General features: G+C 39.9%; 7 protein-coding genes and 2 non-coding genes across 19 annotated transcripts; 4 read left to right on the plus strand and 5 right to left on the minus strand.

Moving 5' to 3' along the window:
• Nucleotides 1-25,013: 25,013 nt before the first annotated feature.
• PLCH1 (phospholipase C eta 1) lies at nt 25,014-210,659 on the minus strand. The gene is made up of 24 exons (XM_088793945.1): nt 210,378-210,659; nt 192,929-193,047; nt 105,122-105,268; nt 102,925-103,168; nt 98,940-99,069; nt 95,429-95,599; nt 87,685-87,778; nt 85,175-85,378; nt 76,224-76,344; nt 71,948-72,119; nt 69,363-69,470; nt 58,240-58,401; nt 52,679-52,750; nt 49,778-49,869; nt 47,779-47,876; nt 44,598-44,777; nt 44,399-44,506; nt 43,122-43,246; nt 35,296-35,380; nt 33,274-33,420; nt 32,943-33,022; nt 31,374-31,433; nt 30,579-30,933; nt 25,014-28,178 (listed from the first exon to the last, which is right to left on the minus strand). The coding sequence occupies exons 2-24, from the start codon at nt 193,005-193,007 to the stop codon at nt 26,095-26,097; spliced, it is 5,118 nt and encodes a 1,705-aa protein (XP_088650071.1). The 5' UTR covers nt 193,008-193,047; nt 210,378-210,659; the 3' UTR covers nt 25,014-26,094.
• A 26,919-nt stretch (nt 210,660-237,578) lies between these two features.
• On the minus strand, nt 237,579-247,692 carry MISO1 (mitochondrial inner membrane subdomain organizer 1). 4 transcript variants are annotated; one of them, XM_074326795.2, is made up of 5 exons: nt 247,318-247,692; nt 245,050-245,109; nt 241,569-241,716; nt 240,785-240,945; nt 237,579-238,559 (listed from the first exon to the last, which is right to left on the minus strand). In XM_074326795.2, the coding sequence occupies exons 1-5, from the start codon at nt 247,648-247,650 to the stop codon at nt 238,176-238,178; spliced, it is 1,086 nt and encodes a 361-aa protein (XP_074182896.2). In that variant the 5' UTR covers nt 247,651-247,692; the 3' UTR covers nt 237,579-238,175. The 4 variants fall into 4 exon arrangements, with proteins under 4 accessions (XP_074182896.2, XP_074182908.2, XP_074182914.2 ...); XM_074326807.2 differs by lacking the exon at nt 247,318-247,692 and adding an exon at nt 247,289-247,307; XM_074326813.2 differs by lacking the exon at nt 247,318-247,692 and adding an exon at nt 246,978-247,266.
• Nucleotides 247,693-255,254: 7,562 nt separating this feature from the next.
• On the minus strand, nt 255,255-280,026 carry SLC33A1 (solute carrier family 33 member 1). Of its 2 annotated transcripts, XM_019731975.3 has the most exons (6): nt 278,634-280,026; nt 265,163-265,353; nt 261,956-262,140; nt 261,571-261,688; nt 259,313-259,528; nt 255,255-258,624 (listed from the first exon to the last, which is right to left on the minus strand). In XM_019731975.3, the coding sequence occupies exons 1-6, from the start codon at nt 279,400-279,402 to the stop codon at nt 258,457-258,459; spliced, it is 1,647 nt and encodes a 548-aa protein (XP_019587534.2). In that variant the 5' UTR covers nt 279,403-280,026; the 3' UTR covers nt 255,255-258,456. The 2 variants fall into 2 exon arrangements, with proteins under 2 accessions (XP_019587534.2, XP_074182888.1); XM_074326787.2 differs by lacking the exons at nt 261,571-261,688; nt 265,163-265,353 and having other exon boundaries at nt 278,634-279,954.
• LOC141568047 (U6 spliceosomal RNA) lies at nt 256,723-256,834 on the minus strand. The gene has a single exon (XR_012491063.2). It is a non-coding gene; the product is annotated as a U6 spliceosomal RNA (small nuclear RNA).
• A 17,407-nt stretch (nt 280,027-297,433) lies between the features above and the next one.
• On the plus strand, nt 297,434-355,642 carry GMPS (guanosine monophosphate synthase). Of its 2 annotated transcripts, none has more exons than XM_088794457.1 (16): nt 297,434-297,567; nt 314,623-314,804; nt 318,505-318,619; nt 322,217-322,314; nt 325,910-326,013; nt 337,069-337,262; nt 337,503-337,668; nt 339,912-340,063; nt 340,577-340,750; nt 342,062-342,167; nt 344,102-344,217; nt 346,515-346,640; nt 348,680-348,795; nt 351,770-351,900; nt 354,255-354,427; nt 355,520-355,642. In XM_088794457.1, the coding sequence occupies exons 1-16, from the start codon at nt 297,541-297,543 to the stop codon at nt 355,619-355,621; spliced, it is 2,082 nt and encodes a 693-aa protein (XP_088650583.1). In that variant the 5' UTR covers nt 297,434-297,540; the 3' UTR covers nt 355,622-355,642. The 2 variants fall into 2 exon arrangements, with proteins under 2 accessions (XP_088650583.1, XP_088650582.1); XM_088794456.1 differs by lacking the exon at nt 297,434-297,567 and adding an exon at nt 307,947-308,012.
• Nucleotides 306,323-306,429, plus strand: LOC141568031 (U6 spliceosomal RNA). The gene has a single exon (XR_012491047.2). It is a non-coding gene; the product is annotated as a U6 spliceosomal RNA (small nuclear RNA).
• A 100,141-nt stretch (nt 355,643-455,783) lies between the features above and the next one.
• KCNAB1 (potassium voltage-gated channel subfamily A regulatory beta subunit 1) lies at nt 455,784-823,738 on the plus strand. 3 transcript variants are annotated; one of them, XM_019731967.3, is made up of 14 exons: nt 455,784-456,123; nt 716,598-716,641; nt 744,083-744,120; nt 748,346-748,425; nt 750,736-750,780; nt 754,494-754,538; nt 756,585-756,628; nt 765,329-765,415; nt 798,505-798,590; nt 799,953-800,073; nt 801,145-801,239; nt 808,345-808,465; nt 814,029-814,117; nt 821,887-822,120. In XM_019731967.3, the coding sequence occupies exons 1-14, from the start codon at nt 455,837-455,839 to the stop codon at nt 821,974-821,976; spliced, it is 1,272 nt and encodes a 423-aa protein (XP_019587526.1). In that variant the 5' UTR covers nt 455,784-455,836; the 3' UTR covers nt 821,977-822,120. The 3 variants fall into 3 exon arrangements, with proteins under 3 accessions (XP_019587526.1, XP_019587527.1, XP_019587528.1); XM_019731968.3 differs by lacking the exon at nt 455,784-456,123 and adding an exon at nt 478,021-478,327 and having other exon boundaries at nt 821,887-823,738; XM_019731969.3 differs by lacking the exon at nt 455,784-456,123 and adding an exon at nt 588,527-589,572 and having other exon boundaries at nt 821,887-823,738.
• A 3,020-nt stretch (nt 823,739-826,758) lies between these two features.
• On the minus strand, nt 826,759-839,292 carry SSR3 (signal sequence receptor subunit 3). Its single transcript, XM_019731972.3, has 5 exons — nt 839,058-839,292; nt 837,708-837,834; nt 833,146-833,244; nt 828,851-828,982; nt 826,759-827,835 (listed from the first exon to the last, which is right to left on the minus strand). Exons 1-5 carry the CDS (start codon nt 839,188-839,190, stop codon nt 827,769-827,771), a joined length of 558 nt encoding a protein of 185 aa, XP_019587531.1. The 5' UTR covers nt 839,191-839,292; the 3' UTR covers nt 826,759-827,768.
• Nucleotides 839,293-848,501: 9,209 nt separating this feature from the next.
• On the plus strand, nt 848,502-964,653 carry TIPARP (TCDD inducible poly(ADP-ribose) polymerase). 4 transcript variants are annotated; one of them, XM_019731964.3, is made up of 8 exons: nt 848,502-848,872; nt 881,959-882,152; nt 891,604-891,673; nt 938,945-939,902; nt 954,603-954,771; nt 956,115-956,275; nt 961,613-961,891; nt 962,582-964,653. In XM_019731964.3, the coding sequence occupies exons 4-8, from the start codon at nt 938,986-938,988 to the stop codon at nt 963,027-963,029; spliced, it is 1,974 nt and encodes a 657-aa protein (XP_019587523.1). In that variant the 5' UTR covers nt 848,502-848,872; nt 881,959-882,152; nt 891,604-891,673; nt 938,945-938,985; the 3' UTR covers nt 963,030-964,653. The 4 variants fall into 4 exon arrangements, with proteins under 4 accessions (XP_019587523.1, XP_019587519.1, XP_019587525.1 ...); XM_019731960.3 differs by lacking the exons at nt 848,502-848,872; nt 881,959-882,152; nt 891,604-891,673 and adding an exon at nt 935,638-935,903; XM_019731966.3 differs by lacking the exons at nt 848,502-848,872; nt 881,959-882,152; nt 891,604-891,673 and adding an exon at nt 935,642-935,764.
• The last annotated feature ends 40,793 nt before the right edge of the window (nt 964,654-1,005,446 follow it).

Consider the following 1,005,446-nt stretch of genomic DNA (forward strand, 5'->3'; position numbering starts at 1 on the left):
TCTTAGCTGTAAGGAGACTGAAAGAAGTTTTGAGGAATTTGATTTTCCAGAGGCTGGGTGCTTTCGTATTCCAAGTGTTTTGAGTACTTAAGCTTTTATATAAGTTGATTTTTCATATGTTTGATATGATGGATGGCATACTTCTTGTTTTCAGGCAAATGCTTCTCTAATTATAAATGTTATTAGCATTACTGTTTTTAGTGAAATAAATGACCTTATAGATAAGATAGTATTTCATACTATGTAAGTACATAGAATCTAGATAGTCTGAGTATTGTTATAGTATACCAGAAAGATAAAAAATATGTTAGGGGTGGTTAAATTGATACCTAAGAATACCGTTTAAGATGGGCTTTGGGTGCATGCAACAGATGGTGTATATCCTGAAAATAATAGGAATTAGTCTAGAAAGCCACCTGCTGCTATAGACAAGACATGGTGGAATGGGAAAAAACATAATATACATCGTCGTGATGGTTAATCTTATGTGTCAACTTGGCTAGACAATGGTAACCAGATACTTGATCATATACTACTGGATGTTGCTATGAAGGTATATTTCAAATGAGACTAACATTTAAATCGTTAGAGTTTGAGTAAAGCAGATTACTCTCCATAATGTGGGTGAGCCTCTTCCAATCAGTTGAAGGCCTTAAAAAAAAAAAAAAATGACCTCCCTCAAGGAAAAGGGTATTCTGAGGAAATTCTGCCAGCCTTTGAACCCAAGCTGCAACATCAACTCTTCCCTGGGTCTCCAGCCTGTCAGCCTACCCTACAGATTTTGGACTTGTCAGCCTTCACAATTGTGTGAGTCAGTCCCTTAGGATAAATCAATCTCTCTCTCTCTCTCTCTCTCTCTCTCTCTCTCTCTCTCTCTCTCTCTCTCTCTCCTCTCTCTCCTCTCTCTCCTCTCTCTCCTCCACCTGCTACCCTGCTCTCTATATTTCCATGCCTATTTCAAATTTAATGCTCAGAGAAAATCATCTCAGCCCAGCCAAAATAAAATTAAAGGGCAATTCGTTCAACGATACTAATAAACCAGAGACACTGTCATAGAAAAGTTAAATACTCTAATGATTTTTCCCTGCTTTTGGTAAAAATTCATCTTCAGAGAAAAAAGATGAACTACGGGCTTTGCAAAGTTGAAGTGCTTCATCTTATTTCTCCAAGGTGACGTGACTTATACCATTTCATCAGTTCATGTGAGGTTTCAAAATGTGAGGTTTCAAAATGAAATATGATTGCTTAAAGGTAAAAACCAAGGACACCACAATGAAAAGTCATAACATTCAACATTTTCATCCCTCTAGTTTGCATTTTCCATCCTTCAGGCTTGCCAAAATGAGACTCTCATAAACCACGTGTTTAGATGTGGAACTCTCTGCATCAGTTTCACTGTGTATGGAAGAGGGTCAGTGGGGGAAACCTCAAATATTTTCTTTGATCTCCCTGATCCTGTTTCTTAGGAATACCCAGAGTCTAAATCTTTTTTTCTCCAGAATCATAATCCCAACACTAAGAAGGAAAATGGTAAATTTGCTTACTCCAAAGTGGCATGGATCCCCAAAACATTACCCCTAATTGATTGGATTTTTCAGATTTCTTGCACAGACAATATAGAACTTTACGTAAAGTTTTTGTTCCTCCCCCTTTTTTTTTCCTGGATAAGTAAGTCATGATTTAGTTTAGATGTAACTTCTAAGCGTCTCTCCTCCCTCTAAGATGGGTGCTTCTCCTTTCTGCTCACACAGAAAGCTCTGCACAATGACTCAAGTATCTGAAAGCCAAGATTTGAACACTAATTTTTTTCATTCATTAATATTTTTGCATCTTTTTTTTCTTATATTTATTTTTTAAGTGTGTTCTTCCAGGACCCATCAGCTCCAAGTCAAGTAGTTGTTTCAATCCAGTTGTGGAGGGTGCAGCTCACACTGGCCCATGCGGGGATGGAACCCACAACCCTGGTGTTAAGTAGCATCGCGCTCCAACCAACTAAGTTAACCAGCCGCCCCTCATTCATTAACATTTTTCTCTCTTTCATTATTCTTATTTCAGTGCTCTCTCTGTGCTGTTTAATCCCTTTGTGGGTCTGCTTCTAAAACCAACACTAGCTCTTCACCACCAGCATTAGGGTTTCTGCTGTAACCAGAGAACCTGGATGGAGATGGGCAGAGAGCTAAAGACTTTTTAGTATACTCTAGAGCTATAGTAAGGACACTTAGACAAAAACAAAAAACAAATTAAGCCCCCAAAACACCTATGTCTTTCTGGGACATAGTGAGAATGGTGAGAAAGAGCTTATATAAACTAAGAGAAGAAAGACTGGAACATTGCATGGGAATTAACAGATATTTTCAGCTTGGAACACTCCTAAATGTTTATTAGAAGAAACTGAAAACCAAGACTCTTCTATGCTTTTAAAAATGTAACACTGGCACAACCAAGTATCATGTCAACTCTTCCAGAAGAGGAGACTTTACAACATATGGACATTTATAAACCTGAGACATGAGAGAATATAAACCCTGTATTTTGGGGTAATGCATATTTTGAATAGAAATAGGTTCACTGCATGTGAATAAACATGAGGAGGCAGCTACAGACTGTTCCACATTTATTAAAGTAATTATTCCCCCTTAAGGAAAATATTTTATAATTGTAATGAGGCAGTGAGGAGAGATCAAGCAAATTAAAATATCTTCAAGTATAACCGATGGCCTGGGGACCCCAGAGAAGGAAGCCGTATGTTAAGAAACTATCCAGCGTGGCAACCCTTAGGAAATAATTTCAGGAACAGGGGTTTTCTGGCCTTTTTAACTGTTCTAACAAGGGCTTCTGCATATCATGTGATGTTGTTACCAACTCAGCACCTAACCTATAAAAATGTAGCAGATTCTAAGGAGAAACTAGATTTTATCCTTAAGACTAGAGGTAGAGTTGGCAAAGAGGTTGAGAAATGGTGAGAAATGCCTACATGGAGAAAAATATGAATAAATATAATTCTCTTGTCATTGGCTCATCGAGAACTAAAAATAATTTTCCCTCTCATAGTTTCCTGTTAGTGGGCTGCATAGCCCCTGGAATACTAATATTAATCATCTCCTCAGATTATATATTTAAAAAAATAACTGATTTGTTTCAAAATTCCTCAGAAATTTTTCTGAGTTTCATAGCTCTCAGATATTATCTACTGCATTTTTTACTTTCTGCCACAAAACAAAAGCCTGCTAAGCATTAACTGAGAAATAAGAAAAGCTCCTTCATGCATTCTTAACACAGTATTGCTACTAAGTATAACTTTGCAGGATCAGTAGATTCAGAGACTCTTACAAATCCAAAAGAATGGCGATGTCTTCACTTACATAAGTGGTCAGTGTTTACATTAAGAAAGAAGAAAAATTACTGAGAACCAGTCTAATAAATATGTTCATAAGCAGAGCATAAAATGAACAAGCAAATGAAACTGTGATCTCCTTATCAAACGGAGGCAAGAATGGCTAGACTTACTTAGACCTTTTCCTATGATGGTAAAATCTCTGAGAAGTAACATTTTCAAATGATTTTTTTTTTTTTTCTTGTTACCATTGTTGACTATGGGAGATTCTGAAAAGTGCAGTCACAGAAAAAAGCTAAATGGCACAATATCAACTCCATCATCTGAAGCCATTTGGATTTCAATTTTCAGTAAAGGTTATTTCATCCAACCATACCCCTACCCCCACCATACCAGACCTGGTACTATCACCTCCAGCTCTTTCTTTGCTCTTTGATGCAATGAAATTTGTTGTTTCCAGAATAGTTTGCGTGACTAAGAAGAAAGGGATTGGATACAATATTATAATTTACAAACCTCACTTGGCAAAATATGTGCATATAAATCAACATTTCTGGTGAAAAACCCCAAATCCTTTTAGTCTCCCACTGAATTCACTCAGTGTTCCACGTATGAATACATTCAGAGAAATAATACCTTGTGAAAGTGCTTCAGTTGATAAAGATGGCTTCAAAATAATTCAACAAGACAATCCCAGATTTAACCTCATTTGAGTCTTCAGGTTAAGACATACGTATTGTCCTAAACTGCCAAGGGGAAGGCCTAAGGGAGAAAAGCCTCTAGCTCCTAGTCATATAAGTAATGCTATTCTACTCAAAAAAAGAATTCTGTACACACACACACACACACACACACACACACACACTCATATACATCCTAGGAGACAGTCTGGTATCATGAACAGAACGTGGACAGGGCTTTGGAAGAAGGCGGAACCAAATTGGAATCCATGGGCAAACCACTCTTGACCTTGGCCAAACTGTTTAATCTCATTGAGCTTCGTATCCTTCATTTGGAAAATGGAGGTCATACTATCTACCTCCTGGATCTCTGCGAACCTGGCACATAGTAGGCTCACATTCAGTGGTGTTGTCACACCTTGCATCCTTCTCATTCCCCAGCTATAACAGGCTAGCAAGGAAAAATAAAAGAACTATAACTCAAGTAACAGTTTTTAAATTATATCAGGTCTTTCAAGCTGTGTGACATCTGCCTAGGTGAAAAAGTCACAGGTTTCTGAAACCCTAGTGTTATTGGCGTCTCATGGAAAGGGAGGGGTAGTAATGTCTAGATCTAAATTGTCTTACTGCTACCCCGTCAGACACATAGAGTCCAAAAGAATATATTAAACAGTATATTTCCTTAGATTTGACTTCTTACTGGGGTAAGATCTTAGTTCTTAACTCGTAACAGAACTAAGTTAAGAACTAGCTACCACATAGCTACCACCTTAGAGACAACAGAGAAAGCTTCTCTCCTACTCCAGCTTTAGCTTCCCCAAGGTTCCTTGGACAGTCAAGAGGTTTCTCTTTGATTTTGTGCCTTTAGAATATTCTCTTCTTGTGTGCAACTAATCATGCCTTCATGCCACCAAATGCCATCGAGGTGGTTCTTGGGCAGAGCATTCTGGAAGGTAGAAGAGAGGAGGACCAGAGGACAAACCTCATTTGTAGATGTCCTCATTTCAGCTGCGATAGCTTCCCAGTGATAAGCACTTTCACACTGTCTGGAAATCCTGTGGGCATCTCCAATGTGTTCTTACGTGTTTTCCCACCAATGAGAAAAGGAGAAGGAGAAAATGGGCCCATCCTGCTCTGCCACCCTCCGTGGAAACTTCTGAGTTCTCACAAAGGCCAGTATCCTTCCTAAACCCCAGCTGGGGATGAAAACGTGCTGAGGTCTCTCCATTCATACTTTGCCTACACTGTTCAGTCTGCAGAACGTATTGTAGTTAGTCTCCCAGGGCCAACAGAGGGATTATATAGTCTATTCCTATGTTTGGTGCTGTTTTTGTTTCCAGAATAAAAGACTAAATGGGATTTTTTTTTTGCTCGGTCCAGTTCCATTTGCTTTAGACTTCGTGAGTTTCTTTCCAACTTATTATAATCACCTTAAGTTTTAGCTTTTAATGGTATTGCAACCTTTTTTTCTTTTGCTGTTGTCAAAAGCAACTTAACTGGAAGCTATTAGACAATTGTCGTTTGAAACAGGAGTCTCTATTGCTATCTCTACCACTATTTAACTGTTATTAAAGTCCCAGATAATGTGTATGATTCTAAAATACATAGTAACAGGTTATTTAGTGTTGTCCATTTACCTGTCTCGAGTAGGAGAAATTGGTTCTTTGAAAAATATGCCAAGTTTAGTTTGTTTCTCAGGAGGGAAATTTTTTACAATCAAGCCCTAGTTTCCTACTCATTTGTAGTCTACTATTTTGATTATGAGTTCTGAAAATCTCCATATAGTAGAAAGTTCTTTTAAATTGCTCTGAATTATCAAACAAGAGCTATCATTTCTCATCTGATCAGCTAAGCAGACTTGTTCCCAGGAGGTTTTTGGATATTGGATCTCAGGAAATACTCAATTTTCTCAAGAGTTGGAGGTTGTGATTGAATACAACTCTGCCATTAGCAATTGTGAGTCAGAGTTCCACACTGTGGGAATTGTGCAAGTTGTGTTTCAACAGCTTGGAGATCTGGGGCAAATATTTGACACTTCTATACTTTGACATTGAGAATATCGTTGCCATATGTGGCAGACACAAGGTATTCTGTTGACTTTGAACCCAACAGCCACTCCCCTACCTCTTCTTCAAAGTTAGCACAGCCTGCCTCTCAGGAGAGGGGCTGGAAATGTCAGGTGCTTATTTTATCATCCTCCCTTGCATCTAGGGGGTCATGTGACCCAGTTCTGACTAGTGAGGTATAATGAGAAGTCTGTTTTGAGGAAAGATTTTCTTCTCAGATTAAGAGAGGGTGAGGGGTTTGGGAGAGTATGAGGCCCCACTCCACCTGATAAAAGAGGCAAAGAGACCCCACCTCACTCTTCCTGCTTTTGGATATTGATATGAGAGGATGTGACAATTGGAGCTGCTATAGTTATCTTGTGACAAAAATATGTCCCTGACACGTCAAGGAAGCCAGATTGGAAAGACCGGAAGCCCTTGAGTCTTCAGTAATTGCTGAGCCACTAAAATAACCCTGGAATTACCTACCTCCAGATTTTCTATTGGAAAGAACAAATGAGTACCCTTGGGGATACTTATTACTTCTGGTTGACGATGTCCTTTTCTTCTCTAGCTCTGAACACGCAGGAGCACAGTATTTCCCTACCATCAGAGCATGGCTCTATGACTGGAAATGAAATGAGACAGGAAGTGTCATGTGCCATGTCCAGTGACTCCCTATCGGCCTTCCCTGCAGTGGTAATCATGAGAGCATGTGCTGCCTCCCTTCCCCACTCCCAATAAAACCTCCCTGGGATCAGCTCCCAAATAAACCACTTGCTCTTAAACCCTTGTCTCAGAGTCAGACTGTGGAGGAACACGGACCACGATACTATCCCTGCCCAAGTGGACCCAATGTTTTGGGAACTGTCAATCAAGGTACATTACATATTCTGTCTTTGATAGTTGGACTTTGAATGGAATTACACACACCTTCAGGGAGGTCGAGGCTCTTCAAAGAATCTACTCAGTCCTTCTTTATGGATTCCGGCAGCCCCTCTGACACCTATCTTTTTTGAGCCAGATTCCTTAGTTGTTCCCCCGCCCCCTAGTTCTATGAATTACCCTATATACTTTCAATAAATTCATTTTGGAATGAGATAGCTAAAATGGCTTTCTATAACTTGCAAAGAAACCGGTGAATGTAGATGATATGTTAAGTCTTTTTCCGATATGAAGATTTTGTGATAAAAATGAATGCATTATAAAAAGTATAAAAGCACTAAATGCCATATATTTATTATTCATAAAATAAAATCAATGGAAGTCACTTTAAAATGTTAATGTTTTCATGTTTCTTCACATTTTACTTGAAATGTAATCTCTAGCTGATGAGACTATCTAACACTTCAATACAATTCCCACAAAGAGTTATTGATCTGGAAGAGTAAACTAAGTTTGTGGTGGTGGGGGGGAGGGGTCATTGTGGTTGCTGTTTTTTTGTTTGCTTTTATCTGGGGTGGCTGTTAAGTTCCTATTATCTAGTGCAGAATCTTTAACTAAACTGTAAAACGTTCTTAAGAGATTTCTATGTGAAGAAATCCATAATGCTATAATCATAGAGAAACTTTGTTTATTGATACTAATGTTATATATATATTACTAATGTTATATATATATATATATATATATATGTAATGTTATATATAACTAATGTTATATAACTAAACATGAGAATTCATGAGCAAAGCCATTTAAATATGATTTAAAGAGAAGCTCCTAATACTCAAATCCAGGACAAGTTGAGACACAAAATAAGTAATGAGAGTAATGGATGATAACCCAGAATATAAAATACATGTGCTCATGAGTCCATACTGGTATAAATAATTGAATAAAAAAAACGAGAGTGGAATTCCAATTAATAAATGCAGAAGGAATGATAGCAATAGAGGATCATCATTTGGTAACCTTACAGCCATAACTACTCCAGTCAAGAATCATTAATAGATGCTAAAATTAGCAGGTGAAAGTGTGATGAGAAACAGAATATTTAGTCTCGAATATCTCCCACTAAGAAGTTTACCAAATACAAAGAGGAAAATAATGTTACAGTGGAAAAACTTGGAAGACTCTGCTTTATCCAAGTGAGGCATGTCATGAGTAATGAGATAAAATGGCCTCATGTGCATCCGGATTTGATGTGCTGAAAGGTGTGATGGTAAATCATATGTTTCAACTTGACTGGCCCATGAAATGCCCAGATATTTGGTTAAGTATTATTTATGGGTATGTCTGTGAGGGTGTTTCTGAATGAGATTAATATTTGAATTGGTAGACTGAGTAAAGTTGATTGCCCTCCCCAACATGGGTGGGCATCATCCAATCTGTTAAAAGGCCTGAGTAGAATAAACAGGCTGAGTAAGAAAGAATTCTTTCTCTGCCTACTGTGTTCCAGCTGGGACATCAATCTTCTCCTGCCTTAGGGCTCAAACTTTGACTGAAACTATCTTATTGGCCCTCCTGTGTCTGGACTTCTCAGCCTCTATAATCACATAAGCCAATTCATAACACACACACACAGTATTGGTTTCATTTCTCTGGAGAACCCTGGCTAATACAAATATTTTGGTACTGAGAGTGACAGAATTATAAGGAAGAGTTTTTTTAATTGATTCTGTGCTCTCTGGAATTGGCTCTCTAATGATTAGATTTAAAGATCCCTGTTTCCAGTAGTAGAGATGGCACTGACAGTCCTGGCATGATCTGGTGATACAGATACCCAAATTTTCTGCACTGAATACTCCTAATCAACCAGTTATAAGAAGCAAGGAGCTGGGTGACTGTGTTTATGATCCTTTTAAACACTTTTGGAAATTTAACAAATATAATGAAGTTGGCTGGTTGTTCCTAATGTTGCTGGACAAAGAGTGAAAAAACAGGATGAGCTCAGGGATTCAAATTCCCAGCCCAAGCACCACATAAGAGACCTGAAAACTTCTATATGCGCCGTGAAAGACCCTAGCTGCACGGCTGAGATGGCTGAAAATCAAAAGCAGAATCTCATCCTGTGATTAACTGAATTACAATGTAAGTTGAACTCCCAGCCTCACAGAATATCTACTGTTTAAGTGAAGACATTGATTGGGAAAGAATGGGATACTGTAAGTTAGCATGGGGATATGTGGGAAGACCCTGTTGAAGCTGGGGACACTGAGCCCCTAAATTCTGATGAATCTTCTTTTTTGGCAGTGAAAGAAGCTGCCCCACACCCAGTGGAAGCAGTACTGCATCAGGTATGTGTGATTGTTGCCAACAACTCATAACCTAAATTTAATCATGACAAAACATCAGACATATCAAAACAGAGGGACATTTCATGAAATAACTAGCCAGTACCCTTCAAAAAGGTGTCAAGGCCATGAAAGACAAAAGCTCGGGAATTTTCACAGATTGGAGGAGCCCAAGAAGACATGTCGACTAATTGCAATGTGGGATCCTAAATTGGAATCTGGTCCAGAAAAGGTCATTAGTGGGATAATTGATAAAATTTGAATAAAGACTATAGATTAGTTAATAGTGCTGTGTCAATACTAACTTTCTGTTTCTGATAATTGTGCTGTGGTTACATAAGAGGTTGAAGTTTGGGTAAGCTGGGTGAAGGGTATGCAGGAATTTTTGTGCTATTGTTTCACCTGTTTTATAAGTCTTAAGTTAGTTCAAAACAAGAAGTTCAGAAATGAAAAAATAAGTTCAAAACATTATTTAAACTAAACTACACAAACATGCACTGAAATAGCAACTGGAGGTGGGGGATACACTGAAGGAGTAAATGTGAAAATATTCAGAATATGGATTATGCCCTCTGAAATTGTACTGTGTTCACAGCAAGCTGTGGTCTCACTGTGAAAAGCAAAATGGAAATAAGAAACTAGATGTGGAAAAAAGATCACACAAAAACCTGAAGAACAATAAAAAATGACTTGTTCAATGCATAAATGTCCAAGAAACTCAGAGTACAGAACAGATTGAAGAAAGGTTGGAAGTATTAAGAAAAAATGTGACTGGAAACAAGTGAAGAATTTTGACATATATGAGTGACTTCCTTCCTCTACTAATTTCTGATAATAAAATATAAATATGTATTTCCCTAGTTAAACATAGATATGCTATTTCTTCTAATAAGTATGTATGTGTTTATAAATTATAAATAGAAATTTTTAACTATCTCTGTAAGTAGGAAGGGTGGATACAGGGAATAGTGCATAAGTCAGAAAATTCTGTGAAAACATTGGGATTGTACTCCAGAGAAAAAGAAACTGATGGGCCCAGCGGTGACACAATAATAGACAGACGTCGCAATAGTACGCCATACGATAATAATAATGTTATCGTATAACAGCAACAATTTGAGCATTTATTATATGCCAACCACTAGTAATTAAGGGCTTCTGATATTAATTAATATTTACTATTATTCTCATTTTACATGTGATGGTAAAATATAAGTAGCAAAAATGGGGTTTGACTATAAGCAGTTTGGCCCAGAGGTGAGCTTTTAAGCACAAGCCTACACTGCTTTGAATTTACAAGAAAAGACGTGACTAACCAGCCCAACTTTCCCTTCTCCTGGGAGAGGAAGCTTCTAATTTATAATAACACTATCATGCCTTAATGCAATCGGTACATCGAAATAGGACCTTCCTGTCACCAGGAGGTGATGGACTAGCGCATGGGGGGCAAGGTGAGGAGCTGCAGGGAAGGGAAATGCTGAGAAGCAACAGACCACAGGATGTAGGACACAGAGAACCCACACCCACCACCCTGTCACTGAGGCTGACTGTAGCTCCCCTAGAGGCAAGGACTCTCAAAGGGACTAGAGTGGACTACTACTGCCATACAGACTTTGCCTTGTTCCCAAGATAGTCTCCCACATGTGGAATAATTAGAAAATGGTCTTCCAAGTAGAATTTGATTTGAACTGGCAGAGTCAAACCTTATCACAGGAACCATTTGGCACCAAATTGGCAGCTAGGAGGAGAATCAGCAGATAAACGAGGACAAATGCTCCTAAGTGTGAATTTAGATTTGAAAAACAACCTGCGTCAGTTCATATATGCTGTGTTTAGAAAATATGGATACCAACCGTCAGGACTCACTGAGGTTAATTGAGTTGGAAAAATAACATGATGAAACCATTTGAGAAATATTTGTTCTGGAAACCGAATTTGCAAATGAATTATAGAGTAGGATCAACTCAAAAGCCTACAGAAGCCAAGGAGGTAATGAATTATAATGGAGTAAAACAGGCAGAGCTGGTTTCTTTAGAAGAGGGTTCATTTCCTTATTAAAACCCATACACTATTATTTACTTCCACAAAGAAATACGCTATCTCCTATTTTGTTTCTCAACACATGGCTCTTTCAGGCTGTCTTTTGTTTTCCTGGCTTTGATGGAGAGAATTATGCACAGAGAAATAGTTCTCTCCTGCGGACATTCAATGATGCAAGCATGATGATAAATGAGGACTGACAAGCCCTAGTAATCAAGGAGACAAGAGGAAGTTGATGGGAGGATGGAAGGCTGGAGAGCGCACGCCCCCTGATGAGTGCAGGCTCTGCGTGCCAGCAACTGGTTTGCACCACACAGAATGTGGACCCAGTGTTGTCAGACCTGCCAATTGTTCAAGAAAAGCGGACAATCTACATTTTTATGTGAAATAGCTTTGAGACAGGTTAGTCAGTATGACATCAGGCAGTTAGGAATTCCCTGGTAGACTGAGCAGAAACTGAACTGACCATATCTTCCAAGCCCCAAGATAACCTGCTCCTGCAGGGCAAAAACCTTAATCATACTCTGCAGCAACTGGAACATTTCAAACATCTCCCTTAGGCTGGAGCAACAGAGTGGATCTGATAAACACCATACTGGTGGGCACCATCATTCCAATATTCCCATCCCGGGTAGAAATAAAAATATAAAAGTAAGAGCCTTTTGCCTTAGCTAGTGGGCTTCCCAGTGTCAGATACACCCTCCCATTCAGGAGCTGTAAACTTTTCTCCTGCTTTTCATAAACTATCTTTCTTTACAACGCTTTGCCTCTCTCTGGTCCATGTGTCCATTCTTCGGCTTCACGGGACACGATCCCTGCTTATCCCCAAAATTGCCGGTAATCCTACATCAGCTTGACCTTCCACTATTTACTTAAAACGTTTTAATTCATAGGCAGACCTCTTCTTAAAACCTTTTACTCCTATTTGTTTCTCCCATGACACTCTCCCATGTTTCTTCCTTCTTACTGCTTCTCATCTCCTTTTCTGGATCTTCCTTTCTGCTCTCACTATATCCTCTACCTGGTCCCATGACTTTAAGCTGAGAACCCCTCCTGGGGAGGCAGGACAAGGTGAGACAGCACTGAGCTGAGGCCCCAAGCCCCTGGCATATACTCCATTATCCCATTGGATTTAAACTACAAAACATATATTCAAAGATAAGACTATTAAGAATTCCAAAAGGGGGCCACAGGCATTAAACCCCAAGCACGGGCACTTCTGAGCATGGGGCCCTAAGCTACTAGTTGCATGCTGACAAAGCGGGTCCTGCCTCCAAGAAATTGTCTCTGACCAGCCCGTCACCAGACTGAGCTAGCTGCCCCTTTCTGTGCTCCCTGCTTACCCCATATTGCACTTACCACATTATGTGACTACTATCTATTTCTGTGTATGTTTCACAAAGCATACTGTAGACTTCATAAGGTCAAGGAATTTGGCTAAATAGTTTTTTCTTTTTGATTTCTAGATCTCAGGATTGAAACTGCTTCTCAGTGGGCCTTTGGGAAGGTGTTAAATAACCTCACAAATATACTAACTGGCTGAACTGGACCCCACTTATACACTGTTGCTGCTCGGCCCTACCAGCACCACCATAATGACAGCTGTCGCCCTCGCCTCCCAGCCAGAGCAGCCCCAGCAGTGGGTCACACCTGACCCACAGTATTACAACCCAACACCTATGGCCACTGTCACCACCACTGACTGGGGAGTCCTCATGCACAGCTCTGACTGACAACAGATCACCATGTCTGAACACTTGCCAGACAGGACCCATGGAGGCTCTGGCTTCCTCGGGATAGCTGGGAAAGGCTGGGTAACACAGCTGGAAAGATGGAAAAGTGAACACCACAAGGAAGCAGATTTCAATAATGAAAGACAGGTGATAGACAGATGTCAGCAGATATTTGTCTGTCATTCCTTCTCCTACTGGATTGTTCTGAAATGCAGTCATTTCATTTGGCCTCTCTGGAAATGTCTCACAAGACTGGGCAACCAGCTATGTTAGTTCTGAAGCCATGATCAGCTTGGTAACTCCTTGACACTTCTCTCCCTCCTTCCTTGCCTTTCTTTCCATTTCCCCTTACTCTTGCTTTCCTGAGATTGGATGTCAATAAAACATTAGCACAAAAGCTATCCCCTCAGACTGTCTTCTCTAAAAAAGCCAGCCTGTAGGAATTGGTAGTGGAAGTGGAGTAGTGATAACGGCGCACATGCTGTGGTATCAGAATCACTAATGTTCGTAGTTGTGGTTGATTGGGACAACGTGGAGGTTGAGGATAAGCCTGGGGATGTCACGTTGCCACTGCAATTGATCAATATGAGGGTAATGATAATTGTAGGACTATGGCTGTGGTTGGCTACTGATGATGGTATTGAATCCTTGTTAGGTTCGGGCAGCTAATTGTCATTTTAAGTCACCATGTGAAAGCCATAGGTGACTCTACGGCAGGTGGTAAGACCAGATCATAAATACATCAAGCAAGAACCAGAGAAACATCAATAGGGTGTTAGATCAGATGACTGAGACTTAAGACTGAACAGGAGAGAATTCACTAAAATGGACAAGTTATCTGTAATATGGAATTTAATGTCTAGCAAGTCTTAATAATGTCCCAATAAAATGTAACATCTATCAGTCCTAAGTTATCTGGGATGCCTCCTGTAATGCAGGGTCTCAGCTTCCCCTCCTCACATAAGAACACAGGATACGGTGAAGGCAAAAAGGAACCACAACAGAGCCATAGGTAGCAGAGTCATACCACTATATTCTCGATGGTGGCTGGTCGAGACACAAACACAAACACGCACCAGTACCCCAATGAGGGGTCTTCCTGCACCCCAGTCTTGCTGGAGGCCGGGGGAGACACAGGAAGTAGAATCAACACGATCCACAATGTAATCCACTTGCTAACCGCACTTATTAGCAACAATCAGTGCTTCCTAACGTAGACACAGCAGTTATTTAGTGACTAATGGCTCACTGGTTACAACTGATGGCCAACTAGTCACAGCTGACGGCCGTCTACTACCCGAGCCAGCACCTTTCCACGTGAGGCCGAGAGCCTGGAAACTGCTCTCTGGGACTCCGCCCTTACACCTCCTTAAAGACTGGATTCTCACCTGCTCAGTAAGTTGAGGTGGATTTGTTGGAATTTACTTGGCAGAATAATGACAAGGAAGGGGGTGTCGCGTCCAGTGCAACACGGGCAGTGAGGTAACAAGAAGGGGAGGCGTTAAGTTTTTAAGAAAGAAAGAAACAGAGATTTAATGCAGTTAAATCATGGAGGCCAAGAGGTCTCACAGCCTGGCAAGAGACTGGAGCCCCGAATCGGGCCAACTGGTGGCTTTTATTGATAAACATACAAGGAAGTAGCATTGATTTTCCACGGTCTGTGAGTCTCATACATCATATCAGAAAACTGAGTCAAACCAATCACCATTGTCTGCAAACAGCCGGAATAGAAAGTCCCATGATGTCTGTCGTGCAGGGAGGCCTGCGGGGTCTCTGCTCCCGCTCCCCACATAAGAACGCAGGATATGGTGAGGCCAAAAAGGAACACCCACGGAGACATAGGTAGGGGAGTCATACCACTACACTCTCACTGGTGGCTGGGTTGTAGAAACAAGAAACAGGAGCCACACAATTCTCAACCCTCACTGTGCCGCTTGCAGGCTCAGCCACCGTCTTCTTGCTAGCCCCCATTCTTTGCTAGCGTAGCCACAGCAGTTATATTGGTGGCCAATGGCTCACTGGTTACAGCTGACAGCCAACTAGCCACAGCTGATGGCCATGCAATCACAGTTGATGGCCATTTACTACCTGAGCCAGCACCTGTCTATGTGAGGCCGAGAGCCTGGAAACTACTTTCTGGGGCTCTGCCCCCACAATGTCTTAACAATTACGATATGTGCCTCCCCAGGAAAAAATTCTTTATGCTGAAACTAACTGATGAATAAGGAGGGAGAGCTGATGTAATCACTTCACTGACTCACTTCCCAAGCAGGTTGTGGGAAGGAATGTAGCCACATAGCCAGAAGCTCTCCTATGCCGGGGGACGGTAGGGGCTGTGCCCACCTCTATTGACACTGTGAGTTCTACTGGTGGTCCCCACATGGTTCCACCTGGCTTGAGTTGTCCCCCCTCCCCCCATGGGGAATCTTACTCGTTGTTGGCTGACAAACCACCTTTTGGGGGGCAAACAGAGAGACATAAAGCATAAGCATAAAGATGAAGCAAGGTCCCAAGAAGGCACAGTCTCGCAGACTCTTCTTTCCTTAGGGAAAGGCACGAGGGGACAGTCGGTTAGGCTGCTGTGTGACAACAAGGGGGTCAAAAGGCTCAGGAAAAAGATAATATAAGAAGATATGCAAATCCACCACCTGAGTACATTCTCCAGGAGGGACCAGGGGAGAATCCCTTCACTAGTTGTTACTCCTTACCCTTCCTCCAAGTTCTATAAGTAAATAACCTTTTAAAATAAAATATTGCAGCACTCTTGCAAACAAACAAACAAAAAGAACGAACGAACGAAATATACTAATGAATGGGTACTAACATCATTGAGAAACTGTTAGCTGTCCTCTTCAGGCCAAGGTTGACGTGGAAGATCCTGGTAGAGCACCGGGCTTCTTAATATCAATTTAAATATTGGGATTCTGGAAAAGCAGAGGCCAGGTGGATATAATTACCATGCTGAGCAGCGTGGATAGAATAGCAATCAAGGTGCCTTGGCCCAAAATGCCAAGTGATCCATTATTACAGCTAATTGATGCTGGCTTTCCCAGAGATAGCATTGACAGACAACCATCTAAAGCAGTGGTTGTCAACGTGTGGTCCTGAGATCAGCAGCTTTAGCATCACTCAGGAACTTGTTTGAAATGAAAATTCTCAAGCCCCACCCCAGACCTACTAAGACAGAAATTCTGGGGATGTGGGCCAGCAATCTGTTTTAACCAGCTCTCTAGGTGCTGGATGCTACAATTTGAGAACCTTGGAACTAGGCTTTGGCTTCATTTGCACAACCAAAATGAATTGAAAACTGATGAGTGTAAGGCTGATGTTAGATATTACGATACAAAATTGCAGTTTCCAGTTACTATATCTAAGTCACTTCACAGATCCAGATGGACTGAAGGGAAATCCGTGTCCCCACGATGACACTAAAAGTATGGCAAATATTTCTCTAACTCTTCGTCAAATTTGCCAGAGTGATGGTGCACTGGAGAAAAGGGAATGCCCAGACTTCCTGAGAATGGTTAGAATGAGGTCACAGCTGACACTGAGATCAAGGAATGCAAAACACCACCATGGTTCTCCAGGTGAAATGGAGCCTTATAGGTACCAGACTGTAGATAGTATTTGGGCTCAAGTCCATCTCACAATAGATTCAATACCTCCAAGGACTCACTCTGTTGCTATGTCTCTAGTCTCTGGATGGCTAATGGAATAGACATAATTAGAAGTTGGCCTTTGGTTTCCTGACCAATGAATTAAAGAACATTATGATAAAAAGGTGCAATGTATCTTCCCTCCAGTCCAAGATAGTAAATCAGAGGCAATATTAGCTCCCAGCAGGCATTGCAGAAACTTGGACCAACAAACACTTAAAAGCTTCAGGGAAGGTGATTCCCACAATATACCGAGTCATTTCACCTATCTGGCCTCTGCAAAACATCACATGGGTCATGGTGGGTTCCAGTGGACTATCACAAACGTAAAGTAGTATTTCCAAATAGTTCCTGTGCTTAAATATTAATTTTATTGGAGTGTCTGTCACCTCATTTGAGCTTGTTTTATTGAATGCTTTATTCTCGATTCTCGTCAATAGAGAGGATCAAAAGCAGCTCCCCTTTGTATTGCAAGGGCAGCAGTAAATCTTCACTCTCTTCCCCGAGGTCTGTGTTATTTTTCCCGCTGTCTATCACGGTCTGTTCTATAGTGATCGCAATCGTCTTGATATTCCACAGTGCAGCACGATAGCCTTCTATGCTGATTAGCATTTTATTAATTGGACCTAACAAGGAGAATGGGTCAAATAATTGGAATGCCCTCATAAAACATGTATGTGTCAGAGGGTCGGGGGTTAAGTCCTTGATCATCAAGGGGACTGTAACATCAGTAAAATTTTTAAGGATCCACTGGACTGGAACGTGAAGGGACACATCCCCTGAAGTAAAGCCCGGGAGTCTGATTATGGTACACCAAGAAACTGTGCAGTTGGAGCTGCCCATCATGAGATTGGTGTTAACACAAACTCCCAGAGAAAGATCTGGAGGCTTAGAAACAAATGATTGTATTAAGGAAATGATATAAGAAAAGACTCAAGTAGTCCAGAAGATGCAAAACATATGACTTGTTGACCTCCACCTCCATATCACCTGACCCTTTTGTACTGTTGCTACTCCCGCAGCTCACATCTATGGCTTCATGGGCCTATAACCAACTGATGGAGAAGGAAAAATCTTGAACCTAATTCAAAGACAGTTTGGTATGCTATACTGGGTTCTATAGAAATGAATCACTGTCACAGTACAGTCCTTCTTGGGGATGACCCTGAAAATATAGCCATAGCTACAGAATGTTCTCAACAACCAGGTAAATAGGATGACCTATTTTCTGGGTGTCAGGCAACTTCTCTCTTTGGTCAATCCACTGCTTACACAATGGGCTAATGAACAAAGTGGCCATGGTAGCAGGTTCAAATCCTATACATGGATCCAGAAGCAGGGGTCCTTACAACCTCCTTCCTTGAGGAAGTAGAGAAAGCATCTTGTGCTTATACAAGATTCAGGATATTAGAACAGGATGCGAGTAAATCTGATTGGTAGAGGGACGTAGTATAGGAAACCCAGTTTATGGATCACCCTAAACCCATTATTCCCCGTCTACCTTTGTTCCCACTAGGCAGCAACCACTATATATTTCACTATATATATCACTAAAGGCCTATATATTTCAGTTTCTTTTACCCAGTATATCATGTTCACTTTTCAACCAAAAATTACACGGCATACTAAAAGTCAAAAAATATTGTTTAAAGAGACATGAACTAGCAAGAGTCAGATAGATATGGCATGAATGTCGTCCGAATTATCAAAACAGGAATTTGAAAAAATATGATTAATATGCTAAGAGCTTTAATGGAAAAAGTAGACCACATGCAAAAACAGAACACGTAAGAAGAGATATGAAAATTCTAAGAAAGGATCAAAAAGAAATACTAAAAATTTTAAAAAGGCCTTTAATGGGGCCATCAGAAGACTGGACTCAACTGAGGAAATAATCTCTGAGCTTAGATAGAAACTTCCAATAGTAAGTTCCAAAACTGAAAAGCAAAGAGAACAAAAAATGAAAAAAGCACAGAATATTCAAGAACTGTAGGACAACTATAAAAGATGTAACACATATATAATAGAAATACCAGGAGGAAAAGAAACAGAAGAAATATTTGAAACAAAAATGACTGAGAATTTTCCCTAAATTAAATGTCCGACACCAGATCCAGGAAGCCCAGAGAACATCAAGGATAAATGCCAATAAAAACCAACCAGCAGCAACAAGACCCAGCAACAAGAACAAAAGAAAATCCTTGGCACTGGCATTCAAACTTCAAAAACCAAAGATAAAGGAAAAGTCTTGAAAGAAGCAGGGGCGTGGGTAGGCAACTCATCTATAGAAGTGCAAAGATAAGAATTACTTCCCAGAAACCACATAAGCCAAAACGGAGAATGAAAGTGTTAAGCAAGCAAACAAACAAAAAACACTACCGACCTAAAATTCTTACTCTGTGAAATTATCCTTCAAAAGTGAAGGAGAAACAGATTTTCCCAAGTGAAAATTGATGGTTCACCACCCAGAGTCAGTTCTCTTTCCATCACCATATATTTGATACCCTTTGCCCTCATCTACCATCCCCTGCCCCCTTTACCCTCTGGTAATCACTAAACTATTGTCTGTGTCTATGAGTTTTGGTTCTTCATTTGTTTTTCTTATTCTTTTGTTGTTTTCAGTTTCATATACCACATATCAGTGAAATCATATGATTCTCTACTTTTTCTGTGTGACTTATTTTGCTTAGCATCATACTCTCAAGATCCATCACGTTGTCACAAATGGCACTAATTATGTATATATACCACTTAAATCTATCTAACTTTGTAAACAACTGTCATACCAATAAACTTGAATAAAAAAAATTGATGAAATTTCTTATCAATAGACGTTAAATTCTTCAGAAAGAAGAAAAATGATATAGGTCAGAAATTCAGAACTACATAAAGAAAAGAGAGTATCAGAAATGAATAACTGAAAGCAATATAAAAACTTCTTTTTCTTATTCTTAATTCATCTAAGAGATAACAGTTTGTCAAAATAATACTAGCAATGTTTTCAATTACGTATGCTTGTGTATATATGTGTACATGTATACATACGTATATGTGCTTATGTATGCTTATATATAAGTGAAATGAATAACAGCAGTAGAAGGGATGAGAAGGTAGAATTAAAATTGTTTTGCTTTTATACAGTCCTCATACTACCTGTGAAGTGGCCTAGTGTTATCTGAAAGTGGACTTGAATTAAGTGTAAATGTATATTGCAAACTCTAGGGCAACCACTAAAACTAAATTATGTTCAAACAGAGCAGACTCAAAGCAAGGAAACTTATCAGGAACAAAGATGGACATTGCAAAATGATAAAGGAGTTGATACAATGTTATGTCCAAGAAGACATAACAATCCTTAATGTTTATGCACCTAACAACAGTGTCAAAATACACAAGGCAAAAACTGAAATAGATGAATACACCATTGGAGTTGGGAATATTAACATGCCTCTATCAGTAATGATAGCTCTAATAGGAACAAAATCAGTAAGGACATAGTTAGACACAACACGATGAATTAACTGGATATAACTGACATTTATTGATTACTTCGTCTAACCACAGATTCCACACTCTACCCAAGCTCACATGGTCACTCACCAAGATAGACCACACTCTGAGCCATAGAACACACCCAAATAAACTTAAAAGAATATATACCATACGATGTCTGTTCTCAAATCACAATGGAATTAAACTAGAAATCAATAACAGAGACAACTAGAAAATCCCAGTACTTGGAGGTTAAACACCACACTTCTAAATAACCTATGGATCAAAGAAGAAATCTATATTCAGTTAAGAAACTGAATAATTAATAACCTTCCAAGACAGAAAGAACCAGACCCAGATGGGTTCACTGGTGAGTTCTACCAAAGATTTAAGAAAAAAAAATTATACCAATATTCTACAATGTCTTCCAGAAGATAGAAGTAGAGAACACTTCATAGTTTATCCTATGAAGCCAGTCTCACCTTAATACCAAACCAAAGACATTATTAGAAAGCAACAGGCTAATACCTCTCATGAATATTTATGTAAAATACTCGACAAAATATTCGCAAATCAAATCCAACACTGTTTAAGAAGAATTGTACACTATGACCATTTGGAATTTATCCCAGGTATGTGATCCTTGTTCAACATTCAAAAACCAAGTAATGTAATCCATCACATCAACAGGCCATAGAAGAAAAATCACATGGTCATATTAATAGATGCAGAAAAAGCATTGTCAAAATCCAGCACCATTCATGACAAAACCTCTCAGGAAAGTAGGAATACAGAAAAACATCTTCAACTTGATAAAGAACATTTCCAAAAAAAAGAAAAAAGAAAGAAAAAGAAAAAGAAGAAAAAAAAAAGCTTACATCACTCAAAGCTTTCCTGCTAAGATCAGGAATTAGGCAAGGATGCCCACTCTCGCCACTGCTTTTCAATATTGTACTGGAAGTGCTAGCTAATGCAGTAAGACAAGGAAATAATAAAAAGAATAAAAGTTACTCAGATTGGCAAGAAAAAACATAAAACTAGCTTTGTTTGCAGATAACATAGCTGTCTATGTAGGAAATTTAAAAGAAATGAAAAGGAAAAAGAAAAACTCTCCTGGGACTAAAGTGATTATAGCAGGGTTGCAGGATACAAGGTTAACAAACAGAAGTCAATTGCTTTCCTTATACCAGGAACTTACATGTGGAATTTGAAATTAAAAACACACAATCATTTACATTAGCACCCCCCCAAAACAGAAATACTTAGGTATAAATCTAACAAAATATGTATGAGATCTATATGAAGAAAACAAAATCATGATGAAAGATATCTAAGAAGAATGAAATAAATGGAGAACTATTATAAGTCCATGGATAGACTCAATACTGTCAAGATGTCAGTTCTTCCCAACTTCATCTATAGATTCAACACAATCTCAATCAAAATCCCAGCAATTTATTTTGTGGTCACTGACAGATTGATTCTAAAGTTTATACAAAGATCAAAAGACCCAGAATTGCCAACCCAATAGAGAGGATGTGGAGCCACAGAACTCTCATTCATCGCTGGTGGGAATGAAAAATGGTACAGCCGCTCTGCAAGAAACCATTGGCAGGTTTCTTAGAACACAGCATACTCGTACCATATAATCCAGTTATTGTGCTGCTTGTATTTACCCAAATGAGCTGAAAACATGTCTATGCACAAATCTGCACATGGATATTTACAGCAGTTTTATTCATAATTACCAAAACTTGGAAGCAACCAAGGTGTCCTGCAGTAGGTGAGTGAATAAACTATGGTACATCCAGACAATAGAATATTATTCAGCACCAAAATGAGCTATCATGCAGTGAAAAGACGTGAAGGAAATTTAAATGCATATTATTAAGTGAAGAAGGCCAATATGAAAAGGCTGTATAATTCAAGAATAAGACTTTAAGGAAAAGGCAAAACTAGGAAATCAGTAAAAATATCAGTGGTTTCCAGGGGTTTGGGGGTGGGGAGTAAAGATGAATAGGCAGAGCACAAAGGATTTTTAGGGCAGTAAAACTATTCTGTATGACACTACAATGGTGGAAACAGTATATATTCATCAAAACCCACAGGACATATAACACCGAGAGTGAACCATAACGTAAACTATGGACTTTGGGTGATAATAATGTCGGTAAGTTCATCAGTTGTAATAAATGTATCCACTATAGTGGGTGATGTGGACAGTGGAAAAGTTGTGTATGTGGGTGGCGAGGGGGGTTTCAGGGACAGAGGTAGTATATGCAAAATCTTTGTACCTCCTGCTCAATTTTGCTGTAAACATAAAACTGCTCTAAAAAATAAAGTTTATTAATTTTTTTAAAGGGGGCTATTTATGGATGTCATATATATATAGTAATGTTTCTAATTCTCTTTTCTTCTATTTTCAACTACGATATGTAATATGTTCTAATTGTTTAGACATTTGGAACACCAACACATTATATCTCAGCATCTCTACCAGCTGTTGGCAGCCAAAAGACAAGTCCCTATTGTCATAATCTAAGCACCCAGCTAAGTGCCTAGCCCAGAGTGGATGCTAACTAAATGTTTATTGCAGTCTCCAGGGAAGGCAATGGTGTATAGGGGAAACAGGACCAAAGGAGGAGTTCAATTAACATTGCTTGGCTATTTCCTAGCCCCCATGACCTTGGGCAAATCACAGGTTCAGAGGTTCATTTTCGAAATTATGAAATGGAGATAACCTCATCTTTTCACAAAATTGTTGTAAGGACCAAAGGTGATGCACTAGATATAAAAGATTTTAAGTTGCAGAATGCTTTACAAAAATCAGCTACTGTTGCTCATGGTTCAATGACTAAATAGATACTAAGTTAAAGGGAAGAGAAAGGGATGGGCTGGATAGAAACAGAGAAATGAGAGAATTAAAGGAAACAAAGATAAACTCAGTCATCACCATACAAACTACTTGGCACAAGAGTCTGTGCCTCTTCCTCCTTCCACGCACACAACAAACAGACATCAGACAAACGTTTTCTCTCACATTTTGCCCAAGTTCCCTTAGTCATCAATTTATCAAGTGTTTCCTGAATGCAAACAGGTACCAAGCCTTGAGTCTGGGAAAGGGCACAAGGTATAATTACTGCCTTCAAAGAGGTCAAACTCTAGTGGAGGAGACAGACACGTGAACAGATTGATACAATGGAGTGGAATTGGAGGCCCCCAAATGGAATTGGGTAATTCTTGAAGGATTCGATACAATCAGGGAAAAAGAGATCAAAATCAGAGAAAGCTCCCTAGAGGAAAGGATCTTCCAGGATACATCTTGGAAAAGGTAGTTGGCAGAGAAGGAGAGAGCATTCTAAGACAGAGAAGACCAGGTTGTAGAAACAGACAAGGGCATCAAATCAAAGAGACCTTGTATGCAAGGCTCTGAAATCTTATTCCATGAGGGATGAGGAGCCACTAAAGGCTTTTAAATGGGAAAGATGGCTTGACCAGATTTATGTTAAGAAGCTTTACTCTGTCCTCTGTGGATATCGCTACTGCTGCAGGCAACTCTCTCAGTCACCTGTTGCTGCTCAGCCTTGCAATATTCCATCCAGTCTCTAAAAGGAGTCAAATTAGAAAACTATGAAACCACTGGTCCACAGGGCTTGCTCTACTCAGACTTTGCAGAGACTGGGGCCTTCCTGGACTCTCTAAAGTTCTCAAAAGTTTAAAAAAAAAAAAGCCCTGTTAGTTAATTTCTTACTTGAGATCTCACTTGCTACATGATTTCCTTATGACTGAATGAGTTCCTGATCCTTTCTCCCAACAAGTGGAAGAAACCCTGATTGGGGAGTCTAATCTGAGCACTGAAAGTTTGTGGTAGAATTTAAGATTTATTGCCTCCGTTTCCTTATTATACAATCTCCAAATCGTAATTATGAAGTTGCTTTCTCTTCTCAAGTCCTATCAGTAGAATACTGAATGTATGAGTGACAGACACACATGGGCACCTGGGGGTTTGGTCTGATAACACATCACTTGGCACCAATCATTTATGTTACTACTAAATCACTTTGAGACAGGGTTGACACCCAAATGTAAACTCATGGATTTCTACAATACAGATTTTGTCAACGTGCAGAAGGCAGCTAAGCTCTATTCCTTTGGAAATGAATTTCAACAACTTTACATTACGTCAATCTCTTTTAAGACAAGTATACTTTAAAAACAAGCCAAGGTCTAAGGATAAAACTTTGTGGGTTCAGAACTCGCAAGAAACAAAAATGTCTTGGGTTCACTAAGGGGATGAAAATGGGTAACTCTCCCTTTCACCATTACATTCCTACCCCAAACAGCATCCCAGGGCTTGTCCAAAGACAGAAGACCCTCATCATGGGGGGAAGTTCAGAGGTGGGGACTGAGGGTAACCAGGGTCTGACTGTATTCCTCCCCCCTCTCCCCCCACACAACAAAGCTTCAGGTGGTCTGATATGCCAAACATACCACCTTACCTGCCTTTCCCTGTTCCCCCTCCCCTCCAGGGCAAGATTTGGGAAGGAATATTTTTAAACTGGCAATATCAACACCAAACGCAAAGAAACTCATATTTGATTTCTTTTCAAGTCACCTTACAAATTTGTCTTTATAGCATAATGAAAACATTCAGAGACATAAATTGTTGCTTAAAACTGTCCCCTGTAGAACTTACCTCTTCCGCGGCGAAGAGATGAAAAGGAAAAATATTTCCGAGCCCTCTGCATTCCTTACTCAATAGTCATCATATGAACTTCAATTGAAAAACAATTCACCAAGTGTTTAAAAATCTGTTTTAATTATATTTTCATGAATTCCAAGAACATCATTGCAGTCAATGTTACAAAAAGCAGAGGGCCATCACAACATGCGATAAAAAAAATGGATTCACCGTGAAAATAATGTGTGTTGGTGCTAAAATATAGTTACTTGTCTCCCTGAAGGAAAAAAGTTTCTTCTAATTGCCTATTCACCTGGATTTTATTATAAGAAAGGTATTGTTGGGGTTTTTTTCTTGAAAGTTTGAGGGGAAATTTTCGATTTCTGCTATTGTTAGTGTTAGTGTCTGATGAAAATCCCTCATTCTGAAAGCCGTTATTTGCAGTCTATAAATTAATCAGAAAATGCGAAAGTACAACAAATAGCTTGGCAACTGTGCTGTGTTACATAGAAAGCCATTAGCAAAAATATGTAACAAAATTTATGTAAAACAAACAATTTTCTGTCCTTATATACAGAAGTTTGCTTTATTCCTCCCACCCTCACAGCTTACTCTAAAAAGGAGAGGGTCTGGGGGAAGCAGCTACTAATCTCCTTTGAACTCCCATTCTGGATGGGGTAAAGAAATCTTAAAAGGTAATCACTTAAATCTTCTTTTAACTGAGTTATAAAAATGCATTGGGACTTCTCAACAAAGGGAAAAAGAGGAAAGATGATCATGGCTTTAAAATAAAGAATTCATCCCTTTGTCCTTTGCAAAGTTATCTTAATTAACTCACGAGTTAGAGAGTAAAAATACCTACGTGTGTGGCTGTGATCTGAGGACACAGAGTAAAGGACATGTAGGTGAAGCATACGGATGTTATACCCCAGGCTGCTGAGAAGTTTCACACGTAGGACATGCACACATTTCATACCGGGAGAGTTCACAGGGAAGAAAGATCCTAGGTACGTGGGAAATGGGACCCGAATCTATATACAAATGCATAAACAGGAAGAACACATGGAGTCCAAGGGAGCCCAAAATACAAGTTTAAAAATACATTTTCAAATCATTTCAAAGCCAAGGACCATTTTTACTGAAAACTCTGACAATTCTACAGACTACATTGTAAACATGGGAAATGCAGCTTTACGGAATTCACAGTCTCAGAAGAAAGTAAATTTCTGGTTTGTCCTCACTGCTTGGCTCTGTCTGCAAAGCAGAGTGATCCGGACAGAACCGGTCGGCGTGGCCCGCGCGCAGGGCTGTGCACGCGCCCTCGGGGATGCCGCGGCCCTCCACGCCGCCGCCCGTGGCGTCCCTCAGGTAGCCCGCGATGTAGGAGCCAGTGGAGTGGCGGTTCCCCACGGGCGGGGGCCCGGAGGCTTTGTTTCGAAGAATCACGCCTCCCACATTGCTGGGGTTCACACCTTTCTGCTTGTTGGCTTCCTGCTTTTCCCTGGCACGACTGGCAATGTTGCGCACTCTGCTCTGACTTCTGGATGACAACTTCCTGACCAATGCCCTGGGGAACGGATTGGCATCCTGCTTTGCATACAGCATTTGGCAGCCATCTTCCTGGTCAAAGGACACGAGCTTCCGCAGCTGCTCAGTCAGGGCATCTATCGGCTCTATGGACTTTGTCTTTATAGGTACAGCCTTCCTGTCTCTGATGCCAGTTGTAACGAAACTCTTACTAATACACTGGTACTTGCTTTCAAAATTGCAGGCGATGTCCTCTGATGTTAAGTCTCCCAGACTTTTGGATTTGCAAGGACTGGGCAGTTTCAGAGCAGGCAGAGGAGGGTGCCGGGACGGGTTGGATGCAGGGGCATGCAACTCTTGAGCACCAGATGGGGGCTCGCAGGTCTGGTTCATTTTTGCATCTGAATTTGAGAAGTGCTTATGCATAAAACCAGCACCCTGATAGGTTAGACAAGAAATACTTTGATTTTTGACACCTTGGATATTGTTGACTATTTCAGACACAGAAGGGTGGAGAGTCTCTTTACAGTAACCATTTCTCAAGCCTCTTTGAAAATGTTGCACCACACCCTGACTGTACTTCAGCTTTAAAGGAGAAGCGAAGTGACTTGTGTCTTCTCTCCTGTAGTCACACGTTGTTATGGACAGATTTTCTGAGTCTCCATCCATTTCCACGAGACTGCTCTCCCCAGAATTTAAACAAACAGTGGGATCAGCTATGACATCTCCCAGTGTCAAGTCAGCGGAAGAGGCAGGGCTGCGGTTCCTCAGTATTTCCCAGTCTTTCCCTTTGGTGGGACTTTTTGATAACGGGTAGTGAGACGTATTAGAGGAAAGAGGCAGGTTACTTTCCATGGCCCCTGTCTTGGCCTTACCAGAAAGGTCATCATCTGGTTTGGTTTTAGAGACAGTAAGAGTGCAGGCGGTCTCACAAATGACTGTGTGCGTTGAGCGTTCAGAGGCCTCAGGACTAGAGAATGCAATTGGCTCAGGAGACGAGCAGAGTAAGGATGACTTGGGGTTTCCCTTGGAAAAGCCATGCTTGGAGGGCATTTTTAGGTTCATAGTGGGTGAGAGAGGATGGCCTGACATCACACTGGTGCTGTGAAGATGAGAAACAACTGTGAGGTTCGCCTGATCGCTGGTATCACCAACCTGGCCAATCAGTGCTGAGATGGAACTACCCGCCTCATTCTCGTTCGTTAAAGTGACATTGTCAATAAGATGAGAAATTTCACTCTCCTGCAGAATCGCTGTAGACTGTAACTCAGGTACGTCAGAACAGAGTATAGAGACGTCTGACAAAGAAAAGGAGGTTGCAGGTCTGCCCTTACCCCAATTGCCTTCCAAGCTCTTAATCTCCAGGTTGCTTTGAGAAAAGATGCTTCCAGACAATGTGCTTTTTCCTTCCGCAAAGCCGCCAGCATTGCCATTTTCCTTGGTTTGCACACCACACAGATCTTGTGTTGGGTTAACTGCAGGATTAAGAGCCAAATGCTTTGGGGAGAGGGATTTGTTGGGGCCGTGGTCTTCCTGGCAGTCACCTGACATATTTGATTTGGTTCTCCCACCTGTAGGACCTGGCACGTCCACCTGTTCTGTGATTGACATGTTAGCAGTAGAAATAGCAGAGTGCCCTTGGCTGATGTCTTTGTTGAGGAGCGCGCTGGAGGAAGAGGATAACTTTTTGTTGAAATTTGGAAAATGTTGGTCTTTTATACTTGCCTTCCCTTTTCTGCTGCCATCCTTAACGTCTGCTGAATGAAACAAACAACATTTTAGGTGACATGTAGCACTTTATGTAAGAGCTGCGAACACTCATGTTTGTCTTCAGACAGACAAATGGAAAATGTAAATCTGTTACATCGTGACAAAATATAATCATGGATTGCATAGATTTGCAACAAAGTGTCTGTGTGATGAATAAATGGTAAAATATATTCAGAGGAATTTCACTGAAGCTTCCCTTTGAAAATCTATTACATCAGTTAAGGATGTAATATTCATTACCAAAAAAATGTCAATGAGTTACCATACTTTTACAGTGAGGATTACCTTAAGTTGTTTCCTATTCAGATTTGTACTACACAGAAGCATGCCAATAAAAACAGAACAAGACAGCTCTGTTAAACAAAGTATTGTGGTACCTGTAAGCAAGATACTATAAGCTTTCAAAGTTAAGCATGTATTAATAAAAAACACAAGTCATATCATTTAAAAAAAACATTTTAGCAAAAGATCTAATATAATTAATTTCTAAAACAAATTGGAAAGTGCAATAAATGTATTAAAATATCAATATCTGTTGAATTTAAACGTAAAAATCAAGAATTGGTCATAAATTCAATGCCACTGCTAATAGCTAGTTTTCTGTTAACCATATTTTTGTTTTTAATACATACATTTCATGTCACATTCTCCCCTTAAAAGGGGCAGTAAAATATTAAGCACAGTAAGGAAAACTATAAAAACACACAATTCACAGTAAGTTGGATGTATCCCATCCTGTTTAGTATAATGCTAAGACAATACTAAGTGTTCAAGCACTCTAGATCACATTATTTAATAATGTTTAAAAGCTTTTAATCATGATATACAAGAAGAATTTGTTTATTATTTTCCTAATTAAAAATTTCATCTTCAACGTTTGATAAACCCAAAAATTATAAGGAAAAAAAATTAAATATCCTTTCATGTTCCACTCAGAGAAAGCCATTGCAAGCTTTTGTAGAGAAACAGAACTATGTATAGAATTTTGTATTTAGCATTTTCTTCACTTACTATTGTTTTCTACATTATAATTTGAATCATTCCATGCCTATGTATTGCTCCATATTTACCACAGGTTTTTATCTATCTATCTACCTGAATGACTAACTTATATTAATTGTTTTTTAATGGGAGGAAAGAAACATCACCTCAATATTGCTTCCTAACTCACCTTGCTGAATTAACATCTTAATTTTGGCATTAATAGATTTATTACTGATTTCTATTAAATACGGCTTTATTTCCCCCCAAATGGAGCTTTGAAATAAACTTTAAAGCACACATTTCATCTCTTCTGACATTGCTCTTAGCAAAATTTGAAACTTTTAAACTCCCTTTTTCTCCTTCAAAGAGGTCATTCAAAAATCAGTTTGTCTCCCTAAAAAAGCTTACAATAAAAATCAATACAAATAAGATGGTTTTTGTGAGAGAGTAGATCATTGAAATTAGATTGTATGATAAAAGGAGAATTTTGCTAAAGGAAAAAGGTATCGCATTCTACTTGTCTGGGATGCTTCTGATTTAATTCAAACATATTTGTTGCAGAGACATCGAATAGACACAGTTGTAGTGTTTCAATCATTTAAAATAAGTCAGGAGAAGGAGTCACCGACCGAAGTCAAGAGCTCTTTGGGACACTGTAAAGCAGGCATCGCTCTTTACCAAGTTCTTGATATGAGTGAAGCATTACGCTCAAATTAGGGGGAAAGATGGGTAATGCCTGGTCCCTAGGCTTGAGGAGCCTGTAACTGGAAGGAGGGATAGACGTGTTTCCTTCCCTGCCAACATCCAGGCATCAGGGAAATGAGGCCACAGGAAAACATGGCCTGAGCTACCTCTCGAAGAAGCAAAGATTTCTCAAGTGAAGACAGTGGCTTGCTTTTAACATCTGCCCTTTCCTCTTTCTCCATAAACATTTCCAATTATGGAAATGTATTATAAACATTTCCAATCACGGAAATGTATTATATGGCAGGGAGAGAAACACAACTATATACAACTTAAAAAAAAAAATCAACATAATTCTATTTGAGTTCAGAACACTCAGTAAATATGGGACCCACATAGAAAACCATGATGTCTGCTCATATTTTGCAGGTTTCACCTCCCTCTCTCATACCTAGGCTCTATGCCATCAGACCTGATGGTTCCTCTTATCCCTCACTGTCAACTTCACCTGTAATTTTAAGGCCTTAGGAACTAGGAAACAGCTCTTCTACCCCCCTGCCCTCTCCCAAAGTTTAAAATCTGGTCTAAAAGATAACGTTAAAATTATTATTATTTTTTTAGTATATTTTATACTGACTACAAAATGTCAACCTCGTCATAATGATAATCAGAGATCAAAATGCAGGGGTTTATCTTTAGAGAAACTTAACGTATCTTACCCAGAGAGTTTTCTTTGCCTTCGGTGTCTCTTCCTGTTTCGGATATAGGCAGTGACAAAGCCCCGAAAAAACTTTTGTCAACAGGCATAGAGATTGGGCGCACTTGCAGACTCCGTGTGGTCCTCCTCAGGACACCGTCTTGATCTCTGGCAGGCTCAGACACAGAATCCTTTATCTCTACCATTTCCTGGAGGCCCATTTTGTTCTTCTTTCTGCCTTTGGCTGGAGCGCTAGCTGTGCGCCGCAGAATTCTATCTCCAATTGATCGCTTCCGAACATAATGGGAACTGTTTTCTGAAGAACTGTGCCTGGGATTCTTGTTGAACAGTCCCTTCAGACCTTGGAGCTGTCTGTTCTGAAGATACAAGAGGACCAACCACACGTCAAACGAATGCCACTGTGGCAACAATTTGCCTTTTAAATGACAGCTCCATGAAAAATGGATACAAAATGAAATTTTACAGCCATTGGTAGTATAGACTCAGACCAAGAAAACAGCAGCTCACAGCATGTTTGCACAGTGCCATGCACGTCTTCTCAACCTTACTGTGTGGGGAAGGCAGCCTTCCATTTGCATAACCAAGCTTTCCCAGAAGTTTCCTACCCAGAGATGATAAGGTGGTAGGAAATGTTTCTGCAGTTAATAGACTGCTAAGAACTCCAGTCGCCCTAAAGCAACAGATGCACATTTCGAAGTGGTAAGCAGGAAAATGGAGTGACATGAGAAAGCATGCTGCCAGAACCATTTGAAAAGAAATATGCCAGTGAGAAGAAAGCACCATGCTGAGAAACTACCTTTGTAGCTCCTAGAAAGTGCAATATAGTATAACTGGGGTTGAGTATTAAAGGGCTCCACTGCAAGGGAAAAAACAAAACACAATTGGGGTTCCTTCAAGAAGGTCGCACACAAGTCAAAACAAAATTGAAAAATGCATATGCTTCTGTAAACCCTTTCTTCCAGTTTGCAGGGGTTTTTCACCACAGGTTCATTCATTGTTCAGCTCACCACCGCCACATTACGGCTTGGGAATCTCAACCCAAACAGACTTTGAAAGTGATAAACAATATGACTTATAAGTGGACACTTATTCAGGAGAGAGAAGTCCTATGGCACACTTTCTTTTTCATATTTGTATTTCTGGCTCACGTTTTAAACAAAATCTGAATTTTATTGTGTCCCTCAAGCATGATAAATGCTAAGAAATGACTTAGTCAACCTGGGATTCCTAGAATTCAAGAATCATTCTTTGATCATTCACATTTGTATGTATTTAGGCTGAAGAAAGGGTCTCAACAAGCAGCACAAACAGAAACTCAGGACTAAACATAGAAAGTTGTGAAATAAAACTTCATCATTCTTAGAAATTAGGATCCCTAGTGTCCCCCGACCCAGACTGATGTCAGATAAACATGTACCCCTAATTTAGGCTCAATTGGTCCATTGCTTAGCAATTAGCTTGTAGTCATAATAATATTAATATTAGCCAACATTTTTGAGCATTTACTACGGGCCAGGCAGATGTCTAAGGATAACACATATTTATTAATGAGGTAGGTACTATGTTACCCTCATTTTACAGATGAAGAAGCTGAGGCACAGAAATGGTAAATGCTTCTGAAGGAGAAGCCCCAGGCTAGAACAGAATTTCGGCAAAAGAGCACTGAACATTCCTGGGCTTTATTCAATGCTCTTACAGTCCCTCTAAATCACATCTGGTCCAAAAAATTCATTCCAGTGGACAAGTCCCCAGTTACTTGGCATCACCAGAGGACAGCCTATTGATTTATAAACCTCAAGTGAGTTCTAGAATGATGAGAGCAGCATCAGGTGGAATACATTTTCGTGGTCTCTTTTAAGTCTTTTTGTGGTGGATGGCTTGGAATTCATTCATGAGTTTTAGGTTTTCAGTTAAATACAATGGCATCAAATGAATGCATCCTGCTTAGCACTGGCTGGAATCACAGCTTGGTTAGTACAAGTAATTCATCAAACATCTGTGACACTACATTTCCCACTGCAGCCAGCTGGGACTTTTTAAGAAGCAAAATTCAATTTTCAACTATATCTTCACTGTTTTAGCCAAGCAGATAATCATCTAAGAGAATCGTAGTTTTCTCATAAGCCCAGAAAGGCCCCCCAGGGTGGAAGGAATGAGGACACACCCCTAAGGACTAGAAGGAGCACAGGTGGATTGGGACCTGAGGGCAGGAGAGCACACTGGGCTCAATGGGCTTCCCCATAGTTTCCTAATAAAGAACAGCTCATCAAGATGTGCTCTCCTTTGATGCAATTCGTCAGTAAATAACTTTGTTCAGGACCATATGATGGCTGCCTGTGGCTTTAAGCCATAGAATCTTTCTCACCTTTCCGTAGATTTCATTGATTGTTATGTGGACAAATATGGACGCTTCTGTCAGTCCTTCCAAATAGACATGCCGGTAGCCTGATAAAAGGGGAGAAAGTCGTTTTCTTTCAGTTGAACTTGCATTTGGCTTTCCCATGGATGCTAGTGAATTAAGTATCTGACTTTACCACAGTTCTTTACATTTCACAATGCCTGTTAACACTCACATTATCATTTAACACATTTTATATATCATGTTATATATTGTGTATATCGTATATGTTATATATTAAATCTTCCAAAGAAAATGGAATGGTCAGTCTAGAGAGAAACGGCCAACCCATACCTACCAGGCACTAAGCTGCTGAAGGTCACAGTTCTTTGCCCAACAAAGTCTCGTCCAATAGGATCATGATCCCACACGAGGAACCGAACCAAAGCTATTTCTGGCATGTGTACTGTAAATGTCAGGGTTTCTTCCCACACAGGGTTAAATCCTCAGAAAAATAGGAAAAGAAACATCAGAAAAGCAAAGGGTTGCCTCAAAACGAATTGGCCATAACATTTGCAAAGCAGACAGTGACAATTGCTTACAATTTTATGAAACTGATGCAGACGACCAAGCCATTCCAGGATGCCTTACTGAAATAAAGCCTTGGAATTTACCCAATTGCTAGAAAATAATTGCTAAGAAACTTGCCTGTAAATGATTACATCAATGCTAATAATCTTTGATGCCAAATTGCATTGTAGAGAATGTTCTTTTAGACAATATTCAGGATGCTTCAATACCGTCACAAAGCATCTATAGAAGCGATCTAAGAATGTTTTAGCAAAAATCATAAAGAATGATTCCCACCCCATCCCATCAACAGAATTATGCTTCTCGCCCACCGAAGACTGTGCTGCTGTAATAAGCACCAGCAACCATTTTATAAGGTTCTGTACTGATTTCAATGCTACCATATATCATCCTACTTAATTCTTATAGCAATCCTCTAAGGGTAGCAGAGCAGGTTTTGGTTTTGTTTTTATCCAATTAAGAAAAAAATGCATATTACTGACTTTCAAAAATACATTAGCTTTTAAAAATTACACAATACATGCTCATTTTTTAAAAAAGTAGGAAACATAAGTATTTGTAACTCATTTTAGTTGACAAAATTGATGTTCAAAGAAAATAATGAGCTTAGGATCATATAATTAATGACAATGCCTAATTAGACTATGCATTATTGATTTCCAATGGCATTTCATGAAGCAAAACCTTAATACATGAAAGATGATATATTTTCATAGCTACTGAAAATAAACAGAAAGGTACATAATTCAATTCAAATTCTAAAACCAAAATATATTTATTTGCTGGTAAAACTCTCTCAGGTAAAAAATTATTTAAACTGATAAAAACTTAAGTATTCTATAAGTTTTTCCTTTTAAAACTGAAAATAAGTTTTATTAAATATATGCACTCAGGGAGCATCAGCATTTAACCCTGATAAACTCCTCAGCTAATGAAATAATTACAGACTGAAAATCATTGAAATGCCCCTCCTGAGCAAAAGAAGAAATTATTTTTTTGTTGACTTAGTGATAACCTCTCAATTGCTTCTAAGAAAAAAATAAATCTATTGACACTGGTAGGAAAATGCAATAAAGGACGTTGATTGTCTTTAAGCATGTTATTTTCTAAGTAACTGGTTTGTGCCACTCTCAGACCCCCAAATTCCTTTCCGTAAACTAGCATTTAGAAAAACTCCTCTTAAGGTCTGTCTATGAATCTCTAATTTCTCAAACATTTTGAGAATTGTGGTTTAGATTTATTTTAGAGTATTAATGGCCAGAGAATGAGAGAAATAGGTATGCAATAATGTTTGTCAAATGTGTGAACAAACGCAAAGTTAAAAGATTACCAAGAAAAAGACATGAAGTCTGGGTAAAGAAAGTTTTCCTTACATCATGGCCCAAACACAAGAATGCTCTAGCCCAAGCATATTGCACTTAGCTTTAGTGTTTTACATGCTCCAGGAAAAACGAGAAATCACCCAGACGTAGGCTTCACAAATGAAAACTTTGAGGCAACTCATGTAATGAAAACACAATATAAAAATATAAAATTTCATTCATTCTTTTCACTAGAAAAAAATTTTGCTTCAAAAGCAAAAGCCTTGAGAGACGATGTCCATCAAAACATTCCACGCATCAATCTCGCATTTACTTAGTTTTCTGTGTTCAAGAGCTCTGAACATAAGCTCAGATGGCAGTTGCGGACTTAAAGGGTTTCTCTTCTATGTAGACACATTTTTCTTTTCCAGTGAAAATTCTCTTTCTAAAGCATACCAGTTAAAAGTGAGCACAGATCATCGTCTTACCATTGTCATCCACCACACGGGTTTGATCTTTACAACAATCTACTGGCAATCCAATAATTTCAACTTCAACGAAAGGATCAATGATCTATATATAAATAAAGAAAGGGTGTTATCACAACTAATACACTTCTGCACATGTGTTCATTAATATAAGAATATTGGCCAAAATGTTCACATTTCAACAGCAACTCATTTTACTAGGTGCTTATTAAAAAAGAGAAACTCTATCAGGTACAACAAATTCAGACTATGAGACTGAAATAAAAGATTAAATATCTGTTTGCCAGTATCTACTAATGCTACACAAACTTTACCCAGTGACCTACAACTTCAGTTCAGGGTATGTACCCAACAAAAATGAAGAGTTTTGTCCATACACAAATGCTCAGAGCAGCTATATTCTTAATAGTCACACAGTGAAAACACCTAAATGTCTATCATGAATAGGATGGAGAAATTGCAAAGTATTCATTAATTAATACTATACAACAATGAAAAAGAACAAAGTTTTGCCACATAGACATAGCATTGAGTAAATGAGACATAAAAGAGTAAATACTGCAGAAGTCCATTTACATAAAGTTTGAGCAGACAAAATTAATCTATTATGATAGAGGATGGTGCTTGATGGGGAGGCAGTATTAACTGGCAGGTTAGACAGAAGCTTTCTAAGGGTTCTGTCTTTAAATTGGGTTATATAATAATTAATCAAGCTATCCACATTTCATTTGTGAATGTTAATGCAGTTAAACCAATTGTATATTACAATGTAAATTTTAAAATATTAAAAAATAGAACAATTATATAGATCTATATAGATATAGATATATAGATATCTGGTCAAGATGGCAGAGTAGGTAAATGCTTTGCTTACTTCCTCTCACAACTTCCTCAAAATAACAACTAAACTACAGAACAACCAACATTGAGAATTGCCTGAAGTCTAGATGAACTGAAGTCTTACAACTAAGAATATACAGAAGAACCCAGCTTGAGACTCGTAGGAAGGGCCGAGATGCAAAACATGCTGGTCCCACACCTGTGAGTGATCATCACAGGAGCGAGAGGTCCCAGCCCCATACCTGGATCGCTAGCCCAGGGTTCCAGTGCCAGGGAGAGAAGTCCCCATAACTTCTGGATGTCAAAATCAGCGGAGATTGTGGCTGTGTGAGCCAGCAGGTGGCTGAAATCCTAAACACTCCTCTTAAAGAAGACACACACAGACTTACTCCCTCAGCTCTCTCTGAGCTGCTGCGCTGGGGCAGCAGCTCAAAAGGCACCAGAGACATTCGGGGAGAAACTGAATTGTCTGGCTTCTAGGCAAGGGCTGAAGGGTCAGCTTTCTCTAGGAAGAGATGGCGGAAGACATTATTTCTTTGTTGAGCCGTTCCAACTTCTGGCATGCAGACACAGGCAGCCACCATATCTGAGTCTCCATCAAACTGGCTAACACCTTTTGTTTGCCATGGCCTGGTGATTCTGAGATCCCAAGCACCACCCAACTTTCGGACACACCCAAACTACTTCCAGTGGCTTTCCCATACAATCACCCTGCCTTGGCTCATGATGAAGATTTCCCAGAAATTGCTCAAGGGTCACAAAAACCAAACAAGCAGCATCTGGCTTCAGTGTGTCCTATACCTCTGGCTGAGCAACTCTAAGCCCAGCACTAGTGACAAACTGGCCTTGTTTTGCAGCTTGGCCTCTCGGGGCACCTCCAAGCACAGCACGGGCAGAATTGTGGCTCATGCCAGGTGGACTTTGGCAGGGCATAGGCTGTGGCTGAATGTGGCCTGCAGTGCGCCCCCACCCCGGAGGCCCTCGTGCTGGTACACCCAGTTGTCAGCTTCAGACTGAGCCAGAGCATCACACTGCTGCCTCCAGGATGATACACCCAAAGGGCAGAATGGGCACGCACCAGAGCCCCACTAAAGCGAATCCTGTTCTGTAGGGTCAGCCCCTGCACCACAGCTCCTCCACTGTAGTCATGGCTAGTCCTTACAACCAATGAGCCCAAAGGTCAATCCCTCCAATTGACCGGCAGAAAGCAACCAAGCTCAACTACAACAGGAGGGCACACACAACCCACACAAGGGAAACACCTGGAAAACCTGGCTCTGGTGACCAGGAAGGTTGTGCCACTGGGCTCCACAGGATACCCACTAAATAAGACCACTCTACTAAGACTGGGAGACATAGCAGCCCTACCTAATACATAGAAAAAACACAGGGGGGCAGCCAAAATAGAGAGACAAAGAAACATGTCCCAAATGAAAGAACAGAACAAAGCTCCAGGAAAAGAACTAAACAAAATGGAGATAAGCAATCTACCAGATGCAGAATTCAAAACACTGGTAATAATATTAATAATAATGATCTCAGGGAGAACTTCAACAAAGAGACTAAAAATGGAGATAGAAAACATAAAACAGAAATAAAGACTACAATAACTGAAATGAAGAATACATTACAGAGAACCAACAGTAGATTAGATGAAGCAGAAGATCAAATCAGTGATTTAGAAGATAAGATAGCAGAAAATAATCAGAACAACAAAAAGAAAAAGAATCCAAGAAAAAAAAAATGAGGAGAGTTTAAGGGGCCTCTGGGACAACATCAAGTGTACAAAATTCACATCTTAGGGGTACCAAGAGGGGAAAAGAGACACTAAGGAATTGAAAGCCTATTTGAAGAAATAATGACAGAAAACTTCCCTAACCTGGCAAAGGAAATGGATATAAAGCCCCAGAAGTGCAGAGTCCCAAACAAGATGAACTCAAAGAAGCCCCCACTAAGACACATCATAACTAAAATGCCAAAGGTTAAAGACAAAGAAAGGATCTTAAAAGCAGCAAGAGAAAAACAGAGAAAAAAGGGAACTTCCAATAGACATCACCTGATTACTCAACAGACATTTTGTGAACAAAATATTCAAAGTGATGAAAATCAAAGACCTACAACCAAGATTGTTCTACCCAGCAAAGCTATCATTTAGAATTCAAGGACAGATAAAAAGCTTCCCAAACAAAAAAATGATACAGGAGTTCATTGCCACCAAACCAGTATTCAAGGGATGTTAGAATATATATAAATATTTGTTGATAGATATGTAGTTATTGCCATTTTATTATATGTGTATATTTTATTATATATATGTTCATACACACACACACACACACACACACACACACACACACACATATATATATATATATATATATATATATATATATATATATAAAATGGCAATAACTACATATCTATCAACAATTACTTTCAATGTAAATGGACTAAATGCTCCAAACAAAAGACAGAGGATGGCTGAATGGACAAGAAAACAAGACCCATACATATGCTGCTTACAAGACACTCACTTCATATCAAAAGATACACACAGACTGAAAGTAAAGGGATAGAAAAAGACATTTCATGAAAATGGAAACAAAAAACAAAACCAAAAAAAAAAAAAAAAAAAAGCTGGGGTAGCAATACTTATACACGATACTATAGACTTTAAACCAAAAGCTATAACACGAGACAAAGAAGGACCTAGTAATCCCACTTCTGGGTATTCATCCGAAGAAACACAAAACACTACTTCAAAGGGATGTACTCATCCATGTTCATTGCAGCATTATTTACAATAGCCAAGAAGGCAAACTGGGTGTCCTGGAAAGGATGAAAGGATAAAGAAGAGGTGGTATATATATACAATGGAATATTACTCAGCCCTAAAATAAGAATGAAATCTTGCCATCTGCGACAATATGGAGGTACCTAGAGGGTGTTGTTCTAAGTGTAGTAAGTCAGACAGAGAAACACAAATGCCATATGATTTCACCTATAAGTGGAATCTAAGCAAAACAAACAAAGGAAACAGAAACAAAGTCATAGATACAGAGAACGTTTTGATGGTTGCCAAATGGGAGGGGTATTGGGGGAATAGGTGAAAAAGGTGAAGGGATTAAGAAGTACAAATTGGTTGTTACACAGTAGTCCTAGGGATGTAGGGTATAGCATAAGGAATATAGTCAGTAATATCGTAATGACTATGTATGGTCAGATGGATACTAGATTAATTGGGGTGATAGATGGGAGGGGGTTTGGGGGTAGGGTGGAAAAGGTGAAGCGATTAAGAAATACAAGTTGGTGGTGATGGAAGGAGAACTGACTCTGGGTGATGAACACACAATGGGATTTATAGATGATGTAATACAGAATTGTACACCTGATATCTATGTAATTTTACTAACAATTGTCACCCCAATAAATTTAATGGGAACAAAAGAAATACAAGTTGGTAGTTACCAAATAGCCATGCGGATGTAAAGTAAAGCATAGGGAATATGGTAATAACTATGTATAGTGCCAGGTGGGTACTAGACTAGTCAGGGGGATCACTTCCAAAATTATATAAATGTCTAATCAGTATTCTGCACACCTGAAGTTAGTTAAAATAATACTGAATATCAACTGTAATTGAAAAATTCAAAAAGGGAGGTAAAAGGTGAAGGGAAATAAGAGGTCCAAATTTTCAGTTATAAAACAAATAGGCCATGGGAATGTAATACACAGCATGGGGAATATAGTCAAGAATAGTGTGACAGCATAGTATGGTGTCAGATGGTTGATGGATTTATCATGGTGATCACTTCTTTAAGTATGTGAACACTGAATAACTACAGTGTACCCCTGAATCTAATATAATACTGTATGGTAGCTATATATTAGTAAAAATCTTTTTTTAATAAAATAAATAAAAGGATTAAAAAGTAATCAAAAGAAAAAATATGAATGTTTCGTCTTCCTCACACTTTCTGCCCATCACCCCTCCTCTGGGGGAAGAGATCCTGCTTTATTGGACATCTGTAATCTCTCCTTTGTGGTGCAAGTTCTGGATAATGAGCAATGAAGGACTAAAACTCTAAAAAAAAAAAAAAGAAAAGAAAAGAAAAAACACAGAAAGGAGAGAGTTATGAAGTGTCAGAAAACATATTTTTAGGATCATGGAGAGTAAAGAGAGTATAGAGCTTTGTGGGGGACTTCAGGGGATAAGAGCTAGTGGTATGATGGAAGGACATGGTAAGACAATCAAGTGGAGGGAGGGAGGAAGATAGATAGATAGATTGATTGATAGATAGATATAAAATAAATCATAGTTAAAATTCAGTCATTTTCAATTATTTATCTTCTGCTAAAAGTTCTTACTTTAAATAGAACCCTGTGGTACAACTGGACCAATGGGGATCTTGGGTTTTGCGGCAGCTAATGAATATGATTTCTGTTTTTAAGGAAGTCAAGACCACCAGCTTTAAAAGCAACTTCCTGTTTCAAAGTTTCATTCTTGTGTTGGCCTTCAGCAAGTTCAGTGTCTATGCTTCAGATTCCTCATCTGTGAACGTGAGATATCAGTGTGTGCTTCGTGGTACTATAACCCAGGTGAGATACTAGAATAATAGAATCAGATAGTGGCAGCAAGACTGGAGAGAGATTGGGAGGTAGAACACCTAAGAGAAGGTAATAATTAGGTGTAAGGAGGAAAGGGGGGAAAAAGGCGAAAATTAAAGAAGACAATTTTCAGATTGGGAACAAGAAAAATTGTGATTTCATTCTCAGAAATATGGATAATGTGAGACATCATGCACTGAGATTTCAGGGAGCCTGGATGGGAAGAAAAAACTCTACCTTTATTTACATTAGCCTCTGACTAAAGAACAGCACAGGAATGTTAGTACTGCAATTTTGTACCTGATAGAAATCATAGATGTTTTCATGTCATGTTACAGTTGTTACAGAAATCTCCCTGTATCACCAATACTCATCACAGACTATGTATTGATTACAAAGGTAAAGAGATACCCATACAATGAAAAACATCTGGAAGAACCCCTTATCCATGTAACAGTATCATTACTGTTTTTGGATAAATGACATCATGTGGCCCCTGATGTGACATGGAGAAGGACACACATTGCACAAGTAATAGTCCAGCCAAATATATTTATTCTAATTCTATTCATGAAGAAAAAATCAGGTAAATCCAAATTGCAGGACATTCTGGAAATAACTGGCTTGAACCTTTTTTTTTTAATGTCAATATCATGAAAATAAAACAAAAACGCTGGAGAACTGTTCTGGATATTTAAAGACCAAAGAGAAATGACAACTAAAACAATGTATGATCCTTGATTGGATCCTGAATTCAAAAAGAAAAGGAAAAAAAAGAAGAAGATATAAGGACAATTTTGGGACAATTGGGGAAAATCAAATATAAATTTTATACTGGATAACATACAATTGGTATATTAAATGTCATGAGTGTCATGATTATATTTGGTTTTACAGGAGAATGTCCTTCTTTGTTCTTAAGAGATAAACGCTGACATATTTATGGCCAAGGGTCATTATGTTAACAATTTACTATCAAATGACTCTGCAAAGAAAAGCAAATGCATAAATATGTATATATGTATGTGAGTATATATAACTAAATTTTGACATTTGCTGTGTCTCTTTCATGTGTATATGTATGTGTGTGCACATATAAACACAAATATATATGCAAATATACATATACACACATATACAAAAAAAGAAAGAAAATGTCACAAAATTTAATAATTTAATTGGTGAATCTAGGTGTTGGAGATATGGTGTTCATTTTACTATTCTTTCAACTTTTCCGAGGTTTAAAATATTTCAGAATAAAAAGTTTGGGAGAAAATTCAGAAAGTATATTCTTTTGCATAGACAATAAAGGAAGAAAGAAGAAGCGGTAAGGATAAACTTTCTGATACTGCAAAAACAAGTATTCTTGTTGTTAAGAGGAGAACAGAATGGAAGCAGGGTGACCAGTCAGCTGGGAAGCTACTGCAGCAGAACTGACAAGAGATGATGGTGGCTTGGCTTAGCCTGGAGGCCATAGAGATAGAAGAAATGGTCCCATCTGAAGTTCCTGCTTTCTGTGGAGTAGGCTATGGTGCCATCTGTTAAAAATTAGAAAGAAAGTGATGAGAACAACTGTTTGGGGAGACAGAAGGTTGGAAACAGCCACTGTAGAGAGTAGGACAGTGGGCTGATACGGTGCAACTGGGATGGCAGCTCGGCACTGTGGGTCAGTTGAGAGTTGAGACAAAGGGTTTATGGTGGTGCCACGCTGCAGAGCTAGAAGATCCGGAAGTGATGGTTTGATGGGTGGGAGTGGCAACGAGTCTGAAGAAACAGGCCACTTCTGAGAGGAAGGACACGAACAATGGAGAAGCTGAGAGGTAGGGAGAAACTTGAAGCCAAGAAGGCCACGACCAGGTGTCACAAGAGTGATGGAATAAAAGCTCTGGAAAGATCGGAGTCTGTGGTCACAGAGGAAGCCATTTTAAAATCATGCGACAGAGGTGCAGCAAGTGAGGACAAGAGTCAGCATGTGGCCAGGAACAGGTGGCTGCCATGCAGCAGAGATGAGGGTCTGAGCAGATAAAGAATGTGGATGGAGAGTTAAGACATATCCTTATGCAGTGTCTGTATTAATAAAACTGTTTTTTGCACCTCAATGTTAGCATTGCCCATGTCAATCTTAAATAATGAATTGAATTACACGTACTCATGCCTCCCACATAGACGATGCACTGCAATCCAGAAGGAAGTGTGTGTGCTTTGCCAATAAGCTGGTTAATATCTGGTGAGCTGACGTCAGTGCTCATTTATGAATGTGCGCACGCACACACACACACACACACACACACACACACACACACAGCTGACATTTTGGATGAAATGTGTAAACACAAAAAATTATCACATAATTAACCGTTAGGTCATACATGGCTTACCTCTCCTCGGTCTCCAAACATGGAGTCTGGAGGTTTGGGGAGTTGTTGTCCACTGATAACCTTCAAGATGAGCTGCTTTTTGGGGTTGGCAGGAAGTGGATCACCAGAGAAAGGGTTGAAAGTACCTAAGCCAAGTAAAGTAGGTGTAAAAATCTAAGGTTAGTAGCATGGGAAAACACACACATACATACATATACAGCTTAAGTTTGTAGAACACAGAAACAACAAATGCTGAGTTACCACAGTGTTTGTTAGAGCAAAGAAATTATCACATAACTATCAGTGTGGCTTCTGCCCGAAGCCAATGCCAGCTGGCATTTCCATTACTATGGTTTTTCTTAGAATCCATGCTCCGAAAGTCAGGGGAAGGAGCCAATTTAAAGCAAGAGTCTGCAATTGCAATTATCAGTCCTGGCATGGGGGAGGAGGAGCATTTTACGTGAATGCCGCTTGTACAGAGAAGAGGAGCAGGTATGTCAGATGCAAATAATTTTCTAACCTAAACTATCTCAGGCAGAGAGTGACTATAGCAAGCAGAAAGAAGATCTGAAATTAAGTAAATAGCAGAGCAAGAAAACATGCATAGCATAAAATCTTGAAAACACGTCTGTCAATACATTTTTACCTTAACTGTCAAAAATCCAATTTGGGATTTTTTTTTTTTTTTAAAGGAGGGCACAGCTCACAGTGGGCCATGCGCGGATTGAACCGGCAACCTTGGTGCAGCTTACCTGCACCATGCTCTGACCAACTCACCTAACCTGCCACCCCAATTTGGCAAATTTTAAAAGAATTTTAATGAGCAAAACCAAAAAAATTTGTTGTTTTGATACAACACTACATTATCTTTCCTTTTTTATTAGCACTTTTGTAGTTGGACCATATTGACTAAAGGCTTGATAAAATTGTTTCAGGTGGTATTTTTATTTTGCCAACATGTTTCTGACTCATACCCCCTAAGAGAGTTTATGAAAAATATGGCTCAGACCTTAGAACACTGTCCAATTTATAAGTAATGCCCAGTGAATATCATGCTAGGGCACTGGATTTCAGATGACAAGCCATTGCTACCTAAGTCCCTCTTCACATGCATAACCTCAGGGGAGAACATTCTAAATATTATAGTGTGACAAGAGTTTTAATTTATATTCCAACACCTTAAACTATCTTTAAAAAAAAAAGTCATGTTGCAAAACACTGCAGAATCACACTTTCCAGAGAGTTCCTTCAATATAGGTCATCTGCATTCAGATATATGACTAGGAAATAACACACACCTTTGCACATTTGCTGAGGTTTGAGGACATAGCCACAATTGCCATTTGTCTTGAATTTGGCTCGATTTAATTGCATCATTCGCCCTTCAGACTGGTAGTTCAGTGCCACTGTACAAGTTCAAAGTTTGAAAGAATTAGGCAAAATGTTAGCATAGACTCAAGACATACAGAGAACCACTCCTACCCGAGGCATACACACCTAGCTGGCAACCTGCGTTCCAGTAGGGCAGAGGGTTGAAATTACTGGAATCAATGCGGTAGGCGGAGGGGTAAATCCTCGTGAGTTGCTTTTGGTTATAAATCATGAACTGCTCTGATTTCTGCTGAACCACCTGATGTGCTCTTGTTTCACTGAATGATAACACATTTCCTGTGGTTCCTGGCAGTTTTTAACAAAGAAGAAAAGAAAACTGAGTACAGTAAGGAAAACACTACTCACAAAAGAACTTACAATATGTCAGTTTATACCCGTAGTAAAAGGCAGAGCAAAAGAGAAAATCCAACCAGAGAAGATGCAGCCCCTGACCAAGAACGACCCATATAATTCTATTCTTGGGACTCTTTTGCCATTTTGAGGCCAAATCAGAACTATGCTAAGATAACTTTCTATTTCAGGGTCCCATGTTTCCCAAGAGTTCAACCATCTCACTAATTCATGTCTATCTGGCTAGTATGAACAGGGCAAGTAGCAAAATTATTTTTCAGGTGCATAATTCAAATAGAATTTCTTTACTGAAGATATAGACAGTCATGAATAAATAAAAGTATCTACTGTGTTTCCCTGAAAATAAGACCAGGTCTTATAGTAATTTTTGCTCCAAAAGATGCATTAGGGCTTATGTTCAGAGGATGTCAGTCTGAAAAAGTCGTGCTAGGGCTTGTTTTCTGGTTAAGTCTTATTTTCGGGGAAACGTGGTATGTGACTTCGACATGAAAACGGAGACATTCATTGAAGGTATTCACCTAAAAAGCTCACATGTGAAACACGTTATTAACTAATAGCATTCAGGGTCCAAGAACAAAGACCAATTCCGAAAAAGAAAAATTTATTTTTAAAGTTAATTTGAATAGAATTATGGAACCAGTCAAAACCTGTTTAGGAAAAAGGGATAATAATAAAGAGTTCAAAAGAGCACTATACAGAAAAGTTTCAGAAACCAAAACAATCATCCACCTACCCAGGTTTATAAACAATGGAAAAAATAAAGGGAGGTAAGAGAACAAGAAGTCTATACTAAAATTTCTGTTTGGATCATCATCTGGAGGGGTCGACGCAGGGCCAAGGAAGCTGCAAGTTTGGGGGCCATGATACAGTAAACCCCCAAATATTCAACATCAATACCCTTTTCTCCCAATCTCTTCTTTTGCATTGTGTCTACAATAACCCCACCACTTTCACCCCTTCACCAAAGATCCATTCCCCACCCCCAAACAACCACCCGTATGTCTTCTGGACCTGCTGGAAGAGGTCAGTCTAGACAAAGATCCAAACTTGCCCAGAGCATCATTTCCATTCCAATGTGCACTGTGACAAGCTGAGTGTGTCTGAACCCAGACTGAGGGACTCGGCCCATGCAACCGAGGAGTAGAAGCATGGGCTAGCTGGGCCAACTGTCCTGAATTACATCCAGACTGTGCATGTTTATTAGAGCACACAGTCTCCCAGGGCCCCTGTTGTCCTCGGGGATGTACAGCCTTAGATATTAAATGCTGGCCAAATGTCTAACAATTATACTCTAGAGCTGGAACTTGGAACAGTCATAAATACAAGTGGGAGGCAAAGAAATTAGAGAATTCTTTTTTAATTTGATGATTTGCTTCATGTAAGTTCTTTCCTTATATATTTTATTGACATAGCTTATTAATGTAGCTTACATATCTCAAGTATACTAATAACAATCCTTTTTGAAGATTTTGATCAGGAATACTTTGAACATAACAAGAGAAAACACACAGTCTTTTTGACAAGCCACATTCAAATGGAGTAGCAATGTAATCGGTACCACTGTTTGTTCTGTCGCTCCATGTAAATATGCATCCCACATCACATTAAGATGACCTTGTTAATTAGGTACATATCAATTAATATATTAATAGACTAGAGTTGCTTTACATTAGGATAAGCCATGTATTCATTATCTATTGTTAATTTTAAGGCTAAAAAATACCCTACAAAAGACACACACACACAGCGGAAGTTCAAAAGCTAAGTAGTACTCAATTTTTCCATTAAGCTAATAGGATTATGATTTCCTAACATATTTATTAGAAAATATATTTCTCTAATCCAAATATACCTTCAACTCCATTTAACTACTCCCTGAGTTCATTTTCTAGTTGTAAGCAATTATTCTAAGAATGTGTTGTTCACTTGCTGACACTTCTATAGTTTATCATGCTCTCACATGTGAAATTAATTTAAAATTTTTATAGTTGTCACCATTTGAAGAAGAAATCAACATCAAAGGGAAGAAAATCTGCAGATAGAAAAAGATACACTTGTGAACGAGGGGGTGAAAAAGACCTGAGGAAAAATCCTGGAGGCTTGTGAGGACATAAGACTCACACCACAATGTTATTTTCCTTTCACTAAGACTTGCTGAGAAAATGGGAGATTGATTTACATTTAACTTTTACTAAAATTGACAGTAGATAGAAAGCCACATAACTATAATTTCTATAAACATTCACTAACTGAACAACATTTAAAAATGAGCAGGGAAGAGGATAAAGGGAAAAACAGCAACTAGCAGGAAAGCTCAGGGTAAGAAGAGTTGTGAGTAGAATTTCTCAACTCAATATATGGCAACTGATGGGTGAAAATCAGTGAAAAAGCCAACACTTCTGAAATTTCTACTCTTTTTGTTAAATTTCAATCTGTGGATTTAATTATTTTCATCAAAGTCAAAATTTCCAAAGAGAAAATATGGGGCATTCCAAGGTATTATTTAAGCCAATGCATTTCTTCTTTCTTCTGGTTACTCACACTGGTAATGGCAATCTGTTACCTGACCATCAAACCAGGTCAGGTCTCCATAGTTCAAGCTGTGGGGAAGAACTTGCTCTGATCTATTTTTCTTTTTTACAAAATGAAGTCCTCCTCTGCCCTGTAGGAAATTTCCAAAAATATTTCTGTTTTGGAATTGGTGTTGTTTTTTGGACCCCGAATGCTATTAGTTAATCGGGCAATTATAATAACCAATAGAGCCCTCCTTGGGAGCTAAAAGCATTCTACTGACAGTCAGCTTCCTGGCAACTCAAGTTGGATTGTACCCAGTCCCAGAAATGTGTGCTGATGATCTGATTAACAAGAGATTAATTAACAATTGACAAAGAGGGTCAAGAATGTTTATCCAGAAGCAAAAACAGTCAGTCCTTACCATCATCCACAATGTCCTGGGCTGCCACAGAGTTTGTATACACCACCAAATCTGAGAGCTCTCGGCAGAGCTTCATGGTTTTCCTTCGGCGACCCAGTCTGTGAAATACACACCCAGAACTCATGACATTTTAGAGCTGGAAGAAGTTTGCGCTTCTGTTTACTCCTACCTGCTCCTAATACGGCCAGGAGTAAAACCCAAGTGTGGTTCCTAGTTTGGCACTCTTTCCACCACAGCACCCTACTCACGAGGTTTTATTCACCTCTCAGCCAGAATCACCATCTATTCCTCATGTATTTGTGAGCTCTACTGTGAAGGGCTTCATTCCTGGCTAGGGAGTAACAATAGATGTCACCGGGGATCTGCTCCACTTTGGCTAAATGAGAACCTAACCTAAAGGATCAGAAACATTACCTTGCGGGTCACAAGAGTTATATATCTAAAGGGAAATACATCAAAACTTCCATAGTGATTCTCTTTTAGAGGTGTAATTACAAGTGATTTTTATTTTCTTCTTTATGTTTTTTTTTTCTATACAGGATTCTTCAACTTACTTAAAACAAACATCCCTTACTTTGTTCTCTCTCTCCCATATAAACCACTCCTAGGATCTCCTCTACAACTTTACAAATTTTACCACTACTCTTTACACAGTAGAGTCCTCCACGGACTATTACATTCTCCTCACATCCACACTTTTCTCCTCTTTGGGGACATCTAACAATCAAAATATCTAATCCTCAACAAAGAAGATACAACAAATGGCCAGGAAGAACATGAAAAGATGCTCAACATCACTAGTCACTAGGAAAATGCAAATCAAAACGACAATGAGATACCACTTTACACATACTAGGATGGCGATAACCAAAAAGGCAGGCAAGAACGTGTGTTGGCAAGGATGAGAGAAATTGGACCCCTCTTACATTGCTGGGGAATATAAAATGGTACAAATGCTGTGCCAAAATTGTTTGGCAGTTCTTCAAAATGTTAAACAGAGCTACCATAAGACCCCATGATTCCACTTCTAAGTATATACCCAAGAGAAATAAAAACATATATCCACATAAAATCTTATACATGAATGTTCATAACAGCATTCTTATACCAGCCAAAAACTAAAATCAACCTAAATGTCTTTCAACTAACGGATAAAATGCAGTATACACACACAACCAAATATTAAACTTAATTGAACATTACATGCCATCCATTCCTACAGGACCTCCACGCTTCTAATGTCATTTAATTTCAGTCTTTCAATAAAGGCATAGGGAGATGGGGTGGGGTTGTGTACATGCATGGACACTTGTGTACACGTGCATGTGTGTGTTCATCTATGATATAATTTACATCCCTTTGTGAGACTTACTGTATACATAACCTGCCAGAAAATCCTACATCAGATCATGTGTCACAATTTGGGTTCTAAAACCATGGTCATTTTACTCATCCCAAATTCTATTGGCAATGACAAAGAAAACAAACAGCAGCTGATATTTTTCAGCACTGCGTTAATTGGGGGAGGGCTTATCAAGGTAAGCCATTTAAATCCTTTAATCCTTACAATCACCCTAAGTAATAGATTCAAGTGAGGAGCCTAACCTGCCCATGTTCAAGTTAGAGGAACAAACGTTTGAAGCCGGGCTGATTTCAGATCCTTGGTGCTTAACTGTGCTTATCATCTGTCTTCAGTTTTAGTCTCCTGTTAGTGGGAGAGCCCTCTGTACTAGTAGGTCACGTGTCCACCCTCTCTTTTCTCTGCAGACACCTTCTATTTGACAACTGCTACAGCTAGCATTGCAGAGCTCCCTGTGCACAGGGAAAGTGTAAGTCCCCCATGCGTATTATCGTCTCTTACCCGTTGATCTTCACAGATCCCACTGCAATGAGCACTTTATCTCCCAACTGTCTAGACCCATGTAACTAAAACAGCCAAGCCAATGGGGATGGAGAGGCTCAGGGATTCTGAGCGAGAATCATGGAGATGCCTTCTTACCTGTAGAGCGGGCTGATCTCCTTGCCAGGATTCTGCTGTGCATCCTCCTCATCGTCAGTACTGTAGGATTTACACCGCGATTTTGTGGTTTTCTGCCAGGAAAATCACAGTAAGCTTAACAAACTCACTGCATCAGGTATATCTAACACACACACACACACACACACACACACACACACACACACACGGAAAATAGCTCAGAGGGGGAAAAAATGATTAAATATTGCAACTTGCCTCACCATTAATAAGAAGCATATCTATGGCCTAATTATAAGATTAAAGCAAAACTGAGGATTTTATGTTTAAACTGACTTCTACACCACATAAAATATAGGTTTTAGAAAGACCTTATTAGTCATGCATCGAAGGTCTCTCTATGAGGAATAGGGTCAAAGTTGTAACATCTATTTAAATAATTATAAGGAATAAAATGTCCTCTTTATAGGAAGGTCACTATTCTAATTGACTTGTAAGAGGCAGATTTGATTTAAAAAGTATTGTTACTTTTTTTAATGAATAACTACCTTTCCTGCTTTTGATCAGTATGCACTGAAATGACCTCTATATCAAACTGCTCTTTTCAGGTTTTGACCCTTTCTAATTTCTAGCAGCAGAATGAAAACTGTTACCCATAGGATTCAGGCTTAAAGGCTGTAGGACTAATCTGGTGTCTTCTGGGCAGCTTAGCTCCTAGACATAAAACCTTTTTGGAATAATGAGGTTTCATTCCCCACCACATCGGAGATAACCCCAATATTTGGCAACACATACGCTCAACAATACCAGTGAAGGGGAGGGACCCCAGTAATTGCAGAAAACCTTGCCACTAAAAATACAGCTTCCATAAACAAAGGAGAGACCTTCAGACAGAGTACCCTGAACATCTGGAGAATGTAGCTTAAAAAAAGGAAAGGGATTCCATCCCTGCATTACCGCAAGACCGTGTTACCTTACAGATTTTCTCACACTCAACAAATAAAAACCAAACCACATTGTTGGCATACACACACTCACCTCTATTGTACTCACAGCAAGGCGCCAATTTAGTCTGAAATGTTCTCAGGTGTTATTTATGCCTCACAAACCTCAATGTGTGTGGTGTGGAAACCCCAGCATCTAACGACCTCATGTTCCAGCTTGGCTTCTCACCAAGCTGGTAAGCAGGCTACCTCTCTAGCTTCCTATTGTGTCTTTTAAAGGGTAGGACAACAACATCTATTTTAAAGGACTATTATTGTTGTGATGATTAAATGAGATGGCATGGAATGTCATTCGGTGAGCTACATGATATTAACTTTCAATTTAAAATATGATTCATATTTATTAAAATAATCTATAAATACTCCTGTGGACATTCATTCTTATGACTTGAGGCATAACAATTCTAATTCTATAGTAGCTAAAGTACAGCCTGAAAGGTTTACTTTGGAAAATAATTTTAACTTAACTCAGTGGGTGTAATCCAGAAATGAAACATTCTCTAATTCTACATATAATTAGTAATTTGAAGTGTTACAAGAGCAAATCTGTCTTTTTAAAGTTCATTTATTAACATAAATGCAAAAAAAAAAAAGAAATGAATCACCAATGGCAGATATTTGGATAAATAATGTCATATTTTCTTTACATAGAGTTTTGACACATCTTATCATGGTTAACGTACCATATAATCAATTTTTCATCTTACTTTTTTACTGAATGTTTTGCATGTTGAGCTATTTCGAGTGATCATCTTTTAGTGGCTGCATAACTGTCCATTATGTGAATGAATTACGGCTCACTTAAGCAGTCTTTACGGGTGAACGTTTTGGTTACTGTCAGTTTTTTATTATGACTACGTTTCGAGCCTTTTAATAAATTATGCTATTAATGGGGCAGGAAATTCCAGATACAACATTCCTTAAAGTACAAGTAATGGCCTTACAAAAAACTCACACATAAAATTCACCATCCGATAACTGATTGCTTATAAAACATGTTTTACCTTTTAACTGAAGAGTAACATGCATTTTGAAAAGTACGACAATGACAAGTGCATACACAGCGTGATGACTTTCCACAGACGAAACCACCCAATTGAGGAGATGGAATATTATCTGCCCCCAAAAACCTGATTCTCCCATTCAGTAATCACCTTCTCCCCAAAGGATTATTTTTTGGGGGTGGGGGCTCTTTTTGAACTTCACATAAAAGGAATCAAACTGTATATACTCTCTTGGGTCTAGCTTCTTTTCCTCAGACTATATTATTGTGTGTAATCATAATTTTGTCAATTTCATTGCTAATAAATATTCCCTTATGTGAATATACCACCATCTTTATTCATTCTGTTGTTGAAGGACATTTAAGCTATTGCCTGTTTGTACTATTACAAATGTATGTTCTCATTATGAGGGCACGAGAATTCCAGTTGCTCAACATCCTCACTAACACTTGGAAGTGTCAGTCTTTCTGCGTTTGCTCTTGTGGTAGGTACGTACGGAATCTCATTGTCATTTTAATTTGCATTTCACAAAGGTCTCATATGGGTTAGAACCTTTTCCATATTAGCCACTAGGTTTTCTTCTTTTGTGAAGTACCATTTCACTCTATTATCCTTTTTTTTTTTCAATTTAGGATATCTGTCTTTTATTGATTTGTAGGGATCATTATATATTCAGGATACAAGTCCTTTGTTGGATATATGTATTGAAAATGTACTTTCCCAGTGTGCTACTTATTTTTCATCATTTTGATCAATAGAAATTCCTCAATTTCAAAGTAGTTTAATTATCAACTTTTCCTGTTCTGGAGTCCTATTTAAGAAATCTTCAGTTATTCCGAGGTTATTGTGATACTCTCCTGTTACTTTCCAGATGTAATTTAAATTAATTTCACACATTTATTACTGTTAATTCATACCTTATGTTTTCCGAAATTGGTCATGAGGGATCGCCCATGTGATTTCTTTCCACTCTCCTTCACATCTGAATGCTGAGTAAATAAAGCACAACAAAACTATTTTTCTTCTTTGCTTTTGTTTTTCTTTTTTTTCCTTAGCTCTGGTAGAGTGACAGGGGCCCCTCTCTCCCTCTGCCTCTAGGTGGGAAGCAAGAGGGCCTGCTCACTTCCTCCTGGTCCACCCCTCCAGTACCTCAAAGGTGGCTGAGTCTGCCTCAATTGAGGGGTACACTAACATGGCGAAGCCCGGGCACCAGCTAGAAGACGGAAACTGCCAACAGCTTCCCACAGCTGCGCTCAAGTGCCTCTCAGCAACACCCCGCTTTGCAGGCCTGTCCACTGCCTGCTCACAAGGCTCTCCACAGCGCAGATGTGTTTCTTTAGCAGTGAATGGGAATAAAATCATCTTCAGTAAAAAGCACATTTAATTTTGAAAAACGGCCAGAAGTCATTAAGAGCTAATTCTATTGAATAAAAACAGTAACCACATTGATAAAAATACTGTTATTTGGGAATTTAAAAGATTAAAATTCAATAAAGCTCAAGTATATTTATGAGGTAGGTAATAACACTTTTTATTTAAGTAAACCATAGGAAAAGCTTACTTGTTCATGGAAATAATATGGTAAGCATTGGAAAGAAGTATGACAGCCTCCGAATTTTTCCTCATGTGGGTGCATTTGCTAGCCGAGAGCTCTCCTTGCTTAAGCCTATCTCTCATTAGGGAACAGAAAGGCCACCATGTGAAAGGGGTTTAGATGCTTATTCAATTATCACCCCTAAAAACAGATACTAGGTGTTTCAGTACTAATGACATGGTTTAAGGAGAGACCAGCAGGCCACACTCTCCCAGGACTCCCAGCTAAACTGAGAAGAACCAGAAATAACCACATAAATGGAATAAATGTGGGTAAGTAGTAATACCACTTAAAATCAAAAAGCCAGGGAGGGCACCTACATATATCCATAGAGACTAATCAAAGATGCAATTCGGGGTGGAGAGTGGGGAAGACTGAGAATTGGTTGGGGTAAGGGATAGTTCAGAAAATACTAGAAGGGGAGAGGAGTTACAGGGTAATTTCAGTTGACTGTTTATATATGACTGCCTTTGTAGATCTATTAAAGCTGATCATTAATTTGAAGACCCTGGAATTAAGAAGTTAGTCAGATGTTTTTATAGAAGTAACACTGTTCTCCAGGTTTGGAGAACCAGTTCTACCACCAAGTAGCTATATGTCCCTTCTTGGTAAACCCCTTCTCTTGACCTCAGTTTTCTTATCTGTGAAATGGGGGAGGACTGGACCAATTAACTTCTGAGCTCCTTTCTACTTCTAATAGCCCATCTATTGGTAGGGAGATCATGTCATTTATTGTTCCAACAGGGGAGTGAAATGGGCTACTTTTAATAATTACACTGGGATAATACATACAAAGCAGAGCTGCCCCATGCAAGTTGAGGACTATGGTCATCCTATTTAGTAGGCACATACTATGTCCCAAGGATTATGCTACATAGATTCTCATTTGATATGTACAACCATCCTTGGTGATAAGTATGATTCAAATCCCAAATTTACAAATGAAAAACCTGAAATATAATGAAGTTAAATTATATGCCCAAAGTTACAAAGCTAGTTGGTGAGCAAACAGGGATTCTGTGTAGCTCTAAATCTCCTTGCTGGCTTATCCTCCCTTCCTCTCCCCACCCTCTCTTTATATAGAAGGGCACTATAAAATCTCCCTCCAACTTGAGCATCAGCACCATGTCTTTCGTGGAATTCATGAATCACACACTGTGCTAGGAACCTGGCATATACCGGGGGTGCCAAAAAAATGTATACACATTTTAAGAGATGTTATCTATATATTCCTTTTTGAAGTTGAATTGAATTACAGTAGCAATGTGTAGTATGACGTTTGCTCAAAAGATGGTGTTAATCAAATGAATGGCAGCATCACCATGCGACAGGCAGGACAGTCAAAGAAAATGGCGGAAGTACAGGTGTCGTTTGAGGAGCGCAAGACCATTTTGAAGTAGTATTTGAAATTCCGAGAACATTGTGGAAGTACAACAATGGAGGCATGAGTATGCACCAGAACCTCCAACACGCCTAACAACTGCACGCATCCGTGGTAAGTTTGAGACGCATGGCACTGGATGTGATGTGCACAAGGGAAGATCCAGGAGGCCTCGCTCAGCAACAAGTCCTGCTGCTTCTGCTGTGGTGTTGGAACAGTTCATACGCTCGCCACAGAAGTCTACCAAACAGTGTTCCCCATAACCAGAAGTGTCTGGGTGCTGATGGTAACCACTTTGATCACCTCTTGCAATTGCAGAAGTCAAATGCGACTTGTAGTCATCTTTTGTAATCGGGATATATTGAGTATTACAATTTTAATCGTTTTTTCCTTTCTTAAATAAAATGTGTATAAATTTTTTGGCACCCCGATATATACAGGGTGACAGCAAACAAGAGAAATGCAGACTCTGTCCCCATAGGGCTTGCAGTCTACCAGTGGAGACAAATGATGACAACACACTGTAGTAGGAGTCCGATGGGGAAAGTTAAGAGCACTGTGCGATGGCACAGGGAGGCCATCTCCCCAGACGGGAGGATCAAGAAAGACTTTCAAGGGGATGTGATTCAACAGCTGAAGTGGAAAGATGAGTAGATACTATCTATGTGAAATGAGGAAGAGGAAGTGTGCCGTGGCCAAAGAAACAATAAACTCAAAGGCCTATTGCTAAGAACACAATAAAGTGGGGTGTGCATGCATGAACTTGTACATATGTGCACTGATGGACAAGTCAGAGCTAGGGCCAGAATATGGAGAAAGGATCTTTTGAGCTACATCTTAAAATTTGAACTTTGTCCTCCCAACTATGAAGAGCCTTTGAATGGTTTAAAATAGGAGAATGACATGATCAGATGCACATTTCTGAAATATGACTATGGTAGTAGTGTAAATGAGAAACTGGATGGGGCAGGACAGTAAGAAACCTGGAAAAGTCCAGTTTGGGGATAATTATGGCTAGCCAGACAGCCACCGCTGATATGTAAAGAAAGGAGTAGATTCAAGAACTCTAAAGAACGCAGGCATCTTTGTGTCTACTAAGTTCTTCCAGGTTGAAGGATGAGAACTTGATTTTTATTTTATTTCAGGGCTCGCCAGGGAAAAGACAGCACAAATAGAACACAGTACGGCATTGCTGAATGATGACCCAGGAAGAAGGAAGCCAGAGGGACGTGTGCCCTGAACCACACAGCAAATTCTCACCCTTGGATCTAAATATGCATATGTATCTGACACAGAGGTACTTGTCTCTGTGGTAACTTGTCTTAGCTTGCCCATTGAATCAAAACCATATTGTAAGACTAATACTACAGCAGTGTTAAAAACCTCAGCACTGTACAGCTCGGTTTTTTAAAGTCACAGGCTCCACTTACTATATACAAGTCTAATGCATTCTTGTAGTCATCCGGATTTAAGGGAAAGTGAAAAATAAGAAGGGGGCTGAGCTTTGCTCCACTACATCTCTGAAAGTTGTGGTTCCTTACCATCTTACTTGATGGAGAAATTATCATTAGGAACTCTTCCATGAATAGCAAAAGAAAGAGGGACTTAATTTATTTCTTCCAAAATCTCTAAGACTTACTATTGCCCACACAATTGGAATGATCTAGGATGGAGAAAAGACTTCTCCAAAAGCATAAGGGAAAGTGATTGGCGCAGATTAGCCAATGAGAGTTCACTAAGCACAAGCAGCTGAAATGAAGCTGGGCTAACCAAATTTGATTTTACAGACACTTGTGTAGTTGTAAATAAGTGGCTGAAGGGAGAGGGAGGGGAGAAAGAAGCTTACTGCTATTTACGTGTATATAAATTTTTAAGAACATCCAAAATTGTATGATAAACTATAAGGACAATAATCCTGTGATTGGTATTTTGGTTGCCTCCCCAATATTCCATTTGATCTCCCATAACACTCAGTTCCAGAGGCGTTGACCTTGGCAGTTCCAGGGGCTAAGTTTTGACACTTAAACCCTGAAGGTCACTCTGCAAATCAACTTGCTATTTACCTAGCCCAAAATTTTTCTTCATTATCTAAGCCATTTTGAATTAGGTTTCCTATGTTTGGAAACTAAATAGACCTGAGGAACAGCCTAGTTCTTAAATAGCTAAATTTCTGTAGAGCCTAGAGAGTAACCAGTAATGCTAAGTGGTCGCTTAGATCCAAGGATGGTCACCCCATGTGATCTTCCTTCTGCCTGTGGAGCCCTAAGCACTGAAGGACAGGTGGTGACAGCAGGGAAGGCTGCTATCACTTGAGGCAATGATTGCATAGAGCTCCTCTGGGCCAGAAAATAATGCCCTCAATGCCCTGCAATGATGCCATCAATAAACCCACTGTCCCTTTTCCTAGCCCACTTAGGATATTTTTTATTAGGAAGCAGCGTAAGAGTCTCAACCAGAGTGCAAAGCATTTATTCATTCAACAATTACTGATGAAGATCTTGCTAAATTCTTAGCACTAGACAAGCCAGAACACAATAACAGTTATCAAGAATAACATGGTTCCTGTCTTCATGGAATCTATAGCCTAGTTAGGTAGTTAGACTTTGAACAAGTAATTGCACATGTGTTTCACGCTTCACAAAAGAGAAGATATAACAGGCTACTGAAGGCAATAAAAAGGAGATAGCTGACCTAACCCACAGGTCAAGGTAGCACTGATTTAGAACATCACACTGGAGCTGGAATTTAAAAGACTAAGTAGGACTTAGCTGGAACAGATGTAGAAATGGAGTGTTCCAGGCAAAGGAACCATAATGTAAGGAAGACCATGCATATAGACAATTGTGGCAGGTGTGACAATTGTGGAAGGCAGTGTCACAGGGAAAATGAGGAGATCTGAGACTGGAGAGGCAGGCAAGGATGCAATGATGCACGTCCTTGAAAGGCTGATTAAAGAGTTTATAATTTATCCCAAGCAAAATGGGAAGCCAGCAAAGAATTTTGAGCAGTACAGTGATGTGATCAGATCTGCATTTTTAAAGAATCCTGCTGATTTCAGAGTGGAGATCAGACTGAAGAAGGGCAAGAGAAGTCTAGGCGAGAGTTGACATTGGCCTAGATAGGGACACGGCCTTAGAGGAGAAGAGAAGTGGACAGATGGGAGATTCATTCAGGGAGTGTCCCCACGGGGCATGGAGGCTGACGGAATGTGGAGAGGTGGGGGTGCAGTGCATGGTGGGCTCAAGCCTCCGCTCACTTAAGACACACGCATGGGGAGGATGAGTCCAGGGGCGCTGGGCTTTCTCCTGCTGTTCTCACCCCCACTGATCAGACGTGAACCATTTTTCACATCATTTTACAATAGATTTTCATTTCTCAGGCATTAGGAGGACAGAAATGGAAGAAACTGGAGAAGCATTTCACAAATGACACGTGATCAGAAACAAAGTATGACATGCTTTCTCTTTCCTGTCAAAGGACAAGTACAAGAGGGAATCATGTACCTGCTTCAGGTGTACATTTAAGCCTTCGTGCGTGGCCTTCAGCAGTGCCCTCACCGTGAAACTATCAGGGTCTTCTTTGTCCCGAATTTGAGATTCTTTTAACAGTGACTCCAGTTTTTTCTTTATGAAAGATTCCACCTGATGTTCAGTGGTCCCATTATTCTGCAAAGAATTAAGCAATGGAAATTATTTCCCTTCAGAAAACACAGAATTAAAACACACCCTTCACTCATGCCAACATTGTCTTTATAATTTGATCCTCTCTTGGTTAACTATAATAAGTTAAGCTCATTGCACAATCTCGGTCCTTTCCCCCGCCACACGCACATCAATCCCATAAATAATGATTACTACGACTGCATTCCACCCTCAGGAACATTATAAAATCTGATTGTCATTTCTACTTCACAGATGCAGAATCCGAGGCTTAGAGAAATTAAATACGTTGTTCAAGGTTACAAAGCTAGCAAAGTAATTGATGCAGGATTCAAACTAAGGGCTGGAAAGCCCTTCCCACTATGCCACTTTATGTTTTCAATAGAGGGAAGGCCAGAGAGGGTTTCTGGAGACCAAGTTTCCTATGTCCACACAGGTAAGTTTGAGCAAAAATCTGCTATTTAAAACATATCCACTTCCTTCACCGAGGGGAAAAGAATGCCATGGAAATCTCTGCATGGTAATTAAGACTTCGACAGCGATGGGCTTTCCTGTCATCCATAGATCTAGCCAAGGTTTTACATTCAGAAAGCATGTTCTGTAAACACAGCAATAGATTTGTGTTCCTAGAGCAGAAGTTCATAGAGGAGGGTAGTGGTGGATAAAGCTGGAAACACACTTTGGAACCAGGTGGTGGAGGCGCTTGAAAGAGCTTTGGGGTCACTGAGAGTCTCTAGGTAGACAAGTGCCTGAATAGTATTTTAGAAATATTATTAACAGGGAAGCATGTGCCGAAAGAGGAAAGGCCTACAGATGAAAAGCCAGACGCATGGCTTCTCTATAGAAGCACAAAGAGCCTAGGCCAATGTGCTGACATGGGATTTAATAAAGAAGAAAACGAGTTTGAGAGCAAAATTCATTTTGCATATAACAAACACGTAGTGAGCTGCTGTGTGCCAGGGGGGAAACGTTAATAAGACACAACCCCAGTCACAGAATCCTTGGTGTCATGGAGACACACAGCCACATCAATGGGTAATTATACAACGGGGCAACTGCAGAGACAGATGTAAGGGATATGGTGGGCACACAGAGGAGGGGCAGCCCTCCCAGCCCTGGGAAGGTAGGAGACTTCCAGGAAAGAGGACACCTGAGCCAAGCCATAAAAGATGAGGGTATTACCGGTAGTTTCCTAAGGCTGCTGTAACAAACAGCCACAAACTTGGTCTCTTAAGACAAAAGAAATTTATTCTCTTACAGTTCTAAAGGCCAGAAGTATGAAATCAAGGTGTCAGCAGGACTACACCACCGCCCAAAGGCTCTAGGGAAAGGTCCTTCCTTGCTTCCTTCACTTTATGGTAGCTCCCAGCACTGCGTGGCTTGTGGCAGAATAACTCCAGTCTCCCTGGGTTTCCACATGGCCTTCTCCTGTGTGTCCCCCCTCTGACTATGTCACCTCCTCCTATGAGGACACTTGTTGCCAGATTTTTAAGGCTCACCCAGTCAATCCAGGATGATCTCATCTCCAGATCTTTAATTACATCCGCAAAGACCCTTTTCCAAATAAGGTCACATTCACAGGTACCAGGGGAGTATGGGTTGGACAAATCTTTCAGTGGCAACAAACCAACCTACTACAATGAGTAAGAGTTGATAATCTGGCAAAGGGTAGGGTTACAGCATTGCAACATGAGCAAAAGCATGAAGAAAACAAATTATCAAGAACAAGTAACCATATGAACATGGAGAAAAAAAAGCACAGGGAAATCTAGAAAAAGCAACTAAGACTATATTGTGCTAAGGCTCATAAAGCACTATCATATAAAGATATAATGACACTTCACTGGACCTGCCCAACACCCTTTAAAGTCACACTAGGGTTAGACAAATCTCACTCGTAATGATACAGAGGCAGAAAGATTCAACAAAGATTCAATAACTTGTCCAAATATACATGCCTATGAAGTGGCTGACTTGGGACTTGAACCTACGACTTCTGATACAAAATTCTGTGCCTACTTCACCATACAATGCTACAGCCATCTCTTTTGTACTGCTACAGAAAAAGATAAATTCTTGGGCCAAGCAGGCTCATATTTTACACACCATTATTTCTATATGACACCTGGGAACTAGATGGCCACAATCCCTCTGTGGAAAATAGTAGGTTTCACAGAAGGTCAGAAGGAAATCCAAAAATGGACTCCAGGTCTAGAACGCCCAGTGCATTTGATCAAATGACCAGGAGCCTGGCAGGGAGCACATTTGTTGGAAGGACACAAAGAGAAAACGTGTCAGAGCACTTAGTGTGCCCAGGTCACACAGATTATCCCACACGCACATCAGTTTTCTTCCGTGCCTAAGGGCACATGGAGTCAGAGACAGTGAGGAGATGAACTGTGGCCCTTATGTCCAGATACTGTCAGTGTCGGCACAGCAAGGCTAAACATACAAAGCCGGGCCAACTGGTGCTGGTGAAATATGAATGTTTAATACAAAGGCTATAATTATTCACTTCACAGCCTCTAAACACGGGGAGTTATTGCCGAAGGAATGACATTTCTGCCTCGTGATCTTTTTCTTCCCTGTGATTTACAGCACAAGGATATTAGCAGCCACAGAGAAACAAACAAACGTGTGGCTGAGGTTTCATTAATATATTAGCATTCAGTCCTGGAACCCAATAGCACTACTGAAAGAAAGTTGAGACAGGCACTTGACCTCACCACCTGTCAGCCACCGTGCAGCTGCAGGAGGGACCACAGCTGAAAGCCATGGGCATCTTGCTCTTTTGTTCCCTGAGCCAGTGGGAGAGGAGGGGGCCCGGGGGAATGGCAGCCCTTTAATATCGTCCAGAGTAGTTTCCACCAGAGAAGTCATCACCGTGCCCAATTCCCTTTTCTGTGAGGTACACATGATCTAGGAATACCTACTACAAATAAATAAATAAAACACACAAATACATTTTTGTTTTGTAATCAGGGGGAAATGAAAGGATTACTGGAAAAGCAGAGGGTTGCCCAGAACCATGGCCACCACTCCAGGCTGGGGAGCAGCAGGAAAGGGGTGGGCCTGGGATGGGGGGGCCTAACCCATAAAGGGGGATCAGCTCAGATGGGTGCTCTACCTGCCTGCACACTGGAATCACCAGGGGTGGGGTCCAAAATCCCAGGCCACACCCAGCCCGTTTACACATGAATCTCTGCGCTGGGATTGGCCTTTGGGAATTTTGAAAGTGCCTGTCATTCCAATGTGCAGCCAAAGTTGAGAACCTTTACTTTACACAAACAAACAGATAAGTAAAACACAGGAATAGCTCACCCTCCCCAAATGTCTTTTTTCTGCCCAGGCCAGAGTCCGGAGTAGGAAGGATAATATACCAGGGGTGTCAAAAAATGTATACACATGACTTGTGTTCATCTTTTGTTATTAGTATATATTATTACAATTTTAATACAACTTTTTTTCCTTTCTTAAAATGTGTATAGATTTGTTGGCACCCTCTGCATGTTAGCTGCGCTTTATGAGCACAGTAGAGCTTTCCAAACCCATCACCTGAAGGTCTTGGGCTGAAGAGTGCTCAGCCATTACTCCAGTCCTCTTTCTCTCTTGCCTGCTCCTTTTCCTCCCTTAAAACACCTTCCCCTGTTCAAGGGCCAGCTCGGGACTTACATTAGGGATAGTCATGCTGCTTCTGCTATTCTTGTTACTGATGAAATTGAACATTTATTGAGCACAAATCATGTGCCAGGTATTATTCTGAGTTCTTTATAGGGTATGAACTGTCTTAGCTCTCATGATAACCTTTTTCCTTTTTTTTTAAAGTTAAATAATTATTTCATTCTCTTACAACATAAAGAGTTAAACTTATGCAACCATGCAGAAGATGAGAATGACTTGTGTTTCCAGCTGGGAGAAATCACTTATTCTTATAATAATAGAGCCTATTGGTTTGATTGGTTCTCAGTAAGAATCAGACAGAATTTAGAATCTTTATTTTTTTCTGTTTGTCTCAAGATGCTTTCAAATAGCAACAGCTCTTTTACTTAAATAGTAGCGATCCTCAAGAAGATCAAGAGAGAATTTGGACATCAGGATTCTCAAGACTATATTGCTTGTGTCGCGGTGTGCTTGTGCAATGTCATGAGAGAGACCTAGGACTGTAGATCGGCCCCTTCTCCAGGTCAGATGACAGTTTTGGCCAGGAGAGGACAATACTACTACAGGTCAAAGCCAGTGGGGACAGCCCCTTCTCAGGAGTTTGAACGCAACTTATGAAGGTGGCAGTCAGGCAGAGAGAAAGCCGCAATAACATTGTGAAGTGTTAGTATGATGTCCATTTAGAGAAAGAGGATAAAGAAACTCCGGTATAGAGAGGTCGGTGAGCTCTTCAAGGTCACAAAGTTAGCAAGTGGCAAAGCCAGCTTTGAACCCAGGCAGTCTGGTTCCACAGATGGTGTGTTTAATGAATGCTGCAGTCTCTCTCTGTACCATTCTGGGTAGGCCAGCCCACCTTGAGCTCTCTTTCCTCTGAATTCACATTCTACCTACTCAATACCATATGATATAACAGTTTAAGCTTGTAAGTCATCATTGGCTTCCAGTGTAATTGTGTTTCTACAGCTAGATGAAGTTTCCCAAATGACACAAATTGGAGGGGTCATACACAATTATTATCACCCCTGAAATCAAGCATGGTCCATGTATTTTTCCTTATCTGAATTAATTACATTGACGAGAAAGATTATGGTAGTTCTTGGGATCTTCCTGTGACCCTAACTTATGTAATATGAAACGAGATTTTTTTACCAAAAAAAAAATTTAAAAAAAAAAATTAAGATTTCCTTAATTAAATCAAACTCTAATAAATTATATAGTTAACTCTAGAAAGTTCATGTAGCCATGGTCTTGAACAAGTCACTTCATCCTTCAAACCCCATCTTCCTAATCTGTAATATAATGGAGGTGATGGTTTCCACCCTATCCCCACAGTTATGGGAATAAAATGAAATACTGTAATTAAGTAAAGTGTTAGCATACTGCTGGTGCTGAGAGCTGAATAAATGTTAGGCATTTAAATGCTGGTTTAGCTAAGGTATGAAAAAATAACAGTACGATGTCAGAAAAGTAGCAAAAGGTAATGTTTCTTTAGAGCTGTTAAGCATACATTTTAAAATCTTATTAGAGCAAACATTCTTTTTAGACCTTAAGAAAAATACAGTCCAAAATGAATGTAAGTCTGGGTATGTGCATCTGTACATACATGTGGGTTTATACATGGCACTGTACATTCATGTTTTGAAGTTCCCTACTGCTTCAATGAAAGAAGAAATAAAAAGGAGAGAAAAGTTATAATCTGTGTCAAAAATAAACAAAATCACTGCAGATCATAAATGTAGCTGAGCTCCACATTCAAAGCAGGTAGAGGTAGCCAAGGATTCATATTTTATGGTGTAATAGAAATAAAAGGTGCTCCACATACTGTGGGAGATTCGAGGTGGTCTCATGATATGACACCAAGGTGGTGGGGTAGTGTCCTTGCTTTTAACAGGAAGCATTGGAATGTCATTGTGTAGAAGATATAAAATTTAATACAAAAAGAGTAAAAACACCAAATTGTCAGTTTGCTTGATGGTTAGATCAGTGATGTCTTCAGTATCTCCAGGGGCAGAGAGACCCAAATCATCAATAAAAGATCTGGTTAGGAATGTGGGGCATGGGTGGGAGGTGCTCAGAGTTCAGGTGGAAGCAATCCTAAAACTACTAGATAAGAAGGGTAAATACAAAAAGGAAGAGAATGGAAGGGAAAAAGCATTCCATTCAAAATTGAACCTTCAATCTCAAATTGTAAAACCTATGAGGAAAAATAATGCCAAGACTGAGTGACCAAAACATCAATGCATGGAATGGGAATTCACTCTTTCGCTTTAAAACTAGTATTTTAGATGCACAAAGATATGACAAAATAGCCCCATTAAAAAAAAACAAAGAAAGGTAGAAAGAAAGAAAAGCTAAGAAGACAAATAATGAAGTAAGAACAAGTGTCGATGAAAAAGAACCAAGATTAAATTTTGTAAATAAAGAGTATGGTATTAAAATTAAAAGAACAATCGCTGAAATAAACTCTTGACCAGACACAAAGAGATAATTAATGAACTGAAAAATAACACTGTAAATGGTACCCAGAAGTCAGCACTGCGATAAATAAAATATTAAAGAATAATTAAGAGATACAGATAACACACTGGGAGATTCCCACCTAATCTAATAGGACTTCCAGAAAAAGAAGACTGAAGAAGTGGCATAGAAACAATATTCAAAGAAAAAAAATGGCTAAGGATTTTCTAGAATGGAAGAAAATATGAGCTCTCTAATATGAGTGTTAAGAAAACTAAATATATCCACTCCTAGTCAGCTAATAGTGAAAGTACAGAACAAAGACAGAAAGACAGATTACCAACAAGGGAAGAAAACTTTGACTGATAGATTCTCTTCAGCAATTGTAGCTCCCAGAAGAGCATAACTTTGAAATACAAGGGAAAATATATATATACATATGTATATAGAGTCATGTGCCGAATAACAATGGGGACAAATTTTGAAAATGTGTTAGGTGATTTTGTCATTGTGTAAACATCACAGAGTGTACTCACACAAATCTAGATGGTGGAACCTACTATACCCTTGGGTTATACAGTATAGTCTATTGCCCCTAGGTTACAAGCCTGTATAGCATCTTACTGTACAAAAGGACATGAGATTAAGTCAAGCACAAGAGAAAAAGAGACAATCAAGAGCTGCAGTAAATAGGAGGTGTATGAGGCTGCTGCCCGCATAACACACAGCATACTCTTTTACAATAAACTTTTTTTCGTAAGTAGAAAGAGTACACTCTAAAATAATGACAAAAAGTATAGCACATATATAAACCAGGCACATATTCATTCATTGTCCTTGTCAAGTATTACGTGCTGTACTTAATGGTATGTGCTATACTTTTATAAGACGGGCACTACATTAGGTTTTTATACACCAGCATCGCCACAAACACATGAGTAATGCATTGTACTCTGATGTTACTACGACTACATCACTAGGTGATAGAAAATTTTCAGCTCCATTGTAATCTTATGGGATCACCTTCGTATATACAGTCCATGGGTGACAGAAACATCGTTATGTGGTACATGACTGTAACATATACACTATGCTAGACCTTAAATGTTCATCACCTTAACTGTTTGGCAGGGTGGCAAAAGTGTATCAGGTACTAGAAACTACTGGAATCTCCCAGGGATTTTCCAGGTCATCTGTGCACTCCCCACCCCTTGTTGCCAGGATGCAACAGCACGCCCAATATGTGGGTGAACACTTTCAGTAGCAAAACCTCACAACTTCATGAGGTAACTCATCCCTTCTGTGGGTGCTGACAACTCTTAAACCAACAAGAGCCATAATCCTTCTTAAAATGGTTCAAATCATAAAACAAATCACTTAGGAGAGAAGATGAATTTGTGGTGAAGGGAGTGGGAAAAGAGGAAAACAATGAATATTTAGTGTGAGATATACATACACATTGAATAATAGTTTTAGGGTATTAGTATAATAAAGTTGTTACATGCTACTGTACTAGGGCTCATTTAAAAATTGTTAGAAGGAATGAGCTTCAAATAGGAGAGAGAGCAAGCTGATATTTGTGCCAAAGAGACTGGCTAAACAGATTCAGAAAGCGCAAGAAAAAAGATTCTGAATACTCAGAAGAGGAAATAATCAGTGAAGTTGAAATATGGGGGTGGAAAGTCTGTAAGTTATGCTGACATTAGAAGACCCCATAAAGATAAATAATCGTAAGTTGGTTTCACTGAGTCAAATCTGTTAGATAATTGTACTGTGGTTGAAAAGGAAATTGTCCCCTGTGTCTTTGAGCTGTATGATTCCTGGGTCACTGAACACACAAGCTTTACCCTGTGGCTGATACATCATGGGCCAGATTTTCTCTATGGCTGACGCCACAAAATAGTATGAGGCAGAAGCCTGAGGGATTCAATGAACTCAACAACAAGAAAGCATTTATTACACGTGTAAAAAACTTTCAGGGTGGTTGGAATCCCTTAGTTAGAAATAACAGTAGACTAGAAAGAGTAAGAAAACATGTGTGAGGGTCCTGTCTCCCACTTTACTTCTAACAGGGCAATGCTGGGCGAGCCACAAATCCTGCTTCTGACCTTTGCAATTACTATTCCCTGTGCCTGAACATTCTTCCCCAGATCCCAGCAGGGCTAACTCTTCACTTCTTCCAGGTCTTTGCTCACATGTTAACTTCTCTGCGAGAACTTTTCTGGCTGGCCATCCCATATGAAACTCCAATAGACCCTTCACATACACACACTTTCTACACATCTTCCCTCTTTTTTCTCCTTTAGTACTTATCACTGTCTAGTACATTACAGATGTTATTTATTTACGTCTTGTCTGTCCTCCCCTTCTCCCATTAATATACAAACTCCATGAAGGCAAGGATTTTTCTCTGTGCTGTTTACTGATAGATGCCCGACACCTACGACGTGATGGCCACATCTCCAATAGGAGATGCTGAATAAAAATTTGTTGACTGTGCCATGAATCTTCCATAAGCCTCATGAGTTAGTATTCCTGTATTCATACATGCTAAACTAAAAATCTTTATTTATTGCAATAATTCAGATATAGCTTATAAATTTAATCACATCCTGTTGCGTTAAAACTGAGGTTAAGCACTTCGTCTAAGGTAATTATTGGTTTCGCGTAAGGATACACAGTACGTTCTCTTTTGCACAAATATGATCAAGCATTAGGTTTAGAGCAGGCAATTTACATCTGACACTCAAATAATGCATTTGAGCCCTCTGCTGACAATAAGACTATAAATGACTGATTACAGGATAACACTTTGGCTTCCTAAATACAGCGTGCCCTTTTCTTAGAAAAGCTCAAAAATAGAGGAAAAAGATTTGAAAAAAATAGAGTGAAAACTTTATAGATTTCCACTGGAATGTTGATTTCTCTATGTATGTTCTCTCCGAAAATCTAAAAGACACGTGTAAAATTTCACAATTAAGGTGCTCTCCACTTTCACTTTGGCCCAAATCAAAGAATCAAAATGAAATATCATGACTATCTTTATGGAACCATGTTCAAAACTATCTACTTGTTTGGGTTCCTAGAAACCAACAAAGAGACTTTGAGGATGAAAAGAACTCAGTTGGATATTTTCACAGTGAAATTACTGATTTGTTTCTATAAAACTATAGCTAATTCTACTTTATAATGATAGACATTTAACTTCGAAAGTTAGAAGATTCAGTAACATTAGAGAAAAAATTATAATTAAGTGGGTGGATTTGGAAAACAGAACAACTTGGGTTTTACTCAGAGCAATACATGACTACATAGTGATAGTAGTTAAATTTCCACCACTCATTTTCACTAAAAATAGCATCTCCTAAACACATAACTTAGTCAAACCTCTCTGTTCCCTGTTTTCAAATGATAGGCTACTCTGAGGCTAGCAACCAAGAGATATGGGAAACAAGATGGAAAGGTAATGAAAATCAGAAACAAAAATCTGGTTTATAAAATAAAGCTGAGAAATGTGAGCTAAATTACCCATAATTGCAAGTATTTAATTAAAAAAAAATAGTAAATTCGTAGAAGAGAAAAGAAACTATTTAAAATATTAACTGTCTTTTCACTTATGTAAATCTGTTGAGATTAATTTTCTAAAACTATAGCCCTATTAGTTAGTGGTAGTTAATTGAGCTAAGATAAATTATTAAAGGAAAGAGATTAATACAGATGGTAATTTTTCTTTTTCATTTCAAGCTGAATCTTCTCCACTTCATCCCTTTTAAAGTGCATTAAAGCCAACAACGAAGTGTCTGTCTACTGAGACTTCAGCTGTCGCTATGCTCTTGCCCCCTTTGAAAATGATGCCAGCCCCTTTTGGTACCTACAGGAAAGTAGCACAGTTACCATAATCTAGAAGAGAGCAGATTGTTTTTAACAATGTTATCATTGAAATCTGGACAATGATGTAAATTTAAAGAATTTATACATTTTTTTCTGTTTTTTAGATCACAGAATAATAGTTCTGATATTTAGAGGAATACCCGTTTTCTACATAAATAAAATTGTAAACCCTGTAACAAACTAACATGAGCAAATCTTAATTTCAGATTGTCATGGGATCCTGGTGATCACCTGAGTTGTAGAAGGTGGGGGTGGGGAGTAGGAGGTCAAGAAATCCTAGCCACCCATGGTGGGTCAGAGGGGGTATCTCTTTAAGCCTTACATCTTTCCTAGGCTTTCATTTCCCTTGGACTACCTGGTTAAATGGAACTTTTCTAGAACGGCAGCTCCTTGATCTAGGGTAGGGGTCTGAAGTACCATGCAGATAACAAATTATTCTAGGCCGTTTGATGTAAGATGTGGCAAATTAAAGAGTAAGGAAGAATTCCACATCTGAAAGAGCTTGGAAATCCTCTGGCCCAAGGTACATTTTCTTAGGGTGGGTGTGGGCATCCTGGACAGGTAGACCCACATGCAGTGGTGTCTGTGAGCCAGCCTTGACAGGCAGTACAGTGGGGCTACTAGCGGGAGGAGGGAGACAATGCTAAAGCCAGAGTATTTCCAAGACAGTGATATTTCTAACCATAATTTGAGTTTTGCCCAAGTTGCAATAGGAGGGGATTTGTCCCTGGAAAAAGGGTCAGATGGGTTAATCACTAACATTCCTTCCAGCTCAAAGACACAAGACTCCTTGTTTCATTCAATAAGCATTTGAGTGTCTGTGTGGTGGCACACAAAGCAACTTTCAACAGATATCCTTTTTACACTAGAGCCACCATATTTGTAAGGATTCCAACCTGGCAGCAATTTTTTACCACAGCACATTGAGGGTAAAAATTAGGACCAAGCCTGTAACTTACATAATGGAGCTTGAACTTGCACTCATCTTCAATTTCATCTGCACTGTCTTCATCAGAAACTTCCCCTTCCTCTGCATCATCTCCAAGGTGATAAGGCAATTTCTTACCCTGAAATGGAACATTATTTAAAAATGAAAATAAACTCACAATAGCCAAAGGTGGAAGCAACCCAAGTGTCCACCGAAAGATGAATAAACAAAATGTGGTGTATGCATATGACAGCATATTATTGAGCCATAAAAAGCAAGGAAATTGTGACACATGCTTCAGCATGGATAAACCTTCAGGACATTATGCTAAGTGAAATAACCTAGTCACAAAAAAGACAAATACTGTATGGTTTCACCTATATGAGGTACCCAGAGTAGTCAAATTCATAAAAACCAAAAGTAGAACAGCGGTTACCATGGCTGTGAGGAGGGGAGAATAGGGAATTGACAATGAGTATGGAGTTAGTTTCACAAGATGAAGAGTTCTGGGGATTGGTTACATGGCAATGTGAATGTACTTAACACTGCTGGCCATAGATCTGGGGAATCTTAAAGTCTGAAGAACGTTACTCCTGCAAATGGACCTCAGTTGCCTTGAAATCTCCTAGTTAACTTGCTGCCACTCCTTCCAGTGCTGCCTCCGAGCTACTGGCCCCGACTCATCCTGGTGCCCATCAGCCCAAGGACAATCCATGTCAAATGACCAAGTCCAGTTATGTGAAAGGGATTCAATTAGTTCATATCAATATCTACCTTAAATTCCACCGTCCAAAATGGAAAGATTTCAGTCAAATAGATTTATTCTGAATTTAACCTTCAACTGCTGGCTAAAGACAATTCGGGAAACACGGAAACATTTACACGGAAACATGATAAAGGTAACAGCTTTCTAGCCCAGCAATCAGTATTCACAAGAGTGTATTTTAGCAAAACTTCAAGGAAATTGACTGTTCTCTCTTGCATTATTTGGAGCTTTTATTCAAAATGCTTTCACACATACAAATGCCCAACAAAACCCCTTTGATGGATTCAGTCCATAATTTTCATTTAACTAATGAAAAAACAGGTTTTGACCAATTCCAGAGATGACTACATCTATCCCATTTACTGCCCCCTCGTCTTCATGCCTCGCTATGAAATGAAATGGTTTCTTTGACTTTTCTGTGCCTATGTGACATTTGAATTTTCATACACATCTCTTTCAGGTAAAAATATAACCCAATTTGAGTGTTGATACTGCTCTTCCTTAGGTTTTTAGTCTCAAAACAATATAACTATCCAAGATACTTTTAGTCCAAACACACAAAATTAACTGAAATTAAGTCAAATTACAAAGTCAGTGATCTGAAGTCTTTCTGTCTATTCCTTGCATTAATAATATTCATTGCAGGTAGTAAGTTACCCCTCCCCTCCAGAAAATCTGTTGATAAAATGTCAGGCTAGGGGCCGGCCCGGTGGCTCAGGCGGTTAGAGCTCTGTGCTCCTAACTCCGAAGGCTGCCGGTTCGATTCCCACATGGGCCAGTGGGCTCTCAACCACAAGGTTGCCAGTTCAATTCCTCGAGTCCCGCAAGGGATGGTGGGCTCTGCCCCCTGCAACTAAGATTGAACACGGCACCTTGAGCTGAGCTGCCTCCCGGATGGCTCAGTTGGTTGGAGCGCGGGCTCTCAACCACAAGGTTGTCAGTTCAATTCCTCGACTCCCGCAAGGGATGGTGGGCAGCGCCCCCTGCAACTAAAATTGAACACGGCACCTTGAGCTGAGCTGCCGCTGAGCTCCCGGATGGCTCAGTTGGTTGGCGCCTGTTCTCTCAACCACATGGTTGCCGGTTCGACTCCCGCAAGGGATGGTGGGCTGTGCCCCCTGCAACTAGCAACGGCAACTGGACCTGGAGCTGAGCTGCGCCCTCCACAACTAAGACTGAAAGAACAACAACTTGAAGCTGAACAGAACCCCCCACAACTAAGATGGAAAGGACAACAATTTGACCATTGTTCCCCAATAAAGTCCTGTTCCCCTTCCCCAATAAATAAAATCTTTAAAAAAAAAAAAAAAAAAAATGTCAGGCTAGTCACTGACTTCTCCTTTGCATACATGCAAGCCCTGTGGGGCCTTATGTCTGCACCTAAGCTTCTCTTTGAAGAGGGCTCTTCTCACTTACATAACCCAGGCTGATGAACCGTGAAGACTTTTTTTCTTTGACAGTTATTGGAGCTTGAAATGGGAGAGAAGAATATGAAAGAAACGCTTTCAGATATGGACACCGGAGCCTTCTCCTCCCCTGTACCCCACACTCCTATACACATAATTCTCCAGTGTGAACTATTACAGACTTAAATAGTAAACATTTGGCTTACAGTACTGACGTTCTCCCTTCATAAAAACAAGTCCTAGAATATGTGATCAGTCAATAACGAGCTGTTTCTGAAGGTATGACGATAAATAAATTGGAGCAAGTTTCCAACACAAATCTAGACAACCCTTCATATGTGGACTCCATTTATTACTCTCTTGATAAACCAGTTTCCAGTCCTTAAGGAAGGGAGGGCTTAGTTGACCATCAATGCCTTTTATCGTGTTCCCTCGGGTAATTACCTTCACGAGGATTTTGCCTTTCAAACTTTGAGGGCTTGGAAGCTGCTTGGTCTCTCCCGTGTCTATAGATGACAGGTCCAGCTTGTCCTGGAATATTCCCTTCAGATACTGAGCAATCTTCCTTTGCTGTTGGACACTGCAGTGATTTTCAATAGACAGTATAACTGGGAACCTGCAAGAACAGCACCACGATTTAAAGGTGTCGAGTACAGGCAACTCACAGGGAGTTTTGGAAATCATTCTGTATTCATTATGTTATTGCAATCATAGACAGTACTTGTAAAAGTGGTGATGCTTAAAATGCTTCAAAGTGAGAAAAATAGCATATGCATTAAAAAAAAAGAACAACAACAAAAATACCCTCTTCTGAGCAAATATACTTTGCCAGGCGTAATGGCTGAACAATACACCAATTCACATGGGATGACTTAGTTTGCTATTTCGTACCACAGAAAACAAATGGGACATACGTCTTTTTTAAAAAAGAGAAAATTTTATGAGCAATAAGAAGCCTAAAGAAACAAAACTCATAATGTAACTTTGTCTTATTTTTATTCAAAAGTCTAGAAACATCTAAGAGACCACTGAATACTATTAAATGCAGATATTTACTTGAAAATATACAATCAGCCCTAACTTGGAAATTACTATTAAGTATAAAATACCATAATGGAATTTTTTGTTTCATAGCATCTTATATCAGGCCTTTTAAAATCATTTGTATAGAATTATATATTAGTCTTTTGTTTCAAAGAAAAGAAAAAAAGTCAAGTATTCACTCTCCACCAGCACTCAGATTTTTGCGTAGAGAATGCGAGACCTGCGTAATGCGATCACCAAAGACAGCCTGAGGAGGCGGTGGCCAAGCCAGAAAAGGAACCAGGACTGACGACATGATGTTACGCCTCTTCTGACTTTGTTTTTTCCTCAGAATGAGAAATTACTTCAAATTCAGGTTTATTTTTATTTGTTTTCTAGTTTTCCATCAATATTTTCCAAAGTAATAGGCAATATATTTTCTTCCAGAGTTACAAATCAATATTTAAAATGCCTAAAATATCATGGAGGAAATAAAATTTATTTCTGGGCTTGTATAACATGCATAAGCTCCACAATACAGGCTGTGACCTCCTAAAATTATATTCTGTCCTCATTCGTAAAACCTGACGCCAGAAGTAATATAAGAGATGAAACTTCGTGACTGACGTTGGTTTAGTTATCTGACTATAATCTGTTTGCACTTATGTCTTCACATGGGCTTTATCCAGAAAGAGAAAAACAACATCAAACTAGCAACGCTTAGTTGTCTATGCAATCATATCAGGGAGTTCTAACGATGACTTTTTAAATTATTGATCTGCTTATGAAAAATCTATTAGTGTCGAATGTGCTTAGTGTAAAGCGGTGCGTCTCAACAGGGGATGGGCCAACTGTGCTCCACACTCCACCCTCCCACCTCAACCCCTGTCACAAAGGGACATTCGTCAATGCCTGAAGACATTTTGGTGGTCACAATATGGGGGCCGCTACTGGCACTTAGTAGGTAGAAGTTGGGGACACTCCTAACCATCCTACATGCACAAGGCAGTTCCCCACAACCAAGAGTTACCTGACTCAAAACGTCAGTAGTGCCAAGGTTGAAAATTCCTGGTGTAAAGATGCAACTGAAGTTTCAGAAAGAACAGAAAAAGACTTAATGTTTAAAATGTGTTAAAGCAGTTGATTAACTGTTTTAATTTGAAATGCTTTTCTCCTAAGGATTCCCAAACTTGAAAGTAAGGGCTATCAAGTCACCAGAGGCTCCTCAGACGTACATAGGGAGTAGGTCTTCTCAGCACTTTACTTCACGTATTGGGAAAGACAGGGCAAAATCAATCCTTCAACTTGGCTGAGACTAGTAGCAATCAGGGTAGCAAAGGTACATCAGAAATCAGTACTTGCCATTCTTCCACATACAAGACATCATAAACTCAACCTGCTATGCAGCGAGTGTCTCTCATTAGAGGAGCATTTTAACCTCATGGTTTATTAATGACAAGACGAAATATTAAAAATTTCAAAGGCTGCTAACTTTTATAAGGTTAATTTCATGCAGCTGTAATTTTAATTTGCTTCCTTTGTTTCAAAAATCATTTCCTGACTGTCTGGTATATTGCAGGCACACGCTCTGCAATAAAGAATGAATAAGACATAGCCCCATATCTTCAATGAGTTCCTGGTCTAAAAAACTTAAAGGAAGGCAAGTAACCAACAATTGTCATAGAGACCTATACGATATGATAGAAATATGCTCAGGGTGCTAGGAACAGAATAAAGGAGGCTTTAAATCAACTGGTGGTATCAGTAAGTTTGCCAAAGGAACAATGCTTAAGTAGTCTTGTAGGATAAGCAAGAATCAGGCAAGTGGCAGAACAGAGAAGGGTGTTCCAGGCAGAGAGAAGAGCATATGCGAGGGTAGTGAGCTGTGAAAAATCTGGGATCACTGGGAAATCTGAAAGACAGTCAATGAAGGCAGAAGCCAAAGTGTGTGTGGAGCAATAGTGGGATAAGACACTGGAAGAGAAAGAAGAAGCCAGGCCCCAGAAGGCAGGGAAGATATGACTGAGAACCACAGGGAGCTTCTGAAGGACTTAAAAACAAGACTTACAATACCATGCTTATATTTTCAGAAAGAAATATCACGCCGGTGTGGAGGATGAACCAAAGGGAAGGTGAAAATGAAGAGAAGGCAACTGAGTCAAAAGATAGTTTAGGGTAGAACTGACAAGAATTGGCTGAATCTAGAATGCCTCCCAGGTTCGGGCTGAAGCCACTAGTACGCAGTGCTACACCCAACTATTTTTGAAAACTGAAAAATAAAAAGCAGAGCAAGAGGTGATTTGGCAGAACGAGATGATGGTGAGTTCAGTTTGGGATATAAGCTCCATGATGGCAGGAGTCTTATTTTTTGTTCAGTGTTGTGGCTCCCTGCACCTATAACAGTACGCCTGGCTTAGAGTAGGCACCATCAAATATCTGAATAAATAATCATATTTGTAGATTTTGAGGTTCCTATGAGATACTCCGATGAGTTTTTACGAAGAATTTTTCTAGATGGCTCTGAAACTTAAGGGAAATGATCTGGACATATAATTAGACAAGTAACCAAAAAAGGGTAGACCAAATAGGAAATAATGACTATTTACGGAGTGAGGAAATGGAATAGAAGATCACAGGCCACAAAATGAGAGTGAAGCAATGACAGCAATGGAGGAGAGAATGTTATAATGGAAACAAAAAAGAAGAGCAAGTATTGGGGAGAAAATAGTCAACATTATCAAATACCAAGTAACATAAGGAGTCAAGTAACATAAGGATGCTAGACACTTTAGCATATATAGGACATCCAGCAAGTTTGGAAACCTAGATATTATTTTCCTGTATGGTAATATATGAGGTAGGATCAGAAAATATGGTGAATGTTTAACTAAAATAAAATTTGTTATAGTAAAAGACAAATTACCGTTAATCCCCCTCAATTACTCCCCCTTGCTTCAAACATGTTTATCCCATCTTTCTTGCCACTTTCTGAAAGAGTTCTGGAAGTCCTCTTTTGTGAGTGTCTTTATTTCATCTTCCATCATAACTACGCTCCATGTCACACATCACTTCTGGAGTGGCAATTTCTGTCAAATAGAAAGATTACGGTGTGTCCTCATCCGCCTTATTCACCAGGTCTGGCACCGTGTAACTTCTGGCTCTTCCCCAAAGTCAAAGTGATTCAGGACATCAAGACAGCCATGATAGCGCAACTAAAGACACTCACGAAAGAGGACTTCCAGAACTGCTTCAGAAAGTAGCAAGAATGATGGGATAGTGTGTTAGAAGCGAGGGAGAGTATTTTGAGGGGGGTTAACAGCAATGTGTCTTACTGTAATAATTTTTTTTATTTACACATTCACTGTATTTTTTTATCACACCTCATAATATCAATAAACTACTGTATAGTAAACTGTGTTTTCAGACTATAGATACTCTGTGCACCTTGGGCTTAGAAATTTTCAGGTCACTCTTTGCAAGACCATGCTTTGTGGAGGCAACATCTAGAGAAGGAATACATGAAGCACAAGAAATTATGTACATGGAGTCCATATTATTTGTTCACAATGTTTTGTTGAGAAGGAAGGAGAGAACTAGGGTAGGAGAAAGGAGATGCTGTGTGCTTTTGTAGCCATGTTACTTCAGGCAAGGCTCTGGGTGCTGGGTTAGCTTAGCTTCCAGGTGTTGCTATACTTACTCGTTCTTCACAAAGGCGTGCTTGTTGATGGTCTCCACAACATCTCTGAAGAGAATTTTTGAAGTGAGAGTGTAACCGTGGTGTACGACCGGCTCTCCATCTGGGCCATCCCAACAGTCAACTGCCAAAAACAGAACTTCACATCAACAACCCAAAGTTTCTGGTGTTTAGTATTTCTGGAAACATCAGACAAGTATTATTTTGTTATTTGAGATTATATCTATTATAATCATGATAAAGAAGTCAAACAGAGAAATGGGTATTCTGGCATATTTATCAGAGTAAGGACTCAGAAGATTATAAATAATTTGGGGATTTTTGTGCTTCAAGTTAACAAAGATGTCATACTCACAAGCAGCTTAGCATTTACCAAGCACTCTCATTAGTAAGTGTTCTAAATCCAATCAAGTGTGCCAAGGACAGTGATATTTCTTAACAGGTTGTTTCTTTAGTTTCACTTTTTCTTCAGTTTACTACATCCTTTTAATAGTCACAGTGACCCTCTTAAATCAGTAACAAGGTTTTTCACTATTGTTCACTTAAACTCATGAGGTTTCCCTTCGATTTATTTCCACTTTATTAATTCTACAGTAGTTATAAAATAACATTGACTTCCTAAGTTCAAATCTTCAAGCCATGTCAAGATTGATGTGCATATGGGCAAATGACTGAATCACTTCAAGTCTTGCTTTCCCCATCTATAAAAGGAAGATAATAATAGCACTTTCATCATAAGTTTGAGTGATAATTCACTACATGTAAAGTTGCTTAAAGCACTGCATGGCACATAGTAACTGATATTGTTATTGATGATATTGATATTCATATGTGTGTAGACAACTTCATTGGCTCCCAGCTAGAGAAAGACACCTACTTCTTCACCATTCTCCCTGACTTACGAGTTTGCCTTCTCTTGTTTTACACTCTGCCATCACTTCTCAAAATACTGCTTTCACCACGTTACTCCTTTGCTCAAAAGCCTAACTGATGCATAACATAGCATCCAACACATAGCAAGCACTTAGTAGATATATGCTAAATTTATTAATAAATGTCCTACAGCAGCTCCTGCTTGCTAAACTCCAAGGTGCTAGAGCCTGGCTAGCCATTCACTCAACCCGTTTTCTCTTTCACTCTGGCACACAGCTGGGCTACACTGGCCAGGCTTCTCCCGCAGTAGGACGGGCCATTGGGATGTGGGCAGAAATGATGTGCACCACTTCCATCCAGGTCTGTCTACAAAACCTTCCCTACCATCCTCCATGTTTGCTCTTCTGCTGTGACTTTAGAAGTCATGTGTTGAAAATGGCACAGCCACCAGATGGAATGAGCCTGGACCCCAGATCACTGTTGGAAAGATTCATCCATTAGGAACAACTATTTTGAACATCACATAAGCAAGAAATAAACTTTAGTTGTTTTAAGGCATGCGATATTAGGTTTGACTGCTAAAGGAACTAGTATTGCATTAATTAATATCTTAGCTCCTGTATGACAAGTCAACCTTATTTTCTCCTACACCCAAACTCACAGGCTTGTTCTCTCAATTAGGGAAGTTTCCTCAAGTACAATACTACCTTATGCCTTAGTTTCTTTCATTGAAGGTCAACTGAAATGCCCCCTTTCTCTTTCACTTTGCTTGTCTAAGTCCCAATCCAGGCTTAGGTAGGCCCTCCCCACAGAACCTTCCAGGTCTCGTGACACTGTCTTTCCTTATGGTAAGATGTCACAAACTCAAATACCAACAAGAGCGCAGCAGGTAACATAACTGAGAGCATCAGGCCAACAGCAAATGTGTGTCTCCGTGAGATAACTACTTCACACTGTCAGTCAATCATTGCTGAGTAGGAATAAGAACTCTGGTTGCCAGATCTGAGGAAAACCAAAAATCTAGATCTTCTTATAATGAATTTCCCCAATGTGTAGTTACTGGAAATTAATCCACTTTTAAGAGTACAATATGGGCCAAACATAAATAATTCTGTAGACTGGGTTTGGCTAATGGCATACCAATTAAAACTCTGCCTTTTAATCAGGGCCACACAATTCGGGACCACATCTATTCTCTGTTTTAGTAGCACCTTTCCTATATGTGTGTTTTGTATATTACTTCAAGAGATAGTATCTCTATTTCCTTCTAAAACTTTCGAATTGTTCACCACAACCATAATGTGGTTTGAAATTATGTGTCAACTTGGCTGGGCTATGATGCCAAGTTTTGGGGTCAAATACCAGTCTAGGTATTGCTGTAAAGATATTTAATAATAACAAGAAGAAGAGAATCCAGTAAAGCTGATTCCATAATATAAAGGATGGGTCTCACCCAATCAGTTAAAGGCCTCTAACAGCAAAGACTGATGTTTCCTAAAAAAATGTTTTATGTTATATATGTATCTCCTCTATCTCTATCTCTATCTCTATCTCTATCTCTATCTCTATCTCTATCTCTATCTCTATCTAATAGTAGAGGTAGGTAGGTAGGTAGATAGACAGATCTCCTATTAGTTCTGCTCCCTAATATTGTTACCTCTTTAATCAATTAAGCATTAGCTATTTAAATAGCCTTAGGGGGAAAATTAGAGAAGGTAAAAGGAGAAAGCAGTTTCAAGGTTAATACCATAGGAATACTGGACACAAAGTTTAAGAATAAAGATGCTGTTGAGAAAACCAAAGGTTTTGGTCTACTATTATGCAGTGTCATACTGTTCCTTTGGGCCTGCAAATGAGGTCAAATATATCAAAGACATCTTCTCAAAAGAAAGGCTCTGTCTATCCTTTGACATACACTTGACATTCTTTGTCTGGATGTAGGTGTGGAAAGAATAAACAGATGTTTTAAAAATATATACTGTTAACAATTTATACCCTAATCCAAACCCATCTTGCAGGAGAAAGGACAAAAGAGGGTTCCTCATAAATGAGCTAATCTTTCCCCAAAAATGTAAAGTAGACAAGGCAATGCCACATCTGACCTAATTATCATAAACACAAAAAATAGTGCTTAAAACTACACTGGTCATAAAAGAAGGTACTTTTTGCTAATGTTTATAACACAGGCAGAATATCCATAGTCAAGGATGGTTCTTCTAATGTTTGCTTTTTAGGTCTGATTTCATAGCTTGTCTGCTACATGAAGATAACAACATTCCCAGATAGTGCTGGCATCCTAACAGGTAGCAGTGACATTTCTTATAAGATCTCACGCTGTAATGAGAATGTTGGCAAGGTCAAAATCCTCTAACCAATCCTTCTAGCCACAAAACAGCCAGGGCCCATTTCTCAATCAGGTCATAACAGTAGAGGCCCCCAAAAGCACCCTGACAGAGTTGGTCAGTTCTGAAGGCAGGCTGAGCAGCTAACATGACAGCTTTTCATAACGTAACTTAAAAACATCCCACTCTGTTAGCACAACCTTTTCGTTACAACAGGAAAGGCTGTAAACAATTATAACAGCAATGCAACATCGTCACTTCCATCATGAGAGTGAAAATCCCCTGGACAGAACATCCATATTTATTAAGTAACTCAGGCTGAAAATGAAGAGAATAAAAGGTCATGTAAAAAAATGGTATCGATTTGATTTTCTGAGAAGCCCACATCACCAAACAAGACGTACTCGTCTTCCTCAAGACACCGTACATCTCCTGACCTAGGACATTACTGCAGCTGAACCAATGCAAATGGAAAACACAACATTATCAAAACAGAAGCCTGAAAGTGGAGAGACACTTCGGGTCCCAACGCCATGAAGAAACTGTCTACAATCACTACTCTTCATCTCTAAGTGTTCTATTCAGAAAAATATCGGGGGTACCTGAATTTTCAATTCATGACCTGCTACATTCTATAAATCAGGTTCTTTAAATCCTAGCTGCAGGTGTTGGAGAATTAAAAACTTCCTCTGGACCCAAGGTAGATAAAGGACCACTGAGCATATACACATTGGTGTCTTCCAGGCCCAAGCTTCAAATGTGAACTAAGGTCTTCAAATTGCACGGCTGACAGAAATTGTTAGAACACAAAAGATCACGCCATCGCATTTTAAGTCTTCAGGAACATCTAAATATTTAGATGTCAGGCCTACTCATAAGACAACCAAATTCCTCCACGTAAAGCCAACTTGCCCTCTGTGTTGTACACTTTGCTTTCTCTAGCTTTCCTTACATGACCTGATGTCCCTCATTTGATCCCCCGTAGGGCCAGTCATGCCTTTCAATGCTTGTTCCTCCAAAAAACACACAGACTTCCTGGAAAATAGTGCAGTGGGGGTAGTCAGACAACTGCCCAGCTTCCAAACCTCCCAGCTATGGGAACTTGAGCCACTGAACTCCACTCCAAGTTGGGGTGTTTTCTAAATAAAATTATTCCATCTCCCTTAGTGTTGTAAGAATTCAAGGACAATGTGTTGAAAACACTTCATCAGAAACTAGCACACAAACGGGGCTGAAATCATGGAAGTCCGCCTGTTCCTTCCTACAGTATTTGCAAAGCCAAGGTGACAACCGCAATTTCAAACAGTAAATAGATCAAGCATAAACCTGACCAAGTCTCCCAGATAAATAGACTTCTTCTCCTCAACAAAAACCTTGCAAAACTCGTAGCTTGACTTGCAATGTCCAGGCATAGATTATTCCAATAGTAAGAACTTCAAGCCAAATAATAAAGGAGGGATTTGCTGATAGAAGCTGGTGAGGGTGATAGTTGAGCAATTCCATGTCCTTTAAAATCACACCCCAGCTGTGCATGTTCTCAGTTTGTGTCACTATCTAAAGCAGGTAACCTTTTAGACAAGGAGGGCAAAGTAGCGTCTTTCTATTGTAGGACTTTGGTGACTGGCAGACAAGAAGAAAAGTAGGTAACACAAAAGCCTCATGTTCAATATCATCTACTACACACAATTCCTAAAAGCTCTCATGTTAAAATTAAAAGACCCCTGAAAAATCTAAGACTAAAAATCATGTGTGCCTTACTATAAATTCTCTTAATCAGATAACTTACTAATATTCCTCCTTAATATCCCAAACAGAGCTGGAGGATTAAAGTTTTGACTCAATATAAGGAGTTGATGATGGGAACACGGTTAAGCTTGGGTTGGATACTGATTTTGGACAGCGAAACCAAAAAAGAGCAAATTGGGTACCTGAAGGACATGGAAAGCAAAAGAACTAGAGTACAGGACACAGAAGTAACACAGTTGCACAATTGCCTAGAGTTGACTTCACTTCTTGGAGTCACTAAAAGTTACTTTCCATATTTGGCCTCCACAAAAATGTCACCATCTAAAATGATAGGCAACTATCACTATGAATCCTATGACAGGGTGCGCCCTGGGTATCTCTATGCATGGCAGACATGTAAAACCTGTGGAGTGTTGAGTGAACAAAGGCTTGAATAATGCCTGAGAGCAGAATGTCATCTCAAGACCTTTAAGTGCTCGAAGCTTTTTTAGTTAATATTTTATAAGCATCTTCATTACTTAGTTGCTTCAGCTACACAATTGTCACTCACTGTTGTCAATAGGTGTTCTCTGCATCCACAGCAAAAATGCCATGTCTTAGAGCATTAATTTCCAGAGTTCTACACTGGTAGTGATCTCAATGGTTCTGTATGCAGACTGTTATGAGAGTCCACCTTTAAAATAAGTTAATTTACTTTTATAACATTATTACTACTATTACCACTACTGTTGCCATAATATTACATCTTATACTTCTGTAGCAGAAAAAATTCAAGCCAGAAAAAATCTGGCAAAGAAAGGTCCATCCAGTTGTTGGTTTTACCTTACCAGCTGACTGCTTTATTTATTTCTCTGTATTATTCCATTCCACCACTTCAAGAACAGCCCATGATCCACTGGGAATCCCAGTATACCCCCATCAAAAAGCAATTCCGCTTTGGGCTCCATTCCATCATAAACAAACTCCCTTTATATCAGACTCTTTTTGGAACTCTCCCTCAACCTCCTTCTCTCCGTTACCAGCTGACCTTGGAGGATGCTGCTTCCTTTCTCCACAGATGCTTCTTTGTATAAATCACAGAACCAGGAGGCATTCTCTAGGCCTTCATTGCTACTTTTCAACAACTGTTCTTCTATACTCATAAAAAATCCTCCACACTTTATCCAACACATCTTTCTGGCATGTTCCAATTGACTTTTCTATAGCATTCTTTTTGTACTTAAATATCTGGTGTATAGTTTTTAATCTCCAGCTTTCCATGTTTAAGTTTTTTAACTTTTAATCTCCCTGTTGGCTTCCTTTGTGAGTTAAACGTCCATGTGGGTAATCCACTCAATCTCTTAGCCTCGACCTCCATAATGCCAACAATCCTTTACTCCACCCAACATCAATCGTGCTCACCCATGACATGCCCTGGATGTAGGCAGCACCTGTAACTACATCCAAAATCACACCTTATAATAATAACACACTGTTCTTGCTTTTTAAATGTGTGATGACAACTTTCTCCATATTTCCATTTCTTTGAGTCTTCTAGTCTCTTAACCTCATTTTGTGGCTCCTTATTCACTTCACTTCTTTTCCTAGAACCATGGACGTACTGTCAATTCCTTAAGAGCTCTCACCAATACCTTGAAGACATTTTATATGACCTAGAGGCTTGAATCAATTCTATAATCTGTCTTCACTGCTTCTATAACTAATCTGTTGGAGATGGGTGGGAGGAGTCTAAGCATAGGATTTTGTATCACAAAAATACTTTGTTTAAAACTTTTTATTGGGGAACAGTGTGTTTTTCCAGGATCCATCAGTCGCCCTTCAATCTAGTTGTAGAGGGTGCAGCTCAGCTCCAAGTCCAGTTGCCGTTTTCAATCTTTAGCTGCAGGGGGCGCAGCCCACCATCCCATACGGGAATTGAACCGGCAACCTTGTTAGGAGCTCACGCTCTAATCAACTGAGCCATCTGGCCGCCCAAAGACTATGTTTTTTTGACTGTTTGGAAATTAGCTAAGCATTCCCCAATTTATCTAGTCAACTCCTTTCCCATTACCTGATGAATTATTTTAAAAGTTTGCTGATCTTCATAAGCCCCCAAGCCAACCTTTACCCACTTTGCACTTACTGAATGATATTTTCTCCTACTTCTCTGAGAAAAGAGAGCCTATCAGGCATGAACACTTTCAAAATCTCTTGTCCCCTCATCCCATCTAAAAACAAGCATGTATCCTCATTTCCCCCCCTTCCCAAATCTCAAATCTTCCCAACCTGTATCATCAAATTCTTCTTCTAATATATAAAAATGCTGAGACAATAAAGAATATAGTCAATAATACGGCAGCAAATATGTAAAGTGCCAGGCGGATACTAGATTAACTGGGGGGAATTACTGCATAACTTATGTAAACGTGTAACCACTATGCTGTACACCTTAAACTAATATAAAATCATATTGAATGTCAACTGTAACTGAAAAACACAAATAAAAATTTTAAAGAAAAATAAATAAAAATATGTGGGCGTGCTAAATAAATAAATATAAGTAAATAAAAATGCTGAGACACTAACCCATAGCAGATTAGCTATCCCACTTTCCTACTAACATGTCACCAAAATTATATAGCAAAGGACACCAATAACCTCCACTGTCAAAAACAGATTGGATAGTTAGTCTTTACCTTATTTTACTTTTCTGTTGCGTGGGCATTTTTGACCATTCCCTTCTGATACTTTCAACCCCTAGGTCCAAGCGACCACTGTGTGACAGTTTGGCCCATTGGTTCCCCTTGCTCTTCCTACCTTCTAAATGTTGGATCAATCATATCCCCAGGCCTCGTTCTCTTCTCCACTCCTCTCTATAGGTGATATCAGACACTTTGGAGATTTAAACTACCATGTACAAAGCTCAGAATTATGGACTATATCTTGCCTGGGTCCTTCCACTGAATTCAGATATCATTATCAACTGATGAATAAAAATGTCCACATATATGTTACAAAGTCAACAGATGGAAAACTGAACTCATTAACGGTCTTCTTCTTCGCTTCCCAATAGTATGTGGCGGCACTGCTCATTCCTTCCAGCTCCCTCTCTCATTCCTTGCATCCTTTACTTCACTTACCACGTCGTGTTGAGCTTACTTCTTTAATATCTGTTTAATCGTCTCACTTAGTCCAAGCTTTTATAATCTTTCCTTTGAATCACTGCATTAGCCTTCCATTCTCCTTGCTCTAAATTCCTCTCCCCTCCCCCTCCAAACACCTATTTAAAATAAAAATTTCCTCCTACACTGCTGCCCAAGTTATCTTTCTAAACTGCAAGTGTGATCATATCACTATAGTATTGAAACCCTTCATTGGACCCCTGTTCCCAAAAGCTAAAGTTGAAATTCCTCACTACAGCACTCAAAACCCTTATGACTGACCTAATTCTACCTTCCCAGCCCACCTGATTTGTCATAGCATTTTACTTCACAACTTACTGTTGGTACCACTTCTCTACCACATATATGATTCAACTGGTAGAATTCTCACACTGTACTACTGTTAAACTTTCCACCCTTCAACTAGACTGTGAGCTCTTTGAAGACAGAAACCATGTCTTACATCTGTGTCCTTATCACCAGGCACCTAATAGAAATTTAATACATGTCCGCTGACTGACAGACCATGAAGTATTGGGAAAACAAATAGCTATCCTGAACTATTTTTGCTACCACTTAATCAAACTACCTTTCTAGGAAAACTTTCATTTTCATCACAATTTTTCAGCCACCAAAGGAGTACTTCCCAACGGCAAACACATAGTTCTCTCCCTCCTGACTGAACAGTAACCCTCTTTGGCAGAGGACTGAGTTAAGAATGACTCTACAATGAGCAGAGAAATGGTTCTGATTAGTGTGAGCGCATGTTAGGTCCCCATTATTTGTACTGGACTTGACTCACCGACTGAAGGTCATGTTCACCAACTAAGCAGAGCTCAGACAAAGCACATACCTTCCACGCAGCGACAGCCCTCTTGGAGCACCCGAGCATACATGTCCACTTTGGACTGAGAAAGGAGCTGGTCCCCAGTCAGGTAGGTGTTGTGAGAGGAAGCGATGTAGTAGTTGCACAGGGGCTGGTCCATGTCCTGGTACACTTCATGGTGCAGTGGGTTAAAGATGTCACAGGCAGGACTACGCATGAAGTTCGTGAAGCCTTTGGAAGAGAGAGTGAAGTACTGTAGCTTTAAAGTGTATGTACTTATTTGACTGTAACAGGGACAAAAAAACATCAGAGTATATTCAGAGTGATTATGTTACCATAATTTGCCATGTATATAATGCGCAATTTTTTGCCCAAATTTGTGAGGGAAAAATAAGGATGAGCATTATACATGGGTAGTACTAATTCTGTATCTATATAAATGTTTTTAATTGTTTTATTTATGCTTTTAAGTTAAAAGTGTAACTCTAGAAGTCAATAACGATATCCGTATACAAAATACCAACATGGAATATGATAATCGGTTTTATTGAATTTACGACAAACTTGCAATGATGATGAAGAGTTCTTGGCCTTCTATGATGCATAAATATCATAAATTTGTTACCAGTACATGAAATTTCTTATACCTTGTATCTGTTCCTGTGTTTTATAATTATTTGTTACATAAAATTTCTTGTACCATAATATGTTTTTAAAAATGCTAAAATTCCTTTATAATACAAAAAAAACAAGTACCTAAATGTAAACAAAAATTTGAATTAAAAAATTAAAACAAAAGATATTTTTTCCCCCTGAAAGTTTGGGTCAAAAACATGGATGCACATTATACACGGCAAAATCCATGTTTTTGACCCAAACTTCGTTCCTGTCAGAGCAGCCTTGGTAGAGAACATTGGGATCATGAGAGACGTGCTTTAGGTCAAAAAGACAGTGTCAAAAGCTTAAATAGGATTTGGGGGAGTAGCAGTTTAAACATAACCTAGAGAAAAACAGACTTTTTAAGAATTTTGATTAAAGAAGAGAGCTTTCTGCAAAGCCATTCAGTAACTACTGAGCTCAAGTTATAATCATGCAGTGTGACCTAATCAGTGACTGATGCAGTATTAAAGTATTAGTCATTCTAAGTGGTACAATGATCAATCAACAATTTGATAGGTTGAGTTGAATTGAAAAAATAATATTGTTTGTCATAGCTGAAGTAGCAGTTAAAAAGTTAGGCATGGCCAGAATTCAGGGTGTGATTATTTGAGCATGAAATTGGCTTGGGAAGATGCTAATGGCTCACGCATTTTATAAATGTGAAATAGTGCTTAAAGGTTATGTAGAAAACCCTGTCAGGTTTTCTATAGTTTTTCAAAACATAATGGCTGGATAGAAGAGGCATTCACTAATATATGAATAAATGCATGAATGGCCCACAAGTACCTAAGTGGCAAGGTTATTAGGGTAAATGGTTTCAAGTCTTCAAGAATCGTGTGGTACAACTGTATCTGTAAATACCCTCTGAGACTCCAGAGAATTTCTTCTTGCCCCTCTTTGTGGCTATAACTTAGAAACTGTGTTTAAGTCCATCTTTCAGGGCTGCAACCCATTTCTTAGTTTAAAAAAAAAAAGGTCCAAAATAGTTTATTTTCTCTGGCTGTTTTAAAATGGTTTTTGATAAATTTTAAATTATTCCTCTTTATTTTAATTACCTTCTGTCCCAGGAAGTAAATACATGATAGCAAAACCCCCGTGTCCACACTGAGCCTGGGAGCAGGGGGGAGAGGACATCAACAATCAAAAATGATGAGGTAAACCATGGCTTTGGATGCTCTTGAGGGCACTAAGGTGCCGCAGTGGTCTTTCATTAAGAATAGTTGTTCTGCCTGCAAGATTCTCCTCTTAAGTAGAAGCCTGCCATTTATTTCCCTACCTAAAATTTAGCCATATGTGTAGCTATATTCATATTGCATTATTTCTATGTAAGATCCCAGGACCTAGATTTTGAATATACAACTGTGGGCAAATTACTTAATTTCATTGAACCTCACTTTCCTCAATCATAAAATGAGACTGTTGTATTAAAGAAATCTGTTGTTTCAACAAACCTGTCCACTGCTACCAACAAGCTAAAACTAGTTAGTTGCCAACATTTTTTTAAGACACATGTTTACTGTCAAGTCACTAGTTTCATAGATTACTTATCTTATGACCGAATTTCCATTCATAAAATTATCAGGTTGAAGCTATTTACAAAATTAGCCCTTTGAGAAAAGTACAAATATTTCTTGGTATCTTTCATACACAGTGGCATCAAGTTGGCTTGCTAGGAGTTGAAAATATATATCATCATTGCAAAAGTAAGAGAAGGGACAATATCACGGAACCTGCTTTGTAGGAAAATATGTGTGTGGGGGGGGTGGTATTTGAATCATCAGTAATTTCACAAATAGCTGTCCTCCTAAAAATTTTGCAGAATATAACTTAGTGAACCAAACTAAAGAATGAGTCATTAAGAATATTTGTTATTTTACCTTCTATTCCAAGAACATTTTTTGCCTTATTTTCTTCTGAAACTTCAAATTTCCTTATGATGTCAAGACAGTAATCTGTTGTCACATTACTCATCTAAAAAAAAAGAACATTAGTACAATACCTGAAGTTTCATGAGATGTTTCTCTACACTAAAAAAAGCCTACTGATTTTTTAAAGCACTCTTGATATACCACAAAGCGATTAAGTAAACAGTGTTTGAGGTTACAAGTGTCACAACCACTATATCTTTGGAAAATGATTGTGATCAATCTTCCTTGCATCTTGCAGATTTAATCAGTGAAAACAGCCCTTCAACTACTAGACAAATGTTCTCCAGGAAACAATGATATTAATAAATAAAATCAATAATCAATATAAATGCATTGCCAAAAATCCACTCAGTATGAGCTAGTAGCTTCTGCAAAATTAGTGTTTTCTACACAAACACTGAAGTTTGCTCATAACGCATACATCCTAAAAGAAAATGATTCCTTACCAGAACAGGATGTTCTAGGTAAATTCACCTGTGCATGTGTGTAACTACAGGTCCTTCCACTGAATCATGACAGCAGTCTGCCTTGCTGATTCAGAGACAAAAACGTTAGCAAGAAAAATAACAGAAAGCTAGGTGAGGCAACTAGCGTAACAGAGAGCGAGCTGGACTGCTGGTGTTCAAATCCGCTGGCTCGTATTACTGACAGTGTGATCTTAAATGAGTCACTTACTTCTCTGGGGCTACCTTCTAAGGTAGCTGTGAGGATTAAATGAATTGGTATTTATAAGAACAAAGTGTGGCACCAAAAGGCAGGGCATGCTATTGCTATTGAGTCAGTTTCAAGGTTGCTACATGAACATCACGTACTTAGCGTCAGTGGGAAAAGTAAACTCTTCAGGAATCATTTCTTTAACTAAACAAAGAATGTGATATTTTGATCAAAAAACCCATTGAGCCCCACAGTTTAACAGTGACATTTAAAAATACTAATGCATAGTGATAGAGGAAGCTCATTTTGTGAGCTAGGATTTTATATTTCAATGATACTTCTCAAAGATCCTGTTATCTCTTCGGTTCAACACTTATGTTTTAATAAAATCTAATTTTTCTAAACAGTCTGTTTAATAGCATTTAAGCTTTTCGCAGCGGGGGGGAAACCTGTTATGCAGCTATTTTTTGCCTGTCTGAAAGAGCACAGAATGCTTGTTCATTCTCCCCCATTCGTGCCCCCACCAAGACTAGCTGCATAATGGCTAAATCCTTTGAGTAAAAGTTATAATTCTTACTTTATTCAGAGGCCTGCCTTACCAGATACCACCTGAAAATACCGTAAATAAATGAAACTATGCTACCTGTGAGGAACTCTGCTGACCTTGTCAGGCTTTGAGCAGCTCATTAATTTGTCCACTATAAGCTAGAGAGATTTATCACATGCAATCCAAAATATAAACAATTTCTCACAAAATACAAAGGACCAAATTGATAAAAATTATATGTGCCATGGGAAGACTGAGTTTACACTGCAATTATTTGGTTTATGAGGCCATTTGTTTAGACATGCAGGAGCCGTGAACTAGACTCGGGCTGTCTACCAGGAGCCCACGTGATCTAAACAAACAAACAAACAGCAAGAAACTGTCACTCTGGGATGGAACTAATTGTAGATGAGTGAGGACACGTTACTAGTTCAAGATACAAAGCAGAATGTGCTAACAAAAAGTATCCTATTAGAAAAGTATTCATTAAATTAGTGAAAACATTAGTAGGTATTCTAGGAAGTAACCAATTTTCTGGGTAAAAGAATTAATGGGAAATAATCCACTTCCTACACAAAATTCAAGTATTGAGGATTAACTCAGTAAAATACAGTAAAAGTTGGTAATAAAGAGATTGAAATATGAGTCAATCAGTTCCTATCCTTCCCCCATCCCTGTTCTCGTTGAATTAACCTCCCAATAGTAAAATTCTACATTTTACACAACTGAATTTTTTAGACCTCACTTAAAAAGTTATATCGGGGTTTTACTGTATGAATGAAGCTTCAATATAAGTTAATGTTCTTTATTGCTCCCCCCCAGCCCCCCGCCATGTTTTGCTTCCAAGTTGACCTAGCTGGTAAGGTGAAATAGAAACACTTATTCCCTATTTCCCATGGAGTTCATTTGAGTTTTGTTTGCTGCCAATATCCGAGCCACCTGCTGTCTCCAACACTGATGATTATTCTTACTATACAAGGCAATTGGCTTGCATAGGAAAATTTGATTTATTTTACATTAAATAATGAGGTTGTTACATTATTTATGATTCTTTACATTACATAATGTGGTCTGATGCCATTCTGATTCCAGTCCTTTTCAGGAGACCTGTTTTTGTTCACTGATTTGATTAGTTTCTGTTTCTCCTCTCTCTTTCTGCAAGCTTTTAGGGTTTCACTTTATCCTGGGCATCGCAAAATTTCACTATGACTTGTCTCTGCGTGGCTCTTCCTACATTCACTGCATTTGGCACGCAGTGACCACTGCCTATCTAGGGATTCCTATCTTTCAGTGTTAATCTTTCTTGTACTATTTATTTGATAATTTCCTCCTTTTTCTTCTTATATTTTTCTGTAACTCCTGCTACTCTAGAAGATAGTGGACCTTCTAGATCAATCTACTAATTTCCTTATCTTTCCTTTCTATTTTCCATTTCTTTGTTGTTTGTTCTACTTTCTAGGCAGTTTTCTCAACTTTATGTGCTTTTCTCCTAGCACCTTGCTCTTGTTTCATGGCTGCAATGTTTTCTACCATTGTGATGTATTGATGCCAGTTTTAAAAATTGCCTTCTGCCTGCCTTGCCTCTACTTCCTCCAATTTTCTTGATTCTATTTGTTTGCTTTGGCCTCTGCTTCTTACGCTAGAGCTTTTCCTCAAACATGTGGCAAGCCTTGGCTATTTAAAACCCATTTTTAAAACTGGCTATTTAAAAACATATTTAAAACTAAAGCAACAAAAAAATTGGCAGGAAGTTCTGTATTCCTGAACAGAGCTTACTGACTCGTGGGCTTCACTGTGGAATTCTCTGGCTAACTATTTTATTAGGAGACTTCTGATATAAATATCTTTAGGGAATTTTTTCCTTGGGTTGCTGTGTTAATTTCCTAGGGCTGCTGTAACAAATTTCCACAAACTTAGTTTAAAACAACAGGAACTTTCTCTCTCTCCAAATAAAGAAGAAAAAGGGGCAACTGGTAGAACCACCACAAAGGGATAATGTATAGATCTATGTTAGGTAAACTGAGCTACAATCAGAAGCCCCTCTAGCATGGAATCAGAAAAGCTCTGAAAAATCCCCTGGAATTAACCATCTCCATACATATATCTATGAAAGCACTGTATAAATAGAAATCTGCTTTTCACATATCCATGGATATAGCCTTCGCTCTTAATTAATAGAAGGCTTTTCAAACTATAAGGGTGCTTTAATATTCCTGTCCTCTCTTCTTCTCTCCTCAATCCGTAAGGAACCAAAAGTTAAAAAAGAGGGTAGAGGATTACTAAGAAAGGCTGTGATGGGAGATGAGGGAATTCAATCAAATGATCACTCCTGAACCAAAAATCTGAAAAGGATTGAACACAAAACACATTCCACCCCAGTGCCAAGAAATGGACAGGAACTCTGGAGCAGATATAGGTTGTTTTTTGCCCAGAGGGGACCAAGGGATGGGGTGGGGGTAAAACTAAAAACTTCAAACTGCCCTAGTACTTTGGAACCACAATCTGACGGATGTCTGTGATATTTATCTGTGAATTCAAGAGAAACCTCAGCCAGCTGGCTTCTGGCTTAACTGGCACTTCTTCATGGACATAAAAAAGTGAAAATTTTCCTTCACACATCAACATTTTAAGGATCAAACAGCCCTTGGGTCTGTCAAAGGCATAAATTCAATTTTCAGAGAGCTTCGGTGAAATTGACCCATGTGGGCCAATGTTTGATTTCACATAATCCTTGACAGCATATATGGCCTGCAGTGATATTTCATTTCTCAACTGAGTAAGTCTGTAAAAGTTGAATACTCTGGTGTCTATACCAATCTTATGCCATCAGAAATGAATGAATTACATACTGCCATATGGATAGTCAAATTGGCACAGATTTATTCCACTGTGGAAATCCCATTTTAAAATTCAAATCCTCATCACATTCTTGACTGTTAACTTTCTTGCTATACATTTAGATCATGTCCAATTTTTCTCTATCTTAAATAATGCTGAATGCATAATCTTGTGACTTTTTACTATACACATTTCCTTGGGATAAATTTCTAGAATAAAATGGTTTGGTGAAAACTTAATAAATTATATAACATTTGGTAAATAAAACTGTCCTATAGAAAGATTATACCATTCTACAACTTCACCAGAAGCATCAGAAATGGACACCATGTTTAGTAGTAACTTTTTTTAACCTTTATTGATTTGATGAGCAAAAAATGTTCTCTTGGCTTTGTTTCACATTTTTTAAATTACTAATGAAATGTGAACATTTTTCATAGGTTTATTGATGTTTTTGAAATTTTTTTACATGTTTCAAATGTTTTTCCCTTTTTTTTATTTATTTGGTATTCACTTTTCTCCCTCAATAGCCTAGGAGAGCACTACTCATATTAAAGAAATTCACAATTTCTCTCATTTGTGTGTTGCAAATATTTTCCTAGTTTGTACTTAAGACAAATTTTATGGTGTTTGCTATATTGGACCACATATAAACTTAAAATTTCAGGACACTAATATTTTCCTTTACAGTTCATGTCTCTTAATGAATCATAATTTTTAAAAATGTCTTTCAGGTTATGCCCATATGTAGTTTGAAGCTAATTTAGAAAATTAAACTGGATTCAGGTAATCATCTACCAGGGGCAGATGTCACAGAATGCTGGCTTCTGCCTTACCCAACAAAAATGGACTAGTGGAATGTCAATATCACCAAAAGAAGGGAAGACACATATGACCATTAACAAGTGATAGCAGCCACTATTGCTATTCGAATGGACTGGGTTCATTCCACTAGCCCACATGAATTTGAAATCAGCAGCTTTAAACATTTTTATTTTAATTTCTCACATTGCTGTGCTTCTGGATATCTCTGTCCAAGGGCTTTCACATTCACCACTACAATCAATCTTCAATTTGACATTACGAGATAGTTAAGGTAGATCTCAGCTCCCTTTTGTACAGATGAGGAAACGAAGGATCAGAAACAGTATTGATTGATCTGTGCAAGATTCTCCAATCAATAAAACATACAGGGAGTGTGTGGAATGTAGGTCTTCTGTGCTCCTGCTCTACTGTTCTTTCCACATACCATGAAGAGGTCTTCAGAAGGAGAACGGAGAAGCACATAATTGCAGGAAACAGAGGAGCTGAGATATAAAAAGGGCACATTCTCTGGGCAAGAAACAAATTCTTCTCTTACCTCTTTCCCATTTTCTGCCTGTCTCATACCTAACTTAATTAATGGAAAATCTCTGTCTTTGCCAAATTATCAAACTCATCAAAACAACTGATTTTGATAAAAAAACATTTTGCTAACAGTGTCTGGCTTAATCCTTAGGAAAGCAACAACAAAATTTATAAAATCTGAATGTTATTCCTAAAATGTATGTGATTGTGGTAACGGGGTAAAGTTAATTATTACCAGGTCTAGTGTTTTTCGTTGTTGTCTTTTTCTGACACCAACCAACTCTCCGATTCTCTGACACTAACTGGGTGCCCTAACTACCCGGAGTTAGAATTACACCCCACGGATTACGGGCTCAATTGTACAGACTGCCTCTACATCAGACACCAGCCACAAAAGAAGTGTTCAGTCTATCCCCTTTTCTCCTGAACTACTATAAATTTGGCCATTCTGTCAAAGAAAATCCAGAAATGGACAGTAGTTAAAGCAATACAACCAGATTTGAATCACTAACTATGTACTGTAAAAGGGGAGGGGGGGGAAGAGAACTCAGTATACAACTGGTTCGATTCCAAATACAGGAAGGACCAGTGGAGATTTATAGCCAAGGAACAGAGTAGGGGAGTCAGAGGAACAAACATCAGGAATAAGAATGATTCTGGCTAAAGGATTCTAACTGATCTTAAGAGAATTCTTGCTGAAGGCAGGCCAGAGCAATTGGATAGGACCTGGGGGATAGACAGGTAGAGAATGGGGAATTTTATCAGATATCAAAGGTGATCTGATGGGGGTTCTGGTTAAACTGACTTAGCAGGATTCTTGCTTCAACTAGACTCTTGAGAACAAGGCCCAAGGATGCGGCCTGGTTGAAAAAGGGCTCAGAAGAACCTGCCTAAAATTTATTCAAAGTCTTTAACAGCTCTCATGACTCATTTTCCATAATTTGCTAGACTGACTCGTAGAATTCAGACAAGTGCTTCACTTACTATTAGTGGTTTATTATAAAGTATACAACTCAGAAATAGCCAAATGGAAGAGATGCATGGGGCAAGGTAGGAGAGGTGTTGTTTGGAGCTTCGTTGCCCTCTCAAAGCACAACCGTTTCTCACCATGTCTATGTGTTTACCAACCAGGAAGCTGGCCAAACCCCACGGTTTAGGGGTTTTTCTAGAGGTTTCATCACATAGGCAGGATTGATGAAATTATTCCTGCCATTTGTGACAACATGTTTAAAACCTAGAGGAAATTATGCTAAGTGAAACGGCAGACACAGAAAGATAAACACTGCATGATCTCACTTACATGTGGAAGTGAAAAAGTCAAAATCATAAAAGCAGAGAGTAGAACGTTGGTTGCCAGGGACTGGGGGGTAAAAGGATTGGGGGGGGGGGAGAATGTGGGTCAAAAGGTACAAAGTTTCAATTATGGGAAATAAATAAGTTCTGCAGATCTAATGCACAGCATAGAGACTATAGTTGTTAATACTCTATTATATGCTTGAAATTTGCTAAGAGTTGATCTTAAGTGCTCTCACCACAAAAAATAAAAAATAAAAAACTATGTGAGGAGATAGATGTGTTCATTGACTTGAACAATGGTAATCATTTCACAATGTACACATATATCGAAACCTCATCTTATATACTTTAAATATATACAATTTTTATTCATCAAGTATACCGCAATAAAGCTAAAGAAAAAAAACAAAAAAAGTTTTCATTGATTCTTCTACTTTAGTGAGAAATAGAGTCTAAGGTAACATTAAAAAAGCAATAGGAGAAGCCTCACCACATCAACCATAATTCAGCCTACATAGTATTAAAATTAAAAGGTCTTCTCTTAAATATATTTAGGGACTTTCTTTGCTAATCAGGACTTAATTTACTCAGCCTTTTCATACTCGTATGATCAAATGCCAATTTCCCATCAGAACTATCAATGAATTATTATGTTGTTAGTTAAGAATTACATCATAGTTAATAAATACCAAGCTATATTACTAGTATAAAGAAAACATTACCATTGTATTTAAAATGAAACACATGAGTTACCATTCAACTTTGTGGGAAAATATGCATATCTATACTCAGCATATTTAAGGTTAAAAATTCTATGTGTTCAATTTATCACTCCCTTTTTTTAAAAGCTGCTGGAAACACATTTTAAATAACTCATAGATAAGACTTTTGTGGAATTACGATATTTACACCTATACCCTAAATTTAAAGAATATCTACATCTAACCCCAAGAGAAGCCCATGTATCTTTCACAAGTATTTTTAGGTAAACATTCAATAGTCTAATAATACCTTTTGCTCCACCTTCAAAAACTGAGCCAATTCTTCCACAGTTAGGTACTCTTTCTTGTCACTGTAGCTCAAGAGCAACAAATAAAGGTCCCGTCTCAATGACATCATTTTGTAAAAAACACAGAACTCTTCAAATGTTAAAGTTCCCTGATTCTCATCTGTATCAGCTTCCTGAAAGAGAAATAGAAAAAATAAAGCAGTGTGAGAGTGTGAAATAGGAAATTCGGTACTGGGAAATAATATTTACTATAAAAAGGCTAGTATACATTTCACAAATGGTAAACAAACATTCCTTTCAAGTACACATGGATCAATTTTAAAATTGACTACATATTAGGCCAAAAGCAAAGTTGTAAATTATGAAGAATCAGCCTTATAAAAACTAATTTCTCTGATCACCATAAATTTATAAATCAACAAAAGAGCTTTAAAAAAACTGTCTGGAAACAACATAGTACATTTCTAAGTAGGAAATGAAACATAGAAGTGAACACACACACTACATATTGAAACTTGTGTGATGAAGTTACAACAGTAATTAGAGGAAATTTGAAGTTTTCAATTTATTAGAAAGCAAGGTAGATTAAAAACAGATAAGCTAATAATTCAACTCAAAAACCTAGAAAACGTTTAAGCCAAAGAAAATAGAAGGAAATAAATTATAAACAGAAGCAAAAGCAATGAAATAGAAAACAAATGGTTATAACATCAAAGTTGAGCAATTAAACCAAAAGCTGGTCTTTTGAAGAAATTAATGAAAAAGAGAAAGCTTGAACAAGACTAATCATGAACAAAAAAAGGGAAGATATATTTAACACACAATAAAAATATCTGTGTCTCATCAGCTTCTGAACTGCATTTCAATCAAATGTAATTTTTACCTACAAAAAAAAACAAATCTCTCTTAATTCTGCATAGCTAGCTTAGTGTTCTCACAACCATCACCATCATTGACACCTCCCTGCGTTCCCTCCACAGATGTCTGAAAAATCCATCTGGACTAATTTGTAGCTGAAATTATTTGTTTCTAGTAATTATTGGGCAAGAATCTTTCACCATGTATCTTCCTTCTAATTGGCTGAATTTACCATAAAATCATAAAACTGTTGGAAATATATAATGAGCAACCAATCCATTTACATGATCTTCTTCCTTCTAAATGTACACAACTGTAACTAAACAAAAACTGACAGGGCAACAATGGCATTTTGAAATATATGTTTGTGAAGTATATGTAGCTATTACATGGTTTTAAACATATATTTGAAAGTCAAAGTGCACATAAAAATACATCTTTTTAAAGTTTGCTAACTTTGGGTCAATTATGAACAAACACTTCAACCAATATTTAAACCATACATAGTTTCTTCGTGAGGCTGATTGCTGTCGCCTTCTGTCATTTGAAAGGTAGCGATAGATTGGTCTACAGAGTATCAACAGTTTTAGTGTTTGAGGCCCTTGGTTGTAGAGTCTTTGCATCCTCAGAAACTAGGGCTAGTGTTCATATTTCTGTCATAACTTTGTTTCAAAATATCTAACCCTGGATGAAACATAGTTTTAAAATACCTAACAGAGATGAGACCTTTTTCAAGACTTCCTTGTAAATACCTAAACAATTAAGAATAGTAATACTCTGAAGTTTAAATCATAGCATCAAAGACTTCGAAAGAAGCTACCCATACCTTAAAATATTACTTAAAAGTCAGGTGAATCATGCACTGCAACAAAAAGGCAAAGAAAATTCTAGGAAGGATTTAATGACTTTACCAGCAATTCAGTCAAAAGAGAGAATGTTCCTGAAATAATACTAACATCCTCGGCCCCATATCCCCACCTCGACCACTTACAGAACTTGCTAGAAGCACGGCCTGTGGTAGAAATGTTCTACATACAGCAGGCCCAACTTCTCCACTCACTTCTGGCTTGATAAGTCTGTAAATCTAAGGTCACAGAAAGAGACTCTTAGCATTTCTTTAAATAGGACACTAAAGGATTTACTTTGAACTCATAAGGCACTTCACATAAACATTTCCTGGTTCACCCTCTAAAATATTTGGGTGAACCAAAGGTCACCCAAGATCAAAGGTGTCTGAAGGGAAAAATACAGAAGCAAAAATAGTTCAGTATCTTATGTTTCTTCTTATCTTTCTTCCAAAAGTACCCAGAAAATCATTATTTTTGTAGGTATAAACTTTGCGCTCCTCTTTAAGCTTGGCCTCTCTGCTTTAATCAGCAGCTACCCCTTCAGATACCTGAACGCCTCCTGTGGAAAGGCTCAGATGGGAGGTAAGGCTCAAAACAGGACAAAAGTAAGATGTCACAGGGAATGTCAAGAACATGTTAAACATTCTCATTTAGTTTGAAGACAATTCACTCTATCTGTGTCAATGCATTTCCCCTCCTAAGACCCTCACTCCATCTCTGAGGTTTGTCTACAGCATATCTCATTCCTTCATCTTCTTTCCTTTCCCTCATGTAGTCTTCCGGTATTAGGACCAACTTCCCCACAGTGCAAACCATCTCCAGCCAAGAGCTTCCAAGGACAGGACCACTGTAAGAGGTCACAGAGGGAAGATAGCCTCCATCTTCCATTCCTTGTTGCAACTCACTCCTCATGCTTTTTCTGCCTTACCACTACACTACCAGAAGCAAGTGGTCAGAAAACAAAGGAAGCACAAAACATTAAATATCACAAAGTATCACCCCCTATACTTATTTTTACATGTATAAAATACCACCTACCTACCCACTTAGAAAACCATTGCAAAAACATGGATTATGCATTCGACTTACCTCCAAATAATAGCCTTTCCTAAATTAATGTTCTAGTAATGACTAATAATCTAACATTGTCTTTGCACCAACTTAAACTTAAGAGAGCTGACTTCTGCACCTAGACGCAGGACTAAGTGTAGTCAAAGGTCGGTGCCACAGAATGAGTCTGGGCCCAAGGATTTTCCTCAAGCCCCCACCTACAAGGAAACAGCATCTCACCTAACACCAACAAGCAGTTGAGTGAACTTCTGGAGAGCTCCCTAAAAGGTAGCAGTGATACAGCACTTCTAAGATTTGAGGATTCTAAATCTTAAACTCCTCTGAAATGAAATAGAGGGCTCTTCAGGATTTCGACAAGTGCTATTTGTTCATGTTATTCTTTATTCTGACAAAGAATAAAGACTTTATATGATTAGAAAGTATCAGCCTCTCTAAGAGAGTTGATCACATTTCCTCCACCATTTGTCAGGTAAAGTGCTTATAATTACTCTCTGAAAAGAGCAACAACAAAAAAAAGCATTTTAGGAAGTGAAATTGTCAATGCATGTTAAGTTTAGAAAGTTTTTTTATTTCCTCAATGAAACAAAATGTCTCTGTTCGTCAAAGAAAAATAAAGCAATACAAAGCAGGTAATATTAACTTCCAACAAAACAAAATTGCCTTTTGAAATACCTAAGTACACTGATAACCTCTAATGCATATTTTACATAAGGCCAACTCAATTGTGAAAACATACCTGAAACATTTGTCTGACTTTTCTTCGGGGTAGATTGACATTTAGTTTATGCATCAATTGGTGTATCTCTTCAATATTCAATAAGCCGTCACCATTCTTATCAGCTTCCTCAAAGGTCTGCTTCACCCACATACAGAGATGTCAAGAAAAACACTTATGTTTTCACGAAATAAAAACTGCTGTCTCACAGTATACACTCAAAGGCATTTATCATTAACATTGAACTTCTGAAGAAAAAGTCTTTTGGTGAGTTAACAGTGACAACAACAAAAGAAATGGGGGAAGCAGGGGCACATCCCTTTACTGTGAAATGAGTCAAACCATATTATTCTGAGCGGTTCTTCAACTCCAACATTGTTATCCAATCTGTTAAAGCATTTCTATGATGCGATGAAACACCAAATTTAGGCCTTATCGTCTCTCGGTATAACCTTTCCTCTAGTATCTTTTTACCTTTACAATACCCCACACTATACAATCTTTCCAATCCCCTTTTCTCATTCCCACTCTTACACTTAGAAATTTAGACTAGTTCAATTTCCTCATTGTCCACCTGAGGACATAAACTAGAGAAGAGGGAGAAATTTGGTAAGGGTTAGTAAGGGACCCAGGTCTCAAACCCAGATCTCATGCAACCTGCTCTAGCACACTCTTCTCCGTCCCAGAAGGTCCGTCTCTATACTATGTTTGATGGTTCTTGCCTAATAGCCCGAAACTTGTAAGTCAAGGGCAGTAAAATGAACTACAAACCTAACATGCTAGAGGTTGCCCTCAAAGCTCACATATAACACTAAGTGACTGAGGCTATTAAGATGAGTTTAGAGACAAAGGATTTACATCATGTGAAATGAGATTTTAAAAGACCCTCCGGAGGATGAGTATTGCACTGTTTTACATAGTAGAAAAGCAGAATAAATGGTAACAAACAGATGAGCTGAAAATTCCAAGTTTTAGCAGAGCTTTTTTTTTTTAATGGGTGCTTCATAGTTGTTGGGAGGCAAATTACAAAAGGCAGGTTTTGTGTGAATACTAAGAGAACCAAACTGAGTTTTAAAATTTGAAGGGTAATGAAGAGGGAAGAACTGAAGGTGATGGAAAGAAATCAGAGAATCAAAGCAAGCAAAAGGCATAGGTTTAAAATTGAGAAATGGGAGAATGGGAGTAGATCAAAGGAAAGAGTGAGTGGATAATATTGCTTATCAAGCAAGTGACACCAAACTGATTTTCATTTTAAGTCAAAATATTAACGAACCTCCCAGTGACAATAGAGCACATTTACATTTCTTAGGTGATTCAAACGATGATTGTAGGAGGTTGTACCTTAGAAAGTCAAAGCAACCAAAAAGTTCAAGTCTTATTTCTTCTAAAGTTAAACAGAGGTGACTGTCAGATTGCAAATACCTCGTTTCATATTTTGTTCCCTTTACAGCTTTTGAAAATAACCAGTGCAGTTCTTTCAAGTTCAATTTCTCCTCATAGAGTTCAGGCAGGACCTGACCTCATTGCATGTGATACCTGGAAGATAAAGGGTGACCCAGGACTAGGGGAAAATTAGCTACAGAATCAAAAGAGTGGAACATTTGGGCCAATTCCTAAGTAACTGAACCTCATTTGTGTTCGGGGCACACAGTGCTCCGTTTCTTTTGACTGTGGACATTGCTCTGTGCCTCTCAAAATATTTAGCCGGAGTTCAAAGACGTGATGACAGCCAATGACGGACACATGTCCATCCTTTTATTCTATACTTCTTTACCAAAGCCTCTCAAAGAGTTCTCCAGAGAAGAGGCAGGGACAAGCAAACCCTAAGTGTGACTATTCTGCAGAGACAAACCCTTTAGGGTAGGCCTGTCTGCAACGCCTCCGCACCAGCTCACAAGTTGGCCTTGGCCATTGGTTTAGGGGATGTAGGGCTGGCAAGCCAGAAGCAAAGGTAGAATCAGGCCAAGAAATATACACTAGTTCTGATTCTATGAGGACCTGGCCCTGGGACATGGATCACTTATGTCACTTCTTAATGTCAGTGAGCACAACTAGATGACCTTGAAGTCCCTTTTCAACTCTAAGATTCTGTGAAAGGAAAACTGTTCTCTCCTAGTAACAGTCTACATGGTAGAAGATACAACTGCAGGTTGAAGTATTCGGCTATCTGAAAGGTACTTGTTTGTTCCTCCTAATTAACACATGAGTGCCTGAGGAAGGCCCGGATTAGTGACTCATAGCCACACACATCACAACAGACTGAATGCAGACGCAAAATGAGAATCCATAAGAGCGACATTAAAGAGACTTGCAAAAGAGTAAAGCAATATTACTCTTCTCACTAATTTATTTTGCTTGACAAAATATAACTATTCTTCATAAAATGTTACATTAACGTAACAGTTTATTATAATTTTCAATGAATTAATGAATATTTTTCAAGTTCTCAAATTTCTAATATGAGAAATATCTATAGCAAGAACCTACATAAACAAAAACTCTTTGCACTCTGCAGAAGGTTCTTGAGATCAAAGTCCAATTATGTGAATTAATTACTCTTGTTAGGAATGGGCCTGCAATAGCAATTTTGGCCAACGATGACAAGTAGTCTTTTGGAAGCCTCCTGGGCAGTTTTTCTTTGCTCTTGAGAAAAGATTTATCAGAAGGAACTTGCTCCCTCTGGGCAGGGCTGTGTTTGGATCTGAGGCCTGACGCTGCTACAGCTCTTTTACCAAAGAGCAGCCCGCTGAAGGAACAAACCAACACACTGGGAATGGCAGAACCTGGGTCTCTGTGATATGGTTGAGCCACTGATTAATGATTCTGAATTAATTGCCCCATCTCAGGTCTCTTGTTCATGACAAATTAATATTCTTTATTGTTTAAGGCACTGTTAGTTGCATCAGAAAGCATTCTTACTAATTCAGTGCTTTTGTTGGTTTGTTTTTTACCAAATGATAGGAGTTAAGAAGCAAACAAATAGAATAAAGCACAGAAAGTTATTTGCCATGTTGGAGTTTAGTTCATTTATGAATCCCAGTTGCATTGATCTGCATGCTGAGAATACTGATGAAAACATCATGGCTCATCAGTTCAGACGTTCATCCTGTCAGAATCCTTTTATGGGCTGAACATTTCCACTCTGCTCCAATAGCACCCCAGGTGAGGGGTACAGCTAGAGCAGCACAAATTTATCACCACTCTGGGGGGAAAAAAAAATTAGGGCTCACATTCCAATGACAGCAAGGCAGTACTGCTTCCTACATGGATGAGGGCACATGTATTTTAAGGCCATTCAAAACATGCAGAAGGAAACCAAAGCAGTCTAATACCCTTACTTTACAGGTAAGCAAACTGAGGCCAGAAACGCCATGTCATATGCCCAGCTCCATCCCAGCAGGAGAGGTGCCCTTCAGACAAAACATATTAATCATTTATCTTGTCAGCACTGCAGGATCACAAAAATGGGTTTAATCAAGAATGAGACAGCCTCCAGCATTTCAAGCAATTTAGAGAAGATAAATGTTATTAAGTAAAAAATAACTTCCCCTTGAATATCAATCAGGTCAGTTTCCAAACTATAAGTTAAAAAAAAAGAGAGGGAAAGTAGGAAGGTGCTAAGTGCCTGGTACATAATTGGAAGTCAAAAAGTATTTGTGAAACTAAACTAACCAGAACAAAGCAGGATTTTCTCTAATATGAAGTGATGCTTTCCCTGTCGCCTCACCTCTCTTAGGAAATGGTATTTGAAGAGCTCTCGGATTGTGGCGCTAAATTCAGTCTCTTCAGAAGAAGTCTGTACCTGAGTTCATACAAGCCTGTGTCTATATGTTTCATGCATTCATTTACTTAGTGTGAAAGTGAGGAGGGGACAGAGGAGGCTAGGGGTAAGGAAAGAAATTAAGGGAAAAAATGAAGCATAGTCTGATCCACACTTACATACACACCACCGCCGCCACCACACCACACTACACACTGAGCTCCTAAACAGTTTTAGGAAGGATATTGGTCATGGGTCCTCTGCCGTTTGGCGAGGGAATCTTCATCACTGATGCCGGCCATCAGGTACTTGAGGCCTGTGATCCAGGTGCGGGCCTCCTCAGGGTTGGAGGTGATGAGGTCCAGGGATTCCATGTGGTTACCATGGTAGATGGTAAAGCAACAGCTGGGGTCAAAGCTCCCCTCAGCCTGTCTGTGGAATATTTCAGACTGCCGACCCTCGGTGACTTTGTAAATGGAGTCAATAAGGACTGGGAGGAAAATAAAATACATGGCAGATGAAATTACGTTTACAGACTCAGAAAAAAGAAGAGCAAAGTTGTTTTAAATGTTTAAAAATAAAGAAGAACAAATTCATTGTCTATGAGTTGTGGCTGTAGGTCCAAATGTGAAATACAAGCCCTATCAGTTCCTGCTAGGAACCTTCTCTACATAAGACTTCACCTTCCTGGGCAGTCTGCACAATGCCCTCCCGAGCACTGAGTGAGCATGGGCTGAAATTTATGATGAAATGATAGACATGCCCACCAGGGCAAGAAGTCTGGTAGAAAAGGGAGCTAATGAATATGTTAAATGTATAGTTTACATATTTAGGCAAGGGAAACATACAAAGACCTACACAGCCAACTCTGGTGTTTTATAATATACATGAGAAGATGGTTAGAAAATTGAAAAGAAAACAAATTTAGTGGCAAATGGCTAGCACAGTGAAAAGTGATTGGCATTAACAGTGAAAATGCTATCATGGAGAAGGCAGAGCAGGGCTTAGCGAGGCGGAGAGGAACTAGACGGCATTCCAGGGGAAGAGGCAGAAAGACAGAAACATGAGGCCCACTGCGGGGATGCTGGATAGGCAATTTATGCGGGCCTGGAAAGCTCAAGAGGGAGAGTTAACAGGAGATAAAGCTGGAAGGGTAGGGAGAGGCTAGATTACAGAGAGTCTAGAATAATAGACCGGAGATCAGCATTATTTAGGTAGTAGAGCAGCACTGAAGGTTTGGATCAGAGAAGCACTGGTGGGGATAATTACTTTAGGCTAAAACAATGTTTTGTCTCTGCTTGCTTGTTTTTAAGCATGAATCAGAAGTGTCGCATATCCCATTGATGGCCCCCACACACCATCCACTTCTCCTCTCTGCCTAAATGGCACAGTCCTGATTTTCTTCTGGTATCAGCTCAGTCCCCACAGGACACACAGGTAACGGAGGCTACGCCCAGGTCCAGAGCAAATTCTGGTAGGTCTCAGCCATTGTGGCAGCCCTGTTCCTATGTGTCATCATTGATTTAGGTATGTAAACGCAATCCAGCCCTAACCAAGGAGACCTGGGGCAATCTGCTGTGAGGGAAGGGTCTGGAAAGGGGTTCTTCCCCCCCAAAAAAAAAACAAAGTACCAGAAAAGAAGGTCCCTTTTTGCCTCCACTGTCATATCAAGTTGTGAGGCCCAGAATAGCGGAAGTCATGTTGTTGCCACCTTGATTACAATGCCAGAGCGTCAGGGACAGAACAGAACCAAGAGCACTCGGGAATACAGAACTAGAGACAGTGTCCCATGCCTGGGGGCTGCCAGTCTCTGAGTTTCTTGTTATGTCAGATAATAAATTTGTTTATCATGTAAGTTTAATTTGGTCAAGGTCTTCTGTTACTTGAAGAGGAAAGCATCTTAACGGATGAAAGTAGAAGAAACTAGCCAAATGGAGACTGGTTAGATTTCACCACCATAAAGGTAAAGAGACCCTGGAGAAGGAGGTTCCTGTGAAAACAGGATGGTAGGAGCATGAGACAGACATTACAGGGAACTCCACACGGAGTTGGTGCTATGCGTTGAAGGTGTGGGAGAAAGGCTTTATCTACAGGTCAGATCGAAGTTATTTACTTTAAAATGCATTGGATTTATGAGATCCCTAAACTTTTATAGGAAAATGAAAAAAAACCCATACCCCAACTAGAAAAGAAAAATGTCACGTCTCTACCTAACACAAGGGAAATATTAATATTTATAGCCTTCATGGAGAAGATTTTTATCAAATTAAATTCCCCAAAGAATTAAAAAGGCAAAAAATGGTCACTAATTATTCTGTCTATCCACGTCCTTTCACAACTGACCCCAGAATTTGCAAACATTTGGAAGTTCCACAGAACCCAACCAATATAACCCATGTGTGACTATGTCAGGCCAAGCAAAGAATTCAAAGGGTGGTCTCACTTTTTGCCTTCTCACTCTTCCTAGAGGGTCTCCATCGGAGGCGAGTCCGGTGCTCATCCAGGTAGAAGAGCCGGACGAGCCCTTTGGTCCCACGCTTCAGTTTGATCATCTGTGTCCCAGACTGCATTACACTCATGCATCTTTCAACTGCAAAAGAGATTGGAGCACATTCAGCTCTCGCACAATGCACATGAGTACTGGTGTTCAGAAACCTTACGGTCAAGTAAAACCTCTGATTCATCGCAAAAGACTCGCAGGAACAGAACACAAATTTGCTGCAGGTCCTCTGGAAAGAGTTGTTAAGGAATTGATTCATCAGGCTTGAGGCAGGAAAAAGCCCCACCAACTGAAATAAAGTTCTACTTCCAGGTAAATAATGCATTTCTGTTGCACAGAGCCATCTTTTGTTCTAACTGGCAACACAATGTTTTCTGGTATGAAACTAATGATCATTTGATACTTAGATTCATGTTCATAAAACAAGGTCTCGAACTTCCTGTTTGATCTTATGAGTGTTTACATAGCCAGCTGTAAAAGAAAAAAAAATCTTACGATAATGCTTTAAAATGCAATCAACAGAGACTAATTGGCAAAATGTTTCAACAATATTGAAGTTGGATGATGGTTACATATTTGTGTATGTTTACATAAACAAATTACATTTTTGGGTATGTTTGAAAATAGCTAGATAAAAATAAATTTTAATATCAAAAATATCAAGTTTCACAACTGAACATAAACTTTTTTTTTCACTTTCCAGCATCAATTCCCTCCTCCATTTTCTGCCAAAAGCATTCTGATTATTCTTTAGGTAATTCATCTTTCCCTACATTTTCAGTCACGTGGGTCATTTAAAATTTATCTACCCTTCAGTTCTAGGGTATCCTATCAACTGAAGTTACAGTAATTCGTTCAGAAATGGGCATGTGACTGAATCCAAGCCAATGAGATATTCACTGGGACTCCTGAAAAAATGGATTTTGTGAACTCCTTCTGTACCTAAACTTTGCAGCCCAAAGCTTCCAGCTGCCATCTTGGGTTCATGAAGAGTAAGTCTGCTTGAAATGGAATCAAAAGCAGAGCTGATAAATAGGAATGAAGAATCCTTGTCATGCTGTTTGAGCCCTACATCAACCTCCTCATGCAACTAGAGATATATCCCTGAACTATTTAGATTTTACTCAAATGGTTTCAATTTGAGTTTTCTGTTACTTGCAACCTTGAGAGTTTTAACCAATATATTCAACGATATTTATATCTGAGCTTAAGTGGACTAATTAACCTGTCAAGTTCCCATTCTACATTTAGGATTTTCTGAGGCTTAAACTGAAAGTTACTAAGCTCCAGAGATAGCATCTAGTGATAGCACCTCTGAAGAAAATGCCTTGGTTGAACTAAAAGGAAGGTTTATTCTGGGGCGGCTGGATGGCTCAGTTGGTTAGAGCATGAGCTCTTTTTTTTTTTAACTTTTTTTTTTTTTAAAGATTTTATTGGGGAAGGGGAACAGAACTTTATTGGAAACAGTGTGTATTTTTCCAGGATTTTTTCCAAGTTGTCCTTTCAATCTTAGTTGTGGAGAGCGCAGCTCAGCTCCAGGTCCAGTTGCCGTTGTTGCTAGTTGTAGGGGGCGCAGCCCACCATCCCTTGCGGGAAATCGAACTGGCAACCGTGTGGTTGAGAGGATGCGCTCCAACCAACTGAGCCATCTGGAAGCTCAGTGGCAGCTCAGCTCAAGGTGCCATGTTCAATCATTAGTTGCAGGGGGTGCTGCCCACCATCCCTTGCGGGAAATTGAAAGCGGCAACTTTGTGGTTGAGAGCCCACTGGCCCATGTGGGAATCGAACCGGCAGCCCTCAGAGTTAGGAGCACAGAGCTCCAACCCCCTGAGCCACCGGGCCGGCCCCGAGCACGAGCTCTTAACAACAAGGTTGCAGGTTCAATTCCCACATGGGATGGTGGGCTGTGCCCCCTGCAACTAAGATTGAAAACAGCGAGTGGACCTAGAGCTGAGCTGTGCCCTCCACAACTAGATTGAAGGACAATGACTTGACTTGGAGCTGATGGGCCCTGGGAGAAAAAACACACTCTTCCCCAATATTCCCCAATAAATAAAAAAATTAAGACTAAATAAATAAATAAATAAATAAAAGGAAGGTTTATCCTAAAAGAAGACGACCTCGTGTATAATGAAGGAAAATAAGGATCTAGACAGAAAACATGTGTTGATGAATCAAACTGCTAGGATTTTCCATCTGGAGAATTAACTTGATGAATAAATGCAGGTAATATCCAAATCACTTATTGTCCAAGTCAAAGCTATCATTTAAATTCTCTCTGCTTTGAGATGAACCTTGGTGGAAGAGACCATCTATTGGTGTTACCGTTTTCCCCATCACTGGTAACTGGAAATACTCTTTTCCCCTCCATGTGCCTTTGGTGGCCTATCAATCATCCCAACTAAGAAACGGACACCTGACTTAAGCTCAGAGCAAATCTGTGTCCCTTCCTGGAGCACCGATGCTGAGCAGAGCACTAACTGAAAACAGAACTGAGCCATTTCAATAGCCAAGACTCAAGAGACACTCCTTGCTGGCCATCCCAAGATGCCACAGTTGTCAGTTATTCTTCCTGAGGCTGACAAATTACTCTGTTTTTTCCCTTGATTCTGCAACTTATGCCATACTCTTCAAAAAGCTCTTTATTAGCCAGAAACAGCTTTCATTTCATCAACAAATACAGAGGCATATATAGAGCACTGGAAACATCTGGCTCTGAGTACCTACCTTATCAAGCTGTTAGAATCAGATCAAAGAAACACAGTAAATAAACTTCAACAATGGTAGACTTCAGCTTTTTTTGGCTAAGTATCTTGTCTTTACTAGGAAAGATAATTTGATCCCAAAGCTTAACATTGTATGTGCAGGATACTCATTAAAGGTTACCATCTTTCACTGTCTTCCATGAAGACTCTTTTCTTTCCCCCCAAAATCAAGGGAGAGATGTGTAAAATTAGATATGGTTTTCAGATTTGATATTGTAAGGAAGGTGAAGCATAGCTTGCCCTTACTCATTTTATCTGACATATTAAATACCCAAAGTAACAAAAATACTGCTTAGGAAAATAAACGCACAAACTTAAAATGTTTACTTTGAAGCACAGAACAAAATTTGAGACTTGGTTTCACACAAATTTCACACAAAATTTGGTTTCACACATGTTCATAAATTTACCCACCACTGAGCACCGTTCATTTAGGGAATGGAAGCCACGGATTGGAATTCTTGACAGTCACAGTGACCATCTCACACGAGTAATTAGAGGGAGAACAGAAAAGAGTGTGTCAGTGTACCAAGATAAAATCATCAAGTCAGACTAACCAAGCAAACCTCACAGAACAATCTATTAGAACTTCAATAAACACATGTTCACAGAGCAAGTCTTTGTTCCAGGCATAGGGCTGTATAATGAAGTAAAGCAGAGAACAAAGATACTCTGTCTTTGGCTGAAAGAGGTTGAATTTTAAGAGAATGAAACACCTAAAAAGATAATTTGTTAATGGTAGTATAGAGCTGTGCTTAAGAATACCAAGTCTGGATCCAGAGAGTCTGGGGTAGAACTCTAGATCTGCTACTTACTGGCTGTATGACCTTGGGCAAGTTATTTAATCTCTCTGTGCCTCCATTTCCTTATCCATAAAATGGGGATATTATTTACCTCTTGAATTGTTGTTAATTGAATGAGTTAATTCAAGTAGAGTGCTAAAAACAGTATCTGGCATATCAAAAACACTATACATGGTGGCTATTACTATAGTTTTATTATTAAAATACTTTTAAAAATAAATGCCAAGTCAGAAGTACAGAGTGAAATACTATGGGAGTTCATAGGAAAAAGAGAAGAGAGTGGGCTGCAATAAGAAGTGTGATAATAAAACAGCATCAGTGAAGACTTGGGGACAGGTGAGAGTACAGGCATGATCAGAAGGTAGGGAAGGATGGACCTCCAGCCATTGAAGAGTGACTCAAAGGGAACAGCATACGAGTCTGACAATTAAGTTCACGAATTTGTTGCAACGCTGTTGCTAACCTGTTTTGATACCAGAGGGATTATTCATTATGAATTTGCACCAACTGGACAGTTAACCAAGTTTACTATTTAGAAGTGCTTAAAAGGCTGCGTGAAAAAGTCAGACGACCTGAACTTTCCACCAACAATTCATGGTTCTTGCATCACGACAATGCACCAGCTCACAAGGCACTGTCTGTGAGGGAGTTTTTAGCCAGTAAACAAATAACTATATTGGAACACCCTCCCTATTCACCTGATCTGGCCCCCAATGGCTTCTTTCTTTACCTGAAGATAAAGGAAATATTGAAAGGAAGACATTTTGATGACATTCAGGACATCAAGGGTAATACGATTACAGCTCTGATGGCCATTCCAGAGAAAAGAGTTCCAAAATTGCTTTGAAGGGTGGACTAGGGGCTGGCATCAGTGCATAGCTTTCCAAGGGAAGTAGCTTTCCATAGATCTCCAAAGGTGACCATAGTGATATTCAGCAATGAAGTATGTAGCACTTTTTCTAGGATGTTCATGAACTTAATTGTCCAAGCTCGTCTATGATTCCATGGGCCAGATAAGACTAAGCTGTAGAGATTTAGGGCTGCTGATAAAAGATTTTAATCCACTGGCAATGAGAGATTCAGTAGCTATTTCTGAGCAAAGGAGTGACAGGATAAAAGATATAATTCAGGAAGATGTCTCTGGGAAGAGAGAACATAAATTTTTTAAACCAGAGTAAAGAGCTGAATGAACTGTACCATCACAGATCTAAAGCAAGGACTATAAATCTGTAGACCGCCCACACATCTGACAGGGTCCTCTGCTTTATTCACACTGTCCATTCTTCCCCTTTCCTTTTCATAGTCCCATTTCTTTCCCCTGAAATGGAATTGCTATGGCTATAATATTTCCACAATTTAAGAGGAAAGGCAGTGACATAAAAGTGTAATCATAGTGGCTGCACCAATCTGCAATCCCACCAACAGTGCACGAGGGATCCCTTTTCTCCACATCCTCAGCACTTGTTGCTTGTTGATTTATTTGTGATAGCCATTCTGACAGGAGGTGATATCTCATTGTGGTTTTTATTTGTATTTCTTTAATTATTAGTGAGGTTGAGCATTTTTTCATATGTCTGTTGGCCATCTGTATGTCCTCTTTAGAGAAATGTGTCTTCCGGTCCTCTGCTCATTTTTTAATTGGGTTGCTTTTTTTTTTGGTATTGAGTTGAATGTGTTTTTTAGAAGTCCAATGCGCTATCCATTGCACGACGGAGCCTGAATGTGTTTTTTATAAATTTTGGATATTAATCCCTTATTAGATGTATTATTGGCAAATATCTTCTCCCATACAGTAGGATGCCTTTTTGTTTTATTGATGGTTTCCTTTGCTGTGAAAAACCTTTTTCGTTTGATGTAATCCCATATGTTTATTTTTTCTTTTGCTTCCCCTGCCCAAGGGGATGTATCAGTAAAAATATTACTAAGGATAATGTCTGCAACACAGGAGGTGGAGTATGGAATAGGGAATAGAGTAAATGGAATTGTAACAGCAATAGGAGATGTCAGAGGGACAGTAGACAGGGAGGGGGGTTATCACTTTGTGAGGGGTGTAAATGTCTAACTATTACAGTGTTTCATACACCTGAAACTAATAAAAAGTTTTTAAAAATTGTAATCAGTTGTTTGAGCTAATAAACACCACCTGCCACTTAGCAAACACCATCCAGAGAAACCCAAACATTTTAGAAAGTGGGATCCAATCCCTTAGAGATGGAGTATGTTTACACAATACATTAAATATTCGCTAGCTTCAGGTTTATGCCACCAGTTCAGCCATGGACTAAGATTCCAGCACCACCCACTGCCGTGGACGAGCACATAGGATCAACACGTACTTGACAAGAGCTAGGCTGTGAAACAATATGCTGCTTAAATTGTTTATGTAGGTGCTTTATGCCTTCTCCATGATGCTCCCCAGTTATATCAAAAAGCCATTCAGTTAGAGTGAAATTGAAAAATCAAGTCCAATGGAGTCCTGAGAGTCATCTAGCCCACTTCTCCCTTCTTCAAACCTGATAGTAAACAGTCCATTGAAATGTAAAGCTAACCTGAGAAGGAGCACCCTCACTCATTCTTTGTAACTCATCCCAGTAGGTAATGATCAGCGATGGAGACAAAATATTCTTCCAGTGTCCTCTAAATCACTTAAGTGTCAGCATGTGAGTAAGCCAATTTCTTCATGCTCTGCCTTTAGCAGAGATAGATAACAGTCATTCTCCAGCTATGCTGGATCGGTAGATTCCACAAAACAGGACGAAAAACAAGGCAATAAAGCAAGAGTTCCAGAGGCAGGTAAACAAGGAAAGAGTTCCAGGGGCTTAGAATGATATAACCTCTTCACACACATTTCCCGCGTGGGAAGATATCTGGGGAAAGTTACAAATTCAGACAGCTACCACCATGGGCACAATCCCTTTGATCTTATATCATTCTCCCTATGGTAGCCTTAATATTTTTAGAAAAGAAGTTTATTTGGATACAATGCAGCAACATTCAAGAATATTAAGAGAGAAATGCCCATCGACTCATCACATAAAACACACACTCCTTTTTATGTATTGTGCTCCAGATCTCAGTATGGACACAGATTTGACACACTGGTTGCAATCATGATATTTAAGCCATTTGGCCCTCTGCTTATTGCATTTGTATTATAAACAGCTTTCCATGTTTCTACAGTTTTAATAATTATCATTTTAATGTCTGCCTAACAGCAGAGCATAAATATTTAAAGAGCAGAACAAATGAGTAGAGGAGTATCTTCTAATTTTATTACATAATTAGAGTTTTAAAACTCTTAACAGAGTCTCATCTGTAAAATGAAAGGTGTAACAAAGTGGTCTGTAAAGTCATTTAAAATTCAACTTTTTTTATTTATTAAATTTAGTGGGGTGACAATAGTTACTAAAATTATATAGGTTTGAAGTGTACAATGCTGTAACACTACATATTGCATTGTGAGTTCACCACCCAGAGTCAGTTCTCCATCACCATGTATCTACCCCTTTTACTCTCTGCCACTCCCATGTCCACTACCTTCTGGTAACCACTAAACTGTTGTCTGTGTCTATGAGTTTTTGTTACTTTCTTAGTTTGTCTTGTTCATTTGTTGTTTTCAGTTTTCTATCCCACATATGAGTGAAGTCTTACCGTTCTTGACTTTTTCTGTCTGACTTATTTCACTGAGCATGATCATCTCAAGATTGTCACAAATGGCAGTATTTCATCTTTTCTTATGGCCAAGTAACATTCCATTGTGTATAAGTACCAACTCTTTTGAAAGGATTAAATCAACTGTTTCTGTCACATTCAATGTGAAATAAGTAAATTTCCTTAGAGGTTATCAGTTCATTAAATCCCTAAAGCAGAAAATGTGGTAAAAAAAAAAAAAATACACATCTGCTATGAAGTATTTTAATACAAAATATATATCATTCGCGGGGAGATTCCCAACATTTCCACTCTGTATATATGATATCTAAGAGGGTTTAATTCTTTCAACCATGTTTGAATCAGAGATAATCCCATTCTGTTAGGAATATCATCCATGCCACCTGATGCTGATTTTTATAACAGCTTTATTGAGGGATACTTTACATATATTAAAATTCCCTTGTTTTAAATGAACAGTGCAATGACATTAGTATGTGTAGGGTTGTGTGATGATCTAATTTTAGCACATTTGCATCACCCCAAGAAGAAACCGCATGTCCATTTGCAGTCATTCCCCATTTTCACCCACAGCCGTAGACAATGAATAACCTACTTTTTGTCTCTAGGGATGAGCCTTTTCTAGGTATTTCATATAAATAAAAATCATACATTATACAGTCTTATGTGTCTGGGTTTCTTTCACACCACATGTTTTTGAGGTTCATATGATGACTGTGTTCACTTGCTTTTTTGTCTTCTCCCCCCCCCCCCCCCCCCCCGCACATCACATTAAATTCTTCCATTTCCACTTAGGGTAAAAATGATCCTACATAAGATACTGGCTGAATAAAATAATATATACATACATACAATGAACTCTATGTAACTAAAAGATAATAAAGAAGATCTCTATGACCTGAAAGCCATGTAACTTTATTAACAATTGTCACCCCGATAAACTTTAATTTTAAAAAAATAAGATCTCTATGAACTAATATGGAATAACTTTCAAGAGTTATTAATAAAATTAGAGCTATAAGTGAAAAAAGCAAAGTGCAAATAAGCACATACTATATGTTAGGCTGCCTTTTATGTAAGAAAATGATGGGAAGTTTTATAAATATACAAATAATCTGTTTATGATTACAAACAGAAACCCAAGAAGGATAACCCAGAAAACAATGAAAATGTTATCTATAGGGTTGGGAGAGAATCTAGTGGAAAGAATACGGAAGGGAGTGACCTCTGTCAGTATACAGGTGCAAAATTAAAACTCAATCAATAAAAATGAGAAGGAAGGGAAACAAACACAGAAAGTAAACAGAAGTATGCACAAGCACGTATACATGTATAAGTATTTGTGTATGTATATTTACATGCTTGTGTGTGTGTGTGTGTGTGTGTGTGTGTGTATAACTGCATGTTTCCTGCATATTGCTCTATTCTTTAAAAGGCCAAGAACCAAAATCATCTCCAATAGTAATAAGGACACCTGGTGCCCTGCTCATTCTCTGCTCTAAAGGTCACCTTGAGATAGTTTCTCACAGATACGGTCACGACCATGCCTGTGTAAGGCCATACAAAAATATCACTTGCGCTCTTTTGTGAACCCGTCTATTCTTGAACACTGATCACCAAACTGTGCTTTAGCCGGCAAAGCAAAAGCCACATCATCTGCAAAAGAATCTTTTCAGCAGAGAAGTACATGAAAAAAAAGTGAATTGATTTCTTCCATCTTCCGCGGATTAGAGTAAATCTGAGTAATGACTGAAAGAGATTAGCTTCTGGAAACAACTGGGAAAGAAGAGGCAAATAATGCAGGTAACATTTTTCTCAAAGGAAGAAAAGGAAGTCTTCCTAAGTCACCAGAGAAGAAGTAAAATGTATGTTTAATTCTCAGCACAAACCAAAACATATTAGGGACCTGGAACACAGGAAGTGAGTACTGAGACATCTTGTTGCTAGGCAATGAGCTGGATGAGAGTCAGTCCACAGGTTCGAGGCCAGGAGGGGGAGCAAAAAGAGTTCTGGGTCCAGCTCTGTCACCAGCTGGCTTTGTGAACTTCAGCAGGTCACTCAGTATCACTGAATAGCCCACTTTCTTCCACCTAAACATGCATTTTCCTCTAAGTTCTATGAGTCTCTAAAACAGCTGATCTAGCTTTCATAAATGTTATTTTATCTTTCGAGAAGACAAAATTCCAGATTGTCCAAAAGCCTTTTAGAATAACTTTAAAGAAAAAAAAATACTGATTAATATCTAGATATCTTACTACAGACATGGACCTGTAAAATCATCTCTATATAAAATATAATTGCTCTTCACAGGAAATGGCTTTACTTGAAAAGCTTTTCCTTACCAGCAGCCTGGCTTTGAAGTCAAATAATATGGGCATATAAATAAATGTGCTTACAAACAACAATGGAATGCTCCACTCTTTTTAAGTCATGATTCTTTCCAGTGAAAGCCAAACGATCTAGAGTTCGCTGATTTTCTATTTCATTGCTTAAATCACTCCTGTACAGAAGATAAGACTACTCGAAAGGCCTTAGAAACTAATTGGTTAGCAGTACCATTTTGGAATTTGTTTGGAAACCTATATGCATATGTCAATATGCTTGCAACACTGATGAATATACCTGGGGAATTTAGGTCAAAGAAATGGTGAAAGGAATTAATCAGTAATTTTTAAAATGTAAGAGCCTCTTTTTTTTCTTTTACTAAAGCCTTCCACATAATACTTTCTTTTTTAATGAGACCTATGTTATGTTCAACAATTGTTTCTGTTCCATAATTGTTAGCCCTAGGAAATAAATGAAATACAAATAAGAATTCATAACAATATACTTTTGCTGGTTTTATTATTGTTATTCCATTGGGGAGGGAGATATGAATTAATTTTAAATTCAAATTTAGTCTCATCTATTATAATATGTAAAGTTTTTTCTACTTCAATATAAGATCAGAAATTCCACAATATAGTTTGTTTTAAAAAACATATTTAACATAAAACAAACAACACAAATCAAAAACAGACTCATAGAAACAGAACAAACTAATGGTTGCCAGAGAGGCAGAGGTGGGGGATGGGTGGAAAAGGTAACAGGGAATAGGGGGTACAGACTTCCAGTTATAAAATAAATAAGCCACAGTGGTGTAGTGTACAGCACAGGGAATATAGCCAATAATATCATAATAACTTTGCACAGTGACAGATGGTTACTAGACAGAGTAGTGATTACATCGTATGGTCTATAAATGTCAAATCACTATGTTGTACACCTGAAACTAATCTAATATTGTATGTCAACTATACTTTAATAAAATAAAAATATTTTTAAATAATAAAATTCATGTCGTGTGTGTGTATTTTAAAAGACCACAGACCCGGTTCCATCATTTATTCAGTGATATGACATTTAAGGCAAAAGTTCTCAAGTCACACTAATACTGGCCTTTATCTATCGAGAACATTGCCACCCAACAAGGTTCTTTCATGGTTCTCCATCCTGGCTGTATGTTAAAATCACTTGGGGATCTTTTCAAAGATGTTTACCTCGAAGCCCCACCACAGAGCAATTAAATCAGCACCTCTTAGGGTGGGGTCGGATTAGACAACATTTGTTTTGTTTGTTGGTTTGTTTGTTTACTCTTCCCAGGGAATCCAACTGTGCATCCAGAGTTAAGACTGTTGACATATACAATGTGACTTATTCCTCTAAAGATCTCTGTGAAGTTGGTAAAATAATTAATTTCCTCTCATCGTAGAGCTGACAAAACAGACTCCTCAGAGAGGTAAAGAACTTGGCTGAGGTCATAAAGCTGGTAAACGGCAGAGCCAGGTTAGAAAGTAGGTGCCCTGAATCCCAGGGCAATTCTCTCCATTTCACCACTTGTAATGTCTGCCTTCAGATCCTGTCTATAGAGGCCAGAACTAAATGATCACTGGTTAAGTATTCTGAACAGCCTTGACTCCAATTTTCTGATCTATAAAAATAAAGAATCACATTTGATGGTTCCTAGGACCCTTTATACCTAATACTAGAAGTCTATAATATATTAGGTCTAGCTTTTGGAAGTTTTATGTATCACAGTGATCATAAGGGGTGGGGTGCAAAAATTAAGGACAATAAGGAATTGGGGGAGGGAGGCAGGTAGGGGCACAGATCAAGTGAATTCCAGAGAAGATGGAATTTGAGCCTGACCCTTGAAGATCATAATAAGAGCACTTGATTCAATTTTTTAAATTGTTCTTATTCTAGGTCTATGTACATCGTTTTCTCCTCACAGAGTGTATAAATGGCAGCAATGATGATTTTAAACAAATTACAAATACTCGGTTCCCCACATTAAAAAATTATGCCTTAACATTTATTCTTACTAACTAGGAAGCCAGTTTCACTTATTGCTCACTCCTAATTTTCTTGGTTGTTTCTTGGGTAACAAGGGCAATTTGATTCGGCCATATGAGTCAGGCTTACCCTTCCCTAAAGCCGGGAAAATCTTTTCTCTTAGTTCTATAAGAACTGTCATATCAGAGGACAAAAGTACTTCTACTGGGCATGTTAAAAAGAATAGCAACTTTACCAGACCACACTAATTTCAAAGTGCTAGCTTATTATTTGGTTGATGGTTGGGTCAAAATGGAAGTGTACCTGGCTGTTAAGAGGTAGAAGTTGAATATAGTCCTTGGATAAATCTAACTTATCCTGAGGCAGCAAATGGTCCCCAATCTCGGCTTACTTTAAAATAGACTCCTAGACCACATCTTCAGATACCCTTGTTTCTTCAGCAGCTGCATTTTAAAAGCCCTCCCAAGTAATTTTGAGGCATATTTAAGTTTGGAAACCATAGCTGAGCACCATTACACTTTACCTGCTTAGTATGTGGTCAGTGGGAGCCAACCAGTTTCCCAGGCACAGCATTGGACCTTAACTCAGTCACTTAAACAAAAGAAGACCTACCACTAAGTGGCATATTAGGACATTAGCACAAGGTCTCCCTCCTACTGATAAAATATGAAATACCCCAGTTAAAGCAAGGGTTAAAAGATACAAATGCTGATGTTCAAATAATCATTACCGATTGTTTCTCCATAACCTCTTGTCCCCTTGGAGGCTGCTGAATACCTCCTGACTTCAAATCTGTTCTAACATAACTGCTAAATAGAACAGAGGTGCTTTCTTAGTTTTGAGTCCTAATGACCAATCGGCCTTTTTTATCTGATCGCACCCACACTGCATCCAGAGTCACCTCTTTGAAAAGCAAGGCACCTGCCTACCTCGACAGGGTACTTACACAGGATGCTACACACACTAACACAGAACAAGCATTTGTTGAGGTTGTTATCATCTCATTCATTTCCCAAAGTCGCTGTGCCCACTTTCTACCTACCTCCTGCATTTAATTGCGTTTTAAAAGAGAAAGTCTATTCTGTACTGCAACAAATTCATGTGCCCCAGCAGTTCCCAGTTCTTACACTTGAACCCTTATTTCCTTCACCAACTATTGGTTTATGAAGTTGATCCTTTTTTGTCAAAAAAAGAGAGAGAGAAAGAAAAGCCAAGAAAGCTTAACTGATTTCCTGCAAACTGTCCTAATTTTGTCCAAACAGGTTCTACTTCTACGTACCTTTAAAGCTGTCCATCTAAGAGTCGAAAGAAAATAGAGGAAGAGATCATATTTTCTCTAGAAAATAAAAAAGTGCCTCTCCCCCACAGGTCTTTGTTGTTCTCAAGCCTGAAGGTCTCCCAGGGGCTGAAGCTTTCAGAGACCACCTGCTGAGGTGAAGCAGACCTGGCACCTTCCAGCTATAGCCAGTTGGAAATCAAGTTGTGTGGCATTTAAAAAGCAGGCACCTTATTTATGTAGCAGGTGTTTTTGTGGAAAAAAGAATCCATGCTAAAAAACAAAAATAGAGCTCCATGTGGTAAGGAAAATGCCTGGGAGAATCCCCTCAGGTTTATTTTTCAAAAATCGTTTGTCCTCATCCAAATCCTGGTTCTAATATCATAACCTTCCCTTTTCAAAAAAAATTTACTACCACATCAACATCACTAAGCAACTGAACATTCATCACAGCTTATTTGTGGCGTTTTGATTGGAATTGCTATGCCAAATCACTGCACTAGATCTTAAAATCATTTTTTCATTAAAGTAGAAACATCTAAAAATGGAAGATAAAAAGCAGAAAATTCCTTTTAAGCAAAGTTTGCATATATAATCACAGCAGATGTGCTGTAAAGTTTTCTAAATAGTCAAATAGTCAATCACAGAAAAAAGGCCAGCATTAAACCATAACTATCTGGATACAAGATTTCTTGAGTCTCTCTGCACTCAGGAATAATTATACTAACCGACGCACGTGCCCATGTACACAAATATTCACACACTTCTTCAGCAGTACAGGGCATCCACTGTAAAAAGAAACAGAGCTGAGGCCTGCACGTGATTACCCTATGATTGCTGGGGTATTTCAAGTACATCATGGGAAGCATACAGAAATTGATAAGGAACAGAAAAAATATTATGGAGGGCAGGGGGAGAGTTAGGGATGGATTGAGAGAGTAGAAAATATTAAACACAACAGTAGCAGGAACAAGAAGGGGCAACTGGAAGTAAAACTTGTGATACTGAAGAAGAGAGCCAGCAAGGAGTTGTCGTCCAGGACAGAAAGTAGGAGGTGATGGAAAGGTGACAAACATCTGACAGCCATAAAATATCAGAAACACAGGACACTGGGAGAGTCATACATGACACTAGTAGGTCAGCGAAATGCAGGACATATATTTCAGCACCATAGTCTACACAATTTTAAACACATACGCAATGCCATATAACTAAATCTGTCCTCCTAGAATCTTTTCCAGAGTAAGGATTTCATACTTCCTATATTGAAGGCAAAGGAAAGAAGTCCTAATGGAAATGAATTATAATTTTAAATATATATATATATATATATATATGGACCATAAACAAAATTCAAAATAAGCAACAGACTAGGAGAAAATCTTCACAAAGATATAGATCAGATAAAGGATTAATATCCAGGCTATAAATGGTTCCAGCAAGTAAATAAGAAAAAGAACAAATAACCCAATTAAAAATAGGCAAAAGGATATGAACGGACAATTCACAGAAGAAATGAAGAAAAAAAAACATATAGAAGAAAACGCTTAATCAACTCATGGTTAAAAGCTTAAAGTCAGAATAAAATATCACCTGATAAACACAAATTCTAATGTTAAAAAAAGACATTGTGGATGAAATTAAAGAACTGATAATAAGATTACAAATTGGGTGACATTATTTCAATCACTTTAGCAATATTTTTCTAAATTTAAAATAACCATGCATTTTGAGCATGCAATCATAATGCCAGGGATTTATCCTGTATGGATACTGGCTCAATGAAACAAGGAGGTAGAGATAGAAATACATAGCTGAATACCTGCCACCTTGTTTGTGACTGTTTAAAAAAAACTAGAAATAATATAAATATCCATGAGGCCTAATCAAATAAATGATGGCTTAACCATAACATGAAATATTATGTTGTCATTAAAAAGAACATCATAGATCTCAATTTACCAAAATGGAAAGCTGCCTAAGATACATCAAGTGAATAAAAAAGATACAAAACAATATTTATAGCATAATTTTGAGTTTTTTAATATATATACATTAATGGAAATGTTGTGGAACTTGTGGGAAGGGAACGGTACTTACAGAGAAAGAGACTAGGGTACTTAAAGTCCCACGTAGAAAGCTTCTATATTGCTAAGGAATTTTCTTGTCTTTGCCATGAGCAAGTACTATTTTGAAAAATCTTTTTAAAAATATAAATGGAGATGTTATATTTACTATAAAATTACTCATAATTTGCAAGAGTAAGCAAAAAGAAAATATTTCCACACCTTTGAAACTCTGCCAACGGCAAACATGATGCAACAAAAGGGAAGCCGAAAGGCCTGCATTCAAATCCTGGATTCACTGCTTCGTCACAATGTCACCGGCCTACTTAGCTGACTCTGAGCCAGTCTCCTCACATGTTAAACACAAGAATCATGGTGAAGACTCAATGAGATAAAGTGTAAAAAATGTCTTGCTCAGTGCTCAACACACATTAGACTTTCAACAAACAGTTTCTTTCCTTCTTCCTGAGTAGCAGCTCAAGGTATTGTCACCAGATTCTGAATCATCAAAAATTCTACGGCAGGACAATAAAATGGCTTCCAAATGTTGAAGGAACTTGAGTTTCTATGCCACCCTGAGCGATGTGGCCTAATCCTAGGGTATGAATTCCAGTCCACAAACAGACGACTTCAAATGTAAATTACCAGCACCATCCTCCATCTTCAGTTTCAGGCTCGTATGTACAACTGCCAGATGACACAGCTGGGATATCTAATAAGAATCATAAATATCACACAAATCCTAAATCTGCTCCTCCCCCAGCCTCTCCATCTCAGTAAATGAACTCACCATCCCCTAATCAGTTAAGCCCCAAACCAAGAAGTCATCATTGTTTCCTTTCTCCATCCTTCACGAAGCCTTGATTCTTCATCTAAAGCACAGCCCAAATCCACCATTTCTCCCCATCCGTACGGTGACCCCACCATCATCTCTCTCCTGGGTGTCTGAGCATTCCAGCTGGCCTCCCTGATTCCCCCCACAAATGATTTTCCATGTCACGGCTAATATACTTTTTAAAGGTCAATTAGACTTTTCAAAACAAACCAACAGCCTCCCACAGGAAGTATCCTAAATTTCTCACTATAGGTCTACGTGATCTCACTCTAGCCTGTTTTTCCTGCTCCTCTTTCTGGTAAGTCCCTGGGCTCCATGCAGTTCCCCAGTACACTTTGCACTCACTGTTTTTTCTCCTTAGAATGCTTCCCTTACCCCCGCCCCGATTTCTACATGGCTGACTCCTTGAATTCAGGTTTAAGTAACCCAGAGAGGTAGGTCCTAATCACCCAATCTAAAGAGGCCTCCTAGTTGCCTAATATTAATAGCTATTTACTTCTTTTTCTCTGTCACAGACCACTAAAACGTAAGTCCTATGAGGACAGAAGTGTTTTTATTCAGCCATAATTTCCTGTGCCTCGAATAGTACCTGGCACAGACTAGTGATCCATACATTTGCATTCGTTGGATTAATGAATTTGTAGTTGCAGATGAACAGATCAAAAAGAGATGCCCAATACTTGTCTGCTGCCATGAAAAAAAAAAAAAAATTAGAGTATTTTATGAATTAAAGCTCGGGACTGATTTGCGTTTATCTCAGGAATAGTGATTCTTTAGTATTCAAAACTAAGAGTTGACTAAGAATCAATACAAATGGTGAAAAAATATAAATGGCAATCAATGTGTCACTTCTGCTGATAATGAAGAACAGGGTTTGAAACTGTTTTATTAGACCTGTCGGAGTATAGTAGAGTCACCCAGCTGCCTGGAGAACTTATCCAATCAAAATATTTTATTTTCCCAGAACTCCAAGTTCAATATAGGTCAACTTCCTAAAGAAGGTCTTTGGACTGTCCCTGAGATTTCCCCATGTTATAGATGAGGCAGCGTTATTATAGGCCTTTTCTGTTTTTCTGGTGCTTCACCCACTCTTTTGATAGCTGCCATCTGCTTTTGTTTTCTTCTGACTCCTGCACTGTAGTGACTCACAAAAAGGTGACGCCCTAACATTACATTTGTATATTGTACAAATATACAATATACAAGGGAAGAGGAGAAAAGACTAGAAGGCTTTATACCAAAATGTCAACTATAGTTGTTTCTAGATTACAGGGTCACAGGTGGTTCATATTTTTCTTTATTCTCTTCTTTGATTTTCTTTTTATTTTTTTTGCATTTAACGCATACATTTAAAATAAAATTTTAAAAAAACTTGTTTTTATCTCTCTAATATGCTTTTGGCCCATATAGAAAAAGAATTTTAAAAATTTTTTGAAATTCAAAAGACAAATGCTTTAATATGATAGAGGAAATCTTTAGAATTTAAAATATTCTTTATCACTTCCCACAAAAACTTCTTCTAATTATTAATTTGTACGGGAAGAATATCTGTCTTGTATCTTAAAGTTATTTATCTAACCCTAGAATTCTGATCCAAATGTATTATTAAAAATTACACTGGTCCATATTTGCCTGACTTAGAGTCAGGGCAAATCATAGTATAGGAAACAATTCCAGTAATTTTGGTAAATTCACAAAAGCACAGTAGTAGATCTAGAATAGATACCCAACAAACAAGAAATTTCAAGCCTTAATATTGGGATGGAACTCTTGCATATACGTGATTGTACCAGCCCCCTACAGTGCTAGGGTTGGTGCCAAATTCAGGGTATGCTGTGGGTAAACATGATGCATGTATTTAAAGCACTAGGACTTCAATTCAAAAGAAAACACTCTGGCAAAAGTACAAGTCAACACTGAGGACATGCACAGCCTTCCCAGGATGCCTGTTCTCTGTGCCCTACTCCACAACATTCAGTACAGGATGAACACATACAAGGTCTGACAATTATGTTCGCGAACTCATCCTAGAAAAAGTGATACATACCTTGAATACCACTATGATCACTTCAAAGTACTCCCCTTGGGAAGCTATGCACCTGACGCCAGCACCTAGTCCACACCTCAAAGCAATTTTAGAACTCTTTCTGAAATGGCCATCAGAGCTGTCATCATATTACCCTTGATGTCCTGAATGTCATCAAAATGTCTTTCTTTCAATATTTCCTTTATCTTCAGGTAAAGAAAGAAGTCACTGGGTGCCAGATCAGGCGAGTAGGGAGGGTGTTCCAATGCAGTTATTTGTTTACTGGCTAAAAACTCCCTCACAGACAGTGCTTTGTGAGCTGGTGCACTGTCGTGATGCAAGGGCCATGAATTGCTGGCAAAAAGTTCAGGTCGTCCAACTTTTTCATGCAGCCTTTTCAGCACTTCCAAGTAGCAAACTTGGTTAACTGTTTGTCCAGTTGGTACAAATTCATAAAGAATAATCCCTGCAACAAGTTTGCAAACTTAATTGTCAACCTCGTAGGCTCTCATCATTTTATCTCCCTATCATCATTTAATTTCCCTCTTTGTTTAATCTGTACACAGAACACACCATATGAAAAAAATGGGCCAGTCTCAGAGGAAGGAATGAAAACAGGTGGAAGAAATACCAATAACAAGATATGCAGATGACACCATCTTAGTGGCAGAACGTAGCAATGATTTGAAACAACTTATGATGAAAGTGAGGAAAGTGCCGAAGCAAGACTATACCTGAACATCAAGAAGACAAAAATCATGACTACAAAATAAATACTCAACTTTAACATAAACAATGAACACGTTGAAACTGTTAAAGATTTTCCTTACTTTGGTTCAGTCATCAGTTCAAAGGGAAACCACAGCCAAGAACTCAAAAGAAGACTGAGACTTGGAAGTGTAGCAATGGAGGAATTAGGAAAGATCACCAGGAGCAAAGATGTGTCATTAGAGACCAAGGCTAAGCTCATGCACACCCTCATATTCCCAATTATGTACAGATGCAAAAGTTGGACAGTGAATAAAGTTAATAGGTAAAAAATGATTCACTTGAAATACGGTGTTAGATGAGAACTCTGTGGATACCTGGACTACCAGCAAGATGAACAAGTGGGTCCTAGAGCAAATGAAGCCTGCAACATCCCAGGAGGCAAAAATGACAAAACTAAAGCTGTCCTACTTCAGGCACATCATGAGAAGCCAGGGTTCTTTAGAAAAGACAATGCTGGGGAAAATAGAAGGCAGCAGGAAAAGAGGAAGACCAAATATGAGATGGATTGACTCCATAAAAGAAGCCATAGGCAGGAGTCCACAGGAGCTAAGCAGGGCTGCTGAGGGCAGGACACTGTGGACATCACTCATTCTTAGGGTCACCAGGAGTCAGAGCTGACTCAACAGCACGTAACACACAGATGCCCTCCTCCCATAAGGCTGCTTCCCTAAAGACCTATTCACAGGACAATTATGTCCCAGTCTGCACGCTATTTTAAATTTTTGCAACTGATTCAGCACTCCAGTTGCTGGTAAGTACTGTAATCAGAAATTCTTTTCTTGTAGCAGAACAAGGGCCATTCCATCATCACAGTTTATTCCCACAATCCTGATCTGAAAGATAAGAAAGCACCTACGAGGCCCACATCTTCTTGCAATCTCAGAAAACATTTGCAACACTGTGGAAGCAGTGTGATTCTAATGATAGGAGAAACCCTTGATGAATAATGCAAAAGCATCTGTCATCATTTAGCAAAAAATTACCACTATTGGCCATTTAAACAAGTCCATCCTAGGTGAACAAGTGACCAAAAGGACTCTGTTTTGAAGTATTCAACTCAGGAATGTAAAAATAAACAAGGTTCATTTAACTGAAATTATATTTCCAACCAATGTACCATTCCTTCTGTCCTTGAAATGTGGGGATCCAAGGTTAAATCCCTCTGGCCAGCTTGACTCATCTAAAGTAGTAGTTTCACAGTGACCATCAGATCTGTCAGATGGTGGATATCAGCAAATGGTACTTATTGTGTTGGAAACGCTATTCTCAGTGGCAGAAATATTCCAGCTACCAAAAAGCTATAAGTGGAACCCCCATTAACCCAGGTAAATTTGTAATCAGAAAGTGCCCTATACAACCCATTAGCACACAGTGCTTCCTATATCTCTATCACCACAAAAAGCCATGTCTTCTTTAAATCAATTACGATGCTTTAATCCAGAATTTGGAACTATTCAGACAACTGAATCAAGTGTCTATTACCTTCTAGAGCCTTCATCATATCCATGAACAAATCAGCCTATCACTGGAGCAGTTTATCACTGAAGATTAAATATTTTCCTGTCTAAAATGCATTTTTTTAAAAGATTTTATTGGGGAAGGGGAACAAGACTTTATTGGGGAACAGTGTGTACTTCCAGGACTTGTTTTTCAAGTCAAGTTGTTGTCCTTTCAATCTTAGTTGTGGAGGGCGCAGCTCAGCTCCAGGTCCAATTGTCGTTGCTAGTTGCAGGGGGCACAGCCCACCATTCCTTGCAGCAGTTGAACTGGCAACCTTGTAATTGGGAGGACGCACTCCAACCAGCTGAACCATCCGGCAGCTCAGCGGCAGCTCAGCGGCAGCTCAGCGGCAGCTCAGCTCAAGGTGGTGCCATGTTCAATCTTAGTTGCAGGGGCGCTGCCCACCATCCCTTGCGGGACTCAAGAAATTGAACTGGCAACCTTGTGGTTGAGAGCCCACTGGCCCATGTGGGAATACAAACTGGCAGCCTTTGGAGTTAGGAGCATGGAGCTCTAACCGCCTGAGCCACCAGGCCGGCCCCTAAAATGCAGTTTTTAAAATACAATTTTCTGCCTTTATCTTCCGTACTCTGAGATGGTTAGGCCTAAGTCAATTAACTCTGTCTCTATAAAGCCATGCCCACGTAGACACTTTGTAGTGCTCAATTACAAAAGAATTTTAAGGGCGCTGCTTAAAGGAGGATCTTACCCAACAACAACAACAAAACAAAAAATCCCAGTGCAGTTTAATTAAAATGGAAGTGGGGGGTGGGGGAGAGAGGGAAAGAGAGAGTGTGAAAGAGTCTTAAAAATTTTATTTGATTCATGAGTCTTTCATTGGTGAACTAAAGAGGACAGTCTTCACATGATCTCTCATATTAATATTATGGATGTTCATGGTTCAGGGCAATCACATTAGGGAAGTAATTCCCATTGGGATTTTTGATAATAATAAAAAGCTCATTTCCAACTTGCCAGATTCCTAGGCTGACCTAGCCATATCACCGTTAGACACACATACATCAAAATTCTTTCCTGGAAAAAAAAAATCACTTTCACTTCTAATTTTGCTAACAATGGCAACGGGCTACCATAAATATTTCTATACTCAGCATTTTCCCCTCCTTGAGTGTGAAGAACTCCTAAGTATCTCCCTTGGGACAGTAGTCAGTTCTACTGGTGGGGCTGGAGAGAAGAAGGGGCAGGAAATCTGGAAGAACTTGAAAAGGGTCACCCTGGAGGGTAAAGAGTGGTCTAAAGCTCCCAATGGTAGAGGTACAAAGAGTTGCCTACTGTTCAGATGCCCACCTTCTCAAATATATCTATATTCCAAAAATGTAAATGCCCTAGGAGGCTATATATTTTAAATCTCATATTCTTACTTGTTTTATTTATTGTCTGTCTCTCTCACTAGAATATAAATTCCACGAGGTTAAAAATTTTCATCTGTTTTTATTCCTGCTATATACCTGCCAGTGAACACTCAATAAATAAACACTTGATGAATAAATCAAAAGATAAATTATAATAGAAGACTCCATGCTGATGCATTCTTGATTCCACCTTTTTTATTATTTATTTAAGGTAAACATACATTTAGAGGGTTTAGGCTAAAAGCCATGTCTTCTCCAAATTCTTTTGAGTTGGTCTAACAGTATCAATAACGAAGCCTAAAGCAGACCTATAACTCTACTTACTGATTATCGCCCTAGGGTAAATAAGAACACTTGCATTTCAAGATCGATTTAATTTAACTGTTAGCAAATTTCATGTATCCTTCCGAAACTAATTTCTTGGAATCCAAAGATCTCAGGTTAATAGGATGTTTACAACCAAAAGAGGGATGTACAGTAAATCAGAGGCTGGCCATTATCACTCCAACGAAGAAACACAGTGTGTTGTGCTAATATGGTGCCCTGCCCTGTAAGCAGACGAAATGCAGTGCTCAATTGCGCCACCTACTGATGACTGGCGAAAAAGCACCATCCAAGGTAGTAGCCCTGAACAAGATGAGATGCTTTCCCCTCAACTCCCAATCACAAGGCTAGTAGTGGCATCATCCCTCTCGTTTTCCCATAAGGCTCACAGTGGTGAGAAGCAGGTCACTAGGACCAACAGTGGGCAGCGGGGGCGTTGCTGAGCATTTGCAGGGAAATGAGAACTAAGTGAAGACTAAAAAGATCCACCCTATAAGAGGGGGCCAGAGGGAGGCTCATTGTCCAAGATGCAGAGCTGAAGTGTGGCTCTGGGCTCCAGAACGGAGGCTGAAGAAAACTGCTCCCAACAGCTTTTAGATCCGCTGCTGAAGTAAGCAGAGCCCAGGAGATATGAGGAAGTAGACAAAACTCCTCTACCAAACACTGAACCAAACCTCATGTCCCAGGCGAAAGAAAATCACAGAATAGGGGGGGGAGGGGGGGGGAAGGGCGGCACAGAGAGTTGTTCAGGGACCAACTATGTCTGTAGTGTATCTCTTTAAATGTAGAGTGGAGTGTTGGATGCCTGGCTGATTCTTATACTATTCTCTGTACTTGTCTGTACAGTTGAAATATTCCATATGGAGAGAATATAGTTCAATGATAAGAGCATGAACTATGGTAGCTGTGGACCTCTGGCAAGTTAATAACTTCTCTGTACTCACTTCCATCAACTGTAACAGAGCATGATAATAGCATCTGCTTCACTCAGGATTAAATGAATTAATACAAGAAAAATGCTTGCAACAATACCTGATACATAATAATGTCAGACTCATAAAGTACCGTTTATGTAATATTTTAAAATTAAGATTTTCCAGCTCTATTGCCAGCTTAACTGACATGGCCCCACTTGGCTTCCATCTCCTTTTTCCTTCCCATCCACTTCTCAAACACTCCAACTCCCAAAATGCTTAGTAATCTTTCTTTTTACACCAGTAAGTATTTCTTAAGCCCTGCAGCTTCTATTTTCCTCCATCTGGGTATCTCAGTAAACTTTAAAAGCTAGGAGAAGAGTGCCAGGGGGTGAAAAAAGAATGTTTGACCCTTCAGGCAGAGCTTCCAAATACTATAGCCTGCTGAGATAATTATACACGAGCACTTAGTGCACTTTCAACACTCAAAACAAAAGATTCAGATTTGATTTTTAACCTGTCCTACCCCAAAGGTTAGAAATGCCCTATATCTCAAAACAAAAGCAGTCTATAGCTGCAGTACGCCTTGCTTTTTTGTTTTTGTTTGTTTTGTTTTGTTTTGTTTTTTTGTTTTTTGATATGTACTGCTGCTTAAATATTTGGTTTGCGAAGCAAATCCTACAAAGATCCATTTGTTCTTTGTAGGCTTTTTGCCTGCAAGTCTAGGAGCTGCCACCTGATGGAAAGTCATGCCTTGAGGTAGAACACTGCAGGGGAAATTGCTTTTTACACATCTGATCAATTACTGCTTTTCCTTAAAAATTGAACTCATTAGAATACATGCATTGAACGACTCCCAAATTACTGTTTAGATGTGTTAGGCTGCAAGTAAGAGAAAGACCAACTACAAACTGCTTAAATAATAAAGAGGGTTTTTTATTTCCCATAAGCAGTTTGAAAGGTAGTAACATGCTTAGTTTATTTAGCAGTTCAAGAATTCATTAGAAGTCCAAGTTTCTTCCTAAACCAATAGCTTGCCAGATAACTGCAGCAGCTCCAGGCATCATATCCTAGTGTCATTCCAGTTGTTTTTCTTTTTAAAGGAAAAGAAAACTTTCTCAGTAGTGCCCTCATTTCCCTCACATCTCATTGGCCAGAATCGGGGTCACGTGTCTCTATTACACCAACCACTCAGAGGAACTTGGAGTACCCAATCTGATCAAGATTCCCCCGGACAAAGCAGATGCACAGACTCCCCTTGGATAGGATTCACCTGATTGAGGCACAGTTAGAAAAAAGGAAGTTGTTGTTAGGCAACAATATCAATATAACAAGTGCAAATCAAGACACAATTCCAGGAAAGTTTTTAAATGGGAGCTTCTAGGTATGATTTAACTTTTTCAACTTCAACTAAATAATTAGATTTGGTATCTCAAAGTGTAATCCCAGGCCCCATGCCAGTTGTAGTGGATGCAAAATAAGTATAGAAACTGAAAAAGAAAATAGGAACATTTATTACATTGGACAGATTAACTTGATAGTTAAATCTAATAAAAATTTGGGGCTTATCTTTTATTATGTGTTGGTTTTTATTAGTAATTGATTTTTTTTATGGTATTGTACAAAACTATCAGTCCGTGACAACCTGAAAATTGGGGAAAAAAGAAACATTTACCAGTGATAGATTGTCCTAAGTGATTTGTCTAACTTTAGTTTAATAGGTTATCCATAGAACAACTTAAATTTTACCTTTAATTGTCATAACAAAACCAAGTAACTTTTTCTTCCAACATAATTAAGGTCTAGGACTTTTTGAGCTAACTGTGTGGTCTGAATTTTGTAAAATATACTTGAATGTAAAAAACTAAAACGGTAGAGGACTCATGAGCCTTAGGTCAGAGGTCCATTAACTGGTGGACCTCTGACCTCGTCCAGTCCAGAAGAGACGAGACCTTCAATTTTGGCCAACCAACCCCTGGATACAACATGATATAAAAAGAGAGTAGGGGAAAGCTGTGTATGAATTTGACCAGGCCAACGTTACTGGAAAAGCCTGTTGGGACCTGATCCAACACAAGATGAGAAAAGTCATTAAGATGAGCAAAATGTCACTGTCATTAAGGACTAGATTCAAAGTTAATATTACTTTTTCCTTCAAACAGGAATATCACCTGCATTCAATTAGCACTGTAGTCTTCTGCTATGGAAATCCGTTTCGTAGCGTCAGCTTGACGTCCAGCAGCCCTGGCAAACCCCAAGGCAGCTCCAGGGACCCGCGCCAAACAGCAGAGCCTTAAATCTGGCCATTGCTTCACTCTCTATGGGCCTGGGGACCCGAGTTAAGACCCCACGCTCCATGAGATGCCTCGTTTACGGGGAGTTTGAAACAAAGCAGAAAACCTGATTCCTGCTCTCACGGCACCTACAGTGTCCATCCCAGTGGAGAACGTGTGGAAGATGCACAGTACAGGTCTCATGAGGCACCAAAATAGCGAGATAAGGCTGTGGATAGGCGGGCAGTAAGATGCTAAAGATTAAAGGTTGCTTCAAGAATGGGCAGTGACTTAAGCATTCCCATCAGAGTGACCCTCACGACTCTTGCTGAGAAGTTGGGGCCACGGACTGTTTTCTCCATCGGTTAAGAGCAAGGAAGCCTGTAGTCCAAACGTTCTTGGAAGGCTGCTTGGGGCTTCGAGGGGAGAGCCTGGCTGAGAATGAGGCCAGGACCTAGGATGCACAGCCAAGACCTGGAGAGCTGGGACCTGAGCACATCCCTGAGGCCTGGATAAAGGTTCGCCTGCAGCCACACCTATTCCTGAGCTGCTCAGTTGTCTGTACTAAGGTCCCCTTTTTTTCCTTAAAATCAGTTTTGTTTAGGGTTTTGTTACCTGCCAGCCAATACATCCTCATAGATATGCAAAACAAAAAAGAATATGTGTTTTGTAAACAGTCCCACATCTTATCACATGTATTTTCTCAAACAGAAATCATACTAATTAACTCTTACACCTCTCCATAAAGGACAGGACAGACCTATAGTTAATATTGAAGACAGGAGATTACCTTTGCCATCATTAGCATACATCAATAACACATTTGCATAACCAAAGAACCCTTCACCTCCTTGCGTATGTTTATTCAGTGGATTCAAAGTAATTTCAAATCACCAACTGCAGAGATAACATTCCGTCTCAAAATGTATTCAAATTGGGCTCTTTACAGGGCTTTTATGAAATTAACATACCATCGTCTCAGGAAAAGCTCCCCTGACATCCCTGAGCCGCTAACCAGGGCACAGAGGAGACAAGGGGCTCCGCAGTTAAGAATTCTAAACTGGTTCTCAAATTGAAGCTTGACAGTCAAGATCATTCTGAGTTTTAGCCCATCTCTGATGGAAGTTGTTAGTGGGTTCTGCTTTCTGCTCCTTACTTATATACCATCGGTTATCACGGCACAGCTCTTTTTTTTCTCTCTCTTTTTTCTTTTCTTTTAGGGATTCAACTTAAAGAACACAAGCTCCATTACGCTCCCTCCCTCACTATTGTAGAATGTGGTTTCAAATATTTACCAAATAGGTTCACCTACAGGTCTCTGTGTAGGGGTCTCCCAGTTTTCATCCACTATCACCCTAAGAAATACTCTAGTGGTATAATCCCTTCAATAGCTCTCATTATTGAACTTTACAAATACAATGCTGTACCTCCAACCTTGCACAGGTCCTCTACCGCTACCAGTTCCCACAAAGAGTTCAGGGTAAGCCTGACAGAAAAGAGAGGCAAAACTCCATTTCTGCTGGACTCTGCTACCTATGCTTTGGACATGCTGAACAGCTGACTTCACCATCAAAACTCATCCTTCTTTTCCTGTAGCAGCCGGCTGTGACTTCGTTTTGAACGTAGGCTATGATTTTTCTGACTTTTCTCTGTGTATGCGACTGTTTACTTGTGAAGTCTTAAACTTTGAGCCACCTCCAACTCCAGAAATGAATGGGCATGCTGCCACGTTTATAAGCTTGAAGCCTTCAGCTTCCCAGATAGAACCAAATCTATCTCTTGTTATTTAATTAATGCCAAACTCATAATGTGGTGCAACATTGCTGTTGGAAAATTTCTTCTTTTCCAACATGTCTATTCTCCCGCACATAACTAGAATGAGTAAAACTTCTGACTAAATCATAGGCATCTGTACAGGCAAATGATTAAAGGGTTTCGCTGCCTGCCATAATATTAGAACAAGATCTGGGGGGAAACAGTAATGAATGAAGGATTATAACCCTGGACAAGCAAGTAAATGCAGCTTAAACATGTAACATTATATTCCTCAAAAAATAAAATAAACTTTAAACTACATATGATTACATTCCATACATGTCTATAGTATAGCACCTTAAAGAATTCTGATAATAAAATTTTTAAACAAATGAATGAATGGAAAAATCCACAAGATATACACTTGGTCGGACAGGTAAATACTTGGTTGCATTAAGCTTCTCATAAATAAACCAGGTAGATGGCAATCAGTCCTTAGTATCAAAGACAAAAGCCCAAGTCTATTTGAAGATATCTGAGAGTAACTGGGAGGAAGAGGTGTACAGAGACCAAAGGCTGAAAATCTGAAAGAGTTCTCCGTGTTTTCGTCTGGTAACATGCAAAACACTTCCACCTTAAAAATGGCAGCCTGCTTTCATAGCCAGTATTACCCATGGGACCATCCCCCAGGCTCAAGGGAACGCTGCAGAGTCCATCAGATTCACATTCCCAGGAATCTGCAATAGGGCCTGAGAAACTAGTCTCCATCACTGCTGATCACTTACAGGAAAGTGATCTAAACCGGGGAGTTGTGGAGTAGTCATTTCCGAGCACACGAAAGCAGAGAGAGACAGTGTTCAGGGAAAGAGATGAAGCAGATGGCAGGGAGCGCCAAGGAGACCAGAGGTGGGCATGAGGGTTGTCTGTGCTCCTAGCTCGTCACTTGTGAAGCCTGGCCATCCTTGGTCCCTCGACATGATCATGTCTAAGATGTCTGGGTAATAAAATGATGGGGGGAATAAAAATAAGAACTGCAGGGGAAGGATGCATAACAGCTTGGACTTCCTTTGAGGGTCGTGGGAGCCACTGAAAGATTTTAAGCAGAGAGTGACCCTTGATCAGGAATCACCTTTACAAACACCACCCTGGCTGAGAGCTGGCATAGAGCAAGACCGTAATGAGGAGACTTTTGTGGTGATACAACAGCCCCTGGTCCCAGGGAAGTATCTGTTCCTCATGTTCAATGCTGCCTGCTGGCATAATTTAAACAGATGGGCTGTTTCTCTTCAAAAGGGCATGTTTTATGTAAGATCTCTAAACATTACATGGAAACTCATTTTTTGTCACCCCAGCACAATAAATTATTGGACCGTTCATCCAAAATCTCCATGATTGTGTAATTAAATCATTAGGACTAGAGATTAAGTCTCCGGGAGCTCCCATTCTTTATCTAGAGGCCGTATTTCAGAATCGCCTGGGGAGAATATCACTCTACAGCTCTTTTAGTGCGGTCTCTAACATTTCTTCCTAAATGTCTCAAAGAAAATTTCCACAAATAAACTCATAAAGTAACACCTGGTAGCAGATACTTTGCTAATTTCACAAAATGTTTCTAAATCCCCTAAGAGTTGGAGCTCTCCAGGCTTCTAAATATAACTGAATATTAAGCTGGCTCAAGAGAGGGAGAGTGCAAGTTAGGTATTGAAATGCGACCATCCCAGCTCTGCATTTAGAATGAACTTAGCTTTCTACAGCTAATTCCGGCTCTACAGCAGGTGCAGTGCCTGGAGTACATTTTTAAAACTGCTATTTCAATCTAAAAATAAACTACAAAAACAAACACCTTTTAGAGTATTTCACTGACCCTGACATTTATCATTTTTATAACATCAAAATCTTTAGAATTCAACTCAGTGTTTCCTATAACTTGTCTTTATAAATCTTTTCTTAGACTTAAATGGTCATAAATATTATAGTGCCTTGTATTTCCATCTGTATAATAAACCCCAAAATTCCCTAGCTATGCTTGATCCATTTTCTAGTCAAAATAGGGGGAGGGAGCCCTCATCAAAACAAGTTTCGAGTACCTAAGTCCTGCCAATTGAAAATTCACACTAACCCCTCAAAAAAACCTAACTGCTCTCCTGGCAGAAAAGTTATTAAACACAAGGCGAGAAGTTAATCCTGTTTAGATCAGCCAAAAAGCTTAGTGAAACCCCTAATTGCAAGACTCACCAGCTGCTGAAGAGTGACATATGAAAAAAATAGATCAAGTGCAAATTTTTCCAGTTACAAGAAAAGCAAAAGCATCAATACAATAATAAAAAGAACAGTTGAAGTTTATTGAACACCTAATATGCCCTCACAATGCACTATTCACAGTGCTTGGCATGTTTAGAGTCATGTAGCAATCCTATGAGTAGTGCTAGTATTATCTCTATATTACAGCTGAGGCATAAATAAGCTAAGTCACTTCCCCAGGTCACAGAACGAAGAAATAGTGAACAGGTTTCCAGCATCCACACTGAACTACTTCCCAAGACCCAGATGTTACTTTGGATTAAAAAAAATCAATACCTTCTTTGGCACAATGAAAGCAAAAAGCAAAAACCAAAACAATTTTTTTTTTTACTCAGTAAACTGTACTCTTCTGTGTTGCCTCCAGCATCACTTTCATTGAAAGAAACCGAAGGGGCTCCACTTGGCAGAAATTTCTAAGCTCTCTACCAATAGCCAATTTTAAAAAGACAAATGAATAAATAAATGGCATCCTCAAGACTTCTATAGTGAAGTGATATTCAGGAGAACAGTCCTGTGGCACCCAGAGGTTAACTGCATTTTATAATCAAGGATCACAGGAATCTCCCCTAAAACCAGGAGAGACGTCCGTGCACCAGGGGGCAGAGGACCAGCAGGTCCAGGGCTCTTTGTGGGACACAAGCCCAGGCTCTTCAAGCAGTACTCATACATACTGACCTCCATCAAACACACTAGCGACAACTACACAGCAGACAACAGACCAGAATGTCAACAAATCATCCAACTATGTTCAGTTGGATTTTCCCAATTAATATTATTGCACCTTTTAGAACAAGTGTTCCTTTGTTCATGATCTACATTCAAGTGGAAACAGACACAAAAAATTTTTTTTTCATGGAATATCCCTCCACGAAGTTAGACTGGTCTACAGTTTGTGTAGTGGGTGTTGCAGGAACCTCCATTAACCATATTTTTACTACCTAACCTTGATTTTGCTCACCAAATTTTGTTTTATGACAATATAGTTTAACAATCACTGATCTAAAAGCCCTTTTAATGAACTATTTGTTCTAATTAACTGTTTTCCATGCTCACCTATCTAGTAGAGAATTTTGCCTTTTCCCTCATCTCTTCAGAACTTTAAATTAATGGGTAGGCTATTGAAATAAGCAGGAATTGGAACTAAATGTAGAACTAAGACCAAACTTCCTATTTTCTGGTTCAGGGAGATAAGGCCTTAGGCAAACAAGCAACAACAACAACAACAACCAAAAAAAAAAAAGCGCTATGATAATTAGCTAATCCAATTACAAAATACACAGCAGAATGCGCGCATACTCTCTGTCCATTTTAGATAATGTCAGGCACTTAACTGGACAGTAGCAGAAAAATCACATGGAGAGCTGTTCATATACAGGAACTTAATCTATATTATTTGAATTTCTATAGGCATATAAGGAAAACAAATTCTCCTGGTAAAGTGATTCTCTAACACTGGGACCCTAGATATCATCTCATCCAGGGAAATATTAGGTTGGTGCAAAAGTAACTGCGGTGTAAAAGGTTAAAAACAATTGTAAAAACCCAATTACTTTTGTACCAACCTAATATATATTTTGGCTTAATTTTGTTTTGTGTTTTCGTAAAAATAATGGCCCATTTTATCAGAAACACACATTTGCAGGTTCTGTTTCTTATTGAAAACAAGGTGGGGTTAGTAGTCCACTTTTAAAGTGGCCCACTCGTGTGGTTCTCAAGTTGTTGCTGGTGGGAAACCTCAGTTCCTCTTGATGTGGTCATTTCCACATGGCTGCTTGAGTTTCCTTATGATTGGGTGATTGGGTGATCCCGAGTGGAATGATCCGAGAAACCAAATTGGAAGCCACAAGGCCCTTTATGATCTATCTTTGGACATTACAGTGCCACTTATTGTCACTCTGTAGACTGCCTGATTCAATATGGGGGGAGACTATACACGAAGCAAAAGAACATGAGATTTTTTTAAAACCTCTGGCAGATACTGCTCATTATTTATACAAGTAACTGGGTCCATGTGTCTCACTTAAAAATATTTCCCAGTCTCCTTTGCACATACGAGTGGCCATGTGACTAAATTATGGCCAAGGTGATATAAGTGCAAGTTCATGAATTAATTTCTCTGAAAAGTATTTCAAAAGAGGACTGATTCAGTGAACAGGTACTCTGTTGTTCTTAATCCTTCCTGCTGTCTGAATGTAGATTTGATGGCTAGAACTATAGCTGCCGTCTTATCATCACAAGGGTTCCTTGAACAAGGAACCTAGCTCTTTTCCTTATACCCCTGTCCTTCTCCCTTACACTACACAGTTTAATAATTACAAAAGTCCTGACAATGACAGAACAGAAAGCTAGAAACCTAAAACCCAGAAGGGCACAGAGTTGCCACACCAGTCCTGGACTGCCTATCCTTAGGATTTTTACATGTAGAAAAATGAAATATTATTTTGTTTAGGCACTGTTATTTGTATTTCGTGTTATATATATACTTGAACTTCATGCTGAAACCATACCTGTGGAAACCAACCTCCAAGAGAGCCCACCTGCCAAGTGGTCAGACAGCCTTGACTCCTGATATTGATGTGTTTGCATAGTCTCCCCGCATATTGAATCAGGCAGTCTACAGAGGATAGCATAAGTGCAATGTCCAAAGAGAGATCATAAAGGGCTTGCGGCTTCCAATTTGGTTTCTCGGATCATTCCACGCTGGGGTCAACCAATCACCACGTCATAAGGAGACTCAAGCAGCCCTGTGGAAATGACCACATCAAGAGGAACAGGTTTCCCACCAGCAACAACTTGAGAACCACACGAGTGAGCCACCTTGAAAATGGATCCTCTAACCCCGGTCACACCATCAAATGACTGCAGTCTCAGCTAATATCTGACTGCATACTCATAAGACACCCCAAGCCAGAGCCACCCAGCCAAGAAATTCTTGAATTCCTGACTCAGAGAAACTGTGAAAGGTAATAAATGGTTATTCATTTGGAGGTAATTTGTTATCAGCAATCGATAATAAAATGTCTGTGTGTCTGATGGCATTCATCCTCTAGAATGCCCTGGCATTATAATGTACCGCCCTTGAAATTAATATTGAACTGCTCAAAATTATTCGATTCTGCATTACCATTTCATTAGACCAGCGAACATGCTGCTGGTAGCACATAAGCTCCATGAGAGCAGAACTCATGCTAGTTTTGCTCATCATTGTATTTCCTCAATATTTACAACAGAACTTGGCATGGTGCACATGCTCAGTAAGTATTTGCTGAATAAATAAATAAATATATGAGTGAAGAATGAAGGAATAAGTGGCAGTCAGGTAATAAGGTCTATTAAATTGAGTGATTTTTCTTTTCTTTGTTTGTTGGCCAGTCCCACCTGACCATCGATTGGCATGTTGTTTATCAGAGAGCCTGCCTAATCCCTGATTGTCATCAGGCCCAGAAAAGAAAATTAACTTAAAGTCACCATCCTGAATTGGTTTCCATTGCTGGATTATAAGCTTTTTGTTTTGAATTTCAAAGAAAAACCAGAGTCATTGAAACGAAGAGTCAATGATATTAACAGATAGGCGTAATCACAGAAGCAGCACTTTGTAACACAGAAGGGGACAAACACAAAGCTACAGTAAGATGAAGGGACACGGGAGGTGGGGTTACATGGTCCCACTCTCTATTTGTGATCTCTGGGGCCCAGAGCTCTTTAGTCCCCAATCTGAGACTCACTTGAAATGAATTTAACAAATCTAAAAGTACTAATTCCAAAGAGTATACTAAAAGAAACAATGTTTTGAAGGAGAAAGAGGAGGAAAAGAATTTCCAAGAAAGGAAATACAAATTTTGAGTTTATGCTAAATCATGTTTAGTTTATTCTTATTTTACATCTCCAGTTATTAATACTATCTCGGGATCAAAACAAAGGAAGATGGTCACTTCTAAAATTCACCTCTTCTGTTGTTAGGACAGGCTGCACTTTTCAAATCAAACCCAAGCCAGTGTGAAGGCAGCAACATTCGGCCAGGAAACTCCTATAAAAGTTCCTGTCTGAATAAATATTGGCAAACAAGGGGATCACTTTTTCTCACTGAGGTGCAGGTATTTCAACAGTATCTAGCCCTCGACTCTAAAAGAAAGTGATAAAATAAGAATGCTTTTTATTGACATAGGACTTCATAATTTTCAAAGCCCCTTCTCCTACATAATCTCACCTATTTCCCACAATAACCCTAAAGGCAGAACAGGAAGGAAATACTGAGATATCTTCCCTAAAACTCCAAATCCTTATGTCTGACATCTCCATCCAGATATTCCAGTACCTCAGATACTTCAAACTCAACTAATATAAAACCAAATTCTCCACTGTCCCCACTGTTTTAAGGGTAGCTGGGATTTGTTTTAAAATCCCAGTATGTATGTAAGAATAGACCCGCATATGACTGTCATGAAGGAATAAGTTCTGTATACTCTCAGTTTTCCAGAAACAGGAAGCACTGCCACGCAGGGGGGTGGGCCACACAAGGAGGAAAAGCAAAGCACCAGGAAGTAGAGGGATGAGGTGTGGGTGGGGGTGAACGGCAGGCAAGAGCCTTTATGGTGGTGTCTGGAGGGAGGATCCGGTGAGACAGAGTGAGCAGGCTTAGGGTTGACCAGTTTAAGTCATTTTAGCAGGCTCTGCAGCTTAGGTGCTGTCCCTAGTTGTCTGGTATCTACCTAGTTGTCTGGTATCTAGCATTTGGGTGATTAGGGTAGATGAATAGTGACCTATATATGAAAGACTGATAAAGGAGGTAGTTGGGGGTAAGGAATCTGGATGGGTTAGTTTTTATATGTGAAAATTGCAATCACACGTGAGTTGTTTATCTATCTGTAGGATTCAGGTAAATCTGGGAGGGGCAGTCCCCAGGCTAAGGCCCCAATGTGAAAGCATCAGAATACAGAAAATAGAAAGAAATGGTTCATGTACCTGCCTACATGTTGTCCCTCCTCCTGGTTTCAGTGCCATGAATCGGTGGCATCACCGACCACCTACTGGCCCAAGCCAGGCACCTTGTCACTACGGACACCTCCATTCTCCTACACCACCCCCCACCCCCCACCACCCCCGATTCTCCCTCCTGGATATCTCCCCTCTGTCCCCTCACAGCTCAGTCTTTACACCGTAACCTTTTAAATGACATCCTAAAAGCTAGCTAGTGTCACGGTCCTACCTCACCCTCTTCCATTCTCAGCACTGACAATAGTGAGCTTCAAAATGTGCAACGCTAACTGCCTAACTCCCGCTAACCGCCTAACTCCCGTGCTCAAATCCTTTGAATACTTTTATCTTTAAAAAGTGAAATGGTACCCCCAACTTCATAACAAGAGTCCCACAAAATCCTTGAGCAAAACTGGCCTTCTAAGAATAGTCCCCTTTTTATCCTGACACTCCTTCAAAAGACCTAGAAGGTAAAGTCACCACAATTTGGAAAACAAAGGTCTAAGTAGAGAGCCTAAACCTAGTCTTTCCTGGAACAGCCCTCTAACCAGCCAGCCTCATTTCCCACATGCCAGACTCCTGCCCCCAGCTCATGCACTTGACACTCCACTAACTCAGAAAAGTCCATAATACATCGTGACTCTGATAGTCTTTGACATGCTTTTGCTGGGCTGGCTTTTGATAAAACAGCTCAATGGAGTACAGAGGACATTACAATATATATCTGTGGTGGTTTAAAGTATATCCACAAATTCTTTGACACTCCTGTCACTGAGGGATCAAATCCAATCCCCACCACTTGGATAAAGGCTGGCCTTAGTGACTCATAACTAACAAACAGAATTCATCACCAGAACAAATACTGATAGAATACAGAGCCAAGACTGGTAGCAGCTGTGCAAAATTAACCATCACCTTCATTCTTGATTTCCAACTCTCTTCCCAGAGAGTGAAATAATTTTATATAAATGCAGTATCATGCAGGGCCGACGCCATTTGCTTTTCGTATTCAGCAGGCTGAGGATGCAAACGCTTAGCTAATAAAAAATGCATGTATTCTTCACCTCAGAGTCAATAAGGAAAATGACTGTGCTCTTCCATCCAGCATAACAACAAGCATTTGTGCTCTAAACAATTGAAATAATTCCCTACATACATTTTAACAGTCCCAGGATGAAAAGATGCTGACTGCTTCATTCAAAAGTACTTTAATAAGGATGTTCTGGGGACAGTGCAATCACACCAAGGCACATATCCCAAACCTCTTTCCCCCAAACTTGCAGAATCATTTAAATAGATCAAAAGACACAATTAAGAAGAAATTGCATTTTCTTTGTAGATCAACAAAAGCAGACAATTTAGGAGATCAGAGAGGAAAAAAAGAGGAGTCCAAAGGCTCCTGGTAAAGCAATGGCCCGATGGTCTTTGATATGGAAAAGGTCAGGGGTGACTAACACTTAAATTTGTCCCACAAACACTTAAATCTATCCTGCATCCTCCCTCTAAAACTCAACGAGAACTTCAAAAATCATTTTGAAAGAGAAATACCATTAAAAATATTAAAACCCCTGAGGTAAGAGAAAAGGAGAACCATCTGTCTGAAGATAAAAGAGCGTGAACGTTAATTCTCTTCTTACTCAACACGTAATGTTAAGCATCTTTGAAATATCTATTGTAGCGCTAAGAATTTCTGAGCCTATGGCAAAGCTAGATTTTTAAATCCTGGGCACTTAACCTGTTTTCCTTTCTTTCCTTGGTATTGACTGTGCCCACTAAATGTAGTAGAGGGATTTTGGCAGGGTTCGGGAAGGAACAATTTGGGTCTTCAACCTGCTGAGTTTACCAGAAGGCAGGAAAAGAAGAATTGGTACATGTTTTCAAATTGAAAGCTCCAAAGAATTAAAAATTTGACGCTTGGATAAGTTGAGAGAAAAGGCATCATGCAATCAGTAATATTGTCATCTTCAAATACTCCAGCACTAGGAGTAGCAAAACTGTATCGACAGAGTCATAGCTCAGGAATTTAAATTCTTCCCCAACTGCAGGGGGCAAAGGCAGTAGTACTGGAGAGTTACTGATGCCCAGCTTCAACCTTCTTACATTCATCCAATCACATTCAAAACAAAGAAACAAACAAAAACAGGCAGAAGAACCAGCAACACAAGATGTTGGTGGCCTGGAAAGGGAAAAGAAGTCGTAAACAGGAGCTATGGGCTGGGTGGACCATTTATAGCCCAGGTATGTTTACCGGCCTCCGGTCTGAGTCTTCCCTGCAAAACAGGCTCCTTCTATGCAAAGGCCACAGTTCCCCCGTGAATATCCAGCTTCCGGCAGGGAGAAAGGCCGATTTCATTTAAATTTGCTGAAGGGCCACAACTATTTTATATAGTCATCTATTCTCTCTTTCAGTAAAGAAAACAGTGAGTGTCTTCTGGGACAAGGTGTGTTTTTAGGTGCTAAGGATACAGTCATGAAGGTGACAAACAAGTGCCTGTCCTCAGTAAGCAGGACTGGTCGACAATAAACAACAAATTAGACAACAAAGCACTTCGTACTATTTGACGTAAGTGCGATGAAAAGAGAAGTATAGAGACAGAAAGCAAATGACAGAGAGCCTGATGCATCCTGGGCTGTCAGGAAAGGCTTCTCTGTGGAAGGGGCTGTTAGTCTGAGCTCAGCCCGAGCAGTCAGCCAGGGAGAAGGCAGGGGAGCAGTCCCTTCCAAGGGACCAACACATGCAGGGCGCTGTGACAGTGTGGTGAGAGGGGAGGACCTCTTAGCCGTACTAAGGATCTTGATTTCCAGCCCAAGAGCAACAGAAATCCACTGAAGGCTGTTGAGCAGGGATGAGGTTGGCCTTTTGTAAGGGTCAGCCTGGCTGTGGCTTGGAGGATAGTTGAGAAGGACAAGAGTGGGGCTGTCTCCTAAGTGCATAAGGAGGGACTTAGACAAGGGTAGAGCAGAGATGTGTGGGCTTATAACCTGGGGTCCTCTTCAACTAGAAGTCTTCAAATAGCTCTTCAACACTGATGTAGAGACATGTCTGAAACTGCTTGAGGAATGTGAGGCAAAGAAACGTCTCCCCCATTGAGCTAGGTAATACTGTTGTTTGGGCCCCAAAATACCCTGAACAACCAAAAAAAGCATGCCACTCAGCAGACCTTGTCCTTCCAAGGAGCCCTGGGGACCATCTGACAATCACATACCCCTCAGGCAGAGGCAGGTTGGTGTGCAGGTTGTGCAGACCACAAGTTGCATGGTGCACACGCTACGCTCCAGTTCAGAGCAGCTTTTTTGGAGGATGAGGAGACAGGGCTCTTACGTCTCTACCCCGTAATGACTTCCAACCCGTTTTCTCCATTTCATATTTCTAGTCATTTTAGCACTCCCATATCACAGAACTCCCTGATGAGCTACCCAACTGACCCATCTTTAATCCAGCTCTGATTTAGCAAGGATGACTGTAGTGGGAATAATGGGAAAGAGAACAATTCCAACGTCTATTAAAAAGTAGAATTCATGAGACTCAGAAAGTGTGTCACTAGGGAGTCATGGGAGAGGAGAATGTAACACTTTTGCAACTTTCTGTGGTGTTCCTCAAAAGGTTCCTTATTAGCCCAAAAAAAAAAGCCCCCTGTCGTAAAAATATATACAGAGAAGCCCTTTGTAGCTTGTATCATTTTACTTTCATTATATAATATCTGACTATCATAAAAGTGCCATGAGACGTGACAGATACAATTCTTGCTTCAAATATCATACAATTAGTACACAGCTGGGGGGAAACCCAGATCAAGAACTTCTGAATCCAAATCCATGCTCTTGCTACTAAAACACATTGCCCTAAGTGATAGAATAATAGTGCCACAAACAAGCACTCAGTGGGTTCCTATTATCTTGGAGAGCCTGTCAGAGGAGATAACCACTGGCAGACCAGGCAGGGGCTGTTGCTATGGCCAGGGAGCTGGAGTCATCTCAAATCAAATGTTATTAGAGAACCTGGAATTAGCCGTAAGTCGCCAAACTGGAATATTTCTTTTAAACTGCAGGAAAAAATGGCAAAATACACTATGAACAAAGTCAGAAATTAAAAGAAAGTAGGTGAATATATTTGCAACATATGAGACAAACATTGTATGTGCCTCATATTCAATGAGCTAGTACAAGTGAATAAGAAAACACATACCAATATACAAATGATTACAGGACATAGACAATATTACAGAGGAGGAAATCACCCGTAAACATGAAAAGATGCTCAACAATGCTAATGATTCCAGAAATGCAGATTAAAACAATAGTCATTGCTGGCTGGATTTAAAAGGCTGACGTTACCCAGTGTTGGCTAGAATGTGGGTCTGATATTGTCATTTATAATAAAATATATATATATTTGGACTTCCTTCCTGTTCCTGGAACACAGCTCCTAAAAATCCTTAGAATTCCCTAAGTGTTGAGAGTGATCAGGGTGTCTTTTGTACTATTAATGAGGTGCTGAATTTTGGATAGTCCCTTGGTAAACAAAGCATGGGAACTGGTTGCCAGTGGAGCACGCGCCCCCTCCCCCCCACCTGCACCTCCAGAGCAGAGAGAGGGGCTGGAAATTGAGTTGAATCACCAATAGCCATGATTTAATCAACCTAAGTAATGGAGCCTTCATAAAAATCCAGAAGGACAGGGCTCAGAGAGCTTCTGGGCTGGTGAACACTTGGGAGATTTGGAGAGAATGGTGCACTTAAAGAGAGCATGGAAACTCCTCACTCTTTCCCCACACCTTCCCCTATGCATCTCTTCCAGCTGGCTGTTTCTGAGTGATAATGTTCTATAATACAGAGCTAACCTGGTAAGTAAATATTTTCCTGAGTTCTGTGGACACTCGAATAAATTAATTGAACCCAAGGAAGCGGTCATTGGAACCTGTGACTTAGAGCTGCTTTTGGACTTGTGATTGGCATCTTAATCTAGGGACTGTCTTAGGGGACTGAGTCCTTAACATGTGGCATCTGATGTCACCAGGTAGGTAGTGTTAGAACTGAGTTGCATTGTAGGACACCCAGCTGGTGTCAGAGAGTTGCTCGGCAGTGTGGGTGGAAAAACCACAGGTCGGAATTAGAATTGTAGTGGGTAAACAGGCAATCTCATAGACTGGGGAAATTTAGCAACACCTATCAAAATTTTCCCATTCTTCAAGACTACAGCTTCAAGTCTTAGAGTTTACAGGCTGCACAAGGGTACAAAGGCATACGTGTACATATGTAAATGAATGTCTGTTACAGCATTATTGCTAAGAGTGAAAAACTTAAACATTCATCAATAAGGAAGTTTTAATGTGAAAAAAACCTCTGGAACAAAATGTCCTTCAGAAAGTAAATTAAAATGTAGAGTAAACATACTCTATTCTTATTCACTTGACTTCTGGACTGCTTCCTGTTTCAATATGAAATTACTTTCCAGCTGACCTCAAATGAAACATTAATATAAGAAATGCCTTCTTTCTTCCACTTTTAGTGATAGATTAGCTGTTCCAATTACCTTCGCTGAAGTGCAAATTCTAAATCAATTCTCAGAAACAATCAATTTAGGATCAACTGAAAGAAAACATGGATGTCTCTTGGCCTCCATTTTTTCAAGTCCTAACTTCCTAAGCTTTCCTCCCTCCGGGAATCTTTAAAAATATGTAAGTTATGCCTCATGCAGGTAACCATGCAGAACAAGCTTATTATTTGACTTTCTCAGCGAACATAAGGATCAAATCATTCTAAACAATCAGGGGACAGAGCAAAGTCCAAGGTGAATGGCAGCATTTATTTGACTTTACATCTAACCCTACTTCTAATTTTTCCAAGCATTCCAGGAGATTTTTGGCAATGGGAGCCAGTCAACTTCAATCAGTCATGTTTCGCTGGGTCCTTCAAATAGTATAATATTTCAACTAAAAATCACCACATTAAACTTCTTAAATCTGATCAATTTATAGCTTGCTGATAATCTACATTTGCACTGCATCCTTTATATAAGGCATGCAAAGAAGCCAGCATGGCATACGTGGCCAGACTGAGATTATTATCCACCAGAGTTCCACTAAGTCAGTAGGACAAATCCACATTCAGTTACAGGAGGCCAGAATTCCCTCTCAGGTTAATAAAGGGAGACTTCTGTTTTGTTTTTTGTTTGACACACTGTTGAACATTATTCAGATTTTCTGAGCCCACTTTGAACATAGCATTACATTTTCAAGATCATTTCTTCACCAAACATGTAGTAGTAAATATCATCTACCATTTATAGAGTGCTTACTATATGCAGGAAGATCTTTAAGTGCTTTATCTCATTTACTTGTCCTCCTCGCTGTTGCTTGCAGACCACTGCTCCCCCCTCACACCTAAAAACAAAGCACATACCTCCACTTATAGCACTTGCTACCTCGCTTCACTGCAGCTGTATACCACCCTCTCATTCATTGATGATTCCTGCAGTAAGCTCCACTTCTACTGCTGCCATCATTCCTCGCGACAAATTGTCTTAATATAGGATAATACACTCAACACTCTGGGATTCTTGTTCCTGGGCCTCCTCACTTCCAATAATCATGTCCCCCACCCCTGCAGCTTCCCATTTCAATGGTCCCACCCTAGACCTCAAATTATATGATTACCGCTAACTGTACAATTCCTAAAATCTCTACTCCAAGCTTTCTACTAGATACCACCACTGGTTTGGTTTCATTTTCTCTCCTTTCCTCTGGTATCCCAATTATTTGACCCCCTTGGAAATTCCAAATCATTGCCCCCCCCTTTTTTTTTTAATTTTACAGTCCATATGCCTTCCCCATGGTGCTCTTCACCCAACATTTGTTCTATAACCTTACATACACATGCATTTCCTTCACTCTTCTCTCCACTAATCAGGTTAGTTCCTATTTTCCATCTCCTCTGTGCCTGCACTCAGTGGACTAGAACAAAATACAGGAACAAGACTGATTTTTACATGTATGTCCTCAGCTTTCAAATAGGCCCTCATTTCCCTTGTCGGTCATTCCATCACACTCCAAAACTATTTCTGCAAAATTTTGTCTTAAAATCTCCAATACTCTTGCCATTCTCAGCCAATAACTTTGCTTCTAATTTTACCAATAGGAGAAAAAGGTAGAGAAGTTCCTCATTCCACCTACCATTTTTATCTTTACCTATCCCCACATACTCTCTTTCCAATCAATTAGTTTTCTCTCTATTAGAGCCTTCATAATGGTCTTCAAATATGCTATAAAAAGTTCCTTAAAACAATTCCACTCTTTGACCCATCTCTCTAGTGCCCACCCCATGCTTCTACATATCTTTAGAGAAAAACTCCTCAGAAACATTTATCTGTCTCTTGTCAATTCTTTCCCTCTGGCTTTCTCTTTAATCCATTCCAACTGAGCTTTTGTTGCCACCTCTCCACTGAAACTATGATGATCAGGCATGCCTATGACCTCCATGATGTCAAATGGCCATTTTTCAGTATTCATTGTACTCAACGCCTCAATGGTATTTGACCAAGCTGATCACAACCTTCTCCTTGAAAGGCTTTCCTCTCATGGGTCCAGAGACACCATGTTCCCCCTGGTGTTTCTCATACCATACTGGCCAGTCCTCTTTGGTTTCCTCTTCTGGATGACCCTCCTTCTCCTGAGCTCTAAATGGGAGAAACCCAGAACTCAGTCTGTGACCCTCTTCTTTCACTCATTCTTTAGTGATCTTAACAAGTACCATGATTTCAAATATGCTGATGATTCCAAAATGGATATCTATAAAGCTACAACCTCTCCCCTGAGAATCACACTTTCAAACTATCATCATCTCCACCTAAACGTCTAACAGATATCTCATCCTTAACATGTCCGAAGACTTCTTCACACACACACACACACACACACACACACACACACAACCACCACCACCACACAAAAAACTGCTCTTCAATAATCAAGCCTCTCCGTCTCAGAAAATCCCATTTATCCTGGCTAGTTCTCTTGCACATCCCACATCCAACCTATCAGGAAACCCCATCATGTCAACCCTTCAAGCATATTCTAAAAATCTCCCCAGTTACCACCCCAGTCCAGGCCACCATCATCTCATGCAACAACATCATAACTAATCTCCTTTCTCTTAACCCATAATAAGTCCATCATCTGTGGTGCAACCTAAAATGTCTCCCTAAAGATGACTATATCACTTTCCTCTTAACATCCTCTAATGGTTTCCAATTACCCACCAAGAAAAATATAAATCCCATAACCTGACCCCTAGCTGTTGTCACGCAGCAGCCTAACCATCTGTCCCCTCGTACCTGCCCCTAAAGAAAGAAGAGTCTGTGAGACGGATCCTTTCAGGGACTTTGCTCCACCTTTGTGCTTACACCTTATGTCTCCCTGTTTAGCCCCAAAAGATGACTGGATAGTCAATGACGGGTAAGATTCCCCCCGGGGGTGGGGGGGAGGGGACGACCTAAGCCAGGCACAGTCGCATAGGGACCACCTGGAGAACTCACGGGGTCGATAGAGGTGGGCACAGCCCCCCACCTTCCCCCTGTCTAAGGAGAGCTTCTGCCTTTGTGGCTGTATTCCTTCCCACAACCTGCTTGGTTCAATGATGTGATAACATCAGTTCTCCTTCTATTCTTATCAATAAGTTTCAGTATAAAGGTTTTGTCCCTGGGGAGGCACATAACACAATTATTAAGACATCATGGGACTTTCGATTCCAGCTGCTTGCAGGCAAGGGTGATTGGTTTGAATCAGTTTTCTGGTATGATGCATGAGACTCACAGACCGTGGTAAAAACAATGCTACTTCCTTGTGTGTACATCAATAAAAGCCATAAGGTGGCCCAATTCGGGGCTCTGAGTCTCTTGAGGCTGTGAGACCCTTGGCCCCTAGTGCATAATTTTCTTGACTTCTGTTTCTTTCTTAACCCTTCGCCACCCCTTCTCATTCCCTCACTGCCCGTGTTACGCTGGACGCAACAACACCTAGCTACTTCTCTGACTCTACACCCTATTATTCTTTCTATCTTCAATTTTGCTTCCACTGCCCTGACCTTCTCACTATTCATGAAATGCATCATTCTTGACACTGTCACATGGACTCTGCACTCATTACCTATTCCTGGAATGCACTTTCTTTAGTTCTGTTATGTCTCGCTCCCTCATGTTATTCAGGTTTCTCTTATAAAAGTCTTCTTAGGTCAGCTATCACCTGCATGGAAAAGAGAAGGAGGTAGTGGGAGCCTAGAGGTGGTGGAAAGCAGACAGAAATCTGTCCCCCAAAAAAGACACCTCCTAAAAACCTAGTAAACTGAAGAAAGCAGAAAGGAAACATAGTTTTTTGTTTTGTTTTGTTTTGTTTTGTTCAAACAGTAAGATTACTAAACAAATGTTTAAATGTAGATTCTTTGAGGGTGAAAAAAATAAAAATTTTAAAAAAACAGACAAAAAAAATAAAAAGTAAAAATAAAAATAAAACACAGACCACTACTTGAAAACCTACTCAAGGAAAAAAAGGGGTGGGGGGGGGGAGAGAAGCATAAATAAACAAAATACCAAACTGCAAAGGGGAAAGAATACTGAAACAGAGAATATGCTTAAAATGCCAAGACAGTATTTCACCAACTCTAGGCAAAAAATTTTGAAAAAGTAAAGGGTATAATTTCCTAAAAAATACATTTTCTCTAATTTGACCTCAAAATACAGATAGTGAACTTAAACATCAATTTTGTTTAAAGAAATAGAGAAGATTATTCCTCCAAATAAAAACTACCCCATAAGGCAGCACCAGACCCACGTGGTTTTATGGGGGGAGTTCTACCAAGCCTTCAAAGAATTGATAATCCCTATGCTACTTAAACGGTTCCAGAGTACAGAAAAGACAGCATTAACTACCAAATTCTTTTTATCAAGCAGATATGATACTAATACCTAAACTTGATGTCATAAAGACATATACACAAAAATAGCTACAAACAAACCTCACTTGTGAATATTGATGTAAAGATCACATATAAAAATGCGTAATATAAAATAATATAACAATGCATTAACAAGTGGGATTTTTCCAGGAATGCAAGGAAAACTTCATTTTCAGGCACTCTATTAATGTAATTCACCGTTTTAACAAATGTAAAGAGAGAAATCATAGATTATCTTTAAAGATACTAAAAGGGCCTTCAAGGCCTTCAACAGAATTCATTGCCATTTCTGATTAAAAACAAAAACTCAATAAAATGTAAATTAATTGGTGTGTGTGTGTGTGTGTGTGTGTGTGTGTCCCTCAGCCATAAAGTCAGCATTTTATTTAATGGGGAAACATTAGAGTCATTCAACTAAGGTCTGGAATAAAGCAAGGATGCCCACTATTTCTATTTAACATTGTATCAGAGTGGGCATTAGCCAGTGCAATCAGACCAAAAAAAAAAAAAAAAAAAAAAAATCAACCAAAGACATGAAAAGTAGAAAGGAAATAAAATTATATTTGTTTGTAGATTATGCAACAGTATTCCTATAAAACCCAAGGTAATCAAAGATAAAAATTAAAAGAATTTAGTAAGTCAGAAAGTTATAAAATTAACATATGACATAAAATGGTCTTCATAAAATAATAGAGTAGCCAGTTAGAAGATACAATAGGAAAGGAAATCCCATAAACCAAAACAAACAAACAAACAAACAAAAAATAGTTTTTAATGTCTATGCAGCTACACAAGTTGAGCTTAAAGTATTAGGAAAAATAAATGTGTAAGAATAACTCAGAAAAGAATTTCTGCTTCTAAGATGGAGTAACCCATCTTAAAAAAAAAAAAAAAAAACGGAACAAAATATATGAAACAATCATTTTCAAAACTTTGGATAGCGGTATAGGAGAGGAAAAATCCTTTTTTTCTCTTACACTTCTAAGTTCTCCACTGGGACCCCAGTAACAAAAGGCAGATTAACAAGAGAAAAACATAGAAATTTATTTAATATAAGTTTTAAGTGACACAGGAAACTTCATAAGGAAATGCAAACCCAAAGAAACATAAGTGTTCTTATACCACATTTGACCAATAGTGCAAAGTCGTGAAAAGTTATGATAGAATAAAGAGTACGAGGTAAGTGTAGTAAACTGGAGAAAACAGCAAAGCCAATTTGTTCAGATTCTTCTTTGAGTCCTTCACTTTTAGAGATAACAATGCCCTTTTCCTCCAGTTACATGCGCATCTGGAAGGTCAGGAAGTTCTTCTCAGGGAACACTCCCAAACTCATTCTGAAAGGCCAGCATTACCCTGATACCAAATCTAGGTAAGAACACTATAAGGGAAAAAAAATACAGACGAATATCCCTGATAAATATAGATGCAAAATTTCTCAACAAAATCTCAGCAAACCTTATTCAACAATACATTAAAAGTATCATATATAATACTATGATCAAGTGAAATTTATCCCTGGGGTGCAAAAATGGTTCAACATCCACCAAGTGATACACCACAATATAATGAAAGATAAAAATTATATGATCATCTCAATAGATGCAGAAAAAGCTTGTGACAAAATACAACATCCTTTCACAATAAAAACTCTCAACCAACTGGATATACAATGAACATATCTCAACATAATAAAGGCTATATACCATGTTTCCCCAAAAATAAGACCGGGTCTTATATTAAGGTTTGCTCCAAAAGACGCATTAGGGCTTATGTTCAGGGGATGTCATCCTGAAAAAATCATGCTAGGGCTTGTTTTCTGGTTAGGTCTTATTTTCGGGGAAACACGGTATGACAAACCACAGCAACATTATACTCAATGGTAAATGGTTGCAATCTTTTCCTCTAAGATCAGGAACAAGACAGGGTGTCCACCCTCACCATTCCAATTCAACACAGTACTAGAAGTCCTAGCCAGAGCAATCAGGCATGAAAAAGAAATAAAAAGCATCCAAATCAGAAAGGAATTTGTAGATATGATCTTTATATAAGAAATTTGAAAGACTCCACCAAAAAACTGTTAGAAATAAAAAAAAAATCAATTAATTAAAGTTGCAGGGTACAAACTCAACATAATCAGTTGTGCTTCTGCACACAAACAACAAAACATTGGAAAACGAAAATGTTTTTAAATCTCATTCACAATAGCATCAAAAACAATAAAATATTCAGGAATAAATTTAACCAAGTAGTTGAAAGACCTGAAATGTTTAAGAAATGTTAATGAAAGAAATTGAAGACACAAAAAAATGGAAAGATATCTCAATTTAATGGATTGGAAGAATTTATATTGTTAAAATGACCTTACTACTTAAAACTATTTATAGATTCAATGCAACAACCCTTATCAAAATTCCAATGGCAATTTTCCAGATATAGAAAAACATGTCTAAAACTTGTATGAAGCCATGAAAGACCATAATTAGCCAAAGCAATACTGAAAAAGAACAAAGCTGGAGGTATCGTACATCATGATTTCAAATTATATTGCAAAACTATAGTAATCAAAACAGTATATTACAGGTATAAAAATAGACACATAGAACAATGGAATAGAATCAAGAGCCCAGAAATAAACTCTCACACATATGGTCAACTAATATTTAACAAGGGAGGCAAGAATACTTAATGGGTAAAGGATAGTCTCTTCAATAAATGGTGCTGGAAAACTGGATAACCACATCCAGAAAAATGGAAGTGGACCCCTATCTTATACCACTCACAAAAATTAACTCAAAATGGATTAAAATGTTAAACATAAGAACTGAATCCATAAAACTTCTAGAATAAAACATAGGATATAAAACTCTTTGACATGGGTCTTGGTAATAATTTCTTGGATATGACACCAAAAGCACAAGTAACAAAAGGAGAAGAAAAAAAGTGGGATTACATCAAGTACATTAAACTAAAAGCTTCTGCACATCAAAAGAAAAACAAAATGAAAAGGCAACCTATGGAATGGGAAAATGTTTGCAAATCATATATGATAAGGGGTTAATTTCCAAAATACATAAAGAACTCATACAACTCAATAGCAAAACAAACAATCTGATTTAAAAATGGGCAAAGGAACTAAATAGATTTTTCAAATAAGACATACAAATGACCAACAAGTACATGAAAGGTGCTCAACTTCTCTAATCATCAGGGAAATGAAAAATCAAAATCAAAATTTTAATCTCACACCTGTTAAAATGGCTATCATCAAAAAGTTAAGAGATAAGTGTTGGCAAGGATGTGGAAAAAAAGTAAACCCTTGTGCACTATTGGTGGGAACGTAAATTGATACCACTGTTATGGAAAACAGTATGTAGGTTTCTCTAAAAATAGAACTACCACTTGATCCAGCAATTCTACATCTGGGAATATACCCAAAAGAAATGAAAACAGAATCTATAAGAGATATCTGCATTCCCAGGTTTACTACAGCATTATTCACAGTAGAAAAGACATGGCAACAACCTATGAGATGTAACTGACACACACACACACAGAGGATATTATTTAACCATGAGAAAAAAGGAAATCTTCCTATTTGCAACAGCGTAGAAGAAACTTAGCATTATGCTAAGCAAAATAAGTGAGACAGAGAAAGATAAATACTGTATGGTGTCACTTATATGTGGAATCTAAAAAAGCCGAACTCATAGAAACAGAGTGGAATGGTGGTTACCAGGGCCGGGAGGGTGCGGAAATGGGAGATATTAGTTAAAGGGTACAAACTTCCATTTATAAGATGAATAAATTCTGAGGCTCTAATGTTCACCATGGTGGTTATAGTTAACAACACTGTATTGTATACTTGGAAGTTGCTAAGATCTTAAATCTTAAACGTTCTCACCATAAAAAAAAAAAAAAAAAAAAACACGTAATTATGTGAGATGAGGGAGGTGTCACCAAGGTGGTAATAATTTTGCAATATATAAGTGTATCAAAGCAACACACTGTACCCCTTAAACTTACACAATGTTATATGTCAATAACATGTCAACAAAGCTGGGGGTGAGGGAAGGAGTCTTCTTAGGTTTTATGACCTGCTTCAGGGGAAGGTCAGAAAGTCCTTCCTGCACATGCCATTTCTCCAATTTCTTCAGCTTAAAATATTCAGTATGCTGGGGAGCCATACTTTAGGGTAGCCTGTCGTGAACGGCATCACAGGCAATGCAGAACAGTGCTCCCTGAGAGATGGGAATCAAATGAAGTGAGCCCTGTGATTGCCCCAGCTTACAGCCTGGAGAGATTTTCCTGACTTTAGTGCAGAGAAGAGGAGCCCTGGAACAGCCCCCTGGTGTCTCTGAGTTGAGAAGACAAAGCTGGGCGTCCAGGGAAACCCTGGCCACTAGACTTCACAGGAAAGTTTACTGGAGAGAAGAGAAGTGCATAAGGAGAGCCTTCTGGGGGCTTGTAAAGGTCTCCTCTGGGGGCAGCCTGGTGGCTCAGGCGGTTAGAGCTCCATGCTCCTAACTCCGAAGGCTGCCATTTCAATTCCCACATGGGCCAGTGGGCTCTCAACCACAAGGTTGCCAGTTCAATTCCTCGAGTCCTGCAAGGGATGGTGGGCTGTGCCCCCTACAACTAGAAAACAGCAACTGGACCTGGAGCTGAGCTGCGCCCTCCACAACTAAGATTGAAAGGACAACAACTTGTCTTGGAAAAAAGGCCTGGAAATACACACTGTTCCCCAATAAAGTCCTGTTCCCCTTCCCCAATAAAATCTTTTAAAAAAAAAAAGTCTCCTCTGGTCTTCAGCTGAGAGCTGATTAGCACACGTATATGAAAGCTACCTGAGGTCAGAAAGGAACCATCCTAAAGGATTAGTGGAAACAATTGTTGGAGCTCAGTTTCACTTTATAATAATAATATCGGCAGGGTTCAGAAAACCCCCAAAATATGGTGCCTTAGCATACTGAATATTTTAAGCTGAAGGAAGTTGAGAGACACAGGCACAGGGAGAACTCTCCGATCCCCCCACTCTCCCCTGAAGCACCTCTTGTGAGAGGGAGCCTCCCTTTAAGGAACACCCTTATCTCTGAAGACAGAGGGACACCAAGAGAAATCCAAATGGATGGGCTTTGCTCAGTTTCCCCCAGTTTACTACCCTGAGCTCATACCATTTTGTTATAACATGTTATTCCACCCTTCATCAAACCTAATATAAAACACTTAGGCTTAACTGTTTCTGCAGGTCGTCATTTCCTTCTGAAGGCTCCTATGTCATGTAAAACTTATATTAAATAAATTTGTATGATTGTTTTCTTGTTACCCTGTCTTTTGTCAGACTAATGTACAGGGCCCCAGCCAGAGAATGGAGGTCACAGAAAATAGAAATTTTCCTCCTCTGTATTATTTCAAAGGTATTTATGAATTATGAAATCTGAAACCACACTTTTGAGAAAAAGGTAAGATATTGCCAATCATATATCATTTATTTACTCCTTAAGCTTTATCAGTACAGTACAAAATAATTCATTTAGTAAAGAACATTCTTCAAAAAATAAAATTTGCTTTTAAAGAAGTTTGTTTAGTTAATCTCTATTCATTTTTGATGCAACTACTTCAGTCTGTCTTGATCCAGTGATTAAATAATCCTACCTAGACGTATGCCTTTCATATTTGGAAAGAAATAGTCACACATTTAATTGAGCTTTCTCCTTGGCTGCCTGCCAAAAACAATCACAGTTCAGTATTACCACTTCTCCTTCAGAAGTAATTTAGAAGTTAATCTTACTTAGAAACATAATTACCCAGCAGACCACCGAACAAACTTATCTACTTGTCATGCGTTAAAGCTCAAAGAAGCAGTACCACACTCACAAACGCAGAACCCAAGCTGTCTCTCTAGCTACCCCCTCACCACCGTTTGGAGATAAGCGAAGCCCATCATGACCCTTCTTTGGAGATAAGCGAAGCCCACTACGACTCTTCAGTCACTGGGAACCAAGCCTTCCCAGCTTTGTTGAAGCACCAAGAAACAACGCAGCTGAAGACCGTGTGGGACGTTGGGCACAAGTCAATTAAGTTCCTAGTCTGTCCTAGTGTTATTCCTAGGATAAGGGATGATACTGCTACAAGAAAGGACCCTCCCTGATCTCAAAACTGCAGAATGTTCCTTTACTGCTCTTGACCACCTGCGAGGGGTGAGATGTTCACTCACTCCTAATCTTCTCCAAACATCAGTCAATTATTCGAGAAAAGGACCTTCTGCTTCATTTGGCACTAGTATATTGTGCCTACTACTATGTAATTTCTCTTACTGAACATGGAATTCATTTCTATCTTCAAACTCATCTTCAAACTCAACACCCATGAGTGAGGGAGCCCAGTGTCTCCTAGAGTGGATGGATCTTTTGAAAAGGCACCCATACCTGGATGATAAAGGTGCTGCCCACTCAGTATAGTGGTCCTCAGTTTCTTCGAAGGCTAAGCACAGTTGAAATCCATACTTTTCCTAAAACAGCAGATCCATGGCCATCTGAACACACTGTCTTTGGGGAAACTATACTTTTTTTCAGAAGTCAACAGCCTCTTTTACCAACCTAGTCTCTCTCCAAACTGACTCTCAGAGCAAATTCTGAAATTCTTAAGAATGCTGCAGAAACTAAAGGCATTTGAAATGGAGACTGCAGCAGCAGACCGACTCCAAGGCTATTTCCACAGTAAGGACTGTTCAGTAGTGAACGGCACTTGGATTCCCGCTGTGTGCTCAGCACTGTTCTAAAGAGTGTAGGGACTTAACAAAGGAATACAGCACTGTTTCCCTCCCTGAGAAATATAGACTCCATCCTAATATTAGAAGTGATTTAACTACAGCTGCACCTGAACCTTAGCTAAATGATTTCAACTACTGTAAGAGTGGGGGGAAGGAGAGGAAAGTACTAAAATAATTCTTCTACCCATTTATCTGTATTAGTCTCTTGAGTTTTGCCTCATCTTTTGTGCATTTGGATCTTACATTATTGAAAGAAAATCAACATCCTTTTAAAAAAAAAAGAAAGAAAGAAAATCCCTTGTTGGAAAATAAATTGACAATTTTCCTTTTCCTACTATGTACCTTAGAATGAGTGACTGCCCCAGGGTGACTTCTTGGGTAATTGAATTTCATATGAGATTTACCAAATAACAAAGGTCTGATGTGCTCTGCAGAACATCCCATACAACCCAAATTCCTACCTGCCTGCAGCTTTCAAACATGATGCCACGTGGAGAACTGGCATATTGAAGAATAGGGTAGGACTGTCCCCTTAGTGAATCTGCAGAATCTATAGGGAAAGCCTAACAACTGCCCCGAGTGGGAGCTGTCACCCTCTACCCATATCCTGGCTGCAGTGTCCATCATCTGTATAGTTCATGGAAAGGCCTTGAAGATACTGCTTGAGCAAACTTATGATGGAATCATTGACTAGAATTAAAAGAGCTATCGCCATGCTCGAAAATCAATTTTTCTTTTATCGCAAGCCTGAGACTAGCAAAATAAGAAGCCAGAGAGAACAGAGAATGCATTGCAAATAAGTACTCCCAGCCCCAATGAGAACACTGAATCATTCATTGATCTTTGCTTTCTACACAGGTACGCTTATTTCTTTCACTTTTTTTACAATTAAAAAGGGTATTAAATCTGTGGTTCCAATTGCAAAACTCCCAATAATTTATCAATAAATAATATTTGCGCACCAACGCCACGTAGGGCACTGTTGTAGACTCTAGGGATGCCAACTGGAATGAGTCTCTGTTCTGCAAACTTGTTACAGTAACATACCCTCATATTGTCTTTTTTTTATTAGTTTCAGGTGTACAAAACAACATACTGATTAGGCATCACACCCCTCACAAAATGATAACCTCCCTGACATCGTATATAGCTGTTACAATACCATTGGCGATATTCCCTATGCTGTACTTTATATCCCGTGACTATACTTATATATATCTACATGTAATTATTCTCATATTTCCAGTGACTACATTCTACAAAGGTTTTCTATGGATATACCTTGTGGTTTTGCACTTTTTAAAAATCTAACTGCTCAAAACAAAAATACAAAAGAGAAAGCTGCAAAAATGTATCTGCTAAACATAGCTGTAAAAACACCTCTTATAACAGGTGATTTAGTCAAGTTAGACAGTGCCTTGGTTAGATTTGGGTAACTAAGACAATGCATGAAGAAGTAATTCTTGATCCAGTTCTATCATTAACGCACTGCTGAAACCTTTTGCTCTCTCCCCCGCCCTTTCCTCTTCTGGCCCATTCCCCCACTTTCCATAAGCAGCCAGGTATTCAACCTACTGATTACCCCAGTTGAAGACACTGCTGCTCCAAATAGTAATGTTTTTTTAAAATAATCTCCCAACAAAGTTCTCTCTCTCTCAAAGGTAAGAGGGGATCTGCCCATTCCTTTTGCATCTTCTCCCCCTAAGCTGCATGTGCCTCAAGCAAGGACTATGGCTTATTTATCCTGCTCCCCTTGACACCTAGTCCAATGTGTGATGCATAACAGCTACAAGGCAGTGGATAGAGGGGAAGTTTGTGGAGCTGACATCTATCATCTAGCTTAATATTTCCACATGCTAAATGCTGAATTTGTCCTGATTGGCTGATATAAACTCTTACTTGCCTCATTAGAGGAAAAGAGTTACTATCAAGTTGGCACTGCCTTTGATAAGGCTGTGATGTCTTCAAACTAGCAAAAGTCAGGCTGCGTAACAAGCAGAAGCTAAAATTAAGGCGACAGGCACTTGTAATGTCAAAGCATTCCTCAATCAACTGTCCTTTACTCTTTTACTCTCTGCAATAATCATTCACTTCATATTCAAAATGAGTTGAATAGTGATGCATCGTAAACATTTTGATGACTGTTACCAATTACAGTGATGAGAAGGGGGCATTTGCTTATGTTCAGAAAAAAACAGTAGAGGGGATTCAGCTGGGACTGAACTCAGGGAGCCTGACTACCTTGACTATTTGGCTATTCAAAGAACGCAAAAGACCCTAGGGTGCTCATCCACTATAGTGCTGAGGCATCTTTGCTACTGAAATTGCTTCCCAGCTGCCTAATTTCTGAACTACCGGGCTCCAAAAATTTTTTCAGCCCCTCAGCAGATTCTCTGAGCATCTGCTACATCTCAGACACTGTCCTAAATGTCAAATGAATAAGATCTCAGGTATTCACAGTCCATTCCAAAAGTTGGTAAACTTTTTCTGAAAAAAGCCAGATAGTAAATGTTTTAGGATTTGTGGGCCATATAGTCTCTGTGACAATCACTCAACTTTGAATATAGTACAAAAACAACCTTAGAAAATGTATAAACTATTGAACATGAGTGTTCCGATAAAGCTTTATTTACAAAGACAGGCAGCTGGCCAGGTTTGGCCCGCAGGATGTAAGTTTGCCAATTCCTGGTATAATCCATGAGTCAGGTACATATTTTTTTTAAATGCAAAACACTGAGATCTATGTTAATGAAAGCTTCCCACTGTGTTTGTGTAACATTTTAGAAATAATAAAGCTATTTCATGTACAATGACTCAACATTTAATCCTTATACCAACCCTTTGTAGTGGATAGGTCTTATTTTCCTAATTCTATAAGTGAGAAAAGTAAAGCTCAAATAAATTAAAGAACTTTCAGTAATCCCACAGTTGGGGGTAGAAGTAAGATTTCAGCTTCTGCCTAAAAAGCAGAGATTAGCATGTGTTCACAAAAAGTCACTTCCTCTTCCTCCAGGGCACACACCAGACTACACTTCCCAGACTCCTTTGCAGCTAGGTATGACCATGTGTTTGGGTTCTGGCCAGTAGAATTTAGTCCTTGCCCCTTAAAAGTTCCTCATAAAAATTTCCTACACATGATTCTCTATTTTCTTTACCCCTTTCAGTTGGCTGTAAAGGAGACACCCCTAGAGTAGATAACCTGGTGAGTCACATGTTGCCAACAGCAGAACCACAAGATAGAAGGAGACTGAGCCCCTGAATCAACACACCTAGAAAAAAGCCACCCAACCAAGAACACCTGCATTACACTGTGAAAGCAGCAAGAAACTTGTATTAATCCTTAGATACAGAGCTTTATCTGTGACAGCAGCTAACGTTCCCTTAATCAATACAGTCTCTGTCCAGGTCCAGTGTTGTTTGTATTCAGTTATAGCAGAGATGTAAAGGATGAATTTACCAGGCTGATGAGGCAGAAGAGATGATATATCAGATAGGGGGAGGGGTGCCTTCAAGAAACAAACTATTCTAAATTGTTAGATAGTAAGCTGGCAAAGCAGTGGGAGGAGCCGCAGTAAAGATGAGCATGGGGAAAGAACTTGTGTAACAACACTGAATAAAAAGGACTTGGAGAGAACAAGAGGCAGCAATTAGACCTGCCATTAGCACACCCAACCAGAGGAAGACGAGGTTGGAGGCAGTGAGACCACCTCAAGCGTCTCAGGATAGGACTGGCATAAACAGAACTGAGCTGTGAGCAAGCAAAAGATAGTTCCTTATGTAACCTGATTTTTAAATAGATTTGGGGTTTTTTCTGATTATACATGTAACTACGAAAGTCGGACAATTAAGTTTGGGAACTTTCCACCATGTAAGTGCACGGGAGGAAGTTCGCGAACTTAATTGTCTGACTATGCCAGTTACAAATGTATGCAGCAGTAAAAAGAAAATAAACTATACAGGATACCATAGTCAAAGATAACCAGTATCACTATTTTGAGGCATAAACTCCTGAGCTTATTTTACCTTTTTTATATGCACATACATTTAGGCATTAAGGAATGTGGTAGTTTCCACTGACTGTACCCATGGACCCCTTCTCCTGTCAATTGTCAATCAACATAGATTTTCACATCCTTGTGACTAGCTGCCTTGTTCCCATGATATAAACGTGTTATCATTTTTTTAAAAGGAGTTATCTACTAGTGTTGATACCTACATTTTAGGTTGTTATCCTTTTCTTGCTATTACAAAAAAAAAAAAAGCATTACTGCAATAAACATTCTTATTGCTATGCCTTGGTGCAAATATGCAAGTACTTTTACAGGACTGGTTTCTGGAAGTAAAGCTGCTGAGCCAAAGCTGCTGTCAAACTGCCCTCCAGAAACACTAATTCAGATTCCCACTAACCATGTATAAAATTGCCCGTTTTTCCACACCTCTGCTGACACTGAATATCTTTTTTTTAATCCTTTGCCAATTAAGTAAGGGGGGGGTGGGGGGGAAGCTATCTCTATTTTTAATTTTTTATAACAGTTAAACAATTTTTCAATTTTTTAGTCCTCTTCCTTATATATTTTTTAAAACATCCTCTCTGTTCCGTGGAAGATCCTAAACACATAACATTTAGACGTTATCTTTAGTAAGATGACAGTGTCCTTAGTTTATTCAATTGGTCTAAATGACTAGAAGCAGAGTGACACGGATCGAAAGACTTAGAAGAAGTCTTTTTGGAAGAAGTCAGCATAAATGATCAAATATTAATTCTTTTTAAGGGATACTGAGTAATGTGGGTGGGCTGTGATTATCAGAATCGAGTAGGTAATCTGTTTCTGCTTTTATGTAGTAGTCGAAATAAAAGCTATCTTGTTAATTAAAATCAGCTAAGGATTTAACTCACTGCTTCCTTAGATTTTTCTTTCCACACCTTCATCATTTGTTTGACTTATTTTGGGTTTGGTTCTATAGTAGCTACCATATTTCCTCGAAAATAAGACCTAGCCGGACAATCAGCTGTAATGTGTCTTTTGGAGCAAAAATTAATATAAGACCTAGTCTTACTTTACTGTAATATAAGATCCAATCTTATATAACATAACATAACATAATATAATACCGGGTCTTATATTAATTTTTACTCCAAAAGATGCATTAGAGCTGATTGTCTGGCTAGGTCTTATTTTGGGGGAAACACGGTAGGTAAAAGGGTAAGTACATGAGGATCAAAGGAAAAATACAAATAGAAAACTGCGATAGGTTGTCTAGTCTGCAAGAAAAGAAGGGATGGAACACAGAAGAGGTGCATGAGGAAGATACTAAAATGAGCAGGCATGTATTATTAAGGGGAAGGTGTAACATTTACTGAATGCCTATGTACCAAGCACTGGGCAAGACTTGTTATGCACACCAGCTCATTTACTCCTCACAACTCTTCGAAATGCACAGAATCCACGTTTTCTTTAATGAGGAACATGAGTGCCAGAGAAATTGGCCTAGGTGATTGCCTAAAAGCTAAGCTGCTGTTAGAACTTTTGTCTTTGCTCCTATTTTATTCCACATCCCGTATTCATCCCCACTGTGCCAAAACAGTGGAGAAATCCTGGATAAGAACTTCCCTGCCACCAGGGTCACTTTTCTCTCAGTTTGGGATGCAAAAAAAAACAAAGAAATCATAATGTAAAAACACAGAATGGGTTACAAGAGAGAATGGGGGAGGTCCCAGAAACATGAATAAAAGAACAAGATGGTAAATTATGTTTTGAGTAAATACGAAATTAAAGAAATTGAAGAAAGGAGTGTAAACTTAGAATCGTGCCCAGAAGACAAGAATAAATGAATATAGTGTAACTAAGTAGCACAATAAAACAATTGCATGAAAAACACCACACATATTAGGCAAATGAAGAAATTACAAAAGAAGGAAAAGACAAATAATACCTAGAACCCACAGAACGATAAAGCTGGATGGTTTAACCAAGAAATATACCCAGTCACTTAATTTTGACCTGTCCCTAAAGGAATCCGTTTTCTATTCTCCTAATATCCGTTATCATATGCCAATTTTCCCACCACCTTTTCTAAATGCAGTGACTGAATGTTCTCTTCAAATAAGGGTCGTAACCACCCAGTGATTGCAAGGGGAATGTTAGCCAGGGCCTCGTAACACTATTTTCACTTAGAGCCAACAATTTTAGAACTTTCATCAGTTTGCTGCTTTCATCAGTTTGTTGCTCTCCGCGTCCTCAGGGCTTCTGCCAGGACTGCCAATATTTGTGTTGCTTTGTTTTTGTTCTTATTGATACTTATCTGAACTTAGAATAAGAAAAGCCATGGAAAGCTTCTTAGAAAAATCCCTTAGCCCAACACAAAGGGTAGGCAACTGCTCCAAAGTCTTACAGCTAAAGCCTGTCAGAGCCAGAGTAATACCAACCATTGATTCTTATCTTCATGGACTTGTGTGTGGCTTTATAAATAAAACGTATTCTAAATTTTATTTCTACAATAAAAAAAGGAAAGGAGAAACTAGGGCAAGGAAGCATAAAAAACAAAAAGGAAGAGATTGTGGAGGAGAAATCACAACCAACAGAAGAGTGAGTGATCAGAGTAGGAAAAGTAAAAATACAAATGTAAAAATGAAACAGATTCATTCTTCATTTAATTCTTCCTTTGCTCATTTCTCTATATTTTGCTTCCATTCATGACTTCTTGGGGGGGGGGGGGGGGAGGAATAAATTTGAGACAAGAAACAAGTAAGTAAATAGTAAGAGAATATGAAATAAAGTTCAGAATGACTATGCACCATGATCAAATAAGAAGAAGGCTGGCCAGCCAAATTCTTTAAAATGAAAATTAAGTGGTAAATAAGAAATTTGAGACATGATCTCTCTTCCTCCCCACCTCCACCACCAAAATTTATATATTCCTATTTATTATGTTCTCACGCCTGCCTTCACTCATTTTCCTAGTTGATTTTCTGATCTTTTCATTTTTCAAAACATTAATGAGAACCTGAGAAAATACATGTATGTGTGTGTGTGTGTGTGTGTGTGTGTGTGTGTGTGTGTATAAGCATAAAGTATAAAATAATCTTAAAACCTCAATATCAGGAGAATGCTCACTATAGAAGAGGCATTTAGGTACTAAGTCCAGCTTAGTAACTAAATAATAATAACTAAATAAATAATAGCTGAGGTCCTATCTCATGTTCATACTGGGGCTCAACAAATAGAAACCGGAAGGTGGGGTTATGGAATGGTCCATGCAATTGATATTTTTCATTCTCCTTGTTCATCACAAAAACGTAGTCTCCTATGAGACCTTCACTATTGATGTGACTCCTATCTGTATATGTGTGCACACACATATACACACGTGCACTCACTCCTGGAAGGATGCAAATGCACATGCCAAAATATCCACCACGATTATATCTGAGGAATGAGAAAGGCAAGGAGAAACTCCATTTAGTTATATACATCAATAGCCCTTGATTTTTTTAAAAAAACAATCATCAGTATGACTTTGGACATTCAAAATGAAACAAAGGAAAAGGACAGATGATGATGGATGAACTTACAGAGGAGGGAATAATGTGCCAAGAGGAATTGTAAAAAGACAGTAACACAATTGTCCTTCAGAGCTTTTATCTCATCTTCCTTTCTCCTGATTTCATATCTACATTTAGTGGGAGGGGGTGGGAGTGGGGGTGTCTCAGATGTCCCGCTTGTATATTCTCTCAAGTTGTATCTTTTCATACCCCCCCTGTAAAAACAGACGATACTGATGTCGATTTTAAAGAAAAGCAAGAAGCTACAGGTCACTGAGTTAGACAAAAACCTTATGTTACACACATCAACAACCATGACTTATTCTTTAAACAGATCAATAGAAACAATCATTCACCTTCAAAGAGACAGCTGAAGTAACTCTAGCTCACGCGGTAGCTTCTGTTTTGTTGACAAGTAATTAGAGATAGTAACGGATCATTTGTCAAAAACTCAATGACGAGGGTTCATGCCTTTGATTTCTCAAGTAGATTGCAGGACACTTTATCTTTTATTGTTGAATTAATTCTTCACGGCACTTTTTTTCCCCTAATATACCACTCTTATTTCCTATAATATCACTTGTTTTTTCTAAAATACCACTACTTTTTCTTAAAATACCAATTTTCTATCACCCTTTCACAGCAAAGCTTACCATCTTTTCCCCTTCTTCATTAAATGCAGCCCCATCTCTTCAGGATATCAAAAGCCTCAGGTGATCTGGTCCCACTATAACCATTCTTACTCCACCGCTTTCCTACAGCAAATCCTGAGTAACCTACCACACCACTCTTCTCTCTGTCTCTCAGGAATTACTCAACTGCAGATCAACTTACTCAAGGAAACTTCAGGCCAACCTGTGGGCTGGGAAAAGGAATATGCAGAAAGTAGAAGAAGTTAAACTGAGATGTCCTTATAGAGATGATAATTTTTTATGAAGAAGGCTGTGAATTGTTTCCTGCCTATACATCTTACCATCCCCAAGAAAGTAACAATATCACCAAGACAGGGAACATGACTACAAGTCCAGGGTCCAAAGCTTGCCAATAGGATGCAAACGTCAGCTCTACCACTTACAGTATGACCTAGGCAATTTATTTATCTTTCCCTGTGTCTCTAATTCCTCATTCCCAAGATGGAGGTAACAACTATACATGCCTTGTTCAGTTATGATGACGATTGCTAGTTGTCAAAATTATTATCAGGCACTCATTTTTTTCTAATGAATTTGATGCCATCATCTGCTATAGAAATCTCCAGAATCTGTCCTTTTTCTCAGGCATCATTTTCTGAAGCAGTATCCTAAATTACAATTAACTTAGGCGATTACTTAGCTCTACTGAACATTTACATAGTCACAATGACATGATTTTATGTTGTCATAGTACGTAAACTTTGCTAATTGATATTTATCTTTTAAAATCAACCTATGATTGAAACTTGGAAGGAGTAATTATGAGTACAGAAAAATGGGGAAATTATTATATATGATAGAAGTTAAGACTAATAGTGAGAGAAAGGGTTAATAAAAGGGAACGCTAACTAAGGTCACTAGATAACTTCTATTTGGCAGACCAGGAAACAAGTGTAAGTGAATTGCTGACGTCACAAAAGTAACCAATAAAGTAACTGAAAGAGATGTGGGGGTGGCGGTGTGAGCTAATTCCTCATCTACCATAGAATAAAATCAATAGAGAATATCAAAAATTGAAAAACCACAGGTAGTAATATAAGTACATCATTTAGAGATATGAAAGTAACAGTGAAACCCTACAAAAAGGATAGTAAGAGTTAAAGGTAGTTTATTTAAGAAAGAGGTGAAGAGGGCTAAGAGAGGGAACCATACTTTCTGTACTAGTTTTTCTATAATACTGTGTTTAAAATTTTCAATTGTTTTTAAAAATAAGAAAAGGTAACTGGAAAAAACCAATTCACAATACCAACTAAAACCATACAAATAAACCTACATAAAGAAAACGCTAAATCTTTACTGACATAAAAGAAGACGTAAAATATGGTGAATCCTCCTATGTTCCTGAAAAGAAGGACTCAATGTCTTAGATGAAGAAATGGCCACTGACCTTCCTACTCTAATGTTATATTTGGACTGACTATGAAAGCAACATGACAACACGCAAATCAATGTCCTGTAACCTAAAAAAGGTTGATTTGGGGTTCTCTGAGCTTCCTAGGGAAATGACTTTTTGTTCTCTGTAAAAAAAGGACAGAGATACTAACGATTAGGCACAATCCTGTCTAATGGACAAGAGGTCACAAACTTAATAAGAGAAGAAATATTAAATTTCCTATCAGGCAACTATATACTTGTAGCTGATTTATCCCAAAGATGAGATAGTGACTGGATAAAAAAACGTGTGCAGGGGAAGAATAAGTGTGAATTCTAGGGCAGTTTTGACCAGGAGCAAAGGACACTAATGAGAGCGTGCAAGTCCAGTGTTTTCTCAGGAAAGATCTAAGCTAAGAAACTTGAGTTGAGACCATGGTACGTATTCTCACCATGTCCTGCATCAATCAGCCTTCTGGTCTCCCTCACTCGAGCCTCATGACTCCCCTCAGTCTCTCAACTGTGGTCAAAAAGATCGTTCTGAAATTCAAATCAAATTAATCTCTCCCCAGCTTAAAACCTTCTGCTGTTTACAAATAATGTCCAAATTTCTTCACCTGGATTGTGAGGTCTTTATTATAACACCTGGCCCTTGCCTACCTGTTCATCTTCAGTCTTTGCTTATCTACCTGATATAATCCTTCTTATTCATCAAGTCTCGGTTCAAATGGCACCTCCAGAAATCCTTGGCTGACTTCTCCATGCTCAAGGTACCACTGGAAGTCTCGTCTATGACAGGGCCACCTTAATCAGCGATACGAGCATGTCTTTGCACTATCCCATGAATTACTGAAAAGGAGGTTAATACTTTTATTCATCTTTATGTCCACAATGAGCATCTTGTAGGTGTATAAAGCATTCAATATATCCTTGACTGTATCAATTATGAGCAGTTAAAGATCATAAGAAACTCTCAATTTTCCCCTCCCTAAAAATGGCTTTGTACACAGAATTCAGATGGCATGACAAGAGAAATCACAAATATCTAAATGTTTAGCATTTCCTAAGAGCAAAAGCCTGCATGATTGAAAAGAGCAGGTTTAGCCATCATTGGTCTGGGAACTGGAAGGCTTGATTCTGCCACACACACGTATTTCATGCCTTTGAGAAAATCATGCCGTCTACATTTTTTTCTCCTTTAAAATAGAGTGAGATTGCTGTGCTTTCTCCCTGCTCTAGAAATCGAGGACTCGCTGCTACATTGACATCAGCCCTTCCACGAAGCACTCAGACACAGCACGCACACTGCTAGGATGTAGGTTATACTGAGCCAAGGGCGAAATTAGTAGCAGATGCTACCAAGTTTCTGTGTCAAAGCGCTTTTGTATTTGCACTCCGGAACAAATACCATTTCTTTTCAATTAAGTAGATGAAATGTGCACGATCCTTATTTCTATGATTACACTATTTTACACCTCTGTGGCTCTTTTCCATCCGTCTTCTAAATAAATGCCATCCCTGGCACTACACCAGGGATTCTTGTAACAACCTTGTGAAGTAAGCAAGAAACTAGTTATTGCCTCTTGTTAAAAAGGAAGTTGGGGTTCATAGACATAAGATTATGAAAGCACTTGCTTTACATGCCTAAAGCTTGCTCTGACCTCTGTTTTTCTGTGGCAGTTCAAGTCTCTTCCAGATTTAGGATTGACTGTTTTAAGAATCACTAAGACGACTTCTAACTGGGAGGCTTAATACATTATACTAAAATTTTGAGGCTAATAATAATAATAATAATCTCCTAAGTATATGCATAAACACTAAATGCAGGAGGAGACATGAGTCTTATACTTAATGTACAGTTTTAAAATTAAGGATATACCCTCAAACTCAGGTTTCTTCTCTTTAGTCTTCCTGGTTGTGAATGAACATTTTTCAACTTTGTATGCCCATCAATCGAAACCACTTCCTCTAACATTACTGTCTAATAACAACTCAGATTTCATGAGAATTCAGAATCTATTAATTTTACATACTCTGAAATGATCTGTATAATTTCAGATGTTCCACTTACAACTGATCTGGAATTCAGAAGAAAGATTTATTTTAAAATTGTCTTGCTACCCACTAAGATGATTTTAATACCAAGATGGACAGTCAGTAAAGGAAATTTTTCACACAGCAAAATAAACCACGAAAATAAATAATTGAAACTCTATTAAAGAAAATATAAAATATATACCACTTTTTTAAACAAATCTCTAGTAAGACCTTCTGTATGTGAAGACATCTACCTTGAAACAAGACGCCTTTCATTTGTCAACTTTAAAAGCTTACATGACATACAGTCACTCAAATTTCCATAATGGTTAAAAATTAAAGCTTAGTTTTAATTGTAATCTTAGAGATTACTTTATATGGTGAAATAGAAGTCATTTTCATCAGTACTTTCATGACGTGCAAGGCAAGACAATCCTGATAGTATGCTATGCAATACAGTTTACTCCCACATTCAGCATACAAAAGAGTTTCTGAACATGTTAAAAGACAAAACTCTAAATGGAAAATCCTTCCAACAAACTGCGCATCAAGTAAACCAAATTCTACCCTATTTCTGTATAAAAGGTCCCTCCAAGGCTTAGAAAACTCAGTTATACCTGGGAAGTTTCAACCATGGTCTAACTTATATTTTGAATAAAAAGCAAGCATGGATGCTGGTCCTGTGAACATGACACATGGAAGTGGATGCCACGAACGAGCAACAATCTCAAGACAGGCTCTCAGATCCAGCCTTGATGGGATCAAGTTACCTTTGAGCAGATAGATGCACATGAATAATCTGAAATGACATAACCATTTCAGTCTGAAGATAAGTTTAGAAGACATTTCTTGACGTATCATTTATTCTCTCTGAGCAGGCAGCAACCTTTCTTATAATTCAAAAACAATCTCCAAATATTTTAAATTTCTGATCTCCTAACTCATACTTTAAAATGTTTCTCTCACGCTACTGGAGCTCACAGATAGGCTCTGAAAACATGACACATGTTCTGCCTCCATTTTATCTATGCTGAATACTATGCCATTTCATTTTAGAAAGCTAATTAGAAACATACAATATATAATTATAAAAATAATTATAATTATTAAACATGACTCTCTATGACACAAATTGGGAATCATTCTGTCCAGATTCTTGTGAAAAGTTTAAAATAAAGCTTTATCCATCGTTATTCAAACTGAATAAGACTTGACAATGTTTAAATTAAAACCCACTGTTTATGTGTCAGACAAAATTTTTAAGCATGTCTGTATCCTTGACTTGAAACTAAGAATGCAAATGGTTTTCTCATTGACCGCTTTATTATAACACACTTCCAACTCATCAGCATGCAAATTTTACCATTATAAAAGTACACATTTGCAAGAAAAAAGAAAAACTCTTTTGCCTAGTCAAAAATACTTAGCTACCTTTTCATCTCATATTGAAATATAATATGCTCAAATATGTTGTCAAGAGTCAGAGAAATCTTTAACTTAACTAAACATGACATAAAATAAGAAATGTATACCATCTTTTACTAGAACTATTACACTTACCTTAAAATTAGCAGTGTGACTCTTACCTTTTTCTGGACTTAAGTTTTTATACACTTCAAGGTCTGCCATTAAATTTAATATTGTTACACATTATTGGCAAAAGCAGTAAAATTTCTCTCTAAAGGCAAAGCCTTTTCCTGATACACATCTCAAAAAAGGAAAAGGAAAAAAAAGCAAAGAAATCCTTAGCAGCCCCAAGAACTTGGCTCATGCTACCCTGCATAGCATGATGACATCTTCAAAATTCAGGCTTTATAGTGTGAAGAAAATAAATCCATGAGCTATGATTAAAGAACTTTGTCCCAAAGTGGGGAAAAAAAAGCACAGCCAGATAAGAACACTGGAAGCATCTGCTCAGGGCTGCCGCTATTGTGGGAATGCAGGCGCTGTGGCTACTTTGGGTATGAGATATGCATGCTTAGTGCCGCGCTTAAAGCCCTCGAGGCTTTGTGCACATTTAATGTCTGGGAAGTGTAGGTCTTTAACCATTAACGACACCCTCCTCACCTACAGAGACCATTGAGAAAGCACTGATTTTGCCCTGGTAGTGACGCAGGCTGAATGCAGAAAATGAACATGCACACACACAGAGACACACATAAGCACACGCACACAGACACACACACGCTCTGAAGCAAACATCACTCCATGTGAGGCAAAAGCAATCAATTAAAAAATAAGCCACACGTGGGCCTCTACACCGTACACTATGTTTGTATCAGTCATGGTAAACACGTATTTACTGGCAGTGTGGAAGCTTCTCCTTGATTTTCGTCCTTACTCCACACACAAACAGCAATGATCACAGAAAAGACGAATGTTTCCAACTTAGAATGAATTAGGTCACAGTTTCAAAACAACTGGGCAGTGAGAGATCCTTCTCAGGTAAAAATCACACCCCCTTCCCAGGGGCTAGGGAAATAGCAGGAATGGGTCTGAAAAAGCCAGTTTTCAGTGAATGAACCAGTATATTACTAGAGGGCAATTTTCCCTAAAGTACATAGCAGTATTATTTGCATGCTTTAATCAACTTCTTTGTAGAGAGAGTAGACACACAGACAGGTAGATATTGCACAAGCAGTTTACTGTAGTCTCGCATTACCAGTTGTAACCAGGTCTCTGCATCCTAACATTAACTCCGTTACTCCCAGAATTCTCTTTCTGATATCAGCCTCTCCTGCCATTTTCTTCTCCCCGGCTTCAGCTGTGGCCTGAGACTTTCAGCCTTTGCCATTCGGTACAAGTCAGTGTCAACCCCTTTACTCCATCCCCATCAAGACCACCCAGCCCAGATTGCTAACCTACCCCACTCCTCCAGGGTGCCAAGCTCTACCCTAGTTCCCATTTACTTCTTTCCCAATTCGCAAACCCCACTATGTACTCTTAATTACTCTTGAGAAATTTGAATTTCAAAGGTGTATGTGTGTGGGTGCGCATAATTAGAATATCCTTCTTGCAAGATCGTATCTGACACATATATAGACACGACTCCACAAAACAGCAGATTAGAGTTTAGGGGCCCCTCTGTCTGGGTTCAAATCTTGACTCTGCCACCAACCAGCTGTGTGAACTTGCGCAGGTTCCTTAAATTCTCTGCTTCTTGGTTTCCTTATTTGTATAATAAGCATAATAGTACCCACTACAACGTGGTATGGAAAGTATTCATTTAATACACAAAATGCTTAGAATCACAATTATTTTATATTATGATTATTACACTATTGTTATCAGTCTTGAAATTCTTTACATTGATCCAGAAAAGCAGTAGACTTCATTGGTTTAATCTGAACTCACCAGGACTTTGAAAACCGCATGGCACCCCAACGCTTGAAATTTCAAGACATATAATTAAAATGATTAACAGTCCCAGATAATCTTATACAAAAAGACAGTGGTGTTCCCATAACACAAAATTGGTGCCAAATGATGGATTTCTACTTCCTTTGGCTTCCAGAACCAAAGCTACCTGAAAAGCAAAAGGCATATTTGGGCCAATTTGCCACTCAATCCAGAAAACAGATGGAGGTCAAAGTGTTCCCAAGGAAGGCTTAGAAAACGCCCCTTCCCGTTTCCTCCCTAAGACCCCCGGCCACAGTCTTGTGAGGCCTACACAGGGAGGCCCAGGAGAGGGGGAGGGAGCCACCGGCTCCTCACCCTGCTCTTCCACAAGGAGTCTTCTTCTCCCCACAAGTTCTTCCTCCTTCTCCCCCTCTGGCCTTCAGAGCTCCCAGGCTCCTCCCTGGAAGGGCTGGTGTCCAGATCAGATATGGAGCCCAACACCACAGGGATGAGCAGGGCCTCAGGTTAATCCAGAATGGTTCTGGGACTTCTTTGTGAGCCAAGCCAAGTAGCCAAGGTGAGCACTCAACGGCTCTGCAGGGCAGGTGGGCAAGCTTTTAAACGCAAGCACGACCCGTGAGTATGCGTTTAACCACCAAGGAACACTCACGGATTTTTGAGCGCCTAGAAACATCTACCCCTTACTAAATATTCAATTCCTCAGCAGCAGCAAATAACCTTTGGTACAGCCCATGGGAAAGAGTCATAAAATGTTAACACCTATTCTAAGGTCAGCAGGGGCACTAGATGAATAACACATCACCCTTGGTTACTCCCCAGTACTCTCCCATCAGAAAGTCATGGACAAGGTCAAATCTAGGCCAACAGCCTTCTGGGGGCAGTGGTATATCCCCTGACAGGTCACCAACAACCGTACAGCTTTAAAATCTTTTAACTTCTTACCTGAAACCCTCATTTGAAAAGGTCGGGTTTTTCCAGATTAGTTCTAGCCCAATAGTTGGCATATAGTAGCTATCATATAAACCTTCAATAGCTGTCTCCATCTTTAATCATTAGACCTAATATGGAAATACCTTTCACCAATCAGGTGAAAGAGAAAAGTGTCTGAGTTCAGCTTCTGAATTTACAATGACTGAAGGACTTTAAACTCCACGTGACATCATTTTTCTCATTTTTCACACCTGAGTTCTACTTCTGATTTCTTAAAGAAACATCACAGAGTAAGAAGTCAAAGTACAGGCTTCAAAACTCAAATGGAGCAAAAATGCTGTCCCAGCTTTCTCTTTACTCACTGTGTGATCTTGGGGAAATTACAGGTAGGTGGCCAGATAAAACTGGACGGCCTAGTTAAATTTGAATTTCAAATAAACAACAAAAAAATTTTTAGCATAAGTATGTCCCATGCAATATTTCCTGTATTTTCATTTGTTAAATCTGACAACCCCACTGAGGGGGCCTCTCTAAGCCTAAATATTCACATCTGGGAACTGTAGCAGCCACCTCGTAAAGTATTCTGAAGAATAAATGAGCTGCCAACCCCAGTGGCAGAACAAATAAGTATCCAATAGCTAGATGTGAAGTGCATAGCTACTCCAATGACTGGTTTGATATAACTTCATTCAATCAAGTTTTATGCTGAAGAGTTTCTATACTACACTCTCCCTATACCTCAACCTAACCAGTTGCATAACTCTGAAACAAGACCAACTCAGGGCAAAAGCATGGCCCTGAGACTCCAAAATCCAATCAGAAAACCTACTGACACAAACCTACCATAAGTAATGATAAGGGGTGGATTTCACAGAAACTTTCACACACTGCTCGTAAATTTTAACAATTTTTGAGAGTATAAATTGTAACAAACTTAATGAAAAGTCATCAGGCAAGATGCAGCAAGATTTGTAAAAATGTTTGCCCTTATTTTAGTCAATAATCATTACTGCTAAACAGCTATCATCAAGCAATCATCAGAAATATAGAAATCTATATACAAGAATGTATCCTTTGTATTAGTTATAACAATTAATATCTGCCGGCAATCTAAATGCCTATCAACAAGGAAATGTTTAAATAAAATATACATTCATATTTTGGAATACTATCGACGCATGAACAATGTTTTTTAGACATTGCAATTACCTGTGGACAGTTTGACGTACTATGTGAAATAAAAAAGAAACAAACTAAATATACAATGTGAAATATATGTGCATAGAAACAGGCTAAAGACATAAAAAAATATATGAAAAAGATTAACAATGGCTATCTCTAGGTGCTTTTATTTTCTTCTTAAATTTAACTATATATATATTTTTTAAACGAGCATTTCTTTTACTCACAAAGAAAATAACATTATTTTTCAAGGGTGTAGCCAGTCTTAACACCCAACTAGGGAGATACTACCCCTATCCGTGGTGTATTGTAACAACGGAAAACCAACTTTGAGAATTACTAACATTTACGATGCACTCCCTATGTTTCAGACACCGCTCCTACCATTGTACATGCCGTATTTAATTCTTACAATGCCCCTATGAGTGCATTAGGTATCATTCTTTCTCTAGATTCAGGATGTGGAAACTGTGGAGGAGAGAAGTTAAATTAGCAGTTCATTTCCCTGAGCTGGCACAGCAAATAAGTGACAACCTGGGCTTTGAATCTCCAGTCTGGCTCCAGGGCCACTGCTCTTCACCAAATAGGGTTGTACAGAGATCTTAAATATGTGACTTACAACCTGCAATACACTTTTTCATCTAAAACCCTCATAGAACAACAAATAGGGCTACTACAGCTTAATTCCTTTTAGGAAATTTTACTGTGCACTCAACTGTTCAGGAAACTCCAAATCCTCAATATAAGTCACACAGCAAAATCACTAATGTAACTACACAAACACATGAAAGCCCAACAAGACTCCTACGTGTACATACAAACACAAAGAACTAGATGCTGGCAAAGTCCCAAGTGGATGCTCCAGGGAGATGTTGCCAGGATGAGCAAGCATGTTTGTGTCCATACAACAGAGGGGACCCATCCCTGAGGCACGGGCCTGTCTGAGACCCCTGCTGAGTCCCGAGCTATTCCAGTTCCTTCTTCAGATACGAGGCACCACCTTCACCCAAGCCCTCTGACCACCCCAGGCCATCTGTACTCAGCTAGGTGTCCTCAGCAGTATCTGACTCTGAGGTGGGGGCAGCACCACCCACAACTCGGCCTGTGCGGATCACAAAGACTCAGTAGCGAACCCAAGAGTTAGAGACGTTAGCCTCTGAGCAACTACTAAGAACCTACGGGATAGCACCAGAAATCTGCCCTCAGTTTTTATCTACAATGGACTCAACTCACTAAATTAAAGCTGCTACAGTCATTGCACATTTGGAGTTAAACAGATTAAAAACAGTAGGGATCATATATTAATTCAAGCAAGCCCAGCACAGAATGGTCTGTTCATCAACAACACTTTTAAGGAAATCGCTATTATATGAAGTTCAGAAACTCCTGTCAGTACTAAGAAAACTGCTAGAACTTTTGCATTAACCCCTGAGGAACAAAACAGAACACGACCACGAGCTCATTTTCAAAAGGAAAGTGAAGGGGCTCCATAAACCAAGGTGCATACGATGTACATGCTCAATAGCAGGAACAATGATACTCTCGCCACTCCTGCGTGGTGCTTTACATTCTTCCCCTTAGAAAGTCCTTCCAGGAACAGGTGTCTCCACGACTCTGACAACTCTATGAAGGGGGCAGAGGCATCATGAGCATCCTGGGGAGGGAGCTGAGCCTCAGCGACTCTCCATGACTTGCCCAAGATCCCAAAGCTAACACGTGGGGAAAACACCACCTGAAACTGGGCTTCCTCATCCCATGCAGTGCCCTCTCCCCGTACCATGCATACGTGCTTACCATAGTTTTTGCCAGCAAGAATTAATTGCTAGACAACAGACTATAACCAAAAACTTAAATTACGAACTAGCATACTACAAGAATTTCAGCTGAATACAGAGGAGGACATGAGGGGTCCAAGTTTCCATTCAATGCATGCTAAACTAATGCTGAGAATGGAAGAACTGGAGTTTTATTTAGACAGCAGACTTACCTACCGTAGCTGTTTTTCCATCATTGGAAAGATATAACTACATATTGTAATGATATAGAACATGTCCTATCGATCACACATGCCTGTCAAATCACTTTGGACTTCCCTTACGTTAAAAACCCGACATGCATTTTTAAGCATCTGAATCCCAAAACAAACTATTACCTGTATTTAACATTGCTATGTTCCACAGGACAGAGATGAGACACCCTTTAGCCCAACTGTCTCTTTGAAATGATGCCTCCTTGATGATTTATTCACCTCCCCTTCAAGATCTTGGCTTTAAAATAAAAATCTTTCATTCTTTTTTGGAAAAATTTGACTATTTATCCTTTGTGTCACTTGACATTTTATGGGTGAGCATGAAAATGTACAGGCACGTCACCGTCAGTATGATGAAGATGTCAGTATAAGGCAAAGTAAAACCCTTGGTAGGCTCAGAATTTGATTTCAGCTTGAGCTGTCCACGAAAGCCACTGAGACCTCCCAGGCAAGATTTTATTCACAGTCCCTCTGAGAAATCCAGGAGCTTGAAGCCTGCGGACACATGTGAACAGTACTTCAGCTGCTTCTGGTAGAAACTGGGAAATGTGAAATGCAATTGACATTTGGGTTTCATGAACTCAGATCCAGATATAAATAAAGGTACCCAGACTTTGTGAATCAGCCTCCAGTGTTTGGATACCTACCATCACTTCTGATCAGTGTTAATTATAACATTCACAGAGGGGAATTAACTGGAGATAGGGAGGCACATGGGACTCTCTAATGCTTGTTGACAGTGACATATATTAAAACAAATATCTACTCTGAGGGCTGAAGATTTAATTAAACTCTCGAAACTTCAGTAGTGACAGATTCAGAACCCCCTCCCCCATAGCACTCAGAAGGCACTTTTACACTTGAACAGAAGCCCCCTTACCTCCTCCTTTGGGGAGAGGAATTAGACAGCTGGGGTGGAAAAGTCCAGAATAACCCTGAAGTGCTTATTCTCTCCAGCACTCCAGTTGAAAGAGGACTGTTGGCTAATATAAGAACCATGCTTGCGCATACCTGACAGTGCCGTAGAGAACATTTTTCCATGCCTAAACCTGACATCTCTGGGTCTCATACGAGGTAAATGGTATCTACCTAGGCATGGCTTGGCTTATAGTCAGTCTACTAGGGATTACAATATGTGCATTCATATGGGAGCACATGTGGCCACCATAATGCAAACCCCTTATCTGGTAGTACTAAACCCCAGAACACTACTCATACAGATGGGTCCCTTCAGGAATGTAGACACAAAGGTAACCATAAGGGAGTGAGGGAAAGGGCAGAGGAGATTCTAGATGATTAAACAACCTCTGCCCTAAACAAAACTTTTCTTCTATCAAAACAGTCTAAATTCCTAACCTACATTGCTCTACAGAAATGAAAAATCACCTCCTTTGTCTCTTTCTTGCTGAAGTAGTAAGTGGTTGTTCTCCACAACTTCAACAGTGCGTTTTTTAACACATATAAATACTTTAGCAATGTCTCTTCTCCAAGTCAAATAATTTCATGTCTTCAACCTTTCTTCTTATATTATTTTTCTCAGCAACAATCTTGATGGGTTAGTTTTTTGTTCTGCCTAAAAGACATCTTAACAGGTAGATGGGCCATAGCAACAGGGAGAACCACAATGTAAACTCCTTGAGAGGGGGAACGATGAATGTCTTGTTCACCAATGTATTCCCAGGAATACATGAGGACAGTAGTAAGTGCCAAGAAGGTCTGAGAGCAGGAAGACCCACCCGAACAGAGAAACTCAGCTTCCAGATAATTCTCCAATTCCCAGGAAGACACTGAGAATAAAGCAGGCCCAAGACCCCCAAGGATGACAGAGGGACTCCAAAAGCATGAAGAAAACCAGTTGCTGGACTCGTGATATAGCGTACAGGTGAATGCGGGAATGACCATGGGCAGCCTTTTCTCTATACGCAGGGAGAAGATCAAGATGGAAATAACTCATGGGAAGTTCCCATGAGATGAAAATTATCAACGTATTCAAGTTTTCCAAATGGCATTCTGGTTAACACTTTATCCCAGGAGTTTAAGATGAGAGAGAGAGAGAGAGAGAGAGAGAGAGAGAGAGAGAGAGAGAGAGAGAGAGAGAGCGCGAGCCTGTGGTACCAAGAAAGTGGTATCCCTTAGGAGAAAAGGAGAAAAGACAAGTCAGTTCCAAATCTAGAGATAATTAAGCACAGTGGCAGAGAGCTGGGGGCACAGAGTAGTTAAAAGCAACATGACAGACATCAGACATGGAATCAAAATTCAAAGCTTGATTTCACCAGGTAGCTCAGCAACCTGAGCCAAGTTCATTTAAATCCCTCTAAGCCTCAGTTTCCCCATCTACAACAATATCTACAAAAAACAGATTGGAAACTTCCTAGCCCAGTACCTAAGTACTCTAAGCATGACAAGCTGCATAACTTCCAGGTCCAGTGCAAAATGAAAACATGGGGGTTTTTCATTCCCCCCAAAATAAAGAATTTCATGATCACAACAGCAAGCATTAAACCACGCACAGGCCCCTTCAAAGGCCTGCACGGGCCACACCCACGAAGCCGGCTCGAATTCTATGAACTTGGCAGGTTTTGTGAAGTCTTAACATTTTCACCATCTTTGTTTCTTTCTTCCAGGTCTGTTTCCCTATAGATCTCAGTTGAAAACAAAACAATCTTTAAAAAATAAAGGACCTTAAAAAGCAAATTAAAGGGCCCCATCAATGTTAAATGTACTTAAGTTGATGATAACTGTGCCGTGGTTACATAAGAGAATGTCCTCATTCTTAGAAAACACACACTGAGGTATTTAGGGACAAAGGACCATGAGGTGTGCAACTTATTCACAAATTATTCAGAAAAAATAAGTATGTGTGTGTGTAGAAGGAGGGAGGAAACGAGAGAGGGAAGGAAGGAAAAAGGGAAGGAGGGAGGGAGGGAGAGAGGGAGGGAGAAAAGAAGAGAGAGAGAGAGAGAGAGAGAGAGAGAGAGAGAGAGAGAGAGAGAGAGAGAGAGATTGATTGTGAGAGTACATGGCAATGAAATGGGGTAAAGCCTAAAAGTAAATAAATCTGGGTAAAGAATATCGGATGGTTCTTTGTTGCATTCTTATTCTTGCAACTCTTCTGTGAGGATAAAATTATTTCCCAAGATAAAGCTCATATAACATAAAGGTCCCATGTGAGTTTGGGAGGGAAATAAAGAGAGGAAGCGGTAACAGCAAAGAGAAGCAAGGTCAGTCGCTCTATATAGAGAGGGGCCGTTTCTACTTTGTTAATTGCTAAACCCCCAGCTCAGAACCTCAGTTAACGAATATTTAAGGCAACATCCTGTGTTCAAACCTGCCTGGGGAATAAGGACCTGAGGCTGGGACAAATGATCCATAGTTATGCCAGTGCTTGGGAATCCGTGAGCTGCCTCTGTTGAGAATGACAGCAAGGAATCTCGTGAACATGGGTACACAATGTGGCATGGTATCTACCACACACTGCCCAGGCCTTGGTTCTCACCACTTACTAATAGTTCTGTCACACCCACCTGAGACCCACCATTTCACTCCCCCCGCCAGGCCTCAGAATCCTCAGTGACAGAACGTGGGAGGTTACTAATTCATTCACCAAGTATTTATTGGGCATCTCCCATAGACGAGACCTTCACATCACGTGCTCTGTTCCCAAGAGCTTTCATTCTAGAAGGGATCTCACAAATTGACTGCATTAAATAATTTCTTGAGCTCTTTTTCAGCCCTGAAAATTCTACACAAAAACTCTGGGGCTTTTTACTTCAAAACTAAGCGTGAATATGACAGCATAACCACGCTCTAAAGGACTTGTAGCAAATGCATACCCTCTTAAAGGTGAAAATCTATTTGAGATGCCTTGTTTCTTAAATTAAGAAAAGAATCTGTCCACAGAGGCAGTGAAATGCTTTAGAGCATATATAACTAAGCCTTCTGCCAATAATCAAGTTGATTTTAACTGCCAAAATGCTTATGCCTTGACAAGTTATACAAATAGCAAGAATTTTAAAGATCTAACAAAGCTCTCTAGAAAAAAACACTATAAAAGATAGAAACACTTTTTAAAGCAATAAATTTTTCAGTGAGAAATAACTTTGAAGTAGAGATTAATGATTAATGTTAAAATGAAAACATCACAAGTATTTTAATTTGCTGCTTCATTAGCCCTCCTCATTCGTAGGCAATGAGCATAAAAATAGTTATAAAGGCTAATCTTTGATAGAGACCTTGGAGAAAAAAGGAAAGAATTGCTCCTTCATGAATACTAAAGATGACAAAATAGGAAACCAATAACATTTTATCACTTCATACAAATTAATCCAATTTAGAAATAATTTAGTACTATGATTTATGCAGAACTTATCTAGCCAAGAAAAATTATTATATTACTAGTATCAGAAATATGGTACCTACGGTGACCAGATATTAAACATCTGCATTGATTTATATAATTTAGGAGAAATGGCAAAGGGTAAGGGGTAAAATATATAATTAGAGATCAAAATCAGAAGTACATGAGAATATTGTTTCCCAGATGGGTTCTCAAGAGCTACAATAGACATATATCTATGAAAGATGGTCTCAAACACAGGCTTCAAGCTGAGATATTGAGACTAAGTATTTGTCCTTGAAAACAGCCATCTTCCGGACATAATTCACAAAGATCTAGACACTCTATTAACTATTTTCTGGCAGCTGTAACGAGGGATCACTTTAAAGAGTTAACTTCTACAACTGAAGGCCCTTCATCTGTGATTTTATAGAGCGGCAGCTTTACAAGCTTTAATCCCTAGAAATGAAAAACGTTCTACATGTACTTTGAAGTCATGGACTCAACACTTTACGAGATAGTAAAACTACCACTTGATCGAAATGCTACATGAATTATATCACTCTATTTGTATAGTTCAGCACCTGGCTCCCCACAAAGACTTCATAATCATTTATTAGCTATAAGCTGTCTAAAAAGTCAACTGGATCTCACCAGGTAAGAAAGCCCCTTCTCCCAGAGCTCTGCTGCCCTCAGTGATGGGGTAACCAGCGCCAAAGCTGGGGGAGCTCAGCCCTCTCGCTGCTCTGCATCAATACTCACCTGCCCAATATACGGAGGCTTTGAAACCCTTTCATGCAAAATTCCTTTTATGTCACAATATTCCAATGCTCTAAAGATCTAACCATTTCCAATAATCAGAAAATGCAGAGATTTGCAAGATTGATCCCACAGAAAATCCACTCAGCGTTTCCTAATATTTGGCTCAGATCATAAGGGCCAGTTGCACTGGAATGGCAGAATGTTGGCTTTTAAAATTAACCCTGCCACTAGCTGGATGACATGAATATGTACCACTTACCTTCTCATCTATAAAAGGAGAGTGGTTTTGTTCGGCGGTTTATAATGTTTAGAAGGGGCAAAGAGTAACAGATTACTTTGAAATATGATGAAAGCTAAGGACTCTGTTCATAGGAGGTGGTGTATTTGCATCTATACATAGTGTCTAACACAATGTTTTCAGAGATTTCACAAATGGCCTGAAGCCCAGTTATGAGTTCTTTTCGAATTCCTCAATCAGATGGCTTCTCAGGACCTTTCTAGTTCCGATCCGCCATGCAACATTGCAGACCAGGGTATTACTTATATTCTTAACTATGTCTTTTTATGTTTTAGACATAGGAGCTTCAAAATCTTAAGTCCATTCTACAAAGACAACTCCCTGGCATTTGTAGCCCTCATGTCGCCTACTTGGGAATCTGAGCACTGGCACATTAATTGGGGTCATTAGCTGTGCCCCTCACACACAAGTTTCCACCCTCTAAATGCACTGGTGGGTAGGAAACAGTTCTTCTCTTGCCCCTCACTCTATCCCTCTTCCACCCACACCTTGGAGAATAGGGACTAATCCCTCACTCAGAGAACTCACACCCAAGCCCTTTGTGTCTCTCAGAGCAGTGCTGCTCACACGTGACAGTGTACACAGATCACCTGGGGATCTTGTTAAAATGCAGATTCCAACTCTGTTCTTCCTGGGTGGGGCTGTGAGTCTGCATTTCTAGCAAGCTCCGAGGGACCGCTGGAGTACATACCAGCTCTCGGCCTCCCTAGCCCATTTCCCTAAGCCCCACTTCTCAGCCTGAGGGCAACTCATCATGATAGCGCTGTGGCAGTATCTCTGTGGCATCCTCTAATGACCTTGAAAGGGTCTTGAAGCTCTTTTAAAACCTTCAAACCCACTCCTGACCCTGGATTTTAAAGTCTGACAAAACTGGTTTGAACACCATAATCTAACAATGTGATTTGTGGCAAATTGTGGATCTGAGTTTTATTTGTAACACTGTCTTGTTGAAAGACTTACAAGGAATAATTGTGGTAAAGCAACCAGCATTGCCAATTCTAATGACAATCTTGATTCACCATCAACCCTAACATTTCCTGATGGTGCCTCAAGAGTATTTGAATGTAGAAGCCACCGAGTCCTCTTGAGAAGGTCTAAATTTAGTTATCTTAACATCAGCCTCAAATTCCTTTGTGTCTCTCATAAGGCTCTGTGTTCAAAGAAGGAGGTATCATGCAAAGCAAGAGTGATCTGAGAAGACATTTCTCCTTCACAACTCTGAAACTTCTAGGAGTAACACAAGGACCCTGGGCATCAGTTTTCTCACACATAGAGTGAAGGAGGTAGGACAGAGGTCTACAAGGGCTGACAAAGTTTGCTTTCCACGAAAAAACTTTGTGTGCTTCTCTAAGTCTCTAGATACCCCTTCATTTTCCGAGGTGGATAGACAAACAATTCTAATGATACTCAAGGTTACATCTGATGTACTCCAAGTACTGTTCTCCAAATTTCTGTTTTTCATATTGTGGACGAAGAAAGGGGTTCTGTGAAAAGTAACCTCACAGGGTGAGCTGCTCATAAATTCCTAACTGGGCAGGTCACGGTGGGTATTCACGCCCCAGGCATAGAGTATAACTTCCTTTGTAAAAGGTTTATCTTTGCTGTAAACAAGCTCTGCCCATTGTTTCTGTGCGTCTAGGTTAACACACCTTTGAAAGAAGCCATAACCACCCCCTAGAGAGCACATAAACTTGTGAGCTCTCCTGCAATCCAATTCCCAGCTTGCTTTCTCCCACCTCCATGTAATTTTCCTTATGTTCGCTCCTTAATTTCAAATGCATAAAAGACGCTGCAAAACCATTATTCTCCGTACCATTTGAGATCTTGCTCCCTGACAGATGTTGTCAGTTTGGCTCAAATAAACTCTCATAAAATTTTTCTATAGGTTTGGACGTTTCTTACGTTGACCCTATTTATTTCCATATCCATTCTTTAAGCTATCCTGTTGTGAACTGTGTTGTCCTCATTCTGGATTAACGAAAACAAGGCACTAGTAACACAGTCTTCCGTTACCTGTCGTTAAGGACCTTCCCAGAGTACTACTGTTTACCAGCAGGAGGCCATAGAGAACACGGGGAAGTCAGTGAATGCTCAAAGCTATACTGTCTTTAGATCATGTAACAGATATATTGGCTGTAAAGACAAATCACATTTTACGGGCACTAAGAAAGAATGACATTCAAAGGAATATGAAATAAACGTTAGGAAAGAAAAACTAACCACATGAAGGTAAACATATCACTTGCCCCAACACTACTCTGCAAAAAAAAAAAAAAAAAAATCACAATTTTCATGTGTCTCTTTTGCCCATAATTACATACCGTATTAAATCAGTCAACTCATAACCTGATTTCGTTTATTAATCGGATCAATATTTCAGTCAATCAACAACTTTAGCCACGTGATTCTCACGCCTCCCATTGCATCAAAATCACCTGAAGATAAATATATGTATATCTTTATATACACATGTATAAAGATATAGAGATAAGGAATGAATGAGTGGATGGATAGAGCCAGGTCCCATCCCCCGGAGAGGATTTAACTGGGCTGTGGAGAGAGCAGCCATCTGTATTTTGAAGCACTCCAGCAAATGCTAATGTACAGCCAGAGCTGAGCATCACTAGCCTTTAGCTTTTAAATCATTTTAAGAAGTACAGAGTTAAAACACATACTGAGATTATAGATTCATTTCTTTTCCTGCTTATTTAGTCTTTTTGGGACTCTCCAACTTGTCACCTTATGTCTGGGATCTTCAGCCCACCACAATCACCAGGAGAGTTCTAAACATTCCTCCAGTGCCCGACTACACCCCAGACCAATTAAATCAGAACCTCTGAGTTGGGACCCATGCAACAGTGTGTGTGTGTGTGTGTGTGTGTGTGTGTGTGTGTGTGTGTGTGTGTCCAAGTGATTCCAATGTGCAGCCACAGCTGGGAACCACTGGATTAAAAAGTTAATTAATTACAAGTCTTCACAACTGGAAATGATAAGCTTTGCCAGATGAAAAGCACAATACCTTGAAATTCTGATATTGGTATAATTTCAAAGAATGGTTACCTGTGGATATGCATTGATGTTCAATTTCAAGTTGGCAAGGAGTAAAAATAAGATACTAAATAATAAAGGACACTGTTCACTCCTTTTACTTGGGCAAAGTCACTGTCTTATACATTTAAATACAAGAAATTCTGAGAACACTGTTGTATGTCAGTCACATATTTTGACCAAAAGATGAACATGGGCAAAACAAAACTGAACAAAAAATGTCCACAGATTCTACATTTATCCTATCCAAGTAGGTGCTACCTCGGAGTAACTTTGGTACCTAGAAGTCAGGATTGTACTCATATTGCTTGAGATTCTTAGATAAAAGGCCTAGATGCTGACCATTTTCTTATTTGTAAATTTGTAATGAAAGTGTACCTTCTTAACTTTTAAAGAAGCCCTATGCTGTTTGATTATTCTCTTCATGTACCCCCAGGCCTCTTTTCCTCCTCTGTTACTGAGAAAACTGGTGCTTTTGTTTTTTAAGATATAGTTTATGTTCTCTGGGGTAAAAATTAAACCATAGACAACAATTCTGTGAGTGGAGATTTTCAAATACAAGCAGCAGGAATTTTAATAGTCTGCAACACGCTGCAATTAAACAGCTTTTACTAATATTGTTTTTTTAATGAGTAAAACTTCCATTTTCAGAGTTGAACCAAATAAACATACTAGTATATATAACCAACATGAAAATTTCAGAAAGTATTAAATGAATTCAAAATGTCTAAAAAAATTCTTTTAAAGAAATGGGTTTGTCCTTTTCCATTTTGAGACATTATATATTTGTCATAATCTTTTCTAAAGCACACTAGGATTCTCAGCGAAGTGGCCTTTCCTTCTCAATCTCAGGAAGGAGTGGTTTATGGGTATTCTTTTGTTCAAAGCAAAAGTGTGAGTACAGAAAAGAAGAGGGTTTGCAGCCAGAGAAGTGATGCATTTCACAGCACAAAGATTAAAAGCCAAACCTAACAGAGAGTGCAAAAATAATTAAACAGTAAGTGGTTCTTATTTCCCCTATTAAATAAAATGAGTAAATTCATTCAGCAACACTTTATTAAGCACCTGTTGTATGCAATGCATTCTACTATGTACTGGAGATAGAAATCAGAACACTCTCTGTCTCCTGGAACTTAGGAGGGGGAGGGACAGAAATTAAATTGGTTATCACGAAATTAATTGCAATAATGCAAGGAGACAGCAACGCAGGGTGATAGGAGAGCATAAAACCGGGGCCTAACCTGTCTGGGAAGGGACCTTTACTTGGATCTGAAGGATGAGTTGATAAGTGAAGAAGGGGTAAGTTTGGTGGGCAAGGAACAAAAAGGTCATTGTAGCTGGGGTGCAAAGAGGCTGGGGAAGGGTGAGAGAGGGCGGGCGAGGCAGCAGGATACAAATGGGAAAGTGGGCGTTCTGCTCCAGACATGTTGAGTCTGAAGACCTGGAAGGCATCAGTGGACCCGTTAGGTAAGAGGATGGACATTTAGGAATGAAGCCCAGAGGGGTGGTCTAAACCAGGGACATCCTGTTGAGAGTTATCAGCACGTAGACAGGAGCTGAAGCTGTGGGTGTGGGTGAAACACACAGTAGGCTATGGGCTTTAAATAAAAATATCTAGGAGTAAATATCCCTTTGAAATCAACAGTCTGCACTTGTAATAACCCCAGACATACTTCCTGAAAGAAATGAGCCCTAAGAAAATATAAACTATCACAAGTCTATTGGGATGAGTTTTCGTTTACACAGTATAAAGGAACAAACTGGAATATTCCGTCTTTGTTGTGATAGATGGGAGATAGGAGGTTTTCTGATTACAAATGCAAACACTAATAATTATTACTGTAGTCCACGAAAGAAATCTGAATCTTTTGTATAACTAATTAATTATGTTGCCTTGGAAGGACTCTAAACCTACTCGTGGAAAGACATTTCATCCTCCCATCAATTTCTGTGCATACATTAGACACAGAGCAGGAAAAGACAATTGAGAAAATGAGAGCGCAGAGGAAAATTAATTATAATTATGGGAATGCAGTTTAAAGAACAACGGCTTAAATTTGTAACACAGGTCTGTTAGAAAATAATTCTCATAAGTAACCGCTTAAAACGTGAGAAGTCTGCAAATCTGAATGTTTATTAGACATATTTCTTCTTTCTAATTGAGTAATTAGAAAATTGGTATTCCTAAGCATAAAGGAATAAAACCATCAAGGGCCTTTCTACTTGCTGGAGACTCCATGGTTTTAAGAGAAAGAATTTGAGAGTCTAACAGGAAAAGCCAGCCAAAAATATCTCCCTTACTGCAATAGGCTTGTGTCAGACACCAACTAAAGCTCAAGTTTCAAAGACTGAACATTGGTACTTCTCATCCATGTGGGCTTCCCAGGTACCCAGATCTTCAATTTGCCATTTTGCTCTGCATCAGTACAGAGCAAGAATGACCTCGACATAGAAAGCACGACATACACAGCAAAAACACCCCATCAAATTCGATTCCCATTGGGGAAAAGAGGCTGAGACATCTTAACACGGATTTTTATAAACCTAGATCATCGCTTAGTTCTGATCAATTCAGCTATACAACCTTGCAAGAAGCAACCCCAACGAAGAAAACCAACACCAGTACCTTTGGGGAAATGAAGTCACTCTAAGCCAAAATGTGAATGGACAGGGACCAGCCTGGATGGGTCCACGGAGAATTGTCATTGGTGGGGGAGTGTGGGATTCCATCCATTCAAAATCACATTACCTGAACCCTATTATGTGTACAACCGAGGTGTCTGGAGCAGCAGAAATGGCCTCACCCCAGAGACAAGCAAAGGGGAAGAGCTACAAAAGGATTCAGGGATCTTTTTAAGGCAAATGCATACGGGAGCAGCCCCCGTAACAGTGTAAGAAGAGACTGTGTCGATGGGCCTGGGAAGAGGACGAGGACACCTTCATACTCCATCCTATCCATTCTCCACAGCCCACAGCAGTCTGTATAACTCCATAGAAAGAAACATGGCAGATAAGAGATAGGGCAGGGACCAGACAGCTGCCCAGGGCCCTCAGGCCAAGGGAAGCCATAGCTGGGCCAGGTGGAATGGACAGTGGGTGGGGCTCAAGGGAGAGAGTGGGTTCCCTCTGAAGAGTGCTTGTGACAGAGAAGGCCAAGGTGGAATTAAATGTCTGTAGAAGATGGAACCAGAGGTCATTTTGATCACCTCACCACCACTGACAAAAAACAGGTGCCAGGGTGTAGGTCAAAGAACTTTGCTTCCCCCATCTCTTCCCTGTACCAAAATCTGAGAAGCTAGGCCTTGAATTTCTCTTTAAAGGGAAGAAGTGTAACAGAGCAAGATGAACACCGTCCCTCAATCCACAAGAGTCATGTCAGGCCTGTGCTGCGGGAGGGGAGGAGATGGGATTTAAATGAGCTTGAGAGGAACATTTTAAACTGGATTAGACCCTCAACAACCAAAACGAGCCAAACAGTAATAGAATCTGCCCAAGATGTTGTAAAGAGTACTTTTTAAAGCATGAATTGAAGAAATATAAAGAATTTCATGTACATACTACACTAAGTTGAGCACGCTCAATAAGACTCGTCACAAATGGAATGCTCATTACGGAGCAAGAACAGAAAAAGAAATGAACTTACAATTTTAAAATACAAATAAACAGCATTTCACTGAGGTGTTCATTGAGAATTTTCTATATATCCAAGAAATGAAGAAAGAGCAGGCGCTTCCCAAAATGTTACAGAATAGGCCTGTTTCATACCAGCTAACATTAAAGGTTATTTCCTTTGTGTTATAACCTAAACGTTAAGTATTCACTTTTGTGAGGCCTAAAAGGCTGGCCCTGATTTATCTCAAACAAGGGAAAAGGAAAAGTACATAAATCAAAGGCGTCAGTTAATTCACAGCAGATTCTCCAATTCTCTGTTTAACAGTGGGGTGAGGCGGGGAGGTAGAGAAGCAAGCATTTCTTGAAATCTTAGCACTTGGGAGTTTACAGGTCATTTGTCCTAATCGCGTGCAGCATTTTGCTGACATGAAAACTTATCGCCTATGGAACAACTCACCCAAAGCAACCCCTGCAAGGTACCCACCCTGGGTCAGGCCTTGCTAAGCCTTCCCTGCCTCTGGCATACTTGCAAGATGTACCTAAACATCACACAACTGAAAGGATACCTGGTGTCAAAGCTTTCTGCCTCATGGCCACTGTTGGGAGGTAGGGAGTCTGGAGGGTGGGGCTAAAGAGAAACCTACTGGGCAAAGCTGCTTCCAGAATTAGTTCTATTATCATTTATCCAATTTAAATAACTCAAGTACATTTTCTCCCTTAAAGCCTATCTTCTTTTTATAATCTTTTCTCTCAACTAGTTTTTGAAATTTTTCCCATGTTCCAATATTCCTCTCCAAGAGACAATACTTTTTATTTTAATGATGCTCATAAAGATCTTGACTATCTTTGCATTAATAGGAACTCTTATGTGCACGGATATTTTCTGAACCTAGGAGAGGATGTTTATATAGTCATTGACTGGAAAAGCTTTGGCTCAGTGAAGAAGTGACAGTTCAACATAAAATCTAGTAAAGCCCTAATCCCCTAAAGAAGGCAGATTGCTGAAGTCAAAACCTCCTAATAAGTGGCCTAAATTAATGAGAACCATAATTCACTTCTGTATAATTTCACTCTCCTTTCATGTTTGCCAGGCAAAATCTGACATTCTTCTTTATTTTTCCAGGTAGGATGGAATTCGAAGGAAAATTTCTCTGCTCTTTTTTTTTTTTGAATACTATAATGACACTTGTCCTGAAAGCTTGCTTTTTAGTCCTAGCTACTGGTCACTCCACGATCACAAGAAACTCATGAGCATCCTTACACACACACACGCACGCACGCACGCACACAGACACACATAGACATACTACATCCTGACACACACACACACCCCTGCCTCTCTCCCTAAAGGGAAACGTAGCTTTTTGCCACTTCAAAGATAACTACAAAATTTGCCATCAAAAGGGAATCTTACCTCTTCTTCATCACCATCTTGGCAGTCTTTCCTTTCCACATCCTGGCCTATCAGACAATGCGGTTCACTGCACACTCATCAATGTTTCTGCTAGAAGGAACTTTGGAATCTGGTAAAAAATCTTCCCTATCTCATTTTAGAGATAGGGAAACTGAGTATCACCCAAGTGACAAAGGCTACCAAGTTAACAGTAAAGCTGGAAACAGAACTCGACTCCAGGATCCCATTCCCGCCTACATTCCTTTCTAAGCTAGCAGTCAAGTTTCTGTCCTCACATCACCGACTGGCCATGAAAAGGAGGCTGGATTAAAAGTAATTCATTTATCAACTAAATTAATTAGTTTCATTATTGTGAGGCAAAGTAAAAGTATATCTAAGGCACTTTTTGAAAAGACATACTACATAAATATTTAATAAGAGAACTAGCCTTAATTTTATCCATAGGTAGTAAGAGACACTCATAATTCAACTCAAAACATTTCTAGTCTAGATTTGAGATGGTCATTCAGAAGCATTCATATGTGAAGAGACAATATGCCCAAAATGGAGTCACTTGGTTTGCTAAGCCCAATGTCAGCAAACCAAGAATTAATACCTAATTTAATTGCAGTTACAACCTTCCTCAGAAATGTAATCTTAACTAGCCAGTCTGGAATTTCTTGGTCAGCACCAATGAGGTAATCCTTCTAACAGACCCTCTTGTCCCTCAAAAGTAGCCAGAAATAATCTTTTCATTTATGAGTTCCTTGTACCACCCTCTCTGTCTTTAAAACCTTTCCCTTTCCATAGCACTCCGGATCTCCTTTCTATTTGCTAGATAGGATGCTGCCTGATTGATGACTTGTACTATAAAGCAAATTAGATCTTTGAAATTTACTCAGTTGAATTTTTATTGAACACCTATAACAACATGATAGCAACAGAAATAAATTTCAATATAATAAGTTGGAATGATACCATAATAACTTATAGGAAAGCAATGAACAATTTTTCCCAGCATCACAATTATAACAGTGCACGAAAACAAAAAGTACCTCCCGAGTATAGTCTATTAAGGAACTCAAATGTTTGGAAAAGCTATGTGCATAAGAAATTGTATATATTAATTGAAAAGACACTGATTATTGGTTTAGAATCTATGCCCCATGTCCAAAAATAACGCTGCAATTTATTGCAACCAAGAGCAACAGCTGAGGGTATAGGTAATTTTCAAATAAAAATACTTTCATGGATGTATTAGCCATTAAAGCAAGGTTCATACTACACAAATCATTCTTTGCCCAAGTTTTTTCTGTATTTCAAACATATCAGGAGAATAAAAGCCAAGTGGAGAAAAACTCCAGCGATTGGCTTCTTTGATAGGTATATGATCCCTTGGGATTCAATGGATCCCCTAAAAATCTGGACAAAGGACAGACAAGTGGGAAATACAAAAATAACTTTTCATAATCCCTAACGTGGTTCCCTCTCATCACTGAACAAGTCAACCCAACCAGATGATTTCTACTGACCAGCATCCACCATTTCCTAACTTTTCCAGATATTCCATTCCTACATCAGAATCACTATGAAGATGAAATAGATAAAAGACTGGACAGAAACAGATTATTAAGACTGTTTCTCTTTGGATTGTGGGTAATTTTCTAAATTGCTTCCAGTGAGAATCATACCACCTCTATACTCAAAATGAGGCTATGAATATGCTTTATGAACTGTGAAACAGTCTACATGTCACATTTTTACTGTTACTTTTGTTGACCATTTTAGTGCACATAGCCCTCATTTTAATGTAGTTCTTTTCTCCTGGGAATTCTGCTTAACTCTGTATGCAAAAGAGTCTGCCTAGCACCATTTGCTTATTCAAGTCTGTATATTCTACAAGTCAATTATTTTGCAGGGGAATGGTTCTTTTCTGTTTATAATGGAAGAGGTTTTGCTCCTTTTTGTTTTGATTGATTTGGTAATATAAAGACAGTTATTGAGAGACAAAGAGAAGCCAAGCTAGTATGCAAAAAACATCTGCATGCCCATCCTATGTTCCAGAAGCCCCTCCAAATAAATCTGACATGTCTGAGTCAACATGTCCTGTCCCTTTCTTCTCTCAGAAATCCTCTACAGATATTAACACTGGACATCCCTTGACTTAAAATATACCAGGATTCTTCATAACCTTCCTTTACGTTAAATAAGTTCATATCTTAACATTAATTTTCTGTACAGGTAAATAAAATAAAGAGGAAAAGCAGAAGCACCATTCTTTCCTGAATTATATATCCTTTGCCATAAAAATCTAAAATGGTGTTTTACACCATCAGAAGTACTTACAGCTACTGCTTTATTATAAATGAATAGAATCATAATTCTAATTGACTAATCATTTCCATCTTGGGCAGATGTGATATCTCTACATTACTCTTTCACAAAGAGCAATTCTTGAATGTAAGAAGTAACTGGTTCATACTTTAAGTATTCTACTGCCCTCTTGTGTATCTCATGTTAAGTGAAATGGTAGCTCACAAAATACAGTAATTCTAATTCTCAGAAACTCTTCAGCGGAATCTCAGAGATTAGAGCTGGAAAGAACCTCGAAAATCATTGAGAGCAGCACATTCATTTCACAGAGAGGACTGAGATCCTGAAGGGTTATATAACTTGCCCAAGATCACACACTGCTAGTTAATAGCATAGCAAGTATTGTTGAATAGAACTTAAACCTCTCAGAGTGTTCGTTTCTCTACTGAAATGGAGATGACACCCTAGGCAAGAGTGGGATTTTGGAGCTAGACAGAATACAGTTTGAATTTTAGAACACCACTTCACAACCTCCCCCAAACCTCTATCCCCCCATCCATAAAATGGGATGAGTAATAAAGATTGCAAAGGTAATGCAAGGAATCAACATGACAATGACCATCAAGCCCTCAGTATAATTATCTGCAATATAGTAGTTCGCTAAGTGGTAATATAAGCATAAAAATACATAGGAAATGGTTTTTAAGTCGTTACAATCTTTGAGACTTCCAGACAGAGGCATTCTAAACTAATGCATGAAGGGATTTAAATCTGAACTTCTTCAAAACTGGCACAAAATGAAACTTGAAAAATTAGAGCTAGTTTTTCTAACACCTGTGTTTTCTTCGATTACCATACTTATAAGCTTTTTTAATACAAATAAAGTTCTAACAGAAAATACCACACAGCAAACACTCTGTGTAAGAGAGAGATAAAGCAATGAACAACAAGACACTTCGATCAGATCCACAGAAAAAGTACAGCTCAGTACCACAGGGTTCAGTCATAATTCCCATGGCCCCTTTGTCAAAGGCCCCTCCCCCTGCAATGTCCAGAGAGCCACCCTGGAAAGGCGAGGCAGGAATTTTAGTTGGGACCTTGCTACCTCAGCTTGGGCTGGTCATTTCATCTCTGCTTCCCTTTCTTCACCTATAAAATCATCCTCTGCCTAGTGAAGTCCTATAGTGAGGAGATAGAAGGAATGTGAAAAACATCGTAAACTTTAAAGCTCTTTAAAAAAGTAAGGTTAAGTTTGCTACCTTAAACTTAAAGCAACAAAAACATCAATCATTACCAAACTGGGGAAGAAAAACCAAATTTGGAAATTTGCAGGCAGCTTAGATTATAGGATTCTGTCAAACGGCACGTCACTCATGGTGAAATCTCTCTCTTCACGCTACAATTTTGATGGATTGCTCCAAAACTTCTAGCTACACATAAATCTTTGACTCTTCGATAAATTTCACTCCAGGGTGTCCTGATTGCAGGACTGACAAAGCTTATCCCTGACTGTATACCACAAAATAAACACACCAGCAGGGTGAGGGCAATTAGTCTTGGTGTGCCATGAAAATGACTAATACTGATTACTCTCTGATTTGTGGCTGCAGTAATCCACCCTGATAGTGATGGGTAAGTCCTTCGAGCTGCTCTGTTCTGTTTGTATACCTGGCCTAATAGAAGGCACACATTACGCTGGTAATAAGCACTCCCTGATGACTCAATATTAATTGAATAATTACTATGGGTCTAGCATCCCCAAATTTCAAACATCAGAAAGGGGTATTGCTGTAGTTGACAGTGTACTAGAAGAGGAAAGGCACTGACATAAACTAACGTGGAAGGTAGAAAGCGATGGCACCATTATGATTGCTGAGATGGGGCACATTGCTTACAACTAAGCATATGCCCAGACTAAAGGAAGGAAGTTGTTCACTCTGACCTCCAGAATCAGAGCAAATGATTTCAAAATTTAGAGATGGAGGTGGAGATGATGAATGGCATCCAGGGGGGCTTCTTGGTCATTATCCATAAACAGGTTAACTCAGGCTTTTGCTGCAACCCAACAATTACGCCGTATTTGCACCCAGTGTGATGGAATAAAAGTGCTGTCAGAAACAAAATAAAAGATCTAACTACATGAATACAAAACGCAGCTCGCTTACCATGAAACACGCTGTTGTCCACCAGAAAATGCCTGCGGTACTGCACGCAGTTCCTTTTCTTCAAGTTCCAGTAACTCATTGTCAGAAAATTTCTGGCACACCATCAACATCAAATTGGCCTGTCAAGGGAAACAGAATGAGACAAAAATGAAGAAAATGGCAGCTGCACGCTCACACCGGGAGCGTAATACCATTAGTTTACCTGGCATTAGGGGGCAACAGATCCAGCATGCAACTTCTCCTGGCATGGAACTGGAATCTCCCAGACCCTAAGAAATCTAGCACAAGTCTTCGCAAAGGATAGAAAGTCATTTAACAAACTAAAATAGTAGCTTTTTCAAATATCACCTGCTATTTCTAACAAATAGTTACTGTTGTCTACAGGGAAAATGAATCTCACAGGGAACACGTTTCAGGACAGGCTTATGTGCTCCAGGTCTTGGTCATATTCGGCCAGGACCCAAACCAGTAAATGCTGGTGACTTTTCAGGAAACTGCAGTGGCAGGACGGGAGGTGTCCAACAGAAGGGTGGCTCTCACTCCCAGTTCCTGAATTTTGTGTCAGTACCCCTCCGGTAGACCCCAGACCTGTGAAAATTTTAGAAATTACAACAGCATCCACGTAGCCCTGGAGAAGCCAAACAGCAACCAAACTTGCCTCCGTCTTTTGGATTCTTCACAGGTGTCTATTGAGGATGACTAGGGCCTGGGTTGGCCCAGGCTGAACTTATTGGTGTAACTAGAATCGGAAGCAGGCCTCCAGCAGGGTGAACAAGCCCTGCTCCTCCATCAGGCTTGCCCCTCCACAGACAGAGAAACATAACGCTAACGAGAGTGAGGACTTGAAAAGCAGAGATCTGAGCTGATGAATTAAACTCCTCCAAAAGCTGATGTGCATCACCCTGAACAAGGTCCCCTTTGTTCACAGGATTTGGCTACAGCAACTTTTCAGAATTCCAACTTCTTTTCTGGTCACAGAATAAAGCCAGGCAAAACCAAGCAAGGCAGGCATGAAGGAAAACACACAGGTGGGAAACAGTTTGTCATCTGCCTTACTAAACAATCTAGAGTTTTGTAAAGTTGTGCTCCAGGATGAAGTCGGCCGCTTAGTGAAAAAAATTAATTATCAGGGTTTTGTCTATTCATTCATGTAACAATTGGTGAAGCCTCCTAAAGCTTTGCCAGAGCTTCTCCCTGGCTCCCTAAGGCTCATTCTTAACCTTCCCCAGTAGCGATCTAATCTAACCTAACCCCAACTATCCTACCCTTCCTCTGGCTGCAGGCCTCCACTCCCACCTCGTTCTTCTAGCCTCACCCCTCGTAAGTCTGGCTCCTTCTCCTACACCCTCAGGCTAAAGATGAGTCCCACTTCTCTAAGATAAAATCAGTCATGGACCCAATGGTAAAATATGACAGAAAACGGCTGATTATGGAGACAACCCCCACCCCCATCTGCCCTCTCTCCACCCAATACTGCATACAACAAATATCTCTCTTCAAAAAATATTTTTTTAGTATATGAATAATGCAGTTATATATTATCATTAATTAGAAAAAAACTAAAAACTACTGAAATTCAATTTTCTTTTAAATTGAAAGTCGCCTCTTCCCTTATTTCATGTCCCTCTCCTGGAATGACCACTTTTGTTTAAATGTGTATCATTCCAGTTCTTTTCCTATGCATTTACATATATATGTATATATACATACAGACCCAGCAATCCCTCTCCTTGGTGTATACCCAAAAAATCTGAAAACATTTATCTGTAAAGATATATGTGCTCCGATGTTCATTGCAGCTCTATTTACGGTGGCCAAGACATGGAAACCAAAGCATCCTTCGACAGATGGTAGGATAAAAAAGATGTGGTATATATACACAATGGAATACTATTCTGCCATAAGAACAGATGAAATACTGCCATTTGCAACAACATGGATAGAGCCTGAGATTATTATGCTGAGCAAAATAAGTCAGACAGAAAAAGTTGAGAACCATATGATTTCACTGATATGTGGGATATAAAACTGAAAGCAACAAAGAAACAAGACATACAAAGAAACAAAAACTCATAGACACAGACAATAGTTTAGTGGTTACCCAGAGGGTAAGGGGGGTGGGTGTGGTAGAGGGTAAAAGGGATCAAATATATGATAATGGAAGGAGAACTGACTCTGGGTGGTGAACACACAATGTGATATATATATGATGTAATACAGAATTGTACACCTGAAATCTATGTAACTTTACTAGCCATTGTCGCCCCAATCAACTTTAATTTTAAAAAATGCATACACATTTTAAGAAAGGAAAAAACTGTATTAAAATTGTAATACTAAATATATACTAATAGCAAACGATGAATACAAGTCGTGTGTATACATATTTTTGGCATCCCCAGTATATACTGTATATAAACAGAGTGCCAAAAAATATGTATACACATTTTAAGAAAGGAAAACTGTATTAAAATTGCCATAATATATACTAACAACAGAAGATGAATACAAGTCACGTTGGACTTCTGCAATTACAAGAGGTGCTCAAAGCGGTTACCATCAGCGTCCAGACACTTCTGATTAGGGCGAACTACTGCTTGAGCAACGTTGACCAAAGTGTCCACTTGTATACATTTTTTTGACACCCCTCGTACATACATGTATGTAAATTTGAAGACATCTGTATTTTAACAATAACTTTTACCAAGACTTGGAAATAATTTTCCGTAATATCAGTAGTAACTATTTCCTATAAAAAGTGTATTTATGATTTATATTAGAAGTATTTTAAGTTACATGGAATTAAAGAGAACCCCACTGTATTCATGCTCATTTGTCCTTACTAACTTGATCTTACAATTTCTCGTGACATTCTTTATTTTGCACTCTGTTCATTCTCAGTCCAAGGATGAAGTTTAGTGGAATCAGAAGATGAAAGAATAATGTGCGTTTGTAGATAGTTAGTAAAACACACGCACATACCTGACTCTCGTTTGACTTCCTTTTAACTGGATCAAAAAAGAGAGAAGAGGGTATGTGAGAGTATGTGATTCACTGATGCTGCTAGGAAAAACTAGTAATGGGACTGGAAATCAAATTTTCCAAAGTTCTAGCCATGACAGGTGTGGGGACAGAGCCCCAGAAAGTAGTTTACAGGCTCTCGGCCTCACGTGGAGGAGTGCTGGCTCGGGTGGTGGATGGCCATCAGCTGTGGCTGATTGGCCGTCAGCTGTAGCCAGTTAGCCAATTAGCCGCTAATATAACTGCTGCGGCTACGGAGGAGAGTGGAGGAGAGTGAAAGAGAGTCGCTGGTGGGTTGCAGACAAAAGGGACAGCAGGTCGCACGTCCAGTGAACCCAGCCTCCAGTGAGACCGTAGTGGTATGACTCCCCTGCCTATGGCTCAGTGGGTGTTCCTTTTTGGCCTCACCATATCCTGCGTTCTTGTATGGGGAGCGGGAGCAGAGACCCCGCAGGCTTCCCCGCACGACAACAGGCTAGAAGGAAATAAGGTATTATGTAAGATGGTGGTTTTTCAATATATCCTATAAATTCTCGGACATTTCTTCCCTTCAAATGGTGGAAGAATCTAATGTACCTTCCTGTAATTACGGGCTAGACTCAATGACTCATTTCTAACAAAATCAATTGGAATTGATGCCATGAGTCGTCCAAAACTAGGTCATAAAATGGATACAGCTTCTGCCTGGCTCCCTCTCTCAGGATGCTTGCCCTGGGAATCCAGCCACCAACTTGTAAGGGAGCCCAGGTGTGAATGTTCCAGCTGATTGCCACAACTAAGCCCTCAGCCAACAACCAACATCAATCACAGATGTGTATGAATGAACCTGAAGATGATTCTAAGCCCCAGCTTTCAAGTCTTCCAGATGAGGTCCCAGACATAGAGAAGCAGAGACAAGGTATCCCCTCTGTACCCCCATCTATATTTCTGAGCCACAGAAACAGTGACAGATAATAATTATTGTTGTTTTAAGACACTAAGATTGGGGGTAATTTGTTGCATAGCAGTAGGTAACAAATGTAGGTAAGATCCTCAGATACATCCAATGAGGGTGAGACATTCAACTCTTGGAGGACAGAGACAAATCCCAGAGATGTATACAATATTGAGATACTTGAGCACTGGTTCACATCAATGGACCAGGCTTTCCAACTTCTAGATCATTTTGCTCACACTGTAATCACTGCCTTTTTCTTTAAGGGCTGGGTAAAATGCCACTGCCTTCCCAAAATGCCCCCAGGAATCTCTCCCTCCAATTTACCTAAGACTCGCTCATGCACTGAGCTATCATAATCCTATGTATCAGTTATTGAGTACTATAATACTATCTATCTGGAACTGTGATAAGGCTTTACTCAGTGAGTCTCAACCTTGACTACCTACATATTAGAATCAATCACTTAGGAAGCCTTAGAATCCCTATTCCCAGGCCACATCCCTGACCAATTACATCAAATTCTCTGAAGGTAGGACTCAGGCATCGGTGGGTTGGTTTTAAAGCTCCCCAGGTGATTCTAAAGTGCAGCCAAAGCTGAAAAACCACTCTTCACGAACATTATCTCCTAGGAAGAGGAGGTTCAGAGAATGTAAATGGTTGAGCTAAAGCACAAAAGTATATGTAAGTAATGGAACCCTATGGTCTTCAGGTTGTGTACCTCATTATTTTCATCAGGGCTTGCTTATTTACCTCCCCTGGCATCTGTTTGCTGCTACAGGGTAGGAGCAGGCTGTAAGCTGCCTCTGAGGGCCAGGCCTGGGCCAGGCACACACTACAGGCCCCAGTAAACATCAGTAATGCCTTCACTACATGCCCAGACTAAAGGAAGGCAGTCGTTCACTCTGACCTCCAGAATGAGAGCAAATGATTTCAAAATTTAGAGATGGAGATGGAGATGATGAATGGCATTAGCAGGGCTGGGCAGAGGAAGAAAGAGCTGTGCAAAAACCCAATTTTTCATTCAACCAGATTGAGATGAGCCAAGGACCCAGTGCTTACAAGGGGAAGCAACTGAACGGAACCTTAGAATTCAGCTAAGCCAAACCTATCGTGGTGTAGCCAGAAGGAAACGGATGCCCGAAGGATGTGTAACTTGCAAGATAACACTGTTAGCTATTAAATAAAGTGGCAGGAAACCTGCCTCAGCAGTCCCAAAGCAGGGATCTCTTAAATGTTTCATGGTCCTATTTGTGTGAATACAATGGGAGAAAATATCCACCAAAAACACACTTACACTGATTTTTCAAAAAAATAACAATTCAAATTATATTAGCGATGTACTTCCACGGCACCTTGTACTCAATTTGAAGTTATCTGGTCAATATTCAGGTAAAAGCAAGGTGTTTAAAAATTGATTTCTTTAATTTTCTTTTGGAGCTTACAAAATGCTTACTCCACCTCCTAAGAGGTCTATATAACATCAGATTCTACTATTTTGTAGTCGACAATTTTCACTTAATAACTTACTAATACGTTGACACTCTAGTCATAGAGATAAATATACAATAAATTCATTTGGAAAAGAAATTGTAATTAACTCTCTTCAAAGACTGCACACTCCAAGAAACAAAACGAGCTATGTAAGCATTCAGAGGAGATTCGTGCCATCAGATGAACTAAAATATATTTTTAAAGTTTAAATACACATAAGCTCATTTTATAAATGATTAGTAACTCCTAGAATCATTGTACATTTCTAATTTTTGACATTTTTATCTGGAGGTACATGATTAGAATTGCCCACGTCAAATTATATGACAGTCAGTACACTGTAGCAGTAGACCACCACCAACAACAACGAAAATAAAACATTAGAAATTCTAGGATGACGTTGGGCAAGTTTTTTTAACTGGTCCTGAGTTTCAAACTATGACTCTATATTAACTTAGGGTTTTCCCAAGGGAGATGCTGCATTCAAGTCGTTTGTTCTGGTAGTAAAGGATCCCCTCATACTCCTTGAAGGTATTTAAGAATAAAACCTGAAATCTTCATCTTTAAAATTCCCTTAGCTGTTTTTACACATGAAGCAAATCTATGTCACTGCTTTAATGAGTTTTATAAAAGACTACAAATCTGTTCAAGTCACTTAAATGGCTTCATAAAAGACAAATTATTCAAGTTCTTACATAGAAATCAGAATTCTAAAATCAGAACACTAAAGGAAACGAATTAGAAAAATCTCGAAAAGAAAACTTTGTGAGCGGGGAAATATTTATTTATTTACTTACTTATTTATTATTTATTTATTTATTTTTAAGTAGAGGGATTTGTCTACTACATGCTGACTACTCTGTCCACCTCTTTATCTACTGCGAGTACTACCACCACAGCCCATTCTCCTCTGGCACCCCTCTTCCATAAAAACCAACACTTCCACTTCCAATCCTTTACATTCTTGCTTAATAATATGTTGGTAAATCACTTTATGGTTTATACAGTATTTCCACTTATATCTCACATTTTTTAATGACCCTTCCGATAGCCCTATGAGTAATGCATTATTAAGCATGACTTCAAAGAGGCGAATAGGAAATGGTACGTGCAAACCCACGTCTTCTGACTCCAAATCCACAGTCCCCGAGTCCAGGGCTACCTACACTCCTTCCAGCAGTATTTACTGCCTGATACTCTGTTTCCCTCTGGAAAGAGCCGAGAGTCATGTTGCTCATGACAGACAAGACTAATTCTTCCCACCTTGACCATTCAATCCAACTCCACTCTAAGCCAACGAAGGAAAAGAGACAGGAAGATCTGACAAAATGACTAAAATACATAGCTTGTCCCTCCAGCCAGGAGCCCCTGGAGTATACAGATTGGAGGTGATTCAGAGCAAAGGGTCGGTCCTTTGAGTATCAAATAGTGGAAGGTTTCTTTGAAGTGTGAGTAAGCTACCTGGACCAAGTTCAGAAACACCAGGCCAAGTTTTCTAGCCAAACATCATGGTGAAAACTGAGGGACTCAGGTGTTCCCCAAATTGCTAACAGGGAAGAAGGCCATAAGCCACAAATTCAAACATAAGGCATAAACTCACCCTGTTGTTGAAAAAGGAATAACTAGTTCATGGGGTGCAATAAGGCATCAGGGGCAATGGGAAAAGGCCTGTCTGGAAGTCAAGAGGCCAGAGTTGCCAGCCAGTCCTCCCGCTAACCCCACTGTCAGTAAATCTCATCGTTCCCCTGTGCTTCGGCTGCCTCATCTGGGTAACCACTAAAGGGGTGTGGTGAGTGATATGCTGTCTCAGAACTACCAAGCTTAACATTCCACATCACATTAATAGATATTATAGATAACCCCTCCCTAATATCCCAACCCACTCATCTTCAATTATAAAATAGTCCCGAGAAACCAGAGTTAATCCCCATAAGCACTATAGCATTTAACTTATATGAAGAAGTGCTGATTTCCTTCTCGTTAAGCCTTGCTGAGAGACAAAAGACATAATAGGCTCTGACAGTAATATACATAAAACAAAGTGCTTCAAAACAGGAGAGCATAGGGGAAAATTCCCAAAACTAAGTCCCGCACCTCACAAACTCTGACACAATACATTTGGGAATTTCTGTATCCAGGTATCCATCCCTAAAGGTTGAGAATTCAAGCTACAGATAGTTCCAGACTTACGATGGTGTTGATTTACGATTTTCCAATTTCACAATGGTGTACAAGTGATACCCGCACAACCACTCTGTTTTTCACTTTCAGTACAGTAGTCAACAAATTACTCAACACTTTGTTATAAAATAGGCTTTGTTTGTGTTAGATAATTTCACCCAACTGTAAGTGTGCTGAGCACATTTAAGGTAGGCTAGGCTAAACTATGATGTTTGGTAGGTGCGATAAATGCATTTTTGACTTAATATTTTCAACCTACGATGAGTATATCCGGACGTGACACCATCGTAAGTCAAGGAGCATTTGTAAATCCAATTAAAAGATTTCAAATAAAGCTGCTCCTTCTCACATTTCTCCACTAATTTTAAGACAAACAAATGAAGAGAACTACACAGTGCAGAACTGTGGAGAGAGGAGCTCTTCTTCCTCTGGCCCAGGCCCAGGCCTACAGCTTCTAAAGCAGGCAGGCCCAGAAGGCCGGGGCCCCAATCTACTCCCCAGCCGGCAGGTCACTGTCCTCTCCCCCACTTCCCACAGGTTTCTAGGCATTGCTACACTGGTTGTAAAAGCGCTCTGCAAACAGCCTAATTCCATGGCTAGCCCCCTCCCAGCTATGTCCACAAAGGGAAAGAAATAAAAGGGTACTTTGTTCATTTTTTAAAGCTCACAAGATACACCACTAAACCTCAAGTTCCTAGCGTGTGTTTTGTTTGTTTGTTTGTTTGTTTGTTTGTTTACTTATCGGTATCTAGCTTAATACACTGTGGTCACAGATCTAGTCTGTATGATACTTGTTATTCGATAATTGTGAAGACTTGCTTGATGCCATAATTTGAAGTCACTTTTTATAACTGTTCTGTTTGAAAATAATGTATATTCTGCAGTTTTGAGATGTGGTGATCATGATCCCCACATAACAGCTCAAACTTATTAATTGTACTGTTCAAATCTTGTATGTGGTCATTTATCTTTTTCCCACTTTATCAAGAACTGAGAAAGTATATTAAAATCTCATGGGAATATATGTTTCTCATTGTAGTTTTTGCTTACTATATATTGAGGCCATACTATTAGACACATACCATTTTTTTAATATTTGAGTTGCAACTTTTTAACCCACATGACCCTCTTTTTCTCTGAAAACATTTTGGGATCACTTAAAGTCTGTTTTGTCTGATGTCAATATTGCCAGCTTTCGTTTGGGTTTTAATCACCCATTGATTTTATTTTACTTTTAACATTTCTGTATCCTTACATTTCACACACGTCTTTTATAAACAGCATATACCTAAATTTTCATTTCTCATCCACTCTACCAATCTTGGGTGACTTTAGATTTATTTTAATTACTAATACATATGGATTTGTCTCTATATGTTATTTTGTACTGTTTGTCTTGCCTGTTCTACACTTTTCTCAGCTTCTTTGACTTCGAGATTCATTATTTTTCTCATTTCAACTTTCCCCATTAGCTAGAGAGTTATTCATTCTTTTACTAATTTTTAGTGGTTGCCTTAGAAATTTTAACATGCACTTTACTTATAAGTCTAAATTTAATCAGTATCTTTAACTTCCTTCTAAATTATGCAAGAACTTTAGGAGCTATTAACTCCTTTTGCTTCTACAACTTACGCCACTTATTTTATCTAGTTCTCACTTAAGACATGAGTATTATTATTTTATACAATCAACATGTGCTTTAACGTACACATTTTCCCTTTCTTTGCTCTTCATTATATCCTGTTTCTGAAACCTTCCATCTGGAAATGATTTTCTTTTTCTTTAAGTACAGTTTACCATTGAACAAGGTGGAAATTAGAGGCACTGACCTCCATGCAGTTGAAAACCTACTTGTAATTTTTGAGTCTACAGTTGGCCCATCCGTATCTATGGATTCAACAAAGTGCAAATCAAAACCACGGTGGAAATGTGAAAATACTGTTTTCCATCCAGGGTTCACTGAATCCTCAGACGGGAAACCCACAGTTACCACTGCATTTATTGAAAAAAATCCACATGATAAGTGGCCCCACATAATTCAAACCCATTTTAATCAAGGGTCAACTCTATATCCTTTTAGTGAGGATTGCTAGAACAAACTCTCCAGGGTTTTGTAAGTCTGAGAAGTATTTTGTCCTAGCTTTTTTTAAAGATTTTTTTAAATGGAAATAGATTACTAAACTGAGAGTTAATTTCTGTCAGTGCATGAAAGATAATATTCTACTATCTTCTGGCTTCTACTGTTGCACTGTCAGGAATATTTGTTCTGCCTTTGAAGATAAGCTGCCTCTTCTCTCTGACCTTACTAAAGATCTTCTCTTTTCCTTTTGTGTTCTGCATTTTCATCATATTTTGCCTCTGTGTGGATTTCTTTTTGCTTATCCTGATTGGGATTCATATGACTTCGTGAATACATGAAGTGATGCTTTTTCTTGGTCCTTGAAAATTCTGATATGATCTCTTTAAATGATGCCTCTTCCCATTTTCTCTTCTCATTCTGCAACTGTAATTAAACTTATATTGACCCTGAATTATCTATCTTCCACATTGATTAACCTTTCTTTTGAGTTTTTCATTACTTTGGCACTCCACGTTGCCATCTGAAAATTTTCTTCAGATCTGTCATTCCGATGACTATTTCCGTGTTCCACTTGGATTAATCCATTGTTAAATTCATACGTTGATTTATTTTCAATTATTATATTTTTATTTTTTTTAAGTTCCATTTGGTTGTTTTTCAAGTCAGCTTAGTTAGTCTTTACAGTTTCTTGTTCTCAGCTCATATCTTGTGTTTAGTGATATATCGATTTTTTTTTTTTTTTTACTATGAGATGCTCATTTTCCTTCTAATTTTATTGGTGGGGACTCTCCGAAGTCTTTGACAAAAATAGACTCCTCCAGGGCCGGCCCGGTGGCTCAGGCAGTTGGAGCTCCATGCTCCTAATGCCGAAGGCTGCCAGTTCGATTCCCACATGGGTCAGTGGGCTCTGAACCACAAGGTTGCCGGTTTCATTCCTTGACTCCCGCAAGGAATGGTGGGCTCCACCCCCTGCAACTAAGATTGAACACGGCACCTTGAGCTGAGCTGCTGCTGAGCTCCCGGATGGTTCAGTTGGTTGGAGCGTATCCTCTCAACTACAAGGTTGCCAGTTTGACTCCCCATCCAAGGGATGAAGGGCTGTGTCCCCTGCAACTAACAACGGCAACTGGACCTGGAGCTGAGCTGCGCCCTCCATAACTAAGATTGAAAGGACAACAACTTGACTTGGAAAAAACACACTGTTCCCCAATAAAGTCCTGTTCCCCTTCCCAATAAAATATTAAAAAAAAAAAAAATAGACTCCTCCAAAAGAGGGAGAAATTTTGGTTTCTGCTTAGTACCAGGGACACTTCCAATACAGAAACTCGTTAAACCAAATTTTCATCTTGAGGTGTTTCTGTCCACCTAGTTATTACAATCCCAGATGCATAGCTGCATTAGAGCTGGTTTAGGATCACAAATTCTCACGACCAAATAAGTAGGCATCTGCTACGTAGCAAGGTTTTTGACAGGTGATTTTCCTTACAGTCTCCTAGGGTTGGAAAGATTAAATGATATTTTTGTTTTTGTATTTATTCTAATTTCACCCTTACATCGAGGGCGAAGCCTTTTGAAGTCCCAGCTTTACGACTGAAGGATAGACACCCTCTCAGATGTCTTACCTTGTCTCTCCGATGCCCTCAGGCCATGAAAACGGAAGTTCAAGTTAAGCTGGTTTGGTAAATGTTCTCAAGGCAAAAGCCAGCTTCATTGCACAGGAGACACCTCTTCACTTAGATTTTGGCTTAAATACCCATTCCTTTCTTACTGGTTCATTGCATTTAAGAAAATTACCTTTCTATTGTAACCAGCATTTTTAAATTGTTTTAGCAGGAGTGTTGGTAAACTACATTGCTACAAACAAAATGCAACCCTGGCAATTTACATTCAAAGCCATGGAGTCTTGGAGTTTGATAGCCACATCAGGACATGTTACAGCCCAAAAAGTATTAGCTCAGTGATGGCCACTTTGAAATACCTGCTGATATTTTTGGCACTTTCTACGTACAAGGCATCATGGCAAACATTTTACATATATTGTTTTATTTAATCCTTACAATGATCCTATAGGTATAGTGACTACCCCCATTTTACAAACAGAGAAACTAAAGCACAGAGAGGATAAGTAATTACCTAAGGTCCTATCAAGTGACATCACTGGGATTTGAACTCAAACAATTTTACTCTAAAGATCGTATTCTTAACATCTATGTAATTTTTTGCTTCCTAATAAATAATAAATATAAGAGACGGAGTGAGAGCACTGCTAAGGTATGGCAAATTGATCAGTAATAGAATCCAGGCTTTCCAATTTACCATCCCTTCCTATATACTCACGTCAGGATTGGCATATTTCCATCACTTTTTTATATGTCCCTTCTTTTTAAAAGTGAGCACACAATGCAGGCTACGGTGAAAAAAACAACACCCAAAGGAACAACTGTTTGGTAATTCAACTCTCAGCAGACATCAATCTTGAAATCTAGACTTTGATCACATTTGAAGACTCTTTTTCTTGATACACTCTAACAGATTTTTTTTTTACAATTCTAATTTCATCTACTTATGCCTAGATCTAACATTCAAAAAATCATTGATTGACAATAATTATCTCTAAACCAATGATTTTCAAACTTTTTAAATATTAGAAATGGACCTCAAAGTAGCTCTTCACACAATTCCTTCATATATAACAATGTCCAAAATTCAGTCTCAGAAAGGACCCCTTTCAGAGAAGGGCAGATCTCCCAGTTTTCCCCAAGTTCATCTCATCCTCTCTTATGTCCACTATAGTGAGAGAAGGGAGCTTATTACTAGGAATGTGTTGGATTCTCATTTTCACTAGCCTTTCTACCCAGCAATGAGGAGTGCAGCTCCAAGAGATCTGTCTTGAACTGGGCAATTAAACCTCCAGTCAACATCTTCTCTCCTTCCCAACTACACAGCAGAATAAGTAGGGGAAGTAAAATGTTAAGATTTGGAAGGAATGTGAAAGTCAACTAAATGCAAATTATTAAAGAAAAATAAGTTGCTGACTCTGTTCCTCACAAAGCAGTGATCAAAAATCTATTCATTTGCTTCTTCTTCCAAGTCAATCTTTAAATTTACACTGGAAAGAATGAAGTGATATCTTCTAGTCTGAGGCTCTGCTTAAAATGGAACTTTGTAAAGTTACCCATAAGTAAGTAAAAAAAAAAAGCAAATTTCATCTATATCAAGGTACTAATCTTTTACCTATTATATTAGCAAAAATCAAAAAGTTTAATGGCACATTGTGTTGATGAGGGTGGGGAGAAATCGTCAGTTTAATATATTTCTGATAGGAGTAAAATTTTACAAATTCTATTAAGCTCAATTTGGCAATATTTATCAAAATCACAAGTGTACTTACCTTTGACTTAGCATTCCCACTTCCAAAAAATATATCCTATAGCTGTACTTAAACATGTGCAAAATGGTGAATATATAAGGTTATTCACTGTACCATTCTGTTCAAAAAATCAGAAGCAATCTAATGGTCCATCAATCTGGTTCAATTTTAGTATATCCATACAGTGGAAAATATGTAGCATAAAAAAAAAAACAAAACAAAAAAAAACCCAGAATAGCCAACACAATACTGAAGAAGAACAAAGTTGGAAGACTGACATTACCCAACTTCAAGACTTACTCTAAAGCTACGGTAATCAAGAGACTGCGATAGTGGAGAAAGAATAGCTAGATCAATGGAATAGAATAGAAAGCCCAAAAATAATGGAATCAACTGATCTCTGACAAAGGAACAAAGGCAATACCATGGAGCAAAGACAGTCTCTTCAACACATGGTGCTGGAACAACTGGACATCCACATGCAGACCTTACACAAAAATTAACTCAAAATGAATCACAGATCCCTAAGTAAAACACAAAACTATAAAACTTCTAGAAAATAACATAGGAGAAAACCTAAATGACCTTGAGGATGGTGATGACTTTTTAGATGCAACACCAAAAACGCTATCCACGAAAGAAAGAACTGATACACTAGACCTCGTTAAAATTTAAAACTTCTCGTGGTCTACATCACAGAGCAGGTCTTGACCCTGGTCAAGAGAACAATAGGTCTCTACCGTCATGTTAGTGAGATTATCAATAGGTACAAGCAGTCCTGGGCTGTGTCCACCCTCAATAGTGGCAAGAAGAGCCTGGAGATGGAACACAAGGCCTGGATTAGTGACACTGCACTGCTGCAATCCAGGCTGAAGACAGAGGGCTCTGAACTGTGTGACAAAGGGAGCGAAATGCAGAAGCTGGATGCACAAGTCAAGGAGCTGGTGCTGAAGTCGGTGGTGGAAGCTGAGCAGGTGGCACTGGCAAACTCAGGAAAGACACCGACATGGAGAACCAGAGGTTATGTCAGGAAAGCAACAGGAGCTACAAGCCACAATTGATCACATCCTAGGTGCTCTGTAGCCCCTGCCAGGTGTCCGCTGGTGGGTCCAGGGTGCCGCACTTTGGCAGGTGTGTGTGTGGGGGGGGGGGGGGGCGGGGCGGTGAAAATCCAGGCCAGTGAATGCTGGTGTCTGTATTTTGCAAAAAAGCTTTCAAGAAAGAGACGGCAAGCCCTGCCTCAGGCCATACAAGCAGCTTAGTTTTTGTCCCTAAAGAGTTCCTTAAAAAGAAAAAACTTAAATTCCATTAAAAACAAAATATTGCTATGTTTTAAATACAGAAATTTTCAATGTTTGATTGTTTTTGTTTTGTTCTAAAGCCTAGGATATCTTTCAAGCCTGTAAGCCCCTTGTTTTATATCCTTCTAATTTCTGATGTTTGGATATTTTGCAAGTGTGTGTGTTGTGTGTTTTTTTCAAGCGTGTGTGACCAAATGAAAATAAAGCAGAGACTGGGAACATTTGTTTTGTTCTGTTGAAAAAAAAATGTTTAACTTCTGCTTTGTGAAAGACAAGGTCAAGAGAATGAGAAAACAAGGCACAGATGGGGAGAAAATATTTGCAAATAACACATATGATAAAGAACTGTTATCCAAAATATACAAAGAACTTTTAAAACTCAATAATAAGAAAACAAACAACCAATTAAAAACTAGACCAAAGACCTTAAGGTCATCTATCTCATCAAAGAAGATATACAGATGGCAAATAAGCATATGAAAAGATGCTCCACATCCTATGTCATGCGGAAATGGAAATTAAAGTGAGACAGCAGCACTACCTATTAGAATGGCCAAACCAGAACACTGACAGCACTAAGTGTGAAACAACAGGAGCTCTCATTCATTGCTGGTGGGAATGGAAAATGTTAGATACTTCGGAAGACAGTTCAGCTGTTTCTTACAAACTTAACCATACTTTCACCATACAATCCAGCAGTCTTGCTCCTTGATATTTATCAAAGGAGTTGAAAATTTATGTTCACACAAAAACCTGCATGTGGAGGTTTCTAGCAACTGTTTTCATAATTGCCAAATCTTGGAATCAAGATGTCCTTCAGTAAGTGAATGGGTAAGTAAACTTTGGTGCATCCGGATGATGGAATATTATTCAGCGTTAAAAAGAAATGAGCTATCAAGCCATGAAAAGACATGGAGGAAACTTAGATGCATATTATTAAGTGAGAGAAGCCAATCTGGCAAAGCTACACACTGTATGATTCCAACTAGATGACATTCTGGAAAAGGCAAAACTATGGAGACAATAAAAAGATCAATGGTTGCCAGGGACTGAAGGGTGGGGGAGCAACGAGCAGGCAGAACATAGGATTTTTGGAGCTATGAAAAGACTCGGTATGATACCATAATAATGGGTACATTTCATTATTCATGTGTCCAAACCCATAGAATGTGCAGCACCAAGAGTGAACTGTAATGTAACCCATGGACTTTGGGTCGTGTCAATGTAGGTTCATCATTTTAACAAATGGTAACTTTGTAACCATTTGTAACAAATTGTAACTCTGGTGGGGGTTATCATTAATGGGGGAGGTTATGCGTGTGTAGGGGCCAGGCATACATGGGAAATCTCTGTACCTTCCCCTTAATGTTGCTGTGAACCTAAAACTGCTTTTAAAAAATAAAAGAAAATAATTAAGAAGCTCTATATGTTGATATGGAATCATATACAAGATATACTGTTAAAAGAAAAAATACAGAATCATGGGGATGGTGTACCACTATTTGATTTTTAAAAGAAGGAAAAAAGCATCCATGTGTGTTTGCACACGCGCACACTCATGCACGCCTCTGTGTGTGTGTATGTATGTGTGTGTGTGTGTGTGTGTGTTTGTGTATCTTTGAAAAAATATATAAGAGACTAGTAACACTGTTCACTGTTGGTCTATTAGAGAAAGAACTGGATGGCTCAGGGACAGAGGTTGAGAGGCAATACTCACTAAATGACCTTTTAAGCTTTAAAAAAATTTAAGCATTAGATTGTATGATCTATTCAGTTATTATCTTCCAACAAATAAAAAGCAACATAGCAATAAGAAGAAATCTGGGAGGAAAATATATGCTTTTTTATTTACTTTACAAATTTGAGATGAGAAATTTTTAAGCATGTGCTGAGAACTGGTCTCAACTTGAGTTTTTGATTTGGACTGAAACTTGGACACTAAATAATAGATTTCACATTTCTCTTTTGATGAGTGAAAAAGAAGTTGGTACACAGTTTGTGTTTACTCTCTTCTAAGACTGTATTTTAATGACTTACCCAGTAAACAGAAAAATACTCCCAATTCACAACCTATTGAAAACAAGAAAAGCTGTGGTTCAGAATAAAACATTTGAACACAAACTGTTTTTCTTTTTCAATTTGAGAAGAAAAGATTCCTCTGGCATTCACATTCAGACACTGCTCAGGAAAATAAAAGAATAATCACATTACAGAGATTTCTCCATGGGAAAAAAAAAAAACAGTGTGGGAGCAGAAAAAGAAACTTTCTAGACTTTATTATAAACACACTGACAACATAAGATGGGTTTAGTTCCTCAGGAGTGGGGTGAGTCTGATTCCCATTGGCCCACTGAATTTGGCTGCAGCCAATAGCTGATGCTTTGTGAGAGGGAAGAAAAATATGAAAAATCAAAAAAATCTCTGCAGTCCTGTTATGAAAATCCAGGAAAGCTTAAAGAACACTGCTTTTAAAAATGACTGAGAGTGAAAAAAAATTACTAAATGTGAAATTGGGTGAGATTTAAAAAGACAGTAAGAAAGAGAATTGTTTTTGTTTTCTTTAAAATTGCTTCTCAGTTTCCTACTTCCACCACTTAGGCGCCAGGAGGAGGTTACTTATTTATTTCTTCATTATTGAAATACAAGTATTCTCTTTTTTACTTTAATTTTATTTATTAAGTCGAAGGTTCAACATTCAAATGGCACAAAAGGTTATACAACGAATAATTTACCTCTGGTATCAGTCTCCCAGCAATCAACATTGTTAGTTTCTTCTGTACCATTGCAGAAGATAGTCTATATGCATACAAGAAACCCTCCCTTTTTTTCTCTTTTACACAAATGGCTGTATGGAACCAATAGTCTTTAACCTGAAACAAAAATCAAATTGTCTTTACATAATCCTAATTCCTTATATGAACACCTTACTCGTTTGTATAAAGAAACCTTTTTTAAGAAAATAAATTTATCTTCAGTATCACCCAAAGTTAAGAGAGAGCTGTTTGGCAGAAAGACATAGGAGATCTAGAGAACTAAGTTGCACAAGATTACACGGCAAATCAACTCACTTAACTGCTGGTCCAGGATTCTGACCCCTGAAAAAACCACAGAGATCTTCAAAGTTCCCACCAGGGGTATTTTTGCAGAGGTTCCATTAGCACTCCATGGAGACCTGTTCTGAGGTCCAGAGGCCCCTCCAATTAAATGAAGAGGGAGAGAAGAGTGAAGTGGGAAACTGAATTCAAATGTTTGGTTCTTGTGGACTAGCAACAAGGAAATGAAGGCAGATGAAAGAGAAACCATGACTGCCTTAGATCTGTTAATCAGTAACTCATACATGCTAGCATTAAACTAGATCCTTCTGCCTTCCAGTAGCAATTTAACAGGCACCCGACTGGCTGCACAGGCTCATTGAAGTCCCTTGTTCAATTCAGAATCAGCCATTGAGAAAAGAGGCTTGCTAGTGGGATAAGCCACAGAAAAACTCATGAAGAGGAAAACCCAGAGAAGAGAGCCTTCCAGCAGCGAATGAAGCTGAGGCTGAATTCCAAAGTGGAGTCCAGCATGCTTTTAAGTTGTGTGCTGCGCAGCACACTAGGTCCCGCGTTTTCTGGCAATGTTGAGACTCAGTTGTGTGAGTGTGGGCATACCCAAGTCTTCATTTCTTCCTGGAGAAACCAGCTCAAAAACACTGCAAATCTGAAACAAGTTCAGTACAGTCCAATTTCAATTTCCCAACACCACAGCAGAGCAGTGTGAGGAGCGACAAAAGTCCAGTTTCTGGCATAACCTTAGAAATTTTTAGCAACTATCCAAGTGATTTGGGTCTCCAATTTGAAAAACATTACAGGAAGACACGATCTGTTCTATCCAGCAGTAAGTCCCTCAATAGTATTTCAAGAAAAATAAGTGAGCAAAGTTTGTATAAGATAAAACCAATATCTAAGTCTTGGGATGCCAGAAATCACATCAAAATCACGAGGGAGGGGTTCTCTTAGACCCTCCGCAGTTTGACAATTCAGAAGTGATCCGTGGGCCACTTTGATGTGGAAAAGCATCTGTAAAAGAGAACCTAATCACCACTCACTTCCAAACAAATAGCCAACACAGTTTATAAACAAAGTCTTGAATGTTTTTCTGGAACCAGGCCTAAATTTATAACCTCCTAACCTCCATATAGGAAATGCAACTTCTCCACTCACCAAAAAGCTGATCAGAAAACATTTCCACCTGTCTACTTTGGATGGAGTGGTGAATTTTGAAAAAAAACTAACCTCTCCGAGCCTCATCAGTAACATGGGATAAAAATTCCTGCATATCTTGATTGACTTTTAAAGTGACAAAAAGTGAATGCCCAGGCACATGGTGTAATGAATTAATGTTCATTTCCTCCTTTTCTTCCAGAACTCCTTGGTATTTACTGGACAATATCCAGAAAAACTGTTCCCCCTTCTATTAGATCCCCCTTGTATTAAATGCCAGAATCCCTCAGGCCAAAACAGGTGCTAAGAAAGACATTTTGTATTTATAGATGTGTACCACATACGTTCTCATGACACACACATGCTTATAACTAAACATGTAATCAGAAGGTGCCCACTGTCAATTCCACTCAACAAAATCAGATTAAATCATATAACATTGCTGATGTTTAGCCATTTTATACCTACAACTACAGTAATTCCATATGGTTGCAAATACCAAGTCTAGAGCAAGGATTTCATACCTGCCCACCCTAGACTTCCTGGAAACAGGATCCTTAGAAATCAGAACCTTGGCATTTTCATCCCAGTTCTGCCACTGACTTTAAGAAAATCATTTAGCGACTTTGGGCCTTGGTTTGCTGATTTCTATAACAAACACAGTAGATGTGTTTTTCTGCTCTGTAATTTCATGACAGTTTTAAACAGACATGTAGCTTAGTGCATCCAACACTCAAATTTGGTGAGAATGTTTTTAACTTTGCTATAAAAGTTTTCTTAGTTGTCCCTTCACCATCCATCCTGCCCTCTTTTACTTTGAAGCACAGAAGACAGAGACCTTGATGATAATAACATAAAGCTGTGTAAACTTCTTCACGGGGCTCTTCAAATGCACTTCTAATTCGGCACACCCTATCCCAGCAGTACTGGATTTCTCCCTAAACAAAAATGGTCACGGGTGTCAAAGAGATGTGAGTAAGTGTCCACTGAACTGTGTCTAAATGATTTTCCCTGTGAGCAAAGCCAGCCTGGAATAAGCTCCTATGAGCGAGAAGAGAGAACACGCTTCCCAGGCCGAGGAGGCATTGTTCAAAGTAATGAGTTCTGCACCAGTTGGTCCACAATTCACAGCTGAGTCTGATTTTCCTAGACAAAGAGCAATAACCAAACAGGGATGCCCTTCAGCAAGCTTCTCTGAGCTGATAGTTGTTAGTTGACTCATGAGGTGGTGAAGGAGACTCCAGTCTCCCTAACCTTCTATGTCCTAGGAATGACAGGAGAAAACGTTTGTCAACCTTGGTCAATATTAGGCCAGGTTTGTCATGGCTGTAATGGATTTCAATAGTCTAAATTCACTAAAAATGCCTAGAAGTTATTCCAGCTCAAAAGTTAAACAATGTTTAAATGCCCTATTATATTCCTTTTCTCCATCTATCATAATTTTATATCCCCCTTCTGATTTTGCTCAGAGAAATAACAGTCATGATCCTTTAAGCGGGCAGACCAACACTATTCTTAGAAGGGAGCGAAGGAGGTTTATTATGTCCTGCAACATGGAGCCAGAACAAAGGACTACTGAATCACACACCTTATCTTTATCTAAGAAACCTGAGAATTACAGGGTTTCTCTGTTCCTCTCAAACTCAAGAGCTACACTTGCCAAGACTAGGTTTTAGCGCTGAGTCTGTACTACAAAAATATAAGAATATAGGTGCATACAATGCTTTCTACCAAATATAAAGAGAGAAGGACTCTTACCTAAAACACTCAAAAACAACGTTCAGGATTTTTTTCTAATCAAAGTTTAAGCATTTGTTTCTGAATCTAGAAATCTGATTGCTCGGCACTAAATCAACTATTCTTAACAGGACCCTGAAATCCTGAAAAGCATTAGAATTATTTCAGAACTCACAACTCTTAGTTCACTGAGGGCAGCAATCTGGATTTATTTATCTTGTCTTACATATAATTGGTTTTCAATAAATATTTGTTGACTAAATGAATTAATCAAGCAGAAAACATTTAAGTTTTCCCAGTATAGGATGACACCCTAACATAAAGCACCTTTATCATATTCTATTTTTATAAGTTTATCCTTATAATTATGTAGAAGACTAATTCTGAAAAGAATTTAGTTGATGTTGATAATGTGGGAAAATATATCAAACAGAAGCAATGACTTTAACAGTTTTTATGAAGAATTTGGTGCAGCTATAAATCCTGGCTCTGCCCATCAACCTTCACTCCCTTTGTCTCATTCCCACTGCCTCTCCCCAGCCTCCCTCCAAGCACTCCCAGGCTCATTATCCCAGGATCTGCTAAACTGCAGTTTACCTCCTGGAACCAGCAGAAACACATGTCACTGAGAATTAGGGAACTGGAGCCAGTTACAAGCCACCAAATAGGGTCACAAAGTATCTGAACCTGAAAATTAAGAGTTTTTATATTTTTTTTCAATTGTGAGAAAAGGGAAAAAACTTAATGCAACTTTTTTTTTTTTTTAACATTCCACTTAGATGGATTGCATAATGTCTAGGCATTTACTATAATGAATGGGATGGGAGAGATAACTTTAACAGCCTGTTATTTGCTAATCATCTGAAAAGTAATATTATGTTGACTTCATTTGCTGATAGAAGGATATTGTCTGAAAACTTCTACCACCAATAAACGTTTGCTATTCTTGAAGGCAAATTATTTAAAAATAGAATAGAGCAAGACAGTGCTCATATTACTTGATCTAAGGTATTTTTATGCCACTCTTTACTCCAGGAAGAATAACTCTATTTTAACCCTTTACTAGCAGTTACATTAACTCTAACCAATGTTTATTTAATAGCAACTAGGTATAGCAATCACGCTGCCACACATTGATGCAACCTAAGAAAAAGGAGCAAGAAGAAGCTACAGTTCCTTCTACATAACCCTTAAGGGGTATGTGTACTCTTGCCAAATGCTAATCTGTGTGTAAACAAATGGGATTTTGAAAGGGCGATGGAGCTATCAAGACACAATTTTACGAAAAGGAAAAATGACTCTCCTAATAGAAGTCTTGAGAAATCTGACTGGTGGTTTGCTCAAGGCTTCTTGAAACATTCCCTGCAGAAGATTTAGAAGATTAACCCCAGGAATGACCAAAACGACGGAGCAACTGGAAAAACAATCTCCTTGGATAGCCTTTGTGTCTTTTCACTGGCATTTTACTTTGGTCCATTTTGGAGCGCATCTCCTTCTCGTACACATGCCAGGAGGAGATACGGGTGCTGTGGGTTTGTGTTATACGTGCCCCGCTCTCCACCTGCGGAAATGAGGATACGTCTGTCCTCTTACTGCTCAAGGGCAAGCACCTGACTGAATTTTTTTTAAACGCCTCACCAGGAAGTAAATATACTTTATTTGTCTCCACTTTCATGGGCTAGAAAGGAAGGGAGTGTCTCGGTTACTGTATCAATAAGCAATTTCTCACCATTTTTCTCGCGTCTAAGATCAAAATGGTACTGTCGCCGCGCGGGGTGGGGAAATGTCTTCTTTTTCAATTTAGCTGGTTATTGTTTTAATGCTGAACTCCTAAGGTCAAAAATGTGATCACAAACTGACTCCGAGTTACAAACAACAAAGAAAAAGTCCCAGGGAGGAGGAGACAGGGCGGCGCAGACGCTCCACAAGGAACAGGGCTTTGGGGCGCGCGGGGTGGCGTCTCGGACTCGCGGTCCCGTCGCTATGGGAACCCCGCGCAGGCGCAAAGTGCGCGGCCGCAACCTGCTTCCACCTCCCGGCGCCGCTCCGGTGCCCCTCGTTTATTCCAGGAAAAAGCAATGGAGTAAATCCTCCTCGCCCTGGGAGCACCTGGTCTTCTTCGAGAGGGTCCTGAGTGGGGTCACCGAGCGCAGGAAGAACCGTGAAACTCCCCAAGTGTAATAGACACCGCACTCCCCTTGCTGGGAAAAGCGGACCTGCTCTCTCCGCGGCGTCTGGTGATCAGAGATTAGTCCCCGGGACCCCGCGAGGGGCTGAAGCATCCAGCAAGGATGCTTTACCCTCCACCGGGGGAAACCCCACCCACCACCACCACAAGAGACCTGAGAATTAAGTTCTGGCGCAGGCTCACACACCCACATAGATCTGAATTATGGGACCCCCAGACCAGCAGTGGTCCAGTTTTCCGCACAGAGGCTTGTGAGATCCCCACGCACAACATTCACACCATCCTAAAGAGCGTGGCCCGGCTGCGACTGCAGAGAGGAACTCGGGCCACCTGCTCACTTGCACACCTGGACTGGCGGGCCAGTCCTCTTTCTCTTTCTCAGTACCTCCTCGTTTCCCCGAAAGCACCGACCTGCTCTACTTGGAATGTTCAGTAGGTGAAGGAGTCTTCAGAGTCCTCCGCAGAGATGCAACCTCCAAAGTGCTGGGGTTCTGAGTTATTGGCTCCTGTGACTCCAACTCCAAAACCCTGTCGGGGGGCAGAAAAGCCCCTCACCCCCTTTCCCCCCAAGGAACTTCTCCCCAGCAGCCAGCAGAAACCCCCAAGACGGGGTGGGAAGAGCCGGGCGCCTTCGCCACAACCTGCTTTCTCATTCAAATCCTCACGCTCACTCTGCAGCCCCCTCCCTCCCAGCCCCTCAGCTCCCTCAGAAATCTGGAACTGGAGCTCAGGAGAGTGGACTGGAGCTACCGCAGCCTCCAAAGGCCCCCGCCGACTGGATGTAGGGGTCCGAGGGCTGGGCCTAGACCCATAGGCCTGCACCCCTTTGGGTTCCGCAGCAAGCAAGGACCAGAAGCACTGGGAATTAAGTCTTCCCACCCCCACCCCTCAAATTTCCAAGGTTCCCAAACTCAGGGACAGTCCCTTGATAATTAGTTTGGGGCTGTGTCCCAGAAAGCCACGGTGGTGGGAAGGTAAAGGAGTTTGGCGACACGAAGTTGGAGGAGAGGGCAAAGGGAATGAGAACTGTGTACAGCTTACACCAAAGTAAAAAGTGTCAGGACCACATCTTAAAGAACATTCCGAAACGCCCATCTCATTGCCCCTAAGAAAATAGACTCTGTTATGCCATTGTAACCAAGGAGACCTGCTTTGAGTGAAGTACAGCTAAGACTGAGGAAGAGCGAGTGTAGGTAACAAACTGCTTTTATTTTCTCCCCCTTACTCCCGCCATCTCGTCTCTTTTTCCAGATTTCTCTCCTAAGCGTTAACGGGCCAATTATTCAATCAGATCAATTTAGTGGGTGGTAGATTCAGGCGGGCAACGCGCGGTGAGTTAGAGCACCGCCATGGTAAGGAAAGTTTGCGCACAGTAGGTACTCAAACGGTGATGAAACGATGAAATCTATTGAGCGCACCGACGTGGTGAGTGCGCAGGCCGGTGCCGCTGCTGGAACTCTGACTACCGCTGGCCTCGGCAGCCGCGGTGTGATCCGGCGTCGGGATTCCAGGACTTACATTTATCAGCCTTCATTCAACCTGCCCTATTGTTAGTTCAAAGCCTGGCTGGGAGGGACTGCTCCTCACTCACCTTCAATTTAAAATTCTCCACCAATAAGAAGGTCCTCGAAAAGCTGGCAGCATGGGGTTGGCAGGGATTTTCTGGGCTTAGTGACAACATAAACTAAAGTAATTTTCTTTTTCATGCGTGAATTTGCTCAGGAAGTTACAAATGAGTGCCGGAGCTTGAAGAGCCGGGCCTGACTGTGGGTACTCTTTGACTGACAGAGTGCGTGTGTTGGTGAGGTGGGGGGTCGGATAGCACCGTGACCTCTCAGCGCAAGATCTAGGGTTTCACCTTTTCATCCCACTTATCCGATACCATAGAAACAACCCATTTGTATTATTCAATTCAACAGAGGCAATTACAATGTTACAGCAAAGCACCATGGGCAAGAAGAAACTTTATCCTGAAAGCAAACCTAGACTCAAAAAAAATAAAGGAAAAGCCACCAGAATAGTCACTTGAATTTCTTCCTGCCAGGGTAGCAGGAAGAAATCAGTTTGGAAAGACATATAAGGTGTTTTGGCTCCATAGAAAGAAACTTCCCCATATTTCCTTTTTTTTTTTTTTTTTAATATGCTCACACAAATCCCCAATTCATCAGAAATTAAAGAGATAATACTTCTACACCCAAATTGTCTTTTGCTTTGTAGACAAGAGCTTTCTGGAAATTTGTTTGGCTGGTAATCTCCTTGGTGAATAGGAAGGCCAAAAAAAATAAAAACGAGAGAGAGACCAAGACAACCCCACACACAACCAGGGAAGTTATCTCCCTCCACCTCCTGTGTGTATCTTTCTCATCTCTGAAAAACCAACCATAGATGCACATGCTGAAATAAACTCAGACACAAAATTCGTAACAAGAGCACTTGTTTGCTATGCATTCTTTATTTTGACAATTTTAAGGTCTATAATATTGTGAAATTTAATTTTTTTAATTATGCAATATTTCAAACCTACCAAAAACAACCACCCATATAATACTCTTGCTCCCCCTACCCCTTCTTTTTTAAATAAAATATAACAGATAACAGCTAAAACCCTTTCTTCCTCTCTTCTTCACCAAAGGTAACCCATCTGAAGTTGGTGTGAATCATATTTAAGCATGGTCTTAGGACATACGTACATATCCATAAATCTTTTAATGTAGTTTTCCCCCCTGAGTCTTTTTTTAATACCAAGAATCAGAGAAAAATCATTAACTAAAACCAAGAAAATATTGTTGTTACATCGCTAAGGTTTTGGAAGCAGAACAGAACTATTTTTCCCTGCTTGTGACAATCAGGGGGAATAATAACAAAGGGATTAGACAGTGGGTAATAAACAGCCTCTCTAAGTTACACAAGCCTTTCCATGGTTACCAAAAAGTCAATAGAAAAACAAAACAAATAATACCCTCTTACTTCACTGGTTACAGGGGAATTGGAAAAAATGGGGTCTAGGTTTAATACTTCTTTGAGCTATATGTCTTATATGGTAGTGAAGTACATTTTTTAATGGTCTCTTGGTCACAAGAGCTATAATCTTTTAGTAACGATTTACCAAATATAAGGGACTCCTGCTGGTACCTCAATTCAAGATTGAAATCAGCCCAGCTGAAAAGTCTGGGATTGAATCCTCCCTGTTTCTGTACACGGAGGACCTCCATCCGTGCAGTGAGTTACAGAAAGCCCTTTACAGCGGTCCTTTGACCTACCCTCCTCCCAGCAGTAAAAGGGCTGTGAAAGCACCGATTTTTCTTAAATGCCATTGACTGGTGAAAGACATCCTTCCCAACCCCCACTCTCCTCTCACTTCCAGAGCGATGACTCTCATTAATTATACTGGCACAGCACTGCCTGGCCTCCCCTCTAAATAGCTGCCAGATTTCTACATATCACCTCTGCCTTGATACAGAATGTGCACTGACACCAGGATCACAGAAAATCCTGTAAAAGCTTCCTGATACATGGTAAGATGATTGATGCACCTTGTGGTGGGCCTGCTGTGCTGCATATCGTAAGGGGTTTCTTAAAAAACTGCACTAGGAATCTGCATGTTAGAAGCAGATTTTTAGAGCTGTACAAAAATGGTGCTTTGAATTGCAAAACTAACCATATTAAAGATACTCAAATTTAATCAACAATAATCTTTAAGTTATATCCATGAAGAGAGTGAAGATGAATATTATCCCTGTTTCACTGAATACACCAAGAAGTCAAGAGAATGATCAAAGAGCTTAATCATTATCAAGGAGAAGCTATCCCTCTTACAAGACATATTTGTTGAGTACTCACATGTGAGCTTCTTCTATAGGCTGGTGAGGGTGGGGAAAGCATTACCAGGGACAGCTCCAGGCTTCCATCATCTCGGTGCATGATCCCAGAGGAAAGAGAGGACTTCCTGCTTTTTACCTTTGTGAATAAGATTGTAGGAAAGGATTCTAATTGACCTGGTTCAGGTCATGTGTCCATCCATGGATCAATTAGTGTGGTCAGCAACAAGTACAGTATATGTGTAGCCAGTCCCTGATTACACGCCCATCCCCATAGCCAGGGAGGTGGGACAGTATGAGTAGCAGCTGCAAAACTCTCAGAAGGTAACATAGGGAAGATTTGTTCCCCAGAGGAGGGTAGGAAGGGATTCTGGCAGATAAAAAGAGTGGGTATTCCCTACAGTACCCCCACCTGAACTGGCCATCAAAGAAAGACATAAACACCTTTGTAAAGATTCATATGTATATGACAGAGATTTTTTTTTTTTTTTAATGAGAAACCTCCTGAGTACATCAGGAAGAACCAGGGGAGTGGGGGTGGGGGGAGGCTGAATCAGTGCAAGTGCCACCAATCTTTTTTCCCCCCCATCTGGAGAGTTTCATTTTGTTTTGTCTTTTTCACTTTTTATCAGGGAAATTTTCATAGGCGCACGAAAGTAGAATCCTATAATGAAGCCCTATGTCTTAGTAACCAGTTTCAACAATTATTAATATTTTCGCAATCTTTTATCTATTCAGGAATGTGGGAAATTCACTAAAATACTTAAATTCATAAATTAACACATTGTTGCAGTGCTATAATCTTTGTTACTGTAAGAAATATATGCCTCCAAAATAACTACATAAGACCAATACATGTGACGCTCTTAGCAAAATGCCTAGTACAAACTGAGCTTTAAAAATGTCAATTATTTTTAATGTTATTGGCAGCCTATTAAAGATTTTAAATGCTATCAAAATCTACTTATTGAAATGTATTTGGCCTATGGAGAAAAAAAAATGTAAGGCTAATCATCTCACCAATAGACAATAACAGTTTTACATGATCCATTTTTAAATGTGATATTTATATGAAACAAAATCTCAAGCGATTGAGAAAATGCTCCTGAGAATGGCAGTTTTGGCAGCTTATTTTCTATATTACAATAAAACAGGGAGACATATGGAGGGTTACATGAACTCCATTGGTGGTAGGTAGATTAAGGGGGCCAGAGAAAGCAAAGATGGGTGGGAATCTCTGGGATTGGATAAAAAGAAAAATAGAGAGACACATACTTGTTTTACATTGTTGGGTTCTGAGACAGGTTAGTTAGCATGTCGTTAGGTAGATAGGAAGGTCCCTGGTAGAATAAGCAAAAGGCAGCCATATCCTGAAACTCCAGGTTCTGGAATGTCTCCTTCACTCCAGGACAAAGACATGAGAACGCGCTTTGATGTTAATAAATTATCTCATAAATCCCTTTTGGCCAACAAAGGAGCAGATCTGATAGATAGGAATGGGTTATTTCGTTAATCACTTCAGGATGGGCAAACAGGACAAACCTGATAGACGAAATCCATTAGAAGGCTCCAGCCCCCTTCCCCAAGCAGGCAACGGAAGGTATAAAAGTAAGAGCTTTTGCCTCAGTCACTGGGCATCCCCATTCAGGACTCTCTCCTGCTCCGGATCTCTGACCCTTTGCTTTCAATAAACTATCGTCTTTTTAAAACTCTTTGCCTCTCCTGGGTCCGTGTTTCCATTCTAAGGTCTCACGAGACACGATCCCGGCACTAACGCACTCACTCAAAGTCCCCTACATCATTTGGGGACTCACAGAGGAATGTTCCTACATCAGTACAGGATAGTTAATAATTAACATTTGCAGCACATAGAGATGGTGTGTAGGAAACAAGATAAGAATGAGGGGTTCTATGGTCTCGTGCTCTGGCATAGAGGTTGTACCCTGAGTGGTCTGGAAAAGAAGATTACCCTGACATTTCAAAGGCATGTTATCTTAGATGCAAAAAGACAATAGACAGGCTCACTTAAGGTCAAGATTGACCTCTGTCAAGGAAACTACAGGCCTAGAACGTGACTACCTGCCATGACCCGCTTTTAGTTAGGAATTTTTATGTTCAGACCATCCTATGTGGTTACATTTGGTCTCTGAGTTTGTAGGGCCCGCTATGCTGGCCTCCCCTGAGCTTGTCAGGTTTAGAATGTGGACTCCTTTTCGTCAACACTCCCCCCTTTTGGTCATAAATCAATCGTAAGGATGAATTAGTGACCAACCTCTTGGTTGGATAATGTGGTCCCATGGTGCTAGGAAAGCTCATGCCTAAGAAGTCTTAGTGCTGTTATTTGTTTTGCTGAAATGGTGGACCACTGAGGTGTTGCAAGACTTCCTCAGAAGGAAGTCAACGCTGAATTTTTCTCAAAAAAGTTAGACAGGTAAATTGGAGACAGTCAGGTCTCATGGTCGTCATTAAGAAAAGAAAAAAACAAAAAACAACAACAAAAAAACCACTCTGGATCATTTCTAACCTGCACACTGTCATGATCCAAGTTTTGCTGCCCCACTTTTCTGTATTTTGCATCTAGCATCACATTATAGTTTGAAGGCACAACCATTCTCCTCTTCAGTTTTCACAATCTGACCATAAGATGGATTCTATTTACTGGTATTATAATTATTATTATTAGTATTACTACTACTTTAATATGGCCCATCCAATTCCCATTGGAAGCACTCAAGTGTCGTTCATTATTAATCCGATTCCTGCTAGTTGTGCAATTCGGACTGTACCTTTAAAGTTTAATTGGGGCCAAGGCTGTAAAGGCTGTAATAATTACAGCCTTGTGTATATTACAATTACCATCAAAAAATTTCCAGAGGCCAGGAGAACAGTAAGAGTTTCATAAATAAATTTCCTGTGCCTCAGCAGCTGTTACAGAAGGCCATCTATTTTTGTTTTCATAGCCACTTCAGCCTCCATCTGAATTAACATACTTTGTAGTCCTTGTCAGGTTAGGGGGTAAGCATATTCCCATGATTGGGTTCTAGCATGATTTATATGTAAAATTCCTTTCTCAAGATTCCTTTTCCACAAACTTTCTACACCTTCCTTTGTCCTTCTTAGTTTGTCTCTTTTTACTCATTCAGAAAAACCAACTTATTAGGACAAAGTATCTCCTTTTAACTTCTCTCAAAAATACAGACATCCCTTTCCTTCCTTCTGCAATAACATTCCTTCTACACTTCAAAAGAGAAACCATAAAAAGAATATTATTGATAACATGAAAGTTATCTTATACACCTTCAACAATCATTAATAGCTGGGCTACATAAGAAGAAGGTTTAAGAAAAGCCCAAAGAACAAGTATAACTATTATTATGATTAATATGATTAGCAGACAGGTAAAGACAATCAAATAAGTGTTCTTTTTGTTTTTTAATTCAACATCGATTGGTAGGTATACAGGCCCTCTCGAAGTCTTGGGATAGCTGTCTACCTCTGATGTCGGTGGCTTCTCATCCTGGAGGAGTCTTGGACATCCTGGAGGCAGAGGCAAGTGTCAGAGACCAGGGAAGATGTCCATTAGCAGTAGGCTCCTTGCTGTTGTTGTTGTTGAGAAATGTGAACCTTTCAGTTATCAACTTTAACTTTCGCTGCACATGGATTAGTTACTAATACCAGATAAGGTCCCTTCCAATGAGGTTGGAGAGTTTATTTTTTGTTTTTTCGTTATTTTTTTTAAAGATTTTATTGGGGAAGGGGAACAGGACTTTATTGGGGAACAGTGTGTACTTCCAGGCCTTTTTTCCAAGTCCAGTTGTTGTCCTTTCAGTCTTAGTTGTGGAGGGCACAGCTCAATTGCAAGGGGGCGCAGCCCACCATCCCTTGTGGGAGTCGAACTGGCAACCTTGTGGTTGAGAGGACACATTCCAACCAACTGAGCCATCCGGGAGGCAGCTCAGCTCAAGGTGCCATGTTCAATCTTAGTTGCATGGGGCGGAGCCCACCATCCCTTGCGGACTTGAGGAGTTGAACCAGTAACCTTGTGGTTGAGAGCCTACTGGCCCATGTGGGAATCAAACCGGCAGCCTTTGGAGTAAGGAGAATGGAGCTCCAACCACCTGAGCCACCAGGCCAGCCCCTGGAGACTTTTTTTTTTAAAAAAGATTTTATTGGGGAAGGGGAACAGGACTTTATTGGGGAACAGTGTGTACTTCCAGGCCTTTTTTCCAAGTCAAGTTGTTGTCCTTTCAATCTCAGTTGGGGAGGGTGCTGTTCAGCTTCAAGTTGTTGATCTTTCAGTCTTAGTTGGGGAGGGCACAGCTCAGCTCCAGGTCCAGTTGCTGTTGCTAGTTGCAGGGGGTACAGCTCACCATCCCTTGCGGGAGTAGAACCAGCAACCTTGTGGTTGAGAGGATGCGCTCCAACCAACTGAGCCATCTGGGAGCTCAGCAGCAGCTCAGCTCAAGGTGTCGTGTTCAACCTTAGTTGCAGGGGGCGGAACCCACCATCCCTTGCGGGACTCGAGGAGTTGAACTGGCAACCTTGTGGTTGAGAGCCCACTGGCCATGTGGGAATTGAACCGCAGCCTTCAGAGTTAGGAGCATGGAGCTCTAACCGCCTGAGCCACCGGGCCGGCCCTGGAGACTTTTTAATTGATATGTTTTCCAATGGACAAAATCTCCTGGTTGTAAGTCATGATCTTTGAAGTCTTCATCTCCCAGGAGCTCAATGAAGTGAATTAATTACTCATTTTTCAATTTCTTTAAGCTGGTTAATAAGTCCTTGATAATAATGAGGAATGTCTCCTTTTAGTAAGGTTGGTTCATATGTCCCACCATCCAGATGCACAGGATGACCAGTGACTATTTAATGAGGAGAAAATTTATGTTTACCAAAACATGTAGATCTCAGGTTGAGGAGCACCAGAGGGAGAGCTTTTGGCCAAGGGAGCTCAAAAGCTTCTGAATTTTATCTTGGTGAGTTTTAATTGTACCATCGGTACGTTCTGCCAATCCAGAAGACTGGGGCGATAAGCACAATGAAAATGCTGTAGAATAGGCCAGATGTTACAAATGGATTGCATTATTTACCCAGTAAAATGAGTCCCTCAGCCACTACGTAATTCAGAAGGAATTCTCCAATTGAAATTTTTTTTTTTCCAATAATAATTTACCTACTGTTAAGGCTGTTGCTCTCCTGCAAGGGAATGCCTCAACCCAGTGAGAAAATGTATAAGTCATAACTAACATATTTGAATCCTTGAGATGGTGGCATTTGGATAAAATCCAATTATCATACCTCAAATAGACCTAAAGAAAGTAGGAAATGTCCAAAGGACCGATGGAGTGATTTTCTAGGACTATATTTTGGGCAGATATCTGCGATACACTTTATGAGCTACAGTAAGAGGTTTCCAGTAACGCTGTTTACTCAATGAAATCATCTTTTCAGGACTCCAGTGTAGCAGCTCATGGACATGTACAAGTATAGGTAATTGAGCCCAAGAGGTAAGATTGGTTTCTGATTGGGTCCAAACCATATCTCTTAGTCTGGGTCAAAGTTTCCCCCTTTTTGTTGCCATATCCTCTTTTCTTCTTCTGCAGCTGTCCACTTAAACCATAAGACAGAGTCTTTTATTGATTTAATGGAGAGCAAGAAACATTCTCAGGTCTCAATAACTTGGCTGCTTATTGCTGCTTCTCTAGCTGGAGTGTCAACTAAATTATTTCCTTCTGCTTCCATGGTGGCAGCTTTAGAATGTCCTGGAATTTTAATAATTACCCATTGTTTCAGCTGTTGTATGACATCTAATAATTCTCAACCTATTTTCCATTCTTTATGGACTTCTCTGAAGAAGTTAAGAAGCCTCGCTGCTTCCACAACATTCCAATGTTGTGAGCTACACCAAACGCATAGCAACTATCAGTGTAAATATTGGCTATTTGATCTTTAGCCAATTGACAAGCTCAAGTTAGAGCAATGAATTCGGCTTTATGGACAGATCTTATTTCATTCAGGTAAATAGGAACCTTCAATTATGCCCACTATGGAAGTTATTGCATATCCAGCTGAGTAGTATCTCTAGTCATCTTTCATATAAGATCTATCTGTAAACCAAATTAAGTCAGCATTATCGATAGGAGTTTCCTATAAATCATTCCTAGGAACAAGAAGGAACACAATTGTGGATGTCTTCATCCTGCAAAGAAGGTAGCAAAGTTGCTGGGTTAAGACTGTTACATCGAGTTCAAGTAATATTAGACACAGAAAGCAAGAGTACTTCGTAAGAAGCCAGTTGACTGAGAGAAGTGTTGAATGTGATGAGAGTTCAATGGAGATTCAACAGAATGGAGAACATAAATAACGGAGAGCCCATAATGATTTCTTGTTTGTTTGTATAACATGGCTGTAGCAGAGACGGCTGTCACGCAGGGAGGGGGCCCTTTGGCTACTAACTGCTGACTATATTATCCTATAGGTCTATAATGATATCTGTGTTTTTTGAGTTAGAACTCCTAAAGCATTTCCTTTATTTTCGCGTATGAAAAGGAAGAAAGTTTATAATTAAGGTGTCCCAAAGCAGGAACTTTAGATAATACTTCCTCTAGAGCTTCCTCAGCTTGTTTCCCTTTAGGGTTCCATTGAATTTGATCAGGTCGATCTGATTTTAATAAGACATAGAGAACCTGGGCCACTAATGAAAGATTTGGAATGCAATTCTGGCTCAGGAACCCTCCAAGTTGGTGTTTCTTTGTTTGTTTGTTTTTAGAAGAGGAAAGTATAGGATTCCTCTGAGTCTTTCGTAGTTAATTAGCCTATCTTTAGATATTAGATAACCAAGGTAGTTTACTTGGAGTAGACAGAATCGGAGCTTTTCCTTTGAGGCCCTATGTCCCTTTATGGCTAACTATTGTAATAGGTAAATTATGTCCTCTTGGGAGCCTAGTATGTCCTAGAACATAAAAGTAAATCATTTTCATGTTGGATTAGAATGGAATTTCTGGGGAAGTCAACATAATTCACATTAGCCTTCAGTACCTGAGAGCAATAGGTGTGATTCTTCGTAAATCCCTGGGGCATTACAGTCCAGATAAACTCCCGATCTTCCCAGGTGAAAGCAAAGAGGTATTTACTGTAGTTTATATTTTATTTTATTTTTTACAGGAATGATGAAAAAGGTATTACATAAATCTATCATTGAAAAATATTGGCAGTCCACAGGAATAGCTGGTAATAGGGTATATGGATTTGGAACCTGGATTGTCTGGCAATAATTATTTTATTTATATCTATGAGATCCTGTACAAATCTTCATTCTTTCCCATTGGGTTTCTTTACTGGAAAGATAGGAGAATTACAGGGGCTAATACATGGAATTATAAGTCTCCTTTTTAAAGTAATCTTCTATAAAAAGCTTAATTCTAGCTAGCATATCAGGTCTTAAAGAATATTGGTGAATATTAGATAGAGGCAAAGTATTGTAATAGTTACTTTAATAGGAGTAGCTGGCTTTATCTTACCAATATCTGTACTGGAAAGGGCCCAAAGGTGCACTGGAATATCCTGTAACAAATGTTGAGTCTCAAGATTAGTTTCTTCTTGTGGAGGTTCCTTTAAAATCATTACTATCCCAATTCAGTATCTGATTCATTTAGTTCTGAATACATTCCACCCTTCTGGGAAAAGGATATGTGGGCATCATTGGTTTTAAGAAAGTCTCACCCTATTGGGTAAATTGGGGCAGATTCAACTAGTAAAAGTATATGTTGCCCGGTAACATTTGCTAGCTGGAAGACAACAGGTTCTGATTTAAAAACAGACATTGGTTGATTAGATGTCCCTACTGTTTGTACAGAAGCTTAGTCCAAGGGAGAGGGTGACTTAATTGGGTAGGGTTAAGGAGAGATAAAGTAGCCCCAGTATCTACAAGGGCCTTATTGTGTTTCCCCGAAAATGAAACCTAGCCAATCAGCTCTAATGCATCTTTTGGAGCAAAAGTTAAAATAAGACCCAGTCTCATTTTACTATAAGACTGGTTACAATATAATATAATATAATGTAATGTAATGTAATGTAATGTAATGTAATATAAACCAGGTCTTATATTAATTTTTGCTCCAAAAGACGCATTAGAGTTGATTGTCTGCCTAGGTCTTATTTTCAGGGAAACATGGTAGTAGTTTCCCCTTTTACACTAATTTCAACTTCTCCTTCAGTATTAGTAAAGAGAAGAGATGCCCTCTCATAGTCCTTGAAGCAGCCTTACGCTTGCTTCTATTTCTTTTTCTAAATCTCATTTCAGTTTTCCACAATCCTCCTTAAGGTGACCTGGCTTTCTACAATAAAAACAGACTCCTCTTTCCCATTGTCTAAGAGACCTTTGGCAAGGTCTGACCTGATTGCTTAATTGCTAGAGTTGCAAGTTCATGATTTTGGCAGCTTTGTCTTTTTTCCTCTTTTGAGTAGATTTAGATAGTTGATCAGTCAGAATTGCCAGTTCATTAGTACATGTGGTTGGCCATTTTGATTTACGTCGTTTAATCAGAGTTGTGAACTCTTCATCTAGTCCTTCCCAAAATGCTCAATTTAATAAAATTTTGATGATCCTTTAAACTGAGTATTGTTTGAAAGCTTTTTTGAAATGGTCAAAGAAATTAAGCACTGTTTCATCAGACTCTCTTTCACATTGCTGGATCTTGGTCCAGTCTATTTTCCAGAGAAAAATCTCAGGTATGGCTTGGTCAAGCCAGTGGGCTAATTCTCCGCATTTTTCCCAGTGTGTCTCTCTCTATTTTAAAAAGTCGTCTACAGGAGTTTCCCACAGAACCTTATTTAGCCATTCTGTTGCTTTGTTCTTAGAAGCCAGTAAATGTATTAACTGGAATAGGTCAGAACAGCCAGGATCATAGGTTCTACTGTTAAATCAAATTTCTTGTGAACCCATTAGGGTCCTGGAAAGGGTTGGGGAAATCTTTAGGTAGATTCCTTAATTCTGTTAGTCCATGGAAAGTATACAATTGCTGCTTCCATTCTGCCCTTGGAGACCAGCTTTTCTCCAAAGGTTGCTGCCAGAATTTCTTGGTTTTGGGGGGTTTTCTTTTTCCTAATCTATCCTGGTCTGGCTTTCTATTCTGAGTGTCCCTTAGGTCAGTAGGGAGCTGCAGGGGAGGAGGTGAAGAAGAAAGAGACAAGGGAGAGGAGGAAAGGAGAGTAAGTCTACTCAACAAAGCAAAGGGTACAGCGGGACAGTGTAGGAAGAGAGAAAAACGGGGTGTTGGCATTGAGCAGCTTTGGAAACCTTATTTTGTTCAGGGAAAGTCTCTAAAATTTTCTAATTAACTTCCTGGAGAAAAGAAAGTCTCTGTGTTCCATTTCAGAGTCTTCTATTTACCAATTGACATAAGCCCCCCATTCACTCAATTTGATTTTAGATCGGCTTTTCTTTTCTATTGGGCATGCAAAAATTAATTTAGTCATTAAAATAACTCCATTTCAGCCATCTTAAGTTGATCTTCAGCCATCTTCTAGTTAAATTTTCCCATTTCTCTAAGTATTTGCAAGTAAAATCTCCCTATGAATTGTACATCTGCAGGAATATTAATGGGGGCTAGGGACTGGGGGCTTGTTTCCTCGGAGGCATGATTTCCCATGTTAATTTTAGTTTTCTTTTGGGATCTGCAGAGTCTGAACAAATTTCTAGTGATATTGTGTGGTGGATTGAAGTGTGCAGCTCATGAGTTGAGCTCCAAGGGTCTGTTACCTCCCGCGTTGCTCCTACCCTATTATGTATCTCAGTTTCTCTCTCCAGCTATCTAATACAATCATGACTCAGAGAACTAGGTAACCAGGTTTTATGTGCGTGTCCCCAGACAAGTCAATTATTTAATTACAATTGTTTTGGGATTCCCTATGAGGCCCTGCTTGTCTTGAGGGGTACCCTCACAAATCTCCACATAGATTCTTCATCACCTAAGAATACCTGAAATTGGAGCTGGAGGGAGTAAATGCCCCTTCACTTCAGAGCTGAATGAGTTCAGACTCATTTCTCCAGCAAAACGTTTTGTTCAGATTCTCAGTAAACAATTCCAATTGAAAAGCCAAAATTAAAAATCAGCCACCCCTTTTTTTGCCCCCTGTCCCTAAGTTATCTCAACCCTGTCCTTAGCCTGGGTTATCTCAACCCTTATCCTTTAGTGCCACCTCAAGGATTTTTTGTTTTTGTTTTTAACAGCTCAAATAAAGTCAGGGCCTCCTACCTTAAAACAAGGAGGTCTGGTATTCCAAGAAAACTTACCCAAGTTCACTCAATGCAAAGGGGGAGCAGGTGGCACACAATGGGCCCCTGCTGGTACCTAGCACTAGGTCTGGGTCCGTACAGTGGTCCTGGGTGGCCTGTTTTGGAATCCTGCCAATTATGCCAAGTAAATGTCAACATAAGAAACATCCAAACCTATAGAGAATTTTTATGAGTTTGAGCCACCAAACTGACAATTGCTGGGAAAATCTCAATGGATTGAGAAAGTGCTCCAGAGAATGACAGTTTTTCAGTTTATTTCATACATTCGAATAAAAGGAGGAGACATAAGTAGGGTTACATGAAATCCATTGGTGGTAGGTAGATTAAGGGGTCAGAAGAAAGCAAAAGGAGGGAATTCTCTGGGATTGGATAAAAAGTAAAACAGAGACACATACTTCTTTTACATTGGTGGGTACAGGATAGTTAATAATTAACATTTGCAGCACATAGAGATGGTATGTGGGAAACAAGATAACAATGAGGGGTTCTGTGGTCTCCTGCTCTGGTGCAGAAGTTGTATCCTGAGTAATTTTCAAAAAGAAAATTACTCTGACATTTCAGAGGTATGTTATCTTAGATACAAAAAGACAATAGGCAGGTTCACTTAAGGTCAAGATTGACCTTTGTCAAGGAAGCTACAGGCCTAGGACGTGAATACCTGCCATAACCGGCTTTTAATTAGAAATCTGTACATTCAGACCATCCAATGTAGTTAAGTTTAGTCTGAGATTGTAGAGACCAGCCCCCATGCTGGCTTCCCCTACGCTTGTCAGGTTTATTATGTGGACCCTCTCTTTTTCTTCTATACAATTGTTTCCCCTTTTATATGGAAATGTAAAACATCTTACAAGCAAATGTACTTTTTCACCTTACAAATAAGGAGAAAATATAGGTTACATTGTCCAGCTCAAGGGTGAGTTTGGACTAAATATCAAAATTCTAAACTCTATGTTCCCTACTTTGATACATCAGCAAAATAACTCATCCTACGAATGCTGAACAAAGACAAAATAGCAGTGTGTGTCTGCCTAGGTTAAGTTCTTCAATTTAACTAAGTTTTCTTTTCTTATATGCCAATTATAGTTCTCAAGAGATTTTTAGTTTCCAGCACAGAATGAATACTTTTTAAAAGGCAAAAAGTATGCTAATTGAAGTGAACTTTTCCCACTTTCTATTTTTCTCCAACTAGTGTCACTGTTTTTTCTCCTGGGGGTTTGGAAGGAGGCGGGGAATGAAGTATTTTAGAGGAAACAATAGTGTCAGAGGACAGAGGCCCTTTTCCTTCATTCTAAGAGCTTCACAATTCAGCTCTCTGGGTTTTGTTTCCAGAAAGACCTCCCACAGAGCCAATATCTACAACTTTCAAGATGGTCAGAGCCTGTTGGGCAGAACAGACATAAAACTGAAGTACTTTCTTCAGCCCAGGAAATAATATTGAAACTCTGAAATTACATATTTCTATCATGGAGCATACTGGGTTCCCCCTCCCAGACGACCATTAAATATTCCTGCAGAATCCCATAACATAAAAAAAAAAAAGTCTTTATAATCTAATTGCAGACCAGTCATCTATTACAGCAATTATTTTTATAGACATTTAACAAAAATTTAGGCAAGTGAACAAATTGTACTGCGGAGAGAAAACTGAAGAGAGAAATTGGTAGGACAGAATGTAAATTCTAAAGCTTTGAACGCTGGGGGGTTGGAGGTAGAAGGCAATTGACCCCACAAGGAACATTCTATTTCCGTACTATTTGGAATCCTAATGGGGTATGCACTCCTTATTCCTAACACCTGTTTGTTTGTTTGTCTGTTTTAACCAGAAAACAAATGGTTAGGTTTTTCTACACAAACATAGTAAAAGGAAAAAAACTGCATTTTAAAATCCGTACTATTAGTTTTTGTTTCATTTATTTGCATATTTAAACTAAATATATATTTAGGGGGCTTGATTTGTCCAATAGAAATATCATTTTCAAGTTTGACAACTAAAAAAAAAAGTTCTTTCAGACCATTTAAGGCAAATTAATCTTCATGGCATAGGATCATAAGATGTACAGACAAATATAGTTTCCAGTGAGTAAGAAACTGGGCTAAATGCTGTGGAAGGAGCAGAAATTATCCAAAATTTAATAAGGAATGGTTTGAGTTACAGGAGCCCCTATACCTTGGATAGAGGAAAGACAAGTAGATAATTACAATCTGACAAGTGCTAAAATAGAGATGTGTACAGTGTTGTGGAAGGACAGAAGAGGGCGCTATTACTCAATTTTACTGCTAAATTACCTACAAGCTGTGGTTTTTGGGGGTTTTTTTGGACTGTGAGAAGAAACTATTGGAAGTCTAACATGTCAAACTAGTCTCAGTATTCCAATAAAAAGATGTGCTAGGCAAATGAAAAGTGCAGAGGAAAATAGGGCTGGGAAGAGGGCTGGATCACAGGGCCAGAGCCCAGGAGACCACCCGGAAGACTAAAGGAATGCGCGCAGGTTAGTGCTACGCAGCCTGACAGCCAAGGAGGGAGTCTTGGAGTGGAATGGGAGATGCTATTCCTTACCTGAGGTCCCGGAGAGGGTTAACATCCCAGGCTTGGAACCCGTAAGTCTTTGTGATGCAAAGTCAGTAAATCAGACTGAAACCTGGGCAATCTGAATATTTGAAGGATGGGGGCAGAATACAAACAACCTGCAAAGAAACCAGACTGATTTTTGGCAAAAAGGGGTGTCCATGCAGCCAAAACCTGACAATGAAATAAAGAAGCCAACCTACCAGATCTAATGGCCATGCAGCCTATGTCTGTGTCCAAAAAAACTGAATCAGAAGATGGGTCAAGCTGTGTTTTGATAACGAAAACAAAACAGCAAATAGAAGTAATGATTCCAATACGTCCATTTTTTCAAACCTCAATTTCTGTCTGAATTACTTGTTGTCCTCACTTTAGTTATATAAATCTATTTATCGGGTTTCTTCAAAAGACTGTGCTAGAAAATGAGATCTTCTATAGTGACTTGCAGTAACCCACATACGTTTGCATTGCAAGCCAGTATACATATTCAGATATATTTATTTCTAAAATTAACAAAACAACACTTATCTTTCCGATGTGTAATGCACTGTCATATTTTATTCTGTTTCACTCTTTTTTTTAATTGCTGGTGGCGAGAAACCCAAATTGACTTCACATCTCACTAATAGTTCATGGCCTACAGTCAAAAGACATGGCTCTGATATGTCCTTCAAAAATGCAAAAGCAGCAAAGCATTCTGAGCACAATGACAGAACCAAAATTTTGCCACCCTGAAGCTGCTTCTTGGGATTCTGATTTCAAGGTGTTTAATAAGAAAAAAAAGAGGACTTAGAAAGAACCTTGGGCCCTCCCCTCTTTCCTGCCCAAGACATTCCGACTGAAAAACCTGCCTTTGGAGAGGAGGCTGGGCTTAATCACCTTAAGAATCTTCACCCCAGCATTAGTCAGGAAGACTCCAGGCCTGTTAGCTAGACACCCCATATCCCATTGTTTCTGAGTTGCCCAGCAAGAATTTCGCTGCCATGTATGTTCTTCTCTTCCTCAACTATGTGTAAATTACTCATTCTCACTTCTGAAATCTAATACCTCATTCCCCCACACACACACTTTCTCCTTTGTCCCAAAATGTCACATATACCCAATGTTACCTCACTGTCTTTAGAATTTCCATGCTTATGTGAATTCTCCATGTACATGTATTAAAATTTTTATTTTCCTTTTAATGTGTCTCTATTAATTTGATTATTAGCCCAGCTGGAAGAACTGGGAAAGAAAATTATTCATTTCTTTAGCATCCACCACAGAAACAAGTGTGGTCAGTAGGACCCCAACTGCACAACGTCTGCCCAGTGAATTGATAGATCTCAAAGCCGTACAGGATTGAATCTCTGGGACAAAAAGGCCTGCGATTGCTCAGCCATTTGGCCATGAACCCACATCAACAGAAAGGGGTTTCTAAAGGTGTCCATCCCTCACAGGGTAGATTCTCCCCAATGCCTACTTTTGAAGAGGCTATAGAGGATCAGGGCGATCTTCCAGAGAGCAGAATGGTGACACCCAGACTAACCGGCCAAGAAATCCCCACGCTGCTAGGACCGGGAGTCATCATCATTCCTGTCCAGCAGGGTAAGACGTATGCTATGAACTACTGATATCCTATTTTTCCCTCCACATTATATTTTGGGTGCACTGACATTTGGCCTTAGGCTTCCAGATCACGAGGGACTACCTCTGGATTTGACCAAAAGGAATTCTCATCACTTAGGGATCCCAAACTACGGCAAGGACCTACTTCCTATAGGAACCCCACCTTCCTTCTTCCTAAAGAATACTGAACCCTAAGAATACTGAACACCAGTATCTCAATCTAATTCCACTTCATCATAGGCTGCAAAACTTATAAACATCTAGCTAATTAAGGGCATCATCCCATTTTCCATCATCGATACCATTTTTTCTATTTGGAATTTTGATGTAATTTGAATGGAAGTTAAATGAATGAGCTCAATGGCCATCTTGAAATAGAAGTATAGTAGGTTCATTTTTAAGATATTTTTTACTGTTTTACTTTTAAATTTCTGTTCTTAACATTTTAATTTTTAATTTTTCTTTATTTTCTTCCGTCTTTTCATAAATTTGCATTACTTTCTCCCTGTGATTTGCCTTCAATGAAATAGCTGCTTTGATAACGGAATCAGAGAAGCTCCAAACCACGGACTGGGTTCAGGACACACTACCCCAAAATATGGCATCTTGGCATGTTTAAGCTGAAGGAGTTTGAGACAATGGCTGAAGCAGGAAGGTCACTCTGACCTCTTCCTTCCCTTGCCCTTCTTCCCTGAAACAGGTCACAAAACCTTCATGTAAGAGGTGCCCCCCTGCAGCTGGAGAAAAGCAGCATCTTTTTATCTCCGATGCCAAAGGGACGTCAAGAGGAATCCTTACAAGCAGGCCTTGCTGTTTGCCCAGGTACCTACACTTACCGACCCTGTTCCTCCACAGCTGAGCACGCGTCATCAAACCTAGCACACAATACTCGGGTCTAAGTTTCTTTGGGTCTTATTTCCTTAGAGGGTTCTCATGTCACACAAAACTTATATGAGGTAACCTTGTATGCTTTTCTCCTGTTAATCTGTCTTTGTCAGTTTAATTTTCACACCCAGTCCGGGACCTTAACAGGGTTGAGGAAAACTTTTTCCTCCCCACACCACAGACAAGGGCCGGGAAACCATCTCTGTTCCAGCTACCCCAGCGGCAGTGGCTGCTCCTCAATGTATCTGCCACCCCTTTGAATGGGGCTGTAGCAAAAAGGATTCTGTTTGTCCCTGAAACTTCTGAAATGCTGTTTCATGGCTTCTAGAACCATGTTGTCTCTTTAAGAAAAGCCAATGTCTTGAAATCCATTCCATATACAACCACTGGATTTGGAACAGACTGTGTCAAAATATGCCCCTTGACAGCACATGGGGTTGGGTTACCCCAGGGAGAAACTCCTGTCTCAAAGATGCAAACTTCACCTTGGTGAGGAACCAGATGATGCAGGAGAAATTCAGGTGATAAAACTCTGGGCCCAAAACGATCTGCCTGCCTCAGATGCAGTTAATCCTTGTAAGGCAGGTGTTGTAAGTGTACCAGGTTGGTGTGAAGTCCTGACTGGGATCTTTAACACACTCGGAGTTACCAGAGCGCAGGAACAACATGAGAGAGCACAACTGTTGGGATTGATGGCCCTGATATTTCTTCAAGTCAAGTTTCTAAAAGATGGCATTTCAGGTAGCAGGTTCCCCAGACTTTTCCAGTAGTGGGAAAGGTAAGCTAATTTGGGTTTCACATCCAAGAGACATAAGAGGTCTTAGAGGAAGGAGTTAGGCAGAGTTTGTGGAGCAGCAACCATCCCTTCCTTCTCCCGTTCACATAAGGAGGAAGGTTTGACATTAGTACTTTTCCCAGCTTTCTGTAAGACTGAGGGTGCCATATATCCTGTTATCACTCAGTTCGGAAATACTGATTATCTCTTTTCTGACATTTGGACCTGCCAGCACCTTATTTTCCTGAGACAAGGAGAAGAAGCATGACAAAAAGAGGGAAGCAAGAGAGATGCCTGGTGGATAGCCTATATGCCCATCACTTAGTTTAAAATACATGTATTTCCTGTAAGTTGAACTAACACCATGGAAAGTAGCAGGACTGAGGCAGATTTGCTAATACATCGCTCCCCCTACACACACACCCATGAGTGCAGTGCTTAAGTCCAGTCACCTTCCATAAACTCATATATCCTTGCCATCCAAGGTGGTGGGGATCCAGAAGGAAAAGGCTGTGGACTAGACAGCCTTGGGAGTTAAGCAGGTGGAGAGAGACATAGGTAAGAATTTCCCAAGACAGGGGACTATGATAGGGAGCCTCTAGAGAGCCCTCATGGGACAATAATTGTGATCAAATGTGCCAAAGAGTCAGCATTTGGACACCTGTCTCATGGTTGGAACCAACAGAAACATCAATACAACAAACAGAAAGCAAAATGTAAAGAGACTTTGTTTGTCTATTTTCCCTTTCTGGGTGTTGCCAGAATATGCTTTTAGCTGCCAAATCTTAACAGTGCTAGGTCATATGTATGGGCTTCTCCCACGTTTTGTTCACCATTAATTATGATAAAGCTGCTGTTGCTGTCAACATTTCATACGTAAGTATGACTGGAAGATGAAAAATAAAACAAAACCAGAAAAGGAAATGTGAAACTGAAAGAAAATAGATTAAAAAGGGCCATTAAAATCCAATCCTTTAGAAAAACAGTAAGAACTAAATTCATTTGATAGAAATGTATTTTAAAAGGGAACTAAATGTCCAAATACCAAAAGGAAAAAAGGCTAAGGGAGAAAGGTGGTCAGAACCTGTTGTTTGAAGACAGGAGATGGGATTCTTCCTATCCTTCAAGTAGGTATTAATACTGCCCATGGGGAACAAGAACATTCAGCAGATGGTGACTGCACGTGACAGGTGTCCCAGCAATCTTGCCCACCTTGTCCATAAAATTAGAGTTCCCTACTACATCAACAAGGGAAAAGTCAGACCAGGTCATTTAGTCCATAGAAATACCTGGCGAGCCTCACCTTCACACTGCTTAACTGGAAAGACAGTGGCGCCTTGGCAGAGCTGGTAGCGGTCATGAGAACTAATTGCAGTGATAACTATGATGAGATCTGACATCACTGGGAGGCAACTGGAAAAGAGCGAAGCTAGTTTAAATGTACTCTGTTAACGTCTCTGTAAATGAACATAAAAACATCCCCTGAAAACAAAACAAAAAGCTATAGAGGCATTAGACCCAGGGAACAAAAATTAGGATTGTCACATCCTATCCAACCCCAAAGGGGATGAAATAAAATCACACACACAAATTTTTTTGTGGAAAATTTGGGACCTCACTAAAAATTAATGTTGGAAATCCACGTTGTGTTTTAACCAGGAGTCGGGCAGCAGCAGTAAACTTCTCACTCTGTATTACTGATTAGAACAGGAGTTAACCCTTTGGACCAGATGTTGCCTCAGACTTGTCAGTATCACAAGTCATTAAGAAAAACTTCTGTCGACATTGTGGGTGTGAGGAGGTTACTGCCGGTGTTGTAAGAAGCTTTGTGCAGTCAGAATACGGTCAGCAGCAAGTGTGTGTTTACATCCAAGGTTCAAACCAACACAAACTGGCTTTAAAAATAAACAAATGTACTATGTCACACAATGAGAAATTGGGAGGTAAGATCTTTCAAGAACTGGTTACTTTAAGGGTTAGACAAGGCCATAAGGTGCCCTATTCTTTCTGTTCTCTGTGCTGCTGTCCTCAGCACATTGTCTTCTCCTCAGGATTATCGCCCTCATCTAACAGGTGGAAAGGAGACATTCTTTATTACTAGGAGTGGTTGAAGTGAACTAACTTTGCCTGCAGCACTGCCCCAAATTCACAAGCAATTAGTAAGCAACTGGGAGAAAAGAATAGCCTCAGACATGAGGTATAAACAGTTCTTTTATTATAAATAATCAAAGTTGATAAAACTGGAAAAATAAACATGGCTACCCAAAGTAACTAAAACAACACAATGGCCAATAGTTAAACTCTCTTCAAATATTAACACTATATGTATATATCCTTCAATCTGGTAGCTTTTTATAGTTTTTTACCTAAAAGAATACTACATTAATCACAATTTGCTTAAATTAGTCTGCTATTACACTTATAACAATCATCTTTTAAATATTTAAATACCATTAGAATACAACTTTGATCATTTCAGGAAATGTGCATTTCAACTCAACGAAATACAGTGGTACCTCGGTTTCCAAACGTAATCCAAGACTTGTGAAACGTTGAAAAACAGCTGACAGCTAGGCCTCAGGATCTTGCACTCAGCGGAAGCTGTGTGGCATGTTCGACTTCTGAGTTGTGTTTGAAAAACGAAGCATTTACTTCCGGGATTATGGCATTCATAAACCAAAATGTTCGTCAATGGAGACGTTCGAAAACTGAGGTACCACTGTATATTCATATATATTTACATGTTTTACTCTTTTCAGAATAGGTCACCTCCAGACCTCTTGGAATATTTCACCCTTTTCTACGAAAGTGTATGCGACTCATAAGTTCTTTGAACTTCAGTATTAAGTAGTTGTCTTTCCATGCTTCATAAGTACTTCTAAATTTGTCATAACTTTTTTTCAGGTTGAAATTTGATCCAGCTTTTTTAAAATAACTGTCTTTTTTCCATGCTTCTCTCCAGGAATCTTTGACTTTTTCCAAATAACTTTCTTTTTCAGATTCTTCCTTCCATATTCCTTCTCCTTTTTTTAAGGCTGTTAATTCAGCTTTAAGTAAGTTTCTGTGAATTTTCCAATAGATTTTAGAATCATGATTTAACCCTTTAACAAGAACAGTTTTGCCAAGGCCTCTTCTCAAAATTTCTTCATTCAGACTCACACTAAAATATCTACCCTTGAATAAAAAAATAACACAAATCAATTATTTAAGAAAATTGCTAGTATACATCTATTTACTTTAAAATCGGTCATTCAGCAACTTTAGTACTCCAGGAAAAAGCCAAAAATATAAAGCAAGAGGGTCCCCAAGACAGCTAATGCTAAATTCAAGAATTTCATTACTAGAAGAGATCCTTGCTCAGTCAATTGCCTCTTTTATAACATAACACAGAGTTCTCCACAAGCTCATAAGTCTCCTAACCCCAAGTGGCAAAGAAACGGTAAAGTATACATAAAGGGTTTTGGGGGTTGTTTGTTGTTTGGAGGGGGAATGGAGCACACAAGATAGCAAAATGACAGGAGGCCACAACAAAAGGAACAAAAACGTAGACAAATGCAAAATGAACTGAATCATCACTGAACTGTTAAATTAGTTGAGAATTCCAGTGTCATGGAAGGCACTGATATGTAAATGAATTTTTAAGACTTTCCACAAGATAATTAACATAAAAATAGGCCTGTCCTTGAACCTTCATCCTTCAGGAAATTTCATTCATGGGATACCTCACTTCCTAATGAAATCCACTAATTTACAGTATAAAGGAGAGCCTGCTTAGCCATTTCTATAGTCCTTGTGGGATTTTAACCTAACAAGATTAATTTTAACGCAGTACTAATAATTTCATAGCTTCATTAGACAAATAATTTATAGTTAAATTCTAAAAATGTGAAGATTCCAGGTTTACAGTACAAGATAGTTTCTAGGACTAGCTAAAGGAACAAAGTAAACTTTTGCTATTTTAAATGCAGTAACTCTTGGTATATGATGCTAACGAATTAATACAGTTTTAAAAGTTCATCATATTCTTCTCAATCTCTTAAATTTTAAGAGCTCGTTCCCTTAAACCAAAATCAGAAAAATTAAATTCAACCTCACACATTAGTAAAATTCAACAGATGTAAATTACCACAGTATACATATAACATACTTTGGTCACCTCCTAGGAAGCAATATAAGGTAAAATATATAAAGTGAAGTGTGGGTTCAGGACCCAGGAAGAGCTGGGCGTGAATACAGGCTCTTTCACTTGGTTACCCTGAATCCCACGTGTGCATGGGAATACAAACAGTGATTCCACAGGGGGTTTGAAGATAAATAAAATAAACTCCTCAACTGAAAAGAGAAGATAATATTGTAAGGCCTTTGACATCTTTTATTTAATTTTGTATTATCTACTTTTAAATGTAAGACGCTTCAAGCAATCAGTGTTAGATAATTCTTATTTTGAAAGAACTGAATATGACCTGGACACGCAACAATTTATGGATTTCATTAGGCTTTCTATTAATAATTTGAAAAACTTTTAAGAATTAAAAAGATTACAATTCTAATCACATTAATGTAAGGTTATTTTTTTCTTCAGATCATTCTTGTTTGTTACATAATAAGGGACTTTAAAAAATAAGAACTGTTCTTGGGGTGACCAGTTAGCTCAGTTGGTTTGAGTGTGGTGCTAGTAATACCAAGGTTGCCCGTTCGATCCCCGCATGGGCCACTGTGCCCCCCCTTAAAAAAAAAAAAAGAAAAAAAGGAACTGCTCTTAACCCTGTCATAATAACATTTCAACTATTTAATTCTTCTATGTTCTTTTTTCAATAATCACCCACCAAAAATGTTGAGTAAGGTATACCCCAGGTCTCAGGACAGTGACGTGGCAACACCAGTGACACAGATGAAGCTCTGGGCATCCCGTTACACAATGGTTATGGGCAATCATAAAGGTAAGAACACTCTGAGGCAGTGTTTTTAGATGACTGACTACTGATCAGTGTTCAAAGACTGAGCTATATTTACCTTCAGAAAATGTCCTTGCTCTTTGTAGTTTCCAACTGACAAGCATTACTCAACCAGTTGTTTCTAATAACAAGTGTGATATCATATACTCAGGCATAAACAAATGTATAGATTCTCCTTAAATTAGCAATATCCAGAGTCATTAATAATTTTAAGTTTGTTTCCTTTTAATTATTTTCTGTTTTTCTACCATAAACATACATAAAATTTTATAACAAAATTTATATACAAAATACCTGGTTCTCTATACATAATCACTGTAAGTAGCAGTTTAAAAAGACAAAAAATATTCAGTCCCATTATATATTGAAGGTTCTAATTAAAGATATCTTTATGTATAAATAAAAAGAATAAAATATTGCTCATGATTTCTTCATACTACTTACCCTATTCACTAAAAGATAGCAAAAGAGTGTTGAATTCTCCTTTCCAAGAAGTTGAAACCATAGAAGTTGGGAAGGTTTTAGTTCTTTTTGTAACCACGCCTTCCCAGTTTCAGTGAGTTCTACTCCAGCCAGCTTCACCAGCAAAACGCCACATGGCTCTTCTAAAAAGGTTAGGTAGAAAAGAGTTTAGTTTTACTATCACGTTGTGAAAGCAAATTCCAAAAATCCTTTGGCCCCCAAAAAACAACAGATTATGTTCATTTATAAATACCCAGACTCTCTAGATGTAGGTCCATCTATTTCTATATTCAAGATTTCTTTTCAAACAAGTATATAACAGATGGAATAATATCACAAACCAATTTCAGTAACCTCCACAACAGGATATGGGGTTTAACCAATTTACCTTTTTTTTAACCTTCCAGATTTATTTCTACAAATACACACACACACATGCACACAAAGCTATAGATAGGCATTTTAATAATATGGGCTCTTACTACCAATAAAACTGTATGAACTGCTTTTCCACTTAACCTAACAGGTTCTCAGTATTTGTGGAATGAATGCTTAAATGGATGAATGATGCTGAGTGGTTGGGGAAAAAAAGGAGGTTAAGGAGGAAAGGAAATCTGAAGCTAAATTAAATAGTTCTGTGTACGTAAGGCTAAGAGTTTAGAGTTATTAAAATTAAAAAGACAATTCTTTTTTTGCTATTTTAAAAATAACTTCTAATAAAAGAACACTAAAATAGTTAGTCTTATTATTCTTGCACCTTACTTACTTCTCCATGAGGCTATAATAGGTAGAGTGATAGGAATATGTTCAATTTCTAAACCATTCTTGGTTATTCGGCGTAATCGTCCCCGTAATTTAACATTCCTTCTTATAAATTCTACTGGAATATCTGAAGAACTTGTAAATTTTGATGTCTGCCAATTTACAAAGAGAAAAATATATTTCATTATTATTTTCACTTTAAATTAAGCATGTTAAATTATCTAAACATTTAACAAAACACAACCATTGAAAAATTACTTGGTTCTTAATTTTATGTTAATGTTGTAATATAATTTAACCAAAAGTGTTTACAGGACCATTATTTAGAAATCTTTGTTACTATTTTACTATTTCAAGCTACTATATAGAGAACATTAAAGAAACTCCTAATTTCTAAAAAGCTAACAACCTCAAAATGACACAATTCATCAAAAAGCAGCGAGTACAGATCTGTACTTGGCACCACACAAGTCTGGTTAAATAGTCACTATCCTGTTCTATAGATGTACAATCTATTCATGCAGGTACTGTTTGGCGAACCTAAACAAAGCTGAGTCAAATTAAATTAGAACTCTTAATCAACAAGATTTTTTTCCTTATTTTTTTATGTCGTAGGAGAAAAAGGCCCCTCTCACCCAGAAGGCCAACATTAGGAATTTAATTAAAAACCTAATACCTAATGCCCTGAAGTTAGTCAACATTATACCTATGTCTTCAGTATTAACAGTACTACAGGGACGAGCTTCACTCGTAATCATGGCTAGGTAAGAGCTTCACATACGCAGAAGGATGAATTAGTACCCGTCTTCCTAAGACAGTCAAGTTGAGCTAAACATCACACAAAAAAATTCCACACAAGAAAAATATGGTAGCAGACAAATCCAAAACGTGGAACATACAATGGGATAAATAAATGACTTGGTCACTCTAACAAATCAATGGCTTGGGGGAAAATGTAGGGGAAAGGGGTGGACTGTTATAAAACAAATGAGACAAGAACATAAAAACAAATAACAATATCTGGACCATTTGAATACTGCTGAGTAATTATCAATTTTAAAAAGACATCATGGAGGCAATCAAGGAAATTTTAATATGGACTGGGATTAGATGACACTAAGGGATTATTAATTATATTATATTTCATAATGTTATAGGACAAACTGATATTATGAGCCTCTTGATGCAAGGAACTATACACCATCACTTTGTTTACGCTAAATCTAATGAGGAAACAAACACACAAATCCAGATTGCAGGTCATTCTATAAGAAAACTGGCTTGGACTCTTCAAAAATGACAATGTCATGAGAGACAAAAATTTTAAATAGAGGTAAGGTGGGGTCATATTCTAGATTAAAGAAGACCAAAGAGACATGACAACTAAATACAATGCATGGTCCTTGTGGAATTTTCAACTGGGAAAAAGACAGTTCATATTCAGATTTACTTTCTCAAAATATCCTTTTTGAGTACGTAAATCTGAATGTAAACTGTATTTTAGATAACATTACTGCAAAAAATGTTATTAGATGGGATATTAATGTGGTTACGTTAGAAAATATTCTTGTTCTTAAGTACATTATGATTTATGGGGCAAGTTTCATGTCTGCAACTTGCTTTCAAATGGTTTCAGATGGAGAAAGAGAAAGCACAACTGTGGCAAAAAATTAACAACTCATTCATAGAGATACAAAGTAGGTGTTACAAAATTTTTCTGAATTTTTAAGAAATATTGGCGGGGAGGATTTGGGATCTATATTGTCAGCATTAGTTCAATAATGTGGAATATGGGGGGCGGCTGGATGGCTCAGTTGGTGAGAGCACTAGCTCTCAACAAGGTTGCCAGTTCAATTCCTACATGGGATGGTGGGCTGTGCCCCCTGCAACTAAAGATTGACAAGGGCAACTGGACTTGGAGCTGAGCTGTGCCCTCCACAACTAGACTGAAGGACAACGACTTGTAGCTGATGGGTCCTGGAGAAACACACTGTTCCCCAATATTCCCCAATAAAATGTATTAAAAAACGAATGTGGAATATGGGAAATGTAAATAAAAGAGAGAAGAAATCCTAAATCAAAAGATGAAGGGTTTGAGTCACCTGACAAAAGTTGTTTATGAAAAGTGTGTGGGAAAAACAGAGAAATATGGGCTAATGTCCACATAGATGGCTCCCAATGTGGTCTTGTGTCATCACTAAGTGGCACTGATGAACTAACGTCAATGGGAGGGGGTGCTCTAGCAATAAGTCATGAGTCTGACCTGGATCCTCTCCAGTTTAATATGATCACCACTGACTTGAATGAGAACATAAAGATGAAACATCACCATGGTCTGAAGCTTGGAAGGGCATGAATACTGAAAGTCAAAATTGGTATTTAAAAAGATCTTGACACTTAGAATGATAAGCTTAAATGTAAGTCTTCCCCTGTATTACACCCAAAACTAATGAAGGACAGAAGAGTAGTTGTGGGAGATAGGGGGGACAGGGGAGAAAGAGAGACAGGTTTTGTGAACTCAAAATGAAAGTGTGATAAGGTTATCAAAAAACAAACAAACCCCCTCTTCTGCTTTCCTGCTGCCCCCCACCAAATTGATTCATGTATTTTTTAAGGGCTAACAAGAGAAAAGATCCCTCTGCACTATTTTTACCCAAACTCTTAATCAGATCATTTAATAGTTTCACAATTTGGAAACCTTGAAAATACAAATATTACGGGACATATAGATTTTTAAGATAAAGAAAAAAGTAGAACGAAAACACTGAAGTCTCAAAAGTTTCAGTCTAAAGAGGATAAAAGTGCCATGGTGTTGGGGAAAAGGCAACAGTTCAATACAGAGATAATAAATGTAAGAAATAAATATACACAGAAGAAATCTATGCCAGATTGCAACATGACACTAAAATTACATCCTATGGCAAGCATCAGTTATATAAAAAATTACTTGTAAGTCTTGAAATACCAAATGAATTTAATTTCCACAATGGCTATTATTAAACCATTATTGAAAGGGCAAAAACACATGCTGACTGAAAGCATATTTTTTTTACACTGTACATCTTGCTTTATTCATTGAACAACAGATCTTAAAGACTGTTGGAAATAAGAAAGAGCATAAATTATTCAGAGCAAAGGGGCATAATTCAACTATGATCTAAATCTAAAACCACTATAGAAAAGTTTTGAGATATTCCACGTCTGAAATGCAAACCTAGTGATTACACCATTCTAGCAAATTAAATCCTTTTCAGATTCCTTTCTAAGCATGAAGAAAGTGATTATGGAAATAGAGGCTGTGTAATTATTTTCCATAAAATCCGGTGGATGTGTTACTTTTCAACCAAGATCTTAAAACATGTTCATTGTTCTAAAATACTATTTAAATGCTTCTAATGTGATTAACAAAATGATACCCTGCTTGAGATGAAAACTTTCTGAAGTGAGAAAAAATTAACTGTCTACTGCATTATTTTTAAACTTACCAGTCGAACACTTCTTAGAAGCAAGGTTATTCCAGTTATGGCCATTATGGCGCTGATGCTCTTAAGAAAGAGATTTAATGATTAATTCTCACTAATTATTATTCATAATAGTGAAAGTACTAATTAGAAGGGGAAAAAAGACTGTCCTTCTTATATCCAACTGTCCCAATAAGGCACATTCTTCAAATAAATGCCCACTTCATACAAAAAACTTTAACTGCCCACCTACCCATTAATCTTCCCCTTTTCCTCCCAATCTGGCATACACAGTAACTATTCACATAATAATGTATTGTTCTCTACTTATTATATTACCTTAACCATGAGTTCCTTGCATGCATGAATCAGTCTAATACTTTTTGTGCAATGCCCACAGTAAACTCACATAACCCTGAGTCTACAGTGGGAATTTAATTATTTGGCAGAAAACTTTATCACCAAAACCTTAAAATATAGTACCTTGGGAAATACATGTAGGTAAACAGCTGGGAAAAACTTGTTAATGTTTTCATAGCGCTTCATTTAAACTGATCTAAAGGAGTTTAATTTAAAAACCCTGCAACTCCCTCATCAAGCGTGATAATCTGGGGCTGCTGGATGGCTCAGTTGGTTAGAGGGTGAGCTCTCAACAAGGTTGCTGGTTCAATTCCCACATGGGATGGTGGGCTGAGCCCCATGCAACTAAAAACTGAAAACAGCCACTAGACTTGGAGTTGAGCTATGCCCTCCACAACAAGATTGAAGGACAACTGCTTGGAGCTGATGGGCCCTGGAGAAACACACTGTTCCCCAATATTATGCAATTAAAAAAAAAAAAAAAAAAGGTAGCCATAGTCTCTTTAAAAAAAAAAAGCAATAAAAGAGTGATGATCTGACATGTTTCCTTTAATAAATACAACTAGGTATATAAGAAATGAAGTTGAAAACATACACAACGGTACATTCTGTGATGGGTTATTTGATATAATATATCCATGCACTAACTTAAACACGGTTTCCTCTCCCAATCTTGCTGACGTCATTTTTCAATTTGAAATAACCCACGCATCTCTTCGCATCTCTTCCCGCTGACTTGAAAGAACGGAGGCCTTGTCGATTAATATGTATATATCTACCAGCAAACGTTTAGCTAGCACTTACTACGTGGTAGGCATTGCTTCAAGGACCAGAACTGCACTAGGGAGTGAAAACCAAGTCCTAGCCCTTGCGTTGCTTGGATGGCGAGTATGGGCAAGGCTGATGATCTACTCAACTTCCCAGCAGAAGTCAACAAAGTTAATCATTCCTTCTGAAAATACTATCTTAGCTTGGCTTCTAGGACACCTACTTTCCCTCCGCCTCCCTCACGGTTCCTTCTTAATCTTTGCTGACATCCTCCTTTTCACTCCCCAAATTCTAGAGAGTCCCCCAGGTCTCGGTTGGAAACCAGGACTTCTTCAGCTTCTCTGACTCGCTCCAAGATGTCATCCAAACTTTAAAAACTACTTAAGGTTTACGCAGCTCATTCCATTCCCACAGTGTCTGCGCAGTTCTGATCCCCCATCAACACGCGACTCCTATAGCTAGCTGCCCAGAACACCTGTAACTACGTTTTTAAGTCTAATGACCACCTTCAAGTTCACGCATCTCCGTTTAAAGTCTAATAGGCATCTTCAAGTTCACATGTCCAAAAAGTTCTCTAGATTTTCCCAACGCATCGTTTACTCCAACTCTTCCGCTACTTTCACCACCGTCCACCCAGCCGGCAGCCCCCGTTTGATTCCTCTCTTTCTTTGGACCCCACACCCAAACCATCCACACCACCAACGGGGTCTTAGCCACAGTCCTCTCTCGCCCTGTCGCCTAAGATATTCCTCCCTTGCTCGACCTCCAGTGGCCTCTTCACTTAAAGTTTAAAAAACAAAAACCTCCTCTCTCCCCGGACCTACAGGGCCTACGTGCCCGGCCCTCCCCGACGGTCTAATGGCCCCGCCGGCCCCCGGAGCCGGGCTGCGTCGCACTCGCAGGAGCCCAGGGCCCAGCACAGTCCTGTCTGTACGTAATTAGGCAGCGCTGGTGTCCGCGGCCCGCTGCGCCCACCCTCCCGGCGCTGCGAGCCCAGCCGGGCCGCGCGCCCCTGGCCGCCTCGCCCGCGCCCCTATTGCTGTGGCCGCCGGAGCCCGCTGCCCTCCGCCCCTCCAGGTGCCGGCGGGATCCACTGCCCGAGGCCTCCCCTGGGCCCACGCGGCCCTGCGCCCACCACCTGCCCGGCCAGCGGGGCTGCGGTACCCGGACGAGGCGCAGGTGGTCATCCGCCCACTGCGAGATCCGCGCCACCACATTGGGCGCCGCTCCGTCTCGGTCGGCGGGCGGCGAGGCGGGGGCCGCGGGCCGCCCCGCCATGTTCCGGGCTTCCCGCGAGCCCGCGCCGCGCTCCTCGGGCGGGCGACAGGGGGCGCAGTGCTCCTCCCGCGGACCGCGGGGATCGGCGATCCTCCGGCTGTTGGGGCGCCGCGCGGGTTGACAAGAGTCCCCTTCTCCTCCTCCTGGGATTGGCCCCACGACTGTCCATTCGCTCTTTCCATCGCCTGTTGGCGGGCCTCCCAGCGCTTCATGAGACATCCTAATAGTGACCCCTCAATATTTTGCAGGGTTTTCCCGCCGCGTGAGTGATACCTGTGGGACAGGAATGGGACTGAAGGATTCTCGGCCATGCTGGAGGAAATATGATCAGTTTGTGACTGCAATTAACCCAGGCCCAGTGTGGATTCCTCATGTGCCATGCAAGACAGGAAATTGAAGTAATTCATTCCTCCACCTACTTCTAATACAACAAAATGCATATTTCTTATATTTGAATTGTGTTTAAAACTCTCACAGTTGCTTTGTAAGCCTAATAGCAGATGCTCTGAATCTCTGAACTGTTAATTAATAAAAATATAGAGAGCTACTTATTCAAGAATTCAATACATGGATGTTAAGTGAACTCGTGGTAATCATTTTACAATATATACATAACATCAAATCATTATGTTGTACACCTAAAACTAATACATCATGTGTCACTTATATATCAATTTTTTAAAAAAGAAATCAATACAGCTAATATATTTTAAAGCAAAAAAAATGAGATCAAGGACAGTGCAAATGATACAGTAATATTTGTGTAAAAAAGTTGTGTGTGTGTGCGTGAACCATGAAAAGCTGTGTACGAAACTTATAACAGTGATTGCTCCCCGGAAGAGGGGTTGGAGTGAGAATGAGACGGAGGCTTCACTCTGTGCCAGCTCTAACAGAACAATTTTAAATTTTGCAACGATGGAACTGTTTTATATCTGCACTGTCCAAGTTCATAGTTAATAGCCACTTGTGGCTATTGTGTGCCTGAAATATAGCTAGTGCAACTGAAAATAATTTTTTAATTTAATTTTAATTTTTTTTAACTTTTATTTTAAGCTCCAAGTCAAGTAGTTGTTTCAACCTGGTTGTGGACGGTGCAGTTTACAGTGGCCCCTGCGGGAATAGAACCAGCAACCTTGGTGTTATGAGCATCATGCTCTAACCAACTGAGCTAACCGGATGGCCCAAATTTTTAAAAATTTTATTAATTTAAATTTAAATAGTCACTATGGCTAGTGGCTATCACTTATGGCTACCATATGGACAATGCAGGTATATTATTGGATTTTTTTTAAACTTATGTATATATTACCTTTAAAAGTCAACTTAGAGTATATTGTTTTCCTAACACATATTGTGAGCAGTGTCTTCACAAAATGTTTTGCTTCAGTACTGTAGCTAATAAAAAGTAAATAACAATAGCTAACACCTAGGTCTTGCTTACTATGTTCTAAATACTTTTCATATATATTAATTCCCTTGATCCTCAAAGCAACATTATGAGGTAAGCACTATTATTAATTCCAGTTTTAAAGAGGAAATACGTACAGAGTGATTAAGCCAGGAGTCAATGTCACCCAGCCAAGAAGTGGTGAGTTGGGATATTGTGCTGGGATTCAATTCAGCCAGTTGGCTCTGTCTGTGCATGTAACCACAACGCTGCCTCCCGTAAAGGCAATCAGCTAAATCACATAAATCCCTATAAATTTCCAGTGAAATGATGAGAAAAATCCTATTAAAAAGACCGACTACAACCAAAATCCTTAATCAGTATTTCAAATAAAACGTAAGTTCTCTATATTGATAATTTTGAATAGTGTTAATAAATGGGGAAAAGATTTCTTCATGGTCAATTTTATGCCAATTCTGCTTCTTTTGCTTTTCCAATGTCCTCTGTCTTTGACCTCCTTTCTGCTCTTTTTCTCATTGCCCTGCTTAAAGACATCTGTCTGTTCTCCCTACTTTCCATGCCAAAGTCTTTTTTCTACACCCCTAATATCAGCCAACTGGGTGTCTCTAAGTCCTCAGATTTCTCAAAGTGTCTTTCTCAGTAATTCAGCATCATCCCACTAACCATTGATGTGAGTAGTTCCTGCGCCAGGATTCCTGTAGATTAACCAGAGATTTAATATTCTCCTGGGTTAGCCCCACCAACAAACCCTACTCATGGTACTGTTGCTTATGTGAGTAGAGGGGATACACACAAAAAGCCACACTTCAATTCACTGCCCTTCTCTTAATTTCCCACAGTACCATGAACACAAAGACTGTGTCTGTAGTAGACTTATTGGAGGTTTGATATTAACTAGGTGGAGTTAAATTAAAAAAAATAAATAAATAACTGGATGTTAATGTGAATGTTCCCAGAATCCAAAGAAAAAAATTGAATATTTAATGGGGACCCCCTCACAAAAATGGCCCCGTTTTTAGCTTTGGTTTCCAATTTCAAAGTCGACCACTCCATTTTTCTATCACACCCATTGTTATGGACTAAATGTTTGTGTCCCCCGCCACAAATTCATATGTTGAAATTCTAACTCCCAAGGTGATGTTATTTATTATAGAAGGGAGTTTTGGGGAAGGTGGTTAGGTGAGGTCATGAGGGTGGACCCCTATGATGGGATTAATGTCCTTATACAAGAGGAAGAGAAACCAGAGCCCTTTCTCCCCCTACCAGATGAGCACACAGAGGGAAGGTGGCAGTCTGCAAAGCAGGAAGAGGGTTCTCAGCAGGAACCGAATGTGCTGGCATCTTGGTCTTGGACTTCCCAGCATTCAACATTGTGAGGAATAAACATCTGTTGTTTAAACCACCCAGTCTGTGGTAATTTGCTATAGCAACCCAAGATGACGAAAACACCTAAGCACCTCAGGACCAGGAGGTGAGGTCGTAACTTCCTTGGTCCCCAAACTATTACCCCCTCCACCCTTCAGGTCTGTTGGGAATGATCAAGGCTGTCACTCTTTCCTATTCATTGAAGACTTTAACATCTGAGTTCAAGTCTTTCGCTTCATCTCAATTCCTGTCATTATTCTGATCTCTCGGTTGACTGGCTCATGCCCAATGCCTTTTTCCTCTACCCCACTTCAGTCATCCACTCCCACGGTTACACTCTGGATCTTGTCTTCACCGTAAGTGACGACAGCCGCAATCACAGCCCTACCATCCTGCTCTCTCACCACCACCTCCTGTTCTTGTGGTTCACTTGTGAAAATACCCCTCCAGAAATAACTCTGTGAGCTGCTTCACATGACCCACACGCTGAACCATGTGCTGTTCGTCGGCGCCCTCTGGTCCTCAGTTCCCATCTTATCCAGCTTAGACTGTGTGGTTTGGCATTATAATCACCGCCTTGAAAATAGCCTCAACTCCAATGCCCCTCTGCCTCCTTGGCACTTGCCTGGCAAAACCCCAACACTGCATTACACCCACCCTGCACCAAACAGTTGAAGTCCAGTATGGACAGATTTTCGGTTTTTTTCATAAGAGGCCGCAAATCTAGGCTTTTATATGCAATCACTCTGTTTTGAAATTAAAATGAAGTGTTGGCAAAACACTGCACTGGAAATAGAATATGTCTAAGGCAGAGACTAGAGACTTTCAGTCTATTATCTCTGCACTCATGGCGTTCCATTATGCTCCAAGTAATGTCAAAATTCCGTCGGCTCATGTACAAGGTGCTACATAATGGAGGTCGTGGCTCTTTCTCCAAGCTTTTCTTGCCTACTCGCTACTTCATTCATTATGCCTCAAGCACCATGAGCACGCTGACATTCTCTCTGCTCTTCACACATGCCAAGCTCATGCCTGCCTCGGAGTCTTTGCACTCACTATTCCTTCTGCCTAGAATGTGCTGATCCCCTTCCCTTTCACTCTCCCCGCCCCTCTGCCTCCATCAAGTTAGCGCCTTATCCTTTAGAGAGCTCAGTTTAAGTATCATACCCACAAAGAGGTCTTTTCTAACCACTCCGTCTCAAGTAGGTCCTCACCGTACTCGATATAAAATTTAATTTGCAATGTAATGGACTGACAGACAGTCCTTTTTACTCCCTTCCTTGAACCCCCACTAGGCTGTAGGTCAGGGAGCATGTCTCTTTACTGTGTCTGTGATTATGACTCAATATCCAGTGTCAAGCATAGTTCCTGATACACAGGAGAATCTTGTTAAGTATTGGTGGAATGAGAGATATCCTTTCCAATTCTCTAGATGGCAAAATGTCTACTAATCCTCCCTCCTTCTGTTTATGCCTCATAGTTCATGCCTATCACAGTTTCTGCTTCTTTGTAACTTCAGCTTACTCAGTGTAGCAAAAGCCTCTGGGGTCTGCTTCACCTCTACTCATTGTTTCCAGGCCAGTAACAAGGCCAGTCTCAGCATAACCTGAGTGGAGATACACCAAACCCATAAAAGGAAGAAATAACTTATTCATGGAAAAAGTTCAAGCACGCTTTAACATACCAGTAGGGACTAGGAAAACACTTGTGGGGAGTGAATCTTATAAGTGTCAGACTAGGGAAGCAGAACATATGGCTGGTGGGCATTCTGGGAAGGATACCTAGGGCCAATTCTACTACACAAGTGGGATGGTTCCTTAAAGCAATGACACAACGGTAGTCTACAGTAAATGAGGTGGAGGTGCTAGAACAGCTTTGGCAGGATATTGACGAATGGATCAAAAGAAAGATTGGAATTTTAAAAAGGAGTTACTACATAAAACCGGAGAACCCACTATCTGAATATGTTTTCTAAGAGAGCCCACAGGATCTCACCTTCACTAAAGCAATAGGAAGATCCTGTTTACTCTGAAGGCCTTTAAGTGATCTCTCCTTCAATTTCATTTGATTAGAAATCGGCAGTGAAAAAGGTAATCACTAATAAATTCATGCTTAATCAGCAAAAGCTTAGCTTTTGCATACTCTGACTATATACACAGTATGACCCATGTATAAGTCAATCTCTCAGTACAGGCAGTATCTGATCAACAATTTTTTTTTTAAATTAAGGACTAGAAAGAAATGAATTTTTTAAAAATCTGTACTTTTTTTTTACAAGGTATTAACCTAACAAAAATGTTCGAAAGTGTTATTTTGAAATGGTTTCACCATTCTTTTAAAACCCAGAGTTGGTTCTTTCTGTTTTTGTAATATTCATTTCCTGATTTATAGGGTCTGATTTCTTCACATAAAGCTTCCAATTTTTGCCTCAACTTACACCTCACTACTGAAATATTAGTTTTACAATTTCCTCTACCCACAGGCATGGAATTTTTCATTATCACCTTAAATACTTGGATACTACACCCTATTTAGACCAGGAAAAAATATAAGAGACATCTAATCACTTGAAATTGAACTTTTGGTTTTAAGACCCAGATTTTCATTATCACAGTCCTCTCATAATATAACCAAAATATATAAATTAAACAATACGATTTCTAGAAACATCAAACATATCTCTTTAAGTTACATTTATCCACATTGTACTGAAAGTACACACAAAGTTTCTGCAGCAGGGATAGATTTAATTATTAGTTACTTATGATAACCACACTGGTTTCCCACACTCCAGTTCTCACCTGTGTGGTGACCAATGAGAACCAGATCAGTAATAGCTTGATAAGAGCCTGACAAGAGTCTATTCATATACCGTACTGTAGTTGAGGAACGCAAAATAGGAATCTGTGTGGCTGTACAGAACAGCTAGCTATATAGAAGCCCTCCTATCTTCCTCGGAAAGAGAAATCTTATCTCCTTAATGTAAACAAGGTTTCCTTGGGAATGATCCTAAGTTCTTACCCTTTGGAATGTCTTCAGAAGGGAAGATAAGATTTATATCTCCAGATTTACAACCCAGAGATAATTCCATGTTCCCAGGTGTCATTCCCCTTGAAATGTGCATATTGGAGAAGCAAACATCTGTGTGTTCTGGACTGAATTGTCCCTCCAAAATTGATATGTTGAAGTTAAACCCCAACGTGACTGTATTTGGAGATAGGGCTTTCATGGAGGTAATTAAGGTTAAGTGAAGTCACAGAGGTGGGGTCCTAATTCAATAGAACTGTTACTCTTATAAGAGGAAGAGACACCAGGATGTCCTTGCATAGAAAAAGGGTTATGTGAAGATACAGCAAAAAGGTGACAGTCTCCAAACCAAGGAAAGAGACCTCAGGAGATCCCAAACCTGCTGCCACCTTGCTCTTGGAATTCCAGCTTCCAGACTGGGAGAAAATCAACTTCCATTGTTTAAGCCAGCCAGTCTGTAGTATTTTGTTATGGCAGCCCTAGCAAACTAACACACTCTGGATGGTTTCTCACTATCGAGTAGTCACAAATTAACTTCAAAGCTTCTTTTTCAGCACAGGTACCAAGTTTTAATAAAATTGGCTCAGAAAGCTCTAACTGTGAAGAAACAAAATTATTTTCTATATAGTCCCAAACTGTCCTTTAAAGAAATTCTTTGAAATTGTAACTACTGAAGCCAATATACAAATATAAATGTTTCAAAAGAGATTTTGTAATAAAGTTCGCCAGTGAAATTTTTTGTCATCCCAAACTATCCATACATCATCTCTTCTTGAAGGAAAGTGTTATGCCTCCACTTACTCTGCCTTTTGCCCAGGTTACTTGTAGAATATACAATCAATAATTCAGTCTGGCTTCATAAAAAAAGACAAAAAAACAAAGGTTTGGTGGTAAGTGTACATGACTTGAAATTGCTGTATTTGCTTTTCATTATATAATGCCAATCTAGTATAACTTTAACATGAATGATTTGAAGGTAATTTAGGCTAAAAATAAAAATAAAAATATTTCATTAATGGTCTTTTTTAGAAATCAATTGTGAAGCAATTATTTTGAGGTTTATTTAAATAATCCTTTATGTAAAAATCTGGAGAATTTATTTCAAATATCTCCAAATACTTAAACATTGCAAATATCAAGCTTTAATGTACATCTTTTAATAAATTAACCAAATGAACTTTTCATATATTAAAATACTTAAATAATGCTTAGTTATTAAAGCTAATGCTAGATCTTTCAAAAATAATAGTAATAGAAATGATTTTGCACTGTGCATTTTTAATTCAAAACTGTACATGAGAGCAATGATTTCATAAAGACCTCAACAATGATAGCTTTCAACATTCAGTATTTTTTTGTCAATTTTACACAAATTGTTGCCTAGGCAATATCTGAGGATAATAATATAGACACACCAATATAATTTGACAGTGGTAATCTATCAATTTATCAAATAGGCCAAAACAACTTTTCAAAATATCAAATTTTTGTCCCTCATTTTATATTTTCCTAATTTTATATATGCAAAGAATATTTCAAGTTCATTAAGTAATTAAAAGTAAACTTTTCCCCACATTTAAGTTCATTCTGATGAAAATGAGAATAGGCTTTAATATTTACATTTATAATAGTGACTGATTAGTTCTAACTGACTAGGGTACTAAATTTTAGAGACTTATGATAATTCCCTAAGAATTATGCCAGTACCTTAATCATTTCTATAGTGCTATTTAATCATAATTCTTCACACAAAAATGTTAGAAAAAGTTATGTCTATACTGACAGTAAAAACTAGTAAAATGCAGCAACCTTTTTCTCAGTGCATCAAGACTTCGTATAAACTATGCAAATTAATACTGGTGATATTTTCATATAATCACTTTAATTATTCACTTGAAAAAAATTTTGAAAAGATGAACTATGATTAATCATAGAATTTCATTCTGCTACATAAAACTATCTTCTCCTTCAAAATGTCCACTGCCCCATCCTCAATTAAAAAACAAACAAACAAACAAAAAACTTCTTAAAAGCAACCTTTATAATCCAAAAGTCAGATGAAAGTTTTTGTTCACTGAAGGGAGAGGGCACGATTCCAGTACATTAACTATTACACCCTGATACAGGACCTGACTCTACCAAAACAGAATCTCAAAAAGTATTGTTAGCTCTACATGCCCATTCTACCCTGCTAACAATTTACACAGATAAAATGAAGACTCTAATAGCGGTTTTGGCAATGTAGTGTATTGTTCGGTGTAGACTGTTTGTCGCTAGGATTATTTTCCAGGTAATTCTTCAGGATCTGACATCGATGCCCAACACAAGCTTTCCAATGACAATGCATGCATTGTAGAGGCCACTGCCTCTATCTTTTTTCAGATGCTGAGTGTCCTTTTCTCCTGCACATTTTATCCTCCATTACTTATAAAAAATCCACTCTAAAATCCAACCTATAATATTAACATAGGGGCTATGTTATATATGCTAAATATACTCTAAATATAATATATATATATATATATATATATATATATATATATATATACTAAATCGGGAATTAGTATATATTTTCCCACAAAGATAAAATTATTAAGTAAGACTCTATTTAATCTCCTTTTTTCTAACTTTTGACTCTGAAGAGTCAGAGTAATACACAACACAAAATATGCAAAGAACTTTATTACTGGATGTACATAATATGGTGAAAATTGCTAAAGTACTAAAAGGCTTAATTCTGCTGTGATAGCAATTCTGTACTGGGAACTACAGTTTACAAAAAGAAGATTGCGTTTTAATAAGTGGAAATACAGTACCTGATTTGGTATCAAGTAATTGTGAGATCTTTTCTCATTAGTAAAGTGCTTAATGAAGAAACATTCTTCCACAAAATGTCTTTATCTCTTGCCTTATAGCATTATTTTTTTAAATAAAAACTGGTTGCAATACATATATTTTTTTCAATTATGAGGTGTAATCAACAAATATGGATGTTTAAATACAAAATATTAAAGTAAAAGACACATCGCTATTAATCCCCCTCACTTCGAACACACTTATCCCATGTTCTTGCCACTTTCTGAAGCAGCTCTGAAGTCTTCTTTCATGAGTGTCTTTAGTTGTGCTGTCATGGCTGCCTCGATGTCCTGAATCAATTCAAACCATTTATCTTTCATGGTCATTTTGACTTTGGGGACGAGCCCGAAGTCGCAAGGTGCCGGATCTGGTGAATAAGGTGGATGAAGACACACTGTAATGTGTTTATTTGACAGAAATTGCCGTAGCAGAAGTGACATGTGACATGGAGCCTTTCCGTTGTGATCATAAAATACAGTGAATGCTGCTGCCAAGTGCCATCCAATGGAAAGGCAGGATCTTTAATACGGGAAGCGGCGTGTTGAACCTTAGTAACAGTATATGACAAGTTTCAACTTGTTCGGTACAGTCGGTCGGCCGTGAGCTCCGGTTGAGAGAAGGAGTGGTTTTTCTGTTTTTTTATGGAATGCTTCGCAAATTTGCCTGTCATGCTTGCGCCAGGGCCATACTAATCTTCTCTGTATTGTTCCAATTTTTTTTTGGTATGTGTGCTGCCGAAGCAAGCATGAGAGAAGTCGTGGTTTTTTGTTTTGTATTTTTAAATTTTATTGGGGAATGTTGGGGCACAATGTGTTTCTCCAGGGCCCATCAGCTCCAAGTTGTTCTCCTTCAATCTAGTTGTGGAGGGCACAGCTCACTGGCCCATGTGGGAATTGAACTGGCAAGCCTGTTGTTCAGAGCTCACGCTCTAACCAACTGAGCTATCAGGCCGCCCCCAAGAGGGTGTGTTTTAAGTGTGCCATAAATCACTCTCCATCATGACAACGCTCTGTGTCACACATCACTTCTAGAATGGCAATTTCTGTTAAGTAAAAACATTACGGTGTGTCCTCATCCACCTTATTCACCAGATCTGGCATTTTGCAACTTCTGGCTCTTCTCCAAAGTCAAAATGATTCAGGACATCGAGGCAGCCACAAGAGCACAACTAAAGACACTCATGAAAGAGAACTTCCAGAACTGCTTCAGAAAGTGGCAAGAACCCTGGGATAAGTGTGTTTGAAGAGAGGGGGAGTATTCTGAGGGGGATTAATGGCAAAAGGTCTTTTCCTGTAATTTTTTTAAATTTAAACATCAACTGTATTGTTTGATCACACCTTGTATAATTGATATTTAAGCATTATTTTTTAATTACAGTATTACTCACTTAAATTTTACTTAATATGAAAGCTTTACTGTTGTTTTTTCTCAGTAATAAAAAAAACTACTTGAAGAAAAACGTTTAATTTTTATTTTCAGAACTATGCCATGGACATACACATATAACACTAAACTTGATCCCTTCATGAGATGTCTGTGTGCCACGAAGCACTTAGAACAAAAAACATATGGAAGCTTTATGGTAATAGTTAACAGGGAATCAAAATATCTTCCCAAAAAGGGTGGACAGGGGAATCAATAAATTAAAAATCATAGTTCCATTTTATAAAAAATAGTTTGAATAATACCTTATAAATCTTTAATGCTTACAAAAGCAGAAAATACATTTAAAATAGTCTTTTTTAACACAGATTCATTCGTACAATATGGTTGTCACTAGTCTTTATAACACAGATTCATAAGTACAATGTGGTTGTGGTCAGAAAAATAACAACTAAAATGGCATTTCAGTCAGTAGCCTAAATTCTCTTCTCAGCAAATTCTACACAGAATTTAACCAATTTGCAATTCAAAATAAGACTTAACTTCCAACAAGTCAGACTAGTTGTAATTAGTACCTGAATATCAAGCTGTGTTCCATTTAATATATTTTACCAAAATTTTAAATACAGCTCAATGACAGGAATTGACAGCAATACTTGACTGCATGGTTACCATCCATGACTACTGCACTGCAGCTTAAAACTTGCTTTGGTCAGTAAATTAAAAAGATATAAATCAAATAACAAGGCATGAAAAGTTGTTTTAGAATCCACTTCCTAACCTTAAGTAAACTTTAAATACATCAACAAGGCAAGGAAAAATATAATCAATATACAGAGAGGTCTCTATTTTTTAACCATTTGGCATTTTATATTAATAATTTCTGTGTTTAAAATATTTTATACTCCTGTGTGCTGATTTTCACAGTTTTCTGAATTAAAACTAAACTAGAGTTACCTTTCTCAGAATACCCAGTAATGAATGTATTAATTGATCCTTTTGCACTTCCATGAAGAGGGTCCTTCATCCTGTAACTTTTTAAATTTTGGACCAAGAAAGAACCACCAACCAAATCCAATAAACACACAAATAATGGACTCCATATAATAACCATCCAGTGCTGTAACACACGAGCCACCGAGTTTTACGCAAAGCTGTAAAAATAAAATTATAATAAATATTCCACAATTTCAAAATGGAAGCATTCACCAATTTAATGTTTCTAATTCATAATTTAAAAATTAATGAAAATCTATTTTTGTTAAAACATTTCATTTACTTCAATGTTAACGTATCTTAAGCATGTTAACGTATCTTAAGCTCTCTAATGCTACTAATATGATTAAAAGCAACTTTCAGCTTGTGCTGTAAACAATACTCATTTTCAAGATACAGCTTTTTATATCTGGAGATGTGAAGAAACGTTCAATGAATCTACTCCAGAAGTAGGCTATTACTTTGAAATTTATCAACAAACTACTAACCATTTGGTTTTACCTAAAATTGTTACATGAATAGCTAATGAAATTCCCTTTCGCTATCATTATAAAACTTAGCTATGAATAATGCATTTATTAAGCACCTGTTGTGTAGGACAGTGATCCTCAGGTGGAAGAGAGTTTGCCTCTCCCTTGCTGAGCAGCACCTTCAAATGAGCTGCTCTTGATTTGAGTGCATTATAACTGTCAATTTATGACAAGAAAGAAAAAATATATAGCTTTCTAGACAAGAAACTATGAAGAGATATGACTTTTTACAAAGATATAGTACTTCTAGAGGCAAAACGAGGAAATTATTATCTTAATATTAGCTTAATGTTATCTAAAATTACAATATACTTACCTCAACATTATCAGGGGTTCGGCAATTCTGGTTTGATGCTCCTACACACTCTTTCACTGTGAGGGGATCTACTAGCCAAAGAGCTACTGTAGAAGGCCAGTTTCCTCCCAGATTGGACACAGTATTTAAAAGGGTCATATATGTTCCTCCAATAAGTGGATCGCTAACCTTTGCATTGAACGCCATTATGGAAACATACATGCTGTACAATGTAACCTACAAGGAAAATGTAAAACATCTTTAGAATGAGTAGAATTTATAAAGGTATGGTCTGAATTAAGAAAATCAAAATCATAAACTTGAAAATTAATTTTCATGACCCTTATTAACGCAAGTCAACTAACATTTTTTACTGTCTAGGCTTTGAGCCTGATCATGGCAATATAAAGATGACTAAGACACAGTCTCTCTGAGCCCTTCAAGAATTTATTTTAGTCTGGGAAAACATGGAGTAAATAATTATGATGAAATGCAGTAAGTATTGTAAGTGGAAATACACACATTATGCTACTGGGGCCTAAGTAAATGAGAGATTAATTCTACCATAAGTAGGAAGGAATGTTCAAAAGAGAAAATGACAGATGAGGTGGTCTTGAAGGACACATACAGCAATAAGCAAAACCCCACATTTACACTGTACCTAAATGTATCATATACGTTGTATCTATTTATATGTATATGTAATACATGTAAGCATTCAAATATTCAAAGGAACATGAACCTATAATTATATACATATACACAATTTTCGTCTACATATACAGAAGAAAAATAACATTTCAAAATTTATGTGATGAATTGAAGAGAAAAATCTCCTTAAAGGCAAAAGTGCTTAAGAGGCAAGAATTAACCCTCCATTTAGGAAAATGGAAATAAACCATGTTTCCAAAAAAACATTCCTTGGAATACCATTCCAGGGATGTTCCAATATCAAATAAGACTGAGAAACACCGAATTACACAAAATTGAACAGGTCCCTTTCACTGTAGGTCTTCTGAAAGCCTTTAGGATTTCCTTAAGGCAGGGATTTGGGCATGATTTATTCCGTTATATTTCAGTATTTAGAATGATTTTGGGCATAGAATAGGTGTCCATTTAATATTTGTTGAAGGAATAATTTAGATGCTACATAAAGAGGGGTTATGTCATGTATCATTTCTCAAATTTATTTGGCCTTGTACATATTTTCCCACAAAATATCTGGTTGAGTTTCAATGACTGTACTTTGGGAAATTCTCTAGTGAAATTCAAAGCCAAACAAATGATTTTTGGACTACCAAGTCACAGATTTTCTTTTACTTACTCAGACAGTGAAACATTAACTAAACTAAAGCACTTCTTTCAACTTTTCTTTTGAGCCCAGCCTTAACTGAGTATGTGCAAAAAAGAAAATTATATTTGATATCCTAGCCTCAATGAGTTACATACAGTTAGTCTGACATGATCCACTACGCAGTTCTCCTAAATGATGTAATTATATGCAAAAAATTATTGAGATTACCTCGTAGCCATATTTTTGGGTTTCAGCTAAAAACAAACTGAGCAGTTTGTAAATATAACTTTCAAAATATTTAAGCTAGGTTCCATAGAAAAATCCAAAGTGACTCTGAAATACACATTAGCAATAATTGCAGTTGTGTCACAAAGGCTACTGCTGGGGAGGTCTTCCATTTACTTGAATCACTTGCCCCCAGACAAAACCCCATTTTGCAAAGGCAGCTTAGGTGAGGTTAGGGCAAAGTGGGGATCACTTTATGGATTACAAACATATTTAATAAAGAAAGAAAAAGCAGATAAACACACAGCTTCTAAAATCACAAACAGTAACTCATAACTTTAAATACAGACTCTAAACCAAACACCTTATGTCTAACCCAGTAACCATCATTATTTCTCAATACTTTCAGAAAAAAACTATCTGGAACAGAAATAAAAACCCAAGTATAGAGATAGACTAAGGGATACTTAGCAAGTGTTGAAATACTAGCTTTGGAATAAATTCTGAGATGTGAAAAATATTTGTTGAAAGAACAAAAAAAAAAATGACATGAATGAAGAAGGAACTCTCTTTCCACAAACAGAACTCATTAAATCGGAAGTCACAAGATTTAAAGTTCACTGTCAAATAATTTGTTCATTGTCAGATTTGTGCTTAAATCTTATAATTTACTATCATTATTTTAAGGCAACCATAGAAAAATGTCTTCTTTATTTTACAAAGAACAGTTTATTTCTTGAAAACACCATCACAAGCTTACCTGATGCAACGCGTAACTCAGCAGCAGTATAATGTAGTAATATATAGGGAATCCCCCTTGATGCTCTACTTTAGCAGTCCACCAAACCAATAGAGCAAACTCTAATCCAAGCAATAATCTATAGAGAAAGAAAAAAACATGGAACTGACTGCCATTTTAGGTTAAAAAGCAACAGCAAAACAGAAATCTGTGCGTCTACTATATGAAAGATGCCTGTATCTAAAACCTTTTAGGAGGTTAAAAAGAGTGCATATAAATAATACTGAAGTTAAAGATGTTTTTCAAGCCTTTTTCCATATATATTCTACACATAGATATTAGTGATACTGATGAGTGTTCCTCATTTAACCTTTCTTATTTAGTAAGGTTTTATTTCATGTTTTACCTGTAGGGCATGGCTTTGTAAAATACATTTAGTGGCTGGGGACCTGCAGTGTATTTGCTGATAATCAGAGGCAATATTATCTGCAAAGGAACCATTGGAACTGCCAATAAGGCTAAATGTTCTTTGGGTACTCCCTCTTCTACCAATTTCAGTCCTGTTACTGCATCTGCTGCTGAAAAACCAATCTGCAAAATAAAAACAAAAAAATATTTTACTTTGTGACTTATGAAATATTTTTCTCCAAACATATGAAAGTTCTTCAAGAACCTCAATCTCATTATTGACCTATGCCAGTTACAAGTAAGTATCATATTATTATTATATCTGGTACAATGATTAAGTTACAGGAGGTACACTTTGCCCTATGGTCTACTTACAATATTCAGTGAAAATTCAGCATTCTTAGGAACTGTAGGTGGCTCTAATTACAACTAAATTTCCACTTCAAAAAGTTCAATCTCTTATAATAAACAGTGTCCAAATCCAAACTTACTGATGTGTATTTTAAGTTTAAAATAAAAGCCTTTAATTGATTTCAAATAAATCTGTTTAAAATGAAGCATTACTGCCACATATACACATTTTTGATGATTTCTGACTGACCGTAATAAAATTTCCAAGTCATCTAACATTTCAAAAGTAATTCTGAAAAAACATTATATCTGAGAGGTTGAATAAAAGGTGGGGGAAGAAAAAGTACAGCTAGATTAATTCTTAAAAACAATCCAAAAAAGTTGGTTGCTAAAAGTAGTGAGTAAAAGTTTGAGGTGAACTAAAATATTTAGATAGTATCAAAGTATCTCCCCATAAATTAGTTTTTAATTACAAAAGAAAAGTAACTTTACAATGAGTTAACGAAGTAATTAAAGTTAACAGTTAATAGAATAAAGGGACATGATATGTCTCCTGAAGTAATTTCCTTGAACACGTCACAATACTACTTCTGTGATATTTCTCACATAATTGTATAACCTGAACCTAAACATGAAGAAACATCAAACATAAATGAAAGGACATTCTATAGACTAATTGGCCTGTATTATTATTATTATTTTAAAGTTTACTGGAGTGACAATTGTTAATAAAGCCTGTATTCTTTAAAAATATCCAGGTCATGAAGGTCAAAGAAAGGGCTTATGTCAACTAATGCAATGTGTGATCATGGATTGGATCCCTGAAAAATAAAGTTATGAAGGCTATTATTAGGAAAATTAATGCATTTTGGATATGGACTATGATTTGATAATAATATTGTGTCAATTTTAAATTTCCAGATTTTTTATTAAGTTGTGGCTTTGTAGGAGAAATGCACACTTTAGGTATTTATGGATAAAAGGGCATGAAATGTACAAATTACTCTCATATATTTCAGAAGAAATATGTAACAGTGCAAATTTACAGAATAAAGAAAGTGGAACTAAATGTTAACAATTAGAGAACATGGATAAAGATGTATGGGAATTCTTTCATCTATACAGGTAAATTTTCAATTAAGTATGAAACTATCAAATAATTTTTTTTAAAGGAATAAATTCTACATACGTTAACTTCTTGCAAGGGAGCCAAAAAGCAAACATCACCATTAAAAAAATAATAATAATTAAAGGTCAAAGATATTTCACAAGAATTTCACCTATATTTCACCCATCTTCTTTGTAAAAATTAGATATACAAACCAACTTCAACATTTACTGTCATAAAAGTGGTATAGTAGGAGATATCTGTAATACACATATCTAACAAAAACCTCATATCTAGGATACATAAAAAATAAAATTCTACAAATTAAAAAAAAAATTAAGGCAACTCTGCATATTCAAATGGCCATAACCATAGAAAAAGATGCTCAACTTGTTCAATCATCAGGGAAATGAAAATTATAACCATAAAGAGATGCCACTACACACCCACCAGAAGGGCTAAAATTGAAAAAACAATAAATCTGTATTCAAGGCTGTGAAACAATTGAACATTTACACTGCTGGTGGTAGGGAAAACTGAAGCAACCGCTTTGGAAAATTGTTTAGCAGTATATCCTAATGCACTTATTATGACCCAGCAATTCTACACCTAGGTATTTATCTATCAGAAATGTATAACTATGTTCATCCAAAGTAATGAACCTGAATGTCCACAGAAACACTATTCATAATAGTTCAAAAGTAGAAACAACCTATATCTGTTGATAGAACGGATAAATTGTGGCATATTCATACAGCAGGATATTATTATACACAATGAAATGAACAAACTATTGCTATAAATAAAATATAAATTATACAATTATAATGTTGAGTAAAAGAATACAAGAGCCAGACATAAAAATACATATTGGATATTTCATTTATATAAAACTCAAAAGCAGGGAAAACTAATCTCTGGTATTAAAAGTCAGGAGAGGTGTTACTAACACTTTAAAATTTAACCCACCCTATCACTAGAGGAGGAAAAACTCACCATTTCAAAACATGGAGGCTACAATTTTTACTTCAGTGTTGTCAAAAGATAGCTGTAAAGTGTTTATGTAGACAAGTTTAAATATATAATATTTAATATGAAACTCCTGTAACTGATTATAGACTTTAGGAATATTAATTCCAGGACTAGCAATAGCTCACTGTAACAGTATATTTACCTTTCTTCTAGCATATCTTTAAAATGTTTTAGAACTGTAAAATCAGGACATCTTAATACAGAAAATGTACAGAAATAAAAATCACCAAAATCCCAATTTATTTGATGGTATTATTTCCTTCTAACACAAAAAAATTTCAATTCATTTTTAATACACTTATAGTACTCATACATTTCCACATCTTTGTAAATAACATCCTAAGTAAATAATTTTACTACCTCTGATATTAAATGTATACTCATTATAATAGCACACAGCTATTATTTTTTTCAAGGCATTCAGTTCCATGTAAAGCATTTATATCATTCATTAAATACATTTTACACTTACTAGAATTACTTCAAATTGGCATAATTTTTTTCAAGATCCCAAGACATTCAGCTTACTCTGAAATTATATTTGATATCATTATACCTTTTAAAACTTTAATAAACCAAAAATACTGTTTTTTTTTTATTGTTAGGTTCCAATAGTAGTGGAAAGGGATTTATGATATGAAAAGGCAAAAGAAGTGTTGCACGATATTGGTAATTATAACAAAGTGGTAAATTTGCTTTATAAAACATTTTTACCTTTGCAGTCAGAATCAGAAGGCAAAATGTCAGAACTGCTGGCATTTTTATAATTTCAAAAAGCAGTTTGTAGGTATCTGTGATCCCTTGGGTTTCTTCTTTTCCTACTGATACTTCTTTGTTTTCTTTTTTCAGAAGGGCAACTAAAGTTGTTGTTATCAAAAATACAGTTCCCCAGAAAAAAAGGAAATCTGAAATTTAAAATGTTAAAAGCTGTTATTATTGAAATGATCTAATTTCATTGGTTCTACATAATTCTGTATACAACTTTCCCTCAACTAAAATCTGTTTAAAAAAGTTGACACTTCGCATGCCCATCACGTTCACGGCACAGTACGTAGCAGATGAACATGACAGTGCTGTCTCTGTTAAGCACACATTACGTACACAGACCCAAGAGAGAACAGTGATACTTAAGGAAAAAAAAGAAAAAGAAAAAGGCTTACAAACCAAAGTCTATCATGTCGTTTTATTCAAGAAAAGTGCTGGGGTTTGAGGGGAGATGACTTTCCTATCCCATAGGAGCCATCAGTCATATTTCTTAAACATCTAAGCTATTTAGCTCTTTATTAAATTATGACAACTTAGACAACAGATGATCATTTACATTAGATTTTCCAACTTTTATTTTGAAATTCTTTAGTGTTTTAAAACTATTTAAGCCTTCTCTTTTCAATACTGAGATACAGAAGCAATTTCTTCATACTTACAGGTGCACAATGGAGACACATGAAAATTACTATTTGGGTTGGAAAGATAGCTGGGCCATTAACCATTATTTTGAACAAGTTAAGCAAAGGGAGTGAATAATGTTCTGGAAAATTCCGTGTGACAGCTAAAAATAATAATAAAGGCACCATTTATTGAGTGTATATTATGTGCCAAAGTGTGCTAAGCATTTTATATATATCATTTCCTTTACTACAACAACCCAATAGATTAGGTTATTAACTAGTCGCAATCTACAGACAAAGAAACAGGCCCAGAGAGGTTAACAGGTCTGAAGTTACATTGTAAGTCAGCGATAAAATTGTGATTTGATGCCTTATACCATTAATTTCAAAACCTGTATCTCCTTAACCACCCTGAGAAATGCATCTCAATTTGCCTCTACAAAAGTTATTGGAGATTTTCAGTCAACATGGTGGAGTAGGTAACGCTGTACTTGCCTCCTCTCATGACCACTTCAAAATTACAACTACAGAACAACCATCACTGAGAGTCACCTAAAGTCTAGCTGAACAGAAGTTCTACAACTAAAGATATACAGAAGAAGCCACCTCCAGACTGACAGGCGGGGCAGAGATGCGAAATGGGCTGATTCCACACCTGTGTGTGACGGTTAAAAATTGGGAGGGATACCTCGGCTGTGGAGGAGCCAAAGGGTTCCAGCCCCACACCAGGCTCCCAGGGTTTCAGTGCCAGGGAGAGAACTCTCCATAACTTCCGGCTGTGAAAACCAGCTGATTGTGGCTGAGTGAAACAGAGGGCAGAGTGCCCTTTAGGCACTCTGCTTAAAGGGCTCACACACAGATTTGTTCACTGACAGACTCACTAACTCCGAGCTCCACCTCGAGGTGTACCAGAAACATACAGAGAGGAACTGAATTGTCTGGGTTCAGGGTAAGGGCTGGGGGAGCAGCCGTCTCCCAGACAGAAGTACTGGCAGATGCCATTGTTCCTTTGTTGACACCTCCCCTCACCCAGTGTACACATGCAGGTGACGGCCAAATCTGAGTCTCTATCAATCTGGCTAACACGATTTATCCACCCCACCCTGGTGACTCTGTGGCAGACTGGGCAGGCACCAGAGTCCTGCTGAAGTGAATCCTGCTCCCTAGGGTCAGCCTTTGCACAATACCTCCTTCACTATAGTCACAGCCAGTCCTCACAACCAATCAGCCTGAAGGTTAATCCTTCCCACTGAGGTGCAAACAACAACCAAGGCTCAACTACAACAGGAGGACACACACAGTGCCACTGGACCCCACAGGACACCTACTACATAAGGCCACTCTACTAAGATCAGGAGACATAGCAGTTCTACCATATACTGAAACAAAAACAGGGAGCCAGTCAAAATGGGGAGACAAAGAAACATGTCCCAAATAAAATAAGAGAATAAAGTTCCAAAAGCAGAACTAAACAAAATGGAGACAAGCAATCTACCAGATGTAGAGTTCAAAACACTTATAAGCACGTTCAAGGATCTCAGGGAGAACTTCACCAAAGAGAGGAAACATAAAATGGAGAAGATAGAAAACATAAAAAAGAACCAATCAGAAATGAAGCATACAATAACTGAAATAAATACATTAGAGGGAATCAACACTAGATTATATGAAGCAGAGGATCAAATCAGCAGTTTGGAAGATAAGGTAGCAGAAAACACCCCATCAGAATAGCAAAAAGAATCCAAACAACGAGGATAAAGGGCCTGTATGACATCAAGCATACCAACATTCACATCATAGGGGAACCAAAAGGAGGAGAGAGCAAGGAACTGAAAACCTGTTTGAAGAAATAATGATGGAAAACTTCCCTAACCTGGTGAAGGAAATAGACATATGAGGCCAGGAAGCACAGAGAGTCCCAACCAAGATGAATCCAAAGAAGCCCACACCAAGACACATCATAATTAGAATAGCCAAGGTTAAAGACATAAAAAGAATCTTAAGAGCAGCAAGGGAAAAGTAGTTAGTTACCTATAAGGGAAATCCCATAAGACTGTCAGCTGATTTTTCAGCAAGGACCTACAACCAAGATTACTCTATCTAGCAAAGCTATCATTTAGAATTGAAGGACAGATAAAAAGCTTCCCAGGCAACAAAGAGCTAAAGGAGTTCATCACCACCAAACCAGTGTTATAAGAAATATTAACAGGACTTCTTTAAGTGGAAGAAAAAAAGATTAAAAGTATGAATAATTAAATGGCAATTACTACGTATCTATCAACAATTACTTTAAAGGTAAATGGATTAGATGCTCCAAACAAAAGACATAGGATGGCTAAATGGATAAGAAAACAAGACCCTTACGTATGCTGCCTACAACAGACTCATTTCAGATCAAAGACACACACAGACTGAAAGGGATGGAAAAAGATATTTCATGAAAATGGAAACAAACAAACAAAAACAAAACAAAACAAAAACTGGAGTAGCAATACTTATACCAGACAAAATAGACTTTAAAGCAAAGGTTGTAACAAGAGACAAAGAAGGACCCAGTGTTCTCACTTCTGGGAAATTATCCCCATGACTTCAAAGGGACGTGTGCATCCACATGTTCAATGCAGCGTTATTTACAATAGCCAAGATATGGAGGCAGTCTGGCTGTCCATCAATGGATGAATGGATAAAGAAGAGGTGGTACATATATACAATGGAATATTACTCAATGGAATATATACAATGGAATATTTAAAAAAGAATGAAATGTTGCCTTCTGCAACAACATGAATGACCCAGAGGGTATTATGCTCAGTGGAGTAAGTCAGACAGAGAAAAACAAATGGCATACAATTTCACTTATATGTGGAATCTAAAGAACAAAATAATCAAACAAACAAAACAGAAACAAACTCATACATGCAGAGAACATTTTGAGGGTTGCCAGTTGGGAGGGGGGGTTGGGGCGACAAATGAAAAAGGGGAAAGGAATAAGAAATTGGCTGTTACAAAGTACTCATGGGGATGTAGAGTATAACATTAAGGAACAGTCAGCAATATTGTAATAACTATGTATGTGTCAGATGGGTACTAGAGTTATCGGAGTGATCACCTCGTAAGCTATATAAATTTCAAATTGCTATGTTGTACACCTGAAACTAATATATTTTATGTCGACTGTAATTGAAAAACAAAAAAATTATTTAAAAAATTTATTGGATAACTCTGTTCAGTTTTCTCATCTATAAAATAAGAGGAGTTGGCTAGAAAATCCCAGATGCTTTTAGCACTAATATTGTAGAACTGTACTAGTTTTTGTATGTGTTTACTTTTAATTTTATTGCTGTTCTTGTAGCACTGTTCATGGAGCCTAGTCACCTTTTTCAAAAACAAGTACAGCATTCTTCAGTCAGGGCCTCTGCTTTGTATTCAGTCGCGCTCTGCTGCTGTTCTAGCCGACGTTGATCACTACAGCTTGAACCTCACTTATGATGAAGGCAAAAAGCATTACTTGTTTAGACCCATTTTCACCTTAGTACTCACATGCTCCTTTCTTATATGTTATCTCATTGGATTTTCATAGCAAACATGTGAGAGAGGCAAAGCAGGCATTATTAATATAGACATGAGGAAAAGAAGCCCAGAATATTGACATCTTTGCCAAAGGTCAAATTATTAAGAGACAGAACTTAAACCTAAATCTGAATTTGAGTTTCACACTGCCTGCCTAGAGTTTTTTTAAAACATTAATGTTGAAATAAGAATTTACTAGAATTGGCTAATTATTTAGTCTCCACCAGCCTAAACAAAAGCAAGGCTATGCTATTCAAATTATGCAAATTAAAGAAACCAAAACACTTTAGGCATATATGGAAATTTGTATTCTGAGGTGAACTCTTTTCTCCAACATGAGAAACTTATACTTAATTTTAGATATCAGAAGAAAAACACAAAATGTTCTTAAACGCAAAGGTATCCATATACAAGTTATGATTAAAGTTTATCAAAATAACATCATAAAATATAATTTCTAGTTTATATTACATAGTGTTTTTGAATCTGGTTCAAACGAAATGAACAATTTAAGATTATTCTTATAAAAGAGGCTAATGTTCTTTATTTTTGCATTCTTAACTTTATCTGTGAAATGTGACAAATAATGACTTGTTAACAGAATTTCATCTATAATATTCTCCTTCAGAAAGTTTTCGTTCATCATTTGGTTTAAATTAACTGTTGAAGAAAGCCTGAAAAAAACTAAATTGTTATCACCATCACCAGAAATAAATGGTCTCTATATAAATGGTTAAGTGAAAATTAAAAGTTTTCTACTTTAAGCGTTCCAGTTCTCTAAGCAAAAATTTTTAAAATTTGCTTAGTACATCCTCCGAATTTTAATGAAAAAAAATCTTCATCTAGAATTTAAACTCCCTTGTATACTAATACCAGGGAAAAAAGAATAACAAGTTAAACGGGTTTCAGTATTGTTTGCAGATAGGATTATTTGTAATTTCTTTGAGCTTTGAGGATAAAACAAGAGGTCACATGAAAGGATAGAGTGACAATGCGTCATCAGAGCCCCTATTCAAAATCTTTCCATAGCTCACCTGAACAGAAGAGTGAAGCTAAGAGCTCAGAAAGAGAGGCTTAGCCACTGCTAGAAAATATTCTTATCAAGTTTTATGAAGATAATTACCATAAATACTGACCATTAGACTATTGGCCATTGTTTATTAATATTGCTTTGATGTTAGAACATACATTGCCTGATAGACCAATCACTGTAAAGATATTATTACCAAAAATAATCTTACTATTTCATTATTAACATTTTGATTAATTTTGATTTATGTATTTTATCTACAAAAGCATTATGATGTATATGATCAAGGTGTCAAAGCTAATGTTCAAGTTTCATAAACATGATTTTTGAGCAAAGACCTATAATACATACTAAATATTCTGCAGTGGCTACTAGATCTTACCTAGAGCTCCCATGAATGCAAAAATTAAGAGCACGTAACAATTCACCAGTAACTAAGAAGCATAGGGCAGCTGGCACCCAGGTGCCCACTATGCAAGGCAAAACAGGACAGTACAATAAATCTCAGTCATTCTTCAAGACAAGCATTATCATTCCTACTTTATATAAAACGAAACAAGATCACAAGCCAGAAAGTAGCAGAAGTGAAATTCAAACTCAGATCTGATTTTAAAGCAAGAATGTTTTCCACTGTACTACCAAGATGATCAGATACACCTAAAGCAAGTAGGCTCTCTTTCTTATTAACCACATACACCGGAGAGGAAAGATACCTATTTTAGCTCCAACCATGAAGTCTGGAACACAGATACCTGAACATACTTCTTTTAACTGGCTTCTCATATTCTCTCTCCCAACTCCTTTCTCGCCATAAGGTTGGTATGTCAAAGGGTGTACAAACCCATAGGAAAAATAAACACGATGCATCTTTCTTGAGTTCATTTTACTCAATAACTTATAGGGAAACTTTTTTTTAAGCATGTTTTTCCAGGACCCATCAGCTCCAAGCCATGCAGTTGCCTCCATCTAGTTGTGGAGGGCCCATCTCACAGTGATCCATGCGGGGATCAAACAGGCAACCCCGCTGTTAAGAGCACAGCACTCCAACCAACTGAGCCAACAAGCCACCCCTATAGGGAAACATTCTGATGAAAAAAAATGTTATGGAGAAGGCAAAATTTCCAAGAATTCTTAAGACAAAACGGACTTAAAAAAAAAAAAAAGTCAAGCTTTCAAGGCTTTGAACTAGGCCCCCAGAGCCTTTGTGGTGTAGATTCACTCTCTTCCATCATCAGAAGAGATAGAAAAATTAAGAAGTATCGTTTGATACAAGCATCTTGGCTCACACCAGGTTCTCTTTCCCTCTTAACTCTCACACTGTAGAAATTACCTTTGATCATCAGGAGTCAGTGGAAAGAAAACAAACGTTCAGTTTCTGTTCTAAATAACTGTCAGGAGGCCTTCCTTTCACTTTCTGGCTGGTGGCACAGCAGCTCTCTACTTCACAAGTTAAGAACAGGAAGGGACATTAGATACCCATCATCCAGTCCAAAGCTCTCACTTTCACAATGGAGGGAACTGAAATAGAAATATTATGTGTCTGACTTGGGTCACCAGCTGAGTTTTAGCAGAAACAGACCTTTTGTTTATTCCACAAATCTCTCTCTTACACATTTGCTCAAAATATCCATGCTGTTGAAGCACCCTCTCAGGAAATATTGTTTTGACTATACAACATAGTCATGTCTTAATTGGAGGTTAGGTTCTTGAAAGACAGCATGTAATGTAAAAATCAAGTAAATATAAAGCTAATTTTGAAATCTTCCTAATCTTAGTTTTCCTAACCTCTTAGGAAGATGCCATGTTTGAGATCGCATACCTTTTCATTAACTCCAACAATGTTAGGTTTTCCTTCAGGGTAGAAGAGATTGTATCTTCAATCAAGCACCAGATTGAGCAGCTGTCTTGCTATTAACGGCCATGCTGTCCCCAAACACTGGGCTCAGACTCAGCCCAGGATGAAAGACTAAGGCATTCATGACTAATGAATTCAGTGTTGCCACCTCATGCTAACTCTGGTCCTGTATCACTGAATGGATAAAAGTGAGTCACTCTTTTCATTTTTTTAAACTATGTTCTGGCCAGGCACAAAATCTACTTTAATTAAACACATGTATCTCTTCTCTGATGCTATGATAAGAGATTCTTGCATTCAGCTTTTGTACAGCCTATATCCCGACACCCCTAACTCACTTTAAGTTGAATTCAGACTTTTATAAAACATTTGACAATGAACATTCCAAGCTATCTCATGAAGATGCAGAGTACATCAGAATAGCTAAAATGAAAAACAATGATATCATCAAATGCTGGCAAAGATACAGAGAAACTGGATTACTCATATATTGCTGGTAGGGAAGAAAAATGGTATAGCCAATCTGGAAAAAATTTTGGCAGTTCCTTTCAAAACTAAAAATGGACTTACCATAACGAGCATTTGCATTCTTGGGCATTTATCTCAGGGAAACAAAGACTTACTTTCACACAGCAATTGCCAAAAACTGGAAACTACCCAAATCTTCAACAAATGACTCGTGAGATAAACTGTGGTATGTCTAACAAATGGAATACTTCTCAGCGATAAAAAGGAACAAATCATTGCTACATGCAACAACGTGGATGAACCTCAAAGAAATTATGCTGAGTGAAAAGGGCCACTCCCCAAGGATACACACTGCATGATTTCACTTAGGTAACATTTCTGAACTAACATAATTATAAACATGGAAAACAGATTAGTGGCTGCCAGGGGTTAGGATGAAGAAGGAATGGGTATAGCTATAAAGAGGCCACGCAAAGGAGTCTTGTATTTTGATTGTGGTGATGGTAGTTATGCGAGGCTATACATGTGATAAAACTGCATATAGCTACACACATGTACACACATGAATGAGTACATGTATAATTGGTGAAATCTGAATAAACTCTACAGATTGTACCAATGTGGATTTTTTCGCTTTTGATGTTGTACTATAACTATCTAAGATGTTAACAAGAGAGGAGGTTGGGCGAAGGGTGCCTAGGACTTCACTAAATACGAGTATTTCTTTGCAACCTCCTGTGAATCTATATTTTATTATTTTAAAATAAAAAGTTGTTTTAAAACGAATGGGAAATTTAAGAATGCAAAAGTTCTAACACTGAGCCAGGAATATGGTGAGTATATCTGAAATATAATATAAAGATCAAGAAAGAGAAATCTATGTATGTTGAAATCACCTACTCTGTTATTTTAACTGATGACCACTGGACTTCATCCAGCAAAGAGTATGTTCAAAAGTGAGGGGCAAGAATTAAAAAAAAAAAAAAATCTTAGATGACACCAAACCAAGGCATAGAGATGGTGGAAGGTAACTAACATCTTGCTTTTTGAATATGTATCCCATCCTTAAAAATGTTTCAGTATGCACACTCACATATAAATTATGTATTTGTGACCTCCTATACTAACATATCGTATACAATGTAAAATATACACCCCAAATTTAAAAATATGCAATAATGAAAAAAGAATGAAATTAAAAGAACTTGTATAAAATGCCAGATTTGTCCAAAATTTTGTCTAGAAGACTAGGTGAAATCAGAGGTTTCATAGTTTTCATTTTTAATTTTCCAGAAACAACATCTCCTTTTATAAGTAAGTGTATTTTGCTTTCTCAAATAAAATTACAGTTTTCTGGAACACTATAAATGGAAGTAGGAGACTGCTTGTAATTAGTAAGGCTCTGATTCTTTTATTGATAAATTTACATAGTAAAGGTTAATTCAATTGGCCTCTAAGTAAATTTCAATAAAATTAGAAGTGAAATTCAGAATAAGATACATGCCAAATAAAATCAAATAATTTTTTGGTTCACAGTGTATTTTGTAAATTGGCTTTTCTGCACAAAAGCAATTCCACGGTCCTTTACTGGACAAAGAAAGCATATAGAACCATTTCTGCTTTGCTTTGTTTAAAAAAGAAAAATGGCTTTCAGACCTTCCTTCTGGGGTATGGGCTCCAGTTTTTAATACCCAATATCTAATCCCTCTTGAATCTACTAGCCCCAGTATTCCTCCACCTATCTCACTTTACTACCAGGGCCCCAACATTTGAAAGTTAAGTTCAAATTTGCTCCATTTGTCTTACACTGAGATGTAAGATGCACCAGATTTATGATCTTGGTCCATTCAAGGCAAAAAGGGAGCTATATCATGTTTACCCAGAGATTAGCTTTTAAGCAATGGATTAGGTTTTTGTTGTTTTTTTTTTTTTTATATCTTACTTTTTAAATTATTATACAGTAAAATTAAATATTTTTAGTGACAGTTCTATAAATTTTAACACATGTATAAATTTCAAACCACCACAACCACAGTCAAGATTCAGAAGAGTTCCATCACTCCCCAAACCCCCTCAGGCTATCCATTTATAGTTACCTCCTCCTCCCCTAGCAACTACTCTTCCCCATCTCTAGTTTTATTTTTGTTAAGAATGTAAGAGAAAAAAAAAAAAAGAATGTAAGAGAATGTTTCAGGCCTATAGATGCTAAAGAATGCATTATAGCCTATAGAAGAATAACCAGTCTATTCAGAAATGGGTCAGTTAGATCTACCCAAATGCTAAATAGCATTTCTAGTCACATAAGATACATTAATGAGCACTGCTTTAGAAAGCTAGACCAAGAAATGTGTCACTAAGTAAGAATTAATTGTTCCTGCTCTTCCTAGTTCGAAGTATGAATGTCTTAGAAACACATACCACTTTTACTGCTATCAGCAGTTTGATTAGCTTCATACTTCGAACATCAGTTTTGGCAAAGCAACATTTCCTTTTTCTGATTGACTCCTATATATGTATGCCTCTCTCTAAACAAACTGATTCATAAACTCTAATATGTTTAGTTCTCTTCTCCAGTATCAGACTATCTTGCTTCCTGCCCCTAAACCCAAAATTTCCTGCTCTCTATCCCAATTCTTCTATTCATGATTGTTATCACTGGTTCTAGAGAAGAGGGTGCCAACTACCTGTTCACAGGCTGGACCTGGCAGAAAGACATATTTTATATGTCTAATTAGTGTTTTTAAAATTAAGGGGGAAAAAAAAGAAATTTCCAGTTTCTCTTGAATACTCATCCATCCTATCTAGCAATACTGGGATCCTACTGGCACAGACAACACTTACTGGAGCTGAAGCTCCCCATCTTTAGATGAGCCTGGGTTTTTCAGGTCAGCACTGTCCCCTCCAATGCCTACAGTCTTGCACCAACTCATTTGACTCCTTATCCACTTACCCGCTCCATCATTTTGGTTTATAAACCTCCATTATAAATTCCTTTGGAGCGGAGAATTCCCAGCTCTTATTCGACAAATTATAACACTATCACATGGCTAGTAACAAACTGGCCCTCAATGCTGAGTAAATGAATAACATGTGTCACTTAAAAAAACAACAAAAAAACTTTAATCTGTCACTTCTGAGCACCAGATGTTCCAGGAGTGGGCTGATGTTTTATAGACACCAGCAGTCAGAGTGCTACTTTTCTCTGGTAGAAAAGCCCAATTAGCACATATTTTATTATGTTACATTATATATTTATTATATTTAAGGAGTCAGGAAACCTAAGCTGTAGGTGTATCTCTACCTCTAACTAGCTACCTGGCTGCAGTTTCCTCATCTATAAGAATGAAGGAATTGAAATATATGATTTTTCCAAGTCATAAAACTTTATGTTCTCATATCTATGTTCTGCCGGATTACTTTAATCAGTTCTCGCAGCTTAAAAAGTCATCTCTTTTTGCTACTAAAGATCCTTGAAAACCAAATGTGACAAGGACGGAAAAGGCCCACTTCTGAGTTCAGTACTGTCCTGGAGTTCAGTACTGTACCAAAAGGCCAATCTCAGCATAACGAAGGTTTTGTTTCTGAGATTCTATTCTCATCCTATCCTTACTGTTCTATGTACACTACTTAGATTACTGCTTTCTAGATAGCAAAACCTGCTCTTTCTCAGTATTTTCCATCTTCCTGCATCTGTAACACTCAAAGTGTTAATCACAGAACATATTTTAGAAGTTTACAAAATAGTTATGCCTATTTTTAATTTTCTGATTTTCTTAGCATCTGCCTCAATGTTTGGCTCTTCTTTTATTACCTAAGCAATTTTATTTCCTTCATGATTATTTCTGTGCTCTTTAAATTCCTCAGAACCACCGGTTTTTCTTAGTTATACCAAGTTCCAGAAAGTAAAAGGCTATAAAAGTGATATGTGCAGTCATAAGAGGCAAATGAAAATGCAGGAACTCTTCAGCTCTTAACTAAAACGTTTGAACGTAAAACAGCAGTCCCCTACAGATATAAAACGTAAGCTATTTTTACAAATTCCTGGAGAACAAAGTTCAAATTCCACAGAACAGTTATTCAAAATAACAAATCAGTGCAAATAGAACTCCCATGGCACAATTTTGATCTTCCCATTGGGGGACAGTTGTGGCTAAGGGAAGATATAATTATAATGGCTCCTGAATACCATTCTCTGGAATGGTGCTTTATCAATCACTCTCATATCACACTAAGAGAAAGTTCTAATTTACCTTAGTAGTAACTTAGTTTCCATAGCCTCTTAAATCTTGATTTCTCTACTGAGACTTTCCTATGTTAACACATGATCTCATTAGTCCTTCTTGGTGATATATATACTCCCACTACACAATGAAAAGCAAGACACAAAAAAGCAAGGTGCTAATTTGATGCATTCACAAATTATTTCTAGGCAGAGATTTATCCATAGAGCAGGAGTGAGACCCCAGAACATTCAGACAAAAATCTGTCTAGTGCAAAGAATGATCTCTCAACCACTATGGCATCAGACCAACTGATGAAAAGTACTATTATCATTTATCAGTAGTGGCTTACTAGAGGTTTGAGGAGGTAAAGAGGAGGTCCCTTACAGGGTGTCGGGATGTACAGGGGTTGTCTAAGATTTCAGGAGATGAGTAATTCAGTTGTGAATCCTTCCCTCCTCGCAACTTCCCAAATATTATGATACAACGCTTACACTTCCCTCACCACGCACCTATCCTTGACATTTACCCTGTTGGGAATCCCCCATCCAGTACTGGGAAGGTGAGAGAAAGCTTAGCTGTTTAAATTCATCATCAGCACCAAAATGAAGAATTCTGTTACATTCCTGATGTTGGTCATTTTACTTCTGTTTCCTAATTGTTAGGAAAGTTTAAAAAAAAAAAATAATAATAACCCTCAGAAAACTTTCCAAAGCATGCATTTACTTATTCAGAAAAAGTGGAAATTTTGTAGACTGTACATCCAATTTCTTACTGGATAAACTTCAAACTCTTTCTCATAGCAATGAAAGGAAATCTTACTAATTTGGTTACAACCTTTCTTTCAGCACCATTTCCCAAACTCAGTCTCCACAAATTACTGCTTCAGGCACTTGGAACAGCATTGTGCTGTACTTTTTTTTTTTACTGCATTTTCACCCGGTGTTGTGCATTCTGGAATTCCACTTATCTATTTCATGGAATCTTATAATTCAACAAGGTCAAACATTTGCAGTGCGAAGCCTGATTCCCACAAGCAGTGACCCCCGGCAACCCTGAGCTCCCTAAAATGTGCAACTCTCCCATTCCTTGTGGGTTGGACTCTGCTTTATAGCAGGCCCTTAGCACTCTGTCACTTAGTTGACTTATTGTTTGAATGAATTAACCCTATTCCTTTTACAAGAGGGCTAAATGAGGACTCTCGGTATAAGAGTCAAGGCTAGAAATGGGTCAGAAAGCATGGAGCTAGAAATCTCTATCCAAGGAAAGAAAAAAGGAAGATGTGAACCACAGGCGTCAAACTGAATTCCTGCCCTCACACTAGCCAGACTTTTAAAAAATGTGCATCTAGGTATTAGGTAAGTGCCAACAAACAGATCTCTAGACTGAGTTTTGTTTGCCATTCCACAACAACGTTACTGGATGGGCTGCCTCTCCCTGCTCACTGCAAAGTACTGATCAATTATGATTACTCCAATGTAGTCATTCTGGCTGAGGCACATTTTAGTGGAACAGAAAACTTACCTCGGGTCATCTCCCATAAAATGACTTCTACTAAATTAAGTAATGAGCTTTCCTTCAACATCACACACTCTGTCAAAAGGATTCATAAATGTAAAACAAACCTAACAGAATTATAGTTTAAATATACTACCTGAAAGAGTAACGATTCCCCTGGGTTGAGGCTGAAACCGCAAATATTTGTTACAAAAGTCGGCAGATTCAAGGGCTAAAAACAAAACATTGCCCAAAAAGTAGCCCGCTGTTTGGCCCACTGAATTGCAAGTAGAAGCATAACCCACGTTTTCCCGGGATAACATAGTTAACGCCCAACCATCCACAGCGATGTCCTGAGTGGCGGCCAGGAATTCAAACAAAAAGAATGCCACAGTGAGAGCAACTACATCGGGGGTTCTGCCATCAGTATTCCCGAGCAAATGGTCCACCTGAGTGGATAAATATATCATGAACAGTCCCAGTACATACTGTGTAGGGACAAGCCAAGATTTGCGACGACCGAAGTTCTTCAAGTAAACCGCATCAACCAACGGGGCCCAGAGCAATTTGAGGCTGAAGGGCCAAAAGACAAAACTGAAAAAAGCTTGATCTGTATAGCTAATATTTTTGCTCTGCAAAATGAGTGGGATGCTTCCTGCCAGGCCCAGAGGAATGCCCTGAAGCACATAAAGAAAAAGCAACAGCAAAATGCTGCTTAATTCGGCCCGGCAGCTCCGTGGGGGTTTTGAGAAATCACCAGTATCGAGCAGAAGAGCTTCTTTATCCCCTTCTCCGCCCACCAAATCCAGTTGACTGTCATCCCAGTCGCCCGGCGGCAGAAGGCCACTCTTCATATCCAGAGAATGATTGAAAGTCCCTGGTCGTCGTTGCCGACTGTTGTCCTTGTGGGAGATGGTGGGTGACATAGAGACGATACAAGCCCCGTCTGAGCGGGGTCGGGACTGAGTGTTTTGGATCCGTCTAGTTCCCGGTCCAAAGTTGTCGCTCTGGACTAGGGTCTCAATGGTTCGAGGAGGGTGGGCAGGGCGCGGGATGACCAGAGCACTTCTTACTGCGGCCCGGAAAGCTGAAGCCGGGAGCCTGTCCCTTGGCTGGAGGCCCAGGTGATGCCCAGGTAGTTGCCTCTTGGAGCAGCGTAAAGGAGCCTGAAGGAGCTCCCTGGGCAACCGCGCCGGGCTCGGGGCCGGAGGAGGGGGCCGTGGTGCTGCGATGGAAACCGGCTCCTAACTGCGGCCAATCCCAACGGCCAGTCTCCAGACCGACCTCCAGTTGCCGCCGCCGCCACCGGTGCAGCAGACAACACTTTCTCCACGGGACTCCAGCTAGAGCAGGTAACTTCCTGCGTCGCGCCTCAGGAAGTGGTCCTCGTCTCAAATGAGTCCTGTCCCGCCTCTATAGCAAGCCAATCAGGACACGCTCCCGTAGCCGAGTTGACAAACGTCTCTTGGTAGGAACCTGCAACTCTGGAGACCGGGATCTCATAGGAGGATTAACGTGGGCGCACTGAGTGGGCGGGGCGGGGCGCCGCGAGAGCTCCGGCTCTGTGAGCGCATGCGGCGGTCTGGAAAGCGTGGGCCTCTGTCATTGGGCCCGTGGGGCCACGTGAGGGCGGGCTGAGCCAAGCCTGCTCCAGTAGGCGGTACTAATACCGCACCTCGGAAGCTGCAGTGGCCCAGCGAGGGTTCCTCTTTTGGATAGGGAAGGGCAATGCCCAGACTCCAGGCTTATTGTGTGCTGCGCCGCTTTCGTGGGCCAGGCAGAAACCGGGAAGAGAAGGATGCAAGTTTGCAGAATTTCTTATCCGCAGGCAAGGGTGCTCTGTGCCTTAAAAAGGGTAGGAAAATGGCTGGCTAAATGGTGAACGGGGTGCCTTACGGTTCCCATTTATAGAATGAATGAAACTGGTCAGAGGTGTTAGGTTTCTCTGCAGCCCATTTTTCCAGTGTGGTGGAAAGACATGTAGAGGAACTATTTTCCATCCACTATTTTGGGTGGATCGGAAGGATAAAACTTGTCACATCCCTCTATTTTTAAGCTACTGTAAAAGGTCTTGTAAGAACCACATAAAATTTTATTTCATGTCAACTCAATGTATATTCGTTATTGAAATGATAAGAGAAAATAACTTTAGAGAAGCAATAGCATTATTTGTAATATAAATTATCCATTTGAAGTACGGTGTTGGAGGAGAGGTCTACGGATACCTGGATACCTGGACTGCCAGAAAGATGAACAAGTGGGTCTCAGAGCAAATTAAGCCTGAAACATGGCTGGAGGCAAAAATGACAAAACTGAAGCTGTCCTACTTCAGGCACATCATGACAAGGCAAGGTTTTTAAGAAAAGATAATAATGGTGGGAAAAATAGAAGGCATCAGGAAGAGAAGATTGAATATGAGATGGATTGACTCCATAAAAGAGTAGGCATGCGTCTCTAGGAGCTGAGCAGGGCTGTTGAAGAGGAGACATTGTAGACATCACTCATTCCCAGGGTTGCCAGGTGTCGAAGCCAACCCCTGACACGTAATACACTCATAGAAAATACTTTACCTATGAAGTTTTATATGTTATATAATGTATTGTTTTCTAATGGTAACTACATAATAAAAACAAAAAACATATACTTAATAGTTAAACATACCAAACCTGACCTAATTTAAGAGATAAATAGTGTTATTGCTGGCCTTTCCTAAATATGAATGTTGAAATAACAGTTCTCCATCTCAAAATTATTGAGAAAAAAAGGTGGAAGATGGACATTAAAATTTGAATACAAAAAGTTATACATTTATTAAGTGTAACCTAGCGTTTAGACAGGAAACCAAACTATACGAACACTACATTCCAGAAAACTAATTTATGCAATGTTTTAAAAAAGATTTTGCAACTCTTAGGGAATGGTAGTTCTTAGAGAAAGCTCCATTTGTGGGCATCAGAGGTCTATGAACTTGCTGAATTCTCTTTAAGCACATATGCATTGTAAGTTACACACAATAGTTGTTGAAAGTTTAATACGAAGCTATGTAAGTATATACGTGGAAATCATTTCAAGACTAATTTTACAACATAAATTACAAATCCTCATTCACAGTGTCTCCATCCACTGAGATTTAACTTACATATTGCAAAGTAGATTTTTTTTGGTGCTCTTTATCTTACCATTAAGATTTTGCTGTGGTCATGATCAAAATCTATGCCATTTTTATATTGTTAGAAAATTTCTTCCACTATTTTTGAAAAGAGGACATTGCTTGTCCAAAAATTATTGTTGTTGACTTCCAGCTTCTAATATTCTGATGTGAAAGAAATATTCACCTGATTTTTGTTTCTTTTGTGAGCTTATTCTTTCTGTCTGGTGCTCATAAGTTTTTTCCTTAATTTATAGATGTCCCTTTAAAAAGAAATCTTAATCCTTCCTGGGTATGTTCATTATCTATTGCTGGGTTACATATTGCTCCAAAACTTAGCACTTTAACAACAAACATTTTTATCTCAGTTGCCATTGGTTAGGAATTCAGAAATGGCTTAGTTGGATGTTCTCTGGCTCAGTATTCTTTTATGAGGTTGCAGTGAAGATATCAGCTGGGGTGTCAAGTCATCTGAATGCTTGAGTGGAACTGGAAGATCCATTTACAAGATAGCACACTCACATAGCTGTTGGCAGAAGGCTTCAGTTCCTTGCCATGTGAGTCTCTCTGTTCCAATACAGTTATTTGTTTACTGGCTAAAAACTCCCTCACAGACAGTTCCGTGTGAGCTGGTGCATTGTCATGATGCAAGAGCCATGAATTGGCGAAAAGTTCAGATCGTCTAACTTTTTTCACACAGCCTTTTCAGCTCTTCCAAATAGTAAACTTGGTTAACTGTCTAGTTGTACAAATTCATAATGAATAATCCCTCTGATATCAGAAAAGTTTAGCAACATCATTTTGTCTCTTGATTTGGACTGACAGAACTTTTTTGGTTATAGAGAATTGGAAGACTTCCATCGTGCATTTTGACACTTTGTTTCAGGGTCATATTGGTACACCCATGTTTCATCACCAGTGATAACATGGCCCAAAACATCGTCTTGTATCTCCAAAAGGTCTTGGCAAACTTTGACTCTTCTTTGCTTTTGTTCATCAGTGAACTTCTACGGAACCACTTTTGCACACATTTTTCTCATGCCAAGATTTTCAGTTAAGATTTTCCTGTTTATCAATGTTTAGTTGGTCTGCTATGCTTCTCAGTCAGCTGATGATTTTGACGCACAATTCAACGAATTTTTACGATGTTTTAATCAGTTCTGTTCATTACTGGCCACCCTGACCTCTCTTTATCAGTGATGCGTTCTCTCCCCTCCGAAAAATGTTTCATCCATTCATACACTGCCATTTTCTTCATGGCATTATTCCCATTACTTGGACTAACATGTCCCTGATTTCACTTCCACTCTTGCCAACTTTAACAAGAAATTTAATGTTTGTTCATGCTGTAATTCAAGCTCACACATTCTCACCATGGCACACAAAAACACACAACAACAATAATGAATGCCACTCATCAAGACACTACCACATGTCCACACAACACAGCTGTGAGACACTGATATACCAAGGTTATGAAACCTTACTGAGCTGTTTGTACAGTGCTGCCAATGTAAATGCATGGCGCCAAGTTCGCAAACTTAATTGCCAGACCTCACATGTCGCAATTTTTCTAGGATGAGTTCACGAATTCAGTGGTCAGACCTGTATGTAATGTATACTCTACATAAAAATTCTCAAGGCTTTTTAGGGGAGCAATAAAAAACTGAAATTGTTTTCCCTGAACCTGATGTGGCAGTTTTAAATTCTTTATCACTTCTTGCTTTGAGAGGTGTGGCCAGTATCCCTTCCCTTAAATCTAGGCTTTAAGACCGACCAATACAATACAGCTGAGGTGGTGCTGGATTAACTTCCAGGCACAGGTCTTATGAAACTGGTAGTTTCATTTCCTGTCTTTTGAGACAGTCACTCCTAGAACCGAGGCCCATGCACTTAAGGAAAGACTATCTGGAAAGGAACTAAGGCGTGTGAGTCAGTGCTGTCTGAGCTCCCAGTCAATGGCACCAGCCATGTCCACACTATGTTGTAAGTGAAACTGCCAGTTCCACAGTGAGTTCCCCTTGCTGACACCACATGGAGCAGAAACAAGTCTTCACTGTTAAGCCATGCCTAAGTGGCTGTTTTCTCCTCAGAAGACCTACCTCGTGGTAGTCTTCTTGTGAGACAGACTGAGACACTCCTCCAGAAATCTGTGAATGCTCCCCCATCAGGACCTCAGTGTACCTTAGCAAATGTGGAACCGTCACTACTACTATGAAATCAAGACTGACACTGCAGGAACTTCAGCCAGTACTGCCATGAACAGCTGTTCTTTTTGCATAGTCAGTGCCCCTTTCTCGCTTCTGTTAAATATCATTTGCCCTTTCCTTTGGGAAACTGGTCTTCCCTAATTGATGTGTTCTGGTGAAGCTGGTGAAACTGCCAAACACAAAACCCTCCTGGTGGGAGTCATGATCCCTTCTTGCCCTCAATTGCTGCACCCTGTACATTCTCCATCTTCCATTGCCCACACCTGAATAACCATTAGGGTGAACATAGGGTCCATGCTTGGCCTATCAGCGTCCATTGTATGGATTTGTTAAAATTTACCAACTAGTCTCATACTGATAATACTGATGACCATTTAGGTTCTTTCTAGTTTGATGGTTTGTTTTCCCAATACCCTCCCACCCCAATACACACATACATACATATATATTTTAGAAGTGAATTTTCTGGGTAAATATATATATATATTTAAAATGTGATAATATTGCCAAATAGCCCTCCAAAAAGTTTTGTACCAATTAACACTGTTTAACTGATTATTTTCATCTGTTTGCACCTCATCAACCTTTTGTATTTTAAACTTGTCAGTTTACACTAATATGACAAGCACAAAAATGTAATATTATTTTAATTTTAATTTTCAACGGTAAAAGCATATGTTCATGTTTATGACATATATATTTTTAAAAAATTTCTTTTTCCTGTGATTTGAGGCTGAAGCTTTCAAAGATAAGGTATAAATTAGAACAAAGAAGATTACTTGTAACATATTATTGTATTATTGTTATTAATAGTAATGCATTTGGAAGCTTGTGGAATTTTCCTTTATTTTTGGAGTTCACAATTTTCAACAGGATCTATGAAGGTATGAGCATATAACTTTTTCTGTCAATCTTATTCGACATTTATTAGGCCTTTTTGAACAAAGTCCTAAATCTTTCCCAAATTTAGGGAAATTTTCTTCTATAATATATTTGATTTTTCCTTTATTTCTTTCCTCTTCATTGACTCCTCCTGGAAATAGTAAACGTTTAGTTTGTTTACTAGATTTATCTCTTAAATTTTCTCTCATAACTCTCCCTTTTCTTTTTCCTCTATGTTATTGGAAACTCCCAAACTAGATCCCTCAAAAACAACTTGGAATTGTATGGCTAAAATTTGCGTATTTCTCCAGGGGATAGGGGGAGAGAGGGATGAGTAAGTGGAACACAGAGGATGTTTAGGGGAGTAAAACTATTGTGTATGATACTATAATGATTAGAATGGCAGCTACACCTCATTATATATTTGTCCAAACTCATAGCATATACAATACCAAGAGTCAATCCAATTGTAAACTATGAACTTTGGGTGATTATGATGTGTCAATGTAGGTTCATCAGTTGTCACAAATGTACCACTCTGGGAGCGATGTTAACAATGAGGGAGGCTCTGCATGAGTGGAGATGGGGATTATGGGAAATCTCTGTACTTTCTGCTCAGTTGTGCTGTGAACCTAAAACTGCTTTAAAGAAATAAGTCAATTTTTAAAAATCTGTGCATTTCAAAATAGGTAAATTTTATCTCACTTCAAAAAGGACCTGTAAAAAATGATTTGCATGGGGGTTGGGGTGATGATAAGAATGGCAGATTATCAATGACTATTGATGTGTGGTGATATTGGGAGTTCATTATACCATTCTGTTTATCTTGTACATGTTCAAATTCTCTATAATGAAAAATAAGAAGAAAAACAAAACAAACAAACAAAAAATTGGTTAACAGCCATTTTTAGTTCTGCTATTCAGTTTGTTTCAGAAAGCAAAAAACAAAAACAGAGAGAGATACAGAATTTTATTGGAAGGATATTGATGGCCTCCCAGAATCAGTGGAAGGCTGGAAGACCTACTTTGGCAAAAAACACAGAAGCCCGTGCAGCTCAAGGATTGACAGCTGGAGTTACAACTATGGATTTACAGGCAATTTTCCAAGAAACTGCTCCACTGTCAGGCCTGTGATCTTTGAGCTTCAAGATTTTCCCATCTCTGTTACAAAAATTAACACTACCATCTAGTGGCCCCTTCCTAAACCTATTTGTGGTTGCAGATTTCTTGACTGGTTTTCCATTCACTATTATCTAAATTATATCTTCTACAATATATATTCCTCAGAATTTTTAACTGTTTTTTAGGGGGAAGTTAGTCAGGTTTATTGAGGTATAATATATATATATATATATGGTAGAATTTTAGTGTATATTTCTATTAGTTTTGACAAATACAAACCATTTTGACAAATAGTTGTATAACCACCACAACAATTAAGATATGACAGTTTCATCATTCCAAAAAATTCCTCATGTTCCTTTAAAGCCAGACTCTTCTCCCATCCCCTGGACCCCAGCAACCACTGATCTGCTTTTCTCTCCCTGTAGTTTTGCCTTTTCCACCATGTCTTATAAATGAAATCATACACTATCTAGCCTTTTAAGTCTGGCTTCTTTCAGTGAGCATAATACATTAAGATTTACCCATGTTGTCACCTACCTGTATTGATAATTCTCCCCTCTCTACTAAACACATTGGGTTTTGGTTTTTTTTCTGAGTAGTATTTCATCATATGGGTGTACCAACATGTGTTTCTCCATTCACCAATAATATCCATTATTTTGTAAATAATCCAAAGGACATTTGGATTATTTCCAACCTTATTTCCAAACTTGTGTACAGGTTTTTATGTAAACATAAGTTTTCATTAATCTGGACAATGACCTAGGATAGGATTGCTGAGCCTGTGTGTGTATATTTAACTGCATAAGAAATTGCCAAAACATTTTCCAAAGTGATTCTGCCAGTTTGCTCTCCTACCAACAACATTTTTCTCTGTTTATGACATCCCACCTGGTTTTCCAATATTGCCGTATTTTTAAATTTAAAAATTTAATTTTTTTCTCCTGTCATTTTATGAGATTGCAAAAGGTTGGGAAAATGGCACCAAAATATTTTAAGTAGAATATCGTATTTATTAACTAGTTGTACTGCCTAATTTGTGCATTTTATCTTGATTGGGGTATTAGTGTTTTTTGTTTTAATTTATTAAAATATGTTCCATATACTTCAGAGAGTAACATTCCTGTTCTTTTGCTGTAAAAATGTTCCCATCTCATCATGTTCTAATATGTGTGTTTTTAAAAATAACGACAGAGTATATAATGCTTTACTAAATCATTTGACAGCCATGTATTAGATACACACAATGTGCTCGGCACTGCAATATATTCTGAAAATAACTAATATTTTGTATGGTGCTCTATCATTTACAAAGTCATTTCATATATATTATTTAATTCTATATAAACAAGTTAAAAGAAAAGAAACACAATCATCCACAACCAAACATTCTTTTCATGTATATATTGTAGCCAATTAAAAGGCAGAGAGAAATATAAGAGTGAACAATAGAAGGACAGACAAAAGACCATGTGTTTAATTGGCTAGGGGATGGAGAAAGTTGAAGAAAGGGGTAACAAATGTATGCATAAGGGGCTGGGAAGTAAAGAAAGAAAGGACATTCAAAGAATACCGGCACGCACCACATAACGACATTTGGGTCAATGATGGACTGCATATACGACAGCATAAAATTATTATGGAACTGAAAAATTCCTCTCACCTAGTTACATTGTAGCAGTGGTAACATGGTAGGTGCAACGCATTACACAAATACCATTGTGTTATAATTGCCTGCGGTATTCAGTACAGTGACTTGCTGTACAGGTTTGTAGCTCGCAGCTGTAGGGGAACAGAACTGGTCACTCAAAATATGTCTCTTTGGCATAGTGATTATTTTAGGCTGGTTAATTTTAAGAAACAGGACATGGCAGAAGCTCTAAAAACCAAGTTACCTTTTGTAAAAGACACATTTACAAGGGAAATCTCCAGTTGTAAGGGTATCTCCCTTGTTGTACCAGGAAGTGGGAGAGACCTATTCTCTAGAAACTCTTACCAGTGCAAAAGGCAATGACTTAAATCTGCCTAACAATCTTACCCTTGTTTACTGGGCTTTTTTTGGTAACCTCTCATAACTGACTCTTTCCCCTTTCTAACTCCTCTTCTGTCTTCAGCTGATGGTGTTTTTAAGGTGGTGGCTTCATGAGCTAAACTCAGTTTTCCTGGGTTTCTCCCATGTATACAGGAGGTATCCATGTTATTAAACTTTCGGTTTTTTTTCTTGTTAATTTGTCTTTTTCACGGGGATGTCGCAGCCAAGAACCCACAAGGGTAGAGGGAAAATTATTTTTCCTCTCCTACAGGGCAATAGGCTAGACACCATTTTGGGACTGTGGTTTTCTCTTTAATACATATTTGTCCCACCTTGAAATTTCCTTGGGTATCTTTACAATTTGGATTATTTCCAACCTCACATTTTTAAATAGTCTTTTGAGATAGTGATTGACTGGTTACCTATCTTTTCTAAGAAGTTGTTGTTCCCAGAGAAGGAATTTTACTTTGGGTGGCTAACACCACTACTGGAGAAATAAATCTTAGATAAAATAGGAGGAGGTTTGGAAAGGGAAATTTTATGAAGTCTCTCCTTTCAGGAAAAGCATCTAGTTTTGTAACAGTCTCTAAGTAGCATCGGGCCACACTTCTTCTCCAACCCACTTCAGGTTTGTAGTTATCTTGGTTCTATTGAGCCTCTGAAAGTAGAGCTGATTAGTAGGAAGACGTTGAAATTTAAAAACATCAAGCTACTGGTTATGTAGGGATTCAAAATAAGCCACCCAAAGATGTGCCTCAATGCCAAGTGAGTTGTTTTGAGCTAAAGGCAATGGAGACCCTGCAGGCTCAAGAGAAACTTCTGCTGTCTAGAAGAATTTAAATTAGGAGCCTGGCCCACAAGAAGACTTAAAACCAGAGTTGACTGTTCGCTTATCTACATGGTAGGGCAAACTAATAATTATTGAACGTGTGCTGTCCCTGTAATTACCTTCTGAAGCCCCAAGATACATTAACCTCACCCCTAGCCCAGGATGTCTTACAGACCCATTTGCCCTTTCTGACTCTGAACATTCTCATGCATGTGGGGTCTCTGACTGTTTCATGTATGTGGGGCTCCTATACATATGTATGTATTAAACTTGGTTGTTTTCTCTTATTAATCTGTCTCAGATCTATTTGATTATTAGACCAAAAGAATCTTGTGGGTAGAGGAAAGTTTCTTCCTCCCCTACAGTTACAAATTGAGCCCTATACTTATATAAGTATTATGATGCCTATTGCTGGAATACTGACATTATGTGAAGATAAGTGATTTCTAATATATGAAAACAGCTTAAATTCCTAAGTTGAAAAATTCTGTGTAATGTGTTGTTATCATTATTTATACAAGAACAGAAAGCATACTATATTTCAAAACCTGGAGAGTTTCATTTTTTTCACTATCATTATAAGCTATTTTGTGACTTACCATGTTTCATGCTTATGTTTTCTGTTTTTAATACACAAACACTCTAACAGCAGCATTATTCACAATAGCCAAGAGGTGGAAGTAACCCAAATGTCCATTGATATTTGAATGGATAAACAAATTGTGAGATATACATATGAAAAAATAAACACATATCATACATAATAATAATAATATTCTAGCTTATATTTATATAAATAGAACATTATTCAGCCTTAAAAAGGAAGGAAATCCTGTCACATGCGACAACGTGAATGAACTTTGAGCACATTATGATAAGATGCTAAGTGAAATAAGCCAGTCAGAAAAAGACAAATACTGTATGATTTCACTTACATGAGGTGTCTAAAATAGTCACATTCATAGAAACATAAAATGTAATGCTGGTTTCCAGAGGCTGAGAGGAGAGGGATAAAGTGCTACATACCTCACTGCTGAATATCACGATGGTCACCTTCCAAGTACTCCCCTTGGGAAGCTATGCATCAGCACCAACACCTAGTCCACCCTTCAAAGCAATTTTGGAATTCTTTTTCTGGAATGGCCATCAGAGCTGTTGTCATATTACCCTTGATCTCCTGAATGTCATCCAAATGTCCCCTTTCAATATTTCCTTTATCTTCGGGTAAAGAAAGAAGTCATTGGGGGCCAGATCAGGTGAGTAGGGAGGGTGTTCCAATACAGTTACTTGTTTACTGGCTAAAAACTCCCTCACAGACAGTGCTGTGTGAGCTGGTGCATTGTCGTGATATAAGAGCCATGAATTGTTGGTGAAAAGTTCAGGTCGTTTTCGTCTTTTTCACACAGCCTTTTCTGCACTTCCAAATAGTAAACTTGGTGAATTGTCCAGTTGGTACAAAATCATAATGAATAATCCCTCTGATATCAAAAAAGGTTAGCAACATCATTGCAACAAGTTTGCGAACTTAATTTCAGACCTCATGTGTGTGTGTGTGTGTGTGTGTGTGTCTGTGTAATTTCCAATGAATTTATGCCATGAAGTTTGTCAAGGATAACCATTTCAAAAATGCATCAAAATCATAGCACTGCAAACAGATGGAAGAAACAGTGATAACAGGGCCATTGCTCTGCTTTAAATTGTTCCTGGTGATACTTGTGGTTTCAAAGATTGCTTGGCAAAGTATATTTTGAATGTTTAATAAACAATAAAAAGGCTAGAGCTAGTTGGCCTGTTGTGAATCTCAGTCTGTGGTGTACAGGCTGTATCACCTTATGCTAATTAATTTCTCTTCCAGTTTTCTCAATCATAAAAGAGTGACAAGGGGATAATAGTACCACACATCTCATAGGACTGCTCTGAGAAAATGAGTTAATTAATATACGTAAAGAATTTAGAATTTGCTTTGATACATGAAGTGCTATTTTGATCACCAGTTTTAGAAACCTTTCAAAGGTTAAGATACCAAAAGTTATATCCTTCTTTTTCCTAGAAATGAAGGCACAGGATTTGGCTGCATCAGTTCTCACCAGGAGGATGTCAGTTTGGCTCTAAGAGAAGGTGACCCAAATTTGAGACTATAGTTGTGACAGAGATCATAGAAGGGTGATCAATAAAAATATAATAATGAGAATAAATTCGGTGGTCTGCTTTAATAAAACATGATATTAAAAATATGAATGTATCATATATGGAACATGGGTGGTTATTTTTATTACATGGTATCTATTGCTTTATGAAAAGATTAATTGTAAGATTTTTAAATTGTGAGCTTTTATGGCACATTTGATTTTTTAAAATTTTGAAGTGATTTCAAACTTAGAGCAATGTTGCAATAACAGTACAAAGAGCTCCAAGCCAATCCTTATAGCAAAAGGTTTCAATCCAGGAGCCTGTATTCCACTCAATTGTCATGTCTCTTGATTGTCCTTCAATCTAGAACAGTTCCTCAGTCACCCCTTGACTTTCATTTTTTAAGATTACTGTGGCTAATTGTATTTTCCAAGCGTTGCACCACATTTCCAGTTCCACATGCTCTTCTAAAACCCTCTCCTTAAGTCTGGACAGGCCCATGACTCATTCCATGAGTAGAATGAAGAGAAGTATACCTGTATGACTTCCAAGGGTAGATTATAGAGGTCCATACAGTGCTCAGCGCTCTCTCTCTCTCTCTCTCTGTCTGTCTCTCTCTCCTCTCTCTCTCTTCCCTCCCACCCTGAAGTTCTGAGCTAAAATGTAGGAAATACTGTTACCCTGAAGTCATGGTGATGAAGAGACCACGTAGAGTTAGAGATGCCAGATGGGCCACAGCCATTCCAGCCCTCAGCTAGTTCAGTCTCCGAGCTCAGGTGTTAGAGATATGAGTAGGAAAGCCTTCACATGATTCTAGCTCCCAGCCTTTGAGCCACTCCAGCTGAGGTTTACAGGAGACAGGCTCTGGGCCTCAGTAGATGACACATTAGAGCAGAGATGAACTATCCCTGCTGAACCTTGTCCAAATCACAGTAAAATAAAGTGTTCTTCTAAGCCACTAGGTTTCAGGGTGTTTGTTACAAAGCAATAGATAACTGGAACAATTAAAGACCTGTTATTTTGTGGAATGTGCCTCCATGTGGGTTTGCCTGATATTTACTCATGATTAGGTTATACATTTTAGGCAAGACAACCCTAAGTAACACTGTGCTCAGCTCACTGTATCCATCAATGACAGATGATGTTGATTTGTTCCATTACTGTTGATGTTAGCTTCCATCACTTGAGTAAGGAGGTGTCTTCAGTTTTCTCCACTGTAAAGTTACTCTTTTTCCTTGAATAATTAATAATTATTTTATAGGGAGAGACTTTGAGACAACGTAAATAAAACCTGTTCTTGATGCAACTTTCATCCATGAATTTTACCATTCTTTGATGTTTCTTGTTTGAATTTATTATTTCTGTGATGGTTGCAAAGTGATGATTTTTTAAGTCAATTATTTCTTTGACCTTTATTAGTGGACATTCTATTTTAAGGAAGGAGTTTTTCTCCATTTAATTATTCATTTATTTATATAGTCATAGACTAATGGACTCCTAATTTAATCAGTAGATATAGTCTGTTTACCATCGCTATTTATTTTGATATATTGTCCCAGATTTGGCCAGTGAAAGTCCTCTCAAACTGAATCCTGTGTCCCTCTGACATGTCCTCATTGTTCTCTGTGCACTTCCTTACTTTCTGGCACAAAAAGATGTTCCTGGTTATCTTGTCCTTGCCTCAGTCTTAAAATCAGCCATTTCCCCAAGAAGACTTGGTTCCTTTTGCTGGAGAATGGTATTGAGAAACCAGTATCTGACTGTTATGTTTGCTCATTGCTGATGGGATGATATTACTTCCAGGGCTTTCAGTGGATTGAGACAAGTGAACAGGTAAATACAATAGAGGGTGGTGAGTACTTATGGAAGCACAAAAGAGGAAAAGACATCTATCCCAAGACTTCAAAGTTGTGTGGGAGGGAACAGAACTATTCTAGACAGAAGATATTTAGGTGCTAAATACCCAAGACAAGAGAGAACTCTGTGTCATGTTTAAGGAACTAAAGCAATTTAATATGGCTAGGGAGCAGAGCGAGGGGGCAGTGGTAAGAGAACAGGCTACAAGGTAAACAGGGACAGGCCAAATCTCCAAGTACTAAGTGAGCAACATTGGAAGTTTGGAGTTTATCCTGAGAGCAATGGGAAGCCATTAAGAAGGGATATATGATTAATTTTTATTTTAGAGCAGCTGTTTTCAATTTTTTAAGAACTCAGATACCATCCTAAAAGGATTTTGAAAAACTATGTACTTCTTTCATACTTTAATTTGACAGCTAATATTTTTCGTAAAAGTTAATTTTGTTGTTGTTGTTAATGGGAAATTTAAGAGTAAACATTTTGAAAGATGAAATAAGGATGAAAAATGGATTATACCCGAAATAAATATTTCATGATACAATACACACCAAATATGCAAATTTCTATCTGTGGATTTTATCAAATGCTTTTTTTTTTGAAAAATGTGTTAGTTTCTGAAGCCACACATTTACATTTATAAAAATCAGAATCGCTATTCTATGTTGCCTAAGTTGTTCTGAATTCAGGGCACTCTTCACTCTTAACAAAAATGTTTCTGACAGATAAAGGAAAACCTTATAGGTTTAAGATGTTTCAACTAATCATTAAAGGAAGTTTCCAGACTTCCACTTCTGTCATAGATGGAATAACAGGAACTGAATTTACCCTCCTGTCTGAAACATCGCAAAGAACCTCAGACAAAATAAATAAAACCAAGGCTTCAAAATACTGGATATCAAGCATCTCAGTGACCCTGAGAGACAGGAAACAAAAGGGATGGCCCTTCAATTGCCCCGGCCTACTGCCTTGAGAATCTCTAGATTATATACATAAACCTAACCGTATCAATAATCACATTGAATACAATTGGTCTAAGCACTCCAATTAAAAGAGAGAAATTGGCAGATCAGGGAAAAAAAAGCAACACCTAATTATTTGCTGCCTAAAAGAAACACTTTAAACATAAAGACAAACACAGGTTAAAGGGTTGCAAAAGATATATCATGCCAAGAACCTGTCAAGAAATCAGGCATGCTATTTTAATATTGGACAAAGAAATTGTTAGAGTAAAAAATATTACCAGGGATAAAGAATGTCATTTTCATAATGATAAAGCGATCAACAACAATTCTAAACATTTATGACCCTATTAACAGAGCTTCAAAATACATGAAGCAAAAACTGATAGATCAGCAGAAATTGATAAAATCATAATTATAGTTGGAGATTTTAGCACCCCTCTCTCAAGACCTGATAGAATAAATGAACAAAAAATCAGCAGGAATATAATAGTCTTGAACAATGCTATCAACCAACTTAACCTAGTTCCCATTTATAGAACACTCACACAACAGCAGAACATTCACCACGATAAACTATATTCTAAACTATAAAACAAATCTCAAGAAATTTAAAAAGATTGAAGTCAAAAAAAGTATATTCTATGACCACAATGGAATTAAATTAGAAACCAATAACAGAAAGACCTCTGGAAAAATCCTCAAATATTTGGAAACTAAATTACACACTTTTAGCTAACCCATAGGTCAAAGAAAAATTCAAAGGGAAAATTAGACACTATGGAGAATTGAATGAAAATGAAAATTATATATATATGAATTTGTGGGATATCCCTAAAGCAGTACTTAGGGGCAAATTTATAAAGATAAATTCCTATATTGGACAAGAAGAAACGTCTAAAATCAATGACCTCCGATTCCAATTTAAAAAACTAGAAAAAGACCAAATCAAATACAAAGCAAGAAGAAAAAGAGATATAATAAAGATCAAAGTGGAAATCAATGTAATAGAAAGGAGAAAAATAATAGAGAAAATAAATAAAACTAAGAGCTGTTTTTTTTTCTTTTCCAGAGGATCAATAAAATCAGTAAACTTCTGGCCAGTCTCATGAGTGAAAACAGAGAAAACACAAATACTAACATCAGGAATGAGAAAGTTGACATCACTGTAGATTCTAGGTATTAAAAGCATAGTAAGAGAATATTATTGAATAATATTATGCCTATGAATGTCACACTTAGATGAAACTGACAAATTCCTTGAAATACAAAATTTGCCAAAGCTCACTCAAGAAAAAAATAGATAATCTTAAGAGCACTGTATCTATTTTTTAATATGGATTTTGTAGTTAAAAACCATATTACAACAAAAAGTTCAGGTTCACATGGCCTCATTGGTGAATTCTACCAAACATTTAAGGAAGAAATAAAACCAATTCTATACCAACTATTCTAGAAATAATAATTCTACACAAATTCTCAACTTAATTTTTTGAGGCCAGCATTACCCAGATAAGAAAAGCAGCCAAAGACATTACAAGAAAATTACAAACTGATATTCCTCATGAATACAGATACAAAAATTCAAAACCAAAATTTTTGCAAATCCAATCCAATATATACAAAGGAAAATGCATCATGATTACTTTAAGTTTATCCCAAGAATGCAGCGTTGGTTTAACATTCCAAAATCAATCAATGTAATTTACAGCATTAACAAACTGAAAAAATGAAAACCATATGATAATCTCAATACCGTGTTTCCCCCAAAATAAGACCTAGCCAGACCATCAGCTCTAATGCATCTTTTGGAGAAAAAATTAATATAAGACCCGGTCGTATTTTAATATAAGATGGAGTATAACATAATAAAATAAGAGCAGGTATAATATAATATAACACTGGGTCTTATATTAAATTTTGCTCCAAAAGATGCATTAGAGCTGATGGTCCGGCTAGGTCTTATTTTCGGGGAAACAGGGTACAACATAGGGAATATAGTCAATGGTACTGTAACGACCATGTACAGTGTCAGATAGGTAGTAGACTTGTTGGGGTTATCACTTTGTGAGGTATGTAACTGTCTAATTATGTTGTTTGGTACACCTGAAACTAATAATAAAAAAAAGTTATAAAAAAGAAAGAGGGAGGGGCAAATAGAGTCAAAAGTTGCAGAAGAAGAACGTAAGATGTAAGGATCCTGGTACATTCTGATATTCTTAGCCAGAAACATAAGTGACCACTAGGATATATTTAAATTAGGCATTATCTAATATAGATGGGACTTAGCCAATCCTAACTGCCAGCATACTACATTCCATTCTATTCTGGGGGGATGGTGATGCCAGTTGAAGCTCTCCTATTGGTTACTACAGGATAGTCTTTGGATGGTTCACACCAAGAGAACCCAGTATCCATGGCTTTAAAAAGTTCAAGTATCCACTTTTCAGCTCAACATAGGGTAAGTGAAATATTTTCCTTGAGTCAGAGGCCCACCAGAGCCTTGGACCGTTTGTTACCGTAAATATTCTACTATTAAACTGTCTATCCTTTCTCAGATCAGGTACCCCTTACCTCCTATGCAGAGAGCAGAGGCACATGATCTCACTGAGCCTCAGTTTCCTCATTAGTAAACAGTGGATAAGAATATCAATCCTCACTATTTTTATGGGATTGCTTAGGATAAAATTAGTTTTTGGAAGTCAGGGTTGCTCACTTTAGCTCCTCAACTACAGCCTGACACATAGCATGAGCTCACCAAATTTGGCTGTATTACAACTGAATATTTGTCAAAAGGCTGTTAACTGGAAGCCATTCCAAGTGTTTTTAATCTAGTCTCCAGCCCCGATTTAGGCTCTCAGGTGGCAAAATTCAAAGTAATGCCTCATCCTGACGGATGCCAAGGAGTAGCTCGAAGGACTGCAGCCCCTTCTCCATAATCCGAATAGAAACATAGTTTGCTGTGCAAACTGAGCTTCATGACCAGGTTGCTGCTCTCAAACCATTTTCTTTTGGAAATTCTGCATCCGCAGTAGAACTTTAGAGGGACCAGAGATCAAATTTCACTTTGTCATCCCTTGAGACGTCACTACGAAACTGTAAAGCAGCTTTGGCCTCCTCCATGTCCCAAAACTTGAGGCCGCCCCACGGGCTTCAGTACCCCCAGAAACCCAGCTCTGTAAAGCCACCAACTCGGCACCACAAGCCTCTCACAGTGGTCCCAGGCGAGCCCGCAAACAGCAAGTCGGCGGCGGTTGGATTTTCCTCGGGGGCGGGCCTTAACGGCGGGGACGGGGCGGGGCGCCACGGACCCCTCCAGTTAGGGCCGGCTGCCCGGTGCGGGGGAGACACAGGCGGAACCTGGCTGGGCGCCGCGGGCTCCTCCTCCCAGGGGCTGGCCGGACGGAGGCGGGGGCGGGGCTTGGCAGCGGGGGCGAGGCCAGGAGCCGCCGGCTCCTCTTCCCGTAGGCCAGCAGGCAGGAGACTGGGCGGGTTTCTTCTCCCGGGAGCCGGACTGAGCGGCGGGACAGACCTGGAGGCGGGGCCTCGAGCCGAAGGGCCCGCCTCCTGAGGCGGGATCATTGGGCGGCGGCAAGTCGGGGGTGTCCTTGGCTGGGCTGCCTAGCCACACGGGCTCTGGCTCCTCCCAGTGGCCGGCCGGGGCGGAAGCAGGAGGCGGGGGCAGCGTGTGCGCTGCTGGTCTCCTCTCCCGCGGCGCTGGGGCCAGCGCACGGCAGCTATTGCCTGATTCCGCGCTTTGCAGGAGGCCCGCTCCTCTCTGCTCTCGCCCGCTCCTCAACCAGGCCTTTTTTTTAGCCGCGTCCCGTGGCGTGGACCCCGTCGGCCCTCTCCCGTCCCGTCTCATACTTTGGCTGCCGCGGCCCGGGCCCCGATGGCTCTGTGCAACGGAGACTCCAAGGTCAGTGTCTGGCGTGGTGATCCCTGCTTCACCGCCTCGGGAGGGACGCTAGGCTCCGTGGCCCGGGAGCCACCGCTCGTGGCCCTTCCCCGCCCCCTCTCCTCAACCCGTCAGCGCATCTTTGCGGCCCCGGCAGCAGCGAGTCAGAGAGCCACGGGTCGGGGCCTGTGGCATGTTTTCTTTTCGCGAGCGGCAGGTGCCTTTGTTGATTTTGTCTGCGTGCCGGGGTTCCTGCGCCCGCCAAGCTCCCGGCGTCGGGGAAGGCGTCAGCTTCTTGCGGCCGCGCGGCTGGCCCTGGCCTCCCTGCGCCGCTGTGGGGCGCAGAGCGGGCCGAGCGCGGCCCGAGGGTGGGGGGTAGGGAGGCGAGCGGGTTTGTGTGTACGTGGGGAGGGGTCTTCCTCATCCCTCATCCCGTCCCTTCAGGAAGCTGGGGGCCTTTTATGGAGCTCTCGGGGCCCGCCGAAGGCAGGGCAGGGTTGTGGCCTCGCGTACGAGGATCGAGCTGGGCCATCGTATCGTCTTCCCGCCACCCCGTTTCCCGCCTGCCCTCGGTGAGGCCCGCCGGGTTCCCACACGCCGGCCTGAGGGTCCCGCGTGGCTGCGAGCCCGGCCCTCGGCGAGACCGCGAGACTATAGCACTCCCCGTTCCCGGGTCAGGGCTGGTGGCCCAAGGGTCGCTCACTCGGTTCTTCTCCCCTCATCCTTCTCCGAGGGAAGGAGCATTTCCAACCCCGCCCCCATCCCGCTCGCTCCTTATTTTATACGTTCGTTTGCTGTGGGACCGGCTCCCGCCGTGGGGATCCTTCGCCCTGACTCTAGCCTCTGCCATCATGCCGGGCGGCTGGGGAAGTCGGGAGTCACGGGGTGCTGGAAAAGTTGCTAACTTGATGTGCCGAGGCGGGAGGGCACGTTTGGGCCGCTGCGGCACTCCTCATCACCTCCGGCTCACTTTTTGTTTAGCCCTTCTTTCGGCTCGCTTCTGAGTTGAGCACCTTCGCTTTCATTTCTGTCTTACAATTTCGTGGGCCTGGAATTCTTTCCGACCCTCACAAAGTCAGTTTGGTCAGCAGGAGACGGCAGTTTTGAATTGCGATTTACTTGAGCAAGGTGTACCTCCTGTATGCTGTTTAGGGCCTGGCTTTAAGAAATTACTTCATTGCATTTTATTCTGGTGTGTGGAATTTTAAACGTCAGATGGGAATTGGTGTTGTTGTCAGGTCTTATTCAGGCAGTATTCTCTTACAAAGGTGGTGTCTAAGTGTCAGATCTTAGAGGGTCCTCTCCATGAATGATTGCTTAGTATCTAGTAAACATTCAGAAAGTATTTGTTGAGCAAATGCGTAAAGATTGTAAGGTAGTCGATATACTCTTTTTAAACCAAATATGCTGATGGTCAGACTATTTGGAGCTCTTTCTCAGGATTACAGTAGGTGAATGAAGACACTCAAACCTTTAATTTCTGATCTCATTATGTAAACCTGAGTGTACAGCTCTTTCCTGTTAACTTGCACAGTCTTTTTCTTCTTTTTTGAGCATTACAACTCATTGGAAAAATTCAGCTTTGTCTTGATAGAGGAAATGACTTGTTATTTCCTAACTGGTGTTGTTTGTTTGTTTTCGTTCAGTTTGAATTTTAAAGAGGCTCTTGATTATTAGTTTGATATATTTGAGCCTCAGATGAATTGTTGATTACCTTATTTTTATTTCTAGGTCCTTTATATTTTATAGCATAATCAAGAATGTGGTGTTTTGGGTTTTTGTTTTTTTTGGTTTTTTTTTCGTACTAACAATTAGATGAGACTGAATTGGAAGCATTTTCAAGAGGAGCAATACTAGGGAATAACTATTTCATCAAAACTATAATTACTTCTTAGGAAATTTCTTCTAGGGAAAAAAAAAAACACCCTACAATTCAGCCATGATATGTCATTGATTATAGGAACATTTCAAGTAAAGAGGTGTTTAAATGTGGGGAATAAGCATAATAAAGTAGGTGAAATAGGATATTTCTAGGAGTTCCACCTGGAAATCCGAGTAGACATCTATTTTCCATAGCTTACTACAGAACCACCTTTCCCTCTGGAGTAAAATACAGCTACGGGACTCAAGCTCTCTCTGTACATCTGTTATGCCTCTGACTCTAAATTCAAGTTGATTTTGATTCCTATTCTGGTACATTTCAGTTTTTATCAGGATTTTCTAAAATAACATTTTTTTTCTGCATGATAGAGATTTAGGAGACATCTAAAATTTGTAAAAGTATTTCAGCTCTTTTCATTAGTTTTATCCACAGAGTATCATTTTAGAGCTGGAAAGGACCTTCATGTGTTCCAGCTTTCTATACTGAAAAACCATAGCTGGTATTAGAACCTAGTTTTTCTTTTTTTTCAGGCCTGCTTTGGTTAACAATTCAAAGCAGAGATTTTTGTTTCCTTAGTTAATGAGTTGATAAATGTTATTTAGTTAAGATCTTATTTAATATAAATAAGAGCAAAGGTAATCAGCTATTCTTTAAAAAATTTTTATGTCTATTCAGTATTGTGTATGAATAGTATATGTCAAGTATTAGACATAAAAACTTTTTTTCTAGTTCTTTTAAGGCAGGATTGATTATCAGAGTAATGTTCTTTAGATTTTGTTCTATCTTTTCTGGTCTAATGTGCCATAAAACTTTCAGAGGATATTTCCCAAATCTTTAAAACTTCCTAGGTACATAAAATTCTCTGTTACTCCTGGTTGTCCCTGGGAGAACAGAATACTTTTTATCTCTTAGAACTCATGGAGATTTGTGTACATTTAAATCACGCTCACTTGTCTGTAATTTGGAGAACTAGTTTTGGTAATTTTTATCCCCTGAGTCTCATTATGAATGCAAATCTAGGACTCCAGAATTCTGAAATTCTGCTTTGGACGAATTTTGAATGACCAATCTTTAATTAGTTTGGGAAACTTTAAATGAATGAAAATACTTGTAGATATAACATTGTTTTGATATGTTGTTGGTAATAATGGAACTTTCTTATCTGTTTCGCCCCTTCTCACATTTTATGAAAATTTCAAACAAACACGTTAAAAGAAAATTTAGTCAACATCTGTATCTAGATTCTACCATTCACCTCTCAAAAACAATTTTTATAACAGCTTTATTGAAATACAATTCACATACCATAACATTTGCCCATTTAAAGGCCACAGTTCATTGGTGCCTAGGATATTCACAGATTTGTACAACATGGTAATTTTAAAACAGTCTCATCACCTCAAAAAGAAAAACCCCATACCCTCTAGCAGTCAGTCCTCATTTTTCCCCAGCTGTCTTCTGTCTCAACCCTAGGCAACTTCTAATCAGTTTTCTGTCTCTAGATTTGCCTATTTTGGACATTTAAATACAAAATCTTAAAATATGTAGTCTTTTGTGACTGGCTTCTTTTACTTAGTATAATGCTTTCAAAGTTCATCCATCTTGTAGCATGTGTAAGTATCTTATTCCTTTTTATTGCTGAATATATTCCATTGTACGGATAATACCACCTTTTATTTATCCATTCATTAGTTAGTGGACATAGAGTTTTTTACATTTTTTGATATTATGGATAATGTTGCTATAAATATTCCTCTATAAGTTTTTGTGCAACCATACGTTTTCACTTCTCTTGGGTACATACCTATGAGTGGACTTGCTGGGTCATATAATGATTCTTTTGAGGAACTGTCAAAGTGGCTGCAGTATTTTACCTTTCTGTCAGCCCACACACAGTGTATTAGGTTCTAGATTCTCCACATCATTGCCAACACTTGTCTTTTTGATTATAGCCATCATAGTAGATATGAAGTGGTATCTTGTGGTTTTGGTTTGCATTTATCTAATTACTGATGATGTTGAGCATCTTTTCATGTGCTTATTGGCCATTTGTATATTTTCTTTGGAGAAATGTCTATTCAGATCTTTTGCCCATTTTGAAAATGGGTTATTTGTCTTTTTATTTGAGTTGTAAAGTTCTTTATTCTAGTGACAAGTCTCTCATGAGGTAGGATTTACAGACAGCTCCTGCTATTCTGTGGTTTTTTTCATTTAATGGTGTCCTGTGATACATAAAAATTTTTAATGCAGTTGAATTTATTTTTCTTTTGTCACTTGTGTTTTTGGTATCATATCTAAGAAACACTTCCTAATTCAAGATCATGAAGACCTGTGTAATTGCCTGTTGTCTTCTAATAGTTTTAAAGTTTTAGCTCCTATATTTAGGTCTTTGATCCATTTGAGCTAATTTTTGTATATGCTGTAAGGTAAGGTACTGACATCATTCTTTTGTTTTTGGCCATCCAGGTATCCGGTACCATTTTTTTTAAAAAGACTATTCTTTCCTTTTTGAATGTCATTGACACCCTTGTAGGCTATCAATTGACATTTTTTTTTTGTACTCTCAATTCTGTCCTATTCATCTATACATCTATTCTTGTGTCAGTATTACATTATCTTGATTTTGTAGCTTTGGTGGTAAGTTTTGAAATTGGGACTTGTGAATCCTTCAACATTGTTCTCTTTTTTTTTTTTCCAAGTTGGTTTTGGCTATTCTGGGTCCTGTGAATTTCAATGTGATTCTTAGGATAAGCTTATCAATTTCTGCAAAAAAGCCAGCTATGATTTTGATAGCTATTGTGTTGAATCTGTGGATCAATGTGGGCAGTAGTTATTATCTTAACAATATTAAGTTTTCTGACCCATATAGGATGTTTCCCCATTTAAGTTTTTAATTTTTCACCAATGTTACATAGCTTTTCAAGTATAAGTTTTATACTTTCTTAAATTGTTTTCTTCTTTCTGATGCTATTGTAAATGGAATTATCTTAATTACATTTTTGGATTGTTCATTGCAAGTGTATAGAGATACAATTGATTTTTCGTATATTTATCTTGTATCCTGCAACTTTTCTGAACTTGTCTATTTGTCTATTTGTCTAATAGTGTTTTATTGGAACCCTTAGGATTTTCTTTATACAAGATCATGTCATTTGCAAATAGAGATAGTTTTTTTCTTCCTTTCCACTCTGGATGCTTTCTAATTGCCCTAGCTAATATATCTACTACAATTTTGTATAGAAGTGGCAAGGGCAGAAATACTTGTTCCTGATCTTAGAGAGAAAGCATTTAGTCTTTTACCATTAAGTATAATGTTAGCTGTGGGTTTTTTTTTTTTTTTTTTTTTGTAGATGCCCTTTATCAAGTTGAGGGAGTTCACTTCTATTCCTAGTTTATTGAGTGTTTTTATTATGAAAAGTTGTTGGATTTTGACAAATGCTTTTTCTACATATATTCAGATGATCACATGATTTTTGTCCTTTATTGATATATGGTATATTATTAGATCAATTGGTTTTTGCATGTTAAATCAAACTTGCATATCTGGGATAAATATCACTTGGTCATGGTATATAATCCTTTTTTATATGTTGCTGGATTTGATTTCTTAACATTTGTATGGAGTTTTGATCTATATTCATAAGAGATAATGCCTTGCAGTTTTCTTGTGATATTTTTGGTTTTGGTATCAGGATAAGGATGGATATAGAATGAGTTGGGATACCATTCATTTTTTACTATAGTTGCTTTATGTGATTTTGTATGTGTGTGTGTGTGACACCCTAAGTTACATTTTGGGGAACTATTTTTATACTGTTGCATTATTGTAATGAACTGTGAGATGTTGCTTCCGACTCCAACATCTGATTTAGTGAAATAAGGCATAATACGTAGAGCATTAGACAGAGAAGATGATGCTTTTGAAGGTAATTGTTAAACTTTGGGTATAGCTTGAGTTAGTCTGAACATTTTTAAGGATAAAAGTATAAACTTAATTTTTTTTTGGTTTCCGGTGTTAACTTTTAATGGCTGGTGAATTCATCCACTTAAGTGGATTTAACCTGGTAGATTTTTGGTTTTGTGCCTCTTTGATTTGAATAAGTGTTGGCTTTGTTATTGACACCATGGCAGAGCTTGATCATCCAGTATCCCTGAAGGCAGAGGGTAACAGGTGCTAATTGTAGCCTTATCCTTCAGTTTGTGGAGAGAAATGGTACTTTGAAATAGGTCACTAATAGGTGTTTTGTTTTTATTGAGGTAAAATGTACATGTAGTGAAGTGGACAAATCTTTAAGTTTGCGATTTGAGTTTTGACAAATGTATTTACCCACATAACCAATCAAGATACAGGACATTTCCGTCCCTCTCGAGGTTCCCTTGTGCTCCTTGGCCGCCAATCCCTTCGACAACAACCACTGTCTTGCTTTCTATAACCGGACATTAGTTTCGTCTGTTTTTGAATTATGTGAATGGAATTATACAACGATTCTGTCTTCTTTCTCTCTGCATAATGTTTTTGCGATTTATGCATGTTGTTGCCTGTATCAGTAGTTTGTTCATTTTTATTTTTGCATAGTATTCCACCTTATGGATATACTAGAACTTATTTATTCTTTCACCTGTTGATGGCCATTTGGATTGTTTCTAGTTTTTGTGGACATAGGTTTCATTTCTCTTGGATAAATACCTAGGAATGGAATTGCTGAGTCAGAGGATAGCCCCTAATAGGTTTTGGTATTTTCTATTTCCTACAGTTTGGAATATTTAAGCTGTAGTAATAAAGTACTTGATGCCTGCAAGAGATAAACCTTGGTATAGAACAACAAAGTTTAAAAAATTGCATTATAATATCTTATAATAATACAGATCTTTTAAAAAGTTCTGCTTTATTTTAAGGGAAATAGTATGTGGTTTGTGGGTAAACAAGACTATTTTAGATTGGCTTTGTAGACATAAAAACATGTACAGTAGAACTGCAACACTTTATTTGATAGCAACAATCTAAATTTTAAATCCAAAAGTAATTTGACATTAAAGCTGATGAATATAAATAGAATTAGAAGTGCTCTGGATTTAACAAGGTTGGGTTTTTAAAAAATACAACCTTGGTATTGGTACAGTATTTTCATCTAAAGCTATTTTTAGGTATTTTATAAGAAAAGTTCTGTCAGTTTTTGAGGTATCTTATCCCGGGTAGGGTGGCACATCTTGGCTTTACCAGGCCTAGCCCTTTAGAAGTAATTAATAGTGCTTCTAGCTTTTCTTCCCTGATGTCTTTCCTTCATTAGTTACCCCTTAAAAAAGGGTAAGTATGCATTTATATTTTAATCTGTAAAGCTAAAGAATCAATGTAAGTATCTTAAAAATAAGATCACAGAGAGCTAAGCAAGATCATAGCCACGCAGAATCATAACATGCGATTAATTCCAAACCTGCCATGGATGCTTTGGTGTTCCAGTTTTAAAAAACCTTCACCTTAGGTGGTATTAGAAACATTTTCAGAATGACATGATACTAGTTTCTTGCTTGTGAGTTCAGCCTTGCTGAGCTCCAGTACTCTCATCCTTCTCCTGGGACTCCTGTGTTGCCCCGAAAATAAGACCTAACTGGAAAATAAGCCCTAGCATGATTTTTCAGGATTTCATCCCCTGAATATAAGCCCTAATGCATCTTTTGGAGCAAAAATTAACATTAGACCCAGTCTTATTTTCAGGGAAACACGGTAGTAGGCTCATGGTGTTTTCATGATAATGGCAGAAGCACAGGAGGCAAGTGGAACATTAAGATGGCTTAGGCTTGGCACAGTCGCTTCTGCCCTAATTACATTGGCCAAAGAAAGTCTTCTGGTAGAGCCAAATGTTGGGAATGAAGAAATATATTCTGCCTATACCAGGACAAACTGCAAAGTCACGTGACAAAAGGCATGTGTATAGGGAATAATGAAGAATTGGGGCCAATCATGTAATCTGTTACATATGGAAAATTAAAAACATATGCACAAGTAGAGCAAAGAATATAAAGTCCCTATCATCCAGCTCAACAGTTATAAACACGTGGTTTAGTCTTCCTTTATATGTTTACTTGGTGCCTCAAAGTAAGAGGTAACATAATCTTGGTCTCTATTATCATGCATTAGATTAATCAGTGGATTCCGGTGTTGCCAGTTTGTCCATCCATTATCAAGTTTCTCATCAGTCTTTCACCTAATGATTTTAATAGCTGGTGCCTTAGTTCAGTGCTTCTTACAGATAGATCTGCAGTAAAAAAGATTTTAAAATTTTTTTAAAAAATTCAATCCACTGAAGATTATTTTTGTAAAATACAATAAATTGTTAAGACAAGTGAAATTAAAAAATATAAACAAACCAAAAGAGCTCCAAATTTTTATTGTAGATTCAACAGAAATAAAATTACTCTGCCAACTTGTTATACAAGTTTACAATGTATATATAAAATTTATGTACTTTTTCTTAATATAAACTAGTAACAAACTGTTTGCAGATCAGCACTGGTCCTTTTGTGAAGCATAGTAGCTTAGATCCCTTATTTTATTAGGGATTGCAAAACGTTGCTATTCTAATTATATTCTTTCTGGAATTCTCTTATAAAGAACTTTCATTAACTATGTTTACTTGTGGTAGAGTTCATACTGGAAGGCAAAATGCATGCCTTTCCATTAGTTTTACTAATTTTGTTAATAGTTTTTTCAAGTTTTATTAGTTCATTATTATTTGCAACAAAGTGTAGTTGCTGTTACAGTAGAAAGGGCACTTGTTGAAAGGCGACTGGTTTTGTGAAGTATAATAATAGCATCTTGAAAAATGGACCATGTACTAAATACATGTGAAATTGTTACATTCTACTGCTTAAACTTTACAAGAAAAAAACGGTATAGTGATCGCTTTGGCAGCCCGTGTACTAACATTGGAATGCTACGGGGAAGATTAGCGTGGCCCTTGTGCAAGGATGACATGCAAATTTGTGAAGTATTGCATATTTGAAAAAGAAAGAAAAAAATATAGGTCTCCTAAGCTAAAATTACTTTAAAGTATTTTCAGAGTAGTGATTATGAGGCAAAATTGAGTCTGTTGACAAACTCTGTGGTATATTGAGGAATAGAGAGCTCTTTGATGATCTTTCATCTGTGCCTGAAGAATGTCATCTTGAGGTCACCTATTGTATACTGATAGTATGGAGACAGGAGTTGAAGAGAGGTCATGAAGTTGGGGGATCAATCTGTTTTTATTTCTTTGTTTTCTTCTTTACAAAGAAACTGGTCCTTTTTCATGTTAAACTATACACATGTGCACACTTGATGTCGTCTTCAAAAAAGAAAGTAAAGTTCTAATAAGTATAGATTGATTCAGTAAAGGAGGAAAAAGAAATTAGAAACAATGTGGAGATGCTGGTGGATTGGTCCCCTATAATATGTGCAAACAAAGTAGGAGTGAGGAATTCCCACCTACTACCGTGTTTCCCTGAAATAAGACCTAGCCGGACCATCAGCTCTAATGCATCCTTTGGAGCAAAATTAATATAAGACTGGTCTTATTTTACTATAATACAAGACCAGGTCTTTAATGTAATGTAATGTAATAGTATATAATACGTATAATATTATAATATAGTGTAATATAAACTGGGTCTTATATAAATTTTTGTTCCAAATGATGCATTAGAGCTGATGGTCCAGCTAGGTCTTATTTTCGGGGAAACACGGGAGCTTGAAATCTCAGGGAAGTTTTCTCAATGTATGAAGTCATTAACCAAGAGCAGTAAAAGGCTAAGAAAACACTGTATGTCACCAGGGACTTGTATTTCCCAAACCTATTGAACAACTGAAAAAAAACATAGTAATTCATGGAAGGAATTCCAGTAGAAACCCCTAGTGTGCATGTTTAGATTGAAGGAGGTAGAGAAAAATGAACTCCGAGGAATTGAGTGATCAAAATTTTTGTTTGCGATGTTTAGTATCTACGAGTGTATTGAAATAAGACAAATAGAACAAAAATCAGTGATCATAATTTAGGCAGCATGAAACAGTGGATGATTGGTAAGCATTGCTTATACAACTAAATGTATATCCAGTATTGTGTATTATTGCGGGGAGGGGGGTGTCACGACTTACAGATTTTTCTCAGGTATAACACCATTTACTAAAGGCATTTTATACATTTGTTACATAACATGAACAACTGCATAACTGTCACCTGTATTCAATTATTGCACCTGAATTACATATATATGTATTGTAAGAGAATTATTTAGAGACAGTTTTTATAATCATATACCACTTATTCACAGATAAAGGATATCTATGTATCTATATGAAATAAATTAGTTTTGATATTTCTCAACCTTCTTCATGTCCAGTCTTACTTTTCTAAATTACCTTTTGACTTGAGCTGTCCGGGTCTTGCTTTTCCATACATCTTTGCCATCAAGAAGTTTGGTAATTCAGCATTTCTTGAGAGGGCTCAGTTACTTCTGGGATTTTTTTCCAGGCCATTGACAGCTCATTCTGCAAGTTTTGATGCTAGCACTTCCGTGGTCTTACCAGAAGATGTCAATGGAAGTTTTTCAGGTAATAACCAGAACACAGTCCTTCTTCAAATGGTTTTTAAATGTTTGCTGACTGAAATGTGAAGGGGTTGCATTTGTCTGATCATACCACTAGGAAAAACAAGCCACTGCACTCTCCAGGCATCTTATTCAACTGCTCATAGAATACGTAGAGGAATGACAGATGGTGAGTCACATAAAGCTCCAACATGTCTATTTTAGGTGACTTTCACCCAGGTTCACCTTTATTTCTTTCCCTGAACCCTTGGATCATCTTTCTGCTCTAAGGGAAATTTCCTGAGAGACTGGGAATCTCTTTCCCTTAAGGGATTTTATGTCAAACTGTACGTAACTATGACCATGGTGACTGTTGTGTTACTGAGCTGATGGAACATTTAGAATGCAGTGTGGTGTCAGAGATGACTGTCTTCTTTCAGTTGGCGTGTTTGAGATTGATGCATCCGTGCTGGGATTTTTCAGCCAGAGAGGACAGTGTACCACTCTGTGGGACCCTGGAGGATTTAAAGAACAGTTTAGGCCTCGTAAGGGCTTGGACATTATTGGGCTTGGACTTTACTGAACTTTATTATACGGGGAAATCACTGTAGGGTTTTAAGCAGGGAGAGGACTAGAATCAGATTTTTTTCTTTTAAGCACAGACATGTTAACCAAATGACCAGTCAGTATTACCTGTGGTGGAAGAAATTAACATTTGTCCTTGTCATTGGATCACATCAGGAGGAGATATGATAACATCACCAGTGTAAAATTGTTGCAAAAAAATGTTTGTCTGGAATCTAATCATGAGGCAACAAACAAATCCTGGTCCTGGGACATTCTATAAAAAGGTGGTCTGAACTTTAAAAAAAAGTCAATGTCATGAAAGACCATAAAAAGGTGAAGAGGTAAATAGTTGTAAAGGAGACGATGGTTCTGGAATTTTTAAAAAAGCCATCAAGGACATTATATGTAACATTTTGGGGAATTTGCTTGTAGATATTATCAGTGTTAAGTTTCTTGAGCGTAGTAATGAATTGTGATTAGGTAGGAGAATGTTCCTGTTTGTAGGAGGTGCATGCTGAAAAGATTGGGGGGGAATGAAATACCTATAATTTACTTTCCAGTAGTTGGGGAGGGGAAAAGTATATATAGATGAGAATAAGCAAATGTGGCAAAAATATTACTAATTGTTGAATTTGGGTGGAAGACGGTGTTTGTTGTATGACACTTTCAGCTTTTCTGTAGATTTAAAATTTTTCAAAATGAAAAAAAGAGAAGGGTAGACCAAGCTTATGATAAGGACTAGAACTAGAGAATCTTAACTCTTTGATTTAACTGTAGTTATAGGCTCAAATTTCATTCAGTGTTGTACGTCAGATGGTCTCTTACAAAAAACCTGTGAAGTTGACATTTCTAATGTACCTGAGGTGTTGAATAATTTTGTGAAGAAAAGGTACTGTTTTTCCAGAGTTATAGGTGTGGTGAGATTAGATAAGTAAATATGGTCAAACATCCCGTGGTAGCCTTTTGGTAATGAAAGGGTTATTTTGGGTAGTTGAGTATCTCCTATCACTAAAATGTGTGTGTGTGTGTGTGTGTGTGTGTGTGGGGGTGTTTTAAAAGTCTCTTTTAACCCTAAAAATTTTAATTATATTTTGACAATTGAAGGCTTCTAATGTGAAAGGTCTTTATAAGAGGGAACTACTTGAATAAGTTTAATATGATGAAATTCAATTTGCAAAATTGTTTAATGATGAAATTCAATTTCCAAAATCGTTTATATCGTATAATAGTACTTTTCTCAGGCATTATCAGAGCATTTCACTTACATAAGCAAACTTTCTAAAGTAATAAAGCATACACCTTTTTAGTACCAAAATATTAAAAAATAAAATAACTTCGAAGGTGGGTTTCCAAAAATAGGTAGTTGAGTGAATTATAAGTCATATGTACTTTTTATCCAAAATATTCAAAGGTTTTTTTCTTTAAAGCCCAATAATTTTGTTAAGAGTAGTCTTGGGATTGGATATTCTGGGTTCAAAGTCTAACTTTGATGCGTATTCTTTCATGCCTTGTATAATTTTCTTAATATCTTTTAGCTCCTTTAGAAGTAGTGCATTCCGGTTTTGATCTGCTGAATACGCCTTTCTGTCTTGCTCTCTTGTAGAGATGTTACTCTATTCCTCGTTCCCTCATTTTTAACTTCTGTACTTTTTGTTTCTCTTCTATGTGAATTTAATTTTCCTGAATTTTAAGAAGGAATCTTTGTTCATATAATGTATAATTTTATAGCCCTCCCACTTCTGTCAGCGTTAGGGCAGCTTGTTTTCTGAGGATTCCTGGTTCTGATACTTCCCCTCCCCCTCTGTAGTCTGGCTCTTCTGTTTTCCTTCTCCTTTGTCCTACTTAATTTTGATTCTGCTCCCAGAACTTGTTCCTCCTTGGGAGCCCTGTCCTGGAAGGGAGCCCTGGCCTGTTAGCTTTGAAGGTTGATAGGGATTAAACCCCTTCTACCCTCAGGTCTTACCTCAAGTCCCTTGCCATCTGTGCACCACTGACGTAGGCAGCCATCCTCCCCGAGCAGCTGCTGTTCTCCAGTTGGCCCTGCACTCTGTAGCTAGTACCCATTGGCAGTTTTGGAATTCTCCTGTTCTCAAGTTCCTAATGAGTCCAGATTGCTTCCTACACAGATGCGATAATACCGGGGTTTGTGACTGTGGTAGTTTGTTCCCACCAGCTAGTATTTTGACTTTCTTTGGGGGATAACTTGTCATTTAGTTATTTGGTAAATGTCTTGGGTTTTTGGTTTTGCTGTCTGGTTGGTTGTTCAGTGATACGTGTGGGGATTCAGGAAGATCCAAAAATGACACTGTCTCCATCTTCCCAGAATCTGCCCGATTCCTTTGTCTTATTCTTAAATAGGGTGCTGAATACGGTTTAGCCTTTCCCTTAATATTGTTGTCTTGATAGCTTAAAAGATATCTATGAACATCATTTACTTTATTATGATGACTTCAGGTCAGTTGAGATGGATGTTAGCCTTAAACCTTTAGGTTTTTGTCTTTACTTTTTAATAGATTTTATTAGTAGAATAGATTTTTCTGTCCTGTGATGTTGAATTTCATTTGTCTCTACTATTGATGTGACTAATAGCATCTTTTCTCACTAGGGTACTTTTTCTAATCTGCCTAAGGTTTTAAAGTCTAATTATTAAACTTTACAACTCTATGCGAAGTAGGAGTAGGTAGATTCAACGTTTTGAGGGAAAAGAACTTTTGCTTTTATTATTGGTGGCCTTTTTGCTTTCCTCTGAGTTGTTGAAGCTTTGTGCCGAATAGGCAAGTTGATAGCTGAGGTAGAAAGAAGTGAGGCAAGGATTCATTGTTTTCTCAATAACGTGGTATAATGTGATTGAACATTTTAAAAAATTGCTAAGAGAACAGTATAAAATTTTCTTTTAAAATACATTTATTTAAGTAAAAATTTAAAGAAATACAGACCAGTCTTCACAATAGTAAAACAACCATAAAAATGATCATGTAAGCTGAAGCTATACAAACTAATTTTAATCAATGGGAAAATTATGATGGTTTCATGACCTTTAAAATTTTTTGTTAAAACATTAACTCTTACAGTTAATTATAAAAGTATAGAGAAATAAAAATAGTAAAACCACTATTTAGTATACTATAACTTAAAACATTAGAAGCATTGAAACTTGTTTTATTTCTTTGTAAAAAACTTATCAAGAGTAGTTTAAACAGTGCTTCCCTTCTTATCTTTTCTATGCCTTGATGACTTTCAACGTTTTATCCTTTGCACTTTGAATGTCATGAAATATCTCCAATAGTTTCTTTAATTTGAAATATTTTTCTGGAATTACTTCCTCTGGACAGCCTTCTCATTGTGACTTTCCTCACTGATGTTGATAAGTTCTCCTTTGCTAAGTTCCTCTGGTTGTACATCTAGAGGCGTTCAAACCACAGCAGTGGGTTTTTTTGTTTTGTTTTGTTTTCTTTTTTTTGTGGGGGGGAAGGGAAACAGGACTTTATTGGGGAACAGTGTGTACTTACGGGACTTTTCTAAGTCAAGTTGTTGTCCTTTCAGTCTTAGTTGTGGAGGGTGCCGTTCAGCTTCAAGTTGTTGTCCTTTCAGTCTTAGCTGTGGAGGGTGCCGTTCAGCTTCAAGTTGTTGTCCTTTCAGTCTTAGTTGTGGAGGGCGCAGCTCAGCTCCAGGTCCAGTTGCTGTTGCTAGTTGCAGGGGGCGCAGCCCGCCATCCCTTGTGGTTGAGAGGACGCGCTCCAACCAACTGAGCTATCTGGCCACCCTGGAGCTCAGCGGCAGCTCATTGACTTCATTCTAGTTGGAGGGCACAGCTCACCGACCCATGTGGGAATTGAACTGGCAGCCCCGTTGCCCAGAGCTCGCACTGTAACCACCTGAGCCACCTGCCCGCCCCCCATAGCAGTGTTAATCTTGCCACAGTCGGCTCTTTCTTCTGTAACTTCACTTACACTGGAATCGAATTTCATTTCCAGCGTATCACTTTTAATTTCTTTGCTGCACCTTCCTCTTTGTTGGTAAGTTGCTTGTTTGGATTATCCATATGTGCAAAATGTCCTGTGGATTTATCACTGTGAGGCAGCACTGCACTCTTGTCTGTTGTGCAATAACCAGTCGACAACATACTTTGAAAGAAGTGACATGATTGGCCACTAATCATGATCCTCATCTGTTACTTATGTGATGATTTGTGGACTGAAGAATTGGCATCGAAGTTTGTACTTCATGTACTCACAGTTAATATGTGGTAACTGAAGTTATTTACGTGATGATTTGTGCACTGAAGAACTGGCATCGAAGTTTGTACTTCATGTACTCACAGTTAATATGTGGTAACTGAATTTTGAGCCATGTTGGGGACTGGTCTTAACTAAGCCTTGGTATAAACCATGGTAACTGAAATTCGTGCATATCAGAATCATGTAAAGTGAGAACTCTGCCTATAATATTAAAAAAACAGGTTGTACTTGGGTTTGGTAAAAATTGTGAAGGTGATAATGGGACTGAATCTGAGAAATATACACAATGACATAGTGATCTTTCAAAAATACTTTAAGTATTCTTTAGGAAAAAAGTAGATTAAGATTAAGGGATTTTAGATATATTCCTTGAAGGGGGAGTGTGTGTGTACCTTAAGACTGAGGGCAAAGGTCTAAAAGGAGAAAGTTTTAGTATTTCTTGCACTAATATATTCTACAAACTGCTTCTTTCTGTGATTTGATTTTCTACATTGTTCAATATTCATATGATTAAAATCTTCGTATTTGTGATCTGAGTAATTCTTTCTGGCCTGTGGTTGGTCCCTCTTGCAAATCCTCCTCTGTAGTGGTTGTGACTGTTGCTTTTTTTATTACTGCAGCAGAAGTGTTTGTGAGGTCTACTTTTATTTTTTCACACAAATGCAAAGGGAGGAGGGTTGGAAAGGGTTACACAAGTGTCTGAAGGACTGAATTAAGCTTTTTTACATGCAGAGTTTACAACTGGAGGGGGGAAAACTCCAAAAATATGTTTATTGTAAACATTTACAACATACTGAAGAGCATAAAGAAACAAAAACTTAAGATCACCTGTAGTTCCAGCCGTCAAATACAACCTCTGTTAATATTTTGGTGTATATATGTCCATACTGTAGTTTTTATACATGCACAGAAACACTGCAGTTTTACACAAAATATTTTAAAATGGGACCATACGGTATATGCTTCCTTCAAGGATTTTCAGGGTACATACAAATTTTGAAAGGTTTTCTTAAGTATCCAAAGCAGCATAAAGACTAGACTAAAATGAACAGAGTGTACCTCTCACCCAACTTGAATGATTTTAGTACAAAAACAATGTTGTTTTATTCAATGTTTTATTCATTCACCTACTCTTGCATTATTTTGAAGCCAGTACCAGGTAAATATTTCAGCACAAATAGTTAAAAATTTTACGTTTTGCTGAATTGCTTTTCAGAAAACTGTCACCGGTGTATACTTGACAGAAATAGGATTACAAAACCTTTAAAAATTTTTGGTGTTATGGGTGAGATGCATGTATATCATTTTCCTCAGTTAATATGCGGAATCCTAATAAAGTGAATTTGATCAAGCTCCTACCGTGGCAGCAAACTTTACAGTTTCTCATCAGTATCTCCCTCCTTGCAATGCTGTAAGTGTTTGATGGGTAACCATGTAATTTATTGTCCAAATGGGATGCTTTTGAGGTTTGAAGGAGGCACTGTTAATAATAATGACAGTATAACGCATAAAGCAGGACTGTATTTTGGCACAGCTGGGTTGCATGCTTACCATATTATTAAAGAACATGAGATGCATTATACATAAAGTGACTGTATCATGTAGTCAATGCATGGTAGCTTTTATTAAAGTGTTTGTTTATGTATGCCAGTATATGGATATGGACAAAAAAATCTCCCCTTTAAAACAAGTGTTTTGAGTTTGGCAACTCAGAAAGCCCTAATTTAACAGTTTTTGTTTCTTTGTGTTTTTGGAGCTGACAGTGTGACAGCTGTTTTTTTAAAATAGCTCTAATTTTGATAATTAAGATATTTGTATTAATATTTGCAGCTGGAGAATGCTGGAGGAGACCTTAAAGACGGCTGCCACCACTATGAAGGAGCTGTTGTCATTCTGGATGCCGGTGCTCAGTACGGGAAAGTCATAGACCGAAGAGTGAGGGAACTGTTTGTGCAGTCTGAAATCTTCCCCTTGGAAACACCAGCATTTGCTATCAAAGAGCATGGATTCCGGTAGACTTTTCACTTTGGGTTTTTCTGAGGAGATTGAGCTTAGATTGTGGGATATTTCGTTGTTAAATTTGCTTTGGGCACTGCTTTTTTTGTGTGTGTGTGTGTGTGAATATAAGACAACAGAGTGGTTTTACAAGAAATTTCCCATGGTTCTGATTAAAGGAAAAATTTAAGTTTTCCAGTTAAAAATATTACCTTAATTTTAATTGCACAGTTGTAAGAACTTATCATTTGAACATTTTGTGTTTCATGGAATTTCTGGGTCAGACTTAGATATGACTATGAGTATTATGGTTATTCATTCATTTGATCCAAGAACATTTGATCAAATGAATATATATAGTGACTAGAGTACCTAAATGAGAATTCTGTGTACAGTGAGTCTCTTGCTTCCTATCCCAAGAAAGAATTTCTAAAATAAAATTTCTCAAGTCTAATATGGGGCTAATTCCACAGCTTTACTCTTAGAATAGTCAAAAGGACAGCCGCCTTACATATAGTTTCTTCCTTTAACAACTATTTCTGGTTAATGCTATGCCTTTTCTCATGGAATTACTGTTCTTTCTTATTCCGAAGTAAGCAACTGCAGTTTGTATCCTCATTTGGCTCTTAAATGTTAACGCTATGTTTCTTGCAAAACATATTGTTTTTCTTAAAAACATTAATAACTAGTTTTCTAATGGAAAAAATTAACTTTTAAAGACTTCATAGACATGTATACAAGATCCTGTGATTCTTGTTTCTGAAAGTGAATTGGAAGTCAAAATGCAGATTTAACTCTGTCCTAGTCTTACGATACAGATTAAAACAGCTATCTTTTTAAACTGTCGAATTTTAGAGTAAGACAGGACTCTTGAGTTTATCTAATTCACCTGTCTTCATTTGCCAGTGAGAGTGAGAACCAGTTTTCGGGCAATCAAAAAACTTTGTGAGAAATCTGAATGGGTCTCTGTCACATCCAAGGTTCTTCATTCCCCTTATCCAAAACAAACCAACAAAAAATTCCCAGCAAACTAATCGAGATAATTGTTTTAGTGTAGGGTCGACAGATACTTGGCAATAAAAGCCTACTTGTTTTTCTCATCACCGGATCCTAAATAGTTCCTAGATCCTGCTTGTGCCTGTGTAGGACAATGGGAACTGGAGCATCGTGGCTTTTAGTACGTTAGTCCTTCCTGCCGAGATACCTATTTGAGCACTCTTTTTCTCGAATAAATGTTAGTTTTATGACATGAGAGACATCTTAACCTCTCCCTGGTTTTAGAACCTTGATCTGCCTGATAACATAAAATATGTATCTGGAATGCCTTATAGTTTATTAGGCTTTGACTTGCAAGTTAGTTTCAAAATAATAGCAGGATAGAAATAGAAGACTGAAAATGAGTGATTAGCTCTTCTCAAGACTTACTGAGATAAGAATTTTCATAATTGGTTTAAGTACTGCTTGAGTTTTATCCCTGACTAAGACCATTGCCTTTTCAAGTATTAAGAATCTTAGAGCCTTGAGTTGTTTGTCAGATTAATGAGGGGTGCTAGGCAGTCCCATGGTGATTATTATCCTTTATAAAATTATATAAAACATACTGAAATTCTAGAGGTTGTGATTATTATGTGTTACAGAATTTTAGCATTTGCAATTTTAGGCAGCTAGATTGCGTATCTCCCCTTAGGAGTAACCCCACATCCCTTTAGAATTATCTTAAAGATGTTACATTTATCACCTGTTTACGTTGTCTTCAGTTTCTTTTTGCATAAGGTAGGCTAGCAAACATATATCATAATTCATGTTTCCAATACAAAGTTCAAAGAGTGAAGCTTTTGAGATCACTTAAATGATTATTTTATTTGTGTGTGTGTGTGTGTATGTGTGTACACACATACTTTGTTTCCCCAAAAATACCATGTTTCCCTGAAAATAAGACCTAGCCAGACAATCAGCTCTAATGCATCTTTTGGAGCAAAAATTAATATAAGAGCAGGTATATTATATTGTATTTATTATAGTATATTATACCTGGTCTTACAGTAAAATAAGACTGGGTTGTACATTAATTTTTACTCCAAAAGATTCATTAGACCTAATTGTCTGGCTAGGTCTTATTTTCAGGGAAACACGGTGTGTATATATATATATATATATATATATATATATATATATATACACATACATACACATATACATATATATACATACACATATACATATATATACACATATATATGTACACGTACATATGTGCAATTTTAGGGAGCTAGGTTAAAAATATATATATACATATACACATATGTATATATAAGTATATGTGTGTGTGTGTATATATATATGTATATATATATATATATATATATATATATATATATTTTTTTTTTTTTTTTAAGGAGGGCGCAACTCATAGTGGCCCATGCAGGGATTGAACCAGCAACCTTGGTGTCATTAGCGCCACACTCCAACTAACTGAGCTAACTGGCTACTCCATTATTATATATTTTTTAAATGCCCTAGCTTGGCAAGTAATTTTTATGAATTTGATCTTTGTTATGTTATTCTTCTGGATGTATTATAAGCCTAGCATTTATATGTTTATATGTTTTTAAATGGTGGAGAGCTGCTAATTATAAAGTGAATTGTAATCCAGATTTGTTTGTAAGTAGATTTTGGTTAGACTTGAAATACATTTTCCTTTAGAACTATGGCTAAATCAGGATTCCTGCAGCTGAAACCTAAGATGAGGCCAAGGGTATCTTAAATTGAGGATAGGGCTCCAGTGCGCCTGTGTTATGTAGGTGGGCGTGCAGCACACTGGAGAGAGGGTAGTGTGATGGTGCAAGCACGTCTCTGTGGTTCCAGTTATTTGTAGCCATGCGACAGTAAAGGTCCAGTGTGGCCAGATTTTTTCCCTTTTTTCCTAAAGAAAATCCTGACATCTGAATGTTTCTGTAAATTCATAATAATATTAAGATGTCCTAATTTTTTTTGAATGAATGCTGAGGCCAAATTTGATGTATCGGTGGCCAGGTGAGGAACGTAGGCCTCATTTTGCAGCTTCCTTTATACTAACAGCTGGACTCCCAAGTTAACCCACAGAATGCTCTGTAAATTGTAGCCATGTTATAATATCGATTTGTGTTCTGGGAACAGGGCATGTGGGGCAAAAGTGATGTCGGCTCCCTTTTCTGGGTCTCAGGTAAAACTGTTGGGAATTTTGGACAGGTTTTAAAACAGGCAAAGCTAGGTAATTCTTCACACTCTGCCATCTGTTGTAGAGTATTTATTCTGAGTCATTAAGGGCCTTTGGAATACCTTCAGTTGTCCTTTTGTGCCCTGCCTTGCCTTTTTACTCCTTGCCTCCCAGAAAGACCGATGTGTTTTCCATCTCCCTTTAGCATTTTCATTTACTTCCTCCATTGGTGAGGAAACAATAAAAACAAATTCATGCTAAGCTTCATAGCTAGAAACATTGGTATTTATATATTTGGAAGTTTGTGCTTATTAACAAGTGAAGGTTGAATTGATAGACTTCTACACATTACAATAAAGTAGCATAAATATAATTAAGCTGTGTGAGATGATTTTAATTAGCTGTTATAGAATCTGGATATCCTACAATATACTGAAATCATAAATCTCTGAATCTGTAGACTTTGTTTCAAAATCAGCAGTGAGAGACTCTTCACTGACTCTTCTTCCTTAAATCTACAGTGCTATTATCATCTCTGGAGGACCTAATTCTGTGTATGCAGAAGATGCTCCCTGGTTTGACCCAGCAATATTCACTATTGGCAAGCCTGTGCTTGGAATTTGCTACGGCATGCAGGTACATCTGTGAATTTGCCTTCAGAGTTAACTTCATTTTATTCTGTTTGTAACTCCTATTCTATTAGTATTTTCTGTCTTGAGAGTATTTAGGATATTTAGTTGTATGAGATCATTTGCATATTGCAACTCTTTATGAATTGCTACACTAGTATAGTAGAACTGACCTGACTTAGTTTTGGCCACCCACCTTTATATAATTAAAATCCTACTTCGTGTACTATTTTCGACTTTGGTTTTGAGATTCATTGAAGTTATTCATTTTTACTGTTGTTTTTTTTGTTTGTTTGTTTTTGTTTTGTTTTTTGGGAAGGGGAACAGGACTTTATTGGGAAACAGTGTGTACTTCCAGGACTTTTTTTTCCCAAGTCAAGTTGTTGTTGTCCTTTCAATCTTATTGTGGAGGGTGCCGTTCAGCTTCAAGTTGTTGTCCTTTCAGTCTTAGTCGTGGCAGGCGCAGCTCAGCTTCAGGTCCAGTTGCCGTTGCTAGTTGTAGGGGGCGCAGCCCACCATCCCTTGTGGGAGTCGAACCGGCAACCTCGTGGTTGAGAGCCCACTGGCCCATGTGGGAATCGAACCGGCAGCCTTCGGAGTTAGGAGCATGGAGCTCCAACCGTCTGAGCCGCCACCAGGCCGGCCTCATTTTTACTATTGAATTTAGTGTTCTAATATAGCACAAATTAATTGTACGTTCCACTGGTTAGTATTGCTGGTCTTTTCCCAGTTTTTGCTACTGCAAAACTGCCATAAATATTTTTGTATTTGTCTTTTTTTTGTCTTGTACATATACAAACTTTTCTCTAGGGTAACCATAAATTGAAATGCTGAGTCTCAGATTCACTGGGTAATGATATTTCTTCCCAGTTCACGTTCTATAAAAATTCCTCCACTCTGTATCCCTGCCAAGCCTTGACATGGTGAAATGTTTTTTTCTTTTGTATTTTCCTATCTGAAGAGGTGTCAAAAGGATCACATTGTAGTCTTAATGTTCATTTTCCTTATTATTGTAAGATTTGTGTGTTTGTTTGCTATTAGTATCTGCTTTTTTATAAAACCTTGTTCATGATTTTTGCCCATTTTTTCAATTGACTTGTCTTTTTTTAAAAATTGCATTTATACTGGATAGTAAACTTTTGTCAATTAGCTATATTGCAGATACCTTCTAGACTGTGACTTTTCATTCTTTATCATTTCATATGGTCTTTTTTTTTTTTTAAATGTTCTAAGAACATCTTTATTACAAGCATTTGGTTTCTTTATACACTCCCACAAGGTTTTCTCAAATTCTTTTTATTAGCAGAATTTCTTTCTCTGACTTCCTCCCAAATCTAAACCTTACTGTAAAACTTTGGCATATATGACAGGTAGGAGGGGCTGATATGGTTAGGGTGGTAGACCTGGAGAACTACATGGCTTTCTTTGAGGCATTTAGGACTTGGAGGTGATCAGGAATCCATACTGAAAACCATTTCCTTAAGCCAAAATAGAATATTAAAACAAAAATTTAATAAGGAAATTGTTTTATTATACAGAAGGTTATCCCCTCCTTCCACAGACACACAGCTAATGGTTCACCTCCTTGCACTTTCAACCTTAAGTAGCATAGTAAAGAACTAAAAATAACTATGAAAGCCTTATGAACAGGGGACAGCTTGAAACTTTACTGCAAGCCATTGGTTTTCTAAAAAGACTTAAGCTTTATATGGACTTTTAAATTCTGTAGGTTTCCAACAGCTTTGGTTACCTTGATCATTCAGCTGTCCTCTAAGAACTGCAAATTAGGGGAGGAACAGGTGCACAAGGTTCATTGATTATAGAAGCAAATTTCATTCAGCAAATTTGAATGACTGCTCTGGGTCACATGCATGTTAGGCCCCCGGGACTCTGAAGAGACCTGAAGACATGGGGGTTGAGGACATGGTCTATTTTGGTAATCATGCTAGCTTGAACGACTAGAGTAGAGAATGAAGGGGAAGATGAGAGGTGAAGTTAAATAGACAGTGGCCATTCAATGAAAAGTCTTTGTTCAATGTAAGGGACTTGGACTTTATCCTATAGACAAAGGGTCAGGAAACTGTGGCCTCTTGCCACATCTCTCCCACTGCCTGTTTTTTAACGACCTGCAAGCTAAGAATGGTTTTTGTATTTTGAAATGGTTGGAAAAATTTTTTTTTTAATTATATTTTGTGATATGTGAAAATTAAATGAAATTCAGATTTCTGTGTTCATAAATAAAGTTTTATTGGAACACAGCCACATCCATTTAAGTATTATCTACGGATGCTTTTGTGCTACAGTGACAAGAGTTGAATAGTTACTACAGAGACAGAAGGGCCTGCAAAGGCTAAAATACTTTCTGACCCTTTACAGGAAAAAATGACCAATCCCTGCTGGATATGCTAAAGAGCCATTGAAGAATTTAATCATGGATAACACAATCATTTATATTTTAGTAGCTAACATCTGTATAGGCATACCTCGGAGATGCTTTAAGTTTGGTTCTAGACCACTACAGTAAAGCGAATTGTAACCTTTTTGCTGGTGGAGGGTCTTGCCTTCAGTTTGTTTAAAAAAAAAAAGGCAACATCTGTGAAGTGCAGTTAAGTGGAGCGGTGGAGCGTAATAAAACGAGGTATGCCTGTACTGGCTTAGATAAGGGTTAGCAAGTTTCTTTCCTGCTGGACTTAACTGAAACCTTTATTCAGGAAGGTTTGCTGTGAATGTCTCAGGAAAATTGTAGAGGGCAGCATTTGGTGATGGTTCTAAATAATATGCCACTGTGCATTATATGAATGAACGTTTATTTAGCTTCTTGCTTTTCTGTTGGTGTCTGGGTCAGCCTGCATCATGTGTTACTATGCCAGATATCTTATGACACTTGTGGAACAGACACATCAAGATGAATTGTACTGATTATATCAATGCAGATTTAATCTTTTTAAAAATCTGGCATTTATTTGGTGTTGGGGGTTTGGGCATATGTAAATGTAAATAAGAATAGAAGGTTGATTGACAAAAGGAGGGTCAGAATGAAGAGACCATTTGAAATAAGAGTATGTAGGTATTTGGGATTGGAACAAATGAGTTTAATTGAAAGACCAGAGAATGCTTATCCCATCCATCTCCATGGCACAGCCTTCTGTTGGCTTTCAGACTTCCTTTGGGACCAGAGATTGAATAGCTTGGAGGAATTTATACCTGTCTAATTTTAATATCATAGCTCTTGTTGACTACTCTAGCTTTTTTTAAAGTTCATATTACCTTTTACAGTGCTTTTAAATTGTACTCAGGTGAAAGTATTAAATCTCTATTTTTAATAGATGAATTAAAGTACACTAAATGGAAAATCTGCCAGTGTTTAACAGACATTAACCTCAGATCAAATTTCTAATCTAGTTTTGTTTTATAACTACGTCTCTTAATAATTGTGCAATTATATATAACAATACCAAGTTATCCACATTTTTCAAACTTCCTTTTTTTGTGGGCACAAACGTAACATATCCTGAAAATAAGGAATAAAAATTAAATTGGCATAAGAAAATGGGTGATTTTCTTTTGATTTATATTAACATCAATTTATTTTCTCTTTGAACAGATGATGAATAAAGTATTTGGAGGTACTGTGCACAAAAAAAGTGTTCGAGAAGATGGAGTCTTCAGTATTAGTGTGGATAATACATGCTCATTATTCAGGTATTGTAGATATTTTTAGATTACTAAGAATGGTAGATTAACTAATTTAAAGTTTGGATTGTATGCTTCAAAATTGGAGATTCTGTAATTCTCAGATAAAGTTAAGGCCACAGTAGTGGCCAAAGGTGTAATTACAGTATTTGTCTTCCGGTTGAGTGTCAAGACAGCAGAGGGTGGTGGTGATACTAACTTATGACATAATTTAAAAGCACCTCTGCGGTCTTGGACACCTATTTGGGATTGCATATTGTGATGCCAGCGTTTGTAGTTTTCCCTTTGTACTCTTTGGTAGAATGTGATTCTAAACATTTGATGTGATAAATGGATACAGTTTTAAACTGTCCTGCATCTACCAGATGCATTTGTATATCTTTCCCTACCACATTCTTGCTGGGGATTTAGCAAGCTACCTATTTATTGGACTCATGACTTAACATGTGTTGTGTTTCCCTCCTTCTCACTTTCTCTGCATTGAGCATAACTGTACCTGGTGTATTAGGTTTTTAATATGGCGAATGTATTAATTGATTTTATTGCTACGTGATAATAGATTAGGTGCTATAGCTTTAATCTATATAAAATGATGAATGAGCTGTTCACTAGTTTCCTAGAATTATTTATCTTCTGCTTTACTTAAAAAAAAAAAAAAGTCACTGAGTTTTCATTCAGTTTTCTGAAAGACCAGAAAACTTGTTTTAGTCACTTGCTTCCTTTTTGGGGTTTTTCTCTTTTGGGTAAAGCCCATTTTGATGGACTATTAGTTACTTACTTGCTTCTTTTTGACCTGAAGTTCATTTTTATTTTAAAACCACATTTTCATCTAACTGCATTAAATCTGTAAAATGCAAGCTGATGTCAATTAATGAACACATGTAGTTACTTTTTATTATCATTTCTTTTCACTGTGCTAATTATTTTTAACTATAGGTTTGTTTTATTAATATATATCCTTAAAGCCTCCATTCACTTGTACCCAAATTAATTCTTAATGAATGGTTTTCTCCAAATTGTACAGATAGAATTTTTTTTTAATTGAGTATATTTGATGTGTAATATTGTGTAAGTTTAAGGCGTACAGTGTATTACTTTGATACATTTATATATTGTAATACGATTGCTAGTGTAGTAATAGTTTATCACATTATATAATTGTCTACATTCACTATACAGTGCATTAGATCTCTGTGGCCTATTTACTACTCGTTATAAGTTTGTACCCTTAAACACCATCACTCTTACGCTCTCTCCACCCCTCGCTGCCCCAGGCCCCTGGTAACCACCATCTTATTCTATTTTTTACAGGTTTAACTGTTTTAGATTCCACATACGTATAAGGGATATTATACATTACTTTCTTTGTCTGACTTAGCTCTGTCTTGCTTAGCTTACTGTGCTCAGGGTTCATCTATGTTGTTGCAAGTAGGAGGATATCTCCCTTTCTCATGACTGAATAACATTCCATACTGTGTATGTACCACATCATTTTTTATCCATTCATTCATTGATAGGCATTTGGGTTGTTTCCATGTCTTTGCTATTTTGAGTAATGCTGTAATAAATAGAATTGCTGGATCCTATGGTAGATCTAATTTTTATTGTTTTGAAGAACCTCTGTATTGTTTTCCATAGTGGTTGAACCAGTTTACAGACCCCCCAACAATGTGGAAGTAGCCCTTTCACCACATCCCCCCCAGCGCTGGTTATCTCTTGTCTTCTTCATGATAGCCATTCTGACAGGTGTGAGGTGATCTCTCATGGTGATTTGATTTGAATTTCCCTGATAATTAATGATGTTGAGCATCTTTTCATGTGTTTGTTGGTCACTTTGATGTCCTCTTTGAAGAAATGTCTGTTTAGTTTTTCTACCCATTTTTTAAATCAGATTTTTTTTGTTTTTGAATTAACTCAGTTCTTTATATATTTTGGATATTAACTCATATGTCCACAGAAATTTTAAGATCCGTGTTATGAATTAATGTTCATCTGAAATGTAGATACAATTCCAATTTTTACACACAGCTGGCTGTGGCTAGCTCCTCTTTAATATTGAGGAAGAGCAAAAATAAGTAACTCTGTGTTCAAAGATTCTAGTTTTCAAAGGCAAATTAATTAAAAAGCCAAGATTGCTCAAAATAATTTTATACACTGAAGCTACTCATTACTAAAATATGTTAGAAATCCAGTGCTCGTTCCACTTCATAATGAAGAGGTGTTGTCTATATTCACCTACAAAATAACATAGCACCAGGACTCCTAAAGCAGCTCTCAAGACGAGTTACTTGAGAACTGCTTTAGGAGTCCTGGTGGTGTGTTACACCATCAGAGGCTTCAAACGTAAAGATCTGGTTAAGATTTAGAGTTTTTCTGTCTTCCTAGTTCTAAAATTCTGAAACTTAGTTACAGCCTATACTAATTCTAAATAACAGTGATGACAGCAATAACAATCCCAAACATCCTTTGGCTTGAATGTACTATGTCATCTTGCTTTATTTTTAATTTAGTTTTTTATTTCTTAATATTTCAGATTTTCCCATAATGTACAAAATATCTTTTTATGATTGATGTTTAAATCAGGGTCCAGAGAAGGTCCACACATTACATTTGATTAATGTTACTTACATCTCTTTTAATCCATGCTATTAATTTGTGTGGCACGAGAGATAGAGGTCTACGTTGCTACTGGGTGTCATTGTTTCTAGGCCTTTTCAGTGCACAGTTAAGCGTATATATTCTTCCAGAAAGAGAAAACAATCATTAATGTATACTGTTATTTCCAATTAGGTTTTTACTTAACTCCTTTGATTTTTTTTTATTTTTATTTCCATGCTCTGAAGCCGAAAATCTGAATTCCTAATTATATTATTTACTATTCGTTTTAACGTACAATACACACATATCTATACTACACATATAGCTGCCAAATAACAATATTAGTACAATGATTGCTAATATGACTACTGAATAAAGTGTTAGGATCTCTGAAATGCCTTTTGTTCTTAAGATAAATCCCAATAGAGATAAAATGTTGAAATTGTTATAACCTCTTGAAATTATTATTTGTTTGTATTTATTTGTCTCAGTTTTCAGTTTTTATAGATTGTTTTTTGAGATTTAATATTTTTTAATTGGTTTTGTTTATAATGGATAGAATAAATTTAAATTCTAGCAGAGTTGCACTGTTATATGCTTATTTCTGTTTTCTTGATCTACACATATGTAAAACTAGTATTTCTAAAGCAAAAGTATAAACTTTCAGTTATAAGATGAATAAGTTCTGGGGCTCTAACGTACCGGATGGTGACTATAGTTAACAACACTGTATTGTATACTTGAAAGTTGCTAAGAAAGTAGATCTTAAATGTTCTCACCATACATAAAAAATGGTAACTATGTGAAGTGATGGATGTGTTAACTAACCTTATTGTGCTAATCATTTAAAAATATGTATATATTATCGTCATGTTGTGCAGCTTAAACTTACACAATGTTAGATGTCAGTTATATCTCAGCTGGAAAAAAGCAAAGCAAAGGGACCCATTAATCATGTCTGTAATTAAGATATTGATGTGTTGTGTTTTACTTTCTCTATGTTTAGGGGCCTTCAGAAGGAAGAAATTGTTTTACTTACCCATGGAGATAGTGTAGACAAAGTAGCCGATGGATTCAAGGTTGTGGCACGTTCTGGGAACATTGTGGCAGGTGAAAATTCTAAAACTTTTGCAGATTTCATTTTTAAAAATTTATCTGAAGAGTCTAAGACTATGTTTCTGTATACGGTATTGTTTTTGATTTTTCTTATTTTTTTAAAGGTACTGTAAATGTCGTAGAATCAACTATTAATTTGTGAAAGAAATGAAATATTAGGAAGATTATCTGGAAGAGAAGTTACTTGCTGGTTTGCTCTGAAATATTTTAAAAAATGTTTATACTAACACAAGTTTTTCAGACATAAAACACAGTAGTTATAATTTTATAGCTCAGGAAAAATTTGAGAACTCTCCTTCTTTCTAACATGCTCTATTCCTAATTGCCTTTTTAAATGCCTTTCTTAGGTATGCATGGGCAGGTATCTTGGACGTCTGTAAAACACCAGGCTCAGCACTCAGGACATTTCTCTGACATAGGGTTGGCAAACTATGACCTATGGTCAAATGCAGTAGTAACCTGTGTTTGTATGTCCAGGAACTAAGAATGATTTTTACATTAAAGGATTATAATAAAAGAGACTGTCTATATATGTGTGTTTTGCAAAGCCTAAGATTTTTACTGTCTAGCTCTCTGTAGGAAGTTAGCCAGCCCATGCCCTAAAACCATTTTTGTCGTCTACTTTTTTGAGGAAGAGAAATTGATTTTCGGGCTGCTGGTATTTACTTGCTTATTTGAATAATTATAATGTAAATAATCATCAGGAAATCAGTAGAAGAGAAAAGTGGGTTTTATCAATAAAGTTCGTTTTGTTTGAAATGCCATATCTTAATAATAAGTTGAGGAAAAGATTTGTCCTGGATAAACTTAATTGAGTGTATAATCTGCCCCAGTTACTTAACGGACTAATATATTAGCATACGAATGATCCAAGAGTGGTTTTCATATTGAAGTGTTTTTACTTCACATAAAAGATCAATAGTGGTGGATGGCTTATGTATTTTTATTCATTCAACAAATATTTGAGCACTTACTATGTGCCAGGAACAATGCTAGGTGCCAAGGATACAGTAATGAACAAAATGGGCAAAATTTTGAACATTCTAGTTAGGGGAAGATATGGAACAGACAATATACAAACAAATACAGAATATATCAGGTGTCAGTGTTTGTTAAGTACATTGAAATAATAGGAGAAGAGAGGAGTGTTGCAGAATATGTGTGATTAGGGTTGTTAATGTTTTATATCAGATATTCAGGGAAGGTGTTTCTACAAGATGATATTGGACATGAAGGAAGTAAGTGCTGACCCTTCTGGATATTTGAGGGTAAAAGAAAGAGCAGTACAAAGCTTCTGGGATGGGACCGTGTTTGAGGAACAGCAAGCAGACTGCTTGGTTTTGCGAGGAGTAAACGTGGGGAAGAGTGGGAGAAGTTGGGCCAGCGAGGTTGTTGGGGACAGAACACAGGACCTTTGAGGCCGTTAGGAAAACATTCTTTGCTCTTAGTGAGGTGGGGTTTTGAGCCAAGGAGAGACATGATCTAATTTCAGGATTCACCTGGCTGCAGTGAGGAGAAAAGACAGAGTCAGCTGTTGAAGCAGGAGACCAGCTAGGTGACCGTGGTGGTGATCCGGAAGGAAGAGGGAGAACGGTGTGGGCAGAGGGCGCAGGGCTGGGGGGGGTGGGAGTGCCTGCCCTCTCGGAGAGGTTTGGACAGACGTGGTTTGTTACATTTACACTTAAGTATTTCAGTTTTTTGGGGGCGCTAATGTTGATCGTATTGTGTTTTAAATATCAAATTCCACTTGTTCATCAGTGGTATACAGGAAAGCAATGACCTTTTGGTATTAACCTGTATTCTGCAACTCAAGCAGTGATTCTGCTCTAATCATTTAATCAGTTCCAGGAGTTTTTTTGTTGTTGATTCTTTCAGGGTTTTTTTGTATAGGCGATCATGTCATCTGTGAATAAAGACAGTTTTATTTCTCTTTCCCAGTTTGTATACTATTCATTTTCTTGTCTTTTTATATTAGCTAGGACTTTTAGTACCATGTTCAATCGCTACGGAGAGAGGGAGCACCCTTGTCTAGATCCCGATCTTAGTGGGAAACTTGAATTAAGTATGATGTTAGCTGAAGGTTTTAGAAGATAGTCTTTGTCAAGTTGAAGAACTCCCACTCTGTTCTTAGTTTACTGAGTTTTTAGCATGAATGAGTGTTGGACTTTTTCACATACTTTTCTGCATGTATTGATAGGATCGTGTCATTTCTTTTATAGACCTAGGCCTATTCAGATTGTCAATTTCTTGTGTGAGTTTTGATAAATATGTCTTTCAAAGAATTAGTCCACATTATCTAGGTAATAAAATTTGGGACAGAGTTGTTCATAGTATTCCTTTATTTTCTTTCTTTTTTTTTTTAAAGATTTTATTGGGGAAGGGGAACAGGACTTTATTGGGGAACAGTGTGTACTTCCAGGCCTTTTTTCCAAGTCAAGTTGTTGTCCTTTCAGTCTTAATTGTGGAGGGCACAGCTCAGCTCCAGGTCCAGTTGCCATTGCTAGTTGCAGGGGGCACAGCCCACCATCCCTGGAGGGAGTCGAACTGGTAACCTTGTGGTTGAGGACACGCTCCAACCAGCTGAGCCACCTGGGAAGCAGCTCAGCTCAAGGTGCCGTGTTCAATTTTAGTTGCAGGGGGCGCTGCCCACCATCCCTTGCGTGACTCGAGGAGTTGAACCGGCAACCTTGTGGTTGAGAGCCCACTGGCCCATGTGGGAATCGAACCGGCAGCCTTCGGAGTTAGGAGCACGGAGCTCCAACCGCCTGGACCACCAGGCTGGCCCTTTAGTCTTCCTTTATTGTTCCTTTAATGTTCATGGAATCTGTAATGATGCTCCTTCTTTCATTTCTGATATTAGTAATTTGTGTCCTCTCTTCTTTTAGTTAGCCTGACTAGAGACTCATCAATTTTATTGCTCTTTTCAAAGAACTGGGGTTTAGTTTTGTTGGTGTTTTATTTCCCCTATTCATTTCCTGTTTTAAATTTCATTGATTTCTGATTTAATTTTTATCGTTTCTTTTTGTCTGCTTACTTTGGATTTAATTTTCTCCACTTTTTCTTGTTTTTCTGAGGTGGATCTTAGATGATTGATTTTTAAATCTTCTGTTCTAATATGTGCATTCAGCTATAAATTTCCCTCTAAGTTCTGTTTTTGCTGTCTTTTGGAGTTTTCAGACCAATTTCCAATGTGTCTGGGAGTGTGTGTTTGGGGGGTGTTTCCCACACCAGCAGGGTATCCAAGAATTCAACTCAATTCTAATGCCATCCACCTGGACATAACATCAGGCTCTACAGATGAGGGCTCAGTCCCACAAGACTTACCAGTTGCAGGCCTAGTGTGACCGATTGGCTGAGGATTGGAGGTTCCAGTGATCCCTCCTACGACTCCAGATGCCAGTTGTATAATAATTCCAGGTTGTTACCAGTACTTCTGACTGACTGACCTATGAATCAGAGGTTCCTATAACCCCCTCTTGGGGCTCGATTGATTTGCTAGAACAACTCACAGAACTCAGAAACATTTTATTTACTAGATCACCAGTTTCTTATAAAAGGATATAACTCAGGAAGAGCCAGATGGAAGAGATGCATAGGGCACGGTGTGGGGAGAGGACCGGAGCTTTCATGACCTCTCCAGACACGCCACTGTCTCCTAGATCTCCCTGCGTTCACCAGCTTGGAAGCCTTCTGAACCCTGTCCTTTGGGTTTTATGGAGACTTCATTACGTAGGCATGATTAAGTAAATCATTGCCCATTGTGATTGATTCAACCTCCAGCCCCACTCTCCTCCCTGGAGGTCAGGGGGCTGGGACTGAGAGTTTCAACCCTTTAATCACGTGGTTTGCTTCTCTTGTCAGCCAACTCACATCCTTAGGTGCATTCCGCACATTACAGGCACCTTTAAGCTTTCATCAACTTAGGAAATGCCAAGAGTTTTGGAAGCTGTGAGTCAGGAATTGTGGACAAAAACCAAATATATATTTCCTATAAATCACAATATTGCACATTTAAGTTCCGTTCTCTTAGCAAATTTCAATTATCCAATACAGCGCTATCAACTATGTTCACTGTATTATACATTAGATCCTCAGACTTTATTCGTCTTACAACTGAAAGTTTGTACCCTTTCACCAACCTGTTCCTGGTTCCCTTATCCTCCCCCGCAACCCCTGACAATCACTTTCTTTGCCCTCTGTTTCTGAGATCGACATTTTTTTCTTTTTTTAAGGATTGCACATGTGAGCGATGCCATGCAGTGTTTGGCTTGTTTCGCTTAGCTTAATGCCCTCCAGGTTTGTCCATATTGTTGCATGTGACGGGATTTCCTTCTTTTATTTCAGGCTGAATGATATTCGTGTGTGTGTGTGTGTGTGTGTGTGTGTGTGTGTGTAGACAGGTGTACACCACGTTTTCTTTATCCGTTAATCCAGCAGTGGACACTTAGTTTGTTTCTCGGTCTTGGCTATTGTGAATAATGCTGCAGTGAACATATAGATGTCTCTTTGAGATAATGGTTTCATTTCATGTATACCCAAAAGTGGGATTGCTGGATTATATGGTAGTTCTATTTTTAATTTTTTTGTGAAACCTCCATACTGTTTTCCATAGTGGCTATACCAGTTTATATTCCCCCGAACAGTGTAAAAGATTCCCATTTCTCCACATCTTTGCCAGCATTTGTTATCTTGTCTTTTTGATAATAGATACCCTAACCAGTATGAGGCGATACGTCATTGTGGGTTTGATTTGCATTTCCCTGATGATTAGTGATGTTGAGCACTTTTTTATCTACCTGTTGGCTACTTGTAAGTCTTCTTTGGAAAAATGTCTATTCAGGTCCTTTGCCCATTTTTTAATTGGGTTGTTTTTTTGCCTTTGAGTTGTATGAGTTCCTTGTATGTTTTGGATATTAACCTCCTGTTGGATATATGGTTTGCAAACATTTTATCCCATTCCATAGGTTGCCTTTTCTATTGTTGGTTTCCTTTGCTCTGCAGAAGCTTTTTAATTTGATGTAGTTAGTCCTTCTTGTTTGTTTTTGTTGCCTTTGCTTTTGGTATCAAATCCAAAAAAATTATTGCCAAGACAAACGTCACGGAGTTTTTTTTCTATGTTTTCTTCTAGCAGTTCTATGATTTCAGGTTTTACATTCAAGTCTTTAATCCATTTTGAGCTAAATTATATGTATGGTCTAAGATAGGGATCCAGTTTCATGTTTTATGTTTGCATGTGGCCATCCAGTTTTCCCAACATCAGTTATTGAAAAGAATATTCTTTCCCCATTGTATATTCTTGGCTTTGCCGTAAATTAATTGACTCTATATGCATGAGTTTATTTTGGGGCTCTCTGTTCTGTCCCTTTGGTTTGTGTGCCTGTTTTTATGTGAGTGTCATACTGTTTTGATTACTACAGTGCTGTAATATAGTTTGAAATCAAGAAGTGTGATGTCTCTAGCTTTGTTCTTTCTCAAGATTGCTTTGGTTCTTTAGAAATTTTTGTGGTTCCATACAAATTTTAGGATTGTTTTTGCTATTTTTGTGAAAAATGCCTTTAGGATTTTGATAGAGATTGAATTGGATCTATAGATTGCTATGTGTAGAATGGACATTTTAACAATATTAGTTCTTGTAAACCAGGGGTGTCCAAACTTTTTTCAATGTTTTTCACCAAGGGCCATATGCGGTAAAATACACAAACAGCCAGGCCACTCACTCGAGGTGAAATACATATTGCCTCACCTGGTTTATTTAAGTAAACTAAATACGTTTTTGGAATTTGCTGCGGGCCAGCCAATTGAAAATGGATCGCGGGCCGCAGTTTGGACACCCCTGTTCTAAACCATGAACATGGGATATCTTTCCATTTATTTGTGGCTTCTTCAATTTCTTTCATCAGTCTTACAGTTTTCGAAGTACAGATCTTTCATCTCCTTTGTTTAAATTTATTCCTAAGTATTTTATTATTTTGATGATATTATAAATGGGAATGTTCTCTTAATTTTTTCTTATACTTTGTGTATAGAAACACAACTGATTTCTGTATGTTGATTTTTCTATCCAATCTTACTAAAATTGTTTATTAATTGTAACAGTTTTTTGGTGGAGTCTATGGTTTTCTGTATGTACTATCATGTCATCTGCAAGTAAAGACGATCTTACTTCTTTTCTAATTTGGAAAATTTTACTTCTTTTTCCTGTCTGATGGCTATGGCCGAGACTTCCAGTCCTATGCTGAATAAAAGTGACCAGAATAGACATCCTTGTCTTCTTCCTGATCTGAGAAGGAAAGCTTTCAGCTTTTCACCATTGAGTATGTTACCTGTAATCTTGTCGTATATAGCCTTTATTATATTGACATATGTTCCCTCTGTACCCAGTTTGTTGAGAGTTTTTATCATGAATGGATGTTGAATTTTATCTAATGCTTTTTCTATATTTTTTGAGATGAACATATGATTCTTTATCCTTCATTTTGTTAATGTGGTGTGTCTCATTGATTGATTTGCAGATGTTGACGCATCCTTGCATCCCTGGAATAAATCACACTTGATCACAGTGTATGATCCTTTTAATGTATTGTTGAATACAGTTTGTTAATATTTTGTTGAGGATTTTTGCATCTATGTTTATCAGGTATATTGGCCTACAATTTTCTTGTAGTGTCCTTGTCTCGCTTAGATATCAGAGTAATGACCTCGTGGAATGAGTTTGGAAGTGTTCCTACATCTTATATTTTTTTGGAATAGTTAGATAAGGATTAATATTTTTCTTTAACTTTTTGGTAATTTAACTAGTGAAGCCATCTGGTCCTGTACTTTTCTTTGTGGGAGGTTTTGATTATTGATTTGATCCCCTTACTAATAATTGGTCTTTTCAAAATTTCTGTTCTTGGTGCAGCACTGGTAGGTTTTATGATTCTATTAATAGAAATTTATCCATTATAGGTTATCCAATTTGTTGGTGTATAATTGTTTATACTGTATTTCCCCAAAAATAAGACCTAGCTGGACCATCAGCTCTAATACGTCTTTTGGAGCAAAAATTAATATAAGACCTGGTCTTATTTTAGTATAAGATTGGGTCTTTATGTAAGACTAGGTATAATATAATATAAGACCGATAATATAATATAATAATATATTATATAAAGACCCAGTCTTATATTAAGTTTTGCTCCGAAAGATACATTAGAACTGATGGTCCGGCTAGGTCTTATTTTCGGTGAGACACGGTAGTAGTCTCTATGATCCTTTATATTTCTGTGTTATCAGTTGTTATATCTGTTATGTCTCCTTTTTCATTTCTAATTTTGAGTACTCTCTTTTTTTCTTGGTTAAGTCTGGCTAAAGGTTTGTCTATTTTATTTATCTTTTCAAAGATCAATTCTTAGTTTAATTGACCTTTTCTATTTTTTTTTTTAGTCTATTTCATTTTTTCCCCCCTCTGATCTTGTAATTTCCATCCTTTGAGTAACTTCAGCCTTGGTTTGTTCTTTTTCTAGTTCCTTGAAGTGTAAAGTTAGGTTGTTTACTTGAGATCTTTAGTTTTTCTTGATGTAGGTGTTAATTGCTGTAAACTTCTTTCTTAGAATTGCTTTTGCTTCATCCCATAAGTTTTGGTTGGTTTGTTTTTATTTGTATTTGTCTCAAAATTTTTAAAATTTATCTTTTGATTTTTTGACCCATTGGTTTTTCAGGACCATGTTGTTTAATCTCCATGTATTTGTGAATTTTCTAGTTTTCTTCTTGTAAGTGATTTCTAGTTTATCATTGTGGTTGGAAAAGATACTTGATATGATTTTAATCTTTTAATTTATTGTGACTTGTTTTCTGGCCTTACATATGATTATCTTGGAGAGTGTTCCGTGTGCACTTGAGAAGAATGTATATTTCCTCTCAACATTTTAAATATTTCACTCCACTCTCTTCTGCTTCCATGTTTTCTGAGGGGAAGTCGGATGTAATTCTTATTTTCACTCCTCTATAAGTAAGTTGTTTTTTTCCTCTGGCTTCTTTCATGATACTTTCTTTATCTTTGCATTAATGTATTTTGAAAATGATAAGCCTCAGTGTAGTATTTTTGTTATATATCCTGCTCAGTGTTTTCTGAGGTTCCTGGATCTGTGGCATGGTGTCTGAAATTAATTTGGGGAAATTCTCATTTATTGTTGTTTCAAATATTTCTTTTTTTCCTTTCTCTCTTTGATCTTCTGGAATTCCCTTTCTGTGTATTTTACACCTTTTGTACTTGGATATTCTAGTTTTATTTTCAGTGTTTTTTGTCTCCTTGGTTTTCAGTTTTGGCCTTTTTTATTGAGACATCCTCTAGCTCACTCATAGATTATTTTCTTATCTGTGTCCAGTCTACTTATAAGCTCATCAAACTCATTCTTTATTCCTATACAGTGTTTTTGATCTTAGCATTTCTTTTTGGTACCTTTTTAGAATTTCCATTGCTCTGCTTACATTGCCCATCTGTTCTTGCATTCTGTATTTTATCCATTAGAGTTTTTATCTTCTTAATCATAGTTGTTTTAAATTCTTAACCAGATAATTTCAATATCCCTGTGATATCTGAGTCTAATTTTGGTGCTTGCTCTAGCTCTTCAAACTCTTTTGTCTTTTAGTATGCGTTGTAATATTTTTCTTGGTAGCCAGACATGGTGTACTAGGTAAAAGGAATTGCTGTGAACGGGCCTGGCTTGTGATGGTAAGGTACTGGGGACAGGGAGAACATTCTGTAGTCTTATGAGTAGGTCTCAGTCTCTTCGGGAGCCCATGGTCCTGGGTTATGAACTTCACAAGTGCCTGTCACTTCTTCCCCTTGTTATATGGGACAGAATGACTTGAGTGGGCTGGAGTTGGGTATGTCCCTTCTCCCAGGTACTTAAACTCTGTTAAAACCCTAGCAGGTTAGGCTAATTACACAGTTTCTCCTGAGAGTAGACCTTGTTAAGAAGGACAGAATAGTCTGGTGTGTTTCAAAATTGTTCCTTTACCCCCTATCCCTGCTGGAAGCATAAGGGGATTTTGCTCTGATATTCTCTGTGAGAACTTGGTCAAGCTCCTGGATGTAAAATTCGCAGTGGGAGGTCCCCATGCCTGGGTCCTTCTGGAGTTTTTATCTCTTAGATTTGCACATGCTGAGCCTCCAGCAATTCATCAATTGTAGTTCAGGTTTCCCCATTTTTGGTAGTGGTTCCTGTGGAGGTTTGCATTCATGGGTTTCTGCTCTGGTAAGTTGTGATTCTCTGCATTTACCTGTTAGTCTCTCCAAGGACAGTAGTCAGCTTTTTACTTCTTGTTAGGACAGAGTGGTGTCTTCCAGCTACTTACATGCTGAAGTGGAAACCGGAAGTTAGATTGGATTCTGATATGATTTGAAGGGAGAGATAAAGTTGTGTGCATGTGGAGTGGGGATGAGAGAATAGAATTGAATTTTAAACTCCCAAGGCTTTTGGTCTGAGCAACCAGAAGGATGAAGTTTCTATTTATCTGATGGGAAACAAAGCAGGAGTTTGGGTTTGCATATTAAATTCAAGATGTCTTATTAAACATTAAACTGGGGTGGCCTGTTAGCTCAGTTGGTTAGAGGGCGGTGCTCTTAACAACAACGTTGCCGGTTTGATTCCCACATGGGCCACTGTGAGCTGCGCCCTCCACAACTAGATTGGAACAACTACTTGATTTGGAGCTGATGGGTCCTGGAAAAACACACTTAAATAAATAAAAGTTAAAAAAAAATATGTTTAAAAAAAACCCAAAAAACGCTTACCCCTCCTAATAAAAACAATATATAAAAAAACTGACCAGTTGGGTGCTTTAAAAACAAAACAAAAACACATTAAACTGAAGGTATGAGTAGGCAGTTGTATCTATGAGCCGGGACTGGAGAGGAGGAAACTGGGCTAGAGGTACAAATTAGGGAGTGTAGCAACATATGGGTAGAATTTAAGGTCATGAGAGTTTGAGATCACTTAGAATGTATCAAGGAGATTTAAGGGCTGAGAACTGGGTAACTTTCATGCGTAGAGATGGGTAAGATGAGGAAGAGCAACGAAGACGATTCAGAAGGAGCAGACAGTGAAATAAATGAACCGAGAGAGTGATATCCTAGAAGCCAAGTAAAGTAAGTGTGAGGTTCCCTGATACAGTACGACCAGTATGAGTTTGGGAGCCTCCCAGGCCTGCCTTAATTACCTAACTCTCTGAGTTCAGAACCATAAGCAAGGGTAATACATGCACATGTAAAACATCAGTCTAACATGTGCTGCTTAGTAGATAGTAATTGTCAGAAACACATTTAGTCAAGTCAGTGATGTTATATTTGTGGTTAATAGTAGCCAAGAAAGAAACACTTAGAATATTGTAACTGGTCTAATATATGAGGTTCTTCTTATGTAGAAAATTGGTAGCTGCACATTGCATGTGAAAGCCATTTTGGGTCTGAGAATCAAAACTGAGTTATCATTTCATTAACTAGAGAAGACAATTGAAGTAATCTGGGTAGAGAAGTGAGGGTACTGTGAAATAATCTCTGTAGGACTTATTTCACTGTCATGTGCCGTGTTTCCCCGAAAATAAGACCTAGCTGGACAATCAGCTCTAATACGTCTTTTGGGGCAAAAATTAATATAAGACCCAGTATTATGTTATGTTATGTTATGTTATGTTATGTTATGTTATGTTATGTTATGTTATGTTATATTACATTATACCTGGTATTACATCGCATCACATCACACCCAGTCTTATAGTAAAATCAGACCAGGTCTTACGTTAATTTTTGCTCCAACAGATGCATTAGAGCTGATTATCCGGCTTTATTTTCGGGGAAACACGGTAGTTCATTAATTGTTACATAAGACCTTTAAAAAAGATCATGGCTGTATAGTTTTTATTTTTCCTGTCGCTAAAAATCCAACTAATTTGTATTTGTTTTCACATTTTCGGAGGAAGAAATTGTGAGGAATTACTGTGGGTACTAATTAATTGAGTCTTTTCAACATGAAAAAATTTTAATTTGTGATTATTTTCTCTATAAAGGTATAGCAAATGAATCTAAAAAATTATACGGAGCACAGTTCCACCCTGAAGTTGGCCTTACGGAAAATGGGAAAGTAATACTGAAGAACTTCCTCTATGACATAGCGGGGTGCAGTGGGAGCTTTACTGTGCAGAACAGAGAACTTGAGTGTATTCGAGAGATCAAAGAGAGAGTGGGCACATCAAAAGTTTTGGTAAGCAGTTTACATCTGAAAGGCTACAAAATTATGTCAGTAATACTAGAGCTGGCTTCCTCTACACAGCCCTTCAGTGTGGAACGGGTGAGCATGTGCTTTGTGAGTTGCACTGAGAATGCTCTTTCAGTACCATACGTCCCTTTGATACAGTGTTTTTGGGTAACAATTTAAGCTGATAGTTTTTGTTTCCTTTTTGCTTATTGTACTCCATTTGATTACATCCTTTTCATCCTGTAGGTTTTGCTCAGTGGTGGAGTGGATTCAACGGTTTGTACAGCGTTGCTGAATCGTGCTTTGAACCAAGATCAGGTCATAGCTGTGCACATTGATAATGGCTTTATGCGAAAACGAGAAAGCCAGTCGGTAGAAGAGGCCCTCAAAAAGCTTGGAATTCAGGTCAAAGGTATGGATGAGCCCCAGAAAAGTTAATTTGCATGGCGGGACTTGTTTAATCAAATCTAGCCTGAAGTGAGTACATTGCCTTAACCAAGTACAGTTTTCCCAGTAAGTTCATGATTGAAAATATTTTTTATTTTTATATTATAATTACTTCTGGTTCAGGAGAGGATTTTAAATTTTAAAACTGTTGATTATTTCTAATATTGTATATAAATCAATAAGTTACCATATTCCAGCTAGCATTCTGTTCTACTCATTCTGTTTTTTAATTTTTTCTTACACATAATATTTAAGCGTGAGACTATCCAAAGCCTTTCTACAATAGGTACTGATATACAGATTATTTTACAAACAAAGGCTTATACAGAGAAGAGGAATGAAGAGTCTATAGCCACTTTTTTTTTAAGGCCACTAATCAACTTTTTGGGGCTTAACTGCATTTACATTTGTGGAAATCTTTTATACTTTTTTAAAGACTAGGTGTAATAGTTATAGTGAAATTAAGTCAGTAGTTTAATGATGCAGGCGAATATATCAGTGAACTAATTGAATTGATGCCAAAAGGTTGAATATGCAGTGAAGGTGAGTCTATTTCTTTCTCCTTTTGAAACTGCACTAAAATAACAGTGCAGGCCTAACCCAAGTGTAGCATCACAAGGACAAAGAATAGAGGGGTGATAGCAGTCTAATGATTTCAACAAAATGTTAGAATGTGGGAAGCAGATGGAAAATGTGGATTATATCTGATAAACTAATTATATCTGATAAACTAACTTGAAGTTTCATGAACCCTCAATAGCCAAGCCTTTTCTGAAATACTAGGAGGGACCCTAGTAGTATCTTCACATGGTCATACATTTTTATGAAACTTGTGAGTAAGATATTTTAATAATTTGTAGTTAATTAAGTTCACTGGGGTTTTCTACTCTAACTTGCTCTCTGTTGGGTGGTGTTGGACTGGCTGTGGCATTTTGGGCTTACGCGGGGAAAACGTTGTTAGGTGTACATTTAGTTTGGGTTTTAGTGGTACAGGTACATCTTTGAGATGTTGTGGGTTCAGTTCCAGACCTCGATGAAGCGAGTTGCAGTCTTTTTACTGGTGGACGGTCTTGTCTTCCTTCAATTTGTAAAAAACGCAACATTTGTGAAGCGTAACAAAGTGAGATGTAATAAAATGAGGTGTGCCTGTATATATGTGATTTGTAATCAGAAACCTGCATCTGTCCCTGTAACTGACAGTAGAATGGGGGACTGTACAACCTCGGGCTGTGGGTTTAGGGGAGGAAGCCCACAAAGAGCAAGACTTCTGGGGAGGCCTGGGGACTGGAAGCCGTGGCTTTCCTGTTGGGTGTGGTTCTCTGGCTGAGCCCGAAGTGGACTGGTTGAAAATTTGGAAGCAGCTCCTTTTCCTTAACGCAAGAACAATCTGCTGCTAGCTCTGCCTATCAGAAGCCTGGATTTATCCTCCAGTGAGGCTAAACAGGAACATTTGGACTTGGGCATATCAATACCAGGCATTGTTGAGGGTGGAAGTAGATTTTACATGAAAAACAATAGGATTAAGTAAAAGTCTGTGTACTAAATGGTGACTTCCTCCCCCTGACACTTCTTTTGTTCAACTTACCTGAATGCTGATAAGCAGGAGATTGGAGATGCCTTCTCTGGAGTAACTGAAGAGTTTAAGACAAAGGCCTACAGTTTTTACTAGGAGTCCCCCAATGAAATACCAGCTGCCGTATCATCTTATAGTGAAGCCCACTGGTTTTTCAGCCATGTTACCAAATACAGATCTTAGACGGTTTTTGGAATACCTTGCTCTTAAATGTAAATGGACAGTCATGGACTAGAAGATACATGTTAATAAATGTCAGTTTTTAAGAAATTAGTCAATGGACAGTTTGAGAACTTTGATCCCTGTATATGAACCACTGCTTTCAGTTTCCTTGGGGCCATGCTTCTTGCTGTGGCTCTTGCTTGTTGCTCTGGTGGAGCACTAAATAGAGGGCAAGCAATCAGCCTAATTTATGATATCAGCCTAGATCATTAAATGTCAGGATTCACCAAAGGACACTGTTGAATGCCTGTTTCTGGACTCTGTTAATCATGGTTTATTGGTAGTTCTGGAATATTTAGGCAAATTAATGGGCGATCAAAGGATTCATCTAGATTTTTTTCCTGTAGTTTGATTTGTTTGTACAATTTAAAAACTATCTTCTATTTAAAACATGTTTCTCCCCTCTTCCCCAGTGATAAATGCAGCTCATTCTTTCTACAATGGAACAACAACTCTGCCAATATCAGATGAAGACAGAACTCCTCGAAAAAGAATTAGCAAAACGTTAAATATGACTACAAGTCCTGAGGAGAAAAGAAAAATTATTGGGGATACTTTCGTTAAGGTACCTTTTAAATATCCTCAGTGTGTAGTATTTTTTATGTGAATTTTAATATTTGTTTTTTCCTTGTCATTATATCAAATAACCAAATTTGCTGACTAATTTTGATCCTTTTTTTTTTGGCCAAGAGTTTTATTTTATTTTGCAATTATGCTGACCTGTAGGAACTGTGTTAACGTTTTTAGAAAAAAAAAAATGTATACTTATGTTTTCAGGCTATTGTAACTATTTAAGAATAGGTATTTTAAGTTGATATTAGACTTTAGTTCTCTGGGTATTACAATGGCTAGTTTTCAGGCTCTTGAAGGGAATGTTTGGAGACCTTTTTGAATTATGTTAAAACTTGTTCTTTAAAGAACACACGTTCTTAAAGGAGTTTATTTTGGGAGTTGGTGGATTTCATCTGGTTAGTATTGCACAAGGACTTTGAGAAATTTAGCTGAAAGTATAAAATTTTGCTTTTTTAAAAAAAAGATTTATCTTTTAAAAAGGCTGTTTTACTCCTGTTGGTTATAGATTGCCAATGAAGTAATTGGAGAAATGAACCTGAAACCCGAGGAAGTTTTCCTTGCCCAAGGTACTTTACGGCCTGATCTAATTGAAAGTGCATCCCTTGTTGCAAGTGGCAAAGCTGAACTCATCAAAACGCATCACAATGACACAGAGCTCATCAGAAAGTTGAGAGAAGAGGTAAAAACTCTGTGAACTTTCCCATAAAGCTCTTTCCCTCCCTCCCTTAACCATTTGTAAGTGTGCACAGTTGAGTAGTGTTAAGTGTGTTTGCATTGTTGTGAAACAGGTTTCCATAACTTTTCATCTTGCGAACTGAAATTCTCTGTACCCACTGAACAATAGCTACCCTTTTCTCCCTCTCCCCAACCCCTAGTAACCACCATTCTACTTTCTGTTTCTATGAATTTGACTACTTTAGATGCCTTATATTAATGACTAGCTTTGTTCACTTAGCATAAGTCCTTGAGGTTCCTCCATGTTGGCATGTGACAGGATTTCCTTCCTTTCTAAGGCGGAATAATATTCTATTATATGTAAATACACATTTTGTTTACCCATGTATCTGTCGATGGACATTTTGGTTGCTTCCACTTTTGGCTGTTGTGAATTGTGCTGCTATGAACATGGGTTTGCACATATCTCTTGGAGACCCTGCTTTCCATTCTTACGGATATATACCAAGAAGTGGAATTGCTGGATCATATGGTAGTTCTATTTTTAATTTTTTTAGGGACCGTCTTAATGTTTCCATAGCGGTTACACCATAGTACCTTTTCACCAATAAATACACAAGGGTTTCAATTTTTCTGCACCTTGGCAACACTTGATATTTTCTGCTGTTTTCATAATAGCGATTGTAATGGGTGTGAATTATCTGTCTCCATATTTTGGGTATCTTAGTGGATGTGCAGTGGTATCTTATTGTGGTTTTTGATTTGCATTTCCCTAATAGCTACTGATATTGAACATCCTTTCATTTGCTTATTGGCCATTTGTATATCTTTGGAGAAATAGCAATTCAGATCTTCTCATTTTTTAATTGGTTTAATTTTTATTGAATTTTAAGTGTTCTTTATATATTCTAATTACGCGTCCTTTATAAGATACATGATTTGCCTTCTATGGGTTGTCTTTTCACATTCTTGATGGTATCATTTGGCGAGCTTTAATTTTGAAACACTAGTATATTTTAAAATTGCCTTGTATTGTAATGAGAACTAGATCAGAGATGGAGGGTAGGTTTGCTCTGATATATTTATATTTAAAATATTATATTTAAATTATGTTTCAAAGAAAAATAAGATCACTATATTAGTCATCTAATTCCTTATAAGCACATAGAAGGAAATACTTGAAAAGATGAAGTTTTAAAAAATGATTTTTAAATCTAAGGTAAAAGACAGCAGGAAAAGCCAATCATTTGTTACTCTTTGTGTTCCATGTCATTTTGGTTACTGATTTGTATTAATTGGCTTTTTCCCCCTGTAGGGAAAAGTGATAGAACCTCTGAAAGATTTTCATAAAGATGAAGTAAGAATTCTAGGCAGAGAACTTGGACTTCCTGAAGAGTTAGTTTCCAGGCATCCATTTCCAGGTAAAATTAGAATTGAATTCTGTTTGATTTGTCATTAGATCTTCATGTTGAAGAAATATCAATTCAGACAATTTTGAAATAATTTATCTCAGGGAACACGTAACTTGAGAGAAAGGAAAGGGTGGGTAGGGAATGAGAAAATTCTTTGTAGTACCTACTGTATATACTTTATTACTCATTTTCCATTGTATTTATATTTAGTTAGTATACTATTTTTATGAGTCTGGCAGATAATGTTGCCATCAGATGAGAAAACCAAGGCTTAAAGATATTTTATTTACATTGCCACACAATTCTTAGTGTCAGAGCTGGGATTTGTATGTTCTTTCTATGATACCATGTTGTATTCCATGGAAGACGGGGTTAAAACTTGGTTCTCTGAAATCCTTACCCCATGGCTGACTTGTGTGAAAGGATGTACCATTCATTTTCTTTGCACAAAGCTGTGTGCAACTAATTCATGAACAAAGAATACTCAGTTTAGTCATTTGCTGTCATATAGAAGAATAATTAATTAGAGATGATATTTGTTTAAAGTTAGGACTGAGAGTCTTAACCTGTTTTTATTATGAGCTCTTCAGTTTGGGCAAATCTTGTGCCTCAGTTTCTAGCTCTCATCATTAGGTGATGAGTTGAGAGAATGGTCCAATTAAATTAAAAATACAGAAATAGTTCACATTTCTTAAGTTACTAGTACGTGTTAATAAGCACTCTTCTAAATATTTTACACACATTGTCTTATTTGATAGACAATATGTGTATCACAATAGAAACTACTATTATTCTGTTTTACAGATGAGGAAATTCAGGGACAGAGACTAATATGCCAATAGTTAATGCAGATTAGGTTTGGAGCCAGGATTCTAGCCCCAATAATCTTGCCTCAGAGTTTGTGCTCTTAACTATGATATTGCTTCCTAAAAACAGTTTACAGAGGTATAACCTATGTGGTGATTAGCACTGTTTTTATCAATAAACTTCAAATCTTGTAATTTAAGATGATCAGTCCTTAATCTAAGGATTAGACTAATCAAAGGACTGTGTATGAATGCAATGGAGGGAGGCCAAGTGGTCCAGTGTCCTTGGTCATCATTTCAGCTGGACTCACTTGACTGTTTTAAAAGTCTATTTTCTATGTTGGATTTTTTATTATGTAAGATTTTATTGGCAAAAAGGATTTTGCTGCTTTTAAAAACAACTAGGCTTGCTACTTATCTTAAATAAGCTGTTTATTCTAAAGGTAAGGCATGAAACTAAGAAATTAATGGACATGGCTAAGGTTTTGTCTATGAGCAGCCATCTGAAGGGATGCCTCTTCTGTTTTTATACAGTAAAGCAGCAGAATCCATTTTTCTTAGATCCATGCATATCTTGTGTTTTTAATCCATTTAAGTATTTGGTGAAATAGAAACACCACCAGTTCACATCTTTTGGAATTAAACACTCTTTTGTTGTACATTGACTTTTTTTTAAAACAACATACTCTTCTTTCTAAAATTAGATTGGTAGTTGAACCTGGGTTATCAATGATAAGGTAATTTATTATACTGTCCTCTTTACTTCTGTGTATGTTTGAAAATTCCCTTATTAAAAAATGTTAAATAAATTGGCACATATATTGTGAGTTAAAATGTATTGGAAATTTGTGACACTTAATCAAAAATGAAATAGAAATCACTGATATGTAAAGGGAATTAAAACACTCTAAACAATGGATGGGAGGCTAATAGCTACATTTGAAATTAAACAATTTATAAAACTTGCAATGGTGATATGTCAATTATATCTCAATAACACTGGAAAAGAAACTTAAAATGGCAAATGGATTTTAATTTTTGGAAGGACTTTATATTTGGAAATAGCAAAAATTGTATATTAAATTTTTATATTAAATGTAAATTTATACTAAATATCATTGTTACTCTTCCCTTTAGGTCCTGGCCTGGCAATCAGAGTAATATGTGCTGAAGAACCTTATATTTGTAAGGACTTTCCTGAAACCAACAATATTTTGAAAATAGTAGCTGATTTTTCTGCAAGTGTTAAAAAGGTAATAATTTACACTGAATTTGTATATTATGAGAGCTTTAAACAGACACAGCTAATCAGTACAAGAAATTAAATGGATTCTTGTTGTACTCCAGTATTTATAATGAATTTATTAGGGTTTCATTGAAAATTCAGAGTAATTAATCATTGCAATGACTATGAAGACAATATTCTACAGAGACACTTAAATGTGGACTTCTCTTTCCAGACATGCAGTAGATTAGATGCCTGAATCCTTAAAAATGCTAAATATGAAAGGGTATTCTAGCTCCAAATTGAGAATGAATGGAAAAGTCTTCCAGTCCTTCTGTAGATTTGGTGCCTAAATTCATAATCTGTGTGGTCTGAAAAACCACAAGCTAAAAATTCTGAGATTTAATGTGGAGCTTGGTTGGTAGTGCTTCCAGGTGTCAGGAAAGAAGCAGTGTAAATTCTCGTTGGAGTATTTTCAGATAGGCCTCAAAGGATTCCCACAGATACAGTTCCAACTAATACGAGCTCACAGTGAAAAATTACAAAATATGTATAGAAGTAAGGAACCATGAATGAGAGCTAGTGGAAACTAGCAGAACATAACCCTCAAACACTTCAAATACTGAGATTAGCAGATTGACAATATAAAGTACATAGAATTAAAAAGCAATTGACAATAAGAATAAAGTATATGATAAGAGACCATCAAAATAGCTGGGCAACTTTGAAGAAAAATAAAGTTCTAGAAATGAAAATAACTGAAATTAAAATCAGCTAAAAAAAGAATTCGTGTGAACTCAAAGACAGATGTTAAATTATCCAGAAATCTGAACAAAGCATCAAAGAGAAAATACGGATAGAAGAGATTAAGATAGAATGAGAAAGTCAACTTTAACATATGTCCAGAAGGAGATGATAGAAAAAAGTGTTTGAATTCCTCCACACTGGTTAAAGACACTATGCCTAAGATTCAGGAAACATAACACATCTCTGTCAGGATAAAGGAAGGAATTGGACACCTAGTTGGCATACCTAGCAGAACTGCAGACTGCCAAACACAAAGCAGCTGCAGAGAAAAGGTTGATTACCTAGAAGGAAAGACTGCAGAGTGCCAAGAAAAATAATTGGGAACAATAGTGAACAGATAACTTGTCTTCTAAGAATGAGGGCAAAATACTCTTACAGACATTTTCAGATAAAAAGAATTTACTGTTAACACTCCACTACTTAAGGAACTAAGTAATTCAGTGTTTCTCAAACCTAGTTGTGTATTAGAGTCACCTGGGGGAGCTTTTGAAGTATACTATGCTTGGGTACCTTCTCCCTAGAATTTTTTATTTAATCTGTGATGGAACCTGAACATACCAAGTAATTTGAGTATGCAGCTAGGCTTAGGAACCGCTGACTTTAGGAGAAGCAGAAGGATCCCTGGAGAAAGGTCTGAGATGGAAAAAAGAATGGTAAACTGAAAAAATATTAAATGGGTAAAATTGAAGCAAACATAGATTATTTAATAAAAATAGTCTATAATTTTTGGTGTTTATTTAAGAAATATTATGCTATATAGCTAAAATAGCATGTAAACCACAAGGGGATTGATTGGTGTTAAAGCATTTAAAGATGCTAGTATTGTTTGTCAGGAGATCATAGAGATTGAGTCTCTTGTTAAGTATCCACGTTAACACAGGGGAATTCTTAAAAGAATAAAAGTAGAGCGTTTAACTTCAAAACCAGCAAGGGGAAAATAAATGAGCTGAGAGAAATCAGTTCAGAAGAGTGTAAGAAAGGAGAAAGAAACGTAAAAAGTGGGACTACTGAATGAAATGGTAGAATAAAAATCCAACCATATCGTTAACCCACAATTAATTAAAAGTACTAATTAAAACATAAATTGTCAAACTAGATTGAAAAGTAAAACTATAGTCTCTTTACCTAGAGATAGAAGAGGTAAAAGAATGGAAAAATATATACCAGTCAAATAAACCAAAAGAAGTAGGTGGATTGTTTTCAGACAAAATTGACTTTATGGCAAAAAGTTTTATTAGAGATAAGGAGAAGGTTTGACGCATGTGAGGTATATCCCATGCTTGTGACAGAGGATTACATCTAACCTGTATTTGTTATCTTGATGTTTAACTTCTCATAGCCCTAGCTCTCAGGAATAAAATTCTGATATACTGCATAGCACACACAAGTCAAAGAGAAATACCAAATAGGATCTGTTGCTATAAAACAGTAAGAATAGATATGTAAGATAGTAATAGATACCAAAAAAGTGAGTGCCTTATTTCTTGAAATCCTAAAAAATATCTCTGGTTTTCTCAGCCGCATACACTATTACAAAGAGTCAAAGCCTGTACGACAGAAGAGGATCAGGAGAAGCTGATGCAAATTACAAGTCTGCATTCACTGAATGCCTTCTTGCTGCCAATTAAAACTGTAGGTGTGCAGGTGAGTTGTGTGGCATCATTGCCCTGAGACAACATTTTCTCCAGTTCTTTCCACTAATATTGAAATGGGATGACTTAGGAAAATGAAATACGAAAGTATATACACCGATTTTAGAAATGTAAAAAGAAAGTTTTATAGAATGTTTATGGAGTGAATTGGATTTTAGGGACTAAATATTCAGGCTGAGATTTTGTAGTTTTGGAACATCTGTCATCTCTAATCAAAAGTGAAAATTCAAAGAATGATTTGCTATGGGGTTGGCTGGCTGGCTTCTGCCTTGAAGGGTAGGTACCAAGAGATCATGTCCTCATTTATCCTTCTCGGGGTGAAATATTATGGTGGCTTTAGAAGGCTAATTGCAAGATGGCCCCCAGATGAACATGTTATATCATGTAGGTCTTCTTCTTATCTTGTGTATTTCTTAAACTAGTGCTCTGTTTCTTCAACGTGTCCTCTTTCTTTTAGCTGTGATAATGTACAACTAACATGTTGTATTTCTTTATTGTATCTTTCTAATTGTAAAAGCATGTGAGGATAATACAGTTCTCACTTTTCAAACTCTATTTATAATTAGATTATGTTAAGTGCTCCTTTATATGATTCACCAGTGAGTTTCTGGGGGAAAATAGCTTGGGAGAGTAGGTAAGAGGAAGGTTTCTTTTCTGTTATTTAGAGTTTGTAGTTAAATGAAAACTAGAAAAGGTGTCAGTAATTTAGCTCAAAATGGTATGAGTGCCAGTTATTTGGTTAATGTGTTTATAATTGCCTCTTAGAGTAGAATTATGTGTGGAAAGAAATGAACTGTTTTAGATGTTATTTATCTGAAACTTAATAAATGTACTCTTTTCCTAAAATTGTTGGATAGTAACTTTTTTTAAAAAAAATGAAGCTTATTCAGGTTCCACTACTCTTCCCATCAAAATTAAAGTTTGTTTTGTTAGATGTTTAACTTCTAGTGTTCGAGGCCTTTGGAGAGCTTTTGAAGCGCAAGTAAAATTGTAATTCATGGTTAGTATAGCAGTAAAGTTTATTTTCTAAATACCAAAATAAACCATACTTGTAAAAAAAATAAATAAAAATGCAGTACCTTTAAAAATAATTTTCCCTAGTCTTGCTCTCCAGTTGCATTGTATATGTCCTTTATTTTAAAAAGAAAAGGGCATTAGATGCATTGTCACCTTTTTTAAACAGTACATCATTAACTTATCTTTTCACACTATTGCAAGTAGATTATTCTTAACTGCTGCCTTAAATTTCATATATTGTTATACCATGCTTCAATTAATCTTTCCCCTACATATGGACATTTAAACTTTTTTCAGTATTTCACTATTATAGGCATTTCAGCAAGTAATGTTTTATTTCTTTAAGCAGTTATTCATGTGCTTCTGTAAGATCATTTCCTGGATAAAAATCATGTACATTATGAACTTTGATAGATATTATCAAATTAGCATTCTTGTTTTCTCAGTTATTCGTTATTAAGTATTTATCTAATGAATGTTTTAAATTTGCTTTTTAGTTTAATTTGATTTTTTTAAAAAGCAAATTACTTGGATTAAACAGGACAAAGGAAAAGGGAATCAATAGTATTACCAGTTTTATTTACTTTCTAAGCTCATTTTTAAGCAAATTGATAAGTGAACATTTATGAAATTACTTTTTCATCTCCGACTTAAGCATCCTTCGTTCGCCTAATGAACATGGGCTGATCTTATCTGCCAAATTAAGTGTGCGCGCTATCCTCAGTTGGGCAGATACTTGGAATGAAATCCCAGTGGGCCTCTGGCATGTGTTGAATAAATTCTTGAAATTACCATGAAGCTTTTTTTATGCCTGAACTGATATAGGTAGAATTTAATATGAGATTTAAATTTAGGATTTATTTATATCAGAGAAATACCGATATATACTTTTATTTGAACAAGTTTTTGTTAAAAATATACTACTAATGGTGTCACCATGCATGAAATGTTTTCCAATCCATCTTTGACTTCTATAAAACCCTTACAAATTATTGATTGTATTTTTATTTCCAGGGTGACTGTCGTTCCTACAGTTACGTGTGTGGAATCTCCAGTAAAGATGAGCCTGACTGGGAATCTCTTATTTTCCTGGCTAGGCTTATACCTCGCATGTGTCACAACATTAACAGGTGTGTTCTGCAGTGGGAGCAGGGGGTGCGGTGTAATGGAAGGATGTGTTCTTAAAGGTCTTCCCACTGTTGAAAGATATAGGTATGCACTTAGGTCACAGTTTTGTAATCATCTGCTTATTTTAAATTGTTTTGTTTAAAGGAAAAATGGAAGGATTTTTATTTTAGTATAAAATACTAAATGTAGTTTTAAAATGTGTCTTCCAAATTAGCAGCTTACACTAACTTTATGGTAACATGTTCCAAAAGAATTGAAAAAAAAATCTAAGAGTTAGAGAATTATCAATACGGACTTGGTTAATTTAACAATAATCCCAGGGGAAATCAAAGAAAAGAAAGGCATATGCAAGATATTAAAATTACTACATGTATAATTTATTTTGAATTTAGTTTTTCAAATTCACCTTTCCTTTAATTTGCACATTAATTTCTTAGGCTGGCTATATCAACAGCTGATTCATAATCTATGTGTAATGTTCATTTGCATTATGCTATATACAATTCAAAAATCTCAACTTAATTGCTCATTAATATTCTTATTTCACAGTTGTTCATCTTTTCTAGTTTTTTTTTTGTGGGTATTAGGTAGTGAACAACCAAAATAATTATTTGACGTTTGTTTACTTCAATTTGCTGCAGAAATTAGAAACCTGCCCACTGGTGCTCACCTAGCAAGGTGTGTATAGTTCTCTGACTGCCTCCTAGTGTGGCCTTCAAGATAAGGAGTCACAGGGAAGCCATGTTTTTGCTAATGGGAATATGCCCATTAAAAGGCTTACTCAGATGAACCGGAGGCCCACAAAAACAGAAGCATCTTTAATACATTGAACAAAGTGAATTATTAATAACTAATGGTAAATTTGTAATGGAGGTCATTGTTTTGGTTGAAATAAATTATGGTTCATAAGTTATCTTCTGAATAATGCTAATACTTAAATAAACCTTTTACGTCATACAGAATATTCCCTTTCCCTAAGTTTGACTCCACTGTTTTTACTATATAATTAGTATGTTTTTTATTTTACAACATTCTTACAGTTTCATCTCTCTCTCTCGCTGTATTTTTCTTTTGCCAAAAGGCACTCACCCTTGTTTAAAGTTTCTCTCTGTTCTTTTATGTACTGTTATCTCTGCCTGTCTTTTCTTGTCTATCTGTTTTTCTCTCCCTCATTTCCCAGCCCTTCCTCCCTTTCCCCAAAGGAAAAAAAGTCTAAGCAACAAAAAACTACATTTTAAAATATGAACCTAGCAAATCCTTAAAAGAGTCTCGGTGAATTTTACATTTCTTTGCCAAGCTCCTTTTTGGGAATTGGAAATAAATTTAAAAATTGTTTTCCATTTTTGCCAGTTTCCCTCCCCCCTAATTTGCATGATGAAATCTTTGTACAGAGTGGGACTGGTCCAGTTTTTCTGTTCCATGTGGAAGACTGCCTATCCTTGTACATTTTATGACCACTCTTGTTTGTAAGAAATAAGACACAAACAAGTTCATGACATTCTCTTGCCTGGTTGCTTTTTCCTCTAAGGATCTTTCTTGAGCTCTAGGAACTATGATGTGTAGTAAAGTGTGGCTTGCTTTCTGTGGGACAAAAACCTTCTTCCCGATGCAGTATTTTTGGAAGGAGGCAGTGAAGTAGTGGTAGTTTTGATCTGATGCTGTTTTCTTCTGAATGTTTTATTCCAAGTGCATATTAAGGAGAAAGGAAAAACATTATTAGACTTCACCATGGTAGTTGCCCGTGGAGATTTATTTTCTTTGTTAAAGACAGATAGGGCTAAGGGAAAGGGACACTTGCCTGCTGGCTGGAGTGGAGTGGGGCGAGCTGGGTGACGCTCACATCTCTACCCTGATGCCTCTTGTTTTCTGGGTTAGGGTTGTGGAACACATCCTCCAAACCAGTGGTAAGATTCCTCTTGAGTTGTTAGATCTGAATTTCCTCAAGCTAAGTTCCAGACCCTACTTTTATTAACACCTGCTGTACTATATCTTCACATCTTTCAAACATATTTACTTAAAGCAGTAGTGAGTTATTCCTTTGGGAAGGAAATAGTAATAGTAGGACACCAAATTTTGGTGACATTTTTAATAAAGTGGGAATGAGAATCTTTGCGATCAACGTTTTCCAAAGTGAAAAAAAGATTGGTCAAATAACTTTGGGAAATTTAGTGTAGTCTCATCTTGGAGGTTTCTAGTGCATATTAACACATTACAATTTCTGAAGTTTTGTCATAACAACAACCTACTTATTTGTTCAACCCAGTGTTTCCTCAGGCTTATGTGTATTAATATCCTCGGGCTACCATAACAAGTTACCACAAACTACTGGGAGGCTTAAAATAGCAGAGCTGTACAGTTCTGGAGGCTAGAAGTCTGAAATCAAGGTGTTAGCATGGCCATGCTCTCTATGAAGGCTCTAGGGAAGATTGTTTCTTGCCTCTTCCTACTTTCTGGTGTTTGCTTACTTTCTGGTGTTTGCTGGCGGTCCTTGGCTTGTGGAAATATAACTCCAATGACTGTCTTCATTTTCACATGGCCCTCTTCCCTCTGTGTTTTTGTCCCCAAATTTCTCTCTTCTTAGAAAGACACCCAGTCATTGGATTAACTCCCACCCTCATCCATTATGACTATATCTTAACTTGATTACGTCTGCAAAGATCCTATTTTCACCCAGAGATTCCAGATGGGTATGAAGTTTTGGGGACATTCTTCAACCCAGTACATTATATGAAAAGAGGATTGTGATAATCCCGTATGTTTTTGCGCTTTATGAGATACTAGTATTCCAGAGAATACACTTTAAGGAAATTACATAGAACATAGACCATCTATAATTTTATATCTGAACCTACCCATTTGGAGATTTGAAGTGGGTAGGACAGGGATCTAAGAGTAAATGAAAAGAATGTTATTCTATGTTCCTTGCTTCTCATACTAAAGTTAATTTCCCTATAATTTTCACCTCTCCCCTTCTAGAGTTGTCTATATATTTGGCCCACCAGTTAAAGAGCCTCCTACAGATGTTACTCCCACTTTCTTGACAACAGGGGTGCTCAGTACTTTACGCCAAGCTGATTTTGAAGCCCAGAACATTCTCAGAGAGTCTGGTAAGTTGTTCATTTTGTTTATCACTGCATACTGTAACTAGAATTTGGAAGCTTGGCATGATGGGGTTTGATCAAACAATAGGGTGAATGTTTAAATAAAAAAAATGTATTACAATAAAAGACACATTGCCATTAATCCCCATCGCTTTGAACATATCCCATCGTTCTTACCACTTTCTGAAGCAGTTCTGTAAGTCCTTTTTTGTGAGTCTCTAGTTGCGCTGTCGTGGCTGCCTTGATGTCTTGAATCGATTCAAAACATTTACTTTTCATGGTCATTCTGACTTTGAGGAAGAGCCAGAAGTCACACGGTATCAGATCCACCGGTGAATAAGGTGGATGAGGACACACCATAATGTTTTTATTTAATAGAAATTGCTGCATCAGGGGGCCGGCCCGGTGGCTCAGGCGGTTGGAGCTCCATGCTCCTAACACCAAAGGCTGCTGGTTCGATTCCCACATGGGCCAGTGGGCTCTCAACCACAAGGTTGCCGGTTCGATTCCTCGATTCCCTCAAGGGATGGTGGGCTGCGCCCCCTGCAACTAGCAATGGCATCTGGACCTGGAGCTGAGCTGCGCCCTCCACAACTAAGATTGAAAGAACAACAACTTGACTTGGAAAAAGCCCTGGAAGTACACACTATTCCCCAATAAAGTCCTGTTCCCCATCCCCAATTTGAAAAACAAAAAAAGAAATTGCCGCACCAGAAACCATGTATGACACAGATCCTTTCCGTTGTGATCAGCAAATATGCTGCTGCTAGGTGCCATCCAGCTTGAAAAGGCAGGGATCTTCACTACGGGAAACAGGACATTGAACCTTAGTAACAGTGTGTGACAAGTTTCAACTTGTTCGTGCAGTCAGTTGGGTGTGAGCTGAGCTTGAGAGGATGTGTGTTTTAAAGTGTGCTGTAAATCATGGATCACGAACAATGCATTAACATGAAATGGGCAGATGGTTTCATCCTCCATTGTGATAATACTCTGTGTCACACATTGCTTCTGGTATGGCAGTTTCTGTCAAAAACATTATGGTGTGTCCTCATCCACCTTATCAATGGATCTGGCACTGTGTGACTTCTGGCTCTTCCTCAAAGTCAAAATGACCATGAAGGTAAACGTTTTGAATCGATTCAGGACATCGAGGCAGCCATGACAGCGCAACTAAAGATGCATATGAAAGAGGACTTCCAGACCTGCTCCAGAAAGTGGCAAGAACGATGAGATGTGTTTGAAGAGAGGGGGAGGATTTTGAGGGGGATTAATGGCAACGTGTCTTTTACTGTAATATTTATTTTTAAATTTAAACATTCACCATATCTTTTTTTATCACATCTAGTATTATTTCTCAGGAGGATGCAACTTTTAATTTTTAGATGCTTTCATTTTTATTCATTTCTGTGGATAGTTCTAGGATATTGCCTTCCATATAAAATTTATTCACCCTTTGGACATTTGTGGACATGTGCAGAGTTGCAAAATATTTGAGTTGCCTAACTTGCATGTTCCCAGCTGAGGTTCAGTAAGACAGTACTCAGCCTTCTTGTTTCAGTTCTTTTACTGTAAACAAATGTTCTTTTTATAGTCTATTTAGTGCCATATTTCTTGCAGTTTTCTGCTTATGTTGGTGGTTTCACTGTTTAAAATGTCCCCCAAGCGTAGCGCTGAGGTGCCGTCCATGTTTCTAAGCACAGGAAGGCTGTGATCTGTCTTACAGAGAAGATACGCGGGTTAGATAGACTTCATTCAGGCCTGGATTATAGTGCTGTTGGCCGTGAGTTCAATGTTAGTGAATCTACAATAAATATTAAATAAGGTGTCTTTAAAAATACATAAAACAAGGTTATGTACTGATTGGTTGTTGTAAAAGTTGTGATTAGAGGCTTGCAAGAACCTAACTCTATTTCGTCTAGGGGCAGTGGTCCAGTATTTGCTAATTCAGTGTTTGCAGTATAGACCATAACTACCATGAATAACCAGAATAGACTATATACATAAATACATAGATATTAATATATATTTATAGATGTTTATTAATTTAAATATTTGTAAATCTAAATATTTATGTTTATAAATTTAAATATTTGTTTATAAATAAATATGTGTTTGTATTTATAAATATAAATTAAAAACATCATTGTAACATACATTGCAGTCATCAGATTCTGTGACTTGTGTTTGTGATTGAGTTTACTGAAAATAGAGTAGCTGGAAACAATACACGATGACTGTCCTAACTGGTGTGTGTGTGTGTATGTGATTTGAGGAATTGTCTGGGAGGATTTCACTGAGCTGGGTGAGAGTCCTTTTCCATGGGTAGCGACTGGTTCTACATGTTAACTTCCTTTCTCTAGGATATTCTGGGAAAATCAGTCAGATGCCAGTGATTCTGACACCATTGCATTTTGATCGGGACCCACTTCAGAAGCAGCCTTCATGCCAGAGATCTGTGGTTATTCGAACCTTTATTACTAGTGATTTCATGACTGGCATACCTGCCACACCTGGCAATGAGATCCCAGTAGAGGTAACTTACGTGTTGTTTTCTGATGCACACTTTCAGTACCTTTTATAACATGGTGAATGGAATAGGCTATGACCATGTTGATATTTTTGGGGTTGGTTTTCAGTTCATAAGATAGGCTTTTTTTTTTTTAATCTCCATATGATTATTTAATACACTGTAGTAGAAAAATGCCTTAAATTTATTATATCCCTCTAGATGTCTGATTACTATGTGGAGAATAACCAACTCTAATCTATAATTTTACCTTAATTTCACTAACCAATCTCTACTTTATAAATAGTGTTCTTAAAGAAGAAAACCTAGGAATGAAGAAAAGTTTATTAGAAATAAGGATGAAAACTGATGGAATTATGGCCAGAAACCTATGAATTGCTTAATGCTCTGCCTACTAGCAATTCCATTTTTGTTCACCATCTTCCTCTCCTATTATCTCTCCACCAATGTTTTTTCATTTACTATTAAGCAGATATCTCCGATGGAGATATCTGCTTAATAGTAAATGAAAAGCACAGTGAGTCCTGATTAGTTGGACTGCTGCTCTAATGCAAGGCTCTGGTTATAGCTGGATAACTGGGCTGGGAAATGTGTCTTAGAGTTTGTTTTCCCTTCAGCTGAAATTTGCCAAATCTCTGTTCAGTCAATGACCAGGCCTTCTTCTTCTCCTACACACGTGGCGGCAGTTGTTTATTACAGTGCATTATATGCCACCTTGGTAGCCTCAGAGTTGTTATGTTTAAGCCCCAGATAGTTTGTAAAGCATTCGTTTAAACACATAAAATCATGCTTAGATGCCATAGCAATGCCAGATTCCTATAAATATTTCTAAACACTTGTTATGGACCAGTAACAAACATAACTTACAGGCTGGCACCTGTTTGTGGACCGTACTTTGAATAGTACTCAGTTTGTCACTTAAATATAGAGGGAAATAGGTTCACTACATAAAATTAATTAGAGACCATCCCATAAACATCAAGGACCATAATAAAAAAGAGATCACATTTAAATTAAAATTGTAAATGCAAGCCCTCTAGCTCTGTTGGACTGCAGTGGATCCTGGCTCCCCTAATTATAATCTTTGTTTTATAACAGGTGGTGTTAAAGATGGTCACCGAGATTAAGAAGATTCCTGGTATTTCTCGAATTATGTATGACTTAACATCAAAGCCCCCAGGAACTACTGAGTGGGAGTAATAAACTACTTGTTCTATTAAAGTACTGTGTGCAGTTTAAATTGATTAGAAACCATTCCCAGTATTGACGGAGCAGCTACATCACATCTGAGTTCTCTACAGCAAAAATCATGGCCCAAGGGCTGAGTTGGGGATAAAAGGGACTGAAGCGACGGTACGAGTATAATGAAAGCGCCATTGCCTCCTCTCAGACAGACTGACACTGCTTTTGCCTTTGCCTCACTTGTTCTTTATGTCTATAATCACTGTTGCTATTGATGTCTCTGTCAATGAAGATGTATGACGGTGGCTGAGCTTCTGTTCCCTTGCCCGTTTCTAAGAGCTGTTAGAAAATACCTATTATTTACCAGCGTGACTTAGTATGAATACCTCTTGGAGAATCTGAGTCTCCCAGTAATTAACCTTATTCTTCCAAAGGTTGGGGGAAGAGATGAACATTTCAGGTGAAGGTATAGGTGTTCCAGCCACTGTTGCAATGCCTGGCGCTATAATATGTAAGCTTCCTTAAGATGGGAAGCACCAGGAGTTGGTTGAAGTACTTTGGGGTTTTATGATACAGCCCTGGGAGAAACTACGGGTGGTCTTGGTTTTAAATGTTTTCAAATCATGTTCCACATAGATGTCAGGTTGCTCACTGCCAGGCTTTTCATTAGTGAGGCGCTTTATTCCCCCACCTTACACTGCCAGCCCCCACAGCCTTGCGTAGGACATTTCTGTTCTCTCCCTGGAAGAGACTGTCTATGATGTAGCATAAAGTCTGAGCATTTTAATCCCGTTTAACTGGTCAGAGGGGAAACTCGGAGAGCATGAAAACCATCATGCATGCCCACAACTTACAAATGCATGTCTGCAGCTTTTATCAACTAGTAAAGAGGTGTAAAATGAACTCTTAGGTGTACTCTGTAGACAGATTTATTACTCACTGCTCAGAAAACTGGACCAGTCTTGGTCCATGCAGTCTATTGTCAAACCTTGTAATCCTACCAGCTGTAAGACAAGATTCAGGAACTGGTGTAGGACTTGATGCCATTGCCACCAGTTTCTACCAGATTCTTTATAACATTCGTGTAAGCACTATAAAAATAGACAGTATTAGATTTAAATCCTACAACCATTTCCCACTCAGTATTTTAGCTGATGTTAATATTTAAGAACGTTGCCATGTTTTTTTATTTTTCTCTCGTTTTTCAAATTGAGGTATAATTGACATAGAACATTATATTAGTTTCAGGTGTCCATGTTTTTCTAATACCATTTCCATCTCAGGTTGTTGCCTCTTATTTCAAAATTTTGTGTTAATCAGGTGCAAAATTTTGTTTGGGATTCAGTGTTAGAGAAACAATAAAATTATGCATGGCAGATGTTTTCCTTTCATTCCGGCTGGCCCAGAGAACAAGAAAACTGTGTTGCTGGACCATCAGGGAAGTTTCAGTCAGTTGTAACATGTATCCTTACCTGAGACAGGAGTCAAATGATGTTTACAAAACTTGAAGGACTTACTTTCTGTCTGGTTTGGAATCATGTTATTTTAGACCTGGAATAGACAACCTTTAAAAAGTTTACAAACATTTGTCTTTGTGGGAAAAATTCCTTTTATAGCAAAAGTGTCGTATGATTTTGTATTCAAGCAAACAATAGGAATCATGAAAGACTATGTAGTAATAGTATTTTTTCCTAAAGTGTGTTCTGTGGAACATTGCTCACTGAGAATATTCAATGGACAATTGCCTCCATGTGGGAAGGGTTTGGTTGTATAATCTTGGTAAGTGCTCAAAAAAGTGCTTCAAAGCTCTGAGAAAATTTGAAGTTAAAACAATTGGTTAATTTTTTTTAACCTCATGTTTTTCTCATATTCACTAAATCCCTTCTGATATAGACTTTAATATTGGAAAAGTGGTTTCTCCAAAACACACCTTGACATGGTACAGTAAAAAATTAAAATTTCTGATATTCAGAAATTCCCTAATATTTAGTACCCTCTCTTCATTTGCAGAGCACTTTTTGCTTTGTGCCATACAGTATTGCTCTATACCTCTGCACTATTTCATTTGAGCTGCTAAGAATCTGAAATTACAATCCCATTTTATAGTTAAGGAAACAAGCTCAGCTAATAATAGTTACCTAATGAGTTTCAGAATTAAATATGATCCTTGGTAGATTATGACTGCAATCCCATCATTCCCCACCTACCTGGGGCACCTCTCTACCTAATTAAATAGATATTTTCCCCTATTACCTATTAGAAGGAGGACAGCAGAGCAGTGAAAGTATCATTTATGTCTAAAATTGACAAGCCCAAAAGAATTTTTAAAAACCAAATACCCAGCCCCACCTTAATGGTCCCATCTGTGATGGTCAGCTGTGTTAGAATAACATATTAGCCTGGCATTATTTCTTACAGGAGGTCTTTAGATGTATCTGGGAAATAGGTTTACATTGTTTTCCTGTCTTTTGCTGCCTCTGCATCCTGAGAATCATAAAAATTGTTTTTTGAGGTTTTTCTCCTGTGTTTGGGCTTGTCTCCTGATTGCCTGTTTTACCAAATACCTTGAATCAAACCTCTAGAGAATGAAGGCACTCAGATTAGGTAGGTGGGACCATCCATCTTTAGTGCTTTGTCCTGACATTAAAAATCTGTGTGATTTGGTTAAGCCATTTCTGTTTTTTTTTAATCTATATCATGAGGCAATTGGATTAAATTTACAACATTAAATCCAGCCCTAAATTCTTATTTTATAAATGACAAGAAAACTCATAGCAAGAGACATAAGGAGAAATGGAATCTTTTTTTTAAGTTATTTTAATATAAAGTAAAACCCAGTCAAAGGCAAACATCAAAATACATTGTAAAATCAAATATTAATTACCCTTTTTTGAAGTTGTATAGATCAGCAAGGTTTGACTACCTCAGAATCTTTCTTCTCTTGTGACTATGACACTTGGAAAATATCCCTCAGCGTGTACCCAGTGGCAATCTCTCTACTGCGTGTTGTTGGAAAAGTTAACAACATGCTTTGACTTTGGGACTAATGGAAAGTCTCCATAATCAGTTATATATAGCTTATTGGCAGAGCTGGAGCTAGAATGCAGGCTTTCAGCTCTCTCTGTTGAAGAGGTAATGTTCTAAGGCCCATAAGGGCATCACTGAACAGGAAGTTATCAGTGCGAAATTGACCATCAGGGATAAATGTGCTTCCAAAATGTTATTCATCTTACTGACAATGTTAGTGATTAGTTTTTTGGAGATAGTACTACCAGAAATTGCTCTGACATTCTTATGCCCAGTGTTATGCCCCTGTTTCTGTCTTTCCACACTACTTCCCTCCTGTACTCTCCACGTATTTCTCCTCTCTTCCCCTCTCTCCTGAATTATCATTGGAATGTGGTCAGGATACATCTTTGTTATTACCAGTGGATGCTCCTTTCCTTAGCCCAAGTTAACAATGTAATGGGGAACTGAATACAAGTTGGATGTCTCCACCCTTGTCCCTACTGAGGGGGTTTAGCCACACAGGTGATACCCTGGTTAGGGTATCTTTTTTACCACTTTACAGCTTTGACAGTAGTAGTATGGCATCCTTGTCTCATATTCCTGAGCGATTCATTTAATGACAAGTGAAGAGGTTTGGAATCCCCCCAAAGAGTGCCAAATGCCAGCTTCCAGCCCTAATCTTATATATTGAAGAGGCCCAGGTATTCTACCCAACTCGAACCTTTTTGTCAGTGGTTCCCGACCCTGGATACCTATTACTACTACCTGGGGAGTTTATCCGTATAATGCCGAGACCTCACAATCAAATCACCTGAATTTGATGTAATTGTGGTGCCTAAGCATTGACAGTTTTAAATCAGCTGGAATGAATTGTTAATGAAGGATATACCTGGTCTGTCTCCTACGGTTTAAAATCTTGGTCAAACCTGTAGGTGAGAACAGAAGGCATAGGTGCTGTCTTGCTGAGGATCTCAGAGCTAAGTTAGCTCAGAACTACGGACCTTTGGAACTGCTTCTGCCTGTGCGGTGCTGTAGCTCAGACACTCCAAACACCTGTTTGGTAACGTTTAGGGCAGCTGACATGAACATCGCCCCTGTGGAGATTTTTGTAACAACTCACGGGCACCACTGTGTCAACCTCTTTCTTCCTACTCCTTTTGCTTTTTGTCAAAGAGGAGAAATCCACCCCTATGCTGCAGCCATCTCGAAGTCTCATTCTAGCCAGATCGTGAAGCTGAAACTGAGCTATTACTGTGCCCACTCAGAAATCCTGGAGCTGTGTCATTTGGATAATTCTCTAGAGAGCTAGAGGTGACCTACCTGTAACCTGAGTTCCCCAAATAAGAATCTGTGGAGCAGCTCCATCTTAATTTATCTCCCCAGGAGGCTCTTTGTTCACTGGCCAATCCTGGCATCATTTGGTTTCGTTAAGGGCCCTTTGATTAGCAAAATCACGAGACTTGGCGTGGAGTTTGGCTATTTCTTAGATACACTAAGTTCAGTAGCTCCAAAACTCTCTGAGTTGTTCCAGGAAGCCTGACCCTTGAGTGATCGAAGTGGAGTACATACTTTTGGAGAATACAGGTGTTTAAGGTAAGTAATTTTCTGTCTTTGAGTCTATGACCATAGCCACAACCTTAAGATATTAGATGAATGTAACCTTTTGAATATATTTTTTATAAAGAAATATTTTGTTGAATGGAATAAATAGCATAGTTGTGAAATCATGTCATTGTTCATGATATACTGAAATGTCTATTGTATTTCGTGATAATGCAGGCATAAACTAGCTTTGCTAAATTAATGTGAAGTGACGTTAATGCCTTTTGTCCTCAGTGTACTCATAAAGGAGGAAATGATGACTCGCATAATTTGTCATTAAGCTTCAGTGTCCACGAGAAAGAGAAGCGAGAGCAAAGAGGACACACTGTCAGGATGTTGGAAATAAAAAATTGCATCTACTGTCAGGGGTTTTTGGAGAATAAACTTAATGTCTTTTTCTTACATATGTAAGAGGGTGACAGCGTTTTACCCAGAGTAATAACAGTGGACAGTGGACGTAAAATATTGGGTAGCTTTTAATTTAAATGATTAGCTTAAACAGGTGTGTATTTGTGTTTCCAAAATTACACACACACACACACACACTTCTTGCATATTCATTTACATTTGATCAAATCTATTCTCAATTTCTTAAAACAAATTACCTTTATGAATTTGATAGAAATGTTGGCTCCTTTGCATTGTTTGAAATTTTGTTATCAGAGTTGATCCAATGCATCAAAGTAAGTGTTTATATTAGTGAGTTACCAATAGGAAGGTTAGAGGAAATACCCATGTTCAGAAACTGAATTCAGTGATTACTTTTCAGGTCGCTACATTGCTCTGCTAGGCTTCCTTTCACACCAGCGATCTGGTCTGCTCTGCTATGTAGGAAGACTATTTAATTCAACTGTATTTTGAAAAGTTTTCATTGTTTTAACATGGCTCAAAACAAAAATATTACTGAGTTTTTATCTTGAACTCTAAAAAATCATTCTTTTTAAAAAAATGTTAGTATCATCAAAAGCTGTATTTCACATCATAGCCACCATGTTTCCCCGAAAATAAGACCTACCCCGGAAATAAGCCCCAGTTAAGAGCGTCAGCCAGACGGACACATTTAACACGTTATGACGATGTTCCAGAAGAAGATGACATGACAGTGTTTGAATAAATGTAGATTGTTGTACATGAAAAAGTAAGACATCCCCTGAAAATATACCCTAATGTGTCTTTTGGAGCAAAAATTAATATAAGACCCAGTCTTATTTTCGGGGAAACATGGTAAGTAGTGTTTTTTAGACTGTTAGTGAATTAGTCTAATGATTTATATAAGATAATAGAAAAGCAGCTAGGAATTCCGCTTTAAACTCACTGTTACCCAAATACTGTTTCAAATTCTAAATAAATGCTTTTCTCATATTTAAGAATGCTATTCCATATGCAGTTTTATATTACTGTTTTAAGTAATATGTAACCTGCCAACACATTCTTTTAAAAAAAATTAACATAGAGAAAACTTTTAAAAATTTCCACTTAACATGGCTGGCTACATTAAATAGTGAAGAACACAAGAGCCTTTTTGTCAAGATGCCTTTACCTATTTGCATTAGGATGATTTGATACTCGCTCTAAATAAAAAAGTTCCAATGAACTGAAAAAAGTAGTTAAGTGCAAAGAAATTCCATGTATTTATGCTTTTGGAAAACTTCTTTTATAGTGTGGGTTGGTGAGGATGTAATGAGTGGAACTGTTTATAGAAGTTTTTTTTCCTTGTTATATATATTGCTTGCTCATTGTAAAACAAGGGGAAACAGTCATACCATACACCCTTAAAAGAACGTCTTTTTGTTACGTAGACAGCGATGGCCATCTCTTGAATATGCTTTCCGATTTTAGAGATGGGTTTCATTAAGGCAGAGAGGGAGTCGGCACTGTTCACATTCGTTTGGGAATCAATTGAATTTAAAGCTTACTAAAGGAACATAGCCATCTTGAATGTAGTTTCACCTTTGTGTGACTTCTTTGTCCTGCATCTCAGGAGAGAACCATGATAGAAAATGTGAAAATTTTCTCTTTGACAAAGGAATAAGAATCTATCTTGAAATCTTAAGAGTATTAATGACATAGAGAAAGATTCCCAGTTTCGTTGTTAGGTGTAATTTGGGGAATATATATTAGAAATAATATTTGTTCCTAATTCTGTTGATAAAACATCCGCCTGAAATCCAGTAAACTTGGTTTATTTCTGAGTCCACATAGCTGTGCTACCTTGGGCAAGCCACCAATATCCTGGGCAACAGTTAACTTGAATGTAATACAGGCCTGTGGTCAAGTGAAAGAATATACGAAAAATGAATATATTATATAAGAGACTATGCATTATCTGTAAAATGTTAGTGTAAACGTGGTCGTATTTAAAACATGGCAGTGCAGATGAAACAAATGGTGTGGGATTAATGCACTGTGCTCAGTTAGCTGGGACAATTCAGGTAAATGTATGCTCTGCCAGCTCTCCAGATTTTGCAGGTGGGGTAGCGTAACTTTCAGCTACTATACAAGAGCTTATGTATGCATCTGTATGAAACTTATGCCACATGAACTTAATCCTGTGAACAGAGAACAGAACTCACTGTCTCCTGTCTCCTAATCTCCAACCTTGTACTTGAAAAGTACAAAAATTCGGTGTCCAGTTTCTTCTTTGTTCTGATTCCAGCAGTATGTGCAATAATGAAACATTCGTCCTCTTGTTGGGGAAAGAAGTTTGGGATAATAATAGATGTGCTAAATCAGCATGTGAGTAATTGCAGAATGAAATATTCAGGTGATACTTTCCATCAAATGTTAAGAAGTGAGGGAGGACACCACGAGCTCACGAGGTGTTCAAATGCTTTATGTCACCCGTTGGCTTGGAGCTGAGTCTTGGGAGGCAGTGGGCTATGGGGAGGTGCAAAGTGTGGAATATTCCAGGTGGGTGGAGGGCAGGAGCCAGAAGTGAACAACTGACAAGCTCAGGTTGTCAGGGTAGCACCGGAGAGTCATTGCAAAATTATGGAAGGCTGTGATTCAGCCAAGGGATTGAATTGTGTCCAGTTCAGAATGTAGTGGATAAGGCAAAAGTTGGAGAAGCATCGCTCTGGTGACCTAGCCAACCTGCAAGATTGTGGCACCAGCGCTTTCCCCTCGTAAACAAGGTCTCTGATAAGTTATATCTGTCTAGTCAGTCACATAAACTTTCTCCATGCTTTTTATGTGGTTCAAGTGACATGCTACATGTTTGAGAAAAGCCTTTCGTGTGGCTTTGAAGACCCACAGCTTACCTTGCCTGCCATTCTGGCCTAACTGCTTTCTGCAGCCAGGTTGATGGTGTCATGGGGCCCTCTGGCCCCTTGCTGTTTCACTCCGTCCTTTGTCCCTACTGCTCCCCCTTCCTGGAGTTCCAGCCACAGGGCCCTCATGCCCCACTCTGCAAACGTCAGCTTTCAAAACTCAGGCGGGTCTTGATGAAAACGTCCATCCTCGTGTCTGTAGATGGAATATTCCTTTCCAAGCTCCCACTACCTGTTGAGGAATCCATGACTATTTGTATTTATTATTTCTATTTTACGTGTTTATATTTACTCAAAATGCAAACTTTTCGAAGACAGGGTCAATGATTTTTTGTCTTTGCACTCCTAAAGCCTGATTCATACAGTGCAAAATGACATGCTTTTTAAAGAAAACCTGCCAAATGAGCACGGGGCTTCCCTCAAAGGGAAAATGTCCAACAATAGAATTCCGAGTATCAGACACCCGAGTGAGAAAGCTAAGCTCGGGCAGGTGACCTAGCCTGCACCCTTGCTTCCACACTTGAAATCACCAAATAGGAAGCTACTTACATGTTTCCCCCCGTAACAGTCCCGCCTTTTTGTTACAGTCCTAAGCACTGTGCTGTGTGTATAAAAAAAATTTTTTTTTAACTCTGGAAAGACAATCTGGTTCTTTGGCAAATCCGTTTGAATTGTAAATTAAAGTATGAATGCTTGGAGAAGAGTCTACAATTACTGGAGATTTGTTCAGTCTTTTAATGAGGTTGAATGGTAATGGTGCTCCCTGCCTAGGAGGCGGAAAAATCACCAACTTCAAAGGGATGGGTGGTCACTCTACTACAGGGGAGCTGAACAATTTTCGAGGTGCTTACGGTGACACTGGCCAACTGGCATGCAGGGCTCCTTTAAAAAGTTCTCTAGTTTTTCTCAGGACTTCCCATTAGTACTCTTTCTCAAGAAGGTAAAAGGAGAGTTTTAGAAAAGAAGGTGAAGCAATTAAATGTCAGTCAGGGAGGATTTCAGGGTTTTTCAGCTTTTGTTGCAGCAGGGAACACTAGTTCATTACTCAACAAAAGTAGAGAATAATGGTGTTTATCTTACGAGGTTTATTTTTGAGTGCTAGTATGCTGCTGAGGGGCCAGGCAAATGTGAGGCAGCCATAGGCTGCATTATTGTATGTTTAATGATAAAAGAGTGAGAGATGTATTATCCATCATCATATACTTTAAACATCTGCATTTATTTAGTAAGGGGAAGGGACATGGAACTTGACAGTTACTATTCTCCAAGCAAACATGAGTTCCTTTTGGCAATAACCACCAAGTGTGCAGCTGTTCTGTACCTGTCACCGTGCTAGACTCCAGAGAACAAGGCTTGAAGGCTGGGGGGGATTGTGTCATGTTTGATTCCTCGGACTCCCTCACTGTATGTGTAACTGATCTGTGTTTAAATGACTGCTCCTTCTTCCAAGATGCCGCTTCCGTCTGCTCCATTTCATTCCCAGCTGCCAGGCCCTCAGTTGTGTCTGTTTTGTCTTATTACAGTGGCAACCGAGTTTTCTCTGCCCCTGGTTTCTTTCCTCTCCAAGCTAGTATCTCTGTTTAAAAACACAGACCACGGACCCATTGGAAGTTCTGGTCATCTTACTTGTCTGCTCAAAACGCGTCAATAGCATCCTATGTCCATGGGCTACTGCCTAGACTGCTTTTCCTGGCACATAATGAATTTTCCAGCTTCGGCTTCTAAGACACTCTTCCTGCCAGTCCTCCAGCTTTAGACATCCTTCTGCCCATGTGCGTGTGTGTGTGTGTGTGTGTGTGTGTGTGTGTGTGTGTGTGTGAGAGAGAGAGAGAGAGAGAGAGAGAGTCCGTGTGTGTCTGTCCGTCCAGGCTGTGCTTTCTCTACCTAGCCTGGTGTGACCACCAAAGGATATGAAGCCAGTTCACATTTGAAGACCCAGCTCAAGTCACATCGCCTAGAAGCCTCCCTCAGTTCCTTAAAGTCAGAGCGTTTGCTCTCCTCTGCACTTCTGTAGCATATGTGCATTGGTCTTACGGCGTTTATTCCATTCTGCCTTGCATTGCAGTTGTTTGCTTACTTATTTCCAATACTCAATTGTTAACTTTGTGAAGGGAGAGAATGGGTCTTGTTTTGTTGTTCCATCAAGACCCATAGAAGTGTTTAACCCTATAACAGGTGCTCATCAAATGCTTGATCAGTGTTATATTCTATGCTTTATATGTGTTTTTAATTGCTTGCCTTTTGGTCAGCAGACTCTTAGTTTTCATCAGTTAACAGTATCAGTGCCTAGAAGGGGAACTGGCCTCTCATTATCCACACCTGCGGGGCTTCGGTAAGGAAGGTCAAAGGCAGTTTGTACACGACAAGCTGCTCAGCATCAGAGAAGTAACATGGGATAGAGAAGCAGATTTTTTGAGGCTGTTTCTCAAGCTTCACCAGCTGTATAATCTTGAAGCTGCTCGTTCTGAACTTTTCCCCTCACTTACAGTAGGTGAAACTAGTACCTACCTACTAGGATCGTTGTAAGGACTAAGATATTTTTTTTTAGATACAGCATCTGGTGCAATGCTGGCACATACCAGTTTTTGGCAAATGGTAGTCGTGTACACATTCCTGCTCTGCCCACTGCGCTGCTGCTTCAGTAGACTTGTTTTGTATGACCCTGCATGCTCCTAGCTACAACTGACAGAACAGAGTGGCAGACTGTTCATAGACTGGCCAGTGACCCGAGACACAACGGCCAGGCATGAAGGGCGCCTCCTAGATGGAGCTAATTATTACCTCCTGCCTAGGGAGTTTAAACGGGGGGGATTCTGGAGACAGTTATGTAGCGCTTTGGGGATTTAAGGAGGATTAGACTTGAATCCTGAGAGGCTATGTTGGCCCAGTGCAAGGTGAGGTTATGAGTAAGCAGGGGAAGGTGGTCCAGTGAGGATAGAAATGCAGAGAAAGGAGCGGGGAATGGGGGCGGGGGTGGGAGGAGGGAGAGGTAGGAAGAGCAGAGAGGGAGGGAGGGAAGTGGACTCGGTAGGTTCTTAGTAGCTCTTAGTACCCTGTTTCCCCGAAAATAAGACCTAGCTGAACAATCAGCTCTACTGCGTCTTTTGGAGCAAAAATTAATATAAAACCTGGTATTATATTATACCCAGTATTCTATTCTGTTCTATTATTCTATTCTATGAGACCCGGTCTTATATTAAATTTTGCTGTAAAAGATGCATTAGAGCTGATTGTCCGGCTAGGTCTTATTTTCGGCGAAACATGGTAGTTTTCCAGAAGGTGGGAATGGCCCTTGGCGTCTTTCCACAGAAGACAGAAGAGGTGGCACTGTGTGGTATGTGGGCTTTGTTGCTCTTACCTCCTCTTGGGGGCTGTGATGGTCCTGCTGATCGGCCAGCTCACACACAGTGTCTGGAGAGTTGGTGCTTGCTGTGCTTCTCCAGACAGACAGAAACTGAGGAATTGTCTGCAATATGACCTCCAGGCCCACTTGCCGCCAGGACTCTGGGTCTTTTCAGCGCTGGAGAGTCATAATAGGAGAGGTCTTTGTTTTACCTGGGAAGCTCAAATGTGGTCACTTGGGGCATCAAGGTACAGGGCTGGTACATCCCACTCATGACAACGATGATGGATTGGAACTTGGTGTTAGGACCCAAAAGAACCAAAGCAGAAAGCAGAGGTCCACAGATTATGCACTTTACAGTTGGTGTTAAATGATCAAAATGATGCTGCAAGTGTCGAAACTTTGAGTAACAAAGAGAAAAATAATCAGTTCAGTTTTTTAATTTAGGCAGTGAAACTCTGGGCTAATAAAACTCATCCATCCTGGTCTAGTAGTTCAGAAGTAATGATAAGATTTACCTAAGAGTTCCTCTTTTCACAGCAAGGGTTAAGCACTCCCCAAATCTCCAGCTCCCCCACCCTCGCCACTCCACACCCAGATTGGGGCACAACTCTTTAGCAGCTTAGTTTCTGATTCAGCCTGGAAAAGAGTTCCTATTTTAATTGGTTCCTTTGCTTTTTTATTCTTTAGCACTAGAAGTTAGCCTGCCACAATTTGAAACATTTGCAACCAGATGTCTAAAAAAGAAAATTATGTAAAGTCAGTTTTTCTTTTTCTTAAGCAATTATCACTTAACACTCTTCTGGAAGCTTTTGGTTTCTAAGAAAACAAAAACAAAAATAGGGTGTATAAATTGGTGGGTGCAAGTCATATAGTGTAACTTGGTCCAATTATAATTTAAGCTTAAAATGTTTTTTATACCTGTGCATCTCAGCTGTGCAAACCTAATTACTTAAAGCCCCTGCTCCCTGCCTTCTACTTCCTGACTAGCTAGCAAAGTGCTCGTTACCATCTTTGTCATTGGGCAAGAAAGAAGAGAAAGGCACAGAAAAACTAGTTATTTTTTGATAACTGGCCTATAAACTTTAGTGGGGGATGAGATACTATTGCACAGCTGGTTAAAGGTGGAACTGCACGGAGAACTCCAATCCTGGGAGCCCTTCTCTCTACCTCAGACTGTTGTTCAGCCCTGTATCCTACTGGTCAGGGATGGAGCCCCACATTCCCCCTCCCCCGCCCCCCCTTCACCACACACACACACACACACACACACACACACACACACACACACACGCTTGAGAGCAAATGCCTCTTCCCATTAGTCTTGTCTATGTCATGGGGTCCTAAAGTATCATTTGGGGCCTCCCCATCAAGTTTAGTTTAACACTAAGAAACTCATCCTTCTTCCTTGGAAGAAGCAGGACCAAACCAAAATCCTTTGAGCAGAGAGAGAACTACCCCTTGTAAGATCTTTTCCTCTTTCAAGCTAATTTTATCAGGTAATGCAGACTGATTTTTCCATCTTTAGAGGTCTTTTTGAAAAGCAGAATTTAATTTTTTAAATGCTTGAAGAAAAAATGTTTAATGCCTTCAAAAGTTAGTTCATTTAATAATTTATTCAAGCAATATTTAAATGCCCACTCCATCCAGGCTTGAATCATCTCGTGACACTTGAACAGAATTATAACATATTTCTCAGATACTTTGATTTTGCTTCATATTTTAATCTATCTCTAGATATGTATATGGAAAAATTGTAAGGATATTCACTAAAATGTTATTGGTGTGTTAATTCAGGGTAGTGAGATTGGAATGGATTCTAAATTTTACTCCAATTTTGTTTGAATTTTCTAAATTCCCCACAATTAACACATGCTGCTTTCAAAGTAAGAAAAAAATATTCTCCAAAGTAGATACTCCTCTGACCGGAAGGCCTAACAGCACTTTAATTAGACCATACTGTTGCTTAACCATTAGCTGAAAAAAATCCGGAGTAGGGCTTTTAAATGAAATTAATGGATTAAAAGTGGTTTGCAGAGCCTGGGGGAATACGGGAAAGGACAAGTCTTGATAGAAGCAAAATTTTTTGATACTCGACAAAGGAGCACGAGTTCGCTGAAAGCCCAAGAAAAGTGAAAAAACTGCAGCAAAGCTGTTGCCTAACAGGAAACCTCCAGCCCTGTGGTTTGGCCTGATGCCCTCGTTAGACTGGGTCTTTGAAACTAAGAATGCCTAGGGAACCGGGGCTCTTTGTAAGGTGGTATGAGCTCCACGTTATTTAGCTTGCTGAAATGTAAATCCACAACTGGGAACCACACAACTAGGGACCTGGATTAGAGAGGGGAGAACTGTGAACCATCGGCCTGTGCGAGACACGCTCAGGCCATTGCATAGAAGGTAAACAGTGGCTCTTGAAAGTGGCACATGGAGGAATGATTGTGGGGGCTTATATGTAATGACATACTTGACCATCCATTTTATCTTTGGCTAAGTTGTTTCTTGAATTTTAATACTGTATTTCTGTCACTAATTAACATGTGATTAACAGTGGCCCTAACCAGGCAAGTTTATTTAGAAAAATACAAACTGTTTTACAATTGACCCAAATCAACTTAAGTCTGAACAGACTCTTTTTCTGTTCCAAATATTAAATTTTATTGTCAAATAAGAGTTAAAGGGAGGAAGCTTTCACAGTTTCTCAAGATTATGTAAAATTTTCCCAGTTCTTCTTCATTTAGGTTTTGTATTTATGATGAGATTTTAAGTCAAGATTTAAAAATATTTAAAAATATTTTCCTATGTCATAAATTTCAACTGAGCACTCATAATGAACAAGTGCTAAAAACCTTGCAGACGAGTAAAAGGGGTATTAAATAGAACTTGTAGGTCACACCTCACCTCCATCATTCTTTGCAGCAAATTGGGGGAGTGAATGAACCAGTAGTGAAGGGAAGCAGAAGTTGTTGAACCAATTGTAAAGGGGAGATGAAGCATGGCATTAGAAATATGACCTCGGATAAGATACTTAACCTCCTGACAACTCTATGAAGTAGGCGTTATTATTCTCCAGTTTACACACGAGGGACAGGTAGAGTGCAAAGCCCTTGAAAGAGAGCCTGGGCTATATAGAAAGTTCTATATAAGCGTTGGTTAAGAAAATAATACAATAAAAGGAGGACTGAAAAACCAAATTGTGTCTGACCTTGCCTTGTTCTTGTTTGTTAATATTTCAGCCACTGAGAAATCAAAGGTGATTAATGTCAAGTATTTTTCAGATTAATAATTAAATTATCTTCCGTTGCTTCTTGATCACTGGATACTGCACATTCTTGGTAAATAAAATCTTAAAAGAATCCCAAGTTTGGTGACTAGGACTGTAGGAGCAGAGAGGATAAACTATCCCCCCCATCTGACCTCCACCTTGGCTTAATATGGGCTGGCCCATGTATGTAGACAAAAATCAGTATTCTGGGATTTAGGGGATTGAAGTGAGACAGGTTAGTAAGTAAGTATGATCGCTAGGTAGACAGGAGGGTCCCTGGTGGAATAAACAAAAAAGCAGCCATACCCTGAAACTCCAGGCCCTGGAATGTCTCCTTCACTTCAGGACAGGGACATGAGACTACGCCTTGAAGATAATACATAATCTCAAATCCCTTTTGGCCAGACAAAGGAGCAGAGCTCATAGATAGGAATGGGTTATTTTGTTAATCCCTTCAGGATGAGCAAACAGGATAAACCCGATAGATGAATTCTATTAGAAGGCGCCAGCCCCCTTCCCCAAGCAGGCAAGGGAAGGTATAAAAGTAAGAGCTTTTGCCTCAGTCACTGGGCACCCCCATTCAGGACCCCCTCCCGCTTGGGAGCTGCAAACTCTTCTCCTGCCTCTAATAAACTGTCCTCACTTACAACTCTCTGCCTCTTCCTGGTCCGTGTGTCCATTCTTCGGCTTCATGAGACGCGATGCCGGCCCACACCCAGAAACTGTCGGTAGATCCAACATCATTTATATCATTTGGGGACTCACGGAAAAATATTCCTACTTCAGCAGGACCAAGGGTATTCTTATATGAAGTTCAATTTCTGGTTCCCTAAATCTGTAAAGCAATTTTCTCTAGTCCATAGAGCTATTTTTGTTTTTCATTGAAAATTAGGAAAATAGGGGGTCTGAGGAAAGTCTCTCTTCCATATTATAAGGCATTCTTAAACTTGGCAAACGTATCCATGTTTTTGAATGTTGAAAAGCTGACATTTGTTTTAGAAAATGTGTTGATGGGTATATTGTTAATACATTGCCCATTGAGCTTCAGAGAGAAGATTTTATCGGTTTCTTCCTTTCTCTCACTGTTCTTCCCTATTTCTCCCTTTCTGGCCTGTTTATCTTCCCTATGCATGCTGGAGAAATTACACCTATTTTAAAAATAGTTACACATATTTAATGAAGTGTGTTTCTTGGTCCTAATTCTGTTGGGACACTTCACAATTCTCTTTATAAAGGCAAATGATGTACTAAGTTGACTTTAATTACATACCCACCTTAAGTTTAGGTATTGATTCCTAACACATAGATTCTGGACTCCTATAAGGATTATCAAGGTAGAAATGTATTTAATAATACAAGATAGGAAAAAACCTCATTGCCCACCTAGAGAATGATCAAACAACAGGAATTATACAAAATCTAGTATTCATGGAGCTGTTAAAAAGAATGAGGAGCTCTATATGCTGGTATGAAAAACTCATGTATACTCATAGCATAATCATAATTTGAAAAAAAAATACTGTAAATGTATGAAAAATTGTAAATTGGCTGAAGTAGTTGCCTTTAGGGTAGGTTAGTGGAAGGGGGAAATTGGGGTTTCAACGTTTTATTCTCTTCTGGATGGTAGAAAATTTCCAGAGACTAAATCAATATATTATTTCTATTTATGTATTACTATTTTTAAGTCCACACCAGGGATACAGTATTCCTTACCTTCTGCATAGGTGGATGGAATACTGCAAAACTCTGAAGAGAAGTTTGTTTTCCTCTTGAAATCCATTTCCCATTCTCTTCCTGAGCAGTGATCTGTTAGATACTCACTCTTCTCCAGGGTCCATTAGCTTCTGCGGAGCCTCCATTGTGATATTAATACTTCGGGTTTATTGCTGCATTCATTTCCATTAAAATGTATCTGCCTCCATCTCTGTCCTGGAGTTTTCCTCCCTATTAAGTGAAAAATAGGAATCTAGTACCACCATAAAGCTTCCTCAAAGGCCTTTTGGAAGCAGAGTATCAATAATGCATTAAAGAATAGCTGTATATTAGCTGGTAATGCTAAAAAATATGAACTTTTCTCAATCTACTTAAAAATTCCACATAATATGAATGTGCTTCAGGTTGCTCTAGATTGGGGTTTGATGATACTCTAGTTGGCCCAATCCCAAGTACGGGTGTGGGATCCCCTCTTTGCTCCCACACCCGGAACTGTTGAGTGATCCTCTTGAATTTTCTCATGTCTAAAGGCATGACATTGGATGGCTGCATCTTCCTGAGGTAGCCAGGTCGCTGCATATGGGATGAGTCATTTGTTCCTGTGATGACGGGAATATTGGTGGCCAGGTATCTGAACACAGGCCATTCAACCTTTTTACTCCAGGAATGGCAGCAAGATGACCTCAGGGTGTGAGTTGGGGGGCTGAGTCTGGCCCATCAGAGCCTCTAGGGAAGTGGCTCTTACAGCTGCCCATCTATTCTACTCAACCTGGCTCTTCTCCATAGCAGGCTGACTTTCCCATCTTCATCAGGGATAGGATCTGTGGTAGTCAAATCCTAGGATATATGATCCATCCTCACTCTATGACAATTCTTAATTCCCATTAAAAGTTTGATGTCCACCTTACTAGCAATTTACTGTTGTAATTTCCTAAAAAGAGCAGAGTGAGCCATCAACAAATGAATCAACATTTTCTGATATCCTGTTCTTCATTCAATGTGGACACAACTAGAATTGTTCCCGCGAATGAAAATTGGCCAAGTTTTGTCTTACCAAATATTGCATTGCAGGCTCCTCTGTAGGCGCTGAAAACCACTTCCAGTTATCAACAAAAGAGCTAACATTTTCCAGTCCAGTTCCTCACCCAATGTGACCACGACCTGGCTTGTCCCGATTGACTAAAATCGGTCACCGAAGATTTGTACTACAGTTCCACTCTACATCCTTCTGTAGTCTCTTTCATACCCTGTAATTATCATTAGCAGGAGAGCTAACATTTGCTGGGGTCTAGGCTTCACTGATGTGGGCCCCACCTGCCTCCGGATTCAAGCGTTACTGTTATAAAGTAACAACTCCAGGACACAATTCTTGGCCCAGTTAAGACCCTGGTTCTCTACATGCTGAAGAGAACTCTTGTCTTATCCCACAGTCTCTGTCCTTAGATTCCTATCCATTCCATGCTCAGAAATGAACCCACCAGTGTTGACACTTGTCAGCCCAATGTTCCCAGATCTAGCTTGGATTCCAAACTTCCGGATATCCTTCCAAAAGCCCCAGAGGTGATGCTCAGTGGGGGTAAAACTAGGACTCTTGTTAAGCATCCATTGTCTGGCAGCCTCTCCTTTCCTTGTACCCTCTTATCTCATTGCTTTTTGACACTCATCTCTTTCCCTCCCTTTGTCGACATATGTTTAGAAGTGATACCAGACAATCTCTCCAGCTAAAGTGAAGCAAGTGTGGGTGTTGCTGTCCTAAAATTCAACAGAACAGTTCCTCATGTTCTGATCCTAGCCTTAGGAAGAAGTGGCTAGCTTTTTTAAAGTTCTCTTTATTATAAGCAAAGAAAAAACAGACACTCCATCATCTCGCTTAACCCAGCCCACTACCGCTGCGTATGCGATTATCCTACGGCCCTTCCATTCCAGGACGCTGCCTCAGACTCTTGAGAAGCTCTGCCTTCTTAAGGAGAAACTCTAAGATTCTGGAGCATCAGTTCCCCATGCCCTGTCCTAAGGCTGGCAACGCTTTCCTTCTAGGGGGAGAGGAGCTTTTTAACTATACCATGTGTAGTGTCTCATTTTTCATTATGTCTCAATTCCTAGCTCAGCCCTCAGTTTTTTTCCTGCATAGAGAAGACACACCCAGAAATCTCAGATCTTTAAGGTAAATATCTTTTACAGCAGCCAGAGCCAAAACATCTAGGTTAGGGACTGACCATCACATATGTACACACCCAGATTATGAATTTAATTGAAGTTATAATACCTTGCGGCAAAATGTAGTCCATGAATCTCCTTCCCTTTGAAACTGTTCATTGTACTCTGTGGGTCTAGGTCAGCCATGCTGCATCTAGTTCCAACCACCACTATCAGCCCAAATACCACAACGTTTCTTGGTTGGATATGCTGCCTCCCTCTTCCCCACCATTATGTGTTAATTAGAAAGAAATCAATAATCTCTAGCCCTTCAATTTTCCCAATAGGAAATGTGACTAGGAAGCTCACCAGAGATATCAAGACCTGCTCTGCTTCGGTCCCAAAGCCTGTAGTGTTCTTCCTGTCCACAATTCCCTGGCTTTTGAGCAGAGTCTGAGAGCTGCCTGTCAGGGTTTCCAGAGCTTCCGGGCAGGGGCTGCAAGACTTCTTGACAGGGTTTCCCTTTCAGGCAGAGGTTCTAAGACTTCCTGTCAGGGTTTCTAGGCAGAGGCTCCAGGGTTTCTTGTCACAGTTTACAAGGATTTGAGCAGGTGGTGCCAGGGAGAAGAAGCTTATTCATCAGGAAAGTTTTTTTTTTTTTTTTTTTTTTTTTTTTCTGGGCTGCCCTTAAAGTAGCTGCTCTCCTCAGCTAGCTAACTAAGCTTCATTCATTCAGCAAACAGTTAAGGGGACCTACCAAGCACAGTTTTGGTAGTCAATTGAGATGTAGTATCAGTTCACCAACACCTCCCAGAGTCCTCTGGGAGGACTTTTTCCTTGAAAGTTGGTTTTCGAAACACATGCCTGTCTTCAGTTCCAAGGGTGCAGCATTTCTCTAGCTGCCAGGTTCTAGCAGACCCCACAGCTCTGCACTCCACTTTTACCTTCACATGACTGGAGCAACTTCTATGAGTTCCCTGGCAGTGGTCTTAGTCCAGGCTCCTTCAGAGAGTTTATTCAGTCTCTTCTGGACTGGTGTTAGATGAGCAATCATCTTTTAAGTTTTCCTTTAAGCTTTCCTTTTGCTGTTCTCTGAGCCAGGAGAAAAGATTGCCAGATTATTCTTACCTCTAGGGAACTGTAATATCCCCAAAGAGGTGCCCCAGGGTCCATACGGTAGAGCTCAAAAAACCAATTATGGAATCCTGGAATCTACAGTGATCTCCAAAGTGGGAGTCTGGAGGTCATTCAGCCAGTCACCAGCTCTACTTAGCCCCACCCATTAGACCTATTTACTTATTTATTTTATATATTTTTTCAGATCTGCTTACTTTCCACCTCATTTTTTTTACCCTGGGTATAGAATTCCACTGACAGCTACCCATAGTGAGTAGATTTCACTGTAGGAATACACCACAATTTGCTTATCCATTCTCTTGTCGATGGTCCTTTGGGTGTTACTGGTTTTTTTTTGCTATCATGAAAAATGCTGATGGAAAAATAATTGTACATGTTTCCTGTACATATATATAAGAGTTTCTCTTGGGTATATACACACACATGTTTACCTTTACAAGATAACGTCAAGTTATCTTTTAAAATTTCTGTACTAATTTATAGTTCCATATAGGAGCATAGCAGTTTTGATTGATGTACTTCCTTCACAATACGTGATATTGTCAGTCAATTTAGTGGGTATACAATGGTGTCTTGATGTGATTTCACATTTTATTTCCTTGAGAAGATTGAACATCTTTTTATATTCACAATTCTTGCTTCCTCTTCTTTGAAACACTTGGTCACGTCTCTTGTACATTTTTTTACTGTACCTTTAAAAAATTGATTTGTATGAGTTCTTTATTCTTGATGTTGATTCATTGTTAGATATGCTGTGAATATGTCTCCCAGTGTGTGTGGCTTATCTTCTCAGTTTGAAAGTTACCAGTGTTTTGAAAGTTATCAGTGTTTTGTTTCATGGATAGCAGTTTTTTGTATTGTTTACTTGCTTATCCTGAGATCATAGCATATTCTCCCTTTAATCCATTTAGCTGAGGCCTGCAATACATAGTTGACTTGAAGCAATGATTGAGAGCTTATTAGTCTGCTAAGGCTGCCATAACAAAAGACCACAGAATGGGTGGCGTAAACCACAAAATTATTTTCTCACAGTCCTGGAGGCTAGAAGTCTCAGATACAGGTGCCAGCAGATTAGGGGTCTGGTGAGGCCTCTCTTCCTGGCTTGTAGATGGCCATCTTCTTGCGGCGTCCTTGTGGCTTCTTCTCTGTGCACCAGGAAGGAGAGTGAGCGCTGTGTCTTCCTTTTTCCTTTTTTATAAAAGCATGAGTTCTATTAGATTAGGGCCCCAAACTTATGACATCACTTAACCTTTATTATATCCTTATTTGCCCTATCTGCAAATGCAATCACGTTGGGGGTTAGGGCTTCAACATATGACTTTTGGGGGGACACAATTCAGTCTGTAATAGAGGGTATCTTTATCTTTTTCTTGACTTGAAAAGGAACACTTTTGTCGTTAAGAATTATGTTGGCTTCTGGTCTTTAGTAGATGTATTTTATTATGGTAATCACGTTCCCTTTTATGCCTAGTTTGGTAAGAGAGTTTATTTGTTGTTATTGTTATTGGTGGTGGTAAATTGTGATTGCACATTGAATTTATAAAAAGCTTTTTCTACATCTATTGAAATAATTATATGTATAGTTTTTCTCCTATAATCTGTTAACATGATAAACACATTTATAGATTTTATAGGGTTAGGTGACCCTTGCGTTTCTTGTATAAACCCAACTTAGTCAATATGTATTACCATTTTTATGGATTTGTTGTTTTAATAACTGTTTTAGGATTTTTACATGTGTGTTCGTAAGTGAAATTGGCTTGTAACATTCCTCTCTCATATTGTGCTTGTCTGGTTTTGATCTTGAGTTTACCTCAAGGCATAGAATGGATTGGGAAAGTGTATCCTCTTTTTTTTGTTCTCGGGAAGAGGTGTTGCAGTATAGTGGTAAACAGCGTGGATTCCTAAGTTTCCAGATTGTGTGTTGATGGGTCCCACAGTCGTAACGCCCAGGTACTATGAGAATTACAGCACCCCCCACCCCAACAAGTGGGCCTGTGTAACCCAAACTCAAATTCCTTTCCAAAAATCCCTAAATGATAAAGTCTATTAACTTAAAAGCTAGAAAAAATAATGCGCTTATAAGCTTCTCAATAACCAGGTGCCACTTACTGTTGAATATTACTGGTTATGATCCCAGCGTCTTAAATTTTCTCAGTATTTTAACTTTATTCATGAACGTAGAACATTATACATTTTAGAAATGTCAGTGTCAAAATGTAGACATGATCCAGTATCTCTATAAAATAGCCATGGAAATACTTCCTGTTACAAGTATTGTTAAAATACTTATTGTTACAAGTGGATGCCCACAGGATACCCCTTTCTCTCCAGGAAGCCAGATGGGAAGTAAAGAAGAATTGGCAGAGATACGAATAAAAGAAAGAAACCCATACATATTCCTTGTGTATGCCCTATATTTCTATAGCTGTCTAAGAGAAATGAAATGTTTGTTTGTTGGAGGGATGGTCTACAGATCTTCAGGACTAAATAGATGTTGAGGATAATATTGTAAGATATTTTACTAGTGTTTCAGTGCTTCACTTTTACTATGCCCCCGGCTCCTCTACTTTACCTTAGAAGGTGACAGATACAACAAGGGAAAACCCCACTTCTCTGCTGGCAAGAGCAGATGTTGGAGTGTTCAGAGCTGTAATTGGCTATGTTTTTTTTTTCTTTCCAGATTCTTCTATCTCATAATTTTAAATGATGCTCCAAGGAAAGCTGCCCTAGAAAGCTGATATATGAAATACAAAGATTCCAAATGCTGATGTTTCTGCTTTTTTAGATTTATATTTTTATGTTTAGAGCCTCCAGTAATAGAACCCTTGCCATTTCCTCAAGCTCAGAGAGTCTTTCCTCAGACTGTCCAGCCTAAGTCCATCAAAGGCATCCTTCATTCTGTTACGTTTTTGATCTCTAGCATTTCTTGTTGATTCTGTCTTAGAATTTAGAGCTCTCTGCTTACATTGCTCATCTGTTCTTGCATGTTGTCTATTTTTCCCATTAGAGCCCTTAGCGTACTAATCACAGTCGTTTTAAATTCATGGCCTGATAATTGAAACATCCTGCCTCGTTTGGGTCCGGTTCTGATGCTTACTCTTTCTCTTCAGACTGTGTTTTTTTGTGTTTTGGTGTGTCTTGTAATTTTTGTGAAAGCCAGACACGATGTTCTGCATGAACGTTACTCCAGAAATAGGCCGTTAGTGATGTGACTACACTCAAGGGGTTTGCTGCTGGGGATGTTTCATTCAAGAACAAGGAGTGGTTGTTATTAGTTTTTTTTCATTTGCAGCAAATAAAGGAGACAGAGGATTCGCATCCAAAGCTGTCTCCCAGAAGGGAGACTTAGCCATTGCTTCTATATACTATTCTGTTAATTCCATGTTGATTTCTTCGTTGCAGTTGGCTAAACATATCGGGTCAAGCTCACCTGGTCACAGCTGTATCTGCAAAATACTGTACTACATTTTAGCATTTAGCAAGAATAGCATTTAGTAAGAACTGCCCAGATTGAGACCCTTGTCCTATCTAACAGTGTTAGGAAGTGGGGGTAAAAGAAGTGGTCTAGTCCTGTGCTTAAGCTTCAGTCTGTCAGTGAGCCTGTGGCCTTGGGCTGTGAACTTCACATGTGCTTCTCAGTTTTAGGGCTCCCCACCCCCGTGGGTGGGGCAGGATGTCTAGAGTGAGCTAGAATTGGGTATTTTCCTTCCCTCAGGTCAGTTAGACTCTGATAAAACCCCAGTAGATTCGGCCCTGGTATCATAGTTTCTCCGGGGCAGGCCTTGCTAAGAAGGACAGAATGCTCTGGCGTATTTCAAAGTGATTTCTTTTCTCCTCCCCCTGTCGGAAGCACGAGGGGAATTTCCTCTGATATTCACTATGAGAACCTGGTTCAGCTCCAGTAGGTAAAACTCACAGAATTATGGGGGCCCCCAGTGACGGGGCCCCTTGGAGTCTAACTCTTAGTCTTGTCCACACTGAGCCTCCAGCAATTTGTCAGTTACAGCTTAGGTTTTTCCTACCCCTGCACTGCTTCCCAGGGAGGTTTCTATGGCTGGGTTCTGCTTCAGCAAGATGTGATTCTCAGTGTCTGCCTGTCTATCTTTATGATTTCTGGGGTAGCAGTTTGTTCTGTGGCCTCTCTTTTCTGAAGGATCTAAGACTAATTATTGATTTTTCTGTTTGTTCAGCTTTTAACTTGTTAGGACAGAGTGGCAACTTCTAAGCACATTACGTTCCAGACTGGAAACTGGAACTTGGTGCCTCAAAAAAACTCTTAAAATAAAACAAGCTTTTAAAGTTTAACTTTCTCCTAAATTCTCAAAGCACTTTTCAGGTGTATTAAGTGGTGTGCCTTGTAGTCTGGTGAAAAGAGTACTTGGTAGTAGGAGACAGAGGCAACATAATAGTAACTATTTATTAAAAGATAATTTCAAAACAAAACAAAAAAATCACTTAATGCTTTTAAGAGAATTAGGGAGAGAATGTAAAGCACTATAAATAGTGTGGAAGGAAGTGTCTAAAATGCAAGTATTGTAAGTTTATTGTAGTAAATTTTATCTGTCAGCTCAGGATAAGTCATGCTGTGCTAGCAAATGAGCCCTAAGATCTCATGGCTTATGATGACAAAGGCCTGTGTTTCACTCATGCTACATCCATCCCTACGTACATATTCGCTGCAGGTCAGCTGAGGCTTTGCACCATGCAATCTTTATTCTGCAACTCAGGGACATGCCAATCAAAGGAAAAGAGAAGATTTTGTTCAAAAGTGGCACATAGTATGGCTATTCACATTTCTTTGCCCAAAGCCGTCACCTGGCTACTCCTGAGTTCAATAGGGTAGGCCCCAGGAAAGGGTACTACAAGTCACACAGCCAAGCGCGGCATCAGTGTGCTGGAAGATGTAATCTTCCTACAGGAGTAGAGATATTTTGAATATTAATACAATTTGCCATATAGTTTCTACCAAGTTCGCCCCTACTTTATTATGAAGTAGCTATTCAGAATTCTCTTATCCAAGTTATCCCAGGACTGTGATAAGTGCTGTGCAAAGTTTTTATTGGCCATCTCCATAGCTACTTTGAGGTTGAGTTCTTTTACATTCGCTGTTAGAGGATGAGAGGACAAAGGAATTCTTCAGATAAATGCTTTTGTGAGGCGCTCTTGGGCATTTGGTGGGATTGAAGACGCAGTACTTGCCCTCAAAGTATTTATAAAGCTGCCTCTCCAGCAGATCTTTGGTGTAAGCATATGTTCCTAGAATCAGCATTGCGAGACAGATGGTAGAAAAATGACTCCTTGTATATCGCATCAGATTTTGGTTCTTAAGAAGCATGTGGCCACCGCTGTGGCCATCAGGTTGCATTTGTGTGATGATAAGGAAATAATGCCGATTGAGTGATGGTCAGTTATTTCATCTGTCTAGAGATAGGGATAAAATTACTTCACTGGCAGGATTAGGAACAGGTTAAGGATAGGTAAGCTGTATTAAATAAATGGGTAGAGAAAAGCAGTGAAAGCAAAAGCTGTTGTTCTCACAATAACTAGAATACAAAGCATCAAAATTCAGGTCAAAGTATTAAAGGTATATTCTATGACGCAGTGGTCACAAGCTGACAGCTCACAGGATGAGTCTTGGCCATATACAGAGGGTGCCAAAAAAAAAATGTATACACATTTTAAGAAGGAAAACTGTATTAAAATTGTAATACTCAATATATACCAGTAACAAAAGATGAATATAACTGATGTTTGACTTCTGCAATTACAAAAGGTGCTCAAAGCAGTTACCATCAGCATCCAGACACTTCTGATTACGGCGAACTACTGCTTGAGCAACGTTGACCAAAGTGTCCACTTGTATACACTTTTTTGGCACCCTCGAGATGTTTACACCTGGGAAGAGATTGGGATTGGGAATGGGAAATAAAGAGAATTAAAATAAAACCAATTGAGATAGAATATAATAGCCTTGCAGGTGCCACCAATGAGAGCATACTATGAATTGAGGAATGATCAATTCTGTAAACCTAAAGTTACAAAAGACAGCAATAATAAAAAAGAGCTACTATTCCTTCACATTTTGGTCAAAGATAACTCTTTTAATCTTTTTATTTTTTATTTAACTTGTGAAGATGGAATAAATTCTTTGGTGTGGCCAAACTTGAGCAGCTCCGCTGCCAAACACTAATCTGTCAGTTTCCTGTTACCCAGGCACACATTTGTGGTCTTCCTATTTGCTGTTTTCAGTGCATTCACTTATCTCCAGTCCAGAGTTCTCTTATGCATAAAACTGCCAGATGCCCTACTCCACTTTAGCTTAAGTAGAGTTTTTCTAGCAACCAGAGGGAAAATTCCTGCAAATTAAACTACCTCAGTGCTGCTGGATTTGAAGTGGCAGATGGTGGTTGGATTTTATAAGCCTCCTTTGCCCTCTTCCTTCATTTTGGGGCTGTTTTTACATTAATTTTATCTGTGCAGACATGACTAAGGATGTGAAGCAGCCTCCAAGGAACTGCATCAATGATAATCCCAAATACGGGTCTCTGAAGAGTCATAGTGAAGTAGGAATATTTTTCTGTGAGTCCCAAATGATGTTAAATGATGTTGGATCTGCTGACAATTTCTGAGTGTGGGCCGGGATCGCATCTTGTGAAGCTGAAGAATGGACACACGGATCAGGGAGAGGCAAAGAATTGTAAAGGAAGACAGTTTATTAGAGGCAGAAGAAGAGGTTGCAGCTCCCAAGCGGGAAGGGGTCCCGAATGGGGGTGCCCAGTGACTGAGGCAAAAGCTCTTACTCTTATACCTTCCCTTGCCTGCTTGGGGAAGGGGGCTGGAGCCTTCTAATAGAATTCGTCTATTAGGTTTGTCCTGTTTGCCCATCCTGGAGGGATTAAGAACCAACCCATTCCTATCTACCAGATCTGCTTCTTTGTCTGGCCGGAAGGGATTTGAAATAATTTATTAACCTCAAAGCGGATTCTCATGGAGTCCCTGTCCTGAAGTGAAGGAGACATTCCAGAACCTGGAGTTTCAGGATATGGCTGCTTTTTGTTTATTCCACCTGAGACACCCCTGTCCACCTAGCAACATGCTAACTAGCCTGTCTCAATACTGCCTTTCATTTGCAAAGTCAGGGAATCCCCTTCTGGCCTTTACCCTATTCAAGTTTTGCAGCAACTGGGTATTTAGAGAGAACACGCAGGCAGGATGGGGGTGGAGGGCTTGCCAGGGTTCTCAGCCAAGGGCCTCCCAGCAGGCTGGATTGACTGGATTTTTCACTTTCCCTCATCGTTTGTATTTCCTAATACTTTTTACTGTTTCAGTCTTTAAAACTGAGAAAATCAGCCAAATTGTACGAGAACACTGCAGACTTAGTCCCGGGGTCCAAGAATAACTGCTGAAGTCTTCCAACGTGGCTGCATAGCTACCGCTACTGAAATCTCCTGAGCTCACCTTCCAGACCAAGGGGCATCACACAGCGCTGGGACTTTTGTGATTAAAAAAAAAAAAGCGACTCAGTGTCTCTTCTACCTCAGTTTTTTCAATAACTTATGCTTCATGTGAATGTTTCTAGTTTAGGAGTCACTGAAGTGATGTCACAACGCTTAACAGAGCAAAATGTGCCCCTTAGCTTTGAGTCACTCATTGATTCAGTAAGTATTTTTTGAGCCCATGTGTCAGGTATGTGGTTCTGACTCTCACCACCTAACTGTTAGGTGGTCCCTGTCCTTTGGTGATGAGACCTTGTATTGTGGTTTTTGGACTGCTGTGCGCGTGCTACGTGGCTTTTCAAATTGTTAAGTAGGGAGTCGATGTTCTTAAATAGAAGGATTGGCGCCTTATAAGTGACTTAACTTCTCACTCCGTGGTAATCGGTACTGTCAGGTTTTAGGAAACATCCGCTGCTTCTCACGCTGTGCTGGAGTGAGGCGGGGTGTGGTGCGGTGGGTGTGGAATGGGACCGTGCAGCGTATTCCACGGCGGTATAGGATGTGGCTGTACTTAGACTCACTTCATAGCTCAAGCATCAACTTTGCTATTATCTAGCCTTGTGATCTTGGGTAAGTGTTTTAAGGCACATTTCTGTGCCTCCATTTACTTAAAATAATAGGAATGTTTGTGCTTGGAGTTACTGAAAAGAATTCGCTGAGGTACTGCAGGTGCTCAGCGCATAGATGCTGATTAAATGCCAGCCTGTCCTATGGCCCCCAAAGAGGAACACGAAGGGGGTAGAAAGTTCTGCTCAGGAACTAAGAGCCTAGTTAGGAAGATGAGACATAGACTCTACATCAAATCAGTGGAGAACATGCCTCTGAGAAGAAACCTAAATAGCATGAATTAACTCACCCTGTCCCCTCATTACACCAATTCTGGAAATGAAAGATGGACTAGTCTCAAAAAAATGTGTTTATACTTGATGTCCAGAAGCCTTTTTATAAACCAACAACCCTTCTTGAAGAAGTGAAATGCTTAAGTTTTAAATTAATCTCAAACACACACACACACACACACACACACACGTTATAGTGACTTAGGGCTCCATCAGGACGTTCAGCTGAAAGTTGTACAAATGTTTCATCCATCTGGTGACAGCTCATAGAACACGTTATTTCTCATATTTGAAAATATCTATCTAAATAGAAATGTGCTTGAAGATATTCTATTTCATGTATAGGCCCTGAAAAGCCATTTGTTTTGCTATATTTTATATTAAAATAATCAAAAACCTTACTTACATTGCATGTCTTCCTACTTTTTGAGGTGCAGTTATGGCAGTGGAGCCTGAATGTGTGTAAGGTCACACACATTGACAATGCGAGGTCAGTACTAGGTCAGTGCGGGTCTGAACTCTGGCAGGGGCATCTTTTGAAGTGGTTGTTTCAAATACCCGTTGGTCTTATGTCAGCAGGTTCAGTGGAAAAAACAAGAGCTTTGAAACTCATGAGACTTAGATTCTAATCCATATCCCTTGGAATGAGGTGTTGAAAATTTGTTGGGATGGTAGTGGTCATATTTGCATAGGGGACTTGGAAACTTCTGGGACCAAGGATTGCTACTTCTCTCATGTTAACTGCCACTGAAACTTCTCTGATGATTGAAATCATCCCAAATGGTGAGTAGTGTAAGAAAGGCCACTTGTGACCTCCCCAAATGGCACTAACTGAGAAGATGAGCCCCAGCCAGCCACATACCAGTGCCTCAGTTATCTTGGGGAAGGAGATGGTTCTGGACACACCTGTATCTGAAGTTGGAACTTCAAGGATTATGCTTTAGTGGTGAGCTTAACAATGCTTTGGAGGAAGCGTCAATGACCACCTGGGGTGTCTGCTGACTACATCTCACACAGTTGCTGGTGCCACACATAGGGGCCGTATAGCTGCAGGTTCTTTGATCACCTTGTGGGTCGTTGTGCTATTGTGAAGCCAGCCTGGAGGTGGCGCTTGTGAGCTTCGACTCCATTAGTGAAGTTGGGGGTGAGGGGTTATGGAGACGCAAGGCGAAGGGCTGGGAATAAGGTGACTCCAGATGTGGTGACAGTCAGACAAGGGCACCGATGAGGTGTTTAAAGGAGTCAGGGATTGGGAACTGCTAATCACTCCTCCCCTTGGAGAAGCGATGAACAAATTAATCAATAGCAGAGTTGGGACTTGAACGCAGCTCTGAGTCTCTCCAGTCTGACTATCCCTAATGAGTATGTACCGATGGACCTACGGGAAGTATTTGGCTAGCCTTTCCTGGTGCGGGATTGTCCATTGCCCAGGTGTCAGTGGCCGCTGTTCCTGAACCACGCACAGCTCGGTTGGAGTGCTCCTCTAGGAGCTTCTGTACCCCCAGTGGGTTTTTGAAGGGATAAATGTAAACATTTGGCTCTTTCCTCACCGTGTCGGAGTATTCTCAGGGTCGGACAATTCAGAGCTCTACATGGCATTATTCACAATTCCCTGAGTGAACTTGCACAAGTCTAAACCTTAGTGGGTTTTGGGGACAAAAATGCTTCTTTTCCTTGCTTTACAAGTTTGATACTAGATTAGAGTGAGAAAATGCTTTGACAGTGCATTGCGATAAGACTATTTGAAATGGAAGAATACGAAGCATGCAGAGAGAGGTGTTTTTAAGGGTTCCTAGAAAATCAGAATGGAATGTAATATTCCCTTGAAGTAAATAAGATATACCGTATTAAAGCCCACCAAGAAAAGACCATCAGGAACACATTTATTATCGTAAAAAGAAATTAGATTTATTTTTCTTGCTGTAGCAAGAGTGCAAGCACGCCAAAGGAACCAGGAAGAGTGGGAGAAGCTTCTCGTAGGATGTGAGTGGGTGCTGGATGATTCAAGGTGGGTTTAAGGTTGTGGAGGCCAATTGTGGAGCTGGTGTTTCAGGAAACAGCACCAGTTTTGTGATTGTGTAACTTAACAATGCTTATCCATCATATAGTGGGGTGGGCGAACTCCTTGGTAAGGTGAAGGACCAGCAGTCTCTCCTGTTAGACAGAAGAGGGGGATGTTTCATCATTTTTGTGGCTGCACAGTGGCCTCATCTCTGTCTCATTGCAAATATGGTGACGGAGTGGCCTTGTTTCCACACTGTTTCTTATTCTGTGAGTGTGGTTTATATTCAGTTGGGAACACCAAGGCAGTTACCCCTCCCCCACCCATTACCTTCCTGTGATTCCTTTTCCATATAGTCTAGATCTATATTCATAATCTTCATTTTAATATCCATCTTATCCAGATTAAAATGGGAGTGGAAAACGATTAACACTGGTTACTTCTGGAAGTGATACCTGAGGGTTTAGGGAGAAATTGTCACTCTGTTTTACACACATATAGTGTTTACATTTTATGGGTAAATTATTTTTTAAATTAAGTTATGAAAACCAAAAATGAAACCATGTAAGAAATGGCAGGGTGCTGGGATATGTGATTCGGCACTGGGGATGGTCTCGGGGGTCATTTTAGATTTAGTATTTTTTTTGTTGTTGAAGGGAAATTCAAAATTCCCTTTTGGTAAGGGGATAGTTAGGTGTCTTGGATTTGTTTAAAAGATAATTTTGATAAAAAGCTAAACATCATGCTTCTCATACAAATATAAAATGAAAAATTTCAGTAATTTTGATTCATTAATTAATGGGGAACCAGTAAGATGTATAACCAGTTCGAGAGAATTCGAAGAGCAGACACACATATAGACATCCAAGAATGCTGAAATGGATTTGCTCAATAAATGTAAAATTGGCTTTTGGGAGGGAGAAGATTATCAGTTTGCACCTCTTCCTGACAAAACCTGTTGCCATCTATGAATGAGAATCATTTGCATTGCTGTCAGTTATCCACATTTTCAAAGCTGTAAAATAGTTCAAAGACAATGAAAGGCAGACATAACCCAGAAAGATGCGTTGGACCGGATGCCCAGTAGTCTTTTTGGACTAAGTTAAAGTTTTTCACATTTTTTTCCTGCCAGCTCAAAATAACATTTGTTAAAATTTAGGTGTTTCTGCCTGACACCTGTACTAATGATTATGTTCCTTAAAAGAGAAAATTTGTTATAACTTTATTCTAATATTTATATTCTGGGTGATAAGTAACCAACCCAAAATGACTGTTTGTAAAGAAAAGAAAAATTCACTGACTTTAAGATTGACAAGCTTATCAGTGAATTGTTTTAAATTAACTTTTGTTTTCTATTTTATCTTTTGGGACGGGGCAGAAAGCAAAGTATCAATTATAAGATAAAGAGTAAATACAGTTTTAAAACATTCAACTCTATTTTTTTTTAGTTTCAAGTATACAAAATAATGTAATAGTTAGACATTTCACCCCTCACAAAGTGATACCCCTCTCCCCCAAGCTGTTGCCCCTCTGACATCGTATATAGCTGTTACAGTTCCACTGACTCTATTCCCCATGCTGTACTCCACATCCTGTGACTATATGTATATTAAACTGTAGTTGACATACAATATTATTCAGCTTCAGCTTCAGATGTACAGTGCAGTGGTCAAGCATCTACACCATCCATGAAACACTCAACTCTTAATGATAGTTTCTTCCTTTATTGCATTGGGTATGTTTTTCAGATAAAAGTTGATATATTAATACCACTCAGTGAAATAAATTCATGTTCCTATTTTACCTGATCCATTTAACCAGAAGAAGAATTTCTTTCTTCCCTGGATATGAAGATCATCCACTTCTGTTTAGTTCGGTTTTTAAAGTTTTCACGTTGTGTCTCTTTTCCTCTCTCTCTCTCTCTCTCTTCCCCGTAATGGAAGAAAGCTTAAAATGTTTTGATCTAATTGCGACCAGGAGGGGTAAGCTGTGGGATTGGGAGTAGGACTGTAAAGGAGGGGTGAATAGGAGGCCAAGTCATAGAACTCTGCTTATGTCTAACTGATCAGCGGAAAAACAATCAAGAGATTTTACTTCTTCACCTGCTTTTCCCATTCCTTCCTTGTCATTTCTTTGCTATTTTTCAAGTTTCTGCAAGGTATACATGTTGGGTACTATTTGCATTCTATGATGAAAATTAATGGAGTTTTATTTGGGAAAGAAAAATAAAAAATTGGGGAAGGGGAAGAAGAAAAGAAGAAAGGTAGAAGAGGGATTTCATCATTTTTAGAGAGTGTCACTAGCCACTGTTCTCCCACACCAAACCAAACACATTTGTTACCAAACACAACTGAGAAAGGAGACTCAGAATTCCTCCTGATTATGGAAATAAAATGGAAATTTAGAATAAAGTAAGAATGACATGTTGGAAGTAGTATGAGTCAGGTTTTCCCTGTATTTACTTGCTGCACTGGGACACACCCACACCTCCTGGTAGTGGGCGGAAGTGCTATGACTCGGGGAGGGGCAGGAAAGTTTTTATCAAGGATAAAGTTTTATCCTTTGCTTTGGAAGAATGTTTGCCCAAGTTTCAGAAAACCTTTGTTTACTAGTCAGAATATTGTTTCCTCCAATGTAGGTGTGGCAAAACCCAAAATATAGACAGTGTTAATTCTGAAAACAGATGTACCCACCGGGGAATAGCGCTGCCTTTGGTGCTCAGTGCTATCAAGTCTCCTTATTTTGGGTTCCACACATTCTTAATTCCATAGGCATTAGTCGTCTGAGGTTTGTTCTGCAAACCCTTTTTTCACAGAAGGTGAAAATTAATATCATTAATAAGAAGACTCTGGTAGTGTCTGCGGTGGTAGAAATGATTTATAAGAGCAACTATATTTCAGGCATCTTAGAAAGATTATATAGATATTTAGTTAAACACATTTATTATTTAGACTGCCATGTTCTAAGAGGAACATAGAAATACTGCATTCTGGTGCAAGTTATTGAAATTGCAAATCTGGGTTATTTTGACTCTCTTTCTCAACCGTCGTTTGAGTGAATGAACCAATGAACAAAGGAATATCGTAGCCCAATTTGAGATTTAATGTGTATCTCGCTAAATTAGATTAAACATTTTTATACCCCAAATCTCTCCATAGTGGTGGTTTCCAAGATTAGAATTGGTTCAAGGCAGTTGTGTGATAACATTTTGTTATTCAACAAACTTTGATTGAGAGAGCATGACTGTGAGCCAAGTAAATTTATTAGCATGTTTCACTGAACTGCATTTGAACAACCAGGTAAATTATTTTAGCTAGGTTTCAAAGTGCTTCTCGTCCATTCAGAAGTCGCTTTGACACTTAACGTACAGTAATCAGATATTACTGAACACTTGACAGAAAACTACATACTGATGATAGCATTTAATAAAGTATAAAAAAGATATTTTTCAATGCTAATAAAACATATAGTGTTAAGTAGATCATTTAATATGTGAAAATACCTTTTTTGATATATCTTCTGGTTGATTTTAATGTGTATGTATGTGACAGACCCTACATTTTCTAAGATTTTGTCAGGTTGATTTGAACTATGCCCTTTTTCAGAAAACCAGGACCTACTTTCTAAGGTCTTAATGAATTCTACCCAATTCTACCCAGTGTGACATTGGCTTCCAGGGTTAGTCAGGCATCTCAGCAATGACCTTCTGCAAAGGGAGTCTAAAACACTGGAGGAAAAGAAAGTAATGGGTATCTTTGTTTATTTTGTGTTCCTTTTCTGCATATAAAATTCAATAACCTGAATGAGAGACTTCTTTAGTAGCTAAGGGACAAAGAAACACTGTTAATTTCTAATGTTAGTTGGGCACTTCATTTTGTGCCAGTGACTATGTTGAGTGTTACACCTGCTATTTCACAGCCATGCTTAATTCCCATAACACGCTTAGTATTGTCTCTCTTTTTTACATGTGAGGAAACTGAAGTGTACTGTGGGGGCAGAGCCCCAGAAAGTAGTTTCCAGGCTCTCGGCCTCACATAGACAGGTGCTGACTCAGGTAGTAAATGGCCGTCAACTGTGATTGCATGGCCATCAGCTGTGGCTAGTTGGCCGTCAGCTGTAACCAGTGAGCCGTTGGCCACTAATATAACTGCTGTGGCTACGTTAGCAGAAAAATGGGGGGTTAGCAAGAAGATGGTGGCTGAGCTAGCAAGAACGGATTGCAGAGAGGCGGATGCCGCCAGCGAGAATATAGTGGTATGACTCCCCCATCTATGGCTCCGTGGGTGTTCCTTTTTGGCCTCACCATGTCCTGTGTTCTTATGTGGGGAGCGGGACCAGAGACCCGCAGGCTGCCCTGCGTGACAAATGGCACAGCGAACAGGGTGCCCCGCATGACAGTACAATAGTTAAGTGACTTGGCCAGGGTCAAATAGTTAGTCCTGGAGACAGATCCTCACACGTAACCCCTGCTTTTGTAACAAAACTGATATTTTTGAAATAATTTCGAATGTACTTGCCTTTCGGTAATTAGGGCTAGATCATGAGGCTTTTTGTAGCAAGGAAGGGAAAAGATAGTGACCTGTAGAAAAGAAGCTCATGGGATTGGTAAGAAGAAAACTTGACATAAGGAGAATTGCTTCCAGAAAGGAAAGTAAGTAGAAAGTCCCCCTGGCGCTAGAGGAAGAAAGGGGCTGAGAAACTGGAGGGCCAGATAAGAGTTTCTTGACTCTCCATGTCCTCAGAGTTGAACACAGGGTGAGAGTAGTTAAATGTCTAAACAGGTTGGGGGCTGTTAGAGAGTGTCCAGGCTGGGAGACTAAACAATTGAGGGAAGCCCTGTGTTTTTTAGGGCACCTTGTTCAACATGGCGCCGTTTCCATGGGCTCAGTTCAGAAGTGACATTAGGCAGAGATACTTCTGTGGATGGGCCTAAAATAGTGCCCCTATTCTCCATGCTCTGTACAATGGCACACCGGAGAGTCACAAGTACTTGAGATTGTGTGGAAGTGGAGAGGAATATGGAAGCTGAGAGGACTCACTGGAAGAAGCCGGGAGTCATGCAAAGGAGGTCACAGAGTGAAAGGCCTTGTGAGGGAGGTATGATGAGAGGTCTGCAACCCTGTTGGTGGGTACTAACATGATAGCCACAACAGTGATCAAATGGGGGGAGGCCAGCAAGGACCCAGAAGATGGCACATGGACCAGAGGCTTTTCCCCACCTTCTCATGAATTTTCCCTTGAACTAAGCAGAAAGGAGAAATGGTTGTGGAGACTTCATAAGAGGGAAGAAACCACCATAATGAAGAGTCTACATCTGAAATACATTGGGTATTTGCCTTAAGAGAGCACTTAAAATGGAAAGAGATGCTGGTAGCAGTCTTCGGCAGAATCAAGTGTTCCTCCCCGACATTATTCCAGCTCTCCCTCGACGGCCACCAGCAGAAATGGAAAATAAAGTACACATTTGAATCTTTGTAAGTTCTGATTCTGCTATATCACATCAATGTACAACTTAAACATTGGAAGTCTCTTCTGGAAAGTTGAGCAGTAACATAATTCCCTTAAAGACAAACTGACTAGTGAGACCCCTTAGGCACTAGAAATTCCTCGAGTCTTGAGCAGATGTCAGGCAGCAATTTCTGCCTCACTGGAAATCCCCAAAGTGGAGGAGGCTGGGAGAGAGCTGCTGGGAATGCCTCTTATTTGTTGTTCTTAAAGATGGATAAGCAGCTGGGATATGTGTACTCCCAGGGGCCAGTCACTGACTAGAAAATTCATCAAAGTCACTAAGGTCCTTTGTGAACTTGAGAATGTTGCTTACCTTGTCTGAACTCCAGCTTCTTCATGTACAAAGTGGAAATAAACATAAAATAGTATTTGCTGCATATAGTTTTTGTAAGGATTGGTGAATAATGAGAAAAATATACTGTGGAATATAACGCCATTATTGTTATTAATACTTTTATCGTTGCTATTACTGTTCTTATTAATTGGTATATTTTGAACTAATAGTTGGGGGCCTCTGACGTGGATAAATAATCTAAGCACATGCAAAGCTATATGTATGGTTTTATGAAACACCGCATCCTTATTCTCTTAAAATCCAAGCTCTGTAACTTGAGACCTTATTGTATATCATCTCATTTTCTAATTATTTTACTTATTTTTGTTGATTCTCACCATCTAAACGATCATTTCTAGGCAGGCACTGTGTTTTATGGCACACACATGCCCATTCCTGCAGTAGAGGTATAAAAAATGTGAACTGGAGATTAGAAGTACTCATTTTCAGCCAGTTTTAGAAGATGGAAAAGTCCTTGAAAACAATGCTGAACAAATAATACAGGAAAAGCTGCATGCATAGAAATTAGAAATTAAGAAATCAGATCCTATCAAGCTCTTAAAAATTCTAAAATTTTCCTTTTATTTTCTCATTTCTTTCATTGCTTAAGTTTATTGTATTGCCTTTTCTCCTTTATTATCACCAAAACAATTCAACCTTAGGCTCACTGAAGATAAAAAAAAAAAAAGGCTAGCATAAAGAGTACCCATAGCCTATGCACTTTAATAACTTGACAGACAGCCTTCCACGTCACTTTTAATACAATGAAAAGAATGATTAGACCACACCTATTTTGAAAATTATCAGAAGTTATATAACCAATTCCATCATATGGACACTTAGGTTGTTTCCTACTAACCCCTCTTACTGGATATTCAGGTTGTTTCCAAGTAGTCCTTTTTGTTGGCTATTAGGTTATTTCCAACTCATTACTATTATATTACCCATCACTGCTGTAGCAGATTGTCACACATTTAGTGGCTTAAAACAACACAGATTTATTCTCTCACAGTTGTGGAGCTCAGAAATCTGAAACCAGTTTCAGTGGGCTAAAGTCAAGATGTCGGTAGGGCTTGTTCCTTTTGGTGGTTCTGAGCGGAGAATGTATTTCCTTGCCTTTTCCACCTTCTAGGAAGCATTCCAATCTCTGCATTTGTCACATTGCCTCCACTTCAGCATAGTCTCTCCCACTATTTTCCTCCTAGGAGGACAGTTGTGATTGTATCATTGGACCTGCCTGGATAATGTATCTCAAGATGCTTAACTTAATCACACCTACAAAGTCCATTTTCGGGGTCTGGAGATTAAGACATGCACATCTCGAGGGGCCATTATTCAGCCAATAATAACCAGTACAAACAGTATGAGCAGGTAGAATAGTCTGGGAAAATACTAGGAAAAAAAATCCTGAATATTTTATGAAAAGTGATAAAAATATTTAAGGACATATGAATAGTTGTAAAACTGCCCAAATTTCTAATGCTGCCTAAAATAGCAACCAGTGGTGTCCATTTCAACCAAGGCATTTCAACAATTTGAAGTCTTGACCAACCTGTTTTCCATCAAATAACCTAAAGTTCACCACGTAAGTACAAAGAAAGGTAAGTAAGGTAGACTGTGGAGCATTGTGTTATCTCAGATGTGAGTCTCGGAGGAAGTGACAAATATTCTGAGATATGATGGAAAAGGAGGGAATCCGGTGATGGGACACAAGGAAGAAAGCGACTGACACAGGGAATATGGCACATGTGTGAGTGAGAGAAGACCTTGAGATAAAAGAGAGCATTGTGTGTTTAAGGAACCGGAGGCACGTTTATGTGGCTCGTAGTGTGTTTTGAATTGGCAGTGAGAGGGCGGTGCTGCAAAAAGAGGAAGCTGGTTAGTTAACTAGGGGCTGGATCAAGAAGGACCTTGTAAGGTCTGTTGTGTGTATGGGTTTTATCTTCCAGCAGATGCAGAGGACCTGGGTCCTCTCATACATGAACTTAATGTTGCTGATACGGCAAATTGATCTGCAGATTTAACACAATCCCTATCAAAGTGCCAGCAGGTTTTCACCCCCAGAAATTGATGAGTTGATCCTAAAATTCATATAGAAATGGAATGGACCCAGAATTGTTAAAACAATCATAAAAAAGAAAAACAAAGTTGGAGGACTTACATTTCCTAATTTCAAAAATTACTACAAAACTACGGTAATGAATATAAAACACTGCTGGCATAAGGATAGACCTAGAGACCAAGGGGATAAAAATCCTTACATTTATGGTCAATTGATTTTTGACAAGTGTGCTGTAATAATTCAATGGGGAAATAATATTCCCAATAAGTGGTGCAGGAATAGTTGGTTATTTATAATTTAAAAAATAAAAACAGCAACTTAGACCTTACCTTGTATCATACACAAAAATCAACTCAAAATGAATCATAAACCTACAGGTAAGAGTTAAAATTTGAAAATATCTAAAAGAAAACATATAGCTTTCTTTGAGTCATTAACTATTAGGGACATGCAAATCAAGACACCATGAGATACCACTTGATACCCACTAGAATGCCTATAATAAAAAAAGGACTGATAATAACAAGTAGTGGCAAGAATATGGAGGTGTGAGAACTGTCATACATTGCTAGTGGGAGTGTAAAATGGTACACCACTTTAGAAAAGAGTTTGGCACTTTCTCAAAATGTTAAGCGTATTGTCATTGTATGGTTTAGCAATTCTACTTCTAGGAACCTATGCAGAGAATTAAAAACATATGTCCACACAAAGATTTGTGCAAGAATGTTCATGGCAGCACTGCCTGTAACAGCCAAAGCATGGAAACAACCCAAATGTCTATCAGCTGATGAATTGGATAAATAAAATTATACATATATATATTTTATGACTATTATTACAATAAAAAAGAAACATTAAAAAGGAATAAAGTACTGATACATACTAAAACTTGGATGAACCTTGAAAACAGTATGCTAACTGAAGGAAGGTAGTAAAAATGATCTCATATTGTATGATTCCATTTATAAATGTCCAGAATAGGGAAATCTTTAGCAGCAGAAAAGTACATTAGTGGTGGTCCAGGGTTAGGGTGGTGGTGAGGGGTAATGGGAGTGGCTGTTAATAGGTATGGGTTTGTTTTGGGGGTGATGAAATGTCCAAAAATTAGGTTGTGGTGATTGTTACACAACTCCATAAGAATACTAAAACCCATTGATTTGTACATTTTAAATCAGTGAATTTTATAGTGTGTAAATTATATCTTAATGATTTTTAAAAACTGAAGTCTAATACATCCTACAATACATAGCTACACCTTAAAACATTATGCTATGTGAAAGAAGCCAGACACAGAAGACCACATATTGTATGATTCCATTTAAATGAAATGTCTGGAATAGGCAAATCTACAGAGACAGCAAATAGATTAGTGGTTGCCTTGGGCTTGGGGTGAATGAGGAATGGGAAATGAAGTTTCCTTTTTGAGATGATGGAAATGTTTTGAAATTAGATTGTGATGATGGCTACATAAGTATACGCTAAAAACTATTGAATTGTGTGCTCTAAATAGGTGAATTTTATGGTATGTAAATTATATCTCAATAAAACTGTAACTGAAAAAATGGCCTGGGAATTAGCACGGCCAATTTCCTTCAGTGTAGGAATGGAAGGGGGCAGGATTGGAGCAGGCATGCATGTTAAATTTTTCAGGTTAGAGTAAAAGCTGGCCAGGTGTTCTTAAATTTTACTTTTTTTAAAAAAAGATGCTTATTCTCTAAAAGACTGTGATTATAACATTTCAGAACTCTCGTCAATTGCTTACCCTCTTCACAATTTTTGTTACAGCCACAGCGCACTACAGCTATGTAACATGTGATGCATCCATGGAGAAAGGATGCTTCAGGTCCTGCAGTAAGAGTTTGCTGCTTAGCAAGTCAGCTGATTTAGAGATAGGGGATTAATCAGACTGTCAGATTATTTCCCTGAAAAATAGACGCAGCGGAAGAGATAATAGCTGTGGCTTTCTCAGTTCAGCAAGGCAGCTGTTTAAAATGTTTTATGCCTGCGGTGTCTGAGTGTCTCTTTCTTTGGCTGTAATTGAGAGCTTTCTCTAGACACACAGGGGGCTCTTCTGTAACAAGTGGTTAGTACTGATGTGTTAAAAAACAACACACTGCTTCTTACACACCCCATGCTTCTCATCAGTAACTTGCACCTCATATAACAATACACTTATGAAAACTGGTTTATTTTTAGTCTTCCTTTCTTCTCATGATAAAGATGTCCTGTTTGGGGATCAAGTACTATGTTATAATATCACAAAATTCAAAACAGGCAGTAAATTTTTAACTGTTGGAGACATACATTTAAAAAGATAGTGTGTATATATATATATATATATATATATATATATATATATATATATGGCCTGACAATCAAGTTTGCATACTCGTTGCAACGATGTTGCTAACCCTTTTTGGTATCAGAGGGATTATTCATTCTGAATTTGTACCAACTGGACAAACAGTTAACCAAGTTTACTATTTGGAAGTGCTGAAAAGGCTGCATGAAAAAGTTGGACGACTTGAACTTTTTGCCAACAATTCATGGCTCTTACATCACGACAATGCACCAGCTCATATGGCACCGTCTGTGAAGAAGTTTTTAGCCAGTAAATAAGAAACTGTATTGGAAACCCTCCCTACTCACCTGATCTGGCCCCCAATGACTTCTTTCTTTACCCGAAGGTAAAAGAAATATTAAAAGGAAGATATTTTGATGACTTTCAGGACCTCAAGGGCAGTATGACAACAGCTCTGATGGCCATTCCAGAAAAGGTTCCAAAATTGCTTTGAAGAGTGGACTAGGCGCTGGCATTGGTGCATAGCTTCCCACCTTCATAGCTTTGAAGGTGACCATAGTGATATTCAGCAATGAGGTATGTAGCACTTTTTCTAGGATGAGTTCGTGAACTTAAATGGCAGACCTCGTGTATACATATATATCATAAAGTAAAAACAGCAATTTAAAAGCAGCAATTTAGGTGTTCATTTCTTGACTGTTTAGAAGGACAGCTCTGCAGGGGAAATGAGAAAATGAAGTAGATTATAGAGTAACCACTCATCTGATGGTATAGCATGAGTAGTACCTAGGATTCTAAACGGTTATAAAGCTAAGGGAATGCCACAGGGGACTAAAGAAGCCAAGTGATGTCTGACAAGCTCTGCCTGACCAGGAGACTGTCATCCAGCATTAAATTCACTTCAGTTGCTGTTATCCTTGGGCTTTTCAGAAGCACGCAGGGCTGTTCATCCGCAGTTGATCATGGAGTTTGCGCTTTTCCTTGAAACCATACAACAGCCTTTAAATACTCTTTTGTTCTTCGTTAATAAGATGTTTCTTTTTTTTCATAACCTTCAGAGGCTCAGGTGTTTTCCTTTGCTTGAAGGCAGAGAACAAGGACTGAATAGTTATTGTTCCTGGAAGGGAGTCTGACCTTCGCCAGGGCCCTTGGAGAACAGCAAGGATCAAACAAGTGTGGGGGACAGACGCAGACCTACGAGCCTGGGTATGAACACATGGCATTAAATACCCGTGGCTTTTTGCACCAATGTTCATCTGGTGTCTTTTGCCTTGACTGGGGGTTCTTGAACTCAGAGTCCTGTGGAAATGGTAATTAGGTTTAAAGCATTATTGAAGAAACAATCTCACCTTGATAGTTAACCAAACAATTGGCTACTACTGCTGGCTCTGACAGCACGTTATTAAGTTATGATTGAACCAGAACCAGAGCATTACTGACTCCTTCAGACCCACAGACTCCAAAAAAGGCCATGTAGCCCAAAGTGTCCTATTTGGGGATAAGGGGCTGGCAGTCTAAGGAGATGGAGAGCCAGCCAGCCAAGAAGCTGATTTAGGACCCACCTTCCTGGACGTGGTCTGCGTCCTTTCTCTATACCACAAAGAACGTGGGCTTTGGTAGCTGCACATTAGCATGTACCAGCCACGTGAACTCACGTTTCTCCATCTGTAAAGTGAACAAAAGAAAACCAGTCATGCACGGTGTTAGGAGGGTAGGATGAGGTACTGAGCATCCATCACTGCACTTAATGAGAACCCCCTGCGCAGGAGCGCTGAGGTGGTTTTCCTGTTCTCTGCCTCATCTGTGATGAATTTTACCACATTCGGAGGATGTAATCACTGTGGCCCTGGTAAAATGTACTATCATCCCGGAAAATACAGAAGCACTGGATACCAGAAGCCTCTGCACCAATCAGAAGCCTCATCAACACTGAATCTAGTTCTGACATAGAGGAAGAAAAATGTATGTGAAAACAATTCGTAAAATGTAAAATGTGATAAAAATGCTGGGTTTTGTTATCAATGGCACTTAACCTATTTTAATGATTTTTTTTTTTTTTTTTATGGTCCGTAGCATAACTTTTGCCCAGAGGATTAAGACAAATCAGCTTTGGTGATAAACATATCTTCGTGCAAGGGTAGCCCTTGGCAACAAGAAGGGTAATTGCTTAGAAACAGCTACCTTCTGGTAAGGAAGGGAGAGCAAAAAGGAGTGAGGAATAGTTCCAGATAGTTCCGAGAAAGGCCGTGGACTAAACCTTTCCCGCTCAAGGGAGGGGTTCTCAGGCTGTTGGTGGTCTGTCACCCAGAGGGTCATTTTGTTTGGATGAAGCCAGACTCTGAAGCACATCTGGGAAGAGATTCTTCTGGGAATCTGTATTTTTCTTTAAGTCTTTTCGGTTATCATTTTGAAATTCTGAGGGTGGAACCTGTGGAACTAGCCAAACTTTAGAAAACTAAGACGAGTCAGCCATCTGACAGACAGAGATGTCCCTCAATCAGGGGCGAGGAGTGTGTGCCATCTGCTAGCTCACTTGTGAAGGCCTGCTCTGCTGTGGGGAGACTGAGACATGGGGCTGCAATTTCACCTGGGAAGTAGTAATAGGAACCTCTCTTTTGGGATTCTCCAGGGTCAGGTAGAGAGTACACTTAACCAACAATTGTGTATTGGAAATTCTTCAGTGGGAAAGGTGAAGGAAATGACTTTTGTGTGGAAGGGCTGGTGTGACCAAGGTGGCTGGTAATAGTCACGATATTAGGGTGGTAAATATGTAGGGTGTGTGTGCTGGGGGACTGTGGAGTTGGATGTACACGTACAGAGGAGTTGTAAAAAAAGGAGGGGCCATGATTTTTTGCAGTAGCATTTTTTTCTGTTTATAAAAGAAATACAAGACTATTGTAGAACATGGGAAAATATAGAACAATATAAAGAAGAAAATTGAAATCACCCACAATGGACAACCAGCAAATGATTACAAGTACTGTGTGGGTGTTGATTTGGACTGGAAATGAACATGGAAACATGGCAACAGTTGGGTTTTTAAAATAATAGGAAAAGGGGTTTTTGTCTCCTTTTTTTCTTCTTTTGATTTCAGTTTGCAGTAGTTTTCTAGTGCTTTTAATGGAAATGTACAGATAAAAGAGCTATACTATATTGGTAAAGTTTATACATTTAGAACGTAATTGTATGTGCTGCTTTGTTATCTGTCACTTTCATTTTAAGCATATTTGAGCTTTTCCCTTGTGAGTATTTTCTAAAACATGATTTAAATGGTTTCTTTGTACTCCATCATGTGAATACCTCATAATCGATTTTAGAAATTCCCTATAGTGTACATTTAGTTAGTTCCATTTTTTACTCTTATAAATAAAACTGAACGCAATATCCTTATGCATCATGTTTGTATGGATCTGTATTGTGTCACTGAGGTAAATACTATGAAGTAAAATCATGTTATCAAAAGGTATACACATTTTTCATATTCCTGATACATATAATGGGATTGTGTTCTGAAAATATGAACTTATACTCCAAGGGGAGATATTTGAGAACGCCCAAAGAGGGAGACTGGGAGACTGGGAATTCGTGGTGATCTAGGGAAAGAGATTGGGAGATATCCCTGAGAGGGGCCCAGCACGAAAGGCAGGAGGAAAGATTCTCAGGAAAGAACACAGAAATTCTCAGGGATTTGTGTTTGCACCAGTGAGAAAGTCAGCAAAGCAAGCCAAGGGCAACACTTTACCATGAAGAGGAAGGAGGTTAAAGGAAATGATGTCTATGAAAAATGTTCCTTGAACTCTTATGGGCTTTAGAAAACCTTTCTAGGGTAGCTTATTATCCTAGTCCCTGATGAGGAACTTGAGGAACAGAAATTAAATGACTTTCGTACCGTCACACTAGTACAAGAGACAGAACACAGATTCAAAATGGTGTCTTCTCATTGAAACCCCCACTCGACTTTTTATATGCCCCTAACAAAAGAGCTCGGCATGATGCTACTTTTAAAACAATTACTAACAATTGTCACCCCAATAAATTTAAAAAATAAATTAAAAAGAAAAAAACTCTGATGAAGCAGAATGCCCTTTCTCCCCTTTAAGTCAAGAGCAGCTCCCACAAGGGTGGCTGAAGTGAGAATGAGTGAGGCTGATGTACTTAAAAAGGGACAATTTCTATAAAATGCAATGACTCTTGTTTTAAACTCAAACCCCACTGTTATGTCATATGTTATTACTAAGCACAACAAACTTTTATGAGGCTCTTTTCCAAAGGAATGCTCAGCTCCTGATCCAGATCCATAAATTGCAGGTGAGTATGAGGCTCTGTGATTGGCTGAGGCATGGCAATTACGTGGCAAGTGGTGGCAAGCTGAGTCTACTGAGATGCGACACACACTCACTGGAACACTCTATCAAGGTGCCTCATTAAAACACTTAACACTGGTCATTTCCCCCAAATTCACCTTATTAAAATGGCCAGCAGAAAGAAATACTTGGTTCTAGGATTTCTTGCTTTTTTTATGGGCTGAATTGAGCATTGATGGCAAAGAAGAGACAGAAGAAGGACAGACCTGTTGGTTGCTGGGCAAGTTTGATTTGAATGGGTATGTAGACGTCAAAACCCATTTACTTGTTATTGAAGGACTGTTTCTGATTCACGCTAGACCCATCCCAGCAAATGAGTCGATTTTGGAACCAGTGTCAGCAAAATGTGAGGGGTAAGCCATTCCTTTTGTCTTCTTTTTACATCAATCACAGGCGGTGGGGGTGAGGGAGTTTTGGGTGTGGGAGTCAGAGTCTGGAACGGAGTCTTGAGGCCAGCCCTAGCTCTGACAGGATAGGTACTTCCTGTTTCTGGGCCTCCGTTTCTCCAAGGTGGACATTCTAGGATTGCTCAGAAATAAGAAAAGCTTGGTCTCTAGTAGGTTCTTTCCTGCTTCTGTACGTCACAAAGAAAAAGGACAGGTTTTGTATGTTGCAGAACATGGCTCATCAGAGGAAGGCCTGTAGCGGCTGCAGCAGCAGCATCACCGAAGGGCCTGCTGGAAAGGTGGACTCTCAGGCTGCATCCCGCGTCTGCCCAATCAGAATCTGTGTTTCAACAAGACCTCCTGGTGATTCGTGTATACATTAAGGTTTGAGAAGAGGAGATGCAGAATTAGGCACTGCTGCAGCTTTACTGTGAATTGTTATTAGACTATACTCTCCACAAGTGAAAATCCAGTGTGGGAAGGCTGATTTATTTCTGAGCTAATGTTCATAGCAAGATTCCTTCATCGGGAAGGCTTTTGCCCTACTCCCCTAGCCACGAAATTGTCATGTCCAAAAATGGGATCCGTAACTGATAATCTGAATTTGCCAACAATCCATTGTATAAAAGGCAAACATGGGTCAGATTTCTGGTTGTGAAATGTGTGTGTGTGTGTTTGTACACACACATACACACACACACACTCTAGACATGAAAAGATTACCAGATATTAAAGGAAAGGAAAATACTCGTAGCAATCCACTATTTTACTACCGTAACAAAGCAGCTCTTTTCATATTCTTTCCCAGTCCTTTATATAAATGCAACCATAATTTTTGCATAGTTGTGACCATAGCATGGATGTGATTTTATATTGCACATTTTACATTATAGAGTAAGCATTTCTGTGATGCTGCATGGTAATTATTAATGCACACTGTAAAATTTTTAGCAATTTCTTACACAATTAAATCTTTACTGATCAAAACTGTTTTCCTTTGACCATATTTCATGCTTTATATTTGAAATCTCATTAGAGTGATGGATAAATTGTAATGTTTGCAAAAGGAAAGGATTGCAGTTAGTTCCTATTTACCTCTTTCCTGGATCTTCTAATTCCTTTGTGTTCTTACAATGAAGCAAAGGAAAGAGAGATGAGAAAGGCTTTTGTTCACAGTTTCATTATTGTGGGATCAGTTTACTATTTATCACAGAATTTTTCACTTTTTCAATCCCTAAAAATGTAAAATGAAAACTGGAGTTTGTCATATTACAGCACACAAGTATTTTGTAAATGGAATCACTTAATTTGGTCTTCACCCTTCATCAGAACTTCTGACGGTTATCCTCCTAGCAAGGTTAAGTGAAAAAGCCAATGTACACATTTTTAATAAAAACTGACCCCTTTCATTAAAAAATTAATTTGGCACATCTACTGTGGTTGAAAGAGTGGTGAGAAGTAAGTCAGTCCTACTTAAAAAATAATTCACTCTACCAGGGGTATTTTGATATCCCTACCTTGTCCACCTCTTTTTTTTGTTGTTGTTGTTTTTTTTTTGTTTTTTTTAAAAAATATCTATTGGGGTGACATTAGTTAGTAAAGTTACATTGGTTGCAGGTGTACAATTCTGTAATACATCCTCTATATATCACATTGTGTGTTCACCACCCAGAGTCAGTTCTCCTTCCACCACCATATATTTGATCTCCTTTACCCTCATCTACCACACCCATTCTTAATTAGTTTTCAGAGTAGTCTGATGGTTGCTGTATATGTTTTGTCCAGGGATTTTCATTGTAGTCAGTGGGAGAGAGAGGGTAGAGTGTGCTGACTCGACCTCCACTTTAACTCAAAGCCTAAGGAGCCTTTGAAAATATTTCTTCAGCGTGTACTGACTTTCAGGGTTGCTGCTGAGAAGTCTGATGACATTCTGATTCTGGATATTTTGTATGAAGCTTTTTTCAAGTGATCCAGGGCATCTGAAAAGCCAGTTCCCAGCCCAGTAGTCAGCCATTTCTCTAGAGAATCCTATTTCCATTTACTGGAGAATGGAATGTGGGAACCAAGATCTGAGTGCTAGATGTATGTTCATTGGTACTGGGGAAGTTCTGGTAAATTCAGAATAAGAACTCAAGTTATAGTTTAATGTCATAAAGGAGTTCCTTCATTTTAAAAGAAATCCGATATGGATTGTCTGTAATAAAAATGATCTGATATGGTAAATAACAACTCTCTAATTTGTTATTTGAATGTATCACTGTTATAATTTAAATTTGCTCAAAGAGCAACAAATATGTATTAGGATTGCAGAGAAGAGTCTTTAGGAAGGGTCAAGGGACCACCCTTGATCTTCAGGGTGAATGTTGATGGGTTTGTCTATGATAGGATTAAGGTGCCTTGATGCATTGCCCATAAGATGTCAGTAAGTTCAAACCATGGAAAGCAAGACGTCACAGTAGAGAGGGTTAAGAGGCACATTTAAAAATGCTTCATAAATGTATCAAAGTAAAATTTTTTGATTTACTTAAAACCGAAATGATAATGCACTCAAAATTCATTTTTCTCAGTTTATCCCATTAGCAGATTTGATGAGAATATGTATTATATATTTGTAAAACCCTTTTAGTCTTGTGGGGTTTTTTGACATTTCTGAATTCTTGTGCATACATGGGTGGTAGGGAACTATGTGCTACCATCCAATGATGATAAACAGATGGAATTATGGAAAGGTTGTTCTAGAGAATGGTAAGGGACTGGTAACCATTGAATATTTCCTTGCTTGACTCTTTTGAAGAATGGAAAGAAAAAAAATTCCTCTCCCCTATGTACTCAGCAATAAAAATTATCCTGTTGTGAGCTCTGATGTAGGTTTCATGTTGATTGAGAACAGCATTGGGGAGAGGGAGAGGGAGACATCAAAGGGCAAGTGACCTGGAATGGCCCTACTGGTGGATAGTGACCATTATCATCCTTACCTTGGTAGATTGGCTTACTAAAGGCTTTCGGTTATCTGACCTTAATCCCTATGACAGGGATAGGGCAGGAGTAATTTTCCTCCTTTTACAGACCAGGAAACTAATGCTTAGTTAGGATATATAACTTGTCCAAGGTTTGACATTTGACAGAGAAGAAATACAACTTCACATTATCAGACACCATGATTCAGGCTCTTTCTACTATGTGGTGTGGCCTCTCTGGTTTGTGGAGGGTTAGGGACTGGACGGGGCTCTTTGGTTGGGACACATAAATCTAGCATGTGGTGCTGACAATGACCAAGCACACTAAATATATCCCAGTGCAGACTGGTCACCTTCATACCAAAGAAAACATACTCTTCCCCCAGCTCAGGCTGAACAGGTGAAGCAAGATTAAGAAAAATATTATTTTGTCAGGGGATTCCTGTTGATGTCTATAAAATCGTTTTGTAGGTATAGGACCAGGCCCATCCACTGTTGTATCCATGGCTCCTTCTGTACACCCTTGTCCCATGTATTATTCCCTTGGCTTAGAATCTCCTTGTCCCCAATATTTGCCAGGTAAACTCCTACTAATTTTTTAAAACCCATCTCAGATGGCCACTTCCTGGGGAGACCTCCAATTTTCCCAAGGCAGTTGTGAGCCTTTCCCTCACCTACGCCCTCTCAATGCTCTTGCCACAAATGCAACACAGATCACATTGAAGTTTGCTATTAGTACCTATTTATTCATCTGACTTCTCCCCTGGTCTGTGAACGTTGCAAGGCTGGGAGTGGATCTTGTCGCTCTTCATATCTTTAGCACCTGACATATAGGGAAGGGAGTGGGGGTAGTAGGGCAGACTGATACCTCTCAGTGGAAGAAATCTGGGAAGGAAGTCAAAATATCCTTCTTTCCTAGATATGGAGGCATTAGGAAATATTAGTCGCTTTTTACCTTAGTATATATCAGTGCTGTTCAGTAGAAATATATAAGCCACACAGATAATTTAGAATTTTCTAGTAATCAAATTAAAAAATAGAGATGAAATTAAATTTAATGTATTTTATTTAACCCCAAATAATATTTTAACATGTGGCCATTCATTATATAAGAAAAATAATATGAAATTATTATTGAAATAGGTTAATATTTTTGAGCTAAGTCTTTAACTAAGTCTTTAACTCATGATGGTAAACTGAGTCTGGACGTTGATGAGAAGATGGGTCTGCGTGAAGGAGAGCGTACATATAGGCAAGTAATAGAAGATAAAGCTGGGGATGATGGGTGAGAATGATGGTGTCAGAGACAGAAGTGAGCAATTTGGGAGGATAGGGTTAATGGGTATAATTTTAGACATGTTGAATTTGATGCTATCTAGTGTGTATTTTATACTTACAGCCCGTCTCAATTTGGCCAACCACTTTTTAAATTTCAGTTGTCATATGTGGCTAGAATTTGTTATATTAGACTGCTAAGATATAGAGGAAAAGGAAAAAATCCAATCCCATGAATTAGATATGAGTTTTGAGATTATTTTCTTTATGGACCCTGTTTTATAGGCAATCAAATTTTTACAATTGCATTTTTTCTGTGTTTTTTTTTTTTTACCCTTGATTTCTAGTTAGTGTACTATTTGGAGACACTTAAGTTTACTACCATAATAGAATGAGAATAGAAATTGATGAAAATGGAGACATAACTGGGTACTATGATACTCTAAATTGGCAATTAGATGATAATGGTGAGATTGCTGTTGTGAAGCTAGGAGAATATATATTCAAAAACTCTAAGTTTGAAGTGGTGATGAAAGAGAATGCAACAATATTTTTGAATACCGAATCATCAGAGTTAAGTTACCCTGACTTATTATTTTATTTCTATATACACGAGGTCTGACAATTAAGTTAACGAACTCATCCTAGAAAAAGAGCTAATACCACATTGCTGAATATCACTACGGTCACCTTTGAAGTACTCCCCTTGGGAAGCTATGCTCCATGCCAGCGCCTCGTCCATCCACCCTTCAAAGCAATTTTGGAACTCTTTCTGGAATGGCCATCAGAGCTGTCATCATATTACCCTTGATGTCCCAAATGTCATCAAAATGTTTTCCTTTCAGTATTTTCTTTATCTTCAGGTAAAGAAAGAAGTCACTGGGGGCCAGATCAGGTAAGTAGGGAGGGGGTTCCAATAGTTATTTGTTTACTGGCTAAAAACTCCCTCACAGACAGTGCCGTGTGAGCTGGGAGATCTTTCTTTCAATCTCTCTTTTTATCCTTTTCTCTCTCTCTGCTTTCCATGGGTAGCTGAACACATATAACACATAAACTCATACCTACTCACAACAGCACACACACACACACACACACACACAATAGTTCTTCCCTTTCTTTGCCCACCCTTAAGCAGCACTTGCATACATTTTGACAGGATATAAAAATGAAGCCTTATCAGTGTTTGCCACTCTAGGGGCATTTTATTACTTTGACCTAGAGCTGCTCTGTCCAATACAGTACCACCTAGTTACACGTAGCTCTTAAAGTTTAAATGGATTGAAATAAAATAAAATTAAAAATTCAGTTCCTTAGTCACATTAGCCACATTTCAAGTGCTCAATAGCCACGTGAGGCTAGGGGCTACCATACTGGATAGCACAGATGTATAAAACGTCTCTCATTGCAGAAAAGAAGAGCTGCCCTTGGGCTAGACTATAAACCATCTTCTGTGGCCCAGAGTTCACTCCCTCAGTGGGGCCTGAGACTTCACTTTTGTATCCCTAGTGCTAGGCATATAGTAGGTGCTCAATATAGTGTTTTGCACGAAAAAAGAGAAGATGTTACCACTTACATAAACAAAATTTATAGAATGCGCCTACTAAAAATGATGGAAAAAATAGTAACATTTTTTAAAATAGTAAAAGCTATTTTAATGTTCCATTAAGACACAGTAATTTTATTTTTCTCATCCTTTAAAATTAAAATTGGGGTTTTATTTGTATAAAGAAATTGGTTCAAATGTAGCTCAATACAAATTTACTAAGTATGTACTATCACTCCCCCTCTGTGTTAAGCGCTGCAAAAAGACCACTGCTCTCACAGCACTTATGATCTAATTAATTAAATGGGCAAATATTTATTGAGCACAATACTGTATGTGCTAGACACTGTTCTAGGAACTGGGGATACATCAGTGTACAAAACAGAAAAAAATCCGTACCTAATGGACTTAACATTCCAGTGGGAGGAAATAGGCAATAAACAAGATAAATTGATGAACTATATGTTATCTTAAAGCGTGATAATGTTACAGAGGAAAAAATAACGACTGAGATAGAGAGTGCTGGCGGGATTGTCATATCTTAATTTCACATAATGTGGTCAGGAAAGGCTTCACTGGGGAACATTTGAAGGAATACTTAAAAGAAAGTGAATCCATGCATTATCTAGGGGAAGAGCATTTCGAACAGAGAGAACAGCAAGCCCTGAGGCAGGAGCGTACTTAGCATTTTGGAAGAATAGCAAAGAGATCAGTGTGGCTGGAAAGAGTGAGAGAGAGAGAGTAGAGGGAGAGGAGGTAAGAGAGGCAAGAGAGGGTCAGATCATGTGGGGCCTTATTGGCTATTGAAAGAATATAGTTTTTGCACTGAGTGAAAAGGAGAGCCAAGAGAAACTCTTTCCAGAGGAGGGTCATGATTTGATTTAGATCATTCTGTCTGCCACATAGCAAATAGACTAAAGGAGTGGGGTGGGTGGGGGAACAAGAGTAGAACCAGGGAAATCAGTGAGAAGATTAATAAAATAATCCAAAATAATGAAGGTAGCTTGGATCAGGAGACATGTGGTACAGAGGAGTTCGATTCTGGATGTTACAGGTAGAAGTCATGGAGTCTGCTGACATATTGGATTTGCAAGTGTCCTGCATCAAACAATTAATGAACGGTATAAGGCAAATTTAACTCATGATGGTAAACTGAGTCTGGATGTTGGTGAGAAGACGGGCCTGCATGAAGGAGAGGGTACGTATAGACAAGTAATGGAAGACACGGTTGGGGATGATGGATGAGGATGATGGTGTCAGAGACAGAAGTGAGGAATTTGGGAGGAGGAATAGGGTTAATGGGGATAATTTTAGACATGTTGAATTTGAGGTGATGGTGGGAACTCAAAGTCGGGAGGTGTTAGAAGTTTAGAATATAGAATTAGAGGTCAGGTGGGAAAGGTTGGTGTTAGACATCAAGACTTGGGAGTTCTTATATAGAGCTGCTGTTCAAAGACAAGAGAATGAATGAGCTGCTTTATATCAAGGGATAAAAGCAGAGGATCAAGGACCAAACCCAAGAAAATTGCCCACTGTCGTGAGGAAGGTGGAGGAAGTAGAACCAATGAAATAAATAAAAGGACCCAATGGAAGCCCAGTGCATTTCAAGAAGGGGTAGATCAATTGTGCCAGATATTGAAGAGAGATAAAGGAGAACGTGGCTAGAGGAAAAGCTATCAGACATAGTAAGGAACATTTTAGTGAGGTAAGTGATTTGGAAGCTAGATCATGAGTGTTGAGAAAGGATGGGATACAGAGAAATGGAACAAAAAGGCCTCGGCTCATTGTTCACGATGATTTTTTAAAGTAAGGTATGTGGAAAGCACTTTTCAGAAACCTGCATCAGGAGATAGGAAATCCAGTTCATTCTGTGGATGGACACACACACACACACACCTTACAAGTAGCCTATCTATTGTGTAGCAATATGTACTTCAGTAATGTTACATACCATAACTGAGCTCAGTGATTTCTAGTTAAGTATTTTCCATTGTTAACTAATTCAGATTTAACTTAGGAAAATTCTGATTTCCCCAATAAATATAAATGTGATTATTCACTTTCCACAATAAATCTTTGCTTAATGGAAAATACATTTCATCTCCCTTTGAAATAGGAAGTTGTTCATTCACTTTAAGATATAAACTGATTCACAAACACTGCAGTTGTTCGTACTGAGTCTCAAGATGCACACCCATGTAGAATACAAAGAGAGGCCAGGGTTTACCACTAAGTTTTCTAAACTTTTTGTGAGAAAATATTCCAATGTCCTTGTCCACTTTCCCTTTTCCTGTGCCAATTTTCCCTATGGAACAGATCTTTCATCTTTCTTTTCTACTTACCCTTTATAACACATCTTTACTTTTAGACTATGCTGGAATGACCTTGTGGAAAGAAATATTTTTCAGGCTCTCAAGATAATTCTTGGGGTCCCAGACCCCTCAGCCCTCCAAAAGCAGAAACAAATTTGTCCCCTCCCCAGATTCTCATGGGCATGGAGTCTGGTCTGAGTCCCCAAGTTGGAAAGAGAAAACTTTAGGATTAGCTTTGCGTATCTAGAAGCAACCACAAGACTGACTTTTAGCAAAATTCCTCTCTAGGCTGTATATGTTTTTATTCCTTTTTGTCTATTATCCTTGTTCAGCTATCCGAGATTTCCTAATATATCACAAAATGTCCACAGAAATCCAGATGTGAACTCTCTCAGCTTCACAAGTGGTGGCAACAAGGGACTCTGTTACCTGTGCTGTATTTGTCTTTGCTAGCTTCCCCATTCTGGGTGCACCCATCTGTCATCCTGGGACCCAGACAAGAAACCAATATGCTGCTTCCATTGTATCCCGTGTGCTGGTGGACACGTGTCATGGGAACCAGGTAGAAATGGTCATTTTCTTCATTGACATAAAAATGAAATTAGATTAAATATGTTTTGGCAAAGAGATTCTTGGGAGCCTTCTAGCTAAATAGGTGTGAATAACTTATAACAAAAATCGTTATAATCTATTGGATGGTCTGTGCAGTGTGAAAAAACACAATACTGGGTTTCAATGCTAAAGCTGCGATAGTTGGAAAAAAAACCCTGTATTTATGAATTTAAGAGAGGAAAAAATTTTAGTATGTGAAATATGAATAAACAGATTCATAAAAATAGTATTTAAAATTATTTTGATTTATGAAATAGACATTAGTTACAGAAAAAATAGTAAATAATTGGAAAAATAAGTGAATTAGTTTTACTATATTATCTCTAATTTGGAACTATAAGACCAAGACTATTGTCTTAAAGCCATAATTACTCAAAGTTTGTAGGACAGAAGAATCCTGCAATTACTGCCCTATGAACTCTTTACTACAACCTGCTGAATTGCTGCTCTACAGGACCAGAGTTTTTGTTGGGCTGGTTATGCTGAGCCTTATGAAGCATGTTGGAGCCGGTTTATTTTTATCTCTACCTTCTGTTAAAGATAACACAAATTGTACTTGTCTTTTGTCAAAAGTCCCTCAAGAGCAATTCATTTAAAAGAGAATTTTAAAAGTGTAATAATGTCCCCAATTGGAACATAAGCACCATGTAACCTGAACAGTCTCTGCACAGTGACAGCAAGAGAAGTCCAGTCCAGCAGTCAGAGTGATTAAAAGGGAATTCCAGTCTGTGCCTGCATCTTTCAAAGAATATGAAAGAGATCCATTTCATAGTCTACCACAAATTTATCTCAAACAGGTTTTCCTTATGTTGCAATATTCTCCCTTAGAGCCTCTGCCCAGCTGAAAGCCTCAAACATTTCCTCAACCTTAGTCAACATGGTCATTTTTGTTTCTCCTCTTATTCTCAGTCTTTCTGTACCTCTTCTCTCAAATCTACATCTGGAGGGTGGGGAGGGCAAAGCTGATTGGGCAAAGACAAAATTCTCTTCAGTAGGTGAGGATGATACTGAATGGAAGACTGAAAACACTACTGTTTTAATTAACCTAATCCTTGACACAATTCTCTTGATTGTTTCACCTCAGTAGCTTTAATTTTCTCATACATGGGAAATCATCTATGAATTATTCTGGAGTTTATGAGGATGCACACCTCCCTTCTCAACTGGATAACTGGAAGAGAAAGAAAGAGGAATCTTCCTGAACAAAGCCCAGGAGGAAAGGCTGAAACCAAGAAGAGAGACTGAATTTCTGAAATTGAAAATAAGTCTCAACCTGTAATAATAGCTGCATACTGTAAGACCATTTTATCACTGCCTGTTGGGAGATGTTATATATTCTATATATAAAGGGAGCTCAATGAATCCTGCAGGCCTTTGGCTGCTCAGAGCTATGACAGCTGAGGGGGTCAGTTGGATTTCTTTGCAGTCAATCCACTCTTCTTTGTCCATTAGGTCAAAGGGAACAACGTGGTGAAGACTATTGGTCAAACGCACAAAGGAGCGAGTGTGTGCTGAAAGAGGTGGAATTCCTTGCTTATGACGAGGCCCTAGGATTCACGCTTGTCATTTTCTCCATCTTTGGGGTGGTTGGTGGTCTTGGCCGTCGCAATTCTGTATGTGATACACAGGCACACTCCACTTGTGAACGCCAGTGACGGGGAGCTGAGCTTTCTCATGCAGGTTTCTCTCGCCGTCACGCTGCTGTGTTCCATGCTTTTCATTGGCAAGTCATACCACTGGTCCTGCATGGCCCGCCAGGTGGCTCTGGCCTGGGCTTTTCTTGTTGCCTGTCTTACAGTCTTGGAAAGACTATTTCACTGTGTTTAGCCTACAGAATTTCCAAATTCAAAACCCGACTTATATCCATCCACCCCCCTTTATCGGAAAACCATTGTGTTAACCTCTGTTCTAGTCGACATTGGCATATGCACAGCCTACTTAGTATTGAAGTCTCCAAGGGTGTACAAGGACATGGAATGTCAAAATGTAAAGCTCATTCTGGAATGTGAGGAAGGTTCTATAGAATTTTTATGCTATGTATTTGGAATTGGTATCTTCCTGGCCTTGCTATGCTTTTTTATAAGCAGTTTTTAAAAAAATATATATCATGGGTGTCTGATCTAGAAATTTACATTAAACAAAGTTACCTTGTGGGAACCAAAAGATACATCTTATTCTATATTCTGTTAATGCTTCTGTGGAATAGACAGCTTTTCTCTGACTGAGGTAAGAATTACATTTCACAAACTTTCTCTTGCAACAGGACATTTGATAAGAGAATTCATGTTTCAAAGGACTCTGAAACATACAGAAAATATTGAAGAAATTAAGATATGAATAAAACTCAGTTCTTTTTTGAATTCATAATGGGAATAGACAAGTTTCTCCCAGAGGGAAGGCAAGGCCTACCTGCTCCAGAGTTTCCTGGAGAATAAGAAGTAAAATAGTTGAGTTTCAAATATTATTCTGTTTGAAAAATAGAAATGAAGGAAATTAAGATGTCAGCGAAACAGTTATTAGGTTGGTTATATAGTGAATACCTGGATGGCAAAAAAAAGAAGAAGCAAATGTTTACCTAGAGCAGGTAATGCAATATTTTGTAGGATCAATTGAATGATAGATATTTGCCTTTGAATTATCCATAGTTAACTGGAATGCTATAAAAATATTTTCAGCCTTCTTCCAGATATGAATCTTTGAAAATTACCTACATGTATTTATGTGCATATGAATTAAATGTATGGAAAAACAGAATTTGTAGACATGCTGATAAACCAAATACCTATGTGTGTACTCGATTCTAGGAAACCAAAGGGATCAGAAAGAGCTCTTTTTTCAGAAGAACTTAACAATGTTTGTGAATGTCGATTAACCAAACTGGGCAGAGATTCATGCAGGCTTGTGGAAACAGAAAGCATGACAACTAGTTTAGTAGGATAGGTCTGTCAGGAATTTATTGATTGATTTTTAAAGAACGATTATTCCAGACAAGACGAAGGGGATGAGGTTTCTGTAATTTAAATAAGAAGTTTAAACCAAGGTCCAGCAAAACTCCAAGTGAGCTCATTTGTTATAGGACTAATGGCATCCCAGTACTTTCTGGGAAGGCACCCATCTATCTCCCAAAACTCCTACAGTGCTTTCCTCACAGCCCTGGGATTCTTAGAGAAGAGCCAACATTACAACATGAAGAGTGGGGAAATTGCTTCCCTTGTCCCTTCAATGGAATTGACCCAGGGATGAATTTTGGAAAAGAGAGGATAGTTTGTCAAAGTATCACATAATAGGAAAATGAGAATCTGGGTCAATTTCCTACTAACTTTCTTGTTCAGTTATACATACTGCTTGAGTAGTCTCAATGATCCATCTTGGGATTTTAAAAAAGGTGAAATCTGGCTGAAGTCTAATGACTCACTTTACTTTTATATTCAAAATAGTTCAATCTCAGAATAATCCATTTCTTTTCTGAAATTTTGATTAACATATGACATCTAAACAGATAATTAGATGGATTATCTAATATCAAAATCTCCATTATCTCTTTTCATACCACATGACTCAATAATACTGTCTTAATGGACTTGTGTTGTTTGTAATTATTTACTTTTCTGATCAGCAATAGGTTTGGGAAATTAGAGAAAATAAATGTTATTTAAAAACAAAATATCAATTGAACTTGCATGTTTAGCTTTAATGTTTACGTGTACAACTTCACAGTTTTAAGATGTAACTTGTATCTAGTGTGGCCTGAAGTTATCACTTGCTGATTTGGTACATATACATTGTCATAGGAACTGGCTTATGGTCGATAAATGAATAACACGTGATTATTGAAGGGTGATGGTCTAATTTTTAGTATTGATTTACTCTTTATAGTTAATTACTTATCAAGTATTAAAACGTTTATTATAACATTGAAAGATAATTTCTCTTTGGATAAATGTGTCATTTAAAAATGATTTCTAGTGAAAAAAAAATGTTGGGAATCTCTATTGGTACATCTTGCTTTATAAGAGAATCTCGTATAGAACTCACTAGTGACAATCCCTGCTGTGGGTGAGCATTTGCTGATAAACATATGCTGGGCCTTGGGGAGCTGCTCAGATTAATTTCAGGGTGTTGGATCAAAATAATGCAGTTGCTGGCTTGGGGAGTAGCATAAAGACTAATTGCTTGAAAGAAAAAAAATTGCAAACCAGCACTTGATTCGGGGCTGACCTAGACACATGTGAGTTTGAGCTATTTTAGAAAAAGAAATGTTTATCAGGGCTGCTCAAACCACACCATAAGATTAATTCCTTTGGATTAAGGCAATGCAAATTCCTGATAGGAAGTGAAAGTATTATCGAAAAGGGAAAGATATTCTATGTGTCAGATTAGTCTCCTTAAACAAGAGCTCTGATCTCATACCCTCCCTGTTTGTCAGCGCCCAGTGGCTCTCCACTCTCTCTCTGTAGAATGCATTCAACTGTCCTAGCCTGACATTCAACCCCACAAACTGTTTTCCTTCTTTTATGTTCAACATTTGTCACCTGCCACGTTTCTGCTCACATCCTTTTAATACAATCCAACGGGACTTCTGCAACTTCTGGAGCCTACATTCAATTTTCCTGATTTCGTTTGGCTCCGTGATTCCCTTTTGGCTCTAATAGTACTTCAGCCCTCCCTCCCTCCCTCCCTCCCTCCCTCCCTCCCTCCCTCCCTCCCTCCCTCCCTCCCTCCCTCCCTCCTTCCTTCTTTTCTTCCTTCTTTTCTTCCCTGTCTCCCTCTCTCCCTCCCTTCCTTCCTCCCCTCCTTCTACTCACTCATTACTGAAGGTTTGCTGTGCACCAGATTCAGCGTTAGGCATAGAATATGTACAAAGACAAAGCTTTGTGCCCCACTCCCAGGTACTTACCATCACTTGCTTTCTCTCTTCTCCTTTTATGATGAGAATGTTGTTATGCTTGATGTCCCAGAGGTCTCTTAAACTATCCTCATTTCTTTGGAATCTGTTTTCTTTTTGCTGTTCTGATTGGGTGTTTCCTGCTTGTCTTCCAAATCACTGATTCAATCCTCTGCTTCATCTAGTCTGCTGGTGATTCCTTCTAGTGCATTCTTCAATTCAGTTATTGTATTCTTCACGTCTGACTGGTTCTTTTTAAAAAATCATTTCTATGTAATTTTTTATGCTTGCTATCTCTCTGTTGAAGTTCTCACTAAGTTCCTTGAGCATCCTTATAACCATTGTTTTGAACTCTGTATCTGGTAGGTTACTTGCCTCTATTTTGTTTAGTTCTTTTTCTGGAGTTTTCTCCTGTTCTTTCATTTGGGATGTATTTCTTTGTTTCCTCATTTTGGCTGCCTTTCTGTGCTTGTTTCTATGTATTATGTAGATCTGCTATGTCTCCCAGTTGTGGCTGGCTGGCCTTATATAGTAGGTGTCCTGTGGGGCACTGACACAGTTTCCCTAGTCACGTGCTCTGGGTGCTCCAAAGGTACCACGCGTGTGGGTTGTGTGTGCCTTCTTGTTAAAACTGAAACTTGATTGCTATTGGCCTGTCAGTGGTAGGGATTGGCCCTCAGGCTGATTGGCTATGGGGTTTGGCCATGTCCACAGTTTATGGGCTGCTGGGGGGGGGGGCTTACCCCACTGAGTGGGATTTGCGTAGGGGCTCTGGGGCCTGGTGAGACTGCCCTTTAGGTATGCTGCTTGTGGGGCCAATTGGTTGGTGCTCTGCCTTGGTCTGAAGCCAACTTCCAAGTATGTTGATTCTGGGGCCTCTTGGGAGGGACTCTGGTGCAGGCCCTGGTCACCCTTCCCTGTGACCGGCCGGGTCTACCTCTTAGGAGCTACAAAGCAATCCGAAGTTGTTTGCTACCTGTGATACTCCTGGAGGCATGTGGGAGAGGCCAAACTGAGAACTGAGGACTCCCATCAATACCAGGCCTGGGGTAGCTCCAGAAAAAGCCAGGACAACCCAAGGTCTGCTGCCACCTGCTGGCCCCCTTAAGGTTCAGCTGCTGATAGAGCTTCGTGTGGTTCTTGCATTGGGTGAGGCAGGGTCTCAGGGAATCATTAGAGTATTAAGTGTTATAATTACCAGGTTAATGTAAATTCTGGTTTGGTGCCAATGCTGAGCCTGGAGCTACTCAGCAAAAGTCTCAGAGCATACCAATGCTAATTGCCACCCATGCGGGCCTAGGACTCATAGTTTTTCAAAGAAGAATGCAATGTGGGTGGGGCTGGCTGCTTGCAGGAAAGTGTTTCCAGCCTTGAGGGAGTGGAGTGAGATCTCAGAAGAGCTCACCAGGCTAATAAGATTCAGATTTGGCTGTGTGGGGGGAGGGCTCAACATAGGAAAAATGGCGCCCACCTCCTGGCTACAAAGGGAAAATGGCAACTGTCCTCCAGCCCTTGCTTTATTGCTACACACTGCAGTCTGCCCCCCATATGCCTCTGACACCCCTCAAGTTACTGTCCCTCCGCTGGAGCCCAAGGTGAGTGCCTGTGAGTGAGAGAGTCTGTGTGTGGGCTGTTTAAGAGGATGTCTGGGTTTCTCACAGGCTTCCGTCCCACCTGGATGGTTGGAATCACCAATGTTTTTCACAGGCACATGTTGTGGCCTCATTTTCCTGGCACCAGTACTCTGGGCTGGGGAGGCTGGTGTGGGACTGGGGTCTCTTGCTCCTCCAGAGGCAGCGGGAACCTCCATGGCTGAGATATCCCTCTTGGCTCTCAACCATCACACAGAGGTTTGGTGCCAGCCCGTTTTATGTCTCTACCCCTCCTACCAGTCTCAGTGTGGCTTCTTCTTTATATATCCTTAGTTATGAAACTTCTGTTTGACCAGACTTCAGAGGATTCTCCAGCTTGATTGTTCTATAATTTAGTTGTCATCTTAATGTGTTCATGGAAGGATGCAGGCACAGTGTTTATCTCCTTCACCATCTTGGATCCTGGTCCATATCTTTGCAGGCTTAACATCTAGAGTATATCTAGCACTTAATTGGTGCCCAATGATTTTATTTTATAAATGAATGGATGAAGGAATAAAGTTATCAAGGTAGCTAATCACTCATCTAGCAAGGCCCAGGTGTAATGTTTCAATGTAAGTTGAGGAGGCGGGGAGCACAGCATGGGTGCAGGTGGTAGGAAGTGGAAAGAGCCTGCTGCGGAAACAGTACATTTCCAAGATATTAGGGGCTAGTGTGAGAGTAATGGTCACTTCAATGGGGAAACAGAAGGGAGAGCAGACTGAAAGGAAGGAGGTGAGTGGAAATGGGAATGTACAATCTTGAAAAGAATTTTTTTATGGTATTCATTTGATTATTTTCTCATGGTATTTTGTCTTTCTGATGTTCTCATATTTAAAAGAAAAAATGCAATACTTTGCCCCGCCCACCCCCAATTTCCTCCATTTTGAGCTTTCATTGTAAAAAGCAACTCTTTGGAACATCCAAAGGCAGAGTAATGGTTTGTAATTTCCAGGTAGCATTATTAACAATTTATATAAAATATTTTTGTGAAATTCAATCATTTGCGTTTTTAGAGGATTGTTGTACATTTTCCCTGATAGTTTTGGAAAAACAGTTTGGATATAAAAGGCATAATGTGAAAATCCATATAGACAAGATATAGCAGCTAGGGTAGGTTAACTGCTAAACCCAGCAACCTGTTAAACTTAGAGATTTAACAGATTAACATTTAACACACGCCAAGACTAGTGTGGGTATTATTGGTCAGACTGTCTCCTAGGTGGCCCCCTTCTAGGTAGTGACTCAAGAATCTGCTAGGTCACCTGTATTTGCCCCACCTGACGCATTCTCGGCCTTCTCCACTCTGCTCTGTGCCCCCGTATACTGCATCACATAAACTCCCTTGCTCTTCCAGTGGGTTTTGCTAATGAGAGGCACTAGTGGGAGACAGGAGAGTGAGAGGAGAGGTCAAGGTCTTTGCTATTTCAGTCATGATGCAGTCCCCTACCTAAGACCCCTCTCCCATGACTGTAGCTCTCACGAGGTGCCGCATTTGCTGATCTATCCCCTTCTCCTTCCAGACCTGAGTATCAGAACTACTTCCCGTTGTAGTCCCAGGTGCTTCACCATCCTTTGTTAGATCCTCTAACTTTGTCCACTCATTCAATAGTCCTTCTTTAAACTCTCTTCTCTTCTGAGCGTACCAGCTGTTTCCTGCTGGGACCCTGACTCATACAATCTCCCAAGTTCCTTTCATTTTATGGTGCTGCTGTCTTTAGTGCAAGCTGGGAGAATACTTTGCAGGCCCCAGTTCATGGACGAGTATAAATAGACTGGGAAGGTCTAATGGCGGCTAGTCTGGGGACTGGGCCTTAGGAATTCTTGAAACTATTTTTTTTATTAGTTTCAGGTGTACAAAACAATGTACTAGTTAGACATTTATCATTTATGTCCCTCACTCAGTGACAACACCCCTCCCCCACCCACCACCCCTCTGATATCACACACAGCCATTACATTTCCATTGTCCCTGAGGAATTCTTGAAACTATTAAGCCAGAGTACCATTCCAGGAAGAAGCCTCTACTGAAGAGAAAATACTGGGAGTAGAATCCAAACTGGTCAGGACAAGGAAAAGAAGAGCAAAGAAAGAAAGGTTTCAAATCCATATAATCAAAGTTAACCTTACTGATTGAAACCTGTGTCATATGAAACATATGATAGCACTGGACATGAATGAGAACAAGGTTTTAGGTGCTTTAGGATAATGAACATAGTTATTTTTGCTAATGGGGCAAAGCGGTGGCAAAGATAATCTCAAATTACTTAAGATATTACTGCCATATGACTTATTTTATCAATAAACATTCCAGGGCTACTCAGTGTTTGCTGCAAAATGTTGTGCTATGTTGCTACCCGTTTCCCCATCAATACACCATCACTCAGAACACTTTGGGTTGTCTCATGGAAATGCCTGTGGAGTTTCTAACACATGGTTTTGAATCCTCACTTATGAAGGATCTTTACTTTCAGAATGATTAGATTTTTTTTTATTGTTAAACATTGGAAGAAAAATGTAAAAGAAAAACTGCAAGACGGAATAAGAAATGAGGTAAACAAAGTAAAAATGCAATGTTAATTACCACTTTGGAAAACTATTTTCAATATCTACTGAAGCTGATCAAATACATACCCTATGACACAGCAACTGCTCTCCCAGGATATGCTAACTAAACTATGCCTGTGCTTATCCAAACCACGCACTGAGTAATCGTGATTACCCAGGTAGGAAATAGCCCCAATGCCCATCAAAATTAGAATGGATAAATATATTGAGGATGTCCTTACACAATGGGGTCCTGTACATCAGTAAGAATGAAGGGGCTGCTTGTGGGGAGAAGACTATAGTGGGTAAGGTTGAGAGCTGGCACACCAATTTAGAAGTGATTACTGTCATCTAAGCAAGAGATGATGAGGGCTGGGACCAAGCTCAGAGCGCTTCACAATCTGTGGCTAATTGGACCCTGTCACACCAGATTTCCTGACATAATTTAGACATTTGACAGTTGCATACTTGAAGTGCATGTTCAAAGGAAAAGGGAGCACATTATTAGAAAGCTACAATTTAAGCACCTAACATCACTTCCAAAAGTAATCCTATTATTTTGTACTGGCTTTTACTGCCTTTTGAAATTCTGATCAATAAGGAAATCATTTAAGCTGATAAAGCCATCTGCGTAGAAAATGCTTATCTGAGAGTGGTTTGCCAGAGCTCACTAGTAATTGAAAAACATGAATGAAAAATTTCCTGCTTCTTCCCTATTAAAAAGTTTAAATATCTGCAAGGAAACACAGATCTTCTCTCCTTTCTGTCTTTATTGTGTATATTGATTTATAAGTGCTGCTAGAGAAGAGAGCCGTGTTCTAGGTGGTGTCAGGACAACGGGCACGGACGTGGATGAAAATGCTATGCCTGTTCTTGGAGAAAAAAAAAAGACAGGCTAACAGAAATCATCACTCGGCACAAATGACGTGGGAAATAAAAAGACGCAATCTCCTTGAGTCACTTATAGACCTGGATGATATGCAAAGAATTTAGACTTACAGCCTAACCAGCCAATGCCTTTTTTTCTCCTCCCAAAGACACCAAAGTTGATTTCTACTTTTCTTTTTGAAACTTCTCTGTATGGTGCCCCACTTCTTTGGGCTGGAGTACATTGATTTGTAGGTCAAACATAAGGGTTTCTGCAGTGAAGCACAAATTACTTACTACTTTCTTATTAGGTTATTGTTATCACTTGTCTTTGCTATTTTAACTTCAGCTTAAAAGTCAATCTCCTCAGTACCGTGTTTCCCCCAAAATAAGACCGGGTCTTATATTAAGTTTTGCTCCAAAAGACGCATTAGGGCTTATGTTCAGGGGATGTCATCCTGAAACATCATGTGAGGGCTCATTTTCCGGTTAGGTCTTGTTTTCGGGGAGACACGGTATTAAGCAGACTGACAGGGGGCCTTGGCTGGGGAAGAAAAAGACAAGGAATTACTTTGGTGCCCTGGTCTCAGAACTGGTTGGAAACAGCAGAGTGACATGACTAAAAGCAAAGAGTTTAGAATAGCATGATTTGGGATCAACAATACACTTTCTTGCTGTTTAATCCTACGTAAGTTACTTTACTTCTCTAAGCACAAAGCCTGGCATGTAGTAAACATTCAATAACTGTTAGTTAGCATCTTAGTCTGTTTAGCTGCTGTAACAAAACACCACACACTGGGTCTGGGTAGCTTATAAACAAAACATCTGTTCATTACAGTTCTGAGCCTGGGAAGTCCAATATCATGGCATTGGCAGATTTAGTGTCTGGGAAGAGCCTGCTTCACGTGGTGGAAGCGGTCTGTCTGGGATTCCTTTTACAAGGGTGCCAATCCCATTCCTGAGGGCTCTTTCCTGATCACCTCCCAAAGGCCCCACCTCCTAATACCATCACTTTAGGGGTTAAGATTTCAACATACGAATTTTGGGGGGACACAGACATTCAGACCACAGTAGCTAGTTACACTAGTTATCTTAACAGAGTGATTTGAACTGTTAGCTATTATTATTAGCTAGTTGTCTCCTATGTCTGTTTAGTCCTAACCCCAAGGACTAAGCATTTTAAACTCTAGTGGAGGCAATGAACCCTCCTCTAATTCGTGAGATAGTCAGGGACACTTCTCTGCCTCGCAGTTCCTAGAATCAGGAACCTGGGAATTATCAACATATCTATTTTGTTCAGCTCTCACCTCCATCCTTCTTCCAAGCCCTGCATACGGCACAATTATCCATGAATTCCTGTCAATTCCAACCTCAATATTCTGTCAGGTTAGTCTTTTCCTCTTTGTTCACCCAATAAGTAAGATACTTTTGGCTCCAACACTTTTTCCTCTCTTACCCTGCATCTCTCTGCAGCAAGTCCTCTTCCTAAGATGTATATTTAATTTTGTCACTTCCTGACTAAAATCCTTCACCATTCTGTTTTTGTTTCGTTTATCTTTCTCTCCTGACATTCTTTCTTTCCTGACCCGTTGTGGCTTCTCTTCCCTGTAGTTACATTGTTTACAATTCCCTGAATTCATTTCCTCAGAGAAAAAGGTGGCTTCTTTTTCTGGAATCTTCCTTCTCTGTCCCTCATTTGCCAGCTATCTCCCTCCAAGCCTTGAAGATCGAAGTAACATAACTTCTCTGTGGAAGCCTGCTGAGCAAATCTTTCTCCACTAAGCTGGCGTTGGGTACCTTCTCAGTGCTTTGAAGCACTCCATGCCTACTTTGATTACAGCATTTACCATCTTGTGTTGTGATGGCCTTTGGGAGGCAGCACCGGAGGTCCAGCGAGCTCTGTATTGTTCATCTCTGTATTTCTTGTTCCTGGTAAGGGCCTGATACATGATAGGTGCCCCATAAATGCATCCTGAATATCACTATACGGTATCAGGTGGCTGCTGTCCTGGGAAGCTGGTGTTTTGGGTCAGTGTAATCAAGATACAGAGAGAACTATACATAATAAGTTTTGGTTCATTTTTAAAGTTCCGAAGAAGTACTGGCATCGGGTTGTATTTCAGTCCATGGGTATGGCCATATTGAAACTTCCTCACACATGACTCTGCCCTGTAATAAACGCTATACTAACAGGTACTTAAAACAGCATTACAGTATCTGAGATGACTTGCTTCTGGAGAAAACCTTTAACCTATGGACAAAGCCACAATTAGCCATAGTCACCCATAAAGGTCAACATAGAATTGCCCGCCTAGAGCTTTCCATCCATTGGCCCAGGCTACAGCAGCTAAAGCTGGCTGAATATAAGCCTTTACAAGCCACTAAGATCAAAATACCTTGCCTGCCCGTTAAAGCTCAAGGCTGACAACCACATTTCCTGGCCCTACCAAAAGCAGGTCTACATGAATATTTTGCCCTCCTCAATTTAATTGCTTAATTTTTAGTGTGGGAATTTTAAATTCCCAGCCCATGAAATGTTGTAACCATTGAGAATGCACCAAAATAAATTAAATCCTCCTCTTTTTTTTCGATTTATAACAAATTAAGATATAAGTCAAACAGTAGCAAAATGCAATTTTTACTAGAATAAACTCTGAATTGAAGATGTAACTTATTGTGAGTGTCAAGTGGTTTTCCTAAACCTGATCCCAAGAATTAAGTCGATTTAATCACCTAGTCACAAGTAATGTGGGACTAGGACAGGCCTCTCCACACAATGAGGAACTGCCCGTGGGAAAGCAAGGGGAAAGTCCTATGCCCTGTGGACAGTCCATTCCCAAAGAAAATGACAGATAAATTGTCTGAACTCAGCTAGGTCACTCCACTTCCTCTCAGCGATGAGTAAGCAGTGGAGAGGGGCCAAGGGTGTTACACTAGTTGAGTGCCCTCAATATGAAAGGAGTCAGGAGTAGGGAAAAAGCGTTCACACCCAGCTAATGATAGGGGCTCAAATAACTTTTATGATTTAATCAAATAAATGAATATATTAGGAAGCACTACTATTCCACAGCAGTGTTTTGCTTCTTTTGAATTCCTGTAATTGCTTGCTGTACTGGACTACATATGGATAAACATATGGCAATTTTGCAGAACTCAAGAGAAGTTAGGATGAATTATCTATGTGTAGCTTACCATGAACTCTAATGATGTCTGCCATATTTCTTATCTGTATTTTAATGTTATCCAACACAACACAAGCTGAAAAAGTTTCTAAGCCTTCAAGCATGGGAAAAAAGAATAGAGACATTTTTTTCCATGATTTTAAAAATTTTTTGCATTCTTTGTTTTCTACTTTAAAAAAGTGAAATATCCAAAAGAACAAGTTCAGTCAATTTATTTTGAAACTGTAACCTCCTTTCAGATTTCTAATTTAAAGACCAGTAATGGATACATAGCTTTGACCTTCATACATTAATGTTGCATTTTAAGAGCAGGGTAAGATGGGGCCATGTGATGTTTCTCAGATTTAGAAGCCTGATCACTTAATAATGTCACTGTCCCTATCACTATACAGTATCAGGTGGCTGCTGAACTGGAGGCTGATGTTTTGGGTCAGTGTAACCAAGATACGGAGGGAACTGGTGAGGGTAGCTGACCCTTCAGATGGCCTTAGAGCCTATGATGCCAAAATGTGCCAATTGGCAAGTTTATCTACCCAGGGCTCCCAGAGAAAGTACAGGGTAGTGAAAAATAGAGAAGTACCGTGCCTCTGTTTGCCCATTCACGATGAGTAGTCATTTCCCTGGCAGAGTGGGATATAAAATCTGGGCTTGGACTAAGTGATTGATGAATATCCTTTTGGGCAGTTAATGACAAGAATTAGGACTCCATTGGTCAGTTTGAAAAATCACCAGTTACTTGCTCCTTACTTGCTGTGACCCCAGCAGTGAAGTGAATTTGCCAGTGAGGGAAAAGGGAATGGAGAGATGAGGAGAAGCAGTGGAGGAAGGAAGACATGGACCTCCTCTGGGGGGCAATGTTCTAGCCAGGGAAACAGGCTAATACAGTCATTTGGAGAATGTCAAACATCTGGTCAGTAAAAGACACAGTTTAAGGGCATATAAAATACCTTGGTCACACCACTTACCATCCCTGAGAGTTTTATGCTTTCTGTTTCTAAATTTCCTGATCTGGTATATGGGAGACTTCATAGCACCTATTTTATAGAGTAAAGAGAGGATTACATGAGATAATGCTTATAAGGTGCTTACAATGCTGGGCTTTAAAAAACCACGAAATGCTAGACTTGTGCCATTAAACCGTTGCAAAGCAGTGTGCTTGGATCATGTTTTCTCTGGTTCCTGAAGAAACATTTAACGGTATAGCGTTGTTTTTTTTGTGTGTTTGTTTTTTTGTTGTTTTTGTTTTCGTTTTTTTTTAACAGGGTTGATATGAGAGAAACATTTACTTTCCTTGAAACCAGAGTTTTGCATTATCCATTATATGATTCTTCTGTAATCACCTGAATGATAAATCCTTCCAACTCGAAAAGTGAAATGAGTAGAGGATATGAAAAGGAAATTCACAAAAGAAGAAATACAAACAGCTAGTGAATATAGCAAAAAACAAAGATACTCAACATCATTAATAAATGAAAACTGAAATATCAGTGAGGCATTGTTTTCATGTGCCCCATCGTAAGGGTTAAAATGTTAATTCTCAGTATAAAAGGCAGAAATGGGCTTTCTCATACCGTGTAGGTGAGAATTGGTGCAAACTTTCTGGGAAGAGACTTGATGATATGTATTAAATAGTCTAAGATTTCTCCCGGTTCTAACCCAGTAATTCCACTTACAGAAATTTATTTGTAGGAAATAGTTATGCATGTATGAAAGGACTTATCTTCAGCATTGCTTTTATTTGCTGTACCCTCCCCACCAAATCCATAAGCTACAACAATAGGAAGTTTAAATAAATTATGATATAGGAATACAGTGAAATACTATACATACAGCTATTTTAAGGGCTATTTAATGGGGAAATGTTTTCTTGATGTAGTGCTATATAAGAAAAAGTATGGGTGTTCAAGATTTTATTAAAAGTTCGTACTGAAAAATGACAACAGAATAATCATGGTTCTAATTATGTAGGAAAATGTTCATAATATATCATGTAGTTAAGACAGAACATTAAACAACAATATTACAGTACAATTTTAATTTTATATAAAAGTATGTTTCTAGATAATATTAGAACTCCACACATCTGAGGTGAGCAATGACTATTTCTGGATGCTGGGATTATGTATGATTTTAGTTTCACCATTTATGTTTTCCTGTATTTACTGATTTTTCTCTTAAAATTTAGCTTTAATCACAAAAGTAATGACACATATATTCACTGTAATGAAATGTTCAAGCTATACAGACGTATAAAGTGGAAGTCTGCCTTCCATTGCATTTCACGCAAGCGTCCTATTACTGATGCTCTCTAGTTCTAGTTTTAGGGTGTCTTTCCAGAATTTTTTCTGGGGGTTAAGGAACCCCACACTGTATTCTCTGTACTATTCTACAGTTTGCAGGCCACAGACTGGCTGCTTTCAACCATTTTTCCTGGACTCTTCTGGATGCAGTGCTCTGATGAATGTGGGGTTCCTCTGTGAGGCTTTCAGTATCCCCTGGCTATGCCAAGGGACTAGGATCTTCCTGGGAATACCTCCTGACCCTCAGAGCACCTAATATTGTGTCCTTTGCTTCTTTCCTCCTCCTCCTTTTGCACTCAGAAATGTCTCTACCTCCTAAGGTGGGTAGTAATTCTTTTTTTTTTTTTTAAACTCTCAATTTTTTTTTTTTTTTTTTTATTGGGGAAGGGGAACAGGACTTTTTAATTGGGGAACAGTGTGTACTTCCAGGACTTTTATTTTCCAAGTCAAGTTTTTGTCCTTTCAGTTGTAGTTGTGGAGGGCGTAGCTCAGCTCCAGATCTAGTTGCCTTACTAGTTGCAGGGGGCACAGCCCACCATCCCTTGCGGTAGTCGAGCCAGCAACCTTGTGGTTGAGAGGACGTCCTCCAACCAACTGTGCCATCTAGGAGCTCAGCGGCAGCTCAGCTCAAGGTGCCATGTTCAATCTTAGTTGTAGGGGGCGGAGCCCACCATCCCTTGCGGGACTTGAGGAATTGAACTGGCAACCTTGTGGTTGAGAGCCCACTGGCCCATGTGGGAATTGAACTGGCAGTCTTTGGAGTTAGGAGCATGGAGCTCTAACTGCTTGAACCACCAGGCCGGCCCGGGTATTAATTCTTGAGTTTTCTTTACCTTTGGATTTTTGGAAACTTTAAACTCAGCTGGCCAAGTCTTGGTTTATAAGGGAATCTTTAGGATAATGGAATCCATTCTCAATAATCTTGGCTTTCAAGACTCTTTCTCATTTCCGTGATCCTTCCTATCCCCCACCACCTCCTTCCTTGTTTTCTGCTCTGAACTAAAACTTCCTCATTTATAAGTCCTCTGTCTATCACTGAATTCTTCTTTCATTTCGTATTTTTGCTCAAACAACCCTCAGTCTCTAGCAGAATTGGGAGAAGTTCAAATACAAGGAAGAAAAAAAAAAAAAGCACAGTGGCATATTTAAAAATAATACTTATCAAAGCATAGAGTTAAAGAAGGTTATACTGTGCATACAGATTTTTTGTAAGGTGAGGTTTATAGACGTCTAATTTATAGAGAGTAAATCCTTTTTAGGTGGACAGTCAATTAACTTTGTCAGAGGCATACAAAGTTGTATAACCAAGGCCACAACCAAGGTGTAGCACAAATTCATCGCCCCAAACAGGGCCTCCATGTCCCTTTGTCGTCAATCTCTTCCTCTAACCCTCAACCTCTGGCAGCCATTGATGTGATCTATGGTTTTGCCCATACAAGGATGTGATATAAATTACAGTATACTGGGGATTGATTCCTTCTAGTGCATTCTTCATTTCAGTTATTGTATTCTTTACTTCTGACTCCTTTTTACGGTTTCTATGTCCTTCTTTTATGCTTGCTATCTCTCTGGTGAAGTTCTCACTAAATTCCTTGAGCATCCTTATAACCATTGTTTTGAGCTTTGTATCTGGTAGGTTGCTTGCCTCCATTTTGTTTAGTCCTTTTTCTGGAGTTTTCTTCTGTTCTTTCATTTGTGACGTATTTCTTTGCTTCTTCATTTTGGCTGCCTCTCTGTGCTTGTTTCTATGCATTAGGTAGGGCTGCTATGTCTCTCAGTCATGGCGGGTGGCCTCATGTAGTAGGTGCCCTGTGGGGCCCTGGCACAGCCTCCCTGGTCACCTGCTCTGGGTGTTCCAGGAGTACCCTTTGTGTGGATTGTGTTTGCCCTCCTATTATAGTTAAGCCTTGATTGCTATTGCCATGTCAGTGGGTGAGAGTGACCCTCAGGCTGATTGGCTGTGAGGTTCGGCCATGTTCACAGTTTATAGACTGCTGTGCAGGGAGCTTATCCCACTGAGTGGGATTCACTCCGATGGGCTCTGGTGCCTTTTGAGACTGCCCTTTGGATGTGCCACTTGTGGGGCTAATTGGGTGGTGCTCCACTGTGGTCTGAAGCCAATCTCCAAGTATGTTGGTTCTGGGGCCTCTTGCTAGGAGCTCCAGTGCAGGCCCAGGTCACCCACTATCTGTGACTGGCCAGGGACTACTTGGTAGGAGCTACAAAGCAATCCATGGTTGTTTGCTACCTGTGTTAATGCTGGAGGTGTGTGGGAGAGGCCACACTGTGAACTGAGGATGGCTGCCACAAGTACCAGGATGGGGGTAGCTCTGCAAAAAGCCAGGACACACCAAGGCCTGCTGCCACCTGCTGGCTCCTTTATGGTTCAGCCCCTGATAAAGCCTTGTGGAGTACATGAGTTGGGTGAGGCAGGATCTCAGGGAGTCACTAGATTGTGAAGAACTGCAGTCATCAGGTTAATGTAGACTCTGGTTTGGTGCCAATGCTGAGCCTCAGCAAAAGTCTCAGAGTACACCAAGGCCAGCTGCCACCCACCTGGGTCCTGCGGACGCTGAAAGTTTTTTAAGAAAGAGTGCAATGTGGTTAGGCAAATTGGGTGGGGCGGGGTCTCAGGAAGTCAGCAGGGTGGAGCAGCAGAGCTCACCAGGCCAATCAGATTTGGAATTGCCCTGTGGGGGAGGTCTCAACATGTTAAAGATGGTGGCCACCTGCTGGCTACATGGGAGGAGGATCTCATGCAGGGAAAATGGTGACTGTTCTCCAGCTCTTGTTTTGAGGATACATACCTCAGTCTGCCCCTTATATGCCTCCGACACTGAGTTATTGTCTGCTGGAGCCCAAGGTGAGTGTCTGCAAGTGAGAGAGTCTGTGCTTAGGCTGTTTAAGAGTACATCTGGGTTTCCCACAGTCTTCCATCCCACTTGGATGGTTGGAATCTCCAATGTTTTTCACAACCAGATGTTGTGGGAGGTCCTCTTCCTGGCAACAGTACTCTGGGCTTGGAAGGCCGATGTGGGGCTGGGGTCTCATGCTCCTTCAGGGGGAACCTCTATGGCCGAGATATGCTTCTTGGCTCTCAACTGTGACACAGAGGTTTGGGGCCAGCCCATTTTGTGTCTCCACTCCTCCTACCAGTCTTGACATGGCTTCTTCTTTATATCCTTAGTTATAAAACTTCTGTTCAGCCAAACTTCAGATAGTTTTCCAATTTAGTTGTTCTATGATTTAGTTGTAATTTTAATGTGTTCACAGGAGGAAACAGGCACAGTACTTATATATTCCACTATCTTGGATCTTTCTCTAGAGTGTAGTGACATCAGGTAGTGTGAATCCACCAACTTTGTTTCTCCAAAATTATTTTGGCTATTCTAAGTCCTTTGCTTTTCTATATAAATATAAATAGTCAGCTAGTCGATTTGTACAAAAAAAAGGCAGGCTGAAATTTTTTATTGAGATTGCATTGAGTTGATAGATCATATTGGGGAGAATTGATGTTGTAACAATATTGAGTCTGCTCATCTCTGAGCATAGTGCATCTATCCATTTACTTAGATATTTTTTATTTTTCTCATTATTGTTTGCATTTTTAGCATACAAATTGTGCACATTCTTTGTTAGATTTATCTCTACTTACCAGTGAAGTTGAATATATTTTAATATATTTATTGACTATTTGTGTTTCTTTTGAGAGTTGCCTCCATTATTCTTTGTAAAAATTTCCCTCGATGGTTTAGTTTCTCTTATTTGATTTGAATGTACTTCCAAAGAATCCTGGTTGTTAATCTTGTGTATATTGCAACTATTTTCTCCTAGGATGTTGCTCATCTTAATTAATATGGTGGGCTTTGGGAAGTTTTAAATGTTATGGAGTCAAATATGTCAGGCTGTTTTTCTTTTATGATTTCTGAGTTTGTAGTTCAATTAAGAGGGCTTTTCCACCCTAAGGTAATACAATGTTATCTTATAATTTATTCTTATAATTTGTAGTTTTACTTTTGAACATTTAGCGCTTTACTCCATTTGAAAATTTTCTCTCTGTGTATATGTGAAAGATGTAGTTTTATAGTTGTACAAATGGTTAACCAATTGTTCCCCACCCATTTAATTGAATATCTTGTATTTTTCTTCACTGCTTTGAAATGCCATATTTATCTTTTGCTAAATGTTCATATATTGATGAGTGTCTTCCTGGATTCTGACTTTTGTCCCTTTGCCCTAGCTTTCTAAATTTCTGCTAGTACCACATAATTTTTATTTCTAGAGGCTTTCATATATTTTGCTATTGTGTAGAGGATTTGTACTGTGGCAGGTTCTGTGGAGAGGCTCACTCAGCACCCATTCCAATTCCTTTCAAAAGTGGGATGTTTAAAGGCTACATTGCATAGATTCTCTTGCACTTGCAGTTCTGTTGGAAATTTAATATTTAGAAGGAAAAGTGGAATATAGTGTTTTGGAGGCTGCTCTCTGCCATCTGTGCTGGTGAGCACAGAGGAGGGCATATTTTCTTTTCCTAGAGCAATTGTAGCAGAGGTGCCACTGTCTGGCCCCCACTTTGGTGAAAATTGTGACAAATGTGGGGCATTAAGCAGTCAGTAATTCCTTGACTAAGATTGTGACAAATGTGGGCCATTAAGCAGTCAGTAATTTCTTGACTCTGTGAGGAGCAGATGCTCTATTGGTGGCCTAGTTTTGTTTCGAGGCTTTGTGAGGTGTTCCTGGAAACTCAGCCTAGGTTCTCTTTTGTTCACTTTCCCAGAGAATTTGGACAGTACTCAATATCTAAAATGATTCTCCTTGGGTTAATCAGATAGGTTTTGTTTTCTGGAAATGAGCCCTAACACAATACATCTGCCATCATATTTCTTCTTTAGCAGTTGGGATGTATGGGTGGAAGGAGGACTTAATTATTATAATGTGCTTTTTGTCCTTTTTGTCTTCTGTACCAATGTATATGTTACCTATTCTGATGATGACGATGATGATGATAAATAATAATATCCCAAGTCTACAAAATATTTATGAGTGATGCAAATTTTATTGTAAATTTTGTAGGGAAATGGATTAGACTAGTGTTTGCACACCTCTTGGTAAAAATTAGGAAAAATCCTCCATAGAGCCTTCACTTCTCCTCCCAAAGTTCTACTTAGCTGTCATTTTCCAAATTTCTTTCCCAATTCTTTCCCCAGAGGTCTTTCTTACCTTCTGAGCCCCTCACTTTCTTCTCCTCTTCCCACATGTCATTCAATTACATTTATTGCAATATTTAAATACTTTAGAACAAACAAACTCATAGAGATATGTTTCCTTGGAAAAGTAAAAGAAACCACACAGGTATGCACTGTTTTGTGTAGGTGGTGTTTCACAGTAAAAGATTCAGAATTCTAAGCAGTAGGTGGAAAGTGTTCTTCCCAAATTTGCGTAGAAAGACCGAGGCCCACTCACCTTGCCTTGAAATTAAAGGAGACCACGTGATTAACTTCCTCAGGATCTATCTATGTCAGTTATTAAAATATTGTCTTTAAGATTCAAACCTACCCTTGACGCTTTGCTTTGTGATGTTAGGGCTGGGACTGCAAACTGCATGTCTGCTTTGCTTGCTGGTTCTTTGTTAGACTCCGTCAATAGGGGGCGCTAGAGGGAGCCTGGAGATTGGAGGAGGGAAAAGAACTTGCTTCCAGCTTGCCTTCTGATTCTGAAAGTGTCATCTCAACAACGCTTCTTTACCCTGGGAGCAGCAGTTCATTCCCTCAGGAGCAGCTGAGTCCAGTGTGCAGTTTTCTAGCATATGTAAAACCAGCTTTATTACATGTTCCCTCAGCGACATCAGCAACTGCTGGCTGATTTCCCCCAGCGTATTGTTCATTGGTTCACTGTTGTATCTCCAGAATCTAGAAAAATGTTTGGCTATAGAGGGTGCCTAATACATATTTTATGAATAAATAAATTAATTAATTTAGACAGACCAGAAATATGGTAGATTTCAAATGTGAAAAGAAATTCCTCAGCCCCCCCCACCTCCAGATCCAAACACTGTCTCAGGGACTTTGCATTAGTCTTACTAAGTAGGCATTATTTGTTCTATTTTTAGATGAGGAAATTGAGGCTCACAGGCTTAAGTAAATCAACTCATTCAACCAACTTTACTATCTTTATACACAGCAGATTGGGGTTCAAAGTCTGCGTTCCATCTGAGTCCTAAACCTGAGTTCTTTTCCCTCTGCCTTACAACAATTGTGATATTTTGAGGACCAATAGGGAGAGTCATTGACAAAGTATGAATATTTTGATGTTACACATGTATTTCATTAAGAACGTGTAAGTATGAGGAGCAAACATTTATTAGAAATAGCACTATTATAATTTTCATATATCCAACAAAAGCTCATAGAAATTGGGAATAAATGATGCTTTATAAACTTTGTGAGAATGATCAGCAGCATACATTTTGGGGAGTCAGGAGACGTAGATTCTATTTGTGGCTCTGAGGTTAATTAGCTCTATGACCTTGGGTATGTCCCAGTATCTCCCTGTGTTTCACTTTTCTCATCTGCAAGGTGAGGGAGTCAGTCTCTGGGATGTTTGATGCACATACCATTTAGCCTTGTAATTTGGCAGTTCTATATATGATATAAAAATGAACCAACTTACGCCACGCAGACAATGGGAACCATCCAAATGTAAGTCAGGTAATAGATAAGTGAAAGCATAGAGCCACTATTCTCCCATTAAAATGTTTGTATTGCCACACCTGGAAATTTATTCTTACAATTTATGACTTGTGCTCTAAAAAGAAATTGCAAAAACATTAAGTAATGTAACTTTTTTTTCTTTCTTTTTAAAGCTGGCTTGAGGCTAAAATGATTTCTTAAGGTCTGTTTTGTTTAGAAACTGTTTATTCTTCACATTGAAAATTAAATAGAGGATTCTGTTTTCTGTTACTGGCATCATGGAAGGATTTTTTGAGAGGTTTATCCAATTAGGTGAATGAAGTAAGGTCTCATTTATTTGTTCTTGAATTATTTCTAAATGGAAGCACTAGAATATTTTGATTACATTCTCTCCTCTTTGTGGCTTTGTAATTAAGTTATTATTTGGGGAAATTTTCTGATTGGGGGATGCATCAGAAATATTCTTTAAAAATGACTCAACCAATTAAAAAGAATAGTTGCATCACAAATTAAATTCAGTGAAATCTCTATTAGTTGGGTATCTTGGGGACCTTTGACATTCTCAAGGATTTAGCGATCCCTGAAATCTGTGATCACTGTAGTGGGCAGCTAATAAAGATGTGGCCTCCTTTCCCCCAAGGTACCACTTCTATCTTCCACCTCCAAGGGAGACACTGAAAGAGAGAAAGGCAGACTGTCACTGAAAGATTCCTAGACTGGGCCTTGGTGTCCTGAGTTCTAGTTCTACTTGGATGGGGCTTTGCTGTTACTTTGGGCAAGTGACCCTCTTTCTGAGGACCTCATCAGTAAAAGGAAGATTGGAGCAAAATGTCCCTGAGATCCTTTCTGGATTTTCTAGTCTATGACTTTAGAGCTGTATTTTGGGGGCATTCATGGTCCAGAGGAGACTGGATGAGAGGGGCTGGTTGAAAGAATTGCCTCAACAGAGGGCTATTATGAGTAAGGAATGCTTGAAACTAAAAGACCGAGATCCCCCCACAATGGACTTCTCCCAGTGGCTGCATTTGGATTCCCCCTGTTGACAGGCCCGCAGCACAGAGCTACCTTTGGATGGTATCGTGTTGCAGATGGACAAAACTCACGAGGCTGATTCTAACGGGGCCCAGCTAGGTGTTTGCAGGGAAGTCAGGAGAGAGTTATAATCTGGTGCAGGATATTTGACTAATTGGCTTTGTGCAGCTTGTCCTGGGAGGAGCAGAAAAAGAACGAGGTCTCCCAGGAGGAGAAGTGCTATTTGTCCCAGCAGTTATATTTAAAAACCCAAGACCTCCTGGGGCAGAGCCTGACATGAGAAAATGTTATTTGTTTTTTTCTTCACAATCCAGTGTCACATTCTTCTAGGTCAAAGCTGTATCTTTCTTTTCTACCTGATTTTAATGCAGATCATTTCTATTTTAATAACCTCCAAGAATCCTGTCTGTCAAGGAGAGAAAGAAAAACAGGACTACAGAAAAAATTCCTTAGGATACATGTTTTCAATTTACATTTTTATTTGGGTGTTGGTGCAGTAAAACTAAGTGACTAGATAATGGTCCCATTCCTTTCAGACCTTTTAATCTATTTGTTGTATTATGGTTAGTCATGGTGAAGAGTCGGGGGCCTCGAAGCGCCTTCAGAGACAATTTAGTCTGTGGTATGCTGGTAAACTGGCTCTCTGAAAAAAAAAGGTCTGGATTTGTAGCATTTGCTGATTTCTGTGGTATAAATACTCTGACTGAGGCAGTTGCAAGGCATAAGTGTGATGTCACTGAATGTGGAGCTGGGAAGAGATGCGCACAATTGACTCTTGTGGTCTGGAGAGAGCACATCACTGAACATTCTCAATGAATAGAAATGCTGAGGAATGCAGAGAGGATGTGGTGTATTGTTTATTGGAGGATAGCTAAAGGGCTGCTGTGATTTAAGGAGTGGGCAGCTTATAGGGAGAGGACTGCAGGATCTGAATACAATCAAAATGAAAGCTGCAAGACTAAGCAAGCATGAGTTTCTTGGCCTAAATCTGTTTGATATCATCTTAGGCTAGTAGGCAAACGAATGGAACCAAACTGTTCAGAAACTGATGTCAGTACACATAATACATGCATATGTATTTACCGTAGGACGAAAGTGGTGTCCCAATGAGTGGGAAAGGAGGTATACATACTAATTATGTAGTACATATGTTTATAATACATATTTACGAGTATATTTTGTATATGTATCTATAAGTTTATTTATGTTCCCTATATTTATATATAATTATGCAATGTTAATTATAATAATTAATATGACCCATGAGCCTGTTTTCTCTGAGAATAGGAAACTTAATTTGGCTAATTCCATGTAACCCAATCACCTCTCATATAAACTCAGTCTCTTAGGGCTTTTCTTTCCTCTTCATTTCCACCACACTGGGCCCATCTAGCTCGTCTAGGGGGTTAGGCATGGCCTTAGAATGAGTGTGGGTCTCAGGTGTGAATTCCTCCTGTCTGCCGCACCAATGTGTAGCTTGCACTTGTGGTTGCAGAGCGCTGGCTTCTCTGTCCGCAGCATCTGCTCCAGACGTCCATGGTTGAGGAAGCTGTGCTCTGTCCTCTCAGCCATAGCGACTCCTCCACGAGCGGAGTCCTCTCCTTGCTGACTTGGATCGGCCTCACTGTAGCTGGCCCCTGGCTTGGGCTGCAGGCCATCACCCTGCTGCTGGTCGTCCTGGCCCCAGCAGTGCGGGCCTTGGATTCTTTATTACTTTCTGCATGTCTCTCAGGGGCTAACAGAAAGCACCCAAATCTCTGCATCATTCTACTAGGCGCAGGTGGAGGGCGCTATTCTTAAACCCGTGATGCTGCCATTTCTACTCTCTTGTGGCTGTCCCCAGTGGTCCCGGGCACGAAAGACTGAAGCCTTGGAGAGTTGGCCCTTCACAAACTTATCTAAGCTTCCGTCCTGATGCTCTTGTGTTTGGCTCAAAGCTCCTCCCAGTCTAGAGGGGATTCTTATGTCCACTCTTGCCCTTATGAGAGCTCACTCCTGCTTCTCTGCTTTCTGGTTCAGAGTTTAAATTCTGGGCTGCAAATCTTCTTTCCAGGCTTTTACCTCTCGAAATGTGCAGCCCTTGAAAACTTAAAAGGACTTTGTCTTCAAGACTGCTGTTTCTACTTTGGATTTGAAAAGGCTGTTTTTGTACTCAAAGCCAAGAATTTTGCTTGTTTATTTGTGTGGTTTGGGACCCTCCCTTCCTTAGTGCGATAAGCCAATGTAAACTTTAGGTGCTTATAAAAGAATGAAAAGAAAGATCATGTAGGTGAATACAAATGTCTGGTCTTGGGATGAAAAAACAGTTCTATCCTAAATTTAAAAGTAATAGAAATTACAAGAAAAATGCCAGTAGTTTTGATTACATAAAAATTATAAACTTTTTAATGTTAAATGCACACAATACTAGAGGAATAAATAATAGTCTGGGAATCTCTTTATCCAAATATGAGAGATAAATGATTAATAACCTTTACATGTACGAAGTTCATACAAATCAATTAAAAACATTGAGGCACAATTAAAAAAATGAGCAGAGCCAATATATAGAGAATATAAAAGAGGAGATACTAATAACTAATAAAATGAGATACCAAATATATGCAAATTAAAAATTAACGTGTTTAAAATGAGCATACTCAATTCTGCTTAGCATATTCTGAGAAGTGCATTCTCATGTTGCTAAAAGGTGTGAAAATTGATAATTATTTTTCTGGTAGCAAATTAAAATCACGACCTTTCTGATATCAAACTGAAATTTAGACCCTTTGATTTCATAATTCCACTAATAGGAATTTAGAAGTTAAAAAAAATGAATAGATACAAAGGAAAAATCAAACTAGTTGGTCATTATTTATTTTCTTTCATCTTTCAAAATGATCACATGTTGCTTTTATAATTAGAAAGAAAAGTATTGTTAGGATACTTAGGATAAGGGGCCAGTGTACTTTCCTTTGGGTAAACTTTGAAAAGGCTTCTACAAGTGCCATTTTCTTTTCACATCCCATCAATCAGACTATTTGTTTAGTCCCTTATCAGTAAGAGAAGCTTTGTGATTTACAAGCATAAAATAATGTAAAACATAAACAAACAAGTATTTAAAATTCCATGGATGAGAGAGGATTTCCAAAAATGTTAAAAATGGATACCTTTGAGAAGACACATGTCTTTGACATTTTGAAAAACGTTTAACATTTTTAATAAGCTATCAAGTGATGTTAGCTATTTGTCAAATTGAGCAGCATTTGTATTGTGCTTTACCCTTTACGAAGCACATGTTCTGTCATTGTCTCACATCTTTATTAATTCTGTAGCACTTTAGGACAGGAATAATTATGATGTCTCCAATTTACACTACAAAGCCAGCTCAGGGCTCTTAGGTAGTAGAAACATGATTCAAATCTAGATTTTCTCGTGAGAAATCCCAAGCTCACTGCACTGTACTGCACTATTTTCAAATAATCCAATAGAATGCTGACAACAAAACAGAAATGTAAAATAAATTTTTGTTACAAGAGTTTTTAGATTTGCAGTTCCGTTTTAATTTTTGAGAATGTGATACCATCTGGACGTGGTATCCCATTTTAAAAGTGAGACAGTGATTCATGATTTCCTGATGGCTATAAATTGTTTACTAGTTTTATTCTTTCTTCTTCCTAAGATTCTCTGTATCAGACAGAAGACAGATGGCTGAAACATTGTGCCACCAAGGGCTGCTGCATTGTATAACTCCAGGGAACACCATTCACATCACAGTCTATATGAATGGCACTTTCGGGAATTGTGCTGTGCCCAGCCTGTGCAGCTGTATATAGCCCTGGTGACACTGGGATGAATCATGCTTTTCATTGTGGTACCCAGTTCAGCTAGTGTTAGTCCTGAGGATGGTTGACAGGATAGGGGTCTAAATCCTTACACCCTAAATTTTATCCCACGTTCTATGGCCATTGCACCCTCCCTGAGTCCTAGGGGATATATGTAACACAGAAAATACTATAAGAAAACAAATGTTTTGTTATTAGCTAAGCTACAAATCCCTTATCCTAAATCAGTGGTTCTCAATTCTGGGCACATTGGCAATGTCTAGAGATATTTTTGGTTGTGACAAGTGGGTGTCTAGTGCTATTGGTATCTAGTGGGTGGAGTCCAGGGATATAAATCCCAAAGAGCATAGGAAAAGCCCCTCATAAGAAAGAATTGACTGACTCAAAATATCAGTAGTGCAGACCCCTAAAAGTACTCTCTTCTTGATGAGTTAGGCTGGTCCATTTGTAAACCTTGAGCATTTTCGTGGCTCTTTCCTGACTCTTTTCAAGCTTGTAATAGAAGAGGGTAGGGGCTCCTTTCCCCTAAATCCACACCCTGTGGCTTCCTCTTGGGAATTTTCCATTTTCTCTGTGAGAGAGAGAAAGAAAAGTCCTTCCTATGGAGAGTTTTCCTGAGTCATTTACCCAATGCCCTCCCTCTTTTCATATAAGTTTTTGTGTAGCACGTATTGTGAAATATTTCTTAGGGCAGGAGTACATGCATGGCTGGAATCCCCCAGAGTGCAAGAGGGCATGGCCTTGAGTGCCCCCTGGGAGTTCTCACTGCCTCCATCCTGAATCCCTACAAGTGGAGAAGAAGGAATTCATACTCTGAGGGAATGAAGGACCTAGCCCAAAGCAGGCCATTCCCAGAACTTTGAATTTTCTCATTTGATCTTAAAAACACATGTGAGTTTTTATTTTACTCTGTAATAGCCATGTTACTTTTTATAAGATTATTAGATACTTACATGATTTGTTTTTCCATGTCTTTGAATAAAATTGGAACTCCATGCACGTGTTTACCCTGTTGCCTTGCTTATATGGCCACAACACATAGTTTTTCTCTATTGTCCCTCTTCAGGTGGCTTGGAAGATACTCACCCTCTTCCTGCATTAAGGAGAGAATACCTCAATACTTTTGTTTGGACCAGCGCTAGAAATGTTGAACTGGCCCGTGGCATCTAGCAGCATCGTGACACCCAGATTCCTAGGAAGGGGATGTTCAACACACTAGTGGTTACATCATGAGTGAATGACAAAGAGCCTCTGAATATCCTTCAAAAGGAGTGGGATGAAGGGAAGACAGCTATAGTCTTGGGACTTGAGTTACAGTGAGAGTATCAGTGTTTCAGTCAGAAAGCCAGGACTGTGTCTTACTGAGTAAGGTACCTGACTAGTTTCTGCAGAGAACTCCGGGGGAGATGTCCGGAAACTGGCCCTTGGAGGGAGGCAGATGCCCTGAATCGTTGTCAGCCCCCAGCGTGATATGACAAAGTTGGTAGAATGGCTCAAGCAGCATTGAATCTGGTGACATCCACTGGGACCCTGGCCAGATGTCCTTGAACTGACAGAAGGACAAACAATGTGGCCTGCGCTGACATCACCAGGTAATAAAACCGAAATATTTTTAATGGGGGAGGGGAGCTCAGAAACGGAGCCTATGAAGGGTAGAACATACTAATAAAATATTACAAGGGTGCAATATCTCAGAGACAGAGAATTTAGGTGGGTTATGGAGAACTTTTAAGACTCCACCTATAGGAGGTCTGTATGTTTAAGGCCCAAATCCACAGAACCCAGTGCCTTCCTGGGTTGATTTCAAGCAAATCCCTGGGGGAAGAGGGCGTGGTGGTAGAAAATGTAGCAACATTCTTGTCTTCTAGAAGCCATAGGATAAAAAGTTTTCTGATTAGTGGTGAGATTAGGGAATTTCTTTTTTGGTTTGCTAGAGAAGAGGCTGTGGAACATGTTATAATGGACTGATGTGCCGACGCAGGTGAGAGCCACCTGTGGCGGGATCCTCTTAATTGCTTTCCAGCTACAGGACTGGCCTGAGCGTCTTGACATTTCTCTCTGTTTTCACAGTTAATTGGAAGAGGTGGGGATAGAGGGAAACCAAGGCAACAGAGGACTATAAAAGTGTGGGGGATCATAATATGCCACCCAAAATTATGCCCCATGTGGCATATGGGTGTGGGGACAGAGCAAGGAGTACAGTTTCCAGGCTCTCGACCTCACGTAAAAAGGTACTCACTCGGGTAGTCAATGGCCATCAACTGTGATTGGATGGCCATCAGCTGTGGCTAGTTGGACGTCAGCTGTAACCAGTGAGCCATTGGCCACTAATATAACTGCTGTGGCTATGTTAGCAGCAGATGGGGGCTAGCAAGAGGATGGTGGCTGGCAAGTGTGGATTGCAGTTAGCAAGTGGGGTTGGTTGGTTGGCAGAGAAGCGGACGGCGGGTTGCGGGTCATGTGGCTCCTGCTTCCTGTGTCTCCAACCCAGCCGCCAGTGAGACTATAGTGGTATGACTCCCATACCTATGACTCCATGGGTGTTCCTTTTTGGCCTCACCATGTTCTGCGTTCTTATGTGGGGAGCGGGACCAGAGACCCCGCATGACACCCTGCATGACAATGGGTTATTTTGAGCTGAAGACAATTGAGAAACAGTAGATGCCAGAAGTTGTTCTCTGTCCTCCCCAATTATTTGCCTAAAACCAGGCTTAGACTCTTAATCACCAGAACAACTCTGGCGTCTTAATAGCCCAGAGAAAGCACCAAGAGGAAGCTATACAACAAACCCTACTAAATTAACCCTTATCTGCCATTAGTTTCTCCCTCTATATTTATATCCCCCAAGTTAGCTGACCCCAAAAGCCTGAACTCCTTTTCCTTTATCTTGTCACTTCTTTACAAGTATATTGTTCTTTGTTAAGATGCTATATAAGCCCAAGTTCTAAGCATCTCTTTGAGTTACTGATCCCTGAGTGTTCCCCGTGTGTGTGTGCTGCCTGTGCTAATTAAACTCTGTTTTTCTCTTGTTAATCTGTCTTTTCTCACTTTAATTAGCAGGATCCCCAGCCACTGCATCTAGGAGTGTAGAGGCAAAAAGTTTTTCCGCCTCTATAAGTGGAAACCACAGGATGAATGTAGAACTGAGCTCAGGCTTGGCGAATGAGCCTGACCTAGCCTCAAAGAAGCAGGCAGGCCAAATGTTGGCTGTTGACCTGTGGCAGTGGAGAATCTAGAGTCTCTAAGCCTCTAAACTGGAAAAGATGTACAAGGGCCAGAAGGTGGTCAGGAAATGAGCTTGGGGTGTCATGCGAGAACTAACTGGTCCCCTATGGCATACTGCTCTTCTCCCGTGGCCACTCCAAACCCCTCCGCATACAAGCGCTGCTCAGCAGTTCTGCCCTTCCTTCTCGTCTCCAGACCAGTGGGCTAGTGGATTCTATCAGGCAGCCTCTATCCAGGAGAGTAGTGCCCTCACCAGGTAGTTCGATAGAGGGAATTTAATGTGGGAAGTGGCTATGAAGTGTTTGGAAGAACTGTATGGCCAAACAGGAGACAGGAGGCAGCCCAGAGATGAACGATGGCAGGAAGCTACCACCCTTAGGCTCAAGAGGCAAATGGAAAAAGCCCTAAAGCCCAGGAGGCAGGACTGCACGGTGGGAGCTGGAAACAAGATGGGGAGCTGCTTGGTGGGACCTGGGAATACAGAGGGAGGGGTAGTCTGGTGGGAATTGGAATCCGGGAGACGAGGCAGTGCTCCTGGGGATGTTGCCCAAAGCAGAGAGAGGGGAAGAAGTATCCTGGCTTTTCCCTTCTCTCCCAATATCTCTCCCCAACCTGCCTGCAATGCCAGGTTCTCTTTGGCTGAACCCAGATGGAATTCAGTAGGAAGGGAACGTGAGACATGTAGCTTGCAGGTGTCAGCCTGCTGCATCACAGAGCAGAGCAGGGAAAGGGCGGGGGAGGGACGTGAAAGCAAATGGAGAACTGGTCAGCATACAGGTAGTAGATGTTCGTATAGAAGAAGGGTGCTGGGCATGAGTTCTCAGATGCTATGGTGTTTTAAGTTAGTCTGTGCATAGATTCTTACAAGACCTTATAGGGCTAGCCTCTGCACTCTGAGTGTTCTTGGACCTTGATTGCCTAAAGGAAGTTGTGGGAATCTGCAGAATCTTAGACCCAGCTGAGGTGGTGAGCACAGATGTGGTCTGGCCTGAGTGGGTCTTAAAGATGACCAATCCCCGTATCTCTGCTTTGTAAACTAGTGTGTGCGTCACATGAGAAGCAGGAGGTTCGGAGAGGCACTTCTGGTGAGTTCTAGCCAACAGATGCTCAGTAGGATAGGCCTGAGAAATGCTTTGATTTCAGTGAGTTCCCGGGGCCTGAGGAATGGAAGGCAAACTAAAACTGGAAGCTTTAGGCAGGAGCGGGGGATGCAGCTTGTAGATGCAAAATGACGCTGAAGACATTTGTCTATCATTTGGGCAGAATGCTTCTCAAATCTTCTCTTGGACATCTAGTTGGGAAACAACATTTTGATGACATACGTTGGTTGGGCTCATTGCTATTGTTTAAGAAAATGCCTCTATTCAAATCCAGATGACTAGATCTGTTTTCCCAAAAACGTCTACTTGACTTGTGTACAGGAGGTTGGATGGTATTTACAATAAAGTTTAAAAATCTGTGTGGGTCTGCAGGCTTCTTACTTTCTGTAAACATTAAAGAGGAAATAAATTCCAATGTATGTTAAGTTTTAAATCAGTCTGTCCTCATTATAGCAATGGGTGATAGTTAAGTCGTTTGCTCACAGGATGTCAATGTAAAATGGCTTTCCAACAGAACACCAAGCAATTACTTCTGTGTAGAGTAAACTTTCCCATAGTTTTTACAAATGGACAGACTGTTATGTTTAAACACCTATCTTTTTTCTAAATAGGATATGGGCTAGTCTTACATCCTTTAATCAATAATATGCCTTTGAGGCTCGTGGTTATACAGAATGGTGTTTCATTGCACCACGTGTCTAGCCTGAAACAGAGATCATGAAGTCAATTTAGTCACATCAGCATTCAATTTAGTTCCTTTTCACTAAATTCAGTTTGGAAATGAACAAAAAGAGTTTATCGGAAATTATAAATGACTATGAATACATTAAAGGTATAAAACCAGCTAGTCTATGGAAAAGAGCAAAAGAAATTAGTCAAGAATTATATTAAAATATCAATGAAGAGATTAAAAAATTATTATACTTCTCATTTCCTTTCCTCCTTTTTAAGTTTTGTGATTCTTTAATGTCTTTTTAGCTTTAGATGCTCTGGTTTAAAAGAATCACTTTCTATATAGTTTCTTCTGATTTCTTGATGGGTCTTTCTTCAAAGACCCAGTTTAGCCTTTCTCTAAACTTAACCTTCTGTTAAATTTGGCCTCTGAAATCTAATACTGGTCTAGGAAAAATGAAGCTTATAAGAATTGTATAAACTTCACATGTACAGACACTTTTTAAAAAAATCTTTCCTCTGAAAAGCATCCACATCAAGTTTGCAAGAGCAGACAGTAGCAGTCACCCACCTACTAGACCACAAATGAGGCTAGCTTATCACCTTCCTTCTGCATTTCCAAATTCTTCCTTCTCTTTTTATGAACCTGTCTAAGTCATCACTGTCTGCCCATGTCTTAAGCTTCAAACCTTATAATTGGAAACACAGGCTTCACTTTCCCCTCTTTCCATTCAGTCCAATTAGCCACTAAAGCCCAATTCCACCCATGCATTATTTTTCTAAATAAGAACTGTGTTCAAATCACTCTTATGAACAGAAAAGATTTGATCTTCCATACTGTTTACAGAATAAAGATTAAGCTCCTCAACCTGACTTTATAGAATCTCCATGTCTTCATTGCAGCCCACCTTTAGCTTTATGTCTAATTCACCCCTGTATTTATTTTGTGCTCCTGGGAAACCAGGTTTGTAGGGGTTTCCTGATGACATCCAGTGCTAAATCATACCAATTTCTACCATTATTTTACTTTAATTTAAAAAATTATAGAGGAGCACATGGCGAGTTTAGAAAACAGAAAATACAGATGAACAAAATGAAAAATATAAATATCTATAACAAATTCTCAGAGATAATTACTGCCAACATTTGGCTATATTTTCTTTTCAGTCTTTTTTCCATGCATATTTATACATACGTAAATTTATAAAACTGAATTTTACTGTGTATACTATAATGTAATTATTTCAATAAACATAATTTCATGTTTATACTTCCACATCTTGGCTATCAAATGTATGGATGTTTAATTATCTGATCTATTTTGATCACTTAGGTTGTTTTCAATTTTTCCCCCCACAATTTAAAACAATTTTCCTACTGACTTTCTTCTTGGAGGAAACATTTTGTAAAAATTCTTAGTTAATTCTTAGGGTCGTGTGCTTAGACGATTCTGGCATCATTGGTGACTTGATTAGATTGCTGTTTTATAAAGATATATCAGCAACATGGTGCTGGGATTTCAGGTGGGCGGTACTGGAAACACTGAGGCCGGTCAGGAGACAATTATAATTACGTATGAAAGAAATGAAGAGTGATGATGGTAGAAAAGGACAGATGCCCAGATGCTGGACCAGGGCAGGGGCCTAAGGGGCTTCAATGGGTACAACACTGAGACAGGACTTAAAAAAAACAGGACAGAGTATTGAATGACCCAGGAGACTTGAGCAGAGAGCCGAAATTGAGAGCCAGTCATGCTAAAAGAGGTATCAGTGGGATGAGGTGGAGCGGAGAGCTGAAGCCACATGGAATACAACAGGTTGGTCCTGGGAATGCCAAGGAATATCCTAGAATGTGAAAATCAGTGGGTTTTCTAAATAGAACAAGCAAACAACAACAGGAATATCCATAAATAGGCCACAAAGTAAAAATTTCCTCCAACCTGAAAATCTGTAACATACCAGCAAAAGAGATGTCCTGGAGGGAAAAAAGTGCTGAATTGATTTCACAGTAATTTTGATCTGGGTGTGAAAATCTCATTTAGAATGAAATATTCAATCTTCATGGGCAACTCTAGTAGACACTCGACACTTTTACTGGCTTCTTTTTATCTCTAGCAGGAAAGACTACTGTGTACGTGTCCATACCCTTTATTGGGGTAAAGAATAAAAATATGCCATTTATAGATGATGAAAACCACAAGTCGAGTGTTAACATTTGCCAGTTTCCCTCTACTTTTCAGTAAGTGTCATTCACCTCCTTTGGTTTGGGCTGTGTTCTAGTTATGTGATGTCATGTAAACAAAACTTTTCAAAACTTAATGGCTTAAAACAGCAACAATGTTTTGTTTATGAATCTGTAACTTACCCAGAGCTTGCTGGGACAGCTTGTCTCCAATCCATTCAATGTCAACTTTGGTGGCTTGAAGGCAGAAGCATGGAATTATCTGAAAGCTCTCCAGTCGAGTTTCTGATGGGTGATGCTAGGGAGACTCAAGCGGATGGGGGTCCACCTCGTCCCACTGATGCCTCTTTTAGCATGACTGGCTCTCAATTTCGGTTTCTCTACTCAAGTCTCCTGGGTCATTCAATACTCTGTCCTGGAGTGATGGGAGCCCCATGGCCAATTCTCACAATTTCCATGTCATCTCTCTAGTAAAGTGACTTCAGGGTAGCCGGACATATTTCACATATTGGTGGAGGGCTCCCAAGACGTGTATTGAGAAAGAGAGAGAAAGAGAAAGAGAGAGAAAACAAGGAGGGAACTGTATTGCCTTTACTAACCTACCTTGGAAGATAGCAATTTTTGTTGTTGTTGTTGTTGTTGTTGTTGTTGTTGTTGCTTTTTTGCTGCATTCAAGTTAATAGAAATGAATCACTAAAGCCAGCCCATATATATCCAGGGGAGGGGACTTAGACTCCACCTTCTGTGGGAGGAGTGTCTAATAATCTGTTTTTAAACAACCTCAGTCTAAATGAGGGATTATTTGCAGGAGGGGATAAGAGACCTACCATTGTAGCCATAGTTTGGTTATAGACCCTTTATTTTAAGGATTCGTACCAGAGACCGTTTGAGCCCTCCCCACTTCCCAAGTGCTGGTCTCCGTAACTTCTGATGGTCCTAAAGCAACATGGTACAGTGGAAGGAGCAGATGTTAGAGTCTGATTAGTAATCTCCTGGTCTCAGGTGTGCTCCTCACTTGCTGTGGTTGCCTTGTGCCTCAGGCGTCCGACAGTGAGCGAGGGTGGATAGTTTAGACCACAAATAGCATGCTTTTTCCTTTAGTTAAAAACAAACATAAGATTTATGTATGAAGCAATTAACACATTTTATTGAGCTTTCCTTACATAAAAAATGTTATGCTGGGCTCCGAGGAAGCTAACAAAGACTAGCCTCAGGCAGTAGATGCTGATTCTAATTAATAAGTGGGGGCAGCCTGTGCAGACATAGGAACAGCATTATGGTCCTTAGACCTGAGCAAGTGGGGCTCCCTGGGCCATCCACCATTCCTGTCCCCCCTTACCCCTTAGAGTCTCAAGGGCTCCTATGCTTTGAAATACCTTTCTCAAAAGTTTCTATGTGTTTCTGCAGTGCTCAGTTCCAGCCAGGACCCCTACTGCCATCTAAGCAGGGTGCGCTGAGCCTGGGCTGGGTCTGGCATAGGCCCTGGTGTTTGTTATTCCTGTTCAGAGTGCTCTCTGACTCTCTATAGCACCTTCCTATGCAAGGGGTTGACCAGATGGCCAGGAACATCAGGACTCATAACTATGGGGTTGTTCCAGGGCTCTGTGGCAGGACCCTGCTTCTAGAAGGGCATCCTGGTCTGCAGATAGCTTCTATTGGCTAGCACGGTATTTCTCTTATAGGAGGACATGTGGTCAACCAGAATATTGCTGACATGCTGATTCCAAGGCCTGAGATTTTGAATTTTTAAAGAGTTTCCATGTGATGTTGATGCTTCTGGTCAGAGAACCACTGAGCTAGTGTGTCTTATGAGCAAAATCTGTTGGATTCTTTTTAACCCTTTGAGAACTTTTGTTCTTGCATTCTGTCTTATTGGTAAAATGCTTAGCTCAAGAGCAACACAGGTCTAAATTTCCTCATCCAAATACACCCAAATTCCTTATCCTGTTAGACATGATGGTATTGACTCAGTGCCTAACGCGGTGTTGGGCACCTGGTAGATTCTAAAATGGTTGGCTTCCTTACTTCCTTTCTCTCCTCTCCCAAGAGGAGGCCCCAGGAAGAAATTGGGGCCATTTGAGTCATCCTATTTTATTTACTGTGCATGCTATACAGTTCTTGCCAAGGAGATGGCAGGATTTTCTTTCAAATAAAACTGAATTCTGCACAGTCCTCAGAAGAAGGATTTTCCCCGCTCTGTTGCTGTATTGAGCTTCCAAAGGGCTTTTTGCCAGAATGAAATGCTTGACTTTTCAATAACAGCCTCTGGTTTAATAATTAGACATTCCAGCAATAACTGCTTTGGCAGAAGTCAGTTACATTTTATTTTGACAGTGAAGGAATCTTCTGTTTTCTTTTTCTCTTCCTGTGCCATTGTAATAACGGAAGAACCTATTTGGAAGTCTGGAGTTTTTGTAACACGTTTTATGGTTTATGGCCATGATGTGTGTTAAGATTTCCCCCAAAGGTCACAACTAGAAATATTTTATGGTTGACGGATCATGGGAAAGACCAACTCCTATATATCCCCGTCAGTATCTACTTGAGACGTTTTCAAATTAAAGCTATAGCATAGCTCTTCTAAGAGTCTCATTCCATCTTTGCAATAGGGAGTGGGCACTGTGGAATTTAAAGAAGACTAAGAGGCTTTGGGGCAGGGACACCAAGGTATGGACTCCAGCCCAGCCATTAAATTGTCCCTGACAAGTTATTGAAAGCCTGTTATCCTCAATGTCCACATCTGGAAAATGGCGGTGATACACCCACGTTGTGGAATGGTTTGCAGGACGAGGGAAATGTATGTAAATCTCAGAGTGTAGCACATGGTAAGAACTCAACATATTTCAATAACTGTTAGGTCATTTCCCCACTTCCTCCACTGCTTTATAATTAGGCATCGTGGGTGGTCTCTTAGGTCCTCCTGGTGTTTACCTATCTGTAAAGTTACCGGGCTTGGCTAGCTAACTAAACTATGTTTCGTGTCTGCAAAGTCTTTGATTCTGTGATTCTTTATGTTGTTGTTATTTACTTGCAAGTTGCTCTGACATTGGACTGAATTGGCTCCAAGGGGAAAGGTGGAATGACCAAAAGTGGCTGGGTGGCCTGTATGGCCTCCATGGTGAAATGACTTGACCTGGGCTTGAGGAAAGTAGGGGAGCAGAGGCTAGGTAGATATGTCAAGTGGGTCTCAGGATGGATGATAGTTTGAAACTTTCTAGGGGCAAGAAGAATCCAGGGAAGTTTAACAGAAACCCTGCTTGGAGTTCTGAGAGGTCAACCAATTCTAGGGCCACACGAGGCATTTCTATATTGTCCAGGTTATTACCTTTCAACCTTTCATGAAAAGTGGCAAAAACCCAATAAAAACCAGCTGAAGTCCAGTAAAAACCAGCTAAGGGATTTTGTCTCATGAAGGCAGGAAGTCTAAGGGATGGATCCACACCTGGCTGGACCAGGGGCTCAGATGATGCTTCAGGCCTTTTTTTCTCTACATCTTTTAGCTCTTCTTGTTGGTCTTTTTGAATGTTGACCTTTTAGTGTTTCTACCTGCTTCAGATAGACTTTCTCTACCTGACAGCAAAGTTAGACCCTGACAGACCTAGTCTTAAAGCCTTTGGCTTGCAATCCAATAGGAATAGACTCTCTCTCTCTATGTCCATAAGTCAAATTCTGTGCAAGGCCATCTACCTATAAGTGGATCTTGTTCGCTATGGCTCATCCCTTGATGAGCACATGGTAGCATGTAAATGTGTACCACAGTGCTCAAAATACAAAGGCCTGGTGGATGTGGCCACTGATGTGACCAGGGGCCAGGTGGGCGTTGTGATTTATAGTCCAGTGATACCTACGTGGAACGGAGTAATTGCTGTTTACCAATGAAGAAAGATGTGCCAGGCAAAACCAAAGAGATACAACCCATGAGAAGAGGCCTAGTGAGCAGAGGTAAATCCCTGTGTTGGTCTCAACCTCCTGTCCACCCAGAGATGCACTGACCGTGCAGAGACCACCAAGAAACACAGCAGAGTACCCCAGGTCCTGGCCTCCAAGAACTTGATCTTCTTTTTTTCTATCAGCAGCTTCCTTTTTTCAATTTTTTGTTCACAGATTTTACACAGCATTATCCTTCACTGATACTTTTCCAGTGTCAATTTCCTCACCCCCATTGTGCTTCCATCCCACCTGCCTGAAATTCCCCCCAGATCTGGGTCAACCAAACCATTCCCACTTTACGTAGATGGCTGAGCACCCCAGGAGATGATGAAAGGTCTGCACAGGTAAGAGCCATTGTAAACCCATGGCCTACAACCTCAGGCCAGCCCCATTCCTAGGCAGCTCTTTGATCCATGCTCCACAGTGGCCATTTCAAACATTTTCTGCTTGCTGGTTATTTGCTGTTTATCCTGCGGATTGATTTGCCACCTATGTCTTCTCTGTGCCCTGATTGTCTGACCTCTGCAGACGACATCATTTGGCTCCTTGTGCTTTGGTTTCCTGTTAGGTTTGGTCAAGGGAGGCACCAACAGAAGAATCAGAGGGCAAAGGCCAGAGAAGTCAGGTTCTCTATTTCCCTGCTGCCTCGCTGCCTCACTATGGGTCTCACAAGGACTGAGTCCTTTTGTCTAACGTCTCTGTTGGGCAATTCCCCTTTCATGGCTTTAGCTCTCAAGGGCTTGCTTCCCTCCTCTTGTCCACTGTTGCTTGTTGCGGGGTGGCTCACCTTCCTTCTTTGTTTCCTTAACCCACCCCACATTGATTTGACTTACCCTTTATTAATTCTCTTAATGAGTTAAACTCTTTTGAGTGTATTATCTGTTTCCTGCTGGAAAATAACTGAGCACATCCACTCTCCTCACACCCATGGCCTCTCTAATGATTCCTTCATCACCAGAAGTAAAGTGACCCCTTCGTTCTTACAGAGAGAACAGAAGCCACTAGAAGGGAACCTCCTCAACTTCCTTCGGTTAAGCCTATAACCCTCCTGCATCTGTATCTATCCTCTTACCATACTTCTCCTGTTAAAGTAACAGGTTGCTCATCAACATTATGATGAAACAACGTTGAACGAAACAACATTATTCAAGGATCTACTATACTGGGTAGTCACATAAAAAATCCGCTTTTATACTTAGAAAAAAAATTGGGGCAATGTTTCAATGTGCATTTATTACACTTAAAAAAGGCACGTGTGGATGCTTTGACACATTTCAAAAATACTTGGGGTATTAAAATGAAATTAATATCACAATAAATGACAAGATGTTATAATATTGTCTATAGTTGTACTGAGTACTTTCTGTAATCCTCATAGAAACAGATTGTAATATGTATTTTCCTCTTGTGCCAAAGGGGACACTGGGGATCAGATTGGTTAAACAACCTTCCCAGGTCACATAGCTCCTATGCTGCAGAGCTTGGATCCACCCACCTCTGTCTGATGTGCAAGCGTGTCAAACCACTTCTGCTTCTCCAAATGTAAGTGATCTCTTAGGCTCCCTTTTCATTAGCCAACCACTTCCTTCAATAATGTCTTGTTTTACTTTTGCCATTTACTCTCTCATTCATCATATTAGTGGGTATTATTAATGAAACTTCTCCTGACTTGCGGCAATGCGATCATCACATTGGAAAATATCAGTAAGAGTCTTCATCAGCATATTTAGTTGAGTTTAATCTTACACAAAATGGTATTCCTGAGGAATGGGTGGCAAATGGAATCACTCTTTCTACCAGGCAGTGAGGCAGTGGAAATAATGCATTGGGTGAGTGGGCCATTATTTGCTTTTCCAATGTGGGACTGAAGAAATATTTGAGTTCATACCAAACCACACACTAAGAGCCTTGATGTGTTATTTTTATTGTGAGTGATTGAACTGCAGTCAGCCCCTAGGATGAGAACCAAGGCAATGGGCCCTAAACAGGAACGTGACAAAAGTCATCACAGCAGCAACACTCCAAAAAGGGAGGAGTGACTGAAATACTGGACCCCCAAAATAATTTTTATAAACTGGAAGTGCCCTCCAAGTCTATTAATGAGGGGTCTTTCAAGTTTTAAAGAAAGAAGTTTGAATAAATTACAGCAACAAAGGGCAATGGTCGGGACAGACTTACTGTGGGTCAGATATCCCATGTGTTTCTGGTAAGATCACACAGTGTCGTTGATCCTGGTTGCCTGACCATTATCATAACTTGTTGGCCTTTAAAAACAAAACAAAACAAAACAACACAAAAATAATTATGGGCCATCCTGCACACTCTCTACTTTTCCTTTTTGGGACCATGCTCAGTTCTTCTCCTTTCAAGGAGAGGAGATGGAGAAAATGTAGATGACTTCTAAGTCTCTAGATTTGGTAACAGGCTGCTAAAGGTTTGTAGAGGATGATATTATACATATTTTTCTTGATGTTTTCTTGAAGCAATGATTACAGGGATGGCATAGTCTTCAGCACACATTTCATGGATGGATTCAGTGTGTTTTCTTTCTTTCCCAGGCACTTAATATTTTCAGAGAGGGCTCCATGCTTTACCAATAACAATGTTCTAAAATCTATTAAGAATTGCATTTTCTTTCAATGATGATGTTCTAAAATAAATGTGTAGATATTAAAGCAGCAGAAATGCCATAGGAATACAAAGTGACTTAATACTACACAGTGTTAAGTATTTAAACGTTTATAAAGATGACCCATAGTAATTCATGATTAGCAAATTAACAGGAAAGAAGAAACCAACTTTTAACAGGCATGTCAAGAAAAAAAATTTCAACGCTTTAGCAGAGCAAATAGCTCGTGTGCTGTTTATTGCTGTCATAAAGTGAGAGTGACAGAAGTTGACATCTTAGAAAATACTCAGTGCACAGAGAGCTTGTTCCTGGATAGAATCTAGATTATCAGGGCTGCAAAGGACCCTTCACTATGTCTCTGGGTGATGGTTCTTGACTTGGCAATTGGGGAAGGGGTATAGACTGTGAAACAGCATATGGTTTTGAGTTCCCACACCTACTAAATGTGGGACAAGTTATACAACCTTTTGGGCCTGCATTTCCTCATCAAACAATGGAGAATGCAATGAGAATACATGTGAGAATGATTAAAATCTCTAACTACGTGAGTGTTGGTTATTGTGGTAAATATTGTTATTCTGATCAGAAGTAGGGGCCCTCATTGAAAAGGCACTGGTTCAAAGTTCTCCCTGTTGAGCCTTGGAGGTTAGTGTCCTCATGTTCTTCCCACTAAGCTCTGCCCATCGTGGCCGATAATTGTAGCCCTGCCTATTTGCTGATGTGTGTGTTACGCTTACCTGGGACTGGCCTGGTAGGTTCTATCAAGTTCTCAGGGGATGCAGGGGACATTAGAACTAATAAGAGTATCGATAGTCTTAGGATGAGGGTTGAAACAAAATTACATACACAGTTGTGGCCGTCAGGAATACAAAACATCACTCATGCCTCAGCGTCTACTTCACAACACCTTCATTTCCATGGAAAGGGAACAAAAAGTCTGCCACATCAAGATAAATAGTCACTTTTGAAAGTAAAGTCAGTCAGTTTCAGATGATGTCCTCACCTTCCTTCTCCTTTGGATGATCTAAAGTTCTAGGCATCTTACATTTAGTCTTGACCATGGGAGGGGTGTCTGGTCTCTGACCATCCTTGGTCCTCACAGGCCTGCACTTCAGGGCTGCTCATCCCCCTGGCACAAGACTCCATGCCCTCATATCAGGGCCCACATTAGGGTATGTCACAGTTCCTTTGTCTGGAGCCCAGCTTTCATGACTGCTGGCTTCTCTCAGTCATGTGTTTTGATGGGAGGGCCTCCTGCTACAGAAACATTGGGATGCTGGTCTGCATTGGGCTGGGGGTGTGTGGAGGATGATTGCATCTCCTGATTTGGGGGACATCGCAGTAATAAAACTATAGAAAATAGCCCAATAAAAATTCTAGAACTGAATAATACATTATCTGTCATTAAAAAGTTACTGGATGCACTTAGCGGAAGAGAGATGACAAAATGAGCTTCAAGAGAGATCAATAAAATTATCTAATCTGAAGAAGAGAAATAAGAAAGAAAAATATCAACAAAGCCTTGAGGACATGAGGAACAATATCCAAAGGTCTAATATATGTGTTTTTGGAGTCCCAGAAGACAGGAGAGAGTCTAAAAGTCATGGCCAAACCTTTCCCAAAGACAGTAATTTACAGATTCAAGAAGCTCAGCAAACCCTGAATAATATAAGTACAAAGAAAATCTGGGCCCGTCATAGTCAAACTGATCAAAGCCGAAGAGAAAGTGTTGAAAACATCCAGCAAATCCTAACACATTGCATACAAGACAAAACTACTTGACTGATCACCGACTTCTCATCAGAAAGCATGGCGGTCAGAACACAATGAAAAAATACCTTGAAAGCGATGGAAGAGAAACAACCCAGAGAAAATGTCCTTTAAGAATGCAGGTGAAATAAAGCTATTTTTGGATAAAGAGAATTTGTTGCTAGTAGACCTGTAAGAATATTCAGGGAAGTTTGTCAGACTAGAGCAAATGATAATGGATGGAAACGTAAATTCTCAGGAAGAAATCAAGAGCATCAACAAAGATGAATATGTGAGTACATACAAAAGCAATCCTCCGATTACATCTACCCTCACCCAGCAAAGTTCATCTTCTGTATCTTTCCAGACTCAGCAAGTGGCTCAGGCCAAAATCCTTTGGGTCATTCTTAATACCTCTCATTCTTTTCTACTACTTTCCTGGTACCACCCTACCAGGACATTCTGTCCTTTCCACCTTCAAAATATGTACACAGAGTTTGAACACTTTTATTATTGTTATTACCTCACTGTTCATTCCCCTGGACGAAGCCACCATCATCATCCCTTGATTATTGCAGCAGCCTCCAGACTCCCCTCCCCTCTGCTTCCCTTGAATCCTAAAGATTGTTCTACCATAGTGGCTAGAATGATTTTTAAAAAATATATAAACCTGATCACATCACTCCTCTGTCACCACCTTCTAAAAGGTCCTCATCTCAGAGTTGTTGGTGGATAAATCATGAATGTCATTTTTAAATGATACAGCATTGTGATTTTTTAAACACATATCTGAGTAGACACTTAAAGAACTGAATAAGTTTTACTATAATAAGAAGGTCTTCCTTTTTTCCTTAACTTATCTAAATGAACAAGGTTTTTCAGAACATATATCTTTAAAAGTGAAAAAAAAAAAAAAAGGGTGTGGAATTGATACTGAATCTTGTCTCAGTCTACCAATAAATAATACCACTCTATGGATACATGACCTAATTCAGGAAAAAAAATCCCAGCTCAATCCATGTCATTAAGAGATACATTTTCAATAAAATTTTACTTTTTATGGTAAGCAATAATTTTTCAAAATTTAGAAAATCTCATTTTTATCAATTATGTCCAATAATAGTTGTCATGATAACTCAACTCATGAGACATTTTATAACACTTAGAGTCTTATGGACATAGAAAATAAAAATTTAACATTTTATATTCATATTTTTGTTGCAGAATATTATTTTATAGGAAAATCTGTAAAATATTTTCAAGCATACAAATATTCTATATCAGAATAAAATTCTGAGTGTGAAACAGACTGGAAAAACAAGTTCAGGGAGAAAAAGGAAGAATGTAAAATTTCCAACTGCTAAAGAAGAGTGGGTTCATGAATTTTTTAAATGGATGATGATAGATATCAAATAGCTATGGGATTTAAATTCCATTGGATACATTTAAGATAGTGATGTAACAACTTGAATTTTAATGTAACAATACTTACAATAATGCTGAGGTGACATCCTTTGTGATTATTTATGATGAAAGATGATGTATGTTTTAAAATGTTTAAGTTCATGCTTAATTTTTCAATAATTTAAAAGGGAAATGTAAGGTTTGAATTCTAGTGCTGCCATAGTATCTAACCTGGAGACTAAGTATTAGTACTTATTAAATGTTAATATATGCTTGATACTGTTCCAAGTATTTCCACATCTTTTGTTAAATGTTTATAATAAGGGTATGACTAATGTTCTGATTACGACTGATGCCAAATAAATAACCTCAAAACTTAATGATGGTAATAAAGCAACCATTTTATTTAGCTCAGAATTTTATGGGTTAGGAATTTGGGGAGTGCTGGGGGTAGGGGCTATTCTCACTTGGGATGTCTCACGCAGGTATAGTCAGCTGTTGGTGGTGACTGCAGTCATCTAAAGGCTGGGCAGTGCCCTGATGCCCGAGCTGGCTTGCTCACACAGCTGGAGGTTGTCTGGGAACGCATCGGGGGTTACTGATCAAGAGCATCAGGACATGACTTTCCGCCGTGGCAATTTCAAGGCACTCAGCTTCCTTATGTGGCAGCTGGCTTCCCCCAGAATGAATGTTGCAAGGCTGGTGGGGGAAAGCTGCACAGCCTTTCCGACATAGCTTCACTTCCATGATATTTTACTGATCAAAACCATCAGGAATCCCACCCAGCTTCAGAGGAAGGGAAATAGATCACCTGTCAATGAAAGGAGTGTCCAAGAACTTGAAGGCCATGTTTTAAAACTGCCACAAGTAGATAACTATCCCCATAGTGTCGTAGAAGAGGAAACAAAAGCATAGTGGGCTTATGTAATTTGCCTAAGATCGCAGAACAGGTAAGTGATGGAGTTAAGATTCAAGCCCAACAGTTTGACTCCAGAGCAAAGCTCGCAAACACAACAACACTGCCTCCAGGCAACTGTGAAGCCCCTTGGCTGAATGAGCCCCACCTCCCAGTTCCCCTGCAGAGCCCTCTATTGACACAGGTCCTACAATGTCAAACTGGGAGATGGTTTCCAGAGTCTACAGTTTGGGGAGACTGTTGCTATGGATACTATGTTGCCAGAGCTCTTCAATGACTCAAGGAATGGAGGGCAGAGAGAGGAGTTGGAGAAGCTGCAGCAGCTGGTGCTAAAAATTCCTGAGTCCCCACAGCCTCAGGTGAGGCAGACCTGCTATTGGTTGCAGCTGCCTTCTTGCCTTTTGATAAATGTTTCAGGTTGCACATTGCTTGGCAGTCATGGTTATAATCCTAGACTGCCCTGGATACTAATATTAAACAGCTTTCACCTGAATACAAAAGAGTCCGTGTGGTATGATTTTCTGTCCCCTCATTCTTGGCTTTGATTAATTAGCAGCCATAGGCGTCCTCAAAGACATCTACATGCTTTCCAGAAGCACTACCTCTTCAAGAAGAACCTCCTCTTTTCTCCTTTCTCTCTTGCCAGTTTGAGTCTATAAGACCTTACTATACCTCAATGATTTTTAATGTGCGATCTCGCATGAACAGAGAAATTCACAAACCTTCCTGAACTCAATTTTCTTTTTAAGCAAGAGAAAATAAACACATTTAATAATATATATGTGTGGGGACTACACATACCTGAGAGAGAGACCCTACATGCACCGAGATTCAGGGATAGAAAGGGCACATGGGTACATAAGACATTCTGAGCTAGGGAGTAGGTAATGTACTTTGAGGGCTTCAAAGGGTCGTGGCCCTGGACTCTTCATATGCAGCTAATACTGAGGCAGCTGATGCAGGAGGAACTGAGGTTGATTAGGGGGTCACCAAACAACTTTGTGATGGACCCTTAGGTGGGCACAGACATCTTCGTCCCCTGAGCTAGGACAGAGGTCAGATCGGCAGGCATGTGTGGGTCAGTCCCATGTATCTTAACCACAAGGGCCATTAACTGTACTTTCCATTTGTAGAGCTAGTTTTCTGTGCAGTGGGCATTACCTGCCTCGTTCATACCAGCACACACCCAGGCTCTTACCACTTCCTCTCATTCTACTATTTTTTTTTTTTCACTCCAACTTCAGCCTCGGTCTCCTCAATTATGAGATGAGTCTCCGCTTCCATTCATCAGAAGCATTGAGAGGGTCAATTACTGAATCCATTATGGGGGACTTACCAGTTTTCCATTTGGAATGAGAGAATATTTGACATACTAATGTGGTTCACTGACATTCAAAAAGCCTCCCTCTCCCAAAGGATTATAAAATAAATTAAAAATATTATTTTAAGGCTTACACAACATGAATAATCTTCCCTTTGCATCGATATAGTTAAACTTATTTGAGGAAGTCCACATTAAAACTTTTTAAACTCCAAGGGAATCTAAATAAGAATGGCTAATGAGGCATTAGACGTCTTTTTTTTAAATGACTCTAACATGATGCTCAGATATAATTTATCAAATCCTAATGATCTAAGTTTCAGAGTTATCGTTGTGAAATGAAGCAGAGGTCCTTACTTTGCAGAAGAAATAGCACTGCAAAACTTTCGTATTACAAAGTGGTTGGGGGTTGTTTTTAGAATGTCCATGTACCGACATATCACGGGGTGGTGGCCGCCTTAGCTCTACCTCAGGAAAGTTAGAGATAGCCTTTCATCCCCAGCCACAGACCCGGCTCAATTACAGCTTTGTGGCAGGATAAGGTTAAGGGGATTGGGGCGGGGGTGGGCGGGGGTGGGGGAGGGCACGGCAGACGACGGAGGCAGAAGCGGAAAAATCAATTCAAATTACTTTCATTACAGTGACTTAGAGTCTTCTCTGAAAGTCAGACGGGAACCTCCAGGATGCTGTCAGTCCCATCCCGGCCAGTGGGGAATGAGGGCTCAGAAGGGAACACCCCCAAGTTAAAGAAACAATCTGGGCTTTCTGTAGGGAGCAAAGACAAATCTCCCAAGAAAGCCTCAGCAAATGCAGAAAATGGGAAAGACAGCAGCCTCAGCCCCTCTGGGCAAACCCAGCTCAGGGCGCGGCAACTGGCGCTGTTGCGTGAAGTGGAGATGAATTGGTACCTAAAACTCTGCAACCTGTCCAGCGAGCGCAGCGCCGCCTGCACCACCGGCATGCCTCACAGGTAAGCCTCCTCCCGCTCTGCGGGCCTCAGGAAACGCCATTTGAAAGTGCTCCCCACAGTAAATGCTTTGATTTCTTTTCCCGCGCTGCTTGAGATCTTAAGGGCTCTAATTGCCTTTCAGGTGAGTGACTTTAAAATGTGTGTTACCACAAAGAACAGGAACTTGTTGAAAATGGCAACTAATGCTCCCTGGATTGTTATGGATTGTTATTCAGGAAACACCCCACTGTAAGGAGGCAGTAGACACTCAGGAGCTGCCAGGAAGGAGTGTGGCATTAAGATTTGTGTTCAAGTGAAAATCAGAGGCGTTCAAAGATTGCAGGAAAATGCCCCCTTCCAAACAACAACCAAAAGACTGCAATCTTTCTGCACTTCCTTTACCTTGAGAACTTGGGGATGAGGGAGGGAAATGTGTTTGCCTGTTTGAAAAGTGGGCGATTGGGTAGTGTGAACTTGTTGAATAACTTAGTTTGGCAATGGGGGTGCAGAGTAGAGCACATTGACCCCTAATAAGGAGGTCTGAGCCCCTTGACTAAGACACTTTCTTTTTTTTAAAGAGGTCATCTAACATAAATCTCTATAGATTCTCTCTCTCTCTCTCTCTCTCTCTCTCTCTCTCTCTCTCTCTCTCTCTCTCTCTGTTTCTGTCTGTCTCTGCCTCTCTCTCTGTCTCTGTCTCTCTCTCTCTGTCTCTCTCTCTCTCTCTCTCCATCCATCCCTCCCTCCCTCAGTCTTGGCTTCAAATAATACAGAGGAGGAATTATTATTTCACAAATCTCAATGGTATAAGGCAAAATGTACTGAGTAAAAGTGTCTGGAGTCCTGAAATTTAAGAATTCTTATTCCCATAATTGCTATAAAAAATCTCTTAGGAATTAAAGATAATTTTGCAAAGACAAGTATTGTAAATATAAAGCCTAAAATAACTATTTTCATTAAATGGTAATAAAAATCCATTAAAAATGAAAAATGGTTCCAATGAAATGGCTGCAGTATGGAAAACTTCTGTAGAGACTGTGTGGTAGCATAGAAATCCTGAAATTTATCAAAGCATCCCCGTGTACTCTGAGATGCCCCCATTTTTCTATTTCTAATCCCCAAAGGAGACTATAGGAAAACTTATTTAGCAATTGAATTAACTGATGCCTATAGACTAAAAACTTGGACTACAAACTTAAAAATGTCCCAAATTCCATTTTTCCCCTTCCAAGGCAGGAATAAAATAGACAGTTCCAAATCTAAGTCACTATTTAAAAATCAACATTTAAAAGATAGAATGAACTTAAGTTTCTGGAAATGTGTTGTGAAATACATTTACTATTTATGGGCAGAGTGATTTGTCTGAAGCTCTTGTAAGCTGTTATGTCTACATTTAGTGTACATGGAGGAAGGACCCAAGAATGGTATCAAAGAAAACTTGAATGAACTGTCAGTGTTGGGAATGTACTTCATATCTATATATCTTAAAGCTATCATTAAAGAGCTTCTGGGAAAAGAGTTAAGTAGCAAAAGAAAGTCTTGATAATGGTTTCCTTCCATACACATTTTTTAACTTACTCTAGGCCAGAAACTTTCCTCAAAGGAGACTAACACAGGACTATAAAATTCCTGCTCTATTATCTGACATTGGAATAACATTTATTAGGTCAGAGGGGTAATATTAATTAAGGTAACCAGGTTTAGCCAGGAACTTTTGGGAAAAAACAAACCACTACGCTTTTCTGCTTTACCCAAGCAATAACAACTTGCCCTGTAATCAGAATTAATGGTTTCCCTGGTAATCTTGTGATCATGTTATTAATCATTGCTTCGCAATAGCTTTGTGAATCCCTTATTTAATGAACGTGCTAAAGAACAGAGAAAGTCATGTCTTACATTATCAAAGATTCAAAATGTCTCCTTCCCCCTTATTTTTACAAGATGATTGTTTCCGGGAGACTAGTGTGTGCAGTTGGAACTTAGTCCATTTATAAATTAGATTTACTGTAGAGCTCTATGTGTGCCTATCTCAGAAAAAGGCATTTTTTTTTTCTCATTGCCAGCTCCTTTGTTTTTTACACCCCAAAGATGGAACTACCTATGTCAGTTGAGTCCTTGAGGTTGCTCAGAACAGTGACAATGATGATTGGTACAGTCCCTTCAAATTATGAAGAAGGCAATAGAACATGCAATTCCCCAAGCCACCTGTTTTTCTTTCATTTATATATGTTAACTGTGAAGAAGTTACAGAAAGTTTTTCTGGACTTCCAGTTGTCCTTCTTCTAACAGCATGGTCCAAGAGTGATGTCTCCATTACAGACCTGTATGTAGAAGATAAATATGACGAATGTAAAGTATGAACAAATATATCTATCTGTGAAACCGAAACCTTAAATATAGGATAGGATATAAAATGGATTGAAGAGTCCTTGAAGACCTTACACATTTGCTATGGGCAAGAATTCTATGGGTTGTTGGTTAATGGCCATCAACAGGGAATTGCTAGAGTTCTCTAACTCCAATTTCTTTTCTGAGAAAATGGAATGAAAATATTTTACAACAGGTTAATTCTAGTTCATAAGGGATTTGAGGATCGCCTTCGACCCAGATTCAATGATAACCTTTATTTGAAACAAAGGATATCATTAACTGATTGGAAGAAAGCATTAGAAATAGAGAGGGGTCCAGCCATCCTGGAATATTTCACAAATAAAATTTCAGGAAGCAGAGTAGAGATGCACACTGGTCTTGTGGTAAGTGGTTCTGACCCCCTTTCTGGGGCTGTGTCTACATAGGACTATATATTAAACAATCTAATATAATTTGCTTCATACTGATTTATTGGCCATTTTGCAGAGTTGTCTGATTATCCTGCAAGGCTGATATATTTTATATGATGGCTCATTCTTTTGCACAGTGAGGGAGGGTGGTACAGGGGACAGAGTCCTGAAGTTGGAGGCAAAGGATTGGCTTTTAGTTCCTGTGTAACTGGATATGATTTTTAAAAAATTTATTTGTTGTTTTTAAACAACTATTTTTAAGGTTACAAAAGTAACATCTGAACTTGGTAGAAAACTTTAAAAACAAACATATGAAGAGGAAAAGGCAACCACTGCTAATATTTTGCTGTGCTCTTCCCAGCCTTTTTAATTGGAGTCATACTAAATATTGTTTTCAACCTTTTTTCACTAAATATTATTTCAGTCTAGTTTATTATTTCTTTCTAAGGACTACATCTTATGACTATGTTATTGCTTAGCTTTTCTTATTTTGTTTACTATTTACATTATTATAAATAATGTTATAATAAATAGCTTTATACAGATATAAAAAAACATATCTTTGGTTATTTTCTTAGGTTCTATTTCTGGAAGTGGAATTAAAGGGTGAATATCATACATATAATATTACATGTACATATATGCATACATAAATATTTATTCTTTTTAAAATATAGCTAACATACAATATCATATAAGTTTCAGGTGTACATTATAGTTATTCAACATTTATATACCTAAAGAACTGATCACCATGATAAGTCCAGCAACGATCTGACACTGTACAATGTTATCACAGTATTATTGACTATATTTCCTATGCTGCACATTACATCCCCATGATTTGCTTGTTTTACACCTGGAAATTTGAACTTCTTGTTCTCCTTCACCTTTTCCCCTACTTTTAAAATTTTTCAATTACAGTTGACATTCATATTATTTTATATTAATTTCAGGTGAATAGCATAGTGGTTACATATTTATATAATTTATGAAGTGATCCCCCTGACTAGTCTACTACCCACCTGGCACTATACTGTATTATTGACTATATTCCCTTATATGCTTTACTTTGCATCACCATGACTGTTTTGTAACTACCAATTTGTACTTCTTCATCACTTCCCCTTTTTCACCCTGCCCCCTAACCCCCACCCATCTGGCAACCATCAAAATGTTCTCTGTATCTATGAGTTTGTTTCTGCTTTGTTTTTGTTTTTGTTTTTTGTTGTTGTTGTCCTTTGGATTCCACATATAAGTAAAATCACATTGCATCTGTCTTTCTCTGTCTGACATACTTCACTTAGCCCAGTATCCTCTAGGTCCATCCATGCTGCCACAGATGACAAGAACCCATTCCCTTCCATGGCCAAGCAATATTCCATTGTATATATGTGCCACCTTCTCTTTACCCATTCATCCATTGATGGACACCCAGGCTGCCTCCACTTGGCCATTGTAAACAGTGCTACAGTGAACATATGGATGCACACATCCCCTTGAAGTAGCGTTTTGGGTTTCTTCAAATTAATACCCAGTGGGATTACTGGGTCCTTATTTGTCTTTTGTTACAACCTTTGTTTTAAAGTCTTTTTTCTGGTATAAGTATTGCTATCCCAGATTTTTCTTTTTGCTTCAATTTTCATGAAATATCTTTTTCCATCCCTTTACTTTCCATCTATGTGTGTCTTTCCATCTGAAATGAGTCTCTTATAGGCAGCATATGTAAGGGCCTTTTTAAAATCCATTGAGCCACGCTATCTTTTGATTGGAGCATTTAATCCACTTACATTAAAAGTAATTGTTGATAGATCTGTAGTTATTGACATTTTGTTATTCATATTTTTTATTTTCTTTTCATCTAAAGAATTCCCTCAAAGATTCCCTGTAATACAAGTTTGATGGTGATTAACTCCTTTAGCCATTTCATGAGAAGCTCTTTATCTGTCCTTTAATTCTAAATGATAGCTTTGCTGGATAGAATAATCTTGGTTGTAGGTTCTTGCTTCTCATCACTTCAAATGTTTTGTGCCAATCCCTTTTGACCTGCAAATTTTCTGTTGAAAAATTACCTGATGATCTTATGGGAGCTCCCTTGTAGGTAACTAACTGCTTTTCTCTTGCTGCTTTTAAGATTCTTTGTCTTTAAACTTTGGCATTATAATTATGGTGTGTCTTGGTGTGGGCCTCTTTGGGTTCTTGTTTGGGACTCTCTGCACTTGTGTGTATATTTCCTTCTCCAGGTTAGGGAAATTTTCTGTCATTAATTTCTTCAAATATGTTTTCAATTCCTTGCGCTCTCTCTTCTTTCTGGTATCCCTATGATGTGAACATCGGTATGCTTGATGTTTTCCCAGAGGTCCCTTAAAATATCCTCATTTTTTTGGATTCTTTTTGTTTTTGCTGTTCTGATTGGGTGTTTTCTGCTACCGTATCTTCTAAATTGTGGATTCAGTTTTCTGCTTCATCTAATCTACTGTTGATTTCCTCTAATGTATTCTTCATTTCAATTACTGTATTCTTTATTTCTGACTGGTTCTTTTTTATATTTTCTATCTCTACTTTTATGTTTCCTATCATTTTGTTGAAGTTCTCTCTGAAATCACTGAACATCCTTATAACCAGTGTTTTGAACCCTGCTTGTCTCCATTTTGTTTAGTTCTTTTTCTGGGGCTTTGTTCTGTTCTTTCATTTGGGACATGTTTCTTTGTCTCCCCATTTTGGCTACCTCTCTGGGTTTGTTTCTATGTATCAGTAGAGCTGCTATGTCTCCCCGTCTTAGTAGAGTGACCTTATGTAGTAGGTGTCCTATGGGCCTCAGTGGCACAATCTCCCTGGTCACCTGAGCTGGATGCTCCAGGTGTGTCCTTTGTGTGGGTTGTATGTGCCCTTCTGTTGTAGTTGAGCCTTGGTTGCTGTTTGCATGTCAGTGAGAGGGATCGACCTTTGGGCTTATTGGTTGTGAGGACTGGCTGTGACTACAGTGGCGGCGCTGTGCAGGGGCTGACCCTACAGAGCAGGGTTTACTTTAACAGATTTTTGGTGCCTGCCCAGTCTGCTTTTTGCATGTGTTCTTCTCGGAGGTGGCCAAGTGATGCTCTGGCTTGGTCTGAAGCTGATCACTGGGAGTACCAACTCCAGAAACTCCTGGGAGGGGGCCCCGCCACAAGCCAAGTTCAGCTGTATCCTGTGCCCCTCCCAGGATGAGCCACAAACCCATCCACAGATGGCTGTCAACTGCACAGGGCTTGAAGGTGCCTTGAGAGACCAAGCTGCAAACCGAGGCCAGCTGCCACTAGTGCCAGACTTGGGGCTGCTCAGCCAGAGGTATGATATACGCCAAAGCCAGATGCTGCTTGTTTGGGTTTTGTGACCTGTGAGTTTTAGAAAAGTCTATAGCATGAGCCAACACAGGCTGTTTGGATGGAAAAGCCACTGGAAGTGGCTTGGGTGTGCCTGAAAGTTGGGTGCAGCTGGGTCTCAGGACAAATAAATGGTGTTAGCCACATTGATGGAGATTCAGATATGATGGTGCCCGTGCCTGCACACTGGTAGCAGGGAGGGCTCAACAGAAAAACAATGGATTCTGCCAGCACTTTTGTCTGGGAGAAAGCTGCCCCTCTAGCCCTTGCTTTGAAGCCAGACAACTCAGTTCCTCCCTTTATGTCCCTGGAGCCTTTTGAGCTGCTGCCATAACACTGAAGCTCAGAGTGAGTGAATCCATCAGTGAAAAAGTCTATGCGTGGGCCCTTTAAGAGGAGCACCTGGGAGTGCAGCCACCCTCTGGTTCACTCAGCCTCAATCTCCTCTTGTTTTAACAGCCAGAAGTTGTGGGGACTTCCCTCCCAGGCACTGGTACCCTGGGCTGGGGAACGTGGTGTGGGGGTGGGACCCTTCACTCCTCTTGGGGGGCCACTGCAGCTGAGATAACCCTCCAGGTTTTTAATGGTCAAACATGGGTGTGGGATCAGCCCATTCCACATCTCCTCCCTGCCTACCAGTCTTGAGGTGGTTTCTTCTGTATATCCTTAGTTGTAGGGCTTTGGTTCAGCTGGACTTCAGTTTATTCTGAATGATGCTTGTTCTGTAGTTTAGTTGTAATTTTAATGTGGTCATGAGAGGAGGCAAGCACAGTGTTTACCTACTCCACTCCACCATCTTGACCGGAAACCCATATTTATTCTTAATGTAATTGTTTTCTGGAAATATTTTCTCAGTGTACCTTCCCACTGGCAATATTTGAGAATGCCTGTCTCATTGCTTTCTCTATACTACATAGTATTTATGTGGAATCTATAACATTGAGTTTTATTGTTAAATTATTGGGTAAGTTAACTAACTTTTCTGAAGTTAATTTCTGAATCTCAATTTCCTTTATTGCAAAAGAGAACTAAAAGCATCATAAAGGACTGTTACAAAAATTAAATGAAATAATGTACAAGTGGTTTGAAAAGAGTAGTGTGCTTTGCTTTCAAACTGAAATAAGTGTTGAGATGAGATCCCACATTGTACATATTGTATTTAAGGCTTATGAAAATAATTAACGATGAGGTGACTCTTAACTTATCTGGCAAAAATGTGCACTTCACCTAGCACACCACAGCTTAGGGTACAGCTGTCCTCAATTAATATTTATGAGAGATCATTCTGTGTTCTTACAGAGGCTTTTTAGAGATTCATACCATCATCATCCTCTTGGGGAAAGGTGACTTGGGGATAGAATACAAAGAGTTTTTAAATACTATCAGTGTTAACATTCCAAACCATAGCTGACTGAACATATTAGATTGAAATGACTGGGTACATTTAGTAGGACAAATCCACACATGAATGAACCTTTAGCTATACTATTTCAATAGTGATTTCTACCATCTTAAAAAATGTTTCTTTTCTAACTAGAGAGTAGTTACACTGAGCCTCATTTCTACTATTTCCTCTTTGCTATCAAAACTCCCTGGCTTCCTAGAAACCATGTACTTCTACTTGCTGCCAGAGGCTCAGATGTGGTTCTATGTGAGGACCGGAAGTTCTCCAAGGTGAATTTTGGTGCATTCAGTTCCTGTCAGCAGGGAAACAGGTGACCCATGAGCTTAGCAACGTGGCTTGTGATGCAGAGAGAGCTGATGTTGAGAATCAAGCCTAAGGTCTGTGCATGAACATCCAATAAGCATTGTGTGAGCAGCCTCTTTCTACAAGGCCCTGTAGCTGACACAAGATAGATACAGCCTAGGGGAGATGAGACACATGCATAAATAAGAGATGCTATTCAAAAGGTCATAACAAAGAAAGGAGTGAGTGCTCCCAGCTGGAATGATTGGACTTGGAACAAGTGCAGGAAGGACTTGATCAGGAGATGGAGGCTGGGGAAGGCAATCCATGTGGAGGGAAGAATGTGAGCCAAGGCACAGATGTGTGAAAGTATGAAATGGAAATGGAGAGCTGCTTCCGTTCACGAGGCTCCTGTTAGTATCCTGGCAGACGTTCTTTCAGGCTGGAGCAGGAGAATGGGAGGAGAGAAGACCATTTTAGAGGTGTGAGAGTCAGGCAGAGACCAGGCATGGAGGAGAGGCAGAGCGTGTGGGCTGCTCTCAAGAAGAGGTGATGGAGGTGAGAAGAGAGGATGATAGTTGAAATCTGAAGCAAGATTAGTGGAGAATTTTGTAGGAGAAAACTGATATGTAGATTTTGGGGGGGAGAGGGGAGGAGTCCAGTCAAGAGGGAAAGTGTGTAACACAAATAGCAAGGCAAAATTGCAAAAAAGGAAGAAGACAGAGTCAAGGGCACCGAACGCAAGTGTTAGCTTTGGCAAAGAGAAGTGTTGATGGAGACTGGTGATAAAGAACACATCTCTGGAGTCCTGTGGTCTGCAAGCTACATGCCAGCAGCACCACCTACAGCTGGGCGGGCCCCTTGCTTGACAGACAGTTGGCTTGGGGGTTAGGGCCACAGATCCTGGAGCCAGGCTGCTGGGTTCAAGCCTTGGTTCTGCCACTAACCAGTGTGTGACTTAGTTTCTTCTGCTATTAAAGGTGGGTAATGAGAGTACCAGTGCTGTAGAGTTATTATGAGAATTAAATGACTGAAATAAGTAAAGCACCTGGACTAGGGCCTGGCACATGGTGTATTATTATATAAAAGCCCTAAGCATAGTTCTGACACGTGGTCCATGCCCTTGTTATTGTCAGGAGACTGTAATTTGATCTACCAAAATTAGGGATGCCTCCCCTTTCTGGAGTGGATTGACTCTGGTCTGATTCCATCAATGGGTGTAAGAATAGCTCAGAAGACTGCTGTGAGGATTCCATGAAGTGATGTAAAACGTTTGGTGTAGATTGGACACTCAACCAGTCTGGGTCCTCATCTCTTCTCCCCTCCTCTACTGATCTAGAACATAGTGGGCGGCATCAGTAAAATGGTACCGGAAACAGTATAGAGTGATGGAAATGAGGTATAATGGAACAACTAAATTTTTGAGCCAATCTTTTTTCTTAGAAAATACTGTTGATTAGATTATTTTCTTATTAAAGAGAAAGCTCTTCCTTTTCTAAACGATGATACATATTTTTTAAATCAGGCATGCTTTCTTTAAGGTTATAAGCCTTAGAATATTTATGAGAAGTTCCATTGAAGTAGGAGCATCTTTCCAGAGGTGTTAGAATATGAGGCCATTTTTGTGTAGTTTACTATAATTTTGACACGTATTAGAAAGATTGCTTCCTAGATTATTGTTCTGTTGTTTTGAAAGTAAGTGCAAATCTTAGATTATTGAAAGACTGGGTGAGGAGTGAGAGGGTAAACATCAATCAGACAGGAATTAGGTTTCCAGAAAGTTCCCAGCATCCCAGCAGCACCCCTGGGGATAGGTGAGGGGGTGGGGTTGCACTGGTCTCTATGATGATTATGGTGTTTTTTGTTTTGTTTTGTTTTGTTTTGTTTCGTTTTGTTTTTACTTAAAGACCATGAAGCCGTCATTACCCTGTGCAGCTGTGCCCCCAGGGTGGTCAGCTGAAGTAGACATCCCTGAGCAGGCATCCTCACCCCACAGTAGGAGCCAAATACATAGGGGCTTGCTTCCGTCTTTATCCCTGTAACTGCTTTTCAGGATATTTTGGGAAAATTGAGGCAGTTCCCAGTTCTATATTCCTGTTGGTTGGGCCATGTTTGTGTGTGTCCAGTGCCTTCTGAAGGACTATGGACATCTTGAAGGCAGTGTCTGTTTTAGTCTTTAGAGCTGCCCATAGGGTTCTTTCCTAACTGAATGTTAGTGGGTTATATACAGCACAGCAGCTTCGGCTTCTCTTCTCCTGATGTCCTCTGCCTTTCAAGGGCCAGGCTTGTGTAGTGGCAGGAGCATTGCTTGAGGGTTTTGGAGTCACGATTCAAATCCCATTTTGCTCTGTGACCATAATAAGGGTTTCAAGTTCTCTAGAACTCAGTATGTCATCTGTAAAATGAGAAGTCAGTCATGATGATGTCTTGGGCTCTTTCCAGCTGAGCCTCCATGGTATAATAATGTTATAATCCAGACCAAAGGGGCAGAGATTGATTTCCTGAGTACTGACCTTTATTATAGAGATTGTGTGTGTGTGTTATCTCTGCATGATAAAGCAAACGAGTTGAGGCATTATTTTGAAGGTGCAGGGGCAGTAGAAAATTCTCTTTGAGTTTTAGAGTATATTGTTTTAGTAATTGGTTGACCATTGCCAATTATGTTTGATTTTTAAAAAAAAGTTTTCCTTAATAGAAGGAAACACTTATGCAAACACCTTCAATGTGTAATGTCCCTGTTTATGAAATGTTTTCACCTTCATTACCTTAGGTGCCGTCACACAACAGAAAGCACATGCTCTTATCTCCCGCTTTCCTATGGGAGAACAGCCTGATGAAGGTGGCCTACCCAATCAGCGAGGCCTGGACCTCAGGTCTCCTGGCCCCTCATTTGGGGTTCTTTACATGTTTTCAGTGTTTCCCAAATTATGGCACACTGGTTGTTCCTGAGATGATATTGGGATATGGGGGGCATGTAGACATTAAATCTCTTGATGGTCTTATGCTTATTTTCATGAGTATTAGGAAGAAATATATAACTTATACCTTACACCTATGAATTCATAGCTATAATGGCAAAGGACAAGGCTAAGTTTTAAAATTAGTGAGTCAGTTTAAAGGAAAATATTCACTAGTAGATGTGGAACTCAGATCTGACAAAAATCCTGAATGAGGTACACAAAGCACTATTTATTTCATCTCCTTTACATGAACAAGTACCTATAAGGCCTCATGCTATCTGCCCAGGACTTTTGATGTTCATTCCATTTAATTCATATAACATCGCCATGGACTTGTTACATTCCACATCCTTTAGTGACCAAGGAGGTGGCTCTGCTTATTCACTTTCTGTGTAGTACTGATTATTTTTTTCTTATTTACCCATTAAGAGGATAAAATATTCCCTGGGCTGCCTTTCTGTGAATAGGCTCAAGTATCTCCCAGGTTGCCATTTTGAACCTTGGCTTTCTACCCTGTGTCCAAGGTCAGCCTTTCTAGTTTTGTCCCTAAAAATTGAATATTGTGCTTCTCCAGGAGTCTGGCAACATCATGCTGTGACTTTAAAATTTAGCTTTAGTTATAGAGCTTAGTTTCATTCAGTACAACTGAGATGTGTTTAAGACATTTTAGTTTATTAAATTTTTACATTTGCCTTTCCACTTTTTGTGTACTTCTGGTGTTCACCAATAAGAGACAGTGTATGTCTTGCCTCTGGGACTTCATAGACTGGGGGCAGATTAATATAAGCTCTGATGTCAGGACACCTACATCTGAATCCTCCCACCATGGACTATCCACTGGTCACTATCTATGTGACTTTGGACTTCAGTCTCCTTACTTGTGAAATGGGAATAGCAGTATCACACATTCATGAGTTGGGAGAGTTAAATGACATATGGATAGAAGTTGTTAGCACAGTGCTGAGAGCATAGACAGGCCCTTTCAGCACATACTATTATTACCATTCCCCTTTAGAGTGCCATCAGCCTTCATCTATTATTTTACCTCCACACTCTTTCTGTCACTGGATTCCTTCCATGAGCACTCTAAGACTGGAAAAATTCTCCAACCCTACGAGAATGGTCTTGGCATACTGTTGCCCTCCTTTCTTTACTTAGAACCCCTTTCATCTAAGATGTTGATTTATGTCCTCATTTAAAATTATTTCTGATTAATAAGGATCAAATGTATGTCTGACATGTCCTCTCTCCATGTGGAGAGGATACATCCATTGTCTCTAGAACAGAGAGGCCTGGGTTTAAAATCTGGCCCGGTTGCTGGCTACTGTGTGGATTTGAGCAAATCATGGCCATCTGTGATCCTCAATTTCTTCATCTATGTGGTGGAAAATCAAGCATCTGCAGTCTCTATCTTCTAGGATTTTAAAGATTAGATCCAATAGTATATACGAAAATCCTCAGTATGCTACAAGTGCTATGTATGTGTTTGCTATTATAATATTTTTGTCACCTTCTCTCCAGAGATATTGGCTCAAATTTAGTCTAGAGCATGGTTACCACTAATCTGGTTTTCTAGTGAACATGGGAATGGATACAGCCACACTCCTTTCCCAGACCCTGGGAATGTTTCCCAGACCCTGGACATGTTTTCTTGGGTGTATTGCAAAGACTATGACATCTGCCTTTTTTTCCCTAATGTCAGCAACTGTGTATTGAAAATATTATGTTATAGATACCTGGTACTCTCTTTAGATTTTTCATTTTCATCTTTTGCAACCATCCATGGTGTAGTTATTTTTATAATTTCTACTTCATGGGAGGAAACGGAACCTTAGAAAAGATCCTTCCCAAGGTCATACTCAAGTAAGTGATAGAAACAGTACATGAACCTGGATAGTTGGGCGTAGATGTCACCTGTTAGCCCCACAGAATACTTCCTCCCTTAGCTTGGGTTGATTGTAGATTCTAATGAGATGTCACTTCAGTAATTTCACCTTTCACTTTCCATCACAGTTTAAGTGGCCTGTGGGAGTCATTTCTTTCCCCATTTTAGATCCTTGCATTTTGCCCTGCTGGTATCTAGCAAAGGTCCAAGGAATGCTGGGGAGCAGTCAGACCTGGGGGTGGTAGAAGTCACTTCGATGGAGAGCAAAGGGCTGTGTGATAGAGTGGACTGGGAATTTCAATATTTCTTTAGGCTTCTCTCCCATGGAAGTTGTTACCATCAAGAGAGTTATGTAAGAACAGAGGCCCTGGAGACCCCAAGAAGCATCCTCTATTAGATGAATTTAGCGCAATTTCAGATCTTAGGTGTTAAGAGTCTTTGGCCCTCTCTCTCTCAGATGAGCTCTGAGAGGATGGATGCAAAGATCCCACAGCAAAAGCTGTCCCAGCTTTTCTGACTTTAGCTTGTGGTCACTAAATGGCATGTGCTAATGTCCTGCCAGAGGTTTTCACAGTTGTATTATGTGAGTTTGCTCTGTGGAAGGGGAAACAGCGTAGTTCTGAGGAGCACTTGCTCACATTTCTCTGGAGATGATAGTTGAGACAATACTTCCTTTTCCCAACAGCCTCCCTAGCTATGAGAAATGTCACAGGTGTCAGTCTTCCAGTTTTGGAGAAAAATCTCCTTTCCGAGGCAAGAGAAATTGGGGGTTTTGTGTACATTGGTACACACATTGCAACCTAATTGCAAAAATAAACTTGCTAAATATTTCTTCAGTCATCAGGAAATTAAACTGCACTCCAGATAAGATTCCTGGTTCTGGTTCCCAATCCAGGGAGGGCTCCCGAATGCTTATTATGGTTAGGCTGTAAGTAAATGCCCTTTACAAAATAAATTCCATTGATTTTATTAAAGGTAACCCTAGGTTACCTAAGTCCTGAAACCTCAGTGACTTGACACAAGACTGTTTATTTTCTGCTCATTTAAATCCAGTCAAAGGTAGGAAGTTCCAGTGAGGTGGGATCCAGGCTGATGAAAGTTTTGTCATCTTCAACTTTTGTTTTCTAAGGTGGACAGCAGCTGAATATTGACATGGATCCAGCAGACAGGAGAAAAGACTGTGGAGGATCGTGTGGAGGGTGCTTTATAGGCCAGGCCTGCAAGTGGCACCTGTGGGCAGTAGTGATAGTGGCTGGAATTCAGTCACATGACCACACAACTGCTAGGGAGACTGGGAATTGTAGTCCAAATTTGTGCCTAGGAAGAGGGAAAAATAGGCCTGTGAACAGCTGACCAGTCTGTGCTGCAGAGCTGTGGCCCGAGCAGAGTAAAGGAGGTGCTGAGGTAGAGTCTGGCTGTTTTCTGAAACAGAGAGAGGCCAAGGCATTCCTTTACCTTTAATGTTATTCTCTTTCAAAGCCTGACCCACTAATCTGGCCTTAGCCACATGGTGGGTCAATATCTTTTGGATTCTCAGCTTGGAACTCACTTTACTGTTTCACTGAGAAGGCTGATGGACCATCAGAAACCTGCAGAGAGTGATCTGATGTTAGCTTGGCAGGGACTTGGAACACAGCCTTGCTTATGTCAATCCGTCAGCGCTCAGCTCTTGTTTTGAACCTCTCAGAGTTTTTTTGTTTGTTTGTTTTTAATTGCCCGAAGAATCACTTAGGTATGGCTGAGCCTGGAGCCTCCCTGCAGCTCATGTTTTATTCCGCCTCCATTTGGTTGTAAGATGGAGTTGCTGTAGGGCCCCCGGTCATTCTTCCCCATGGAAACAGCCACCGGCTCTGGCATCACAGACACAGGCTGATAGACAGCTCATGAGGCAGGATCAGGCACAGGGACTCAAAGGCCAGACAGTGCTTGTTGAGAGCCAAGAGAGCTCACGAATTCAGTGTTATTTCAGAACTGGCCAGGCGTGCGTTTTTAAGAGGAGCTTCTTAAAATGACAGTAAGCTCATTCAAACAATATCATCATTACACAGGCGTCTCTGTGATTCACCTACAGGATTCTTGAAGACAGAGACGGCAGTCACTGTGTTCCCAGCGGTGGATACAGCATCGTTTTGAATGTAATAGCGTTAAATAAAACTGTGTATCATTAACGGTGTTCTGGCTACTCCTTCTCTGGCTCACTATCCTGACACCAGACATATGCACATTTTTTGTGTGAAATGGTGAGGAGTTGGAGGAAAAATTGGTTAAGAAAATATGGGTTTGTATTCAAGAGACCTTTTTATTACAATAGCTCCCATTTGAAATACTTCACTTAAAAACATGAAAGCCCAAGGTGCATTTGATAGCTTAATCTTTGTATTTAATTTGATTACAGCAGTGAACATTAAGTAGGAAACAAGCTGTCCCAAAGGGCTGTTGAATTATTTAATTACCCCCGAGACTCAGGAGGTGAGAGTATGCATAAACAGTTTCGCAAGTAGCATTGGGAAGATCAGGTCTTTCTGTCCAAGCTCAGTAATTTGAATGACGTGACTACCCAAACACCAGTTGCTTGTCGAACAAAATATTAAATGCTTAAATCTGTTTACAGTGTTTTAGGTTCCAGATGGCCATTTATCCAAAAAAAAGGCCAAGAAGTATTACGTTTAAATGTGTTTGTAAAGTATTTTCAGTTAAATGAATTTCCAATAAAGTCAATATTCAGAATTCAAGGACACTTTTTTGTTATCATATATGTAATATAGAAAGACTTTCTGGGTCACACTAGAAAATTTAACATAAATTCATTCAAGACGTGTAATCATCTATTATGTTTTAGTTCTGGAGATATTGGAATATGTAAGACAGATTTTGCCGTGAATAATCTTGAAGTTTTTTTCAGGGAAGACAAGACTATGATAGTTTTATTGGTGTAATATTAGAAATACGAATGAAGTTCTATGCTAATAGAGATAAAGGAGGAATTAGTTCTGCCAGGACCAGGGGCGACAAGGAAGAGAAGTGTCAGGAAAAAATGCACACGGAAGGCACCATTTGAACTGGAGTTTTACAAGAATGTGCAGAGGTTTGTGGGAATGTGAGCCAGCAAGGAGGCAGGTAGGCGAGGGGCCAGGGAAGAAATGTGTTGTCTGTAGCTCAAGGTCAAAGTTGGAGTTTTCTTAGGCTAGACTCAGCTAAACCACCAAGCTCCTAGTAATGGGAAAATGGTGACATGGGCAAGATAATATTTCTAAATGCAGAAAATATTCACAATTAGGCCTTGTTCACCTGACATTATTAGAGATTGAAAACTGTCACTCAAGCAATATTTACCCCTGAAACTTTCTAATTTAAGTGTCAAGGTTTTATGTTAACTTTTTAAACTTGAAGAAACAACTTGACAACTCTAGTTTATCTTACTAAATGTCAACTACTGTGCTATGTTAAAATGTCCTTGGGGACTATTAAGGCATATAGAACTATTCACCTTGGAATTTAGAGGTCTTGTTTTGCAATTTTATTTTTAAAGTTTGGCTTCTGTATTTTCCCCCCTTCATTACTCTTTCTGTGTCCTCACCTTGCTGTAAATTTTCCTTGCTGCTGTCGGTAGGCCTGCCTCTAATAGTCCATTTCATCTAGGTTGCTGTCTTTACTCTGCTGAAGAATGAGAAACAAGAAAATCCGCCTTGCTTGAATGATGAGTAAATGGTTTATGAATTGAGGTACTCTACCTGGATGTTTGAAACATGGGCCTTGTGATATCTTATTTGTTCATTTGTTTATTCTTGGTTGTGTTCCATCGAGCAAGCCTGCTAAAAAGGTGACCTCTAAAAAATTTCCATTATTACTTTATTTGAACTAACATTTGAATCTGTTTGGGAAAATGCCAAGTGCTGAAATTGCGTCAAGTTGAAGTTTATCTTGGAATAATCCTTAGAGATGTTAGAAAAGCAAACCATGTAGAACACAATTTCTCAAAATGTTGATGGGACACTTGTACTCTAGATTTTATAGTCTTCCCAGCTGAAAAGAATATTCTATCACAAAGTAAGCAGCATGATTTTGTCTTTCCCGGCAGAAATACTTTTTCAATCATATTGTCTTGGAACTTTAGTCAGCGATTAAACATTCACAATTAGTATACATTTAAAAATATTATATATTTCAAGTGGAAGTGTGGTATATTTGGGGATTTAAAATACACAAACTGACGTTAGCTTATATAACTACGTAAAGGTGGCATTGTTTTCCCCATTTTTTTCTGAGGAAGAAACTGAAAACTCAGAGTACTCATATCACCCAGTAGTATATTGTTAGGCAAGGATTCAAACCCCTGTCTGTCTAACCTCTAAGCCCCCACTCCTGGAAGTTTGTACTTTATTCCGGTTTTTACAGTAACTGTTAACGTTGCCAATTTACCTAGAGGTTTTCTTCCTTATTTGTAAAGCAACAGAATTAAGTAACTGATTTCTAAGATTCGTTACAGCTCTAGTTAGAATTCTAGATGTTTTAGATTAATCGTAAATGTCTAGAAAATGATGAAATAGATTGGTTCAGATGGAAAGATCCCAACAAGACCTCAGCAGTGCATTCATCACAAAACTGAAACTATACATTTTCAGGCCTTGCTGTTGTAGCTGAGACTTACTTTACCTGAGGCCACTCTGCGTCCCAGCCTCCCAGCCTTGTCTCTGACAAGTTCCAGTCTCCAGAAGAATAACATGTGGCAGAAGTGGGTGAGACCCATGGCAGAGCACGTGGAGCAGTGACCGTGGACGTGTGGGGTTCTTTGCAACTTTCAAATCTGCTTTCTGAGTAGATGCTTAAGGAGTGATGGAGGGATTTCTTTCCACATAATGAACAAATCAACTTTATCCAAATAATCCTTCACTTCTCTTTAGAAAGGAGAACGTTGTATCTAAAGCCATCCCATCCATTTTGCAGACATGCAACCTATAACATTGAAGCGCCCTAAAATTTGTTGCTTGCTAGGTCTGTCAAGGTCTGCCACATACCGCCATGCCTGCTGTGCCTGCTACACTATGGGCCATCATCCCCACAGACAACAATGTCATGCCCGTGCTTGGAGTTGTGCCATGCAGCAGATATTGGAACAATAACCACCATTTATTGGGCTATTTTTTCTGTGTCAGGTGCATCAAATACCATATTTCCTTTTATCTTCACAACAACCTGAGGTAATACGGTGAGGTGTATTTTCCAGAGGAAGAAATTGGGGCTCAGAAAGTACCCACCGCCATTCCACTAGTGTGCTGTCGGGGTAGAATTTGAACTCAAGTCAAAGCCCATGCTCATTTCACAGCCCATGCTCTTTCCATCATATCCCACCCCCATTCCAACAGAATGCTCCTAAGCCAGGCCAATGCAGACTGGGATAAGGGGGAAACGTGTTCTCAGCATTCTGGAAGATTTACTTCAATGATGACTCAATAGCACGTAACCACAATGCTATCCTGAGCTGAAAGCTTCGATGGCCCAACATACTTAAAAATAAAGCCTCTGTAATAGGACCGAGGCTGCATCTCCCACCTTCCTTCCTCCTCACTTACCTCTTCTCCAAGGCACTCTGTGTCCCCCACAGCCATCTTTCAAGGCAATTCTGGCCATAGAGTGCACTTTCACACATTGGGGTCCCACTGGCCGTTTCCTTTACATTAGCTTTATGCAAAAGGCCACATTTTGGCATCTTTTCAAGAAACAGCAGAGGGTCACACTCAAAGCAGTGAGGGGGCTTTTGCTGCAAATGCCAAAACTGTACTCAAAGATGCTTTCTGGTTAAGGATGTGAGTCAGTGTGGGACGTATGCAGAATGCCAGTGACATAAGGGCCATCCCTGCCCACAAGCCCTTGACAGGCCAAGGAAGAGACCAGTAGATCTGTTCACTCTTAAGTGTGCTTTATTCTTTCTAAAGCAAGGCTATAATATATATGTATTAGAAATATGACAATGACACACTGGGGAGGGTTTTTTATGTTACAGTGCAAGAGTATATAACATACCAGCAACAGCGATAAGGAAAAGAGATAAAAGAAGACTGAGACTGAGGCGGGGTACTGCCTTCGGGATCTGGGGCTGTCTTGATGGGGGCTCTCCATGAGTCCCATGCTGTAATCCCTCACACTGTACATGTGTCCCCTCCCTGTCCTGATGTTACTGTTTTATTCTATTTATAGAGAAATTTTGGTCTAAAAGGAAGTGAAACGGTTTAGCCAGAATAGGGCCAATGAATGACAAGAAGACAGATTTTCCAGATTAGGCTTGTTGCTTGATTGCAAACTTCTGAAAAAACTCCCTCTACTCCTTGCTCCTCTTTCCTTTATGCTGATGTGACTTCCTCAGCTCCACCCCTAAGACTGGGTTTCAGCATCATCTTACTGCTTGCCCCCATCGTAACTCATAGTGCACAGCTTTGTAACCTTTATGGGTCTCTCTTCTCCCCTCCACTGTGAGCTCCTCAAGGGGAAAGGTGATATTTTCTTTACTGTGTTGTGTTGATACGACACACATGCATTTAACTGCAGTGTCAGCATGTACAGCTAGACCCCGAGACAGTTCTGGCAAAGGTGGCAATGACAAGAGGAGAGACCCCTCTGATGGTTCCCAAGGGGGTGGGGACAGATGTATCAGTCAGGTGACTGCTCACCTGTCATAGCATCACCTGCAGAGTGCCAGCAAGCAGACACCTAAACAAGAACAAGGGGGCGATGTTCCCATAAATAATTGGAATAGGAAGACAGGCTCTGATCTGTGGTCTGGTGTCCCTTGTCCAAACTCATTTAGGCAGAACCAGCACTCCTTCACCCCAGCTGTGGAAAAACAGTCCCAGTCTTCAAGCCTCACCAGCTCACGCCTCAGTTTTCAATGGTAGGCCAAGATAATTTTTAGATGACTGTCATGTGTCCATAAATCCATGACACAGTGCTTTCAATAAGTCTCTTCTCTAGCCAAGAAACATTGAAAACTAGGCTATAAATGTGATTGGCATGTTCTAAGAATAATAGCAGCAATCTCTGAGGCCTGGTATCTTAGAGAAATAGCTAGTATTTATTGAATCCACGTTTCACCAGTCAACACAGGAAGGGTCCTTACCTCTAAAGAACATCTAGCTCAAGTCCCTTTTGAGATTCATGGAACACTAGACCTAAAAGAATCCGAGATTACCTAAGCCTGAGCCAATAAAGAAATGAAGGGGACAGAAAGGTCAAGACCTGCCCAAGGTGACACAGTTATGAACACTGAAAAGGTGTACGTAAAGCCTGCTCACCACCCAGAGCTTGGTGAGCTTCTATTTGTGACTTCTGAGTCCCAGGGCCTCTTGTGTCCCCTCAGCAAAATGTGGCTGGAAGCCCTTCTCTCATCAGATCTCCTTGTCACTTTTCTCCACACTCTGTGGACACTTGCATTGCACAAAACTTACAGATTCTGAACACTATGTGATAATTGTCATTCCTGAGACACAGAAAGACTGCAAGGCAGACATTAGCTGCCCCCCCAACACCCCCAGCTGCTCAGAGGCATTTCTTACAGTCTTATGTGTTTAGTTTCAAACTGATCATTTGCATTGCCAGCCAGAAGTGCAAATAATTCCCTCATAAATACACTTTCTACTCCCCACCTGCAAGCTGGGACCTTTTGCGACAGTGATCAACTTTGAGAACGTTATGAAAAGAAACTTCAGTGTCAGACAAATACTGGCTTTCTCTTCCCTCACTCCTCTCCTGGACCTGGCTCCATATCCAGAGGGCAGAAAAAGACTGTGAGGCATCAAATAGGGCTCATGTCTCATTTTTCATGACTGCTTTCCCAGTTCACCTCTGGTTCTTCCTTGGCTATTCCAAATTGACCACCTATGAACATTTGTGTACAGGTTTTCTATGAACATAGTTTTCATTTCTTGGGGGTAGATACCCAAGAGTACAATTACTATGTCATGTGGTAAGTTTGGTGTGTTTAGTTTTAGAAGGACTGCCGTATTTTGGGGGGGAGTGGCAGTAATTTTTTACATTCCCAGCAGCACTTTATGAATGATCCAGTTTCTCTAATCCTTGTCAGCATTTGGTGTTATTGCCATGTTTATTTTAGCTATTCTGATAGGTATCTCGTGGTGGATTTAATTTGCATTTCCCTAATGGCTAATGATGATTAATTTCTTTACATGTGCTTATTTGCCATCTGTATATCCTCTTGAGTGACATATTTGCTCATGTCTTTTGTCTATTTGTTAATTGGATTGTTTGTTTTTATTATTGAGTTTTGAGAGTTCTTTATATGTTCTAGTTTTAACTATTTTGTTGGATATGTGGTTTGCAAATATTTTCTCTCAGTCTGTGATTTGTTTTTTCATCCTCTTTATAGGGTCTTTCACAGAGCAAAAGTTTTGAATGTTTTTGAGATCCAGTTTATACATTTTTTTCCTTTTATGGAGTATGCTTTTGGTTTCAAGTCTAAGAACTCTCCACTTAGCCCGAGGTCCTGAAGACTTTCTCTTAAGTTTTTACTTAGGAGTTTTATAGTTTTACACTGAAGCATGTGATCTATTTTGAGTTAATTTTTGTATAAGCATGAGGTGTAAATCAAGAGTTCATTTGTTTTTGCTTATAGACGTCCAGCTGCTCCGGCACCACTTGTGGAAAAGTCTGTCTTCCTATTGAATTGCTCTTGCACCTTTGCCAAAAATCAGTTGGGCCTGTTGGTGTGGACCCTTTGCTTTTCACAACCACCTCATTGATATTTCCTATCATTTGACAGCAACATCTGAAGAGGAAAAAGGTTAATGGACCTTATGCCCAAGTGAATCATGTCACTAGTAAAATAAATTCTTTGATGATAAATATTTGATCATTTGGAGAGATCTCATTACACAGTCATGAATCAGCCTCAAAGCCGATGGTCCTTATGAGAACAGAACATTTGGCCCATATCCCACCCAAATATTTCCCTTTACCTAAATAGAAAGACATGGGAAAGAGTGCACATATTTTTTTCCCAGAGCCAATACATAGTTGCTTAAGTTGGACTTTGTGAACTTTAAATGGACGAGAAAAATGATTGGCCTTTGTCAGGCTTCTTTTTGCACATTCTTCAGCAGAGACATGCAGCCAGCAGCTCTGCCAGGGACTCAGGAGCCTGCTCGCATACAAACACCACAGGGGACATCTAAGGAAAACAACCTGATCCCTTTTAGGGACACACCAAAGCCAGATAACTCAAGTTAATCATAGCAAGCTACAGCCAGTCTTAGAGCTGAGGACGGTGAAATTAGCTTTGCTTCCCTGGGTTTTTGAAACATGCATCTGTATAAACCTGCCTGTGCAGACATCCCCAGCTCCAAGCTGGGTCTGCCCAAATCCAGTGAATCAGCTCTGAAATGTAGACGGCACATAGCAGTGACCAAGCCTCCGCCTCAGGCAGCCTGCTGGCCTGCTAGGCCCAGCGGAGTGGCAGAACGGAAATATCTGGAGAAGTTTTTACGTGTCCACGGAATTTCATTGCAAGAAACCACCAGGGCAGAGACGGGCATGGCTTACAGGTACTTGTTGGTTGTAACGTCGTCCAACCAGGGTACTGACTAAAGTCAAAGGTTGTTGTTATTAAAGAAATAAGGACTGAAATAGCAAAACAAACACAGATAGGAAAAGGAAAAGGAAACTGAATGCCGTGAGCCCTCTTTTTGGGCTACCTTAGTTTTTTAAGCTTTAAATTGTGTACTTCCTCTCTGCTCAAAAGCTGTCATAAGAGACAGTCCAGCTCACCTGTGGAAGCCCCTCCGCACACGCTGCCAGTGCAAATGTCTTTGACTTTGGGTAGGTAGGTTATTTGTTGGGTCATAATCAAGAATGGAGACTCTGTTCTTCTTAAGGGAATTTATAAATTAAGAGTAGGATTTTTCAGCTGCCTGGGCTTTAGGGCTGTTATTTTCTCCTAAGCCTGAATCATGTGGCCTGTGGGCTAATGGCTAATAAAGTAATTCATGGAACTGAGCTAGTTTTTCTTGAGATGACAACACTTTTTATCAATGTAGCCCGAGATAGATTACTGGTTATTCTCTAAACTTCCAGCACCATCATTTATTCTGTGAAAGATTAACAAAAGGGAGACATTTTTTTCCGAGTGTGGGGTTGAATGTGTAATCTTTGTAAATTGCTCTGAGATGGGAAGCATCATTCTCTTTCAGAGCAATAATTAGTCAAAACTCTATAAGATACGCTTGTGCTTAGCTAAATCAGCCAGCAGTACCTGCACAAGTGCTTCTGTGACAAATGCCTAGTTTTAACATCTGGAAGGCTGAGCGAAAGCTGTTCAGAAGATCAAAGGTGCTGAAAACTGGGGGGAAAACTGTTTGTAAAGATCAATTGTTTTAGCTCAAGTCAAAACTTCTACTTCACAGAATAGATTCTTTTTGCATGGACAAGATGTCCCCACTGATTTCATTTTTCTATAATCCAAAGGTCAGTTTTAATGTAGTAGCTAGTGCCCTAGTTTATCAGCTAATTTGATTAGCAAAGCAATTTGCAATGAGATGGCTTCTCTCTGGAGAACAGTATTTCACACACACTCTTTATGCGATAAAGGGCTCATACAGAAGAGGAATGAACTTTACGAGGTTTATAGGGCGTAAAAACATAGCACAGCCCACCCCATCATGCATTTTAGAAGTGGAGCCTGAGAAAAACCTAGCCACTTTTTCAAGAGAACGTATGGCTTATACACTGGGTCAGAGTTGGAGATGCCTGTGTACCTCACCCACCTTTCCTGAGTCTGTCCTCCACGAGAAGGAGCTTGCTTCTCTCTCTGACTCTCCACATTCTCTCACTGTCTTCTCCGTGCTTTCCCGACCCTCGGTGGTGGAATATAGACCAAGTGAGGGTAGACCGTCTCATTAAAAAAAAAATCTATCTTTGCATCTTTGTCATAGGATGGGTGGTATTACCATGAACTCTTGGATAAGCCTTTGGAGGGCAGGCCTTTTTCAAAAGTCCTGCTTTAAATATCAGTTATACATCTTGTGATGTGTGCCAATGTTCAGATGAAGATACACTCTAGGAAAGTGTTTTTCAGACAGTTATGAGACAAAGGAATACTTTCTTCAAACAGGTAAAAACAAAGGTGTCCTACCCTAGCTGAAGTTGGGGGCCTGTAACCCACTTGCTTAAGGGGCCTGGGACTCCTGATTCCTGAGGCTTCATACTCTCCATGGTTTGAGAGTACAGTTCTGAGGTGACTCTTCATAATGCCTTGGAGAACAGGCTCTGTGACCTTGAGGATACCTGGTCCTGCTCAGAGTGTCTGTGCGACTAGATCACACTCTAGGGAGAAATGGCACTTACGAGATTATTGTTCCCTGGTCAGAACATGAGGGGAAACAAGTGCAGTTAAACTGATCATTGGCCCAGGAAATAGCCGAGGCTTTGCATTATGATGAACTTGCGGCCATCTCTTCCTCGTGTATTCCTCCATCACCCCTCCCCCGACTTGAAGCAGGTCTCCTTTTTCCAAATTTCCATAGTACTCTGGCTATTCTTCTTCAAGGCACTTATTAATTAACTTTAAAATATTCTCCTTTAAACATTAGGGAGGGATTTGGGGGGAAGAGAGTACAGGTTCTTTTGGTTGTTCCACAACTGAGCTTTTGACCTTGACTTCTTGTAAATATAGTTGGGGTAAGAGGTAAGAAGATGACTTTCATATTCTTACTTCTTTTTAAAAACAGATTTTTATTAAAAATATAGCTAACATACAATATTATATGAGTTTCCGGGGTGTAGTTATTCAACATTTATGTACCTAAAGAAGTGATCACCGTGATATGTCCAGCAACCATCTGACACTGTACCATGTTATCACAATATTACTGCCTATATTCCCCATGCTGTGTGTTATATCCCCATGACATATTTGTTTTATACCTGGAAGTTTGGACTACTTATTGCCCTTCACCTTCCCCCCTTTATAATTTTTCAATTATAGCTGACATTCAATATTATTTTATATTAATTACAGGGATACAGCATAATGGTTAGACATCTATATAATTTAAGAAGTGACCCCCCCTGACAAGTCTAGTACCCACCTGGCACTATGCATAGTTATTGCCACATCATTGACTATATTCCTTGTGCTTTACTTTATATCCTCATGATTATTTTGTAACTACCAATTTGTACTTCTTAATCCCTTCAAGTTTTTCACCCTGTCCCCTCAGCCGCCTCTCATCTATCACCCCAACAAATCTCGTACCCATCTGACTACATACAAAGTTATTACAGTATTATTGCCTATATTCCTTATGCTATATACCCTACATCCCCATGACTACTTTGTAACAACCAAGTTGTATTTCTTAATCCCTTTCCCTTTTTTCACCCGCTCTCCCAACCTCCCTCCCATCTGGCGACCATCAAAATGTTCTACGTATCTATGAGTTTGCTTCTGATTTGTTTGTTTATTTTGTTCTTTAAATTCCACATATAAGCAAAATCACATTGCATCTGCCTTTCTCTGTCTGACATACCTCACTCAACACAATACCCTCTGGGCCAATCCATATTGTTATAGATGATGAGATTTCATTCTTTTTTATGGCTGAGTAATATTCCATTGTATATATGTACCACCTCTTCTTTACCCATTCATCCATTTGTGGACACCCAGGTTGCCTCCATATCTTGGCTATTGTAAATAATGCTGTAATGAACATATAAATGCACACGTGCCCACGAAGTAGTGTTTTGGGTTTCTTCAGATAAATACCCTGAAGTGAGGTTACTGGGTCCTTCACTGTCTCTCTTTTTTTTTTCTTTCCTTTTTTAAAAATTAGTTTCAGGTATACAAAACAATGCAATAGTTAGACATTTCACCCCTCACAAAGTGATAACCCCTCTCCCCCAATCTATTGCCCCTCTGATATCATATATATCTATTACAATTCCATTGACTCTATTCCCTATGTTGTACTCCATATCCCGTAACAATATATATATTACATTATGTAATAGTTGACATACAGTATTATTCAGCTTCAGCTTTGGGTGTACAGTGCAGTGGTCAGGCACCTATACTGTCCATGAAGTGCTTTCCCTAATAAGACATGTGCCCATCTGATACCCTACAAAATCTTCACAATATTATTGATTATATTCTCCAAGCTGTCTTTCATAGCCCTGTGGCAATATTGTAGTCACCAATTTGTGCTTTCTGTTGTCTCTTCTTATAGCCTTTGTTTTAAAGTCTTTTGTCTGGTATAAGTATGGCTACTCCAGCTTTTTTTCTTTTTTTGGTTTTCATTTTCATGAAATATCTTTTTCCATCTCTTTACTTTGTGTCTTTGTGTGTGCCTTTAAATCTGAAGTGATTCCCTTATAGGCAGCATATGTAAGAGCTTTGTTTTCTTATCCATTCAGTCCTCCTGTGTCTTTTGAGTGGAGCATTTAATTCATTTACAATGAAAGTAATTGTTGATAGATATGTAGTTTTTACCATTTTATTCATATTTTTTATTTTTCCCCCCATTTTAAAGAAGTCCCTCTAAGATTCTTTGTAAACTGGTTTGGTGGTAATGAACAACGTTAGCTTTTTCTTGTCTGGGAAGCACTTTATTTTGTCCATTGATTTTAAATGATAGCCTTGCTGGGTAGCATATCCTTGGTTGTAGGTCCTTTTTTTCCATCATGTTGAATATTTTGTGCCAGTACCCTCTGGCCTGCAAAGCTTCTGTTGGGAAATCAGCTGAAAATCTTATGGGAGCTCCCTTATAAGTTACTAGTTGCTTTTCTCTTGCTGCTTTTAGGATTCTCTCTTTGCCTTTAACCTTTGCCATTTTAATTATAATGTCTCTTGGTTTGTGTCTGTTTGGGTTCATCTTGTTTGGGACTCTCTGCGCTTTCTGGCCTTGTATGTCTATTTCCTTCACCAGGTTAGGAAAGTTTTCAATCATTATTTCTTGAAATGGGTTCTCAATCCCTTGCTTTCTCTCTTCTCCTTCTGGTACCCCTATGATGAGAATGTTGTACATTTAATGGTGTCCCAGAGGTCTCCTAAACTATCATTTTTTTGGATTCTTTTTCTTTTTGCTGTTCTGATTGGGTGTTTTCTGCTATCTTGTCTTCCAAATTGTTGATTCAGTCCTCTGCTTAATCTAGTCTGCTGGTGATTGCTTTTAGTGCATTCTTCATTTCAGTTATTGTGTTCTTCACTTCCAACTGGTTCTTTTTTATGGTTTGTATTTTTTTTTTTTAAATGCTTGCTATCTCTTTATTAAAGTTCTCATTAAATTTCTTGAGCATCCTTATAACCCTTGTTTTGAACTCCGTCTCTGGTAGGTTGCTTGCATCCATTTTGTTTAGTTCTTTATCTAGAGTTTTCTCCTGTTTCTTTATTTGGGATATATTTTTGTTTCTCCATTTTGGCTGTCTCCATGTGTATGTTTCTATGTATGCAGTAGATCTGCTATGTCTCCCAGTCTTGGTCAGGTGGTCTTATGTAGTAGGTGCCCTGTGGGCACAGTCTCCCTGGTCATCTGCTCTGGGTGCTCCAGTAGTATCTCTTATGTGGGTTGTGTGTGCCCTCCTGTGATAGTTGGGACTTGATTACTATTGTCACATCAGTGGGTGAGATTTACACTCAGGCTGACTAGCTGTGAGGTTTGGCCACACCCACAGCTTACGGGCTGTTGCACGTGGGGGCTTACCCCACTGAGTGGGATTTGCCCCAGCTGGTGCCTGTTGAGACCATCTTTTATGTGTATTCCTTGTGGGTCTAATTGGGCAGTGCTCTGTTGTGGTCTGAAGCTAACCTTCTGGTATGTTGGTTTGGAGGCCTCTTGGGCGGGCCTCTGATGCAGGCCCAAGTTACCTACTTCCTGTGACCAGCTGGGGACTACATGGTAGGAGAAAGAAATCCACAGTTTTTTGCCGCCTGTGCTAACCCTGGAGGCACATGGGAGAGGCCACGCTATGAACCAAGGACAGCTGCCACCAGTACCAGGCCTGGGGTAGCTCTGCAAAAAGCCAGGACACCCCAAGGCCTGCTGCCACCTGCCAGCTCCCTTAACGTTCAGCTGCTGATAAAGCCTCATGCAATATGCTAGTCAGGTGAGGCAGGTTTCAGGGAGTTATTACAGTGTGAAGTGTTGTGGTCACCAGGTTAATGTAGACTCTGGTTTGGTGCTAGTGCTGAGCCTGGGGCTACTCAGCAAAAGTCTCAGAGCACATGAGGCCGATTGCTGCCCACCTGGGTCCTGACGACTTCCATAGTTTTCTCAGAAAGAGTTCAATATGGGTGGGGCTTGTTTCTCATGGAGAAAGTTGGGGGAGGTGAGTGAGGCAGGGTCCCACTGAGTCAGCAGGGTGGAGCCCTGGAGCTCACCATACCAATCAGATTCAGATTTGGCTGTAAGCATAGGGGGAGGCCTCAACATATTAAAGATGGTGGCTGCCTTTGGGTTGCGCAGGAGGAGGACCCTTCACAGAGAAAAGGCCAACTGGCGTTAAAGTCACACACCTCAGTATGATCCCCATATGCCTCTGACACTCCTCTGAGTCACCATCCCTTCGCTGGAGCCCAAGGTGAGTGCCTGCGAACAAGTGAGTCTGTGCGTGGGCCCTTTAAGATGACTCCTGGGTTTTTTGCAGCCTTCCGTGCCACCTGGATAGTTGGAATCCCCACTGTTTTTCACAGTCAGAAGTTGTGGGCACTGCTCCTCCTGGCACCAGTATTCTGGGCTGGGGAGATTCGAGTGGGCTGGGGTTCTTTGCTCCTTTGGGGGGAACCTCATGACAGAGGTATCCCAATTTTCTCCTGCCACATGGAGGTTTGGGACCACCCATTTTGCATCTCTGCCCCTCCTACTGGTCTCGATTTGGCTTCTTCTTTATATCCTTAGTCTGTTCAGACAGACTTCAGGTGGTTCTCCAGGTTGATTGTTCTATAATTTGGTTGTAATGCATTCACAGAAGGAAGCAGGCACAGTGTTTATCTACTCCACCATCTTGGGTCTCCTATACTTATTTCTTTATTTTGATTTCCACCTTCCACCAAGACCATGACTCTGTTAAAAGACCTGGTTCAACCTGTCTGTTCTATTTTCTTCTTTGGATGGGTATGACTTCATGTATGGTAGAAAGAGAATGGGTTTTTAAATAAATCGGACCAAAGTTCAAATCCCAGCTCTTCTGGTTTAAACTGTCTCACACTGGGCCAGCTGTGACATCTACGTGCCTAACACATAGTACACGCTCATTAAATGTAGGTTCTCTCCCTGTTTATTCTGTAGACTGTAAATCATTCCAGGGGCTGGGGATGAAAACCTCCTATAGCTAAAACATAGAAATGGATAAGACAGAACATTTTCGGATGGAAAAGAAAGAATAAAAAATTCTCAGCAATTCATAATCTGTGTAGGTTTCCATGCTGAGCTTTGGAATTCTAAGAGGCCTGGAAGAGCTGGGTAAGCTGTTTTCCCTTCCTAATTTGGTCAGATGCCATTGCAGCCTTCAGCCCAATACCAGCTGCTCAGGTCCTTCGATCATCTGTGAGAGAGCATTATGCTGTGTTTCCATGGAGACTTGGTTATATTTCTAACTAAGGGTGACCAGGGGAGGAAAAAAAACCCAGTAAATATGCAAACACATGTATCAACTGAAAAGAAACTGGAAGACATTGTTTGAACGTGGTGTAAAAAGTGCCAAGTTGCTGTTGTAGATCCTTCTGTTGGCTTAGAATTTTCAGCAAAAATAGAAGTTTTTGTGGGTTTATTTTATTAGTGTTGATAAAATAGTCACCAAAGAGGATTCTTCAGAGGCTGAAAGTTAATTGTCTCTATTACACAGCACTGAGCCAGACAGTAAGCCCGAGCTTGGGTCAAAGTTAAAGTACGCTGAGAAGTAGTTTTATGGACAAAGCACAAAAAAAGCTAGATTGAGTAAGGATGCAGCAAACACCCATCTTTGAAGCAATTTTATAAAACTAACATTAGGCAGGAGGAACGCAAACTGATGTAAAATGATGCTCTAATCCAGGGGTCAGCAAACTTTTCCTGTAAAAGTCCAGATAGTAAATATTTTAGGCCCCTGGGCCATATCCACCTCTGTCATAACTACTGAACTCTACTGTTGCAGGGTGAGAGTAGCCATTGACAATAAGCTAACGAGTAGGCAGCTGTGTTCCAATAAAACTTTATTTATAGACACTGAAATTGGAGTTTCACATAATTTTCTCATACCACAAATCTCCTTCTTTTCTCCTAAACCATTAAAAAATATAAAAGCCAATCTTATCTTGTGGACCATACCCAAACAAGTGGCAGGCTGGATTTGGCCGATAGGCCAAAGTTTGCTCACCGTGGTATAATACACAAAGCCTTCAACAGGTGATTTATTTGTTGGTTTCTGTTTATTCGTTTTTAAACCTTCTTGTGGCCAGAGGTATTTTAGTTGCCCAAATGCATATAATTCAGAAAGATAAAAATAAATATAGGAGAACTAAAAATGAGGTCAAGAAAGATTAAGAGCAGGAAGGGAAGACAGCCCGGGTCAGCACAAGTGCATGCCACGGGCAAGCCATGCCCTTGAACCCTGATTTGGCTCTGTGCTTTCCAGCGGCACCGAATGGTGCAAAGGGAAATGGAGCTCTTTACAACAGTCACGAAGTCCTTGAGGTAGAGACGAACCAGGTGTGCTTAGTAATGGCATCATTCTTCCTGATTGGGGGATCAGAGGGAAGTTTCTCTTATGGTTCTTCTTCTTTGTGTAGTTAAAAAACATCCTCAAAAATATCCTTATAATAAACACAGCAGTGAGGCTCCTAGGGCTCTTTCCTATGAAGCCCCTAATATTAACGTGTCAGTGCATCAAATAATAATTCATCAACAGCAAGTGGGTAGATGGCAGAAGAAATGTTCTGGTTTAATAGAAATCAGATTGATCAGTTTGAGATTATTTATGCTTTTAAAATTCCCCAATAACGATGACACAAATATTGTTATCTTGTATCATGACAGGTCTTGTGCAGGTTCATGGAATGAAATAATTGTTTTTTTGTTTTTAAAAAAAAATATGTTATTTGCCAACCAAAGATAAAATTTTATATAGCCTTGAGCTGAAGTTGGGGAGGGGACCATAAAAAAAGAAAAGAAGAGGCAGGGGGATGTCTCGAAAGTATTGTATGGGGCAGAACTCGCAGATAATCTCCAAATTTTGGTTTAACAGCTGAATAAAATCAAGGCTTAGAGATGTTGTGTGACTGGCCTGGTGGTTGCAAAGCAGGGACTAGCACCCTTGTCTGTTGGGTCCCAGTCCAATGCTTTCCCTAGACTCTCCATATTCCCAGCCCCCCAACCTATTCCATCCCACCCCATACCAACACACACACACACACACACACACCCCACATACCCCCCTCACACACCCTATACACCCCGCACACTGCCTCCTGGGGATGCTGCAGGCCCTGTCACATTCACCATCCTGCTCTGGTCCACTTTTCCAGGCGCTTCTCCCGTTGCTTTGCACACTGACGCTCCACTCCTGCCCCGGAACATTGAGTCTCCCTCATCATTACCTTCCCTAACTAGAATATTCTTTCACATTCCCCTTGCTTAGGCAAATCCAACCCACAGTCTCTTCCTTCTCTCTCACAATGATCTGGATTTTTTTTTTTTTTTTTAGCTCCATATAGAATTTGTATTATTAGTTGTGTGTGTGTATGTGTGTCTTATTCTTAAAATTATGCTGTTGTCACCTTGAAGATAAGGACTAGAGCTTATAATGTTTTGTAATCCTACATGCTTTGCTCTTAGAAAGTGCTCAATGCGTATGTATTGCTTGATTGGGATATATCTATTCAGAAGTTGGGGAACAGAAAGAAAGACACCAAAGAACAAAAAGGAACCTCCCTTTCCCCTTTAACAGTGCCTTAGACACGATGACACTTAGACATTAGACACTTAACCTGGCTGAGCCTTAATTTATTCATCTGTAAAATGGGCATAATACAACTTACTTCACAATAGTGTTGTAAGACTTAAATGAAGTCACATATGTGAAAGTGCTTAGCTCTCTGCCTGCCAGAATGGGAGCCTAACAAACTGAGTGCCCTTCATCCAACCTCCGTCTTAACCAACCCTAGGAATCCATCATTTAATCATCTTTCAGAGGTTGAAAGAAAATGTGTATAATGATGTAGGGAGAGGGGCAGAAAATAAACACCTACAAATTGAATCTTCTACAATTTTAAGCATATCATCCTCCTTTCCTCACTTGCTTTTATAATTTTATTTTTTGCTTTTCCTATCAGAATGTCCCCTTAGGATCTTTTGTATCTTTTCTTTTTACTTTACATATGGCCTTCTATTTAATTAAAATGGCCTCATGAAGTGTTGGAATAAATTACTCTCCAAATGGTGTAATATGAACATAAAATAATCTTTTATCAATCTATGTATATCTAGTGGCTAGCATTATGTCTAAAACAGAAATAACTGAGATAGAATGAAATGAAAAGGGTTAGCACTCCCACTTGTATCTTGCAGTACCTCTCCCATCAGCTCGCCAGTGTCTGACAATTCCTTTGACTAGAGGCAGCAGTTCTTCTGTTAAAATGGAATCTATCAGCAACAGACCAACAAGGAAACAGGACACTGGCCAGGCCTGACCTGAAAACAGAGAAAGTGGGAAGGAAGGTTCTAGACTAGATCCAAGGGAAAGCTTGGGTGTCAGGGACCGGCTTAGTGCTACAGGCTGACTGTGCAGAAATGCAGGAGGGAAGAAACTGAAGAAGAGGGCAGGAAAACTGGAAAGTAACCTCATTCCCTTACCAGCTTTTCTCAAAGATATCTGGGCAGTGTTTGAAAACCTTCATTAACCGATCGAGTTTTCACTGATCTCTAAACAAGAGGCTAAAGATAAGTTGGAACTATTTTTCACTTTGAGAACCTTTTCCTGGGTTCTGTCATTGTGGGGACAGAGTCCCAGAGAGCAGTTTCCAAGCTCTCGGCCTCACGTGGAAAGGCGTTGGCTCAGTTATTAGATGGCCATCAGTTGTAATCAGATGGCCATCCGCTGTGGCTGGGTGGCCATCAGCTGTAACCAGTTAGCCATTAGCCACTAATATAACTTTTGTGGCTAGGCCAGCAGATTGGTTGATTGGCAGAGAAGCAGATGGCAGATTGTGGATTGTGTGGCTCCTGCTTCCTGTGTCTCCAACCCAGCCGCCAGCAGGAATATAGTTGTATGACTCCCCTATCTATGGCTACGTTGGTGTTCCTTTTTGGCCTCACCATGTCCTGCATTCTTGTGCGGGGAGTGGGAGCTGAGTCCCTGCGTGACAGTCATAGTGAGAATGTCGTGTCCTAGCTGGAGGATTTGAAGGCCAGTTTCCTCCCTCTCTCTTTCTCTGATCCTTCGCTTCCTTATCTATAAAATGAAAATAGCAAACCTTTCCTCACAAGATAATATTATTTGTGACTCAACAAATACTCTCCTCCTCATGACCTTTCTGCTTTTCATAAGTTCTGTGATACAGCATAGAAGTTGAAACTTGTTTTTGTTCCTAAATGAAACTCACAATCATCCTTGCAGAATCCCAGCCCCCACAAACCCCTACCTCCAAATCTTTTTTCGATGCATTCCCATGACCTACTTTTTTTGTTGGAACACTTGGCATACTCAGACCTGCTTGAAAAGTAGTTGTGGTCATGACCGTGAAAATCAAAAGCCTAGAAAAAAATGCTTCCTGTGCAGGGGGTTGTATTTTCTACATTAAAAAAAAAAAAAAGTCGACATGATTTATTTTAAACTGGCCTAATTTTGATCAGTTGTGGGCCTGTGCTAATTTGCTCTGAGCTAATTTGCTCTGTGGGTCTCCTGGCATCAACATTTCTGGAGGAATATGGGTGACACCCAGATGGTTCAGGCTCAAAACCTATATGATTACTTGAAACCTGAAACAGCTGCTGGTGAAGGGCCCAGCAGGCTTAGTGAAAGAGGCCTATTCAGAACGGAGTAGAATGTTTTTTCTCCTATTGACTGGAACAGAAGTTCTAAAATAAGTACGTTTTGAAAATGGCAGTTTAGATAGGAAATGCTCTAAACTTTAAGCAAGAGTGAGAGATGAGTGCCACTTGAGTTTGAAATATTATTTTCATTCTGGTTGAAATTTCCGCTTGTGGTTTTCCAGGAGAAAGTTTGCTTTGTTTATGTAGCATAATGAAAACATTGGAAATTCGGGGCATGAAAACAACAGTGGGTTATATGAACCCCCGCTTTCTCATATAGAAATTGTTGATGGCGGTTCCATATGAAAAAAACAGGCGTTTTGAAACCCGTTTTTTTTTTCCTTTTTTTTTCTCTTCTGACTAAAGGAGCCACTACAGGTCAAATAAAACAACAAAAAAACTCTTCCTGAATTTCCCTGCAGTGCCTGTGAGTGCCACTGGGGTGCGCTATTTCACAAAGAAAATGGAGCGCTTCAGTACCCTGAACCCAAGACAGCGGAAATCTTCACCCCGACAATCCTAGACCAGAACTTACAATTTGAATGTATATATATCCCTTGATTGTGAAAATTAAGAAGCATCTCTTTTTATACCAAATGAAAAATTTTCTATAGTGAGAAAAAAGAAGTTATGGCCACCATACTCTCGGGATTCTGAGAAGCCCTGATGCTACAGAAGACATGTTATTATAACCCAACCCAGTTAGATATTTGATAGAGGAAATTTTCTATGTCCTGGAGTTTCTGAGCACAGGGGATTTTGAACCACGCCACAGACCCCTGAGGGTTCCTGGTGGAAACAAGAAAGGTAGATGTCTTCTTAGCTTGGCCTGCCTTCAGAGAACGTTCTGTTAATATCTTTTGCCCCACCTCAGGGGCAGGCACCTTTTCGCACAGTTAAGGTGGAGGAGGGGTAGTGAATCTGGAAATGTGTATTATCAGGAAGGCCTTTGAGAAGGTCGGCTCAGAACCCAAGAATGTTCTTAGAACCATGACCCAGCAGGTCTGGCTCAGCCCCAAGTTAGGAGGTAGATGAATGATGGAGCCCTTTCTCCTCTGTTCATTTTCTCCAGGGTTCATTTTCACTAATCATGGGACACCTCTACACACCTAGCACTTTAGCCTCTCATCCAGTGACCCCTTTGCCTGCCCTTAGTTATCAACTGATACTCCCGAAGATTTCATCTATATATCTTGTGTTTTGTCAACGTTCAGATGAAGATATGTTCTAGGATACTATGTTTCAAACAGTTATGAAGCAGAAGAACACTTTTTTCAAACAGGTGAAAGTAAAGCTGTCCCAGTTGAACTTGGAGGCCTGCGAATGTCTGCAAAATAGTTCATATCCAAAGAAATGAACCTCTAATGGTGGGCGTCCGGGTTGTAGAGGAACTATTTTCAGATAATCTATGTAGTTCTGAAACCAGATGCTTTAAAAAAAAAAAAAACTTTTTATTTGAAAATAATTCCAAACATACAGAAAAGTTGCAAGAAAAATATAAAAACACCTGTAGGCACTTGATCCTTTAACATATTGTTAACATTTTGCCCTATTTGCCTTAAGTTTGCTTATGTTCTTACATGCTTGCTCCCTCCTCCCTGCCCCCCGCCCCAATTTATTTTTCGAAGCCTTTTGAGAATAAGTTATGTATGTCATGGCCCTTTACCCCTCAGTATCTCCTAACAGTAGGGCTATGTTCTTATATACCCCTTAGTACAATGACCAACTTCAGTTAAATTTACACAGTATAGGTATGTGATACTTTTATTCAATCTTCTGTCTGTATTCCAACTTTGTCAGCTGGCTCAGTGATGCTCTTTCCAGCCATTTTCTTGTAGTCCACTAACACTGGATCCAATTTAGGATCACATTGTTTTATTGCTGTCATGTCTTTTTAATTTCCTTCAATGTTGGACAGTTCAGGCTGGAATTTTAGCACAGGGAGGCCAGTGGGAAAAAGGGCTGACTAATAGCAATGTCTGCTTTGAGTTGGGAGGTGGCGCTGTAGTGCTGCGCAATTGCTATGCACGTCCTAAGGTCTCCTGGTTGCTGCTACCAGTTCTGTGTCAAAGACTGCTGTTACCCAACAAGAGCCACCACATTTCCATCCTGAACTTTAGGTCCAAAGCTAAAGTGCATCTCAAGACTTACTGTCCTAACTGACCTACATAGGTAAATTTCAGTCATCTGTGTAGGGTCATCTCCGCACAGCAGTGTGCACTGGGGGTGGGGGTGGGAGGCCCAGCGCGGGCAGGGCTGTTGAGAGTCCCCAGGCACTGACAGGCAGGGTGGGAGGACAGGGAGAGCCAAGCACGCACGTATCTGAGGCTGTCCAGCCCCAAAGTCAGGTACCCATGAAGCTGGGCCAGCGAACCACCCCAGGAGGCTGGAGCAGCAGCCAAAGGGAGAAGCCTATTACCAACCGACTCCAGAGCAGAAGAGTGTGGATTCTGGCAGCAGGTTCCGGTGAGCTCACTGTGAGAGGTGGGAGTAGCTGAGATGCCCCAGCAGCCAGAAAAACATAGATTCTGAGCGGGTTAGATGTAATATTTTTAGACAAAGGAGTTTTGACCCAATTGCCTTTCGTCTATTTTTCCTTCCATGATATTCCTTTTAATTTGCTAAGGCAGAATGAGATAGAAGCTCTGACAGTTGTGGAGTGTGGGTGTAGAATGTGCGGCTCATTAAGTATCTAAGCTCTTGCTTTAGCATTTGAAGGGTCTGTAACAGGTCACTGATTCCCCCTCCTTTTGAAATTTTACAGCACTCTGTAACTCAGCACACAGCGACACTGTAAAAACTGGTTAAGGCTTTAAGAAGGAGCTGTGATTGCTTCCTGAGATTGTATAAGATGGCACATCTATGCATAATTTCTCAAAAGGTTAATCCTCATTGTAACTTCTTTGTAAGATTCATCAAATTAGCACCTCCCTCCTTTACCCCTGTTTTTCCTCCTAGCATTCTTATTTGTTTATTTCTGCATTGTCTGTCTCTCCCCCTGGAGTGTGAACTCCAGGAGGGCAAGGATTTATCTGTATGGTTAATTGCTGAATCCCAGAACCTGATTATCTAGTGTAGAACTCAATAAATATTTGCTGATTAAATGAATTATTAAGCAGGAGTATAACAAATAAGGCTTCGTTGTTCCCTGGCAGACAATCTGTTGAATTATCAGACACAGGGAACTTCACCAGGTTCTCCATCCAGTCTCCCTGCCACTTACTTCCTAATTTTCTCTACAAGATGCATCCAAAGTGTCCTCATCTGTGATAGTTGTACTTGGGGACAGCTTTGTTCTCACAGAAAATAGGTTCTTTTTTTTTTTTTTAATTAAAGTTTGTTGGGGTGAAAATTGTTAGTAAAGTTACATAGATTTCAGGTGTAGCATTCTGTAATACATTATCTGTATCTCACATTGTGTGTTCACCACCCAGAGTCAGTTGTCTTTCCATCACCATTATTAGACCCCGTTTACCCTCTTCTAGAGCCCTCCTCCCCCTTACCCTCTGGTAACCCCTATTGTCTATGTCTAGAAATAGGTTCTTAAATCATGAATTTTAAGGTTCTTTGAAGTTGCCTGTCATATTTATCATAATGTCATAAACCCACTTTATTTTTGTTTCTCCTCTGACATCCATCTTGTTTCACTTTTCATTCACTCATTTACGTCACTCTATTCATGAAGTCTTCATTGAACTTTCCTCCAGAAAGTTCTCTGTGGTGCCACTGTCCAGCCTTATCTTTGATGGGGTTCTGAGTTACAATGACCAGGAGACACTCAGGGCTTTCACTCTGTGCACATTCTTCAGTTCTCCTTGGATGTGGTGCTTACATACCCACATTACGGAGCCATGGGCCTCTCCTTCTCTACCCCTTCCCACTGCAAGCTCTTCCCCTTCATATCCCTTGTCCATCAATCCCATTGCCTAGGCCTCTGTAGTTTACTCTTTTCGTGGTCATTTTCCATTTCCACCTCATTACAAGAGGGGCTTCATCTCACTACATTACCCAGGTGTCATTTCTCAAAAGATGGGAAACAAGTCTAGGGAGTCAGCCCTTCTATTGGGATTCCTGGGTAACCCATCATCCTACATACAATAGAAGATTTTCTCTCTCCTCAGTAATTGTGGATGATTGTGAGTACTGATTAGACCTTCTTGTTCTTGGTGAGGAGCAGAACTTTCCAGGAACGACCTGGCCTACAACAAAGGAACTCTTCAGCTGGTGATTAGCAGCTGCAGGATGGTACCTTGTTGGTATCATTAGATCATTGTGAGACTTGTCATTTGAATCTGGCCCCTTCTCATTTGATTCTACCTCCTGGGTAAGACCCTGATTAGTTTGACTCAGTGTTAGTCTGAATGGGCAATAACAACAGTAGGGTCGCACTTTTCCATTCAGGGGTTCAATTGCTGGAGTGGCCTGGGTGAGTGACAGTAGACAGAGTCCAACTATCTGCTTTGTGCTCCTTCCTCACAACCATTTCCTCTCCAAGGACCTTCCTTTTCTGATTCCATGTTCACCAATTCTTGGTTTCTGGATGTCCTGTATGGGTTAAATATTTTCCCTGTATATCTTAAGCTGTCTTTAAATTATTGGGTAATCTAAAACACATTATCTTAGAAGATGGAGAATCAGGTTCATGCAGCCGTATCTATTAATCCACACTTTATAATTCATTGGTAACACTCTTTATAAAGTTATTTTGCATGACTACTAATCAGTCTTTGCTCTTTTTGGTGCAGTATCTACTTTTCTGTTGAGCCAGTTAGCTTATTTTTTCCCTGACATACAAAGATTTGATTTTTCATTCAAGAGCAATTACTAAGTGATCAACTGTGTTATATACTATTTCAGGTATTCAGAACTCAGCAGTGAACAAAACAGACTGTTCCCTGCTTTCTTGAAGATTTCATTCTAGCTGGGGTAAGGTAGACAATAGATTAACTAAATAAATAGCGTGTGTAACATTTCAGAATGGATAAGTCCTCTGTAGAAACAAAAAGTATGAAAGGAGGATGAATATATATGTCGGGAACAGTTGCGATTTTAAAAAGTATAGCCAGGGAATACCTCACTGAGAAGACGGCATTTGAATAAATACCTGCAGGAGGTGAAAAGGACAATGGGTTTCTGGGGGAAAGAGTACTCCAGACAGAGGGTAATGTGTGTGAAGGCCTAGAGTGAGAGTGTGCAGGGAGACACATCACAGAAGCCAGTCTGACAGAAGAGTGAGTGAATTGGTAGAGTAGCAAGAAATAATGTCAAGAAAGTAAAGGAGAGTACTGTAAGTTCAGAAGGTTCCCAAGACCTCTCTCAGGTTCAGTGATTCAGAAGGAGTCACAAAACTCAGCAAAGCCGTTATACTCACAGTTATAGTTTATTACAGAATAAAGATACAGATGAAAATTCAGTGACAGGAAGAGATGCCAAGGGTAGGATCTGGGAGGACCAGGCAAAGAGCTGCCAGGTGTCTTTTCCCAATGGAGTCACATGAGAAGCACTTTTCTGCCAGCAACAAGGTGTGACAATACACAGAGTGTTGCCAATCAGGGAAGCTTATTGGAGTCTTGGTGTCCCGAGTTTTCATTGGAGATTGGCCACATAGACACACTGACCACCTACATGGTTGACCTTGGTCTCTAGCCCATGTGGAGGTCGAGCTAATTCTGTGTAACCCAAGGTCTTCAGGTAAACAAAGTCACCTCTGTTGGGTAGAACATTCCAAGGGCTTAGAGTTTACCTCACAGGAGCTGGGGGAAAAGCATCAAACCTTTCTTTGGCCAAGATTAATACTTCACTGCACTGAAGTCAAATCATGCAGGTCTTTGTAGGCCATTTAAAAGATGTTGGCTTGTAGTCTGAGGTGGAAAACTTGGGAGAGTATTGAGCAGAAGAATGACATGATTCGATTTATTTTTTTAAACAGGATTTTTTTTTAACAGGATCATCATGGAATGAATAACAGCATCATATCAACAGCTAAACTGGAAAATAGATTCAAAGACTGAAGCAGGGTTACTAATTAGGAAGTTACAGTTATAGTCCAGATAAGAGGTAACAGTAGCTTGAACCAGGGTAGAGATGCTGAGAAATAATGTGATTATGGTTGATTTATAGATAAAAGAGCATTTGCCCATAAATTAAATGTAGTGCATGAGAAGAAGAATAACCAAAGATGACCCCGAGTTTCTTGGCCTAGTCAATTAGGACAGCCGTTGCCCATAAATGAGATGAGAAAGACTGCAGGGGAGAAGATCTGGTGGGAGGAAGAGTAGGCACCTGGATTCTGGACATAGAAGGCCTCAATGACCATTAGACAACAGAGGGAAAATATGAAGTAGACAAGAGTCTGGAGTTCATGGGAGAGGTCTGGGTTGGAGATTTATATTCCTGATATAAAGGTATAAGTCTTAGCATCATCAGTCTGTCACGAGAGTGTAAAGCCATGAGACGAGCAAGTAAGAGTAGACAGAATAGAGAAAAAGCCCAAAGGACACCCCAGGCTCTCCAGTGTTAGAGGTGGGGGAGATGAGGAGGAATCAGAAAGGTAGGAAAAACATGAGAGAGTGTGGTGTCAAGGAGCCATAGGGAAGAGGCAGGAGAGCAACTATGTTAAATACTGCTGACAAGTCAAGTAAGATGAGGACCAAGAGGAGACCCGCTGGATCTAGAAACATGGAGGTCACTGTTAGCAAGAGGAGAGAGAGAGAGAGAGAGAGAGAGAGAGAGAGAGAGAGAGAGAGAGAGAGAGAGAGAGAGAGATATTTTACTTTATACACAGAGATGCACTGGGTAGAAGAAAGCAAAGACCCATGTATGTATGTAGAAACATTTTTAAAGTTAATTCTGAACTCCTAGTTAGCAGAACTCCCCTCCATGGAGCAGCATCTCTGAATTTCCTTCTACCTATGAACATACAGAAACATATTTTTAAAAATCGTAGCTGAAAACTTAAATGGGCCCAATGTCTGACCAGAATATAGCAGGATTTTCCAATAATAATGATGTTTCTAATGCTGGATTATTAAAAACAATACTCATGATGTTATCTATCTTTGCCTCATGAAACAGAACTTCTCTGCATCGTGAGTGAGGTTACCAAGACATTGTGCCCTTAGCCTACCACCTGTTTTTTGGACTTTGGTGCTTCCTTGGTTTTGACATTTAGAGATTTCCCGTTCTAGGACTTAAACTTGCATTTAAGTTTATTTTATATTTTATGCAGCAATTCTATTTGAAGTGTGTGTGTGTGTGATGTTCCACGTCAATTAAATCATTCATATTGACCTGAAGTTCATTTTTTAAATCAAAACAAATAGATATTATACTTAACAGTCAGAATGGACTCAATTACATTAAAAGAGAAGCACAGCAAAAAGAATAGGAGAAAAAAACAACCAAATATTAGCAGTTGTTATTTTAGGTGGTAGGAATGGGGATAATGTTTTTTCCCTTTTTCTATTCCTAATTTTCAAATGTGTGTGTATTATTATAATAGGGAGAAAAATTTTAATTCAAGCTAGATTTTAAGAATTTAAGATATGTACTTTGAAGTTCTTTTTGAGATACCCCGCATCTACAACAAGATTTGGGATTCATGAATCTGATCCGTAGTGAGGTTTACAGATAAAGACTCTTGTTCTGAATTTAACCTGGAGAAAAATTTGGGCCTTTATGTAGATAAGAAATTAAAAATGCATTCTACCAAAATGCTTCTATATGTAACCATAGACCATCTGACTATCATCTATCTATCTAAAAGTAAGAAAACTTCAGAGAAGAGTAGACAAGGCAAAGTTTTTCCTGTCTGCATCTGTGACTTTCTTATTGCTAATGGCGCCACTCTCAGCTTCATATAGTGGGTCTGTGGCAGCTTCAAGCTCTTATCTCATCTTCAAGATGGCTGACAAAAGCTCTCATTCACTTCTAGAAGGAAGAAAGAAAGGAGCTTTCTTCTTCCAGAAGTTCCATCTTCTTATTGATTCCTTGGTTTTGACTTGGTGCCCTGTCCACTACTGGATCACTGACCAGATCTGGGTGATGGGAGAAGCTTCATGCTCAACCCCTCCTAAACCACCTGGCTGAGAATGGAGAGACAGAATACTCTTGCTGTGAGAAGAGGGGAGGTTCACATCTGGAGGGGACAAATGTATCATAAGCTGGTGTGGTAATGAACTCATGGTAATGAGATTTCAGTTTGTCAGTCATCTGGAAATTGGGAATGAGGCTACTCCACCATTAACCAGCTGTGTACTGTCTCCATTTCTTGAGCTTTGGGTCTGGTTCTTAGTTTTCCTCTTGCTCTAAAATCCTCTGACTTTTAATGTGTCAAGGGATATTTTCCTCTATTAGTCTACATCCCCAATAGCTTGTGCTTCTTAATCACATGACTAAAATAAGCAGAAATCTCATTTAACTAAAGGTAAGAAGGGAAACATTGGCTTTAAATGCTATTTAATTTAGCATGGAAAGTAATGCATTTTTAATAAGGAACACATTAAAAACTCATAAAGTGGTTTATTTATAAGGTGGTTAACCTCCCCCCCCATTACCCCAATAACTACAGTTAAGTTCCATCAACTATTCAGTAAGTGCACTTAATACAAATGCCATGTTTCATTTTGCATCTGATTATAATAGTTCTCCCTCCTCACATACTCTGTATGCAAAGAGTAAGTGCATAGAATTTTAGAATCTGTAGGGATAGGGATAATTTAATATCTCCTCCCCACCCCCAGGTAATTTGACAGATACATTTTCTGAGGCCTGAAGAGGTTAAGCAATCTGCTAACAGTAACATAGATGGTTTGCTAAGTTCAAGTTATGAATTGAACCAAAGACTTTTATCTCCCAGTTCACTCTTTGCACAATAGAGTTGTTCAAATCAACAAAGATTGAGCACCAGTTGTGCCCTGGGCGGTATGCCAATCACTGAACTCACAACAAGGAAAGACATGGTTTCTGACTTTAAGCAACTCCAAGAGCCATCCAGTAGGTAAGAGAGCCATGTCAGCCATATAATTAGAGTCTGGTATGATACTGTTTAAAACACTCATATTGTAGTAGAGCAAGTGATGAATGCTCTATTGAGAGTCAGGGATGATTTTGAAGAATTGGCGATTCATACACAGGGTTTTGAAGGACGAATAAAAGTTCTACAATTGGTCCAAGACTAGGAGAGCATTTGATGTAGAGGGAATAGTATGTGTGAAGGCGCAAAGGTGATTTTTGTATAAACAAGTTTGGAGACAGACCTGGATTGAATGCTGGTTCTAAGGCTTACTAAGTGAATGACTTTACACTATTTATCCCTTCTGCACATTCACCTTTTTTTAATCAGAAAAATGGAAATAATACATAGTCCATAGGGTTATAGAGAAGATTAAATAATATTGCAACTATAAAGCACATAGCATAATAGGAACTCAGGAGCAGATAGTTACTCTTCTCCAGCTTCCTTCTTCTTTCGCCTTGCTTCCGTGCAAACCTTCTTGGTGAGGAGAGTACTGGAAAGAAAGGTTAAGAGGCAGGGAAAAAATAGATCATGGGGAAAGCTTGCCATGAAAAATTGTGGCTGGATTCTTAGGTAAGAAGTGAGAAGGTCAAATTTACATCTAAAAAGGGATTTTTGAAAAAGCTGTGCATAGGAAATTGATAGAAAGCTATTTTGATAATCTAGGTGACCAGGTGTCGAGCAGGGCGGCCTGTGGGGTCTCAGCTCCTGCTCCCCACATAAGAACGCAGGACATGGTGAGGCCATAAAGGAACACCCATGGAGCCATAGATAGGAGAGTCATACCACTATATTCTCACTGGCGGCTGGATTGGAGACACAGGAGGCAGGAGCCACACTATCCGCAACCTGCCATCCACTTGTCTCTGCCAAACAATCTCACTTGCTACCAATCCGCTTCCCTGCAATCTGCAATCCACACCCCACCGCTTGCTAGCTCAGCCACCATCTTCTTGCTAGCCCCCATTTGCTGCTAGCATAGCCAAGGCAGTTATATTAGTGGCCAATGGCTCACTGGTTACAGCTGATGGCCATCCAATCACAGTTGATGGCCACTTTCTACCTGAGCCAGCACCTTTCCACGTGAGGGCGATAGCCTGGAAACTACACTCCTGGATCTGTCCCCACAGAGGGCTTGAAGACAGGAGTAGCAGCAGTGGAATGGAAAGGAGAAGAAAGCATGGGTTGAGCTATTTGGGGAGGTTCAATAAGCAGGATACATTCTGCTATAGCTTCATTCACTGCATTTTGGTTTTCATTTCCACACATACATTAGAGACTGTGTAGAGGGAAAACGCTCACTAATTAGGCCCTAAGGTAAGGCACTCTGGCATCAGGAAGGAGACAAAAGGGCAAAACTCTGCAGCAGCTGCTATCGCTTTAGGCTCTTGTGTCTCTAAAGTGCTTCCGCAGAATCACTTAAGTCACCCACATTCTCATTCACATGAAAAGAAACCTCAGAGGGAGCCCCTGCGTTATTAAGTCTTTTCTCCCTCGTCTGACTTTAAAGCAACTCTTTAAACTACTACATTCCTGAGGCAATAATCTCACTGCAATTTATTAACTCAGAGTAAACTTAAATATTTTACTTTTAAGCAGCTCCAGACTTCCCTCTAAGGCTGGCCCATGTCTCTCCTTTAACAGACAGTGAAGGGCCCAGTGGGTGCAGGGCTCGCCGGGGAGGGCTCACCAAATCCCTTGGGTCGGCTGCGTTAGCTCCATGGCCTCCATCACTTACCTTCTACTTCCCTGTAAAAGCCCTGTGGCCTGTTCTACATGTTTGTCTTTCTTGTTTCACATGAGCCCTTTTACTAATGACCAAATTGAAAGATGGAGTAATTTGTATATACACATCCCAACCTCCCCTTCATCCCCCTAGAGGACTGATATCAAGAAAAAGAATATTATCTGATGTCCAACCTCCGAACATGGGTCTAAGCAGAGGGAGGTTTATTCCCCCTGCAACTCCATTTCATGCTGATTTTAGATCTAAGCAGTATTTCAATATTTGTTCATACTTTCTTTTTTAATATAAATAGCAATCTCTACACTTTGAATATGTTTGAATTCTACCCACATATGAGGTTCTGCATGATGTGTGAAAGCTGGCCCATGTAAGAAAAGCATCATAGCTTCACACTTTTCATAAAATGATTGGTCTTTGACTTCATTATCTATTGACACAATTATCTACATTTACTTACACAATGTCTATATATTGGAGCCCAGATGAAAATAAGTGAAGAACTATTGCCAAGGTATTTGTACTTTTATCTTTAAAAAGAACCATGTGCTTTGGCTGCCTGTATTAAAAAAAAAACAAAAACAAATGACTCACATGATTTTCTTAGATCTGACTTGATTGTGAGTTTTTTTGATTTGGATATTGGAAGAATTCATAAAACCTCAGAGCACACATTTAGAACACTGTGCTCAGGACATGTGACTTTCAGCGTGGGGCACAGAGAAGGAGCCTGTGAAAAGCCTGCATCTGAAGTGCTTTCATTACCTGAAATCAAGTGAATTTAAATTTCATTACCTTTAAATCAAGTGAAATAAAGTGATTTTCTAAACATTCCGTGAGGCTAAATTGAATAGATCACAGATTTAGGATATACTACTTATACTGGATGTTTTTAAGCAAGCAAGACAGAGCAAATAATAGCAATAGTACTACACCTGTTTATTTTTGTGCATTAGAGTCTGTTATTTCTTCCAATTTTAGCTCTATCAATTATGCAGCCAACCAACCAAAAACGTTGACCACCTGCTACCTGCAAAGTACTATGCTAGCCACTAATAAGGCTAACGACTCTCAAAACAACACATCCCATCAGCTAGCTGCCTTTAATCTTTTCCCTCCTGGTGGTCTGGAGAGGACTATTATCTTACTTTCATTGTGTGCTCAGCTGAGTCTTCAGCAATTCAGAGTCAGATTGGAGAGCATCACAGATGTTAAGACATGGAGTCTTGCTTAGAAAGGGTAAGGTGGTAGCTAACACCTCTCATAGGTAAGTGATGTCTGTGAAATTCCTTCAGATCATTCCTGCTGGTGACTCAACATGAGGCTATTTGCCAGCCAGCACTGTGACATCTTCAGTAACTATTACCCTTGGGTTAAAAAAAAAAAAAAAAAACCCACCAGAAAGTTTGACCTTGGATTAGCCTGGGAGTCTGCCCACTATGTGGCTCCAAATAAATAAAAACAACTCCTCACCTTCTTCATTTGATGAACTGCTTCACACTGAAACCAAAGGAAGGTAAAAATCCACATTGACATTTGTTTAAGATAAGAGTAAGATCAGAAAAACAAGGAAAACCATTCTACAAATCAATTATGGAATGCATAAAAGTTAGGTGCTCTGACGTTAGCAATGTCTTGCAGAAGAATTACACTTAGGTACTTGAGAAAACTGCCTTTAATTCTGGATGTATATGACAACAGGACTCATGCTGTGTGTGGGGGCAGAGCCCCAGGGAGTAGTTTCCAGGCTCTCGGCCTCACATAGACAGGTGCTGGCTCAGGTAGTAAATGGCCAACTGTGATTGCATGGCCATCAGCTGTGGCTAGTTGGCTGTCAGCTGTAACCAGTGAGCCATTGGCCACAATATAACTGCTGTGGCTACGAGGAGGGAGAGAGAGAGAAGGGGAAGAGAGAAAGATGGGGGCTGGCAAGAAGATGGCGGCTGGGCTGGCAAGCGTGGATGGCGGTTTGCGGACAGTGTGGATCCAGCCTCCAGTGAGAGTATAGTGCCGCCAGAGAGAATATAGTGTATGACTCCCCTACCTATGGCTCCGTGGGTGTTCCTTTTTGGCCTCACCATATCCTGCGTTCTTGTGTGGGGAGCGGGAGCAGAGACCCCGCAGGCCTCCCAGCACGACAAATGGCGCAGCGAGCAGGGTCTCCCGCACGACACATGGCGTAGTCGACAGGATATGGTGCTGGCCAAAGCTCTCCAAAGGACGGTGGAGCAGTTTGTGTGTATGAACACTCAGTCTCAGGAAGACCAGGAGGAGCAGCTGCCGGAGAGCTGGACCCCCGTGGAGGGGTGGGAGGACGTGGACGGTTCTTCCACCAGCACAGGAAAAGCCATGCAGCTGCTGCAGAGCTGGACCCCCGTGGAGGGGTGGGAAGAGGTGGACGGTTCTCCCACCAGCACAGGAAAAGCCATGCAGCTGCTGGAGAGATGGAGCCCCGTGGAGAGGTGGAAAGATGTGGACGGTTCCCCAACCATCACAGGCCGGAGAAAGCGAAGGTCGTTGCAGCCCTGTGGGCCGGGGAAGTTCCTGCTCAGGCAGCCCGGATGCAGGACTTATAGTCCCAGGAGGTAACGCTTGCTGAGTCCTCCGTGGGAGATAAGGGTGAGGTCAAGGTCATCCCTCACCCCCAGGACAGCCCTGGTGAATGACTATGGACTATGGGGAATTGCCTTCCATCCCTAATTTAATGGACCGCTTGACTTTGTTTGGGAACTGTTGTTAGTGGAACTGGGGGATATTTGCTTTTGTGTCTTGACTGGCCGCCATTGAGAATATGTAAGCACCTTGATTGTGAGTCGCTGTTGTTCCAGCAGGGTACCCTGAGAGGCACAGAGAGAGTGGCAGTGCCCTGAGAGCCCTGGCTGAGTCCAGGAAGTCTGGCTGAGCCCTGAAGGTACCCTGGCTGTGCCCAGGAAGTCGGGCTGTTCCCAGAGAGAGTGGCAGTGCCCTGAGAGCCCTGGCTGTGTCCAGGAAGTGTGGCTGTGCCCACAGAGAGTGGCAGTGCCCTGAAAGCCCTGGCTGTGTCCAGGAAGTGTGGCTGTTCCCAGAGAAAGTGGCAGTGCCCTGAGAAATCCTAGCTGTGCCCGGGGAAACTAGTGGTACCCTAAGAAGTCCAGGAAGTCTGGCTGTGCCCAGGAGTACTGGTGGTGCCCTGAGAAACCCTGGCTGTGTCCGGGAAGACAGGTGGTACCCTAAGAAGTCCAGGAAGTCTGGCCGTGCCCAGGAGTACTGGTGGTGCCCTGAGAAACCCTGGCTGTGTCCGGGAAGACAGGTGGTACCCTAAGAAGTCCAGGAAGTCTGGCCGTGCCCAGGAGTACTGGTGGTGCCCTGAGAAACCCTGGCTGTGTCCGGGAAGACAGGTGGTACCCTAAGAAGTCCAGGAAGTCTGGCCGTGCCCAGGAGTACTGGTGGTGCCCTGAGAAACCCTGGCTGTGTCCGGGAAGACAGGTGGTACCCTAAGAAGTCCAGGAAGTCTGGCTGTGCCCAGGAGTACTGGTGGTGCCCTGAGAAACCCTGGCTGCGTCCGGGAAGACAGGTGGTACCCTAAGAAGTCCAGGAAGTCTGGCCGTGCCCAGAAGCACTGGTGGTGCCCTGAGAAACCCTGACTGTGCCCAGAGAGCCTGGCTGTGTCCAGGATATTGCATTCACCCCCAGGCTCCTCGCACAGGTCCCCTCGCGGAAGACGCTTGTCGCGTAGATTGTGAGGCGAGAGCCTGTAGGGGTGGAGTGTGGGGGCAGAGCCCCAGGGAGTAGTTTCCAGGCTCTCGGCCTCACATAGACAGGTGCTGGCTCAGGTAGTAAATGGCCAACTGTGATTGCATGGCCATCAGCTGTGGCTAGTTGGCTGTCAGCTGTAACCAGTGAGCCATTGGCCACAATATAACTGCTGTGGCTACGAGGAGGGAGAGAGAGAGAAGGGGAAGAGAGAAAGATGGGGGCTGGCAAGAAGATGGCGGCTGGGCTGGCAAGCGTGGATGGCGGTTTGCGGACAGTGTGGATCCAGCCTCCAGTGAGAGTATAGTGCCGCCAGAGAGAATGTAGTGTATGACTCCCCTACCTATGGCTCCGTGGGTGTTCCTTTTTGGCCTCACCATATCCTGCGTTCTTGTGTGGGGAGCGGGAGCAGAGACCCCGCAGGCCTCCCAGCACGACAAATGGCGCAGCGAGCAGGGTCTTCCGCACGACACTGTGCTATCCTATATGGTAGCCACATGTGGTTATTTAAATGAAAGTTAATGAACATTAAATGAAATTAAAATGTAGTTCCTCAGTAACATTAGCATATTTCAAGGGCTTGGTACCCGCATGAAGCAAGAGGCTACTGTATTGGATGGTGAAGACAGAGAACATCCCCACCGTCCCATAGCATAGTCCTGCATGAAAAGATCAACTCAAGGCAAGAATCTCAGACCCAACATCCGAAAGGTTGTCTTTGCTCTTATGGATTTTTTTTTCAGGTTTTCAAATGAACAATGGCATTAAAAATAACTCTACATAGTCCCCTTACCTTGAGACAAGTCAGATAATGGGGGCTTTGGTCCACCACCACGCCAACCTCATGGTGTAGGGGTAGGGGAAATCATCACTAAATAACTAATGACTACCTGGCAGTGGGGTTTATTTAGTAACTTACAAATAAAACTCTGTTATGGAGAAGGTGGCAGAATGCAGCTCACCAAAGAGCGTTTTGATGTATGCTATTCTGCACGCCCAGTTATTTTTCAAGTCAACGAGAAGCATTATTTGGCCCTGGTGATTAAATTACCACAATGAGCAGATTCCTGGCACCAGCTGAACCCTGTGATTAGGAGAAGAGAAATATGAATTTTGTCGTTATTCATGTCGGTTAAAATCCAGCCATAACTTTTTGCTGGGTGTAGACATTTAGATGAAGAAGTACTTTTAATTTAACTTTATCTTGTTATTTTATTACCCTTTTGCAGTAATGGCAAACTTTGTACAGAATTATAAATCAAGGCCAAATGTTGCCCGGGTGCCGTGGTACAAAGATTCATTTAGTGTACACACAATCTTATGATCTACAAGGTGATTCATCATTTGTTATCCTGTCTTCCAACTGAGGAGTTGGAGGCTAATGCATACTAATAGACAAAAGTCAGCGCTGGGCGTGGAGCCTGAAGTCTTGCATAATATCCTTCTCAGATCTAAGTGATTCTTAACCCAATGGCTGCAGAAAGAGCTGTCTTTTAGAAACAATTACCTAAATCCAGTGAATTCATCTGGGAAAGTGGTGTAATATAAAGTATGGTTTGCCCTACATCCCCTTGGCTGTTGACAGTTTGCCCAACACTACAGTTTAGATGTGACCAGATAAGAAGGACAGGAAACATAAGATGAGCACCTCAGAAGAGAAGAAAGTATTATGCTTTTCAAAGCGCTTTCACATACAATGCCCCATTCGATCCCATATCTTTCTGTATCCAACCAGGGAAGGGTTTAGTATCACAAATGAGGCAGCTCTCTGGAGAAAAATTGATCACTTTTCTATCTATGTCCCATTCCTCCCCGTATACCTCTGTTTGTAATTATTTGTATGCATGACCACCTCTCTCACCAGACTTGAAGGTACCTGGAGGCGGGGGTGGGGTGACCATGTTGTTACTTATCTTGTTTTCCTGGCATCTAGCATGATGCCTGGTATATGAGTTGTTTATTTGCCCAGAAGAAGAAGGCTGAATGGAACACAAAAGATCTGTAAAGGAGTCATGATGTCTTGTTCAGGGAGAAACACATTATTCTGGGTTTTGTTTCTCAGGGTGCTTGCTCTACCCAAATTCAGGAAGATGTTGTTTAGCATGATCTGGGTCACACTGTCTCCGGTGATGGAGTTAGATCTAGGACTCAGGTCTCTTTCACAACACATTTCCCTCTAAAATGTTCTATTCTTTTTATACCATTGAATAGTTTAAGACATTCCATGTCTCTTTGTAGCTAGCCTAGCAAAAGGGAAAATGAATTTTACCTGAATTCCAAATAGAAATAGATTACAAATGCTTAAGTAGGAAGAATTGAAAAGCTATATTGCTGTTTATACTTTTGTTCCTGAATATGACATCTAAAATGCTTTTGATATGAAAGGAGATCTTAATAAAAGCAAACATGACTACAGCATTATATTGTAAAGTGAACTGTTAGTACAGACTGACGGACGCATCTGCTGCTCACTGGTGGACCTGTGATCCTGTGGTCCTGCGTGTGGCAAGTGGTATGTGCAGGTCGTTGTCTGGTTCTGGACTCAGCCTGGAGATTCAAGAGGACAGACAGCTCAGATGATAGAATAGAAGAGGTTCAAGAGGTAATAGTCTCCATGGTCAGTAGGACTTCGTGTTTCACAGATTAAAACTCTTAACTATCAAAATCTAGTGTCAAGTTTACTGACAAACATCGAAACTGCTTTATAGATCTTTTATGCTGCATTCACCTTTCCTCTTCTGAGCAAATGCTTTGTTATATTTAATGTTTTTACTTATATTTATCTTGAGCATTACTTTTGTAGTTATGGTTTAGTTATCTTTTGCATTTCTGAGCTCTTGTTTTAGTTTTCAAGTGTAAATGATCACTTCTCACTTTTGAATACAGTAGTGCACCCTCTCCTCCAATCCGAGGTTTTGCTTTGCACAGTTTCTTACCAGCAGTCAATGGAGGTCTGAAAATATTGAATGGAAAATTCCAGAAATAAACAATTCATGAGTTTTAAATTGCACACTATTCTGAGTAGTGTGATGAAATCTTGTACCATCCCACTCCGTCCTACTCAGTATGTGAATCATCCCTTTTTCCAGCATGTCCACGCTGTACATACAATACAATAAGGTATTTTGAGAGAGAGAGAGAGGGAGAGAGACCATATTTATATAACTTTTATTACAGTATATTATTATAATTTTCTATATTATTAATTTCATACTGTATCTCATTTATAAATTAAATTTTATTGCATATAAATGTACATATATATGAAATGTACATATATATATGTATATGAAAAAACATAGCACACATAGAGTTCAGTATTATCCGTGGTTTCAGGCATCCACTGGGAATTTTAGAACCTATCTCATGTAGATGAAGGGAGACTACTGTACCACTTTGAATCTTGTTAATGGGGACTTGTTTACTTGTTCTCACAAAGCCTTCCCTCCTCTCTGGATCACAAAGTGGTTCCTTGAAGGTGTGTGAAGGACTCTTAGGTCCTGCTCACATGCAAAGAAAAGCCTATTGTGATGTTGGGAACTGAGGTGTGGGAATCACCCAGTTTCTGGCTGGAGTTTGCCTCCCTCATTTCTTCCCATATACAGATGTTCAGAGAACATTCATATCATAAGAGGGAAACGGCCTTACTTGAAGGAGAGATAATATGCCAAGATAAATTGCAAAGGTAATGAGAAAGTGTAGTATTGCAAATAATATGCTGGGCTTTACTTTAAGTGTAGTGTCAGAATAATTCTCAGTGTTACTACAGAGGACAAAGTAGAGATGAGGTGGCATATATTCCCTTACTTGAATTCCCATGGCCTTTGGAAACCCACACTCAGTTTTTAGAACATACAAAGGCTCTGGAGGTCTTATCCTGTGATGGGCTAGGGGGAGCAGAGGATGCATTTGGCAACAAATAGTAATGTAAGAACCTGTAAAGAAATTGTGTGGGAGAACGAGAGAGGCAGTAACAGAGTAAGATCGGAAAGTAACAGATAATCCCCAAATAAACAATTTTTATATATCATTATTTTATCATACTAGAAAAATTTTAAATGATATGTATATAAGTCATCAATAATATGGTATATTTAAAAATAACCCTAATTAATCATATTCAGTGAGATCCCTCTACCTCTTATGTGATTTTAAAGAGCTTTCAAATCTCATTTCTTAGCTGTTTGCCCATAGTTTCTTTGCTGTTGTGGTAATTACTCTATTGCACAGACACTCCTTTTGACTGAATATGTAATTGAAATTGGTAGAGGGAATATGTGGAGTGAATAAATTGGTCGATAATTTTACAACACTATCCTCTTTGAGCTTCTGTCTTCCTAATAATGTTCTTCTAGAAGATTGAGCTTTTCATGTGACTTCTTAGAAAGACTTTTTCGGATTTCTATGAACCAGTTTGTATTTGCAGTGGTTTAGTGTGGCAGGGCGTTTGGGAATCATCTAGGACATTGGCACTTCCGGTTGCCCTCGATTGTCCCTGCAGGGCAGGGGGCCAGCACTGCCCCAGGCACTGCAGGATCCTACTCTTCAACAGGGCAAAAAGTCCTTGGGATCCAAGGAATGTGCCCATCCAGCTGCTCCCCCTTTCTGGACTACCCTCCCTGCGTACCCAGAATTCCCTGCTGGAGAGCCTGTGCGGCCTTTTCTACAGCTCTCGTCCTTGGAGGGTTTAGATGTGTAGACTGCGTGTCCACCTGTGCTGGAGTCTCTGCAGGGGCTGGTGTGTGAGGCTCTTTGCAGAGACCAAAGGTGTATGGGATGGAAAAGAAGGGGGCTTTCATTCACAAAGATTAGGCATGAGCGTTTTCCTGACCGATACCTACTAAAGGACACTGGCAGCATAATCATTTTTACAAGCAAATCATTTTATGAATTTCTGTAATGCCCTCTAGTAAGTAATAGTACTACTGTTCTAAGCAAGGTTTATTTTCTTTTCTAACAGATAAACTTTCCCTGAAGATAACATCAAAGAAACTTTAGAGATGTTTTGTGCTGTGATAGCACCAATAGAATAAAAACGTATCATTTTCAAAGGTTCTTACTTTAAAGAAAACTCATTGAAATATGTAAGAGCTGGTATGTGTGGGGGAGGGGGAGCAGCCAATTTTAAACCAAATAGGTTTTTAACCAAAAGGAAAAAAGTCAGTGCTGATTGGGATTACTTATGGAATTTTAAGGTGTAAAGTCACGTGGTATGATATATGCAGCAGATAGTCAGGAAAACTGCACTCTAGTTCTAGCACTTCTGTGGAACAGCTGAATTGTTTGGGGCCTGACCATTAGGATCTCAGTTTTGATGTCTATCAAATGAAAGAGGTCGGAAAAGATCCTTCTAAGCTTCCTTCTATATATGCAAGTTCAGGGGTTTTGCACAAGTCATGTTCTCTCACTTAGCTATATGACAAGCTAGTCATCAAATCAAAGACCATCAATTGTAAGATGCACCTTAATTTGTGTACTGTTAAGAAAGAGACACACGGCCTGTCATAATTTTACAAGACTATTGACTGTAAGAAACATTCTCATTTCGAGATGTAAAAATATAAAAACAAAGTATATCTTAAAGTCTCTAATATACAGTGATTCTTATTTTATTTATCGAAACATCTTTCACAGTGTCTTGCAAGTTACCTGTCATATCTAGTCATTCATTTATTTATTCTATAAATAAGTATAAACTCAGTGCCTACTGTATTTCAGGCAATACAACATACATATATTGAAATGTATTGAATAATGGGATTTTAGAAATATATTTGCTTTCCATGGTGTCAGCATGCACATGACGTTAGTGATGCTGATAAGAATTCAGCTCAAGAAAACAGCAAGATGTTCTCTTTTGAGAACAGCACAATCACCAAAAACTTGATTTCTAATGTGGACATTTGCTCCATAGAAATTTGTATTCAGCAATGGAAGGCGGGTAAACAAGAATTCCCAAATCGGATACTTACTAAGCAAGGGACCCTGGTTACGTGTTCCACATTTCTACAAAAACCTTGTAGAAAGAAGCACTTGTTAATTCCATGACTCTGCTGAAGGTGCTTTGTTATCTGTCATTTCTTCTCCAGTAGAAATAGGCAAGGAATGAGTGATTTATGAAACACTTGTATACTCTAAATTGTATATGATATGAAACAATTTTACATGATTTATTATGATGCTACATTATTAAATGGATTTATATACACTTACATCTTTATACTATTCATTCATGTCTTCTGTACCCCAAGACTTAAATAATCCTTTAAAGCAACCTTTTGTAAGGAATACTTCTCTAGTGAACTCACTCTCAGAGTCAGAATCTTGAGGGCACCAGGTAAGTAACAAATAAGGTTCATTCAGCCCTAATAACTTCATCTACAGTGGTTGTACTAGAGGAAGACGGCAAAAGAATTAGCTGAACATGCTCGAGCCCACCCAATATAATGGAAACCATATACACCGATTTCAAGCCTAATTATGTACAATGAACAATGATGTTTTGTTCCTCTTTGGGCAGCAGCTGGCAAAGCCCCTTAGTCAGGGATTAAGTAAGAGAATGGTTTCTGTTCTTGTTCGGTTTGGATTTCCCTTCTCGAGCTGTCCTTGCCACGTGGAATATTTGAATATTTCTGATTGGTCTTTTCTTTCAGTTTCTGTTCAAAGTTTAAGTGCAGGGATCTGATCAGTCACAGTTCTTTTTCCCGCTATTGCTGAAGGCTGCTCCTTCCGAGAATGCCTTTTATCTGGGTTCACAGGGTCCCAGTTTCTTGTTTCTGTTGGACCTGAGCATGGTGTGTTTTCTGATCAGTTAAATCTCTTCTCCAAACTGGGGTAGAAAAGAGGAATTCCACACACTGCCTGTCTGGGAATGAACTGGGGAAAACATGGCTGCTAGGACACTTCCTGAGTCATGGTTAAAAGGTTATTGCAGGTTATCTGCTCAAAGTTTCTGTACTTACCTAATTACATTTTCTTTACTTTTCCATGATCTACACTAGCATAAAATTTTTAAGTTGGTTAAATATGTTGCTTATGGCTATTTCTATCATATCTGAGCATCAGATCATAACCAGAAACTAAATGTGTGCGTGTGTGTGTGCAAACACACACACACATACATCAGTTTCCATTTACATCATTTTGACCTATGACACTCCTTCCAGGAACATCACTGTAAGAGTAAGAATGGTTTATATTGGTTTCTCTCCCCTATAAATGTCATTGAATAGTAGCTTTCCTGAAGAATCCCAATCCATATGACTACATTTTAAATATAAATTTCTCCCCAGTGGTCCTTTGGCTATGGAGAAATTAGCACAGACTATAAGGCAGAGTGCTTGGAAGAATCTCCTTGAGGGAAATGGGATTGCAAGAGGGAAAGAGATTTATACTTTTCATTTAGTGGTAATACTTATTTTATGCAATCTTATATCGTTAGGCCCATTAAAGGACAAGAATGTGAAATATGTCCTCCCTGAAGACAGTTTTTCATGTTTGCATAACATTTTCTGCTTTGAATAAACCAGTCACAAGGAAGAGTCCAATGTGGATGGGCCCTAGTACGGAGGGTTTATTTCAAGGGCTCTTCATTTTCCCTCCCCTCTCCAGAGAGCCAAGATAACACAGAGCCCGCAGGCCGTAAGCACATAACCAACTGTCTTCTCTGAAAGTCGGTTTCTAAAAGTTCCTTTTAAAATCAGTGACAAAAACGCCCAATCTCTTAGTGGGTTCCATTTTGTAAGCTTCCCTCACAAACCGCAGGCTGCTCTGGGATCTTTGTATTTATTCAGTGTGACCAAGCAGAAGGAGATTTCTGGGAGTAGAATGCATTTGAGAATGTGAGTGTGTGCCAGGCAGGAGGTTCTTTAATAAGATATTTTATCACAAACACTTTTGAAATGCATTTCAGCACAACCTGGACACAGTAGACCGGGTTTTGCATTTTTTCGCATAATGCCTGGTACACATAATTTTAATATATCTCTATATATGTGTGTGTGTGTACACACACACATGCACACACACACAAGATTCAAAGAAATTTTGAAAAAAAATCCTTGAACTTGAAACAGGATGAGCATTTGATTCCTAGTGGATTCACACATAAACCAGGCAATTTTCTTGGTATCTGCATTCATCAGAAACTGTTACTAAGCCAGATATCATAAGCAAACACACTCTAATTCCCTTTAGTGGGGTGCGATAGCCGGAGGGACAGTGGAGTTTCATAACAGAATTTTTAAGCATTGCACTGTTACCTAATTCAAATGGCATTTTTAAAAAGGGAATTAAAGATGGTGACATGATTGGTCACTTATACCTAGGCCAGTGGTCAGTGGCAAGTAGTACTAAGGGAAGATAGAGGCCTTTCTAGGTAAACTGAGGCAGTCATAGTGAAGTCCTAGGAAGACAATACAAGGGGACAAGACCTTTAGGCCAAAAGACTGAGGTAGGATCTGGAAAGTCCTCAGGGTGGTATCAGAGGCTGGGAATACTCTTGGCTTCTGGGTTTGACCAGCCATGGAAAGAGCCGAGGGCATCTGATACCTTTCAAGATAGAATAGTTCCAACCTATCTTTGTAGCCTGTGAATGTAAATGTCCTTGCTGAAACGGGGCAGATTCTTTCAGAAACTGGTTTGGGTATTTTATGCACTGCTGGGCTTTAAACATTTTGCTGCTGGAGAAAGACATGTAGGGCTCATCAAAAGCGCCTGACAAGTGTTGTCTAGCAAAGCCTCCTTCTCTGAAGGGAAAGGAAAGCCTGGAAGAAGCTCTGAATGTCAGATGCTTCAGCCCACGCTGTAAACTTCTAAGCGGGATAGGGAACCTGGTAATAAGATCCTGTCACAAAATCTGCTTAGTGGAAGTGGACTCAGCACTTTTCTTACAGCACATCTACCATGTCTTAAGAAGTGTACCCCTGGTTTCATGGTAGCGGCAACAGAACTGTTATTAAGATGGCTGATGAGTTGGCCAAAGTGTTTCTAAGGTGAAAGAATGATGGGGAACATAGTAAGCTATGGGAAGGAGAGGAGAAAAAAAAAGAAAAAAATCATCCCATGGAAGTAGGACTCTTCCTAGTTTTAACCAATTAATTAGCAATGTGGAACACACCAGAAATGGGTGATGAATTATTTGGGTAGCAGGAACAGTTATTTTCCAGCAGTTGGTAACAAAGAAAATGGCATACTCCATTTGGGTTTTACTTCTAGCTCTACCATCACTGTCTCTGTGACTCAGAGTCAAATCTCATAACCTCTCTAGGGTACTCCATTTCTCCATATCTAAATGACAGCCTTAACTCGAAAGTCTCTTCCAGTATTAATGCTATGTGTAACCAAAAAAAGTGCAGTGAGTCATATGCGGTGGTTAATTTTATGTGTCATCTTGACAGAGTCAAGTCATGCCCAGATACTTGGTTAAACATTATTTCTGGATGTGCCTGTGTGTTTCCAGAAGAGTTTAGCATTTGGATTGGTAGACTGAGAAAGCAACTTGCCCTCTTCAAAGTGAGTGGACAACATCCAGTCAGTTGAAGGCTTGAATAGAAAACAAAGGCAGAAAGGAGAATTTGCTCTCTGCCTGACTGCTTGAAACGAGACATCAGTTTCCTCCCATCCTCAGGTGGGACTGTCTTGGGTCTCTGACCTTCAGACTTGGGTTAGAACTATACCACCAGCTCTCCTGGGTCCCCAGCTTTCAGATGACAGATTGTGGAACTTTTCAGCCTCCATAATTACATGAAACAGTACCTTATAATAAATTTCTCTCTCTCTCTCTCTCTCTCTCTCTCTCTCTCTCTCTCTCTTTCTCTTTCTCTCTCCCCGCCCCCCCCTCCAAAAAGTGTATACACATTTTAAGAAAGGAAAAAACTGTATTAAAATTGTAATACTCAATATACACTGATAACAACAGATGAATACAGTCGTGTGTACACATTTTTTTGGCATCCCTAGTATGTATCTCCCTGACCTGTTACTTTTGTTTCTCTGGAGAACCCTGACTAACAACACATTGTCCATCTGGGAATAAAGATATTGCTCAAGTCTAGCCTTCTTATCTCCAATTTCACTGAAAATAATTTTAGGAACGAATTATTTGCTTTATATTATCTTTGCTCCCTTCAAGTAATAATTGATTTTTTGTGCTTCAGTCCCAGGTAGGAATTAGAAACATTACATGGCCAACAGTATGCTGCATGCAGAGCTTATAAGAAAGAGATGCTTTTTGCAGCTAGTTCCTTGGTGAGAATTCAGCAGGAGGAGCTCTTTAGCTGTGCGAACAGCTGTAGAAGAGGTAGTGAGGCAGCAGGATCTATGGTACTCAAGAAAATAAAATTCTCCCAGCCGAAAGTGGCCTGCTTCATAAGAAATGGGATGGGCCCTTCCCCAACATCCTGATAGTTTCAGCATTAGTCAAAGTATCACCATGTTGTATCAGCATATAGTCAGAGGAAACCAGGAACCCACAAGTATGCCAAATCCTTCTTTAGGCCTGTTCCTTAAAGGTGGCTCGCTGCCCCTAAATGTCCCATGTGGGTGAGGTCCAGAAGGGCCAGAAAAGTTGATATTTAGCAAATATGGTTGTTTCCCCTGGCTCTCTGGGTCTCACAGCAGCCCCCACTGAGAGTGGAATGTGGAGTCACCAATGCAGGGCTGTAAAGAAGCAGGGAAGCCACATGCCTTGGCTACCAAGGAGGGGGCATCTGTCGTCAGCGAGTCTCATTTCTAGAAGACGTGCCAGCTTCTAGCGAACTCTGACAGATGCTAGTTGTCTAAGTCAGCCTCAAATCTGTGAGTGGGATCCTTCAGGGCAACCTGGGGCTTCTCGGGCTGTCACATGATTTATTATATTTTTTACTTACCTATTTATTTGTTTGATGGAGGTTACCACTGGGCTTAGAGTGGTCTTGGCCAAATGATCAGCTCTCTCATGAGGGCTCTGAACTGTTGCAGTGGGTTTGGATTTATACCCCTCAGGAGTGTCATTAAAGGAAAACAGGGATGCGCTGGGTGTTTGAGGCCCACCTGTCTGCTATTTTCATGCCCGTTGTCTGTGGAGCTGTCTGCATTCCTCAGCGGTCCTGCTGCCTCCTCCCCATTCTCCCAGCCTGTGCTGCACTTTGGAAGCAATATGATGACTTCAGCTACATTGTGTGTGACGGTGACTTGTTTTGTTTCTCCAGGGCCATTGCACTTGAATAGGGCAAAATCCATTAACACACAAGTGATTTCAGGCAAACATCTAGGAGTACCTGAGGGGCTTTTATAGAGAGAGAGGCTCAGACTGCATTCTTTAAATCACGTGGTGTGAGGGTTCTAACCCCCTATTAAACATGGCTGGTCCTGTTTTACTGAACCCAGACTATTTGTAAAATTACCTGGGAAACAGCCAATGCAAATTTGAACTTATGATTCTTAAATTTGGTGGTGGGGAGTCGATGGATCTTATTGAGAATACGTTAAGAGCTAAGGATCCTCTCCGTGGTTAAATAAATGTATGCACATATATCCACATTTACATACCATTCTAAGAGGGTCACCAGACTTCCTGGAGCTCATCTTGGGATTCCAGGGTTAGAAAAAGTCTGGTATTTGGAGTAAGGAGACATGGATTTGAGGTCCTACGGTGACCTTAGGCAAGTTCTGTGTGTTCTTGTAGACTACATATATCAAAACCTTGGACCTCTCAGCGGGTCTCAATTAGGGACAGTGCTGGAGGCATATTTCACGTCTCACATCTGTCCAGAATATTTCTCATCTGGGGGATGTGCAAATGTTTTGAAAAATATCCCCAGCTAAGCTGATATGCTCCCAATGGGGTTGAGAACCATAAGGCAAGTAGAGCGCTAAGATTACCTCTGGCTCCTGTGTTCTATGACTATGAGTTTTGCTTCAGAAATTCTACTCCACAAAGTTGAGAGGCTACTTCGCCAAGAACTAGTAGAAGAAGACGTGTAGCACAACAGAGGAGGCCAGAAGTCTGCCTTTCCTCCTCTTACAATTCTGTCCATTGTTTCATGGAGGAAAGTGGTAGGAAGGGAGCAGAACCCTTCTAGAATTCTCTTTTCCTTGAAAGCCCATGGAATTGGGAGAGGATTTATCTATTCAATCTTGAGGGGATAGAGAGTCTAATTTATCTTTATTTTTTGAAAACCTATGCACATAGCATACTATAGATGCAAAACAAATGTTTTTTTTTTGTTTGTTTTTTTTTTGTTTTTTTTTTTTACGAAATAAACATGTTTTTGTTAGTTATTTTTTTAACCAAATAATGTGATGAACTCCTGCTGTCCCATTCTGGCTGAGAATCGCCAATATTGTCTAAGGTTTTATTTTACTGAAGTCATTGAAATAGATATTTATTTATTGAAATTCAAGAAATATTTACTAAGCTCTTGTTATGTGCTTGACACAGTAGAGTTTTAAAAATAATGGAGTTTTAAGAAGAGTGTTCATAGCCCTGTGCTAATACCAAAAACCATATGTAGATACTAACTACTGAGAAAAATTAGTCTGTTTATGTTTTTCCTCCCCATTCCAGAAAGGAGGACGTAGATCTCTATAAAATAGAACACATTTTAAAAAATATCCTTTATTACTCCCTGGTTTGGACCACCTGGTGACTGCTCTTGTGGCTTTGTGTTGAAGGAACCAGACAAATACATGTGCTTTAGGTTGAGAAAGCAGCCCATCTGGGTCTCCCTCAGAAAGGATGTGTGGTATAGCTGAGTCAGTTTCACCGAGAGCTTTATCTCTCTGTTCACCATTGCATGAAATAATTCTATAATATAGAGTTCCAGATGCTTAAAGAGGGCAATAACCATAGACACCAAAGGCATCAATAGAATAGATACAATTGATGAGATTACATATTGCTCTAGTTCAAAGTTAGTTTCATTCAGAAGATTAAATTGCTTCAAATACCGGAATGATCCCTTAGAAACTTCATAACTGACTGCATATAATAAAGGACTACTTTTCCCATATGATAATAGTTGTATTTTGGATTTAAATCCTCCTAGTGTGAATAATAATAATAATAAAAATTCCACTATTGGATATTCTCTATGCGATGTGCTCTGCATTAGGCATTTTAATATTGACTTATATTACTTGACATATATTGAACATTTGCTGTTTTAGGTGATCAAGTAATCAGCCTTATTATCTTGGAACGATTATTGTCATTTTCCTCCTTTTATAGTTGAGAGAATTTACGCTTAGAGCGATTAAGTGACATATGAGAGGTCGCTCAGCTGATAAATAGTTGAAAGCTGGGATTCTAATAGAGGTTCTCTAATCCTATTTCTAATTCAATCCTCACAGCAATCCTATAGAGTAGTTATGGACATTTCCATTTTATAGATAAGGAAACGGAATTGGAGAGGTGAATTAGTCTGATAACGTCCTAGAACTAGTAAATGGCAGAGCCAGGCGTGGAATCAGATTAGTATGACTCATAAACCAGTGTCTGTTTCAACACACCACAGTGAGTAGCCGTGGACTTAAAACATGTTACAATATCAAAAGGGAGGTACTTACTATCTCAACTTTCAAAATAATAGACCTTTATGTTGGTTTTACTTAATAACTTTCTTTCCTTGGCTGTTCATTCTCAGAGGAAAATACTTGGTACCTGGAGAATTTCTAGAAAAATGTATGACATTTTTCTTACTATTTATAATGATTCATTTTATTCCTTTCTTTGTTGGTTTTTTTTTTTAATACAGTAATACTTAAATAAAGTATTCTGCAATAGAATTCTTTTTAGTACAATCCAGTATGGACTTTTTGGACACCTACCATTTGCAAGGCTCTGAGTTGGCCACAATGATGATGACAGAGATGAATAAAACATCATTGATTGTGGGGGACAAGGCAGAATCCTAAACACCACACAGGAGAACAAATAAGCAAATAAACAATAACAGAGTGTTATACAGGTCCTAAGGAAATGGAAGAGAATATGTCACATGGAGAAGTTGGAAGCAGAGATGGACCTTGAAGGATGGTGTGCCAGTTTGCTAGGGCGGCACAACAAAGTACCAACAACAGAAAATAACAACAAAAATTTATTTTCTCACAGTTCTGGAGTCTATAAGTCCATGATCGAAGTGTTGGCGGTTTTGGTTTCTTCTAAGGCCTCTCTTCTTGGGTTTCAATAGTCACTTTCTTTTTGTGTCCTTACATAGTCATCCCTCAGTGTGGGTCATAATCTCCTCTTCTTAGAAGGAGATTAATAATATTGGATTAGGGACCACCCAAATGGCCTAATTTTACCTTAATTACTTCTTTAAAGACCTCATCTCCAAATACAGTCACATCTGAGGTACTTGTGTTAAGACTTTAACATACAAATTTTGTGAAGACACAATTCGTCCTATAACAGATGGGTAAACTATCTGTTTAGAAGGAGAGTCAGAGAGACAAGTTTAGATGGGAAAAATACGCAGTATGTTTGGGGGAGTAATTTAGTAATCTCACTTGATGATTCTACTTAGGGGGATCCAAAAGGTCAGGGCAGGGAGTTGGTGCTTATTTGGTGTGCAATGGGGAGCCATTGAAAGTCTCTAGCAATGAAGTGATTTGGTAAAGCTCTACTTGGGGACTATCAGTCAACAGTAATGTGTTGGGTTGGCTAGACAGAATAGAGATGGGAAGCAAGGAGTTCGTCTAAGAAGTTCAGTCAGGAAGAGATAAGAGTATGAATGAGGAAACGAGTCAAGATTGTGGGTACATAAAGAACAACTGAATGAGAGAAATACCATGGAGGTTTAACTCACTGAACATGGTGCCTAGTTAACTTTGGGGGGAGAAATGGAAGGAAGGCTCAAAGATGGCTCCAAGCAAGGATTAATGAGTCAAAGAATGGTCTTGTCATTAACTGAAAGAGGAAAGACAGGGTTTATGTGTATGTGTGTGTGTGTGTGTGTGTGTGTGTGTGTGTGTGCGCGCGTGTGTGTGTATGCTTTGGGGGGGTTTGGAGAGAGGAGATTCTATTTGAGAGTGAAGATGTTAAATTCAATTTAGGACGTATAAAGTTTGATGTTCAATAAAAAGGAATTTGAAAAGATGGATCTAAAATTTAGGAGACTATTTTGAGTAAATAAAAGATTATTAAATTAGGTGAAAGTTTTATTAGGAAAGAGATTGGGGAGATATACACTAAAACATTAATAGTGATTGTATTGGGGGGGGTGGAATTAATGTTAATTTGTATTCCTTCTTTTCACCTTTTTGGTATTTTTCAGAATGTTTACCATGAGCAATATTATTAATTTCGTAAGTGTACTATTGTGAGGTAGGCTCTCCATGATTTTTAAGGCCCATACAAGATGGATTTAAGCTTCCTATTCTATCATTCATGGTAAGTCCAATACTCTCCACAAGGTATTCTCCACTCACCTAAGAATCTAGGAGCTTCTTATTAAATTAGTTTAGTGGTAGATTGTCTAACATCTCACAGGACTACCCCTATTCTGTACCTCATTTACCCAGATATTGAATCAGTATTTTCCTTATTTTGAGGGTTCATTAAAACAAGCTCACATAAGTCCTTTGTTGAGAGCAGAATTTATTGACTATCAGAGGAGATTGGGGGCTTTACATTTCAGATATGCAAATAACATTGATGTAGGGACATCTCTCTTTTGAAAGTGTCCCTCAGCCATTTCTGCCAACTCAGCCTAAGTTCATACCACTCATCTCTACTCCTCTAGGGAACACTTCTCCTCCACCCTTGTCCCTGAAATTCCTCCCATTTTCTTAAGATAATCAGTTTAGTCCTTCTTATATTCTGGCCCCTCTTTCCAGACTTTGCCCAGAATCTCGTCTTTTTTTTTTTACCCAAGTGGCCCAATAAAGTCTCTTCCTAAGACAGCTTCATCCTTAAGAAGATTTTGAGTTTCAGGCTTTAACATGATTTTTGTTTCACTCTGCAGTAATTTAGTTAAAGAATACTTTGAAGGTAACTAAGTATTGGGAGTCATGAGTGAGATGAGACCACCTGAGAAGTGTACACAAGGCTAAAAGAAATGAGGCCGACGAATGCCTACAGTGAGGGGTGGAGAGGGGCAGGGGTAGAGAACTCAGGAGGAGTTAGGAAAGGGCAGCACCAAATTAGGGAGATGAGAGCTTTAAGAAGGGGTAGAAGTTAAATCTCAAGGGATAGAGTTGCAGAGGATGAAGATGGAGACAAAGTCTTTGGGGCCACTGGATTCAGGATGGTGATGCTATTAGACCCAGTATCCCTGTTGGGATTGTTACACCCAACAATCACTGCCTTTATGAATAGGGACACTCCAGAACTCCCGAACTAACCATTGAAAACAGTTGCAGTGTGTTGATTTGTGTGCACCGCCAGAGAACCCCTTAGCATTGAACTTCACTTGGCTGAGCTTGTGCCCTGCTGGTCCAGGGGCCTCACCTGGTCACCAGTCTGGCTTTGTACCCTTCCTGCGTCACTGCTGATTGCCCTGCACAGCCTCAGACACCAGTTCCTCTTACCTTAATTCTGTTTGCCTGGACGTGGGTATTTGTAGTAGAGAACCCGGGTTCCTGACTTTGCCATCTCCTGACTGTGACCTCAAGCAATCATTTTACCTCCCAGACTCAGTTTCCATATCTGTTAAGTGGTAATGAACATCATAGACATGCCACCTGCACTTTTTCAGGGTTCTTATGAGGTTGAAATGAGAAAAAGTATAGGTGTAAATGCTCTATAAAATGCTATTGACCCAGACTTCCTGGGTTTGGCCACCATTTCTGCCCATTACTAAATATGTGACTTTGAGCAAGTTACTTAACTTTGTGCTGAATTTGACACATGAAGGAACTGAGAGGTTCCTTCATGTGTAAAAGAGGGACAATAATTATGCTTACTTCATGGGATTGTTGTGCACTTTAAAAACTTTAGTATATGTAACAAACATAGAACAAATCATAGCACTTAGTAAATGCTATATGTTAGCTATTCTACAAGTGGAAATGTATTTATTTATATGTAGCATGTCTTGTCCTCCAGAGAAATCAAGTCAGTCGAAAGTTTATATAACACAGAGAGATGACTTATATTATAAGCAGGTGAGAAAGATGGTTGTTTCTTCTGCTCTCATGCTCCTGCCTCCTCTTTACAACCACCTCCTATTCTGACTTTGTTTCCTGCCAGTTTGATTCTTCCCCTGCCAGGCCCCGTTGGGATCAGTTTGATGCAGTTTCAAGTGCCTCTTCTACGCAGAGAGAAACTTATATTCTGTCTAGCTCTGCTCTGGTCCCAAGTGTGGTTCATGAGGACGTGGAGAGAGAGATGTTATAGAGCTGCAGGGTGTTTGGAGGCCAAAGAGAAGTTGCCAGTGGAGAAGGAGAGATGGAAGATGCTGGCAGGAGGTGGTGATTGATGGAGTGAGTACCTGGAGGGGGCAGGAGGGAGTGGGTTCAAGAACACGGGTCTCTGAGAACAAAGTTGGCGGGATCTTTTACACAGTCTTCATCAATCAAGTGAAATAAAGCTGTCTACCTTTGCAGGCTGGCGTGACCACAGCATCTCTCAGGGCAGCTCCTCTTTGCCTCCACCTGAAGGTTGTAAGATCAGCTCAAAGCAAAACCAGGAAGTCTGTCGAATTGTCTTTGCTCCCCCCAGTTCACTTCTCCTCTCTCCTTTCCTGTACTGGTCAGGCCATCTTCCCTCATGTCACCTGCCCCGATGTCCCCTGCGCTCACGCCTGATGCACCAGCCTCCATATGCATGGGGTAGGCGCTCTCATGCACAGTATTTAATATTCACCGTGCCCGTATCTCTATTCTTACAGGAGGAAACAAAAATCCCCAAAACCCAGGGAGTGTGAGGGTAAAGCTCAAGGTCACACAGACAGAAAGTGGCAGGGATGTGATGGAGTCCCCGGACTCCTGACTACAGACCTGGAGGTCTTCCTGCCCTCCCTGATGAGTCCCCACCAGTTATCTTCAGTGACCTTCGCTGACACTCCACCCACTTTGGCAAGCCTTTCCCATGGGTCATGTGACTTTCTCAGTCCTCAGAGCTGAGTGCCTTCTGCTGTCCTAGGCTCTGAGATGCTTTATCCCCCTCACGGCCACCTGTCCCACCAGCACGGTAGGCCCGTGCTCCTACCACCTCCACAGCTACCCTCCCACCTCACCATCTCTGATTATCAACAACATCCTGGGCTTCTCTTTCTCCCTTAGGCAGCCAAGCACACAACACCCATTTCCACAACCTCTAGGCTGATAACCTTCTCAATTTCCCTGTCCTTGCAAATCCCAAGTTCTAAATTCCAAGCCGTGGACATATCTAAATACTCGTGTTTTTTTGTATCCACACATTGTAGCAACTGAGCATCATGGGTTAAAAAAAAATCTGTCATCTTGCCAGTCAGTGGGCATCCATTTCCAATGAGCAGCCTCAGTGGGCGTCTCACTGCTACCTGGCGGTCCTTTTCCGTGATGCTGCCAGGTTGATGCCACTTGCTGCTTCCATGTTTCAGCCCACTTTCTTATGCCCAGTTCCCTGACTCCTACTCAATGATTCTGCCTCTTTCTCTGTAAAGAACTTAGCGTGTCCCTCAGTATCCCCCTTAAAATTTCGCCTTTTAATCTACCACATTATCTGTATCGTTTCCTGTCCTACTTCTCTCCCTCCCCCACCCTCAGAGCGTCATCCGGCTCTCCTCCTGCTCCTGTCAACATCCCTCTCCCAGGCCAAGCTGTGGACCACATCCCTCCAGAGCCTGACACCATCTGTTATCTGCTTTTTCCCACGTTCCTTTCCTCTGACTATGCCTCCTCAGAATACAAACCTGTCCAACTCTGTCCCCTTTTAAAAACAAAACCCAACACGCTTCCTTCTGCACTCTACTCCTAGCTGCTGCCCTGTCTCATTTCTACCTGCCTACCTGCTTATATACCGTTTCATTTCCATTCATCCTCCCACCTCCTTGCACTCTAGCTTCCAGCCTCCATCACTCGGGAACACTGCCCTTGACAAGGTGAGGTGTGCCTTCTCTAACAGCCAAAGGAGAGGTTTCAAGCCTTGTTGTTCTTGGCCTTTGAGCTCTCCCTCCCGTGTGTACACCTCTCTTGTCTTTTAGGATATTGCTTTCCTAGCGCATCTCAGTATCTTTGACTCCCTCTTTGTACAATTGAGAAATGCCCTTTACAATCTGGTTATAATTTTTAAATAGTTTTTGGTATATTCTTTCAGACTTTTCCCTATGCTTCTGCTAACTTACATAAACATTTAAAAAATTTGCATTCATGGGATAATATGCTTCACACTGTTCTGAAACTTTCTTTTTAAAAAAGTATTCAACAATGTATGTTCAAAAATGTAAAAAGACACTTTAATGATGTCTCGGTTATAATTACCATTTTGCGTTTTTCTCCTCTATGATACCACGAGGCCCAAACTATTTTCCTGGAAGTGGACTTAGTTTATTATTTTTCTAGTGATTTGGGAGAATATCAGACAGACAGTTGTGACCCACTTCCCTTCAGAGAAATCCTTGCCCCCTAGGGGAGGATGCTTTCTTGTGCACATTAGGAACCGGCCAAGCTTTGGCGGGTAGAGGCCTCTGCCAGGTGTCGCTGAGTTGGCTGAGTCAGACCCTTGGCTCTGGACTTTGCCTTGCCCCAGGACGGGTCCCTCTAACCCCAAATCCCAGGATACACTTCTCTTGCTCTCCCACAGTATTGGTGTGACCTCTGTCCATGTTGAATGAGCATCTTGTTCCTTTATCTGACAGAGTCTCAGCCTCAGCTTCTGACTGGGAACTGTGGCCTTGTAATACTGCTGGGGTAGGAGTGGAACCATTGGAGCTCAGTTGATGGGATCATGGGGCTAAGAAGTAAGAGCTATCTGAGCTCCTGTGTGGTCCAGCTAACCTGTTCCATGATGAGAGTGACCCCCCTAAATCCAAGCAGTCATCTCAGAGACGCAAGCTTTCCTTTATCCCAGAGAGAGAATGTGTGAATAAGCAGCGATCCATCGGCACTGCTAGAGGAAGCAGATGGTGGGTCAGGAGCAAAGGGTTCCCCTCCAAAGGACAGAACACCGTTGTTTTGGTTGGTATGTGCTTTGCCACATCACCATACCCAGTATTTTATTAAGCAAGTGTTGGGGTATGAGGATGCTGAGGCTGGTGCTCGTGTATTCAGAAATTGTGAAAAACTTCTTTCCTCTTCTAATCTGTTGCATTCCCTTTTCTCTATCTTCCTACCATTTAAATTTCTAGCGTACCCATAAAATGAAGGTGTGGCTAAATGGATGCGATCATTAAATTCAGAAAAAGAAAGGCTTGTTGTTTCTAGTGGTTGTTAGTTAAAAATGCACAATGGCACATGCTTTATACTTTTTTAGGGACAAGTTGGGGAACATCTGTCTCCAAAATGTACAGACAGTATAGGACCCTGAGTGGACTAATGGACATATGCTAAGGTCACTTTGTTGGGACGGAGGGTAGGGGAGCCCAGTCATGTTCCTTCACAAAATAAATCGCCAATCAAATGTCTCCCTCAGTCTGATAACAATGCTGGATTGAAGGAGTCTTTTGATAGACATAGGGTTTGACCGAATATTAAACCAAAAGAAATTATTAAAACAATTAAGGGGTGGCCGGTTGGCTCAGTTGGTTAGAGCGCAAACTTTCAACAAGATTGCCGGTTCAATTCCTGCATGGGATGGTGGGCTCTGCTCCCCACAACTAAAGATTGAAAACGGTGACTGGACTTGGAGCTGAGCTGCGCCCTCCACAACTAGATTGAAGGACAATGACTTGGAGCTGATGGGCCCTGGAGAAACACTGTTCCCCAATATTCCCCAATAAAAACAAAATTAAGAAAAAAAACAATAATTTAAAAATGTTATGTATTTCAGGAAAATCCGTACAAATATGAGTATACTAAAGAAGTTCAACTACAATTAGTATCTGAGTTGTGTTGATTCATTAAACAAAAGCTTAGTCCTGGGGTGGTCCATGGAGTTGACAGCTTCACCTTCTCTGCTTGACTGTTGCTGGTTCTCCTGGGCCATTTCTAGAGTATTTGAAAGTCCCTCTTCCTCCTGCCTCCTCCCCTGGGGCCCATCCTTCCCTGATATAGCTGCAGACTACTTCCAACTGCCACCCTGTCCCTTCTTCACTAGAACCCATAGATTATGTTGTTTTCTTTCTGTGTTAAACCTAAAAAGCTTAGCTCTACATATAACATTATTCTTTATTTATAGAAGTTGATGCGTTCCTCATGGCACACAAAAACATAAGCTTCAAAAAGTAGAAAAAAGAACCAATTTTGTCCATTTCTAAATATAGTCAGTTACTTATAAAATACAAACACAAGTTACAGAGAGTAAATAGCTGTTATTTCTTGAACAACTGGGTATCTGCCAGCTTGTTGTTGAGACTTAGGGCAGACCGTTAATGCCCCACCCCCATCCCTAGCCAAGTCTGCTTTATCATCTGCAAAATGGGACAATAACACCGGCCCTACTGATGTCAGAGGGTTGGGTAGCACCGCACAAGGCGATGCCTAGGAAGTAGGAAAGCACGTCAAAAAGGGTTTTTAATCATTAAAACACATGTAGAAAGGTGATATAAAGGCATGCCTCCTCAAACATGCAGGAGCAGAGGCTCATAACTTGTAGATTTCTGCGCTTGCTAGAGATTTGAAGAAGAGACGGATTCACTTGTAGAAATAAATACCAACTGGGAAGATGGCCGAGGAGGCGCCTCAGCGCATCAGATCAAGAACATGCAGAAAAGCCCTCACGACAACAGCCGGTCAAGTGAGGCTGTGCCCTGTCCCACGGCAGCCTTGTAGGACTTCCGTGGTTTCCAAGTGTCAGCACCTTCTGATTTTGTGATCTATCGTCAGGGAACCTAGTCCTTCAATCCTTGCAGAGAAACTGAACTTCCATCTCAGGCTCAGTTTGCTTTACAGACCAGCGGTCCTCTTCCTGCACTGGGGCTTGAGTTTCATTTGAAAATTATTGCATAGAAATGCTTCCTTGGATGGAGCATGATTAGATGCTCTGTCTTCTTTTGTTCTTCAAACTGGCTGCTCCTATCAGGAAAACCTATATGTAAACCCCTGTTTCGTATGAATCCAATTTAGAGACATATAACACAATGATAATAAGTGGAAAAAGGTCTCAGTCAGGTTTACAAAATGTGCCCAGACTCTTATCATTATTGTGGTTTAAGGGATATGATTAAAAAACGACTTTTAAAAAACGTATTTGTCCCACAGATATACACCTAATGAAGAACTACTAGCTTTGGCCACATTTTTTGCATTTTTTGTTCCTCCTGATTTGCATGTGTTTCCCCTGCCTCCTTTAATGCTGTCTCCATGAACAAAGAGAGCCAAAGTCATAATCCCAGGTACTGGGGAAGGCCAGCCTCCCCAGCCAGGCACTGAATTTGTTGTGAAGGAAAAACATTCTGACTTTACACATGTCTTCATCTATAGCAGGCTAATACCTGAAGTTTTACAGTTACAGCTTCATTCCTTTGGAATTTCCCTCATGTCTCCCTTCTTTATCCCCAAACAACCATTGATCCGCTTTCTGTCACTTTAGTTTGAAATTTCTAAAACTTTATGTAAATAGAATCATACTGTGTATACTCTATTTTTTTGGTCTGGCTTCTTTGACTCAGCAAAATTATTTTGAGATTCATCTATGTTGTTGTGTGTAACACAAGTTTATTCTTTTTATTGCTGAATAGTGCTCCTTTGCATGGATATATTGCAATTTGTTTATATGGTCATGTTTTGATGGGTATTTGGATAATTTCAAGTCGTCATTAGAATTCTTATATAAGGATTTGAGGATTTTCTAGAAACCTTCCTGTTATTAATTTCTAATTTAATTCAAGTGGAATTAAAGAACATATATTATATAATTTGAATTTCTAAAACTACTGGAATTTTTTGAAATTATTTTTTAAAAATTAAAAAAATTTTTTTTCAAGTACAGTTGACCTACAATATTATATTAATTTTAGGTGTACACCATAGTGAATAGACATTTATATAACTTAGGAAGTCTTCACCCCTGTAAGTCTAGCACCCATCTGACACCATACATAGTTATTACAATATTATCGACTATATTCCCTATGCTGTACTTTTCATCCCCATGACTATTTCCTAACTACCAATTTGTACATCTTAATCCCTTCACCTTTTTCACCCATTCTCCCACCACTTTCCCTTCTGGGAACCACCAAAATGTTCTCTGCATGAGTTTGTTTCTGTTTTGTTTGTTCACTTATTTTGTTTTTTAGGTTCCACATGTAAGTACAATCGTATGGTATTTGTTTTTCTCTGCCTGACTTATTTCACTTAGCATATTACCCTCTAGGTCCATCCATGTTGTCACAAATGGTAAGATTTCATTCTTTTTTATGGCTGCGTGATATTCCATTATATAGATATATGTATTACCTCTTCTTTATCCATTCATCTATTGATGGACACTTAGGTTGCTTCCATATCTTGGCTAGTGTAAATCACACTGCAATGAACATAGGGGTGCGTATGTCTTTTCTAATTAGTGTTTTGGATTTCTTCAGATAAATACTGAGGAGTAGAATTGCTGGGTGATACGGTAGTTGTACTTTTAACTTTTTGAGGAAACTCCACACTGTTTTGGATAGTGACTACACCAATTTACAATCTGTTGGGGCTATTTTTTATAGTCCAGAATATGATGTTTATTGGTAAATCTTCCTAAAACACTTGAAAAGAATGTGCGTTCTGCTTTTCTTAGGTAGAATTTTCTGTAAATGTCAAGTATGACAAGTTGGTCATTAATATTACTCAAGTCTATATCATAACAAATTTTCTATCTCTTTGTTTCATCAATTATAAAAGAGAGGTATTAAATTCTCCAACAGCAATTGTGGATTTTTCTATTTTTCTTTATAAGTCTATCTGTTTTTGCTTCATGCATTTTTAAGATTTGTTTTATAAATATTTAGGTTTTTTATGTCTTATGATGAATTGATCCATTGTTCAATATGAAATGAGCTTCTACGAACTGAGTAATATTTTTTTGCTTTGAAATCTATTTTGCCTCATATTAATATAGCCAGTCCAGCTGTCTTTAGCATTATGATAGTATATCTTTTCCAATTCTTTTAGTTGTGACTTATTTGTATTTTTAAAGTTTAACCAAATATCTTGTAAGCAGCACACAATTGAGATCTTGCTTTTTAGTCCAATTTGACAATCCCTGCACTTTTAAGTTGAGTTCTTTAAACCAAATTGCATTTAATGCGATTACTAATATGGTTGGATTTAAATGTATCATCGCTGTATTTGTTTTCTATTTGTCTCATGTGTTCTATGTTCCTTTTTACTTCTTTTTGGATTGAGCATCTTTTATGATTCCAATTTTTCTCCTTTTTCGGTTTATTAGCTATAACTCTTTGCTATTTTAGTTGTGGCTTCAGGGTTTTTAGTATATATATTTATTATAGTCAACCTTCAATTCTTTATATACCACTTCACATATAGTGCAAGCACCTTACAAAGTATGCTTATTCCTCACTTCCCAGCCTTTGTACAGTTGTTCTCAGACACTTTACTTCTACATATATTGTAAAACTCGTAATACATTGCTATTATTTTTATTTTAACCAGTTAATTATCTTTAAAAAAGATAAATACTAAGAAAAAAATCTTTATATTTACCTATAAACTACATATGTAGTTGTTTCTGATGCTTGTTATTCTTTTGTGTGGAACTAGGTTTCCTTTGCTATTGTTTATATGCTGAAAGACTTTCTTTACCTTTCCGGGGTCTGGAAGAAGCTGGAGTTGGGTATTTTTCTTCCTCCAGGTCAGTTATGCTCTAATAAAACCCCAAGTAGGTTAGTCTCTGGTAAAATAGTTACTTTCAAGGGCAGACCTCCTTGAACAAAATGCTCTGGCATATTTCACAATGGTTACTTCTCTCTTCCCCTGACTGGAGGGGATTTTTCTCTGATTTCCACTGTGAGAGTTGTGGAGAGCTCCTGGAGGTAAAATTAACAAAAATATGGATGCGCTCATCACAGTGGCCTCTTCCCCTGAGTTTTAAATTCTCAGAGTTGTCCACATTGAGCCTCCAGCATTTTATTAATTACAATTTAGGTTTTCCTACCCCAGCATTGGTTCCCATGGAGGTTTCTATTCTTGGGTTTGTGCTCCAATAAGATGTGATTCTCTGTATAACCTGTCTGTTGCTCCAAATTTGGGGCAGCAGTTTGCCCTGTGACCTCCATTCTCTGAGGCAGCTACAAGGAGTTGTCGATGTTCCGTTGTTCAGCGTTTTACTTCTTGTTAGGATGGAGCGATGACTTCCATGCCGCAGCAGAAACTGGAACTCCTAGGTTGCTTTTTCACTTATTAATTCTCATAGCAATTGTATCACCTGAAAAGTGTTATAATTTTGTCTCCTCCTTTCGAATATTCTTTTTTCCTGGTCATGCTACCTCAGTTAGGACTTTCAGAATAATAATAAATAACAGTGTTAGTGAAGATTATCTTTATCTTACTTTTTGTTTCATGGAGATATCTTTAGTATTTAAGTCTTTTTTACAATGTAAATAATTTTTTGGCATAGATAGTGTTTATATATTATGTATGTTGCTATTTATATATTGTTATTTATGTATTTATAAAGTAGAAATAACGATATACGGCAGTGCCAAAAAATGTATACATATGACTTGTATTCATCTTTTGTTATTGGTATATATTGAGTATTACAATTTTAATACAGTTTTTTTCTTTCTTAAAATGAGTATACATTTTTTGGGCATCCTCTGTATATACATATGTGTATATAAGTTTCTTCAAAACTTAGAAATGAATGTTGAATTCTGAAAAACCTTTCTGAAGAACTAATAACACGTTTTACTTATTGTATTTATATATATTATGAATTACAATAATAGATTGTCAAAATTTGGACCGAATTTGTGGCCAATGATATATTCTTAATTTCAGCAATTTTAGTTTTTATCTGAAAGTACTTTTTTCTAATTAGGAGTCTTTTTAGTAACTACAATGCCTTTTAAAATCTTACTGAAATTATACATGAAAGATTTTTCAAGTTTATGCTCTGTCTTTTAAGTATGTCTCTTCCATAGCAAAACATTTGCTTTGATTCTTCAGATCCTCTTCTTTTAAACCTCTGTGGTTCCTCATATATTTAGTAATTGATTTCTTCTCAGGGGACTCTTTTTTCACTCACTGTTGGGATTGCAGATAGGTCCAAACTGAGCTTATGTGGGTCTTTCTCCAATATGCCAGGTCTGGGCAAATGGTGAAAGGAAGAATTTACAGCAGAAACCAAGATGTCAGTGGCACAGCCACTGTTGTTGGGTTCAACTATAAAGTCCAAACAAGTTTATTTTTTATGATTATTGTTGCATTCATTAGTTCGCGGAGCATCGTCCTCTTTCCCACCTTCACATTTACTGTGTCATTAGGAACCACCTACTCCCAGGTAGTGCAGGACTGAAATTTGCCCTCCTAATGACAGCTGCATGGCCTTTCCTTTTTCCTAGCACCCGCCACTGTAGAAGTTTGGCTCAGGATTCCACCCATTTACTTTCCAGGTGGGCAGTTGCTTTTTAATTCATGACTTGGGGTTTGGTAAATTCTTTTTGAAATCTGCCCTTGCATGTGTTGTATCTTACAGATATTCTCAAAGTAACTGGCATAAGGAAAACACACTCCCCTCTGTCTAGAATTGACATAAATTCTCTACTCTTACCCATTTAGTAGAAATGAGGGCATGCTAGATTGATAACCTTGAAACACATGTCAATTGATTTTTTTATGTTTTTCAACTGTGATAGACAGACAAAAGAGAAAACATTTCAGTGAAATAACCAGTAGGTACAAACCAAATTACATGTTTCTTATATGCCCAAGCAATTGGTAATGACACATTTAATGATTTTTGTAAATCACCTGAAAAGATAATAAAAAAAAGACTTTTTGTTCTTCTCTTTGCCAACTCTGGGGTAGAGAAGGGATTCTTAGAAAGAACATTTTCGAAGAAGACAAAATTCTAAGGCTGATTTCTTTAGCTTAATTTTTGTAGATTGAGTTATATTAAGCTTATATTTGCATTCATTATTCAATTACTCAGATAATTTAAAGAAATTTTTTAAATTGACCTTGGTATGAATTTTTGGTTATTTTCATTTTAGCCAAGGTATTTTGTGGATTGAATTTCACCTGCAGTTATTCCACTTCTTCACTTTGCTTTGCCTGTGTAGATTAAAACGCTGAAATCTTTAACTGTAATAGAAGTTGATGGTGTTAAGAAATATAAAAATGAATTCACATGAAATATATGGGAGTTAATAATAAGAACACTTGGAATGGGATAAAACATCCTGTCAGTACCCAGGTAAACTCAGAGTCATCCACATTTTCTTTCCCCTTATACATTTGTTGTCAAGTCCAATTGATCATCAAGTCCAATTGATTGTAACACCTGCCTTCGTCTCCAACTACCCTCTCCTTCCTCTTCCCTTAGATACCATCTCTTGCTTCTCAATTTAATGGCCCCTGAACAGCTCTCTTAACTTTTAGACTTGGCTCCCCTTGAATATAGCCTATATCCCACCCCGTATACAGCTTGTACTACATTGTCTTTCTAACATATGGATCTGACCTGTCATTTCCCTGGCTAAATGCTTAATGCCTATGAGGATAAGTCCCAGAATCCTTACCATCACATAAAGTGGTTCCAAACATCTTTCCAGCTGGAACTGTCCCCAGGCCCTGTGATCCAGCCACATTGAATGTCCTGTTGCTCCTATTACAACCATAATCTTTCATGCCTCGGTGCATTTGCACATGTTGTTTTATTTCCAGGTTCACTTTCCCCTTCAGTGCATTACCCCATACCATATTACCCTATTCCTCCTTCAAGAACCAGGTAAAATGTCACCCAGCCCATTGGGGGAGTTTGTTAATCCCTTTTTAACTTCTGGAACATTTTTGCATGTGTCTTTATTTTGTGATGGTTGCTTCCCTCTGATCAGAGCAAAGCTTTGCTTTGATATTTTTAGATGTCAATCCTTTTATGTCTTATTTCTTGGCAAAAGGGTAGAAAAAGTGTAATAAAAACAAAAGACACACACAAGGAAAATCTTCAAGAATTTTTGTTGTTCATTGAATTCTCAAGGAGCATATTAAAAGAAGCTTGTAGGACCTGACATGTCTCTAGAAGGGACTGGGAATTAAGAAGTTTAAACAATAAATTTATAAATGTTTTAAGTGATAGAAATATTAAATTTTATTTTTTTAAATAAAGCTTCTCTTTTGTATCAGTTATCTTCTGTTTGATTCTTCAGATCCACTCTCTCCACTTTTCCAACCTGCTCTCTGCCTCAGGAGGTGACCTTCATGGCTTACTGGGGGGCCCTTACCATCTGGTTTGACCAATGGGAAGCCCCAGCAACACAGGAGGAAAGTGAGGTTGGGGTATTGACTCTTTTCTTGTCCTTAGGCTGACAGTAGCCCCTGACCAAAGATTGTAAGTCCTTAGCAGTGAACTCATGACAGCCTTCTCTACATGACTCTCTCCAACTCGATTCTGGCAACCACTCCCTTCTCTCTGCTGCTGCTCACGCTGGCTTACTACAGCGTCCCTTAGGATTCTTCTACACCTGCGCAAATACACCTAGTTTGAATTGACTAATTTGAGTGTGCCATCTGTTTTCTGTTGGGACCTCAAGTGATACATATTTATTTCAGAAATTAAAAAAAAAAATTAAACATGGACAATATAAACCTAATGCATTTTGATGCTGCCACGTGAAACACTATCTTTTAAGACTGGAAAAATAGAGCCCGTGTTAGCTGAGCCAATGTGAAAATGACTGAAAAGACAAACCATGGAAGGAAAATGCTTGGAGGGCCCTCTTAGTTTTATTCAAGCAAGTCTTCCCATCCCACAACCCCAGGCTAACTTTAGGAAAGTTTGACAATCCGAACCATGTCTACTTAGTAAGAAGAGAACGAGAACAAATCAAGCAACTTTATTTGGGTGAAAGAAGGTTAAAACTGATAAAGAAACGCCAAAACTTGTTGGCTTCTTTTGGCCTTGAAAATTGCTCCTTTAGTTCCAAGTTTCTAAAAGAACACAGATCAAGAGTTGTACATCCAAGCGAAGAGGGATAGTGAACTTTGCTGTGGAGGTTTCGTTTTGGTTAGAACATACAGTGGCCTCTAAGATTTGTATCTAATACCAGTTGACACAACATCCAGTATCCTTAGACCCGACTTCCTGAATCCTTGTCTAGTTCTTTGTCAAGCCTGGGAGTGTCCACTTCTGGCCCCCAAGCTTGGGAAGTGGGTTGAGCATCATGATTTCCCATTCCTCAGGGCTGCCTCTGGTCCTAGTTGACCTTTGTAATAGTTCTGTTCTCTGCGCAGTGCTGCGAACTCCTCTCTTTTTCCGCAGCTTTGCTTCTCCTCCTGTGAACGGGGCTGTGCCTCTCGCAGCTTGGCTTTCTCTGAAATGCAGCTGTAGCAGTGTGGAGTTAAAAATAACATCTTGAGAGACTACGAGTGGGGCGGGTGTGGGGAGCAGAAAGCACGTTCATTAAGAGCTTTTAAATTTCCGAATGCCCCTTCTGCGTCCGTAACATGCTTGGTTAAGAACATCCCTGACAGCTCAGAGAGGGAGGAGGTGTTCCTGTGTTGTACTCGGAGTGTGTTATTGGTCTTTGTATTCAGAAGGAGGGCAAGAAGCTTTGCCCATGCTGCTGATGAGCTGAATCCCATGCTGTGAGCAAACAGAACTAAATGTTAATTCTGCGTGAGTCAGCTGTCCGAGGAGCCTGCGTCCTAACCACCTGCCCCGTGACCACAATGGGCACTAATTAGCTAGCACTCTTACTGTTTAGGGACGTGCTATACGTGTATATGCAAGGCAAGCCAAAGGTTCTATAGTGAAACCTGACTATTTATATCAACTGGAAGTGACAACTAGTAAGTCTTAACAAGAAATATCCGCTCTGGCACACTTAGCTCAGCTGTATAGTTTTCAAGAATATACAGTAACACAATGCACAACAGGAAGGTATTCTTCCCGCTCTGCTTCCACGGATAACCATCCACTGTTTCTCACGTATTCAGTGCTCAAAGAGGAATAGAGTCTATGTTTTTTAAACCTTATTTTAAGAAACAGTTAAGTGGAGATGTAAATTTATCTATAATTACATTTAGAGGTGATTAAGTGTCATAATCAAAGTGTATGGTATTAATGGTACACAGAGAAGACATAGTTTAGCTTGGTAGAAAGAAAGGCATGAGCCAGGAAAGGCTTCTGGAAGGAATGTAGAAGTTGAATTGGAGTTGGATTGAGATGGGCATTCTAGGCAGAGCAAATAGCATGTGCAAAGGTACTGTGGCAGGGAACTAGACCATGCTTATGTTAACGGATATCTTGTTTAGGTTTTATTCAGAATGATGGAGCAAACACTGAGGGGCTACTGCATATGTCAGTGCTTATACTAATTAATAAACCAATATCTATATCAATAAACTTTAGCATAAGAGCAGACCCTTTGAGAAAGATTGTACAAATATTTCCTGCATATCAATGATAGATGTTATAGTTTTGATATTTTCAGTTCATGCTGACACTGATGCTTTCTGGAATGTGGGTGGATAGACATTCCATACCAGGTCACATATGCAAATAGAACACAAAAGCTGTGGAAAATTCTATAACAACACGGAGGCATAAGGATGCGTGTTGTGTGGGGAACCGAGAAACATGCTCATTATCGGTGTGTCAACAAGCCTGCTAAATTCACTTCAAAGAGTTTATTCTCTTGTCAAGGTTAAAAACAACCAGCAACTTCATCATGCCATTCATTTCCTAGTAAATCTTACTCAAGAATGGCAGAATGAAAGATAAGCTGAGGCTTAGAGCAGGTGATAGGACTGAAAATGATAGAATTAATTTCACGCCAGTGGACTCTGTATTCCACGTTACAGAAACTTTCTTGAAAAAAGACCTTAAAAACATTATCTTGCTGTTATTTCTTTAAAACGACTAAATCATCAGGAGATTGTGCCGATTTCCCCTTTCCCCCGCAGGACATCTGCAATGGTCTGAACTCATCACGAATGCTCACTAAGCAACTGTCAGGTCATATTGGATTATTGACTCGGAAAGCAATGGCACGCTGAGTCCCCGCTCGCGAGCTGAGGTTTGATGGTCAGGAGGGCAGCTCGCTGACCAGTAATGCCTCTGCTTTCTTTTGCTGTTTTTTAGAATTTGGTCCTGCTCTATGAAGTCAGTTGTTCCTCCAGTTTACTTTGTGTGCGTTTTTATTTTGTCTGGAGCTTGGGATCCAGAACAGAATTCAGGCTAGATTTGAACGTTCACAGATTTGATTTTCAGTTCTCCTACTGTCCTGGATTGTAATGCTCCGTCTCCTCCTTCCCCTATGCAGTGAGCGGGGTTGCGTTTGTAATACAGAAAATTTGGGCAATTCCGTCCAGGTTCTGTGTGTGCTTTCTGGAGGTCAGAGGGCTAGAGGAGAGGAAGGTAGTTTCTCCAGCTTGCACTCAGAAACAAGAGGCTCTAATGCTCAGTATTTATAAGACACTCACATCACTTATTTATCCACTCATAGGAAACACAGTGATTGATCACATTATGTGACAGGCACCATTGCTAGCAATAGCCAGGCACCCCACCCACTACCAAACGGAGTCCAGAGACCGTCCCCAAATCCCAGGAGTAAGTGGCAGCGCTGAGACTGAAAGCTATGTCTCCTGATCCCAGACCCTGTGCTTTTTCTACTCCCCACAGTGCCCCTGTGAGTGGGCTGTGGTCCGGCCCCAGGCAGGTACCTGTATCATCGGGAACTATTGTTCAATCGCCCTTAGTTATATGCTGCCCTTCTGGAAACTTCCCTTCCATTTTCAAGTTCCCTTTATTTGTTTACCTGCTCCTGGAGGACATGAGGTGGAGAATGTGTGGGTGGGTGCCTCAGTTATGATTTTCCATAAGGTTTTACCCAGGAAGCAGGGTTGAACAACTGCAAAGCTGAGATTTCAAAGTTTTTTTAAAAAGAAAAGAAAAAATCCTCTGTGAACGATGGTAATGAAATCTGAGTTGTCAGGCTGTATTTGATGTCAAACAAAGGGAGATCTGAGATGGTCCTCACGGTGAGTGTGGGCAGTTAGGAGAGGGGGTACACTGGGTGCTGAGGAAAATAAGTTTGTTTACTTACCCATGGCCAACAGACTTGCTTACCTCGATGCTTCTCATAATTCTGTGGTAATTACTCAAAGGAAATGAATGACTCCAGGAAAGTCAGGGATATGTTTGTGTCTGTGTGACAATCCCAGATGGTGTCCAAGCACATGTAGATTAGTCGGGAAAAAGAATCAAATTACAGCATCTGAAACTGTACTTTTTAACACTTTATTCTGAGGACTACAAATCAAAGGGGAGAAGGGGGAAAGGAATCACAAAATGAATTGCTGATTAGAAATTGTCTTCAAAGCTTGTTTACTGCCTGATGCTTTCCAGCAAATTATTGCTTTATGATTTTTTTAGTAATTATCTGCAATGATTAATAGTTGGAAGATGCAGATATGCATTATTTTTAGACATATGGTCAATGCAATGGGTTGGATTTCTGGGTAATCAGTGATTGATTCTTCTGGATAGCATCAGAAGGTGCCTTTCAGGCCTAATACAGTTGGCTCAATTCTGAAATCACTCCCTCAGCTTCATAACCTCAGACGCTACGCTAATGTACACATACTGGGTGATCCCTTCAGCACTGTTGTGGAAAAGGCAGTCAGAGGGCAGTTTCTCTTTGCTATCGTGTTATGCCCCCATGAAGATCAAAATAGATGACTCAGTAATAGAAAAATAAGTTAGTTTACTTACCCATGGCCAACAAACTTGCTTACCTCGATGCTTCTCATAATGCTGCAGTAATTACTCAAAGGAAATGAATGACTCCAGGAAACTCAGGGATACGTTTGTATCTGTGTGACAATCCCAGATGGTGTCCAAGCACATGGCAGGCTGCCCAGTGGAGTAGCAGTGGAGACGGAGAAGACTCAGCAAGAGATGTTCACAGGAAGATGCTCCGAGGAGGGGCCGGGCTGGAATCAGAGGGACAGGCTGGGCTCTCAGATTAAAACAGGGAGGGAAATGAGGCCAAACAGAGCTGCTGCTGCAGGTGTCTGCTTTGTCCTGCGGATTCCAGAGATCCAGCAACACTGGTGGGGGCTTCTTTTGGTGGTGAAAGGAACCATCTAAGGGAATGTCACCATCCCCAACCATGTTAGTTCTTGAGATATCTTCCTGGTTTCAAACTCTGGTGGTAACTTATCCCTGTGGATATAGGAAAGGGAGTGATACAAAGAACAGAGGCCACTGCCGTGCCGTGGAAGAGGCAGCTGCATTCTTCACCTGGACCACTCAAGTGTGAGCAGAGGAAAGTGTTCTCTTTTCCAGGGATGGTTTCATTTTACTGACCCCTCTGAAAGACTTGAAAATGAAAGATGGGATGGTAGATTTTTTTTAATGAATAAAATATACAAATCTGTTTCTCCTTCAATTATTCAACCATCAACAGTTAATTATGAAGCCCCTACTATCTTCACGCACGAGGCTAATCTTCAGAGATAGCTATAGTGGTACAGACATTGACTAACTCACTAGTTGGGAGATACAGTGGGCAACAGAATAAGACAAAACGATTGTAAATTTGTTCCCACCACCAGGTGGCAAAGGATGGTACCTGTTACTCATAGAATTTATTGCAAATCCCTTGACCTAATCAGGGAGGGCCTGGAAGCAATGATTGGGCTGATGTCTGAAGAGAGAGCCAAGAAAGAAGGTGAGTACTCCAGCCTGGGGGAACAGTAGGGGTGCAGGCCTGGGATGGAGGGAGGGAATTTGGGGGTGGGGCAAGGCTCTGAAAGAGTGTGTTTCATGGAGAGGGCAAGAGGGAAGGTGATGGGAGGTACCCTGCAGAGGTAGACAAGGGCTAGACCACGGGGCTTTGCAGAGAGCATAGCGTTGTGACTGTATCAGTAGAGCAGTCGGAGAGCCGTGGAAGGCTCTTAAGAAACGGAGCGTGATGTTTCAAAGTCAAAACATCTGACTGGCATTGGAGAATGGATTTAGTGGGGCAAGGCTATCGTCAGTTTTCAAAGCTACTTAGCGACTAAAACCGGTCGGATTTGGAGATGGATTGAGTGTGGGGTAAGGGAGAGGGAGTTCCCCTCCTGCAATCCTGTGCTTATGTTCTCTTAGTGCTTAAATAAAATAGCTTAGAGTCCTATTAGCCTCCTTACCTTTCAGAAGATTCATGTCTAAACTGTTGGAAGATCCTGCCAAGGCTGCTACACCCCCACATCTCTGCACTGTTTCCGGGGGAAACGGGAGATGGTCCACTTCCTCCCTTGCACGCCGGGGCTTGTTGGGGGTCAATTCTTGTCATCGGTGTCATTCACCTTTGTTTTGGGGGAATCTGGTAAGACATAATAACCCACACCCCTTACCAGTTCCCACCCAAGATAAAAAAATGGAAGCCTAATTAAAAATCAAAGTTCCCATACTTCCCGTCATTGCCCCCATTGTTGGAAGATGGAGAGATTTTGTCAGTTGAAAGCTGGTGGCTGCCTGCTGCAGCGATGGGCATGACATCCAGCTAAAGGATTCTGGGCCCAACCGCAAGGCTGACGAGACTCGGGGAACCTGCTGGATTTGAGAATGGCAGCAGGATGGAATGATTTAATAAGCACTCACAGCTTGCTTCATTGAAGCCAAACTCTAATTTCTCAAAAGCTCAGATTCACTCATATCATCCCACTGAATGTGAGAAATAAAGCCTGAAAAATTTTATTCTTGTCACCTGGGGAGTGTGGGGTTGGGATATCTGTACCAAACACATCAGGCTGTGACCCACCATTAGCGGGATCATAATATCCAGTCTTTCAGGGTGTAAAGGCTTCTTTGAGAATGTTTATCCCTCTGTCTCTGGCACTACTCTTTCTTTAAATCCATAAATTTAAATCCATCAGTTAATTGTTTAAGAGGCAATCATAATTATTGTGAGAGTAATGAAGTCATACTTGTTCTCATTTCTGCACACTTCCTCCAGTCTATTACGGGCACTACAATAAGCATATTATTTCATTTTATCTTTATAACAAGTCTGACATAGGGGCTATTAGCCTGGCTTTGAGATGACAAAAGGGAGGCTAAAGAAGTTAGGTAACTTGCAAAATGTAGCTCAAATATTAATTGGCAGAGATGGTGGTTAAACAAAACCTATGTCCTTGACCTTGATACTGAGCAAGGCATAGTCCTGGAAAGCTGGTCTGTGGCCCACACAGCTACTCAATTCAATCAACATTTAATGATCACCGGCGATATGCCAGCTACTGTGTTCAGTATAAGAAACATAAGATGAATAACCTGAGTTTCTTCTTTGATGAGGCTTAAAGTCTGTTGGAAGCTAAACCTCAATGTCCACATAACACAGACATGTTATATTAAGTGCTAAAGTAGAGGTCAGGCAGAGGTCATGGGAGCACTGAGGTGACACAGGTAAATTCTGATGGGGTGTGGGGGTTGGTGGGAAGAAACTGGGAAACGTTTATAAGCGATACTATCTGTTCAGTTGCATCTTGAAAGACCAGCACGTATATGACAAGTGGTGGAAACTGTTGGGGGGACCACTGAGAGGATATGACCACCCTTGACCTGTGATCTGGACGGTGGCGATCAGAGGCTTCTCACTCCTTCCTCTGTCCTTAGAATGTAGGTTCCGCCCACCACTCCCACACTAGGAGCTTTTTCAAGGCTGCAGCCTTGAGAGAATAATATGTTGTTTAGACCATCTGGACTCTGTACGTAACTGAACCTAGTTAAGTCCTCTATATAAACTTTTAAGATTCTAGTGGGTGGGTGCAGAGATATACTCGTATTACAGCTGCCCAAGACAAGTCTCGTATGTAACTTCTCTTGCTTATTAAAACTGCCACCTACGAGTCTGCCTCTTTCTTTGATCTCTCCTTGCTCTCCATGTATTTGCAAACCAGCAGAGACAGAAAAGGCATTCCACATAGACGCAGCAGCTTGACCACTGGCCCTGGGGTGAGAGGGTACATGGTGTGCTTATGCTCAAGGACTAGCCACGGAGATGGCAGCACAGGCCACCAAGGCAGAGGGAAGAGGGGAATCCAGAGAGAGGCCGTGTGGAGGTGAGAATGGTCTGTAGTGCTGGCCAAGGGCTTTCTATGGAATGGGTGTCCACGGAAGATTTTTCAAAAAGAGAAGTGACACGATTGCATTCCTTCTTTGTGTGAGCAAAACACTTATGGTGTGTTTGCTGATGCTCAGTGAGGTACTAGATTGAACTACATAAAAATGCTGACATTTGACCATTTTGACCTACAAAAATGACAATTTCCTATGGTTCAACTTAACACATTTTGAGATTTCGCTTCTGGTTCTGGAAAAGCCTTTGCATATAGTGGGTGGCTATAAATTTGGAATCTCCTGTTCTTTAGAGGTCCTCAGAAGTACCACTGGGGTCTAATGATTATTTTGAGTGTCTTAGGTTAGCCAGTAAGGCAATGAAATAAAATTTTATTTATTTTAGGCTGGAGCTTGGATAACTCAGGATGATAATTCTGGCTATTTGACAGAAATCAGAGGCTCTGCTTGGTTGTTGATGCAATCATAGAAATTTCTACTATCTGTAGGGAAGAAGGTGGATAGGGAATGAAGATTAAGGAAGGTCTTTGATGGTAAGAACTACAGGCTGATGTAGACTGCTACTGAGAGCCAGCATGAGCAGACACGCCATGTTTCTAAGCAACTTTGGGTGTCCTGGGGCTTTTGCTTCCTTTTCGTCATCCGTCAAATGCTTTCTGAGTGTCTAAATGTTTCATGAACAGTTCTAGGCACTGGGCATATGGTTGGATTTAAACCAGATATATTTGTGTATTTGGTTCTTGGACTTGGGGCAAAACTAGAATGAATAACAGATGATTAAAGTATTGTACAGAAACATTATCTAGTGCCCACTTGTGCATGAATGTGGCAGTGTAATCTAAGTGGAGAAAGGGTGGGATGTGAGAGGGTGACATTTGACAAGTGCCTCTTTAGCACCAGACACTGGGTTTTTGTCTAATTATCTCCTTTTCATCTTCCTCACCTTTGGGCAAACTAGGTGTTGTTATCCCCTTTTAACCGATGAGGAAATTGACTGTCAGAGAAATTAAGAAAATCGCTGGGGTTACTACGGTGGGAGGTGGCAGGGTGGGGGTTTAAATACAGATCTGTTTGTCTTCAAAGCCTGAGCTCTTTCCATCAGCGTCCTCAGCACAAAGCTTCGATTGTTCGTGACAAGCCTGCAGGGGCTTATTTTCTTTTCAACCAGAATGGAACCAGAATAGTGTAATCATAACCATTTGTTGACAATGGCAATGCCAGCGGTAGAGATAGGATTGGGTGTCAAGGCCAGGTGGCTGATATTTATCTGCCAAAGACATGGAGACAGTTTTCCAACCCAAGGGAAGGATGCAGCAGCATTCCTGCAAATCAAACAAGTCCCACAAGAATTTCTATGTCAAGAGAAAGTACAAAGATATTGCTTAGAGTTAGCAAGCATAACAATAATTTGGTCCCAATTTTGATGAATTTGTAGAAGTTGCAACCCAGAGGTTGTGCTATTAATTTGGGTGACACGATTATCATTACTTGCCTTCTCTATCCCACATATGTTAACATAACAACAACAAAGTTGATATGGCTTCAAGCTTCATGTCAGATTCTGTTCGGAGATATGCAGTCAGGAAACTGGACTGAGATATGGAAAGAATTCCATTTTCTTCCTTTTAAAAATGTCTGTCTGCAGACTTGAGTAATAAGAACTTGTCCTGATGAATGCATCCATCCTGAAAAGGTTTTTGTTCCTTTTAAACGTCATTGAAATTCCACCATAGTTTGGTGTGAACAGAGAAAACCAGCAACCCTTTCCTTAATTGGGTGCCAGGGATGTAGAGAGTGCAGAGCTGACTTTCTTATTACTTTAAAAAGGCAGGAGTCCCGGAGCTGCTTTGGTATTTGTTATTGACATAAAAAGGGAGCTCATCATTAAATATGCCTGCTCCTCTCTCCAGGGGATGGCCAGTCCCCTTATCTCTGCTCTACAGGGTGGTCTTAATGTCCCATCAGATATGCATTTGTTAGGAACTGTGTACATCCAGTTGCCTAGAACAGGGACTCCAGGGCCCGGTGGTGAAAAGCTTTATCTCCCAAAGTGAACAACTTTCTATGTTTTTGAGGCCAGTCTTTCATCTCAGACTCAGAAAACACCCTGCAGGAGGCCCTGACTGCCCTGCGCTCTTCCACTTCCTGTGTAAGCAACAAGCACCATTCATAGTCCTGTCAGTCTCGATGAATTCTGTGCGTAATGATCAAGAGCGCATTTTGACTTTCGGGCAAATCAAATCATGGTGGACTATGTGACACAGACATAAGGGATAAACATTTATTAAAGGAGAAAAGCCCAGAGCCTGGAGCTGGCAGGTGTTGCGTAAAAATAAAAGCATATAAACAACGAATTCCAACTATAGATAAAAACAGCTACAGGAATGATCAAAGCTTTTGTGTTATCCTGGTCTGTAGTTTTTAATGGTTTTGAAAATCTGCTTGATAACAATGTAGTTAAAAAGAAATTATCCATTCGGTCTTTGCGTGAAGCAGTGTAGGCCGTTAATCCACTGGTCAGTAGCTCGTGCAAGGAAAAGGTCTTTTAAATGCTTTTACAACACGAACCTGTTTTGATTTAGTGCTGAAATGAGTGGCCATTTGCAAGAATATAACTAATTTCAAGGAAAATGGCAAAGGACATTGTTCTCAAAGGTATTTAATAGGCCCTAAAAGTTTGACTTAGAGGGAAAAAAATGGTGCTTGGAGTATATCCATACCAAGCATTCAGTAAAAATGTGACAATTCTGAGAAACTGGAAAAGACTTTCTCTCTGATTTCCGTAAGGATTGTCTTTTATTATGATATTGTTAGCCTAGAATGGGAATTTATACATACCTATATACATATATATGTGTGTATATATCTATATGCGCACACATACATATATACACATACACATACATATGTACATATATAGGTACATATATGTTTTTACATAACACTTAGCATATGTATTTGATTAGACAATAGGTGATGTAGGTAAGATGGGCATTATCATTCAATTTTAGGACAGGAGAAAAATGGGACCCAGAGAGTTAGGACATTTGCTCCCGGTCATGCAGTTAGTATATAAAAACGTTTGAACGTGAACCCTGGTGGCTCCGACACCCAACGATTCTTCTCTCTATGTAAGGGGGCATGGCCCCCGTTAGCAGGCATGTGTAACTTGTTACCTCAAACCCCTTCCAGGCTGCCATCCCATTTTAGAGCTTTTTCAGCACGTTGTGCTTAGGGGGGAACCTCCTTGAACAGAGACTTTTTGTCCAGACACGGCTTTCCCCCTCCAGCCCCTTCTGCCATGTCAATGGTTCAAGGCTGTGAGAGACAGCAAGTCACGAACTGATGTGGGAACCAACTGCACATTTAGCAATGGTCCTAGAGACATGGAAGAGGGGGAAGATAACTGGTAGGACACAGTCTTAAACTTAACTTCTTATTATATAAATTGAAACCAAACCCCAGAAATGTCTTATCTCATGCATGTAATGTCATCTATAATTAAAAAAAAAAAAAAATCATCACGGGTACCAAAGTGGTTTGATTCTACTCTCTGTTCATTCATTTTTCATCCCTCACATCTTTACTGAGCAGCAGCCCTTCGGCAGTCTCTGTGCTGGTGACAAGGCAGACACTGACCCTGCCCTCAGGTATGGCACATGCCTCAGGGGAAAGGGGTAGGACAAAAAGAAGCCAGTGCTGGTTGGCAGGTGGTAGGGAGCTAAAACCTGGAACGTGGTGAATCACAGAAAGCTACACATCTCTTGTCCCCAGACCTATGTGCTTTGAAGACAACAGCAGCATTTGATGGTTTTGCCTCCACCTGACTAGTAGAGGTCCCCAGCCTCTGTGATGTTCTCCTTAAGCATTTCTGGAAGGCCCCCGAATGTGTCTTGTATGTGGTCATAAACAAGCCTACTGTGCCCTCACACAGCCTCTGCTGTTTCTTCCCTCTTCTCGCTAGCTTTCCTCTTTGGGGTTCTCTCCTGTCCCACTGGAAACTAGCACTGACGTGCTTTGCTGTAGGAAGCAGCAGAGGCCTCTCTCCTCTTCATGTTGCCCTTTGTGGGAGGGCTTCCAGTGGCTTTCAGGGTCTGTAGTGAAACAGCTCATTCAGGTTGAGTTCCAGACCTTTCTTCCCCCAGACCCAGACAGGAGTCTGAGTGGGACAGGACAGAGAATAGCCTCAGTGACTTCATTAATGCAGCCAGTGTAATAAGCCCTCAGAATTGTCCTCCCCTTCAGACCATTGCCTTGTTCCTTCCACTTGGACAAATTTTCTGTCCCTGCTCACACTCCTCCTACAGGCTGATCACTTCCTCATGCCATGACTCCTGGGCAGCTCACCTGTGACTTCCAGAGCATGCCTGAATTCAGGCCGACTCTGAGAAGGTGCTGTGCTAGCAGAGTTCAGGGAGAGGACACTGGACTGTGCCCCACAACGTTGCTTCCACTATTGTGTGGGGGGAAGGCTTAGAGAGGGCACCCTGGACACAGTCTCTTTGAGAGAGAAGCTTGACGCCCCATTAAACAGGACCAGGACAATTTATTTTCCTATGGTTAGAGATAAAAGACGTGGCACGATTATGCTGACGGCTCTAATGTCAAGGACAGCACCATGTTCATCCTGAAGTGTAATCACTGGAGGAGCAAAATGATGTAAAATTATTCCCTAATTTGATAGGAAGGTGGGATGAGGGAAGCAGGAAGGCACTGGAAGTCTGAAATAAAGGGGAGTCTAGGGATGGTACAGAAACGAGAGACGACAGATAAAAGCAGAAATGTGGCAAAGACCTTCCAGCTTTGACAGTGGTAATCTCTTGTTTCCTCTTCAGTTGGATGTGGGTAAATACCAGCTGTTCCCAGAGATCCTTGTTTGGGTGGCAGCATATAGCCAACCTACAGACCACCTCCTTATGTAGGGGGAATCTGGTGTCCAAAAATGTGATAGTTGGTGTGATCTAGGAAAACATTCTGTTCTACTTTTAATGCATATTTATTGAGGACTTGCTGATGTTTCAGGCACTGTACTGAACATTCAACTTGCCAAGATAAGATCACAGGCCATTCTCTTATGACATAAAAGAGCATGAGCCAAAGCTTCTTCTAGCACGCTTAGAATTAACACTAACATAGCACATAAACACTAACAGAATTCATAACAAAGTTTGTGCCAATCTAGTAAATATACAAGAATGAACCTGGGGTAAGGAAAAGGGGAAGAAGGTTTTCTTTGCAATTTATCAAAATTTGAATGTAAGTGCTTAATTTTGTAATGTTGGACCTTCTGGAATATTATAATAATTACAAATAAATGCGTCTCAGAGTGGACACTCTTGGGACAGGCTTCATGTCATGGGAAAGCATTCACCTGGTGGTCAGTGGTCCTGCGTCTGGGTTCTTGCTCTGTCACTCACTAGGTGTGTTTCCTTAGACACATAATTGACAATATTCATTCTTCTGATACCTAGTTTCCTCATCTAAAACATTTGAAATTAGGCTCATGTTAAATGAGGTCCCTTCCAGGTTTAAGGTTCTTTATGGTACTGCCATTTAATCATGTTTAGGGCCTTGCGTTCATTTATTCTTTCATTTAATGGCATTTATTGAGCGATCACTATGTGTCATATCCTGTGGCACTGGGTAGGCAGCGTGAGGAGTTCACACGAGAGGGAGAGATAGACAGCAAACAAGTCAACATCCAAATAAACACAGCACAACTTGTGCTATGAAGTAAACAAGTGGGATGATGAGATAAAGAGTAACTGCGGGGAATGGCCCTTCTTATGCAGAAAAGGAAGTCAGAGAAGTCCTTTCTTGATCCAGGTGGTAGATACAGGATGTGTTTGTCCGTGAGAATTACACATGAGTGTGCAAAAAGATTTATTTCCTTTAACAAAAAAAGCTGGGTTAAAATTTTGTGCACATACTTTAGAGAGTCAACCAGTTCTGACCGTCTGTTGGGAAAAACAGCTGTCTCCACCTCCCTTCTGTTTCCCCTTCCCAGGAGAAAACTGCTTTCCACACTTAGACGGATGTGTTGGCATTTCCTTATGTTTATGGTTTGGGGTATTATAGCTTTCTGTCTTCCTCCTGCCCTGGACACAGCATGCCTTCGCCATCTTCATGCTACAGATTTATCTTCAGTTTGGTTAGATCAATGTTCGATACTCATGACCATGCAAACACTAGTCACAGCTGGGCTGTGAGTACTTGTAACCACATAGGACTACTTTTCTTTTCCTGCACAAACTTTTGCTTTTCCTGGAATCGATAATTATCTTTTCCCATGTATGCATCCCTTATTCAACCTCAAATACTCCTCCAGTTGTCAAAATATCCTCTCCAGATATCCATTCCCATCAGGCATGCTCTCAGTTTCACATTCCTAAAGACTGCTGTTCTGAGTGCTTCCGAGCTGGTCCACCTGAGGTCGGCCTCCACACCTGCAGCCCGGCTCCCCTTTACCTCACTCCCCAGTAGGACTGGCTGTCTTAATCTCATGGCTTTCCCATTATTGGTTCAATACCTCATTTTGAAGCTATTGCCATATCTCCCCACAGTTTCCTGAGAAAGACTTCATGGGAGGAAAAGTTATTGAAATTTTACCTGTCCAAATATATCTTTATTCTATCTTCTCACTTTCTTGATAATTAGGTTGTATGGATTTCTAGTTCAGAAATCACTTGCTTTCAGAATTTTGAAGGCCCTGACTTGGTGTCTCTACCTTCCAATTTGCTGTGGAACTGTCCAGAGCTATTTTGATTCTTGATCTTTCGTGTATGTTTTTATTTTCTCTCTGGAAGCTTTTAAGAACTACACCTTAGCCCTAGTGAACTGAAATTTCGTATTGAATGTGCCATGGTGCAAACCTGTTTATGTCCATTGTATTGGGCACTCTGTCTCCCTTACAATCTGTGCACTCGTATTCTTCTTTCCTGGAAAGTTTTCTGAAATTATTTCACTGTTGATTTTCTCCCCTCTGTTTTCTGTTTTCTATTCTTTCTTTTTAGAAGTCCTGTAATTGAAATGTGAGGCCTCCTGAAATATTTGTCTAATATTTTTATTACTTTTTTCCCCCTCTTTAACATCTATTTGTCTTTGGTTTTCTGGAAGATACCCTCAATTTATCTTCAAAATTTTCTAATGGGGTTTTCTTGTCTCCTATTTGCAATTTCTAGAGCCCATTTTTTATTCTCTGACTGTTCCTTTACATAAATAGCATCCTATTCTTTCTTTCAATTTTCTCTTATTCCTCTAAAGATGTTAGAAAGATGTTTAAAAAACTCTTCTCTCTACATAGTTCCCTTTTTCTTCCAAACAGTTGCCCCCACACCCCTTTTTATATTTGTCTCTTTCTTATTAGAGTTTTTCCTTAAGTAGGTGCTAAATTTTTGTTGTCTGTTCAGATTTAAGAGTAGATGACCCAAAAGCCGATTGGAAACTTGGAACATGTGGGTGGGGCTTGTTAACGCCAAGTAGATCACTCCACGGGTGATTTGGCTGGAATTTTTTGTGGGAAAATACCTGCTGTTAGTCACGTTAGGTCTTTCCTCTTGACTGGTCGCACTCTCCAATAAGTGTTTTTCCCAATCTCTTTCTGTGTGAAGGCCTGGGAAAGAGGGCCAGAAGATCTAAGCGTACATTATGAGGTCTTCATTTTCCCTCAATTTTCTGTATGACACCCTTGTCCTTCACTGGGCATGATGCTCCCCTCTGGGGGCCTCATATTTCATCCTTTCTAATGATAAACCTCTGGTCTCTTGCTAGGATTGGGTGAGAGAGAACACAGCTGCCCAGTCGCAGAGAGTAGGGGTGGGACTTCTTAAACAGCTTTGGACTGTGTTCCTTATTTTATACCACCATTCATTCCACTCCCTAAGGGACCCAGTGCCACCATTTTATGAACCATTTAAGATTCTACAGTGTAAATCAGGTTGTTTCTTGGTTTTCCCACATCCAGCTTAGGAGACATCTTTCTCAGAATGGCTGTCAGTTCTCACACTTTCCATTGCTTCCCAGCCTCCAAAATTCATTATTGTGGTTTCCTTTTCTCTTTTCCCTGCCCTTGTAGGTTTATGCCTTTTTGAAAAATCACTTTCCTGTAGATTTAGTGAAGTTTCAGGAGGGAATGAAATTCAATATATGTGTTTTAAGCTGCCATTTTTACCTGTATGCCCCCCTGTGAAAGGCTTCCAGGCATAGCTGTGACAAGAGCTGATTTATGCTTTAAAATGATCGTTTTGCTGCTGTGTGGAGAATGGATTGGAAAAGAGTAAAGTGGGGGCAGCCTGCTGCAGTCTGTACTAGAAATGACAAGGATGGGGCCAGGTAGGGGACAGGAGAGATGGGAAGAAATGCATGGCTCCAAGACATGATTTTTATGTACAAAGAACTTGACTAAGGGTTTAGATGTGAGGAGTGAGGGAGAGAGAGGAATGCAGCTGAGTGAGACAAGTTTTGCTTGATGCAAAATGATGCTATTTCCCAATATGGAGAAAGCTAGGAGAAAACAAAAAATTCATATTAGAGACAAGTAACCAATCACTGTATGGCTACTCAGAGACCGTTGTAGACCTGGACCGCAAAGACTATTGTACAATGAGAAAACAATTTTTATATGGTTTAATTTCCTGGTTGTTTGTTTTCTACAGGTGCTTAAGTAACAGAAGAGTAAAAAGGACTGAATGTGGTGTTGGCATATTGCCAAATGCTGCTCTAAGTAAATGTTCTTGTTTACTGTTTTTCCCAAGGTAATGTTGTGTATTACAATAAGATGTGGGTTTTAATGTAGGAACGAATCCAAGAACTCATATAGTCTAAAGACATTCCTTCCTACTTTAGGAAGCACCCTTATGAGTCCTAAAAAAATCTAAATATGCTTTTGTCATTCTCACGATAGTTTTAAACAGCATTTGACTTGACTTTCTTTTATTTACTTAAGAGCAAAAGAACTTGTTGATTTATCCAACAAATAACCAAGGTTGTGAAAAAATTGATTGAAGTGTCATATTCATTTGCTATTCAAAGTAGGTAATTTGGTAATAATTCTGTAATCTATGAGCGGAGTTATTTTTTAGATATGGATAGTGATATATAAACAATTATACAGACCAACATATTAAAACAACAACAAGACTTCCTTTCATCACCCAAAACTGTTTTCTTTACCTATTTGTCTTATTATAGTGACAATCTTAATGAACTCTTTGATTCAAAGTTCAGTTCAACAAATCACTTAAGGGACTATTTGAATTTTGTCATGTGTTCACTGACTGTGTTATTGGGTACAAACTTATAAAGAAATTACATATTTAAAGCTTTGTTCTGAAGACTTCAGCAGCAAATCTCTCGCTGAAGTCTGGGAAGTTTATGACTGCAATACTCATTTGTAGGTTGTTTCAAAGATGTATTACTTACCAAGGAAAATATTTTTTTCCTACAATTTACTATTAGAGAAGAATTTTTCCCTAAGATGGAACATGAATATGAAAAGCCATTTGCTGAAGAAGGGAGTAAAAAGGAAAGAAAGGAAGTGCTGTGTATCCAGATAGTAGATCATAGCTAAATATTCACTCATGCTATCATACGAAAAATAAAAGGAGGAAAGAAAGCAAGGAAGAAAACGATTTCTAGCTAATAGTCTAGTTATAAATACTAGGTCTCCGCATGTAGAAACCTGTCAATGGTATTACTTCGAAATTAATAGTAAACGAACGTGACCTGCAACTATGAGATTAGATAATTTGCCTCCTAGCCCCACCCCTTGTCCACACTCTCACCCGCACTGGTTAAGTGCAAATGTATATCTGATTTACATGGGTGGTGAGCATATGTAAACAAAGCTAAAAATAGATAAAACTATTCTTAGTTCTGGTAAGTGTTAATTTACCTTTCAAGAAAGAAATACTGAATATTTATTAGTCCTTCCATTTTGGATCTCAAAGTCCAGGGAAGCTAGACCTTTATACTAGCTTTTACTCACCTCTGATTATGATGATTTTATGCAAGGAGGCCAATGAGTTTCTTGTTTCTTATTCTACAAAAATAAACACAACTTTCCTACAGAGCCTGCACTACTCCTAGACCTCACGCTTAGCTAAGAGGGCAGGGTCACGGCCAAGAAATTCTACACCAGTCAACAAACAAAAGCCAATCAACAACATGGGAAGAAGACATACAATTATTTTTCCCATCTCTGTGAGTGTCCCAGGAGGCAGAAATAGAAGGCTGATTTTTCATTTTAAAATGAGACTGTAATGTTTTCCCCAAGTGTACAGGAATTTTAATCTGGAAATATGATTTTTAGAAGTAAAATCTAACAATTACCAAAGTTTTATAAACCATTTGGGGAGACTGAAGGGCAGGTGGTAACACACAAATACTGAAATACCTTAGTCACTATTTTAAATATAAATTCACAATATAAAAGTATTTGATTTTCAGAAAAACACTGAGACTGTAGAGAAAATATTTTCTTTCAATTTTCCTTTTTTTCTGGCTTTCTTTCTTTCTAACTTCTCTTCCTTGAACTAAGAGGCCTCATGGGCTGTTATACCTGGGAGTGTCATCTCTTCTAGAGGCTGGCCCATGCTCTGCAGAGTCTGAAATCTCAAGCTTCAACTTTTACATTCGTTCAAAAAATAATAATAGTTCTGCACAAAAATCTGTCAGGCACAGTTTTAGGCACCATTTTGGGCACGGCGTGAACAAAACAGATAAGTATCTTTGCCCTTGTGGAGCTTACGTGGGTGGCAAAGAGTACAGAAAATAATAACAATATTAATTTAAACATGTAATATATTAGATAGTGGTAAGTGCTAAGGAAGAAAACAACATCAGGGAGGAGGGTATGGGAGACCAGGGGGCTGCAGTGGTAACGGGGCTGTCAGGGAATGTCTTACTGAGAAGACGCCACCTGAAGAAACACCTGAAGGCGACAGAGAGTGAGCTCGCAGAGACCTGGGCAGAGAGAACAGCCAGTACGGAGCCCTAAGCAGGAGGGGAACTGGGGAACTGAAGGGCCAGCAAGGTGGCAGGGGAGGCTGGAAGGAGAAGGCAGGTAGGAGGAAATATCAGAGGGGTGGTAGAGGTGAAATTATGTAGGACCTTTAGGACTTTTGCTTTCCTTCAAGTGGAATGGGAAGGCATGTGTAGGGGGAGTGCCTGGGGATACTGGGTTAAGATTCAATTGAGGACTGGCCAGGGCAAAAGTGGGCAGAGCAGTTGGGAAGCTTCTGTTGGAATCCAGGTAAAGAGTGAGGTGGCCGGGCGGGTGGAGTGCAGTGTAGGTGATGAGGAGGGTTGCACACTGGATATCTGTTGAAGAAAGAGCTGGAAGATCTGCTGATTGAATGGATGTGAGGAATGAGCAAAAGAGAGGCCTTGATAATGACTCTAGGGTTTTAAGCCTGAGATGCTGGAAGGGAAGCATTGTTTCCCTGGGAAAGGAAGACTGTGGGGAAAGTGGAGTTGGAAGTAGAAGTGACAAGTAGGCTCCTGGATATTAAGTCTGGAGTTTAGGGGGGTAAACTGGGCTAGAGAGAGTAATTAGGGATGTGTTGGCTCATAGATGATATTGACAATGCTGAGACTGGGTGGTTCACTGAGACAGTGAGTGTGGACAGAGAAGAGAAGAGTTCAAGGCATGGGACCCAGGTTGAGGAGAGGAGGAGGAACCAGCAAAGGAGAGAGAGAAGGAACAGCCAGTGAGATAGGAGAAAAACCAGGAGAGGAGGGTGTTCTGGAAGCCAGAGGAGGAACGTGTTTGAAGGAGTACAGTGTGATCAACTCTGGCAAAATGTGTACGTATGGTTATAGGGAAGACCCAGTAGAGAAGGGAAAAATTGACACTATAGGAGGGAGAAGGGAGAACTGCTGGAGTGATTTCCTTAAGCACAGAAGAGGAGATGGGAGGTGGAATGTAAGTGGGAGGGGTGGCCTTACCCAGGAGTAGGACAGCTCATCACAGTAACAGGAGAAGGGAGAGGAAACGGGCCCCTATGCGGGAAGTGAGGAGATGTGGCGGCGGGAGACTCCCATGCCTTTTGTTCCTCAGTGAAATCGGAAGTGAGGTCAATAGCCGAGACTAGGGATAGGTTGGGGGTGTCTTGAAGGTTTAAAGAGAGAAGAGAAGCTGGGAAGAGAGGAAGAAGGTAAGGACTAGGGAAGCAGAGTATGATCACTAAAGGCCCCTTGAGTCTGTTTCATGAATTTAAAGTGAGACTAGTCAATATGGTTGTATGGTTTGCTTCAGTCACATGTAGCTGCATGGGTGCAAGTGTGGAGAAGGAGATTTAAACAGAGTTAGTGCTTCTCTTGGAAAGTAGACTCACAATATCCAAACTCATACGAGATGCCAACGTCTACCGGAGTTGGCTAATATATAACGAGACATGTAGCTCTTACGGTCTTTGATCTCCTCTCTTTCTCTTCTTGTGTATCATCAACACTAGATGTTGATATTCTAGTTTTTAATTTCCTCATGTGAATATGTGCCACATCAGCAATGAGTAAGAACAACATTATATTTCAATGTGTCTATCCTCAAGTAACTGGGCTGCCTCTCTAGTTAAGTGGTTCACCCTGACCCACGAGCTGTAAGTGCAAGATTTGAAGTCATGTATTAGAATATCCCATTTGCTGGTGGAAAGTGCAGCTGCTCAATTCGTAAACGCCAGCTTCTCTCTGCTCTGGGTCATGCATGTCAGTTGCCCTCTTTAACCAGGCTGCCCTGCTTGGACCCCACCTGGCTTCCACGTCACTAGACTGAACACCCAGCAGCCTTGCTTTGTTCACACCCGGTGCCCAAACTGTAGCTCTTCATCCCTTCTCATATTTTGTGTCTTGAAGCTTACTCTTTACCTCCTGTCTTTAGTCTCATGTTGCTCTAACAAGCAGTACCTGATGTGGTATCTTAACCTTGGCCTTCCCTTTCATTTAAAAAATGATCTTTCCCTGCCAGCGCAGTCCACATCCAGCTTCCCTGGGTAGCAGCAGCCTTACCCATTGCACGTCAAGCCCTGATGTCAGTGCCCTTGGGGCTGGCCCAAGTGTTTGGCCTTTTGGACAGGTATGCCTGGAGCCTATGGGAAGCAATGAGGCCATGGCAGATGCCTACCAGGGCATATACTAAAGAAATAGGAATGGAAAGTCTTAGACGTCTCCACTTTTGGATGAAAGCTTCCCACGATGTGCAGCTCACCATCAGCTTGGTGGCATGAGGCAGTGGACATGGGGAGGGCGGTTGTTCAGGATCAGGGTTTCTGAAAGGGCGGTCCTTGGATTCTCTATAAGATCGTTGCTTATTAAAAATAGAAACTTCTGGGTCCCAGACTACTGAATCTCTGGCGGTGGGGCCAGGGAGTTGCTTATTTAATTAGTGTCTGAGAGATATATATGCTCTAAAGTTTTAGGACTGCTAGTCTAGAGCAATGGCTCCTAAACCACTCTCTCGGGATGGTTAAAACAGATTTATGAAGTTCATCTCAGTCATGCTCAATTAGACTCTGGGGTGAGGCCTGGGACTCTGTATTAAAATAATAATAATAATGATAATAATAATAATCAATAACAAAACCATCAGGACTTCCCAAGTGATTCTGGTGATCAGCCAGGTTGGAAATATCAAGTGTCCCTTATGCCAAGTCCTTTCCAGCTCATCTGGAAAAGATTCATTGTGCTGGAAAACTTTCTCACTCAGTAAGAAAGCAGCAGCTCTGGGTGCTGGCTGTCATTCAGCTCCTGCAAAGTTCTACTTCTGGGATGCATGGTGATACTGAGGGCCTGCCAGCTTTGCTCCTCTAAAGCTCAGGCACCGAAACCCGGTTGTGTCACCTGCAAGAGGTTTGGAATCACACAGATTCTGAAGCTCCAGCCCAGACGTGTTAAATCATGGTCTCTGGGAGCAGAGTCCAGGAATCCCTATTTTTAAGAAACACCTCAGATGACTATGAGGATGAGGCAATTTTGGGACCCACAAATCTGTGACTCTGACAGGGTGTTCCAAAATGCAGGTGCCATAGCAGCCCTTTTGAGGTACTCCAGGAACTGCCAGTTGATTAAAATGCAAACGTGCCACATTTCCTGAGCACATCTGATACTTTGCATTGCCTCTAACCTGAAATCCTCTCCGTGAAAATATTTTTCAGGCTTCCTACTCTCTTACCTCAGCTCCAAGCACCTGTCTGTTTGTTCCACCATTGCTGCCACTGCTTGTCCTCTCATGTGGCCACTCCAGTGCTCTGTCACTACTGTGTCTGGTTGCTGACACAGACCTGTTTGAAACTAGAATTGTTTATTTTCCAGAATTACATATTCAGTCTGTGATTGTAGGACTCTAGCTTTTATAATAGAGCATGTATAACTTTTTAGTTGTTTTCGTACTAGATTTACTAAACACAGCAAAACTCCTCACCAGTTCCCTAATTGGAGCAAAGACTGAAGTAGGACCTGGTAAAGGGCTGAGTTAGAAGAATATTGTATGGAATTGCATTGCCATTTTCTTCAGTGTAGGTGACGAGCTGGGCAGAGGCTGGGCTGAGCTGTTTGGAAGGAAAACAGGCGGACAACGATTTGTTGTCAGCACAGAGATGTTTGAATAGGAAGTCTAGAAGAGAGAAGCTTGAAAGCAGTTTATTGATTTCAGTCCTTCACTGGGCTAAGCACTTCTTTGGACTACTTCCAAATAATTTATTTTCATACACGGTAGCAAGGCAAGCTTCAGCCTAATGTGTCTGGAATTATCCCAGATTTTAAATTTAAAAAGTGTAAGTAAATGAGGTTTACTAAATGGATCAAAATGGTCATTTTCTCTCTGAATGTATATTTATTGTTATTAAGAAAGAAAATGGGAACTTTCAGAATAGTTGCTTTTTTATTACATGTGTAATTAATGTAAATTGTAGAATAATTAGAAATTGTAAGAGATAAAGAAGAGAATAAAAGTTGCTCATATTTTTACCACTTATTCAGAAAATGACGATATTTTGGGGAACAGACTTTTAACACACACAAAATACACCACACACACACACACACACACACACACACACACATTGCATGTTGTTTTATAACATAAAAACTATGAATTTGGAGATTGGAAATTTTTTGTATCTATCTATGCTGCAATGCTTTACCTATCTCTTCTAAGTGGCTGTTTTCTTCTCATCAGTCAATGTCTCAGATCAAATGTCACCTTCTCAGAGAGGCCTTCTAGGACCACTCAGTGTAAAGCTGTATCCCTTTCTGCGGTTGTTCCAGCCCCATGACCTCCTATGTCACCTTCTCCATAGTTAGTTTACTTATTTCCTGTCTTCTCCACTACAGGGTGAGCACCATCAGAGCCAGAACCCTTTCTGTCTTATTCCACTGTATTCCCATTTCCTGGAACAGAGTAGGGGTTTAATAGATACTTGTAGGATAAATAAGGAAACAACAGCCTGACTGACTGACTGAGTGAAGGAATGAGATTATAGGCCTGGGAGGGTGGAAGCCAGAGGCACAGCTAAGGAAGTGAGCTGAGAATCCACTCTGGGCAAACACATGCTGGATTTCCAAGGTACTTCTGAGCACAGTGGGATCACTTGTTAATAGGTCCAGAAGGGTCTTAAAGGACACTGTGTGGCCCCTAATCAAATGGCAAGTAGCCAGATGTGACAAAAGTTTTTAAATCCCAGGCCCTGATTGAGGGTTTGGTAGAATTTAAATGATTCTACAGTGACTTTAGAACTTTCCGATTCATAACCTCATTTTTTGACAGTTTTGTCTCTTTCAGATTGTTTAGACTGAACATTTGTGGTTACTCATCAATTTTTAGTGGTTGACTCTAGAAAAACATGGGTAATTTTTCCAAATTGCATTGTTTTTTTGTGCCATTGATTCAGCCCACTGGCACAATCTTGCCTGTGATTTAAAATTATGAAAAATGAACAATATGTTGAGATGCAAAATTATGCATGAATGCTCAGGCTATAAACGAGCTAGCTGACAACGGGGTTACTGTGAAAAATATCTACAACCATACTTTGCTTTTATATCACATAAGACTTGACTTGAGGCAGGTAAAAATTAATTAAAGGTTCCTTAAGTTTTAACACTTTTGAGGAAAAACAGAGAACAGGTCATTACTCCCATTGCAGAGATAGTTGATAAACAGGTATTTTAATCAAATGTCAGTTTTGAGAACTCTAATAGACTTGGAGGATTTTACCTAATATTCAGTTTTCTCTAGCAGTCAAAGGTACACACTGTATTGCATGTGAAATATATCATGAACTTATACACACAACAAACAAATATGTAGCCACTCTGCTCCTTTCCTGGGTATTTTGTGCTTGTTGGGGAAATGCTTCTTCTTCTTCTTCTTTTTTTTTTTTTGGCCTTTTCTTTCAAGCTTCATGTAAAGATAAAAAGATGAATTTAAAAGTAGTATTGACTTTAAGGAAACGTAAGTGACTATTAAGGAAATCCATTTTGTTGCTATTGTTATCAGGAGCTTCTTAGTGGTCAGCCAGTCGTGTCCATCCTTAGCAAAACTAAAGTAGTTTAACCCTGTCCCAATCCTCTTCCCTCCCCACTGCTTTCCTCTCCCCCTCACTCAGTTTCCTTCCTGAGCCACGTGACCTCACACCTGCCCATTCTGATGCCTGGCTCTGAGCTGGGGCCTCTGGAATGCTCTCCACAGGCCTGTGCAACCTCAGAGAGGCCTCTCTCAGCACCTTGTCTACGAGTTCCTTCCAACTTGCTCTCAATCGCATCCTACTGTTTATTCCTTTCAAGGTATTTATCAAGCACATGTCTAGCTTTTTATATTTGTTCACTTATCAGTCTCCTCTCTAGGATGTATGTAGGTTTCATAAAAGCAAAGACTATGTCTTGTTCACCTTTCTTTGTATCCGTTGCGCTCCAAACCAGTGAGGACTTCATCTGTCCCCTCGTATTCGGTGTTTCTTTAGAAAGGGGATAAAGATGCCTTTGAAAGGATGGGGGGAAAACAAAGCTTCATGAGCCAGAGGTACTTTTAAACTTCAATAGCTGCCGGAAAATTGTGTTCAGGGAGAGGGGAAAGTAAGTGAGAAACATACACACACATTAATGAGGTCATTTATAGCTTAAGTGAATAATAGCAGACATAGTTCATTGTCTAAAATTATTTTCTATAATAGACATGTTTTATGACTTCACGGTTCTCTAAAATATATTTGTCTGGCCTTGGATTTAACACAAGCCTTGGGGTTAAGGAGTTACAGTCCAGATGAGAAAAGGCAGTTTCAACTGTAAAACATTTTGACATTTCTGAGAGAGCTAGCCTCATTTATCTTTCCTCTTTTTAACTTCTCTCTCTCTTTTCCTTCCTTTCTTTCTTCTCTTCTCTTTCCTTATTTCTTAATTGAATTATATCAAAATAGTACACGCTAATAGTGAAGCTATTAAAACTGATAGTATTATTAAAAAGTCAAATGTTATTACAGGGTTTATGTATCAAAATATGACAATTTCTTGTCCCGACCGCTCCATTGTCCTGACTCCCTCTTCCTAGAAACAACCCCTTTGGACTTTCAGCTCTTCCTCTGGTATTTATGGATTTCCATACTTTTAAATAATATATAAATACTACTCTCTTTGGATTCTTCAATTTGAAACATAATCTATTGAATTTCTAATATGGTACATGAGGACTTCACTCTCTTATATCACCATCCCCTCTGCTTCTCTTCACCTATTCTCATATAATTATATTACACACTTTGGTTAAATATATATTCAGTGTTAACATTATTATGCCTGTGCAAATTTTATTCCCTGAAATTTGTGATATCTCAATTCCCCAGGAAGAGACCCTGAGACAAGGATTCTGCTACGTGTAGTTTATTTGGGAGGCACAGGAAACACCAGTAGGAAAATAGGAAGCGTTTTCCCTAACAGTAATAAAGGGTGCATTGTCAAGGTGTCACCACTACGAATAATTAGAGCTTTATCCAGTGAGGAGCACTCTGGGAAATTGTGTGGAACACACGACTTGTGTCATCCATGGAGGGTGGGAGAGTTGTGGTGTTTATAGGCACCCCCCCGTCAGAAATTTGTTGAAGACGGTTTCCCAAGGATTGTTGATTCCTCAACAATTCTGTTCTGCTGTGTGCAAATGCTGGCAGTTAGAAGCTAGCCAAGAATACCAACTATCTAGTGCATTATGGGTATGTTTTCATACTTTTTTGTTTTTCTTTCTCTGAAATTATTAATTGCTCTTAAAATTTGCTTAGTTTTCTTGATACCTATTACAAATTCTTCCCATGCCTTTCAACAGTTTCTGAACACACTATTCTACAACCTTAATTACATCAGGTCGTCTGTCAGCTCCCATTCTTCCTTTGCAGACATCCCTGGGGGCCTGTATTGTCTCCTATGGACTTCATGCTCTCAGGGTCTTGTACACAGAAGATGACTTCCTGGAACTCCCAGTGCTTCAATCCTGGAAATATGCTTTGCCTACTGAGTTGGATTCCCTGCTTCCTGCTCTGAGAGTGTTTCTCCACCTTGGTTTACTTCTTAGTGAAGCACATTGTTCAAAGCATAGTCAGATTAGAAAACCATCTTCTGAGTCACCTTGCTTCCACCGGGCTGGTTGCCCCCTTGTTTCTGCATTGCTGCCATTCTAGCATCTCCCTTCTTATTGCCAGAGAGAGTCCCTTCAATGCTCTCCTGTTTGGATCTCTTTTGGGGGTATTCTGTTTTCCTTCTTCTTGTATTACTCCTTCATGTTGATGGACTAAATCTTCCAGTGTCTTAGAAAAGGTGCTTGGGATGTTAATATTTTAAACATTGTGCATCTGAAAATGTATTTATTATCCTCTTGATTGATGGATTGGCTGGATAAAGAGTTATATGCTGTGGAGACATATTCACAATTGTGAATATATTTTTCTGTAGTCTTCTACCTTCCAATGTTGCTGTGAAGAAGTATGAAGCAATTCTGATTCATAAACCCTTGTACTTGGCCTGTTGCTGGCATTAATTTTAAACCTCTGGAAGCTTATACATTCTCTTCTTTGGTTCCAATGTTCTGAAATTTTGTGATAAAGTCACTTGGTATGGTCTGATTTGTATCTTTTTTGCTCCATGGGCCAGATCCTTTCAATTTGGAAGCTCATTTCTCAGTGCTGGGAAATGTTCTTAAATTATTTTGTTAATTTTTCCCATACATTTTCTCTGTGCTCTTTTTGGTGCTTCTGTTATTCTGATGATGAACTTCTTGCTCTGGTTCTCTAATCACCTTATATTTTCTCTCCTACTTTCCATCTCTTCTTTCTGAAAAATTTCCTCAAATTTACCCTTCAATCATTCCATTACTTCTTCATATCAAATAACATGTTGTAAGCTTCTAAGAGCTCTTTTTAGTTTGTTGGATGTTTATTTTTTAAAGCATCTTATTAATACTATTTCATGGATGAAATATTTTTTCTCTTAACCTTCCAAATAAACTAGTAATTTCAATTGTTCTTTTTGTATTATATTTTCTTTTCTGTGCATAGTCTCTATTTCCTTCAAGTTACCTTTTTCTGTTTTGATATTGATTTTTGTGTGTGTATATATATATATATATTTGATATTCAAAGCTTTCCGAGATGTTTGATAATCCTCTATATTTTTAAGAGGGAGGAAAAAAACTATGATTGGAAGCTCCAAACATATGGATGGGACTCGTTGACTTTGACCTTTGCTGAGGGATGAGCTATTTGGGCCCTTTGCAGGGAAAACCTCAGAAGCTGAGTATGTTTTGTCACATCGGCATTACTGCTTCTACTTAAGACTGGGAATTACCTTTTCCAGACCCCCCTTTCCTGTGTGATTAGCTTGGGCTAAGAGGGAAACTTGCATAAGATCTGGAAAGTGGAGGTGAAGTAGGAGCTTTTACTTTCAGCGGTCATGCTGCAATGACGCATAGACACAGGCAGTCCGGTGGGCTCCAGCCTCCCATCCCAACCCTGACCCCACTGACTAAGAGTGGCTTCAAGCCGTCAAGTGCTTGACTGCAGTTCCCCCAGAGGCAGTAGATTCCATCAAGCTGCCATGGCTCCCCATTCATTATTCCATTTGGGCGGCCAAACATGCACGCTTTCTGAAAAATCCCCGTATGCCGTATTCATATCCATGCTTAAACTGTTGTGAGTATATTCATTTCCTGTAGCTGCTGTAACCAATGACAACAAATGTAGTGGTTTAAAACAGCACAAATGTATTCTCTTACAGTTCTGGATGTCTGAAGTCTAAAAGTAAGGTGTCTGTTTTAGGAGACTTGAGGGGACTACTCCATTTCCTTGCAGTTCCAATTACGTTCTTTGGCTCTTGGCCCCTTCATCCTCGAAGCACATCACTGCAACCTCTCCTGTTGATCCTCCTGACTCCCCCTTATAAGGACTGCTGTGATGACATTGGGCCAATCCAGATAATCCAGATACTCTCCCATCCCAAGATGCTTAGCTTAATCAAATCTACAAAGTTCCCATTGCCACGTAAGGGAGCATTCTGGGGAGTAGAATGTAGATGTCTTTGGGGCCACTATTTTAGCTACCACAGTGAGTAGTGACTGTTTCTGATCTGATTGCCCTCCTCTAGCCTTCCATTTTCACAACTCCTCCGAGAGTTGTATAAGCTCCAATTCCTAGAGTAAGACCCAGGTCCTGTAATACCTTTAGTGGCTCTGATTTCCTGACTAAACACTGGCTAATACACTCCCAATGTCAATGTCTCTACAAGTATGTATTTCCTTTAGGGCTAGTCAGATTTCCCTGAAATTCTTTTTCTAGTTTCCCAGGGCTTCCAAGGGTTTGGGAATCAAGAAGTTGAAAATGGTCGCAGGGTCTTCATTGGTCCTATCCATCCAATTATTGATTTCTTTCTGCTATTTTTCAGTTTGGTTCTCCCCCACTCACCTGCTGTAGGAGGCCCCAGTACAGAGTCTTCGCCTGACCATCTCCAGAGAACATAGCTGTAGGCTCTGGCCATGGGAAGAGGGAAAAGCAGAATTTCAGGGGCAGATAAAAAAAGAGGGGCTCTATCAAACTTTCTAAAAATCAGTTTTTCAGATCCTGCTTTCATTAGCTTTCACTTCAGGGAGATCTGTTGCTACCAGTTCTCAAAACTTTTGGACATTCTGTGGTTAAATGAGCTTGCTTCTCAACGTTCTTTACTGCTGTCTTAGAATTTGGCTCCTGGAGTCAGCTAAGACAGTTACCTCATGCCCGCCAGCTTGACCGCTTCCAAAATTTTATTAATGTCATCCATTCTTTTTCTTCCTATTTTTGCAGGTTTATATTGAGATCATTCTAGATTCACATATCATTATAAGAAATAATTCAGAGAAATTCCATATACCCTTCACTCAGCTTCCCCTAATTGTAACATCTTGCATAACTATAGTACAGTATCAGAATCCAGAAATAAACATTGATATAATCATCCACTGACCTTGTTCATATTTCACCAATTTTACATGCACTTGTGTGTGTGTGTGTGTGCGCACGCGTGTTTGGTTTTATGCAATTTTGTAATATGTGCTTTATATTTTTTTTGAGGAAAAAAATCTCCTTACTATAGTTTAGTGGAGTTTTGGAGAAAGCAAAATTAGACGCTGTGTCCTATGTACCATCTTTATCCTAATGTTGAATGACAGGAAGAATAACAGAGTATTTTAAGCTGTGAACAAGAGCAGAGTATAGTCAAATGTTATCTTCTTTACAACATGGCTTCTAGACTGACAGGTCAGCTAACAATGCTCTTCATTTAACTGCTGGGTTGTAAACATTCTTTTTTTTTTTTTTTTTTTCTCTCCTTCAGCCTAGAGAAAGGAATTTTGCAGCACAAAACTGAATTAATGCACATTTTAGGGTCATGATATTTTCTCTGTGGTAGGCTTCTTGTCCATACTAAACTATGACTGATAGGTTATCTTAATCTGCAGAGATAAAGAATTAATGCTCCAGGAGACATAAACAGGGAGATGATGGGACTCTGTCTTTGGATTGATAACTGTCCCTGAATCCCCTAAAATCACTTCTAGGAGTTGGGCACTCAAATGATTAAATTGTCTCGATGGGCCACTTGGATTCCGCTTAATGCAGTCATGGAAAAGATGCAGCAGTATGTATTTACTCAAAGTCAGGAAGTAGGAATGGAGACTCTATGAGACAATCAAAACCAGGCAATAATTTCTAACCTAAAAGTCAACATAGGCAGTAAAAGAAACTCAACAATTTATGTTTAGTCATTTACGTATATTGTGCCTTATTACAGATGTATTCAGATGAAGAAAAGGAATACTAATTTTTCCCGTTTTCTTATTTGGCTCTTCTGGGAGGTTGCAGTTCTAAGATAACTATTGTTTCCTGTGTTGTGTTTGATCAGAAACAGGCAGAGGAGGTGATGAATGTGGTAGGCCTTGATAAACAGAAGAGATAACAAGAAACGTTTTTCTTTTACTCTGCAATCTTTTGTTTCAGTCTATACGTGATACTGATTTAGGATTTGAACTGCATTAGTAAAGGATCCTAAATAAAATTATGATGGTTTTAAAAAATTAAGGGAAACTGTGAAAGGATGATTGCTACATTAATTCATTCTTCTTTTTCTTAACCCTGTTTGATAACATTGTAAACTCAAGTTGGGAGGAGCATTTTCACTTATCCATAGATGCATAAGGAACCATTCCAAAATTTAGTAGCTTAAGACAACAACCATTTGTTACTGCTCATGAGACTATGGTTGACCAGGAGAAAAACTAGTGAGATGGACCAAGTCTGGCTGATCTTGGCTGCACTCGGTTATGCGTCTGTGGTCAGCTGGCACGTTGGCTGGGGCTGACTGGTGTAGGATGGCCTTCTTCCACGTGGTTGTTCATCCTTCAGAGAACCAGCCCAGGCTTATTCGCATGGTGGTTGCAGGGTCCGAGATAGTAATGAAAGTGTGCAAAGCCTCATGAGTTCTAGGCTTGGAACTGACACACCACCGCTTCTGTTGCGTTCTGTGGGCCAAAGGACGTCACAAAGCCAATCCATATTCTGGGCTGAAGTGGATGGCTAAGAGAAATACTAACGCAGTAACACGATCAATATTTTACTGTTATATTCTGTACCTAGCAGGTATTTTTTCTCTTATCCTCCTGGCAAATTCTTACTCATCCTTCAAGTCCTAGTTCAAGCACCACTTCCTTGGGGAGACTGCTCTGGCCCTGCCCCAACAGAGTGGACCCTCAGCCCCCTTTGTGTCATCACTAACTGTACTGCTATTGTCTGTGTACAGTTCTCAGTGCCTTGAGGACAGGAACTATTTTCCTAAACATCTTTATATCTACAGTTCCTAGCACAGTATTTTACCCAACAAATATTTTCTGATTAAATGAGGTAATGGCCATTTTTCAGTTCTCTTAGTTCCCCCACCCACGTTGTCATGAAGCTGTCATCTGGAGGAGACTCTTGTATTCCCTATTCATTTCTCTCCCTTAAATATCTTGACAAAAATTGGACTATTTGACCAATTGTAATCAATGGAACAATGCTTGTGTAGTCCTCCATGTTGTGCCACTAGAGTTTTGAGCATTTGTGAAGCTTACTGATGGCAAGGTAGCGTTTCTACTTCAGTTCTTCAGCTGGGGTGGCACCCTTCCATGTGCTTTATGTGGTGCAGTTGCCAGTTCCCAGGTTCTTAGCATTTACAAGCACAGAAATGTTTATGGTCAAATGTTCAGAACTCCGTGGCAGTTGTGCAAGATTCAGCTTTTGAAAGTACTTTTCTTTAACTGGCAATTTAGTGCCATGGGAAGTTGTTATACAGTTGTGGGGGCCTGAAATGGCATTTTCCTATTGTAACAAACCCCTCTGTGTCTCAGCGTTTCCTTCTTATTACATGTTGTTGCTTACAGGCACAAACACTATGGAATGAATACCTATAGTTAAGACTCCCTGGGGCTGAGAGAGATCAAAGATAACACCTAGTTCAACATAGTCTTATTTTATAGAAGTGACAATAGAGGCCCACAGAGGTAAAGTGACACACTCAGAGTTACACAATGACTTTAGGGCTTTAGGACAGGATTTGTGCAGTTGGAATAATTCAGAAATGTCCTAGAGAAATGAGCTGCCCAGCCAAGCGGCTCTTTCCCTTTAATTAAGCCAGGTGAAGGCGCATATGATGAGTCCTCTCTTAGCAGAGATTTCTCCTTTTTAAAAACTCATCATTTCTCATCCAGAGGTCAAATGGGAGGCAGTCCCTCTTTGATTGGACCAGGAATACCTATCTGTGTTACCTATCTGTGGATCAGAGTCATCTGATTAAGTTCAGATTACCAGGCACCTTCCCAGATCTCTTGAATTCCTGAGACAGAAATCTGTATTTTAAGCAAGTGGCCAGGTGATTCTGATGTACTTCTTATGAAGTCTGAGTACAAGTGGATATGATATAATATCAGTCAATATAAGTGCTACAGAGAAAAATAAGTCAGAGAAAGGGATGATAGAAAAATCGCTATTTGGATGGGTAAGTTAGTGGAGATTTCTTTGACCAGAGACCTGGAAAGGTAAGCAGCCAGCCATACAAAGATATATGGTAAGAGGGACTAAGTAAGAGTAAATGCAGAGAACCTGCCTAGGAATGAGCTCTGCAGGTTCAAGCAGAAAGAAGACTTTGCTAAAAATGGTCCAATGATTTCCTATCAATCTTAAAACGAAATCCAAACTCCTTACCGCACTCCATGAGACCTTACATAATCTGGTCCCTGTCCAGTGACAAAGACTAGTCCCATGGTCACACGTGATTGGGGGGGCCAGTACGTGTCGCTGGGAAATGCAGTCTCTAGTTCAGCAGCCATCTCTCAGTGCTGGCTCCATGCTACAGAATGGAGACCACAAACCTTTGGGGGAGTCTGCTTTAGTAACATCTCAGTAAGGTGAGCTGAACATTGACCACAGGATTTGGCAAAGTGAAGATCATTAATGACCTTGATCAAAGCTAGTTGGGTGGAGCCAGGGGCGACTAATCTGGAGTGTTTGGCATCTTTTAGAGGATTTCTACTGTACATGAGTGAATAGCACGATGGCTGCAGGGATGTGGGGTCTGGGAGGTCTTTTTTAAGATTGGAAGTGTCCTAGCATCTTTGGATGCTATCAGGAAGGATGCAATTTGGAGGGAGAAACAGACAATGTAAGAGAGAAGCAAAATCAAAAACTTTGAGAAGGGAGGAAGAGAAGGAACCCAGTGCATCAGGGAAGGGCTGGCCCTAGAAAGCAACTGGAACAGTTCTCCTTTTTAACAAGGAGGAATGCAAGTTCAGAGCTTGTGAGGGGTGGAGTCAGGATCCAAATCATCAAAATTTGCTCAAGGGCAGCTTGTGTTCAAGAAACAGATTTCATTATTTTTCTTCTCCTCTTTCTTTTCCTCCTCCTCCTTCTATCGTATGGTCCTTTGCTCCCACATCCCATAGTTCTAGCTAATGACATTTATTCATTCAACAAACTTTTTGTGTACCAACTCTGCAACTTGTGGTGTTCCCGAGTGTACAGTATGGTATTTAGCATCAATAAAAAGCCATTCTTTATTTTACCCCTGAATAGAGGAGCTGCCAGCATTTCAGGAGAGCTGATGGCTTTTACTATCTGACCACATGCCTTGGTCTGGACCTAGGAGGGTACCCCCTTCCATGAATGGGTGACCTCAGGGGATGATGTAAGAAGGAAATTTCTGCCCTCTTAGCCCCATGAGCCAAAACACCTTACAGACGAATGGGTGACAAATGTCACAGTCAGACCTCTCTCAACACCTGAACCATATTTAGGTTAATGCCTTCGTGTCATTTAACTGGAATGTTTTTTTAAGGACAGGTTATCTTGTTAGAAATTGACAAGTGGTTTTATGAGGAAGCTCTGCTCATTTTAATATTTCCTTTTATCTGTACAAGTTTTTCTTGAGTCTACTTCATTTCACATCATTCTTTGATGCATGACTAAGAAGTCGGAAGGTACCCAGGGGAGATCTTTATGAAAAGCAGAAACTAAAATTAGATATCCAGTTCATTGAAGAGTTTGGATTACTGATGAATAACTTACTAGGCACCAGGTAAAAACCTGATGCTAGGAGACATGGCTAGCAAAGAGAATACTTGAGCATGCTTACAACGTAAGTTGGAATAGCCTTGTGTGAGATACAGGCTTGCAGTATTTCCTGTGATAGAATATGTTCTGTGTTCCAAACAATGAACTTAAAGCAGAGCTCTGCAATGCAAATCACTTGCAAGCAAGTATGCTTAATTGCCTAATTGTCCTCATTACTAATATTTAAGGTAATCAGAAGAAATATATGAAGGATTCTGGGTGGGGTGAAGATAATAAGGTTTGAGCATATTAACACCAGGACTAAAATTAACACAGAGAAATGTACAATAAAAAGTTGGGTGTACTTGCAAGGGGGAAACACGTTAAGTTTTGCATTTCTTGGTGACCAGAGAAAAGTGAGAAACATGATTAATTCTAAGATTCGCAGTGTCCATAAAATGCAAATTATTTGTAAATTGTAAGCTTTAAATCACTTTAAGGGAGGAACTTCTGCTGTTGCCACAGGCTGCGGCAACCTTCCGGGAGACACATGATAATCCATACAGGCCTTGGAGGCCACTCTGGACACTGTCGGGCCCTCCCTGTTTCTTGGCTCACATTTTTCTGTTCTCTTTGGTTTACTGGTGCTCTGTTCTCTACTCTCTTTTTGGTGGCACAACAGCTGACTCTTGGTTTCAGTCTGTGTGGTTCTCGGCTCTCTCCTCAGCACCTACCTGCAGCTGCTGCCTTGTTCTGACTCCCCAACATCACACGGCTTTCTGACTCACTCAGAGCTGAGCTTTTCTCTACCTTCAAAGCCAGGACCATTCCTTACAAGCCTCCAATGGGACAGGTTGCACAAGGGAACAGGTGTCTGCTTTACAACGGAGTCACCTAAATGTTATTCAACCTTTTCCTTATGGATGTATTGGAATAAACTATTCTTAATGAAATTTGAGGCGTTTTCTGATTTCTTTGATGATATTTGTATATGTTTGTAATTTCTGCCTTCCAATGATAAGTGATGATTAAATTTACATGCTGCAAAACAAGAAAGTGTAGGCTGGGTCAGGGTGGTGGCAAGCCCTCTAATTTGCGTTTGTGGTTTGCTATATCTAAGTTAAAGTGATGATATGTTCTGTTCCACCCTTACCTATCTTAGAAGAGGAAGGAAGGAAGGAAGGAAGGAAGGAAGGAAGGAAGGAAGGAAGGAAGGAAGGAAAGAAGGAAAGTTCTAAGAGTATAGCAATTGTATTGACTATTTGGGCACGTATTATGATACTGACAGAAATATGGAAGCATATTCACTCTTGGATAGAGTCGCTGTCAGTGTTCCCAGGACAGCTGATGGCTTTTGCCCATCTGGTCACAGTCCCGTGTCTGCGCTTAGGATGTGTGTCCTCTCCTGACTGGGTGGCCTCAGAGGATATGTATTAAGGGGATTCCCAACCACTCAATGGGTGGATTTATATAAATGGTAAAAAACTCTATTCATATGTTCTAAAATACAAATATGTAGTCAAACAGCAAGAAGGAGCCCCAAATTTCCACAGCTGTGCTCCTTGAGATTAGATATTTTGTGAAATTGACATTTAGGCTGCTAACAATATTTTAAACCTGTCTGCAAAGATTTATAAAATTTGCCTGATCTAATTATATTGTAGATAAAACGCTGCTGAGTGTCTGTCAAAATCCTTGTTAGTCCAAGTTGTGTTGGAGACAGAGAGCTTGCATTTTTTGTGCAGCCCGAAAAAGGAAGCTGTGACTTCCAGTTTCGACTGCTCCAAGTACCCCTGCCCTGCCCACTCTGCTGACAGTTCTAGTTTCCTCATTGCTGGCAAGTTGTTCCTCTTTCCTGGGCTGTGACACCCCCAGGAAATAGAAAGTTCTTACACACTGGACATAGCAGAAGAGAAACACCTGGCTCTTCCAGTGGAGGGTATCTTTGAGCCATACAGCCTAGGACACTCACCTGGGACATGGCTTCAGCATCCTCTATGAGGGGAACGTGGGCCAGAGCAACATACATGTGGGTCTGTCACCTGGCACAAGGCTTAATGTTATTCACACCAGAACTAAATCACTTGGCTGAAAGTGATGTCTTCTCTTTTCCCTTTTATCAGTATATTTTCCCCGTTTTCCTGCTGGTTGGAAAGTAGAGCAGTACTGTGTACAGTTGATAAGCTAACACTTTTATTCTTTTGTTGTTTATTCTTTTGGTGTTGCAAATTCTGCCCAAATCTACAGAAGAAAAGCATGGCGAATGGATTTGTCTTTGACAGCACTCTATTCCAAGCAGCTGATATGCTTTGGTTGAAAGACAGTATTAGTATGGTACGCAATATATTTTCTCTTCTTTCAAAATATGGAGCTACTGAGGCTGTCTTCAAAGTCACTGTTCTCCAGAATTGGCACATAGGTTAGAAGTTCTTCTTGGCTCACTTCAAGTGTATGGGAAAAATACCCAAGGCCCTGTGAAAAGCTGAGTGCGCCCACGATGTATAACTTAAAACACTCCCCATCCTAATCCCCAAAGTACTCAAGAAAGACTCCAGTCTTAGTGTGGAAGCTTGGATGAGCAATATGGTAGGGCACAATAAACAGTTTTCCATACACGTTGTTTTTTGTTTGTTTGTTCGTTTGTTTATTATTATTATTATTAATTTCAGGTGTACAAAACAATGTAATAGACATTTATCATTTATATCTCTCACAAAGTGATAACCCCCTGCCCCTAATCTACTACCCCTCTGACATCACATATAGCTGTTACATTTCCATTGTCTCTATTCCTAATGCTGTACTCCACTTCTTGTGACTATATATATATATATATAATTGTAGTTGACATTCATTATTGTTCAGCTTCAGCTCCAGGTGTACAGTGCAGTGATCAGGCATCTACACCGTCCATGAAGTGGTCTCCCTAATAAGACAAGTGTCCAATGGATACCCTACAAAATCTTTACAACATTGTTGATTATATTCTCCAACCTGACTTTCGTATCCCTGTGGCCATCTTGTGGTTACTGACTGTGCTTTCTAATCCCCTCACCTTCTCCCTTATCCCCACCCTCCCTCCCATCTAGCAACCCTGTTTTTCCTCTATGTCTCTGAGACTGTTTGTGATTAGTTCATTCATTTATTCTTTTCTTTAGATTCCACATGTAAGTGAGATCGTATGGTATTTGTCTTTCTCTGTCTGACTAATTTCACTTAACATAATGTTCTCTAGGTCCATCCATATTGTTGCAAATGGTAAGATTTCATTCTTCTTTATGGCTGTGTAATACTCCATTGTATAAATGTACCACAGTTTCTTAATCCAGTTGTCTACTGATAGGCATTTTGGTTGTCTCATATCTTGGCTATTGTGTATAGGGCTACAATAAACAAAGCATCAATTTTTTTGAATTAGAGTTTTGGATTTCTCTGGATAGACACCTAGGAGTGGAATTGCTGGGCCATAAGGTAGTTCCATTTTCAGTTTTTTGAGATACCTCCATACTGATTTCCATAGTGGCTGCACCAATCTGCAATCCCACCAACAGTGCACAAAGGTTCCTTTTTCTCCACATCCACGCCAGCACTTGTTGTTTGTTGATGTATTGACGATGCCATTCTGACTGGGGTGAGGTGGTATTTCATTATGGTTTTTATTTGCATTTCTCTGATGGTTAGTGAGGTTGAGCATTTTTTCATATGTCTGTTTGCCATCTGTATGTCCTGTTTAGAAAAATGTCTCTTCATGTCCTCTGCCCATTTTTAAATTGGGTTGTTCGTTTTTTTTGAAGTTGAATTGAGTGAGTTTTGTATACATTTTGGATATTAACCCCTTATCGGATATATCATTGACAATATCTTCTCCCATTCAGTAGGATCCCTTTTTGTTTTATTGATGGTTTCCTTTGCTGTGAAAAAACTTTTTAGTTTGACATAATCCCACATGTTTATTTTTTCTCTTACTTCCCTTGCCCAAGGGGATATATCAGTAAAAATCTTACTCTAGGTAATGTCTGTAAATTTTCTTCCTATATTTTCTTCTAGGAGTTTTATGGTTTCAGTTCTTACATTAAAGTCTTTAATCCATTTTTAATTTATTCTTGTTTATGGTGTAAGGAGGTGGTCCAGCTTCATTTTTTTTGCATGTGTCTGTCCAGGTTTCCCAGCACTATTTATTAAATACACGTGGTTTTATAAGCTTTTATGTCCTGCCTACTGGGTTATCTGAGCAAGAAAGCTCACCCACCAGTCATTTCACGTCTGAATTCTGACAAATGAATTGGTGTTCCTTCCTAACACAACCTAAACCCTAAACTAATAAAAATCAAAACTGTGCAGGGAGCAAAACTCATCTCGTGAGGAGCAGCCAAGAGAAGGCCAAATTATCAGATCATATTTTCACCAGGCACTGATGGAGCAGTCATATTTGGCTCAGCTCATAGCATCACTGTAATCAGATACTTGGGTTATTGCACATGCACAGAAGACACATAAAAGGTAGGTTGCTGCACCAGACTTGTATTTACAAAGTCTGGGTTATTTCCATTTAAATTCAAGATCATCAGTTGATTGGTTTGTTTTTATCACATTATCTCACAAAATGGAGGTGCTGGAATGAGATACATAGCCGGTGCTTCTTGCTGGTGTGCGTTGGTAACCATGCCCTCCCATGGGGTCTTCTGGGCTCCATCCATGCTGATGGGCTATTGACCATCTCCAGCATAAGCTCTGTCTCAGTTCTCGCCCTGGGCTTGTGGGGAACAGCAGAGTCAAGTGCTATTAACCAAATGAGCTAGAAGCCAGAACCCACATAGACCACCAAAGATCTCCTCTTTGTGAAGAAGTTCAAGTTTTAGTGGCTTCCAACCCTGGAGACTCTGATGGTTGCCATTCAACAGCCACGTGCCTGTCCTTTTCCTTACTAAAAGGTCCCTGATTTTGATCCTTTTCCTCCAAGCAACCATGTGTGTAAGGGAGGGGCCGTGACTTCCCTGTATCTAAGGGTGATCCTTGATTTGTCTAAGCCATGTCCTCAGCGTGTGGACCCACAGCATCGACCTGGGAACCTGTTAGAAATGCAAATTCTTAGGCCCCACCTGCTGGATCAGAGCTTCTGGGAAAGAAGGCCAGCAATGTGTTTCAACAGGCCTCCTAGGTGAGTCTGATGCCTGTTCAAATTTGAGAACCATTGGTCTAAGCCAACCTTAGAGGCTCACACCCCTGGTCTGTGACACTTTAGGTGTGGCCATGTGATGCAGTCCCAGTCAATGAGATGTGAGGGGAAACTGAGGCTTCTAAAGAAGACACAAAAGACGGATACATGTCCGTTTTCCCTGCCTCTGGACATTGATATGCAGCCAGTGAACTTATGATATTCATGTAACGAGGTGTTTATAAAAAGGTTTAGCAAACAACTGTCATTATTTCTTTGAAAAACGTGAAATATTACAAATACAAGGCCAGCAGAGGCTACAGGTAGTTTATGTGAAGAATTTATTTGGAATATTCTGGCCATGAGACCTTCTTCTGCTGCCTGCCCTCAGAAGGACCACACGTCAGTCGGTCCAGAACAGGACACGCAGATGTCACCTCAAGGTCAGGCACCAGCCATAGGGATGCACCAGTCACGTCATGCAGATCCCTCGCCAATTGCTCTGTTCCCCGAGGGGAGCATTTTCCCAGGGCAGCAGACCATTGGCTCACTCATGCAAGGCAAAGAGGGCCCGCAGACTTGTCCTCGCTGCGGCTCAGTGGCCGCTGCCCAGGTCAAGCGCAGTGTTTGTGGAGCTCAACCACTTCTCTTTAAGGATTGTTTGCAGTTCTTTCCAGGCTTATGGGAAGTCTCAGTGTGGACTCTGCACAAGGGCGTCCCAATATTTGCTATTTAATTACAAAGGCTCACCGCTGAAAATGTGACCTTTCATTTCGCTCTATTTTCTTAACTGAGCCCTGAGGCAGATGAAATATTAGTTGCTGAGAGCTGGGCTGGGGACTTTGGCTTCCTTTCCATTTCAGTTAGAGAGTTAACTTCGCAACGGTCGATCTGGTTTCATACAAACATCTTTTCCTTCCTCCAGTCTTCTTTAACATCAGAATTCAAAAGTGTTTTCTTATTTGGTCTTTGGGGTTAGGTAATAGAGCTTATAAAGGAAGCAAAATGGTTTTTTCTTCTTTTCATTTTTATTACCGATTTCCCTGATAGAAAGGAAATTACAGTGAGTTATTAATGGCAGGACGTGGAGATTAATTAGCAGGCTCCCTCTCTTTCCCCTACTGAATTGACTGTGGGGGTGACACAAGGGCCCCCCTCTCTGTACTCACAGTGATTTATGGAACATTCAGCAGATTCGTTGGAGGGCCTTTTAGCAACGCAGCGTATCTCTCCCAGCACGACTATTTATAGGCTACTTTGTTCCAACAAACCACTTTCATTCTAAGCTCCTTCGTCTGGTTGGTATTGAACTATTTCCATCGTCCATGAGGAGGCTGTGAGCCAGATCTTATTTACACTTTGAAAGCATTAATATCATTTGGGTGAAGTAATTTAACGTGGGGCATTAGGGGTGACTGCAGTTAGGATTTTACTGTCACAGACACAAATTGGACACAAACATGAGGCAGGAAGACAGAGCTGCTATAGAGCATGATGCTCAAAATAAAACCACAAAAATATATGTAACATACGTTGCAACCAGACATGTCTCCCACCAGAGTCCTTACTGCCTCTGAATCAAGTTAAGCAAGCTTTATTTAAGATTCTTCATGATTTGACTCAGTGCATTTTTCCTTCCCCATCTCCCTCTAACATTCCCTTTCACTTTATCATCCAACTGTAACACACTGCCTCTTCTGGTCTATACTTGCCCAACACTTCATGTATCCATGTCTCTGTTCGCACTCAGCCCTGATTTGGGGTACCCTTGTCTTCTTTAACAATGGGCTCCTGTGCCCTCGAACAATGACCTGTTCATTTTTTCAAAGCCCAGAGCAAATATCACCTCCTCTATGCAGCCTTCTCTGATTGTCACACAGTCAGAATGAATCTCTGCTTGGCACGCTCCCCATCCCCAAATTACCTGAGCTTCTTTCTTTTTTTCTGGTGATTTATTTATTTATTTTAATTTTTAAAAATTCCAATTGCAGTGGACATTCAATATTATATTAGTTGCAGGTGTACAGGTTAGATATATAACTTATGAAGTGATCCCACTTGGCACCATACATGGTTATTGTAATATTATTGACTATATTCCGTATGCTTTACTTTACATCTCTGTGACTGTTTGTAATTGCCAATTTGTACTTCTTAATCCATTCGCCTTTTCCACCCAGCTCCTCAACCCCCTCCCCGCTGGCAACCATCAGTTTGTTCTCTCTATGAGTTTGCTCCTGTTTTGTTTGTTCGTTTATTTTGTTTTTTAGATTCCACATATAAGAGAAATCATGGATATTTGTTTTTCTCTGTCTGACTTACCATCCTGAGCATGCATTTCGTTCTGTCCTTTATGGTAGTTATCTATTTTTATGTCTGGCTCTCTTATTAGACTTTAAACGGCTTAAGGGAAATATGGGTCTTGTTTATCTTGAAATTCCTTTTCCCAGCACCTAGAACAGTGCCCGTATGCAGTAAGATGTTCAGTAAATATTTGTTTAATAAATGGAAGAGTAGTGTGATTTCTTTCCCATATTAGACTCTTCCTCGGAAAAGGGAGAAAACAGCAGCCTTAGTTGGACGGCTGAGTTTGAATAATTTCAGTGAAACTGTTTGTCTTTAGGTTTTAGCGGATTAATTTTAAGTTAAAAAATGAAAACTCATTGTAGAAATCTAAAACTGGAAATTGTTTGGAGGGGGATCCGGTCCATGCCCTGAGCCACATTCTATGGAAAACTTGCCCATTTACATCATTACCTAAAAACAGAAGTTTGAAACTCTGGTCTCTTCCTCTTCTTATAAGGACACCAATCCTGTCATGGAGACCCCTCCCTCATGGCCTCATTTAAACCTAATTACCTCCCAAAGGCCCCACCTCCAAATCCCACACCATGGGCAGGTTATGCTTCAACATATGGCTTTGGGGGAGACACAAATATTCAGTCCATAACAATGCCCAACATAAAGAAAGCCTTTGATGGTGTCCAAGTATGAGAGCCATAGTTTACTTGGTGACTGGCTAGTGCAGTTCTTTCTCTTGGGGAATTTAGCTAGGAGGTTTACTGTTAGTCTGTAGCCCCAGGAGCCGTGGAACCAGAGACCTAGTAGCTGAGTCACTATAATACGGTGGGTAAAGCACCAGAGTAGGAAAGAGCAGACATCACCTGCTGAGGGTAGTCACAAGTAGATGGGGCCACTAGAGAATATGGTCTCCCTAGTGACCGTTCAGTTCGTTCTCAAGCAGGTCTTTTCCTTGGAATAGCCTTAGGTGGCTTCAGGCTTAACTATCTACCAGTCCAGAAGAAAGAAGGTTTCTCTTTTCTTAAGTCCCAGGATTGAGTATTCTTGAATTGATTTGGGTCACACGACCATCCCGAGTCAATCATTGTGACCCGGGTGATGGAACTCTCTCTGACTGGCCTGGATCACTTGCTCACACAGGAGCTTGGGAATGGGAGTCTATCCCATTTGAAACGTAGGATGCTCTTATCAGAAGGGAGAATACATCTTGGATGTGCAAAAAGAACAAACTCATTTCACTTTCTTATCACCTGAAAGAGCCCATCGAACACAACTGCCATCCAGAGAAATAAATCCTCTCTTTTCTCTATCATGTACTGACATCTGATCCTGTGACCACAATTTGAGGACTTCCAGTGACAGCAAGCTTCCCAGGTCTCCACAGCCCGCTGTGTTGGTGAGCAGCCCACGTTGTCAGCAGGTACCACTGCCTGTTCTCCTTGGTCCTGCTTCTGTCCTATAAAACAACACTCTGTAATGTCTTCCCTCCTTCACATGACAGCCTTTTGAATTTCAGAAGACAGTTAACAATTATGAATGATTACAGAAAAATTAAAATCAGGCAATCATTTGCTGGAATGAACATATTTTCTCATTTACCTACCTGTAACATTAAATATCTCACGCCTACTCAATTAAAAGAAAAAGCCCCAAGCCAAAAACATTAGGTGTCTAACTATCGTCTCTGCTCTTCCTCCACATGAAAGCTTTTATAACAAACAACCATATTGCTCTGAATAATGCGCCATGCTGTTGAGTGGACGAGCATGCGGGCTAATAAGGATGTGAGCCGTGGAATGGCTAATCCCCCTCTACATGGCGAACACAACAGTGGTTGGTTTATACAGATAATCCAATCTGACTAGCAGGGAAATGGAATGACTGCTTCCAACTGTCTTTTGTATAATGATACCTCACTTGAAAATGTCACTTAAAGAGTTACAAATGGGTGAATTGATCTGTAAATGAACCAGAAACATGTGGGGTATAAGCCAAAGAAAGCTTTTGGGATCTAATGACTCACTGTGCCTCCTGCAGAAGCAAACCATTTTAGCACCCTGGAAGTACCTCCTGTAGCTAGTGCTTTTGCCTGAGGCTCCAAGTGAGAAGATTTTGGTGATAAGAAAATAGGGCCTCAGCCATTACCTTTGAGCACCTTGTCCTGCTCAAACCCCCTCAAGAAGACCTGAGTCACCCTCTGACAGGCGGGGAGACTAATCTAATCGGATAAAGTGAAGCCCCTTAAACCCAGAAGAGTTGGCTTCTGGAGGACATAGAACGTTCTTCCTAGTGGGTCAGCCTGGGAGGTCTGAAACATCCTGCAAATGTCCATCACTGGTCAGAGAGGGAGCTTTTTATTGACTGGCCTCATCTGGTTCTAAAGCCCTAATTCTGCTCAGGGCAGGAAGTTGCCCATAAATTGCTGTATAAGGTAACTCATCCCCTTCCCAAGCAAGAGCTTTGGCTAAAGGTTTAGCTAGTTCAAAGTTCCACCTCCCCATTAGAGCTGGTCTTTATGCCAGTCTTCACGTTCTTGTTACTCTCCTTTGAGTTGTCCCCTGGTACCTGTGTGTCCCACTTGGTTCTTGGGGATTCTGCTCCACCCAGTAACTTCGACTGCAAACCTTGCACTGCCTCAGTGTCCAGCTTTGTGCTCTGTGACCTACTGTGTGCCTGGAGGCCCTAATGGTTCTTGGTGGTTTTGTTGCCCCATTCCACAATGTGGGTGACTCCAGAAGGCTGCCTCAGGCACCACCCTCAGCTATTGCTGTCATCCTCGCATGCCATCCCAGACCCAGTGTTGTGCCCAAAGTGGAACTTCTTTGGGATGCCTCGGACTCTCTCTCAGCCTAGTTAGGGTTTCTAGACTCTTAGCCCAGTGATGGAGGAAGCACAGACTCTTCTGGGAACCCCACAGCAACTAAACTCATCATTCTTCCTGATCCAGCGTGAGTCTTCTCGGAGATTTCCCAGACCTCTGATCTCTGTCTACTTATAGTAAGTTCTATGTTCAGGCCTCCAGTCTTTGCTTCTGACATAGAAGAGGAAGCGTGGGGCTTAAAAAACAAAGAAACAAATACCTTCTTTCAGCAAAATCATGTTTTGTTTTATTTTGTGTGTTTTTTAACAGCTTTATTGAGATATAATTTGTACATCATAAAATTCACCCAAAATAAACGTGTAACTCAATGATTTTAGTAAATATATAGTACAACCATAATCAAAATTCAGTTTTAGAACATTCCCATAACCTCAAAAAATGTCCTCATACCTGTTTGCCGTTAGTCCCTGTTCCCATTCTCAGTCCCAGGAAAGCACTGATCTTGTGTGTCTGTATAAACGTGCCTCTCCAGACCTGTCATACGTAAACATCAAATTATATAACGTATAGCCTTTTTGTCTGGCTTCTTTCACTTAGCATAATGTTTTTGAGGATAATTTATGTTGTTGCATGTTCCATTCTTTTAATTGCTGAACAGAATTGCATAAATATATAAATATAACACATTTTGTTTATCCACTTACCAGTTGACGAACATTTGGATAATTTTCTGGTTTTAGTTATTATGAATAATGCTGTTATGAGAATTCATGTACATGTCTTTATGTAGTCATGTATTTTTATACCTAGAAGTGAAATTCCTTGGGCATATGAGAAATTTGTGCTTTTTAAGAAATGACCCAACTATTTTCCACAGTGGTGTTACCATGTGACATTCTCATCAGCAATGCGTGAGGGTCCCAGTTTCTCCATGTGTTATGTTTTAATGATTAAACCAAAACACTTTTCATTCCCTATAAATCATTACTGGGAATGAAAAGTATTTTGTTTAACATTTTCCGGATTATCCTTTCTTTTTAGAGATCGGTCCACTTTGATCTCATTTGTTGAATTGATCCCCTGACAACTGTATTAAACTGCCCAGTTTCCAAGCTTCCTTTTGGATGTAATGTCACTGCCTGCTCCATGACTTCATCATGAGACCTGTGACTGGAATCCTCTGTTCTCGGAAATCGAGTTCCAACTGAGTCTTGATGCTGAACCCCAGGACATTATGATTCCAAAAACTACCTCTGCTGACGTGGTAGTATAAGCATTTACCAAAAAAGAAGGTTACATTCAAAAACTTGGGGGTACTCTTGATCAGGAAAATGGTAAATTTAATAACAAACCAGCTATTTCGTAAGGTTTTATCACTGCTTTGTTATTCCCGCCACAGCTTGCATGCCTCATAGCTTCCATTCTGCTTGTTTCATTGCCATGCTACTTGCGTCATGGCTACTTCTACCTCCCAAGTAGTCCATGTGCCATGATCTCACCACCTCTGGGGCTGTGTTCCTTCCAGAGAGGCCCTCTGATTTGGTGGTTCTTTCCATTCTCACCATGGGTGTGGTGATGGATGATCCGTTCGTGTGGGATCTCTGTCCCTGAGCCAGTATTGTTCCTGGGCAAAGAGCCTCTGAGTGGGGCATGGGCAAGCCCACCTTCCCTTATTTGACCTATGAGGCTTCTTCTTGTTCTCTTTCTTCTCACCCCATCAAATAAACCACTTTCAGACGAGAGTTGTTCAAACCTGTGCTCTGGGTGACTTTACATCCCTGTACGGTCTTGGGCTGTTTGGTTGTATCTTCAGTTTTGCTCTCTTGTCAGATTAGAAAGCAAGTCCAGTCCACTGTCTTCTCCTCTCCCCATCTTTCTCCCATCCTCCTCCCCTGTAACCCATGCTTTCCCCAAACCGACTGTAGTCATTGAATGGTCTCTCCCAAAAAGATCTGTCAACATCCTAATCCCTATAACCTGTGAATGTGACCTTATTTGAAAAAAGTATCTTTGCACATGAAATGAAGTTATAGATCTTAAGATGAGATTGCCCTGGATGACCCAATGACAAGTGTCCTTATAAGACACCTGGAGGACAAGGACATTTGAAGTTGGAGTCAAACATTGGACTGAAACAGTCACAGGGAATGCTGGGAGCCACCAGAATCTGGAAGAGGCAAGGATTGAATTGTCTCTTAGAGCCTTTGGAGGGGACACAGCCATGTTGACACCTTGATTTCAGATTTCTGGCCTCCAGAACTAAGAAAGAATACATTTCTCTTGTTTAAAGCCACAAGTTTTTGTTTGTTTGTTTAATTTAAAACATAAAGTATGGATTGTTTCTAAACTCTAACTGTTGTTCACTGGATTCCTTCAACTTCCTGTGTCAGAACGTAGCAACTGACACTGAGAAGCCAGATAATCTGTGACTACAGCCCTAGGAAACTAACATATTGACCTTTCCCCAAAACTGACCAACCACTTCCCATGGAGTTCAGTCAGCAGTTTATGTTCAAGTTTTGTGTCTCCCTTCAAATCTTTCTCTACATTTGATTTTAGCTAAAATTCTTTTCCTTTCCTCAGTCCCCTCCTCATTCCTACTACTCCTTTGCCAATATTTCCTAACATCTACACAGAAATACCATATTGCATTTCTCCCTTCTTCTCTCATTTAACCACCATGGAACTCTGTAAAAAAAACAAGTAGGAGGTAGGGGGGAAGGGTGAATGCAGAATACTGGGGACATACCACAATTATTAGCGATGTCTCAGAAATTTCAACATAGTGGTTTGATTTCTACCCAGTTCTGGCACTATCCCAGAGTTTGGTATAAATTCATTTATTCAGGCAACAGGAATTACAAAGTCCCTCTCTGCATAGCCGTGTGATAGACCGAGACATGTCCTTCTCTCCTAAGGAGCTCAGCTCTCATGAATTTGATTGACTATGGACTTATATATGTTCTCTTCCATTTAGTAGAGGTCAGTTCTAGGGAGGGTCAATCAGTCTTGGGTTGACAGAGTAGTCGTCATTACCAAAAATTCCTTTAGTTTTCCATGTTTAATTGTTGCGATCCTTAGTGGACCAGACTACTTCTTGCCTGCCTCCCCAGCAGGAATCCATATCAGATCTAGAGAGAAACAAATAAACAGTGATTTGATTTGCTAAATTCTTCTCTACATCAGTCAGCAAAGCTTACTGGTCACATCCTGGATAATTGCTCCGGATACTTTTTGTTAAAAAGTAAGCTGAGTTGCCTTGGTGATGTTTATCCCACAGTACTGGTGCTGTGAAATAAAAAGAAAAAAGGCATCGGTCTTCCCACCATGACAAGTACACCTACAGGCTCCTCATTCCTTCAAGCATTATTTCTATTTTTCTGGGTATCATTTTTTTTGTTGTTTCATAATGTGAAAGTAAAATGTACTTGCAGCAGAAAATCATATACTATGAAAATAAAGGAAATAAAAATTACCCCTAGTTCCACCACCTACCAGTAACTATGAATAATATTTGTGTATATCAAATATACCCCAAAACCAAATATATTTGGGTATATGTATATCCTTTTGTTTCTCTGCAGAGATAGATAATTTTTGCTTCTGTCAAAATAGGCTCATACTGTACATATTATTTTGTGAATTGTTTTTTTCAGCTCACAGTGCATTGCAAACATTTCCCCATCATCTTTCTATTAGAACTGGCAGTAAGAAGCATCATTCTTCCATTAGCAGATTTTACTTGATGGCTGGCTGATTCCACAGTCTCCTGCTGGTCTTCCTCCATTGAGTCTCTTCTCTTACGCCTCCAGGCCATTCTATTGGCTTCCAGATGGAGCTTCCAAAAATACTGCTTTACACTCCTCACCCTGGACCAAAATCCTTGATGGGCCTTCTTCCTTCAACCTGCAGCTCTCCCAAGGAGGAGAGGCTTCACCCAGACTTTTATTCCAGGCTGTTTGCAATAGACTCCAGTTCACTTGCATCATTTCTAATTACATCCTTTTAAAATAGGGTTCCATCCAAAGTGCTTTGCTTATTATTTCCCAATAGGCCCCTCAACACCCCCCTGCTGCCTCTGCTAAAGCTGCTTCTTCTGCTGGTGTATCTTCCTCCCCTATTCTCTTTCCTTGCCTGGCTCTTCTCTGTCCCTAAAGCTCAGCTCTTTTCTGATACCACCATAGTTTCTCTAACTGCCCTAACCCCCAGGCGTCTCCCCCTCTTCTTATAGAGTGGGTATCAGCTATACCACTTGTCTGACATATAGGGCAGGCAACTGGTCATCAATAAATGTCTGCACGCTCCCCAGCCAGGAAGGGAGCTCCTTGAGGAGGGGCTGAGTCCTCCACTTTTTTGCCTCATCAGGGTAGAGAACTTGTCAACTGAACAAAGAAAAGTGCATACTGACGTGGTGATCAATGCATGGTGATGACAACTAATTGTCTTAAGGATAATGTGAGAAAATGAAAAGACAAATGAAGACATGCAAAATTATAGCTGAGGTAGCTACCTCGAAAAGTTGTCAACTATATAAATTAATAACAACCAGTAAACTATGCATGAAAAATGAAAAACGTGAAAACCAAGAAAATATTAACAAAAATGTTAAACATTGAAAGTCTGGATTAATGCATGACATTTTTTCCTTCTTGCCTCCACATATCACTGTTTCCTCTTAGAATCTGTGTTAAGTTTATAATTTTAAAAAACCTTAAATTTATTTTATTTTACTTACATGAGTAATACATGTATATTGTAAAAACTTCTGACAACACAGTGCTTGAGAGCACAAGGTGAGAACATTATCCTTATATCCTCCAAATGAATTTTGTTTTAAATGTAATGAAAGCCTGCAAAGGGAAAGACTTAAATGAGAAAAACATCTCGTAAGATCTTAGATCTGCTCTTTTTATAACGCCTACCCTTTGAAAATTAAGAGAATAAAGAGATGAGAGAAGACATCTTTTATAAAAATATGATTGATATTATGAGGTAGAGTGACATGTATAATAATGGCTTTCTCACCCTAAGACCAACAAATTTGAATGGAAACAACTAAATTTTAACCCATGAATGTATTTTTGGAAATACCTTCAGGTTGCTTCTTTTTCTCAACCCCGTCGGGCAAGGGTGACTTCAGGTGGAAAGCTCCTCCAGAGTCTGATTCACGTCTCAGTTTTGCAAAGGTGAAAATGAATGTTTATTTGACTCCATCTATAGACTACTCAGTTGAGAGCCCAATTAATTTAGATGTTTAACAAAGGCTGATGTCCCCACCTCCCTTTGCTCTGGAATGAGATAATGGATGTAAAAACCTTTGATACAATACAATGCCTGGCACACAGTGGGTACTCAAAACTCTTTCCCTCTCTTCCTTTCTCCCTCCCTCCCTCTTTCTCTGCCTCCCTTCTTCCCTCCCTTCCTTCCACAGTATTTTAGATTTAAATTGTCATGAAATAAAAGTTTATAAGATACTGTCTTAGAAATCATCACAGTTCATCAATTCCTTGAAGCACATATTTCCCCTTTGCTGAAACTGTGACATAATTGATAGTTGCTGCTGGCTTGGGGTCCCTCAGGATGTGGTAGTTAATGCTGTAAGTGTGTGTCACAACTTTCAGAGGGGGTGTCACCAGCTTGGGAAAAAATCCCAGAGACAATTATTGAGTATGTTTTCTTTCAAAAAAAAAAAAAAAGCCACGTTGCCAACACAAGGGATGACAGTGTGGACAGATGTGGACGTTGATGACTCACAGTAAAACATCCAGAAGCATCAAATTCTGAATGTGAACACATTTTGGGGGTTCTTTAACCAATTTATTCCCCTTATATTTTCATGTATGTACATGAGTGAAAAAAAAGCAAAAAGTATTTGGTTCTGACTTTACTTATAAGAAATTGAATCAATCAAAAGTTGAGGAAGAACTAATGGCATTTCTAAAAAAATAATAGACCATGTGTCCCTGTTTTCTCCCAGCTCTATATCCAGGTTCCAGACCAGTTTATGAGAAATTACCTACCATGAAGAGGTCTGAACAAAATAATATGAATTGTGAATTTCCTATTTTTCCACACCTGCTTCCTACAGTACTGTGGCACCTTGCCTTAAATGTATAAAATGATAGATAAATACTGGAAATCTTGCTGCTATATCTGATGTATCAGAGGTTTCAAATTAAGGAAATATTTGTCAGTGGCTGTGGGTATAGTTTAAATGTTAATTGAAAAGCTTAACTATCCTTAAGAATGTTTTGGTTTTGGACATGTGGCCGGTGATGTAAGAATACTTGTATTGAGCCTGTCCTCAGAGTTTCCTGGGAAAAGGGGTTCTCTGGTGAACCTTTTCTTCCAGGGGAGCAGACGAGTAGATGATAGATTCTTCTATTCAGCAGAGCCTTGAATATTTCCAATTTGACCTCTCAATTTTACTTTCTCTTTTATCCCCAAACCTATGCCTATCTAAATGTGGGCCCGTGCTAATTTTCATGGCTGGTTCAATTTGTCAGAATATGATAAATTGTTCTCCAAACCCACATGTTAAGAATTTCTGATAAATAGCAAACTCTCACCCTAACAATTAATTCCTCTTTTAATCACAAATAATAAGCACATAAAGTGGCTTGCCATCTGCACACATGCATGTTTAAAATTATTTGGGTATCAGCAGCTTCTTTTGTGTTTTGAATGGATCCGATTTTTCCTGGCTGCAAAATTAAATGTTCTGTGGGCCTGGCTGGCTGTGGTTTCCAATGGAATATAAACCGTAAGTTCTAAGTGGACTCAGCAAAAAGCATTTGATTCTGACTTTACTTATAAGAAATCGAATCAATCAGACATTTTCCAGGTAATTGGAAGAAAAAGTTTTTCTTGAGCAATAGGAATAAAGTATTATGAAGTATTGAAAAAGGTTGATAAAAGGCATGCTCAAAAGCTACCAAAAATGGATGATTTAATTGTTCTGAATTTTTCAGACTTTTAATATAGAATTTTCCTTCCTCATAATTAGAATAGGGTTTCTCTTAAATTATATTAATCGAATGGCACTATTCAAAGCCCTTCTCACAAGGAAGTTCTTGCAGTGAGGAGCAGTATGCACAGTGGTTAGGAAGGCAGGCGTGCCCCTCCCCTCCGTCCGCCAACCCTCCATCCCCCCTTCCCCCGTCCCTTGACCAAGGTAAGTCCCAGGTCTGCAGCTTCTTGCCGGTGTCACCTTGGGTAAGTTATTTAACTCCTCTGTGTTACATGTTTCCTCATCTATAGAATGCAATTGATAACATAGCACCCCCTTCATTTGATTTTATGAGGATAAAATGAGTTAATACATGTAAGGTGTTCTTAAGAGTTTCTAGGATATAGGAAGTGCTGTGTAAGTGTTACTGCTATTAGTAATTGCTGAAGTCTCCCGGTGAGCTTGAGTGAGAGGAAATGAAAGACTTCCTCACAGCCCTGCTTTGATAGATTGAGATGGATACTTAGCATTTAGCCCATGTCCGTGCTGTGTGTGGGCTAAGCACTCTATCGTGCAATTCCCACCAACATCCAGGGAAGCATGTTCTTGTACCATTTTTTCCTCACAGGAGGCTGAGGCACAGGAAGGTTGAGAATACTGCTTAGTACACATGGGAAAGAAGGGGTAAAGCTGAGCTGGGATTCACACCCAGCTCTAACTCAGTCCCCACCCTAGAGTCCTTCCATGTTACCGTCAAGACTCTAGGATGACCATGAGAAGATAAGGTGCAAGTTAAAGAGCCTGTGGTCTGTTGCTGACCAGCTCTGTACCATGAGCCAGTGATGACCCTTTGACATTATTTCAAAAGAATTCCAAATATCAGGTAATAATAGAGACCAGCTGAGACCAAGGCAAGAGTTCAGGGTAAGTGGTAATTTGGCTCTGTAATCTTGTAATCTGAAAAAACATCTCATGGAATGTATAAAACAAGAGAGGATCTTGGAAATAAATATGTATCGCCCTCCTATTTCAGGTGAGAGAAAAGAGGCACAGAGAGCTGTAATGACACCTGAGGTCACAGGCAAAGTGACATATCCGGGTTTGGAACCCAGGCCTTTGCCTGCTGGTGCAGGCCTGTCTCTACCACCTCATGACAGTTCTGAGGTTTCTGATTCCGGGTGCCCAATATAAAGCAAGCCCTTAAACGGGCAAATTGGCAAAATAATGAGATTACTAAGAACAAGGAAAAGTACTGGAAGTGCCTTGAAAACCACCACTTTTTTCTTTTTTTAATCAAACATCACCATGTAAAGTCTGTATGCCTTTGTGGAAAGGAGTTGTGTTTGGATCTGGTCTTTGGAGCACATTTGTAGGGTTGGCTTAGGAGGTGTAGAGTGGCCTGATAATGACATTCATCGTGGTCTAATAATGACGTTTAGGAGCACGTTCCTGAGAGAGCTCCATAGTTTCTCTTGACCAAAAATATAAGAATTAAAATAAAAACAAGCAATATCTACATCTGTATTAATTTGTTAAGGCTGCTATAACAAAATACCACAGATTGGGTGGCTGAAACAAGAGAAATTTATTTTTTCAGAATTCTGGAGGCTGGAAGTCCCAGATCAAGGTGTCAGCAGGATTGATTTCTTCCGAGACCCCTCTCCTTAGCTTGCAGACGGCCGTCTTCTGCCTGTGTCCTGGCATGACCTTCCCTCTGTGTGTGGCTTTGTCTTAATCTTCTCTTCTGATAAGGACACCAGTCATTTTACCTCAATGACCTCTTTAAAGAGCCTATTCTCCAATACAGTCACCTTCTGAGCTACTTACCTGGGGATCAGGACTTCTACATATGGATTCGGGGGGCCCATAACAATATCTATGCCTCTATCTATATTTATATCTCTATATACATGTACACGTGTATCTGTATCTGTGCTTATGTCTACATTGATATCTATATCACTTGTGGGTCTTTTGTGAACCTGAAATAATAATAGTGAGAACTCCTCTGAATCCTACTGTGTGACCATGAAAAGACACATATTCCACATCTAATTTCCCAGCTTCATTAGCATGTGGCCTGTTAGCACGAAGTTATTAGGAATGAGCGTCCTCACAGCCAACGATTATCCAATTTCCGGGCTCCTGAGACCTACTGCTCCATTAATGCCGGGCAGGGTGAGCTCAGCTGGGTAAGTCACCAAGCTGCTGGCTGGTAGTCAGAAAGCTCGTGTGGCGACAGATCTGAAAAGGTGCACCGTGGGCAGCAAGGAAGAGGCTTGCACTGTGAGCATTGCTCTGGCCTCGGGTCTTTGATTCTCTCGGAGGCATGTGCTGAAGGCTGGAACACTTGCCTCTACACAAGAGGTGCAGATGTGAATGTGGGGCGATTATTCACTCCTTTTAAGGAGCAAGCTGTGTGAAAGTAGCATGTGCAGGATTTTCTTTCTTTCTTTTTTCTTCTTCTTCTCTTTTTTTTTAAGGAATCAAGTTTATCTAAGAATTTGGCATACTCCCATACTCCTCCCTTCCTCTCTCCTCCTTCCGTTGCTTCCTTATCTCCCTCTCTCAATTATTTATAGAGTGAGGGCCTGCTATGCACAAGGCACTCTGCTTGGTCTTGTGGGGGATGAAAGGGTGACTCAGAGGCACTCTGCTATGCATGTTTTATTCTGATAACCTAGTCCCTCTGCTGGTTATGTTTTCAGGCCTTGCTCTTAGTTCTGACACTTCAGCTAGCAGTGTCCAGACCCCTGGCACCCTCAGCACCCCCCTCCTCCCTGTAGCATTGGCAGCACTCTTACCTCAGGCCTTAGCCACCTTCCACACCTCCTGCGCCTTAGCCACTGACTCCTGACCCCTCTGGCCCTGTCGGGGTGATCGCTGTGTTCCGTCTTGCCTCCCAGGCTGCTTTATTTTTCCCCCTTTTTTGAGCTGTTCCTTCTGATTCCTCCCACTTCTTCCTCTTCTCAATTTGACTCTTTTCCTGATTTGCATTGATCATTTCCGATGAGCCAGCTTAGTGTGAAAAAATAAACATTCTAATGATCTGCTTCCTCTCTGCCCACTGCTATTTATTCCGGGGAACAAAGATATGCTTCAAGAACTCCTGCCTTGGAGCTGAGGGTAAAAAGAAGGCGTCCTAGGTTCATTTGTCCCTTTCTACAACCCTCACCCCGTCCTAACGTTACTTCCCAACCACTGAAAACTAGACAGTTTATTTATATTTTAAAGTAAAGAGTGGGGAGGGCATGGAGGATAAAAGAGGAAATTCCAGAATATGCTTTAAACCTTTTCTGCAGGTTATAAAATGTTAAGATTCATATCTGGAATAGAACTGAAAATAGGCACAGATTGTACTTAAAAATTTTATTTCTACACCTTAATTTGGCTGGGAAGAAGTGGTCAGACCTGCTATTTTTATTTTATTTTATTTTATTTATTACATAGACACAGACAGAGTGTGTGTTCTCCCCACACCCACCAACCTCTGGGATGACAGACTCCCTCCTTTCCTGCTAATCAAATTCATGCCCCAAGCAAAGTCCCTTCGCTCTGTGCGGGCTGCCTGGGCATCCAGGAGCTCCTTGAGGTGCAGCCTTTGTCTAAGTCATCTTTGTACCCCAGCAACAACAAACCCAGGTACCTAATAGGGTCTTAGGAGAAGTATGGGGAATTAATCAATGAGAACTTTCTCCAGCTGTCGGTAATCATTCCCCTGTTAAGCCCTAGTAGACTCAGTGTCTGTATAACTCATTCTAACTAATATGACTCTGATACCGTCAATTAGCCCGTTTACGACAGAATGCTTTGTACTTCTCACCCAGATTGCTCGTTCCTTGAGGAGAGGAACAGTGCTCCATTTTTTTCTGCCACATTTCTCTCTATTGCCTAGTGCAGAGATGGTGCTCATAAATATTCTTGATTTGAGCTCTGTTTCTTTGTTTCTTTTTGCTTGACAGCGGTGTCTGGAAACAGTTAGAAAACTGATTTTGCAGAAGCCACAATTTTAGTGTAAATTCATCGTACAAGGATTCTGGCTTCATGCATTTCAAACGGAGACATAAATTGTTATTGGCCAATTGGTGCTTGGTTTGATTCAACCACGTTTATTGAGCAGTTGCTTTTCACTTGACACTGATCCAGGCAATGTTCCCACCTCACGTCTTGCTGCCCACCACTGATCTGGGGACGGTGCTTGTCCTCACCAGCTGGCCGTAGATGACCAGCAGGCAGTGTACATGCTTCCGGCCACTGGCCTGGACCTTTCCGGATGGTGATGTGGACCTCTGCTCACTTAGTGCAGCCCCTTTTTGGGTGGTGCTGGACTGCTGCCTCCTCGCCCATCGTTGGCCAGCCTTTGGGAGCCAAAATAGAGCCTGCCGCAAGTTAGCTGTCTTGACTCCAAAAAGTCTGCACTGTGGCTTTTCAGGAAACTTCAAACTTATCTGCTTCAGAAATAATATGCAAAGGGTAAATGAACCCTGGCAAGGCTAATAATAGGGACTTTAGGCTGTTTTAGCAAGCCAGCCAGTCACAGAGTAATCACGTGTTAATTCACTGGCATGTTCAGTGGCAGAAACACCCCCACTCCACCCTCCCCCTGTTCCAACTGTTGTGCTGCAGCAGGATTTGGTCTGAGTCTGAGCAGAGTCCCCCTTCATGAGCAGCCCTCCAGCTTCTGCTACAGCAAGGCTGTGTGAAAGTGATCCGTGCCTTCCCGCTGCACACAAAGACAAGGAGCTCTTTAAGGGAACTCGCTGCCTGCTTCTCCTGCAGCTACAAACCCGTGTCCCTGTGGGCTCAGCGACCAAGGCTTTTGCCTGAAAATGAATGGGGAGGGGTCTTGAGGAGCCCCCAGGACCTCCCAGAGAGGGGCAGGGAGGGAGCTTGCAGGCTGAGTGGATGAGGACCACCGGTCCCCGGGGCCGGGCTTGCGTTTAGCTGCTTCGTGGGATGCTCCGCGTGCCAGTTGAGCAGCCTGCCTGAGGTCCAGAGGGTGCTGGCGGCGCATCTTGCGGCATGCCTGCGTGGATTTGAGCCATCGCCCAGAGGCGAGCCCGCATGCAGACACGGCGGATGGGCTTCCTGCAGGGCTGTGTGTAGTCAGCACGAATGATCAGTACTAGGCGTCTGCAAAAGCCTCCCGACTACATGGATTTGGCTGTTTAATCAGCCGAGGTTACTGCCCGGGAAGACTTGCTAGCCTGATCCGCGCTCCAGCTGCTGTGACAACTTCGGGGCTGGCTGTTTACTTCTCTCAGTGCCCGGGGCTCTGTCCTGCACCGCAGCCACTTTCCCGGCTCTGAAGTCTGCCGCGAGGACTCCTCTGACGGCATCCCAGGAAAGGGGGTGCGCCGAGGAGGGGTGACAAGGCGAGCAGAAACCCTCCCAACTGCTCAACCTCTCGTGACTGCCTGTGTTTTGGGGTTCTGAGAGGGACCGTGTGCTGCCCGGGGAAGCAATGCAAGTCTCCATAGCCTGCACAGAGCACAATTTGAAGAGTCGGAATGGTGAGGACCGACTTCTGAGCAAGCAGAGCTCCACCGCCCCCAATGTGGTGAACGCAGCCCGGGCCAAATTCCGCACGGTCGCAATCATCGCACGCAGCCTGGGGACGTTCACCCCTCAGCACCACATTTCTCTCAAAGAGTCCACCGCAAAGCAGACTGGCATGAAATATAGGTATGGATGTACGATTCCCTCTGCCTAGGGTTTTCCGTGTTCTGTATAGGTGCAGTGGAGACAGTTCACCGGTTTTGAAAAGTGACTTACTCATCTGTGGGTTGCTTAATTTAGAATTCTCAGGTGTCTCTAAAATAGCTCTTTAGCAGGGTGGAAAACCCAAGGTGGCTGTGTTGTGTTCTGTGTGTGTGTAGGATTTTTTTATTTTAGTTTTTAATGTGGCCTATTTTGTGCATTCTAAAGTATTAGGAACACCTTAGAAGCTGTATGAATTCCAGTCTGCGGAGAATAATACACTGCTGGAAACTGGTATTGAGATCAGGGTAGTTTTTCAACAGCAAATGTGATTGTCCTATTTTATGGTACAGACTGTAGTTTCTGTGATTACACTATTAAAAATAGTTTCCCATCTAGTACTGCATTCTTATTTATCTTTTGAAAGACCATGGTAACAAATGCAATGCAAGCCTTTGAGGAAGTTTTGTTGCAGGAAGAACCCCCCCCAAATGGCAAATTAGATTGAACACTGACATATTAAAATCTAAATTACTGCTCGAAATAAATGTGGGCCGTGTTGTGAAACATGGAGAAAAAGTCAATTGTTGTAATACAACTATTTTCCTTATAAAATTTTAAGCTCCCTCTCCCTCTATGTTGTTTTCCATAGTTGGAAATCTTCCTGGTAATAGTTGATGCTCTCTTTAACAGGGAATGACTTAAATTTGATAAGTAGAAAATTTCATTATTCAATTATGTGACTCCTGCCTCCTCATTATGTCTGCTTTGTACTAAGCCTTTCTGACTTTATTTCTTTTAAACTATTATGCTTCTAATCTCTAAAAGTGTTTGCAGATGTAGCGGAGAAAAGCTAATGATGCATCTTCCGAAGGCTTTGGTTACTCTAATTTGCATATAGGATTCTGTCAACGATTTACATTTAACTATCCAGCATCTTTCCTAGGAACCAGATTTTAGAATAGAAAGAACTTAATGCAATTAAAACAATGCGCACCTAAGACTGTTTCCCATGTGGGGCTTTTGAAATAAGCATTTAAAACAATTTCTAGAAAACTTGTCCTTGAAAAAGTTTCTTTGCAGAGTTACAGGACAGCTTCTCATTGCAAAAACTCCAAGCACTGTTGTTTTGATGTATTTTTGAGCCATTAAGAAAGAAAGCTGTGAGTGGGGGGTGTCCAAGCATTAAAAACCATAGCTAAAGCTCTTTGCTCCAACCTCAGTACCATGCAAGCAGCCTGACTCCAGCCACCTCTTTGAAGTGTCTGCTGTGTGTCTCTGCTTTTCCCAATATTTTCATGAAGGAGAGTAGGGCCCCACAAGGACAGTTTGCTGACTGAGACTGCAGTATGGAGTGCGTTGGCATCTTCTATTGCTGCTTCTGTGGCACACACCCAACCCCTGCCCTGTGGACGCAGTTCAGGTGCTGAGATGGAGATGAACTGCTCTCTGCCTTCCTTGGCGGGGCCCTAGGAATAGGACACTCAGGGTTAAAGCAGATCACAAAGGTGATTTGGATTGTGGCCTTCGGCACTTTAGCAGCACCATGAACTTTCTTTTTGTAAACCAGAAGAAATAAAAAGTAACACCCTTCATTTATTGTGGCAGAGTTTCATAGTTGCTTGTGGATCATTGTACTGGAAGAATTTGGTCTAATGAAGGCTTTTAGAAGGCAGGAGATTTCCATTAAGGGTTTGCTGGTAACTTACAGCTCAGCTCAGATGGGATGATAATTGTCTCCCCTTGCCAAAAGTTCAGTGGGCAAGATTCACTTGGGCATGTTTCATTACTGGTAACTAAGGACAGCTCTTTTCTACAAAATGTTAGCCATAGGTGGTCTTCTGTATACTTTGAATTCAATTATACAATTTGCTGTTTATGGTGACTGGACAAGATACCTTACCTCCACTCTCCTTCTGATTCTGAACCATTCCATCTATATCAGGCAGGTGGTTTTGTGTTTGTGACTTAAACCCTCTCTTTTTCAAATTCCACTCAGGGTGACCTTTAGGAAAGAGATTATGAGATTATGCCAAGTGTACATTAAGACTCCTTAGTGTTGGAGAGAAAAAGAGAGGCAGAGAGAGGCAGGTGGAGAGAGAGACTAATTATACACTTTATAAAAAATAATAGAAATATTTTTATTAGCTTAATTATCCTTTTCTTTGAAATTGATATCACCAAAATTTAATGTGCATGTATGACTATTAATCAATGATAAATAGCAAAACATAAAAAATAATGCTATAGAGTTGGGGAGGTAATTAGCTTACGTAAATGACCAGGAAAATGCCTGAAGGAACTAGAATAGAAAGTCAGTGGCTGATTGTGTTTAAAATAATAGTCTCATCCTAAAACATGATTTCCATAGGCATAGCTTAATCTGGATCCATGAACCCTATAGGAAATCAAGATCATTATCTTTTTGTGCACTTTTTTTTCTGAAGAGAGTGTTCATAGCTTTCATCAGAATTCGGAGTGTCTACCACTCAAATATTGTTAAAAGCAGTGTTATAGAGTGAAGAAGTATTCAGTTAGTCAACAAATATATACTGAGCATCTATTCTGCACCAGGAACTCTACTAGAACTGGGTACACAAAGATGTAGAACCCAGGCAAGGTTGGGGGCTTACATTCAGGTTGGGGAAACAGACCATGAATAAGAAAACAAACAAATAATAATCTATCGTGAGACATTTTCTTATAAAGGCTATATTTTGGGGGGAGATAGTCATGTCTGGGCCTTCTTGGTTTATCCATTTTGAGGCTGCCATATTGTCCTCAGTTCCAGGATTATGGTTACATCTTGAGGCATGAGTAATTGTGCCCATATCTGCCACCTGTTTTTGCCATCCCAAGGACTTCTTTCAGGTTCCAATTCTGCTGTAAGGTGCTACTTGGCCATTGAGGACGTACTTATAACCCTGGTAAACTAGTAGAATGCCTTCTACTGATATAATGCCTTACGATTTTTAAAGCCCAACTCATATCATAGTCTATGATTACCATTCATAAATCAAAAACTCATGAACTTGGGATTTTAGAAAAAATTAATATATACTTGTGTGAAGCATATAAATTCTGTTAGATCCACACTACCATTGTGCAAGACTTTTGCATAAAATTTGCTGTTGTTTCAAGGCTGAGGATGAGAAAAATCCACTAGGACAATTTGCTACTTAAATGATACTGTCAGCCCAAGAGAACAAGATTTCACTTAACATTTAGCCTGGGGACTATCCTGAATGTAAATAACATAGGACTATTTTGTTCCTTCTAGTTTTTATATTTGTGCTTTTTTAATGCATGAGAATTTATGGTATTTTTACATGTGTTTTTAATCTCAGAGTTCATCACACTGTGTTAGAGTTTGATGTACCATCTTCAACCATATACATGATAAATGTAGATATGATAGATGTAGACACATACATGAACCCTTCATCCTAAGAAAACCAAATCACTTAAAACAGAAGTTAAGTCAGATTTGTTTGGTTGTTTTTGCTTGTTTCGTTGGTCGGGTGTTATTAATCTATTTATTTATTTTTTTAAATAACTTTTTAGAATGGTCCAGCTACTAGTGTTTGACATGATCTCAGAGCTTTTGTCATTCAGAATTGAGCACATTTGTGCTGATAAGCTACGCCCACCCCCATTCTAAAATTGTTACTTTAACTATAGAATAATTTCAATATTGATGAACTCAATTTCATTGCGAAAAATTTTATCTGTAACATATACATCCATGTCAATGTAACCTTGTGCTGTATGGTTACATAAAACAAGCTTTGAAATTCTTAAGAGAATTCTTTACAAGAAGAAATATTGTCTGAGCAATAATCTTTAATTCCACTAAAAACTTCTCTTTTTCCAGTTTTTTTAGGCTAACCGTTATCATTATTGTCATCATTTAAATTTTTTTTGAAATAACTATATATTCTGGAATTCACGCATACACACACACATGCACACATACAGGGAATTTTCATTTACCCTCCATCCAGTTTTTTCCAGTGATAACATCTTGCATAACTCGAGCACAACATCAAAACTGATAAATTGATGTTGATACAATCCACAGAATCTATTCAGACTTTACTAGTTGCGTATATATTCATGTGTGTGTAAGTTTATATGTCTATGCAATTTTATCACATGTAAGAGTTTGTGTAACTACCACCACCGTGAAGAAGCAGAATTGTTCCATTACCACAAGACTCCCTCAAACGACCCCTTAGAGCCACGTCCACGTATTTGCTCCCCAATCCTTAATCTTTGGCAACCACTAATCTGTGATCCATCTCTATAATTCTGTGGTTTCAAGAACATTATATAAATGGAATCATAGGTTTGTTTTTTTAAAATATTTTGGGACTGGCTTTTTTCACTTAGTGTAATTCTCTTGAGGCCCATCCAAATTGTTGCGTGTATCAATAATTCATTTCTTTTTATTGCTGAGTAGTGTTCTATGCTATGGATGTTCCACAGTTGTTGTTTTTTTAACCATTTATCCATTGAAGGACAATCTGTTTGTCGTAATCATTATTTTTAGCATGTAATTGGTGCTGTCAGATTATAACATTATTTCCAAATTCTTTCAATGCCACTCAGTAGCTCAGGAGATAAAATCCAAACTACCTAAATGGTACCTGAGTTCCTTCATGGTCTGGCTTCCATCATGCTTTTCAGTCACTACTCTTTGTTTTCTCATCTTACCTCCAACCTCATGCTTTATGAGAAGTGCCTAATCGAGAGAGGGCTGAAACTTCTTGGGGCTTTTTTGTTGTTATTTTTAATGTCTCTGTGTCATTTTCCATGCTGGTCCTTCTGCTCTGGAATTGTCCTACCCCTCTTGGTCAGTCAGGTGAACTCCTAGGTATGCATCCTCCAAGACGCAACTCTAGCATAATCTTCTCTGTGAAACTTTTCTTGTCTCCATCCCATAGAGCATTAAATATTTTCTCTTAATGCCTTCCCTGCATCTGGTTCTTACTTCTGTTATGCAATCATGGAAATGATTGCTTGCATAGTGTTGCTATTATCTATTTGCATCTGTGTCTTCCCCATTAGTCCATGAGCAGCACGAGGTCTAGATTTTATTCATCTCTGTAAACCAGAGTCTAAACTTGGCACCTGGCACATAATAGCTACTCAATAACTGCTTGAGAAATGACTATACATGTAGGACATTCTGTTAATTGTTGGAGATACAGAGAGTGAGAGTCCTCTCTTGAGTGCTTATAGTTTAATCGGACTAGTTTTCTACACAAAATGGCTGCATATGTTAAGTAAAACAAAGAACGCTTGCTGTAGTTTGAGGAGACCTCATTCACCAAGGGCTGTAGGAGTCAGGGATAAGTTTCATGAGAAAGGTCAGTGGAGCTTGGTATTGAGGAAGGAGAAATACCAAGAAGAGCACAGAGAAGGACAGCCGACTACAGCCGGGGATGCAGCATATCTCAAAGACTGCATGGGGTGGTGAGAAACAATGGAATAGGGCAGAGGGCTCATGCAGGGACGTGGTGAGAGAGCATCTTGTAGAGGTAAAGAGGGGTCAGATTATGGCACCCTGGAGATCAGGGTAAGCAATTTAGACACAAAGTAAACATTAACATTGGTGGAACCATTATGAATTTTTTATCAGGGTCTCTGATTACGAAGTTCTGTTAAGAGAGGCTTAATCTGGAAGTTGGTCCAAATACAAGTTTTAGAGTTGTAAGTTTGAAACAAGAGACTTTGTGTTGAATTCCATAGCACTCTCTATTTTTCTATATAGAAGCAACAGTCCATAGAAAAACTCAGACCAGATGCTTTTCCCATGCATTCCTTTCCCAGCCTTTTTATTAAAGCGCACATCTCATCCACTGTTCTTTACCTCCCACGAATGGTGGGCAGATTTTGAATCAAAGCAATAGAAGTGAAATCAATCTTGTCAGCTGATTACGTAAAAGGCATCAAGTGTGTGTGACTCTGTGTGTGTGTGTGTGTGTGTGTGTGTGTGTGAGTGTGTGTGTGAGCCTCCATACGGGGGAAAAGTGGGAGGAAATAGGTGGGCTGAAGTGGAGGAAGAGGAGAAGAGCCAACTCTGTGGCTGTGTTTCAAATAGAAATATTTGACTTTAGTCCAGAGAAGAGAGCAGCTTGTTATTTAAAATGCCTTTTTTCTGGTAAAGAATACATTTGTCATTCCCACTGACTCCTATGGGTGTGGGCTTTCACTCTCTTCTTCAGAGCAAAATGCTGAGAACGGGGAGGTGGAGAAACCTTCCTGAAAATTAGTTGCTGATTCAATCTCATAGAGTTTATTCCACCTCTGCAAGGCACCAGTCAGAAGTCTGGCATTCATGGGATGGTGAGAAAACGGTAGGAGGAGAGGGAGCCTCCGGAAGTTGCTAGGCACACGTCATTTCATGGCTCTGGAAGTGTGTGTGTGTGTGTGTGTGTGTGTGTGTGTACGCACGCATGTACAAGTGAAGGAATCCATCCAAAGTGTTTTCAGAAACAGCTCGTTTTCTAGCTGCACTCGTCAATAGGGTTGTTACAGATGGAATCCTTAATCTCAAGTCCACTCAATGACCCCCTTTAGAAGTGCACTCATTTTTAGAGATATCCTTTTAGAAAATGTTCTCCAAACATTTCAATTTGTGATAATTTGAGAAATGTTCTGAGAGAAGGAGGGAACAAATCACATTAAATTCAAAAGGAAAATCAGATTAATAAATTTGACTGGTTCTTCAAATTTATTTCACCCAATTTATGGTCCAGCACTAGTATATTGATTAGTATATTGATTCCTGAGTAGTATGAGGTTTGGGTCCAGTGAATCTGATCAAAATATAGAACTCTTGGTTTCTCTGAGTATTCTTCAAAGCTCCTTGTAGGAGAGGAAAAACCTCTTTATGAGAAGAACTGAATTCACTAGCATCAATTCATACTTTTACTGCAAGAATTTCAAAGCCATTCTGATAGTTATTAGACATAATAAAAAATGATTCGATGTTGCAAATTAATCACGTTGTATGCTTAAAAAAACATCATTGTCAACAGTTTTCCACTCTTTTGAGAATTGAGAATAGAGTGATAGAGACTGAGAAATTTAAGGCAAAAGTCTTTCAAATTTCCATTTTACTATTGAGAATGATTAATCCTATGTGGTCACTAGAAATGACTGAGCCATGGAGGTTAGCAGGGAGGAAACTTTAGATGCCATCTAGTTCACTCACATTATTTTATACGAACGGCCAGTTCTTTGCTGAGAGTTTCTCAGGCTGCCGATGGGACGGTTAAGGCCAATTTCAGGTTTCCTGACTCCATGAGTAGGATTCCTTGCACTCCTTTAGTTTCTACCTTGCAACTTCTTGGTTATGTTCCCTTTTTCAACCTAGGAAAGAAGCACAGGGCATGCAATGCTTCTAGAAGGACCAATTCCCTTCTATACATATGCACAGGTTGCAGTTCGAGCTTTTCTCTTTAGAAGAAGCAAAGCCATGACATAGGCACTGAGAGAGCCAGACCAGCTTTCTTCATCTCCTGAAGAGTCGTGAGGACCCCACAGCGTCCCCACAGGAGCCCTCTACTTGCACATGTTCTGAAGCTGGACATAAATTAATTTCCAGATGATCGTGTAATTAGCATCACAATTTGTAAAGAACTGGTGTTTTAGAAAGAGCTGCAAAACTGTGGGCACAAATGACCGGAAAGTGTTACAAGTCAGTCCTGGATAAGAAATGCTCATTGGGGTCTTCAGCGTTGAGCATACTTTACTCTTCTTCATGATTTTAGAGATTACTTTGACATCTTGCTCCTAGAGCTCAGAAGCAAAATACATTTAAAAATCCTCATTGCAGGCTGATTTTCAGTTACTCAGATTGGAAACCAAAACAAAAGCCCAGCAGTGATTTTTTTTTTTTCTTGGAATTGACAGCGAGGGAAGACTCTGAGAGCAGCCTCACAGGCCATCTGGTCCAGCCCTCATGAGAAATCTGTCCTGTTTTTCCAATTTGCACTGTGCAGCAACTACTTGTAAAGGCCCCTGAAGAAATATTGTGTAATTTCCTTTCACGGCAGTCATGAAAAAATTTGGCTCTTCTTTCTAAGAATTGGGACCATTCATTAAGCTCTGAAATCCTCAGAGGAAGCCGTAAGGTGAGGGTTTTTAGAATTCTTGACTGTTGTCTAGACTCTAACAGTCAAGTCAGGTTGGAAAGTGAAGATAGAAGACTGAGGGGTGAGAAAGCAGGGGCACAGCAGTGAGGCAAGGGAGTGACACGCAGAGGATCCCAAGCCCATTCGACATGGGAGGGCACTCCGTCCCATTCATGAAGGATCATGAAAAGGTCAAATTTGGTATATAGGTTTCAATGGTAGTTGAATACGCACATAAAAACTAACAGCTTAAATATGATTAATTTGCCTTTTGATATACTCTTATAGAGAAGTTTTTTTTTTGTGTTTTTTTTTATTTTAATCTATCAGGTGTAAGTATAAAGGCAGCTATACATGACTAGTATTATTAATGAGGAGTTTTCTGTATCGGTAATTACCATCTTCCAGGAGGCTGCCCCTGCAGGGACTCAGCTGCAGGAAATTCCAAGCACCGTGCTCTTCATGATGAGTTTGTATCTACTGGAAAGCCCATTTGGTTTAACAGAACTCTTACGTAAGAAAAGCAGCGAGCTTTTTCCTGAAGAACAGATGCTAATACAGCACCCTCTTTCCCGTCTCTTTGAAATTAGTTTCCACTTGAAACTTAGTTTTTATGTTATTGAGATTTTGTTGTTCGTATATTTGGCCTAAGATCAGAGCAATAAGCTTGTTGTAAAAATCAACTGTGTAAATAAAATGGCTTTAATGAGTGCTATTAGGTTGGTGCAAAAGTAATTGCAGTTTTGCAATTATTTTTAATTTTTTAAACCGCAATTACTTTTGCACCAACCTAATACTTCTCTCTCAGCTCAAGAACCAGCAGCGTATTCCTCTGAGGCATCTGATGAAAAGAAACCTTTTGATTCTCTACAATTCCAGTTCCTACCTCAATATGCATGCACACGTACTTCTGCATTACGGAATCTTTGCATTCGTTGAAAAGACTGGAAATGCTCAGAAGAAATCTTAAGTCTGATTCCAGAGGGTTTTCATCTTGATAGAAAACATATATGATCAGTTTTAATAAAGAGAAAATAAACGAACTACGGTAAAGAGACTCAAATTGAGAGTGGGTGTTGGAAAGTTCATGGTCTAACTTCCCACTCAATAATGGCTTGTCTTTCATTTTCAAGGAAGAAGTTTAAGGTTTCAGTTTCCAAAAGCAATCTCCTGGAAATCAGAAGGGTTGGATCTCTTAGTCTATAGGAGCACAGGATCATTCCTTAAGAGAGAAGCCAAGTGCATACTTGCCTGAGGACTCCAGATTCCACCAGATGTTTCCTGCTGGCTTCAGGACCTTCTGTGGTCCCATTTCAAAAACATGACATGATTTAAAAGAGGATACAAGTATCCTTAAGAAGCAAATCTGCCCATTTCGCACTGTAGTAGTTTCCTATTGCTGATGCAACCAGCTACTACACAGTTTGTGTCTTAAAACAACACAGATTTATGCTGTCACAGTCCAGAAATCAGAAGTCTAAAATCAACATGTCGGCAGGGCAGTGTTTCTTCTGGAGGCTGTTGGGTAGAAATTCATTTTCTTCCCTTATCCTGCTTCTAGAGACCACTTGCATTTCTCAGCTGGTGGCTCCTTCCTCCATCTTCAAAGCACATCTCTCCAACTTCTGCTTTTGTCTTCACATCTCTTTCTCACTTTGGTCCCCTTATAAGGACCCTGTGATAACATTGGGCCCACCTGAATAGTCAAGGATAGTCTCCCCGTCTCAAAATCTTTAACTTGAATACATCTGCAAAGTCCCCTTTACTACGTAGGTAATATTATCCATAAGTTTCACGAATTAGGACATGAATATCTTTCAGGGGCTGTTATATAGCCTACCACACATATCATGCAAATATGTTACAAAAGAGAAGGGAGAGTTAAAGGAATCCCAAAGTATCAAACATTACATCCTCATCCCTTTCTTAGCACCTAAGAAATATTCAGGTGAGGAAAACCACTAAAGCAATAATGAGGTCATTGAAAATGCAGAGCGCTGGGGATTTCTGTGTGTAAGGCCACAGCTTAGGTTTGGAATCAGAATAAAAATTTCTGTTTACAGTGTGTAGTTCCAGTGTGGAAAAGTTTAAACAGTTTTTTCTTGACTTTGGCAATTACTATGTAATGGCAGCTACATAGTGCCTGAATCTGTTCTGTTCCTTAGACCCCTCAATGTAGCACTACTACGAATATCCCTTTTGCTGTTTTCCTTTTTTTTTTTTTTTTTTTTTTTGCTTTTGAGACCTAAATACAAATTAGAAGATTTGGAGGTGCACATTAATACAAATCAATGGATAACCATAAAGATCAAGTTATAATTAAAATTCCTTTGGCTTAACAAGTATACCTACCTCCAACTTTCATGACTAATCAACGAGATACGGAATCACGCTCCTTCCCAGCCCACTTTTCATCCTGGTGTGATGCCCCTGTGAGGCTCTGTGCATATCATATGACAGAACTTTACTCTCCTGCAAAATTCATGCTGTCCCTGCCTTACTAACATTATAGCAGTGATGTGGGGGAGGAAAGAAAGAGTTTCTTGCAGGGATGTAAAATTCTTTTTCCATCTATTAAATACTACTCTCTTGAATCCATTAGGTTGGCCAGTCATTTTATTTTAATCACAAAAAACCTTTTTATTCTTATTCATAAATTTTCAAATGACACAAATTTTCAATTTAAATCTCATGCCGTTTTCCTCTGTGGACTTTTGTCTCACCTACCAATAGAGGAAGCTGATTGTGGCTCTGTTCTTTCCATCTCTTTCTAAAGCCTCACAGTTCCTCTACCACTGCTGCAAATATGGGGTTTCAAAGATCATATTCTTGAAGCCAAATCATTTAAATCTACACCTTCTTTTGGAATGCAAGCAATAAATACCAGATTGCATCAAATTTGGGGAGAAATGTTAATGGCTGTAGATCAAAGTAAGTTAAAAAAGATTCACTGGAACAGAAATCAGGAGAGTCAAGAGTTAAAACTCAACCTTGGCCTATAATTCAATCTCTCATGGACAGATATTGTTTCCTGGAGGCTGTAAGGGATGTAGTTCTTGAGTAAAGGAAATGAGGAAATGACCCCTTTGAGACATAGCTGCCTGTGGACTGTGAAACCACCCTGAACTCTACAGCTGGGGCGCAATGCACGGGCTAGAATGCAGTGGTGGAGGAAGAATTCTAAAATAGGAAAGGAAGGTGTTGTAGAATCCCCCACAGGGCTAGTCAGAGCCACATGCATTTCAATTCAGTGTCACCATCTTTATATAGACAGGACAGTGTATTTAGAGCAACAGGAAACACTAAGTACACTGAGGTCAGGAAGGTGAGGTCAGGAACCCCACCAACCCTTGCTGTCCATCAAACTATAACCAACCAACAGGAACTGTATTCTAACTCAGAGAAGATGTTTTTCTTAGGCCTAATGCAACTTCAACAATGAACGTTGGTTAATGTTGACAGCAGAAGATAAAAACAAACAAATTGAAGTCTGTATGTTAATTCCACTAATGAACTGTGCCTGATTACAGGTCATTGATGGCCACTAATGAAACAAACGTGATGAGTTTAATAAGTTTAGTTCAGTTTCGTTTCTTAGCAGAAAGGCAATACTATTCACATGACAATAACATTGAGCAAAGTATTTGACCGTAATTTAACATTGATTAGTTTTAGGAATGGAAGCATTCATAAAATGCTAGTGTATGCTTTTTCTTGTTGGTTATTCCTATTAAGGAGATTAGCCTGGTCTGTACCTATTTTGAGATGGAAATATCTTGGGGATAGTATTTGACAAAAGACAAATGCTAACTATCAGACTATGTGAATGACATTCTTTGCCCCTAAAACAAATCTTACTTTATGTTATAGCCTATCTAAACATTTAAACCAAGGGACTGAAAGAGCTTAATTAATATTATTTTTGTGCTTGAGAAAAACTCTGAAATGGGGTAGCAAGGAGTGTTATGGCTATTTTCAGTTACAGCAACTGAGGCACAAAATACAACCTAATGACATATTGTGCAGTCCAAAATATCAAACTTTTGGTTTCAATGGTAAGCTCAGACAGCTTCTAGCTTACTTTTCCTTAGAGTGACCAGCAGATGTTTATGCCAGTAGTGAATCAGGACTGAAAGAAACCTAACATTTGCAAATGACGTTTCTGGACCAGGTTCTATTTTCCCTTGTTGGAATGAGGCAGTAGAATGCTCCAGGTGCTCGGTGTCCTTCATCCTTACTTTGCCCAGAAAACCAGGGCAGAGACAGGGTGGTGCAGCATGAGGAGACAAAGAATGTGTGCTCAGGATCAGAGCTAATCCCGAATCCACAGGCTGATGGCAAGTTCATCAGCCACTGTTTAGTTCTGGTACTTCAAGCTATTAGAAATCTGCATCAAGGAGGGGAAAAAGTGCATCTTCAGGTGTGACTAGGTAAATTTACATATAACTCAAGGAGGTACCAGAAGGTGATTTTGGGAGGGCAAATATTTCTCATACATGTTTGATCCAGTAAGGTATGTGGGTGGGTGGGTGTGCGTGTGTGTGTGTGTGTGTGTGTGTGTGTGTGTGTGTGTGTGTTTAAGGTGCAAACACATAACATGGAGTCGTAGTGGTGAATGGCTCTGTGGGTTCATGACATAGTAGCCGAAGGTACTACAGCATTTGTTTACCCAGCTTTGTCTTTACTAGCAAATAACGTCTCTGTGTCCCAGTATCTGTAAGATGGCCCTGGTAATCCTTTATGGGGTTGTTTGGAAGATTGTGTGAGATAGTACAGATTGTTATCCATTATAATTGGTATTACTGTCATTAAAAATGGGACAAGAACAAATGAGGCTCTCTGAGCACATGGTAATATCACTGTGATAGGTCTTTTTTAAACATTTTTTTTTGCTTTAGAATATTCATATTTTAATCATCCCCAGTTCTAGCACAATGTCTGGCATGTTGTAGGTGATCAGTAAAAGTTTGTTGGGTGGATGAATGGATGGTTGAATGGTCCAGTTTTCATAAGCTTCAGGATTATCATAGGATCGTATTACATTATATTACATAACAATCTTGGATTCCAGTCCAGGCTTCGTTCTCTACCAGACTTGTCCTCTTCACATCCATGTTGGGTCTTCTTTGCTTTGGAGTCGGGAATCCTGGCTGCTAGAGAGCCTGAATTATCTTTGCTGTCCCCCATGGTTTCCAATAGATCTACTTACACCCAACCTTGTAATGGAAAAGGATGTAAAGTGGTCCCCCAAATCGCGTGTATTACAACAAGAAAAAAGGAAACAAAAATGGCAAGGTAAAGACAGACATTCGGATGCTTGTAACATTTGTCTTGTTCAGGCACTAATGCGTGTGCCCGTCCTTGAGAACCATCAGCTGGCCCTGCACTGTGTTGTTCCAAAAGAGAAAAGGGCAGCTGTGTGCAGGGTCCTGGAGGAAAATTGTTCAGGGACTGCTTGAGTCTTTGTTTTTTGTTGGTTTTCTGCTAAGAATGTGGGTCTGCGTGAGATGGTAATTCCCGAGTCATCATTTAATCCTTTACCAAAAAGGAGACGAGGAAAGTAAGGTGGTTTATAAAACTATGTTCCTGATGGCGGTAAACAGATTTAGTCATAAAAAGGGAATGCCTGTATGCAAACTATACTTTGGGGACAAATTATTTATATTGATCAATAATATTCACAGGTTTATATTAGTCAATTTAGAAAGTGATGTATTCGTAACAGTTCCAAGACTCCTTCAGTGACTTGGATTTTGAAGAGAACGTGACGTGCAGGTGGAGCTGGTTGAGTCTTCTTACGGCACATCCAGTCGCCCTGTCCTTTTCTCAATAGCTGCAGCAGACTGAGGGTCTGAACGCCCCAGAGTGCAGGTAGCAGGGCCACTCAAGACCCCAAGTCCAGGTCTACTCATTCCAGCCCACAGTGAGCTACATTTTCTTCTGAGATGTGCGAACAGAAAAGCGATCTTCTTATTTGGTTGTTATGGGGACAGGTGTGGTGAGACCATCTAAAGATATGTATTAACATGTATGGTTTCTCCCTGCTTCTTTCCACTTTCTTTTTTTATTCAAGCAAGTAGCTTATGCTTTCTTATTTGCTGAAAATGTGTTTTTTGTTTCCAAAATACTAAGTCCGTTGAAGAGAGTCGGGTTTGAGAGAAAAGGCACTTCCCAGATTCCGCTGAGATTCTGCTGGATGGGCCCCATGAGACTTGCTCTCTGATAGCAGCTAAAGAGCATACTAGGATCTCAGAGGGAATGGCCCTGTGGTATCAGAGAGACTGGTTCCCGAGCCAGGGATGTCCAAGCTGTCCTGAGATCTCTGAAGCTCCCCGAGTGACTTCAGAGTAGCAGAGGCAAGGACCATGTGGTCTGGAACAAGGGCCAGCCGGGATAACACTGGACAGATGACTGACGATGGGAAGCATTTCCTGCTGCCTTGGGAGTGTAAGACCCTGGAACCTTGGCCCAATGCCAACATCAAGGAGAGAGCAAGGAGGGATCCGGTATTGTCTGAAAGTTAAATTTCCTGTCACCTTGGCAGGAAGGGGTCCCTGAGTTGAAATTAAGTTAATTTTATAGTAAAATTTTACCATGCTATAATTCCTGCACACCTGAGTTTGTGGCCTGAGAGTCTCACCTGCTTCTTATGCATTTTGGAAGGTAGACGAGGAGAGCAGGAAGAATAATCCAGGCATCGTTTCAAGATGGGAAAGCAGCCAGCGAAAGGAAAAGGGATAAGGAGGAAGACAAGTGTTTTGTGCTGTAGACGTGAGTCTGAGGCTCAGCCATGCAGAGACTACAGGGATTTGTTTTAAGAACAACGGAAGTTATTTTTATGGAAATAGGGAATATTTTATATTTGAATTTTTTCATCATTTCTTGTTCTGCCTTCACAGAAAAAAGAAATTAATTATTTGATTAAAAAGTTCCTTTTACTGGCATGCTTATTTCTCAAAAGAACGATTAAATGGTCTCCACTTCAGTTTAGAACAAGAGAGAATTTTATTAAAATTGAAGCTGAGTTGGTAGTGCAGAGCCAAGTCCAAAGAGAAAAGGAAGGCCTCGGAGGTTCCTCTGGGGCTGTTACTGCCCCTCTGACGGAGGAGAGCTGAGGCCCAGGAAAGTGCAGATGTATAAATAAGGCAGAGTGACACCTTCTCAGGGAGGCGATCGACTGACTGTGTTATTACTAAAATATCGTGCACTGTTCTAACCATGATATAGCAGGAGTTAGGGGACAAGTGTGTCTCATTATTAAACTATCAGCATTAGAGCTTTTTCATATTTAATTGTGATTATTCAGAATCAGGATTATACAGAATAAAGAGTTCCAAGGAGAGCATCATGCTCGTATAGTATTTGGATTCATAACTATTAAGGCGGATGTGATTTGGAATGGATGGATTTGTTCAACAAACACCCCTTGAGTACCCACTCTGTGCCAGGCACTGTTCTGGATGTTGAGTTTAAAGGAATGAACAAAATACAGTCTTTGCCTTAAAGAAGCTGACATTTTTGAACAAGGAGAAAGAGAAATAAATCAATGTTCAGCATATCAGGAGGTAAAACCTACTGGGAAGATAAGCAAGGCAAGGGTTAGCGAGTAATAGAGGGTATTGTTTAAAGAGGGTGGGCAGGGATGTTTTTTGATAAGTTTTGAACATGACAGACTGGAAGAAGGTGAGAGAGCAAGTGAGCCTTTTGAGTATCTGGGGGAAGATCAATACAGATGGAATAGCAAGTGCAAAGGCCCTGGGGGCTTTTGCTGCATCTGAGAGGAGTTAAGAATTCAGTGAGGTTGGAATGGGTTAGGGAGGGAGAGGGCCAGCCAGAAGCCAGATCTGGAGGGCCTCCTGGACCATGGTGAAGACTTTGGATTTACTTCTGGGTGAGATGGAGCCATTGCAGGATTTTGAGCTGAAGAGTGACAAGATCTGTTGTAGCCTTCGTAAGGATTGCTCAGGTATCTTGGTAAATAATGGACTGTAGGAGTACAAATGCAAGTCAAGAGGCCCATCAGAAAGAAGCTACAGTCATCTTCATGAAAAGGAAGGTAACTTGAACTGGGGATATAGGGGTGGAAGTGGTGAGAAATGGTCAAATCTCAGGTAGACCAGCCCATGATGATACTGACAAGGTCCTATTACGTATAGAGCTTCTGATCTGGGGCTGTTCGTTGTAGTGATTAGACTTGAGCTTGAATCCAGGTCTGTCACGTTCGCTGTCTGGGCTAGCTGTTCATCAGTAAAATATAGATGATGACAGTATCCATCTTATAGGTTGTTAAGAGGATTAACTAAAGGGCTTAGCACAGCACTGATCGTAACATTTCAACATTTTAATTCTGTCATGTTAGTATTCAAAAGTATGTTATGATCAACATCAAGAATTAGTGTGGTCACGTGTCTTTGTTCTAAACAGCTATTATTAAGTGGATGGTATATTTTCAATTGATGGAATGTTGGAATTTAGGAACTACAGGGTATCAACATGAAAAAAATGGAGCACACATATATCCTGAGGATTTATGAGCATGAGCGTTCAGATTTTTACTACAAGTTACTTTTCCCTTTTAGTTAGGGCTCTATTCCTTATTTTCCCTTATTTTGCCCTTTCCAAAGAATAAAGCAAAAAAATCCACCCCCATCTCTCAAATTTCAAAACTGGAAAACAAACATTTTTCCAGAACTGCTAGCAATTTACTTTTTTCTTGCCGTACCTAATTCTCTCTGGCACTATCCTGAGTTGCAAACAATAAATCATTTTTTAAAATAAAAGGCAAAAAAAAAAAATAAAAAAAATAAATAAATAAATAAAAATAAATAAAATAAAAGGCAAGCATTCAATCATATGGGTATGTTACTTCCCTGATACTAGGAAACTGGATTGCAAGCATTCGATCGTATTGACGTTTTATTTCCCTGATACTAGGAATCTGGATTTTAATTCTGGATTGTTTGAGTTTTTGATGAACAGAATTAATCTTGAGTATGATGTGGACACATAGGTAAAATGAGGCTGCTGTCCTCTTTACCCCAGAGGTTGTGGCCCTGTCTTGTTCTATTGGCAGTGGGCAGCCACCACAGATTGCCACCACACAGGCTCATGGTATCTATAGCTCTTATTGTCACCCACTCAAGTCAACAAATCTTTATCTAGTCCTTATGTATTATGGGTATAGCACTCTGGTAGGGTCTGTGCATGAAACAAAAGAAATCCTAAATTCTACTTATTCTTTAAGGAGCATGGCAGCTTGTACCTTATTGGGGTGACAAGATTCACCTTCTAAAATGACTTGAGAACAATGTAAGTAATATAAACGAGATTATTCCGGAGAATTATAACAATATATGAAGTTGAATGTTATAAACCATGGATCCCAACTCATCCAATCCTATGGTCAACATCAGAGAGAGAGGAGATAGCTGACCTCTGATCATAAAAGCAAGGAGCAAGCTGGCAGCCCCCAGTCTTCCTGCTGTCTTGGTGACCAACCTGATTATCAAGTGTCACAAGCCAAAAAATGCAGGGACAGAAGACTGGGGCTCCACCATTCTAGGATCTGGACAGAAAGCTGGGTGCCTAGTGCAATGATCCCCATTGTTCAGGGACACACAGCGGCCAAGTGCAGTGGCCAAATATATCCCACAGGGCTCAGCAAGAGTGGGATTTCAGCAGAATCAGCCCCGGCACCATCACCACCACCCACTCCCCCAAATTAATATAGAGACTGACTGAGGAGAGAATGAGAGGTCTCCTGGTGGAATACTGCAGTGGTCTTCCTCCTTTCACCAACTCCCTACAACAGAATGGGCTATTTCTCCTCCCACCCCAAAGCCAAGAGGGAGACTCCAGAAGCATCACTCATAAGCCTGCCATAACCACCCACTATTCTCAAAATCTGGGATAGCCATGCATGTCATCCTGATAATTATCAAGTCACTGGCAACTGCTGGGGTATGGAGGAAGGGTCCGGGGAGGGATGGCTGTATCAACAAGGGGCAAGGGCATGAAGAATCATAAAGAGGTGTGAAGGCAGGATCCCAGTTGTGCCTGCAGGACCTAGAAATGGAGGCCAAAGAGATGAGGCTGCAGGCTGCAGATCTCTGGTGGTGTAGGGAAGTGCATCAGAGAAGTTGGTAAGAAGTCATCAGCTAAGGGTTGATAAGCTAGCCTCATAAAGAGCCTTACCATCTGAGCACCAAGAAAACAAGGCAGGGCAGCAGTTATGCTGCAGACTTGGAGGACCGGAACTCGCCGCAAGCAGAGCAGCAAGGAGACATCTCTCTCTTTTTCCCATGTTGTCCTGGACCAACACCAGAAGAAGCATGTAAGGAAGATGGGGGAGAGGTATCTGAGAAGCAGAAGACTCCTGCCCTGCTCCACTCTCGTGTGAGGTCAGGGATGGGAAGAGATGAGAGGTGTGCATTAAATATGAGGGGGACATTTTAGAAGGAGCAGGGCTGTATCTTAGAAAGTGTTTTAAGCAAAGTGACTGAAAGGTATGGAATTGAGCCAACATGCCTCAATGGAAGCCATCACAGAGCAGAAAAAGGGGGGAGGTTCAAGGAGTAGAGTTGAAAGCTGTGAGCAAAACAAAAGTGACTGATGTTTATAATCCAACAGGTTAAGGCAATGGTATATTGTGAGAAGGTTGGGAAGGGAAAGGCCAGTTTCTAGCCAATTTTGACTAGAGAGTTATCAAGATGGCTTCAAGGACAAGGTGAGGGCTTGAGTCCTCTTACTGAAGGATAAGTAGTGGCTGAGTGGAGTGGGGAGAACAAGTGAGCCACGTGGAGTGGCAGGGGGCCCAGCCTTGATGGAATACAGCCATAGACAGTGTGACAGGGCTCCACACACACATAGGCGACCTGCACCTGAGGTGCCCCAAGCTCCCAGGTGAGGAATCGGGGTTTGGCCAGAAAGACGGCAAGCACATCCTTCAGTGCTGAGGGATGTGACAGGAAGGGTCTATGAAAGAGGGAAGAGGAAAAGGGCGCTCCTTAAGACGCTATTCCAACCCCTGTGTGGAGGGCAAAGGGATTCAGAAGGACGACTGTTACACCCACGCCTTTACTTAGCTCCATTTATTGATTATAAATAATGCAGTTGTGCACTTGAATCCCTTCCTTTTAAGCATTGTAGGGCTCACTGGGTAGAGAGCTGGGGATGTGAAGCTCTGCAGCCTGGTTTCAGTTATCCACTCAGAGGCCAAGACTCCCTGTCCACACATATAACATCAACTTGGGAACAGCCCACGCATCACACATTTTATCTATGCTACTTACTTTTCTCCTGTTATCTATAATTTTAAACTGTTCTGTGCCCCCTCCCCTCCTTGAAGTGCATTAATAGCTACGGAAACATGATGTTATTAGAACTTGGGCAGAGCTTAGTGACATGTACAACTTGTATTGTTGTGGTTTTCTGTGACAGCTGGCAGGGTGGCTGTCTTCATTGAGTAAAGCTGGTGATAAGTATTGCGACCACATTTATGTAGAATATCACCTCTGGCAGGAGATGTGGATATTACACTTAAAACAGAAAATAGGGCTGTATCTTTACCTTGAAGACAAGTTGCCAGAGGTTTTAAACAGCATGAAAAGTGAACTATGGAGAGTATGAAAAGGAGACTTTTAATATGTTACAAAGCAATCAAATTCCCCTACGTTACGTGTGTACAAAAACCAGTCGTAAAATTGTCAAATATCTCATAATAATCAGCATATGTCTCTCTGTGTGTATTTGAATGGCTCAAACTCTACTGCGAAGAAATAGGATTATTATTGCAAGCGCAGGAGGTGCAGGTTGACTGCTCGTTTGGCCCTCTCCCCATGGTTTGTGGAAATTTCTCTCAGGGAAGAGGGGAGTGTCAGCAGCTGCCTTTTCTGAGAAAAAACAGCCACAAGCCTGGCTCCAGCCAGAATGAACCCTGAAGCCTTCGCTCACTTGGTGAGCATTTCGTACCGGTGTCTGCTGAACCCCCCATCCTATATAGTATCTCTGACTGGATCATTTTTTCTTCACATTTCTATTTCTTTGGAAATATTGATGATCTTTCTCTTCCACAGCATCAGTAGCAAACATCATTAGCTCATTAACTCGCACATTCAACTGAAATTCAGCGGAAGAAGTTGAGCAAATTCTGATTAACAATAGACACAGTATGAAAGGTATGCGTCTTAATTCACTGACGCATTTGCTGGATTCAGTACTAAGATGGACTAGAAAAAATCCAAGCGTTTGGTAGGTACTTCCTCTCTCCCTTATTTTATTGGCTACTCTGGGAGACTGAATGATGGCCTCCAAAGATATCCAAGTTCTAATTCCTGGGGCCTGTGAAAGTTACCTTACATGGCAAAAAGGACTTGGCAGATGTCATTAAGTTAAGGATCTGGAGACGGGAGATTATCCTGGATCATCCGAGTGGGTCTTAAATGTAATCACAAGTATTCTTGCAAGAGAGCAGCAGAGGGATGTGACCACAGACGTGATGACAGAAGCAATGGAGATGTTAAGTTGCTGGCTTTGGAGATGGAGGACGGGGCAGAAAACCAAGGAATGAAAAAGGTATAGAAATCGTAAAAGGGGAGGAAATGGATTCTCTCCCAGGGCCTCTAGGAGAAACCAGCGCTCTCTGTATCTTGACTGTAGCTCAGTGAAACTGACTTGGGACTTCTGACCTCCTGAACTATGAGAGTAAGTTCATGTTGTTTTGAAGACACTAAGTTTGTGGTACTGTTTCCCCGAAAATAAGACCTAGCCACACAATCAGCTCTAATGAGTCTTTTGGAGCAAAAATTAATATAAGACCCAGTATTATATTATATTATATTATATTATATTATATTATATTATATTATATTATATTATAGACCGGGTCTTATATTATAGTAAAATAAGACGAGGTCTTATATTAATTTTTGCTCCAAAAGATGCATAAGACCTAGCTGATTGTCTGGCTAGGTCTTATTTTCAGGGAAACGGTAATTTGTTACAGCAGAAATAGGACATTAATACAGCTACCTACCAAGCTAAAACCAGGAAGATGGAGAGGAAACGTGGAGCATTTGAGTGACCAGAGTGTGGAGTGACATTCTTTTTGAGCATTGCCCGACTGCAGGGATAATAATTTAAGTTCCACCCCCACCCCCTTCTCCATTAGCCTTCCTTTCCCACTTGATCAGGAGCCCCTCTTTCTTACCTCCAGGCATATAACTCACATGCCCCTTACTTTCTGCCACGTATAATTCCAGTTATCTTGTGGGTAAATGTCTTCTTATCTGCCAACTTGATAGTAAACTTCTGGAGAGCAGGGATCCAATCTTGAATTTTTTCTTGATTCATTCATTCAACATTTATTCAATACCTGTTGTATACTTTGCACAATTCTGAGCACTGGAATGGCAGAGTGAGAGGTGGGGGTAAAAAAGCAAAAATGTAAGTAAATTTATATAATATGTGAAGTGCTGTGTCAAGAACATACAGTGAGGAGTTAACATTCATTGGGTTTTTACTATGTATAGGCACATTGCTAAGTGCTTACATTTATTGAATTTAAAACTCTCAATATCCTTCAGCTTTTTGTAGCAACATTTTCTTAGGTAGCTAAAACTTCTTCAGGAATATTGTGAGCTAGAGGCAGGAAACTGGTACATACTTTGTCAACAGGAAAATTGAGTTATTAAACAATGAAATAATATTCCCAGTATCAGAGAATGAGCCAGAAGGACAAGGGAAGGTGAGGTTTATCTCAGTGGTGCAGTATGAGTGCCCATAGTTACCTCCTGATGCGGTGGCCAGCCAGCCTTGTCAGTGGGGGAGGAGGTCACCATCAACCGATCTGTAAGCAGAGTGGGCTGGTGACCAGGGCCCACTCAGGGGCTCTGGCTTTGCCAGACAATGCAACAGTGGTCAAATTACCGGGGTTCTCTGGGGACCCTTCTGGCCACCATTTTCACAGCAGGAAGCACCTTGTTCACTGAGGTGCCCTGAAGTTCCTCAGGACCTGAGGCTTTCTGGATTCAAGCACTGATTCTCGTTCCAAGCCAGTGTCCCAGAATACTGCTAACTATCTATCCATCTCCCAGCTGATGTAAAAGAGTGGAATCCATCTTTTCACTAACCCTTACAGAAGCTTTTTTTTTTTTTTTTTATCTCAACCATGACTAATATGTGTTTTGTATCTCAACTCTAGCATAAATGGGTCCAATTTAAGAAAAAATATTTCTCATTATCTACTATGTGACATAAGGCCATTTCATAAAATATAGCTTCATGTCTATATCGTCACATGCCCTAAAGTTATAGGTATGTCTTATTATACAGAGAATAATCAATGGTGGATGACATTTTCTTACATTTTAAAATGGTTGACTATAAATGTGGGATCCTAACAGTTAGAACATATACAAGTTTGAACTGTGAACAAATAATAATAGATGCCCTAACAAAGGGTTTGTATCATGGGAGAACAATGGTTTTTTAATTTATAGAATGAAAAGACATATGTGCCACATGTGTGAGCACACACACACATATAAAAATATATATATAGGGACAGCTACATTTTAATATTGTTACAAATTGTATAACCCAAGGAAAAATAACTTACATTTACATAACACTCAGATCCTTTTAAGGTCCTTTCACATCTGTTATCTCAATTTTATTCTTACAAGACTCCTGAGGAATAGTGGAGTAAGTGTATTTCTCTCATTTTATAGATGATAAAATCAAGGCACTGAGAAGCCAAGTGGCTTTAGAAAACCATACAGCCCAGCTCAGCAGTGGTAGAGTAAAGCCAACGCCCCTCCTTGAGATCAAGGTCCAGATCCTTTTCTTGACAGAAAACCAACACAATGGGGACTCTGTTACAGGCCATATACTGTATTGGGTAAGAACCTGGGTTTAGATCTCAGTTCAAATCTTGACTCTAGCATTTACTAGCTGTGCTGTCTTGGATAAGTCACATAACATTTCAAAGGCTCGATTTTTGTTTTTCAATCTAGAAATGGGAAATGATAGTGCTATATTATTCAGAGTCCATAAAAGTCAGTGCCCAGGCACAGAGTAGGGTGAAGAAAGATGGAGAGTGAACCCGAAGGGGCAAACAGAGAATAACCTGCAGAAGGACCTCATCATAGGTAGTCGTGAGGAAATACAAGATAAGGCAGGCTCAGCACAGTGCCTTGAACTAGACATAACAAGTTCTCAGTAAATGTTAGTTGTTGAAATTATTTTTATTATTATTCTCATTGATGTTTGGTGTTGTCTTTCAGCTTCAGGGAGGTATTTCTAGAAACTTGACTGAAAAGAACCTATTTTGATCTAGAATCTAGAATAAGTATTCTGCTCAGAGACGGGATAGGTATGTCAGACATTCAGAATATAATTCTAGACACATCTACAGGACTAATTCACAAGATTAAAAGGGAACATTTATATGTACACTTTAACATTGTGTCTGGTGACAGTGTAATTAAGATTGTGTCTGGTGACAGTGTAATTACGATTGTGTCAGGGTTTCCATGTGTCTTGCTATTTTCAAGCTTTTATAACTTGGTTATAAAATTTTGCTCTGGTGGAAACTTGGCTTACTATGCCTCAGCTTTCAGATGAAAATTTTAACAGAGTAAAATGACCTTTTAATTGTCTTTCATTTGAGTAATAGAATATATGTGTGTGCACCGTGGGTGTAGATATGTGTATATCTACCCATTAATACGTGTGGTAATAGCTCTGGAGTTCTGTGTTACTTCTTCCCTGTCTTGATACCATTAACCCTGCTACTTAACAAGGAAATGACTCAAAGATGACTCATCTACAATCCCACCTAAGGAAGAGAGAAAAAAAAAAGAGCAAAAGAACAAGTAAAGAAAGGAGAAATACAAAGAATGTCTAAAGGACAGATGACTTACAATAACCTTGCAAATAATTTTTTAATATCTACCAGCGTACACATTTTTCACAAAGTCTATTCTGACGGAAGCTAAAATACAGAGCCATTGCTCTGTACCCACATGCCTTCTTGGGTTCACTGCAAAGGGAGAACAGTGATGCCGTTAATAAATAACATTGCAGAGCAAACAACGCGCTTTCCAGAATCTTGTTAAAGTGATATGCTAATTTCCATCCTACTGCTGAACGAAAATCTAAGACAGGTAGCTACATATTTCAGATACCTACAGCATCCCTGATTATTTCCAAAGCAAATGTGCATCTCCAGAATGAAAAGCCTGCTGGGAGAGCAGCAACAAAGGGAGGAAAGGGGCAGGACAGAAGCAAAGGAGACCTAAAGGGTGCTGGGTGTACTTTCTTTCTGGAAGGTTCAGTTAAGTGAGAGACAGTGGGGCTAAGAGAGAGAGAGAGGACAGAGCCCATTTCTTTTTGAACATACATCCACAGCTCAACTTACACAATTTGTAGCAGTATTGAAATGTAGATTTTCTTTAAAACTTGAAAATACTCACTTTTCATTTTATGTTGCATATAATTTTAGGATCAGAATAGTTGTTAAAGATGAAGGACTCTGAGAGGTCACTTAGTCCCAACATCACAATGTCAGATGCCTATAGGTGCCAGGTGGGTAAAGTGAGTACCTGGCTAGGCCCTCCCCAAGCTTGCAGCGGAGGGACCCAACACATAGTCTAAATGTACAGCTGCTCTTCAGCTTCTCAGGAATTCTTGCCGTGTTGAAATATGGGCCCCCTATCACCAGATCTTCCAATTTTTCAAGAGAAGCTGGAAATCCTCTAGAATGTCAACTCCAAGAAGGCTTGAATTTTTTACCTGTTATGTGTATAACTGTAAATTCAGTGCTTAGATGCATGTATGGTACGCAGTGAGCACTCCAAAAATATTTGTTGAATGAATGCATGTAGAAAAGCAAGCAAGCAAGCAGTGGTTTTATGTGAATTCTTTTGAATTCTAATGCTGACAAATAGATTTTTATGTTGTTGTGGTTTAATTAAAAGGGGGGAAAATCCACCCCTATGTGGACCGCACAAAACCTATCTCTGGTCTAAGTACAGTTCATCACGGGATGCTACTTTGCCTCCTGGAATCTATCCAAGTTCCCTGTGCTATAGACAAGGAAACTGAGGCCTCCAAATAGTAATGCTTTGTTCAGGGGTCACCCAGATGATTCATGGCAGAGTCAGAATCAGCAAGACAAACAGTAAACAGTCAGTTAGACCAGTAAAACAACCTCCACCTTCTAGTTGCCCATCTAGAGCTTTCTCCTTTTTCATACCTTGCTGCTACTTCGAAAACAAATACAAAATCAACAACAGGCACATCAAAAGATCAAGAAATAAAGTTAGGTTCCTTTCTAAGAGGTCAAAAGATAGCCAAGAACTTTGAAATTAAAAGATAACTTGCAAAGGGGCGATGGAACGTTTGAGAAAGATACAGGCGGGAACCCCTCCCGTAGCTCCTACACAGCCAACCTGGCTGTGTAACAAGCTCTCCTCGCCCACATTTTTTCTGTCAGAACCTGAAGTCCAGGTTATGCTGCAGGAGCAAACAGCCCCCAGATCTCAGCAGCTTCAAGCACAGGGTTTATTTCTCGCTCACACTGCATTTCTTCATGGGTCAGCTGGGTGTTCTCTCTACATTGTGCTTACTTTGGCACCCACACTAACCAGCAACCAGCAGCCACCTCGAGGCCATGGTCCATTGCTATGGCAGACAAATATGGAGAGTGTGGCAAGTGGCACACTGGCTCCTAGAGTTTCTGTCCAGAAATGATGCCTGTCACCTCTGCTTACACGTTATTGGTCCTGTAAGTCACATGACCACACCTAACTTAGATAGAGCAGCAAGAACAACCCTGCCCGTGGCTGGCAGGCAGGGGCTGGAACTGCTGACGAACAGAAGTACAACTTGACTTAGCACAGCGCCGAGCCTGGAGAAAAAGACACGCCCCCACAAAACACCGACTTACGTCCACACGTTTGTTTCTTAAACATAGGCTAGTAAAGGAAAGCTAAACGTTCTACTCGTCAACATATCCTATCGAATATTCTCTCTTGTGGGCTTTTGTGTATTTCAAGTTGTTCCAAGTGCAATCAAGGGCTTTAACCAGATGAAAGGAAACAAAAAGCTTAGAAATGTGGCTTAATTGTTAGTGCCATGTTAATATTCTTGATTTCCAAAGAAATATGTAGTCTGCTTTGGTGAGGTCCAGTTTTAATGTTGATCATAAAGGCTCTCCCTGGCTCCACGAGTGCCCTGGTGCATACACGTGACCAGTATACTCACTCTGGGCAAAGGCAGAGCTAGGCCTGCTCCAGAAAATGAAGTGTGTTCACAGACGCCATGTTGCCGTATTTCTATGTACTCTGAGGAGTCTCCAGGCCATCAGACAGTGGTGGGCATGGAGGGCCAGCGAGACACACTCTGTAAACTGCAGGCTTAGTTGCTGTGTCCCAGCTGCACTGAAAACTGAAAAACAAAGCTTTGGTTTGTTAACAAATGGAGACCAATAGTGTGCCCCTAAGCAGAGCTGATTATTTGCTCTCCCTGATCTAAACTGTAAGCTCCTTGGGGGCAGGACATTTTCCTTAACCAAAAATAAACAAGCAGAAGGCTTATTTATCTCTTTCTTGTAATATTACAAACTTCATAACAACTTTATTATGAACTTGACTTCACATATAAAGTCAATGGCAATTACACTTAAGAGTAACTCATTAAAAAGTTTACATATCATGCTATAGGTATGCGCTATCTGAAATTCCAGAAAGTATTCTCAGAATCTAACATAATCCTAAACACAAAATTTGTTGAGTAAGAGAGTGAATGAATGAATGAATGAATGAATGGTGCAATCCACAGTCTTCTGCCATTGCCTATTGAGAACAATTGAGAGCTCATGAAGAAGAGCTAGAAGGTAGAAGGGCACCCAGCGGGACTGCGTATGGTGACAGCTGGATGCTGGAAGGCAAAGATGAGGAAGGAGCCCCAGGGAGCAGCTGGAAAAGCACCCACTTGTCCCTCTGTCCTTACCGCTCTGGGGCTGCTCTGTAAAAACACCTCCGTGAGGTTTGTCTGGTGGGCTCTGGGAAGCCTAGAGGAAGTTCCCTCTCCCCTTGCTGCCTCATGTCCTTATCTGCCTTTTGCTGCAGACACCCCCAGACTGGAGAGGAGCAGAATAGAGACAGCACAGTGATTGGACAAGGAAGGAAGGGGTGTAGGAACATGGTGGGAGGAACTTTTCCCGGCTCCGTTCCTGTCAACACACCTCTCTCCTGTCCTTCCTTTCAAATTAAATCAAATATTCATTAGAGTGGATATGTCTGTACTAGGTATGATTTGGTTAAGATTGCTGAATCTCCCTGTTCAAGAATGGCTAGTGTTTGCAGAAGCAGGTAATAGAAATGCTATAGTGTGTGAGCAGTTCTCCGCCAGAGAAACAGTTGTGGAGCAAACCGAGAGCCCTTCCTATGTGCAACGTGCATGATGTTGGCTGGCTATATCCTCACACACGCCTCAGAGGTAAATAACCTATTAGCTCCATTTTGCAGATGAGCAAACTGAAACATAGGGAGATTAACAGTCAAAGCCAAAAGCTAGTGAGTATTGATGGTATTTGAACACTGAGAGCCTGGCTTGAGTGCTTTTAGCCACTATACTATATTTCCATCTCTATACCCCTTTTTCCTTGTTTCTCTCTATTTTTACTTTGCAAGTGTGTAAATTTCAGAACAAAGATGTACATGGGCTATTCTGGAAACTCAGATACCTTTTGCACCATTTATAACATTGTTTTTATAGCAAAATGCATTTTGATTTCCACACAACCAGCTTGCAAATAACTTTTGAGCGTCACTCTATTTATAAGATAGATGTATTTTTTTTATTTCATCTTAAATTCCAGGTAGTGAAAACAGCATTTTAAAGAAATCAGAAATTCTGTTTCCAGAAAGTCAAAGTCCTCTGAGTTATCCTAGAATTAAAAATAGTGGAGACGCAACTTATATGCCCATTATGTTCCAAAGTCAGTGGGTAAGGAGAAAACCAAGTGTAAGCAAAATTATCTTTGAAAATCCTTTCAGAAGTCTCCACATGGGAGGTCACTGTACCAGCTCCTAGCCTACTGTTTCCTCCAGTGCTGTTGGATGCCAGGTGAAGTAGTCAGTGTTTAGGGCCATGAACTTCAGGGTCCCTTAAGTCCAGTGAGGTGCTCACTCTGTATCAGTGACAAGGGACCGGGTCCCACCAGGAAATGGAACACTTTCCCACCCTCTGGTCACCCCAGAATAGCCTTTAGATGAAGGAAATCACCAACAAGAATGGCTTGAATTATTTGTCCTCTCCCTTTTCTGACTTAGTGCCTTTTGTTGAATTTGAGTATGTTAAATGAATGTTTGATGTGACTGAGCTCAGACTATATGCACAGGAAGGCAGACCGCTACACATCTGAGAGCTTCAGAATGATCTCACAAGATTCACACAAGCATTCTCATTCTTACTCCTTTACCCAGCACTTTAACAGAACCACAGGTTTTCCAGCTAATTTCTCCTAGAAACACGACATTGAGGAACAATTACCGGATGGCTCAAATGGCTTCTGAGGTCTCTCACTTGCTGAGCCAGCTTTCTTAGCTCATGGAGAGCCGCAGGTGTTTTTTTAAGTTGACATATGTGAGGAGACATTATACTATAAACTGCTTGGATTATGAGATATCAGCTCTCCTGTTATTAACAGGTGATGTCACAGATGTGCCAAGAGGAAGCCCACATTTAAAACTATTTTTCCAAGAGGGTGAATCTGTACCAACCAGTCTCACATTTTCACTGGTCTTGGCTTGGTGCCCAAATCAACATCCCTTGACATTCTGGTGGACTTACCTCCATGGTTTGGCTCCTAAATCCTTCTTAATTTTTCATGATTTGGGACTCGCGTTGGAAATGTGTTCTCTGCCCTCCCCCTCCATATTGCTTATACATATTGGTGACTGGTTGCCAAGAAGCTTCTTTAGGTAAGATGGTAGATATTAAGGACCCATTACGGGAGTGGGTTGAAAGTGCCTTTCAAAGCAGTATAAAATTGAATCACTTCTATTCCATTGGTATTGGGTCTCGGGGTAGAGAAATGACACTCGCATTCATCAAATTTCTCCTCTAACCAGTGTACACAGATTTGTACTTATTTACATCATTACAGCAGAACTTCAAGCCACTTAAAACTGTAAAAATATGTAACAACCGTTTATGTACTTGGTTCATCTTCAGTCTGTCTGTACATTGCCTCCCCCCGCCCCACTTTCTAAATCTATCTTCATCCATTAAAAATAGCTTTAGAGAAGTATTTTTTAAACAAATCCTTTGATCCTGTGTGAGATCTGTGTCATTCTGAAGAAAGGATTTGAGGTGTTTCTTTTGTGTGCTTGCAGGTTAAGTTGCCATGGTAATGGCTTATTGTGAAATATTGGGAGAAGTGCATTAGGAACATTGCATGTGGCAATTCCACATTAGGTTCCTGTTATTAGAGCCTGGGCAAAACTTGACTTTTCTCAGTCCCAAACAATCTTTCCATACTTTTATAATAATAGGAATTTTTGTATTTCTAGCCCAAGGCTGCCTTTTTCCTACTTCATGATGCTTTTAAAAGAACCCAAAAGAGAATCATTATGGAAATTGCTTTGTATCAGGTATGACAGAGAAACAAAGTCTCATGATTTTGACAGCATTTCAAACATGTAGAGAGCACTTTCTTTTTTTTTTTTTTTTTACTCTGCATTATTGCTACAGCTTAAAGTCACGAAACATCACATAGAACAACTGTCAAAAACTGGAACAATTTATTTTGCATTTTTCTGCGTTTGCTCTCATGTCCTCGGGACAACACATAGTTTTATGAAAATATATGAAGAATCGGGTCTGCTTTCAGGGCCTGATCGGACATGTGAGTCAGAATTAATTTAAAAAAAAGAAGCCGTAATCTTGATGCTGCTTTGTCAGCATCTTTTTGAGCTGAATGGATAGACAAGTATTTTCATTTAAGTAATTCAAGTTCATCCTGTCCTTGGCAACAGTTTGTCTCTCTCAAGCTTTTGGGAGGCCAACCTGTATTTTCTAAATTGGTCTATATTGCAATACACTTCAATTAGAAAGCATAATAGATAGGTACAAAGTGATTTCATTAAGACCTTGTTCTATAATTACCATCTATCTCCAGGAAAATGTTGCCCATATGTTTCCCATGAATCAGTGACATTTTAGTGATTTTGATGAACAGGTTTTTCTAAGGATGCCTCAGTTATTCATGCATTTATTCATTCAATAGATAATATTGTGCACCTACTTTGTGTCGATGATGGTAACTCGAGGCCACACACTGACCAGGCTGACAAGAGTTCTCAAGTTCAGAACTGGTTCTATATGGGAGCCAGTGGTCAGAGTTCACCCCTGTTTCCTGGGACTTTGCAGACTTTGGTGCTTTCTCCCAAACCCTCACAGTCAGCCATTTTGCAATGGCTCTTCATCACAATCTCATTCATTCATTCAACTGGCATTTATTGGGCCAGGCTCTCTACCATGCTCAAGAGATATCAAGACACGAGTAGTCCTTCCCTAAGAGGAGCCCAGACACTTCTGGGGTCCTGTCCTTGAGTGTGTGAGCTCCGAGGAGCTTGTTTTCTATTGACCCCACAGCAATCACACTCTGTAAGAGGCTTTCTGCAAACTCACATCTCTTCATTTTCTTCTTTCCCTTTCCTTCTCCAAGCAAGGGTTTATGAAAGTGCAATTCCTAAGATCACGGCACTGAGCTTCATTTGTTGGGTGTGCCCACGAGTACAAGGGACAACAACATTCATTGCTTGAGGTTTTGTTATGTGCTAGATGTGATGTGAAGCATTTTACACACGTCGTCTCATTTCATCCTCACAAAAACTGTACAAGGTAGATGCTACCCTTCTTCCTGTCTCACAAATGAGGAAACTAAGGCTCAGAGTAACCGTTCTGATATCTCTTAGGTAGATAAGTAGAAAAGCTGAGACCTAAATCCAATTTTGTCTGAGTGTAGTGCCCAAGCTCTTAAACTTCGTGGTATAGCCATCCTTACTCTACAGCAAATTATGGGTCTAGTTCTAGTGAGTGTCCATTCTCATCTATAAATTATGATATCCGTGCCACTATTTTTGTTGTACTTTATTGAGAAATATATGTCTCTTACAAGTCTCTTTCAAAATAAATGTGACTCATAGACCCAGGTAGAAGTAGATACTATTATGTAATGCATTTCAGAAAGATTTAGAATTAAAGAAAATAACTTCTCTTGATTTCCTTTGAGTACTTGTTCTACATTTTAAAAAATAAATTTTATACAAAAATGTGATGTTTCTACATTAAGGAATGTAAGGTTTCAGCATAACATGAAAGCCTAAAATGTGTATTGTATATCTTTGGCTCATTCAAGCTTTTCTATCTGTTTTTTTGTTTGTTTGTTTTTGTTTGTTTGTTTGTTTGTTTGTTTTTTAGCAGTTTGACTAAACGTGCCTAGGGATGACTTCCTTTGTATTTACCCTGCTTGGGTTTGCTGATCTTCTTGAATCTGTAAATCAATGTTTTCACCAAATTAAAATTATAATACCAACTACTAAAGTTGGTAAGCCCTGAGCAGAGCCCAATTTTACTAATAACTTTGGCCTAATTAGGTTTATAATTGCACAAAACAAAGACCCCTTTGCTCCTCAAGTAAGGTGGCGTTTACTAAAGGATACTTGTAATGTAATGGACTGTGTGAATGATAAGAGTCTCATGGGACTTCAAGCAAACCCACCATAGAATAGCCAGTTCTCCCCTGACCTGGATACCAGGCAGCTCTAGAAACCTCAGATGCAGGAGTTGGTACATCATCCACCAATAGTGGGTGCTTCCTTGTTAGGCTCACTCAGCTTTTTCTGGGTACCTGCTCCCTTCTCCTACACTTCTGACTTGCTTTCTCATGTCTTCTTTTCTTTCCTGTATTTTATCACCTATCACATTGGATCTGATTAATCATAACTCTCCTTGCCATGACATTTCTATACATCTTTTCAGCTCCAGCGCTACCTGCTAACAACCTCATTTTCTTAGCATCTCCTAGCTAAAATTTCTGAGATAGCATCAGATAGGTCCAGCTTATGACATTATCTCTGTACAGGCGGAATCCTCGACACCATATGTCATAAGACACTGGCAAGTATATAGACACTGAATTGCCTGTAGGGAGGTGACCACTCTAGTCCCAGCAGTTTTCAGTGCACAAGGGTGGTAATAGTGGGGAATGGGAGTCTCATGATAAAAACCATGACTTCTTCAGTGCTTTTTCAGCAAGGTCATGAATGGGAGCTAGAAGCATGGTTAGCAACTTAGTGGCCATGTCTAGTTTATTCTGAACGCTTATTTCTATATGTGAAATTCCAAAGATGCCCCCAGAACACTGCCATGGATAATTGTACAGCTTGGGCTTTCTAATCAGTAGACTTCAAGGTAGACTATGATGTTTTTAACGGATTTTTTTTTTTTTTGGTCTGGATGTTCTACTAGTTGCTGAAAGTGGAATTGTTTATTTCTCCCTTTAATTTTTTAAATTGTTGTTTCATATATTTTGGAACTCTATTATTAGCATGTATATATTCATGATTGCCTGTCTTACTGATTAATTTACCTTTATATCATTATAAAATGTGTCACATTATTTTTGGTAATGCTCTTGTCTTAAAGTCTGTTTTATCTGTAATATTAATACAGCCACTCCAGCCTTCTTCTTACTGTTGGCATGGTGTAATTTTTTCCATCCATTTACTTTCAACCTATCTCTTTATATAAAGTGCATCTCTTGAAGACAGCATGTATTTGGATCTTGCTTTTCTATCCATTCTAACATCCTCTAGCTTTTCATTGGAGTGTTTAGTCTATTAACATTTAATGTAATTGTTGACAACGTTGGATTTATGTTTGGATTATGTTTACAGTTTGTCCTTTCTTTTCTTTTCTTTCTTTCTTTCTTTCTTTCTTTCTTTCTTTCTTTCTTTCTTTCTTTCTTTCTTTCTTTCCTTCCTTCCTTCCTTCCTTCCTTCCTTCCTTCCTTCCTTCCTTCCTTCCTTCTTTCTTTCTTTCTTTTTTTTGTTCTTCCTCACTGTCTTACTTTGGCTTTTTAAAATTGCATTTAAAAATGCATTGTGGTTTATCTATTGCCATTTTAGCTATACCACTTTGCACTAGTTTTAAATGGTTGGTCTAAGGAGTACAACATACATCCTTAAATTTTTGCAGCTTACTTAGAGTTAGTAACACTACATGTAGAATGTAGAAATTTGCAAACTTATAAATTCATTTGTAGCCAGGCACTCCCTTTAGATTACAGATGTTTTAAACCCTCAAGACATTTTCACTTTATAGATTAAACAATATTTTAAAGAAATTAAGAGAAAAAAATCATCTGTTGTATTTACCCACATATTTATCATTTCTAATGTTCTTCACTCCTTCCTGAAGATTTTTTATTTGATATTATTTTCTTTATACCTGCAGACCCTCCTTAGCATTTCTTATACTAAACATCTGCTAGTGATACATTTTCTTAGATTTTTTTTTTCAGTCTAAAAAATGTTTTTATTAGTCTTTGTTTTTGCAGGATATAGAATTCTGGATTGAATTTTTTCCCCCTAGTAATTTGCAGATGTTGTTCATTGGTCTCTGGCCTCTACTGTTTTTACTGAGAAATCAGTTTATTTAAATCATATTATCCTGTCAATAATGCATCATGTGTTTTTAGCTGCATTCAAGTTTTTCTCTATGTCTTTGGTTTTTTAACAGTTTGACTATAATGTGCCTAAAGATGGTTTTCTTTATGTTTATCCTGCTTAAGGTTTGCTGACCTTCTTGGATCTATAAATTAATGTCTTTACTAAATTTGGGGAATTTTTAGTCATTGCTTTTTAAAGTATATTTTCTCTCACATTCAATTACATATATGTTAAACCTTTGAATATTTTCCCCCAAGTCCTTGAAGGTTTGATCATTTCTTAAAATCTTTTTTTCTCTCTAATTTTAATTTGGTAATTTCTATTCATCTAGCTCCAAGTTGATTGCGTTTTACCTACATTATCACCATTCTGATGTTAAGCTCATTCAGTGAATGTGTCCCCATACATTGCATTATTTTATTTGGGAAATTGCATCTTTTAAAAAATATACAGCCTCTATTTATCAGTTGAAATTTCCTTTTATTCATTATAAGCATATTTTCCTTTCTATCCTTGAGCAGAGTTGTAATTGCTGCTTTAAAATCTTTGTCTGCTAATTCCAACATCTAGGACCTCTCAGCATCATTCTCTCTTGGTTGTTTTTTATCTTGAGAATAGGTCATATTTTCCTGTTTCTTTGTATGTTGAATATTTTGGATTATATTCTGGACATTGTAAATGTTGTATTGCAGAGATTCCGCATGCTATTATATTTCTCCAAAGACTTTTTGTTGTTGTTATCACAGGCAATTAACTTAATTGAATTCAAAGTGCAAATTCTGTCTCTTGGGCAGCAACTGCAATCTCATTTCTGACATTTTAGTCTCTCCTTGCCCATTTGGAGTCTGCCTTGTAAATGTTTGGTTCAGAGACCAGCTAAAGATGTGGGCAGAATTAGTACAGAGAATTTATAGTTCCTCTCTCTGGCTCTCTAATTTCTGTGATTTGTTTCTTACTTTCTAGTGGCTGTGCTTGTCCCAAACTCTGCCCTCTAATTCTTTAAGTCAGAAGGACTACAAGTTTTCTATCAGAGTCTTAGCCTTTCCACCTGACATAGACTGAGAACTGCTGTCAGGCCAGTCATGAAAATGGGAAATCCATCCAGTGCCATTCCCTTCTTTCAAGGGTCAGCTCCCCTCTGTCAGGTCTGGGATTTGATTTTAACCTACTTACAAGCTCAAAATGAGCTTGTCAATATTTCATGGGTCATAAACAAGGGCTTTATTACTCATGATACAGCAAGCACTATGTGTATCAACATGCTAGCATTAATTTCTCTTGTCCCCAAGTCTCATATAAATTGGTCCATGGGCCCAGATGGATGCCTGCACACACATGGGTTGTATTATAGGAGAGGAACACTGAGCTTGGGGAATCTGCCTCTTTTACATTAAGCAGTTAACCAGCCTGCTCTTTGTCCCTCAGGGAGACCTTATATAATCCTTCAAGACTATTTACTGCAACTTCAACCCTGAGTAATGGCCCAGGGTATGAGCAGTCAGGTTCTCACATCCTAGGCACACCCAGAAAGAACATCCAGAGACGTATAGCAAATTGTTTCTCTCAACACTCTCCAGAATGTACCTTCTTTTGGTTGTTCTTTGGTACCTTCAGGTAGTTGCTTTTATAGTTTGTCCAGAGTTTATAGTTGTTATCTTCAGGAGGATCATTCTGAAGAGCTTATTTGGCCATTACAGGAAATAGAATTGGCCACTTTACCAGTATAGACCACATTGTGAATGGTTAGGGAAGAGCCCCACCAAAGCATTGATCAGTGACCTAGAGTATATACTGCCTTGTGTGGGACAGCACCCTAACCTTACAGTGGGTGGGTCTTGTTCAGGCATAAAGTTAGTCAACTATGAAAGATCAGGGCCCCGAGGTCCACAGACGTGGCCTTTCTGCCCCTCTTTTTTCACAATCCAGTGAGGGAATCAACACATCTGACACTCTCATCTTAGATTTTGGTTTAATAAACTGAGTTGCTAGGACAGAAAATGTCAAACACCTAAGGTTCTCATAAATTATATTAACAGAATAGCTCTGGGCCTGATAAATAGGGATTTCCGTTGACTCAAGCCAATTCAACAGAAGTGTCAGCTCCTCGAGGAAATCCCAGACCAGAATGCAAAGTATGAGAAGACAGATGGATCTGCCTTATTTGCTGACACCAGCAGATGAAGGCTTGCTATCATCATGGGGCTGTTCACAGGGCAGGCCTCCCAGAGGGCAGCAACTTGGCCTGGCAGCTTTGCTGACCTAAAGGCTCTTTCTACTGCAAAGAAAGTAAAGAAAGCAGCTGGTTCCTGTTGGATTCATCAGTCCTCCCATATTCTTTACTACCTATAAGCATCGGGCTTTCCACTGCTGTGTCGTCCTTACTTTGTTCTTTTGTTTCTTTTTTTGTTTGTTTTGCACTTGCTGTTTCCTCTTTCTGGAATGCTCTCATCCCAGCAATTAGCATGCCTCCCTCCCTGACTTCACTCACTTCTCCACTCAGATATGTCTCCTCCTTAAGGTCCTGTCTGGACACACTCTCTAAAATAGTAATCGCTGTTATTCTCCATCCCTTTACCCCATTTATTTTTCTTCATAGCATTTATTACTATTTAGTATAATATTATATGTTTGTTTGTCTCTCTTCCCCACTGAGCATAAGGCCCTTAAATGCAGAATGTTGTCAGTTCCGTTACTTGATGTATTCCCAGCACCTCGAAGGTGCCTAACACATAGTGGGTGCTCAATAAGTATGTGTAGAATAAATGAATGACTAAGACTTATTAGCATTAAGAGTAGAAAGAACATTTATAATGCCGCAGTTTATAAGTCTGAAAAGCAAAGCAGATAAGAAACAACTGACAAAGAATGTCAACCCATGAACCTCTCTGTCTAAGTAAGGTATAACCCTTTTCAAAATTTAGTCCGCCTAATTAAGCATATTTTTAAAAGATCTGGTAAAGGCAAATGTAAGAGCAATAATAAAATAGCATGTTTCCATGGTATTCAATCCCACTCACATATTCAATCTGAAGGACAGTGGAAGGGTTTTGTGTTAAAATCAGGTGCTTTATTTCCTTCTCACTGGCAGACTTAAAATTAACCTAAATCAGCCCTAAGTTCTCAGGGATGCACATGGCGATACCATATGATCTAAATGCCTTGCCTTTGAGTAGATATAACTAACTCAGAACATGGATTGAAAAGCATTTTCTACTCAATAATGTATTTTTTAAATGCTTTTCTCATAATGAGATAGACCAGGAAGCACTGATTCCTATATGTTAATATTACCATGCTACTTTGAGAAATATGGTTTTCACTAAGATTTGACAAGTTAGAAATACCAGTAATTTATTAAACATGTTTTATATACATATGTGTGCATATATAAATATAATACATATGTGTGTATATGTGTGTGTTGTGTATACTATGTGCAGACATGGTGGTATTGACACAGATGTAGTACTGTGAACTAGACCCTGGGGTTACACAGGCAAATTAGGGCTCCCTCATTGAGCAAGTATTCAGTCTAGTAGGAGAATTGGAAATATAAACAAATAATTGAAAATCTGGGCCATATGGAATCTATAAGAGAACTATTCTGGATAGTCATGAGAGATAGAGAAGATAAAGATCAAAACGTTTTTGGTAAAGGAGGCGAGCATCTCCGGTAGGTGGCTTCCTTCTTTCCCACTTATCTCTCTTGCTTCAAATTTTTGACTCTGTACCATAGCTTTGATGTCTTCCTTTGGTAGCCACCCCACCTTTGGGCTTCTGCATGACTGTTCTTTGCCTGACACTTTCATCTATGTCCTCATGCTGTCTGACTCCTGACTTCACGGGACTGTGTTCCCCATACCTCCCACCACCACCCCACAATCCTTCCCATCCATGCTTTCCCATACCTCATTGGAGAGCTAAATATTTAGATAAGGAAAACCTGGACAAAGAAACAAAGGCACAAAAAAGTATGCAGAGGGAGTTGCCTACAGTTTGGAATGGAACAGTAGGTAGGAAACATAATCTATGGTTATGAGGCTGGGTCGTTGGAGTAGATTATAAAGGGCATGGTACACCGTAAGAAAAGAGTTTGAGCTTTGTTCTGGGGGCAGTGACGAGCTACGGGATGCTTTTGAAGGGGAACTGTAATCCTTGGAGTTTGACTTCAACGAAGATAGAGTTTTCTAAGACAAACTATAATAAGATAAATACTTCTTATGGACATTGATCTTTTATCAATGCAGCCTCAAACTCACTAGATTTCCCAGCTATCATCCCTCATTTTTGCACATATGACTGTTCTGGTTAAGTCTTCTAGGTTATGAAGTTAGTACCCTTATTATTTAGCTGGATCACCTCTATCCAATAGTTATGACATTATTATATTAAATATAACTGCAAGATATAATTATTATTAGAAAAAAAGATATAATTATTATTGAGTTGAGTTTCATCAAGTTAGTCTCGGCCCATTGTTGCAGCCTGTCTGCCCTTCCTAGCTGTGGGCCAGCTACAAGTTCAGTAATCACATCTTCTGTTCTTAACAAAATCATTAACGGAATTGTTGGACAGAATGCACTACAGTATGAAACTGTATTGCACAGTGTTAAAGATCTCCTCCCAGGGAAAAATTGATCTCTAATTCAATAAGCTTTGAGCAAGTTGTTCAACCAGCTCCCAAACCACTGACTCCACACTCCATCTGGTGAGTCTTTGCCTTATTGGAAGAGAGGTGTTTGATATTTATATCATTTCTCTAATCTACCAGTTTAGTATATCTAGATGTCTAGTACTTAAATGTGAAACAAGTCTGCCTTTCTGTATTATCCAAATTTTCTAAAGCGAGTTATTTTCCAGGTGGGAGGTTATGGTGAAGTTTAAACACACTTGATTTTGCTGCACTTTCTTTTTGCTGGTGAGCACCTTGCATCCGGCCAGTCAACTTCAGCTCTCCAATACCTAGAGGGAATTGTGGAACCAGGAACAAAACAACAAAACCATAGAATTCTTGACTTTAAAGATCACAAAAAGGCAGGTGGAAATATTTTAAATGCCTTGCGATCCGACAGAGCTAGTCCCGATCCTCCTACATCTTCCCTTTCTCCCTTTTGTGTGGATACAAAATAAAGATGTTCTGAGCTGGGAAGGGGAAGGAGAAAGTGGGAAGAAAGCAAGTAAGAGAATTAGACGCTGGGGGTGGGGAGCATGTCCCCTGCCTACAGCCATAGGTCACGTCAAGAAGAGGATGGAACTCTACCTTTTGGGGATCAAAGAAGAGAGGGAAAACAGGACCTACAGCTGAGCTGGAGTTCAGTGAGGAAACTGCCTTGCAGCTGGGCCTTAATGGAGAAAGATGGGCTCAACAGGAGAGCTGAGAAGTTTTGCTCCTGGTTGTCATCAGCCATGTGACCACATCTGCCCCAAGCAATGACCATTCTTTTATGACGCCCCTAAGACTATGCCTGATGTAGAGAAAACCTCTGCTGAGTGAACTAGTGTTCGCAGAGTCATCTTCTGTGGTCTCAGCCTTTTTTAGTGGTAGACCGTGGCTCACTTACTTCTGCCCTTCCAGGGAACACCATAAACCTTCTCAAAGTCTCCAGGCCTTTTAGGCTTGGAGCAAAACCCCTGGCATTCCTGCTTCTGGCTTACTATTTGGATGCTCCTCTTTTAGAGTGTGCTTCTTATCTCTTATTGAAGCTGATTTTAAAGAAAAGACCAGGGAGACTGAATCTCCTTCTCCTCTTCCTGAGTACAGCCATCACCATAGCCCAGGAGAGGTTCTTATGGGTGGTAGATGTGGCTCTGGCCCCAGGGCACTTCTGCAGATGGGCTCCTCATGGACTGTCAACACTCAGGCTCTGGAAACCTGCTCCTAGAAGTCTTGAGGTGATTGGCTTTGCTTTGCAAGCAAATATTTCCTAGCCTGTTCTTTAAAAGTATCCTTAGATCCTTTTCTGAACACTGAGCCCCCATGTGTCCCGTAGAGTATCTAGTAATGTGTGGGTGTGGTATGCAGAGGCAGCTAGAGAAGCGTCAAGCTGAGGAGAGCAGAGAAGTGGTCCAGGTCAGCATGATTTTTAAGGTACAATTTAGACAGAGTATTTTCTTTCACTGTTTTGTGGTGTTAAAAGGCTTTTAAAAAATTTTTGAAACCCTGGTGATAGCAGATGGTGGGAAGCATTTTGTCTGCCTGTTTGTTAATGTCCTCATGTGGCAAAATAAAAGTTAGCAAACTTATGTCCATTCCCCAAGTTCTTTTAGAATGTTTGCTTGTACTTGAACTCTAAATATCTGCAAACCCCTAGAAGGTCAAATTTTCCTGGGTCTTGTACTCTGAGCCCCGCTAGGATGAGCCAGACGAGCACTGAAAGAGGGGGAGATCTGCGTCCACATAAAAGTCAGCTGTGACCTGGAAACGCTCTCTTCTCCTGTCAGAATGTGCCTGAGCTCAGGGGTCTAAGGCTGGGATGCGAGAGGACTTCCCTGCAGCCTTTGTCTAATTTGCCACATGTAAAAATGCAGTCTAACTTGGCCTAATCTTGATCAGTTACATCTCTTGACAAATTTCATTTTTTTTCCAAATTTCATTTTTTAAAAAAGCCATAAATAGTATATGGGTTTTGTAATTAAAATGAGATGTTTTTTGTTTTGTTTTGTTGTTTTTAAAGGTTGTTCTGGGCTTCATGTGTTTGGAGTCTTAATTAGATTAGAGATTGTGGGCATTCCTTTATTTGAATGGTATATTTTAAAATATGAAACGCTAATGAAGCTTTATATATATATGAGTAAGAAAAGGTCAAGCTTGCATAAGTAGTTTGATTCCAAGTTTTTCTTGCTTTCACGTAAGGATCCCTCTCCTTCACCAGTTTTCACCAAGTTTAGTCATCCAATTTCTTTTTATTAAGTGGAATCCTTAATATTCTGTCCCACTGTACAGAGGGTGCCAAAAAATGTATATACATTTTAAGAAAGGAAAAAATATTAAAATTGTAATAATGTATACCGATAACAAAAGATGAATACAAGTCACGCCTGAGTTCTACAATTACAAGAGGTGCTCAAAGTGGTTACCAGCAGCGTCCAGACACTTCTGATTATGGCGAACAACGTTGAGCAATGTTGACCAAAGTGTCCAATTGTATACATTTTTTTGGCACCCACATTATTTACCCATATACCTGTGCCTTACATTTAGTGCTGGGAATTGGTTTGTAGTATGATGCTTCGCCCCCTAGTGGATGGGTTAGTTCCAACCAATATTTGTCATAGTCTATTTCTGTAGCAGCACAGCTTTTCCAAAGAATGTAACTGCACCTTCAGTGGAAACGTTTCTACCTGCTAAATGGGGCTGAGGCCTCTGTACTCAGTAATTTCCACCCTCCCTGGAAGTGCAGTGATTTCTGTCTAGTACTCAGACCATGGTCAGACCAAGAGGCTTGATTTTTCTTTCAGAAAATGCAGCCATTGTGCTATAAACCCATTTAGGAAAATTGAAAAGTAATAATGAAATTGTGTTTGATTGTTATGAAAACTTATTTAACCTTAGATGAAGGCAAGTGACTGCACAATACTGCATGTGATTTGTGACTTCCTCTGGGGAGACCAGTTTTGCCCCTAGATTTTATGATTAATTGTTCATTTCTAAGTTCCCATAACCAAGTTTGGTCAGAACCCTAAATATAAAATAGTTTCCAAAAATAACTCGTCTTTTCCTTGGTCCCTTAGCCAACCTTTTGTGGAGTTGGTCTTACCAGTGTAAAGCCTCAAGGAGCCTTGAAACTGGCCTGAAATAAAATAGGAACAGAGTTAAATTCTGTTTGGGTGTGTTCCTATACTCTTATCCGTCTTATGTATCGTTTCTCACTCCTTTTACCCTGCTTTACCCTACTCCTTTTATTTTGGAAAAGGAAATAAATGCACACAGTGAAAAAGTTTTTCAAATAGTTAAAAAGAGTACAGAGTGACAATTAACTCTCCCTCCCTTACCTGTTCTTAGTTCCTCTATCCTGGACTGTTACCAATTTTCTATGTATTTTAGTAGTCTATGCATAAACAAGTATACACAGGTACACAATACACACCTAAATGCATATACCTTTTTTCCTTTAAAAGCACTGACATACTAGATACATTGTTTCTTATCTTGCTTTTTCCCTTTAAAAATGTATCTTGGAAATCAGGTCACATCAGTATGTGACCCCATTCATTTTAGTAGAATATTCGTTGTGTAGCTAGTGTCCCTATCAATGAACATTTAAATTGTTCCTAGTTTTTTTCTGCTCACATACGTATGCACACATAATAGCTGCATTGAATACTGTGATACATATGTGTATATACACATACATATATATGTACATATATATATTCATAGGAAAAATTTCTGGAAGTAAAATTGCATAGTCAAATGAAATGCACATTCAAAATTTTCATGCATACTGCCAAATGACTGTAAAAAGATAGCTTCATAATACATTCCTACTGATAATGTTTGAGAATCCCTGTTTCCCATAACCTAGTAATGAATAGTAATATCAAACTTTTTGATCTTTGGTAATCTGATAGATAAAAAGTGGTATCACAATGAAGTTTTAAGTTGCGTCTCTTCACATATTTAAAATTTACTTGTGTTTCTTTTTTTCTCTCAACTTTCTGTGAACGTGCTCATTTTTCAATTGGGTTGCTGGTCTTTTCATATTGATGTATTAGAACTCTTTATTATTGATTAAGAAAATTATCTTTTTGTCTGTCAGGTGGGAGGCAAATTATATTTTTCCAGAAATGTGTAGTTTTTATGTAGTCAAATATATCAGGCTTTGGCGTTTTTGTCATACTTTGGAAGTCCTTCTAGATCATTTTTTCAATTCCCAAATTTTCTTCTAAACCTTTTAGGTTTCAATGTTTTACATGGAAGTTCTTGATCCCTCTGGAATTTTTCTCTGGTGTAACGAGTATGTCCCTCTCTTTATCTTAGAAGAAAAAGAATATTCCCAATTGTGGCAGCACAGGGCCAGGGAAATAGAGATGCTGAGCCAAGTGGCTGGTTACACCATCAATAAACAGCCTTCACTGCCCCACAGACGCATCAAATGAATGACATATTGATAGAATGATGCTGTGGGCTCCTCAACACCAATGGCCATGAAAGAGCCCTCTCCTCCCTTTGGATCAGAATGGGTTCAGAGTCCCACAGACGTGGGAGCAAAACTCTGCTCTACCCTTGTGAATTGGGAAGCTTCAGATAAGTTATTTTATCTGAGCCTCCGTTTTTGCATCTGTGACAGTGAGGACACCAGTTCCTACACATGGGAGCTGCTGTGAAGGGTAAGAGAGAAAACATGTACAAGGTCGCCCAGGAGTAGCAGTGTACCCAGCATCTAAAAGCTGCCCAGTGAATGTTAATTTAATCCTACTTTTCCTTTGGATTACTTTTTCATTTCACTTTGGCTTTTTCTTCTCTTGTAAATACCAGTAGAAGTCAACCCTAGCCAGAAATCATGGTCCCTAGCTTCCCATTCTGGCCTCCTTCTTCGACCTCAGCCCCTGCAGCCATGTTTTCTGGGACTTGGGGCCCTCCACAGGACACCCATCAGAACTCACTGTGGATCGTGTGTACTCTCACACGAGCTTGGCCTGAACCTGGAATTCTGTCTGGATTCCTCCAACTTCCAGGCTTTCTTATCTCTAAAATCATATACTTTCCTCTTGATCATTTCCTTGACTCCAGCCTTGCCCTCTCCTCCAAATCCATGCTAGAGTCTGCTGCAAAACTTCTAAATTCTGCTTCCAGAAAAAAAAGTCAGTCACATTACTTCCCTACTTAAAGGATAAAACCCCAGTAGCTGTAGATGGCAAAGCTTTCCACAAGCTCAATCCTGCTGTCTCTTCAGATGCTGGTAGATTCCCTGACACATTGTTCTTTTTCTGCACCTCTGTGGCTTTTCCCTGCTGTTCTTTCATCTCATCCCAGAATGCTCTCTACCTTACTCTGCTTTCACCCAGAAAACTCTTCCCTATACCTTGAGACCCTGTTCCAGCTTCCCCCTTCCCTTCTCTGAGAGTTTGCACACCTCTTCCCCTTATCTCCATCATGACTTGCCTTTACTTCTCCCTCCATCCAAGGAGAGTGACTTTGGAACACCACTTTATACACACATTGATTACAACACTTACCATGTGACACCTCCATTATCTTCACACGGCATTAAATTATTCATGTCCATGTCTGGTTTTCCATAGACTGTGAGTTCCTTGCAGTTGAGGATTATAGCTCTATTTACCCCTAGCACACTGCCTAGTATATAGGACAGTCTCAAAATTATTTGTTAAAGGTAAAATATTAATCCATCAATATCCAGACATTTTCTGGGCCTCTCGGGAAGGAATAATTGAGTTAGGATTTCCCAGCTTTAGAACATGTCACTTTCAGCTAACACCAAGATACCTCAAAGAAGCGCTTCTATTTCTGTTTTTCACTGTCAGCATTTTACCTGTTATTTGGTATTTTATAATGTGAGCCTATTATAAAACATTAGCCAATGAATCAGAATTGTACTTAGGTACGAACACAAATGCACTTTTTTTAAAAACAGTATGATCTGTCAGAGTGGAATGTGATAAAGCCCTTTGGGTTTTTTGGTTTTTTTGTTTTTTCCTTTTTGCATTACAATCATAGCTTGACATTCCTTTGGCCAACATTGTGCATCTTACATTTTACTGTGAGACTGACTTGTGGTTATCTGCTTGAGAGTAAAATGTCAGAAACATTGGTTACAACTCAAGGAACCATAATTATTTGTCTAATTTAATTTTTATAATCCAGAACACATTTAAGAGAAACAACACTGCTAACCATGTGCTAATATCTTGGCTGTTATTAAATTAGTTTCATAATCTATGGGGAGCAACAACCAAAATTATTTTAAGCTCTTCTATGGGCTAAAACTCTGGGCAGCAACTGGAAGGGAATTTGGGCCTTAATTCTGATGATCCATGGATTTTTGCATGTTCAGGATGGCACAGATTACGGAAAATTTCGTCGCTGATGTTTATAGTGATGAAAAATCAGGAGACTTTATTTATACATATGTGATCCTGAAATTTCCAGTGATAAACAAGGAGATACTTTTTGGAGATTCTAAGAGAGATTATAGCTCAATCCTCTTCTCTTGGAGATTTTTCTCTCTTTTGAACAAGTGCTCAACCTTGAGGAAGAAATACAAGAAGTGGGAAGGAGGAAAGACACCCACCTGAGCCACCCAGTTAGCTGAACCAGTTGTGGGTTAAATGAGTTGCTACATCACAGCTCAATCATACCCAGGCCTATAGGCAAGTTTGACATGATGATATACAAGGACCACAATTTCAAATCTAAATTTTTTCGTGATAAATGCAGATTACATCGCAGAATTTGTTTATGACCACTGATAGTGTAAAGACTGCCCACAAGAGCCAGTGAGGATGCTATTGCAGTATGACAGAATTGGTAGGCAATTAAAAATCAGAGTCTTAAATTATTATTATTGTCACCATTATAGTCTCATTTTTTTTGCCTTTGCTACCAATCTCAATATATTGAATGTAATTTACATGACGTTTAGATGCACAGAAATTATTCAGATTGTTTACTTCTGCCTTAAGAGATCAAATATCTCCTCTAGAAATAAAGTTTCATTATATATAAGTGAAATAAGTTGGAAATAAATATCTTCTGGGGACACCAAAGTTGGGGAGTTTGGGGGAGAAGTTTCTGTTTTGAAGCATAGGGGCTTTATTACAGCATTTCTTATTGGAGTGAAAAAGCTGAATAAGTTTGACTTGCTTTCACTTTCTTCTCTACTTTCTTCTATTATCTTATCTTTGTCTTACTTCGCCTCATCCTTCTTTTTTCTTATTCCCTCACCCTTCTTTCTGTTTTATTTTCCTAATTCCCATTCTCCTCTCTCCTCCCCAGCAGCCTAGGGGCAGGCACCAGTAGACACCTCCACCACTAATGAAGTCCCCTCAGCACACCTAGTGACGTGTGATGCTCTGTGGCCACTGTGCTATGTCCTATGGCATGTACTTGTGGTGCACACCTGGTCACGGGTACATTTCATCTGACTCTGGGAGCTTCTAGGACAGCAGGGTGGGTGTAGAGCACAGGGTTGGCGTTACACAGATCTGGTTCAACGCTTACCCTTGCTGCTTAGTATTTGTCACCAGTGACCTTAGGTGAGCTACTCAACCTCACATGTGAAAGGGAACACCAATGTCTCCCTCAAATGATCCTTGTGAGAATTAAATACAGTGATAGGTTTGATTACCTAGCATAGCCATGTTGCCTGTGTGATACATACTAGTTTCCTTCCTTTACCCAGGCAGCATGCCACAGGGCAGGATCGGGCACTCCTGGGTCGCCACAACACCATCAAAATCCCACCAGCACTTCTAACACATGCCTTTAAGGTAATTTAGTCGAAGTATAGAGAAACTCCTAGAAGAGGAAGATTAGTCCCAGCAGGGGCGTGATGGAGGCTATGGAGTCAGCTGCGGTTGGAAGGGGCAGCAGGTAGGAGCCCGGCCTGGGTTTGATGTTCAGGGCTATGAACGACCGAGGGGAGCTTGTCTGTACTAAATGATTATGCAGTGTTGCTCAAGAAAGTAAAAGTGTGGGCCTCAATATTCTAGCCCAGGTGTAAGCATGGTGTCTCTATTTTAGCAAATATTTATTAATACTGTGTTCCATAGCCATTCTTTTTTGACATCTTGCAACGTAAGGACTATCTTATTTACTTCTCCTAATGAAGTCTGTAGCAACAGGGATTATTCTAAGTGTAATATGACCTAGTTGGGGACCAAAACAATAGTAACATCACTTTCCTTCCAATTATTAAAGTGCCTACTATGTGCAAATTGTTGATCTTTACAATAACCCAGGTGATTATTACCCCAATTTATAGAAGAGGAGTTGAGGCTCAGAGAAGTGAAGTATCTGCTCAAAGCCTCATAGATCATAAGTGGTAGAGCCATGACTTGACCTTAAGATCTGTGACTCCAGGGCCTGTTCTTGTGGCCTCTCCCCACAGCTTTGCCTACTTCAATCCTGCAAGAGGCCAGCCTGTTTCAGTTACAATAACATGTGTGTCCGTTGTCTCCTGATCCTTTACTCAGGCAGGCAGCAGGGCATGCGCCATGAAATATCCCAAGAACCATTGCAGATTTACCCCATTGTGGGTGCATTCTCTTGCCTTCGCACCCCTGTTCCCTAAGTGGAGGGTAGAAAGCTCACAGCGCCCTCACCCTCCCCCGGGACAATGAGCCTCACGCCTGTCTCGTGACTGCTTGTCCTGCCTCTGTGTGGGCTCCTGGGAAGAGGTGATGCTGAAAGATAGGATACTTTGGCTCATTCCTTGTCTTTTCTTCACCTTGTGAGATGAGGGAAATGCCTCCCAAGTTTCTGTCTCTGTTCTTTCCCCCATGACAGTAATATCTACTAAACTCTGTCTCAAGATTATTATAAACATGAAATATGAGTGTGGAGGTAGAAACAATTTCTGAAGGTAAAGTGCTGTGTATGATCATGCTTTGTATCAGAGGGAAATCAGGGGAGGCATTATTTCTCAAAGTTAGTAACAGAAGCATTTCTGAGGGATCCACAGAACAATCACACGTCATGTTGACTGGATATCAGTGCAATTCTGCAATACCCTGCATTGGGGCCTAGTGGAAAAGTGCATCTTGACCAGCGTTTAGCTCAAGTAAAAGGAAAAATCCCACAGAAACTGACTTCTGGGTAGGCTGACTAATTTAAATCCCTGGAGTTCTTAGCAGTGATTCAGGATTCCTTCAGAAAGAAGAAAAAACTCTTCTATTAAATACCAACCCCCCACAACACTTCTTTCAGAATATGGGGGGCTTTGAACACAACCACAATCTACCACCCCCTACAGAAAGCTCCTTTCCTGAGAGTCCTAGGTACCTCCTTCCTGTTCCCAGTCAGTATGTCCTCCCTGCCACCTCAGACAAGGCTATCTGAAATAAAGAGCCGATGCAGGGGCTTTGCAGGCAGAATTCCCACCTATATCTTCAGAATACCTGAGACCATCTCAACTGATGGGCCAAGTCAGTGAGCAGGAGAAGAGGAGATGGTTTTTATAACTTGGGTGCCTGCCCAGACCTTTCCTGCTATTTCTTTATTGGTCATTTTGCTGCCAAAATAGTGGTTGCATCTTCTCAACATGTAATAGCAGGATGTTTCACTCTTGTTATTGTTGTGTCTTACTGAGAGTATTAGCCTTCCCTAACACCGCCCACCGCTCCCTGTCCCCCAAATTAAGGTCAGTAATAGAGAAAACTTGGTTTTATGAAATGACTATCAATGAAAAGAGACACTCCTTCCTTTATGCAATACACTGGAAAATGTAGCATATTTTTACCTTTAAGCATATTTTTATGATAAATTTAATTATGCAAAATGCACTTCTAAACTCAACAACTACAAGGAATCTGAAATTTTTTTATAATGTAAAGTCACTATCTATTTATAGATATCTATTTATAGATATATATGTTAGTTTCTCTTTGAGTGACATACCTACATTCATGGATAATTCACAGGGTTGAAATCTGGTAGAAAGTTGTCAACTCTCAGTGAAGGAACCTATGAAATAAAAACCAGATCTAGATAATAGGTTAGATTTTTTTTTTTTTTTCAGGCACATAAGCCCCTTAGACTGTTTACCAAGTTTGGCGTGAGTACCAAGCAAAAGCTATAGTGATAAACTCTGTTCTCATTATCTTCACCTACCTTTCTCTAAATTTTTACTGTAATTAAGATCTGCCAGAGAACCCCAGTTCACGTGCTGCCATACCTCCCAATCCTCTTAAGTATGTTGTTCTCACAGCCCAACTGGTCCCTAAGCTTTGTCAGGCTGAGATCGTGGCTGCTCTTCCCTGTGGCCTGTCTTCACTTACCACAGATGCCGCACCTATAGACTGTATGTGATAAAATTTATTTTTTATTCTGCTGCAAAGCAATGTAATTCAGTGGTTCTCAGATGCTTTGATCACAACCATAGAAATACATTTTCCATCGTAGCCCGTGACACACATGCACATGCATATACATGCATACCATAAACCAAAGTTTCATAAAACAAAAGTTATCCTTGTATGTGAGATGGACTCTGAGCCTTGATATTTTCTGTTCTGTTCCATGCCATGCCATTTTGTCGTGGTTAAAAATATGGGATGTGACCTTTAAAATAGATTTCATGGCAAACCAATAGGTCACAATCATCAACTTGAAAGTCACTCCCTAGTGTATGTGGGGAAAGGTTTCTCCCAGGCCCACAGCAAAGCCACCACCCAGCAGCTGCTCCCACTGGAGCATCTGCTGCCCTCGGCTGCTCCAGCAACACCATCTGCAACGCCTGGCTGAAGTCCCCTCAGTAACACCCTGTTCCAACAAACATGAATTTTAAAGAAAGTGTGAATGTGGAAGCGGCCAAATTTCCTTTTACACCTACATTTTCTTTTCTCCACACTGCCAACACCACAGGTAGACTACCTTGCAGGATTGGGAGACCTAAATGGAAATGAAACATTCCATTGGAAAAGTTGATGGCTGCAAGCTGTGTCACCTGTCCTCTTCACCCAGGGGAAAGCACCAAAAGACGTCACGCTCTTCTTGTGGGGGTCTCCTTGTAGACAAACCTCAGTGTCTAGCTGTCCTTCCTCCCCTGTTCTCCACTCTCCTGTTCTCCATTGTATCTCTATACTGTGGACCTTCATCCCTTAAGGTTGCCCTAGAAGCACATCTAAATGCCACCTCCCCTCAGCCCTGTGACACACTCTTCATTTCCCAATTCCGAGTTAGTCAACCTGGCCTGCACACCCCAAGAGCTTTTTCAAAATACCCCTGCCCAGAGCCTCATACCCAGAGATTTCCATGTAACTGGTCTGAGGTGGGGCCTGGGTGTTGGTTTTTGAAAACTCCCAGGTGTTTCTGATGAACAACGAGGGCCGAGCAACACTAGGACTGACTGACGATACTGGGGGACTTCACGGGAGAAGTCTAGGGGTCGGCCTCCAGGTTCAGTTTCCTTCAAGACCTCCCCACACTGAGGTGCACAAGGAGAATTCTTCTTGATCATACGGATGGAAGCTGTAGAATCAGACACTGAGAGAGAATGATCCCCAAAACAAGTCATGGATTGTTAGAGTCGGTGCAGTTTCCATAGACATTAAGGAAGAAAACCCTTACGGGCACATAATCCGCACAGACCTTCATTATTATAAAGAGTTGTGTTAGCCTCCCTACGTCCGCTCCTTACTCTAGCTCTACCTTCTAGGCTGTGAACTTAGATCTTCCTGCATAAAATGGGCTCCAAATACAGAGCTCCCTAGCTGCCACAGCTTTGAAACGTCTTCTTTGAACTTAACCCTGCTCGTGAACCATCTGGGGATTCTTGTGAAAACGCAGGTACTGATTCAGTACACCTGGGGAGGGGTCCAGATTCTGCATTTCTAACAAGCTGCCAGGTGATGACACCCATGGTGCTGGTCCACTCTGTCTACAGGCCTTAGACCAGCCCAGCTTCTGACCACAGATCCCCTACGTGATGGCTATAAGCAGGTGAGGAGCCAGGTGGGAGTTTATGATGATCCCATGCAGTCTACCCAGAGACCATGGGGTCAGAGGGGCGGGTGCAGCCAGCTTTTCTCACTACAGGGAAGCTTCATGCAGCAAATGGGCCTCCCAGGTGAGGGCCCTTTCAGCGTCCTCAGCTCGTGGAAGAAAGGGCAGGGGGCTTGCTGGGACAGCCCCAATTGGCTCTTGCTCTAGCTGAGACCTTCCCTTTTTGGTTCCCCTTGTTTGATTGACTTTGATGTTAGTTCTGATGGCATCAAAAACACTGTGGTTTATTTAGGCATGAGCATTTTCAGGGTAGGAGAAGTTAGTAAGCCCAGGGAACAATCACCAGTGACTCTACAAAAAGGCTACTTATTTATAGTTACACCATAACAGCTAATTTACTTAAGTATATAAATCAAGAAATACTAAGAAGCCAAAGAAAACAAAGAATGTCTAAGTGAAAAAATGTATACTACCTCTTCTTACTGGAGGACGGAGATCTGTTTTGACACGTTCAGCTTCTTCTTGATGTTTTGAACAGTTAATGCCCTGGCTGAGGTATTACATTGTTACTTTCCTGCTCAGTAATTTGTTAGCACCACTGTGCCTTGAGTCCATCTGATCTTTGATAATCAGACAAATATCAGATCTTCCTAGAATGGCCCAAAGGCACCCGTCCAAAACTCCTTTTTATTAGACAGATCTATCATTGTCACTTGAGTGTTAGCTCTTTCTGGTTAACTTCTTAACGGGGTAATTTATTTGAACCACACATAATATTAGAATTGTAAAGAAAAGGACTGTTTCCCTTAATAAAATCAAACTCCACACTCTTAAGTTTGGAAATGGAGGGAAATTCAACTTATACGTAGAAACAGACTGCTCAGCTTCCACACCCTGATCCTTCTCTGTTCTCTACTTCCCTGCCAAGAGCCCCTTTCTCCTTCTGGAAGCTTCCACTAGCTGCCATTGACCACCCCCCTACAGGCAAGTCTTAGATGATGGGTGCTCTTTCTTAACATGCGGGCCTCATATGTAACCATGGGTACCTCCAATTGGCTTAGCAACACAGTTGAGAAGATGGGACTATTTAAACCAGACTTTACTAAAGACCAGGACACTGACTCTCAGTTGGAGGGCCCATTTAATATGAGATAACAGGGTCCTAGTCCTGAAGATTCTGCTTTAATACATCTGGGATGATTCTGGGTGATTCTAGTCTGATCCATGGACTACACTTTGGGAAATACTAGCTTAGAGATTTTTTTAAAAAATCAAGATGAAAGAAATGAACTGAGAGAACAGTGTACAATGAGATAGAATCAGGTTGCAGGTTTATGCTCTGAGACTCCGAGAGCCCATCATGTCCTATCTCCAGGTCTGGCCCTCTGTTCTTCTCTAGTTCTAGACCCAGAGCGTGAGATCCAGTACAGAGAGGCCTGCCTGCTCCCACCTGTCCAAGGTTAGTTGTCCAAGTTCTGAGACCCGACCTCTTCCTTTGATAACTGACAATAAAACCAACCCTCAATTCCTTCAAAGAACTTTACCCTCCCCTGAAGGTATCCCATTATCCCATTGACTCAAAAGGCAATCTCATCTGAATCCAACACGATATGCCTCATACCTGTTCAAGAAAGATATAGAAACATGCAGTGTCAATTAATGGGGGATGGAGGTGTGTCATGGATCATTAAAGGATAAATAAAGCTTACAAGTTCATACAACTATTGAATATTAAACAAAACTTTTTTTTTGGTCTGAATTTTTGATTCTCCCACCTTATTTTTTTGGTCACCTTCAAATACTCTCTACCCTCCATGGTGAAATGGAAAATCCACTTCTTGGGCACCAACTAGCATATGCATGACACCCCAGAAGTATGGCCCCTTCCTCCCAGAGTTCACATTCTAAACATGCTAAACAAACTAAAATCAAATTGTTTCTGGGCATTCTCCTCATAATAAATAATAAGATGCCTAAAATCTTTTCTGGGATGAGAAGTATAAATAAATAAATAGCATAATTTGTTTTATTCACTTGTACTATTTATACTTACTTGCATGCTGTGTTCAGCAGGCACTGAATCGGATTCAGAAGGCTTAGTAATTCTCCTTTTCCTAGTGACAAAAGGGAAAAACTAATTGCTACATTAATAATGTTTGCATGGGGGCTAAAGAAGTGGGTCAATGTTTTAGAAATAAGTGTACCAATTTTAAAATGCATTCTAATTTGGTTCTGGTCCTTAATTCTCTAAGTGTATCATGCAATTGAAAATAAAGACATATTCTATCTTTGTTCAAGTGTAATGTTAACACAAGGAAGAACTCAAGTTCATTGAAACTCACTGGAATTTGAGATTACGCAACTTGAATTGAAAGCAGATTTATGGGTGGGTGGCTTGGTGTCTCCATGGTTAACGCATTACATTATGGCCCACCAAACAAAAATGTTTTCTCTGCCTGTTTCATTTGAGATCCCTGGATTCAGGTAATGGAAATGTGAAGGTTGTATCATTACAGTTTGTTGGAACAAACTGTTAGAAGCAGGGTTGATACGCTGGCCTTCATGCTGGAGCAGGCTTTAGCCATTCAGTTGCTGAATAGTGGGTGCAGCTAGAGGGATAACATAGTCTCTGGGACTGAGGTGCTTGGGGCACTTTGGGGAGGGCTTGAGGTGGAAACTCTTTACCAACTGATTTGGAAGGACAGCTGTCGCGTCCAGCACGACACGAGTGGTGGGAAGCGAGAAGGGCGGCGCAGGGTTAAGACAGTAGCCAAGAATAGAGTGTAAACGGGGCAAAGGGACTCAAGCCTCAAGAACTGAGCCCCAAGCCTCAAAGACTGAGCTCCAAATTGGACCAACACACAGTTTTTATTGGTTAACTTCTAAGGAGGTAAAAGATTGTTAATCTCAAGATCTGTGCGTTATGTAGCCTGCTGGCTGTCTTTCCGAAAGTTCCCATTGTGTTCCAGCTTGTACTTTGCCTTCACACACACGCAGAACTCCAAGGAATCCATTGAAAGGGAGGAACCGATATAATTCCATCGGGCCTCAGTTTCCTGAGGCACTCCCTTGTGAAATCCTGGGAAGAACGCGGGGGAACAAAGGGTTTGGCAGCTGTAAGGCAACAGACAGCGTTGCAATATTCTGCACCAGCCCTAATTTGAACTAGAAACAAACAGAAGAATAATGACCAGTTCCAGCCTGTATATGAAAGAAGTGAAGGGAAAAAGAGAAAAGACAAAGAAAGAAGAGAGAAAGGAAAATAAATCGGTGAGGATGTCTGGGACTGTACCCCTGAACAGCAACCACCGTAGCACTACCTGAATTTAAACAAGCCCAGTTTGGCTGGGCCTCGTTTTTGAAGGGAACAAGTGGGAGGGATGTAATCTTAAATTACGTGAACGTGACGCATTTGCCCTCGCTGAAATGACAGCCATGTGTTTGGGCCTGTCATGGTCTGATACATACATTTTCCATGTTCATGTAGTTCATTATATGGTCTGGAGAAGCTATTCACATAAAGCTCTTACAGCAGATACCAGAAGGGAAATAAAGCAGATCAATGACTGTTTAATCTCCACATTTCATTATTTTTGAACTGGTAGGAGAGAAACGCAGAGGAAATAATAGAATTTGTATCTGCTGATGTATCTGGGGTCCATGACAAGTTATAGTCACACTAAACTCCATGAAGACATAAAAGAGCAGAAACAGCTCTCCAAACAAACAAGGAACAGCTAAAGAGCAGGGGAAAGGCGGAGAGTCTGTGGTTGACCAAGGTTTCAGTTCCCATCATGACATTGTCTTTTAAATGCTTTACAATCAGGAGAACTCATACGAAGTATCGGGTGTTCCCCCCCCAAAAAAAACAGGTATAATAAGTGTCAGGGTTGGTGTGAGAATTAAATGAAATAATACATGTAACTTATCTTATTCATAAGTGGTCATCCAATGCTAGCTATGATAATCATCAAAAATGAAGTAGTCAAATATGAAGGAGTCTCAGTAAATGGCAGAAGGTGATTAATGTTATGAAACATAGTTTTTTCAGTTATAGCCCTTTCATCAATTCAGCAGATGAATTTTTCAGCAGATGATTTTCAGACATTTTGCCCAACTGGTTCTCAGCATGTCATTCTCATAAAACGTATGAGTGATTAGAGTGATAAAATAAACCCAGCTCTCTTACTGAGATAAAGAGACAGAGAGAGGGAGAGACAGACAGAGAGAGAGACAGACAGAGCGAAAGAGAGAGAAAATAATAAGGAAGAGAAGAAGGAGAAGGAGAGGAAGAAGAAGAAGAAGAAGAAGAAGAAGAAGAAGAAGAAGAAGAAGAAGAAGAAGAAGAAGAAGAAGAAGAAGAAGAAGAAGGCTAAATGATATTTCCTTTTCAGTCTATGTGGCATAAGTATTTAAAGAAAAATAATCCTGAAGTAAGAAATATGTATTTTTCAGTTTTACTTATAAAGCGAAAAAAAGTAACACAAATTTTAATAAGGTTAAAAGACGAAAATTTTTTTTGAAGTTTAGCTTCATGTGCCAGGTAAAATGTATGACACAACGTTTCCTTAGGAAACCAGAAAAAAAGAGAAACAGGCAGCCAGCACTGAAATAGTCCTAGAAGAAATAAGATCACAGTGACATCTAACTCAGCTGCAAATGCAGTTTTCCACCCCTGGAACTCAGCCCTGGCAGGTGTGTTAGGGCCCGGTCGCTTGCTGTTTGAGGAGAAGGTCATAGTTCTTGGCCTGAACTCTCTGCAGGCTTCTTAAGACTCTGAGAAGACATATCTGACTGGATTTGTCACCATAAGAACCTGATTCATCAGAAGGAACTAGAGAATCAGTAGAATTGGGCTTGTTTGGTTTCATATTATAAGAAACTCATCCACCAGTTAGCATATTATGTACAGAAATGTGTCCATTCCAGCATTTTATTGCCTCTGTGAAAAGATTAGTCAAAAGAACACTTAAAGAATCTGGAAACTTCCAGACTTTAAGTCCTTTCATAGACTCACTTAACAACTGAGAGAGCTTCTCCATCATTTCTGAGTGGTATTTTTGTTCCAGACACGATTTTCTAGCTCTTCAAAGTTGTGACCTTTAAATTTTTTCACAATTCACATATCTTTGTATACTTTAAACTAACTTGGTGCTTCTGTGAGATTTCCAATTCTCAAAATGTGTGCAGTATGGATCTGACAGGGCAGAGCCAATGAAACCCAAAACAGAAGGATCCGTTGGAAGGAATCTGATTCATTCTTCCTTCTTTTTTTCTTTCTTTTTTTTTTTATTCAGGAAATATATATGGACCATTTATTTATCTACCAAGGACCAGACATTGTTCTAGACACTGGGGATACAAGAACAGGATACACAGGGCCCCAGTCCTTACGGTACAAGCAAATAAGAAGAAATGAACACACTAATAAAAGAATGTAGGGGATTATAAGAGCTACAAAAATAAAAAGAAAAGAAAAGAAAGAAAGAAAAAGAACAGAAACCAGGGGCTGAAATAGAAAGTCACAAGAGGGACCTATTTTATATGATAGAGTGACCAGGGTGGGCTTTTTGAAGCTGTGATATTTAAGCTAAGGTCTAAAAATGAGGAAATAGTAGAGTGGGTGGAAGAGCAACCCAACAGTGGGAACAGCATATGCACAGGCCAAGAGCTGGGAAAGAACTTGGCTTGGGAGAGTGTCTTGGAGGGGTGCAGGAGAAGCAGCACAGCAGACGAGGGGCTATTACAGCGGTCCAGGCAAGAGACAACAGTGATCAGATTTGGGTGGTGGCAGCAGAGATTCAGGGCTGTGGTTAGAGTTGAGATGTACATTGGAGATGAAATTGACATTGCTTGCTGGTGTATTGGGCATGAGAGATTGAGAAACAGGGCTTCTCCCTGCTTTCTGGTTAGAGTCATTGGAAGGATGGTCGTGTCACTTACTGAGTTGAGGAACAGGATTTGGGGGGAAAATGAGTTCCATCTTGGACATCTAAGGTTTGAGAAATCTGTATGCCAAGTAGAACTGTAAGACAGACAGTTATATACCTGTGTCCGAACTCAGAGGAGTGCTCTGACCAGAAGAAATGAGTTGGGGAGGCATCAACTCACATTCAGCATTGTTGCTGAATCCATGGGAACAGATGTGATTTCCTCTGAGGCATGCACCTTGGAAGGAACCTCTTCTGAGGCTTAAAAATTAATATTTATGAAGAGTCCTTCCATTCCCTTGGGCCTTCCAAAGTCTTCCCTAGACTAAGCGAGGCCTCTGACTCTATCATGATGCCGCAACCGGAAGGAGGAATGACTTTTACTAGATGATGCTATCAGCTTATATTAAGTGCTTTCCTCAACCCATTATGAGAAATCATACCAGGAACTCATCCTGGTGTTTACTATAAAGAGGGTTTTGATGATATTGTTATTTATATACCACTGCAAGGCATAAACTGGCATCTGATGAGAAGGAATCCAGACATAAGATGTTTTGTTTTGGCAAGCATAGTGATTTTGAATGTTTTAATTGTGTTATTTATACCAGACAAGCGTGCATTCTGTAAACAGTCACAGTCTCCATCACTCTCTATTGCATACCTGGCTGCTTTTCTCATTTTGGTGACTTGCTGGGCCTAAAGGAGGGAGCATTTGAGTTTGCAGCCCCTGCATGTGCACAGTCTGGTGAAGATGAAGGTGATAATGATGGCAGTGTGGTGAAAATGCTGATGATAATGAGAATGCTTACATGTATTGATCGCTCTATATGTCAGATATTGTTCTGAACACTTTGAATCTACTTACTACTCGTTTAAGCCTCACAATAACACAATGACCCTAAGAGGTAACTGATACTTTCCCCATTTCACAGATGAGGAAACTGAGACACAGGAAGGTAAATAATTGTACTGGGTCATGCAGCTCCTGAACTCTCAAACACGTCATTGTGCTACACTGACTCATAGAAATAGTAATCAGTTCTAGAGGCAACATTGAATTTGTTCTTGTGAGGTTATCTGGGGGCAAGTAGAAGAAAAACAAAAGTAGGAAAGTCTTGAAGGAGTACATTCAGTCATGTTCTAGCCAATGCGGAGCCTGCAACAGAAACTTCCCTTCCTTACTCTGGTCCAGCACCATACTAGATGCCAACCCACTAAAAGTTCATTAAAATTCCACAGGAGGACAAAGCAGTTCCCTGTCTGAACAACTGTTTCACAAGTACCTTCTAATTAGGAAAAGATCATCAGTAGCACTAATTGTCCCTGATCTTCTAGCCCACTACTTTGGCTTCAAATTCTCCAGCTTCTTGTCTTTGCTTTTCTTCTTTAATTTTCATTTCCTACTGAGTTCTTTTCTCCTCTCTGTAATTTCTTTGTCTCCCTAACATATACTGAGCCCTGTCAGTGTTGGCTAAATCAACTTCAAAATTTTCTTCTAGGCTTAAGATGGGGATCATTTGGAATTTGGTCATCTTTTTCAAACTGTTTTCAAAATGCTGAGCTCAATGTTGTTTTACATGTACTAACATTTGGGTGTTAAGAAATCTATTTTTAAAGATTTTTTTATTAAAAATATAGTTAACATACAATATCATATTAGTTTCAGGGGTACACCATAGTTATTCAACATTTATAAACCTAAAGAAGTGATCACCATGATAAGTCCAGCAACCATCTGACACTGTACCACACTATCACAATATTATTGACTATATCCCCCATGCTTACATTACAGCCCCAGGACTTACTTGTTTTATACCTGGAAATTTGGACCTCTTATTCCCCTTCACCTCCCAACACCCTTTTTAATTTTATCAATTACAGTTACATTATTTTATATTAATTTCAGGTGTACAGCATAGTAGTTAGACTGTTATATAATTTAAGAAGTGATCCACTTGACTAGTCTAGTACCCACCTAGCACTATATATAGTTATTACCATATTATTGACTATATATATGGTATAGTCCCAATGCTTTATTTGTATCCCCATGACTATTTTGTAACTGCCAATTTGTACTTCTTAATCCCTTCAACTGTTTCATCCTGCCCCCAACCCCCTCCCATTACCCTGATAAATCTAGTACCCATCTGACACCATAAATAGTTATTACAGTATTATTGACTATATTCCTTATGCTACACCCTACATCCCCATAACTACTTTGTAACAATCAATTTACTTCTTAATCCCTTCCCCTTTTATTTACTCACACTTCCAAGCTGCCTTCCATCTGGCAACCATCAAAATGTTTTCTGTATCTATGAGTTTGTTTTGTTTGTTAATTTTGTTCTTAGATTCCACATATAAGGAAAATACATTGCATCTGTCTTTCTCTGTCTGATATACTCCACTCAGCACGACACCCTTCAGTCCCATCCACACCACTGCAGATGGCAAGAACCCATTCCCTTCTCTGGCCAAGCAATATTCCACTGTATACATGTACCACCTCTTCTTTACCCATTCATCCATCGATGGACACCCAGGCTGCCTCCACGTCTTGGCCATTGTAAACAGTGCTACAATGAACATATGGCTGCACACCTCCCCATGAAGTATTTATAGCATTTGGGGTATCTTCTGCTATTACCCTGAAGTGGGATTACTGGGTCCTTCATTATCTCTTCTTAGCCTTTTTTTTAAAGTCTATATGTCTGATATAAGTTTTACTATCCCAGCTTTTTTTTTTTTTTTTTTCATTTTCATGAAATAATCTGTTTCCATCCCTTTACTCTTTGTATGCGTTTTTTAGTCTGAAGTGAGTCTCTTATAGGCAGCATATGTAAGGGTGTTGTTCTCTTATCTATTCATAACTACTATGTCTTTTGATTGGAGTATTTAATCCATTTACCATTTACATTGAAAGTAATTGTTGATAGATATGTAGCAATTGCTATTTTATTATTCATAATTTTGATCTTTTTTTTTTTCTTTTCTTTATTTCCGTCTTAAAGAAGTCCCTCTGAAATTCCTTGTAGTACTGGTTTGGTGATGATGAACTCCTTTAGCTTTTTCTTATCTGGGAATCTCTTTATCGGTCCTTCAATTTTAAATGATAGCCTTGCTGGGTAGAGTATCTTTGGTTGTAGTAGGTCCTTTCTTTTCATCACGTTGAATTTTTGTGCCAATCCCTTCTGGCTGCAAAGTTTCTGTTGAGAAATCAGCTGACAATCTTATGGGGGCTTCCTTATAAGTTACTAGTTGCCTTTCTCTTGCTGCTTTTAGGATTCTCTCTTTGTCTTTAACTTTGTCATTTTAATTACAATGTGTCTAGATGTGGGCCTGTTTGGGTTCATCCTGTTTGGGACTGTACTTCCTGGGCTTGTATGTCTATTTCCTTTGCCAGGTTAGGAAAGTTTTCAGTCATTATTTCTTCAAATAGGTTCTCATTCTCTTGCTTTCTCGCTTCTCCTTCTGGTACTTCTATGATGCGAATGTTGTTATGTTTGATGTTGTCCCAGAGGCCTCTTAAACGCTCCTCTTTTTTTTTTTTTTTAAATCTTTTTTTCTTTTTGCTGTCCTGATTGGGTGTTTTCTGCTACCTTGTCTTCCAAATTTCTGATTCAATCCTCTGCTTCATATAGTCTGCTGGTGATTGAATCTAGTGCATTCTTCATTTCAGTTATTGTATTCTTCACTTCTGACTCTTTTATTTTATGGTGTCTATGTCCTTTTGTATGCTTTGCTATCTCTTTGTTGAAGTTCTAAGTTCCTTGAGCATCATTATAACCATTGTTTGGAACTCTGTCTCTGGTAGGTTGCTTGACTCTATTTTATTTTTCTGGATTTTTCTCCTATTCTTTCATTTGGGACATATTTATTTGTTTCCTCATTTTGGCTGCCTCTCTGTGTTTGTTTCTATGTATTAGGTAGATCTGCTATGTTTCCCAGTCATGGCCAGGTGGCCTAATGTAGTAGGTGTCCTGTGGGGCCCATTGGCACAGTCTCCCTGGCCACCTGTTCTGGATGCTCCAGGAGACCCTTGACCCTTGTGTGGATTGTGTTTGTCCTCCTGATACAGTTGAGCCTTGATTTCAACTGGCACATCAGTGGATGGGATGGATTCTCAGTCTGATTGGCTGTGGGGTTTGGCCACATGCACAGCTTATGGGCTGTTGTATGAGGGGACTTGTCACATGGAGCAGGATTTGCCCCAGTGGGCTCTGGTGCCTGTTGAGACCACCCTTTGTGTGTGCTGCTTGTGTGGGTAATTGGGTGGTGCTCTGCAGTGGTCTGAAGCCACAAGTATATTTGTTCTGGAGCCTCTTGGGAAGGGCTCTTGTGCAAGCCCAGGTCACCCCCTGCTGTAACCAGCTGGGGACTACCTGATAGGAGCTATAAAGTAATCTGTGGTCATTCTCTGCCTATGCAAAACTTGGAGGCATGTGGGAGAGGCCTCACTGTGAACTAAGGTCAGCTGCCACCAGTACCAGGCCTGGGGTAACTCTGCAAAAAGCCAGGATACCCAAAGGCCTGACTCCACCTGCCAGCTCTCTTCAGATCCAGCCACAGATAAAGCCTCATGCAGTAGGCATGCTGGGTGAGACAGGGTCTCAGGCAGTCACTAGAGTGGGAAGAATTACATTCTCGTTTCCTGCCAGGTTAATGTACATTCTCGTTTGCTGCCAGTGCTGAGCCTGGAGCAACTCAGTAAAAGTCTTAGAGCACACCAAGGTCAGTTGCTGCTCACCTGTGGCCCACCAGACTGGTAGTTTTCCAAGAAAGAGTGCAATGTGGGTGGGGTTGGCTGCTCATGAGAAAGTTCCTTCAGCTGTGCACAAGTTGAGTAGGGCAGGGTTTCAGCTGAGTCAGACGGGATGAATGACAGAGCTCACCAGGCCAATCAGATTCAGATTTGGCCTGTGGAAGGTGGGCTCAACACAGGCAAGATGGCGCCCGTCTGCTGGCTGCATGGAAGGAGGACAGCTTACCTCCTCAGGGAAATGCCAACTGTCCTCCAGTCCTCCCTTAACCACACCTCAGAGTGCCTCCCATATGTCTCTGAGGCCCCCCAAGTCACTGTCCCTCTGCTGGAATACAAGGTAAGTGCCTGTGAGTGGGTCTGCATGGGCCATTAAGAGGATGTCTGGGTTTCCTGCAGCCTTCTGTCCCAGCGGAACTGTCGTAATCCCCACTGTTTTTCACAGCCAGATGTGGGGGCGCCTCTTCCGCCACCAGAAGTCTAAACTGGAGAGCCTCGTGTGGGGGGCTGAGGTCCCTCACTTCTCTGAGGTGAACCTCCATGGCAGAGATAGCCCTCCTGATTCTCAAACACAACAGGGCGGTTTGGGGCCCATTCTTTGTCTCCCCCCCCACCCCACCCCCACCAGTCCTGATGTGGATTCTTTATATTTTTAGTTATAGGACTTCTTTTCGGCTGGACTTAAGATGGTTCTATAATTTAGTTGTAATTTTAATGTGTTCACAGAAGGATGCAGGAGCAGTGTTTATCTACTCCACCATGTTGCCAGGGTCTGGGTGCTTATCTTGTTATTTTTATATTATTGTTACCTGTGCCCGCCATCATTTTATTCTGAAAACCCTTAGCAGACAGTGACCATGCCAGGATAATTAAACTTTGGTTCAGTGCTGAGCACATCTGAGTGCAACTGTTTTTTTTTGTGTTTTTTTTTTAATATTAAGTAAGTGAGATAAAATGCTGAATTGAGCAAACAGATTAGTTACAAGAAGTGATTTTCTTTTCTTATTATTATATTTATTAAATTTATTGGGGTGACATTGGTTAGTAAAATTATATAGGTTTCACGTGTACAATTCTGTAATACATCATCTATATATTGTATTGTGTGTTCACCATCCAGAGTCTATCATCATATATTTGTCCCGTTTTCCCTCTTCTACCACTCCCCTCCCCCCTTACCCTCTGGTAACCACTAAACTGTTGTCTGTATCTATGAGTTTTTGTTTCTTTGTCTGTTTGTCTTGTTCCTTTGTTTCTTTCAGTTTATATGCCATATATGAGTGAAATCACATGGTTCTGGACATTTTTCTGTCTGACTTATTTTGCTTAGCATAATAATCTCAAGATCCACCCATGTTGTCACAAATGGAGTATGTCATCTTTTCTTACAGCAGAATAGTATTCCATTGTGTATATATATCACATTTTCTTTATCCAATCATCTACTGATGGACACTCTGGTTGTTTCCATGTTGTGGCCACCATAAATAATACTGCAATGAACATAGGGGTACATATATCTTTATGATAAATGTTTTCAGATTTTTTTGGTAGATACCCAGGAGAGGGATTCCTGGGTAATATGGTAATTCTATTCTTAATTTTTTGAGGAAGCCCATACTGTTTTCCATGGTGTCTCTACCAATTTACATTCCCATCAGCAGTGTATAAGCGTACCTTTTTCTCCACAGCCTCTCCAACCACTTATTATTGTTTGTCTTGTTGATGATAGTCTTTCATGATGATAGTCAATCACCTAACAGATGTAAGGTGATTTCTCATTGTGGTTTTGATTTGCATTTTCCTAATAGCTAGTGAAGCTGAACATTTTTTCATATATCTGTTGGCTGTTTGTATATCTTTTGGGGAGAAATATTTGTTTAGTTCCTCTGCCCATTCTTTAATTGGATTGTTTTTTTATTGTTGAGTTGTATGAGTTCTTTATGCATTTTGGATATTCGCCCTTTTCAGAGGCGTTGCTTGCAAATATCTTCTCCCATTCTGTTGGTTGCTGCTTTGTTTTGTTGATGGTTTCTTTTGCTGTGCAGAAGCTTTCTAGTTCGATATAGTCCCTTTCATTTATTTTTGCTTTCACTTCCCTTGCCTTTGGGGTCACCTGCATAAAATCCTCTTTGAACCCAAGGTCCATAAGTTTAGTACCTATGCTTTCTTCTATGCAGTTTATTGTTTTAGGTCTTCAGTTTAGGTCTTTGACCCATTATGAGTTAATTTTAGTATATGGTGACAGACAGCAGTCTAGTTTCATTCTTTTGCACGTGGCTTTCCAATTTTCCCAGCACCATTTATTGGAAAGGCTTTGTTTTCTCCATTATATGTTTTAGGCTCCTTTGTTGAAAATTTTCTGCCCAATATATGTGGGTTTACATATGGGTTTTCAATTCTGTTCCATTGGTGTGTGTGTCTATTTTTCTGTCAATACAATGCTGTTTTGATTATTGTCACTTTCTAGTATAAATTGAAGTCAGGGAGTGTGATATCTTCAGCCTTGTTCTCTTTTCTTAGGATTTTTTTTTTTTTTTTTTTTTTTGGCTGTTTGGGGGCTTTTGTAATTCCATACAAATATGATGATTTTTTGTTCCATTTCTTTAAAAAATGCTGTTGGGTTTTGGATGGGGATTGCATTAAATCTGTATATTGCTTTGGTTAATACGGCCATTTTAACTATGTTGATTCTTCCAACCCATGAATACAGAATATCTTTCCATTTCTTTGTGTTTTCTTCAATTTCTTTTAAGAATGTCTTATGGTTTTCAGTATATAGATTCTTTACATCCTTTGTTAAGTTTATTCCTTGGTATTTTATTCTTGTTGTTGCAATTACAAAAGAAATCGTGTTTGTTCTTTTTCATTTCTTTTTCTGAAATTTCATTGTTAGTATATAGGAATGCAATGGATTTTAGTACATTGATTTTTGTAGTCAGCAAGAGTACAAAAGAGTAGCGTCTACTCTCACCCAGCTGGAGTGAGCCAGAAACAGGAACTCAGAAGATGGGACACTGTGTTACAGGTTCTGTGTGAGATATGCATGGGCGCCAAAGAAAATACTGAGTGAATGAATGGAATCAGACAAACAGATTAATAAATGGTGGGATGGGGTAACAACTTATTTTTTAACCACCCAAAATGGAAAGAAAATGAAAACCTGAACTAAGGTGGAAGCTCTTATAAGAAATGTCTCTGAAGTTTTTCAAGAAATCTCAGAGCAGATGCAACAATGCTTCTGTTATTTTCCTAGTTGGCAACACTGAGCTTATCTTGTGAGTTGGGGAAAGTAAGCCAAGAAAGCAAGCAGAACCCTACCAAAAAGAGTCACGGCTAAGCAGACAGCACTGTGATAAAGGAGTTCTACATGACGAGAGTGCATGGGCTTCTCAGGGACAGGCAACAGAGCGGATGGAGACTGGCATGAACAGATGAAGGCTTTCCGTTCTGCTGCAGGGTGTGCTGAGTGTAATCCAGTCTTTCAACATCCACCTGACGTTAATCAAACTCCAGTTTATCTCTAATTTAGCACTTAATATGCTACTACTGTTCACTGCCCCCTGGTTTCCTTTTATTTTTTAATCCTCATTTGGGATTTAACTGGTACTACAAACATCTGGACTCACAGAGAATTTCTTCCAGCCTGTTGAAAGGTGGAGGGCCCTGGAGTAGGGGTTATGGTAGAAGCTCCTCTCACTGCATAACTTCTCTAATCTGTCCTCCTAACACATGGAAGGCTCTGAGGTGGGTAATAGTCTCAGCTTATTGACTGAGCTGTGTGAGACCTGTGACATTCTTTTTTTCTCTGCATCTGCAATTAATTTTATTTAATTTGCCCTTTATTCCAGTGGGCGTGTGAAACAATCTCAGGCTAGTTAGAGCCTCCCCCGTCCTTCTTCTCGGGCTGCGCCTCTGTTCTGAGACTGGTGTGGTGCTAGGGCAAGTGTGGGCTGGGCTGCCTTGGCTCCCATTGAGCCAAGAGTCCCCATCCACTGCAGATCCCGCTCCACCCTGTCTCACCATGGAGGTCTCCTTAACCTGTCTGCTGCTCTCTTCGGGACCCAGGGCACCTCACTGGGGCCCCGAGGAACTCTGTAAGGCTGGCTCAACTCATCTGCCCAGGCTTCCTATCAGCCACTGAAGCTTAAGTCCATGGTGAGACGCAGGGGACCGGGGCTGGAGGACATTGCTGCCTCCCTGGGCCACACTTCTGCCTTTAGACACCCCATCCCCTGCCCTGTCTAGAGTTTCTGCCAATAATGTCTCTCCTGAGGGCTTTTCTTGGGGACCCACATCAATGTCTCTTCCTTCCCTCTTCAGAGATGGTTGTTGTCCACAGGCTGGGAGGGTATGGGCTAGGCCTCATCACAGATTCTTCCAAAGCTGCTCTTTATGCCCAGAGTCCCTTCTCTTCTCCTCTGAAGTTGAATGTCTGCATTCTGTGGTGTCACATTCACTCCGAGACAATGAATACTGCAACTTCTCAAAGGGGATACTCACGGGGATGGGGGGTTGAGGGAACAGAAAATATAAGGAAAAGACATGTCAGTGAATATGTCATACTCTCACATCAACACAGAGTTCACAGTGGAAAAGGAGCTCAGAGTTCTTCCCCACCAAGTCCTCACCGTGGTTTGGACCTTTCTATAGTATCTAACACTTTAGTGACAGGAATGGCACTGGACCCTGGGACAACCCCTTTAGTTGCAGTCTCTTCTTTACCAAGTCTCCCAGCAGCATCCACTGCCCTGAGGGTCACATTCGATGATCTATTTATTTTATGTTCTCTTAATGCTCCTGGCTGCCCAGGCCCCAGGTGAGCAGCCTGGAAAGGAAAAACCCCCACCCACAGCAGAAAGGTTTTGGCCAGTCCTGGGCAGAGAAAGGCCACTGCCCCAAGGGAACCCAGCTGGCCCCTTCCTGCTGTCCGCACTATTCTCCACGAGCTTCTGCCTGGGCTTCCCCACAGGCACCCACGACCGTGGAGTAAGATTGGCTACCAGTCCTCATGCCTGGCTGTGGACGGCCTTTGTGCTGAGGGTCAGGCAGGGCTGCTCAGCCAGGGCAGCACCAATGTGATGCAGCCGTCTTAGATGGAGGTCCGGCATTCCGCACTCACACATTTGACAGGAGCTCCCGAGATGAGTCCAGCGCATACTCCAGGGGAGAACTCTGCTATGAGCAGTTGTTAAGCTGTTCACCAAATGTAAAATTAATTAGAAGTGGAGGTGAAATCTGTCAGTTGAGTGACTATTCTTCAGGCGATCAGCTGTTAATTTTCAGCTTTGTGTCATCTTGAGTTTCTGTTCTTTCACAGATGCTTACCTTTTCCCCTTCCTCTCTCTCTTTCTCTGTCCTATTCTCCTTCTCTTCTAATTCTTTCACTAGATAGATGCCTAACAAACAAGGATGAAATTGAAATACTGCAGCAACTTCGTGGTGGTTTATTTTTTATTTTTAGTACAAATATAAAATAAATTCATATTTATTGCACAAAACTTAGACTTTTATTGATAATTTTATCACGGAGAAAATTGGCATCCATAATCAAAATTCAGTTTGGGAGTATTGCATATAAGGCATATGTTTTTTGATAGTCACCTACAGTCACAGGTGGGGGATCTGATTTTGAAACCTCAGAGCCTCAGTCACTATATTCCCATTTCATTGTTCTAAAATGTTTGAAATTTCACACTACTGAAAGTGTGACCCCAAGTTAGAGATCACTGAGGAAGAAAAACATGGAAAGCTGTCTTAATATACAACTTAGAGAGGGGTTGAATGTGAGCATGAAAACTTTTCATTCTGCAAAACCAGTTTCCACAAGAAACACATCAGGCAAGGCTCAGGTGGTAACCACACACAGACACACACACACACACAAATCAATTATTCTGTCTTCATTTTAAAAATATGGTAATTTATTTAAGAACTAATTTCAAGTTGTTTATATTACTGCTTTGACCATGGCAGGGGCAGGGATCATAGACCCAAGTTGCTGATGGGACATTAGCATCACAGAGGTGCTGGCGTCAGCAGTCAGGCACTCATTAAGCCCAGTCTCTTTGATTTTCACTCACTGCCTCTTCTAAACCCAAGAGGATCCTACTTTTCAAATTTAGAAAGTAAGCAACTCCCATAGCTCCCTTTCTCTTATGCAAATAATACAACAGAATGCAGCACAAGACAAATATGCTATTAACTTGGGGACGTATCATCACTGGTCTCACAAAGTACATGTTAGAGTTCTGAGCACATTTTCTTTACTAGATGCATGAGTTTCTGCAGAACTGTCTTTTACCAACTTAGAAAAGAAGAGCTAAAGAGTAATATTTCTCTGGATTTGCAAGAAATAATGAAATCCTACAGAGACAGGACCAGGTTAGAGGAGGGGGATTGTGGAGTCAGCAGTAAGACCTAAGAAGAATTCCTTTATCTTGTTGGCTCTGTCTTCTCAAGTTACAGCAGTAGGGAGTCTCTTGAACTGCCACTCAACAGGCAGAACATCTTGGGTGTGTTGTGATGTGGTGGGTCTTTTATTTGAGATGAAGTGGAAGAAACAAGCAAAGTCTCTGTGGCCGAAGCCATGAAACGTAAATGTATGTATGAGCATGTAGTCATCTCTCTCTCTCTCTCTCTCTCTCTCTCTCTCTCTCTCTCTCTCTCTCTCTCTCTCTCTCACACACACACACACACACACACACACCCTCACACCCTCACACCCTCATTCTGAAGACTCTGGATTCTGTTACCAGGCTTGAATAAATGCATGCTTCCTCTTAATAAAAAAATGTTGAAAGTTCCCACAGTGAATCCTTTGGCTGGTCTGAAAAGTGGCTCATGCTGCAATGAGGGGGAACTTTCAAGTGGAGACACAGGTAGAAAAGGTAGTCTTAATATGTGAGCTATAGGAGGATATATTAATTATTTCTAATGAGACCCTCGTGAATTCCATTTCTAGTTTTCTGTATGACAGTGTAATGTATCACAAAACTAGCGCCTCTTCTGCCAGTTGAGTGGGCAGTTCAAGGAATTCCCTACACAAAGCTGAAAATTAACATGGAAAGACAAGATAAAGGGTGTAGGACAAGGTTCTGACTATTTTCTATGCAATTTCATTTCTTAAAAAACTCAAAGGTTATTCGGTGCTCAGAAAGCTGTTTAATACTTTTAATTCACAAATTAGAATTAGAGCAGCGCTTTCTAATAGAAATATAATGAAGCTACTTATGTAATTTAAAATTTTCTAAAAAAAAAATTTTCTAGTAGCTACATTAACAAATGTAAAAAGAAGCAAATGAAATTAATTTCATAATATATCTATTTAATCTACCGTATCCATAATATTATCACTTTGATATATGTAGTGGATACAGTAATCACTATATTTATAATATTACCATTTGATATGATATAAAAATTATTAATGAGATTTTTTACATTTTTTTATACTGAATCTTCAAAATCTGGTAAATATTTTAAACTTAAAACACTCAAATTGGATGTTAAGTTTTTATCAGAAATACTGAATCTGTATTTAGTTTTCATAAAATTTACAGCTGAAAAAGTGGGCTCATATTTCCAAGTTGCTCCAGACATACTTAAAATAACTGAATTGAGGTCAATTTTTAAATTCAAATGAATGAAAATGAAATAATATTAAAAATGCAGTGTCTCAGTTGCACCAGCTACATTTCAGGTGAACAACAGCCACGTGTGACAACAGCTACATGTGGCGTGTAGCTACCGAATGACAGCACAGGTTTAGAACAATGAACCTTTTCATGCTTTGAGCCACCACAGGTCTCCCAGGGGATGGATTAATTTTAAAGGATTATAACTTTTGGCAAATAGGCTTGAGAATTTTTCTTGCTTTTCTCTACATCATCCCTTCTCCTAAAACAACAACAAAGACAAAAAAACTTAAGATCATGACATAATTCTGATCGGTCATTTTTGTTCCTCCATCAGCCAGCAGCTGTCCAGAGTGATATAAGTTCCATTTCTCCTATGGGGCCCACATGCTAGGGTGGCGAGGAGAGAGGGAATTGGGCTCTGGGCCCTGCTGAGAGAAGGACAGCAGAGAAGCCAGAGCAGGTGCCCAGAGCAGGAGCCCCGAGGACGCTGAGTCCCCCAACCCCACTGTGTTCTCACCACCCACCAGACCCTTCCCTCTCCCTCTCGTTGACTCCCAGTCACTGCAAGGCAGCTTGCAGGAACTTGGATGTCTGCAAATTGCCTTGGGAGTTCCTTGGGAAAGGCTAGAGGTTTTTCACACACACAGTAGAAAACACACTGCAGATGCCTGTGGAAACACTTACAATGAGTTATCTTCTCGATGGCTTTGTTGTTGTCATCGTTTTTCCATTTTCTTTGAAAGTGAGCTTGAGCTAACCTGACTGTTGGGTCAAACTTCTACCGTGTTTCCCCAAAAATAAGACCAGGTCTTATATTAAGTTTTGCTCCAAAAGACGCAGTAGGGCTTATGTTCAAGGGATGTCATCCTGAAAAATCATGCTAGGGCTTATTTTCCGGTTAGGTCTTATTTTTGGGGAAACACAGTCGCTCCCCCTCTTCCCACCTGTGTGGCCTCAGATGAGAAAACATGGCTCAGTTTCCCCATCGATAAAACAGGGTTTTGATGAGGTAGTATTTTAAATCACCTCTCAGGGAGTCTGGTGGATGAAAAGTCCTCAAGAAAGAATAGAGCTTATAATTATTGTTTTAGACTACGGACTCTTAAAGTTTATCAGCAAAGAACTATGTGACCCCTATGCATAACATATGAGTATTTTAAGGGCAGCACATCTTACAGTGCTCAAAAAAGAAAATGCCTGCTATGATTTGTCCAAAACAGTATTTAATTTTAAATAAACAAATTTTGGGCTTATTTCACATGAACATATCTAGCAGAAGCTCCATGCCAGTTCTGCTCTGAGGAGGATTCGATTATCACCAGCAGACCTCCTTTCAACATTTGATTGTTTGAGTCATTCTGTTGATATGCATTGAAAATGAATGCCCCTCCCACCCCCACAGCAGGAGAAAAATACAAATTCTTCCAGTGGTCACTAATCTTTTTTTTCTTTTTTTCTTTTTATTAATGAACTCACATTTTTTTTTCCTTTTTCTTTGCCTGTTTCTCGTCTCCTCAGCTCCCTCACCAGCACCCCAGGTATCACATGCCTCAGGCTATACCTCACATGGTACATTAGAGGCCAAGCTTCTATGATTCTAAGACAATTTGTAATGACTTTACATCTTGTCTACCCTCTCCCATAACCTGTTGCCATTGGTTTTTAAGCGATTTCAAAGGGTGAAGCCCAGTGAATTAGCAATGATTTCCTTTCAGATCATCAGCTTACACCAGTGGGCTCTTATTGCCTCTGGATTAGAAAGGTCAGTGACCTTCAACCAGGATCCAAGAGGCCAAAAAGGAGCAAGGACGTGTGGAAAATGATGAATGATTTGTTTATGTAACACTAAGGAAATAATCACCGTGGTGTGTGTATATCATTATGTGACTTTATACCATCTGCAAATGATCAGATTAGATGGAAGTTGCACATCACCATGTTATGCAATCCTTAGAGTGTGTCATTAGAGATTCTATTCTTGAGTGACATCCTGAGATGCTTAACAGATATTTAGCTATAATAATCTTTCTATAGATTTGTCATAGTTCGAGAAAAGTGAAAATGGGAATTGTACCTTAGAGGCAATGGTGGTGTGGTAGAAAAAGCACTAGAAAATCCAAGTTTGTATCCTATCCTCCCACGTGCTGGTTGTGACCTTGGACAAGTCCTTTTACCCCTTTGAAGCCTCAGTTTTCTCATCTGTAAATGAGCATCAAAATAACTATACCCTGATGTTTGTGTGAGGATTAAACAAGATAACAAATGTATTCTAGGGCTATTCTTAACCTCAAGTATTTGAGTTATATTAATTTTTAAAATATATATAATTTTATTGAACCACATGAGAAAATGTTCACAATATGTAATTGAATGTAAATAGATTTCCATATTATTCATAAGATAATCTAAATTTTGTAATTAGATATTCACACCATTGTATCAAGCCTTATTTTCTCTCTCAGGCTCTAGATTTGTACATGCAGCTGCCCACTTGGCATCTCTACTTGGATCTCTAAGTTTACATATCCAAAACCAAGCTCCGCATCCTCCCACCCCCACCCAACCTGCCTTTCTTCCAGCTTTCCACATTTCAGTTCATAGCAGCTCATTTCCTCCATCCTTCAGGTCTCAGAAGCCAAAACTTTGCCATCATTCTTGACCCTTCTTTTCCTCTCCTCCCCCAGATCTAATCTGTTAGCAAAATCCTATTGGCTCTTTCTTCAAAATAAACCCAAATTTCAACAATTCCTCACTTCCTCCACTACTACCGTCCAACCCAAGCTTCTGTCTCTCCCCTGGGTTACTGCCACGGCCTCTTACCTGGTCTCCCTACTGCCCACTGCCCTGAAATAGCCTACTTGCAACCCAGCAGCCAGAGGGATCCTTTGACACCCTAAGTCATTTCATGTCACTGCTCTGTGCAGAACCCTCCAATGCCTCCCCGTCCACTCAGAGTCAAAGCCAAAGCCCTTACAATGGTCCAACCAAACCCTTCACGATCTGATACCCATACTTCCTGGCCCTCATCATTCTTCCCACCTCTGCTTACTCTGTTCCTGCCACATGGGCCTCCTGGATTTTCCTCAAACAGACCAAACCCATTGTTACTCCATCGCCTTTGGACTTGCATCTTCCTGCCTGCTCATCCCCAGACATCCACTCGGCTCCCCTTGGACCAATGTCAGGTCTCACCTCAAATGGCACCTTCCCAGTGAGGCCTTCACTAGCTCCCTATCTCATATAGCCACCCCACCCCCACCCTCCACTCCTCCTCCCCCTTTCCTGCTTCGTTTTCCTTTGTGATGCTTATCACCATTTGACATTATTGCGTTTTGCTCTGTGTGTACATGTGAGCATAATATGCAGACATATACAAATATGCACAAATATATGTAATTTATGTGTTTGGTGTCAGCCACTCTCCACTAGCATATAAGCTTCATGAAGGCAGAGAACCTCTGCTTATCACTACTACAGTCCCTCTGCCCAGAACAATGCCTGGCACAGAGAAGGCTCTCAGTAAATATTTTTGGAATATGTAAGTGAATTATTTACCTATATTCATTCAACAAATGTTATTGAGCCCCCATCCTGTGCCATGCATTGTTCTAGGAACTTGAGATATCATAGTAAATAAAATAGTCAAAGGTACTGTTCCCTATCTATCTATCTGTCTATCTACATGTGCATTACATACGAGTGTATCTGTCTATCTATCTGTCTACCTACCTACCTATCTGTCTACCTACCTACCGACCTATCAAAGACTGGGAAGTGTATAGTGATGGGATTATGGGTGATTTTCCATATTTGTGCTCTTCTGTACTTTCTAAATTGGCCTGTGGTTATTGTTGCGATCAGAGATAGCTATGCAGATAGAAAAGAGGAGTGAAGAAACAGGTAAATGCAAAGGGAACTTTAACATCTATCCTGCATTCATGTGAACACAGTCAGACGTCTGATTAGGCATCAAACTGTTATATTCCTGCTGTTACGGAGGTAGGGAAGATGGCCGATTCTCAATTGCCTGACTCTAATCTTTGCTAGTTTATATGACCTTAGCTCTCTCTGTAGCTCAGTTTCCTCATCTAAAATTTGGCGATAAAAATCGTATCTACTTCATAGGTTGATGTGAGGATTGAGTTAATACATAAAAAGTGCGGAGAACAGTGCAGGACATGGAACGAATAATCAATGATAAGCACTATTACTGTTTTCTGTTGGCATTATAGTTATTAATTCTAATCTTTATTACTATTGAATGAAGCGGGGGGAGATTTAGTCTCCACACCATTACATTTAATTATGCATTTACTGGCTCCTATAAAAAATACTATTTAGAATTTTACTCTCACATGCAAATTTGAGTAATTTATTTATAATAAGGTCTTCTGTGGATAAATTCATCAGGAATTAAAGAACAACTCTGAGAATAGGAGCAGTCTTCCCTGAGAGCCCAGCTCCGTTCTCAGAACTGTCTCAGACGTGGTCTGTGGAAGCTGGTTTTCTGGCCATGTGAGTAGGGAGTCAGGATATTGCCATCTGAGGTGCTGCAGAAAGAGCAGTGAAAATGAATTTGTGTAATTGGCACTCCAATGTGAATGCCCGTATGTCTGATGTGAAGTTAATTATATTAATTAGAAAAACAACTGTTTATATTAACTAGAAAAAAATGATTGATTTAACCCCAGATCACATTTTAAATTAGTAACACTCTTGCGGTAAATATATGTAATCCTTTGAAAAACTTATTCAAATGTCATTGTTTGACAAGTGGTTATGCTTTATCAAAATCCAACTGGAAGTTTTTAATACTTTGGGTAGTTATTTATTTGTTCATTTGATTTTGCTTCTTTGTATGTTCGGCCGAATCCAATTACCTTATGACTTGAAAATGTTTTCATTTAGCATTTTATCATAATCATTTACAAATAATCCAATTAAATCTGATGAAGCATATTGTTCAATGCAGGAATAAGACATTTGTGAATTCTATACTTCAGCAGTTGCATTTATTATAGTTAGGGATTTTTAACATTAACTATGTTCTCCAAGAGTGAAGTCTAGAATGCTTGAAGGCAAGACTCCACGACTCCATTTCTGGTTCAACAGCTAAACAGAAATGACACACTACAAGGCCGATGAGGTAGCTTACGCACACTTTGCTTATATAGCTCACATTTGAATACTTCTTACTTTCTCTCTGTTGCACACCGTACACAGTACATCTCAAGGTCTTTCAGTCACTACCAGCTCAACTCTTGTAATTCCAAGAGAGATGCTCGCTCGGGTAGCATGCCAAAGAGGCCGCAGAGTTGTCAGTCTGAAGGAAGTATCAGAGGCTGCCTGCTCCATTCATCTGCCTTCAGGCTAAATTGCACAATTAAGAGTCCAAACTTGCTCAGTCCTCTCGGCTCTCTGAGCAGTTGAGATGTATGTGTGATGAATGAGGCATATTTGAGAGTAGACTGCTTAGTTCGAGTTAAGCTCAGCCCATTTTTCATGTCAGAAATTCTCCCCTCAGACCTTAGCTGAGCCTGAAACCAAGTCCTTTGACGAATATCAAATGACCCTCAGCTCATGGCAACACATATTAGAAACGAATGTGGAGCAGGTGCCCCTCAGCACAGAAATGCGATGCCTTTCTGTGGGTTACAGCTGCGACACAAACATAGCCACCCGAATGGAGAAAGAGGCAATATTCAAAACTCTATTTCATTGAGCGTACCTTTATAATTACTGTCAGGGAAGGGGTCTCGAAGGGGAGGTCATAAGACAGACGATGTCCAGGAAAGAGGTAGAATCAAAGCTAAATATTAAACGCAATCCATTAGTGGTGAAGATGGGATTGTCTGCACCTGAAATCGTTACTTGTGGGACTTGGACCTGAGCTGGGAAAAGAAAGTAGAAATTCAAGGTTTTCCTAGTATTTGTTGTCCCAGAGACAGGAGGCTTGCCCCAAACCTAGGCTGTGTAGTAGAAGCGTTCAGAGCAGAGCTTCGGACTAACATGGCCTGGGAGCGAATCTAGCCTCTGCCGGTTACTTACTGTGTGGTCCCAGTCAGTTTGCTGAACCTCTTGGTTTCCCATTTATAAAACGGGGAAAATGCAGATGACGTAGCAATGGCACCCACCTTATAAGATAGCTGAGAAGCTTAATGAGGGACCATGTATATGGTACCTGGTACATAGATAATGTTAATAGCTGTTAGTTTCTATTCTCCATGTAGAAGACAGATGAGTGCAAGAGGCTCATCCTCCTCCTGATCTAAGGAAAATGCTAATTACCACTAAGCTTCCTGAGCCCTGCAAAATGTTAGCAACATTATTAAGGCATTTTAAACTCCCCCCCCACCGTCTCCCTTTCCAATACACCACCTCTGTCAGCTTTCCCCCCCTTTTCAGGGTTTGTTCTCATGCACCTGTATTTTTCACGATTATAATCATAGTGACTGCACACTTTCCTATTCAGATATTTTCTTTTCATTTTCCTTTAAGTCTGGGCTCCCACTGGGCCATGACTTGTGCTGTTCTGTCTGCTGTGATTTGGGGAGGGCCTTGGACCAGGACAAAGGAAACCGTTTTGTCAGGAAGGGCCTGAGCTTTTTCATCTTGGATTTCCACTCCCCATCTCTCACCATCTTGCAAAGCATTGAGCCCCAGCTTCACCCTTTCCAGCATGAATGAAAATCGACAAGGTCCCAACCTCCGAGTTCACAGTCTCACACAATTCAAATGGATGCAGACCAGGCATAACCCAGGCAAACAAGTCTTGAAATATTGCAGAAATTAAATTGTTTGTGCACGCTGGGAAAGCGTAAGGGGTGAACACGCTTATGGCTTGGTGGGGAGCGCTCAATGTTCAGAAAGGCTGGAACCAGAGGGAAAAATGCTCCTCGTCTCAGCCTTTCTCTTGTCTCTGTATTGAATACTTAGTATTTTGTTCTATACTTGGCCTTCAGACAGAAAAGGTAATGAAGGAAAGTAGAAGTTCTTGGCTCTCGATAGTTGATAATTCTTATTCTAACTGATGCACAAATATCACAGTAGGTGCAATATGTATGCAATATGACATTTTCATGAGTGCTGAAGACGGAAAATAGCAAATATTTATGGTTTACCATCTATCTTTTGAAATTATAGCTATCCCTCCTTGTCTCCCATCATGTTTAAAACAAATGACAGATGAAAAGAGGACAAACTTTGAATAACTGAGCAGAAACTGAAAGTGTAGAGGATGATGCTGGAAAAGGGTGAAGGGAAAAAAATCTGGAACTGTGTACTTAGTCACTAATTTATTGTCTTCTCCTCTGCTGAAATGTGAGCTCCTTAATAATAGGGACGCTGGAGGCTTTGTTCAAGGTTACCTCTGGATCCCTAAACACCTAGGAGAGGGCTGGTCCACAGTAGGTACTCAATAAACACCCATTAAAGCATAAGAAAATAGAGAACAGAATTTCACCCTCTTCAGGTTGTAGCATTAGTAAAGTTAGACATGATGGTCCCCACTGGAATGGCAAGCAGACCCAAGGAGCATTCCAGCTCTTAGCAGCCATGATCTTCTCTAAGGGAAGGAGGGAGAACTCCTACCATTTGAGGGAGAACTCCAACTCAGGAATTGAGATTTCCCAGCATCTTCTTCCTTAAATTAACAGGAGAAACACTCCAGCTTGCATCAAAGACTGCTGCATTGCCACCTGACTCCATGTTTAGAGCTGTAATTTGGAATCATTACCCAGTTAGAAGGGGAACCCAGTATCTCTGCCTCTTTATTTTGTTTTAATAACATTCAAATAGGGAAACTACTTTGCTCAGTGTGACCTCTCATGCAGCATGTAGTGTATCTCATTTTAATGTCTTACTGCATTTAAATTTGAACCACATGGCTCTCAAGAATGGTACTTTGTAGCTACTGAGAATAAGCATATAGTTAGCAGAAGGAAAGGATCTGGTCCCTGGAGCATTGCAGGAAACCTGCAAGAGGAGCAGAGAGTCATGATTGTGTCGTGGCTAATCCAATAACCGGGCAGGTTGACTGGATTTTTGAATTCAAATGGAAAAGTTTCAGAGATTTCTGTATTTCATAAAAGTCTTTGCACGAGTAATTAGTGACTTTAACAATTCCCCTCCCAGTAAGAGGCATCTCAGAATCTTCTGACTACCTTAACACAAGTCCTTTATTTATGGAAGAAGCTGTCTGGATAATATGAAAAACCAATCCTCCCCCTCAAAAAAATAGATAATTCAAAAACTATAACTGGTGCTATTTTAGTGGCTGACAATTTTGAGCAGACTTTTCATTTTCCTTGACAAATGGCCCAGTAGAAATGGCTGTAGCAACAGCATTGCAAAGACACAAGAGATACTAACTGCTTCACCCCTCCTCCTCCCAGCCTCAAACACTGCTGACAGGTAAGCCAGAATGCACAGAACTCGGTGGGAATTCATTTACAAAGCTAGGAGGTCTTTTTTCTTTTTTTTCTCTTTCCTGTTCTTGAAATTGAAAGATCTTTTAGCAAAAACATGAATGAGACAAAGTGTTTGGTGGCAAAGTTTCCCTACAGGGTCTCTTTTCCTACCCCAAATCCCAAGGCTCAACATTCTTTCCTCAAGTCTGCTTTCAAGGTTGTATTCCTGTGTGTGCTTGGCTTTTCGCAGTTTACACCTAGCTCTGATTGTGCCATGAAAAGCTCTAGGACTTGGAATTTTCACGGAAAAGTTGGGGTGGGAGAGGGGTAGTGTTGCCAAATATAGCGAAAAAAACATAATCGCTCAGTTATAAATCATGAATACTTTTTCAGTGTAAGTATCTTCTATGCAATACTCTGGACATACTTATATTAAGAAATGTATGTGTTGTTTGTCTGAAATTCAAATTTAACTGGGCATCCTGTATTTTATTTGGAAACCCTGGGAGAGGGTTTCCTGGGTGGGGAGCTATGCCCTGAAGCCTCAGTGAGTACATCTGTACACACAGAGGCCCTGTGATCCATCCAAAGCCAGCCAGAGTGTCTTCAGATGAGAAACAATTAGACCCTCTGTGATGGTGGTGGTGGTGGTGGTGGTTGTTTGGAGAGGGGTTCATTTTTGCTAGCTTACCTTTATTTGAAATAAGTTTGCCTAGGAAAGCAACACTGTAGAATGGAAAGGGCACCCACTTGGGCGCCCTGGATGTAATTCCAACTCTGACATTTATTCACAGTGTGACCTCAGACTAATTAATGTGCATTTGCTACCAGAGATGATAAATACCTGTTCTGCACACCTCCCAGGATGGAGTGGCAATTAAAAAGGAACATAAAGCCAGTAACACAAAGCCCAGTGTATAAAACCATTGATCAATGTGGCCCCATTTCCCACCAGTAAAGGAAATGGTGGAATTATTAGAGCCCCAAACTTCTTGGTAAAGCATTAGTGGGTAGGTTTTCTTCCTACAGATCTTTCTTGTTTGTTTCTTTATTTAATACAATCATGTGTCACTTAATGATGGGGATATGTTTTGAGGAATGCATTGTGAGGCCATTTCATTGTAGTGCGAGTGTCATAGCGTGCACTTATACAAACCAAGATGGTCTAGCCTACTACACATGTATGGTAGAGCCTATTGCTCCTAGGCTACAAGCCTGTCCAGCATGTTACTGTACTGAATACTCTAGGTGATTGTAATTCATTGTGCTATGACATTGTGACATCGATGACATCACTAGGCACTAGGAATTTTTCAGTTCCATTATATTATGGGACCACCATCATTTGTGTGGTCTATCATTGACCAAAACGTCATTATGCAGTGTATGACTGATGTATAACTTATATGTGGTAAAGGGCACAAATATTCAATGCACAGCGTGATAAGTATTTTCATATGCATATACTCATGGAACACAGGCAGGTCAAGATCTAAAACATTTCCATCTCCCCAAAACATTCCTTCATACTGTTTCCCAGTCAATACCACCTTCCCAGAGGTAACTACTGTTCTGACTTCTATTACCATAAATTAGCTTTCCGTGTTCTCAAAGTTAATGTAAGTGAAATCACGTAGAATGTATCCTTTGGGTCTGGCTTCTCTCACATAATATTGTATGTTTTATTTTTTAAACTTTTAAATTAAATTTATTGGGGTGACATTGATTAATGAAATTATATAGGGTTCAAGTGCACAATTCTATAATATATTATCTTTATATTGCATTGTTGTGTTCACCACCCAAAAAGTCAAATCTCCTTCCATCATCATATATTTGACCCCCTATACCTTCTTCTACCATACCTCTCTTTCTCCTTACCCTCTGGTAACCACTAAAATGTCTGTATCTATGTGTTTTGCTTATTTATTTGTCTTGTTTGCTTATTGCTTTCAGTTTTATATCTCATATATGAGTGAAATCATACGGTTCTTGACGTTGTCTGTCTGACGTATTTCACTTACCATGATAATCTCAAGATCCACCCTTGTTGTCATAAATGGCAGTATTTCATCTTATGGTCAAGTAATATTACATTGTATATATGTACCACACCTTCTTTATCCAGTCATCTATCGAAGGATACTTAGGTAGTTTCCATGTCTTGGCCACTGTGAATAATGCTGCAATGAATATAGGGGTACACATATCTTTACAGATAAATGTTTTCAGACATTTTGAGTAGATATCCAGAAGAGGGATTGCTGTGTTGTATAGTAATTCTAGTCTTAATTTTTTGAGGAACCTCCATACTGTTCCCCATAGCAGCTGCACCAATTTACATTCCCACAAGCAGCATATGAGGGTTCCTTTTTCTCCACATCCTCTCCAACACTTGTTATCACTTGTCTTGTTTGATAATAGCCATTCTAAGAGGTGTGAAGTGGTATCTCATTGTGATTTTGATTTGAATTTTTCTAATAGCTAGTGAAATTGAGCATCATTTCAATATTGTATGTTTAGATTCATCCATATTGTTGTGTGTGTCAATAGTTTGATTTTTTCATTCCAGTATAATATTCCATTATATGAATATACTATGATTTATCCATTTTATTGTTGATGGAGATTAAGTTTTTTTTCCAGTTTTGAGTTATAAATAAAGCCACCTTGAACATTCTTGTACATATCTTTTCATGAGCATATGTATTCATTTCTCTTAGATGTATAGGAGTAGAATAGCTGGGTCATGGCGTATAATATCTGTGTTCTCTCTCCAACTCCAGGAGCATGGCATGCATTGCAAACATGCAAATATATATATTTTAGAGAGAGTGAGGGACGAAGTAAATAAGAAAGGAAAAAAGGAAGGAACTGAGAGCCTCGTTCCGTCAGCAGACTTCACCATACATAAAGGCATGCTTTAAATGCACACTTCACCGTAGAAGCGGATCCTGAATTTAGGAGAACTTCTTTGATACAATTCAGTAAACAGAATCCACAGAAAAGCTTGAGCCTTACACACTTAGTCACATATTAGTGATGCAGTTAATTTAAGTTTAAACAGATGTCATTTAATTTAAGAAAAAAAAATGGTAGTTTCTTCTTACATAAAGTTTATGTTTAAGCCTTCACATTCATTTGTTTTACATCAGTCAAAATATTTTTGTCAATTCTCAAGTTGTTCCAACTGTCACACCATAGCAGATTAACTATTAGACATAAAATACTTCACAGACAAGCCAGGTTTTAAAGGCCAAAATTACTAAATGTCATTCAAATTGTTTCCATTTTGGAAAAAATATATATATATTGAAGTTTATAAAAATAAATTTTTCATAAGTAGGAACAATATAATGCTTTTGCTTTCCACACCCTTGGGCAGTGTGTGCCTCTTACTATAATTTCCCAGTACTGGGCTAAAATTCTCCCTCCTGTGTTAGGACAGAGAGTGCTGCTGCCTTCCTGCACCAGCAAAAGAGGACTTGACCTTCAGCTGGATCACCACCTGCCCTCGTCCTCCTCTGACATTAGTGCTAAACCACACAATTTCGAGCATTCCACTGTTGAAGCTACTCAGGGAAAGGGGCTTATGAGACAAGGTCAGGGAGAAGAAGCAGAGTCCAGCAAAACAAGAGGTCTTTCAAATAAACCTCCAAGAAGTTAAGCATTTGGTTGTAAAGTACAATCATTTGTAAATTGTTGTGAAATAGATAATTCTGCCTAAAAGTATTTTAGCACTGAAATAATAAATAATACCAGAAGCCCAGTGCAAGGATTATAAGATTAAGTACTCAGAAGCCATCTTTATAATGCCATAGAGCATTGAACGGATGAGCGTTCTGGTATGGTATTTGTTCATTCAAAATCCGTCTAGCAGAAACTGCTGTACAGGACTGAACAAGGTCAGTAGAAAGGGAATGCCACGTGATACAAAATGAGCCAAAGGGTTGGTCCTTGACTTCTAGAATTGAGGAAATAAAGCCCTCCCTGAATTGTGCCTCTCCCACTATCCCTTCTCAAAGGGTCAAGGAAGTTAATTAGAGAATAGTATCGGGTGGGGAGGCAGCAGGCTCAGGTTCAAGTCTCAGACTTGCCACTTACAGGACTGTGTCTTTGTTAATATTAACTTCCTGAGCTTTAGTTTCCTTACCTGAAAAGGGTGGGATCAACTGTGGCAACCACCGATCATTATGAGAGAATCTCAACAAATGTTGGTGCCTACACGCTCCCCCACTCCAGCCCTCCCCTATTCTATTTTTCTGCTCAGATACCTGAAGCAGGTCAGTACATGATTTCTTCCCCTCAAGATAGTATAGTCTTGCATGCTGATACTGTTGTTTCACTTCCTGAAACATAATTCTATTTAAAGAAGAATGGGGTACTTCAGATGAGGGTCTACAACAACTTTTGAAAACTTACGGAAATGCAATCTGAAAGGGGGTTTCTCAGGGTAGCGTTTTCCCATATTAAAAACACAAACAAACAGGGAAATTGGGGCTTAAATTAATTGCAATGTTAATCAATTTTAGTAAAATAAACAATTAAATCTGTCTCTCAGCTTTCACAGTATTATGCAGATAATAAATACTCGATATAACCAATAGATGTTGAAATGAATTACAATGGTTAATCTAACTCTGCATGCAACATAAGCAGAGTTCAAGCCCATTTTCTGTGCAAAAATTATCCTTAACAACCAGAAAGCAATGGAACAAAGATGGTGAAAATCTATAAATCTTTGTTCTTCAGAGAATACTGAAAATGGTTTCAAACTGGTTTTAGAGCAGCAAAGTGTTGATAAAACCTTGTGATTCATTTTTCTCATTCATTAAACAAATGTTCATTGACCATCTACCCCAGATCAGGGGCAGTTTAAGATAAATTACTTGCAGCATCCCTGTCTTGGAGGACATCCCTGGTCTCCAGCAAACCAGAGACTTACAGTTATTTATTATCATAATAAAATGTGAAAAAAGAGACTACAGATTGGATACACCACACTGGAGAACACAGAAAAGAGCCAGGGAAGGGAAATTCTTCATAGAGGAAAAAAAATTCTGAATAGTAGGATATTGGGTAGATAAGAGCCTTGGGTAAGTTATTTAACATCTCTATGCCTCAATGGATTCAGCTATAAAATGAGAATAATACTGTTTAACCTCTTAAGATTGTTGTCAGGATTAAATGAGTTAAGATGGTGGTTCTTAAACCTGAGTTTGTATGAGAATCACCTGGAGTTAAGACACACGACATTGCTGTGAGTCCAATTTTCTGATTTAGTAGTAGGGTGAGCCTCTAGAATTTGCCTTTCTAGCAAGCTCTTGGGTGAGGCTGGTGCTAGCAGACAGGGTGCTACAATTTTAGAACCAGAGGCGATACATGTGAGGGGCTCAGAAAAACTCCTGGCACACGACAAACACTCAGTAAGTGTGAGCTACTATTTATGGGCTTTTGAGCTGGGTTTAAAAGCCTGAGTAGGAGTTTGCCAGGTGGAGGACGACACTCCAAGAACAGGGTCTCTCTAATCCAAGGATACTCTAAGCAAAGGAAACAGCATGATGTTTTAGGGATAAATTAGAGATTTGGTGTAGCTGGAATATAGGTTAGGGAGTGCAAAGATGAGACTGTGAAAGGACGTTAGAGAGGAATAGTTTGTGAATGCCTATGAGAGCCACAGAGACTTTAAATCATGACTTGAGCGCCTTGTGTTGTAATTCTTCTCCCTCGGGTCTTATCTCCCTAACAAGACTTTGGCTACTAGAGGGCAGGCGCGAAACCACACTGTGAGCGCTTCATTAATGCTTGTGGGCTGAATGCATATTAGTAGAAAGGGTAAAATTTGGGTCAGTTATAAAGAACAGCAGCTGAGCAGTTAGCAACTTCCTAACTTGAAAAACACAGACAGCCCTGAGCTGCTTAGGCCAAACACAAGATTTCAAGGCAGCTGAGCAGCTGAAAACTGTCTCCTTTCATTATTTTATTCCAACAGAACAGGAAAAATCCACAAAGCAATTTTATCTACTGCAAAATGATTACAGCTGGGTGAAGGAAGAACACCACAAAAGCCTTGGAAATTTCCTGAGAGCCAGGGTATGTGAAATCCAGACAGAATTAATCACCCTTGTTGGGTCCTTAAATGGAGAGCTTAATCTCATTTTTATATATCCGTAAAGAATAATTTGGAGAGGCTGCGAGTAGTGCAAGTCAAAGCCTCTTGGAGTTCAAGGGAGACGTTACTGTTCAAAGAGGAAGAAAAAATGCCAAAGTAAGGTTACAAAAGCTAAACTGCTTTGAAATGTTTATATCCTATAAGTTCACCATTTTAACATAAAATGTAAAGTGTCAAATAATTGTTTTCCTGAAATAATAATTTATGTTTCAAAACACATATTAAGCTTTGGAGATATGTTGACAGGCTGTGTGATGAAGATAAGCGATTTCCATCTTTCCTCTGTCTCTCTGAGACAATTGTATGGCCTCAGTAAGAGGAATGTCAAAGGTCTAAAGAAGAGGCCTGGACCCAATGGCCTTTCTGGCCCAGGCTGTGATAGGCTTTGGCTAGCAAAAACAAAAGGAATTTCACTTACCGCAGGCATTCATCAGAGAAGGGGTTCTTAAGGGATTCTGTCTGATCTGTACAGGACAGACAAGGGACAGTCTCCCTGGCTGTGTATTTCCTGTGTGAAAATAGGGTGGGTCATTAAAGATTCAGAAGAAGGAAGCAGTGAAAAGGAACCAAATGGCCCAAGTCACCCAACCTCTCTGTGCCCCAGTTACTTCATCTATAAAATAGGGGTGATAATTATACCTACCTTCTAGAGTTATTGTGAATATTCGATTGGTTAGGTCTTGAATGTCACCCATCCAATGGGCAGTAATCAGATGCTTACCAGCTGTCGGGGCTTCGGATGGATACTCAATCGCTCTGTGTCTCTGCTTTCTCAACAAATGGAGTAGGATGACTTTATCTCTGAGAACCTTCCTGTTCTTCAGCTTTTTTATTCTGTGACTCTGCTGTGAACATGTTGCCTTAAAGTAGGAAGAGAAATAAAGGGATGGAGCGGAGCCAGAGATGAACTTTTGTCTCCTTGCCTCACTAATTTTGGTCATGAATTCCTGAGCTACTTCAGAGTTTCAACGACACTCGGGGAACGTTTTATTTGTCTTGGAAAATTTCATTTGTTCATGACAGTTTGCACATAGCGAATGTTTGTTTGTCAAACATCATTTTTAGAAGTTACACCAATATTGAGGTTTAATTCTTTGCACGAGATGGGTTCAGTCAAAAAGCCTTATGTAGGAGAAATGCAGCAGAAAAACAACTTTTATGGTCAAATGGAGAGAGAACTTAAAGGCAGGATTCCATCCCGAACATCCTCGGCATCACTGCGTCCTAGCAGCCAGTGTCCCTTTGCCCGTGTCCCTAGAGACAGGTGGCAGAGTGCAGTGGTGAATGGCATGGACTTGGTCCCACTGAGGCAGATATGGGGGCCATGCCCAGCTCTGTCACTTATGGCTGTCTGGTCTTGGCCATGGTACTCAACTTTTCTGAGCCCCACTTTCTTTATATATAAAGTGAGGTATTAACAATACCTACTTCTAAGTTGTTGTAAAGGTTAGATTTTTTTCATGTAGGTCGAGCACTTAATGTGATGTTCAGAGTAAATGTTCAAAAAAAGTGAGCTCTCATGGTAGGCAACATAAAGAAAGTAAAATTATTAAAACAACATCATTCTTGTGATATAAATATGCAAGGACTGTATTCAATATGTAAATCTCCCTCACATCTTCCTTGATAGATCTTTACACTGACATAATTTAGTTTCGTGTTTAAACTATGTCAGTAAAAGCAAAATAATAATGAAGTACGTAATAATGCCTTGAATTGTTCCCTCACAATTTACAAAGCAATTTCTTCTTTTTTTTTAAATTAAATTTATCAGGGTGACATTGGTTAATAACATTATATAAGCTTCAAGGGTATAATTCTAAAATACATCATCTGTGTATTGCATTGTGTGTTCACCACTCAACACTCAAAATCTAGTCTTCTTCCATCACCATATATTTGAGTCCCTTTATCCTCCCCTCATCCCCATTCTCCTCTGGTGATCACCATACTGTTGTCTTTGTCTATGATTTCTTTTGCTTGTTTATTTGTTGACAAAGCAATTTTATATGCATTATCTCCCATATTCAACAAGCTTGAATTTCTTCTAACAAGAAAACTAATTCACAGGGATGGTGAGTGGCAGAGCAGGAAATAGAATGCAGTTTTCTTGACTCTCTGCTCATTGCAGAAGCCACTACCCTTGTTTATAGAGTTTACAAAGCCCATCTACATGCAGCCTCTCATTTCCTGCCTCTCTGTGATGAAAGCTAGACTGGCGTTATTACCTCCATTTGTTAAGTGAGGAAATTGACACTCCAAGAAGTTAAATGACTTTCCGAGTCACAGCCTGGTGAAGGGCAGAGATAAGACCAGAACCTGCTCATTGTCTAGTGGCACAAACAGAAATAAAAATAAGCAAATCAAAACAATCTAATAAATATAATCCCTTTTAAATGAATTGTAAGATGTTGTGGGGTCCCAGAAGCAAAAGAAAATAATTGCGTGTGTGTGTGTGTGTGTGTTACATGTGTTACATGAGAGGGTATATGTTGTTCAGGGAAGATTTCCCAGAAATAGTACTTGAACTGATATTTGAAGAAAAAGTAGGCTGCAAAGTAGGCACTTGGAGGAAAAGTAGGTAGTGGGGAAACCTCGTGCAAAATAATAGAAGCTCAAAATAATTTTGCTGGTAAGGCAGAAAGTTCTGTATGCCTTACATTCTGAGGATGCTTTCATTTATTCTTTTCACAATTCTTTATTCAGCATCTACTATGTGTGGAGCTCTGTAAGCTTGAGGTCCCCATAACCTGGTCTGCAGGGTATCCATAGTTGGAAATACCCAAATGGAACTTGAGCAGCTAGAGGCAATATGTGCGCAAGACCAGAAGGCACTGGAATAGATGAAGTCACGCCCAGGAGGAGAGAGCAGTGAGAGATGGGAGAGCCCTGGACAAGCCCTGGAGTCCAATATTTAAGAAGGGGACAGAAGATGCAAGGTCAACAAAGATTAGAAAGCAAAGGTCAAAGACTGCAGAGGTCAGTCAGGAAAGAGGGGAGAAAAATGAGTGAGGCCAACATTATAACAGTCCACAGAGTTAAAAAAGATGGAGACCAAAAGGCCACCACAGGAAAGGACAGTTGGGAGGTCTCCTCTGGTTTCAGTAAGCACAGTTTTAATGACATGCATGAGAAAGAAGCTAGACAGTTGTTGGTTGAAGAGCAATGAGAAGTAAAGAAGGGAAGCTTCCGAGAGCAGATGAGTTCAGTAAGCTTGGCTGGAAAGGAAAGGAGAAGCTGGAGGTAAGCAAGGGAAATGGGAGGGCTGAGGATACAACTGAGGGAGGGTTTCTTTTTCTTTTTTTTTTTTTAAAGAATATCAGAGACTTGTGGGAAACACAAGACACTGAAGATGAGAGAGGAGATAAGGAGATAGGAGGAGATGTGATCAAGGACATTGATGAATAGAAGGAGGGATACTTTTTCCCCAGATGAGGGCAAGAATCTTTCTTTGTTGCAAATAACAACAGAAGTTAATCACTGGTTTGTAGAATGAAGCAACCCACTTGCACAAATAAGGGAAGTTAATTGGCTCAGAAAAGTCTAAGGATGGAGCTAATTTTAAGAGAAGCTGAATCAGAACCTAATGTCCCTCCGTCTCTTAGCTCTGAATTTTTCTGTTTGGCTTCACCCTCCTCAGGCAGAGAGGCTCTCAGAAGGCATTCTCTTCTCATTTGAATAAAATTCTCAGAATGAATTCTTATTGGCCATATTTAGTCATGTGCCCATTCCTCACCCATGATTCCAATTAGAGAGAAAGAAGAGCTGATTGGCTTGGACAGGGTCACATGTCCATCTCCTGAGATAGAGGTGGGATGACTCCTTGTAAGCCATGCGAGCTGAGAATGAGAGAGTTCTCCAAGAAAACCAGGATGTTGATAGCAGAAAAGTGGGGAAGGATGCGGGGTCAGCTCAAATAAATAAATAAATAAATAATCACATCAGATGTCCACTACCCCTTGTGACCAGAAGATGTGAAAACTTTGGCGGAGGGGACACAGAGAAAGTGCAGGCTGGTGGCCTCTGTTTTGTGCATGAGGGAAGAAGCCTCACTTAAAATGCAAGCCTTGCAGCAGCCTCCACAAATCTCAGCACTCCCACCTACCCACCCCCAACTCCCCTTTTTTCCATTCCTCCACAAGTGAGGGGGAATGAAAGTTGATAAGGTGAATTAAAATAAATGCCTATCATGAGAAGGAAAGAGGTCCCATGCAGAGGTGGAAATACCTGCAGGTGTGGTAGGCGGGAGAGAAGCAAAGATAACTCAAGCCGTATCAATCTGCGAAAATAACTTTTTAAGTTTATTACTTATTGAAAGAAAGGACCAGTAGATTCCAAAAGAACAAGCTAACCTCATAGAAAGCGCTGAGAAAAGCTGGTTTCTTCTCAGTGTGTCTCCTTGTTTTTATAATTTACCTCAACTCTTCTTCAGACAGGAGTGGTTGGTCCCCATAGTGTTGCATGGAGATATGGTCAGTGTAAATCGTCCCAGGCCCATCTCCGGGGAGGTGCTATAGAATGTGCTGGTGGGCAAGGGAGGAATCCTGCCCTTCTGAACAAGAATAATTAATGTGCGTGTGGACAAGCAGGGAGGCTTTAGCCTCAGAGCACACTTCAGAGGTGAAAACACAAATCTGATAGGAGGACAATGAATGTGCTGAAACCACATTGTAGGAATAAACTCAGGGAAGAAGTAAATGCTACAAGCTTTCCAGAATCTGAATGCCCCAGAGCCCAGAAATGGGTCCTGAGAATGTTTGTGTCTGCTAACTAGGGGACCCCTATGGCCCGGGAACAAAGGGCGGAAGGGGTGGGCGTGGGAGCCATTGTTCTGAGAGGCTGCTCCCACCCTTAGAGTCCACACGGAAAGAAGGCAGCCGCCTCCAGCTCAGGGTCTGGAGGAGACTCCTGGCTTCACTTACTCCAGAATTTTGCCCTTTGGATTTGGGCATTGAACTATGGGTATTTGGCTGTTTCCAGAAGACCTGCTCCTTTGGGTTGGTCTGCCGAGCTCCTCTCAGCCCTTCTGGCCAGTTTAAACACTGCCTCCTGCATGAACTCTCACTGGGCATCCATGTTCCAGGGCTCCCTCGCCCCCTCTTCTGAACTCCAGTGGTGCATCATTCATTCAACATTTAAATTGGGTCCTGCTTCACTGTTTCCCCTTCTGTGTGCATTCCCTTCATCTCCCCAGGGGGGCCATAGAGTCCTTGATGGGTTCATTTTGGGGGTCCCTAGAACCCAGCACAGTGCCTGGCAGATAGTTGATGCTCAGAACATGTTTACTGGTTGGATGTTCTCTTGCCTTAAGGTTGCTCCAAGCCCAGGAACCAGGAGGGCCAAGAGCCACGCCAGTCTCACGCAAAGCTAGGAAAAGAGAACCAGGGGCAGGAGGAGGAGGGCCTAGGAGAGGAAGCGGGACATCCCCCTGCCTCAAGCTTTTTGGCAGTTTCTGCTGGAAATCCCCAGAGCTATGGGAGCACGTTTCCTGTGGGATTTCCAGCTAGCCACTCACTAGGAAGGGTTTGGGGGGACTCACTGAGTCATTTGTTTTAACCCTGAGAAAAGCTCCACAGGAGAATTCCATGGAAGTTTGTAAAGGAGATGACCCTCCTGCTGGGAAGTCAAGTTCTTGTCCATTTCTGAGCTGGGTTCTGTAGTCCCCCTGTGAGTTCTCCGAGCTGGCCTCTAGCCATTCATTCATTCATTCATTCATTCATTCAACAAATATTTATTGGGCTTCTATTATATCTGCTAGCTCTGCTCGAGGCACTGGGGATGTAGCAAAAAACAAATCCAACAAAAATCCCTGCACTCATAAGGCTTACATTTTAGTTGAGAGAGAACAGATAATAAAGAAGATGAGGAAAATGTGTACTATGTTAGGTGGTGGCAAGTGCGTAAAACTGAAGGAAGGTGGAAGGGGGCATTGGTGTGGGAACTGGAGATGGGAATTCACGAGAGAGTTCTGAGCAGAGCAGTGATGAGATCTGACTGGTGTTTTAACAATATCCCTCTGACCTCTAAGGAAAGAACAAGGTTAGAGGCAGGGAAACTGTCCAGAGGCTACTGGAATGATTGAGAAGACTGCTGGTGGCAGTGGAGGTGGTGAGAAACAATTGAGTTGTGGATGTCTTTTGAAAACAGAGCAGACAGAATTTGTTTCCTGAGGGTTGGGCGTGCACTGTGAGATGAAAGGAGGAGTCAGGACTGGTACTATCTTAGTCTGTTTGAACTGCTATAGCAAAGCACCACGGACTGGATGGCTTATAAACAACAAAAATTTATTTCTCACAGTCCTGGAGGCCGGAAGTCAAGTTCATGGCACCAGCATGGTCAGGGGAGGGCTCTCCTCTGAGACTCAGACTTCATATTGTGTTCACATGAGGTGGAAGGGGGTAAGAGAGCTCTCTGGGGTTTCTTTTATAAAGCTATTGATTTCAGTAGGGCATTAGAGCACTTGTGAACTAATCACCTCCGGAAGGCCCACCTGCTAATACCATTACATTGAGCACTGGGATTTCAACATATGAATTTGGAGGGGACACAGACGCTCAAACCATAGCAGATGCTGAGGTTTTAGCTTCAGTGCCTGGAAGGATATGGTTGCCCCAAGTCAACTTTCCAGCAGGTTTCCTTTCTATGCCTCATGATGGTAGACATGGGAGTAGCCACTGCAAACACATCAGCTACTGAACGTCACATTGCAGCAAAGTGACTTTCTGCTTCCTGACACCTTCCCATCAGCTGAGGTCTCTAAACAAATGTAGTCCTTCCCTTGTGTCTTCCTCTTTCTCCTCCGTTGCCAGGAAAGAGAACAGAAAACCAAGGCAACCCACATGTGGCAGTTCTGGTTTCTTGGCTGATTTGGATTATAGAGAAATACCATCATCCTTCAGAGTGCCTTGATTTGGTTTGTGAATCATGTATTCTACACATAGCCAATATTCAGCTTTAGAAGTGATATGCATTCATTTTGGTACAGAGCATTCCTTTGGGAAGCCCTGAGTGATATTTGAATCCTTTTTTATTTAGATTTAAGAAAACTAAGGCCTAAGTCTCAAAACAACGCAACTAGTTCACAGAAAAACAGAATTCATTCAGTCTCCCGGTCAAACAAAATTCCAAAGCACTTATATGAAATCATTGCTAAACTGAATGTGGTTAGGGATAGCTATAAATTAAAAAATAAATAAAGTATAGTCTTAAAGAGACTGGAATCTAGGGAGAAAAGTGAAACAACCTCCCCCTTTGCCTTCTTTTTTCCCTTCCTTCTTTACTTTCCTCCTTCCTGGCAGACACATGTATTCAACATCAAATATTGCAGGAACTATGCCAGATGGTAGGGATATAAACAGACAAAATAGATCTGGTCCCTGCTCTTGAGAGGCATAGTCTGCTGAGGGAGACATTGGCCTCCAAGTTAACTTATAATAGGAGATAGAAAAAAAATCAATTCTAGAAGAGAGCCAAGAATGAAAGCCATTAGACCCTAGGAGAAAGGAGTGTTAATTTTGACTTTGGCGACTGGGGAATTTTGTAGTGAGTTGGTGAAACCTGAGCTGGCTGGTTAAAGAATGAAAATTTGGGGGGACGAACATTTTAGACTGAGGGAACAGTGTGAGTTCTACCAAAGGACACGGCAGTTTTTGAGAACAGCCGGCAGCCGACCCTGAGGGGGTTTTAGCGACACTGAGGACAGGAGGACGGGAGCCAAAACTATGTGCTGAAGGGAGTGACGCCTCCAGTGTCCAAGAGAACAAGAGCATTCACTCACTCCTGCAACTGTGGGTGGCGTTTCTCACACGCAGGTGCTCTGACGTGGGTGCCCTCCAAGGGGACACACAGGCAGGGAGAGGCTTGTGGAAGGGCTCGCTCGGAGGCTCCCCAGGGAAGTTTACAGATTGTCTCATCTAACTAAATCAGTGGACACTGAGAATAGAAGGTCATTACCAGCCTGGCCAGAAGCACAAAGTGAGGAAAGAACCTAGTGAGGGAAAGTGGAGCGGCTTCAGCTGGCAGGACACACAGGGGAGTGGCACTGACAGACTCTTTTACCTCATTCCTTCCACGCTCACGCCAATATTCTCTTGCCTCTGGAAAACATGGGGCCTGGATAAAATGGGGAAGGCCCATCCGCTCCTCTGACATGTGAAGAGGTCCCCAAGACCCAAAGAAATGCCCCATTAGCTTTGCACAGATGTTTACTATGTTATTAAAGATCCACTACTCTTTTACCTCGTTCCTTCCATACTCACTGGAAAAAAAAATAAAATAAAATGCAAACTCTTTGAGGAAGCAGTACAGCCAAGTTGAAAGAGCACTGGATCAAGAGTCAAGAGACCTGACCTCATTGGATTCTTCACCTGAGTAGCTGTGTGGCCTTAGGTACAACAGATCCCCTCGTTAGCAGTTTCCCAGCATGATGCCCATTGTGCAATCATGGAGAGTTGTTCAATCTGTCTTAGTCCCAGGTTCCACTCAGATTCACTGAATCAGGATCTCCAAAAGCTAGACTCAGAACCTGTATTTCATAGGGTTTTGGTGGTTTTTGTTTGTTTGTTTGTTTGTTTTGTGGTGCTCATTAGTGCTATTCACCAACTAGTTCCTGTCCAGCTCACTCCTGGGAACCAGGCAGCATTGTTGTGTGTGTGGCCCTCTTGTGGTTGGGTGGGGCTGTGTAACTAGTTCTGGCCACTGAGTTGTGAGTGGAAGAGGCCAGTGTCTGCTTTTGGTGGAGCATTGAATTGTCCGAGTGACGCAGTCCCCTGTTGTCTTTTCCCTCCGGGACTGTGATCAGTCACTTTGGGACCTCTGAGTGACCACGATGAGCAGAGCACCCTGCCTGCCTGCATTGGACATTGAGCCTTTGTTGTTACAATCTTTGTCGTTATAAGCCACTAAAATGGGAAGCTTTTTTGTTAGCACAGCGTAACCTAGCTTAGACCAACGGATAATCATCCTCAGGTGATTCTCACACAGCCAGACTGACAGCAGGCAGGCCTCTGAGAAGCATCGGCTAGATGACCTTTCAGGTGCCTTCCAAACCTAATTTTTTTTTTTCGGTTCTGGAAGCAGGTTATTACCTATTAACCTCTGAGAAGATGCTAACTGGACATCAGGTTAGTAAGTTTCTTCTGAGGTCTTGCTGAGAGCTGCTGCTGCAAAATGAGAAGTGTAGGGAGATCAGAATGGTGAGGCAGGTATCTAGGGTCGGACGTACAGCGGAGCTCTCAGAGAAAGCAGTCCTATGTGGGAGCAAGGGGAAGGCACGCTCCCAAGACTCATCTCACCTTGGGCCTTGGGCCAACTCGGCAGCTGGAATTCCTACCTTTATCATTTCAATTTTTCTTGGCACTAGAAGTTTTTAATGAATGGCTGGATAATCTGCGTTAGGGATTTTCATCGGTAATGATGGTTTCTTAAAATTCTGCTGCCTGGAAACTCTTTTGTGAGTTTGAGGCCTAAGCTCCTTAGCACCACAGTTTGGGTCACCTCCACACATGATTAGGGTGAATAGCCATCCTCGTTGTCCTGGAACTGTCCTGGTTTTAGCACTGAGAGTCCCACATCTGGGAAACCCCACAGTCCTGGGCAAACTGGGACCGTTGGTCACCCTATGAGCCACTTTGTTCCTTTCCAGTAATGTCACTATGAAGACAAACTCACCACCCCACTCCGAGAGTTGGCAAATTTACATTCCAACTTTTTTCCATGTGCTCTAACTCAAGTCAGAAAAAAATAAACCCTCAACAGCTTCTGTTCTACAGAAAGAGGTTTATAGATTTCAATATGCCAGCCAAAAAGAAAAAAAAATATTCTCAGCTTGATTCTTTTGCCAGCTTGATAGGCAGTGACAGAGATGGGTGGTTTCCAGCAAAGTTTTTCGCCTCAGAGCTGGTTTTGAACCTCACAGCTCTGCCACTTGACGGCATCCAGGTTTCCAGACGCTGGCAGAGCTGCCACAGTCTGTCACCATCAGGGCCACTTAGAATTTTCCTGTTCTAACAACTAGACAAGATGTCTTTTGAAGGGCGTTTAGTACTTGGGTGGTTTGTTTTCAAGATAGATGAGCCCCTAGTAAATGTGCTTCAGAAAATATTCAATGTTGGAAAATGGTCTGTATCCTACTTGAAGAGTCTGCTTAGTTACAAGGATAGACACTTTTTGTTCTGTAATTAAATGAATGCAATGACTTTTTGCTGAAAGTGGTAATGAGAAACTGGGTAATGAAGAACTAAATGGAGGCCTGTCGGAAAAATGGCTGAAATCCTGAGCAGTTAAAGCTGGTATGGCATTTGCTTCCCCTCTGGCTTATACAAGGTATTATGAAGTGACTAAGATGATCATATTTAACTTTAAGATAATACCTCTGAAATGAACTATTTGCCCGAATGTCCCTCTACTCTGCAGCCCAACAGAAAAGAAGGGTTTGAGGAAAGGCAGATTGCCTCTGGCTCTATCACCCTCCTCCCTCCTTTCATGCTCAGTAGGCACTGGGTCCCAGACCAAAAGCTGTTGCAGAAACAATTTGCTCCTGGAACAATGCACAAAAGGAAGATAGAGTGCAAAAGGAAAAATCTACTTCCAGGGAGACAGAATTAGGAGGAAATGAAAAAATGAGATGTCAAACACAATGAGTGGAAAGAAAGGCAGGAAAGTGAGGGCATTTCTGGAGGCAAGGATGGCCCAGGATGCCAGGAAATATGGTTTGAGACATGCTGGGAAATGCTTCTTGTTTCATATATTCACTCTGGCAGAGGAACCGCAATACAAGGAGTTTCATTCTTCTTTTAGGTTAAGTTCAGTTCTCGTCAGAAAACTTCCATCATGAAATCTCCCTTGGAATGGGATGACATGTACATGTGAATGAATTTATCACATAGATTTTATTCTGCTAGCAGTAGAACACGGTGCCTGAGGGGTAGGGGCACCTGGGAGGCTGAAATGTACAGGAAGGAAAGTGACGTACAACACACATTATTTGTCCTACTTCAACACGTTCCCCATAGCTGACACCGTGAGAAGGAAAAGAAAACAAAAAAGCCTGAAACTGTGTGTATTGGGCTTTTCTCCTCACCAGTCTCCTCTGGAATGTAACCTCAGTAAGATTTGTGCAAGTAAATCTTACCTTAACGTCTTCAATTTTTGCAAGACTTTGGTTTTTCCTGAGAACACCAAAGTGCCAGTCAGCCTGCCTTTGTGGCTTTCTAAGTCATGGGCTTTGAGGGGTCACCCATGTTTGACAAACATGTGACCAAAGGAAGCTCAGTGATGTGAATTATGAAAAAGATGCTACCGTGGGAATCTTGTCTGGCTCCAAAGGGCCATTTTACTCACTGGGACCGAATGGACACCAGTGCCTGCAAGACCTGTAAGGCTATGGCTCTAGAAAGAAGAACTGATCAGAGAAGGAACAAGTTTGCATTTTCCTTCAGACAAAAGGAGAATCTGGCTGAATGAAGGAAAAAGAAAAACTTCAAAGTTGAAGCCATAGATTTTGCCAAAAAGTAAAAATTGATTATTTTAATGCATTTTTTCAAAAGAGCATGTTTTAAAATTTGATTCAAAATTATGTGAAAAGCCAGATGAGGCACAGCTACCTAATGTGAAGGAAATTAAAGCAAAAATAAATTATAGTAAAGGAAACTTTTATAGAACATTATTTCAGCTAAGATGAGAAAATTAAGTTTAATTTATATAATTTAAAAACTGAACATAGCTCGTAAGTTCTTAAAATTTTTCAGAACGTGAGAATCTTTCAGAAGTTTATTCATTCTCATAAGCAATGATTTCCCTATAGTGACTAGCTAATTTAGTGTAGCTATAAATTAAAGTGAGCACTTTCTATTTTGTGTACTTGTGTTATCTGTAGATTGGATTTGAAATTTTTACATAGTTTTCCAGGTTGTAAAAAAATCATTAAAGATTTTATCAATTCTTTAGGCATCTAACAAGAGACCTAAAGAGATGATATGGGCCTTCCTACTGCTTCCGAGTTTCTAAGCAATGGGTGAAAGATGAATCTTTGAGAATAAGAGTCAGGGCTACAAGGCCCAGCTTCCCTTTCCTGTCAAGTCTCCATCCTTTGCTGACATTGGAGGATCTGAGCTTGATTTATTTTTTTGTTTTTTAAGAGATCTAGTATGCTGCTCTATAATCGCCATGAAATTACGAATTCTTCTTCCTAAACTTGAAAGGGTCTGTGTGTTCCAAGAGATTGGCTGGGGCAGGGCAAATGTGGTCCAGGTTCGGGGTGTGTAAAAAGGTTGAGTCCCAGGGATCCAAAGCTGGACAGACCTGGGTAGGTACTAAAGCAGCCAAGGGCAGGAAAAGCCAAGAGATGAATCTAGGGATTGTCTGAGGCCAAGCGAGGGGAGTTGAGCATGATGATCAAATCCCAGGGAGTGAACTCAGAGCTGAATGAGACAAGAGCCTAAACATTAGGAGCCAAATAGGCTGGGGATGGAGTGGATTCCAAGAGCAACGGGGTGTGATGGGGGTTCAAAATAGCTTCATGTTCTCAGCTGAAAATGGATACTCCCTTCTTTTAATCCAATATATGGTGTTTTTATATTTTTTATTATTTTAAAACATTTTTGATGGCTGCATATATTCCGTCGTATTCCTGTAGCATAAGATTCTTAACCATTTCCCTATCGTTAGATTACAGTGCTTTCTAAGATTCTCATCTTCATACACTTTAAAGTTAAAATTAAAAGGGATATTACTAGATAGACCTGGATTCACCAATTTAAGAAGAAAAATATAGATATTCACTAATAAAAATATAGATATATTTAAGAAGTTGGGGAAATCTGGAAGCCAATAGGGTAATCAGTGTTTTAGGCACCAAACAATTCTGAACCCTGAAAAAGGTAGTTAATGAATAGGCAAAACCTTGGCGAAGTGTGCAAGATACAGGCTTTTTCTTTTTTTTTTTTTTAAATCCAAGTCGTTACAGATGAGAAAAAGTTAGAGATTTTTCTTAGTGAAGAATAATTATAGTTAGGACTAAATTAGATGGTGATGGAGAAGATTTACCTCAGATCTGTTATTGTTTTTTAAAAACTTCCTCTAAATTCAGGTTCTGTTTGTTAAGTTTAAAAACATGTAAGTGCTATTTATAATGAGTTTTGTTTTCCTGGAAAAGGCATAAGTAACTTATGGTCAAAGTGTTGCTCTCTGCCATCTGTGCCTGGGAAAAGTCTAGTCAATTAGGTCTTGAAGCCCAAGGGAGTCATCACCCATCACCTGGGTAATGCTAATGGAACTGTGGGTACGGTACCCAGTGCCTCAACCCTGCAAGCCAGACAGAAAGCATAGGAAGTAGGATCTGGTATCTGGGGTTAGTCTCATCTAAAACAAACAAACAAACAAAAAACAATGACAACAATGAAAAAAAAACTTCTGAAATAAGATTTGACTAAGGTCTTTAACAAAAACCGGGAGTGGAACTGGGTTCAGAATTCCTGGAAGGTTGGAAGGATGTGGAACCTCAGTGCTGGAACCCTGAGAACCTTCCACAGGGCAAAAGGCCCTATGGTTAGGGCAGAGAGCAGTACAGCCTGACTGCCTGCTTCTCCCAGTCTGGTTCTGACATGAAGCCTTAGACATCCTAATAATATTCCAACACTATGTGTTCCAACGCTTCACAACTCTGAGCTGATTCTCTTCAGTCTGTCCTCTTGGGCAGTTCTAGCATGGGCCCCGACCAAGACAGCGTCCCGGCGGTGCAAGGGTGCATTTCGTAATACACATTTGAGCAAATGGCTGTGGAAACAATTATGCCCGTTCACTTTCTTCCCACTAGGACACCAAGCGCATGCCTGCGTATCTCACATCTGTGGGCAGCTCCACTCCCAGTTCCCCTCATCTCCAGCTCCACCTGGCCTGCAAATCTTTAGACAAGCCCTCAAGGGTCGAGGGCTTAGTATCCAAGCTGTTTGCATACCAGCCTCTGGCTTTAACAAGCCTGTTCTTTCACATCAGGGGCTTTTAATGATTAAAGAATCTCAACTCTGCTTGGAAGGTGAGAGAGACTGGGGCTGGTCTGATGGGGGTGTCCCCTGCTTTTGCCCCCCAGTTGTTTAGCTGTGGACTGCAGTTCCACAGCTCCATGTCTAGTCATTCAGATCTGAAGGTATGTGATCTGAGACCACAGGGAAGTAACGGGGGTCTGGTTGTGCTACAGCCTTCTCAGGCAAGGTAGATTTTTGTAAATTCTCCCTGTGCACTCCTCACCTGGCTCAGAAACCTCCCCTGTTCTCTCCTGTATCTGGACACAAGGAAATGCAGTCAGTCAGGCCATCTATAGCTCCAAGGAAAGGGGACAGTCCAACCCTATTGTAGCTTTTCTCTCTGAGCACCTGCTCCAGAAGTCCCTCACTTTGCCATGACCTTGGCTCTTTTTGCTTCCTTGGCCATCCTACCCTCACCCCAGCAAGGAGTCCATTAGAAGGACAGGCAGATCTGAATCTCCCAGCTGCTCCTGCCCCTCCAGCCCCTTCCCTCAGTGCATTCTTATGACAACGTACCCCCTCCCCAGACCCTTTAAATAGGAAGGTACGTATTTATCATAGTGGTTCTCAAAGTGTGGTCCTGGACCTGCAGGACTCATGACTTCTGGGAACTTCTGAGAAAAGTGAATTCTCAGACCCCAGCACAAAACTGCTGAATCAAAAATATGTACTGGGATTGGGACCTGACATTCTGTGTTTAACAAGCCTGCCAGGTCATTTTGATACATGCCAAAGTTTGATTATTTGCATTTCTAATAGTTTCCCAGGTAATGCTGATGCTGATCTGGGGGCCACATGTTGAGAAGCAGTTTATGAGCTTAGGGAAATTATTACTCTCTTCCAGAGTTTGGCAAACTATAGCCGGTGGTCCACATCCAGCCCACTGTCTGTTTTGTAAATAAGGTTTTATTGGAACATAGCCACGCCCACTGATCTACGTATTGTTTATGGTTGCTTTTGTGCTACAAGGGCAGAGTTGAATAGTTGTCACAGAGACTGTATAGCCCTCAAAGCCTAAAATATGTACAGAAAAAGGTTGTTGACCCCTGATCTACACAGACAAATCCTCTTTTGGACCAAATATGTGGCTTCTTGCCAAATGGAATGTAAGCAAAGACAACAACAACAATAACACACCATGAAATGAGCACTTGCAAACCCCTGAAAGCAGTTCTAGTTGAGATCAGAAGTCTCTGGGCTGTTGCTGGCAGGTGCCCCAGGCTACCCGAGGCCTGAGGGCGAGGCCAGCACAGAATTTGCAGGTGCACAGGAATGCTGGGCTGTCAGTTACATATAGAAGAGACTACATTTTAGCAGTCTAAGCATTTCTTAACTTATTAAAAAAAACAACTACAGATTTTTTCAAAGCAGCATGCTATTTGATTATCCTGGACTCAAAAAAAAAAAAAAAAAAAAAGTGGAGAGAGTATTTGAGCTCTTTCCCTTAGCAGCTAAGAAATTCCATTTTTCTTTGTTGGCTCTCCCTACAGTACCAAAAATGCTTTCTCCACACTCCCTAGTTGCAAGCTTTTCCAGAACAAGAGCAATCTGTAAATGTCTAAAGCTGGAGAATGTCATTAGGTCAGACCTCCAATTTAGACGTGTCGTTCAGTCTCTAATACTCATGGGAGATGGAGGTGATGGGGGGGAGGGAAATCGTCTGCCTTAAAAAGAGGATATTTTCACCTTTTCATAAGAAATACAGAAAATGGGAATAGCCATTCTGAAACAGCAATTTCTGAAGGTCAAGAAGACAATGCAGTAGAATGGCAAGAAATAGCTCCTAGAATTCAGCTAGAATTTGAATACCCAGATTGAAATCTCAGTCCTGTAGCTTTCTACTGCTGTGGCCTTGGGCAAGTTACTTAACCTTCACCACTCTGAACCTGTTTCCTCATCTATAAAATAAGGATAATCATATCTAGATCAAAGATAAACTTAAACTTGATATGATAATTTCCTAATGTGGTATGGGATACTCAGTCAATGTTAACCTTCATTTACTCCCCTGGCCTGTTGGTAGAATTTTTCCTTTTATATTTTATGATTTCTTTGTTTTATAATTTCAGAAACTTTAGCAGAACTGAGAAAAAAGAAGCTTTTTAGGGAAGAAATGATGCTGTTTTAAGAGACCTAACAGAACTTCCCTAATTTGAGGAAAGTGTTTCATTTATTCCTCTCTCCTGCGTATGATAGCGGTCTTTGAAATTGCTTAGTCCTGGGTTAACAGCTCTACAAGCCTGCTGGAAAAGAATTTCCAGGCAGAGGACAAGCATCCTAGGCACATCCTAACACCTATGGGGCAGGGGAAGGAATGAGGGGATGAAAGTAAGTGTAAAGATGAAGCTAACAAACAGGGCTCTAGAGCTGCCTCAGGCAGTGACCAACCAAGTTATTTTTATTCTCAGGACACCCTGAGAGTAAAGTAGCTCCAACAGCATTTTCCATTGTCTAAAAGGCATGTGACTTAGATGGGGAATGGGGCAGTGGAGAGTGATGGCACATGGAAAAAGAGAAAGGGCTCTACAAAGTCAATAGTTGTTAACTAATATCTCAGCCTTTGTAGTTGTCAGATGCCCAACAACTTATGGATAATTAAAAGGAGACTCTTTGTGATCTCCAGGAATAAAAACACTTTGTCAATAGGTGTTTTGTTATTAAGGGCTGTGCCCACTATTCTCATAAGGAATAAATTAATTCATTTAGAGGAAAGGATTGAAGTGTTCTTGTTATTCAGCAGGAATTCTCACTCAGGTCACTGCTCATAGTCACCTCCTCAGAGAAGACTTCCCATCCACCATCCCATCCACCCGTCTATAGTGACCTCTCACTCCAGCCACTCACCTACACCTAGCCCACTTCACTGTATCGTTACTTGAAATAATATGGTATAGTTATCTGATTACTTGTTTATTGTCAGGCTCTCCAACCAGAATGAAAAAGGCCTTTGCCTTATTCTTTGCTTTATCCTCAGGGCTTAGAGCAAGTACTCAATACACAAGCATTTGGTGAACGAATTAACTCTCTCCAAAAACAATTTTTAATAAAATTCTAATTAGAATTTGTGTCCCATTGTAAAAAGGGAGGTTTCAAACTGACTCAGTAGTCTCTTGTTTTAGAAAGACTCTCTTTTATTTCTGGGCTCAAGGTTATCATTCATTTGCTTGTGTCTGATCCTGCTGCATTTACTTCTAGGTTTACTCTATTGGTTTAGTCAATACAATATTGAATATTATCATAAGCATGGGCATCTTTTTCTTATTCCCAATCTTAAAGGTAAAGCTTTCAACATTTCAGCAATAAATATGGTATTTGCTCTAAGATTTTTGAGATGCCCTTTGTCAGAGTAGAGAAGTTCCCTTCTATTTCTAGTTTGCTAAGTTTTGTTTTAATTATGTGTGCATAATATAAACAAATAATTTTGCTGTACCTGTTGGAATGATCATAGGATTTTTCTCTTGTTTTATCAAGTGCTAAACCATCCTGACACTCCTGATATGAATTCAACGGGGTCATGATATATGGGTTCTTGCTATATTTTGCTAGACTTAGTTTGCTAATATTTTTTTTAGGATCTTGGTATCTATGTTCAACAATGAGATTGGCCAGTAATTCTTCTTTCTAATAATGTCCTTGTCCAGTGTTGATATTAAGGTCATGTTCCCTCTTTTTCTGTTTTCTGGCATGATGGGTGGGTGTTGTTTCTGCCTGCAGTACTTGATAGAATTCACTAATGAAGCCATTTAGGCCTGGAGTATTCCTGTGCTTCTCAGGTGTTAGGAAAGCAACAGATCCTACCAATCCAGTTTCAGGGCTTGAGAGGATTCAAAGCCTAGCTGCCGTCTCTTCATGGACCAGTGTACTTTCCATTCACCCTTACTTCTGGGTTTAGTTATTCAGGATCCCAAACCAAAGTGTAGAGAGTTTGCCAAGCCCCCTGCCATCATCCAGGCCTCATGTTTTGTCCTCCAGCCCGGAAGGTTGTCCAAAGTGCTGTTCAGCCTGTCAGCCTTTTCTTTGATAATCAGCAGAAACCCCTGGGGATAGAGCAGCTGCCAAGTCCCACCTTACTGCTCTGGGTTTCCGGTTTCTCCCCAATCTTGGTCCCATAATTTTACACTCACCTGTTACCTTTCTATCCCTTCAAATATATGTGCTTTCATTCTGTTCAGCTTTCTTATTCTCTTCAGTTGGATAGCTTTTCTAAATTCCATACTCCACTATGACCAGGCAGTAGTTTGGTGTTTTTCTTCCTCAAACAAAAAAGGAAACTAGAACCTGTACACCCAAGTGAAATCTTTCAAAGCAGTGTCTTGTGGTTGGCCACACACTTATTCCAAATATGCTGCCTTTGCTGAGAAATTATTCATCTCCACGTCAGTATTATCTTCAGGACCAGGTTTGATTGCTACCTTCTTATTCAAATCAATTCAAAAAGTATTCTTCAGTCCCTACTGGTACCAAATACCTCAGGCAAAGTACAAAGAATAAAAAGACAAATAACAGAGGGGTAGTAATCTGCGGAGATGGGTATTTAGACAGACAAATGACAGCATAAGGCAAGTACCTTTACAAAGACAAGAACGAAAGGTATTTATACAGAGAGGACATACTCGGATAGCGCACTGATTCTTTCTAGAAAATATGGTTAATAGGTCACATGTTAGTCTGGATTCTAAGAAAGGAGCAGAAGTTAGCAGTAAAGAAAAGGAGGAATGGTCATTCCAGGGAGAGGGAACAGCACATGAAAAGAGAGAACAGAGATAAGTTGAGAGGCAACATGGCACAGTGGTAAAAAGAGTGACATACCTATGTGAAAATATTGGCTCTGATAGCACTCACCTGGTCAAGTAACTTAACTTTCTAGGCCTCAGTTATCACTTCTGTAAAATAGGATTAATGATATTTTCCACCTTACAAGACCACTTAATTAAATGTGATGTCACTTGTAAAGTGTATTAAACAATATTTAGTACATAACAAGTACTCATAAATTATTGGAGCATATGATATAGGGGAAGGGGATAGTAAGAAATAGGAAGAACAGATTGATTTTCTCATTAATTTTGCTGCCTATAAAAATAAAACTCTCTTGAGAATATTCAGAGAGTTAGGTCAGGGTTAGAAAGACATGGAAAGGAGTTGGAGGGCTATCCCGCCCCAACACACACACACACACACACACACACACACACACACACACACACAAGTTCCAGGATCGGCTTGCAGGAGGCAGAAGTGTGGGAATTAGGGTTTAGACTGTTTTGAAGGAGATGGCACTCATTTGAGTGGACAGACTGAACTTATTTTTTTAAGTTTATTTTAAAATTTTTAACACAATATTTTATTTAACCCGACATATCCAAAATATCCTTTCCACATGTAAATCATATAAAATTACTAAGAATATATATGTTTTTATGCAAGGTCTTTGAAATTTGATATATATTTTATCATTTTGGAGTAGCCACATGTCAAGTGGTCACTAGCCACAGGTGGCTAGTGGCTGTTGTATCGGAGTATGCAGATTTGGGGGATCCTTATTGCCTATTTCCCAATTAACTGACTTAAAACTCTGCTGCTGCTTTACTCTTAAGCTAGAACGATGAAGAAAACGTGCACTTAGGTTGTACATAACATTCTGTAGGCAACTTTACGATACCTTTTCTTCCCATGTGACCAGTCTGGGCTAGCTACGGCAACGGTGAGTGGTGGTGCTCTTAGAGGGCCCTACAGTTACCTCAGAGTAGTTCATCTGCCAAAACTACCTGAAGTTAGTTTTAATAAGACATTGATTGGTGGTCACTTGGCTGTGCTTGTCCCTTAGGTACATCCGTTCCTCAGAGCAACCCCATACCCTGTTTTCCTCCACTTCTGCACCTTCTCTGCCTCATCCTGTCTCCAGGGACACCCCTCTTCTCCACCCCACCCCCCAGGGCTGTTCAAATCCCACCTTCCCGCCAGGTGCCATCTCTTCTGTGGACCCTCCTCTTACCTTCCTCACTGACCCCAGCAACCACACTGCACACCAAAGCCTTTTCATTCCCTCCTGTTTGCTTTTCTGTAATAGTTATTCCAAACCCCTACTTACATCGGCTCCTATGGGGCAAACTTTTTCAGTACAAGGAATACGCTTCCCATCTTTGCCTGACAGAGCACAGGACACTCCCTTCTTAATGACTAGTCATAAATTAAATAGTACCAGCCAATGTGCTACAGAACAAGTGAGGTCTAATTTCTCTCTCCATTCCCTCATTTCTAGGGAGGATTGAAGGGATGTTTGAAAGAAGGTAGCTTGGTCTAGTTAAGGAGTATGTCAGTAATCTGTTCATCTGCACAAATTGGAACCTATCTTAAACTGGTAAACTGCTAAACTGAAAAGTGGTTACCACTGCAGCACCAGGAGGAAAGCGGCACCATAGCCTAGGGAGAGAACACAAGCCCTATAATGGAAGGACGCGGGTTTGAGGGCGACTCCATTCCTCTGTTTCTTCTCTGTAAAGTTAGTTAACCTCTGGAGTATTGATTAGATAGACATCCACGAGACAAAAACAATACCTGCCCTGCCCACATTAAACGAGAATAATGAAAATAGTGGGTTCCAATGAGCTGGTGCTATACCAATGCACAGTTGCTGTTTTACAGAGGCAGGATTTGGCTTATGCTGGGTGAGCAAAACCTGGAAATAAACACTCCATTTTCATTAGCCTCACCATCTCCCTGGAATCTTCTAGAGTGGAGCTCAGCAGTAGTAAGGGAGCTAGAACAAGGCAACTGCTGATTCTGCCCTGTTCTAAAAATGAGCCCTCAGGAGTGAAGTCTATTTTCAAAGGTAGGGACCAGAAGGGGCGGGGGAAGTTGCACTAAGATAGGAACAAAAAGCTTCAGAAGCGTTCTGGCCCTCGGGGGTATCACACGGTGTTTGACTCTGGGCAAAGGAGAGGTGAAGAGAAAGTTCTTCCCCAGCTGAGTTGTGCAAGGGAGGAAGCTGCCTCCACAACCATTTGTCAACTTCTTATCTTTACTGACCGTGGTGAAGACAAGCCTTGTGAGGCTAGAAAGGAAAAAAAGAAGAGGAAGAAGAGGAGGAAGAGGAGGGGGAGGAGGAGAAGGCGGAGGACGAGGAGGACGAGGAGGAGGAGGAAGAATGTTTGAGGTCAAATCACGGAGGAATACGACATGTTTGCCTCATATAAATGCCCTTAAGCTGTTCAGCCACCACATCACCCCTAAGCACCGCACCCCAATCACAGTCTCTACACTAATCCTTGTAACTCCCAATTCATTTCCAGTTTTATAGATTTTTGTTTACCAGCTTTATTCTGTTCTCTTCTTCAAGTCCCAAAAAGAATATAGTCGTTCCGGCTCCAGTGTTCAGTGAAAGTTGGAAATGGTCCAGGATATAAATGAACTCAATAATGATATGTCAATCATCTAGTGTTATTGAAAGCTTCTCCCTGCAAACATCGAAATATTCTTAGATAACCAAAGACGGCAATTTGCGAGCTGTTTTACATGCAAGCTCTTATCCGCATTCTGCCGTTCTATTTCACATAACATTCAGATATAAAGAAGAACTTCCCGAAATTCATCTTCTTAAACTTCTTTGTTCCAATGTTGAAGTAATGGACGTGTGCACTTTAATCCTAAGAGTGTGGTGATCATTCTTTCCAGATACAAATGCTCACCACAGTCCAATTTTCATTTATCAAGAAAAATGCTTTCTTCTTCTCTTTGGGCACTTAATACGTTTTCAGCCACATTATAATTCGCAGTTTCAAAGCCAGATGTTTTGATTTGTGAAGGCCGTGGGTTCCAACCATTTTTGGAAAAGGAAAAATTGCTGGTGTTGCAATTTTTATTGTTTTCTTTCTCTCCTAAGAAAACAATCGCTTGTGAATTTAAGGTAAACATTCCCAAAGCAGAATGTATCTCTCTTTCCACTTTTAAATATGTATGTATATTGCCAATGGTGTGCGTGGATGTCTACAAGAGCAGGCAAGCAGGGGCAGACTGTGAAGAAACCGACGCCTCAAGGACTCGGGAGAAGCGGCCTCCTTCCTTCCTACTTTATACCTTATTACCATATGTGAAACACATTTATTCAATCCTGCCCAAGTTTGATGCCTTTAAAGGGCAGTCAAACCGAACCAAATTATTATTACTTCAAAGGTTAGGGACAAGGTCCTGATCACTAGTAATGAGAAGGTTAAACAATGCAGTGAACCTAGAAGGTTCTGGTGAAACCATCTGGCTAGGTAAACCTTATTTTAGATGACTTTGAAGAGCTGGAGAACATCCCCATTTGTACAGGGCTTGTTTTGTTTTGTTTTATTTTTTCTCTCTCTAAAGAGAGATCGAATTATTCTAATGCATATGTTGGCCCTAGATAATTTTGCATGCAGAGCTAGCCCTAATCTCGCTGTTTGCAGGCAAGTAGAGCTAAATCAGATAGACCTATTTCAACACGTAGACTATGCAGATTCTTAAAAGAAGTTAGAAACTTTCTTTGGCTTAATTTTGTATATAAAAAACATCCCCCACAAAACTCTAAAATTAAAATTCAAAACATAAATATTGAACAGGGCAGCCACTTTCATTCTCCTGTACTTAAAATGCATCTTTTCCACCAGAGCAAGGCAAACATTTCTCACCAAGATTCACTCATGTGTGGCCTCGTTTACCAGAACTCAGTCATAACATCACAATCAACCAGATACAATATTCAATATTTCTTCTTATTCCTCTCTGCTGCCCTGACTCCAAGGCCTCCCACCAATTACAAGAGCAAAAGATGACTGTAGAGGGGTTGAAAGCTTTCTGGCAAATATACAATGTAATAAAACATGTGATTTCTACTGCCCCAAGTTTCCTGGGTAAGCCTTATCTGCCTGGGTGTATATTTGACCGCAATGCTCATTTTCCAACATTTTCAACGACAATTAATTATTCTAAAAGTGGGGGTGGACAGCAGATAGGTAATCCCTCAGGAAGTTTATACGCGCAGCCTTGGGGCTGGCAAGCCTGAGGTCCATGGGGAGCCTATTTTAGTGGCTCTGGCATTCACAGAACCAGTTACTTTGATTCAGATTCTTTTCATCTTAATTAGGACCAGCGACGTAATGACACAATCCAACACATATGGTAGGATTATAAAACATTTGGGGTGACTGCTGGCTGCTGCTCTGGTGGTATTTACTAGTGTATATTGATTTGTAAATGTAACAATATTGGGCTGAAGCGTAGGAATCGCCTCTGTGCCTTGAGGCAGGAGAAGTAATACACTCTGGCTACCAGAAGCCACACTGGGTAATCGGAAGGTAGGAGTCCTTTAACAAAGCCTCTGAAAGCTGCGTGCCGTGGCAGAGTCCGCCAGGGAGAGCTGGAACTCACACTTTAGCACTGCTAGCTGGATCAGTCACTGAAACACTCTGTGAGTCTGAGTTCTCGGAAAAATGGGAGCGATATCAACTCACAGTTGTTATTTATAAGAACTAAATGAAGTAATGTACGTAAAGAGCTGGGCACAGGTGATCTGTAAAGAGAACTAGGAGTACCTGGGTACCTACTAGGCATATTTGAATTTCTTTACTCTGCAAACTTCTGAACTGTCTACACGTTTAGTTCACATTAACTGGAAGAAAGATCTTGGGAACGGTTTCCATGGGAAGCCAAGCTGCCTTTGTGAAGAAATGGAATTATCAAGATTTTTCTATGCCTTTCCCTTCTGCTTTGTAACAACGCTCCCCACCTCCCGGGGAGCTGTAATGGCTTGGCTCCTGAAAGAAGGTGTCTGTCTCCTTTCTATTTCCTTTCATAGGGACATTAAAACTCCTTTCTTCTGGTGTATTAAGCATCCCGTCCAGACAAGAATAATAACGCCAGCCCCCAGAGACCCATCCTCTTACGGAGAAGAGTGATGCTCTTTGTTCCTCATCTTCATTCTACTCACTCTTTTCCCAACATCTGTCCTGAGCTTTAAGAAGCACGGCCACGCTCTTGGTGTGTGTGTGTGTGTGTGTGTGCGCGCGCGTGCGTGCGTGTGTATACGTACCTGGGGAAAAACAAATACTGAATGTATGTTTACGTATGTATGTATTTTCAGCTCCCTAACTAGAATGGAAGCCTTTGAAAACAAGTCCTTTAAGGTATGGCTGGTTTGTACCATAGCAGATACCTCCAAACATCTTTCACTGAGTGCATGGGAAAACCAGGCACTTCCAACAAACAAGTATTCATTTTTAAAATATACGCATGTACTACTATGCTAATATTAATTATAAAATATACCTCAAAAAAGCAGACATTTTAAAAAGGAATTAAAAATGGAAATATGATTACTTCTAATTTTTCTTTCCACACCGCAGTGCGCTCACTGTCTTTTGGGGCACAAGCATCCACTTTGGAGACTGTTGCCCCACCGCGCTGAGGAATGGCTGCTTTTTTTTAAGACCAAGCAGTCACCCTGGCCAGGCAGGACTGAGACGCATGTTCTGGGTTGCTTTTTATTTTCCACCAGTCTCCTGCCTACCATGCTTTCTCTGTTCAATGCCTCCCTCCCCCGTACACATTGACTCGGTAGGTATCTGGGGGGACATTTGGGTGACGGATGTCTTACTTAACTTAGACTCAAGCCTTCCATGATTATTTTCTTGGATGCAAAAGGTGCACCAGCTGCCTGCATTTCCCCCTCTTCTCATAAATACAAGAAGCCCCCAGAGGCTGCTGGTTTGTGAGGATCTCACAGTCTGCCGGGTGTTTCAGTCCTGTTAGGTGTGCTGTATGGAATGGTCACCCACAAAAATTGTGGGAAACATTCTTTGCAGAAACAATCTGGCTTTTCATTTCAGGATGCAGATGGAGGTATGGTAAAGAGGTGGTGGGGAAAGGCTGGGGTACGTGTGACCGTGGAACCTGGGCCATCCTGTGGACTTGCAGGGAGCCCACATATTAGCTCGTTCACCAAACGTGTGCTGGGGCCCTATTAGAGGCTGAGAACTCTGAGATAGAGTTGTCCGCTTCAGGGAGATTTCAGTGTTCCTGGGAAGACAAAATATGGACTGGAGAAGCTAAATTACACTGCAGGCAGCTGGTCATGACAAGAGGCGGCAGTCATCCCCAGGAAGTGCTGTGTATCCTACCCCAGGCCTGTCACACAGCCTGTGAGACCACGACGGCCCAAATGAGATGCCCGCGTGGACTCAAGACGGACACGCACAGGGAACAGGGTACTAAACCCCACCCTTGCCCTGGTGCCACAAGCCATTCAGTAGCCTCTGCCTGGAAAGGGCAGATCACAAAGTAAAATTTAAGAGGAGGGAGAATTTTCCATCACTAAAAGCTGGAACATGAAGAGCATTCCATTGTCAATAAAACAGTCTGCAATCCTTCACTTCAGAAGCCGTGTCATATGACTGCACCACTTTCTCAACCACAACTCTTCCTTTAGGCTCTTGGCCTCCACCATCCAGCTCAGTTACCTGCCCTGACTGTTATCCTCTACCCCCCACAGAGGCCACACCACGTTCCTCGTTCCTCGTGTGCCTACATTGTAAGGGGTGTCTCTTTGTGGTGGCAACAGCTCTAAGCATCCGAGAGTCAAAGTGAATCCATAACTAATTCTTCGCGTGATTCCCAAATGTGAGCTTTTCATTTGTTTTCAATGCCCTCTCAGGAGGAAAATAAGTTAATCTGTCAGTGACATAGAAAGGAAGAACAGCTTACAAAGATTTGATGTTAATGCCAAAACCTGTTTAAATTTCCTGAGGATGTTTCCTGAGTTGGTCTCCCTTCTTTCATCAAGCTCACCAGCAATGTTTGTAGAGTCTGTGAAACTCTGCAGTCTGTGAAGATAACAGCTATTGTACGACAGGTCACTTACAGACCTCTTGTCAATCGAGTACAGCTGCTCTAATTTACAGATACTTTCTTCTTTAGATTACTGAAATCGTCTTCTGGTTGATCTCCCTCGCTCCAATCACTGCCTCCTCCAATCCATCCTCCACACTGCTGTCAGTATCTTTCTGAAATGCAAATTGGATGGTATTTTATCCTTGCTTAAATACTCTGATAGCTCTGTATCACCCACAGGTTACATTTTAGATTCATTAAACATGGCAGTCAAGCCTTTCTCTGGTACCAATCAACCTTCCTAACCCTGTTTCAAGCTCTGTAGGTCTACTTTGGCACACTGCCCATCTGATAACCATACCATGTACCTTCTTGTTTAGATGTGTCTCTACTTAAACCGGTTCCTGTTTGGAACACCTTCCCCAACTTCTTGCCCTGGTGAACACCTCTTCTCTCCCAAGCCTTAGCTCAGATCCTCCTTCCCCCGGGGAAGCTGCTTTCGAACACTAGCAAGCAGAGGTCCCTGCCCACTTCTTTGCTCCCATCCCACCTCCTGCACAGCTCTGTTGTTACTCATCATTGTATTAGACTGATACTTGTCTACTCACTGTCTTCCTTGCCTCTGTGCCCCAGAACCCGACACAGTGATACCCAAGGGCTACGCAAATCCTCCACAAATGACGGAACAGAAGGAACTTACTGATCTCCAAGGTTTCCACATAAGGAAATCTCCTTTCTCATGGGGTGTATATAATTCTTGTTTGTAGGTGGCTCGATCCCCAGGTCTGAATGTGGAGGGCCTCAGACTCTCACCACTTCTCTACAAATATCTTGAATCAAATCATAGGACATTCTGTAAATAAACAGAGAACCTCAAGCTGAAATAGAACACAAAACAAACATTATTAGAAAGAGTCCTTCATTGCTAACTCTCCTTCCCTACCACAGATATTGTTCACATTTTAGTTGTTAGCCCTGCTTTATGCACACATGTATGTACAAAGCAGATAAATCCTGAACCAGCTGCTAATTGGATTTCACCAGCAGTTCTGCATCTGATGTTCCATGATTGGGACAGCCCTCAACATTGAAAATGTACTTAATGAGTCACTGAATTGGGTCTTGATTGTGTTTTTATTTTTCTTTCTATTTTTATATGGAGGCAGTGAAATCTAAGTTAAGGGTGCTTCAGCTAATGGATGCATCTTGACATTGAATGAGGCTACTTTGACCCATCAATGTCCAAGTTCATTCATTTAATCACAGAAAAGCCACCAGGAGGGTCTGAGTCCAGATTTCCATTTTCTTAGTCTAACAATGAGAACCCTCTTCCCCTTCAGCTAACAAGTCCCCGAGTCCCCAGCCACCCAATGAAATCTGCATTTTTTGCAGAACAGCAACAAAGGCGTACAGCCAGGTTTTTGAAATGCTCTTTCCAAAATGAACCAAATTAAATGTAAAGCTCATTCCAAAACATGTTCCTCTCTACATTTGTAAAAGCATGACTGCTTGGCAAGGCTCTATTAAGAGAAAAGGGCAAAGTCTCCCCAAAGATTTTCAACTTTATTTTTTACACTAGTTAGAAAAAAAAGTGTTTGGAAAAGCAAATTGCAGTTTGACTTAAAAACAACAAAAAAAGAAGCGTTGTAGGTGGGAATATGTTAAGAAATGCAATAATCATAGTGTTTCATAATCCCTAGAGACCAATATGAAGTATCTCTCAATATCGAAATAATAGATTTATAAGTTAATCTAAGAGATATGTTTTTCTGTTCACTAAGAGAAAAGAAAAACAAAGTTCACACAAGCTCTCCTCAGAAACATATGCTTTTGGCCCACCAGTGTTTTCACTGAAAATGTTTATTTCAGGGAATTTTTATGTAATTATCATCAAACTGCCCAAGTGAAATAATAGGGTCTCAATTATTGACTCCACATTCCTTCAACACCTGCTATTTTTACGACAAATCTCGAGTATATTTTCTCTCCCTTTGCAGACAGACAAGGCCACGATACATACATAATGACTCAAAATAGGGCTTCCTTAACCAAGTTAGATCGATCGGGAATAGGTAAAATAGCCATAATCAGGTGGCCAGAGGACCACCTGCGAGCCTTCGCTCTCTGCCTTAGGTACTGAGAATGGATTCACTCCTTGGTTCTCAGATCTCACAGTAGCTTCTTGTGGAGTTTTGTAATAAGGATACTTGGGGCTGGGATGCACTGGGCCTTGACGATAGAGGGGATGTGTTCATTGTTCTCTGTACTTCTCCTCTATAGCATTTAACACAATGCGATAATGTAATGATTCATGTAACATTTAATCTCCCTAGCTAGACTTTAAAGACTGTGAGGGCAAGGCCCACGTCTGTTTTTTCTGCTGCCTTGTCAGACTTTGCACACAATGGCTGTTTAACACATATTTGTTGCATAAATTAATGAAGGAGGAGTATCAAAACTATTTTAAAAATAATCTGCTGTTGCACAAAGGAATTTCAGTGGTTTGAACATGACATTTTTTTTCTTTCTATTTTTTTCCTCAACCCTACTTTTCCTGTCCCCTTAGCGCCCCCACCACACACACACACGTTATTTATTACTTTGATAGAAATCACTTTCTAATTTATTTTCTTGGCCTTATTTGAGTGCAGATCTCAATGAACAAAGAGTGAATGAGAACTTCCTTATTCAAAAAATGTTTGCCTTTGCTTTTGTTCAGAATATATCTTAATCCTTTTTTTTTTTCCATAAATGGCTACACAAAACGTTTCAGCAGAGTTCTTAACAGTGTGAGTTATTTGATATTGCTACAAAATCTGTCTATCAGTCTATGGAACCTAAGGCCACTGTTTGCCTTGAGAGCACGGAAATGACAGATTGTCTTTTCCCCACTTGTTTAGGGCGGGTGCAGCAGCTCCTGCAACTATTAACCCCAGGAGTTACCATGGCAATGATTAACATTTGTAAAGAAATGTGTGGCTCTGTGAGCCTTCTCACATACTTTATCTCATTTGACCCTCACAACTAACTGCCTGAAAGCAGGTTAAGGCAGGCATTGCATTTCTGCACATTTCACAGATGGAAACACTGAGGTTGGGGAGGCGACATGACGATCCCATCATCCCAGTGCTGCTGAGGAGTGCAGCCCAGCCTTCAAACTGAGGTCCTGGCTGCTAATTCCAGCCTTTCAACACTATGCTTCCTGTCTTCACTTTCATTTTAAATCTTTTATTATTATTATTATTTATTATTCTTTGGTGGTGAGAGCGGGTGAAGAGTGATCAGAAATGATTTCGTGCAAAGCAATTTGATGACTTTGCTGTTGAGTGTGTCTGCTTGGGAAGAATGAGAAAGGAAGGTATCAGACATAGACGAGATGAATATAAGATTCAGGAGCAAAGCTCAAGAGAGCTCACGGAAGGCCCTGCGCTGTATGTGGGTGTTTTGTTCCGGTCAGAGTCAGGGCCCAGTTTCTGTAGGCCTCGGAGATCTGCTGTAAACTTCAGTCAGGCCTAGAAGCTTCAGCTCCTGGTGACGAATGGTTCATTAACATCGCTACCTGATGGTACCAGCACTAATAACTGAGTCTTAAATTGCAAAATGACAAAATAAAAGTGAACCCTGCTGAGGTTAGAAGCTCATTATACTTACGGGGAAATGGACCCAGTGAGGTGGCTCCTACTCAGCTGCGCAGCCAGGCCGGGACCAGAGCATTTGTTCACCTTGTCCCAACATGGAGAAGTCCCTATTCCATCTTAGGCTTGGCCGAGGCAAGGCAGAGCTACCCTGGAACAGGTCTTCTGTGCCCTCCCGTCTGCAGGCATTCCTATTCCCCATTCCATCTGCAGAGGTCAGCCCCCTGGACGGCCCGTCCCCCGCCCTCCCTGCCTGTCCTCACACAGGCTTGGGCTCATCCTGCTCGTAAAGCTGTCCCCATCCCCTCCCGGCCCATTCCTTTTCTGTGGCTGCTCTTAGCAACTAGTGCGAAGTGGTTCGCGTTTCTCAGTTCAGTACATTTCTTTTTCCCATCATAAAAGCAATTCATGCTTCATACAAGAAACGTTAGAAAATACAAATATACAGAAATTTAAATCTACCAGTATCTTACCTCCTAGAAGGACTACCACTGTTTTCATTTTTAGTGAATTTCCTTCTTGGCTTACTTCTATGCATGTTTAAAGATCATATTGCAACAACTTTCAGATCTGCTTTTTTTCATTTAATATGGTTAAGCGAGCATTTTCTTGTGTTAATAAAATACTCTTTTTAATGTAATTTGAAATCGTTACATAATACTCCATCTTACTGATGAAACAATTTGATTCTCCTCTTAAAATTAGTTTTCTTCCTTTGCCCATTATAAATAATGACTCCATCTATATTTTTGTGCACAAACCTAATTGCAGATATCTGAATCTTTCTTTTCGGTAAATTATTAAAAGTAGAATCATCAGGTCTTGGGATTCTTGATTCCTTATATGAAAATAAAGAGCAGTTTTATGTAAGAGCAGTATTTTGCTGTGGTTGGTGGAGCAGTGCACTCGTATGACACAGAGCAGAGGTACAATAAATGTTTCTTGTATAAATAAATGAACATAATCCTATTAGGAGTATTTGCATTTTAAAAGAGGAAGTTTGCCAACAAATGAATCTTCAATTGGTAGCAATATTTATAATATTGAAGAAATCAAAATTGTAGTGACTGCAAGATTGAAGGCAGGGAGGTTTTCTAAAAAGAAACAAATTAATGTTTTCTTAAAAGTATTAATTCAGTTCATCACTGTGAAGACCCTAGCCTACTACGATCAAAGGAAGGGCTCTTACGACCCTCCCCTGCTCCTTGGTCAGACAGTCAACATGAGCCTGGCATAATGCCAGGGCCCGGGAGACAGATGAATGAGACCTGGTCTCTGTCCTCAAGAAATCCACGAGCTTGAGAGGGGCAGATGAACCAGACAAGGCACAAAGTGACAGGGAAGAGCAGAGTTGAGAGGTAAGCTCGGTGAAAGAAGCAACTAGCTCTTCCTGGGAAGCTTCCTTGGGAAACGGACTCTGGAGCTGGGTCTTGAGTGAGAATATGTGAGAAAAGCATTCCAAGCAGATGCACACGCGAAGAGCCATTCTTCCTGTTTCCCGGGAATCCTAAGTTGCTGATCGCTCTTTCCCCACTCCAGGCAGCACTTTGCCGTGTTGGTCACTCCTACCTTGGTGAGAAGGAGTTGTTCTGGATTTCCTAAGAGCAGAATTTGATACAGAGAAAAGAGACAGAGCCTGAGACCTGGAGAACTTGACACCAGAGGGACAGAGAGAATACCATTAAAAAGCAAAGAAGTGCAGAAAGGAAAAGCAGGGAGCCTGAGACAGGACCACGGAACTGTACCGTTGGGAAACGGGGGTGTGCAAATGGAATATAGTGTGCCCCTAGAGTTGTGCAACAAGGCAACCCTAGGCCCCCAAACCCAAAGACCTCACCAGTGTAGGGAGATGTGACCTTTTCCCAAATGTTGCTCCTTCCACCCTTATCCAGTCTCAGTTCTCTTCTAAACTTCTCCAGCGCAGGTTAATACCCTCTCTGTTTTAAAGCTCTATTTAAATAAAATATCTCTTAGAATACAGTCCTCAGCAATCTGGGGACTATTTCTCTCCACCCTGCCCAGGAAGAGAGCAGGAAGCTGGTTGCCTGCAGCCTTTAAGCCTGGCTTCTGTGTCTCTGTAACTCGTCCTGTGTTGCTCCCACTGACTTGCAGCACACTCACCTCCTTTCTGCTCCTCAGGCCTCGCTCGTCTCTCTGCCTGGAACTTCCTTCCCCAAGATCTTTCCAAGGCTGCTCCTTCCCATCCTGCCGATGTCCCCTCCTCGGGGTGGCTGCCCCCTGACCACTCGGATTTGCCATTATCCAGCTCACGTTTTCAGAGCACCTCTCATTTGTTGAAGCCATTTCTATGCCTCCTTGTTTACTGTGAGTCCCCCCAGCAGAATGTAAGCCTCCTGAGGTCAGGAGCTTCATCCGCTGTGTTCACTGCCACAGCCCTAGAACCTAGAACAGTACCCGTCTCAACAGCCCGTGCTCAATACACATGTACTGGGGGAATCAATAATTCGTTTTGGAGATACGATTTATTCACGTTGATGTCCTTAGCTCCTTGCCCACACAGCTCTAAAGTGTTTGTGAGATTGAATTGTGCCGAAAATAACTCTTGATCCAACCTTCCTTTTCAGGCAAGGCTACCTCAGCTCTTCCAAACTTTTCTTTCTGTTCCCCTTTCCAAGCCCCTGACCCCACACCTCATGCACATGTTGTGAACATGGTCCGTCCCCGCCCGCACCATGGGTCATCCCTTCTCCAATCAGCAGAGCACACAAATGACTTCATTTTCTTTCTCTTTTCAAAAGAGCAAAAAATGGGATGAAATCAGTTCTGTTGCATTTTGAACAGTGTGAGCTGTACATTTCCTTCTGCCTACTTTCTTCCCCTGCTGTTTCTGTCTGAAGGCTGATGGAAAGAGTGAGATGAGTGGCAGTTCACCACCTCCCACTGCTGCCATGCCATCAGTCACAGAGAGACTGTGGAAAGCTACAGTCAGGAGTGGGGGTGGAGAGTGGGGGGAGCGGGCGGGGGGTCCAGAACAGACATCAGGGGAGGGTATGCGTGCCTAGCAAGAGCTGCAGAAACTCATTTTCTTTCAGGTTTAGGCCTCTAAAATATACCCAACCCAGGCAGGGACCCTCCCCCTCCTGTCCCCCTAGGAAATAGCCAACTGTTGGGTCATTTCTGATGGGCAGCCTGTGTGAAGGCAAGGTGGAGCGGGGAAGGAGCACACACTTCCATAGCAGACAGAATTCCACCCCTGGAAGGAGCCACATGTTAGATGGGTGGGACCTTCGCCTGTTGTTACCTAAACTCTCTTGGCCTCCATTTCCTCATGGATCAAATGGGCACAAGAGTGTCTACTTGGAAAGACTGTGTGCCTTTCTGCATGAATTACGTGTGAAAGCACCTGTTAGGATCCTGGCATCTAGGTGGTTTCCAGTTTCTGATGATTACGAATAAAGCTGCTGTATGTGTAGTTGCCTGTAGTTGTTTGTGTGAGCATAAGTTTCAGTTCACTTGGGTAAATAGCTAAGGGTGGAATTGCTGGGTCACATTGTCTGAGTATGTTTATAAGAATCTGTCAAAATGGTTTCTAAAGTGGGCTGTACCATTTTGCATCTCCACCAGCAATGGTTCCATTTGCTTTGCATCTTTGCCAGTACTTAGCATTGCGTTCATTTTCGGTTTTGTTTTTATCTTGCCCATTCTAATAAGTGTGTACTGGTATCTCATTACAGTTTTAATTTGTATTTCCCTGTTGCCTAATGATGTGGAGCATTTTATCATATGGTTCATTTGCCATCCAACTATCTTCTTTGGTCAAGTGTCTATTTAGTACTTTGGCCACCTTTTACTGGATTTTTTGTTCAGGCATTTTTTTTTCCCAATTAGTAGCTTGTCTTCTCATTTTCCTAACAGTATCTTTCACAGAGCAAAAGTTTTACATTTTTATAAAGTCCAATTTTTCAATTTTTTTAATGGATCATCCTTTTGGTACAATATCTAAAAACTCTTGCCAAACCTGAAGTCTTACCGATTATTTTTTCCTTTTGTTTTTTCTAGAAGTTTTGTAGTTTTAAGTTTTACATTTGGGTCTGTGGTACATTTGAGTTAATTTTTGTATAAGATGTGAAGTTTGTATCAAGGGTTATTTTATTATATATAAACAATTGTTCCATTTGTTTCAGCACCATTTGTTGAAGACTATTTTTTTCTCCAGTAAATTATCTTTGTACCTTTGTCAAAAATCAGTGGACTACACTTGTGTGGGGCTATTTCTGGCTTGTCTATTCTGTTCCATACACTGTCTATTCTGTTCCATTTATATGTGCTTCATTCCTTTGCCAATACCACACTGCCTTGATTACTGTACGAGGTGAATGAGATGCCCATGGTTACCAGCAGGTAGTGGAGCTTGAATTCAAACTCGCGTCTGTCTGATAACAGCTTACACTTAGAGTAATTACCGTGTGCCAAGCATTATCTTAAATGCATTAATCCTCACATTTCATACATCCACCCTGTGAGGTAGTCTCTATTATTATCCCCAGTAGCAGATGGGGCACAGAGAGGTTTGGTAACTCTCCCAAGGTTTCACTGATGGGGTAGAGGCACTTCTCCACGATTTGTACTCCACCATTGCACAGTGCTGCCCAGTGTTTTCCAGCAAACAGCAGAGCCTCCTGAGCCAACAAGGGTGGAACAACGCCGTCCTTATCCACAGCAAAGCGATGGCATGAGAGCACCCACTATGGGCATCACTGAACCCCTGCTATGTACCCAGCACTGTGCTAGTGTTGGAAATAGGCAAAGACCCCGTCCCAACAGATCTCAGTCTGGAAGTAGAACCAACCGTGTACACAAGGAGTATAACCTGCACTGTGATATAGGGCACTCTGACGGCAGATGTAAAGGAGATGGACACCACAGAGAAAACAGGCATTAATTTTCTGTTCCTCTGTCAAGGAAAGTGAAAGGCAAACGAATGCGTTATTGTTGAAAGCATTTCCTTTTGATTAAGTGGCTATTTAAATATCAACCTGCCTCCGTCAGGCTCCTGCCTCTCAGCCTGCATCACATTGCTGACTTTGCTTTCTGAAGAGAAAGTAAGAAACACCCCCACAGTGAAAGGGGTTGAAAAGATGTGGAGCATGGAACTCCTACATCAGATGCTGTTTGGTTTGTTTCATTTGCCTTTGAAAACTGCACAGCTCATTACAGTGGAAACTAATCATAGCTCTCATTACAAAGTGGATGTCAGAGAAGGCTTGACCTTTGCTTCAGCAAGTACTCGTAAGATATTTACATAGGAAAGTCGTCATTCTGTCAGGAGGAGAGCTGTGATCCTGGACAAAATCTGGAAAGGGCCAAAGTGTGTTCTCCCTTTGGGGGCTTGCTTCCTTCATCTAATCCCCACCCCACCTTTATTACCCTTTCCATCTCTCTCAGAGTTTTAGTGCTTTATTTCTTGATTGCAACTTCAGGTCCCTCCAAATTGATGTAAGAGAAAGGTCTGGAACTCTTTCACACTAAGGTGTAAATGACTGGTAATCATATATAGCCAGGCCTTTCAAACTGGGCAGTAAAGGGTGCCCAGGGGTACCCAGTAAAGCCATGGGACCAACACAGCACATCTCTAAGATAAGAAACGTGCTTGAAAATTTAAGAAGAAAGCATTATTTTATATTAAAACAGACACAGATATATGAAATGGAATATAAAATGGTTGAAAGAATGAATCACATTAAAGTGAATTGTTATAAAAAGTATTGTGCCTGAGGCAAGCCACTTCTTGCTAAGACCCCAGAGCCTTGAGGCTGGCGAGTCCTCTTCTCTCTCCTGTGCCCCAGAGGGCAAGCACGGCAGCCCCATGCTGTAGGATGACACCCTCGAGGCGCCCGTGGAGAGCTTAGAGGCAAGGACTTATGTCCAAGGAGAGATAACACAAGTAGTGGGCCTGAGTTTGGAATGAAATTCATTGAGGGCCTAAGAAATATTTTTTTAATTTACCAAAATTAGACAAATAAGTAGGGTTACTAAGTGCCAACCCTATTGACTACATTATACACATTTTAAGTAGTAGCAGTGGGGTTTTGCATATTTAATTTTGCTTTCAAATATTTTTCAAGATTGTCTTCCCTCCCATTTGTAAAAGATCCTTGTAAACTCACCTGCTTTGTTGCAGATGGATGCACCATGAGGCATTTTAAAAACAACTTTCATCTTTCATCTGCATCCTTGATCCTTGATGCATAGAGCCCTCTATCAGTCCAGTGAAGCCTACAGACCCCTCAGAAAAATAAGAGCTTTAAATACGGAAAATACACAGGGTTCCACTTAAGTTGAAGTACAGTTCAAAATATTTAAAATCCAAATTCACAACCTCATAAAACACGCACTTCTTTATCAATGTATCAAACAACAACTTCTAGAAACAAGTAGAATACCACAGTTTCCAAGTCGTTATGAGGGTAAATGGTGAGTGCAAATAATTTTTTGAGATCTCTGAAGAAACTGTGATGTGACAGAAATTTTCCTGTGATTTTTATTGGTGGCAAAGTCACAGGAATTGTGAATACTTCTGTGCGTTCTTGCCTACATTCATAATTGAAGGAGATGTGAAATTTCAGTTCAGTTGGTGGAAAACAAAACTGTATTTTTTTCCATTCCCAAGTTCATGAACCCCCAAATTTTATGCCCCTGAGGTAAAGGTTTTAGAGTCTTCTGATTTAAGACTATGAGTTATTGATTTCCCTCTATTCTGATACTTGAAAAAGAAAAAGCAATGTAACTTTTATTTAAGCGACAACTAGACCTGGGCGAGCATTTCTCAACCCCCATCCCACCCCACCCCCACCCCCGCCAAACACCAACGTTGTGTAACCCCATCCACATAGCTTTCTGTCACATCTCCATCTTCCCCTCCTGGTGATTGTGGAAGAACTATCCTAAATACCTCAGACCCACGTGATTTAGCCAATCTTTGCCAACCAAGTACTACTTTCTCCTTTCCCTCCCTTATCTATCTTTATCTCCTGGCTCCTACTTTTCTGATGATTCTAGCAAAATGACTCACAACGTGCATGGAATAGATTCAGGATGGTTGTGATATCTAAACACAAATCCAGAGAGTAGGTGGATCGGAAGTTCAGGGAACTGGGTCTTTTTTTTTTTTAATTTATTAGGGTGACAATTGTTAGTAAAATTACATAGATTTCAGGTGTACAATTCTGTATTACATCATCTATAAATCCCATTGTGTGTTCAGCCAGAGTCAGTTCTCCTTCCATCACCATATATTTGATCCCCCTTACCCTCATCTCCCACCCCCACCCCCCTTACCCTCTGGTAACCACTAAACTATTGTCTGTGTCTATGAGTTTCTGTTTCTCATTTGTTTGTCTTGTTCTTTTGTTATTTTTGGTTTATATACCACATATCAGTGAAATCACATGGTTCTCTGCTTTTCCTGTCTGACTTATTTTGCTCAGCATTACACTCTCAAGATCCATCCATATTGTCACAAATCAGGGAACTGGGTCTTAACAAGGCACAGAGGTGGCTTCCTACCAGCCTCAGTACCTGAACCAGAGCCCCGCCCCCTAGATTCAGTGTTTGAGACACTACTTTTCCTAGGATGTAAGAAAGGCTGAAAGCAGCGAACATTTATTGAAATGTGTTGGGTCTAGTGCTGCATGTACGTTTTGTCAATCTCAGCAACAACCACAAAAAAAGTGGGCTATTAAGATCTCCATTTGTGAATGAGGAAAGAGGCTTAAAAAGGCTAAATAACCCGCCCAAGGTCACACACAGCTAGTAAGCAGCGTTTCTGCACCTCCGCTCTCGTCAGTCCACCAGCCCGACGCCCACCCACAGCACCACTGAAATGACTGGCCACGGAAGTTGCTGTCCATGTCACGTGGCTGAAGAGCCAGGGCATTTGTGCCTCCCGGAATTGGATCTCTCAGCAGCCTGCAGCGCTGCCGGACACTGTCGCCCTGTTGAGACCGTGTCCACCTTCGCCTCTGCGCTGACACTTTCCTGGTGTCCTTCCGCACCTCTACCACTCCTTCCTTCTCTATTTCCTTGGCCAGTGCAGCGTGCTGTCTGCCACCTGTGATGTGGCAGCTCCTGAAGTCGTGGCCCTCTGTTCCAACTGAGCACTGTCTCCTTGGGAAGTTGACCACAGCCCAGGGCACCTGTTACCCTGGATACCCAAAAAACACCTCTCCTCACTCTAAGCTCCAGGGAAAGCTAGGATACCTCATGCATGTTTGCCCATGGGCCCAAAGCTGAGGCAAAACCCTCTGTTTCTCAAATGAACCCTACTCTGGTAAAGGGCAGCGCTCTTCACCCGGCTGCTCAAGTCAGAAACCTGAGAATGGCTCATCACTCCTTCTCTTTCACTCACCTATTCAATCAAACACAAAGCTTATAGATTTTACCTGCTAAGAATATCTAGAATCTTCCCCGTTTTCCTATCTCCACTGAATCTGATTTCAAGGTACCATCATTTCTCATCAGGATTACCAAAGGAGCCTCCTGACTCCTCTCCTTTCCTCCCTTCAATCCATTTCCCCTGCTTAAGTTTCTCAGTAGTTTTCCATTACTCCTTCATATTAAGACCAAAATCGGTAACACACATTAATTGGTGAGGCCCTGCTTGATCTGCCTCCTACAGCATCCCCTCCCCCCGCCCGACTCATCTGCAGTCGCTCTGCACTCTACTCTTCGCTGCCCTGCTCTATTCCAGTTCGTTAATTACCCACGCTTCTTCCACAGTCCAGGCCTTTGCACATGCTGTTCACTCTGCTTAAACTGCTAATCCCGACTCTTTTCATTAAGTTACTCTCTGCTCCTCCTTTGAATTTCAGTTTAAATGCTGCTTCCGTAGAGAAGCTTTTCCTAACCATCCGGACCAGGTCAGCTTCCCCAACATCCCAATTTTATACTTAGGGCATACTGTCCTTTAATTTAAGGCTATAATCAAAAAATGAATTCACTATTTAACGTCTGTTTCCCTTTCTATGATGTACGTTCCATGACATCAGCAACTCTCTGTTACTCAGCCAACAACCCCACACCATAATACATGGCTTGGTATGTAGGTTGATACAACAGTAATACAAGGTTGGAACTCGATGCATCTCTATTGAACTAATTAATTAAGTTTAAGGAAGTCTCTTTTTTGCCATACAGCTCTAGACTTTTCTAAGATGGTACAGATCAATAGGTGATTTTATATGTTCAAAGCAAATGAATAGGAATTTGCATTGTCAGTTGGGATTTACAACTGACAAATGGCTTAAGCTTTTAAATCAAAGAATCTGAAAGAATGCCATCCTACTTTGTTGATACTTCAATGAAAGTTAAGAAGGAAACAAAGTTTCATTGTTCTACTTGTCAATGCTTGTCATCAAAATGCATGGCTAACTAAATTATTTATGTGCCTGGTAGTTTCCAAATGAGTCATTATTCACTTATCAACAGTGGTGAACAATGCCCTCGTCAGATAGCATGATTACCATCTGTGGTTATCGTTATGGCAGTCAAAATGCATGTTCTTGTGCAACCATCAAAGCAGCTGACTGACAAGTGACCATGCCTTCAGCTCTGGATTTTTCAAGAAAGGTTAAATATACATTTCTTTTAAAAAAAAATTCCCATACCTCATATTTGACTAGTAACTTCCAGGTAATTCACCACAGAATAGCAGAGTGTGATTTAGAGGGAAAAAAAAGATGTTCAGATAGAGTGAGACAGCAGATGATGTAATGATCTGACCAAGTCGAACCTAACTTATTTCTGTCAGCCTGACCTGGCCACTGACGCCTCTTCCATTACTTTCAGTCATCCATGTTCTGTCAACCTTTAAATCAGGAATGTTTTCCCACGCAATACACATCTATCTTAGTCAAATGCAAGGGACGTATTTTAGCTAGCTACTCCTCTTTCCCGAGCAGTTTACAACCGTGAATAATGTCTAAAATACATGTACTCAGAAATAAACAATTTAAAACAACCCATTTGGGCTGCTATTCTTCTGCTTTGAGCATCTCTGATTTGTAAAGGAACCGTAACAGTCAGACTGGCTTGTGATGCTGTGCCGAAGTGACGCTTGATTTCAGTTCTCACCACTCCATTATGGCCTTAACATCAAAAAGGGCCTGATGGATGCTCCACAAAACAACACTAGAATTACATTTAATGCCTCTGCCATGGAACTAACCACTGTTCTAAAATAAACTCAGCCGATTATTCACGAAGTAGATAGTCCTTCCTTCGGAAAGAAAGGAATATGGTGATGGAAGGAGAACTGACTCTGGGTGGTGAACACACAATGTGATATATAGATGATGTATTAGAGAATTGTACACCTGAAGCCTATGGAACTTTAGTAACATTTCTCACCCCAATAAACTTTAATTAAAATATATACATATTTCCACATGAGGATGCAAGGTGGCAAAACTGTATTTTATCGTGTTTTAGTAAACAAAATTATGACATAGAGGACAATAAATTAAGTGGAAATTCATGGTAAAAAAAAAAAAAAGAAAAGAAAGAAAGAAATACGACATTTGAGTTCTGAGAAGCTATATCCCTTCTCCAGATAACTCTTTACTGAAGCTTTGATTTAAGATTTAGGATTTCCAAAATTTGACTATCAAAGCCAAATGTCCCATGCCCCCACACTGATGTCATTCATTTCTAATATTAGCAGCAGAGCAGCTCAGGTTCACCTGGGGAAGAAGCGCTTTTATTTTGAGTTAAACAGGAGCAGATACTAAAAATGAACACAGTGAGACTTCCTTCTGGTATATCTGACACAGATAAACTAGGTAGAGCAGTGCAATGAGACTAGTATTTTGAATAAAATGGGAAAGGAATCTAATCTAATTGAAAATTTGATGTGCTTACAGAATTTTTACATTGTCCCAATTGTGCAAACGCTGAGGAATTAAGAAATAAAATGAAAAATCTATAAAGTTGTTTTGTTGTACAATGTCACTCAAGATCATAAAGTGTTCATGAAAATTCCATATGGATGAGATAAAGAAGGTTCCAGAGCATCTGTTATAGCCCAGCATGATGGTATAAACTTGGCCCTTATTTTGTGGTACAGCTACACAAACAAGCTTTGGATGATATATGTTGTATTTATTAGATCAAATGCATCCGGTATTTGGGCTCTTATTACCCAGCCGAGCGTAAATGGATCAGAGTCGCTGGACACTGGCCATGTCTCCTGTTAGTATTGTGCAGACAGAAACATGAGCAGGAGGATGCAGATGTGACATTTAGAAATTGGTGCTGGGATTCCAGTCCCTGAACTGGAGGGAACTAGCTCCTCCTACCTTCTCCATCTGCAAAATGAGAGGCATTGACATGTGTTGAGAGGGATTACCGAGGTAGGAGTCTCATGAATAGTCTCAGCCCTGGACAAGGTCAGGGCAATGGACTTAGAGACCAGATACGGTTCATACACAGAAAAGGCCTCTCACTTTAAAAACAACCACCTGAGATTGGGACTGGGGTTAGGAGATCACTTCATAAATGTCTAACCACTATGCTAATATAAAATAGTATTGAATATCAACTATAATTGAAAATTTAAAAATAAGAAGAAGAAAGAAAATAAATATAAACAGCCATTTGACTATGGTAGCCATTTCATGTAGAGGGTGAAGCTATTTAGAGAAAGAGTTAAAGGAAATAAAAGCTCCAAGGCTCAATGTGGGACCTATTACCACTGTATCAATATTTGTCTTAACCAAACTTTTCTTACAGTGCAAAATCTTCTAAGGCTTTCATTCCAGAAAAGCTGGCCTTGGTGTTTAAACAGCTGTGATAGCAAGATGGGCCATGAGTAGTACTTGCTACTTTGCAGTTTGTTTTTGCTGACAATTCTCAAGTTTATCAAGTGGGGTCTTCCAAACCCATAGCAGAGTGATCATTGCCTTCCTATGTCACTGTCATAAGGAAAATAGGGCAGGTCTCCCCATCTTGGGTGTGGAGATGTTGCTCAGTGACCACCTTGCCCTATTGGAGTTTGTGAGAAAAATGTCTTGCTCTGCATAGTTTTCTGCACCAAGTCCCTCCTCCCTGTTCTCAGAATCACAGAAAGATATTAAAATGACCTGAAAATCCTTACCTGGATCTTCTTCCATGACACCCACATAATTATGCAAATACAAGCGTGAAATAGCATCCGCCTTCCTTTTACACCCAAAGACGTCCACAGAGGCCATATCCTGTTCTATTGTAACGACATGGTTGCCTTACTGTGCCCCTCAGAAAAAGGTGAGAGGGTAGAGCCCTGTGCCTTGTTCCTCTCCTATCCCTGTGACCTGGACATTGCCTGGAACGTGGTCACCTCCCCATACATCTTTACCGATTCATCAGTGTTGGATATCTCTATCTGGAGGACTGTTGTGTACATATACTTGCTTTTTTTGTTTTGGTGTAGTCTCCTTTTATTCTCCCCACTATATAGCTTTTGCCATAGATCAATAGACTTAGACTAAAAGATCTTCTGGCTACACATCCTAGAGTTTTCCGAGAAACTACTAAATGAACAATATTTTATGCAAATTATTTTCATGGGAGAGGTTCGATTTATTTTTATCCTATTGAGTAACGTAGTTCAAAATATTTTCCACACACACCTTTATGCAAGAGCCTCCTTCCAGGTGGATATATCTAATTCATATGGGAAAATCTAGCACTATGCCTGTGAGAGGGTGAGCAGAGTTAGAGATCACAAAAAAGAATTATACCTTGCATTTGTGTACTGAGCAATACTTTTAGCATACATTACCATGTTCTGTCCCCACAACAGTGATGCTGGATGAATGGGATAGGCATTACTATCCCATCCTGCTCAGGATGAAAATGAATGCCGGAGGAAGGAAGTGATTTCTCCAAGGTTATCGAGCTAGTTGCCACAATGGGATAGAAACTTGATGGTCTTTCAACTTTCAACTCTTTGCAATGTGGACTGTGCTATGAAATTCAATGTGTTGCTTAGGTGGCGTTTTATAAACAAGAATAACAACAAGCAGAGAAAAGAAATCAATGCAAAAATGAGAACACTGATTACTAACTCTAAAGAAGCCAAACTGTGGAAGATCAAGGCAAGGCCTGGAGGAGCTGAGCTGTGCAGCATCCGGAAAAGTCTGTGTGTGCTGTTTTGTTTTGGGCGGGAGGGAAATAGTGTTCTCTGAAGAGCATCTGATCAGATAGTAAGAGACCTAATTGTCTACCATGTTTCAATTATTTAAGCTTCACCGCCTCCCGTCGAGCCCCTACAAAATTCTATGAAGCATCCCCTCCCTGAGAATTTGATTCCTTCTCTGACGGCAGTTAGGCAGATGACAGGAAGATGAGTTGGGTCTGGGTCTCCATGGACAGATACCTTACAATGCAGACCACAGCGCCTAGTTCTCGCCCTCTTTAGAGAGTGGAACTGTATTTTCTTTCTCTGATAGACTTTAAGGGTTGAAAAGCAAAGGTGTTGATGAGGAAAAGAAGAACCATTTTAAAAGGATTATTTAACCTTCTTATGTGGCATTTTATAAAAATAATGATATAACTTAGCTTAAATAGCCTAAAGGATTTTGTTATTTTAATAATCCCCATCCACTGGTAATAATACTATGTTGTAGAAGTCAGTTACTAAACTAACAACTATTTATTAAGGGTCCACCGTGTGTCAGGCTCTGTTGATGAATAATGAATGAATAATAATACATGACTGGTTGGTGAATAAGGTACAGACCCTGCCCTCAAGGAACTCACCTTCTAGAAAGAGAGAGAAAGACAACTTGTAAACAAACTAATAAAAACTGTCATTCGGGGCTGCAAATCTGCGTCTGGTGGGGACATTTGTTCTTGCGCTGAGCCTAAGCACATTGGAACATCCTAGCGCCCAAATGGAGATGAGAGAGAAACTCTCCCCCACCCCACAGCCTGTGTCTGGGGCTTTGCGTCTGCCACGACTCTAGTCAAGCACAATGTTATCCAAAGTGAGATATAATATTCATGGTTAAATGTACACAGTTTCAGCTGAGGAAACGCTGACCATGTGTTGCTTTATTTTTATTCTAGGAATCTTGGAAAATCAGGACTCAGAGTTTCTTGCTTGGGTCTTGGTAAGTACTTGGGGTATCATGTAGGGTAAGCTGGGAGGTGGGAGGTTAGGGAGGATACGAAGGAGTGATTGGGGTGCATGGTGACCCGTTCTAAGGTGAGAAAGGATTTCCTGATCAGCGTCGGGCCACTTCTCTTTCCGAGCCTTTCCTGCCCAACGCAGCCCTCTCTCTGTCAGGCCCACGGAGCCACTATGTTCATGATGCCTTATGGGGTCTCATCAAAGAGAAAGAAATCTGATATTAGAGCACAGGCTAGAGGGAGAGGCTCATGTGTTATTCCCTTTAGCAAGTGTGAAGGACCTCATCGGATGCATTTGTTTGCTCACCTCACCTGCGTCACCTGAACTTTTTCCATCCTTATTTTCCCTTTGCCTAATTGCTTGACTTACTTTTCTATATTGTTATGTACTTTAGTTTTATAATCTACTTTAGATACTTTGGGGACAAGGTGATTTTATATTTATATATGTAAGTTGGGAGGAAGGTTTCTTGACCCATGTTGAATGAAAGGGATGATAGTGAATGAATGAGATTGTGACAACGAATTCTGCCTCCTTTCACTGTATTTCAAAGATACTAAGGTTATTGATGGCTAAGTTTTTTCTGACTCTTCCTAATGCTCTAATTTGGGAGGTAAGGGTGGTTTTTGTTCAACGTAAGTCGAAGGGAATGAGACATTTGCTTAATTTACGGCTCTGATCTTGTTACCATTTACTTTTATTTGAAAGGAGATTCACTATCAGGGAATCTCACTATCAGGAGATTCACTAACCTTAGTTTTATGTGAATGTGTTTATGGTAAACAATTATTCACTCTCCATGGAAAGAAACTACCTATAAATATAAATTAAGGAACATAATGATTTAAGAAAACATAAATTTAAAAATATAGTAAAAAACAGTCATTGACCAATTATCTCATAGAGTCAGTATCTATGACAGAAAATAATTTAGTCAAAAGTACATAGAAAACTCAACCAAGGCCCTTAACACCAAAAACATTCAGGTGTCCCTGAAGTGCCACATGTAAATGAGTCTCTAGAGGGTGGACAACAGTTTTTTTTAAACCCCCACATGCGAAAGCTGTAGGTAGTTGGGTGACTTTGAAACAGACGTGATTCAGGAGCAACAAGTCCTGCTTTGCGCTTCAAGCTTTTCTGAGCGCCTGAACACGTACGATAAGACACTGAATGAGAAATAGGAGGAAACAAGGAAGTTTATGGGCTGATTGGCTTCATTCAAAACGGGTAACAAAGCTTGACAGCATGAATAAGAATTCTTTAAGAATTTTTCTGAGCTGCCTCTGTAAGCCAGAGGAGACAAAAAAATTCAGAGAAAGGAATAATAAACCTGCCTTAGATAGTTTGTCAGGCTCTGCAGACCCCAGCTGTGAAATCCAGGGGGCAGGTTTATTGCTGTAGGCTTGGGATGTCAGCGGAGTCACAGCTCATGTTCAACTGAGGTTTCGGAAAGTAAGTATTCAGTGTTCCAAGCAATCACAAGACTGTAGATGTCTTTTATGGAAATGCTCTAAAGTTCATAGCTAAAGCTAATGATTCTGACTCTCTTCTCTGTCAGAGGACAGGCTGGGAGAATTTCTTGCTCTGCCATCTTTCCTTTTGATAAACTAAGAGTATGTGTAAATAGGAGCAGGTAGGTGAAGTAGCTTGAGGATGAACTGAAGAGACAGCTGAAGGAACATAGTTCTGCCAACAAGAGAAAGAGGGGAAAATATTAAGTGGCCAAACCCACTTGTGGGTTGCTGTGATTGGCCTCGTTTATAAATACACTGACCACTACTGGTAAGACCCAAATTCAAAGAAACTTGTGGGAAAGGAGTAAATCCATCCAAAATCCACTAGATGGAGGTAGGATCATCTTCTGAGAGAGGAAGAGTAGAATTTATGTATTCATTCATTCATTCATTCATTCATTCATTCATTCATTCATTCATTCTCAGCAAGCATTTAGGAAGCCAGTCATTGTGCTGGTTACAGGAGATGCCAAGATGAAAGCAGGGACCCTCCTGTCAGATTGCTCCCAGCTGATAGGAGTCAGGCCTGTAAAAATAGACAATGCATTTGGCAATACCATCATGGAGAGTCCTGGGTGAACCAAGCAGCAAGGAAAAGCTCCTGGGGAATTTGGATGCAGGAGTTGAAACTTAAAGGCAGTCATCAAGTGGAGAAGGAGGTGGAAAAAGAGGGCAAAGAACTCAAGACAGAGGGAGCAACACGAACAATAGCTTGGAGCGAGTATTACGGGGCAGGAGGAACTTGGGGAAACATTAGTGTACGTGTAGAATATTGTGAATGCAAGGTGTTCGGGAACCAGAAGAAATGAGTCTGGAAGGAAAGCGAGGCCTGATCGGGAAAGCCCTTGTTTGTCTTTCTAAGGCATTTAGCTCTTGTTCTCTGGTATTCCTCCACGTCCTATGGTCTCCCGGACATCCCCAGGTCTCAGGGAACTCTTGGGGGATGAGGGACAGGCAGGGCTCCACTCTCTCTACTTTCCTCCTTCCATTGCCACAGCATCCTTCAAAGTAACTCCACTTTTTCCTAAATGTAAATATAAAAAATTTTAATGTAAATTTAAATGCACAATTTTAAATGTAAATTACAAATTTTTAAATATAAATTTAATTTTTTAATATGATAGGTAATCAATGACTATTTTTTAGAGCAGTTTTAGGGTCACAGCAAAACTGAGCAGAAAATACAGAAAGCCCTTCCACCACGTACACGCAGCTTCCCCCACTGTCTCCACCCCACAACAGAGTGATCCATTGGTGACAGCCCTGCATCGACACGTCATCATCACCCAAAGACTATAGTTTACATTAGGCATATGTATCTCTTGATGTTTTACATTCTGTGGGTTCAGACAAATGTATAATGGCACGTATCCACCATTATAGTATCAGACAGAGTGGTTTCACTGCCTTACAAATCCTCTGTGCTCTGCCTTTTCGTCTCTTCCTCTCTCCTAATCCTTGGCAACCGCTGATCCTTTTACAATCTCCAAGTTTTGCCTTCTCTATAATGTCATATAGTTGGAATCTGACAGTATGTGGCCTTTTCAGATTGGCTTCTTTCACTGACGGTAGTAATATGCATTTAAGTTTCCTCCATATCTTCTCATGGCTTAGTAGCTCTTTTTAGTGTTTCATATTACATTTTGAAGGGGGGTGAAGGGAAGGCATCCTTCTGCCAAAGAAAAGTTTAAAACTCTGGAGCCATTTAAAAACTTGGATCAGGAGGAGGACATGATCAAACACATTAGGATTGTTTTCCGGGAGCTATTCGAAGGCTAGATTAGAGGGGGGAAGGGTTGAAACTGGAGATTGGGAGATAAATTAGGAGTCAGACAATGAGATGGTGATATCAAAGATGGACAGAAAGGATGTGATTATCTAGGAGGAAGAATAAACAGGACTTGGTGACCTTGGGATGCAGAATGTGAGGTCTCCCTGAGCAGAGGGTGCCTGGATTCCTGGATGGGGCACGTGGGTGGACAAGCTGAAATCTCAGGAGGAAATGCAAGAGAGAGCAATAGAGGCAGGAGGATCTGGAGAAGTGGGAGCGTTTTGGGGGAATGGTGATCAGAGAGCCTGTGAACCTCTGGTTTCAGATACCCAGACGGCATGGGGAGTGCTGGAGAGAACTCTGGGCTGGAAACAACAACCCCGGAACTTCTAGCAATGGTGACCCCAGGGTTGTCATTGAGATCACTGGCAAATACAGAGAACTGAGATATTTGCACAGGTTTAGGACACCCACCTTGTGGGGTTTGCCAGACTGCTTGCTCCCCGAGAGCAAAGACCACCTGTTTTTTCTACACCGTTGTTGCACCTTTAATAGATCATGGTATCGGGCAAGCAGTAGGTGCTCAAAAATATTTAGTGAATGAATGACTGGATAGATGGATCAATTGCTGAGGAATGACAAAAAGTGCACTGGGTAATAGTGAAGATCCTGCAGAAGTCAGAAATCATGAATTGCTGGGCTGCAGCCAGCTCAGTTCTTTGGTTTTCTTCAGCAGCACTTCAATGCAGAAACAGAGAGGGCCTCATGGAGGTGGGAGGTGGGGAGAGGAGAGAGAGAGAGTCCCAGCATCGAGGATTGTCCCCAAAACGAGTCAGGGACCAGGAGGTCTACTGCATATACTGTGCCATGGAGTCTAGGCTGGGTTGGCTCTGGCTTTCTCAGCAGGGCTCTCCTGTAGTTAGAAAGAGACACCTGACTGCGCTCTGAGTTGCTCCACAAAGTTTCACATGAGGAGCAGGAGACCTGCCTGATTCTTGCCATGGAGGCGATACACCGCAGTGGGCAGCTGCTCCTACAGGCGCTTGAAAAGGGCTGACTTTACCCTGCACTGTTTTACACAAACCTCCAGGCTGTAATTCCTAGGTAGTACAAACTGACTCCAGGATTATTAAGTCTCATGTTCTTCTATGCAGCCCTTTCCCACTTCATCTTGAAAAAATGAAGCCCTAAAGGAAAATATGTAACACCTTGAAGAACACGAGTCTCTTCAGAGCCATTTCTTCTCACCACAGAATTATCTGTGGTGCTTTTAAAAATGCAGATAAGCGGTCTCCACCCAGACCTTTGGAATCATAAGCTCCCAAGGCGTCCCAGACTCAAGTGTTTGTAAAAGCCTGCGCCGATGATTTGGTGGCAGTGCAGTGTTGGAACCTGTTGCCCTCACCAGATGGAGAACTGGTATCTGGTGAGCCGGTCGGTGCCAGAGCAATGATTTCTACCTACCAGGTGGCCGCGGCCTCCAGTCCTGGCCGCTGGGGTTTGCCAAGTCATTTCCACCTGAACCGTGGCCTCCAACAGGAAAATCTGCCCAGCTCAGGGCTGGCCTCTGGTTTCTCTGGAGCTGAAGTCCTGAGAAGGTTCCTGGGGCAGGCAAATTGAGCTCAATCCCCTTCCATTCCATGACTGCCACCTTTGTCCATATTGCCTTATGCCCTTCCCTAACCAAGGGAACCTTCTAGAGCAAAAGCAGTGAATCTTAAGAATGGACTGTGTGGGCTTCTTTGTAATGTATTGCATATGTGCAGCAGACACTCCTGGCTCGTCTCCCTCTGCCTTGGATATGCTCTCACTGCACTAAATATTTTGACACTAGGAGAACATGACATGAAATATTTAACACGGATGGTATTATTTTTGTGACACCCTTTGTGACTGTCATCCTTATTGCTGAGGCTAATGCACACCAGTTCCCTCACTTATTATTACAACGACATAACAACAATAGTATTTATAAAGGGCCTCCAAGACTCTGGAGAAACAATTTTAAAAAGTGCAATTTCTTCCCTGAGAAAGTTTATTCATTTTTCTGCATAACAGAGTGCCCTATTTTAAGACCAAAATACTCACAGAATTTAAATGCTGCATGAATATTAAACATATAACATGAGAGTTTGGGCTTGTCACTTTTCCTGGAAAGTCTACCTTGAATAAGCATCATGGTGCACACCCATTAAAAATGAGCAGGCGTTTGTATTTTACAAAATTATTTAAAAATGTTTCTCCCTCATTTCCTACTTTCATGGATAAAAGAATTGCTGATAACCTGGCTGCCCTCTGAATTACCAATGACTGCTGCCCACGCGCCTTGGCCGTCCCTCGTGGAGTCTATTAGGTATAGTGGGAGGCGAGAACAGCAGCCTGATGTGCCACGCATGGTCAGAGCTAGGGCTCAAGGGAAAACTTGAGAAGAGAAAGCAGAGGAGTCTAAAACAACCCCTTGTGTACACAAACACACACACACACACACACACACACACACACACACACACATCTCATTGCCCTCAGTGCAGTTGTAAAGGGACAATTAGCCTTCATTTGCTAACCTGGGATTCAAAAATGACACAAATGGTTGCAAAGCTATTGAGTAGCAGGGGAGAGAGGGTCCTCCCAGAGCCAGATGTGGGCAATTTGCTGAAACGGATAATAATTTATAAACATGGTCTGAGAGTTATGAGAGGGAGAATTAGTCCTTTCAGTCACCACTCCTTTTACAGACGAGAAAAACAGAGTCTGAAAGAAGGGAAGTGGCCAAAGCCAGTGGTAGAGACAGCGGAACCCTTGTATTCCAGCCCCTGGCCCCTCCACCAGCCACCTGGGTCCCCACCACCCCATCTACATCCAGCTTCCAAGTGCTCACAGCCACTGCTGTTATCTGCCACTCTTTGTGTCCTCAGCTTCCTCTTTTAGGGACATAAATGGCTGGACCAGCATGTAAGGCCCCTTCCAGCTCTAATAGCTGTGATGTGCGCAGCAATGAAACTCAGCATGACTCCAGGGTGGCAGCTGGTTAAAAATGCCTTTATTTTAGAACTAGAAAATGTCAGAACCTGAATGACTCCTGGCGTCACTCTCCAGAGTGAGGGAAGACAAAGACCCATCAAAGCTCCACAGATGGAATGGGGGCCAGAATCTGTGTCCTGTGACCCAGGATCAGGTGTGATTTCCCTATGAGATTTCAAAGTAAGGATGCAAGTGAGTGCCCTGACGGAAGCTCCCACCTCCAGGCTTGCCCTTCTGTGCACACTGCCTGTGCTACAGGAAGTCCTGCCATGGGTGGCTAGCTGTACTCAAAGCTGCAGCCTGACTAACACACACTTTGTGTGCATGCGAGCCTGTTCCTGTTGTTTCCCCAAAGTTTGCCCTGAACACTCTATGTTGATAAAGATCACCTTTATAAGATCATTTTTCTAAACCCTAGGCAGCATGAAAACCCGAGGGACAGTTTTACTATTTCAATCAACAGTGCAGTTGAGCTCCTGTAGGAGTGAGGCTACACACGAGGAAATCAGTTGGGGTGCTACCCTCCTGTAAAGCGGGGCTCCACCTCTGGTGTGCTCGTGTTAAAACAGTGCAGGGCTGTGGGGAGACACCTCCGGGAGGGTGGCATAAATGTCTGAGGGGTGCTCTGCTGTGGGTAAGCACACAGAGGAGAAACGTGTGGAGATTATACATATGCCTTAGAGGCCTTAGCTGGACAGAGTTAGGAATAAAATCTCAGTTCTTTTTAGGTTTATCAAGTGTGAATCAATCAGAAGACTTCTTGAGTAAGTGAACAGAAAACCCAGCTCAAGGCAAAGCAAAAACATCAGCTTAAGCAAAAACAGAAATTTCTAGTCTCACGTAGGAGAATTTCTAGGCTCACATGCACTGTGGATGCGTATGGCTGATCCATGGGTCAGACTATGAGCTCTGCAAACCAGCGTTTGGTTCCATTCTCGGGCTGCCCTCAGAATGACAAGAGGGCCACAGTGGCTTCAAGCCTCATATACCCTTGGCTCTGACGGGCTTGTGTATCCATCTTGAACCAATCACTGAAAGATTTCAGTCAATCAAGAACTACTCTTGAAGCTGGAGGACAGTTTAAATCTACCGCAACCACAGAATGCAGATTCCCAAAGGAAAGTTACAGTGCTCTTGCCTAAAGAGCTCTGAGCTCCTGTGCTCTGAGTTAAGATGAAAAGATATCCCTGGGTCCTGAAATCCCTTCCCCCCTAGTTTAGCTTATCAGAGCCTTTTCTGAGTCACTGATAGCCCAGGTTGAAATTAAAGCTCTCCCAGCCTGTTCTAGAGCATGATGCTCGGTTTGGTGGGTCAGCTCATGAGGTCAGTGTCTGATACCTCAGTTTGCCTAATTGAGAAAATTTTCCTCTGCAGGGTAAATATGTAGCTTTGCATTTTTAATATACTCTCTCCTGTACATTTTCCCTATAATCTTGAAGGATCCGTGAGACTGAGGCTCATTTACAAATAGAAGCTTCATCCCAATACCTGGACGATGAAAATATGCAAAGGAGGACCTCCAAGAGAGCAAAGCAGAAAATACCAGCAATGTGCATTTTACATGTGACAATTAATTACAATGAGAGGAGGAAGAGGCTACCTAACATGCAATTATAGAAAATTGGTGATGAGGTAATAAGCAGGAGACAAATTAGAGCTGACAGCGTAACCACAGGGATTACTTCAGGGTGAGGAGAAGGAAACAGGAAGATAGAAGTCCTGGTTTCGCTGTTTGTGGTGACTTGAAACGAGCTTTCTGTGGGACTTTGTCATGTTTCTTCTTAGTCTCGACCGCCCCTGCTGATGGTGCATTCATCTCCCACTCTCTTTCCTTTTCCCCTTACTGAGCAGAAACAGTAGCCCAACCTGGTCAAGCTGTGGGTTTTTGTTTTGTTTTGTTTTTTGTTGTTGTTTTTTTGAGTTATCATCATTTTTATTTATATTTTTATTTATTTAGTTAGTTTTATTAGTTTCAGGTGCACAAAACAATGTAATAGTTAAACATTTATCATTTATATCCCTCACACAGTGACAACCCTCCTCCCTCCATCTATTAACCCCTCTGACATCCCATACAGACATTACATTTCCTCTCTCTATTCCTAATGCTGTACTCCACTTCTTGTAACCATACATACATACATATATATAATATATATGTGTATATATGTATATATATATAATTGTAGTTGACATTGACATTCATTATTGTTCAGCTTCATATAAGTCAGACAGAGAAAAGACAAATACCATATGATCTCACTTATATGCGGAATCTAAAAAAAAGAATAAATGAATGAACTAATCAGAAACAGTCTCAGAGACAGAGAGGAAAAACTGAGGGTTGCGAGACAGGAGGGTGGGTGGGGATCAGGGGGACGATAAGGAGATTAGAAAGCACAGTCAGTAACCACAAGATGGCCACGGGGATACGAAAGTCAATTTGGGGAATGGAATCAAGCTGCTTTTAGCAGTGATATTCCTAACTGCTGGTTGAAGAGAGGAGGCAGGACGGGTCCTGCCACCTGTATCTGGAAGGCACCCTCTGTCTGGCTTCATCACCTGTCACACCATTCCCAGGGTCAATGTTCAGGAGCAGAGCGGCCACCTTCCCATTCAGCACCTTCCCAGGAGGGCTGGTTGGCTGCCCTGGCCCTGCTGGTAGATTTGTGGCCTTAGATTCCACTAGCATCTTCGTTTGTAAGGCCTTAAAGGGCAGAAGCTACAACTGACTCCATTGTCCCTGTAAAGCCTGGAATCTGGCACTCCTCTCATTCATGCATGTGTTTTTGGATTACACAAAAGTATGCCAGATGCTGTGCTGGGGAAAAGATGCACCAGTGCTCCAGCACCTGCCCTCACACAGCCTACATGGGGGTGGCAGGTGTGTGGGGGGGTGTGTGGCAGGGGCATGACCTGATTCCCAGGCTGGACTAGATCCTTGGTCTGTGTGTCCCCAGAGGACACCCGGCATTTGTTTTTTTGGTGATCGTTTCTTTAGCCCGACTTATTTCCTGCTGGATTGTCAGCTCAGCACACATGCCTAGATCAGAGCAGGTGCTTAGTATATTCTCCTTTGTGAAATGAACTAATAAGTCACTGTGTGGCTAGTGCTCTGAGAGAAATACAAGGTGCTAGGAGAACACCAATGAGAACGGCCTAAGATAGAGTTGGGGAGACCGTGGAAGGCTTCCTGGAGGAAGAGAGATCTGAGTTGGGTACAAAAGGACGAGTAAGGTGAAAAATAAACATGTCAAAGAGTAAACAAGTGAAAAAGCAGTTTAACAATGATGTGATAGAGGTAGAGAGACAGACACTGAAGTGAAAAACACAGAAATGGCATGGACCAGGAAGTGACCGGGGAGTGGGGGAAGTTGCTGGAGCAGTGGGATTTTGAAGCATGCATAGGAATCTGTCAGGTCAGCAAGACAAAGAAAACCACAGGCACTTCTTTTGTTGAATTTCCTACAAACCCCTCGCTGAGATCCGGGCTCTCCTGACCAAGAGTAGGAGAAGCCTCCTAAGGCCTGTACGGTAATTGTTGGAGGACTGATCTGTCGCCCCAGTGCACGGGGAGCTCCCTTACCATCATTCGCCACGTTGACCCCCACTATCTGGCATGGTTCTGGGGGATGATGAGAGCTCAGTGAATATTTTGTGAATGAATTGATCAATTTCAGGAAGAGAAGCAAGGAAGTCTAAATCAGCAGGGCCTGGAGAGGGACCTATATGGGAAAGAAAATGATGAGAGAGGACTTTGGAACGATTACAACGAATACTGGAGGCCATGCCATGAAACTTGGAATTTATTGGTTTTGTGATTGGGACTCTGAAGTATTTAACTCCAGGAATCACTTGCCCCAATGCATTTAAAGAAGCTCTGTTCTTTAAGGAAAAGGACAGAGGTAAATGGAAAATGAAGAAATGGCCAAATACAAATCAGACAATATGAACAAAAAGGAAGTGAAGTGGAGTTATAAAATTAAGAAACAAAGTAGGATCAGGCGAAGAAAAGATACAGCGATGAGAGGTGGTAATCGATGGAGTGAGGTCCCTGAGAAGGAGCAGGAAATGAGACCCAGATAATCAATCAGTGGAGAAATGAATCTTGGATGGGAGAAGGGACCCTCTTCCACAGTGACAGAAAGAAAGGAAGAAAAGATGGTGTTGTCTTAGTTTATGTTCCCTTAACTCTGGAACCAGAGGTGAGTGCCCATCCACCAGAGTGAAGGAGGTGGGGTGTTTGCATACCAGAGGGGTCCTCAGGTAGCTGGACACCCACGGGGAAGTGGGCAGGACATTAGTCGTGTCTGCTGTGGGGAGGTTGATAGATTTGGCAGCAGGAAGTGGAGGAGGTTATAGTTTGTTCGGTTTTATGTTCTCTGTGAAGCAGAAGGCATGGTTATCTGCTGACAACGAAGGAAGAGGGGTGGGATCTGAGGTTGAGAAAAGTAGGGCAAGTTTGAAATCTAAACAGTGGAGAAAAAAATGATTAGAAAACAGAGGACTGGCGGGCTCTATGCACAGTTACAGTAGACCAAGAATTTATAATGTATGGGTCTCAGCAGTCTGTGATTTTCTCCAGCACAGCTCAGCATCTTGGTTACAGGTAATGAGCAGCCAGATTGTCACATTCCTCCAGGGGTCGATTTTAGCCAGGCAGGTGCAATGACAGAAGAGTGAAATAATGCAGTTGAGAATAGGGCAAGAGAATCTTCTACACAGTGAACCATGTTACCCAACCTTTCTAACCTTTCTGGTTAAGGAAGGAATTGAAGACAGGGACTAGAGGACAGTGTGTGAGGAAGGCAACAGCACAAGATTAGCAAGAGTGAGAGATGATAGCACTTGAGGGCTAATATTCCAAATACATATATTTGGACTATGAATAAGGCACACCTCCACTCAAGTTTTCTTGTGTGGAAGCTCAGCTTTATTTTTTTTTAATTAAAGTTTATTGGGGTGACAATGATTAGTAAAGTTACATAGGTTTCAAGTGTACAATTCTGTAATACATCATCTATATATCACATTGTTGGCTCTGTTTTTTTTCACGGCAACTTTGTGGTCTTCTGTTTCTACCCCATCAGCATTTTCTACTGTCCATCTCATAGTCATCACCTGTCTTGCATACAATTTTTTTAATTGAGGTTTATACTTGGGAGTTTGCAATATTCAAGGAGTGCCAACTGTATGTAATTTCTATGTCGCTGTAACTTTCAGAAGAGTTTGCATTTTATTCAGATGCCTTGGTGGCGCCTCCGATTGACCCACTGGAGCTGTATGAGGAAGACAGTGGATTGTCAATTACCTCTGCTAAGAGAAGGACATTTTTTCAAATGCATTTATGTTTGTCCTTGGAATGAATTTTGTATTTCTATTTGCATATGGATGCCATAGACACGAAAACCTGTTAGTGGAAAATCAAGGATCACCTAGAGTTAATAAAATGTGTAGGAACAGTATAATGTCCTAGTAGCCCATCTCTGACTAAGCTTCAGTTAAGCTTTTAAATCTCCATATTGAATTAATCACTCTACATGGCACCATGGGAGAAATTCTGCCCTGACCTCATCAAGCTGATGTGTCTCACCTGTACCCTTTTCTATCAGGGTCGGTAGCCCTTATAATATTGTCCCAGAAAACGAGAATGCTGATGCTCTTTTTTATTCCACCTTTCCCCTCCCCCACTAAGCTATTTTTGCTACAGTCATCTACTGCCACTGGGATTTTTGCAGAGGTTTAATAATACCGATAAAATGAAGGGCAAATCACCAAAGAGAGAATCTTGAAAGAATAGTGTGTAATTCTTTATTTGGTCAGAGCTAAAGACCCTGTGAGGCATTACACTGTCCAGTTTGAAGTCAAGGCCTGTTAATCTTTTCTGAACGGTTCTTCAACCTCTGCCCCATACTTAATATCTCTCTTCCCACCACTCCAAGCTTCCCGTCATTCTGGGAGCTTGTAGAGGGATTGAGTCCATTCCAATGACGTTCTGATCACTGCCTAGACCAGTTTTGAACTCTGACTGCCATTACTCTCACATGGGGAGCTTTTAAAAAATACCTGTGCCTGAGCTCTTCCTCAGACACTAACCCAGAATCTCTGGGGTGGGGTAGGGCATCAGATCCCAGGTCAAGGAGCTCGAAAGTCTGCTTCCTGAATCCCCACCTGTGTTACTTCTTATCAGATGGCTGAGTCCACCATGGAGGCTTTGAGCACCTGAGAGATTTTGCAGATTTCTCAGGCAGCATGCAGAAGACAGAGCCAGTGACCAGGGGCATGCCACTTTTAGTGCCCAGTGCAAGAAGCAAGTGCCAGGCGGGGTCTTTGTTTTTCATTTAGCTTTGGTCTCCAATTAAAATTCAGAATTTTGGGTGTTTTAGTCTATTCATTACTCTCCATATGTCACTTCTGAACAATCCATAATAAATCATAGATTTTTCCTGTGCTATGTTAAGATGGGTATACTGTTAGAACTAATGCATTCTAAGTTCTAACTTTGGCAGTCTCTGGAAAAGTCATTTATTTTCCTATAGAATTTCTGCTACTTCACATACATCTCTTTGGAAGACAAGAAGGAAAGTAACATTTAGTGAGGACCTGTTGTGTACTTAGTACTGTACTAGACATACTCGTATGCTATTGAAATCATTAAGAACGTGGACTATGGAGTTAGACTGGCTGGACTCCAACCCTGGCTCAGCCACTCCCCAGCAAATAATCTCAAGTCACAGAGTGGTCGTGAGTTTCAAATGAGATAATGTCTGTAAAGTGTGTAGCACAGGGCCTGGCACAATATATTCTCAAAATTACGTCGGCTGGCATCATCATCATCTCATTTGGTTCTCACAATATTGGAGCAGGTATCATCCATTTTAGAGATGAGCCAAGTCTCAAAGGTGAACCTGTTTATCCACGGACATACTCAAGCTCAGGTGTGTCTGAAAGAAAATGGAAGTGCCTACTCTTCAGGCCTGTTGAAAAATAAGAGAAATAATTTCAGAATGTATTGCCTAGGATCTGAGAGATAGTTGACCTGCAAAACTGAGCTCTGTTCTTGGTATTAGAGGGACAGTGGTGAACAGACGGTCAGATTCCCTGTTTTTGTGGTGAGTAAGCTGAGATTTCCAGCCAAAGTTCAGGAACCGTGAAGCATGGTACATAGCAGATCTCTTAGTGGCATATTCTTTCCTAGTTATCAGACAGTTCTAATCCTTTGCAGTGAGTGGTCCCTAAGGTTCTTGACTAATCACAAAATGGTCAAAGGTGGAGAGTCACCAGGCCAGTGTCTTTGCTCCCTCAGGAGTTCCTTCTGGTAGCATTGTCCCTTGTTTCCTGAAACCAGGGCCCCTGCTGCTAACAGGAGTAACAAAATGCTATCACTGTTTTAAGATGGCAAATGCAAGTGTTATTCTACGATAATGACTCTCTGGATCCATGCCAACCTCCCAGCGATCCTCTGGAATGTTCTCTCACTGTGTATACTGGTGTGGTAACTGGGGGATACCCAGACCACTAACTCGTATAAAGCCACAAATGGATTGATTCAGATTAACATATTTCCAAGCAATGAATTAATGAAAAGAAGATCAGCAGTCAATAAAAGAGTTTATTGAACATTCCTTCTATGCTGATTATTTCTTCTCTGCTGGTCTTAAATTCATTCATTCATAAAACACTTAATAAACTCCTACTATGTACCAGGGCTGTTTTTTTTTTTTTGAATGGTTACCTATTTTTCTTTCTTTTTTTTTTTTTTTTTTGTCATGCGAACACTAAGATCTGCTCTCTTAGCAGATTCAAGTATACAGTATTATTAACTAGAGTCACCATGCTACATATTAGATCCCCAGAAATTATTCATCTTGTAAATGATAGTTTGTACCCTTTAAGTAACATTTCCCCATGTCTCCCACCCCCTCCCCAGTCCCTGGCAACCAATGTTCTACTCTCTAGTTTTAAGAGCGCAATTTTTTTAGATTTGACATATAAGTGAGAGCATACAGTATTTGTCTCTCTCTGTCTGGTTTATTTCATTTAGCATAATGTTCTCCAGGTTTATTCATGTTGTTGCCAATGGCAGGATTTCAGTTTTTTAAAAGCTGAATAATATTTTATCGTATGTATATATACCACAATTTCTTTAATCATTCATCTATCAACGGATACTTAGCTTGTTTTCATATCTTACCTACTGTTAATAATGCTATACCAGGTTTTATATAGACTCTGGGGACACAGAGATTATCCCAAAATGTTAGTGGTTTTGAAAATGTCTCAGGAAGACCTATCTTTCATATTTGAGAACAATCCAAAATATTGTTGATCTAGAAATGTAACTTTTCTATTCCTTGATGTCTTTGGCTACCTAAATTTCTGGATAACTTTCCATACACTATGTTGAAAATGGCATGATGGAAATTTTATTCCATCCCTATAAAATCAGGACTATTTGGTTATAATGCCATCACTTCCAGGCTAAAACCTGGTTGGGAACACCAGTGTTCAGATCAGGCTGCCAGGAGCTGTTCTGGACTTCCCATCTCCCATGCCATAATTAATGTTTCAGTATAATACAAAATATCATTTCAAAGCAGCATGACTCTATGTAGAGTTTTAATTAAATGGGATCTGCTAAGATTAAACATATACCAACATGGTTTTATGATTTAGGATTGCTCCGTTTTCTTCTTTAACATGATAAATTTCTACATATAATTACTGAAAAGGGAAGGTCTCTGACTCTTAGATAGAAATAGAGAGTCAGTTCTTAAATAAAATTTTTAAAAAATCCATGCATATTTCTATGGGAGCTGACAAAATACCTCATCTACTTGACATGGCTATGAATTTTCCATCAGGAAAAGGAAGTTACCATAGAATTTTTTTAAAAAGCTAAAATCATTAACAGTTGGTACCTATTAGTCACAGATAAAATAAATGAACCTTATATGTAAATCCATAAATCTACAGGGAAACATGGGAACTGGGTTAATTTGAACGTAATAGAGTTGGGAACTTTTAAAATCTTTAAGTTTTTACTAACTTACCCTTTATAGAGTTCCTCAGTTTTAATTTCTCTGCATTTCAAAATCTTCTCAGTCAAAAAGTAGGTGAATCATTTTGTATTTCTTCTGAGTTTTTATTAGTGATATTTAAAACTACAAACATCTTGAAGCTCATAGCCCAAGAGGTAGAATTTGAAAGGACTGTTGTAAAATATTTTTTATTCTTTTTTACAGTGTGTTATCCTTGTTTTCACTAAAAGTTTCTTTGCTTCACCATAGAATAAAAATTTATTTTCTGGAATACCTGGTAACCGTATGAGTACACACTGTTTTTTTCATACAGATACAACAGAGTTATTTAAAATTATTACTGTTTGCAGAGAATAACTCACTAAACCATCAGAAAGCATATCCCTGCACAAAGACAAAGATTTGACGTGAACTTTTCAGATATAAAAGAAAATGTAAAGGAAGTAATGTTGACTTTAAAACTTCTTGACATCAGTATTTTTCAGAGAGTTCTAGTCACAGTAACTTACTGTGGAAAAACAAAAGATAAATCCAAAAAAGAAATAAAAACATATTTGAACACATACTATCCAGGCCCTGTGCTAGGAGTTCACTGAAAAAACAACAAAACTTTCAATTTTAATAATAGATCCCATTTTAGAAGATACTGAAAATACTGTATTTGTTTAGAAAAACATAAAATGATATTTAGCCCTAATGTCCCACAATAGGTGTCTAATTTTATTCTAACACTGTGTTATTTCACCTGTTTAATTATTGTGTACATTTCTTATAGGAGTTCTTTCAAAGAACAAAATGAACAAGGCACATTAATGATACATGCTGGTTATAAATGCCCTGGAATCTTCATTGTAAGAAATAATTTTCAACATGTAAATATCAGTACAAGAAACTATGAGGAATTTTTACCAAGAAACTTAGAAAACACAAACACTGCCTCTTTTTCATATTCAAGAAGTAGGAAAAGCTATAATTTGTTAAAACTCTTGTTTATGAATGGATTTCCCCATGAAGTAATAAGGTTTAATAAAAAACCAACTTGCTTCTGATTATAAAAGTAATAATATTCATCTCAATAGTGTGGGCAAAACACTGAGAAGAAAAATGTATCTGAAAATTTGGGGGCCTTATTTTATTTTAAAATTTCCATAACAGGCCCAACATGCTAAATCGATCCAGTCAGGAGTCATACCTACATAAGGAAACTTAAGGTGCTTACGCCACGGATTTAAATTACTATACGAATATATTATTAATTCTAACATCTAAATGTGGGGAGTGGGTCATTGTTTTCTGAGGGAAGATTTAGAGCAGCGAGATTTCATTCCTATGCTGTGCTCACAAAGGAGTGTCTTATAGCACAAAACTGCCTCTTCTAAACTCGTCCCCATCCTTCATCCTGCTTCCGTCACCACTTCCCTGTCTTTAAACTTTACTAATCAGATTAATAGAGAAACAGAACAAAATGGTTCCAGGCAAATTTTCCCTGAAATGAATCTTAAAACAAAAATGGAACTGGTAGTATCCTTTGCACTTTAACTCAAAGAAAGAAGGAAAATATCAAATATTTGTACATTCTCTACAAAAATCACAAGAACCTAATGTCTATCCCAGCCATTCAACCCTCAAAACCTCAAGCCTACACATGGGCATTAAAAGGTGGTCCAGGGTCCAACTGTCCATAGGTTCTTCTGGGAAACCCAGCCAGCCAGCCCTACCCCAGCCTTGACTAACTTAAGACTGGGCTCCCCTCTGCTACTGCCTTGATCACTGGTACACCCTGCCCCAGATTCCTTCAGTGACACCCACCTCATTATTGCTCAGCTCTCAGCCTTGGCTCTGGGGTTCTTATGGTTTTGAGAGCTTACAGCCCAGGATGGCTCTGTGCATGGGGTCTTTTAGGAAGATAAAACCTGTCCTCAAGTGGAGTTGGGAGAAACTGGAAGCCAGGAGGTGACCCAGAGGAGTGAGGGCAAGTGTATGCCATTCTTCATCCATAGATGAGGCGGTTTGGGGGCAGAGATAGGTGTTAAGTTTATTATAAGGCAGGTTCAGTGATGGAGGCATTTGGCAGACGGAGGAGCATGGAAGATTCATGAAAGCGGGATATTGTTACAAGCATTGAGAGCAAACACTAGGCCGTACCATTTGGCTCAAGAGGATGGAGAGGGGTGAGGGAGGTATCATTACCAGAAAGCAGCATGGGGCTGGGAGAGACCATAGCCTTGGAGACCCCACCTCTAACCAGCTGCGGAAAGTCATTTCTCTACCACTCACTTCCTCATCTGTAAAATATGTAGAATTCTTCAGAGCTTGCAGAGTTGCCTGTAAATGGAAATTCTACTTGCACTTCACCTGCCTGAGAGCCCTCTTTGAGTCCACGTGTCCTTTGCCACTTTCTTGTCTAGTTTCATTGTGATTTTCAGCTCTTTATAAAGTGCAGGTGTCTTTATAAAGCACTCCCTAAATCCCCCAGAGTTTGAGTGGTTTTATTGGTTCTTGCAAGGAAAGGTAATCAAAGTAAAAATGAAAAGGCTAAGTTGTTATCACATTCATTACCTCAGGCCAGATGCTCATTAGCAATACACTAGAAGCCAAAAATGAAAGACCAAGTTGCAGCTTGAATCCAAAACTAAGGGCCAGGCTCTGTGGCAAACATCAACAGATGAAGGAAGAATGCTTTGCGCCATTTGTCAAAGCTAGAGCCTTGGGCTGTGTCCCAGGTGCCCAGACTCAGGTCCACACCCAGTTTATCTGTAGTGGCCACAACTGGGTTGCTCAGAACAGCGTTTTGCCTCCCGATCACCTGGGATGCTTGTTACAGATAAAGATTCCTGCAGAATCAGATCTCAGAGTGGGGTTCGTAGAGAGTTCTTGATGCACCCTGAAGCATAGGAGCCATTGATTGGAGATTGAAAATTAATGCTTGCATTGGCAGATGCTGTTAAACACCAAATTTCACTGATTCCTCCTAACAATTCTGTGAACTATCTATTATTACTACCCTCCCTCCCCGTGCTAGTGAGTGGTAGAGTCAGAATTCCAACCCGGGGCTGCCTGATTTCCCCCTATCTGCTCAACCGCTAACTCTACTGCTTCCTGAGCAGAATACCTCCATCCCACGATCCTCAATTGGTAGAGGGTAACAAGGGCAATAAACCAATTCTTCGCCTCTCTCAACTGTCGGTACATCCCAGCCCTATCATCTGAGATTTCCCCTCAGGTCCAGATATCTAAGTGCCTGCTTTCTGTCTGTTTGGTTTGGATCCTGCAACAATATGCACATTAAAGTACCTACCTGTGCAACTTAACCTCTCTTACTGAAAGGACAGCGTTTACTGCACACTATGCTATCAATAAGAGTGGGAAGTTGGTTGGGGGCAGGAAGGGACTTGTTTGGATTTCAATCCCAGCTCCAGCTGCAACACTTACTAGATACTTGAACTTTTGGCGAGTCTCTTAGACCTCTGAAAAATGGGGATGGTAAAAGTTCAGTAAAAGTGTGAGAAAGACAAGTGAAAGTGTAAAGAAAAGGATGAAATACTCATTATCGGTATGGAAAGAGTCTAGAACAGTGGTCCTTAGCCCTGGAATTATCTAAGGATCCTTTTAAAATTCTGATGCCGGGGTCCTGTTCCCACAGATTCTGAGTCAACAGGTCTAGTGAGGAAACAGGTCAGCAGTACCATTGAAAACTCCCCAGGACATTCAGAGGTGCAGCCAGGGTTGAGAGTCACTCGCCCAAGATGGTGAGTGGGAGAAGCAACCCACATACTGCACATACTGTCATGTCAGAGACACTTTCTTACTAGGGCTGGAATGCCCGTGTCTTGAAATGTTTATTTACTGATTGAACAGTTATTCTACACCTACTATGTGCAGGCTCCACTTCAGTGGTTAGAATTGAAAATACAGATTAAAATTGGTCCCTGCCATCAGGACAGTTACCGTCTGATGGGGAAGTCGTTTGTGAAAGTAAATTAACATAGTTTCAATGCAATGTGGTCAGTGTGGTAATAGCAGCTTGTTCAAAGTGTAAAAGAAAAGTAAATGAAATGATTTGTTCTCCCTTCACAGTCCAACCACAGAGTCATGAAATTATAGAAATGAAAGGAGCTTGATGTCCCTAATTTTGTGTATAAGGAAACTAGAAATTAAGGAAAGTAGACACCAAGACTCTCTCGGGGTCACAGAGTTAATGGAACAGAGACCTAAAATATTCACTTCGACTCTCCAGAGGAAGTGTGAAGGGACTGTGTCCAGCAGCCCTGTACTCTGAGGTTGAAGTTCTGGGTCCTGAAGAAAAAGTAGGACTTGGACATAAGGACATGGGAAGGGTTCCATTCTCAGGAGACTCAGCCCACAGCTCAGAGGGGCAGAACTCAGAGGGGTTCTGCCCCGGCCCTGCTCTCAGGGGTGCGTGGTGCCCTCTCCTCCACATCCTCAGCTTATACTCTGTTTCTTGCTTTCCATGCAGTTTGGAGGGATGCTCCTTCCTCCAGCTCCCCCTCTCTCTAGGAGCAATTCTATTCGAATGAGATAGTGACCATGTAACTTTTGCCCAGTACTTTGTCTAAATTCGGTGAGATCTGGGGTTTGAATCGCTAACCTTAAATTCTTCAGTGATATAACAGATTCTAATAAATAACTCTAAACAGCTCTAGATTAAATAGTTCTTGATCACTTGGTCAACCTTGACTACATTAACCTGGAGTTGATATGTGCTCTATGTGCAAAACTTACAGTTGTTTGTGTTGAGTTGGGTCTCTATTCTCCCCTTACTCTGACCTTGATGTGGTTTATTCCTGAAGTCTCACCTTCTGTCACACCCTGCATTCTTTTAATCGGGAAACCCTATTGCCTTGTCTTCAAAACTTATCAAATATTCAAGCACTTTTCACTAACCTCACTACCACCACCTCGGTCCAACCACTGTCATCTCTCCTGGATTAATTATCACACCAGCCTCCTAACTGCTGCTTCAGCCTCAGTCTCGGAGGTGTGACCTCAACACTGCAGCACATGGTCCTTTCAAGGAGTATCAGATGGGGTTCCTTCACTATTCAAAACTCTTCATTGGCCTCTCCAGGGTCCTTTTTGTAATTGACATGACCCTACGTGGTCTGTTCACATGACCCCTTGGACCTCACCTTCTCTTCTCTGGTCATTCTGGCCTCCTCATTGACCTTGAACATTCCAAAGAAGCGCACACCCCTCCTGCTCATGTCCCCCCACCACACCCTGAAACTCTTTCCCTCCAAATAGCTGCATGGTGAGCTCCTTCATTTTCTTTGGGTCTCTGCTCAAAAACTACTTTCTTCATGAAACTTATCTGGCCACCCTATCTAAAATCTTGACTCCCACCTCCTGACATTTCATATACTGTAGCCCAGCCTTATAAAAATGACTCTCTTTAACACCCATCAATAAACATTATGTGTTTTATATGTTACTTATTTATGAAATTAACGTTCATAAATCAAAACTATATATTTAAATTATTTTTCTTATTGTTTTGTCTTTCCCCATAAATCTGCTCCATGAGAAGAAAAATAATTACCAGTTTTGCTCATTATTGTATCCTGATAATTTAAGTACAATGCCCGCCATATGGTAGACTCAATGAATATTTGTTGCATGAAAGAGTAAAGAAAAGTTAGCTGTGGCATAATAAATATTACAATTGCATTTATATATTTCCATCTTGTTAGTTATGAAACAATACATATCCAAACCATAAGCAAGTCAAACTGCAATATAGAAAAAGAAGTCACCAAATCTAGAACCTTAAAATGATTCAAACCCAAATTGAGGGACATTCTACGGCGTACTTGATCAGTACTCTTCAAAAATGTCAAGGTCACCAAAGACAAGGAAAAACTGAAGAACTGTCACAGGTCAGAGGAGACTAAGGAGACATGAACACTAAACGTAATGTTGGGTCCTGCATAGGCTCCTGGGACAGAAGAGAGGACAGTGAGATTCAAAAAGAGGTCTTTAGTTTAGTTACTAGTACTGGACAATGTTAATTTTTTGGTCTTGATAATTGCACTAAGACGATGTACTAGGTTAACAGGCCAGGGAGGTAGCCTACCTGAACACACAGTATTACATCTAACAGTCTAAAACATCTCTTCACACTCTAGGAAGGAAGTCATTTAAATAATAAGTGTGTTTCCTAAATGAATAATAAGCAATTACCAACAAGGTAACTGGGTAACCAAGATAGGGCTGTGTATGTGTGTATGTGTAAAGGCAGTTTTTATGTTTCAGCAATCATTTTTCCATGACCAAGCAGAGGTCTTCAAAGCACCTTGGTACGTGAAGGAGTTTCATCAGAAGACACAATAACAATTCAAAGTTCTCTTTATACTCTCTCTGCTTTTAAAAGGTTAGAAATAACACGTGTCAGATCAGTAAAACTGTCTTCTAAATAACGCCCCGCTAACTTGAGGTTTCACAGTGAATTGTACACTATCCTAGGTCTCAAGAAGGAGTAGTCTCTTTAGAAGCAGAAAAATGATCAAGAAACCTGTCACAGAGGGCTTTTAAGAATCATATTAATTAATAAACCACCTTAGATCTTGGGTGAAGATGGCAGTAGAGAATAAAATCATACAAGCAGAATTTCCCTGTCTGGAAGTCTGCCACTCTGTCCCTTTCCATCAGGAGAGACTGTGTCCTATTTGTAAGTGACAACTCTTCCTCAGGGGTGGCTGTTGGACCCTGCCTTCATTTCACCACCCCCAACCCACCCCCAGAGGCCTTGCTGCCAAGGAGAGGGACTTTCCCAAGCCCTTTTCCGGGATGGGACACAGCTGGGTGGGTACCCAGGGACCAGAAAAAACACATCAATCACCTCAGGACTAGAAGAACTGAAGACAATTGAAGGGCATTCCTTATGTTTCTTTAAACCAAAATAAACATGTTAGTTTGGTGGGGAATTATCCCAGTATTTTGTAGATTAATGACTGTCGAAAAGGCAGTTCAATTCAATTTGACCAACAATTATTGACCATCTACTAAGGACTCACTTCTATTCTAGGGCTGTGGAGATAAGAGATAAATGAAATAAAACACTAACCCTCAGACAGCTTACTCCCTAGTAAAAGATTAAAGTTTGTAAACAAATAACAATAAAACAAATGAGTAGCAAATGTCTAAAAGTTCAATGAGGTAGCCTACCTGAACAAGGAAGCTGAATGTAAGAGTAACAAAAGTCCCAGAAATGGTATCAAGCTCTTTATTTTTACTAAGTTATGGAGTAGACATATATCTATAATATAAATATAATATATATATATAATATATATAACATAGTGATAAAAAATACAATGAATGTTTAAATTTTGAAAAATGTATTACAGTAAAAGACATATTGCCATTAATTCCCCTCAAAATACACCCCCTTTCTTCAAACACACTTATCCCATCATTCTTGCCACTTTCTGAAGCAGTTTTGGAAGTCCTCTTTCGTGAGTGTCTTCAGTTGCACTGTCGTGGCTGCCTCTATGTCCGGAATGGATTTAAAATGTTTACCTTTCATGGTCATTTTGACTTTGGGGAAGAGCCAGAAGTTGCACGGTGCCAGATCCAGTGAATAAGGTAGGTGAGTACACACTGTAATGTTTTATTTGACAGAAATTGCCTTATACCAGAAGCAATCTGTGACATGGAGCATTGTCATGACGGAGGATGATTTACTGCACACTTTAAAACACATCTTTTCTCAACTGTAGCTCACACCTGACTGACTGCCCTGAACAAGTTGAAACTTGTCACACACTGTTACTAAGGTTCCTCACGCCGCTTTTTGTATTAAAGATCCTGCCTTTCTGTCAGATGACACTTGGCAGCAGCATTCACTGTATTTTGTGATCACAAAGGAAAGGCTCTGTGTCACACACCACTTCTGGAATGACAATTTCTGTCAAATAAAAACATGACGGTGTGTCCTCATCTACCTTATTCACCGATCTGGCACCTGTGTGACTTCTGGCTCTTCTCTAAAGTCAAAATGATTCAGGACACAGAGGCAGCCACGACAGTGCAACTGAAGACACTCACAGTAGAGGACTTCCAGAACTGCTTCAGAAAGTGGCAAGAATGATGGGATAAGTGTGTTTGAAGCAAGGAGGAGTATTTTGATGGGGATGAATGGCAATGTGTCTTTTACTGTAATAATTTTTTTTTTCATATAAACATCCACCATACTGTTTGATCACACCTCATACATATGCATATATGATATCCGTGTTCTATTTTATATTAAAATTTTCAAACTAACTGAAAAATAAAAACATTTAATTATTACTATTTTTTTCATAATTCATTGATGCTTTGATTTGGAATCATAAACCTGACATCTTCTGTCGCAAAATGTCAGTCACAGTATTTTTTTCACTGTGATACGAATACAGTATGCAGCTTTAAATACTTAAACTGGAGTCGGTAGGTAGTTTTTTCAGATTTATTTTCAGATTCATATTTCTAAAGATAAAATCTTTCCAACATGGGTAGAATTATTGTAAATGGTTCTTATAAGTACGGTGATCTCCGAGATGTGTGTTCAATCCTGATTTTCAATGTTGTCATATTTAGTCTTCAATATCATTTTGTACTACAGTTTAATAACTTCACATCATAGCCCTTCATTTGTATTGTCAAAAATTAATTAAGAAAGTTAAGTTAAATAATGCTAGCTTGTTTTCATAAAGTTTGAAATTCAGTATTCAATGGCCCAGTTTCGAGGAATAAATTTCAAGCTATCAATTTCATTTCTGGAAACTGTCTGCAATGTAGGAAAGAGGACCAAATTATTCTTTAACAAATGAATTTCCCAAAGACTATTCTGTCAGGATGTAGCGAAGCAAATAAAATATTTATGCAAATACTTGTGAATGTCCCATAAAAAAATATTCAAAAGGTGTAGATGAGTTATAATGTCAGCAAGAAACTTGGAATTTCGAGCCAACCTTGTCTGTTCAGTGGAAATAGGACCGCTCCCTTTGATGCCATGAATAGTTAAAAAAAATCTCCGTCATCACAGCACAAGTAAGCCAGCAAATTCATCAAGCAGACACTGACCTGATTTTGCTCCAAGATATAGCAGAATAGCCGATTCATGATATTAATTACTGAATCCATGGCTCGTCTCATTTTAGCTTTTCAGCCCAAAGCAACTCCTGATGAATGAGAAAATTAATGGATTTATGGACTTAAATGTTTAGTGCCCCGACTACGAAATACTGCTGCCTCGGGATCTGCTGCCCCAGCGTCAGCCCCTCGTTTAGTAACATAACTTGGAACAGGGCATCCTACATCCGGTGGTCGGAGACCTTTCTCATCATGAACTGAGCCATTTCCTGATATTTTGCCTCACAGCACTCCTTGTTCAAAAGTTCTTTGACCCTCCAAAATTCTCAAAACATTCCAAATAAATATGGCTAACAATGTGCTATTATTTATATCTGTGCTCTCTTTTGCTGCAATAGAAAATGTCACCAATAATTTAACTTATCCTGAACGTTCTCAACCATATTTTTAACATGCTAAGCTACAATGTTTTTGGTTATACTAAAATTTGCAAATGTTTATTTATGCTCTGGGCATATCATTTCTGCTGCATTCAAAAGAGATTCTTTTATAAAAGTGTTGTCTGTAAAAACGTTTGATGCCCCGGCCATTTGTTTTCACTTAATAGAGAACTGCATTTCACAGCAGATCACTTATTTTCCTCTCATTCAAGAACAAACCCTGACATTTCACCAGTCCATTAAGCTTCTCAATGCCCATCTTTTCTGTATACCACTCCTGGCTGGTTTTGTTATGGTGACTTAAATTGTAATTTGTTTGTGTGAACAGTCTTTGCTTGGATGCTCTTCACATCCACTATAAAGCACACTCTTATATTTTTCTTGAAATACTCAACTCTGTGTCTCAGGGGATGCATAAGTTCATTTTTCTCTTAATTTTACAATAAGAAAAATAGCAGTAAACATGAGGTGGGAAATAACGATTGCATGTGATTTCAGTGTTGGAAATATAAGGGAAGGCGTCCGGCCTTTGACTAACTGCGGAGGGCAGCGTCCTTCCAACAGACAACATCGCCCCTCGGAGTCAGGGGTGTTGGCACGGTGGGGACACAAGCCCTCTGTTGTTAAGAGACACTGGAAATCAGACATTTTAAAGAAACATCTTCAAATTATTTAAATGTTGGTAGCTTATTCAAAATGTATTAAAACAGCAGGTGGATGAACGTAGTTCGAGCCAGGCACAACAAGTCTGGTGTGAGTGCAGCCCGTGGACTGCCCATCGGCACCCTCTGGGGTTGTAGGTTATAGTAGAATGTAACAGTGAAATAACTTATATCCTACCTTTGAGTTCGTCCCTGGGAACAAAGAAGGGAAAAACATATAATTACATCAACATTCTGTGGAGTATGAAATACAAGTGCCTTAATTAATTTGGAGACATTCTAATGAGGCAACGAGATGCAGTGTCAAGGATACCTTCCTGGAAGCCAAGCGTGTGTGGGGAATCCTGAGTATTTCACTCATTAGGTTGGTTGACGTTAGATTCCTGATCTGGAAATAGGAATAATAAAATTGTCTTGTACATTTTCCAAAAAGATTAGACATGGAAGTATGCAAATTTCTCAGCATACTGTTGGCATTTGGGAGGTGTTCCATAAATGGTAGCAATGACTCTTATTATGGAATACAAAACATAAGTTTCCAACAGTGTTTCTTTGTATGTTCCCACGAATAGCAATTGAGCCCACGCTGCTCTCATTCCGGCCACCTCTCTCTCTGTGTTATGTTTCCTCATTGGCCCAATGGCCCACACCACAGCTTATCAACACACTCTAAAGTTTTCTACCTCCTTGCCTTGCCTATATAATTGAATATCTGTCCCTTCCTTCTTCATTCAGTCACCTCCTTTGCAACTCAACTAAAATGTCACCAATTCCACGAAGTCTTTCCTGAGCGCTACCTCCCTCCAACCTGGGTAGCAAACTCCCTGTCTTACCTCCTGTGTCCACCTCAGGCATAGTGTTGTCAACTATGGGAGGAAGGAATTGGATTAAGCACCTGCTTGTCCCTACCACCTGGGTGCAATGCCTTTGCCTGGCATGCAATTAGGGCTCAAACAGTGGATCAGGGTAGGAAGGAAGGAATGACGTGGCTGTAGAGGGCAGTGGCAAGAGCCCATGCAGGGTCTGCTTCCCTCCTGCTTGACCAAGGCAAATCTGGCTGCTGGTTATGCCTCTCTCCCCTTGCCTTCCCAATCCTCACTCCAGTTCCCTCTACTCCCAGCCCCAGACTAATGGAGATCCCCATTCTGGAATAGCAGATCACAACAGAGAAGGTAGTTAAGTGCAACCTCCTGGGGCTTGAAAGTGGGAGCTGGAAGGAGAGTTGAGAGGGTTCCTTTTGAAAGGTCATAGGGAATACATCCACCAAGAAACTATTAGAGCTGATAAATGAATTTAGTAAAGTAGCAGGATACAAAATTAGTATTCAGAAATCAGTTGCATTTGTATATACCAATAACAAAACATCATAAGGAGAAATTAAGAAAACAACCCCATTTACAATTGCTTCAAAGACTATAAAATACCTGGGAATACAAAACAGAGTCCCTTGTTGGAGACAAAGAAGGGAAGAACCATAACCCAAGGTCTTACCTTCACTTTCAGAACTGGTGGCTTCTTATCTAAGTGAGAGTAAGAATGGGTGTATAGCCAGAGTGGGCATGGTAGCACTGCCCTTTCACACTAATATTCATCGTTCTATATCAGAAGAAAAAGCATTGTGTAAGACAGGGCTGCTCTTAGCATATATGGTGCCTTTCAATGAAGAAAGGGCATCCCTCCCTTCAGGGGGATGCAGATGTTGCTAGACCGCTTAGTGAAAAGACGGGGGTGGGCTGTATTTCAGTGCCCCTCATCCAGGTGCCTTCAGGAACAACCAATTGAAGTGGTCTTGTCATAAGAAAAAGTGTGTCCTCTCATTGTGTACAATATTAGAAAAATGATTATAAGTAACGTGCAAATATTTATTCTTTTCTAGGAACATGGGTGACATTTGGAGGTCAAATTTCAGATGAGGTAAGTTACTTTTTCTTTCCATTATGCTGATCAAAGAAAATACAAAGAGAGCTATATGGTAGAGGTATTCTTCCTGGGATCCTGGCATCTTACACAGATAATGTTTTAATCACAGGAAACGGTCAAGATTGACTCAAAGATTGTTTTCAGTTTTCTTTTGCTTCTTATATTTTTCACATTTGGACTATTAATCCTGAGGCTGTCAATGCATTATATGTGCAGGCTGAATAGATAGAGAAGGAACCAGTTTGGAATTAACAATCACTTTATGAAAATATTTTATTGCTGTTGTTTGCTTTAGCTTCACCTAGAGTGACCAACTGGTCCCAGTTTGCATGGACTTTCACATTTTAGCCTGGGACTTCTCAGTCCTGGGCAAACCAGGACAGTTGGTCACCCGGCTTGGGCAAGTTAATCCAAGTTCCATGAGTCTCAGTTCCTCCTTTGTGAAATGGGTGATAATGTAGACCTTGAAGGTCTGTAGAAAGGATTAAGCATGTCGTGCATATCAGACATTTATATAGCCTTTTGACTAGTAGGTAGTAGACACTCGATAAATGGCAGCTGTAATAATCATATTTACCATAAAATTCCTTTAAATCTTTGTTTACACATTCAGAACAATGCTTACCAAGGTGACATTCTTACCATTGCCCTAAGGGGTATCTACATGGCATAATGAGCTCAGGCTCCAATGCCCTCCAGACCCCCGATCCTTCCTTGCCTGCCTGCAGCACCACTGATGCTATATCTGAATGGACACACTCAGTGGGATGCAGCCCACTTTGCCACTGACTAGATTAACTAACGTTTACATCCCGTATTAACAGTTGCCAGTAAAATGCAGATGATAGCCCCAACTCAGAGGGGTCCTGGTCTAGATGCATAAGATGATGCCTAGAAGGGGCTCAGACCGGTACCCCGCCACAGCAAGCCCTCTGTAAAGGTAGTTCTTACTATCATTCCTAAGCAGAACCCTGGGGGCGCCAGGGGTCTTTTCCACAGCTCCCAACGTCATCCGCATTATTTAATAGATGCTGGAGGAGGAGTCTTATCTGCATATTATTATCTGTCTGAATGCCTGTTCCCAGTATTGGGCACAGGTTACTCTAGAGAGAGTGTCATCACCTGGGGGATTCCTTGAGAAACAGACTCTGAGCTGGAGAGTAGCATGCAGAGCACTGTTAGGAAGTGCTCTCAGGATCAACACAGGGCAGGGAGGGAGGCAGAATTGGGCAGACAGAGAAACTGAGCCATTTGGCCATCTCAACAATGACCTCAGCTGACCCCATGGGGAGCTCTGAAGCTGAAATGGCCTGCAGGGTTGTCCCAAGTTGGGGCAAGAGGACTGAGCATTTATATCCCTTGCCAGTCATTGGATGGAGGCTGCCTTGGGAAGCAGGTCTAAGATTGGGCTTGGCAACTCTCTTTAGCCAAGTGCAATTTCCAGAAAGCGCTGATAGCTGAAGTCCATCTGATGTCAGCATTCCTAGCAGCTATGGGAATAAGTCCTTCAGTTCTGAAGGAGAATCTGGGTGGCCATAACAGAGTCCACTATAGGGCTCTCTGATGGGCATCAGGTAGGGCGTATGGAGGCGGCACAGAGGCAAGCCCACAGGCATCAGAGCAATGACCACAGACTTATATACAAAATAGGTAACAAGTAAGGAAGGAGGTCTAAAGTTAATAATCCACTGTACCCAGTACGTGCATAACCTTCTACTGCCAGGTATGGCGCTTCCCTTTTGCAGCAGAGTGACCAGCTGTAAGCGCGTCACTTTCCCCTTCATCTTTGCTTTCCCCTTTACAGTGTTGGCCACTCTGCTGCAATAAGCCCAGGTTGCCCACGTCAGAGTGTGAAGGGCTGGGCTCTGAAACAAATCCTTTCAAAATTATGGTTCTTAAATCTCAACCACACGTATCTCATGAATGGTTGCAACCGCTCTCAGCTCAGATGCAGACCAGACAAATAGCTAACTGTCCTTCCAGAGAGCACCTGTGACGTCCTCCAGGTCCCTGTGGAGAGAATGCCAGTCACGAGAAGGAAGGGAGACGCAGCAGACCAGTCACACCAGTGGGTGAATTGCTTAAGCTCATAGCAAAAATGAGGGGCAATTGCTACACATTTACCTCCGCAGATTTTCCCACTTTGCCTTCAGATGAGCTCAGCACAAAGCAAGGACAATTATGGGATCCAGGAATGACCACACAGTAATGTGCTGGGTGATGCAATCATCAGTGCAGCCTCAGGAGGTGGTTGGTGATGCCCCCATTACTGGGAGAGTTCCACCATAGATGGAAGAGCCACTTGCCAGGGATATTATCAAAGGGATTCAAACATGAAACTAGATAACACCATGAGATGCCTCCCAAAGAAGATTTGGCTTCAGCAAAAAACCGTGATAGATGTTACTAATATGAATACCGTTTCTAGAAAATGGTGTATTATCATCTTACAAGGCATTTAATTTTCAGAGTTTTATTTACATGTTCTCATCTGTAAGGTAGTTAGGGTTCCTTCAATTGCACGTAACTAGGAACTCAAATTGCCTTAACCCATTAGGAAATAAGTTATTTTGACTTTCACACTAGAAGTGTAGAAGTGGAGCAAGCTTCGGGGTTGACTCAGCCAGTGGCCCCCCACTCCATTTCCCAGTGATTCTCTTGGCCCTGTATTTCTTGTATGCCTTTGTGTATCGACTCCATCCTCAGGTAGTAGGAGAGCTGCAGGAATTCTGGGCCGCAATTAGAATGGGAAGGCCAGGGAAAGGCAAGGGAGGTCAGCTTCCTCTGGGCCTGCAGGCTCCACGGGAGATCTGAACAGAATCATCCTCGTTTTGCAGATGAAGAAACTGAAATACAGAGAGTTCAAATGACTTGCCCAAGTTCATTTATCTAGTAACTGGTACATTCAAGTCCAGAAGTCGATCTTCTGACTTAATTCAGTGATTTTATTATTCTGTGTTGAGGTCTTCAAATTCTATGGTTGGGAAACATCTCAGCAATCATTTCGTCCAACTATCCATCCAGGATTCTCCATCTTATCTTAAAACTTCTTTCTATATACAGTTTATTATGCACATTTCCCAGTAATAATCCACCAGTACATCATGTGACGTACCACAAGAATAATGTACAATACAAGCACAATAATTTCTCAAACACAGGACATTCATAGTGGGAAAGACTATCCTTATCTTAACTTTTAATCTCTACTCAGGATAAATGTCATAATAGTACCAAATTAAAAGCAGTCATAACATTTTTGCTGCTACTTTTCTAAAGGATTTGCAGGATCTCCATTTTGCTAGCCTAACGATTTTCTTGAACAGCCAACTTTAAAAACAAGAAAATAGTTGATCTTGGATACGCTGATGAAGCAACTTTAGCCCACAGTCAAAACCATAATGGAAAAATCAATTTTAATTATTTGTGACGTATATAATTTCTCAGTTGACTAATAAGTCCATCAGCAAAATGAAAATGTCCCCTCTCCACTGTTGTTTATGGCTATTCCTCTATAGCTATCTCTCAGGCTGTTGTTTACAGCTATCCCCACCAACACTCTTCTGTCACACTTGCCACTGGCCTTCAGCAGAACAAAGGAAGGAACAAGGAGCCCGGAGAGCTATTTTCAGGCTGACATTAGGGAGCTGGATCCCTGGTGAGCCAGAGCCTCCCTCCTTCCTTTCCCTGTCGGTTTGGCTGCTGGCCACTGTGATGATGTCTGAGGTTTTGTTGAGATGCGGGTGGCAGGAGTTACAACCGTCACGGCTCTGTCTAACCATGGATTCATTAGTACAGTCTGCTAAGCCTTGAGAAAAAAAGGCACAAACTTTTCAGTCACGAGTCCCCCAGGTACCACAACCTATTGGCTTGGAGAAAGGAGAAGAGAAATGAAGTCGGTCACAGTACAAATTATCCTCTTTGTCAGAGAGTTGTTGTCAAGCCTGATCTTCCAAGCAGAGTGAGAAACAAATCTGTTCACCTCACTGCGCTCCTGACCACTGGCAAGCCCGTAGCACCCAGGTAGATGTCTCAGGGGAAGAATGGTTACCCTATACATGCTGCTTGAAGCTTCTTGTTTCTTTCTTTACTACAACTGAGAAAAGCAAGGGTGCTTAGTGGAATTTCAGTGTTCTCAAAGACCGCTAGAGGATTCAAAGTCACTTCCCATGTTTGGAAAGCATTTGGCTTTTCTGACTGACCTTCGCCTCCTTTGCAGGTTGCTGAGCGGCTCATGACAATCGCCTACGAAAGTGGAGTTAATCTCTTTGATACTGCCGAGGTCTACGCCGCGGGAAAGTAAGTCAGTACCTATTTGTGGCCCTGAAGTGGCATCTGTAGAACCAAGAGACCCTGCCCAAAACATTGCTGACCTGCTGGTGAGAAGGGTCTGCCCCTCCCACACATGTGGATGGCACTGCTTTTCTCCCCCCTCTACCGCCATCACCAGGACTAGGGATATGGACCATCTCCAGCCCCCTCTGCCCACCCAAACCTTCCCACCTCTGGTCCCTGCATGATGAATGGACTGGGAGCAATTGCCATGGTCTACGAAAGGGTAAGAGGTGGCTGGGACCAGACTGGTAGCAGTGGAAAGCAATCAGTGTTAATCAGATATACGAGTGAGCAAATAAATGAACAGATTACAGTGTGGTTGTTCCAAAGCTAGTCTCGTTATTTTATAACGACATCTCATCGTTCCTCAGCCCCCGAGGGAAACTGGGCTGTCCACTCTGCAGGGAAGCAGGGCCTGCTTTTCCTGTTTACAGACTTGTCCCTCCATGTGGCATTATAGGTAGATCACAGATTAAAAGACGGGTCCCCAACGATGCCAAGAAATCTAATATCTTTTAAAAGAGGGCATTTGAGACTCCACTCTGAGGACAGAGAGGGCTACAAAGAGGCCTTACTTCCTGTGCTGTAGAAGTCACATCTTGCTACCACCTTCCCTTTGACCTGAGAGCAGGTATGGGCTCTAGGACAGGGCTCACTCCTACATCAGAACACCTGGGGCATGTGCCCTCAGGGCCAGGCCACAGGATCCACGCGCTCCAGGTCCAGGCACAGCAGCACATTTCAGAACAACTGGAGCACCTGGGCCTCTCACTATGCACATGGAGGCAGCTCCAGGAGCTGAAAGGAACTCAATAGCTGGGCAGCTGCTTGAGCAGCTCTGCAGTTTTCTTACAGGACTGTAACACATAACCACCTGCAGGCCTAATGCCCGCCCCCACCTTCCAGGTGAGAATTACGATCAAACTGCTGGACCTGCTTTAATCAGGTTCACCGTTGCCGAGTTGAAGTGCCTGTCCCTTGAGTGGGTTTCCTCCTTTTCAAGGGCAGGTTGTGTTTAAGGACCATCAAGGAGGTTGAGAGCCCACAACCCTGATATTTTCTGTTGAGTTCAAGGAGAGAAAATACAATTGATAAGGCCTTGCTCCTTTCAACATCCTACCCTTTCTCACTGTTTTCTTCTTTTGTTGAGTCCTGCTCAACACCCAGTTGGGCTCAGGTTGACAAAGGGAGGAGTGATGAGCGAGTCTCACAGTTCTGGTTATGTTCCTGCTGTGAGGGATAATCAGTCCCGGCTCATTTCTGGTTGATTGTCAGTGTGGAACTGAGACAGGTTCCCACCGTGAGATGCAAGGTTGCAAAGGTAACTGTCAGAGAGACAGAGGAGAGGAAGAAGAGAACCCTAACATTCAGTGCATGTCTTTTTGGGGCATGCTCCAGAGCTAAGCACATCATGGCTTATTGCCAGGCTCCTAAATACACTCCAACAAAGACGGAATGTTCAGTGAAGACAAAAACTGATTAGCAATGACTCCCATCTATAGGACACTAATGGACCAAGTGCTAATTCCGTTGATGTCCCCGTTCACAAGTCTCTAGAGGCCAGCTGCTTCTCACAGTTGGTCTTACTGGGAGGGACCTACAAGACAGTTTTAGTCTCCTCCAGCTTGAGTCCCAGCTGAGCTAGGTGGATGGGGAGAGAAAGTGGGGATGCCATCAGTGTACCTTTCCACAACCCAGGCTTTGGGGCAAGAAGGACGTTTTGTCCTGTTTCTATGACAGTCCTTCTCACTGGAACCCAGAGCATTCTCTCCGTGGACCACTACAGCTGTAGCCCTGGCCGCTGGGGCATCTAAACCCACACATGGGTTCTTTTATCCTGCAAGATCTCCTGGGAGTCAGTATTTTCTGTCTAAACAGTTGAGGTCTCATTGTCCTCCCTGGTCCCAAGGGGGAGCCACTGCAAATAGAAGGAATACCTTGACTCCCATCGGGCACTGCCAACCGTGACATTTATATGTGGGATCAGTGGTTTCAAAACACCAAAGTGCCAAAGGACTCCACTGTTTCTTAATATCAGGATCTCAGGTGGTCTCCTGACAGTGTGTCAGGATTTGGCAGGTGTTTCTGGAATGTTCTGGAGCAGGATTCTGCAGGCATGAGCAGAGACAGTGGGAATGGAGAGCCCCTTCTATTTTGAATATTTAGAGAATATTCAAACTGAGAATTCAAACAAGAAATGGTTCTGGTGTTTTGGATTGACTCCCACGTTTCCAGGACACTGTACCCTAAGACATTATCTGTTTCCCCCTGCAGGGCTGAAGTGATTCTGGGGAGCATCATCAAGAAGAAAGGCTGGAGGTAATGCATTCACCATAATCCTTTACTTACCTTTAAAAAGACTTATTATTTGTACCAGAGAAGGGAAAATAAAAATTGTATGACAATTGACAAAAAGGTTCTCCAAAATAAGGTCAACTTTTAGTAAAGAAATGATTTACAGTGTTCTGAAAATACCAGCCAGTTCATTTCTGGTGCTTCAAAAGTTATTGACTAGTCATTAATCACAGTGAATTACCAAGGGGTTGAGCAAAGAAGTGGGGAATGTTCAGGAGGTCTTCGTCCATAAAAGAAAGTGACATTTTCATGGCTTCTGACTGCCATTTATGGTAATTTGGTGAAGGAAGCCAGCTGACAGGAAGTTGATTATGTATACTGTACACACCACTATTAATAACTCTGAAAGCAAAGAAATGATAAAGTAAGAAGCCCTTGAGATAAATACCCCAAAGTTTTCATATCTGCCAGTGTCTCTCTTGTGAACCGGCAGCCCTATTATCTGGGGACTCAAGAAAGCGCTTCATCTGTTATCCTTGATGAGGTCATGTCCCATCCCATCACCTTCTGTAGCCAAAACCAGTGGTATGGATGCCATCACATCTGGGGGGTGGAGAGCAATCCCCCTCTATTCCACATGCATGTTGGCCCCGATAGCTACTTCTTCCCCAACATGAGCACAGAATCAGGCAAAGACCACTGGACAAGTTTGGGGTCCTTTTCTGCTCCAGTGTAATATCTGCTGGTTGCCAAGTAAATAACAGTTCAATAGTATTAGTGAGACAACTGTGCAAAGAGCTCCGTACCCACACAGGTCCAGGTAGCTTGTATAAAATGTAGTCCAGGAAAAATGGACCTTCTCAAAATGTATAGCTCAAGACTGGTTTTATTATGCCTCTGCACTAAGCATTTAATTTCCCTCTGGAAGAGGAAACTAGAAAGGTCACACAGAGCTCTGTGTGTTAGGGCTGCTTAGTCCTCACTCTTAGATAAACGTTTGGTAGGAACTAGGGGCCTTGTGGAAATAGAAAACCAGAAATTTATGGAGATGTCAACAAATAAAATTTGGTGACCTCCTTTCTCCTTCCCACTTCCCTTCCTCCCCAACTCCAGGGGCTGTGAGTGTGTTACAAGAGAACTGTATTCACCTTAACTATGGAAAAATATTCATGTGCCCCCCCAGTCCTCCACCTTGCCTGAGTCACTTTCCTACTCATATGTTGATCCATCCATCATTTCCCAAATAGGGATTGGATCAATTTCATAGGGCTGCTGTGACAAAGGGCCCCAAACTGGAGCTTAAACCAACAAAAATTTATTCTCTCACAGTTCTGGAGGCCAGAAGTCCAGAATCAAGATTTGGACAGGGCCATATTCCCTCTGAAACTCTGGGTAGAATCCTTCCTTGCCTCTTCTGAGCGTCTGGTGGGAGCTTTGGTGTTCCTTGGTGCAGATATAGCACTTCAACCTCTACCTCTGTCATCACATGGTGTTCTCCCCCCATGTGTGTCTGTGTTTTCTTATAAAGACATCAGTCACATTGATATTGGATTAAAGGCTCACCGCTCTCCAATACGACCTCATCTTAATTTGACTAATTCCATCTGCAATGACCCTATTTCCAAATCAGCTCACATTCTGAGGTACTGAGGGGTTAGGACTTTAGCATAAAATTTTGAGGGACACAAGTCAACCTATAACAGAGACCTCAGAGACGAGTCCACTAGGGGTGCAGTGAAATCTGCAGCGAGGTGTAGGCTGACAGAGTACACCTGAGGAAGGAGGGGACGCGTTAGTGCAGTAGCTCTTCTCCCTTCAACACCCAGAGCACATTTAGCCACCACTCTCCATAGTTCACAGAGCCCAAAGAAAGCAGATTAACATGCATCTTTCACTAACTACCTTTCAGTCTTGCAAATAAAAACTCAAGCTATCATCATGCTACAGAGTTTTGATATCAGTTCACAGCTGCCTCCAGAAGACTGGTGAAAAGATAAACCATATCGTCATAGCACGGAGTCGATAAAAGCAGTTTCAACTAGCATACTTGTCTTCTAGTCCCAGTGCCACCACTCACTAGCTGTGCTGTCCAGGACAAGTCACTTCTCTTCTTTGAGTCTCAATTTCCCCACCTGTAAAATGGACGGCCTAGTTGTTCAGGAAGTGTCATGCTGATAACGTGACAGACGGTATGCAAAAGTATTTTGAAGGTGGTGCTGTATCAAAGTAAAACATTCATATTATCATTCTCCACCCACTCCAAATGCCTCCGTGAGGTCAGTGATGATTTGCCAGGTTGCTGTCTACTCTTGCGATTTGAACACAGATGTTAGTGTGCACACCCATGTAAGGCCGGACATTTTACAGAAAGCCCAGCTTTACAAAAATAACTAAGTCTGCGGTGGTGTTTGGCAGGCACAAATGCTCTGAATCATCAAAAGGGCTGCATGCATTTTTCATACTACCCCATCCAGCCTCCGATTGAAGCTCTGCCAATGATTGTTAAAGGAGACCTTGCTACTATACTAGGTCTCATGAGGTTGATAGATCAACCTGGAAAGTGCAGCAGCCCTTCTGGAATGTACAGATGCATATATCTGTAGACTTTTCATTTCAGTGATTCAAATTATTTTCAGGGAATTAACTTCAGTGGGATGGGGTTGCTGACATTTTCTGCAAATTGTTCTTGTTGCAGCCATGTTGTCAGAATTGTCACTGCTGTTCCCCATTGGTTATCATTAATCATACTAGGCTTTTATACCTGAGGGCCCTGAGGCATCGCCGTGACAGCTAATGGAAGTTTAAATGCCTTGTTTCAAATACTCGCCAAGTTTGGTCTTAACTTTTGAATCACAAATGTGTGTTTTTTCCTAGACCAGTTCAATTGAATGACATACCTGGAGCAACTATATTACACTGAGACCTGCCTCCCAATTTTAAATTATATAACTATAATTGTCAAGACATATTTCTTATTCCACAACCATAATGGCATTTTCTGCCTTTGGGTGTGGTTTTGAGAAAGTAATAAGTTTGCTGACAAGATTTCCACATTTTGTTCCCTTAAGCATAAGGTGGTAAAACTTTGAGTTAAGATTATAGGACCGTTTTCCTGAAATGACATTTCCATTTGATAAGACACTCAAAGAAATTGTATTCCTATTTATTGACTGTTATAATTTACTTCATCATTTATATTTCCATGTAGTCAGTTCTTGCCTGGAAATGTGGTGGTGGGAGAGGTAGCAACTCAGAATCACTAGGTCCATGGTCCTTGGAGGGTAGACTTAACCCCAGAAAAGTTTATGTTCAACGTTAAGTTAGATGCTAAGTAAGTGGTAATTGGTGGCTGTTTGTTTGAGCTACTAAAGCAATGCATCCTTTAAGTCCTTTCACGTACCTTTCTCATTTACTTTCTGACCCTCTATGCCTACCGAGTACCTTCCCTTTGCCACCACCACTCACCTGTTTGCTGTCACAGCCCTCCCCCTCCTCCAACCCTCCAAGTAAAGGTCACTTCCATTCAACCTCTTTCTCTGGGGTCTGACTTGAAGTCCCCATTCACCAGTTCCCTTTGTCCTTACATTTCAGTGACATGAATTAACAAATTTATCTCTTTACCAATTTTTTAAAATATAAGCTATAATGAGTTCTTTGTAGTGTTATAATAATAATAATATGACTGTATAATAAGCAGCAATTCATTTAATATTTCTCTCTGTTTGTTCCATATACAGGAGGTCCAGCCTGGTCATAACAACCAAACTGTACTGGGGTGGAAAGTAAGTTAAATTCCTTTTCTTTTCCCTTCTTGACAGTAAACAAGTAGTAGTTCACGCTTTTATCTTTTTAGGGAACCATTTTACATCTAACGTACTAAGATTAATTGGTTTGCAGGGAAAGGTTATTTTTTTCTCACTTGAAGGAAATAGCAGTTAGCCCAGGAGTCAAGTTTAGCAAGATGTCCCCAAAGAAACATAGTGCAAAGCATGTGGTCGTTCATTACTAAGTGATTCGTGGAAATTTTCAAATACCATCCTCATCCTTAGAACCATCTCCAAAATAGAGTTCAAATTTGGGGGGAAGACAATAAGCACATAGCATCACAGAAGAAAAGCTACTCAAATCTGCCCAAACGTGGATATTTCTACAGAATGCAAAGATACAAATATCTCACCTGGCCCAACGTGTATGTCTCTGATCGTTTCTGCAGAGCGCACTGCACATGCTCATCAAAGGAGCGTCCCACTGGAGAGGGACACAGAGCTACTTGTGTCACTCCCTGTCAGGCTTCATGAAAGAGAAGCCCTCTCTCTCGTGTGGGATGCAGAACAAATTTTACAGGGTGAATTAGCCTCTGATGGATCTACTGGTGTTTGAACTGGTGCTTACATTACCCAGCAGGACTTAGAAGTCTGACCTTTTTGACAAACATGTAAGAAAATAGCAAGCTATTCCATGTACCTTTTCAAGGAAATCTCAAAGACTTCCATGGAGTCTTAGAAAAAAACAAACAAACAAACAAATACAAACAACACCTTATTCATCTGCTAATAATTGATAGGGAAGAGTTAAAAATGAAATTAGAATCGGAGGCCAGTTCCTTAAAATGTATATGTGTATACATATGTACACACCTACACACTGGGGGTGACAAAAAAATGTATACATGTAGACATTTTGGTCAACGTTGCTCAAACAGTAGTTTGCCGTAATCAGAAGTGTCTGGACGCTGACAGTAACCACTTTGAGCACCTCTCGTAATTGCAGAAGTCAAATGTGACTTGTATTCATCTTTTGTTATTGGTATATATTGAGTATTACAATTTTAATACAGTTTTCCTTTCTTAAAATGTGTATACATTTTTTGGCACCCTCTGTATTTACTCATATTTTATTGCTGTTTTGAGCCTGTTTATGATGAAGATAGAAAGATGGAATTTAGGTGGTTATTCCTATTGTCGTTTATATAAAAATAAAGCAACATAGTACCTATGAGAAATATAGGCTTACATTGTCTGTGCTCTGATTCCCGGTGCCATTGCCTGGTGTTTTTGCACTGGTACTCAAAACCTTGCCTAGAATTTAGAAATACACAGGAAGTAAAACAATCCACAAGAACCATTATGTAGTAGAGTGTTATGTACACTATTATCTGATATACTTATAAAAGATATAAAATCACGAATGGTAAACTCGTATGTTTTAAAAAGAGGTTGCCAAAGGTACTAATGTTGAAGAAACATTTCATCGATACTTTAAACTCAAGGACACATTTCTTTCTAATAGGCCAGAGCTTGAGAATGGTCTGAAAAGGCAAAAGTCCTGGTTAAAAGTTGCTCTTCTTAGCATATCATTTAAGGAAAAGTTGGTTGATCACATTGTAAAAGGAAATAGTTCATTTCTTTTGAAAGTCAAAGGCACTATCAAATTTGCTTCCTTTCTCAGAAGAGCTAATGACGTCAGCGGCCTGGCAATTTTATAGTTAAGCTCACAAACTTAAGTGAAGCCTTTTTTGAATTTGAGTTTTTGAACTTGCTTGGGATTGGTTAAGAACAAGGTGGGAAGGTTGAGCCATGTGTCAAGTTATATATGGACAGGCTGTGCATGGCTAAATTGTTATTGCTATGGAGTGATGACATTCATGGTTAATTCATCTCCTGCAGTCTCCAAAGAAAAGGGGCTCAGTATGTTGCTCACCAGCCTTTTCTCTTCAGCCTGCACTGGTGCAGAATTTGCAAAGAACAGGGTATGAAATTAGCAATTTGTTCTAGCGTTATTATTCTGTACTTTTCCACTCAAAGTCATTTGCTTCTTTTTCTTCTTAGAGCTGAAACGGAAAGAGGGTTGTCAAGAAAACATATTATTGAAGGTAGGTACTGGTGCTTCCATTTTATTTTCATCTGTGGGCTGCTGATTCCAAAAAGGTATCAACCGAGTAGGTTCAAAACATTTTAGGGGGGTGGAAAATTCTCTGTGAAAAGAATCACAGTCAACTAAGTTTCCTCCTGGGGTTGAGTGTGGGGAGTGTAGTGATAATAGAGGGAAGAATGGAATCTCAGAAAAAAGTCAAAGGTTCTAGAACTCTTCTCATTTACAGCTACGCTGACATTAATAAAACACTTCCATAAGACTTTTTAAAGAGTTTTATTGAGATATAATTTATATACCATAAAAGTTTACCCATTTAAAGTGTACAGTTAATTGGTTCTAAGGGTCATTACAGAGTTGTGCAATCACTATAATTTAATTTTAAAATATTTTCATCACCCCAGAAAGAAAACTTGTACCCACTAGTAGCCATTTCCCATCCCCTCCTCACCCTCTCCCATAGCCCCAAACAAGCACTGATCCACTTTTCCTTCTATAGATTTTCTGGACACTCTGTATAAATAAGAACGTACAGTATGTGATATTTTGTGGTTAGCTTCTTTCACTTGGCATAATGTTCATCCACGTTGTAGCATGTGTCAGTACTTCATTTCTTTTTTTTTTTTTTTTTTGCCAAATAAAATTTCATTGTATGACTCTGCCACATTTCATCTAGTCATCAGGTGATATGCATTTGTGTCGTTTTCACTTTTTGACTATTCTATGAATAATGCTGCTATAGACATTTGTATGCAAGTTTTTGTGTGGACCTATGTTAAGACAACCATACTTTAAAAAAAAAAGAAGTATATATGCATAGGAAAAAACTTGTAGAAAATTACCACTGGGTGATTGATTCATGGTGCCATTGCTTTTGCAATGGTATCAAAATTTTGCATAGCTTAGAAATAAAGAGGAAATATTAGGTTGGTGCAAAAGTAATTGCACTGTTGGGCCAGCCCGGTGGCTCAGGCGGTTAGAGCTCCATGCTCCTAACTCCGAAGGCTGCCGGTTCGATTCCCACATGGGCCAGTGGGCTCTCAACCACAAGGTTGCCAGTTCAGTTTCTCGAGTCCCACAAGGGATAGTGGGCAGCGCCCCCTGCAACTAAGATTGAACATGGCACCTTGAGCTGAGCTGCCGCTGAGCCCCCAGATGGCTCAGTTGGTTGGAGCGCAACCTCTCAACCACAGGTTGCCGGTTCGACTCCCACAGGGGATGGTGGGCTGTGCCCCCTGCAACTAGCAACGGCAATTGGACCTGGAGCTGAGCTGCGCCCTCCACAACTAAGACTGAAAGGACAAAACTTGAAGCTGAACAGCACCGTCCACACCTAAGATTGAAAGGACAACACTTGACTTGGAAAAAAGTCCTGGAAGTACACACTGTTCCCCAATAAAGACCTGTACCCCTTCCCCAATTAAAAAAAAAAATCTTTTAAAAAAAAGTAATTGCAGTTTAAAAGGTTAAAAATAATTACAAAAAATGCAATTACTTTTGCACCAACCTAATAAAATAGTCTGCAAGAACCATTATATTAATAGTAGAGTACTACAACCCTATTTCTCTGTGAGGGTTATGAGAATCGTAAGGAACTTTCATTTATTTATTTCTTGTCTGTATATTACAAAAATTTTACACTTTTGCAGTAAAGGAAACAATGTTAAAAGGGGCTGCCATATGTTTCTAACATCTTTCTACTAGTTCATGAATTAATTCATAAAAATCCAAGATTTTATAACTTTAGATTCATGATTAATCATTGACACAGATGATTTTTCTCCTTTTAAAAACTAATTTCACTTATGAAATGCCAAAGTTACCAAAAAGCATAAAATATATTCTAATCACACCACTCTGAAAATAAAAATGGATAAAGAAGTAAAGTCCTCCCTTTGCTCACCTCATCTCATTCCACAACTTGACAATCTGGTTCCCAACGTTTTCCTACAGTCACACTGACTTATCTACCTACACAGCTTACTTATAAACACAAAAACATATTGTGTTGAACCAATGGACTTAAGCTATAGCTATGAACTTAAACTTTACTTTTTGTCTCAATTAAAATAAATTTAGACACACACACTTACACACATGATTTATGTGTCATTCCTGTTTTTAGTACTTTAAAGAATTATACAAATGACCATCCTTATATAAATGAATTAGAAACTGGAAATGACATTGTTAGGTCAAAAAATAATGGATATTTTCACACAAAATGACTTTCTAAAAAGAATATACCTATCTGATGGGTGAACTGATCTTATTTATTTGCTTTTTTTATACAATTATTTATTAATGGGTTTGAGCTTTTCATAATTATGTGCTTCTTGTTCGGGGAATTAAGTCTTCGTATTCTTAAGCTATTTTTCTTTTGAGTTGTTTGTCCTGATCTTATTAATTTGTAGGCGCTCTTTATATGTTACTGATGTTCACCGTTTGTCAATGACATGAGTTGCAAATGTTTTCTCCTAGGCTGTCATTTCATGGTGAAATTTTTTCTCCGCATGAATCTAATCTAAAATGTAGTATTACTTTTAAAGACATTCTTCCTAGTTTTGGAGTTGGAGCTCCTTATTGATCTATAACGATAATGACTTTGAAATATCTTAGACTTGCACTAGAATAAAAAAATAGTTTTAGTATTCAATCATTTAATTTAAAATGGAGACTTTTGAAGCCAGATCTTGTGTGTACACACACACACACACACACACACACACACTCACACACACTCACACACACTTTTAACAGTAATAATTATATTCATTTACTTCCATAGTCTTTGTTTGAGTTTGGTATTTCTCACAAACTGGTTTTTAATATATTTGTAGGCATTTGGGCTATGAAATCAGACAAACATTTGTTCAAGTTCCAACTCTGTCATGTATGAGCTGGGGGACTTTGTGCAAATGACTTAGCCTCACTAAGCCTCCATTTCTTTGATTATAAAATGGGCCATAAATATTCCTGCCTTATGATGATACTATACATCGATTGAAATTAGATCATTCACATTGAGCACAGTGTCTGTCACATGATAAGCACTTGATACATTTTACTTTTGTCGTCATCATTCTTCGTAGTGCAACTGCTAGTCACCATTCCATGGGTAAGAACACCCTTACTAAGTAAGTAACACCTGAGGCTGCCACAATAAATAACCACATTCTAGCACTACAGAAAGCTTCCAGATTCCTCACCCAAACAAGGTTTCTTCAGGCCTTGGTGTCCAATTTGTCACTGTAAAGTCAAACCCAACCTGCCTCTCAAAAGTGGTACCAATCCTTTCCTAGCCTTTACCCCAGTATTTTCATCTACCACACAGTTTGTCAATAGAAATAAACCCAAGTCAGCTTGTAGTAACAAGTTGAAACAATGGTGTTGCTTCTTTTATTTTCACTCTAATTGATTAAAAAAGATATTTAGAAAATTGTTCACACTGGCAATCAATGAAGAAATAAAATCGAAGAGAAAAAAAATGGAGAAGGTATGTTGCTGTGCTTTCTAACGAATCTCCATTGCTTTAATATTTACCAGTGTGTGCGCATAATTTTAGAGTTCTTTCTTTTTTTAAAGAGAGAATTGAAGTTTTCTTCAATCCTCATACAACTTAATAGAAATACGTTAAATTCTCGCTCCCTTTTAAATAAGTCAGGAGTTCTCTTAGGAACTAATCTCTCAGGATAGATAAACCAGTTCAGCTGAAGTTCAAACTGACCCAGATTCAAACTTCAACACAAAATTCCAAACTTGTGAGATTGAAGAAGAATTAGGATCAGTTATTATTATGTCATTATGTTATTTTTCAGTTCACAGTTTCAGCCAAAGACAAAAACTGTTCATGAGTGCAAGAGAGTCAGCAAAAAGGATATTTCTGGGCAGGCTAAAATTAGGGAATTGAGTGATTTTTGCAGGAAAAAAAGGGCACATGAGATTTCCAGACCCAAAATAAAGCTTGAATGATTTATAAGTCGTTATCCTTGAGCCTCATTGGTACTTGTTCTGTGATGAAGGTGACTTTATTCAACGCGGGATATTCATACACACATTAAATCTGAGAGTTGCTCTTAAAGGATAAGACAGAAGCCCAGTTCATGGAGGGTTCAGGCCACTTGTGTGCTGAGTGACCTTGGCCACCTGCGTTAGTTTATAGAGTGAAAAATGAGTTTGACTTGTACATAATGTAGTTTTGAAGAAAACTCATATGAAAGGCCTTTTCAATGGGCCCAAAGTCCTTGACTTAAGTCCAGATAGGAATAACATTCTCCTTAGATTCACAAGGAGGGGTAGAAATTTCACTAATAGGTTTATTATATCCATTTAGAATCCCTAGGTCCTCTCAGGCTCTGAAGCTCTATTTATTCATTCCGCCATTTTACAAACATTCATTAAGCCCAAATGTGTGCCTCTGTTAAAATTTAGCAGATCAAATTTCCTTAGACTCTAACAGGAAAAACAGAAATGGTTTGGCAAGTCATACTGAAAGAATAAGTAAATTGTGTGCTTTTATAGGGAAAAGCTGTGTCTAAGTCTGTGTTTGCCTTTCAGGTAAACAACAGTTTTGCTATGCGATTCAAAACAAAAACCCACTGTCATTGTTTCAGAAGTAGATAAAAGAAAATCATCTGAGAAAGCTCTGCTTGAAATTTTTTAATGAATAGCAAATGTTAAACCCTCCTATCTGAACTTTTTTAAAAAAAGAGATAAGTGATGATTTTGCAATTGAAGTATAAATTGTTTAACAAATGGATTCAGCACAGGATCCCTTTCTAGTGTTCCATGTTCATAGTAACTAAAATTACCCACCAGGATAACCATGTTTCATAACGGCAGATGCAGTCACATATATTATTCTAATACAGAGCAGTCTTCAAATACATATATATATATATTTATTTCTCGAGTGTATCTTAAATCATGAATGAGAAGTCTGCCAAGAAGATGCTGGAAAATTATGCAGGGAAACCATGTACATTACTTAAGCTAACATTTTTTTTTTCAAGCTAGATAGGAAATCAAATGTGTGGTAGGTGTAAAAGCTGACGATATAGCATCTTTGAGTAGAATCCTTGCAGAATCTCCAAACTACTGATTTCCTGTTTCTACCCCAATAAGCCTGCAACACTGAACACCTGATCCACCTCTATGGCGATCTGCTTAATCTCTGAGTGAGCAGATTTCTTTAGATGCCTGTGAAATAGGCTTAACTTGATTTGAGGTTCACCTTATGAATAATACAGTTCCTGTTCAACTTCAGAACCTAGAAGAAAAACGAAGCTAGATTTCTTTTTTTACTATAGTCACTTGAAAGCTATTTTCTTTGCACAACACAATTTATCATCCTGTGGGCTTTGGAGGAATTGCCAGTTAATTGCTAGACATTCCTCAAGGGCAGGGAGCGTTTCTCATGCTTCTCCTATGTTCACTCCCACAGACCCTGGGTGGGTGCCAAGGGACAGGCTAATGTCAAAAGTGCCTCCAGCAAGTGCAACACTGCACTGGAGCACTTACCACCTTGGGTTATGATTCACTGTCCAGATGCCCCCCCACCCAGCCAAGGCTAATGCATTTTTGTATGTCTAGTTAAACTTAAGACAATACCTGGCCCCAAGTCAGTGCTCAACAAACATTTGCTAAGTGGAGATAGAACATGACAATTTGTTTATTGGAGATAAACCCTAAATGGCTCTCAAGGAGACAGTCACTGAGCATGTCTTTATGTTGCTATGATTTTTTGCTATTTCTCCAAGATTAAAGCATCCAAATAGGAAAAGACAGGATTTGGTTTGCAGTCCCTGGAAAGGTCAAAGCAGAAGGATCACCTAGCTCCCTTTCATCTTTAGACAGATGAGGAAATGAAGGCCCAAAGGAGCTCGGAGACATAGGCGAGGTCATGCAGGCAAGCCTGAATTAGTACCCTGGACCTCACCCTGTGCTGCACCTGCACATAGACCTCTCCCTGAATATGCCAGACTGGACCACCCAGCTGCCAATGGCCCCGTGTGGGTGTTGGATGTGCTGCTCAGACTTATCATGGCTCCCACCATCACCACCAATCTTCTTTTCCCCTGACTTCCTCACCTTACACTCACTTCACTTCCCAGGCCGAACATCTGAACGTCAGCCTTGGTTCCTCTACCTCCACTCTCTATACCCAGCACATCAGCACATCCTCTAATTTCTGCTTATGCAACTCGTCCCAAATTTGAACACCTCTCACCAGCTTGGTGCAACCTTGGCCTGCTGCAGTACCCTCCTTACTGGTCTCCCTCCTGCTTTCTCTCTTGTCCCCAACAGGTCTTCCTCAGCACACCAAGTGATCAATTCAAAATGGAAGTCTATCCCATCAGAGATTTCAGGGAAATATCGTTTTCTCTCCTTAACTCCCATTTCCTTACCTCCCAGTCCCACAACCAATATTTTTCCATCTCACATAGAGTAAAATCCAAAATTCATACCACGGATTACAAGACGGTATGACTGAGATTTTCAAACTGAATGGATAATGTCTCTTAGGGGCACAGTCTCCTTTTACTTCACTGCAAAGACAGAGTAGGGACCAGGTGGATCACTAATATCATTGCTTATAGTCTCACATGGAGACACTTGAGTCTCCGCTTCCCAGAGAAAGAATTGACAGGTGAGGAATGACCAACTACAACGACCTTTATGGCAAGTGCACGCCGTTATTTGGGGGCACACATTATTCCCATGATCAATGACCCTATACCAATAGATGCTCTCAGTCTGCACTGCTGGCTTCTTGGGGGTGAACACCGTGTCCGTACGTCTTTATACCACCAGAGCCCAGCACAGTTTCAGGATCAAATTGGAATCCAGCACATGCTTATGGCGTGAAAGAGGAAATGATTTAAGTGATGACTGATTGGTCACACAGCATGACAAGGGCCAAGTCAGTCGCAGCTTCTTCTCCTACCTGCTCTCAGCCCACACTGAGCTGTTTGAAGCGACATAGAAGGAGAGGGCCATCCTCAGAAAGGAGGACATTGCTTCCAGTGCCAGGCATGGGCCAGAATGTCACTCAGTGCCTCCTTCCAAAACCAGGGGCTCTGGTGAAAATCTCTAGCATTTGCTTTGGCACTTCTCATTCTGAACCTTTCCAGAGGTGCACACCATTATAATTATCCTATCTCTATAGACTGTTGCATTTACAAAGTGCTTGACAATTGATTTTATTTGCTCTCTGGAGCAACAATTCCAAAGGTAGTAAGTACTGTTATGCCCACTGCAGATCAGAAAACTGAGTCACAGAAGAAGGTGAAATAACTCAGGTAGGGTCACACAGCGTGCTGATTTCCAAACTTTCACAATTGTAACACCCTATTACTTGTTTGCTCGGTTATCCTGTCCTCCCTTACCTCCTCCATAAACACAATTGTTTCCGAAAAGTAGCTCATATCATAGTGCTTTTTAAAGTAAATTTAATTTCAAGCTGCCCTTGAGATAGCCTGAGGCTGAAAGTCACTACAGTTTTTTAAGAGCAAGCATTAGACCTTATAACACCTACCTACCCTCATCTCTTCATCAGTGCTCTTTTAAACACGCTTCCACCACAGACAATCCTTTCTCAATGAATGAAAAATATTTCCGGACCTATAGTCAAGCCGTCCATTTTCCTGTCAAAAATATAATTGTGGCTGGCCAATAAACCAGTTTGAAAAATCAAATTTAAATGAGCCAAATTTAAATTTATAAGAGCTTCATTTAACATGCAATTAATTTTATGCCTATAATAAAAAGAGAAAAACCTCGGGTCTTCCTGAAGAAATTAAATTGGCTGATTAGGAAATGCTGTGCCTCATGAAAATGAGGTAGAACTACTCATGAACTGTCATCCTTTTGGTTGTATAATATTATATACAATGCATTCTATTTCAAGGAAATATTAATTTCACTGAAATTAAATAAGTTTTTATAAGTGCTCATGAAAATGTGACCAAATGTTAGGGCTAAAAAAAATGATTATTAGTGCCAGATTTTTTTGAAGCTCTCGCTCTCTCCTTTATATTACCTCTTAGGTCTTTATAGCTTCTAGCATTTTTGTTTCTCCCCAAAAGATTAGAGAACAATAAAAAATGGTAGAGCTCAGCTATATTTAAGGTTCTTCAAACTTTGTTCAAATCAGTAAATTGGAACAAAAGCCTTCATTTGCCAACTCTTTTATTCCCACTATAATAAAACCCATGTATACATAGGGCTGGTAGTCATTTATTTCTGATTTATACCATTTTTCTGTTTTTGTTGTACAATAAATATATCTCCATCCCATTAAGTAATTCAATACCTGACATTAATTTGCATTTTTCAAGAAGAAAGTCTTAGTCTGCTTTTTATTCTAAACTTTGCTTCTGGATATTGCCACCCATGCGTCATTGTGCAAGATTATTACTAAGTATGTGTTTTCCAGTGGGATAGGAGTGCTAAAATCATTGAGAAAATTCTAAGAGTTTTCCTTGTTGAGGTCAAAATCAGCCTTTCATATATTTTTTAAAGGTTTTAAAGATCAGTTAACGCATCATTATAGTCAATGCCTTTTTGAAGTCAATGCCTTTATAATCCAATGCTCTTTTTAAAAAAAGAGAGAGTAAATTCTTAAAGGTAACCATACTTCAGCTATTTCTCATAGTGCCCAGACTAAGACTTTTTTGGTTTTTCCTGCTTCTCTTCTCAGGATTGAAGGGCTCCCTCCAGAGGCTGCAGCTTGAGTATGTGGACGTAGTCTTTGCAAATCGACCGGACAGTAACACCCCCATGGAAGGTGAGTGAAGAAATTTAATAAAAATTGTAAGAGTTATTGATTCTAGCTTCACAATTTATTCCACTCACGGTAGGAAATAAAATACATTCAGACGGATTTGATTGAGTATGAAAAATAAAAACCTTTCCAGTCAATGTCTTTCAGCCTCAATATTTACTCCTTAAGCCAATGCTAAACATCCTACATCTTCGTTATTTTTTAAAGCAGTTGCACGCATTGGAATTGTGCCTCCTGTTGGGTACCGTGCTCACTTTTTCCAGGTTCATTTCACTTCTGTGATTCTATCAACTAAAACAATAAAATTAATTGGAAGGGGAGTTTATAACCCAGCCATCATTATTTTGGAGTGAGTCTGCTGAGGGTCTTCCTATTTTATAATGACCATAAGTCTGATTAGTTTCCAATCTGTGGTAACAAGTGCTAAGTGGTACCGTGAACAGAGATTTTACAGGAGCCACTATTCAAAATGAGACTGTTCCAATTTGGTTTTTGATTCTAAAGGAGCTTCAACATTTTATATCCTTTCTGTTATAACTGCTTGAAGACAATAATTTAAGCATTTTTTTCAGAACATTCTTAAAACCAGGTTTTCTTCAATTTACATTAATTTATGGAAAGGTTGAGAAAGAAGATTGTTTGGGAGGTAAATTACAATATTCTAGTTAATTGAGGTTTGCAGTCATATGGATTATCACTTATCTGGGGTAAAGGAGAATAAAAACATTTGTGAAAAAGGAAAAGGAGAATGTTCTTGCTATTTGAGGTTTATGATATGACATAGATCTACAAATTTTCAAAGAATTAGAATAATCAACATAAAATTACACTGATGGTAAATCTGTCTTTGATGATTCAAAAGGTAGTTCAGGATCTTGTAATAAACCTATAAAAGTTCTATAAAGAGTTATTCTTGCTGTCGGGTTATAGGAGTTGTACAAGTTATAAATGATTGAAGTACATATGAATTTTCCTGTAGCTTGCATTTCTGACCAAAACAATGTTATTTAGTTATTTTCCTTGCCATTTGTCTCTTTTTCAACCACAGAGAAATGTTTAAAATACATATTTATATATGTATAATTTTCTCCTAGAATTTTCTGCTTGCTTGATTCTGAGTAAATTAGGAGTTTACTATTATATAAAGCAATATTAGTGTTGGAAATTCATAATAAATAATTATCCATGGAAATGACATAAAAATGCATACTTTTATCAAAGCAGAAAATGGGTGTTTGGTAAAGCAAAGCATAAACATTTTTTAGTATAAGAAGTGCTTATTGCAAGGATAATATGTCACTCTTTTCACATTAGAACAGAGTACTACAGCTATGTAGTGAGTAAAAGTTACAGATGAAATGCCACTTAGTCGGGGCTGTGAAAGACTGAAATTGCTTCCCATTTTAAGTGCCTAGTGACTATTTTCCTCTCTGGAAAAGTGTCCTAGTGTTCTTTGCAATGACACCATATGCAGGAGAGAAGAACAGCTGGGATTTTTCAGTCTTTTGTTGTTTTCCCACTTTGCCCATCCTATCCCTATCTTTAATCTTAGGGATGTAATGTAGGAGTCTCTCAGACAGTTTTGTAATTTGCATGATGTACCTATAAAAGGAAGAAATTCTCGATTAGGAGCCAAGCTATGTGATGCTGATATGATAATGGTGTCTGTTGTAAGAACACTGATTATGCGTTGAAATTTATTAGACGGGTGCTTCCAGTTGTTAAAAAAAAAAAAAAAAAAAAAAGTAGAACTGTAGCATGGTCCAGCCTCTGCTGGAATCAGAGAACATTCCCATGTTCTCTGATTTCCTTATAGAAAATTCTGCATAGCAGAATAGGAAGCTATTTTATCATGAGCCATTGTCCGGATTCAGAAGTCTAATGAAGAGTGTCAAACAATAGAGAGGAGAGTGGCTCTGGGGCAGTCAGCCACCTTATGCTGCCATGTAGCCTGTTCTTCCCCACCCCCACTCCCACCCGCACCCCCACCAGGGGCAGATCCACTCCGAGCTGGCCCATCAGGCTGAGTTTTATTCCTCTGGGAGGACTTAGCAAGGACACACCACAGGCCATCGCTCACGTAGGACTTGCTCCAGATTAAAATAGCTCCACTGTGATTTCTCCTTAGCTTTCAGAAAATGTGTATCCTCAGACTTCCTATACTATGTTCTATGCTGGGCCTGATGGAAGTGCCAGTTTGAGGCTAGTCTCTGGAAACTCATTCTCTACATTTCGTCTTTTCTACTTCACTGTAAGAGAGAAAAGCACTGATCTGGGCAATAGAGAGAAGAAGAAATGGGAAATAAGAAGAATGTAAGAAATAGACAGGGATTTCCAGGTGACCTTGGGTACATTTGCTCCTCTAAGAATGAAAAAACAAAACAAAAAACAACCGGTGTCCAAGCTATTTCTGGATTCCATGTTGTTATTAAGATTCATTTTTTCAGTGGTTTTGTAAGTCATATGTGTGTGAGACTGAAAGTTGTACATGTACAATGGGGCTACCTTAGGAGGGCTATTTGTTTCTAAAAACAACACAGAAAGTAAATGTTATGTATAATCAAAATTACCCTTGAAAACCCTACAGTAATTTTTTGTTAGTCAATGTTACTCTATAGCCTTTAATTAGTTACTCAATTTCTTCACCAAATATAGTGACAAAGCCATCACTAGATATCACCGAGCCACTTTTTTTTTTTGTAATGGCCAGAAAATTCTTAATATCATTCACATCCTTTTCTCATTTCAGCAACTCACATTGGCAATTTTAGGCTCAATCACATTCATTTCTAATATAAACGATGCAACAGTGGTTGCCAATTACATATTGCCAAATTTTCATGCATTAAATCTACATACATTGGCACTGTACTGTGTGTATATGCTGGGTATCCTGTAGTAGACCCTTAGCCTTTGTAGATCATTTTTACTGGTTTCAACCATTCCCTGACAACTCCATGGAGGCACCACACAAGCTAACTTATAATTTTTCTGAGGCACCTATTTTAAACCCCTAATGAGATTTAATGAAAGAGCATAGCCCAGCTTTCTAAGACACATTTTAAACAACTTTGATTTAAATTTATTAAAATGCCAACCCCATTCATTTAATTTGCACCATGAAAGGATGTTAATTGGGAACATTTCTAAAATAGACCAGGATGAGTTTCATCCAGTTTTGACATATCATATAGCAACCCATTGAGCCAGAAAAAGATGAGCAGTAACACCTTCTTCGTAATATCTTGGCATCATATATCCAATGAGTTGTTGCCTTCCCTTCTTCCTTAGAAAACCAATAGACAAAAAGCGAGTCCTCTGAAAAGGATTCCAAATGTCCCATCAGTGGAGAAAGGGGTGACACTTCATTTGCAGTCTGCAACCCTACGGCCCACAATTCAACATTTTAGAGCTCTGGGAAGATGTTCTGGACAGCAGAGGGGCACTTGTGTACTTTGTCCTCTGTCCTGCTTGTTTTTCTGGTTCACCTCGTAGTAAGTCATTTTTCTTTCACAGCATCTGCTATGCCATCTGTCTCTGCTACAATATCTGGCATCGGTGGCATGTTTTCCAATCCCAGAAAAAATCAGCCCATATTCTGTTTCTTACTTCTCATGCTGCTGTGTTCTTCCCTGTAGTCACTGATAGTTCCTGGTGCTCTGTGATACTAATATTCTTAATTCTCTCATTTCCATAAATCCCCTATGTGTATTTTAAAACCTCTTGAGCTCATTAGAAAGAGAAAATTCACTCCAACGAGTCCTCCTGAATAGGGACAGACTCGGAGCATGTGTGTGTCTGACGACCTGTACTAGGAGTTTTTTTGTTTGGTTTTCTGTCATTCCCAAGTGCCAGGCTCATTTCTCCATCTATTCGCTACTCATTGCTTCAGGGAGGACGTGATCGAGCATGACGGTAGGCAATGAAAGGAGGCTATAAACCTTGTACCACTTGTGAATAACAGAAGAAAGAGGGGACCCATTTTTGTTTACATAGCTTTTTAAAAATGAGGGAAGAAAGCCAATAATTTGTTGATCTGCGAATATGATGATTTTTATATTAATTTAATGTTTAATTTAAAAAAAAACAACACTTGGAATTGAGCCTTCTAACTTTTATTTAGAGCTTTTTGCCAAAACTAGTTAATCTCATAGACTCCTTGAGTCATTAGATATTATTCCTTTCCTAATTACAGTTCAGTTTTTTTTCCTGTTAGCAATTCAATGCAGACATAAAACAACCCAGATGTCTTATTTCAAATAAGAGAGACAAGATCAAAGTTAGTTTCACCTAATTCCATAATATCATCATGTCAAACAACCCATTCCATAGTATTTACTTCTTTCTAAACCATCTTTTTTAGTGTTACCATATGCAATCAGAGATCTATGGATATTCAGGAATCTAGAATATCCAATGACAGTACAGGAAATACAAGAAAGTGGCAAACGTTGCAGCATCCCAATTTTTCTACATTTATTTCACCTCCAGAACACTGTACCTAGATATTTAGCATCCAAAGTAAAGTTTTCAGAACAAAACCTTAATGACCTAAAACCTAGAAATATCACCTAACCACAATGGGTCATCCCTTCTGCATTTATATTTTATTATCCTTCCTGAAAGATAATATCAATCTGTCCCCCAAAAAAACCCATAATAATAGCAGGAAGAAGTCTTCTGCAAATAGTCTATAACAGTGCTGTCCAATAGAAATATTATGCAAGCCACATATGTATTTAAAATTTTCTTTTAGCTACATTTAAAAAGTAAAAAGAAACGGGTGAGATTAATTGTAAAAATATGTATACTTTAATCCAATGTATAAAAAATTATTTCAATATAAAAATTACTAATGAGACTTTTTACTTTCTTTTTTTCATATTAAGTCTTTGAAATCTGTAATATATTTCACACTTATAGCTCATCTTAATTTGGACCAGTCACATTTCAAGTGCTCAATAGCCACATGCAGTTAGTGGCCACTGCATTTGACCATACAAACACTATTTCCAGTCTAACAGAGCACCAGACACAGAGTAGGTGTGCAATAAATATTTATTGGGTGGAAGGATAGCTAGAAGGATGGATGGATGGAAGGATGGATGGATGGATGGATGGATAAGTGTTTGAGCAACTGACTGAATGAAGCTCTAAAGTCAAATAGTTCTAACCTAATTTTTCTCTACTTGAAAACTTATTTGGGTTTCCTAACATCTGTGAACATGCTGGTACTTACTCTGTTTCAGCATATTTCACGGTGATGTTAAGAAGGATGGGACACTGGCAAACAGCCCCAGGACTCTCTTACACCCATGTCTCCTCATCTGCAACAAGGGCAGCATCCAGATGCCGGATCTCTCCCTAGAAATCTGATTGATACTTAAATGAGTAGAAATGAATGGAGGGATGATTTCTTGGCAGTTCAGTTGCCCCTGAGGATTATGATATCAAATTAAAATTATCTAACACATGTCATTTATGTCTCTGGCCAGGAGGTTCCTGAGAGCCTCTGGTATCCATCAGATCAATTTAACCTCCTGGCTTGAGAAGGCTGGGATAGCTGAGTTTTCAATAAATTAATTTGGAGAAAATGATTTTCGTATTCAAGAAGCCAAACCCTACCAAGCCTGATTTCATAAAATTGGAAAAAAGTGTTCCAATTTTATGAAATCGGTTTTATTTTCACTTAAGTGTGAATTTACCAAACATTTTACTACTGCTTTAGACTTATGTTTTATCCTTTTTGGTTAGACCTTCCTTGGACACCCTATGTAAAATCTACCCCGCATACTTTCTATCTCTTGATGTTTTATCCTATACAGAACCACAAGCAAGACATGTCATAAAAGGAGAAATTAATTTCATCCATTCTAAGGAAAAACAGTGGGGATGGTTGGGTTAACTTTGGGTTCTTTTAGTCTCCAGTGTGGCTGTTTAGAAAGAAACCATTTTTTTATTCTTTGCGGGCCTCCTTCTCATTGGGACAATATTTCTGCAAAGTGGGCAAGAGAACATTAGATGGACACATCTTCTAATCCTGGCTTTGCACCCATTAGACTGTATACCAGGGACAAGTTACTATCCTTGCTGAGACTCCATATCTTCACCTGAAAATGGAGGTAACATATAAAGAGACATCTGAATTAGTTAACAATGTAGGTCTACCACCTCACTCAGAGCTGAGGAAGCAAATATAAGCTGCATTTCTAATATGCCTCACATAATGTACCTACATATAAAATTCCATTTTCTCTGGATCTGTACTCAGAGGTAATGATAGAAATCCAAGGCCCTGAAATTATCACGTGATAAAAATCCAAAGAAGGTGGCCAAGTGTAGGGTCAACCAGGGTCTATGGTGAGACCATGGAGGGATCACGGTACAGAGCTGGCGAGGAAATCTTCTAGCCACTTCGTTTTACTAGACACGCACTGTGAATTCTGCCAGCCTCACAAACTACTTGATTCTCTACCCCGTTTCATTTATCCTCCTTATTTGTTTGTGTTCTTACTTTCTTGAGCAGAACTGAGTAATCTAAAGCAACATAGCAAAGGCACATTACAGAGTTTACCACTCTGCCTCAGACTTGCAGTCTTCTAAGGCCATTGAAAAAATTTTCCAGAGTTGACAGAGGGCCCCAAAGTTCTGAACATGGATCACTCTGATACGCATCTATCATTATTTTCTCCTTGGAATTTTGGTCTGAAATCCTCCATTCCCTTTGATATTAATGTCATCATAGATTTTCCAGGGTTAATCTATTCAGTTCAAAAGCGGTCTTGAACCTGTGACATTATTTTCAAATGTGTATCTAGAAAAAAGCTCAGTAATAGGATTTGCTCATTCATTCAACTGATATTCATTGACTATCTACTATGTGCCAAGCACCAGGAGAAGCAGAAGTTAATAAATCAGGCAAACATCCTGCCCTTATAGAAACTGCATTCTTGTGGGGGAGATAGATAATGAGTTGGTAAGAAAATCACATTAGATCGTGATACTAGTATAGAGAAAAAAATAAATCCTAGAAGGGGCATAGGCAGTATGCGGGGTAGAATTTACAGAAGGTGTCCAAAGAAGGTTTAACCGAAAAGGATATAAAGGGAATATCTTGGCCTCCCCCGACATAGGAAGGGCATGACTTTGGAGTCAGATCCGAATTCAAATCACCTTCCTCTTTCTTACTAGCTTTGTGATCTTAGGCAAGTTAATCTCTTATCCTCAGTTTACTTGTCTGTAAGATGCAGGTGATAATATCTACTCTACAGGTTACTATGAGAATGATTTGAGATAATACATACAAAATGCTTAGAATGTTGCTTAGTACCTGGTAATTATTCAAAATGTTTAAGCTATCAATTTTTATTGTTATTGTTTGCATGGTCCTTTTGTAAATTTGTCGTGTGGGAAATGACCCTGATGCAATAGTAGCCTCCAAGTTCACTACCAGGGAATCCTAGAGGTTCCAAAACAGAAAGGCTCACACAACAAATTAAGATGCATGAATCCATGGTTTGTTAAACCAATTTAAAACAAACAGTGAGAAGCAAGGGGATAGGTGGAATTAAATCAATTAGGGTAGACGTAGAGTACAAGTAGGTAGAGGGACCCAACTACCCGAATTTTGGCGCAGGCAGTGTTCACACAATCTCTTCTTTCAGCTGCATGGCCTTCCCTATGGTGGCCTGGTTATAATGGTCAGAGGTGAGGTTTGAGCAAGGAAGCACAGCAGACTGAAGGTGCCTGGGTCAATGGATCACTTGCTGTATTGGAAAGCTCGGGGACAAATCCACCTGGCCATTAGCTGTACATCACTCGTTAGCCTGATGCATAGCTGTGGACAAGAAACGCGGATTTCTTGTGCAGACAACTTTTGAAGCCAGAATGGGGTCACCCACAGGTGGCTGATTTAAGACCTCTTTTGAGTCCTCATGAGTTTCATGCATATTTAGTGTATCTCGAGTGTTTGGTGTTACTCATACGGATGCATTGTGAATATTGTGTCTTTCCATCCTTCCCTCTCTATGCTCAGCACACACAGTCGCTGCTTTGTCTGTGGCTGCCATGACTCAAAGGTTACTAATCCACTTCGTTTTACTAGACACACACTGTGAATTCTGCCAATCTCACAAACTACTTGATTCTCTACCCCGTTTCATTTATCCTCCTTATTTGTTTGTGTTCTTACTTTCTTGAGCAGAACTGAGTAATCTAAAGCAACACAGCTAAGGCACATTACAGAGTTTACCACTCTACCTCAGACTTGCAGTCTTCTAAGACCATTGAAAAAAATTTCCAGAGTTGACAGAGGGCCCCAAAGTTCTGAACATGGATCACTCTGATACGCATCTATCAGGAACAGAGCCCTGGTTAACCCTTTTTCCATCTGGGTTCCACAGAACAAGAGCTTTAGAAAAACTCCCTCTATTAGACATACTGAGAAGTTCAGATTGCCAAGGCTGCAGAAAACATGTGATGGGCTAGCTTTAAAGAAAAGTACATTCCACTTTGTAATCATCTGCTGCTGCATTTTGTGCTTTCTTTGAAAGGCAAAGATTTCCAACCTTATTCCATAAAGTTTTGGTTGGAAGGGAGGATCCTTCCAACATGAGCACATAGACTAGAATATGCTCGTGTTCTATACAGTTTAGTTACATCCTCCATTCTCTTGCCCCCTTTTGTTTCCTTTCTTCACATCTTCAGTCAACAGTGAAGGCAGAAGAGATTCAACCCCTATCATTAGTAAGATACAAAAGGAGAAACAACATGGACCATGTGTCTGGGGGCTTATTGGAACTTCTTGCCCCAAATCTGTGGCCTTCACCAAGCTCAGAAAGGGTGGTTTTTGTTGTTGTTGTTTATTTTTTCAAGTTGTTTTTAGTTAAGAAAAAAAGAAACAGAGAGAGAACGGAGATGGCTTCTGCTCACCCCCAGCTGTCAGGTGGAAACAGAGCTGCTTAGTATTCTGGGGCTGTGGGTTTGTGACTCATGTGAACTTCCTTCTGTGGGAGTTGTCATCTCCCTGAAAGATAGCTGGAGCTGTGACAAGATTTACCTCCGTATTCTGAGGGAATGTTGACTCAATCTCAGGGGAATTCATCTTTATAAATTCCTCATTATGCTGCAGCTGATCTGCAATGACGTGGGTGCAGCTCGAAGACTAACATTATCCAACTTGCCAGCCAGGACAGGTGGGGCTGTGGATTTTAGCAGCCTGTCACTTAGCAGCATCTCACACAAACTCGGGGTTTCCAAGCCTGCTGATTTCATGGGGTGAGCAGAGCCACCTATGCCATCATTAACCTGGAATTCTCAGACTGGGGACGAACAAATACCCATAAGTCTCTCTCTTGTTATCTGCACAAAATGAAGTAACAAGAGAGTAAATGTTTTTGTTAAACCCCTCCTGTATATTTAATATGTGTAGTAAAAAAATAGGGGGTCTGCAATCAGAGGGTGAGGATGTTAGTTTTAGGCATGTAGACTTGGTTGAGTTGCTCAGACTCTGTTGCTCTGTGTTTCATTTGGAAAATTGGAAGAATAAAAATATTACCTTCCCTATTTCCAAGATTGGTATGAAGACATTAAGAGATAATATAAGTAAACATGTTTTATAAACCGTAATGCCCTGTACACATATTTTGAGGTTGATATTGTTGTTACATATGTTTATAATTTGGGGAATAGATATGCACAATAAGATGTAATCATTAAAGTTTCAGCCAGGCACCAAGACACAATTTCATTTCTCTTTGAAATGAAATTTTAAAGAGAGGCACCCAATCTGCATTTGTATACTTGCAAAGGAAATGGGTAAGGGCTGGTTCCATTTCTCTTTCTTTCCCCAGCATTTTATTTTGAAAAATTAAAACCTACAGAAAAGTTGAAAAAATAAACATATAATACTCTTCACCTGATGCACCACATTGTGCTGTATTTTGTCCCTATTTTGTTCTTTCTCGCTTTCTCATTGGAATATTTCACCCGCACTTTCTTGTTTGCTGAGAACGAGGCATTCTTCTATATACCCATAACATAATCATCACACCCGAGAACTCTAACATTAATACATACTATTATCTAGTATACAATCCATATTCAAATTTCCTGTCATGCCCTTTACAGGATTTATTTGAGGTTTTGGGGGGGAGAAGGTGGGTCCATGATTTAATTAAGAATTCCACATTGCTTTTAGTTGTCATGGCCTTTGAATCTCCTTTAGTCTAAAACTGTTCCTTCACCTTTTTTGTTCTTTAATGACATTGACATTTTTTAAAAATCCAAGCCAGTTGCTCTGGAGAAGCTTTCTCAGTCTGGATTTGTCTCATTGTTGTCTTGTGATTAGATTAAGATTAAGCATTTCTGCAAGAAGACTACACAGGTGATGTGGGGTCCTTCTCAGTGTGTCCCTCAGAGGTTCCCATGGGGGTCACTGTGTCCCATTATTGGTCACGTTAAGGTTGATCACTTGGTTAAGATGATGTCTGCCAGCTTTCTCCACCATGATGGTACCTCTTTGACTTGGTAATTAATGAATAACCTAGAATGTGATTCTTTGAGACCCGGTAAATAGTCTGCTGCCCCACAACCTGGTTTTAGCATCCAATGAGGATCCCTGCGCATGTCCATTGTTACAATGGGGGTTGCAACCCTTCTCCATCTGTGAGTGGGCATTCTTCTGTAGAGACGAGCTTTCCCTTTCTTCTCCCCCACTTCACTCTCAGTTCCCTGACTCTGGAGCCCCCTCACTTGCAAGAATATAAAGGTTGAGAGAGAGGAGGAGAGAGGATCTAGTGAGAAGGGTATATCTGGAGGAAACTGTGCTATGAGCCCATCCCACCCCAACTGTGGGAGAAGGCTGTCTCTTCACTCCAGCCCTAGTTGTGGGTGGGGAGTTGGGAGGCTACTCATATTGTTCAAAATGTGACCTTCTCAGTTGGGGAGTATAGTGGCTTGGGAGCTGACTCATGTCTGGCAGATCTAGGGATAGAAAAGTGGGCTGGATCTCTACTTTAGGGGTATAGCAAGGTGAGTGCTTTTCTCCCTGGGGGTGACAGAGAGGGTGTCTGTGGCTATTTCTTGGGTGGGGTCATCTTGGGTCCTGTCCTCTAAGAGAACAACCTCTAGGCGGTCAGGCGCTAGAGCTAAACACCCAAAGCCAGTAGGAAAAGGGACCAGAGAAGAAGCAGAAAGTAGAGGAATGGAGGAGACACCAGCGCTGTCCCATGTCACCCCTTACTGCAGGCTTCTAGTCTAAACAGATCCAGGCTAGGAAAGGGAAAAGAATTTGAGTTTGGAATTTTGACCTGAGATCTATGGAAGCTGTTTATGATTGAAAATGATGTCAGGACTATCTATTACCCAAGAGTGGACAGAAAAGCTGTAGGGCCAGCCTGAGTTTTCATCAGGGCCAAGGGACATTTGTTCGCAGTGAATGTGAAGAGCCAGTGGGAGATTTAAAATTAAAGCTATGTTACAATTACATTATCATGTTCATGCTTGTTCCACATACTAGTTACATATCTTTAAATACCTAATTTTAAATCAATCTGACTTAACTTACACATTAAAAAAAGGAACTCTTCTATTAGTTTCAGAATACAAATTTGCTTACTTTATAAGAAAATAACCTTATGTCCAATATAACTGGAAGTTTAGGAAAAACTTATGTGCTTAAGATTCAGGTCTCCACAAATTATAAAATAAGGTGCTTGGCCACTTATAAAGGTCAAACATAAAAAGGTCAAATACAAAATTTACATATTATATATAGATATTCTTCATACCTTATCACTACTCTTCCCCACAAACCCTCCCCAGGAATCTGAACACTTTTGAAAGTGTCACTTCTACTTTGGGGGGTAATTGCTTGTCAATGTTCAAATACTGTAAAAAGGTTATAAGCCAGAAAACCTCAACCTCTGCAGTTTGGAGTTTATTCATCCTTTCTAAATGTATCCCCGTGTTAGGTTTTGCTTATTTGTTTTAAATTCTGAATGGTGAACTTGTGTTGTGACTAGCTTCAGTGAAGCCAATCATACAATATTAATGAGAATTAAAAGAGATACTTTTAGACAACTTTTTAAAACCTTAAAAGTCAACCCAGAATTTACTTATACAAGAAAATTATTTATTTATTTTTATTTTTTTTTTTTTTTTAAGTGTAAGTGGATAGAAGCAATGGGTACCGGGAAAGAGTAGAAGGCGGGGCGGGGGGGGGGGGGGAAGTTCAGTGTTTTCAATATTCTCCTTTACTGGAGAGAAAAAAAGTGTTGTGTCATTAGCACAGAAACTGGAAGTATATTTGGTAATGGAACAAACTTAATTACCATCTATAAATAAGTGCTTTTATCTAATAAGACAAGAGAAAAAAATAAACTGACTTAAGAACTCACACAAAACTTAACAGAACACGAAAAAAGGAGATACGGAGACCAAAAAGAAAAAATTGGTAGGTACAAAAGGATGAAATTTATTTCTTCCATACATTTACCCTACTCCCTTCCCAAACACAGGTCAAATCTTGCAAACTCCTTTCTCAAAAAAACTACGGAATGCATTTTACACGTTACCTTACAGCACTTAGGCTCAGAGAAGAACATAGTATAGTAAAACTACTCAGGTCTAAATCCTGGCTCCTTCATTTATTTATATTCAACTAATGTTTACTGAGTGCTCATTATACTAGTCATTATTCTTGTTACTTAGAGAACAAAATAGACAAAGATCCCCACTCTTGTGGGACACATTAGTTCTAGCAGGAGAGGTAGGCAATAGACATTAAGAAATTAAATTATATAGAATATTAGAAGATTGGGAGTTATAGCAAAAAGAAAATGTAGAGGAGGGCATGAGGATGGGAATGCTGGGGGAGTCGGGAGTGCTCGCTGAGAAGGGAAGAGCTGAGCAAAGACTAGAAGGCATACAGCGAGCAGGAGGAGGACAGGAAGGCTGTTTCTGGCCCTGAGATGGGAGCAGCCTGTTGTGTTTGAGGAACATCAAGGACATTAATGCGGCTGCAGACAGTAAGGAAGAGTATAGGAGATGAGTGTAGAGAGAATACAGGGACCACATCTTTTTGCGCCATCTGAATTTTGGACAAAGAAGTGACACGATTTAGCTTACCCTGTTTCCCCAAAAATAAGACCTAGTCGGATAATCAGCTCTAATGCGTCTTTTGGAGCAAAAATTAATATAAGACCCAGTTTATATTATATATTATATTATACTGTATATAATATATTTTACTATAATATAAGACCCGGTCTTATATTAATTTTGCTCCAAAAGATGCATTAGAGCTGATTGTCTGGCTAGGTCTTATTTTGGGGGAAACACGGTGCATTTGTAAAGGATCCCTCTGGCTTAGAATCAGAATAAATTATAAAGGGGCAAATGCAAGAGCAGGGAGACATGGTAAGAAATAATTGTAACAATCTAGGTGAGAGACGATGATGGCTCAGATGAGGGTGCTAGCTGTGGAAGTGTAAAAGTGGATCAGTGTGGGTAAATATTAACAGTACAGCCAGCGAAAGTTCCCCATGAGATGGATGTGGGTGTTGGAAAGAGAAGTGAAGACTGACTCCAAGGAATTAGGCTTGAGTCACCTGAAGGATGGAGCTACCATTGACCGATATGGGAAATAACATAGGTGGAATTGGCTTGTAGGAGAGATCAGGAGTCTGCGTTTAGTCATTGTAAGTTTGGGATGTTCATTAGACATCCAAGTAAAGATGTTGATTTGAGTAGGCAGTTGGACACTGAATCTGAAACTCAGGAGACAGAGATTTAAATTTGGGAGTTCTTTGCATGTAAATGGTATTTCAAGCATTGAGAATTGATAAAATTACACAGGGAGTTAAAATAGAAAGAAAAAAAGGACATAGAAAGAAAGGACCAAGGACTGAGCACTGGAGCTCTCCAATATTAGGAGGAGGGAGAGAAGAGCATGGTGCCCAAAGAACAGGTAAAGAGAACACATCATAGAGGAAGACTTGATTGACCACATGAAAGGCTACTGATGGAACAAGTAAGACGAGGGCTGAGAATTGTACGTTGGTATTCACGGTGCAGAGATGATCAATAATTTTGACAAGACCAGTTTTATGAAATAGGGAGTGGGCGAGGGAGTGAAAGCTACGTAATCTCTGAGTGTCAGCTTCCTCAATTGGAAAACAGTGAAGAAACCTCTAGATTTAGGATGATGAAGTAAAATATTTCTGCCCCTTTTTTTAAAAATAAGCAATTTAAAAAATCTCCCAACAAATAACATACAGAGCCAAGAACTGACATAGAAACTCCCTTTCTAATGGAAGTAGCAGACAACTGGAAACCTGGACCAATATATATGAAAGTGGGGAAGGGATGGAGAAATTGTAAATGACTTAGCAGAACTGAAAAGATTTATTAAAAGTGGCCACAAGGGAGAAGCAAGTAAATCTGCACCATACAACTTGAGAAAGGTTATGGCATTACAGACACCAATGTCACAGAAGACGGGTGGGGGCTGTGTGAAGTAAGAACTAGGTACAAGGTAGCGGTTTACAAGACTGTACAGAGCTCTTAAAGCTCCATGTCCCCAGATCTGCAGGCAGGATCCTGCCTTTCTCCTTCAATGAAGAAGACAAGAGGTACATTAACTGGAGAAATTAGTTGAGAAGCTCTAGTCTAAGGGATACCAGTCAGAAGAAGGTGGGACCAGGCTGGAGAAAAAAACAGGATTGTAAAATTTGAGACCCCACGCCTCTCCTCTCACTTCCAGGTCACTAACAGCCAGGTTACTTTCCCCATGCAAAGATAAGGGAATAATTCTCTGGAGAAAATTAACTATCACAGGAAAAAAAAAAAAAACTAACAGATACTGACATTGTAGTGAAAGAAAACCCCAGTGGGAAAAAGTGGCAAGTCTCCTAATTGCTCCCACCGTGAATTGCACTAGTTAACAAGTGCCATCCAAGCACAATTTTAGTGCTTTGCCCTTACATGTAAAGAGAAACGTGACATTCAAAGAAAACCTCCAATATGAAAAAAAATTTAAAAGAGCTCATTAGAAGAAAATAGCAATGAAGAGCGATATAGAAAATTTCAAAGAAATTATAATTAATATTCTTGGTCAGATAAGAGAAGATATTGCATTAATGGAACAAGAACAGGATGAAAAAGAGCAAGAACGACATAGCAGTACAAAAAAAAAAAATATTAGAGATACGTTTTGATGGTTGCCAGATGGGAGGGAGTTGGGAGGATGGGTAAAAAAGTTGAAAGGAAGTACAAATTGGTAGTTACAAAAAGGTCATGGGGATGTAAAATAAAGCATAGATCATATAGTCAATAACATTGTAATAACTATGTACGGTGTCAGATGGGTACTAGATTTGTCGGTGTGATCACTTTATAAGTTATATAAATGTCTAATCACTATGTTGTACACCTGAAACTAACATAATATTGTATGTCAACTGTAACTGAAAAATAGAAAAGAAAAAATATTAGAGATTAAAAATATAATGCTAAAAAAAATTTAAAGTCAATAAAGAAGTTGAACATTAAAGTTGAGGAAATATTCCAAAAGTGAAAAAAAGAGGCATAGACAATAGGAATGAAAAGATGAGAAAATTAAGGTTCTTTTCAGGAAGTCCAACATTAATTCAGCTACAAGATTTCTAGAGAAAGAACAGATAAAAGGGAGGAGAGGTAGTTATCAACAACAACAACAACAAAATACAAGAACATGTCCACATTTGAAGACTATGAGTCTCCAGATTGAAAGTTCCCACCAAGTGCCCAGAACAATGAATGAAGACCCACACAAAGAAACATTATAATGAAATTTGACAACTGAGAATATAAAGAAAAGCATCCTAAAATATTCCAGAGACTTAATAGTGTACACACATGAAGGATCGAGAATAAGGATTGCCCAGAGGTTTTCAACAGCAGAATTGAGACCCAGTATGTTGGAGCAAGTCTTCAGAATTATAAGCAAAAACATGGTGGGAATCTACAGGAATAATAACATGTTAACTTTCCTATCTCCCAAACACAATTCCTCAGAAGCTACTGGAATATGTTCTCTATCAAAATGAGAAAAGAATGCCACAAAAGGATAAGATCCAACTCATTAAATGGGAAGAAGAGAATTTTCAGGATGTTTGGAAAAGAAGTGCCAGAATGACAGCTGTGCAGGAGGGACAGAGAGCAGCCAATGTAGGTTGTGGCAGGATGATGGCGGGCTCTAGATGGGATGTTGTAGTGCGGGGCGGAGGGGAAGGGGGGTGAGGGGGAGACTGCTGAGTTTCTCACAAACTTGACCATGTGGAAAACTGCATTGAGAGACCTTTGCACAAAGTATGGGAAATTCAGCTACAGCTCCATATAAAATTAAGTTAATGAAGCAATTGTCAACTAAAAGAAGATGAAAACGTTATAGAAGAAAGGAAATGTGATCATTATAAACTACGTTGCTCAGCAGTGGACACTAAGTACTCAGTCATTAAAATGAAAACACAGAATATGAATTTAACTCTAAACTGAGACGTGAATATATTGGGGGATAGTGAAGACAGAGGGGTGTATGAGTGGGAGCTAAAACCCTCACTTCCACAGGTCAGCAGGTAATGTCTAAAAAAGCTGGACCAAAAGAGTAATGTATAAATATTATTGAGAAATGTCGAGATTCGTACCAGAACACACACATACAACACACAAATGAGATAAAAATGCCCGTGGTATCGAGTTGTCAGTAGTAAATATGATCTCATGGTTGTTGAAGTCCAGGCACAGTCCTCAGGATTTAGAAATACACAATCAAGGCTAGTTTTTCTACCCCAGAGTCCACCGTCAGAAGCCAACCCATTTCTCACCACATCCCTCCAGAAACATGCCAGCACAAGAGACCTACCTGCCGTTTCTTAATCAAGCTGTGCTGAGCCAGCCTCCTTCCCTCTGTGACTCCAAAGCAGGCTGTGCCAGAGAATCCATTGCAGGATGAAAAGAAACCATAATTTCCATTTATTTTCTATCTTGTTATTTGTAGTTTCTATTTATTGCATATGTCTTATTTTCTATTTTTATACAATCCATTGATATAATTATGGGCATTAAAAGTAGTAAAAATAGTACAAAAGATTCCTATATACCCCTCTCCCAGAGTCCCTCCAGCACTAACATCTTACATAACCATGGTACAATTACTAAAATATGGAAATTAACATTGACACAGCAATGTTATATAATCTATGGATATTATTTATATTTCTCCAATTGTCTCACTCATAGCTTTTTCTGGCCCAGATCCAACTTGTAGTTCATACAGTGCAGTTCATCATCACGGGTCTGGTCTCCTTTAAGCTGGATCAATTCCTCAGTCTGTCTTTGTCTTTCATAATTTTGACACTTTAGAAGACTATTAGCCAGTTATGTTGTAGAATGTTCCTCAGTTAGAGATGTTTGCTACTGATTAAACTCAAGTCAGGTAATTTGGGCAAAGGAGCCATAGAAATGTTGCATCCTCTCAGTGTATCACATCAGGGGGTACATAATGTCCATTTTTCCCATTACTGATGATGTCAACTTTGGCTAATGTGATACCTACCAGGTTTCTCCATTGTAAAGTTACTATTTTTCCTTTAGTACGTATAAAATATAGAGAGAGTATATATACCTAATGAGTATCTTTGGGGGAGGTACTTTTACACTATGCAAATATCCTGTTTCTCATCATACTTTTGCCCACTTAATTTTAGCACTCCTCAATAATTCTTGCCTGAAATTAAGCACTGTAGTATTTGCCAAATGATGATTTTTCTATTTTCATCATTCTTTCTACTTTTTTTAGTTGGCATTCTACTGTAAGGAAGAGCTTTCTCTTCTCCCCTATTTATTTATTTATTCAATTATTGGATTTTTATTAGTTTTAGGTGTACAAAACAATGTAATAGTTAAACATTTATCATTTATATCCCTCACACAGTGATAACCTCCCTCCCCTCATCTACTACCCCTCTGACATCGCATACAGCTGTTACATTTCCGCTGCCTCTATTCCTAATGCTGTACTCCACTTATTGTAAATATATATATATATATATATATATATATATATATATATATATATATATATATATTATAGTTGGCATTCATTATTGTTCAGCTTCAGCTTCAGGTGTACAGTGCAGTGATCAGGCATCTACATCATCCCTGAGGTGGTCTCCCTAATCAGACAAGTGTCCATCGGATACCCTACAAAATCTTACAACATTATTGATTACATTCCCCAAATTGACTTTCATATCCCGGTGGCCATCTTGTGGTTATGGATTGTGCTTTCTAATCCCATCACCTTCCCCCTTATCCCCACCCTCCCTTCCCATCTAGCAACCCTCAGTTTTTCCTCTATGTCTCTGAGACTGTTTCTGATTAGTTCATTCACTTATTCTTTTCTTTAGATGCCACATATAAGTGAGATCATATGGTATTTGTCTTTCTCTGTCTGACTTATTTCACTTAGCATAATGTTCTCTAGGTCCATCCATATTGTTGCAAATGGTCAGATTTCTTTCTTCTTTATGGCTGCATAATACTCCATTGTATAAGTGTACCACAGTTTCTTAATCCAGTCATCTACCAATGGGCATATCAGTTGTTTCCATGTCTTGGCTATTGTGTATAGGGCTACAATAAACATAGGGGTGCATAAATTTTTTCGAATTAGAGTTTTGGATTTTTCCAGATAGATACCTAGGAGTGGAATTGCTGGGTCATAAGGTAGTTCCATTTTCAGATTTTCGAGATACCTCCATACTGTTTTCCATAGTGGCTGCACCAATCTGCAATCCCACCAGTAGTGCACCAGCATTCCCTTTTCTCCACATTCGCGCCAGCATTTGTTGTTTGTTGACTTATTGATGATGGCCATTTTGACTGGGGTGAGGTGGTATCTCATTGTGGTTTTTATTTGCATTTCTCTGATGGTTAGTGAGGTTGAGCATTTTTTCATATGTCTGTTTGCCATCTGTATGTTCTCTTTAGAAAAATGTCTCTTCATGTCCTCTGCCCATTTTTTAATTGGGTTGTTTGTTTTTTTGGAATTGAGTTGAGTGAATTTTGTATAGATTTGGGATATTAACCCCTTATTGGATATATCTTCTCCCATTCAGTAGGATCCCTTTTTGTTTTATTGATGGTTTCCTTTGCTGTGAAAAAACTTTCTAGTTTGATGTAATCCCACGGGTTTATTTTTCTCTTACTTCCCTTGCCCGAGGGGATATATCAGTAAAAATCTTACTCCGAGTAATGTCTGTAGAGTTTCTTCCTATATTTCTTCTAGGAATTTTATGGTTTCAGATCTTACATTTAAGTTTTTAAACCATTTTGAATTTATTCTTGTATATGGTGTAAGGAGGTGGTCCAGCTTCATTTTTTTGTGTGTGTCTGTCCAGGTTTCCCAACACCATTTATTGAATAGACTGTCTTTACCCCACCATAAATTCTTGCTTCCATTGTCATAGATTAAATGACCATATAGGCATGGATTTATTTCTGGGCTCTCTATTCTGTTCCATTGATCTATGTGACAATTATTGAATATTTTTTAATTAATTTATTCAATTATTTATGTCAGTATGAACTAATGGGCTCTGATTTTATCCTATGATTTATAATTCATTATTTATTTTGTTGCTACAATTATCCCCAACATGGATAGAGTATCTTTGGCATGTCTTCCATGTCCTTTACACACGTCTCCATATTTCTTTTTTTCTGCGGACTTTTTTGCTTCCCCAGTTGTTTTTTGCACGAGATGTTCCAAGCTCGCCTATGTATTCCTCAGCCCTGTAATCAGCCATTTCTCCCCGGAGCCCTAGTTTCTTTTAATGAAAAATAGTATTTTGAAGCCAAGATCTAGGAGCCATCATATATATTTTATAACATTATCTTGATAGTACAGTACTTATTTTATATATCAACCAATATACCTTTTTGGAAAAGAAAACTGGAAAGTATAATACAAATTTTTGAAAAGCACTGCTCTTTGTGTAGAAAGCACTGCTCTTTGTTTCCTTAGCCTGGACTATCCCCTAGGAAGCCATCCTGATCTCCTTAGTTGGAATTAAGCACCCCCTCTTTTTTCACCTGTATAGCACGATGCCTCTTCCTCTGTGTAGCACTTACCTTTTCCTGCCTTGCTTTGTAGGCAGTAGTTGACTCCATCATCTAGTTCTGTCCTGTCAACTTCCTGTATTGAAAGGGGTTCACATGTAAAAGCTGCAATGCAATGAGTCCCGAGTAGGGAAGAGAAACTGTCCATGTTGCTATGTCACAAAGACGACCATGCGGACACACACACACACACACACACACACACTCACTCACACATAGCAGCCACCTGTATGAACTGTTTGATCTCAGCAAACAGAAAATGGTTCCTGTTGGTTCCCCAAAGGAGCTCTGTAGCCAGCATTTTGTTCCTGTCATGTAACCTGTCGTGCTCTGTCAGGGCATCCCCGTCCACTTGGCTGGGAACAATTCTGCCTATTTCTAATGAGTGGAAGTGTTCTCTATGAGTAAGAGCAGGCTAGGGCCAGACTGCTTGCTTTCAAACCCCAGCTCCAACACTTACTAGCTGGGTAAGCTTAAATAATTTACTCACCTTCGTTATGCCTCACTTTCCTTACGTACAAAATACGAGTAATAATAGACCTCTGCTATAAGATTGTTGTGAGGACTAAATGATTTAAAATATGTAAAGTGTGCAGAACACGGCCAAGTACATTATGAGCACTAAATGAGTGTAACCTTATTGTTAATATTCCAGAAGACCCTTATTTGTATACAAGAGAGCCTCATAAAATGTGGCATGAAAATGCATCAAAGTTCAGGACATGAAGGATTAGGTTAAACTAGGGTTCTGTGCCTAATTAAAGACCAGTCCCCAAGGGGGACAATTCATTACACCTTTTTAGTCGCTGACTCCTTCTTGCTGCTCTTTGCCTCACAGCCAGGCATGTGTTTCCCCTGAAGCACAAGGAAGTGTGTTGTGTGTGGAAAAGTCAGCTGTGGGAGGGTGAGGGGAGTTGGACAAGCCACAGGGTAAACAGGAGACATTTTCCTTCCGTCAGTTTTACTCAAAGAGTTGTAAAGAAAAATGTTATGATTGTTTTAAAGTAAATGTTTTATTGCTGGGTGGGGTAGAAATCTGCATAAATTTGCATGCTAAAGTCAAAGCTGTCTAATAACATTTGCTTTTGCGGCACTTTAGGGATCATGCAGAAATATTTAAGAAGCACTATCAAACCTTGCTAAATACTTCCTTACGAGAAGATTCTAATGAAGAAAATAAGGGAAAACAGCCCTCTTTGGGTGGGGGATAGAGAAGCACCTCAGAAATGGGAAAGAAAGCCCCAAAGCAAGAGATCAAGGGCTCCAGGTACAAGCAGACTACGTGTGGAACAGTAAAATAGACACGAGGAAAGAACATGGGGCATCCCAGGACAGACCTGGGGACAGGCTGGCGTCCTCTGCATTGGCGCTTGCCGTGGAGTTGCTCAGCTGCCACTGGGCCTGTCTTACATGTTAGCAATACAGAGCAGCAGGTACTTTGTTTTAAAATATTAGCAGAGTTAGTATTTCCTCTTTACCACATAGTTCGCTGTTGAAAAGCCGAGAAAAAACACTCCACCACGTCAAGTTTAAAAGTTGCCTTTGGGTTAGTTACCAGATACCTCACACATACAGATAAGCTTTGCAAAGCCAAAAATGGGTCTGACAGGGGACCGCATTTGCTGTAGGGGGAGAGGTTTTAATATCATTAAGATAGCATCTCCTTTCAGACGTCTCCCATGCTAGGACCAGGAAGTAAGGCCAGCTCTATACTTTTAAAGAAGCAATAAAGACTGCTTCCTGTTACAGCATGAAACTAGATTTGCCAGCAGAAAATCACATTAGGATAAATATTGTTTTTCTCTTATCTGTCCTCTGCTAAGTTGCCTGCTTTAATCTTTCATCCACAACATAGAATTCCTTTTAAAGTAAAGTTAAAAGCCTATCCCAAGAAACTGATACACAGACAGTTGTATAAATAAAAAGCTCCAGACAGGATCACAGACTAAGAAGCTACAAGTCAAGATTCTACATCGGTGTGTCTGACCAATGAAAGTGACATGAACACAATTTAAAAGAGCAAAAATGCAAGGCTTGAGTCAGATATCTACAATGCAATGACAGATGCTCCCAAATATAAAAATAATTGTTCCACTAATAATGGCTATAAATATTTTAGGTGCCATGTAGAACTTGTGTGGTTTGGTTAAATTCATTTTTTAGGATCTCAATGAACATTTGGAAAACTATTCCTTAATGAGTGTTTTGCATGATATGTTTCCTTTTGACATGCCCAAAGATTCATTGCCTCAGCTGATAAAGATATTTTAACCCTCTATGTGCTTCAAATAGCAAAATCAAAAGAGTGCACATGAAATACATAAATCTGGATGAAGACAAAGGGAAGAAGATATTTTACTTCATATTGTTTGAGCATGGGGATAGGTGGGTGAGGCTGGTTTTAGAGGAAACTGCAAATGTGGCTTTGTCGAGTTTTTAATCTCTCTGAGCTTCAATTTCTTCAAATGTAAAATGAAAATGTAACAATTCCACCTCATTGGGCTGTAGCAAAGCTTAAATGCAATCATGTTGGTAAAATGCCCAGCACACAGCCAAGCACACAGTAGGCACACAGTAGAATTCACTGTCTCCCTGCCCCGCTGTTGTTGGTGTGCCCAAACCCCGTCTGAGCACAGCAGGAACTGTTGGTGGTTGGCCTAGCAGTCATCCTTTGTCAGGCATCCAGATTTTCCTGTGGGTAATCACCCTCTCCCCTCACTGCCGACTCACTCAGAGGAAGGCCTCTTCCTCTCCCCTTTCCAGCCTTCAGTTCCAGGATGGGCCTGGGTTGTGTTACGCCAATCATCCCACTTTTTCCCCTTAACCAGAGTCAGTGGTTCATGTGACCAAAACAGCACAGAGTAAATGTCAGCAGTCTTGGAATGCTGAGGCAAAAGGGCCCAGGACAAAGACGGACAAGCAAGCAGGCGTCATGGCCACCTAATGCCACAACGGAATCCAGCCTGGGGATAGCAAAGCACAGGTTTAGAAAATATTGGTCCTTAATGACTCGGAACAACCAATTCTGAAGCATGTATGACCTCTGCATTTCCAGTGACAAAAGCCGATAAATCTCCTTTACAATTTAAGGACTTTCAATTGAGTTTTCAATAACATATTCCATAAAAAAAAAAACACACACACAAAAAAAACCCCTAACACACTAAGAAAACTGCAACCTAATACTAAAGAGGATCACGAAATAAAAAGATAATTCTCAAAGGTAGCCTCTTTAGATCTCTTACATATCATAGCTAAATGAAGGCTATCTATAACTTCTAGCACATCTTCCTATGTGTTGCTGATAGGTTTTATTGTCATATACCAGAATTTCCTTCCACCATCCTTGTTCCCGATATCTAAGAAGGGTTTCACTTAGCTACTCTAAACTTAAATTAGTTCTATCAAATAAATGTACACAGCAAGTTAATGTCCTTGTTTATTTCTGCATACATTTTGTAGATCATTCATTCTAGTACATTCACTGGAAAAAAAATTAGGCTATTCAAAATCAGGTGTTCATGGAATGAATGTCTTCCATGGCAACAAGAGCAGCTGGTCACACCTGGTTTGAGAACTTTCTAGGCCATTGCTATAGACTGAATGTTTGTGTACTCCAGAAATGCCTGTGTGGAAACCTACCCCTCAATGTAATGCTATTAGGAGGTGGGCCTTTGGTAAATGTGTAGGTCGTCACGGTGGAGGCTTCATGGATTCGATTAGTGCCTTTAGTAAAGAGACCCCAGACAATATCCTTGCGCCTCCCCCATGTGAGGGCACAGCAAGAAGCTGTCTATGAACCAGAAACAAAGCTCTCACCAGACACTAAATCTGCCAGTGCTTCATCTTGGATTTCCCAGCCTCCAGGCTGTGAGAAATGAATGTCTGGTATGTATGCCACCTAGAGTATTCTTGTATTTTTGTATATGTTTATGGTATTTTAGTTATAGCAGCCCAAACTAAATAAGACAGCCATATTCTGTAGTAAAGTTTGTGGACTTAATGGACAAGAGCAAAACTTCAAAAATTTTAGAGGGAAAGAGAATCCTTTTTCAAATTTCGATTTTTTCATTCATTTCAGAGAGATATCCCACAACAGGGAAAGACTCATGTTCAAACTACAAAAAATCCTTTTTAAAAGCTTGACCAGTAATATTGTCAAAGGAAACTCCAGGATGTGAATGTAGTTTCCTATAATCCACTGATGATATAACTTTAGCTTCACCAATGAATCTATAAGTCAGGTACCTAGGAAATTTACACTACCCTGGAATTTCAGTTCATTTAGATTTGTTTATTTGTTTAAATGTGTTTATTTGTTGCCTTGCTCCAGACAAAATTTAAGGCAATGGGTTCACGTACTCTCATTTTGATAGTCTCTAAGTCCATTAGAATTCGTTCCACTATTCACAAATCCTATAAAATTTTGCATTATGCGAGAATAGCACTTTATACCCACCAGAATAGAAATCATCACTTTAATTACTACTATTTAGTATTAACTAAACATAGAAATTACAAACTGATAGTTTCAATTCAACAGGTTTTAGCAGGAAATAGTGGGGACCATGTTTAGATTATGTTGAAGGGAGATGTGAGATTTTATGATCCATATTCGATATGATTATTTATTGGGAGTGTCATAAGGCAGTAGTGGGTCTAAGTGAGAAGCTGGAAAGGCCGGATGTAGTGAAAAGAGGATTACACAGAAAAATTGAGGATAGAGTGGTATTGTATGATAAGAAAGCTATGTCATTACTGCAAGTCACTTGGACACGGTCCTCTAAATGTAAAATGAAAGGTCTCTCTCTTGCTAGGATTAAACAGCCCCTGTCTAGTGGAGGAAGAAATAATATGAAAAGTAGGCAGCATCACATAGCCTCCCCCTCCATAGGGGGAGCTGAACGAGGCATAAGCAGGGTCCCCAGAGTAGCCTGTGTCTGTCTCTTCATAAGTCACAGTAAGCTCAGGCTCTACAAGGAATTGTTCTTGTTTGCACATTCTGCAAATGAGGTTTTTAGGTTCTAGAGTTTTATTCAGTTTGAGATAAGATTAAAGATGGCGGTGACGGGAGGCATCACAGGGGGAGGTAAGGAAATGCCACAGAACTCAAACACATCCAATTAAATGGTCTCTCAACCTTAACCTCCACCCATTTATTCTTCCAAGGTGGGGGGTGGACTAAAGATAGCCACACCTTTTTTGCTGGTCCTACATAGATGGTCTAGGACCTCACTTTGGAACTTGGGGATACTTGCCAACTGTTGTTTTTGTTCAAGGACATTGGACTCTGGGTAAAAGTGAGAATAAAACTGTCCCATTTCAAATACCTTTTCTACATATCAGAGTAAGATTCGTTAATCACATCTGGGCAATTTTAAAGGCTCAGTTCAAACTCTCTAGGATCAGGGAAAACTAGAGTGTGGCGGAGCAGAGAGGTTGAAGACCGGATGACCTTTATGGAGGTTCTCTCAGGGTAGCTGCAGGGTGAGAACAGCGTATTGTCCTTGGAGACATAAAGCTCCATATGTATCCTTCCTAGTCTCTTATTCTGAGCTGTTTGGTCCAGAATCATTTTGGCGGGTGCCCTGATCCAGATAGCTGTTCCTTATAAACTATCTTGTGAAGATCACTCTTTTTCTAAGTGTCAACAGGTCAGAAGCAGACATGAGCTGTTTTTTGGCTCTTTTTTTTTCTCCAAAGAGTTATCAGATTTGAGGTCTTTGTTCAAGGAAGCAAAAAGGTAGCTCATATTTCTCAAGTCATTTAAACACATCATGAACTATAGTCATTGGTGTATTAAATACAAAAGGATCGATATAACCACACAGAAGGCATCACATGTTCACAAATACACAATGGAATCAATTAAGTAAATGCCCTGTCATTTTTCTGGCCCCAACCCACCTTCTCCCACCGTGTACTACGCACAAAACCTTCCAAGACAACCAATCACCAAACTTCAAAGCCAGAAGAGCATTATACACTATCTCCCGAGAACTTGCTCATGTGACTATTTTTCTGAGCCTCTGCTTCTTCACAATAAAATGAGGGTTACAATATAACCCACCTAAACAGTTATTATAAAGATTGCCTATGGGCTCAATTAATATCAGCCTGCTCATTTGTGTTGAAGAAACTGAAATCCAGGAAGGTCAAGGAATATGCCCAAGGTAGTGACAAGGATGGGACATAAACCAGTGTCTCCTGAATCCTGGTGTGCTCTGCAAGGCAGATGGAGCCAGACTTTCCTCAGTCAGCAAACCATTAAGGCTACACATGGCGTCACTACATTGTATGGGGATGCGTTTCCATTCCTGTGAGAAAGGACATATCTCTAGACACTCAGCTGAACACTGAGGGAGGGCTCTCCTCAGCCAAGAAGATAAAGGACTAATACAGAACCAACAGGAAACTTCTAAGCCACAAAGAGGCACGATTATAAATCAACACCACCACAAGCTACTGACGTTAAGTAAATAAACAACTCAAGTTAGATAAATAACAAACAGCTGGTTTGGAATAAAAATGGTGTCCAGGTCTAGAGTTATTTTTTATCAGTGTTTACAACAATTCCTCTGATGAAATCAAGTCTCTGTGTTCTACCAGTGCCCCAGTAGTCACGGTGCTCTCCTCTTAAAAAAGAAAGGATCTAAGAGCAGTTAGGTTGAACCACGTGAATGACACTGTCAATAGTCAGACATTTTGACCTCTAAAAATGGCAACTTCATTTGTTTAAGCCTAGTAGTTGTGAATTAACCTATCACATGTTAGTGTTTTAAATTGGCACCTTTGTTTGGGAATCTTGTTCTTTCTTTTTTTATATTATAAAAGTGTGCTAATGCACACTTACAGAAACTTGGAGAATATTGAACAAAATTACATATAGTTCCACTGTATAAGTACAATTATTAGTTTGTATATTCACACTCAGCATTTTGTAAGCATATTTGAAATATTTTTAATTGTTAATAACATTCAAGCTTTTAATTAGGCCTTAAAACAATGAACTCCTAGCCTATATTTCCTCATGCAGAGTAAGAGGAAACTGCATTGGCGTATCTCTAAGGTTTCTTTTGTTCTTATCATTTTCTGTCTTTATGGCCAGATTAACTTGAGTACATTCTATGTGATCAAAACACTCATTTCTGCATATTTGTATGTTTAGTCCTATGGCTTATTGTTCGTGCAGTATAACTATTTGCTTACGAATTTCAAGGTTCTAGGGAACATTCACCCATGAGCCGCGGTTTAATGTGAGCAACCATTTTTTTCATGAGGGCCAGTTTAAAACAAAACATGTTTATTGACAATTACGTTTCACTCAAAAACAGTTTTATTAAGTCCTTTCGCATAAAATGCATATTTGAAAATATAGATGACCTACATTATTGAAAGAAAAATGTCAATCTTTTTTCTTTTTTAAACTAAAATGTTAGAATGTGAGCCTATTTGAGAAGACACAACCAGGGCCGTATCCTGCTTACTTCTTACTCTTTTAGCTTCACAAATTGGTCCGCACATGTTATCTCATGTCAAGCTTTGAAAGGCTTCCACAGGACCAATGCTATCCTCACTTTACAGATGGGGAAATGGAAGACTCAGAGAAGCACAAGAGATGTGCAGCATTTATAGAGGGCCAGTTATGCGCTGAGGACACAGGGAATAAGAGAGTTGTCTGCAGCCTGCGGGCTGAAGAACAGTACTGATCATTTCAGCCTGGAAAGGAGGACACAGGGAGTACACAGAGAAGATTTAACAAAGTTTGCCTGTAGTTTAGACACCGTTTCTCAAGCTTTGAGATTTGAGAGCAGATGAAAATAATACAAAGGCCCAGGTTCATTGAAGTAGGCTGGGGCCTGGACCTCTGCATTTTCATCTAATTTCTCAGGTGATCCTGGTTCATACCAAAATATGTGTGTGTGTGTGTGTGTGTGTGTGTGTGTACGTGTACGTGTATACGCATGCACACACATGCATGTCATATGGACTAAAGCAAATAACTAAATTAAATGTTAATTTATAGCATGAAGCATTCAGATTAGATGAAAGAGCAGAAAGGAAATGTGGGGGGAAGTTTATACCCACTGCAATGGCTTAGGTGGGAATGATATAAAGCAGTGGTTCTCAAACTTCAGTTTTCACCAGAGTGGCTTCCAGGGCCGGTTAAAACAGACGGCTGGGCCCCAGCTACGCCCAGAATTTGTAACTCAGTGGTTCTGAGGTCAGGCCCTAGGAATTGTATTGCCAACAAGTTCCCAGGGCTGCTGATGCTGCTGGTCCATAAGATGGCATTGTTTCACTTTGGGAGCACTGGTGGAGACACGCACAGTGGTTCCAAGCCCTGGCTGCACGCTGGAATCACCAAGGATGAATTCTTAAAGTATTGATGCCGGCCCTCACCCCCAGAGATTCTGATAAACTATTACTTCGGTGGAGCCCGGATAGTATAGTTTTCCAAGCTCCCTGGGTGTTTTAATGTGCACTCAGGTTTGAGACCACCAGTGCTAAGGCTTCCGGGAGAAGCAGGGAAGTCATTCAGTCCTGGGTTGACCGATTTAATTAGTTTGTTTGTCTGGATGTCCTTTCCCAGGGTCAGGTGAATGCAATGCACTAAATGATATTCTTAATGTGCTCTTCCCCATTCAGGATCAATGCTCCGACTAGGATGCTTTTAAAATGTATTTCCACGATACACAAGTAAAACCGATGCATTTAGATTCGGTTGATTTTTTTCTTAACAATGCTGCCCTCTAGTGTTCTTAAATAGTAGAATCATACGAAAACCCACCTCAGACATCAGTATGGCGATTTCCTGTTAGACACCTAAACACTTGGGGAATTTTTCTCTGATATTAAAAAATAATAATATGCATGAAATTTAATTTGTGGCAACATGAATCTCTAACTGTGGCCTCTCAGTTCTCCCACAGTTTCTCCCTGCATTCTGCCCTGCAGAATCCTCCAGAGGATAAGGACTCTTGAATTAAAGCTTTTACTACAAATGAAACTGAAACTAAGAGCCATGGTCCTTTTGCCTTTCTAAATATTTTATTTTAAAATTAATTTTTGATGGGACAATGACAGGGACTATTTGTGATATTATGATCGGTCATGTGGTTCTAAAGACATCCTTTATCTCAGAACTTGGCGAGAAGTACCTTCATCCAATCAAGGCAAGATGAGAAGAAAAGAGAAAGCTAGCTTTGCTCATTTGGTCCATAGGACAACTTTTGTTGTCCTTTGGCTTTTCTTCAAGTTGTAATATTGTGATCAATGAAACTCAACTATAAATCTTTCAATACGATTACCATGATAGATTGTTCTCAAAGATAATGATTGTGTCTATGACAAAGGAAAAAGGACTCCTGGAATTCTCCTTTCCACATTCCACCGTGCTCTTGTCTGCAGAGTCAGAGGCCAGACAAATCAGGGAGCAAGAAATGACCAGCAATTGAAGTGCCTGGGCCATTGTAGTTTCCTGTAGGCTATTCCACACTCTGAACTATTTGTTCTCACCTTTTCCTCACTTCTCACATCCTCCTCGTATTCACTTGACTAATAGTTTATTGAAAATAGAATTCATCAAAAAGGAGCTCCCGTGTCCTCCTGTGATGAGTTCTACAAACATCCTGGGTCCCACCATCTTGATAAAAGTGTCTTTCCTCCCCCACCGGTGCTTTGCGCCTCCCCCATCTCACTTTAACAAGTCTTCTCCCTCCTTTCTTCCCCAACCCCCTAGCCTGTATCATCAGTAACTCCTCTTTCTAGGTCACGTCCAAGGGCATACAGACTTATTCTTGCCTCTTCCATCTTTAAAATAAATCTCTCCTTTGACCCTAAATGCCCCTTCAGCTACTGTCCTATTTCTCTGCCTGGTTCACGTCCAACCATGAACATGGGAAAAGGAAGTCTTTAGCGTCTCCCCAGGTTGTCTCTACGGCTTCCTTTTCCCACGCCCACTCTTCCATTGGCTCCAGCCTGGCCTTGGCCCCACGCACCACTGGCACAGAAACTGCTCATCTTGTGGTCTGCTGGGACCTCCCTGTCCTGTGGCCAAATCCTGTGCACACCATTTTGGGCCCTTCTGACTTCAATGCTCACAGTCTTCCAGTGTGTGAGCTCAGCTCCTTCGCGAAGCATTCTCTGCTCTTGATTCTGAAAGCTTCCTGCCTCTCTGGCTGCTGATGACCCAGACCCTGCAGTGTCTGATCTCCGACCCGTGGGCTGGCTCTTAGGACCTCTTCTCTTCTCTTTTCTCTTTGTAGACTTGCCTTACATAGACTCATTCCCTTCCATGAATTTAAGTACAGCTAATAGACTGGTAACTAATAAATATATCACCTCAAACCCAGGTTGATTACTGTGTCACTTATCCAACCATCTCTACACGACATCTCCCCTTTAGTGTCTCATAGGCACCTCCATTGTTCGCATGTCCAAACAGGAACCCTTGATTCCCTCCACCTCCCAAAACCTGTTCCTCCCTCAGTCTCCCTCATCACTGTAAATGACCGGGTACCTGGGAGATCGCCTTGATTCCTACCTTTCCCTTACGTGCCACATTCAGTCCATCTGCAAATCTTGTGCATTCTATCTCTAAAATATATTTGAATCCATCCATGTCTCTATTCCACAACCCTATTCCAAGCCACGCTCATCTCCTGCCTGGAATACTGCGATACATTCTTAAAGATCTTCCTGCTTCCTCCAGTCCTCCCACTGTGATTCTTCACAGCACAGTCAGAAATAGTGCTCTTCTGAAGAGTAAACTACAGCCTGTCATTCCCTTACCTAAAGAATGTTAATGATTTCCCATTGAACTCTGAATAACAGAAAAATAACATGGTTTGCCCTCTGCCAATTTCATCTTGTACCCTTCCTCCTTCCTTACCAGACTCCAGCCACAAGGGGTTTTTTCTGACTGCTAAAAATCACTAAGCTCTGCCTCAGGGCCTTTGCACATGCTGTTCTAGCATACACTTCCCCTGTTCTTCCCATGGCAGGCTCCTTTTTATTTTTTGATGCCTACACATGACTCCTCAAGGAGACCTTCCTTGACTTAACTAAATAGGTCTTCCCTTTTATTCCCTGTCTCAGCCCCCTGTTTGTTTACTTCATAACATTTCACATTTTATAATTTTTAGACGTACATGTTTGCATCTCCATCTTCTCCACTCAACCTTAACCTCCAGGAGCTTTTTATCTGTTCTACTCACAGATGAACCCAGCAACATGCACAGTGCCTGGCAAATGTTAGGCTTTGAATCATGTGTGTTATATCAGTGAATGAAGGCACAGGAAGACTCAGAACTTCCACTCCACTTTAATTGCTCTTGTCACGGCCTCAGTGACTGCCATGTGGCCAAGCCACGGCCGTGTTCTGTACTCATCTTACTGGACGACAGATTAGAGACAGGGAAGTGTCCTAGGTTCAATGTATTCTCTGTTAACCTCATCAGTGTTTACCAACATGTTTGATTCATCACAGTATTCCCAGCACCCAGTGCAGCAGACACTTAAATACTGTTGATTCAATAAACTCCTTGGCTCCTGAAGGAAACAGGATGTGAAAGGAAATGGAGCTGGTATAACAATGGAGATATCAAACAGAGAGAATGCTTCTGGGGCAGACATTTTAAAATGGCTTTCTGCTTCCAGAAATGTTTATCATTGCCATTTGCATAATAAAAGAAAAATGTTTCGTATAACTTTGTGTATCTCATTTGCTTTAGGAAGGGAGAATGAACTTCCTGGCTTTCATGGCTGAATTAGTTTAGTTTCCTTGTAAGCCAAATTCTACCTCTACTGGGTAGACAATGGTGACTGAAAGCATTCCATGTTCCAAAGAAAGAGTGAGGAGAAAGAAACCAAGTGCAATTTAAAATGGTTTACATAAGCCAAAGCAAGGAAGCGAAGAACCTAACCCTCTGTCTCATTCCAAATCCTCAACTCGACTTTGAGACCAGGATTTGATTCTTCTGAAGGACACGGAACCCACAGGTCTTTGTGGGACACAGAGAAGTCGAGGCTGTGACCCCTGGAAAATGTCAAATTAGCAGGCATCCTGGGTGTTTGGCTGACCTGCTTTGTAGGAGAAATCCAACTGTGACTATGACTTTGCACTCAGTTGAACCTGAGGCTCTCTTACTCTTTGGTTCTGCATCACATCTGGCTGATGCCAAGGGAATGAGCTCAGCTCCACCCCTCTGGGGAAGGCATTCATTGTCCTGTTTAGGAATTGTCACCTCAAGCTGAAAGAGGCTGATGAGCAAACTGGGTGGGACCACGAGCAGGTCCCAGTAAAATTCATTACATGGGTGTCTTCGAATAAAGCTTGGTTCAAAGTGCTCAAGGACAAGTAGTACGGTTGTGGGCTGGGACCCAACGTGGCTTCAGCTGTTTGCTCAGCGTTTAGTAGATTTATCTTTCTGCTAAATACACTGTTGTTCTGTCATCTCTACTAAACAGCCACCCTGTGTGAGCCCTTGCTCTGCAAATCCGACACACAAAGGCAGGCCTCCTACCCTCACTGACCTTCCTTCTACAAAGTCAAAATAGATGCTTTCTCTTACGTCTCCCAGGTTCTGCAAGAGGTGACTCATGTGTTGTTTTGTCAGGCCAGGAACCATGAAGCAATAAAAGTAAAAGAACTTAAGATGGTCATTATGTTTTTAATATTATTTAGTGCTATTGCTGTAAATGGAAATGAAAGTCAATTTACCCAAAAGTACCATTAGCCTCCAAACCATCCATATTTCATGGTAGACTATTATGTTGTCTCCAATGTTAAGTAACTGTATTAATCAAACAAATAATTGCATTAAACTTCTAAGCTTTGGGCAGGAAAAAAAAAAAAAAAGAGAGACAAAGACCACGTAACTTTGAAAAGCCGAGAAACTCTTGAAATGCTGTTTGGTCTTCCGTAGAAATTGTTCGAGCCATGACACACGTGATAAACCAAGGAATGGCGATGTACTGGGGAACCTCACGCTGGAGTGCTATGGAGATCATGGTAATTTCATTTCTATTTTTAAATGGCCATCGAATATCTTATCACAAGCACTGCACTTTATTGCGCTTCACAGATATTGCATTGTTTTTACAAATTAAAGGTTTGCGGCAACCCTGTGTTGAGCAAGTCCAGTGGTGCCAGTTTTCAAACAGCATTTGCTCACTTTGTGTCTCTGTGTCACATTTTGGTAATTCCATGTCACCCTCCACCAGCAAAAGATGACCTCTTCCTGAAGGCTCAGAGGATAGTTAACATTTTTTAGCAATAACGTGTTTTTTAATTAAGGTATGTACACTTATTTTTTTAGCCATAATGGTATTGCACACTGAATAGACTATAGTATAGTGTGAATATAGTGTGAATATAACTTTTATATGCACTGGGAAGCCCCAAATTACCGTGTCTCCCCAAAAATTAGACCTGGCTGTACAATCAGCTCTAATGCATCTTTTGGAGCAAAAATTAATATAAGACCCGATATCATATATCATATCATATCATATCATATCATATCATATCATATCATATCATATTAAAGACCCAGTCTTATGTTATAGTAAAATAAGACCAGATCTTATATTAATTTTTGTTCCAAAAGACACAGTAAAGCTGATTGTCTGGCTAGGTCTTATTTTTGGGGAAACATGGTAGTGTCACTCACGTTATTGTGACACTCACTTTATTGCGGTGGTCTGGAACAAACCTAAAGTCTCCGAAGTGTGCCTCTATTGTTTTTCAGATACGTTTAAACTGCAAGAACTCTCACGATCTCTCCTCATAATCACCATGGCACTCAAATTCTATGAAGCATTCCATCATTACAGAGATGGATATGGGGCCTGGATCTCATCAGCTCACAATACAACAGGGAGGGTGCAGGTCTCTAAAAGGAATAGTGTTTTAGCACGTTCTTGGGTGGCAACAGGATAAATTGAATTTCTCAGCTAATAAGATATATGAACACAAAATTCTAGTTTTCTTTAAAAACACTGTATTAAATAACTATACTGTTTATTACATGCTAATTACAGATCATTTTCTATTAGTCTAAGTTTTATTTCTTTAGAAACCTAAAAGTAGTCAAATCACATTTTTTTATAATAGTCCATAATTCACACTTTGGATAATTTCCTCCGGACTCTACTTAGTCCAAACCCTTCTGAAGACTAAAAAGGATTCTTGCATTTGGTATTGTTTGCTCCGAAGGAAACTGATGGTCATAATTTTGCCTATTATTTGGCATCCTACATGTCTCTTGGTTTGTACTGATTTCACTAAAATGAAAACTTCTCATGCACACAAATCACAGGGCAGCCTTATTTCTCATCAGTATAAACCAGTTGCAATCTTATTTCTCCCTAGGAAGCCTATTCTGTAGCAAGACAATTCAATATGATCCCTCCAGTCTGTGAACAAGCTGAGTACCATCTTTTCCAGAGAGAGAAAGTGGAAGTTCAGCTACCAGAGCTCTACCATAAAATAGGTAATCTTCACAATCAAATTTACTTAATGTTTTTAACAACAGGAGACCAGTGACCTGGAAAAGAAGATTTACTGAAATGCTTTCCTAAATATCCTTCATTAACATAGGGATGTAAGAGCTATACATTCCAGAGACTGTAGAAGAGTCAAATGTGCTTATATGTAGTCTACAAGGCAGATACAGCAGAGTTGCAAATTGTGACCAGCATATAAGCTGTACTCAGCAGGTGTTGAAAAAAAATGCATATAGAATGAAGGGAAGAAACCATGAGTTAAACTCATAGGGTGCTTGCTGGAGCCAAAGCGTGCATCTTTGAGTGGATTATGACTGTCTTTCCAAAAAAGTTATGGATATATACATCTATATCTCCTACTCTGTGCTGGAAACTGAGTCAGACGGGGAATTCAAGAATGACTGACACGTTTGTGGAGGTAGACATGATGATTTCAAAGAGAGGGAAAAATAAATACACAACATATACACAAGAATTTTAGACCTCAGAAACACGAATAAGCCATATTTTCAGGCTTACTTATCAAAACAGTTTCCAGAGATAATTTATTCTCTAAGAAATAGAGGTTCACATGAGCAGAAAAATGCTGGGTGAGGGAAAAAAGGATAAAAAAAATTCAACAACAATAATTATTATTGCTATCATTTACCGTGTGTTTACTGTGCACTAGGCATTGCGTGTCTACTATGTACAAGGCACTATTTAGGCACCGAGTGGACAAGCAAAGAGCTGATTTCTGTGCAAGTAAAAGTGTGGCGTCTCTGAGTGTAAAAAGAAACATGAATGTTGGACATCAGAAAATTATGAATAAGTCACATTTTCAGGGTAGTTAATATGGCCTGCTCTCTGTAACTGACAGTGTGTGTTTAATTGGTTTATAAAAATGAAGCACAATTCGTAAATGCCTAAACTGGAACAGAAAGATAGATGCTGGTATAAACTCTTTTTAGCTGGCCAGCTTTCCCCCATAACAAACCAAGTCCTGCTTAAACACCACCACACTTTTGATCCCAGTTTGCACAAGCAACTTTTAAAGTTTGTTTTTTTCCCTTCTGTAGGAGTTGGAGCAATGACATGGTCTCCACTTGCCTGTGGAATCATCTCAGGAAAATATGGAAATGGGGTGCCTGAAAGCTCCAGGGCTTCTCTGAAGGTATTTTCCTCCAGCTCTAGAAAAGAGTCTAGTGATGGGAGACAGGGATGTGGAGAGGGAGGGAAGATGAAATAAAAGAGCTGAGCAGCAGCCCGTGGCTTCCCGCTCTGGCAGAGCAAGGCCTTAGCCGGGCAGTGTCCCCTGGCAGGCTCCCGGAGCCCTGAGCCCGCCAGAGGTCTCTGCTCCTGGCCAAGCATCAGTCAGCCCTTCATAATCTGCCAGCATGAAAACTTCTCCCCCTCTGGGGACTGGGACAAAATGCCCAATGACCTGGTTGGACAAGTCGGGGCTCAAATCCCTCCATCGTTATGTATTCTTATGTTAAAAAAAGGCATTTCGTTCCTCCTTTGAAACTGACAAAATGTAAAAATCCCTTTTCTATATGAGAGGATCTAATTTTACTTTTCTTGACAAAACAAAATTTAAGCCACAGAAATTTAATCCATATGGGGTTAACCAGTTGTAGCTGAGAGTGCGGTTTGAGGTTGGTTAACATTTTTTACTGTGTGAGGGTGGAGGGTGAGGAGGGAGAGTTGGGGAAACAGAAACACAGCCAAGCCTGTCACGGGGGCTCGAGGCGGGCCATCTCAGAGGTCAACACTGCCTGCTACATCTTGTAGCTTAAAATTCTTCTCTGAAGCATAGGATGTTTAAGATCACTGACATAAAATTACCTCCATTCAGAAAATCTTGATGATTAATTTATTGGAGAGTACTCCAAACATCTCCTTATTAATAGCAACATGTCTGTTTTCTTAAACCTTGAGAGAACGTGTAATAACATTAGAATCACAAATTACTCCGTAATGTTAGGCAGAGAGAATATAGGTATTTTCAAAAGTCAGACAAGCCAAAGGCCCCTAAGAGGAAGCAGAAGTCTGAAAGCCTCTTGCCTCCATCCGCACAAAGTTAGCGGGAGGTCAGCTCAAGTTAGGTCCAAACCACCAACCATTTAATCACTGTGGCTGGGACCAGCGTGAGCTTCCCTAATCAGAACCTTCTCAAGGCCTGTCACTTTCCTTTCTGCCTGTAGCAGTTGACCTATGAGTTTGTCTGTTCTCTAAAATAATGCAACATAAGTTTTGTATTATCACAAATATAATTATTTCTAGTTTTGTATTATCACAAATATAATTATCCTGAAATATTAAATATGGTCTTGCTTCTGAAAACTGAAGATTGTTATGAACCAAGTTTAAATAAGTCAGCAAAGAAAAACTAAAAAGCATTTTTAGGGAAGAAGGTATAAAAGGAGGAAGGCAAAAAGAGAGTGAAGAAGCAAGGGAAGCATTGAAAACCGTAATTTTACTGAGCACCTACTATGTGCCGAGCACCGAGCTCAGTGTTATTATTCATCTCCTTTTATCCTCACAAAGGCAAATGGATACACGTGACTTTTAGACAATTGTAACTAAGCATGTTGCCTTACATTCTTGCAGAGACTTTCTGAAAAACTCACAGTACGTCCCTATATATTGGGTATTTGTTTTTAGACTATCATCATAAGAGGGTAGACCTTTTCCAGATGCAGAAAGTGAGCACAGAGAGGTTAGATACTAATCCAAGAGCATAAACTCATAATAAAGTTGCTATTAGAAACCGGGTCTCGTGGCTCTCAATTTCATCACCCGAGATCCAGGTTTTTAAAGAAGGAAGAAGTAGCTATCCTGTATTTGGAGTGTATGATTGCTTAACCTCCATCACTGTTTGGAAAAAGCTTACAGATAGCTGAAAAACTTTCACAGATGCACTAACAAAAGGAGAAAAAAATGAAAAAAGGAGATACAAAATATTTGAAGGTGGCTAAGCCCAAAAGCGACTCAGAAAATATTTCTGTTTTTGACATTTATAAAGTCAGCTCCATCTATTTTGAAACGTCCTTAACAGTAAATATTAAGGGCTCTCAACAGGTGAAAGGCAGCCAATCATAAAACATACTCTCAAGGCTTCCTGAATCATCAGGGCAACCTTAGGAGCGAATGAGAATGCTAATAGTTAAAAAAAAAAATTTAACATAGAGAGCCAGGCAAGTAGACAAATGAGTTGGCAACTTTCACATCTCCCTAACCTCCCTCCTTACCCGCCCCCCACCAAAAAATAGAATAAATGATTGGTCTTTCACATTGGCTGTTGCAGGTTATACCCGTAAAATAAAGATGCTAATATTTTGTGTCTATTGTAAATATTGAACTGTATCTAAAGGATAAATTAACACAGTGTGAAAAATACCTATCTTTTAGAACTACTTACCCAGGGGCTTTCTGGGAGGCTGCATCTGACCCACTACTGTCACAATGACTTCTAAATCAGTGTCATCAGCTCTGACTTCACTGCTGAGCTAAACACCACTGCTTCTTTTTGCCTAGTACATATCTCCAGGTGGCTGTCCCATGGGCTGTCCATGAAACCTACCTCACTCCCCAGAACCTGCCCTTCCTTCCTGTTAAACAGAGCCTCCACCCATCCACCTGGGCGTCCCCTTGAGAAGCCAAGGCAGTACCTCAGGGCGTCCTCTCCTCCCTCGCTCTTGTCCAATGGGGCAGCCACTCCTCCAGTCCACATCTTGACCCAGCATAGCTCTTGTTCAGATTGCCATCGTTTCTTTCCTGGTTTGCTGCAATAACCTCCTATCTGGACTCTCTTTTCCCCCCTTTCCTCAACAACCCACCACCGTGGCCAATTTATCTTTCTAAAAGAGTAATCATAACCATGCTTAAAATACTTTAATGACTCCCCAGTCATTGTTTAGAGGACAAAACCCAAGCCCCACAGAAAAACATTCAAGGAAATCCCCTTGGGATCTAAGTTGGGCCCATTTTTCCATTCTTTTCTCTCCCCATATCATATTACTTTGTTTTCCACCCAAATGCACTGTACATTTCCCCCCCTCCCAGAAATGCCCTTTTCATCCTGCTGTGGAAACTCTCTTCATTTCTAAAGACAAAGCTTGGTCGTCTTCACCTTTTCACTTTATAAAATTGAGTTCTTTGCATCTTCTTCTGTTAGTTCATGAATGCTTCTTGCAGAGTGTTAGAATTCTTTGGTTGCAAGGAAATGAACTCAATTCAAACTAATTTCGTCCAAGAAGGGGACACATAGACACTCCCTGGGAAGGATGAGTGACAATGGCCTCAGGGGCGACTCCATCCACAGACTTGCATGTTGTCAGGATTTTCTATCTCCCTTATTTCTCTCTGCATGGGGGTGTCATTTTCCTCTACTACTAATGGGTCTTCTCCATGAGGCCAGGAGTGGGAAAGCTGGTGATTGCAGGTTTACATCCTTAAAGCATGTAACCCAAGAGAAAGAGATCTTTTCCCTATCAGCATCAGTCCAGAGAAGACTGGCCAAACCTGGGTCATGTGCCAACCTGTTAGACTAATGACAGTGACCAAAAAGATAAGTTGCTATGATCAGCTCACGCCATGTACCATTGTTGGGTATTTTCCACAGGAGGGCAGTACAAACATGGCTTCTGAGGAAATCATTGAAGGGGGGCACCCCAACTACAAAACACTTCTCAAGTTACCAGACAATGATCTGTGATGACTTCTAGGACGGACACTGAAACTTACTCATGGAACTCATAACAGAGCCTGGCACACAATAGGTACTCAGTAATGTTTGTTAAATGAACGCAGTGAGCCAGAACAGAAGATCAACAAGTCTGATCAAGAGACCAGGTGTGCAGCTTTGAAACAGAAACTTTAAATAGAAATGAAAAGTACAATAAAACTTACGGAAAGCTCTTCCCTGTTGTTAGCGAACTGCCTTATAAAAGAGTCATGAAATATGTAGGCCTCTGTCAAAGGAAACTAGGAAACATGCAACACTAGGTGAATAAAAGTGGGGAAGGGGGTGGAGAAGGGCAGTCCAAGTATTCCAGGGGTTCAAATTAAGAAACTACGGATATTGCACATTATGGTCTGATATCAGAAGGAAATGTTTTAGCTCCAGCATTTTACCTAGAGGTTGCAACCTCACTCGTGAAGACTTGGCTGCTCTTTTGAGCCCCAAACTTTGATGTTTACATTGAAATAGTCAATCTTGGATGCGAAATTATTCCAGACAAGTTCCAGAGATGTAGTGGGACTGATTCTGTCCATAGCTTCCGAGTCGCTGCCTGAGCTCCAATTGCAGGTCATGGGGCCAGGCTCACAGACTATACCTACTCCACTACCATTACCTATAAAATGGGGACACATAAATAATGGTCATGGCATTGGAAGACAGCAAAGAAATAGGCTTTAGGAAAATTTAGAGAATTTTGCGACTTATGTATAAACACGGTAGCCCATTTATCTGTGGAGAAAAGCTCTTTTGATTGTTTTTTACACAAATATTTACTGAGTGTCTAGTTCACGCCGGGCTCTGTGCTGAGTGCTAGGCGTACAGGGATGAATGGGGACAGCCTCGACCCTCAAGGAGTAACTCAGGGACTAGTCTGAGAGACAGATATGTGAAGGGGTGAATTAGGAAACAGTGTGAAATTCACAAGCCCTGTGGACTTGTGAATCATACTGTATGAAGTCATACTGTAGGAAGGAGGGGTGCTCAATCTGAAAAGTGGAAGAGATCTATTTTTACTTGTGGCGCCCTGGTTTCTCAGATTCCTCTCTCGCCGACATATGGGCTGGGCCCCCTCCTCTGTGCCAGCCACTGTCAGGGCAGGAGATATTGAAATGAACAAGAAGCTATCCTTGCCTTCCACTTAGTTAGAAAAAACGATCAACATGTAATCAAACCACTGTAGCAGTGGGGTGAGCAACACAATAAGGTTGGAAGAGGAAATTTCATATTTTGGGGGGAAGGGGAGTCTTTCCAATGACTGTGGCTCACAAGGCAATGTGACAGATGCCTGCAAACCCCCTAGGTCTTCTTGATTCATAGAGTATTACTCACAACCAACAGCTAGTTTTTTATTATTGCACACAACAAAACCCCCAGCCAATCCTCTCTCATAAAATACTGCTTTGCTTTCATAATTAATTAATATTTTAATTAAGCCTCATCTCCTCCTGATGCTAACATTTTCGCACTTGTAAGGCAGTTAAAGCTATTTATTTCCAAAACACTTTTGTTTCCTTTCGCAGGAGGAAAACAATATGAATACTATGCATTTACTGTTTAGAAACTCTAACCTGCTTACGTTTTCCAATGATTAAGGCAGCAATGAGATTGACAGTGTTGAGGGTGGGAAGAGAGGGACTCAATAAAAGACTGTGATGTTTGTTACTTTGAGAAGTCTGCCTTGGTGTGTGTGTGTGCATGCACGTGTGTGCATGTTTAAATATTTTCACACACACATATAACTTGTAACCCAATCCTAAGAGCAACAATGCATTGCACATAAGATTTGAAAAATGGAGTTCCAGAGATTAATAAATAAACCAAACATTCTTTATGTGTGTGGTATATATCGAAATCTTAGGAAGTCTCCTAGTTATAATAAAAATCAATTCTTTAAAAAGCATTTGGCTTTTGGTTTTCAACTTATTTATTTATTTATTTTTAATTTGAATAATATTCAGAGATACTGGTCCCCTGACAGATGTTAGGAAATTACAGTGAGGTCTGCTGTTTTTCCCACTGGTTCAGGGAGTTCAGGGAGTCTCTGACTTACCCAGCCCCCTGGCCAGGGAAGGCTGCTGCGCCCCAGTCACAGCGTTCATTATCATAACTGTCTACCTCAGCATCACTGGCACCAGCTGTCATCTCCAGGCCACCCTCCCTCCTGGGACAGGCTGAGGTTTCCCAGAGCTGAGGCTGGGAAAACTCTTGGTCATGTCCCTAAGCAAAGTCTCCCATAAGGAAGGAGCCAGAGCACACGCCTTGGAGGTCAAGGAGGAGAGCCGCGCCGGGAGACTTGCCCTTTCTCTTTTCCACATCTGCAAAATCATTCCAAAAAATCGTAATAAAACATAATGTGGTTACTCTTTTCTTTGGAAAGATTGTCTTAGAATGATGAAAAAACGACTTTCAAAACAAAAGGCAGCTGCCTATTCAAATCGTGTGGGTGGAGTGACTGTGACAACTGCAGAGTTTGCTGCTGCCTTTGGGAAGATAAAGGAAAGTCTGTGGTGGCAATTATGTCACACATAGCGTAATGGAGAAAGTCCACATTGCCACACAGTGGGATGGTTTTTATTATTTTCACTAACACAGACTAACAAAGTCTTACAAATATTCTTTTCCTTTGGGTGTTTCTGCCTTAGTGCTAGCTTTGTGTGGAAGAGTCTAGTCTTCCCTGTTTCATAGCAAGAACAGAACCTTCTGGAAAGTAGGCCATTGAGAAGTTTTAAAAGATTTAAAAGTCCTTGTATTTAGGAAATTAGGCTCACTTTATAGTCCACAGATCAGAGTCAGTCACTTCTCATAGGTTTTAAAGAATAGTTTCCCATTTTGAGTTTCTTTACCTTTTTAAGTTTCACTATAGAAAAGGTAATACACATTTGGGAAAGTCTTTATCCACTTTTAAATTTTTAAAATGTGCTTGGTACCTATCAGTTATACCATGTCTACTTCTAGCAAGGAGCTGAGAAAGCTAACGATAAAGCCCCATTATAAGAATACAAAACTGGGAGTAAACTGAAGGCAAGAGGGAGAAAGACAGTTATAACAAGAATGTAAAATAATGGCTTTCTTTGAGCAGAAAGCTTGGCACCCAGCTTTCTTGACAAAAAGGAAACATAATAGACTTTGGTGAAATGTAAATGCTTTGGGGTTTTGTTTGTTTGTTTGTTTGTTTGGTTTGTTTTGCTACATTCTAAAATTGGCTATGGCAGTAAGAAACATCATTTCCTCCACTTAGCAAACTGGATATAATTGATTATATGTCAGGATTTTCACATCTTTCATGCATGTTGATGGATTTGAGTGATGAATATTAGTTAAAATTAATGTTTTGAACCAATAAATAAGGAGCGAGACCATGGGAACCATTTCTTTGAATGAAGGCATAAGGTATCCTCATCACCATGAAACACAAAGGTCGGAGTCAAGGAAATGCAGGAATTCACCATGCGGTTCTTGTATTTTATTGAATTAACAGTCTTTGACGTCAAACCCTTACTGGACATTAACATTTAAATCTTCTTATTCCTAGTGCTACCAGTGGTTGAAGGAAAGAATTGTGAGTGAAGAAGGAAGAAAACAGCAAAACAAGTTAAAAGACCTCTCCCCGATTGCTGAGCGTCTGGGCTGCACACTCCCCCAGCTAGCTGTTGGTAAGCCAGTCACGGGGGAGGGGCTCTGCTGGGCACAGAAAATACAGCTTTCAATTGTTGATCCCTAACCCTCTATGAGAAAACATCGTTGTAGGGGCAGCATAAACTCCTGGTGAATACTATCTAAAACGAGGTTTTCAGAGTTCCCCAGAATTTTCTACGTGTCTCACCTCCTTCCCTTTATACTCCTTTATATAAAGGATTTAAACTCCTTTATAACCCAGTTTAAATGAGGACTCGTGAGTGAAAATGCACACATCCTCACCGTGTCGGGGGTGGGAGTACCCTCTGAACTGTGTGGGGATATCCATTTCTTCTGGCTCAGTTTTCCATCCCCGTTGAAGCGTAAGCAGGGTAGGGTGAGAGACTGAGAAGCAGAGCTGTGACAGAGGCCCAAGGCAACTGCCTCAGGGAAAGTCTGTCCTAGAGAAGCAGTGTCCCCCTGAAACTTCCCAGGGGCCATGGAAATTGCTCCTCTAACAACTGTGGAGTCAATGGAAGGTCATGCATGGTCCCTGGTGACAACTGAAAACCACAGGCAACGGCAGGATCCAACAGAAATATAATGTGAACCACATATTTAATTATACATTTTCTAGTGGCCATATTCAAAATGTAAAAAGGAAATACATGAAACTAATTTTAATAAGGGACTTTATTTAACCCCATATAGCCAAAATATTATCATTTTAACATGTAATAAATATTTTAAAAGTTATGGAGACCTTTTACACTCTGTTTTTCATACTAAATATTCAAAATCCAAAATGTATTTGATACCTACAGCACATCTCAACGCAGGCTGAACACCTCTCACGTGTTCAATGACTACATGTGGCTAGTGGCTGGGTGTTGGACAGAAAAGCATGGAAACTTTCAGTTCCCATGCTGGTGGCTATCGGCCAGGCTCTGTGACAAGCACTTCATGCCATTGTCTCGTAGCCTTAGTCATCAAAACAACCCTGAGAGCTATACTATTACAAGCCCTTACTTACAGATATTAATGGAGCATTTGCTATTATCATTTCCACTTTACAAATGAAGAAACTAAAGATAAAAGAGTTCATGTGGTAACTATGGGAAAAATAAAATAGGTGTAAATTCTAGAAAAGAATCCTAAGAATTAAGAAATAGCAGGATTTGAGACAAATCAGATAGTGACTTAATGAGAAAAAAAGCTCAAGACAAGTTTTATGCAAATAAAATAATATGATAGAATATTTGTTAGAATCTTGACCCTTCTGAGGTTGGAAGGCAAGGAAATGGTACTGGCAGTTAATAGTCATGGAAAGATGGAAATGGGAGGTGGTTTGGGGGTAGGAGAGGGGAATACCATTTAACCTAAGTATATGTATGACTACCTTTAATTCTTTGTTCCTGAAAGAAAAAAAAAGAGAATCAAAGACTATATTTAATGTGATTAGTTAGCATCCCTATACCTTTACCGAACACAGTAAAAAGTATTAGTTATTTGCCCATCAGCAAGTTATTTAACCTGCTATCAATTTTCTAATCTGTAAAATGGGTATAATAATACATGTCTTACAAACTTGTTGAGTAAGCAGAGAGTAGGTGCTCTTTGTAGTGGTGGTATCGATGGTGATGAGGCTGCTGATGTTTTTGTAAAGAATTAGACACCTGGGACCTGGAATTCTGTCTCCCCCTGGCATGGCATGTGGTCAGAGTGACAGGCACAAACAGAAACACTTATTCTTGAAATATAGTCATAAATATGGTTTTTAGGTAGTAACGTGAAACTGAGCATTAAATTTAGCTCTGAAAGAGACAGAACATTGTCTTTCTAAAGAGGAAATCTTTACAAGATTTAAACGTTCACTCGATGTTAGATATACATGAAAGATCCTCTTTTCAGAGTTCGAGTTTAAGTTAAAACATGCCTTGTTTCTCCTTTTCCTCCCTCTGTGCCCCCAGCTGTCTATCATGCCTGTCATGCCTTTTTTCTTTTTTTTTTACAAACAAGTAGTTTTGTTTTTAACCACAGACCTCTCAAACCAAGAGGGAAATGATTCCCAGGCATATTACCTTTGATCTGCTAGAAGGGTGTGGGGGAGGGGAAATCCCTCCCTCCCCACCAGTGGGAAACCAACTACTTGAACCCAACCCTGGGCAGGCTCCCACCTCACAGGCCTGCACCTGCCTGCGCAGGAGCCAGCGTTCACACCTGGCCGGCACAGGCACTCCATGTTGCCTGCGTGGTGCCTCTTGGTTAGATGGTAATTATCTGGAATCATCTGCATGTGTGCCAGCCAGTTCTGTCCAGTGGGTTCTCCTACGCCCTGCATCCGAGTGGGAACTTGGCTGTTGCTGATACCAACTAGTTTATGGGCAATACTTTTCCCCATTACCTGCTTTGCTCTCAGAAAATGGCCACTGGTGCCAAAACAGAGTATTTAGTACCAAGCAGGAAATAATGCAGCCAGAGAGAGAGAGAGAGAGACAGAGAGAGAGAGAAGCCGCAGCAGCCACCCTGGATACCTTGGCTTGTTGCTTTTATAGAGCATTATTTTGCCCATGTGGAAAGATTTAGCGATTGCCTTAAAAGGCCTGAGCATGGTAACAGCTTAAGAGTTTTAGTTGACAGCAGGGCCCTGAGAAAATGGGGCAGAAGAAGTGCTTGGGTCCTTTTCACCCATCAATCATTCATGCCTGTGTTTATTCAACAAACGTTTGCTAAGAACCTTAAGTACCCACCATGTACCGGTACTGGGCTGGGTACTGAGCATCCAACTGCAAATCTCACAGCCTGGTGGGCAAAGCAGAAAAGAAACGGGTCATTTTAATACAGGGTTGTAGTAAAATAATTGGGAAGGGCCCAGGGGGTGTAGGAGCTCCCAAACCAGCCTGGGATTCAGGGAAGACCTTTGGGAGAAGGTAGTTCCTGTGGGGAATCTCAAATACTGAGTGGATAATAAGGCAACAGAGGGAGGACGCACAGGGACATTCCAGACCAAGGCGACTGCTTGAGCCAAGGGCTCGAGGAGGAGGAAAACAGCATGATGTTTGCAGATGGAGAGGATTTACAAAGTGTTCCTGAGGCACAAAGTTCAAGGCCAGGAGTAGGAGACATGAAGCTGGAGAGTGGGCTAGAAAGCGAGGTTTGCCAGGGTGAGAAATGAGAGCTTCAGCTTACAGGGCAATGATTACGTAAGGCACACGCTGAGGGACGTTTAGCCAGCAAGTGACATGATCAGATTTGTATCTGGAGAAACTGCTGCTGGATGTGTAAAAGCCGAGCGTGGGGGTGGGGGTGGGTGGGGGTGGGGGTGTGGGTGGGGGTGGGGGTGGGTGGGGGGGTGGGGGGGTGGGGGGGTGGGGGTGGGGTGGGTGGGGGTGGGGGTGGGGGTGGGTGGGGGTGGGGGTGGGGGTGGGGGTGTGGGTGGGGGTGGGGGTGGGGGTGGGGTGTGGGTGGGGGACAATCCAAGGAAGAGGGAGGAGAAGGAGTTGTGCCAGACAGAGATGGTGAGGCCTGAAGGAGGGCAGCAGACAGCGGAACCGGAGCAGCGATTCTCAAGTGTGGGCCCCACATGCACACAATGGAATATTCTTCAGCAGTAAAAAAATGATATACTGATACATGCTATAACATGGATGAACCTCACAAACGGTGCTAAGTGAAAGAAGTCAGACACAGAAGACCCATATTCTATGAGTCTAGTGAGTTGAAATGCCCAGAAACAATAGATCTGCAGGATACAAAGTGATTAGTGGTTTCCTGCAGTTGACCATGGGAAGGGGATTAACCGTAAATGGGCATGAATGAGCTTATTGGGGTGATGGAAATGTTCTAAAACTATTTTAAATGGCTTACATACAGTTTTAGATTTTAACACTCGATACATTTACCAAAAATTATTGAACTGTGCACTTAAAATTGGTAAAATTTTTGGTGTGTACGTGTTACCTCAGTAAAGTTAAAAAAGAAGGAAATAAAACCTGATTTCTGGATCAGCATCAGCATCACAGGGGGAGCTTAGAAATGCAGCTTCTCAGGACCAGCAGGACCTTCTCAGTCCGAAAGTCGGGGGGGGGGGGGGGCACCAATAATCGGTGTTTCACGAGCCCTGCATGCTAACCTTCCTGATGCTCTGATACATGCTAAACTTTGAGAACCACTGGGTTAAAGAAATATTTAGGCAGGGACTCAACTAGACCTGGCAGTGAAAGGTAAATGTGGGGTCAGAATGGGACAGTCCCTAAGTTTAAGGGCCAGGTTTCCAGATGGGGAGACTACGTTGCTGGGGATGCCACCAAATGGGGAATAGAGGCGTGACAGGCTTACATGTAAGTAGCAAGAAGTTTGCAGTGCCTGTGGGACATCTCCCAGGGACACAGAGCAGACACTGCGTCTGTGGGCCTATAGAAACATCGAGTTCCAGGCAGCCTCACGCCAAGCAGTCTACTGCAACCCCAGGGAGACCGCGGCTTCAGACATGTCAGGAAGGGGACTGTGAGGTGAGAAAGAGGCATCAGAGAGTCTAAACTGGCCTTTCAGAAGTTAAGGGGAAAAGGGTGGGACCGTTGCTCGGCAGGTATGAAGGCTCAGAGGAAGCTTATTTTACACTGGAAGACATTTGAGCACATTATGTTGATAGAAAAGACAATGACGATAGTACTGCTAAACAAAACAATTCGGGGAGGGGAGGGGGGGAGAGAGAGAGAGAGAGAGAGAGAGAGAGAGAGAGAGAGAGAGAGAGAGAGAGAGAGAGAGAACATGAATTAAGTCCAAGACAAGACAAAAGGAGATGGATCCAGACAGTTTGGCCTCAGACAGAAACAGCACAAGGCGTCCTCTGAGCCTGGGGGGTGTGGATGTGTCCTTGTGTCCATGGAGAGTGGGGAGTGAAGGAAGACCCCACAGATGGACTTGATGTTTTACATCAAGCCAGAGGCCAGGTCATGTGCTGAGAGCGAGGGTCAGGCACTGATGGAGAATTTAAGGGTAGATGTTGCCAGAGAGGCAGAGGAAGGAGGGGAGTGGGGTTTGAGGGTTAGTGAGCGTGAGATAATCGACACAGGATGAATCTTTTGTTAGGATGCAAGGTCGGTCTGACAAGGGTGGACAGGTAGAAACAAAGGAACCAGGCACGTAGAGTCTACAGGACTCTGTAGCAGGGGAGAGGAAAGTGAGAGCATGAATACAAAGCAAAGGCAGGAGCTGTGGGCCAGCATGGAAACAGGAATCCAGACGTCTGCGGATGAGCAGTGCCAGGTGTTTCCAGGCACAGGAATGTGTTCCCGGGGTGAGGGGCTGGATTCGCTGCCCCGTTGTGCCTCACATAGAAAGCAGTGGCGCCCTAAGGCCACAATTCAAATGCACAGATTTACCAGATCGTCTCCACAACAGGGGTGCTGCTGAGGTTTTCAATCCCCGAGACACGGTCCATCCTCTCCCAAAACGTTATGAATGAATGAACCTTATGAAAATGAATGTTTGCCACAAAGTACAGTTTGGCTGCCACAATGGCAGCTGTAGGTGGTGTCTGTAAGCGAATCAATCATCAGAAGTGCTCTGCTCTCCTGACCCAGTGCTCTGTCTCCCCAGCATGGTGCCTGAGAAACGAGGGTGTGAGTTCTGTGCTCCTGGGATCTTCCACTCCTGAACAACTCATTGAGAACCTTGGTGCCATTCAGGCAAGTACCACAGCCCTTTTCACAAACTCCAGGGAATGTCACGGTGTCTTTGAAAGATGTCCCCAGGCAGGGTCCCGTCTCTCCGCGCCTCTGTCCTCCCTCATGTCACAGCTTCCAGTTGCACGAAAGCTGCTAATATAGGGAACAGGCTACCTGTTCCTAGGTGGGGGGTGGAGAGAAAGGCGGGACAAAGGCAGAATAGGCAACAGAACTGTTACAGAACATGGACCCAGGAGTGTTCTCTTCTTATTAACAAGCAATGATCTGAAAGCTCATGTCTCAGGATGGTTTGTTTCTGTAGGGTGGCATGCCACGCCCCAAGCAATGTTATATTTGCTGACTGGGTTCTCAGGCCTGATCATAAAAGCATGCTTCATAACCTGCTTGAAATGTGAGAGCCATAGGACAATATACGTACATCATTTACTCGTATTCGTTTGTTCTTTCCACAAATACTTACTGCCACCCTCCAGTGCGCCAAGCCCCTCCTTTCTGCTCTCATAGCAGCCTGCATCCCCCTCCGATCACAGCACTTAGGATAACGTAGCATAGTTGCCTGCTGGATTGTAAGCTCCCTGAGGTCAGAGACCTGTGCCTTTCTTGCTTCTCCACTGGTTTCCAGTTCCTAGCGTACTATATGGCCCTTAGTCAACACTTAAGAAACACTTGTTGGGTGAATGTTTGCCACATTTTGAAAGAAATAGAATCAAAATTCTGTTTGGACTTCCAGGGTCCCATCTCCCTGGCAGCACATTCAGGAGTGCCCATCTCCACTCCCTCCCATGAGTGGACTGCCTGAGGCCCAAGGCTCTGGCTGGAGCCTGCTCGGGGGAGCCCACAGGGGTGGGAGTTCTGAGGGGGGTGGGGCTCAGCGGCTGTCCTGACCATCCTCCTCCCCAAAGGCCACATCTCAGTCCTGAGCCTGCCCCACTCTCAGCAGGGGGCCCCAGCAGGAAGCCCGCCCAGTGCTCTTGCCATAGCCACCACCACCTGCCCAGCAGTAAGGTGTCCTTTCCTCCTGCTCACTGGGGAACAGAACTGTCTCACGGCTTCTCCCCTGTTCACCTGTCCCTGAAACAAGCACTTACCTCTCTGTTACTTCTCCCAAAAGAAACAGATGGAGTGGCGATAAAATTGATCTAACTTAAAATGATTAAAAACCCTTCTGAATAGCCCAGAATATGCTGGGGGATAAATGGCACAGACTTCCTTTGCCACCGTCACCTTTCTGAGGGCTGTGCCTCTGCTTCCAAGAAGCCCTCCGAACCCAGCTCCTCCCGGATTCTGTGGGGGCTCCCCGTCCCTTCAGGGGAATGCTGCTCTTATGATGGCGCCCCCTTTACTCCTTTTCATGTATGCTCTGGGAAAAGATAAAGGCTACGCAGTGATGGTGAGGAAACGGGAACCGTGTACCTAAAAGACCTGGAATTCCATCTGATGATGTCAATTCCACTAAGCTTTATCGAGCACTTATTCTATGCCTGGAACCACGCCAGGCAGAGAGTACGAACACGGGCTCGCTGACAGTGAATCAAGCAACCTGTGGCTTAGTTCATTCAGCAGAGCTTTGAGAACCTGCTGTGACTGGGCACTGGGGATACCACAGGAAACAAGAAAGAGATTGTCCAATGTTCAAGGAGCTTCCGTTCCAATGGGAGAGGCACATAATAAATATATAAAAGAATTTCAAAGCGTGAGAAGGGCTATGAAGAGGATGTGGTAATAGGCTACTTGACAAATGGGTGGGCCCACTTTAAATAGTGTCCCTGCCAGGCCCCTCTCGGTATGTGCATTCTGAAGTCTGGAAGATGAGGCCCCAGCACGTGAAAACCCAGGAAAGAGCTTCCAGACACAGGGAAGGGCCCTGAGGTAGGAAGGAGCGTGGCTTTCTCCAGGAACGGCCAGTCCTGGGCACTGTGGCCAACCTGCGGTACACGAAAGGGACGGCGGATATACTGGAGAGCCAGGCAGGGGACAGACCTTACAGGACACTAGAGGGGTCAGAGTTTTGTTCTACGTGGAACAAATTCTTCGGAGGGTTTTCAGAAGAGGGACATGCTGTTATTTGAATGTTTAAAGATTTCTCTTGGCTGCTGGAAAGAATGAAGAAAGGCAAGGGCAGTTGTCCAGGTGACGGGTGATGGTGGCTTGGACCAGCAAGGATGATGGTCATGGAGGTGAAGTGGATGGATTCTGTCGGTTTTGGAAATAGAGACAGGACTTGCTGATAGCTTGGCAAGAAGAGGGAGGAATGAGGATTCCCGTCATGCTGATACAGAGCGAGCACTGCTATCCCAGGGGCAGTCAACTCGCCTAGATGGTAGAGAGGTCACTCCTGGGCTGTAGTACTCCAGGTAGCTGAGGGTACATTTCAGAGGAAAACTCTGGGTCAGTCATCTTCCCAAAGCATCTCCTTGCCAGTATGACTCTGGCTGGTAGAGAGATGGGGCTTCCACACTCAAAAGGTAAGCTACAAGAGGTGTTATCCAGGCAGGGAGGCTCCCACCATGGGCGCTTCCAGCCTCGTCCCCTTCCTACTCCCACCTCCCACCAGCCCGGCACCTAAGAATCCACCCTAGACAAGCTATGACTGGGCTGCTCAGTGGGTGGAAAATAAGGTGGGGTGGCTGCAGGGTCCCAGCAGTGGTGAGACTGGGTACAGGATAGAAAGCTGCAGTGCCAGCAGTTGTAAGGAAACGAAATTTCTAGTAGGCATGGTAAGGCAGCTGCTCCAAGGGATAAAATGTGCCTAATGTGCATAAACTAGGGTGTATATGTAAATCAGAACCTCAGTTGGGACAGACTGGAGGAGAAACCACAGCTACAGAAAGCCCACCACCATCTACATAGCCCCCCACCCTCCCCACCTAAAAGGTGCAGAGAATTGCCGCTCCCTCTCCACCCCACCAGCCTTACAACCCTTCTGAGGCCCCCATCAGCCGCTCAGAGCAGCCCAGGCTCCTCACATCCAGGGCTCGTCTACCCCAGAATCCTAATCTCCAGCCACCTGGAACCACTCAGATCACCAGAAGTAACAGTGGTCCTCTGCCTGCAGTGGCCACCACCCCAGCCTGCCAAGGTCCGACTCAAGGGACCCAATCCTGGGACTTCCCTAGTACCCCACCAGTCAGACACCCCTCACCCACCAATTATTCCAGTCAGAGTAACACCAACGTTGCAAAACTGGTAGCCCAGGGAGTGTTTGTGTAATGCGCAGATGAAAATGTTTTAAAACAGCTGTCAACATTTTTAAAAATCGGGCAATTTCACATGAAATTCTGGATGTATGGCTTCTCTTTATAATTCAGGCCTTGCAACATTATATATATATTTTTCATGTTTTATTCAAGTACTTTCATGGTTTCATTTTTTTTTTTTAATATTTAAATCTCTATCTGAAATTTATTTTGGTGTAATGAATGAAAATTATTTTTTTTTCCTCACATGGCTAACCCACTGTAGACACAAAACTTCCAACAAATCCAATTTCTAGATATGGGTCTCATCGTTGCAGTCTCACTTTAAATAACACATTGGTTTACATCCTCTGAGACTCCAGAACTGGTGAGAAATGAAACTCTTCCTTTAGCTTCAGATAAGAAAACATTAAGCAGAACCAGTTCCCAGGCTGAGTAGCTCTACTGCTCTGCCAACCCTACGGTTTCTGGGGATGGCCCCTGAGCGGAGACAAGGTCACCCTGGCCAGCGTGACTGCAGCAGAGGCAGGGTGAGGCTTAAACCTCAGAACTGGTCATAATTGTATTTCACCACCGTCTCCACACAGGGTCAGACTATTCCTGCAAAAACATCTGCCTTTGTTCCTTGTCTGATGGTGTAATGTGTGCCCTTGACCCCCTTCTCACAATAAACACTAGCTAGCCCCGATGATCTCATCCTTTCCCAGGGCTTCAGTCAGCATGTCCCTGACAATAACTTGCAAATCCTCAACTCATCCTCCTGCTACTAGCAAGCTCCACAGCTGCACTTCCTGCAGCCTAAAGCCATTTCCACCTGGATAGCCCGCGGGCACCTTCACCTCCGCACTTACACTCCAAACTACTTCTGCTGTGGACTCCAATCACAATCATTTATATCAGTATCTTCCTAGACATGCAGGCTTGAAATCACTATCATCCTCCAGAATGTCTCTCAGAACCACTCTCATTTTCTACTCCACTGCACCTGTCTTACTTACGGCTTTCAGTGTCTAGCTAGGGCAGCAATGAATGTCTTTTTTTGCCAGAACTTCCCAATTTTATTTTTTTTTATTTCATGTGTACAAAACACTGTAATAGTTAGACATTTATCATTTATACCCCTCAAAGTGATACCCCCTCCCCCAATCTACTACCCCTCTGACATCGCATACAGACATTACACTTCCCCGTCTCTATTAAGTTGTACTCCACTTGTGACAATATATATATATACACATATATATGTATATGTATATATATACATACATATGTATATACATATGTATATATATGTATGTACATACATATATATATATATATTTCCCCAAAAATAAGACCTAGCCGGACCATCAGCTCTAATGCGTCTTATTTTACTATAAGATCAGGTCTTATATTAATTTTTGCTTCAAAAGACGCATTAGAGCTGATGGTCCGGCTAGGTCTTATTTCCGGGAAAACACGGTATATATATATATATAATTATAGTTGAAATTCATTATTATTCAGCTTCAGGTGTACAGTGCAGTAATCAGGCATCTACAGCATCACTGGTCTCCCTAATAAGACAAGAATCCATTGGATACCCTACAAAATCTTTACATTATTGATTATATTCCCCAAATTGACTTTCATATCCCAGTGGCAACCTTGAGGTTATCGATTATGCTTTCTAATCCCCTCACCTTCCCCCTTATCCCCACCCCGTCTATCTAGTAACCCGTTTTTCCTGTCTCTGAGACTGTTGCTGATTAGTTCGTTCATTTATTCTATTCTTTACATTCAACAAGTGAGATCATATGGTATTTGTCTTTCTCTGTCTGACATTTCACTAAGCATAATATTCTCTAGGTCCATCCATATTGCTGCAAATGGTAAGATTTCTTCTTTATGGCTGTGTGATATTCCACTGTTATAAATGTGCCAGTTTCTTAATCCAGTCATCTACCAATGAGCATTTAGGTTGTTTCCATGTCTTGGCTATTGTGAATAGTGCTGCAATAAACATAAGGGTGCATAGATTTTTTTCAAATTAGCATTTTGGAATTCTCTGGATAGATACCCAAGAGTGGAATTGCTGGGTCATAAGGTAGTTCCGTTTTCAATTTTTTTGAGATTGAGATACCTCCGTACTGTTTTCCATAGTGGCTGCACCAATCTGCAATCCCACCAGCAGTGCATGAGGGTTCCCTTTTCTTCACATCCTCGCCAACCCTTGTTGTTTGTTGATTTATTGATGATGGCCATTTTGACCAGAGTGGGGTGGTATCTCATTGTGGTTTTTACTTCCATTTTTCTAATTAGTGAGGTTAAGCATTTTTTCATGTCTGTTTGCCATCTGTATGTCCTCTTTAGAAAAATGTCTCTTTATGTCCTCTGCCCATTTTTCAATTGGGTTATTTTTTTGGCGTTGAATTGAGTTTTTTATAAATTTTGTATATTAACCCCTTATCTATCATTGAAAAATATCTTCTCCCATTCAGTAGGCTCCCTTTTTATTGGTTTCCTTAGCTGTGAAAAAACTTTTGTTTGACATAATCCCATATGTTTTTTATTTCCCTTGCCTGAGGGGATATATCAATAAATATTACTCCAGGTAATGTCTGTAAACTTTCTTCCTATATTTTCTTCTAGGAGTTTTATGGTTTCAGGTCTTACATTTAAGTCTTTAATCCATTTTGAATTTATTCTTGTATATGGTGTAAGGAGGTGGTCCAGCTTCATTTTTTTGGATGTCTGTCCAGGTTTCCCAGCACCATTTATTGAATAGACTGTCTTTACCCCAACAAAATTTTTGTCGTATTTTAAATGACCATATAAGTATGGATTTATTTCTGGGCTCTCTATTCTGTTCCATTGATCTGTGTGTCTGTTTTTATGCCACTACCATGCTGTTCTGATTACTGTAGCCTTGTAGTATAATCTGATATCAGGTATCGTGATACCTCCCACTTTGTTCTTATTTCTCGATTGCCAAGGCTATCAGTGGTCTTTCATGGTTCCATATAAATTTTAGGATTATATGTTCTATTTCTGTGAAAAACGTCCTTGGTAGTTTGATGGGAATTGCGTTGAATCTGTATATTGCCTTAGGCAGTATGGACATTTTAACTATGCTAATTCTTCCTATCCATGAGTATGGTATGTGTTTCCATCTATTTGTATCTTCTTTAATTTCTCTCTTCAGTGTCTTGTAATTTTCCAAGTACAGGTCTTTTACTTCTTTGGTTAAATTTATTCCTAGGTATTTTATAGTCTTTGAAGCAATTGTAAATGGAACTGTTTTCTTAATTTCTTCTTCTGATATTTTATTATTGATATATACAAATGCAACTGATTTCTGAATATTAATTTTGTATCTTGCTACTTTACTAAATTCATTTATCAGTTCTAAGTTTTTTGGTGGAGTCTTCGGGGTTCTCGATATATAGTATCATGTCATCTGCATATAATGACAATTTTACTTCCTCCTTACCATTCTGTATGCCTTTTATTTTTCTTATCTGATTGCTTTGGTTAGAACTTCTAGAACGATGTAGAATAGAAGTGGAGAAAGTGGGCAAACTTGCCTTGTTCCTGATCTTAAGGGGAATGGTCTTAACTTTTCCCCATTGAATATGATGTTAGCTGTGGGTTTATCATGTGGCCTTTATTATGTTGAAATATAGCAATATATTTCTGACATCCCTCTCAGCCTACACCAACTCATCCTTCAAGCTACCACCAAGTGTCTGATGGGTTCTCTCCCAGTTCAGAAGTCCTGAGAGGTTGCCCACTGTCTACAAAATAAAGTCCAACACCAAAAAATGGCATTCAAAGCCTTACACTCTTTCCCCACACTTCTTTCCCGTTCCTACCATTCTACACCTCAGCCACTCACTTCACACTTGTATCACTCCATTGCAGACTTCTGCTTTTTTTCATGCTATTTCCTCTGCCTAAGATGCTGTTAACCCTTGGCCATCCTTCACCGGGGTTCTGACCACCAGTGGTAGCCTCTCATTAGTTTCTGGGCCTGTCCTGTCCACTTACCATAGCCTCTAGCCACACGTGGCTATTGAATGCATGCACACTAGCTCATCCAAATGCAGATGTGCTGTTAAGTGTAAAATGGACACTGGATTTGAAAGACTTAGTATTGTAACAAAATGTAAAGCATCTGAAGAATTTTCTACTGACTACATGTTGAAACATTTTGGATATAATGGATTAAAAACATAATTTCACCTGTTTCTTTTCACTTTCATTCACGTGGCCACTAGAAAATCTAAAATCGTATTGTGTGACTTGCATTATATTTCTAACTGGGCAAAGCTGCTCTGGATAGTCTGTATTTCTATGAGCCTTCATTTATTCAGCCAACCTGTAATCACGAGCACCAACTATGGCCCACGCACTCTTACTGGCACTGGAGATACAGGGGTGAATAAAACAAGATCCCTGACCTCGAGGAGCTTACAGTTTGATGAGCTTATAGTCCAGTGATGGTTTATAAATGTATACCAGTCTAGATTTTCAGCACAAAGAACAAATATCAAGTCCTACTCACATCCTTTGTACTTCTCCTGCTCTCAGGTTCTTCCAAAGATGACATCACACGTGGTAAATGAGATTGATAACATATTGCGCAACAAGCCCTACAGCAAAAAGGACTACAGATCGTAAGGCAATGCATGAGCCACAGGAGCTGCATGGTTAAAAATTGGTCTATACCGGTGCAGAACGGTGTTACTAGCCAGTCTTTTACATCACTTAGCAGCCCGCTGCTCAACCTCTAGTGTCCCTGGATTCTGAGGTGCCTGCTGTTGCTATCACTGTGCACCTGAATTATGAGCACATCTGAAAACTCATAACTAAGAAAATCCATTCTAAGGAAATCCATTATATTTTCTTATCTTGGACTGGAGTCACCTATTCTTGCATTGCTGTGTACACCTCATGCTAATGCAATGGAAGTATATGGGGAGGAAGATATATTACCTTCAGGTATTCAGTAACTTAAAGAAGGCTACACAGATATATTTTTTCAAATGAACAAAATCCACAGATGCAACATGGATTGCATCTGAAAGAGTAGTTATGTTCAGTCAGAAGTCTTGTCTGGAAAAATAAACACAAACAATTTTACACTTTTTTTCTATTTTCACATTCCTGTTAGCAAGAGTTGTTTCACTTGTCATTCAACAAAACTAAAATTCCTAGGTATTTGCTTTCATAACCTTTTAAATATTCACTGTTGTTTGGCCCCAAGAATGACCCTGAATAGCAATTTACCCAAGATGTCTATTAGGATTCAAATAATGCTACGTCCATTTACACGTAGAGGTGGTAAAAGGATGAACACCTCCATCTTTAACTAGAGACACTATGGTTAATTCATGAAAGGGAAGATTGTACTGCTATGGAAGCTTAGCTTTGGATAAAATGTACTGCATCTGCAATGAAGTGTTCGTTTTTGACTACATGTTATGAAAACCTGCTTTATACTTCGACTGCTTGTAGGCACAGCTTCTGCAAGTTTAAATATTTGAGCTTTAAAAATATACACATGCTCAGTTCTTATAAGTAAACCTGTAAAATACCCAGAAAGGCAAATGTTTGCTGTTTAATTAGCACTGGGATTTTACAACATCATGCTTGGTGTTTTGAGGAGTTATTACACGAGAGTAAATCATGGGCTTCATGAAAAATGTCACTACTCGGCATACGCTGGGTGAATTAACTTGCCCAATGAAAAGCAAACGTTAAAGAACTTCCTGACTCTATAGTCACATTATGTGCGTTAAATTATATGCATGAAAGCTCACTGCATGGATTAAAGGGGACTAGCTCTAGTGCACTCCGAAGCTGAGACCTATCTAGCCCTGCCATACTATTGGCTACTTACCCTCATTAATATTCCATTTGAGAAAAATTGTTAGAATATACTGTGTACCTGTAAGGGAGAAAACATGTTTTTTCTTTTTGGGGGTGTGTATTGGGGGCACAGGTCCTATAACTATTTGGATATCTGAGCATGTACAAAATTCTAATTTAATTTTCTGGCCAGCAGGTCCCTCATATAGAAATCACTTTGAGATTAACAGAAGAAATACACTGTCAGCTTTAAATGCTATTTCCTGCCATCATTTCCAGATATGTATTTCATGGTTAAGTTCTAAATCTGAAAATGTTAGTGTGAAATACCAACAAATTTTCTTTTTGATTACTACTACTTGTATTCAATTAGGGAAATAATTTGGGTTTTTTACCCCAAAGTATCAGACTGATGATGAAAATGGATCATTTTGCAGTTGTTCATTGTATATTCAATCAATCCAGTGAATTACTGTATGTATAAATAAGCTGAAGTTGTCTAATGGAACTGCAATTTAACTTATTAATTTGCTTAGAGTAATAAAAGCATTTTGTGCATTTAATCTCACAATTAGTTTTTATCTGATCTTTCACTATAAGGTAAAAAATGTATGTATATATATATATATATATATATATATATATAGATATAGATATAGATATATATATATCCATCGCTACAAAACAAGCAGTGTGACTCATTTAAATAAAAATGATGTTGGCAGGTAAGCTGCACTGAGTGATATCTAACAGAAACAGCAGTGATCAAGATTTAAATGGCAACCCAAACTTTTATTAATGCCATAAATGATTAGCTCCTAAAGATATCATCTCTCATTGAGTTTTAGAAATACTCTGCACTAAGGTTACAACTCCTCAAACTCATTTAAAAGAGCCTGAAAATTACAACCAAATACAAACAGTATTACTTAGCAGTAGAAACAGCTAGTTTTTTAATAAATAAATCATCTGCCACGGTAAATATACTAGATAAGAAATTCACAGTTATATCCTTAAGAAAAATGTCCATGCACTCATTTTATTTTTTGGAAAGAATTCTTTGGGAGAGAACAGACCATTCCTGAGACTAACCTGGGTAGCAGCCATCCACATACTGAAATCTCGGCCAGGGGACATGAGAATGAGAAACTTTGTGCCTGGCTTCCCACTTTAAGAACTGTCCCTTCATCTCCATTAACACTGTGCCAAGGGTCACCAGATAAGCTAGCAGAGCTTCAAGGGACCTTAGCTGTCATTAAGACCATTCCTCCTTGGCCAGTGAGGAAACCAGGCCTGGAGAGAAAAGAACTTCCCAAACTCACACTGCTAGTACACGGCAGAACCAGGCCTAGAACCCAAGTATTTCATATTTTATTCAGTGCTCTTGTAAGTACAACTTTCCTTTTTAGCTTTAAAGTTTTATGTAAAAGTCAACTGTGTGTATGAATTTTTAAGTTAAAAAAGGCTTGGGTATGAATCCACATTCAGAATCAGCTGAGAGGGAAAAGGTCAAAGAGATGCAATCAAAACTCATGAAGGCCAATGAGAAGTCAGTCTCGAAATGCCTGCATGAAAATCTAAACCAACCACTTAAAAACCCCTCCTAGTCTTCAATTAATTCCCCAGGTGGGAGATAAGCCCTTCAGCCCAAACACACGTACCTGTAGACTGGGTCTCTGTATATGTACATGCCTAGGTATAGGCTTCCTGTGTGTCTCCAGAAACAGCAGTAACGGGCACACATACTGGAAGCACACAAACAGGGAGGGCAGGCACAGCAGGCACAGCAGGCACAGCAGGCACAGCAGGCAGAGACCTAACATTACGCTGCTCTGTAATGTAACTGCACTATGCCAGTCAATGCCATACAAATATTTGATCAGTAACTACAAAAACACATTTACAGGTGTGGGAAATTAAAATGATGGATAATGTAAAATAACGTAATAAAGATACACTTATTCACATGAGTCTTATAAAGAAGCCTGGGGAAAATATAAATTTTAAAAAGCAAAGTTCAATGATACTTAATAAGGCCTTTCACAAGAATTTTAGATATGAATCCAACCTCATTTCAGTTAACTTCAAAACTTACTTCAAATTATTCTTTCCAAGGTAGAATAATATATCAAACAGGATAACCAGTAAATTTTTACTGGCTAAGAATAATTTCAATCCAACATTTTTATTAAGTTGTAAAAAAATTAAAAATAGGGAAATGTAAAATGTTCCAGTACTTTACGCCCCTACTTATCACTAGGGGTGTAAAAAAAGGAATTTAATCACTTTGAATCCCAATTAAAGCAGAACCCTTTATTTTACTGCTGTTGGACAAGGGGGTCTTTTGAGATAAAAACTCTACAGCAAGTTTTTACTAACTAAACCATAAATCAAAATTCTATGTACCACAGAGCCATTTCAGACGATGGGAGAGGAATGGAGAAAAGGTTCTGTAATTCCCAAGAGTAAAGTACTGGTATCCTGAATGAAAACTGTGGAACTGTGAGTACATGTCATAAACTTATGCACACAAATTTATCTAACAGTATAAGAAGTTAGAAACCATTTTAAAGATTAAAAACAAAAGAGTGCTGGAGAAAAAATTCAGAACCAAAATCAAATTTTGCTTACTTGCTTTTCTTCAAATTATTCAGTTTATTAAGCACAGGCCCCTATTTCACCACCCCATTTCAGCTACATTGTGTAATAGTAAGAATGGTGGCAATTTCCCCCAGCTACACAGGCACTGCCATCTAGTGGCAATTTTTAACCTGCACTTTAAAAAGATACTTGGCCCAGTTATAAGTAACAGATGTTGACAGTTAGTCAAATAGTCATTTTGTGAAGCAAATGTATTTGGTACATAAACTCCATGCCACTACTCAAACTACCATTTATCAAAGGGGAAAAAAAAAGGTTAAAACATAAAAATAAACCTCTCATGTGTTACACTAACTACTGTGCAGTGAATCTCTCCTGACTTCCCATTCACCCCATATTATCCAGTGATGGCACATGCATAACGCACCAAATAAAAGCAAAGCATTTCAAACTTCTAGAAACAATGATGAAATATTAGGTTGGGGCAAAAGTAATTGCAGTTTAACAGGTTAAAACTAATTGCAAAAACCGCAATTACTTTTGCACCAACCTACTGCACTCCTCACCTGAAGACATTAAGACCACTGTGCACAGTCTCCTTTCCCAGTCCCTGGACGGGGCCTCCCAAAGTCTCCAACAGTAAGTAAGAAATGAACTCCTCACGAATACCTTTCTACAAAGTTATAAGTAAAACAGCAAGTATTATTTGCAACATTCACCTTAAATTAAGAAGTGAAAACTAAAGATTCAAGTTAAGATTGGGAATTAGAAATAATGGTATTTCCTTTGAGCTACTGCCTATAACAAATTACTAGATGTGGCCAAAAGCTCATAGGAATATGAAACCACTATCATCTGGGATTCCATAACCTTTTAAATGATACTGGTTCAAGAAGACATTCCCAAACTTGCTCAAATCATGCATGGCACACAAAGAAAATGATAGTATCTCTATAATTACACTGGTTAAAAAAATGCAAGAGACTGCCCTCGGCCCCAAGGGCTGAACAGATCATTTTATTCACAATCGATGGGAACCTATGGACTAAAAGGGTCACATTTATAAAAGTCCTAATGGAAAAATGCCGATAAGCACTAAAATCACCGTAATTCCTTGACGTGTTCATAGAATTCTGGAACTAAGATCATGAAAATTACTTTGGTCATTTACAAATCAATACTCAGGAAAGAGGTTCTCTCTCTCTTGCCGAACATTCCTCCAGTGGTCTGAGACCATACTCAAAGAAAACAATGATTCCAGTCTCTATAAACAAGGCAAACCAATATGGGAGGGTCAAACTGACCTCCCTGGCCACCCAAGGCCAATGCCGTCCAGCTGAACAGTGTGTGCTTTAACCCCACAGGACAACTCGCATATGCCTGGGCACTATTTTTAGGTTATTACCTTGGCTACCTTTCTTCTTTTTTTTTTTTTTTCAAAGTACTTTTCCACAAGTTTCTCTTCCCCAAGTTGGAGAAGCCATGTTTTTAACTTTGAGTTATGAGTATATCAAATCACCAATTCAGGAAACTATAAACATGAAGTTCAATCCGCCTACCGCACTCCCCTCCCGCCAGGGATTCATTCTGATATTTAAGGTTCAAAAAAAGTTGTAATATTGTGCTTGGAACACACAGAACCAGTTATTAACTTCTTGCTATTATTATAAATAATAACAGTCAGCCCAGGTTACTGTGACTTCTGACAAATCAAGGAAACAAGTTATTTTCTCCTCTTGTGATTATAGCCTTATACATTGTGAGACACTTTTTGCCTTTTAATAAATGTCCTGGTACTGTGAGTTTCCCTTTCAATTTATTTAATTTCAACAGTCTGTCAAAAAAGAGCCAATAAACAAATACTGAGTTGCATTTTGTTGGGTTTTTCAAACCCTCAAACTCCAAACACCTTCCGTGTCTCCCACCCTGACCAGCCTGCTACTTCTCCATGTACCACAGGCCACCCACAGACACAAAGTTAGGGGCGACGTTGACATGGTCTACTTGGAGCCCGTGGACAGGAGGGCGATGAGTCCCGAGGAAGCACTGATGGACAGAATGTAGTTCCTGTAAGAATTTGATGTTAAGGAAAAATCAGGAACCCAAAATTAGTTTTTCAACAAAAAACAAAGAGCCCATCTCTTTGGAATGTTCTGTTTCCCTCCTGACACTCTGTATAATGGCAATTATATGCAGTCCATTGTCTGCAAACACAATTTACAAGACAGAAGAAGGCTACACAAAATAAAGAACATTCACAGGATATGTGTTCCAATTTTAAAAAGAAAGCACTTCAGACAGAAACCCAGAACTCAGGATCACAAAGAAAACATTTGAATGTCCTTTAACCTTCAGGAGAAGACTGATCAAAGAATATGGGAAGGAAGAAGAGACTTGTTTTCCTTTTTCCCCTCAAGAGCACAGGAAAAATAAGTCTCTGCCCATCAGTGTTTGGGCTACAGCTGACCAAAAGTAAGGAGGTTGTGAAAGTTCGCAGCTACTCAGCCTCAGGACTGGACTGTTTGGGGAAAACCACTCCAGTGTTTGCAGAAGATGCGAACTGAAGGGTGTCTGATATGTTATTACATCAAAATCTCCAACTGTTAAAAAGTTGGCTGCACATCCCTGGATAACACCCTGAATAAATTACCTTAACAAGAGAATACTGATTCTTGCCCAAAGCTCAATGTGAAAGAGCAGCTTGAAATGCTGTTAGGCATTATGAAATGTGCCTATTTAACTACACTGGCCATCCACCCAACCCCAAAGCCCCAAACACTGGCAGACACACGGCTTATGCCAGGGGCTATCAAAGAAGACAAGCTTGCTTTTGCTCCTTGCATCTTTTCTGGAATAGGCAGGTATACATAATTATACACGTGAGACTGCTTTGCAACACTTGTTATGTATCATGAAGTCATAATTTACAAACTTTAAAGAACTTTAAATCAAACCCAAAACCCTTATTGTAAATGTCCAGAAACTTGCCTAAGGTCACAGTGCTGTTTAACAGACTGGCTCCCTGTACAAAACCGAAACAAACGACTGTTTCTAGACTTCTAGGAAAGCATAAGCAGGATACACTGTGGGGTTGAAGTTCTTCAGGATGAAGAAGGACGCGACGATGACCAAGACGAGGAACAGGGTGTTGTTATAGAAGATGGAAAATGTTGTTGCTTCATAATCAGCAACTTCATTCTTCTTCCACAAGATTCTGTAGACAAGTCAAACAAGTCAATCAAGTTTATAAATATGCATTAAAAATTTTAAATACCACATGGCTCTACTTCATTGTAAGGTAAGTTTTTCCTTCGGTGTTCTGGGCAGAATGTGTCTTTAATATGAAATTTCGTCAGCATGGTCCCCTTTTTTCTCCTGAAAATGTATTTCCGTCCATTGATGCTGAAGAAAACAGTGGCTGGGTATGTTATCTTCTTTTCCTCCAAAGTCCTGACTGCCTGGGGAAGAGTAACTGTAATTGGCTTTGTTTCCTCAGCAGCCAAAGCAGGCATCCTTCTCTAGGTCCTCACCTACAACAAACTCGATGACCAGCAGCTGAGACAGCTTCCTGGACTGTTGTCTGGCCTGAGACTCTCTCCAGCCTACAGATTTTAGCCTGAAATATTAAACCTTAAGACAATCCCAAGGACAAAACCTAGTTGTGGTCTCACAAAAGCAGACCTGTCTGTGACTATCTTTAGCCCTCTTTACTTAAGTCAAACAAAGACTATCCTTGATCATTAGGAGGTTTTTTTTAAATTTTGTAAAATCCATTTACTTTTTATTTAACCCATTATGCAACTTTATTAATTTACTGGTAGTACTTTATCAACCTTTCCTTTGACCTCTTCACATGGGCAACAGGAAGAAATTCCAGGGTACCTGTGAATACTTTATTCCTCTTGGGTAATTAACTTTGTAAAGCAGTTTTTAAAAGAATAAGTTGTGACCCATTAGTGGAAAGTGAAATCAATTAAGTGGATCCTATGCTCAGGGAAAATAACAATGGGTTGAGACCAGCATTTTCTTAAAATAAAAATTTTTTAAAATACAACAGGAAAGCATAGAAAAGTATCGAGTACATCACACAGTAGGGTAATTATTGTTTTGTGAAACATTTGCATGTGTGTATGTATGAGTATATTTGGTAAAAAGGTAAAATATGTATTCTTTTACTGTGGGTCATTACCAAAAAGGCTGAAAGCCACTGCCACTGATGCTTTGTCCCCCCAAAAAGATACACGACTCTGGGGCCAGATAATACCCTTTACCAATCCTATGGACAGCACTATGGCTAATGTCATTGGAAACTGCCACGTTTTATTCACCAAATGTTCAAATCCAAAGTCAACCAGAGTGGCTGTAAAGGAGCTAAATAAAGAGTATTAGCACCTCATCTCCATCATAACAAATCTGTGGCTTCTAACATATAGGCCATATTTTTTTATTCTGTGGATACTATTAATTTACTAAATCTTCAATTTACCGTGTTTCCCAGAAAATAAGAAAATAAGTCTTATAGTAAAATAAGAACAGGTCTTATATGAATTTTTGCTCCAAAAGATGTATTAGAGCTGATGGGCCGGCTAGCTCTTATTTGCAGGGAAACGCGGTGCTAGGAGTTTGGGAGAAGTGAAGGACAGTACATTACATTCAATGCAGCCAGCCATCCACTATAAAATAGCTTCTGATTTCAGAGAAGTTTAAAAGTAAGTTCTAAAAATATGTATGACTTGAAATTGGAAGAAATACACTATACCATTCTAACGTTGATCAAAGAAAACACCAACTCAGAAAATGCATAGTTCCAACACAGTCTAATGCTAGAAAACACTCAGAACAACTGCCTGTTTTGAAGACTCTGGCACAGGACCCATGGAGACAGGTTCCTTAAACAGGCTACTAGCCTGCCTTTACTATGAATGATTACATCATCCCACCTCCCACACGGCACTTCTCCCTAACTCCCTGTCACGCCCTTTCTTCAATTCTTTGGAGAGTTAGCTCAATCATTTAGGTCACGCCAGCTCCCCAGACAACCGTGTGTACACAATCAGGACTAACGGCTTTCGTAACTTTTTCTAGTCCACTCATATCCTGGTTCATGAAAAACTTTAAGACCCACAAGTGGCCTCATCAGCAATGGTTCTGCCAAAGCTTCACTGACAGAAAGTCTAGTTTGGAAGAGAACTTCCCAAAGAGTCATTTTTCCAAGGAGCACTTCCTACAACAAAGGAAAAGTTGAGACCAAACTCAACTGTTACAATCAAATAATGCTAACTGATAGACCGTTGGTAAGTCAAAGGGAAATACCACTCACATTCTGGGACAAGCGTCAACGAATCTCTGATTTTCCTCTGCTTATTCCCATCCTTGAATGGGGGGCAAAGCAGTTTCACAGTGGCATGGAAGACATATTCGCAGTGAGTGCAGATGGAGCTTTGATAGATATGCATCTAGGCAACGAGGTGCTGATGAGCCTTCTCCTAAATCATACATCTTGGAGGCAACTTATCCTTTGAGAAAAATATCAGCACTTAGTGGGAGTTTTAGTCCCGGGTCTCAGAGTCAATCGTGAGTACAGACCTGGGTACAGCTGAATCCAGTGTGGCTTTGTGAGAGAAACACTAACAGCACAAATTTCTACTGATGACAAGAACAGAAATTTTATAATCTTCTGACGCTCTGCATTTTATGTATCAATAAAACCTCCACTTCATCCTACTTTGAAGTATGTGTCCAGCCAATGACAGAGATTTCATTTGCCATTCTGACTCTGATCAGTAGTGCCTACCTGAACACCGAGCAAGAAAGATGCTGAGCCCCATCCCAGGATCAAGAACAAGGGCCAGACCAAATCAGGCAAGTCCACAGTGGGATGAGACCCTCTGACCATCTCTAATATAATCAATCGCCTAAAACCTACAAGAGCTATAACAAGCATTCTGAAGCTGGGTAATTATGGTGTGCACTGCAGTTTAAGAACCACTATTCTAATAAGTATTATAACTCAATAAAAAGATTTTTTTAAAAGTGTTCTAGATTATCTAACCTCTATTCCTATGCAAAAATTTGCAATCAGAAAGCTATACAGCCAGACCTCATTGAAGCTGCTCCCTGAAGAAAGGTCTTCATTGTCATGTTTTTAACATTGTGCCTTCAGTTTTATAAAGGATCCATAGGAGACAACCATTTCAATAATGTTTTGGTGCCTCTGCAAAACTACTGTTAAAGACATTGTTCATTAAGTTACTCAGTGTCCCTTAAATAAAGTCCTTCCAACAATCAGTGCCAGGAAAGTTTCTTTTCAGAAGGATCTGCCGCTTCTCATTGGACAACGAAAGCTGTATGACCTCAGATGCTTCCCCTGACACTTGGAAAGAGCTAAGTTTAGTGCTCAATTGCTGTAACTTACTCTGAGGCCACCTTTTCTTACTTTTAAATGGTCTGTGATCTTTTAAAATTGTACTGCTTTGTTTTATACGCACTTTAATATTGCAAGACCCCACAAAGTCTTTCTGGAGCAAAGTGGGATAAAAATTCCATTTTGCAAACCACGTTGTAGATACTGAAACTTAAGATCCATGAAAACAACCTCGACTCATGACTCTATTAAACCATCTGGCAACTCTCAAGCACAAGTTTACTCAATCACTCAGAGGCTTTTGCTAGTCAGATGATAGACTATTTGCAAAGCCTTCCAAGAGCAGTTAACAGGAAACCCTGGGGGTATAGGGGGTAGGGGTGGGGGCTGGGGCTAGGGCTAACAAATGTGGCACAGGACTGGCAACAGGAAACAAAGTTGAGTTTTTCCCACCCAAAGCAGATAACCCAGACTGGTCGTCCACTGGGAAGCTCAGGAACAGAAGTACCACCACCTAAAAATGCTCACACACAACACAATGAAAACTCTTCAGACCCAGAGCGGTTAGATGATATGCTCAAGGTCACACAGCTATCAAGTGGCGGAGCCAGCACCGGACAAAGCTCTACAACAGAGCAGTTGAGTACAAGCTCTGAAGCCAGACTGCCTACGTTCTTATCGTGGCTTTACCACACACGACTCTACAGGCCTGGGCAAGTTACCCACGCTTTCTGTACCTCAGTTTCCTGAAGTGAAAATGGAGATAACAACAGTACTGACCTCATAGGGCTCTTTAGAGGAATAAATGAACTGTGTACAGCACAAAGAAAAGTATCTGGTAGTAATAAAAACTCACAAAGTCAGGTGTTATTTCCATTACTACATATTCTACAATACTAACATTTGCCTCAATTTCAATATTCATTCATTCTCTAAGCAGAAATCAAAAACTTATTTTGTACAAAGTATCCCCTTTTATGATTACCCCAGACACTTTAAATAAGGAGTCAAACCTTTCATCTTTTTCCTTGCGAGACATCTTTCTATTATCAGCTTCAGAAAGTTTCCGAGTCACTTCTTTGGAAACAGCATCTTCCCTCTTCTGTGCTACTCTGGAAGGAAAAGAAAAAAAAGTTTCCACGTACTCCAGGAGTGAACACCACACTCTCTCAGAAACACTCTACTCATCTTTTGTATTGGCAACTGTATGATACTTTATATTTCAAGAAAATAAACTGAACAGCAAGTTCCAAGTTTATTACACTGTACTAGCCAAGAGAGCGAGCTCAAGAAACTGCCAAGATGGGGTTTATTAGTTATGAGTTTTGATATCTGCTTAAAAGGGAGAATTTTCCAAAGTTTAGATATGTAATAGGGAAATAAAAGTCAAATGCTATTAGCACAATTTAGTTATGAATTATTGTAAATCCATTTTGTCTTAGCCTATAATTTAACTATTCAACAAATAAATTTGACAAGACATTAACAAATGATATGATTTCAATTCCAGTAAATAATAGGAAAGAAAACCAGGCTTAAAAAAGAAAGGGAAATTAACAGCTATATCTTGAAGTAACGTTTTTAATTCCACTCCAAAGGACGATTTTGTTAAAAGGAAATAATACCATATGAGCAGAGATTGACCACACCACTTTTAGTTCAATGAACCACTGGTATGAGGATTGCACCAAAAGATAATATGGAATCAGCCAGAAAAGGCTGGAAGTGATATCCAAGATATCAGATCAGAGTCGTCAGTGCCGAGTCAGATAAAGAAAAATAATTAAATGCATACTCATCAAAAAATCTATATGGTGAATTTTATCACATGGGGTTGCTAGTGAAAGAGGAAATAAAATTTAAACTGATGAAATACAGAAAGCCTCCTAAAGATTATGATATTTAAATTCAACATGATGTATTTCTCACAATAGAGAAAGTGATTAGCCGTAAATATAGAAGAAAAAGTCAGAACTGATCAAAAGCAGCATATAACAATTACCTACATAGTCCCACTATGGAAACATTCAACACGATACTGAGATGTAGTGAAGGCAACAGGATGTAGAACACAGAGATAGAAATCTATTCATTTTATGTTCAATTACTCAATCCCTCATGACTAGATGTACCAAGGAAAACTGGAGAAATCAGGATGGATTCCGCAGAAGAAAGCCCACGATCACTCAAGGCAATAGTTTTCAAACTTTCTTTAACCAGCAGTTTCTGGGATACAAATTAAGCACAAATTTTGTCTAGTTTTACTTATGTCTCCATCTCTAGCTCTCACTCAAGAACCAAGTTAGAATCAACACTGTTAAAAGAAAACCTTTGGTCAACTTCAAGTAATGTATTTCTTCCACAAATTGATAACTAAAGGGAGGAAAATTAATATCTAAGAAAAATAAATAAAAGGAAATTAAGTTCTGAAACCTAACGAAAATGCAGCCTAAAGAGCAGACCACTGTCTTTCTAAGAGATTACTTTAGGACACCATGAAATACTTTTTCTTCCAAAAATCCAACTTCACATGATTCATTTTGTAAAAGTTCTACTCCGAAGGGCAGAGACTCTTATTTCTGAGCCTGTCTAGCAGTCCAGGCACTCAGTGTTTCTGAACTTCACATGGGACCCCTTTTTTCTAAGCAAGGCCAATTGAAAAGAAATGGACAGGGTTTACAGCAGAAACCTTTCTTAGCTGAGCAGAAGGGGGATAATACACACCCCCATCAGGATGCCAGGACACAGGAATAAGCTATTTTCAAAAGAGCTGATTATCTGTAAGCATCCAGGACAAATAGTCAATCATCTGTCCACATGACAAATCTTCCTGAACACTGAACCAGATAAATAGTTAATTTCTCTTCTAGGTCTAAAACTCTATATTCAACAACCACACTGTAAGTTTATTACAACTCAAGAAGAAACCCTACCCTCCGTCTTAGGGCTCTTAGAAAATAAACCTCACTGGGCACTGAATGCTCTAAAACAACAGAGGCCACTCCAGTGACCCAGCCAAATGAGATAACCCACAAAAATCAACTGTTTCTTCTACTATTTTTTTTTTTTACATCAGTATGTCAGAAACTTTCCAAAATAAAGAAAAACAAAAACAAGATCTAATTTCTTAAAATGAACACATCTTTGCAAATATTAACTCATGCCATCTTTAAAAAAGAATTGCTAAGGGCTCTCTCCCCCCCTAAGCTCTCCAACACGGCACAGAAACATTTACTATGTGCTTATCACGTCACACATCTTACATTTAAGCCTCGCCATCTTATAAGGTACCATTCATTAGTCACCCCATTTGACAGCTCAGGAACCTGAGTCTAGAAAGACAACATACATGCCCAAGGTTACAGATTTCAGGGCCGCAGAACTGGGACTGGAATGCAGGCTGCCCGCTGTGCAGTCGTCGTCCCTCTGCTGCCAACACCTACCCACACCCAGCAGCGTCTCCCTTGCTCTCTGACCCTAATGTTCTTGCAAATCTTACGAGTTTCGATGTCAGCGGCAACATGTAATATAAAACCAAAACTATGGCTAAAAAAAAATTCTACTCTGAGAATCTATTAAATCAGTAACTCATTCAAATTTTTCCTGAACTAAATGTAGCATTAACTGTTGTAAGGGATATAAAACAAGACGTGCCAGCTGCCCTCAACAAGCCTAAAGTAGAAACGAGAAGGTAAAACGAACATGATTTGATGCCAAAATGGTGAACAAAACATGACATGCAGAACAAGTGAACGACAAAGTCCCAAAGGGATTGAGTTCCGAGGGGCTCACAAAGGATGAGTTGTGCCAAACGCCCACTTCTGAGCGCTTCACTCTCCATCGCTGGCCATGCCTCACAAGAAAGACAGCCCAGAACAGCAGACGCTGAGATGGGCTGCAGCCTGGAACGGCAGTTGGTGAAGAGGGGCTGCCAAGCAGAAAGATGACCAAGATGACCCACCCGGTCACGCTACTGGTCTAGCAGAACCGCAGCCTCGCACACACCACCTGAGCTCCTATGGGGCCAGAATAGCAGTGGAGAAGCTGCTGAGGCGCCTTTCAGCCATTGAGGCTATTCTGGCCTCCTGACAATAAAGCCCCTTTAACGGAGATCACCTCGACGTGTCACCAGAAAGAGCCTAACACAGGGACGACAGATTTAGGAAGGATTTCTCTGGAAAAAATTCCTAGGTCTCGAAATGACAGACATGGAAGAATGGAAAGGAAGGGAGACAAGCCTAAATGAGGGCAGGTATAAGACAGGTTCAAAGGGTGACATGAAGGCTGAGTAAGAAGAGCTAAGGCCCAATCCTGAAAGATGAAGCCACACTGGTAGGAGGCAGATGGTTTATATTCCAGGGGCCGGAAGAATTTGGCTGTAATACTCTTAGAAAAGAGAACAGCGGCACGGTGAGTTTTAAGTAAGAGAGTGACATGATAAAAATGACGGCAGATGACGATAAATACATATTCTTCATCGCATAAAACAAGAATAACACCAGAATGATGTAAGAATTAGAGAGTATAATGTGCTTTATATACGCAGTGCATGGCAGAGTGGGCCCTAAATTTTTATTTTTAAGAGACTAGATGGAGACTGCTACAACAATCCAAGCAAAAACAGTGTCCAAACTAGAGTGGGAACTATGGAAATGGAAAGACAAAGTGTACACAAAGCATGCTGGTCCTCTGAGTCTCAGCAACATTCCAACTGCCTTTTAGAAAGTACTTCCAAAGAAACATAGCACCAACAAGGCTCCAATAAGGAAGCAGAGAAAAATCCTGCTATCCTAAATCAGATAGCAAAGTGTGCATGAAAGCAATTTCGAAAGACACCATTTTCAATTAAACATTAATTTAGACCTGCTTCCCACGAGGATCATGGCACTCTGAAATAACAAATGTACCATCTTTCCTTAAGTTTAGGCTATTCCCTCCACATTTTAACCTTATGAAACCAGAATATAGAATTGCTTATAATTAATGTATAAATTTAGTTGTGAGGCTTGGGTTTCTTCTCCAAAAGCTATCATTTCAATAATGATATATTTTATAATATATGTGATCTTAAAATAGAGGAAATATGGTAATCTTTTACATTTTCATACACTCATAAGAAAAAAATGTAATTAGCATTAAAAATGTCAGAGTTTAATAATAACCAAAAAAAAAGACTACTTCTTTCACATCTGAAAATAGACCATGGGCAACCAAGAACAATTCTTTCCACAAAGATTTCCGTTTGCTTCTGAATTGTTAATTTAATTGGTGGGTTTGTTTTTTCTGATTAAACTCCATGATATAGAACTTAAGTGTTCTAATTCCACCTTCAAAACCTACTTTCATAGCAGTGTCAGAAGCACTGTCTCTGCTTCAGTTAGTTAATTCTTCATAGCATTAAGGTGACTTTCCCCCAAATAGAAATATGTAATCTCAAATTAATGCTTAACTGAAACCAAACCACCACCACCACCACCACCACCACCACCATCTCATACACACACACACACACACACACACAAAATCTATTAGTATATAAAAATGTAACACACTTTCACTTGAGAAACATACTTACTTGTGCTTGAGAACAAATTTCACATTTTTGTAGGCAAAGGCTACCAAATAAGTGCTTACTAGGGTCATCACACTATACAGAACAGCAGACTGAATAAGATCCATATGCCATATTCGCCAATATAACCCTGAATTAAGATAAGGGGGGGAAGGGGTACAAAAAGGAACAAAACATTACCACGCAGTTATAAAGGCCTGCTGAAATAATTATAGCTAAGCCTGGTGAATATACAGTCCAGGTTGGGGAATCCAACATAGTAGATGAGGAACTTCAGAAGTGGGATATCAAGTAAAAAATGACCATTATTTTCCAAAATAAGTAATGATACAAGCTTTCCCAGCTCACAGCGCTTGAAAAACATAACCTTCCTATTACTAGTCCATACGAGATTTCCGCCTCTTCTAAAATGAGAACTGGCTCAACAGACTCACAATTCAGACTTCAAATTTCATTCGTCAGGGTACTATGTGCTACATGTAGAATGCCACGTGCAGTCCTGAACCACAGTTTACACGCTGACGTGGCTGTTACCTGAAATCCAGGCAGAGCTCAGTGAGGCCTCAGAGCCGTAAGGGCTTCATACCACGTTAATTTCACAATGGGTTTTACGAGGCCGAAAGAGAAAACAAATCTGGATTTGACCGCCCAACATTGCGGCAATGAGTCAGGAAATTCAAATTAATTTGGGGACCATGAGCTATAAAGACAATTTTGGCCAAGTTTTTCCACCCAAGTGAGAACTGCACTAGTAGAATAATTAATGGTTAAAAAGGTAAATCGCTGGTTCTTGGCAGTGGTCTGACTTCTCTTCTCATCGATCGAATTAGGAAAATGATGCTCAGCAACGAGAAGCGGTTCACCTAAAGCTACCCTTCTATTCAGTGTGAGTGTTAAGGGGAACCTCTCCCTCTTTGAATTCATTATTTTCCAAAATAAGTAATGATACAAGTTTAAGATCTCGCAGCGGCAAACTGCACTTGTGCAGGAAAAAACAGCAAGCTACACGCAGGAGTATGGGCACCAGATCGTAACCAGGGTGCTTATTTAAATACAAATCGGGGCTGTCAGCCCAGTCCCAGTGAATCACAATCTCCGGGACTGGGACGCGGGATCAAGCGTGTTTTTAAAAAGCGCCACGAGTGACTTTCCCGTGATGCCGCCCACCGCGATCCCAAACGAGAACACTGAGGCCCACAGAGGCGACGCGCTTCCCTGAGCTCAGGGCGGGCTAGCGAGAGAGCGAACCGAGTACCCCAGCGCTGGCTCTCACGGGTCCGCCCGGCCCTGCCACGTCCTAGTCCTGCGCGACCTGCCCGCGGCCTCCCCCGCCCGCCGACTCCCAGCACTCACAGATGGGGATGGCGGACACGATGAAGGCGTTCCCGAAGAAGAGCGCTGAGGACTTGGCCGAGAGGTTGCGGCTGAAATCCTGAAGGAGCAGGTCCTCTTCGGACTGCTGCTTGGAAGCGCCTTTGGGAGCCATGGTGGAGCAAAAGCCAGGAGCTTAGACGGCCCAGACGGCGCCACGACCCGCAGACGCTTTGGCACCGCCCCCTCGGCCGCCGTATCCGCTAACGACCCGTCAGCGCTGCGCGCGAAGGCGGCACTCACACGGCGCGGAGCAAGCTTCCCCAGGATTGGCCAGGTTGGCGCCGCAACATGAGCTTCCCGGCGTGATTGGGCGAGCAGGCCAGACTTCCGCATTCTTGGTGAGTCGCTTGACTTCTTCCAGAAGGAGGCTGGGATTTGTAGTTTTGTTTTCCACATTAAGAAAACTTTGTTGAGATTCCGTTTCACTGATGCTGACAAACTCACGCTTTCCAAGTTTGGAATTCCAAAATAAAAACCTTTGGCTCCGAGTTATACAATCATTCATTCAACGAGCATATGGTTAGTACCCTCTGTGTGTCCCCAAGACTGGGGCAGAGGAAGAGGAAGAGGAAAAAGAAAAATGTAGCTAACATGAGTGGAGTCCCTTCTCCTTCACACATCCATCATTACATTAAATATCTTCAAAAATTCTATGTATATCATTGCCCCATTTTGTAGGTGAAGAACTTGAGAATGGGAGCCCCGCAGGGCTGGTCTCCCGTGTGGGCTCTTTTCACCAAAAGGTAGCCTTTACCTTTGTACGAAAAAGGAGGCACTTTTGCTTTTTAGGAACTCATGATCTCATTAACGAAGATAATATTTAACATGTGTCCTAATACATTTACAAATTATTTTATTACTTTTATTTCAAGTAAATCTTTAAACTAATGTGGTCTCCAAAGCCATGCTAAATTAAACATAATACTAAGTGAAGGCAACATGTTGGCTGTACAGGCCTCCTCGAAGCTCAAAATATTGAATATGCCTATTAAAACAACTAGGCACCATTTTACCTCATCAAATTATCTCAAAGAATAACCCTCAACCACTTCACTCTCAGCAAAAGCTTTTTTCATCTGTATTACTGATGTCAGACAAAACTTCCTCAATCTCCAGCTTCCCTGTCATCAGATTTATAGATCTTTCTCCCTCACCTTATCCAAATTGTAATCTGCCTCCACAGCTTCCATTCTAATAGCATTGTTCTTTTCAGTCTATTCTCTATATAGGTCCAACAGAGAGTTTTCCTGAACTATAAATCCTTCCATTATCTACAGCAAGTAGTCCCAAATGCCAGAAGTTTTCACCAATTCACTGCAAAATGAGAAATTAAAAAATTGACTAGTGAATTTTTCAGAAACTAAAAGTATTCATTTAAATATATCTGCATTTACATCTTTTTTAATGTTAAAATACTTTTTCTTATATGGTGATGCTGATAGGAGAAGAAACTCTTATTTTCTCTTCCAACATACTCCTGTCTTAATAAATCACTCCCTTTTTCATCCATTTACTCTGGCTAAAATACCAGCTTTCAACACTAATTCCTTTCTTTCTCTCTCCATCTATGACCAATTCATCAGCAAAAACCATTTGGCCCTGTCAAAATAACTAGATTTCCTGTTACTATTTGTAAACTAAGTATATAAAAAGAAGATAAAAGATACAATCAGAAAACTATAATACCAATGGGAGCAAAAAATCATCAGGGTATTTAAAAGAAAAAGAAGAAGAAAATAACAAATAATAATGGTTAAAAAAAAATTATACCTGAGGAAAAAATATTTAAACAAACAAAATAGGAAAGATAAAAGTGTGAAATGTTAAGCAGATAAAAATGTTAAAATTGAAGTGATCAAAAGGAGCTGAAAACAATTAATGCATTTTGTAAACCAAAAATAAAAACCTAAGATAGTAAATAGAAACAGAGGAGAATCTAAAATAGTAGGTATTTAAAAATTTTATAGGGATAAGTTAAAGAAACATGGTAAGCAATGATGCTTATATCAGAGAAGGGTTTTTGGTGATTGTTACAATGAAGGTGTACACGTGAAATACTGGAGCAGTGTTTTCTTACATCAAATATCTTGTTCCTTTTGAAAAGCAGCCAGACCTAAGGATCACTTATATATGGCATATATATGGCCATGGCACATTGGACAAGCAAAGTAAATGTGCTAAAAAACAAAAGGAAGAATAGACAACAGTTTATATCCACACAAAGATCTGCAATATATTTTGCCTATTTCAATATAGTTCAACTCCATGAAGTAACCAGATGGACTTGATTCCGTACCAGCCTGTTCCTAATCTGTGAAATTCAGGCTTAACATTTCCATTATCTCACTTTACACTTATCAGATTGGAGAGAGAGAGAGAGAAAGAGAGAGAGAGAGAGAGAAGGAATTTAGAGCAATAGTATTTATTGCTGTCAGGGATATGGATAACAAATTTCTTTCATCTACTGCTGATAGCTTTGTGGAAGGAAATCTGGCAAGTTATAAATTAATTTACCTTTCTGTGGCAGACACTGCAAGTTGCCTAGCCCATAAAGAAAACCACTGCTAGCTCTTCACTGGTACCTTATGAAGAATAATAAATGACTCATCCAGGGCTATGTGGGGGAGGGAAGTTCCCGTTATAAAGCCCGTTTGAAATGCAAATCTCATTATGGAAATAAGTTTTTGTAAGATGAAACACGTTAGTCTCTAGGTATAATATTTTAAAGTCCTACCTGAAAGATGATTTACTCTGTCAAACTACATATTTTAGGCACTGGTGTATGATTAATTCATTGGTTCACATATTCATTCAAATATTTATTGAAAAGCTACTACCTGAAAGGTACTATGCTAGACCTTTGGAAGTATCCAAATAATCATGATAATTATAAGAACCAAAATTTATTGAATTTTTTTTATATGTCAAGCTCTATGCTTAGCCCTTCACGTATATCACCTAATTTAATCCTTGCAGCAACACTAAGCAATATGTGTCATTAGATCACCATTTATCAGATGAAGAAACTGAGGTACAGATTAGTAAAGTGTCAATGAAAGAAAGCCCAACCCTATAGAAAAATTTTATAAGAGTTTTTAATTGGAGTTTAATTGAGCCAAACTGAAAACATGCCCAGAAGCATCTCAATCTCAGAAGATCAAGAAACTACTCCAGAGAATAGCAGTTTTGCAGTTCTCTTCATACATTTAGAATCAAAGGAGTAGACAGGTAGGTTACATGAAATCCATTGGTGATCTATTAAGGGGGTAGGAGAAAGCAGTGGGGAATTCTCTCAGATTAGATAAAAAGTAAAATGGAGAGATATATACTTCTTTCACATTGGAAGTTACAGGATAGTTAATAATTAACATTTACAGTAACTAGTGATAGTATTTGGGCAACATGGTAACAATGAGGAGTTTTGGGGTCATGGTGCTCTGGTTATGCCTCCAAGGGATTTGGAAAAGAGGATTATCCTGGCATTTCAAAGGTACATTATCCTAGATGCATAAGAAAAGAGGATAGGGCTCGATTAAGGTAAAGATTAACTTTTTACTAAGGAAGCTATACCCACCATGACCTGCTGAATTAGGAATTTATTATCAGATCACACTGTAAGGTTACTTTCGGTCACTAGACTTGTCAGATTTATTAAGGGGCCCCTTTTTTGTCCATAGTTGTATCCTTTATAATAAACCAGCAATAGTAACAAAAGCATTTTCCTGAGTTTTGTTAGATGTTCTTGCAAATTATCAGACCCAAGGAGGGGGCCGTAAGAACTGTCAATTTATAGCCTGTTGGTCAGAGCACAAATGACAACTTGGGACTTGCAATTGCATCTGAAGTGGGGGACAGTCTTGTGGGACTAAGCCCTTAAGATATGGGGTTTGTGCTAACTCCTGGCAGTTAGTCTCAGAATTGAATTAAATTGTAGGCTACACAGTCAGTGATCACCAAAAATTAAATGTGTGGAAAACTCCACACATTTAATGCGGAAAAACCCAAAGATATGTTCAGAGTCGAGTAGAAAGAAATCAATTATTTTCCTTCTATAATAACTGCAATGAATGAATTGTGCCCAGTATAGGACATGAGATAGTAGGAGGTCAATATAACTGAAAAGCTCACCTTTGCCAAAAGGCACTCAAAACTGAGATAGATTAAATAGATAGAATCAACAATAAATATTGTGAATGAGTTCAGACAATTAACTTCGTGAACTCATTCTAGAAAAAGTGCTCCATACTTCATTGCTGAATATCACTACAGTCACCTTCGAAGTACTCCCCTTGGGAAGCTATGCACAATCACCAGTGCCTAGTCCACCCTTCAAAGCAATTTTGGAACTCTTTTTTTCTGGAATCACCATCAGAGCTGTAATCGTATTACCCTTGATGTCCTGAATGTCATCAAAATGTCTTCCTTTCAATATTTCCTTTATCTTAGGGTATAGAAAGAAGTCACTGGGGGCCAGATCAGGTGAGTAGGGAGGGTGTTACAATACAGTTATTTGTTTACTGGCTAAAAACTCCCTCACAGACAGTGCCATGTGAGCTGGTGCATTGTGGTGATGCAAGAGCCATGAATTGTTGGTGAAAAGTTCAGGTCGTCTAACTCTTCCACGCAGCCTTTTCAGCATTTCCAAACAGTAAACTTGGTTAACGGTTTGTCCAATTGGTACAAATTCATAATAAATAATCCCTCTGATATCAAAAGAGGTTAGCAACATTTTTGCAACAAGTTCTTGAACTTAATTGTCAGACCTCGTAAACCAAACACAACACGCTTGGGATTCAATCTGCCCCATAAACTCCCAAATTTACATAGACTTAAATGCATGTAATATAGAAAAAAATTTTAAGGTTGTGTGTTTTTTCCACACCACTGAGCAATTAACTCAATTTTCCTTGGACGCTGACCAACACTGAATTTTTGTCTAAAAAATTCAATCAATTCTGACCCATTCAACCTCCAGCCTTTCTCCTCTCCCTGGAAGTCAGAGGGTGGGAATGAAAGTTCCAACCACCTAATCCTGATTGGTTCCCCTGGCAACCAGCGCCCATCCTTAAATTACCTAGGGGCTTTCCAAAAGTGAACTCATTAGCATAACAAAAGACACCTTCTCACTCTTTACACTTAGGAAATCCCAAGGGTTTTTGTAGCTCTGTGCAGGAAAAGTGGACCAAGACCAAATATATATTTCTTATTACAAATTCCAATACCACAGATGTAATGAAAAAAAACTTTACCTTTCAGCAAGAAATGTGCCCTTTTGCAGAGAATGCTGCAGAATGTTGGCCCTTAGACTTGGTCAGGTCACTTCTTTCCATGCCACCAAACACAATCCCACCATTGATAGGAGGTGTTTGCCAGCTGGATTATTTTTTTATAGTGATAAGGTCTTGAGAATTCAAAATGCACACTTTACTATGGAATTGATTTTTAAACCAAATGAGGCATTAAAACATTTGAGGGACAAGATTTGTCTTTGAGCTCGAAGCTTATGCTTTCAAAGATAAATATTGTTTTCCTTTTCGGGGAAACTGGAGACTGCTTCTGAAGCAATCGAAAAGTCTGCTTCTTTTGTGCCTAAGGATATTCGTAAAGTCACTGTTTTAAGAAAATGATACACATCTACAGAAAATATATTAGCTTAATAACCACTGATGGGGGTGATAATACTTTAACTCTCAAAACTCCCCCTGGAATCTTCTAAATATGAGCCTTGTCACACATGCATCATCCATGCAGTACTGCAGGGCACAATAAAAATTCAGACTTGCACTGGAAATAAATCTTTAGTTACATGTTTAACCTAAGCACTGTGGCAACAGAATATAAGATAAAGTAGGTCATAGATTTCAACTGGAACGGCTTAGATGATACAAAAGCTCAGTTGTAATTTGTTACTCATCTAATTAATTATTAGGGGTCTTTATTTAAAAATTCTTCTATTTCACACGCTCCAACAATAACTTAGTATACAAAAATCGTAAGACCAAATTCTCGAATAAAATTCATTCATCTCAGTATTTATTTCATTTGGTTTGCTAATAAACTAGTTGTGTCCATTTCCATACATCTCACATATAGACAAGATAGGAAATTCTAGTAAAAGGGAGAGCTGTATGAGTCCACAGTCATGCAATGGCACAGCATATGATTTGAGATCATTTGGGGGGTGATCAAAACCAGACACAGAAAAGATAATACACATCTGTCATTGGAAGGTCAATGAAATCATCAGTGGTCTCTCCTAGGAACCAATTTGGACAATTTACACCAGTTACCTAGGCTATTTTTATCTAGAAAATACAAAATTAAGTTGTAATCCCTTCTACAATATTTTTTGATTCCATCTTCTTTTGCATCTGGGGTAGGTATGTCCCTCTGTCTTACTAACCCATCATTTTTATTCCAACTCCAACCACCTCCTCTACGACCTTTGTATACTAAATATCCTTCTCTCTTTCCACTTTCTTCCATGCATAGAACTTATAGTCTTTAAAGTCAGAAAGATCTGTCTGTTTTATCTGCCAGAGCAATAGTTGTGTGATCTTGGGGAAATTACTCACCTTCTCTGAGCTTCACTTTCCTCCCAAGGTTGCTGTACACATTAAATGAAACAAATAATGTGAGGCCCTAGCACTGTACCTGGAACAGAGTAAGCTCTCTTCTCCCTTCTCTTATCTCTTGTTGTGTTGCCTCCTGCTCCATTTATAAACTTTTTCGGCTTTCTCATTTTCGGCTCACGCACATGCATGTGCGTGCACACACACACACACACACACACACACACCAGACAAAAACACGTGTGCACACTTTCCCTCAACTCCGCGACATGCTCAAACTTCCCACCTGCCCTTCACTGCCAAAGAAAAAAGAAGAATATATTGGGGCTCACTCAGCTTCTCAATTCCCATTCACTCGTAACCATGGTACAACCTGATTTCTATTCCTGCCTCTCTCCTGAATCTGCTCCAGAAACAGGCTACTAAATGGCCAAGTCCAACCTTTTTTCCTCAGTCGGTAACCCCCTAAGCTATCGTCAGCATTTAGCGCCACTGAATATCTGCCCTTCTGGTCTCCAATGCACCTAGAGGGGCCCCCAGTTGTCCTCCCACCTCTCTGACCTTCCTTCTGTGGTCCTGCACTGACCACTGCCTCTCCCTGCTTCTTCGGGTAGCTTTGCCACTGACGTGGATATGAAAGAGTCAAAGAGTAAAACCAGGTGGCTCCAACCAGAGACCTCAGGAAGTAGTATGACACTGGCAATAATTTTGGAAAAATCAAGATAACTTTTCTGGGTAAGTCTTCAATTCACTGTTGCTCCCTAACTAACAAAAACTGAGGTGATCTTTAGACTATTTCATACCCCAGCAACACAGAACAAAGTGAGAGGCGACTGGAAGTGTATTCAGAGCCTTCCAGAGAGCACCTTAGAGAACATACTTCTTGTCTTCTTTTCTTACACAGATCTATTCAGGAGATGGAAGGAGCAGAAATATCTGCAAGTACCCACTTAACTGCTGAACACTGTGTTTTTTAGAGTCTGAGCTTCAATCAACCGCAGATAAGTTGAGCTTTTTCTACAATTAATTTTAAAATCCTTGATCCCAAGAAGTCTTTATTCTGTTGTACATCAGTTATGAATCTTGTACAAATGAAGAAAACTTTTCCCTTACCACCCTTTGCAAGGGTTTCACGAATTTTCAACTATGAAGACGTTAGTGGAAATGTCAAAGACAAAACTCACGGTATATATTACCACGGTTTGTCATATACGTATTGGTTAACAGCATAAGACCTAGAGTAAAATAGCCTCGGTTCAAATTCCACTTCTACCACTTGTTGGTTGTGTGAAGTTGGGGAAGTTAGTTCATGTCTCTCTGAGACCCTATTTTGCTAATCTATTATTCAAGGGAAATGATGATACCTTTTTCATAGGGATTTTGAAAAGATTAAATGAGAAAATGTACACCAAGTGTTTAGCACAGTGCAGGACTTGGGGCTTGCATTCAAAATATGTTACGTAAACATGTATTTTTCTTTTGCTATATTTCCAGATTCACCTCCTCCATTTCTGAGATAGTCTGCTTTAATTATTTGTAAGTAAACAAACGCGTGTGTGTGTGTGTCTGTGTGTATGTGTGTGGTGTGTATGTAACTAAATTGGAAAATAAAGCAGGGGAACTTGGCTGTAAGAAAGCAGAGTCACCCCTGGTGAATGTCTCCAAGGCCTAGGTCTCTGCTCAGAATGTAAATGGACCCCCATCTACTACTTCCTCCAGAAAAGACAGAGGGGACTTTAGCCCCTGACCTTGGAAAAGGAAGAAAGGTATCCTATATTAAAGGAGTGGGAGTGAAGTAGAGTTGCTTTTTCAGACCTCTTCTCCACCAGAGTAATATTTTATTGTACTATGATTATAAAAGGAGAATTCTGATCTTGAAAGTTGGAAAACACAAACACATATAAAGAAGAGATCAAAATTAACTGTGATCTTACAACTCAAAGATAACTTCCATTCATATTTTGAAGCAATTTCTTTAGTCATTTCCTATGCGTCTATTTGCACATCTGTAATTCACACAATTGAGATCAGTGCTATATATAGTTTTGTCTATCTTCCCAGTTGTTCTATTATGAGCATTTTTCAATGTCCCTGGAAAGTCTTCAAAACATTCTTTCTAATGACTGGAAAATTGCCCTTTAGATGAATGTACTACAATTTATATATTTATATTAATAACTTGTATTATTTCCTAATCACAAAATAATTGCATGACCATTTATAAAACTAGAAAATGTAATATATAAATCACCCATAATCTTATCGCTCAGATTATAACCACTGTTTATATTTTGATATATGCCCTGCTAGTATTTTCTATGACTAGCTATTACATATTTAAAATAATTGAGGGCATATATTACAAGTATTTTGCTATGTCATTAAAAATGCTTTGCAAAACAATTTTTAGTGCCTCTAAAATGCTGAATGATATATGTCTGATCTCACTCTCTTACTGGTAGGGAGGAAAGAAATTTCCAGCCAATACGGAAAGAAAAATGCCCAGAAAGAGAGGGAAAGGGCTTGTACAAGGCCATGGCCCCAAAATCAAGAGGTTCTCTAGAAATAGTCCAGACTTGCTTGGCATGCAAAACCAAGTGGTTTCTTGCAAAAGCCAAGTCATCAGACGAAGGGATGGTAATTGTTTGAGTTAGAACTCCTTCAGTTACAAGTGACAGAGTGCTTTGTCAAAGAAGGTTAAGAAAAAAATCAACAATAGAAAAAACAATAAAAAACAGAGATAAGAAGGAAAGATGGGAAAGGAGAAGGGAGGGGTAAAAGAGAGACATTTATTAACTGAGGTAAAAAAATAAATAAAGTTTCACCACTACTGAATACAGAGGCTCAATCAACGTCTTTACGACTTTCTTATTTGTCATCTCTCATCCCTGCTCGTGTGTGCTGGCATCATTTTCTCCAATATGAACAAGAGGGATATTTTCCTGAAAAAAAGCTGGTCACATGATGCTCTGGCTTACAGCTCTTGATTCCAGAGATGGAGATAGTAGGTTTCCTAAAGGCTCCTGAAGATTACCAGCGGGCATTCTGGTTGCCTACACCGAACCAATCACCGCGATCAGGGGGAGAGAGTATCTGATTGGCAAAGCTGTGTCTGGGGACCACACCTAGTGGGCTGCACAAGAGACACCTCCACTGAACTGCGTGGAAGGAGTGGGGTTCTCCAAACAAGGAAGAAATGCCGGCAGAATCATGTATGAGCAGGTAAGAGGTCGATGGTCATATCATCACCAGCAGCAGCACCATGAAAGGGCAGAGGAGCAGGCGGAAGTGATTCCAGGCCTGAGAAACCAAGTACATTCCTAAACATTCAGGAGGCAGGAGCCAGGGGTGGGACGTATAGTCCTTAGGGGCATGGGATAGACGAATGCACCTTCACTTATGCAACCCTCCCATATTGTTAACCATTTAGATTGTTCCAGCTTCCTTTTTTGTCAGTTACTCTGCTAAGAACTACTCTTTTTGATTTATTTACAAATAATATTTATTTGCTTATGATTATAAAATAAACATGTTCATGATAAAATGCAGAAAGATAAATAAATATTTATATTTCTACTATCCAGGGCGACCAAATTGTGTGTGTGTTGTATGTAGACACACATGTACCTATATATACACACACACACAAAATTGATATCATACTTCAAATAGACTTTTCGTACTTGTGTTTTAGTTAAAACTAAATTAGAAATACTTTGTGTCATTAAATATTCTCTGATATCAGAATTCTGACAAATACATGATATTTCATCATATAAGTTATCAAAAAATTTTAGCCATTTCTTGATTTGGGGACATTTAGGTTGTATCCATCTTTTCACTATTGTAAGTAAATCTAAATTAGGTATAAATAAATACTTGCCTGCATCTCTAACCGTTTCTTTGGCACAGGCTCCTATGCAGATACTAAGCGCAGCTACTGAGCCAAAGCATGCGAGCACTAGCACACAAGTCCCACAGACCGTTCTAGAGTCAACTACATCAAGCTTTAAGGTGAAGGGAAAGGACTACATTCTATAAGGCCCAAGATAACAGAATGAGGATAGTGGGAAGCCACGAAGAATTAACTTGAACATGAGGGCTCTAACACTGGCCTCACGGAGAAAAAACAAGATTTGTTTAGGATGCCATTCAACAAGATCAAATCTTAACATAGACGAATTCAGGGTTTCATCAATCTAGCAGATTGACCCAAAGGAACACCAGCCTGGATTCATCCCTTACCTCCACTGCACTTCTACTCTAAGTTGAGCCTCACCTGTCCCCAGCTACCCAGGCTGTCCCCAGAGAGAATTATATCCAACCAGCAATGAATGTAGAACAAAGTGGAAATATGTGGTTGCCAGAAATGTTTCACAGTCTTTTTTCAACGGTCAGAGGTAAGGATCAACAACACGTCCCAGAGGACTCTACAAAGTCTGCGCTGTGGGAAGCGAGAAGGACCAGGATAGGGAAAGAACAAAGTTCTCCAGAATCCTAGAGCAGCCTGGCAAGCTGGCAATTAAGGACGGGAATTCTGACAGTAGCTTACAGCTGGGGAAAAGACCGTGGGGTGAAGGAGGAGTGGGACCACTGCAAGGACCAGAGTGAGTAAAAGAGATTTTTTTAGGCGCCACCATAAATACAGAGCTTTGGAGAAAATAACTATGGCCAAGGAGGATTTCTGGGATGCTTTCTGTAAGGTGGGGTGTGTCTAGACTGGCTCTTTAAAAATACCAATAACAATAATCTTCAAGGCTTCAAAAGACACATTCATGTTTCTTTTGAATGGACTCTGTATAGAGACTCGGTCACAAGAAATCTGGAAATAACTTTTAAAAGTAACCAAAATATGAGCTACCATATTCTCCTTAGAAACAGGCACTCACTCTGTTTTACACAGGATCTGTAGAATTTATTCACTCCACTTTTTTTGCCCTCTCGTCCTCCCTCCAAATGTTCAACACCTTTCTATTTTATGGTTGGATTGACTCACCATGTGGTTGTGGAAAAGGTACCCTGAAGTAACTTCTTCTGGTCTTACCTCTGCTCTGTAATTTTCTTTCCTCATCTTACCACCTTCTACTAAGCGATTATAGCTTATTATTATGACGAGAGTCTTGCTTTACTTGTACTTATATACCCTACGGTCTTGATCCAGAGCTTTACACCTAGGGCTGCAATATGCATCTTTGCAACATTTTAGTGAAGGCGATTAGAAACTTTCTCATCATTAAAGAAACCTGCTTTGTCTTCGTTTATTCATCAAACCAACACACATGGATTGAGGATTTCATACAGATAAAACTCATTTCTTCAATCCATTGTACAAACTGCTTTTCTGTTCTCCCTCAAGAATGTGACTTTTCATCTGTTGATCATTTAAAAACTGGCTCTAAGCAAAGCACATGGTGGAATGAAGAAGAAAGCAGAGTTTCTTCCTGATAAAGATTTGGCTCCCATGGTCAAAGGGCAGAAGCAGCTGGTCAGGCAGGGTTCTCCGTTTCTAAAGAGCAAAGCACCCATTTTGTTTTGAGATGGTTAAAATTCTTTAATCATGAAGTGTTTGGGCCTGATAGTTAAGGCATGTGCTTGATTTCAGTTTCTCTTATCTGAGGATGAAAGGAGAAAAGAAATGTGGTTTGAGAAGGGAAGAGGCCTTAGGACACTTGCCACAAGACAAAACAAACAAACAAAAGCAAACAGAAAAAAACAAAAGGAGACGTCTCTGAGCCCAAACATGCCAGAACAGCCTCCTCAAAGAAACAGTGGTGGTGAATAAAAACGGACAGGGGTTTTAGGGGTTAACCCTGTGTGGGTGCTTCACTACCCTACAGTAAGAGGCCAATGGAACAGGAGGAAGATAATAGAAGAGTTTGTGGTCTTGAAATAATGCTTGGTGTCTCCTTTCAGCACATTGGTCTCCTGCCTCCCACATGGCACACAGACCCCTTCTGGCCACATGAGAGCAAGCACGTGTCACCAAACAGGGAGTTAGGGATTCTTGTGGGGGAGGGAGGGACTCAGTGACCAACCCTGCGTGTTTTCCCAGGACTCTCTGGGTTTTAGACAGTCCTGCAGCCAGGGAAATCCCTCAGTTCCTTGCCAAAATGGAAGGCTGGTTATCCTACTCATCAGCTTGAAGTGGTCTTACGGAAAATTCAAGTATTCATGGATTCACTTAGATATATTATTTTTTCACAACTTCAAAATGTTCAGATTGCATCTACACAAATACCAAGTCACTCAGTGATAAAACCAGAAAGGCCATGGGTATTGGATTAGACTGACTGTGGGAAGTGAGGGGAGCGCAGTCTGTCTGCGGAATGGATTTCTAAACATCTCACTGAAAATACAGGGGAGGGAGATCTTGCACCGTTTTTAGAAAGCAAACAGTTAAAAATATAGAGAATTTAATTTTTACTCATTTAAAATATGTAGAATGCTGTTGATATTCTCTATTATTGATATAAGATTTTTATGTCAATGTAAGTTTTTGTTTGTTCATTTGTTTTGGATTTAGAAAATGTAACTATTTACAAGGGGTTTCATTGATTCATTTGCAAGCATGTCCCCACCCCCAACCCAGTACTTCCCATGGTCTTAGCTTTACAACTTTGAATTCTCCTAACAACGTGATATGAAGAAGGTAAACCTCTTGCTTAGGGAAGTACGGTTTTCATATTTCTTAATGTTCTGCTGTGAACCATCAGTTTCTCATACTTCTGACACTGCAAGTTCAAGGTCTTTAACCTAAAGCAGGCCCCTTAGCATCGCCAAGTCCTCTCTGTTTTCCTCCAAATGCTCATTTCCCCACTCCCTCTCTCTTTTCCCTTACTGATTCACAGAGAACACAGGCCACTTTAGAGCGTTGTCTCCTCATCATCCTGCCAGTAGAACCTCAACCCTGACTCGACCCACACCCCTGTGTTCCTCCCTTTCTCCCGCCATAATAAAACAAGTACTTCTCCTTCTTCCTAAGTCATATCCTCTACTTGGCTCAGTCCATCCTCTCACCTCACTCCCAGGAGCCCCGACGTCAATAACTGTCATCTCTGCCTCTGTTTATTTTCAGCTGCTCCTTCTCCATGGCTCTGTTCTTTAGCATTTATATATACTTAACTCACTCCCATCTTTAAAATATATTATTTTTCTATCCCAATTGTTCTCAGCTTTGGTTACTCATTAGAATCACCCGGAAAGCTTTTTAAAAATGCATGGTGCACATGCTGCCCCTCATAACAATTAAATAAGAATTGCCAGGGGTGGGGGCCCAGTTATCAAACTTTTTGTTAAAGATCCCCAGGTGATTCCAATGTATGACCGGGTTTAAGAAACACTGATTTAACCTGCCTATTCCTCAGCTACCCCCATGTCCTCATTCACTGTCAAACTTGATGTGAGGACAGAGCCCCACCGAGCAGTTTCCAGGCTCTCGGCCTCATATGGAGGGGTGCTGGCTCGGGTGGTGGATGGCCGTCAGCTGTGGCTGGTTGGCCGTCAGCTGTAACCATTGAGCCACTGGCCACTAGTTAACTGCTGCGGCTACGGAGGGAAGAGAAGAGCAGAGTGGAGGAGAGTCATCAGTCGGTTGGCAGAAAAGCGGACAGCAGGTCGCACGTCGTGTGAACCCAGCCTCCAGTGAGACCACAGTGGTATGACTCCCCTTCCTATGGCTCCGTGGGTGTTCCTTTTGGGCCTGGCCACATCCTGTGTTCTTATGTGGGGAGCGGGAGCAGAGACCCCGCAGGCAGCCCCGCACGACACTTGACTTGCTGCCTCCTTTCTCTGACCCCTCATTCCTGCCTCTACCTGTGTAATCTGGCTCATGTACTCTTCACTCCCCACTGCCCTCCATCGTCTCAAGGTCACTAAAGAACCTCTCATTGCCAAATCCTACTTTCTGACTCGGCAGTGTTGACCCTGTTGACCCCCTCTTCCTTCTGGAAGCCTCCCTTCCCTTGGCCCCCACCCTGAGCTCTCCTAGCTTTCTCCTTATCCGCCTTGCCCTCCCCTTTCCCCTAGGCTTCCTCTCCTTGGTTCAGTCCTTATCCTTCTCTGTCCAATCTTGTTGGGCAATCCCATCGACTCTTTTGGCTTTTACTGACACCCAAATGCTAATGACTCCCAGAGTACAAACAGCTTCCTGGCTGTTCCTGTATCCCACTGCCTCCTGCGTAGCTCCCGTTGAACTTCTCAGTAACACACTCAAATTCAATGCTAAGACTGAACTCTTTATCTCACCCCACACTCCCAAACATGTTCTTTCGTCATTGTTTCTTATTTCAATTTACATCCAGTTGCCCACGTAACTTGGGCATTATCCTTGCTCTTGCAAACCTTTCATTCAGTCAATCAAGTCAAGTTTGTCTTATCTCTTAAGTAATTTTAATTCAGTCTTCGTTTTAAATATTACTCCTCTAAGAGGCCTTCCCTGATCCCTAGACTAGGTTAGGCTCCGGGTTACATTCTTTGAAAACACGCAATCCTTGCTCTAGCCTAACACTCAACAAAACCTATAGTAACATCTTAATTAATGTCTGACTTCCCTGAAGATGGAAAGTAAGGTGCTAGGGACTTGGAGCAACAGTCTTTACCCTCCAGGATCTTAGATTCTAGAGAAGAATATTGATAATTGTAATAGACACAGAAAAATGCACAGGTATGTGTAAGGCTCTCACTAGCCTACAAAAGGATTTCTTGAGTTGTGACATCATCGATGGTGTGAGGCGACAAGCTGAAGAAGTGTTGTGGAGTAGGTGAGTTTTCTGTGTTTCAGTCTAGTGCCTCACAAATAAGTAAGTCTGCTGAGTTGATTCCATGTGGATTCTCTTGGGGACAATAAAATAAATTGCATGTATCTTCATTCAGAAATATTGACTCTAATAGTTAACAATACTGTATTGTATATTAGAAAGTTGCTAAGAGAGTAGATCTTAAAAGTTCCATCATAAGAAAAAATATTGTATCTGTGGTGGTGGATGTTAACTAGACATATCGTGGTAATTTCATAATAATACATATATTAAATCACTATGTTGTATGCCTAAAATTAATACAACATTATCTGTTAATTATATCTCAATAAAAAAAAAAAGAAAGGGAGGCCAGGGCCGCTGGATGGCTCTGTTGGTTAGAGCGCAAACTCTGAACAGCGGGGTTGCTGGTTCGTTTCCCACATGGGTCAGTGAGCTGTGCCCTCCACAACTAGATTGAAGGACAACAACTTGGAGCTGATGGGCCCTGGAGAAACACATTGTCCCCCAATATTTCCCAATAAAATTTATTTTTAAAAAAATCTTAAAAAAAAAAAAAGAAAGGGAGGAAAAGGAAAAAGAAATGCTGACTCTAATTCTGGAAGCCCTTAGACCTAAATATGATCTGAAAATCTAAGCATTTTAATTCTATAAGCTAGTCTGCAATAAATAATCTTAATAAAAAGGCTTGGTATACCTGTTGCAAGATCTATCACGTATTCATAAATACTATGGGAATAGTAAATATTTTAAAATGTATTATAGTTCTTACCCCCCAATTCTACCCACTTTCCATTCCCAAAAAGAATCATACAGCTGTTAGCTAATTTAAGGAAGCCTATTTTTTGGTTCTCTTGGACCATATCAGCTAAGGACATTGTGGTCCATATTTGGTGAAAGGCATGAAGAAAAGATCAAATTTGGTGATGGTGCTGCTGGTTGAAATTCTGTGACCTTTCAGATGTTTGTTTTCAATGGGAACAATGAAAAATAAAAAAAGAGTAAAGTTCTGAAAGGTGTTTTTCTTACACCTTACAGTCTAATAAAAGACTACAATTTCTGAAATCTAAAATAACTTCCATTACCAGTTCTAAGAAAGACTAGTTTTCCACAGGACTCCTTTGTGGGCTTTTAGGAATTCCGGGGTTAATAATTTGTCTTCGTGCCAAACCCGGGCTTCATTTTCCTTTGCCCATCTGCACATTTTGCATGCATAGGGCCGTTGGTGTGCATATGTATTTGGGTCTTTGCATATGGAATGAGTGTGCTTTCATAAAGCAGTCCCATAAAAGTTTTAAAATAGGGGTGAGTGCTTGGAGAGGGGCCAGCCGCACGCTGCAGATGGCATTGCTGGCGATGGGGGTTGGGGGGAGGTCACAGCTCTGCCTGGGCCGCCTTTTCTCCTCAGAACCTCCGTGCTCTTGAATGGGTGGCATTGGCTCTGTGCCTTTACTATTTATGAGGGGCTTTCACACATTACTAAGTATGAAATTCATGGAGGCAAATGCAAGGCTATTTTTTAATGAATGCAGAATAACGTCTGTTCTCCTTTATTTGCATCTTGGAGCAAAAACAAATTTTAAAAATTGGTCTAACGGCTAAAACCAGTGTCAGTATTTGATAATAACGGTGATCATCAAACTCTCTAACTTGCTGTGAAAGAGGGCACAAATGACAATGGGCTAGTTATGATCTTGAAAAATGGAGTATTTGATCTAAGAAGGAAGACTATTTAAAGCATTAGATTGGGATAGCTGGGGAATATTTGAAATGTCTAATTTTGAATTCAGGTTTTTTTATACCTAACTTCATGTCAGTAAGTTCAAGTTTGCAATAAAGGTTGCGCTAAAGAACAACATAGCCAGCATCAGACCCTGATAGGTTTTGAGCCTGAGCTCAACCACAAAGCAGTTGTATTTGGGGATCGTGGCTGACAGCTCAGGTCAGGCCTGAAAGCTAGAGGAAGGGGACAGAATTGTGCTTTACTTCTGAAGATTCTTGTTCCGTTTTTCTTGCACTCCACAGTGCCTAGCACAGTTTCTGGTACATAGTTGGAACTCAAAAATATTTGTTGACAAACACAACAATCAGGGCAGAGGGTTGGGAATGTAACAATACTTAGCTTGTGCAGTTGAGAGAGAATTGCCTTAAAGAGTTCAGAGTGACCTCTGAGGGCCGGAAAGGAGAAAGAGAAGTGGTTGATGAACCTTGTAGCAAATCTTTTGATGGGATGAAAATACAAATGCCTTGATTCTCAGACAATGCAAAACAATGAGGACCAAACACAATCTGTACCATTTACAAGGAAAAGTGGAATTTGCTTAGGAAGGACAATTTGGGGATTATCATATTATCATTTATACCTGAATTCATTCCAGGAGTGGACATCCTACTTAGTAGGTGTTTCTCTGGTCCCTCCCTGAGGCATAGCCAGCTGGGAAGCCATGGGATGGCTATAACGCCTGGATGCGTTCTTCAACATCTGGATTTCTCAAATGAATTTTTGAAAGTACTACATTGACTTGACGCTTGCTACGTCTATGATGAAACAACTTCAGAGGAAGCACATTGAAAGCAATAGACAATCTATGTATTTTAACACAGGAACATCAGCGATTGGAGAGTCAGATTAATGGAAAAGATAATCAAAGGATAACACATTAGTTTATACATTTGTTCCTTGTTAACCATTTCTGAGCGTCATCTGTTATTTAAAAAATGAAGGCTAATGAAAACTTTTATATTGAACCTATTTCTAAGTTATTAAGTACCAGCTTTTAGGGGCTATTGGAAGATGATTTCTATAGAGAGGGTAACAAGAGCTAATAAAATAGATGAAGTTGTCTAGGTGAGGTTGTAGACAGAAGAGCAGAGGGCCTGGGACAGACAAGCAAGCATATATATTTTGGATAAGTGCAGAGTGGAGAGCCTCAAAGGAGACAGAGGGAATAGCCAGACATGACCAGAGAAAAACCAGGGAGGTCACTGGATGACATAGATACCAAGTAAACAGAGTGTTTCCAAAAAAAGGGAGTAAGTTTTAATAAATTACAATAATAGCTTTGTAGATTTACTCCATGCTATGTTACTTTTTTGCTATTCAGCTCCTTCAAGCTTTAAAGAGTTCTGCACCTCCCTGGATTTTTCAGGTATTAGTGACCCAGAAACGTAGGTAACCTACCAAGATGCTTCATAAGTATATATGTTTTGAATAAGTCTACCAAGACCATTTTTCCTGAGCCAAATACTGAATCACATGAGTTGACAGTGGGGCAAAGTGTTTGACATCAGGTAGTACTGGAAAACTGAGTAAAGGATAGGTGCAGGTGTTTCCTCCTAGACTTTCTTCGAACATAGAGGAATCACAATGATAACTTCATGTGAAGCCTCTCCATCCCTCAGTAATTTTTACTATCTAATAAAGACCATTTCCAAGACCTTTGTGCCTCTTTGAAAATAAAGATTATTAGGATTTTTTCTGCTCTAATCTAAAAGCAATATTCATTAGAGAAAATTCTCATTACAAAAAATATAAGAAATTGGAGAAAATCACTCATTATGCCAAGATCCAGTCTCTGTTAGCATTTTTAAGTGTGTTTCTTTTTTATACACACTAAAAACGTTTTTTATAGTTCTAATTACTTTTCATAAGTACTTTTCTATGTTGTTTTTTCTCCGCTTGACGAGATGTAATCAATTTCCCACTTCAAAGTTCTCATAAAGATTTTTTTAATGCTTGCATTACATAATTTAATTAACAAGGCCCCTATGGTCAAACATATGTATTAATTTCTGATTTGTTATGACTATTAAGAACTCTGCCTTCAATACATTTATTCTTAGTGCTTTTACAACTTTTCGCAATATTTAATTTAATAGATTAAGAAATATGAATGTTTTTGAAGCTACTGATTTAATTTGCTAAATGGCTGTCTAAGTTGGGTCCCAGTAGTCTTCATTATAAGCACAGGCTTTAGAGTCAGATCTGGGTTGAGTCCTGGCTCAATGGGCTGTAGTGAGACCCTCACTAATGATTAGGGTGTAGGGTGCCACCTGCTCCCCGCAATGGGTAACTCAAATACAACATTCAGCTGAAAATATGTTGTAAGGAAGGCTAATGAATAAATGTTTCCCTGTGAGGACTACTTCAATGCTATTTTTTTGAATATCAAATTTCAAACTCTATTAAATTATCTTCTCTCTTTCTTGGTGCCTGTTTTCCTCGTCTCCTTGACACATGTTTGGTTCACTTGCAGAGTGATAGGGCCCCTGAGAACCACCCTTTGTGCCTACAAGAACTCAAGTTCAACGGGTCTCTCTGAACTTTATCTTTAAACAGAAGATAACAATTTCTATTTTATTGGGTTGTTTTAAGGGTTGAATCAGTTCACTTATTTTGAATAGTGTCTGTCATGTAGTGAGCACTTAATAAATGATAGCTGCTATTGTTGTTTTTTAAAAGCTATGACAGTTTTGTGGGAACAGAGCCAGCAGTGCAATTTCCAGGCTCTTGGCCTCGCGTGAAAAGGTGCTCACTCAGGTAGTAAATGGCCATCAACTGTGATCGGATGGCCATCAGCTGTGGCTAGTTGGCCGTCAGCTGTAACCAGTGAGCCATTGGCCACTAATATAACTGCCATGGCTACGCTAGCAGCAAATGGGGGCTGGCAAGAAGATGGTGGCTGAGCTAGCAAGCGCGGATTGCAGTTAGCACGGCAGAGTGCAGCTAGCAAGTGAGGTTGGTTGTTCGGCAGAAAAGCAGATGGCAGGTTGCAGATCGTGTGGCTCCTGCTTCCTGTGTCTCCAACTCAGCCACCAGTGAGAATATAGTGGTATGACTCCCCTATCTATGGCTCCGTGGGTGTTCCTTTTTGGCATCACCATGTCCTGCGTTCTTATGTGGGGAGTGGGACTAGAGAGCCCGCGTGCCATCATGCATGACAAGTTTACATCCTTAAATACCAGCAATGTATGACAGTGTATATATACGTATATATACATATATATACGTATATATACATATATATAATATATAAAAAGTTTATATGTATAAACTTTATATTATATATATAAACTTTTAAATCATGTAATAGTTAAAAAAAATCATGTAGTAGTTTAAAAAAATGGAGGCTCAATCTTGTTTAATTTACGTTTCTTTGCTTACTAGTGAAGTTGAATCTTTTTTCCATGTGTGTGTTAATAGCTTATATTCTCATTTAAAATTAGGTTCAGATCTCAGTTCTTCCACTCATTTGCTCTGTTACACGGCCTTTTGTGGCAAGCAATGGAATACTCTGACTCAACAGGACTAAATAATAAGGAAATGTACTATCTCCCATAAGATGGAGCCCCAAATAAAGCCGCTCCTGGAGGGCAAGTATGATTAGGATTCTGGCTTTCTCCCCATGAACACTCTGTCCCACCTCTAATAATCACAAGATGTATACAGCACTTCCAGACATCACATCCATACAGTCTAAAAATATAACTAAATTATTTTCTGATTTCTCATTGGGAAGGAACTTACTAATCTAAAAAACAGTAGAAAATTAATAAATAAAAAGAGCAATACATTTGAATTCACAAATATCATTAATTTCTTTAAGACATTTACTGCATTAGGTATTGCTTGTATGTTTTTGCATCTCTCAGAAAAAATGTAAATTAAAGTCACAACAGAATACCACTATACATCTATTAGAATGGCTAAAATACATAAGCAAAACAAAATAAAACAAAAAAACCTAAGCTGGCAATCCAAGGGCCCACGTAGATGTGTAGCAACTGATTAAATTTTCATGTAATCCTGGTAGGAATACAAAATGGTAGAGCGAGGAAGGCAAGAAAGGCATTGACTGTTTATAAGTGTGAGAAATCACTTTCCAAAACCACCTAGATGATTGGTCCCTCTCATATGATTAGCCAGATGTCCATTTCTAAACTTAATGGTAAGAAGAGTGGGACCACACTTCTGTAACTGAGACCCTTGCGGATCCATCTTCTGTGCCGAGAGGGATGTGGGAATGGCTACCTGAAGGAAACCAAGGTATGATTACAAACCTGGCTGGGTGGGTCTGGGAGGGGCGGGAACAGATGTCTGATAGGCAAAAACAGCATGTGCCCTTTAGGTGAGTGGCTAGGCAAGACCTTTTACTCCTCTGACCCTCAGTTTCCTCCTTGACCAACTGGGGATGTCCACTTTAACTGAATGTTTGCAAAGTATCAGACACAGACCTGAGCTGAGCTATGTGTTCAGAAATTGTATTTCTGCTGATTTCAATTCATCTGCATGAACATTTCATATAATATGTTCTTTCATAATTATGCAATTTTTTGTAAATATATTGAGAATATATTAATTGGAGGAGTAAGATACCTATAGACATTTGTAATGATTGTTCAGTCAAGTGCATTAACCTTTTCTTTTAAAAAATGTCTTCTAATACTTTTAAGCTTAGAAAGTACCCCCAAACCTCTTTGCACTTCTCTTTCCTGGTATCTAATAAAAAATCACATTTTTCCTTCTAGACTTTTTTGATGTGAGTTGTTACACTCTGCTGTCTTTATATTGGATTTGTTATGGTGTTAGCTCTAAGAAGAGGATCTACATTGGACTTCTTTCCTACACACGTAACCAGTTGCTTCACTATCACTTATTAAATAATGCTTTCCTGCATTGATTATGATCCCTTTGTTACAACAGATTATATTCTTATGTAATTTGTAGCAAGGGACCAGGAATCCCTCTCCTCATACAAACCAGAGGAGTAGGGAAGAAGCACCCCAACACCCATCCCCTACACACACTGTAACCAAATCCATGAGTTTAAGAATTGACAGTTGCGTACAATTCGGTCTTTCCACCTGGTTAACTGCCCTTCCTCTCAAGTTTTCACTTTGCATATTTGGTTGACTTTCTGTAGTTTCCCTCATATCAAATCCTCACAGTGCTGATTAAGATCATTAGAGGCATAGCAATTCTTCCCAACGCTTGAAACCTGTAGCTCTTAGAACAGCATGCTGCAGTTCCCATGGGACTGCCGGTGATTTTGTCCCCGTCCACTTCTTGATCAGGTTTTAGCAATAAACCTCATAAAAAGTTGCACCGTTTTTTATTACTTTTAATCTACCCTACCATTAGTATACTACAAGGCAGAGACTATTTCTGTAGTTACTTCTGTTCCCGCTGCCCTTCAATCCAGCCGAACTGGATATTTCACCTTTAAACAGCTTGTGTTCCTTTCTCGCCTCCATGCCTTTTCTATGCGATTCCCTGCCGCTGGCAAGCAGCATGCCACACCTGCCTCCTCATTTTATCCTGTCTAAACCCTAGCCATCAATGTCTGACATACTGGAAATATCCTAATAGGTAAAAAAATAAATATGTGTAAATTCAATGGAATATTATGAACAAAATGAAGAAAAAGGAAGAGGAGAGGAGTAGGAGGAGGAAGGAGGAAAATGATTACATATATATGCATATATATAAACAAACTGTATAAGCAACTTGATTATGAGTAGGTGCACTGGTCAGTATTTCATTAACATGAGAGAAGGGCTACAGGAACTAGAGCAGCTGTGGAGAGGTCAGACCCTGGGTCCTAAGATTTGTTCTTGCTACAACTATGTCTCTGTCTCTCCCTCTATCTTCCCTCCCCTTCCATCTCTCATTGTTAGTTTTTTCTATTTGACTTCATTCTCTTCCACCACAGATAGACTTTCTCCTTGGGGGTAGGGTGTAGGGGGCAGAACATGACTATCAGAATCTACAACACTGTGAGCCAGTTCTAATTTTTTAAAATCCCTGGGAAAGACTCTGATAGGTATGGGTTGACTCATGGGCTCACCTTAGACCAATTGCCATGGTCATAGGAATGGCTACCTTGATGGTCAGACCTGGAACAAGACTCTCCATATCACCAGGAAGAAGGGCTAGTGTGATTGGCCGTCTCATCAAAATCACTTGATTCGAGTGATTCCCCAAAGGAAATGTGTGTGTATAGATTGGGGTGGGAAGAGGAGAGGGGAAGATGGTAGGAGAAGCAGCCAAGATGCTGAGTAGACCAAAAAAAACCAAAAAAAAACAGCAGTTGCATTCTACAAATTGGCATGCAAGGCCATTTGTGATTTTCCCCTAACACACTACAGCCTCCTTTTTCGTCACTCCATACTTTTTATCCTTGTTAGGGACATTGAACTAATTAGAGGTCTACATCTCCAGGGTTCCCCCTTTGCACATGCTGTTCCTTCTTCGTCTAAGCCCTCCTACTCCTTCTTCCTCTACCTGGCTAATTCCCAGTCATACCTCAGCTCATATTGCAGCTCTCACCTGCTCTAGAAAGCCTACAAGGATTCCACACGTTGCCTCAGTCACAGTTGGAATCCAATAAGTGCTTGGGCCTTACCTCTGACATAGCACATGTTATACACTCCAGCCTGCTTAAGCAGAAAGGGATTTATTATAGGATACAAGGTAGCTTACAGAATTTTAGGGATGCTTAGGAGCCACATTTGGTTAGTACTATGAGCAATACATGCAGGAGAAATGTCCAAATCCTATACGAATGCCACAGCCAGCCACTGCCTGCCACTTAGTCCGTCCAGTGCTAGAACCAGGATTTGAGAACCCACTGTCACTGAAGAATCAAGCACCTCTATCACCCTTCCTGCCAGAAGGACCCCTTGGTTACCACATCATAATATTTGCTTTCACCTTCTAAATCTCTTTTTGGCAGAAACCTGGTCACATAGAAAATATAGCTGCAAGGGAAACTGGGAAATGTAGCTTTTACTACAATGTACAAAGGATTAGAGTGGTATTGAATGAGCCAATTTCCTGTGTCTTCCATTGTCACATCCAGCACAACCCGGGCAGTGAGAGAACAAGAAGGGGCGGTGAAGGGTTAAGAAAGAAACAGAAATCAAGAAATTTGTGCAATAGGGACCAAGGGTCTCATAGCCTCAAAGGACTGAGAGCCCCGAATCGGGCCACCTTGTGGCTTTTATTGATGTACACACAAGGAAGTAGCATTGTTTTCTCCACTGTCTGTGTCTCATACATCATACCAGAAAACTGATTCAAACCAATCACCCTTGCCTAAAAACAGCCAGAATCGAAAGTCCCATGATGTCTTAATAATTGTTGTATGTACCTCCCCAAGGGACAAAACCTTTATGCTGAAACTTATAAGAATAGAAGGAGAACTGATGTTATCACATCATTGAATCACTTCCCAAGCAGGTTGTGGGAAGGAATGTAGCCACAGAGGCAGAAGCTCTCCTTATCAGGGGGAGGTGGGGGACTGTGCCCACCTCTATTGACCCCATGAGTTCTCCTGGTGGTCCCCACATGGTTCCACCTGGCTTAGGTTGTTCCCCCCGGGGGGAATCTTACCCGTCATTGACTGACCAGCCATCTTTTGAGGCCAAACAGAGAGACATAAGGTGTATGCACAAAGGTGGAGCAAAGGCCCTGAAAGGATCCGTCTCACAGACTCTCCTTTCTTTAGGGATAGGCACGAGGGGACAGATGGTTAGGCTGCTGCGTGACAACATTCCATAAAAGTTGTGTTATTAAAAGCATACAAGTTTATGGTTGTCATACCGTCTCGGTGAATAGTTGCATAATCTGTATAAAATCTTTATTCCCAGAAATATTTTTAATTTAACATCTATTTTATCTGCTATTAGTATTACTAAGCCAGCTTTCTTTTGGTTACTAATTTCCTGGTATATCTTTTTCCCATCCTTTTATTTGTAATCTTTCTAAGTTATTTTGTTTGAGATATGTGACTTGTAAATGGTATGGATAACTGGATTTTTTTAAAAAACAATTTAAGAGTTCTGTCTTTTAATAGATGTTTAAATATTTACATTTCATTGTGATTAGAAATCTGATAATTTATCTCTGGCATTTTATAATTTCTAATTTACAAAAGTTGTTCTTTTTTCTCTCCCTTTTGCCTTTTTTTCGATTGTCAGGTTTTCCTAATTCCCTTTCTTTTTCTTCAACAACTTTGAAAGTTACACACTTTATTTCTCACCATTTAGTGGTTTTCAGCAGACTTAAATTTATATTTTCCTAGCAAAGTCAATAGTTAATCCGTATTTCTAGCCTCCTCCAAGACAAGACGTTTAGAACAAGTTAACTTCCCTCCTGACTCACCACGTTCCCCAAATACCCATGGTATCATTAGATTTTTGGCTCAAAATGTTTTCATTTGTGCTTGGAAAGAAGAAAGACGTTTCTCTTTGTGATTACTCTGCCATCTTGATCTAGATGTTTCTGTACGATCACTCTGCTATCTTGATCTAGATGTTCTGTGTGATTGCTCTGCCATCTTGATCTAGATGGTAACAATAGCAATTTAATCTCTTCCTTTCCCCAAAGTCCTCCTGGCGTCACAGCCTTTCATCTCCATTCTTGACTCCTCATGTTTACCATTTCATCCACATCATATGAGGACCCACAGCTCCCTCACTTCCTGCCTTGCCACCACGCCATCTTGCATTCCTTCAACCTGGGAGACACAGAGCAGGTGCCCATACTCTGAAGAACATGAGCCCTGAGCATGAAGAACATGAAACTGCTGCAGTTTCTCGAGCTCCCTGGCCTACTCCTTCCCTTCTCTTTTTCAGCACATGACCTTGCCTCTTACTTCAGAGGAAATAGAAGCTACCAAGTAAAAACTCAAAATTTCCCACTTCCTCACCAATAAATTCATATATCCCCACCCATATTTTCCTCTCAGTCTCACATGAAGCAATGATCTTCTTCTACTCGCAGGCCAGCTTTAGGACATAGTCCCTCAATTATTACTCCTGTATCTTCTTTTGTCTCCTGTACTTTTAATTCCCCCTCTCTAATCCCTCATTGCACTGCCATATAATACTAATTAAATCCACCTTGCTTGTAGTGAACATTGAATAAATATTGTTAGAAGCTATAAGTGAATGCATTTGTCATGTAGGATATTTACAAAATGGCCATAATAGCTGTCTTTCATTTGAGATATTGTTAAGAATATCAAGATATTGTAAACACTCAGAAGTGTAACTTTTTACAAATATTTAAAGATTACACCGTGAATTCATAGAACAAACATCTGAGTACTACAATTGCCCCATTGTAGGCACTGGGAATGGAGAGTGAATAAAACGGAGCCCTCATGTCGCTGACATTCTAGAAGAGGAGAGTAGGAAATAAATAAATAATCAAATAAGATAATTTCAAATGGTGGTAGGGCCTCTGAAGAACACATGTGGAGTAATGGGTAGGGAGTGGCATGTCTGAGGGAAAACCAGGAAGCCGGTGTGGCAAGAGCATAAAGAACAAGGGGCATGAAGACTGAGGTGAGGACAGGCAGCCAGGAGCCAGGTCATGACATCACGTGTAAATTCTATTGCACGTGCATTGGCACGACACTGATTTTTTAAAACTGAAGTAAAACATACACTGTAAGGTGTGCAGAAAGTGTACTTCTTGGGCACACACACACACACACACACACACACACACACACACACACACACACACACACCATGAAACCATCACCCAGTTCAAGACATAGAACATTTCCAAATCTCAGAAGATTCCCTCAGGCCATTTCTCAATCTAACCAATTCGAGACCCCAGTGCCTACCAAAGGTGAAGTCCCAGGAGCCACGAGCTGGCCTTCTATCACTGCAGATTAGTTTTGCCAAAGATTAGGAATACCTCAGCTTCTTTGAAATAGAATCAGACAGGACAAACTTGTTTGACTTCATTCGTCTGTCTGAGACAGTCATCTATATTGTTGCCTGTGCCAATAATTCACTCTTTTTTTATTGTCATAGTTTGTTATATACACACATCATTGTTTATCTGTTGTACTAATGATGGACATTTAGATTGTTGCCAATCTTTATCTATTGTAGGTGAAGCTGGTGTGAATATTCGTGAACATCTTTTAGTGGACACAGGCACTCGTTTATCCTGGATATATACCTAGGAGTGGAATTGCTAGGTCATGGAGTAAGCATATGTTTAGCTTTATTAGCTGTTGCCCAACAATTTTCCAAACTCATTGTCTATACTTAGTATTGTCAGTCTTTTTAATTTTTTAAATTTTAGCCAGTCTAGCAGGTGTGTAGCAGTATCTCATTGTAGCTTTAAATTTGCTTTCCCTGATGATTTCTGATGAACACCTTTTCAGATTCCAACTTTGTATTTGGATTCTGACTATTGATAGGTTTTAAGCAGGAGATTGACCTGGTTAGTATTTTTTAAAGATCCCTCTGGTTGCTCTGTGTAGGATTGAATGTAGAGACAACAGAAGAAGCAGAGCGAGCATTTAGAAGACTATTACAGGAGTCCGGGCGGCAGACGTAGATAGCTTGGATTAGCAGTGCAAAGGAGTTAGAGAGAAGTGAAAACATGCAAGATGTATTTTGGAGGAAGCCTACCAAATGTACCCATAGACTAGATATGGGAGAGAAAAGGAGGAATCAAAGATTATCTGAACAACTGAATGGATGGTGGTACATTTCCCACAGTGTGGCAACTGGGTGTGTGTGTTGGAGCAGGGGAGTGGGCTCCTTGAGTGTTAGAAGGAAAGTTATAGGAGATGAAAGAAGAGACTGAATCACATGATAGAAAAATATGTTACACTCCCCGTCCCCTTCCAAAAAATTCTGGTCACAAACTCTGCTCCAAGAAATATTCTGGGCAATGACACACCTGCAGTGGTCTTTGATTTGCTTCTCAGCCTTGTACATGAGCTCTAACACTGCACAGTGTGAGTTTGCCAGCAAAACTCATATAACTTCATTTATCACTAATGCTGTTGGTTTTTTTCCCACCCAAGAATAAAGTATGTCTCGCTACAAGATGAAATAAAAAATCCAGAAATGTAAAATTAGATTAGTTTGGAAATTACTGGCATTTTTCTTCTTGTGTAAGGTCACTCTGCCCTTGCAGGTCAGCGCTGGGGAAGTGACACATTTCTTTCTCCATCCCACACTTCTGCTTATTTTCATGGAATAAAAAGCTAATCTTCAACATTTCAGATGTTTAGTGCATGTGGCAAATATTTTTATCCTCATTTAAACCTTTAATTTTAAGTTACATTATGTAAAAGGTAGAATGCCAGACCACGAGTTTACCAGGCCATTTCTATGTGGAAAACAAATTTCTGTACTGGCAGAAATAATAACCTAATTGTTCACGGCTCCGTGGCAGTAGGCTGCCTGCTGCTTCGCTTTGTGTAGTGCTGTTCAGTTCTTAAACTGGTGACAATTCTACCTAAAAGAAGGGCCTCGGAGTGAATAAAGGCTTACTATAGATAGTCCCCGTACTAAACACCAATCCTATGAGGTATGCATTATTAGTACTGCCGTGTAACATATGAGCAAAACCACTCCAGCTACTTGCCCAGTAGGCTACTTACCTACTTGGTCACATGGCTTGTAAGAGAGCAGGCTAAGAACAGAGCCCAGGTTTGTCTAAGTCTAAACCTGAAGCTTTTAATGGTCCCTCACCTAGGATCACGTAGAGTGGAAGTTAAATGTGTATATGCCGCTGGGGACTATCATAGTACCTATCTCACTGGGGTATTGTAAGAATTAAATGGTTAACATACATACAACACTTGGACAGTGCCTGGATTACGAGAGTGTTAGCTATTACGTGTTTTTAAAATAATAGTTTATTAAGATATAATTCACGTAATACAATTCAAACATTTCAAGTGTACAATTTAATGGTTTTTAGTATATTCAGAGAGTTGTATATCCATCATCACAATCAATTTTAGAGCATTCCATCACCTCAAAGAGAAACCCAGCATTGATTAGCAATCACTTGCCACCCCCATCTCCAGCCATTGGCAATCACTAGCCCACTTTCTGCCCTTACACATTATAGATGTATAAGAATCTATTGAATATATATTGCCTATCCTGAACATTTCATATAAATGGAATTGTATAATATGTGACGTTTTGTTTCTGGCTTCTTTCATTTCGCATAATGTTTCAAGGTTCATACATGTTGTAGCATGTATCAATACCTCATTTCTTTTGGTTGCCAAATAATACTGCATTGTATAGATGTACCATATTTTATTTACCCATTCCTCAGTTGATGGACATTAGAGTTGCTCCCACTTTTTGGCTACTATAATTAATGATGCTATCAATAGCTGTGTACAAGTGTTTGTATGGACATATGTTTTTATTTTTCTTGGGTATATTTCTCGGAGTGGAACTGTAGCTATCCCTTGCTGCTGCCTCTCTTCCTTTGCCCCTTGCCAAGCTTCTGGGTTTGAGCTGATTCTCGACTTTGTGCCAGGGAGCCTTGCTTGGACCCCATGCTCGGCCCAGTGCCCTGCTCTGTGCTTCCATGATGTCCCGAGGGCTTCTTTTGCATTAGCTGGGTCACATTCTATTAAGCTAGGGAAAGGGAACTGTCTTCCTCAGCTTTGTCTCCCATGGCAAGCACCAGGCCTGGCCTGTGGCCATTGCTGAATAGATGTTGACGGAAATTAAGAAAGAAGGGAAGAAGGAATCGAGCCCAGATACATGCTAGAAAGTTGTCTATCAGACGACTAGTAAAATCTTTTCCATTACATCATGCAGCCTCAGTGTGAATGGACAAAATAGGAAAACAAAAAGCAAAACAGAGAGTGATTATTCAGATCAGAGAAAGAGTTTTCACTTTATTAAATCACTTAGCACAGCCTCCTTACAGATAGTGTGTCCCCTGGGAGAATGTGGTCCAAACGATGATGTGTCTATCATAGGGATAGCCGGGATGCTTTTAGACATACAGGAAGGACATTTCTAACATAATAATTAACTATTTATTTCAAAGTATATTAGAAGTAAATATAACTAGGATATCAAACCCATTATATAGTTGTTTAGGAGCAGGCTAAAGTGTTGTTGTTTTTTTAAATTAAGACTATTCAAAGTATGTCTTAAGTAAATAATGGTGCAGCTGGGTCACAGATATAGCAAATAGTATATAGATGGTACAAAAGAATTGAAGTTTCTGAACACTACTTAATGACATTTAAAACATGAAAAATTTGAAGCATCAAGTTCACTTTGTAAAGTTGTGCTTAAGCCACCCAGTCTATGGTGATTAATTACAGCAGCCCAAATGAACTAAACCAGTAGGTCCGGGGACAGGTCCGACGTCCTGCCTTCCTGGTAAGCACCCGGGGGCGCTGTCACTGCTGATCCCGGGCTGCCACACTCAGAGCGTCAGAGTTGTAATGCACAAATGAAAGGGTCTAGTAACAGGAATAATACTCCCTACTACCTTTTCAGTTCTGCCAAACACTGGGTATTCTTCCAGGTGTCCTATAGATGTTAAACTTATCAATGCTAACAAAATCCCTACCTATTCATATCTCCTCTTTACAAATGAAAATGTAAAAATCAGCGTTGGCTCAACTTTTCATCACAAGCTTTTTTCCCCAACAAAGTAAGACACACCCAGGCAGAAGGGAAGTAATAACATCACTGTCTGTGTTTCCATTATTACTATCAAAAAAATCAAGCGACAGGGTCCTAAACCACTGCGTTGGCTTTGAGCCATGCCGATTCTCAGTATTTGTTCTATTCACATGTCCTCTCTGTGGCCTTTTTGTGAGTTGGAAAGTAATCTGGTCCAGGGATCAAAGCCTGAAAATTTTCCCGTTTCCTTCCCCACACTGAAAACAAAACAGCTCTGGGCAAGGGATGCATTTCTATCTTAGGGTTATTTGATGAAGGAAAAAAAGAAAACCCTACTAAAACCCGATTTGACATAAGAAAGCATTCTTAAATATCAATTACCTATGGTAAAAAAAAAGGCACACACACAAACATACACACACACACATGTGCACACACACATACATGCTAATGTGCACAAGTTTCAGCTGCTTGTAAGGGAGTTATGTTGTCTGTAGTAAATATTACTAATTCATTTCCACATAGGTGCTTTGTGAGTTAAATACTTCACATCAATATTATTCTTTTTTTGTAAAGATGGCAAAGTACCTCACTGAGAATAAATCCAAGAGAAAAGTAAAACTTAGTTTCTTTTCAGAGGGTCCCAGAACCCTTTATAGTTGGAGAGAGGGTGACTATTAGTCACAGATCACCAAGTTGCGTTAGGTGCCTTTTATAAAAACCTTCACAAGGAGAACTTAATTCCCTACCTGGCTAAACAGCAGAGTCCAAAAACCTGAGGGCTTATGGCTCAATCTGGCCTGCTCAATTTGGCTTTTTTTGTTGTTGTTGTTAATTTTACACTGTTTGTGTAAGTCCAGATATTTGGCTTCTCTTAAAAAATGGGAAAACCTGGCAACAACGGGACCCAGATTCCTGCATTAGCTTTAGCTATTTGTAGCAGAGGAGTGGCTGTCCCTTGTGACTGACCCAGCAAGTTTCACTCACGTCCCTTACCTGCCTGGCCCTGTGGGCTTCTGAATTTGGAATCCCTGGTTTATAAGCAGGCTTTATGAACAGCCAACATTTGCTCATCATTATCCTGGGGTAATCAGGCCAAGTATGTCGGAATCCGAAAACCCAGTGTCCTTTTAGCAAAATGAAAGCAGCTGGTTCACACAAGAGATATTCATTGACTTTGTGGTGTGCTCTGATTAATATTGCTCAGATATGCAAGTGATTAATGCCCTGTGTTCCTCCTTGTAATGCGACTGGAGGTCAGTTGGTACACTCTTAGCTCATTTCCTGTAAGGCTCATATTAAGTGCTGGAAGGGACTCTAGAAGTGGCCCAGTGATTTTCCCATCTAGTTTGCTGGTTGGTAGGAGGTGAATTTCCTGAGCGTCATAAGGGAAAAGAGAATGGAGATTTTTCATGTATGGTGGGAAGGGATGATATCCAGAGAACTAAGTTACTCTTTTTTAAAAAGCAAATACTTCCTCATGCTTAATTTAGAGGATGGAGAACATTACAGCCATCTGTGCTTTTATTCATTTAATAGGTATTTATTGTCAACTTTGTGCCACACACTGTGCTAAACTGGGGACATGATGAATGAGATTGGGTCTCCTGCCATGGAGAAGTTTAGTCTGGAGGTAGTAATCCAAATATGTATGCCCCGATAGCTACCTGAGAGGTGACTGGTGCCATCTTACAAGGGGAGCAAAGATCTGTCCATTAGAATCCCCAAAGAAATCCCATAATACTCCCATCTGTTTGCCTTCAAACAGACACAGATCTATTTTGCCTTGAAAAAGATTTTCCAAAGTTCCTACTGTCCTTCACCCGTAAGACACCTCCACCAACATAAATACCTTTGGCAAGGGTAAAACCTCAAAAGCCTCCAGGTTCCAGCAGGTAATAGATGGGTGGGGCAGACCAAACCGGGGCCGTGTTAAACGACAGAGGAGCAGCCATTGCTCAAGTACCAGGTACTGCCAACTATTGGTAGGCAGGAACCCTGGCCCAGTGTTGCTAGAACATCAAGGTTTGTGAGAGAAGACCGAAATTAGGATTTAAAAACATGTACTGTCTTCTTTTTTTGAGAGTTAGGGTTCAAATATTTTTAAACCCGGTGTAAATCATCTAAAATGGTTTTTCAGACAGATTGCAGCTAGACTGTGACCTCTGATTCCAGGAGACCCAATGCCCCACCCTGTTCCTGTATTTAACACGGAATCTTACCAAGAACTGGCAAACTGGAATTTGCCTTTCCCAAGAAGTCTCACTGGGTCTGTCATGTTTTTTTAAAATCTAACACATAATAATATTCAGACTTCTGCATCTCTCTCTCTCTCTCTCTCTCTCTCTCTCTCTCTCTGTAAAAATAATTACTTTTATTAAAAGAATAGAACTTGAACACATTCATTGATACAAGTTATTTTTTAAGAGTATGAAAGATACAAATGATTATGACATAATCTGGTTCTTTTGAGAAGTAATTCTTAACTTTTCATATTCACGTCATTATGGCTTGGAATCCAATCCTTTCCTGGGCACCTGTCCTTTATTTCTGGACTGGTCTTGAGGTAAAGAGCCCCTGAGTGGCTTATCTTTCGATGGCTACAAAGACTTCATTCTCTACCATTCACAGGTGTTCTTATTTGCCCTGCCTAGATTGTGTAAGCTAATTACATGAAAGATTTTGTTTTGATTTTCCATCTCTCTGTTCTCAGAGCTGTTTTCTTTTTATCCAACTTCAGCTAAAGAAAAACAAGATAGAACTGAGAGTGGAAAGCCTCCCTTTTTTGTTTTTATTCAGAGAATATATTTTCATTCTTTAATTATTTTACTGCAGTTTCTCACCTCATTAAGACCTAATTTATGCAAAATAAATAGAATTAATTTTAATTAGTAGCCCTGGATTGTGAAATTTCCTTAGCAACGTCCCAGAAGAGGCCTCAGTTTTAATAATGCTTCAGATTCCCTGCTTTTCTAGGTGAGCATGCTAAACAGCACAAGCAAAACAGATAAATGAAACTGTGTCCCTAACAGAATATATTTATGTAAAACATTTTAACTACCCTGGGATATTTATTTATAACATTTTAATCACCTTGAGACGCTTTGACTAATGTTTGGTCTTTTTTTCCCTAATCTTATAGTAGCCATCAAAAGAACATGTGTTCTTCTCTAGAAATACCTGTCCTTGGGGAATTTAAAGGTCATGACTTCAAGCGGAGGCCTTAGTAGGTAGTAATTTCTAAATGTGATCTAATTTTCTGAAAATGAGAAAAGTGACAATGTATGGATCCCAAGACAATAAAAACATTTTAAACATTTTTTCATTGCTTGCTTCACACCAGCATTGTTCAAATCTGCCTCTGTCAGCTCCTTGAACTCCTATTGTCATCCTCTTCATCTTGGTGGCATGGTGAAGCAGTGTTTAACTTGCCCATGGTCACAGAGTTGGGCAGAGCACATATTTGAACGCACAAGCCTCTGGCCCCAGAGCCTGTAGCTTTAACCACTTAGCTGCCCTGCTTGAGGAGGAAAATAAAAAAAGCAGAGATATGGTTACAGCTGATGTGTTTTCCCTTACCAGTTTGCCTTGGGTAGCCTCAGTTCTTCCTTTTGTCCCAAATTCTTCATTTGTAAATCCCAACAGTCTATTTACCACAATATTGTGACAACTCATTATTTAAAGGTATTCATCATTCCTTGGAAGAAAGGCTACATAAATATTACAGAGCCATTTTTAAAATATATGAAATGTATTCACCTGAATATATGACAGTTATATTTCTGATTATAAATAAATAAATGGGTGCTCACTTTCTAACTGAGTCCGAGGACATGGTTGCTCTGAGCCCCTCTGCCGAATCTCACAATTCAGGCTGATGGCAGCCAGACTCCAAGTCAGACAATACACCAGGAGTGAGTGTCCCTGAGGCCTCAGGAAACCACCTCCCAGGCAGTGGCTATGGCTCCGAGTGCCTTTTCATTCAAACCTTCTACTACACTAAGTGCCATAAGAGAAATATGAAGAAGAAGCAAGATAAGGGATATGGAAGCTGTGATATATTCATAGAGTGGAATACTATGCAGCAAGAAAAAATGAATTAAATATATGTACAGCATGTATGCGTATGAATTTCATAAACATTTATGTTGAAAGGAGACAGACAAAATAATACATATTGTATGGTTGTATTCATATAAAACTTAAGAACAGGCCAAACCTGGGGTGGTGGGTAGGGTGTGTATAGAGTGGGAAGGGGCCCAAGCGAAACTTATGGAGTGGGAAAAATGTTTTCTGTATTGATTTGGGTGTGGTTACATACAGGTACAAAAATGCATTGAAACCATAAGGTTGGACACTGTGATTAGTGCACTTGTTATACCTCAAGAAAAAAGAAAATGAAGTAAAAATTATGTAGGCTAAAGACTGTTGAGCTGTGATACGCATGGTAGGGTCTGCAGCCAGAGCTGAAGGCAGGGACGAGCTCACACCAGGGCTTGTGTGTTGAGCCAAGGGTTTTGCCCTTTATCCAGTAAGTCCAGGGATTTCCTGAAGAAAGCTTGTGATCAGATTGGAGTGGTGAAAACTCACTCAGCATCATTCTGTATAAAGGGAGGACTGGATCTGGGGTAAAATGGAAAGCAAGGAGAGGAGACTAACCTTAAATAGTCCTCATTTGAGAAAAATCTATATTATGTTGGTGCAAAAGTAATTGCGGTTTTTTTGCACCAACCTAATATTTCTATCAATTTGATCAGTGCACACTTTCTATAAAGACAAAATGTCCACCCATGAAATTGGGGGAGGGAGTAGTAGCTACCTGGACGCATTCTGCCAAACCAGGCATGGAGACAATTTAAAAATGGCTTTTCTGGGGCTTCTGAGCCTCTGCGGGTTCAGAAAGCCTTCAGCTCCCCGGGCGGGCCTTCCTGGCTCACTGCCCATTTCAGCTTCTCATACTTCCCCACCCCCAACTCCCGTGGTTTCGTGTGGTTTTCTTCACAGCATTTGCATCTAGGAGGAAGAGGTGGTCACTTCTGGCCATACTGATCTAAATAAAATGAAGAGGTCACAGGGTCATTTCCATGGAGATTATGTGTAAGCTGTGTATGCTTAGGCATGCTGTCAAAATTCAAGAAATTTTCCATATTAAAATGAAATATTGCTGATTTAAAGATAAGCGTTTTTTAAAACACTGAATTTAACATAAATGATTTTTAATGTAGCTCCATCATAGATGTAGGTTCTTTAATTTTTGTAGTTGTTTTGAGCTGTTTCTACTTATTCAATAAACATTTTTAAAAAACTAGTTAAAGTATACCTGTTTAGGTGCTTTAAATGCATATACACAGGATAACACTATGTCTGTAATCTGAGCTCTTTTTTGATGAATGCTTCTTCAGGTATGGTCCTGTACTGTTCATGAGACACACTGAAGTAGCTACTTACAGGCCATTAAATAAATAACTTATTTAGATTGAAAGCAAATGTAATACTCTAATTTTTAAAAATGGTGTGTGTGTGTGTGTGTGTGTGTGTGTGTGTGTGTGTGTGACATATGAGTACTTAATTCACAAATGGAGTACCTGAACCTTCAGGTACTGTCAAGACCTTTAGCAATTCAGGTAATATAACCTCTGATCCCAAAATCGTACAGCTCAAAGGAAAGCCAAAGATCAGTCAACGAAACCCACCGACTTGACAAACAGAGACACCAGCTCCATCAAAGCGCAGGAACCTGCCCAAGGTCGCCCTGTTGATGCAGGGTTTTGACAATGCTTTCTTTCACTTCCAGATCAGGTTTCTTTTTAATATCTTAAGTAAAAATTCATCCTGCTAATTTGAAGAGAGGAAGAAAAAGGATATTGAAAAACTAATTACACATGTAGGGATATAAGAAAATGACCACCTGTGGTGGGATTAAGCTAGCTGTGAGCTGGGAAGGACAGGACAATAGGAGAACAAAGTGTGAGGTTGATTACATGCCTAAGAAGGAAGAAAGCACTGATGGGGTGGGGTCTGCTTTCTGCACTAGACCCCAACTAGTCACGACGGAGATTGATGGGAGTGGGAGGAAGGATGGAAGGCAGTTTAGAAAGTGGGATAATTATTAAAAACCAAAATTAATGCAAAGAAACCGTGATAAACAATAAAAATATACCTACAGACAGGCTCTGAGGCTGCACTTGCACGATCCTGCCTCCCTCATTTTGCTCAAATCCTGGCCCTGATTCTAATAAAACTTGGTTTACAATAATTGGCAGCTGGCCTGTGAGCCATGGTTTGTCAATTTTGTTTTTAAAACATTGCATTAAAATAATCACCTTGATTGCTGAGTTTTTTGACATCCTCTTAAAGTTTGTGCCCAAGGTGAGTAAGGCACTCACCTCACCTTCGTCCTGGCCCGAGAGGACCCTGGCAAACAGTGTAGAGGGGCTAAATTAGCTGATAAGGCAGCTTGAGTATAAAACAAAATGAAGTTACATGTGCCTGTGTTCATGTAATTACTCTCTCATAGAGCTGCCTTAGATTCCGGACAGTACGTTTTGATGAGTGAGAGAGAAGATGAAAACCATAGTACCTCCCGGGCTTGGGTGGAGTGAGCCCAGGGTGCAAAGACCTCCCTAACCAAAAGCTCACCGAGCCGATCAGGAGCAAAACTGCAGCACTAAATGATCCAGGGCTGAAACTAGTGCTTTAGCAATTCCCACATTATTTCAGTGTCTAGTATTCTCTCATCTCATATTTATATCTCCCCAAGCTGCATACGAGAGCCCCTTTGGTCATTTTTAAGCATGCATTACGGTTCGAAAGCAACTCAGGGTTCCAAAGGAAACCACAGTCAAAGATGAAATTGGAATTTCTTCAGGATGTGAGTGGTGATTTGTCTGTCTCATGATTCTTATACACTCATTTCCCAAATAATCTCCAGTCTGAAAGAACACATCTGAAATGTTACAACTCCTGCAAGAATGTACAGTACAATGATTCCCTGTTCCAGGACATTTTATGCCTTAGTAACTCTTTAACAGACTTTGGATATTTTGTTTTCCTACTAAGGTGTCAACTGAACTCATAATCACTTTTAGGGTCGGCATGGCTTCCTTTTAACTGATCTGGTACATACTTAAAGATTTCCTGATGTCCAGATCTGGGAACATTGTTACCCATGAGGTCATTGTAAAGGTAGCACAGTTGTCTTTAAAAGTCTGCAAACAGTTCTCAGAATTGGCTAATGTGATGTTTGGGTATATCTAACCTCCCAAACCAAACTATTAATTTGGTTGTGCTGAAACTTTTTGGGCTCATCTGTACAGCCAGTTATTTGGGGACAAGTTCATTTTTTTGCCATGAGAATTTTAGCCATTTTATATTATAGCTTTTAGACTTCGTTGCTGCCAACTGGGATAACTGTATCCATAAAAGGTTTTCTTCCTTCTCTTTTTAAGTTTTTTGTTGTTGTCATTGTTGATTCCTGAAGATATGGTGAGGTTTCTTTCTCTTCATATCTTACCAGCTAAATTATTTGGTGGGTCACAAATAAAAAACACATAGCACATAGTCATTCATTAAGGAAGAGAAGAAAACGAAGACATAATGAATTTTCTGGAGCCAAAGAATACTCCTTTATCTTTTCTCTCAGAGTATATTTGGGATATAAAATGAGAACAAACCTGAGGACATGTTGCTACGCATCTACGTGCTTCTGTTGCCAAGTACAAGAGGTGAAACAAGTCTCTGATAAATATCTTAGGGGTACACACTCATACTGGACAACCCGAAAATGACTGCCCTGTACTGGAAAGAACATAGAGCTCCCCTCATCAATTCAGAGGCTTCTTTTTGTGCCTGCCTATACATGCTGGATAGCCCAGTTGGCTGGAGCATTAAGTACCAACCGCTCCACAGCAGAGAACAAACTCAGAGTGCTCTGGGGGGTGCTGAGACGGGAAGGCTCAGCGTGAACAAGGAGGAGGGAGTCTGGAGGTGAGCCCTGAAGCACCAGCCTGGCTGTGATGGAAGGGGGGCTCCAGGGAGCAGTCTAGTTAGCATGGCCTCCCTGAAGTTGAGGGACACCAGGGATAGTCCCATTTTTTTGAGGTCCTGGTATACTAAAAAATAAATGTTAAAAAAGATATTGAAATTGCAATGTATAATATTTTAAATGTTTACAAACATTAACATTACAAACTGAACATCTCCCATTGGTGTATTTCTGTGGTTGTTTTACCTCATTGGCAATTATGTCCAAAGTCCACGTCTGAGGCCCTCAGTGGATGGTAGGCCCCAGCCAGATGCCTTCCTCAACTCGGACCAGACAGCCCAACGGGCAAGGCCTGCCTCTTTTTTAACCTACACCCTGAAATGCTTGTACCCTGAGCATTCCCTCAATAAGTATATGTTGAATCAATGAATTGAATGTTCTCTAAACAGAAGCAAAGACTTTCTCACCTCATTCCTCCTCTGAAATGCCTCCATACTTGCTTCCCTCTAATCATGCATCCTATCTACCTTGAGATTCTAGCTCAGCACCATGTTTTTTCTGAAGTCTATCTGTCCTGGTTACTGTGCCCCATTTCCTCTATATACTCAGAAGTCCTCCTGTGCTCAGTCAGAACCATTTTGAATAGCTTGATACTCCCGCACCCAACCCTCCACTCCCAGCCCAGCCCAGAAAATTCAAGCCCTTTTGCAGTCAGGAACCATGTCTTACTCTTTTGTGTCTCTAGTGTAAGGCCTGAATTTCATGTGCTGTCTTGACATCTGTAAGCCTCTCAGGACCCCAGAGACCTAACCACGAGCTCTCCTGCTTTTGCCAGATAACCCTACCCAGTGGGAAACGCCCCCCTTGGCTGGTTCCCCCATTAGCCGGACCAGCTACATTTCACCTGGTCCTCAGAACCTAATGGATATTACTTTCCTGCCAGCCTGTACAATTATTCAAATAAGCCAGTCACACCCTCCCATGGAAACCAGGGGTCACCCTACCTCTTGTTCCTGTAAAGCCTACCTCCCACAACCCCTGCTTGTTCACTTGATTCCTAGATGCAACCCTCCTGTGACCCTCCATGGTGTGTGATGTTCTCCCACAGGCTGGAAGTATGCGTGACTAATATACTGCTGTGAAGCTCATCTATGTAGAGTCAGGTGTAGGATGTTTGGCCATTTTGTACAATTTAGGGTGGGAAATCCCTCTTTCAATATGGGGTGAATAGGAGGTGATCAAAATGGTATCCCACACAGAGCTGTCACTTAATAAATTTTTGTCGATTGCATGATCTACATTCTGTGAAGTCCCTAGGCAGGTCAGAGACTGGAAATTAAATAAGTGTGGGGACAGAATCCCAGAGAGCAGTTTCCAGGCTCTTGGCCTCACGTGGAAAGGTGCTGGCTCAGGTAGTAGGTCATCAGCTGTTCCTGGTTAGCCACTGATAATTAGCCACTGATAACTGCCCAGGCTGAGCTAGCAAGAGCGGATTGCAGTTAGCATGGCACATTGCAGTTAGCAAGTAAGGTTGGTTGGCAGGCAGAGAAGCAGATGGCGGATTGCGGATTGCGTGGATTCTACTTCCTGTGTCTCCAACCCAGCCGCCAGCGAGAATATAGTGGTATGACTCCCCTATTTATGGCTCCGTGGGTGTTCCTTTTTGGCCTTACCATATCCTGCATTCTTGTGCAGGGAGCGGGAGCTGAGACCCCCGCATGACACCCTGCATGACAGTAAGTGTTTGCTGTATGTCTACAGCAAATTTATTTTCCTACAAACAACCCATTTGAATCATATAGCGATGGATTCCACTTGCATAATTATATTTCAAGCAATCTTTACTACTGACCATGCTGTTTACCAATAAAAGTAAAGTTGTCTTAGGGCAAATCTGTATTCAATTTCTGTACTACTGATCTGGCATTTACAATTGCTAATTGGTAACAGAAATAAATTGTAACATTCACTTATGAAAACAAGATGCTAGTATCAGTCAACATAATCAAGAGACCAAAAACAGCTGAAAGCATATGAGAACTCAGACTTTTTCCACGTAAGAATTGACTTAATCTGTTTCATTGCCTCCATTTATCTCTTTTTTTTGCAAGCAAAAATGGCAACACTGAAGGTACAGAAAATCACATAGCATCTTCCTGGAATCTGTAATTAGCGTTAATTAGTGCTTCAGAGACAGTTTCATTGGCATTACTCTGCTATTTGTATCATTTGGTTTCCCAAGGTCCCCGAAAAATAAAATAGCCACGTTTTTACTCCTGAGGGTTCTTGCTTATCCTAAAGCAGCAGGTAAAAAATACACAACAGCCAGCAGCTGTCCTGTCTAATTTGCAAGTCACACTCCTTCTTACATGGGCCAGCTCTCCTCCCAGGGCCCTGCCACTTCTCTCTTCAAATTAATGTTGGTGAGTTAGGGACAGGGCTCTGAGATAGAACAGGGAATCGGCAGGGCTGAGGAAACCTCAGAGCCCCTCTGGTACCACTCTTCCATCACACTGGGTAGGTAATGACTCACTTTCTAGCCTCAGCTCTCCAGGAGGAAAACTCCAGGAGGCAAAAGTTAGTGCGAAATGATCATTAAACAATTTCAGCAAGCTTTAGGCCATAAGCCAAGTGCAGGGCCATTCTTTGAACAGCTGGCCGGTGCCTGAAATGAAGCTATACCCAACCACTCTGCTGTTCCTTCTCCCAGAATGGATGGTTTGGGTGAAACCCTGAGTACACTGTGACGTGCTGACCATGTGATGACTATTAGGCTGTTGACAGAAGCAAGTCTACGTGCTCAGGGTAGGGAGCAGGCAAGGAAAACAGGTATTTCCAAACAACTCACATGGCTTGCTACTGGGGACTAATCATTCCACCAGGACGTGGACGAGTGAGCCGGATGGGCCAGGCCTACGTGTGCTTAATCCGCCGGCTCTGTGCGCAGGGGCCTTGGCTACGCACCACGCACGCCTATGTTCCAAAGCTGGGCTCTCCAAGCTCACGCAGCTCAGCGCCTCGGCCTTCACAATGGGCAGCCAGAGGACAGGCTTTGGTTCCCATGGTGGCTAGAAAAGGAAAAAGAAAGTACAAAAAATAACACAAAAAAACTTTCCTGACACAATGCTAAAGGCAGGAGGCAGGCAGGGTGCCAAGCCCCTAAGAAAAGCAGAAGTGACTCCTCCTGAAGTAATCATTTTGTGTTGAGTTAAGAGAAGCCACCAGGACAGCAGCTGGTCTGCAGTTTGTGTGCCCAAAGTTTGACCATTTTGCTGCTGATCGCTGTTGGCTTGACCAGCCAAAAAAACAAACAAAAAAAAAGTCCCCACACTTGACCCCTAGGTATGGAGAACTTACTTAGTATTAGATACACAAACTTTCCACATTTTAAAAAAAATTTTAAAGAAAAAATAGGAAAAAAAATTTGTCCATAATCCAAGTGTTCAATACTAATAGTTTTATGCATACACTGCCAGTAATTGCATACATACATACATAAATGTATGTTTTTAAACCAGAACATACCATATAGTTATGTGATTTATTTTTTTAACTTTTGAAATTTTATCATGCTTATCTTTTCATTTTAAGAAACATATATTGACTTCATAATTTTTAAGGCTGCATAGTATTCCAAGTGGGTGGGTATACCATAATGTACCCATCCAATCCTCTGTTGCTGAATAGTGGGTATAGGTTCCATTTTTCTGGATCATAAAATAAAAATACCCTCTCTATATAATTGGGTTCTAGAGTTGACAGCTCAGACAGGCTTTGGAGCTTTCATTGTGTATCTAGCACTATCCAGGGAAATAAATTTTGACCCGTAAAATCAAAGATGTGGGAAGCCACTACTAGAATCCCTTTTCCTTACTAATATATCCTTGCAGCAAGGTGTCCAGCAAAAATCAAAACCCAAAGCCAACAAGAACGAAAACAACAGTGAGACCAAAAAGAACTGTATTTTTCTCTCTGTCTTGCAAAATGGGGTATCTATTTGACTCACTACTGGCCAGTAAGATACAAGTGAAAGTCTGCTGAAGAGGTCTGAAAAAGTTTGCTTTCCTATTATAGATGTCTCCTTTCATTCTTGTTACTTTCTTTTCTTCTCCCTCCCTGGAATGCAGCGTTCTGTCTGGAGGTGGATCAGCTGTCTTGTGACTATAAAGCGACCATGAACAGAGAAGCCGCACACCAAGGACGACGGGGAAACAGAAAGGCAGAAAGAGTCTGGAAGCTGATGATGCCAGGGAGCTGCCGCCTCACTCCTGGACTGCTCACCTCTGGACACACAAGGAGAAGAAATCCCTGTTCGATTGAGGTATCTAACTGTGGTTTCTACTGCATGCAGCTGAATAGAATCCCTATTGATGCAGAAAGCTTCATCAGCCTTTTAGTTGGACCTAAGGATCAATAGAATTTATACATGAATTAAAGTAGAGAAAAGTATTGCAGCCCGAGCAGATAACAGCAGAAAACGTATTTTATCTTACAAGAGGAATGAGGGAGGGGTCTGTATTGTTTATTCGTGTGCAAACATGAGGGAGGGGGGATATGAGGCTAGATTGAGAACAGACACTAAAGCAGCTCTGCCCAATAGAAATATACTGTGAGCCACAAGTGCAACTTGAAATTTTCTAGTAACCACAGTGAGGAAGTAAAAAAGAAACAGGTAATAGTAATGAGATGAATTACTCACCAAAAAAAAAAAAAAGGAAAATTAATTTTAACCTACATTTTATTTAATTTACATATGCATGTAATTTCAACATGTAATCACTGTATCTTATATTCTCTTTTTTATTCAAAGTTTTCAAAATCTGGTGTGTATTTTCCATTTGCACAGCCTCTCAGGACTGAACACACTTCACCTCAGTAGCACAGGTGACTAGTTGCTACCTTATTGGGCAGTGAAGTTTTGGAATCTGGAATCTTGTATTTAAAAGTTTGAACTGTAACAACAGAAGTATAAACAGAGCCATACTTTAATTTCTAAGAAAAAAATCTAACATATTCCAACATTACAGTGTTATATTTTATTTCAAAATGTTATGGCTTATGGTTTTGGGAGACAAAACACACATGTATAGCAGATTCTCAAGAGAGTATGTTTCTGTGGAACAATAACAGCAGTAATCTGAAATTCTAAAGTCAGGGATACCTGCTGAGTCCCCTTAACCTTAGAATGTTTCTTTTGCAATAACATTTTTAGGGTATTTGTTTTAAAAAATAGAAGCCAATATGAAAGAAAATAAAATCACCTACTACAGATAACTATGATCAACATGTTAGTAAACTGTCTTCTAGAATGTTTTTATGTATGAATACTTTTACACAGTTGAGATTACACTTTTTATACTATTCTCTATTCTTACCATTATTTCATAAGCACTTTTTCTATCATTAAAAATTCTTCAAAAATATCATTCTCAATGGCTGCCTTATATTATTTCTTCAAATGAATAAATCAAAATTTGTTAACATTACCTTAATGTAAGACAGTTAGGCTGTTCTAAACTTTTTACTACTATAAATAATTTGTGCCAACCGTCTTTATAATAAAACTATTCTCATAGGCAACATTACTGGAACAAAAAGCATGGACACTTTTTAATCTCTTGACATACATTTGCCAGACTTCTTCCTAGGAAGATTTGAACTAATTTACACTCTCACCAAAATTGTGTGAGCATATATATCCCTCTACACTGTTACCAGCATTCTGTGTTAACCTTATTAAAAAAGCAATGGAGAAAGAGGATAAATGTGGGAAATTGCACGTCGATGTGCTTTAATTTATACTAGTTGATTACTAGTTAGAACAAACATTTTTTTCCTTTGGTATTTAGCAACCAGTGTTCCTCTTATTAATTTTATGTACTCTTTATATGTTAACAAATACTTTGTCATGCTTTAAAAAACATTTTCAAGTTTTCTTACATTTTAATTTTATTGTTTTCTTTTAAAAAGTCAGATTTATTGTGGTACATTTTACATATGGTAAAATTCACCTTTTTAGTTAAAAGTTCTAGGAATTTCCACACATATAGACAGTCAGGTAATGAGCACCACTGTCAAAATACATATTTCCATTACCTCCAAAAATATTCTTCATGCCCTTTTATAGTCAACTCTTCTCCCACCTCTAGCCCCTAGCAAACCACCCATCTGTTTTCCACCCCTGTAGTTTTGCATTTTCCAAAATGTCATATAAATGGAATCATACAGAACATAGCCTTTTGAGTCTGGCCTCTTTCAATTAGCACAAAGTGTTTGAGAGATCCATCCATGTTATTGTGTATGTCAGTACTTTGTACTTTTTTATTGCTGAGTAATACTCCAGTGTATAGAACCCCACATTTTGTTTATCCATATACCAGTGGATACACATCTGAGTTATTTCTAGTTTTGTCAATAATAAATAAAACCACTATAAATATTTACATACAAATGTTTGAACACAAATTTTCATTTCTCTTGGGTAAATACCTCAAAGTGGGATCACTGGGTTGTGGAGTGAGTATATATTTAACTTCATAAGAAACTACTAAATTGTTTTTCTAAATGGCTCTCAATTTGTTATTCCTACCAGGGTTGTGTGAAAGTTTCAGTTGCACCACCTCTTCACTAGCCCTTGGTATTGCCAGTTTTGTTTTTGTTTTTGTTTTTGTTTTGGGTTTTTTTAAGCCATTGTAATAAATGTGCAGTGTGTGTAGTAGCATTTCATTGTGATTGTAATTTTCACCTCCCTGAGAAATACAAAAACAAATAAACAATGCCTAGTGTAATAAGTATTCTAAAGAAATTAACAGTATTTGTGAATTCAAATGTATTGATACTTTTGTTTATTATTTTTCTACTGTAGGGAAAGTTCTTTCCCCATGAGTAATCAGAAGAAAGTTCAGCAATATTTTTAGGTGTTTTAAAATGATTTTCTCTAAATTACTTACATTTTTAATCCATCTGGACACATATTTAGTTACTAGTTGCATGGTGGTGATATCTATATTCACTTTTTTTGGAAAAGCTAGTTGGTTTTTTCTGTAACCTTATTGACGAATCCATTCATCCCATTTATTTGTGAAGCCTCCCTTATTAAATAATAGGGTCTTCTCCTAGGCAATCAAATCTGTTCCATTTATCTATCTGTCCATCCATTCAACAATTACTTATTAAGCACTTACTGTGTACGAGGCACTAGTCTAGTTTCTGGGAATACAATATTTAGTTAAAAAGTAAAGATCCTAAACTCTTGGAGCTTACATTCTAGTCAGGTAAGACAGATAATAATTAAAGGAATGAGTAATTATATAATACCTATTTTGAATAGTGTTAAATGCTAAGAAGCAAAGTAAAGTGGGGTAAAGGGCATGTAGTATGAGCAAGTGCCCTTTTGGATAGGTTGGTCAGAACAACCAACCTCTCTGAGAAAGAGATATTTGGGACTTGTGTGTATTAAGGTTATAAGACAAGGAGGCATCTAGAGGAGGAGCATTCCAGGCAGAGCCACCTGAAAATGCAAAGACTTTGTGATAGGAATGAGCTTAACAAGTTGGGGGACACAGCAAGGAAGCCACGGTGGATGAAGCTAACGGAGATGACAAATGTAGATAAGGTAGACGGCACAAGTCATGTAGATCCTCGTAGACAATTTATATTCAGATGAAAGCTACCGTGTCCCCGAAAATAAGACTAGCAGGAAAATCAGCTCAAATGTGTCTTTTGGAACAAAAATTAATATAAGACCCAGACTTATTTGATTATAAGACTGGGTATAATATAATATAATAATACCAGGTCTTATATTAATTTTTCCTTCAAAAGACACATTAGAGCTGATTGTCTGGCTAGGTCTTATTTTCGGGGAAGCACGGTATTGAAGATTTTGAGCAGAGGGGTGATGTGATCTGATTGACATTTTAAAAATACCACTCTGGCTGCTGTGTGGATAAGTTAGATATATTTAATTTAAATAAAAATGAATCTATTGAAATAAAAATAATTAAATAATAGCAGAAGTGATATTTGGATATAGAGAAAAAATTATGACGGTGATATTTTCATGCCCAATGTGTGGGAAACACTGGCTTAACTGGTTATTGCTGGTATCCAGGCAACTGTACATTCCTGCAAGACTCTCGTATGACCAGCCATTTTCCTGAACTTTCTTGATACTTCTAAACATTCTCCCACTGATTCTTCAACAGAGATGTCTCTGCTCCGTGGTTATAGTGTTTGATACTTTCAGAGTTAATGCACATCTATTATTACAGTAGAGCTTGGAGGAACTCACCTCAGAGAGTCTGAAATCCTGAAGCAAATCAGAGCTATCCCAGCTTCCATCAGTGATCCAACTGTGTGTGGAGAACTGGGTACCCGAGAGAGAAGGATGAATCGTCATAAACTGTCTCAAAGGCACACCCAGACACAGTCTCCCCAATGCCCCCCCCCATTGTTCTGGATTGGCATTACAGAAGAGCAGTTCCTAGAGCTGAGATGTGATTCCAGATGTGCCCAGAGAAGCCCCGTAAATAATTTACAATTCCTATGACCCCAGGAACAGAGTTCAAAAGATGTTTTCCTACCCAACTGAATGCACTGGGCAAAATTACATTTGTTTTTGAAAAAGTAATATAGACACATGGCAAAAAAACAATTCAGTGCGAGAGTATACAGTGAAAAGTTTAAAAGGGGGAAGTATGTATGTACACATGGCTACACGTGTGTTAGCATATATAGGAAATATTTCTGGAAAACTGCATAAGAAATGAGTTACAGTGGTTGCCTCTGCAGAGAGGACTACAGGGGATCTGAAGACAGGAAAATTAGAATGATTTACTTTTCACAGACTATTTTGTACTTTCTGAATTTTCATGGATTTTTATTGTGTGCATACATTAATTTTTCAATTAAAACTAATTAAAAAATAAAAATAGGGCATGTGTTTCTATCACTCATGTGAGGCATCCTGGAAGCTCTTACTGCAGAGGCATTTAGCCAGGAAACCTCAATTCTAGCTGGAGTGAAGTCAGAGACAGTTTACCTAAACCTTGACTCCTAGCTGCTGCTGGGCCAGAAGGGCCTGGCACTCCCTCCTAGGTAGAAATAGAACTCTCGCCTTACCTGAGAGAGATGGTGGGAAGTTCAGTTTGAATCCCAGCTGTGTGACCCACTGTGGGACATGAAGCAAATTGTTTAATTACTCTGAGCCTTATTTTCTTCATCTGTGAAATGGGGTGAATAATACCTATTGGTGTTTTTTTAATGACAGCTTTTGTGTGTGTAAGATGTCTCCCAATTACTTGGATTTTCATTAATATCCATTATATTAAAAGTTTTAATTTTGTGGGGGGAATATTGGGGAGCAGTGTGTTTCTCCAGGGCCCACCAGCTCCAAGTTGTTGTCCTTTAATCTAGTCGTGGAGGGCGCAGCTCATCTCCAAGTCCAGTCCCTGTTTTCAATCTTAGTTGCAGGGGGCGTAGCCCACCACCCCATGCAGGAATTGAACCGGCAACCCTGTTGTTCAGAGTTCACGCTCTAACCAATCTGGCTGCCCCAAAAGTTTTCATTTTTAACCCTGATGTTTTTAAGCCTTTTTAAGACAATACACAGAAAATTTTATATTGTATTTTTATTCTATTATGATATTAGATCATATCATTTTATAAATCAAATGGAACACCTTTGTGGAATGACTCAATTCTTTAATTATTTGCACTTCATTCATAAATTTAATGAATAAGAATTTCTTAAATGGTCAATCCTGCTTACATAATTAAACAGATTCCTTTAGAGTTTCAAACCACAATTATGAGTTTACTATATTTTATTCTCTCAGACTCCTCGAACACTTCAAAATGTAGAGTTATAAATCTCACAAAATCTTAGAACTTTAAGCAATTCTTTATCTAAAATAGTCGACTTAAGAATTTAACCCATCAAATATCTTTTAAAAAATCATATGTATAAAAACAGAACAATTCTTTTTTTTTTTTTAAACTTGCTACTAAACAATTTACTCAAATATATCACTACCTCAAAGTACAAAAAAAAATTTTAACACTTTTCTGGGGTTTTGCTCACCTAGTGTTACTCAGTTGAAAAGGAATTATATTTTGAACACATGTTTTGAGCTGTTATCACATTTCACATTATTTCATAATTTTAGATGTCTATTGACTTCTAACCTATGGTATTTTACTGACTATGAGGATTAAATATGATAATTTATATTAACAGACATTCTTACCCAGTATTCAGAACAACAGAGGTATTCAGTTATTCATCACAGTTTCGAGTTAGGAAGGAAGTGGAGGCAGATTGTGAATCTGCGAATCAATAATATTGCCTTCCAATATTGGCCCTTCCCCTTCCTTATAACAAAACCTGATTTTTCTCTGGGAGCAATACACCCAGCTAATAGACTACATTTCCCAGCTTCCCTTGCAGCTATGTATGATCATATGACTAAGTTCTGGCCAATCAGCAACAAGCAACAAGATGTAACTGTAGAAATTATAGAAGTCTCTTAGAAGGGCACACCCTTCAACTTCCCTTCCTGTCACATGGGCAGCTCCAGCAGCCATCAAGTGCCACAGCCCAACGATGGCAGATACAGAAACCTGGAAGCTCTAGTCCCTGATGACCATGGAGCACTATGTTACTCCTGGATTACCTATAAATTTCTTTTAAATGAAAGGAAAATAAAATTATATCTTTTTTAAGCTGCCTTTTTTTCAAGTCTCTGTGATTCACAGCCAGACTTAATCCTGGCAAGTCTTATATATCTTATTGTCCCACCTCCCTCATTATCAGAACCCTGCATTATGAGCTAGAAAACCAAGAATGTCATATATGTGGATACATGGACACAGTTTTTATGAAATACATATTTTTAATTGTTGTCACATTAAAGCCATAGGTTTATAGGTATTTAAATTTTTTAATTAATATTTTACTATATGCTAATTCATCTTTCATAAGATTAAATTGTTTATTTAAAGAATATCCAAAAAATGTCCCCAGGTAGCATTAAGAAGAAAATAAAATAACATGCTGCCTGCCCATACCAGGGTGTGTGTAAGATGTGGGCCCCTCCAGGATGCATAAGGCAAGCCCTAGGCCCTTAGCTGAGTTAACTGGAATCTTGTGGGTACTAGCCTGACATTCCTTCATCTAGGGGACCTCCTAACCTTTGGCTCAACTTCCTCTAAGCCTAATACTGCCAGATTGGCTTTCCTCATCTATTGTTCCCAAAGAAGCTTGGCAGAAACATAACAAGTTGGAGTTTTTCTTTCTTTTAGCACTTCAGATATTTGAAATTGTGTGGGATGACTCAATTCCAGGAAACTTCAGGTATCCTGTGACACTTGTTCAGTGAAGTGTTGGAAAAAAACCTACTCTAGGGTTTTACTGAAAGATGTGAGCAAGCCAACTTGTGGGAGGCAAGGACAAAATGTAACTTCAGAAGAGTGTCTCTTTCATTCCCTGTGGTTTGCAACATTGGTCTTCTCTGCCCAACTCCTACATTGTTTCCTTGAGCCCAGCCTCTGTGTGCTTGGCTCCAGAAAAGCCCTGCCACTGACTTCCCCATAGCAACTGGCTCACAGCCTCCTCCGAATTCTATTTATGAATGTGTGTGTTCAATTATAAGCTCTTTCAAATCCTTTGAAGGGATTATTTATCCGATGTTTAGTAAAGCCTCGATATTAGATATTATCTCCTTTACTTCACTTATCTTTCCTTCAAACTAGGCACTATGAAACCCATTTTACAGATGAGAAAACCAACTCAGAGGTCAAGAAACTTGGCCAGAGTTGCAAAACACGTATGTATTGGAGCTATGAATTAATTTCAAATTCATGTTGTTTTTCTACTGCCTCCTTCAGCCATGTCAGAAAGAAACTGGGGTATTAATGTCACTTGCTACCAGCAAAATGGAAAGATCACAGACTTTGGAAAACAAACCTGGGTTTAATTCCATTTGGTTATTTCTGAGTTATGTGACCACAGATAATATATTTAAGCTGGTTTTCTCATCTGTAAAAATGGGAATAATAATGGTATCTACCTAATGGCATTGTCAAGAGAATGTACAAATGAGCTCGGCACATGCTAGATACTGGTTGAATAGTAGCAATGATGGCTTTTAAAAATTAATTTAACCTTCAAGATGATGGCTAACTAACTGATCATCTAGCATAAGCCAGACCTAGGAGTTCCAATTGCTTTTCAAATGTCATTGAAGAAATAGAAATTCATTCCTTCTATAAATGTTTATTGAACATCTACTCCATGCCAATACTATTCTAGGGACTGGGGATTCTGAAGCTTACATTGTAGTAAGGTGGTGGGGGAGAAGCAGTAAATATAATAAATCAGTTCATTATATAGTAAGTTAAAAAATAGTAAGTTCTATGTGGGGGAAAGTAGAAAAGTGGAGAAACAAACTGCAGTATTGTACAGACAGGTCATGGCAGGCCTCACTGAGAAGGTAAAAACAAAGCTTTGAAGGAGGTGAGGGAGTCAGCCAAGCAGACATCTGAGAAAAGAGGTGGATTTACTATATAGCTAGTGAAGTTTAAATTTCAAGATCCCTAACTTGCAGGCATCCCATCTAATTTTGTATTTGTGATTTCTTAATGAAGACATACAAACTTGCATACATTTTAGTATTTACCCCTGCAGAAAGGTTTTTCCAGCAGAAGAACCAGCTAGAGCAAACTCTGAGGTGAGTACATCTGCCTTGCTCAAGGAATAGCAAGGACAGCCTCCCATCGTAGGAGCAGAATGAACAGAAGAGGTAGGAGGAAGGGGGTAGATTATGTAAGGCCTTGGAGGTCACTATAAGAACTTTGACTTTTATGGGAAGCCGTTGGGGGTTTTGAGCAGAGTTGTGACATGATCTGACTTACCTTTCAAAGCATTGTTTTGCCTGGAATATTGGGCAGAAAGAAGTTGAGAAGCTGTGGCAGTAATCCTGGGATGAAAGATGATGGTGGCTTTGACCAATATGGCAGCAATGATAATGGAAAAGTGGCTGGACTCTGGGTATATTTTGAAAGTCAAGTCAATAGGATTTCCTGATGGATCAGTTGTGAGTTCAGAAGAAGAGCGACAGCGTGAGATCACCATCTAAGTGAGCCTAGACAAGGGAAGATAGCCAAGTTCTAAGGCAGAAGGCATGTCAACTTTTCAACAAAATAGTTTGGAAGCACTGGCCTCATATTTGACTGAAATAATTCTTCCAGATAAAAGCTGATAAAACACATTCACTTGTGTTTTAATTGGACTGATTGTTTAATTAAATTAAAGTAAGGTATGTATGAGGCTAAATCTTCCCTCTCCCACTCTGAAATTCAACTGAGATGTATTATATCAGGTCAAAGAAAAAGGCATCAGAATTGGAGTCAACAGTCAAAGGTCCTAATCCCAATTCAACAAATAACGGGACCAGGAGCAAGTCATTTAAACCTCCAGTCATTTGATTTCTGCATCAGCGAGATGAGAAGATTAGAACAAATGTCCCTTCCCCTTTCACATTTATGTTATTCTTTTTGAGATGAGTCTGTAATTGGTAAGATTTCTTGTTTTATTTGTTTTGTTCCTGATATAGTATAAGGAATATAATTCTGTGTAGAGATGACTTAAAGTGTGCTTTACTCATATTTCTCTCCCTCACACTCCTCTTGATCTGCAAGGGAAGGGCATAGCCTGAACCAAATTCTTCTATCAAAACTGAGTCAGAACATGATTCCCTTTCTCTTTGCAGGATTCCTAGGGGAGTGTACTATGGAGTTCCTGCTGAGGAAGGGCTGTTTCATTGGTCTGGCAACATGCAGGTATTTAATCAGATTTTTACCAGTAAGGAGAGTACAGGGCTGAAGCCAGAAGCTGCAGCTTTTACGTGTCATGGATCATCAAGCCCCTTGAGAATCTGGGGCAACAGCTACTCTCTCAGGTCAACAGGAAAGACATCATTGCCACCAAATATTAGAAATGGAACCTTCATCCTTTAATAAATGAAGAAGCAGAAAATAGAAGTGAAAAAACTTGCCCTGGTCCTCACCGTTAATAAGTAGTGACGGCAGGCCTCCAGTCTGGTACTTGACTCTTGGCCAATGGTCATTCCATTATATGACGTTGCTTTGGTAAATTTTATATTTCCCTACAAAGCTAATTTTTTAAAGTTTTTTTTTTTCCTTGGGGTGTTATGTTTTGTCCTTAACAGCATTATTGAGATATAATTCACATATCATAATATTCAATCATTTAAAGGGTACAATTCAATGGTCTTCCATACATTCACAGAGTTGTACGACCATCACCACAATCTAATTTAGAACATTTATCATTCTACAAGGAAAGCTTGTACCTGTTAGCAGTCATTGCGTTTCCCTTCCCCCCAGCCCTAGGCAACCACTGACCTACTTTCTATCTCTATGGATTTGCTAATTTTGGGCATTTCATACAAGTGGAATTACACAGCGTGGTTTTTTTTTTGTGGCTGGCTTGTTTCGCTTAGGATGTTTACTAGGTCCACCCATGTTGTAGCATGTATCAATACTTCCTTCCTTTCTATTGCCAAATAATATCACATTGTATGAAACGTTTTGTTTACGCATTCAGTGGATGGACATTTGGGTTTTTTGCACTTTTTGACTAGTGGTGCTATAAATAATGGTGCTATGAACACTTGTGTACAAGTATTTGTGTGGACATATGTTTTCATTTCTTTTGGTATATACCTAGGAGAATTGCTAGGTCATGTGATAACTCTATGTTTAACATTTTGAGGGACTGCCAAACTGTTTTCAAAAGTGGTTACATCATTTTACGTTCCTATTAGCAATGTGTACAGGTTCCAATTTCTCCACATTCTAGCAAATACTTTTTATTGTCTTTTTAAACTATAGCCATCCTAGTAAGTATGCAGTGATGACATATGTGGTTTGTGGTTACCACATTGCACAGAGTAGAACTGAATAGTCAGTGACTAAAATGTAATTCAAAACCAGATCATAAATTCTACCCTCATTTTTTCCAAGCTAACATTTATTGAGCCTTTTCTATGTGGCGGTTACCATACTAAGCATTGTCTTTGATTATCTCATTTAATTCTCATTATACCACCAGCAGTGGGTACTGTTACGGAACCATTTTATAAATGAGGAAACTGGCTTAGAAAACTTAAGTTACTAATGGCTGGTAAGTGGCAAGTCTAGGATTTAAGTCTAAGTTTGTTTGTTTCCTGAACCAAAATCTTTAACCAGTACACTATACTGGTAAATATTTTGTTCAGTAGATTCACTTTTTCAAAATGAGTCTAATCAATCATTACCTTTCAAAGTTTTACCCTCACCATGCATCCTCTCTAACTCCCAGAGATATCTGCGTAGTTGTTCTCAAAGGCATCAGAATCATCTACTTCAATATGCTTCATTAGGTTGGTAGGTGTTTCTGATATATATCGTGTTTCCCTGAAAATAAGACCAGGTCTTATATTAAGTTTTGCTCCAAAAGACGCATTAGGGCTTATGTTCAGGGGATGACATCCTGAAAAATCATGCTAGGGCTTATTTCCCAGTTAGGTCTTATTTTCGGGGAAACACGGTACCAAAATTTGAGAACCACTCACTCTGTTGAAAATAAATTCAGCTGCAATTAAGAGAACAGTGCCATAAACAAGATAGAAGCTTATTTTTCTTACCTCTTAAGAAGCCCAGAGATAGTCTATAGTCTAGGGCTGGTATCAAGCTCAGTGGTATTGGGAACCATCTTGTTTCTTTGCTTTGTATGATTTCCACTTTTCAAGTTATCTCATTGTCCAATTGGCTGTTGGAGCTTCATCAATTAAGTTTGCATGCAAGTTAGCAAGAAGAAGGAAGAGGAGAAGTATACATACTTTCCCTTTAAGGATTGTCCAGGAATAAACATATACCGCTTCTACTTAGCCCCATTGGCCAAAATTAAGACATAAGGCCAGGCTCCTGCAGGGAGGCTGGAAAAAATAGTGTTTATTCTGAATGGCCATGTAGTCAGCAAATTATTAGAGGTTCTCTTATGATGGAGATATTAAGTGTGATATTTAATCTCTGTCATACTCAGGAAAGAGGAAAATTTACCTAATTCCTACCTCTAACTTCTGACAGGAGACGTGAGAGAAATTCTTTCTGTAAGAGATTTTAGATTCCATAAGGAAGGTGACTAAGGCAGTGGGTCTCACACTTTGCTACACATTGGAATCACCTGGGGATCTTAAAAACTGATGCCTGGATTCCATACCCATGACTTCCCATGCCAATTCTAATGTGCAATAAAGTTTGGGAACAACACTCCTAAATCTTTGGGATATTCAACCACTGGGTGTGGGTTTGCTCCATCAATGGTGTCATGCGGGAAACCTTGCTCACTGTGCCACGTGTCGTGCGGGGCGGCCTGCGGGGTCTCTGGTCTCGCTCCCCACATAAGAACGCAGGACATGGTTAGGCCAAAAAGGAACACCTATGGAGCCATTGATAGGGGAGTCATACCACTATAGGCTTGGGGAGGCTGGGTTGGAGACACAGGAAACAGGAGCCACACAATCCGCAACCCGCTGTCCACTTGTCTCTGCCAACCAACCTCACTTGCTAGCTGCAATCTGCTCTTGCTAGCTCAGCCACCATCTTCTTGCTAGCCCCATTTTTTGCTAGCGTAGTCACAGCAGTTATATTAGTGGCCAATGGCTCACTGTTTACAGATGATGGCCAACTAGCCAGAGCTGATGGCCATGTAATCACAGTTGATGGCCATTTACCACCTGAGCCAGCACCTTTCCACTTGAGGCCGAGAGCCTATAAACTGCACTCCTGTCTCTGTCCCCACACTCCACCCCTACAGGGTCTCGCCTCACAATCTACACGACAAGTGTCTTCTGCGAGGGGCCCTGTGCGAGGAGCCTGGAAGTGAATGCAAATATCCTGGACACAGGCCAGGCTCTCTGGTCACAGCCAGGGTTTCTCAGGGCACTACCAGTCCTTCTGGCCACAGCCAGACTTCCTGGACTCAGCCAGGGCTCTGGGGGCACTGCCACTCTCTCTGGGCACAGCCAGACTTCCTGGGCTCAGCCAGGGCTCTCAGCACTGCCACTCTCAGAGTATCGTGCTGGAACAACAGCGGCTCACAGTCAAGGTGCTTACCTATTCTCAATGGTGGCTGGTCAAGACACAAAAGCAAACATCCGCCAGTTCCACTACATGGTGGTATGTTCCCAAACAGTCAAGTGGTCCATTGAATTAGGGATGGAAGGCAATTCCCCATAGTCCATAGTCATTCACCAGGGCTGTCGTGGGGGTGAGGGATGACCTTGACCTCACCCTCAGCTCCCAAGGAGGACTCAGCAAGCATTTCCTCCTGGGACTATAAGTCCTGCATCAGGGCTGCCTCAGCAAGCACTTCCCAGCCCACACGGCCGCAAGGACCTTCGCTTTCTCCGGCCTATGCTCGTTGGGGAACCGTCCAGGTCTTCCCACCCCTCCACGGGGGTCCAGCTCTCCAGCAGCTGCTCCTCCTGGTCTTCCTAAGACTGAGTGTTCATACGCACAAACTGCTCCACCACCCTTCGGTAAGTTTTGGCCGGCACCATACCCTGCTTGCTGCGCCATGTGTCATGCAGAGCGGCAGGCGGGGTCTCAGTCCCGCTCCCCACATAAGAGCGCAGGATATGGTGAGGCCAAAAAGGAACACGCACAGAGCCATAAGTAGGGGAGTCATACCTCTATAGTCTCGCTGGAAGCTGGGTTGGAGAAACAGGGAACAGGAGTCACACAATCCGCAACCCGCTGTCCACTTGTCTCTGCCAACCAACCTCACTCGCTAGCTGCAATCCGCCCTTGCTAGCTCAGCCACCATCTTCTTGCTAGCCCCCATTTTCTGTTAGGGTAGCCACAGCAGTTATATTAGTGGCCAATGGCTCACTGGTTACAGCTGATGGCCAACTAGCCAGAGCTGATGACCATGCAATCACAGTTGATGGCCGTTTACTACCTGAGCCAGCACCTTCCCATGTGAGGCCAAGAGCCTGGAAACTGCACTCCTGTCTCTGTCTCCAGAAACAGCCTCCTATTTTTTTACTCTGAATTGAAACCCTGGCAGTTGGACTGGTACATGTTACTGGTAATAAGACTAGGTATGATCAGGGTAAATCCATTACCAGCCCTGCAAAAGACAATTCAAAGGACATGTCCTACTGACAATTGCCAGTAACACTTTCATATATAGAGGAGAATGCATTTTAATTGTAGCTATATTTAAACATGGGAATTATTTATGGATGACATGAAAATAGCTATTTTGGGTGTGTGTGGTTGTGTGTGTGTGTGTGTGTGTGTGTGTGTGTGTGTGTGTAGCAGAGCTCAGACATGCTGGTGTATCATGCTTGAGCACAACATTTACATTGCAAACACAGAAACCTAGTCAAATCAAATTTGGATGGCCCTCTCTATTTGGCAGTATGCTTGTCATCGAGAAGCTCAAAATAACCTTTTAGAGATCCAAACAGTTGGCGCTGGTGACATCAGATATTTTATCCATTCAAGAAGATAGGTGGGCAAAGGTTATGTTTTCTTTGAATTGTTACTGCGGCGGTCTGTCTTTCAAGTTGAGATGTGAATTGAGAAGAGAAATAAAACAGAAATTTTTCAAAGAAGGAATCTAGACAGGACATCTCATCTACCTCTTCACCCTCAGAAAGAATGACATTAAAACATTCTAAACAGATGAGAATCTATACTATTTTTATAGCTCTTAAGTGACAGGATTGCATAACCCCATTCTCACAGTACCACATTTCCTTGTAACAATCTGCAGCTACGAAATTTTTCTTTGTGTCCAACCCAAAGGCTTTGACCAGGTTAATCCCATTTCCTCCTTGCTTGTCTTCAGTTCAGAGAGACAACAGCATTCTTTGTGAAATTTTCTCACACATTTGGAAACTATAATTTTAAAAAATCTGCTTTCCAATTAGAATAACCTCCCTTCATACCTTCCTCTTACATTGTTTTTAAAAGCGATCATCTTCATTGCAATTTTCTCTTAACCATGGGGTCCCCAAACGTGTCTGCACATTGGAATCATATGGGAGCTTCAGAAACTACTGATGCCTCTGTCCTACCCCCAAAGGCTGTGATTTAATTGTCTGGGGTGTGACCTGAACTTTGAGATTTTAAATATTCCCAATTTAAAATTTTAAATTGCAGAGAAGTTTGGGAACCACTATCTAAATCTACTGCAGCCCTATTACCCTCGACTCCCTCCTTGTTAATAAAACCTCAGTAACATCCCCAGATAAGGGATCATGATTGGCCTAAAAAGTGGTTCCCAGCCCTGGCTACGATTAGAATCACCTGTTGAGCATTGACAATAGGAATGCCTGAACCCCACCAACAAAAAAGAACATTTAAAGGTGGTACCCAGGGAAACTGTACTTTAAAAAATGCTCACCACATGTTTTCAATGCAAGTCAGTTGTTCTCAAAGTGTTTTTCCTAAGACCAGCATCATCAGCCTCAACTGGGAACTTTAATACAAATCCTCAGATCCTAACTCAAGCCCACCGGGTCAGAATCTCTGGGGGTGGAGCCCCCAGCAATGTTTAAACAAGCCCTCCAGGTGATGACAATGCTTGCTGAAGTTTGAGGAGCACTAGTCTAAGCCCATGACGACAAGCCTGGTCCCTGATTTCCTAGCTTCCTTTTCAACAACAGGTGGCCATGTTACCTAGTTCTGGCCAATGAGACCTACCGTGTTTCCCCGAAAATAAGACCGAGCCGGACAATCAGCTCTAATGTGTCTTTTGGAGCAAAAATTAATATAACACTCGTCTCATATCATATCATATCATATCATATCATATCATATCATATCATATCATATCATATCATACTGGGTCTTATATTAATTTTTGTTCCCAAGGACGCATTACAGCTGATTGTCCGGCTAGGTCTTATTTTCAGGGAAACACGGTAGTAGAGGTCTGGGAAGAGATGGTTTCTGGGAAGCCTTTCATTTTCTTGATACAAGGGAATCGAGGAGGTTGGCAGTGCGCTGTTTCTTCTTCCTCCCTGGCTGTCTTGAAGGTAAGGGACTCTGGAAACTACAGCTGCCATTTGGGGGCTATGAGGCAAATAAGCAAAAATAGTCAAAGAGAATCAGAGGCATTGACACTGATGTTAGCTCTCTGCTGACCAATACTAGCAGCAACCTATCTCCAGACTTCTAGTCGTGGGGAAAATAAACCCTTACTTGTGTAAGCCATTGTTAGTAGGATTTTACATTGATTGCAGCAGAACACAATCCTAACTCCCAGAGAATCAGATCTCCAAGTACTTTTTACATGGCGAAAACTCAAAATTGTACCCGGTACTTACGCTTGGAGCTAATCATGCTAAATTTAAGGGAATGTCACCTTCTAATGGTGGTATTCTAAATACTGCATCAGTGGATCCCAAATCTGGATCCCAAATCTGGTTACATATCAGGATTAACTGGGGAGCTAATTTAAAATGATGCCTGAACCTCACCCCAGATGTACTGAATTGGAATCTCCCAGATTTGGACTGGAATACTCTAACTTAACTTGGTAACTATTATGCCTCAGTCACAGCACAGAGACTAGGGTAAACCAAGTGAAGAGCCCTGGGTGCAAACTTTAAGAAAGCACTCACTCTCAGGGTTGCACAAGTGTCAGATCAACAGGTGCATGACCCTGAGAGTGAGTACGTCCTTAAATTTTGTGCCTTAGGCACTTCATTTGGCCTCACCCTAGTCTCCACCCTGCTCCAGATAAAGTAAATTTAACAAGTGGGGCCTATAATTATGGGAAACCCAGCCAAAGAATTCTCTCTGCAAAACAGTCAGTTAAATCAACTGAACTATTTAATTTTTCTGTGGCGGTTCCAGCATCATAAAGACACATTTATCTACAAATGATGCCATATGTAGTTTAATTTCAATGTGAGGTATGCATCTAGGGGTCAAATGACATCAATTCCCTCTGAGTTGAAAAATAACTACAGCACTGATTGTCTCCGTCCCTGGTCACCACATAAAAACAGGAATGCGATCCTGTGAGAGAAGAATTTAATGAGGTGAGTCAGTGGATGTCAGATAGTGTGGTGGTGGCAGAATGCAGGACTGAGATCCTCCTGGAGCCACTAAGTGGTCAAGTATTGTTTACTCAAACTGAAAGTGGAAACTAGTAGGTGTTTGTAAAAACATGTGTTGAGCTTGGCTATTCCTGTTTCCTGAAAGCATTTTAGGACACATATATGCTACAGTATCCCCAAAATAGAAGTGTGGGTAACTTAAGCCAAAGTTGTGGTTCCTGTGTCCAGTCTGTGTTGGATAGTGTGTCAGCAAAATGAATGGGGAAGAATCTCAGCGGACAGACATTCTGGAGCTTCTTAAGAATGCCTCCTTCGGATCAGCAGGGATGTAGGGGTGCTGGCCAGCTGACTAAGGAAAGTCCACACATGGCTTTGGTTGTGGCAGTGCCAAAGGCCAGGACCAAAGCTTTAGATGGATGTGTTTCATGCCACATTTCATGACTCTGGCTTTTGCTTTGATAGGTAGTACTGATGGGAACAGCTGGTGGCATGTAGCAGGGGGACAGCCTCCACCAAGTGAACTATAAAAGGGCCCTCTTGTCACACCCTTTCTCCCACTGCAGAAATGGCACCTCTTATCTTAGCATGGCTGGTGGGCACCCAGCGTTGATCAGGCAAATATTTAAGGAGTTCCAAAAAAGATGACTGCTCTTTCCTGCTGATGTGTGCTCGAGACGCTGGCTGCCGCCTCAATCTGTGATTGTGTCTCAGATTTATGGCAGCAGAATTGTATGTCCTGTATCTTACTGCATTGAGGGGATTAGTTACAGTTCTACCTGTGAACCGTGAATTGAGTAACTTGTCCTGGAGCTGCTTTGCTACTTCCTTTTCTGACAGCCTTTAAGTAGGCAAGGTGGCACTGAGCAGCAGCTGGCAAACCAAGACTGGATTAAATCAACAACTGAATGTAGCAGAGGGTTTGGAGGGAACCCAAAATGTTTGCGAGCCAGGATGACTGAGAACCCACACCTGGTGCCAGAGGGCAACACAGACCTGCCAGCGAACTCAGGCAGTTCTGCAGCGCTGGCCGGAATCTGTGCCCCTGGTACAGGTAGGTCACTGCCTGCGGAGCCACACTTCACACACAAAGGGTGGCTGTTTTTCAAAGATGCATCCTGGTGTAAAGGGAAGAATTGATATGATGTCTGGGATTTGTTTTAAAAAATATTCAAATCTAAGGACTTCAGCAAAGAATAAAGAAGAAAAATAATAAAAGGGGCTAGATAGAGCGAGGGCAACAAATTCATAATTATTGAATCTGGATGTTGGGTAAATAGGGTTTTGTTTTTGATCCATTTCTTTTTAATTTCGTATATTTGACCAGTTTCATAATTAAAAATCTGTTTGAAAGGTTAAATGGATCATTATAAAGCTTTTAAACCTGGCAGGAAGTCAATGTATGTCTCTCTTTAGGTGACAGCACGCAGTACGGGGCCAGACCTGCGTGGCACTAGTTTAGGATGTCCTTCCCCGCAGCCCCATCCACCAGCACCTGCTTGGGCTAGGGCCCCTTATTCTTCCATGAAAAGATGGCAGGACTGGGACTCAAATCTCGGTGCCAGTTTGTTCACTAACAGTGAGACCTTAGATAAGTCATTTGCCTGCTCCACAGCTTGTTGGCTTCCTCTGTAATCACACCAGCCATGTGGTTTATTGGAGGATCACGTGAAGGAAGGTCCTGTGTGAAGTATTAAGGAAGTGTTGTTATTAACACCAGCAGCATGACCTCGGACCAGGTGGCCACGTGCACTGGCCTCACAGCCCTCACTTAGAAGGGGAGAAATTACATCACCATCCCTAAGGCTGTGTGAGGACCACCCGCAGGAGTCTGTTAAAATTTAGATGCTGGGCCCTACCCAATCAGGATTTCTAGGGGTGGGGGCCAGGAAAGCTACCGTGTTTCCCCGAAAATAAAACCGAACCGGAAAAATAAGCACTAGCATGATTTTTCAGGATGACATCCCCTGAACCTAAGTCCTAATGCGTCTTTTGGAGCAAAACTTAATATAAGACCCAGTCTTATTTTCGGGGAAACGGTAAGCAGCTGATTCTGCATTGCAGCCTAGCTGGGGGGCTGCGGAATTAAATAATGGTAGATGTCTTTCGTGCTCTAACAGCTGAAAAGGCTGTTTGGGGAATTGGGAGTCTATCGTGCCAAGTTCTTTTGATGGTTAGGTGCCAGTCATAGGTTTGGGGTAAATTCATGGTGATAAACAGTTAAAGAGAACCAGAATCAATGAGGAGGAGGGAGTCAAAACTGGTCTGGTGAACCCAGGCCTTTATAGCCAAGGGTAGGCACGTAAATTAAGAGTGGAGGGGCTCAGTTGTTCTGTTTATACAGCTGTTATGCAAAATGACTGATAGGAGGGCCTCCTCAAGCCACCTAGAAGAGTTTATAGCAGGAAAGTCAACTGTCTTAAGTGAGAACAGCACCTATAACTTCTGCAGTCTAGGAGACCCTCAGGGTGGCCGGTCTAGACAGCAGGGTCACAAGTGGGAGGGTGACCCTGCAGCCCTGGCTCCAGGCCTGTGCCTCCATCACTGCCGGGTCCATGTGATTGGCTGCCCACCACACCCTCGTCCATCTCATTGGCTGCCCCTCTGCTTTTCCCTACAGCACATTTCAACATTTGTGCATACGTGCTTACAAGTTGCTCTCCCCACATTCTCATGTCTTTCAGAGTTCTTGTTTGTCTCGTCTGAAAAGCAATCCAATTCAGTATTTGTTGATGGCCTGTTAGGTCGAAGGCCTTGTGCTACCAACCTCAGATGATACAAACAAGAGGAAAAGGGAGCTTTTGCCTTTAGAGCACCAGACTCATGCAGGGAGGGAGGAAACAAACACACAGATAACCCAACACAGAATCTGGCAAGCACCGCAAGAATAGTGTGAGTTGTGAAAGAAAGGAAGGTGATCACATTCAAAAGCCTTCGTAGAGACAGTGGTGTCAGAGATGAGTCTTGAACGGTAAGGAGGTTTTCTGGAGGCCGAGAGGGGTGGGGAAAATATTTGGCGAAGGGCAGGAGCAAAGGCATGGAAGTAGAATCAGGTGGTGCAATAGAATAAGGAGGTGCATGTTTGGAGAAATGCAAGCAGTGCTATTTGGCTGGATCTTGGAGTGAGTAGAAAACCAGTAGGACACAGATACAGGCGGGGGGCTTTCAGAAGAGGTACTTACCTCAACTTGCTAAGGAGGAAAGGCCCCCATGAAAATTTTTGAGAAAGACCTGATGTGATCCAAGCAGTACTGTGGAGCACTGAGTGCCAGTGTGCAGCTTGGAGAGCCAGGGGGAAGAAGGTACCAGTATGGAGAGGACAGAGAGTGGTGGCCCTCAGGATGGGTCACAGGGGGCCGCCACATGTCAGTTCCCAGAGTCCAGGAAACCACGGAGTCAGGCTGAGGAGGTAATATCATGAGGTGTTGTTCTTAAAACTAGTTAGTCTGAGATAAGAAACCCTCCTTCTAGACCAACACTTGAGGTCTGGCGAGGTCAACATTTTCCTATCAGACACTAGAAACACAAGTTTCCTCCCCAAATGTTCTTTGAACATTGGCAAATTAACCTTCCTGTAATATCAACAGCCATTCCACAGGAGAAAAACAACAAAAGAAAAAAACAAAAGTGCTTGGAATGAAGGCCGGAGTACCCTGACTTCTTTGTGCCTCAGAACTTCTAAACAGCTGCTGAGTGTAGATGATTTTATTCTTTCATGTACGTAACAGTTTCCCTCCTCTTCCCCTGTGCTCTCAGTTATATCCACCCCCACCCCCAGCATCTGCAAGTTCTCCCTCTCTGATGCCTCCGTCCTTCTAGCATCCATCTCACACTCCCCCTGCTCCAAACCACCATTTCTCACTTCAACTACTATAAGAGCCTCCTAACTGCCTGCTTGTGCTCTTGCCCCCTCCTTGGGCTCACCCTCAGGCCACAGACAGATATCCTGAGTAGTCCTTTGCAGGGTAAATTAATACTACATCACTGTCTTGTTTCAATCATCCAATGGGCCCTCTCACATAGGCTAATGTCTCATGTCCTTCTCATGGCCTATGTGGTCTTGCATGGCCTGGCTCCCCGGCTCTCTTTCCCTTGCTCTCTACCACTCTGGCCGTCTTGCCTTTTGCACATCCACCAAGCATATGCCAGACTCAGGCCTCGCCCTTACTTTCTCCTCTGCCTAGAATGTTCTTCCTCAGATATTTGCATAGCTCACTCCATCACTTTAGAGCTTTGTTTATTTAAATGCCACTTCCTCAGAGATGCCTTTTTGGACCACCCTGTCATGCTCTATCCACTTTCCCTGCTTCATTTGTCTTTGCAGCATTGATCACAATCAGTAATAACTCTTCCCTAGTAGAATGCAAGCTCCGTGAAAATAGGGTCTCTGTTTTGTTCACCTCAGTTTGTTCAGGGACTTGATAAGAGCTAGGCTCTCAATAAATATTTGTCAAACAAATGAACGAATATGGAGATCTCTCTAGAAAACACTTTTCTGTGGCTCAGCTTTTGTTTCTTAGTCCTCGTTCACTTTGGTCGTTGAAGGTTTTGACCTAACTGAACCCCATAGCCTTGCCCCCTGACCAGCATGGAGCTAAATGTTTCTCCTCCATTTCAGACCACTCCCGATAGTTCCGTGGCTCTCAAAACTAAATAGGGCCCAAGATTCGCTCCTTACTCGCCTTCTCTCCCTCCTTCTGCCTTTTTTCCCCATCTACATCTAGGTGATACCCTAATATTTACTTTCAGCCCAGACCTCTCTCCACTCTGGTCCTTTCAATGCCTCCTGGGCATCCTGATGCTACCTCTTATTTCATATACTTTAAAATTTATTCTTCCTCCTCACTTTTCTGTGTGTGTTAATAGCACCACTATTTTCTTGGCTCCCACGTTAAAAGCCTTAAACTCATTTTGTCATTCCTCCTTCAGACCCCCTTTCCTATTAGTCATCAATTGCATTGAATCTTCCTTCTAAACGGCTCTTGCCTCTCTCCAGCTATTTCCATTCCTACAGCTACCGTCCTGGTCTGGCCTTTACCTGCCTGGCCAGAACCAGTTTGAGCTCCGTGATGGTTTCCCTCCTGCTTGGAGGCCCTCTTTTAGGCCCCCTCTCCTTGTATCTCTGCTTCAGCAAGCCCTTCTAGGTTCTCAGCCAGCTGGCTTCACCTGTCTGGTAGCCATGTATTTCCAGTCCAGGTTTGGTTCCCTGCTTGCCCCTGCACTGCCCAAAGCTCCCAACCCTGCTCTTAACCAAATATCTAGAAGCCACGTAGGTCAAGCCACTCATTTCACAGCCTAGGCCCAGCTCCTAACAACCCAGTCTAGCAAGAGAGCCCAGCTCCCATTTCCCCAGGCAGTGAGGTTTGAAGTAACCTCTTCACCAACCTCTTGCCTCTAGTCTCCTCCTCTCATTCCCAGCTTCAAATAAAAGGCAGTATTATTTGGGGGTTTAGTTTAAACCTTGTCTACCCTTCGAAAATATTATTAATGACTTTCTACTTCCTATGGAATGAAGGCCAAATTCCTCAGCTTGGAACTAAGGTTTGACTGTGATCTACCTTTTTAGCCACAGAATCCTAAAATAGGCCTAAGACTCAAATGCTCAGAGCGGCTGGGAAGGTAGGGAAGTAGATATGGGTCCTGTACAACATGATAAAAAGTAGTGGAGACTGTGGCAAACTGGAGAATGTATGTCCTATTTAAAGGGGAGAGCCAGCTGTTGTCATGAAAACATGCAGGCCTAGGGTTGCCAGATGTTCTGATTATTCAACAGAAGCTAGAAATCTGGATTTTTAGGCAAAATATTCTGAGTTTTTAAATATTGGCTCCTAACCGAGAACTCCTCCTTGGTGTCATCAGAAGGAAAGAAAACTAGAGTGGTAATAACTTTCTCACTAAATGAATCAATGGCATTTGCTGCCCTAAGAGCCAGCATACAATCTAAAGTCATCCCATAGCACCAGCAGCAATGGCCTGTCCTGTGAAAGCACAGTGTGTTCCATGCTTCACAACCTGGCGTAAGGTACATAAGAAATCTTGTTAGTACATAGGTGGCATTTCTAGAGACTATAAGACAACATTCTTTAAAGGGTCTATGCTCCAAATGTTTGTTTATCAGGCTTTTATTGTTTTTCAACATGGAGCATACTTTCCCCCAAAACACTGATATATATAGCAGCCCCGTAGCAACACTGCAGATGGATTACTTTACATTTGCAATGAAAAAGCGTAGCAAAGAAGGCTGTTGCAAATGTTTGGTGTAGTGTTTCAACCCCACAGACTTCCTCTGCCCTAGTGACTCCTGGTCAGAAACAAACCTCTGGTAGGCAGGCCTTTGAGGAGCCATGTGGACAGAAGGCGGGGCTGGGTGGTTGAGGAGAGTTTGACTGAGCATAGAGTTTCTGAAGTCCCTGCAGGGGAATGTATTGTCTGTCCATCCGCACTCCCTGACCTTGTCATCGGATCTTTCCCAGGAAAGGACCCTCTTTGAGATTGGGGACTTTGGGGTTTGTGCAGAAGTAGGGAAGGTGAGAGCACGAGTGTGGGTACCATCCCTGCAGCTGTCCTAGAGTTGGAGGGGGCCCTGGAACAATACAGTTTTCCATCCTGATCAGGCGCTGCTAGTGCAGTGAGGTTGAGAGAATGAGAAGGGAATCAATCTGGAAACCTCTCCAACCCTTCCAGGTCAGGAACCTGCCAGTTGCTTTTGTCAGCCCTGGCTGTCCCTGAGAGCCGCTGGAGGCAGTTCCTTTACCTTGCATTTCACTGTTTCTCCGGAAGTTCAGTAAGTGGAGCTGACAGCACCTCAGCACTCTTACCATCTCCTCAGTCTCCAGGGAGATGCCTCCTGAATGAAAGAATCTAAAAAGAGATACGCACACATTTATATACACTCCTTCCTGTTCTCTCAGGCACCAGAATATTTTCTGCTCTGGGCTCCCACACTCAACAGCCTCATTATCTTCTCTGAGATTTTCCTCTCCTTCCTGACACCACTGCTTCTGCTACCACCCCCACCTTACACACACACACACACACACACACACACACACACACACACACACACAAGCTTTCTGCACTGTTACCTCTGAGGCCTAGAGGTAACTAGAACTACTGAAAAGAGAGGAACGTCTATAGAGCTTCATCTTTCTCCCAACTTTGCCTCAACCCCAGTGTGAACACTAAGAAAGCTGTTTCCAGACATATTGGAGGGCATAACACTCTTCCTTCCCTCCCCTGTTCATTCCCCAATTTCATCCCCATCCATCAGTGAGTCCATACTCATTTCAAGGCTTCGGTTCAAACCTAAGTTTCCTCAGCCAAGACAGCCGCAGGAACTTACAGCTCCCTGGCCGCCCCCCACCCCCTTCTTCTCTGTTTGCTCCACTCTCCCATCCCCTCCCCCACCCCACCCCCAGTTTGAGAGACCATGTCTGGCTTTCTTCTTTTTTTGCCATTGACAAGAAATGATGCTAAGGGAAAGAAACCACAGGGTATTCAAAATGTCAGATAAATTTGTTTGTAAACAGTATATTAGATACATTTCCAAAAAATATGCTGACCCTCTTTCTTTAACCTCCAAACCCCTTTTCAGGTGAAGCATCTCTAAGTGTAAATTAGTGGGTCCAATTGTTCATCTGAAAAGTATAATAAAAACACTACAGGAGTATCCAGAAGTCTGGAAACACAGACAATATTGCGTATTTACTGTATTTTTTTTTTCAGATTAACAATTAAACTCACTGCTTTAAATGGAGATTCCTCATCTGAAATGTCGTTGAAAACAAAAACATACTGAACATTTTAAATAGTGTAAATATCATGCTTTTAAAATGTAATCCTCCTGTGCTTTCTGACCTTACTAATACTCTGCATCCTGCTCTGTAATTTAAAAAACTTAAGTAGACAATAGGATTGATGTACATTTCCCATACAGTCTTCCAAGCTAATTGGATGAATGTAAGAGCTATTAATCTGCACATAAACCCTCCCAAGAAGATGACCAATTCAAACTCTGAGTAAGCTTATAATATATTTATCAGAATGTACCAAAAACGAGGATGATTTTGAGTTTTGCATTTTAATAAAATTCTGGAGCCTCCAAAGAGAAGCAGAGTAGAAAGGGTCATAGTGTCCTATTTCTCATTTTCTCTAAAAATAGAATTCTTATATAAATATTCTATCTGCATTACACAATAAATCTAAATAAGTGAGAGAGAACTTGTGCTCACAGTCTTGTCACCTCAGCAGAGCTAACTTTTCCTTTGACCTTGCTTCCTTCTAGCCTTTGTGGATAACGGCAGTGAGTACATTCTCCCATTTTCAATTAATACCATCTCAGAAGCATGTCCCATGTTGCTTTGTAGTCTTTGTGATTTAGCATTTCATAATTACACTACATTTTTAATTATTTACCTGCTGTCAGGCATTTATTTTGTCATCTTTTCTGTAATAATGCTACAGGTAATTTTTATTTATTGAGCTTTGTTTCCTTATGGATGATTTCTTCAGTATACATTCCAAGCAGCAGGACTGAGGGTCAGAAGCCTGGATATGAGGAAGTTTTTGTTTTACCCAGTGACCGAGGGGCTCTGAGGGTCCCGCCACAGCCCCCCACATTTTCTGTCAGAGACGGGCAATTCTCCATCAGAGGTTTATCAAGGGGCTGCAGTCCCGAACACTAGAAAGCTGGGTCAAGCTCAGAGTCCATTTCAGGGAAATATAGGCCCAAATATTATGACCTGTAACCTGCATGAGCTTGGTTCTCAACAAGGAGTAGCACCAACACTTCATAACAATTTCAGCAAAACAAAAAAACAAAAACAAAAAAAAGTGACCAAGTAGTGACATTTAAAGAGTCATATATCCCTTTAATAAGTATAAAATAGTCCTCATTGTTGTTTTAATTTGCATGTCTTTTACATTAGTGATATTGAACTCGTCCATGTATTTGTTTACTAGTTATTTCCTCTTGAATGAAACATCTTTCTTTTCCCACCTCATTTACTTATAAGGATCTAATATTTTTGTATGAGCATTTTATATATAGATTTTTAGCCTTTTTAATATATGGTAATAATATTTTCCAGTTTATTTTTTTAATGTAATTCTAAGATTGTGTTAATGAGCTATATTCACCTCCAGTTCTCACAGAATTGTTTCAGAAAGCTTTTGATATTGTTTTGGTTCACAAATCCCTAATATCCATGTCTCCAGAGATAATAATAAAAAATGTCAAGTGTTAGGATTTTCACAACATGCCAGGCATAAATACCGGTAATGGAAATATCTTTGGTCAATGCTAAATTTCTGTAGTAACTCTTTTTTTTTGCACTGTATAAACAGAATAGTCAAATAAAATCGGCTGGGAATTTGGGGGAACTTCAGTGTAGATAATGGGGTTAGGACTTTTGGAATGTGGAGAGGCAGGAGCTGAACTTTCTTGGCATGGCGTGAGATAAAGGCATATGGCAAGTCCCCTGCAACTAAGATTGAACAGGGCACATTGAGTTGAGCTGCCACTGAGCTCCTGGATGGCTCAGTTGGTTGGAGCTCATCCTCTCAATAGACAGAGGAGCAGTGGACTGGGAAGAATCAGGTAGGAAGACTTTTTCTTTCTCTGGCCTTTTCTAGTCTCGTCCCTTTCTGATCACTGCATCAGATTTCCATAGGAAGTAGTTTGCAATTATTTTCGTGTCTCCCTTCATTTCCTTTCTCTTTGCTGCACTCCTTCCCAAACTCTGTCACGCCTTTTCCTTTTCTTTTCTTATGGCAGTATAGCACAATTACACTGGGGTCAGACTAACTGGGCCCAGGCCCTGCCTTTTGATCACGGTTGTCCCCCCTTACCCATGGGAATACCTTCCAAGACGCCCAGTGGATGCCTGAACCTGAACCCTATAAATCTATGTTTTTTCCTATACATACATAACTTTTTACTTAAAGGAAGCACTTTATGGCTTCTCTTTGGCATTTCCAAATTGCCAGTGGTACTACTCTTGAGCTTTGGGCCATTATTAAGTAACATAAAGGTTACTTGAACACAAGCACTGTGATACTGTGACAGTCAATCTGATAACGGAGATGGCTACTAAGTGACTAACAGGCAGGTAGTTTATACAGTGTAGAAATGCTAAACAAAGGGATGATTTACATCCTGGACAAGACAGAGTGTGACAGAGTGAGAGTTCATCACGTTATTCAGAATGGCAAGCAATTTAAAACGTATGAATTGTTTCTTTCTGGAATTTTTCATTTCATATTTTCAGACCGCAGTTACCATGGATACCTGAAACCATGGAAAGTGAAACCATAGATAAGAGTGGACTATTATATTGTTTCACTTTTGCCAGGTTATTCTCTGAGCCTCAGTTTCTTCATCCATAAAATGGAGACAATAATAGTATCTGTTTATAGAAAGCTGCTATGAAGAGTAAAGGACAAAGTGTTTGAATGTTTAGCACAGTGTGGTAGATTATTTTCTCATTCACAAATATTTGGTATTCCTTCCTGAGGGAGGCTTAGACTTTCCAGTCCTATTGATGTCAGCCTTGCCATGAGACTTGATTTAGCCAATTAAATATGAATGGTGGCGGCTTAAGACACTTGAAACAGAAGATTTAAGAGCCAGTACATGGTTTGCCATGTTCTCTTTTTCCTCTGCCATATGACCAGCAATGTTCAGACAGCAAGTATGCCATCACTCTGAGTCTCAAAGTAACGATGTAGAATAGTCATAGCCAACATGCAATGGACATGTAGCATGAACAAGAAAGAACTCTTTGTTGTTATGTTATAAACCACTGAGCTTTAGGAGTTGCTTGTTATCACAGCATAACCTAACCTACACTGATTGATAAACACAGTATCAGGCACGTTGTAAGAGTTTATATAATGACTGGGTAGCTGTAAGCCAATTTCTAGTGCTCTCATAGGCCTAGAAGACATTTGAGTTTTGACTAGCCAGAATGCAGTGTCCTTGATGACATCTAATAGCAGAGCTTCAAAATACATAAAGTGATAACTAATAGAATTATCAGGAAAATAGACAAGTCAACAATTGAATCAGAGATTTCAATACTCCTATCTTAAAATGATTGAACAAGTAGACAGAAAATCAGTAAGGATATATAATACTTGAACGACAACCAATTTGATATAATTGACATATATAGATAATTCCACCTAATAATAGCAGAATATACATTCTTTTCAAGTACACACAGAGCAATAAAGATAGACCACGTTCTAGGCCATTAAATAAGTCTCAACTGAAATCATCCAGAGTATATTCTCTGACTATAAGGAAAATTACTTAGAAATCAATAATAGAAAGATATCTGGAAAATCTCTAAATATTTGGAAATTATACTACACACTTCTAAACCTATGCATCAGAGAAGAAACATAGGGAAATTAGAAAACATCTTGAACAGAATGAAAATGAAAGCACAACATATCAAAATTTGTGGGGTGCAGCAAAAGCAATACTTAGATATTTATACCTTTAAAAGCTTATATTATAAAAGAAGAAAGAGACAAAATGGACAGTTTTAAATTTAAGCAGGAATATACAATATTGAAAAGATAGTCACTTCAATAAATGGTGTTGGGAAAACTGTACATTCAAAAAATAAATAAAGCTAGACTGCTTTCTTATACCATATACAAAAATAAACTCAAAATGGATTAAAGACTTAAATGTAAAACCTAAAACCATAAAACTCCTAGAAGAAAACATAGGTGGTAAACTCTTTGACATCAATCTTAGCAATATTTTTCTGGATATGTCTCCTCAGGCAAGGGCAACAAAAGCAAAAATAAACAAATGAGACTACATCAAACTAAAAAACTTTTGCACAGTGATGGAAACCATCAACAAAATGAAAAAAGAACCTACTGAATGTGAGAAGATACTTGATAAGGGGTTAATATCCAAAATATACATAAAGAACTCATACAACTCAACATCAAAACAATCCGATTTAAAAATGTGCAGAAGAATTGAAAAGACATTTTTCCAGAGAAAACCTACAGATGGCCAACAGACATATGAAAAGATGCTCAACTCACTAATCATCAGGGAAATGCAAGTCAAAACCACTATAAGATAGCACCTCATACTGTCAAAACTGTTATTAAAAAGTCAACAAATAACAAGTGTTGGCAAGGATGTGGAGAAAAAGGAACCCTCTTGCACTGGTGGTGGGATTGTAAATTGGCGTAGCCACTATGGAAAACTGTATGAAGATTCCTTAAAGAATTAAAAGTAGAACTACCATAAGACCCAGCAAGTCTACTTCTGTGTAAGAAAATGAAAACACTAATTTGAAAAGATATACGCACCACTATGCTCACTGCAGCATTATTTACAAAAGCCAAGGAAGCTAGGTGTCCATTAGAGATGAATGGATAAAGAAGATGTCTGAATATTACTTATCTATAGAAAAGAATGGAATTTTGCCATTTGCAACAACATAGACCTTGAGGATATTACGCTAAATGAAATAAGTCAGACATAGAAAGACAAATATTGTATGATTCCTCTTACATGCAGAATCTAAACAAACAAACAAACAAACAAAAAGAACAAATAAAATAACACAGAAACAGACTTACAGATACAGAGAACAAATTGATGGTTTCCAGAGGGGACAGAGTAGGGAGACAGGTAAAAGAGGTGAAGGGGAATAGAGGTAAAAACTTCAAATTATATACATTTTTTAAAAAATGAGTCACAGGGATGTAATGTATAACACAGGGAAAATAGTCAATATTATCATAATAACTTTATATAGTGACAGATGTTTACTAGACTTCTTGTGGTCATCACCTATAAGGAATATAAAAGTCAAATCATTATGTTGTACATTTGGAACTAATATAACATTGTATATCAACTATAATAAAATAATTAAATTTTTTTTTATTTAAAAGCTTTCAACTTAAGCTGTAAAAAAAAAGAAAGAAAATTTAAACCAAAGTTAAAAAGAAATAAGGATAAGAGCGGAAATCAACATAATAGAACACAGACAAAAGAGAAAATCAATAAAACCAAAAGCTGATTCTTTGAAAACATCAATCAAATCAATAAATAAGAAAAAAGACACCAATATTAGAAACCAAAGCGGGGACATCATTACAGGTTGTATAAATATTAAAAGCATAATAAAGTAATATGAACACCTTTGTTAATAAATTTGACAACTTAAATGAAATGAACAAACTTCTTGAAAGATATAAATCATCAAAATTGATTCAAGAAAAAATAGAAAACCCACTTAGCCCCATATCTGTTAAAGAAATTGAATTCCTAATATCTATTTAAAAAAATTGAAGTCCTGATATGGGCCTACCTATAGACCCAGATGGCTTTACTGGTGAATTTCATCAAACATTTAAGGGAAAAACATTATCAATGTTGTGTAAACTCCTTCACAACATAGAGAAGGGAGTCACATTTCTCAACTCATTTTATGAGGCCAACGTTACTGATATCAAAACCTGTTAAAGACATTATAAGAAAAGAAAACCATTGACCAATACCCTCATGAATGTAGATGCAAAGATCCTGAGCAAAATATTAGCAAATCAAATCCAGCAGTACATAGAAGGATGCTGTATCATGATGCAGGGAGGTTTATCTCCGGAAATATTTGAAATTCAAAAATTGGTTAATGTAGTTCACCATATTAACAAAATAAAGGAAAATATAATATGACCATCTCAATAGATGCCGAAAGAGCACTTGTTAAGTGTTTCATATATGACAAAATTTCTCAGCAAATCAGTAGAAAGAAATTTCCTCAACCTGAGCAAGAACATCTACAAATGCCTACAAATAGTACCATACTTAATTGTACAAGACTGGATGAGAAAACATGGGAGAAAATCTTTCTGAACTTGGGATAGGTAAAGATTTCTTAAAACAAAAATAAGGGCAAATCATTTTTGAAAATGATAAATTGAGCTTCATGAAAATGAAAAACCTATGCTCTTAGACAAAAATTAAACAGATCAGAAACAAACTGAAAAAAAAACATTTCCAAAATGCACATTTGACAAACGGCTGGTATCCAAAATATAATACTATATAAAGAACTCCTATAACTCAATAGTATGAAGATAAAACAATCCAATAAAACTAGGGGGCAGGGCCGGCCCGGTGGCTCAGGCGGTTAGAGCTCCATGCTTCTAACTCCGAAGGCTGACGGTTCGATTCCCACATGGGTCAGTGGGCTCTCAACCACAAGGTTGCTGGTTCAACTACTCGAGTCCCGCAAGGGATGGATGGTGGGCAGCCCCCCTGCAACTAAAATTGAACACGGCACCTTAAGCTGAGCTGCCGCTGAGCTGCCGCTGAGCTCCCGGATGGCTCAGTTGGTTGGAATGCGTCCTCTCCACGACAAGGTTGACGGTTCGACTCCCGTAAGGCATGGTGGGCTGTGCCCCCTGCAACTAGCAACGGCAATTGGACCTGGAGCTGAGCTGCGCCCTCCACAACTAAGACTGAAAGGACAACAACTTGAAGCTGAACAGCACCCTCCACAACTAAGATTGAAAGGACAACAACTTGACTTGGAGAAAAAAAAAAAAGGCCTGGAAGTACACACTGTTCCCCAATAAAGTCCTGTTCCCCATCCCCAATAAAATCTAAAAAAAAAAGGGGGGGGCAAATGATTTGGACACTTCACAAAAGATGTATGAATAACCAGTAAACACATGAAAAGATGCTTCATATCATTAATCTTCAGGGCAAAGTAAAACCACAATGAGTCACCATTGCATATCCACTGAAAAAGCTGAAATGAAAAAGATTGAAATACCAACAGTTGGCAAGGACGTGGAGCAACTGTCATACATTGCCGATGGGAACATAAAAGGCTACAACTGTTTTGAAAAATAATTGGGTGGTTTCTTAAAAAGTTAAACATATACTCATCATACAACTCACCAATCCCATTCACAGATATTTACCCAAGACAAATGAAAATATGATCTGTATATATCTGTACATGAATATCTGCAGCAGCTTTATTCATAGTAGCCAAAGCTGCAAACAACCCAAGTGTTCATCAACAGATGAACTGATAATCAACTGATGGAATATACACACAATGGAATATTACTCATGGCTATTAAAAGGAACTGCGAATGCATGCAACAATATCAATAATCTCAAGCAGTATGCTGAGCAAAAGAAACTAGACATAAAAGAGTACATACTATATGAGTCTACTTATATGAAATTCTAGAAAGGAAAAATTTATAGTTACACAAAGCACATTAGTGGTTGCCTAAGCCTAGGGGGTTGTGGGTCAGGGAGCATGGACAGCAAAAGGCTGTAAGGGAACATTTTAGGGTCATGAAAATGTGCTTCCTTCCTTCCTCCCTCCCTCCCTCCCTTCTTCCCTCCATCCCTCTCTCTCTCCCTCCCTTCCTTTTTTGTTTTGTTTTGTTTTTGTTTTTGTTTTTAAAGAGGGCACAGCTCACAGTGGCCCATGTGGGGATCGAACTTTGGTGCTACCAGCACCATGCTCTAACCAACTGAACTAACTGGCCAACCCCCAAAAATGTGCTATTTCTTGACTGTGGTTATAGCGTGGTTGTATTCACTTGTTAAAATTCATTAAACTATAACTTAAATTGGGTGCCTTTTACTTTATGGAAATTATGCCTTAATAAAATGTGTTTGTTAAAAATAGTTACAGATAGTGCTTTCAGGGCCAACACTCTAAACCTCTCACCCTGGGTTGGAAACCCAGCTCCAACCCTTATTAGCCAAGTGACCTTGGACTTAAATTACTTAATCTCCTTTTGCCTCAATTTCATCCCCTGTAGACTCAGGATAATAATACATACCTCATAGGATTGTTGTAGGGATTAAATGAATTCACATACATAAAGCTCTTAGGTCAAATAGCCAGTATGAATATTATTATTACTGATATTTGCTTTGGTCACTTGGCTATTCCCAGAAAGACACAAATGTCCAAAAACGTGTCACTCTCCATTGTTCACTCTTGTTCATCATAGTTGTTCATTGTTCATCTCCAATATTGAGCACAGAATGATACACATAGTGGGTAGCTGATAAATATGCTTTTAGTGGATGAACTATTTAATGAATAAACATTTATTCAACAAGTTGCATAAAATATTCCTAGTGATAGAGTTTCTGTTTGGGGTGCTGGGAAAGTTTTGGAAATAGATAATGGTACCAGTTGGATAATACTGTGAATGTGGTTAATGCCACTGAATTATATGGTTAAATGGCATATTTTATGTATATTTTACCACAATGAAATAAGTATTTATATATAAAATGAAAAGGAACCTACAGCTTTGGATTCCAGCTTGCAGAGGCTATATATATAACCTCAGAAGAGTCACCACAGTTGTCTGTGGCTAAAACGTGCAAGAAAATTTTCATTTGTAAAGTCCTTTTAGGTCTTAACATGGAGATGTTTCTGAACATCTTGACAGGAAAAGCGAAAATTTCGATGCACTGTGGGGTGCATTAGGAACCAAAAAAACTTGCTCTATCAAGCGTTTCTCTTGTAAGATAAAATTTCTACCAACTAAACTACAGCTTGCTTCCCACACAAAAGCTATTAAAATGTAGAAGATTTAGCACCTGTTAGCAAAATTATGAATTGAAATAACTTGACTTCCGGTGTTAAGTTGCTCAACAACTATATGATTAACATTCTTCTTCTTTAGAACTTACGTAACATGATTTGTATATCTTGAACACCTTTGTAGAAACACCCATTTTGTTGATAATGGTCAGATTTTAGGCAATACTCTTAAAATGTGACAGCTTGAAAAGTATTATTTATTTGAGACACTTTTAAAGCACATAAAGGATTGTTCATTTTATGGAATATACAATATTTACATGTTCTTCCTTACCTTGATGCAAATTACTTAAGAACTCACGGTGTCTAAAATGATTAAAATCATGTAACACGTACAGAGGAAAAATAAGAGTTTAAATGCTTAAATTAGCTTTGACTGGTATATAGTGTTACTTCCTTTCATAAAGGCAAGATAAAAAGGATACCCTATAGTTCCATTAAAATGGAAAGTTTTATTCACTTCCTTCCTCTCTCCATTTCTCTCTCGACTGCTGCATGGCAACCACTGGAGAAAAGAGGAGGCAAGTTAGATTCCACAGTGGCATCTGCCATGACGTAGAGCAAAGCTCTACCATCTGTTAATGTATTTGGCTCTGGTAGATTATCCAAACTTTGATTACCTTATTATCAAAATACCACAGTGATACGTTTCTATCCCGCAAGGAATCCGATTCACTTTACAGTTACAAATCAGCAAAGCGCTATAGGGAGACTCTTATGAATAAAAAAGATAAATGAGCCATGAGTATTATTTTCTTTATGAAACACATAGGCTAAAGATTTGAATGGAATATCAGGTGGTTGTTTGCAAGATATTTTAAATATTTCAAAATACCCACTGAAAATTCTGTCGATACTAAAACAAAGCTACCTGGCCCTACTTTTGACTTGCATTTTTCATAGCGTGCTGATTAATTAAATGCTCTAATTAGGGCTTATATCTGTCTAACTAGGAATTTCATATAATTAAAAATGAGACTGTAAACTATTGCATGATGAATGTAGTTTGTTTACTAGATTTTTTTTCCTTTTTTTTTAAATATGAGGTCCTTGTGGGAAAAGCATAATGAAACAAATCCTTGGTGATGAAAATGTTGGGAACCATAAGTCTGTACTAATCATTTGGCAATTATCTGTCTTTCTATACTGCTGCTGCCTGAGTATTATTAATTTGTGATTTAGATACTACCTTTTTCCGAAAACATTTAGATTATCTCATTCTAACTAAATATTGTTCTTTTAATATTTTGTTTATTTTCTTACCTGCCCAATGAGATTGTAAAATCCTTAAGAAAATGGAGCACCATTGCATTTTCTGCACAGTGACTGGTTTCCCCTTATCCTACTCACTGACCAATGGGTTGTTGGTAGAATTTTCTGGTCTGATCCATTTGATGCCCTCATTCAGCAAATGAGAACCTAGTATGAGTCAGTCACTGTACCTAATGTCAAGTGTAATTAGGTGAAGGGAATACACATAAAAGGAGTAGGCAGTGTACAAGGAAAAGGAAACAGTTTATGCAAAAGCCCTGAGGCAGGAAAGAGCTGGGCTGGTCCCAGGAACTGAAAGGACAGCAGGTTTAAGCTCTGTGGGCAAAGAGAGAACAGAATGAGATGAGCTTGGAGAGTTTAGCAAAAGCCAAATTATGCGTGGCCTTTTAGGCCACAGTAAGAAGTCCTTAAAACTTTGCTCTCTGATTGTTCTGGGTTTGGGGTGAGGGTGACAAGAGGTATATTAGAGAAATCAATTTGGAGGCCAGGTGTTGGCTTAGACCAAAGTGGTAGAACAGGAATAAAGAGAAGTACATTTGACATTTACTGTGAAGGTAGAAACCATAAGATTTACAGATGGGTTACATGTGGGAGACGAAGGAAGGGGAGCAATTGCATGAAATGCAATACCATTTACTGAGATGGAGGCTTTGAAAGAAAATCAAAGTTTGCTTGGGGCTATGTTATGTTTAAGATGCCTTAGAGACATGCAGAGAGAGATATCAAGTCAGTAATTATGTTTGTAGGTCTGGAACCTACTAGCTATATGGTGGATCAGCATATATTGATGGTTTTTAAAGATATGTTAGAGGAACTCTGTATTTTAGAGATTGGAGAGGAGAATGTGAGATACAAAAGGAACAGGGAAAGGAAGTAGAAAGGAAACCAGGATGTGTAATGTACCAGAGATCAAGAGAGGAAAGTAGTCAGCTGAGAAGTAAGCGTGAGGAGAGTAAATTGACCACTAGACTGGACACCACTAGGGTCACTAGAGGCCTTAACCAGACAGTTTCCAGAATATGAAAGATACTGAAGACAGATTGGATAGCCTGGGAGAGGTGAGCAATTTGAGACAGTACCAATAGACAACTCTTTGGGCAAAGTTTAGGGAGCGTATAAAAAGAAAATTCAAGAGGAGGAGACAGATTTGGGGGAAGGAGAAGGGCTGAGATGAACTAAGTTTTTAGGTATGGTGAGCTCCATGCAGGTACAGACCAACCAAGTGAAATGATCTTACAGAAGGCTGGCTTAGGACTTGAGAGAGAGCTTTGGAACCATGTATGTGCAACCAACGCTAGGACAAGAGTCTCGTGCCCAGGTGCCCTTTTAACATACCCTGTCTCTTCCTACAGTCTGTGCTCAAGAGCCTGATGTAAAAGAGGAAATGTAACACACAACCCTTCCAGATGTAAGTCCTGTACTATTCCATTCAGCTACTGACTCCTTCCTCTCTAGAATCTACAAGCCACTTTAGTCCTTTACCTGGCCCTTTCATTTTTTTCCAATAAAAGAACTTTCTAGAAGTAGCATTTCTAGACCACAAGGTGTGTCTTACTGTGACGTGTCAGAGGCAGCAGCTGTGCATACTCTTAGGGCACTGTGGACGGTTGGAGAAAGCTGAATGAGATATGCTGTGCTTCTTTCTTCCTGCTCTGAGTGGCACCTTATTTGTGCTTGGTTCCTGTAGCCTTTGCTAAATAAATCAGGAACTTAATCTTTCCTGGGATCAGTTAGTGTGGGCTGTTGGGCCATTCTATGGCCCCTGACTTTCTTTAAATAATTGGGAAGAAGGGAACAGCTATGAAAATCAGAAGAGGTAGAAAAAAGAAAAAAGAAAATCAGAAGAGGTGGGAGGACTTTTGGAGGTGGAACCCATTATGTATGACTGCCAAGAAGTTTTCTCAGCACTTTGATGAAGGCTGTTTTGAGATTCCTCATGGGAATGTTTTCTTGCGAGAGTACCATGCAGGTATATTTTACAGGCTTCTTTTCCTTTTTTTCAAAGTAACTTTAACTTACACCTACTCAAATAAGCTACCAGTCTTGTATGAACTGACTCATTTGTCAATAACAAGTGCAAAAGCCGGTGTGGAGGCCAATTACTCCATCAAGAACACAGAAAGGGTTTCAGCTGAAGCATGTCAAGAAGCAGTGAACTTTTTCTTGTTATTTTAATGGCACCCATTGACTTCCACGTGGTTTCTCTGTGTTCTGAGAGAGACTGTAAGTTCAGTGCAAAGGGGACAGGGACACAACATGGGCAGAATGTAAGAAAGATCACTTATAGTACACCATGAAAGGAATTGTGTCAGTTAATTCATTGTATTAGTTTCCTAGGGCTTCCATAACAAAGAACCACAAACTGGGGGTCTTAGAAACAACAGAAATGTATCATCTCCTAGTTCTGGAGGCTAGGAGCCCAAAATTAAGATGTTGGCAAGGCCATGCTGCTTCTGAAACCTGTAGGGGACTCTTTTGCCTCTTTCTAGCTTCTGATGGTTGGCCAGTAAGCTTTGCTGTTTCTTGGTTTACAGCTGCATAACTCTAATATCTGTCTTCATCATCATGTTATAGTCCCTGTGTCTTCACATGGCCATCTTTTTAAGGACACTAATTATACTGGCGTAGAGGCCCACCCTACTTCAATATGACCTCATCTTAACTAATCACGTCTAGTCCCTGTTTTCTGTGACTCTGTTTCCAAATAAGTTCACATGCTAGAGCACTAGGGGTTAGGACTTCAGCATATCTTTTTTGGAAAAGACATAATTAATCCCTAACATTCATTTTCCAAAAAAAAGGAAAGAAGGAAGCAAAGTGGTAGTTATGGATCATGGGTTGGGAGGCTAGTTGTCCCCATTATTGTTTCCAGACCACAACTTGCCTACTTACTGATAGCAAAAAATTGCTTCCCAGAGGTCCCTGCCATCTAAACTACCCTCTCTTCCTTTCTTCTGGTAGATACCCTGTTTCCACAAAAATAAGACCTCGCCAGACAATCAGTTCTAATGCGTCTTTTGGAGCAAAAATTAATATAAGACCTGGTATATATTATATTATATTATATTATATTATATTATATTATATTATATTATATTATATTATATTATATTATACTATACTATACTATACTATACTATACTATATTATATTATATTATATTATATTATACCAGGCAGGTCTTATAATAAAATGAGACCGGGTCTTATATTAATTTTTGTTCCAAAAGACGCATGAGAGCTGATTGTCCAGCTAGGTCTTATTTTCAGGAAAACAGTATTGTTATGTACTGACGAATCAGTTACTTCTCTCCACTAAATATTGGGCAGTGGTTCTCAAATTTTGTTGTATATTCCAGATCATCTGGGAACTTTGTAAAAATACAGAAGTTTCGGCCTATCCTACTTCAACAAGCCTGTCTCGGTGTCTTCTAATGGCTCTCTGGGTGATTCTAGTACACTCCAAAGTTGGAGAACCATTGGCCTTAGGCACAGGGCTTGCAGCTTTTCTACTCCAACCTTTGCCAGCATCGTGGAAGACTTCATCACCCCCACGATGACTCAGCCAACAGCAGATCTCTCATATCTTGACCTCTTCACTCTCAGTGACCTTTCACTCCACTCTGTCAGAGCCGCTCCCACAGTCACACTCTGGACCTTGTCATCGTTATTTCACTCATTTGGAGTAACCGGTATTACAGTGAATTAGCTGCACTTGACACGGCAGAATTATAAGGCAAGTTCTTCTTTTCTCCCAATTGCCCTTTTCAACTTTTTCTCTAAATTAGTTTGTTTTTCTGGTCCCTAGGGTAGACCACTAACTTTTCTGGCTATATTTGCATTAAAAAAAAAAATTTCTCCTGAGAACTCTCAGTCACAGGAATAGTCTCAGTTTGGTAATTTAAATGTTCAATAGAATTTGAACCACATTCAAAGCTAAAGCTTTTCTCCTCCCCCATCTTTTTACTGTTGCTGACTGGAAACGCTGTGGAGGGAGTACAGGATGGCAGCTTCTCTCTGTCCTCTCTTTGCTCTGTGTCCTTCCCTTCCCTTCCCATCCCTGGTTGGGTTACCGCTGCACCTTCCAGGATTGGATCAAGAAGAGAGAGAGAAGAGGTTGTCAAGGTTTTACTTGTTTGGCACAGACACAGTCCACCAGGGCAGCCTCTGGGATGGCAGAATCCTATTCCTCACTCTTTCCTTTGATTGGTGTTTTGTGAATTTTGAGGAGTCACTCTTGCCTTGGAACATTCCAGTGTTTCTGTCTCCTATGGGCTTCCTACAATTTCTTCCTTAGCCCCTGGCCATCTGTGGCCACTTGCTCCAGCCAGGCATAGAATCTGAGATAGCTCCAGCCTGGCAGCTCCCACAGGCCCACATCTGGCCCAGGAGTCATACTCTCCCCTGCCCTACTGTTGGAGGATACCTGGCTTGCTCCCAGTGTAGCCTTATGTCCCTCCCTCTCCCACCACCACCAGCCCACCTAATTTGGTCAGTTTCTCTTACCAGTCCTTACATTCTTCAAACTCAAGGAGGAACATTTGAAGCTCTTCGAGTAGTTTCCTTAACGCATCTCTCTCACTTGGTTTAGGGAGAGGGGAGCACCACTCCCTTCACCCAGAAAAGGGGGAAAAATCCAAGGCACTCCAGCAATTCTCCAAAGATAACTTCTCTGTTAATTTTCCAACTCCAATGCTTGTCCACACTCCAGGTGGGTGGTAGATTAAGGGTCACACCACCAGTTTGACCCTCTCTTTGCAAGTTCTGTATTAGGTGATATAGCCTCTCATTATAGCACCTATTGTTTACATCCTGGTTTTTAGGGCCTCAGCCAAACTAAAACAGAGGCCCAACTGAACATCCTGTTTACACAGAACACTGCTCCCTAATTTAGGAAGTGGCTAGTTTGCTTGTTAAACAATCTCACTAGGACCATTACTTGACCTCAAGGGGACCCTTCCCCCATTCATGGTCCCCCTTACTTTCTCTCATCACTAGCCTTTGCCTGTCTCCCTCCCTCCTAGATTAGATTTCATGGTCCATAATTTCAGTAATCCTCTTGCCAATATCAAAAATTCCTTTGTCTCTTTCTTTTCCTCACATCAATCTGGAAAAAAAACCTCAATCTTGAATTAATTCAACAGCCCACATTCTCCATGCTTGAACCTAGACAGCTGGGCACCACAACTGAGAAACACAAAAGAGACAGCTGATTTGACTGTGATTTTAAGGTCACTCGTCTGGGTACTCAGTACTTCCAGCAATCCAGTTATATTTCTTTGGCCAACTGGCTCTCTTGCTCTCTGCAAGGGCCGTTTCAAGTCTTCCCCACTCTAACCCCTAACCTTGCTGCTCACCCTCAGAAAATACCTCACCTTTTATTTCTTGGAGAATACAGAAGTCATTATACTGTAACACATTCTCCCTAGCAAATTTACCACCCAACCTACACCCACACCCGTCCTATTCTCTCTCCCTCCTGTTAAAATAGAGATGCTCCTCCTCTAGTCCAAGACCTATTCCTCTGTTTTTCCCCTGGCTCCCATCCCCTCCCCCTTCTTTGGGACCATACACCATTAATTATCCCTTCTTGTAACTTCAGCCTCTCTCTTTTGGATTCTTATCAGCAGCTAAACATATTAAAGTCTCCTCTATCTTAACAAACCTGTAACAGCTTACACTTATAAAGTAATTACTATGTACAACTATTGTTTTTAGTATTTCATACATATAATTTATTTAGTCATCATATTACCCTATGAAGTAGGTAGTATTTTTATCTTCATTTTTAAGAGAAAACAGATTCAAAGCGAGTACGTAACTTGCCAAAGATCATATAGCTAATGAGTAAAGTGGGATTCCAACTCAGGCAGTCTGGTTCCATAGCCCTGTTCTCTGGATTCCCTGTTGGTCTGTTTTTATTTCTATTGTTTCTCTGGGGGTTTTTTATTGCATTATTTTTTCTCCTCATGACCTGCTCCCCACCCAACTTTTATTATGATAAATTTGAAATTTACAGAAAAGCTGTAAATAATAAGAATAATACAATGGACACCTATTATATACCCTTTATCTAGATTCTCACACACATATCTCCACACACACACACACACAAACACACACACACACACACACAGTTACACAATAACATGACTCAAATATCAGTACCATGGTGTACTAAGTCTTACTGCAGAAAGTGCAAACTTCACTGCCAGAACTTCAGTCTTCAAAGCACCGCATAATTAACAGATGCCCATCATGATCAGTAACAGTGACCAATCACAACAGCTCTTTCCAAATCTGTCAGTGATTGGTCACTGCACATCTGTTATTCAGTTCATGCACAGACAGCAAAGGCATGCAGTTGTGCTGTTTCCTTGTCTCCAAGTGATAAACTCACATGACATTTTATAAATTTGAATATTTGAAAGAGGAAATTGGCCAACAAAGATGAAAGTGCAGGAAAAAATTAAAAGTGATGACAGTGGAAGTGAAATTGGAATAAAAATGGAGTCATAGAAGAGATAACCGGGAATACTGACACTGTCACCATAGAGACTCTCTAGCTATGCAGCCAGAGGAACTTAGTGAAGATGAACTTATCAAGATTAATGAGGAAAGTGGTTGTGATGAAAAGGAAGAAGGTGTCTTGGAGGAAGTGACATTGGCAAAAACTTCATATTAAAGGAACTTTTGAAACTATTTCATGACATTATAAGTGCAGATGAGAAAATGATACTAGCTGATTCAAACTTAAAAAGGAGTATGACAAGTTGCAAAGACATAGAGAAGATGCTCAATCCATATGGTTAGCTATACAATCAGAAGAATTGTTAGAACTACTATAAGTTTTTTTACAAAGAAACAAAATAATCCTCAGTGTTTCTAGTGTTTTAAATTACAGTGTACTAAATGAAAAGTTGTTCTACTAGTTTTTCAGTTTCCTGCATTTATAACTAACCATAAGGGAATTCATAATGTTTTGACAAAAATGTTTAAAGGTCATGGAACAGTGGTAATTTTTTCCACAGATTATTAAAATAATTTTGCACAGTTTCACTTTACGTAATCATTTTTGAGTCCTACACTACCATGCAAAGTGACAACTGCATATATATATGTGTGTGTGTAAATATATGTGTATATACGTATATATATATACGTATACACACACACACACACACACACACACATATATATATATATATATATATATATATATATATATATATATGTTGTTGTTTTTTTCCCCTGAGCCATTTGAAAGTACCCTAGGGTATCATGATGCTTTACCTCTTAAAATATTTTACCATGAATCTCTATCTCTTAAGAACAGGGACATTCTCCTACATGATCATAACATGTCTCTTAACACTCTCAAGACATTAAACATTGATACTATATCAGTATGTATTGTTATATATTCAGTATGTATTCAAATTTCCCCAATTGAATAATATCCTTTATAGCATTGTTTAATATCCAGTATTTACATGAAGTTCAGGCATAGCCTTTAGTTTCCTTTAATCTAGAATAGTTCTGCTGTTTTTTTCTTTTTCCCTCATGACATTGATATTTTTTAAACAGTCTGTGGCATGTCCCACTATTTGAATTTATCTGATTGTTCTCTCATACTTAGATTTGGATCAAATCTAACTTGTTTCCTCCACCTACCCTATTCCCACTCCCCAACCAGGGCTCAGGTAGCTATGGTAAGTTATAGTGAAATTTCTGTAATGTCCTTCTGTCTCTTTATTCTTTCCTCTCTCTCCTTAACTAACCAACCAACAAGTAACCAATCAATCCTCCTCCAAAAACCAAACCAACCATCTCCACAACTACCTCCCTGGAACCTCCCACACATTCTTAAGAATGACTGAAATATTGTTGTTTTAGTCTTTGCAAACAAAATTACTCTTGTAATTTTCATGGATGGCTTATCTCCCCAACTAGTTTATACACTTGAATTCAGAGAAGACATAGTTATGATATCTTAAGGTATTCTCCATAGCTCCTAACACATGCCTTACCTGTTATTGGAGTTCAGCAGATGCTTCTTGAATCAAAAAAATATATATTTTTTGACAATACTACACCGACAATGGTTTGTCCTCCTCTAGTCATCATATCAGAAGTATATAATGCCTGTTAGTGGTAATTTTAAGTTTGATCACTTGGTTAAGGTGGTGTGTATCAGGTTGCTCTCTTGTCAGATTGATTACCTCTTTGCTTTTGTTATTAATGAGTAACATATAAGGAGATAGGTGGGGACTATGTGAATGTTCTATTGTCTAACCTGTTACCCAGTGGTGCTAACATCCACTGGTAACCCTTTCCTTATCAATTATTATTTTGGTGGTTACGAAAATGATTTTCCAATTCTGTCAGTCCGTATACATTTATTAGCTGGCACTCTTCTGTGAAGAAGAGCTTTCCCTCCTCTCCTGCACCCTTCCTTTTTTTTAAGTAGTTTTATTGACTCATGGATTCTTTTCACTCAATATGTTATAATAAATTGCCATCATTATTTTAATCTTTCAAATTGTCCTATATTGGCCAGTGGGAGAACCTTTAATCTGGCTTCTGTATCATTTGACACATCCCATCAGTTTGTGAATGCTTACCTGGTTATTTTTAATTGAGTACCAGATATTGCATTTGGATAATTGTAAAAAATAGTTTGAAGCCTAGAATAATATTATCTTTCTCCAAGGAGGATTTACATTTGCTTCTGGCAAGAGGTTAAGGCCACTGGCAATCTTAGATCACCCTAAGCCAATTAGAGGGCTTGAGAGGATTTGAAGCTGGGAGAGCTGGCCTAGTTCTGGTTTATCCTTACTCTCAATGCAGTCCTTTGGGTCCCAACCCAAAACCTGGAGTCACTCCCCTTGACCTTCCCCGAACTCCAATTTTATACCCCTATCCCTCTTAGTCTGTCAAAAGCTCTGTTCAGTTTCTCAGCCAACTATTTGGGAAAAGTGGCTCTAAAAGTTCTGCTTACCTCTCTAAGGTTCCTTCTCTCAGATCTTGTTACCTTAACTCTTCATTGCCATGTTAGCTCTCAGAAGGATTTTTAAAGATTTTGTCCAACTTCTGTGGGTTTTCTCGGTAAAAGTGTTAGCCTAACTTTCCTAATCCATTATTGGAAGTGAAAGTTCTCCTTACCCCAGAGTTGACTTTTAAAAATAAAAATATGGTTATGTCATTTTCCTAATTAAAACACTTCAATGACTGCTTATTTTTCTTCAGAATCCTTAAGTAGACCCAAAGGTCTATATCCCTGATCATCTCCAGCCATGCTCCTTCACACTTTCTCCTTTCCAGACACACTGGCTCCCTTTTGCATGCCACATCTTCACAATTTTGGCTTTGCACTGTGGTTTCCATCTCCTGACTGTCAACTGCTCTCACCCATCTCCCCCTCTGACTTAGTTAATGCTTACTTACCCCAGAGCTCAGCCAAATGTTTCTTCAGCAAGGAAGCCTCCCTGGCTTCCCCGGTCTAGGCAGGTCTCAGTCATGGCACCCCTGCTCTTCTTCAAAGTACTTATTAAAGTTTGTAATTGCAATCTTTGAGTGATTATTTGAGTAATAGTTCTCTTCTTTGATATGCTATATAAAGGTATGGATCACGTCTGTTTTGCTCATCATTGCATGCCTAGCAACTAGTAGCAGATGCCCAATAAAATAGAGGAAAGAAGAAAAATGATTGTCAATCAAAAGTCACTTATCTATGCAATTAGCCCATTTATTTCCATCAACAATTCTGCATGTATGGTTTTTGTTGATGCAGCTAAAATTTCCTGGCCTTTAATTTTAAAGTCTGATTTAAAAAAAAAAAAAAAACAAAAAAAACAGTTTCAGTTTCCATTTCTCTTATGGTCACGTTGATTTCATGTCGATAGACTGTTATTTTTAACCAAAGAAATGGTCTTTGCTGACTTTGCAAAACTTCCAAACCAAGAGGTTATCTTGGTTTCAAAATAAACACATTGATCATTGAGAAAAAGCAATTGAGATCCTTAATTTCCAATTTGGCTAACTCCTCTAAAAGTGACAAAGAGTCTCAGGTAGGTGATGAAGTCAAAATGGCACAGGAATAATGTTGCAAATATGATCTTTTGCTTAATAGAGATTCCCCTGCTAAATTCCCATCTATTTCACATCTGAAAATAAAGACAGCTGCCTCTTTAAAGTTTGTAGGCATGGGGTGGCCGGTTAGCTCAGCTGGTTGGAGCATGGTACTGGGAGTACCAAGGTTTCTGGTTCGAAAGTTTGTAGGCAAAAAGTGAATAATGGGAACTTGAATTGATACTGGATTTAGGCTTACCTTACTAGAAACTTGTTTGAGCCTGTACCAATTTTGTATTTTCTATCTTAATATGCTTGACTTGGAGTTGGCAGTTTTTCTTTCTCTAGATTTATACGACACACAGATGTTAACTGTTTCACTTCTTTAGCTTCAAAGCAATTTCTTTTTCAGTCAGCTTTCTTGAATAGTGTCATCATTGACAAAGTTGGATAATGGGAACCACAGTTAGCGTAGGTTTATAGGGATTTGCCTCTGCTGGAGAAATATGAAATGAGTACACACACCACTGGGCGACATCTCACTTTCAGGCTTTGTGAAAATAAATCTTCCTCCTCTGCAAATGCAGAATATAGCCCACCACTCTTTTCAAAAGACACATATTTAAGCCGTTCTAATTAACCTTCATGTCAAATGGAGGAACCAATATGTTTGCTATGTAGGTTTAGAAAAGGGGATATTCTTAAATATGGTAGCAAGCAGTCCCAGCTTCTCCCCTAAACTCTAGCCTTTATCATCCAACTGCCTACTAATCATCTCTACTGGGATATTTAATATATCTCAATCTTAACATGTCCAAAACTACACTCTCCTTTTCCCTTGCTCCCAAAAGCCTTTCCCATAATCTTCACCATCTCAATAAATGACAACTTCATTCTTCTAATTGCTCGAGCCAAAAACTGAGGGGTCATCCCTGGCTCTTCAATTTCCCTCATACCTTGTATCCAGTTCACCAGCAAACCCTCTCAGTTCTACCCTCAGCATGTGTCCAGAACCTAAGCACATCTCACCATTGCCACGGTTACCACACTAATCCAAACCACCATAATCTCTTGCCTAGACTATTAACTGATCTTCCCTGCTCTCAGTCTTGCCATCTTAAAAGGCTCCTCTACACCCAGGAGCCAGAGTTATCCTTTTCATAGGTAAATAAATCATGTAGATGTTTGTCTCAAGGTAGAATCCAAAGTCCTGACCATGGGCCTAAATGATATGAAATCGGGCCTCTGGCCACCCCTCTGACCTCTTCAGCAGAACTCCCTTATGTTCATTCCACTCCAGTCAAACTGACTTCTGTGATTTTCCTCTACCATGCCAACCAAGCTGCACCTACGTCAGAGCCTTTGCACACGCTATTTCATCTACCTGGAAAGTCCTCCCTTGATACCCCTCATGGCTAGCTCCTTTATCTTCCTGCGGCTTCTACTTAAATGTTTCCATTTAGGAAATGCCTTTCCTGAACAGCACACCATTTTTAAAAAGCACCTCATTCCCTTCCCACAATGCTCTTTAACACCTTACCTAGAGTAAGATTTATTCAGGACAGTCCTGGTTTCAACTGTATTGTCTTGATATAAGTAATTACTCTCAAAATATCCTTGTTTGATAAATCATGTGGTTGTATACCCTTACTATGTTTTATTTTTACAGCTTTCATCACCATCTAATACCACCTGTCTCTCTCCCATTTGAATGTTGATAAAAGTTGACCTTTTGTTTTATTCTCTGCTGTATCCCTATCACTAAGAAGTGCCAACAACACAAATATTCAGTAAATATGTGCTGAATGAATGGGGTGATTAACTACCTGACACTGTCAATTGCTCTCCTGGGAACCAGGGAGGAAAAGATAAATAAGATGCAGTCCCTATTCAATGCACAAGTCCCACCTGAGAGATTCTGATTTGATCGGTCTGGTGTGACTGGAAACATATAAACATATACTTGTATATAGTATATGTTTCTAAAGTGGCTCAAGTGATTCTCATGTACAGGTGAGCTTGAAAATCTATGGTCTAGGAGCTATCCGCCTAGTGGAGGAGTCACAGATGTAAGGCAGATGGGTGTCAGAGTATTTCCCCTCAGTGAATGGCTAGGATATCCCGTCAGCCAAAAATCACCATATTGAGTATGCTATGTACATGAGCCTGCCCAGTGTGGCCAGCCAAGCTTAATGATAAACTCCTAAATTATATTTTTGTCACTAGAAAAAGTCTTTACTATAGACTACTGGTTTTGCAGAGCCTAAACAGCAAAAAGGGGAAGTATTTAGGGTGCAGAATGTCTAAAGACAGCATAAGAAGTGGGGACATGGAAGGTGTCTAACAGAGAACTAAGTACGGGACTTGATGAAAATGAGCACTTGGGCACAATTCATTTGCTGCAAGGAACAGCTTTGTAGCCAATCTTGTGCGTGTAACCCTAATTATAGCCTTAGGATAAATTCACACAAGTAGAGATGCTATTAACTCAAATGATCTCTGCACATGATTTTCAAGATTATCCTTACTTGGGAATTCACTTTTTAAAAAAGTAAACTTTTTTTTTCCCTATTAAATTTAGGTGTGCGTCAAGTAGAAACTACAGAGTTTCTTAACGTTCTAAGGAATAATTTTAGATACTTCAAGAAACTTGCTGCTGGTAATTCCTCTTACTATATAGAGTTAGGCTTAATTCCTCCTCTCTCTATATTCTTAGCACCTGGTAGTTATGCTACTATTTATAGTACTTATTACATTATATTTGTTTGTTTTCCTATTTGGCCACAGCCTCCAAGTCTCCTTTCCCTCTCACCCCACCCTCAAGAGTTTTAAAAGACTATGAGCTCCTAAAGCAGCAGTACTTCAGAGCTTCTTCAAAGTACAGAATCCACTGCCCTCCCAGATTTTGATTCAGGACGTCTAGGGTGGGGCCGGGGAATCTGCAGCAGACTTTCCCAAGTGATTTGGGTGGTAAGTTCACAGACTTCACTACAAAAAAAAAAACAGAGTAGGGACTATCATAGTCATTGCATAATTAGTGCCCGGTACATACGCACTCAACAAATGTGTGCAGAATGAATGAATGGTCTGGAAGACATCTGGGGAGGACTTTTCTGAGAAACTCATTTCATATAGACCCAAAACCGATTAGATCAGACAGCACTTAACAGGTCCAAAACTGAAGAGGATTAAAGAGCATACTTAGCTGTCCTGGGAAGATAAGAACAGTCTAGCAGATGATCAGGCAGTTTACAAATGCAAATCTTAGATAAACAACACAGAGGTTCCCAAATTACAATGGTTTGACTTACGATTTTTCAACTTTATGATGCGAAAGCTATACACATTCAGTAGAGACTGTACTTTGAATTTTGATTTTTTTCCCAGGCTAATGATTATGCGGTACGACACTCTCTCATGATGCTGGGCAGCAGCGAGATGATTTTGTCTGACTGTAGCTGTCATATAAGTGTTCTGGGCACATTTGAGGTAGGCTAGTATAAGCTATGATGTTGGTAAATTAGGTACATTAAGTGCATTTTCAACTTATAATTTTTCAGCTTATGACAGGTTTAGCAGGACATAACATCATCATAAGTCAAGAATCATCTTTAGTTTGTGATTTGGCACAAGCGTTTGAGAACTCATCCTATTCATATTCTATCTGTTTCATTTTCCACTAGGCCTTATACCCTCATCTTTTCCAGACAGAGGCACCTTGCCTCATCAGAGGCAGAGAGAAGTGAGTTTCAAGAAAGGAGATTATAACTGAGAAATGTTTCTAAAACATAGAAACGGTCTGCAAAGTGAATATTCTATCACTTTATGAAAATATGAATCTTAAGTTTACATTTATCAAAGCAGGTTCATATCATGCTCTAAACCAACCCACCTCTGAGCATTGAATTAATTCACTCTTAATTCGTGCTGATTAAATCTCTACCTTTTGTTGCTCTGACATATTCTCTAGTAGCATTTTCCAATCTTCTCCCATTAACACCATATTTAAAACCCACTTGAGGTGAATACATTCAGCCAAAATCGTTTCTTGCTCTAGAATCTCAAAAGTGAAGAACCACCTCTTAGGAAAAGAGGAAATCTTCCTTTAGATAAGTTCCAACAGTTGGCTCATTAGTAACAGCATCAAGACAGAATTTTCAATGGTAGATTTTATACGTTTAAAAACAGCAGTCATTTAGTTGCCTAGATAATAACAGTTGGAGTTTTCTTTCACTTTGGATATATTAGATACATGCACATCTGAACTTCTTTTGAGTTAAAGAATAAATTGTCCTTATAGTCCGAAAACTATAGCTTGGACTTAGCACTCATAGATAAGGAATTGTCAATCTGCCATTTATGCAAGTTGGCTGTGTTCTCCATGTAATCTTAGTACAGCATTGCTAAGAGCCAAAGCCTCTGTTTTCAAATCTCAGGTCTTTCATTGTGCTCTCTGAGTCACATTAGTCACTGTTTCCTTCTTGGTGTGGTAACCAGAAATGATTATCTTTCCACCAGAGGGATATTGGGGAAATAACTATTACTAACAATTACGAAAACAGAAAGCAACAGATATTGATACTTGTACTTTATAGCATGTACTTTGTTAATGAAGATGAAAATCGGAGCTCTTGAGTCACTTAAAATTTCAAGTAAGTAGTCTTGGCTTTTACATTAATAAGTTGTTCATTCTGCTAAACTGATCAGTCATGCTAAGGCAAATCCAGCAGACAAGGAAAACAGAAATAGCAATAAAAGGAATATATGTAAAGGAAATTAGAATATTTCAATCCTATAAGCATATTTAAAAAGAATTAAATGGCTTAGGGCCACATATGGAAAGTATACACATGCAATTCCATATATGTTGCATACACACACACACACACACACATTTGGGCCTTTTGTAGTTCTGAAGAGCATTCAGAGAGGAGCCACTTATTCATGTATGCATACTTAAATGTTTAATCCGGTGACTTGAATGTATTAGATACTCAATGAACAAATGATTTTTTAAAGTGAATTGACAATTTAAATGACAAAGAACCAGTTTAGTAAAACTTGTATTTACTGGGAATATTCAACAGCTATGTGTTTAAAAGACTGTGTTAACATGGAAAGCTGCTTATGATAAAACGTGAAGTAAAATATGAATATATAGTCATGTTATAATAGAAAAAAATCTTTGAATAAGACAGAACGTAACTATAGCAAAATGTTAAAATGGGACTTTAGAAGGTTCAGTTCTGGGTATTCTTATGTCTGCTCTCTACTTCCTATTTTTTTTCTTTAATAAACATTTCTTAATCTTATAATTTGGTATATCTGTGGAATTGGCAGGAAATTCTATAGGACTTGATATACTGCTTTGTGACAGCTCTTACATCTCTGACATAGTAGGTCATACTGCCATCCAACTGGTAGAGCCTGCAAGCAGAAAGACTAGTTAGAAGACAACTTATGATAGTTTACTTATTAGCCAAGAACATGTTTAGCTGCACGTAACAGAAAACCAAATTAGGGCTTATTTTTTAGACAATAGTAAGTCCAGGGGTAGCCAGTCTAGGACTGCTGCAGCAGCTCTAAGATGTCAAGAATGACCCAAACTCCTTCCATCTTTCTGCTCCAGCATCCCCATCTTCATATTTCCCACATCATGCTCTCACCATTATTGTCATGAAGCTCCATCTCCATCTTTATGTTAGTATTCTAGTAGGAAGAATAAAAAGTAAGACATGGAAGGGTGTCTCCATATTAGGAAAAGAAATGTTTTCCTAGAAACCTTCACCATATGTCTATAACTATATCCCATGATCATCCATTATTGTATGTGATCTAGGGAAATGAGTGTTTTTGGCTAGGCATATTGCCAGCCCTCGTCTCCTCCCCCCCAAAAGTATCCAGATATGTCTAATAGATAAGGGAAACAAGCAGTGTCTGCCCCTGCTTCTCATGTAAGGAATATACTCATCCCCACCCCAAGAGAAACACTCCCCAAGTCTCATCCAGTTACTGCAATGAGCTCGGGTCCAGGATCCAGAAGTCCTGATGATGTGGGGTACTTCCCATCAAAAATGTGAATCTTCAGGCTCTGATACTTTTTAAAGAAAAGTTATGTGCCTCGATACTCCTAGTAAGTAATGGTGGATAGACAAGGTACAGGATGTTGGTAAAATTCTTATTCGGAAAAGGGGAAACTCATAGTGGTCATTGGTCCATAGAACATCTCAAATCCTGTTGGATAACTGTAGCAAGGAATCCATGCCCTTGGTCAGTTAATCTGTCAGTTCCTGGTTCTGTTCTGTAGGAGGATCTTCCTATTAAATTGTCTTCCATGGTGTCATGTCTGAAGTGGACGCTGTGGAGGATACCTTTCCTAGAGCATTAAAACTTTGGCAGTCTGAGACTAGATCCAAGAGTGATAAATCCAGAATCTGGTGCCATTTTGCCCTCTGAGGGAATTGACATTCTGAAACGGTAGTGGAAAAGTTGAAAACTAGCTAGAGTTCTCAAGAAGAGTGGGTGGAGAGTGGAGGGTGAAAATTTTGAGTTCAGGACCCGAGGAGGAAAGATTTTAGGTTGTAATTCCAAAGAGCTACACCCTGGAAGTAACTTTTAATTAATTGCTAATTGGATTAAGGTGATCTGCCCTTAATCTAAATGGCCCCCAATGAACCTCACCTCCCAATATTCATGGCCTTGTGCCACAGACTCTGAGTTGATTGTGTGACTTGCTTTGGCTAACGACACATTAGTAAGGGTGATATAAGCAAAGGCTTGTACATTGAGGCTTGTCCTTTTGGAAGGCTCCCTCTTGGAACCTAGGGATTACCATCCTGTGAGGAAACCCAAATTAGCCACATGGAGAAGCCATGTAGAGAAGAACCAGGGAATCCTGCCAACAGCCAGGACAGAGGCCCAGTACATACGGCCCTAGTTGAACCAGGTCCCAGCCATCTGGGCCACCCCAGTTGAGGCCCAAGACATCATGGAGTAGCGATGAGCCACCTGCACAATGGCCTGATTGAATTCTTGAGCCAGAGAATCTGGAATCATGAGCGAAGAAGAGTTGTTTTAAGTCACTAAGTTTTGAGATAGTTGGTACACAGCAATAAATAACTGAAACACTAAGAATGTACAGCAAATAATCTAGTTGTTAGAAAAAAATAGATTACAAATTCTTAATCCAAAAGAAGCCATGAAAAGAATAAAACAGAACAGGTGAGATAAATAGCAAACAGTAAAATCGATTTATACTCAGATACTTGTTTCTAGGCAATTCCATGTATGAGTAGGCATAGACCAAATCTTGTCTCGGTACACTTTTTCAGCCTGGAAATTCTTGGCTTTTCTTTATTAACCTCTGAATCCTATCCATACCATTGTCCATATTTGAAAAAAGCCTGTTGGGTAGATATTACCCTTAATCTATTCTTTGCTGAATAGATTTAGAAGAGTTTAGTTGTCACCCCATTTGGTTTAGAAGAGTTTAAGAAAAGCGTGGAACCATGTATCTGTTACTACCACCTCTCAGCTCCTATTATTATAGGTTTGCATGTCTGGTAAGGTAATAGTTGGCTTTTTCAACCGAGAAAGGCTCCACATTATGGAATTAAGTCAGTTTATATTCAGGCCACTGACAGAGAGCATCTCTTTGTAACCTGTATTTTGTTCTCTGCCAGCTGCTAGGGATGAAGCCATAATTAACTTTCTTTGATTTTGATCAGGGCCTTTGTTTCTCCAATATATAGTAATTACATGAATTTAATGTAGTGTTTCTTCCTCCACCACTGCAAACCTATTCAATATATGGACTTACCATTCAAGGCATTTTATAATTCAGAAAAAATGGTAAATTCTCATGGGGTGTATATTTTAGAGGTGAGAACGTGGTGCTCTGCACACTCCACGAGGACAGGCTTGGTCTGGGACAGGCTTGGTCTGGGACAGGCTTGGTCTGGGACAGGCTTGGTCTGGGACAGGCATGTAGTCTAAGCTTAGCACTCTCCTGGCACACAATAGGCGCTCGCCCAGTATTGAGTGAATCAGTCATTACGGTGTTTGTGGGTTTTTATCGTCAAAATCCCAAAGCTAGGTTTCCCTTCTGCAATGCAGCGTACGTTTCCCTGGAACAGGAATGCCTGTGACCCCGTCGGGCAGGTGGCCAGCCCGGGTGTGCCTCCTGGCCGGCCCGTTCTGTACGGCGCGGGCGACCCCGTCTGGCCGCAGCGGTGGTAGCAGCCGTTTGCCTCCTCTTGGGGCTCGGTGGCGTCAGGGGCAGGAGACGGCTAGTGAGGAGGCAAATAAACAAAGCCAACCGCCCAGAAACGGGTCGTTCTGTTTCACATCCTCCTTCAGTTGCCAGGGTTTCCTCGGAACAAAGTGACCCTCCATCTGTCCGCAGGCAGGTGGAGCCCGCCCCACAGGGAGAGAGCCTTCCTTCCTCACCGCCGCGCGCTCCCCGACGCGCGTAGACGCGGACCCTCCGAGACCCAGCCGCCCCCGAAAGGACACGCCCCCTCGCGGGAGCACGCGGCCGCTGCACTCGCACCCCGCGCGCCTCCCAGTGAGCGAGCGCTAGCGCGCGCGCGCGCACGGGGCGGGTCTCCTTCCCGGCACCCACTGAGCGCCCGGCCCCCTCACCCCACCCCACACCCGGCCTCTTAGGCTCCGCCTTCGCGACCGGGCTGCTGTGAGCAGGCGACCGGAAGCCACTTTAAAGCAGAGCTGGAGGTGACAGGAGAGGGAGCTGGATCGGGAGTCTGTCGCGGCTCTCTGCGCTCGCGGCGGCGTAATGGCCCGTTCGCGGTACGCGGCGTCTCCGGCCTGCGACCCCTAGACCCCTGAGCCCGCCCTCTGCGCTGACCCCCCGGCGCGGACGCTGCCCGCGAGCCGGCAGCGCCGCGACTCGGTTCCTGTGGTCGGTTCTCTCAGGCTGCCGGTTCAGGTAAAGGGCTCCGGGTGAGCTCTGAGGAGCCGATGAGGGACCCTAGCGGGGATGGCGGGCGAGGAAGGGGGCGCCGGCCTCGCAGCCGGCTCTCAGGGATCTAGGGTGATTGATAATTAGGCTGCCTTTTTGTACCAAATGAACTCGAATCCTGTCAATATCGGGATGAAATTAGTTTACACTTCTTAGTCACTTAGGGCCGCTGGCAGGTGTATAAGTCGGAGTAAGACACTGAAGGGTTAGGGTCCCCGGCGCCTCCCCATTCCCCTTTGGTCAGGGCTGGCGCGGGGGCGCGTCTCTGCGGCCTCCCCCGCGGGAGCACTTCGCAGATCGAGGGGGAGGGCACGGCAGCTAGGGGAGCCTTCCGGCCACCCCGCGTTCCGGCTGCCGCCCAGAAGTTTGCAGACTGTTTTTAGATTAACTTTGAAGGCGTAGAAGTCTTCGCCTTCCTCCCCAAGAAGCGTCCGCCGTGTTTCCCGGGCGCTTCGCGGGTAGATTGTGCGATCCTTCGAGACTCGCGGGACGATCCTCTCAGGAAGGTTGGTTGAGGAGGTGAAGAAGTAATTGTCTGTGGAAGGCGCCGTAAGGGGCTGCTGGGGGGGAGGGAAGCTTGAACTGGGGGTGCTCGTTGGGAGGAGGCTGGACCGAGAGTTTGGGGGGGGGGGGCCGCAGCGCCTGCTGAGAAGGTGGGGGGGCAGGGTGCTCGGAACTCCGGGAATTGGCCGAGCCGGGCGGCGCCTCCGCCGCGCTGCGCGGAGTTGACGCTGTTCGTGGTGCGGAGCTGCGCAAACCGCCGCGGCCCGCAGGAGGCGTCGCTCGGACCCCGGCTCGGCGCCGAGGTGTCGGGCAGCGGCGGGCCCTCGAGAGATTCCTGAGTTTGGAGCGGGCGGTTTCCATGGACCGGGCTCTGAGCCGGGAGTGCGGGAGAAGCCCGTGCATCCCGAGGTGGGTGGAGTGGTAGGTCGCTTTCCGCGGGGTACCGGGGACCTGGCGACCGGAGGAAGTGTCCTTTCAATCTTTATTTTTTGTTATGCAAACTAATTGAGGAACGAGGTCCAAGTGACTTCCCCACTCCGCCACTCCGCCACTTCTCTTCCTCAATTTTATTTCCGAGTGTGACAGGGTAATAATAGGAAAAGTTGTATGTGTGTATGTATCAATAAAATTGGTTTAGGGTCTGCTTTGCATTGATCGAGTGTGATAGGAGTGGTTAGTGTGTGTGTGCGCGCGCATTAATGTGGGGGAAGGCACAGGCCGGTTTGGTGTGGTTGAGAGGGAATACCACAATCTGTGCCAATTGTGCCTTGAGGCAAGAGCACTGAATGATGAATAATAACGCCTGGCCTGGCTGCTTTCCAGTTGATTTATGTCTTCTATCAAGTCCCTCCTTCGTGAAGCTTTGCCTAACAATGGCAGCTTACACTGAACTCTTTCTACCTTTTCCTTTTGTACTTACCGTATACACTAATACCTTGTCATATGCTGTTTGTGTGTGTGTGTGTGTTTGATCATTATGCACATTTTACACACAAATTGCAGAATCTCTCCAATTAGATCTTTAATACTCATTTTTATGGGGGCTCAATTTTACCATTTGTTACTGTTGACTCATAAAGACTAATAGAACTAGGCACTTAATAGGTTGTTTTTCTTCAGTAATTCAACCCCAAAATACTGTGGGGTACCCACTGTTTGCATTGTGCTGGGCACTATAATGAGCACCTGGGATGCATACTTGAGGCAGTCATGGGCCCTTGCATTAAATACCTCTTTCAATCTATTGGACAAGAGAAAGGATTAATTGCTCATCACCAACCCTGTTCCACCTGGCTCTGCGCTCAGTAAATATTTTCAGAATTAGTTAATAAGTGCTAGATTGTGGAGGAGACACCGTTTGTCATTTTACAAAGTTTTCTTTGCTTTTTACTTTACGTTCCTGTTTTTTGCAAGGGGTCTGATTGTTGAAGAAAGCACTCTTTTATTTTCTTTCAGTAGTTCATAAGGAATCCGAAATGTGTTTTGTGTTTTATATTCTTGTGTTAGTTTTCTACAGCATGCCTTTATTTGCCTTTAAAAAAAATACATGTAACTTTTCTGAAGACAGGGAGGCTCTTTCTGTTTTACAAAGTTGTGTTTGGTTTCCAAAACAGTGTGCAGTGGTTGTTGCTGATGTAGCTTCTGTTGCTAAACAAGCCTTGGTATTCCTCCTCCAACAGTGGTAACGTTTGGGGGATTGCAAAAGTAGACCCTTAACATCCTTGGGGAATATATTGGAATTTTCTGAATACAGCAGCTTGTCAAATAACATTATGCTGTAGGAACTTAACTCTTGTTTATATCAATTAGCCTATGGTAAAATTGGTTTCATAATAGTCACTTCCCTTCAAGTCGCAGATGACTTAAGTTAAGTGAAGACTTAACTGAATAGAAATGCTTCAACAGGCTCCTGGCTTTCTCTCATACAACATTTTAATCCAGAGCCCTTCTTTCCTGAGTATGTCCTCACACTCCAGATTCACTCATTATTTAACTTTGAAGTTTGTCCTTCATTTGAGGTTTGTTTGTTTTTGTTTTTTTTGTTGTTGTTTTTTTAACAAAGAAACCGTTTTTTGTCACCTCATGAAATAGGTGATACAGTGAACAACTGGCAAGGAAACCACAAAGCAGTGAAGATGTGGTTTCCCCAATGTCATTAGTTAGATACACTTATTTCTACCCCACCCTATCTTAGACTTAAAGTTAAATTTCATATCCTGGTAGAATTACAGTTTGTTGTATATTATGTCCACAAATAAATTTCAAGAGCCTGTTAGAAGAGACTCTCTTTTACCTTTATCTGCCATGGGCTTTTGAATAGCTTTGGTTGCTTTAGAGCCTTGATTTCTCAATAAAATTTAAAATTGACCCATAAAGATGAAATATAGTATAACAGGAGTGATTTCAGGGACTTAGTCACAGACTAAAACAAAACGTTTTGATGAATGGATGGGATGCAATTGTTGTCAGCTTGTAAATGATCATCTTCATTCCTTTCCTGGTAGGATTTTTAGACTCTGAAGAGCAGTTGGAGCCAATCCACATCATGGAAATGGAAACCACCGAACCTGAGCCAGACTGTGTAGTGCAGCCTCCCTCTCCTCCTGATGACTTTTCATGCCAAATGAGACTCTCTGAGAAGATCACTCCGTTGAAGACTTGTTTTAAGAAAAAGGATCAGAAGAGATTGGGAACTGGGACCCTGAGGTCTTTGAGGCCAATATTAAACACTTTGCTAGAATCGGGCTCACTTGATGGGGTTTTTAGATCTAGAAACCAGAATGCAGATGAGAGCAGCTTACATGAACCTATGGTGAAAAAACCCCTGGAAATCAATCCATCGTGTCCACCAGCAGAAAACAATATGTCTGTCCTGATTCCCGATGGAACAAATGTTAGGGGCCAAATACCAGAAACTCATCCTTCCACTGATGCTGCAGAACAAGTGGTTCCAATCCAGGATCACAGCTTTCCACCAGAAACCATCAGTGGGACCGTGACAGATTCTACAGCAGGGCACTTCCAGACTGCCCTTTTGCACCCAGTTTCAAGTGACGTTCCTGCTAGTCCTGACTGCATAGACAAAGTCATGGATTACGTTCCAGGGGTTTTCCAAGACAATAGTTTTACAATCCAGTATATTTTGGACACAAGTGACAAGTTGAATACTGAGCTCTTTAAGGACAAAAGTGAGGAGGCTTCCCTTGATCTTGTATTTGAGCTGGTGAACCAGCTACAGTACCACACTCACCAAGAGAACGAAATTGAAATTTGCATGGACTTTTTGCAAGGCACGTGTATTTATGGCAGGGATTGTTTGAAGCACCACACGGTCTTGCCATATCATTGGCAGATCAAGAGGACAACTACTCAGAAGTGGCAGAGTGTATCCAATGATTCCCAGGAACACTTGGAAAGATTTTACTGTAACCCAGAAAATGATAGAATGAGAATGAAGTATGGGTATGTACTTAAAACTTTTTTAAAGCTGTTGTTAAATCCTACAGAGAATATAAAGAAGTTAAAAGCTTCGTGAGGTGGTTTCTTTTAATAGTAACCTAACAGGTTTTATCCTTTTTTCCACTGTTATTCTTTTGGCTGTGTGCTATCCTAATTTTTCATGGTGGTTAAATGCAGGGTGTTTACCTAACCAGACAATGAAGTTTTTGTGATTTGAACAATTCAGATGTCACTGTGCAATATGTACGTGACTGAGAAGTTGCATATACATTGAACGTTGTGAATCAAATACAATTTTAATCACAGGAGAGCTTACTTTTGAAAGAAAATCCATGGTGAATCTTACAACATAAATAAAGAATACCTAATTTATCTGATTTAAAAATTTTGCATATTGATTAGAGGCTGCTTTATAAAGGAAAATAGTATTATCTGGAGAGTTTCATGGCCCCCTTTTTGTTTTGAATGGTATAAACTTTCTGTGAATGATAGAAGTTTTCCCCAAACTTATGAATCGTGCCCAAACCTGTTAAACATCTCTTTTTTGTTTGTTTGTTTGTTTCCTTAAAGGTTTTTACTATTAAGCTTATTATTCTGTGTATTTTACAGATAAAACAAATTATTCCACAATTCAGGGTATTTTTTAAACGAGTGAAGGGAAGGTTCATGTTAATCGGTATGTTTGTTTCTCATGTACATAAAAAACAGTTATCCCCATGTTTTTGTATGGAAGACACGTATATAAATAATTTGGTTCTTTTAGTATGGGTGTCCAAACAATATTCACTGATAGGGAACTAAAATTGACACATCTGAATTCTTTAATTGAACTAAGAAGAAAAATGTAATAGATGCCACATGTAAAGTGGCTAGTGTCAAAGTGGCTGTATAATATTAATCTTTATATTTCTAAGTTGTTTCTCCTGTAGTATAGAAGGAGTTAAAATGTGTGATGTTAATAGTTATTTGTGTATGACCAAGAATAAGTGTTAAAATTATATGGGGGGAGAAGAGCACTTCTGTCCATGCGACCTAATTTGGGAGACCATGAGGGGATCTGGCTTGCGCTGCTCACGTGTCTGGAGTAAGCAAATGGGGCAGTAAGCCATTTCCGAGTTGTCTGTTCTGTTAGCCCTAATGTTAATCTTAAGTGTTCCAACAGTGCTAAGCGTTGTTGGCATTGTTGGAGACCTGGTCTTTTTTTTTTTTTTTAACTTCTCTAGCTCCCATTTAGTATTAGGTAAGTGGTTTTCGTTCAGTGTTTCAGTATTTCAGTTATATAGTATACAGATCTGTGTCTTTTAGCAACTTAATTATGAGACTAGAACTTTGCATCTTCTAAAATGCAAAGGGACATCTAAAGGATGTATGGAACAAGATGAGAAACAATATAAGGTCCAAGTTTAAAGGTATTATTTATTATATAGAATACCCCTTGGGATAAATGTAAGATGATATCAAGAGTGTAGTTTCCCTGATTGTAAATGTGTTATCTTGATAATATAATGCCTTCAAGATTCTATCATGCTTGGGTAGCAAACTTCTTAGATCCTGTATTAAAGCTAAGTACTCTTATTTATTTATTTTGAGTCAGCATTGGAAGACAGAAACATTTTCCATTTTCTCTTAAAAATCTTTTTAATAAGGTATTGTCCAAAATTTCTGTTGTCCGTGAGCCAGCAATTCTAATTGCTGTGCGAAGGGGAATTAATTTTATATCCTCTCAACGCCACGCTGATCCTTCCATCTCCAGATTGCAAAGCAGTGCAGAACTATAGACTCCCACTTCACTCTTAAGAAGCACATTTCCAGTCTGCTGAGCACTTTAGCATCTTGGTACATTAAGTTTCTGTTTGACTTGGTCAGGAAGAAACTAGGATTATTGTCCAACACATTACATTCTGTTATCATGAGCAAGGCAAGACAGATATTTTGATCCCAGAAAATCCAAGAACTCTTAGGTCAGCAGCATATTTGGTAAAATTACTTTATGGAAGAATAGACATAGATATAGGCGCATAAGTATGCATTGTTGGACCAGTTACAAAGTTGTTGCTGTGAGTGCTTGATTTCCAGGACAGTTTTAATGAAGTAAGGTTTATTTGACACTGACAGAAGTGTAAGTGAATTATTATTTGTAATTACTGTTGCTGCTGCTACATTGTTAATGGTAGGTAGTAAGTGGTCCTGCCCTGATAAAAATAGCAAAAAGTATTAACAGTTAAGTACTAGTAAAGTGAAGTCCTCCATGGACTACAGTAAGAAATGTATAAGATTGTAGATAGCTGAGTGTCAAAAATTAGGCTTTGGGGAAGTTGACCTGTGGTCATTGCAACCTGGTTTTCCTTGTATTCCAAAGCGATGTTGTGTTTCCTGGCAACAAGATGCAGATAACGGCATGTTGAGCCTTGCTGAGAGATTCACAAACAAGCTGGAGCAGCCCAGGTTCACATGGTTACCACATTATTTGGCTAAAGCTATTAATCTCTGTGGTCAGGCCTGTAAAGCTGGTCTATCTCTGCAGATTGCACATAACCAGGAAGTATGTGTTCAGCTGTGTATATGCCCAAGTCAGACCCAGCAGTCTTTGGATTCAGGAATAATGAATGGCAGTTGTTGATCCCACTGTGTTCAGTATTTTATATGACTTGGTAAATCATTATTACGTATTATATCCATAATGCTTCATTGTGTGGAACTTGGGGAAGGTTCAGAGTTCTGAGTCTACTACGCAGATAAAATTCTTTGTTTTGCAAATGTATTAGTTTTAACATCTAAATTAATCCAAATTAGATGTGCAGTGTTTATTTTATTCTCAAGAGTCAAATGGGAAAGTAAGTTGACCTGACTTCACAGGTCCCTTCCAATTCTTTAGTCAAGATACTTAGATACTAAAAAATGCATTTTAAAAAGAGGATTTCAATAATAATAAATGCTTACTTGGTTCATTATAATGACATTATTTTAATTATTTTTCAATTTTGCCTTCACCCCAAGTTATGATATAATCCCACTTTGCCATCACACTCTGCTTTTGTACGTCTGCAGATGTTTATTGCCAACATTAACTGGAAACTAGTTGTATGTATGAACTCCCCATATTTTGATGCTGAGGCTTTTACACACGGGATGGGCTTTGGAGAATTTCCAAATTCCAAATAGGAAGTTAAGAAAACAACATTGAATGTTATGTTTTGATTAAGAAAACACAGTCTCTGCCAGTTTAGGCACTCATCCTTAATAGAAAATGACACTAAATGGCAGGTCTAAGCAGTTTTAAAAGCTTCACTAACTGTAGATTACTGTTATGGATAATTAAAATCATGGAGGATGTGCAAGTTTCCCATTAGCAAATAAGATCGCCACTAGTTCCTACATTACATACATTTTAAAGAAGTCTCATAGTCATTATCAACCATAAAGAAGAGGCATTCTGCAAACCTTATTTTGGAGGTAATCTGTAGGTGAAAATATGACCGGTGATTAATTTCTAATTCTGAATTTTCTGAAAGAGTGGGAGGGTGGAGTAGAAACTTGCAGACCTTGACTTCATGGTTAATTTTTCTCAGAGGACAGTGCTCTTCTCTTTGGAATTAAAGGATATTGATAAAAGAGGGAGTTTTACTTGATATAGCTTAAGCCTACTGTTGTCATAGTCTTAGTTTTGCGTGATTTCAATTGCTAATTGCTCTTAGAAGTTTTGTTGTGTGTTGTTGTTTTTTAATTTTCCAAAGGACAATATCATTAGATGATTTAACAGGAACTCTGAAAGAAGGTGGGAGAACTGCATATTAATGATAATAAAGGTCATACTCTGTTCTTTTCTACCGTGTTTCCCCGAAAATAAGACCTAGTTGAACAATCAGCTCTAATGCGTCTTTTGGAGCAAAAATTAATATAAGACCTGGTCTTCTATTATGTTAGATAAGACCCGGTCTTAAAATAAAATAAGGCCGGGTCTTAATATTAACTTTTGCTCCAAAAGACTCATTAGAACTGATTGTCCGGCTAGGTCTTATTTTCGGGGAAACACGGTATATGACTTGCAGAGTAGATTATCCAAAATAGAGCAAGCTCCTGACAGAACTCTACTGGAATAGTTAAATTAGCCAAGTTAACTCTGGCCTGCACAGCTGTGATGATGTATGAACTACCTCATTATGTGTTATTGATAATACTGGAAAGATGAGAACAGCTGAAACTTACTATGCCTTGTGACTTTTTGGTATTTCTTGAATATACACAGCTGGATGAGTTTGAATTTATTTTAAAAATTCCTGCCTAAGAGAAAGAGAGAGCTCCATAAGCAAGAACTGTACTTGAAGTGACTTTCAAAATGTGTGCCTTGTGTTTTAGGATAAAGCAATCCAATGAATTATTTTTTGTACCTCTTTATGCTTCTATTTACATATGAAATAAAACTAATTGGCTTCTGTCTATACTAACCCAGAGGAGTTAGTGGGTCTGTATAGAGCTATCATGGGAATCAATAGCAATCATTCATTTATTTCTTTTCTGTTTTTTTTTGTTTTTTTTTCTTATCAGTAAACAGATTAGACTTTCAAGCAGCTGTCACCTGGCTTCAGGTTGGGGTCAGTCTGTTCCTGATGTATTTATGGTAATGAAAATGAACCTTGCAAAAAGCAAAGACAATTGGAAGAAATAGTTTATAAGGTTATCTGGCAATCCCTACAAGTACATCATATATTATGCATTTTCTTATTGAGTTTACTCTAAAGCTTTTACTTTTTATTATAAATAAACTGGGAAAAAAGTAAGTAATAACTCCAACATTTAAAACTTTATTCTGCATGTGTGGACATGCAAAAACTGCAACTTTTGACTAATTTACTGTGTCCTGTAAATGTTTTACTGTTACACTAGAATCTCAGGATTCTAGATTTGCATTCTACCATAAAGCAAAGGAAATTCATAAATTCTATCAGTGCATCTCTGATAGATTCTTAATGATTCTTAGTTTTATATTGGTTTGGGGGCTATTTCTAAACGGTGAAGCAGTATGTATATAGCCCATACAAACCTTGACTACTCAAGGAATGCTACTAAAATCTAGACATTTGAAATTGTGACTTTTCCTATGGCCTTTCTTATTTCTTATCCCCCGATTTTGAGACTACCAGATTCTGCATCCTTTGTCTGATAGTAATTTTGATCACATTTAAATTAGGACCTGAGGTCCTCTTAACCTAGGTCAACAACCTTTAATAATTACTCGTATCCTGTTTGTGAGTTGCAGTTGCCTTTTGTGGGAGGAAAACTTAAGTACATATGTATATCATTTTTCAAAAGAAAAAACATACATTTTGCGTTACAAGATGACTTGATTATTCTGGCACAACTTTCTGTGAGGCTGGTTCAAATTGGACACTGGTAAGTTTTGCAAGAAACTCCCTTTGTTAAAACTAGTAAAGTTTCTCTTCTAAAATAAATCTGAGAATCTTAAATTAAAGTGAAGTGACCATGATTGATTTTATATCTTTGGAAGACACCAGAGTGCTGAGGATTGAACCATTTTCTGTTTCATTCTGGGTTTGATATTGTTAGGTAGTGGCTTAAGATCTTGGGTTGAACAGTTCTTTGCAACACCATAAACACTGTACAAAGGAATAAAATATGAATATAGTTGACCATTTCTAGGAGCAAAACAAGTCACATTTTAGATATGAAGGAAATTTTTTAACAAAAAACATTTTTTTATATCTGTAGATTATTTATGGTAGTGCTTTCCAGGGACCAGGAATTATATTACACAGACTCACCTCTTTTTAAAATCCCTGTGTTAAAACTAATCCAGCCCAATCCCTGACTCATTAACTGAAAGCCTCAAATTTCCAATATAGATAAATTCCTTGTTAATAGGGGAATTTGAAATTACAAGAGGTAGGTTTTCTGATGAAATACATTTTGAAATCTTTGAAAATCAAGGATTCTTTGTAAAATAAATTCCACTTACTCAGCTTGGTAGTTTGTAAAGATTTATATTTAATCTGTGCAAAAGGCAGTAATGCAGTTTTATGCTAAATATAACCAATTCTGTGATCATGAACTCAAATTTAGAAGTTGATATTAATAAATTGCTACTTCTAAAACTTCCTTTCTTTGCTGACCTAGTCAGTTACTGTTGCTAAGACAAGCATGGAAGGGAGTTAACTAAGCATTCCTGTTTGTAGTGTCCATACAACAGAGTTTGTCTGTCTCCTAGATCCTTCTCTGCTGTGTGCTGTTTACTTACTGGTGACACCCACTTGACCAGTAAAGAACCTTTGCAATGGTCATCACAATGAAAGGGTAAACTCCTATGAGAGTGGCAATGCTGGAGTGGTGACTGTTCACATTCTACAGAAACCAGTGACTTGCGAGTATGTGTGCCACAGAATGTTGTGTAAGGAGTGTATTAGAATCCCCATGACTAAGTTGTCTAAGAAAGATTTGTTCAGGGAATTTGTATTTGTTATGCAAATAGACGTTCTTTGTTTTAGCGCAATTGCTTCTGAGCATAAGGAAGGATTTGTGAATAGTCTTAATGTTGAAACATAGCACTTTTCATAATGATTGGAAAATGTTTAGGCCACATTTACTGGAATTTCTTTTTATTACATTAGTTTTTTTCTTTTTGGATTAAGAGGGTCTTAGATTGTCCCATCTCGTTGACATAGCCATGGAGTTTGGGTGACCTTCTTTGCTCTAAATTTTTACCCGCACTGAATAGTAAGTGAAGAGGGCAGGGCAGGAGCGTAAGGGTGTGCTTTGCCTGCGCCCTGTGATCTCCTCAGCTCCTGCAGCTGATCAGGGCGCTGAGAGGGCAAATGGCACAAAATACTCTAAATTAAATTTCCTGCTGTGGTTGGTCTTTGGTTTCTTACTGTCACCTGGCTTCTCTCTTTCATTTCCAGACATTGAGAGAATAAAAATAAGCACAACAGAAATGCTAGGTTTGCTTTCCAAATTAATAAAAGACATCCTTGAATGGGAATAGAGTATGTGAAATGGGGAACTTTGCTTGCTTGCTTTCTGACATTTGGATTGTCCAAATGTTGCTACACCTCAAAAGCATTATGTAAAGTCTTCTACAATTAATTTACTACTAAAAAATAATGTAGACTGTCTTAAAAAATTGATAAAATTAAATCTGTTAGAGAAATTTGACTTTGTAGATTCCCTCTCTCCTAGGAAAAGTTGACTGACTTAAAACCCTGCTAAAAGGCTTTGTGGTTGTAGTTTACAAAACCTAGACCAAAAACAAAAAAAAAACAAAAACTTCTTAGTATGTTTTCTATAGGAGGTCCTTTTTTTTTTTTCTTTCAGAAATTTGCTTTAAAAACTCAGGGTGTGATGCATTTGTTATATAGTTAGTTTGCATACATTCAAATCTCTAGTGCTGAAAGCGTTTCTTATTCATCTCTGGGTTCTTATAATAAGCCATCATTGATTCTATTTTTAATTTGTTCATTGTATCAATTAGTTTATGATACTAATTGTTGGGAGAGACAAGGCTCAATTGAGTTCTGAATAAAAACCTTTTTTAGCAGTTGTTTGTAATTTTAAAAATCAACCCATAAATTAAGCTAGCAGATTGTATCTTACTGGGAGTTATTGGAGGGTATATTTTATGATAATTAATTATAGTTAGTATTTCATTTATGTGTAAATGAATTCTGAATTTTTATATCTTATTTGAAAACAACTATTTTAAAGCAATTATTGCATTTACATATAACTGGTTTTATAATATTTATGTAGAAAAGTTTTATAAACAAGTATATTTCAGTTCTCTTTAAATGCTGTCAAATTCTATATCCACAAAATTGAATTAATCATTATTTGTGCTGAGTACATGGCAGGCATTTTTTATTGTTTACTCTGAGGTAAGATAGAAATTTTGGTTTAAAAATATTTCACTTAACAAAGGGGATATTTATGCATCGTCATTAAAAGCAACAACTGCAAAATTTAAGGATTATGTAAAGCATGATCCACATTTTTAAAATCTATTATGTGCTTTCTATCTCAGCTGTTCTTGTAGAAATTAAGTTTCACTTCCTCTTCAGGCCATGATTGAGAAGTACGTCTCCCGTAAATTACCTTCTAGGAGTCTAAGGACATATGACTGAACTTGGATAAAAGTTAAGGCTGTATGACATTTCTGATGTCTTCAAGATGCAAAATTTAATCGCATGCCTCCATAAATAGATAGCAGTGCCACCTTATGATCTCATAATTTTTATTTACAAAAGATTCTAGGCTTATCCACATCTTATTGGAAAGTTCTTTCGTATTCTTTGCATTGAGCTGGTAGTTTTGTAATAAAACAACAAAAAAAGCCCAACACAACAGTGTTTTAATAAGTTCTTTTCCCCAAGTGGATATAGTCATTTGTTTTAGTGGTTGCATAGAGTGGACGGGACTTTATTGTGTGACATTATTTCTTAGGGGTTTAGGAAACATTTTGATGTACTCAAATGGCTGTGTCTTAGTATAGCTTCTTGAGAATAAACTGTGTTATGTGTTTGTTTAGTGGCCCACATTCTTTTGGAGGCAGTAGAATTACAAAAGCTTAAAAGCAGGTTATCCTTTCGTTTAGGAAACCTTCCTGCCTTCCATTTTCCTCCTATCTCTTATACTCTCGTTTTTATTTCACTGTTCACTTCTAGAATGACCTTAAGACCACTGATTAGATGTGTGACAATTTGTAAATGGGATTTAGCACACAGATAAATGTGATTCTAGACAACATTCTACTCACTAACTTGCTGCCCTCTCTTTCCCCTGTTTCCAAGATGTCCCAAGAGGGATCAAGGTAGCAGCACACACAGTCACAGTTGTGCCTTTTAATGATCCCTTTTATAGAGCTCTATCTTAAAGTGGGGGATATTTTTACTTACCCCAAAATCTTTTGAGATATTCAGAACCGTAAGATAAATCCATGATCCAAAATTAATGTTAATTGTTTTACAGAGTGATGTAAGCCTCAGCAAACTTGTCTGGATTAGGTCAGGGTCTCCTTAGATGTGAGCAGATTTAATTGAGAGTCAACATTTGATTCTTAGCTTCCCATAACTACTAGGGCCATGTGTATAATAGTGTAAACTCCCAGTTTTGATGGAGGTATGTCTCTGTGTCTCTAGCTGTTTCTGGATACAAAGAGAAAAACCCAGTTGTTACCCAAAAATCTTAATTAGTAACAGAATAAATGACAGTTACTATGCTTCTAAAGCAGAAAGGTAAGAGTACATAGTCAGTCCTCTGAAGTTGAATAATTACACTGCTTTTACAAAGCATGTTGGTATCGTATATGCCATGGCTTTGATTCCCATCACCTTGTAACATATTTGAAGGGATATGTAAGCTGCCAGATATTCCAGCATTGCTAAATGAGTTCCTGGAAACATCAAAGCCAGGTATCAAAAGCCAGCTATATTTTGTGCGCCTGTAAAATTTCTTTAGCAGCAGCAAACATAGCCCATCTGTCATGCCTGTCTTAAGTCTGTAGCCGAAGAGCCTTCACACTCTTCATACTGCATTTGATCTTTATCTTTCTATCGTGATGACCCTCAGTTTTAAGAGACATTTTCACTTTATATCACAGTAATAAAATAAGAGGACCTATTAATTGTGTCTAGTTAGTCCGGCTGATTAGGGCAGGTGTTAATTAGTTTGAAGTGACAGATTTGTCCTTGTAGAAAACAGTTACAGGCAGGAAGCCAAAGTGCCAGAGTCTAACCCATCTGGTTAAAACTGGACGGAGTATGTCCAGAAAAACTTTATACTTAATTGACATTTGCTAAAGTTGGAATTCTATATTTTATTTGCATCATCTTCCCACTTAAATGTGTTCCACCTCCTGCAATTCCTGTCACACTTAATGACACTATTATCCAATTACCCAGACCAGAAGCATGGGACACATGCTGGACTCTTTCTACTCCCTTCAGCTCATGTGTAATCTTACTCCATGCAGTTAGGTTCCAACTCTTAAATTCCTCTTAAAACATCCCTTGCCTCCTCAATTCTGTAATCGTGTGTCTCATGTGCAGTTCTAATAGCTTAGATGGCCAAGAAAAAAAATAAATATTAATAATAAACATGCTGATAGTTAGCAAATAAGTGCCTGTCTCCACCCTTTGCCCACCCTCCCCTACCAACAATAAGCAGATCAGTCCTCCATCCCACTGCTATTGGAGTGACCTTTATAAAAGGCAAGTCTGAACCTTATTGAAAATCCACCAGTGATTCCTACTGCCCACAGAACCAAGTCCTAACCTCTTCACCCAGCATACAAAGCTCTTCATTATCTGGCCCCAGCCAACCTCTCCAGTTCAGTCTTATCTCTCATCCTCCGTCGCACACACACGCACCCTGACCTCCCGCATGAACTGTGTGTGCTGCACGCTCTCGGTTCTTTCGTGCCTTGGTTAGTTTCTGTCGTGTCAGTCACTGCATGTGGTGTCCTGCCTTCCATTGTCTGCCTGCTGACCGGTCAGGCTTGGCTCTCGTTTCATCCCCTGTGGGAAACCTCCCTTGACCGTAATTCCTGACCCCTTTTTCAGCAGAGGTAGGCCCTCTCTGAAATTCACTTTCCCCAGACCACCTTTGTGTCACATTTTACACTAAGCCACAAGGTTTGTTTGTCGTATCTGTCTCTCTCCTCACTGACTCTTTGGCATTTTGCCTTTTTCATCTTATCTTCATGCCTAGCCCAGTGCCTAATCGGTGTGTCTACGTCAGCTTACTTTGTTTTTTTTAATTGCCACATTTCTTTCTTGGTTTCAAACAATTTATAAATAGAGAAGTTACCCCAAATGGTTACACTCTTTACTGAGTTCCCAAATGCATAATCCCAAATAGTAGTTATCTAACAGAGATCATGTTCTTACTAATTTGTTTCATTCAGCAACTGTTTCTTTAGTAGTTTTGATTTCCATTACAGCTCTGTTTATCATTTACATTGTAGGCCCTTTTTACTTTCTTTTTACTCTCTGAAATATCCACAGGAGATAGTGTGGGGGGCGTACTTTCTGACTTAGTGTAGGTGTTGGTATTGCTAATGTATGTTGGAAAATGTTGATTTAATTGGCATGGCAAGATATTTGTTGAGTAGGAGGAGAACCATTGTTACAAAGCATCTAAATTATGAGAATGGGTGTCCTTTTGAGAATTTTAAACTAGTTTTGTATCTGGATTCTTATATTGGTATGTGTGGTGGTGTGTTTGTTGACAAAGTATGTGGAAACAGAATTGTTAATATTTTATCACTGCAAGTTCATTCTTCCCCTTTATAGCAAAAATTAACAATCTGTTCACAAGACTTTTTTTTCTGATTCATCATGATAGGATTATATCTTGGGTAAATCAATACTGATTGATTTAGCCATGTGATATATTTAGCAATATCTAAATCTTACAGAACAGTGGCTGTCTCCCATACTTGCTCTTTTCTGGCCATCCCTCATTAGGAATGCCCTTAGGCCACATAGGGGTCTCTTCCACCAGGATCATTGCCCCCTGCTTTTCCAAAGTTCCCCCTCCCAATCTCTAGCGCTGTCTGTTGCTGAATTTTCACACATCCTATATTTGTTTACTTCTTCATTTACTTCTTCGACCCTTTATCACCATCTGCTCAATACTCTAAATTCCTACCCTTATTTAAGGCTCTTTCTGGGACCCGGGACCTACCTCCTCAGCTCCTGGCCTGACGTCTCTCAATGCGCATTGCCTCTTGTGTACCCCTGTTTAGGTTTCCTTTTCGAACTCTGCACTGCTTCTGTCCCTTCCTGTGCCCACTCTCCTTCCAAGAAGCACAGTTCTTAAAGAAGTCTTTTTTCCTGTTCTTCCACGTGACCCTTTACTTACTGGTATTATTTCCTATTATTTAAACTGCTCCTAGCATTTTTTCTCTTACAGAAAGTTATCTTGGATTGCCACAGTAAAGCCTCTTACTTTTCCTGACCTTTATCCATTCCTATTCGATAGTGACCACCTCCTCTCCCATAATGCTGCATACCTATTCTTTGTCCTCTCGTTCCAGGAGTGTATTTGCAGCTGATAAGTTTTGATAGGCAGATGTACTGTTTCTTTGGTTTTATGTTTGGTTTTTCATTTCTCTCTTCAAGCCCCTGGAAGCCAGGAACTGCATCTGTTTAATTCTTTGTGTATTGCCTAATACAGCCCACCATCACCGTTACCACACATACATGACTCATAACTGCTTTCTGATAATAGAAAACAATGGTCTGCTAAAGAAGGGTGGCGGGTGTTGAACATTTGGCATCTGTATTTCATGCATTTATATTGATGTAGACCAAGGAGGGAAAAAACTCTTGGCTTTGAATTTTTTAAGCATTCCCCGTTTAAGGGAGAGCAGGTGGTAAAATTAATCTTATAAAAAGATAATTTAATGTTTTTCAAATTTGTTGTTTTGTCTCTGTCAAATCTAGAAAAGCATATTGAAAATCCAGTAGAGCTAAAACAGTATTTTAATACATCAATCCAAAGAACATTTGATTGTAGTAAATTAGGATTTGTCATAGAAATTTCATAATACCCAAAGGACTGATGTAGCAAAAGCTGCAGTTTTAGCTGTCTTTCTCATGCAAATTATTATCTCTGAAGTCTTAATAATACAGACTTAAACAAAAATTGCTAGAGCGGTGTCCAGAATAAAATCTGGTACTTTAATAACAAAAAGCATTGGCTGTGTTTATTACAATGTGTTTTAACATAATGACTGCTGTTCTAAGAACTCCTTAAAGAAAATACTGAGGATTTGTTAACTCATAATTGGAAACAGTTACTGGGAAATAAACTTAAAGCAGGAAAATCTGCTTAGAAACTGGAAATGATCTTAAGAGGAGCAAGAAGTTAGTTATCTCTTGGCTCAGTGATAACATCAAATTCTCCTAAAGTTAAGTGAACATTGTTTAAAGCAAGTTGATGTGAAGTTTAGTTTAGGTACAGGAGTTTCAAATTTCAGTGTTCTTTTTTTTTTTAAGGATTTCCTAAAAATATTTTTTCCTTTTTGATTGAATATTCCTATTTCCCAAAGATCATTTTAAACAGTGTCCAAATGTGACTTTAAACTACATTTTATTGTCTTATTCCCGTTTTACAAGTAAAATTATATTCCTTTTAAGACCACATCCTACTAGTCAGTACTCTTTCTGTGCAAGAAATTAGGGGCTTGGGAAGCTCTTTAGGAATTTTTAAAGGACCATGTTGCTTTTTACAAGTTATGTGCTTCGTGGCATCATCAGCTGGGTTCATGACTTGAGTTCTTTCCAAATAGAAGCTGACTCACAAATATAAATATTGGGATGGTGGTGAAAAATGCTGCTTTCCCTGGTGTTGAGAGATGTAAATAGGTATTCATGGGGAAAAGGGAGAACATTGTTATAGGTTTGGAAGGATACTTAATAGTCCCTGTCATGGCCCTTCTTAGCACATTAAAGGGGCTGAGGAGTGGCTGCAGTAAGTAAATTGTTTAACTTTGTGTAACCAAGTTTTCTTAAACATTTGACCACAGAATGCTTTTTGCACAGCATTCCTATTAACAGTCCTTCAAACAAGTGTTCTAAGAGCAGAGTTTGGAAAGTGTTGGACTAACCAACAGGTCAAAATGAATGCCCTTTTCAAAATCCTAATTTACAATAAGGAAATAATTATTGGGAATATCTTTCCAAACATCTGGATTTCACATGACCCAGTCATCCTGAGTGCCACTGGATCTGGAATGTCCCATGTGTTATAGACATCCATTTAGAAATCTGTGGCGGAAGTATATCTATGATGTTATTTTATGATTTATTTTTTGTTTTCTTAGCAAACTTTAAAACAAAATTGAAAAGAAGAGCAATGAACATTTTGCCAGTGACTTAAAATAATGGTTCAGATGTTTCAGACACTAGATGAAGTTCCATTAAAAAAGAAACAAAAATGTTTTAATTGGACCTCCCTTTATAAATTAATTGCTTGAATGATTATGATTCATATAGTGGGATTTTTTCCCCCAGAAATATTGAGATGTTTTTGTAAAGTGCTGATTCAACAGCAACAAGCCAGATAACAAAAATGACGAACATATTCTCAAAGCTAAATCGCATAATAAGCCAAATTATTTTTCTCTTCATGTTTTGCCAACTCCTTTTTTCACCCACAGGATAAAAGATAGTATTGATGTTGGGTAGATTAGCAGTACCGACCTCATCTAGGGTCATTTAATTTTTCCCTTCTTTTTCCTGTCTTTCATCAGGCAGGATTGTATATTCCTGTATTCACTTAGGTAAACTGATGCCTCTGAAAAAAAGGACAAGCCTCAAGAGGAGTTTCTTCTGTTTTTCTGTTAGCGTCATCCTAAATCTGACTCCCTGATTGGCTGAGACCAGGATTTGGCATCCTGCTTTGATGGAGAGGATGGGATTATGTTGACTGATTTAGGCCAGTGATGCTGTAGGATAGAATCAATTTTACCATGACTCCACGGCCTGGAAATTTTGGTCTTATTAAGAAAAGGCATGTAGGAAATGGGGAAACAATCAGTAATGTGCTTTTACTCCAAAATGAAATAAGACCAGTTTTGAAAATTCCACAAATGCTACACTGGATATTTTTAATGGGCAATGAGAAGTTCAGATACTTCTATTTTGCAAATATAATATCAACAAATCATTTTTTCTTGGGTCTTTTTAGAGGACAAGAATTTTGGGCAGATTTGAACGCCATGAATGTGTATGAAACAACTGAATTTGACCAACTACGAAGACTGTCCACACCACCCTCTAGCAATGTCAACTCTGTTTACCACACAGTTTGGAAATTCTTCTGTAGGGACCACTTTGGATGGAGAGAGTATCCTGAGGTATTTACAAGTTATTTTTCCTAAAAGTGCATTTAAATTTTTTTCTCGTTGACTGATCTTTCATTCTTCCTTTCCAACAATGATCAGACAGAACTACAAATCAAAGAACTAATAGATATAAAATTGACTCTTGTCGATCTAAGTAGCACTTTTCTCTCTTGGTTTTTCTGAAAATGTACTTCTTCCCACTAATCTCCTGGAATCCGTAAGTAGCATACCACTGTTATCAGAGAGAGAAAACGCTTTCCCCAGCATCTTACACTGTGGAGAGTATTTACAGTGGTAAGGACTCGACTCAGTGCTGCCTTTGGGATAATTTTAATGAGATGAGCCATTCATGTAACTTTTGACTACAAGTATATCTGGCTCCTGTGCTCAGGTGATTAGGTCACGTGTTGCACTTAGCATTTCAGAAGTCTAGTGGGAAACAATCACTCTTAGGCCCCTGGAAGAAGTACTTGAAAATGTTTATTGAACCGTGGTTAGACAAATTAATCATTTAAAATTCTATCAGATGTACACATGCATCCTTTAGTCTAAGATGGTAAGAATAGCTCATCAATCACAAAGCAAGGTTTTAAAATGATGATGGTTTGTTTTGCCTCTAAATGAGAATTCTGCGTCAAGTTTAAACATCCTGAAATGGACTTTAGAGATTAATTTCACATTCCAAACATCTGACTTCTTCAATTTGATCAGGTTAATTTCCAGTATTACAAAAGGGGGAATTAACCTACCTACCTTAGGTTTTCTTTTAAGGCACTAACAAAATGACCTAGTATATTAATTGCTATAAAACACAATATTGAATTAAAATTTTTGACTCTTTTTAAGTAATCACGAGCGTCTGATACCTTCCAAAGAGAATAAGAAGCTGTTTAAAATATGTTTTCAGAATACTTGGGCTGTCCCTGTATTTTTCCTCTGAGAAGTTTCTTAGGTTGGGAACTTAATTGATTTATTTGAACTGTGTATATACTACGATCTTAAATCCTCTCCTGAAAATTACCTTAAGAAATATAAAAAATCTCTAGGACATTGGTAGGCCTTCAAAATAGAATAGAGTAGTTTCCTGGGCTTCATGTGTTTCTTCAGGTGGAAATCCATGCTCTTCTAAACAGGGAGCATCTTTCTACTCTGCATCTTTGCCAAAAAAAAGAAAAAAGAAAAAAATTCCTATGTATAAAATGAATTAATTTGACTCACTGGACTTTATTGAAACTCTTCTGATGTTAATAGCAAGTTTAACTATTGTGGCTTTGGTTACGGTAACATTTTTCATATTTCATTGCAATTGTTTATTAACTTACATTTTTCCCTTTACCTTGTTTACTACGCCATAGTCTGTTATTCGACTGATTGAAGAAGCCAACTCTCGGGGTCTGAAAGAGGTCCGATTTATGATGTGGAACAACCACTACATCCTCCACAATTCATTCTTCAGAAGAGAAATAAAAAGGAGACCACTCTTTCGCTCATGTTTTATACTGCTTCCATATTTACAGTAAGTGTCCAGTGAAAAGTCTCATTTTAGTCTCATTTTACATACATGTACAACTGAATGCCAAAGAGAAAAAAAGATTTTAAATTAAGAGACTAACTTTGTTACTACCTCAAGAATGTGAAATTCTAAGTTATTTTTTGGGTTTAATTCTTCAAAAAATAGAATTCAGATAAGGTCCAATTAACCCCACACCAAAGTGTGAGTATCCTATTAGATTTTTTTGAACTGAAAAGCACAGAAGAATTAACATTTTTATACAACTAAAAGTAATTATATCTGGAATGAGGCAAAGTTTGTATTTGTGTCCTTCATGGAAAGATTGAGTTTTCTGATGATACCCTCTCGTTATGGGACTATTTCCCAGCGCAGGTAAACTGCCAGGTCAAGTAGGGAGAGTCCTTCAAGGATGTATTCTCCATTCTTCCTTGAGTGCATGGGAAGAATTCATCTTTTCAAATAATTTTCATTCTCATTTGCTAAGTACGGCCCATCTTCCTGTAATACTCATTAAATTACCTGTCGTACTTTTAGGTTGAGACTCAACTCATCCTTCTGAATTGTAGGTGAGCTCTTTTTCCATTTTCCCAGTTTTCTTCTTTCCCTCTCTAGATAGCCCACTGGCACGTCTTCATAGTTGCCAGAAGGTGGGCACCTGGCCATCAGCATGGCCATTTTTGAAAGTCAGTACTTCTAGGGAAATCATTATATACTCTAGTCAGACATACTATATTTAGCGCCTGATATTTTTAAATGATACTAGTTTACTTGGTTTTATGAACTTGGGAGGACTAGAGTAATATTGGCTGGTCTCTTCTGCTGATGTTTGAGCTGAAGATAATCTTTTCAAATTTTTACTAGCTTTTTGTTTTTTCTAATTTCAAGCCAAGTGTTTTTCCAGATCAATATAACACAATCTTAATGATTCTAATTCTGAGATTACATAGGGAACATTAAAAACAAAATACAAACAAATTCTCAGTATGTAAAAGCACTGTGTAATAAGGCCAATATTAGAAATGTATATTGGCTTGGAATAAATGTGTGCTTTTTTTCCTAGTCCAAGTGTGAAAATTTTTACCTTGTAGGGGTTTTTTTGGGGGGAGGGGGACTAATAACAATGCCATTTATGTGATTTCATTAGCACAGCTGGAGATAGTGTCAGCGTCCAGTAGTTAGGAACATACCATCCTCCGAGTGGAACTCGTTAGCGAGACTGCACTTGGCATGCTGGGCCAGTCACGTGAGAGGTGGCTTCTGTGTGAGAGTAAGGATGCTCATTCTAGTGCTGCATTATTGGGAGAGTTGGACAGAATTGTGAAAATTGGTTTGTTTCAATCCTAAACCAAGTAATTATAGTAGAATGCCCCCTTCTCCCTTCTTTTTAAATTTCCCCTTGTTTTGTAAAGGTGTGAACTATAAAAATATTAGGGGCGGGTGGGTGGCTCAGTTAGTTAGAGCTCGAGCTCTGGGCAACGGGGCTGCCAGTTCGATTCCCACATGAGCCAGCGAGCTGTTCCCCCACAACTAGAATGAAGTCAATGAGCTGCCGCTGAGCTCCAGGGTGGCCAGATGGCTCGGTTGGAGCACGTGCTCTAAACCACTAGGTTGCCAGTTCGACACCCGCAAGGGATGGTGGGCTGTGCCCCCTGCAACTAACAATGACAACTGGACCTGGAGCTGAGCTGCGCCCTCCACAACTAAGATTGACAGGACAACAATTTGACTTGGATGGAGCTTGTAAGTCCTGGGAAAAACACACTAGTGTTTTTTATTCCCCAATAAAATGTCCTGGAAATATACACTTTTCCCCAATACAGTCCTGTTCCCCTTCCCCAATAAAATCTTTAAAAAAAATAAATAAATAAATAATAATAATAATAATAATATTAGCTGTAGTAGAATTAATGCCACAAACATGGTCTTACTATTTATAACTTAGGCTTACAAGAGAACAAAAAAAGTCTCACTATTCTGTCTCCCTTTTTCTTTTTAAAATTTCCTATTTCCGTCTTGTTTGGAACAGTGATAATGAGGTATATAAAGTAAGAGCTTAGCAAATCAAAGAGATCGTGCAGACACTTCAGTGAAAAAAGAACGGAGAAGCAGCAGGTTCGCCGGGGTGGGTGGGTGGGTAAATGACGCACTTCAGTTCCTGTGTGCCCTAGAGTCGGGGGCTGAGGGTCACGTGGACCGGCCTAGAGGGAGAAAGAGGAGTGAGATTAGTTCTACAAAGCAGGTCTGAGAAATAGATTTCAGAGAGACCATGATCTTAGCCAGAAGGAAAGTTTTGTTTTTAAGTGTTAGTAAATACAAAAGGTCAAAGAAAAACATAGGTGTCAAAAAAGCCACAGCGATCAGGGAATCACTGAGGTGGTAAGATGGTGGGCTCGGGAGGCTGCCCTAATTCGTAAATTTCCTGCAGATTCAGCTCTTTATAAATGAGGGTTTCCCTGCTGCTTTTTTCTTTCAGTTTTATTGAGATATAATTGACATAACACTAAGTTTAAGGTGTACAGCGTAATGATTTGACTTACATGTATTGTGAAATGTATAAGTTTAGTTAACATCCATCACCTCATAGTTATGTGTACAGAAAACAATTTCTCTGTGCTTGCTGCTCTTTAATAGGGCTGGTAACAGGAGCTTATTGTTTAATGTTCTTAGAATACTTGAGCTGAGGTTGCATAAAAGCTAACAAGTCACAGATTTAGAGCTGTAGGAGTTCATTTCGGCTGAAAGAACATCTATCCCATGCAATCACCTCATGGTCATGAGAAGGCCGGATACAATTTCTTTGACTCTTCCCCCGAAAGGATAAAATGAATTCGTTTTTACTTCATTACTGAAGTTGGGTTAGAAAAAGTCTTTCAAAATGACAAGGGAGTCGGGAAAGTGAGTGGTAAAAGGTGACCTTGGATTCTGCAAATCCATTCTTCAGAGGTCCTTGTACAAGCTCCTTAGACTTCGACTTCGCCTCCCTGCAGAGGCTGGTACAGCACTGTGAAGCATAGTATGTTGTTGGAATACCCATGAGCTGAATAAAAACTTAGGATTCTCAGAAAATAAAGCCACACTTGTAACTGTGTTTGGGGTATGTGCTTTTAACCCGTGGCAACTAGAGTGTACAAGTCCATCAGCCACCTCTATATGCATTTTTATGTTTTAGTCTCAGGATGTCTTGTTAAAAGCAAGCCTCTGTGGGTAGGAATGGATGTTAACCTTATGTATAAAATCTAATTTAATATCTTAGGATGGATAGCATTTATTTATACAGGCTCATCTTCAAGAATGTATGAGTAAATAATAGAACCAGTTCCCCTGGAAAAGGAAAGAATACATTTGAAGCTTGTATTTTATGAAACTGGTTTTTAGGCAGGAACCATGTCAGAAAGGAGCGCAGTCTTCTATTGTTAGTGCCAGGTTTTCAGTACGGTGATGACAGCCTAAAACCTGTTTTGGGGAGTATTTGGGAGACTCTTACCTTCCTCCCTCAACCCAGAAACCTCTGTCGGTACCTTTGACCACTGATAATAAGGGAAAACCTGATGGGCTGTGATTTACCCTTTTTGCAGAGCAGGGATAGAGGGGACAGCTAAAAATAAGGAGCTTATCTTCTGTGTTTCCTGCCATCCTCCAGAATAGAGGTGGCTTTTAAGGAGATAGACACTTTTCAGAATCTGATTAAGACACTGTAGCGCCTCTTCAGAAAAAGGTACCAGTGAATGAAGACTCTGGAGGAATCTGTCAGGGCTGTGAAAATGCTCCAGAGGACAAGAACTATTGAACCTTCTGTCAAGAGGGTTAGAGAAACCAGCATCCCTTTAAATCAGCGCCTAGGGTTTCCTGGAAGCCCTGGATCCACCCAGAACTTCATGTCTGTCTCACATAGGGACTTTGAGGCAAGATAAATCTTAGGCACAGCTACTTGAAGGGGGTGTGGGGGCACATTAAAGAAGGCATTTGTACCTCTACAATTTTTAGCTTCTTATCAAGCCATCTCTTAAAAGTTAAAAGACTATGTGAGGTGGTGGTGGTATTAGTGGGAATCAGGCAAACCTGAGTTGCATCACTTGGTATCCATCACTTTTCAAGCCTCGTTAAATATATGTATGAATTGTGAAACACACGGAAATGGAAAGAATATGCACTTAGAAACTATATCTAGATAGGCATGGATTCAAATCCTGGCTCTGGTCCTTGCTAGCTATGCTAGCAGTTTTTTCATTTGAGTAAAAGGGATAACCAAGCCATCTTGCAGGGTGGTTATTCCAGTTAGTGACACTGTGTGTAAAATGCCTGGTCATAAGGTGGCTATAATGAGGGTGATGGTAACATAGGTTCTTGCAGGTTAGATGCATGTTCACACACAGTGGTAACCTCTGTGTCATAAAGCTCTTTTGAAAATTTCAGTTTCCTAATCCATTTGGCAGACTCATTGCTTCCTTGTGACCACTACATGCTGATGAGTGTTGCAGTGCCCTGGCCCTAAATCTGTGTCTCAGGGTCAGGATTTCCTTTCTCTGCTTCTTCCCTTTTGCTCTGTGTTAATCGTGGCCAAGAAATGTGATGTCAATTTAAGCATTTAATCAGGCAGCAATCTAAAATCATCCTTCAAAGTAGCAGACCTGAATTTAAAGGTTCAAGGATGTGCTTTCTAGTGTCTAGAGCTCAAAGTAATTAGCTCCATCACATGTAAAGCTATAAAATTTGAATAGTATTGATGGCTTTGTTGTTGTATGTGATACTGAAAAATGAAGCAAATACCAAATGTCAACTGTCAGTGCGTACACCATGATTTTTGTTTTTATAAAAAATAAAAGTTTAAGCTTTTTTATTTTTAGTATTTTGTGTTTTCTCCCTGTAAGCCCTCTCATTCCTACCTGCCTTAGTCTCCCCCTAACTGTGCTCCCCTACCCAACATAGACTTTAATAATAATGTGTTTTCTACTTAAAACAGCAAAGTTTGAAGAACGCATGTAAATTATCATTGCTCCCTTGAAATAAAGTTTCTTTAGCTATATAGGCAAAAGAGGAGTCCAGGACTCAAAAAGTAAACATATTTGTAATTTTGCTCTTGCTTGTTTGCTTGCCTTGCAGCAGGATATTCTATAATTTTCTCCACAAGGAGAAGGCCAGGAGGAAGCTAGTAATATCTGTGTACAGGCAGTATTTGCTCTTAAGATTTTTTTCTTTAATAGATAGCACTTTCTATATTATTTTCTAAAGAAGCATTTAAGCTATACAAATTATAATATTACATACTGCTATAGAGTACTATAATGTGAGATGTGCTTATTTTGAATGTTTCACATTGACATTCCTTCCACTCCTTTCTAGGACACTTGGTGGTGTTCCCACGCAGGCTCCTGCACCTCTCGAAGCAACTTCATCATCACAAATTATCTGCCCAGACGGGGTCACCTCAGCAAACTTTTACCCTGAAACTTGGGTTTATATGCATCCATCTCAGGACTTCATCCAAGTGCCTGTTTCTGCAGAGGACAAAAGTTATCGAATCATTTATAATCTTTTTCATAAGACTGTGCCTGAGTTTAAATACAGAATTTTGCAAATATTGAGAGTCCAAAATCAGTTTCTTTGGGAGAAATATAAAAGGTAAGTCAAGAGTACGAAAAGTTTAAGAGCACTTTTCTTAATGTAGCTAATGACAAATGCAGACTCTAATAGTGAAGACTTGCTTAGAGCTTAGTATATTTGTATTGTTTCATACATTAACTCACATAATCCTCATAACAGAGGATTATAAGTAGGGTTATTGCAATCCACATTTACAGAGGGGAAACTGAGTCACAAAAAAGTTGGGTAATTTGCCGCAGGGCATAACAGCTAATAAGATACGGTGATGGAGTTTGAACCCAGGCAGCCTAGCACCGGACACCTTGCTCCTCATCACTTCACTAGGCTGCCTCTCCAGTCAACAAACAAACGGAGGCATTGCAAAAGGAGTACATGTAGGTTTGAAGAATCCTAGCATTAAGAGAACTCAGGTGTGTGGAATTAGACAAGGGAGGTAAAGGAGAAGGTAAGATGTGAAAACTAGTTTTGAAGTGGAAGAGAAAGCATGTGACTGATTGGTGGATAATAAAAAGGAAAGGGCTTTTCCTATCTTCAGTGGAAAAGATAAGTTTAAACTTTTAACATGCTCTTTCTTGGCATTTTGCTCAATAGCTATTTTAACATTTCCTCCCCATTGAAACCATAAAGAAAAGTTTATGTCTACATCATGCTTATTAAATTGATCTATACCGTCTTTCTTCTGAATTCCCTGTCTGCTCTTTGCATTAGGAAAAAGGAATATATGAACAGGAAAATGTGTGGCCGTGACAGGATAATCAATGAGAGGCATTTATTTCATGGAACATCCCAGGATGTGGTAGATGGAATCTGCAAGCACAACTTTGACCCCCGAGTCTGTGGAAAGCATGCCACAATGTTTGGACAAGGCAGTTATTTTGCAAAGAAGGCAAGCTACTCTCATAACTTTTCTAAGAAGTCCTCCAAAGGAGTCCATTTCATGTTTCTGGCCAAAGTACTAACTGGCAGATACACAATGGGCAGTCACGGCATGAGAAGACCTCCTCCCGTCAATCCTGGCAGTGTCACCAGTGACCTATATGACTCTTGTGTGGATAATTTCTTTGAGCCTCAGATTTTTGTCATTTTTAATGATGACCAGAGTTACCCTTATTTTGTTATTCAATATGAAGAAGTCAGTAACACTGTTTCCATTTGAAAAATCTTGGTACTGCTAAATTATTTGATATGAACTCAATCCAGCATTTGTAGCAGGTTTTGGATGGGTGGGACAGAGTGGGGAACAGCATTGGAGGTTAATAGGGCACTTTTAAGACCCATTTTTTTAAGTGCTAGAAAGTGAAATTTTTTAAAAGAAAAACAAGTTTTAAAATGACCACTTATTCTTTAATTATTTACTAATTGTTGTTAGTGTACTCAGTGTGGGAAAGACTACAGATTACATACTCTTCATTCACACTTGTACATATAGGCAGCAATGTTATTAGAAGCTTTTTTTAAAAAAAAGAAAAAGAACAGCCTAACTAATTAAATGTGACTTAAGCCTGGTAGAAGTTTGGCCAAATGAAATGGAAGCTGTGAACAAAATGAGGATTCTGTATATTTACAATGATAAAAAACTGACTGGAACTAGTACTGTCATATTTATTCCTATCCAAAACATCACTGCTATGGCGTGTATCAGTTCATGAAATTCTAGTGGGTGGAAAGAAAGTTTTATTTCTATCAGCAGAACTGAAATGTATCACCCAAGCAGAGAGTGTCAGTGACTAACCATCCTGCAGTTTGCCTGAGAATTCAGAGTTCTGTTTAGAGGAAATTAAAAAAAAAAAAAAGGAACAATTTAAACAATTTTTGTCATCAGCAAAACTTTTCACTAACTAGTTATATGCGATTCTCATGTTAAACTTCAGCCTTGGAAAACTCAGTCTCTCCCATTATCATCCACTCAGTTTGAACAAGTTGGGCTAACTTGCTTAAAGTCAGTCTGGAGGATTAGAAGTATTACTTTATTTCAGGGTTCCAGACCTAGGCCCTGACAGGTTTTAGAGAAAGAAAGTATAGCTATAACCAAATTGATGAGGTTTATTACTGCTTTGCACAAAGTAGACTGTCAGAAGTATTTGTTGACTTGGAAATGTTGTTTAAGGTGGTCATCCCACCCCTATGCCTGCTTTGCCAGATGCAGCTGGGTTCCCTGGCTGCCTCTGTATTTTACACTACTTAATAGAAACACAAACTTGGAAACTGTGCCACTGGCCCAGCTGGAGCAGTGTTCGGTGAATATTCTGATGCCTCAGTTCAGAGAGGTACTAGCAGCTAGACAGACTTCGCCTTAAGCAAAGCAAACATTTGGATTTACAAAAGTGGAAGTGGCTGTTCACAAAAGAATTCACCACAGAATTCCTTCAAATGCCAAGCTCTTCTAGTATGTTTGTGGTTATTTCATTTACACAAAACTTTTCAGGAACTTCTGTGTTGTTTAAAGCAAGATACATCTATGCTGGTGTCTCAGTGAATCAGTCTGTTTAAACACTTTTCAGGGCTTCCACAGTTATTTATTTTGCCCTAGTTGATCTTGTTGTTTGCTGCCATTGGCATGAAACGGCCAACTGTGGCTGTTACAGTTGTTGTTTCATTCAGTTATAACCTGTAAACCAGTGATTCCCCATCTTTTTCAAGTTAAGACACCTTACCGTTGCTTATCTGATTTTATGAAACTTGTTCCTTTTTTCTCCCTAAAGAAAAAAAAAAAGCTTTATGACCTATTTATTTTTTTAATAAAACTAAGCAAAAATAAAAGTTCTGGGAATTCTTTAAAATTTTTTTGTTATTGTTTTGGTTCCATTTAAGATAACTGTGTTTAAACACATAGTGGATGATCTGTAAATACCGTTGGGTGAATGAATGAGTGAGTGAATGACTGAATGAACAGACCTAAGCAGAACCTGCTGCTTAAACTTCTGTGCCCTGAGAAGCAGCAGCAAGTACCTTACCTGGCAGTCGGTGTCAAGTCAGCAGAGAAGAGTGAATACTTTATTCTGCAGGTAAATATTTCGTATAAAGGGACAAGTTTTATATCAGCATACAACTGTAGTGAAAAATATAAGCGTCTTGTCCCCTTCAGCAGGTGCTGACGAAAATATAAAGGAATTACAGACATCTTGTCAGTGCTCAAGCCCCTTAGCTCTCAGCCAGCTTTCCTCTGACTGGTGTACGTGAGCATCTCCGACAGTACTTCCCCCCAGGGTAATAATTTTGAAATTCCTATGGAGTATTGTATGTTGTTTTAACTCAGCGAGAACTATGGAGTTAGTCTAAATTTTGTGATGGTTCCATGGGTTTAAAACATACTGAAAGACATTTCAGTAAATCTTTCTCCCTATTGGCACAGCTATAATTTATACCTCAGAAAGTTGGAACTTACTCATAATTTAACTATGGTTAAGATTCTAGGGAGAGTCGGCAAACTCCCCAAGATATTTCAATGTCATAAAATACTATATACAGGAAGTGTTTTTATATGTGCAAAATTTATAAATATTGGATCCTTTGTAATTATAAATTCTAAAACCCAACACGGTGCCTTTTGCTAGAAATCTGTTTATTTTCATAAATGATTATTTAGATATAAAAATCATTAGGGCCTGAAACACTGAACTCTTTATAGAGGAAATTTTTACAAGTCTGAAAATGACTAGAAAACTATGTTCAATATCCAAACAGTATCATATAGTCCATTTAAATCCAAGGGTTTTACCTTCCTCCATTTAATCAGGTAAGATAACCACAAAATGTTTCTAGTTTTTCTTAATTGGGATCAAATAGTCAAAATGCATTTAGAAAATTCTGTATGGCACTGTTCTAATATCTAATCCACATCACTGTTCTTGCTATTATGTGATTTATTTATTTTTTTGGTAACAAGCTCTTCTATTTTGACAAATCACTTAACACTTCAGTTGGTTAGTTTTTTCATCTTTGAAATAGAGGTGATTTGTTTTGTTTTGTTTTGTTTTGTTTTGAAAGACTACAACTGATAATGATCCAACTTTGGGACCACACAATGCAAAACTTTTTGTAAAGTGCTATGCAAACCGATAGTATTTATTTACAAATTAAAAGCCAGATACGTTTTCCTCAGGAAAGACTTTTGGGTTTTAAAAGCAGACCCATCTAGTTTATTGATTTAGGTTCTCTTTGCAGGCAAGTTAAAGGAAATGAAAGTACATTCTACCTTCTTTAGCTTGCTAACCTTCCTCTTAAACTGTTGTAGAACGAAAAATAATATTGAAAGTTTTCACAGGCATGAGTTGGTCTTAATTTATTGCTCAACTCACTCCTCAGCGTATCTTTTGGGAGACTAATTCCTAAATAGAAATATCAGATGGCAGCTCTTCTAAAGCTTTAATCTTATATGAAGGGAAATGTGTGTGTGTTACAAGTGTTTCATGAACACGTTGCTGCGTTCTCCAAGCTAGAGCAGAGCTGCTCAACCACTCCGAGGGTGTCAGAATTTCACTGACTTAATTGTACTTAGGTGGCTAATAATTAGTAAAATGCAAAATGACCAAAAACAACTATGAATTTAGTGATCTTTTAAGCAAATGTGTATTACGCATCACAACCATATCTACATGTGTTATGTAGGATATACTTAGTCTTCAGACAACATTTGGTGCTTAAATGGATTAATGGGCTCCTTACAATAACTCCCATATATAGCTCAAGTTTATAGCCAATAGTCGGGAAATCACTGGGTGACAGGCGGGGTGAATCTTCTGGGGTCTCTAGTCCTGCTCCCCACATAAGAACGCAGGACATGGTGAGGCCAAAAAGGAACACCCACGGAGCATAGGTAGGGGAGTCATATCACTATATTCTCTCTGGCGGCTGGGTTGGAGACACAGGAGGCAGGAGCCACATGATCCGCAATCCACATTCCGCCACACTACGCGCTTGCCAGCCACCATCTTCTTGCCAGCCCACATTTTCTGCTAGCATAGCCACGGCAGTTATATTAGTGGCCAATGGCTCACTGGTTACAGCTGATGGCCAACTAGCCACAGCTGATGGCCATTTACTACCTGAGCCAGCACCTTTCCACATGAGGCCGAGAGCCTGGAAACTGCTCTCCTGGCTCTGTCCCCACACTGGGCGAGACTACATATTCAGATTTTTATAACTATGTGTATCTCCTTAATTATATCCAGTCTTAAAATAGCCTTAATCAAAAATCAGGCAGCTAAGAGGCTCAACCCAGTGTTCAAGAGCCTCTGACCCTCCTCACACTTAGTAAGTCCCAGGTGCCAAATTGTCATTTGATGGACCTTATGTTTAGATACATCAGCCGCACTTAAAAGAGTTCCACAGTATGTTAAGGATGGCATCCAACAGATTTGAGTGGCCAAAGTACACTGAACAGATGCTACTCAACATGATAATGCAAGACTCTTCAATGCTAACAGGAAATTCCTGTGCAACCATCAGTTTATATAAATTGGGTTTTGAGCAGCAGTGATGGATTTGGGGCATTGACCCACACTTTTCTGACAGGGTCCTACTTGAAGGTTTTCATTTCATAGTATCACAGTCAAGGGTTTAAGTCATAATTTCTTAACCTGAGTGTAATGAACTGTGCACTTAGGAGCAGCAATCATAAATGTATCATTGGTTTCCATGATCTAAGCTAACTGAACACAGTAACTACAAGCTTTAGTTTCACTCATAAATGTAGCTGAATTTCTTCTAAATACAAATTTCTACCCCTATGACTACGTTTTTCTAAAAATAAAAGTTTGCAGTCTTATAATTAACTTGTAGGCATATACAGGTCAGTGCTAGATAGGAGTGGAAATGCAGATTTTTGTATCGTTACTGGATTTTTGTGATGAATTACTGTCATCAGAAAGCAATGGCTTAGTCATAAGCCTGTCTGAGAAAGTTACACAATCTTAGTATGTGGCTTGTGGACTGATCGAGATGAAGAATGTACAGCAACACAATGCCTGCCTCATGACATACAATCAAGTTTTTGCTGGTAGTAATAGAAGTAGTACAATGGTGAGCTGAATAAAGGTATCCCATCCAAATAAAGATTTGGTAGGCCCCGAAAATATCCAAGTTTTCATCCCAGGAACCAGTGAATGTGTTACCTTATATGGCAGAAGAGGTTTTGCAGATGTGATTAAATTAAGGGTCTTGAGGTAGGGAGATTATCGTAGGGGAGCCCAGTGTAATCACAAAGATCTTTATAAGGGGAGGCAGAAGTTCAGAGAGATTGGAAGATGCTGTGCTGCCAACTTTGAAGATGGAGAATGAGGCTATGAGCCAAGGAATGCAGGTGGCCTCTAGAAGCTAGACAAGGTAAGGAAACATTTCTCCCCTAGAGCTTCCAGAAGGAACAAAGCCCTGCTGACACCTTGATTTTTGACCTCCAGAACTGTAAGATAATAAATTTGTTTTAAGCCACTAAATTTGTGGTAATTTGTAACAGCAGCAGTAGGAAGCTCATACAAGTAGTAAATATAATAGAAATTATATTGAATTATCAGGAAGCTTTTCTAATATAAATTAATAATTAAAAAGAGTACTACAAATACTAAAAATTCAAATGCTTGTTGGAAATGTTAAAAGATTGTAGGAAATTCCAAGAGAGTAGAATACCAGTGGCTTTCCAAGAGAGGTATACACGCTAAAGACAAACCTCATTTAAAATAAGCCTTCTTCCAAGAGGCATTTAAATAATAATAAAAGACAAGCACTATACTTAGATGGCCCAGTCCTCATGAAAGACTGGGAGAAATCAAATTGCTTTATAGAACCGGTTGGTGAAAAAGATGTAGGGATGGAAAATTTAGCATTGGAGGTTATTTGTGGGTTTACTTTGCATAATCAAAGTAATCAGTCACTCCTTTGGGTGATCATACCTAAGAAAGAGTACACAACTATTTAAAAACCATTTGTTGAGGATCTCCTAGAACCCCGGGGAATTCCTCCTTGAAAGGGCACTGGGCTCCACGATGTCAAGTAGCTCCCTTTAACTTAGCAAGGTCTAGGGTTTCCTTCAGCCCTGTGGTTAAGGAATAATAGAAACCCCTGTTTTCTGTAGAGACCTTGTTAAAGTCTCAAACCGTATTAAGAATAACCACGTTCCTGGGATAGCCAGTTAGCTCAGCTGGTTAGAGCAGTGGTGCTCTTAACAACGGTTGCCGGTTCGATCCCTGCATGGACCACCATGAGCTGTGCCTTCCACGTCTAGATTGAAACAACTACTTGACTTGGAGCTGCTGGGTCCTGGACAACCACATTTAAAATAAATACAAGTTTAAAAATTATATATATATCCCTACTCCTAACCTTATTTTTCTGTAATTAGGAACTTCTTAGCAGAAGACTTCATTTGGTGCTTTCCTTTGAAGGAAAGGGACATCCACTTAGCTTTGCTTTTCTCTATTGTACCTTCTTCCAAAGAGTCTTATGGAGAGGGTCACAGTAATCAGATTGTTTGGTAAAAATACTTAAATGTCTCTCATAACAGAAATTTATTCCAACACTGATTAATTCAAAGGTGCGAAATTTCCAAAGGTTCTGTATGATTCTCTTGGTTCTCCCCTCATGATTACAAGTGACTCCTCTGACCCCAATTATTACATCTCATCTGGAGCAGCCAAAAGTAGGAAGGAATGATCTTAATCTAGTGCCGTTTTCTTTTTTTTTTTGAACCTTTCACGAGTTAGAAAAAACGTCCCAAAATCACCCCAGTGGACTGCCATTTTTGTCTTATTGTCCTGGTTGCATTATGTGCCCATGCCTAAACCGATCCCTGGCAAGGGGAACAGAAGCCCGATGAATGGTTTGGCCTAAGCAACATTCACTCTCTAGGGCACGAGAGTGATCCATGAAGCAAGGAGTCACCCAGTTCAGTAGTTCAGTCACCTGAACAAGATTGGGGTTTTGTCAGGAAAAAGGAAAGTGGCTGTTGGGGAGAAAAAAAAACAATTACTTGTCACAAATATTGTTTCTCAAGGTTAAATCAAGAGATTGCATTAAAGGGCACTCCTTGGGAAAGTTTTCCAATCTATTTTCACAAAGACCCCTCGATAACCATTTACTTAAAGACCAAAGGGTTATGGAAGCAAAAGTAATGTTTCAGAAAGCCTATAAACTGACTTAAAACTGGATTTACTACTGTGTGGTCTATGAGACTTCCAAATTCTAAGTGCAGCTATTTTTTTATGTGAAATGTTGGTCTTCCTGTGGACTGACATTAAGAAGCCTTTGCAGCAGGAGGGGGCAGGAACAAACATTCCAGTTAGATTATGTTGGAAATTTAGCATCATTGTCTCCATGTGGGGTGGCTGGAGCAGGATGGCATCTCTAAGACTCAGTTTCCTTATAATAAATAACCTCATGGGCCGTACAAGGATCAAAGGAGATTTCATTTAGCACAATGATAATGCTGACTTATTCCTTGAGTCCAAGGACTCAACTGAGGCCAGATTGTATTAGGTTGGTGCAAAAGTAATTGCGGTTTTTGCAATTATTTTTAACCTTTTAAACCGCGATTACTTTTGCACCAACCTAATAGATTGATATTTGAGAGTAGGGATAAATCCCTGCAGAGTTAAATTATCCAGTTTCCTTGGTTTTGGATTCAAAATCTCCTAATTTTAAAAATATATAAACTACAAAGATGATAAAATACAGCTAAGCAGAATTTAATAAAAACTAAAAGTTAACTCTGCCTACGCCATCCCTTGGTATTAAAGCCAACCTCCCAGCTTTATGGAACTGCAACCAAAGGCTAGTTCTCACTCAGAATCTGGAAGAGGAGATGGGATTGGCAATGGGCAGCATCAGAAATGGATGCTTGTCCATCAGAATTTGCTGGGACACCACAAGCCTTGAGCTTGTGGCAGGCCTTGGAGATGATAATGTTAAATTATGTCATTACCAGCAAGCAAACTCAGCTAGCTTTCTCCATTAATGCAAACCAACATCTGATGGAATTAAGGTGTTACCAGGCAGTATTCTGATTGAGAAACCCAGGAACACCCAGCCCTGGGTATGCCCAATTCTGCCTTGGATCAGTCACTTCACACCCCCAGAAGATCTCTGAGGAGGTATTTGCCCAAAGAAAGCAAAGCAAAGAGACTATTATTAGTTGGGGTCTTAACTCCAATCTCTAATGCAGTAAATTGAACTGAAGGTTGGGAGGCTACTTTGTCTATTATTGGTTAGGACCAAATACCCTCAGCTTCAGCAGGTTATGTAGGAGCCCGGCTTCAACGACTCCCTTTCTAATGCCTGACTTAGAATATCAGCCTGTACTTCTATGATACAAAGAAAGACCAGTCCAATTCACTTTCCTGCCAACTCCAGGAAGAGAAAAATATTTGTTATTTAAAGCAAGGGTTAACAAACTTTTTCTATAAAGAGCCCGCTAGTAAATATTTTAGACTTGGTAGGTCATCCAGAATCTCACAGCTACTCAACTCTGCCACTGTAGCCCAAAAGCACCATAAACAATGTGTAAGTGAATGAGCCTGGCTATGTTCCAATAAAACCTTGCTCCTAGCCTGCTGCCACCTATGCTCTACACCACTTTCATTAAATCTAAATAATTGAACCAAAGTTCATTTATTTGATTTGTTACTTGAGATGTCCAGGTACTAAATCAAATTTTTGCTTCTTGTTCTTACTATAGCTGTGCTTCTAATTACAGGGAAAGCATTATTATTACTTTTTAAAATCTAATTTCCTTTCCCTCCCTGTCCTCTAATAGACCATATCCAATTCAAAAAGAAAATGGGAAACCTATAGGAAGGCTATGCTTTCTGGCTGACATTATTTGTGAAGGCATGCTAAATGCTCATATTCTCCACCCTGGGGGCAGATGGCATCATGAGGCCACTACGAGAAGGTTTCTTCTACCATTGCTCCTATACACCCACCAGTAGGAAGGCCATTTCATCCTTGATGTTTTGGTTCAACAGAAACCTCATATCAGAGGGCAGAATAGATGAGAAACCCACTGGCTCCAATAGTGGCAGATAATCAGTCTCTTACTCGGGTGCCTTTGGGGTTTTCTGTCATAGGACAGCCGAGGGCCTAAAGAAGCCCCACCAGGCGTCGCATCATAATTCCCATCTACCTTTTCCAAGAGTTAATGTGGTCTGAATGGTGGTAGGGCTCTCCAAGGCCAGAAAACAGAGAGGGAGCTTTCTCTGGAGACAAAAGGAGACAATGGAATGGAAAGGGTAGAAATAATATTACAGAACCATGACTATATGTTTGACAAGGTTCAGGATTAGACACAAATCTGCAGAGGCCAATGTTAGAGCCTGCAGTTGGGCTGTCTAGAAGCAAGAGATCAGGTCTGTAACATGGGTTTTATCTTCTCTCTCTTTCCAGAAATGGAAGAAAAGGGTATCTGAGGAGCAAAAAAAGTTGGAAGCAGACAGCTGGCAGACATGCCTATAGACTTCCCAAAATAGAAAACTCTAGAGAGCTTTGGCAGCTTTTCACTGAATTGCCATGGGGCCTCAGAAAAGCCAACAAGGGGGTAGTTATCGCTATGGTGGTAGCCATCACGATCATTGGGGTGATAATGGTGGTCCTTCATGACAGTGGTGACTCAGATGTTGGTGATGCTAGCAGTGGTGAGGTAGTGATAATGGAGGAGATGATATGCTTCTGGTGGTGATGGTGGTAGTGGGGATAGTGATGGTCATGGTCACGGTGGTCATGTAGGTCATGCGGGGGGTGGCGGGGGTTGGTATCGTTGCTATTTGTAGTGGTGGTCATGGACAGGGGAAGAAATCAGGACCCCTAGGACTTGATTATAGGGAAAGGAAAAGAAAGATCTAGAAAAAAGTAGGAGAAATAAATTTTGTATTGCTTGGCTCCACTCATAGGAGAAGGGAAGTACAAAATTTATGACCTTAAGCCCTACCTCAGAATTCAATCTGATAACTTTAGAGTCAGGAAAGAAAAGCAGTAAATTCAAAAGATTCTACTGTGTTTTCCTGAAAATAAGACCTAGCCAGACAATTAGCTCTAATGCATCTTTTAGAGTAAAAATTAATATAAGACCTGGTCTTATTTTACTACAAATTAAGACCGGGTCTTATATAATCCTCCCTAGACCTTACACATGTTTTTGCCAATTTGAATTATACCTTTTTGGATTCATGAATGTGTCTTTTCCAGGGCTCCCACATTCTCCCACAAGGTCTTGGAACACTGAGGTCACCTCTGCTTCCTCTTGGTTGAAACTTTGTGGGCTCTGGGAGTCACTGTCTACCGTGTTTCCCCGAAAGTAAGACCCAGCCAGACAATTAGCTCTAATGTGTCTTTTGGAGCAAAAATTAATGTAAGACCCAGTATTATATTGTATTATATGATATGATATGATATGATATGATATGATATGATATGATATGATATTATAATGTTATATTATATAGACCCAGCCTTATATTATAGTAAAATAAGACCTGATATTATATTAATTTTTGCTCCAAAAGATGCATTAGAGCTGATTGTCCGGCTAGGTCTTATTTTCAGGGAAACACTGTATTGATTATTTAGCAAGAAATAGAGATCTATAGTGAATGTTTCTCCTTTTTTATGAAGATATGTCAATAGCTTCTTGATTTTGAAAGTGAAGTTTTTTTTAATCTATCTCTTTTTTTTTTTATGGAGGGTGCAGCTGACAGTGCCCCATGTGGGGATCGAACCTGCAACCTTGGTCTTATTAGCATCGCACTCTAACCAACTGAGCTAACCGGCCACCCCATCTATCTCTATTGTTGATTGACAGGGTCAGGGTTGCCTAATTGTACAATGCCAGGGAGCGTTATTCACTCGTGGCACCCCTGGAGGAATTTAATGCCCAGACTGCAGTTATACTTAAGGCCTTGGCATGACAGAGTAGCCTGTAGCAGTCTGATAAACTGGGGTTGAACCCTGAATTCAAGGAAGAAATAAGAAGGCAGAAAGTTCTCTGAAAGGAAGACAGCCTGGGCCCAAGGCTTTACAGAATCAAGACATTCCCCCCAGTGGGCCGCAGTCCATGAACTCAGGAAGAGCGTGGTGTGATACCTAAAATTTAAGTCCTTTACTGTTCTGAACTGTATGAGTATTTACCCTGTGTTATCCACAAGTTTTAAGTAAAGTCTTGTAACAGCTAAGCCTTAAGGAATGCTGGAAAGGAGGTTATGTCTGCTCTTGGGGTCATGTAGAAAAGGAATAGGACAGAAGCCTGCAGGTAACAGACAACTGAGCCAGGAGAGATCAAGCAACCACCAGGAAAATGTTTACTACCAGCAGAACTTAAGTACCCTCTACAGAAATTTAGGGGCATAAGCTGGCCTTCTCATCAATAAGTGAGATAAGAGGAAAGGAATTGCATTATTTTATTGGGATAGTGAACAAAAGGGTGACCCTAGAGGGCTGGACAACGTGGAGATATTTAGGTATAATATTTATTGATATTTATTGAACATTTATTATGTGCTAGGCTCCATATTAAGTGCCTTACGGGCCTTATCTCAATTTTACAGTTGAGAAAGTAAAGCCTATAATAAATTATTCTGATCAAGAGAATATAGCCAGTGAGTGGCAGAGCCCTATTTAAAATTGTCTGCTAATTTTCAAAGTCACACTCAAAATCAGTGGCCTTCAAACATTGTGATTATACATTTCTATTAATAAAAACTTTGGGGGTATACACGCCAATGTATGTATATTTATTCATGAATTATATATATCTTTACTAGTAAATTATATATATATATAATACATATATATATATATATATATATATTATATATATATATAATAGACATAAAAATAGAAATGGAACAAGGAAAAGATGAAACAAATAATATAAAGTATAGACAAAAAATATTTTAAAAACAAGAATTGTAGTGTTTTTATATTTATTAAGTGTACACAAATTTTTTGTTCTCACTAAAAAATAATAATAGTTGTAGTAGCGGGAAAAATTATATCACAAAGACACTTATATTCAAATGGAAAAAAATCCATCATTGAACGAGCTTACTAAATCATGATGCTCATTTTTTCATTCTTAACCTCCTTTGACAAAGATTTCTGTTGATCAGCTAGTAAATATTCATATTTCCAGATGTGAATCATTCTTGCAAACTAGTAGAAAAGTATATATATAGCATACACCTTCAAATTCCATCAAAACTCTTCATTTTGATGGCTTTTAAACAGAAAAATCCTGCTTTCAAATGTTTCTAAGAATACACATGTGAATATTTTTATATGATTCACTTATTTTTCTTTAGAAACAGAATCACATAAAGTGGAAACACATAAAAATTTTTTTTTTTTTTCAAAATTCTCTCTGTATAGCAAGTTTCTTGTGAAATACATAAGCATTTCTCATACATTGTTCAAAAGTGAAAAGACAGTTTCACTTAAAACAACAATTTCAGTGTGCGGGGAATTTTTTGTTTTGTGTTTTTTTTCAAAAATATTTTCTAGGTCACTAGAGGAAGCTGCTTGTCACCAGAAAAAAAGGTCAGCAACTTTGAAACATTAGTGTTTTCATAAAATAAAAATGCAAAATGAACCTTTGTTTTAAGAACACCCTTTGTTTTAAAGATAACCTGTGAACGTAGGTGTGATATAAAGACTTTCACGGCCACTAGCCTCTCTTCCCAGCTTATAAAATTTTACAAAAATTGAGCTTTTGATGGTGGAGTTAGGCAAATATTTTCTATAAAAGGCTTTATAGTCAATATTTTAGATTTTTCAGATCATATGGTCTCTGTTGCAACGACTGTTGGGACTGGGGAAAGTTTCCCCCTTACGCCTTTAGTTCTTCTGTCTGGTCGAGTAATTCAAATGACATACAGCAGACTAACAGAAGAATATCAAATTTTAATAAGGGGAATTCACATAAGCATGAAAATTCCAAAGACAGTGAGGAAAAATGAGGTATGCAAGTCATTTGGACTAAGGAGCTGGGGGAAGTAGGCAATTCACAGGTAGATGAGAAAGAGCAAGTGTTTGGTAAACAAATTCTTTCAGGGCCACCCAGAAACGAGGAGACACTAAGGAGACACTAGCAAACAGAATTTTTGCTTGGACCCCGCCACACTTAATTTTATATGTGCTAAGGCGATTATGCTGAGATTCCCTTCCTGAAGCAAGTTCTTCTCTCTGAATCTCTGCAGGGAGGTAAAACAAAATAATAAAGCTCCTGAGTGGGTTGGGTTGTAATTGTTCTCAGCTGGAAATAATCTGCATGCCAAGGCAGCACATCTCAGGGAGCCCCCTCACTGCTTACCTCTGCCATTGCTGTCTGAAAGCAGCCACAGACAATACTAAACCAATGAGCAAGTCTGTGTAAATAAAACTTTATTTACAAAAATAGGCATCAGGCTGGAATTGCCCATGGTCACCATTTGCTGACCCTAGATTCAGGATGATACAATTCTTAAATCCACTCAACCAAGCCCAGGTCACCTGCAGTATGTTCCAATATCCTGAAAGGGAAAAGAGTACAGATGCCTCCCTCTGCTCTAGGAACCTCTCTCCTTTTCCTGAGGGTGCCATGCCTACTGTATAGTGTATGCCCATCCAACAGACAGGACTAATGAGGGTGTCAGTGGCATAAAAGTTCAAAGTTGGGGAAATTTAAGATTTTTCTTAAAAATGTTTAGATAAAAATGAATGTATATGATGTTCCAACATTTTTGTCCTTCAGCTCAATTGACTATTGCTTACACCCCACTTCATTTTCCGTACCCCTTTGTGGGGGCAGAGCCCCAGAAGGCAGTTTCCAGGCTCTCGGCCTCACATAGACAGGTGCTGGCTCAGGTAGTAAATGGCCATTAATGTGATTGCATGGCCATCAGCTGTGGCTAGTTGGCCGTCAGCTGTAACCAGTGAGCCATTGGCCACTAATATAACTGCTGTGGCTGTGCTAGCAGCGGGAAGAGAGAGAGAAAGAATGGGGCTAGCAAGAAGATGGTGCCTGGGCTGGCAAGCGTGGATGGCGGTTTGCGGACAGTGTGGATCCAGCCTCCAGTGAGAGTATAGTGCCGCCAGAGAGAATATAGTGGTATGACTCCCCCATCTATGGCTCCGTGGGTGTTCCTTTTTGGCCTCACCATATCCTGCGTTCTTGTATGGGGAGCGGGAGCAGAGACCCCGCCGGACGCCCCGCCCGACAAATGGCACAGTGAGCAGGGTCTCCCGCATGACAAATGGCACAGTGAGCAGGGTCTCCCGCATGACACCCTTTATTGACTTAAAGCTACTGCCTGCGAAAGGAGCGATTGGTATAAAAATGGTAGGTGAAGCGAAAGAGAGGGGGTGTGGGACCTTTACTGTCTCTAGCACTAGCCAACTTTCAGATGGGGGTGTCTGAAAGTAGGGATGGCTGCCTCCAAGGATGAAGGTCAAGGAGATGAACTAATGGAAGAAGAAACAGAACAGGGCTTCTGGCTCTTGGGCAGATTTTCTAATTACCATCCGGACTAAATCTGTCTTACCACACTACAGTGCTATGATTTATTTAAAGGTGTATCTCCACCACTAGACTGTGAGCTCCCTGAGGGTATCTTTGGTAGCTTTTTAAGAGACCAGGTGTCGTGAACACTCAATACATGTTTGTTGTGTGACTGAATGCCAAGTTGAAGAATAAGAGACAAGATATGGGACCCATTCTTAAGGAACAGGTTAATTTAAGATTAGCTAAGATAAGACAGACACATAAAAATATAAAGCAGCGTATGTCCCCAGAGTGTCACTGTGCATCACAGACCCACCCCCAGTGAGAGAGGGAGGGCATTACTGTGACTCAGTGGAGTGGGATATTTCACCATCATCAGGAGATGTGTTACATGAGGAGAGGTAAGGGAAGGCACCAGGTTTTTTCATTTTGTTTTTTCACAGAGAGCCAGAGTGATAATCATTTAGTTGATTTGGTCAATTGACACTGCAGGACTGGCAAGTTCTGGTAAAACATAATCTACCCTGCTTCCCAGAAAATAAGACCTAGTTGGACCATCAGCTGTAATGTGTCTTTTGGAGCAAAAATTAATATAAGACTCGGTATTATATTATATTATATTATATTATTATATTATATTATATTAGAACCGGTCTTATGATATAGTAAAATAAGACTGGGTCTTATATTAATTTTTGCTCCAAAAGACGCTTTAGAGCTGATGGCCTGGCTAGGTTTTATTTTTGGAGAAGCATGGTACTTAATGCCAAATTATGTGGTTTGTTTAGACTTACTGAACTGGAAAATGCCAAATTCTTTTCACTTGGCACCACATGAATATTATCTGCAATGATTAAGTGCAGAATCCCAGACCATGTCAAGACATTAGCCAGCTGACGATAGATTGTCCTTAAGCAGGCATGGCTTCCCCAGAAGACAAAGGTTAATCCTATTTTCTGTATTTCATGTTTGAACTGGTGTCAGTTTATAATGTCTTAAGTGTTTTTAAATCTGGATATTATTTGTCAGTTAAGATTCCTTTGGTCACATTAAGCTTTGTAGGCCCTTATATATAGGTTTGCATTCTTGCTCTTGCACTCTCCCCCTCCCCTCACTTCCCCTCTCTCCCCCTTCTTCTCCCTCGCCCTCTCTGAGCTCAGCTCTCTGAAAATTCCTGCTGAATCAACATATTCACTTCTCTATGGGACAGGGAAATGGACCACACAGTTTGAAACAGAGTGAATAAATAGAGGTGTGAGTAGAATGCAAAAGTAGAAAATTAATGTTACTTTTCAAGGCAAAGGATTCTGCTTAGAGGGGAAAAAACCTTAAATTCTAGTCCCAGCTTTTCTGATAGTTTAATCCAAGTTACTTAACCCTTCTAGGCCTCAGTTTCCTCATCTATAAAATGAATGAGTTGGATCTCTACTGCCCCTTCCAACTTTATGATTCTAAGATACATTAAGAAATAAATCTACGGCTTGAATCATGAATACTAAAAACCTTGACCTTAGAGACAAAATATGCTTTATAAAGAAAGTCATCTGATTCTACGCGGAGTGACTCCAAAAACGGATCTCAAAAACAGAAAGTGGAAAATCCAAGATTATTCACAGTTGTCACACTGATCTCCACAGGACTCTCAGACATATTTGCTGCCTGTCCTAGAGCAGCCCCTCCCTGGGACACAGGCACTTCCAGTCACGATTTCTAGAGTTCTGTCTCAATTATTCTCTCTCTCAGGTTTCTCTCTCTACCTTCACTAACCAGTGCCCACACAACCACCCTTTTCCTCCCTTCTCCGAGAATACCAGAGAATGTCTTCAAGGGCCACAAAAGCCTTCCCTGAAACCTGATCATAGGGACAGGGACCCTGATCCGGAGTTTGCTCAGCCCTCTCCAGTGACCCACTTTTTAATAACTTCCTCCCCTGCGATCAGGTTCTGTCGGCACAGATAACAGGCCTGCCGCCTGGAAAGGCTCCTGCAATATTGACTCTGGCTTTCTCCCCTGGGGCTTGTGCTGCAGCGCAAGCCCCACAGTGTGCTAGCAAGTGTTCGGAAACACCTTTCATCTGTACCCAGCTTCACAGAGGGGGTAGACCCTGCCAAGAATTGATGACATTCATTTCTTGAATGGAGCGTTCAAAGCGGCTAGCCCCGGGTTGATGGTAAGCGGTTTGTGTCTGCTTTGCTCCTTCTTAGTCAGGTTGTGCTCTCTGACTCAGCTTCACATGCCGCTGTTCTCTGGGGTGTTACCAAAGATTTTTCTAATGAACCATTTCTCTTCCCTGCAGCCCCACTGGCACTCAAACCGCAGGCCACTTCCCCAGGCTCAGCCCCTGCGTGGGTTCTCACATCCACCTTGCAGCTGATGGAAGTTTTGCCTACAAGCAAATTAATTCCTTGCGATTCTACTAGATACATATTTAATGCATTTTAAAAATAGATACTGAATGTCATTTCCATGGCTATTTCAGATGATCGATAGCAAATTTTCTTTTAAATAAAACTTTTATATGCATAAATGATTTATTTAACATTGGGTAGATTTTATTCCCAGGAGGAGTAGGGGTTGTAAGTATTATTTGCTGTCCTTCCCTGGCACAGAATTGTAGGAAACCACAGAGATTGGACTCGGGATACAGACATTTGATTTCCATTGTATTTCTTAGAGTTTTACTGGTAGCTGAAGACTCTTATCAGTCCATAGTCATAAATGGACCAGAACATGAAATAGCTGTGAGAACTTAGAAAAACACTCTTGCTGGAACAAGTTTATTCTTAGAGACCAAGGCTTGTTCTAACTTAGAAGGAGGAAAATCTTAACAGCATATATGCACTGGAAAGTATTTTTCAAGAAAAGTCACCTTTTTTCAATTATCTATCTGAACATTGGTCAGGTTAGTTGTTCAGATCTTTAAATAGGTTAGAAATTAGTATATTGTCTTCCATAAAGGATGTCATCCTGAGAGAAAAATACCTTTTCTGAAACGTTTCCTAAACTCACCTTACAGAGACCAAACCCAAGCCCTGGCTAAGAAATGCCCATATATTAAGCCAGCTAAGAAGGTGACCACACAACTGATTTTAGGAGCTTTTCCACTTCTAACATTTAAAATTCATTCCAGCTGGAACTGATGTATAACTACACATGCAAAGAACTTTGTATGAAAATTTCATATATAATTATTTATACCGCAATGCTTTATTTTTTCCAAACATTTATTAAATAGCTAAGAGATGCAAAAGCTAAAAAATGAAAACGTTACAAAAGAATTTATGAGCATAGAGTTTCTGTAATTCTCCCCCCAACCCTTACTGATGCCCAAACTTTTATCAGTTCCTTATATAACCTTCCAAAGATAATATGTGTCTCTATATTTTTTTCAAAAATGATATCATTTTGAACATGTAGTTCTTGCACCTTACTTTTCCCTACTTAATTTATCTTGGAGCTCAACCTCATTTTTTTTAATGACTGCAAAGTGTTCTCTCGTATGGCTATTCCGTAATTAACTTAGCCAATCCTCTAGTGACGGACGTTTGTGTTTGCAGTCTTTTGCTGTTACAAGCTATGCTGTGACAAACATCCTTATACATTCATGCATATGTGCCATTATTCTATAAATTCCTAGAAGTGAGGTTGTTGGGTCTAAGGATAGTACATTTTTAATTTTGATAGATATCGCAATGTTGACCTCCTTAGAGACTGAACCAATTTACCCGCATTCTTTGCATACCTCCCCCCACTCAAAAAAAAAGGTATGAGAAGACAATGTTCTCCTCATCAATCTCGTTGCTCTATTTGAGTTTCTGCCTTTGTGGAATTGCTGTAAAAATAGAGAAGTATCTCTAACAGAACATGACACAACTAGCATAATGTTATCCTTCAGGTCTCAATTCAAATGTCATTCCCTCAGCACAGTTTTTTGGACCACACAGCACACACCTCCCCAGTCACTCTCTAACCCATATCCTTTGTGTTGTCTTACTATAGCACTTGTCACTATTAGACATGACTTTGCTTCTTTGTTTATTGTCTCACCCTACCCTGCCACCCCCACTAGAAGGTAAGCCTTGGGCGAACAGGAAGCATGACAACCTATGTTGTTCACCCAGTAGCTGGCATGGAATCAGCACACAGTACACATGTATGTTGAATGAAACTCTGGGTCTAAAGGTACTCTTGGTCCCCATAGGAATGACTTTGCTCTGGAATAACTTTCCAGAGCCCTCCAAGAAAAGTCGGGGGAGGGGGGGAGTGGCTCAGAGGAGTTTCTAACCCATTCTGGAAATATTTTACAGGCTTTAAGAGAAAATAAGGGTCACACCAACTTCAAGGAAAACAAATGGGGCTGGCAGAAACTATCCAGAGCTTTGATTTGAGGCCTAAAGAAAAATAAATTGCATTATCCTTGATTCTGGGCAAACTATGCGTCAAAGTGGAATAGAAATTAACATTTGTAAAGTAGTTTGAATAGTGTCGAGTGCCATTGCGATGGTTATTAAGAGAATCAAGAAATATTCTTTAATGAAAAATAAAGCAGACGTCCTTGAATTTTAGTTTATACAGTACTGTTTTGAGGAAGTTCTGCCAGTCCGTATCTGCTGTAGAGGGTATTCAGGGAATACAGGTAGTAATAAATGAGTGTTTGTAGAATGGGTGTTTCTAAATTCTCTAAGGGTTATTCGGCTGAGTCCGGGTGTGGCTGGCAAGTTTGGCTAGGCCTAATTAATTAGATTCAGCCTTGTGGGAAACTTTAGTAATGACTGTTGGTATAAACATTTCTTGCCGCCCATTCCCTGGCTTGGCACCAGGAAGACATGAAAATGTCAGACGTTATATATTTTGGAAGATATAGGGGACACCATGTGTATTTTCCCATTGGAAAATATTTCTCAGTCTTGATTACTTAAATACATGATGTAGGTTTGTGTGTAAGAACGTGCATTTCTCAGAATTCTTAGAGAAGTCTGCTGCTCAGTTTCTCATATATAAAGTGCCTGTAATATTTCATGCATTAGTGCCATGCCAAGGGGTGGCTTGTGGGAGTGAGACCCCTTTCATCCCCATTAGTCACCTTCCCCAGTTCTTTAAATGGACAATTCATGTTTTCTTAAGCTTAAAGTGCTAAAAAAAAGTGCAGCTTCAAAGACAAGTCTTTTAGCGAGCTCCCACATCCAGTGGGATGGTTCTTCCCAAGTGCCCCCACTAGAGCAATGTTCCACTCAGCCCTGGGCATGGTCTTCTAGATCTGAAGACATCGAAGAAAGCCGCCATAACACGGCAGCCTGTCAGCTCTCTGTTTCTTCCCTGTCGGACATACCACCTCCCGGAAAGTCATTCTTGGTTGCCTTTCATAGAGTTCCCTGCTCTGATCTCAGCAAGCCCAGGGACCTAACTGTGGGAGAATATGGTAGCATTGGGTTGTCCTCTGTAAGACGGAACCAGTGGCACTACGTGCAGGAAGATTTTTCTGTGTTTGCCAAGTGGTTTCTTCTCAGGCCAAGGCTGTACATGTGGAAACTTCCAAATACCAACACTTGGCAAAAGGACTCTCGCCCTCAGGGCTGTACAAGGCTCTGACCCCTTAGACTGAGACATTTGAGCAGATACCCTTCTCCACAGCTTGGAAGAAAGTCAGTGCTGAATTGTGGGTGACTGGAGCATTCAAAAGTTTGTTTGAATCACATGGTTTCTAAGACAGAACGACCAAAATTGACCTGAAGGGCTCAAGGCGCTCCTCCTTTTCATAGCATTTATTTCCCAGACCCTTCGTGACATACCCTCAAAAAACAAATGAAACTACATATTTGTGTTTAAGAAATGTATAAGATTTTGAAAAGAGGTAGATGGTAGAATTCTGTTCCATTTACGATTCTCCAGTATATATTTTTCCTTATAGGTTATGAAACATCCATCTGCCTGCCTTAGATTTTTTTTTGTCCAGGAAATAAGAATTTTCCCACAAGTAACTTAAGTTGCCTAGGGGGAAAAGGTATAGAGAAACACATACTTCCTGGCACGTGAATGAGGAATGATGTTATAAGTCCCATTCATGTGATCCACTGAGATTGTTTCTGAAACAAAATGCCCTTTAATTAAGACAGCTGCTCCTTAGGATGGCTCATTTTGCCAAGCCTGGCTTAAAGTCTTAACAATGTGTGCCCTGCAAATAAATACCTAACGAGAACCTATGTATCAACTCAGTTTTCCAGAGCTGAGGGCACAATAGTGAGAATATAGCTTTCTCTGTAGTTTCCATATCTTCTACGTAAGTTTTCTGTGGACAGGGTGACCAGCGTGGCTGTCACCTAACCCTGAGACAGAGTTGTATTAGAAAAGCCAGTACAGGGTATTGTCTTAGTCAGCGTGGGCTGTCATGACAAAATGCCATAGACTGGGTGGCTTAAACAACAGAAATTTGTTTTTTCACTGTTCTGGAGGGTAGAAGTCCAAGGTCAGTGTATCAGCATGGACAGACTCTGGTAAAGACTGTCTTCTTAGTTTACAGATGGCCATCTCCTAATTGTGTCAGAGAGAGAGAGAGAGAGAGAGAGAGAGAGAGAGAGAGAGAGAGAGAGAGAACACTAGGGACCCATCCAAAGGCCCCACTTCAAATAACATCACACTGGGCTTAAACACGAGTGGGGGCAGAGGAGCACAATTCAGTCTATAGCAGATATTACATCAGGATAATTGAAGTTTTTTGTCCCAGCTGAGGGAGCTTGAACAAATCATTTTACCTCTAAATATTAGTGTTTCCTCATCTATAGCATAGAGGTCATTCTAGATGTTATCTTCTGGGATTTCTTCAGAGAAACTCAACGAAAAGCTTATATAAATGGCCTTGATCACTGAGTTGGGTAAGGCGTGCAGGGCTGACAAAGACACCAGCCAGGCAAGGCCCAGGTGTGAGCACCAAAGGCTAACAGAACGCAGGTAGGTTTACTCACCAGTCACCTGGAATTTATTGAGCCTCTACGATGAGCCAGGCACAGAGCTAGGCACTGAGGATACAACAACCAAGAGGATATCAACTCTCCCTGCCCTCATGAAGTTTCCGTTTATATATTGCACCAAAAGACTGGCCAAAGCTAGAGGCTTTGGAAAGCTAAGGTATGAGCGAGCACTCAATTAATCTTGCAATTTAAAAAGTGTATTGTTTAATGTTTTCTCCCTTTGCCCAGTTTTGAGATACCCCAATAGCACAGAGGAAGTGGAGCTGCCCAGGGTGAGACCAGCGGAACATGAGTCTCACCCCACTAATACTGCTTGGCCCTGTCTGTGGCTGGCATACTTGCTGTGTGGCTCTGGACTGCCAGCTTCCACTTTGTGCCCATTTCTTCATTGACAAAGCAGGGATGATGTTATTTGCCTGTCACCTAGGAATGAGTGTGAATCACCCAATTACCCACCAGTCAGTGTTTGGAAAGGCCACTGAGACCGAAGAAGGATGAGTAAAGGAAGTGAGCTTTGCAACTTGCCTCCGCCCAACGAACTTGCTGCCTGCCTTTCAAGAGATCTGCCTGTAATTACCTGAAGTCAACACGCAGCCGTACAAAGGTAAGAGGGAGCCGTCCAAAGGGAGCCAGGTGGCCCAGGAGAGAGACACTGGGGCAGGCTTTGGGCGAGAAGGAGCCCTTTTCTCTCTGAATTCTTATTCAGATCCTTCAAAAGAGGAATGACCTACCCAAGGTGGGCAGACAGTTTCTAGGCCTGATGAGTTTCCTTTACACAGATGAGAACAAAAAGTGACCCCTAGGAGGTATTTATTTTCTGAGAAGCCATGGGCAGCCAGCAGCTGTGGGCACTTGGCCAGATACTTCAGGTGGAAGCTGCTATTACCTGAATTATCCCCAGCAAATTCTTTGATACGGTGATGTCCGTTGTGCTGAGTAGGGTGTGGAAAAGGCAACTGTGTTTGGTCCTGGGGCTGCTGACAGGGTTGGGGGAGGGGTGGAAGTTAATGATTACATTTCTATCCCCCCCACATTTTGTCCAGTGTTTTTCTTCACTTGGGGAAATCATAGCTATTGTGATGAGATGATTTATAATGAATACAGTAACTTTTAAATGAAAGGCATGAGAGAAAGCCCTGTTGTCATTTTAGGAACATAAAGATGCAAAGGTGAACTAACTCAGTGTGTCGTTAACACATGAAGATTGCCAGGGCAAGAGGTGGCATTTCTAAGGGATTCTCTCCCCAAGACTTTTCCACAGTTTAAAGGAAAACTCTTTCTTAGCCAACGTGTTACCCCTCCTCACCTCAGACTGAATGAAAATCTTATCCCAAGAAAAGCAAACTCTCCTAGCCAAAGAGGAACTGTTTTCGGTTTTAACTGTATCAATTGGAAGCTGGACCTCTCCCTAATTTGTGACGAGTGGCCAAGTGCCCACCCTTCTTGCCTTCCCTCCTCCTCTCCTTCCTTTCCTCCCCCTGTTCCTCCTCCCTGCTCTTAACCGTGATTAACAGGTTTTACGTAGTCCTTTAAGTAAAAAGTGATACCTTTTTGACCTCTCCTCTGAGGTGTTCCAAGTGCGTCACACGCCTAGTGTGACTGAAAAGTAACAAGTCAGAGTTCCAGGTCTGGCTGTGGGAGATAAGTGTCCTCACTTTTTAAGTCACAGTGCATTGTTTCAGGATTATCAACCTCCAGGGCCAGGCAGGCGAGTGACCCAATAGGAATGCAAGTGTGTGACAGGCAGCGTTCTGGGCTAAGTTCACAGTACACCCTGCTTCCACTGTGGGAAAGCCCTCCCTTCTACAAGGCCAGGGAGATAGATGTGCGTCATTTGAGGTGGGGTCGGATGCTTAGCAACTTTCTAAGGACCAGGTGTCTGACTGCATGTGGGAAATTTCCTCAGAGGTTTCCTGGTGAATTCCTGAGGTGAGCAGGGCAACAACAAAACAAGAAAACCAAACACCACGGCCATTACTTTGAGGCCCTGTGCTCTCTCTTCCTGGATGCCAAACTTTGCAACCACAGTGGGCACCTAAGAGTCAGGTCATTATGGCAGCCTGAGCCCCCAGGAGCCACCTTCTGCCCTGGCTTCATAAAATCAGAGCTAGATGATGCTGAATTCTGATGATGTCTACTCTGAACAGTCAGCAGAGCTGAGTCCTAAACTATGCTGGTGTTTTTCCTCCCTATTTATATTTTGTGGGGGCTAGGGTCATTCGTTAATAGGCTGATCTGCTTTCCATTCAGTGGTTAACCTATGAATAAAAAACATTAGGAGCTATGAGTTTTCACTGGGAGTATTAGTACTTCAGACCAATGACTCAAAAACAATGAGTCTTAGATGCTAATGAAAAGGACCAGAGGTCACCTTGTACTAACGTGCTAACATCCACAGGTCTGTCAGGAAGGAAGAAGTCATGAATGTCCTTTGTAGTCTCAAAGAGCAGACCTTTCACCCAGCGCACCAGGCCCAGGATTTCAGCCTCATCAGCGCTTTCTTCATCCTGGGGAGGAGCTGCTCTGACACACAGCTTTCTGCACAAAACATGCAGTCTGGCTGGAGGAATGAGGTGGGCATGAATGTACTTGATGGTGTTCCCAGGTGTCACCCCCTTTCTGTGCTCAGACCCAGTCCCTCTGCACTCTTTGGAAACTTCTGTCTTAGGGGGAGTTAACTCTACAACGCCAGTAGCAGTACTGACGGTGGGTCAGGCACGGGGCTTGTGTGTGGATGCACCTTGAGGGCCTTGGGTCCAGAGCAACAATGATGAAGTCTGTAAGGTCAGCACATTATGTGATGAGAGTCACTGTCATTTGTCTGTCATCAGGGTGACGACTTACCTGGGTTTTTCTAGTGTACTTTCTTTCCCTTCCCCAAAACGGTAGCATCAGCTCTCAGAATATTTAAAAAATACCAAGCATAGGGATCATTCCATTTCCTACCAGTTAAAAAATTGAACAGAATTAAAAAGAAGGCAGGGCAATATGTTGATCCTTGTAAAAGCTAGGTAATAGGTACAGGGAGCATTATTATACTATTTTCTATACGTTTATGTATATATCATTTCAATAATTTTTTTAAAAAAGACTCTGAACACCCTTTTGAAATGATACAAAGACATTTGACATGTGTCTGTCCTTACTCAACTACGATTAAGGACTACCATTACCTGAGCACTTAGCCTTAGCCTTGGACCTGAGCATCTGTGTGCTAGGCCTTTGCATGCATGATTTCCAAGCATCGCAACAGCCCTGCAGAAACAGGATAATTAACCCAATTTACAGATGAGACTCATGGAGGCTACATGATTTGCTCAAGCCACCTGTTGAGTAACAGTCGTGAATCAAACACAACAGATCTGTCTTTCCTTAAGAAGCACAACTTCCCGAAACTCCACCAGACCTTCAGCTTTGTGTGAGTATGGAGTACATGGTTCTCTAGACCAGGGGTTCCCGAGCTCAGCTGGTCACACAGTGACCTAGACCACTGACTTCTAGATTCCTTTCCCAGAGCATCCAGGTCAGGAGTAAGGCTGGGGAAAGCCGTGTTGTACCACCAGGTGGTTTTCATGGGACGGAGAGCTTAGGAAATTCAGTTCTCATTGATTTGATGGCTCTTGGATTCTCCCCTCTCAAAATAAACTTGTTCCTCCAAAATGCCCCCCCCCTCCTTTTTTAGAGGTTGTCTTTTAAGACGTATTGTTTCTGGGCAGTGTAAAACATTACAATACATTCCTAATTCTTTCCCTTTGAGTTAATTTATTACAAAGCTTTGTCTCTTCCATGTTAGGAGAGGATGCCCTAAGAGCAGGGAAATCTGGGGCAGGGGAATCACTAAGAGGTGGTAAAATATTGCAAAAAAGGAAAATGGGGAAATCAATGTCTTTTTCTTCGCAATTTCGTCTAGCACCAGCCAACACCACACTCTATGGGTGTATATTTGATCTTTATATATTGTAAAGTCTGACAATAAAAGAAATGCCTTTGAAAGAGAACATCATGCCCTCGGTTCCTGCAGAGGATTTGAATCTAGTAATCAATTCTATTTTTCAAAGGCCTATTTTGATATCTGGATTTTCTTCCTCCATGACTCTTCCTCGCCCAGTGCAATAAGTGTTTACTGAATGGATGCAAGGGCCAGTTCCAGGCCAGAAAGAACAATGGGCGTATTGGCACTGCCAAGGGTCAGAAATTGAATCATTTCACATCATAGGTCTGAGTTCCAGGAAACCATGAAATTCCTGAACCCTTCGGAGATACTGGCATTCAAAGAGGCATGGATGATTTCAGCTCATTTTAGGCCTGGGGGAACTACACTGGGTTGTGAAACACTGTAAGAAAACACATGCGTGCGCACATACACCCTATCTATGAAAACCACATAATCTTATGACTCCTGACAGTCTTGACAAGTGTTTATCCTTCCCAATAACGTATCTACTCCCCCCACCCCGAGAAGGATCCAGAAGGGCCTCTTAATATGTCTTGTGAGAGAAGAAAACACACACTGGATTCCCCCCTCCCCCATTTGTTTGCTTGTCAAGGCTAAGAAAACATTCAAGCCCATGGCTTCTTCTCGCAACCAGCTGAACCAAGGGCAGGGGAGAGAATGAGAGCAGGAGCCTCAGTAATTCCTGCATCTGACCTCGAGTCCAAAGATGATGACCTTCTTCAAAGAAAAGAATTCTTTGAATGTGTCTGTGTAATCTTGAGACAGGGGATGAGGGCAGCTGAGGCCGGTGGACACCCAAAGTAGTAGTGGATCTATGTCCTTCCAGCTGGGATGCCAGGTGGGCCAGAGAAACGCAGCTGTAGGAATCGGACACACCACGGAGATGCCGGGGTCCATTATTAGCAATCGCTCTGAAAAGAAGACCACATGCCCACTGCTGGCCCAGACTTCCCCTCCTGGGCCCTGATGGGGACTCTGAAGGCGTACAATAGGCACATTGGCAGTTCCAATAGACAACCTCCTCGGAACTGTTTATAAAGCTCAATGACCTTACAAGCCCAGCCTCCATGAACACAGAATCTCAGGCCTAGAAGGCACCCCAGAGCCACCTCGCTCTGCCTGGTCATGGGATAAGGTAGATCTTGGAAGTGAACTTTCTATTTATTCCTTTAAGCCCCAAGAAGTCTCTGGCAAGCCACTTTTGAAGGAAGCATTTCTAAAAGATATCTACCCACCTGTTTTATTAAACAGATGTTAACAAACATACAACACTTTCTTAAGAACTTGATGTCACCCTTAAGCTTCAGTTTTCCCACCTATAAAATGGGGAAAATAGCCCTGAGTTTATAATGTTCTCAAGATTGAATAAGACAACATGTAAAGTGCTTAGCACAGCACATTACCCACAATCAGTGGTAAATAACAATGAGAACCAGGACACCACTGTAGTCTCAGCAATTCAAACCCTCGTATCTCTTCTTTGATGACAACATAGCAACTGTCTCCAACAGCTCCGTGCCACCCCAATGGAATTTGTTGTTTATTAACTACGGTGGACTGGGGAACTAGAAAAATCAAGCATGTCCAGAACTGTAACTTTATATGCCCAGTCAGAATCAATGACTCTCCAAATTAGTGTTTAAATGTACAACTGTGTGAGTGCTTTATCTGATCTACAGAAACTTCCCCCCATCTAAGAACAGAGTCTGTGTTTTAAAGGTTTGAATATATCATAAACCAGCCCTCCATGGTCCACATGAGTGAGCTGTTACTGTATTTATTATTGGATGCATATACTAGGTCACATTTCTCTTTAATAAAGTAGTTTTAATCACATATCTTTAAGGTCTTGCTGGGACGTTACTCTTTCCACCTCCTGGCAGAGAAACACTAGAGGACACTGGAAGTGATGTACTGCGATCAGTATAAACCAAAGTCACAGCTCCTTGGAGGACCATCTAAATTTAGAGATATCAGATGCTTGTCAACCCAGGAGAAATCTCTAGTCTTGGCTGTGCAAAACAACTCACAGAGGAGTGTCTACCTCTGGCTCTGTAATAAGGGTAATGGAAAACAATGATGTGCCTCTGAACTCGAACGGACGTTTGGTATTGCCAGTCTTCATCCTAAGGCGGGGAGTATAATATGTAATTTTCTGTTATGAAACCACACAGGTAAAGATGTGCTTTTGTAGTGAACTGTGGTTGATTTTGCCAGCCCAGCACCAATTCATCCTTCTTTTGGTAACAGGACTCCAGTCCAGGGATGGGCAAGCAACTTAAGCCTGGCCAATCAGAACACCATGTCCGAAAGGGATCACAGTGATTGGTTCAGAGATAAATATTCTAGCCAATGGAAGCCCCACTGGGATTTTAGTTGGCGCTCACAGGAAAGAGGCAGTCTCTTTCTTTTACACTGGAAATGCTAGCCAGGGGCTACTGGTAGCCACCTTGCTACCACAAGAAGAAAGCTGATCTGAGAATGAGACAGAACCCCAGAGATATCATTTATGCCCCATATCAAGACTTTTTCATTATACAGTGGAACCTCGGTTTTCCAACATAATCCGTTCTGGAAGACTGTTCGAGTTTCTAAAACATTCAAAAACAGCTGAGAGCTAGGCGTCAGGATCTTGCACTCAACAGAAGCCGCATGACATGTTCGACTTCCGAAGCGTGTTCAAAAACTGAAGCATTTACTTCCGGGCTTATGGCGTTCGTAAACCAAAATGTTCATCAACAGATGTGTTCAAAAACCGAGGTACTACTGTATGTGTTAGTAGATGCATTTGCTTTGATTTTTTTTCTTGAGACAATTTGAGTTGGGTTTTGGTCACTTGTAACAGTCAGATTTCTTATAATACATTCTGATAATATGCAGTTCTGGGTCTCTGTGGCCTCATGCTGGCCAGCCTCTAAGAGGACCTCCAATGAACTTTGCCTCCTAGTAGTCACATTCTTGAGTAGAACTCCCTCCCATACTGAGTTAGGGTAGGCCGCGTGACTACAGAACACAGCAGAAATAATGGTGTGTGACCTCAAAGGCTAGGTCAAAAAATGTACTACAGCTTCTGCCTTGGCCCCTTGAATCCCTTCTTCTAGGTGAAGCAGCCACAGTGTTGTAAGAACACTCAGGGAGCCTGTGTGAAGAAGTCCACGTTGAGAGCACTAAGGCCTCCTACTAATAGCCAGTACCAATTAGCCAGGTGAGCGAGTGAGCCACCTTGAAAGTGGGTCCTCCAGCCCTAATCAAGCCTTCAGATGACTACGGCCCAGCTGTCACCTTGACTGCAACCTCAGGGGAGACCCTGAGCTAAAACCACCCTACCAATTTGACCCCAAATTTCTGACCCATTGTAGGCAACTGAGATAATAAATAACTATCGTTTTGTTGGACCCCTAAGTTTTGGAGTAATTAGTTACACAGCATCAGATAACTAACAGACCTCTTCTGTTACTTCTCACCTTCTGCCCCTAGTGAGAAAAGTAAGATACTGTCAAGTGTACATCCCAGGCTTGTGTCCCTTAATTCTCACCCAGTTTCTGAGAGTTCCTCGGAGGGAAGTGATTGTCATAGTGGAATCCCTTTTATCATGCACTCTCACCTTCCCTGTCTCACCATCATCTCTGTCAGGCACCGCCATCACTTCCCTGGGGGGCGGGGGTGAGAGAGGGCCAGTGTCCCTGCCTAGTGACTGGGCTGTCCCTGGCCCTGAGGACTCCTTCATAGCAGCCCTTAAATTCCCAAAACAGAACTCAGGCCTCATGAACTTTTGAGATCTCAGGGCTCACTGCTTCCCCTGCAGTAATGGGTCTACTTTTTGTCCTCTCTCTGTTATGTCTCTTTAACCTTGGGCTCACCCATGAAGTTTGGAATGTGTAATTTTGTACATCTCATATGATAGCTCAGAAGTCCAGCTTGGCCATTTTCTCTTCCATCATTGGATCAAGTGGCTTTTTCACGGAAGCAGAGCAGCCTAATAGAATGTTTTGCAAAGATGGAAATGTTCTTTATCTTCACTGTTCAATACAGTAACCACTAGCCATGTGTGATTCCTGAACACTTGACATATGACTAGTGTGATATAAGAATTGAAATTTAGTTATACTTAGATAGTCACATATGACTAGTGCTTCTGTATTGAACAGCACAGCTTTAGATGCAGTAGTTGTCAAGCAAAAAACTTTTCATCTTGAGCACAGTTTACACTAAGATAATTGTGACTTTAGAGCAACGCTTTAACTCCAGTGTGTTACCCAATTTTAATAGAAGTGGCTCTTTCAGGTATTACTTTCAGCACCTCCTCCCACCTTCCCCTTAGGACTCAGATGGGAGCCCAGGGCTGACTAATCCCACCTTCCTCCAGACATGTCGGCACACAACTGAATCCCAGAGATGGGTGCGGCCCTCTTTCAAATGGATACCCTGCTACAATCAAATCTGGCATCTCAGGGGGGAAAGGATCTAGAAACTTATCTAGTCCAAGCTTCCATAAACTCCTCACCCTTTATGATTACATAACTGTTCACGGAGCAGCCTGACCCAGTGGGGTCTTAATTTTTCCAATCACTACCTTCAAATTTGATTTGCTCCTAATCAAACCAAACTAGCAAATAAAAATGGAAAAGCCTTTCCCTTAGCTCATCTTGGGCAGATTCCATTACTCTCTTGTCGCTTTCAGTCCAATTAGAAACCTCATTCTCCTATCTAATTCAGATTTCTAGGCCAGCCCACTTCTCTGACTTAATAATATTAAGATCATCCAGGCTGTTGGGGTGGGAAGGGTAGGCAACCGGGACCACAGCTTTCCCTGGTGTGGGAGATCTTGCTCCGTGAGGCCCCTTCTGCCACTTTTCAGCTCTGCCCTGGTGGCATAGCACACAGCTCCTCGCTGTTGGGTTCCTTTGTCAGTGGGCAGCCCTCTGGGGTGGATCCTGGTGAGACAGCTCAAGACCAACGATTTTCCCAGGTACAGAACCCCTGCCACCATCTCCTGCTCTGGTAGGCAAGGGGCAGAACGGCAAGTCCACAGCCTAAGCAGATGTCCACCTGGGAGTGAAAGGCTACCCCCACCGTGCAGCCCCTCCCCCCATTTCTTTTGCCTCAGGGCAGGAGTGGACAGTGGCACACAGTGAGGCAATCACTTCTCACAGCTCGATGACTCCTTCCTGCTCCTCCCTGTGTAAGGGGAGCAGTGAGGTGGTGGGTGTGGACTGTGGAAGTATCATCTGTTGCCTCCTACAAAGGAGGAGGGTGTGCTTCTGGTTTCTGATAACTCTCTTTTGAATGTGAGGCATTTAGCACCTCTTCTTTTCAGGAGAGCTCTAAGTGCCAGTTCCAGAGTAACAGGAAAACTCTCATTCCACCCTCCCCTTCCCTGTTTTAGGTGGCCCTGAGCAGCAAGTGTGAATCCGCATGGATCTTGGTGAGCTGCTTTATGGTCTCTGTTGAGCTGCTGGCAGGAGGGCTGGAGAAAGAAGCAGGCCTTGGGGGCTCGCATCTGACACTGGAAGCTGGACAGACACCCCAGCACCAGGCAGTAGCTCCTTGGCTTTTCAGGTAATGTTCCCCCTGTTCTGGTGTCCTCATGGTGGGCAGGGGCTACCCTGCCTCCTACAATGCCAGGCAGAAGAGCTCCAGCACAGTGGTCCAGGTGACAGGGTTACGCTTTTCACTTATGTTTGATGACTCGTGGATGCACAATGGGGGAAGTTCCAGCCTAAGTGATTGAGTCCTTTGGAATCAAGATGCCACTTCCGGGGCACAGGGTGGCTCCAGGACCTGTGGCGGTTGAATCTGCCTGGTGAAACAAACTCTGAGAGTGGGTTTGGGCGTGGGAAGCAGAGCTGGAGGCTGGGCGTTCAGTTGGGACCACTGCCATGGAGCTGTGCCATTCACAGGGTGTGTTGGGTTAAACGATCCCCCAGAACCACACTCATCCTCCCGGCAGCCGGCACATGTTACCAGGCTGCACACAGAGCTGTGGCCATTCTCAGTGACCTGCACACTCCGTTCGTGTGCACAGACACCTGCGGAGGCCAAGAGGCTGGGAGTCATGGCTCAGGACCCCTGCTGCAACATCTGCCTCCCCTGCACTTGAACTGCCAGCCTGTCCCAGAGGTGAACCCTGCCCCACCTCACCCAGGAGGAAGCAGCTCCTGTGCCTTTCTTTCCATTTCTCTCTCTCTCTCCCTCTTTTTTAAACCCAGGATAGTAGGGACAACTCACTCCGTACCTACCATTCTCAAGGATGCTCACTGCATTGATTCCAAGGTGGTTTTCTGAGCTAGCCTATATTTTGAAGTATACAGCACTGCTCTCACTAAAGAACAGCAAAGAAAAAAAGAAAAACTACAAATTAAATCTCCAGGACATGGCTCTGACAGAGTCCCTACTCTCCATGCACACTTGAGTAAGAGAAAGGAAAAAACACCATTGCTCTTAAAGCACTGTGGCTTTTGGCAGTCTTTTTGCAGCCTGAATATGTCCCTGTTCTCAATACCATCTGTTCTCACACACCTGCGACCTTTAAATAGGCCAAATGTTTCCGTGACAGGTAATAGGAATGATTTCTATAAGCAACATACTCCACAAAGAAAATGTGGTTTCTTTAAACTCACTGGATTCTGAAACTTATCTATAATGGATAAGGAAAACATCCCAAATGAATTCTTAGTAGAAGATATAAACCGTGATTGCCTTGTCTCTTTATTAAAAAAAGGATATAGAGCTGAAAGCTGGGTCAGCCACTTTTTTTTCCTCTCTCAACAGAATTGTTTTTTCCTTGTGGTTTGGCTAACATATGGAAAATCTTTTTTTTTTTTTTCTGAAAAAATGTTCAACTGGTTCTTAAAGATGAGATTTCATTCACTCAAGGTACATTTTAATTAGAATTATGGGGCATTTTAGATTGTTCATGTTGTCACAATAGAGCCATGAAACAGTATTGTCCCATTTTATTTATGAGAACACAGAGGCATGAAAATTTTGGAAAATTTCTCCAAGATTGTAATATGACTGACTAACCTAAGATTTTAAGTCATCATTCTGTCCCAAATATTTAAGCAATTATTCCACAGCTGAGTTTTAGACTGCTTGAAATATTTTCCTTTAGTTCTTTTCTTTTCTCCTTTTTTTTCCCCTTTAGTTTTTGATGCAGACTCCTTGACCAATGCTATCATTTTATTTTAAATTCTCTTGTGGCATGTTTAAATTAATAAGCACATTAGCTGGAAGTAGCTTGATTTTTTTAAATAGTGGCTTAAGGAAATATAGAAGTAGAATACAGTCAGAATTTTGTCTCAAGTTTTAATACATTGTTTCAGCACTTATCTTACTGGCAAATTATATATCTACTGCTTTTGTTTTAAATGCAAGACTTTACTGGCCTCCTGGAGTAAACATACATGGGGGTAATCATTTTAAGCTACTCGACACATAGGATCCCCTTCTCAATATTTACTTTTGGTATGAATGGCTCTTCTTTTATGTTGTGTTTTCATGTATTTCACTAACACTTCTGTGTGTTCTTGAATTCTTTTCTTATTTGGTTGTTTTGTTTCCCCTAAAGCCACCCAGATTTTCCCTTTTCCCTCTTTTTCTACAGATGCCTAGCCAACTGGCACACACAGTCTCTCTCTCTCTCTCTCTCTCTCTCTCTCTCTCTCTCTCTCTCTCTCTCTCTCTCTCTCTCTCTCTCTCTCTCTCGTGCTCTATAACAAGATCAGGAGATTTAGGAAACCACATTTTTGTCCTTGGTCACAGCATCACCAACACTACACCTCCAGAGAGTAAATGTTTGTGCTCCCCTACAGCTCTAAGTTCTCAGACATTCCACCCACACTGTAGGTGGGAGCTTGTCATTGTCAGTGACAGGAGTAGGAAGCTAAGTCAGGCCTCGGTGCCTGTGCGTGGGGCAGCTCCAAGCAGCTCTGCTAGGCCATCTGCTCCCCTGGAAACTGGCAGGAATCTCTTCTCCCAGAAGCCTCTTTGTGTGACTACTGGGATGTAGCACCTGAGGAATGAGGGGCTTCTCACCTATTTGCTGTTTTTTGACCCAACGTGGGAGTGCTTGCCACCACCTGACTTCTGTGAGCCTCCATTTCCCTCTTTTAAATAAAGGAGATACTTTAAAAATCACCAAATTGCCATCTCTTTTAGGCTGTGGAAGGTCCAGACTACAGACTGGAGCGATTGGGAGTGGCCTGAAACCATGAGGACCACCTGGAAGGCACAGATGCTTTGGCAAGTTAAGTGCAAGCTAGTGAGGAAAGGGGGAGGGGCAGACTTGGCATCTGGAGAGAGAGGAACAAAACAAATGTTAGGATTGTAAAGAATCTAGAACCCATCGAGTCCAGAAGTCCCAAAAGCTTGTCTCAGCACAGGGAATACGCTGTTGTCTTCAAATGACCAATAGAAGCAGGTGCTGGAAAGAGGACCTTGCAAAAATGTGTTTCTGGTCTCCAGGTTTATTAAACACTGGAAATTTAGCCCTCTCCCAATCCTGTTTCCAGGTGGAGCCCAGAACAGGGACGTCTTTTTCAATATCTATGACCATCTAGTGGCAGAACTAGAACACAAATCTCCCCAACTCATTGGTCCATTTCTCCTTCTAATACAACACAGAAATAATGTACTAGAACTGTGCTTAAAAGGTAAATCATTCCGCCAACATAATAATAAGAGCTAACCAAGCAAAAGCGCAATGTAACAGTTGTGGGGGCTGAAAAAAATTTTCCTCCCACCTTCTAAGTTCTTCTAGCTGGGCTAATAATCAAAGTAAGAGACAGATTAACAGGAGAAAATGTCCAAAGTTTATTACGCAAATGCTCATTCGGAGGTGCCAAAAAAATGAGACCCAAAACACACTGGGCAGTTGAGGCTTATATGCCACTATGGACAAAGGAGAAAAAGGGACAGGGGTCTGGGATTTTGAAGGAGAAATAGACAATTTACAGGTAGCCAAGACAGAGCTGAACAGGTGGTAAACAAATTCCTGCTGGGCAACCCAGAAACAATGGGACTTGGGGGAATCCAGCCCCTGCTTGGAGCCTTCCTACCTAGTGCTAAGGTGAAAATGCTAAGATTCCCTTCCTGGAACAGGCCTTGCTATTCTTAAAGCCTTGGGCAGGAAAGAAGGAGGGTCAAAGGTTCTTTCTGAATGTTTTTTAATTTTGTATTTCATAATAACCAGCTAAAACAGCAGTGGAAATGGAAAATGGAGAGAAGCGAGGGTCATCTGGAATACTATTTGTATGCAGACACTAGAGTGCGCAGAGGCCAGGCATGTCACACAGATAAGACTGGCTGGACCCAGAGCTGGGAAATCACTGCCCCAAGCATGTTTACAGCCCCTGCGCCTTCCTCCCTCCCTTCCTGATGCACGGAGCTGAGGTGGATTGGCTGTGAAGATTTAGAGACCCAGAAACAAGGAGATTATTACTACTTTTATGTTCCCAGCACATACATATGTGAGAATAGGAATGCATGATGCAGTTGTTTTTCGTGTTTAAGGAAAAAAAACACAGGGGAGAGGGGTCTGGGAGTTCTGAAGGAAAGAACATTTTAGGTCAAATACTAGGAAAAACTTGCTAAAACTCAGAGCCATTTATTTCTCTGATGATCTGGGAGCTTCCTTCCCTGCCTGTATTCGGATTGTGCTTTTTTTCCCAGCAGGGTAGCAAGACAGAAACTACCATTCTGCAGAACAAATGCAGGTCAGTCTTTTGGGGTGTCTGTCTTGCTTCTGTGCCTTAAGAAACTCATTCAGTAAATAGAGCAGGCCAGCAGCATGACTGGCCTTTTCCCTGTTTGAGTCAGCCCCAAACATCACCGCTAATAAGGAACAGGATCCTTTCTTAACCCTTCAGATGGTGCCAGAGCAAATTCCTCAGTGTATTCATGAGTCAAGGGACAGTATCTTTCGCATAGAGATGTCTGGCGGCTGGAATTTCTGGATGGCTATTCCCACTGAAGGGATTCAAGCAAACCATTGTTAGTCTTCCCTCTCTAGCAGGAGAAAGGAAAATCCCAGCCCTTAGAACATTTGTTCTGGCTCAAGGACATGGGTTTTCTTTCCTGGAAACAGGGACTGGCTCAGTGAGACACCCCCAGAGTTGTGCTTTGTGTTGCCAAGATGCCTGCCTCTGGCAAGCCATGGGGGAAAGAGGCTGTTTGAGAGAGGGAGTCTTGATGCCCCTCAGAATGACACAAAACGTGTATTATTTAATAGTTATTCAGCATCAGAGAAATTTTATCTTGAGAAAAAGGCTTAGACAACTTCACTAATAGGAGCATTTTAAGAATCATAAACAGAAATTAGATCATCTGAAATAGTGCATTTCTAAACCGAGTACAAGTTAAATTGCCTAATGGGCTGAACAGAGAAACAAAGAAGTTGGTTGTAAGTAGGTCTGTAACTGGCAGCACCTGAGCTGGGTGAGCCAATTTCCTGTGCCCTGCAGCCCAAGGCTCACAAGCACCCAGCACCTGGACACGCCCAAGACTCTTCTGTTAACGACCCCATGCATTGTCAGCCACCAAGGCAATAGGTCTGGACCCAACTGCGGGGACCAGACCATGATGTGACACAGAACCCAAGTCTCTTCCGGGCCCTTGCAATAATCATGTTGTATCCATAACTTCTCTTAAGAGGTTTCATTTACCAAATGATCACTTCCTGGAGCAGTTCTCCAAGCGTGGTCTGTGGACCCTTGGGGAGCCCAAAACTATTTCAGGGGGTCCATGAGGTCAAAACTATTTTCATGGTAATATTGAGATGCCATTGACCTTTTTCACTGTGTTGACATTGCAGTGATGACGCAAAAGCAATGGTGGAAAACACCACTGGTGCCTTAACACAAAGCAAGGCAGTGGGACCTAACTGTATCAGTAGCCACTGCATTCTTTACTACCAAACGCTCACAGTAGCAAAGAACACTCTACCAATCTCATTTAAGATAGTCCTTGATGAAACCATTAAAATTATTCATCTTATTGAATTTCAACCTTTAAGTACCTGTCCTTTTAATATTCTATGTGATGAAATGGGAAATATGCATAAAGAATGTCTGCGGCATGAATTACTGTGTTTGTCTCCAAGGAAAAGTACTTGTGTAATTGTTTGAGTTATGAGCTAAACTAATTGCTTTTTATCATGAAACACTACTTTTACTTGAAAGAATGGTACAAATTATAGTTATTCAGACTCAGGTATTTGGTAGACATTTTTCTCAAAAAAAAAACCCAAGACTCGCACTGCAAAGAAAATAGCTGACAGTATTTGTTGCCAATGGCAAAATCAGGCATTCAAGTAAAAATTAGAATTTTGGAAAACTTGTGTCAGGTACCATGAGCTTCACAGTTTACCAATATTCAAAGACTTTACTGATGATATCGATGATTATATTGATAAATGCAATTTTTGAAACTGTATAATATAACGTGCCAACATTTGGGAGCGCTGCATAAGTCAGTGAAACAACATTTTCAAAATGACCAGTGCCTGATGTTACAAAATTGTACATAAGTAAAAGATCCCTTCAAAGTACAAGGTAGACCAATGTATTTTAATGCAATCAAGGTGAAAAATTTACTCATTTGGTTTCAGGTTCCACATTGCAACTAACCTTTAAGAAACTACCAGTTTTGGTATAGTATCAAAGGATATACACAATTACCTGAAAAGGCTTGTAAAACACTCTTCTCTTTTCCAATGACATGTCTATGTGAAGTCAGATTTTCTTTGTATACTTCAACCAGAACCATACATCACAGCAGATTAAATGCAGAAGCAGATAGAATCCAGCTGTCTTCTATTAAGCCAGATGTTGAAGAGATTTGCAGAAATGTAAAGCAATGTCATTCTTCTCACTATTTTGTTTTTTTTGGAAAATATAGTTATTTTTCATGAAAATATATTACTTATATTAGCCTTACATGGGTTGATCAGTACTATTTTTAAATGAATTGAATAAACATCTCAAATTTCTGTTTTAATTTTTAATGTGTCAAATATCAATAGATAAAACCTAAATAAATGAAAAATCATTTTTGATCCTCAATATTTTTTTAAGAATGTAGAGGAGTCCTGAGTCTAAAATGTTGCGAATTGTTGATCTACTGAAACCTCATATAATAAAGCATCCAAACTAGGAAGCATAGTAGAGTAGAAAAAAATTGTGCTTTGGAGTCAGACCCGGGTTCAAATTCTGGCATTATCATTTATTAGCTACTTCACTTATTGAACCACTTAATTGCTGTAAGTTTCAGTTCCATCCTCTATAAATGGGAGTAATAACACCCAACTTACAGATTGCTTGAGGGTTAGGGATAATATTTATAGTCAACTTAGCATAGTACCTCACAATGGTACTCAAATATTTATGGATTGAATGAACATAGTAAGATGTTTAGTATATCAACGAGTGCTTTGGTTTGCAAGGATCAGAAATGGATTGTATCGTTAGAAAAAGAAAAAACTTACCTTTCATGACAAGAAGTCCAGAGATAGAAAAGACCAACAATGTCATACGACCCAGGTCTCTCCCACCTTTCTCCTCTGATCCCTCAGTGTTGGCTTTCTTCTTTAGGCTGGTAGCAAGGCGGCAGCAGCAGTTACAAGGTAGCACATCTAGGCAGTGCAGTGTCCTGAAGAAGAGAGATTTTTGTCCCCCACTTGTGGCTTTCTCTTAGGAAAGAGGAAACTTTTACTAGATTGCCTCCAGCATACTTACCCTGATATTTCATTGACCTGAGTTTGGTCACATGTCCATTCCTGAACTCATACCTAGCCAACGGGATGGGATGGCCCTTTGACCAATCAGGTCCACTTTTGGGGCTAGAGTGGGGTCGAGCTTCCCTGAGTCACAAGCTTGGCAGGTGAAGGGCTGATACCTGAACAAAATTCAGGTTTTGTTAGGAATGCAAAAAGGAGAATAGACGGAACCAGTAGGTAATCACACAGGGTCCACTACATTCAGTAAATGGAAGTCTAGAACAGTAGGTCCCAAATGCTGGTCAGCAAACTGGCTACAAAAGGATTCACTTGGGAGCTTGTTAAAAATATATAGCTCAAACTGCATAGGAATTACTCTGGGATCTTGGTAAAAAGGGAATTCTACACTTGTAACATGCTCTCTGATAATGTAGCCACTGCTAGTAGCAAAGATATAGATCTCTCATCCCCAAATTACTGACTCAGAGTCTCCCAGGTGACCCTAGTTTGAGAACTGGGTTCAATGTGGTGGAACATCAACAATGTACAAGATTGGCATTCATTCATTCATTCATTCATTCACTCATTCATTCATTCATTCATTCATTCAATAAGCATTCAGAGAAACCTATACCCTGCCAAGCCCTGTGCTTATTACTGAAACTACATTCCACATTCTGTTGGTTAGGGGGAACGGGTAGACATATAAGCAGATGTCTTTCATGTAACATGAGAAATGCTCTAATAAAGCTATGCACAGTGTTGTGTGATTGAGGGGCAAGGAGTGACTCACTTGTGAAGATGGAGTGACAGTCAGGGAAGGTTGCACAGAGGACATTTGAGTTGGGCCTTCTTTTGTGCGCAGAGTGAAACAATGTGTGTGCATGAAAGCATGGAAATACAAATGAGCAAAGTACATTTAGGACACAGTAAGAAGGTCTCTGTGACTTATGTATAGGCTAAGACGGAGGTGGAGGAAGAAAAAGTAAAAACGTTTGCTGGGGCTAGAATATGAGAGGACTTGAATGCTGTATATTAAATTACTCTATAGTTGTTCTCAAGTTTGCACATTAGAATCACTTTGAGAGATTTTTAAAATTCTCAATCCCAGGCCATTGAAGGAGACCAAAGTTTTGCCACCCCAAAATATGCCTTTTGGGATATTGATTTTAAGCTGGTTATTAAGAAACAAAAGTCTCAGAAAGAACCTATGACCCTCCCCTTTTTTTTGCCTAAAGGAATTCAGATAGAAAAACCTGCTTCAGGAAGGGAATCTTAGCATAGTCACCTTTCCATAATGGCCTTAGCATATTCACCTTAGCCTATATGAATTAAGTGGGGCAGACAGGGAGGATCCAAGTAAAAGTCTGTTTGCTAGATTCCCCTCTGTGTCCCATTGTTTTTGGGTTGCCCAGCAAGAATTTATTTACCACATGTTATCTTTCTGTAAATTACCTGCTTTCTCTTTGAAATCCCAGGCCCTGTCCCCCCTTCTCCTTTGTCTAAAATGGCAGATAAATCTCAACTACCCAATGTATCATTGGGTCTCATATCACACCCCTGAATATACATCCATAATAAATTTTGGACATGTTGAAAAACAAAATTCAACCGAGTAAATTTGAAGATTTAATTGACTTTATTAAGTGATTCATGAATTGGGCAGTGTCCCACCTAGTAATTAGAATGGGATCCAAGGGATTGTACAACATGGAAGGTTTTTATAGAAAGCAGGGTAGGACAAGGAAGCTATTAGTGAAAGAAAAGACAGGGTTATTTTTCGATTCTGACATCTTTTCTTTGGGGGAAGAGAAGGGAAAGGTTTGTTTTTGTTTGTTTGTTTGTTTGTTTGTTTGTTTTTATCACATAGATTGCCTTTTCTTTCCATGAGGGGATGGAGAGGGCCTATGCGACAGATTACCAATACTGGTGCTTGACCAGAAAATTCCAGACTGGTTAATTAAGATTGTGATTCTGGGAAATTAAAACTGCAATTAGATCAGGTATTACATCTAGGTTTGGTAATGTGGACCCCCAAGAAGAAATATTCATTTGATGTGAACCCCAAGAAGGAATTTATCTGCTGAGATGGACTCCCCATGGTCAACCAAGGGCCCAAATTTTATGAATAGTAAGAGCCCAGCAGCCATTTGCTGACAACTCTGTATACTGGAAAGAAGCTCAGACTGAACCCTCAGCTTCCTGCACTATGCTATGCTTGTTTACGCCCTTTAAGTCAACCACTGCAGGGAATCCTGGTCTTTAATCTTTCTACCAATGGACTGAGACCTGTCCTGTCCAATCAGAACTACACAATTTGGATACCTCATTTATATAACACAGACCTAATTGAGAGCTTGGGTGGGAACTTTCACTATAAAAGATGGCCTCCCCTTTGTCTTGGTGGAACAAAATTTAGGTTGCTGTCTTACTCTGTGTCTCCTGGGATATAGCTCCTTTTGCTCACATAAATGCTTATGATTCTTTATAATAGTGTAAAATTAATTTTATAGTATTGTGGATATTTAGCAAGAGTTTTGGGCCTATAGTTTTTTGGGCCTATAGTTTTTTCTTTAACAATTTCCCCCTTTTGATCATACTCTCAGTTTAACAGAGATGGGATTTAAAATAATAATAATAATAATAATAAGGCATTAGTGTCACTCTTAGCTACCTCTCTGTAGCTCTGTTTATCCTCAATGTGGCATGATGTTTCTACTTAATCTCTGTGACATTCACAGGTCACAGTTCCAAGTTCCAGGTCCCCAGTTCGTAATCTGTAAACTGGTCATTCTCTTAGTTCCCTCTTTGACATTCCAGTTTTAGACAGATCCATTTGCTTGGCAGTTAGCAGCTGTGAACATGCATTGAAAGCTTTTGAGAGAACACAATGCCAGGAAGATTACTATAACAGCCCAGGATAATTCCCAATGTTTGGAACGCCCTCCTAGTTGCTACATGGGATGCTGCCTGATTCATGAATCGCTTAATAAAGCCAATTAGATCTCCAAATGTCCTCAGTTGAATTTTGTTTCTTAACAGACGTTTTCTCCTGTTAACCTGTTTCACGTTAATTTGATTAGCCCAACTACTGTGTTTCCCCAAAAATAAGACCAGGTCTTATATTAATTTTTGCTCCAAAAGATGTATTAGGGCTTATGTTCAGGGGATGTCATCCTGAAAACTCATGCTAGGGCTTATTTTCCGGTTAGGTCTTATTTTGGGGGAAACACGGTAGCAGAACTTAGAGGTAGGAGAAAAGTTAATTTTTTTGCTCTCCCCACACCACACCATAGGTCAATTAAATCATATTCTTTGAAGGGGGGGGTCAGGGGGAGGCAGGTATCAGTACATTGTGAAGCAGGTGATGCAATGTGCACCGAGGTTGAGAACCACAGCTCTACAAGAGCCAGGCCTGCCCAACCTGTTTGCATGGAATACGCTCTTCGATGTGGATGGAGCCCATCCTTCCAAAATGCTCTTTTTATTTCAATTTGATATTCAAAATCAGAATTATTAAAAGGCTTTTATGCCACAGAGGCCATGTGATGGGCATTGGAATGGAGCTCCCCCTGCACAGGGGCCTGTGGGGTGCGGCCCAATAAAGCCTGCCCTTTGTTCTCCTGCCTGCATCTGTGAAAGCTGATCCCTGTGAGCTGTGCTAGGCAGAGGGCACCCCTTCTGTCACTAGCCCTAGACCAAGGGGATCTTTGACTAGATAAGTCTGCAGAGTGTTTGCTGAAAGAGAACACATCCCCCCACCCCCTTTTGTTAACTGAATACCTATTCGGGAATTTGGGCATATTTTTACTTGATAAGATGAAAAGATGAACTCTCCACATTGTGAAAGCTGACAGAAGAATGTTTTTGTAGGCGTTTCACAGTATGAATTTGGAATGCCTGCTCTTGGTTTTGATCTCTGTACCCAGCTGCTAAAATGTTATAGTTAATAAAAGTTGTCTCTTCTCATTTATCACCATTAAAGTTCCTGAAATAATCTTTAAAGTGTCCAAATGTTGCTATGAAACTTTTGTAGTTGTCTCCTCAAGGTGCAGAGTTTCTGGAGTGTTTTGAATTACAAAAATATATATTTAACACTATTCCATGAATAAAACATAAACACGACTAAAAAACAGCACTGCAAACTTCTTTTACCATTTGGTTCAATCCCCCAGTTTTTAGTCAATAAAATATTCAGCCATCTTTAATGGGATGGAACAAGCTCTTCCTGTGGGAGACAAGAGACCGATATGCAAATGACACAGCCCAGCAGGATCCTGGGAAGGCTCGCCTGGCTTTGGGACTGACTTCCTTTTGGCCTTAATGGCTATTTTTATGTTTTTTTTTACAATTCCTGTTTTACAATTCTCTACCCAACACATAGAGGTGAAGTGCTGCTTTATTTTCAAAATTAAACTGTCTTCTAGGAAGCTTTCTGGGGTCCCCTTTGCTTTTCCTCAGAGAGGCCCCCAGATGAG

Source organism: Rhinolophus sinicus, chromosome 17, assembly GCF_057876585.1.
Source record: "Rhinolophus sinicus isolate RSI-liver-muscle chromosome 17, RSI-T2T, whole genome shotgun sequence".
NCBI lineage: Eukaryota > Metazoa > Chordata > Mammalia > Chiroptera > Rhinolophidae > Rhinolophus > Rhinolophus sinicus.

Coding starts and splice junctions, on each gene's coding strand:
- PLCH1 (XM_088793945.1), bottom strand. CDS start 193,007: ATGAGTTACTGGAACTTGAAGAAAAGGAACTGCGTGCAGTACCGCAGG. Junction 52,751..58,239: donor TAAATGTACACCTGAAGCAG/GTACATGATTCC, acceptor TTATTTACTCAG/CATTCAGATGTGAAGGAGAG. Junction 31,434..32,942: donor TCAATGAAATCTACGGAAAG/GTGAGAAAGATT, acceptor TTTCCCTTGCAG/TGGAGCCCTTTAATACTCAA.
- MISO1 (XM_074326795.2), bottom strand. CDS start 247,650: ATGTCTCATGAAGCGCTGGGAGGCCCGCCAACAGGCGATGGAAAGAGC. Junction 245,110..247,317: donor ACCACCTGCGCCTCGTCCGG/GTACCGCAGCCC, acceptor CTCTTTCTTAAG/AGCATCAGCGCCATAATGGC. Junction 241,717..245,049: donor TTCTAAGAAGTGTTCGACTG/GTAAGTTTAAAA, acceptor GTAAATTGGCAG/ACATCAAAATTTACAAGTTC.
- SLC33A1 (XM_019731975.3), bottom strand. CDS start 279,402: ATGTCACCCACCATCTCCCACAAGGACAACAGTCGGCAACGACGACCA. Junction 261,689..261,955: donor TACAAAGCCATGCCCTACAG/GTAAAACATGAA, acceptor CTTTCTCTATAG/ATTATTGCTTGGATTAGAGT. Junction 258,625..259,312: donor GAACCCCTGATAATGTTGAG/GTAAGTATATTG, acceptor TTATTTTTACAG/CTTTGCGTAAAACTCGGTGG.
- GMPS (XM_088794456.1), top strand. CDS start 307,962: ATGCTAGCACTTCCGTGGTCTTACCAGAAGATGTCAATGGAAGTTTTT. Junction 337,669..339,911: donor GCTTGGAATTCAGGTCAAAG/GTATGGATGAGC, acceptor CCTCTTCCCCAG/TGATAAATGCAGCTCATTCT. Junction 346,641..348,679: donor TTAAAACTGTAGGTGTGCAG/GTGAGTTGTGTG, acceptor TTTTATTTCCAG/GGTGACTGTCGTTCCTACAG.
- KCNAB1 (XM_019731967.3), top strand. CDS start 455,837: ATGCTGTCAGTCCCATCCCGGCCAGTGGGGAATGAGGGCTCAGAAGGG. Junction 456,124..716,597: donor ACCACCGGCATGCCTCACAG/GTAAGCCTCCTC, acceptor TTTTTATTCTAG/GAATCTTGGAAAATCAGGAC. Junction 750,781..754,493: donor ATCAAGAAGAAAGGCTGGAG/GTAATGCATTCA, acceptor TTCCATATACAG/GAGGTCCAGCCTGGTCATAA.
- SSR3 (XM_019731972.3), bottom strand. CDS start 839,190: ATGGCTCCCAAAGGCGCTTCCAAGCAGCAGTCCGAAGAGGACCTGCTC. Junction 828,983..833,145: donor CGCAAGGAAAAAGATGAAAG/GTTTGACTCCTT, acceptor ACTTGTCTACAG/AATCTTGTGGAAGAAGAATG. Junction 827,836..828,850: donor AAGAACTTCAACCCCACAGT/GTATCCTGCTTA, acceptor AAATTCTTACAG/GAACTACATTCTGTCCATCA.
- TIPARP (XM_019731964.3), top strand. CDS start 938,986: ATGGAAATGGAAACCACCGAACCTGAGCCAGACTGTGTAGTGCAGCCT. Junction 939,903..954,602: donor AGAATGAGAATGAAGTATGG/GTATGTACTTAA, acceptor GGGTCTTTTTAG/AGGACAAGAATTTTGGGCAG. Junction 956,276..961,612: donor ATACTGCTTCCATATTTACA/GTAAGTGTCCAG, acceptor ACTCCTTTCTAG/GACACTTGGTGGTGTTCCCA.